The following is an 810541-nucleotide window of genomic DNA, read 5'->3' as shown; positions in this document are numbered from 1 at the left end:
AAGGAAACAATATTACTTATGCTGACCCTTCCCATTAGTCCAAAGGTTCCTGAATTTTTTCAGTTCATGATATCCTTAGTGTCTCAGTAATTTTTTCATGGTGTCCTTCGATCAAACAAAATCGAACAATTCCATATATTAAGTGATTAGGTCCAAACAACTTTATAAGTATTTGTGTCCTAATTTAATAAATATTAGCAGCCATTGGGAAAAAATGCATACATAAATTGAAAGAAAAAAGAGCATTTCTATTTCAGTGTAAAACAACCAAAGCTGCTCACTACTGAGGTGTGTATGCTCATGGAAATCACGCAGCTTCCCAGACCTTGGAATCAGATTGACATCACCACCCTGATTTCCTGTCCCACACAAGTACCCATTGATTTTTGTGTGGTACTTACTTTTTATCACAGCAATCACCGAAAACCCAGCTGTGCGAAGATATGATTCCATCAAAAGGAAGGTAGCATGACCAAGCTTTGAAACTGTGAACTACCTGGAGCTGGTTCACACATTGTTAATGACTGCTATCTAGCCATTGAAGATTTAAAATATTCAGCCTGGGCGCTCTGGCTCACGCCTGTAATCCCAGCATTTTGGGAGGCCTAGCAGGGTGGATCACCTAAGGTCAGGAGTTCAAGACCAGCCTAGCCAATGTGGTGAAACCCTGTCTCCACTAAAAATACAAAAATTAGCTGGGCGTGGTAACCGGCGCCTGTAGTCCCAGCTACTCAGGAGGCTGAGGCAGGAGAATCTCTTGAACCTGGGAGGCTGAGGTTGCAGTGAGCCGAGATTGCACCACTGCACTCTAGCCTGGGTGACAGTGCGAGAGTCTGTCTCCAAATAAATAAAATAAAATAAAATAAAATATTCGATGGCATGCCTGTGAGTTTGCTGTGGCATCTGGGTGCCTGGATGGACAGTTTGGGGACCACAGTACAAGTGCAATGTTTGGTAATTCCGGTTGTAAGGGTTACAAGCTAATTGAAGGCAAAGCAAACACACATATATTTGTCTCAACTAAACAAACAGAAAACACCACTTCCTTCTCTCAAGCAGTGATTCTTAACTTTGCTATGCTTCAGAAACATCTGAGAAACTTAATAAAATGAGCACTCCAGGCTCTGTCTCAGAAAAACTGATAGAGTAGGTTGTCAAAGTTATCCAAAGACCATTGAGTTGGGGGGAGGTCCCCAAGACCACTCTCAGGTTCCCTGATTTGCTAACAGGACTCACAGAACTCAGAAAAGCTCTGAGTTATACTCAGAAAGGATCCAGATTCAAACCAGCAAAGGTGCATAGACAGGCACGGCTTCCAATTGTCCTCGCCCAGTGGAGTCATGTGAACGGCACTTACTTCTCCCAGGAGCAGTGGGAGGCAACATACATGAAGCAACCAGGGAAGTGCAACGAAGTCTTGGTGTCCAGGGTTTTTTTTTTTTGAGACAGAGTCTCTCTCTGTCGCCCAGGCTGGAGTGCAGTGGTGCGATCTTGGCTCACGGCAACCTCCACCTCCTGGGTTTAAGCAATTCTCCTGCCTCAGCCTCCCGAGTAGCTGGGAATACAGATGCCTGCCACCGTGCCCAACGAATTTTTTTTTTGTATTTTTAGTAGAGACAGTGTTTCACCGTGTTAGCCAGGCTGGTTTCTATCTCCTGACCTCATGATCCGCCCACCTTGGCCTCCCAAAGTGCTGCGATTACAGCGTGAGCCATTGCGCCCGGCTTTTTTTTTTTTTAAATTGAGGATCATTCACATAGGTGTGGAACATCCATATGGCTGATCTTAGTGACTCAGTCTCTAGCCCCTCCAGAGGTTAAACTGATACCATATGGCCCATGTCTCCAACCATAAACCACACTGCCTGCATAAACTATCTGGCATGGCCCAGGCCTCAGCATGTAAAGACAGTCTGATTGGGCTGGATTTTCTGAGGGCCTAGAGGTCATCTCCTAGGATCCCATCAAGGGCCAGACCAGTCTATGGAATGTGCAGGGTTTGAACACTCCATGTTTTGTGTGTTCAAAGCCATGCACAACAATGCTTTGGGAAACACTGATAGACACCCAGGCTCTCGGGCTGCATTCAGTTAGGTCTTCAGAATGTAAAGGGGGCCAGGCACGGTGGCTCACGCCTGTAATCCTAACACTTTGGGAGGCCAAGGCAGGTGGATCACTTGAGGTCAGGAGTTTGAGACCAGCCTGGCCAACATAGCGAAACCTTATCTCTACTAAAAATACAAAAATTAGCCAGGTGTGGTGGCAGGCGCCTCTAATCCCAGCTACTTAGGAGGCTGAGACAGGAGAATTACTTGAACTCGGGAGGCAGAGGTTGCAGTGAACCAAGGTTGCGCCACTGCATTGCAGCCTGGGTGACAGAGCAAGACTCCATCTCAAAAAAAAAAAAAAGGAACATAAAGGGCCCTGGAGGCCAGCCTTCCTACAGTCTGAGTAGAGACAGTGCCTTTATTCTCCGTGACGACTGATAGGCCACCTGGCTGAGTGCCATTGTCGTGTCTCCAGTGGTCAGAGACCTTATTCGTGGCTCTGTTAGAGGCGGGCAAGTACGGATCCAGGAAGTAGATCTTTGAGAATGTTTCATTCCACAGGAAATATATAACTCCGCAAGTTTTTTTTGCTTTTTTTTTTTTATTTCCCTTAGCTATTAGAAAATAGATGCCAAACTCTCTGCCAGTGCCTGACTTGGCTTGGGTGCCTGGAGCTGTTTACACCCTCCGAGTTCCGTGGCCGTCTCTGCTCTGTTCCACCCATGGACGTCTGACTTTACAAGTTATTACCCCTCAGGCCACCTCAAGGACTTTCACCATCAGTTTAATGACCGCAGAGGTGGGTGAGATCTTTGGGAGCAGCCCTGGTCAGCCCTCCTGGCATAGATAGGAAGCAGGCTGAGGGGGAATGGGGATACCCAAGCTGACAGGATGGAATGAGGACTGTCTTTGGACTCCCAGTCCAGTGCTCTGTCCTCCTCAAAGCCCCTTTCTTGGTCAGGAGCCCCCAGCCTCAGGCCCTGGAACCTTTCCATCAAGCACACCCCAGATAAATCTTGTCGGGGAATAAGGGGCCATTGGAGTTTCAGGGCAAACACCAATGAACTGTAAAATGTCTCATACTCAATGTCCTCATATGCGTTAGGACAAATCCTCTTTGACAGATGTACTAGTCCATTCTTACACTGCTATAAAGAAATACCAGAAACTGGGTAATTTATAAAGGAAAAATGTTTAATTGACTCCCAGTACTACATGGCTGGGAAGGCCTCAGGAAATGCACAATCATGGCCAAAGGGGAAGCAAGCACATCTTACATGGTGGCAGGAGAGAGAGAAGAGCGTGTGAAGGAGGAACTGCCAAACACTTAAAAAACCATCAGATGTCGTGAGGACTCACTATCCCGAGAACAGCATGGGGGAAACCACCCCCATGATCCAATCACCTCCCTCCCTCCACACGTGAGGATTACAGGTCCCTCCCTTGAGACGTGGGGACTACAATTTGGGATGAGATTTGGGTGGGGACACAGAGCCAAAGCATATCAACAGAGTCCACTCTCAGGGAAGAAAATGGGAAAAAGCAGGAAAAGAAGGGCTCAACCGCCAATGAGAGATTCATTTCAGTGGCCACTGAATGCCCCTCACCAACTCCCATACTTGCTGGCCTAGGACTTCTCGTGTGACAGTCACTGAGCTCCAGGCTGTGCCCGACCCAGAGAGGAGCAAGCCCAGCCCTGCCCTCAAGTTCCTCCAGCAGCTGAGAGGGGAGAGGAATAAGCAACGCATCTTCAGGGCACGACTTGCTGCCAGGGTGGGTTTAACGGTGTTACTGCAGTTTTTCAGGGATATGGAGTGATACTAATTTGTATTCCCTACTCCACCCTACACATGTCAAATGAGGCCATTTTCCCCAAGTCTTGATAGGTAGGAGGAGTTTGGGCTCTTTTTCTATGAAAAATCAATATCTCCTTGGAGAATTATTAAAATTATAAATTGAGGCCAGGTGCGGTGGCTCACACCCACAATCCCAACATTTTGGGAGGCCGAGGCAGGAGGATTGCTTGAGCCCTAGAATTTGGGACCAGTCCTAGCAATAGAGTAAGATGCCATCTCTACAAAAATTAGCTGGTTGTGGTGGCATACGTCTGTAGTCCCAGCTATTTGGGAGACTGAGGCAGGAGAATTGCTTGAGCCCAGGAGGTCAAGGCTGCAGTGAGCCATGATCACGCCACTGTACTCCAGCCTGGTCAACAGAGCGAGACCTTGTCTCAAAAATAAATAAATAAATAAATAAATAAATAAATAAATAAGATTATAAATGGAGACGTTGGGACTGTTCTGTGGTCTTTATTCCTTAATAATAGGAAGAATAATAAGAATAACCCTTATGTTTATCAAGTCCTTTCCAGTTCACATATACATTATTTCCACTAAAACTGAAAATGGCCTGTGGGCCCACAGAGCAGGGACCGTCAGCCCCACTGTCCAGGTGAAGAGGTGGGGTCACAGGCCGAGTGAGTTGCTCAGGTCCCCGGGTGTGAGGTGCCGGCAGAGCCACATCCTGCACCCAGTTTTTGTTGGCAGTCCCGGTGAGCAGCGTGTGTCCCAGTTGCCTCCACACTCATGGAGCTCCCTTCTTGAAAGTAACTGGTTGATCAAGTTTAAATCATTTTCCTCGAGAACGTTCATCTGCTTAAACATTTTGGGCACCTGCTGTACACCAGGGATGGTGTGGACACTTCTGTGCCACCTCCTTCGACCTCCCAACACCACCACTGACCACTGGGAGTTGAGTTTGTGGGATGGGAAGGCTAAGGTGCCCTTTGGGGAAGATTTTCTTGGAAAAAAATCAAACATGGTCTGCTCAGCCTCAGGGGGTAGAAGGGGGGTTCCTGCTCCCAAGAGGCATTCGAGCAGAGGCTGGGTGGTCACCTGCCAGGATGTTGTAAGGGGAATTCAGACATCACCGGGGATTGGACTAGCTGGACCCTGAGGCTTCCTTCAGCTCTGAGAGTCTGTGCATTTACGTTTTGGAAGATGCTTCTCAAGAAAGATAGGAAATCGGGTGGGTGCGGTGGCTCACACCTGTAATCTCGGCAGTTTGGGAGGCCGAGGCAGGTGGATCACCTGAGGTCAGGAGTTCGAGGCCATACTGGCCAACATAGTGAAACCCCATCTCTACTAAAAATACAAAAATTAGCCAAGCGTAGTGGTAGGCACCTGTAATCTCAGCTACTCGGGAGGCTGAGGCAGGAGAATCGCTTGAACCTGGGAGGTGGAGGTTGCAGTGAGCCAATGTCACGCCACTGCACTCCAGCCCTGGGCAATGAGAGCAAAACTCCGTCTCAAAAAAAAAAAAAAAAAGAAAGAAAATAGGAACTCAAATCTTCATTTTCACCCGGAGGGAAGGTAGGAAACAAGCTTGAAAGGAAGATCCAGGAGAGAAAAAAATACTCAAAAAGGCACGATTTGTTTTGACACTTGCATGGGTTTTAAGTTTGAACCCAGGAGAGCTTTGAGGACAACATTAAATGAAACAATGGCAGTGGGGTAATAAGTATTAGTCTGCGAGCCTTCCTCTGTTACCAGCTGCCTTTGAAAACCCCGTCATTGCCAGCTGGCTTACATCATCTCCGCCCATGGAAAAAATGCCAGGCAAAGCTACATGATACAGGAAGGGGCAGAAGAGGGAAGGGAGAAGTGAAGGGGGTGCCAGGGTGGCTGCCAGGGTGAGAGACATGGATAGGAGAGAAATGAGGATTTTAATAGGCTCCCAAACCAGGTACAATGTCTCACACCTGTAATCCCAGCACTTTGGGAGTCTGAGGTGAGAGGATTGCTTGAGCCCAAGAGTTTGAGACCAGCCTGGGCAACAGTGTGAGACCCCCATCTCTACAAAAAATAAAAAATTAGCTGGGCATGAAGGCACATGCCTCTAGTCCCAGTTACTTGGGAGGCTAAGTAGTGGGAGGATTGTCTGAGCCTGGGAGTTTGAGGCTGCAGTGAGCCATGATTACACCACTGCACTCCAGCCTGGATGACAAAGTGAGACCCTGTCTTTTAAAAATAAAAATAAAGGCCAAGCGCAGTGGCTTACACCTATAATCCCAACACTTTGGGAGGCCGAGGTGGGTGGATCACTTGAGGTCAGGAGTTCGAAACCAGCCTGGCCAACATGGTGAAACCCTGTCTCTACTAAAAATACAAAAAATTAGCTGGGTGTGGTGGCACATGCCTGTAATCCCAGCTACTCAGGAGGCTGAGGCAAGAGAATTGCTTGAACCCAGGAGGCAGAGGTTGCAGTGAGCTGAGATTGCACCACTGCACTCCAGCCTGGGCAACAGAGTGACTCCTTCTAAAATAAAATAAAATAAAATAAAATAAAATAAAATAAAATAAAATAAAATAAAAATGCATTAAAAATAAAAAAATTAATAAATTATTAGAACTTGGTGTTGGGCTCTCCTTCAGAGTGCTGGGGAAACAGAAGAAAAACACACTGGACTGTGCTTCTCCAGCTGCACAATGGCTCGAGACTGGACCATGTGGGTGCTGGAGAATGTAAGAGTTACTTCATTGATCCTTGGGCTTCATGAGGAGAGAGGCCTGGGGAATTGCCACTGGGGAGGAGTTAATGCTCGCTGCTGTAGGAGGTGGGGTTAAGAGGCTTCTTCTTCCCGTGATTTACCTTAGGAATGGCACTGTCCTTGTGGCTGCAATTCCTGAGGCTCTTCCTTAATGACGACCCCCACTGTGTAGATCACAAAGACTTTCCCTTCCAAGTGGCCTCCCGCCAGCCTCACAGCAAGTCTAGAAATACACACACCAGGATCAACATGCCCATTAAGCAGATGGAAAAAGTACGACTCAGAGGCATCATGTGACAGCTACATCAGGAACACGGTGGCATCTGAGCTCACTTTATCTGACGATGAATCGGGCACCACTGCTTGCCCCATGGATGCCAGGCTCTGTCCATCTGAACTTGGATCAGATTGAACTCGGAGTTGGTTTGGCTTCACTGTTCCCAGAGCAGCTCTCAAGTAACTTTGGCACTCGGGCTGAGTTGTCACTCTGGTTTCTTTCCGTGACTTTCTTTGCTTGTTGTCGGCACTTTTAAAAGACCTATTGAATTGTTTGTGAAAATGAGCGACAGTACATTTGCCAAAGCATCATGTGGGTGGCGGCATTCTGCTATCTATTCTGCACACCAAAGCAATGATGCTGCTAATTACATCTGTCCCGTCTGGCTGTACCCGTCTGCCTCTCTGCCTGGCTCAGCACTGTGACTGTTTATGGTGTTCCCAGCTTAGACGTGAGAGGGAGGAGGGCCAGGGAGTCAAGGGCTGTATCCTCTCCACGGTGTTCACACAGAGCCAGGAAAGGCTGCTGTGGCTGAAGTTCTGATTTCTCGTTTTTTTCAGTTGTTGATGGGAGTTGGGGTAGAAAGGGAGGAAGATGTTGCTCCTTGGAAGCAAATGGCATGGGGAAGACACCCTGAATTACAACTGAGAAATGAAACCTCTACAGTTTAACTTGCAGCAAGTTCAAAGGATGTGTTAGGAAAAATTGCAGGTGCTGGTTCTGTGGTATTTGGGGTTTAGATGAAAAAAATAAGTAAACAAACTAACTTCATAGCTCATCTGAAAGAGGGCCTGGCTCAGAGATCATCACTTCCCACAAGAACCCCCTTCTATGGGTCCAAAGGAGGCAAGGATGATGGAAGGAGACAGAGGGAGGGAGAGGGGAAAATCACATCTATTTTTTGGAAGAACGTCAAAGGGAACTCAATAAAGACCCATCCCGTTCACCCAGCTTTCTCTATAGAAACAGAGCTGAGGACTGGATCTGCTATTACATCAGAGATGGGGCAGGAGGAAATAATTTTCTGATGTTCCAGTTTTGCTCAAGTTCAGGCTGTAGAAACCACAGTTTCTTAAGAGGTGGAACCGGTTCACTGGACTTTTTTTTTTTTTTTTCTGTGATGTAGGAAGAAAGGTTCCAAGATGCTACAAACCCTGCAACACTTACTTTAAGTATCCCAGAGGTCTGGAGTGGGAGGAGGCTGGCTGACCTCTTTACTTCTTCAGTTCAGATGCTTAGGGACAGAGGTCATGTGACACCTGTTCCTCTCCCCCCGCCACGCCCCTGCCACACACACAGAGAGACCTGCAGTGAGCAGGGGGCTCTGATGCCCGGTCCTGTGACCTTTCCTCTGCACCTTTGGGTCTATGTAGATTGCAATTTCCTGCTCACCCTCTCTGGGGCATCCCCTGCAGTGCTGACTTCTTTAACCGTTGGCTGGTGTGGCCAAGCGTGCAGCACACAGGCTGTCCTGCCCTGAGCTATGATTCTACATGAAGCTTTCCAGTGACCTCCCTTTCTGCCATTTATTCTGTGTCCTGCAGAATAGCTTTGATTCACAATGAGTGACACGGATCTATAGGAATCTGGAATCTGTGGCAAAGAACAACAGGACAGGGTACGGCATCAAAGGTTAAAAGGGCTGGAGGTGCCTTTTTGAGACGGTTTAAGGAATGGGCTAGATCTATGGCATTGTAGGGAGAAGTGCAAGCCCTCTGTCATCATCAAGGTATCATGACCATCTCCAAAGTGTGTAGGATGAAGCCACCTATAGGAAAGGTGGTGGGAAGAACTGGGAGCCAGAGACACAATATGCCCATGGGGTTTGAAGAGAACCAAGGGCTGTAAAAGACAGGCTTGCAAATGATCTCAGCTGGAGTGACCCAGCACCGTCAACCTGCCCAGCTCCCTCTCTGGGGAGGCACCCTGCCTTTTATGAAGCCAGATGTGTGTGTATTATACTCATAAGGAAAACTGCAGAACAGGGCTCGAAGGCTTCAACCACTCACCACAACAAATTTAGCAATAAGGACTAATATCTAGAGAGGGTAAAAAACTCTCAAACTCTCAAACAACAAGCCAAACAATCGAATTTGAAAATGGGCAAGAGACATGAAGAGACACCTCATTGAGGAGGATATGCAAATGGAACTGAGCCTGTGAAAAGATGTTCAACATCATTAGCCATTAGGGAAATGCAAATTGAAACCACAGTGATGCACATCTATCAGAATGGCTAAAATAAAAAACAGGGACAACATCCAATGCTGGTGAGGATTTGGAAAAACTGGATCACTCTTACACTGCTGGTGGGAACATGAAATGGTAGAGCCACTCTGGAAAATATGTTCACAGTTTCTTTAAAACCTGAACATACAACTACCATGCGACCCAATGGTTGCTTTCCATTTATTCCAAAGAAATGAAGATATATGGGCAGGCAACAGTGGCTCATGCCTGTAATCCCAGCACTTTGGGAGGCTGAGGCAGGTGGATCACTTGAGCTCAGGCAGGAGTTCGAGACCAGCCTGAGCAACATGATGAGACCCCATCTCCACAAAAGAAAAAAAAAAAGAAAAAAATATTAGCTGGGCATGGTGGCACACACCTGTGGTCCCAAGCTACTCAGGAGGCTAAGGTGGGAGGAGCACTTGAGCACAGAAGATCAAGACTGCAGTGAGATATTATTGCGCCACTGCACGCCAGCCTGGGCGACAGTGAAAGACCCTGTCTCGAAAGAAGAAATAAAAAGAAGAAAGAAAGAAGGAAAGAAAGAAAGAAAGAAGGAAAGAAAGAAAGAAAGAAAGAAAGAAAGAAAGAAAGAAAGAAAGAAAGAAAGAAAGAAAGAAAAAGAAAAAGAGAGAGAGAGAGGGAGGGAGGGAGGGGGAAGGAAGGAAGGAAGGAAGGAAGGAGGGAAGGAAGGAAAAATGAAGATATACGTTCACATTGTTGGGGTTCAGAAGCGGATGTTTCAAAATATGGCATGTTGGACATGCTGAACTGAAAAAGGAGTTTCAAGGTCTCTCTGACTGCCCCAGCCCAACTGTTCTCCAAAGCATTGGATTCTCTGAAGTTTCCTTATCTGCCTGAAGTCCAGACCTACCTAAGAAGAAAACAATGCCTTCTGATCCTTTCTCTGAGTTTTCATGAACTAAACCCATATTGCAAGGAAGGAATTCTCTTTTAACAAACCTGGGCAGACTTTTGTCACAAACCATTGTCCGCTCTGCAGGCCCAACAGACTTTGCCCCAGATGCTTTTATGTTCCTCAAGCCCATTGAATTCTCCATAGGAATCCTTTATTGGCCCTCAGCAAAGTTCCTCCTCTCTCCCTTCCTACAACCTGCTTTGCCAGCATCCGAGCCTCCATTCTTTCTGTAACCTCAGGACAATGTCTAAGCTTCTGCACTCTCCTGGGTGTTGGGTCTCTATTCTGATGGCTCCCATGTCCCATAAAACTATGATCAAGTAAATTTGTACGCCTTTTCTCCAATGAATCTGCCTTTTGTGAGTTGATTTTCCAGAGGACCTTCAGAGGACAAAGGGGAAGTTCCCTTGGCCCCAACAACACAAAACCCTGTACGCAAAAGCTCACAGCAGCTTTATTTGTTAGAGCCAAAAACTTGGAACAACTCTGATGTCCTTCACCACATTAATGGTTACACAAGTTGTGTCCATCCGTTCCATGAATACTACACAGCAATAAAAAGGAACGTGTTATTGTCATGTGCAAACACCTGGTAAATCTCCAGAGAAAGATGCTGAGTGAAAAAAAAGACAATCCTTACAGGGTACACATCACATGATTCCATTTCAAGAGTTTTCTTTTCTTTTCTTTTCTTTTTTTTTCTTTTTCTTTTTTTCTTTTTGAGACAGGGTCTCAACTCTGTTGCCCAGACAGGAGTGCAGTGACACAATCATGCTCACTGCAGCCTTGACCTCCTGGGCTCAAATGATCCTCCCACCTCAGCCTCCCAAGTAACTGGGACCACAGGCACACGCCACTATGCCTGGCTAATTTTTTGTACTTTTTGTAGAGATGGGATTCAAGGGCATTCTTGAAATGACAAAATTTTAGGAATACAGAACCGATTACTGGCACCAGGGGTTAAGGAGGCAGTGGGGGCAGGAGGAAAGTGAGCGTGGTCATGAAACAGCAACAGGAGGGACCCTCGTGGTGATGGACGTGCTCCGTGTGTTGAGTGTCCGTGTCAGCATCCTGGTTCTGTACACGTGGTGTTGGACCAGAGTTTGGTGAGATGTTGCCTGTGCAGGGAACTGGGTGAAGGGCACAGAGGATTGTTCTCTATTACTTCTTACCACTCATATGTTGGGGAAACAGTGGGCATCAAGTTCAGGGGCCCCAACTTTTCTAAGGAGAAACTGTATACTTTTTATTTCATCAGAGGCTTAAGGTCGTCAGGTGGGGAGGGCCCTAAAGCCTCAGTGAGGGTTGGGTAGAGTGGGGGTGGCTGCCTCTGGAAATGCCCAAGATACTCACCCAAGAACCTCCAAGCAGGCACACTGGTAGTACTGGTTTATTCTCCTTATGGGCAAGGTGAGGGCCAGCCTGATGGTGACGTTAGGTCGGCTAGGAACAAACTTTATTCTCAAGCCATGGAGGTCCCACTTCCAAGAGCCTCACCACTCCTTCTCCCTGCTCCGACCACTCCTGGCTAAAGGACAGAGGAGCTCCTTCCTCATGGGCTGAGGTTCTAAGGCCTTGCATCGGGCATGTACCTTGCTTCACCAAAATTTCCCTTGGACATACCCTAGGCAAACACTATGGTGCAGACTGGCACGGCTGGTTTCCCTCCACCTCCCGGGCTCAGGGGACAGATTCTTGGGTCTTAGGGCAAGGGCCTCGCCCAGTCGTTGGTCTCTGTGGAGGGCCCAGGCTGGGTGAAGAATACGTATGGGTAAACATCAGAATGACATGCAGTGGTGGGATGTTTTCACCAAGCGGGGCAGTTGAGAGCAGCCGACTGGACTCACATCTCCAGCTTATACTCACTTAGGGGAAATATGCTCCCCGTGTGGGATGGAACATGCAATTGTCTGGACCATTAAGACAGGCATTTCTCTTTCTATAAAGTAGGTAGAGTTGAATCTCCTAAGTAGCTGGGACCATAGGCATGCAACACCATGCCCAGCTAATTAAACAAATTTTATTTTTTAGAAATAGGGTCTCACTATGTTGCTCAGGCTGGTCTTAAACTCTTGGGCTAAAGTGATCCTCCTGTCACAGCTTCCCAAAGTGCTAGGATTACAGGTAGGAGGCCATGGGGAGGGGATGAAGGGCTTTGAGAGGCTTGGGGATGCCCAGGTTACCTCCAGCCCAGTCATGCCATCCCCCACCCCAAAATGCCTCCCGGGTGCTTCCCAGAAGGAAGCAAATCTGGCTGTAGGTGATATTTCTCCCCCACTGCCACTTGGTTCTCTCACTGATATGGGGTGTGTGCCCTCCAGGCCCTGTCCGAGCCCCTCCAAATATGATGTATTAGTCTGTACTCATGCTGCTGATGCCCTAGACTGGGCAATTTACAAAGATCTACGTGGCTGGGGAAGCCTCACAATCATGGCAGAAGGCGAGGAAGAGCAAAGTCACATCTTACATGGATGGCAGCAGGCAAAGAGGGGGCTTGTGCAGGGAGACTCCCCCTCATAATAACCCCAGATCTTACTATCAGGAGAACAGCACAGGAAGGATCTGCCCCCATGATTCAATTACTTCCTGCCGGGTTCCTCCCACAACATGTGGGAATTCAAGATGAGATTTGGGTGAGGATACAGCCAAACCATATCATATGGGGACATATGAGTATTTCCCTCAGGGTTTGGTGGGGTGTCAGGCAGCACAGCAGGGCTGCGGCTCCCAGGGTCCTGCTGCACTCCAGCCTTGTTACCACTGGGGAAGTCGAGGCTCAGAGACTCACCCGAGGGGGGGCCTGGTATGGGCAGGACCAAGACAGGGATCGGGCTTTTCTTTTTTCTTTTTTGAGACAGAGTCTTACTCTGTTGCCCAGGCTGGAGTGCAGTGGCATGATCTCGGTTCACTGCAACCTCCGCCTCCTGGGTTCAAGCGATTCTGCTGCCTCAACCTCCCAAGTAACTGGGACTACAGACATGTGCCACCATGCCCAGCTAATTTTTTGTATTTTTAGTAGAGACAAGTTTCACCATGTTAGCCAGGATGGTCTTGATCTCCCGACTTCATGATCCGCCCTCCTCGGCCTCCCAAAATGCTGAGATTACAGGTGTGAGCCACCATACCCGGCTGGGGATCGGGCTTTTCAATTGCGAAGGCAGCAGTAGACACTGGACCACCAGCAAAGGGAAAGAGAAAGTAGCAGAGGTGGTCCCACCTCCGCCTCTCAGGGGCCATCTGCACCAGCCTCTCTCACTCTCCTGCTTCCCTTGGTGAGCGAGGAGTTGTCTACTTCTGCAGAAAACCTCCTTCCTCTTGGGGCCAAAGGTCCTCTTGCCAAGCAGGTGCTCAGAGCTTTACATTTCTCCCATCAGCAAATCAGGCAGCTGCTGTTGTTAGATCAGTTTATTAGTTGAGGAAACAGACTCAGAGTTAAGTGACTTGCCCAAGGTCACACAATCTAGTAAGTGGCAGAGCCGGCATTCAATCCCAGGTCTCTCTGGGTCCAGAGCTGGAGCTTTCAGTGAACATGTTATGTGCCACCTGGAAACCATGGAGGAAGCCCGGAGAGTTGGACATATGTAAGAAGAATGAGCAAAACCCAGGGATTTAACTGTTTAAATTTAATTTTGGAATTTTTGTATTGCTGGGAAACAGTCCTTCCTGACTGACCTCATTGAACAGCTGTCAGTGATGAGGTGGGCTTAGAGCTTTTACCCTGTGCCCTTTCATATGGCTTGGCACATTTTCTCTATGCCTGTGTCTTCCTTTCCCTCCCAGACAGTAAGTTCCTTGAAGGCCCTGCAAAAGGTCCAGAACTTAGCACTCAGTAGTCCCTCAGTCAATATGTGGTGAATGAATGAGGAAATGGTTACCTGTTAGAATTCTAGAGAGGTATGTTAGAAAGGTCTGAGCAGTCCTCAAGACTACAAGCATATACACAGCCACCATTTCCCCTCTCACATCCATTGCAGACATCACTAATCGGTCAAGTCATTCTTTTCCACCAAGATGCCTGGGAGGTTGCAGCTGCCCCTCCCCTGATGCCCATGGCCAATGACTGATTGATGCAGAAGCATAACACCTGCTGTTTGACCTCTGAGCTGTAATTTATGCCCTAAAGGTCCTTTTGGGGTTAGGTTGAGGCTGGGCTTCTCATGAAGCCACATCTTTCCCCAGCTTCCTCCAGGGCCTGTCCTGCTTTCCTCCCTCCCTCAATAAATCACTTGCATCAGAATTTCCATCTCAGGTTCTGCTTCTAGAGAACCTGAGATAAATAGCAATATTAATATTATATATTGAGTAATCCCTTCTAGAAACAACTTCAAAGACACACCCAGAAATATTTTATCAGCTATTAATATTTAGGCATCCCTTATCCCAGTCAAGTTAATATTTAAAATTAACCATCACAATTACCACCTTTGTAACTCAGCCCACCAAGGCGTAGCCCAGCACCCACCAAACCATCACCAGTACTGCCAACCACAACCAATCATTTTGCGTTCTGTTTTATTTTGAAATCCCAGACCTCATATCATATCATTGGCAGATATTTCAATGTGCGTCTCCAAAAATGATGAACTTAAAAAAACATAACCACCATACTATTGTGACATCTAAAAAGCTGAGTTTCTTATTTATTTAATTTTAATATTTTTATTTTTTTATACACAGGTTTCCTTCAACCAAAAAACTGAGTTATTTAAATATAACACAACACTAAACTCCCCAGTAAAAAGAATCATAAACTAGCATTTATTGAGTATGAACAGCATTCCAAGTTCATATCGTATCTCATTTAAACCATCCACCTGTCCTCTGAAGTAGTAATATGGTTTGGCTGTGTCCCCACCAAAAGCTCACCTTGAATTGTAATAATTCTCACATGTCAAGGGAAGGGCCAGGTGGAGATAATTGAATCATGGGGTAGTTTCCCCCACACTGTTCTCGTTGTAGTAAGTCTCACAAGCTCTGATGGTTTTATAAATGGGAGTTCCCCACACAAGCTCTCTTGCCTGCCACCAGGTTAGACGTACCTTTACTTCTCCTTTGCCTTCCACATGATTGTGAGACCTCCCCAGCCATGTGGAACTGTGAGTCCATTAAACCTCTTTCCTTTATAAATTACCCAGTCTTGGGTATGTCTTTATTAGCAGCATGAGAACAAACTAATACAAGTAGTAACATATTGTTAGGCACTGTCCAAAATTTTAACACCTGCTACCCACATAGTGCCTATCCTTCTTCCCTGGTTTAGTCTATATTGCCTTACATATATTTTTGAAAACTTTTAATTTTGAAATATATTACAAATATACTACCTTATAGGTTCACAGCAAGTTGCAAAGATAGTACAGAAGGGACCCTTGCACTCTTCACCCAGTTTCCCCCAATGCTTGCATCTTACATTGCTAGGATCCAACAGCATGGCCAGGAAATGGACACTATTCCAACTGGTCCAATATGTGTGTAGTTTTATGCTATTTTAATACATGTGTGCATTTGTGTAACTGCCGCTGCAATCAAGGCACAGAACTATGCTATCACCACAAAGATCTCATTCTACTTCTTTATAATCATACCTCCCTCTACCCCACCTATCCCTAACCCCTCCAATTTGTTCCCTATCTCTATAACTTTGACATTCTGAGAATGACATATAAATAGAATCATATGGTATGTGACTTTTTTTTTCAAACAGTGTCTCACTCTGTCACCCAGGCTAGAATGCAGTACCGCAGTCATGGCTCACTGCAGCCTTGAACTCCCAGGCTCAGGTGATCATCCTGTCTCAGCCTTCTGAATAGCTGGGACTACAGGTGCATGCCATCACGTCTGGCTAACTTTTTTTTCTTTTAGAGGCAGGGTCTCCCTGTGTTGCTCAGGGTATGTGATCTTTTGAGGTTGACTTCTTTCACTTGGCAGAATTCTCTTGAGCTCCATCCACATTGTTGTGTATCAATAATTCATTCCTTTTTATTAACTAAGTAGTATTCCACGGTACGGATGGACCGCAAGCTAGTTAACTATTCACCTACTGAAGGACACTTGTTTCTCCCTGCTTTATTGCTTTTTCCTTGGCGTTTTTAACAAGCATACTATATATTTATTTACATGTCTTGTTTGTTTTCTCCCCTCCCCCTGTATAATATATGCTCCATGAGAGCAGGGACTTTTTCCTTGTACGTGCATCATTGTATCTCTGGGACCAGGAACAGTGTCTGGCATGTAGGAAAGAGCTTAATAAGCCATTTGTGGAGTGAATGTTGAATGAATTTTACAGATGAAAAGCTCTAGTTCCAGGGAATGTAAATAACTTTTCTAAGGTCATAGCACCTGTCGGTTGCAGAGCCTGGTCTTAACCTGCTCTCTTGGCTCAAAGCGCCCCGCCCTCAGCCCCTTGCCGGCCCCGATCTTTCTTCTCCTTGGCCAAGCGTGGGCAAAGCTGGCTCCTGCTTCTGTGTTTCTTTTGGCTTCAAGGAGGCTGGCAGGGTTTTCCAACGGAACTTTACTGACAACCCACAAAGCCCAAAGGGAAATAAACAAGGGAAATCTGAGGACTTATAAAGTGTTGAGCTTATAAAATAAATTTTCTTTTCTTTTTTTTTTTAAAAAAAGGGATGTTGTATTAGTTTCCTGTGGCTGCTGTAACAAATTACCACAAGCTCGGTGGCTTAAAACAACACCTCCTTATGACCTCACGGTTCTGGAGGCCAGAACTCTAAAATCCAGGTGTTGGCAGGGCTGGAGGGCAGGACTGGCAGGTGGGGAAAGGTGGTTTGTGAACTGTAACACTCTTTGACCTATATCATGCTGGCATACAGTACATTAATAAAACATTTAAAATGGCCAGGTGTGGTGACTCATGCCTGTAATCCCAGCACTTTGGGAGACTGAGGCAGCAGTGTGGACACTCAACTCAGTCACACTCCACAGTCAGAGGGTGCTGGGTCCACAACCTCGCGCTGCAGCTTCCTCCATGTGTGGCCTTGGGTGAGTCACTTTAGCAACCAGGTCAGCGTGCCCATCTCCATAGCGGGTGCCACTGCCCACCTTGCCAGGGAGTTGTAACATCACTCGAGACCACAGGAACATGGCCACTGTTTCTTGGCACTTACCACCTCCAGGCCCCCGGTGAAGCGCTCCTGCCAGGTCACCTCATTAAATCCCACGACAACCTTGTTGGAGGGCTGTTATTGTCCCCATTTTACAGCAGAGGCGCTGAGACTGAGACACCACAGCTGAGCCCACCCCTAGGTGTTCTGACTTAATGGTGTCCACCAGGGCCACCACCAGCCCTAGTTCTGCAAATTCTTCAGGTGACTGTGGTGAGCAGCAGGGTTGAGAACCTGGGCCCTGGCTTGAAACCATGAAGCACACCCTGTGCTCCCCCAGCCGGTCCATCCCTCCTCCCTTACTCTGTTCCCTCCTCCCTCGCTCTGTTCCCTCCCCCCTCGCTCTGGTCCCTCCCCCCTCGCTCTGGTCCCTCCCCCCTTGCTCTGTTCCCTCCCCCCTAGCTCTGTTCCCTCCTCCCTCGCTCTGGTCCCTCCTCCCTCGCTCTGGTCCCTCCTCTCTTACTCCCTTCCAGGCTCTGCCTTGGGTACCAGGGCTGAATTTTGCCATGTACAAGCCAGTGGTCTTGGGACCGTGTCTGTGTCTTGTTTACTCAGCCCACACATGGGCGTACTAGCTGGCCTGCCTCCCCTGCGAGGGTGTGTGGGGAAGGCAGGGAGTAGTCAGATCTGCCGTTCTCTGCCTGCCTCTGACTGAGGTAAGTTGGGGGCCCCCCTCGTCCCTGCTATCCCGGGAGTCTTTGTGGCTTCCCCATCTGTGTGCAGCCCCCTCACTCTCCTAAGATGTGCCTGCTGTCCCAGTGTGAGTGCCCAGCCTACCCTGCTCTGCTGGCCATGGCTGACTCCATGGTGGTTTGAGGGGCACCTTCCCAGATTGGGCCAGAGGATGTGAACTTGGGAGCTGGGGGTGGGGGGGGAGATGAGGGGCCATCGTGTGTGCTGGGAAGCAGGGAAAGCCATTCCCAGATGCAGGACGATGGAGAAACTCAAGAGGCCTATCCACCGCCGTGGACCCAAGAGAGATGAGAAAGAGGGCCGGTCAGTTCTCACCAGCCTGCGAGGCCACTCCCTGCCCTAGAGTTCCAAGTGAAAGTCCAATACGTTTCCTTTTCTCTGAAGCTCATTGCACTCACGATGAAGAGACTCGGTGAAGACAGAACCGCTCGAGGACTGACGGCAGGGCAGGGAGCAACCCGCCTGACAGAGATCTCAATGGCAGGAGAATGGTCGCCTACAACTTCCAAAGAATACTCCATAAAGCTGAGAGTAGGCCCATCCAAGCAGAGGCAAAGAAGCCACTCTCCTCCCAATCCAGGCACCATGTAGTAACAACTGGAACTCTAGCCACCCATCCCTGGGCTTTCCCCAAGGAGCCCAGGACGATGGCGTCCAGCAGGAAAGTTTCAGCCAAAGGCCCCGCTGCTAGTCGGTTTCTGGGCCGCCTAGGGAAGTTTCACCCAAAGCCCCCGTTGCTGGTCGGTTTCTGGGCCGCGTAGGGAAGTTTCAACCAAAGCCCCTGTTGCTGGTCGGTTTCTGGGCTGCCTTGGGAGTGTGGTTGGTTTCTGGGCCACCTTGAACTCCCTAGGGTAGAGTCTGAGAATCTAAATGTTGAATGTGCTTTGGGGCAGGATCTGGTTAAATGGCAGATCCTGATTCAGAAGGTCTCAGCAGGGCCTGAGGGTCCACCACCTGACAAGTCCCCCAGGAGAGGCTGCTGGTCTGAAGAGCACACCTGGAGAAGGTAAGGCTTAGCTGAGTCTGATGCTCAGTTAAAATTGGGAGCCCAGGCTGGGCGCGGTGGCTGAGGCCTGTAATCCCAGCACTTTGGGAGGCCGAGACAGGTGGATCACTTGAGGTCAGGAGTTTGAGACCAGCCTGACCAACATGGCAAAACCCCATCTCTATTGAAAACACAAAAATTAGCCGGGCATGGTGGGAGGCACCTGTAATCCCAGCTACTTGGGAGACTGAGGCAGGAGAATCACTTGAACCTAGGAGGTGGAGATTGCAGTGAGCCAAGATCGCTCCATTGCACTCCAGCCTTGGCGACAAGAGCGAAACTCCGTCTCAAAAACAAATAAATAAATAAAACAAAAAAACCTGAACCCAGGTCGGTCCAGCTGCCCCCTGGCTCCCTATTTTACAGAAGGAACATTCCACCCACTGTAAGGCCCAGAGAGCTGGGGATGCCGGCTGGGTTGATGGCTGTTCTCCCAGCGGAAGAAAGGAAGCTGGCAATGCAGAGAAGAAAGAGCAGGGACTCTGGAGACAACTGTGAGTTTCAGCCTCTCATTTGCTTAGTCAACTTGGATAAGACACAGAGCCCCTCAGAGCCTCAGTTTATGGAGCGTTGTTTGTGAAGATAGTGAGACTTGGGTAGATGGTGACTGTTTATAAGTGCTAGTTCTTGTTTATTAATTGCAAAAGGAAATGCTTGCAGCCCATACCTAGCTTGGTGCCCTGGCTGTGCCTTGGGAAGCTCTTACTGTGTTATGGGAGCTGTGAGTCACATGTGAGCAAAGAGGGGCAGCACCCGCTGGCAGGACCATGGCCACCGCCAGGCTTGCTGGGCAGGGTGGATGTCGGGGTGGGTGGTTTCCCCAACAAGCAGACCACAGGGCGTGACCCAGCAGCAAACCGCTCATGCCTCCTGATGACAGTGCACCTCTGCCTGCCGGGGAAGCTGGCCTGGCCCAGGAACACTGAGGACACCCAGGCTGTTAGTTCTCTTGCAAATTACTTAGTTACTCTGAGTGGCTAATGGACCTAACCCGTTTGTGACCTCTTTCTGGGTTAATTCTGATAACTCAGAAAAAGCAAGCATTTTTAAGAGAAGTTTTTTATGGTAGTTCTCCATTAAAGGAGACATTTGGCTTCTCTTAGAAAAAGCAAAAAACATCCCGAGTGGGTCCCCATGAGACTGGGTGGGACTTCTCAGTGCCCTGAAGGACCTCACAGGAAGGAGGAGGTTTGCTCCCAGGAAAACACACTGGCCTCAAGTGCACGCCTGCAGTGAGCTTGTGGGAGCCTCGGGATGCCCAGGCTGAGAGGAAGGGGTGAGGGCGTGGCCCACTTAACGCTTTCTCCTTCACAGAAACGGATTCTCGCTCAGGGACCAGTCTGTGTCTGGAGCTGGGTGGAGAGCCAGCCGCTGCCTTGGGGAGTCCACAAGTGGTGGCGGGAGCAGAGCTGGCAGCTAGGTCATGGGGTCACCTGGCTGGAACCTTCTCCTGACAGCATCCCCTCCCCTGAGCCAGGTCTGGACGGCATACAGGTGTGCAGGTGAGTCTCTGTGGGGAGTTGAGCACTAAGCTCCTCTCCTTTCTGCCGAGGGCTGGGGACAAAATCTCCTGCCAGGGTTCTCTGGTGCCCTGAGGGGACTTCAGACTTAATTCTAATACTTCTCTCTTACTCCCTGACTCACTGTAGTTATCCAGAAGGAGTAGTGAAACCCTGTTCCATCCCGAGTGTCTTTACCAGATCCTTAAGAGCAGAAATGGCGTCACTATGGTGACCAGCATTGACCCAACCCTTCTATATAGAGTTCAGAATGTGCGCTCTGTCCCACATCATTGCATTGGGCACTGCCACACAGAAGTGCTTGAAGGTCAGGGGCTGCCATATCAAGAGCTGTAGACCTTGGTTAAATAACCACCCTCCATACCTGATTCTGCTGGGCCAAGTGCCACCTGCATAAATACAAGATACCAGGCAAAGGTTTGGACATTCTCTGGGGAAGGTCTGCTTTGCACAGGTGCTCCTTTGCAGAAGTGTATCCTCCACTGGGTCTGTATATAGAGCGTAACTTGTTCATAGGACCATGGCCACCCATCCAACTGTCATCCACTTTTCCTTTCTTCTATCCATCTGTCCATTGAGCCATCCATTCATCCATCTATTCCTCTATCCATCCACACATCCATCCATCTACCTACCTACTCATCTTTTTATATATCCATCCATCCATCCACCCACCCATCCATCCATCCACCACCCACCCACCCTTCCTTCCATCCATTTAACCATCCATCCATCCATTCATCTATCCATCCATCCACCCCCCACCTTTCCTTCCTTCTATCCACTCATCCAATCCATCTACCCACCTACCCACCTTTTTACCCATCCACCCATCTACCACCTACCCATCCTTGCTTCCTTCCATCTAACCATCTATTCATTCATACTCATGGATCTTCCTTTCCTTTTCCTTCCTTCCCTCCCTCCCTTCCTTCCTCCTTCCGTTCCCTTCCCTTCCTTCTTTCCTTCGCCTCCTACATTCCTTCGTCTCCTACATTCCTTCCCTCCTTCATTCCTTGCTTCTACCCGTCCATTCAACCATCCATCCATCCTAGAACATCTGAATAGCATAACTCCAAGGAGTACTACAGTACAATGTAAATGGTACCCCCGATATTTTTCACCCTTCATTCATCCCTTCATTTATTATTATTATTTTTAGAAATGGCAATTATTTTATTTTATTTTTTTTGTGACGGAGTCTTGTTCTGTCGCCCAGGCTGGAGTGCAGCAGTGCCATCTCGGCTCACTGCAACCTCTGCCTCCCGGGTTCAAGAGATTCTCCTGCCTCAGCCTCCTGAGTAACTGGGATTACAGGCGCGACAGGTGTACACCGTCACACCCTGCTAATTTTTGTATTTTTAGTAGAGACGGGGTTTCACCATGTTGGTGAAGCTGGTCTCGAACTCCTGACCTCATGATCCGCCTGCCTCGGTCTCCCAAAGTGCTGGGATTACAGGTGTGAGCCACCATGCCCGGCTGAAATGGCAATCCTTATATCAAAGAGAAAATAAAAGGGAGGTAAAGTGGGAGGCAAAGATAGAACGAGCTGCATAAGTCTGGCAGAATGTTGGAACTGGAAGGAACCTCCCCGTCATCAAAGTCCAGTACTCCTCCATCTCCCGTGGCCAGGAAAAAGTCCTGAACACTCACGGGGAGTCAATGGTGTTGTCTCAAGGAGCCAAAGTTCTCATGGATGCCTATTTTATAAAGAGAAAGCTTATTTTGGGTTGGATTAAAAGGCTTTTCTTCTTTGATATTATTTTATTTTTTTATTTTTTCTTACATTGAAAAATCTTTGCTCTTAATTACATTAACAGAATTAGATGTTTTGCCCTATAATATACATTAGTTGAGGAATAATAACATCCACGTTATTACTGACAATATGTTTAGTGAAAATGGCTTAAGATTTTTTTGGCAACTCTTTTTGTCTTTAGGGCATGCCCCTCTTTGGGAACCTACAGTCACATTTCTGTGCCTTAAAGTCACTTGGGGATGGTCTCTGTGTGATTATGCCACCACCTGCATATGAACAGATTTGTTTCTTCCATTTGTCTTCTGGTTTATAGGGGCTGCTATAAAAAATTTTTAGTTTTGTTTTACAATTATCAAAAACATATATTACATATGACAATAGTGAATTTTACTTGAGCCCGGTGCTCCTGGAAAACAGTGAAGATTAAAGGAATTCCCCCTGCCAGGTGCAGTGGCTCAATCTGTAATCTCAGCACTTTGGGAGACCGAGGCAGGAGGATCCCTGGAGGCCAGGAGTTCAAGACCAGGCTGGGTAACATAATGAGATCCCAGTTCTGCAAAAAATTTAAAAAAGTTAGCCGGGTGTGGTTGCACATACCTGTAATCCCAGCTACTCTGGAGGCTGAAGTGGAAAGATTGCTTGAGCCCAGGAGTCAGAGGCTGCAGTGAGCTATGATTGCACCACTGCACTCCAGCCTGGGTGACAGAGTAAGACCCTGTCTCATAAAACAAAACAAAACAACAACAAAAAGCCAAAACGAGAGATTCTCCTCACATTTTTGTTTTCCAGGAAAACAACATGCTGCAAAAAACCACCTTTCCCCATATGACTTTGTATTAGTCTGTTCTCACATTGCTAATAAAGACATACCTGAGACTGGGTAATTTGTAAAGGAAAGAGGTTCAATAGACTCACAGTTCCACATAGCTGGGGAGGCCTCACAACCATGGTGGAAGGCAAGGAGGAGCAAAGGCACATCTTACATGGTGGCAGGCAAGAGAGAGTGTGTGCAGCAGAACTCCCCTTTATAAAACCAACAGATCTCATGAGACTTATTCACTATCACTAGAACAGCATGGGGAAGACCCGCCCCCATGATTCAATTACCTCCCACTGGGTCCCTCCCACAACATGTGGGAATTATGGGAATTACAATTCGAGATTTGGGTGGGGACACAGACAACCACATCAGACTTCCATAAGGCCGAGGGATGTCCCCCTTATTTATCTATGAAAGGCCAGACACAGACCCTCCAAATTCCCATTCTTTGCCTCATAAATGATTAGCTGAACGGCCTGTTCCCACTGATCCATGGAAACAAAATGCTTGCTAGCCAGACTTGGGTAAGTTTCACTCCTTCTTCCTGGACTCTGAACTTTGACCAACTCAGCCTGAGCCTGCAGGCAGCCCCTCCAGAGCAGAGGCTGCCTCAGGGTGACATTTTCTGATCTATTTATCTAATCACATCACCCTTTCATCCCACTTTCCACACCTGGCTCTTTCTAGCCTTGTTCTTTCTACAAAAGAGATCATCTTTTCGCCTAACCCTCAAGACCCTTGCAGATGGCATGGTCAAGCCTTCTGCGTTTTGCAGTGCTCTCCATCCCAGCCCCTGTTGCAGTAGCCCCTTTCCTCCCTTGCAAAAATCTTTCAAATAGTTCTCTCCCCACTGAGTCTGGATTTGTGTTTTATTTGACGTGTGCTTGCAAAGTCAAATCTACAAGACAAGGCACATTTCTGAGCAGACTGGCTTTTATATCTGTCTCTCACTCTCCTCCCCTGGTGGCTTCCCTCTCCCTGTAGGTAACTTTTTTCCTTTTTTTGGTTTATCTTTTCATTAAAAATATGACAGTAGGATTCTATGTCGTATCCTCTTTCCTTTTGTTTAAGAACAGTGGTAGCCAATTGTACCCACCTGCTTCCATTTGCAGGTAAGAGCCTCACTCTCTTCAGCCCTCTGTGACTCTGAAAAGCCATCGGCAGGAAGATCAGTGGCTGCTTTGCCCTAAGCGTCCTCAATGAGATGAAAGCGCTTTGTAAACCAGTGGGCCTCAAACTGGAGTGTGCACCCCAGTCACCTGGGGGTCCTGTTCATAGGTCCCACCCAGACTCCTAACTCAATAGGCTTGGCACGGGGAGCAGGAACCTGGATCTCTCAGAAGTTCACAGGGCTGCTGCTGCAGCCTGTAGTGGTGAGGGTGTCAGACTTTGAAAACTACTGGTATCAGTTCCCCTCAAGGGCAGGGCAAATGTTGGTGAGTATTAATAAAACTTCTGTACCATAGAATACAGGACCTGGTTTGACTATAGACCCAGCCTGCCATTCCGGTTTGGGGCTTTCTTTCTTTCTTTTTTTTTTTTTGGGACAGAGTCTCACTCTGTCACCCAGGCTGGAATGCAGTGGCACAATCTCAGCTCACTGCAATCTCCACCTCCAGGGTTCAAGGGATTCTCCTGCCTCAGCTTCCCAAGTAGCTGGGATTACAGGTGCATGTCACCACACCCAGCTAATTTTTATAGTTTTAGTAGAGTTGGGATTCCACTATGTTGGCCAGGCTTGTCCCAAACTCCTGACCTCAGGTGATCCACCCACCTAAGTCTCCCAAAGTGCTGGGATTAGGTGTGAGAAATGGTGCCCAGCCAGGTTTGGGGCTTTCTAAGGCCTCTCTGCTCAAAGTGTTGTCTGAGGACCAGTGGCTTCGCCCAGGAGCACTCAGAAGCACGGGCTGTGCCCTACCCCACACCCACTGAATCAGATTCTAGTTTATCAAGATTCCAAATGAGTCAGAACTCCTGAAGCATGAGAGGTGCTGACCCAAGCCTTCTGCGCCTTGTGGTTTACCTGCCAGTAGTTGATGCCCCTAGAGTGCAAACTCTAGATCTCACCCCATGGCCTGCTGAATGGGCTTTTCCTGCTCTCTCCCCCAAGATAGCCAAGCCAAGGCCCCATGACAACTGGCCCAGGCCTGGGCAATGTTTGGCTTGGCAAACTGCTGGGCAAAGTGGTACCAGGAGCCCTGCCATGCTGTGGCTCAAGGGTCTGTTCCCAGGGCCCCAGCTCTCCCTCCTCTTCACGGTCTCTGGATATGGCAGGTGGATCCTAACAGCTTTAAGGACTGCCTCCCACAGGGGTTGTGGCCTGGAGCTCTCTGGGGCCCAGGGATGCTGGCTTTGAGCCTTTCCTGAAAATGAGTTAGATGGAGGCTCTTTTGGTCCCCTCACCAAATCCACGGTTGTCTGGTGTGGACAGGACGGGCACAGGCCTGAAAGGTGTGGAGGAGGTAAGAGGTGGGTACTCCTCCTGCCCAGCCCAGCCCATCTGCCTGGGAAGGGGCCAAAGCTGCTGGGCAGGGCAGTGTAAATGGTGAGGGGGGCCGGAGCTGTGGGGCTGGAGTTTCTCCCACTGATACCCTACCTGTCCCAGGAGAGACGGCAGCTTCTGTCTGCCTGGAGGCTGGCTCGGACAGTGGAGTTTCTGGAGTGGTGAAAGCCCCAGAGACAGAGCTGGGCCCTGCGGGGAGGTCCTCCCCATCCCTGTTCTGAGATCAGAGCATTTCCTGCCCCACCCCTGCATCTTCTGCCCTTGAGGGCTACCCGCCTGGTCGGCAAATCCTCGGCCATGAGTACCCCCATTCTTCCATCCTGGGAGAGCCCCTTCCTCATCCCACCCTCATTGCCAGCCGGCCCCTCTTTCTCTCTGTCCAATTCCACAGGGTCCCCCAGTAAGCAGATTCTTCCCCAGGCTCCAGGCCTGGCTGGAGTGTGGCTCCAGGCAGGGCTGGGTGTGAATGGGTGTGAGGTCAAGGCCAGGCCCCTGCTCAAAGCCAAGGCCTCTGTGCTGGGTGGCCCATGAGTTCCCACTGAATCCTCCAGCAGCCACATCACTGAGGTGTGATCTCATTTACAGATGAAGACACCGAGGCTCAGAGTGGCCTGTTTAAGGTCATATATCATCAATAGGGTGTTGGCTGAGTCCCAGCCCTGCTCATTCTATTTATTTATTTATTTTTAAAATTTATTTTTACCTTTATTTTTAAAACAAACATCTCAGAGTAAGCCCTGCTCATTCTAACAGCTAAGGCAAGCAGGTCGAGGGAGACAGAAGAGGTCTTGGGTCCCAGATCGGGAATCCCAGTTCTGAGGTGCAAGGGCCGCTGTGCCTCACTGGCTACCCCACGTTCCAGCATGTGCCTGGCATGGCGAAGCCTGGACAGCCAGAAAGGCTCCCTCTGCAGAGCCCGCCTCTTCTGTATAAGACCGGGCAGGTGGGACCTGCAAATGCGCCGTTTGGTGTCATGGTGCTGGCACTGGCTCGAGCCCTTGTCACCCAGCTCCTCCTTGGTGCCAAGTGGCCAGAGCACTTCTAGAACCATCTGCTGGGTTTGAGATCAGAAGCCGGCGGCCTGGTAAGAATTCAGGTTTTCTTGGGCCCCGCCCACTGGAGCTGGGCCATCTGTGGGCAGTTCAGGGGGTGGTCAGTGTGGGGGCCGGGTTTGGGTGGGTTCCACTGTCAACCTTAGGAAAGGGTTAGCCCAAAGGCCACAGGCATCTTGGGGACAGCTGTCGTATGCAGAAGAAACAGAACAAGAGCTCAGCAGCAGGAGAGAGATGCCGATGCCATGCTACTTCCATTAAGGAATTTATTTCTCTTTTAAAAACAACAACAGTGGCTCCATCTAGATCCAGCGGCACTGTGACGCGATAGACGGAACACACAGAGTTACAGCAGCGGGAGAACAGAAGCCGCTGCCTTCAGGAGTGACCGCCACTGTGGAAGTTTCCATTCATTAATGTCCAAATCTCCCTGAAAAAAATTAGAAAGCTTTGGATGCTAGAAGGATTCTTATTATTTTAACAACACCAAAAGCCACTAAACTCTTCTAATTGAGAACACTCGCTTAGGGACTGTTACAAAAATGACTTCTTGATGGACTAGGGAAAGACATCTAAATTCCACTTTGGGGGGGAAGTGTCTTTCTCTGCCAGGGAGAGCTGGCTTTTCAAATGTTTTCAATCACTGTCTCCGGCACAAGCCTTTACGTTTAGGCCAGGTGAGACACCCCCGGCCTGTGCAGGGTCTGACTTGCACACGCTGAGCTTCAACAGCTGGGTGGTGGGTGGGGAGGGCAGGCGCAGAAGGGGTCTCTGGGAGAGGAGGCTTTGCAATCGTGGTCTATTGTGATCAGGAAGATGGCAGCTCTCTGTATTCATAATCCACACAGCGATGTCACTTCCAAATGCACAAAGACTTCATACTCACTATCTTTCCACAGCCGGGGCTAAAAAGTTGGAAGATCCTATCTCAGAGTGTTGGGTTATGAAAACAGGAGACCACCTCTTGGAAGTACAGGTATTCAGGAGGACGTGCATGCACACCAGGGGACCCCAGAGGACAGCTGAGTGTCACTCAGGTGTTTCCTCTTCTTCTCAGAGATTTCCAATTATCCAGGAAGCCACCGTCCCCTTTGGCAAGGCCTGGGATGCCAGGCTCAAGGAGGCTGCGGTGCCCCCTCCGTTTTGAGGGCAGCGGCTCGGTGGGAAAGTCGATGGGTAGCTGGAACTGATAACACGAGCCTTTGGGGAAAGGACAGGGTGTGGAGGAAGAGAAGGGATTTCTGCAGCGGGGCCAGGCTCCCGGGAGACGCATGGAGACTTGCGGGCCTCAGGGAGGGAAGGCCTCGGTATCCTCAGGGGCTCACCTGGGCTCTGATCCTACTTGTGCTGTCAATGCAAAGGCTGTGTGTGTTCCCAGGACTTCCCACCACCATTTGTCTCGGCAGCTGCTTGCTGGTATGTGTATGACCCAGGCCTCACAGCTGTGTCTGTGGGGCAGGCTAGGCCTCCCCGCCCCCGCCCCTCCGAGCAATGCCTTTCAGGAAGCCTCCCGTGGCTGCGCAGGCCACAGCAGCAGCGAGCAGCCCTAGAGCCCCGGGTTCCCGGCCAAGGAAGAGGCGAGAATGGGTTGCTGTGGCATGTGAGTGCATCGTCCGCAAGGCGGGGACCGGGTCTTCTTGCTATTTTGGGTGGTATTCTGGGTGCCCCCCAGGGGACTCAATAAACACTTGTAGGGCATCATGGTGACCATGGCAGAGACCGCCTCTGTCCACCAGGGACAGCAGCTCATCTCCTGAAATGCAGATGCAGAGACGCTTCTGAGAGATCCCATGTCTCACCTCAAAGTCACGAAGTCAGTGAACGTCTGGTGAAAAAAAATGTCATGCCTGGAGCAAGAAAGACTCTTCTGTGAAGCGCTCAAATGCATGAACGAGAGTAAATCCGTTCACCGTCCAAATATGCCTTATCCTGGACAGGTAGATGGGTGGACAGTGTTGTTTGCTTTTAATTTTAAAATATCTTTTAAAAAATGACCGTATAGGCCAGGGACAGTGGCTCACACCTATAACCTCAGCACTTTGGGAGGCTGAGGCAGGAGGATAGCTTGGGCTCAGGAATTCGAGGCCAGCCTGGGCAACATGGGGAGACCCCCCCCCCATCTCTACAAAAAATTTTAAAAATTAGCTGAGTATGGTGGTGCACGCCTATGGTCCCAGCTACCTCGGAGGCTGAGGCAGGAGGATAGCTTGGACTCAGGAGTTTGAGGCTGCAGTGAGCCAGAATCATGCCACTGCACTTCAGCCTGGGGAACACAATGAGATCTTGTCTCAAAAAAAAAAAAAAAAAAAAATGCAGCTATAGAAACCAAGGTTGGAGGAGGAGCGAGTCAGGGAAGGGACAGGACTGGGGACTCAGTAGGGAGAAGGGCTGATTCCCAGGCGCTGTTCTAAAGACTTCCTTTCTCTTACCACAAAGCAATGCATGAGCCAGAAGGAACAGGAGGCTTTAGTAGGCCAAGTGACTCTGCCCCCATCTCCTCTGGGCACTCAGGGAGGGCTGGTGGCAAACATGATGGAAGACTCAAGTTATCATAGAGTCCACGTGCAGGCCTTGTGGTAGTATCGCCAGAGCTCTCATGACCTAGAAACACGGCAGCCACACTTCTGTCATCTTTCTTGCTCCCTGGGGATTCTCTACTGCAAACGGACAGGGCATTGCCTTTCAGGAATAAAAAGAGGCTGCTTCCCAACACCAAGAATCCATCTGGTAAGGACTGAGCTGCTATGAACTGGGCAAAAGGAACCAACCTCCTGGATGGGTGGCTGGGGTGGTGGCTTGGGCTGGTGACCATCCTAGGATGATGGTCCTTCTTTTCATTGAAAAAGGAAGTTCAGCAAGAGCTTAAGGATCTTAAGATACCATTCAAAGAGTTTTCTACTTCCTTGGAAGACTTGAATGTGGCTGTATTTGTTTTGCATTCAGCCCAAGAAAGGTAATGGAAGGAGCCTCATAAAACAAGAGCTGGTCTTGAACAAAAAAATACTGCACATTAAAAAGATTTGAGGGAAGCCCAGCTATTTCTTCTCCCCCATTTCTTTGTAAAAGGGCCTCAAAATGATCAGTCCCAAAGGCCAGGACCCTTTTAGCGGTACGCCCCAGGACCCAGGGGTAGAGTCCGGGGGTTAGGCATGGAAACCGGGCCTCACAGCTGGTGTGCTCACGACTGTCCTCCCCACGGCTCATGCTCCAATGCTGCCTGCGTCATCCAGAGAAATGTGTTTGGGATGATCACCCCCAAAGCCCCGCTGAGAGCCCACAGCAGGGGTGGGCTCCCAGGCATTCCCATTCTGTGGTTTGGGGTGGAACCTGCGAGTCTGCACTTTTGACAGGAGGTGCAGCTGCAGCTAGGGCAGGGTCCACATGGTGAGAGACCCTGGCAGCTGCTGGGTGGCACAGTCAGACATCAGGGACTCAGCCGGGCAGGGGACAGTGAGGTCAAATGTTCACCCTGTCCTGGACGGGAGGTGGGAGCAGATTGGCCCCTGGTCACTTCTTCGAGGCAGGAGGAGGTGGCCAGCTGCTCCCTGGGGATGGACAGCCCTGCTACAAGGGTCTGGGGGCTGCCTTCAGAGGCCCCTGGGCTGGCAAAGCCACCAAGTCCTCTAGGAGCTCCTGCCTGAAACTTTGAAATGTCCGATAGATCTTGCCTCTGCCCCACCTTCCTGGGGAAGGAACAGTGACTTTGTCTTGAGCCCTTTGGTGGCTTGGTCTCTCCTTGGGCCTCTCATTTGCCCAGAGAGACTACCCCATCCATGCCACATGGGCCAGCACATTGATGGGGCTGTGAAGGTCTCAAAACCCTGTGAACGCTTCAGGAACATGCCGGGCCCCTGGGCCAGCCTCCCTCCCCGCTACAGACACGACGCTGCTCCGTCAGGATGAGCGCACTGCCTCACTTCCCGATGCTCCTGTGGGCCCCGAGGCTTTGGGACACTTGGGGTTTCATGACACATCTTTACGGTCCTATGCTTCTGTTAAAAATAGAGCAAAAATCCCCCAATGCAAACCTCTTGCAAATGACTGGCTTTAGCAGTCAGGACCTGCTTAGAAGGAAAGAGGCCCATCGCCCACCAGGCTGCAAACACCTAGATCCGCGTGCCAGCCGCCTTCCTGAAGGAAGAGCAGACAGAGGTGGGTGCGACAGTGGCTCGGCGTGCCCCTCGAGGAGAAGGGCTCAGCCTAGGCGACTCCGAGGGCCCCAGGAGAGGACATTCTGGCTGGGAGGGGGAAGTCCCACGTGTGTCTGGAACATTTAATTCAGATTGTTCCAAGCCGACAGAAGGGTGACACCAATGTGAGGAAATGGCTCCAGAGATAGATGTGGGTAAATACAACCAATCCTTCAAAGGTGAAGTATGGATCACTTTCTACATTTAATAAAGACATTTTCTCATTTGAGGCTCTGGAAGTCTTGAGTCACATTTTTTTTTTTTTGATAACCCCCTCCCCGCTAAAATGCCTTGGAACACATGGCTTAACAGTGGCTGCACAGAAAATATACACCCTCAAAGTCTCACTTTCATTTAAATACAAATATACAAAATGTAAACTGAGACAGTAGAGAAATTTACAAAACTTTTCTTTAAAAATCATAAAGACAAAATTCAGTTCTAGTTATGACGCTATTAAAATACGTGCAAGTTGTCGTATCCAATTGGATTTCTATTGCAATGTTCACCAAAGACAAATCCAATCCACCCCGGCCGGGGCCGCCTCGGAAAACAGACCTGAGTGGAAATTTCTTTGAGAAACCTCGAGGTTCTACGTCGACGGGATGGACGGCCTCCTTCCCCGGCTCCCGGGGTCTCCCCTGGCAGCCCCACCAGAGCAGGGGCTCCACTACTTCCACTTCTAAGGAGAAGGGTCTGGGCTGGTTCCACTGTGGACTTGGAGGCCAGAGCCGAAACTAGCTGCTTCCGGTGGAGTTCGAGCTGACATGGTTTGAGTTTATGTGGTGGTTAAAACTGGTCTTGGAGCTGGGCGAACTCTTGGAATTGTTCTGATGCTGGGGTTGGGGTTGGGGGAGACGGGGTGGAGAGAACAGAAGTCAGTCCTGGGAGCCCTGGGGATGGGTCGGGGCTGCCTCTGCCTGCTCCAACCCTTGCTTTTTATTGCCTTTTGCAGTCTCCCCTCAGAGCCAGGTACAAGGGCCACCCCTGGAGGCACAGGTACCTGGGAAGAGCTATGGAATTAACAGAACCTCCAATCAGGGTGGAGGCGGCCCCTCCTATAATATCCACCTTGGTTAAGCCTGCAGGCATGGGGTTACGCTGCCTGGGCTGGAATTCTCAGTCTTCCCCTCCCTCGCAGAGTGGCCTTGGGCATGCAATTCCATCTCCCAGTTTCCTCTCCTGTAACACGGGAGAAGAGCAGCTTCCGCACAGGGTGGCTGGGAGGATACAATGGGGCCTCATATGCAAAGGGCTCTAGCGAGGGCCGGCCTGGGAGAGATGGGCGGTCGTTCCCATTGCTCAGGCCTTCCCTCTGCATCCCGTGAGTGCTGGGCCCTTCATGTTGCAGAGGGGAGGAGGAGGGAGGCAAGAAGCGTTTGCTTCACAGGTGCTGGTGCCCATATGTGGGCCGCCACCCGTGGCTCTAGGCAATGGGCATTTCTATCCTGATGTTTCAGGCAGGCAAACTGAGGTGGGAGAGGTTCCGTAAGTTGCCACATAACCAAGAAGTCTCAGGGCTGGGTTTGAACCCGGGTCTGTGAGACTCCATGGTAATTTCTTTTTCTAGGACCCAGGGTGTTCTTAGCATGCCTGGCCATCAGGGGAGGGAGAGGTCATTCTTTCTGGAACTTCCGTTTTACTTGATGGAAGCATTGAAGCGTTGTATTTTTATATTATCACTGGCTGAGTGTGTCCATCCTGGAGCTGGCTCTTTGTGGAGAGGAGGAAGGAGCAGAACTAGGTGAGGGAGCCTCCCAGGCTCCAGGGCGGGCACACTGGGCCACAGCTTCCTCAGGGGCCAGGCCAAGACGGGGTGTATGGTGGCCACCTTCATGGTGTGGGGTGAGGTGGGGGCCCTTCCCCCGCATTTCCTCCATTGGCCCACACCAACCCTTACCCAGGGCCAGGCTCTAAGTGTCATTTCCCAAGGGCCCTGTCTCCTCTGGCTGCCAGCTAGAGGGCACAGCATTGGATGGGGGCCATCCCAGGAGCCGGAAGGTTCTGTGGGGTCAGCTTCTACCCCCAGTTCTCCCTGGGCTTATGATGTTCAGTCTTTATATGACTGAGGCTTCGTAAGGGCCAGAGAGGGCAGTGGCTCTCAATCAGGGGTGACTGTGCCCCTGAGGACATTCAGCAATGTCTGGCTCCTTTATGGGCTCTCACGACTGGGGGATGGCGTGTTGCTGCATCTGGTGGGTGGAGGCCAAACTTGCTGCCCCACATCTTGCGATGCACAGGACGGCACTGTGACAAGGAATTAACCGGCCCCAGGCGCCAACAGTGTCAAGGCGGAGAAACCCAGAGGGAGGGTGAATTTGGGCTGGCCCTGCCCTTCTCCCCGGGGATCCCATCAGCTGCCGTGGGTATCAGGGGCCTTGGACATAATCAGTTGCCCTTCCAAGCTGCTACTGCCCCAGACTTCCAAGCCTTCCAAGGGTCTCTACTGTGGGTCTTCTCGTTTCCCATGGAAGTGAGCCAGGGGTCTCGGAGCTGATGCCAGGACTGGCCAGGCATGGGTGTCTCACCTGCCGCTTGAAGAGTCTCTGGAGCAGCCCTTTCTTGGGCGGTTCCGGAGGGTGGTTTCTGTTCAGATCTGGCGGGAGGGTACCATTAGGTCCAAACACGTTCAGCTCCTTAAAGCATTCTGTTTCTATCATCTGGAGGGGCCGTGAAAACAAAACACAGGCCGTCAACTGGGGCAGTCAGGAAGCCCAGCAGCAAAGCCACTGGGGCTCCCTCCCCTGGCCTCACCTGCCCCTGAGCCACACGCCCTCCAGGTCTCAGGGGCTGGGCGAGGCTCCCCGTCAATGACTGGCCCGTGGTGGCTACAGCTCCCTACTTGGCCACTGACAGCTTTTGTGTGCTGCCTTCATGGAGAAAACAGAAACCATGCGCTCAGCCTCCTGCCGCCAAACTCATATTCCCGACGCCTCCTTCCACCCGTCAGTCCCTCCCTCCCACCCAGACCAAAGCAAGTGGTCTGCCCTGCTCACCTCGTTTTGCCATGGGATGGACACAGAGCCCGTGGAGAACTTGGAGTAGAAGTCGTCGTCTGTGTGGTCCAGATTGACGCCCTTCACAGTGGAGAACTGCTCGATGTCCAGCACGTCCTTACAGTACACAGCGCGGGGCTGCCAGGGGCAGAGGGCCGGTCACACATATGTCCCGCCTGCGGCTCCAGTGGCCCCGAGCCAGGCCTTGGGGTTTTGGGGAGCAGAAGGGAGTCTTCCCAGGACACACCCCCAGAACTGCTATGGGTAGTGGCTGGAGGGTGTGTGGCTCAGATGCAGGTGAGTCCAGGGGAGGGGTCGGCCCCAGTGGCTTGGCTGGGCTTCCTGTCCACCTCAGATGATGGCCTGTGGTTTTTTTGTGCGACCCCTCCAGATGACAGTGCAGCCCTCTCTCAGATCCATGACGGGGACCCTGGCTGGGGTGACACAGGAGCTCGGGGCACCTGGGTGCCCAGCCCAGGGCTCATTCCTGCCATCACTCCCTTACCCATACTGGACAGACGTGGGCTAGAGTCCCAGCTGTGGGGCTTAGGAACTTTGGGGAAGTCTCATATCCCCTGAGGCCTATGTCCTGTTTCCTTACCGGCAAAATGGGGACAACGAGGCACCTGGGCGATGGGGCTGCTGTCAGTGCTGGCCACCGAGCCTGGCGCCCGTAACTGGGAGCTGGTATTATTATGGTAGGCATATCTTTTGCCTTACTCGTCCCTCAGCTGTGCACTGGGGGCCTGCTCTATGCCAGGGCAGAGATGAACCTGGGTGGACCCTGCCCTCTAAGAGTTCAAGGTTGGTGTGGGGAGGCTTCCCAGAGCCTCTGGAGATGAGGCCTTTATAGAGACAGCCCCAGGTGGGGTGTGAAGGGATCCCCAGACCTGGTGACACATCTGTCACTGGAGGGTAGAGGCTACCTCCTGCTTATAGTCTCCTGACATTTGGCTAATACGAAGGTTGTGAATCAGTGCACCGGCTCAGCATGGGCTCCGCCATGCCAGGAAGGTTCTAGCAATGGTCTCAGGGCTCGGCACTTTCTGGGACTCTCCCCTCCAGTCTGCTCTGGTCTCCAGCTCAAGGCTCAAGGCCATGCTGTCCCCAGCAAAGCAAACCATGGGCCCAAGTGCACGTGGACGGAAGCAGGGGTGCGGGCAGGGGTGTCCAGTTGCAGAGCTGCGACCCTTCTCTAGTTCCCAAAGCCCGGGGTGCACGCCACCGTGGAACTCAGCGGACTTTTAGCTGGAAGCAAGACCACATCATTCACATGCTCAGCGCAGAATGAAAACGCAGGGTCCATGTTCCACATTTAGAATTTTAAGATGGCAACAGAGGGCACTGAGCCAGGTGTGGGGACCCAGGGTGCCCTAGGGGGTGCCAGGTCAAGCTCACGAAGCTGGCCCTGGGTGGCTTGCAGAGGAATGTTAAGAAATGAGCGTATTTTAAAAATCTGTAATGGAACAGAAAGTTACCTGGCACACCCAAACCCCTCTTTCATGGCTATTATTTCCTTGGAAAGGTTTCCTTTTAAAATACATTGATTTTTATTTTAAAAAAAGAGTCAATGGAAGTGAAAAAGATGATGTCACTCACAGTGCTCGTGGTTTAGGAATGTGGCAGCAGCCCCGACAGTGGTGTGGGGATGGGATGACTGTGGGGGGCTGGCATGGATGACTGTGGGGGGCTGGCAGGGACGACGGTGGGGGGCTGGCAGGGACGATGGTGGGGGGCTGGCAGGGATGACTGTGGGGGGCTGGCAGGGACGACTGGGGGGGCTGGCAGGGAAGACTGTGGGGGGCTGGCAGGGAAGACTGTGGGGGGCGGGATGACTGTGGGGGGCTGGCAGGGATGACTGGGGGTTGGCGTGCAGCCTGGGGAGGGCCAGTGGGGAAAAGGCAAAGTCCCCAGCTCACAGCGGCTTCGCACTCCAGGGCCTGCAACCTTTGCTGACCTGAGGCCTCGGATGCCAGGAACAGAGGCCCTGGGCCACAGGGTACACGGCTGAGGCAGGAGGGCACCGGTGGGCTGCTCTGTGCACCTTGTCAGGCTGTGCGCTTTGCGGGGCTCTGCTACCTCATCCTCCTAATGCCCTGATTCGAAGTGGCCAGGGTCACTCCCAGGGTGACCAACTGTCCCTGTCTCCCCAGGACACAGGACTTTCAGTGCTAAAAGCAGGACAGTCCCAGGCAAAGCAGGACAGTTGGTCGCTCTGACCCTCAGAGCCGCCTCCTTCCACATGCTGCTTCCAGGGCCTGGAGCGCTTTTCTCCAGCCATGCCTGGGTGCACGCACGGAGGCCCCGCTACTCTCCCATCTTCCCGGAGGCTGCCTGTTCTCTTCTCTTGTGACTCGTATTTCTACTTCTATTTAAGGGGTTTTGCTGACACCCCTGCTCCTCTTCAGACTGGAAACAACCAACTGTTTTGTGTGCCATGGGATCTCCCTTGGGGCCTGGCACGGGACCTGGAGTGTGCTGGAAGGTAGAGGAATAGCTCCAATGCGATGACTAATCTCAGCCCGTCACCATAGCAATAGGTAGCCCAGAGGCCACAAGGATGGCCACCCGGGTTCCAAACCTTTGCCACACCCCCAGTCTGGATGCCCACATCCTCTCCAATTTCGGACATCAGCCCAATGGCACAACCGTGATGTTCATGCACTCAACACTATGTGGTTTCCTGGAACACCAAGGAGTGGCCACTCCCAAAGCCCTTGGCACTAAAAACAAACAACAAACAACACACTCCTTGCATGTGGCACTTCCCATAATAGTGACTCTCAACCCTGGCTCTACGCTAGAATCAGCTGGGGAGGTTTCAAAACTCCTGAAGCCCGAGTCTTACCCCAGACTCCCTGGGGACTGCATCCAAGGCGAGTGTTGTTCATGCTCCCCAGGCGGTTCGCCAGGCAGCCAGGGTCGAGAGCAATGCTGTGATTACCATCCTCCCCCTGCCTGCTCAAGCTCATCTGCAGATTGAGTTTGCAGCATTCAGTGACTTTCACTTTTTATTTTTTGAGATGCAGTCTCGCTCCGTCGCCCAGGCTGGAGTGCAGTGGTACAATCTCAGCTCACTGCAACCTCTGCCTCCTGGGTTCAAGTGATTCTCCTGCCTCAGCCTCCCAGGTAGCTGGGATTATAGGTGTGTGCCCCCAAGCCTGGTTAATTTTGTATTTTAGTAGAGATGGGGTTTCACCACGTTGGTCAGGCTGGTCTCGAACTCCTAACCCGACTGCCTCAGCCTTCCCAAGTGCTGGGATTATAGGCATGAGCCACCGTGCCCGGCCTACTCTTTATATTCTCAGTGGCCCCCGTGTTTCTCCAAAAAGCATTCCCTGATTACCCATCACACTGATGCCATCCCTGGCCAGACGGGGTCTGTGGTGTGGTTGCCATGGACACTGATCCGCACCTAGCAGCTTCCCAAGCCACCTTCTGTCCCAGAGGACCAGGGAATCCCCATGTATAGGGGGTGCCAGAGTTCCAAGGACGGTCCCCACCTGCCTCCACTCAGGGCGGTACTGGTAAGTGATAACCACTGGTTCTGGGAGAGGGGGACGCAGAGGCCCTGATTTGTAGCATTTGCAAATTGCTGCTGTGCAGATGCTACCACCAGATCTACTGTAAGCTACCGACGCAAAGCCATTGGACACGGAATTGGGAAGAGAGGTGCACATGAGCTCTCTGGAGATGCAGTCATTCGCCTGCAGCACACTGCTGCTCCCACGGCCTCCATAGTCCCCGGCCCAGTCCCCCTGCCAGCAAGGGGTCATCCGCGGGAGCGTGGCAGGAGCCGAAGCACAGCAGGCCTTCCTGGCTTCTGACTCCCTGACTTTAAACAGAGCAGGCCCCGGAATCACAGCACGTATCCCGCACAGATCACCCAGCCTCTGCCTGGTCTGCATCTCTTGGGCCTCTGATCCAGCTGAGAGCTCATGATTTATAGACCATGTAGGGGACTTTCAAGGACAATTCTACCTCAGCTGGAATCTTGCCTCACACACCGACTGGGGGACCTGGGGACCTCCTGGGAAGATGCAACTCCCTGCAATGTGAGCTGCTGGGGGAGGGGCCTCTTATGTTTCTGCCTGGCCCAGAACCTGGCGTCAACAGTAGTGCTCGATGCATGCATGCTGGTCAAGATGAACTGAATGTAGTGGCCGTCAATGCTCTTGAAAGCATTCCCCATTCAGTTCTCATTTCACCCTCAAATCTCCCAGGCAGGTGGGAGGCATGAGTGTTACTGGTTTCACTGGACAGGGAGGAAACTGACGCTTAGAAGGAATCTGTCCAGGACCCCCAGACCTGGGAAAGTGCCCAAGTCTCTGGACAGCCAATGTGGGCTCCCTGGCCCACGCCTCTTCTGCACTGCCTGGCGTGAAGTTCATCTGCAGCTTAGGTGAGGAGTGGCCGGGAGGGGACCCTGGTCCCCACAAAGACACGATGTGCCCCACACTCTGCACCAGCTCACTGTGAGGCAGCACTCGGGGGCAGCCCTGGGTACCCTGTGAAGGGAGCTGCTGGGGGCTGGGGGAGGCTACTCACGTCTGGAACGAAGGGAGGGTCCAACATCCCGGCTTCTAAGCGCTTGAAGTTCATGTTCCTGAAGAAGGGGTGTCTCTTGACCTCTGCAGCCCCCTCCTCCTGGCAGCCCAGCCTCTGCTTCGCATCTTTCGTGAGCAGCTGAAACAGAGAGCCCCATGAAGCCACGTCCCCTGGGCCTCTCCTCCTGTCCGGACCTCCTGCCTCCACAGTGTCTGCACCATGCCTAGGAACCCAAGACACGCTGCCCCACCCTGCAAAGGTCTTGCTTCAGGGCTGCCTCTGAGTCTTGGCGTGCATCTGTGCTCACACACTCACAGCCTGGCTAGATGCCTGATGGGACAGGAGAGCAGGAATCTTGTTTCTCTCAGGATTACAGACCTCGTTCCTGGGTTATGGTGGGCACTCATTAATGGGTGTCGAGTCACTGTCACCTCTTCTGTGTAGGGTAAGCAACAAAAGGCAAGGACTGCATCAATAGCTCTGTCTCGTGCACATACTCAGCTAATTTGCAGAGTTGTACCTCCTGGGTGCAAGCCCCTTCCTGACAGAGAAGGCACCACCGAGGCACTTGGCCTCTAGGAGTGCTCAGACTCATGGGGGGCTAATCATGCTCAGAGGACGCATCAAGGTGATACAGATCGGGCACCCCGGGGGCAGGGGGCATGACTGGCTGCCAGCTGGAGGTCAGGGAGCTGCACGGGGAAGAGGTATTTAAGTTGAGTCTTGCAGGACAAATAGGCTTTCAAGGTGTGGGTAGGGGGAGGGGTATACAGGTAGAGGGAACTGCACCAGCAAAGCAGAGTGGCAGGACGTGCAGGGTGAGTCTGGGGAACACCCAAAACACGTTTGACTTAGAAAGCGGGAGGAGGGTGCAGAGATGGGTCAAGGGGAGGGGGCTGGTCAGGGAGAGATGATAGAGGATCCTGAAGGCCAGGTCAGGTGGCGGGATTTTCATCTGGAGGTAGAAGGAGCCAGGGATGGTTGAGGTAGGAGAGTGTCTTCATCAGAACCACGAGGCAGGAAGGTTACTAGGAGAGGAAGAGTCTTTGGGAGCAGACACCCAGGTGAGACGGGATGAGGCTATGAATGAGGCCAGAGGGCTAGACCTGCGCAGGGGGCCTTGACTAGCCATGGCCAGCCACACGACCACAGGGCCCCGGCCCCTGACCTGCACTCCCAGTGCCCCAGCCTCGTGATTCTCTCTTCTCCTCTGCCTTACTGAGCGCTGCAGCTGTACGCAGTTGGTGTCTACTAAGTGTCTGCTTTGAGGCTAAAATCCAGAGGAGCAGACTGCTTGGGGTAGGGGCCCAGCCTTGTCTTTTCCCAATGCCCTGTGCGCTTTGCTCATATTCATCCCATGTACACTTCCTGCTGGTCCTTGTGGGGCAGGCACTGCACCGGCTGGGGACGCCGGGGAGAGTGAGCAGCCAGACTGGCCTCTTGGGGCTCAGGGTCTGGAGGGGGCTGCCCCCCAAACAAAGGAATCGAAGGTGGCATCAGGGCCAGCACCAGGTTCCACCCTTGAAAGGACAAAGCAGAGCACTCAGTCGCTCAGTGTTGCCCCTTAACGCCCCCACGGACCACCAGGCTGGCGGCTCAGGGTCTGGCACTCATGCCTCTGCTTCTCTCTCTGGGGGCTTCACTGTTCAACAAAGGCTCAAGGCACTGGGTTGGGCTGGGCCCAGGTGCTGCACTGTTCTAAGCAGTCCCTCAGAGGCAAGTCTCCTTCTGCAGGGGCTGCAGCAGCTGGCCAGGAAGGTGGCACAAACGAGGATGAGAAAGGCGAGGGGTGGGCTGGGTGGGCCGGGCCGGGCTATGTGTCAGCTCCTGCCAGGTGGGACGGCAGCCAGGGCCTGGGGCTTCTGCTTTTCAAGAGAAGCCAGAAAATCCAGGTTATTACATGAAATCTCCTCATTTCTAAATCTTGGCAATGAACCTACCATTTACTTCTTTTGAAAAACCGTGTGCAGGTTGAACACCCGCCTATATGCTGCCATTTGAAACCCTGGCATCCAGTCAACAGTTTGCAGCCACATCGTCAGGTAAAGAGTTTGCAATCATGCTATCAGGTGGACACCAGGAGAAGTGAGAGGAAGAGAAGGTGTGAGCTGGGATGGGTGGGGCAGGCAGAGCGGGCTTCCTGGAGGAGGGGTACAGATGGGCTGGAAGGACAAGTGAGACCAAGACGGCTGAAAGGCAAGAGGGAGCTGGAGGGGGGCTAAGGCCCAGTGCTGGGACTGAGCAGGGGTTTGGGGAAGATGGAGGCTGAGGTCTGGGCCCATGGACTGGGCTCAGGAGACAAAGTGGTGAGATGTGTGAATTTCTGGGCTCCAGAGGAGGGGGAGTGGGTTCTGCGGCTGCTAAGGTAGAATGGGGGACAGACCTGGGGGCCAGAGACTGGCTTCCTCACTGATTGTGGAGGGACCCTCTTAGGCAGGCAGGGCTGGAGCCACCAGAGCCTAGAAATAGCCCTGTGAACCCAGGACCTGCGAGGTCTCCTGGCAAGTCAGGCTCTGCAGTGTCCTGAGCTGCCACCAGCTGGAGGGGACAAGGTAGGCCTAGATGCCGGAGATGCTGCAGTCAAGGGCGTGAAGGAGGCCTAAGACTAGACTCCCAAGACCAAAGATCATTTGTAAGGGAAGCCGCAGCAAGGCCAGAGGCTTCCAGAGGACAGTGGTTTTGTACCCACGGGACAGGTCCTCCGGGAGCAGCAGGCTTTCTCTCAGTGTCCACCAGGGGGCAGCAGAGGGACAGCAGCACCCTGGTCCAGGCTGCAGCAGGAGATCCCAGCTCCAAAGCCAGGGGCCAAGGTGGGTGTCTGGGGTCTGGGGGTGGGACTGGGGCCCTCTCCGCCTCGTCATCCTCTTAGTACGTCCCATATCCCTGCTGAGATCTCTCAAGACCTGCTTCTCTGATTGCCTGGCCCTGACCTGGGACATTTGGTGATGCTCTGCCCACGGCTGTCTGACCCCTTCTTCTTTCCCTTGTCTCGTTTTGTCGCACCTGACAGATATCTCCCAATGAGACAGCCAAGTATGGCTCACACCCACATTTCCATTTACCCGACCAGTGCTGCACTGCTCCTCCGGTCCCCCCACCCTAGCCCTGGCTGCGATGACCATGTGGCTTTCTCTGAGGCCCCAGCTGCATGGCGGGCCAACAGCTGTGGGGTTAGAGTGTGGGTCTGCTGTACACACAGGACTTCTTCCCACAGCTCTGTGATGTGAGGATGAGGTTGGTGACAGGAAGGGGCCAAGCAGAGGTGTCTGGCTGCAGGAGAGGGGCCTCTGGGGTGAGGAGCCGAGCCAGACCCTCCTGGGGCCGCTTGCGGCGCAGATCTCAGGTCTTCCTGAGCAGAAGCATTGCGACTTTTAATCAACTCCCAGGACTGCTGCTTCCTAAACTCCGGGAGTTGCCTGGGTTGTCAATGCACACGCTGAATCTGCCCCAAAAGTGCCTGCAGATGTAGAGGGGTGGGAAGTGTGGCTCCCCCCTCCCAGGCTCGGTTTGCCCATCTGTGGCTCCGGGTACATGGGATACGGGGTACATCTGTGGCTCCAGGGAGAGGAGAGGAAGTCTGTGGGCTGGCAATTGTGGAGCTGGGTGCTCCGGCCCCTCCTGTCCCTATGAGGCTGGCATTAGAGGGCAGCTGCTTGCAGTGGGGGTGCCAGCACAGCTGTGCTGGGGACCATAAGGAGGAGGGCCCCAAGGGGGCATGGGCTGGACTTGGGGGCTGAGAGCCAGGCAGCAGCAGGAAGTGGCCATCTCCCCACAAAGCCAGCCACTAGTCCTGGTTCCCAGGGAAGGGCCTGAGGGCCGGCATGGGGCGGCCCAGTGGCAGGGGTGCACGGGCGGACTCCACTCCCATATCCCCCACTTCCAATGGCTCCTGTCACTCCTTATCTGGCTTCCAGTCCCCCCATCTGGCCCCACCCACCCAGCTTTTGGGTGGGTCTGACCTCACTATCCCTAGACCCTGTCATGCAGGAGCCAGGCTGGCGTGACCAGCAGTCCATCTAGTGGTGGAAAACTTTGTTATAAGATGTTCAAAGACTGAAATCGTCGCCCCCACCCCCTGTAGCCCTTCGTCTTAAACCAACACCTTAGGATCCAGAGGTGGAGGGAGCAGGAGGCCCACGGGCAGGGGCCGGGGCTTGGCCCAAGGTTGCTTTGTGTCTGGGGCACCAGCTCAGACCATCTCTTCTCCGCCCTGTGTGGACCCCCCCACAGGCTGGATGTGAGGGTGTTCCACACTGTTCCCCTCACCCCTCTTCCCTTGGTTCCTGGGTGTCCCTGCCCCACCCAGGCTTTCTCCTGGAAGTCTCCGCTGACCACCCCAGTCCACAGCAAGGAGTGCCCTCAACTCTAGCTTGGTGGGCTGCAACCCCCACCCCCATGCTCAGACCCCTGTCCCTTCAGCCTGTTTGCTGTTCTGGGGACAGACTGGGGCCAGGCCCAGGGAGGGGAGCCACCAGCTTGAGGGTGGCATCTGGCCACCAGGAGCTCACCATCTTGCAGATGGACTTGGCCTCCTCGGAGAACTTGTGGGAGTACACCTCCTCCGTCTCCAGGACCCGGCGGTCCACCTCCTCCCGCTTCACCTTCTCCTTGCGGCCGCGGAACGGCGACTGGCCCTCGATCATCTCATAGATGAGGCAGCCAAGGCCCCAGTAGTCGGGGCTCAGGCCGTACCTCTGGTTGTTCAGGACCTCTGGAGCTGGGGGCAGAGGAGAGGAGAGAGGAGTGAGGAGGAGGGAGACAGCTGGTGGCGCTGCTCACAGAAGGCCTGGAGTTTCATGGCCGCCACCAACTCTTACCCCACCAACTGCTGTGAATACCACCCCCTCCAGGGAGCTTGCCCTGATGACTCTCCTCTGTGCCCCCGAAGGACTTTGACTGTAGCTTTAGAACTCTGACCACCGTGGATGGAGGTGTCCTGCACTCTTGATGTCCCCTCGCCTAGAACATGAGCTACTTTATTCACTACCGTAACAATATGACACCTGGCACAGAACAGGTGCTATCAGTATATTTGTTTCAATGAATAAAGGTGTATCTACCCAAATTAAAGATGATCTTAAATTTATCTGTAATTCAAACAATCTCTTGCTATGTCTTCTGTACCACTTTGATAAACCGAATTACAGATTTACCATAGAAATACAGAAAAGATAGTTCTGCAGCATCAGCACGTATGTCTGGAGGGAAATGCATCCACACATGTGCTGGTTTGCACACAAGAGCCGGGGCAGACAGATGCATGGAACACTCTGCAAAAGGAGACCCAGGCAAATGCACACACAGGTAGGCAGATCTATCATCCACCCATCCATCATCCATCATCCATCCAACCATCCATCCACCCGCCCACCCGCCTACCTATCAATCATCGATCAGCATTCATGTGGGCACACACACACTCACATACACACAGACACACACTCCACAGGTTGCCAAATGTCATGCAATCTGAAAAGGACCCTCTAGCACCAGAGACAAGGCACACCTCCTGTGCAGCTGCTGTCAGTACCAGCCTGACTAGAGGGCGGCAGCGTGCCTGCTCCCCGGGCACGCGCCTCTCAGGGGAAGGAGGGTAGGTGTGTGAAATGCACAGGAGGAAGCCCAGGGCGTGCCCCCAATTGGACGGGGGATTCTAGGGCACAGGACTTAACTCTGGGTCTCTTCCCTGCAACCCCCAGGACGCTGGTCTCAGAGCAGACTGAGGAAAGGTGGCAGGAGCCCAAGGCTGCTCTCTACTGGAATCATGCTTGGTGACACAGCAGCTGTGCGCGCCTCTCATTTGCGGGCTCTTGTGAATTACCTCCTTCCTCTCAAAGGCCTCTCCTCCCAGACCCCTGCTTCAATGTGGCCTCCCCTAGCAGCGCTGTATGCCAGGCCCCGACCCCTAAGAGTGGCTTGGCTTTGGACACAGGTGGGGCTGGGGGCCTGGGAGTGCAGAGAGCTCAGAGCAGTCATCACATCTGGGGCCCCTGTGCTCCCCCTCCCCCTGGCTAAGGCCGCCCCCCAGCAGCCCTGCAGAGACTGTGACTCTGTGTGTGATCAGCAGTGCATGAAGAGGCGAGAGGCTCTGCGGGCAGGCTCTGGGGGCTCGGCCGGCGGTGAGCAGGTGGTGGGTCTCAAGGTGCATTGACACAGGCAGCCCAGCACTCACCCATGTAGCCAACAGTGCCCACCCGGCCGCGGATCAGGTCTCCCTCGGGGATCTTCACAGCCAAGCCCAGGTCTGAGATCCTAATGTGGCCTGAGGGGGACAGCAGGGTCAGTGGGTCCCTGGGACAGCCGCATGGGCACCCGGCCTTGCTGTGTGCCCTTGGGCAAGGCATACGAGCTCTCGGCATTCTCATCTGTCCAAGGACAACAGGGACCCCAATCTGCCATCTCAGAGTGACCACAAGAGCCTTGGGAGAGTGCAGGTGTGGGAGGACACAGGAAAATGCCCACTCTTCAGGAGTGGAACATAAAGATGCAATAGGATGCCTGGACCCGGCTGGACGTTGACCGACCTGCCTAGTCAAAGGCTGAATGGGCTTCCTGGAACGCTGAGGTCAGAGAATCTTGGCTTGGTTCTGGGATTACTTCATGGGAAAAATGTGAGGTTCTTCTGGCATTATGCAACAATTTGCTTAAGGGGAAAAAATTATAAAACGATTTGGGAAGCAGCTCCCCGGCCTGCCTTGTTGGTCTCTGGAGATTGGTTGTTTTTCACTTTAGAGAAACGAGAAGGGAAAACATCTGGTCTGACCTGGCAGAGCCTGGAGATGAATCCCAGCTCACAGCCCAGGACTGAGCCCCCAGAGCGGGAGACGCTGAGCTGAGGCTCCACTTTGGTCTTTGTCCCTCCCACAGCCCACCTGGGCAGGGTCGCGGCCACAACTTACCCCACAGGAAGGAACACGTCCCCTTCCCTTCCCTGCCTATGGACACCAGGGCCCCACCCCCATCCCTCCAGCCTAGATGTCAGCAAGGGCCAGTGTCGAGACCCCGCCAGGCTGGAGCCGTGTGGACTCCCTGGCTCGGTGGGGGCTGACAGTCAGGATAGCAGAGGAGCAGCGTGGGCTTGGTTCTTAGACCAAGGGAGGCACCGGGCACATCCAGAGAGGGGCGGCAGGCCTGGGCCCTCCGACCGCCCCTCCACAGGGCAGTATCCCATGCAGACCTCTCTTCAGGTCATCAGCGACCCGGTTTCTCCCCTCCCTCTACTGGGGGCTGCCAGGTTCTGGGGCCTGGTGGGAGGAGACCCAGTTTCTGCCCTCAGCTCCCCACTGATGCTGCTGGGTGACTTTGGCAGGATGGCTCCCCTGAGGCTCAGTTTTGTCATCTGTTAAATGGGCACAGAGATGCTGCCTTGCCCTTCTCTGTGCAGGTGGGAAGATCTAGTCAGATCAAAGGTGTGGAAACCGGTGGCTCATGCCTGTAATCCCAGCACATAGGGAGGCCAAGGAGGGCAGATCACTTGAGGTCAGGAGTCTGAGACCAGCCTGGTCAACATGGCAAAACCCCATTTCTACCAAAGATACAAAAATTAGCCGGGCGTGGTGGCACGTGCCTGTAATCTCAGCTACTTGGGAGGCTGAGGCAGCAGAATCACTTGAACTTGGGAGGTAGAGGTTGCACTGAGTTGAGATTGCACCACTGCACTCCAGCCTGGGCAACAAGAGTAAAACTACATCTCAAAAAAAAAAAAAAATACAAAAACTAGCCAGGTGTGGTGGCGTGCACCTGTAATCCCAGCTACTTGGGAGGCTGAGGCAGGAGAATCACTTGAACCTGGGAGGCAGAGGTTGCAGTAGGCCGAGATCACGCCATTGCACTCTAGCCTGAGCAAGTGAGACTCTGTCTCAAAAAAAAAAAAAGAAGGTATAGGAACTATTTTCCAGGTGTGAGGCTAAACAGCTGTGAGGGGTACTGTGGTTGTTCTTATTATTCAGTGTCCACAGCCAAGAGAAAATAATGATGGTAATGCACAAACGTAATGCCTGAGACATTTACAGCTGGCTAGACTGACAAGCAATTCCCTCTCAAGCTGTCATGTAGAAGCCTCTCCACCACCCTCTTCCTTCTGGGTGGGCAGGGCAGGGCAGGACGCTTTGTTTCCATTTTACAAACAAGATGAGAGGTGGAGAACTTGATGGAAGTTAAGTATTTGCCCAGCATCTCTGAAATTCTGGACTCCTTGTTCAGTGCACTGTAGAGACCACGCCCGGCCAGAAGTTATTTTAACACTTAGAGCCTTATGGTCAAAGGGAATTTCAAAAACTCTGAATTTCAAAGTCTCTCTGAACACTGCCTGTTCACCAAGCGGAGCTCTGTTCACACTCACAGCTTTCCCCCTTCCCCAGGTACCCAGCACTGAGCAGTGGGAGTGGGGCCCGTGGTCAGCTTCCCCAGCCCTCTCTGAGAATCCCTGGGAGGCCCTTTGCTTTCTTGGGGTTGCAATGCTCACCTCAGCTACCGAGTAGGAAAAGACTTACCATAATCATCTAACAGGATGTTTTCAGGTTTCAGATCTCTGAAAGGAAAAACAACAAGCATCAGAGTGTGGGCATTCTGGGCAGGTAGGATACACTGGCATCTGGGTCGACCCCTCGGGCTAATCAGGCCTGAGTGGCCACAGTGTGTTTCCTTCCCACCTCCTGGCTCAGGCTGTCTGGTTTGAGTCAAAATGATCTTCAGCTAATTTTTCTCCTTCCAGTAATTTAAAGCAACACTGCCGTTTGCCACAGGCATTTCCCAATCCTGGAGGGTGACTGGGAAAGTTAGGAAAAGGCCAGTCATGGCCCCTGTTCACACATCAATGACTGCAGGTCTGAGGATACTCCAAGGCTGAGAAGACCCTGCAGGTCTCAGGAAGCCCTGAAGGCAGAACAGGGCCTGGAATGAAGGGAGCTGTGCAATTGGGAAGAGAGGATCAAAGGGGAGAAGGTGGGGACACAGGAAAAAGACCCCCTTTGGGATGGGGCCTGCAGGAGACTGGCATATCCCCCAACACCAGCTACGCTACAGCCTGGGAGAAAGAACAGCTACGGGGCATGGCATAGGTGTGGCTGCCTTATCCTGTCCCTAATGTCTCCTCTCTTGATGACAGGATCTTGCTCACAAGTAAGGGAGCCTCTGCATTCCCAGGATGAGGGGAGAGCCAGCAGAGGAGCTGCTTTTATAGGAAAAGGTCTTCTCTATGGGTAAAAGAACAGCCAAGAGGAGAGTGTGTGCAACTCAGTTAAGCCATGGGGCAAACAGTACACAGGATCTGGATGGAGGCTCCAGTTCTCAACCACCCAGCTTTGTTTATTTAACTGATGGCAGCTGTCCTCATGCGGAGTGGTTAATGTACCCAAATCCAGCCAGTGAGCCTCATCAAATGATAATTGGTGTTTGTGTATCCTTATTTATCATAAAATACTTTTGTTGCTGTTATTTAAATGGCATTCTTTTGATGTGTTAACAATTCCAAATAAGGGCAGCAGCCATCATCTCAACAAGCCGGCTGCCACCAGGCTAGCATGGCAGCTCACTAGTGGGCACTGGCCAGAACGGAGCCCAAAGAGAGGCCGTGGTGAGTGGTCACAGCCAGGGAGGAGGCACTGTGGTTCTCTTTCCCCCGGAAGAAGACGAGCTGGAACTTGGAGGGCTTTCTTTTTTCTTTTTAAATAAAAGGCAATCACGTAGAGAATTCTTTGTTCAACCCTTAGGGAAAATTTTGACTCTTTTCATTTGAATGAAAACAAAACAGAAACATAAATGGGGGGATGGTATGGGGGGAAGGGCATGTCATCAAGACCATTCTTTCTTGTTTTCAAAACCTTCTTGGTCCCAAGATGAGCTCCACTGCAAAGGTCTTCAAACTGGGCTGCGTGTCGGGGTCTGCCAGGACCGAGCAGGGGGTTCCCTCCTGTCCGCAGTTTGAAGGGTTTGGATTTCTTCACATCAGGATGCTCTGTCCTGGCATCTTTTGGGATCTCCCTCCCATCTGCCCTTTCTCAATAACTCTTCTCCCAAGTTACAGAAGAAAAGCAGCCTCCTCCCCTCCCGAGTATGACTGTAGCGACCCACTCCAGATGTCAAAACCCCTGCTTCCAAAGGACTGATTAGAAATGAGATCTACTACTAATTACAATGGCAACTCGACAGAAGAAGTTATTTTATTTTATTTTGAGACGGAGTCTCACTCTGTTGCCCAGGCTGGAGTGCAGTGGTGATCTTGACTCACTGCAACCTCCAGGTTAAAGCGATTCTTTAGCCTCAGCCTCCCAAGTATCTGGGACTACAGGCGCGTGCCACCGCATCCGGCTACTTTTTGTATTTTTAGTAGAGACAGGGTTTCACCACGTTGGCCAGGCTGATCTCAAACCACTGACCTCAGGTGATCCGCCTGCCCCAGCCTCCCAAAGTGCTGGGATTACAGGTGTGAACCACCACAACCGGCCAGAGAAGTTATTTTAACACTTAGAGACTTACGGTCAAGGAGAACTTCAAAAACTCTTGTATGTATCTATATATTTGTTTCAGAGATGTACGCTAATCAGTGAAAGACTTTCAGGCAAAAAAATATATTATTAACATTCTGGGGGGATGGAGAGAGTGAAGGAAATGATAGAAAATTCCTCATCACTAAAGAGCTTTCTGTGCATTTTTTGGATAAATGCAGGTGGAAATCAATTGGCTACAGCAACTAGAGATTCCACTGGATCCCCTGAGGAGTGTAATGTAACTGTTCAATTTCAATATATCAAAAATTGCCACTATTTCAATATGATGGAATATTTCAAATGTCTACTTAAAATGCAGCATCACAGAGATTTTTCAAAATTCTTTCAGAAGGACTGGGAGAAAAATCTGAAGGGCACTGCTCATTGTGAGTGGAATCTGGACCCCTGGCCCTACAATGTCCAGGTCCCTGTGGGATTGAGGTGGGTGGGGAGAGGGGGTGAAGACCAGAGCAAGCTGAGGACAGCATGGAGTGGGACCATGGGCCACTCCGATTCTGCTTGTGGGCAGTGACCCGACCCAAGTCTTCCCAGGACTGATCCCAGATAGCGGCCACCAGGCCCCCTCCCAGCTTCCCTGGCTGCTGGGATGGAGGCAACTGGAGGGAGCAGTGGTCACGGCCCGTCCTCCTTGACTTGAAGGAGCAGTCAGTTTCAGGAACATCATTTCACTTGCTTGGCTTCCCTAAACTTTGGAGGCTGGAGAACACTGGCCAGAGGGTGGCCCACCTCGCTTCCTCAGTGCCGGAGGCCCCAGCTTCCTGGAGTGGAAAGTCTGTCTGACTCTGCATCCTCCCCTGGTGCTGACCAGGGCTGATTCCCAGAGCGATGGCAACCACCTGCCCGAGGGTGTGGAGGGGCTGGCCCCACCCCCTCGGACTTAGACTTGGAAGTCCTTGGTGCCTTCCACTCACCGGTAGACGGTGTTCTCACGGTGGAGGTCTTCTAAGCCGCAGAGGATCTCTGCCGCATAAAACAAGGCCCGCTCCTCCTCGAAGCCAGGGTTGCCCATGTTGTAGATGTGGAACTTCAGGTCACCCCCATTCATGATGGTCAGGACCAAGCACAGTGCATCCTTGGTCTCGTAGGCATAGGCCAGGTTGACCTGGGAGCACAAGAACAGTGCCATGGGGAGGTTGTGACAATGGCCACTCACTTCCACTTCCCTCCTCAGGATCCTGGGAGCTGGGGTGTGAGGGAACAGAGGAGCCTCACCCTGCTCCCCTGCACCCAGATGGCCTCTGCGGTGACCCTGCCTGCGGCCTCCTTGGCTGATAAGGGGCTCACACCTGCTCCTCCCTTTCAGTGGATCAAGGTGAGAAGGCCAAGGCGGGTTAGGGCAGGCTAGCACCCCGACCTCCCAGTGAATCCAACAGAATGGCGTCTGTGCTTCCTCCACAGAAGCACATGTGTGCATCAGCTGGGGAAGACTGGAGGGTGCCTTCTTGGCCAGTCAGAAAAGCAGGGCTCACTTGCCCTTTTGGGTATGGGAGCCATTCTCACAGGGCCAAGTAAGGGTGAGCTGGAGGGGCAGTGGGGCTTTGGGAAGTGGAACATGGCCTGGTAAAGGCTTTCTCTTGCATGCAGGATGTGCCTAGTTGATATGGTTTGGCTCTGTGTCCCCACCCAAATCTCATCTTGAATTGTACTCCCATAATTCCCATGTGTTGTGGGAGGGACCAGTGGGAGACAATTGACTCATGGGGGCAGTTTCTCCCATACTGCTCTTGTGGTAGTGAATATGTCTCACAGACCTGATGGTTTTATAAGGGGAAGCCCATTTCACTTGGTTCTCATTCTTCTCTTGCTACCGCCATGTAAGAAGTGCCTTTCACCTTCTGCCATGATTGTGGGGCCTCCCCAGCCACGTGGAACTGTAAGTCCATTAAACCTCTTTCTTTTGTAAATTGCCCAGTCTCAGGTATGTCTTTATCAGCAGTGTGAAAACGGACTAATAGAGTAAATTGGTACCAGAAGAGTGAGGCACTGCTGAAAAAAATACCCAAAAAGGTAGACATGACTTTGGAACCGGTAACAGGTAGAGGTTGGAAGAGTTTGAAGGGCTCAGAAGATAGGAAAATGTGAGAAAGTTTGGAACTTCCTAGAGACTTGTTGAATGGCTTTGCCCAAAATGCTGAAAGTGATATGGATAATAAAGTCCAGGCTGAGGTGGTCTCAGATGGAAACGAGGAACTTGTTGGGAACTGGAGCAAAGGTGACTCTTGTTATCTTTTAGCAAAGAAACTGCTGGCATTTTGCCCCTGCCCTAGAGATTTTTGAAACTTTGAACTTGAGAGAGATGATTTAGGGTATCTCACAGAAGAAATTTCTAAGCAACAAAGCACTCAAGGGGTGACATAGGTGCTGTTAAAGGCATTCAGTTTTGTAAGGGAAGGAGAGCATAAAGGTTTGGAAAGTTTGCAGCCTGACAATGCAATAGAAAAGAAAATCCCATTTTCTGAGGAGAAATTCAGGCTGGCTGCCTAAATTTGCATAAGTAACAAGGAGCTGAATGTTAATCCCCAAGACCATGGGGAAAATGTCTACAGGGCATGTCAGAGGTCTTCACAGCAGCCCCTCCCATCACAGGCCCAGGGGCCTAGGAGGAAAAAGTGGTTTCACGGGCTGAGTCCAGGGTCCCCGTGCTGTGTGCAGCCAAGGGACTTGGTGCCCAGTGCCCTGAGTCCCAGCTGCTCCATCCGTGGCTGAAAGGGGCCAATGCAGTGCTCGAGCCATGGTGGAAGCCCCAAGCCTTGGCAGCTTCCATGTGGTGTTGAGCCTGCGAGTGCACAGAAGTCAAGAATTGAGGTTTGGGAACCTCCGCCTAGATTTCAGAAGATGTGTGAAAACACCTGAATGCTCAGGTAGAAGTTTGCTGCAGGGGCGGGGCCCTCATGGAGACCCTCTGCTAGGGCAGTGCAGAAGGGAAATGTGGGGTCAGAGACCCCACACAGAGTCCCTACTGGGGCATTGCCTATTGGAGCTGTCAGAAGAGGGCCACTGTCCTCCAGACCCCAGAATGGTAGATCCACTGACAGCTTGCACTGTTTGCCTGGAAAACCTGCAGACACTCAATGCCAGCCCATGAAAGCAGCCAGGAGGGAGACGGTACCCTGCAAAGCCACAGGGATGGAGCTGCCCAAGACCGTGGGAACCCACGTCTTGGCATCGGCATGATCTGGATGTGAGACATGAGGTCAAAGAGATCATTTTAGAGCTTTAAGATTTGACTGCCCTGCTGGATTTCTGACTTGCATGGGGCCTGTAGCCCCTTTGTTTTGGCCAATTTCACCCATTTGGAACAGCTGTATTTACCCAATGCCTGTACCCACATTGTATCTAGGAAGTAACTAACTTGCTTTTGATTTTACGGGCTCGTAGGCGGAAAGGACTTGCTTTGTCTCAGATGGGACTTTGGACTATGTATGGACTTTTGAGTTAATGCTGAAATGAGTTAAGATTTTGGGGGACTGTTGGGAAGGCATGATTGGTTTTGAAATGTGAGGTCATGAGATTTGGGAGGGGCCAGGGGCAGAATGATATGGTTGGGCTGTGTCCCCACCCAAATCTCATCTTGAATTGTACTCCCATAATTCCTATGTGTTGTGGGAGGGACCCGGTGGGAGATAATTGAATTGTGGGCAGTTTCTCCTATACTGTTCTCATAGTAGTGAATAAGTCTCATGAGATCTGATGGTTTTATAAGGGGAAACCCCTTTCACTTGGTTCTCATTCTTCTCTTGCCACCGCCATGTAAGAAGTGCCTTTCACATTCCACCATGATTGTGAGGCCTCCCCAGCCACATGGAACCATAAGTCCATCAAACCTCTTTCTTTTGTAAATTGCTCAGTCTCAGTTATATCTTAATCAGCAGTGTGAAAATGGACTAATACACTGGTCCACTTGGCAAAGGGCCACCAAGAGAGGGGGTCTAGTCCTCTGCTGGTGGAGTCCAGACACCCAAGGCTCTGTGAAGCAAGGCCATGGTGGGGCAGGAGGGGCAAATTACACCAGAAGGTAATCCTTCTCCACATAGGGAGGTGGCACACATGAAACCCGGCCATCGTGGGCCAGGCTGGGAACTGGCTGTGCCGTAAAACTGGTGCATCAACATCAGCTATTTTTGAGGAAAGGAGATAAAATGGCAGCCAAGGATGAGCAAGCTCATGGGGACTGTGCTTCTGCTGCAATGGCTGCAGCTGTCCCCTTTCTCCCACATCTGCCCAGGTGATCACCGAGAAAGGGATCCAGGAGGTGACATCGTGGGAACTCCCTGCCGGGGCCGTGGATGGGGCACAGTTAAAGAAGGTGCAGCCATCGTAACTGAAGGCCCTTAAAGACGTGCCACCCAGCTTTGTGAATCACATGATCCTCTTCCCTGAGCAGAACCCGCCAGCACTGTCCCTTCAGAGACAAGGCTCCATAGGCAGCATCCAGGGGTCCCTGCTGAAGCGGCTGGCAGTGGGGAGGAAGGTTTCGGACTCAAGAAGGCCCGCAGCTGAAATGATGGCTGAAGTTAGCCTCATCTGCCTCATCTCCACATACCATGGCACTGCCCACACCTGCACCCCCGACAAGGCTGGCAGCTGGGGGTGGCCTGGGATGAGATCCCAAGATGCAAACTTCCATCCTCTGGGAGTGCCACTGGTCTGTAGTGGTTTTGTTTGTTTGTTTTGTTTTGTTTTTAACAAAGTCTCACTCTGTCACCCAGGCTGGAGTGCAGTGGCATGATCTCAGCTCACTGCAATCTCTGCCTCCCAGGTTCAAGTGATTCTCATGCCTCAGCCTCCCAAGTAGCTGGAATTACAGGCGCCCACCACCATGCCCAGGTAATTTTTGTATTTTTAGTAGAAATGGGGTTTTGCCATGTTGGCCAGGTTGATCTTGAACTCCTGATCTCAAGTGATCTGTCTGCCTCGACCTCCCAAAGTGCTGAGATTACAGGCGTGAGCCACCGTGCCCGGCCCTGTAGTGGTTTAAAGATGGAAAACAATTTCCATCCATGGGGACTGACTATATGGATTATGCTTTATCTCTTCAGGAGAATGATGCCCAACTTTAAAAAGGGGTGTGACTAGAGGTCTGGATGGAGAAAAAGATCTACAATGTAAGGGAAAAACATTCCTCCATAAGAGGTACAGGAAGATCCCATTGGCTAAGAATAATAAAGCCTGTGCATGAATAAAACATGCCTGGAGTGATTACTCAAAGAGGGAAGCTTTTCGTTTTATTGTGTATCCTTCTGTGCTGTTTAAATTTTTACCTTGTGTATATATTATTTTTAATGTATGCATGTATTTAGTTTTAGAGATGAGGTCTTGCTGTGTCACCCAGGCTGGGGTGCAGTGGCACGATCATAGTTCACTGCAGCCTCGAAATCCTGGGTTCAAGCAATCCTCCTGCCTCAGCCTTCTGAGTAGCTGGGACTACAAGCATGTACCACTGCACCCAGCTTTATTTTTTATAACAGTGTGTAGCAGAAGATATTAGAGCTGACCAAATATCCATGCACTTCACATTTCCCAGCCTCCCCTGAAACTAACTTGTCTCTGTGTTGACTGGTTCTGGCTGGCAGACTGTGGGTGAAACTGAGGAACATCTGTCCAGTAGAGGCAGTGGAAAGTCTCTGTGTGGAACCCCTAGCACTCACTTTCAAGGCTCCAGATGGGGCAGCTGTTAGATGGAGGAGGGTGGCCCAATCTGATTGGACTTCAGGTGAGTGACAGATGAACCTCTGCTGTATTTAGCTACTTAGGGTTTGGGGCAAATGTGTTACTGCAGCAGGGCCCAGCCTAGACTGACTAACACAATGCACACAGACTTGATAGTGCCATTCCAGGATGCTGGCACTAAGGTCCCCACCACGATGGCACCAGCCTAGAGGGTCTGTGGAACCCACAGCTCCCAGCCTGGGCCCAGGTGAACTTTCTTTGTCCACTGAGGAGTTTACAAAGTGGTCCAGGAGAACAGAGGCGTCGGTCTCATGCACAGCAGGGAGCCAGGCACTGGCCGGCTCTGGGGATGGGACAAAGCCAGCCACAGTCGACCACAATGGGCCGTGTGATGGAGGAATGTCTTGCGGCCTTTCTGTAGCTCAGCGCTGCCACTGGCATTCCCCTTCCCAGGGGTGGGGACCGGCCGCATTAGAGGACCACGCCCTTCCGGAGGGAGGGAAGCCCCAGTCCACAGAAGGGCGAGCCGGTCACTGGGCCCAGATGCTCACTCACCACAAACTGACTGTTGACCTTCTCGAGGATCTGCTTCTCATTGAGGGCCATGGACTCCCCTTTCCTCTTTTTGATCCTCTTCTTCTCCAAGCGCTTGCAGGCATACATTTTACCCGTGGCCCGAACCTGGCAGGCACAGACCTGCAGTGCAAGAAAGAAACCAGGGTGGCAGGAGCACCGTGGAGGCCTGCCCCGAGCTCCTCCAGGGCGGGGACCACAGGCCTCCCAGGTAGAGAATGGATGGGGTCAGAGCCGGCCCTGCCTGGCTTCATGAGTGCTCCAGGCTCCCAGGACCCAGTGATGCCTGGCCTGGGGCCCACAGCTGTCCTGGGCCCTTGCCCTCCCTCCTCCTCTCCTTCAAGGATTCCCAGCCCTGGAAGGGGCAGAATGAGCCACTCACACCAAGGCTTAGATAACTGACTGGGGCCCCAAGTACCGTTCCATTCCCAGGGCAACAGGATTTTCTCCTACCGGCTGCCGGTAGAGAAGTTTGTTTTGGGAGGCAGTGATAGGAGATCCTCAAGAACACTGACTTCATAATCCAGATAAGCGGGAACCAAAGCATTTGGGCTTAAGTCTTAGCTCTGCCTCACATTGTCTGCGCGCCCTTGGCTGGGTCACCTAACCATTCTGGACCTCAGCTTTCCTCATCTCTAAAATGGGAATAACAAGGCTTGCCTCACATGCTGGGAAGATCGGGTAATGTACAACGAAATCTCGAATCTTGCATGACAGCGTCATCCAGGCACTGAGTGGCCAAGGTTGCCCAGCCTCCTCACGCCCTCACATCTCCTCCCCACACACGACCAGGGCTGCCCATTTGTCCTCTGCAGGCTGGATCCTGCCTGAGGCTGGCAGGAGAGCACGTCTGTCTCACCTGCCCAGCTCCACAACCTCTTTCCACCATAGACACACCTGATAGCCCCAAGGCCACTGACTCTCTCCCACCCTCACTGCCCCCGGGGCCCACATTGAGCCACTGGTGCCCCCGGGGGACCCGTGGGCCAACCCTTTAGGTTGATTTAGAAGGGACAGGAAAGGTGACTTGAATGTAAGAACTTTCAATTAAAAACGTGAATGTTCACTCACCTCCCCGAAGCCCCCTTTTCCTAGCACTCGATACTGCCTGAAAGTGTTTTTGGTCACCGGTTGCCTGGAAGAAAGAAGAATCCCACACTGGTCTCATGGTGCCAAGACTCAGAATCCACAGGAAACAGTGGCACATTGAGAGCAGCTGGGGTGGGGTATAATTCCAGGAGCCCCACAGCAGCCCCAGGGACCCCCCAGGAATCATCGCTGGAGACTGGACCTTCGAGGACTTAGTCTGAAGCTGAGTGTTCAAATCCCAAGCCCCCTGGCCCCCAGCCCCCAGCCCCCTGCAAGCTGGGGGATGCACAAGCCTCGCTTGCTCAGAAAGCTTGAAAAACCTGAGTGCAGAGGTGCTTGACCACACTCTCCATGTGGTTCTCCTCTCTCTGCAAATCATGCGGCGAAACTCAGAAGGAAGCTGTGCCTTCTGTGCAGGAAGGGGTGGGGGCCAGGAGCCACAGAGGACCAGCGTCCCACAAAGGACGCGAAGGAGGTCACAGCCCTCCCTACACCTGTGCATCTCAGTCTGCCCAGCAGGATGACAGTGCTTCCTGTCCTGGGCATGGCTTATTCCTTCCTGAGGGCACTCCTGCTGCTGGCCCAGAAGACCCGGCCTCAGGAGGGGGCAGAGGCTGCTGGTCTTCAAATCGTGTCCTGGGGATCTTTACCATTGGTTCCCAACCTTTCCACCACTGAGGACCCTTTATTGTATTTCCCACATAGATGAGGAACATGAGAAGATCCTGCCTGCCAAGATCGGATTGGAAGTAATGATCACCTCGCGTCTTCCAACTCCTCGTTTTAATGAGCCAAAGCCATTTATGACATTGAATCAGACAGAACTTCTGATCATGAGGCATGATGGCACTTTTTGGACTAAGCAAAGACATGGTCCTATCTAGTTGCCATAAAGGACATCACGGTGCAGAGGGCTTGTGGTTTGCATTGCTGGTCTGTTTGGCTACAAATAATCAGCTTAAAACGTGAAAATTGGCTCTTGGCTCTCCAAGACTAAACTCCTGCTCCTAAATTCCTCAAAAGTCCCGACCAGGGCAGGGGTTGGATCGAGCAGAACTGGGCCAAAGAACTGGGTCAGCTGAGGATGACCAGGGAGCCTTCAGTCACCCAGCAGCTCTTGAACGAATGAGTCTTCCCTGGAAATCACATCTGTGGCACCACAGCCGCACTCTGAGGAAGGCCCTGAAAAGCCAGGGTACTCTCTGGCACCCCATCTTGAATTTGCGTGCCATGGCTCACTTCTCCCTTCACCAGTGCTTCCTCAGGACACAGGGCCCAAACCCCACCGAAGCAGAGCTGCCCCTCTGCGGGTATCCCGCTCTTCTGCACAGGAGCGGCTGGACAGCCAAAGGGAAGAGCTGCCACACGCCTGCCTCGACCACGTGGCCCTGGGAAGCCTTCCCTACAGCCGCCCCCGGAAACCACATGAAGGCGGCCCGCCTAACAGTTTACGATGCATGGAGGAGAAACGGTTGGTTGACATCTCCGCAGAACTCCTCTGCTGGGGGAAATGAGTGGAATGCAAGCTCCCAGGAATTTCTTGGTTAACCTTGGGAGGAAAAAAACCCTTGACTATTTCAGCAGTACAGCACCAACCAGGCAGGATCTTGTGCAGGGTGCTATCTGATATGTAGGGCATTCCTAGGCCAGGGTCCTGCCCTACAGGCTCCAAAAACTTAATGCCTTCTTTGCAATCAGGCCACAGAGTAAAAAGGATAATTTCTCCATTTCATGTGTTTGGTGCAGATAAGAAAAAGGAAAGCCAGTGACCACCGACAAAGGCTGCTATGGGAACTGGAGTGCTGGGTGGACCAAGGCCCAAGGACTTGGGAGGGGGCCTCTGGGTTCAGGTTCCAGCCTTGCCAGGCCCTTGCTGAGTGGCCCAAGGCTGCTCCAACTCCTCTGAGGAAAATGATCATGAGAAGGCCTTACATCCAGTGGAGGGCTCTTTGTAAACTGGTGATGTGTCAGATGTCATTATTTGAACTCCTAGGAATAAAGGGCATGCCCCCCTCTGGGGGTCTCTATAGTAACAATACCTACTGCTCCAAGCACACATGGGGGCTTCTATAATCCTCACACAAGCTCAGGGAGCAGGGATCATTATTGTCCCCATTCTGCAGATGAGAACGCTGAGGCTTCAAGAGGTGAAATGAGTTGCCCGAGGCCCTAGCTGGTAGCGGTGGGCTGGAGTTGGGGTCTAGGCAGCCCATGCTCTGTATCCTGACCCCACACTGCCACTCTGGGAAGGTGGACACAGATTGGGGTTGTGTGTTGCACAGCCCAGGGCTCCAGAACCGGGCGTGGGCATGGCGAACACAGCTCCACTAGACTGCCCTGTAATTGGCAGAATCAGGACTGATCCTCCAGCAAGAGTTGGCTGTGCCTCCCAGTATCAGACCTGGTGAAGTGGGACTAATGGCAGTGATGCTGTTGATGGCGGTGATGCTGATGATGGCAGTGAGGCTGATGATGGCAGTGAGGCTGATGATGGCAGTGATGCTGACGGTGGCGATGATACTGATGATAGCAGTAATGCTGTTGATGGCAGTGGGATATTGATAACAGCAGTGATGCTGATGATGGCAGTGATGCTGATGATGGTGGTGATGCTGTTGATGGTGGTGATGCTGATGATGGTGGTGATGCCGCTGATGGTGGTAATACTGATGATGGCAGTGATGTTGACGATGGTGGTGATACTAATGATGGTGGTGATGCTGTTGATGGCACTGGGATATTGATAACAGCAGTGATGCTGATGATGGAGGTGATACTGATGATAGCAGTGATGCTGATGATGGCAGTGATGCTGATGATGGTGATGATGCTGATGATGGTGGTGATGCTGATGATGGCGGTGATACTGAGGATGGTGGTGATACTGATGATGGCGGTGATGCTGCTGATGGCTGTGATGCTGATGATGGCGGTGATGCTGATGATGGTGGTGATGCTGATGATGGCGGTGATGCTGATGATGGCAGTGATGCTGCTGATGGTGGTGACGCTGTTGATGGCAGTGATGCTGATGATGGTGGTGATGCTGATGATGGTGATGATGCTGATGATGGTGGTGATGTTGATGAAGGCAGTGATGCTGTTGATGGCAGTGATGCTGTTGATGGCGATGATGCTGAAGATGGTGGTTGATGCTGATGATGGTGATGATGCTGATGATGGTGGTGATGTTGATGAAGGCAGTGATGCTGTTGATGGCGGTGATACTGATGATGGCGGTGATGCTGATGATGGCGGTGGGATATTGATAACAGCAGTGATGCTGATGATGGCAGTGATACTGATGATAGCAGTGATGCTGATGATGGCGGTGATGCTGATGATGGTGATGATGGCAGTGATATTGATGATGGTGGTGATGCTGCTGATGGCTGTGATGCTGCTGATGGCTGTGATGCTGTTGATGGTGGTGATGTTGATGGCGGTGATGCTGTTTATGGCAGTGATGCTGTTGATGGTGGTGGGATATTGATAACAGCAGTGATGCTGATGATGGTGGTGATGCTGTTGATGGCAGTGATGCTGTTGATGGCAATGATACTGATGATGGTGGTGATGCTGATGATGGTGATGATGCTGATGATGGTGGTGATGTTGATGAAGGTGGTGATGCTGTTGATGGCGGTATACTGATGATGATGGTGATACTGATGATGGCGGTGATGCTGATGATGGCGGTGGGATATTGATGCAGTGATGCTGATGATGGTGGTGATGGTGATGATGGTGGTGATGGATGCAACAACTGCATTCAGCAGTTTACTTCCTGTGGCCAAATGGCTGAGCTTTGCGGAACACCTGCCTTGTTCCAGCAGGTGTTGTGCTTATCTTATCTCCTCCTCAGCCCAAGCCCACAATGCAGGCACAATCATCCACATTTTACAAATGAGGACACTGAGGTGTAGAGTCGTGAGTGACCCTTTCTGAGGACCCTCCTTGGGAAGAGGCAGAGGCGGGACTCGGACCCAGGCTGGGGGCTCTGGTGCCCTCAGTAGATGTCTAGGCCAATCCTTTGCCTCTCAAGCTTTCCTGGAGTCATGATGTGCCTGTGCAGGGTGGACAGCGGCCACTAAGGAGACTATCTCTGGTCACGCTGTCATCCCCACCAGTCAGGTGGAGAGAAACCACCCATCCATGGCCGCAGAGCCAAGGGTTTTCTGCTGGATTTCTGGAAGCAGGCAGGGAAGGGCTGTGAGTGGGGTTCAGAAGGGCTCCTGGCCTGCAGCTTCCTGAGTGTCTACGGGGGACACAGCCAGCTGTGGGGCTGGCAGGCAGCAGTGGATGGCTCCTTTCTCACTGGATGCCCCCAGATGGCTGTGCATGCCAGGCCTCTGGGGACAGGGACTCTGGGCTGTGGGAGGGGAGGCTCCCACCCTCATCTACCAGCTCGGCCCGGCATGGATTTTACACAGGCATCGCCCCGCTCTGCAAATCCTGGGCCAGTGAAGGTAGCAGAGCACTGCGCTGGGGGCTCAGGGCCGGGGCCTCGTCGGCAGCACTGCTGGCTTGCTGGGAAGCTAAGTCAGGTCCTATGTTCTGCTTCCTCATCTGTCACAGAGGGACACATCTGCCCAAGTCACAGCCACGCATGGGCGAGTACTTTGAAGAGAATTAGACAGCAAGCACACAAGAAAAGACACTTGGTCTCCCCCATTATTAGAGAGACAAGAAAATAAGCAACAAGGAAGCGCCCTGCTCACTCACGGGATAGGAAAAGACGAGAACAGCATTGATGAAGCTGAGGAGCAGGCACTCGGGCACTGTGGCACTGGAGGTCAGGGGCAGCTGTTTTGGACAGCAGCTTAACAGCACTCACGGTTTAAAATCAGGTGCCTTCTGACCCAGAAATTCCTCTGCTAGGAATTTCTCTGGATGTACTTGCAGAAGTACTTAAAGATTTATGTACAAAGCTATTTATTATTTAGGGAGGGCTCCACACAGAAAAATGGAGAACCAACTCAATATCCATCAACAGGGCACTGGATTAAATCAAGGATGTGCAACTATTCCAAGGAATATGGCAGCTCTTTATTTGCTGACAAAGACAGTGAAGTAAAAAAAGTAAGAACGAGATGCTGTTTACATTTGCGTGAATGTGTGTTTGTGTGTGTGTGTGTGTGTGTGTGTGTGTATGTGTGTGTGCTTGAATAAGCATACAGCATTTCTAGAATACACAACTTAATTAACAGGGGGAGTCGGGTTAATTTTGTTTTAACCATGAGCCCACGGGAGGTAACTGATTTTTATATGAATTCTCAGATGAAAAATGTGTACCCTCTGCCTCCCTGATCTGTATGGGGTGTGGTGGACTCACCTTTCCAACCACTTCCACTGGAGAAAGCGGTCAAAAAACATGCTGTCCAGATATTCGTGGAATGGTTCTCCCCTCAGGTACTCGTGGACAGACCTAGTGCAGATGGAACAAGAGGATGAACATTTTATAATCCCGATCTTCAAGCAGGGGGGCAAAGCTGTGTCCAGCTTTGGAAATGCAAGTAAACAGGGCCTCTCAACCCATGCAGATGCAGCACGTCTGGCCAGAGGTCCTGCCATTCTACTGAGGGTTGTATGAAATTGGTTGGTCCTGCCAACACTTGTTGGGTACCTGCCAAGTGTTGGGCACTGTTCTAGGCCCTGGGATATAGCTGGGAGCAAGGGGTTGGCATTGTATGTGGGACACAAACAGTGAATAGCAAACATGAAATAAATGATCCCAGAGGTATGTCATCATGAATGAGTTTGGGGGGACTGGAAGGGTAGAGGGGTCTCTCTAAAAAGTGACCTTAAGCTGAGAACAGACGAAGACTTAATGAGGGGCTGGGAATCAGGGGTGGTGGGTGGTTGGGGGAAGGGTGGGGCCACAGCCCCTCAGAACCGCAGCTCTGGATCTGGTCTTGGACTAGCAAAGCCACTGGGAGTTTTTTTATGCATGCATTGGAATTCACTGGTCACCTGCTGTGGGCCAGGTGCCAGGCCGAGCCCTGGGATGCTGTGGATCTCTATGGGTCTTAGGCCATCAGGGCAGGTTCTGAAACTGTCTGCAGGCAGCTTCTTTCCTTTAGAAAGTGGCCACACTGAGTAATCTAGCACAGGCACTTGGAGCCTGGGGAAGGGAGGGGACTATGGCAGGTGGGGCACGTCAGAGTCTGTGTCCTGCCAAACCTGAAAGCCATCGTTGGGAGCCAAGATGGCCATTCCCTCAGGGTCAGAGTCACCAACCAAGACCCCACCCACTGTTGGATCTGATTCCTGGGCAGCTCCAAGAGAGCAGCAACCAAGCTTGCTCTGCCCACCAGGGCCTCTCTCCAGCACCTAACCCACTGCTTGGTCCCAGGACGGCCCTCCCAGCTCCCCTCAAAGTGCATGCAGGTTGCTGTTTTTCTTGTAAAAACTCCATGAAAGCCAGGATTGGGTTCTTGTTCACCTTGGTATCCCCCAGCACCCAGCACAGTGCCAGGTACACAGTAGGTACTCAATTGATGTCTGTGGTGCTGAATAAGGGCACACAAAAAGCCCCTAAGATCATCCAACTATGTGGGGTAACCTGGCTTTGGAGAACTTTCATGAGCCTGTGTGTGTGTATGTGTGTGTGTGTGTGCTTGCGTGTGTCAGCAAGTGACTTGTGTGTGCTCCTCAGTGCTCATGCCTTCAGAGTGTGTGTGTGCAGGATGGGGTGGGGGTTTAGTTGGTGCTCTGCTGGCAGCATGGCCATCGACTTGTGTCACCTCCTGCACGGCAGACGTGCCACCTGCAGACAAGGTGATGGGGTTTGGCTGAGAAGCTCCCCCTGCATCAGTAGCACTGGCTCGGGTTGGTGGCAGTGGTGGGGGTTGAGGACCCTGGGAAAGACTTCCAAACCACCCAGACAGGGTCAAATGTTTGCACATTCCTCTGTCTCAACAGCCTGGAGAGCCACTTGCTTTCAATACCCTTTGCAGCAGATGTTTTCTTTGGACTTGGCACCTTGATATCTTTTTCTCTTCGTGGGAAGTATACAAACAGTTGGTATAACTTGGCTGAAGCTGTCAGGCATGGAAGACCTGCCTCAGTGCCCTGTATGGTCAGGTGGAGAGCTGCGGCATCCCATCTCTGGGCAGCCCGGGGAGGACAGGCCAGGTGACTACGGCACTTACTGTGCACAGGCAGAAAAGAGTTCTTTGCACGGCTTCTGTAGGAGCTTCTCCTCCGTCTGGGAGACCAGGTCTTGGCCAACTTGGGCTATGAAAACAGGGGACTGGAAGAAGGAAGGGAAGGGAGGTGGTCAGTGAGGAGCCAGCAGCAGTGCGGCCGGGTTTGCCCACAGGTGTTGGGCCAAGAACCAGCCACGCTCCAGGTGCTGGTACATCTGGCAGCCCGTCTGTGCCCCAGTGTGTGACCTGCTGCCCCCTCCAGGCTGCACCTGGCTCAGGGCTACCTGGACACTGGTGGTTTGGGGAGGTGGCTGAGCTGGAAGGTGGTGAATGAGCCTAGGTTCAGGATGAGACTTCTGACTGTGTCACTTACAGGCTGTGTGACCTCATGGAGGTCACTTGGCTTCTCTGAGCCTCATTCCTCATCTGCAAAACATTGATAATGACAGTCCCCATGGCCTGGGCATGTAGTCAGAGCTGACAAGGTGTGCAAATGCTCCCAACCATAAGGGGCTGTGCAGCGTGACCCAGCTCATCACTGAGCCCCCAGCAGGCTTGGTGACGCCCCTTGGCCATGCTGGGCTTCTTTCCTCCGAGGGCAAAAGAGAAGATGAACACCTGCCCAGCCTCGAGGTTCATGTGTGAAAGGGTTTGGATCAGGCCAAGGTGGACAGGAAGGCTCAGGAGGGAGGAGGGTGGTGAGGAGGGGAGGGGAGCTATAGCCCCGGAGCTGCAGGCTTGGGTTTGAATCCCAGATCTGTGACTCGCAGCTGTGGCCTTGGTCTTAACTGCTCAGCCTCACTCTTGTCAGGAAGACAATCAGGAATAGGAGTTTCTCTTGGAGCAAATCAATAAAAGCTTCAGGTAAGGCATTTGGCCCAGATCTGGCAGTAGTAGCAAGCACGTAATAAATGTCACCACCGTTGTTTCTTTATCTTTCTAGGTTAAGCTGCTGGCCTGAGTATTTTAAATTTGAAAGGACATTTCAGAGAGTTGCTGTGTCCTACCCAGGAGTGGCGGCCGCATCTGGAAGGCAGCTCCACCCAGGGCAGGCCTTACCCACCCCCTCCCCTCCTCCCACCATTCACCCTCTGCCAGCTGTTCCCAGGGGCTGACTCACCAGCTGGGCTTTGAGATGGGTTTTTAATAAATTAAAGAGATAATTGAGAAAATTGCTGGGAGTGGACTCAGAAAGATGGGGTGTGGACACAGCTCTCTCCCAAAAGGATGCTGAAATCTGAAAGCCTTGCCTCCTCTTCCCTATGGGGCTGATTTGCTAAGAGTCCACTGGATGGTTTCTGGGCGGGGGTGTCAATCCCTGGGGGTGGAGGGGACGCCCGAGGCAGCAGCTGGCCTGTCCTTGGTGAATGGAATCAGTGGCTTGTTTTCTGTTCCCCACGGTTCTGAATGTCCAAATCCCTTCCTTCCTTCTTTATTTCTTTTCTAGGTCCAGCCCTCTCTGCAGGCTCACCCCTGCCCTCAGGGTCTCCCAGCTGAGCCAGGCCTGAGAGGCTTCAGCTTCTTGGGGGGCAGCCTGCAGTGTGGATGCGAGCTGCTGTGACAGTAAACACCACTTACCCAAGTGCAGGCCAAGCCATTCCCACCAAACAGCAGTCTCAGAGCACATTTCCCAGTTACCAACAGCAGCCTGGGTAGTGGCTGCTGTCTCCCACCTGCCTTCCCACTCTGCCCCAGGAGACACAGAAGAGCAACCCACAGAGCACGGGTCACAACTTTTGCAGAAAAGATCCTCGATGTCATGGGAGGAGCCCCAGGCCAAGAGCCAGGAGCCTGAGCTCTGGCCCGGCCTCTGACCTTGGCCATTTTGTGCCTCCGTCTCACCCTCTGAAACAGGAAGGAGCTGCTCCAGAGATGCCTGAAGGGTCCTTTGAGATTTGGGAGTCGACAACTGGGGGCTTGTGCCTCTAAGACTTGGAGAACTTTCTTGGAAATTCTGGCAGCTGAGTCTCTTGGGAACCAGTACCTCCAGGCTACTTCAGAGCAACTGAATATTAGCACAAATCCCGAGGCCCTGGGCAAATCTGCTTCAGGAAGGAGAGAGCCGATGGCTTGGCACCCTTAGTCCAGGAGGGCCCAAGGCCTGGCACGGAGCTGGTGCTGGTTGTCTGTTCGTGAGCAAGACGATACAATGTGTTGTGCCAGGATATGACCTTGAGCCTGGTGCGAGTCAGCAAGGACCAGATAGAGATGCCAGCAGGGTGGGCCATGGGGAGAAACAGAATGGTCAGAAGGGGGACCTGAGTTGCCCACCTGTGTGCACTCTGCAGGGTTCTGCCTTTGTTTCCACCTAGGAAGGACCCACCCTTACCCACCACAGGCACAGCCTGGTGCTGGGCAGGGGTAGAATTAAAAGATGAAGATGAAGCCAGGCAGGACTCAGTGGCTCATGCCTGTAATGCCAGCACTTTGGGAGGCCAAGGCAGGAGGATTGCTTGAGGCCAAGAGTTTGAGACCAGCCTGGGAAACATAGTGACAGCCTATCTCTACTAAAAATAAAAAAAGAAATTAGCCAAACATGGTGGCTTGCCTGTAGTCTCGGCTACTTGGGAGGCTGAGGCGGGAGGATTCCTTGAACCCAAGAGGTCGAGGCTGCAGTGAGTCATGATCACACCACTGCACTACAGCCTAGGCAACACGGTGAGACCCTGTCTCAAAAGAAAAAAGAAAAAAAAAAAAGAAAGAAAAAGAAAAAAAAGAAAAAAGAGATGGAGCTAGTGTGGTTTTGACCTCAAAATACTTTTTCTCCAGTAAGACAGAAATGATATATTATAAGGTATAATATCCCAACAGAAAAGTTCTTATGCCTCTCGGTTGTACTGTACATGGTGATGTACAAAATGGGTTGGTTGAAATTCAATGGCTTTCAAACCTTCTTTCTTCTTGTTTTTTTTTTTTGTTTGTTTGTTTGTTTTAGTAGCAAACTTTTCTCCTCCAAATGAAATTTATCCACAGACCCAATATTTAAAACCTATAAAAATAACTTAATTGGTAACAATAGCTTACATATACTGAAGGCTAACTCTAGTTAGGTCCTGGGCTAAACACATTGCTTCATTAATTCACTGAATCATATCCTGAGGTGGCTATTATTATAGTGTCCATTTTGCAGATGAGGAAACCGAGGTCCAGAAAGGTTAAGCAATTTTCTCAGGGTCACTCAGCCAGTAAGTGCCTGAGAGGGGATTTGAACCTAGGTTGGGTGTCTAATGAGTGAGATCTGGCTGGAGGGAGTGGGCTGTCTGGGCCACCTGTGCCCCACTCTCACCTTATCCCCTCAGGACCCATAAGGTCTGACCCTAGCCCCCGGTACTCTGCAGAGCTCAGCATGAGGACCAGGGTGCTGTTTGGTCCCATAGCAGAGGCAAGTGATGCAGCTCGAGACAATGAGCCCCACGGCTCAGAGAAGGGAGGGGTCATTGTGAGCTGGGGTCATCTGGGAAAGGCTTTATAGAAGACGGAATAAGGGGCAAAGCAGAATTTGACCCTCCTACCTGCAGGCAGGGACAGCCAACTGAACTCCCTTCTCAGCAGATGGGAGAAGGGGATTGTCCAGGGTCTAGAGGTGACCCAACTGTGTACATGAAGTCACACCACTCTCATACTTTGGATTGGCTGGCAGGGGAGCTCTGCCCAAGGGCAAAGCCCTAACAAGGGAGTTAATGAGTGGGTAATAATGTCTGGCTTTATAACCACTGGCTCGACTTGAAGAGATTAAACAATTCCAACCCAACCCCCTTTCAAGTGCCTCCAGGGAGTGACACCTTTGCCAGTAAGATGGGAATAAGAAGCTGCTGGCCATTGCGTCTGAAACTAAAGCCCAAACCTGCCAGAAGGGTAAGAAGCGAGTAGTTGTAGTCGGACATTTATTATTTGCATCAATGGAACCAGAGGATGTCTGGTCCTTCCCTGGAAGTCACTTACAAAGAGAGACTCTTTAAGAAGGCCCTCCGCTGGCTGCGTGTCAGATCGGATACACCGTGTAAGAAACAAGGCACCCAGAAGCTCAGAGGGCTCTGGGGTTCTGAGTAACCTCAGCTCAGCACCGGGATCCATCCACTGGGTCTTTCAAGGCAGGAGAATTCCATGCAGTTTCAGATGCCTGGCTGGTGGGCGGTGGGCTGGAGAAGGGAGAGGGGGGAACCCTACAGGCCGGGTGGGTTCTGGAGAGAAATGTTACCCTCACTCCACTGAGGACTCAGGAGTGTCAGGAGAGCTATGGCTGGGCAGCACTCTAGCTCTTCCTGCAGGGATGTCCCTCTGGGATGGAGCTGATGGTCAGGGGTGCCACGCTTCCCCCATCAAAGATGCCCCTTGAATGTCTAACCATACAGAAATCCAAGCGTGAGGGCCTCAAGGCCTGTAGATACCTGCAGAGGTGAAGGCAGCCAGGTTGGAAGGGGTCTTGGTGGTGCTCGTTGGTAAAATTGCCCCAGGGGTCCGGGACCCCCTCAGGTCACCAGGTGGTCTCCTTAAACAGCTCTAGCTGCAGACCTCGACTTTAACACAACAGTGAATTTGGGCACCAAGGTTCCTTTGAAAGGATCAAGTTAACTGGAAGGAGCAGGGGAGTTTCTCTGCTTGAAGTCCCCGCCATGAATGCCTGCCCCTTGTGGCCTTGCACAGCTGAAGCTACACAGTGGTCAGCCTCAGCCTGGCCCTGCCAGAGTCCACTCTGATGACAGTCAGGGTGACACCCAGCTATCCCTGAGCAGGGCTCTGTAATCATCTCTCTGGGACAGCTGAAGACACCAAGATACGCCCTGGGGACACAGCTGTGTAGCCTGGGGTGCTGGCAGGAGACATCTCTCCCCTCTGGCTGGATGAGAAAGGCCTTGCCTGCCATGAGGAACTGCGGGCTGTGAGAACCCCTCTGGCAATCACTCCCCAGCGCTGAGCTCCCCACCCACTTCTTTGGTGAAGGACTCTCCCCTTCTGGTCCCCCCTGAAGCTGGGGAGGGACAGAGGTAACCTTGAAGCTGGGGGCACTCTGCCTGCTCTGTGAGCTGGTTCTTCTGTATAAAAGCCCCCTTCACCTGGAGGTAAAAGAACCTGCCCTGCCTCTCTCTTGGGATGGGAAATTGACCTTGAATCCTGCACTGGAGGAACCTGGGGCCGCACTGGGCCAGGGGAGCCAAGGCTGCCTGCTATTCCAGCGGGCAGATCGGACAGAGCTCGTGCTGGTTTGGAACTCCCCTCGGGACCCCCGATGACTCACTCCTTCTTACCACCTCTTCCCTATGGCCCAGACTCGCTCTCTGCTCTATGCCACTGGTTCTGGGGATCCGGGCAGTTCCTGATATCTGTGATGACCAGAATGTACCTCTTCAGGTAGCAAGAGATGAAACTTGCCTGGGATGTTTTTCTGGGCACCACAGGGCACGGAGAAAAGCTCTTCCCATCACTTGGAACATAAGTAGGGCAGACCCCCCACCGAAACGGATGAAGTACGCCTAGGGTGACTTCGCACCTTCACTCCTCTCTAAGCCTCTCCCCTCCTTTTTGTCCTCATCTCATGCATCCTCTGCTGCTGTGACCCTAAACCGTATCATGCCGCGTAGGTCGCCTCTCTCATCTTCTGTTCCATCAGAGCAGAAACCTCTGGGATATTCAGGCATGGTGTGGATGATGTATTGCTGACCACTAACGATTCAATGCACGGGAGGCCTTGGAATTTTCAATGATGAGACTGTTGGGGTGGCAGTGTGGTTGGAGAGAAGAACTAGGGGCCTGTCCTGAAGCTGCATTTGTACAGCAATGGGTTTAGAGTGAATGGGGTGACTTGCTGGCTAATCCCTTGCCCCCAGCACCCCTTGGTACAGCAAATGCTCATTGCCGCACCCCTCCCAGGTCAACTGCCGCTTCACAGGCGCCATCTGTGCTTAACCTGAAGCAGGAATGATCTGGAGTATTTCAGACACTGAGGCAGGCTGGGGAGGAGGGGTGCTGAGGAGGAAGGCAGGGGCCAGGCCTGGGCATGAAGCCACCCCAGTGGGCACCACACTCAGCACTGAATCCGGGAAGCACGTGTGGATCACCCACCACACCCGAGGCTGATGCTCAGACACCCACCCTCAGTGGCATTACAGAGGTAGGGACCCAAGCACAAGGGCAGGCGACAGCCCAACCCCAGTTCTGCCTCCACGCATTCAGCCAAGGCCCATGAAGCAGGCCGTCCACAAGGTGGTGCCATTGCTTCCCTATGCTCCTTCACCCCAACGGCCTGCCAGCCTTCTGGTCCCCAAAGACTTGGGAGGCCAGGTGGGCACACCTGGAATAATTACCAACTGACTATAATCTCAGACCAGAGGAGTACGGCCTCTGCAACAACAACTGAGGGGAAAAAGGGGATCAATTCAGCCAGGTGCGGTGGCTCACGCCTGTAATCCTAGCACTTCGGCAGGCCGAGGTGTGTGGATCACTTGAGGTCAGGAGTTCGAGTCCAGCCTGGCCAACATGGTGAAACCCCATCTCTACTAAAAATACAAAAGTTAGCTGGGCATGGTGGCATGCGCCTGTAGTCCCAGCTACTCAGGAGGCTGAGGCACGAGAATCGCTTGAACCCAGGAGGCGGAGGTTGCAGTGAGCCGAGATCACTGAGCCACTGCACTCCAACCTGGGCAACAGAGTGAGAAGCAGTCTCAAATTAAAAAAAAAAAAAAGAGAGAGAGAGAGCGATCAATTCGAGAGGGAGCCCTAGAGAGGTCATACAGGCCTGGACCTTGAAGGAGAGAGAAGCTGGACTGCAGGGCCAGCGCCTGGAGGACAGAGTCAGCACTGAACAGAAAGGGAGATGCTGTTCGGAGTCAGAGGGACTAGTGAAGATCATGGGAAATAAGCAGGAACGGCTGGCAGGAATGCTGCCGTAGCTTGAGGCTGACCCCCTCCTGGGGCAGCTATCAGTGGCTGAGTTATCAGCCCCGAGGATGGCGTCGCCAAGGCGGCTGCACCTGCTCTCCCGGCACTGCTCCCTGCCTCTGCACCATGAATGACTGACGTGAGGAAGGGACATCATTTCCTGCATCAGTGCGAAACTCCAGATGTTTGAGGCTCTGGTTCCCAAAGCATCTCCCTGTATTAACATCCCTTGTTTCAAGTGTCAGGGTGGAGATGGAATCAGTTGTACTTGGCTGGTGCCCTTGGAGGCACCCAGGGATGAAGCGGGACTGAAAGACCATGAAATCAACTCAGAGCTACACCCAGAGGCCTCCCCAGAGCCACCGATAATCCTTTGCCCCGCGTCACCCTGGGAACTGTCCAGAAACACAGGCCTGATACTCGTTCAGAGATTCAGGAGTGAGACGGCGGAGGAGGTGGAGATCAGAGGACCCTCCAGGAAAGACCCCTCAGGGCTCAGCCCTTCAACCCACTCATGGCACAGATGGGGAAACTGAGAGAAGGGGTCCCCTGCAAGTCACTTGCTGGCCCATGGCGGGGCCAGGATTGGCACCTCTGACTGGGAGGCATGGATCTGAGTGGTATAAGCCCTTAACCAGGTATCCTGAGCCAGCCCTCTAGGAAGGACATGGCTTTGGCCTCCTTGGCCCCAGTCAAAACCAGCTGGCCCCCATTTCACAGCTGGGAACACTCACATCTAGCAATCTCAGCCGTGGCGTCTCTGCCACCCACTGCCTCCTCTCCATCCCCAGCTGACTACCCTGGTTTGGAGAATTCTCTTCTCTTGTTTGGACTATTGAGGAGGCTCCTCACAGGTCTCTGCTACTCTTTGCTCTTTCATTTGACACAATGGTCCCCAAAGGAGTTTTTCTGCACCACACAGCATCAGCGGCCCCCAATGCCTATAGGACCAAGTCTAGTGGCTTCTTAGACCTGGCCCCCAACACCCTGCCCGACCTGCTTCCCCTTTTCTTCCCCTGCTCTCCAGTGCTCTGGCCCCACACTGGCTGTTTCCTGGGCGAGCTCCAGCTTTCTGGCTACTGGACCTTTGCTTGGTCCCTTCGTTCCTTCCCACCCCTTCATGGCATGTCCAAACCCCACCCAGTTCTTTAGGACCTGCTTCTGACATAACCACATCTAAGATGATCCTCCCAGCAGGCAGGACCGTTCTTCCAGCCTCACCTCCTGGAGAAGGCTGCTACGATCATTCTCATCATCACTGCCATCACTGCCATTTCTTTTTTCTTTTTCTTTTTTTTTTTTTTTTTTTTTTGAGACAGAGTCTCACTCTGTCACCCAGGCTGGAGTGCAGTGGCACAATCTTGGCTCACTGCAAGCTCCACCTCCCAGGTTCAAGTTATTCTCATGCCTCAGCCTTCTGAGTAGCTGGGATTACAGGCACGCCCCACAACACCTGACTAATTTTTGTATTTTTAGTAGAGACGGTGTTTCACCATGTTGGCCAGGCTGGTCTCAAACTCCTGGCCTCAAGTGATCCACCTGCCTCAGCCTCCCAAAGTGCTGGGATTACAGGTATGCGTCACCACACCCGGCCATCATTGCCTTTTCTTGAGCACCCACTTATGATATGCCAGGTCCTAGGAGCTTTATGTGGAGTAACCTTGTTTGATCTTCTTAAGATAGGTTTTATTATTCTTACTGTCCTCACTTCACAGGCGCAGAAATAGGCTCAGAAGTTAAGTAACTTGCTCAAGGGCACATAGTTGGCCTGGGAGCAAAGACAGGATTCAAACCTAGGGAATCTGGCCAGAGAACCTTATCCCTGAGCACCAGCATGTACTCCAAGGATGCCACATTCCTTCCTAGACAGTGTGCAGGAGGATGTGGTGTTGAGGAACAAGCCCTCCCTGGAGGCCCATGGGGGCTGGATAAGGAGGTGCGGTGGACTCTGTGTGTTTTGACCAATGGTGTTTGTATAGTGCTGTCATGTGTCTCTCTCTCTCACACACACACACACGCTAACGTCCAACATATGCTTCACTTCAGTAGAGGAAAACATCCCACTGAGGAGCTCCGCGCTCATTAGCCATGGTTCCGTCAGTGGACAAAAGGTCGGCCCGGGAGACTGTCCACTCTATCTCCAGACGCAAGCACTTAGGGCTTAATGATGTGTATATTTTCATATGTGGGCAGCTGACATTCCCCATGTAAACTATTTGCAATTTCCCAACGTGGACAGGCTCAGCTTTCAGGAAGGCTGAGCAGGAGAGAGAGACTCTCTGGAAGAAAGGGGCTCCCAGGGGTCCCCTTCCTTCCACACAAGGGGGCTGCCCTGTTCTGCTGTCATGGGGTGGAGGTCATTTCTTGGGAGGCCACCCTCATTTCTCCTCCGGGGCGGGAACAGAGGAGGGGCACTCCCACAACCATACCCTGGCCGCCCCTTGACCCTCCTCGAGGGGATCTGCGTCAGCTACGGGAAGCCTGGCCTGGGCGGGGGCAGGGGTGGGAGTCGGGTCTTTAGCAGGAGCCAGGGCTGGAGGCTGCTGTGGGCGCCTGAGGGACGGGCCGGCCTAACAGTCACGGCCCCTGAGAGAGGCAGGCGTTGTGCTGGGCCTTGATGTGGGTTTTCTCATAAATTTTTACTCCTGTTGCTCTCCAGAACAACACTGTGAGGTGGGGGCTTACTGTTCCGGGGTCACAGATGTGGAAACAGAGCCCTAGAGAGCTCTGTGAAAGGAGGAATGTGGTCTCATTCCTGCTTATCAGGATGGAATGCAGCACGGCACCAGGTGTGCTGTGAGGGTTCCGCAAATGCCCGCAGACGGAACGCTTAGCAAGTAGCAGACCTGAGACGCAAATCCAGGCCTGCCCAGTTCCAAACCCTGCAATCTCTCCACTCTGCTTTGCTGAATGAACTGATGATGTTCCTGGCACATAGTAGGTGCTCAATATGCTTGTTGGATAAGTGTGTGTGTGTGTGCACGCGCCTGTGTGCATGAGTGTGAACGTTCACAGCAGGAAAGAAGGAGATAGAGAATAGCAGGTCTGTCCACCAGAAGGTCCTTTATGGGGTCATCTGCTCTGCCTCCTGCCTTTGTAACATGCTGGGCCAATCACAGTGCTAAGGAATTTTCTTAATTAAAACCAGATGGAGGGGCCGTGGCCATCTCAGGAAGAAACTGTAGGATAGGGTTGCTGGGTGGGGGAGAAGTGCCCTGGTTCGGGGGTTCCCAGCCTAGGTACCGCCGTGTCGGTCTCATGGTTTCATTTGACCATAGGAGAGAACGCCCTCCTCCTCATCTCTGCAGTAAATTCCCTCTTTGTTTGAGCAACTGGGAGGAAAGTATCTGCCACTTGCTGCCAAGAATCCAGACGAATTCACCATCTGTAAAATCAGGGGCTTAGGCCAGGTGAGCAGGAGGCCTCCAAGTGCTCTTCACACGGCCAAGAGCTCCCCTCGTCTCGCCGAGCTCCGATTCCCTGAGCTCACTCAGCCCTGCTCACCCAGCTGCAGCGACGGGGTCTGGGGTGGGGAAAGCAGAGGGTGGTGGGGCGAATGGGGGCTGTTCCAACCCTAAACCCTGGCTTGCAATTAAACATGCTCATACGGTCACAACCAGAGAAAAAGGTTTGCTGAGCAGCAGGCGCAGAGAGCATTTCCTCACTTGAGGGTTGATTTAAGGCCTGGCTGACAGGAAGAAAAAGCACCATTCTTCCACCTTTTTAATCAAAACCTTCAGGGCCATGTGGAAAAGCCACTGCCACACACCCTCACGTCCGTCTGGAGTGGTTCCTTTCTCTGTCCATGGCCAGGCAGGAGACGTGATCCACAAGCCCCAGACAAGAACAGACCAAAGGAAAGAAGGCAGGGTTTGGTTTTCGGGGTCACTGGGGAGAAAAATAAATCAGTCCGGCCACACGCTCACGAGCTGTGCGGGCTCGTGGCCTGTCCCTCCCTCCACCCTGGGCCTGATGCCAACATCCAGCAGCCCTCGGCCCAAGCACGCCCAGCTCTTCACCGGGGTGTCCTCGTGGTCAGCCCAGGCGATGGACTGCACGGCCCGGGCACCGTGCCAGGCACAGCCCTGCCAGGCAGAGACACACCGGACCGGCAGCCTGTGGGTAGAGGTCCTTGTGATCGAGGCTGGAAGGCTCTCACTGTGCCTCTTTTGAGTTCAAAGGAAGGTGATGCTCACCGTTTCCCATGAAGGTGGGCACAGCCTCCAATCAGAAGCGGATCTGAGGCCGGGCGCAGTGGCTCACGCCTGGAATCCCAGCACTTTGGGAGGCCGAGGGAGGTGGATCACCTGAGGTCAGGAGTTCGAGACCAGCCTGGCCAACATGATGAAACCCCGTCTCTACTAAAAATACAAAAATTAGCCAGGCGTGGTGGTGTATGCCTATAGTCCCAGCTATGCAGGAGGCTGAGGCGAGAGGATTGCTTGACTCCAGGAGGTGGAGGTTGCTGTGAGCCGAGATCGCACCACTGGACCCCAGACTGGGCGACAGAGCAAGACTCTATCTCAAAAAAAAAAAAAAAAAAAAAAAAAAGAAGCAGATCTGCAATGAAGCTGAGGAGGCCGAAGCTTTAGGGTTTTGTTTGTTTGTTTGTTAATTGAGACGGAGTAGTCCTTTATTTGTAGTCCTGGGAGCTACAGAATGCTCTATCTTGGGAGACAGAGCATTTCTACAGAAGCACTTCCGGGAAATTGAGGTCACAGATGAAAAGGATATGAATCTCCAAGCCCTCAGTAATTTGTTGTGATTTCTTTTCTCCTTCTCAATATTCACTTTTGTACCTAACCTCCTATTCTTTTTCTTAAAAAGCATGCTCAGCAAGTTATTTAAGCTTCAGTCCCCCCTCAAAGAAACTCTGGATCTTCCCTTGTCTCCAACTCTCAAAGGGGCCTCTCCAGGGCCCTTCCAGAGGCCATGATGCCTTTAGGAAGATGGCATCCAGTCTGCCATTTTTATCTTTCCTTGGTGAACAGTCCAAAGACCTAGAGTCTAAGGGGTCTCTGGGCTCTCTGGAGTCTTGTGTGTCTGGCGGAGGAGAAAGTGGGAGTGACACCATGACACAGTGTTCAGAAGTAACCAGCATCCACGAAAGGCCTGTGACTCCATCATGGTGCAGACACACACCACCACTCTTGCAACCTCCTTAATTCTTTGGCTGAGGATCTCTTGTACCTCTTTGGTGGTGACCATGAGGGTAGCTGGGTTTTCCACCAGGCCAGGAAGAGACTTCAAGGCATGGGAGCTGTCTTTGTGAGCAGAGGTGGAGGTGGGGCCACTGCTCCAGTGACCAGTCGGAAAGCTTCTTCAGCTGGGGTCCATCAGCCATACGGGTTCCCTGAGTGCCCATTCTGTGCCCAGGCCATGAGGTCCACCCTAAGGACCCCAGAGACCAACTCTGTTGGCCAATGGCAGGAGTTCAAGGTCAGCAAGGACTGCAGGCTGTAGAGTGCAGGTCACAGCCCCTCAGCACCTAGGAGAGAGCGCTCACAGAGGTGGCCTCTTTAGACACAGGTGGCTCCACGGCTGTGGAGAGGTTTGATCATGGCCCAAAGGGTAAAGGGGGTTTAGCCAGGCAATAGGGAGGACCCTTCTATCCTCCAGCTCATGCCATTTGTGCGCTAGGAACTCTTCCAAGACTAGAGCTCTGGATGAATTCACTTTTCCTAATGGCAGAACTGACACTTTTCTAGACCCCTTTCAGATGGTAGGGTTGCACTGAGGATCACAGGCAGACAGCAGGCTCAGGGCTATGAGCAACCAAGTGAGGGCCGTGTGGCTGGGAAGTGCTGGGAGCAAGCCTTGCCTTGGGGCTGCAAAGCGTCGGGGGTGGTTCCAGCCCCTTCACAGTGCCCTGCTGACCTGGTCAGCCTGAGACCCAGCGTGTCATGTTCTCTGGGCCAACAAAGTAGAAAAACCCAGCCCTTCAGAAATAGCTGCAGCCCTTCAAGAAAAATAAAATGGACTGGGTTTGAAAGACCCTGACCCACATTTCCTTTGCTATTCCAGTGGCTTCACAGAAATAAGGAAGAAGTGCGCTTAGGGGTCGGGAAGCGAGGGAAGATATCTTTAAACGCTGGCAGAATTTAACTGGGGGCCCTGAGAGCTGGGCAACTTTAATGAGAAGGAAAGGAAAATACACAGTGACCCTGACCCAGACCCCGACCCTTTACGTCAAAAGCAAAAGACGATAATTAACAAAATGCAATGTGCCCGGACGTGGAGTGAGAGGCCAGCTGAGCTCTGTCAATTTGATAATCCCTGGTCGTGACCCGCAGGCCCAAAGTGTGCAACAGGAGATGACGCACTGTTTACACAGGCCGCGCACGCGGGGGCTCGCGGGACCCGGCGCAGCTGCAGGAGCAGCAGCAGGAGTGGGATTCTTCCTGGCCAGTGGTTTGCATGCAGCCAGCTCCGCTCAGGCCAATGCAACCACATGCAGGTCACTGACACATGGAGCCCAGGCCCTGAGGTGCTGGGGATGTTCACGGTGGGGAAACGGTGGGGAGTGTCCCTCATTCTTTGTGCGTGATAGGCGAGGGCAGGGCCCGCCAACTTTCCTTCTTCCAGAACACCCACCACCCTCCTCAATCCGAAATCATGTTGGATTTTTCTCCAGTGAAGACTTCATCCCTTCGGGCTGCAAAATAAAGGGGTTGGGGGGCAGGGGGCAGGAATCTCCTACGAGCCAGGAAATTCAAGAGAACCTGCCCCTCACCTCAGCCACGTGATGCCACTTCTCTGCCCAAGGTCCACGGATGGGGAGGGCCTGCCAAGCCACAGGGACCAGGATCACTGCCACCCAGGACAGAGTTGGGGGTGCCCTCAGGAAGCCTGTGGCTGAGTCTTCTGTCTGCCGCCACTCCAAAAGAGAGGCATTCTGGACAGGAAACACTATGCACACACATTAAGGACAGGGTCAGAGGCAGAGCCAGCTCTGCCAGCATCAAAGGAACCTCCAATTTTCTGACCTGGATGGTCATGAGAAAGGAAAAAGGACCTAGATGGGCCTGCCCTGGCCCACTGTGAGGAGCTCCAGCAAGGCACATCAGCCTCAAGGGCGTCAGGAGGCGCCAAGATGAAATCAGGCTGTGGGCAAAGACAATTTGTTTTCCAGGAAAGGTTGGTGAGGGGTGGGGTGTGTCTATTTGAAGGACAATTACACAGTCATGAAATATGCCGCGCAGGAGACTGTGACGTGAGAAGATGCTAAGGACACAGCGCAGAGTGGAAGCCGAGGCCCAGGTTGGGGGTCAGGAGCTGGGCTGGGCCCCGGAGGGCGCTGGCATGCACAGCCTCTGGACGTCAGCCCGACACCGCCTCCGGGGCTTGCTCATTCCCCGGCCTTGCTGCTTGCCCCCTGCTACACCTGGGAAGCTGATTCAGTGGGAACTTTTGTCTTTGGTTAACTTTCAAGAAGACAACGCAGAGGAAGAGAAAGATCACAGGCTCCAGCATCGGACAGGCCAGCTTACATTCCACTCTTTTCTTGCTCTTTTTCTTTCATTGTGGTAAAATAGACATAGCATAAACTTCACCATTTCAACCATTTTAAAGTGTACAATTCAGTGGCATTCATTACGTTCATCATGGCAACCATCACCTCTATCTTGTTCCAAAAATATTTATCATCCCAACAGACACTCTGTACCTGTTAAGCAGCAACTCCCTACTCCCTCCCTCCCACGTGCCCCCTGGTAGATGCTAACTTACTTTCTGCCTCTATGGATTTGTCTATTCTAGATACCTCATAGAAATGGAATCACACAATATGTGGCCTTTTATGTCTGGCTTCTTTCAGTTCACATAATGTTTTCAAGGTTCATCCACATTGGGGCATGTATTAGCGCTTCATTCCTTTATATGGTTGAACACTGCAGTGTAGTGATAGACCACTTTTGCTTATCCATTCATCCGTTGATGGATACTTTGGTTGTTGCCATTTTTTGGCCATTGTGATAATGCTGCTATAAATATTTGCACACTAGTATCTGTTTGCATCTGTGTTTTCTGCCTTTTTTTTTTTTTTTTTTTTTTGAGACAGGGTTTTGCTCTGTCACCCAGGATAGAGAGCAGTGGTGCAATCATAGCTCACACTGCAGCCTTGAACTCCAGAGCTCAGGTGATTCTCCCACCTCAGCTTCCTGTGTAGCAAGGACTACAGGCATGCGCCACCATACCCACCTAATTAATTTTTTTTTTTTTTTTTTTTTTTGAGATGGAGTTTCACTCTTGTTGCCTAGGCTGGAGTGCAATGATGCAATCTGGGCTCACCACAACCTCTGCCTCCTGGGTTCGAGCGATTCTCCTGCTTCACCCTCCCGAGTAGCTGGGAATACAGGCATCCACCACCACGCCCGGTTAATTTCGTATTTTTAATAGAGATGGGGTTTCTCCATGTTGGTCAGGCTGGTCTTGAACTCCCGACCTCAGCTGATTTGCCCGCCTTGGCCTCCCAAAGTGCTGGAATTACAGGCGTGAGCCACCACACCCAGCCCCCCAAGTTTTCTTTTCTTTGTAGAGATGGGGGTCTCGCTGTGTTGCCCAGGTAGGTCTCAAACTCCTGGCCTCAAGTAATCCTCCTGCCTTGGCCTCCCAAAGTGTTGAGATTACAGGCATGAGCCACCATGCCCAGCCTCCCTGTTTTCAATTCCCCTGTTTTACCATTATGAGCTAAAGAACTCTGACTGCCTGGGTAAAACAAGGACAATAGTGTCTACTACATAGGATAGTCATGAAGATAGAATGCACTAAAGCTATAAAGCATGTCGCATACAGTAGGTGCTAAATTAATGCTATTTTCTCTCACCTCTTCCACTAAAACCCAGAGAGTTAATGACTTAGTGCTTAACTAGTAGAACTTCCGGCAACAGCCAACTTCTCTGCTTTGCACAGACATTACGAATGTCTCAGCATTTAGACACTTACTGGCTTAAAGAAAAAGCACCTCAGAGGAATTGAAACCCAGCTGCCGGCCATCCCCAGTGGGAGAAGGAAAACCAAGTCAGTAAGCATCCCTTTTGAGGCCTCCTCTCCTTGTTTCTAGCACAGAGTTATAGAAAGCCCCACAAGGAAGATTCCAGTCTCCTCTTCCAAGCTGGGCCTCTCGGGGCCTCAGTTTCTTTATCTAGGAAATGAGGAGTTTAGCTCAGCTCCATGGTGCTTAAACTGGGATCCACAGAACCCTAAATGTTCTCCTCAAAGTCAGAGCCTGGGGAAGGGGAAGGGGAAGCGGAAGGGAGGAAAAAGAGAAGTCCAGCCCCCAGCTTTGTCAACCACAGATCTTTTTATCTGTTTGCACGCTGGGAATCTGCAGATAAAACTGCGTGCGGGGCCCAGAACTGGGCAGCCCCTGAGATTTCCCTGGGCGCCCATCCTGAGTGAGCCTCCACTTCTTGTTATTTTATATGGCTGTGATGAGGACTTAGCAAAACATGGAATATGAAGTTCTAGGCTACAGTAGTAGCTCAATAAATGCTAGCTGTCCCAAGACAGCTCATGAGCACACATGTGGCTTGATTTGTGAATTCCTCTCTCTGCTGCTCCCAGAAGTGGAAGTGGAAGAGGCCCAACCCCTGTCCCTCACTACTGTTGCTTGAGAAAACTCCTGGAAGTCCCTTTCTCAAGTTTTCTTTTCAATCCTCTTCCGCCCTCCAGCCTGTACGCAAGGCTGTGACAGGAAGCTGGAAATGCTGGTAGATGGCCCAGCAGGGGCAGCTGCCCAGCCAGACCCTCTGCTCAAGTGAAGGTGGAGTCTGAGCTCACTAGATTAATTGACAACAGGATGACCTGTTCCGGGGACTGGGAAATGAGGGCCGGGCAATCTCAGTAGAGATGAAGAGCCGGGTCCAGGGCCAGTGTCTGGGACCCCAAGCCCCAGGGAGAATGGGACAGGTACTTGGAAGGGAGCCATTTGCCCAAGCTTCCCATATTTCACACCCTTGGTTGCCCTGGAGATCATGAATTGGTTGGATGATCAGGCAGACTCTAAGCAGGACCAGGGCCATGGACCCCAGGAAGGGAGATCAGGAATGAGCCTGACTCCCAGTCCAGTGCTCTTTGCCCTAGGTCATGCTGTCTCTAACAAAAACAAGCCAGCATTTCCATTTCCATAACGCATCATAGCTAGGAAGCAGAGAGTTAGCCCAGCATCTTCTAAAGATGATGAGAGGTCTTAGGAAGTACAGGGACACAATTAGATAATATTGAATCACTCGGTGAAAAAGTGATTCTCTTTGGATCTCCTGCAAGCCTTCCATCATGAAGTAGAAAGTCGCAGGCAGTGCTACCGTCCTGTCATCAGGGCTCTCACATTCACTAATCTCCTTTAAAATGACAAGGACAAAGCCTTCAGGCTCAGAACCTCAGGCAGACAATAGAGTATCTAGCTTGGATTTAATCTTAATTTTTCCAGTTACCTTTATGTATGACAAATCAATACTGGTTCTCCAGGCATGTTCCTGGTACAAGGTTTCCTTTTAAAACGCATCTATTTTAAGTTAAAAGATAAGTTGATTTAAAGAAAATCGTTGTATAGGTAACTGTTAAGGGTAGTCTGCAAACATGGCCAAAACCACGCAAGTGCTAGAGAATGACTGATGGCCACAAGCACAGGTAGGCGCCATTTTTATCAGCCCCATACTCAGTTGGGGAAACTGAGGCTCCAAGGATGCAGAGCTGGAAAGTGGCAGGACTGGGGTTGCATGAGGTCCTGGGGACAAGGATGAAGCTGACTGCCTGTGCCAGAGGCCGAGGAGCCGTGGCCCAGCCTGCGTGGGTTTGTTCGGCTTCCTGACGCTGGTGCCTGGGTGGGGGTGGGGAGCCAGAGGAGGGAATTTGGAGTCGTTATTATTTCCTTTCATTCAAGCTCTTGACTTTATAAAATGTGGATGTTTTCCAGAGAGCCCAACAAGCACTACGAATAGATTTCGTTTGTGTGGAAACAGGCTGATGGGTAACTTCCCCCTTCACAAGAACCAACTTCCCTGTCTTACCCTATCATTGTTTATTGAAACAAAGAGGCAGCCCTGCATCTATGGAGGGCCCAGAGAACAATATCCTGCCTGCAGACCTTTGGCAAGAAATGCGCTCTAAGAGCTGCCTGCACAACGGCCTTCCCAGTACCCCACAGAAGGACGCCATACCAGTTCCCCAGAAGCCTGCCCCAACCCACCTGTCCACCCCCTTGTCCGGGAAGAACCCACGCAGGCCCTTTCAGCAGGACCAGGACTGGGTTTGAGCTTCCCCTAGAATCCACTGATAGTCCCTAACAAAGCCACATCAAAACTGGCACCCCCCTTGCCAGACCTTAGTAATTGCGGTGGGGCACTGCAACCATGGAGATCAGCACTGTTGCTCACCGGCCCAATTAAAATGAGCCGCAGCAAAATGTCCTACAAGTAACACTGCCAAAGCAGGTCACGCAGGCGCTTCCCCATTCTGGACCAGCCTCTTCTCTTCCCAAATCTCAGTTACCTGATCTGTAAAATGGGTACACTAATACCCATCTTGGGGAGCTGCCAGGAAGTTCCAGGAGCAAGTCTGTAAGAGGCCCGTGCAGTCCTAGGAATGGAAGGGCTCAAAGCCCCTGGGATGTTGTCATGTCAACCAGGGGATAAGGGGCTGAATGTCCATGAAGGACCAGGCCTGGCCCCCTGGCCCTGATCTTTCCAACAGGCAGTGGGGCTCTCGTTCTTCAAAGGAAGACCGGGTCATGGGGCTAAATGTACATTAGGATTTCTTTACTTTGTTTCCATACACACCCTTTCCCTTCAAAAACTGAGGCCTTCTTACAAGGACAGGTAAGACAAAATGAAAACAAGTTATTTAAAAACAAGTAACAAAAATGAAGGCTGAATGTCATCAAAACGAAAAACCTTTGTGATTCAAAGGACGCTATCAAGAAAGTGAAAAGACAACCCACAGAATGGGAGAAAATATGTGTAAGTCATATACTGATAAGGACCTTGTATCCTGAACATATGAAGAACTCTTATGACTTGACATTAAAGACAAACAACCCAATTCAAAAATGAACAAAGAATCTGAATAGACATTTCCCACAGAAGTTACACAAGTGGCCAAAAAGCACAAGAAAGGGTGTTCAACATTATTAATTATTAGGGAAGTATGAATCAGAATCACATCAAGACACCACTTCACACCCACTAAGATGGATAAAATAAAAAACACAGAAAATAGCAAGTGTTGATGAGGTTTTGGCAAAACTGGAACCCTGCTGGTGGGAATTTAAAATGGTACAGTGCTTTGAAGAACAGCCCAGCAGTTCCTCAAAAGTTTAAACATAGAGTTACCACATGACCCAGCAATTCTACTCCTATGTATATACCCCAATGAAACATGTCTACACAAAAACTTGTACCTGCATTTTCACAGCATTATTATTCCACAAGAGCAAAAATGTAGAAACAAAAAATAGAAGCAGGTTGGACACGGTGGCTCGTGCCTGTAATCCCAGCACTTTGGAAAACTAAGGAGGGTGGATCACTTGAGGCCAGGAGTTCGAGACCAGCCTGGCCAAAGTGGCGAAAACCCCATCTCTAATAACAATACAAAAATTAGCCAGGCATGGTGATGGGCATCTGTAATCCCAGCTACTTGGGAGGCGGTGGCAGGAGGATCACTTGAACCCGGGGGGTGGAGGTTACAGTGAGCCGAGATCCCGCCATTGTACTCCAGCCTGGGCAACAAGAGCGAAACTCCATCTCAACAACAACAACAACAACAAAAAGGTAGAAATAACACAAGTGTCCATCAAATGATGAGCAGATAACTAAATAAATGTGTTGTATCTTTACAATGGAATATCATTCAGCCATAAAAAGGAGTGAAGTGCTGATACATGTTACAATGTGGATGAATCTTAAAAACATTATGCTACAAAAGAAACCAGTCGGCTGGTGCGGTGGCTCACGTCTGTAATCCTAGCACTTTGGGAGGCTGAGGCGGGTGGATCACGAGGTCAGGAGATCGAGACCATCCTGGCTAACACGGTGAAACCCCGTCTCTACTAAAAATACAAAAATTAGCAGGGCGTGGTGGCAGGCACCTGTAGTCCCAGCTACTCGGGAGGCTGAGGCAGGAGAATGGCGTGAACCCGGGAGGCGGAGCTTGCAGTGAGCCGAGATCACACCACTGCACTCCAGCCTGGGGGACAGAGCGAGACTCCGTCTCAAAAAAAAAAGAAGCCAGTCACAGATGGCCACATATTATATGATATTCCATTTATATGAAATGTCTGAAATAGGCCTGGAGACAGAAAGTAGATTAGTGGCTGTCAGGGCCTGGGAGGAAAGGGGAACAGGGAGTGACTGCTAACAGGTACAACAGTTTCTTCTTGGGGTGATAAAATGCCCTGGAATCAGAAAGCAGTGATGGTTATAAGATTTTGAATCTTTTTAAAACCATAGAATTGTACTTTAAAAGAATTAGTTCTATGGTATGAGAATTATACCAATAGATCTCAAAAAAATTGGTATTTTTGTTTTGTTTTGTTTTTTGTTTTGAAATGGAGTCTTGCTCTGTCACCCAGGCTGGAGTGCAGTGGCACGACCTTGGCTCACTGCAACCTCCCCGTCCCTGGTTCAAGCGATTCTTGTACCTCAGCCTCTGGAGTAGCTGGGATTACAGGTGTGGGCCACCATGCCCAGCTGATTTTTTGTATTTTTAGTGGAGACAGGGTTTCGCCATGTTGGCCAGGCTGGTCTCGAACCCCTGACCTCAGGTGATCCGCCTGCCTCAGCCTCCCAAAGTGCTGGGATTACAGGTGTGAGACACTGCACCCGGCCATAAAATTGGTATTTCAAAAAGTCATCTGTAATGCTGGATGAAATATAATTCTGTTTTCACTTATTATTATTATTACAATGGGAACATTTCCTGGGCCACCTCAGCTCGGAGTGACCCTCCCCTCTCCTGAATACCTGTCACCTGTATCACTTCTGGGCTGTAGAACTGGAGGGTAGAAGGTGAGCTGCTCAGCTCTCTTCAGAGCCCAGCACACACTCAGATCCAACTGTGGCCCGCTGGCCAGCTTCTGTGAGCTGACAAACCCGAGACAATCCCTAAGACAAGCCACGCTCACGGCTGTCTAATCAGCACCAGAGATGAGCCTGCCACGTGATGTTTTTAACCTGGGGCTCGAGGGATGGGAATGTACGCAGGGAGCCTTACTGGTGTGCTCACCTAATATTCCAGATGCTCCTCTGCCTTTCCCAGCCTCCCCACTGGCCATGGACTGCGAGAGGAAGTGATGAGTGTTGCTTCTGGGTCAAGCACTTAAAAGCTTCTGTGCCTCCTTCATCCCTCTCTTCCTCTGTGGCACTGACCATGGGACAACACACTCCAGATGGTGGGGCCACAGGAGCAGCCAGGATCCCTGAGTCACCCAGGGAGGACCCAGAAGAGCTGATGACCTAACCAGATGATGCGTGAGAAAGAAATGAACCTTTGCTGGGAGGAGCCCCTGAGATTTGGGGGTTTGTTTGTTGTGGCAGCTAGTATAAATCATCCTGACTGGCTCACTGCCTCTGTCCAGCCCTCTGCAGCTGGAGGCCCTCCCGACCCTTCCTTGGCCTCTCGCACTCCACAGCTGGCAGTTCGACATCTGAACGATTTCCTCATTCAACAGCCTGACTTTGAAGGCACGGAGAAGGTGGGGAAAGGCAGATGACAAGCACTGCTGCTGGGCACTTAAGATGCCCCAGCTACCATGCTCAGTACTTGCTGCTTTTATTTATGATCCTCATCATGGCCCACACCCTTGACAGATGAGGAAACTGAGGCACTGAGAGGTTAAGCAACTTTCCCAAACCCATGCAGCCCAAAGAGGTGACATCTGGCTTTGAACCCAGGTCTACCTGACTCTAAAGCTCACGTCCTTCTCAGCACTCTGCTGCCCTTCTGTGAGCTCTCCAACAGCTTTCAACCCCTTCCAAGCCCACCCTTGGCTGTTGCCCTGTAACACCCCCAAAGCAAAGCTGGCCTTGTATGGGCGACTGATGCAGGATTCGAGGCAGGGTCTACGGAGTGGGGTTTGCCTCTTGAGATAAAAACTTCAGGCACGGGTTTGTAGGGCGTCCTCCGTGGTGAGGGAGAACGGAGCTCAAGGCATAGGCATTGCTTAGGCAGGGGCTTTCTATCCTGGCTTCCAGCAATTTTAAGATGGCAGACACCTCAGGATGTGAGCTCGCCAAGCGTGGCTCCCCAGAGACATGAGACAGGAGAGCTGACGGGCCCATGGAGGGCAGCTTCCAGAGCTCCCCTCAGTGTTTCATTCCAACCAACTCACATTGATCGAGAACCATGTGTCCAGCGTCATGCTGGGGCGGGGACACAGAGAGCAGATGCCACTGTCTCCATCCAAAATGAATTCCCCTGCCTCTGCCGAGAGCAGGTGGACCTTCCCACGGCCCTCATCCTGTGCTCTGTCTTTCCTGGGGACACCCCCATACACCCAGAGACTCAAGACAAAAGCCCAAGGGCATCCTCCTTCTGCCGTTTCGCAAGGCCCTTTGTTCCTCCCCATCCCCAAGGCTGCTGGCCCAGCTTGGGGACCTGGGGCTGTTCCCCAGATGGCCTCTTGCCTCCAGTCCTTCCTCATCCCCCTTATTCCTCCTCCATGTGGTCAGGGAGATCGTCCTAAAATACAAGTGGCACTCGAAGCACTGGCAACTCCACACTGCTGCCACCTCAACATGGCTTCCCAGGGCCTACAGCTCAGAGGGGCCCCCTCCCCATTCCCACCCCCACAGCACTGCCCATCCTGTGCGCTTTCCTACCTCTGTGCCAAGGTTTCTCAACCTCAGCCCTATTGACATTTTGCCCCCAGGTAACTCTGGGTAGGAAGCTGCCATGTGCACTCTAGAATGTTCAACGGCATCCATGGCCTCTACGCATCAGATGCTAGGAGCACTTCCCTCCCCCACAATTCTGCCAATTACAAGTATCTCCAGATAGCCCCAAATGCCCACTGCACTGCACCCATGAAGGCCGCTCCTCCTTCCCCTTCTTTTGTGTCCAGCTTCCTCCTCCACATCCTTTAAGATCTGATTCAGCAGCATCACCTCCTGGAAGCGTCCTCTAGCTCACCTGACCCCACACTTCCCTGAGCACAGCTCCACCACTGCTCCCATCGTGGGGCATTTGGTTAATCTGCTTATGTGTTGGCCCTACTCTGAAGGTGGGCTCCTCAGAATCCCCATCATGGGGCACAGAATCACAACAATGGAACAGTGTGCTCAGAGACCACCCAGGTGAGGCCAACGGACTCTGACAAGAGGCAGAAGAGGCTCTGTGCAGCTGGGGATGTTGGAGATGACTGCAGACAGTGGTGCCTGACACAAGTGTCCTCAATACATGCAGGGATACAGAAGCGAGAAAGACAGAGTAGGGGACAGCGCCTTCATAAAGGGCCTTCTGGGGCACAGCCTGAACAAAGGCCACAAGGTATGGACATCCAGGTGAGCCTAGGAAATGGTGTGGCCACAGTCCAGTGTGAAGCCACAGGAGAGGTCCCAGGAAAGGATGCTGGAGCAGAAGGAGGTGTGGGCGTGAGGCTCTTGGATGTGTTCTGTAGCCCAAAGTGTGCTCAGCAGAATGGAAAATTGAAAAAAAATTATGGTCAATAACTTTGAGAAATGCTTTGGTAACAGTTAAAGAGGTTTCTTTCTTGCAGGACTTCTCAGAGCCTTGAATATGCTCACATGCTGAGTGAATCTACCGGGGGAGACATGGTATTACAGTGCTGCCCACGTGTAATTGACCACTGAGGGTTCTTTTTCACAGAGCTTCTCCACTGGCCACTCTCCTATGGTCTACCTTTTGGGAAGCACTGCTCAGAGCTGAGACACACAAGCTACATACTGAGGAGGGGTCCCAAGGCAAGGACAATCTGGGCTTGGGGACAGTGGCTTTGCAGTTGGTCAAAGTCTTCTGAGCCAGTGCTGGGGCCTCAGTCACTCGCTCAGCTCCTCAGCCAGCACCTTGCTTCGCTGCATCTGGGGCACTGGGGCACGTGAGAGGTAAATGAGGCTCCAGAGCAAGCTGTTATGGGAAGAACTGGGAAAGCAGTGCAAAGTTTATTGTAGGGAAACAGCTGACCCAAGGCATGGATCAACCACCTCCCCTGGAGGCCTCCCTGGCCGTAACATATGGTGTGGCTTAAATTTTTTAAATTGAGGAGAACTTAAGGGAAAAAATGCTGGCAGGCTCTGAGGCACTTGTAAAACCGTCTGAGCTGATGGGGGTGTCTGGGCCCCATCCCTCCAGGAGATGGAGGCAAGGCTGAGCAGAGCTAGGGAGGTCTGGAGAGCTCAGGTCAGGGGCTGCCAGCAGGGGCTTCTGGACAAGGTTGGCCACGGGGCAACCCGGTGGCAGCCCTCAGTGGCTGCCCCAGTGCCTGCCTGTACCCTGTTCTTGGCTAAGCCACAAGAGCCTATCCAGACAGCAAGGTCAGGCAAAGGGAGCACTCCGCCCTCACTGCAGATCAGAGCCAGGCCACAGACAGTGGCAGGACAGTGAAGCCGGGTGAGGAGACTACACCCAGGGGAAACACTCAGGGCTCTAGAATCACCCAGACTTGGGTTCAAATTCTAGCTCCGCCACTCACTAGTTGTGTGACTTGGGATGTGACAGCTCCCCTGAGCCTCTCCTTCCTTATCGGTAAGATGGAACAAATATAATCTGCATCCCACAGTGACAGCAAGGACTATAGACAGTGGTGCCTGACACAAGGAGTCCTCAATACATTCTAGTTGCCATTGTTTGGGGGGGACACATGTGACTGGGTAGCCCTATGGGGGCACAGATGAAGCGCTGGACTGGGCCAAGCTGAGCCACCGTGGGAAGATGCCTCTGCAGAGGGTAGCTGAAGACCCCTTCAGCAGAGTGGCCTCTCACGCTATTCAGCTCTGTGGCCTCAGTGGCCTGTCTGTAAATAGGGCAATCTCGTGGATACGCGAATCATCAGAGACATCTCGGAGGCATGTGGCACACCATAGGAGCCCAGCCAGGGAGCTGTCATCATTATGCCCTCTAGGGTGCATGCACCCCTTTAAGCTCAGGGCATGTGTTTATGCCCAGAGTGTCCACACTATCTTGAGTGGTGGCCAGGAGATCAAAAATGTATCTAGCCAGAGCCCCACCAATATGACATCGGCTGCGACTGGGTGAACAGGGACCCTGCTGAGAACGTCTCCTCGTCTGTGTCCACCTGAGAACCTCACAGACAGCAACAGGCCCATATCTGGAGCATAGCAAGGCCCCCAAGGTGGGGGCAGCTGTGCCTACCCAGGGCCACACCTTGTCCAGAGCAAACTAGCCCTATTCTATGCCTAGAAGTGTTTTATAAACATAAATTCTGTCATTTCTGAAAAGTGCAAAAGGGCTGGGGGTGTTTGCAGTTCACAGAAAGAGAAGTGCATGGATTATGATGGATGCAGCAGAGAAACAGCAAGGGGAGGCAACAAGGTGATGGCGACTGTGTGCGCATTAGGAATGCCGTCTAGCAGGCTGTCCAGAGTGGGGCGTGACAAAGGGCAACACTTCTGGGCGTGAGGCTGGTCTCACCCTGCAAGGGCAATGGCCACTACCAACTGCTGATGCTGGAGAAGAACGAGGGCTACATTTGGTGCAAGAGGTGCAGGAGGTTGAGGGGACTGATGGCCAAGACCTTCCACAGGCTGTGGTGACCTCAGTCCACTGGCAGCCTGGGATGGGCACCAGGAGGTATACTCTTCCGGGGAGCTGGTTGGCCCACAGGGTCCTGAGCAGGGTGAAGCCACCACTGGCCCCGGGGGATGGGACACACGCAAAGCTATTCCCACACAGGTCCCATCTCAGGCTCTCAACACCTCCGGGAGGTGAGTCTGACAGGAAGGCCACTTTTAAGAAAGGGAAACAGAGGCCCAGGGAGGGAATGTGGCTTGACCAAGTGGGCAGAACCACTGACACTAGAACACTAAATGGGTTGAGAACACACTTCTGTGAAGGTGAGTCAAGAGGAAGCAGATCTTGGAGAACCGAGGCTGCTGGACCCTGAGGACAATGGTACCCCGATGCTTCAACTATCCAGTGGGTGGCCCCGAGGTGGGGTCGGGGTGGCCCCTGACCCTTCAGAATACTCCAGAATATGTTTCAGAATTCTCTTCATTCTTTGATGTCGTTGGGCACCCCCTTTCCCTCCCAGTCAACCCCCAACACTTCCCCTCCACGCTGACCTCTCAGAACTGCCCTGCTAAGCCCTTCCTTCTGGGCACTTCTCCTGAACTTGGCCAGGCCTCCATCTGCCCTACCACAAATGGTTGGGTGTGGGCACACAGCAGCATGGTGACCCTTGAAGGGGCTGGGCCCCAAGAAGCAGGCATCCCGCCCCTACTCCAGTCCTGGCCTAGACCATCCCCATCTTGGCCCTGCCAGGCTTGGGCACTCTCTGGGGGAGGATGGGAACTGTGATCTCAGGAGGTCAACAACAGCCACCAGCCCAGCACTTAACAGCTCCCCATGTGGCCTGGCACAGACTTAGGGGCTCCTATTTTTGCATAAGGCCTCCTGTGCCACCTGCTGTGGGGTTTGGAAGACTCCTTACCTTTGGGGTGAGGTACTTGGTCATAATTTCCTTCCCTTTCTCTCCCAGTTTTTCATCTGGAGTAACTTCATATTCTGCCTAAAACAGAAGGAGAAAAAAGAACAATAACAGGTTTGCTCATGAGCTTCTTATAGTTACAGAACCTCACAGCCCCTGGAGGAAATCCCCTAGAGGCCACCTGACCAACCCCCTTCTCCTGCAGGTCAGGAAACCGGGGGGGAAGACCTGGCCACGGAGCCCCGATGTTTAGTCCAAACTACTTTGCCCTCTCTCACAGATGCTGGGTCTCAGGATGGCGGTGCTCCATGCAGACTGCACATCAGAATCAGCAGGGAGCCCTGAGCAAACACTGATGCTAGGCCCCACCCTAGACCCATGAAACCAGGCTTTCCAGTGGGCCATGAGGGCTGGCACCTGGGCAGCCGGGGTTGAAGACCACTGACTTAGATGAATCAAAGGAAACTACCAGAAAAATAACAGCCCACCAGACTGGAAGGCTGCCGAGAAGCTGCCTTAGGTCACTCAGACCTTGTAAGCTGTGTGATCGTAGACAATTTGCTTAACCCTTCTATAAAACGCAGATGGTACCAGCACCTAGGTATACACTGATTATACAGACGGAAGTGATCAAGCTCTTGGCCTGGGGCCTGGCCCATCATAAATAATAATAAACAGTTGCTATAGTTACCGCCATTGTGATTATTACACCTTGCAAGGATAAACAATAATGTGGATGCCTGGTCTTTTCCAGCTTTTCAGTTTACAAAGTGAACATACACAGGTTTTTTAAGATGTTCTTATCTGAACCTCGAAAGAGCCAGGGCAGTGACGCAGGAGAACAGGGGCTGCCATCCCAACCCCTCGTCTGTAGGTGGAGATCCCGAGGGCCGGCGGTGGGAAGGGACTTGCATAGGGTCATGCAGCGGGAGGTGGCAGGGCTGGGACTCGAACCTCCAAGCGCAGGGCTTCTCCTCAACCACACCACAGAATTTAGGACTCTGATAACTAGCCAAGCCAGGGGGCCCAAGCTCTAAAGATGGGAGGTCTCCAAAAAACAGACTTTTTAATTTCCCTGAATCCCAGAGGGGCTCCTTCGCTCACATCTGACGCACTCGCCACATGGATAAAGGGCCTCGAGTCAATAAAAAGCCTGAGTAAGCGGCCCTTTCTCATTTAGACAAAAGAGCTAATTGCAAATTGTTTATAACCATTTCAAAATCCACCACCCAAGGATTTGTCAGCCTCTGTCCAAAAGTACAGCTATTTCAAAAGAGGAAGGAAATGACACCAGCATAGACGGACCCGAACTCCTCCCCAGGCGTCCCACCATGCAGTCAGATGCCCAGCCGGCCCTCAGGGAAACTTCACACCTCAGTGTCTAGGGTCCGATTCCTCCCAGGCCAGCCAAAGGGAGCACGCAGGCGGCACTCGCAGTGACCACAGAGGCAGCCAGGCTCGTTTCCAACCACAGTGAGCGAGTGTCCTTGTCTTGCCCTCTCTCTTCTAATGGAGAGCCAAGATCCAATGATTTTCTCCCATGAAGAAACATGAACACTACAATCATTTAGATCACAGGGAGATAGGGCAGTGGTTCTGTAAGGAATCCCACCCCTCATTTTATAGGGCTGGACACAGAGGCTCAGAGAAGTCAGGGACTTGCCCAAGGTCCAAGGTCACAGCTGCTGGACTGGCGCGCTGGCCTCTGGATTCCCACTGCGCCGCGTGGGCAGAGCCTCTCCCCAGAGGTCAACTCCTCTTCCACATCAAGATGAGCCTTGAGGGACTGGGCACTTCTTGATGATTTGACTCGAGAGATGAATTCCTGAGATGCTTTAAGGTGGCTCTTTCTTCTTGACTTTTTCCTGTTATTTTCTTCCTCTGTGCCCCCTGTCGCTCTCCTAAACCTGAGTGCACATGTGTGCACACACACGTGCCCACAGACACAGATACACACACCCACACACACACCCACACACCCAAACATACACGTGCCCACACACACACAGATACACACCCACACACAGACACACACACACCCAAACATACACGTGCCCCCACACACACAGATACACACCCACACACACCCACACACACGTGCCCACAGACACAGATACACACACCCACACACACACCCACACACACACCCACACACCCAAACATACACGTGCCCACACACAGACACACACCCACACACAGACACACACACACCCAAACATACACGTGCCCCCACACACAGATACACACCCACACACACCCACACACACGTGCCCACAGACACGCAGATACACACACCCACACACATCCACACACGTGCCCACTAAGCAGATACACACACCCATACACGTACCCACACACCCCCACACACATGCCCACACACAGACACAGATACACACACCGACACCCACACACACCCACACACCCACATGCCCACACACAGACACACAGATACACACACCCACGTGCCCACACAGACACACAGATACACACCCACACACACGCCCACACACACACAGATACATCCACACACAGACACCCACACACCCACACCCACACGTACCCACACACAGATACACACCCCCATACACAGACACCCACACACACACTCAAACCCACACACAGACACACATACCCACAGATACCCACACACACACACACACCCCCCACACAGACGCAGACACACACAGATACCCACACACACCCACAGACACACACACACAACCACACACCCACAGATACCCATCCACACAAACACACCCGCACCCCCCCAGACCCAGACACACACACACATACCCACACACACCTACACACAGACACCCACACACAAACACCACACACCCACAGATACCCATCCACACAAACACACCCGCACCCCTACACACACACATACAGACACCCACACACAGACACACACCCCATATGGAGTGCTGATTCCAGGCTCACCCTACATGGCAGGGTATTATTATTATATCTACATGGTAGGTATTATTAGTCCCGATTTGCAGATGAAGAAACTAAGGGTCTAAGAGGTTCCAATACAGCACAGCTAGCAAGCGACGGGGCAGCAGTGGCGTCTCCAAAGGGGCTGAGCACTCTAGAGCCAGCTGCCTGCTGTTTTCCAGAATGAGAAGCACCCAGGGTCCTGCTGCCCCTGGACAGCCCGCCGTTGGTCCGGCACCGTGGGAATGTAGCTAGACTGCTCTGCAGGACGCAGGCCCTGGGCAAATGGCCGGCCATCATTTGGGGTAACTCTATACCATCCAGAACACTAGATTTGCACTGTACGAAAATACATCTGTGAAGGTGGCTCTATTTAACCAAATGGAGGCCTGGGGCTCACTAATCAGCCTCAATAACCAGCTAAAAATACTCTTGCTGTGGGTACTAAAACCCACGTTAAAAAAATAACATCCCTTTCAGGTCACCTGCCTCCCGGCAGAGGCCCCGCCGGTGGATGGGCACGCAGGTCCACAGGGCGGCAGAGGGAGCACGCGGGGACAGGCCTCCCCTGCCGGGATCAAAAGGCCTTTCTCAAAGAGTCCGTGCCAGGCCACCACTTGAAGAGCATTTGTGTTGGGAGGTGGAAAACGGATGGAAGGCCTCCAGCTGGGCTTTTCGCACTGATTAAGACACCTAGTGACAGGCCATGTCTCCACAGTGGCCCCCTGAGGGGAGTCCTGAGAGGCCACCTACAGAGGAAAGGTACCATGGTGGCTCCCCTGGATGGGCCGAGCTCAAGGCAGATCACACTCCACACGGCTGGGGCCACCCTGGAAACCACTGCCCTGAGAACACCCTTGCCCAGCTGGTGGGAGAAAGCTTAAACCAGCTTAACCAGCAAACGTAAGCAGCAAGTAAGAGTGTGCCAACAACCCAGAATTTTACAATTAGATGTAGCTTGGGAAATAGCAGCCAATGATTTCAATGAAAAGAAAGGTAAACTGTATGCAAAGAGTGCCCTCGTGACCTCCATCTGCAAGAGAGTCCCTTCCAACCAGAGAGAGAGAGATGGGCCTTGTCCCCTCCCCGAAACACAGGCACCTCTGCTGTTCTGTTCATTTAAAGCTCTCTTAGCCAGGGGCGGTGGTTCACACCTGTAATCCCAGCACTTTGGGAGGCCGAGGCGGGCGGATCACCTGACGTCAGGAGTTCGAGACCAGCCTGCCCAACATAGTGAAACCCCGTCTCCACTAAAAATACAAAAAATTAGCCAAGCATGGTGGCAGGTGCCTGTAATCCCAGCTACTTGGGAGGCTGAGGCAGGAGAATCGATTGAACTCGGGAGGCAGAGGTTGCAGTAAGCTGAGATTGTGCCATTGCACTCCAGCCTGGAGCTCTCCCTGCCCAGAACTCAGGTCTAACAGCCACGGTGCCAGGGAGCACCCATGACAATCCATAATCCAGATACGTGCCAGGTGCCAACAGGGAAGACACCACTGAATGAGCCTTCTCCCTGCATTGTGATTTATGCCAAACACAGGGGTGGCCTTTGCGGGGAGATGCTGCTCTAACACAAAATGCAGACTATTACATTGAGCTTAAGGAACAAAGAATTATTTCTACATCTGTGCCTTCCAAAGAGTGGAAACATCTATGTGCATCTTAGTTTATAGCCCTAATACTTCATTCTCTTGGCCTGCCCTAATTGCATCATCAATCTCAGAATCTGCCAGGAAAAATATGTCCTGGCTATGAAGACACATTTCCTTCAGATGCTTTTAAGAACCTGCCACGTTTTCAAAGAAGCCGGCCCTAGGTTTAGAAAGGGCAGTCTGGGCTGAATTCCTCCTGGCCTTAGACTAACTTTAGATGTCACCTCCTTCTCCCAGGAGACCTTCTTCTGCCCTAACAGGAAGATGAAGTCAGAGATGCCATGAGGTCTTGCCACCTCCAGCTTCTGTAATTATTGATGTGGTCAGCTTTTCCAGAGTCCTTGAGGCAGGGACAAGTGACACGCCTGGTCAGCACAATGCTCACCATGCACCCCGCTGGAGAAACACCTGCATCCACCCCCACGGCCCCAGCTTCTCGTGTGTGCTGACCACGTGGGCCGCCCCTCCAGAGCCCCTCTAGCCCTCTCCCACCCTGCTGTGGGGGTGGAGTGGTGGGGTGGTTTTCTGCTGGCTCCGTCCCCGCCTGGGCACCGCAGGCTCCCGGACCCTCTTCTCCAGACCCGACTCCTGTGGGCAGTCTTCTCCCACGATCCCGCGTCAGTCCCTTCCCTTGGCCCTGCAGGTTGCGGGGTGGTGGAGGCTCAGGGGTGTTGCATCAGCAGCTACTGATTTCCCTCCCACGCTTTGTAAATAGGCCCTCATTAAACTCCTCCATTCACACATGGGGCCGGCCATCTGTTTTCTGCCAGGACCTGGCTGATGCCCTGCACGGTGCTTCAGATGGGTGGGCACTGGCCTTGCTTCCTTTCTGCTCCCCAGTGAGAATGGCGAGCAGTGCATGATGGGGGTGTCCCCCAGGGGCCCCAGGGTCAGACGTACCTGGTCAACCCCAGAGCTTGTGCCCGCCTGGGCAAAGTGTTCTCTAGTCTCTGGCTCCGGCTCCCATCTGAGCGGCCCTCTCAGGCCTCAGTCAAGAGGGATTCACTGGCCCAACTTAGGGCAATAGATGGGATGGAACCTGAGAAGGGAGGGAAGAATGGACTCCTGTCCACATTGGGTGGAGAATGAAAGTGGTAGGAGCAACTCCAGATTTCCTGAGGTACCACAGCCACCAGCTTGTGAATTGTGGCCTGGCCAGAGTCAAACACTGAAGAGAAGGCAGGAGGGAAGGGGGGCTGCATCTCTCCACGTGGTGGAGGGGACAGGCTCGCCTCTCTCAGAGGGAGGGGACAGGCTCGCCCATCTCAGGGGAAGTGATAAGCACCCCAGTGGCAGAGGGTGACATGGTTTAGCTGTGTCCCCACCCAAATCTCATCATGAATTGTATCTCTCACAATTTTCTTGTGTTGTGGGAAGGACCCGGTGGTGGGAGGTAATTGAATCATGAGGGTGGGTCTTTCTGGTACTGTTCTCGGGATAGTGAATAAGTCTCACGAGATCTGATATTTTGTTTGTTTTTTGAGATTTTGAGATGGAGTCTCACTCTGTTGCCCAGGCTGGAATGCAGTGGTGCAATCTCGGCTCACTGCAACCTCTGCCTCCTGGGTTCAAGTGATTCTCCTGTCTCAGCCTCCCAAGTAGCTGGGACTACAGGCGCACGCCACCATGCCCAGCTAATTTTTGTATTTTTAGTAGAGATGGGGTTTCACCATATTGGCCAGGCTGGTCCCGAACTCCTAACCTCAAATGATCTGCCCATCTTGGCCTCCCAAAGTGCTGGGATTACAGGATTACAGGCTGAGCCACTGCACCTGGCCCGATCTGATGGTTTTATAAAGGGCAGTTCTGCTGCACACGCTCTCTTCTCTTGTCTCCCGCCATGTGAGACGTGCCTTTCACCTTCCATCATGACTGTGAGGCATCCCTAGCCACATGGAACTGTGAGTCCGTTAAACCTCTTTCTTTTGTAAACTGCCCAGTCTTGGGTATGTCTTTAAAAGCGGCCTGAAAACGGACTAATACAGACGGGCTGTGCCATCCTGCTTCCTGTCTGCCCCATCACTTTTCTCCTAAGAGCTCCACCCATCCTCACCCCCACCAGCTGCTTTTCCTCCTTCCCTCTCAGAATTGTTTCTCTGTCTCTGCATCCAACCAAGGATCTAAAGGCTACCAGGAAAGGTCTTTAACTTTCCCCATTACTCTTTTTGTTCTAAGTGAAAACAATCCCAGCCTAACCTAGTTCAACAAAACTGTAAGCTCCTGGCTCCTGGAATCTGAGGATGAGCTGAACAAACAAATTGTGGGGAAATCAGAAAAGCAGCTGGGCCAAGAGCCCAGAGACCAGGGACACAAGCACTTCTGTAGCCCCCATGATCTGTGTGTTGGGTGTGTGTGTGTGTGTGTGTGTGTGTGTGTGTGTGTTGCTCATGATCTCTGGGTGCTGACTGGCTTGTTCCAGTGTAGGAAACATGGCAGTCCACAGTTCCCAGGGTTTTTATGTTAAGCTTTCTCTAGCAGGGAAGAACTTCCCCTTGAGGCCATCAATTCCAGGGAAAGGACTCGTTGGCCTGCCTTGGCTCACAGACCCCCTCCTGCTCCAGTCAACTGCAGCTTGGGGGTGACATCATTAAGAACATGGCAGCTTCTAGGACAGCCATGTTATTTGGGAATGCGGGTGGGGCACCCAGGAGACTGGATGATCCCACAGATGTGCACTATATAAACCCATTTTAGAAGTGGCACTTTTTCAAGACAGCCCTGCTCCCGGGGTCTGGCTTCCTAGATGTTCTGACTGTCTCTATGTGCACCTGAAAAACTATAAGCACCCTCCACTCTTCCCATTTTGGGGGATCACACCAGTGAGAGAAAGACAAAGACAAATACTGGATTCTCATAAACAAGAGAAGCAGAATACTTAGCCCCCAGTGAGGCAGAGTGGATCATTTCACAATAAAATTTCAAATGGTCAGGCACATCTAAAGCCAGGTGATAGCCCACTAATTTTATTTCATCACCTAGAGTCTAGGCTACTTAGCAGATAGGAATGCCTCTTAGCATTTCCTATATGAGATTTCATTTGTTGTAACCTCATATTTGTAGTCGCCTGCCTCCAAGGTGGCCTTCAATAATCCTTGCCTCATTACTCATGCTCTAGGAAAGTCTCTTTCCATATGAAACAGGGCTAACCAGTGCCACCAGTATGATATTAGGGAAATGGTGTAGATGCTCTAAGGCTAGGTCATAGAGGGCACTGCAGCTCCTACCATGTTCTCTTGGATTGCTTGCTCTGGAGAAAGCCAGCCATGTTGTGAGGACACTCAAGCAATCCCATGGAGAGGCTCCCTCCTGCCAACAGCCAGCACCAACCTGCCAGGCATGTGAATAACTGTGGATGCAGATCCTCCAGCTACGGTCAAGCCTTCAGATGACTGCAGCCCAGCCAACTTCTTAATATCTCACCTCATGAGAGACCTTGAGCCAACAGCACATCGCAAAGCCATGCCCAAATTCCTGACCCACAAAACCATCACCTAATAAAGGTTGACTGTTGTTTCAAGCCACTATATTTTGAGGTGAACTAATACTGTGTGGGCCTCAGTGGCTCATGCCTGTAATCCCAGCACTTTGGGAAGCCAAGACAGGCAGATCACTTGAGGTCAGGAGCTCAAGACCAGCCTGGCCAACCTGGTGAAACACTATCTCTACCAAAAATACAAAAATTAGCTGGGCATAGTGGCGCACACCTGTAATCCCAGCTACTAGGATGGCTGAGGCACGAGAATCACTTGAACCCAGGAGGTGGAGGTTACAGTGAGCTGAGGTCACACCACTGTACTGCAGCCTGGGCAAAAGAGTGAGACTCTGTCTCAAAAAAGAACAACAACAAAAAACCCAAAGCTAATACTGAACAAATATTTTAACTTGTAGCTGGTGTTGCTTAATTCACTGCAAAATTTTCCTTGGCCAGGTACAGTGCCTCATGCCTGTAATCCAGCATGATTCCACTTTGGGAAGCCAAGGTGGAAGCATCACTTGAGGCCAGAAGTTCAAGACCAGCCTAGGCAATACAGAGAGACCCCATCTCTAAAAAAAAAAAAATTTAATTAGCCAGGCATGGTGGCCTGCGCCTGTAGTCCCAGCTATTCAGGAGGCTGAGGTGGGAGGATTCGCTTTGGGCCTAAGAGTTTGAGGCTACGGTAAGCTATAATCATACCACCGCACTCCAGCCTGGGCAATAGAGTGAGATTCCACCTCCTAGAAAAAAAAAATCTTCTTTATTTTTTTAATCTTTCATTTAACCAGAAAGCAAGCTGCACAAGGGCAGGAACTTAGTTCTCCTGTTCATTGTGTTCTCCCAACTGCTAGAACAGAGCCTGGCACACAGGAGCCACCCCATAAATGTGCCCTGGGTGAATCTGGTTCCATATCTGCCAAACATCCCTCAATCCCAAAGAGAAGAGACCTGAACCCATTAAGTCTCACCCAAGTGTGGAGATAAGATGGTTTCAAATGAGCCAGCATGTGGTCAAGGCTCCCAGGGAACAGGTTAGAGAGAAGTCCATCAGTCTCCAAGATGCCACAGACTCTTTGCCCTGTGGGGGCTGACACTAGCCTAGACCCTCTTCAATCCCCTGACCAGCTGGGCAAACTCTTTGCCCTTTAGAGACCAGACCTAGTCATGGCTTAGGTCACTGACTCCATTTCTTGCTGAGAGGACAGGTGGCAGTGGCAGGAGAAAAGTCTTTCTCAGGTTCCTGGAAGACCCTTGATAACCAACACCAAAGGCCAAACTCCCCCTGCAGTCTAGTAAATGACGCGCAAACAGTTCTGCTGCCCAGAAAATCACCTGGGCCGTCATTAAAAAACAGCTGCAGCCTTCCACTTGACTTGAGAAATGTGGACATTAAGACTGCACAGAAGGCCGGGCACGGTGGCTCACGTCTGTAATCCCAGCACTTTGAGAGGCTGAGGCAGGCGGATCACTTGAGGTCAGGAATTCAGGACCAGACCAGCCAACATGGCGAAACCCCATCTCTATTAAAAATACAAAATTAGCTGGGTGTGGTGGTGCGCACCTGTAATCCCTGCTACTCAGAAGGCTGAGGCAGGAGGATCACTTGAACCCAAGAGGCGGAGGCTGTAGTGAGCTGAGATCGCACCACTGCACTCCAGCCTGGGCAACACAGTGAGACTCTGTCTCAAATTAAAAAAAAAAAAATACTGTGCAGGAGAGGAGCCTTTCCCAGGGACTACATCAGAGTCCAACGAGGACAGGTTATTTTTAAAAGCTCCACTTGGTAGAAATTCAACAGAGAGATGGGAATGGCGTGGATGGCGCTGGCCGAGTCAGGCAGCACCCGGGGCGCTACTGCAACACCAAGGACCCCGCCACCTCCTCCCTCCTCTGGGTTCCAGTCAGGATGGAAGAAAAAACGGATTTTAGACGAGAAGTTACGCCAGCCCTGGAAAACTCAATAAAGTCTCCGTGCGTAAAAGAGGTGTTCCAGAGGCTGGTCATTTGACGTCAAGATGGGCGATGAAAAAGTCTCGCTAATTCCCAGGGATGCAGATGAAAACGCAGAAGGGAGCGGGTCGGCCCCTCGTGAGTGGCAGCTTCATTAGGGTAGATGTGAAGAGCATTTGACGTGCTGACACAGGAGCCAGACTCACATTTCCTTTCCAAAAAACAGCTCTTGGTACAGGCCCAGAGAGAGGGAACGATGGCACGACCAGAATGAAAATGGGCATCCATTGGATTTTTTTCCCCCCTTTTCAAACTGACTGTAAGTGTCTAACAAAACACGTGGCTGGAAAATTCCACCGACTCCTAGGCTTAGCCTCACTCTGCTCTGCCTCATCAACTCTCTAGATGGCTCCCAAAGCTGCTGCTGCCTCCTCTTTTCCAAATGGGGAGCAGCCCTTGGTCCGGGGCATCTTTTGTCCTCACGCTTCTCCATCCACGTGGATTTGTTTCCTTGGTGAGCTCCTCCAGCCCAGGGCTCTCTAAACACCAGCTATATATGTGTTGACAACTCCAAGGCTGGGCATGGAGGCTCATGCCTGTAATCCCACCACTTTGGGAGGCCAAAGCAGGCAGATCACTTGAGCCCAGGAATTTGAGACCAGCCATGGCAACATGGCAAAACTCTGTCTCTACAAAGAATACAAAAATTAGCTGGGCGTGGTGGTGTGTACCTGTAGTCCCAGCTACTTGGGAGGCTGAGGCAGGAGGATCACCTGAGCTCGGGAGGCAGAGGTTGCAGTGACCTGAGATCACACCACTGCACTCTAGCCTGGGTGACCGAGTAAGACTCTCAAAAATAAAAATTAAAAAAAAAAAAAGTTGACAACTCCCAATTTTCCATTTCCAGCCCAGATCTTTCTCATGAAGCCTGGCTTGAACACCCATCTCCCCTGGAGCTTCGCCACTCAAGGATCTGGTGGACATCCCAAGGCGCGTGTGCCTAAAACGGAGCTCTTGATTTTCCCCACAAGGTGACCCTCCTGCAGCCTCATCCTTACTCCATCTTTCCATTTGTTCAGGTCAAAACTTTGAAGTCTTCCTTAACTCTTCTCTCATCCCCAATCCATCAGAGAATACACCTTCCACACAAGTCTCAAATCCAACCACTTCTCACCACCGCCAGGGGCTACTAAGATGGCTTGAGCCACCAGCTGCTCTCACCTGGACTGCTGCAACAGCCTCCTAGCAGATCTCCCTGCTCCCACCTCAGCCCCTCAAAGCCTGCTCCCAACATGGAAGCCAGAGGGATTCTTGAAAAACCTAAGTCACAGATGGGCATGGTGGTGCACACCCGTATTTGCAGCTACTTAGGAGGCCAAGGTAGGAAGATCACTTGAGTCCAGGAGGTTGAGACTGCAATGAGCTACGAACCCACCCCTGCACTCCAGCCTGGATGACAGAGTGAGACCCTGTCTCATAAATAAAATAAAATAAAATAAAATAAAACCCCAAGTCAGACCATGCCACTGCTCTGCTAAAAACCCTCCAGTGGCTCCCCCATTTCACCCAAAGTCAAAGTTCTCTGATGGCACAAAGTTTTACATGATCACCTCCTCTCCTACCCCCTCTGCCCCTCCTCCCTCCCCTCCAACTGCGGACACTCGTGCCTTCAGGCCTTTGTGCTGGCTGTTCCCTGCCTGTAACACCCTTTCACCACATATTCACTTGGCTAACTCCTCCAACGACTTCCTGGTCCTCAGTCAAATGTCGCCTTTTCAAAGACTCCAATGCTGACCATCCTACTTCATGATACAACCAGCCTCCCCATATCCAAACTCCCAACCTCCTTTAACCTGCTCCAGTTGTTTTTCCATCCCAGTTCTCACCTTCGAACATTCCATGTCATTGGCTTATGATGCTCATGGTCTCAGAGGCAGCATGATGCAGAGGAAGGAGCCTGGACTGGGAGCCAGGAGACCTGGGTTCTGGGCCTACCTCTGCCCCTCACATGCTCTTTGACTCTAGGCAAGCCACCAACCTCCACTGGGCCCAATCTGAGCATCACTCAACTGTTACGTGTGGCACTGTGGGCTGAGGATTCACAGACCATGGGCCACGTCTGTGCCACAAAGAGGCTCTGGCTAGTGGAGGAACAGGCACACAGACCCCTCAATGGCTAGGTTCACTGAGCCTCAGTGCTATTCCAGACATGGTTGTGAGCGGTAAGAACTCATGTAGTCTCTACCTAACACCTCGCCCATCATCAGATACAGCTATATCCCCACTTACAGATGAAGACACGAAGTACACGAGGGGTTAAACACCTGCCCATGGTCTCACCAACAGATGGTGGCAGAGCCATTTTGTCTTGGCATCCTATCTCTGGAGGCTGCACTCTGCATCATGCACCTCTGCCAGCACGGGGCAGCAGTGTGGCTCAGGTGCATGTGAGAAGCAAGCACCCACAGCAGAGGGGCACAGCAGGAGAGAGAGGAAGAGGGAGATCGGGAGGGCCTCTGAGAACAGGGGACAGAAGGACAAGTAGGCATTTGCCAGGCAAATGGGACTGTGGGGAGGATTTCAGGCAGGGAGGCCTGAGGGAGCTAGGGCCAAGAGGCTTGAACTGTCCTGGCAAGTCAGAAACGCCAGAAGTGGGTGGTCGGGCCAGAACACAGAGCTGAAGAAAGACTCCGGGAAGGCCAACGGTGAAAAGGTGGGCAGGAGCTGATGCTGGAAGATCTGGTAAGTCAGCCTCGGAACCTGGACTTTATCCTAGATGTCATTACTTCCCAACCCTGGATACACATTAAACCCCTGGGAGCTTTGAAAAATGCCAATAGGTGCTAGAATCGATGGCCTAGTGGTAATAACCCTTGTGCCAAACTGTGGCCTGCAACTGCTATGTCCCAGTAAAAGGAATCACAGCTCCTCTGAGAAACAATGGATCTAGTACAAGATGAGCCCAGAACCCTGCGTCATATCAGACAGCAAGGAGACTACTGATAACTGCTGGAGCCCAGCCAGGGACTCAGAAGCCAACCTGGAGAGGCCCCCACTAGCCACTGATGAGACGATGAGCATCAGTCAGGATAATGACTACAGTGCAACAATACACACGCAACATGTTTAAAACCACAAGTTAAAAATAGTTACTGCTACTGGAGGATGGTAGTGAACCAGTTTGGTATTTTAGAAACATTAATGCGAGAAAAGAATCAACCATTTCCTCTATGAACTTTACCACTGGGTCACCACATGGTCATCAAAAGGAAGTGCCTCTGTTGGCAAATGAAGAAGGAATGGCAGAATTAGAATGTTGCCATGTTGCAAGCCCTTGTTAATTAACAGATTCAGGTACAGACTAGCAATAGCTGCTACCATTTCAAAAAGAAAGACAACCAGATGGTGTATGTCCCCTGATGGAAGAACATGAAACCACTGAGGAAGTCGAATCCCACTCCACCCTGCAAAAACGGAAACCGAATTTGGTCAAGTTTCTAGATCCAACTAGCAACGTATAAGAAATATAAAGGAGCCAGGCCAGGCGCGGTGGCTCACGCCTGTGGTTCCAGCACTTTGGGAGGCCGAGGTGGGTGGATCACGAGGTCAGGAGATCGAGACCATCCTGGCTAACACGGTGAGACCCCATCTCTACTAAAAATACAAAAAATTAGCCGGGTGTAGTGGCGGGCGCCTGTAGGCCCAGCTACTCGGGAGGCTGAGGCAGGAGAATGGTGTGAACCTGGGAGGCGGAGCTTGCAGTCTGCTGAGATCGCACCACTGTACTCCAGCCTGGGCAACAGAGCGAGACTCCATCTCAAAAACAAAAAAAAAAGAAAGAAATATAGAGGAGCCTGTTAAATGACATTTAGGGATAAGAATACAAAATTCAGACTGTGGGAAGCTCTTCTGTAGGAACAACAAATGTATTACAAAGGGGGATGGATGGTTATGGGGGAGCCTAGAGTCAAGAAAACATCAACAGATCACAACGTGTGGACCTTAGCCAGACCAGTTCAAACAAATACACATAAAATGTATGAGAACACTGGAAATCTGAATACTAACATTTGATGATAGGAAAGAATTTTTTAAGCTGTGATAGTACTATTTTTTAAAGAGCTCTTATTCAGAGATACATAATGAAAAGTTCACAGATGAGATAATATGTGAAAATTGCTACAAAGTGTTACAGAGTAAAGGATGGAGGAATGGATGAAAGAAGATTGGCCATGAGTTCATAATTGTGGGTTCATAAAGGTGGGGTGAAGGGTGCCTGGGGGTTCATTACACTATTCTGTCGACTTTTACTTTTTATAGCTTGAAATTTTCCATAATAAAAAGTTATTAAAATACTAGGCCCCACCTCCAGAGATTCAAATTAATTGGTCTGGGCTTCAGCTCAGGCTCTGGTGTGTTTTTAAGGCTCCCCAGGTGTTTCTAACGCCCAGCTAAGATTGAAAACTACTGTAATCACTCACACAAGAGGCGCCAAGAGCCTGCCCGAAGCCCAAGGCAGAGCCTCCCCTAAGCCCAAGGCAGAGCCTCCCCTAAGCCCAAGGCAGAGCCTGCAGAGGGGAGGGAGCTGGCCTGGGCAGGGTCAAGGAGCCAAGCACATGAGCCTGATCAGGTTGGGGAAGGACGAGGAGGGGAAGGCATCAAAGAGTGCAAAGATTTCAGGCTCGGGTGACTATAGGGTGCTGGTCACTGGAACAGGTAATGTCTCAGGGCTGGTAGCTTTGGGGTCCTGGGAGAAAGTCCTGAGTGCATTTGGGACTTACTGACTTTAAGGGGGCCTTTGTGACTTCAGTGGAGATGTCCAGTGGGCAATTTGGTTTGTGGGTCTAGAGATGCACATCGAGATCTTGAAGCAGATACAGAGACTTGAAACCCTAAAGGGTTGTCCCCCAAACTGAGATAGAGGTCGGGATGGCTGCAGCCAATGGTGGCATGAGGGCCCTTCAGGAAACAGCAGCCTCTCGGCCCCTGCACCTGGCGGGGAGGGGAGGGGCCTGGATGACTTCACACCCTTCATGACCGCTCTCCACTCCTCTTCCTTCCCTCTTGTCCTCCTTCCTCGGATAGAAACCCAAGGGCAGTTGGCTGAACCGAGGTGCCCAGGCTCCCCGGGCAGGTGCAGAGGAACTCCTGACTATTCCCACAACCTGTCTTAAAAGCCCATGCAATCAATCAGCATTTGTTAAACAAAGAATAACAAGCACATGTGAAGGAAGACTCCATGGTGTCAGGCATGTCATCCATGCCAGAGCCCAGTGGAGCCATTGGTGTCAGACCGGCTTGACAGCCATGTGCTTCATTTGACATGTATTGAGTGCCCATAGATTCTGGGCACTGTGTGAGGCAGGTATGAACAGGAAGCCCAGGGTCCTGCCCTCAGGGAGCTTGCATTCTAATGGGGAAGCAGACAATAAACAATTGTACAAACAGACAAAAGCTTTGGAATTCTATAAAATGGGTTCTCAGCTGGAGGAAGGGGCCTTGAGATCCAAGAGCTAGGCCTAACTTCCCCAGGCACTGCCTCCCATAATAACCCAGGCTTCCAGAATCAAAGAGCTGATAGGGCTCCACTTTATAGCAATAGCAACTAAGGTCCAGAGGGGAGGGGGCCCACCCAAGGTCACCCAAGGTCACCCATGTGTTTAGATCCTCAGACAATTTTGCATTCCTAATCAAAGTCTGTAGTGGGAGTTTTGTAAGCAGTGAGTTTATTCCTCAGTCTTCTAACCCATGAGATCTATTTTTTCCTTTGAGCCAAAACAATCACTGATCACAGAGGACCACAGGACCATCCCTCAGGAGCAGGAACTTACCACGGAGTCCAGGAACTGAATGTAACACTCCAGCCCAGGCCTGGTTTCACAAAACTGCCGGAAAAGCAGCCTCCCGATTGGCTGCTTGTCACATAAACTGCAGTAATCTCTGTCTGGAGACAAGAAAAGAAGAATGTGATGAGACCCAGGAGAAGGCCAGGCAGGGCCTTCCTGTCATTCCCACACCTGGGCTCAGAGCCCTAGATGGATGGAGGAAGGTGACTGGCAAACTCTCAGAACGCCTTCTTCATTTCATGGTCTTCACAGACTCAGAGAGACGTCAGTGTAGAAGAAGGCACCAGTGATGACCCAGCCTCTACTCCCCACCCCACACCCCCAGTCCAATGCTCTGATTTCTGTATGGACATGCCAGCAGTTCTGGGGACTGTGATTCCATCTCCTTGGTGGCCATTAAGCACATCACATTCTCTGATTACAGTGACTGGATAAGGGTGGCAGGCCTGTAATGTAAGCCAGTCGAATCAGAGTGGACTGCAGACTCCCTGGGAACACTGGAGCAGAGGTGCTCTCTTCCTCTGGAGGTCATGGTGAGTGGGTGTGAAGCCAGGTGCTGCAGCAGTGTTCTTGACACTGCAAGAAAAGCCGCGATGAGGATGAGCCTGACACATCAAGGAGGTGAGAGCTGGGAAATTAGAAGAAGTAGAGTTGGTGCCCTGGTGATGTCATGAATCTCTGGATCAAACCATGCCTGTAGCTCAAACCATATCTGAAAAGCTGATTTATGAGACAACACATTCTCCTTGTTTAGGGCAGTTTGAACACTTTTAGAAATTACTTCTAATTCAAAGCATCCTAATGGATACAGTTTTTAAAAATCATTTTTGCCCAACTGGAGAAAAGCCCAGTCTTAGGATGCTTCAAATTATGAAAACCCTGACTTTTCCAGTTAGGCACTAAAGGCACAGAGACAGGAAGTCACCCGCGCTTACCCACTCAATAGCCAAGAGGGTTCTGAAGAGGAAATACTGCAAGACTCCCACCAAGAGGCCCAGAGACCATGGTGTTAGCCAACAATTTGCTGTGTTACTTCAAGCAATTCACTTGCCCTCTCTGGGCCTCTGTGTTCTCCTCTGAAAACAAGAAGGGCATGCTGGAGTTGGGATGGGGGCCCTTTCCCTTTTGGTTCTTCCTGCAGTGATGCTAAAGCCTCTCCAAGAAGTTCTCTCTGGCCAGGAAGATACTCGAAGGAACCACTGAAACATGCTGTCTCAGGCTCTCTGGAGCACGGAACACTAGGCCATCGATGTTGCAGCTGCACGGGACACAGTCGGATGAGTTCGTGGGAAACAGGGAAGAGGGCGATAGAGCCTGGGAAGGACAGCAACTTGCAGGGAAGGGATGACTATAGTCTACCTGGTGTAGAGGAGCTAAGACACCATCCCCCCTAGAAAGGATTTCTCTTGAGATACGCCAGGCAACAAGGGGATATGAACACAACCACTGCGCTGGCACACTTTGATTCTTAGTCTCAAAATGCTTATCCACAGGATGTAAAGCTATGGCTTGCCGGGAGGGAGGATCTCGTGGTAGCTGTGAGTGTCAGTGTGGGCTCTGGAGCTAAACTGCCTTGGTTTGAATCCCAGCCCATCGCTCACTGCCTGTGTAACCTGGGGCAACAGGCTTGACACTGCCCCTCAGTTGTCTAGTCTGTAAACTGCGGACGGTAAGCAGACCTAACTCCTAGGACCGTCCCGAAGAATGAATAAGACAATACATAGAAACCACTCAGACCAGATGCTGGCACATTAATAAACCCCATTTCTCATCGTTATGGATGTGATAATTTGGTCTGTTCCATCTCCCTTTCCTTTAGGGAACCTCCTTTCTCCCAGTCTGCACCAATTCAACCCAAGCCTCTGAATCTAAAAGGGGAGCTGACGCCTCCCATGCTACGGAGACAGGCACGTGACTCAGTCACAGCCAATCAAAAGGCCTCTGTCTCCTGGCCACAGTGCTACGGTCACGGATGGACACGTCACTTAGTCACAGCCAATCAGAGGCCTCTCTCTCTGGCCATAATGACAGGTTCAAGGGTGGCCATGCCTCAGTTCTAGCCAATCAGGTCAGGGCCTGTGATCCGTGGGGGCCCCGGAGTCCTCCCAGGGCTTTTGCCAGAACTTCCAGGAAAGACACTGTCTGTTCCCTGGGATGCCAGCAGGGTTCTTGGGGATGACTGGTCAGCCGAGGGCTGCTGAGACCGCCTTCCCCCCACGCAGCGAGAGCCCACGGAGGCGCAGCCCGCACACAAGCGGAGATGAGCGGAGAGAGGAGCCCTGAAGGCAGCCCGCCCTCCCGGGCATTTATTCACCACACGGGGACACGGCCTCAGCACTCCGCTGTCTGCCTCCTGGAACGGAAAGAGCCGCGGCCAGGCCCCCTTCTTTCATGGGTAACCTACCTGAGGGCAAGGTTTTTTTGGGAGGAATTCGCCCGGTCTAAGTAGCGTATGTTGAAGAAGGCACTCTAAAACGTTTCATTCTCTCCCGAGTGAGTATTTGGATCAGCATGGATGAGCAACCTGCCAAGTCCCCTCTTGGCCCACTCTCAAATGGTTTTGTGGCTCCAACTAGCCCTGGACTGCAGCCTAAACTCTGCCCTTCAGCCGTGGGCGCAGTCTCCACCGCTCCCAGCACAGATGGTTCACAAATAGCCACTCCAACAAGCATTTAGCCTCAGTGTGTGCCAGGTTCTGACGGGGAGGGGTACCTAGGGATGTGGTCCCAGCCCGCAGGGAGCTTGGACTCAGATTGGAGAGGTCAGCAGGAGTGTGTGTGGGTGAACAGACAAGATCTCAAATGACAGTAATAAAATGTCAAGCTAGATGAGTGTGATCATCAGCCACAGTAGGGAACCTGGTCTCAGCGGCCTGTGACAGGTCTGCAGCCTGCACCTGTTAGCACAATGCCCTGCAGATACAGCCTGCATTCCCGTTGCCTCCCACTCAACACAATCCCCCAAGGGGAGGAAAACAAATCTTTGCATCCTTTCCCAATCAGTTTTTCCCAGCACAAACACAGAACCAAAGTAAATTACCTTGTGTCAAATTCCATTTTTATTCAATTATGGGAGAGAGCACCATGCTGCTTATGTGATTTAAGCAAGGTACCCCTCTACCCCCACCTTTTCCAAAAGCAGTTTTGAGATTTCATGTGCCATATTGTGATCCCTTAAGGGTTCATTTGACAGATTTTTTTTTCTCTCCATATGGCATTTGCTGTCAGTATGGAAACAAGGCCGTTATAAACTCCCAGCACAGTAAACACCATGCGATTCCAACACAAGCTGTCAGCACCTCAGTTCCGAGCCTCTCCCAGCTGTAGAGAGGATCCCAGGCAAAAAAACTACTCGTTGGAAGCCTAGAGAGAAATAAAAGGACCAGTAATGATCTTTTTAGATTTCTTTCTTCACCTCAAATCAAGATCAATGGGTTCATTTTCTGAGCAAGCACACACACAAAAACAAAATCATCCCTAGTGCAACATTTACAGTTCCTATAGAAATGGATAAGGAGGCCACAGAAGGAAGAATACGAATTTGGGAATGATCAAGGTGACAGGAGGAGGCGCAAATCAAAGTTCTTGATGTATCAAGAGCAAACCCGAGGTATAGGTTGCTTCTGGAAAGTCAATGACATTGAAGTTGGAAGCATGAGAAGTTCTACGATACATGCTTGGAGTGGACCCTTTCGGATCTGTTTCAACAGAAGCTGGCAATGTTGTTGAAATCCAGCTTGGAAGGGGGCCTGCCCACAATCTTTCTCCAAAGTGTGGTCTGTTGGGGTTGGTGAGGAGAAACACCTAGGACAAGGGCAGAAGACTTTTCTCTCTGTCTCCAAATCTATCTTTAGGGGTGGGAGAACACTGGGATGCTGTACACACAGGCACACACACACTGTCCACACACACGCACGCACATACACACACGCACGCGCATGCGCACTTGCTCTTCTAGAACATGGAACTCCTGCTTTCCATGTGCCTCATTGATCTTTTCCTCCAAGCCAGAAAGAGGCTGCTTTATGTAAGACATTTGGGAGTAGTGGCCAGGCACGGTGGCTTACGCCTGTAATCCCATCACTTTGAGAGGCCGAGGCGGGTGGATCACCTGAGGTCAGGAGTTCAAGACCAGCCTGGCTAACATAGTGAAACCCTGTCTCTACTAAAAATACAAAATAATTAGCCAGGCGTGGTGGCAGGCACCTGTAATCCCAGCTACTTGGGAGGCTGAGGCAGAAGAATGGCTTGAACCTGGGAGGTGGAGGTTGCAGTGAGCCAAGATCGTGCCATTGTACTCCAGCCTGGGCAACAAGAGTGAAACTGTGTCTCAAAAAAAAAAAAAAAAAAAAGGCATTAGGGAGTAGGGTATGGGGAGCTCCTCGGCCCCTAAGTATCCACAAATCATCCAGCCATTCTAACTTTGCTATTTTGGGTCCTTCATTCACTCAACAAACTCTCTTCTGAGGTCTCCTGCTTTTTGATACTAGAAGTTTCCTTTGATGTTAAGGGTATCTTCTTGAACTCAACACGTGGGGATATGTGGGTGGGTCAGTGGGAAGGGACACATCTTATACCCACTGGCCGGTTACTGATCCAGCAACAGGCTTGGAATTAACAGCTGGCCAAGAATGGAGGACATCATCTCTGTGATGTGACATTTGGAAGAGGAAGGTGACTGGGAAAGGGGAAGGGTCTAGAAAGCCCATCATAAGCTGCAGGGCACTGAGCTGTGCCCTTGACTAAGGAGCAGAGCACCCTGGGAGGGGCTAGGCCTACTTATGCACACAGGAGGGTGCTGGGAGATACACTGGGAAGGCAAGCTGGACTCACACAGGAAAGGGCTGGACTCTCAGGCCAGGAGTCTGGAATGGATTCAGTGTCTCACTGGTAAATCAATAATTTAGAGCAAAAATGATTCACGTGCAGTCCACAGAAAAGGGGACAAAAATGGGGTGGCGGCAAGTCTGAGACATTTACAGAGGAAGTCATTGGTTTGGGAGCTATTGTGGCCTGTGGGCTCAGGCCCCAGCTTTTGGGCAGGGAGGCTACCAGCTCCTGCGGCTGGGATCCTGCTTTGGTGAGCAGCTGGACTGAACTGGCTTCAAGAAAACGACATGTGTTGTTTGTTTCTTCAAGGGATTGACACTCCCCACCTCCCCGGCATGCCCACAGCTGGCCTGGGAAGGCGGGATTGCCACACCTTCCTGCAACACACTGAATTCCAGCCTTGCGCTCAGACAGAACCATGTCTACCCAGCAGGCAGTCCCTTTAGCAAGGTACCAGACACTTGCTTAGTCCTTGTCCTTAGCAGTTTGCTCACTGGCCAGTGTGAGAGGGAGGCACATTCATGGATAACACTGGAAAGAGAAGCCACATAACAATGTCTATGTAACAAAACTGCATAAGTCAATTGGGAAGTGTCCTGGAAGGTGTCGTGGCAGAGGGGGCAAGACATCCTCTCATGATGCTGGGTCAGTTTCAGGGGTGGTGGCCATGGAGAGCACACTAGAATATGGGAATGAGCAGACAATGCAGGCAGGGGGAGAAGCTGAGTCCAGGTGAAGAAGAGGGAAAAAGGTCAAAGCCAGAGAGAATGGGGCTTGAGGCTGGGAGGAGGGGCAAGGAGAAGCTACAGTGGGGAGGTGAAACCTCCAGGTGAGATGCCAGGAGGACCTGCAGGGTGTGCTGAAGTGTGGGAGAAGGTGAATTAGGACAAGAATTCTGGGCTAGGTCTGAGACCACCATAGGATGTCACTGAGTGGATCTTCAAGACTGTCCTAAAGAAAACAGACAGAAAGTGGTAGGTCACTCAGGGATGGGAGGTGAGGCGTGAAGGGGCGAGAACCAGCAAGTAGTGTTAAGTGAGTGGCCAGCAAGTGTATTAGGCCATTCTTGCATTGCTATAAATACCTGAGCCTGGTTAATTTATTAGAAAACACGTTTAATTGGCTCATGGTTCTACAGGCTGTACAGGAAGCATAGCACTGGCATCTGCTTCAGGGGAGGCCTCAGGAAGCTTACAATCGTGGTAGAAGGTGAAGCAGGAGCAGGCATGTCACATGGCCAGAGGAGAGTTGAAGGGGAGGTGCCACACTGCAACAACCAGATCTCACAAGAACTCACTATCACCAACAATGCCCTCATGACCCAAACACCTCCCACCAGGCTCCACCTCAACATTAGGGATTACATCTCAACATGAGACTTAGGCAGGGACAAATATCCAAACTGTACCAGCAAGTACACTTCCTTGGTAATGAATGTAACTGGCTGAAAATCCACATGCTAAGACACATGCACATACAATAAGCAACACACGTCTTGGGGGCCTGGGCACAGCCAACTCACTTCCAACTCTGCCCTTCCCAGGACAGGGCTCACACTTGCCAAGTTGTCAGCCAACAGAGGGTACGTCAACCAACAGAGGGCACAGCAAGCCAAGGGGCCCCTGTCCTCACCACCTTCACCTGGTGAGGTTTGGGTGCTTGGGAGAGACCTCGCTTGCCTCTTAGCCTATTCTCATTGTAAGCCACTAAAGATACCACACCCCAGGCCTGTTGCCAAGGACACCACAGTGGATGAGCACTGGGCAGGGGTCGGTCTCAGCTCTGCCATCAATTCTCTGTGTAACCTTGGACAAGTCACTTCCCCTTTCTTGGTCTCAGTTTCCTCATCCATAAAATAAGGGGGTTCGAATAATAACCTCTAAGCCCCTTCTCAACCTGCAAACCTTCTTGGCATGCCAGCTTCACAAATGCAGATGATTACAGGGACTTAGACCAGATTCCAAGATCAACCTTGGAGGTCAGTTTCAACCAGGATTCCAAAAACTGTTTCCATCCAACCTCAATAGGGATTCCTGATCTCGCATCTCACCCCCTGGTTCTAAGGCAAGGGTAGGCAAACTTTTCTGTAAAGGGCTAGTGGGAGATATTTACTACTAGCCATATGGTAGTAGTTTGAGGGCCATATGGTCTCTTTCACAACGATTCAGCTCGCTGTTGTAGTGAAAGCCTCCGCAGACTACGCAGGCACACTCGTATTATTGCACTTCACTTTATTGTCTTTTGCAGATATTGCATTTTTTATATGAATTGAAGGTTTGTGGCAACCCCGTGTCGAGCAAGTCTATCCGCACCATTTTCATTTCCCCAACAGCATGTGCGAACTTCCTGTCTGTGTCACATTTCAGTAACTCTCAAAATATTCCACCTGGGAGCCTACTGAAAATGCAGATTCTCATTCCCCCCACCCCACTTCAGACCTACTATATTAGTCTGTTCTCATGCTGCTAATAAAGACATACCTGACTGGGTAATTTATAAAGGAAAGAGGTTCACTTGACTCACAGTTCCACGTGACTGGGGAGGCCTCACAATCATGACAGAAGAGCAAGGGACGTCTTACATGGTGGCAGGCAAGACAGAGCGTTTGCAAGGGAACTCCCCTTTATAAAACCATTAGATCTTGTGAGACTTATTCACTATCATGAGAACAGCATGGGAAAGACCCATCCCCATGATTCAATTACCTCCCAACAGGTCCCTCCCACACATGTGGGAATTATGGGAGCTACAATTCAACATGAGATTTAGGTGGGGACATAGCCAAACCATATCACCTACTGACTGAATCAGAATTCCACTGGTAGGGCCCAGAAATCTGTGTTTTAACATACTCTCCAGTTTAAAGCAGTGCTTTTCCAGCTATCTATGGAAAAGAACCAGTTTTTTAAATTTCCAATCCATCACGGACTGATACTTTTGTAAATCTCCATTGTTCCCAACTTTCCACGTGAGTCTGACAACAGCCAACTGCTTTATCACCTGTTCCACAAGATGAGTCCACTGATCACACACCTGGATGCTACAGCCACAACGAATTGCTATGAGTGTTTCTAAGCATCTCTGTACTTATCACAGACCAGTAAAATCAGTCCACGAACCACACTTTGAACTGCTCTAGAAACACAAGGTCTTGTATTCCTTTCTTTGGAGAGTCATCCCTTCCCCTATAATAATTCTTTGGGTGAGGCCAACACCAAGCTCGGAGATGAGCACAGGGCCCAGGCCTTACCAATCTGAGTCTTTACTTGAACATTTTTTGGCACTCTAAGGAAAGTTACTTTTTCTTTATTTGAAGCCTTTAACTCTTAGGACCATGTAAGCCTGGAGTTGCTGGTGGCTATCTTGTGGCCATATAGAAAGAACCTGTCAGAGAATGAAATCAAAACTGTAGAAAGTAGAATAATAAATAGTGTCCTGATGATGTTTGAGACCTGGATCCAGCCATACCTGAAGCTATGAGATTTACCCCTGGACTTTTCAGTCACATAAACCAACAGACTTCCTCTAACCCTTAAGTTAGTTTGAGTTGGGTTTCAGTCCCTTGCAATTTATTGGTGCTGAGTAATAAGCCTTCAGATATAATGAGTATCTGGAAGACTCAAAATGAAAACCTATATGCAAAGGCTTTGCAGTAAAGTGCTACACTGTCAGGACACCACAGCAAGATGGGGCAGTACTATTAAAGAACTTCTGTCCTCAGCCTCCACCACGAAGTTGGATCCTCATGAATATTCTAGAATGCCTATATCTATAGCTGATTAGTACATAGTTCAGAAACACCAAAGCACTACCACGCTGCCTGGATCCTAAAGGCAAGCAGGGTTGCCTTGCTTGGGTGAGGACTTCTTCAGAGCTAGCACAGGGTGGCGAACAAGCACAGGCTTGGGTCTGAATCCTACCTCCATCCCCTAGCTCAGAGGTTTTCAGCAGCGGGAAATTTTGGCAATGTCTGTAGACATTTTGTGTTATCACAACTGTGAGGTTACTACTGATTAGTGGGTGGAGGCCAGGGATGTGCTAAATACCCCACAATGCACAGGACAGCTCCCTGCCACACATAATTATTCTGCTCCAAATGGCAATAGTGTCTCCACAGTGGAGCAACTCTGGATGGCTGTGTGGTCTTGGGCAAGTCCCTTTACCTGAGGCCATCAGAGTTAGCTGGTTGCTGCCGGGGATTGGCAACAACGCATGTGAGCACCTGGCCCAGCCTCAGCACACAGTAGGTGCCACAGAAACAGCAGCCACTGGACAGATCCTATCTCCTCTATCAGACTCAGGAAATGATGGGTTTTACTTCTCCGATGACTGAGAAAGGAGATAGGAGGTAGCTGGTGAAAAAGGAACCTTGACTCTCCATTAGCACCAAAGCAGGCAGGAGTTCCCCACTGTCACCGAGCCCTTCGGCCCTGAGCTCCGGGAGGGCAGGGCAGGGCAGGGCCATGCCAGCCTGCTTGCTCTTCCTTCAAGGCTCCTTCTCGGAAGCAGGCCACATGTGTCCCACCAGCACATGCCCGAGGTTCAAATCTCATAACCCAGTCAATTCCTTCAAGACTCATACCCCCAGCGGACTGAGAAACAGGAATGATATTGATAGTTAAGATAAATAAATGCTGTCACTGTTTTCATTCTTTTCGAGTGACATGAAATGGGAACATACTTTCTTAATTAAGAGCCTGCAGTATGTGGACTCTTGGAGGGCAACCAGAGTTTCCCAATAGGAGGTGGCGAGGACACAGGCAGTGAGGGCGGCCCAGCTTCCCTCGGATGGCCACGGGGCCCGAGCACAGCCAGGCCCTCCCACCGGGCTAGGGGAGAGTGGGCGGCCATCCCTGGGGACGGGGAGCGGGGAGAAGCTGCAGCCCGGGTGCGGGGAGGGCTGTCCACCCCACTGAAACCTGCTTGGGACTGTGTGCATTGTTGCCCCAGGCACTCCTAGAGCTCGGGCCAAGGAAAACACACGTTCAATTTCAGAAGTAAGAGCAAGGACGGAACGCGGCTTCCTGAGGAAATGGAAATGCTAACACTGGGGCTCTTGGAAATGAAACCACATGTTGATTGTAAAGGTTGTGAGGCTGGAGTGGGGCGGGGGGGTGGAAGGAGGGGGGTGTCCAAAGGGATGCCTGGAACCATCTCTCCACCAACTGAAGGTTTATTTTATTTTATTTAACTTCATTTTCCCAAAATACCAGGTTACGGGGGGCTGTGGCAGAGAAGGGGGTCCCTGATAGATCCTAATGCAATTTAGGAAATGGACATGGGGAGAGAGGATCAGACAGAGGCTGCCAGCCCTCTACTCTGCCGTATTTCAGGTTTGAAACAATAAACAGAGAAGTGATTCGAAAACAGCTTTCTCTTAAAAATTCCTGCCAAAGCTGGAAAAAACAATCGGGCGTTTGCTCCGAGGAAAAAGCTCTCTGACGTTTGAAAGGCGAGATGGCATCACGGATAACAGCAGAGCTTCCCAGCCCGCCCCTTGGAAGGCGCAGGAGAGGAAAAAGGAAACATTTGGTATGTGGTTAGCAACAGCTGAGTGGCCTTCTATTACTTCAAGAAAGATGTTTTTGTGTGAATAAAAAATGACATATGGTGTGTCACACAAACACACCCAAACCAAGCCCTGCCATCTTCCTGTGCCATTCGTCCCTCTCGTTCTGGGCTCTAGTTTTACGGAATGTCTTGTGCTTGTCACATGTTTCTGTGGGATCGAAATTATTAAGCCCAAGTCTCACAAAGTTTGGTGGCACTTGGAGAAGCCACATGTGAAACCACTGAATCGCAGGGTGTCTGGGCCTGGGCTGCCAGGCAGGGGAAGTGTGGCGGGGACAGTGGGGAGGAAAGAAGGCTCTAGGCTGTGGGTCTGTGGAAGGAAGAAAAGGGTGGGTGGAAGGGTGCTTGTGCGGGCCCCTGCCTCTCTGATGAGGGTCCAGGTCTCTGGCTTGAACCCATCAGATGCAGTCAGGGAGGTATCCAGGAGTCTGGGGAAGGGCTGGGGGCTGAGATGGACAGGACATGGACTATACCATCACCATGAGCAGTAATGGAGCTGCCAGAGTCCGGCAGTGACCTCTATCACCAAGGACAAAAAAGGCAAACAATTTAGATATCTCCTTGCAGTGGGAATGGGCAAAGAACTGGCTGGGTAAACGGAGGGTCAGGGGTGGGGGTGGACTGAGGGAACGGCAGGACCACTTGGCAGGTAGATCCTGATGCTGGACAGGCAGTCGCTGGAAGGGGCCTGGCATATCGGAAAGAAGGTCCAAAGCACTGTGCTCTGAGCCCTCTCCTCTGCCCGGAAGCCCGGCAGGCTGACTGCAACCTCCACTTTTGTGCTAGCCTGGGGACACCAAAGAGGCGTCCGCAGAAAAGGCACCTGGCGCATCAGCAGTGCTGGTGCTTTAAGAGCCGGGGCAAAAAGGAAACACACCCATGCGTGACCTGTGGTTGTTTCTATTTTTCCATATTTTTGAGTTTTTACAAATGAGGGGAAAACAGCTCTCCTAAAAGCACAGCTGCAAAATCACTGAGATCAGGAAGAGCCTGGAAAGCAAAGAACTGTGACTGCCAGACAGCTCTCCTTTCCGTGCGGGGCCTGGGGAATGCGCAGCTGCTCAGAAGAACTTCGGGTTTGTTTTACCCTGCGTGGCCTGTGGCGGGACCTTCCAGTGAGCCGGGACGGGGCACCTGGGACAGCCTTGGTCAGTGATGACCACTGTTTGTGTCTTGAACACCCAGGGCCTTTCCTCACCTGTGCTCCGCCTAAAAGCACCTGGGACACCATCCACTTAGAAGGACATTCTTTCTACAACCTTTTTTCTCCTTGTAAAGAAATTTCATCCAGATACATGCAGTTTTAGAAAGTGAAACTCCTAGGCCACACCCAGACCGACTGCATCAAATCTCCAGGGCGTCAGTATTTTCTTAAAAAGCTCCCTAGGTGATTCCAACACTGCATTAACTGTAAGGTCCAGTTCACCATTTTATCCCCACCACCTGGATCAGTGCCCGGCCCAGGCAGGAGCACAGGTGTTTATCTAAAATGAATGAATGATTGAACAAACCAACAAACAGATCACTGTGACAGGGAGGCCACACGCTTCCAAACTGGGGAGTATATATCTCCAGCCCACGTTCTCCTGATGCTCTGCCAGAAGTGAAGGCCTCCCTGAACCAAGTAGATGATGAGGGCTGTGCCTAAGGTGGCTTCTGTCCAAGGCAACGAAAGGGTCAGCATGGCTCCCTGGGCTCAGGTCCCTGGGCGGAGGCAAGGCTGGGCCAGGCTGCCTGCTGCTCAGAGCTGCAGCACAGTAAGCCCAGAGCCCCCAGAAGTGAGGCGGTCTGAGCCCAGGGGCCCTGCCTGGCATGCCCCTTTCGAGAAAGCACATCGGTGCATGGGACTGGGGCTAGGAGATTGGGCTTTGTGTCCAGCTCCACGTCTGACCCTGCATGACCTCTGACCCATCATTCTTCTCTCTGGACCTTGGTTTCCCCTTTTACAAAATAGGGCTGATGAACAAGGGGGGCTTAAATGCCTCCCATTTCGGTAGCTTCACAGTGGGGCTGTGAGCCTGGTGGGAATGGAGACATCACAGGGCATGGGGCCTTTCTCCAGCGTCAGAGCCCCAAGGAGGGTTCACCACTGCTGGGGATCTTTAAACCCACCCAGCTGCCATCCCCCGCCCCCAGCACCACCCCGCACCTGCGACGTGGCAATACGGCTGGAGCAACACAAGCATGAGTTTAAAGGCAGCATTTCGCAGAGGCCTGGGGCTCTGAGGGGCGCCAAGGAGCCCTGGCTTTCATTTCAGGAAATCTGGGAGTCTTTACTTCCGCTCAGTGCCTCAGTCTCTCCCAAGTGCATTTCAGGTTGACTTCACATGGCAATGCCCAGCCCATCCTTCCTGCACGCTGCCCTGGCCTGCCAGGGAGGACTGGGGGCCCATCTTGCCTTCCAGGGCCCGGGGTCTGGCTTCCCCTGGAGCTATGAGCTAATCAAGCAAAAGCCACGGAGGGCCGGGCCAGGAAACGGCTGGGCAAGCCAGGGACCAAGGCAAATAGCAGCTTCCAGGCAGACCTGGCTCTTCCTGCCCTGGCCCTGCCGAGGCGCCTGGCTTCTTCCTGGGCCACTGGCCGGGGTCTAGCGAGGATCACGGCTGTGCTGGCCAAAAGCAGCTGGAGAAATGAATGCCTCGGAAGGTGGAGGCAACTGATGGTCTCCTGAAAGTCCTGATGTCTCAGGGTCCCAAGACCCCCAGCCACCCTTAATCCTCCCAACATGATCCCCATCAAGGGCTCAGCCAGCCCTGGCGTGTGCACTCACAGGGACAGGAAGCACTTCACCTGCAGAGCATCCAATACTCTTTATCAACACCATGCTGTGAGGCCATTCCCATTTTGAGACCAAGCCTGTCTTTCTGTTATACTGCCCTTTGGCTGTCATTCTTGGGATGTAGAGGACAAATGTTTGAAAGCAATTATTCTGTGCTCTTAGAGTCTTAGATACAGCTCCGATTCTCCCAGCCAACCATGTGACCACACCCCAACCCTGTCTGCCCAAGAACAGGGCGCAGTGGGTTTAACTCGCTGGGACCCAATCTGGGTCTTTGGTGATTAAATGTCAAATGACATCAACTCTTGCCAAGCCTCCTTCCATCTTTGCTCAGCTTGGCCCCAGACTCAAGAAGGGCTAGGCTTCGTGTCCTGAAGGAGGAAGAGATGGGTGTTTCACAGGCACACGAGCTCACCAATGCCCACACTCCAGATGAGAGATGGGGGAGAGGCACATTGCTTCAGCAGAATCTAACACAGGGAAGGCTAGAGCTTAGCAGAATTCTAGCTCGTGGTGTCGGGATTTTCGACACGGATCTTTAGAGTTTGGTAGAGCTGGTTTTCAGAAAGACATGAGCTTTGGTTCAGACACTGGCCTTTCCACTTTGCCACCTGATGTATTATAATAACAATAATGGAAACAATAGCAACTGACATGAATGAGGTGCTTCCTGCGTACCAGGCACAATGCTAGGCACACTACATGCATGTCTCATGCAATCCTCACAACAGCCTTCCAGAACAGGTGCTATCATCAGCCCACATTTTAGATGCCTAAAATCGAGACACTGAGAAGGAAATGGCACAAGGTCACAGGCTAGCAAGAGGCAGAGCTGGGATGTGAACTCAGCTCTTGCTGACAGCAGAACAATTATTCTGCATCTTTTAACTTTTAAGGGATCCATGGCAGCAGCAGACAAAGACTCGGGACCCTGAGAGGTGGATGACATCACATCAGTGGCACCATCTGGCAACCTCTAGGGGTCCACGGTGGGGAGGAGGCACCCCTGTCACCTAGATGTACCAATGACCTATTGGTCAATCAATTTCCTCAGGTCCAGGGGTGCTCCAGCCTCCAGGATAGAAAGACATGGGAAAGCTGTGGCAGCTTTGGGGCTGGCTATCAACTGGGCCTCAACATCTAGTGGCTGGGCCAGGAGAATGATCTGGAATGCCCTTTCTTCCGTTGCTCTTCCCAAAAAGAAAAGCTGAGCCGAGTAGCTGCCCCCCTCCTGCCCTGAGTTCCTTCAGTTCTGTGAGCTGCACCACATGTGTGATCATGTAACTGATGTGCTGTCTCACACCTTCGCTGGCTATCCTGAGAGCTGGCCTTGCCTCCCCAACTAAGCTGTAAATTCTCTCTCTCCTCCGCCACCCCCTTTGCCTCCCCTGTAGAGCCCAGGACAGTCTGGACACTTATGAGGTCACCAATAAATATGCAATTGATGAAAGCAGGAGCAGCCATGAGAAAGCTATTCACCAGGATCCTGTTTACACTCCTTTTGTCAAAACAAATCCGTTGCTCCTTAAGGGTGTGTCTTAAAGTCCCCGGGGTCCAGAAGTAAATGCTTGGCTTTAATAGGGTGTTGGAATTGCATTTCACAGCACATTCCTGTGCTGAGACCTACACCAGGGCAAGTCCTTAAGCCAACAGGACAGAAGCCCAAATGGGGTGGACCCGACTTGGAGCAGTCAGGGACCAGGTCGCTTAGTTCCCTGCACATGTTGGCACCCAGCATAGAACCTGGCACAGAGCCGGGGTGCAATAACGTTTGACCAGTGAATGAATGAATGAATTCATGACCCAACACATCAACTGCAGCTGATGGCTGCATCATAACATACTTGTTTCCAAATTTCTCCCTGTGCTGGCCCAGGCTGTGAACTGCTACACAGGAAGCGGAGTGCCTTGTCTGCACTGACATCCTCATCCTTTATGGCCCAATAACGCCAGAGCCTAAGAAAGGGTGTGTTGAGGGGAACATAGTCATAGAGCTTGTAGAAAACCGAAAGGAAAGCTAGTCTGATGGCCTCATCTTCCTGGTGGGGAAACTGAGGCCGGGTAGGGGAAGGCTTTTGTCTTGTTCATCACCCCAGGGCATGCTTAGCCTCCTGCCTAGCTGCTCTAAGCCCTACATCATTATGAACAGCGTGGGGAGGTCCTTTATTAAAATTCAAAGACCCTCACCGAAGGGTCCCACCCAAGCCTGGCATACAGACCCTTATTCAGGTCTTTCCAAACCCCCTCCCAGGACCTGGCATTTTAACCGCCATGAAGCATAGCTGCTTCTGTCAGCCTGAAGGCCTGTGATCGATGCCACACAGGTGTTTCATATAAATCTTCAAGGGCTGTCTCTGCAGAGAGCCAAGTAGACGTTTTTTAATCATCAAGAGGGGGAAAAAAGCAACATGCCTCATGCATTTTCATTTTTATCTAAGTAAAAGAGCACAATCAATTTGTCAGCATGCAATACCACTGCTTGCCAAATACCACTTATTTTAAACTAAAGCTTTCTCAGCTATACAAATACAGAATACAAGCATGGAGAACCTAAAACATGTGCGTTTCTCTCCTTCTTTCTTTCTTTTTAAAGAGTCCCACATATTTCATAACTGTCTAGACCTTGTAAGCTCTGTCTCAGCCTGGGGCGCTGCTGCTCCGTGTTAATGCTTTTCTCTTCCCTCCAACTGCCAGGCTTGAAACAGGTCTGTAACTGACGCTAAACCTGATAGGTAGCTCCTCAGTTACTCAGCACAAGAGAGATAACTGGGAAAAAGAAAAAAAAATAATTAGGATGATCAAAGAATATGATTGTGGTGAAACCCTTATTTCTAACTGGTCTAAAAATGTAACCCATAACAGCTGTTTTAAATTACTCCTTGCCAAGAACAACATTCAGATGATTGAAAAATTCCAAACTGGAACCTCTTATGCTTACTTATTTTTCCTTCTGCGCACCTGCATGGAGAAAAGCTTTGCTCAGAAAATACAGTCACAGAGACAGGCAAACTTTAAACTCCTCATATGCAGTATGCTGCCTTTGAAAGCCCTTCAAGGATGCCTTCATGGGGGCCCGGGGTTCTGAAAGGTCAGACCGTAACTGCATTTTGTACTAGATAAGTCAGGGCCAGCTAAAGTGGGCAGCTGGGGTACAGCAGGAGGGAGGCAGAGACCCTTCCTTGCAGACAGCCTTACTTGGGGGCAGCAGCTGACAAACACGGACCTACAAGCAGCTGCAACCAAATTCAGAAAGTATATGGCATGGCCCAAGCAACCACCACCAGGACAGAGATTCAGTTCCTCCCAAAGGTGGCTTCTTAAAAAATTTCCATTCTGGAAGCAAAGCTCACAGATGTCCTTCAATCTTGGGGTTAAGCCCTGGGAGCCAAAAGGATACCCTGAACCTCTGGTCCAGCCCAAAGCAGTTGCAGAGCTCCACCCCCAAGGGAACCCCTCCAGACCCAGCTGCCTTCTGGCTATTGGTGTCTCAGTTCCCAGCCCCCTTAGATTCACATCCAGGTTTGCTCAGCTCATTGGGCTGGGGTTGGATCTGCAAGGCTGGCTCCCTCTCCCTCCCTTTCTTTAAGATGGATTTACTGAACCCTGCTTTGCGCCCTACACTGTGCTAGGCCCAGAGAATCCGAGGATCAGCAGAAATACCCGCCACCCCTGCCCAAGGATCTTGGTCTAGCTCCGGACTCTTCTTCCTTGATGCTGACCTAGATGTCCTCCAGGAGGAGGTAGTGAAGAGGGAGAGGCGTGAACCCATGCATAGTCCTCCTGGACGCATATCCCAGCTCCACCTCTGGGACAGAAACACTAGCTGTCACCCAATAGCTGTTCATCATGTTTTCTATAGTAATAGATCTCCCATTTTTAGCTCCAAAAGAAAGACTTCCCTGCCACCTCTGCAGCTAGGGGTGGCTAGGTGACCAAATTTTGACCAATGGAATGTGAACAGAAACAACAGATCCAAGTTAGTTCTGAGTAACACCCTTAAAGAGAAAAGGTGTGCCCCTTCTTCCCCTCCCAGCTTCCCTCTTCCCAGAGGCTAGAATGTAAACACAGTGGGCACCATCTTGGCCCATGTCAACGAGGGCAACATTGTAAGGCCAGAAAAAGACTGGGAACTGGGTGACCATGCAGACAGAGTTTCCATAGCAGCCCTAGTAGACCCCAACCCCAGCACTGTTCCATGAGGGACAAACCGGCTTCCACCTTGTTTAGGCCAATGTTAGTCTAGGTCTTTGCTACAGCAGCTGAACCTATACTCTGCCTTCTACAACCACGTACTAGCTGCATGACCTTTTCTCAGATTTACTTCCCTGGTCCTAGAATAGAAATAATAATAGTATGACCTATCTAGAAGGTACAGATCAATCAAGGCACTTAGCACAGCTCCTGGTGCAAGGTTCGTCCTCAGAAACTACTGTTTGTTGTTTTTTTTTTTTTTTGAGACAGTTTCACTCTTGTCGCCGAGGCTGGAGTGCAGTGATGCAATCTTGGCTCACCGCAACCTCTGCTTCCTGGGTTCAAGCGATTCTCCTGCCTCAGCCTCCCGAGTAGCTGGGATTACAGGCGTCTGCCACCACTCCCAGATAATTTTTTGTATTTTTAGTAGAGACAGGGTTTCACCATGTTGGCCAGGCTGGTCTTGAACTCCTGACTTCAGGTGATCCACCCGCCTCAGCCTCCCAAAGTGCTGGGATTACAGGCATGAGCCACCATGCCCAGTCAAAAAATACTCTATCCACTAACATCCTTGCCAAAATCCCCTATACCCACCTTCTTCACTTGCCAACCAGGAAAGAGTGTGAGCATAGGCTGCCAATAAGGGGTTAAATGGAACTGAGTGTTCACCAGCTTAGTCTCATCTACTAAATCTGGATGAGTTTCAGATGCTCCTTTGCCGTGGCTTGGGAGATACAGATGTTGCTTCAAACACAATGTACCCACCTGATCTTCAGTCTGACCCATGGGGCTATAATAAGGCTCCAAGGGTCCCATGCTTCTTGGGCAGCCCCAGCACTCAGCAAAGAGAGGAGTTTCCCAGAGGAATTAAGGTCCCCAAATCTCAAAAGCACGTGTTCGTATCTCAAGGTGGTGACCTGAAATGCAGAATGTTCTTCTTCCCTGTGAGACACTATTTAGTCTTCCTTCCCTGCGATATCCTGGATAAACCACATTGAAAGGACATTTTATGAAGAGTTATAGTTTAGATGCAGGAAGGCTCTGAAGTCAACAGAATGGTCTCTGCTGTCTATTACATAAAACAAACACCCTGGTTCCAGGAACTCGAGGCAACACATTAGGAATCACATTTGTTTTCCCAAGATGGAAGAGTTGCGCAAGACTGCCCTTGTCCTAGCCACATCAGGCCATTCAGACTCAAGTGTCCTGGGGTTCCCCAAAGGCACAGGCAAAGGGTGATCCTAAACTGGCCATGCCAGCACCTGGGATGACACTGACTTACTTACAAGGGACAGGAAGTTTGGTGGTGAGCATGAGCTTAATGCTCCAGGCACACCTCCAGCCAATCTTTGACCCCAGGCTATGGCTTTATCTAAATGATTAAACACCAGATTGTTACAGGGTTACTACCGGCTTCCTAAGAACTGACTTTATTCTTTAAAATATTATTCCTTCTTGTAGTAGCATCACCTCCAATAATCACTGAGTATGGAGGTGGGACAGCTTGCAGCTGGTGAGCACACTTCCTAAGGTCAAGGCTGCCTTTCAATTCTTTTTTTTTTTTTTTTTTTTTTTTTTTTTTGAGATAGAGTCTCGCTCTGTCACCCAGGCTGGAGTGCAGTGGTGCGACCTCGGCTCACTGCAACCTCCACCTCCCAGGTTCAGGCAATTCTCCTGCCTCAGCCTCCCGAGCAGCTGTAATTACAGGTGCACGCCACTACGCCTGGCTAATTTTTGTATTTTTAGTAAAGACAGGGTTTCGCCATGTTGGCCAGGCTGGTCTCGAACTCCTGACCTCAAGTGATCTGCCCGCCTCAGCCTCCCAAAGTCCTGGGATTACAGGCATGAACCACCGCACCCAGCCTTTCAATTCTGAACCCCCTCTGCGCCTCCCCCACTGCCGGGCACCCAGCATAGGCCCCTAGCCAGGATTCCTCTCACGTCTCCTCAGTGGCGTGCAGCACAGCTGTCCTTTGAAATCCGCTTGGCTGATTGCTTAATTAACTTCTTCCCTCACCTTCAACATAGAATTGGAGCACAAGTCCTGGTCTGTCTTATCCATGGTTGTGTGCCCCAGTGCAGAGAACAAGGCCTACTACGCGGCAGGTTCTCGGAAGTGAATGGATGAATGAATGAATGGTGGTCAGGGCTTGCTGAGTAAGAGAATGGTTGAATCATGATGGCCTCGAGGCCTCCCCATCTAGGCAGTCAGAAAGCAGCGAAGACCACCAGACATCCAAGTGGGGTGGGGCTTCTGCTCATGTTCCCGCACCAGGCGCCCAGACACTCCCAAGTGTTTAGCACCTGCCATGAGCCGCACCTCTGATGCGCCATTCTCTGCCTTCATTCCACTGTAGAGTGGACAGCACTGCCCGGTCCTGCTGGACAGAAAACCAGGGCACAGCCAGTTTAAGGTCTGTGCATTGCCCAAGGTCACAGTGCATCAGCGGAGGAGCTGGGATCTGCGTCCAGGTCTTTTTGGCTCCAAAGCCCACAGTACTCCCAGGGAGCCAGAGCCCACCTAGCCAGGAGACCTTCCCAGAGGCACCTGCTGTCCCAAAGAGACTCATCCTTGGGAATCAGAGGGAGGGAAAGGCAGCGACTAACACTTCCCTCAAGAGGAAACCACCGTTTCCCACCAGAGAAGCAGCGGCCACAGGCTCAGAACGCTCAGGGCCTCGGGCAGGAAGGGAGCTGTGTTCCCAGGGTTCCCAGCATCCCCACAGGGCCTGGGAACAGAGCATGACCCAGAGCAAAGGGCCCCGGGCCGGGTGTGGAAGAGGAGGAGGGAGGAGGGAGGAAGAGGACGGACAGACCATCTTCTCCTAACTTAGCCTCAAACACTTGACCATGGAGCTGCGAGAGGGGCTCCTCCCACTCACACAGTCTCCTCCCACTCACAAGTCTCTTCCCACTCACACAGGCTCCTGCCTCTCACACAGGCTCCTCCCACTCATACAGACTTTTCCCACTCACACAGGCTCCTTCCACTCACACAGGCTCTTCCCACTCACACAGGCTCCTCCCACTCACAAGGCTCCTCCCTCTCGCACAGGCTCCTCCCACTCACACAGACTCCTCCCACTCACACAGGCTCCTCCCACTCACACAGACTCTTCCCACTCACAAGGGCTGTGGCCTGAGCTCTGAGAAGCCACCCACTAAGCGCCTCCAGAATCCCACCCAGCCCCGTGTGCCATTCCAAGGCACAACTAAAGAGAAGCCAAAGGCACACTACACACCCAAGAAATGGACACAAGCTCTGGCTCTGCTTTGGGGCAGGGCTGGGCACTGTGGTCTACAGAGAGGAAACATGAGAAACAGGAAGTTCTACCCAAAGAGCAGAGTCCTTCAGCCTCCTTCAGCCTCAGCCTCCCTCAACTTCCTTCACCCCCTCAGACTCTTCAGCCTCCCTCCCTGCCTCCCTCAGATTCCCTCGGCCTCCTCAGCCTCCCCCTATCTCCTCAACCTCCCTCCACCTCCCTCAGTCTCCCTCCACCTCCCTCTACCTCCCTCAGCTTCCCTCCACCTCCTCAGCCTCCTCAGCCTCCCTCCGCCTCCTCAGCCTCCCCAGCCTCCTCAAGCCCCCTCAGCCTCCTCAATCTCCTCAACCTCCCTTCAGCCTGCTAGCCAGGTACCCACTACGACCTCACTCAGGACCTGAATTTGCCCCGGACTCTGCATGGGACTTGCTGCATGAACCCACACCTCCCCCCCGGGAACATCACTGTCACTCCAGAAACACAGGGATGGCAGAAACTTGAATGTTCTAAGTGTGGCAATGCACATTCCCCCGAACACCTGCATCCAGGGTGTGAACCAAAGAGGGGACAGATACCGGATGAGGAAGGCAAGCGAATTTATACAAAGGCCACTGTGTGAGATGCAGTCCCAACTTAGTTCATCTTAACAAAAATTACCCTCCCACAGCAGCCAGGGCCACAGCATCTGGGGCAGCTGCCACATGCAGTGGTCCCCTCTGCAGGTCTTTGCTCTGAGGAAGGCTTCGTGGGTGCTCAGCTCGATTTCTGGCCTTTGTTGCCTGGCCCTGCCCACCTGGGATCCCATTCCCTTCCACACGAATGACCTGGAAACACAACCTGCTTTGCTGCATCAACCCACAGCTGCCTTGCTGGGCCACGCAGGACCCGGAGGCTCCCCTCTTGCCATAACCATGGAGAGAAAGTGGCTCCTGGAAAACAGCTACAGCTCATCTGAGTTACTGGTGTGGATTACATGTGGGGTTCCCTGAAATAGGCCCCCGTAAGGGCATGTACTGCCCCCAAGCCCTCTCGTGTGTACACACATCTCCTCCAGGAAGCCTTCCTGGATTGCCCCAGCCCCACCCCTGGCCTCTGGCACAGTCTCTCCAAATGGCTCCTCTGATGCACAGCACCAGCAACCCCCCTGGTGTGACCTAGGGGACTCCAAACAGTGGAGGGGGCTCAGGGTGTGTTATGAACTGAACTGTGTTGTCCCCAAATTCATATGTTGAAGCCCTAACCCCCAATGTGACTATATTTGGGGGTGGGGCTTTGGGGAGGTAATTAAGGTTAAATGAATTCTTCAGGGTGGGGCCCTAACTGATAGGGCTGGTGTCCTTAGGAGGAGAGGAAGAGACACCAGAGAGCTCAGAGGAAAGGCCGGGCAAGGACATAACAGGAAGACAGTGGATCTACAAACCAGCAAGGGCAGAAGCCAGCCCTGAGGCACCTGGATCTTGAACTGTGGCCCCCAGAACTGTGAGGAAAGAAATACCTGTTGTCTAAGCCGCCCACTCTGTGGTATTTTGTCATAGCAGCCTGAGCAGACTAATACAAAGTGGATGATCCAAAGAGCAAGGCTTGAGGCTCAGTGCTGCCATTTACAAGCTTGGTGACCTCTGAGGAATCCCTGGGCCTTAGTTTCCTGGTCTCTAAAATGGGGCTGCTGACTCTGCCCTGCCTGCCTCCCTGAGAGGCCTGTGGAAGAGGAGCAGATGAGGGCACAGACAGGACCATGATTTGGGAGATGGAAATGCACCATGCACGCCTCAATTCCTGGGGGCAAGGGGACCAGGACCAGGAGAAGGCGGCCAGGCTGCCGGGTGGAGGGCCTGGGTGGAGGCATGAGATGGATACAGGTCCAATCCTGGCACCACCACTCAGCATCTGGGCAATGCCAGTCAAATCACATGGTCAGAGCAGCTACTATTTGCAGAGCATTTGCTACACCCCGGGCATAATCACTCTGTGCCCTTGGCTGAGTAATGGGAGGGACTCCTGTTCCTCATGGGTGACTGTCAGACAACATCCGAGCTAGGACCAGCCATGCATGCTGCGTGGACACCCCAAAACACTGCCACCCTTGCCCTCACCTACCTGTGGCTCAGGGACTCTCACTCGTGCTCCAGGAACTCAGGCAAGCTGGCCCCTTTCTCCCTCCCCACTGCACAATGGGGAAACCAGCCGGGGCCTTAGAAACAAGGGGCCAAGCCATTTCGGGCCATCCGTGATTCCATCCAAGGCTCACATACTTTCCATACTGAGGCCTCTCCCCTTTGGGTGTGATTGATGCAGCCACCCCGAGAGGACCAGGATCTGCTCAGCAGACGCTGCCCACCCCTGGCTTGGGAGGCTGCCGCTGCACCTTGTCCAAAACTCAGTCCCTGTGGGGTCAAGGCATCCGAGTCAGGAAGCGTGCCCCACCACCCACCCCCACCCTGCCAATGGCATGGCTAATGTTGGAGAAGACCAGAGACATAAAGGGGGCACAAAGGGAGGGAGACTTAACTACGTGGCCAAGAATGCAGGCAGCAGAACAAGAAGTGGGGAGTGAACCTGGGGACAGCCCTCTTGCATGGAAAGAAGCTCATGCAAAGCTGTCAATGGTGGGGCCAGCAGGCCTGAGTGTGAGCCGCTATTGCTATTGTTGAATGGACTTCAGTCAGAATTTCCCTGGCACCTGGATGCAGGCCTCTGGAAGGCAACCAAGCCAACAACAATCCAGACTAATGCTTCCCCCACTCCACTCCCCAGGAGCAGGCAGCAGGAGGCAACCAGGAAGGCACGCACCAGGATGGAACGATATCCACCAGGGTTACCCGCGTCTCATTATCAGCCACAGCCTTTCCAAACATCTCCCTGACCCCCGCTCCCATGAGGGGCTTTACCACAGGTGCCTCAGCTTCCACTTCCCTGGGAACAGAACTGCAGACACAACACAGGCCCTTTGGAAGGCACCTTCTCTAGTGCTGAGGGAATTTGCCTAGAGCAAGGGAAGGCCACAGCCCACCCTACCCCCCATTTGTGACTTTATCTTTGGAGCATAAACAAGCTTCATCTGCACTTACAGTTATTCCTTACCCAGCCCTGCTCTGTCATTAAAATGAGAAAAAACACCATTTCCAGATCACTTTCATTACTTTGATAGGGCAAGGCATCTGGCATCACTTCACTTCGCTTGGGCTCCAGGGTCCAGTTGGCCCCCAGCCACCTTCACACCTCACTTTGTTAAGAATTTTTTCTTCCCTAGCATGGGCCTCACACACATGCTGTTCTTTGGTGGGCAAAGACATTCCCTGCCTTCTTTGACAATGCCATAGAGGTAGCATGAGATAGCTCAGCACTGGTCAGTTGCTAAAGAGAGGGCTGGCACAGCAAATTTTAGTAAAGCAAAGCCTTTATCGTTTTATCAGTTTTGAGAAGGGTTCCTATATGAGAATACAAAGCCTCCTGTAGATTGCATTGAAAACTTGTGAGAAAAGGGATCGGTAGTGGCTTGGGCTGAGCCTGCTAGAGACTGAAGCATACAGAAGGGCTGCAGTTCTGTTTTGTTGTTGTTGTTGTTCATCTTCTCTATTCTTGGCATCTCCTTGTGGATGGTTCTGGGGCACACATGGGGTTAAAGGGCAGAAGAGGAACTGGAAGAGCCCAAAGCCTGTGTAAAGTTGGATTTAGGTAATGCTGGATATAGAAATCCAGGCACAGTAAAGGGGCTGATCTTATTGGGCATCAAGAAGATAGACAAACAAGACTCTAGCTAGCCCAAACTCAGAAATCAGACAGGATGCCAGAAATCAAGAAAGCATGAGCCACGAACATGGTAAAAACATAAAATTCTGGGACTAGAGACTGATTCTATAAAGTCTTTGAATTATTTCTTATAAGTCCAAGGTGATTGTGATTCTACTCTATGCTCCAGATTCCCTGATGGACCACTAACATTCAACTTAACTAAGGAAGAAGGTCTAAGCAAATGAACTGTCATTATATATTTTGTAAATTGCCCTCCACACCCTGAGAATTTGTTTTGTCTAAGAATATCAAATAATGAAATACTCTGCCTGACAGAATGTGCTCTTATCTATGTCCTTTAGTCTGAATACAGCATTTACTCTTGCTAGTCCCTGGTTTCATAGAGCTGGGTTGTAATACCATTGTTGTTCATTAGGTGTCGCTGTCTAATGCAATGTATGCATGACCCAGTCTTGATCCTCCAGATCAGGGTTCTTAGGCCTGCAGAATGTATTATTATCTTACTTTATCAGCTCTCTAGATTTAAAAGTTTCTATCTTGAGTTATCTTAGAGTGAAAAAATAACTATATAGCATCGGTTGTTTCTCAGGGCTCAGGAAATGCTATTTAAGTTTCACTGTTTCTGTTGTCCTTTTCTTCCCTCTACTGCAGTGACTCTGAAACTTTATGGACTCAGGACACCTTGATACCTCTACAAATTATTATAGATCCCAAAGGAGTTTTGTTGTTGTTGTTGTTGTTGTTGTGATAGAGTCTTGCTCTGTCACCCAAGCTGTTGGAGTGCAGTGGCTCAATCTCAGCTCATTGCAACCTCTGCCTCCCAGATTCAAGCAATTCTCCTGCCTCAGCCTCCTGAGTAGCTGAGATTACAGGTGCATGCCACCACACTTGGCTAATTTTTGTATTTTTAATAGAGACAGGGGTTTCGCCATGTTGGTCAGGCTGGTCTCAAACTCCTGACCTCATGATCCACCCACCTTGGCCTCCCAAAGTGCTGGGATAACAGGCGTGAGCCACCACACCTAGCCAGGAGCTTTTATTTATGTGGGTTATACCTTTTAATATTTTCCACATTGGAAAACAGAACTACCACATGACCCAGCAAGCCCTCTTTGGATATATACCCAAAGGAAATAAAATAAGCACCTCGTAGAGATACCTGTACTCATATGTTCATTGCAGCATTATTTATACTAGCAGTATTATTTATACTAGCCAATATATAGAAACAATCTAAGTGTTCATCAACAGATGAAAAAATAATGAAATTGTGATATACTGTTGGCATTCCTTATCCATGGATTCTGCATCTGTGGATTCAACTAACTATGGATCAAAAATATTTGACAGGAAATGGATTGTTGTGTCTGCACTGAACATGTACAGACTTTGTATTTTTTTGTCATTATTCCCTAAACAATACAGTATAACAACTATTTATATAGCATTTACATTGAACTAGGTATTAGAAGTAATCTAGAGATGATTTAAAGTATACAGGAGAATTACATTGGTTATATGCAAATATACTATTTTATATCAGGGACTCGAGCATTCATGGATTTTGGCATTCTCGGGGAGTCCTAGAGCCAGTCCCCGATGGATACCAAAATCCATGCATTCTCAACTCCCATAGTTGGCCCTACAGAACCTGAGTATATGAAAAGTCAGCCTTTCCAATACTCAGGGTTTTGTATCCCTTGAATACTGTATTTTCAATCCATGTTTGGTTGAAAAAAATCCTCATAAAGGTGGACCTACACAGTTCAAACCTGTGCTCTTCAAGGATCAACTGTACAATGGAATATTATTCAGCCTTAAAAATGGAGGAGATGGGCTGGGTGCAGCTGCAATCCCAGCACTTTGGAAGGCCAAGGTGGGAGGATCACTTGAGCCTAGGAGTTTGAGACCAATCTGGGCAACATGGCAAAACCCCGTCTCTACAAAAAATACAAAAATTAGCCAGGCATGGCGGTGTACACCTGTAGCCCCAGATACTCAGGAGGCTGAGGTGGGAGGGTCAATTGAGCCTGGAAGGTCGAGGCTGCAGTGAGGCATGATTGCGCCACTGCACTCCAGCCTGAGTGACAGAGCAAGACCTTGTCTCAAAAAAAAAAAAAAAAAAAAAAAAGGAGATGTAGGGCACAAAGTTGCAGTTATGTAGGATAAGTCTAGAGATCTAATGTACACTATGAGAATATGAGAACTATAGTTAATAATATCGTACTGTACACTGGAAATCTGCTAAGAGAGTAGATTTTAGGTACTCTTAACCTTTCTGCCCCACTCCACGGACAAAGGTAACTATGAGAGGTGATGCATGTATTAATTTGCTTGACTGTAGCAATCATTTCACTAAGTACATATATAGCAAAACATCATGTTATCTACCTTATAGACATTTTTTTAAATAAAGAAACCCTTGAGATCACATGTATTTCAGAATTCAGAACTTATCAGATTTTAGAAATATAATCTATATATGTCATATATATCAAACATCCCCAAAATCAACATAGTAATATTTCTACAGAAAAATGAATGAAGTCACACTAATAAAGTATAAGTCACCTCAAAAAAAAAAAAAAAAAAAAGAAAGAAAAAATGGATTGCCCTTGGTGGGGTGGCTGCCATTTTGTTTCCCTCATATACTGGGTACTTCCAGGACAAAAGTGATGTGGGGAAAAAAGACATTTCCAAACAGCACCTGCAGCATCAATCTAAAAATAAAACCAGTAGCAGTGATGTCATTGCTAAAAATAATGCTTAGATGTACAATGACATTGTCAGGTAGCTGGTCTGGGACCTCTGGGGCCCCAGCACCTTTGGACACCTCTGCTGAGCTGACTGCTTTCTGAGTGCGTCAAATTCTCCCCACCTCACTCCACCCAGCCTTTGCTGCCAGAGGCCGCAGCTGAACCTACTGAATCCAAAGAAAAGGGCTGGCTGTTCATAGGGAAAGCCTGGATTTAGAGCTTTCACCAAAGAATATGGACTTTCTATTTCAAGAACAGAATGTCTAACAGTGTTGCCAAGGAGAGGCTCTCCAGGACCTGTTTCAATGGTAAGTATTGAGCCTACTGTAATTAGTATATTAATAGCAGTTTGATTTCTAACACCCTATGAAACATCTCTCTAAACTTCCTTCCAAGACTATTTACTTGGAGGTAATTACAGAACAAAGGCAGATGCCTGGCTGAGGACATCAGAAGCCATCTCTCCCCATCTCTGCCTCCAACCAGGTGGAGTAAGTCTCCTGAGCAAGCAAATGGAGAAACAGGGGCTGTATCCCACCCCTGGCTCCCATTTCAGCCCGAACATTCTTTCCATGGTCTAGCATCCCAATTCCCAAAAAGTGAAAAGGGCATTTCATACCCACATGAACCCAAATCCCAGCAGAGAGGGCTTCTTCACATGAACAAGATTTGATCTCTGAACCAGTCCCCGGAACAACATTGGCAACCCAGAAGGCTCCACTGATTTTAAAGAACTCTCCAAACTTTTGATATTTCTGGCAACTGGCCAGCATACCCTCCTGAGATAAGAAGTGAAAAGCAAACCCAGGTCCTCAGGGGAGAGAGAGGGAGGACGGAGCCCGGGTGGCCCACAGTGCCCAGGTCCTACTCTTGCCCGTAAGCTGCACAGAACTTGGGCCTGGTCACCACCATACGGGGCTCTGCTGAGCTTAAATGACACCAATCCAGGATTCGGGTGGAAAGTGGGCTCTTGCTCTAATTGCACCAGAGGATGGCAGGTGGTGGAATGAGACTGGTTTGTACCAAGAGTGACTCTTGTCTTTTCAGAAGGGTTGATGAGATGGTGGGCAGGGGCTGCCTTGGGCAGGTGACATAATCGCTGCAACTTTCCCCTCCAATTAAACACCAAATAAATGTGTTGAAGAAACCAAAACAGACCCAGGAGCTTATTGGGGCCACTCCAGAGGCAAGTCTGGTTAGAGGAGGCTTTTTCTTACCCACTCAACTGCAGTCTCCTTTACAGCTTCAACGAGAAGCAGTTCGATCTGCTGTAAGCACCTTGAGGGCAGGATGTTTGTCCTCCATTCACATATGCTGAGCACACAGTGGGCAGCCTCCCTAATAACCAGGGCCAGCCAATGAGATGCAAGAATAACTTGTTAGCTTTCCCTTCCAGAAAAGCTCCTTCAAGGGGCTCACACATTGGGAGATATGTACTTTTACCCTTTCCCTCTTATCTTTTTCTACTTCTTTGGAACAAGAATATTGTGGCTGGAGCTCTATCTGCCATCTTGGATCATGAGACACCTAGTGGAATCGAGAGATAAAAGCAGCCTAGGACCCTGATGACACAGAAGAGCCAACGCATGGCCTAACTCAAGATTTTATTTATATGAGGAAAAAGTGTTTAAGTCACTATAATTCAAACCATCCAGCCAATAATTATGGGTATCTGACCCATGGGACATTCTACCTTACCACCCAAACTTCCCTTGCTAAAGCCTACCACTCAGTTGAGGCCACCTCCCCTAGGAAGCTTTCCTGGATTACACTCTGCAGAGGGAAGGATCACTTTTTAATTTGATCAATTGCCATATAGCATAGTGGCTAAGAGTTCAGGATCAGGAGTTGACAGACCTGGATCCAAATTCAAGTTCCCTCACTTACTAGTCATGTGACCTTGGATGAATCATTTCACTTCTTTGAACTTTATGAGCTTTTATCAGCTGTCAGTTGGGACTACCATCTGACACTACCATTATCCAGGGTTCCCAAGGACTGGATGAGAACAGAGGTAAAGCCCCTGGCAACCAATCAACACAAAATACACCTGAACTTATTTTTTCCAGATACCAGTCATTCATGAGCTGCTGTCATGGTTTTTACCTACCACCTATAATAGTGTCTTAGTCCATCCTCACTCTGCTTGATAAAGACATACCCGAGACTGGGTAATTTATAAGGAAAAAGAGGTTTAATGGACTCACAGTTCCACATGGCCAGGGAAGCCTCACAATCATGGCAGAAGAGGAAAGGCACATCTTACATGGCGGCCGGCAAGAGAGAATGAGAGCCAAGTGAAAGGGGTTTTCCCTTATAAAACCATCAGATCTGGTGAGGCTTATTCACTACCACAAGAACAGTAATGGAGAAACCACCCCCATGATTCAACTATCTCCCATCAGGTCCCTCCCACAACATGTGGGAATTATGGGAGCTACGATTCAAGACGAGACTTGGGTGGGGACACAGAGCCAAACCATATCAAAGAGTTACCACCATTACAGTATTTACTCAATATCTTTCTTTAACTTAGGTTGTAATTAACTGCCCCTCCTGTCTTTTTCCAACTTAGTCTTTCTAAGTAATAACATAGTGGAATTACTGTTGCAGTGGCTGGATTTTTTTAATGACATACATTAAAATAAATGCATAACACATTCCATCCACTTCCTAACATGATTCTGACATATTTAGGAACAAAATGCAGATGTCTCTTCCATTCCCTACTGACTAGGCTCCCTGAGGGTGGGGCCTGGGTTGCACTTATCTCTGTGATTAGCCCAGTATCTGCAACACAGACGGAGCCCATTGAATATCTGCCTAATGGGTGGGCAAACATTCTCCCACAGCCCCATCAGAGACCTGGACAGCAGGCCCAGCCAAATTCCATTCCAGCACATTCTGAGGGCTGTCCAAATTCTTCTGCTGTGCTGCGTGCATGTTCTATCAAACATTACACACTGGAAGTAGACTGTCAACAGAGGAGTCTGCAATTGTTTCCACAAACGTGTCCATGAAACTCAAACAGCTTTTGCTGTAATGGGATTTGATCCACTCCATGGCAGCCTGGCAAGATCTGAACTGACCAGTGAAACGTGGCAGGGACTTCACAAAAAAGGGGTTCTTCTCTGCGCTGGACAAATAAAACCTTCTGAAAGAGGGTTGCACCACTTCGACAGCTGAAAAGATTCTTGTGAAATGTTTCCATCGGGAAACGCAAAGCAAGAGGTGGTGACATTCTGAAAACACCAGATTCCAAATAAAATGTGAGCTGTGACAAAGATGCTGCAGGATCCAGCCTCGGTGTCAGAGACACTTTTGAGCAATGGAAAAGTTTTGATGGAAAATTGTGCACTTGGTCTGCTAAGAAGTAAGCAAGCAAAATGTTTCTTGGCAATACATTAAATGTTTTATTTGGCAAGTTCATGCCAACTCAGACTTGAAGGTAACTTACTTCTCCCACCACCTCTCCCTCCCATGGCTAAATGCCGCACTGAAAAAATAAGACAGGTGTAGGCGGTAGCTGCTTGGGACCAGAGACTCCAGGACCCACATGTGAAAGGGGCTGGAGCTGGAGGGTCCCATCAGAGATGGCAGCCGGCACTGGCAACAGGCCCATCTGGCAGTCATGGGCTGGGCCTCCAGCCCCGTCCCAGCCTGCATCCTTACCCCATCCTGTGGCACATTCTGGCCATGAGCTGGTCACACCTGTGGTTAAGCTGTCGTGGCTCAGGCTTTGCCTATAAGTGGGTGACCGAGGCAATTTCTCAGAGCCTGGTCCGTAAAACAAGAATGAAAACTTGGGCTCAGGGAGTGTGAAAAGCGCTTTGCAAGCTGCACAGCAGCCCACACCTTCCACAGGGAGTGAAGACAGGCACACTCGCAGCAATAGCCATGGCAGGTGCCCACGTATGAGCAACCACCAAAGGCAGGTGGTGGTTCTGAGGATGATAGGAGGCCTTCCTCCTCTTCCTTCCTCAAGCGTAGGAAGTGGTGGCCACTGAATCAGTCCTGGATGGGAGATCCGGCTTTCACCATTCAGACTTAGCTGGGAAAAAAGCTGGCTGCAGGCTAATGACCCCAGAAAGGGCTGTCACCAGGCCTACAGAGAGGCAGACCCAATGCCCACCCCTCAAGACCATCTCGAGGCCTGGTGAGCCATGTTCCCCACCCGAAGGCCCCAGGCCCTGAGTGCACAGGCCCTCCCCTCCCACACAGGTCTTGGCTGGTGCCCATGGAGACCCCCTGGGGAGGCGTTATTTATTTGTCCCACAGTACAGGCGGGTAACTGCCTCCAAAGGCGTGAGGGCTTGCCCAAGGACATCTAATGAGTAAGTGGAGGGGCAAGGAACTGAACCCATGCCTGCTTCCAAGGTACTGCTTTCCTTCCAGAACCACTGGGCAGAGTCAGACACAGAGCTGGACACAGCATCACTACGGCCACCTCTCAAAGCCATGCCTCTGCCTTCAGCGGCTGTCCTCCCTCTCTGCTTTTTTGTGACAATGAAGCTGAGGAAACCCAGGCTTGACCGACTGCAAATCCTGCCTCTCAGCCCCTCCCTGCCTCCCTCCCATGCTGACCACGGCACCTTCCTTCCTCCTGCCTCTTCTCCAGCAGGTCACTGGCCACGAGTTCTTCCCTGAAACAACAAATCCACAGTGTTTAACCTCTCCCCACTGGGAGCTCATTCTTTGAAATTCTGTGTTATGATGGCCACGGTGGGTGGGAGGAGGGCGGAGGGTGACGGAAGATTGCCTAACTCTCATTTCTTGCCAACATCTTAAAAAGATGTCTCCTGCTGCTGGCCAGGACTTCAAGAGCGGCCCTCCTGTGGTGGTCGAGGATATGAGCAGAGCGGCCCTGTCGTCTGGCCACCCCCAGCACTCCTATTTATACCTCTTAATGGAGCGAACTCCTTTTTTGGACAAGGATGGAGAAGAGCAAAGCAACAGCGCTGGCCTCCTGGTGCTCAAACTTGGGACACCTGGTCCCCCCAAAGCACTCACTGGTGGCCCGCCTCAGCATGCTCTTGGCTGGTTCCTCCAGAATGGGGAGCTGCCAGCTGTGCCCGCCCAGCAAGCCCTGGCCTCTTCCAGGCTGGTTGTAGCACAGCCCATTCCCTGAGCCACATAGCATCGTCCTGCCTGAGTAGACCCACCTTCTAGAGCCCTGGAAGAAGGACATGCCCATTGCTGCCCAGCACACTGGACCACCAGAACCCATTCTGTTCTCATTCCTCAAGGTCTACAGGGCAGGTGCCCATATGTCCATTCTCCAGAGAGGAGGAACAAGGCTCAGACCTGCCTGCTTCCTAGGCCGAGCAGGGAGCTTCTTCTCCCCTTCGTTTCTAACGCACTGACTTATTCATTGCCTGCTTACTTCCCAAAACGATCCACAGCATCTTCCAATAAAGGCACATGTTCAATTGTTCCATAAAAGACAAAGAACAGGAAACAAACAGCAAAAGAGGGAGGGGAAAATCAAATGAGCTCCCCCGATGACATCAGATGAAAGAGAGCTTTGCTTTTGACATCAAACTGAGCTATGGGCTTCCCAGCAGTTTGAAGAAAGAGGGATGCATGTGGGTGGCCAGCAGTAGAAAGAAACTCAAAGCCAGGCCCCTGGACTCCTCATTAAGCCAACACACATAGCAAGCACCTACGGTGTGCAGCCACTGTGCTACACACTGGGGCACTGGCGACTGAGACACGGCCCTGTCCTTGAGGGAGACAGAAGGGCTAGAACAACAATGGCGGATGAGAGAAGCCCACTTATGGGAGGTCACTCTGCCCCTCCTTTGTGGAGAAGGAAAGGTTGGGGGGTGGTCACTGGAGGAGAAAGGGACAAGTGGTGGCAGCCTCGGCATTCACCCCACTGCAACCATGGCAGGTGAGGCTCCCTTCTCTGCCTACCAAGCTGTCCCTGCCCCCCAGGGAAGACTCAGGTCCCAGGAGAGCTCTTCCTTAATTCAGAGATGACTATCTGAAGCAAGGCAGACACGCCTACTGGTCCAGCAAGGGCCATGCTTCTCATGCACGATGTGCGGGGGCCGGGAACCAGGCCTGGCTTAAGGCCCAGGGCTGGTAAGTGGGGACTGTGGTAGAATTCAGGCCATCTGGTTCCAGCCTGGGACACTCTCCACAACACCCCATTGCCGTCCCGGCCTTGTCTCCAGGTCAGAGTCATTTCCCTTGATATCTGTTGAGGTGGAAGGGACCTAAGACAGCCAACACCTTGCCTTCAGGATACTTACAGTCTGGTGATGGGCGTGCACACACACACGTGCACGTGCATGCACACACAAACACGCACATACTTGCAAACATGCACGGACACATACAAACTTGCATGTATACACACGCACACACATGCACACTCGCAAACACACATGGGCACAAACTTGCATGTACACACACGCACACACATGCACACTCACAAATATACGGACACATACAAACTTGCATGTATACACACACATGCACACTTGCAAACATACACGGACACATACAAACTTGCATGTGCACACACACACACTGCACACACACACATACATGAAATACTGTGGTGTTTCATGAAGGCCTGGCTGAGGACAATCTGTGTCCCATCAATAAGAGAGAATCCCTGCAGACTCTTGTGGAAGGCCGAGAGGCAACAGAGTGCATGAGCCCAGGCCCTCTCAGATAAACCAGGTGCCGGCCACACCTCAGCCCTCAGGACTGAGCAGTCTAAGGAAATGGTTCCCAGAAATCGTAACCATATCTTGATGCCTGGGTGGAGAAAATGAACTCAAAACACAGCAAATCAGTCTAATCTCCGTAAGACTTACTTCCGTCAGTTCCTAGGAGAAAGATTCTATGCAATACCCTCCACACGGGCCCGAGAGGAGGCCTGTCCAGCTCTGCCCTCAGAGGGGACCACTGTTGGAGGAAACTAACAAGAAAGGCCAGCTCAATCTGCTCAGCTTTCTGATCAACTGGTTCCTCCCGTTGCCTCTGCCGGAGCCTGGGGGACCCGGTGAGCAGGGAGGACTCCAGTCCCTGTATGGTCTTCCTGGGAGGCCCAGGAGCCAGCCAGCCAGCCCTCTCTGATGGCATTCTGATGGCCAGCCAGGTGGCACGTGCAGCTGGCAGAAGGCACCCAGCTTGCAGCTCCAGCCCACATGTCCCAGAGAGACCTCAGGCCACTCCCAGAGCAGCCGGCACTGACGGGCTCCAGGAACAGGCCTGAGGCATCACTGCAGCATCCCCCAAGCAGGAAGCCAGCTTCGGCATGAGTGGATTTAATCTCTATAAACCTGGCCCCATGGGGCTTTTTCTTTCCTGACCCAGTAAATGATAAATCTGACCTAGGAGATCATGGTCAGTAAATAACTGAAGCAAATGCCGAAACCCTGTAGACTGTGGAGGTGTGAAGACAGGGCTGCCAGGCTAGGGGGTGAGCTATACCTGCTCCAGGGAGGAGCTACCCCTAGGGCTGCACGGGCATGCTCCGGGGGACCTCTCCTCGGCCCCGCTGCGGCGATGCTGCCTCATCATTCATTCCTCCTTCCCCTTCCTCACTGATTCCCTTGCTTGCTCACTGGTTTTGTACACACTTCTGGGCTCCCGCAGAGCCCAGGCATTGTAACAGGGGTTAGGCTTACAAAGGTGGAGGAGGCACACGCACCTTCTAGGAAAACAGACACCTGAAGCCTAGTCCTGCTCCCCATGGCAAGGGTTCCTTGGGAATGTTTGGTGGGGACACATGTGGAATGCTCTAGGGCCTTGGGGGAGGGGGTGGGTGGTTATTTGGGACAGGGATCCACTGACATTGGAGGTAAAGCTTGGCCAGGTGGAGAGGACAGAGGATGCAGCTGTACCAAAGACCTAGAAGCAAGAAGAAAATCTGTTTTTTTCTGTTTATGCAGTTCAGAGAGGTTTAAAAAAAAAAAAAAAGTCAAACAGCTCCTAAATAGAAGAGCAGAGATTTGACACCATAACTTGGAAAACACGCTATTACCCACCATGCTGCTGCTGGGTTTCCCCAAGGGCCTGAAGTCTGCTGGCAGGGTGGGGTGGAGGGGAAGTATATGGTGAAGGAACCATAGGCAGTGGACAGACCCTTGATATCTGCTAGGAGTGTCAAGTTTCACGACTTCAGAGAAGTCAAGAATCTTCTGAGTGTTAAGAACAGCAAGCAAGAAAGTCATAATAAATGGGAAGGAAGAAAAAAGATACCAGCTAGAAACAGAGGACCAAAGAAGAGGCTACTGCACCAGTCCATGCAGGAAGACAAGTACCAAGGATGGAGAAGAGGGGACAGATCCAACCCATGGGCGAATTCTGAAGTTTCTACCCGGTGAGGCTAGGAAGCCCCTGTGGGAAACAGGGATCCAGGTAACAGATGAGTGGGAAGTTAACACTGCAGCTGGATTGCGGGGCTGGGAACCACTCCTCTCATGCTAAAGCCAAATGAGCACAAAACCTGCTGACCTGCCAAACCCCAAGAAAGTGAGTCTGTGGCCGGGCGCGGTGGCTCACGCCTGTAATCCCAGCACTTTGGGAGGCCGAGGCGGGCGGATCATGAGGTCAGGAGATCGAGACCATCCTGGCTAACACGGTGAAATCCCGTCTCTACTAAAAATACAAAAAAGTAGCCAGGCGTGGTTGTGGGCGCCTGTAGTCTCAGCTACTCGGGAGGCTGAGGCAGGAGAATTGCTTGAACCCAGGAGGTGGAGGTTGCAGTGAGCCGAGATGGCGCCACTGCACTCCAGCCTGGGAGACAGAGCGAGATTCCATCTCAGAAAAAAAGAAAAAGAAAGGAAGGAGCGAGGGAGGGAGGGAGGGAGGAAAAGGAAGGAAGGAAGGAAGGAAGGAAGGAAGGAAGGAAGGAAGGAAGGAAGGAAGGAAGGAAGGGTGGGTCTTGTGGCTGGCTGGCCAAGGGAGGAGGGCAGGGGACTGCCAGGGGTGGGAAGCTCCCTCTGCACCCCACACGCACATTCTGACCCCCATCAGCTCAGGTTATGAGAACTTCTCACCAACATAAGCCGCACCTGGAATATGCCTGAGCTGATCTCTCGGGCTAGACGGCCCCACGCACAGCACAGGCAAAGAGACAGCCAGTGTGACATTCATGCCCATCTGCCACCTTCCAAAAGGCCCTGCAGGGGGAGGGGAAAGAGAGGACAGACAGCAGGGGAGCGAGAAACCATCCCCAAAAAGAGCAGGGAAGGGACAGGTGGGCAGCGGGAACAGCTGCCGGCTTGGAGAGCTCTGACAGGTGGTGCTGAAAGACATCCTGCGACCGGGCGTCACAAAGAAAAACCTACTCTGAACTATCGCAAGGACAGAAAACCAAACACCGCATGTTCTCACTCATAGGTGGGAATTGAACAATGAGATCACTTGGACACAGGATGGGGAACATCACACACCAGGACCTGTCGTGGGGTGGGGGAAGCGGGGAGGGATAGCATTAGGAGATATACCTAATGTAAATGACGAGTTAATGGGTGCAGCACACCAACATGGCACATGTATACGTATGTAACAAACCCACACGTTGTGCACATGTACCCTAGAACTTAAAGTATAATCAAAAATAAATATAAAATAAAAATACTGAAAAAAAATAAAATAAAATAACTGCTGCATAGGCCAAAAAAATAAAAAATAAAAAAGGATCTGTTACCCCCCGCCAAAAAAAAAAGAAAAAGAAAAAAGAAAAACCTGCTCTGGCCTGACACTGCAGGAGAGAGAAGCTCCAGCCGCTCCTGCCTCCTGTGGCATTACCTGAGCCTTAGCGCTACCGTCATCAGAAGTGGAGGCTGTTTATGGTACATCCCAAGTCCTGGGCTGGATACTTGAGAAACGCCGTACACAGTGGGTTAATAAGAATTTGGAGAAGGAGGAACTGCATCTCATATAGCCTGGAAGCCCGCCTGCTCTGTCCATGGCTTCCCTTTGCTCTCTGCTCTCTCCCTGAGGATGACTGCAGACAGCGGCTATCAGAGATGAACATTCAATGGATCCCTACTATCTGCGGGGCAAGGACCTCACCTTTCAGACAGGAGGCATGGCTGGTGTCCCGGGCCCAACCCAGCCTCCCCTGACCTTCTGCCTCATGACCTCTGCATAGAGCCCACCAAAGCAGAATACACCTCCTCTCCCAAACATGCCCATATTGTTCCACGTCCACGGGGAAGCCATGGCCAATATGGAGGAAATCCACAGCCAGCATGGCCTCGACTCAGGCCCAGGTGTGAATCCAGGCTCCACTTCCTTCAGAGATCTGTGCCTGTGAGCAACTTACCAACCTCTCTGAGTCTCTGCATCGTCATCCCTAAAATAGGGGTGGGGAAGGCAGCACCTGCCCCACAGGGCTTTGTAGTGATTGGACGAGTGTGTGTCTGCAAAGCACATAGCCTGGTGCCTGGCCCACAGTAAGCATCCAGGAAATGTTTGCTGGTTGGATAACGCTGAACCTGCTGACCCAAAAGTGTTCTCTCTCTCTCTCTCTCTCTCATCTGTTCACTTGGCACCTTCCCTGCCACACAGATGTCTCTGTCCCCCTTCCCCACCCCGCCCTTGGGCTCTTAGTACTGAAGATGGACCTTGGCAGCCACCCGCCTTGCACACTTGCACAGGGCTGTCACCCAGTGTCACGTGTTGGCTTTCTGCTGTCTTCCCAACTAGAGACAGCTTCCTAAGGATCTCAGCTGATCCCACATCCCTCCCCCAGCCCCACACTGGGACCCTCCACAGGATCTTGCCCAGGGTGAAAGCTGAATAGGGGCTCATGGCTGGGATTGGCTATCACCCCACATGTCTGCCATGGCTGAGGACCCTCCTGCCTGGAGGCAGAAGGATGAATGAGATGAGGGCGTTGGGGGGTGCCTTTCAGGACCTCTAAGTCTGCCGAGAGTCAGTAAATAAAGATCTGAGGGGCAGGAATGGGGCTCAGGGCAAAGGGGTTACATAAAGGCCATAAATGTAGCCCAGCCTGCGCTGCCAAGAGCCACTTCTGAAAGCCGCTCCCCACCACCTGGCAGCACCCTGGCTCCCTGGCCTGGAAGAAGGAAGAGGGGCTTAACAGATAAATGAATGAATGAACGAACAGATAAACTTAAGCTGGCGGGACCTGGCAACCACCAAGCAGGCAGAACCAAGAAGCAAAGCTCTGCACCGCACGGGACGGTTGATGACAACCACGATGATGAACGGCTGTGAGGATGAAGAGGAAGACGGGAAAGCAGATGCTGCATGAGCACTTGCTGCAGGCCAGACCCTACGCAGCCCTCCCCATGCAGATCTTCACTCAATCCTTGCAACACTCCAGTTCCCATTTTGCAGATAAGGAAACTGAGGTTCAGGGAAATCTAATCACTTGCTCAAAGTCACAACCAGTAAGGAATAGAGCCTGGATGAAAACCAGGTCCCTCTGACACTGGAGCTCATGTTCCTCACTGCTGTCTCCGTCCCAATCCAGCAGCACCGGTTTGGTTTAGCAGCTCAATGGCTTTGTCCCAACTGACCCGCCACATGCCTCAGGATGTTCCAGCTGTTCAGCACTCCAAGGCTGTGGACACCCAAGCCTGATGACGGAGTCTTCTGGCAAAGCCATTCTCAGTGGCTTGCTCTGCCCCAAGCTGGGCTCAGCCAAGGCCTTTAGCAGAGCCGTGCCTGTGCCCATCTCGCCTGACCAGTCGAACTCCGGCAGCCAGACAGGGCTGACATGACAGCTGTGCCGGTGGGATGTACTCCCCATAACTCTCCCACGCCTCCCATTGAGGTCGGATAGGGGCCTGCAAGGGGAGAGAAAAGTGGGGTCACTGCCCTTGGCGGGAGGTGCAACTAGGAATCTCTCTCTAAACCGTTTCTGATAAAAGCGGCTACTTCGGAACTGACATGCGACAGCTGTTCTCAGTCCACATTTCCAGGACTCTTAAAAGAACTCAGAGAGAAAAATAAGACCCATCAGCAATCAGTCTAACACTTGGGAAGATTGAGTGTTTTTCCATCTCCAGGGGAGAACAAAATATCTAAACAAGATTCTACAAGTGCCTGGTACAGGGTAGACACTCATGCTGGGTGCTGGCAAAACACAGTCAGGCAGACCCAGGCTCTACTCTCACAGAGCCCACAGCCAAACAGAAGACAAAGGTGAGTCATCAGACAACCACAGTGGGGCCAGTGGCAGCATGAGGGTGGGGAGCAAACCCTGACTAGGTGAGGTCACCAGGGAGGGCTTCCTGGAGGAGGTGACCTATGAAGCAGGGGACTAAGGTTGAGTTGATTACCAAGCAGGGTTAGGGAAGTGTATCCAGCAGAGGGAACAGCCCAGGCAAAGGCCTGGAGAAAAGAAGAAACATGAAGGAATGGCTAAGTCAGGAGATGAGCGGCAGGGGTGAAGCTGAAGCAGTCAGCAAGGGCGGAGAGGCCGGGCCTGGTCAGCTTCAGCAAGACCTCTGGACTCTGTCCTGACAGCAGTGGAAAGCTACTGAAGCAGGTGGTGGCGAGAGCAGACTGACATTTCAGAAAGAGCCTCCTGGCTGCTGCATGGAGCTTGGTTGGAAGTAGGTGCGCCTGGAGGGAGCAAGGAGCTGACACAGGAGTTCAGGCAGGGACAAGGATCAAGTGGAAATGGTGGAGATGGGGCGAGAGGGGCAGACTAGGAGATACTGTGGAGGCCGAGGCATCGGGACCTGGAGAGGGACTGGACACTGCACTGGGCCAGGTGCCACACGGCAGGGCAGAGGGGAGGGGCAGCTCTGGGCAGCTAGAGGAAGCTGGTGATGTTCACCAGGATCAGAGACAGAACAGCTTTACGAGAAAGGGTCACAGTTCCCCCAAGAAGACAGGAAAACTACTCTGGCCATTTGTCCAACCAAAGGCTCACACACCCACATCAAAACTGGCCAGCAATTTGCACAGCACTTTGCAAAGCACTCTCTGCCAGAAACACCTTTGGCCACTCCATCTGCTAAGGTGAGGAATACTGAGTCCCCATTTTAAAGACGAGCAAATCAAGGTTAAGTGGCTTTCCCAAGGCCACAGGACCAAGTGGTAACACAAGAAACTGGGTCTTCTGCCTCCCAGTCCAAGGGGGATTCTACAACCCACAGGTTTCCATTTTAAATGATATCTGATGTCTGGGCAAGGAAGATGATAGTCGAGGCTGGTACAATTCTCTCCCTAGAAGCAGAACAAACTACAAAAGGGCAACAGACCAAAGTGTTAACAGTGTTTATCCTTATCTCATTGGCAGTTTTTATTTTCCCCTTTTAAAATTGTTTTGGAAATTGCAACCATTGACATATATTATTTTTGTAATGAGAAAAGGAATTAAAAGTAAGTTTTGGGGCTGGGCATGGTGGCTGACACCTGTAATCCCAGCCACTTTGGGAGGCTGAGGTGGGCAGATTACTTGAGGCCAAGAGTTCAAGACCAGCCTGGCCAATATGGCAAAGCCCTGTCTCTATTAAAAATACAAAATTTAGCTGGGCGTGGTGGCGCACACCTGTAATCCCAGCTACTTGGGAGGCTGAGGCATGAGAATCATTTGAACCCAGGAGGCGGGGGTTGCAGTGAGTGAGACTGCATCACTGCACTCCAGAATGGGTGACGGAGTGAGACTCTGTCTCAAAAAACAAAACAAAACAAAACAAACAAACAAACAAAAAAACCACACTTTAAAGATGGTTCAGCATCAATCGTCAAACAGGAAAGAAAAAAAACAAAGCAGTACTCAAAATGCTTCAGGATTTTACATCTTCCTTTCTACTGCTGGCTGGAAACGGCCACAGCTAGCAGCCAACAGTAGCTCATGCCCCTAGCTCTTTGGAGGGTAATTTTGTGTTGTTCTTTGGTTGTTGGTTTTGTTTTTGTTTAATAGAGACAGAGTTTCACTCCCATCGCCCAGGTTGGAGTGCAATGGTGTGATCACAGCTCACTGCAACCTCTGCCTCCCTGGCTCATGCAATTTCTCCTGCCTCAACCTCCCAAGTAGCTGGAACTACAGGCTCACACTGCCAAGCCTGACTAATTTTTTGTATTTTTAGTAGAGACTAGGTTTCGCCATGTTGCCCAGGCTGATCTTGAACTCTGAGCTCAAGCGATCCACATGCCTCTGCCTCCCAAAGTGCTGGGATTATAGGAGTGAGCCACCGAGCCTAGCTAGTTTTTGTTTTTGAATTTGGAAGTTTATATTGGCCCCAAATATCCTACAACCCATGGCTTTTCTTCCCTGCAACCCCCCACTCCTGCCTTTCGGGTACTAGCTCTGGGGTGTTCAGAACAAGGGGGTTTAATACACCCAGGCAGACGTGGAGGGGAGACAGGAGTTGCAGCTTTGCTGGGCCCTGCTGCCAAGGTACTGCTGAATGGCCTGAGCTCTGGCAAATAAATTCCGTAAACAGAGTCTAGGCAGAGACCATTAAAAGTGTTTTCCTAGCATCTCTTTATGGGGCAGAACGCTGTCACGCTCAGGCTGCTGCAGGGTGGCTGGGCTCTTGTGTTGGCTTGAGGTCCCCCGCACAAACGAGCTTGTTTTTCCCATTTTCAGTGAGGGGCCTTAAAATAGACAGAAAAATCCTTCTCACACCTGCTGACTGCAGTGAACCGAGGCAGGCAAGCCAGGCAGAGGCCGCTCGCCAAACATCATCCACTTTGTCCATCCCCATCACATTTCAGGTTAATGGTGTCTGTGGATGCAAGTGCAAAGCTGGAAATGAAAAGAACATTCCAGAGGAAGCAAACAGCACTGTACAGGCTGCTGTGTTCTGGCCTTCAAAAAGACAGTGGACTTTCTTACTTTGAGCCATAGATCAAAATGTCACAATGAAGTACAAAGATGTTCATTTGAACATTAATTGTAATGGCAAAAACTAGGTGGAAAAAACCCAAATAGTAGAATATATACATGTGATAGTTATGAGAACTTTACAAATCACATTTATTCTGGGTTCACATTTATTCATTTGAAAATAAGCAAGGGCTTATTTTCAAGATCGCTTAAAGGAAGAATTCACCAACAGGAAGTAAGCCATAGGTTGGGAGAGACCGGGGGCCTGGGTGGATGCTGGGTTGAGGGTACTAGGTGAGCTCCCAATGGCCCAGTATGTCATTTCACCTGCAGGAGGGCAGCCCATGAGATGGGAAGTTTTGCACTTTGCTCACTGATGTATCCACCATGCCTGACACTCACTAAATATGCATCAAATGGAAAAATGTACATCACATTTATGAAGATTTTAATGACAAGGGAAAACATTTTTGATACTATGTTAAGAAAAGAGGTAAGAAACAAAACCACATGTATATGTATGGGGAAAAAAGCTAGAAGAAATTACATGAAGGCGTTAACTATGGCTCTGTCTGAGATGTAAAATTAGCGGTGACTTTCTTTCCTTATAATTTTCTGTGTTTTTTAGCAAAATAATTTACCAATTACTATGACTTAACCAATAACAAACAGGGAGATTGAAAAAGCTGCAACATGGCCTGGAAAACAATTGCTCCTCCCACAGACATTCCTGTGGTCCACTGGGGAAGTGAGCAGCCTGGGACTGCAGTGGTTAACTCCCCACCAGGCTCAGGAGAGAAGGAGTGTCCACCCTCAGACCCGGTGGGAATCAGGATCCCTGACCCCTCTACCTTTAACTCCACCAGACCACATGAGCACGTGAATATGTTATGGGTTCAACTGGATCCCCTAAAGAAGATACACTGAAGTCCTAATCCCCATTACCTCAGAACGTGACCTTATTTGGAAAGAGCGTTGCTACAGAGATAATCAAGTTAAAATGAGGTCATTAGGGTGGGCCCTAATCCAATATGAGTGGTGTCCTCATGAAAAAGGGGAAACTTGGCCAGGTGTGGTGGCTCACGCCTGTACTCCCAATACTATGGGAGGCCAAGGCAGGAGGATCTCCTGAGATCAGGAGTTCAAAACCAGCCTGGCAACCTGGTGAAACCCCGTCTCTACTAAAAATATAAAAAAAATTAGCCGGGCACAGTGGCGGGTGCCTGTAATCCCAGCTACTCGAGAGGCTGAGGCAGGAGAATTGCTTGAACCCGGGAGGTGGAGGTTGCAGTGAGCTGAGATCGTGCCATTGCACTCCAGCCTGGGCAACAAGAGCAAAACTCTGTCTCAAAAAAAAAGAGAAAAAAGTGGGGGGGAAACTTAGAGACAGACATTCACACAGGTAGAAGACCGAGTGAAGGTGAAGACAGGGATAGGGCTGATGAGTCTACAGCCACAGAACACCAAATAATGACAGCAAACCCACAGAAGCCACGGGAGAGGCCTGAAACAGCTTCTCCCTCCCAGCCTTCAGAACGAACCAAACCTGCTGACACCCTGATCTTGGACTTCCAGCCTCCAGAACTGTGAGACAATAAACTGCTGCTGCTTAAGCCACCTGGTCTCTGGTATTTCACTATGGCAACCTCAGGAAAAACTAACGCAGTAGGGGAGAGAGCCTGCCTTGGAGTCAAATCATGGGAAGACCCTGGCAAGACCTTGTTTCTCTGGGACTCAGTTCACTTATCTGGAAATGGGAGACCTGGCCTAGAACAGTGCGTTTCAAACTCAAATTTAGCCCTAGAATGAAATCTGACACGGAAGCCCAAATATAAAAGGTAAAATAAAGCCCAATTGGGTAAAAGCCTGGTCTAGATCACACACTCTCCCTGCAGAGCAGTCTTTGAAAACCACAACTCCAGGTGATCTGTAAAATCCCTGCCACCACTCCATTCTAAGACTGTCCAAACAAGAAACCCACGGACAGTATCGCTGGGCATCTTGCATGTGCCTGAGCTCGTGCCTTCTCTTTCAAGGAGCTTCCGGCCGTAGTGGGGAGGTGAGACTAACACCGCAAAGACAGCGGGGCCACCCTTCCCTCCTGAGAGCTCCAGCTGCGGACAGGTCACCTGATGTTCCAAACCCGACACATCTAAATTTATTTCGCCCTCCAAGGACAAGCAGATGCTGTGCCTTATCACAGCACGGCTAGGTGGCAGAACGACAGACATGACGCGCCCTTATCACCCCAAGGACAGCAATGACGTCTGCAGAGACTTGGTTTCCCTGACGATGAAATCAAGAGCTCACGTGCCAGCCAGGCAGGCCTGAAGGGGACTGGGTCACCAAGACGTGTGAGATTCTGATCATCCTCTCAGGGGCCCCAGACTCATCAGGGGGCACAAAGCTAACAAGGAAAGGGGGAAACAGTGTCACCATTCCCTCTGCCCCACTGTGGAATCAGGCAGGGTATTTGGTCTTTATTCATTTGATTTTTAATTAGACAAAGAACATGCCAATTCATTCTTTTTTTAAAAAAAAAACAATCTTACAGATAAAGCCAGTGTCCCCTCTGACCTTCACGCCTTCCCTGGGGGTAACCATTGTTAGGACTCGGGGCTGCAGGCTTCTAGATGACACACGTCCTTTCAAGGAAACACACTGGGCCAGAGCAGGGGCCTGGGCAGAGTGTGATGCTTCCAGCTTCCCTGGGCAAACTGTGGAGCCGTGGGGAGGAAGGAAGGCTGAGGACTGCAGGAATCAGGGCAGGCTTCCAAGAAGAGGAAGCTGGAGGCAGTGCTCTAGGAAGAGGAGGATTCCGATGACTCCAAGGCAACAGTCTCTGGGACACTGAACCCACTTCACCTCAGCACAAAAACAGCTGGCCTCATCCATCATGTGTAGCCGATTCAGCTTCTCTGGGAAACTCCAAAACCCTCTCAAAGGGTCCTCAACCTCTGCCCTCAAACCACTATCGCCGTGAGGATGACGATGACAATGACGATGCTGATGACAATGATGGCCTGTGTGCAACACTCTGCTGGCCTTCCCAGAGGCTCTACCAGGTTGGTGTTAGTGTCTCCAGTTTATACACAAATAAACTGCAAACTAGAGAAAGTAAGCTACTTGCTCAAAGTCACAGGGCTGGCAGCAGCAGCACCACCACTTCATCTTGATGACAGTGACAGAGATCCTTCCAGGAGCCCTCGCTGCTGGACAAGGGTGGCCTGTGACACAAGTCCGGTGACTGCAGCAATGCCTAGCACAGAGGAGGAGCTTAACAAGTATCTGTTAGCCAGTGTCTGGTTTAAAGAACATGCGCAGGCTGGGCGCAGTGGCTCACGCCTGTAATCCCAGCACTTGGGGAGGCCAAGGCAGGTGGATCACATGAGGTCAGGAGTTCGAGACCAGCCTGGCCAACATGGTGAAACCCTGTCTCTACTAAAAACACAAAATTAGCTAGGCGTGGTGGCAGGTACCTGTAGTCCCAGCTACTTGGGAGACTGAGGCAGAAGAATTGCTTGAATCTGGGAGGCAGAGGTTGCAATGAGCCAAGATTACACCACTGCACTCCAGCCTGGGGGACAGAGTGAGACTCCATCTCAAAAAAACAAAAAAGGGAACATGGCAGTTGGGCAGAGTGGCTCACACCTGCAGTCTCAGCTACTCAGAAGGTTGATATAGGAACATTACTTGAGCCCTGCCTAGGCAACATAGTGGGATTCTGTCTCAAAAAATAAATATCAGAGAAAGATAAAGAAGGAAAGGAGGAAAGAAAGAAAGAGGAGGTGGGGGGAGAGGGAGAGGGGGAGAGAGAGAGAGAGAGAGAGAGAGAGAGAGAGAGAGAGAGAGAGAGGCAAGGCAGGCAGGGCAAAGCAGGCAGGCAGGCAATGTTGGGTGAATAACCAAGTACTAGACTACTTCAAGGAAATCTTCACACTATGAAGATGATTTTTTTTCCCCCATGTTAAAAGATTCTACATTTTCCTCTAGGAATCCCCCACAGCCTGGGACTTCTGCTCCTGGAAACAGTTAAGGCTTTGGCAAGAGGCTCTCCCACAAGGCAATTCGATCTCCCCTGTCTGTCTGTGAGGGTTCGGGGCACTGCTGTGGCACGCCAGACGCAGCAGCTACTTTCTGTGAACAGCCTCCTCATAAATGTCAGTCCTGTTGGGGGGTGGGGAGGGGGCCTTGATTTATTATATAGCTTTTGGACAGTTCCTACAGAAATATTGCCAAACAGTGGAATAATCAACTCTTTCACTCAAGCCCCCTCAGACTTTTTTTAATGAAAGAATAAAGTACGCAATGAGCCTGAGCTAAATAAATAAAAATGCCACACTTTTGCCCAACAGACCTTTCTGCGTCACTGAGAAATATTTGCAGACCTCAACAATCTTTTATCTTCGTGATGACATTCCAGCCTTCCAAGTTTCGGACATCCTAAGAAATTCTTTGATTTGGGCTCTCTAATGATCTCCCATGAACAATTATCCCATTAACTAATAAAGTCACTATTTGATGTTTCACTGAGCAGACGTTAGAGAACCCCTTCTTCCTCTCATGGTCTGTCTGCCCTGTGCCAGTTCTGTTGAAAATCCGTTAGTTCATACGTGGGGCTCACACTGGAAGCAGAGAGATGGGTGGCAAGGAATCTCTCTCTCTCTTTTTCTTTTTTTTAGAGGGTCTCGCTCTGTCACCTAGGCTGGAGCGGTGCAGCAGCACATTCATAGCTCACTGTATCCTCGGACTCCTGGGTTTGAGCAATCCTCCTGCCTCCGCCCCTCAAAGCACTGGGGTTCCAGGCTTGCGCCGCTGCAGCTGGCCTAGGAATCTGTCTCAATGCTCAGGCCTGCACCGCTGCACCTGGCCTAGGAATCTGTCTCAGTGCTCATGGCTGCCACTCACAGTCCTGGCTTCCAGGTTGAAGAGAAGGCAACATCCATCCACCCACTCATGCTGCTACAGCAATGGAGACGCCCAGATGGAGAGCCTGTGGTCCAGGCCCTCAGGGAGCTCGCAGAGAGATCCTTTAAGCCAGGAGGGACGCCACTTCCTCCAGGGAAGTGGGGATAGATCTTTGCCTTGGTTCTGCAGCTCAGCAACCTGCTCCATACCCTGTGGAACTTTCTTGATTTGTCATCTCATCTTAATTTCAGTTGGTCTCCCATGCTCCTTGGTGGATGAGCTCCAGGAGATCAGCGATCCGCTCAGCTCCCCCGTGGACAGCATGTTTTCAGTGCTCACTAAACATGCATTGAATAAGCAGAGGAACTCGCTGCACACACTTACAAGATACAAGAGAGACAGAAACGTCCACCCCTTTGAGCACCTAAGTAGTCTCCCTGCCTTGAGTACTGGCTGGGGCCCTGCCCACACGTTTATGCAGCAATATGCTCATGGGGAGTTGCAAGGTGTCACTCCAGACCAGGGACCTGGCTCTCCTGGGCGGGTCACTCTCCCCTTGAAGCCTGTTTACTCCACCACCAATGGGTGGTGGACAAGATGCTCTCCAGTCCCCTGAGCTAAGGATTCTGTGAAAACCTGACATCACTGTGATCATGACTCCGACTACAGCTTCAGAGGAAACCAACCTGCCCCAGGAGCCACCAGCTTCCCCTCCCCACTTAGTGGCTGTGAGACTGTGGCTGAGTCATGTACCATGCTGAGCTGCCTCATCCAGATGGTGAGGATGGTGGGCAGGGGGAGGGGTGGGTTACAGCAGATGCTACCTACAGTGCCTCCTAAGGCCAGACTTTAATTACTTTAAGTGTAAACTACTGGCTAAGGTTAAATGGGTACAGCAAACACATGTCACCAATTTTTTTAGAAGAGCTCTAATTTCAAATATTTCACCTCATTCATTCCTTCATTCACCCAGTATTAATGAACCCCTATTATGTGCCAGACACTGTTCTCATAGTGAAACAGGCAAGACACAGTTGCAATTAACATAGAACATCTAGTACAGTGTGGGAGACAGAAAATACACAAGTAAACGAAAAGATGGCTTCAGACGGAGTTATGGGTAAGAACATTAAATAAACAGCACTATGGGAAAGGATGCAATTAGAAGGAGGGTATGGTTCCTTTTTAGAAGGCTTCTCTATGGAGATGATATTTGGACTGAGACCTTAAAGTCCCCTGGAAGAAAAAGTGTGAGGAAGAACATTCCGGGTAGAGAGAACAGGTGCAAAGGCTCTGGGCTGGAGACAAGCGTGTGTTATTCAAAGGACAAAAGGGAGACCAGCTTGTGAATGGAGGAGGAGGGAAGGATCCAAGATGAAGGTGAGGGCCAGCTCACATAGGGCAGCACAGGCAGGGCACTGCCAAAAGGACCATGGATAGGATTTAGAGAGTCCATGGACTGGGGTGGAGAAAAATGTCATCTTTCTTTTCACCAACCTCTAACTGAAAATTTGCACTTCCTTCAATTATGAATGTAGACAACAACCTACAATGATGTCAGCAGTGCCGGGGACTTGTCACCGGCAGAAATCAAAGATCCATTCCTATCAGTTGTTGCAGATATCTGAAAAGCTCACTCAGGTTCATGACAAGTTCAAAATTACAATAGCTGGCCGGGTGCAGTGGCTCACGCCTGTAATCCCAGCATTTCAGGAGGCTGAGGAGGGAGGATCACTTGAGCTCAGGAGTTTGAGACCAGCCTGGGCAACATGGCAAAATCCCGTCTCTACAAAAAATACAAAAATTAGCTGGGCATGGTAGTGCACGTTTGTAGTCCCAGCTACTCAGGAGGCTGAGGTGGGAGGATAGCTTGAGCCCAGGAAGCAGAGGTTGCACTGAACCAAGATCACGCCACTGCACTCTAGCCTGAGCGACAGAGTCAAACTCTGAGGCAAAAAAAAAAAAAAAAATCAAAATTACAATAGCTATTAGACCCACAGTTAGACCTTATAAAGTATTAACAAAGAAGCACATATATTTCTGTATCATAAATTTTAGAAGTATGTAGTAAGTATATTTAAAAAGGATCAGTTTCCTCTGTAACCCTATGTATTCTATTTTATCTATAAAAGCATTCTTCTGATAAGGGGTCTACAGGCTTCACCTTAGGGCAAAGTGCTTACAAGCCACAGTAAGGAGTCTGGGTTTTACTGAGTGGAATGGAGAGCTGTTGGGTTGGTTTCAGCAGGAGAATGATTTCACAGGGTCCAGTTTTCATTTTTCAAAAATCACCCTGGCTGCTAGGTAGAGATGGTCTATGACTGTCCAGGGCAGGGCTGAAGGCAGAAGGCCAGGGCTTTAACAGACCACCGTTCGGGGCCATCCAGACATGGCGGCATCCTGGGGTCCTCATGGGTTCTGCCCTCAGCTCTGATCAAGAGCCTTCTCATGGCACCACCTCACACCCTAAAGGGGCCCTGTCCCCTTGGCACAAAGCCTGTCCCAGGACATCCTCCCAAAGAACTTCAGAAAGTGAGCTCATGTGTCCACAAGAAAAATAAATGCGGTATTGGCCACTGTTTGGTTTGTGTATTGGTCTAGGAAAGAAATGAGAATTTTATTTTAAAAAGCCTTCCAGCAGGACCCCAGCAGAGACTGGGCAAACACCTCAGCGACGGACTGTAAACAGTGGGAAGGCCCAGACCCTGGCCCCGTGGCCACGAGCTGCAGCCCCACGGCTCACGTCAGCCTTCCTGCCCTTCCCGGGCCTCTCTCCCACGGCACTCACACACAGAGCCTTTTCAATACCCTCCGGCAGAACAGAAGAATCCATTTCCACACGCCAGCACGCACGTTCCTCACACCATCCCAGGGGAGTGGGCCCTGCCAAGAGGCCAGTTTATGGACCTAGAAGGACAGACAGGGCTGGGGCCCATGGTCGCGGCGGGGGGGTGGTCCATGGACAGAAAAAAGCTCAGAGCCAAATCCTGTGCTCCCAGGTCCCCCACAGTGGAAGTGAATGAGGTGGGGCCAGGCAGACTGGAAGCTGAGGGACACTCAGGTGCTCCCAGGGCAATGCCTGGAAGCTTATGGGGAGGAGGCCTAGAGTGAGGAAATCAACCTCCGCCTCCCAAGTTGAAGCGATTTTCCTGCCTCAGCCTCCTGAGTAGCTGGGATTACAGGCACCCACCACCATGCCTGGCTAATTTTTGTGTTTTTAGTAGAGGTAGGGTTTCCCCGTGTTGGCCAGGCTGGTCTCTAACTCCTGACTTCAGGTAATCTGCCTGCTTCAGCCTCCCAAAGTGCTGGGATTACAGGCATGAGCCATCACACCCATCCTAGATCTAAGAGTCTTAATTTGGGAGGAGGGGGCTGGGAGGGACACCAGGCCTTGGCAGGGCTAGTTAATCTCAAAGTATGAGAAGCTGTGTCTCAGGGGAGAGGTGGAAAGCCAGGGTGCACTGGCTCTTTGAATCTAGGAATAGGTTGGCACTGAACCTAGTCCTAGACTATGGACTGAATGTCCGCATCCTCCCTGCAACACACATGTTGAAACCTAACCCCCAGCGTGACGTTATTTGGAGGTAACGCCTTTGGGAGGTGATTTGGTCATGAGGGTGGAACCATCATGAATAGGATTAGTGCTCTTATAAAAAGAGACAAGAGCTCTCTCTCTCTCTCTCTCTCTCTCTCTCTCCCTCCCTCCCTCCCCCGCCCCACCATGCAAGGATACAAGAAGACAGCCAACTGTAAACCAGGAAAAACTGATGAGGACATCAGATCTGCTGGCATTTTCATCTTGGACTTCCCCACCTCCAGAACAATGAGAGATAAATGTCTGTTGTTTAAGCCACCTAGTCTGTGGGTATTTGTTAAAGCAGCCCATGCTAAGACATAGGTTACATGAAGGAGAAAAAGGCGGCGCAGTGGCTCACACCTGTAATCCCAACACTTTGAGAGACCAAGATGGGCTGATCACTTGAGGCCAGGAGTTTGAAACCAGCCTGGCCAACATGGCAAAACCCTGTCTCTACTAAAAATACAAAAATTAGCTGGGCGTGATGGCAGGTACCTGTAATCCCAGCTACTTGGGAGTCTGAGGCACAAGAATTGCTTGAACCCAGGAGGCAGAGGTTACAGTGAGCCAAGATCACGCCACTGCACTCCAGCCTGAGCAACAGAGCAAGACTCCATCTCAAAAAAAAAAAAAAAAAAAAAAAGTAGGTGTCTGCGTTGCTGGCGTGTGAACCATAGCAGAAACGGGACAGTTCTACAGTAACCAGCTATGCCAGCAAAAGCTTTTCTGCAGGGGGAAGGAGGTTTTTTTTGTTTTTGTTTTTGTTTTTTGAGACAGAGTTTCACTCTAGTTCCCCAAGCTGCAGTGCAATGGCGCAATCTTGGCTCACTGCAACCTCTGCCTCCCAGGTTCAAGTGATTCTCCTGCCTCAGCCTCCCGAGTAGCTGGGATTACAGGCATGCGCCACCACGCCCAGCTAATTTTGTATTTCTAGTAGAGATGGGGCTTCTCCATGTTGGTCAGGCTGGTCTTGAGGGAAGGAGCTTTTTAGTCTGCACCCACTGGCATTGTGGGTTGCAAGTTTGTCTAGTATCCACTCTGGGATATAAAAAAGAAACCCAGGAAGCTCACTGCTGTGTCGTCCCTCATGGCTCGAGGTCCCCAGCCAGTCTGCCTTCTTCTCTCCCGGCTTTCAAAATCTTATGTTTGTTTTATACATAATGTCCAGGGTTTTTGACTGTCCTTAGCGGGAAGGACAGGAAACACCGCATCTACTCCCTCTTGTCTGGAACCATAAATCCTATATTTCATATTTTCATCTTTTATATTTTTGAGAAACACATGAATAAAATATAGCAAAATGTTAAGATTTCTCTCATCTGGATGGCAGATACATGAATGCTCAGTATCTGGCTCTCAATGCTCTTCTTCTATTTATTAGAAACACTTCATAAGTTGAGTGGTCACTTACACCTCATTTATTCTTTCCTTCCCTCGTTCATCCAACTAACATCTATTGTGCCCCTCCTGTGAGGCAGGCACCAACTACGCAGTGGTGAATTTTAACAATCCAGTTCCTCCCCAAAGAGCCCTGAGGAAGGGTGCTCTGGCAGAAGAGGACAGGTGCTCTGAGAGACTCTGGTCTGGAGCTCATTTAAATTCAGGAGTCAAAAGAGGCTTCTCTGAGGAAGTGGCCTTCACATCTGGCTGTGCCCCATAGCACTCCTGGCATCACCACCTGCAGACAGTTTAGCCAGGGCCGGGAAGCACCGCCCTGCCAGGTGAGCGTGGCTGTGCGCAGGTGCCCGCTTCTCACATTGCTCCCCTTGGAGATGCTTTCCTCCTGTTGTAAGCTCTCACCTCCAACTCAACACCCCAGAAAGGTCTCTCCGAGCAGCCCTGTGGCCCTGTGGATGAGTGCAAGACGTTCCCTGGGGCCACAGTGAATGGGTTGTGAGGTAACATCCCTCTTTTGGGAGAAGCTGGGCTCAGCATCCAGGAATGGCTTTCTGGCAGCCAGCAGACCCAGGATGAAAATGACAGAGAAGGCTTGGCTCACCAGAAAGGGGGTACTTGCTGGGCACACATGGGTGAGTTGCAACCATGGCAACTAAGGTCTCCTCCCCAGTCCCACAACAGGCCCTATTCTCTCTGAGCCAAAATTAGCATGAAGAACAAAATGGTCCCCCATGAGGAAATGGCTAGTCACCAGAGGGGTTCTCCCTGGCTCCCCTCTCTGAAGGCCCCCTGCAAAGTCTCAGTGGTCAAATCCTCCCCAGTAAGCTACAGCCCCAGGAACACAGCCCCTCTTCTCTTCCACCCGACCTCGACTGCCTCCAGCAGAAAAGCTGATCATCAAGGGTGCACACGGCATCCACGGCACCGTGGTGTCTGTGGGAACTCCGGAAAGCACGCCAGTGTGCAGAGGGGCATGGGCCCCTGGTCTCCCGACGAGGGCACCAGCTAAGCCCTTTACACACATGGTCTCATCTCACCCACTCCACCACCCTATGACTGGGTTCACAGACAGTGTTACAGCTGGGGAAACAGGCTCAGCAGGATAAAGTAACTTGTCATGTGGCCAGCAGAGAGGGCAGGATCTGAACCCATGTCTGCCTGGACCCAGAGCCCCCAATCCCTCAGGCCAGCAGCATTCTCGGCCCGAGAACACCATGGGGATTCTGATGTGCCTGGGATTTTAGGGATGGAAGGTGGGTCTTAAGGACGTTTCCTGACCCTTCAGGATCCCACCTTGCTTCACCTGCTCATGTCTGCCGTCGTGGGGCGGGGCACAGATGGCCTCCTATCACCTATAAACATGGAGTGTGGACTGAGTGGCCCAGGGCCAGGACGGAGCAAGCCTGGGGGTGGCAGGTAAGTCCCCCCGGCCCTGGAAACTGGTGGGGACAGACCGTGAAGAGGCCATTTAGAAAAGCTGAATAAATGGCTACATGTGGCCTTGAATTCCAGGGCAGGCACGGGGCAGCTCACCCGAGGCCCTGGGCAGAAGTCCCCAGAAAAGCTGGGCCTATGGAGTTCTGGGCAGCACCACCCCGTGCCCAGCCTTCAGTGGACTTGAGTCTTCTTAAACGTGTTCAGCACGTCCATGACCTCTGACAATAATAAGCGGATGGGGAGCCCTCAGGCAGTGATGGGGAAGGACCCACCCCAGGGCACAGAGGGGAGAAGGGCCGGGACCCCAAACACTCTGGAGTGGGGCCTCACATCATGCCTGTCCCCTGGGCGCTCTCGCCCAGGCACCCAGGCCTCCTCACCACAGCCGTGTCCTGCGTGGGACCAGGCACAGACCCACTTGGTTGGCTGCTCTTGGAGGTGCCTGGTGTGTGTGTGCTGGATACAGGGGGCTAAGCTGTGCCACTGAGCCCAGTGGCTCCTCAGGAGCACTGACATCCCCAGCAAGTGGAAAGGGGAGCCCTACCTCCCCCACCTCACCCCACATCCCCCACCCCACCTGACTCTCAGCTCCCAAAGCCTGGGCTGCCCCCTGAGGGCAGGACCCACAGGCTCCAGGAAGAAAGGGGAGAAGTTATGAGCGGTGGCTCTGTGTTGGGCCTGGCCCACCTCCACCACCCTCCCATCAGCTGTGTGACTTTGGGCCGTTACAGAACCACTCTGTGCCTCAGTTTCCCCATCTGAAAGGTGAAGTGAAATATTAAATAATAGCACCTGCCTCAAAGGATAACTGGGAGGAGGTCACTCTGCCCGGCACATGCCATATATTCAATGAATACTGGTTGCCTGTTTATGTTGATTAGCAAAAAGGTCAGCCTGGAGCCCCTACCTGGAAGCACAATACTGTGTCCACTGATTGGCATTTGCCTCACTGCACAGACAGCTTGGCGGCTCACCCATTTGCCTTAATGCACAAACGGCTTGGCGGATCACCTGCTACTCACTCCCCGCACAGCCCCCAGGCAGGACAGCTTACCTATGGTCCTTCGGAGGTCTTCACACTGGCTAATGTGAGGGAACTTCAGGATTTCTTTCCACTTCTTGCTTTTCCCTTTGCGCTTTCCTCCGCCCCCTGCAGAGATGGGGAAAAAGATGCCTGGCTGAGGCTCCAGAGCCTGCGGCGTCCCCGCAGTGAGCCTGCCCACCAGCCTCCTGGGCTGAGAGACAGAGGGACGGGCTGTAGGCCAAGCCAGTGACACACCCCCAGCCCAAGACACACACAAACACACACACTCTTCCTCCCAGGTGGGCTGTGAGCCCCAGTATCCCGCACAGTCCTGCCTGACCCCGGCCCCCTAGCAGTGAGGCCTAGGGCTCCCCTGCACCCCACCCACACCAGGCATCCCCCACGGCTGTTCCCCTAGACTAGACCACAGCCTTCCCACAGCAGGGGCCAGGCCTGCCACGTCTGAACATCCCCTTTAGCTTGGGGCATCCCTGTGGGGCAGAGGCACAGGCAGGTGCCCATGGCCCCTCATGGCCCTCGTTTTGTCCTCTTGCTTTCTGTGGAGAGTCTCCTTCCCCAGCTGGAGGCTAGATGTTGGGGGACAAGAACTTCAGTTTCCACTTGTCAAGTACCGCCTTCTTCTTGCTCCTCACAAACCCCAGAGTCTCCGAGGCTGGAAGGAAGGAGGGACTCCTGAGGGGCCCGCCCTGCCTCACATCCTCCCCAGTGCACACGAGTACTGAGCACGTGGACATGATGAACATGCACACGCACAATGAATGTGCACTAGTAATGAACACATGTAATGAACAGTCACGTGTAACGTGCAGAACCACATGAGGCGCACACAGGTGTTCCCGTCATCCTTGCACTCCTGGTCCAAGGGATGATGGACAGGTGTCAGGGTGCACAGGCGCAAACAGCGATGGGGTGAAGCTCTGGGCCTCAGTGTCCCTGAGCCCACCAGCATCTGGGCCTTGGACCTGAAGGCACTGCTGTGCCATGTGGCCAGAGGGCTCCTGGGGACCAAGGTGCCGTCACCCACTCTCCACCCTTACAGTGGCGCTTAGCCACCATCTGTCCATGACTCACCACAGGTCATGGAGCCCTTTGTGCCCCTTGGTTATCAGGATTTTATGTAGCTCGTCTGCTTGCTCCGGGTGGGTATGCAGCCCCTCCACTCTGTCACCCTCCCAGGAACCAGCTGGGCAGGACAAGGCCCCTTCTGCACACCAGCAACCCAGGGGAGCCCAGTGGCACTCAGCTCCAGCCCTCTCCCAGCCAGCCCAACCTGTCCTCCACCTTGCTCTGGCCCTGTGGCCATCCCCTGCTGCCTAGGCAAGCCTGGACAAGCACCCGCCCTCTCTGAGTCCTCATCCATGAAGTGGAGACAGTAAGGCCTTCCTCCCAAAGCTGAAAGGAGGGAAAACAAGGTAGCATGTGTTTAAAAGTAGGCACAGAACTGGGGATTCTTAACTGTCATCCAAGCTATCCTGGAAAGCAAGGTCATAGCCCTGATTAGCCAGTGCACCTGCCTCTGAGAATGGGACCAGAACTCTGCTCCTGCTCCAGGAAGCAGGAGAGAGTGCTGATGGGGAGGAGTCTCTCTCCTCTCCTCTCATTGCATCTTCAACCCAACTCCCTCCTCTCCAACTAGCCCAGTGTCCTCCTCTCAAATCTCCACAGACGGCCAAGGCCTCACACTCCGAGGGACAGAAGGAATGCGTATTGGGCACCTGCCGTGGTGAGGCGGCACCTGCCGTGGTGAGGCTCCACCTGTACATTATCTTGTTTAATCCTCAGAATGACTCTTTGAGGAAGAAATCACCCATGCCACGCTCACTCTTTCTGCCAACGGGGGCCACACACACAAGTGCACACACATTTCATGTACATATAAACATACACGCGCATACTGCTCAGCCATGCACTGGCCCTGCCCGGGGCCAAGCCCCTCACCTGCAGGCTTCACCCTTACTCTACAAGGCAGGAACTTTTTTTTTTCTTTTTTTGAGACAGAGTCTCACTCTGTCACCCAGGATGGAGTGCAATGGCACGATCTCGGTTCACTGCAACCTCTGCCTCTCCCGGGTTCAAGCGATCCTCCTGCCTCAGCCTCCCGAGTAGCTGGGAATACAGATGTGCACCACCGCACCCGGCTAATTTTTCATATTTTCAGTAGAGACAGGGTTTCACCATGTTGGCCAGGCCGGTCTCAAACTCCTGACCTCAAGTGATCCGCCTGCCTTGGCCTCCCAAAGTGCTGGGATTACAGGCATGAGCCACTGCACCTGGCCGGCAGGAACTATGATATACCCAGTTGACAGATGAGGAAATCAAGGCATGGGGGAAAGGTAGCAAGTCACCTGTGGCCCCGTGGCTCATAATTGGCAGAGCCAAGACCCCAGCCTGAGCAGAATCCAGACCCTGGGCCCTGGCTCTTGCTATTCTCTCTGTAAACCACCATTTTGGGTGCCCTGAATACAAGAGAAATTCTCAGAGGATCAAAGAGAAAGCTGGTGTCAGACTTCAGGAGTGACGCGGCAGCCATGACGGGAGCAGGAGCAAGGATCTAGCTGGGGACCCAGCCTGTGAGCTCCCAGAAAAGCTGCAAGCCAGACCGGAGGCCCGCAGGGTCACCAGTGTGACCCTTAGGTGGCTTGTTTGTCTGCTTGCTTGTTCACTGAACCAGTTGCCAACATTGAAAAATTAGGAGATTCCCAGGAGCTCAGATGAGGACACAAAGGCACAAGAATGATATAATGGACTCAGGGGACTTGGGGGAAGGGGAGGAGGGAGGTGAGGGATAAAAGACTACACACTAGCTACAGTGTACCTCGCTCAGATGACGTGTGCACCAAAATCTCAGAAATCACCACTAAAGAACATTCCATGCAACCAAACACCACCTGTTCCCCCAAAACTATTGAAATAAATAAAAATGAGGAGATTTCACATCGAAATCCAGACCTTGGACGTCTCTCCCACAGCCAGGCACCCCACATGGCAAGAATCAGCCGGAGCTGGGCAGCAGCTGCCCGGGGGACAGCACATGTGGCCTCCAGACAAGCCAATCCTCATCTAGCCGCAGCCCTCATTCAGGCAGCCTAGAGGTTCTTCTGTGCACGCCCAGATAGGGCCACCCTCTCAAGAAATCAGCCTAAACCCTAGCTCAGCAGAGTCTGATGTCCCCATCCCAGCAGCTGCAAGGCCTGGGAGGGTCGTTAGAACTCGACGGGTCCATCCCCTGCTCCCCATTCCTCTCGCACACTACTGATTCTCAGACCTGGCAGGCATGAAGCACCATTTTTTGCATATGGCAAAATATGCATAACATAAAATGTACCAGTTTAACCATTATTTAGGTGAACGAGTCAGCTGCATTAAGGACGTTCCCATTGCTGTGGAACCATCACCACCTTCCATCTCCAGGACTCTTTCATCATCCCAAACTGAAACTCTGAACCCATTAAACATTAACTCCCATTCCCTCCTTCCTCCTAGCTCCCGGCAACCTCTCTCCTACACTCCATGTCTGTGATTGTGACTACTCTAGATACCTCGTATAAGGGAATCATACATGTTCTTTTGTGTCTGTTCTTTCACTTAGCGTAATGTCCTCGAGCTTCGCCCATGTTGGAGCATGTGTCAGAACTTCATTTGTTTTGAAGGCTGAATAATATTCTGTTGTATGGGTATACAACTTTTTGTTTATCATTCATTTGTGGATAGACACATGGGCTGTTTCTACCTTTTAGCTATTACGTATAACGCTGCTATGGATATTTGCAAACAAGTATCTGTTCAAGTCCCTGCTTTCCATTCTTTTGGGTATATACTCAGGAGGGAAATTGCTGGATTATATGGTATATATGTTTAAGTTTTGGGGGAACTGATGAAGCACTCTTGACAATACAGATTGCTAGGCTGTACCCCAATCCTCTGTGATTGGACCCCAGGAATGTGACTTCTTAAAAGGATCCCCAGGTGACTCTCAGGCAGCCAGTCTATGGAACCCAGGAGTCTATTTTATACATGCACACTTATAGATTTATTCATTAAGAAAGTTAACATAGGTTCACTGATTCGTTCAACCAATATGTGTTGAGCACATACTAAGCGGCAGGCCCTCTGCAGGTGCCGGACACAGTGTCGCTAGCAGGGAAGACAGACACATCCAACGCGTTACCTCAGTGGTTCCCAACCCCAGCGACGGCCTCCCAGGGAACATTTGGCAATGTCTGGAGACATTTTTAATTGTCACCACTGGGTGGAGAGGTGCTACTGGCAGCTAGTGGGTGCAGGCCAAGGATGTGGTTAAATATTGCGCTGTGCACAGGACAGACCCCTGGAACAAAGCATGGTTGGCTCTAAAATGTCAAGGGTTGGGACAAGATGTGGTGGCTCATGCCTGTAATCCCAGCACTTTGGGAGGCCAAGATGGGGGGATTGCTTGAGCCCAGGAGTTTAGACCAGCTTAGGCAACATAGCAAGACTCCGTCTCTATTAAAAATAAAAATAAAATAAGTAGCTGGGCGTGGTGGCGCACAGGAGGATTGCTTGGGCCCAGAAGTTCAAGGCTGCAGTGAGCTATGATCATGCCACTGCACTCTAGCCTGGGTGCAGAGCAAGACCCCATCTCAAAAGAAAAAGTAAGTCAAGGGTAGGGATGTGGAAAAAATGCTGCTTTACTTAATGACCATTTTACCAACATTTAGGAAAAGAACAGGGGTTGGGGGAGATCTGTTAGTGATGGGGCAGCTGTGGTGGGGTTGGAGGCGGTGGGAAAGGTAAGCCACTTGGAGGCAGCCCCAAGCCGAGGGTGCAGACTCTCCAGCTACGGCCTGGGCTCACTTTCCTCCTCAACCCTATTTCCTCAGCTTCCAGAATAGGGCAGGGGGACTGTGGTGGGCAGGATAACGCCCTCAGGGATGCCCTAATCCCTAGAACCTGTGAATACGTTAGGTTCCATGACAAATGAGCATTAAGTTTGTGGATGAGATTATGGATAATGATAGGGACATAATCCTGGATTATCCAGGTGGGCCCACTGTCACCAACAGGGTCCTAAAATGTGGAAGAGGGAGAAAGAGCAACCAGTGTCAGAGTGATGCAATGTGACGAAGACTCACCAGCCATTGGCTGGCTTGGAAGATGGGAAGGGGCCACGAGCCAAGGCATGCAGGCCAGGAAGGATTCTCCCCGGAGCCCCCAGAGGGAACACAGCCCTGCTGATGCCTTGACTTTAACTCACTGAGAGTGCGTCAGACTTCCGATCTCCAGAACGGTAAGATACTAAATGTGTGGTGTTTTAATCCACTTAGCTTGTGGCAATCTGTTACAGCAGCAACAGGAAGCTAATACGAGGATGTTCTCAGCAGGGGATCCCCCTAAATGACAGCAGACCCCAGAATGGCCTCTCACCCCATATCTGGCTTCCAGTTCCTCTAAAAGTGCCATGAAATAAACCCAACCTTCCTGACTCAGATGGGCTGGGAGAAGGTTTCACTTCTTAACAACAAACAAAACCTGCCTCAGAGAAGGCACCACGTCTAGACAAATGTTTGGCTCTCAAGCTGCTGCGGGGTTGTGAAGCTGCATATTTGATAACTGAAGTATTGGCACTGTTTATTATTTCATAGGACTTGATTGTTTCTCTGTATCCTGAGAGGGGGCAGGGCCCAGCCATGCCACTGTAAAAATTCCTCCTGTGACCTGGCCCTACGGCCCCCGCTGCCCTAGGCCCACCTCACTGCTGGGGAGGGGTGTTAGGCCTACAAGGGGCTGGGGCCATCACCTCCCACCTCCCCCGTGCTCAGGTCCCAGCAGCAGGAATGGCCAGTTCCCAGGCCTGACCACCCATAGGCTCAGCCCGTTCTCCTTGGTCCCATTCAGGGCCTCGGTGACTGTCTTCCTAAGCTTTATTTCCCTCCCTGCCTCTGCTCTCAGGGCCTTTACACTCACTGTTCATTCTGCCAGGAGCACCTTCTTCCTACCTTTCCGAATGTTTCTCACCCACACTTCCAGTCTTAGCCTGAATTCTACCTTCCTGGAGGTCTCCTCTGAGCTCGGTTGTGAAGCAGGCCCATTCTCCACGTGCCATGGAAGTGTGTAGGAAGCACTGGTCGGTCAGTCTGTCTGTCTCTGTGTTGAACTGCACATCAGCTTACAGATCCATTCTCTCAACGCATGCAGCACATTTTCATGGACTCATTCAACCTCTACGTGCCAAGTGACTGCTGGACTCCCAGACCCAGCCCACAGCTCTCATCACCACCTGAAATCTTCCCACTTATTTGTTTCCTTGCCCGTCATCAGTCTCCCCTGTGCTGATAGCGGACCCGTGGTGTCAGGGACCTGGGTTTCTTTGTTCTCTGTCACCTTCTTCTTGGTCCACTGTAGAAGCCCAAACAGTATCTGCTGAGTGAATGCAAGTGTCATGCTTTACATCCAGCCACCTGGCCACCTGGCAGCCCCTCCAATCCCTGTATACATCATTGTTCCCCCACTCCGACCCTACAGGCATGGCTTTCTCTGCCAGGAATGCTTGTTCTTCAAGCTCCAGCTCTAGTGTCCCTTCTCATGCTGCCCTGAAAAGGCAGAGCCCCCTGTCTGGATCACATCCTCTCCCAGCTCAGGTCAGACCTGCTCCCGGGAAGGAGGCGGGTGCAGCTAATTCTTGTTTAATTGCAAGCTTCCATTAAGTTACTTGGCTGACTGGGTAAAGGCATGAATGCTTGCAGGAATAAATGACAACCTCCCTCCCTGCCAGCCTTCTGGGCTGAGCACTGACCTGGGCACTGTACATTTGGCCCTCATTCAGGAGGTACTGACCCTATTCACAGATGAGAAAGCTGAGGCTCAGGGAGAGGAATTAATGGAGCCAGGGAATAAGCCACACACCCAGGCGGGAGCACAATCTTCTGCTGGCACTGGCTCACCGCTATTTCCTGTCCCGAGGAGCCTCCGGCTTTATTTGCTTTCCCAAAGGATCCTCTGCTGTTCAGGGTTTACCTTCCAGGTACCCGTAATGAGTCAGGGAAGAGGACATGGTCCCTGACCTCATCCAGCTCATTCCATGCATCAAAGAGCAAAGATGAGCAAGACAGCTGGGGTTGTAGCCAGGCAGGTAGGAGAGGTTGCATGGAGAAGGGTTGCCCCGCCAGGCAAGGGAAAATGGCAGTGACCGAGGCCCAGGGCCGATCAGGGGGGCTCCCGCTCTGGGGAAGGCACCAGAGGACCAAGGTGGCCTCGGATCGGAAGGAGTCCAAGACAAAACCTGGAGAAAGGCGGACAACAGCAAGATGGCGTGTCCCCTGATTCATGGCTCGGGCTGCCACTGGCCCTTTAGAAGGGACAGACTCTAGGGAGGGCATTGCTTGTCCAATCCCACTCTCACTCCTGCTTTCTCCAGCCCTGGGGGCCCCCTCGGCTGCCAGCTGCCAGCGATGTCCTCCAGCAGGTGCCCTCCTGCCAGACTGGGGAAGTATGTTAAGGGGAAGGCAGGGCAGGAGGAAGGAGAGTGGCCAACAAAGGAGGGTGGGGGCCCCGCAGGAGGAGGGCATGTCCTATCAGGGAAAGGAGTGCCTGATGGAAGGCAGAAGCCAAGTAATAATAAAAAGCCACTGATTCTTAAGCACGGGCCAAGCACTTGTCACAGTGAGCTACTGAGAGACTAAAGCGTTTCTTTTGCTCCTGTGGCTAACCCAGGGAAGAATAACGGTATCATTCCACCCAAAAAACTGCCATGGGAGAAGAGGCTGTCTTGGTGGGGGAAGAAACTGGCTTGCTGTTATTCTTGTTGCCTTTGCTGTTTCTGAGAGTGGTGTTTGTGTTTTCAAGGCAGGGGCTGAAATGAACCGGTGTGGAGAACAGAAGGGAGAAGCTGAGGATGGGGGAGGTGCAGTGCTTGTGGGGAGGGCAGTGGGACGACCTGAGCTCCAGGAAGGCATTGTCCCTGTGGCAGTGTCAGCCCAGTGGGATGCGGCTGGGGTGCAGCGATGATGGATTCTGAGCAGTGAGCGGCCTACAGCCCCCAGAGCCCTGTGATCACCTGGCACAGTGGAGTGGAACTGCCAGCCCAGCCCCCTCCTCCAAAGGACACTGACAAAGCCCGCAATACTGGTGATGTGGACGGTCTAAGGTCTAACTTACTGGGTTCCTTTAAGCCCAACAGGTTCACATACCATCCTTGGGAGGGATGGGATAGACCTGTGCAAAACAACTGACCCTGGACTGCTTATATGGCCTTTGCTGTACCCTCAGAGTCAGGGAATTTGCACCAGTAACATGTCATCTAGTTCAATCCTCACATCACCCCCGTGACGTAGGTCCTAGTATTGAACCCGTTTGACAGATTCAGAAATAGAGTCCCAGAAAGGAAAGAACCTTGCCTCAATCAGGGAGTGTGTATCATAACCTGAACCAGGGCTCTGCTGTTCTGACTCTTAGTCTAATGTTCTTTTCCTCCCTGGTGACAAATGTGCAATCGATCAGAGAAAGGTTCCACGGGGGAAACTGAGGAAGGTTCCATGCATTTGTTGGAAGGAGCTTCCTTCTTGCCCTTAAGTCAGTGGTTCTCGGTGGTCCTTGGACCAGCAGCATCAGCATCGCTGGGAGCCAGTTAGAAATGCAGCTTCCTGGGCCCCACCCTGGACCTACAGAATCAGACACTCTGGGGATGGGCCAGCATCAGTAACTTAATGAGCTCTGCAGGTGATTCTGATGCACTCTCACTTTGAGAACCACTGCTGTAAGTCAAGAGAAAGTGCCTGGAAATCAGTGAGAAAAGGAATGACGGGACCACTCTTTCTAGGAATTTCTTCCTCTCTGACTTGTTATTTCTGCCCTGTCTACGTCTTCTAAAAAGGACCTGAAGAGACACACACACGCTTGGAAAAGTTGACTGAAAAATATTCCTCCCAGCTCCAGAATCTGGTGATCCTGGGCTCTGACTCTGACAAGGTCGCTGCGTCCTGCCTGACTTGAGTCAGGCATTCTTCTCACAGCAGGATGCCTGGCAGGCTTAAAGCCATTAATAGGGCCACTCACAGGGGCAGGGCAAACCGTATGAGGCCCCTCCTATACCGGAAAGCCTAAGGGAGACTGCAGGGAGAGCACTGCTCAGCTGCGGCCTTGAGGGGTCCGGGCCAATGAGACAGCCTCAGGGGCCGCTTCCCCCCAACTCTCCCCCAGGCCCTGATCATCTCCCTGTGAAGTTGGGCAGAAGTCACCTCAAGCCTCACACCTATTTTGGGCACACACACACACACACACACACACACACACACACACCCATCTACTGAATGCCTCTTTGCCTTCTGGTGACCCTTGGACCTTTATTGTTTACAGATCCCAGAGAAAAGAGAGTCATCCCTGGGGATGGGAAGGCAGGATCCGCAGTGGACCTGCCGTGCTTTCTGGACCCTGAATAAGTGGGGGCCTGTTTTCCCATGGGCCACACTCCTCTGGGGCAGACTCCTGGCATCTCCACAGATCAGGACACTCTCACGTCTTTGCATAGGCCCCAACTTGTCACTGTATAATAAAGAATCTGACTGGCTTTTGTCCCTGGTTCCTGAGAGGTAGTCTCTAAGTCCTTGGAATTTTCTGAGTAATAGGAGTGTCTTTTTCATTCATGGTAGGCCCCTGAAGCCATATCTGAGTTTACGCTAACAAGATGACTCATGAGGGGGGCTGGGCATGTCAGAGAGACCAGCCATGGGATTAGAAGGTTGAGGCTTTGGGCCACGTGGTATCACCCTGACTTCCAGGGAGGGACGGGGGGCCAGACACTGGGTTCGACCATGTGCCCAGTGATTCCATCAATCATGCCAAAATCATGATGCTCCAGTAAAAACTCCAGACACTGAGGCCTGGGTGAGCTTCCTGGTAATCACACACCAATGTGCCAGGAGGTGGCACATCCATGGCAGCTTCACATCTGGGACTCTCAGGCCTTGCCCTGGGCACCTCTCCCTGTCAAGGGTTTGGGTATCTTTTTGCAACAATAGAACTGTAATTGTCAGTGTAGCGCTGCACTGGGTTCTGCGAGGGAGTCTAGCGAATTATCCAACCTGAGAGCTTCAGGGGAATCCCTGAATCTGTTGCCGTGGTCAGAAGTGCCAGTGGCCTGGGGACCCCCACCCTTGTGGCAGGTGCCTGGAGTGAGGGTGGTCTTGTGAAGACTGTGCTCTTCATTTGTGATGTCTGCACTAATCCTGGGTAGTTAGAACTGTGTTGCAGCTGTTGAGGCTGCTATGTCTTCAGGAACCTTCAGCACCCTTCAGCCCAGCTCACTACCCATCTCCCAGAATCCTGATTCCAAAGGCTCAAGGAGCAAATCTGATTGGCCAACTCATCTTTTCTCTCCAGGCCACATGTCACAGGTGACTCTAGAGTTTGAAACAATTCAGTGGGTCTGGTCCTTGTATGGAGAGGGCAGGGTGACATGGCATGGCCAGCCCAGCTCTCAGCTCAGAGCAGAAGCCCCTGGGTTGGGGCCAGGCACAACCAGACGTAGCAGGAATGGGGCCACAGAAACTATCACCCCCATTTCCAGAATAGTCTGGGGGCACTGCTGGTTAAAGGCACAAGGACATGGGGTAGCGAGGGGCACAGGTTACAGAGACCCCAGGACTTCCCAGCAGAAACTGGCTTGTGGTTCAGAAAAGTCAGCATTATGCTAATGCAGGGGACCACATTTGTTAGAAACCCAAACTATGTCATGAAGCGGGGTCTTTCGACTATGAATTTGGAGGGGGAGGAAGGAAAGCCCTGAAAACCGGAGAAGCTGCTCTCAACGCAACTGAATCAGTCTGGGAGGGTCTCAGGTGTCGCAGTGACTGCATGTGGAAGGATCACTCTACCGCGTTCCCAGCCACAAAAGGCCGATGACTCATCTGCAGAGTGGAAGGCAGTGTCACAATTCTGCCTGTGATGTCTGCAGGACTAAAGACTCCATCCAGTTCTTTTCTACCCAGGTGGGCTTTCAGGACTCAGCTCCCACTGTGCTGCCAGCAGGGCTGGATTTCCAGAAAATATCACCGTGGGGAGGCTGTGGGTGTTCTCAGAGTCAGATCTGGCCTGGGCAAAGTGGAGGCGGCCAGCTGTTCTGATGAGAATGGGTTACCCCTGTGTCTACTGCCTCCTGTTCCTCCCTCCCCTCCACTGATGCTTATTTTCCATCCACCAGGGCTCTGCCACCTTTGCCACCCCCAGAGAGGCACCTCCAGCTGAAACTGATGAGGTGGGCATGTGGCTTCTCACTGATTCTAAGTCTCTTTTCATCCAGGCCCGAACAAGGCGAGATCCCAATTACAGGCCTGATCAGGGGCTGCGTCACCGAGTGACTCAAGCCTTTTCAGAAGCAACATGACTCCAGCCAAGTGTATTGAGGTGACCTCAGCCTGTAGGGTACTTTCTCCAACCCGATGCACTTGGCAACCACTGTGAAAGGGAGACAGGCCCCTGGTATGGGGCGGGGGTAGGAGAAAGCACCACCCCTCTGGCCTCAGTTTCTTCACCTGAGATCCAGGAGGGTTACACCAGGACAGGGCGCAGAGCCGCTTCTGTCAAGAGTTTTCTTGAAGATCCCCATAAGTGAGACAGACGATGGGGAGCCCACTGAGTGGGCAAGGCAGGGAAGGGATGGAGTGGGGCAGATACAGGCCAAGGGTCTCGTTCTGTCTCTATGGCTCTCACCTTCTGAGAACAGCCAGCCCCTGCCTGGGTCCCTGACTCGGTGCACCTTCTCTACACAGCCTTTCTGCACAATCTCCAGAATCATGGGGAATCCAGCCTCAGTCCTCATCCTGCCCTCGGTTCCTCCATTACTACGCTGCCCCAGAGTGCTGGAGCTGCGAGGTCAAGGTCTAGTGGCGTCAGGAGGAGACTGCTCCCAGTAACTATCCCCAGATTGAGAGGTTTAGAAGAAAACATGAAGGGCTGCCAAAATACCTGTGACCCAGAATCTCTCGAGATGGGGCTTGTGCAGTGCCTCTGGATGGCATGGGTCCACTGTTCCCTGGGGCAGGAAGCATCAGGAGCTTTTAGGCGCCATGGTCCTGCTGCCTTTGAGTGTATCCCGCACTTTCCTAGCTGAGCATAGGACCCCAGGTGGCAGGCAAGAGAGGGAAGTGGGGTGGTCTGGGGGGCACAGAGCCTCTCCCTGTCCAAGGGTGCATTCCGCGGCTGGCACCACCAGCTTCACCACTTGGTGGGGACTGGCTCTTTTCACATGAGGAGAACCACTTCAGAGACCTAAGGAATGGGCCGAGTTGTGCAGGATCCAGCCCCAGGTTCCATTCAAAGGGCTGACACTCTGATGTGGGCACAGCCAGGCCAGGGAGCAGCTGCCAGAACTGTCAGGCCAGGAGGCGGCGAGAGGGGCTGGAACCCTTTCTGGGCCTGCTGGCCGCCTGCCGCTCAGTCAGGGGCTTGCTATGCTCAAGGATTCCACCCAAAGTGGGGGCAAAAGCCACGGGGTAGATGCGAACCGGGGCATCATACACCCCAGCCCTCCCAGTGGCTCTGTCCTCTACAGGAGCGGAACTGGGGAGCAAAGACACAGTTCTCCTGACCCCAGAAAGTTCCCTGTGCCACAGTTCTCAGCTATGAGTGTCTGAAATGTCTTGGCTGGATGGTGTGAGGCGCGTGGGGCGGCCCGGGGCATCTGGGGCCTGCGGTCTGTGGGCAGGTGCCAGCACCTCCAGGCCCCTCCTCACGGCCACAACACAGTTGGGGTTTCCAAAGCAGAAAAACCTCAGCCTCAACCAGAGGGATCCCACAACCTCAAATGAGGAAAACCAAAACCAACACCAGGCTGGGTAACTGGTCGCCATGGGGATGGGGACAGGGCCCCTCCCAGCACATGGGGCCTGAGAGAGAGGAGCACTCTGGTGTGACCCAGGGGAGGTGGAGAGGCTGGGGACAGTCCCTCCCAGGAAACCCTTCCAGGGAGGGTGGTGCTGACACCAGGCCACCTCCCCCACAAAGGCTACCTCCCCTCCCTGACAGCTGCACTGTTCACCAGGACACAACCGTCCACTGCCTCATGACATCTTCACTGCAATGTAAGCGGGTGTCACTGCACTGCTATCTAAGCCTTGCTACATACCACCTGTGTGGCCTTGGTTAAGTCCCTCCGTGTTTTCTCCTGCAAACTGAGACACTGCTACCCACCTGGCATTGCTCTGTTAAGGATTAGCACCATATGCAAAATACCTAGCACCTCATAGGTGCCACTAAATGTAGCCATTGCCACCACCACTCATTACCACCATCATCACCACCACCCTCCCCATCACCACCACCACTGCCATTGCCACCACCATCATCACCACCACCATTACCACCATCCCCATCACCACTATTACCACCACCATCACCACCACCATTACCACCACCATCATCACTACCGTCACCACCACCACTACCATTACCACCACCATCATCATCACCATCACCACCACCACTACCATTACCACCACCATCACCACTACCATCATTACCATCATCACCATCACCACTACCATCATTACCATCACCACCATCACCACCACCACCACCATCACCACCACCATCATCATTACCACCACCACCATCACCACTGCCATTACCACTACCATCACCGTCACGACCACCATTACCACCACCATCAGCATCACCATCACCACAGCCACCAGCACCACCATTACCACCATCACTACCACCATCACCACTACTATCAGGCTCTGTGGGTGAGAGAACTGAGGACACAGAGCTGGCAAGGGACAAACAGCAGGTCTCAAGACTAGGTCCTCTGACATCTGACTCTAAGTTCAGCTATGTCTCTACCCTACTATGCCCTACATACACACACATACTCCCAGAGCTTCCACATCAGCATGATGCCAGCGTCTGTCCCGACATTGCCAGGGGTGCCACAGGAAGCAGGAAGTCTCACAGGGGCACCATGATTCGGCCCCTACTGCCTCCCTGACTTCACCTCCTCCCACTCTCACCTCTACTCACTCCATTCCAGCCACACTCTTCTCCTCAAACACCCCAGGCATGTTCCTGCCTGAGGATTTTTTCTGCAAAGGGCCAGATAGGGTCTCTGGGTCACAGAGACAGTATGTAGACAAATGAGCATGGCTGTATTCCCATAAAACTTCATTTACAAAAACAGGCAGTGGCCGGATTGGGCTCTCGAGGTGCAGCTGGTCTCATTCTCGCTGCTCTGGCTGCTCCAGCTGCTCCCTCTGCCTGGAACCCTCCTCCTGCTCCTTGGGAGAAAACAGCCTTGGGTTAACAGGTTTGGCCTCCTTGCAGCTTTTGCACAGCTCTCACGTTCTCCATGAGGCTGACCCTGATCGCCATTAAAAAATAATCATTTATTGAAATGAAATTCACTGAATATTAACCATTTTAAAGTGAATAATTTAGGCTGGCTGCAGAGGCTCACGCCTGTAATCCCAGCACTTTGGGAGGCCGAGGCGGGCGGATCACCACACGAGGTCAGGAGATCGAGACCATCCTGGCTAACACGGTGAAACCCCATCTCTACTAAAAATACAAAAACAAAAATTAGCAGCGGGTGGATGTAGTCCCAGCTACTCAGGAGGCTGAGGCAGGAGAATGGCGTGAACCCGGGAGGTGGAGCTTGCAGTGGAGCTGAGATCGCGCCACTCTACTCCAGCCTGGGCGACAGAGTGAGACTCCGTCTCAAAAAAAAAAAAAAAAAAATGAACAATTCAGTAGCATTCAGTACACTCACAGTGTTGAGCTTCCACCACCTCCGTTTAATTCCAAAACATTTAAAACATTTCTGTCACTAGGAAGGAAAATCCTCTACTCACTCTTTTTTTTTTTTGGAGACAGTCTTGCTCTGTCACCCAGGCTGGAGTGCAGTGGTAGAGCAATCTCAGTTCACTGCAACCTCCACTCACTGGGTTCAAGCAATTCTCCCACCTCAGCCTCCTGAGTAGCTGGGACTACAGGTGTGCACCACCACGCCCAGCTAATTTTTGTATTTTTAGTAGAGATGGGGTTTTGCCATGTTGCCAGGCTGATCTCAAACTCCTGAGCTCAAGTGATCCACCTGCCTTGGCCTCCCAAATTGCTGGGATTACAGGTGTAAGTCACCAAGCTAGGCCTCTACTCGCCCTTTTTAATTCTACAACCTGCCCCCACCCACTGCCCCCATCTCAGGACCCCTCTGCCTTTCTTTTACTGTTAATTTCTAATTCCCAGGCACACATCACCCTGCAGCAAGCGTTCTGCGTGGCCTTCTGAGTTATTCTGCTCATTGCTTCCTGCCAGGCTCTGTCTCATCTCCCGTTGGAATGCAGACTTCATGTGAGTGGGTATCCCTGTTTGGTTCCCTCCTGTCTCTCAGACACCTAGAACAGTGCTTGGACATAGCAAAAGCTCCATCAATCTCTGATGAATGGATGGATGGATAAACAGATGGGCGAGGCAGGACCGGAAGGGAAGAGATCATTTCCAAATGGACTTAGAAACAACAACAAATAAGCCACACTGCACACCATAATCTCTGAGCCTCCATTTTCTGCTCTGAAAAAGGGAATACAACCACCTTCCCAGCAAGGCGGAAGGTACACACAGCCCCTCCCCTGGGTGTGCCTCTTCCCATCTCACTCTGTCTGTTGACCCAGCCCTGGATCAAGAGTCCCTTCTTCTAGGGCAGTGTGGAAAGAGAAGGGGTTCTCATCAGACGGGGAGGGCTGGGCTGCTGACTCTTCTGTCCACAAGCTGAATAACCACAGGCCACTTCCCCAACCTCTCTGAACCACAGTTTCCCAATTGGCTTAATAACCAAATGCCCTTTATAAGGGTCGATTCGAAAATGTGCTTGAAGCCCTCGCACTGTGTGAGGCACGAGGTGGGCACTCATCCCATGTTAAGCCCTCTTGCTCTGTATCCCAACTCCCCAACCCCGCCCTGCCTGGGGCTTCCCTCCTTTTCCCTCTATCCCTCTACATCTCTTAGGAGAAAGCAGACCCCTAGTCCTCTTGCAACACTATTGATCTTCTTAAAAATGTCTTTTCCCAAGAAGTAGCAGAACTGGAAAAAAAAAGTTCTTTCCAAGCAAAATAATTTTTTAATGTATTTTTGTGCTCACGATGTTTTTGCCCACACTGGTTTTCACAGTTGAGAAAAGTCTGGCCACAAAAATGGACTTTTCACTACAAGAGTAATCCCCTTCTCTCAGCAAGGCCCAAATTTGGTCACTTTTGCCTCATAATGTTTTCTCTGGGTTGAAGGGGAAGAGAAAGCCAGGGGAAGGGAGATAAGTGGACACCTGAGAAATGCTCCTGGCAGTCGTAGGTCAGCCACTGCTGCAACTGTGGCAATTCTGTTGGAGAAATAAACAGGACTACTTGCTCAGGAAAAATACAATTTTTCATAGGATACTCATAAAAATATTTGCATTTTCCTGTGAGTACTAATTACTTCCGCTCTCCCCAGAATTTTTGCATCCCCTATTTCAAAGAAGCTAAACAAATGCTGTAGAGATCCTGGCCAATCAAAACCTGCTCAGCACTCAGGTACATTAATTACCATGTGGACATGACCGTGTACACACATGGTCTGGGAAGCCTGCGCCACGGAGACACTAGGACGAACCAGGCTGTGGCCTCCATGCTCCACCTCCACAGTCTCTGGGCCTCATGACCCTACAGTAAAGTAGATTTGTTTTGCAGAGGAGGAAACAAGCCCAGAGAGGACAGGGGTCTGGGCACACAGCTGCTGAGAGGCTGAGCTGGGATTTGAGCCTAAGAATGCCTAGTTCTTAACTCCCAGTCCACAAGGATGATGCTGGCTCAAGGGACAGGCAAGAGCTGGGTCCTAAGAACGTTCCCCCAAAGTCTGAAGCCACAGAAGCAAAAACCAGCACAGCACAGAGGCACCTGTAGAGAGGATTCCAACACAGAGATGAGGGTTCACATCTGGTCTCTGTCCATAGCTCTGTGACCCTGGGCAAGCTGCTTACCCTCTCTGAGCTTCAGATTGTTCAAGCGTAAAATGGGGAAACACCACCCTCTTAAGAAGGCTGCTAGGGCCAAAGTGAGATTGTGGTTAGCACTCAGTAAATGTGAGCTGTCGCCATTACTCTGCCCTGACTCTTGATCTCACATAGGGTCACAGGACCTGGGGGTTGAAAGGACCCTTCCTTGTCCTTGATTCAACCTCCCTCAACACTCCCATTGGACCCTGCATTCCCAGCATGCTTCCCTCCCACCAAGGCCTTACTGAGCTCGGCTCTGCCTCCCCCAGAGTTCTTCCATCCACTGTGCAGACTCATATCGAGGACCTACTTGGTGCTTGGCACGTGGCCCCTGCCCTACAAGAGCTCACAGGCTCGTGGGCGGCACTGACCCATGCCAGGTGACAATACTAGAGGAAGAGGGGCTGAGGGGGCACAGGGGAGGCACAATCAACCCTGCCTGTGGAATCAGGGAAGGCTTCCTGAAGGAGGTGACCCTTGGGCTGAACCCTCTCTTCTTAGAGACCACACGGTCCCTCACGCACCAGCCCTGCAGGGATGTGGCAAGAACTCCGAAGGTGGCCCCAGTTTCCATCTAGGCTCAAGAGCCCGGGCCCTGGGCACCAGCCCTCCCAGCCTCAGCACCAGCCTCCTCACTGGAGGGAGCTCCCAGACAGGCCCTGGGAAGATCTGCCTCCCTCAGGGAAGAGTCCTTTCCCTTCAGCTCCGTCTGGGAAGTGGGGAGAAAAGGGCCGGCAGGCCATCCTGCCAGCATTCCCCCAAATCCATACAGGGCTCCCCTGCCTCAGAACTGGACCTGCCCAGGATCTCAGGCTAACACTAAGATCCTCCTCCTGGCCCCCTGGAACCAGGAAGCAGCTGGCCTGGGGGTCAGGAGCGAGGGCAGGCCTGAGCATGGCAGCCACAGTGCCTGTGCAGCCATTGTCTCTAATCCTCAGAACGAGGCGTAAGAAAGCTCCCCCACCGCGTGGCACAGGAGAAGCCATTGAAGCTACGAAGACGCGGGCTGACCGGCCCAACGTCACCGGGAAGAAAAACACACGCCTCCTAACTTTGTCATCCCGACTGTGTTCACCTTTCCCTTCAAGCACTTGGGGCCAAGGGAAGCTCCATGGAGTGGGCTGCTCCTGGGGAGGAGTCAGGGGACCCAGAGAGGATTCTGAGGGGGCACACGCCTGGCCCATACGTCACAGATGACCCTACAGATGACTGTACCGAAGCAGCAGCGAGAGCCCTTGCCACACGCAGAGTTCTTCCCAGTCACTTCTACCATGAGCACACAATTTCGGCAGGGCTGCAGCATGACACCCATTTTGTAGATCAGGAAGCTGAGGCCGGGGCAGGGTGAGGCGTGCCTGGGGTGCGCAATCAGTGATGGGGGCCTGACCCTGATCCAGATCTGAACAGGAGCTGCTGTGGGCACAGCTCTAGTGCCCAAAGATAAACCCGGGCACTTATGTTCCTGCAAGGACCTGGGGAGCAGCCTTAGACCCAGCTCTGACCCTGCAGGTTCGGCCTACAAAGGCGCACTGGGCATACAGTGCAGACCCGCCATGGGTGCCCACTCCCAGGGGACCAAGGACGATGCCTGGAGAGGTGGGTGCTCAGATGGAGCCTCATAGAGGCAGGGTATAGGCTGGGGCCCCAGGTTCCCCATGACCCTTTCCCTCTGTCCTCTCCCCACCTCATTCCTGTGACACAACAGAGCAAGCTGGGGCAAGGCAGTGGGGCTTTAAAAGGCTTCCTAGAAAATGCTTCTTGAATTGTGAAATGGCCAAGGAGGGCTCTGTTGGCAAGATGAGGTTGTTACCCCTCAGAATTCAAAATCCAGTGTGTATGCAGAAAGGAGGGCTCGCCACCAGGAGACCAGAGTAGAGCATGGCTGCATGAGTTTCCTCTTGCTTCAGTAACAAGTTATTAACGGCACAAATGGAGTGCTATAGACACAAATGTATTATCCTACAGTTCTAGAAGTCAGAAGTCTGGAATCAGATTCACCGGGCTAAATCCAGGTGTCGGCAGGGCAGTGTGCCTTCTGGAGACTCCAGGGGAGAATCTACAGGCCACCTCTATTCCTTGGCTCAATTCATGGCCCTTCCTCCACCTTCAAAACCAGCAGTCGCTGGTCAGGTCTTTCTCAAGCTGCATCACTCTGAACTCCTTTTCACAGGCACAGTCCACTCTCCCTCTAATCAGGCCCACCTGATATCCCTGGATAACCTCTCCATCTCAACAGCCTTAACTTAATCACATCTGAAAAGGCCCTTTTATCAGGTAGGTAACATATTCACAAGTTGCAGGGATTCGGATACGACATCTTTAGGGGACCATGATTCAGCCTTAATCATGCAGTGATTAAGACTGCATGCTCCAGGGCCAGACTGCCTGGGTTTAAACCCAGGTATGTAATTTACTAGCTGTGTGACTCCAGGAAATTTACTCAACCTCTCTGTGCTTCAACTGGCTCCTCTGTAACCACATAGATATAGGCATCAATGAGCTGATGCACGTAAAGCATTTAGCATAGTTAAGAAAGTTCAGTGAATAAGGGCTGCAATTATCCCCTACTCTCCACCTAACTCAGAATGAATGACATCAGAGCTGAGAGGAACCTTGCTGATCACCCACGCCTGCTCCTCACTGACGGCTGGAGACACAGAGGCCCAGGGAGAAAAAGTGAGCCATCAAGGTCACACAGCATTTTTTTAGGCAACCCCCAGTACCCTATAACCATACCTAGTACAGACGAGCCCAAAGAAGCATCCCCCATGTCTCCCCAGTGCCCTGCACCCAGTAGACGCTAGAGGACACTGCACCCAGTGAGTCACCTGGAGGGAGAAGAGGGGAAGTGCTCCCCAGCAGAATGTCTGCAGGAAACACCTGCAGGTGCAGCGGCCCCGGCCAGATCCTCACACCCCACCCACCAGGCTCAGGGGCTCAGGCAGACGTGACACCTCTTTCCCCAGGAGAAGTCAGCAGAACAAATCTTGACTAGGGACACCAAAATCCATATTCGGGGCCAAGAGAAGGTGCTCTGCCCCGCAAGTGTCAGCCAGGACCCCGGCTTCCTTCCCTCGCTGTGTGATCTCAGTGTGGGTTTGGACACATCCCCACTCTGGGCTTCCATTTCACATCAGAAAACAGGACCTGGAATGGCTCAGTGGCTCTCAATCTGCAATCATGATCCAGGAGCCCCTGACCAAGTTTCAGAAAATCCTAGAAGAAGCGCACATGCGCCCCAAGCTGAAGCACACAGGAAGCTTGCTCATCCAGGCACTGAAGTTTATCGGTGTGTGCAGTTCAGGCTGAACAGACTCACACAGAGGTGTCTGCAATCAACAAAACGGGGGAAACAGTGACTCACCTCACACAGATGGCCTGTTAGCGGGCAAATTTCTCCACAAAAGGCGACAAGAATCACCACGGGTCCTTGGCAGAGCCTCAACTAGACTCTGCTGTTTCCAACCAGAGAGGACTGACTCATCCAAAAGGCTCCCCCCTCCCCCAAATCCAGCCCAGGCGGGCACTGCCCCAGTGGTTCAACTCCCTCACCATCACACAGTCCTCCAGCTGACACCCAGGACTCCCAGGGAGGCCTTCCAAGGGCTCAACACGGAGCCTTTCCATGGTCTCAGGGGTGGCTGAGAGCAGAGATACCGGAAGTACAGTGGTCAGGCCGTCACCTGCTTCCTCACTGGGAGTTATTTTCTGCCTCAGGGCCTTTGCATATGTCATTTCCTCTGCTAGATACACATTTCCAGAATCACTTTTTTGCAATGAAACATTTCAAGCTTACAGAATGGGAACAAAATTTCTTTAAACCTGCATACCCACAGGTTTTGTCAAAATAATTCCTCCATCCACTCTCCTGTTGAGAGACACGTAGGTTAGGTCTTCCAGGTTTTTACCTCTCAAATGACGTTGCTCTGGGCACTTACACGTGTCTCCCGGGGAGTGGCACTTTATTGCTGCCCCTACTTCACCCGGCCAAGTCCTCAGGTCTTAGGGTCTTGTCCTTCCCTGATCATCCCCAATCAATCAATCCAAGTCATACCCACACAGCTCTCTCCCACCACTCCTCAGTCAGTGTCTGGCTTTGAAAAAGCAGCTATCAAAATTTGTCAGCAAATTTTCACTTATGCCTTTATGGGGCTTCCACCCAAGAGGACAGAGACCACGTCCATTTTGCTCATCAGTGCCTAGGACATGTGCCTGGCACACAGCAGACCTCTGACATGTCTGTGAACGAGTGAATGCTTGAATAAGTGAGTGAGCAGAGGTGTCACCCCAGAAGCAGGTCATGTTGAGCCCATCTTCCCCCAGGTCTCTGAGACACACCTGACATGTCCTCTGCCGGCCCCTTGTTCTGTCAGCGAAGAGAGGAAAGGCAAGGGAGGGGACCACGGGTTCCCACAGCCTTGGAGGACCACGGGACTCTGGAGCTCAGAGCCCAGGGAGGTGGAAGGTCAGAGGCTCTAGGTCAAGTCCTCGCTGCCAACCACAAGGTGAAGCTCAGGAGACCTCATCTGGGCTTTCCTGCAGCTCCCCACAGCCAGACACCCAAGATTTTTCAGAAACAGGTGTCAGCAAAAGAAAAACTGCAGGGAGAGATGGAAAGAAGAGAAGGGAGGGGGTGGGAGAGGAGAGAGGGAAGGGAGAGATGAAAGAAAAACAGGTAGGGAAGAAGGAAGGGAAGAAAAGGAGGAAGAAAAGAGCAAGGGAGGGAGGGACAGAAGGAGGGAGTTGCCCAAACACCTCTCATTAAGCGAACAACTGCCTTTCTGCAAATGCCCTGCTGGTCCGCATCTGCGTGCACAGGGCAAGCATCTCTGGGTGGGGACTGCATGGGGTCGGTTCTCATGCCCTACCCCTAGACAGAGACAGGCACAGAGCCAGCCCTTGGTGGATGGCTGGTGAGCAGGCAGCGTGGTGCACTGGCGACAGTGTTGGGTGCTGGTTATAGACTCCCTAAATCGGGACTCAGGGGCCTGTGGGTGAGCTCAGCTGCTCGCTAGGTGGATGACCTTAGGCCAAAAGCTCTTTGAGCCTCAGTTTCTGCATCCACAAAATGGGAAGAAGAATGTCAATGTTGCCGCCTAGGGTTGTGAGGAATGACGGGGAAATGCACAGAAGCCCATGTGCAGTGAGCACTCAACAGACAGCAGCAAATTAGCCAGGCGCGATGGCACACGCCTGTAATCCCAGCTACTCAGGAGGCTGAGGCAGGGAGAATTGCTTGAACCCTAGGAGGCGGAGGTTGCAGTGAGCTGAGATCATGCCACTGCACTCCAGCCTGGGCAACAGAGCAAGACCCTGTCAAAAAAAAAAAAAAAAAAAAAAAAAGCAGCTCACACAGTTAGCATACTGCTGTTGCCCTGCTTTCCCCTCAAGGTTCCAGGTGGAGGTTTCCTTCCTCCACAGGCCACATCATCCCACTGCTCTGGTCCTTCAGCCAGGGCTGCTCAAAGCTGCCTCTTGGTCATGTCTCTAGATTTGTGCTGAGTCATTAAACACAGTCAAGATAAAGCCCAGGTTCTGAGTTTTCCAACATCCCCAGCACCAGGTAACACCACACCCTCCGCCTTCTGGATCCAGAAAGGCAGGTGAGTCAGCCCTCCCCAGATGATCCTGAAGACGCAGGGCCAGCACCACCCTGGCGCTTTAGGGTAGGCAAGGACCCTGAGTCTGGCTGTAGGGACACCATGCAGTGGGAGATGAGTGATCAAAGGAGCCCTAGTTGAGCCCCAAACCCAAGGGACGGCTGGGGTCCTTCACTTTCCCTCCCCCACCTTCCATGCCACACTGGATCCATCCCCAAGTCTGGGCTCTGCAGTGAAATCCATACCTGTCCCCCTCCCTATGGCCCCAGGGCTGCCACTGGACCAGGCCAGCATCCTCACCTGGACCAGCCTCCTCCCCTCCCACCTCCGTTCTTGCCCCTTTCAAACTATCTCCACCCAGCAGCCAGAGTTATGCAAACCCAAAGCAACTCATGGAATTCTCTCATTTGAAATCCTCTAATGACTTCCCAACAGGTTTAGAATCAAGTCCAAATGCCTCCCGTGACTCCCCCACAACCACTATGCCCCAGGCCCACACTCCACTCCAGACACTCTGAGCTCCTCCCGGCCCATGGAGACCCTTGCGGCTCATGCTCATCGCACAGCCTTCGCCCTGCTGGCTGTGCCCCTGCCTGACCATCCCTTTTCTGACAACTAGGTCTCAACTAATATGACCTCCACACACCCACACTTGGAGGCTCCCCAGGCCCCATCTAAGGTAACACCTCCACCTCCACTGAATCTATCTCATTCTCTTATCTAATCCTGCTACACCTCATCCACTACAGAGTACTCATCACTATCAGACGTTATTAGTTTACACATGTATAGATCGTCTGTTTACAGATATAACATGATCTCGTCCAACTAGCGTTTTACTCTCAATTCACCATCCTGCCCCCGGGGCAGACTCTGCATATGCCCTGGTCACTGCTGATCCTAGAACAATACCGGACACATGGCTCACCCTCCACGAGTGCACCTCTCTGCGCTCCTGCCCACTGTGCAACCTCACGAGGGTCACAGACCCTCTCTGAGCCTTGAGGTCCCGCCTCTCTAAAATGCAAGATATTCGATCCATCAACCTCTAAGCTGTCTTCCTTCAGGGATGGAGAAGGGGAGCAGGTGCTGTCACCAGCATCACCAGCACTACCTTTGCCCCAGTGACAGCGTGCATATACAGCAGTAGGGCAGAGGGTGATGTTGGTCACGTGGGGACAGAAGCTGCTCCAGAAGCCCCTGACAGAGAGGCCCCAGGGAACCCCAGGCCTCTGTGTGGAAGGAGCCTGCCAGGCCCCCACCCTCTCCTGTGGTTCCCAGGCTCTGCAGCCTCTGATCAAACACCTGGACAGTCCTGCTTTCTGGCCCCAAGAAGTATTTACATTTTGATTAAGTCTGGTTTGAAACCACCAGGTAGGCTGGCTTGAGGCCTGACAAACCCCAGCCAGTTGAACTGTAATAACAAGGTGCCCTGGGGAGCAGGTAGAAATGTGGGGCTGAGGGAGGAATCGCCACTCTCCAGAGGCCCCAGCCCCATCCTCCACCCTATGCAGCCTGCGAAGAAAAAGTACAACCAGCTCTTGTGATTAGAGGTGGTCACTGCTCCAGTGAGCCCCAAGGTTCTGCTCTGGAAATAAACAGCAGGGCAAGGAGCTCAGGGCACCACACCCAGATACGAGGAGCCTGCCCCCTGCCCTTGGGCTCCTCTGCCAGGTAGCATCACCCAGGAAGCAGGATGTAACCCTGTTTCAAGCTGGGGACTTGCACAAAGTCACATTTTTATCCTGGATATATTCTGAGGACTCTGCTAACAAGCTACCACTGTGAGGCCTCCACAGGCTGGGAAGAAGCCCAGTTATTCATTTTACTAGCTTCAAGTCTCCTTGAAAGTGGGATTCTGGAAGCAGTAAATGACACCTTAAAGGAATGTGGATTTCTGTGTCCAGAATAGCCACTGCCCCATCACCCACTCCCTGCCACCCCACCTGCAAGGGAAAAAGTCCAGGAAGCCAACGAATGCTTTAGAAATGCAGCGTTCCTTCATTGCTTGGTATTTTCATAAGAAATCAAGTCTCCTCAGCAGAAAGTGCAACTCTGCTTGTACCACCTGGCACTACAAAAGCAGAAAGATTTCATTAAGTGAATGAGCTCCAAAAAGATGGCAGTGGCTGCCGGGAATCCTGGAACTCAAGACAGGGTCCAGGCTCAATGAACAGGAGTCCCACAATTAGTTAGTAATGTCTGCCATTGGCCTGGCAGAGGAAAATGCTACCCACGATAAGTGTTTGCTGTTCAGGGATCAGAAAAGCAGCTAAAAGAGCACTTCCAGGAATTCAGAAAACCCACGGTTTGACTGGTAAGGAGGCGTGGTCAAAGTGACTCAAAAGGAGAGCCAGGGGCTTCTGGAAGACTAAAGAGAAAGCTGCTGGCAACTTCTTGGGCAGAGGACAAGACGCTCCTAGAAAGATCAAGTCACTTCCTCAGCAGCCATCGGATGGGGCGTGCTCTAGAGCCACCTCTGTGCTGTGGGTAACACCAAGCCTGGGCTTCCTTTCTTATAAAACAGGAGGAACAGTCCACACCCTGTGTACTTCGTGGGGCTGCTGTGAACACCCACTATGTGTGGAGACAGGGGAATAGGACTCAGCAGCGAGAATGAACCAAACACAACTGCACACAGCCACAGGCCCAAATCTCAAAGACAATGGTGAGTGAAAGGAGCCAGCCTCAAAAGGGCCAAGGCTGCGTGGCTCCTTTCACCCAGAGTTCAGAGGCAGGCAAGACTAACCCATGGCGTTAGAACCACCACAAGGTAGATGGGGCCTGGAAGGGGCTCCCGGAGGGTCCTGGGGTGTAGATGACGTGCTTCTTGACTAGGGTTCCACAGGGTATGCACTTCATCACTTTATGAAAAACCATCCAGCAGTATGTCTATGGGTTCTGCACTTTTTTTTTTTTCTTTTGGGACTGAGTCTCCCTCTATTGCTCAGGTTGGAGTGCAGTGGCACGATCTCGGCTCACTGCAACCTCTGCCTCCTGGGTTCAAGCGATTCTCCTGACTCAGCCTTCCAAGTAGCCGGGATTACAGGCGCCCGCCATCATGCCTAGCTTTTTTTGTTTTTTGTTTTTTTTGCATTTTAGTTGATACGGGGTTTTACCATGTTGGCCAGGCTGGTCTCAAACTCCTGACCTCAAGTGATCCACCTTCGGCCTCCCAAAGTGCTGGGATTACAGGCATGAGCCATTGTGCCCAGCCAGGTTCTGCACTTCTTTATGTAAACAGTACGACTTGATAAAAAGCAAACCCCATGGTCTGGAAGTCCTTTGTAAACCTCAAGGTCAAGATATTCATAGAAGGACTCACCTCTTAAAATACAAGTGCTACTGATCTCTTGGAAATGAAAGGCAGGTGAGATCATCTCCCAAAGTCCTAGTTCCGCCTGTGATTAGGGGGAACCTAGGTGAACCTTATTCTCTGTCCCAGATCTATGCATTTATAAGCTGGGCGACTATCTGGGGGAAAGAGGGGGCAACCTCTGTCCTTTCCCAATGGCACATTGATGTCTTTCATTAGACTGAGTTATCCCCTATGCCATCCACCACACCCCCAATATACAGACTGCTTACCCACTTCTCACACCTGCTCTTTTGCCTCATGGGAGATGCACTCTGGTCTGTGAGCAATGGATAGCAGTGTTGACCTTAGATTGAGGGTCAAACGTTGTGGCTAGTCCTTTAGAAGGTAACACATCAGTCTGCAAATAAACCCAATTTTGCATCCTGCAAAAAAGACGACTTATATTCTCCTTCCTTGCTGGCTCACTTCCTGCACACCTCTCCATTTTAAAAACATATTTGCCAACTCATAAAAACCTGTGGCACAGCGGCACCCAGGGTCATGAGACATGCAGATTTTTCCACTCAGCAGCGCATTTTTCTTTAGGGAGAACAACATTTTAAGTTTAAAGAAAAATCCCCACCAAGCCTTTTGCAGGGAATGCTTGATGCCAGGGAAGCTGAGTACACCAGGAAGAAAAGGCTGCTTCCCCTTAAGAACATCTGCTTAGGGAACATCACACACCGGGGCCTGTCGTGGGGTGGGGAAGGGGGAGGGCTAGCATTAGGAGATATACCTAATGTAAATGACGAGTTAACGGATGCAGCACACCAACATGGCACATGTATACATATGTAACAAACCTGCAGGTTGTGCACATGTACCCTAGAACTTAAAGTGTATTAAACACACACACACACACACACACACACACATCTGCTTAAATGAAGAGTCTGTGACACACTGCAGGGGGAGCCAAGAGCCCAGCACGCTACTCCAGGCTCAGTCACTATATGGTCAAGGGCACCTTCAACCCATTCCTTCTCTGCACTTCCTTCTTGCAGAAAATGAGGCCTTGCACTACAGCTGCAGTTCTCAAACTCTTTCAACAGGACCCTGCAGGATTCCCTAGGGACAACTCCCCCATCCCAGAACCACTAAAGTGAGGCACAACAGGTTTCTAAGACATTTAAGCAAGTTTGGAAACTACTGAGTTAGATGAACTTAAGGCTCCACAAAGGAAACCCAGGATTTTACTGTCTCTCCTGGTATGAAAGATAACTTTTTTTTTTTTTTTGAGCTGGAGTCTTGCTCCATCACCCAGGCTGGAGTGCAGTGGCGTGATCTCGGCTCACTGCAACCTCTGCCTCCCAGGTTTAAGCGATTTTCCTGCCTCAGCCTGGAATTACAGGTGCCCGCCACCCCGCCCGGCTAATTTTTTGCATTTTTAGTAGAGACGGGGTTTTGCCATGTTGGCCAGGCTGGTCTCAAACTCCTGACCTCAGGTGATCCACCCGCCTTGGCCTCCCAAAGTGCTTGGATTACAGAGGTGAGCCACTGCGCCTGGCCGAAAGATAATTTCAAGCCTCCTAGGCCTCTGTCAGAAACCTACTCCAATATTCATTTATTCATTCTGCTGGTCAATGAATACCTGCTATTCTTGGCACTGAAGATGAAAGAGGAGACAGGGCCTGGTCCCCGTCTCCCAGGGTGGTGGGAAGTGGATGTGCCAGCCTTTACTTTAATAAAAGGTGTGACTCAAGGAGGGTTGAATGTGCACACCGCAGGGAGCATGGGGAAAGTCTGCAGGGAGAGTCAGGGAGGCCCTGTGGCAGGCAGTGTTTGAGCAAAGGCTGAAGTTGGCCAGGAGTGGGGGATGTGGCTGGGGGGTAAATGGAATTCCTGGCAGAGGGAACAGCATGTGCAAAGGCTCAGTGAAGAGAAAGCAAAGCTGAACATGCCAGAGCATGAAAAGAACGAAGGGTGTCCAGGAAGTGCGGGGCTGGAACCATGGCAGGAAGAGTAAGAATGGGGTCCTGGGGGTGCACTGAAGAAGCTGATCTGACCACTCTTGATAACAGGATTTGGAGATTAAGGGAGGGGGTGTTGAGACAGGCTCCCAGGCCATTTGTGGATGCAGGGTGAAAAGGCAGAGCACATTCAGAGAGAACAAAAACAACACTAGCAATAAAACCTATCGAAAATGCTAAGTTTGAGATGCCGAGAACACCCTGGCAGAGTCAATGGCATCAAGAGAGATATGTGCACTGGAAGTGAGGGATTCACGGCCATCGGTGGGACCAGAAACAAAGCATTCAAGAGCACGGCACTAGAGTTGGCTCCTCTGCCCACCAGGGCTGTGACTGGGTAAGAAGCCTCAGGTCTCCACTCTGTTTCCTGTTAACCTGAATAATTCCCACTAGGTGTCAGCTCCCCAGAGGTAGGAACACATCTGCCTTATTAGGCACTTGGAATTGTGCCTTGTATATAGTAGGAGCCCAAAAATCTTGGTGAATGAGTGAATAAATGACCAAATAGTACTGACCTCAGAGAGCTGCATCATGAGGATTAAACAAGATATGTACAGTGCTGAGCATAGCACATGCATGCAGTAAGTGCTCAATAAATGTTAACTCTGAGTAGAGGCACTTCCCCCAGAATGCTGAGGCCTGAGTCCAGGGCTGTCAATATTTCAGGAAGAAACATAGCTAGAAAGACAAAGTGAGGTCCCAGTGAGGGTAGGGTCCTGAGCCCCAGCAATAAATGAATTTCAAGCAAAGACAGTGAGTCAATTTCAAATGCTGCTCAGAGATCATAAGGTTAGAACAAGAAGTTTCCATTGAGTTCAACCCAGAAGTCTGCTTAGTCTGTTTTGTGTTGCTATAACAGAATACCTGAGACTGGGTAATTTATAAACAACAGAGGTTTATTTATTTCATGGTTCTGGAGGCTGGGAAGTCCAAGAGCATGACTTCAGCATCTGGCAAGGGCCTTCGCGCTACATCACTCTGTGGTGGAAGGCAGAAGGGCAAGAGGGGGCAAGAGCAAGAGAGCAAGAGGGGGCCAAACAGGAGTAGGTTGTTATAACAACCTATTCTTGTCATAACAAACCCGCTCCTGAGTTGACAACATTAATCCATTCATAATGGCAGAGCCCTCATGGCCTAATCACCTCTTAACCAGTTCTACTTCATAGTATCATCGCAATGGCAATCACATTTTAACTGAGTATTGGCAGGGACATTCAAACCATAGCAAAGTCCTTTGCCAGAGCAGCCTGGTGGAGGATGGGAGAGACATCTGACCTCTGTACAGTGGGGAGGCCAGACTCTTCACCCATCTGCAGGCTGTCAGGGCTCCCATACAACAGAGGTGGTGATGACAATTATGGTGATAGTGATAATGGGAACAACTGCACTAACATTCGCCAAACTTTCTAAATGCCAGATCCTGTTCTAGGCCAACACTACAGCTTCATCACATTTCATTTTCTCACCATGACTTTGAAATTACACCCAAGAAAGAATGAGATCTCTCTGGTAGCTTCTATTTCCAAACCAACCCCATGGCAGGGTCTGGGCCCATACAACTCCCGACTCCTTCCTCCAGTCTCCATGCAGTGTCCCGAAGGAGGGAGCCCTTAATGACACCAAATCCCTTTGGAAGCTCCTCACTGAGGCTGCTCTCCTGGCTGGCCAGCTCCCAGAAGGCTCCTATCTTGGTGTGAGGGGAGCTGCCAGCTTCAGCTGTGGCCACCAGATACCAGGACAGAATCCAAGTTCTCACAGGTCAGGTGGCTGCCCACAGGGTGACCAGTATGTCTTTCTGCACAAGAGCACTGGGGGTGGGGCCCTGCGCTTGGACTCAGTCAGTCCTAGGCTCTGTCCACAGAACGTGCTGCTTGTGGACGAGTCACCTCACTTCTGGCAGCTTTAATTGACTTGTCTAGAAAATAAAGATTATATATACAACCCCCCTCAAGGGTTGTTCTATGAGGGCCGCAAAACTGATTTTAGGAGGAAAAACTCCATAATATGCCAAAGCCATGAGAGACGCTCATCAGAGTCTGTCAGCCATGGGAACCATTTCCTACCAGCAACCAGAATTAATGATGCACCATGACGTCCTCCACAGCAGCCTTCACTTTGACCAGTTGTTCCAGGACCTCCTCCAAGAAACCTTTTCTGCCACCCCTGCCTGCCCTCCCCAGCCACAACTAAACATCTCTTCTTCCATCTGCAGCAGAACTTTGTGGCAGACATTGAACAGTGCCTGTTCACCAGCCAGTGGTTCCTCTCCCTTTACTCCTGTGGACAGAGTCCACCTCAACTACAGAGTCAGAAAAAGCCAAATATTCACTTGTCCAGCCTACCTTGCAGTTAGGGCATTTGCTATGTGATCTGGTTCTGGCTAGTAGAACTGATGGAGGGTGTCTGCTGGGGAGCTTTAGGAAAGGTTCTTTTCCAAAAGTACCTTCTTCAGCTGAGCATCTAAATGGGACTAGACGTGACGCCTGGAACTGTCGCAGCCATTTTGTGACATGAAGGGACAAGCCCGAGAACCAAGCCAATATGTCGAGGATGCTGGTGGAGAAAAATAAGAAGAGCCTGGGTCCTTGATGGCACTGCTGAGCTGCCAAGCTCGTCCTGGGGCCACCTAGCTCCAGACTTCTTCTAATGTGGGATGATAAACATTTGCTATTGTTTAAACCATTTGTAATCAAGCCTTATTTCTTGAAGCCCAAATCATCCTGATGGGTTTTCTTTTTTTATTATTATTTTTAAAATATTTTTCCCATAAGTTATTGGGGTACAGGTGGTATGAGTAAGTTCTTTAGTGGTGATTTGTGAGATTCTGGCGCACCCATCACCCAAGCAGTATACGCTGCACCTTACTATTTTATGCCCCACCACCCCCCACCCTTCCCCACAAGTCCCTGAAGTCCATCGTATCATTCTTATGCCTTCGTGTCCTCATATCTCAGCTCCCACATATCAGTGAGAACATACGATGTTTGGTTTTCCATTCCTGAGTTACTTCACTTAGAGTAATAGTCTCCAATCTCATCCAGGTCGCTGCAAATGCCATTAATTCATGCCTTTTTATGGCTGAGTAGTATTCCATCATATATATATATATCTCAGTTTCTTTATCTACTCATTGATTGACAGGCATTTGGGATGGTTCCATGATTTTGCTGCTATAAATATGCGTGTGCAACTATCTTTTCCATATAATGACTTATTTTCCTCTGGGTAGATACCCAGGAGTGGGATTGCTGGATCAAATGGTAGTTCTACTTTTACTTCTTTAATGGACCTCCACATGGTTTTCCATAGTGGCTGTACTAGTTTACATTCCCACCAGCAATGCCTGATGGGTTTTCCACTTATTTATTCAGCTAATATCTATTGAGCGCCAACTGTGTCCTGACCAGTGTTGAGTCTAGGGCCCCACAAACAGGATATGTTCTCTGCCCTTAAGATGCCTGTGATCTGATGGAGGGACTGGTTGACTTTTTTTTTTTTTTTTTTTTTTTTGAGACTGAGTCTCGCTCTGTCGCCCAGGCTGGAGTGCGGTGGTGCGATCTCGGCTCACTGCAACCTCCGCCTCCCAGGTTCAAGCGATTCTCCTGCCTCAGCCTCCTGAGTAGCTGGGACTACAGGTGCATGCCACCACGCCCGGCTAATTTTTTGTATTTTTAGTAGAGACAGAGTTTCACCATGTTAGCCAGGATGGTCTCGATCTCCTGACCTCATGATCCACCCACCTCAGCCTCCCAAAGTGCTGGGATTACAGGCCTGAGCCACTGCACCCAGCCAGCCACCATGCCCTGCCCAGACTTTTTCTATAAAGAGGCTTTGTCTTTGCAGACCACATGGTCTCTGTCAAGACTACCCTGTTCTGCCATTGGAGAGCAAAACAGCCATAGGCAATATGTAAAAAATAGGCATGGCTCTGTTCCAAAAGAACTAAAGAACTTTATTTGTAAAAATAGAACTGGCCTAAGGGTCACAGTTTGCTGGCCCCTGTCCTAGAACCTCAGAAGTTCTAGAAATTATATGTCTCCCCCTGCCTCCCTCCTCCTTAGCCCTGCGAACCTGAGCAATGACCCTGGCCACACAGAGTCTAGACCCAAATCTCCTGACCACTGGCTCACACCTGATTCCTACTTATCTTGTGCCTGGGGTGAGTCTTGGCCCTTTCCTGAGAACAAGAGCATTTGGAGAGAAAAGCCCAGAGGTCCAGCTTGACAGGTGGCTGGCGGCAGGTTGGGTCAGGACAGTGCCTGCCTGGGAAATCTGCTTTTGGGATTCAACATTTCCCTGCAACCCAGCCCCTCACCCCAACTCCTAGGTCCTGGCAGAGGGCTGGGGGGACACGTCTAACCAACCGAGATGTGGTCCTCACCCGCAAGAGCACCTGCTGGGTTGGATCAGGCCTTGTGGACCCATTAAAAGTGGTTATAGTCTCACCTTACCAAGAAATTGAGACTAGGACAGGTTCTGAAATATGCTCGAGTGGCAGAGCAGAGATTTGAACTTGGGTCTGTGAAATGTTCTCATCACCACACATGCCTCTCACCCAGATCCAGGTACGCTTTCCTCCCTGCAGGAGGGGTCAGAGGCAAATACACATGCGTCTCCTCACACCATGAAAGTAAGTGGAGAAGCTGAGCCTCCCTCATTTCACAGCTCCTGGGTCTCTGTTTTTCCCCAACTCCACAAAGCAGAGGTGGGGGTGGAGGTTGAAAATGCTCAGCTCCCAGACCCCCGGGATTAGCAGGTGATTGTCAAGCATCTGAAAAGACACAGAGTGCTCTTGTCATTATTAGATCGTAATAGATTCATACTCACCCCCTCCATCTGAAGGCGTCTATTTCAGGTTTAACGTAACAATAGAGTATTGTTCCTACTCCAGACTCGGGTACCACCCCGAGGCGATGGCAGCACCCACCCAGCCCCACCCTGGCACTGACTGCTGCCTCGGGGCAGAGGCAGCACCACCCAGGCATCCAGGCCATCATCCACTCCCTCCTAGATTCCCAGCAAATCTCCTGGGCAGTGACGAGGAGGCCCAAGGTCTATCCGGAAGGAGGAATGTACAAAGAAGCCAATTTGCCTGATACTTGGTACCTGGCAATCCGCAGTCAACATAAACTATCCTCCCAATGCCCACGGCCAAAGGTCACCAGAGTGACAGACCCATGGCTGTGCACTGGGAGGTCAAAAGACAGACGAGGAACAACAATCACTTAATACACAGAGTGCTTGCTGTATACCCCATCTCTGCTCCTCAATTGTATTCAAGCTTTGCATTCAAGGTTTTACAACTATCCCATGGTAGAGCTTAGCATCTGTTAGCTAATGAAACAGACTGGGCGTCGCCAGAGAAAAGCACCCACTGGTCTCAAACTCCTGACCTCAAGTGATCCACCCACCTCAGCCTCCCAAAGTGCTGGAATCACAGGTGTGAGCCACGGCATCCAGCCACCTCAAGTCTCTTGTCTGTTAAATGGGAGATAAAAATATGTCCTCCACCTGTTTCACAAGAATGGGGTAAGATTCAAAGAGAGTAAGCCACTTCCTGGCTGCATAACCTTAAACAACAGCTTATACATAACTTCTTCAGGTCTTCGCTCTTTTATTTATAAGATGGGAAAATTCTTGTTCATACGGCTCCAGAATATGACAGGAGATGAAGCCACCAAATGCTGAGTGCAGTGCCTGGCCCAGAGCTTGAAGTTTCCCAGTATTCAATGATTAGAGGGTGCTTTGTAAAACATAAAGTCAACACGCAGTTGGCCTCCCATATCCACGGGCTCTGCATTTGTGGATTTAATCAACCATGGATTGAAAACATTCAGAAAAAAAAAAAAACTGTATCTGTACTGAATATGTATGGACTTTTTCTGTTGCCATTATTCCCTAAACAATACAGTATAGCAACTATTTACATAGCATTTACATTATATCTAGAGATGAGTTAAAATATACCAGAGGCTGTGTATAGGTTATATGCAAATATGACACCATTTTCTGTCAGGGACTTGTGCATCTGCAGATTTTGGTATCCTCAGGAGGTCCTGGAACCAATCCCTCACAGACACCTAGGAAAAACTATGATTGGAGAGCCTTGTCCCTCACCGCATCCCATCTAGCACACAGCAACCTTAAGTTTGTGTGCAATTTCAAATGTACTTAGGCCCTGAGGGTGAGAATTAGGTTTGGGGAGGTTTAGGGTATTGGGTTTTTTTAAATTATCTGAAAGACCCCAAAATAGCCACCTGCCCAAGGCAGCAACCCAGAAGCAATGAGCAGATGAACATGGGGGCTATCCCTGTGAAGCCGAGGCACCATGTGTTTGTGAAGGAAGAGGAAGAAAGGAGGATGAGGAGGAGAAGGAGGAATAGGAGGAGAAGGAGGAAGAGGAGGAGAAAGAGGAAGAGGAGGAGAAGGAGGAGGAAGAGGAAGAGGAGGGGAAGGAGGAATAGGAGGAGAAGGAGGAAGAGGAGGAGGAGGAATAGGAGAAGGAGGAAGAGGAGGAGGAGGAAGAGGAGGAGGAGGAAGAGGAGGAGGAAGAGGAGGAGAAGGAGGAAGATGAGGAGAGGGAGGAAGAGGAGAAGGAGGAAGAGGAGAAGGAGGAGGAAGAGGAGGAGAAGGAGGAAGAGGAGGAGGAGAAGGAGGAAGAGGAGGAGAAGAAGGAGGAAGAGGAGGAGAAGGAGGAAGAGGAGGAGAAGAAGGAGGAAGAGGAGGAGAAGGAGGAAGAGGAGGAGAAGGAGGAAAAAGAGGAGGAAAAGAAGGAGGAAGAAGAAGAGGAGGAGGAGGAAGAAGATGAGCAGAAGGAGGAGGAGGATGAGGAGGAAAAGGAGAAGAAGGAAGAGAATGAGGATAAAGAGGAGAATGAGGATAAGGAGCAGGATGAGGAGGAAGAGAAGAAGGAGGAGGATGAGGATAAGGAGGAGGATGAGGAAGAGGATGAAGAGGAAGAAGAGAAGAAGGAGGAGGATGAGGATAAGGAGGAGGATCAGGAAGAGGATGAGGAGGAAGAAGAGAAGGAGGAGGATGAGGAGGAAGAGGAGGAGGAAGAAGAGAAGGAGGAAGAGGAGGAAGAAGAGGAGGAGGAAGAGGAGGAGGAGGAGGAAGAGGAGGAGGAGGAAGAGGAGGAGGAGGAAGAGGAGGAGGAGGAAGAGGAGGAGGAGGAAGAGGAGGAGGAGGAGGCAGCAGCAGCAGTTCCTTCCTGGCTCCAGGAAGCAGCTCTGCACCCACCAGCGCCCGAGGCAGCCGTGGTCACACCATCACACCCAGCTCCAGACTGAACAAAGGATCCTGCCAGTGGCCACAGGGAGCCTGCACCCAGACCTGTTTTTCCAAGGATGCCAGGCTGAACGCCCAACCCTGGGTGTAGCTAAATGGGTCTAGCTGGGTGTAGCTTCACTGCATCTCCTGCCGAATTGGTGATACCGCAAATCCAAAGGAGCCCTGCTTCACCTCCAATGGCAGCTTTCAGAAAGTAGAAGGGATCAGTCTACACGAAACATGAAGATCATGGAGAAAAATGTACAACCAGCCAGATCACCCCATACCCTGCGGCTGGCTCTGGGGCCTCTAGCACATCCCCCATCCCAAATTCACCTACCAATCTAATGTCCGCTCATCCCTCAAGGACTGACTTGCAGAAGTCTTGCCCCTCTGCAAAGCCACCACTACAGAACAATCTGTCTGACCCTCCTGTTCTCCCACAATCCTCCTCACTCCATCCTGGGCTCATTCACTGAATAATCATGCTCCTGTCTCTGACTTGGACAGGCAGTGGCTTTGCTGCCAGGAACACAAGGATGGAAAGCAGCCCCTCCTTAGAGGAGCCCAGCCCAGAAGATGAGACAAACAAGGAAGAGATGATTATGTCTCAACACAGGGCTGTTGCAGGACCGATGTGAGCAGAAGGCTACACACACACAGAAGGGGAAACCCAGCCCAAGGAATCTAGAAGGCTCCCCGGAGGTGGGATGTCTCAGAGGGACTCGGAAGGACAAGTAGGTAGCCACCAAGCAGAAGAGGACAGGACAACATTCTAAGCAGAAAGGTTTCCAAGGGCTGTGTGAGTCCTTGGGAATGGCTGGATTGCGGGGTACCTGGGAAGGGAAGACAGTGCCTGCCTTCTAGAGGCAGAAGTGAGAACCACTTTGTGAAAAGGAAATGGTCAGATGCAGCTTTAAAATCGTCACGATGTCAGCAAAACCAGGAGGACAGCATTTTAGGGGCTATTGCAAAAGTCCGAGAGAAGAAATGAGACTGAACCAGAATAACAGCCGTAGAGGTTAGAGGTGACGGCCACAGGGAGAAGGGGACAGAGTTGTTTTTTGTTTTTTTTTTTTTTTTTGAGACGGAATCTCGCTCTGTCACTCAGGCTGGAATGCAGCGGCATGATCTCAGCTCATTGTAACCTCCGCCTCTCAGGTTCAAGCGATTCTCCTGCCTCAGCCTCTCGAGTCACCGGGACTACAGGCACCCGCCAACATGCCTGGCTAATTTTTGTATTTTTAGTAGAGACAGGGTTTCACCATGTTACCCAGGGTAGTCTCGAACTCCTGAGCTCAGGCAATCCACCCGCCTTGGCCTCCCAAAGTGCTGGGATTACAGGCTTGAGCCATCACGCCCAGCCGGGAACAGATAGTCTTCCAGGAGCTGTTCAGCAACTGGGGTCCTTATTACTCAACCTCCGCTACTAAGCAGCTGCTCCTTGCAAGTAGCCACCAGCTTTCCTAGTTCTGTACTCAGCCGGTAAGTACAGCTGACCATAAAGTTTTAAATACTATACATTTAAAACAGTGTGAGTTTTAAATAGTGTGTGTCAGGCGTATCCTGACACATAGGTGTTTGACCTCCCTAACCCTGATAGGAGCTGAACAAAGAACATGGTTATACAAACTGAAAAACCAAAGAACCACACCTAGGCTAACCCAACAAGATCAGAGGTAGCTCAGCCGGTGCCTAAAATAAAACAGCCTTCAGCAAACCACTGCTGGGCCAGGAGAGACTCGGGAAGCGGGAGGCCCGTGCACAAAGACCAAGGAGGCAAGAAGCCATGTTTCTCCGGGTTCACCACTCACCACTCATCTCTATCCAGGTGGCTGTGTGACTATGGCCAAGTCACCAACCCTCTCTGGGCCTCAGATCCTACATCCACCAGCTGGAAGTGAGGATCTGTGACATGCACATAGGCAGCCACCATCTTCTGACCCCCACAGTGGGAAGAGAGCCACAGGCAGGTCAGGTGCGGCCTCCTAGCCTGCCCAGAACACCGGTTCCCAAAAGCAAAGACATTAAGCACTTCCTGCCAAGGGAGGGAAATGCTTGTTTACAGCCCTTAGCTGGTCCAGTCCTAAGTCTTCAAAAGGGGAAGGAAAGGTGCCCAGAAATCCTTGATCACAATAACCAAAAGAGCTGCAGCCTCAACATGCCAGAATCTCTGGAGGAGTTTGAGCAGGGGCCACAGAGAAGTGGCTCTGGGCCCCCTTAGCACCCAAAACAAAACAAAACAAAAATCTTTATTCTCCCCATCCCCCAAAGCCTTTCTTTTTTAAATAAAAAAAAATCTTGAAAAATCACAGTTTCTGAAAATAAAATCTGCTCCCTTTTACCATATTTTCTCATGAAGTTAAAAATACAAGTGTTGGAGGGAAAAAAAAGTTTTGCTTAAGGTCAGAGGGGGAAAAGGCATGTTTTTTGAAATCTTGAAAAATAAACAGACTCAGCCCTCTTGTGCAGGCTCTCTGGGAATGTGACCTGAGTGCTGTTGGGGGTTGGAAAGCCTGGCTTACAGAAAAGTTCAAGGGCATACCCAAGGTGGGAGGTTAGTAGCTCAGACACCATGTTCCGCATTCGCCTCTGGATGACCAGCCAGCCGCCACTGGGACATGGGCATCCAGGAATGGAGTGGCTGAGGCCGGGTGGGTGAGGAACAGCAGGGAGGAGGAAGAGCAGCCGGCCTGCTGCCCTGGGAATCAACCACCCCCACTCCCCACACACACCTAAGCCAGTCCATGCTGAGGGATGCTTGTCCAACCAGACGCAGGGTGTGGGGTCACGTTCCAGCCAGCCAAGAGCCCACCATGTTGCTGCAGCAGTGACACAGTGAGGTACAGCAGAGATGTGGTCCACTCCAGGGCAGGGTCACAGACACGGGATGGTCCCTCAGCTTGGCCTATCTGCATCTCAGCAGTAGCTAAAGAACCCACAATAAAGCTTTGGGGAAACAGGGAAGCAGGGCTCGGAGGCCACCCAGTCGATACCTACTTGTTAAGCACCTACTATTTGCTAGACCCTGAACCAGACACTAGAACTACAACAAGCAAGACAGACAAGGTCCTGGCTGCCATGGAGCTTATGTTCGGGTGCTTGGAGCCCCTCCACTTTCTCCTCCCCCTGCACCCCTATGCCCTGTCCACAGACCTTCTGCCACTCCTGCCGGGTACTGATGTGTGTCGACGGTAAGCCACGGCCTTCCCCACCTCCATCAGGACTCATAAACTCCAGGGAGGCTCTGCAGGCAGAAAGGGTGGGGAGGGGAACAGAGCCCACACCACTGTCTCTAACATGAGGTGCAGCCCCAGAGGATGTGCCCAGTTTGATTACTGCACACCCACGGCCTCCCCGCTCTGGGCTAACCCTAAGAGCAGAGGACACAGGCACAGGCCGTTCTACCTGTGAGGACCGTCCAGTCCAGAGAGGGGGAACTAAAAGCAAAGGGTTAGGATGAACCCAGGGCCAGCAGGGAGGACGGGGAATGAGCAGGGCTTTGGGATCAGACAAGTGTTTGGATCTAAGCCTGCTTCCTGGCTGTGTCTACCTGGGCAACTCACTTCACCTGAAAGCCTCAGCGTCCTCTATGGTATGGGGGAGATGACTGTGCCAGCCTTGCACACACATCCCATGACCACATAGCCCCGGCGCTGGATACGGTGCAGTCATAGCCGTCCTCCTCTCTGCTTTGTGAGGTGTGGACAGCAGTGTGGGAGTGGGTGGGGGGCTGGACTTTGCCAGAGGAAGGCCAAAACAATTTAAGAGGTGAGATATCAGTTGAGCTAAGCCCCAGAGATGGAAATATAATTTCTACAAGAAAAAAAAGAAGAGAAAAGAATTCTAAGCCCAGAGTGAAAACAGGCATTTTTTTCCTTGAGGGCCTAATGACATTTCCTTATCCTGAAATGAAAGATTTGTGATGAATTATTAATAATGGACGGACAGATGTAGCTTTTCACTCCCTTCTTCCTCTCTTCCCTTTTTTCTTCCTTCCCTCCCTCCTTACCTTCTCCCTTCTTTCCTCCCTTCCTTCTTCCCTTCCTTCCTCCCTCCCTCTCTCCCTCCCTTCCTCCTTCCCTTCCTCCTCTCTCCCTTCCTCCCTCCCTCTCTCCCTCCCTTCCTTTCTTCCCTCTTTCTTCTCTCCCTCCCTTCCTCCTTCCCTTCCTCCTCTCTCCCTTCCTCCCTCCCTCTCTCCCTCCCTTCCTTTCTTCCCTCTCTCCCTGTTCTCTCCCTCCTTTCCTCCTGTCTCTCCCTCCCTTCTTCTCTCCTTCCCTCCCTTGCTTCCTTCCCTCCCTGCCTTCTCCATTCTTCCTTCCTTCTCTCCCTTCCTCTCTCCCTCCCTCCCTTCCTTTCTTCCTTCTTTCCTCCCTCCCTTCCCTCCTATTCTTCAATATAAATTTATTGAGCATGTGCTCTGTGCGAACACTGTTCTAGACACAGGGGACACATTAGTGAACAAGACAGACAGGACATCTCCTGGACCTTACATTTCATCCTCACAACTGCCCAGAGTCATCACCAATGCCATCTTACGGACAAGAAAAAGAGTTTTACCAGAAGCTTGTTATACACACTGAGCCTTTGATCCCAAACAGATAAAAACAATCGGCCTTCATCCCCTGACCCCTCACCTCCCCACCTTTTCCACCAAAACCTCTGCCTCCAGGCAAGGGAATGGGTGACCAGCCCCAAAGTGACCGCTTCCAAGGGGTGCCTGCATGGCGGGCTGCAACAGGGGAGGCGGGCTGACCGGAGACAACAAACTTCCCAGCCCTTCATTATTCCTGCCAGCCACTCCAGAACAACCTTTTCCCTTCAAATTATAGCAAATTGAAAAGCAGAGTCAACAGAGGCCCCCAAACTCCTGAGAGAATTGAACTTGCCCTGGTAGCTTAAGGAAGGCTGAGGGGGGCCCTGGGGCCCTCCAGACCCCCACGTGTGACTGTCTCTATATTGTACAACCAACAATTAGATGGTACTGAAAAATCCAATCACAGACTGTGGCAAGAATGAGTCAAAAAAACCTAACATACAAAAACACTCTTTTTCCCAAACAAGGGGGCAGATTTTGAGCCAACTTGTGCAGTGAAGATTTTACTTCAAAGGACTTAAAGCACTTTGGGAACTCAATTAATGAAAGGGATTACTGTAACAGTGAGCTCAAATTGCCCTGATGAAATAGTTAAGAGTTGTAGTGGTGGCTGCAGGGTACAGGGTGTTCATTACACTATCCTCTCTATTTTTTGAGTACATTTGAAACGCTTCATAATGAAAAGTTTTTAAAATCCTGATAAAGTAACATGACACCTAAAGGCTACAGAATACATAAAAATGAAAGTAAAACATTCACAGTGGGGTTAATAAAAATGAAAGTAAAACATTCACAGTGGGGTTAATAGAAAGAATAACCCCCTGGATTTGTGGGGTACTTTGCTCTGTACTTCCACATGCAGCATCTAATATGAGCTTGCAAGGAAAGGAGGGGTTATGAGCCCCATTTTGCAGACAGGGAAGCTGAGCCTTGCCCAAGGACGTTCTGCCAGGAAGTCATGAGGTGAGGACTTGACCTTGATCACAGGGGTCCTTCATCCCTCCCTACTCTGGCCAGGTCCCAGCCCCAGCACTCAGCGGCTCCCTGCTCCCAATTCCTACCTCCACGGATATGGCTTTTATAAAACAGGTTTTACTGTTGTTGTTAAAAGTTTTTGCCTGCCACCGCTCCTTTTACCGTGTCACCGCCCCATTTCTGCATCACCCAGTGCGGGCTTTTAAGAACTGCGCCCATGGTCCCCACAAGCAGAGTAGAGCTGATGGTTCACACAGCAACCATCTTCCCTGCTGTGCCTTTGGCCCCAAGGCTTGTTTGGCCAATGGACAGTCCTCAGTATAAAATGTTTCCAGTGGCATAAATCAAGGTGCAATGGAACACTTCCCCGGGACAGACTTAACTGTTACAAACCCTGATTTGCTTTTTCAGAAACTGTCTGGGCCAGGGCTGGCCACAGATTCCTCCAATCTCTGCCCCCAACCCAGGAATCGAGCCTTGGGGAGCCTGGCCCAGGGAGGTTTCTTCTTACCACCCACCCTCCCACTGTACTCAGGACCAACCCAGGAAATGCTTTAAGTGACAGTTTCTTTAACCTCTTTCATTAGAGACCCATTTGAGAAAACAGGAGTCCCTTAGTGCTCCCCCTACCTCCACCAAAGTCTGTCCTTGTCGCCCCTAGTACTGGTTGCCCCCAGCCTGAGGTGCGCTTAGAGATGCCAGCCAACGTGAACCCATGATGTATAGGTCTGATGACTTCACTCTAGACATGAGCCCTGAGACCTCCTCTCTTTGCATCCTCAGAACCTCTGTTATGTCTGAAACCTCATAACCTTTCATGAGGAACACATCGTACCTGTTCTGGGCTCCGGGAGTGTTGCAACAGCCCTTGGCCAAAAGCAACAGAGCTCAGAGCCAGATCCCCACGCAGACTGGCAAGTCCTCCAGGCAGCCCAGGATGGGGAGCTCGGATGCCTGTGCTCTGCAGAGCCCTGCCCAGGACCTCCCCTCCATTTCCACGAGAGGCCCCAGTGAGACATCCCTTTGCCAGGACGGCAGCCTTGCATCCAGCACTCACACTTGGGAGAGACACGTGGTGTCACTGGCAGCCCAGTACACAGGCTCAGGCCTGACCCTCCACCTCTGTCTGTTAGGCCCTTTCATCACCTCCTCATGCTTCCCACACCTCCAAATGGCTAACAACTCCCAATATTCACCCACTGACGACTGAGAGGCCACAGCAGCCTGTTCTGCGCCAAAGCCCCTGGACACAGAAGCTGAGGAGCACTTGAGATGTGGCTGGTGGGAGTTCAGAGGTGCTCTGAGGTAAGATAAACTGGATTGTAACTGCTTAGCATAGAAAAAGGAATGTAAAATATCTTGTTAATAATTTTCATATTGATGGTGTACTAAAATGATCATTTGTACATATCGGATTAAATAGCCGGGCTCAGTGGCTCACATTTGTAATCCCAGCACTTTGGGAGGTCAAGGTGAGAGAACTGTTTGAGACCAGCCCAGGCAACATTTCTACAAAAAAGAAAAGGATTTTTATATTAATGATATACTAAAATGATAACCATTTGCAGATACTGGATTAAATAAAATATATTATTAAAATATTATTAAAATAATATCAGTTGTTCCTCTTTTACTTTTCTAAAGGTGGCTACTAGAATTTTTTCTACTTCATAAGAGGCTCACGTTTATTTCCACTGGACAGCGCTGGCCTAGACAGTGGCTCTGACATACACCATCTGGGCCCAAACCTCAGCTTCCTTGACTGGTTGTTTGATGTTGGGCAGGTTTCATTTCCTACCTGTACCCAGCTTCCTCCTCATCTGCCCACAGGGGATCCGAGTACCGAAGTACACTGCCCAGAGCTGGGGAGGAATCAATGAGATCAGACAGATGTGCAGTTACCACAGTTCCTGGCTCTCGATCCATGTTGGCTGCTCTTGCTCATTCAACAGATACTTTCTATCTCCCTATGACATGCCAGGCTCTGGGGACACAAAGATGAACCTTGAAACATTCTCTTGCCAGAGTTATCCCCAATTTAGGCTTTGAAGGGCCAGGCTCACGTCTCAGCTTTGCTACTACCTATGTGACCTTGAGCAAGCCACATTTTGGGGAGTGGGGCTCATGGTCCCATCTGCAGGGTGACCCTTGATGACTCTGGGATCTCAGGGAAGCCATCAGCATTAGAAAGCAGAAGAAGGCAATGTTCCCAGAGGGCAGGTGTCTGAGCTAGCTCCACCCCAAGGCCTAGCCTCCAAGGGTACTTGCATTTTTGCCAGAGACACCATCAGCACTGGCCAGGGAATACAGAGCCCGGGCACGGGCAGGCGTTCCTGAAGCCTGGAACTCAAGGCCTCAGGAACGTGTATGTCTCACTCCTTCCCTGCAGCCTCACTCCTATGTCCTCATTTCCCAGCCTAGAAGAAGGACTTGCAGGGCTTGGAGGGGTGCAGGTTAGGGGACGAGGTGGGAATGGGGTGTGGATTCATTTTCACAGAAGCCTCAAAGTCAAATACTTCATCTCATCTCCAAATGTGACCATGTTGAGCTGCAGGGCTGGAGGACACTCCCGTCCCATCACAGGTCCACCCAGACTGAGCACACTATGAATTAATATTTCCTATAAATCCTAGCATTACCTTGTGACTAGACTAATTATATTGCTATGTTGTTTTTGGTTTAAAAAAAAAACACCATCCTGACAAAGGTTACCAGTTTAAAATACCATAATATTAATATTTATAGCTTTCTTAGGGCATTTTAATTGTTTTAATGAACTGGAAGCCTCAAAACAAAACCAAAAAACTGAAAGCAGGCCAGGCCCCTTATCAGCTCTGAAAGGCCCTGAGATGTGCCCCAACTCTGCAGCAGGACCAGGCCCCAGTGACACAGTAACTCAGGGCCTAGAGGAGGGACTGGATGGGCCAGCAGCCTGGAGAACTCCACAGCATCAACTGGGCGACTGTCACTCCTCCGGCCTCACCTAGTCCTGCTTTCTCACAAGGCCTCACCTTTAAGACAAGACATTCATGTTGGGCAGGAGAAAGCGCTCAAGAGCTTCTAGAAGCCTCCCGGAAGCCTCTGGGGCCCCCGCCAACCCTGGACTCTCCTGACAACTCCTGGGATCTCACCTCCACTCCAGGTAGTTCTGTGCCCAGCTGCTGACCACCAGAGCAGGAAGCTGTCACAGACCACCGGGGCCAACCCTTCAGGCTCTGGGGAGAAACCTGGACCCACAGGGGGCCTTGATCCATCTGCTCGATAGTCCATCTGCCCATGAGCCCATCCAGGGCCGCAGCACACGCCTCTCCTGCCCCAGCCGGAACCCGACCCTGGTCTAGGAGCTGAGGACACAGCAGTGCAGACACATCAGGTTGGTGAGGGAGACAGACAAGGAAAACAGACTGTTACAAGACAGCCTGGTGAGACGGGCTGCCAAGGAAAGGGGGAAAACTAGCAGGGGGAACAGCAGCACTGGGGCCAGAGAAGTGTCTCCCATCCCAGCAAGAGACAGCTCTGCTGCAGTCTGGAGCTCCAGGAGGAACTGGCCTGGTGAAGACCTGGGAGAATGGTCCAGGCTCAGAGAAAGGTTTGTGCAAATCTAGACTGTGAAAGAGACAGCCCAGTGCTCACTCACGATACTAAAGTAATTTAGGGCCCCAAAATGTGAGTGGGGGGAGGAGCAAGTGAAGTCAGTGGTTTGGAGAGTGCAGCTTGGGTCCGAACTCAAGGAAGAGGTGCTGTGTGAAAAGGCAAATCACAGCAGGGCACACTGGCATGGGGAGATCACACAGAAAGCGACAGTGGCCAGCAGAGCAAGAGACGCAGACCAAGGAGGGGAGGGCAAGGGACAGATGCCCAGGAGGGAGGTCACCAATGGCAATGAGAAACAGGATAGGCTCAACAGATGTCTCCAGGATTTCTGCTTGGGTGACAGGCCACTCAGGCTGTTGTCTGTGCAATGAGATCACGTCTTAGAAATAAGAGATTTAGTCTTTACCGAATCCATCTACAAAGCTAAGTAGCAGCCTGGTTCTCCATCACTGGTTCACAGCAGGGACATTCAGCCAGCTTCTCAGCCACCTCGGGGGATCGGATGACTTGATGGCCTGGCTCGGGGATGGCAGTGCTCAAGGGCACGCTTCCAAATGGGCAGGGGCCCAAGAGAAGAGGCGGCCAACCACCACCCCGGGAACCCAGGGCAACCTGCCAGCTTCAAAGGCTCAGCCGTGCTAAGACCCGAGGTCGGCCAGATCCCTCCCTGTGAAGAAGATGCCACCACAGGAGAGGCTGATTACAGAACAGTGGCTCAAATACAGGCTGTGTGGTCACAAGCATCCGCATACAAGCACCAGGGGTGAGCCGTGCACAGACATGGCCAAAATGAACGAGCCATCACCACTTCTGGGTGCTCGACACCTAATGGGAGCTCAAGAGCAGGGGAGAGGAACAGGAGAGCTCGGGGCAGAGACTGCCAACCCAGGGTAGTTAGTAAAGTAGGGTTAGGGGGGTCCCTGGCCAGACCCACAAGAACTGCTTTGGGAGCAGCCGGGAGGAGCAATTTTTTCCCAAGGAGGCAGTGAAGGCAGCATGTGCAGAGTCCCTGAGAGGAAGGTGAAGAGGTGTCCATGTGAGCAGAATGACCCAGCCCAAGCATGGAGGCAGCACATGGTGGCAAATCCATCTAGATGGAGAAGATCCTTGTGCTGGGGACAGAGTGAGAAAAGTCCTGAAAGCAATGGGCCGGCCCTGAGGCTTTACCCTGCAGAAAACGGGAAATCAGATGGGCGTGGTGGTTCATGCCTGTAATCCCAGTACTTTGGGAGGCCAAGGCGTGTGGATCATGAGGTCAGCAGTCTGAGACCAGCCTGACTAAAATGATGAAACCCCGTCTCTACTAAAAATACAAAAATTAGCTGGGCGTGGTGGCGCACGCCTGTAATCCCAGCTACTCAGGAGGGTGAGGAAGGAGAATTGCTTGAACCCGGGAGGCAGAGGTTGCAGTGAGCTGGGATTGGGCCACGGCACTCTGGCCTGGGTGACAGAGTGAGACTCTGTCTCAAAAAAAAAAAAAAAAGAAAAGGAGGGAGGGAGGGAAGGAAGGAAGGAAGGAAACAGGAAGTCATTGCCTCCAAAGCATTCTGGGAGAAAAATAATTTGGCAGTGCCTCAAAAAATTAAACACGGAATTACCATAGCATCTAGCAATTCCAATTCTAGGTATAGTCCCAAGAGAAGTGAAAACAAGGACTGGAACAGGTACTTATACACCAATATATTTCCATGCTGAGACCCCTAAAATAACAATAAAAGAATAAAACAGGTATCAACTATCCTACAAAGGCTGAGAGATGGGAGGACGAATGACAGCTGACCAGAGCCATCAGAACCACCTATGGAGGATGGCAGAGGGATGGATGGGTGGGCGCTGGCCTTGCTGGCTGGAGAGCCGACATTCACGTTCCTGCAGGTATTAAAACCAACAAGAAAAACTCCATTTGTGAGCTTGAGGCAACAAGTGTGACAGTGCACAGGCTCAGAGAATTGATTCCGTGTGTGTTACGGCACTAACTTTTTGTCACCATGGCCTCAGGACACTCAGACAAAGCATGTTTGGGATAATCCATTACTAAGCATAATTTGTCCCTGGACCAATTTTTGTTAAGTTGCTTTCCCCCTTTCCTGCAGCTGTTCTGCACGGCCAGGGAGAAGCCTCCAGAGATAAGGGTACTAAGGCCTCCAACTCCCTGGGCACAGAGCAGGGGACTTCCTGATGCTTATAGGTATAGCCCCAATACCACAGTTCTCTTGTATTCAGGGCTCTTCCCATTCTGGCCCCAGTGCAATACTCTGGGCACTGGGTTTGTAGGGTTCCTGAGGCAGGAATTCAAGGATGAAAAGAGCCAGTGTAGCCAGGTTGTAGGCATCATGCGCCCTCCTCCTCCACCACCACCCCACCCTCCAGCATGTGCAAACCAGGCGATAACTTCTCCAGAGACACAACAGAGACTTCACACTTTCCCAAAGCTGCTCTACTTTTCACATGATCCCCTAGAGAATGGAGTAGGCTCCTCGAGGGAGAGCACTCACTAGAACACCAGGCAGTTACTGGCACGCACATCAGTGCTGCTGCGTGGCTCTTCTTGCCCTGCAGCGTGGCTCTTCTTGCCCTGCAGCGTTGGAGCTGGCCTCGGCCACAAAGTGCCAGAGGGCTGCAGGCCACCGCCACTCACTCCTTGAGAACCACGGCACGTTTTGAAGGACACACCATCAACAGGAATGAGGAGCCCTTGCTGCTGTCACTGGAGTCAAGTTGGTCTTAACCATCCACTCCCACCCCCCTAGTAGCACCGAGCCCTCCTCCTTCCATCTTCTTTCATCAGAAAACTGGATCTTCCCACTTTCTCTCCCCCAGGATGCTGAGCTGCACAAGGGGAAGAACTATCCAGCTCATCTTTCTATCATAAGCACTGCACTCAGGGCTCAGCACCTGTGATAAGCAGAATTGTATGCCCCCAAATTCCTGTGTTGAAGTTCTAACCCCCAGCACCTCAGAACATGACTGTATTTGGAGAAATTTGAGGATAAGGCCTTTAAAGAGGAGATCATGCAAAAATGAGGCCATTCATTAGGCTGGGCCCCAGCCCAGTGTGACTGATATCTTTATAAAAGAGGTCAGGGGCCAGGCGCAGTGGCTCACGCCTGTAATCCCAGCACTTTGGGAGGCCAAGGCGGGTGGATCACGAGGTCAGGAGATCGAGACCATCCTGGCTAACATGGTGAAACCCCGTCTCTACTAAAAAAAATACAAAAAATTAGCTTGGCATGGTGGCACACGCCTGTAATCCCAGCTACTCGGGAGACAGAGGTGGGAGAATTGCTTGAACCCAGGAGTGAGAGGTTGCAGTGAGCCAAGACTGCACCACTGCACTCCAGCCTGGGCAACAGAGCGAGACTCCGTCTTGAAGAAAAAAGAAGAGGTCAGGACACAGAAAGACACCGGGGTGCAGGTGCATACAGGAAGGACCATGTGGGCTCAGAGCAAGGGGGCGGCCATCTCCTAGCCAAGGAGGGAGGGCTCCAGGGACCCCAATCCTGCTGGCACCTAGGCCTTGAACTTCCAGCCTCCAGACTGGGAGAAAATAACGTCTCATTGTTAAAGCCCCCAGCAAATGAATACAGAACCTAGGAAGGGGCAATGAATGAGTGATAGGTGGAAGGGCTAAGAAGAAAAGAGGAGGGAGAGGAAAGAGACGTGCTCAGATCTGTCTCTTCTGGACATCCGATCCCAGGCTGTCTCTTCAGTGGGCCCAAGTCCAACTAGCAGTCAGCTCAGAAATGATCCCTGAGGCATCGAAGCTTTCACAAGGAGGCCACAAAAGTCGGCTGCCTCTTTAAGACCTCCCTGTGGGACACAGCGACATTGGATAAGGGACTCGCCACACAGCTTGCCAGCCCTACAGAGAGTCAACGCATCTGCCATGGCTTCCCGAAGGCAGTTATGGAGAGAAAGAACTTGAGTGTTCCCCTTCTGCTTGTCCAGCACCCCAAGCAGAGGGGCGGCCTGCAGTGAGGTGCCAAGGCCAAGCTAGCCCTGAGAGAACAGGTGGAGACGGGCACATAGGAGCCATCGCTCAGGGCCATTAGACCGTCTCGGGAAGGGAGAGGCCACAGGAGAATTGGGGAAGCTTATCTAAAAACAACGATTCCTTGTCCCAAAGAATAACCACTTTGGAAAACAGGTTGTCAATTTCTGGAAAAGTTAAACCTATACCTACCATATGATCCAGATGTTCCTAAGTATTTACTCAAGAGAAAAGGAAATCTCTGTCCATAGAGAGACTAGAAACAACCCACCTGCGCAAACAGTTGAGTGGGTAAACAAACTGTGGTCTATCGATACAGTGGGTCACTACTCAATAAGAAAAAGGAATGAACTACTGATACGCCAACAGTGTAGATGAATCTCAAAATCTTCATGCTGAGTAAGTAAAGGCACATGAGAAAGGGTACTTGCTATATGATTCCATCTATAGACAAATCCAGAAAATACAAGCAAATCCAGAAAATACAAGCGAATCCAGAGCGACAGAAAGCAAGAACAGTGGCTGCTTAGGGTTCAGGGGACAGGAAGGGATGACAGGGCAGGATTATAAAGGGGCATGAGTAAACTTTCAGCAGTGATGGATAACTTGTTTGTGGTATGTAGATTCACACGGGTATGGATATATCCTAACTTCTCAAATCATATTCTTTAAATATGTGTGGCTTACTGTCTGTCAATTACACTCAATAAAGTGGTTTTGAAAGAGTACGGATTCCTGGGTCCCAGCCTGGAGAGTCAAGGTCTGTTGTGGCAGGGGTGTCGCAGAGAGCAGAAGAGGGGGAGAGGGGTGTAGCCTCCACTGGCACCCTGGAGCAGGTACAGAATGCATGCAGAGATCATGCCTCAACATCAACAATTATTCCTCCTGGGAAACTACAGACATCGTTATTTTTATTTTGACATCAGGAAACCCCTTCGCGTCCTCCACAACTAGTTTGGAGAGCCACTGGGAAGCAAGAAGTTCACGCAGTCAGCCAGGTGTTGGGTGCCTCCACCCAGCATGGTGGTCTGTGGGCTCTCTTGGGGGTCTGGCCGAAATGATCAAGGTGTCGGCACCCGACACACAAGGTGCGGCAGCACCCAGCAAGAGAATCCCAATCAGCCAACCTTCTGGATCCATGACCCACTGATGCTGCACTTGAAGACATGGAGGTTAAAGATTTGTTCACCAAATTAGGCTAAAACGTGGTCACATGATTCAGAGGTTTGGCCAAGGCATCGGATTTTCCCAAATCACAAAGGCAATGCATGGATATAGGGATATATTAACTTCATGTGCCAATATAAATTGGTACAGAAGTGATGTGTAACGTAATAATAATTGATCATGGTACGACCCTTGTGAACTGCAGGAAGCTATTCCTCTTTCACACAAGAGCCCTAGAGGAGAAGTTAAGACTTGAGTTCAGGTCCCGCTGTGGCAGGACTCCCAAAAGTCCATCCCCGCTTTGACTTTGACAGTTGAATTCCAACTTCTTGGAGTTTTCTACCTTACCCTCCCAGCTGTGTTGCTAAAATGTCAAAGGCAGCTTCAAGAAAACCAAAAACACTCTCTGATTTCACTTTTAAAACGTCAGTGTGGCAATTCCTAAGGGATCTAGAACTAGAAATACCATTTGACCCAGCCATCCCATTACTGGGTATATACCCAAAAGACTATAAATCATGCTGCTATAAAGACACATGCACACGTATGTTTATTGCGGCACTATTCACAATAGCAAAGACTTGGAACCAACCCAAATGTCCAACAATGATAGACTGGATTAAGAAAATGTGGCACATATACACCATGGAACACTATGCAGCCATAAAAAATGATGAGTTCATGTCCTTTGTAGGGACATGGATGAAATTGGAAATCATCATTCTCAGTAAACTATAGCAAGGACAAAAAACCAAACACCACGTGTTCTCATTCATAGGTGGGAATTGAACAATGAGAACACATAGACACAGGAAGGGGACTGTTGTGGGGTGGGAGGAGGGGGGAGGGATAGCATTAGGAGATATATCTAATGCTAAATGACGAGTTAATGGGTGCAGCACACCAGCATGGCACATGTATACATATGTAACTAACCTGCACATTGTGCACATGTACCCTAAAACTTAAAGTGTAATAAAAAAAAGAAAAACTCACCATTTACAACAGAGTCTGAGCTGCATGCCTTTACAATCAAAACCCAGCGTATCCCAGCTCTGAGGTATGAAACTTTAATCTGGCAAACAGAGGAGGAAGGACACTGAGACCTCCTTCAAACCCAAATGAGGGGGATTCTCAAAACCTCCTGAGGAGCTAGCACAGCTATGGAAAATCGGGTCACTGTCTGTGTTTGCAGTATTGCTTAGCGAGACGGTCCCCAAACTCCTGCGGCCCTCCCTTTCCTCACTGATGTTGAATTCGGAACACTAAGCGCATAACACTCATTTTTACACATGCTCAGCCCTCCCCTTCCTCCAAACGCTGCATTTTTCTTCCAATGAGTAATTTCTGAATGCCTTCCAAACGCACCCATCTAATTTTTTGGAGTCTCATTGGGGTCATCAGTCAGAAACAGCAGCAGCCAAAAGCACAGTATGTCATGACTTTAAAACCATTACTCTGTGTGTGTGTGTGTGTGTGTGTGTGTGTGTGTGCGAGAGAGAGAGAGAGAGAGAGAGAGCGTGCACACGCACAAGCATGCCTTAGAGAATTCAGACTGGACCCCAGTTCCAAAAATCATCATTTATCATAGGAAATAAAGGGTTCACTGTATGTTTTTCTTCCTCTGTATCAATTCTCCTTCATAGTAAAGTGTAATAAAGGAAACACAGAAGTGAGAGGACTGGCTGTCTCAGGAAGTGATAACAGCACCTGAGGCTTTCACCTGGAGGCCCGGTATCCAAGCCTGACCGAGGTCAAAGAGCCAAGGTGGTTCCTCTCTCTGGAGACCTGATCCCATTTCTAGTAGGTCAAGTCCAGGTCACTGCTTGGAGAGGAGAAACCCAAGATACTGATCAACCATGTGCCCTGACACTTTACTCCAGGCGCTTATCCCGTCTGAAACCTCACAGTCAGGAACTTCACTCTGGTGGTAATAAAACCATCACACTCATGAGGGTAGTAATAGAGGAGCCACCACCTACGAAGCTGAGCCCATGTGCCAGGAACCATGCTCCTGGGCCTGCATGCTCTCAATCTTCCCCAAACCCAGAGAGGCTGGGTCTATCATGAGCTCATTTTACAGGTGAGGAAGCTGAGTGCTTAGGAAGCTAGCTTGTGGCTAAACCATAATTCAAATCCCAGGTTCTTACTGCTTTGCAAAATTGCTGTCTCCAAGAAGGTTTAAACTAAAAGGGTCTTTGTTTGCACAGCAACTCTCTCATAACAATAGGTACTTACAGGCCACAAGTGCCCCAGGCCACCCAGTGAGAGGTGGAACCAAGGCTGGAACCCCTGGGTGCTGACTTCCCGATCAGTGTTCCACCCAGAGGGCGCCAGCTCTCTTAAAGGATGTGAAAGCCCCTCAGCTAAGGGGACAGAGAAACCGAAAACTCTAACTTCATTCAACAGGCAAAAATGAATGGACTCCCTTTGCCTCCAGCTGTGGGCAACAGTCTAGAGGGAGAAATACCCAGCCTGCACCTGCACCTCAAGAGGCACAGCAGCATCACTGAATGGAACAAACACCAAAGAACAGCCAAGTAAAGTCAACTGTCCAGAGCCTCCCAGGTTTCTGACGACCCAGCCACCCTATACAAGGCCAAGGTAACATGCAGAGTTCACTGGTTGGTCACCTTCTGAAGGAAGCACAGGTAAGTGCCCTACAGAAGCTGGGAATGGAAGCTAACGCCTGGGATCCCTCTGTACGCCTCTCGCCAGTGCGCTTTTCCTACAATGCCCACATGCAGCCCCACCCCTGAACACTTATCAGTCGCTAGCTCTATTTCCCAGTCTTGTCAGGGTCAGACATCTCAAAAACAAGTATGGTTTATGTTTCTGTACCATGAGGGAAACCACAGTCTCCCATGTCACCGGGTCAGTGTTCTAATCTCGGTGCTGGCCAGCACCCATGTCCCCTCCTCAGCGGCATGGGTGGGTTGGGACCAGTCTCCAATCAGATGCTGATGGCTAACCAAGCTTTGCTTCAAACCAAGCACCTCAGGGCTCTCTCACTTATGACACAAACCCAGCTCTAATGAGCTGAAGTTTAAAAGAATACATAGGCCAGGCGCGGTAGTTGACGCCTATAATCCGAGCACTGAAGTCCAGAGTTTGAGATCAGCCTGGCCAACATGGTGAAACCCTGTCTCTACTAAAAATACAAAAATTAGCCAGGTGTGGTGGCATGTGCCTGTAGTCCCAGCTACTTGGGAGGCTGAGGCAGGAGAATCATTTGAACCCAGGAGATGGAGGTTGCAGTGAGCTGAGACTGCACCACTGCACTCCAGCCTTGGTGACAGAGCGAGACTCCATCAAAAAAAAGAACACATAGGATTGAGGGAAGGAGACTGTGCAAAAATCTCAACAAGAAATAATAGTGACGGCACTGAAAAACCCCAGATACATGGCTCAGCCACTTAAACACCATTAACCAAATCACGAAACTAGGGTTGCAAAGTAGGTGACCCATGGGGACAAAGCTTGGGGAGATGAGTTCCCCTGTGGGTCAAAGCCGCGGCCCATCCACACTTGTGGCCTGAGGGTGCCAAATGTCTCAGCACCTTGGGAGGGCTTGAGAAAGCCTGGGCTGGAGCGTCTGAAGCTAGCACCCTGCCCCAGACATCCATTACACCATGAATAGATCATGGATGAGTTTATGTAGAATATGTTTTAAACGTCACACGTAGCCTGCAGCTCCTGAGCTCACCCTCTGCTGACCTGCTATCCCAAGGCAGGGCAGCAGAATCCCACAAAGCAGCTCCATCTGGAAAAGACCCCATCAAAGCCCCCTTTTAATGCAACCTGTGATGACCACAACCCCCGACACCACCAGCCTCAGAACAGGTGCCAGTGGACACATCTCAAAATCACCTGCTTTATGCCTACAGTGGAGCTGCCGAGGCACCTTCTGGAAATCCACATTCTGTCTACTCATGACCCCATGTAATCTCCTGCTATCCAAATGGGCCTCTCAATGAGGCTTAAGCCATCGCCGGTCTGGTTTTGTTCATATTCCGAGGCATGGAATACGACTGGCTTGTATGTGGTATCAAAGGGGACTATTATCTTTGGTTCCGTAAAAGAATCCTAGAAGGACTGGGGAGGACTTGGAAGGCGTCAGAGAGGGACTGCCACCTCCCTGCCAAGGGGCTAGCCAGCTTCTGCTTGAAGCCTGCTCAGAGCCAGAATCAACCCTCAGCCTGCGGAGTCCCCTCCACAACGGGCTGGCCTCCCTGTCCCTCCAGGTCTATCAATGCGAGAACAAGTGACACAGACAACTGTGAATATCTGACAGGTCAGGCCTTAAGGACCATGACACCTCCTCTGCTCCCCACTCCAGATTCTGTGGTATTTCCAATGCTCAGCTCATGGGTCAGGGCAAAACCTCTACTATGCAGGGCTCTGTGCTAGGCCCCGCCCAAGCTCTTCACAAACACTAGCACACTTAATGCTCGCAACGACCCCATGAAATAGAGATCTCATCCACTCAGTTTCTTGTTTCTTTCTTTCTTTCTTTTTTTTTTTTTTTTTTGAGATAGAATCTTGCTCTGTCATCCAGGCTGGAGTGCAACTGCATGATCTCGGCTCACTGCAACCTCCGCCTCCCAGGTTTAGGTGATTCTCCTACCTCAGCCTCCTGAGTAGCTGGGATTATAGTCACCCGCCATCATGCCTGGCTAATTTTTGTATTTTTGTAGAGACAGGGTTTCACCATGTTGGCCAGTCTGGTCTTGAACTCCTGACCTCAGGTGATCCGCCCACCTCAGCCTCCTAAAGTGCTGGGATTACAGGCGTGAGCCACCACGCCCGGCCTCATGCACTCAGCTTTACACATGAGAAAAGCTCTGAGTAACAAGTAACACATCCAAGCTCACACAGCTGGTGAGAGCAGAGGCCAGGGTGCAAACCCAGGACCGTCCCATTTAGCATCTATGCCCTGAGCTACCATGCGATTCAGCCGGCACAGGGTCCCATACAAGGCAGAAGTTCAGAACATTTGGAACCATCTCTGCTGAACGGGGCATCACCACTACATCTAGGAGGGCCGCGTCAGCCTACAGGGCCAGAAATCCAGGTTCTATTCCTAGCTCAAGGGGGCCCGCAGGAAGGCTCTTCCCAGCAGAGTCATGAGACTGTGGCAAGCCCACAAAACAGGGCCCCACAGACAAGGAATAAGAGTAGGCATCATGCCAAATGATTTCCACAGATGAACTCCTTCAGCCTCCCGAGTACCTACGAGGTTAGTGCTGTCTTCACAGATGAGGAAACACACACATATTAGGCAAGCAACTTCCCCAACGTCACACAGCTAATCAAAGTGCTGGAGCTGGGACTGGCAACTCCAGAGTCACGCTCCAGAGTCCACCTGCTGCTAAACCTCGTCACCAACCTAGTGCTCACACACCTGTTTTTCCCTGACGAGTCAAAGGCCCCACGTTCCCCTCTTCCATTGCCAAAGGTGGCGACAAAACCCCGCACACACCAGCCCAGCACTGATGGGGTGAGTCATTTACGAGCTCCGGACCATCCAAGGTCTTCAGGTTCAAGGAGCTGGTGACTCAGTGCAGCCACCCCGTCCAGGGCTCCAAATTCCTCTTTGTCAAGTGTGCAGATCTGTATATGCTAAATGTCTGTTTACTAGAGCTAAACAAAGAAGTCAATGCAGGCAAACAAAATCTGTAGGAAACACATTGTTTCAGCCAGTCTCTGGGACAGCAAACAATAGAAGGCAAAAGGCTATGCAGAGAACTTGGTAAAGAGAAACTGCCTTGGAGTTCCCAAACCTGCAGACCCTTGATTGTGTTGGCAGCTCGAGGGGATGAGAGAGCCTCTAAAGAGGCCAGGCGTGTCTGAGAGGGCCTCTCTGAATGACCAGCGCCCAAAGGGCGTGGAGGATGTGGCTGTACACGTGTGGCCCGGGCAGGTTTCCGGTGAACACTCCCTCCCTAACGGCGCCGGCGCCACCCCAGGTCCTGGTGCTATCTGACAGTGTGAGCTTACTTACGAAAGCCCGGTCTGCTATTCAGTCACTTCTAGGCGGGTCCTGTTATTATTATTAACAAAGATAAGATTACGACTAATAATAACACTCATGACATTTAAATGCATTTCATCCTATCGCTTCAGCCTTGCTCTCTGAGGTAGGGTAGAGTTCAAATTCCACATTTGTGTTCCGCCAGGGGCCCAGCATGCCAACTCACTCAAACACAGATGAAATTTCCAGAGCTTTCTTAAGAATGAAGTGAGTTTTTTTCCTTTGCACTAACGTGCCAAGCACACTGCAGTTTGAGCTGCTGGAAGGAAAATGCCTATTGTTACACCTACAAAACCCTACTTAACTCTCAGCTTCACACCTCTCAGGAGAAACTGCTGAAAATCTCCTAGAGACTGCCCCCCAGCTAATTTGTGCATTCCCCCAGCATTTGAGGGTCTTCTGCAGAGAGGGCTGTGGGCCGCATGACAGACCTGCACCTGCACAGAGCAGCTTATGGGCCTGTCATGGAGGTGAACAATTGTCCCCTGGTTTCTTAGGGGATTGGTTCTGGTGCCCCCCTCAGATGGCAAAGTCCATGGATGCTCAAGTCCCTGATATAAAATGGTGTAGTATTTGTATAAAGCCCATGCATATCCTCCTATACACTTTACATCATCTCTAGATTACTTCTAATACCTAATACAATGTAAGTGCTATGTGTATACAGTTGCTATAACGTATTGTTTAGGGAATAATGACAAGGAAAATGTTTGTACATGTTCAGTACAGACCCAAGCATCCTTTTATTTCTGAGTATTTTCAATCTGCGGTCAGTTGTATCCACAGATGTGAAAGTTGCAGATACAGAAGGCTGACTGGACATCAATGAAGGTACAATTACACATTTTGGTGACAAGTGGCAAAGAGATGAACAGAGGACTGTGATGAAGAATGGCAGGGCTGGCAGTGGGCTGCAAAGGAGCCCTGCTAGTTAGGATGCAAATAACAGGCCCCCAAGAAGGTAATATTTATGCCCAACCCTGAATGCCAATGAGCAGTGAAGGAATGTGGAGAGGAGAGCACGGGACTCTGGGCAGAGGGAACAGCAATAGGAAGGTACATTCAAGGTACTCCAAGGAGGCTGGAGGAGCAGACAAAGTGTGGGGGACTGGCACAAGGCCCCCTCCCTCCCAAAGGCCAACACCCCAGGCTTTGGAGCTGGCTGGCCCCCTCCAAGGTGGCTCTGAGAAAGAGGCTTGGAGAGCCAACTCAGCAACTTTTTTTTTTTTTTTTTTTTTTTAAGATGGAGTCTCACTCCATCTTGCAGGCTGGAGTGCAGTGGTGCGATCTCAGCTCACTGCAACCTCCGCCTTCTGGGTTCAAGCAATTCTCCTGCCTCAGCCTCCCAAGTAGCTGGGATTACAGGAGCACACCACCATGCCCGGCTAATTTTTTTGTATTTTTAGTAGAGACAGGGTTTTACCATGTTGGCCAGGCTGGTCTCAAACTCCTGACCTCAGGTGATCCACCCGCTTTGGCCTCCCAAAGTGCTAAGATTACAGGCGTGAACCACTGTGCCTGGCCATTATATCAGTCTTGACCCTAAACCTAACCCTGACTCCCCAGGATGAGAGCACGCAAAGCTCTCTGAACAGGGCCTACCCACGGAAGCCTCATAATGTGAGCCCATTACAGGGCTAACCACACGGGTGCTGCTACCCCAGGAACCCTCGGCTGCATGTTCAGGGACTATAGGACGTCCTCAGGAAACCCCTTCCATGGGTTTGGGGGCTCCCAACATCCACCTGTACCATTCTTGCTTCTCACGGGAAGTAGGCCACAACTATTGTCTATTGTTTGTTCTCCAGCAAGTCACCCTAACTGTCAGAGAAGAGGCTCGTGCTTCAACAAGCAGGGGGAACGCGTCAGGTCATCAAACTTCCTGTGAAAAGTCCCTCTTTGTTTAGAAAAGATGCTGGTTTGTTTCTATGTTTCTGTTAGAGAACAAACAGAAAGCTGCCTGGAAGAGTCTAGAATGAGGTAAGAGAGTTCCAGTCAGCCAGTGGCAGAGGCCCCCAAATCTACCCTGAGCAGAGAGCAGATGTCATCTGCCTGTGACAGGAAGCCCATGGGAAACAGATACCATCTCCCTCTGGGCCCCAAGGCCCATGGGGACTCCGCTGCAGGGTGAGGGCACCCCCTTTGTTATCTACTCACAAGTCACCCCAGAAGTGAGGACAGCTGGCTCCTGGGCCGTGGTGGATGATGGATGAATCCCACCTTGAGATCAAGGCCTGGAGACAGGGCCAGGGTAGCGTTTCTTAGGCACTAAAGAGGCAGCACCAGTCCAACCCTATTCATTACTAGCTCAGCCTTTCCTCAGTGTCCTGAGATGACGAGAATGATAGTGATGACATTGGGGACAGTGACGACAACTGCCATAACAACTACTGCAACAGCAAACACTTGGTCAGCATTTATCACCTGCCAAATCTCAACAACCCTATTATCGTACCCATTTTACAGATGAAAACACAGAGGCTCAGGGAAATTAAGCTGTCGGAGGTCACATCCTAATTGAATCTCAAAGGAGGTAAGGTTCAAATCCAGCCAGCCCAGCATTCTGGCATTTAACCACTAAATCACACCTCGTCTTGGGCAACAAAAGTAGCAAAAGGAAGGACTGGCGCAAACTGTGGCAGGTCCTCAGACATCAGGACCATCTGCTGAAACCAACGGGGCTGCCCAGGGGCAGAAGGAAGCTAAGCTGGGGCTTCTCCGGCAGTGAATTCTCTTTACACCGGAAAACACTGCATGCAAAAAAACAGAAAAACACTGCTTGGGCTTTGTTTTTAAAATAATCGAATTATGTGTACTCAATTTAACACAAAGCTTGTTCTAAAGTTGACTTTGTTCATTCCATTTTCCCATCTGCTGCTTTAGAAGTTGGTGATGGATAAACAACCAATACAGAAAATTTCTGCATCTAGGCGTGTGCATGGAGCTGTGGGTGAGGCCAGTGTCCACAACAGAGACAGTGAGTGCCAGCCGTCTCTACCTTGTTCCTTGCCATTTAGTGACACACCCTGCAAGTCCCAAACCCCAGTGGGCTCCAGAGAGGATGCTCACTGGGAATCAGCACAAACAAGGGAGACTCCGTCCTCCTCTTCCTCTTGTCCTCAGGAATTGTCTGCTTTTGTCCTTCTCCTCAGGGGACCCCATTTCCTATGAGGCAGCATGTAGGGTTTTGGACCTGGCTGGGCTGTGGGGGGTGGGGAGTGTGGAGGAGCTGGGGTGGAGAGGACCCATCTTCTGACATGGGAGCGCCTCCCTGTTCCATGTCATTGTTTGTGTGGCTGAGCCAGCATGAAACTCCCAACCAAAACCACAGCTTTGAAAACACGTGCAGAGGTCACCTAAGCTGCCTCCCGCCTTTCCTGGAGGACAGTTTGGGTCCACGAGCGGTGCTGGACCTCCTTGCTATAGAACCTAAGGCTGGTTCGGTGCTTTTATTGCCTATCTACCTGCCATGTCCTCAATCCCTAAAACAGGGCCCGTCCGCTGAGCCTCCAGCCCCTTGCCATCCTGTGGAGAGGGCTGCCCAACCCAGGGTGGGAATCCCTTGCCTGGCCACGGTGAGGAGTCTGCTGCCCAAGGCCCTGTTATGACCCCACAAGTATGACCCCAGCTCCCAGACGGGCAATCTGACAGCAGCAGGGGTCATCTAAAGCAGCGCCAGACAACAAAACACAGCTAGGCACGGTGGCTCACACCTGTAATCCCACACTTTGGGAGGCCAAGGTGGGAAGATCGCTTAAAGCAGGGAGTTTGAGACCAGCCTGGGCAACACAGGCAGACCCTGTCACTGCAAAAAGAATTTTTTTTTTTTGAGACAGAGTTTCGCTCTTGTTGCCCAGGCTGGAGTGCAATGGTGTGATCTCGGCTCGCTGCAACCTCCGCCTCGCAGGTTCAAGCAATTCTCCTTCCTCAGCATCCTGAGTAGCTGAGATTACAGGCGCCCGCCACCATGCCTGGCTAATTTTTGTATTTTTAGTAGAGATGGGGTTTCTCCATGTTGGTCAGGCTGGTTAGAACTCCCGACCTCAGGTGATCCGCGCACCTCGGCCTCCCAAAGTGCTGGGATTACAGGCATGAGTCACCGCTCCCAGCCCTACAAAAATAATTTTTTAATTAACTGGGCATGGTGGCACACGCCTGCAGTGCTAGCTACTCAGGAGGCTGAGGCAGAAGAATCACTTGAGCCCAGGAGTTCAAGGCTGCAGTGGGCTGTGATCACAGCACTGCACTCCAGCCTGGGCAACAGAGCAAGACCCTGTCTCCATAAAAAAAAAAAAAAAACTCTTCCCCCCCACCCACCCAACCCCAGCAAATGGCCAAATCCAAGCCTAGTGGGAAATCAGCAGAAGCAATAAGAAAAAGCAGTGAAAGCCTCCTTGACTCCATGAAGAATCCACCTTCCCCGCTTCCTCCTCCAGCCACAGGATTAGACAGCGGGTTCCCTTGGCCAGCCCCACCGGCTTCACTACTTAAACTTCCTCACCCTTGAAAACACCCAAGTTATGAAGGGAAGGAAAAGCCCATTGGAAGGTAGCTGGGTGTTTGGGAAGGGCTCTTCTTGATAACAACCAGCATCATTTCTTTTTTTTTTTGAGACGGAGTCTAGCTCTGTTGCCCAGGCTGGAGTGCAGCGGCGCCATCTCGGCTCACTGCTCACTGCAACCTCCACCTCCTGGGTTCAAGCGTTCTCCCGTCTCAGCCTCCCGAGTAGCTGGGATTACAAGCATGAGCACCATCATGCCTGGCTAATGCTTGTGTTTTTATAGATACTGGGTTTCACCATGTTGGCCAGGCTGGTCTCGAACTCCTGACCTCAGGTGATCTGCCCACCTCGGCCTCCCAAAGTGCTGCGATTACAGGTGTGAGCCTTCGCGCCCATCCAGCCAGCATCGTTCCTAAAATAGGTAAAGAAATCAGACTGCACAGTCCAGGCCTGCAGCTTCCTCCAGTAAACTCCCCAAGACAATGGGCACAACCTCAGGACAGCCTTCTGGGGGAGGCCACAGATGCCCTCTGTCTCCTGGTAGCCTTAGGTTCAGCTGAAGGGATGGGGGTCCTCAGAGAACCTCTCTGTTAGTGGGGCCCAAAGAGGGAACCGAGGCAGCTCAGTCCATGACAGCAGGACCCAACGCAGATCCCAGGGCCCGGACTTCAGCCCCAGGCAGGGACCCACTCCTGAGCAGCCATAGAGGTCTCCTGGCATTGAGTGCGGCTGAGAGGGCGTGTGGCCAGTGGTTCTGGACAAGAACCTGCAGGGCCCAGGGTTTCCCTGGAGGCTCCAAAATGCCTGGAAATATGCATACGCCCTTCCAGAGGAGGACTACTTGCTTTTAGTACAGTGGAGCCCAGGCACTCACTCCAATGGAGGTTGAGAACTCCGACTGTACTGATCAGCTCAGGCTGCCATAGACTGGGTGGCTGAAACAGCAGGAATTCATTGCCCGTGAGTCTAAAAGTTAGGAAGTCCAATATCTAGGTGCTGGCCCATTTGGTTCCTCAGTGCAGGCCACCTTCTTACTGCGTCCTCATGTGGTAGAGAGAGCGAGCTCTGGTCTCTCTTCTTCTTCTTCTAAAGGCACTAATCCCATCATGGAGGCCCCATCCTCATGACCTCATCTTAACCGACTCACCTCCCAGAGGCCCCACCTCACACTGGGGGTTAGGGCTTCAACAAATGAATTGTGTGGGCACAAAAACATTAGGCCCATAGCACCAACTTTAGGTCAACATCCTTGATCTGCCACTCACCTGCGGGGGGGCCTCAGCAAAGGCTTTCTCTACCCTGAGCCTCAGTTTCCCCATCTGTAAAAGAGGCTGGTAATACCTGACTCAGAAAGGAATTAACAAGATAAAAACTAACGAACAGAAAGCAAGGAGGACAGAGTCCAGCACCTGAGCAGGCCCCCAAAATTAAAGGCTGGTGGGGAGCACTTTGAGATAACAAACATGAACTTGATTCATGTGGGAAGGCTGCTGGGTTCCTGGCAATACAGGTTAAGATGAGGCAAGGCTGCTGCCTGTCCAAAGAGGCCGCTGTGAGCCCCAACCAGCTCAGCACGGAGTAACACAAAAGAATGAAAGCTGTCTCTGAGTCGGCCTTCCCAACAGGACACTGAGCTCCCAGGGACAGGTCTGTGCCTTGCTCTATGGACCTTAGTTTTCTGAACAAATGATTCTCATTGGTCAGATGACAGTGAGGCACGTCATGCCAAGGCTACTCAGGGCACCCTGGCCAGGAGGAAAAGGGAGTGGGCAGGGCATGTAGTGGGTAAGTGTGGTTTTAGTCCACCCAGGGTCCCTCCCACTGCTGAAGAATAGTCCTACCCCACTTACAATGCCAGGCTGCTGATCAGGGCCCTGCTACCCACACAGGACTCAGATCTCACGAAGCACAGAACGTGAACCCCTGTCCATGACGATCAATTTCAGATGTGTACACAAAACCCAAGCCCCGATGAGAATCATGCCTTGATGATGTTTGACATACAGCTGCTGGGAGAGGTGGTCTTTCTTGCTGAGGGATAGCTAACTTTAAGGACACACAGCCACTGGCCATCTTTATCGTCATGGGGAGAAGGATGAGCGGTAGTAGGAGAGAGAGGCCAACACTCAGAAAGCAGCAGAGCCAAGAGCTGTAGGAAGCAGGAGGCAGGAAACAGAGAAGGACAAACACCAGATGGTAGGACTTGAGCCCCACCCAGGACTCAACTTCCCAAGCACATGTGCCAACAAATGCCCTGGAGGTTTTTGTTTATTTGTTTTGCTTAAGCTAGTTGGAGTTGAGCTTCTGTCACCTGTAATGGAAAGAGATCTGCCTAATGACAGTCACCTTGCTGGAACTGAGCAGAACCAGGCTGCAAAATTACACAGAAACAAGTTGCAAATGTCAATGGAGAGCATTCAAGGTGGCATGCAAGCACGTGGCTCATTTTGATAACAAATATAGACTCTCTTGAGGAGCATCACATTTGAGAAAAGTCATGCTGAGAACCTCTCTCCAATCTGCCTCCTGCCTGCCATCTGTCTTCTCTTGCAGAATGTGTGTCAGGGAAAAGGAAAAGACCCACAATTAGTTATCAACAAGGTTTTATTTTTTTATTTTGTTTTATTATTATTATTATTATTTTGAGACGGAGTCTTGCTCTGTCACCCAGGCTGGAGTGCAGTGGCACGATCTCAGCTCACTGCAAGCTCTCCCTCCTGGGTTCATGCCATTCTCCTCCCTCAGTCTCCTGAGTAGCTGGGACTATACAGGCGCCCGCCACCACGCCCGGCTAATTTTTTTGTATTTTTTAAGTAGAGATGGGGTTTCACCATGTTAGCCAGTACGGTCTCGATCTTCTGACATCGTGATCAGCCCATCTCAGCTTCCCAAAGTGCTGGGATTACAGGCATGAGCCACTGCGCCTGGCCTCAACTAGGTTTTAATACTTGGAGGAGAGGGGAAGAGAAGAGAGGAGAGAAAAAGCTGAGAACATGATTGAAAAGAGACTTAACTTCTTCCTTGTCCAAGGACACTGAGACATTTAACTCAGAAAAGCCAAAGAATCATCCATCCCTGTTTGCCAAGCTGATGGGCCTGTATAACTGTATTCTGGAAGATGCCAAGAGATGTTTTACACATGCACACACACACAAGTGAGATTCCATGCTTAAATATTAACCAAAGTCTGTTAATACAATGAAAAAAAAATTTTTTTTCCACTGCAGGACTTCTCAGAGCCTTTGATATAAGAATGTACATTGTGGACTGGGCATGGTGGCTCACACCTGTAATCCCAGCACTTTGGGAGGCTAAGGCAGGCAGATCACTTGAAGTCAGGAGTTCGAGACCAGCCTGGCCAACATGGTGAAACCCCATCTCTACTAAAAATACAAAAACTAGCTGGGTGTGGTGTGCGCGCCTGTAATCCCAGCTACTGGGGAGGCTGAGGCAGGAGAATGGCTTGAACTCAGAAGACGGAGGTTGCAGTGAGCTGAGATCGCGCCACTGCACTCCAGCCTGGATGGCAGAGCAAGACTCCGTCTCAAAAAAAAAATGTACATTGTGAATCTCCAAGAGATATAGTAAGAAATATTTCCCAACAACTTTGACCATAGAACCCTTTTCCTCAGCTGTATCTATTAATATCTCCTGCAATGGGGTGCCATGGAATAATTTTTAGATGCATGTGTAATCAAAATTCCTTATTTACAGATGGAGAAAGCAATGCTCAGAAAATTACAGTTACTTGCTAAAGATCACAAAGCCAGCAAGTCAGTGGCATAGCTTGAGTAGGAACCCTGGTTCCTTGACTCCCTGTCCAATGCTACTCGAAGCTCCATCCCATTATAATGATTCCAAAATAATCTTAATCAGGCATCTCTTGGTCATTTCCTGAAGCCAAGGCAAAATAATATTAAAACCAAAGTTAGGCCAGGCACGGTGGCTCACGCCCAAATCCCAGCACTTTGGGAGGCTGAGGTGGGCGGATCATGAAGTCAGGAGTTCGAGATCAGCCTGGCCAACATGGTGAAACCCCATCTCTACTAAAAATATTTTTAAAAAATTAGCTGGGTGTGGTGGCGCACACCTGTAGTCCCAGCTACTCGGGGGGCTGAGGCAGGAGAATTGCTTGAATCTGGGAGGCGGAGGTTGTGCTGAGCCGAGATCACGCCACTGCACTCCAGCCTGGGCAACAGAGGGAGACTCCATCTCAAAAAAAAAAAAAAAAAAAAAAAAAAACCCAAAGTTAAAAACATTCATATATAATCTTCAGGCTGCACAGAACCCTATTTGGCTCTGACTTCAGAAACTCACACTTAGGCTGCTGTCAGGGGCACCACTTGTGCTTCTGAATTCTAAGAGAGTACTTCAGACCTATTTCCTGGTGGGCTGATTGGCTGCCAAGTGTCTCCATGTGTGAGGAAGAAAATCAGTAACTCACACACGTACATCTGACAACACAAAATAGGTACAGTATAAATGTACAGAATGAAAGTGAGTTTCCAAAAATAAAAATGTAAATGTATTAAAGCTTCAGGAAAAGAATCGTATCAACATCTCATTAGGTCAATTTTGACTTCATTGCCTCAAATACTGATATTTCCCATTTTTAAAGCAGACGGTCCTCTCCCTCTCCCTCTCCCTCTCCCTCTCCCCATGGTCTCCCTCTCCCTCTCTTTCCACAGTCTCCCTCTCATGCCGAGCCGAAGCTGGACTATACTGCTGCCATCTCGGCTCACTGCAACCTCCCTGCCTGATTCTCCGGCCTCAGCCTGCGGAGTGCCTGCAATTGCAGGCGCGCGCCGCCACGCCTGACTGGTTTTTGTATTTTTTTGGTGGAGACGGGGTTTCGCTGTGTTGGCCGGGCTGGTCTCCAGCTCCTAACCGCGAGTGATCCGCCAGCCTCGGCCTCCCGAGGTGCCGGGATTGCAGACAGAGTCTGGTTCACTCAGTGCTCAATGGCGCCCAGGCTGGAGTGCAGTGGCGTGATCTCGGCTCGCTACAACCTCCACCTCCCAGCCGCCTGCCTTGGCCTCCCAAAGTGCCGAGATTGCAGCCTCTGCCCGGCCGCCACCCCGTCTGGGAAGTGAGGAGCGTCTCTGCCTGGCCGCCCATCGTCTGGGATGTGAGGAGCCCCTCTGCCTGGCTGCCCAGTCTGGAAAGTGAGGAGCGTCTCTGCCCGGCCGCCATCCCATCTAGGAAGTGAGGAGCGCCTCTTCCCGGCCGCCATCCCATCTAGGAAGTGAGGAGCGTCTCTGCCCCGCCGCCCTGTCTGGGATGTGAGGAGCGCCTCTGCCCGGCCGCCACCCCGTCTGGGAGGTGAGGAGTGTCTCTGCCCGGCCGCCCCGTCTGATAAGTGAGGAGACCCTCCGCCCGGCAGCCGCCCCGTTTGAGAAGTGAGGAGCCTCTCCGCCCGGCAGCCGCCCCGTCTGAAAAGTGAGGAACCCCTCCGCCCGGCAGCCACCCAGTCTGGGAAGTGAGGAGCGTCTCCGCCCGGCCAGCCGCCCCGTCCGGGAGGGAGGTGGGGGGGTCAGCCCCCTGCCCGGCCAGCCGCCCCGTCCGGGAGGTGAGGGGTGCCTCTGCCCGGCCGCCCCTACTGGGAAGTGAGGAGCCCCTCTGCCCGGCCACCACCCCGTCTGGGAGGTGTGCCCAACAGCTCATTGAGAACGGGCCATGATGACAATGGCGGTTTTGTGGAATAGAAAGCGGGGAAAGGTGGGGAAAAGATTGAGAAATCGGATGGTTGCCGTGTCTGTGTAGAAAGAAGTAGACATGGGAGACTTTTCATTTTGTTCTGTACTAAGAAAAATTCTTCTGCCTTGGGATCCTGTTGATCTGTGACCTTACCCCCAACCCTGTGCTCTCTGAAACATGTGCTGTGTCCACTCAGAGTTAAATGGATTAAGGGCGGTGCAAGATGTGCTTTGTTAAACAGATGCTTGAAGGCAGCATGCTGGTTAAGAGTCATCACCACTCCCTAATCTCAAGTACCCAGGGACACAAACGCTGCGGAAGGCCGCAGGGTCCTCTGCCTAGGAAAACCAGAGACCTTTGTTCACTTGTTTACCTGCTGACCTTCCCTCCACTATTGTCCTATGACCCTGCCAAATCCCCCTCTGTGAGAAACACCCAAGAATGATCAATAAAAAAAAAAAAAGACCATGTCATCTGTGAATTAAAAAAAAAAAAAAAAAAAGCAGACGGTTAAATATGTTAAAGATTCAGAATCACAAATCAGATATTAATTGGCTTTTTAAAAAACTGACCTTGGCCGGTGCGGCGGCTCACGCCTGTAATCCCAGCACTTTGGGAGGCCGAGGCGGGTGGATCACGAGGTCAGGAGATCGAGACCATCCTGGCTAACACGATGAAACCCCATCTCTACTAAAAATACAAAAAAATTTAGCCGGGCATGATGGTGGGCACCTGTAGTCCCAGCTACTTGGGAGGCTGAGGCAGGAGAATGGCATGAACCCAGGAGACAGAGCTTGCAGTGAACGGAGATCGCTCCACTGCACTCCAGTCTGGGCAACAGAGGGAGACTCCGTCTCAAAAAAAAAAACAACTGATCTCAAGAGAATGTTATACCACATTATTTAGTGGAGAGAAGAGGCCAAGAACATGACAACTTATGTTCATAGAAAAAGCTGTTCGTGAATGCTTATAGTGGCTTTATTCATAATCGCCAAAAACTGGGCCCATGTTCTAGAGCTATGCTGTCCACTATGGTAGCCGCTAGCCATATGCAGCTATGTGAATTTAAATCTTAATTTATTAAAATTAAATGAAATTAAAAACTCAGTTCCTTGGTAGCACAAGCCACACTTCAAGCACTCAATGGCCACACATGGCTAGTAGCTACCATAATATACAGAACATTTCCATCATCACAGAAGGTTCCATTGGACAGCGCTGCTCTGAACTCTCTGACCCACTTCCCTGGTCACAGCTGGTTGGCCCAGGGCAGGCCACTTGACCCAAGGGCAGCCAACAATGACTGGTGTGCCTACCAGATGACTTAAATTGAGGGCTCTGTCCAAGAGAAAAGCAGTGACTAACTCACCAACCAATTTTTCTCTCTTTGGGGTGTCAACATTCAGTTAGCTGGTAGTGGGAACATATGAAGAGAAACACAATGAGCAGAAAGTATGATGCAGAAAAGGAAGCCACCAGTAGACAGAGCCAAGATGAAAGAGGGAGTGTTAGGCCGGGCGCAGTGGCTCACGCCTGTAATCCCAGCACTTTGGGAGGCTGAGGCGGGAGGATCATGAGGTCAGGAGATCGAGACCATCCTGGCTAACACGGTGAAACCCCGTCTCTACTAAAAATACAAAAAATTAGCCAGGCGCGGTGGTGGGCGCCTATAGTCCCAGCTACTCGGGAGGCTGAGGCAGGAGAATGGCGTGAACCTGGGAGACGGAGCTTGCAGTGAGCCGAGATAGCACCACTGCAGTCCGGCCTGGGCGAAAGAGCGAGACTCTGTCTCAAAAAAAAAAAAAAAAAGAAAAAGAAAGAGGGAGTGTCATGGAAAGAGGATGGAAGGAACCGCTATCACCTGGGAAGAGTGCCCTGTCACTGTTGCACCTGGGCCAGACTTCCAAATACCCTTCACCTGAGACTGGCTGCCAAAGCCAGCAAAGCCAGCTCTCCTGAGAAGGGGGCAGGCTGGAGTGCCAGGGAATTGACAAGACTCCCGCAGGAGCCCTCAGTCAATAACTGACAGGGGATGGATTCTAGAAACTAGGCTTCCTGCCTGATGACATACCCTTTACCAGCTACCTTCCTTTTCCTCTCCCCTCTCCACTCCCCTGCTGGAGGTGGGGGGAGTTTCCTGGCATTGACCCCCGGATAAACTACTTACACTCAAATCATTGCACCAGAGTCCACTTCTGGGGAACCTAAACTAAAACAGGCAAGGGAGGCAGAGTCTTTGTTCCTTGCAATTAAAACGCCAAGCCCATATTGCCTCTGATCAATGTGAGAGCCTAGAACATAATGAAAGATAATGAATGCTCATGCATCACTGTTGAGAATGCAAGACGGTACAGCTCTTTGGAAAGCAGCTTGCAGGTTTCTTATAAAATTAAACATACACCTACCATGTGACCCAGCAATCCCACTCCTACATATTTACCCAAGTGAAAAGAAAACTTGTGTTCAGAGAAAAAACTGTTCGTGAATGCTTATAGTGGCTTTATTCATAATCACCAAAAATTGGAAACAACCCAAACATCCTTCAATTGGGGAATAAACAAACCCTGAACTCTTGCTCAGAAATAAAGGGAAACTGATACACATAACAACACAGACAAATCTCAAATACATTATGCTAAGTGAAAGAAATCAGACTCAAAAGGCTACACTCGGTGTGATTCCATGTATATGACATTCTTGTAAAGACAAAAAGCAGACCAGTGGTTGCCAGGGGCTGGGGCTAGGAGTAGGAGGTAACTACAAGGGAGTCTGGGGGAGTTTCAGGGGGTGATGAAAGTACTCCTGATTGTGGTGGTAGTTACATGACACCATGTGTACTAACTACGTGGTGTACACAGTTACAACACGCAGAACTATGCACTTTTAAGAGGCAGATGTTACTGTATATAAATTACATTTTCACTAAATAAATGGGAAAAAAATAAAAGAGAATGAAGGCAACACTCTGAGCAAGGACCCCAAAACATGATCTTAGACTAGCTGTGCCAGAATCCTGTCCTTGTCACAGCCAGGGCATAGCCATAACTGAGGAGCTGCACACAAGTCGGAGGCACCCCATCCACAGCGCCTTTTCACCAGTGGGCTCAGCCACTTTGCCCCAGCACTTTTTTGGGGGTTGTTTTCTTTTGTTTAGACAGAGTCTCGCTCTGTTGCCCAAGCTGGAGTTCAATGGCATGATCTCGGCTCATTGTAGCCTCCACTTCCCAGGCTCAAATGATTCTCCTGCCTCAGCCTCCTGAGTAGCTGGGACTACAGGCATCCGCCACCACACCTGGCTAATTTTTGTATTTTTAGTAGAGACAGGGTTTCACCATGTTGGCCAGGCTGGTCTCAAACTCCTGGCCTGAAGTAATCCACCCACCTCCGCCTTCCAAAGTGGAGGATTATAGGTGTGAGCCACCGTACCCGGCCCCTGCCCCAGCACTTTTGAAATAGACATACTCCCTCCCACCTGCGATGGTGCCACCCTCACTGAGGCGTGCCACCAGGGAGTTATATCAGACAGGGGGGCCTATGGGAGAGAATGTTCTCTTTTCCATTTCAGAATCACTGCTTCCGTGTTTCCAGAAGCCACTTGGAAAACATGTCAAAATACCCAGCCTACAGGTGGAGAACACTGACCAAAGTTTCCATTAGAGAAATTAAAAATAAGAACACTCCCCAAAGAACTCAAGGGACAGCAGGAGGCTGTAACTGAAGTTAAAACGAAGGTAGCATCAGTGGATGAGTGGATTAACAAATTGTGGTACATCCATCCAATGGAATATTATTCAGCCACAAAAAGTAATGAATCACTGATGCAGGCTGCAACATGGATGAACCTTGAAAACACTATGCTACGTGAAATTAACCAGATACAAAAAGCCACATATTGTATTATTTCATTTACGTGAAATGTCCACAATAGATAAATCCAGAGACAACCCAGATTGGCGGTTGCCAGGGACCGTGGTAGGGGCAAGTGGGAAGTGATCGCTATTAGATCCAGGGTTTCTTTTTGGGGTGATGGTGATGAAAGTGTTTTGGAATTAGATAGTGGTGATGGTTGCACAACATTGTGAATGTACAAAGACTATTAAATTTACACTTTAAAGTGGAGAATATTATGGTACGTGAATTATCTCTCAATAAAAAGAGGGGGGATGTTCCAAAGCAAAATATTCATTACCAGAGACACAGTCACGACCTCAGAGATAGAATAAAGAGGCGACGGGTGAGGGGTGGGGTGCAATAGGGGTGAAGGGTGGGGTGCGATAGAGGTGAGGGGTGGGGTGCTGTGGCCCAGGGCCTCCCCTTCCCACTCCATGTACCCAGAGAGCAGCAGGAAATACTGTGTACAGGAGGCAGCAGGGCCTGGTTGTTACTCAGCTGTGTGAGCTCCAACAAGTTTCCTACATTCTCTGAACCCCAAGGAGCCTTTCTGCAAAGAGAAGAGTAGGCCTAGAGGATGGAGGATGAGGGACCAGGGGACAAGAAGTGGCTGGCGACTACCGGAGCCAGGACTCCAGACTCCCACCTGCTGGTTTCACGCCCCCTCCCAAGCTCCCAGGCTGGTGCTGTGAGGTGTGTGGGGGGGTCCGCCCAGAGGGAAAGGCAAATCTGGCCGGGAATGCAGAGTCTCCACAGGAGTCGAGGCCACTGAAGGGCAGCCCTGCAGGCAGCGAGAGGGTGGCTCTGGGAGGCTTTCCTGGGACAGTGTGCAGTGGAGGCTGGGCCAAGACTGGGATCCTCTCCTGACAGAGGACTGTCAATACCAAGTCTCGGTGTCTTCTATTTGCAAAGGGTTTCAAACTGGTTTGCTTGAATAACTATTTTACACAATGGTTGCAATAACTTCACAGTCATATCCAAGTTACTTACTAGGAAATGGAAGTTCAGCAAAGTGAGAGACTATATAGCCCAAGCCAGCTCCTGTGTCATTCCTCCAAGAAGCCTTCCCTGGCTGCCTCAAGTGGTTGTTCCCTGGGCCCAGAGCCCTCCCTGCATCCCAGCTTCTACAACCCGGTCAGCTCTCGAGGGCAAAGCCAGGCCTTGCTCGTCTGTGTACCTACGACTGCTAGCACAATCCATGATAAATGATGGCTCGAAGCAAGAGGGCTAACTCACCACCTTGTCCCTCAAGGAGCCCGTGTCTGGGAGAATGGGCAGAAAACACACCAGGACAGGGGGCAGCAGGCATGGCGGGAACGGCCAGAGGCTCTGGAGTCTGGTGAGGCTGAAGTCCCACCTTTACCCTGACCTTGCGCAGCCACAGAGCTCTCTGAGTCTCAGTGCCTGCTCCATGACTCTGTGATAATGAGCCAGCGGTGTTAGTACAAAGTGAGCATCTGGGGAAGAGTCCACGCCAGTGAAAATCACACAAGAGCCTTTCCAAAACCACCACTCAGTCCAAACAGAAAGAGCCTCTAAGTGCAGAGGGACTCAGAAGGGAGAGGTCATTGGAGTTAGGTGAAGTCGATGTGACAAAGCTTCCTGGAAGGGGTGTCCTGTGTGTCAGCTTCCATCCTGCTGGTGACAAAGGCCCCTGCTATCTTGTGTTCCAAGTGGAAAGAGCCTGGGTCCCTGATACCCCTGAGAATAAGAGATCCACCTCTGGCCATAGCTGCTGTCCCTCCAGAAGCCTGTGCCACACCCCTCCCTGGATCCTATCTCTCCCAGCAGCTCTCTCTCCTCCCATCAGGGAAGTCAAGGCCACCTCCGGGCTTCCAAATGGCTCATCTCCTGGCCTCCTCCCACCTGACGACCTTACCTGCGCATACATACACAGAGCTTCCTGCTCTACTCTGTTTTTCCTTCTTTTTTTTTTTTTTTTTTTGAGACTGAGTCTTGCTCTGTCGCCCAGGCTGGAGTGCAATGGCGCAATCTCGGCTTCCTGGGTTAAAGCAATTCTCCTGCTTAAGCCTCCTGAGTAGCTGGGATTACAGGCACCTGCCAACATGCCCAGCTAACTTTTGCATTTTTAGTAGAGATGGGGTTTCACCACATTGGCCAGGCTGGTCTCGAACTCCTGACCTCAGGTGATCCATCCGTCTCAGCCTCCCAAAGTGCTGAGATTACAGGCGTGAGCCACCGTGCCCGGCCTGTTTTTCCATTTTTTTCTTACAAAATACATCATACATCCCAAGGTCCCTGTTTTGATATGTCTCTGCCTGTGAATCCCACCTCCTCCTGGAGAAATAGTCCAGAGTCATCCACACTCAGATTGCTGGGCTGGGCACCTGACCCAGGCCACAGAGCTGAAATGACATCCTCCGTGCCCCAGCCATCAACTCCCACCCCTTCTCCCTCCCCATACTGGCCAGAAATAAGATAGCCACACCCGCTACAAATCCCATGCACGGTTTCTTGTTCCAAGCTGCCTTTCCCATTAGGCTGTAAGCCCCCTGAGCACAAGGACCAGGTCTGCCTGTTCCCCAGTAAATCCCCAGAGTTGTTGAATGAATAAGAGCAGAGTACAAAAAAAAAAATCTAAAACTTATCACAATACACTGTCTAAAAACTAAAGTAGGGCAGAACAGAACAGACCAAACCCTTCTCTGAGGATCAAGAGACAGGATTTGAGTTCTAGCTGTGCAACCCTGGGAGGGTCATAGGTCCTCTCTGGCCCTCAGTTTCCTCCTCCTTTAAAACAAGCCACTGGGCCAAGATGACCTTTCAGGCCCCCTACAACTCAAGTACTGGATGATTCTGAAAGCATTTTTCAAAGGCGCTTAGAATTACAAGAGTCCCACTTTAGGGGACAGTCACCGGCCCAGCAGGCCTCATGTGTGGCTCATCTTTCCCCGCTGTGGTGTGGTTTGGTTTAAAGGCAAAGTCAGAGGAGACACATCAGCCCTGTTGACTAAAGCGTAATATTTTCCATCAGGTGTCACGGCTTTCTGTACTTTCTCCTTTTCCCCTGGGGAATCTCAAAAAGAGTCCATGTGAACATCTGAAAATAAGTGTGCCTCATGAAAAAGCATGCACGCACACACATGTGTACACACACACACACACACACACACACCCCTGGGGCAAAGAACCACCAGGAACCCAAACACTAAACAACCTCCAGCCCCCCACCCCAGGCAAAGCTCCAGAAGCCGTATCTGGGAGACACTGCATTTTTCTGGAATTGTGTCATCATTCACAACAAAGTTCACTCTCAGGCCTTGCATCCACCCCGGAGCTGGGCTGGGCTGCCCAGAGCCACAGTGAAAAAAGAGCTGGCCACTCACACCATTTTTATGGTGAGCCGTGACCTCCAAACGAGCTGGGTGTGCGCCGGGCTGAAGCCCTGGTTCCAGCCGTGGTGGGGCAGCATCCCGCAAGCATATCACAGCACCCTAAGCTCCAGGGCTTAGACCCAGGCAAGAGGCATGAAAAATAGAGCAGCTACACGGAGGAGCCTAAGCTTCTGATTTAAATATAAAAGGAACGGAGGGCAGGGGTGGTGGGGAGGCTGGCTTGTCCCTCTTCTCCACAGGCCTGGCAGGATCCAGGGGGCTGTGGAGATCACTGAGTTAGGAGAAGACATCAGTGACCTGATGTAATTCCTTTTCTAATGCAATGCTGAACTGGAGATAGTTCACAGATGCTCCAATCTTCCTTGCTTGTCCTTCAAATTTCGGACTCTATCAAGGGCCTCTGTAATCTCAACAGACCCTCAGATGTGAGCTCAAGGGGGCACTGGGTGGTGTAGACACCCTCTGTCAAACCTGTGCTGTCACCACTGAGCCACCAACTCTCCCTCATCAGCAGATTAGTACAGCAGGGTTGAAACCAGCCTTGAGCACTAAGGGGGCGTATCAGGAAAACCAGGGCACTGTCCCCTCTCCAGTGTGGCTAGGGGATCCTCTGTAGTCCACACTGGCCATGACCCTCACCCTTCAGGGTCCATCATTTTCCCTAAGACCACCTGGCCTTTGGAACACTTGGTTTATTGGCCCCAGGGGAGGAGGGTGACTGACCTGATACATCTGGGCAAGTTCCAAAGTTCAAAGTTTCAACCATGGCCTCATCTCTCAATTTGTTCAGGGAAGAAAAATGCTATTTATTGAGGTATCCTCTACGACCCATAAAAATGAGGCAAAAGCCACAGAGTGACCCCAAGCCCTTCACAGACACTTGCCCCCAAATCAGGAACTCAGGACTCAAAGCAAATTTAGGAAGGCCACATTTCCGTCTCTTAACAGCACCATCTTTTTCTACAAATCAGGAGAAAAATAGAAAGGTAGACTGTTCTAGTTGGAAGTCAGCTTTACGAGAAACATGAGGACCAGAAGGAAGACACTATTTGCACAAGATCGTGCTGCTACCCGGGGTAGAACTAAAACCATGCCCAGGTCTCGAGACACCCGGTCCAGTGCCCTTCCCCGCCTCTCCAGCGTAGCCCTCTGCACCCAGCTCAGGGTTCTGGCCCATCCACACGGCCCAGAGAGAGACACTTCTCCCCTACCCCCAGCCCTGGGAAAGGGCTGCACGCTGGCCCCTAGGATCCAGCTGAAAGCCTCTCCTGGCAACTTCACCCTGTCTCTGCCCTTCAGGTTCCAAAAGGAGAAACAAGACAGCTCTCTGCCCGTCGCAGGCCTGGGCTGCCCAGAGGTCACAGCACAGTGATCCATCAACTGTCAACTCCACCAGGACCTGTAGCTGGGGCTGGCAAGCTCACCCCACCCAGATGGTTTCCCTTTGCATGGCTGTCTCCAGGATGGTCCTGCTACTCACACAGCTGCCCCTATCGGCACGAGCACGCCACGCAGGCCAGCAGCAAGAGGGATGGTCAGGGAGAGTGAAGACATATGTCTGACTTAGACTTCAGTCACCTGAGCCAGAATTGTACTTGGCACATCTGTCCAGATGCAGCAATATCTCAAGGCAGGGAGGGTGGGATGAAAAGAAGAAAATCAAGTTCTAATCCTTAGTGGAAGGGCTGAGGATTGGATATGCACAGGGCGGAGAAGCAGCTTGCAAATTCTAGACCACCAAAATCGAGGCGAGTGGTTCTCAACCAGGAGCAATTTTACCCCCAAGAGGACATTTGACAAAGTCTGGAGACATTTTTGGTTGTCATAACTATGAAGCTAAAGGCCACAGATGCTGTTAAACATCATCCAACGCACAGGCCGGCCCCCATGACAAAGAATTATCCAGCCCCAGATGGCAACGGTGTCAAGGTTGACAAACCCTGCTTTAGGTGTGTAGATGCTAGAAGGTTTTTTGTTTTATTTTCTTTCCCCCAGACATCTTTCATCATCGCTTTAGAAGACAGCAAGAAAATAACGTGGGAGTATGACAATTACAACTCCAGATAAATGTTCGCAGCCTGTCAGAATGGAAGCCTGGGCTTCTTCCTCTGTTCCAGTGACTCAGTAACTGAAGCTGCGGAGAGGAAGGCCAAGGCTTCGGGAGACAGCTCCGAGTAAAGACAGGCTTAAGACAAAGTTCTGAGTATGTTCTTGAAAAGCTCAGGCATCACAGAAAGGCATTGGTGATGCCATAAACATCCAGCTTGTGCTGCCTTTGAAATCTGATTGAACAAGAAATACTCTTACAGAGCCTTTTGGTTATAGTCTGCTTTTTGTTTTAACATGGTTTTAATCAGGAAATCATGGCTCTTTGTTCCTTCAGGAAATTCTGTCAAATGGTTCACATTCCTTGTAAAGAACTACTGTCTATGCAAATTAAGATTCAGAGTTTTAAATTCAAACAGTTTGGGAGCAAGCAGCGTTTTGTTGTTGTTTCTTAATGTCAACGTGAGAAAAAAAAAAAGTGAGGGGAGGAAAGAATGCAAATGTTCGTCATTGAAAACACACACAAAACCAGAAACATTTTCCCCTCATGCACAAGGTCAGGAGTCTCTGGGTGAATGAAGCTGCTTCATGTTTTGCAGACGCGCTGATGGAACATGGGAAATACTGTTGCAAAGGCCCTCGATAGGAGAGCGTGGAGATGCCTAGAAATAGACATATCACCCAACAACGGGTTATCTATGAGAACTGCATTGTTCTCAGTGTGACTGGGCAGCACAGGCTATGGCATCGGGATATGAAAAATATAGTAACATACTCTATTACACATCCTCTTTACTCAGAGCAAGAGGAGATAAACACAGGTCATGACTAAGCCACTTTCTCCAACGTTCACTTCCAATTTTGTGTGTAGCTCTGATCCAGTCATCAAGGTGCTGACTTAAGGAAAAAGTGTGGATGGAATATGTGGTGTAGGGCCAGGCACAGTGGCTCATGCCTGTAATCCCAGCACTTTGGGAGGCCGAGGCAGTAGGATCATTTGAGTCCAGGAGTTCAAGACCTGGGCAACAAAGTGAGACCTTGACTGTACAAAAAAAAAAAAAAAATTTAAATGAGGCTGTAGGATGCCTGGAGCCTGGGAGATCAAGGTTGTAATAGGTTGTGATGACGCCACTGCACTCCAGCCTGGGTGACAGAGCGAGACCCTGCCTCAAATAAAAGAAAAAGAAAAAGTTAAAGAAAATGACTATCTCTGACGTTGCCTTATCCTTCCTGGAATTAGGGAGAATGGCAAAGAAAGTTGTATGAAGGCCCCCACAACTGAGTTCAAACCCTACATCCACAAGTAGCTTCAGGACCTGGAGCAGGTGATTTAATTTCTCTGAGCCCCTCAGTTTCTTCATCTGTAAAATGAAAATTTACAGGTCAAAGGCTTAACACAGAAGAGACTCTCACTCAACAAACAATGAGCATGTTCTGACTGAAGGCTTTCCAGGGAGATTCACCCCACAGGTCTGGGCACAGCACTCCTAGACTCTGAAGAGCCTCTGTGGAGGTCAGAGGCTCTTTGAGGATTCAGTGTTCTTTTCTAAGCCCTAGTCCCTATCCAGAGTTGCCAAGAATGCGGGAAAGCAGAGACTCCACTGTTGGGAGCATGACTTAGTGGGGCCATTCTGGAAGGCAATTTGTTAAGACCCTTCATCTTTAAGCCCACTGCCAGGTATCTGTGACATCCTTGCACACGTGCACAAAGAGTTATGCACTTACAATAACAATGACACAGTAATAGTAAACTTTTTTGAGCATTTAAAAAGTTCAAAGTCAGCTGGACGCAGTGGCTCACGCCTATAATCCCAGCATTTTGGGAGGCCGAGGTAGGCAGATCACCTGAGGTCAGGAGTTCAAGACCAGCCTGGCCAACATGATGAAACCCCATCTCTACTAAAAATATTTAAAAAATTAGATGGGCATGGTGGAGCGCACCTGTAGTCCCAGCTACTTAGGAGGCTGAGACAAGAGAATTGCTTGAACCTGGGAGATGGAGATTGCAGTGAGCCGAGATCGCGCCATTGCACTCCAGCCTGGGCAACAGAGTGAGACTCCATCTCAAATAAGTAAAATAAAATAAAATAAAATGTTTAAAGTGTTTACACACAATTCATACATATTTGATACATGATATACCTGGTGTGTCACATAATATTTATTTGATATATGTACTAAGTAACTTAGATAAGCCTACAAAGTAGGTATTCTACATATGATATTTATTTGATATATATATTAAGTCACTTCACCCTACAAGGTAGGTATTATTAGTATCTCCTTTTTGTTTTTCGTTTTTTGTTTTTTGAGACGAAGTTTCGCTCTTGTTGCCCAGGCTGGAGCACAATGGCACGATCTCGGCTCACTGCAACCTCCGCTTCCTGGGTTCAAGTTATTCTCCTGTCTCAGCCTCCTGAGTAGCTGGGATTACAGGCACCCGCCACCATGCCCGGCTAATTTTTTTGTATATTTAGTAAAGACGGGGTTTCACCATGTTGACCAGGCTGGTCTTGAACTTCTGACCTCAGGTGATCCACCCACCTCAGCCTCCCAAAATGCTGGGATTACAGGCATGAGCCACCGCGCCCAGCTAGTATCTCCATTTTAAAGAAAAGAAAGTTGAGACATGGAGAGATTAGTAACTTGCCCTAGGTCAGAGGTCGGCAAATGTTTTCTGTAAAAGGCCAGATGGTAAATATTCTAGGTGGGCCATATGGTCTCTGTCACAACTACTCAATTCTGTGGCATGAAAAAAGCCCTAGATAATAGATCCACAAATGAGCATGCTGTTCAACAAAACAAGTTAATGGACACTGAATTTTGAATTTCACACCGTTTTCATATATTAGGAAATACTTACCTTTTTTTTTTAACCATTTAAAAATGAAAAAATCAGTCTTGCCTCACAGGCCCTACAGAAACACAGCGGGGTGGATTTGCCATGGAGGCTATAGCTTGCCACCCCCTGCCCTAGGTCACTCATCTAGTCTAAGTCCTGTTTCAAAGCCAGGCAGTCTAAGCTCCACAAGGCACATTCATAATCTCATGCTATCATTGCTTCATTTAGTATCAAAAAGAAAGGGTGAGGAAATGGCTCAATAAATTAGGAACAGAATTCATATTATGGAACGCCCTGCAGGATTAAAAAAATGTCATCTGCACATGGGCCAGTGTGAAGGAACTCTGGATGTGTAAGTGAAAAAAGCAAGCTGTACATCAACACACACATCATGACCCTCTTTTTATGGATCAAAAATAACGACAACAGCCAGCGATAGTGGCTCACTTCTATAATCCTAGCACTTTGGGAGGCAGAGGCAGGAGGATTGCTTGAGCCCAGGAGTTTGAGACCAGCCTGGGCAACATGGCAAGACCCTTTCTCCACACAAAAATTTAAAAATTGGCTGGGTGTGGTGGTACATGCCTATAGTCCCAGCTCCTTCAGAGGCCAAGGTGGGAGGATTGCTAGAGTCCAGGAGGTTGAGGCTGCAGTGAGCTATGATCACACCAGTGCACTCCAGCCTGAGACCCTGTCTCAAAAGAAATTAAAATAAAAATAAAGCTAATTACGTATTTGTGTGCATATGGATATAAACACTTGTTCACTCACATATAAACAGTCAGCATTTAGAAAGATGTCTGGAAAGATTATCACCAAATGTCAGCAGCCAGGCAGGGTGGGGGGGACTTTCATGATTGTCTGTATATATATGTGCCCCTATAATTTGAAACTTTTACATCCCAAATGCATCCTTCTATTATGTGTATCATAAAAGAAAATGATTGAGGTACTAGTTACAAGTCACCACTTGCCAACACACTTTGAGCTCTCTGAGCAGTTTCCATGTGGCCCCCTCTAAACAAAAGCTGGTTACAATTAATTATGGCAGGACAAAGACATTTTTTCCAGAGGGCAAAACAAACAAACAAACAAAGGTGGCATAAACTATAGTAAATAAACATAGCTGTGTCTCTTTGACCATCACCAGTGATTTTGTTTTAATTGCTATTAAACATGTGCATGACCTAACCTTCTCCAGACACTATTAACCTCCAACCCCAGGATGTCGGTTGTAAACAAAGCCTTCAAGGGTTTCATCTGGTGTGTGATAGTCCAGGCATAGCTTTCCTGACTACATAAACTTTAATTTATAAAGTTATTTTGGTTTGCTCCACTGGCATGAACATAGCTGAAGGGGGAGTCATCGACTGTGGAAATGAGATTTCCCTCAGTGCCAATTTTAAATCCAGCCTCCAGGTCATCGTATTTTTCTGGATGCTTCTCACAGTCACATTTTTTGTTTGTTTGTTTTACATGAAAGAGCACATTCCCTTTCCCCAAGTCAGGTTTACCATTTTCCATTGCTCTTATTAAACGTATCTTATTCTAATGGAATGTTCTCAGAGTTTCCGCCCTCCGCTGGCCTGGGTAAGAGAGGTCTGGAGTTGGACGCCCTAGGACGGACAGTCACTCAGATGCCGAGCTCCAGGCCATTGCCAAGCACCACCTCATCACAACTGCAGAAAGCAACGGGGTACAAAATCCCATCCTCGGGCCAGGGCACGGATCTGACCCCGGCATCCCAGATTCCTTCTCAGATCTGGATAGAACCCAAGAGGCTCTCAGCGAGGCCCTCTGTGCCAGTTAAAACAGCAGCTGGCTGAGGCAGTGTCTGAAGGTGCGGAAATGCAAATCCACGAGGAGACCAGCCCTTCTCAGGTGACATTCCCATCAGAGCTGTGAGGGCCTTCTGTTGACCAAACAGTGAAGGTTTTCAACCCCAAGCAACACCTGCTTTGGAAGGTGCAGGAGGGAGCTTTAAACCTCAACTAGGTATGCCATGCTAATCCCAAATTCGTGACATAATTGTACGCTCTGCCACACAATTCTAGCCGATGTCTGAACTGGGCCATCTCATTGTGGCCTCCAGACACCACTTCTTGAATGTGGCCATGACCAACATCCTTGGCAGATTAACTGGTGATAGGACATTACTTAACCCTTAACCCAAGGCAATCTTAATTCCTCTTTTGTGATGGGATCAATTTTATGTTTTCCAAATGCTTCCCATTACATCAGGAACAAAAAATAAACTATTATAAAATTTACATGATTTGGTATACACATACAGTCAGCCCTCCCTATCCACAGGTTCCACATCCATGGATTCAACCACCCTCCAACTGAAAACTCTTGAGGGGGAAAAAAAAAGCCGTCTGTACTGAACACATATAGACTTTTTTCTTGTCATTATTCCCTGAACAACACAGTATAACAACTATTACACAGCATTTACATTGTATGAGGTATTATAAGTAATCCAGAGATTAGAGTTTGGATGATGATGTGCATAAGTTATATGTGAATACTATGTCACTTTATATCAGGGACTTGAGCATCCATGGATTTAGTATATAAGGGGGGACCTGGAACCAATGACCAAAGGATACTAAGGGATAACTGTATATTTTTATTGTGATTTTAAAAAACACAACATGAGATCTGTTCTCTTAACAAATTTATCTTTTTTTCTTTTTTTTTTTTTTTTTTTTTTTTTTGAGATGGAGTCTCGCTCTGTCACCCAGGCTGGAGGGCAGTAGCATGATCTCGGCTCACTGCAGGCTCTGCCTCCCGGGTTCACGCCATTCTCCTGCCTCAGCCTCCCGAGTAGCTGGGACTACAGGCACCCGCCACCATGCCCAGCTAACTTTTTTGTATTTTTTTAGTAGAGACGGGGTTTCATCATGTTAGCCAGGATGGTCTCAATCTCCTGACCTCGTGATCCGCCCGCCTCGGCCTCCCAAAGTGCTGGGATTACAGGCGTGAGCCACCGCGCCCGGCCTTAACAAATTTTTAAGTGCACAGTATGATTAACTATAAGCACAATGTTATACAGCAGACCTCTCAAACTTTCTCATCTTGTATATCAGAAACTTTATACCCACTGAGCAACAATTCTCCATTTCCCTCTCCCCTGGCAACCACCATTCTCTTATGAGTTTGACTACTATAAATTTCTCATATGAATGGAATTGTGCATTATTTGTTCTTCTGTGACTAGCTTATTTTACTTACGATAATGTCCTACAAGTTCATACATGTTGTGGCTATGGCAGGATTTCCTTTTTAATAAGGCTGGATAGTATTCCATTGCACGAACACGCCACAGTTTTTTCATTTCATTCATTTACCTATAGACTTTGAGGTTGTTTCCACCTCTCGGCTATTATGAATAATGCTGCAATGAACAAGGGAGTGCAAATATCTCTTTGAGATCCCGATTTGAATTCTTTTTTTTTTTAAGAAAGAGTCTTGCTCTGTCGCCAGGCTGCAGTGCAGTAGTGCGATCTTGGCTCACTGCAACCTCCGCCTACTGGGTTCAAGAGATTCTTCTGCCTCAGTCTCCAGAGTACCTGGGACTACAGGCACACGCAACCACGCCCAGCTAATTTTTTTGTATTTTTAGTAGAGACGGGATTTCACCATGTTGGCCAGGATGGTCTTGATCTTCTGACCTCGTGATCCACCCACCTCGGCCTCCCAAAGTGCTGGGATTACAGGTGCGAGCCACCGCGCCCAGCCTTGAATTCTTTTGGATAAAAACCCAGAAGTGAGATTGCTGGACCATGTGGTAATCCTACTTTTAATTTTTTGAGGAACCTCCATACTATTTTCCATAGTAGCTGACTATGCTATTTTATATCCCCACCAACAGTGCACAACTGTTCCCATTTCTCCACATCTTCATCAACAAGTTATTTTTTGTTTTTATTATAATATCTGTCCTAACAGGTATGAGGTGACAGCTCATTGTGGTTTTTTGGGTTTTTGTTTTGTTTTGTTGAGACAGGGTCTCAACTCTGTTGCTCAGGCTGGAGTGCAGTATTGCAATCACAGCTCACTGCAGCTTCGACCTCCTGGGTCCAAATGATCCTCCCACCTCAGCCTCCTGTGTAGCTAGGACTATAGGCCCAAGCCACCATGCCCGGCTAATTTTTTGTTTTTTCTGTAGAGATGGGGGTCTCACTTTGTTGCCCAGGCAACACATTGAGGTTTTGATTTGCATTTTTCTAATGACTAGTGATATTGAGCATCTTTTCATATACTTATAGTCATTTGTATACCTTCTTTGGAGAAATGTCTGTTCAATTCCTTTGCTCATTTTTTAATCAGGTTTTTTGTTGCTGTTGTTGTTGTTATTGAATAGTAGGAGTTCCTTATATATTTTGCATCTTAACTCCTTATCAGACACATGATTTAAAAATATACAATTTACTTTAGAGCAGTGTCTTATGGTCTATTAGAATATAAATTTTTCAGTCATGTTTATATCAAGGGGATGGCAAGATAAGGCCTGTGGGCCAAATCTGGCCCAACACCTGTTCTTGTAAATAAAGTTTTATTGGCACACTGTCATGCCCATTTCTTTAGGTATAGCCTGTGGCTGCTTTCAAACTACAATGGCAGAGCTGAGTGCCTGCAACAGAAGCCATATGGCTCATAAGCCTTAACTACTTATCATCTGCCCTTTATAGAGACAGTGTACTAAACCCTGGTAGCTACTATATGATCAAGCTGAAGAGCATGTCTACTTTGTCCCCAATCATAACGTGACAGAAAGGACACCTCTGGGTCAGATTATGCTCTTTTATAAACTATGATTTTTGTCATTGAAAACAACTATAAAATCTAGGCTCCTACCACTCAGGCAGAGAAGTGACTGATGAACCACTAGGTCCTATCAGGGGTGCCTCGTGCTCACACAGTTGTGGTTTTCACTGTGTGGCACTCCTTCATCCCCTTCTTCAGTAAGTCATTCCACATGACCCCCACCATCCTTCCCAAGAGAGTCCTTTCCGTGACTTTCCTGCTGGTTTTCAGAAAAGAAGCTCTATTTGCCTTGGGGTTGTTAAGCAAGCTGTTCTTTGACCCCCTGACCCAGCCAAGAATTAAGCAGAGGAAAGACAAGCAAGCTGAGAGATAGGGACAGAAAGAAAAAAAAAAAAAAAAAGAAAAACTGGGAACATTGTTTGAATCCTTGGATCCAGAAATCCAGGAATACTCCCAGACATATGAATCCATAAATTCTCTTTTTTGTATACACTAATTATATTTGAGTTGCTATCAGTTGCTGTCAAAGGGTTTCTAAGCACTATAGTTGGGATTTTGTAATGTTCTACTTCTTGCATTTATGAGTTTATATATTATTTTTCATGATTCTATATTATTTTAATAGGTACATAACCCATCAGATGGGACAAACTCGACCTGGCCACCTAACATGCCGACACAGAGCACACCTCCCTGGGTGCCACAATCCTGCTGTATCAGTCCATTTTCTGAGATGGAGTCTTGCTCTTTCACCCAGGTGGGAATGCAGTGGTGTGATCTCAGCTCACTGCAACTTCCACCTCCCAGGTTCAAGCAATTCTCCTGTCTCAGCCTCCTGAGTAGTTGGGATTACAGGCACACCTCCATGTCCAGCTAATTTTTGTATTTTTAGTAGAGACAGGGTTTCATCATGGTGGCCAGGCTGGTCTTGAACTCCTGACCTTAGGTGATCCGCCTACCTCACCCTCCCAAAGTGCTGGGATTATAGGCGTGAGCCACTGCGCCTGGCCTATTAGTCTGTTTTCACATTGCTATAAGAACTGCCCGAGACTGGGTAATTTATAAAGGAAGGGGGTTTAATTGACTCACAGTTCAGCATGGCTGGGGGCGGGGGGAGCTCAGGAAACTTACAATCATGGCGGAAGGCAAAGGGGAAGCAAGACACCTTCTTCACAAGGTGGCAGGAAGGAGAAGTGCCAAGCCAAGGGGAAAGAGCCCCTCATAAAACCATCAGATCTCATGAGAACTCACTCACTATCACAAGATAGTTCACAAGAACAGCAAGGTGGAAACCATCCCCATGATTCAATTTCCTCCAACTTGTCCCTCCCTTGATACGTGGAGATTATGGGGGTTACAATTCAAGATGAGATTTGGGTGGGGACACAAAGCCCTAACCATATCACCTGCTTTGGTGTATCTCGTGTGCAGCAGACACACTGGGCACCATGATGCCAGGGCAGCTCTTGGATGCAGGAGAGCACTGTCAGCCAGTCAGGTACCCAGCTCACTGACAAGCTCAGGTGTGGCCAGGCAGGCACCAGTGCTCGGCAAGACTGCCTTCCTGACGTCAATGCAGCACAGCTTGTGGGCTTTCAGCTATGAAAAACCTACATCATTCCTGCCCCCGCTCCGATTCCATCCCTCAGAGCTGAGACTAAGCTAGATCGGGCTCCCCACCTGGCAGTAAAACTTTTCCACTCAGCATTCAATCTCTGGTCACTCAGTCGTTATTCTTCTTTAATAGGGTGTAAGTTATTAATAAAGGGGACCAAAATATGCCACCCGAAAATATACCACTTTGGCATAAGAATTGTTTTCAGCTGAAGGCAATTAGCTCTCTGCCCTTCTTCTGCCTAAAAGCAGGGCATAAATTTCTACTTGTAAAGATGTCTCCCTCCTCCCCCACAGCAGGAAGAAAAGCAGACAACTCTTAGCACCTGAGACAACTCTTACCTACTAAACAACCCTTATTTACCATACATTTCCTCCCCTTACCTTCCCATGGCTTCCCTACCCTCCAGAAGCCCAAAACTCCTTTTCTTTTTTAGCCTAAGATGGTATATAAGCCCCAAATCCTAGCTGCCTCCTTGAGCCACATTTCCCTATGAACTCCAGTGCCTAAGAATCCAATTAAATCCATTTTTTCTCTTGTTAATCTTTTGTCAACTTCATTTGTAACCCCCAACCAATGAACCTAAGAGGGCGGAGGAAAACGGCTCTTCCTCCTCTCCACCTGTGTGATTTGCAGGCCATTCCCTCAAGCAGGCAATTCCACAATCAAGGCAAAGACCATGTTCCCAGCCACCCCGACTGTCTCAGGGCCTGGGCACAGTGAAAGGCTCACTGGGTGAATGAATGAACATCCCCTATGTGCCCACCACTATGCCAATTTTCACAATTATATACAACACTACCATCAACTCTTTCCACAGCTATGCCAGCTTCATTTTCGTGAAAGGTGTTCTGAAAGAAGTTTGCAGTTAACGGTGTGGGACAGAATTTGAAGAAAGACCCGCATCAGGAAAAGCTAGTTGAACATTTTGGCAAAGTCTTATTGAACCTGTCAGTTGCTGACAGGGCTGGGAAGAGAGTGCACTAAAGGCCATCTGGCATGCATCCCTGACACAAAGGTGTTCTAGGGTCACTTTCCCCTTTTGCCCGTAGGAAACCGCAGTCTATGAGCACAGGGACCACAGAGCCAACCCCTCACGTGGCCTTTGCTCTTCTCCATTTGATTCTCACAGAAGCCCCGGGGATAGATGACGGCACCCTGCCCACGTCACAGACGAGGAAGCTGAGGCCGGAGGAGGAGGGCTATCTGCTACAGGTCAGTCCACCAGGAAGCACGCAACAAGGGACTAGAACACGGATTTTTTTCCAGTCTCCGATCTCCACCCTTTGCAATAGTCCACGGTTAAGGAGAGAACAAGTGGCCCCCAGCAAAGGGTTGAGAGCCCCCGGCACAATCCTGCCTGCTCCGACCCCAGAGCCCTTTGGCCTGGGCATCTGCATTCCTGGATGTTCTAGATATGCAGCATTCAGTCATGGTCCTTTTGCCTTTCAAAACTGCTCCTGGCTGGGCACAGTGGCTTGAGCCTGTAATCCTAGCTACTTGGAAGCTAGGGAGGCTGAGGCAGGAAGATTGCTTGAGCTCAGGAGTTCAAGTCTAGACTGGGATACGTGGTGAGACCACGTCACTTAAAAAAAAAATTGCAATCTATCCATCTGACAAAGGGCTAATGTCCAGAATCTACAAAGAACTTAAATTTACAAGAAAAAAACAACCCCATCAAAAAGCGGGCAAAGGATATGAACAGATACTTCTCAAAAGAAGACATTTATGTGGCCAACAAACATATTAAAAAAAAGCTCATCATCACTGGTCATTAGAGAAATGCAAATCAAAAACACAATAGATGCCATCTCATGCCAGTTAGAATGGTGATCATTAAAAAGTTGGGAAGGCCGGGCGTGGTGGCTCATGCCTGTAATCCCAGCACTTTGGGAGGCTGAGGCGGGCAGATCATGATGTCAGGAGGTCGAGACCATCCTGGCTAACATGGTGAAACCCCGTCTCTACTAAAAATACAAAAAAATTAGCCGGGCATGGTAGCAGGCGCCTGTAGTCCCAGCTACTCAGGAGGCTGAGGCAGGAGAATGGCATGAACCCAGAGGAAAGAGCTTGCAGTGAGCGGAGATCCTGCCACTGCACTCCAGCCTGAGTGACAGAGTGAGACTCCGTCTCAAAAAAAAAAAAAAAAAAAAAAAAAAAAAGTCGGGAAACAGATGCTGGAGAGGATGTGGAGAAATAGGAATGCTTTTACACTGTTGGTGGGAATGTAAATTAGTTCTACCATTGTGGAAGACAATGTGGTGATTCCTCAAGGATCTAGAGCCAGAAATACCATTTGACCCAGCAGTCCCATTACTGGGTATATACCCAAAGGATTATAAATTATTCTACTATAAAGACACACGCACACGTATGTTTATTGCAGCACTGTTCACAATAGCAAAGACTTGGAACCAACCCAAATGCCCATCAATGACAGACTGGATAAAGAAAACATGGCACATATACACCATGGAATACTATGCAGCCATAAAAAAGGATGAGTTCACATCCTTTGCAGGGACATGAATGAAGCTGGAAACCATCATTCTCAGCAAACTAACACAGGAACATAAAACCAAACATTCATAAGTGAGAGCTGAACAATAACAACACATGGACAAAGGGAGGGGAACATCACACACCGGGGCTTATTAGGGGGTGGGGGGCTAGGGGAGGGATAGCATTAGGAGAAAAACCAAACGTAGGTGATGGGTTGATGGATGCAGCAAGCCACCATAGCACATGTATACCTATGTAACAAACCTGCACGTTCTGCACATGTATCCCAGAACTTAAAATATAATAATAAACCAGGCCTAGTGCAGTGGCTCATGCCTGTAATCCCAGGACTTTGGGAGGCTGAGGCAGACGGATCACCTGAGGTCAGGAGTTTGAGACCAGCCTGGCAACACGGCAAAACCCCATCTCTACTAAAAATACAAAAAATTTAGTCAAGTACGGTGGCAGGTGCCTGTAGTCCCAGCTACTTGGGAGGCTGAAGCAGGAAAATCGCTTGAAACCGGGAGGCGGAGGTTGCAGTGAGCTGAGATTGCACCACTGTACTCCAGCCTGGGTGACAGAGTGAGACTGTGTCTCAAAAAAAAAAAAAAAACCTTCTGCTCCTTAAGGACCTGCCCCATGTGACAGAAGGCAGTTCAAGCTCTTGTTATCCCGAAGCCCCAGCATGGGAAAGGCCCTTAACTGGGGAGCTCTTTTATTTATTTCATTTATTTTATTATACCCGACTTGACTTTTAAAATAAGCTTCTCAGTAACAAAACCTCCTTTCTCTCTTTCCAGCAAGGAGTCAGGCTCTGAAGGTTGCACATGTCATTTAGATTACAAAAAAGAAAACTATATATATAATTAAATGAAAAATCACGTTTCTCTAATGCCTTGGCTTCAACACCCCCTTTTCCAAAACAAAGTTTTCTGCTCAGCTTTTTCTGCTCTTTCATGGTAGAGTAACCATCAACTTTATTGCCCAAACAGGGACCCTTTCAAGAATGAAAGGGGATTCTATTAATCCTGACACTGGCCATATGACCACCCTTCTCCGGGGTCATCATTTCTCATCAGAGCCCAGAAGAATGTGGCTAACCAATTCCAGATGGCAAATTAGAGTGCATCAATCTCAGGCCTTGAAAGAGTCAACCCCCGTGCAGTTCACTTTTAAGTAAAAGTGATATTCTCTTTGCTCGACTCTCTGGCACTGAAGCTCAGGTCAACGGCGCGAACCCTACATGTCTAAGAGAAGGCGGGTGTTTTCCTGCATATTGTCCAAGAAGCCAAAGGATCCAGGGATGCTTTATTTCTAGCAATAATCCTAATGTACTGAGACTAAACGCAGTTCCAGAAATTTCTCAGGCGGTTGAGGGGTGGGGTGTGTAGTATCAGAACAAAGAAGGCTGGGGAGACCATTGGGTCCATCCCAGTGCCAGGCAGGGCCACACCCTCCATTCCAGATGAAATCAAGTACCTGCTATTTATTTTAAACCTCCAGAGGAAATCGCGCCACCTCCCTGGATGAGCCAGTCCAAAGTTTAATTGAGATCTTCAGCAGAAGGCCCCCCGCTTCCCGTCCACCCTCCACCCAGGAAACTGATAAAGTCTGACCCTCCCGGCTGTCACCAGCACAGCAGAGGGCAGAACTGTCTGTCACCCCATCTACTGTGAGGGGCACACTCTCCTCTTCAGACCAGAAAACCCTCTCTGGACCCAGGAAATAGTCAGGACATGAAACAGAAAAACACGCACACAGAAAGCAACCTCCTTCCTCCCTAGATCAGCACCCCCTCACCCTCAAGCCCTTTAGTTCGTAAGTTTAAAGACAGGAAATGCAAGAAGCAAGGCTTAGAGCCCTTTCCATGCCTTAACTCCAGCCCCTTCCTCCATCCCTCAACTCCAGCCCCTTCCTCCATCCCTCTCTCTCTTGACAGACAGACAACCCATTAACAGCTGGCCCATAATAGTCTTTCCTGTAAGAACATGTAAACAGCATCATTCAAGCTGAAACTTGGGCATTTCCCAGCGCACTTGCTTCCATTTCCTTTGTCCTTTCTATTTTCCAGTGTTCCCATGGGGAGTGGGGAAGGCTGAGATGGAAGGGTCTCTCTCTCTTCCCCACCCCACCCGACCTGCCCTCCTCAGTTCCCTCCCCCTCTCCGGCTCCCTGAAGTTGAAAGGCCTTCAAGCCCCTGAATACTTCTATCAAGTAGCTTTCTTTATCACTTTTCATTTCCTTGAAGAAAGCCCTTCCCTTTAGTATGCTGGAGACTCCAAATCAATGCCTGCCATCTCTTCCATTCCAACATAGTCCTATTTCTAAGAATCCATATAGGGTTTTTGCCTCTTCTCAGCATTAAATGACAAAATCAGTGCCTATTGAAATTATGTTTTAAGTCAGTCCTGTGCTGGCCATAGTGCTTATTTTTTCAAATGAGAATTTGTTCTTTTTAGATCACTTGCAGTTTGTAAGGCAAATACAGGCCAGGCAAGATGGCTTACGCCTGTAATCCCAGCACTCTGGGAGGCCAACGGGGGCAAATCACTTGAGTGCAGGAGTTCGAGACCAGCCTGGCCAACATGATGAAACCCCATTTCTACTAAAAATACAAAACTTAGCTGGGAATGGTGGCACATGCCTGTAATCCCAGCTACTCAAGTGGCTGAGACACGAGAATCACTTGAACCTGGGAGTCGGAGATTGCAGTAAGCCAAGATCGCGCGGCTGCATTCCAACCTGAGTGACAGAGTGAGACTCCGTCTCAAAAAAAAAAAAAAAAAAGGTAAGGCAAATACACTACAGAAGACAGGCCCTGAAACCAGAGGCTGGTCAGGTGATATAAATGAGTAAAGGGGACTTGATATGAGACAAGAGGAACTATTGTGGCCTGTGGTAAAAGGAAGAGACTGGAATCTTGCCACAAAAGAGACAATCAATATTTAACTGCACTTTGGGAGGCCAAAGTGGGTGGATCACCTGAGGTCAGGAGTTCGAGACCAGCCTGGATAACATGGCAAAACCCCAGCTCTACTAAAAATACAAAAATTAGTCAGGTGCAGTGGCGTGTGCCCAGCTACTTGTGAGGCTGAGGCAGGAGAATTGCTTGAACCTGGGAGGCAGAGGTTGCAGTAAGCCAAGATCATGCCACTGTACTCCAGCCTGAGCAACAGAGCAAGACTCCGTCTCAAAAAAAAGAAAAAAATTAACTGCAGACAAATGCTGCTACACAAAAATTCTTACCTAATGTCGCCAAAACTTTGAATTATCTAAAAGAAGTCTTAAATCAGAAAGGTTACGTGAAATTTCCCGATTTTTAAAATAGTGTGTAGGGGCCAGGCGCAGTGGCTCACGCCTGTAATCCCAGCACTTTGGGAGGCCAAGGCGGGCGGATCACGAGATCGGGAGATCGAGACCATCCTGGCTAACACAGTGAAACCCCATCTCTACTAAAAACACAAAAAATTAGCCAGGTGAGGTGCGGGCGCCTGTAGTCCCAGCTACTCGGGAGGCTGAGGCAGGAGAATGGCGTGAACCCGGGAGGCGGAGCTTGCAGTGAGCCGAGATCGCGCCACTGCACTCCAGCCTGGGAGAGACAGCGAGACTCCGTCTCAAAAAAAAGAAAAAAAAAATAGTGTGTAGGTCAGTTTGCAACCTCTGGGCTAGACAATAAGAACTCCTGACCTCAGGTGATCAGCCTGCCTCGGCCTCCCAAAGTGCTGAGATTACAGGACAATAAGGAGCCCACTGCAACCTGGGCCCTGGCACTATTTGGCACCGTTAATATCTGCACAAGAGAACACAGTCCAGCAGCAGCAGCCACGGTCTAAGGGATGGGGGACAGCCAGGCATGGGAATGGGTATATGGCCCAAGAGAGGCTCCACCCAGGGGTTCGGGCCCCTGAACCATCTGGAACTTGGCTGTAAACCTCCATTAGCCTTTGGTTACCTGCCAGCCCCTCAGGAATCTCCTGGGGCAGAATCCAGGTGCTCCTAAAGTCACCATTTACACAAAGTACTTATTGAGCACCTATTGTCTACAGACATACACAAAAAGAGCAATAAAAAGACACAGGCCCTGTTCCCATGAAACTGATGGGCTGTCAGTCCCCAAGTCCACCTTATTTCTCAAGTAAATCCTAAATATAACACATTTTCAAAAAGGAAAAAAAAACTGTCAGAAATTACTCAAACAGATGTCCCTGTACCTTCACGTTCAAATGATTCATGCTTTTTGTTATTGAGCCAATTCATGAGCTTCATGGAGTCTGAACAACCCGAGTGTGCCTTGTAAGGGGCCCTCAATGAAAAAACAACTGGTCCCAGACTCCCACTCTGCAGCACTTGGGACACAGCCAGCCAGCCCACAAACAGCAGTGCATTTGCTTTTCTCTTCACCGAGGAACTCATTTACATAGACTTGATGGTGTGATTTTGTTTCTAAACCTGGCTCTTTTGCTTTAACATTTTCCAATTACTTACATGCTAGTGAGTTCCAGGATATGGTTTTCCAGGGATAATAGGCAAATCAAGTTGCTATTATTCTCTGTCCACCTTGTTCCCCCTCCTGATTTGTTTCCCTAGTATAAATCTACACATGAAGAACATCACCACTGATGAAAGCCAGATTTAGAAATTACACTTATCCCAGCCTGGGCAACATGGTGAAACCGTCTCTACAAAAATAAAAAAAATAAAAAAAAATTAGCCAGTCCTGGTGGTGTGCACCTCTAGTCCCAGCTACTCAGAAGGCTGAGGTGGGAGGATCACCCAAGCCTGGGAAGGCAGAGGTTGCAGTGAGCTGAGATGGTGTCACTGCACTCCAGCCTGGGCAACAGAGTGAGACTCCATCTCAAAAAAATTAATTAATTAGGCCGGGCGTGGTAGCTCATGTCTGTAATCTCAGCACTTTGGGAGGCCGAGGCAGGCTGATCACCTGAGGTCAGGAGTTCGAGACCAGCCTGGCTAACATGGTGAAATGCTGTCTCTACTAAAAATACAAGGCGTGCACCTATAATCCCAGGTATTCGGGAGGCTGAGGCAGGACAATCACTTGAACCCAGGAGGCAGAGGTTGCAGTGAGCCGAGATCGTGCCACTGCACTCCAGCCTGGGTGACAGAGCAAGACTCTGTCTCAAAAAATAATAAGAAAAGAAAAGAAGAAAGAAAAGAAAAGAAAAAAGGGGAGGGAGAAAAGAAAAGAATAGAAAAGAAAAGGAGGGGAGGGGAAGGAGAAAAGAAAAGAAAAAATTACAGTTATCACCCATTCTTGGCTTCCAAATTAAATTTAAGACACATTATCATTTCAAATCCACCTGAAAAAAGTAACCCCCAAATGTACTTTTGCCTCCTACTGACGGTGGAACTTGGGCAAGATTCCTAAGTCTTCTGTGCCTCAGCTTCCTCGTTTATAAGATGGAATTAACCAGTTGTACTTGCCTCATAGGTTTGTGGCAGAATTGAAATAAGACATGTAGAGTAAGAATGAACTACTTTTAGTAATATTTTTTGTCAACACCAACGTGAGGAACGTGGTGGTTAAAAAAGCACAGACTCAACGGGCTGGGTTCAAACCCTGGCTCTTCCATCAACAACTGTGACCTTGGGAAAGTTTAGGAACCTCCCTGAGCTTCTGTTTTCTCATCTGTGGAATTAAGATAAAAATAATATTTACCTCCGAGGGAGGCTGTAAGGAGGTTCTGACATGCATAAGCAGTGTATTAGGTTTACAGCTATTTTGGTGATGATGAAACCAAGGCTAATGGGAGGTGGCACCCAGCCCTAGAGCAGCTGGCTATATCATACGTTCACAGATATGCCCAGGCCCCCACAAGGAAATAGATGGGGGATCAAACCAACATGTGTGTGGACAGAATCCACTTCCGGACTCACACAGCTATTGTTCCTAACACCTTGGGTTCACATTTCCATGGTGACTGGGATGTTTGTTTCCTAATCTTTCTTTGCTACAGTTGGAGTCTCACAAGGGCAGCCAGGTTAAGGATTGTATTCTTTGTGGCAAATATCAAATACACCTGGCCCTCTGCTCAAGCAAAGCCTGGGACAAAGGTGCACATCCAGCCTTCCTTGACTCAGGGGGCTGGCTCCTCCTGACCCAGGCCCCATGTCTCTGGCCTGCTGTCTTGGGTTCTTTAAGGCAGGTATCCCCTAAGGATGTGACTTTTAACCCTGAATGAGTCAGGATCCTTTGACTGTAAGTGGCAAGTCACACGTTCACCCAAACAGGAAACCAGGGGGGTACATCTGGCCCCCAGAATGGCTGGACACCAAAATGAAACAATGCAATGAGGACTCTCTCTCTCTCCCCCACCCCATCAGCCTTTGATTCAACATCGTGCTATGCCGCCTTTATTCTCAGATAGGCTGTGGCAACGGCCACCAAGAGCTCCAAGTTTCCCTCCACCAGCTTGGCAACCCCAGCAGCAGAAGAGCAGCCCTTTTGGAACCAAGAATCCCATCCCCATCCCTGAGGCCAAGCAGAGAATCAAGGCTCTGCACAGCCAGGGCTGAGTCATGTGCTCACTGATGGAACCAATGAGACATCATCTCCACCCAACCTTGTGGATTAAATACAGGGAGGAGTGGTCCCCCAAGAAAAATGGAGGTGCTGTTGCCAGAAGAAGAGGGGGTAGATGTGGGCCAGAAAAACAACAGACACCGTCTGCTCCCACATTTCTTCAAAGCTACTGCCAGGTGCTTGCCTCTGGCATGGAGGAGCCCTTCACCCTCCAAGACTTCACACTGGCCATTTGGCCACTGAGGGAGGCCCAGACCAAGCTGACACCTTTCCCCAGAGCCAGCCACATCTCCTGACTGCCCTGCAGCATCACCTGGGTGCAAATATTATAGTTTTTTATCTTTTAGCTGACACATAACTACGTATTTATGGGGTACATGGTGATGTTGCAATTCATATGATGTACAGTGATCAGATCAGGGTAATTAGCATATCTGTCATCTCAAATGTTTATCATTTATTTGTGCTAGTGTATTAGTCTCTTTTCACACTGCTGATAAAGACATACCCAGGACTGGGCAATTTACAAAAGAAAGAGGTTTCATTGGACTTTCAGTTTCACATGGCTGGGGAAGCCTCATAATCATGGTGGGAGACAAGTAGGAGCAAGTCACGTCTTACATGGATGGCAGCAGGCAAAGAGAGCTTGTGCAGGGAAACTCCCCTTTATAATAACCATCAGATCTTGTGAGACTTACTATCACGAGAACAGCATGGAAAAGACCTGCCCCCCATGATTCAATTACCTCCCACGGGCCCCTCCCACAACACGTGGGAATTCAAGATGAGATGTGGGTGGGAACACAGCCAAACCATATCAGTTAGGAACATTCAATATCCTCCTTCTAGCTATTTGAAACTACATATTAGTGTTAACTACAGTCATTCTACAGATATAGAACACTAGGAGTTTCTTCCTCCTATCTAGCTATAATTTTGTGTTGTTAAACAAACCTTTCTCTATCCCCTTCCCCCTACCCTTCCCAGCCTCTAGTATTATCTGTTCTACTTTTTACTTCTATGAATCAACTTTTTTTTAGCTTCCACGTATAAGTGAGAACACATAGCATTTAACTTTCTGTGCCTGGTTTATTTCACTTAGCATAATGCCCTCCAGTTCCATCCATGTTGCTGCGAATGGCAAGACTTCATTCTTCAGGGCCGAATAGATTCCCGTTGTGTATATATGCCACATTTTCTTTATCCATTCATCTGTTGTTGGATATCTAAGTTGATTCCACTATCTTGGCTATTGTGAATAGTGCTGCAATAAACATGGGGGTGCAGATGTCTCTTTGATGCACTTATTTCCTTTATTTTGGATAAATGCCCAGTAGTGAGATTGCTGGATCATATGGTAGTTCTAGTTGTAGTTTTTGGAGGAACCTCCATACTGTTCTCCATCGTGGCTGTACTAGTTTACATTCCCACCAACAGTGTATGAGTTCCCTTTTCTCTACATCGTCTCCGGTATTTGTTATTTTTTGTCCTTTTGATAATGGCCATTTTAACTGCGGTGAGATAATACCTCATTGTGGTTTTGATTTGCACTTCCTTAATGATTAGTGATGTTGAGTTTTTTTTCTTTTTTTTTTTTTTTTTGAGGCAGAGTCTTGCTCTGTCACTCAGGCTAGAGTGCGGTGGCACGATCTCGGCTCACTGCAACCTCCGCCTCCCAGGTTCAAGCGATTCTCCTGTCTCAGCCTCCCAAGTAGCTGGGATTACAGGCATCCACCACCACGCCCAGCTAATTTTTTTTATTTTTAGTAGAGACAAGGTTTCACCATGTTGGTCAGGCTGGTTTCGAACTCCTGACCTCAAGTGATCCACCTGCCTCAGCCTCCCAAAGTGCTAGGATTACAGGCATGACCCACTGCACCCGGCCTCAGCACTTTTTATTGGCCATCTTTGTATGTCTTCTTTTTTTATGTTTAGATGTTTTTTAATTTTTTAATTTTTCTATAAGTTATTGGGGTACAGCAGTATTTGGTTACATGAGTAAGTTCTTTAGTGGTGTGTATGTCTTCTTTTGAGAAATGTCTGTCCAGATCATCTGCCCATTTTTTAATAGGAATGTTTTTTTCCTGTTGAGATGTTTGAGTTCCTTGTATGTTCTGGGTATCAATCCCTTGTCAGGTGAACAGTTTGCAAATGTTTCCCCCAATTCTGTGTGTTGTCTTTTCACTCTGTTGATTGTTTCTTTTGCTGCACAAAAGTTACAGTGTTGTCCTTCCACTCACCGCCATGTCCTATCAGGTGCCAAGTGCTATAGATTTAGTCTCCCCAAAGCTGCTCCAACCCACCCCTCTCCCTCTTTTTTGCAGAACCCTGGAAGCCCCCACAATACTTCCAAGAACCACTGCCCATTTGGCCCTACAGCTTCTGCTGCCAGATCTGGTGTCTTCAAGTACAGGTAGTTTTTGAGCCTCCTCTGCTGAAAAACTCTCAGTGGCTCTTTTTTTTTTTTTTTTTTTTTTTGAGATAGGGTCTCACTCTGCCACCCAGGCTAGAGTACAGTGATGTAATTATAGCTCACTGCAGCATCCCTGGGCTCAAGTGATCCGCTTCAGTCCTCCCCAAGTGGCTGGGACTACAGGTGCACACCACCACACCTGGCTAATTTTTTTATTTTTTGTAGAGATGGGGTGATACGGTTTGGCTGTGTCCCCACCCAAATTTCATCTTGAATTCCCACATGTTGTGGGAGGGACCCAGTGGGAGGTAACTGAATCATGGGGACAGGTATTTGCTGTTCTTGAGACAGTGAGTAAGTCTCATGAGATCTGACAGTTATTATAAGGGGGAGTTTCCTTGCACAAGCTCTCTCTTTGCCTGCTGCCATCCTAAGGCGTGACTTTGCTCTTCCTTGCCTTCTGCCATGATTGTGAGGCCTCCCAGCCACGTAGAACTGTAAGTCCATTAAACCCTTTTTCATGCATAAATTACCCAGTCTCAGGTATGTCTTTATCAGTAGTGTGAAAATGGACTAATATATGGGTCTTACCATATTGCCTAGGCTAGTCTGGAACTCCTGGGCTCAAGTAATCCTCCCACTTTGGCCTCCCAAAGTGCTAGGATTACAGGCGTGAGCTACCGTACCTGGCCGGCTATTTTTTGCCTAAAACCTTAACTCCCAAATTCTAGCCTGACACTCAGAGACCTCCCCATATGACCCTATTCTTCTGCAGCCTTCCTGCTCCCTGCTCCCCCACAACTACTCCAGGCTCCAGAAAAATGGGGCCACCACAAGCTGTTCCCAAGTCACCACCATTTGGCTTTCCCCAGTGCCAACAACCTTTGTCCCTCACACCCCGTAACCTCATAAGATGGAATTCTCCCCACAGCACAGGCTGGAAGCTCAAAGCCAAGCTCCAACACCTACCTGAATGTGTCCTTAGCCTGTCAGATTTGTCATGTGCAAAAGACAATGAAACCTAATGCATTGGACCGTGGTGAAAAATACATCTATCTCTATAAAGCCTCCTTCACAGAGCCTGCACCAGTTAGGGGCCCTGTAAATGCTGTCTTCATACCACCAGCCACCTGTCCTCAAGGCACAGCTCAAGACCACTTCTCTGATGAAAGCTTTACTGATCCCTGCCCCCCATCAAGGCTGCCTCTGTACTTAGATTACTTTGTAATGGAGTTGATCATGTACCTGCCTTTCCCCCAACTAGGCTGGAAGGTCCTGAAGAGGAAGAGCAGAATCTCACATCTTTGCATTCCTGAAGTACCCCAGCCAGCATTACACACCCAGGAGGTCTTGAATCATGTCAGTTCAATTGACTCGGATTTTGCACATGCTAAAGCACCCCTCCCTGCTCATTAGTTGGTCACTAGTTCACTAGACAGAGATAACAGGAATCTAGCCTCTACTGGGCACATCCCTGGTTAAAGGATTACAGACAGAGTATCTCTTCATCAACTGCCCAGCTTGTCAACCAAGGATAGGAGTGCTCACCTTCCACCAACCGTCATTTTATTATAAAATAATGGTGGTTACTATTAAAACAAACACACAACGCTGCACACCCAGAAGAGCCCAGCCTAACAAAGCCAATGCCTTGGAGGGTTTTTTATAAACCCCAACCCAGCACAGGGCACTGGGAAAGGTCCCAGTCTTCTCATTCCCCATTCTTGCCCCTTACTCTCCAGCTCCAAAATGGCCACTTTACGCATCAAGCCTAACAAAATTTGATTTTCCGAAAAATCAAATTCGCATTTGAAAGACAAAGACATGTCATCATCTAGCGGAGTCAAAACAGTATGCTAGATGCGTTAAGGCATCTAGCCTTAATGATGTGTATTTACAGTCCATCAAAGCAGTCAGTCAACAAATGGGTCCAAGAAGAGTTTCAAGAATCCTTGAAGTAACACAGCTGGAATAATCCTAGAATCTCCCATGGAGGAATGCTAAGAAGGCCAACCCTTGCTGAGATTCAGAAGACCTGGCATGTTTACTTTTCTTTAAGGATTTTATTTCTGTACAGTCCTCTCAAGTGGCCTTACATTTACAAGGCATTGTCACCCCCTCCCCAAAAAAGACATCTTTTTTCTTCTAATTATTAAGTGTAACGCACATTCGTTGTACATAATCTGGGTTTTCCTAACCCCTGCTCACTATGTTATGATCGTCTCTCCATGCCAATAAGAATAGGTCTCCATAATTCTTTTTTCTTTTTTTCTCAGAGACATGGTCTCACTCGTCACCCCAGGCTGGAGCACAATGGCATGATCACAGCTCACTGCAGCCTTGAATTCTTGGGCTCAAATGATCCTCCCACCCAAGTAGCTAGGACTACAGGCATGCACCACCATGCCTGGCTGATTGCTGATGTTTTTTAATTTTTTTTTTTTTTTTAGAGATTGGGTCTCACTATGTTGCCCAGGCTGGTCTCGAACTAGATCTCCATAACGTTTTTGCGGGGGGGCGGGTTGGTTTTTTGTTTTGTTTTGTTTTTTTTGAGACAGGGTATCACTTTGTCACCCAGGCTGGAGCATACTGGCACCATCGTGGCTCACTGCAACCTCCAACTCCCAGGCTCAAGTGATCATCCCACCTCAGCCTCCACAGTAGCTGGGACTTCAGGCGCACACCACCATGCCCAGCTAATTTTAGTTTTTTGTTTTTGTTTTTTGTAGAGATGGGGTTTCACCATGCTGCCCAGTCTGGATCTCCATAATTCTTAATAGCTATGTATGAGTCTACTATTTGAATATGCCAGGATTTATTATATCGATCCTTTACAGATGGTCATTGGAACTGTTTCCAATTAACCTCTATTATAAACATCATCTACTGAACAACTTCCTGCACGTCATTGGTACGCTAATTTTTCCTTAAGATAAAATCTTAGACGTGGAACTTCAAGGTCAAGGGTTACCCAATTTTAAGGCTTTTGATGTCTATATTACCAAAATGTTCTTGAGACAAAGACTTACCAATTTACACTCTAGTCAGCAACAAGATCGTAATGTTTGAAAGAACCTATTCACCCACACTTTTTAAATAAGCCTTTATCAATGTTTTAAATTATTGCCAAACTAAGATTCTATATATCTTAGATTTCTAGTGAGATCGAGCATCTTTTCATGTGTAGTGGATCCCTACATACTACCTGTCTAACCAGGACTTGCTTTTTTCCTTAGAAACTACCTCCCCATTTACTATCTCCATCCTTCCTGGCTGTAACAAGGCTACCATGTTTGTTTGTTTGTTGCTGCTGTTGTTGTTGTTTGAGATCAAGTCTTGTTCTGTCACCCAGGCTGGAGTGCAGTGCCACGATCTCAGCTCACTGCAAATCTCTGCCTCCCGGGTTCAAGCGATTCTCTTGCCTCAACCTCCTCCCTAGTAGCTGAGTTTACAGGCATGCGCCACCATGCCCGGCTAATTTTTGTATTTTTAGTAGAGATGGAGTTTCGCCATATTGCCCAGGCTGGTCTCAAACTCCTGGGCTCAAGCAATCCACCCACCTCGGCTTCCCAAAGTGCTGGGATTATAGGCATGAGCCACCGTGCCCAGCCTATTATATACTAAAATTTTACATATACTAGGGTTTGCATCTGGACTCCCCATCTTATTTACATTTTTTATTTGGTCTCTGTGATCAATAGGGCATTATTCCTATGTGATGATAAAGATACAGAGAGGCAGGCCAGTAGTGGTGGCTCATACCTGTAATCTTAGCACTTTGAGAGGCCAAGGAGGGCGGATCACCTGAGACTGGGAGTTAGAGACCAGCCTAGCCAACACAGTGAAACGTCTTTACTAAAAATACAAAAATTAGTCAGATGTGCTGGCGGGCGCATATAATCCCAGCTACTTGGGAGGCGGAGGCAGGAAAACCACTTGAGCCCAGGAGGCCAAGGTGGCAGTGAGCCAAGATCACGCCACTGCACTCCAGCCTGGGCAACAAAGCAAGACACCATCTCAAAAGAAAAGATACAGGCCAGGTACAGTGGTTCATACCTGTAATCCCAGCACTTTGGGAGGCTGAGGCAGATGGGTCATTTGAGGTCAGGAGTTTGAGACCAACCTGACCAACATGGTGAAACCCCATCTCTACTAAAAATACAAAAAAAAGAAAAAGAAAAAAAAAAGCCGGGCATGGTAGCAGGCGCCTGTAATCCTAGCTACTCAGGTGGCAGAGACAAGGGAATCTCTTGAACCCAGGAGGCAGAGATTGCAGTGAGCCGAGATCGCACCACTGTACTCCAGCCTGGGCAAGCGTGAGACTGTGTCTCAAAAAAAAAAAAAAAAAGATACAGAGACACAAAGTTACCAGCCTTGGTCTCTGGCAGGTTAGCAACAAAGCTAGGACAGAACTCACATCACTAGTCTCCACCTTTTGCTACTTCCAACTGTAGAAAAATTAAGCAGAAGAGAATCAGCACGCTTGAACCTGGGAGGCAAAGGTTGCAGTGGGCCGAGATTGCTCCACTGCACTCCAGCCTGGGTGACAGAGTTAGGCTTCATCTCAAAAAAAAAAAAAAAATTAAAATTAAAAAAAAAAAAAAGAAAAAGAAGAAGATGCCAGGCACAGTGGCTCACACCTGTAATCCCAGCTCTTTGGGGAGCCGAGACGGGCAGATCACAAGGTCAGGAGTTCGAGCCCAGACTGGCCAATATGATGAAACCTCGTCTCTATTAAAAATACAAAAATTAGCCGGGTGCTGGCTCATGCCTGTAATCCCAGCACTTTGGGAGGCTGAAGCGGGTGGATCATGAGGTCGGGAGATCGAGACCATCCTGGCCAACATGGTGAAACACCATCTCTACTAAAAATACAAAAATTAGCAAGGCATGGTGGCGGGCACCTGTAGTCCCAGCTACACGGGAGGCTGAAGCAGGAGAATGGCGTGAACCCGGGAGGCGGAGCTTGCAGTGAGCCAAGATCATGCCACTGCACACCAGCCTGGGTGACAGAGCGAGACTCCATCTCAAAAAAAAAAAGAAAAAAAAATACAAAAATTAGCCGGGCACAGTGGTGCATGCCTGTAGTCCCAGCTACTCAGGAGGCTGAGACAGGAGAATTGCTTGAACCCAGGAGGAGGAGGTTGCAGTGAGCCAAGATCGCGCCATTGCACTCCAGCCTGGGTGACAGAGCGAGACTCTATCTCAAAAAAAAAAAAAAAAAAGAGAGAGAGAGAAGAAAATCAGCAGTCCTCTCCACATCACCCTAAACTATGAAATCTGAGCATCACCAGTCAGGATACAGCTAGTATCTAGACAAACCTTGCAGGAGAATGCAGAACTGGGTGAGGTTTTGCCAGGAGCCCAGAAGAGTGCTTGATAGGGCCCATTCCCCTCCCAACCTCTTCCCCCGTATGTGACAACAGTGTCCCCGACAACAAGCCTTAAAAGGTAGGTAATACCTATCACTCTCTCACTCCTTGTGGGATGTCTTGAAGTCCACATGGCAATATTTCCACCCCTCACATCTAGATGGAAAATTCTTACATTTTCTCAACAATATTTACTTACTGTTTTCTTTGGCCAGATGAAGTACTGTGTATTTTTAAACTTTCCAGGAAGACAGTTTATTAAGATAATACAGTGTAGGATAATCAAACTGTTTATTTTTGACTTTTGATTTAATCTTCCTTTCTGTAATCTACTAAAGAAAACATTAGAATCATGCATTTGCCTTTCTTGGATTGCGAGAATCAGTTCAATTAGCAGTGGCGGGTTTTTTTCCTGTTTATTTCTACTACAAATGTAACCCCTCTTGGCTCTCATTCTTCCCTTGGGGTAATTTTTGTTTTAATGTGTAATGCCTGCTCTTCAAATTAACATCAAATTTTATTCTGAAGTACCCACAGTTGAATTATCAGTGGAAAATGCACCTGCAAATTCTCAAGATTTGAAGGGTGAGAAGAGACTCCAGGATCACCTGGCCAAGCTGCACATTTATGCAGCTGAGGATGGTTTTGCTTGGAGAGGAGCCACACAGCACATGAGTGGCACACTCTCCTTTTCCCTTTGAACTTCTCATAGAACCTTGATCAAGCTTTCAATGGAATGGAAACATCTTGCCTCAATGCACAGCAGGAGAAGATACCATATTACCTCGAAAATTAAAAAGTGGGTGACTAGGCTGGGCGCAGTGGCTCACGCCTGTAATCCTAGCACTTTGTAAGGCCAAGGCAGTTGGATAACCTGAGGTCAGAAGTTCGAGACCAGCCTGACCAACATGGTGAAACCCCATCTCTACTAAAAAAAAATGCAAAAGTTAGCCGGGCATGGTGGCGGGCGCCTGTAATCCCAGCTACTCGGGGCGCTGAGGCAAGAGAACCGCTTGAACCTGGGAGGCAGAAGGTTGCAGTGAGCCGAGATCGTGCCATTGCACTCCAGCCTGGGCGACAGAGCAACACTCCGTCTCAATAAATAAATAAATAAATAAATAAATAAATAAATAATAAATTAATAAATAAATAGTGGGTGACTGGATCTCACTTCTGGCAAGTTATGAAGCCTTGAGCTTTGCCAGATGTTAGCAACAACATCATTCCCACCTGCTAATAAATCCTATCCTAAGGTTGGTTATGTCTGTTACTTGGCTGCAATGCACAATGAGAGCCCAGTCTGGGAATCTGGAGGGCAGGGTTCTGGCTATGTTTGTTTGTTTGTTTGTTTTTTAAGAGACAGGGTCTCACTCTGTTGCCCAGATTGGAGTGCAGTGGCTATTCACTGGAGTGCAGTGCATAGCACACTGCAGCCCAGAACTCCTGGCTCAAGTGATCTTCCTGGCTTGGGAGTAGCTGGGACTACAGGTGAGTGCCACCGTGCCGGACTTGGGGTTCTGCTTTTAGTTCTACAGTGGGTATCATAGTTGTCTTCTAATATTAGAAGGGCCCCCTCAGGCAAAGAGTGGTGCATTTATCCTGGATACCTCCAAAGAGCAGAACCAGGACCTAATGGGTTAACATGGCACCAGACATACCAGGTCTCCACAGGCCGACTTGGGTTTACTTTTAGCATCTCGTTAGTTCCAGTAAGATACAAAGAAAAAGCCCTGGTGTCAGCCCTCAGGAAGTCTACAATTTAGTGGGTGAGGCAAGAAGCCTATCTAATATATATAGATATATATAATATATATATATTATTATAGATATTTTTAATCCAGTGGTTTAAAATCGGATAGGCTGCTTAGAAGAAGGTATGAGCTCCCCGTCTCTAGAAATATTTGAGCAGAAGACAGAAACCAACTGCCAGGGAACCTGCAGAGTCCTATTTGGGGACCCGGTCAGAGTAGTCTGGATGTCCAAGATAATCTCAGAAGGCACTCAGAAAACCCACCAGCTCCAGGGTTCTATAGAGCAGCAGTTCCCACGCCTGGTTCATCCTCAGAACCTCCTGTTTTAAAAATACAGGCTATCCCCAAAAGCTGCTGCTTCAGTACAGGCAGGGCCTGTGTTCCAGGGTTCACTGCGTCCTCCAAAGAAGATTATGTTGAAGTCCTAACCCCCGGTACCTCAGAATGTGACTTTATTTGGAAATAGGATCTTTATGGAGGTAATCAAGTTAACATGAGGTCATTCAAGTGGGCCATGATCCAATAGCACTGGTGTCCTTATACAAAGGATAACTCTGGACACAGGGACAGATGCACAAGAGGAAGACGCACAGGGAGAAGACAGCCACCAACAAGCCAAGGAGAGAGGCCTGGAACGGGTCTTCCCCGGGTACCTTCAGAGGGAGCACGGCCCTGCACACACCTTGATTTCAAACGTCTGGCCTCCAGAACTGTGCGACAATAGATGTCTGTTGTTCTAAACCACCCAGTTGGTGGCACTTTATTACGTATCCCTAGGAAACACACAGCCTGGGGATGGGTGTTAGAGTTGCAGAGCTGCCCTGGAGGAAAATCCAGGCCAGGGGACCCATCCTGCTTTGGAGCCTCTTTCTGCTCCTGCACGGCCACCCATGCGGGCCCCTTTTGGCCCTCAGATCCCTTCTTTGCGGAAGGAAGGAGCTGGCTTCAGTGTGAGGAGCTCCCTCCCACACTCTGACAGGACACGGAGCCCGTAGCCTCAGCACGCAGTGAAGGGGCAGCCCTTCCCCATGTAGAGCTAGCTCACACATCTGCAAATGTTTCCCAGAAGAAAATGCCATTCTCCTCCAATTGTTAACAAAATTACTGAAGGCCGTGGGGCTCTGGACTATGCCCTCATGCCAAGCTTATCTCGGAGGGAGGCAGAGCAGGAGGAGGGGCCACTGATTTGTTTTGTGTGGTGCTGTTTTTAATGGGCGTTTTCTATTCTCAGGTGGGAACCGTAGGGCCCTTGTCTAGGTAAATTCCATGCAAACCTTTAGTGAAAGCAGTTACCAGAGGAAGAGCTACAGAATTCCACAGAGGAGGATACTGTGCCAGATCAAAGACAGGGCAAATGACCTCAGGAGGACTGACACCAGCACAGGCAGCACTTGGAGGGGATTAGGAAGGGGCGTCCCTTCCTCAAGACACTTTCTGCCCCCCGACCTGATACATTTACACATCTACCAGCTTTAGGATGGGAACAATGGCTCCCTAGAATTGTACAATGTACAATGAAACGCAAAAGCTCTCAAACACGAAAAACGAAGCAATGGATTGGCACCACAGGAAACAAGGGGAAGTGGCTCCTTGGTATGTGATCTTGGAAAACCACTTCACCTCTCTGAGCTTGTTTTCCTTCTTTCTCAAACTAGAATAATACTAACAGCAACAGCAAAAACAATTCCCAGGCCCACAGGGTTGTGCTGATGATCCACAGTGAGAGATCCAAGACACCTTACGAAGCTGTGGGCTTGTTTTCTGAGTGTACCCCCTGCCTGATTTACACATGCAAAATCCAAGGGCAACTGAAAAGTCATCTACAACTAAAGTCTTTGACTGAACTCAACCTTAATTTCCCTAATTCAAACTTTGAATACCATAGAAAAGATGACTCATTACTCAGAGGTGAGGGATGTTAAGTCCCAAAGGTCTCAGAAATGTCATGTCACATGTATCATGCTCCTTTCTCATAAGAAAATCTACATTGTACATCCCTAGGGTCACTGAAGCCTATTTCACAAATTATTATGATTCTTCCCAAAGAGGAAAGGGGATGTTATTAGGCAGATACTCCCACAGGAAAAAAACAGAAGTCTTTAAAATAAGTGCATAAAGATGAATATATCATGGGTAGGATATTCCTTTATATTATCTTTAAAAATTAGAGAATTTAAATGGCTCATTCTAGGGGCTTGGTTAAATATATTATAAAACTAGTCAAAGACAATGAAAAACACAGACCCCTTTAGAACTGGATAACCCCTAAGAGTCTGCTAGAACATACCCAGCATTCCATTGAAACAGCATTCAGCTTCCAAAGTCTTTCACAATTTTTCCTGACACCCATCCATTTCATGGGAAACTATAAACACAGATATGGAAAGGCTCTGCAGCATATTGTGGACTGAAAACAGCTGCGGAACAGTGTGTACACTGGGACCCATTTTGTGTAAAGTTCTATCTAGATGTTCGTATGTGCATATACAGAGATTTGGGAAAACGTTCACCTACATGCTGACGCTAATTATTTCTGAGTGGTGGGATTGGTAGCAGGGGTGCATGGGAAGACAGAGAGAGATGCTTTACATGGTCCTTTGGACTTTTTTTTTTTTCCGAGATATAGTTTTACTTTGTCCCTCAGGCTGGAGTGCAGTGGCACGATCTCGGCTCACTGCAACCTCCGCCTCCCGGGTTCACGCCATTCTCTCCCTTCAGCCTCCCGAGTAGCTGGGACTACAGGCGCATGCCATCACACCAGGCTAATTTTTTTGTATTTTTAGTAGAGACAGGGTTTTGCCATGTTGGCCAGGCTCTTCTCAAACTCCTGACCTCAGGTGATCTGCCAGCCTCAGCCTCCCAAAGTGCTGGGATTACAGGCATGAGCCACCACTTCTGGCCTGGACTTTCTTTAGTGAGTATTACCTTTGCAAATTTTTTTTTTTTTTGAGCCTCTGTCACCCAGGCTGGAGTGCAGTGGCGCGATCTCAGCTCACCACAACCTCCGCCTCCCGGGTTCAAGCGATTCTCCTGTCTCAGCCTCCCAAGTAGCCGAGATTACAGGCGCGTGCCACCATGCCTGGCTAATTCTTGGATTTTTAATAGAGACGGGGTTTTGCCATGTTGGCCAGGGTGGTCTCAAACTCCTGACCTCAGGTGATCCACCCACCTTGGCCTCCCAAAGTGCTGGGATTACAGGCATGAGCCACCATGCCTCGCCTCTGAAATGTTTTTAAGCTACCAAAAAGACTAGCAAAAATACCAAGGACCATGATATAGAACAGTCACCACTAGCCACTGAAGCATAAACTAAGAGGTGCACCTGAAGACTAGCCCTCACCTCCGTAACCCATGGAACCAACCAAGGAAATCGGGTTTCTCCTTCCTTAATTTATATTTTGCTATATATTATAGAGAATTAAGCTTTAATTTGTAAAAATCCCTCTAATTGGATACTGCTGAAGGGAAGACATCTGGGGCAAATATCTAGGCCTGGTGCATTCCATCCCAAGCAATGGTTAGTGGTTTGGAGAATAAGTGTGCGGCAAAATAACCAGTGGTTACTAATTATTATATATCACAGGGCTTGGCACCATCCATAAAGCCTCATCATGTTGGCCTCTTCCTCTTCAGAGAGGATTACAGAATTGACTGTTTAGAAATTTTTCCTCCAAGTTAACATACGTTTTCCTTGTCTTAATTGGATCCAGCCTCCCTGCCCATGAGCAGAAAGGCAATTTTTCTTTAACGATTACATCCTTCAAATGCCAGGTCATCAGCCATCCCTAGGTCTGGAAGGATCAAGCTGCTTGGCTTCCTCTTTTCTTTCCATTTGCTCAACCTCATTCTAGCAGTTATGTGAAAAGCATGTGAAGCTCACATCGAAAGTTACCTTCGATTTGGCCAAAAAAGGGATGAGTGTTATCGGCATGAAACATCTCCTCCTACTCACACAGAGCCTCAGAAATGGGGAGAACTGTTTGCCCCAAATGTTTGGTCTAATGCAAATATTTATTTCTTCCAAAACGACTAAAACAAACCACTTCCAAATTAGGGGGGAGGGGGAGTTTGCCAAACATTTTTCAGAGTTAAGACAAACATTTGGAAAACATTTTCCAATTTGCCCTATAACCTTAGTTAACCTTTCTTAACCATGTTGAATCGTATCCTAATGTACCATCTATTGTGACCCCAAGGCCATTTCTTGAGGATATCACTTTCTCGGCTCTCTTCTTCACCATCACATAACATAAATACAGGTTGAGTATCCCTTATCTGAAATGCTTGTGACCAGAAGTGCTTTGGATTTCTGATGTTTTTGGATTTTGGAATATTTGCATTATACTGGTCGAGCATCCCAAATCTGAAAATCTAAAATCCAAAATGTTGCAAAGAGTCAAGTGTGGTGGCACGCACCTGTAGTCCCAGCTACTTTGGAGGCTGAGGCAGGAGGATCACTTGAGCCCAGGAGGCCAAGGCTGCAGTGAGCTAAGCTATGATGGTGCCACTGCACTCCAGCCTAGGCAACAGATCCAATGATCATTTTGTATGCATCATGTTGGCTTTCAAAAAGTTTCAGATATTGGGCCGGGCATGGTGGCTCAAGCCTGTAATCCCAGCACTTTGGGAGGCCGAGGCAGGGAGGATCACGAGGTCAGGAGATCGAGACCATCCTGGCTAACACGGTGAAACCCGCTCTCTACTAAAAATACAAAAAAATCCCAGCACGTGCCTGTAGTCCCAGCTGCTTGGGAGACTGAGGCAGGAGAATCGCTTGAACCCGGGAAGCGGAGGTTGCGGTGAGCTGAGATCGTGCCACTGCACTCTGGCCTAGGGACAGAGCGAGACTCCGTCTCAAAAAAAAAAAAAAAAAGTTTCAGATTTTGGATTTCAGATTCTTCAGTTAGGGATACTCAAGCTGTGTAGCATCAGTCATTCATTCTGGAAATATTTTTGAACACCTACTATGTTCCAGGAACATATTCATTAGACACACACTCTCCCTAATCTGTGACAGCAGGGGTAGTGGCATCAACCCACAACAGCATTTGGCTTGAGAAAAGTTGGATGCTCAGGTATCCTTTGCTATTCAAGTCGATGGTCCAATCCTTTGTCCTTACTCCACCCCTATTCTTCCTAGAGCTAGGAGTTCCTTCTCCTGGGATGTTATCTACATATCCCAACAAGCCCCTCCTGAGTGCATTAACAGAAAACATTAAGACCAAGCAGGACCCATTTCTGCATCAGCCACTTAAAGCTGTTCTTCCTGGGACATTTGTCGACCTTCTCCAGCTTGTTTCCATTTCAGAAGCAGTGCTAAGACCCATGCCAGGATGGAATTCCATTTTCAAATGAGGTTTCACAAGACTTTTTATCAGACTTGCAGAGCAATTACATTGGCTGGGTTCTCTCCATCCAGCAGTTGGGTAATTCTATCTCCTACCCCCTCCCCTTCCCTTCCTGGAGTGGGTAAGTTTAGAGCTACACCTTCTCTGCAGGAGCAGATCAAAAGCATGGCTTCCTGTACCCTCATCATCAGGGAGCGACACCAGGCTGCCTTCCCACCAGGATCTCAAGTCTGACTGTGGACCCCCAAGGAAGTGCATGGCTCTTATACACTCCCTTGCCTCACAAAGCCCCCTGAAAAGCAGAGTTGCAACATTAACGCAACACACACACACACACACACACACACACAAACGGGTTGACATGGTTTCTAAATGCAAACACTCAAGGTTACCACTGAAAAATGGCAAGGGGTCATCCGGAGAGAGCTTTTCTGGGGGAAAAGGCCACTTCATACCCTCTCTTTGGTGAGGGGGTGGGGATGCCCTGCAATCTGCAAGAAAAACCCTCCTCGCCTCCCCCTCTCTAACCCCCTACTTGGGTAGTAAGTAAAGAGAGCTGCAGAAACCTGAGCCTGCACATAAGGTACCACTGTCAGGCAGAGGTAACTGAGGGCGAGAACCTCCTAAGGAGCAGTAAGCGGCCAGGGAAGCAGGGTGCAGGGCAGATGGGAGCTATGTGTGGTGAGCCAGCAGGAACTGGCATGCCCGCTGCCCACCTCTTGCCTCTGCCAAGGAAAGGAGGTGGTGCTGCTGCCAATGATGTGGCCCACACCTAAACTCCCATGACTGTCCCCACCACCACCACCCATGGGGCTTCACATCCAGTCCCTTGGGGGCAATTCGTTGGCCACTAGCCATGCTGAGGGGAAAAATAACGCAAGAGGCTGGCCTCGCTTGTCCGATGTGTTGGTAGGAGGGGCCCAGGCAGCGAGAGAGTACAGGTAATGGGCCTCCACAGGCGATCATACCACATACGTACACATGTGCTTATGTGTGTACAGGCACTTATGTATGGCATGTAGGCATCCTGCCTTGTCCTCAAACACAGATTCAGTTGTATTGATACACAGTTCTACTTTTAAAATGGAAACATCTACTTTGAGGATTCACCTATCAGTCATTTACAACCTAGTAGGAATTAATTTACCCAACTGCTCTCAAACTGGCCCTCAGCTGAAATCACGGTCTGAGACAGAAATTATATTCCCAATTTGCCCCTTTTCCCAGGGAATCTGACAAAGACACTCTTTCTCTTCCACAATTACAACCTCATGGGTATTTACACTTAAAAACCCTACCATCTCGAGAAGAGTTTGTTGTTTTGGCATATATTATGAGAGGAAGGAAGAAAGATTTATTTTGGAACATAAAAGCACTTTGGAGGATAGGGGAGATCCACTTGCAATTGCTCCCCAAAAGTCCACAGTTCAAGTGACCTTGAACAAGTGACTCCCTTTTTTTATTTTTATGTTTTTTTTTAAATTATTATTTTACCTTTTAGACGGAGTTTCGCTGTTACCCAGGCTGGAGTGCAGTGGCACTCCCAGGTTCAAACAATTCTCCTGCCTCAGTCTCCCAAGTAGCTGGGATTATTATAGGCACCCACCACCACATCCAGGTAATTTTGTATTTTTAGTAGAGATGGGTTTTCACCACGGTGGTCAGGCTGATCTTGAACTCCTGACCGCAAGTGATCCACACACCTTGGCCTCCCAAAGTGCTGGGATTACAGGCGTGAGCCACCACGCCTGGCCATTTTTATTTATTTTTTATTTTTTGTAGAGATAGGGGTCTTGCTATGCTGCCCACGCTGGTCTTGAACTCCTGGCCTCAAGCAATCCTCCTGCCTCAGCCTCCCAAAATGCTGGGATTACAGGCGTGAGCCACTGCACCCGGCCCTGACTCCCTTTCTTTCATCTCAGTTTCCCCATCCGTTAAACCAAGGGTAACCTCTATGCCGGAAACAGAGGACAGGGCAGCAGATCAGCTGAGAAGGCTCAGGGAAGCCGAGGCACCAGTGGCCCTGTGGCCTCTGCCACTTCAGGACAGAGGCATGTTCTTATCTGTTTATCTCAGCTTATCTGTTTACCCTTGCTTTCTGCACAGGCCCCAGAAGCTGTCCTTGGGGTTCATTTCATCATTACCTTTTTAAAAAAATTTTTGATATTCCACAGATTACAAGTTCTTAGAAACACAGTAGGCCCTATCAAAACTGGCCTAGTTTAGGAGGATGTCACCAGTTGACTCTGGTACGTCAGATAGACTCCCTTGCTTCGGACACCAGGGAACAAGCAATGAACTGTTTTATTGTTTCAAACACTTTCTTTCTAAGTGTGCTCTGAGTTATTGTTAAAATGTTTCAAATCTCACAAGAAACAGTTTTTAAGGAGAAAACCATTTTCAAGTGGATACAAGAACAGTGAGTTTCTTTGGCATCTTTAAGTATACCTTCTTCCTGATGTCTTCCCAGCTCAGAAAAAATGAAAACCCTTAAAATGGTTTTGCCTGTCTTCACCCCCATTTTAGATCACCTGCCTGTGGAGGTTTCTTTCTATTCTTTCTGTAGATCTGCCGCACTTATGCAACTTAATTGTTTTTTTAAATAAAATGACTGCTTTAAAATAGCCCCACATTAAGAATTTCAAGAAGGAACATGGGGCTCTGTATGTATCTATATCATGCACTTAATTTGAATCAGGAAAGTCAGTTGCTCAATTTAGGCAAATTTCCCAACAAGATATTGAAAAAGGGGGTGGGGGAGGATATGGTAGCTTAACCCCCTCCACCCCCGCCACCATCCATGATTGTCCCTGACCTGAATTTCCTCTTAGGTGAGTCAGTCCCAACTCCCAACCCCTGCCTTCACCCCTCCTCCATGGTGCAGCCCCCTCCCCTTCCTCAGTCTCTTCCTCACTCTCCGCACCCCCTTCCCTATTTTCTCCTTCTCCTACCCATTTCCCCCTCTCATCTCTCCTTCTCCCCCTCCTCCACACTGTCTCTCTCCCCAACTCCCTGCCTCCCTCTGCTTCTTTTAATTTTCCCTAATTTTTCATGTCAGAAGTCATGGGGTTATCACACTCACTAAATGCACAGAATCCTCTAGAGAAGCTCTGTCCCGATGAGCTTTCTGCAATGATGGGAATGTTCTATATGCATGGCCCAATACAATGGCCACTAGCCACACATGGCTACTGAGCACTAGACATGTGGTTTGCATGCTTCAGGAACATAATTCCTAACTTTAATTAATTTAAGTATAAATAACAACATACAGCTAGTGGCTACTACGTTGAACAGAGCCCCTGAAGAGGAACAGGTACCTTTAATCTTTTCGGTCATTCCCTGTGACAGGCTATGTCAAAGGACATACCCAGGCCAATCCCAACAGAAAGCCAGAAAAGAATGCAGCCTCCACCGTCTTCACTCCAGAACTGCAGCCCGTCTACCCGCCCAGGCCTCTGCCCTGAACACCTGCTCTGCCTGGAAGGCGCCATGGCACACCAGTTTTCCTCTTGGATCTTGTCATTCCTCAACCAAAGGGTCTTCTTGCCATTGTTTTTAATGGTTTCCATTTCTAGGAACAGACCTTCATAAAAACAGTGTTGGCCGGGCGTGGTGGCTCACACCTGTAGTCCCAACATTTTGGGAGGCCAAGGTGGATGGATTGCTTGAGCCCAGGAGTTTAGAGACCAACCTGGGCAACAGGGCGAAACCCCATCTCTACAAAAAATACAAAAATTAGCCAGGCATGTTGGCACGAGCCTATAGTCCCAGCTACTCAGGAGGCTGAGGTGGGAGGATCACTTGAGCCCAGGAGGTCGAAGTTGCAGTGAGCTGAGATGGCACCACTGCACTACAGACTGGGTGACAGCAAGACCCTGTCTCAAAAAACAAAACAAAACAAAAACCCCTCAGTGCCCCAGAAAATTAGCAGTTGTCTTCCAGATTCAGGTCTATCCCTCAAGTATAACCTTTTAATTATGCTTAAATCACATACTGGTCCCTCAGGCCATTGTCCAAATTCTAGGCACAGTAGAGTCAATGCAGTCTACACAGCTAAGGAGGTCACACCCCAGTCAGCCTCAGCTCTTCGGGGAAAAAAATCCAGTTCTGTTCACACCTAGTTGATCAGTTAAAAAACATCAAAAGAGACTGAGTGCAGTGGCTCATGCCTGTAATCCCAGCACTTTGAGAGGCCAAGGCAGGCAGATCACCTGAGGCCAGGAGTTTGAGACCAGCCTGGCCAACATGGCGAAACCCCGCCTCTACTAAAAATACAAAAATTAGCCAGGCTTGATGGTGGGCGCCTGTAATCCCAGCTACTCAGGAGGCTGAGGCAGGAGAATCGCTTGAACCTGGGAGGCAGAGGTTGCAGTGAGCCCAGACTGCGCCACTGCAGTCTAGCCTGCGCGACAGAGCAGACTCTGTCTCAAAACAAAACAAAAAACAAACAAAAAAACATGTAAAAAGAGAACGGCAGTGCCCAATTGCATCTTTTCAGTCATTTCACATTGTATTATCTGAGGCTGACACCCGAATGTCACCTCCGCACTGGGTCCTTCAACAACCAAATGCTGAACAAATAAATTTTACTCTTGTAAGATTTTCAGAAGCCTATTCAAGAATGGTTTCCTCAAAATGAGAAGCAGGGGTGGGGGAAGGGTCCAGTCAGGAAGTAAGGACTTTCTCTTTTAAAAGCAGCACAGTTTTCACAAAATGAAATGCTTCTTCCAGTTTTTGGATGGTAATAAAAGGAATGACATTATCTCTGCCCCCCCAAAATACATCTTTTCAATATTTAGAATATTTTTAAATAAAAATTTTCACTGAAATATAACAGGATATGTTTTAAAGTGGAAATCAACCCTATTATTTAAGGCCATAATACATTTTAATTTTTTATTTTTCTTTTTTGAAACAGAGTCTTACTCTGTCACCCAGTCCGGAGTACGGTGGTGCAATACTGGCTCACTGCAATCTCCACCTCCCAGGTTCAAGTGATTCTCCTGCCTCAGCTTTCCGAGTAGCTGGGATTACATGCGGGCACCACCACACCCCGCTGATTTTTGTATTTTTAGTAGAGACAGGATTTCACCATGTTGGCCAGGCTGATCTCAATCTCCTGACCTCAGGTGATCCGCCTGCCTCGGCCTCCCAAAGTGCTGGGATTACAGACATGAGCCACCATGCCCAGACCATTTTAGTCATTTAAAATCATGCCTTCATCCCCTTGTCTTCAATATTCTCTTCTATTCCATTCATTTATTTATTTATTTTTAGAGACAGGGTCTTGTGTGTTGCCCAGGCTGGAGGGCAGTGGCTATGCACAGATGCAGTCCCACTGCTGATCAGCATGGAGTTTTTACCTGTTCTGTTTCCCACCAAGCCAGTTCACCCCTCCTTGGGCAACTTGGTGGTCCCCACTCCCGAAAGGTCACCATATTGATGCCGAGCTTACTGCAGATACCCAATAGGCATAGTTCGCTCCAGACCAGTACTCCTGGGCTCAAATGATCTTCCTCAGCCTCCAGAGTAGCTGGGACCACAGGCTGTGCCACCGCACTCGGCTCCACCATTCTATTTTGATGTGAGAAATGGGTGCTGAGGGCTGTATGATTGAGGAAATTCCTAATTATCTTCTCAATGTGTCACCTGTTGGTAGTCACTTTCTGTTTTCTCAAGTTTCACCTCTGAGTTGCATGACCTATGACAATAATGCCTTTTGGTAACCAGAAGACTTTTTTATTTCAAAAATGTCTAGACATTATAATGCTTTATCTTGCACTCCAAACATATTGGCAACAAATATTAACTTTGAATATTGCCCACAGTCCTGGATAGTTTTATTTAAAACATCCCAGATATGGATTGAATAGCCCTTGGTAAAGGTGAATTTGGTTAAACATTGAGCCCGCTCCTGAAATTCACTTGGGCATTCTGGAAGTCTTCAGCCCAGATCCAAAGGGTATCATTTAGCAAGCCACTATAAGAGTTATAGCTTCTGAAGACATAATTTAAACAAGGATTAGTTTGGGCACTGGAAGAGTCAAGCACTTTGGAGTTTAGAATCTGACAAGCAGCAGCTAAGCTACTGAAAGATGAGAGCCTTGTGGGCATTTATCTGATGGTTTTTCAAACAGGCAGCCAGATTAACTACAATCATCGTTTGAAATCTTTAAGAAAGCAAAAGGCCTTCTGAAAACATTGCTTTTGGTTTCTCTACCTCCAAGTTGTCAGTACTGAAAAGGAAACTTTAAAAAAAAAAAAAGAAAGGCAGTTTGATTTAACGGCATTGTGTTTAACAGGCCAGGCTGCTTTTACACACACCGAGCTGCCTTAACCAGGATGAAAGCTGTCGCTTGGTAAGATTAACATTAAAATTGAAGGAGAAGCTTCAGGGTGGAGTACGTATGCCTCCACGTATGCCTTCACATAGCCATAAGAGGGCTTTGAGCTTCAGAGATGTTCCAACGTTCTAATAACCTAATTCACCATGTTTTGGTTTTATCACCATGAATTAGGGGTGCAAGGGAAAGAGGTCCAGGGCTTTCAGCCGTGCTGTGGAATGTTAAGTCTGTCCACGCCATAGCCTGCCCCACGCAGAGCTGGATGCTGGCTCACTCCTTCTTCCTGCCCTCCCTAACCTCTTCCAGGCCCCGAGGTGCTAATCTTGATGATCAGGAAGATCCAGCCAAGTCACAGAGTTACCTGAAAAAACGGTTCCTGTGTATTCTAATGTTTGGCAATTGTGACAAATGACAAAGTTGTTCCAGTCCTAACTTCTCAATTCCTGTGCTTGCTAGGGCCTCAGGAAAATGTGATCAATATTCCTTCAGGTATCTTTTTTGATCAGATATGGCTACTGCTGGCCTGTGAAGAAAGGAAAAGCGGGGCCTTGCAAAATTTTTTCTCACCACTGTTCACTCAGAAGAAAGGCAACAGATCTAGAAGATGAGAAAAACACAAAAACCTTTACTGCAACAATAAAACCAAAAAGAAACACACAAAAGGCACTCAGCAAACTCTCCTTCTCATTATTATTTCAACATTAGGTCGCCTGCCAATTTTCTGAGATTCTGAAATGTAAATAAATAGATAGAGTTAGTCTGGGCCTCTTTTTCATGAAATGCTTAATCACTTAGCTCATTCCCATAAATTGCCATGAATTCAGTCTCAACTTCTTTCTTTTTTTCCTTAAGCACTTTTTAGGAGAGCAATCTAAAGTTCCTAAGAGTGATCGAGTTGATGTTTTCTCATGAGACCCAGGACAAATAAACAGGCCCCAAAATACATTTCCGTGGTTCAAAATCTTGAACCCATACCTCTACCTTTTCTTATTTTAAAATAATTATCACAAGTGTTCATGAAGCTTGCTTGCTATATTTTCTAATTACTAACAATCCATCATTTTACTCTAATCCACTTACAGGCTTTCTATTTTATTGCTACATTAATGCTTTCCACTTTATATTATGTCTTATTACGGTAAGACTTTGAAGATACAGTGAATTTAGGAGCCATCTGTCTTTAATGCAAAACAAAAAGAAAAGATAGGTCCCAGTGTTACCCACCAACATGGACAACTACAAATTATTTTACAGCATTTTCAAAGTGTGCCTGTCTTTCTTCAAGGTCTGTTTCTCTATTGTTTGGGACAAATGTGACTTTTACTTGAAAGCCAAATTTTAAATTGCTTACGGTGTATTTTGTTAAGTGAACTAAATTAAATTTCACATTTGCCAATTATATTTCTCATCTGTAACCACTGACAAGAATCTTTAAGAAGTGTTTTTAAACCTTTTAAACAACTCAGATTTTTTTAATATACTGTTTTATATTAGATATTTCACTAAACTGACTGAAGATTTCATTTCTGAATATTTAGATAATATGGTTATTTGGAGAACTACTAAGTTTAGTAAAATAAATTCAAATATATGAGAACTGAGAAGAGAAACATAAATTGCTTTAATTTCTAAAAGTGTCCACACTAATTAGGATATATGGGCTCAAGTCTCTAATAAAGGCCCAGCCAAAAGAAACTGGAAGCACTTAAAATCATGGCTTTCCTCTAGGCATAAGAGAGAAAGAAGGGGAGAGATGCAAATTGTAAATGAGGTTTCCATTAAATGATTAATTTTTCTTGTTCACGTGTCAGTCTCTCCCTGCTTCCGCAGGCCCTCTCCATTTCCAAGGCATCATCAAGAGCTATTTTCTCACCATGAGATGACGACCAAACTCTCACAGCAAAATTGAAAAAGCCTTTAAAAGGAAAAAAAAAAGTGAAAGGCACATTCTTGAGCACTTTCAATCACTGTAATTCTGCCCCAATGGGAGTCGGTCACTCCACACAAGCTTCCAGCCTGCAGCTCTCTTCTCCAAGGCTCTGGGAAAAAAACCCAATTTGTTGGCCTAACGAACAACAATATCAGACAGTAAATTCACGTTGGTGAAAAAATACTGGGGAGAACAATTTGGAGGGGGCGGGTGGAATTGATATCACTTTGCCCACTCTAAGCAAAGCATTATAAAAGAAGCAACCAAATGCTCAGGGAAGAAAAAAAGCATCTATCAGGCAAACAAATATCTACAGCAGCAAATGTCGGGGGCAGATTCCCTGGGCAACAGGAGGAACCAGCGAAACTTGCAAGGCTCCAGTACCATCAGACCCAGTGATTTCCCAAGAAATAATTTCAGAATGGAGCGAGAGTGAAAACTTTCCCAGCCCCCGAATCCTGAGATACACAACCGTGTCCCACCACTAGGTGGCCAGCTGCAAAGGCTGAAAGAGGGGCGGGGGAGGTGGAGGGCTGTTTTCTCTGCTTCCTCCCTTTCAGGACCATTCCCCAACCCAGAGGAGAGCCTACCAGCACCCACCTAGATCCTGTCCACTAAAAATGTCAGGTTAGGAAAAAAAAAAAAAAAAAAAAAAAAAAACCACACACACACACACAGCTCAGGCCTTAGAACCTGAAGTCACCAAGTAACAAGCCTCTCCTAAAAATTTATTCCCACCAAAGCTAAGCAATGGGAGGGAGACTAACCTGAATATTTTAAACTCTGCTGGGGTTTTCAAAGCACTGCCTCCCTTCGGGGCTTCTGAAATAAACCTTCTTGCCCACTGGCTGCTTTAGAGTGACAAGTGACGACGAAAGTAAGACACGAATGCCGGGTTGAGTTGCTGAAACGCTGCCCACGGAAGGCTATGCATCACCTACCCCCACAGTGTGTAGGGAGCCACAAGGTGATGGAACGGGCTGAATAAACACGAATCGTTTTATTGCTGGCCAGAAATTCTTCCCTTCATTCATCAAAGTAGGTGAATGAAAATATTAAGCAGGTAAGACATTTTCATGGGCTGCTCACCGAGTATCCTTCTAAACTCAAGCCCTTACTCAGTCTGCCTTCTACCTTGTATCAAATAAAGCGTTCTCCCGTGAAAGGGAAAAACCTCTTCCCCTTTTATGAAAAAGGTCGCACACTAGAGCTCAAATCTTGACCAGAAAAAAAAAAGGAAAATATGCGACATAAATTCCAGGTATTCCTAAATACATATGTTTACATGGACACAACACAATCATTTCAGGAAGCACCCAAGTTTCTGCCTCCCCCCCCTTTTTTCTGTTTTTCATCAAAAGGAAGAGTCAAAATATGCGTTCTTAGGGTTTGACTCAGGATCTTACACACTCCATTTAGACAATATTTCCTGCCAGCTAAATGCAGGAAATCTAATGATTTGCATAGAAAACGTATCTAAAGCACCAGCACACTTACCTTTCTTTTCTTAACTGAGCCAAAATCTAACAATTTCAGTTATCACACTCCCAGAAAAGAAAAACCTGAAATACTGAATTATTTTCTAGGTGGTCTGTACAGCCATCCTTTGATAATTCTATGAAAAGGCTAATTCCTCAACATCTGACTTTGCCTTTAAAAGGCTTCCTTCCACACGACGGGATTTCCCTAAGAAACATCCCAGCGGATGGTTTCCAGCAATAGTCTATATCAACTCAGCCTGCGCAGGCAAAGACTTGGCTTCTGCTCATTCCACCCCCGCCCCTCGAACACACACACCAGTTCACACAGAACCATCCCGGGCCGACTTGAAACGCTATTTTATGTGCATGTTTGCTCGTCGCTCCCCGAATGAATGCTTTTCCAACTGACCTTTCAACAGCTGCCGAGATGGCACGCTCTGCAGGGCGAGCGCTGGAAACTAGGAGATATGTTAGCATCCAAATCCCTGCAACCTTCTCAGCCCAAGTCCAGATTCTCTGAGCCCCAAGGCAGGAACCCTGAAGGGTCTGCAGAGCCGCTCTCCGAAGTGTCCTGCTCGCGACCCACTCGCCGGCAGCGGGCATCCTGCACGGGCGCAGCCCCAGCCCGCACGCCACCCGACACCCGCACCCTGGCCCGCGGCGGACGCGCCGGGCACGTACCGGCCCTGCCTCTTACCTTCCCTGGCTTTCAGCAAGACCGTGTTGGCCACGATGTTTTCCAGCTCCATTGACAGTCGGCGGTCAGCAACGGAGCCGGCCGGCGGGGCTGTCAGCGCCTGGGGTGCTGCCGCTGCTGCTGCCGCTGCTCGGGCTGCCGCCGCTGCTGCCGGAGCCGGGGGAGCCAGCAGCCCGCCTTGCCTACCGCATTATTCCTGCTCTCAGCCCAAGAGTTTCCCCCTCTGCAAAGAGGAGCCGCCGCCGCCGCCGCCGCCGCCGCCGCTTCTTCCTCCCTCTGTGTCCCCCCTCCCCCCTCCCTCAACACGCTCCCCCCCACCCCCCACCCTCCGCGTGTCTCTGTCACTCCATTCTCCTCCCCTCCGGCTCCCTCGGATGCTTTAATGCCTCGGATGCTTCTGCCTCCCCTCAGTCCCTCCCGGGGGTGTGGTACTAGCAGGCTCGGGCGGCCGCACTGCGCAAGCGCCGGCCCAGGCGCGCCTCCTGCCTCGGTGCTCGCGGCGCGGGGCCTGCTGGGAGCTGGAGTCCTCCCGGCCGCGCGGCGCCGGGGCTGAGCTGGGCTGGCGCGCGGCTGTCGGAGCGAGGACCCGCCCCGGGACGGCACCGAAAGCGAAGGCGGGCACCGCCCGGCCGACAGGCGACTCAAAGGCGGCCCAGCCAAGCCGAAGTCCCCAGCACCCCCCCGCAGGCTCCCGCTTGCCCCCTTCCCGCCCCGTCGCCAGCCCGGAAAGCGGAGTGCACGGGCCCCGGTGACGGCGCGTGAAGCGCCGCGGCCCGGCAGGAGCCAGTGCGGGTCCCGAGCCGTGCTCGGAGTGGGAGGGCTGCCAGCTCGGCCGCGCGCCACAGCCCGCTTCCTCCGGTCCGCGCCAGGCCCGCGAGGGTCTGAGTCCCGGGTCAGTGACGCGCGCCCAGGGTCCCCGCACGCGGCGGCGGCCGGCCCGGCCTGGCCCCTGCCCAGCGTCTCCCACGCGGCGCCTCGGGCCGCGGACAAAGATGCACTTTGTTTCCTCGGAGGGCGCGAAGGGCTCTGCGGGTCGGCTGCGACCCGGCGCTGGCTGCCCGCGCTGCTCTCGGTGCGACCCGAGCGCCCCCCGCCGGCCGCGGTGCGCGGCGCGGGGTCTACGCGGACGGCGCCTGGGGCTCAGGGTCCAGCGTGGGAAGCTGCTTATTCTGTGAATAAACTGCCTTCCAGCACACCCGGCCAGCAAATCCACGAGCCTCCCTGCAGCCAAACCCAGCCAGATTAAGTAATAAAAACGCAGACGGAGTCGCCGGAGTCTCCGCCGTGGGGAGCGTTAATGAGTAACAGCCAGGCCAGCGCCAAGCCGGCGTGGGATTAACGTTTTTAAATTCCGGTCTTATTTATTTTGGGGCTCTTAGCTCCTTCCAGTGTTATGCTCAGAACATCAGACTCCAGGTCTGTGCTCAGCCCCGTTTCCTTGCTCCCTCCGCTCCGAAGGCCCCACTCCTGGAAATGGGCTGTCTTCGGTCACCCGGGATCTGCCACGAGTGTCCTACAGCTGGGGGCGGGGCAGGCAGGCCCCAAAGAACAATGAGGCCTTTGCCTCCTCTGCATCCTGCGGGCCGGATATCCGTTCAGAAGCCGACTCTGGGCCTTCTCTGTCCAGAAGGAGGAAACCCTCTGTCCCCAGGGCTGCCAGGAAGTCGCAGGGAGGTGCCGAGAGAAACAGAGAACAGTTATTATGCATTGGAGAATATAAAGAAATCAATAAACCTTCCAGGCCTTGGAAACTGGTCTGGTCACTGATTGTAACAACCCAAGATTACCTGCTTTCCTGGGGGAGTATACCCACCACCACCACTTCCTGGTGTCTAGACTTGGGTCAGTGAGTCTCCCAGGGCCTCATTTATCTTGTCTGCAAAATGGGGGCAACAACAGTTTACCTGTCAGAAGGCGGAGGGCTCAGCGGGTAACTTTTCAGGCACTTACCACTCCAGGAATTACTGTTCTAAGCAATCCAGGCTTGGTCTTTGCTACATATTCACGTGCCTAGAGCCCTAACCTTTAATGAAAGGATCTCTCTCAGACAGCGAGACCCCTAAAGCTGGCAGCTCCTAGAGCCCTCCACCAACCACGCTGGTCACTTGCTGGCAGCATAGGGCCTGATGAAGCCCGAAGTTTGTTTATTCGGCTAACATAAAAAAAAAAAGAAAGAAAATTTTTGAATGCCTTTAGATGGCTTATGCACCTTAACAATTTTCTTGGGCCGGGCGCGGTGGCTTACGCCTGTAATCCCAGCACTTTGGGAGGCCGAGGCGGGAGGATCACGAGGTCAGGAGATCGAGACCATCCTGGCTAACAGTGAAACCCTGTCTCTACTAAAAATACAAAAAAAAAATAGCCGGGCGTGGTGTTGGGCTCCTGTAGTCCCAGCTATTCAGGAGGCTGAGGCAGGAGAATGGCGTGAACCCGGGAGACGGAGGTTGCAATGAGCCGAGATCGCGCCACTGCACTCCAGCCTGGGCGACAGAGCGAGACTCCGAACCAAAAAAAAAAAAAAAAAAAAAAAACAATTTTCTCAAAGGTTGTTTTTGTTTGTTTTTTTGTTTTGTTTTGTTTTGAGACAGTTACTCTGTCACCCAGGCTGGAGTGCAGTGGCCCAATCTCGGCTCACTGCAACCTCGGCCTCCCAGGTTCAAATGATTCTTGTACTTCAGCCTCCCAAGTAGCTGGGATTACAGGTGTGTGCCACCATGACTGGCTAATTTTTGTATTTTGAGTAGAGACGGGGTTTCGCCATAATGGCCAGGCTGGTCTTGAACTCCTGGACTCAAGTGATCCAACCCGCCTCTGCCTCCCAAAGTGCTGGAATTACAGGCATAAGCCACCATGCCTGGCTCAAAGTTTCATGAGCATACAAATCACGGGGGATCTTGTTAAAATGCAGATTGCATTTGGATAGATCTGGGGTGGTTTCTGAGATGTTGCTCTTTCTAACAAACTCCAGGGCTCTGTCGATCCTCGTGGTCAGTAGACCACACTCAGAGTTGAAAAGCTTTCTAGTTTACCGTAACTCCCTATTGTCTTATACCCAGCCCAAGTCACTAGTGATTTTATTTATCTGGCCTGTATAGACATTTAAGTTTTCCATCCTGGGAACCCCTGCCTCTCCCTCTCATTTTACAGATGTGAAACAGACCCAAAGTAAGTGAGTTGGCATGGTCACTCAGCAAGTTAGTGTTAGACTATTTTTTTGTCCACTACAAGCTGTTGCATCCTGCCTACACAAATACATGGTTGTACATCAGGTTTTTGTGCCTCTATGAGGAAATTCAGACACTCCAATGCAAGAATGGAACAATAATGGCTAGCATTTACTCAACACCAACTGTGGGCCAGGCTCTTGTGGTCTTTTAAATGGATTATCTCCTTGAACACAATATCCAGATGAGGTAGGGAACACAGGCCTATTTTATAGATAAAGCACCAGGTTAAGAAAGGTTTTATAGGCCGGGCACGGTGGCTCACGCCTGTAATCCCAACACTTTGGGAGGCCAAGGCAGGCAGATCACCTGAGGTCAGGAGTTCGAGACCAGCCTAACATGGTAAAACCCCGTCTCTACTAAAAATACAAAAATTAGCTGGGTGTAGTGGCAGGTGCCTTGTAATCCCAGCTACTCGGGAGGCTGAGGTAGGAGAATGACTTGAACCCGGGAGCCAGAGGTTGCAGTGAGCCAAGATCATGCCATTGCACTCCAGCCTGGGCAACAGAGTGAGACTTTTTTTTTTTCCTCAAAAAAAAAGAAAGGTTTTATAATTTGTCCAGGGTCACATAAGTAATAAGTAGAAGACCCGGGATTTGAACCTGTCAGCCTGACTCAGAGTTGGTGCACTTAATTTCTGGCTTGCGCAAGCTAGCCAGCACAGCTTGGTAGTAACTGTTCTGTGTGGCTGCCGGGATGAACTTGTATTATAAGAAGGCAAAGCACCCAGTTGACTAAATCATTAAGATTTCAAGGGGTTTTCCATTTTCATCTATAATTCCACCATTATGGCTTTATTCCTTTCAATTAACTGCACTAACAACTCGTGGTCTTCTTGAAAAATGGGTTTGATTCAAGGAAGAGTAGGCTATTAAATATAAATAGCTAAGTAGGGAATCATTGACAGCCAGCTGAGAGCAAGAAGGGAAATCCAAATGGAGGAGTGGGGGTGAGGATGGAGGGATGGGAATATGTCAAAGACAGCCAGCTTCAGACTCCACTCAGGAGCAGCTGAGCCAAAAATGCAAAAGAAGTCAGATGCAGTGGCTCATGCCTACAATCCCAGCACTTTTAGAGGCTAAAGCAAGGGTGCAGGGGATGGGGGGGTGGAGATCGCTTGAGCCCAGGAGTTCGAGACCAACCTAGGCAACATAGCGAGACCCTGTCTCTACGAAATAAACCTAAAAATTAGCCAGGTATGGTGGCACTGAGCTATGATCGCCCCACTGCACTCCAGCTTGGGTAACAGAGTAAGACTGTCTCTAAAAAATAAAAAAGCAAAAGAAACAGGGAACCTTCAAATTCTTCTCTCAGCACCTGTATCTGCCATGAATAAAGCTGCTGGGTCAGAGTTCTTGTAAATAGAAGTCTACTATGCTGGAAAGCCACAAACCTATCGGCCTTCTAAAATATAGATTCCTTTTGCCTGAATAATCAAATTGGCTTTCTGAATAGTCCAGGAACTGGAGTTTCCATTCCTTTCCTTGACTCAAAGCTTTTTAATCCTCAGGAAGCAGCTGCAGATAGAGCTTCCATTCTCTCATTTATCCTCTTCTCCTTCAGAGTTTACCTTTCTGTGTCCAGCCCTGCAGGGAGTTCAAGGCAATTTCCCAGGGAGCTCGCCACTGGGAAGGAAAACACACCGGATGCAAACAACCTCCATACAATGGAATAAGGGCCATTGTGGAGACACACACAAAGGACTTTGCAAACGGGAAGAAGTGATTTCAGGCACCAAAAGAGGAGAAATGTGAGCTGAAAGCAAATCTGGAGGCTTGAGGTTTCCAGTTAACATTTCCTCCCCTCTGAATTCCCTTCATCAATGGACCTCAGTGGTTATCAATTGGACATTAAAAGTTTTACTATGGGCAGGGCACAGTGGTTCACGTCTGTAATCCCAGCACTTTGGGAGGCCAAGGTGGGCAGATTACCTGAGGTCAGGAGGTCGAGAACAGCCTGGCCAACATGGTGAGACCCGTCTCTTCTAAAAATACAAAAACTAACCAGGTATGGCAGCGTGCGCCTGTAGTCCCAGCTACTCAGAAGGCTGAGGCACGAGAATCACTTGAACCCGTGAGGCAGAAGTTGCAGTGAGCCGAGATGGTGCCGCTGTGCTCCAGCCTGGGCGACAGAGCGAGACTCTGTTTCAAAAAAAAAAAGAAAAAGTTTTAACATGTTGTAAACTGCCTATTGCTCTTCTAGTGACTTCATATTTTTCTTTTTTTTTTTTTTTTTTGAGATGGAGTCTCGCTCCGTTGCCCAGGCTACAGTGCAGTGGCATGATCTCGGCTCACTGCAAACTTTGCCTCCTGGGTTCAAGCGATTCTCCTGCCTCAGCCTCCCGAGTAGCTGGGATTACAGGTGCGCACCACCACACCTGGCTAATTTTTGTATTTTTAGTAGAGGTGGGGTTTCACTATGTTGACCAGGCTGGTCTTGAACTCCTGACCTCAAGTGATCCACCCACCTCGGCCTCCCAAAATGCTGGGATTACAGGTGTGAGCCACCATGCCCGGCCAATATTTTTCTTTAAAGTCAGCTCACTTTGAAAACTTTAATTCATCCTAACCAATAATATTTGTGAAATGTGAGGAGTAGTAGAAGTGTCATGCTTGAGAAAACCAATCTCCAAGCAACACGTGGTGTCTTTGCAGCCTTTGGTTTCCAGATGAACTGGCCAATCTTAATGAATCGATTGGTTTTGCCAGGTGATTATTACCTATACACATCTAACCACCTAGCTTGGTCACAAGATTTTGTGGGATCATTTGTCTTGCATCAATTCTCAACTGCAAGTTCAGAAAAGAAGATTCTTGCTGAAATGCACACACCTGCTGATTGTCTCAGCCACATGTGGTTGCCAAACTCCCATCACTACAGCAATTTAACACAGTCTTCTTTAATGAAAAGGAAAGTCCTCCTTCCCTGGTGCCATGTTCAGTCAGGAGGGTTCCCACAGTAGATGTGTTACAAAGTTTAATGAGACAGCTTTTCAGTCCGTGCACCTTTCTCCAGTACCCATCCCATTACTATACCCAGAACCTCATCCAATCCTCCAAGGCAGGTACTTTCGAAAGACATTGTTGCCTCCATTGTATACAGAGGCAACTGAGCCTCAGAGAATTAGGAGGTCTGCTGCCCAAGGCCAACTGATTAAGTGGATGGTGAGGCTATTTAGGTGTCTGCTTTCCCTACTCAAAGGCCTAAAATGTGTCTTTTTTCATCTTTTGATTCTCTTCTCTATTGAACCTAGTACATGCCTGACACAGGGAGCATTTGGCCATATTTATTGACTTATACCCCATATGGCATGACTCAGCCCCACCTGGGCCTCCTGGCTGCTAAGTTTTGCTATATTAGGTAACTATCAAAATTCCCACATCTCTGCCAGGTCAGATTTTAAAAGGGAAAAAATTAGGGGAGATTGGTCTCCTGTCAGAGGTCAACGTGTTACAGAAAGTCAAGGGCAGACTGTCAGTCCCTGGAACTTCCAGCTCTCTGATGGTACCTCTGACCTCGAACCTGGCATCTCCTATAATCAACCCAGTAGTTAAATTGGTCCCAGAATTTTAAAGGAAACTAGGCAAACCAACTTCGATTCCATTTTCAGACTGAGTAAAACATGAGATGTTTAACCCAAAAATGGCACACAGAAAGTTGGGCACTTTTTTGTTTGGTTCAGTGATGAAACAATCAATAGATTTAGATGGAGGAAAAATGTTCAAATAGGCAAGGAAATTACACAGTAAAAATATAAAAATTAATTCTGTACTTTCAGAGTAGGTGAAGGAAAAATAACCTCTTCTCCAGTAATTTTTACTTATTTTTATATATATTTTTTGAGATGGAGTTTTGCTCTTGTTGCCCAGACTAAAGTGCAATGGCGCCATCTTGGTTCACTGTCTCCCAGGTTCAAGTGATTCTCCTGCCTCAGCCTCCTGAGTAGCTGGGATTACAGGCGCCTGCCACCACGCCCAGCTAATTTTTTGTATTTTTAGTAGAGATGGGATTTCACCATGTTGGACAGGCTAGTATTGAACTCCCGACCTCAGGTGATCCGCACACCTCGGCCTCCCAAAGTGCTGGGATTACAGGCATGAGCCACTGTGCCCGGCCCCTTTTCCAGTAATTTACTTAAAAGCCAATGATTTCCTGTTAATATAGGTAAGGAAAGAATCCAGACCATCACTTGTGGTCTCTTTATGACCAGCATCTATCAGGTGATGACATGCCTAAAGCTAGTCAATTGTTTTGCATGGTAGCCTATATTGGACATATAGATACGATCTTATCAATGGTAGAACTCCTTCTTAAGAGGAGGAGGAGGCAGGCTGAATTAAATGCAACATTAGGAGCCCTTATAACCAGATGACTCATAGGTGAAGTGGGCTCACAGGGTTTCAACCCTCCTGCTGCGATAGCATAAACTTTCTTTTATTTATGTATTTTTTTTTTTTTTGAGATGGAGTCTCACTCTTGTCACCCAGGCTGGAGTACAGTGGCACGATCTCGGCTCACTGCAACCTTCGCCTCCCAGGTTCAAGCGATTCTCCTGCCTCAGCCTCCTGAGTAGCTGGGATTACAGGCGCCCTCCACCACACCTGGCTAATTTTTTGTATTTTTAGTAGAGATGGGGTTACATCATGTTAGCCAGGCTGGTCTCGAACTCCTGAACTTAGGTGATCCACCCACCTCGGCCTCCCAAAGTGCGGGGATTACAAACGTGAGCCACTGCGCCCAGCCACATAAACTTTCTCTTGCTCCAAAAACTCTGAGTCCAATTATTTTTGAAGCCTCGGAATAAAGCGTTTACTGACCTAAGATAGGCCATTATATGCATGTGTATATTTCATGGCCCCGATAAAAGGAGGATATATTTTCTCCTTCATTGAAATCTCAGCTAGCCAGTTATATGCTAAATGTAATGCATTGCACAGAATGATCTTTTTTTACAATTACATAAAATAGAATATAATATCTAATTTGCCCAGTTGGTTTGGAGCAGCTCAAGTCCTCCTGTAGTGGCATCTTAGAGCAAAGCTGTGAGTTGATGTGCTATAGAAATGAGCTTGTGCAGGAGCAGTTAGATACAGTTGGAGCACTCACTCCAAGCAGCTGTCCTAGTCTCCTCCATGGAGAGAGGATGCCACCTAGCATGAACTCTGGAGAGCTGCAGCCAAATGGCGAAAGCAAGCTGCAAGCTCCGCAACCTTCGTATGCTCCAGGATACCAATCAGACCCCTCCAGTCCAGGCTGAATGGGACCTCTGTTTGGGGGAGGTGGGAGGCAGGTCAGCCTGGGGAGACACTGGTTAATGTGTGTCCCAGTCCTTTAGGGCTGCTACAACAAAGCATCTTAGACTGGGTAACTTACAAACAATAGAAATGGATTGCTCGTAGTTCTGGAGGCTGGAAAATGCAAGATCAGGGCACCAGCAGATATGGTGTCTGGTGAGAGCTCCCTGCTTCATGGATGGTGCCTTGTTGCTACGTCCTAACGTCACAGAAGAAGCAAAAGAGCTCCCTCAGGCCTCTTTTATCGAGGCGCTAATCCTATTCAGGAGGACTCCATTCTCATGACCCAGTCACTCTCAAGGCTCCATCTCTTAATACCCTAGAAGGGCCAGGATGGGGAAAAAGAGGCAAGATCAAGGGTGCTCTACATGGTGTCCTCCCAAGTTAGCAGATCCTGCATCACAGGAGGGAGGAAGGAGTATTTCAAAGGAGAAAAACAGTCCCTAAGGAGGTCCGTATGGGGCTAAAAAGGTGATAGAATTTTTACCTCACATCCTGCTTTATGTTTGCCTTATCGGCATTGTAATTTTAATTTCTGTCTGTTATTTCTAAGGCTTCAGTTTAAAAGGACTGCCTGTCCTAGCTGGGATTGGAGAATTGAGAGAAAGGCATGTGATCCTCCCGGGACCCAGAGGTAAGTACAAGGAGAGCAGCAGCAGCCCAGAGAAGCCCCTGGAGCTAGGGCTGGAGGGGACCGGAGAAGCAGGTGTCTGCAGTGAGCTGGATACCTAAGGTGAAGAGCCTGCCCAGGATCCATATGAACAAAACGGAAAGTTTTCTTTGGGGTTCCCGAGAGGTCCCGAGAATGAATCTTGCTAGTCCGGGCAAGTAGGGGGCGCTGGTTGTTGGACTTTTGGATACCAACATTAGTAACTTTTTTGGTAGCTGCAATGAACTGAATATGTTCCCCCAAAATTCAGATTGAAATTCTAATCCCTAATGTGATGGTATTAGGAGGTGGGACCTTTGAGAGGGAATTAAGTCATGAATGTAGAGCCTTCATGAATGGGACTAGTGCTCTTATAAAAGGGACTTCAGAGAGCTCTTCCACCCTCTCCCCACCATGTGAAGATACAACAAGAAGTCAGCAGCGGGCAACCCAGAAGAGGGCCCTCATCAGAACCTCATCATGCTGGCTCCCTGATCTCAAACCTCCAGCCTCTAGAACTGCGTGAAAGAAATTTCTGTTGTTTGTAAGCCACCCAGTCTATGGAACTTGTTACAGTAGCCGGAACTAGGACAGTATCCCAGCATGTCGAAACAGAACCTGACAAAATAAGGTCGCATTGTTCAAACATGTGTGACTTCCTTCCTTTGACATTTATTGAGTGACTATTAAGTAGGAAGCATAGTTGGGCACCACAAAGATGAGTCAGACATGCAAGCCCTTTTTTAAACAGCTTGTAGGTGTTTAGGGCCAACAAGTTACACACACAAGAAGCCAGAATAGAAGACAGATCAACATGAGAAGTACAGACTGCTGTAAGAAGGGTATTTTAAACTGTTTGGATCCAGTGTTGGCAAAAATCTCCTAGAAATTGCTACCTTCACTCACTGTGGAGGGAGTATAAACTGGCACAGCCTTTCTTGAAGGTAGTTTGGCAATACATAACAAAAATCATAAAAACGCACCTAGGGCCCGGGCATGGTGGCTCACGCCTGTAATCCCAGCACTTTGGGAGGCCAAGGTGGGCAGATCACGAGGTCAGGAGTTCAAGACCAGCCTGACCGATATGGTGAAACCCTGTCTCTGCTAAAAATACAAAAATTAGCCAGGTGTGGTGGCACATGCCTGTAGTCCCAGCTGCTCAGGAGGCTGAGGCAGGAGAATCGCTTGAACCTGGGAGGCAGAGGTTGCAGTGAGCCAAGATAGCACCACTGCACTCCAGCCTGGGCAACAGAGCGAGACTCCGTCTCAAACAAACTAACAAACAACAACAACAACAAAAACACCTAGCCCTTAGTCATAGCAGTTCCAATTCTAGAAAAACACCCTAAAAAATTAGATAAGAACGTGTACAAAGATTTGGCTACAAGGATGTATACAGATTACATTATTGATTATAAAATGAAGAAAAAGTTGAAACAACACAAATTTCCAAGAATAACAGATTGGTTAAGTAAATTATGAAACAACACTTCAGTGGTATTCCTGCCAAAAATGTTTAACCCGAATCTAATCGGAGGAAATATCAGACCAACCAAATAGGAGATGTTCCACAAAAGAGCCAGACTCTGTTCCTCAAAAATGTCAAGGTCAAGAAACATAAAGAATGACTGAGGAACTGTTCCAGATTAAAAGAAACTAAAGAGGCCAGGCCCAGTGGCTCACACCTGTAGTCTCAGCACTTTGGGAGGCCAAGGCAGGCAGATCACTTGAACCCAAGAGATTGAGAACCAGCTGGGCAACGTGTTGAAACCCCATCTCTCCAAAAATACAAAAATTAGCTAGGCATGGTGGCACGTGCCTGTAGTCCCAGCTACGTAAGAGGCTGAGGTAGGAGGATTGCTTGAGCCCCAGAGGTGAAGGCTGCAGAGAGCTGTGATTGCACCACTGCACTCCAGCCTGGGTGAGAGAGCAGGACCTTGTCTCAAAAAAAAAAAAAAAAAACTAGAGAAAAGACCACTAAATATGCCATGTGTGATACTGCATTAGATCATGGTAGGGAGGTGAGTGGCTACTATGAAGGATATTGTTGGGACATTTGATTAAATTTGAATATGGACTGTGTATTAGATAACAGTATATCAATGTTAAAATTCCTGGTTTTGAGCATTGTAATAGTATTATCATATAAGAGAATATACTTGTTCTTAAAAAATACACTGTCAAATATTGTGGGGCTTTAAAAAGCAAATTAGGGCTGGGCGCAGTGGCTCACACCTGTAATCCCAGCACTTTGGGCGGCCGCAATCACCTCAGGTCAGGAGTTCATGATCAGCCTGGCCAACATGGCAAAACCTGTCTCTACTAAAAATACAAAAAAATTAGCCGGGCATGGTGGTGGGTGCCTGTAATCCGAGCTACTCGGGAGGCTGAGGCAGGAGAATTGCTTGAACCCAGGAGGCAGAGGTTGCAGTGAGCCAAGGTTGTGCCACTGCACTCCAGCCTTGGTGATAAAAGCGAAACTCTGTCTCAAAAAACAAAAAAAGTGAATTAGTTATTTAATCTGCAAACTAGGATAGGCATCAAAGATTTTGAAGAAACAAACCATGATTTAAAAATAGTTCGGCCAGGCACGGTGCCTCACACCTCTAATCCCAGCACTTTGGGAGGCCGAGGTGGGCAGATCACCTGAGGTCAGGAGTTCAAGACCAGCCTGACAAACATGGCAAAACCCCATCTCTATTAAAAATACAAAATTAGCCGGGTGTGGTAGTGCATGCCTGTAATCCCAGCTACTCGGGAGGCTGAGGCAGGAGAATCACTTGAACCTGGGAGGCAGAGTTTGCAGCGAGCTGAAATCGTGCCATTGTACCCCAGCCTGGGCAACAGAGCAAGACTCCATCTCAAAAAAAAATTTATATATATATATAGTTCAAGGCAACAGTAGTTTTGTGATAAAACACAGAGGATTAACCACCAAAAGAATGATGTTGATGATAATTGCCACAGGCATTCAGGGAAAGGATGTGTCAGCTGGGGGTGTCAGAAGTGGCTGCACAGTGAGAGTTTAGCTGGGCCTTCCACCAGATTCATCTGAATTTTCTAGGAGTCTGCCATGTGCCAAGCACTGTGCTAAGTGCTGGAGATATAGCAGTGAGCAAGATGGGCATGATCCTTGCCCTGTCAGGCTTCTGTTCTAGGGAGGAACCCAACCAATACCCAGTAAATAGATAAAGTAATTGCAATTTTAAGTTTCCAGTAAAAGGAAACAAGGGCCAAGACAGAGACATTCACAGTCATTGGGGAAGTCTTCTTGGGGAGGATGCCATCAAAGCCAGGAACTAAATAATCAAGAAGAGCTAGTCAGGTATGTGTGGAGGGTAACAGCACGTCAATCAAGAGGACCGCATGTGCCCAGGTGAGGGGTAGCTTTTGGGGAGGTGGAAGTAGACCAGTATGGCTAACACAGGGATGGGGTCCAGAGGAGCCCAAAAGGAGATGTCTGAAAGGAGGCAGGCATGCAGACCTGCAGGGGCACAAGCCACATAGAGCCTTGTACAAATTTGTGTTTTCCTCTAATGAGATGGAAAGCCACGGAAGAGCTTTAAGTACGAGATGAAACAGTGGTTGGTGTTTTAAGAAGCATCACTGTTGATGCTGGGCAGAGAATGGACTGAAAGGAGGCAAGAGTGAGAGCGAGAGGCCAGTTAAAAGCAGGCGGGGGGAAAGGGAAGCTGTCAGACAGGGGCAGTCCTCATGCTTGGACTTTTGCAATGTTCCCAGATAAAGTTCCACATACCGTTACAGAGAGAGACTGATGAGACTGAAAAAGACCATCCCACACCTGTTAGTCTGGTTCTCATGGTGAGTGCTCCTGGCCTGAATAAATATTTCCACCTAAGTCCTATAATCAGCCTGTGGGGAGCATTTCGTATTACAGTTTTTGTTGTGCTCTGTCTTAGTGTGGGTGTCCCTAAACCTGGAGATAAGGATTCAAATGCAAGTAGCTTATTTGGGAATGGAGATAAGGGAGGGGATCTAACACAGGGAAGGCAGCCAGCGAAGGGTGTGTTAAGTTACCTTCATGGTGACTAGGACTGGATCTGTGGGAAGACCCTGGGAGGTAAATGCCCCAGATAGTCCATTCAAGAGGTGAGGGAGCTGGGGTATTTCTACACGAATTCCCTCCACCCAGCCATTGCTGAGGGCTGCAGGCAGCGGTATAAATTCCCAAGCACCCCTGTCTTTCCTCAGGGGTGGGTAGACCAGGTTTCTGCAATTATGCAGAAAGACCCCCACACAAAGATGCAAATCCTGGCAGCTGGAAATCTCTGGAGCCCAAAGAAGTGGCAGGGTCTGAGGATACCAGAGAGATGTGAAAGCTATACTCTGTGTGGTTGTTGTTTCACTTTTAAAATAGACCTCTGCCATATGGTGGCTCACGCCTATAATCCCAGAACGATGGGAGGCTAAGGCAGGAGGATCGTTTGATGTCAGGAGTTCAAGACCAGCCTAGGCAACAGAGTGAAACCCCTGTCTCTACAAAAAAATATTTTTTTAATTAGCTGGGTGTGGTGGTGCACACCTGTAGTCCTAGCTACTCGGGAGGCTGAGGCCGGAGGATCCTTTGAGCCCAGGAGTTTGAGGCTGCAGTGAGCCATGATTGTGCCATTGCACTTCAGCCTGGGTGACAGAGTGAGGACCTATCTCAACAAATAATAATAATATAATATAATAGACCTCACATGATGGAAGTAATCTTGCCTCTTGATAGCCAGGAGACCTTCAGAAGCTGTGAACGAGTTGCATGAGAAAAACGATGGTGGCCTGGACTGAGGTGGAGGCAAATGTAGGTGGAGACAAGACAGCGTCTCCTTTGGGTGCTGCTGGCCAGCAGTGGGGAGGGAAAGGTGGGAACTGTAGGGGATGAAAGACATTTTTTTCTCATCCATCTCTAGATTCTCTAAATTCTGAGACCCTCTATAACCACAGACGGAGTAACAAGAGAAAAGCATACACATTTATTGAATATATTGTACGCAGCATGGAAGCATCCACAGGTGAAGACCCAAAGGAACAGGGAACCCCGTGTCTTTTCATGCTTAGTTTTGATGGAGTGGACAGTCATGCAGCAGTATGACTGGACAAAGGGGATGTGATCTAATGGCAATAAACTGAGGGAACTTAGCAAGGCCTGTTTGTTCATATTCCTCTCTGTATCCCTGTGTCTCCAGACATAAGGACATTCCTCTCCTCTGGGTACAGGCTGGGCACCCCTGGAATGAGGGCCTTCTTCAGAGGAAGGTCAGATGATTCTTTCATGGTCTGCTTCAGGGGAGAAGGGCAGGAGGAGGTCAGAAAGTGACCTTCCTGCTTTCGCTGTTTTCCAAATGCCATGGTGCTATATTTTGGGATATGGTGTTCTGAACCCCATCAGAATCAAGATGACTCCTACTTTCTGGCTTGAATGATTGTATGGACTGTGAGGCCATGTACTGACCTGAGGAGGTTTGGGGAAGTCAGTGGCGGGGAACAGATTTGAAGAAAGCAAGAGCTTGAGGTGCATAAGAGGCATCTGCGTGGAGATGTTGGCAGGCGGCACTCAGAGGACAGGCCTGGGCTGGAGACACAGCTCTAAAAGATGACAGGCTGCCAGAAGTTGGAGGAGAAAGAGGGATAAATGGGCAAAGTACAGAGGATATTTAGGGCAGTGAAGGTATTCCATATGATAATATTACGGTGGATACATGTCCTTATACATTTGTCAAAACCCATAGAATGTACAACACCAAGAGTGAACCTGAGTTTAAACTTGGACTTTGAGAGATAATGGCACATCATTGTAGAGTCACCAAGTGTAACAAATCTACCATTGCAGTTTGGGATGCTCATAGTGGGAGAAGCTGAGAATAGGGGCTATGGGAGATCTCTCTGTACTTTGCTCAATTTGCTGTGAACCTAACACTGTTCTAAAATATAAAGTTTGGCAGGGTGCAGTGGCTCTCACCTATAATCTCTGCACTTTGAGAGGCCAAGGCAGGTGGATCACCTGAGGTCAGGAGTTTGAGACCAGTCTGGCCAACATGATGAAACTCCGTCTCTACTAAAAATACAAAAATTAGCTGGGCATGGTGGCATGGACCTGTAGTCCCAGCTACTTGGGAGGCTGAGGCAGAAGAATTGCTTGAACCCACAAGGCTGAGGTTGCAGTGAGCCAAGATCGTGCCACTGCACTCCAGCCTGGCAAGAGAGTGAGACTCTGTCTCAAAAAATAAATAAATAAATAAAGTCTTTTTAAAAGGGTGGAGGCCGGGCACAGCGGCTCACGCCTGTAATCCCAGAACTTTGGGAAGTCGAGGCGGGCGGATCACCTGAAGTCAGGAGTTCAAGACCAATCTGGCTAACATGGTAAAACCCTGTTTCTACTAAAAATACAAAAAATTAGCCAGGCACGGTGGCAGACACCTGTAATCCCAGCTACTCGGGAGGCTGAGGCAGGAGAATCACTTGAACCCAGGAGGCAGAGGTTGCAGTGAGCCGAGATCGTGCCATTGCACTCCAGCTTGGGCAACAAGAGTGAAACTCCGTCTCAAAAAAAAAAAAAAAATGGTGGAGGGAATGGGCTGCAAGGAGGAGAACAGCTCAGAAGTAAGCAAGCCAAGGTGTGCCTGGGGGTGGGCAGAGAGGGGGATGACTCAGCCTAAGAAATTCACCCGAGGCCTAGTGGGTGGCACACACTTCCCAATCAGCCTGTGAGTGAGGGTTTATACAGAGACAGACTGAAAGGTGAACGAATCCATGGGGCTTTGAATCAAGGACAACTCAACTCCTTCCAATCCTGGGCTGCCTGCCTTTGACATTAACTTGGAACAGCACAAGACCATGCTGGAGCATGCTGGGGGTAAGTTTAGAAGGGAAGCCTTGGCCGGGTGTGGTGGTTCACACCTGTAATTCCAGCACTTTGGGAGGCTGAGGCAGGAGGATTGCTTGAGCCCATGAGTGTGAGGCCAGCATGGGCAATAGAGAGAGATCTTATCTCTAAAAAAAAAATTTTAAATTAGCCACGCATGGTGTTGTGCACCTGTAGTCTCAGCTGCTCAGGAGGTTGAGGCAGGGGGATCACTTAAGCCTGGGAGGTTGAGGCTGCAGTGAGCTATGATTGCACCACCGCACTCCAGCCTGTGTGACAGAATAAGACTCAAAAAATAAAAATTAAAAATTGAAAAAAAGAGGACTTGGCTGGGAGACAGGGCTTGGTTCCGAGACTTCATCTTTTCTGAACCCAGGAGAGAGCCAAATCTGGGGCTCCTCTTCAATGAGGGAAAAAAAGGAAGAAAAAAAAATGTATGTTTTTTGCTGTGGAAAGAGGAAGAACTCAGCAAAACCCAGAGTCCTGCTTGCCATCTCTAATTGCAGCCCCAGCTACCAGAAAGTTAACTTGTGGTTCCAGGGGCGTATTTTCCTAATCATCATAAAAATGAGCATATATCTTTTCATTTGCCTCCCCCTCAACTAGGTCCAATTTTTTTCCCTCCCAAACTGAAAAGGGAGAATTTCAGTCATTTTCTACTCTTTTACTCATGAGAATAAGGCCAGTTCATCTCTTTCCCTTTCTTTCCTTCTTTCTTTCTTTTTTTCTTTCTTTCTTTCTTTTTCTTTCTCTTTCTCTTTCCTTTCCTTCTTTTTCTTTCTTTCTTTCTTTCTTTCCTTCCTTCCTTCCTTCTTTCTCTCTCTCTCACTCTCTCTCTCCTTCCTTCCTTTCTTTTTCTTTCTTTTTTTTTGTTATCTTTTTTGTTGTGGTGGTTGTTGTCTCTTTCTTTCCGGGGAAAAATGTGTGTTATTGTTGCAATAGCTAGAGAAAGCTGAATAAATTTTTTTTCTTTTTTCTTTTTTTCTGAAATGGAGTCTCACCCTGTAGCCCAGGCTAGAATGGAGTGACGTGATCTCGACTCACTGCAACCTCCGCCTTCCGGGTTCAATTGATTCTCCTGCCTCAGCCTCTCCAGTAGCTGGGATTACAGACATGTATCACCACACTTGGCTAATTTTTGTATTTTTTGTGGAGACAGAGTTTCACCATGTTGGCCAGGCTGGTCTCGAACTCCTGACCTCAAGTGATCCACCCATCTCAGTCTGCTAAAGTGCTGGGATTACAGGTGTGAGCCACCGCGCCCAGCCAAAAGATAGTTTTTTTTTCAGAATGTGTGTAGAAATCCTGCCAGCACTGCTTATTGACTCACTTGACAAACTTGCTCTGGGTAGTTGCTGCAAGCCAGGGATTAGCTGAGCCTTGGGATTCCAGGGATGAGTAAGACATGAGCTCTATCCTCAAGAGGTGCACAGTATTGTTAAGACCCAGACAAGGCAATAGAAAATTCCAATGCCATGTGACAGGAGCTGGGAGCGCTGAGAATGAGAAGGGCATGGTGTTTTCTAGGAACCTGGTAGGGGTCTCTAACCAGGACAAGCTAGGAAAGTGGTCAGGGAATGCTTGGCAAAACAGCTGCTCCTTCCTCCTAAGGCTTATATTGGTGATCAAAAATCAATCATGGTTATCTTTTGTTGGAATGAACAAAAGGGGGACTCTACTAGTCCTACCAGGGGAAGTCAGTTGCCACAGCCTGAGACTAGCTGGACACTTTGCAGATCTTAACAGGCCATTGGGAGGCTCTTGCATGAAATTCCTTCTGGGCCTCTGGGTCAGAGATTCTAGGGTATTTCATTTCTTTGGCAGAGATCAGCAGACCAGAAGGCCTACATGTACACTGGAAAGCCCCCAACCCAGGAATCCCTGTACGACTTGAGGTAAACTATTTAACCACAGGCAACTGCCTCAGCTTCCTGTTTGGTCAAGAAGTGATAAGCAGTGAAACTTCATCTCCAATGGCCAAAAGCCCTGGGAATTGTGCTGCTGTGCGCGGCCTCTCTGCCTGGTGTGAAGCAAACAGTAATGCTTTGTTGAGCTTGCCTGAAATGCCCATGTGAAGAATGACTGTTGAATGCTTGAGATTTATGGAGATAAAAATTACAAAATGTCTTAGCTTGATTTACATTGACGGAAAAAGCAAAAAAGATACCTATAAGGCAGTGCATTTTTAAGATGAAAATTAAACCATACATTAAACAGAAAATATTTAAAATGTGAGGCACAAGTTAATACAGTGGAAGTTAACTCTTTCTCCATCTGACAAAGAGAACTTTTTTCAAAATCGGACCAAGCTGTTGGACACCCAGGCTGGAGTGTGATGGTGTGATCTCGGCTCACTGCAACCAGGGCCTCCCAGGTTCAAGTGATTCTCCTGTCTCAGACTCCCAAGTAGCTGCAATTACAGGTGCCCACCACCACACCCGGCTAATTTTTTTGTATTTTTAGTACAGAGAGGGTTTCACCATATTGGCCAGGCAGGTCTTGAACTCCTGACCTCAGGTGATCCGCCTGCCTCTGCCTCCCAAAGTGCTGGGATTACAGATGTGAGCAACCATGCCTGGCCAAGATGTCTTTCTAATCATAGCTAAAGTCCATCTCAGGTAGATGGGGATTTGATAGGTGTCTGACCATTGTGGTCACCCTTATTCCTCATAGTTAGCTTGCTTTATTTATTTATTTATTTTTTGAGACACCATGTCACTCTGTTACCCAGGCCCTTATTCCTTATAGTTACCTTTATTTATTTATTTATTTTTGAAACAGCGTATCACTCTGTCACCCAGGCTGGGGTGCCGTGGTGCAAACATAGCTCACTGCAATCTTAACCTCCTGGGCTAAAGCAATCCTCCCACCTCAGCCTCCCGAGTAGCTGGGACTACAGGCATGCACCATCATGCCCAACTAATTTTTGTATTTTTTTTTGTAGAGACAGGGTCTCGCCATGTTTCTAGGCTAGTCTTGAACTCCTGACTTCAAGTGATCCACCTGTCTCGACCTCCCAAAGTGCTGGGATTACAGGTGTGAGCCACCGAGCCCTGCCCATAGTTAGCTTTAAAAGAAAAAACTGGGCTGGGTGTGGTGGCTCATGCCTATAATCCCAGCATTTTGGGAGGTAGAGGCAGGTGGATCACGAGGTCAGGAGTTTGAGACTAGCCTGGCCAATATGGTGAAACCCCGTCTCTACTAAAAATACAAAAATTAGCCGGGTGTGGTGGCGCATGCCTGTAACTCCAGTTGCTCGAGAGGCTGAGGCAGGAGAATCCCTTCAACATGGGAGGTGGAGGTTGCAGTGAGCCAAGATGGCGCCACTGTACTCCAGCCTAGGTGACAGAGTGAGACTCCATCTCAAAAAAAAAAAAAAAAGATAAGATAAAAGAAAAAACTGGCAAGGTTTCCTGAGTCAAAGCACAGCCCAGACCCAGCAGGTGCCTCAAGGCAGAAGAGGTTAAGCTGCCCTGAACAGGTAGATTCCCAGTACCTTTCTTTCCTTGCCTGCATGTCCCTGTGGCTTCCAGAAGAGCCTAATTTGAGCCTGTTTGGGGATCAGCGTTTGCACAAATTCCTCACCCCTCACTCCTGAATGAAAGGAGGAAAAGGGCTGGGCATGGTGGCTCACGCCTGTAATCCCAGCACTTTGGGAGGCCGAGATCGGCAGATCAATTGAGGTCAGGAGTTGACCTGGCCAACATGGTAAAACCCCATCTCTACTAAAACAAACAAACAAAACAAAACAAAACAAAACAAAAAAACCTGGCATGGTGGCACGTGATTGTAATCCTAGCTACTCGAGACACTGAGGCACAAGAATTGCTTGAACTTGGGAGGCAGAGGTTGCAGTGAGCTGAGATCATGCCACTGCATTCCAGCCTGGACGACAGAACAAGACTCTGTTTAAAAAAAAAAAAAAGAAAGAAAGAAAGGAAAATGAACTTCATCACTTTGAGAAAAAATAAAATGTCTTCAGAGCCTGTGCCAGTTGTTTGAAAATGTAGTATGTCTGCTTGTGGGGAAAAGAATAACTTATTTATACCACTTTCTCTGTATCTAGCACCCCACTACATCTTTTGCAGGCATTATCTCACTGTGCATGGCTGAAGCGGTAGATGCCATCATTACCCTCATTTCACACCTGCAGAAACTGAGGTATAGAAACATTAACTGGTCTAGTCACGAGGGATTCTGTGATGCCTGAGACATATGACCTGCCCTCCAAGACCATAAGTGACAGACCAAGAATTTGATCCCATGTCCTGGTGGCCCCACAGCCTGTGCCATTACCATTAGAGCAGTGGTTTCCTCTGGGGGTTCTCTTGTCCCCAGGGGACATTTGGCAACATCTGGAAACATTTTTCGTTGTCACAAATAAGTGGGTGCCTTCCTTTCACAAGCTTGGCAGGAAGACAGGAACAGACAGACCCCAGAGAAGGAAAGGAAGGCTGAGAGTCGCCCGAACACAGTGGCTCATACCTGTAATCCCAGCACTTTGGGAGGCCAAGGCGGGCAGATCATTTGAAGTCAAGAGTTCAAGACCAGCCTGGCCATGTGCTGAAACACATTGAAAACCCTGTCTTTACTAAAAATACAAAAAAATTTGCCAGGCGTGGTGGCGGGCACTGTTATCCCAGCTACGCAGGAGGCTGAAGCAGGAGAATTGCTTGAACCTGGGAGACAGAAGTTGCAGTGAGCCGAGATGGTACCACTGCACTCCAGCCTGGGTGACAGAGTGAGACTCCGTCAGAAAAAAAAAAAGAAGGCTGAGAGTAGAGTGGGCCCCAAGGTGGTGAACATCAATTGCAGGGGCGGAACCTATTAGAAATGCTTAGGCAAAAGAGCACAGCGTACCGCATCAATGGACAGAATCCACAGTGAGGCCTGGTGCCTGGGAGTGGAGTACTTGAGATATTTCACTAAAGGACAGATGGTCAGTGCTCCTTCATGTCCTCACACAGCCCACATTTATAGTACCATCTCCTATTATGTCCCATCAAGCACATTATGCTCCAACAAATACTGTAGGAGGTCATACAATATTGCTTTAAGAGTTGGGGCACTTGGCCAGGCACGGTGGCTCACGCCTGTAATACCAGCACTTTGGGAGTCCAAGGTGAGTGGATCACGAGGTCAGGAGATGGAGACCATCCTGGCTAACACGGTGAAACCCCATCTCTACTAAAAATACAAAAAAATTAGCCAGGTGTGGTGGCGGGCGCCTGTAGTCCCAGCTACTCGGGAGGCTGAGGCAGGAGAATGGCGTGAACCCGGGAGGCGGAGCTTGCAGTGAGCTGAGATTGCGCCACCGCACTCCAGCCTGGGCGACAGGGCGAGACTCCATCTCAAAAAAAAAAAAAAAAAAAGAGTTGGGGCTCTGGCCTCACACCGGTAATCCCAACATTTTGGGAGGCCAAGGCAGGAGGACTGCTTGAGCCCAGGAGTTTGAGACCAACCTAGACAACATAGGAAGACCCTTCTCTACAAAAACTAACAAAATTAGCTGGGCTTGGTGATACACACTTGTGGTCCCAGCTCCTTGGGAGGCTGAGGTGGGAGGATTGTTTGAGCCCAGGAGGTTGAGGCTGCAGTGAGCCATGGTTGTGCCATTGCACTCCAGCCTGGATGACAGAGAGAGACCCTGTCTCAAAAACAAACAAACAAACAAAAAACAATAAAAATGAAAAGGAATGGGGGCTCTGCAGTCAGCTTTCAAGGTTTAAATCCTGGCTCCTTCCCTTTCCAGTTGTGGGACTTTGGACAAATTACTAAACCTTCCCAAGCATCAGTCTCCTCACCTTGGAAATGGGGATGATGAATTAAAAACAGTACCTGTGGCTGGGTGTGATGGCTCACACCTGTAATCCCTACACCTGGGGAGGCCGAGGCAGGCGGATCACTTGAGGTCAGGAGTTCGAGACCAACCTGGCCAACATGATGAAACCCCATCTCTACTAAAAATACAAAAATTAGCCAGGTGTGGTGGTGTGCACCTGTAATCCCAGCTACTTGGGAGGCTGAGGCAGGAGAATCACTTGAACCCAGGAGTGGAGTTTGCTGTGAGCTGAGATCATGCCATTGCACTTCAGCCTGAGTGACAGAGCAAGACTCTAAAACAAAACAAAACAAAACAAAACAAAAAACAAACCGAAAAAGCACCTGTGTCATAGGGTTGTGCAGACGGAATAGAGATACTGCATTCAACCCAGAGCGTAGCCCCATAGTGTGGTCACTGAAGATAACAGTAAACCAAAGGGACAAAGGTCACTAGTCACTTCCACCTGCCATCTTCCCCTTCACCTTCCCCAAGCAGCAGGATAGATGATTTCTCTGTGAAGCCCTTCTTGGCCCCTTTCTCTAAACCATGATAGCACTTCACTTGCACCTCTCTTTTATTTAATATAACGAACACTATGTGCCTGCTGACTGTGCTAATGCCTTTAAAATATGAACTCATTTATTCCTCACAAAAGCCCTTGGGGTAAGCACTAACATCATTTCAATTTTACAGATGGGAAAATGTGCTAAGTAACTTGCCCAAGGCCACGTGCCTGCAGCTAGCAGAGCTGGTGTGTCAATCTCAGCTGTCCACACTCAACCATTATGCCTCTTTCATGCCTCTTAAAATGCTGAATCTTGGACTGGGTTTTTTTTTTAATGATTTTATCAGTATTCCTTGGATACACACACAGTTCCTCGGCAGCAGGGTCTAAGTGATCCTCTCCAGTACATGTTTATTAATGATTAAAATCACATTGTTGGCTAGGGACGGTGGCTCATGCCTGTAATCCCAGCACTTTGGGAGGCCGAGGCGAGAGGATCACTTGAGGTCCGGAGTCCAAGACCAGCCTGGCCAACATGGCAAAACCTGGTCTCTACTAAAAATACAAAAATTAGCTAGTTGTGGTTGTGGGCACCTGTAATCCCAGCTACTCAGGAGGCTGAGGCAGAAGAATCTCTTGAACCCAGGAGGCAGAGGTTGCAGTGAGCCGAGATTGCACCACTGCACTCCAGCCTGGGCAACACAGCAAGATTCTAAAAAAAAAAAATCACATTGTTAATTGATCCAATACCAGAGGGCTCTCTATTTGGTACCTAATAGGACAGGAAACAGATTACTTCAGAGGCTAAAATGGGCAGGAATCATGCAGGAAATCTAACTGAAGGCAGCCGCAGGTGAATGGGGCTACATGGAAGACGGAAAGTAATGTTACCTTGAAGCAGCCAGGCACGGTGGCTCACACCTGTAATCCCAGCACTTTGGGAGGCCGAAGCGGGCCGATCACCTGCGGGCCAATCACCTGAGGTCAGGAGTTCGAGACCAGCCTGACCAACATGGCAAAACCCCATCTCCGCTAAAAACACAAAATTAGCTGGGCGTGGTGGTGCATGCCTGTAATCCCAGCTACTCAGGAGGCTGAGGTAGGAGAATCACTTGAACCTGGGAGGCAGAGGTTGCAGTGAGCCGAGATCGCACCATTGCACTTTAGCCTGGGCAACAAGAGCAAAACTCCGTCTCAAAAAAAAAAAAAAAAAAGAATTGCTTTCAGAGCCAATTATGAGGCCCTCAAGTAATGTTACCTTGAAGCCTAACCCTGCCTATGAGCTGGCACTAACTAATGCATCTGAGCTTTAAAACTGAAACCAGGATGAGTGAGGTGAAATTCTAAGGGAACTCCACTCTGCTCTGTCGCTTTGACTTGCACCATGCTTTACATTTTTATAGTGAAGTTTAGTTATGAGCCAAACTGCCTGTGTGCAGGAACTAAAAAACACACGCCTACAATAGGAGAGCAAGAGGCCCTCCAGCATGGGGAAGGGAGAGGTGGGCGGCAAAGGGCTGTGGGCATAAGGAGAAGAGAAGGCGACCCCTTGGCTTGGCTTTGCCCCCCTCCCCCCTCCCCTTTTGTTGACTTGAGCTACTGAAGCTTAAGTACTTTAAAACTGCAGGCTGTTGTGACAGTGGCTCATACCTGTAATCCCAGCACTTTGGGAGCTGGAGGATCACTTGAGGTCAGGAGTTCAAGGCCAGCCTGGGCAAGATAGCGAGACCTTGTTTCTACCAAAAAAACAACCCTGTAGTATGAGGGAGAAGAGGAGACGATGAGGGTGTGGATGACGTAATCTCACGAGTTGGCTGGGGAAAAGGTGCTGAGGCTGAACTCCATCAGACACACACGCTGGGTGGTCAGTGGTATGGAATTTCTGGGTTCTTGCCCTACCTCTCTGCTTCTAGCCAGTGATGTGATTTTGGGAAGGTCTCTCCATCTCCAAAAGGCTCAGTTTTCTGAGCCTTTTAGATCTATTAAATCACTGGAGTAGACTACAGTATATAATGTTTTTAGTCCCTATTTCTTCTACATTTTCTCTCTCTCTTTTTTTTTTCTTTTCCTTTTTCTTTTTCTTTCTTTTTTTTTTTTTTTTTTTTTGAGACAGGGTTTTGCTATGTTGCCCAGGCTGGTCTCAAACCCCTGGGCACAAAGTGATCCTCCTACCTTGGCTTTCCAAAGCGCTGCAATTACAGGCATGAGCCACCATGCCTGGCCTTTTTCTAATTTTTTTTTTAATTGAGGTGAAATTCACCAAATATAAAATTAATTATTTTAAAGTTTACAATTCGGGGTATTTAGTTAATTCATAATGTTATACCCACCTCTATCTAGTTCCAAAACATTTTCATCACCACAAAAGAAAATCCTGGACTTCCCTCTCCCTCTCCCTCTCCCTACTCTCCCTCTCCCCACGGTCTCCCTCTGATGCCGAGCCGAAGCTGGACGGTACTGCTGCCATCTCGGCTCACTGCAACCTCCCTGCCTGATTCTCCTGCCTCAGCCTGCCGAGTGCCTGCGATTGCAGGCGCGCCGCCACGCCTGACTGGTTTTCGTATTTTTTTGGTGGAGATGGGGTTTCGCTGTGTTGGCTGGGCTGGCCTCCAGCTCCTAACCGCGAGTGATCCGCCAGCCTCGGCCTCCGGAGGTGCCGGGATTGCAGACGGTGTCTGGTTCACTCAGTGCTCAATGGTGCCCAGGCTGGAGTGCAGTGGCGTGATCTCGGCTCGCTACAACCTCCACCTCCCAGCCGCCTGCCTTGGCCTCCCAAAGTGCCCAGAGTGCAGCCTCTGCCCGGCCGCCACCCCGTCTAGGAAGTGAGGAGCGTCTCTGCCTGGCCGCCCATCATCTGGGATGTGAGGAGCCCCTCTGCCTGGCTGCCCAGTCTGGAAAGTGAGGAGCGTCTCTGCCCGGCCGCCATCCCATCTAGGAAGTGAGGAGCGCCTCTTCCCGGCCGCCATCCCATCTAGGAAGTGAGGAGCGTCTCTGCCCGGCCGCCCATCGTCTGAGATGTGGGGAGTGCCTTTGCCCCACCGCCCCGTCTGGGATGTGAGGAGTGCCTCTGCCCGGTCGCGACCCCGTCTGGGAGGTGAGGAGCGTCTCTGCCCAGCCACCCCATCTGAGAAGGGAGGAGACCCTCCGCCTGGCAACCGCCCCGTCTGAGAAGTGAGGAGACCCTCTGCCCGGCAGCCGCCCCGTCTGAGAAGTGAGGAGCGTCTCCGCCCGGCAGCCGCCCTGTCCGGGAGGGAGGTGGGGGGTCAGCCCCCCACCCGGCCAGCCGCCCCGTCCGGGAGGTGAGGGGCGCCTCTGCCCAGCTGCCCCTACTGGGAAGTGAGGAGCCCCTCTGCCCGGCCAGCCGCTCCGTCCGGGAGGGAGGTGGGGGGTTCAGCCCCCCCGCCCGGCCAGCTGCCCCGTCCGGGAGGGAGGTGGGGGGTCAGCCCCCCGCCCGGCCAGCCGCCCCATCTGGGAGGTGAGGGGCGCCTCTGCCCGGCCGCCCCTACTGGGAAGTGAGGAGCCCCTCTGCCCGGCCAGCCGCCCCTTCCGGGAGGGAGGTGGGAGGGTCAGCCCCCCACCTGGCCAGTCGCCCAGTCCGGGAGGGAGGTGGGGGGGGGTCAGCCCCCCGCCCGGCCAGCCGCCCCGTCCGGGAGGGAGGTGGGGGGGGTCAGCCCCCCGCCCAGCCAGCCGCCTCGTCCGGGAGGTGAGGGGCGCCTCTGCCCGGCTGCCCCTACTGGGAAGTGAGGAGCCCCTCTGCCCGGCCACCACCCCGTCTGGGAGGTGTGCCCAACAGCTCATTGAGAACGGGCCACGATGACAATGGTGGTTTTGTGGAATAGAAAGCGGGGAAAGGTGGGGAAAAGATTGAGAAATCGGATGGTTGCCGTGTCTGTGTGGAAAGAAGTACACATGGGAGAATTTTCATTTTGTTCTGTACTAAGAAAGATTCTTCTGCCTTGGGATCCTGTTGATCTGTGACCTTACCCCCCAACCCTGTGCTCTCTGAAACATGTGCTGTGTCCACTCAGGGTTAAATGGATTAAGGGCGGTGCAAGATGTGCTTTGTTAAACAGATGCTTGAAGGCAGCATGCTCGTTAAGAGTCATCACCACTCCCTAATCTCAAGTACCCAGGGACACAAACACTGCAGAAGGCCTCAGGGTCCTCTGCCTAGGAAAACCAGAGACCTTTGTTTACTTGTTTATCTGCTGACCTTCCCTCCACTATTGTCCTATGACCCTGCCAAATCCCTCTCTGTGAGAAACACCCAAGAATGATCAATAAAAATAAAATTAAAAAAAAAAAAAAAAGAAAATCCTGTACCTACTAAATAGTTCCGGCTGGGCGCACTGGCTCACACCTGTAATCCCAGCGCTGTGGGAGGCCAAGGCAGGCAGATCACTTGAGGTCAAGAGTTCGAGATCAGCCTGGCCAACATGGCGAAACTCCGTCTCTACTAAAAAATACAAAAAAAAATTAGCTGGGCATGGTGGTCACACCTGTAGTCCCAGCTACTCGGGAGACTGAGGCAGGAGGATTGCTTGAATCTGGGAGGCAGAGGTTGCAGTGAGCTGAGGTTGCAGTGAGCTGAGATTGCATCACTGTACTCCATCCTGGGCAACAGAGGGAGACTCTGTCTCAAAAATAAATAAATAAAATAAAAAATAAATAGTCAGTCCCCATGCCAGCTTCTCCCAGTCCCTAACAATTGCTGATTTGCTTTCTGTCCCTTTGGAATTACCTATTTTAGATGTTTCATATAAAAGGAAACACACACTATTTGTTCTTTTGTGTCTGGCTTCTTTCACTTAGCTAGTGTTTTCAAAGTTCATCTGTGTTGTAGCATATATCAGTATTTCATTCCTTTTATGGATAAATAATATTCCATTGTGAACTACAGTATTTTTTTTTTTTTTTTTGAGACGGAGTTTCAATCTTGTTGCTGAGGCTGGAGTGCACTGGTTCAATTTCGGCTCACTGCAACCTCTGCCTCCCAGGTTAAAGTGATTCTCCTGCCTCAGCCTCCCAAGTGGCTGAGATTACAGGTATGCACCACCATGCCCAGCTAATTTTGCAATTTTTAGTAGAGAAAGGGTTTCACCATGTTGGTCAGGCTGGTCTTGAACTCCTTACCTCAGGTGATCCACTCACCTCAGCTTCCCAAAGTGCTGGGATTACAGATGTGAGCCACTGCGCCCGGCCTACAGTACGATTTTGAGCTCCAAAATGATTGTCTCCTTTTCAATCATCTGCTAAACACAGACATAATTAAAACCAATTAAACAAACACAAGGAAGGTGTGAGGTGAAATAGTCGAAACGTGTGTCCCCACACATCCAAGGCAGTCCTTTCCACATCTGGGGACTGGTACCCAGGGTGGCGCCTAGTGGTACCTGAGATGATTTTAGAAAATATACTGGGCTGGGTGTGGTGGCTCACGCCTGTAATCCCAGCACTTTGGGAGGCCAAGGTGGGAGGATCACCTGATGTCAGGAGTTCAAGACCAGCCTAGCCAATATGGTGAAACCCCATCTCTACTAAAAATACTAAAAAAATTAGCCGGGTTTAGTGGTGCACGCCTGTAATCCCAGCTACTCGAGAGGCTGAGCCAGAAGAATCGCTCGAACCAAGGAGGTAGAGGTTGCAGTGAGCCGAGATTGTGCCACTGCACTCTAGCCTGGACGACAGAGTGAGACTCTGTCTCAAAAAAGAAAAGGAAAAAAAAAAAAGAAAGCCAATTTAAAGAAAATAGTAAGTGATATTTGGTGATAAGAAGACTTGAGAAACGAAGTTGCTAATTGAATGACTAGTGATTGGAAAATACCAACTCAGACCGGGTGCAGTGGCTCATGCCTATCATCCCAGCACTTTGGGAGGCCGAGGTGGGCGGATCACTTGAGGTCAGGAGTTTGAGACCAGCCTGGCCAACATGGTGAAACCCCATCTCTACTTAAAATACAAAAACTTAACTGGGCATGGTGGCAGGCGGCTGTAATCCCAGCTGCTCAGGAATCCCAATTACTCATGAAGCTCAGGCAGGAGAATCGCTTGAACCCGGGAGGCAGAGGTTGCAGTGAGCCAAGATCATGCCACTGCACTCCAGCCTGGGCGACAGAGCAAGACCCAGTCTCAAAAAAAAAAAAAAAGAAAAGAAAAGAAAAGAGAAAAGAAAATACCAGCTCCAAGACTGCAATTTGTCACACTTACTGTAAGGCCACGGTGTGATTTTTATCTATGTTTGATGTGGTTGCTTCAAGTACTATGCTCACCACTGAACACTTGGCTTCATTAATAGACAAAAACCAAATTTTAAATTTGTCCCAGTTTTCCCAATTTTGGGAAGAGAGGCCAAATGTTAGACCACACACAATTCCAGCGGATTTCAGGCCAACAAAGCCTTGATGTGTCTAGCCCACTTAGCTTATTAACGGACTAAAACTGCATTTGTAATTAATTCCATTTCATACAGAAGCCGGAAGTCTCTACCTGAGGCTGAAATAAGAAAGGGATCCTGTCACAGAAATACTAGACACAGTAATCCACACAAGGTTAACAAAACAGTGGGAAATATGGAAACAAATACCTAATGCCCCGCCTGGATTCGTTCTTTTAAGGTTGGGGCGACAGTAGGAAAACCACGTGTCACTTGCCCAAGCATTCAGCCTTAAAGGGAATTTCTCCCTCAGGGTCTCCAGGAGGCGGGGAGGCGGTGGCTCCTCCGGCCCCGCCCCCCCACCAGCAGAGGGCCCGCTCACCACCCCGTAGGCCCCGCCCCTGCGTCTCTGCCCGCCCCGTGGCGCCCGAGTGCACTGAAGATGGCGGCTGCTGTAGGACGGTTGCTCCGAGCGTCGGTGAGTGGCTGTCGGCTGGGGACAGGCGTGGAGACACTGGTGGCTCCGGGAACGTGCTTCTCAGACAGGACCCCGCGCTTCTGGGCATGAGGGCCATTCGCCCTTCTTGGAGGGTTTCCGCGGGTAACGGACCCAGAGGCCTCCCTCCGGGAAGGTTCCATGCGCCTGCGCAGAACCGCCCTTCCCCACTCCATCCTCGCGGTCTCTTCCCCGAGTCCCTCCTCTTTCGGCGTCCCCGGTCCCCAGGCCCATCTCCACTTAAGGTCCTGGCCCTGATTCTGCCACCGACCCTGTGATCTTGGGCAAGCGCCTTCGCCTTTCTCAGACTGTGTACTTAAGATGGAAAGAATGATGCCTACATCAAGGCGTTGCTGTGAACAGCCCCTTAAATACTGGATAAAAACGCGCAAAGTGCTAAAAAACTCACAAAGGCTTTCCCTCCCAATCCCACTCCCGCGTGTTTCTGCTGCTGTTTCCTGCTTAACTGTGGGCAATGCGTCGTGCTCTTTTGGTACACGGCTTTCTCTGGTGGGGTTCAACACAGCCCCTTTCGTTCTCCTGAGTCATTTTGAACATTAAAGTTGAGCAAACCGGCAGAGTGCGGTGGCTCACGCCTGTAATCCTAGCACTTTGGGAGGCCGAGGCGGGCAGATCACTTGAGCCCAGGAGTTTGAGACCAGCCTGGACAATAATAGTGAGACCTTGTCTCTAAAAAAAAAAATAGCCGGGCATGGTGGTCAGTGCTCCTGGGGAGGCTAAGGTGGGAGGATCACTTGAGCCCAGGAGGTCGAGACTGCAGCGAGCCGAGATCGCGCCACTGCACTCTAGCCTGGGTAAAAGAGCGAGACTCTGTTTCAAAAAAAAAAAAAAAAAGTTGAGTAAACATGTCCCTTGAGCCTTTAACAGACTCCCAGAGGCTGAATTTGGCTCTTCTTGTTTACTTGTCGCTGGTGCTGGAGGGGCCTTGTTTTTCTAAGGAAAACCTTGAAATGGTAGAACATACTCAGCAGATAGTGCTGGGAAAAGCCTGCACAAGTCCCCTGGCTTCTGAACCCTGTGTTGCTTTAAGCGCATGGAGTTTCTGATTTTTTTTTTTTTTTTTTTTGAGACGGAGTTGTCGCCCAGGTTAGAGTGCAATGGCGCGATCTCGGCTCTGCAACCTCTGCCTCCCGGGTTCAAGCAATTCTCCTGCCTCAGCCTCCCAAGCAGCTGGAATTACAGGTGCCCGCCACCGCCGCCTGGCTAAGTTTTGTGTTTTTAGTAGAGATGGAGTTTCACCATCTTGGCCAGGCTGGTCTCGAACTCCTGACCTGGTGATCAACCCGTCTTGGCCTCCCAAAGTGCTGGGATTACAGGTGTGAGCAACCGCGCCCAGCCGGTCTTTGTGTTCTTATAGTTCCTCTCCACCTTCCAGTCTCCTAGGAGAAGGAAGCAGAAGGGAGTGTTAAGAACATGCAGATCCAATCCATGCTCTTAGAGTTTGGGGTTTGCTATTTGGTTCACAGGAACAGGGACAGCTGAAACCACCGTTGGCACGATGCCCTTTCAGCCTTCAGTCACCAGTCCAGGAAAACTTTCTAATAAAAAGTTTCTCTTTCCAGGTTGCCCGACATGTGAGTGCCATTCCTTGGGGCATTTCTGCCACTGCAGCCCTCAGGCCTGCTGCATGTGGAAGAACGAGCTTGACAAATTTATTGTGTTCTGGTTCCAGTCAAGCAAAATTATTCAGCACCAGTAAGTGTTATGTCATGTCTTGGCTGGAGCCAGGTAAAGGAAAAATGAACCATCGTCTCTGGACAGGGGCTCTGAACCCTGGCCAAACGTTAGAGTCACCTGGGAGCTTTCAGGAACACAGCACTGCCCCCGTCCCACCCCAGACAAGTTAGTCTGTGGGGTGAGACCAGGATGTGCCGGGTGATTCTAACGTGCAGCCAGGGTTGAGAATCACTGAGGCAAACTGCCCTTGTCACATTTCCATGTTGGTTGTCAGAGTTTCTAATCCACTGTGTTGAGGAGGGTGTTACTGGGAGCTCAGATGCCTTCTGAGTCTAGTGTGTCTGAAGAGCTGTGAGTGGTGGGCAGCCTGTGGGGGACCTGAGAGGGCAGCTGCTCTAAGATTCAAACCTGTGTAATGGCCCCAGCTGGCCACTTAGGAACCAGACCTGTCTAATGGTATCTGTAATCTGAGCGAAATTTAGCTGTTTCTTGAGATTTACACTCCCTTCTCTAGGATATGGGCTTTGCTAAGATCAGCCTCAGATAATGAGTGGTATTTGAAAATACCTTGTCTAGATTTGACTAGCCTTTGAAAAAGCCCGTATTTAATATGTAATGGTTTGTGGGGATATACTTTAGTAAAGCCTTTGTTTGTGGGCAAAATGTTCTAAGAGCTTTCGCAATTTTACTACCCTGGAGCTTCAAAATATTTCTAGTAGTGATGTGATACCACAGGCTTAAAACTTTACTCCACTGGTTTCGAATCCTCATCCCCAGCAGCGCCTCCTGTTTCTGTTCATGGCGGTGTCAGGCATTTTGACATTGGAACTACTCTGTCGCTCATTCCTGGGTAGAAGCAAGTCCTTTTCAGTTTTGACACATCTCTTGCATCCATTCCTTTCTGTTCTTTCTGCCCCATACCTCCCCTCAATACGTCTAAGATCACTGAAATCGAGGCTGGGCACAGTGGCTCACACCTGTAATCCCAGCACTTTGAGAGGCCAAGGCAGGCGAATTACTTGAGGTCAGGAGTTCAAGACCATCCTGGCCAACCTGGTGAAATCCCGTCTCTACTAAAAATACTTAAAAAAAATAAGCCGGGTGTGGTGGTGTGCTACTGGAATCCCAGCTACTTGGGAGGCTGAGGCAGGAGAATTGCTTGAACCTGGGAGGCGGAGGTTGCAGTGAGCCGAGACCATGCCACTACACTCCAGCCTAGGTGACAGAGCGAAACTCTGTCTCAAAAAAAAAAAAATCACTGAAACCACCTCCTAACATGTCTCCCCCTTCCTCCTGCTCCTCTTTCCCTCCTGCCGGACTAATCTTCCTAAAAACCCCCATCTCAGCCAGGCACTGTGGCTCACGCCTGTAATCCCAGCACTTTGGGAGGCCGAGGCTGGCAGATCACGAGGTCAGGAGATGGAGACCATCCTGGCTAACACGGTGAAACCCCATCTCTACTAAAAATACAAAAAATTAGCCGGGCGGGGTGGCGGGCGCCTGTGGTCCCAGCTACTCGGGAGGCTGAGGCCGGAGAATGGCGTGAACCCAGGAGGCAGAGCTTGCAGTGAGCTGAGATTGTGCCACTGCACTCCAGCCTGGGCGAACAGAGCGAGACTCCGCCCTTGACTCTGTTATCTTTCCTGCTAAGAAGACCCAGCAGCCTAGTATTTAAGGACTGTTGCAACATGGCCTTCAACCATTCCTGCCTGCTGCCTGCTCTTCACTCCGTACCCTTAGACACTCTCTGTTCTCATTAGACTGCCACACGCTGCTCCACACACATGTCCTGTCTTCCTTCCTGCTGTTTCCTACATGCCATCTGCCCCATCCCATCTAGACTTGACAAAATCTGAACCATATTTAAAATCCATCTCTAGTCTCATGTCTTCCTTAATTCTATCCCTACTTTGTCTTCCTCTTTTTAGTTTCTGTAGCAGTTGGAATTGAATTTGTGCACAATCTAAAACTATAGAAGGAGAAATTACAGTTGGCCCTCTGTATCTGGATTCTGCATCTGTGGTTGGTTGAATCGAAAATATTGGGAGGGAAAAATGGATGGTTGTGTCTATACTGAACACAAAGTCTTTTTTTCTTGTCATTCCCTAAACAATACAGCTTAACGACTATTTACGTAGCATTTACGTCGTATTAGGTATTATGAGTAATCTAGAGATGATTTAAGTATACTGGAGGGTGTGTGTGGATTATATGCAAATCACCACTTTATGTAAGAGACTTGAGCATCTGTAGATTTCGATATCCTAGAACCAATCCCCCCACAGGTGGCAAAGGATGACTGTGCCTAAGATGTACAGTTGAACCGAATGTTTTGATTTATACTAAGCACTTTATACTACTAATTAATTATGAGAAGTTTAAATAAAATCATAGGTGCTTGACATAGCAAATGATGAACTCCATATGAGTGTGGGTTTTTTTTCAGGTTCCTCATGCCATGCACCTGCTGTCACCCAGCATGCACCCTATTTTAAGGGTACAGCCGTTGTCAATGGAGAGTTCAAAGACCTAAGCCTTGATGACTTTAAGGGGAAATATTTGGTGCTTTTCTTCTATCCTTTGGATTTGTAAGTGTAATTTCTATGATGCTTTCGTGTCATTCTGAGAGCAAGCACATATCCTGTTCCCACACTGAATTGTCTATCCCTAGATACCCTTGTGAAAGGAAGGATTCTTTCTGACCCTTTATCACTGATGGCCTTGTTGATTACAGCTGGGATCTGTAGCTTGTTTACAAGTGATAAACTTCGGGGGTGGGGTAGGACAGCTTTCTTTATAGTACACCTCTGTGCTCTGGAGCACTGCTTCCCTAAGCCAGTCTATGAAAAAGTTTTCACTGGTCTGGGGAAAAATGAGAAAAGTAGGCATAATAAAATGATTTTTTTCAAAAAGCAACTTTATTGAACTGTAATTTTTTTTTCTTAAAATATGTGTTCCCTTTCCCCATTTTTTGATACAATTCCTAAAAATAAAAAGGTGAGGGGAGGTAGTAGTACTTTTGCCAGCACAACACTATAGTCCAGTGAGGATGGTAAACCATTTTGCCTTTTTTACCCTTAGCAAGTTGAACTAGTTGTTAGACCACTAATTGTTAAAATCCTTGTTTTTAAATGCTCTAATGAGAATTTCTATCCTTTTTTTCCAGCACCTTTGTGTGTCCTACAGAAATTGTTGCTTTTAGTGACAAAGCTAACGAATTTCACGACGTGAACTGTGAAGTTGTCGCAGTCTCAGTGGATTCCCACTTTAGCCATCTTGCCTGGATAAATACACCAAGAAAGGTATGGCATTGTACCCCTAGCTTTTGCTCTTATAAACTTGCTTGGAAGAATCTAAATTTCTAGCTATGCTGCTGGACTATCAAGATCAAATTACGCAAGGGTTGGGTTTTTTTTTTTTTTTTTTTTTGAGACGGAGCTTCACTCTTGTTGCCCAGGCTGGAGTGCAATGGCACAATCTCAGCTCACTGCAACCTCCGCCACCTGGGTTCAAGCGATTCTCCTACCTCAGCTTCCCGAGTAGCTGGGATTACAGGCATGTGTCACCACCCCTGGCTAATTTTGTATTTTTAGTAGAGACGGGGTGTCTCCATGTTGGTCACGCTGGTCTCGAACTCCTGACCTCAGGTGATCCGCCCACCTTGGCCTCCCAAAGTGCCGGAATTACAGGCATGAGCCACCACACCTGGCCTACTCAAGGTATTTTTTTTATTATTACTCTTCCATGTCTATGTTTGAGAAAATTAGCCTTTAAAAGAATGCTTTAAGAATTAGAAAAAGCAGCCGGGCGTGATGGCTCACGCCTGTAATCCCAGCACTTTGAGAGGCCGAGACAGGTGGATCACAAAGTCAGGAGATCGAGACCATCCTGGCTAACACGGTGAAACCCCATCTCTACTAAAAATAAAAAAAATTAGCCAAGTGTGGTGGTGGGCGCCTGTAGTCCCAGCTACTCGGGAGGCTGAGGCAGGAGAATCGCTTGAACCCAGGAGGCGGTGGTTGCCATGAGCCAAGATCGCACCACTGCACTCCAGCCTGGGCGACAGAGCGAGACTCCATCTCAAAATAAATAAATAAATAAATAAAATAATAAAGAATTAGAAAAAGCATCTGTAGTCCCAGCTACTCAGGAGACTGGGGTAGGATGATTGCATGAGCCCAGGAGTTTGAGGCTGCTGTGAGCTGTGATTGCATCACTGCATTCCAGCCTGGTGACAGCGAGACTCTGTGTCTTAAAAAAAAAATTGGAAAAGGTCTATAGTATTAGCCGGGTGTAAATCTTCCTTCTGCTCCTTTCTAGCTGTGACCTGGAACAAGTTACTTAGGTTTTTCTTGCCTCAGTTTCCTCATTTTGATAGTGTCTTCTCCAGGGTGGTTTCGAGGAGGCAGTAGGTTAATAGAGTAAGCAGTGCTTGGCCCGTTGTTGAATTACTGTTACCTATCGCCGTTACTGTTGGTCTCAAACATTGTGGTACGTGGTCAAGAATGTTGTGAGGCCACACATTCTAACAGTCATGTTTGCATTTTGATTAGAATGGTGGTTTGGGCCACATGAACATCGCACTCTTGTCAGACTTAACTAAGCAGATTTCCCGAGACTACGGTGTGCTGTTAGAAGGTTCTGGTCTTGCACTAAGGTAAGATCCTGTTTCTGATGAACTTAAGATTATTTTTCATGTTTAGTATCATTCTGCTTCTTAGGGGATTTATGTAGACCTTGGTAAAGCATTTTTAAAACCAGAAGATCCTGGCTGGGCATGGTGGCTCATGCCTGTAATCGTAGCACTTTGGGAGGCCAAGGCGGGAAGATCACTTGAGTTCAGAAGTTCAAGACCAGCCTGGGCAACATAGTGAGACCTCATCCCTATTATATTAAAAAGAATTAAAATTTATAATAATCAATCCTTAATTTTAGTCTTTAATAAACACTGATGAAATGCCTCCTGCAAGGGTTGGCGGTCTCTCAGAAATGCTGAGACATGCATGTCCCCTCCACCACCTTGGGTCTCTTTCTGAAGAAGGCTGGCTGCGTCTTGAGGCCACACTGCTCCATACTCCCTAACTATGTGGGAGCCACTTCCATGGGGACACACACCTGACATTGAAGCCATCAGACTCTGCAGAAGGGGGGACTAGCAGGGTAAGAGGTAGTCTCTTGGAATGGTGACCATCTTCAGCCCTGGAACCAAACAATCCTTGGTTTGAGTTTTTCTTTTTTTTAACTCAGCTACTTAATAGCTGTGTGACTTTGGGCAACTGATTTGATTTAACCTTGTTGAGCCCCAGTTTTCCCATAACTAAAATGAGGTGGTACGTCACAGGTGGGTGTGAGGATTAAATAGTGACACAGCTAGAGTTTTTAGCATAGTTACTGGCAGCAGTTGTTAGGATTTCTGCCCCAGAACATCATTTCTATCTGTATTCAGTCCCTTATTAAACCTTTATTCCTTTGAGTGTGAAAAGCTTTCAGTCCTCAGCAGCCCCACATTCAAACATAACCTTCCTGGGAGGGATGAGAACTTGGGTCTTAGAATTGGCATCTTGAAGTCTGCTGAGAATAGGAGTGAAGGAGGGATAGGGCAGAACTTGACCTCCAGGAAGGAAGAGAGGGGATCCCCCTTTGATGTGCTGTGCCTCACAGTTTTGCTGGGGGCTGGTCAGCTTAAAGCCAGCTCACCTGGCCGGGCGCGGTGGCTCAGGCCTGTAATGCCAGCACTTTGGGAGGCCGAGGCAGGTGGATCACGAGGTCAAGAGATCGAGACCATCCTGGTCAACATGGTGAAACCCCGTCTCTACTAAAAATACAAAAAATTAGCTGGGCGTGGTGGTGGGCGCCTGTAGTCCCAGCTACTCGGGAGGCTGAGGCAGGAGAATGGCGTGAACCTGGGAGGTGGAGCTTGCAGTGAGCTGAGATCGCACCACTGCACTCCAGCCTGGGCGACAGAGCAAGACTCTGTCTCAAAAGCAAACAAACAAACAAACAAACAAAGCCAGCTCACCTGCCTGTCTTGTAGGTGACCTCTGGCCTGCTCTTTCTTGGGTTACACCTTGGGTTTTAGCGCTGAGTGGCATCTTAGAGTTTGGGCCTTTTTTTCCTCTCTTTTTTTTTTTTTCTTTTCTTTTCGAGACGGTGTCTTGCTTTATCGCCCAGGCTGGAGTGCAGTGGCGTGATCTCGGCTCACTGCAACCTCCACCTCCCGGGTTCAAGCAGTTCTCCTGCCTCAGCCTCCCGAGTAGCTGGGATTACAGGCACACGCCACCACGCCCGGCCAATTTTTGTATTCTTAGTAGAGATGGGGTTTCATCGTGTTGGCCAGGCTGGTCTCAAAACTCTTGACTTCGTGATCTGCCTGCCTCGGCCTCTCAAAAGTGCTGGGATTACAGGCATGAGCCACCGCACCTGGCAGACCATTTTTTTTTTTTTAAACTTTAAAGAGATTATCAAACGAATGCCTAGGTCTTTCAGAATTGTCAATGGCCAGAGAAAGGGTACTGGCTATTTTTCTCCTACGGTCCCTTTCCCTATGAGAACTCACTAATTTTGCAGTTACCTCTGTACCCGTTTTAATATTGAGATTAACAAGAGAGAGAAGCTGAGTCTGGCTTATAAGATAAAGACTTTTGGGAGTCTATGGGCCCTGCTCTGTCCCAGCTCTGCCTCACCTTCTATTGGTGGACTTCAGCTGGCTGCACCCTCTGGGAACAGTTTCACCTCAAACCCCAGGCTCCCAGTGCCTGACCCAGGGAGGGAGAAGCATCTTTTATCCTGAGTTTTCTCTAACCTGCCTTTTCCATGAGTGATTGATACCTGAAATTTCCACATCCTTTTAAGACAGACTGTTAAAACCTGTAGGTTAAATAACCGGACACAGTGACACACACCTATAGTCACGCTACTTGGGAGTCTGAGGTGGGAGGATCAGTTGAGCCAGAAGTTCGAGGCTGCAGCCTGCTGTGATCACACCTGAGAAGAGCACTGCACTCCAGCGTGGGCAATACAGTGAGACCCTATATTTAAACCAAACAACCAAAAAAACTTCTAGGCTAAACATATCTGCATCTGTCACAGTAACACCAACACAGAAGATAAACACAGACCACTGTGGTAGCGTGGTTCATCTCATTACATGCTGCTACATGATTAAAAGTGATGGGCATGGTTTTCTGTTTTGCATAGACTTAGAGCCTGTACATTCTTTCTATGAAGATTTTTCCCGTGGGATTTCCCCCCATTTACCCAATAATTCATTCATAATAAACAGTTGTTGAACCTAGATAAAATACACCTCTGTCTCTTCCCATTTGCCTATAAGTTTCTTGCCAAGATGTGATACAGCAGCTCAAAGAATGCTTGCCAAGTCACTAATAGTCTTTGCTCTCTCTAGTTCAGTGACTTTCCGATACTGTGTAACATTCAGGGCACTATGTGAACTTGTAAGTGTGACCATACTGCATGTTTTATGGTGACCTGGTCCAGTACTGCCTTTGTTAAAGCATCTGTCATCAGTAAGAGATGATAAGTTTTTTGCACAACAGTGAAAACCCCACCTTTAAGCATATGATTACGCTTAATAAATATTTTATTAAAAGGAGAATTAAAGACCTAAAAGGGAAGAAGTTAGACTGTTCTAGTTCTGGTACTGTTGAGGCACTGATGAGGATAAATGATCATGCAGAGGTCTCTTCATAATTGACCCCAATGGAGTCATCAAGCATTTGAGCGTCAACGATCTCCCAGTGGGCCGAAGCGTGGAAGAAACCCTCCGCTTGGTGAAGGCGTTCCAGTATGTAGAAACACATGGAGAAGTCTGCCCAGCGAACTGGACACCGGATTCTCCTACGGTAGGTTTTTTTCCCCAAAAGCAGTGAGGTCCATGTTCTCTCAGCCTCGAGAGCTATTGACCTGAAATATCCACAAAAGGGAGCCCACTCTTGAAGCAAGCGTGCAGATGATATGCAAATGGGTGAAGCTGCTGTGGGGTAGAGGGGGTGGGGTGGGGAGCCAGGAACCAATTATCAGAGACAGGCAGGCCTTTTTTTTTTTTTTTGAGACGGAGTCTTGCTCTCGCCCAGGCTGGAGTGCAGTGGCGCTCTCTCAGCTCACTGCAAGCTCCGCCTCCTGGGTTCACGCCATTGTCCTGCCTCAGCCTCCTGAGTAGCTGGGACTACAGGGCGCCCACCACCACGGCTAATTTTTTGAATTTTAGTAGAGACGGGGTTTCACCGTGTTAGCCAGGATGGTCTGGATCTCCTGACCTCGTGATCCACCCGCCTTGGCCTCCCAAAGTGCTGGGATTACCGGCGTGAGCCACCGTGCCCGGCCTAGAGACAGGCAGGCCTTAATGAAACTTTCATCTTTATGTTTTAAAGGAAATCTTTAAAAGTTTAAAGAACTTTAGGTTAAAAATTGGGAGATTGCCACTCACTTTTGGGACTATTATTATGGTAAAGTCACAGTTACCTAATTAAGCTTTTGTATTTTCAGATCAAGCCAAGTCCAGCTGCTTCCAAAGAGTACTTTCAGAAGGTAAATCAGTAGATCACCCATGTGTATCTGCACCTTCTCAACTGAGAGAAGAACCACAGTTGAAACCTGCTTTTATCATTTTCAAGATGGTTATTTGTAGAAGGCAAGGAACCAATTATGCTTGTATTCATAAGTATTACTCTAAATGTTTTGTTTTTGTAATTCTGGCTAAGACCTTTTAAACATGGTTAGTTGCTAGTACAAGGAATCCTTTATTGGTAACATCTTGGTGGCTGGCTAGCTAGTTTCTACAGAACATAATTTGCCTCTATAGAAGGCTATTCTTAGATCATGTCTCAATGGAAACACTCTTCTTTCTTAGCCTTACTTGAATCTTGCCTATAATAAAGTAGAGCAACACACATTGAAAGCTTCTGATCAACGGTCCTGAAATTTTCATCTTGAATGTCTTTGTATTAAACTGAATTTTCTTTTAAGCTAACAAAGATCATAATTTTCAATGATTAGCCGTGTAACTCCTGCAATGAATGTTTATGTGATTGAAGCAAATGTGAATCGTATTATTTTAAAAAGTGGCAGAGTGACTTAACTGATCATGCATGATCCCTCATCCCTGAAATTGAGTTTATGTAGTCATTTTACTTATTTTATTCATTAGCTAACTTTGTCTATGTATATTTCTAGATATTGATTAGTGTAATCGATTATAAAGGATATTTATCAAATCCAGGGATTGCATTTTGAAATTATAATTATTTTCTTTGCTGAAGTATTCATTGTAAAACATACAAAATAAACATATTTTAAAACATTTGCATTTTACCACCAGTAACTGTTGGATCAGCTTATTTTGGGCTCTCCTTTCCTTCTCAGATTATCAACAAACATTTATTGAGCATTTACCTCAGGGGCCACAAAGAGAATAAGATGCTGGTTCCGCACTCAAGGAACTCGGTTTAGGGGCAAGACAGATAGGGAAACATTTTCTCGTTGTTTCAGTAAATCCTTGAGTGCCTACCCCGCACCAGGTGCTGTTTTCCAGGCACAAGAGCGAACAACGGACAAACCCCTGCTTTTAAGCTCTTACATTCTAGAGGGGAAACACCTCATACATGTAGTAAAAGTAGAGTGTTTGGAAGGAAAATAATGTGGAGTGAAACTGCTGAAGCGGAGTTGTAGGTGTTCTAGATGGGGTTGTCAAGGAAGGCCTTAAGGGAGAGCCTCTCTGGATCAATTTTCTCATTGTAAAATGAGGACAATAATTGTACTTATCTCAGGGTTTTGATGAGCATCGAGGGAGAGAAAACGCGTAGAAAGTGAGAGTATTACGGGGATAAGAGACTTCTAGGCAGAGGGCAGGGAAAACACAAAGGCCGTGAGGCAAGAGTGGGCTCAGAGCGGATGCAGATTTACTAGGAGGCCGGTGACTATGGCTGTGGTGGGGGTCCCAGAGTGCCTTTTGGCCAGGCCAAGGACTTTAGGTTCTGTTCTGGGGTGGGGAATGTCAGGAAGGATTTGAAAAGAAGAGTGACATCAACTTGTTCTAAGAGAATCACTCTGGCTCCTTTGTTAAGACGACATAGCAGTCCAAAGTGGGGAAGCAGGCCAGCGGGCTGGCTTTGTGACATCCTGGAGGGTAGAGACAACAGAATAGAACAGCACGCTACATACTGCACTGGTGCTTAGATGGATTTCTGCGGCATAAGGGTAGAAGTGGAGGGGGCACCTTACTCAACTCGGAGGGTCAGGGAAGGCTTCCTGGAAGAGGAGATAAACCCCTGGAGGTTAAGAAAAGTGAGCTAGGCAAACTGAGCAAATACAGAAGCAGAGTCATACAGGCCTGAAGGACGCCATGAGCCAATTTCCTGTTCCTGGAGGCGCAGGGCAAGGGAAGGAATTGGCCCGCTGGAGGTTAATGGCCAATACTGAGCACTTCTGAGGGCTCAGTGCTGTGTTAGGGATGTTTTATCTCCTTTGATCAGAAACAAAACCCTGAGATAGGTACAATTGTTATCCTCATTTTGCGGATGGGAAAATAGACTTCGAGATACTGACTTGGCGAGGGTCACACAACTAGATGATGTGCTGGGTCCCCCAGTCCTGGACTCCGGAGGCCCCCTGAACGACCTAGGCACACTTGTGGCTTCCGTGAATTTAAGTGCACACAGCCCCCGCCTGGCCCTGTGCTGGGGAAGGGCAGGTGGGAGGAGGAAGGGAAGGCAGGTTTTTCTTTACAAATGGTACCTATTTGGTAGTCAACAAAAGGAACTGGATTTGCCCCAACACTGGAAGAAAAAAAAAAACAACCTGTTGGGCTGAGGGATAGTGCACTGTGCCCAGGGCCCTATACTTGGTTTGATGCTCTGGTGTTACTCTCTTGAAATTCTCAGTAACATGAATAAGGGGCACCGCATTTGACATTTTCCCTGGGCTGAGACCATGATGCAGCCGGCCTGACTGCGCAACACCATGCACACTGGAATTCGTGGGCCATCGGAGGGATTTTCGAGGGTAATGACCAGGGGTAGGGCGCGGCAGAAGCGCAGGGTGAGGTTGCGGACGGCCTCACTCACAACCTTTCCGGGTCTTCGCATTAGGTACTGTGATGACGGGTTCCGATAGTGACCCCTTGGGGCCTGGAGACGGCCCGGCTCCCCAAAGGTGCGGAGCAGGGCAAGCAGGGTTGGGAGGACGTGGCCCGTGGGAGAGCTGCGCTCGCCGGAACAGTGGGCGCGCAAGGGCCCCGAGGCGCTGTGACACGGGACGTCGGGCGCGCGGGCCTGGGGCGGGAACTGCGGGTGCGCGCGGCCCGGGGCGGGGCTCGCCGCCCGGCTCCTCCTCCACGCGCGGCCTGGCGGCGGCGGCCACTCTAACCAGCGCAAAATGTCCCTGGAACAGGAGGAGGAAACGCAACCTGGGCGGCTCCTAGGACGCAGAGACGCCGTCCCCGCCTTCATTGAGCCCAACGTGCGCTTCTGGATCACCGAGCGCCAAGTACGGCCCGGGCCCGGCGCGACTAGGGGCAGGGAGGGGGCGGGCCGGGCCGCGTGGAGTCGGGCTGACCCGGGTGACCTTGGCCAGGCCACGTGGGCGCCCCCTGTCTCCGTTTCCTCCTCTCGGAGTTGTGCCGGGAACGCGCACCACCGGCCTTCACCCCTTAGGGCGCGGCAGGGGACGCAGGGGAAATCGAAGCTGCCAGATGCCCACGACCACAACGTCACCCTCCAGATTGCCCTCTCGGAGGGGCCCAGTCCGCGCAGGTGGCTGCTCCCTACTGCCTGAGCTGTGGCTGAGCAGCAGATTGGGGAGAAACAGGCTCTCGCACCTTGGTAAGCTCAGCCACTTTCGGTGAGACCCCCGAGGCTTTGGGAAGCCACCCTTGGGCAGGACATAAGCAGGACTTATCTCCCTGCAGCGTCTAGGGCAGCACCGTCCAATAGAAATATGATGTGAGCCTTACAGGTAATTAAACATTTTCTAGTAGCCACATTAAACAAGATAAAAACAGCTGAAATTTTTAACAATACAGTACATTTAGCCTAGCAGGTGCAAAATATTAACATTTCAACATGTAATCAGTAAAAAACATTGCTGAGATATTTTACTCGCTTTTTTGGTACAGAGTGTTCCAAATCCGGCGTCTGTTACCTTCACAGCACATCTGGGTTCAGCCGCATGTGGCGAATTGGAGAGCAGGGCTTTAGGGGGTTCTCTTTGAGGCCTCTCCTAAAGTGGGGTCCAGCCCTGTTTTTTTTTTAGGTGGGGAAATTGAGAAGGGGCGGTGAGCTCAGGTTGCTCCAGCAGAGCCAAGGCTTAAAGCCAGAACCACTACAAAGTTTAGAGTTTGCTGGAGCAAACCTCTTTTTCCCCAGTGTGACCCCAGCTGCACCATTGAGCCCTTAATGGGGCGTCCATCCTTTGTCACTGGAGTGAAGCCTTATAGCAAGCAGAGAGTGAGGCCACAGACTCTTGAGATATTCTAGGCCATTGCTTCGAGGTCGTATGTGAGATATGAACGTAAGACCATTTGAACCCCCAAAGTCTGGGATTTTAACCCTCAAGGGCAATTTGATACTGAGAGGTTAAGGGCACAGACTTCTGAATCATTTCCTGGCTGTGTTGCCTTGAGTACATTCAGGAGTCCCTCTAAGCCTCAGCTTCCTCACCTGGAGAACCTGGAGAGGTTGGGAGGATCCCAGGAGATGATGCCAGTAAAAGGCAGATCACAGACCCTGGCAGGTTCTCAGAAAAAAAAAAAAAAAGCCAACTGTTAGTATTTATATCTTTATTTTTCTGCTGCCATTAACCTCTCTGTTGCTTTTCTCCCTCCTAAGTCCTTTATTCGACGATTTCTTCAATGGACAGAATTATTAGATCCTACAAATGTGTTCATTTCAGTTGTAAGTATTGTTTTCAGAGCTAATGAATTTCACATTTTATTTTGAAACTTGAAGTCTGTGTGTCCCTTTTTTTTTTTTTTTTTTTTTTTTGAGACGGAGTTTCGTTCTTCTTGCCCAGGATGGAGTGCAGTGGCACCATCTCGGCTCACAAGAACCTCTACCTCCCAGGTTCAAGCGATTCTCCTGCCTCAGCCTTCCGAGTAGCTGGGATTGCAGGCATGCGCCACCATGCCCGGCTAATTTTGTATTTTTAGTAGAGACGGGGGTTTCTCCATGTTGGTCAGGCTGGTCTTGAACTCCCGACCTCAGGCCCTGCCCACGTGTCCCTTTTAAAAGCAGTTGAAATAACAGAATCTACATATATTATTGTGTTTATTCCTTCTAAATGAGCTTGTCAGATTGGAAGGGGTAAGGAAAAGCGTACATCTGACCGTGTGCCGTGGCTCATGCCTTTAATCCCAGCACTTTGGGAGGCCGAGGTGGGTGGATCACCTGAGGTCAGGAATTCGAGACCAGCCTGACCAACATGGTGAAACCGACGTCTCTACTAAAAATACAAACATTAGCTGGGTGTGGTGGCAGACACCTGTAATCCCAGCTATTCGGAAGGCTTGAGGTGGGCGAATCACTTTCTGAACCCAGGAGGTGGAGGTTGCAGTGAGCCGAGATCTTGCCACTGCACTCCAGCCTGCGTGACGAGCGAAACTCCATCCCCTTCCCCCAGCAAAAAAAGAAAAGAAAAGCGTACATCTGTTTAACAGGTAATATCAGGCCCAGGCCAGGTGCTGGGGATTCAGAGAGAATCAAACAAATCTTCCACGTGATGGAGGACAGACTGGCTAAACTGGTCACATCCTGGGTGACAAGAGTGAAACTCCATCTTTAAAAAAAAAAAAAGAAGAAAGAAAATGTAATAAAATTAGAAGCAAATATAACCAGATGTTTACAGTTGTTAATTCTGGGTGAGGGGATTATAGTGTGTAGCCATTCTTTGTAATTTTTGTATTTATTTTTTCTCAAATTAAGAAATGGAGGCTGGCTGTGGTGGCTCATGTCTATAATCCCAGCACTTTGAGAATCTGAGATGGGAGGATCTCTCGAGAATAAGAATTTGAGACCAGCCTGGGCAATGTAGCGAGACCCTATCTGTACAAATAAAAATAGAAAGTTAGCCAGGTGTAGTGGGTTGTGCCTGTAGTCGCAACTATTTGGGAGGCTGAGGCAAGAGGATCACTTAAGCCCAGAAGTTTAAGGCTGCAGTGAGCTATGATCACACCACTGCACTCCAGCCTGGGCAACAGAGTGAGACCCTGTCTCTTAAAAAACAATAAGAAAAGAAAGAAAGAAAAAGAGAGGAAATAAGACTGAACTGATAAGACATGGAAGTGGGTGAGGGAGAAGGACTTCTAGGTTTCTGACATGTATAGCCAGGGGATGGTGGTAACCATTCAGTGCGACAGTTGACATCAGAGAGTGGGGGAGGTGACAGCACCATTGGGGGCAGCTGCTGGAGCATCTAGGAAGAGGAAGGCATAAATCTGAATGGCACTCAGGGCTATCCTAATGGATAGAGAGCCTAGGGCACCATGTGGCTTGAAATCAGGCATGCAGTCGAAGTCCAGTGCATGCTGGTGAGTGAGCTGGTGATTCCTACCTCTGGGGATAAACCTGAACAATGTTGAGATCATTACTTGATTACTTGATATCTGATTTTAGGAAAGTATAGAAAACTCGAGGCAACTATTGTGCACAAATGAAGATGTTTCCAGCCCTGCCTCGGCGGACCAAAGGGTATGTTTCACGTGCTCAGGTCTGGCTGGTTGCCCTCAGATGGTTCTGCCTGCATGGTCTGAAGTCAGGTGGAATTTGGCCATTAATCTCTGTCTCCGTCTCTTTTCTTTCTTTTTTCCTTCCCTTGGGAGCCACTGTTCTATTGGCTATTAATGCTGTCATTGTTATATACTGCCCAGAGGACCAGCTTTGCAAAACTGGGTTAGTTTTTTAAATGTAGTTAGAATTCTGTCCCATAAACCAGACAGCAAGTTTCCTCCTACACAGTGGATATTTGTGGGGATTCCCTGCAGCTGATTCCTGGAGCCCAGTGGCAAACCCCAGAATTCAGACAGGGCTCTGACGTCAGAATTCATTCTCCACTGCAGGCAGCGTTCCTGCCGATAGGCTCAAACGGACTGTTCCTTATCTACCTTGCAGTATGTGGGGCTTTCTGGAGCTCACAAACACCAGCTCCTCAAGACAGCCTATGGAGAGCTCACATATTTAACTTTTTCTAAGAATGTGCTGGGGACCCTGGGCTGACAGCTTGGCTCTGTTGCAAGTAACTTGACTGATGGCATGGTGTGTCATCAGCACACAGCCTGCTCTGCTCTGAGCCAGAGGCAAGCCGGATTCGGGGACTCATCTGAGGGATAAGTTAGGTGTTGGTATTCTCCAAGGGTAGAGACAGGACTTTTTAATGTTCTGGTCCATTTCTCTGTGTGGCTCGTCTCTTTGCTTGTCATTAGTTCATTTGTTTATTCATATGATCCATTTATTTTGATTTGTTCTGTCAATGTGGTAAATAACAGCTCTGGCCTTCACTCTCTGAAAGGTAGAACAAATGTGGTCCCAGAAATGAGACAGGCAAAGAAATTCTTTGCTGTTGAGCCACCTTTAAAAGCTTTTTTTTTTTTTTTGTTTTTTTTTGTTGTTGTTGTTGTTTTTTTAAGGCTGGGTGTGATGGCTTAACCCTGTAATTCCAATGGTTTGGGAGGATGACTTGATGCCAAGACTGCAAGACCAGCCTGGGCCGTATAGCAAGACCCCATCTCTACTAAAAATTAAACAACTAGTTGGGAATGGTGGCGTGAGCCTGTAGTTTCAGCTATTCAGGAGGGTGAGGTGGGAGGATCGTTTGAACCCAGTAGTTCGAGGCTGTTCTGCAGTGAGTGATGATTGTGCCACTATACCCCAGCCCTGGGTGACAGAGCAAGACCTTGTCTCTTAAAAAAAATTTAAAATGAAACAAAGCTATTCTTTTTTCTCCTTTAAGATACAAGAAGCTTGGAAGCGGAGTCTTGTAAGTTTCAGCCCCTTCCTAATTTTTAGTGTCCTATAATAACAAAACCAGACATCCAGCTAACCTTGCATCTCTCCTTTTGAAGGCAACAGTGCATCCCGACAGCAGCAACCTGATCCCCAAGCTTTTTCGACCTGCAGGTGAGTTGGTTCTAATTTTCAGAAGTGGGTTGGGAAGATGTAGTTTCTAACACTTAGAAAACTCTGCCTGCCGGATCACCTGGGGTCAGGAGTTCGAGACCAGCCTGGCCAACATGGTGAAACCCCGTCTCTACTAAAAATGTAAAAAATTAGTTGGGCATTGTGGTGGCACGTGCCTGTAGTCCCAGTTACTCAGGAGGCTGAGGCAGGAGAATTGCTTGAACTTGAACCCGGGAGCCGGAGGTTGCAGTGAGCTGAGATCATGCCATTGCGCTCCAGCCTGGGCAACAAGAGTGAAACTCCGTGTCCAAAAAAAAAAAAAAAAAGAAAAGAAAACTCTGCCTGCCTTGCTTTAATTATTTCTCCCCCAGCAGGATTTCTTTCTTTTTTTTTTTTTTTGAAACAGTGTCTTGCTCTGTCACCTAGGCTGGAGTTCAGTGGCACAATCTCGGCTCACTACAACCTCCGCCTCCCAGGTTCAAGTGATTTCTCCTGCCTCAGCCTCCTGAGTAGCTGGGATTACAGGTGCCTGCCACCATGCCCAGCTAATTTTTTTCCTTTGTGTATTTTTAGTAGAGACAGGGTTTCACTATGTTGGCCAGGCTGGTCTCGAACTCCTGACCTTCTGATCCGCCCACTTGGCCTCCCAAAGTGCTGGAATTACAGGCGTGAGCCACTGTGCCTGGCCATGTTATAGTAATTTTATGTACATACTTTATTATTATTGTCATTTTTAGAGACAGGGTCTCGCTCTGTTACCCAGGCTGGAGTACAGTAGCACCATAATAGCTCAAAGCAGCCTCCAACTCCCAGGCTCAGCTGATCCTTCTACCTCAGCCTCCTGAGTAGCTGGGACTACAGGGTCATGCCGCCACACCTGGCTTTAAATTTTTTATGGAGGTGGGGGTCTCGCTACCTCTACAAAATAGAGGCTGGTCTCGAACTCCTGGCCTCAACCCATCCTCCAGCCTCAGCCTACCAAAGTGCTGAGACCTTGACCCCCCACTTTATTAGAAAAACAAAGAATGAGTGGAAAAAGTCCTTTGAGGTCTGTGCCTTCTGGAAGCTGGGGAAGAGGTGTTCAGGTGGGTAGTCCCCTTCTGGCCCCCTCTGCCTGGGCAACTGTGATCACTGACACCTCCTCTCTTCTCTTCCTGCCAGCGTTCCTGCCTTTCATGGCACCCACGGTGAGCAAGCAGACATTTGCCGTTAGGAGACTAGGGGCTTGGGAAGATGGCCACTCTCCTCCTAACCTCAGCTGTGTCCCTCCAGCTCCGGACCCCTGTCACATGACTGCCTGATAGATGGTTGTGGATCCCCACTGATAACCCATGGCTGCTGTTCATACGTCCTTGTCCCCACTCCCTCCCCCTCCCCACACCCTCCCAGTCAGGCATCCGGGCCTCTGGAAGGCCCACAGCTTGGCAAGGTCATCCCTTTTCTGAACACCAAGTATGCGCAGAGCACGGTAGAAGCGGCCAGTGAGTTAGGATGAGCTCCCTGCACAAACCCCTGGCCACCAAGTCCTCCTCTGACACAGCCCCTCACCTGGGACCTGGCATTGTCCCTGTGAGGCTTTTCTCACCTTGGCCCTTGGGAGGTGCTTTTTGGTTTTTTGGGTTTTTTTTGTTTTTCGAGACAGAGTCTGGCTCTGTTGCCCAGGCTGGAGTGCACTGGCGCAATCTCAGCTCGCTGCAACCTCTGCCTCCCTCGTTCAAGCAATTCTCCTGTCTCAGCCTCCTGAGTAGCTGGGATTACAGGCGCTCACCACCATACCCAGCTAATGTTTTTATTTTTAGTAGAGATGGGGTTTTGCCATGTTGGCTAGGCTGGTCTCGAATTCCTGACCTCAGGTGATCCACCCACCTTGGCCTCCGAAAGTGCTGGGATTACAGGCGTGAGCCACCATGCCTGGACCGTTTTTTGTTTTTTAAAATAGGGTCTTGCTCTGTTGCCCAGGCTGGAGTGCAGTGGCACAATCATAGCTCACTGTAACTTCAAACTCCTAGGCTCAGTGGATCCCCTTACTTCAGCCTCCTGAGTAGGTGGGAATACAAGTACTTGCCACCATGGCAGGCTAATTTTTTTATTTTTACCAGAGTCTGAGTCTTGCTACATTGCTCAGGCTGGTGTCGAACTCCTGGCCTCAAGGGATCCTCCCAGTTTGGCCTACCAGAGTGCTGGGATTATAGGCGTGAGCCATCACTCCCAGCCTAGGAGGTACTTGTCCACACCACAGGCTCCTGTCTGCTTTCCCTAGCAAATGTGTACTTCTTTTTTTTTTTTTTTTTTTTTTTTTGAGACGGAGTCTTGCTCTGTCTCCCAGGCTGGAGTGCAATGGCATGATCTTGGCTCATTGCAACCTCTGCCTTCCAGATTCAAGCGATTCTTCTGCCTCAGCCTCCCGAGTAGCTGGGATTACAGGTGTGCACCACCACACCCGGCTAATTTCTGTTTTTCGTAGAGACGGGGTTTCACCATGTTGGCCAGGCTGGTCAACTCCTGGCCTCAAGTGATCCTCCCACCTCAGCCTCCCAAAGTGCTGGGATTATAGGAGTGAGCCACTGCACCCAGCTAACAAATGTGTACATCTTAGCTACCCTGCTGGACTAAGGCCCTGGAGACACGGCCTGCTGTTCGACCCTGGATGTCCTTAGAGCTGCTAGTTTGGTGTTTGGCAGGTGCTCACTCAACCTTGTCTACGGACCGGCAGCCCCTGTACCCACCACCATCCTCTCCTGCCCCAGCTCCTTGGGGGCTCAATTCTCCCTCTCCCCTGGAAAGTTCTTTGCTACTGCAAGTTCTCCTTCCACAGCAACACTTGTAACTCTGTTCCACTGTCTTCTTAAAAGGTATTTTTGTCAATGACGCCACTGAAAGGGATCAAGTCCGTGATTTTACCTCAGGTAGCCATTCTTCCTGTTTCACGATTACTAAATTCTGTTATGCTTGAAACGAAAATGCGATCCATTTGCCCCTCTCGGCAGGTTTTCCTCTGTGCCTACATGGCAGCGTTCAACAGCATCAATGGAAACAGAAGTTACGTGAGTATTATGAGACCCAGAGAGTGTGGGGTTTTGTGTTATTCCTTTTGGAGTTTGTTGTATGTGTTTGTTTTTAAATTATCTTTGCTGGATAAAACTGTGATATTTGCTAATTAAGTACTTTTGTTTCTCCTTAGACTTGTAAGCCACTAGAAAGATCATTACTAATGGCGGGAGCCGTTGCTTCTTCAACTTTCTTAGGAGTAGGTATTTTTAGAATCTGTCAAATCTTCTTTATTCCTCAGAATCCAGGAAGTTTTATTTATTCCAATTACAAATTTATGTTCCAATTTAAACAATTTAGAAAATATGACTAGGAAATAAAAGTCACCTGTAATTGTATTATCCCAAAATAATCATGTTAATAGTTTAAGTTTCTAAGCATATACATGGTACTGTTGTCTTTTTATTTTTTTCTATTTTCTTTTTTTTTTTTTTTTGAGACACAGTCTTGCTCTGTTGCCCAGGTTGGAGTGCAGTAGCATGATCTCAGCTCACTGCAACCTCTGCCTCCTGGGTTCAAGTGATTCTCCTGCCTCAGCCTTCCGAGTAGCCGGGACTACAGGCACGTGCCACCACACCCAGCTAATTTTTTGTATTTTTTAGTAGAGAAGGGATTTCACCATGTTGGCCAGGTTGATCTCAAACTCCTGACCTCAGGTGAACTGCCCGCCTTGACCTCCCAAAGTGCTGGGATTACAGCCATGAGCCACCACGCCTGGCTGGTACTGTTATCTTTTTAAAAATTGTTATATGAATTGTGTGTTATAAATATGTTATATAATTTGTGTATTGCTTTGGATGTCAAGACACTGTAATGGTGAAAGATGGGGAGATGTTGGCATCAGACAAGCCTGGGCCCTCATCCTGGCTCAAACCTTTAATGGCTCTGTGACTCTCAACAGCTTCCATACCTCTCTCTAAGCCCCTGTTGACTCCTTAGATGAACAGGGAGAGGACCTCCACGTTGCAGGAATTTGAAAAATACCTGAAGAGCACTGGCAGTGGTCTGACTTGTAATAGGAACTAGGTCAGGGCGACCTCTCTGCTAGTGAGTAGGTTCCGCTGATTTTTCAGTCCCATGAAATAATGATTTTTCTCTCTTCTTTTCTAGGTAATCCCTCAGTTTGTCCAGATGAAGTATGGCCTGACTGGCCCTTGGATTAAAAGACTCTTACCTGTGATCTTCCTCGGTGAGCAGGAAGGGCTGGAGGCTGCAGTCTGGGTGGGGTGTCTTTGTGGTCTGTGAGCCTTCCTTCATCTCCAGAGGCACCTGGCTCCCTTGGCACATTGTGACTGATGACAGGTGGCCTTTGCAGCCCGGCAGGCCCCCAAGCCCAAATCAGGTCTTTGGTTTGAGAGGTGACACTTTCTGTAGATACCCACATTAATGGCTAAAGAATGAACACAAGACTGGAAACACAAATTACATTTTTTTTCTTGAGACGGAGTCTTGCTCTGTCACCCAGGCTGGAGTGCAGTGGCATGAGCTCGGCTCACTGCAACCCTCCGCCTGCTGGATTTAGGCAGTTCTCCTGCCTCAGTCTCCCAAGTAGCTGGGATTACAGGTGTGCGCCACCATGTCCAGCTAATTGTTTTTTTGTATTTTTAGTAGAGACAGGCTTTCACCATGTTGGCCAAGCTGGTCTTGAACTTCTGGCCTCAAGTGATTCGCCTGCCTCAGCTTTCCAAAATGCTGGGATTACAGGCATGAGCCACCGCGCCTGGCCCTACATTTTAAAGATTATCTGTGTAAACGTTCTACTTACATTATTTTACTTAATCCCGACAACAACTTATGGGTAGGAAATATTATTCCTATTTACAGAGGAGGAGACTGAGGCACAGGGAGGTTAAGTAACTTGCCTAGAGTTACACAGCAAGCAAATGGTTAGTATAGAGATTCCAACCCAGTGGGGTGACAGAGATATTAGCTGAATATTTTGACTCTGCCAGCCTGCAAGTTTACTATGTCACGCTCCAAATTTGGGTTTGGGAATCATAGCAGTTTGAAGAGTTGGCAGACTGATGTCAGTGGTGAAATTGAGGAAATGGTGTTATAGAAACCTTACAACTTTGGCCGGGCATGGCGGCTCACACCTGGAATCCCAGCACTTTGGGAGGCCATTGCGGGTGGATCACTTGAGATCAGGAGTTTGAGACCAGCCTGACCAACATGATGAAACCCCGTCTCTACTAAAAATACAAAAATTAGCCGGGCGTGGTGGGGCATGCCTGTAATGCCAGCTACTCTGGAGGCTGAGGCAGGAGAATTGCTTGAACCCGGGAGGCGGAGGTTGCAGTGAGCTGAGATCACACCATTGCACTCCAGCCTGGGCAACAAGAGTGAAACTCTGTCTGAAAAAAAAAACTTAAGCAAAGACGAGGGAGGAATATGTTTCCAAGATCCCAGGGTTTCTCCTAGAATCCGGTAAGGAAGCAGGGGTGCTGGAAGCTGGTCCCAGGCTGTGGTCAGGATCCAAGACTGAGTGGCCAGCAGTTCTTAGCCTACTTCCACAGCCCCAGGAGAGCACTTGGTTGGCCCAGCCTATGGCAGGTGTCCACCTGAGGGTCAAGAAAGGCCAGCTGTCAGAGAAAGAGGCTTGCAGGGGGCAGACACCCAAAGAGATGTTCCTTTGCTGGAACAAGACTCACCCCCGTCTTGGGTGTTCTTTACTTCTTTACATCTACAGTGCAAGCCAGTGGAATGAATGTCTACATGTCCCGAAGTCTTGAATCCATTAAGGGGATTGCGGTCATGGACAAGGAAGGCAATGTCCTGGGTCATTCCAGAATTGCTGGGACAAAGGTAAGAGACAGGATGAAGCTATAGCTGCTTGCCTTTTGGGCAACGACTAGACTTTTCTGTTTGAAAGCCGGTGACAAATTCATGTCTGCCTTCAACCTTTCTTTACCCGTCTTTCCTTAGCATGCTGAGAGAGAAATTTCTCATTTTGCCCCCTGATAAGATGGGGCATTAGTCTGGGTTCTCTGGAGAAACAGAACCAATGGGATATATGTACATAATCTTTCTTTCTGAGACAGGGTCTTGCTCTGTCGCACTGGCCTGGAGTGCAATGGTGCAGTCTTGGCTCACTGCAACCTCTGCCTCCCTAACACAAGCGGTCCTCCCACCTCAGCCTCTCAAGTAGCTGGGACCACAGGCACACACCACTGCACCTGGCTTATTTTTGTATTTTTAATAGAGACGGGGTTTCACCATGTTGGCCAGGCTGGTCTCGAACTCCTGGCCTCAAGTGATCCACCCACCTCGGTCTCCCAAAGTGCTAGGATTACAGGCATGAGCCACCATGCCTGGCCCCCAATTCCTTTTTGAAATCTCTCAAAAGAAAAGCATGCACCTCTGTCTCCATTGTCCCTCCCATTCACTCCTGAGTTCAAGTGATCCTCCCACCGTGGCCTCCCAAAGTGCTGGGATTACAGGTGTGCACCACCGCACCTGGGCAGTACATGTCTATTAGGAGATTTGTTCTAAGGAATTGGCTTACACAATTGTGGGAATCTGCAGGGCAGGCCTGGAGGCTGGAAACTTGGACAGGAGCTGCTGCTACAGCCTTGAGACAGAATTTCTTCTTTGGGAAACCTCAGTTTTTGCCTATAAGGCCTCTAACTGATTGGATGAGGCCCACCCACATTGTGGAGGGTAACCTTCTTTTCTTTTTTTTTTTTTTTGAGACGGAGTCTTGCCCTGTCACCCAGGCTGGAGTGCAATGGCGTGATCTCAGCTCACTGCAACCTCCGCTTCCTGGGTTCAAGCGATTCTCCTCCCTCAGCCTCCTGAGTAGCTGGGATTACAGGTGCGTACCACCACGCCCAGCCAATTTTTGTATTTTTAGTAGAGGTGGGGTTTCACCGTATTGGCCAGGCTGGTCTCAAACTCCTGACCTCAGGTGTTCCGCCCGCCTCGGCCTCCCAACGTACGGGGATTACAGGTGTGAGCCACCGCGCCTGGTGGTAACCTGCTTTTCTTAAAGTGAGCTGATTGCAGACGTGCCCTGTGTCTGCAGAGTACCCCTACAGCAACAGCTAGATGAGTGCTGGATTAAATAACTGGGTACTGTTGCCATGGTGACCCGTGAGGCTGACTGCCACAGACAGGCATCTGACAAGTGCTGGGTACCTCTGAGAGTGAGATCCTATTCTTCAAATCCAATATCTGCCCTCCCAGTGTGTGCTGATTGGGGGCCACTCCCCTCCCAGCCTGCTCTGCACTTACAGAGGTCAGTGGACACCCCTTTCTGGGGTTAAAAGAGCCCCTGCTTCTCCCATTCAGCAGATGTCCTTATAGTCTTCATTGCTAAGGACTACTTTTGTCAAGAATGGACTTAGAACATTGAATTCTCTGATCCAAAACTCCTTTTCAAGGCCTCAATTCTGAATAATTTTTACTATTAGTTTCTTCTTTTTCTTCTTCTTTCTTTTTCTTTTCTTTCTTTTTTTTTTTTTTGAGACAGGGTCTCCTTCTGTCGCTGGAGTGCAATGGTGTGATCACGGCTCTACAGCCTCAACCTCCCAGGCTCAGGTGATTCTCTCACCTCAGCCTTCCAAGTAGCTGGGATTCTAAATATGCACCACCATGCCTGGCTCATGCTTGTGCTTTTTATAGACATGGGGTTTCGCCATGTTGCCCAGTCGTGTCTCAAACTCCTGAGCTCAAGTGATCTGCCCACCTTGGCCTCCCAAAGTGCTGGGATTGCAGGGGTGAGCCACTGGGCCTGGCCAAAGTATTCTTTTGTTCAGTTCAACACAGTGACTACTGAGTGCATTCAGCCGTGAGAACCTGGTATAGTCTATGGTCTTTTCATTTTGGGTGTGGACTTTTAAAATAATATGTTTTTAGCAGGTGAGATCTTTTTTGGTCCCTGTGAAATGACTTTAGCTGAAGACTTTAGTTGTTTGCAAATGACATATCAAGCAGAGTGGAACAGCCCTGATATGAAGTGAAGGGACTAACCGGGCTTCTGGCAGTGTGGGATCCAGAGGACTCCCTTAGCCAGCCAGGGTATGTCCTTCTACTGACCAGCATGTTGGTGGCAGGGAAGCTCAGAAAAGATGGTTGTTCATTCCATCGGTAAATACGTCATTATTCAGCTCACCAAACATATTACTTTAAATCCTATCACTGACTGACAAAGCTGAATTATAAACTATCAGATACATGCTAATGGTATTTCCACTAGACCATCTAGTAGCATAGCTCCTTACCTAAATGAATTATGACAGAGATAAAATAATTATAAGTAACAGAGAAATTGCTGCCAGTAAGAAAATAGGTCACTAGTTTGAAATGAAGGTTCTGGGCCTAACAAACCACCCGTAAGTTGGATCACTTGCAGTCGGTCAGGAGTTCGAGACCAGCCTGGCCAACATGGTGAAACCCTGTGTCTACTAAAAAGGCAAAAATTAGCTGGGCATGGTGGCGGGTGCCTGTAATCCCAGCTACTCGGGAGGCTGAGGCAGGAGAATTGCCTGAACCTGAGAGGTGGAGGTTGCAGTGAGCCGAAGTCGTGCCATTGCACTCCAGCCTGGGCGACAGAACAAGACCCCATCTCAAAAATAACAAACAAACAAAAACCACCTGGGACTGCATTTGCGCTTTCCCCTGGGGAAAAAAAAAAACGCCCGAAAGAGACATTTTTTCAAACAGCTTTATTGAGGTATAATTTACATACTGTAAAATTTACCCATTTGTAAGAGGATAGTTTGATGAATTTTAGTCAGTTTAAAACAGTTGTGCAGCCAGGCATGGTGGCTCACTCATGCCTGTAATCCCAACACTTTGGGAGGTAGATCGCTTGAGTCCATGAGTGCGAGACCAGCCTGGGCAGCATAGCAAAACCCTATCTCTACAAAAAAATTTTTAAAAAATTAGCTAGGCATGGCGGGGTGCATCTGTAGTCCCAGCTGCTTAGGAGGCTGAGGTGAGAGGATCAACTGAGCCTAGGAGGTTGAGGCTGCAGCGAGCTATTATCACACCACTGTACTCCAGCCTAGGTGACAGAAAGAGACCCTTGTCTCAAAAAATAAAACATAGGCCAGGCGCGGTGGCTCACGCCTGTAATCCCAGCACTCTGAGGGGTCTGAGGCAGGTAGATCACCTGAGGTCAGGAGTTTGAGACCAGCCTGGCCAACATGGTGAAACCCTGTCTCTACTAAAAATACCAAAATTAGCCGGGCATGGTGGCTCATGCCTGTAGTCCCAGCTACTCAGGAGGTTGAGGCAGGAGAATCACTTGAACCCAGGAGGCAGAGGTTGCAGTGAGCTGAGATTGCGCCACTGCACTCCAGCCTGGGTGACAGAGAAAGACTCTGTCTCAAAAAATAATAATAATAAATAAATGAAACAGTTGTGTGACCATCACCACAGTCCAGTTGTAGAACATTTTCATCATCCTAAAAATGTCCCAAATGCCCACCCCCACCCCCACCCCCAGCCCTAGGGAGGCACTGATCTGCTTCTTTTTTTTTGTTTGTTTGTTTTGAGTCAGAGTCTCACTCTGTCGCCCAGGCTGGAGTGCAATGGTGCGATCTTGGCTCACTGCAACCTCTGCCTCCCAGGTTCAAGCGATTCTCCTGCCTCAGCCTCCCAAGTAGCTGGGACTATAGGTATGCGCCACTGCGCCCAACTAATTTTTTGTATTTTTAGTAGAGACGGGGTTTCACCATGTTAGCCAGGATGGTCTCGATCTCCTGACCTCATGACCCACCCGCCTCGGCCTCCCAAAGTGCTGGGATTACAGGCGTGAGCCCCCATGCCTGGCCACTGACTTGCTTTTCTGTCTTCTTAGTTTTTGCCTTTTCCAGAAATTATACATAAGTGAATCACACTGTAGTTTTTTGTGTCTTGCTTCTTTCACGTTTGAGATTCATCCGTCTTGTACCACATGTTGCTCATTTGTTACTTTTCATTGCTGAGTAGTATTCCGTTCCTGGATGTGCCGCATTTTGCTTATCTATTCTGCCGGCGGTGGACGTTTGGGTTGTGTCCAGGCTTGGGTTATTATGAATCAGGCTGCTCCGACATTCACTTGCACATCTTTATGCATATGTGTGTTTGTATTTCTCCACAACTCCATGTGAACTTAAGGTGTTAGTATTGCTCTGACCTATTCATAAAGCTGGAGAGGAGAGTGAGAGCACATTTTTTTAAGTTCGTTTATTTATTTATTCATTTATTTATAGAGACAGAGTCTCCCTCTGTTGCCAAAGCTGGAGGGCAATGGTACGAACATGGCTCACTGCAGCCTCAACTTCCTGGGCTCAAGCGACCCTCCTGCCTCAGCCTTCTGAGTAGTGTGCACCGCCATACATGGCTAATGTTAAAAAAAAAAAGTTTGTAGAGATGGGGTCTCGCTATGTTGCCCAGGCTGGTCTCAAACTCCTGGCATCAAGTGATCCTCCTGCCTTGGCCTCCCAGAGCGCTGGGAGGTGTGAGGCACTGCACCCAGCTTAGAGCAAATATCCAATGAGCAAGTTGTTCCCAGCACCTCCTGCCTGCCAGGCTTGGTGCTAGGCTCTGGAGACCCACACCCTGATCAGTGAGAGCCCCGTCTCCCCAGCAGCCCCAGCCTCCAGCGGAAAGGTAGCCTCAGGCCTGACTGGCTGTCTGGAGTCCATCTCACCAGAAGAAACTTCATTTTTGGCATGAGGGGCATGTTAGGGTCAAAGAAAAGCTTTACTGGTCTACTTTAAAAAAAAAAAGGTCTTTTTTTTCTCTGAAGAATAAAGTGTCTGCAACTGTGCATAAGCATTCTTCTATCACTTCCCTGTCCCTGGAAGGTTATTTTCTTCGGCTAAAATTTCAGAAACTGCGTAACCAGCAATATCTGATGGTAACAGGGCACGGTTGGTCCAATTTCAGGTGACGCGTGGCTGTTGTTTCCCCCGACTGGCCCCATAAGCCACTGCTTTGCACACAGCGCCTCCTAATGACGGCGTCTCACTTGGAGTGTCCTCCCCACACATGGGACTAAGGGAGAGAGGCGGGCCTCGCCCCACTGATGTGGACACACAGCACACTAACAGCCATTTTTCCCTTCCGGAAGTCAAGCAATTTTACTTTATATCCCTGAGACTTTTATTTTATTTTCTTTTATTTTAGAGACTGAGTCTCGCTCTGTTGCCTAGGCTGGAGTGCAATGGTGTGATCTTGGCTCACTGCAACCTCTGCCTCCCAGGTTCAAGTGATTCTCCTGCCTCAGTCTCCCGAGTAGCTGGGATTACAGGCGCCCACCACCACGCCCGGCTAATTTTTGTATTTTTAGTAGAGACAGGGTTTCACTATGTTGGCCAGGCTGGTCTTGAACTCCTGACCTCAGGTGATCTGCCCACCTTGGCCTCCCAAAGTGTTGGGATTATAAGCATGAGCCACCGTGCCCGGCCCTTAAGACCTTATTTTAAAAACAGCCCTCCTCGGCTTCCTCTCTTTTGTGGGGGGGAAAGGCATTCCCTGCAGAGGGAACCATGCAAGCGTGACTGTCACCCACAGCAGGGCAGAGGTGCAAGCAGAGAGCAGGGGCCGGGTGGTAGGAGGAGCCTGGGAAGGTAGGTCAAAGCCAATCATGGGAAGCTGGAAGTGGAAGGAACAGAGTTCAGGGAAGGACGGGCGCAGGTGTGCCTGCTCCTCTTGGGTACACGATGTGCTGTTTGTGGTGTGTGTGTCTTACCCAGGGGTGGGTTCTAAAGTTAACATGTTAGCTACTCAGGAGGCTGGGGTAGGAGGATTGCGTGAGGCCAGGAAGTCGGGACCAGCTTGGGCAACATAGTGAGATCACATCTCTACAAAAAATCGAAAAGTTAGCCGGGCCTGGTAGGGTGTACCTGTGATCCTGGCTACTCGGGAGGCTAAGGTAGGAGGATCACTTGAGCCTGGGAGGTCAACACTGCAGTGAGCCGTGATCACGCTACTGTACTCCAGCCTGGATGACAGAGTGAGACCCTGTCTCTAAAAATAAATAAATAAATGAAAGTAGTAAAAAAGTTAACGTGAGCTGTCTTATAGTCAAAATTTCCCTTACAAGTCCCTTAAAGTGCCCTTGAGGGTACATGGTTTTGTACATACTCACCCATACAGTAAATTGTATGTTTAAATGTTTAATGTATAGAGTAATGTACATTATAGAAAAGATTACAAAAATGTTATAACCTGTACATAACACAATTTTATAGTATAACACTTTTAATTCGCTGTGAAACGTGGGTACGGACAGGCAGCCTTGTGTGGGTCTCATGCTGTGCCCGTGCCCTCAGAGCTGGGCATTTGGAGGCTTCCCCAATGGCAGGTATGAGAGTCACTGCTGAGCCAGGTCAGGACAGGAGGCCAGTGGCAGAGACTTGGCTTGGATGGGAAATACGGAGCAAACCTCTGTGGCAAATCCAGCATTTCCACTGAGGAACCATTTGGTTCTCAGTGAAGATCTGTCTAGAAGCCACCTTTGCTTGTACTTAGTGGATAGTTTATTTGGGGTGGTTTGGCAGACGGTGCCAGCTATTTCTGGCACAAAGTGCAGCCGACCGCCACACACCTGTACATGGAAAGTTACGTGGAAGGCGTCCCCTCCGCCTCTCTCCACGGGCATTCTTTTTCTAAGTGAGAAGGGTGGGTTACTGTTGCCTGTCTCTCGCAGGAGTTGTGGGATCCCTGGAAATCGTCTTGCTCCTGTACTAAGTTTCTTTTTTGAGACAGAGTTTCACTCCGTCGCCCAATCTGGAGTGCAGTGGCGTGATCTTGGCTCACTGCAAAATCCGCCTCTCAGGTTCAAGTGATTCTCATTTCTCAGTCTCCTAAGTAGCTGGTACTACAGGTGCATAACACCACACCGGGCTAATTTTTGTATTTTTTGGTAGAGACAGGGTTTCACCATGTTGGCCAGGCTGGTCTCAAACTACTGACCTCAAGCGATCTACCCGCCTCGGCCTCCCAAAGTGCAGGGATTACAGGCGTGAGCCACCGTGCCCAACCTAAGCTGTTTTCTTTTCATTTTTGCTAGGCTGTTAGAGAAACGCTAGCATCCAGAATAGTGCTGTTTGGGACCTCAGCTCTGATTCCTGAAGTCTTCACCTACTTTTTTAAAAGGTAAGAGACACGGTCATATCCCCAGGTAGGGATTTGAAAGTCAAATCCTTATAAAACCTGTCAGATACTGACCCTGGTGGAGGGTGGGGAGAAGTTGGCTCAGTAACCTTCCCATAAACACACATCACAGCTAAGACAGGCGGATTGATTGTGGCAGGCGTGGAAATCCGGGTGTACGGATTCCACCGAATGGGGAATCCAGCCCAGGCTCTGCCTCCAGTTACCCCGTGTCCTTGGCGTGTCGAAGGACCTTCCACGGCCATTTCCTCACCTCTAGAATGAGGGGCTTGGATGATTTGCAGGTTCCCCTGGCTCTCATGTGCTGTGAATATTGCTCAAGCCCTCCTCTCTAAACCCCCATTCCAAGTATGTTTTAAATGAGCTTCAGCGACTCCGAATTCAGATCCATCCCTTTTAAGAAGCCAGAAATGGCCTACGAGGCGGAGGACCTGGGCATCCATCAGGGTTCCTGTGGCCACCAGTATGAGAAACCTAACCTGCAGGAGCTCAGACCCGAGGGGAGACGTTGGGGCTTTAGGGCCGGAACGGGCAAGGATTGCAGTCCATGGCAGCTTGAACAGAAGCTCCCCTGCTGGGCGCGCCTCCCTGTCATTCTCGTGGGTGTCGAGTCCTTCTCTCCTGCCAGATTGGCTTCTTCATATTGATGCGGGACCCACTTGCTAGTAACTCCCAGCTCATAGCCTCACAGCCTCCTGATCAGAGGTGGAACACAGCAAACCCCAGGGGAGGCAGGAATGTCTTCCCCTCAGGGCAGACTCCTGGGGAAGGATTCTGTGGGCCTGAGTTAGGTCGCATGCCTGGGGTGCACATCCCCCCCACCAGTGTGGCGAGGCTGGGAATCGCCTGCTAGGACCACACATGGAGCACATTTCCAAGAAGGAGGGATGGGATGGTGCGGTGGCTCACGCCTGTAATCCCAGCACTTTGGGAGGCCAAGGTGGGCAGATCACCTGAGGTCAGGAGTTCTAGACCATCCTGGCCAACATGGTGAACCCCGTCTCTACTGAAAATACAAAAATTAGCAAGGCGTGGTGGCGGGCGCCTATAATCCCAGCTACTCGGGAGGCTGAGGCAGGAGAATTGCTTGAACCCAGGAGGCGGAGATTGCAGTGAACCAAGATGGCACCATTACACTCCAGCCTGGGCGACAGAGGAAGATTCTCTCAAAAGAAAAAAACACAAAACAAACAAACAAAAACAACAAAAAAACAGGCCTTGATCTAGCTGTTCAGGTACAACAAAAAGAAAAAAGAACAGGCCCTGATCCAGGTGTTCAGGTACACACACACGTGCACACACACACACACACACACACACACACACACGCCCTGATTCAGCTGTTCAGAAAATAAGCCCTGATAGTTTAACATCACTTGTGAGCCATGCCTTGTCTCTTACAGGACCCAGTATTTCAGGAAAAACCCAGGGTCATTGTGGATTTTGAAACTGTCTTGTACTGTCCTGGCAATGGGACTGATGGTGCCATTTTCTTTTAGTATATTTCCACAGATTGGACAGGTAAGTGCCCCCATTCCTCTTTTCTCTCAAAGTTTTTTATTTTGCAGTTAGAAGAATAAAATAAGTTATTCTTCTTAAAACTCTGCAAAGTTTATAAAAATATAAAATAAGACCAGGTGCAGTGGCTCACACCTGTAATCCCAGCACTTTGGGAGGCCAAGGTGGGAAGATTGCTTGAGCCCAGGAGTTCAAGACCTGCCTAGGCAACATAGTGAGACCCCATCTCTACAAAAAATAATACACAAATTAGCTGGGTGTGATGATGCACACCTGTTGTCCCAGCTGCGCAGGAGACTGAGGTGGGAGGATCACCTGGGCCCAGGAGATTGAGGCTGCAGTGAGCCATGATTGCACCACTGCACTCCAGCCTGGCTGAGAGTGAGACCCTATTTCAAAAAAATAAAATAATAAAACAAAATACAATTGGCTTTTGAACAACCTGGGGGTTAGTAGTCAAAAATCCAAGTATAACCTTTGACTCCCTGAAAACTTAACCATTAATAGCTTACTGTTGACCGGAAGGCTTACCAATACCATAAAAAGTCAAGTAACACATATTTTATATTTTATATGTGTTGTATACTGTATTCCTACAATAAACTAGAGAAAATAGAACGTTATTAAGAAAATCAGGCCAGGCGCGGTGGCTCATGCCTGTAATCTCAGCACTTTGGGACGCTGAGGCGGGCAGATAACTTGAGATCAGGAATTCAAGAGCAGCTTGGCCAACGTGGCAAAACTCCAGCTCTACTAAAAATACAAAAATTAGCCACGGTAGCTGTAATCTCAGCTACTCGGGAGGCTGAGGCAGGAGAATCGCTTGAACCTGGGGAGGTAGAGGTTGCAATGAGCCAAGATCATGACATTGTACTCCAGCCTGGGTGACAGAGTGAGACTCTGTCTCAAAAAAAAAAAAAAAAAAAATCATAAGAAAAAATATATTTACTGTTTATTAAGTGAAGGTGAGTCATCAGTTTCAGTGAGGATCAAAGTCTTCATCCTCGTCATCTTCATATTGAGTAGGCTGCGGAGGAGGAAGAGGGATTGGTCTTGCTGTCTCAGGGGTGACTGAGGGGGAAACAGTATATAAGTGGACCTGCATTGTTCAAACCTGCATTATTCAAGGGTTAATTGTAATGATATTTATATTTAATTCTATCCCTCAAATCTCTTGGTGCAGTTTTGGGTTCTGTTTTTCTTAACAATATTTCATAAGCCTTTTTTTCTGGGGCATAAAAAGAAATCTTTTAAAATTACTTAGAGAAATTTTAAATACTCCAAAATGTTCTATAACTACGCCCTCTCCAGTGGAACTTTCTGCAGTGATGGAAATGTTCTATAATAGATTGGTGCTGTCCAATTATGGTAGCCATGAGCTACGTGTGCTACTGAGCACTTCAGGAGAGGCTGGTGTGACTAGGGAACTGAATTGTAAATTAAGTTAAATTTTAAATTAGGTACTCTTGTGTGCTTAGTGGCTATTGGACAGCCCAGTTCTATAGATAATTTATAATATAATTTATGATGAGTCAGGCTGCTTGGACTCAGATTCCAGCTTCTCCATGACCTTGGTCAACTTGCTTAGTTTTCTTATCTGTTAAAGAGAGCTGAAGATAATGGCATCTCTGCAAAGGGTTGTTGCTTAGTAGGTAGCAAGGACATTTTTTTTTTTTTAAGTCAGAAAGCCAATTTTTTTAATTTCCAAAGCTCTGCCATAAATTGCTAGCAGATGTCAAAGACATTACTGATGCTAGCAGATATTAGCAATTTTTTTTTTTTGAGACGGAGTCTCGTTCTGTCACCCAGGCTGGAGTGCAGTGGCGCAATCTCGGCTCACTGCAAGCTCCACCTCTCGGGTTCATGCCATTCTCCTGCCTCAGCCTCCTGAGTAGCTGGGACTACAGGCGCCCGCCACCACACCCAGCTAATTTTTTGTATTTTTTAGTAGAAATGGGGTTTCACCATGTTAGCCAGGATGGTCTCGATCTCCTGACCTCGTGATCCGCCCGCCTCGGCCTCCCAAAGTGCTGGTATTACAGGCGTGAGCCACCACGCCCGGCTGATACTAGCAGTTTCTTGGCTAAACATTTCAAATGTTCATTTCTGTCACTATAAATATATATGTCCTCAAAAGCATTTATATTTATGGAATGATCTTGTTCAGAACCCACGTTTTATAGGTTTAGGTTGTAGGATCATTCATTCAAGCAACTTTGCCAGCACAACGTAGAAGTTTCAGATTATTTTAGATAGTTATGCCTATTACTATGCTATGGGCGAGGGGTTGGGGAGCGAGGCAGCATCTCAGAATAAAATTTCAGGCCAGGCACGGTGGCTCATGTCTGTAATTCCAACACTTTGGGAGACCAACGTGGGAAGATTGCTTGAGGCCAGGAGTTCCAGACCAGCCTGGGGAATGTAGTGAGACCTCGTCTCTACATAAAATGTTCTAAAAATTAGGTCGGGTGCTGTGGCTCATGCCTGTAATCCCAGCACTCTGGGAAGCCCAAGTGGGAGGATCACTTGAGCCCCGGCGTTCAAGACCAGCCAGGACAACATAGCAAGACCTCGTCTCTGCTAAAAATAAAAATTTGGCTGGGCACAGTGGGTCATGCCTGTAATCCCAGCACTTTGGGAGGCCGAGGTGGGAGGATCACTTGAGCTCAGGGTTCGAGACCAGTCTGAACCTCATCTCTCTTCTGAAAAAAATTGTTTAAAAAGAAAAAATAATAATTAGCCAGGCATGGTGGTATGTGCCTGTAGTCCTAGCTACTCAGGCAGCTGAGGTAGGAAGATCACCTGAGCATGGGAGGTCAAGGCTACAATGGGGTCACAGAGTGAGACCCTGTCTCGAAAAAAAAAAAATTAGTAGGGTGAAGCGGCACACACCTGCAGTCCCAGCTACTCAGAAGGCTGTGGTGAGAGGATCACTTGAGCCCAGGAGGGAGAGGGAAGAGTTCATCCCCAGTGGAGGATGGGAAGGGCTGAATGGGCACGTGAGGCTGCAAGGAACAGGCAGGATGCTGGGGGCCAGGTGGCAGGGCCTGCACAGCCAGGCCAAGGAGCAGGGCAGCAGGTAAGTCATGCAAGGTTGGAAGGGGCAGAACTCCCAGAGGCCAGAGTGGAGGCAGGAAAGGGAGTCAGTCTCACGCGTGACCTCAGATGCCAAGACTTGCTTGCTGGACTTTGGAAATATCCTGTTGGGGCCGGGCGTGGTGGCTCATGCCTGTAATCCCAGCACTTTGGGAGGCCGAGGCGGGCGGATCACGAGGTCAGGAGATTGAGACCATCCTGGCTAACACAGTGAAACCCCGTCTCTACTAAAAATACAAAAAAATTAGCCAGGCATGGTGGCAGGCGCCTGTAATCCCAGCTACTCGAGAGGCTGAGGCAGGAGAATGGTGTGAACCCTGGAGGCAGAGCTTGCGGTGAGCCGAGATCGCGCCACTGCACTCCAGTCTGGGCGACAGAGCAAGACTCCATATCAAAAAAAAAAAAAAAAAAAAAAATTCAAAACATTAGCTGGACGTGGTGGCGGGTGCCTGTAGTCCCAGCTACTCGGGAGGTTGAGGCAGGAGAATGGCGTGAACCCCAGAGGCGGAGCTTGCAGTGAGCCGAGGTCGCGCCACTGCACTCCAGCCTGGGTGACAGAGTGAGACTCCATCTCATTTAAAAAAAAAAAAAAAAAAGACACAAAATATCCTGTTGGCTCAAGGAGGGCATGGAGGTGCTTAGATGAGATAAGGAGTTATTACTAATTTTGTTAGGTGTGACAATGACATAGTAGTTTTGTAACTACTGTCATTACTATATCAAGTACTATATCAATAATGATAAGGTCTTTATCATTTGGAACTTGTAGGTGACATGACATGAGAATTGCCTTAAAATACTCAAGGAAAAAAATCCTACTGCTGGGTGTGGGAGGTGCTTGATGAAATGAGATCTGCAAATTGTTAATAGTGATTCCTGAGTGAGCACATGTGAGTTCATTACATTCCTTCTACATTTGTTTTTTGTTTGTTTGTGTGTTTGAGACAGGGTTTCTCACTCTGTTGCCCAGGCTGGAGGGCAGTGGTATGATCATGGCTTACTGCAGCCTTGACTCCCAGGCTCAAGTGATCCTCTGACCTCAGCCCCCCAAGTAGCTGGGACTACAGGAACGTACTACCACACCTGGCTAATTTTTTATTTTTTGTAGAGATAGGGTCCCACTATATTGCCCAGGCTGATTGCAAACTCCCCACCTCAAGCAATCCTCCTGATCTCGGCTCACTGTAACCTCCACCTCCCAGGTTCAAGTGATTCTCGTGCCTCAGCCACTGGAGTAGCTGGGATTACAGGTGTGTGCCACCACACCCAGCTAATTTTTGTATTTTTTGTACCATGTTAGCCGGGCTAGTCTTGAACTCCTGGCCTCAAGTGATCTACCTGCCTCAGCCTCCCTAAGTGTTGGGATTACAGGCATGAGCCATTGTGCCCAGCCATCTTAAAACTTTTTAATGGAAACTTTCAATTATAAACAAATGTAGAGATAAGTAAATAACAATAATGGGCCAAGGATGGTGGTGCGCGCCTGTAATCCCAATCCCAGCTACTCGGGTGGCTGAGGCATGAGAATGACTTGAACTTGGAGGGTGGAGGTTGCAGTGACCTGAGATGGTGCCACTGCACTCCAGCCTGCGCAACAGAGCAAGACTCTGTCTCAAAAAAAAAAAAAAAAAAAAAGTTTAAGAAGTTTCTTTACTGCTTGGGTGATTAAAAAAAAAAATAGGTTACATTTTCTGCTATAGATTAGACATTATTGAAAAAGATGGACTGTGAAATGGTTGCTTTCAGAAAATGATTTTTTTAACTTGGCTTCTAAGGCAAGAAAAACTATTAATAGAAACATTATGAATTTAACTATTTTTCAGATACAGTACTGTAGTCTTGAAGAGAAAATTCAGTCTCCAACAGAAGAAACAGAAATCTTTTATCACAGAGGGGTGTAGGCGTGAGTTTTAGGTGAATTTATGTGGTTCCTGCTTGAAAACCTTCCCCTCTCCAGGTTCGGTTTAGAGAACTTTGCCACAGGTCTTCTGGGGACCCCAGAGGTGTCTGTGCTGACAAGGCGACTTCAGATTCCATACTGAGATCGTTCCCAGGCTGGCGTCTCTGGGGTTTTTAAGGCTGGCTGGAGAAGACAGTGGGAGGGTGCCCCGTCTGACACCCCTGGGGTTGCTGAGGGAACGGTTGGAGTGGGGATCGGCCTGCGAAAGGATACTGTGAAATCACTAATTAACTAATAAACCTGTCTCAAGTTGAGGATTTGAAGAAAGAACACAGAGTCCACCGTGCCCAGGACACAGGTGTTAAATGGATAGGCCGTCTCAAGCGGAACACGTACCCCTGGGGCGCTGTTTACGCCCTCCAACCCCAAAAGCAATCTTGTTTCCTTACTCAGTGTCCTCCATTCTAGACAGCTACTTAAAACCTTTGCCGCCCTCCGCCCAGTGCCTCCTTTCTCCTCTCTGGCAAAGGACCCTGCCTCCTCCGCCAGGAAACAGGTCAGCAGTGGAGCCCCCCACACCCGCACCCACACCCATCCTTCCTCCGTGTAATGCCAGCGTCCTCCAGGCTCTGGGCCTCTCTCTGCTTCCTCAGGGCTGTGCTCTGTAGCCTCTGTCTGCCAGGTCCTTCCCAGAAGTATGTAAACTACTTGTCGGCCAGGCGCGGTGGCTCACGCCTGTAATCCCAGCACTTTGGGAGGCTGAGGCCAGTGGATCGCCTGAGGTCAGTGGATCGCCTGAGGTCAGTGGATCACCTGAGGTCAGGAGTTCGAGACCAGCCTGGCCAACATGGTAAAACCCCGTGTCTACTAAAAATATAAAAATCAGCCAGGCGTGGTGTTGCGCACCTGTAGTCCAAGCCACTCAGGAGGCTGAGGCAGGAGAATCACTTGAACCCTGGTGGCGGAGGTTGCAGTGAGCTGACGTCATGCCATTGCACTCCAGCCTAGGCAATAGAACGACTGTGTCTCAAAAAGAAATAAACTGCTTGTCACCTGCCTCATTAGAGACAGGATCTTGCTGTCACCCAGGTTGGAGTGCACTGGCACAATCAGCTCACTGCAGCCTTGAACTCCTGGGCTCAATGAGGACCCACCTGCCTCAGCCTCCTGAGTGGCTGGGACTACAGGCGCCTGTCACCACGCCTGGCTGTAGCCAGACACTTTAAAAGAGTTGTCCGCCCTCACTGTCTCCACCCCACCTCCCGTTCTGCTAAGATTTCTCTCATCCGTGACCCACCTGAATGTGGCACTGCCACACTGCTGGGCACTCAGGCTGGTCACTGAGCTGCTTACTTGGCTGTACTTTGCCATTTGGATGTCCCAGACACCTCAAACTCAACCCATCCGAACCTGAGATCAGCTCTCCCTCCCAGTCTCAGGAATTGACACCACCACCTCCCCAGGTGCACCAGACAGGATCACTGGAGGCGCCCTCTCCCCACCTTACCAGCCTATGCAGTAGACAGGGCCCAGTACATGGAGTCTGGAACCCACATATGCCCACTGCTACCACCCAGCGCAGTCCAACAGCATCCCCTGCTGGCACTGCCTGGCCCATCTCCTGCCTACTCCCTCCGGTCCACGTTCCAGCCTGCTCTTCTAAACCACACCTGCTGAACAACTGTTTTTTTTTCTTTTGAGACGGAGTCTCACTCTGTCACCCAGGCTGGAGTGTAGAGTGCAGTGGCGCGATCTTGGCTCACTGCAACCTCCACCTCCTGGGTTCAAGTGATTCTTGTGCCTCAGCCTCCTGAGTAGCTGGGACTACAGGCATGTACCAGCCACCACGTCCAGCTAATTTTTGTTTTGCTTTTTTTAAGTAGAGATGGGGTTTCACCATGTTGGCCAGGCTGTCATCTCCTGTCCCCGCGATCCACCCACCTTGGCCTCTTTAAGTGCTGGGATTACAGGCCTGAGCACCGCACCGGGCCTGAAAAGCCTTAAATGGCTTCCCAGTGCGTCAAGATCAAGCCCACCTTCCTCACCACAGCAAGCCTTTCCCATACTCGTATCCTGCCACTCCCTCCCCTCCCTGTAGACCCTCCAGGTCCTCACATGGGCTGTGGTCTCTTCTCAGGGCCTTCACACAGCTGTTTCCTCTGGTCTGAGTAGATGTCTACTTAATGCTTCAGGCCTGACTTTGACATTGATCACTCCCTCTGGGAGGCCTTCCAGGATTGACAGCACTGAACTGGGTCCCCATCTATGTGCTCCAATACCACTCTGTTTCACACATCACGCCTAGCACTAGCCACACTACAGCAGCCTGTTTGCTGACCCTATTCCCCAAGCGGACTGTGCGCAGCACCGCGAGAGCGGGAGCTGCTGCCCATCAGGGTAGTTCAAAATACAACACAGGCATGGCACAGAGTAGGTACCTCAACATTTGAGTACTGGACTAATGCTTCCAACACACCCTACCCCACATTACCAAAGAATTTATCTGTGGTTTTGTTTCCCCAAGGCCAGTATGATGGTTCATTTCCAAATTTGGTGAGGAAAGTTTCATAACAGCCTAAAAGGACAAAATCAGTAAATGGCTCAGTTTGACCATAGGCTGACACTAACCAAAATTAAAGTTAGAGAACAAGATGGGCAACAGCTGCAGGTGGAGGTTTAACCGCTAACAGATGACAGAAATGTGAAGGCATCTTCCAAGGACAGGAGACTGAAGTTACAGAGGCAGCTCCAGGAAGGCGAGTGGAGGAGGGCTAGGGCGGGAGGAAAGGGTGTGTGGGGGACGGCTTGAACTTTTTTTTTTTTTTTTTTTTGAAACCAAGTCTCGCTCTTTTGTCCAGGCTGGAGTGCAATGGTGCAGTCTCGGCTCACTGCAACCTCCGCCTCCCTGGTTCGAGCAATTCTCCTGCCTCAGCCTCCCAAATAGCAAGTAGCTGGGATTACGGGCATGTGCCACCACACCCAGCTAATTTTTGTACTTTTAGTAGAGATGGGGTTTTACCACGTTGGCCAGGCTAGTCTCAAACTCCTGATCTCAGGTGATCCGCCCACCTCGGCCTCCCAAAGTGCTGGCATTACAGGCATGAGCCACCGCGCCCTTGGCCGTCTTGAACTTTCAGACAGGTCTTTTAATAATTCCCTAGCGCCCTCACAGTTGAAAAAAGGTATTTTTTCCCCATTTTCTTTGGAATGAGCAGTATTAGAGAAAGAGGGGACAATTCGTCACCCACCTAAAAGTAGTTGAATATCAAAATATATCAATTTTATTTCTGCATCATAAATTTATAATTTTAACAACTTTGATCATTAGCTAATATAGTAATACAAAAAAATGAGAAAAAAGATGTTAATATTCCTCATTTCCATAAAGTGCAGATTTAATTTTCAATTATTTGCCTTAGTAAACATTGTCTTATTTCAGGTACTCCCTGCCCTCACTCAAAAAAAAGGGAGGGTGTTTAATTTTTATTGAACAAATATGTAATACCAAGAAAAAGATGAAAGACCCAATAATGTTTTTTGCAAACATGTTTCCAGGTAAGATTTCCAAGGACATCAGTACTGAGTGAAAAATAATCCTTTACAGTCAATATGAATGAATACACTAACAAGTACATCATTTAGATCTCCATGCTTATTTGGCAATTCCAGTTATGAAAAAGGTACATAAATAGTACAAACAATTGGCTTGACATGTGGCCAAACTACTTTCATCGAAGTTGCTGGAAGCCTTTCTCTGGTTTTGGCCCCTGTAGGAAGTTAATCTCATATTCCCTTAGCAATAATATAAGGTCACTGTTTCAGTCCTACACACTTTTATATTCAATGGGCTTCTTAGTTTATCACATAAGGACTGGCACTTTTTTCAAAAGAATATTGCTAACAGGGTTAAATGAGTGCTAATGGCTGAACGTTTGCCAAATGCTTACTTCTGCGATAGTATAAATATGGATTATTAAAGTTGTCTACTCAAGTATAAAATATATGCAAAACTCTCATAGGCAAAATGTTCAAAGGCCGGGAAAAACCTTTTTTTTTTTTTTTTTTTTTTAACTTTTACGAGAAAGTGCAACTGCAGGGTCTCTTGAATGATCTTCTAGACAGTTCCGCAGAAAATTAGCAGTTTGGCTCAGAAAGTAGAGTTCCTCAGGAGGAATTAAAGTTCTTCCTAGAAGAATACAAAGCAACGTTTCAGGCAGCTTTCTGAAAATAAACCATTAGCTTATGCCTACACAGCGAGACAAACTGGAACGTGTAATAATGAAGGCTTTCACATTTGTTGTGATGTGCTTTTTTTCTCTTACCCCAGGACCTCTAGCTGTTCTGTAATGTTACATAAAGTAGTTATAGCACTTCGTCCAGCACTGACAGCAGGCAGGAAGCTAATCAGCGAGGAGAAAATCGGAAGTGTGTTCATGTGTTTCATTGTTTTTCAGGTCAAATCTCAATACTTGCAAATAAATCATTAAAAAGATATAACAGTTTCTCTGTTATTTTCAGGACTTCATGTAGTGAGTGGGTAATCAGAGTGAAAGAGGGCTTTCTATCAGTCATCAGTGATACGTTCTGTCACACAGTCAGATTTTCAGCATTTGTTCGGCTGCTGCTAGATGATAAAGGAAGTTTTCTGTTGCTGGTGGAAATCGTTTTTGCTTTAGCGCCTCCAAATTAAGGACTCTCTTTTCTCCATCAGCCGAAACTTCTGAAAACGGTGCTAGGTTGGTAAAGATTTCTCTTGTTTTTAGAGCAATATCCTTTAATAGAACAGGAAAATATATGCAACATGTTAGTATCCGAAATTTGAATATTTAGTCTCTAGAATTCTTCCTATTTTTTCCAGACTGTTTATAAACTATGAAAAATGAGCTTGGCGTGGTGGCTCATGCCTGTAATCCCAGCACTTTGGGAGACCGTGGCAGGAGAATGTCTTGAGTCAGGAGTTAGAGAATGCAGTGAGCCATGATTGCACCACTGCACTCCAGCCTGGGCAACCCTGTCTCAAAAACGAACAACAAAAAAGATAACTCCTTTTTTTGTTGTTGTTTTCGAGACAGGGTCTCGCTCTGTTACCCAGGTTGCAGTGCAGTGGTTCAATCATGGCTCACTGCAGCCTCGACCTCCCAGGCTCAAGTGATCTACCCACCTCAGCCTCCTGAGTAGCTGGGACTACAGGCATGCGCCACCACACCCAGCTAATTTTTAAATACTTTTTGTAGAGATGGGGTTTCACCATGTTGCCCAGGCTGGTCTCAAACTCCTGGGCTCAAGCAATCTGCCCACCTTGGCTTCCCAAACTGCTGGGATTATAGATCTGAGCCACTGCATCTGGCCTGATAATTCTTTTTAAAGAAAAAATTAGGAAAAATGAAACAAAATTAACTTAGAAAAATCATAGTGTGTGGTTTTGGTTTTTTTTTTTTTTTTTTTTTTTTTACAATTTTAGTCATTTTCTGAGTGTATAATTCAGTGGCATTAAGTACATTTGCAGCGTTGCACAACCATCACCACTATTTCCAGCACGTTTCACCATCACAAACAGAAACTCTACCCATTACACAATAACCCCATTTCCCCTCGCTTAGCCCCTGGGAACCTCTATTCTGCCGTCTAACTCTGTGAATTTGTCTGCTCTAGATAGCTCATATAAGTGGAATCATACAACATTTACCCTTTAGTGTCTGGCTTATTTCATTAGCATGGTTTCAAGGTTCATCCATGCTATAGCATGTATCAGAATTCTATTCCTTTTCTCCCCCCCAACAAAAGCCACATTCAAAACATTCCATTCCTTTTTAAGCTGAGTAATATTCTACTGTATATAAAGACTACATTTTGCTTGCCCATTCATCTGCTGAAGGACACTGGGTTGCTTCTGCCACGTTTTGGCTACTGTGAGTAACACTGCTATGGATATTTCCATACGAGTACAGTCATGCACCACATAATGACGTTTTGGTCAACCAGGGACCACATTTACAATGGTAGTCCCATAAGATGATAATGCTATATTTTTACAGTATCGTTTCTTTTCTTTTTCTTTTTTTTTTTTTTTTTTTTTTTTGAGACAGTTTTGCTCTTGTTGCCCAGGCTGGAGTGCAATGGCACAATCTCGGCTCGCTGCAACCCCCGCCTCCCGGGTTGAAGCGATTCTCCTGCCTCGGCTTCCCAAGTCGCTGGGATTAACAGGCGCCCACCACCACACCCGGCTAATTTTTGTATTTTTAGTAGAGATGGGTTTCACCATGTTGGCCAGGCTGGTCTTGAACTCCTGACCTCAGGTGATCCGCCCGCCTCGGCCTCCCAAAGTGCTGGGATTACATGCATGAGCCACCGGGCCTGGCCGAGTCCCTGCTTTCAATTATTTTGGGTATATACCCAGAAACAGCATTGCTAAATCATATGGTAACTTGATGTTTAACTTTTTGAGAAATGCTGCTATTGTTTTTTTGAAGGAATCTCTTCCCAAAAGTCCTCTTCTGCCTGGGATAAGTAACCCGGCACCTGCCACGCAGGCTTTATTCCTTTTGGGTGGCTGAGGACTCACTAAAGCACTCATTAAAATCATGTCTTCTGGCCAGGCATGGTGGCTCACGCCTGTAATCTCAGCACTTTGGGAGGCCGAGGCAGGTGGATCATTTGAGGTCAGAAGTTCAAGACCAGCCTGACCAACATGGTGAAACCCTGCCTCTACTAAAAATACAAAAAAATTAGCCAGGCATGGTGGTGCATGCCTATGGTCCCAGCTACTCGGGAGGCTGAGGCAGGAGAATCGCTTGAACCTGGGAGGCAGAGGTTGCAGTGAGCCAAGATCACGCCACTGCACTCCCGCCTAGGCAACAGAGCGAGACTCTGTCTCCAAAAAAAAAAAAAAAAATCATGTCTTCTGGCCAGGCGTGGTGGCTCATGCCTGTAATCCCCAGCACTCTGGGAGGCTGAGGTAGGCGGAGCACTTGAGGTCAGGAGTTCAAGATCAGCCTGGTCAGCGTGGTGAAACCCCATCTCTACTAAAAATGCAAGATTAGTCAGGTGTGGTGGCAGGCCCCTGTAATCCCAGTGCCTGCTACGTGGGAGGCTGAGGCAGGAGAATCGTTTGAACCCACGTGGTGGAGGTTGCAGTGAGCCAAGATTGCACCACTGCACTCCACCCTGGGCGACAGTGAAACTCAAAAAAGGGAAAAAAAAGTCACGTCTTCTTCCTTGTTTGCTGACATCATTAATTCATTCATGTATTTTTGAACCCTTACAGCATTCCCAGCACTTTCACTTGCCCTCCCCAAGGTCTCATACGTCATACTAAGTCATCTAGGTAGCACTTTTAGTCTGTGAACAACACAGTAATGCAAAACTCAGATTCACATATGTTGCTGATATTGTAAGAATATGTCTTTACTCTAATGTTGGGGGTAGGTGGGCAGTGAGGATTCCCATGGTAGGAAAGAAGCGGCCCCAGAGTCTCCAGTGTTCAGGTCCTCAGGGCAAGATCAGCCCACTCTTCCTGCTCACAGCTGGCCAGGCCACCAGCACTGCAGAGAAATGGCCCCTCTCATCTTTCCGCTGACATGTCACCTCCTTAGAGATCTGGCCTACCCATCCCCCAATATTCTCCACCTCAACCCCTTCTGTCACAGCACCTAACATGGGCTGTAATTATCTTGTCATTTATTATTTTCTGTGCATCTACTCCACTAAATTACAGACTCCATGAGGGCAGGGATTTGCTCACCACTGCATCCCCACTGCCAGTGCAATGCCTAACAAACAGAGCTCAAGAAACACTGAGTAAATGAATGGATAAATGAAGAAGGCATCAGGTTGGGCCGAATGAGTAAAGCCTGCATATCAGAGGTGCCCCCGTACCCCCAGGTAGGACAGGTGCAGATGGGAGACAGTCCTTCTGGGCCCTCCAGCCCCAGGTTATGAGTCAGGCATCTAGATAAGGCAACGCTGGAAGTGTATCCTTCAGGAGAGGAGCAAGGAGCTGGGAACAGGCCAAATGCAAGGAGCTGGGCGGGCTGCAGGCCACCACGTGGAAAGCACAAGAAATAAAACCCATTTGCCATCCCAGTTTGGCAAGGGCAGAGCAGGTGCCCACTGGGCCACATGGACGCTGGTCAGCATGCCAGGTAGACACCAGCAAGGAGCTGGCTCTGCGGCATGTGGCAACAGTCACTAAGTGGGACAGGAGTCTGACTGCATGATTTCTGTTGTCCTGGAGACAAGCAAAGCAAAATTTTGACAATCTAGTTCCCCATGCTCAGCAACAACCTCCCCTTTATAATTTGTTCCTCCAGGGAAATTCTCCTAGGAAGAAAGAATGCACTGGCTGGCCCAGAAAAGCCTTCCAGACCACTTGGTAGTTACATTTCTCATTGCCAGCGGTCGGTGTCAGCACCAGCCCCTGTGTATACCTGCCCTCGAGCCCAGTAACTAACTAGATCAGGCCAGCCTGCACCTGCTTGTCCATCATCACTGTGGCCGTCTGTAAACCCTCTCTAAGCACCTGCCCGCTGGCCTCTACCACAGCCCCCCACTCTGCTTATGTGCACAGCTCTGCCGCACACCACCCAGCGACACCGGGTCAGGACTTTCAGTAAGTCAGAAGGTGAGGGAGTTACCTGTATAACGTGGCTCTCTGATTTCTCTGGATCTTCTGCAGACTGAACAATTAGCTGACCCATTTCTTTGTGCAGTTTGCCCATTGCCATGGCCTCTGGTGAGATCAAGAAGGTGAATATTTAGAAATCGACATAAAAAATAATCATGCCATCTATCTGAAAACTTGGAAGACCACACTGAGGGAATTTTCAAAAAGCAGCTGATAACCTCCCACATGTCCATTTTATCACTAGACACAAATATGACAACATGCTGGGAGGAAAGGCATAATATAATCGTGATTTATACTTCTGGGCAAACATAAAAACACATCACACCAAACCAGATTTCCCCTTCACACCCACCTGACCAAAATTTTTATTTTTCTTCCCAGACAAAGCATAATGAACAATTCTGACTACAACTAAGTCATGACTATAAGCCAAGAGTCTGACGTTCTAGTCCAGCTCTTTACAGTTAAGAAATGTATCTTTTTGGCGGGAATATTGTGAAAGAGGAGCTTCCTGTCAGTTCTGCAGAAGCCAGCTGGGCGCTCAATTCGTTTAGATTCTTAGAAATGAGCAAAGGAAACCACCTAAGTTAGCCTGGTTACATACATTGCTACTGTCTGCACTGAGGAGGTTAACAGAAACTTGTTTGTCACTTCAAGAGACAGACTCCATTCAACTGGTGCGGATTAGGATGAGCCCATTTTTATAGACACAGAGCAACACAGGGCAGCAGGAAGATGGCCACCCTTTCTGGTCCTAATGCTTCAGCTGCTTAAGTGGCCCTAGCCACAGCCAGTTTTCTTTCACTTTCGCTTTGCAAAAGGCAGTTATTTCGTAAAGATCTGACCCCATAGTTTGAATTTTTCATCATGAGCATGCATTATGTTTGCAATTTTAAAACGAATTAAAGGAAAGCCAGTTATGGTTCTATTAATTTGAATTTTTCAATAAAACCTCACATAATCGAATCTAACAATTCCCAATGAGTCAGCATTCAGCTGCCCCCACTTTTAGGAGAAAGATAAGTGACAAAACAAAGCTGTTAATCAGTAATCCCATCTAAAACCACTACCTGAGTAGTGCTCAACACGCATTTAAGCCAATCTTTTCTACTTTATGTAGCTGTAATTTGGGACAATTTATTTATTTATTTATTTATTTGAGACAGAGTCTTGCTTTGTCACCCAGGCTGGAGTGCAGTGGCGCGATCTCGGCTCACTGCAAGCTCTGCCTCCCGGGTTCAACTGATTCTCCTGCCTCAGCCTCCCGAGTAGCTGGGACTAGAGGCGCCTGCCACCACGCCCGGCTAATTTTTTGTATTTTTGGTAGAGACGGGGTTTCACCGTGTTAGCCAGGCTGGTCCCGATCTCCTGACCTCGTGATCCACCCGCCTTGGCCTCCCAAAGTGCTGGGATTACAGGCGTGAGCCACCATGGCCGGCCTAATTTGGAACAATTTAGAATGTCTAAGAATGCCACTCTAACACTAGTACACCCTTTCCTGATCATTAGCTCTAAGAACAGCTTCATTCCCTTATGCTTACTAAGACATGCTTCAAAAAGATTTTCCATACTGGAGTCACATTTAACCCTGTGTAGTGATAAACGCCTACATATTTTTTGATACTCCTTTCTTCAAGAGGTGGAGACATTCCTCTCTCAAGTGTTGACTAAACTTAGTGATTTGCTTCTAACAAATAGCATATGGAGGAAGTAATGGTGACTATCAAGGCAAGATTATAAAACGCACTGTGACTTCCTTTTCTCTCTCGGGTCACTCACTCCTGGGGAGCCAGCTGTCATATTGTAAGAACACTCAAGCAACCCTATGGAGAGGCCCATGGCAGAAGGAACTGAGGCCTCCTGCCAACAGCCATGCACATTGAAAGCGGATGTTCCAGCCCCAGTGGAGCCTTCAGATGACTGTGGCTCTGGGATATCGTGACTGAAACTTCCTGAGCCAAACTACCTCTACATAAGTCATTCCTGATCCGCCAAAACTGTGAGATAAATATGTGTTGTTTTAGAACATGATGGCTCACGCCTGTAACCCCAGCACTTTGAGAGGCTGAGGCCAGTGGATCACTTGAGGCTAGGAATTCGAGACCAGCCTGGCCGACATGGTGAAACCCTGTCTCAAGTAAAAATACAAAAATTAGGCCAGGCGCAGTGGCTCACATATGTAAGTAATCCCAGCACTTTGAGAGGCCAAGACAGGCAGATCATGAAGTCAGGAGTTCAAGACCAGCTGACCAACATGGTGAAACCCCATCACTAACTAAAAATACAAAATTAGCTGGGTGCGGTGGCGGGTGCCTGTAATCCCAGCTACTCGGGAAGCTGAGGCAGGAGAATCACTTGAACCTGGGAGGCGGAGGTTGCAGTGAGCCAAGATCGTGCCATTGCACTCCAGCCTGGGCATAAGACTCCATCTCAAAAAAAAAAAAATTAGCTGAGCATGGTGGTGCATGCCTGTAAACCCAACTACTCGGGAGGCTGAGACATGACAATCACCTGAACCCGGGAGGCATAGGCTGCAGTGAGCCAAAATCAGGCCACTGCACTCCAGCCTGGGAAATAGAGCAAGACTCTGCCAAAAAAAAAAAGAAGAAGAAAAGAAAAAGGAATATGTGTTGTTTTAAACCACTGAGTTCTGTATGACTCAGAAACATTTCAAAATTAAGAAAATAAACCGCTAAGTTCTGAAGTGATTTGTTATGTGGCAGTAGATAATACACCTTGTTTAAACACAAAAGTAGTGAAACAAGATGAACAGACTATTTAACTTCTTAATATACACTCTGCTGCATAAGCACCCGGGATGTTCTGCTAATATGTCTATGTTTATAGGAATAAATGTTGTGTTCTAGACACGGAAATATCCATCTTCAGCAGAGTTGGTAAGCCAGCCCTCACATACTGGTTTTAGAGAATCAGCCTAAAAATGTACAACTGTTTGGCTTATATCTTGTATCAAGAACAGAACAGAGAACAAACCTTTTGCAAGGGGAGCAATGGTAATCTCACTCTCTGCCAGATTCACAAACACATCATAGAGGTCTGGTCTGTTGCTCACCTCCAAGTCTACAAATCCAGCGACGTAACCTGCATCACAAACATGAGCAACCTTACTGGAGTAGGAAGAAATATGGTGAACCCATCAAAAGAATTGGGTCTAAAAGCTCATCGACTGCTCTCTTTCACTGCTTTATTCATTCGGGAACATTAGCTGTACCCTGTGGCAGTTAGTAAGACTACATTACTATCAGTTGCCTGAAGATATTCACACAACGCCAGATATTCCAAAATTATCCATCAGTGTCAAGGACAAGACTGAAGTAGGGCATTTACTTTCCAATCATTGCTCTTGGGGTCAAGAATGACAGCTGTGGCAGAAGGTAGCAAGGACTCTCTTGACTGATGTTCCCCCTTCAGGTCTTTGCCTTCAGGAAATCAATGGCAAATGCCTGGGTTCTCAGAGTGGAAATGGCATCATCTTTAAGGGTTCAGGGCAACTCAGGAATTAGCAGATCTCTGGGATTGGTGTTAGAACAATGATTCCCAGATTTTTTTGATTTCACAGAGCAATACAATTACCAAAAAAAAAAATTATTTGAGGAGAGACTGATATGGTTTGGATCTGTGTTCCCACCCAAATCTCATGTCGAACTGTAATCCTCAATGTTGGAGGTGGGGCCGGGTCGGAGGTGACTGGATCATGGGGGTGATTTCTTATGAGCGGTTTAGCACCATCCTCTTAGTGTGGTTCTCGTGATTGAGTTCTCACAAAATCTGGTTGTTTAAAAGTGGACGGCACCTTCCCCCACCTTTCTCCTGCTCCAGCCATGTAAGACGTGCCTGCTTCCCCTTCACCCTCTGCCATGATTGTAAGTTTCCTGAGGCCTCCACAGAAGCAGAAGCCACTATTCTTGCTGTACAGCCTGCAGAACTGTGAGCCAATTCAACTTCTTTTCTTTATAAATTATAGTCTCAGTTTTTTTGTTTTTTTTTTTTGAGACAGTCTCGCTCTGTCACCCAGGCCAGAGTGCAGTAGCATGATCTCGGCTCACCGCAACCTCCACCTCCCAGGTTCAAGAGATTCTCCTGCCCCAGCCTCCTGAGTAGCTGGGACTACAGGTGTGCGCCACCACGCCTGGCTAATTTTTGTATTTTGAGTAGAGACGGGGTTTCACCATATTGGCTAGACTGGTGTCGAACTCCTGACCTCGTGATCCGCCTGCCTCAGCCTTCCAAAGCGCTGGGATTACAGGCGTGAGCCACTGTGCCTGGCCTTTTTGTTTGTTTTTGAGACAGAGTCTTGCTCTGTTGCCCAGGCTGGAGGGCAGTGGCACGATCTTGGCTTACTGCAACCTTCACCTCCTGGGTTCAAGCAATTTTCCTGTCTCAGCCTTCTGAGTAGCTGGGACTACAGGCATATGCCACCACACCTGGCTAAGTTTTGTATGTTTAGTAAAGACAGGGTTTCACCATATTGGTCAGGCTGGTCTTGAACTCATGACCTCAGGTGATCCACCCACCTTAGCCTCCCAAAGTGCTGGGATTACAGGCATGAGCCATCCCACCCGGCCTTCAGTTATTTCTTTATAGCAGTGCAAGAACACACTAATACAGGACCAATTTATCATTCCTAGAGTTTTACTTTACCAAGCAAGGACAGTTAAAAAATAACAGGTGGGGGCAGTGGCTCCTGCCTGTAATCCCAGCACTTTGGAAAGCCGAGGTGGGAGGATCACTTGAGGCCAGGAGTTTGAGACTGTCCTGGCCAACATGATGAAACCCTGTCTCTACTAAAAATACAAAAATTAGCTGGTGGCCAGGCGCAGTGGCTCATGCCTGTAATCCTAGCCCTTTGGGAGGCTGAGGCGGGTGGATTGCTTGAGCTCAGGAGTTCGAGGCCTGCCTGGGCAACATGGCGAAACCCCATCTCTACTAAAAATAAAATAAAAAAAAAAATTAGCTGGGCATGGTGGCACATGCCTGTAGTCCCTGTTACTCGGGAGGCTGAGGCACAAGAATTGCTTGAACCTGGGAGATGGAAGTTGCAGTGAGCCAAGATCACGCCACTGCACTCCAGCCTGGGCAACAGAGCGAGACTCTGTCTCAAAAAAATAAAATAAAATAAGATAAAACAAAATAATTTAAAAAACAACAAAAACAAAACCTACTACTGAGAGCCAGACCCAGGCCCACCCATGAATGAGAAAATGTGACAGATGACAAGTAATATTACTCATTACTGAAAAAAGAAAGAGATTATTCAATAAATGTCCTGGTCCAAGTGGTTATCCATAGGGTAAAAAAGTTCAGTCAGATCCCAAACTCACACACTACACAAAAAATTATTCCAGATAAATTAATAACTTCACTGGGAAATAAAAAACATTAAAAATGTTTAGGCCAGGCACAGTAGCTCACACCTATAATCTCAGCACTTTGGGAGGCCAAGGCGGGAGGACTGTTGAGCTCAAGAGTTCGAGACCAGCCAGGGCAACATGGTGAAACCTTATCTCTACCAAAAAAAAAAATACAAAAATTAGCCAGGCATGGTGGCACGTGCCTGTAGTCCCAGCTACTTGGGAGGCTGGGGTAGAAGGATGGCTTAAGCCCAGGAAGTGGAGGTTGCAATGAGCCGAGACTGAGCCACTGCACTCCAGCCTGGGCGACAGAGCAAGACCCTGTCTCAAAAAAAAAAAAAAGAAAAGAAAAAGAGAAAGAAAAATTTTCATAAGAAAATGGCCAGGCACAGTGGCTCATGCCTATAATCCCAGAGCCCAGGAATTCAAGACAAGCCCAGGCAATAAAGCAAGACTTTGTCTCTAAAAAAAAATACAGACGGCTGGGCGCAGTGGCTCACGCCTGTAATCCCAGAACTTTGGGAGGTCAAGGCAGGTGGATCATCTGAGGTCAGGAGTTCGAGACCAGCCTGACCAATATGGTGAAACCCTGTCTCTACTAAAAATACAAAAATTAGCCAGGCATGGTGGTGGGTGCCTGCAGTTCCAGCTACTCAGGAGGCTGAGATAAGAGAACTGCTTGAACCAGGGAAGTGGAGGTTGCAGTGAGCTGAGAGCATGCCACTGCACTCTGGCCTGGACAACAGAGGGAGACTCTGTCTCAAAAAAGACAGGCAATAACAAACGATGGCAAGAATGTAGAGAAAAAGAACTCTCGTACACTGTTGGTAGGAATGTAAATTAGTACAGTCACTATGGAGAACAGTATGGAAATTCCTCGAAAAACTAAAAATAGAACTACCATATGATCCAGCAATCCCACTGCTGGGTATTTACCCCCAAAAAAGGAAATCAGTGTATCAAAGAGATACCACCATTCCCATGTTCACTGCAGCACGGTTCACAACCACCAAGATTTGGAATCAAACTGAGTGTCCATCAACAGATGAATGGAAAAGAAAATGTGGTGCATATACACAGTGGAATATTATGCAGCTATAAAAAGGAATGAAATCCTGTCATTTGCAACAACATGGATGGAACTGGAGGCATCATGTTAAGTAAAAGAAGCCACGGACAGAAAGACAAATTTTGCATGTTCTCACTAATCTGGGGGAGCTAAAAATTAAAACAATGGAACTCAGGGAGATAGAGAGTAGAATGGTGGGTACCAGAGGTTAGGAAGGGTAGTGGGGAGAGGGGGAAAATTTGGGATGGTTAGTGGATACAAAAATATAGTTAGAATGAATAAGACCTAGTATTTGATAGCACAATAGGGTGACTACAGTGAATGATAGTTTATTGTATATTTAAAAATAACTAGAAGTTGGCTGGGCACAGTGGCTCACACCTGTAATCCCAACACTTTGGGAAGCTGAGGCGGGTGGATCACCTGAGGTCAGAAGTTTGAGACCAGCCTGGCCAACATGGTAAAACCCCATCTCTACTCTCTACCAAAAATACAAAAAAATTAGCTGGGCATGGTGGTGCACACCTGTAATCCCAGCTACTCAGGCAGCTGAGGCAGGAGAATCGCTTGAACCTGGGAGGTGGAGGCCGTAGTATGCTGAGATCGTGCCACTGCACTCCAGCCTGGGCAACAGAGTGAGACTCCAACTCAAAAAAAAAAAAAAAAAAAAAAAAGAAAACTAGAAGTGGAATCACAATGTTCTTAACACAAAGAAATCATAAATGCTTGAGGTGATGGATACTGCAATTACCCTGATGTAATCATTATACATTGTAGGCCTGTATCAAAACATCATATGTACCCCATAAATACATATACCTATTATATACCCATAACAATTAAAAAGTTAAGATGAAAAAAAAAAGTCACTGATAAACTTTTAAGACTAGAACTTTACAAGTTCGGCCAGGCACAATGGCTCATGCCTGCAATCCAGGCACTTTGGGAGCCTGAGGTGGGTGGATCACCTAAGGTAAGGAATTTGAGACCAGCCTGGCCAACGTGGAGAAACCCTGTCTCTACTAAAAATACAAAAATTAGCTGGGCATGGTGGCAGGTGCCTGTAATCGCAGCTACTAGGGAGGCTAAGGCAGGAGAATTGCTTGAACCTAGGAGGCAGAGGTTGCAGTGAGCTGAGATCACACTATTGCACTCCAGCCTGGACAACAAGAACAAAACTCCGTCCCAAGAAAAAAACAAAAACAAAAAAAAACTTTACAGGTTAAATAGTTAAATATAGGTTGCATTTTTTAAATTTTATTTTATAATTTAAAAATTTTAAAAGACAGGTCTCCTATGTTGCCCAGGCTGGTCTGGAACTCCTGGGCTCAGGCGATCACCCCACCTCGGCCTCCCAAAGTGCTGGGATTACAGGTGTGAGCCACTGTGCCCAGCCAAAAACAGGCTGCATTTTGATGATGGCTGAACAACAACGTGAATGTACTTAATGCCACTGAACTGTATGTTTACCAATGGTTAAAAAGGTAAATGTAGCTGTGCGTAGCAGCTGACACCTGTAATCCCAACAGTGTGGGAGGCCAAGATGGGCAGATCGCTTGAGTTCGGGAGTTCAAGACCAGCCTGAGTAACACAGGAAGACCTGGTCTCAAAAAAAAAGGTAAATCTTTTTTTCTGGAGACAGAGTCTCGCTCTGTCGCCCTGGCTGGAGTGCAGTGGCTCAGTCTCAGCTCACTGCGACCTCCACCTGCTGGGTTCAAGTGATTCTTGTGCCTCAGCCTCCCGAGTAGCTGGGACTACAGGCACCCACCACCACACCCGGCTAATTTTTTTTTTTTTTTTTTTTGGTATTTTAGTAGAGATACGGTTTCCCCATGTTGGCCAGGGTGGTCTCAAACTCCTGAGCTCAGGCAATCCACTTGCCTCAGCCTCCTAAAGTGCTAGGATTATAGGCATGAGGCACCGCGCCCGGCCAAAAAAAGGTAAATCCTATATGCATTTTACCACAATTTTTTTTTTTTTTTGAGACGGAGTTTTGCTCTTGCTGCCCAGGCTGGAGTGTAGTGGTGTGATCTTGGCTCACCGCAACCTCCGCCTCCCAGGTTCAAGTGTTTCTCCTGCCTCAGCCTCCCAAGTAGCTGGGATTACAGGCATGTGCCACCATACCCAGCTAATTTTTTGTATTTTTAGTAGAGACGGGGTTTCTCCATGTTGGTCAGGCTGGTCTTGAACTCCCGACCTCAGGTGATCTGCCCACCTTGGCCTCCCAAAGTGCTGGAATTACAGGTGTGAGCTACCGCTCCCGGCCACAATTTTTTTTTAAACTAAAAAAAAAAAAAAAATTTAAGGGCAAAAAATTGATTGCATGTGCCAAAGAAATAATAAAGGATCAGTATCCCACTTGGGAATGCACAAAATAAAAACAAAAAACCCTCTTTAAAGTGGAATAAAATTAGCCAGGCGTGGTGGCACATGCCTGTAATCCCAGCTACTTGGGAGGCTAAGGCAGGAGAATTGAAGGCGGACGTTGCGGTGAGCTAAGATCGTGCCATTGCACTCCATCCTGGGCAACAAGAGTGAAAATCCGTCTCAGGAAAAAAAAAAAAAAAAAAGTGAAACAGTTCCTCCCCTGGGATCCTCTTGTCTACCTGTGCACATCTGCAGGGCTTCCAGCTCATCGGCGTTGAGGTGCACGTAAGAGTGAAGGATGGTCCAGTCCTGTCGGTGCCACACCAGGGCAGGCAGAGTCCTGGGGAATCAAGGCAAGAACTCAAGTTGTTGCTGGTCCACACCTTAAAGACTCAGCCTGCCCCCTTCTCCTCTTCCTGAGAAGGAAATGAAGAGGGTAGAGTCTACAGCTAATCAGGGACAGAGGTGAGACCAAGCCCCAAATGTGCTAACCTCTGGGCTTCAAATTAAAGCAATGCAATGTTTTACTATTTATTTTTTTGAGATGGAGTTTCACTCGTCACCCAGGCTGGAGTGCAATGGCGCGATTTTGGCTCACTGCAACCTCCACCTCTGGGGTTCAAGTAATTCTCCTGCCTCAGTCTCCCAAGTAGCTGGGACTACAGGTGCCTGCCACCACGGCCCGGTTAATGTTTGTATTTTTAGTAGAGATGGGGGTTCACCATGTTGGCCAGGCTGATCTTGAACTCCTGACCTCAGGTGACCCACCTGCCTTGGCCTCCCAAAGTGCTGGGATTACAGGCGTGAGCCACTGCACCCAGCCTCTCTGCAATGTTTTAAACTCTGCTTTTGGGGATCAGATCAGCTACAGAAAGCTCAAGGTGAAGTTTCAAAAGATCCCTGTGGTAGCAAAGAGTGACGCTTCTAAGGTTTTCCTCTGAAAAATCCCACTCTGGAGACTGCCATGGAAAGGGAGTCTAAGGGTAAAATTCAAAGTCACCTCTGCAAGCAAGAAATTTTCTGGAAGTCTCCCATTTATATTTAAAATTTTAGTAAAACTCGCAAACCAAGTGTGTTTGTTTCCCTAAGACATAGATTTCTCTGAAAAAAACTTATGGTAGAATAATGACTGCAACAAGATGTATCAAATTTATCTGTGGCTTCATGAACCCCTGGTGCCCTGCTAAATATCTCAGAAGCTGTGACCGCTCCAGTTTAAGGAGCATACGTAGAGGGGGAAAAGGTGATGGGATAGAAAATATGGGCTTTTGGACCCAGAGAGGGCAGGGTGAAAGTTCTGTCTCTCTCACTTAAAATCTGATGCAATCATGATCATAACAATAATAACTTCTAAAGTGTGTCTTACAGGCTAGGTACATGTTAAGCATCTTACATAAATTATTTCCAGTCTTAACAAACTTGTAAGTAGATATTACGATCTTCATTTTACAGATAAAGGAACACAGGCTCAGAAACAATCAATACCTTTTGTTTTGTTTCTGTGACAGGGCCTCACTCCGTCGTCCAGGCTGGGGTGCAGTGACGTGATCATGGCTCACTGCAGCCTCCACCTCCTGGGCTCAAGCGATTCTCCCACCTCAGCCTCCTGTGTAGCTCAGGCTACGGGTGCATGCCACCATGCCTGGCTAATTTTTGTATTTTTTTATAGAGATGGGGTTTTGCTGTGTTGCCCAGTCTGGTCCTGAACTTCTGGTCTCAGGCAATCTGCTAACCTCAGCCTCCCAAAGTGCTGGGATTACAGGTGTGAGCCACCATGCCCGGCCAACATTATCTTTTATGTGTTCACAGAGCTAATAAGTTGCCCTCCCAAGATTTTAACTCAGGTCTTTCTGACTATGAAGCCTTTGTTCTTTTCATTACCTTATACCTATACTCTGCCAACCTTAATTTTCTCATTCATAAAACAGGGTAAAAATACTTCCTTGCAGGGTTCTTGTTATGAGTAAATTTAATAATTTAAGGTATCTTACAAAATGCCTGACATACAGTAAACCCAACACGAATGCTAAGTCCTCTTGCTTTTAAAGAAGGACCTGGCCGGGCACAGTGGCTCATGCCTGTAATCCCAGCACTTCAGGAGGCCGAGACGGGCAGATTACGAGGTCAAGAGATCGAGACCATCTTGGCCAACATGGTGAAACCCCATCTCTACTAAAAATACAAAAATTAGCTGGGCGTGGTGGTGCGCACCTGTAGTCTCAGCTACTCGGGAGGCTGAGGCAGGAGAATTACTTGAACACGGGAGGTGGATGTTGCAGTGAGCCAAGATCGCGCCACTGTACCACTCCAGCCTGGTGACAAAGCGAGAGATTCTGCCTCCAAAAAAAAAAAAAAAAAAAAAAGGACCTAATGGCTGGGTGTGGTGGTTCATGTCTGTAATCATCTCAACGGAGGCAGGAGAATCACTTGAGCCTAGGACATCGAGACCAGCCTGGCCAACATAGTGAGACCCCAGAAACCCCATCTCGACAAAAAATATAAAAAAAATAAAAATGAAAAAAATTTAAAAGGACCTAATAACAAGTTAGATTTAGTAAACAAAAAATCTTTAAAAATCTGTATGGCAGGTGGGGGAGCTGTTAGAGGGGACAGGGCCTGGCAGGCACCTCCTGGCCCTGAACTGACCCTCCTGGCAAAAAAATTATTAACAACAACAAAATCTACATTTATTTTGGCCGGGCACAGTGGCTCACACCCGTAATTCCAGCACTTTGGGAGGCCAAGGCATGAGGATCACTGGAGCCTATGAGTTTGAGACCACCCTGGGCAACACAGCAAGACCCCATCTCTACTAAAAATGAAAATAAAATTTAAAAAATCTATATGTACTATCAAAGTAAGAGTCTTTGTCCTGCTCTAAAACTTTTTAATTAAAACAAGAAAAAAAAAAGAGTCTTTGATAAAACTGAACAGAAGGAACAATTTACCTGAAACGGGTCAGCAAACTATGGCCCACAGCCTAGCTGCCTGTCCTTGAAAATAAAATTTCATTGACCACAGCCATGCTGAGTCATTTATGTACGTGTCCTCCATGGTTGCTTTTGTGCTACCTAGGCAGTTGAGTAGTTGGGGCAGTGACCATATGGCTCACAAACCTAAAATATTTACTGTCTGGCAAGGAAAAGTTTGCTAATCCCCTGCTCTAAAATAGTCATAAATAGTCCAAATCAGTAACCTTGAACTACTAGAGCTAAACAGAAACTTCAGACCAAAGGTGGTATTTCACCACATGCTATTTATAGCAAATGTGCAACACAGCAGAGCACACAGTAACATCTAGTGCTGCGAACTGTCTGCCAACAAAGTTAACACTTTTTTATAATTAGAGGTGATACCTGGTGAACTCCTGGACCGCTTCTATCTTGGGGTGATACACCACAATTCTTTTCTTTAGCATCAGTGCTGTGTGTAAGATAACAGTTTCCATTCCAAACTGAGATACAATGTCTTCAAAAAAGAGAAATTGTAATGTTACTGCATTACACATCATGCAAAGAAATAAAGATTTTTTTTTCTTTTTTTCTTTTTTCTTTTTTTTTTGAGACCGAGTCTCACTCTGTCACCCAGGCTGGAATGCAGTGGCAAGATAGTTGCTCACCGCAACCTCTGCCTCCTGGGCTCAAGCGATTCTCCTGCTTCAGCTTCCCGAGTAGCTGGGATTACAGGCACACACCACCACACCTGGCTAATATTTGTATTTTTAGTAGAGACGGGGTTTCACCATGTTGGCCAGGCTAATCTCGAACTCCTGACCTCAAGTGATCCACCCACCTCAGCCTCCCAAAGTGTTGGGATTACAGGTGTGAGTCACAGCACCTGACGTACAAAATTATTTTTAATACAGAGAATTTAGGCAAATGTTGTAAAGCATACAAACACTTTATTTGGTGGAAGAGTAGATCTATCCTATGTCAGCTTCCCAGGACGTGTGCTCTGCCCCGCAAGGGACTCTATGATGGGATGCATAGAGGAAGCTAGACTCACAAAAAACTGAAACAACTGATGTGAAGGGAACCAGCATCTTTCTGTATCATTAAAACTTCCTGATTTAAAAAAAAAAAAAAAAATGTCTGCCAGGTGCAGGGTGACTCATGTCTGTAATACCAACACTTTGGGAGGCCAAGGTGGGAGGATCACTTGAGCCCAGGAGTTTGAGACCAGCCTGGGCAACACAGGGAGACTGTCTCTAAAAAATGTTTAAAAATTAGCTGGGGCTGGGCACAGTGTCTCACACTGTAATCCCAGCGCTTTGGGAGGCCTAAGCAGGCAGGTCATCTGAGGTCAGGAGTTTGACACCAGCCTGGCCACCATGGTGCAACCCCATCTCTACCAAAAATACAAAATTAGGCTGGGCACAGTGGTTCACACCTGTAATTCCAGCACTTTGGGAGGCCGAGGCGGGTGGATAACCTGAGGTCAGGAGTTCGAGACCAGCCTGGCCAAAATGGTGAAACCCCATCTCTACTAAAAATACAAAAATTAGCGGCCGGGCGCGGAAGCTCATGCCTGGAATCCTAGCACTTTGGGAGGCCGAGGCAGACGGATCACCTGAGGTCAGGAGTTCGAGACCAGCCTGACCAACATGGAGAAACCCCATCTGTACTAAAAATACACAATTAGGCAGGCGTGGTGGCACATGCCTGTAATCCCAGCTACTTGGGAGGCTGAGGCACTTGAACCCAGGAGGCGGAGGATGCGGTGAGCCAAGATCGCGCCACCCAGCCTAGGCAACACTTGTTGGAGCAAAACTCCATCTCAAAGAAAAAAAAAAAAAAAATTAGCTGGGTGTGGTGGCAGGTGCCTGTAGTCCCAGCTACTTGGGAGGCTGAGGCACGAGAATCACTTGAACCTGGGAGGCAAAGGTTGCAGTGAGCTGAGATTGTGCCACTGCACTCCAGCCTGGGTGACACAGTGAGACTCTTGACTCAAAAAAAAAAAAAAAAAAAAAAATTAGCTGGGCATGGTGGTGTGCACCTGTAGTCCCAGCTACTCGGGAGGCTGAGGTGGAAGGATTGCTTGAGCCCAGGAAGTTAAGGCTACAGTGAGCCGTAATTGTACCACTGCACTTCAGCCTCAGTAACAAAGCAAGACCCTGTCTCAAAAGGAAAAAAAAAAGTCTATTAACTCCCCCATGTCCCCCAGTATAATTACTTAAGTCCTTAAGTTAGCCTGACAAACACCTACCACCTCAACAGGGATGCTGAGAAAATTCAAAGAACAGCGGGATCAAAAGGAAAGACAGATGGGCACCATGGGAGGACATGACAGAGGGCAGCCTCGCCTTCAGAGTTCCCCTCGCCTCCTGCTCAGGGACCCTGAAGTCTGTGGCTTAGGCCTGAGCTGTCTGCATTTTGGATTTTCCAGCTGGAACTTAAATTAGGAGTTTGTGGTCAAGGCCTTGGGCTCTTCAGATGACAGAGATAACTGCTAAGATCTAAGAAAAGAAATGTAATCCATGAAGACCTCGAGGCACAAAATTCAGCCCACCAGCGAGAAAATATTTCTAAAATAGCCAATAGAATAATATGGAAACAAACACCACAAAAACCTGTTTTCCTCTGAGAGAATTCTAACTCAATAAGGAAATACGGGGGTTAAAGGCACCCTCTTGTGTACAAATGATATGAAAAATATGTAAATGAAAATAACGTATGGAAGGATTAGAATTATCTAATAACTAGATAATTCTAATTAGATAATCTAATTATGTAATTATTCTATTAGGCACAATAGGATCTAATGAGACTGTTTTTGGCTTGGGGATTTTGTTGTTGGAAGGGTTTTGTTTTTACCTTCTTTTTTTTGTTTTTTGTTTTTTTTTTGAGACGGAGTCTCGTCTGTTGCCCAGGCCGGAGTGCAGTGGCACAATCTCGGCTCACTGCAACCTCCGCCTTCCAGGTTCAACTGATTCTCCTGCCTCAGCCTCCCGAGTAGCTGGGATCACAGGCGGGTGCCACCACGCCCGGCTAATTTTTTGTATTTTTAGTGGAGACGAGGTTTCACCATGTTAACCAGGATGGTCTCGATCTCCTGACCTCGTGATCCACCCGCCTTGGCCTCCCAAAGTGTTGGGATTACAGGCGTGAGCCACCGTCCCTGGCCTGTTTTTTCCCTTCTTACCTTTGATGGAGCCAGCCAGGTAGGCCTTTCGGGCATCAAAATCCTTACTAAGGAAAGAGCCGTTTTCTTCACTCTGGCATATCCCCTTTGTGAGAACTGCAATATAACTCTCCATCATTTTAACTGGGCTCCCATGTTTCAGGTACATTCTGTAAGAAAGGACAACAAAGCAACTGTGATTTCATTTGGCACAAATCATGTACAGATGTGCACCCAGGCTGGTATGGGTGCCTTCTCAAGAATCCGAGGCCACCTTGCTACTGCCCTTCTGAATGCTTCACTCTTCTGTTTTTTTTGAGACAGAGTCTCACTCTGTCGCCCGGGCTGGAGTGCAACGGTGCAATCTTGGCTCACTGAAACCTCCACCTCCTGGGTTCAAGTGTTTTTCCTGCCTCAGCCTCCCGAGTACCTGGGATTACAGGTGTGCACCACCACACCCTGCTAAGTTTTGTAATTTTAGTAGAGTCGGGGTCTCACCATGTTGGCCAGGCTGGTCTCAAACTCCTGACCTCAGGTAATCCGCCCACCTCAGCCTCCTAAAGTGCTGGGATTACAGCTGCACTTACTGCACTTACTGCTGAGTTACTGCGCTTGGCCTGAATGCTTGAATCTTTTCATGTAGAAAGTAGTATTACTTTCAAGTAGCATCATTTCTCTCTAAATTAAAAATATATTTCAAAGAAAAAGCAGCCGGGCGCAGTGGCTCATGCCTGTAATCCTAGCACTTTGGGAGGGCAAAGCAGGCGAATCACCTGAGGTCAGAAGTTGGAGACCAGCCTGGCCAACATGGCAAAACCTCACCTCTACTAAAAATACCAAAAAAAAAAAAAAATTAGCCAGGTGTGGCAGTACATGCCTGTAATCCCAGCTACTCAGGAGGCTGAGGCAGGATTGTCGCTTGAACCAGGGAGGCAGAGGTTACAATGAGCCGAGATTGCACCACTGCATTCCAGCCTGGTCAACAGAGCAAGATTCTGTCTCAAAAAAAAAAAAAAAAAAAAAGAAAGAAAGAAAGAAAAGAAAAAGCTTGAGAGACCTTCAACAATTCTTTGGACTCAGCCATCTCCTTACATCTGGGAGCCCCTTGTTGTACTAAGGCAGGAGAATGAAGTACGAACTTCCTGAGGTCCCAGGATTCTCAAGAATGTTGTGCACTTATCCTGTGTCTTACATTCACAACTGGGGTTCTCAGTCATACAACTCTGTTTTATCACTGAGATTTCCTTTGACGAGAAAGGAGTTTTACGCACTGTTCACAGAGAAACCAGTAATTAGTTGTAGAACCCATACTTATTATTAAATGAGTTCCCAGAGGTAGCTATATTTAGATAATTAAGAAATCAAAACTCCTTTAGGTTTCTGGTGATAAATGCACATTAGACATTCATCGTCAAGTTAAAGCTTCTAGAAAATGCTGACAGGAAACTGGCTGCATTTATAGCTCACATGTGGAATCCGTCTCTTCCCCTTGAAATCTCTTCCTGTGAGCAACTAAAATTAAATTTTGCTTGAGAAACATGACTGGGTCTATTTGGGCCTTTCAGGAGCTGGTGGGATAGAAAATCGGGAAGAAAATAAAACATATTTAAGACAGATCACTTGAGGGCCGGGCACAGTGACTCATGCCTGTAATCACGGCACTTTGGGAGGCCAAGGTGGGCGGATCACTTGAGGCCAGGAGTTAGAGACCAGCCCGGGCAACACGGTGAAACGCTGTCTCTACTAAAAATATAAAAATTAGCTGGGCCTGGTGGCTCACACCTGTAATCCCAGCTACTTGGGAGGCTGAGGCAGAAGAATTGCTTGAACCCAGGAAGAGGAGGTTGCAGTGAGTCAAGATCACACCACTGCACTCCAGCCTGGGCAACAGAGCGAGATTCCGTCTCAAAAAAAAAAAAAAAAAGATCACTTGAAAATTATATTTATCATAGACTAAATGAAAAAAGCAAGTGTTTTAACTGCTTGCCAACTTTTGTCAATCATCAGTGTTTTTTTAAAAATTACCAATTCCAGCACTTTGGGAGGCCGAGGCGGGCGGATCACGAGGTCAGGAGATCGAGACCATCCCGGCTAAAACGGTGAAACCCCGTCTCTACTAAAAATACAAAAAAAATTAGCCGGGCGTAGTGGCGGGCGCCTGTCGTCCCAGCTACTTGGGAGGCTGAGGCAGGAGAATGGCGTGAACCCGGGAGGCGGAGCTTGCAGTGAGCCGAGATCCCGCCACTGCACTCCAGCCTGGGCGACAGAGCGAGACTCCGTCTCAAAAAAAAAAAAAAAAAAAAAAATTACCAATTCAATTCACAACTTGACGGAAAAAAAGTAGAGAACAATGAATGTGGTGAGCTTTCACACATGTAAAATACATTCAAACCCAGGAACTCACACACAGGCTCACACAGGGAGAAAAACTTCTCTGATAGGATATAAAGAAGGAGGTCACGGGAGTTGTGTGGGGTGGGGATCAGGAGGTAGAACTGGAGTCTGGGAACAGGAGGAGGCGGCAGCTCAGTTTTCACTGCATATTCTCCTGTGTTTCTAAATGTGCTTTATTACTACCAACAACAAAAAACCAAAATGCCATTAGCTTTCTAAAATAGAGGCCAAGCACTGTGGCTCATGCTTATAATCTCTACACTCTAGGAGGCCGAGGCAAGAGGCTCACTTTAGGCCAGGAGTTCCAGACAAGCCTGGTGAACATGGTGAAACCCCGTCTCTACTAAAAATATAAAAATTAGCCAGGTGTGGTGGTGTGCACCTGTAATTCCCACTACTTGGGAGGCTGCAGCACAAGAATCACTTAAACCCATGAGTTGGAGGTGGTAGTGAGCCGAGGTGGCGCCACTGCATTCCAGCCTGGGTGACAGAGTGAAACTCTATCTCAAAAAAAAAAAAATTATAAAATAGAAACAATACACAGTAATAGAGAAGAGAAACATAAGGTTGGTAGGATAAGATGACTTCCTACATGACAACCCTGGGCCAGGAGAGATAAAACAGAGGGGGAAATCCCCCCAAAACCACTCCACAGGAAAAGCCCACAGTGCGACCCCAAGCACCTTGTTCAGATAGACATCCATAGGCTGCCACACATCGAGGCCTGTACAGCTGACTGCAAGTGTGCATGAAACCCCGGTTCTCTAGCAGGGCCACTAGCAGCAAGCGACTAGAGGCTGAAGAGGACCACAGCAGTGAACCTGCAGCCACATAGGGAATGAGGTTCCCTCCTGCGGGCTTCTGCTGCCACTGTGAGCAGCAAGCTGTGTGTGGAAGGCACGCCTGCCTGCTCCTCACCAGAAATGGAGGGAGGCAACTCCATGTTAAACTGTCATGAAGAAAAGAAGTCTTTGCCTATGAGTGTGTGCATGTACACACAGACCTGTGTGTGTGTGTGTGTGTGTGTGTGCAAATACTTGGATGTGCATACATGCAAGAGTGAGCATAGTGCTGCATGAAGGGGCAGGAAGCAGAGGAGGCGGCTGGCAGTAGCTCCGAGTCCTCACTTCTCTTGCACTGTGACGGGAGAAGAAATCCAGGATACTACAATGCCACGCACTGCACAAGCTGAGAAACCCTCTGGGCCTCCTTCTGGGCAGGAAGTGGGGTCTGAAGCAACCTTGCCTTTTGGACTCCAGAATATTTCCCAGTGAATTCAGTTGAGCAACATAACCCTGACTCAACCAAATGAAATGGGAGTCCAATGTTTGTTCAAAAATACCTCTGTAGTGTTTTTAGTTTATGGCTTCTGGATAGCGTCTTTTCTGGCAATAATAATCTCCCTTTGTGTAAGTGCCACATTAGCAGACAACTGTTTATCCACAGTGAGACATTCACCTGGTTCTTATGAGAGTAGGAAGCTTTTTTATTCTGGCTGGTTGCAAAAATGGTGAAATCTCATTTAGCCAAGATATAATCTAACTGAAACCCTTAGGTAATGAGAAGATAGTCTTATGATAGAGTTTTTCTCTTTTTTTTTTTTTGCTTCTTTTGGTGTGTGTATATACATTCACGCACAAAAATAGCCAAAAGCCTACCATTTATTAGGCTTATAAAACAAAAACAATTCCCTTCACCCTCAGTGCCCCCAAAAATCTCTGTATTAGGGAAAAGCCTGACGGTAACATGACACCTAGAATTATAATTCTATCTAGTAACAACATTTTTTTTTTTAAAGGGCTAGGTGCAGTGGCTCACGTTTGTAATCTCAGCGCTTTGAAAAGCCAAGGCAGAGGATCACTTGACCCCAGGAGTTCAAGACCAGCCTGGGCAACATAGTAAGACCACCTTTCTACAAAATATATATATATTTTTTAATTAGCCAGGAGCAGTGGCACACACCTGTAGTCCTAACTACTTGGGAGGCTGAGGTGAGAGGACTGCTTCAGCCCAGGAGTTCAAGGTTACAGTGAGCTATGATCATGCCACTGCACTCCAAGCTAGGCAAAAGAGCAAGACCGTGTCGCTAAAAAAAAGACAACAACCAGAAAAAAAAAAAAAAAATCACGACTAAAACCCTGCAAGGCAGGGTGCGGTGGCTCACGCCTATAATCCCAGCACTTTGGGAGGCCAAGGCGGGCGGATCACTTGAGGTCAGGAGTTCAAGACCAGCCTGGCCAACATGACAAAACCCCCTCTCTACTAAAAATACAAAAAATTAGCTGGGCGTGGTGGCACCCACCTGTAATCTCAGTTACTCGGGAGGCTGAGGCAAGAGAATCGCTTGAACCCAGGAGGCAGAGGTTGCAGTGAGCCAAGATCGCCCCACTGCACTCCAGCTTGGGCAACAAAGGGAGACTCTGTCTCAAAAAAAAAAACATAATAAATAAAACTCTGCAAAAGCCTTCATCATTAAGAAAGAGCTAATATCTTTAACACATAAAAAAAGAGTTTCATCACGCCTATAATCCCAGCACTTTGGGAGGCCAACATGAGCAGATCACTTGAGCTCAGGAGTTTGAAACCAGCCTGGGCAACATGGTGAAACCCTGTCTCTACAAAAAATATAAAAAATTGGCTAGGCATGGAAGTGCGCACCTGCAGTCCTTGCTACATGGGAGGCTGAGGTGGGAGGATCACCTGAGTCCTGGGAGGTCAAGACTGCAGTGAGCCATGATGAAGCCGCTGCACTCCAGTCTGAGCAACAGAGTGAGACCCTGTCTCAAAAAAAAAAAAAAAAAGAAAAAGAAAAAGAAAAAGAAAAGAAAATAGACTGGTATATTTTAGATAAATTTTTCAACAATGGAGATGAAACTAAAAGAGTCTAGCTGAATCGTGACTAACCAGTTAATCAGAATTCCCTAGCTTCTCAGCATTCCAGCTAAGAAATGTGTTATTGTGCTTCGGCATAATTCTTTCCCCAAAATGACTGTACACACAGACCTTGACACATACGAACCAGTTTACCATGTCATAAGGCCCTTAACTTATCCAACCTACTAAGGGAATTCTAGACTGGAAGTGAACAGAAGTAACAGATCAAAAGTAGGAAGTGATTCAAAACACCCAGGAGCTACAATAGCTATAAAACTGCTCCTTCTCTTCCCCTAGATCATTTACCCAAATAAGAGAAGTATCAACAGAGCAAAAGAGAAAGGCCGTCTTTACAGTCTGTGAAGGGCTACTAAAGATTATGCTGGGGAGACACAAGGCTGAACTTTGCTTTCTCAGTGTAGAAATCTGCTATGTAACTATACTAAGGTCTTCATTTTGTATATTAGCATTTAATACAATTTTTATACAGACCTACACAATATCCTAGTGAAGGCAGCATACTTCTCTGGGTTAAAATCTTTGGCGGTCAGGACAATAGAAAAATGAGTCACCTGTTCAAAAGAAACAACAAAAAAATACACTTTTTAAATACACTTTAGCAGAATTTTTATTACTATATTCTAACAAACCTTTTGTATAAGACACAACAGTATTAAAAGAAAAAGACCAAAATTTAACAAGTCCTCACTTGCTTCTTTATACTTCTGCATGTGCATATGTATTACATATACATATATATTGAATTTCCTACATAAGAATGCAATATTTAGAGAAAAAATTTTCAGAAATCAAAAATACTTCACTCAAATATAAAAAAAGTACATTTCTACTTAATGTCCCCTAATCTCATCAAAGTACAAGAAAGAAGTGCTAAATCAGACTCACCAATTTAGCAACTGCTTATCTTTTCTCCTCCACACTTTTTTACTATTTTATTTTACCTATTTTTTTTTTTGAGTTGGGGTCTCACTATGTTGCCTAGGCTGGACTTGAACTCCTGGGCTCAAGAGATCCTCCAGCCTCAGCCTCTTAAGTAGCTGGGATTACAGGCACTACCACCAAACCCTTATTTTACTTATTTTTATTGATACATAATAGATGTATATATTTTTCCAGTTTTTTTTTTTTTTTTTTTTGGGACATTTGCTCTGTCGCCCAGGCTGGAGTGCAGTGGTGTAATCTCAGCTCACTGTAACCTCTGCCTCCCGGGTTCAAGCAATTCTCATGCCTCAGCCTCCCAAGCTCCCAAGTAGCTGGGATTATAGGCACACCACCATGCCCAGCTAATTTTTTGTATTTTCAGTAGAGACAGTGTTTCACTCTGTTGGCCAGGCTGGTCTCGAACTCCTGGCCTCAAATGATCCACCCACCTCAGCTCCCAAAGTGCTGGGATTACAGGCATCAGCCACCGCACCCAGACTATTTATCTTTTCTTTATGCTGAAAACATTCAAATTATTCTAACTATTTTGAAATTAATAGATTATTCTTAATCATAGTCACACTACAGCTCTGTCGAATAGCAATTGTTCTTCGTTATAAAAGGATGAAAAACAACAAAATACATCTCAGTAACAACCATACAGCTCCTGAACTAACTCTCTGCAGGGTGCCATAAGCTAAAAAGTACTATTATAAGAAGTTTTGGCTGGGCATGATGGCTCACATCTGTAATCCCAGCACTTTGGGAGGCCGAGGCAGGTGGATCACAAGGTCAGGAGTTCAAGACCAGCCTGGCCAAGATGGTGAAACCCTGTCTCAACTAAAACTACAAAAATTAGCCAGGAATGGTGGCAGGTGCCTATAATCCCAGCTACTCGGGAGGCTGAGGCAGGGAATTGCTTGAACCCAGGAGGCAGAGGTTGCAGTGAGCCGAGATTTTGTCCCTGCACTCCAGGCTGGGCGACAGAGTGAGACTTTGTCTCAAAAAAAGAAAAAAACCTTCATTTACTTATATGCCTCTATATTATAAATTTCTGATAAACATATACCTAATATTTCCACTAATGAGACAAAATTCAGAATTTCATAAATACAAAACTTTGAAGAGATACATTTAAAATGAAGAGTAGGTGGTGGTGCATGCCTGTAGTCCCAGCTACTTGGGAGGCTGAGGCACAAGAATCGCTTGATCCTGGGAGGCAGAGGTTGCAGTGAGCCGAGATCACACCACTGCACTCCAACCTGGGTGACAGAGCAAGACTCCATCTCAAAAAAAAAACAAAAACAAAAAGAACTTATTGAGCAATAAACCAAAGATTTCATTACATATTGAAACCTATCTTTTTGGCCAGGTGCGGTGGCTCGCGCCTGTTAATCCCAGAACTTTAGGAGAAAAGACAGGAGGATCGCTTGAACTCAGGAGTTCAAGACCAGCCTGGGCAACAGAGTGAGACCTCATCTCTACAAAAAATTTAAAAACTAGCTGGGCATGGTAGTGCACACATGTGCTCCCAGCTACTCAGGGAGCTGAGGAGGGAGGATCACTTGGGCCCAGGAGATTAAGGCTGCAGTAAGACATGATTGCACCATTGCACTCCAGCCTGGGTGACAAAATGAGACTCTGACTCAAAAAATAAAAATTAAAAATTGAAGTTAAAAAAAAAAAAAGAAAATTAGCTGGACGTGGTGGCGAATGCCTGTAATCCCAGCTACTCAGGACGCTGAGGCAGGAGAATCGCTTGAATCTGGGAGATGGAGGTTGCAGTGAGCCGAGATCATGCTACTGCAATCCAGCCCGGGCAACAAGAGCAAAACTCCCGTAAAAAAAAAAAAAAAGTATCTTCTTGCAAATTTATATTTTGTAACTATGAATCTGTTTTGTCTTAAACCTTCTACAGTTTCTAAATTGTTACCTTCCTGCTATTTTAAATGTAATTTTTAAAATTTAAGCTGGTATTCTAGTCATGCTTCACATAGTCGCACTATTGGCTATAAATTAGCCCTAAAACGGGAAAAAATCTCTGTTTGGGTACATGCCAGAGGCTCAGATAAAGTATTGTTCCAATATTCTATTCTTTGAAAAAACCTGCTGGTTGCTTGGGATTAGGAAAGTCCACGATTACATCCTAGTCTTCCACATGTCACACTGATACTGTTCATATCAAACAACACACCAAGAAAAGTCTACTTAATACACAAGCTGCCTTAAATATCCTTTCTAAATTCTTTTTTTTTTTTTTTTGAGACGGAGTTTCGCTCTTGTTGCCTAGGCTAGAGTGCAATGGCGCAATCACAGCTCACCACAACCTCTGCCTCCCGGGTTCAAGAGATTCTCCTGCCGCAGCCTCCCGAGTAGCTGGGATTACAGGCATGCGCCACCACGCCCGGCTAATTTTTTGTATTTTTAGTAGAGATGCGGTTTCTCCATGTTGGTCAGGCTGGTCTTGAACTCACAACCTCAGGTGATGCGCCTGCCTCAGCCTCCCAAAATGCTGGGATTACTGGCGTGAGCCAACACGCTCGGCCTGCCTTTCTAAATTCTTAATTTATCCTGGCCGGGTGCATCACCTGAGGTCAGGAATTCACGACCAGCCTGGCAAACATGGTAAAACCTGTCTCTACTAAAAATACAAAAAATTAGCCAGGCGTGATGGTGGGTGCCTGCAATCCCAGCTACTCGGGAGGCTGAAGCAGGTGAATCGCTTGAACCCGGGAGGCGGAGGTTGCAGTGAGCCGAGATTGCGCCATTGCACTCCAGCCTGACCAACAGAAAAACTCCATCTCAAAAAAACAAAAACAAAAAAAAAGGGGAAAAGACCACATATTGCTGTACTGCTCACCACTGTATCAACTACAGGGTCTGTCATATAATAGACAACAATAAATATTTATAGAATGAATGAGAGTGAAGTGTGAAACAGAGTATTCCCAATGAAAATAATATTTAATATTTTCTTTTCTTTTTTTTTTTTTTTTTGAGACGGAGTCTCGCTCTGTCGCCAGGCTGGAGTGCAGTGGCACAATCTTGGCTCACCGCAACCTCCGCCTCCCAGGTTCAAGCGATTCTCCTGCCTCAGCCTCCTGAGTAGCTGGGACTACAGGCGTGCGCCACCACGCCCAGCTAATTTTTGTGTTTTTAGTAGAGATGGGGTTTCACCTTGCTGGCCAGGATGGTCTGAATCTCTTGACCTTGTGATCTGCCGACCTCAGCCTCCCAAAGTGCTGGGATTACAGGCATGAGCCACCGCGCCCAGCCTATTTTGGGGTTTTTTTTTTACCTTCACGCAATCATACCTTTTTCAAAATGGAAGAATCTGGAACTTCAATTGTTGTGATATAAAACCATGTTCTTCTGTACTGACCAAAGACAAAGGGATGGAGAAGTTTGTTTTCATCTGTAAGGCAGCATTTTCTCAGCAGCAGGTTCCTTAATGTGGCTGTCGTGGAAGGATAACACCACACCCACAGAACTTCTCCATTTGTGTCCTTTTCTACGGTGGAAAGATGGTCACTGTGAGAATGTCAAACAGCAGCAAGGAAGTGAATTGATTGGTTACTCAGAAACACTTAGTGGAATCAGTTTTAACATCCCATCTTACAAAGCAACTCACAATACCTGACACCCCAAATTCCCACCTATCTCTACTGCTCAAATTATCTAGCTGTCATGATCCTGAATTACAGGCCACCTGAGTAAAAAGTTTTTATAACAAACCATGAATGAAAATTCAGCCTTAGAGATATGGTAGAGTTTTGGCCGGGCACGATGGCTCATGCTTGTAATCCCATCACTTTGGGAGGCCAAGGCGAGTGGATTACCTGAGGTCGGGACTTCGAGACCAGCCTGACCAACCTGGAGAAACCCCATCTCTACTAATAATACAAAAATTATCCGGGTGTGGTGGGGCATGCCTGTAATCCCAGCTACTCAGGAGGCTAAGGCAAGAGAATTGCTTGAACCCGGGAGGCAGAGGTTGCAGTCAGCCAAGATCACGCCACTGCACTCTAGCCTGGGCAACAGAGCAAAACTTGGTCTCAAAAAAAAAAAAAAAGACAAAGAAAGATGTTAGAGTTTCTCCCTATCTCCTCCCACACAAATGCTTATCAACTAAAATTACATTAAGTTTTTAACTAGTTGGAATAATTCTTTTTTTTTTTTTTGAGGCGGAGTCTCACCGTCACCCAGGCTAGAGTGTACTGGTGCTATCTTGGCTCCCAGGTTCAAACGATTCTTCTGCCTTGGCCTCCCAAGTAGCTGGGATTACAGGTGCCCACCACCATGCCCAGCTAATTTTTGTAGTTTTAGTAGAGACAGGGTTTCGCCATGTTAGCCAGGCTGGTCTTGAACTCCTGACCTCAGGTGATCTGCCCGCCTCGGCCTCCCAAAGTGCTGGGCGGAATAATTCTTTAAATGGAGTTTTGCTCTTATTGCCCAGGCTGGAGTGCAATGCAGTGATCTCAGCTCACCACAACCTCCATCTCCCAGATTCAAGCTATTCTCCTGCTTCAGCCTCCCGAGTGGCTGGGGTTACAGGCATGCACCACCACTCCTGGCTAATTTTGTATTTTTAGTAAAGATGGGGTTTTGGTTTCTCCACATTGGTCAGGCTGGTCTCGAACTCCCCACCTCAGATGATCTGCCTGCCTCGGCCCCCCAAAGTGCTGGGATTATAGGCGTGAGCCACCGTGCCCAGCCGAATAATTTTTAATAAATACATAGAAAAGGTTTGTCGAAAACAAAACCAGAGATGAAGAAAATAGTGAAATATTTCAAACCATGTTGCATACCAACTGTGTGAATTTTGTATTTAAAATTGTTTAGGCCAAGCATAATGGCTCATGCCTATAATCCTAACACTTTGGGAACCCAGGAGGATCGCCTGAGGCCAGAAGTTCCAGACCAACCTGGGCCACATAGTGAGACCGCATCTCTACAAAAAAAAAATTTTAATTAGCTGGACATGGTGGTGTGTGCCTATGGTCCCAGCTACTCAGGAAGCTAAGGTGGGAGGATCAAGTTAGCCCAAGATTCAGAGGTTGTCGTGAGCTATGCACCACTGCATTCCAGCCTAGTCAACAGAGAGAGACCCTGTCTCTAAAGACTACAAATAAAAAATTGTTATTGAAAACAGAATTACCATTCCACCCAGTAATCCCATTACTGGGTATCTGCCGAAAGGAAAAGAAATCATTATACTAAAAAAGACACTCACATTCTGTTTTTTTTTCTCTCTCTGAGACAGGGTCTAACTCTGTCACTTGGGCTGCAGTGCGGTGGCGCAATCTCAGCTCACTGCAACCTCCACCTCTGATCTCAGCTCACTGCAACTTCCACCTCCCGGGTTCAAGTGATTCTCCTGCCTCAGCCTCCTAAGTAGCTGAGATTACAGGTGTGCACCACCACGCCCAGTTAATTTTTTGCCTTTTTAGTGAAGACAGGGTCTCGCTATATTGGCCAGGCTGATCAACTCCCAGCCTCAATTGATCCACCTGCCTCAGCCTCCCAAAGTGCTAGGATTACAGGCATGAGCCACCACGCCTGGCCTCTTTTTTCAATTTCTTTTTTTGAGACGGGGTTGGGGGGGGTCTCACTCTGTCACCCATGCTGGAGTACAGTGGCATGATCTCAGTTCACTGCAACCTCTGCCTCCTGGGACCAAGCAATCCTCCCACCTACAGGCACACCACACCCGGCTAATTTTTGTATTTTTTGTAGAGACACGAGGGTTTTACCACATTGCCCAGGCTGGCTGCAAACCCCTTTTAAATGCACGTTAGTGTGAATAATTAAAAAACTGCTGAGTTCAAAATATGATCATATGTCATCTTTTTATTTGCTATTAGTAGATAAAGACAGTTTAACTTAGCCTTAGTTCAAAAGTACCTTCTGGAGAAACTAAGTTACTTAGGTTTTGTTTTGAAGCAGTTTGAAAATCACATTAGAAATAAATACAGTAATCCACCTGGACAACATGTCGGTATCCCATCTCCACAAAAAATACAAAAATTAATCGGGTGGTGGTGCACGCCTGAGGTCCCAGCTACTCGGAGGCCGAGGCGGGAGGATGGTTTGGGCCTGGGAGGTGGAGGCTGCAGAGAGCGATGATTGCGCTACTGCACTCCAGCCTGGATAAGAGGGAGACCCCGTCTAAAAAAAAAAAAAAGAAGAAAGACAAAGAAATAAAAACAGTAAGCGATTCCCACATAAACGCACTGCTTTGAGGCACTGAAAAATAATCAGCATATTTCTTCAGTTTTGCTAAAGCCTAAGCAATGTTATTGCGCACTTGGGGAATAGAAAGAGTTTAGGGGTGTGCAAAAATCTCGGGAAAATAAAACTTTTTCGAAGGGAACCAACGGGTTCCATCCCCTAAATACTGCACGAGGCTGCCCAAAGATCCCCGTGTGATATTTTTTAATTATGGAAGATAATTACATTCCTCAGAGCTAACCGAGATTCCACCACACAGGATTGTGTAGAAACTCCTGCTTTATTTATGCACAAGCTCGATCACATGATGCAGGAGCTCTCCACTGGTGGGGGTTGGGGGCTCTGGGATACACTGCGAGGGTCCCACTCCCGGCTCTGTACGGCCTATGGTGTGTCCGTGCACAATGACGGCCTGGGCCTCCATTTGCTCCTCCGTGAAGTGGGCGTCAGACGTTTCCCACGGCCCCTCGGTCCTTGGTGAGAGCTAAAAGGAGACAATGTGTGTACAACGCGCAGCACCCGGCCCAGCAGTCTCCAGCTGCCCGGTCCCACGATGGGGGCCGCCCGGGCGGGCAGTCACCCGTGGCTCCGAGGCAGCCGCCCGCCCCCGGCTCGGGGGAACCGGACCCTGCCTCCTCCCCGCCGCGCCGCGCCGCGCCGCCAGCCGGCTGCTCCCGCCCGGCCCGGCCCCGCCCGCGCAGCGCCCCTCGCAGCTGCCCAGCCTGGGAGCGCTCGACGTCCCGGCTCCGCCGGGCAACCCGGGGCGTGCAGGGGGAGCTCCACCCCGGAATCTTGGAGGTCCCCGGGCTCCCTCGGGCCGGGCAGGCCCCACAGGCGGCCGCGGGCGGGCGGGCGAGGGCGGCGGGCCGGGTCCCCTGCACCAAGGAGGCCGGGCTCCGCAGTCCCCAGTCCAGGCCCAACAGGGAGGGGGCCGCGCCCTCCTCATGCGGTCGGCGCCGGGGGCCGCGGGAGCCCGGGCTGCCCCGGGCCGAGGTGGAGCAGAGGCAGAACCAGGGTGCGGGCTTCCAGGCAGGGCGCCTACGTCCTCACCGATCAGCCCGACTCCAAGCATCAGCTGAGTGTCCGCCACCTCGGCCGCAGCCATCTTCCGCCGCCGCGGCGCGCAGCTCTGGCTGCCGCCTGCAGGACCGGCCTCGCACCCGAACCCCGCCCCGCCCGCCGTAGGGCCCGCCCCCATCACAGGCCCCGCCTCCCTCCCCGGCCCATCATAAGCCCCGCCTCCCTCCCCGGACCATCACAGGCCCCGCCTCCCGCTGTAGGACCCGCCTCCCTCCCGCCCCGCCCCATCACAGGACCATCAACCCCCCCCGTCGGCCCCGCCCCACCCGCAGGCCCACCTATTCCAGCCCCAGTCCTCCCTGCCAGGACCTGCTCAGTGCAGCTCCACTCGTCTTCTGCCCGTGGCCCTTCGCCCTTGGAAACCTCCTTGAGTCTCCGCAGCCTGCCTCAATTTCTCTAATCCAGCTGTTCATCCTTCTTCTTCTCAATCCACTCCAATCTTTCTTCCCGTCGTAGGCTTTCCTTGTTCTACCTCTGCCCTCTGGTCAAGCTCAAAAGAACAGGTCACCTTGTTCCTAAAAAGAGGCGTCCTGAGGATGGAGGAAGGGTCTCCATCCATTCCTTCATCCAGCCACCCCCAAAACAAAACAAAACAAAAATTGAGGGCCTAATAAGGCACTGGGGATACCTTATAGGGCTGAACAAGACAGAGCAGTCCACTGGGGAAGACAGACAATTGGCGAGTAGAATAAATAATCCAGGCCAGGTGAGGTGGCTCACGCCTCTGATCCCAACACGATGGGAGGCCAAGGCAGGAGCATCACTTGAGGTCAGGAGTTCGAGATCAGCCTTGGCAACATAGTGAGACCCATCTCTACAAAAAAAATTTAAAAATTAGCCAGGCATAGTGGCATGCACCTGTAGTCCCAGCTACTCTCAGGCTGAGGCAGGAAAATCATTTGAGCCCAGGATTTTGAGGCTGCAGTGAGCTGTGATCCTGCCACTCACTCCAGCCTGGGTGACAGAGTGAGACCCTGTCTCAAAAATAAATAAATAGATAAATAGATGACAGATAGATAGATAATAGTAAAAAAGCTCAGAATGATATGTGCCCTGGAGGCAACGATATGTGCCCTGGAGGCAGTGTGTTAGAGAGTGGAGGTGTGCTGCTCTAAAATGGGTGTCAAGAAAGGCTTCTCTGAGAAAGGGATATTTGAACTGAGATCTGAATGATAGTAACGACTCAGACATTGGAAGATTTGGCTCCAAGATTCCTCCTCTGGATCTACTGTCTGCCCCAACCCCAAGTCACACAGAGCTAATTAGGGAGGGTCCTTGGTGTCTGCAGGAATACAATCCCACCCTCATCTTTTTTTCTTTTTTCTTTTTTTTTTTTTTTTTTTGAGATGGAGTCTTGTTCAGTTGCCCGGCCTGGAGTGCAATAGCGCGATCTCGGCTCACTGCAACCTCCGCCTCTCGGTTTTAAGGGATTCTCCTGCCTCAGCCTCCTGCGTAGCTGGGATTACAGGCGTGAGCCACTGCGCCTGTTTTTTTCTTTTTTCTTTCTTTTTTTTTTGGAGACAGTTTCTCGCTATGTTGCCCAGGCTGCAATTTATACATTGGAGTATATTTAGGTGTGTATATGGCATTCCTGTTTCTCTCACTAAACTGAACCCCTGGAAGGCAGCACCCTGAACTACGTGCCCTTCTATTCTCTGGGCTTCCTGTTGTAGTATAACTGTTAATGTGTCTAGTTTTCACAGAAAAGAAGCAGGTGTTTAGAGGCTGAGGAGTGGGACACAGATGTGGAATCAGTTTGGAAGCCAACTAGAAACTTGCACTAGGTGGGGCACGGTGGCTCACGCCTGTAATCCTAGCACTTTGGGAGGCTGAGGTGGGTGGATCACGAGGTCAGGAGATTGAGACCAACCCGGCTAAAACGGTGAAACCCTGTCTCTACTAAAAATACAAAAAATTAGCCGGGCGTGGTGGCAGGTGCCTGTAGTCCCAGCTACTTGTGAGGCTGAGGCAGGAGAATGGCGTGAACCCGGGAGGCGGAGCTTGCAGTGAGCCGAGATCACGCCACTGCACTCCAGCCTGGGCGACAGAGCGAGACTCCATCTCAAAAACAAACAAACAAAAAATCACAAAAATTAGCTAGGCATGGTGGCAGGTGCCTGTAATCCCAGCTACTCAGGAAGCTGAGGCAGACTGGCTTGAACCCAAGAGAGGACGGTTGCAGTGAGCCAAGATCGCGCCACTGCATTCCAGCCTGGGCGACAGAGTGAGACTCCATCTCAGAAAAAAAAAGAAAAGAAATGAGGATGAAGACGATGATGAACAGATAATTAAACAAAGGAGAGGGAGATGATAGTGGGTGCAGGGAGGGGAAAGATAATGAGGGGTGTGTCCAGGCTCCAGTGAGTGGGATGATACCTGGAATTGACACCTCCTTCCCTCCTGTTTCTCCACAAGTGCTGTCTTACCTGCCAGACAGGTACACCAGAGTGAAGGGAAAAGGAATAGAGGGTGGAGAGAGCAGAGGCGACGCATCCCCAATCTTTAAAAGTAAGACTGACCTCTGCGCTGTCACAGACAGATGGAGCTGGGGTGTGGAAACAGACAACCTGAGTTCCAACCCCCTTGCCCATCTTAGCTGCGAAACCTCACACATGTTTCCTATCTTTTCTGTGCATGTTTTCTCAGTGATCAAATGGAGCTAACCATACTTTCCTCCGTGACTCTCCCAATAAAGATTTGAATCAGGGAAAATCTTTATGCTAGTTTTATTGATAAGAATAGCCTAATTTTATAGGTAAGAATATAAAGGGTCCCCAAGACCACCCCCCAAATTCAATGATTTGTTGGAAGGATTCTCAGGATTCAGCATATAGCTATACTCATGGCTATGATATACATTTTTATTTTTTTGAGACAGGGTCTCACTCTGTCACCCAGGCTGGAGTGCAGTGGCACGATCACGGCTCACTGCAGCTTTGATCCAGGCTCAAGCTATCCTCCCACCTCATCCTCCTGAGTAGCTGGGACTACAGGCAGGCACCACCATGCCTAGCTATTTTTTTTTTTTTTTTTTTGAGATGTGATCTCACCATATTGTGTAGGCTGATCTCAAGCTTCTGACCTCAAGCGATCTGCCCACCTCAGGCTCCAAAGTGCTGGGGTTACACATGTGAACCACCATCCCCAGCTCAGGGCTATGATTTATTACAGCCAGAGAATACAAAGCAAAATCAGCAAAGGGAAAAGGCACATGGGGTGATGTCTGGAGGAAACCAGGGCCAAGTTCCCAAGAGTTATTTCCTGGTAGAGTCACACAGGACACACCTAATTCCTCCAGCAACAAGTTGTGGCAATACTTGTGATATTTATCAACCAGGGAAGCTTGTTAGAACTCAGTCACCAAGTAACTCAGTTTTTACTGGGGGCCAGTCACATAGGTACCCTCTGCCTAGCTCATACCAGATTTCCAGACTCTCATGAACCACATTGTATGTACAAATAGTTCAGGCATAGTCTGTCACTCTGATCAGTTTGATCAGTTCTAGAAATGCTGGGAACACTGCCGAAGTCCAAGTTTCCAGGCACAGCCAAGGGCCAAACTGGCCAGCAGACTTTCTATGGATATCACCCTCAGGCCTGTCGTGTGAATTCTTTTTTGCACAGCCTGCTCACTCCTTGCTCTGCAGAAAAAGAGTAAGTTACTGGCACTGAAGCAGATTTGGAAAGTGCCTAAACTGTCTGGCCACATGGACAAGTGCACAAGGGACCCCAGCATCTTCCAGGTGTTCCAATCCCAGGTTCCTATGAGTCAAATATGGTTCTTTTTCATCTTTGTTTCTGTAATTGGATTCCATCATAGATTGGGCATGTGTCAGCCAAGGGAGCCATTAGGGTGGCAGTTTTTTTTTGTTGTTGTTGTTTTGTTTGTTTGTTTGTTTTGATGGAGTCTTGCTCTGTCGCAATGCAGTGATGCAATCTCAGCTCACTGCAACTTCCGCCTCCTGGGTTCAAGCAATTCTCCTGTCTCAGCCTCCTGAGTAGCTGGGACTACAGGCGCAGGCCACCACACCCGGCTAATTTTTGTATTTTTAGTAGAGACAGGGTTTCACCATATTGGTCAGACTGGTCTCGAACTCCTGACCTCAGGTGATCCACCCACCTCAGCCTCCCAAAGTGCTGGGATTACAGGTGTGAGCTACTGTGCCCAGCCTTTTTTTTTTTCTGAGACGGAGTCTTGCTCTGTCACCCAGGCTGGAGTGCAGTGGTGTGATCTCCACTAACTGCAACCTCCGCCTCCCAGGCTCAAGCAATTCTCCTGCCTCAGCCTCCCAAGTAGCTGGGACTACAGGTGTGTGCCACCAAGCCTGGTTAATTTTTTTTTATTTTTAGTAGAGATGGGGTTTCACCATGTTGGCCAGGCTAGTCTGAAACTCTTGGCCTCAAGTGATCCATCCGCCTTGGCCTCCCAAAGTGCTGGGATTACAGGTGTGATCCACCACGCCTGGCCAAGCTCTTTTAATTTAAGGGATTCAGTCTCACTTGGGAACTGGAAGGCGATTCAGTCAACTGCTCTGACACTCCGTCCTGACTTCTAGCATATGTGAGGCTTCCAGAACATTCCCAAGATGAAGTCATCCTCCTTGTGTTCTCAATGGTTTCAGGATGCTGGGTAGCTCTCCGGCCCTAAGAAGCCCAGGTTTCGAGCTGTGTTGCATTATTCTTTTTTCTTTCTTTCTTTCTATTTATTTATTCATTTATCTATTGAGACAGGGTCTTGCTCTGTCACCCAAGCTGGGGTGCAGTCGTTCAATCACAGCTTGCTGCAGACTTGACCTTCCAGGCTCAAGCAATTCTCCCACCTCAGCCTCCCGAGTAGCTGGGACCATAGGTTTGTGCCACCATGCCCAGCAATTTTTTAAAACTTTTTGTAGAGATGGGGTCTCCTTATGTTGCCCAGTATGGCCTTGAACTCCTAGGCTCAGGCAATCCTCCTGCATCAGCCTCCAGAGTAGCTGGGACTATAGGCATGAGCCACGATGCCCGGCTAATTTTTATTTTTATTTTTATTTTATTTTTGTAGAGATGGGAGTCTCACTATGTTGCCCAGGCTGGTTTTGAACTCCTGGCCTTAAGACATCCTCCCACCTCAGCCTCCCAAAGTGCTGGGCTTACAGGTGTGAGCCATCACACCTGGCTACTATGTTGCATTAAAAGAAATAGTTCATGGACTGGGCACCGAGGCTCATTCCTGTAGTCCCAGCATTTTGGGAAGCTGAGGCAAAAGCATCGAGCCCAGGAGTTCAAGAGCAGCCTGGGCAACATAGCAAGACCCTGTCTCTAGAACAAAAATTTAAAAATTAGGTGGGCTTGGAGATACACACCTGAACCTATCTACTCAGGAGGCTGAGGTGGGAGGATCACTTGAGTCCAAGAGTCACTGGTTGCCATGAGCTACAATTGAGCCACTGCACTCCAGCCTGTGTGACAGAGCAAAACCCAGTCTCTAAAAAAACCAGTCTCTAAAAAAAAGAATAATACATAGTTCAGCAAGAAAAATGTAATTAAAATAATTCTGATCTTTCTTTGCGTTTTCCAAAAAACATTAAAGAGGACAGAATTTATTACCTACAGTGAAATGTCTTAAAATCCCTTTCCCCTCAGATTTTTAAAAATAAAACTTTTAGGCTAGGGGTGGTGGCTCATGCCTGTAATTCCAGCACTTTGGGAGGCCAAGGCAGGCAGGTCACCTGAGGTCAGGAGTTCGAGACCAGCCTGGCCAACATGGTAAAACCCCATCTCTACTAAAAATACAAAAATTAGCTAGGTGTGGTGGCAGGTGCCTATAATCCCAGCGACTTGGGAAGCTGAGACAGGAGAATCCCTTGAACCCAGGAGGCAGAAGTTGCAATGAGCCGAGATCACACCATTGCACTCCAGCCTCGGCAACAAGAGTGAAACTCTACCTCAAAAAAAATAATAATAATAATAGGCCTAGGCCAGGCACGGTGGCTCACACCTGTAATCCCAGCACTTTGGGAGGCTGAGGCGGGTGGATTGCCTGAGCTCAGGAGTTCAAGACCAGCCTGGGCAACACGGTGAAACCCCGTCTCTACTAAAATACAAAAAATTAGCCGGGCATGGCAGCGTACACCTATAATCCCAGCTACTTGAGAGGCTGAGTCAGTAGAATCGCTTGAACCTGGGAAGTGGAGGTTGCAGTAAGCCGAGATTGTGCCACTACACTCCAGCCTGGGTGACAGAGCGAGATTCTATCTCCAAAATATATATATATAAATAATAAATAAAAAAATAAAATAAACATTTCAAATAGCTTTAGATTTTCAGAAAAGTTGCAAAGATAGTATTGAGAGTTACCATATACTGCACCTGATTTTCTCTATCATTAACATCTTATTAATATATCTGTAGGGTACATTTGTCACAACCAGTCAACCAATATTGATACATTATTACTATTTATTATTATTATTTTTTGAGACGGAATCTTGCTCTGTCACCCAGGCTGGAGTGCAATGGTGCGATCTCAGCTCACTGCATCCTCTGCCTCCCAGGTTCAAGCAATTCTCTGCCTCAGCCTCCCAAGTAGCTGGGATTACAGGCACCCACCACCACACCCAGATCATTTTTGTATTTTTAGTAGAGACGGGGTTTCACCATCTTGGCCAGGCTGGTCTTGGACTCCTGACCTCGTGATCCACTGCCTCAGCCTCCCAAAGTGCTGGGATTACAGGCGTGAGCCACTGTGCCCGGCCCTGGCCTATTATTTTTATTGTTATTATTACTCTGAGGCAAGGTCTGGCCCTGTCGCCCAGACTAGAGTGCAGTCGCGCGATCTCGACTCACTGCAACCTCTGCCTCCCAGGCTCAAACGACTCTCTTACCTCAGCCTCCCCAGTAGCTGGGACCACAGGCACATGCCACCACACCCGGCTAACTTTTTGTATTTTTATTCTTATTTATTTATTTTTATTTATTTATTTATTTTGAGATGGAGTCTTTCTCTGTCACCCAGGCTTAAGAACAGTGGCTCGATCTTGGCTCACTGCAACCTCCACCTCCCGGGTTCCAGCGGTTCTCCTGCCTCAGCCTCCCAAGTAGCTGGGATTATAGGCATGTGCCACCATGCCCGGCTAATTTTTGTATTTTAGTAGAGACAGAGTTTCTCCATGTTGGCCAGGATGGTCTTGAACTCCTGACCTCAAGTGATCCACCCACCTTGGCCTCCCAAAGTGCTGGGATTACAAGCGTGAGCCATCAAGCTCAGCCTGACTTTGGCAGTTTTGAGGATTGGTCAGGTATTTTGTAGTCTATCCTTCCATAAGGATTTGTCTGATGTTTCTCTCATGACTGGACTGCATGAAACATTTTTTGTAAGGAAGATCACAGAGGTAAAGTGCCATTCTCATTAAGTCATATCAAGGGTTCATCAAGGTGTTGACCTGGATCACCTGCCTGAGGTTATGTTTGCCAGATTTCTCTGTTGTAAAGTTACTCTTTTTCTTCTTTTTTTCTATTTTCTTTCTTTCTTTTCTTTCTTTTTTTAAGACAGGGTCTGGCTCTGTCGCCCAGGCTGGAGTGCCATGGTGCCATCTCAGCTCACTGCAACCTCCACCTCCCGCGCTCAAGCAATTCTCCTGCCTCAGCCTCCTGAGTAGCTGGGACTACAGGTGTGCGCCATCATGCCTAGCTGATTTCTGTATTTTTAGTAGAGATAGAGTTTAGCCACGTTGCCCAGGCTGGTCTTGAACTCTTGAGCTAAAGTGATCTGCCTGCCTCAGCCTCCCACAGTGCTGGGATTATAGGCACGAGCCACCACACACAGCCAAAATATATCTCTTATCCGTCTTTCTCTCACCTCATCCGTTTCCTACATGAATCTCTCACCCTACTTCTCTGGGTGTCCTCCCAACTGACTATCACAGCTACCTGATAAAGTGTAGGTTGAATAAAGGAAGAGGGGGGAATGCCCACTAGTCAATATCAGAATTCTTGCAGTTGAGGGGCAGAAAGAGGCTGTGTTTCATGTATTGGTTGTTTTGTCCATCTTACATGCATATATGTGAGGATGATTTCTAAAAAGCAGTGCATCGGGGACTGTCCTAAAAGGATCTCATACTTTCTACACACTTTGGGAGGCCAAGGTAGGTGGACTGCTTGAGCTTAGAAGTTCAAGACTTGCCTGGGAAACATGGGGAAACCCCCTCTCAACAAAAAATAACAAAATTAGCAAGGCATGGTGGCGCATTTCTGTGGTCTCAGCTACGCAGGAGGCTGAAGTGGGAGGATTGCTTGAGCCCAGGAAGTCGAGGAGGCTGCAGTGAGCCAAGATCATGCCACTGTACTCCAGCCTGGGCAACAAGAACCCTGTCTCAGAAAAAAAAAAAAAAAAGAGTAAAGAAAAAAAAGCACTACATGTAGTGTCTCATTTAAACCCCACCACACCCTTATTGTGGCTGTTTTGCAGATGGGAAAACAGAGGCTTACAGAGAGATTTCATGCCCAATGTCACGGAGCTAGTAAATGGCAAAGCTGGGGTTAAAAGCCACATCTGACTCCAAATATGGCATGTTTATGGGATGAAGTGAAATGTATTTATAATCCTATGTCTGTAGAAAATAAAATGCAAGGTGGGTGTGGTGGTGTGTGCCTGTGGTCCTGGCTACCTGGGGGACTGAGGCTGGAAGATCACTCGAACCCAGGAGTTCCAGGTTGTGGTGAGCTATGATCAGGCCAAGGCCACTGCATTCCAGCCAAGAAAACCCAGTAAGACCCTGTCTAAAAAAAAAAAAAAAAAAAAAACGCAAAAGAAATGTACCTTCTAAGGCGGGGCACAGGTGGCTCACACCTGTAATCCCAGCACTTTGGGAGGCCCAGGCAGGCGGATCATGAGGTCAAGAGATCGAGACCATCCTGGCCAACATTGTGAAACCCCGTCTCTACTAAAAATACAAAAAAAATTAGCTGGGCGTGGTGGCACGCGCCTGTAGTCACAGCTACTCGGGAGGCTGAGGCAGGAGAATCGCTTGAACCTGGGAGGTGGAGGTTGCAGTGAGCCGAGATCGCGCCACTGCACTCCAGCCTGGGTGACAGTGCGAGACTCTGTCTCAAAAAAAAAAAAAAAAGAAGAAGAAGAAGAAATGTACCTTCTAGTCCTAAAAACACCAATGTGAGTACAATAACATGTTTATAGTCCCAGTTTCCCTGTAGGAGGTTTTTGCTTGAGCAGTCTGAATTGTACAGTTAAACCTTAAACAATCTCCTTATCCTCCATTGAGCTGTATTTCTGTTTTCATTTCACATAAGGCAAAGTAACTTTAAAAATTTTAAACTGTTAGTGTTTCATTCTTGCTTCTGCAAGACTTAATGCTGGCCGGGTGCAGTGGCTCACACCTGGAATCCCAGCACTTTGGGAGGCTGAGGCTGGTGGATCACTTGAGGCAGGAGTTTGAGACCAGCCTGGCCAACATGGTGAAACCCCACCTGTACTATACAAAAATAAAAAAATTAGCCAGGCATGGTGCCGTGCGCCTGTAATCCCAGCTACTCGGGTGGCTGAGGCTTGAGAGACGCTTGAACTTCAGAGGTGGAGGTTGCAGTGAGGCAAGATTGTGCTACTGCACTTCAGCCTGGGCGACAGAGCAAAACTGTCTCAAAAAAGAAAAAGAGTTAATGCCAAGAGAATTGTTAAGGTCTCTGGGTTTGTATCAGTTTTCTATTGCTGTGTAACTAATCAAACTTAGAAGCTTAAAGAACACCCTTTTAGCCGGGCACAGTGGCTCATGCCTGTAATCCCAGCACTTTGGGAGGCCAAGAGGGGTGGATCACCTGAAGTCAGCAGTTCAAGACCAGCCTCGTCAACATGGTGAAACCCCATCTCTACTAAAAATACAAACAAAATAGCCAGGCATGGTGGTGGGCGCCTGCAGTCTCAGCTACTCAGGAGGCTGAGGCAGGAGAATCACTTGAATCTGGGAGGCAGAGGTTGCAGTGAGCCGAGATTGCACCATTGCACTCCAGCCTGGGCAACAATAACAAGACTCCATCTCAAAAAACAAACAAACAAACAAACAAACAAACAAACAAAACCCTTTCATTGGCTCACTGTAGGTTAGTTGTCCAGGAACAGTGTGACTGGATGCTCTGTTTAGTGTCTTGCCAGGCTGTGAATCCAGGCACTGACCAGGCCGCATTCCTCTCTGGAGGCTCTGGGGATGCGTTTGCTTCCAGGCTCATTGAGATTGTTGACAGAATAATTCCCTTGCAGGGGTAGGACTGAGGTCCCTGTTCTCTGGCTGGCTGTTGGCTGGAGGGCTTACCTCAGCCCTTGGAGGTGCCTGCAGTTTCTTGCCTTGGGGTTCCTTCTGTGTGCCTGCTCATGCTTTGAATCCCTTCCTTTGCTTCTGACCTCTCCACATGGATGGATTTAAAGGCTTACGTGATTGAGTAAGCCCCACCCAAATACTCTCCCCCTCAATCTTTTAAAAAAAATCAGAACACTCATTGCATGGCTAATTGTTGAAATTCTTTTTTAAATTTAATTTAATTTAATTTTTGCGGACAGGGTTTCACTCTGTTAGCCAGGCTAGAGTGCAGTGGCACATTCCTGGCTTGGCTCACTGCAGCCTCAATCTCCCTGGTTCGGGTGATCCTCCCACCTCATCCTCCCAAGTAGCTGGAACTACACGCACACACTACAACACCTGGCTAATTTTTTTGTATTTTTTGTAGAGATGAAGTTTCATCAAGTTGCCTGGGCTGGTCTCAAACTCCTGGACTCAAGCACTTTGCCGACCTTGGCCTCCCAAAGTGCTGGGATTACAGGCGTGAGCCACGGCGCCTGGCAACCTGTATACAATTTTTAGGTGCATAATTGAACTGGTCCTAGTGTTTTTTTTTTTTTTTTGTCTTTTATCCCTGGAGCTCCAATTATACTTTCTCTTGTGCTTGGCCGAGTAGCCACATTTGCCACAGGTCAACTTTTGAGGTAGTAGGTCTAGAGCCACAGCAGAGGCTCAATGTGTGCATCTTATTGCGACACTTTCTGAATAATATCATATTATTCCCTTCATTATCTTCTGCTGCCAAGACCAAAGAACAACCTTCTCTTTTCTCCTCTTTCTTTTCTTTTTTTTTTCTTTTTTTTTTGAGACAGGGTCTTGCTCTGTTCCCAGAGCTGGAATGCGGTGGCAGGATCATAGGTCACTCTAACCTTGAACTCCTGGGCTCAAACGATCCTCCTGCCTCTGCCTCCCAAAGTGCTGGGATTAGAGGCATGAGCTGCCACACCCCATTTCTATCTTTTCTTTTCTTTTTTTTATTTTTTGAGACAGAGTCTCACTCTGTCACCTGGGCTGGAGTGCAGTGGTGTGATCTTGGCTCACTGCAACCTCTGCTTCCCAGGTTCAAGTGATTCTCCTGCCTCAGCAACCGACGGCCTCCCAAGTAGCTGGGATTACAGACATGAGTTACCACACCTCCTAATTTTTGTAATTTTGGTCGAGACGGGGTTTTGTCATGTTGGCCAGGCTGGTCTCAAACTTCTGACCTCAAGTGATCCGCCCGCCTTGGCCTCCCAAAGTGCTGAGATTAAAAGTGTGAGCCACTGCGCCCAGCCCAGCTTCTCCCTATCTTAAAGTCAACTGTGACAGATAACATAGCCTAATCACAGGAGTGACATCCCATCACATTTACAGCCCCAGGGACAGGACGTGTATACCAGGGGATGGGACTCCTGGGGACGTCTTAGAATTTTGCCTACCACATTCTCCATTCCTTTATTTATTCACACATCACACATTTATGGAGTACTTGCTCTGCACTGGCCATAGTTCTGGGAGCCGGAGATACAATGGTGAACAAGACACACTTTGTCCCTTAAATCTTACCATCTAGTGTAGTGAGGGAGACAGCAACCAAGGGAACAAAGACAAACAAAGACCAAGGAAACATGAGACCTTGTTATCATGCAGTTAGAACCATCAAGGGGATCTGAAATATACTGATGATCCCTTGGGAGAGAATTAAAACAGGTAGTCTTGGCTGGGCGTGGTGGCTCATGCCTATAATCCCAGTACTTTGGGAGGCCAAGGTGGGTGGATCCCAAGGTCAGGAGATCGAAATCATCCTGGCTAACATGCTGAAACCCCGTCTCTACTAAAAATACAAAAAATTAGCCAGGCGTGGTGGCATACGCTTGTAATCCCATTTACTTGGGAGGTTGAGGCAGAATTGCTTGAACCGGGGAGGCAGAGGTTGCAGTGAGCCAAGATCTCACCACTGCACTCCAGCCTGGGTGACAGAGCAAGACTCCGTCTCAAAACAAACAAACAAACAAACAAAAAAACAACCAATTAGCTGGGCATGGTGGTGGGCACCTGTAATCCCAGCTACTCAGGAGGCTGAGGCAGCAGAATCGCTTGAACCCAGGAGGTGGAGGTTGCAGTGAGCCGAGATGGTGCCACTGCACTCCAGCCTGGGCAACAGAGCAAGACTCCGTCTCAAAAAAAAAAAAAAAAAAAAGACAGTCTTTATTTTTTTTTTATTTGTTTTGTTTTTTGGAGGCAGGGTCTCATTCCATCACCCAGGCTGGAGTAGAGAGGTATGATCATGGCTCACTGCAGCCTCGATCTCCCAGGCTCAAGTGATCCTCCTACTTCAGCCTCCTGAGTAGCTGGGACCACAGGTGCACCACCACACCTAGCTATTTTTTTATTTTTTGTAGAGAGAAGGTCTCCCTATTTTCCCCAGGCTGGTCTTGAGCTCTTGGGCTCAAGTGAGCCTCCTGTCTCAGCCTCCCAAATTGTTGGGATTACAGGTTTATGCCACGGTGCTCGGCTAAAACAGACTTAGAGCAAATGACCATGAGAAGGCTCTCTGAGGAGGTGCCATTCAAGCTGCTCCGTGAGAAGCTGATACAATGAAAAGGTCCATGTGAAGATTATCTAATATACACACCCCCAACATAAAAGTCCACACCCTGTGGTTTTAGGTTTCCTTCTAATCGTATTTAACGTATTTAACAGTGATGCTTGTTTTCAAACCACACCCAAAACCACCATGCACAGTGTATTACTCACTCTGCTTTATTGGGCCTGGTTGGTCTGTGTGGCTTTGGACATTACCTCCTAAATCCCCAAGCAGGAGCTGCACTTCATGGCATGTCAATAATGGCATGTGTGAGTATATGCATTGATCCCACAAACATGCTCCTCTCCTTCCCTTCAGCCTTCTCCTGGAGTCTGGCAGAAACTTAAAGGCTGAAGACAGCCAAATGTAAGATGCATTTCTCCCAATAAGTAACAAATACTGCCAGGACATGTTTTTACTAAATATACACTTAACTGAAGCTGCATTCCAATTTTCCTGCTTTGAATTTGCAGAACCCAAAAGGTCCAATGAGAACCGTCTGGCTCAGGCACAGTGCACCTCACATCTGCACTTCATGGACCATCGTTGAAAATTTCCAACCCCGGTTGGACACTTTCATGATTAAGAATGCACGGCTGTAAGGTTTCAGACCTTGTTACCACACCGTCGGAACCACCAAGGTGCTCTGAAACATAAAATGAACAACCACTTTCTGGTGTTGACTGTGTGCCAGGCACAATCTACATGCAAAAATGAACTGTCCTAGTGACGACCTTCAAAGGACTCCCAGTGGCATACAGGAGACCAACATGGAGAGAGGCAATCATAATACAGGAAGCCTCCTTTAATCAGTTTATTTATTCAACAGAAATTTACCGAGTGCTTACTATGTGCCAGGCACTGTTATAGGTACTAGACATACAGCAGTAAATGAAACAGACACAAAATCCTTGCCCTCATCAAGCTCGTTTTATTCTAAAGGGGTGGATAATAAAGAAATAAATTCATAAAATATATGGGGATCAGATGGTGATAAACCTGATCAAGTAGAGAAGGAAAGGCTGGGAGCAGTGACTCACGCCTGTAATCCCAGCACTTTGAGAGGCAGAGATGGGTGGATCACCTGAGGTCAGGAGTTTGAGACCAGCCTGGCCAACATGGTGAAACCCTGACTCTACTAAAAATATAAAAATTAGCCGGGCGTGTTGGTGGGCATCTGTAACCCCAGCTACGTGGGAGGCTGAGGCACAAGAATCACTTGAACCCAGGAAGCAGAGGTTGTAGTGCCACTGCACTCTAGCCTGGGCAACAGAGTGAGACTGTCTCAAAAAAAAAAAAAAAAAAAAAAAACAGGAGAAGGAAAATCAAGAAGAGAAGAAGAGAAGGGTGCTAGGAAGTATGGGTGCAAGGGATGTTATTATGACTTTAATGAGGTGAGGGAAGGTTATCATGGCTGAAAAGGTGACACTGGGGGTAGTGGAGAAGAACTGTGTAGGGCTTTGCAGGCCATTTTAAGGACGTTAGCTTTCACTGAGTTGGTGAACCACAAGAGGGTCTTGATCAGGGGACTGATAATTTCACTTTTGTTTTAAAAGGATTCCTCTGCTCACTATTAGGAGAGTAAAGTGAAGGTTTCCAAAGGTGGAAACTCACAGACAAGTTAGCAGGTTATTCAATACTCCAGTTGAGAAATGGTGGTGACTTGGACCAGGTGGTAGCCATGGAGGTGGTAGATATAGGATTCGTTGATGGGTTGATTGGATGTGGGGAGGTAACAAAAAAAGAGGATTCAAGGATGTTTCCAACATTTTTTGATCTGAGCAACTGGAAGAACCAGGTTGCCATTATTAACATGGGAAAGATGACAGGAGAAGATTGGAGGTAGAGGAGACCAGGTGTTTGGCAGGTTGAATGTGTGTAGTACATTGAACATTTAATAGATTTGCCAAACAGGCATCTGAATGTGAGAGGTCGGGCTTTCAGGAGAGAGGTCTAGGGCGGGTGATACAATTTTGTAACTTATAAGCCTAGAGATGATTTCTTTGTTTTTTGTTTTTGTTTTTGTTTTTTTTTTTTGAGATGGAGTCTTGCTCTTTCGCCCAGGCCGGAGTGCAGTGGCGCTATCTCAGCTCACGGCAAGCTCCACCTCCCGGGCTCATGCCATTCTCCTGCCTCAGCCTCCCGAGTAGCTGGGACTACAGGCGCCCGCCACAGCGCCTGGCTAATTTTTTGTATTTTTAGTAGAGACGGGGTTTCACCGTGTTAGCCAGGATTGTCTCGATCTCCTGACCTCATGATCCACCTGCCTTGGCCTCCCAAAGTGCTGGGATTACAGGCGTGAGCCACCGCGCCCGGCCTGAGATGATTTCTTTCTTTTCTTTTTTTTTTTTGAGACAGGGTCTTGCTCTGTTGCCCAGGCTGGAGTGCAGTGGCTCGATCTCGACTCACTGCAACTTCTGCCTCCTAGGTTCAAGTGATTCTCCTGCCTCAGCCTCCTGAGTAGCTGGGATTACAGGTGCGTGCCACCATGCCCAGCTAATTTTTGTATTTTTAGTAGAGACGGGGTTTCCATGTTGGTCAGGCTGGTCTCGAACTCCTGACCTCGTGATCTGCTCGCCTCTGCCTCCCAAAGTGCTGGGATTACAGGTGTGAGCCACCGCGCCCAGCTGAGATGATTTCTTTATTGAGATGAAGTCTTGCTCTGTTGCCCAGGTTGGAGGGCAGTGGCGTAATCTTGGCTCACTGCAACCTCTGCCTCCTGGGTTCAAGCGATTCTCCTGCCTCAGCCTCCCAAGTGGCTGGGATTACAGGCATACACCACCACGCTCGGCTAATTTTTGTATTTTTAGTAGAGACAAGGTTTTGCCATGTTGGCCGGGCTGGTCTCAAACTCCTGACTTCAGGTGATCTTCCTACCTCGGCCTCCCAAAGTGCTAGGATTACAGGCATGAGCCACTGTGCCCAGCCCTAGAGATTCTTTCTTTTCTTTTTTTCTGAGACGGAGTCTTGCTCTGTCGCCAGGCTGGAGTGCAATGGCGCAACCTGGGCTTACTGCAAACTCCGCCTCCTGGGTTCAAGCGATTTTCCTTTCTCAGCCTCTGGAGCAGCTGGGATTACAGGCATGCGCCACCACGCCCAGCTAATTTTTGTATTTTTAGTAGAGACAGGGTTTCGCCATGTTGCCCAGGCTGGTCTCGAACTCCTGACCTCATGTGATCCGCCCACCTCAGCCTCCCAAAGTGCTGGGATTACAGGCATGAGCCACCGCGCCCGGACCTAGAGATGATTCCTAAAGCTATAAGCTAGAACCAACTAATGAGCATAGTTAGAGAAAGGATGAGGTCCAGGGGCTGAGCCCTGGGATATTTCAACCTCAGAGGTCACAGAGATGAGACAGCAGCAAAGAGTAGTTAGCAAAGCAAGGAGAACATCAGGAAAGGCTGAGTGGTGGCCAAGTGAAGGAAGTATTTCAAGGACATGAAGGGGTCACCCCTGCATGTGAGAGATGGAATCAAATGCATTGGTGTATAGGGGTTGGCTTGAGATAGGAGCCCCAGACTACAGAGTGGGAGGAGGGAGAGAAGGCAGAGCATCTGAGCACAGCTGCAGGTGTGAGTTGGGGGAGAGATGGCACGGTGCCAAAGTTCTCTTCTAGCTGCCCCACTGTTTTCAGTGCTATGGGAAAGCAGGACCTGGCTGAGAGTAAAGTAGAGCAAGGAGCATTAGAGGATTGGAGAGAGAGGAAAAAGTATGAAACAATCATCTGGGAGAATGGGATAGGGCCGAGAGAAGTTTAATAGGATGGCTGGGCAGCAACAACGTGCTTGTTGAGGCCTGTGGTCTTGAATTTAAGGTGAGACCTGTCAACGTGCTTATACATTCTTCTGTGGCCACATTAGGCTGCAGGCAAGGTGTAGGTGGAGGGTTGGATTTGACCAGGGTTGGGATTTGCTGAGTAGAATAAAAGGAGAAGTGAGGAAGAAAAGAACAAAACTGTAGAATCTGAGTGGGAAAAGGGGGAAATAGAGGCCATGGGAAATGAGGGGTAGTGAAAAGGAAGCAGAATTGATAAAGGGATTGTAGGTCCTGGTAAACAGAAGGGTCATTAGAGTTGGAGCACAATAGAGTTAACAATAGGAGGTGGTGGCTGAAAAGTGAATCTTGAAATTGAGATTTTGAGAACTAAGATTTTTTTTTTTTTTTTAGATTGAGTTTCGTTCTTGTCGCCCAGTCTGGGCAGTGGTGCGATCTTGGCTCACTGCAACCTCCACCTCCCGGGTTCAGGCGATTCTCCTGCCTCAGCCTCCTGAGTAGCCGGGACTACAGGTGCCTGCCACCATGCCTAGCTAATTTTTTTCTATTTTTAGTAGAGACGAGGTTTTGCCATGTTGGGCAGGCTGGTCTTGAATTCCTGACCTCATGTGATCTGCCTGCCTTGGCCTCCCAAAGTGCTGGGATTACAGGCGTGAGCCACCTCGCCCCGCCAGGAACTAAGATCTTTATTATTTTATTTTATTTTTGTTGAGATGGAGTCTTGCTCTGCCATCCAGGCTGGACTGCAGTGGTGTAACCTTGGCTCACTGCAACCTCTGCTTCCCAGGTTCAAGCAATTCTTCTGCTTCAGCCTCCGGGGTAGCTGGGAATTACAGGCATGTGCCACCATGCCCAGCAAATCTTTGTATTTTTAGTAGAGATGGGGTTTCACCATGTTGTTTGCATTTTTATTTTTGAGACAGTCTCGCTCTGTTGCCCAGGCTGGAGTGCAGTGGTGCGATCTTGGCTCACTGCAACCTCTGCCTCTCGGGTTCAAGCAATTCTCCTGCCTCAGCCTCTGGAGTAGCTGGGATTACAGGTGTGCACCCCACCATGCCTGGTTAATTTTTGTATTTTTAGTGGAGATGGGGTTTCACCATGTTGGCCAGGCTGGTCTCGAACTCCTGATTTCAAGTGATCCACCCGCCTTGGCCTCCCAAAGTGCTGGGATTACAGGTATGAGCCACTGTGCTCATACACAGTGGTATTTAGGTCTGCAAACTATGGCCTGTGGGCCAAATTTGGTCTACTGCCTGTTGTTTTTCAGCCTTGAGCTAAGAATAATCTTTGCATTTTAAAATATATGGCTGGGGGCGGTGGCTCACGCCTATAATCCCAGCACTTTGGGAGGCCAAGGCGGGTGGATTACCTGAGGTCAGAAGTTCAAGGCCAGCCTGACCAACATGGTGAAACCCCCATCTCTACTAAAAATACAAAAATTAGCTGGGCGTGGGGTGCATGCCTGTAGTCCTACCTACTCGGAAGGCTGAGGCAGGAGAATCAATTGAACCCAAGAGGCAGGGTTGGCAGTGAGCCAAGATCGTGCCACTGCACTCCAGCCTGGGCAACAGAGCAAGACTCTGTCTCAAAAAAAAAAAAAAAGATACACGCACACACACACACACACACACACACACACACACAGAGAGAGAGAGAGAGAGAGAGAGAGAGACTATTATCCCTTCAGCAAGCACAGTTGCTCAAAAAGTTGAAGACATTGCCTCTTGGCTCACAAAATCTAAAATATGTACCATCTGGCCTTTCACAGAAAAAGTTTGCTGACCTCTGGTCTAGACTCTAGGGTATGACCATGTGTGTGAGTGGCTGAGGTAAGGCAGAGGATCCAACTGTGAAGGTCAGGTCACAGGTGGTCACTGATGCCACCTCCAGGAGTCAGTGGCTCAAGGAAGGAATACAGCTGCCTGTGAGGGTTGCAGGGGTAGCAGAGTGCTCAAGAATGGGCGATGATGGAGTTAACGGTTGCATGAGCCAAGAGCACAAACAAAGGGGCAGTTCAGTCACCCCCTGGCTGTCAGGAAAAGCTTTGCAGAGGAAGCCTTTGAGCTGAGGCTTGAAGTACTGGCAGCAGATAGTGGGGTGAAGGTGGGTGGGATGGGGAGGAGGAAAGGGGTATTTAGGTATAGGAAAGCCAGTATCTTTTTTTTTTTTTTTTTTTTTTTGGAGACAGAGTCTTGCTCTGTCGCCAGGCTGGAGTGCAGTGGTGCAATGTCAACTCAGTGCAACCTCCGTCTCCCGGGTTCAAGTGATTCTCCTGCCTCAGCCTCCCAAGTGGCTGGTACTACAGGCGCCTGCCACCACCCCGGCTAATTTTTCTATTTTTTTAGTAGAGACAAGGTTACCATGTTGGCCAGGTTGGTCTCGAACTCCTGACCTCAGGTGATCCACCGCCTTGCCCTCTCAAAGTGTTAGGATTACAGGCGTGAGCCGCCACGCCCGGCTTACTGTGCCTGGTACATGAAATGCACTTGATAATGGTTTGTTGAAGGAATGTATTACTGTGAACCTTAGTTAACCTCTTTGAAATTCATTATGCTCATGGGGTACAAATACCTTCATTACGCAAACTTGTAAATAAAACTAGAAATGTGAAAACACTTTGTAAATTGTAAAACATGCTACGTGTTTTAAAGCTGTATGATACTATGTTGCAAATATGTATAATGTACTACCTCCCTTGTGCTCCTAACAATTGTCTTTCTGGGAATCATGTTTACTCCACTCAAGTCAGAAAAAAACCCTAAAACATCATATTAATGATCCAGTCATATGTAATACAAAAGTAAGTTGATTAGTTAGAAAAAACCCTGAGCCTGATTACTTCCTCTTACCATTTCCCAAAGTGGTTTCTATCATCTTCAGGTTGCCTGTTTTCTACTAAGTAAGCATTAATCGACAACAAATAATTACCCTTTTCTCCTGGCCCAGATTAAATCCTATCTTGTCGCTCGTTATGTATTCATTTATTTTCACCAGTAAATCATTAACTCCTGGAAAGCAGGCATCTTGATCTTTTTATCTTCCGCATCCAATGGCTGTTAGCTGGTACTGAATATTTGTTGGTAGATTTTTTTTAAAAATTTATTTTTATTTTTATTTTTTTGAGACAGCGTCTCACTCCGTGGCCCAGGCTGGAGTGCAGTGGCTCCATCTCGGCTCACTGCAACCTCCACCTCCTGGGTTCAAGCAATTCTCCTGCCTCAGCCTCCTGAGTAGCTGGGACTACAGGTGAGCACCACCACGCCCGGCTAGTTTTTTTTTTTTTGGTTTTTCATTTTTGCATTTTTAGTAGAGACAAAGTTTCACCAGGTTGACCAGGCTGGTCTCGAATTCCAGAACTCAGGCAATCCACCTGCCTTGGCCTCCCAAAGTGCTGGGATTACAGGCGGGAGCCACTGCGCCTGGCCACCTTCGTTGAATAGGTAAATTTATCCTGGAAATTGATGTTACACCTTTATTCATTCCCAAAATGCCACTAGACCGTACATAATTTTATTTAAATACACATATATGATCATTTGTTATATTACTAAATGCTTTATATACTTTAAATAATTTGAAAGGCAAAAGGATCAATATGTAGGGATATTGGATTTCATTTTATCTCCCAAGTTTCTTTCTTTCTTTTTTTTTTTATACAGAGTCTCGCTCTGTCGCCCAGGCTGCAGTGCAGTGGTGTGGTATCGGCTCACTGCAACCTCCACCTCTCGGGTTCAAGTGATTCTCCTGCCTCAGCCTCCCAAGTAGCTGGGACTACAGGGGCCTGCCACCACAATCGGCTAATTTTTGTATTTTCAGTAGAGACAGGGTTTCACCATATTGGCCAGGCTGGTCTCAAACTCCTGACCTTGTGATCCGCCTGCCTTGGCCTCCCAAAGTGCTGGGGTTACAGGCGTGAGCCACTGCGCCCCACCTATCTCCCAAGTTTCTAGTGTTTGTGTTGTTGTAGGCATACCAAATAATGAGTAATAACGAATGAGGCCATTTTACTATTTTTTTTTTTTTGAGATGGAGTCTCGCTCTGTTGCCCAGGCTGGAGTGCAGTGGCACAATCTTGGCTCATGCAACCTCCACCTCCAGGGTTCAAGTGATTCTCCTGCCTTGGCCTCCCAAGGAGCTGGGATTATGGGCACGTGCCACCATGCCCAGCTAATTTTTGTATTTTTAGTTTCACCATGTTGGCCAAGCTGGTCTCGAACTCCTGACTTTGTGATTCGCCCGCCTCGGCTTCCCAAAGTGTTGGATTACAGGCGTGAGCCATCATGCCGGCCCATTTTACTATTTTCTTTGAGAAATGATAACGTAAAGTTATGAATGTCAGCAAGCTTTTTTTCTGATTTTTTAGGTCAACTTTATTTTGTTTGCATCTCTAAATAGTTCTCTGTCTACATCTCGTAAAAGAAGTATGTGCTCATATGTTTCACTCTTTAATTTTGACTTAATTATTAGATACACAAACAAGTCTCTTGATCCTGCCCATAAAACAGTTCCTATAGCTTCTCAGTACTTGTTTTTATATCAACCCTGCCCAGCTCTTATTTTTTTGTTGAGTAAGCTCAGACACATAGAATGGTCTAAGCGTTCTGGAGGATGAGCTCTCTGAAATTAATTTTAAAATAAACTTCTTTAGAATTTGTGATTTTTTGGGTCCATGTCTATACTTCCCAAATCTTCTTTCTTTATAGTGATCAATTTAGATAAATAGAAAAACCTCTCCTGTAGTAGAACAGTTCATGTTGAAAAATAAAAAAACAAAACAAAACCATCTTTGTGGAGGCAGAAGTAATGAGGGGGAAATGCTTTTTGTGTGTATATCCTGTGGTTTTCTCATTCTTTTTTTTTTTTTTTCTTTTTTTGAGACGGAGTCTCCCTCTGTCGCCCAGGCTGGAGTGCAGTGGCCTGATCTTGGCTCACTGCAACTTTTGCCTCCCGGGTTCAAGCGATTCTCCTGTCTCAGCCTCCCGAGTAGCTGGGATTACAGGCGCCCACCACAGCGCCCGGCTAATTTTTTTTTTTTTTGAGACGGAGTCTCGCCCTGTCACCCAGGCTGGAGCGCAGTGGCACGATCTAGGCTCACTGCAACCTCTGCCTCCCGGGTTCAAGCGATTCTCCTGTCTCAGCCTCCCGAGTAGCTGGGATTACAGGCGTTCGCCACCACGTCCAGCTAATTTTTTGTAACTTTAGTAGAGACGGGGGGGGGGGTTTCACCACTTTGGTCAGGCTGGTCTCGAACTCCTGACCTCGTGATCCGCCCGCCTCGGCCTCCCAAAGCGCCTGGATTACAGGCGTGAGCCACCACGCCAGGCCTAAGTTTTGTATTTTTAGTAGAGACGGGGTTTCGCCATGTTGGCCAAGCTGGTCTCGAACTCCTGACCTCAGGTGATCCACCCGCCCCAGCCACCCAAAGTGCTGGGATTACAGGCGCGACCCACCATGCCCGGCCGATTTCCTCATTCATTAATTCACATATCTCGTCTATTAAATGTGTAATACATTGACAATAATCTATTTCACTGCTGCCTTCTAAATTTTCCTTCTGGGCTGGGCGCGGTGGCTCACGCCTGTAATCCCAGCACTTTGGGAGGCCGAGGAGGGCGGATCACGAGGTCAGGAGATCGAGACCACGGCGAAACCCCGTCTCTACTAAAAATACAAAACATTAGCTGGGCGCAGTGGCGGGCGCCTGTAGTCCCAGCTACTCGGGAGGCTGAGGCAGGAGAATGGCGTGAATCCAGAAGGCGGAGCTTGCAGTGAGCCGAGATCGTGCCACTGCACTCCAGCCTGGGCGACAAAGCGAGACTCCGTTTCAAAAAAAAAAAAAATTTTTTTCCTTCTGAGCTCACCTTTATTTCGTACCAAGGGCTTGAGAATTAGATTCGGTTCAAATGGTTTTCAAATTCTAGGTAAAGTACTTCGTCTGCGAACATTAAAATTGTTAAGCAACAATAAAAGGGCCTCTCAGATTGATTTTTTTCACTAACACTAATTTTTCTTAATTTGTTTGTGACGTGCGCTGTATGTAAAAAGTGACGACACTCCTTTCCGTGTGTTTTCAAACACCAAGCAAGTCTGCTGTGCTCCAGGGCGTTTCGCCCTTTGCCAGGTCGCTGTCCCCATTCGCCCCCTCTGAGAGCCTCCATTTCTCAAGGCAATCCCTGTGACACAAACTTTTTACTTTACCAAGATATAAAAGAACCTTGCTTGTTTATTTTAGGCGTCACTCTTCCCCATGATTGTCTCTCACGGTTGAGCGGCGCTGACCTGATGACACCTGCTCACTGCGTTTTCGTTAAACTCAGCATTTTCACGTAGCCAAGACAGGCGATTCCCAGGCTGGATGGGACCTTACTGTAACTGCACGACTCCGCACAAGTCGCTTTGAAAACCAATCTGCAGACGTTTGCTTGTTCTCCAGACAGAAACTCTGACCCCACACTCACCCTTCCCACCCTAATTCTCGCTCGAAGATTGAAGAGCCTGTGAACTGTCTCCCTAACGCTATCCAGGACAGGCCCAAGACGGGAACTGGACCTTGCGCGCCTAGGACTCCGGCGCCGCCACGTCTGTCGGCGTGCGTGACGCCAGCGCGCTTGCGCGCACGGAGACCCGCCCCCTACATCCGGGGCCTGGGCGGCAGCAGGGCCGCCGCGGGGAGGTCACGTGGCTCCTTCCTTTCCGTCTCTGGCCGGCTGGGCGCGGGCGACTGCTGGCGAGGCGCGTGGGACCTTACGCTGGTTCCCCTTCGTCTCCTCTCCCGGCCCGGGCCACTAGAGAGTTCGCTGACGCCGGGTGAGCTGAGCCTGCCGCCAAGATGCCGGCCTATTTTCAGAGGCCGGAAAATGCCCTCAAACGCGCCAACGGTGAGTAGCTGATCGGGGCGCGCCGGGCTGGGGCGGCCCGAGGCCTCCGAGGTCGAGAGCGCGGGCCTGCTTCCCACTGCTCCGCCGCCCGGCCCGCGCGGGGAGAGGAGACCGATGCGGCCTGCCCGCCGCTGTCCCAGCCGGTGGTTGGGCATGGGTTTCCTTCTCACTCTATCGACTGGGGTCTGGGAGGCGCGTAGCCCGGAACCGTCGCCCCAGGGGCCTTTCCTTCCCCCTGCCGCCTCCGGGTGCGTCGCGGGGACCGCAGCCCGGGAGACAGCCCCTACCCGGACTGGAGCTCCCTCCTTGCTGCCTGCGTCCTCTGGCTCTCCAGGTCCCTGGGGCTTTGGTCTGCTTAGGGCCCGCGTCCCCGGCCGCCATCTGGGAGTGCCGGGGAGTAAGAAACATGGCTCCCTCCCGGGGACAATGCACGCGAGAGCCTCGGCTCCACCTCCTGCCCGGGCCGGGAGCCCTACGGACCCACCCCCGGCCTTCCCGCAGCCACCCCCGCTCTCCAAGCCGCGCTCAGTGCTTTGCTGGGTCGGCGTCCACTTACCCTTTACCCAGCTGCTTTATATCCACTTAGGGGCCTCTGACCCATTTAACCTGATTCCTGTTGTTTTGTTTTGTTTTTGTTTTTTCATTTTTCCTGGCATTGATTAGAAGCAGTCCTAAAGCCTGTTTCGAATCACTGGAAGTTGGAATAGAGTTAATGTAAAGGGACTTCAGGTCGCCTCTTAAAGATAACGAAACAGGCCTAGAGAGAGGTTTCCCCAAGGTCACTCCGGGAGTTGTTGAGCCAAGAGACTTAAAACCAACGTCTCTTGACATCCAGATCAGTCCTTTTTTCTCTTTTTTTCTGCCACAGTGCTGCTGTCTGCGATTTCTATTTCTATATGTGTACTTCAGCCATTGGCGCTTGAGGGAAAAACTTGTGTGCCCCGATCTCTCCAAGGCATTTATTACATTGGCGTTCTGGGGATGCACATGTTCTTGGCTAGGCTCTGGGCTTAAGAAACTTTGTGTAGGGTTTTTTTTTTCCCCTCTAACCGGACAATTTTTCTAATCGTTAGGGCATGGATAGCTCTTATTTTCATCCTTCCTTCACCGAAATAGAAGTTTCGGGTTTTACCCATGTTGTAGATGAATATACCTTGTGAGTTACAGTTTTATGTTTGGAGAGCTTATTTTGTTAGCTTCTTTGAAAATTCATCTTATGAAAATGGCAGTTTGAGTCAGCACATAAACTGATAATTTGGCAGAACCAGAGATATGTTGGTCATATACTTTTTAAAGTAAAAGTAACACTTTTTGTCGGGGAGGGAACTGGTCTGTGGAATAGGATAATTCCACATTGTGTGGAATGGAGTAATTGTTTTAAAAACCTATTGAAACTACAACATAGATGTGAGCACTAATTCATTCTAATGATAACCAGTGATCTAATGGTTAGAACAGACAAGCAGTTTTAGGATGTTTATTAATACATCGGAAAGAAGAGATTGAAATGGAACTTTGTCACTATAAACCAAACTGTAGCAAAGTTTATGACTTTTCGTCGTTTCGAAAGTTAGAATTTGTAGTATACAAAATGATTTGCATGAAATTACTACTCTGCATGGCTGTTGTCGATGTTTTACAGTCATTTGCATGCTTTGCCCAACAGGTATTTTTTTTTCCCCGTGCTAGTAGGCCAAAGCATTATAATGGCCTACATATTATATATTTGGTGTGTTCGGGTCTTGTTTCCTTTATCGCTTCTCTTTTTGGAACCTTCATAAGAACTTCATATAGAAAAGATATGTAATGTGCATCAAACATTTTTTTCCTGTTTCTAAATTGACACAGGCTTGATTCATGAAGGGCAGGTTAAGGAAAGGATCTGAAATTAAAGTAGGCAAGATGAGGGACACTGGGGGGGAAACTTGAGTTTTGTTTGTGTAGCTTTTTAAAAAAGACTGTGGTCCCTTGCAGCCCTTTGAAGCTGTTGGATGGGGATGCATGCGTTCCCTTCAGAGTAGAAACTCATACCTTTGGATTGTGAGGGATCCCTTCTCAAAGTGAGCAGATCGTGGATGGTCCAGGGCACTGCTTCCAAAACATAAGTGAAGGATCAAAGGGCATTCCCCTAATTGGAAATAATCTCATTTTATCTAAATGTTTTACATGTAATATTTGTGATCCTAACAATATTTAGACCTAATTTATTGCATTGTCTTAATAAAATGTAAATAAATTTAAGTAGAATAGTCGTTCAGGTCACCCTAAGCATATATATGAGCAATTTTTGGGGGAAAAATTATAGTAGTCATTCAGGAAGGTGAGAACTTGGACCAGCAGTTACAGGCAAGAATTTCGTATCCTGTAATCATTTGGAGAAGGCCCCTTTTTCATATTATATCATTAGTGGTGCCACACTAACTGCTGCTGACCTTATTATAGTTTATGTTCTACAACCAGTGCCTTTGAAAAATAAAGCTATTAAGGCCACAAATTGAGTAACATAGCATATCCATTTGGTCTGTTGCACAAATAAACTAGCAAACATCAAGGGCTGATGTAAACTTCTTTATACATACTTTCAGTAATGAATTTGAAAGGTATGCTCCAAATGCTCACCCATCCAGTAAGGTTTATAATTCTAGATTTTAATTTTTATTTCTATAATATTAATCTGGAAGTCAATATTTAAGTATTGAAATAGAACCTTTAGTTTATCATAGTTCTTTCCAGTCTCAAAAGCTTCCCCCGGCCACTATTAAATAATTCAGAGGAGGCCGGGCGTGGTGGCTCATGCCTGTAATCCCAGCACTTTGGGAGGCCGAAGCGGGTGGATCACAAGGTCAGGAGATCAAGACCATCCTCACTAACACAGTGAAACCGTCTCTAGTAAAAATACAAAAATATTAGCCTGGTGTGGTGGCGGGCACCTGTAGTCCCAGCTACTCAGGAAGCTGAGGCAGGAGAATGGCATGAACCCAGGAGGTGGAGCTTGCAGTGAGCTGAGATTGCGCCACTGCACTCCAGCGTGGGTGACAGAGCGAGACTCCTTCTCCAAAAAAAAAAAAAAATTCGGAGGAACTAAATTCTTGTATATAAATTAGGACAAAGGCAGAAGACTCACTGTCATGGATTATGAAAAATCTGTTCCCATTCCAACTATTTATTTATTTATTTGAGACAGAATCTCTCTCTGTTGGCCAGGCTGGAGTGCAGTGGCACTATCTCGGCCCACTGCAACCTCCGCCTCCCAGGCTCAAGCGATTCTCCTGCCTCAGCCTCCCAAGTAGCTGGGATTACAGGTGTGTCCCACCATGCCCAGCTAATTTTTTAATTTTTTTCACCATATTTCCCAGGCTGATCTTGAACCCTTGGCCTCAAGTGATCTGCTCGCCTTAGCCTCCCAAAGTGCTGGGATTACAGGCGTGAGCCACCGCGCCTGGCTAAGGAATCAACTTCTAATTGGCTGTTCAGGAAGTGAAAAATGGTTTCAGTTCCATCTTTAAGCAAGCCCTTTTTAGATTAGGAGTTGGATACAATAGGTCATTTTAGTGCTGCTGCTGTGATTTTCTTAAAGTATAAATTCCATTAAACGCATTTACTCCCAAGTTTTTTGCTGATAAGAGACTGTTTTTGTTAGTTATGAAGAACGCCTAATGTACTGTTACATTTTCTTTTTTTTTTTTTTTTGAGACAGAGTCTCTCCCTCTATTGCCCAGGCTGGAGTGCAGTGACGCAATCTTGGCTCACTGCAACCTCCGCCTCCTGGGTTCAAGTGATTCTAAAGTCTCAGCCTCCCGAGTATTTGGGATTACAGGCATGCACCACCATGCCTGGCTAATTTTTGTGTTTTTAGTGGAGACAAGGTTTCACCATGTTGCCCAGGCTGATCTGGAACTCCTGACCGCAAGTGATGCCTTGGCCTCCCAGAGGGCTAGGATTATAGGTGTGAGCCAAGGCGCCTGGCTGTACTGTTACATTTTAGAAAATAACCTTACATGCACTATATAGGAGAAGACCAGGAGAAGACTGCAAGTTTTTTCCCTCCCACCCCCACCCCTGACAACAAGGAAAGGCTTATTTCAACAAAATATCTAGTTATATATTACATCTTTGTTTCATTTAGTAAGTTTTTTTTTTGATAGTAAGATGGAGTCAGCGAAAGATGGACTTTTTCATGCAGTGGTGAAGGGTTTTGTCATTATTTGCATGTGAAAAATGTGATTTCATATAAGGTATTGTACAAAGATTTATTTCAGTATGTTTTGTGATTTATCCTGTAGCAAACTTTTTTTTTTTTTTTTTGGAGACTTGTTGCCCAGGCTGGAGTACAGTGGCGCTATCTCGGCTCACCGCAACCTCCGCCTCCTGAATTCAAGTAATTGTCTTGCCTCAGCCTCCCAAGTAGCTAGGATTACGGGCGTGCATCACCATGGCCCAGCTAATTTTTTGTATTTTTAGTAGAGACGAGGTTTCACCGTGTTAGCCAGGATGGTCTCGATCTCCTGACCTCGTGATCCACCCGCCTCCCAAAGTGCTGTGATTATGGCGTGAGCTACTGCGCCCGGCCATTATCAGATAGCTCTTAAAAGAAAAAGTATTGGCTGGGTGCGGTGGCTCACGCCTGTATCCCCAGCACTTTGGGAGGCCGAGGTGGGCAGATCACGAGGTCAGGAGATTGAGACCATCCTGGCTAACACGGTGAAACCCCGCCTCTACTAAAAATACAAAAAAAAAAAAAAAAAAAATTAGCCAGGCGTGGTGGCGAGCTCCGTAGTCCCAGCGACTCAGGAGGCTGAGGCAGGAGAATGACGTGAACCCGGGAGGCGGAGCTTGCAGTGAGCTGAGATTGCACCACTGCACTCCAGCCTGAGTGACAGAGCAAGACTCTGTCCAAAAAAAAAAAAAAAAAAAAAGTCTTTTTCCAAGGAAAATAAACAATGATATTTTTAAAAAGGAGATATATATATATATATGTATATATATAGTGTTTTAAGCTCCCCCCCTTTTTTTTTTTAGTGTAGTGTTTTAGTTCCCCCAAATTATTTTTTAAATGTTCATTGGGAAGTTTGTGTGTGTGTGAAATTTGCAATTAATGAATGTTAAGATGAATTTAACCAGTTGACTTAGGTTAAATAACCTCTTTCTCCCCCAGTCTATTAAGTGTACAAAAGAAAATAAAAGATGAGGAAATTTAAGATAAATTTTAACCTTGGTCAGAAATAATGTAATGGCAAAGGTATTGCTTTTGACTGTATTTCAAAACAAACAATATGCATAAAACTTAAAATTGGAACTGGGTTTTGAAATGTTACCACATAGAATGCCTTCGGGCTCAGGGGATAATAAATTCAAAAGAATATAAGTTGTCTGGGCATGGTGACCCATGCCTGTAATCCCAGCACTTTGGGAGGCCAAGGCGGGTGGATCATGAGGTCAGGAGTTCGAGACCAGCCTGGCCAAGATGGTGATACCCTGTCTGTACTAAACATACAAAAATTAGCCGGGCCCTGTGGTGGGTGCCTGTAATCCCAGCTACTCAGGAGGCTGAGGCAGGAGAATCGGTTGCGGTGAGCTGAGATGACGCCAGTGTACTCCAGCCTGGGCGACACAGCGAGATTCCATGTCAAAAAAAAAAAAAAAGAAAAAAAATAAGTTATTTTGCTTTGTATTCCATTTTTTTCCCTTTTTTTTTTTTTTTTTTTTTTTGAGTTGGAGTTTCGTTCTTGTTGCCCGGGCCGGAGTGCAGTGGCGCCATCTCAGCTGACCGCAACCTCTGCCTCCCAGGTTCATGTAATTCCCCTGCCTCAGCCTCCGCAGGCATGCACCACTACGCCCTGCTAATTTTGTATTTTTAGTAGAGACTTGGTTTCTCCATTTTGGTTAGGCTGGTCTTGAACTCCCAACCTCAAGTGATCTGCCCTCCTCGTCCTCCCAAAGTGTTGGGATTACAGGCATAAGCCACCGCTCCCGGCCCCATTTTTCTATTTTTTTATTTAAAAAAAAAAAGAATTTTTTAGAGCAGTTTGAGATTTCCAGAGTGTTGCAAAGAGAGTGCATAGTTTCATTGACACCACACCCACTTTCTCCCATGTTGATTTTTATTGGTAACAACTAATGAACCAATACCGACACATTATTTATTTTATTTTTTTTTTTTGAGACACGGAATTTCGCTCTTGTCACCCAGGCTGGAGTGCAATGGTGCGATCTCGGCTCACTGCAACCTCCGCCTCCTGGGTTCAAGTGATTCTCCTGCCTCAGCCTCCTCAGTAGCTGGCACTACAGGCACATACCACCACGCCTGGCTAATTTTTGTATTTTTGGTAGGGATGGGTTTCACCGTATTGGCCAGGCTGGTCTCCAGCTCTAGACCTCAAGTGATTGGCCCACCTCGGCCTCTCAAATTGCTAGGATTACAGGCATGAGCCACTGCGCCCGGCCTGGAACTTTTAAATCACAGTGGAATACAGTGATTCAGTTTTACTTGTAGATCATATTTCAACACAGTACAGGTCTTTCTGTTGTTTTACTTTTGATAATTATGGCATAGCTTTAGAAGTCAAAAATAAATGTAACTTGGTAAAAAGTTGGTAATGAGTTGGGGAATTGAAATAGCTGTTTAAAAAGGTAAAGTTTAGACTCTTGTATAGTGTACATAACTAATTTTAATTCTTCTGAATTTTTCAGAATTTCTTGAGGTTGGCAAAAAGCAGCCTGCTCTGGATGTTCTTTATGATGTTATGAAAAGTAAAAAACATAGAACATGGCAAAAGATACACGAACCAATTATGTTGAAATACTTGGAACTTTGCGTGGATCTTCGCAAGAGCCACTTGGCAAAGGAGGGGTTATACCAGTATAAGAACATTTGTCAACAGGTACAAACGGAACTGGGTTGTATATTTTTAACAAGTGTTTTTAGTAATCTGCCGAAGAACTTACCTTTCGAAGTGAATATATTGTATTTCTCTTAAAAATTTGCCTTTAAAACATCTTATGGTTCAATGGAAAAATAAGTTCTGAAGAGTTTTTGTTTTTTTGGATTAGGTGAACATAAAATCTCTGGAGGATGTTGTTAGGGCATATTTGAAAATGGCAGAGGAAAAAACTGAAGCTGCTAAAGAAGAATCTCAGCAGATGGTCTTAGATATAGAGGATCTAGATAATATTCAAACTCCTGAGAGGTATGTGGGTTAGACCTCTAATAAATGCTTTGATAGTTAACTTGGTGTTTTCTTTTACATGGGTCTTCATTTCCTTTTGAAGTAGATGTTTATCAGAAAAAAATGCAAATCTTTGAAGTTTTAAATGCATAGTAACCAGTTAATTTATGTAGGTAATAAAAATTCATAGAAGTGGAAAATGACAGCCTTAAGATAGAGGGGCAAATACCAATTTAAATGAACATAATGCAGATTGGGAATTCAGGGAGTAGATAGTGACACCTTTGCAGTGTGTACATATTGTGGGAAGAATTTGCACTGTTTTCTGATGAACATTGTTTTGGTTTTTAATCACATGGCAAAGTAGGAAACTGTCTAAAATTGTTTTCAACATTTTTTTCTTTGTAGTGTTCTCCTAAGTGCTGTAAGTGGTGAAGACACTCAGGATCGTACTGACAGATTACTTTTAACTCCATGGGTTAAATTCCTGTGGGAGTCTTACAGGCAGTGTTTGGACCTTCTTAGAAACAATTCTAGAGTAGAGCGCCTGTACCATGATATTGCCCAGCAAGGTAAGATGAGAAGATCAAATCTGAGTGAAGTGCTTTGAAATTGACTGAGGAGTAAATTTTCTGAAAAGTACTTAAAATGAACTAGTTTTTATCCTTATTGAAATGTTGGCATTCACATGAGTATTAAATGACTGCGGCCGGATGTGGTGGCTCACACCTGTAATCCCAGCACTTTGGGAGGTCAAGGTGGGTGGATCACTTGAGGTCAGGAGTTCAAGAGCGGCCTGGCCAACATGGTGAAGCCCCTTCTCTACTAAAAATACAAAAAATTTAGCCGGGCGTGGTGGTGTATGCCTGTAATCCCAACTGTTTAGGAGGCTGAGGTGGCAGGATCGCTTGAACCCAGGAGGCGGAGGTTGCAGTGAGCCAGGATGGCACTGTTGCACTCCAGCCTTGGTAACAGCAAGACTCTGTCTCAAAACAAAACAAAACAAAACAAAACAAAACAAAACAAAACCAAAATGACTGAGTAAGGAATTTGTTTTACTCTTTAAAGGAGTTTTGTGTGAATTGTATTTTATTGATATCTGAAAGATCTTTTTTTTTCTTTTTACACAAACATCAGTAATAATGAAAGACATTTTAAAGTTATTTTGGAATTCTCTGTATAACTGAAAAAATAAACTTTTCCATTTTTTTTTTTTTTAGTGAACTTGAGTTCTCTACTTTTTTTTTTTTTTTTAATTTATTTTTAGTTTTTAAAAAAGAGCTGGGATCTTGCATTGTTGCTCAGGCTGGTCTCAGACTTCTGGACTCAAGTGATCCTCTTGCTTCAGCCTCCCAAAGTGCTGGGATTACAGCTCTGCCCAGCCTGAATTTTCACTTTCTTTCTTTTTTTCTTTCTTTTTTTTTTTTTTTTTTTTTTGAGACAGAGTCTTGCTCTGTGGCCCAGGCTGGAGTGCAGTGGCGCAATCTCGGCTCACTACAAGCTCCGCCTCCCAGGTTCACGCCATTCTTCTCCCTCAGTCTTCCCAACAGCTGGGACTACAGGCGCACGCTGCCATGCTCGGCTAATTTTTTGTATTTTTAGTAGAGATGGGGTTTCACCGTGTTAGCCAGGATGGTCTCAATCTCCTGACCTTGTGATCCACCCACCTCGGCCTCCCAAAGTGCTGGGATTACAGGCGTGAGCCATCGCGCCCAGCTGAATTTTCACTTTCATACAAGTAAATTTGGACTTTTTGATAGCTGTTGATACAAATATTAACTTGAAGTTAAACTGCATCTCTGTTTTAGGCCTGTTAAAATAGACATAACTATTTTTAAGGGGAAAGGAAATCTAAAAAATAATCTAATAGTGCATATGTGACGGTAAAAAAATTAACGTGTCCAGTTAAATGACAGAACAAGTAGTTCATCTGTAATCAGTTGAAATTAGGTTACTATAAGCCCTCAATTTGTATTATGTAGTTTTAATTAGTACAGAACCTTGTTTCTTACTATGTAAGTTAGATATCAAAGTTCATTATATTTCATACTAGATTTTTTTACTCCTAGGATTTAAAGTGGTGGGTCTTTGAAAGGTGACCCCTAGATCTAAATTCTAGTTTCCCATTTGTAAACTCTGCCAGCACCACATTTTAGTTGTAAGCAAGGACCAGTGATTATGTCTTTGGTTTTGTTAGGGCTCACTCAAAAAGGTAGTCTGGATGAAATAAGTTGATTCTCATTGCATCACAAAGACTAATGATGAGTTTGGTGAATCCTGTTAAAACAACTGATCTTAATGTGTGAAATAAAACCTATTCAAATATTTAAGTAGATAGTGGAAGGTACCTAATATATTTTACAATTATGCTTATAGCTTTCAAATTCTGCCTCCAATACACGCGTAAGGCTGAATTCCGTAAACTGTGTGACAATTTGAGAATGCACTTATCGCAGATTCAGCGCCACCATAACCAAAGTACGGCAATCAATCTTAATAATCCAGAGAGCCAGTCCATGCATTTGGAAACCAGACTTGTTCAGCTGGACAGTGCTATCAGCATGGAATTGTGGCAGGTATGTTGGAGCTATTAGCTTTTCTTCCTAGAAATAATAGTCTGTGTTACTTTTCTCCCCCCTTAATGAATAGCTTCATCTTGGTATGCATTGGTTAATTTCAATAAGGTAAGGAATTAAAGTTGCCTAATGGACTGGGAAAAGTTCTGAACAAGAAATCTCAGAATATTTTGTTTCTAGTTGCCTTCTATGAATTCTGGACCAAACCATATAATCTCTTTCAGACCCAGTTTCTTGACATATAAAACAATACATTGCCAGTGCTGCTCGAAGTGTGGTTTCATGACTGGTGTCATCTGTAAACTATCTGGTCTGTGATGAAATAAGTATAGAGTAGAAAAGCATATGCAAAGTTTCTTAGTAGCAATTTTATTGTACATTTTGTGTGTTTTTACTCTGATAAAAAGTGAGCTTTTTCTGTTTCATTTTTGTGGTAATTTTGTATTTTATATTCTTCGGTAAGAGGTCAGAAATTTAAAACAAACCGAATCCTTTACTACTGATTGTTTGGAGAAGTGCTGCTGTAGATTATTCTAGATTTCTTAGTGGTGCTTTAGCTGCCTGTCTTGCATTGGAGATCTTGATGGTGTTAGGAAGCTAGTCCTCTCCCTGGCCCTTTTTCTCTAAGAATCCTACAAAGACGTTCCATATAATTTTGTAGTCATGTGACCTTGAAGTCTTTTGTATATTTGACGGACAATATTTGATTGAAATTATAGAGGAAGAAACTAAAAATTGGGAGTCTTTGAGCCAAGTGAAAGTGTGATTTGATGTCTTGTTCTTGCCCATGTTTCCTTTTCTATAGGGACACCCATCTTAAAATACTACCTGTAGAAGATAAGTAAACATGCCCATTATAGAAAAAAATCCATAAGTTAAAAGAAGAGAAATATTCATCCATTATCTTATCACTCAGAAATAACCTGTTGTATATCCTTCTAGATTTTTTCTTTATATTGCCCGAAGTGATGGGATAATATGCAAATATTTTCTTGAGTCTGCTCTGTCTACTTCCCATTATTTCCTAAAGAACTTTAAAACGTTTAAGGAGTTAGTGTTTTTGTAATTATGGCAGTTTTCTAAAATAGATATACATGAGTAAAGAGAACCACACAAAGGTATTTTATTTGCTATTTTTATGTTTTCTGTGTTGTAGGTTTCATAGAAATTTGAATTAGATTTTTTTCGTGTTATAGAATGCAATGACTTTAATTTATACTCCTAATTTTAGGAAGCATTCAAAGCTGTGGAAGATATTCACGGGCTATTCTCCTTGTCTAAAAAACCACCTAAACCTCAGTTGATGGCAAATTACTATAACAAAGTCTCAACTGTGTTTTGGAAATCTGGAAATGCTCTTTTTCATGCATCTACACTCCATCGTCTTTACCATCTCTCTAGAGAAATGAGAAAGAATCTCACACAAGATGAGATGCAAAGGTAAAAATGTTATACTTGGATAATGTTGAAATTCTGTAACAAATATCGTCTATTATATGACATGGTATATTTTAGGCCATGGTTTCTCAGCCTCTGCACTACTGACATTTTGGGTTGGATAATTCTTAGTCATGGGGCTGTCTTGTGTACTGCAGGTGGTTTAGCAGTTTAGCAGCATCCTCAGCTTCTACCCATTAGATGCCAGTAGCAACCACCGCCAGTTGTGACTATTAAGACGTCTCAAGACATTGCCCTTCCTGAACAGTATTCTTGGACTTTAGTAGTTGGTCTTGAACTCCTCACCTCAGGTGATAAGTAACTCCGCTAAAAGCCCAATTGAGAAATTTGAATATTAGGAAAAACACATTTAACGGATGAGCTTTCTATCCACATAGAGGTGGAGTCTATTCTCAGAACAAATAGAAAATTAAGAAAAATACTTTTTTTTCCTTTTCTTTTTTTTTTTTTTTTTTTGCAAGACAGAGTCTTTTGTTGCCCAGGCTGGAGTGCAGTGGCACGATATTGGCTCACTGCATCCTCTGCCTGCTGGGTTCAAGCGATTCTCCTGGCTCAGTCTCTGGAGTAGCTGGGATTACAGGCACCCACCACCATGCCCGGCTAATTTTTGCATTTTTAGTAGAGACAGAGTTTTACCATATTGGCCAGGCTGGTCTCCACTCCTCACCTCATGATCCACCTGCCTCTGCCTCCCAAAGTGCTGGGATTACAGGAGTGAGCCACCGCGCCTGACTTGTATTTTATTTTATTTTATTTTTTCTTGAGACAGAGCCTTCGCTCTTATCGCCCAGGCTGGAGTGCAATGATGCGATCTCACTCCGCCTCCTGGGTTCAAACAATTCTCCTGCCTCAGCTTCCTGAGTAGCTGGGATTACAGGTGTGCACCACCATGCCTGGCTAATTTTTTGTATTTTTGGTAGAGATGGGGTTTCATGATGTTGGCCAGGCTGTCCTCGAACTCCTGTCCTCAGATGATCCTCCTGGTTCGGCCTCCCAAAGTGCTGGGATTACAGGTGTGAGCCACCACGCCTGGCAGGGTAAATACTTCTATCAAGTCATTTTTTCCTGATTGCAAAATATTAAGTGTAGAATATTTGGGTCATGTTTATTCTCATATAAATACATATGAATATAAAAGGAAGGGTCTATAACCCAACAACCTATAGACCAATTTTTTCCCTGTGCTCCACACGTTCAGAGAAACTTCTCTAGCAACAAACTATAGAAATGAGCCCCGAAGGCATAGTCTTCCATTTTATTATTTTTAACGTTACGTATAACCTGTTTTCTGTCACTTAAAAAAAAAATACATTTCTGGCCTGGCGCAGTGACTCATGTCTGTAATCCCAGCAGTTTCGGGAGGCCAAGGTGGGTGGATCACTTAGGGTTAGGAGTTCAAGACCAGCCTGGCCAACATGGCAAAACCCCGTCTCTACTAAAAATACAAAAATCAGCTGGGTGTGGTGGTGCACGCCTGTAATCCCAGCTACTCGGGAGGCTGAGGCCGGAGAATGGCTTGAACCTGGGAGGCGTAGCTTGTGGTGAGCTGAGATTGTGCCACTGCACTCCAGCCTGGACGATAGAGCAAGACTCCATCTCAAAAAAAAAAAATGCTATTGGACTTAGGCAACACACATACCACCTGTTTTCTTGTATTGGTCCACCAATTATTTTGTTATCCAGTAGAATTATGTAAAGCAAATTGTCTTTCTTATGTAAAACTATTTTAGAGCAATTCATGGGACCAATTAAATGAGTCCCACTAGTATATTTTCTTTCTTTCTCTTCTTTGTTCTCTATGTCTTTGCTTTCTGATACGGTCTTTCTTTCCTTTCTCATAGGGTCTTGCTTCCTTGCTCCAGATGGAGTGTAGTAGTGTGTTGTAGCTCACTGCATGCATCCTTGAACTCCTGGGCTCAGACTATTCTTCCACCTCAGCCTTCTGAGTAGCAGAGACTACAGGCGAGCGCGACCACGTCCAGCTAATGTTTAATTTTTTTTGTGGAGGCAGGGTCTCGTTATGTTGCCCAGGCTGGTCTCAAAGCTTCTGGTCTCAAGTGATCTACCTGCCTCAGGCTCCGAGTGTGTTGGGATTTATAGGCATGAGCCACTGTGCTTGGCCACTAGCATATTTTCTTAGAAACTCTTGAGGATGGTGTCCGTTATGGCATCCACTGTCACTTATGTAATTCACATCCTTTTTTTTTTTTTGAGACAGAATTTTGCTCTTGTTGCCCAAGCTGGAGTGCAATGGCGCAGTCTTGGCTCGCTGCAACCTCTGCCTCCCGGGTTCGAGCGCTTCTCCTGCCTCAGCCTCCCAAGTAGCTGGGATTACAGGCGTGCGCCACCACGCCTGGCTAATTTTTTTTGTATTTTTAGTAGAAACGGGGTTTCACCATGTTAGCCAGGCTGGTCTTGAACTCCTGACCTCAGGTGATCCACCTGCCTCGGCCTCCCAAAGTGTTGGGATTACAGGCATGAGCCACTGCGCCTGGTCCACATCTGTTTGTTTTAAGGAAAAACATGTTCTTCCAGACACATAAGCTTGCCTTCAGAGAGTACTACAATAATAGTGAGCATTAGGCTGTCTAGCTCTTAGTACATTATTTGGTTTAATCTTTGCAGTAGCCTTATGACTCAGAAAATTAAGTATCTTGCCTACGGTCACAGTCTTGGAAATGGCGAAGGGGAGATGCTAGCCCTTCAGCTCCAGGGCTCGCAGTCTTTGGGGTCCTGCCATGCTCTGAATGCAGCCTGACTTCTTGTCTTTCAGGGATGTGAAAATTTAGCTCCTGGTTCTTGTCTCCCCCTCTCCCTCACTACCATAATAGTGTTCACTTCTGATTCTTAAAATTTTTTTCTGCCTTATTGCCACTTACTTCCTTAGGTTTTTTTTTTTTTTTTTTTTTTTTTTTTTTTTTTGACAGTCTTAACTCTGCCCCCCAGGCTGGAGTCCAGTGGCATAATCTTGGCTCACTGCACCCTCCGCCTCCTGGGTTCAACTGATTCTCCTGCCTCAGCTTCCTGAGTAGCTGGGATTACAGGCGCCTGTCACCATGTCTGGCTAATTTTTGCATTTTTAGTAGAGATGGGGTTTCACCATGTTGTCCAGGCTGGTCTGGAACTCGTGACCTCAGGTGATCCGTCTGCTTCGGCCTCCCAAAGTGCTGGGATTACAGGCGTGAGCCACTGCGCCTAGCCATTTCCTTAGTTTTTAAACCTGCCTTAATTTTGTAAGGAAGTCTGGGGTATATGAATGTGTGTTTTCTGTCATTTAATCACAATCTTTTTCTTTCTTTTTTTTTCTTTTTTGAGACAGAGTCTGGCTCTGTCGCCCAGGCTGGAGTGCAGTGGCGCGATCTTGGCTCACTGCAAGCTCCGCCTCCCGGGTTCATGCGATTCTCCTGCCTCAGCCTCCTGAGTAGCTGGGACTACAGGCGCCCACCACTACGCCTGGCTAATTTTTTGTATTTTTAGTAGAGATGGGGTTTCACCGTGTTAGCCAGGATGGTCTCGATCTCTTGACGTCGTGATGTGCCCCCCTTGGCCTCCCAAAGTGCTGGGATTACAGGCGTGAGCCACCGCGCCTGGTCAATCACAATCTTTTTCTGAAGCTAGAAAACACTGACAGTACTGAGTGGATAGATGAAGTCCTGATTCTCCAAGTATTCGTTTAAACACAGCCCATTTCTCTTACTCCCATGCTTTGATGGAATAATATTTATGAGTATAGTGCACCATGGTGATGTACACGTTCTGTCACTAGCACGCCTTACCGTAAGATTAAAGAGAAGTGCTTTTCTGCTTACCAAGTATCATTTACAAACCTAACAGATTTAAAACTTTGTTCTCCATAGAATGTCTACTAGAGTCCTTTTAGCCACTCTTTCCATCCCTATTACTCCTGAGCGTACGGATATTGCTCGACTTCTGGATATGGATGGCATTATAGTTGAAAAACAGCGTCGCCTTGCAACACTACTAGGTCTTCAAGCCCCACCGACACGAATTGGCCTTATTAATGATATGGTTAGTATTAATTTGAGGATTTTTGTAGCTTTGGGCAGAAAACTTTGTGGTCAGGTTTAATAACTCATGATTAAATACTGGGAATTCTGATTCAGTGCCAAGGGTTCTGATGTATGGACAGGGAAGCACTGGTGTCAATCACTGTTCACTTGAGGCAGTTCCGCGCCAGTGGGTGAGCAGGGGTTAAATTGGTGGGAGTTTTGATCTAGCAGGACTTGGGTTGGCTCTGGGGAATACCGTGGGCCAGTTAGTAAGAGAAGAAGTAATGATGGGCAAGAAGAGTCATGGCTTATTTCATGGAGGCTCTAGGAAAACTAATTAAGCTGTGTGTGGTAAATATGAAGAGGCTAGGTGTATTAGTATGTTCTCGCACTGCTATATATACCCGAGGATGGGTGTGGTGGCTCACGTCTGTAATCCCAGCACTTTGGGAGGCTGAGGTAGGTGGATCACCTGAGGTCAGGAATTCAAGACCAGCCTGGCAAACATGGCGAAACCCGGTCTCTCCTAAAAATAACAAAAAATTAGCTGGGCATAGTGGCACACACCTGTAATCCCAGCTACGCAGGAGGCTGAGTCAGGAGAATCGCTGGAACCCGGGAGGCGGAGGTTGCAGTGAGCTGAGATCGTGCCGCTGCACTCCAGCCTGGGCGACAGAGTGAGACTCCTTTTCAAACAAACAAACAAAAAAGAAGTACCTGACACTGGGTAATTTATAAAGAAAAGAGGTTTAATTGGCTCATGGTTCCACAGGCTGTATAGGAAGTATAGTGGCTTCTGCATCTGGGGAGACCTCAGGAAAATTACCATCATGGTGGAAGGGGAACGGGAAGCAGGTATGGCTTATACGGCTGGAGCAGGAGGAAGACAGAGGGGGAAGGTACCACACACTTTTAAACAACACCAGATCTTGGGAGAACTCTTATCATGAGGATGGGCCTACGGGGATGGTGCTAAATCATTAGAAATTGCCCCCATGATTTAGTCACCTCCCACCAGGCCACACTCCAACACTGGAGATTACAGTTGAACATGAGATTTGGGTGGGTACACAGATCCAAACCACATCACTAGGGGAGAAGGTAAGGTAGACTTACCTTCAGTGTCTGATGTTCAATGTCTGAAGAACTAAAATATTTTCAACTTTTTTCTCTTTTAAACTTTCATTTGATGTTACTAAATAGTATGGACTTAATTAGGGTTATTCAGTGAAATTGTATGTGAAATACTTTTTAAAATGCAGATTTCTAGGTTTTACCCAGCAGATATAATACAAAAGTTTTAGAGTGTGGAGCCTAAGACGTGTTGTTGTTGTTTTTTGAGACAGGGTCTAGCTCTGTTGCTCAGGCTGGAGTGCAGTGGTGCGATTTCAGTTCACTGTAACCCCCACCTCCCAGGTTCAAGTGATTCTCCTACCTCAGCCTCCCAAGTAGCTGGAATTACAGGCACGCACCACTACAGTGGTTTTTTGTAGTTTTAGTGGAGACGGGATTTTGCCACGTTGGCTAGGCTGGTCGTGAACTCCTGGCCTCAAGTGAACGATCCCCCTCGGCTTCCCTAAGTGCTGGGATTACAGGTGTGCCACCGTGCCGGCCAGATTTGTGTATCTTTTTAGTGTTTCGCATTGATGGAATCTTCCATTCAGTGGAAATTTGTTGAGTGCCTGTTATGTGCCTAGCAAGTGAAACTGAAGGCAGAAGTTGTATTCTAGGGGAGCTGAGATTCTAGGGATTCTTATCATAATAGTCTGACTTGGTTATTAGAATCACCTCCAGTAGATTACTTTGGGGTAAGAGAAAGAGGGATAAGTACTTGGCTGTATGTTTACCAAAAACGGAATTTAAATCATTAACAGTCCCTAATTCATGAATAGAGCAATAAAGAAATCAAAAAGATAATGGCAGGCTCTCTCAGATATTTTTGAAATGTATTCTGAGGAAACACCTATATTCACTCTGATAAAAGCTAGATAAAAGGCCTAAATTTTCTGCAGTAGTCAATTTAAGAACAAATAACTTTTCTAGATAGTGGCATTTTTCCTTTGTGACATAGTAATGCAGATTCACTTTGTAGCTAACTTTTGCAAAGAGTTCCTGCAGAGCAGCTTTTTTTCTACTTTGTATTCCTCCATGTTTTTTTCTGCTGCCACTGCCCACAGAGTTCAACTTTCTGTTTATGGGGCCGATGTAGGACTCAATGTAATAAAGCAACAGCAGTGTCTTGAGAAAGAAGTTTCATTAGCAAATAAAACATTTGCTAATAAAAAATTTGCTTCTAATTTTTAAAGCTGAAGAAACGTGCCACACTGGAAGGATAATCCACGTCACCTTGTTAAAGGTGATCTTGGCTAGGCGCGGTGGCTCACGTCTAATCCTAGCACTTTGGGAGGCCAAGGCGGGTGGATCACTTCAGGTCAGGAGTTTGAAACGAGCTTGGCCATCGTGGTGAAACCCCGTCTCTACTAAAAATACAAAAAAAAAAAAATTAGCTGGGCATTGTGGTGCATGCGTGTAATCCCAGCTAATCGGGAGGCTGAGGCAGGAGAATCGCTTGAACCCGGGAGGCATAGGTTGCAGTGAGCTGATATCGTGCCACTGCACTCTAGCCTGGGTGACAGAGCAAGACTCCATCTCAAAAAAAAAAAAAAAAAAAAAAGGTGATCTCTTAGACTTAGATTTAATATACTGCAATATGTTGTCCCAGAAGCGAAAGACATTTACAATTGGCTGGAAGTAGAATTTGAGCCACTAAAACTCTGTGAGCAAGTCATTCGGTGATCACTGATGGGTAGCATTGGACCAACAACTAGGGCATCTAGATTAGAGTCCTCATTGTGCCCACAGAGTGTAGACTTCTAGAAGGATACCAGTTAGTGTCAAGTGAATGGATTAGCTGACTGCCAAGAGGCATTTGTCAACTTCTTGAGTTGACCATATATCCAAGGTCAATACCTGAGCGTTAGGCTTCCATAACCAAATTTATGAGACAGAGTGATTCCATTATCTCAGGAAAAGACTCAAACATTCCTAAGAGTGACTTTTAAATCGGAAAGTAAACCAATCATGTATTTTAGTGAGAAATATAATTTAGTAGATTATGGCAGCCTTTCACATTTCCCTATTCGGAAGGGGACTGCATGAAGAATCTAAAATAACTTGATAGGAATGAAATTAGAGCTGGGAATTTTTTTTTTTCTCTTAAAGGCAGATTCTAAGTTAGGGAATTTTATTTGTATGCATATACCACACCTTATTGCAGTAAAGATATATGGATGCTTATAAGGAGGAAGTGTTAGAATGTTGTAGGATTTCAGCCTTGTACCCATTTTACATTAGAGTTAACCTTAGACCTGAGTGCTCCCATGTGTGGGTGCCCTCCTTGCTTGGGGATGCGATCTGCCAATATTTGCCTCAGTTTTGTCACCCACTCTCTATGGGTACACACTTCTGTGCTTTGCTCTATCCCAGCAGTTATTTTGTCCTTGGGTTAACAGTTCCTAAAAAAAATGACATATTCCATGGTAAAATTGAAGTCCATATAAATGGGGTAATATGTGAAATTCTTTTCTCACCGCTATGTTTGTGAGATTTATTCATGTGTTCTATGTAGCTGTTCTTTTTTGAGCATTTTTGTTTATTTTATGAATACACCATATGTGAATTCTCCCCAGTTTGGGGCTATTAGAAATAGTGCTGCCATGATAATTTTTGTGTGATAATTTATATAAAAGTAAAACTGGTATTTTCCTTGTTATTGGTAATAAAATATTCTATTGGCCACAGTAGTTGTCTTTGTGAATATTTAATTGGTTGTAGTTGTGTTTTTTAGAGTTTCATTTCCTTTTTACATACTTGTGGGGCTTTTCACGGTAGGTTAATGTGCATAGTGTGGGGCAAAAGACCCAGCATAGTTGTACTTTGGATTCATTTTTGGTAAATTTAGAGGAGGTTGAGGCTTGATGATTTTTTAAATCATTTTCCAGATTTCCAATGCTATCATTTATACTAAGTTCAGAATTTTAGTTGGAAAATTTCCTTTGGCAGTTACATCTTTTGTTTTGCTTACTGTAGGTCAGATTTAATGTACTACAATATGTTGTCCCAGAAGTGAAAGACCTTTACAATTGGCTTGAAGTAGAATTTAACCCATTAAAACTCTGTGAGCGAGTCACAAAGGTAAGCCTTTGTATTTAAGTTCTGGTTGTTACCACAGAGTTGGCCTTCTTGCAGTTTTGGGTTGTATTCATATTTGTTAAGAGAGAAGTTTTGTCCTATGTGTTGGAATTCAGTGCACATTTCATTGTCTTTTTTCTTTATTTCAAGAGAAAAGATATATCTGATGTGCTCAGCAAACCTTTGGAGGTTAATTAGCAGCATGACTAATTTAGCCATTGCTGCCAGTCACCTTCAAACAAGTATCAGTAGCTTCATGATACATTTTGTATTTCTTTGCATTGGATGATGTTTTTGTATATTAAAAAAAAAAGAGTTTTAGATGTTTTAGTATCTCTTATGTAGAAAGTGTGATTCTCTTTCAATTTAATGGATTTTATAGGTTCTAAATTGGGTTAGGGAACAACCTGAAAAGGAACCGGAATTGCAGCAGTATGTGCCACAACTGCAAAACAACACCATCCTCCGCCTTCTGCAGCAGGTAAAAATAAAAAAATAAAAAAAGTTTTGTGATGTTATGTGCTCATCATGAAACTAAAAACTGGAAAAATCTAGAACTGCCTAGGAAGTGAGAACCTCCCCAAGTTCTGCCCCTGGCAAAAATTAGTCTATTTATTAATTTGAAAATCAGAATTATTATATTTACATATTTTGTAACGGACGCTTTTGTTTTTTGGCTGAACACTGTCTTTGGGCATTTTTCCTTGTTAGTAATGTAGGGCTACCTTATTCCATTTAAGGTACTGTGGTGTATTTATTCAGACTCTCTTGATGAAAACCTGTATTCCTAGATTTTTTTTTTCCCTGTTAGAAATCTTGTAGCATTGAGCATCTTTCATACATGTATCTTTGCATACTTCTATTACTTTCTGTGGCATAAGAAGTGGAATTAGTCATAGGGTTTATGGATTTAAAGCTTTAATAGCTATTCAGAAGCCTGGATTAATAGACCCCCCACCATGAGTGAATGAGACAGCCTTTTCATATATTTTAGTCCAGGGGCTTAAGTCAGTAAGTGCTCCCATTTTGTTTTCCATTTGTTGCATTTGGGAAGGAGGGCGTTTTATTATATTTTCATCTCAGTATTTGTGCACATTTCATTGACCTGCTTTCTTTTATGTGAGTAGTGTTATTTCTTATGTGCTATACAAATAATTGAAGGCTAATTAGCAGTATAACTATAAATAGTAATGCTGCCAGTCTCCTTCAGACAAAAATTCTATAAGAAGTGTTTAAATATATTCGGTAAGTAGCAGGTTTTTAGGCTTTTTTGTTTTACAACAACTAGGATTTGAAAAGATTATAGGTTTGAGGAATAGTATGATAATGGTTCTCAAAGCATGGAGTTTAGAGTCGATGGTCTGGGATTAGCATTCTGGCTTTAACAATGTACTGCTAACATAAATTCTCTGGCATAATTTCTACTTCCCATGACTGTCATGAGATTGCACATAAAAAGTGCTGAATAAACAGTGGCTAGTGTTATTAACCCTTTGTTTTCTATGCAGGTGTCACAGATTTATCAGAGCATTGAGTTTTCTCGTTTGACTTCTTTGGTTCCTTTTGTTGATGCTTTCCAACTGGAACGGGCCATAGTAGATGCAGCCAGGCATTGCGACTTGCAGGTAGGTATGTGCTGTAAGGAGACAGGAGAAGGCCCTTGAGGGCTAGAAAGACACATACCTTCTGTTTCTCAGCTTTTGGTACAGTGATACCATTTTAAAGTTTACTGAGTGAACTTTTCCAGCTTTTGTATATGACATTCTTCTGTTACTTTTTGACTTCATGCTTACTTGTGGATTTAACCATTGATAATTTAATTTTCAAAGGTTCGTATTGATCACACTTCTCGGACCCTGAGTTTTGGATCTGATTTGAATTATGCTACTCGAGAAGATGCTCCGATTGGTCCTCATTTGCAAAGCATGCCTTCAGAGCAGATAAGAAACCAGCTGACAGCCATGTCCTCAGTACTTGCAAAAGCACTTGAAGTCATTAAACCAGCTCATATACTGGTATGCATCTTCCCGGGGAAATAAATCCCAGAAGTTTTGAGGGACTCTTAACGCCATGCCATGTCTTTTACAAAAAGGTTTGAGACAATATCTGAGAGAAGGGATTTATGATATGTTTCCTATAGAATTGTACTTGGTAGTTTTGTTATTTGATCAAATACACAAATCATTGAGCTTTCTTCCATTGAACAAAATACTACTCTGTGTAGGTAATGTAATAGGGTGGATTATGTTACAGAAACAACAGAGTGGACATAGGATTCCTCAAATAGTGAAATACAGTGACTGGATTTTTCCCTCCTGCTTAAGTTATTTCTTTTTTTTCTTTTTTGAGATGGAGTCTCACTCTCACCCAGGCTGGAGTGCAGTGATGCCATCTCGGCTCATTGCAATCTCTACCTCCTGGGTTCAAGCAATTCTTGTGCCTCAGCCTCCTGTGTAGCTGGGACTACAGGCACGTACCACGTGCACAGCTAATGTTTTGTATTTTTAGTAGAGATGGGGTTTCACCATGTTGGCCATGCTGGTCTCAAAGTCCTGGCCTCAAGTGATCCACCCGCCTTGGCCTCCCAAAAGTGATGGGGTTACACGCATGAGCCACTGCCTGTAACAAGTTATTTCTTGTATGTGAGCTCTGTTAATGAACACCTAAGGTAGGTTTGGTGCAGAGAAAAGTTGTCTTATCTAGGAGAGCTTCTTTAGCTGCGTCATTGCTATTAAAAGACTGAATAGGAGCAACACCATAGCATTTAATACCGAAAACAAACAGCTTGGATAGTGTCATCTTCCATTATCAAATGCAGATACATAGAAAGGCAGTACATCAGGATTATTTTGTAATTTCTTTGATGCCTAATACCAGAGAATGTTAATTTTGGTCATGTAAAAAAATTCATTTGTTTTTGAAGCAAGAGAAAGAAGAACAGCATCAGTTGGCTGTCACTGCATACCTTAAAAATTCACGAAAAGAGCACCAGCGGATCCTGGCTCGCCGCCAGACAATTGAGGAGAGAAAAGAGCGCCTTGAGAGTCTGAATATTCAGCGTGAGAAAGAAGAATTGGAACAGAGGGAAGCTGAACTCCAGAAAGTGCGGAAGGCTGAGGAAGAGAGGCTGCGCCAGGAAGCAAAGGAGAGAGAGAAGGAGCGTATCTTACAGGAACATGAACAAATCAAAAAGAAAACTGTCCGAGAGCGTTTGGAGCAGATCAAGAAAACAGAACTGGGTGCCAAAGCATTCAAAGATATTGATATTGAAGTACGTAGCATCTTAGTTATTAAAAAATTAGTTTTATCCAGGTATTTTGTACTCTTAGAACCACAGTCCTTTACCATTTGTTGGCTTACTGGGTTATTTCATGCATTTTGGTACAGCTGGTCATGACTAAATCTGTGAGTAAGCATATGTTTATTGCTCTGTGAAGTTTTGTGTTTTTTTTGAGACGGAGTATTATCTTGTCGCCCAGGCTGGAGTGCAGTGACGTGATCTCAGCTCACTGCAACCTCCGCCTCCCGGGTTCAAGTGATTCTCCTGCCTCAGCCTCCCAACTAGCTGGGATTACAGGCGCCTGCCACCATACCTGGCTAATTTTTGTATTTTTAGTAGAGACAGGGTTTCACCATGTTGGCCAGGCTGGTCTTGAACTCCTGACCTCAAGTGATCTACTTGCCTCAGCCTCCCAAATTGCTGGGGTTATAGGTGTGAGCCACCACACATGACCTGTTTCATAGACACCTTATACACATAGCCTGAAGGTAATTTTGTACACTATTTTACATAATTTTGTGCATGAAACAAAGTTTTGAATGCATTTTGACTGACCTGTCACATGGGTCAGGTGTGGAATTTTACACTTGTGGCACCATGTTGGTGCTCAGAAAGTTTTAAAATTGGGAGCATTTCAGATTTTGGGTTTTTGGATTAGGTTTGCTTACCCTATTTAGTAGAGTCTGGGTAGATGTAGGTTGGAGTAGTGAGAAAAGGATGTATGGATATTTTTTTCCTTATGGTCAAATGGAAATAAGGCTATTGTATAATATTTTTACATTTCCTAAATTATCACCCATTGTAACAATAAAAGCAATGTAGGATTTTATTCTAGAAAGCAGTGAGTTATGTTAGGCATTGCTTGTTTCTCTTTATTAACAATTGTGCATTTGTATTACCTTTCAGGACCTTGAGGAATTGGATCCAGATTTTATCATGGCTAAACAGGTTGAACAACTGGAGAAAGAAAAGAAAGAACTTCAAGAACGCCTAAAGAATCAAGAAAAGAAGGTAAATGAAAGGGTTGGTAAACCTTTAACATACCAAGTTAAGAGAGATTTTTTAAAACTACGTGTGTTTTCGTGTCATTCAGATTGACTATTTTGAAAGAGCCAAACGTTTGGAAGAAATTCCTTTGATAAAGAGCGCTTACGAGGAACAGAGAATTAAAGACATGGATCTGTGGGAGCAACAAGAGGAAGAAAGAGTAAGTTTTTTATTTAATTGTAATATTTTTAGATTGTAATAAAATCCTCTGCCAGTAATGGAACCAAGGATTCAGAATTGCTTTATTTTGTATTCTTCTGCTAGAAATGGTGCTCTAATGGCTGCCTATGAACAGATTGGTAGAAAGAGGGAAAATTTCACAATAGAGATTACAAACGAAACTTGGAAAACAAAGGACAACTGAAAAGCCCATTTTATAAAAAACTGCTTTATATACACTTTAAATGGGTAAATTGTATGGCATGTTTATACATCTCATAGTTTTCATTTTACTTGCAGAATTGTGCAGCCATCTCCACAATCTAATTTTAAAACACGTCTCAAAAAGAAGTTCTAAACCCATTAGCAGTAGTCATCCCTATTCTTCCCCACCACCCCAGCCCTAGGCAACCGCTAAACTACTCCTTTCTCTAGATTTGCTGATTCTGGACATTTTATATAAATGGAATTGTGTACTGTGTTGTCTTTCGTGACTAAACAGGTCATTCCATAGTTTTGTTAACTTATAGTATATTTTATATTTACCTAATGATACAAAAGCATGGTTTACAAATGCTTACGGCACCAAATATGTAATAAAAGTGAGTAAGCAGATCTACTTTAAAAAAGTAACCATAAGCAGGAGGCAAACATCGGTGTAGGGTGTGATAGGAGAATGCAGCCTTTTCTTGGTTTAATCTGATTGTTGTCCCTTGGAGATTAATGGGCCTAGGATTGCCAGCCCTTCCCATTTTTTTTTCTGGAAAAGTTGGAATTTTTGTGATAATTCTCTTAACATGTAAATAATTAAAAACTAATTAGAAAAGTGCTGCAGACCAAATTGGGTTGATTTGGAGCCTTCAGTTTTTCATGTAGGGTAGAAAAGAAATAGCCATATATCATCTTGCATTGATTTCCAGGTGTTTTTAAGGATGAAAATGCCTTTAAAAATTAAACCATGGTGTTTGTTGTTACCATGTCATATTTATTATTTTATTTTATTATATATAGGCACACCTTGTTTTATTGTGCTTCACTTTATTGTGCTTTTGTGTTACCCAGGCAGGTCTCAAAGTCCTGGGCTCAAACGATTCTCCTGGCTGGGCCTCCCAAAGTGCTGGGATTATGGGTGTGAATCACACCTCCCCCAGCCCCCCATATTATTATTATTTTTATTCTTATTTCTTCTTTTACATATTAAAAGTTTGTGGTAACCTTGCATTGAGCAAGTCTGTTGACACCATTTTTCCAGCAGCATGTGCTCATTTCATGTCTCTGTCACATTTTGGTAATTCTCAAAGTATTTAATACTTTTTCATTATATTTGTTGTAGTGATCAGTGATCTTTGATGTTACTGTTGTAATTATTTTGGGGTGCCACGAACCACACTCATAGAAGGCGGTGAACTTAATCTGTAAATTAAGTCTCTTCTGACTGTTCTACCGACTGGCCATTCCCTTACTCTCTGTCTCTCCCTGTCCTTGACCCTTCCTATTATTCCCTGAGACACTAATATGTATATATTTATTTGAGACAGAGTTTCATTCTGTCGCCCAGGCTGGAGTGCAGTGGCGCAATCTCGGCACACTGCAACCTCTGCCCCCGCCGGGTTCAAGTGATTCTCTGGCCGCAGCCTCCCAAGTAGCTGGGATTACAGGCGCCTGCCACCATGCCCGGCTAGTTTTTGTGTTTTTAGTGGAGATGAGGTCACCGTGTTGGCTGGGCTGGTCTTGAACTCCTGACCTCAAGTGTTCTGTTCGCCTCAGCCTCCCAAAGTGCTGGGATTATAGGCGTGAGCCACTGTGCCCAGCTCCTGAGAGGTAATATTGAAATTAGGCTAATTAACAATTCCACAATGGCTTTTAAGTGTTCAACTGAATAGAAGAGTCACCTGTCTCACTTTAAATCAAATGCTAGAAATGATTAAGCTTAGTGAGGAAGGCATGTTGAAAGCTAGGCCTCTTGCACTAATCAAGTTGTGAATGCAAAGGAAAAGCTTTTTTTTTTTTTTTGAGATGGAGTTTCGCCGTTGTTGCCCAAGCTGGAGTGCAATGGCGCAATCTCAGCCCACTGCAGCCTCCGCCTCCCAGTTCAAGTGATTCTCGTGCCTCAGCCTCCCGAGTAGCTGAGATTACAGGCATGTGCCACCACACCCAGCTAATTTTGTACTTTTTTTTTTTTTTTTTAATTAGAGACGGGGTTTCTCTATGTTGGTCAGGCTGGTCTCAAACTCCTGGCCTCAGGTGATCTGCTCATCTCGGCCTCCCAAAGTGCTGGGATTACAGGCATGAGCCACCGTGCCTGGCCCGGAAGAGTTCTTGAAATTAAAAATGCTACTCCAGTGAACACATAAACAGTGAGAAAGTGAAACAGCCTTATTGCTGATATGGAAAAAGTTTCATTGGTCTGGATCAAACCAGCCACAACATTCCCTTTAGCCAAAGCCTGATCGAGAGCAAGGCTATAACTCTCAACAGTTAATAATACAAATAGCTGAGAGAGGTTAGAAAGCCGCAGAAGGCCAGGCCTGGTGGCTCACGTCTGTAATATAAGCACTTTGGGAGGCCGAGGAGGGCAGATCACTTGAGGTCAGGAGTTTGAGACCAGCCTGGCCAACATGGCAAGAACCCGTCTCTACTAAAATTACAAAAATTAGCTGGGCGTGGTGGCAGATGCCTGTAATCCCAGATACTCAGGAGGCTGAGGCAGGAGAATTGCATGAACCTGGGAGGCAGAGGTTGCAGTGAGCTGAGATTGCGCCACTGCACTCCACCCTGGGCAACCATGGGAGACTCTGTCTCAATCAATCAATCAATCAATAAAGGAAGCTGCAGAAGAAAAGTATGAAGCTAGCAGAGGTTGGTTCATAAGGTTTAAGGAAAACCGTCTTTATGACATAACAGTACGATGTGAAGCAGCAAGTGCTGATGGAGGAGCTACAGCAAGTTATTCAGAAGATTTGGCTGAGATAGTTGATGAAGGTGGCTACACTTAAACAACAGACTTTCTTACTTTTTTGAGAGACAGGGTCTCACTCTATCACCCAGGCTGGAGTGCAGTGGCGTGATCTCAGCTCCCTACAGTATCTACCCCCTGGGCTCAAGTGCCCACTTCAGCCTCCTGAGTAGCTGCGACCACAGGCATGCACCACCATGCCTAGCTTTTTTTTTTTTTTTTTTTTTGTATTTTTAGTGGAGACAGGCTCTCCCCAGGCTTCCCAGGCTGGTCTCAAACTCCTGAAGTCAAGCAGTCTGCCTGCTTCAGCCTCACAAAGTGTTGGGATTACAGGGGTGAGCCATGGTGCCCAGCCAATAGATTTTCAGTGTAGATGAAACGACCTTCTGTTGGAAGAAGATGGCCAGCTAGGTCTTTCATACCTAGAGGGAAGTCAGTGCCTAGCTTGAGAGCATCAAAGGGTATGCTCACTGTTTAGGGGTTAATGCAGCTGCTAACTGGAAGTTGAAGCCAATTCTCGTCATTCCAAAAATCCTAGGGTCCTTAAGAATTATGCTGCATCTACCCTTTCTGTGGTCTGTACATGAAAGAACAAAGCCTGAATGACAGCATATCTGTTAATAGCATGGTTTGCTGAATATTTTAAGCCCCCTGTTGAGACCTACTGCTCAAAAAAAAAAGTTTTCAGAATATTGCTGCTCATTGACAATGCATCTGATCGTATGACAGCTCTGACAGTGATGTATAAGAGAGATTAATGTTTGTTTTCATGCCTGTTAACACAGTATGCATTCTGCAGCCCGTAGATCTAGGAATAATTTTGTCTTTCAAGTCTTATTATTTAAGAAATATATTTCATAAACCTGTAGCTGCCATAGTGATTCCTTTGGTGGATCTGGGCAAAGTACGTTGAAAACCTGCTGGAAGGAATTCTTTATTCCAGATGCCATTTGTGATTCGTGGGAGGAGGTCAAAATATCAGCATTAGAAAGAGTTTGGAAGAAGTTGATTCCAAGCCTCATGGATGACTTGGAGGGGTACATGAGTAGAGTGGAGAAAATAATTGCAGATGTGGTGAAAACAGCAAGAGAAGTAGAGTTAGATGTATAGGCTGGGTGGGGTGGCTCACACCTCTAATCCCAGCTCTTTGGGAGGCTGAGGTGGGCAGATTGCATGAGTCCAGGAGTTTGAGACCAGCCTGGGCAACATGGTGAAACCCTGTCTCTACAAAAAAACAGGAAAATTAGCCAGGCATGGTGGAGTGTGCCTGCAGTTCCAGCTACTTGGGAGGCTGACTGAGGTGGGAGGATGCAGAGGTTGCAGTGAGCTGAGATGGTGCCATTGCACTCCAGTGCTTGGGTGACAGAGACAGACCCTGTCTTAAAACACACACACACACACACACACACACACACAAAACCAAAAAAGACTATAACCTGAAGATGTGACTGAATTGCTGCAATCTCATGATAAAGCTTGGATGGGTGAGGAGTTGCTTCTTATGGATGAGCAAAGTAAGTGGTTTCTTGAAATCTCCTGGTGAAAATGCTACGAACATTGTTGACCTGACAACAAAGGATTTAGAATATTCCATAAGTGTAGTTGATAAAGCAGCAGCAGGGTTTGAGAGGATTGGATCAAATTGAAATTCTACTCTTGAGTTAAAAACCGTCAACCAGTGCCACATGCTAGATGAATCTTTTGTAAGAGGTTGCAATCAGTGTGGCAAACTTCATTGTTACCTATTTTAAGAAATTATACCATAGTCACCCCATCCTTTAGTATCTGCCATGCTGATCATTCAGCAGTCGTCAACATTGAAGCAAGACTCCACTAGCAAAAAGATTATGACTCATTGAAGGCTCAGGTGATCATTAGCATTTTTTAGCAATAAAGTATTTTTTGTTTTGTTTTCTTTGAGAACAGGAGTCTCACCATGTTGTCCAGGCTGATCTTGCACTCCTGGGCTCAAGTGATTCTCTTGCCTCAGCGTACTACTGCATCTGACTTACAGTATTTTAAAATTAAGGTTTGTACATTGGTGTTTTAGACATGCTATTGTATACTTAATAGACTGCAAACTTCTATATGCATCGGATAACCAAAAAATCTGCGTTGCTTGCTTTATTGCAATATTCTTTATTGTGGTGGTCTAGAACCAAACCTGCAGTGCCTCCAAGGTGTGTCCGTGTATCATAATTTTTCCTTTATAAAGTTCCTGGTATCATGGGGCTAAATGAAAACTGTCTCTCCTAAATGCCTCAGGATTACTTTGTCTACCTCTTGCCCGTAATTGCCTTCTGGGGACCTATTGACATGGATGTAGTTAACGTTTTCATTTTTATGGCATGACAGAAGGGGCAGTGGAGCAGCTTCTAATTTTTCAAGAGTATTTCTCAGTAATTTGGGGTTAATGAGTAAAAAAAAAAGTGCATTGAAATTTCACAATATTTGTACTTGCAGATTACTACAATGCAGCTAGAACGTGAAAAGGCTCTTGAACATAAGAATCGAATGTCACGAATGCTTGAAGACAGAGATTTATTCGTAATGCGACTCAAAGCTGCACGGCAGTCTGTTTATGAGGTGAGCTTGCTGATTTTTGGGAAATGTTTATTCATGAGCTTTCTAGTATTGGCCTAAGGGTTCTCCCTTAACAAATTGGTATATTCTTTATTGAGTTACTATGTGTAACGGTCATTCAAATAATAGAAATTTTTGGATGATATTTCATAAGCAAAACAATCATCAAAATTGTTCTAAAGGTGAAAGTTGAATGCATAATTTAATACAAGTTTTGTTTACTGTTTTTGTTAGAAATGAAAAAACTAGATCAAAATGTCCTGGGCTTAGATTCTAATTTGACCATTGAATTATTTTGTATAAAGACAAACCCACTGGAGGTAGGTAATATCAACAATTTAAATGTTTTAAAATTTGGCCTGCTGACAAGTTAATGGTCATTTGGAAGTTAGAGTTTTTGTGCTGAGAGGTTGCTTTCGATGATTCTGATACACTTGAGAGTCTTTTGTAAACCTAATAGCTTTCTGCGAGTTTGTTGCTCTTGACAAAGTGTGCCCTTTTTGGGTTGGGGGTTACTTCGATTGCAGGAAAAACTTAAACAGTTTGAAGAGCGATTAGCAGAAGAAAGGCATAATCGATTGGAAGAACGGAAAAGGCAGCGTAAAGAAGAACGCAGGATAACATACTATAGAGAAAAAGAAGAGGAGGAGCAGAGAAGGGCAGAAGAACAAATGCTAAAAGGTACACAGGTCAAACAGGATTGGAGGGGTGCTAATGCAAGGTTGGTGTTAAGATCTAGTTTTTAGTGATCTTATGTAGAAAATACAGGAATCAAGGTAATTGGCCTTTTAGCACTGTAATTAACTGGATCTCAGAACCCAGTTTGCTGTATGTGAAGTTGTTACATCGTCTGCCAGCATTTCCCCACACATTTGATGTTCTTCTAGAAATTAATACTTTTTTTAATCACCGTATTCTGTGTATTAACATTTATTGAGGAATACATTCCAGATGATGGCTGTTAAATGATGCTATATCTGGAATCCCAGATTGCTCAGGGATGGGGGAGGGATTCTAGTATCTTATTACAAAACTATAGTTGAGGGGTGTAGTACTTATTTTCTTGACTATGTTCTGTCCTGTAGCTGATTACAAACTATTTTCAAATTCTTTTACTTGTACATTATGCTACCTGTTTAATACCAGAAAAGTGGAACTAGCACTAGGGGGAAGATATGGCTGGGAGGCACACTTAGTAACCTAATCAATGGTCTAGAGCGGGAAGAGAGAGAGCGCGCCGAACGAGCAAAACGCGAGGAAGAGCTACGAGAGTATCAGGAGCGGGTGAAGAAATTAGAAGAAGTGGAAAGGAAAAAACGCCAAAGGGAGTTGGAAATTGAAGAACGAGAACGGCGTAGAGAGGAAGAGAGAAGACTTGGCGATAGTTCCCTTTCTAGAAAGGTGAGTATAGGGTTTATTGATTTTATTTTGTTTTAATGTGACTTTTTTTTTTTGGTTGAGGCACAGTCTTGCTCTGTCGCCCAGGTTGCCCAGGCTGGAGTACAGTGGTGCAATCTCAGCCCCCGGGTTCAAGTGATTCTCGTGTCTCAGCCTCCTGAGTAGCTGAGATTACAGGTGCATACCACCATGCCTGGCTGATTTTTGTAATTGTGATGTATTTTTATCACCCAGTTCTCTTCCATGATACCTATGTAAATGTATTTAAATCAGTTATTTTCACATCTCTTTCTCTTTTTTTTTTTTTTTTGAGACAGAGTCTCGCTTCATTGCCCAGGCTGGAGTGCAGTGGTGTGATCTCTGTCTCGGCTTCCTGCAATCTCTGCCTCCCAGGTTCAAGCCATTCTCTTGCTTCAGTCTTCCAAGTAGTTGGAATTATAGGCGCCCAACACCATGCCTGGCTGATTTTTGTATTTTTAGTAGAAAATACAAAATTTACTACTAAAATTAGAAATATGGTTTCACCATGTTGGCCAGGTTGGTCTTGAACTCCTGACCTCAAACAATCTGCTTGCCTTGGCCTCCCAAAGTGCTGGGATTACAGGCGCGAGCCACCGCACCCAGCCCATTTTCACCGCTCTTTTTAATGTGGTAGTTTTCCCAAAGAACAGAAGGCACCTAAGGGGGGAAGAATTATACTTGTCTTAGCAAAGATGGAATTTTACAGGCTTAAGCATACTTTTGCGCATGCGTGTCATGAAAGTTTTGTCCATAGCACTGCTGAGTTTGCTACAGAAGAGAGACTGTTGCTGAGTTCCATGAAAGACATCATCGTTTGGCCGGGCGTGGTGGCTCATGCCTATAATTCCCAGCACTTTGGGAAGCCGAGGCGTGCGGATCGCGAAGTCAGTTCTAGACCAGTCTGGCCAACATGGTGATACCCTGTCTCTACTAAAAATAAAAAAATTAGCTGGGTGCGGTGGCAGCACCTGTAATCCCAGCTACTTGAGAGGCTGAGGGAGGAGAATTGCTTGAACCCAGGAGGTGGAGGTTGCAGTGAGCTGAGATCGCGCCACTGCACTCAAGCCTGGGTGACAGAGCAAGACTCTGTCTCAGGGGAAAAAAAAAAAAAGAATCGTGAATTTAGAGGATGATGAATTCTGTAGCTCCTTGGTACTTAAAGACATGTTTGGTGGTCAGCAGCTGTCAGCAGCACCTGTCAACTTGTTAGAAACGCAGACTTTGAGGTCCAGCCCCAAAACTTCTGAATCAAAATATGCAATTTAACAGGATTCCTAGGTGATTCAAACTCAGCTCTAAATGCTGATTTTTAATTGCACTCAGGTTCAAAACGGACCTGTGTTCCCATCTCTGTCTTGTGTCTGGAATTCCCTCTCCTGATTGGTGTTACTGGTATCTGCTTTGTCACAGCTTTGAACCAACTCTTCCTTCTTTCTTTTCCTACATTACTGCCTTAATTCAGATTTTTCTTGCTTGCAATACTTGTTGGTCTACTTACTCGTCTTCCTCATCATCATCTTCCTCCAGCTTCAGACCTTCCTCTATGTTGTGGCCTGCTTGATTTTTCATAATACAGCATGTTTGATCACTGTGCCTGCTGTTGGATTTCAGACCTTTCATTGGTTGGTACTCATTACTGAGAGCCAAAGGTTTTAAAACACGCGTTAGTAGTCTTCCGTGTTGCTGCCGTTTCATCAGTTTCATCTGACACTATTTTCTTCTTAGTCACCTGTGCTGTAGCCATTGGGGAGCAAGTTTTCTGCTTTATTCTGTGTCTGTGGCATCTGTCTGCACGCTCTTCCTTTTGCTTGGGAGGTGCCCTGTTTGCCCCTTAAAGTATTGCTTGCTTACTTTTCACTCAGAAAGCTCAAGGATATCTTGCATGCCTTTTCTCTGCTCCTCTATTTTTGCCACACCTGTATCAAATGCTTATCTGTATGCCTACACTTGATACTAGTTATTTATGTGTCTTCAGTTTGTGTTATTCTTACTGCTAATTTGTAGTTCTAATTCCTTGGTATTAAGTAAATGTGGTCTGTATGATTTACAAGTTTTTGGAATTTAAGAATACATTTTCCCTTGTGTTCTATGAATGTTTTTTTCTGTTGAGCACAAAGTTGTGTGTGTGCATGAAATCAGCGCTGTTTTGTTTAAATCTGCTACATCTTGTTAGTTTATGGGACTGTCTCCTTAGGAACATGAGGAAGCTTACCTTCTGAGATTATCCTTTTCTTTTAGTTAGCATTTGCAAATGTGTCTGTCCACCCTTTTGTACATTTTCAGCCTCTTGTTTCTGTTTTATGCCTCACCCCCTTGCCCACACACACCTTCCCTTTTTTTTGGGAGAGTTTAGTTTAATTTACTTGCATTTAACATGGTAACTAGTATATTTGGTTTTATTCCTAACACTTGCTTTGGAGCTTTTTATTTGCTTCTATGTCCCTGGCACCCCTTCCTTTTTCTTTAAGCCAAATTTGAAGAACTTTTCTAGGTTCTTTTTGTGTGTGTGTGTGTGTGGAGACAGTCTCGCTCTGTTGCCCAGGCTGGAGTGCAGTGGTGCAATCTCAGCTCACTGCAACCTCCGCCTCCCAGTTTCAAGCAATTCTCCTGCCTCAGCCTCCTGAGTAGCTGGGATTACTGGCGTGTGCCACCACGCCTGGCTAATGTTTGTATTTTTAGTAGAGATGGGATTTTTCACTATGTTGGCCTGGCTGGTCTTGAACTCCTGACCTCGTGGTCCACTCACCTCAGCCTCTCACAGTGCTGGGATTACAGGCGTGAGCCACTATGCCTGGCCTTTAGGTTCACTTTTATTTTCTCTATTCCATTAATTTTTTTGCCCTTTTTGCCCGGGCTGGAGTGCAATGGCGAGATCTCGGCCCACTGCAGCCTCCACCTTCCAGGTTCAAGTGATTCTCCTGCCTCAGCCTCCCAAGTAGGTGGGATTACAGGCATGTGCCACCATGCCCGGCTAATTTTGTATTTTTAGTAGAGATGAATTTAACCATGTTGGCCAGGCTGGTCTTGAACTCCTGACCTCAGGTGATCCACCCACCTCAACCTCCCAAAGTGCTGAGATTACAGGCATGAGCCACTGTGCCTGGCCACCATTAATTTTTTCCTAAGTTTTTAAAAAAACTTCCACAGTATAAATTACAACTTTCCTTTGCCTCTTCAGAACAAAACAAAATCATGACCATACCTTAACTTATATTTTATTGCAGTGGACTGGGTATTTTTGCTTCTAGATATTTACACATTATCTTTCCTCTTAGTACTCACTTAACAGTTACTTTAAGTTTTCCATCCATATTAGCGAACATTATTTAGTCTCAAGTATGTTTACACTGCATCATGTTTTCCCCTTTGTGAGTACTTTTTGTTTCTTGATCAGTAGTTTTCAGAATGTCTTTGTGTGTCTCATAAGTTTTTTCTCTCACCGTTGAACAATAAATGGTTCATTATTTGGCCAGTTCAAAATCATCTTTTCAGAAATAATAGAGACCTTTGCTTCTGTTTTTAGTACACAGTGTTACAGAGGGGAGGATTTTGGTCTTACTCTGTAGATACTGTTTCATTCCTCGGAAACAGAATTTTTCTCTATTCTTGCGGTAAAGGAAGTTAAAACTGTCCCTAAGACTGTGTTTAGATACCTGAGTGTATGGTATCTTTGTTTCTTTTTGGCCTTTTGCCCTTTTGGTCTAAGGATTCAGTCTCCTTAGAGCAGACAAAAATCTACTTAATTTAAGGAAACTTTTCTCCTTTTTCTCTGTTCTTGCTCTGTTAAAGTTCTCTTTATATCTTTAATGTTTCTTTTACTCTCTTCATCTCTTTGTTTGTTTGTACCAGGTTCTCTGAGATCGTGGTTCAGTTTGTTTGCTCATCAGCCAGGGCCATTCTGCTCTTGGATCTGCTGGGCCGGGCACATTGGTTCACGCCTATAATCTCAGCACTTTGGGAGACCGAGGCAGGCAAGCGGATCGCTTGAGCCTGGGAGCTTGAGACCAGTCTGGCAACATAGTGAGACCCTGTCTCCACAAAAAATACAAAAATGAGCTGGGCGTGGTGGTGCATGCCCAGCTACTTGGGAAACTGAGGTGGGAGGGAGTATGGCTTGAGCCCAGGAGGCAGAGTTACTTCTTTTTGTTTGTTTAATGGCTATAAGAGCCATCCTTCAAAAGTCTTTGGAGGTTGTAATAGTTGTACTATATCCTCTAAAACCTTGCATTCTTTGTTGAGTATAAATTGCAAAGCAGGCATGGGGGTGGGAGAAGCTTGGCCTTCTGGCTGTATTTGTTCCCTCAATTGTGTTGCCCATAAATTCCTTTGACTGTTATGTTTCTATTTTCTCTCAAGGTGTTTACTTGGGAAAGTCTCTTAGAACAACCCCCACCTTAAGAGACAGCCCAGAATCATTAGCTGTGATGACCCGGGACGAATTTATTTTCTGACCATTCTTGTCTTTCACTGCTTCTCATCTCTAGTTGTTATTTTAGAGTTTCATTGCCAAGACATTTTTTTCAAAAATTCAAATAAAGGGGCAGGCGTGGTGGCTCACACCTATAATCTCAGAACTTTGGGAAGCCTAGGCAGGTGGATCAGTTGAGGTCAGGAGTTCGAGACCAGCATGGCCAACATGTTGAAATCCCATCTCTACTAAAAATATAAAAATTAGTCGGGCATGGAGGCAGGCGCTTGTAGTCCTAGCTACCTGGGAGGCTAAGGCTCAAGAATAGCTTGAATGTGGGTGGCAGAGGCTGCAGTTAGCTGAGATCGTACCACTGCACTCCATCCTGGGTAACAGAGTGAGATTCCACCTCAAAAAAAAAAAAAAAAAAAAGAAAAGAAAATTCAAATAAAGGTTCTCTTATTCACGCATTGTTTGAGACTGTAGCTTATTCTTAGCTTTGTAGATTCTTTTATTTTTATTTTTTTGAGACAGAGGCTTGCGCTCTGGTGCAGGCTGGAGTGCAGTAGTGTGATGTTGGGTAACTGCAAGTTTTGCCTTCTGGGTTCAAGCGATTCTCCTGCCTCAGCCTCCCAAGTAGCTGGGACTACAGGCGCCTGCCACCACGCCTGGCTAATTTTTTGTATTTTTAGTAGAGACAGGGTTTCACCGTGTTAGCCAGGATGGTCTTGATCTCCTGACCTCGTGATCCACCTGCCTCGGCCTTCCAAACTGCTGGGATTACAGGCGTGAGCCACCGCGCCCGGCCCATCAGAGTACTTTGAATAGAGAAGTACTGTTAATTTAACCACCCCCATTAGACATTAAATAAAATGTCTCCACCTTTCTTTGCTTCGTAGGCACTGTGATGTCCATTTCAGGGCATGTGGCTTTTTTCACATTCTTCAAAGGGGATTTCTAGGTTGAAGGAAATCTGTAGAGGTGTATGTTCCCAGGTTGCTTTCCAGCACAGTGTTATATCGGTTTGTAAGGCCACCTACAATATATGAGACTACCAGTTTCCCTGTAGCGTCAGTCTGATCTCAGATTAAAAAATAAATGAAATTTTAAAACTTGCTTATTTAAGGGCTTCATATTGTTATAAGTACAAAAAATATTTGAATGGTAATACCAGTAGTTGTAATAGTAAATGGTTACCAATGTAATGCTTCTTTTTCACTTTGTCAATGGAGGACTCTCGTTGGGGAGATAGAGATTCAGAAGGCACCTGGAGAAAAGGACCTGAAGCAGATTCTGAGTGGAGAAGAGGCCCGCCAGAGAAGTAAGTAGAGTTGAGGAAAATAATGCCGCTCCAGTTCCTGTTAATATCTTATCAGTGGTTTTAAAATTTGGTTCATTTTGTAGAGGCAGGGAAAGGAGAGCCATGAAGAATTGTGTGCATGTCTGATTGCGTGTGGGTTTGTATTTTGTTTTTTTGGGTCTGCTGCCCAGGCTGGGGTGCAGTGGCGCTATCTCGGCTCCCTGCAACCTCTGCCTCCTGGGTTCAAGTGCCTCAGCCTCTCGAATAGCTGGGATTACAGGTGTGTGCCACCACACCTGGCTACTTTTTGTATTTTTAGTAGAGATGGGGTTTTGCCATGTTGCCCAAGCTGGCTTTGACCTCTTGACCTCAAGCGATCTGACTGTCTCAGCCTCTCAAATTGCTGGGATGACAGGCATGAGCCACTGCACTTGGCCTGTGTTGTTGTTTTTGTTGTTGTTGTTGTTGTTTTGAGATGGCGTCTCACTCTGGAGTGCAGTGGCGCGATCTCGGCTCACTACAGCCTCAACCTCCCTGGGCTTAGGTGATCCTCCTGCCTCAGCCTCCTGAGTAGCTGGGACCACAGGTGCGCTCCACCATGCCTGGTTAATTTTGTTTGTTTGTTTCTTTGTTTTTGAGACAGAATCTAGCTCTGTCACCCAGGCTGGAGTGCAGTGGCGCGTTCTCGGCTCACTGCAGCCTCCGCCTCCTGGGTTGAAGCAATTCTTGTGCCTCCCAAGTAGCTGGGAGGCACTTGTAATCCTCCCAAGTAGGATTACAGACATGCACCACCACGCCTGGCTAATTTTTGCATTTTTAGTAGACCCGAGGTTTCACTATGTTGGCCAGGCTGGTCTTGAACTCCTGACCTCAAGAAATCTGCCTGCCTCGGCCTCCCAAAGTGCTGGGATTACAGGTGTGGGCCACTACGCCTGGTGAATTTTTATATTCTTTATAGTGATGGGGTTTTGACATGTTGCCCAGGCTAGTCTCAAACTCCTGGGCTCAAGCAATCCTCCCGCCTTGGCCTTCCAAAGTGCTGGGATTACAGGTGTGAGCGACTGTGCCCAGCCGCATGTCTTACAATTAAGTAGAGATGGGTTTTGCCAGGCCAGGCTGGTCTTGAACTCCTGACCTCAGGTGATCTGCCTGCCTCTGCTTCCCAGAGTGCTGGGATTAAAGGTGCGAGCCACTGCTCCGGCCCATACTGAAGTTTTTAAAAAGCATGTGAAAAAAAAAATCCCCAAAGGATCATATGCTTTTTTATTTTATATATTTTTAATTGTTCTTGTTGCTGTGTAGGGAGTGGAGACGTGGAGAAGGGCGAGATGAGGACAGGTCTCATAGAAGAGATGAAGAGCGGCCCCGGCGTCTGGGGGATGATGAAGATAGAGAGCCCTCTCTTAGACCAGACGATGATCGGGTTCCCCGGCGTGGCATGGATGATGACAGAGGCCCTAGACGTGGTCCTGAGGAAGATAGGTTCTCTCGTCGTGGGGCAGACGATGACCGGCCTTCCTGGCGTAACACAGATGATGACAGGCCTCCCAGACGAATTGCCGATGAAGACAGGGGAAACTGGCGTCATGCGGATGATGACAGACCACCTAGACGAGGACTGGATGAGGACAGAGGAAGCTGGCGAACAGCTGATGAGGACAGAGGACCAAGACGTGGGATGGATGATGACCGGGGGCCGAGGCGAGGAGGCGCTGATGATGAGCGATCATCCTGGCGTAATGCTGATGATGACCGGGGTCCCAGGCGAGGGTTGGATGATGATCGGGGTCCCAGGCGAGGCATGGATGATGACCGGGGTCCCAGGCGAGGCATGGATGATGACCGGGGTCCCAGGCGAGGCATGGATGATGACCGGGGTCCCAGGCGAGGGTTGGATGATGATCGAGGACCTTGGAGGAACGCCGATGATGACAGAATTCCCAGGCGTGGTGCAGAGGATGACAGGGGCCCTTGGAGAAACATGGATGATGATCGCCTTTCAAGACGTGCTGATGATGATCGGTTTCCCAGACGGGGTGATGACTCAAGACCTGGTCCTTGGAGACCATTAGTCAAGCCAGGTAAAATTCTATTTCCTAGAATATGCTTAAGTGTTCACCTGTAAAAGTGAAATTCTGATGGATAAATATCAGGGCTGTATTGTTATTTTCCAGATAAACTGGTCTTTCATCTTTCCTTCAGTATCATTTGCAGTGACTTCGCTGTCAAAAGTTTGCCTTCAGAATACCACCATCCAAAACATAAATAACCCAACCCCTCTCTTCTTTAGTGATGTGCTCTTTGTTTTCCTTCTGCTTCGATGACTGCTTCTTTGAAGGCTCTTCCTGTACTCATGCTTTCAGTATTGGTGTATTTTTCAGGTTTTACTGGGAACCAGCCTCCTTTTAAAAATAAATAATTGAAACCAAAATGTACTTTATATATTTATTTTTGCCAACTGAGAGATTATGCAAGGAGGAACTCATTTTACTTTACTTTTTTTGAGACAGGGTCTTGCTCTGTTGCACAGGCTGGAATGCAGTGGTGCAGTCATGGCTCACTGCAACCTTGACCTCCCGGACCCTAGGGAGCCTCCCACTTCAGCCTTCTGAGTAGCTAGGACTACAGGCGCATGCCACCACACCCTGCTAATATTTTATTTTTTGGAGAGACGGGGTTTCGCTATGTTGCCCAGGCTGGTCTCAAACTCCTGGGCCCAAGTTATCCTTCTGCCTCTCCCTCCCAAAGTGAAGTGCTGGGATAACGGGTGTGAGGCGCTGCGCCCAGCCTCATTTTTTTTCTTAGTCCTGGGCCTGCTTATTGTTTCACACTTTATTATTCGTGAGCAGTTGTATACATGTTTGTGACATGCGTCTATTACCATTTTTTTTCTTTTTGAGGTGGAGTCTTGCTCTGTCTCCCAGGCTGGAGTGCAGTGGTATGATCTCAGCTCACTGCAACCTCTGCCTCCCAGGTTCAAGCAATTCTCCTGCCTCAGCTTCCCAAGTAGCTGGGACTACAGGCACATGCCACCATGCATGGCTAATTTTTTTTTTTTTTTTTTTTTTTGGAGACGGAGTCTCGCTCTGTCATCTGGCTGGAGTGCAGTGGCGCGATCTCCCCTCACTGCAAGTTCTGCCTCCCAGGTTCATGCCCTTCTCCTGCCTCAGCCTCCTGAGTAGCTGGGACAACAGGTGCCTACCACTATGCCTGGCTAATTTTTTGTATTTTTAGTAGAGATGGGGTTTCACCATGGTAGCCAGGATGGTCTCGATCTCCTGACCTCTTGATCCGCCTGCCTCAGCCTCCCAAAGTGCTGGGATTACAGGCATGAGCCACCACGCCCGGCCATTTTTTTGTATTTTTAATAGAGATGGGGTTTCACCATGTTGGCCAGGCTGCTCTCGAACTCCTGACCTCAAGTGATCCACCCACCTCGGCCTCCCAAAGTGCTAGGATTACAGGCGTGAGCCACTGCCCCGGCCAGTTTTCTCTAGGTAATTTCTGCGTACTGCACACAGGTGACAGCTGCTTACTGCATATAGCACATCTCCACTTGGTAGTCTTACTGAATGTCTAACACAGCCTATCCAAAACTGGACTCATTACCATCACATACACGTGCACTTGTTCACGCCCACCCATCCCTCTGATTCTCTTCAGGGGCATCACTGTCCATCTAACTGTCTGAGCTAGGATTCTGGGAGTTGTTTTGTCTCTGTTTCATCCTTTATGTTAAATCTTTAGTTCAGTTCTGCCTTTTTGATGTTCCTGAAATCCACCCTCCTCTCCATTCCCATTGCTTGTACTTGGTCCTGGGTCAGCATCATTTTCCTCACCCGCTAACTGGTTTTTGCTGCCTCTCTTACTCCCAGTTTTAATTTTGGGTGTCAGGGAAATAACCAGAGCAGTTGTTGTAAGTGCAGATCTAAGTGAGCTGCTTCCTTGCTTTCCCCAGTTGTTTCTGTTGCCTACTTCGTCTCTTCTAGTCTCACTTCATTCTGCTGTTCGGCTGTTACCTTGTGTAAGACATTTAATTTTTCTTTTCCTCATGTTAAATGGGGTAACAGTATAGCAGATTCTTACTAATTTGCTAATTATATTTTATACAGTTGCCATGAATACTGAACTCATGTTCCTAGGGTAAATACAAGGTTAGGTTCTTGTAAGCTTCTAGTCATGATATTTTTGTCAACCAATCAATACATAAAATGTCTTTTATGTGTTTGTGTTTAAAGACTCCCTATTTCTGATATGTTGTTGATTCATTACCATTGAATTCATGGTCAACAGCATTATAACTCATTCATGAACAAAGCTTATCTAATACATGTATTTTCTCCTTAAGGCATATCATAGCCACCTTGTGCTTGGGGCCACTAAACAGCATTTGTTTTTTCTCTTTTTGAGGTGGGGCCTCACTGTCTCCCAGGCTGGAGTGCAGTGGCGTGATCTCAGATCACCGCAACCTCTGCCTCCTGGGCTCAAGAGATCCTACCACATCAGCCTCCTGAGTAGTAGACTATAGGTGCACACCACCAAGCCCAGCTAATTTTTGTATTTTTTTGTAGAGATGTGGTTTTGCCATGTTGCCCAGGCTGGTCTTGAACTCCTGGGCTCCAGGGATCCACCCTCCTCAGCCTCCCAAATTCCTGAGATTACAGGCATGAGCCACCACGCCTGGCCACTAGACAGCATTTTAGCACTACACTTGGAGGCCATTTTAAACAGTGAGGTCACCAGCAAATTTACATCTCTATATGTACTGTATATAAAATGTTCCTAGATTCATATATTCCATGCATAAGTGTGAGCCACTGTGCAGGGTTAAAGGATTTATTCATGATTAATGACTAGATAATGGGTGGCAAATGGTGGAGGACAGGAATATAAAAGGAAAGATTGTTTTTTGGATATGAAGGGCTTGAAAACGTTGCAAGGTATAAATACCTCAAAATTGGGACTCAGAGAAAACTCTTGAAGTTTCTGCTTAAATGAGTGATCTGTGTAACATCAGAACAGATACTATGCTGAAATCTGCGTGCAATAGGAAAAATTCTAAAATTTTCAGTGATACTTTTGTTTTATGGAACACTTAACACAGATCATTTAAGGTTTTTGGTATTTTTTTTTCTTTTCCTGTTTGTTTTTTGAGACAGTCTCATTCTGTCATCCAGGCTGGAGTACAGTGGCACTATCTTGGCTCACTGCAGCCTCTGCCTCCCAGGTTCAAGCAGTTCTCATGCCTCAGCCTCCTAAGTCAAGTAGCTAGGACTACAGGCGCACCACCACACCTGGCTAATTGTAGTTTTAGTAGCAACAGGGTTATTACCATGTTGGCCAGGCTGGTCTCGAATTCCTGACCTTAAGTGATCCACCTGGCTCGGTCTCCAAAAGTGCTGGGATTACAGGTGTGAGCCACCATGCCCGGCCCATTTTAAGTTTCTCATATAAGTTTAAGATACTGTTAATGATGTCTGTGCAGTGATGTACACAGCTTTAGTATTTTTTTAATCAGTGTCTTAAATTAGCATTTAGAATGATGATGAATTAATGCCAACGTCTATTCATGATTGCCAATCTGTTTCTTCTTTTAAAAATATTTTAAAAATGTTTTGCTTTTTCAAAAAAACAGGTGGATGGAGAGAGAAAGAAAAAGCCAGAGAGGAGAGCTGGGGTCCACCTCGAGAATCAAGGCCATCAGAAGAACGTGAATGGGACAGAGAAAAAGAAAGGGACAGAGATAATCAAGATCGGGAGGAGAATGACAAGGACCCTGAGAGAGAAAGGGACAGAGAGAGAGATGTGGATCGAGAGGATCGCTTCAGAAGACCTAGGTGTGATGCTCTAATTAAATTATTTGTAGAGGCCGGGCGCAGTGGCTCATGCCTGTAATCCCAGCACTTTGGGAGGGCGGATCACCTGAGTTCAGGAGTTCGAGAGCAGCCTGGCCAACATAGTGAAACCCCATCTCTACTAAAAAATACAAAATTAGCCGGGCGTGGTGGCGCATGCCTGTAATCCCAGCTACTCAGGAGGCTGAGGCAGGAGAATTGCTTGAACCCGGGAGGCAGAGGTTGTGGTGAGCCGAGATAGCGCCATTGCACTCCAGCCTGGGCAACAAGAGCAAAACTCCGTCTCAAAAAAAAAAAAAAAAAAAAAAAAAATTCCCTCTTAAAGTAAGAAAATGGAGGCCCAAACTTCGTGGCTGTCCAAAGGCTGTGTGACCCGTTGGGCATTGGAACCAGTCCAGCCATCTTTGTCAGTCCGTTGCTTTTACCCCTGTGGTTTAGGGCAGTCAGTTTTCTTGCCCTTAAATTATCAAAAGCCCTTTGATTTTATTAGTAGTAGAAGTTCTAGCTTGTTCCCGCTGCCAAAGTGTCCTTGTACTGACAAATGTAGACCAGCAGTGTTCGATGCAATTTTCTTCAAGGAAGAAAATGTGTCTGCTGGCCAGTATGGTAGTCAGCAGTCACATTTGGCAGCCAAGCACTTAGAATATATGGTTGATGGTCCTAAGGAAATATCTCCGTTTTACTTTAAATGTAAGTAACCACATATGGGTAGTGGCTAACGAGTGGGACGGCACAGATCTGGGTGTTCTCATTTGTTCTCCACGCCCCAGGCATCAGGTAAGGTCAGGTTATGAGTTTAAACTGTCTGTTATATTTGTAAACTCTAAGCCCCAGCTTGGACTGGATGTACTTATAATTATCCATTTGGTCTAACAGTAAGAACCTGACCTGTCATTGTAAATGGCTACAGGGATGAAGGTGGCTGGAGAAGAGGACCAGCTGAGGAATCTTCAAGCTGGAGAGACTCAAGTCGCCGGGACGATAGGGATAGGGATGACCGTCGCCGTGAGAGGGATGACCGGCGTGATCTAAGAGAAAGACGAGATCTAAGAGACGACAGGGACCGAAGAGGACCTCCACTCAGATCAGAACGTGAAGAAGGTATAGAGGTTACATACAACTGAAGTATTGGAGAACTGTCGTTTCTGGGGGGGGGGGGATTTGGGTTATTTAATTATATCATAAATTTGTATGAAGGCCAACAATAAGAGAGTTGATATTCTATTTAGAATTCATGATTTTCATACAGTTACTCAATGGTCATGTTGTAAAGTGCACTTATCTCTAAATTCAAAGTACAGTAGTAGACTAAATTGGATAGCAGGCAATATATATAAAGTTTACTTAATAAAAATGAAAAAAATTGTTATTTAAAAGCAGCTTCCTGGCAGATTAAGCACAAAGTAGAAACATTTTCTCTGAAATTGTAACAGAAGTTTATTCTGTTTTAAAATATATGTATTTTTCATTTTTAAAATCCTCATTTTTCTCTTGGTTTTTAAAAATTAATTTTCCATATGTCTTGACATCCTGTTATGAGAGAATTTTTCTCTCATAGCCATAACTTTAAAAACTCCTGTATTTTGTATGGTTAATTTGCTGTTAAAATTCTTCAAGAGCCAAAAATCCTTTCAGTTATAAAATTTTCATTCAGCCAGATTTTTGCCACCTTGTCTTACGGGTTTATACTAACTGTAGTCCTTCCCAGGCTAGTGGTTTCTGCCTGTTTTCAGATTTTGAGTTTTATCTGTACATTTGTATGTTAAAGATTGTCAGAAATTGTATGAGCTTTCATTATGATTTCTGTATTTAACAATACAGAATTTAACAGAATTTCTGTATTTAACAATGATTTCTGTATTTAACAATCTTTAGTACAGGAATTTTGAGTAATTTGAGCCAATAGAATATAGTACTAACTTAATTTTTTTTTTTTAATTAAACTTTTTAGTAAGTTCTTGGAGACGTGCTGATGACAGGAAAGATGACCGGGTGGAAGAGCGGGACCCTCCTCGTCGAGTTCCTCCCCCAGCTCTTTCAAGAGACCGAGAAAGAGACCGAGACCGAGAAAGAGAAGGTGAAAAAGAGAAGGCCTCATGGAGAGCTGAGAAAGATAGGGAATCTCTCCGTCGTACTAAAAATGAGACTGATGAAGATGGATGGACCACAGTACGACGTTAAGTCTCAAGATAATGGATTTAAACTGGTGTCTTAAATAGGTTTGATCACATTCAAGGATTATTATACTTGTGCTTCAACCAATCTAAATTGGATTCTTTAATGTTGTTTCACCATAACACAAAAAGCATGAACTTGTATTAATCCTATATAATAGATTGATCATGCACCATATCCACAGGAGGTTGGAAAAACCATGCCATTTTCTGGAATTTAAGGGTGTTGCATTATTTCATCAATCATTTGTTGACAAAAAAGAAAAACTAAAAAATAAATTTAAAATGTGACCCTTCAGGTATTGAGTAACACCTTTATCTTGGTATAGAACTGATACTTTTTTTTTGATTTTGAAATATCTGATAATAATTTGGAATGAAGTAAGGTTCTGTTAAAATATATTTGAAGACCCTTTAAAGCAGTGAATCTGAAACAATTTTCACACCCTTAAGTGGTTGATACGTACCTATTTTAGGTATTTTGAGGTATTTACCATAAACTAAATTTAGAAATTTTTTAGATTCACTTGAAGTAAACATTACAAACATTGGATACGGTGGGGTTTTCTTTAGATTTTACTTGAGAGAAGGTGAGTACAAAGCAATTTGCAGTTGTTGTAATGACAAGATTACTGCGCAAGTGTGAATCCAAACAGTATAGCTTTTAAATTTTAAAGCATTTGGTAAATTATCGCTGAGTTTTTTTCTGTTGCCAATAGCAAACTGCTTTTCCATTAATGGAGAATTCATGCCTTTCAAGCATTTTAAATATGACAATATTTATAAATGTATGGTTTGGAGGAATCGTTTAAATTCTCTTTCCTAATTTTCTTTCTTTTGAAGATAGATTCTTTCAACAAGTAATTTGTAGTAATGACTGTGTTGACTTCAATTTTGGAGCGCAGTAGCTATGTTAAAGATGAACTATTTGGTCTCATTGAAGCCAACACAGAACTTGCTGCTGTGTTTTTTCTTCAGTGATAAATAAAATACTTACAGAATTTGTTTTAGTGTTGATTTGTGGTTATAGTATTTTGTTTATAATGGTAAGTTTGCATATTCAGTTGAGTTTTTTTTACTTGAATTTTTATCAGTGCCATTAAATGTCTGTGTTTAGTATCAATGAAAATGAACCTAAATATAACAAAGAAAGCATATGTGGCTAGGATGTCCCCCTAACATGTCTTCCTTTGTTAATGCAGGAATTCCTTAGTTTCCTTGTAACGCTGTCCTCTGAGTTTGTGTGTGCATGTGCGTGTTTGAAGTACCACCTTGGGTTTTCACCTGAAATTAGAAAAATCGTAGTTAATTTGAGAAAATGTTACAAATTCATCATGGCTGTAGGCACTTATTTCTGTTATTGAGTAGTGGTGAGAATTCCTATTGGTACAGCTGTAGGGCCAGAAGAGGGAGTATTGATGCTTTTTAACTTAACCAGATGCAGCTATTTTTGTTTGATGTTACCAATGATAGAAATCATTTTAAACACCTTAGTATCTGGTATTTCAAATACGTAGAAGTCTTTAAAGGTCTTTCGTGGGGAGAAGGACTTTTCTTTCATAACAAGAGAATTTCAGATCAGTGATTACAAGTGGGGCAGTAACTTGCTAAGAGTTTGCTTCCTGGAGAGTAGATCTGTATGTGTGACATCACAGGTAAGCCCCAAGAATTTATTTAATCAGATTTGTTCAGACGAGTTACTGCTGCCTACGTTAGAGTTAGATTTCAAGGCGAGTCAGCAAACCCATCCTTTCTGCTCAGTCTCCCGTACTGTTCTCCCAAGTTCTTTGTTCTGGGAGTCAGAACCCAAGTGCAAGAGGAGGGCAGAAGAGTCTGATGCTGTTACTTTGCGATCCTGCTCTTGGTTTCCACTGTCCAGGCCATACAACTCTGTCTACTCCCATTAGTATTTACCAACAGGTGTTAAAGGAAAGCTGAACAAGCAGCCTACTCACCGATCTGCTAGGTGGTCTTCCATGTTCATGGTGGCTTCTGCAGTTTCATTGAGAGTAACATTGCTGTTAATACAGATAGATCCAGTAGTAGAGACATCATCGGTCCAAAAGACTTTGCATCTCATTAGTTGTCCATAGTGACTACCAGGAGGTGGCTGGCATCTATAACGTGTGGGACGTTTTTATGTAAAGAACTGCCTGTGTTTTTTTTTTTTTTTAACCAAAGACACTGACCATAGATTGACTTATACTTTTATAAGTCTAATTGAAATACTTGGGGTACTATGAAAGGACTGTTCCTTGAGTGGCTACGATTAGAAAATCAGGACTAACAAACTTTTCTTTGTCTGGAAGCATATATATTTGTGATATAATTTTAATATGTATAATTTTGGTTTAATAAATCAAATCTATGACAAAAGTTGTTCTCATCAAAGCTAATAATTCTGCAACTTCCAAAAAGGACTTTGTAGGAAAATTAAAATACAAAGAAAAATAAAAGCCACTAGAAATTTTAAGTCTGTACAGAAAAGAACAGGTTAAGACAATCTGTACCTCTACAGTTGGAGAAGCCCTTTTGACTCTTCCCTGTATTGTTTTGCTACTAGGCAAGTATGCAGCATGTTCTTATGAAGATAATTTTGTCATACTTTGTATATTTCTTAAACTTTGAAAAATTGGGTTTCTCTAAATGTAATTTTGCAAAATGTTTAAAGTTCCACATTGAGTTCCAAGGATTTTTAAATGAATGTGTTTACATATACTTTTCATAAGAGAACCCTAGAAAATTAACTATAGTAATACTCTGCGTTTTAACTCCCAGTATTCATTGTCAGCTGGAAAACCTAGGCAAATTTGGCACAGGGGCTGAACATGGGGTACTTTTTTTCTTTTTTGGAGACAGAGTCGCTCTGTTGCTCAGGCTGGAGTGCAGTGGCGTGATCTGGGCTCACTGCAACCTCCGCCTCCTGGTTTCAAGCAATTCTCCTGCCTCAGCCTCCTGAGGAGCTGGGATTACAGGCGCCCACCACACCACCCGGCTAATTTTTGTATTTTTAGTAGAGACGGGGCTTCGCCATGTTGGCCAGGCTGGTCTCCTGACCTTGTGATCCACCCCCGCCTCGCCTCCCAAAGTGCTGGGATTACAGGCATGAGCCACCACACCCGGCCTGAAAATGGGGTACTTTAAAAATAGATGAATAGTGGCTGCCTGAGTAGTGGAGAGGGTCTTCTGGATTCCTTTTCCAATACTCTCCTGCCCTCAAGAAGCTCCAGCTCAATATGTTCTTAGTTCTGGTAAAATAGCAATGTCAGAATATCAAATTAACATTAGGCACATCTCATCACAGTGACTCCCATATATTGAGGCTATGCCAAAGCCCCATGCTCAAGACCTTTGGAAACCGTCTGTAATTTGACTCTGAAAATACAAAGTAGCTAAATTGATCTTGCCACCTGGCTAGCCCTTTTGGCCTAGAGAATGCGCTGATCTGTTCATAGTGGTCCTTTTGAAAAGGCAGAACACGAGCAGTGAGAGAGGTAAGAGGATTCATGTTGACCTTAGAAACTTCACCCAGAAGGTGAAGCTCATTTAAACTGGTAGATTTTCTATAGCAAAAGAAAGGAGAACAAGTAATTACATGGTTTCATTAAGCTACTTAATTTAGGCCCAGTCAGATCTGCAGTTCTCTCTGGTCTGGGGTTAAGACTAGCAGCGTTGGATTATTTGTCTTTCCTGGCTAAGAAACATTGTGCTTTCCTCCTGCCCCCCAAGTTCTTGAAATGCACCTTTTCTTTCACCAAAAAGACAGCTATCGGGTATTTACCCCATCCTCTAACACACCTTCAAATGAAGGTTCCTGATTGAGTCAATTTGCTGTGGATGAAGTTAGCTGTTTAATGCGAAAGCAGTCTAACTTCTAGTAGCCTAGCTAAATCCTACTGGGAGCCTTATACACGTAGACTAAACTCTTGCTGGTATCTTCAGATAGTAATGCATTTGTGTATTTCAGATGAGTTCATCTTAATTCACTTCCATTTTTTGCCTTCTATTGCCTTGCTTGGCAGGTAGCTGCATTCCATAGTGTGGCATTCAGTATGGTGGATTTAAAAGTGAGGGTGGGAGGGTAAAGTAGGGGTTAGGAACTTTTGCCCAAGGATCAGGTTTAGTCTTGCTTATGGGTAAACTGGTGGGGTTCCGGAAACCGACATGGGTCTTCCAGTAGGAGTGGGAACACATGAAGGACCCCCAACAATTCCTTTAATTAGTGCTTATTCTAGTTTGAGCACTGCCTGTATTAAAGTCAGACGCAGCCCACGGTGGAACCTTCTTGAATACGAGTTAATACACGAATAGCTCAGAGCTAGAGATCCATCTTCTATTTGTTTGACAGGCAACAGCTGGAATGGGCTTTCCTCCACTAGGAACCCTGAAATTGAGTAATCTAGGGTGAATTAATACTGCTGTCTTCCCTTCCTCCCTTTGATCTTAATATCATAAACGTTTTTAAAGAACTGGAAGAGGGTGAGTGTGTAGAGAAAATGCCAAGTAGGAAAGTTACAGGTGAGATTAATGAATTCATACTGTTACTGTATAAATACACAATTTTTTTAAACAGCACCATTTCCAAGTTATACACAATATGATTATGACTTGGCACAACTTTTAAAGGTGGAAAAGGCTAGTTGCTAGTTCAGTAATAAAATACCTGGTACATAGAACGATAAGGAGCTGTATTCTACCTGCTACACATTGTGCATTTTACACCTCCAGCTAGGACAGAAACAAGCCACAAGCGGGGAATACCCGCCCAAATTAATACTGGAAAGTTTACAAAACCTTCACTTCTCATAAGGGTGATGCTACCAGCGGCTTGCTTCACCTGGAATTAGAGTAACTGATTTTTAAAGACAACTGAGAATATTAACTCGCTTCAAACAATAAAATAGTCATTTTGCCGACATTTCATAAAATCGCCAGTTTTAAGCTCAGTTCAGAGGCTTTTAAAAAAATATTCTAGACCTAGTAAAGTGCCTCCATTCATAAAATGAAACATCCAAGATTGAGACAATTTCATACTGATGCGCATCTAAAATAGGTCGACGTATACAGTAAATAAACAGCGCCTCTAAGTTGCCATATTTCAGTTAGTGGAATACACACCCAGCCTTCGCCGTTCTGGATGTGCAAACTAGAAACTGAAGACAAATGGGGATTTCAGCGTCTAGTCCCAATCGTTCAGCACGGAAGTACTCCACACGGTCGGCTGCTTTTCAAAAACCACCAGGACGACGTCCCATGTCGAGCCGACCGCTGAGCCGCACGCCTCCCCACGGCGGGGGCGAGATGGTGCGCAGACCTAGCGGTGCGAGGGGCGGCGGCGACCCTGGGCGGCCGGGAGCCCGGGCCTTCAGCGCAGCTTCTTGCCAGGCGGGCCGTCCCTGGCGCTGCGGGGCGGCGGGCGGGCGGGCGGCGGCGGCACTTTGGAGAGCGGGCAGTACTTGATGGTGTGCGCGTTGTCGCCGCTGGCGCCGCACAGGGGACACGTGTAGCGGCGCAGCACGGGACACAGCACTCGCCCGTCGGGGCCCTTGAGGATATGGGTGGTGTAGAGCGCCATCGCCTCCTTGTTGTTCCGGCAGAACACGCACACCTGCAGCTCGGGCTTCAGCAGCCGGGCGGCCGCCGCCCCGGAGGCCGCGTGCAGCCGGGGCTCGGCCGCCCACGCCGGGGCCCGCTCCTCGCGCGGCGTCGCCTCGCTGGTGGTGGTGGCGGCGGCGGCGGCGGCGGGCGCGCAGCCCAGCAGCACGGCGGCGGCACGACCCGCGAACGGGCTCAGCTCGGCGAAGCGCTCCTCCAGCAGCCCGGCCTCGGCGGGGCCCGCGCACAGCTCCAGCGCGCGCAATTCCAGCGCGCTCCCCAGGTAGCGGCCCCGGGACCCCGGCTCGTCGCTGTCGTCGTCGTCGTCCTCGTCGTAGTCGGGCGGCCCCAGCGCCGGCCCCAGCGCCCCAGGCCCGGCCCCCGTGTGGGGGGAGCAGCAGGACGACGAGGAGGAGGAGGGCGGGGAGCCGCCGCCGCCGTTCCCACCGCGGGCGCAGCCGAAGCGCGGCTCGCCGTCCACCGCTTTGGTGATGAGCGTGGCGAGCCCCAGGTAGTCGTTCCAGGAGCTGAAGGGCTGCGGGTGCGCCGGGCCCGGGGCGCTCACGTAGCGGGCGCTGGGCACGAGCGCCATGGGCGGGGGGGCGCGGCCGCGGCGGGGCGAGCGGGGCGCCCAGGGGAAAGCCTCCATGGGCGGGCTGCGGGCCGCGCGCCGCCTCCCCGCCGCCGGCGCGGGCCGGACGGAAGGGACACGCCGAGCCTGCCCGCCGGCCTGCCGCGGGGTGGGGCCGCCGCGCCGCCTTTTATCGGGCCCACTCCTCCCCGCCCCCCGGCCTCGCCGCCGCGGCCCTGCCCCCTGCGTTCCCCCGCCCCGGCCACCTCGCCCGCGCCCCGGACGGAGGCGGAGCGGAGGCGGGCTGGCTGTGTGCGCGCTCCGCTCCAGCCCGCGCGGCTCCCGCGCCCCGCGCGCTGCGCCAGCCTCGCCAGCTGTCGGGCGGCCTTCATTCCGGGAGGGGGCGGGCGAGGCGCCGCCTCGAGCCGTGGCGCTCATTGGCTGCAGACCAGAGCCCCCCGGCGCCTCGGGCGCCGCTCCGGACGCTGATTGGTGGGAACACGGGGAGGGGGCGTGTTCTCCGCGCAGCTGGGAGGTGAGGAGAAAGTAGGGGAGAGAAGGGCCGGGAAGGGAGGGCCGCTGGGGCCCGCATTCGAGCGCCGGGCCTGGGCTTGGAGCAGGTGACCAGGCCTGGGTCTCCTCGGCCTGGTGGTGAGGCCCCCCGAGGACAGGGGTCAGGGTGGCCACAGGTTTACGCCCCCACCTCCCAGCCTTTAATGGCCCTAGGCCCTAATCCTGAGAATCCCCGCTATCCACCCCCTTCTCACCAACATCAGCATGAAAAGCTGGACGCGTTGGAAGGATGCAGCTCTCCCATCACAGCCGCCCAACCAGCCAGTGGCTTCCGTTTGCACCGCGCGTTGGAGCGCTTTCCCCTGGGCGAAATCCATACAAACCCTGAGGTTCGGGGAGGCTGTGGTTCCTGCCGCGGTAAGAGCGGAGGGACGCAGGACTTTCCGGCTGCACGCAGCAGCCTTCCTCCCAACAGGTGCTCAGGGACTTCAGCCAATGGGTGGCCGATAGCCGGTTACTTAGGTCGGGGTTGGGGCTGGGCCGGAAAATCTCATGGCTGGAGAGCCTAGGACAGTGACTGGGATGTGTGTGTGTGTGTGTACCCCCTCGCCCCAGAGGCCTGAGTCAAAATGTGGGTTGTATGTGCAGTTTGAAAAACAACGTGTATTCAATGTTATATTTTGTCTTCCTTCCTTCCTTCCTTCCTTCCTTCCTTCCTTCCTTCCTTCCTTCCTTCCTTCCTTCTTTCCTTCCTTCTTTCCTTCCTTCCTTCCTTCCTTCTTTCCCTCCTTCCTTTTCTTTCTTTTTTTTTCTTTTCTTTCCGCATCCCGGGTTCAAGCAATTCTCCTGCCTCAGCCTTCCAAGCAGCTGGGATTACAGATGCCCGCCACCATGCCGGGCTAATTTTTTGTATTTTAGTAGAGACGGGGTTTCACTATGTTGGCCAGGCTTGTCTTGAACTCCAGACCTCGCGATCCGCCTGCCTTGGCCTCCCAAAGTGTTGGTGTTACAGGCGTGAGCCACCGCGTCTGGCCTCTTTCTTTCTTTCTCACTCTTTCTTTTTTCTTCTTGATTTTTCTTTTTTCTTTTTTTTTTTTCTTGAGACAGGGTCTCACTATGTTGCCTAGGCTGGTCTTGAACACCTGGCCTCAAGCGATCTTCCTGCCTTGGCCTCCCAAAGTGCTGGGATTACAGACATGAGCCACCACACCTGGCCTCAACATTATAATTAAATACTTTGAAATGAATAAAACATGTTGTGTAAAAGCCATGGAGAATAAGAGCCAGAAGATGAGTTTTGATTAGGAAGATGGCAGGTGGTCTTACACTTCCCAACTTTTTTAAAAATTGAAAGTAGGAAAGGCTTTAGATACTGAGGGCTCTTCTAGGATGAAACCTAGAACTGGGATCAGGAAAATGCCTCCCCTGGCAGGTGGGCCCTGGCAGGGTGGGCTTCATGGGGCAGATGGGGCTTTCCTTCCTCACTCTGGACCATGCAGTGGCTGTGGAAACAATGAGCCCTCACTAGGCCTGAGGCCACACTCACAGGTCTTGGCTGTGCCCAGCAGGTTTAGAATGGCTCAGCAGGGGATGCCCAGAACCTAGTGCTGGCATTGGTTAATATTAGAATGAATGAATGAGGGAATCAGAATGTCAGCATGGGAAGGGATCTTTGGGATCATTCTGTTCGATCTTTTCTTGCCTTTTTCTTTTCTTTTTTAATAGATGGGGGTCTCGCTATGTTGCCCAGGCTGGTCTTGAACTCCTGGCCTCAAGTGATCCTCCTGTCTTGGCCTCACAAAGTGCTGGGATTGCAAATGTGAGCCACTGCACCCAGTTCTGTCCAATCCTTACAGATGAAGAAAATGAGACCTAGAGAAGAGTAGGATTTCTTTTTTTTTTTTTGAGACAGAGTCTCACTCTGTCGCCCAGACTGGAGTGCGATGGCACGATCTAGGCTCACTGCAATCTCTGCCTCCTGAGTTTAAGCGATTCTCCTGCCTCAGCCTCCTGAGTAGCTGGGTTTAGAGGCATGTGCCACCATGCCTACCTAATTTTTGTATTTTTAATAGTGATGGGGTTTCACCGTATTGGCTGGTCTCAAACTCCTGACCTCAGGTGATTTGCCTACCTTGGCCTCCCAAAATGCTGGGATTATAGGTGTGAGCCACCGCACCCAGCCAAGCAGGACTTCTTTAAGGCTACAGTGACTATGTGACAGAACTAAGACTCTGGTCCTGTTACTCCCGGCCGGGTGGCCTTCTCACTACACCCTGGACCAGCAAGGTATCTCAGACAATAAGTCTGTGCATGCATCCGCAGAACTCTAAGGCACAACACAGGGGAAGCTGGAAAGAAGTGAGGTGAGGTGAGGCGATATGGCCTTGGCTGGGGCCCCTGCCCTCAAAGAGCAATCCAGGGCTCTGGCTGGCAGGCGCGGGAAAGGACCTGAAGCAGTGAAGTGAGGCCTGTTCTGGCCGCCTCTCTGGGTTAGGGGTTAAAGATCCATGTTTCGGCCTCTTCCTTCTAGCCCCCGATGGTTGATGTAAGTCATGAAACCAGGCAGTAATATTCAGCACTTGCCAACCCAGATCCTTTTCCAAGTTTGTGTTGGCATGCAAGGTAGAAAGTCATTCCTTTATTTCCTCCCCTTCTCCACCAAAAATAAATAAAAGAACCTCCATGCCGCAGGGCTCCTGCAGACGCCTGGCAGGTTTGCTGACCCTGAACTCGGAGCTTTTACCACGAGAACGCCAGCCCCCCAGAGTGGTATGAAGATGATTATTCTATGAATGGAAAATTCCGCTCGGTTCACACAGCCCTGCAGCCTGCATCCTTTCAAGACATGCAGACTTTTCAAGCTCTGAAGATGGGGAGCCACAGTTCTGAGAATAACTTTGGCAGGAAAAGTTTAAAATTGCCAGCTGCTGTGTCTGATCCCCCTTGGTCAGGCCAGAGAGGCGATGGCACAGAAGCGGAAGCCTTCTTGCCTCCCAACATGGTTTTCGGCCCTTGTGGTTGTACGGGGAGAATAAAAACTTTTAAGGGATAAGAATAGGAACAAACACCTTGGCTGGGACCTGCAGCCTGGGTATGTGGGAAGTGGAGCTGGGATGGAGATGCCCCAGAAGGAGGTGGAGAAATGAGTGTGTCTTGGGGTCCGCCATGGGCTGTTTCCCCAGGCTGCTCCCCTTGACTGCTATACGAGGTGAGTAGACATTTGACCCAGAAGGGAAGTCGGGAAGTGGAGGCCAAGTGCATGAAGGCTTTTGTCGTGGAGCACACGCTGGGCCTCAGTACCCTGGGAGCCTTTGCTCTCAGTGACCATAGAAAGGCCAGTGTGGGCACCTGGCCCAGCTCTGGGTTAAATAAACAGTGACTTTTGTCACCCAGCAACAGGCCTCAGCCTGGCTGTGAGCTCTCTAGCTCTTTGAGGTGTTGGCACGATTTCAGAGATGTTCTTAGCACCTCTGATGAAGTCTCACTGCCTTTTGCTCACTTTCCAGGAGTCTGGAATGAAACAGATGGAAACAGCCAGTCTGTGAACGTTTCTTCAGGTATCCGGCAGAGGTGAGAAGACAGGTGGGCATGGGCTACACCTCAGAAGTTAGAGGGTGCTGCTTGGTTTCTTCTGGAGTGGGGCAGTGGGGCCTGCCTGGCACAGGCTGAGGGCTCTGGCAGGGCAGGGGTGGGTGGTGGGGAGGGTGCCTGGGTTCTGTGCTCCCACCTCTCCACATGGCCCCCAGCCCGGGCCATTTCCTTTGCTGGCAGCAGAACTGAACCCTGTGAGGCAGCTCACAGACCTCAGGCTCCTGAGGCTCTTCAGAAACATGAGGTCAGCCCTGGGGAATGAGGCAGCTTGGCCGGGGTCCAGGCGGCTATAGCGATGCTGTTTGTCAGGTTCTGGGTTCCCGCTGACCCCCTGCCAGGACTTTGCCAGGGACAGGAGGTGCTTTGGCTCCGTCAGCCATGGGCCTGGAGGTGGGTGAGGTGCATTTGGGCACGAGGAGCCCTCTCCTGGCTGACTTTGTCCACATCATGGCTCTGTCAAGCTCAGAGAGTCCTGGGATGGGGCTCCTGCCCTTTGGGGGGCTTGGGCTTAGGGTCTGCTGTTGTGGAGAAGCCATATGGTGAAGTGGGGAGAGCTTACTGGGCCTCGGGACAGGGTTTGCACCCTGGCGCTGGTGCAAAGTCACGTGTAGTGGACAAGGGGCTTAACCTCTCTGGGCCCCAGATGCTGCTTTTGGTCAGTGAAGGGCTCTTGTCGAGTAAAATGGCAGCCACTCCCCCTCCTTGCAGACTTAACTTTGTTCTGATTCCTTCCCTCAGCCTCGGGGCATAACTGTGACAGGTTTAAGCAGAAACATCCCATTTCCCCTAGTCACCACTGGGTAAGGGGAGGGCTGGTGACCCATTCTCACCCTGGAGATCTCAGCGGACATCTGCTGTCTGCTGGGAGGATACTGGGAAGGGGTTTGCTTCCTTATATAAAAAGGGGGAAGAAATAAAGAACCAGGGCCCTCACCTTCTTCAGCTCAGGCTATAGAGCTGAGGTGATAAGGCTTAAGGACACAAAGCTGGCGCAAGGTGATGGCTTACCAGAAAAGTTAAAACAAAAAACAAACCTTAGTGATATTTTTGTTGATGACTTGGTGACTTGTTACACGAGATAATTATAACATCTCTATTATTTCAGCCACTTCAAGTCAGGTATCCTTTTATTTATTTATTTATTTGAAACAGTGTCTCACTCTGTCACCCAGGCTGGAGTGCAGTGGCATGATCTCGGCTCACTGCAACCTCCACCTCCCAGGTTCAAGCGATTCTGGTGCCCCAGCCTCCCGAGTGGCTGGGATTACAGGCATGCACCACGATGCCCAGCTAATTTTTGTATTTTTAGTAGAGACAGGGTTTCACCATGTTAGCCAGGCTGGTCTTGAACTCCTGACCTCAGGTGATCCACCTGCCTTGGCCTCCCAAAGTGCTGGGATTACAGACGTGAGCCACCACACCACGTCCAGGTATCCTTTTATACGTGCAGTTGACTTCATTCTTAATCAAGCTTGTCCAACCTGTGGCCAGGTGGCCTCATGTGGCCCAGGACAGCTTTGAATGCGGCCCAATACAAATTTGTAAACTTTCTTAAAACATTATGAGATTATGCACAGACCTTTTTTAATTAAGCCCTTCAGCTGTCATTAGTGTGTTTTATGTGTGGTCCAAGACAGTTCTTCCATTGCGGTCCAGGGAAGCCAAAACATTGGACACCCTTGTTCTAAATGAAACATGTAATACTGTGAAAAAAAATACATTTGGTTATTCTGTCGAAAAGGTAGGCTACCATATTCTGGCCAGGTGGAGGTGACGACCATGTCAGAATTCTCTGTGTGTGGACAAGGCTGGAAGGGGATGCGGAGAATGGGAAACGGGTGCCGTGGTGTCATCTCACACCCCCTGCCTTGGGCTAAAGTCTCCCAGCTGGTAATAATACCACCACCATCAGCACCAGGTGCTTGACATGCACTATTCCATGTGCCCCCCACCCCCAACCCTGCCCCGCAAGGCAGGTGCGCTGGTGACCTGTTGGAGACGGGGGCAAAGCTCAGCATGGAGCCCAAGGCTGAGAAGCTCAGGAGCAGCAGGACTGAGATTTGCACCCATTTTTCTCTCACTCCCCGAACCTGGGTTTGTGCCTCCTTGGATGCACCCGGTCATTCTTGGGACTTCTGGGGTCCAGATGTGCGGGAGACTGGCCAGCAACACACAGCGGCAGGGGCAGGAGAGGACACATTCCAGTCCGTGTCAGCAATGTCCCCTGAACAAAACCAACCCCATTTAAAAGCAGTCTGGGTGTTTCTGTTTATCCAGTAGTGGGTACTTTGGTAAAGTGAGTAATCCTTTCTCCCTCCAGCACTTGCCCTCCTCCCTGCCATGTGGTTTTCTTTTAGAAATCTGGAGTGTCCCAATTTTGTTTAAAGCAGGAGCTGCCTGGAGGCTGACAGGCGGAAGGGCAGATGTCCCTGGGCTGATGATGCTGATAATAGCAATAACAGTAGCTCACAGGTGCTGAGCCCTTACCGTGCACTAAGCATTCACTCATATCATTTCTGAAATCCTCCCAGCAGGCCTACAATGATAAGCATTTCACAAAAGGGAAAATGAGGTTTTGGGAGGCTAAAAGCATGCCCAGCAGCTCACAGCTAGCTGGTAGGTGGCATTTCTTCAAGGCCCGCACTGTTAACCCTCACACCTCCTTGATCATCCCCTGGCCCGTGGATACTCATTCATTTGGAATTCACTACATCCGGCCTCCCCACCTCCTCCTGTGCTTCCCTAAATGGGGCCATCAGCCTTCTCTCACCCGTCGTCAATCCCTGCTGTCTGCAGGGGGAGGGAAGTAAAAAGCTGACAGGAAGGAGTTACATGTAAAATGGTAACCTGTAGATTGAGACTGTTCTCCAACAGGTCTGAGGGCTCTAGGCAGAGGGAGGGGAAGCGGGGATATGAGGGCTGTGGAAAGGATGGGACCAGACTGCCAAGCAAAGAATGCTATGTGTGGTTCTGCAGGTTGTGTACAGTTCTGCAGGTTGTGTACTGCACAACCGCTTCCCATCTAAGGGGGCACCTTTACTTCATAGACATAGTAACTCTGTGATCATTTTCTGGCCGACCTTGAGTAAAGTATCTTCTAACGAAATCAGTATATTATGACACTTCACTGACAGATGGAAAAAGATACCTTGTGGAAGAAGTGTCTTTTCCTAATTTGCTCAAAGCCCAAAGCTTTGGCTCTGGCCGAGGTGTGAAATGCTGAGCTTCTTGAAGGCGGGCCTCAAGTTTGACATTAGTACCCCTTTTCTTGTTTCCCCATTCTGAAGCTTCAGGTGGAGAGTCTCCTGAATTCAGCTGATCAGGTGCTGGGCACAGTTCTGCCCTGGTTGTTACTGGTGGATCAGCTGCCCCTTGGGACTAACATTTAACTTTATTTTTGAGACAGTCTTGCTCTGTCGCCCAGGCTGGAATGCAGTGGCACGAGCTTGGCTCACTGCAACCTCTGCCTCCTGGGTTCAAGCGATTCTTCTGTCTCAGCCTCCTGAGTAGCTGGGACTACAGGCATGCACCACCACGCCTGGCTAATTTTCATATTTTTAGTAGAGATGGGGTTTTGCCATGTTGCTCAGGTTGGTCTAGAACTCCTGGGCTCAAGCAGTCCGCCCGCCTCACCCTCCCAAAGTGCTGGGATTACAGGCGTGAGCCACCTCGCTGGGCCGGGACTAACATTTTAAAGATTGCTCAAGTCATTTTAGCCATCTTCTTCTGGTCTTATCTGATTTGCACTGATCCTCTCCCAGCCGTCCTGAGTTCTCCAGGGATTTTGTGTGCTCGGAGCTGCCTCTCCACAGTTGTGTCTGTCTTCAGGCTTCTACGGCTTAGTGACCAGAAGGCAGGTGGGCCCCAGGGAGCGGATGGAGGATCCAAGCTCTGTATAAATTGAGTAGCCTCGAGCAAAATCAGTTCCTGTCTCTGGATCTTAGTTTTAAATTTCAGTTTAAAATAATTGGGCTGGCCTAAGTGATTTCTTGGCCCTTTCCATCTCTAAAATTCATTTATTTACCATCAAGGTCTGGGGATAAGTGGCAAATAAGACTGACGTACTTCTGACCTCATGGAGCTTACACTCGAATTGGGCAGACAGACAAGTAAACAGGCGATGACACTTGGTGGGGGCAGGTTCGCTTCCTGTTGCGGTTGTAACAAATTACCACCCATATAGTGGCTGAAAACAACACACTGATTTTCTCAGCGCTCTAGATGTCAGAAGTCCACAGTGGGTCTCACTGGGCTGAATTCCCTCTGGAGGCTCTTGGCGGGGAACCTGTTTCCTTACCTTTCCCAGCGTCTGGAGGCTGCCTGCCATTCCTGTGGTTCGTGGCCTTTCCCTTCTCAAAACCCAGGGATAGCAGGTAGCTGAGTCCTTTCCACGTGGCACCTCTTTGTTCTTTCTTCTGTCTCCCTCCTCCACCTTCCAGGACCCTGGTGGTCCCACTGGGTTCACTGGGATAATGCAGAATGTGCAGAATGATCTCCCAATTCTAACATCTTTTTTTGTTTGTTTTTGAGACAGAGTCTCGCTCCATCACCCAGGCTGGAGTGCAGTGGTGCAATGTCGGCTCACTGCAACCTCTGCCTCCCATATTCAAGCGATTCTCTTGCCTCAGCCTTCCGAGTAGCTGGAATTACAGGTGCGTGCCACCATGCCCAGCTAATTTTTGTATTTTTAGTAGAGACAGGGTTTTGCCATGTTGGCCAGGCTGGTCTCAAACTCCTGGCCTCAAGTGATCCACCTGCCTCGGCCTCCCAAAGTGCTGGGATTACATGTGTGAGCCACTGCGCCAGGCCCCTATTCTAACATCATTTAATTAGCAACCTTAATTCCACCTGGAACCTCAGTTCTCCTTGGCCATGTCAGGTAACAGATCCACAGGTTGTAGGAATTAATATGCCTTTTGGGGTCATTATTCAGCTTACCACGGGGAAAGTGCAGAGGGCTGTGAACTCCCTGGCAACAGCACCCCACCCACACACGGGTGTGTCATGACTCCCAAGACCTTGGCATAGCCAGAGTGCAGCTGGGCTGGGGAGGTCAGGTTTCCTCTGTCAGTTGGGACCTGACACAGTACAGGGGAAGCTGTGAGGTGAGGGAGCACTACACAAAGTGTGTGTGTGTGTGTGTGTGTGTGTCCCTCAGGCAGATGGAAAGTGATTGCAGAGGAAGGGTCTGAGTTGCAAAGAGGATTAGTGAGCAAAGAAAGGCATACTTGTGTGGGAGACTCAACATACTTAAAATATTAGGTTGGTGCAAAAGTAATTGCGGTTTTAACTCTTTAATGGCAAAAACCACAATTACTTTTGCACCAAACTAATAATAATGATGTTATTTAATTTGTCATTAAAACAAAAAAAGAGCCAAGTGCAACAAAAATACCCAGCAATAATAGAACAAGCATCAGGAGTGAGAGACTGGAGTGAAGTGCTCCAAAACCCTTATATTGTTCAAGGAGAGGGGAAAGATACTAACTTTAATATTTTATAACCTATGGGAAATTTCAAGAATTACAGAAGTAAAGATCATAGCATAATGCATCTTTTTTTTTTTTTTTTTTTTTTGGAGACAGAGTCTTGCTTTGTCGCCCAGGCTGGAGTGCAGTGGCGCAATCTCGGCTCACTGCAAGCTCCGCCTCCCGGGTTCACGCCATTCTCCTGCCTCAGCCTGCCGAGTAGCTGGGACTACAGGCGCCTGCCACCGCGCCCGGCTAATTTTTTGTATTTTTAGTAGAGACGGGGTTTCACCGTGTTAGCCAGGATGGTCTCGATCTCCTGACCTTGTGATCTGCCCACCTTGGCCTCCCAAAGTACTGGGATTACAGGCGTGAGCCACCACACCCGGCCAGCATAATGAATCTTAACCCAGTTTACCCTTAATAACTGGCTACTCTTATTTTTAACTATCTCCACACCTGTTTTTTTTTTTCCCTATCTCCTATACTATGGATTATTTTGGAGAAAATCTTGACTATCAATATTAATTAAATTTAGATTTTGAGAGGTTAAGCATGTAAGTTAACATTTTTAGGGAACCAATTTGGAAAAAAAGAGAAAGGAAATAGAGGGTATAACTTTCTTTCTTTTCTTTTTTTTTTTAGACAGGGTCTTGCTCTGTCACCCAGGCTGGAGTGCAGTGGCATGATCACAACTCACTGCAATCTCAACCTTCCCAGCTCAGGTGATTCTCCCACCTCAGCTTCCCAAGTAGCTGGGACTAGAGGTGCACAACACCATGCCCGGCTAATTTTTGTGTGTTCTGTAGAGACAGGGTTTCACCATGTTACCCAGGCTGGTCTTCAACTCGGGGGCTCAAGTGATCCACCCTCCTTGGCATCCCAAAGTGCTGGGATTATAGCTTTCAAAATAATAGATGTAAAGAAATGGAATGAGGAAAGGATAATAATTACAAAAGAAAGCATGACAGAGGGAAAAATAATCACATAAATGGTAGAACAAATTGGAAGTACACAATAAGATGGTTGAAGTACGTCCAAACATATAATTACTGTAATAAATGTAAATGGACTAAATGTTTTTATTAAAACACAAAGATTTCAGACTGGATTTAAAAATCTGCTATATGTCCTCCATAAGAAACTCTAATGAAACATAAGGATACAGAAAGGTGAAAGGTGAAAGGATGCAAGAAGTCATGGGAGGAGACACCACCAAGGAACAGCTGATGTTGCTGTGCCAACAGCCAACAAAATGGACCTATGGCTATGTAATGTGAAAGGTTCAGTTTACCAGGAGGCTATAACAGTTCCAAGGTAATATATACTTAATAATTTAACTTCAAAGTATAAATAAAAAAACTGATAGAATTGCAAGGAGAAATAGGAGAAATAGACAAATCTACATTAGTGGGAGATGTGACAACTCTCTCGTAGGTAAAATAGACAATATTATTAAGGATATAGAATATATTTAGTAATATTGAATAATGATATGTATATAATTATATATACATATAAATATACAAACACTGCCTTGAATAACTGCAGAATTTACATTCTTTTCAAGCACTCAGAGCATTCATAAAAGTTGACTGGGGCCAGGTGTGGTGGTGCATGCCTGAAATACTAGCTATGTGGGAGGATCACCAGATCCCAGGAGTCTGAGACCAGCTTGTGCAACCTAGTGAGACCCCCATCTCTTAAAAAAGAAAGTTGATGGGATTCTGTGCCATCAACCAGGTATTAACAAATTTCACAGGATTGGTGTCACATAGGATTCTCTGGTCACAAGTCCATTTCATTAGAAATCAACAATGGAAGAAACTAGAAAAGGATACAATACAGAGAAGTGAAGGAATTAGTGAAATAGAAAAGAAAAGATATGATAAATGATTGACAAAGCCAAAAAGTTGATTTTTTTCTTCTTCTTCTTCTTTTTTTTTTTTTTTTGTAGAGGCAAGGTCTCACCATGTTGCCCAGGCTGGTCTCAAGTCATCCACCTGCCTCGGCCTCCCAAAGTGCGGAGATTACAGGCATGAACCACTGTGCCCAGCCTAAAAAAGTTGATTCTTATAAAAGACTAATAACATTAACAAATATTTAGCAAGATTTATTAAGAATAAAAGGCATGACAAACAATTCCATGACTATAGATACTTCCTCAATTTTAAGATGTGGCTGAGCGCAGTGGCTCATGCCTGTAATCCCAGCACTTTGGGAGGCCGAGGCAGGTGGATCACTTGAGGCCAGGAGTTCGAGACCAGCCTGGCCAACATGGCAAAGTGCCATCTCTACTAAAAATACAGAAATTAGCCGGGTGTGGTTGTGGGCGCCTGTAATCCCAGCTACTCGGGAGGCTGAGATAGGAGACTTATTTGAACCTGGGAGGCGGAGGTTGCAGTGAGCTGAGATTGCACCACTGCACTCCAGCTTGGGTGACAGAGTGAGACTCTGTCTCAGAAAAAAGAAAAAAAAAGTTAAAAATATATATGAAATGGGCAATCTGCTAGAAAAGTAAAACTCAGTAATTTAAAAACCTCAGTAATCCTGTAACCAGTTAATAAATTTAATCAGAGTTAAAAATTTCCTCACAAAGAAAACACTAGATCCAGATGACTTTGAAGATAAATTCTGCTACTAAAAAACCAAATAATTCCAATTCTACACCAAACTTTTATAGGAAAAAGATCATTTTCTAATTCATTTTATGAGGCTAGTATAAAGCACAAGAAGTATAAGAAAAGAAAATTACAAACCAAACTCACTCATGAACATATGTGTAAAAATCTGAAACACAATATTAAACCAAATTAGTAATGAAAAATATTTAATTAATCAGGTCTAAGATGAATTTACCTCTGGAATGGAATCTTGGTTTAACATTAGAAGTCAATTAATGTGAGGCCAAACTCAGTGGCTCATGCCTGCAATCCCAGCACTTTGGGAGGCTGAGGTGGGTGGATCACTTGAGCTCAGGAGTTCAAGACCATCCTGGGCAACATAATGAAACCCCGTCTCTACTAAAAATACAAAAATTAGCCAGATGTGGTGGTGCAGGTCTGTAGTCCCATAGTCTCCGCTGCTTGGTACAAGAATCACTTGAACCTGGGAGAGGGAGGTTACAGTGACCCGAGATCATGCCATTGCACTCAAGCCTGGGTGACAGAGCGAGACTCTGTCTTGAAAAAAAAAAAAAAAAAAAAGTCAATGTAATTCACCACATTCATATATTAAAGAAAAATATGATTACCTTGGTAGATACAGAAAACACATTTGATATAATTCAACATACAGTTATGATTAAGACTCTTGGAAAACTAGAAAAAGAAGGGAGTTTCTTTAATTGATACAGCGTATCTACAAACCTTGTAGCAAATATATTTAACACCTCTAATCATCGTGTTCCTGGAGGTCTCACAGGTCCTAGCTACTGTAGTATGGCAGAAGAAATAATTAACATTAAGCGAATCAGGAAGGAAGAAATGAAACTGCATAAGATCATATGTTTTTTGTGTAAAAAACATAAGCACTACAATCAAGTGTTAACATGAATAAGAGAGTGTAGTGAGTTTGCTGGATACAAAATCCATACATAAAAATGAATTGCATTTCAATATATCAAAACAAACAGAAAATGTGATTAAAATATTATTTATAACGGTGTTAAGAAAGCTCCCCAGAGTGTTTTATCCAATTCTGCCCACTCCTTCTCCTGCTCTCCTGTGGTAGGTTTAATTTTATCCTTTCCCTGGGTCCAGCTTTCTTTTTTTTCTCTTGAGATGGGGTCTCACTCTGTTACCCAGGCTGGAGTGCAGTGGTGCCATCTCGGCTGACTGCATCAGCTTCACAAGTAGCTGGGACTACAGGTTTGAGCCACCAATGCCAAGCTAAGTTTTGTATTTTTTGTAGAGACAGGGTTTTGCCATGTTTCCCAGGCTAGTTTGAACTGGGCTCAAAGTGGTCTTCCTGCCTCGGCCTCCCAAAGTGCTGGGATTAAAGGCGTGAGCCACCGTGCCTGGCCTCTGGGTCCAGCTTTCTACTTTCTGGGGATTCCCCCTCTCTACCACTCCCAAAGTTTGTGGTATGATAGTGTTAACTGTAGTTCTGGACTGGGTTTTTCTCTTCTTTTATCCTGCTCTGGAATGTAGATGTTTAATAATTCACCTTCTCTATCCTTCCTCAAAATGTGGGATAACACAATGACTGTGGCCCTCGTTGGAAATTAAACTTGTTTATGCAAAAAACAAAAAAACAAAACCAAAAAAAAAGCTCCCCATAAAGAAAGCACCTGACCCATCTGACTTTTCAGACAAGTTCTATTCAAGGAATATATATATATGTATATATTTTTTTTTGAGACGGAGTTTCACTCTTGTTGCCCAGGCTGGAGTGCAATGGTGCGATCTTGGCTCACGGCAACCTCCGCCTCCCGGGTTCAAGCGCTTCTCCTGCCTCAGCCTCCTGAGTAGCTGGGATTACAGGCATGAGCCACCACGCCTGGCTCATTTTTTTGTATTTTTAGTAGAGATGGGGTTTCTCCATGTTGGTCAGGCTGATCTCGAACTCCTGACCTCAGGTGATCTGCCTGCCTCAGCCTCCCAAAGTGTTGGGATTACAGGTGTGAGCCACTGCGCCCAGCATTATTTTTTTTCTTTTTGAGATTGAGTATTGCTCTGTAGCCCAGGCTAGAGTGCAGTGGCTTGATCTCAGCTCACTGCAACCTCCGTCTCCCAGGTTCAAGCGATTCTCCTGCCTCAGCCTCCCGAGTAGCTGGGATTACAGGTGCGTGCCACCACACCTGGCTGATTTTTGTATTAGGGGTTTCACCATGTTGGTCAGGCTGGTCTCCAACTCCTGACCTCAGGTGATCTACCCACCTCGGCATCCTGAAGTGCTGGGATTACAGGTGTGAGCTACTGCGCCCGGCCAGGTATAAATAATTCTAATCTAATAAACTATGTACAAGACCTTTATGGAGGCAATTATAAACCTCCATTGAAAGAGATTAAAGAAAACTAAACTGGGGATATGCCATGTTTGTGTGTTAGAAAACTCACTATTATAAGGTTGTCAGTTCTCCCAAATACACCTATTTAGATTGAATGTAATTCAAATCAAAATCCTCACTTTTTGTGTGTTTATGTGTGTGTGTGTCAAATGTGACAAGCCAATTCTAAAGTTTATATGGAAAAACAAAGACCAAGAAAGTGAACACACTCTTGAAGAAAAAGAACTAGATGGGCAGGGAAGGGATGGGGCTTGCCATGCCAAAGATAAAAATTATTCTAAAGCTTTAATAATTCAGATGCTATTGACCACCCATAGATTGGTTGCCTATGGACCAGCATTAAAAGTGCAGAAGCAGACCCACTCATATAAAGAAACTTGTTCTGTGGTGGGAACTTGATCTATGCTGGACTTTACAATAGACAGTGTTTGGTAATTGAGAATCCTTACGGAAAAAAAAATCAGACTTCTATATCACATTTTAGATAAGAATCAATTTCAGGTAGATTAAAGACTTAGCTGTGAAGGCAAAACTCTAGCTTTTAGAAGACAATATGGGACAATTCCTATGATTTCAAGGCAAGGAAGTATTTCTTAAACAAGGCAAACACACAAAATAACCCACTAACAATAAAGAGAAGAATTAATAAATGTTACTTAATTAAAATGAAGAACTTCTGTTTCTTAGAAGACACCACACAGTAAGTAAAAAGACAAGTCATGGCCAGGCGTGGTGGCCCACTCCTGTAATCCCAGCACTTTGGGAGGCCAAGGTGGGCGGATCACTTGAGGCCAGGAGTTAGTGACCAGCCTGGCCAACATGGTGAAACCCTGTCTCTACTACATATACAAAAATTAGCTGGGTGTGGTGGCACACACCTGTAGTCCCAGCTGCTTGGGAGGCTGAGGCACAAGAATCGCTTGAACCTGGGAGTTGGAGGTTGCAGTGAGCCGAGATCAGGCCACTGCACTCCAGCCTGGGTGACAGAGTGAGACTCCCTCTCAAAAAAAAAAAAAAAAGTGAGAGGAGCTGTTTGTAATACATGTCATTGACTAAGGTCCTAGTGCCCAGAAGATATAAAATAACTAAAAATTGATATGAGATATACACACAAATAGAAAAATTTGTGAAACGTGTGAAAAGGCACTTATAGCAGAAGAAATGTAAATGGATATTAAAAGGATAAACTAGATTATAATCGGGAATTCAAATTATAACTAAAATGAGATACCACTTTACACCATCAGATTGGCAAAATCAAATATTCTATCAATATCAGACATTGACAAGAATGTGGTATAACTGGAACTTATATATTGCTAGAGAGAATTAAATTGGTATAATCGATGTGGAAAACAACTTGGAAATATTTAGAAAAGTTGAAGGCAAAAATAATTTGTGGCCTAGCAGTCAGCCAGACAGATGCTCCTGAGGACCAGGAAACACGATTAAGAATGTTTACACACTACCTACCAAACTAAAGTGGTTGTAGTAAAAGAAACTGGAAAAACCAAGTGAGGACATGAAGAAACTGGAACTTTTTTTTTTTTGAGAAGGAGCTTTGCTCTTATTGCCTAGGCTGGCGTGCAATGGTGTGATCTCGGCTTACTGCAACCTCCGCCTTCCGGGTTCAAGCGATTCTCCTGCCTCAGCCTCTTGAGTAGCTGGGATTACAGGCATGTGCCACCATGCCCAGCTAATTTTGTATTTTTAGTAGAGATGGGGTTTCTCCATATTGGTCAGCCTGGTCTCAAACTCCCGACCTCAGATGATCCGCCCTCCTTGGCCTCCCAAAGTGCTGGGATTACAGGCATGAGTCATTATGCCCGACTTTTTTTTTCGAGACAAAAGTCTCCCTCTGTCTCCCAGGCTGGAGTGCAGTGGTGTGATCTCGGCTCACTGCAACCTCTGCCTCCCAGGCAGAGCAATTCTTCCTCAGCTTCCTGAGTAGCTGGGATTACAGGCACCTGCCATCCGGCCCAGCTAAATTTTGTATTTTTTGTAGAGATGGGGTTTTGCCATGTTGGACAGGCTGGTCTCAAACTCCTGACCTCATGATCTGCCTGCCTCGGCCTCCCAAAGTACTGGGATTATAGGAGTGAGCCACCACACCTGCTGGAAAGGCACATCTTATATGGTGGCAGGCAAAGCAAGAATAAGAGCCAAGCAAAAAGGGAAAGCCCTTACAAAACCATCAGATCTTACGAGATGTATTCACTACCACAAGAACAGTGGGGGAAACCGCCCCTATGATTCAATTATCTCCCACCGGGTCCCTCCCACAACACCTAGGAATTACGGGAACTACAATTCAAGATGAGATTTGGGTGGGGACACAGTCAAACCATATCAACTACTCAGAAATAAAAAGGAACAGACTATAGATACTGAAGGTTAAAAACATTATGCTCCGTGCAAGAAGCCAAACACAGAATACTACATATTATCTGATTACACTTGTAGAAAAGGCAGCACTGTAGAGACAGAAAGCATATCATCGGCTGCCTGGGCTATGGGTGGGTGGATAGGGAGGACTGCCTGCAAATAGGCATGAGGAAACTTCTGGGGGTGATGGAATGTTCTAAAACTAGGTGGTGGTGATGGCTACACAACTATATAATTTTTTGTTTGTTTGTTTCTGTTTTTAGGCAGGGTCTGGCTCTGTTGCCCAGGCTGGAGTGCAATGGTGTGATCTTAGCTCACTGCAACCTCTGCCTCCCTGGCTCAAGTCATCCTTCCACCTCAGACTCCCAAGTAACTGGGACTACAGGTGCACTACCATGCCTGACTAATTTTTGAATTTTTTGTAGAGATGGGGTTTCACCACATTGTCCAGGCTAGTCTTGAACTTCTGAGCTCAAGCAGTCCACCCGCCTCAGCCTCCCAAAGTGCTGGTATTACAGATGTGAGCCACTGTGCCCTGCCAAAGCTGTATATAGTCCAATTATAATGGGTACATTTTATAGTAATATAAATTATACCTCAATAAGGTTGTTAAAAGTGTTCACACTAACATTGTTCCTAATTGCCCCAAACTGGAAATAGCTCAAATATTCATCAGCAGAATGGATAAATACACTGTGGTATGTCTGTTCAACAGAACCCATGAGCAGTATTAATAAGCAAGTAATAAGCAGTCCTCCCACCTCAGCCTACTGAGTAGCTGGGACCACAGGTGCACACCACCAAGCCTGGCTAATTTTTTTGTGTTTTTGTGTAGAGATGGGGTTTTACCACATTGCCCAGGCTGGGCTCAAACAACCCACCAGCCTCCACCTCCCAAAGTGCTGGGACTACAGGCATGAGCCATCATGCCCAGCCAAATCCCTTAATAATAATAATAATAATAATAATAATTATTATTATTATTATTATTATTTTTTGAGACGGAGTCTTGCTCTGTTGCCCAAGGTGGAGTGCAGTGGTGCGATCTCGGCTCACTGCAAGCTCCACCTCCCGGGTTCACGCCATTCTCCTACCTCAGCCTCCCGAGTAGCTGGGACTACAGGCGCCCGCCATCACGCCTGGCTAATTTTTTGTATTTTTAGTAGAGATGGGGTTTCACCGTGTTAGCCAGGATGGTCTCGATCTCCTGACCTCATGGTCTGCCCGCCTCGGCCTCCCAAAGTGCTGGGATTACAGGTGTGAGCCACCACGCCCAGCCATCCCTTTATTATCACGGATATTGCTGATGACATTTCACAGCTGACTGGGCTCTGCAGTTGAGAATTACTGAGAATCGCTGCTCCAGGCTCGAATCCATCACCTTCGGTGATGTTTGTTTGGGCTTCTCCATCCAGGCAGACACTAGTCACCACTTAGGGTGGGTTTGAGGAGTTTCATCCTTCCTTTTGGTGTTGGTGGGAGATTATCAGGGAAGTGGAGCTCAGGGACCCCCAGCGAGGACCCTTGCATCTTTGTGAGGTCGAGCATGGTGTGGTGGGAGGAGGGAGTCCAGGAAAACCATCAGGATGTGCTGATGATAAGCACTGGGGAATTCTCAGTGTGAAAGGAGAAACACTGAACATGGCTTGGCTTGTGGAGAGGAGATGCTGTTTGGCGTCCTTCTGAGATCTGCTCACCCTTTATGCCTAACGGCCTTGCTGGACCACAGCATGGATGCTTACGAGTTACTGTGTGTCAAATTTAGGCTCACTTTTGCCTAAACTTGTGTATTTCCTGGGGTGGTAATTTGACCTTTTCATCTGTTGACAAGCTTAAAAAGTTGCAGGAACTTTGCCCTCATGGTGGGCATCTCATGATCATAATGAAGTTATAAATTAAAGTCAAAATTAAGAAGTTAAACTCCACACATACACACAACCTAATAGGAAATACATGTAAATATTTACCTCATCTCTGAATTAGGAGGGCCTTTCAAAGCATTTAGATGATGGCTGATATCCCAAAGGGAAAAGTATCTGACAATATGAAAAAAAAAAAAAAAAAAAGTGGGTGGGTGTGGTGGCTTACACCTGTAATCCCAGCACTTTGAGAGGCCGAAGCGAGGGGATTGCTTGAGTCATGAGTTTGAGACCAGCCTGGGCAACATAGTAAAACCTTGTGTCTACTAAAAATGCAAAAGACAAATAACCCAAAAACCACCACCAACAACAACAAAAAAAACCTAAATAAAAGGTATAAAACATTAACAACAAAATGCTAAAAAGCAACAACAAACAACTATTTATGGCAAACATTTTCCCCTAACAAATATGCATGGCAAATATTTTCCAAAATATATTTGTCATATATACAAGAACACAGGGTTACTAGCTTTAATGTTGATATTGCTATGTACATAAAACACAAACTGATTAGAAAATTATTAACACAAAAATAGAAAAGTGGGCAAAAAATGTGAACAAATGATCATAGATAAAATAAAAATGATTTGTAAATATACGAGAAAAAGGTTACCTACTGTAATAACCAAAGAAAGGCAAATTAATATACTCTTTTACCTATCAAATGATTTTTAAAAATCTATCAGATTTTGAAGAATTTGATGAAGTGGATACTTTCCTGTACTTACGTTTTTGGAGAGCTATTTAGCATTATCTATTAACAACCTCAAATATTCATTTCCTATTGGATCAATGATTCGACTTCTAGGAATCTAAGGCGATAACCCCGAATGCAGTCAGAAATTCAGTAAAAATAGTTATTGCAGGGTGGTTTTAGCACAGAATTGAAAACAACTTATGCCCACGTAAGAAGTTAAATGATGCTAAAACACATGATAAACTATCACATGGTCAATTAAAGTTAGACTTTCTATTAATTTTTTATTTTTTTTTATTTTTGAAACGGAGTCTCACTCTGTCGCCCAGCCTGGAGTGCAGTGGCACGATGTCAGCTCACTGCAACCTTCGCCTCCTGGGTTCGAGCAGTTCTCTCGCTCAGCCTCCTGAGTAGCTGGGATTACAGGCATCTGCCACCACGCTCGGCTAATTTTTGTACTTTTAGTAGAGACGGGGTTTCACCATCTTTGCCAAGCTGGTCTCGAACTCCTGACCTCGTGATCCACCTGCCTCGGCCTCCCAAAGTGCTGGGATTACAGGTGTGAGCCATCGCGCCTGGCCTCTATTAATTTTTCATGACACAGGTGAATGCTTATGATATACATCTGTAACTATGGTATAATTCCAAAATACTATTGTTATTATTTTAGAGACAGGGTCTTGCTCTTGTTGCCCAGGCTAGAGTACAGTGGCATGATCATAGCTCATTGCAGCCTTAAACTCCTAGGCTCAAGTGATCCTCCTGCTTTGGCCTCCCAAAGTGCTTTGGGAGGCCAAAGCAGGAGGATCACATCGAGCTACTGTGCCTGGCCTAATTCCAAAATATTAACAATGGTTCTCCCTGGACTGTGGGGTTATAGAAGATCCCTGATCTTCCTCCCCAACCCTTCTTCTAGTGTAGTGGTCAAGAGCTAGGCCTTGGGGTCAAACCCAACTCCATCTTCAAAGCCAGTGGAGGCTGGTTGAGTCTTTCTCACTCTTCATCTCTAACACAGACCCTCCTGCCTCCTTGCTTGCTTATAAGGACCCTTGTGATTACATTGGGCTTTCCTGGATAATCCAGGATCATCTCCCTATTTTAAGATCAGCTGGCTAGCAACCTTAATCCAGCTTTAATTCCCCTTTACCATGTAAGGTAACGTACTCACAGGTTTGGATGGCCGTTATTCTGCTTACCACACTAGCTGTGTGACCTGGGGGAAGTCATTTCCCCGAACGTGTTTCTTCATCTGTGACATGGTCTCTCAACCCCAGCACCATTGGCGTTTTGGGTTGGGTCATTCTTGGTTGTGGGCTGTGCTGTGCACTGTAGGATGTTTAGCAGCATCCTTGGCCTTTCTCCATTAGATCCCAGTAGTAACCGCCCTGCCCCCCACAGTGTGGCCACCAAACACATCTTCAGATTTTACCACATGTCCCTTGGAGGCAAAGTCACCCCTGTTTAAGAACGGATCTATGAAGTAGCTATTGTTCTCAACTCCTGCTGTAGTTGTACAGAAGATCAGACAAGATGGTGTATGGAAAAGGTCTAACATAGAGACAGTGCATAGCAAGGTGCCCCCAAATGACATCTCCCTGTATTTCACTTTTCTGAATGCACATACTGTTATAGTCATTAAAACTAAAGTTATGGTCGGGCGCGGTGGCTCACGCCTGTAATCCCAGCATGTTGGGAGGCTGAGGCAGGTGGGTCACTTGAAGTCAGGAGTTTAAGACCAGCCTGGACAACATGGTGAAACCTCATCTCTACTAAAAATACAAAAATTAGCCACACGTGGTGGCGCACGCCTGTAGTCCCAGCTACTCGGGAGGCTGAGGCAGGAAAATTGCTCGAACCCGGTGGGTGGAGGTTGAAGTGAGCCGAGATCACGCCAATGCACTCCAGCCTGGGTAACAGAGTGAAACTCCATTTCAAAAAAGGGAAAAAAGATAAAAACAACCCCAAAATTAAAGTTATTAAAAATCAACTCTTAGTAGTTGGGTGGTAGGCTTGAAGAGTGAATACCGCCAAAGGCAGCCAGGTGTGGTGGTACGTGCCTGTAGTCCTAGCTACTTGGAGGCTGAGGCAGGAGGATCACTTGAGCCTCAGAGTTTGAGGCCATCCTGGGCAACATAATGAGACCTTGTCTCTCTAAAAAAGAAAAAAGAAAAGAAAAGAAAAGAAAAAAATGTCCTCAAAGGCAAAGGGTGCCTTTTCATTGAGAACACTAAAAATAAATTTTAATTATTCAAATAGTGGATTAATTCCTATTATAAAAAATTCAGGCCGGGCATGGTGGCTCACGCCTGTAATCCCAGCATTTTGGGAGGCTGAGGCGGGTGGATCACGAGGTCAGGAGATTGAGACCATCCTGGCTAACATGGTGAAACCCCGTCTCTACTAAAAATACAAAAAATTAGCTGGGCGCAGTGGCAGGTGCCTGTAGTCCCAGCTACTCGGAGGCTGAGGAAGGAGAATGGTGTCAACCCGGGAGGCGGAGCTTGCAGTGAGCCGAGATCGCGCCACTGCACTCCAGACGGGGAGAGAGAGCGAGACTCTGTCTCAAAAAAAAAAAAAAATAATAATAATAATTCAAACATTATAGACAAGGATAATATTTTCCTTTATCTCCTTGACTCCCACTCTCTATCATTACCTCCCCGGAGGTGACCCTGGAGTGTTAGTGTCACGAAGGCAGAGACTTCACTTGTACTTTTTCATCACTTTATCTCCAGAGGCAAGAGTAGTGCCAGGCACACAGTAAAATGAATGGGTTTAGTGAGTATTCTTCAGTTCTTAAAAAAAAAGTTTGCTATATAAATCTCAGCGATTGTTATCATAATCCAGTTCCATATGGTCTGGATATAATAGCCATATTTACTATGCCATATGTTCAAGTTACTTAACCTCACAAAAGCTTAAATGGATAACAATACTACTGCATGGCGTGGTTGTGAGGAATTCCAGGCTTTTTGCCATGCATTTATACATGAACACACGCACATGCATACACACGCACACACACACACACTTTTTAATTTAGTATATCTGTGATTCCATACATTCTGCAGTTTGCTTTTATCATTTACTATGTCCTAGAGTCTTTCCAAGTCAGTATATATACTGCCACCTCATTCTTTTTTCTGCTATGAGGATGAATCATGGTTTACTTAAGAGATGATAACAAACTCTCTGGCCTCTCCTCCCGGGATCTGGCAGGAGCTCAGAAAACGAATCTCTTGCTAAATCTCTGTCTGGTTGAGTAAGGTGCTCTGCAGGCTGGAGGAGCCTGTTGATATTTTAGTTTTCATCAGCTGTGCAAATCTGTGAGTCTTTTTGGTTTGAGTGCGTCAGTCTTGTCTGGAAATCTACACTGGGACTATTTTTAGCCTGTTAGGCCAGGGGATCTGCCGCTCTGTGGTCCAGTTGGTCATCTGCAGGTGCAGTCTCCAGCAAACGATCACAAGCTCTTTAAGATGTGCCTGGGCTTGGGGGGACCTGTCTCGCGGGCTTTTGTGGAACCTTCAATTCCTGGATTGTAAAGCAGGGCTGCAGGTCTCCTGGGATGAGCTCCAGCCAAGAGGTAAGGGACTGGAGGGAGATTCTTGGGTCCTTTCCCAATTCTGCCCAGACTGTCTCTAAGGTGATGCATGGACACTGATGGGACATTTGCAGTCTGGACTCAGCCTCTGCCTCAGCTCCACGGAAGCTGCAAACATTCACACCTCTGTGCCTTTGCACAAGCCTCTTCCTCTGCCAGGAATACCCTTCCCTTCTTTTTTTTGAGACAGAGTCCCACTCTGTTGCCCAGGCTGGAGTGCAGTGGTGCGATCTCAGCTCACTGCAACCTCGCCTCCCAGGTTCAAGTGATTCTCATGCCTCAGGTTCCTGAGTAGCTGGGATTACAGGCACCCTTCCTCCTTTTTGGCCTTCGAGGCTCAGCTCAAGTGTCCCCTTTTCAGGAAAGCTTCCTCCTTTCCCATGCAGCAGAGCTGGTCACTTTGTCCTCCAAGACCCCAGGGACTTTGTACTTGCTACCTCCTGGCCACAAGGCAGGACAGACCGCTGCCACCTGTCTGTTCCCTTCACTGATGGGGGCTTCTGGAAAGAGGGACCCTCAGTGCTCTCCTGGTGCCTGGTACATCATGGGACTTTGCAAATATCTGTTGGGTGACAGAAGCTCAGTGACTGCAGAATAATGTGATGAGTGCCACTGGAGAAGGAGCTGAGATCATGTGATCGGGAAACAAGGGCTGTTTTCAAGGGGCCACGCCTAGCTGGCTCTGCTCAGGATGTGTCTCATCATCCTCAAAGTGGTCTTTACAGGCTGGAAAGAGAAACCCAGTGTCAGAGACATGAATTTAACTCAGCTGAAGTCTCTCTCAAATTTCTAGAAAAAGATTAGCGGAAGATGCTAATTATTACACTGGTGCAAAAGTAATTGCGGTTTTTGCCATTACTTTTCTTGGCAAAAACCGCAATTACTTGTGCACCAACCTAATATTTCAGTGATAGTAGTTATGCATGTATCTAAAAGACAAAGCACCTTGAAGCACTCTCTGTGTTGAAAGTCATGTTGGATGAACAGAATAATGGTCCCCTTTCTACGAATCTGACCCTCAGAAGCCCAGCCATCTAGGAAGAGGCTGAGAAGTTGGGCGTGAGTAAAAGGCTTTGGGTAACTCTCTCCGTGTTCTACTGAGTAGTTTTGCTATACAGGAGAGTCAGCTCCTTTCTAGGAACCCATTAAATCTTTACATACATTTGTAACATTTTCTTTGATGACTCATGGTCAGCTCAGGCCATTGAGTTGGTGGTGATAGAGGAGGTGGTGTTAGACATACACTCGGCTACTTCTACGGATAGTACTGTGGGATGGCAGAGTGTAGTAATTTGGTAATGTCAATTCTGAGTTATTGGGAACATGTTAAATTTCATTTACTCTGTTTAAAAAGGCAGGAAGTGCCTAATACATTTAGTTTAGAAAATGATTAGCACACCTGACTGGGCGCGGTGGCTCATGCCTATAATCCTAGCACTTTGGGAGGCCAAGGTGGGCGGATCACCTGAGACCAGGAGTTTGAGACCAGCCTGGCCAACATGGCGAAACCCCGTCTCTACTAAAAATACAAAAATTAGCCAGGCATGGTGGCATACGCCTGTAGTCCCAGCTACTTGGGAGGCTGAGACATGAGAATTGCTTGAGCCTGGGAGGCAGAGGTTGCAGTGAGCCAAGATTGTGCCACTGCAATCCAGCCTGGGTGACAGAGTAAGACTCTGTTAAAAAAAAAAAAAAAGAAAAAAAAAAGAAAAGAAAATGACGAGCACACTAGTTGGTGTTTTGGGTGTCTATGATGTGGTTACATTCACTTAGGTGGTATCTCTCCTTTCTCAGCACCACTAGGTAAATAATAAAAACAGTGGGTAGCCAGGCATCGGTGGTGCATGCCTGTAGTCCCAGCTTCTTGGGAGGCTTACATGGGAGGATCACTTGAGCCCAGGAGTTGGAGACCAGCATAACATAGCAAGATCCTGTTTCTTTTCCTTTTTTGGGGGTCAGGGGGACAGAGTCTTCCTCTGTTGCCCACACTGGAGTGCAATGGCACCATCTCAGCTCACTGCAACCTCTGCCTCCTGGGTTCATGCAATTCTCCTGCCTCAGCCTCCCAAGTAGCTGGGATTACAGATGTGCGCCACCACACCCAGCTAATTTTTGTATTTTTAATAGAGACGGGGTTTCACCATGTTGGCCAGGCTGGTCTCAAATTCCCGACCTCAAGTGATCCACCCGCCTCGGCTTCCCAAAGTGCTGGGATTACAGGTGTGAGCCACCACACCTGGCCTAGCAAGACCCTGTTTCAAAAACAGCAAACAAAAAACCCATAAGTAACCCACCTAGCAGTGTGCTAAGAGCTCTCCTCTGGCTCCTCATTTAAATTCCAGTTATCCAGGGAGGAAGGTATCATGAGTAATCCCATTTTATAGATGTGGAGGCTGAGGCTAAGACAGGGAATGCAACACACCCAGGGTCACACAGCCAGCAAGAACTTGATGGGAATTGGAACCCAGGCTAGCAGATTCCAAAGCTGGTGCCCTTCACCCATCAGCTCTCTTGACTGCTAAGGTTTTCCTCTCTTGTTTCTGCAGACTGCAGCCTGGTGGGTGTGTCTGCAGCCTGGGGTGTGTCTGCAGCCTGGTGGGTGTCTCCAGCTGTCCTTTAACTTCTCCATTTCCCTCAGTTCCCTGGGAAGGTTCAGGGTGGTGGGCTTGCCTTTCAGGATGCCTTTCATCGTCAGGGCCCCTGTGTCCACTGCTGTGACATTTGGTGAGGAACAGCTCCCTTCCTGGAGCCAAAGAGCATTCATTGTCTGGCCACAGGAAAAGCACGCCACATGTCCCCTGACGACCTGAAGATGAATCCTGACTGCCTGGACATGCCTGGGCGGGTGTACCCATGGCCTGTGGTTGAACCAGCCACACCTTGTCTCTTGGCCAGAGGTAATGTCCAGGCTCATCTCTCTGTGTAGTAACTGGACCCAGCTGGAGGGTGGGAGGTGATAGCTCCTGGGAAGTCCGGTCCGGGGTCCTGGCCAGGGAGTCACAGTGGCTGCTCTGCAGGCTGCCCTGAGGCTGAGGGCTGTGAGTCCTGGGATCTGCTGGGGAAGTCCAAGGCATATCGCACCAGCTGCCCCTAGCTGCTGCCTGCAGCTGGAGGCCACAGGCCCCCCATGTTGAAGAAGTGTCACCTTCAAAGGGAGGTCACCATGCAGCAGCATCATGGCTGGAAAGGACCAGAGTGAGTGAGAGCCAGCATCGCTGTTTCTGATCCACCAGTGACCTGCTACACAGAAATGGCAAGTTATTTCTCTCCTCTGGATCTCAGATTTCTCACCCTTAAATAAAAGGGCACGCAGTGGCATGGAACCACGCTGACACCTATCACTGTTAAACGAGGCCAGGACACAGTCTGATCTCCATCTCCACTTTTTGTTGTTGTTAAATGAAACGGTACGTATCTTTGCTTCTATATATTTTGTGTAAAAAATATGGGGATATATAAGAAAATGTATGTAAAAGTGTAGAAGGATATATATGAAATTGCTAACAGTGGTCTTCTCCAGGTGGTAGAATTATGGGTAGCTTTTTTGCATAGTTATAGGTCTACTTTTTTTTTTTTTTTTTTTGAGATGGAGTCTCACTCTGTCACTCAGGCTAGAGTGCAGTAGCGCGATCTCAGCTCACTGCAACCTCCACCTCCCAGGTTCAAGTGATTCTCCTGCCTCAGCCTCCAAAGTAGCTGGGATTACAGGCACGTGCCGCCACACCCAGCTAATTTTTGTATTTTTAGTAGAGATGCGGTTTCACCATGTTGACCAGGCCGGTCTCAAACTCCTGACCTCAGGTGATCCACCTGCCTTGGCCTCCCAAAGTGCTGGGATTACAGGCGTGAGCCACCGTGCCCGGCCTGTTTACTTATTTTTTTAAAATACAAAAAATTTGAAAGCAGGATGTTGGGTTCTAAATCCTGAGCTCTGTCTTATCCTTGCTGCTGCCTTCACCCTGAAAGCCCGGCAATGACTGCCTCCTTTGCCTCTAGAGACTGCAGCCAGCTCACCTCAGGCACTGGGTTCTCCTGCCAGAATGGTCTCAGTAGCTGCACCTGCCGGTTTGGCCTCCTTCTTCCTAATGATTGCAGCATTGCACACCTGAACATGCTTTCAGCTAGGATTTGGTGGTGCCAATCTCCATTTTTAAATAGACTAACTAGAAGTCAGTATGCTATCTGCTTCCTCATCTGTCATCATTGCACCCTGCCCCACCCCCAGAATCAAGTGGCAGACAGGCCAGGAGGGGTGAGAGGTGGAGCAGACGTGGCCCGGGAGTGGGGCTCTGTGGCTCGCTCTGCTTGCTTCTCCCTCTCCAGCCATTCTCTAGGATCACTCCTGTCCCATGCGTGTTTGCTCTGCCTCCTCACTGTCCCCTAGTAGATTGCGTTGAGCCATTGAGGCCAGCTCACGTGCCATCTCAAGCCTTCAGTGGTTGAAGCAGCCTTCGTGTATTCCTTCTCTGGGTCTGTCTGCACAACGCCTCCCTCATGCCCCAGGCTCCTGGTAGGGTTGTTGGTCACAGCTCTGCTCCTGCCACAGGTGGGCAGATGATACAGACTGATCAGTTTGAATATCCTGTCTCCCTGGTCACAAAGATTGGTTCAGGCATGGGCATGTGACAAGTCAGACCCTTTCCTGGGAGTGGTGTTATGAGAGAGACAGATGATCATTTTGCTGTCACTACTCATGTGGGATATGATGAGTCTGTGACTGCAGTGGTCATCTTTCCCCCACAGGAAGAGCATCTCCCTGCAGAAGTAAACCACGCACAGAGCCCTAATGACATCATTGCTTCAGCCCCTGGATCCAGCCAGGCCTGAAGCAGGATAACCCTGGACTTCCCAGTGAGGTGAGCCAGTAAGTGTCCTGTTTGTTTGAGCTGATTTGATTTGGGATTCTGTTCCTTGAATCTGAAGGAGACTTGAGTGGCACAACTTCCTTGACTCCCCACAGTCCTCTTCTGCTCGAGTTAGTAACTCATGCATCTACTTCCATGCGACACTGTTGCTCCTTACTGCCGCCTTCCTCAGCAGGACTCCCTGCCCCTCTTCGGGCCCACAGCTCTGATGCCATAGGTGGTAGTTAGTGAAGGGTGACTGAGTGAACCAGAGGAGATGTGTGTGGATATAGCCACCTCGAGACTCTTTCTGTAGCTGCTGACACTTCTGCTTAAGGACAGGCTGGGTCTTAACTTACCTGCAAGGAGGCTTTTTAAAAAAAAACAAACAGGCTGGGTGTGGTGGCTCACACCTGTAATCCCAGCCCTTTGGGAGGCCAAGACGGGCGGATCACCTGAGGTCAGGAGACCAGCCTGGACAACATGGTGAAAACCTGTCTCTACTAAAAATACAGAAATCAGCTGAGCATCATGGCGCACCCCTGTAATCCCAGCTACTTGTGAGGCTGAGGCAGGAGAATTGCTTGAATCCAGGAGGTGGAGATTGCGCCACTGCACTTCAGCCTGAGCGACAGGGCGAGACTCTGTCTCAAAAACAAACAAAAAAACAACCCTACCCCCCAAAGCAAACACACACACACACACACACACACACACACACACACACACACACACACACATCTAGCACTGCCGGCCAGCATTCCAACTTTAGAAACTTGGCTGGGCTTGAGCAGTGCCTTGAAGATCGGCTTCTGACACCTGCCGCGGCTTAGAGCACAGACAAAGCAGATTCTGGATGAATGAGAAAGCCCCAAGCCATAGCACTGACACCTGTTGGCATTCAGGGCATGTCTTGGCCTCCTGGAGGGCAGCCAGGAGCCGGCCAGGAGGTCCGAAGCAGGTCTGCTGGTAGAAATGGGGCAGTGTCATGGACAGGTTTGTTTGGAAAGGAATCTTGACCTTGCACAACTTCAGCTCCTGAGGAAAAGTTCAGATTTATTTAGTGTGATGCAATCCCAGGACACAGGCACTGTTTTCAGTGTAGCTGCAAGAATAAAAGTTATGATTTGATTTTTTTTTTTTTAAGACGGAGTCTCACTCTGTCGCCAGGCTGGAGTGCAGTGGCGTAATCTTGGCTCACTGCAACCTCTGCCTCCTGGATTCAAGCGATTTTCCTGCCCCAGCCTCCCAAGTAGCTGGGACTACAGGTGCTCGCCACCACGCCCAGCTAATATTTGTATTTTTAGTAGAGACAGGGTTTCACCATATTGGCCAAGCTGGTCTTGAACTCCTGATCTTGTGATCCACCTGCCTTGGCCTCCCAAAGTGCTGTGATTACAGGCGTGAGCCGCCACACCCGGCCATGATGGGTTTTTTTTAAGAAAATGGAATCAAATGATCAACATGTTTCGAGGTCTGCAACTTGTAGAAAGCTTGGTGGACAGTCGAGGAAATGTTTCCTTTAATAAATTAGAAAGTGTTTGCTTTTTTCCTCTAGCTAATCTTTCATAATAAATTTGATCATAGTAGGGCAGGATTAAAAAAAGTAATTCTTCCCTGAAACTTTACATCTGCTGGTCTTAAATTGTCAGAAAAGTACTTTAATAAATATGAAATTGATGACGGTAAAATGTTAATTCTACAGTTTGCTTATATTTTATTTGGATTTGTGGAAGTCACCCTCTCTTCCTTATATTGGCCTCCAAGTAAATAACCATGATTGTGAATTAGGTATTCAGTAAGCCCACATATGCTAGTTTTTAGCAGAAGTATGGCCAGTAGGGAAAGCAAATCCATATCTAAAGGTTCTATTCCAATTAGAAAATGTTTGCTCCTCCCATGATTGAAATGATACAATGTCATCAACTTGCCACTGGATCACTGGCTGGTTCCCCTGGGGAATGGTGACATATCTGTAGCCAGGTGGCCCTAAGGAATGGAAGAACATGTTCTACATGAGCCCATGTAGAGCCTCTATCCATGATGCCATGGCCACATTGCTTGGTGTTGGTTCAGAGTCAGTGTTTAGTAATCCCTCAAAAGTCTAGTTATTTCCTCTTCTCCAATGCATAGTAACCCGGCCGATGGTTGCAGGTCGCGTTGGGAAGGCTATATTGGAACGTAGCTGAGCTCTTTCTCAAGGGGACAGGGTAGATTGTATTATCCAAACATGGCTGCATTAAATGTAGCCCATCTCACATGTTCTAGTTATGTGTGATGTTGAGACTCCTCCATTGAGATATGGGGTCTACGTCTCTTTATTGAAATATGAGCTGTCAGTTCTAAAAAACAGAACTTAGAAGAAGTGATGCTGCTTAGAATCTGAAACTAGGCACTAAAAGGTGATTTAGATTTAGTTTGCATCTGGTTCTCTCTCTCTCTCTCTTTCCCTCTCTCCCTCTCCCCATTGTGCCTTGGGAATCCTGAGCCAACATATAAGAAGTCTGGCTATGCTGAAGCTGCCATCCTGGACAGACCACAAGTGAAGGCCACATAAAGACAGAGAGGGGTAGTGGAGGGGTCCCAGCTATTCTAGTCCCCAGCTCTTTGAGTCCTTTAAGCTTCAACCACCAGACATCTGGATGAGCCTTCAGATGATTCTGGCCCCCAGCCTGAGTTGTTCCAGCTGAGGCCAAGTAGCACAGAGATGACTTGTTCCCATGAAGCCCTGCCCCAAATGCGGATTTATAAGCAGAAAAAATGGTGTTGTTTTAAGCCACTAAATTCTGTTGTAGTTTGTTACACTGCATTATTTATAGAGGCTTTGGGCCTGTGGACTAGCTCAAGTCTGGGAATGGTCAATGTCGGTTCAGAGCCAGTGTTTAATAATTTCTAAAAAGTCTAGTTATTTCCTCTTCTCCAATGCACAGTAACCTGGCCAATGGCTGCAGGTCATGTTGGGAAAGGTATATTGGTAGTATAGCTGAGTTCCTTCTCAAGGGGCAGGGTAGATTGTATTATCCAAACATGGCTACATTAAATGGAATCCATTTCACATGCTCTAGTTGTGATGTGATATTGAGAATCCTTCATCAAGACTCTTTGACTTTGACTACTGTGCTAATTCAAGTCAAACTTCTGATCTAGAGCTTTTCTGTTTATATAAACCTAGTGAGTAGCAGGTTGCCCATTTCTTTCAGTTCTAGGGAGACCATGATCTTTCAGCCTATGACATAGATGTAGTCTTGTCCAACCATTAACACTTCGGTTCTGTTGCTCATTATGGAAACCATGCCAGCCTGGCCTCTGGTGGCTCCGTGCCATCCCTGGGCTTCTGCTTCCCTGGGATTTCATTTTTCCTATTGAATTCAGGGAACCCAGTTTGACACCATTATCATTTCTGGTCTACTGAAAATAAGCACGTGGAGATCTTCAGGGGTGTGGTGTAAACCCACCAAAGTATTTCTCAAAGCCTGGGTGAAGGGAGCGGCCTCTGGATGCTTCCGGGGGACATAGTTGGAGGGCAGGTGAGAAGTCTCCCACAGTAAACTCACTCCAGTATTCCAATACCCTGAGCCTTTGGATATAGTCCTCTAGGGTACAACAAGGAAGTTTTATCACCTCAACCTCATTTGCTATAGACACATTTGGGTCTGTGATTTAAGATCCAAGAACCAAGCCAATAAGAACTGGAAGCCTTCTGTCTATGACACCTTTCAGTATAGAGTCTGAGTTAAGGTCTGTGATAGAGAACTTCCTACGTTGAGATATTAATGTAAAATATAGGCCCTCTTGGGCCCTTTGCAGAAGCGAATAGAAGACTGTCAACAGTAATTCTTTCACAGTTCAGGGCCCATGGGACTGCTGAAGATGAGCTCAGAGTCTAGAATCATAAGGGACATGAAGAATCACCGGGAGGAAGAGATCAGACGTAGGACAAGGATTCTAAGAACCTGGGGCCATTTGAATTTACTAAAGAGAGAGAGAGAAAAAAAAAAAAAAAAGGAAAAGAAACAATAAGGAAAAAACAGGGTACCATAATAAAAGAAAAAACAGATTTGTAAAAGAACCAAATTTAATTTCTAGAAAATACAGTCATTGAAATGAAGCCATTCATCCTTCTGTAAGAGATAGCTTAAAACAAGGAAATGAAGACACTCAGTAGATAGGTTAAATAGCAGGTTAGACACCAGGAGAAAATCAGTGATGAGATTCTCCCAAATGCAATACATAATGATAAAAAGGAGACTATAAAAGAGAGGTTAAGAGATATAGAAGATAGGGTGAGAAAGTCCAACATGCATCTAATAGGTATTCTAGGAAGCACAGCATGGAGCAACTCAGGGAGAAGTAATATTTTATTTATTTTTTGAGACAGAGTCTTGCTCTGTTGCCTAGGCTGGAGTGCAGTGGTGTGATATCAGCTCACTGCAACCTCTGCCTCCCGGGTTCAAGCGATTCTCCTGCCTCAGCCTCCCAAGTAGTGGGATTAACAGGCATGCACCACCACACCTGGCTAAATTTTGTATTTTTAATAGAGACGGGGTTTCACCATGTTGGCCAGGCTGGTCTCGAACTCCTGACATCAAGTGATCTGCCCACCTCAGTCTCTCAAAGTGCTGGGATTATAGGCGTGAGCCACTGTGCCAGGCAGAGAAGTAATATTTAAAGAGATCATGGCTGAGAGTTTTCTAGAATTGATGAAAGATACGAATCTTCATATTAAAAGTGGAGAAAAGAGAGTGTTTTACCCCTGAAAGTAAAAACAAGTAAATCTACACTTATATACAAGGAGTAAAATTGCAGAAAACCGGAAACAACGATGAATCTTAAAAGCAACCAGACATAAATGAATTACCTACAAAATAACAGTGATTTGGCTCACAGCAGACTTAGTAACAATAGAGGCCAGAAGACAATGGAACGATATAATAAAGATGCCACTGCAAATAATTGTTAATCAAAAATTCTGTAGCCAGCTACCAGTGAGGGTGAAAAAAAGACATGTTCAGACAAAGTCCAAGAGACTCTAGCACTCACAGATCCTTGCTGAAAGCATCACTAAAGGATGCATTCCATTAAGATATAATTTAAGCCTAGAAGGAAAAAATAGGACGTAAGAAGTAACTGTGAGACAATAATTTGGTAATTAAATCTAAATAAGCACGGAGTGTATAAAAAACAGTGGTTAAATAGCAACCAGTTTTGGGGATTCAAAAGTGCTAGACCACAACAACTTGGAAAATGGTGGTGAGATTGGAGGAAAGATCCTAAGGTCTTAGTGTCATCGATGTGACACAATGTGTAATGACACTGTGTAACTTGGAATCTTGTTACATATTTATTAAAATATGATAGAAACTAGCTAAAATCATTTAAGTATTTGAAGTCAGTAGAAAAAGAATCTTCTAAAAAACCCCGAATTTAGGAGAAACAGCTATTGTTGAAAAAAAAAAAACAAACCAACAACAAACCCTGATTAACCAAATAGAAATCAGAAAAGGAGAAAAAAGAAGCAAAGAAAAAGCAAAGTAAAAACAAAACACAAAATAGAATGCTGGAAGGAAATCTGAATTCTTCAGTTATCACAATACACGTAAGTGGATAGTGCTTACCGTTTAAAAAACAGAAATTCTCAGACTGGATTAAAAACACTATCGGTGCACACCTGTGGTCCCAGTTACTTGGGAGGCTGAGGCGGGAGAATGCCTTGAGCTCAGGAAATCAAGGCTGCAGTGAGATGTGATCATGCTGCTCCACTCCAGCCTTGGCGACAGTGAGACCCTGTCTCAAAAAACAAACAAAACTAACAAACAGCCCCAAACACCAGCCCTACCAACACTAACAACACCACCCCCACCCCCGACTCGAATCCGGCTTTGTGCTATTAACAGTGGCACACCTGGAAGACAAGGGCACTGAAAGTTTGAAAGAAACAGAAAGCGTATACCCAACAACTTCTGACCGAAAGAAAGCTAGTGTTGGCCGGGCGCGGTGGCTCACACTTGTAATCCCAGCACTTTGGGAGGCCAAGGCAGGTGGATCACAAGGCGAGGAGTTCAAGACCAGCCTGGCCAAGATGGTGAAACCTTGTCTCTACTAAAAATACAAAAAAATTAGCCGGGCGTGGTGACAGGTGCCTGTGATTCTAGCTACTCGGGAGGCTGAGGCAGAGAATTGCTTGAACTCGGGAGGTGGAGGTTGCAGTGAGCTGAGATCCCACCACTGCACTCCAGCCTGGGCAACAGAGTGAGACTCTGCCTTAAAAAACAAAAAAAAGGAAAGCCAGTGTAGCAATATTATCATCAGACACATTGCATGAGAAAGAGGCCTTACATCATGTAAAAGGAACAATTCACCAGGAAGATACACCTGGACTTGGATCTCTCCCCGCATTTGTTTCAAATATTTATAGGAAATAGACAATTAGAAGAAGAAATGGAAAGATTTGCAGTCTTAGTGGGAGATTTTAACATAGTCTTCTGGAAAATGAGAGCTGTAGTAGGGAAACAACTTAGCACAGATACAGAAGTTTTAAAAACCATCTTTATCAATCTCAGTCAGATACATACATAGAGAACCCTAGCCCTGTATTTGTCATTTAAATATATATATTTTTTCAAGTTTATGTGGAAATTTAAAAAAATTGATTATTTACTAGCTCATAGCAGGTCTCAATAAATACCAAAGAACTACTATATACAGACCACAGTCTTAAACCACAATCCAATAAAACTGCAAATCAATCAATAGCAAAAAGCCAAAAAGAAGGATGATTTTGCTCAGTATTTCTCAACCACACTCACATCATGGGCAAGGGCATGGCCCTTCCTGGGCAGGTGAGAGGATCCAAGGTTGTAAAGTGTGTTGTAAGCATGACCCAGCTGGTGTCCTTGAGGCTGGTTGCAGTAGCAGCAGTACCTGGACTGCTGGACAAAGTGGAGATGTCACTTCTGGTCCCTTCTCTTTGGCTTTTGCCTTAACTCCCTGCATACTCCAGAGTCCCTTCTGGATGGAAACCCGTCTTCGGGCTAGGAGCAGCCTCTACCCTGAGTGCTATGGGGATGGCCTGTTTTGACCTTTGCTTGTCTGTGGCCTGGACCCCATCGGGCCTTTTGGGGTGGGTGCTGAGGGAGCATTTCACTCTGTGGTGGCTTTAGGGCAGCTTTGGGTTTGGTCCAATGCTGGACCCCCAGGCAGAGGAAGAGAGGCAGTGTGTCATGTGGAGAATGGTCTGAGATTCAAGCAACCTGAGTTCTGGTCTCAGCCCCTCCCTAAGATGCTCCATGGCCTCAAACAAGTCGCCACTGCCCCATGCCCCAGTGCATACCCTTTACCAAGCTACTCAGTACCTCAGAGGCAAGTTAGCACTCTGGGGGCCTTATCTGGGACTCTGGGTCACCAGGGACAGAAACCCATCTCAGACGGGCTCACACAAAAAGGGAATTGACTGGCTGATGAAACTGAGAAGCTCAAGAGTGGCACTGGCTTCAGTTTGGCAGGATCCAGAGCCTCAAACAAGCCCATTATTAGGACTTTGTTGCTCTCTCCATCTGCCAGCATTGTCGTCCTCGCTAGCTTCTGCTGAGGCTCATACTCTTCACTCTCAGCAGGGATGGCATCTGTAGATCCAGGCTTCCATCCAATCAGCTTTGGAGCCCCAGTGCAGATTCAGGCTTCCATCCAATCAACTTGGAGCCCCAGTGCAGATCCAGGCTTCCATCCAATCAGGTTTGAGGCCCCAGTGCAGATCCAGGCTTCCATCCAATCAGCTTTGAGGCCCCAGTGCAGATCCAGGCTTCTATCCAATCAGCTTTGAGGCCCCAGTGCAGATCCAGGCTTCCATCCAATTAGCTTTGGAACCCCAGAGCAGATCCAGGCTTCAATCCAATCAGCTTTGGAGCCCCAGTGGAAAGATAATGCCTCTTCTCTGACAGTTTCAGCAAACATCCCAGGGTTGAATTTCACTGGCCTGTCAGGTCATGTACCCATCCCTGAACCAATCACTGTGGCAGAGGACTGGAAACCTCTGACTGTCCAGGGCATGGTCATGAGCTCGTCCCAGAAGCGGAGGAAAGCAGTTTCCCAAGAAGTACAGAATATTAGAGAAGCAGCAGGCAGCAGCCTGGGGCAGGGCAGGTGGTTCCTGGGCATCTGACCTGAATGCAGAATAAATTTGGATCCTAAATTGCTTACACTTTGGAGGTGGCACATGAGTACAATGAACTATAATACCAGGCAAATAATTTCAAAGCCTGTAATAGCAGCTCACATAATATACTGTTGAAATGCAAAGGAAGCAATGATTAACTGCTACTGGGGGTCAGGGACGGCTCCTCAGAGGAGGTGACATGTCTTCTGGCTTGCATCTCTCTCTTTGCTTTCTGCCTGCACTCATGGGTGGCCAAGCCCTGTGGGTGACTCAGGGCTGAGCCTGGGAGCAGGACCTCAGCCTCCACTCCACCTGAGGAAAAGTGTCGAGAATCGGCTGCAGCAGCTGTGAATCTGATTATTGGGAACTGAATGGCTTCTAAGGACTCCTGGAGGAGCCTGGCTTTGCACATCTAAATATGGAAATTTAATAACCATACTTGATATAACTTTATCTGCACCACTCCAGAGAGAACATTAGTCTTGGTATTTGCAATTTTACAGACATTAGGGGGCTGGTACCAAAACGTTGGTTCATGAGTTTGAGGGTCTGAGGTGACAGAAGATGCTTCATTGTTTGGTTGGTTGTTGATAGAATCATAGAACGTGAGAGTTGGGAGCCTTAGGTGGGATTTAGGTCAGAGATCTTCACATGGGGTCTATAGGCTCCTAAATTATAGGTTAAATTGTGCTTACGTGTGTATGTGTGTGTGTGTGTGTGTGTGTTCATGTTCCCTAGAAAGAGTGTTCATTGCTTTCATCAGATTCACAAAGGGATTTGTGACCACCAGAACACTAAGAACCCAGAGCTGGGGCCAAGCCTCTCAATTGGGGGTGGAGATAAATGGACCCCGAGGAGAAGGTATGCCCAAAAGAGCCCCTCAGGTCATTGTCCAAAGTGGTGCTCAACCTCAGGTGTCCAGATTCTGGGCTGGGGATGTCTTCCTTTAAGCCAGGGGTTCCCTAGCCTGACTGAGCATCAGAACCCCCTGGGGGACTAGCCAGCCACCTGATTTCCTGGGCTAGCTCCAGACCTGCTGAATCAGGGAATGTGTGAGCCCCAGGATCCTGTATGGCTAACAAGCTCCCTGGGTGGTTCTAATGCCTGTCACCAGAACTGGTGCTGGGACAAAGATCTGGGTCCATCATTCAAGAACATGTTCCAAATGAGTGGAGGATAAAGGAGCCCTCTTCGATAGGGATGGGTAAGTAAGTATTGTGAAAGGAAAATAAATCTCAGGACCCTAAATCACTAAGCCAAGGGAAAAGTCAAGCTGAGAACAACGTTAGGCAAACCTGCCTCCCATTTATTCTTAAATAAGATAGCCATACAGATAGAAAAGCTACATACCTCCTACATAATTTGCCTGCAAGGAAATTCCTTGTGGCCTTCAAGATCTTTACCATAAACCAGTTCCGTTGAATTTCACCCTGGCAATGTAAACTGATAGCTTATCTTCACAGGTGTGGGACAGAAAGTCATCTCTCTGCTCACCTGAGACAAATGCGTATCTGATTGCTTCCTCTGCTGATGTAAAATGCAGATTCACTGAGCCAGACTAAACTGTATCCAGTGAAAGGCTGATCAAAGACTCGAAAGAAGACAACCTTTTGTCTCTTATCTACCTATGACCTGGAAGCCCTCCCGCTTCGAGTTGTCCTCCCTTTCTGGACCAAACCAATGTACATCTTACACATATTGATTGATGTCTCATGTCTCCCTACAATGTATAAAAGCCCGCTGTATCCTGACCACCTTGGGCATGTGGTCATCAGAACCTCCTGAGGCTGTGTTGTGGGTACGTCCTTAACCTTGGCAAAATAAGCTTTTCTATATTGATTGAGATCTGTCTCAGATATTTTGGATTCACAGTGTGTCCTTACAGGCATTTCCGAGATTACTTTCATGTTTGGTGAATTGCTAGAAGGACTCATAGGGCTCAACATACAGTCATACCTATGGCTAGGATTTATCACAGCAAACCGATACAAAGAGAAATAGTAAATGGAAAAAATGCGTTGGACAAAACCTGGAGGAAACGAGGTGCAAGCTTCTAAGCGTCCTCTCCCAGCGGAGTCCATAGGATATGCTTAATTTCTCCAGCATCAGACTGAGAGAACAGGTGTGAATGTTGTAAACTGGGGAAGCTTGTCTGTGCCTAGGAGTCCAGGGTTTTTATGAAGGGTCAATTTCATAGGCACTCTTTGCCTAGCATGTATCAAATTACCAGACCCTCAGAAGGAAAGCAGGTGTCTAGCATAAACCACATTGTACAAACATTTAAGCATTCCCTAATTGACAAACTGATTAGCCCGTCTTAACAGTTAGCGAATAGGGAAAATACTCCCCAAATCCAAGTTCCCAGATACCAGCCCAGGGACAGTCTTTCAAGCAGCCCTTTCTAAGGACAGAAGTCTCAGGCCTGCTGTGTGAACCTTTTCTGTACAGTGGGGATGCCAGCTCACTTGACCACAATGAGGCACTATGCCATCAGCACTCTGGTGGGACCACCAAAGGATGGCCAGGTGTATCGACACACCTGTGTCTGCTGCAGACAGGGGACCACAGCAACTATATGTTGTGCAGCTCCTGGAAATCTGGTGTTCCTGTGACATCCACCAAACTGGGTTCTCTGCTTCTCGATGTCACCAGCCTCCCACTTAAAGTTCAAGATGTATTTGTTTGACCAATCCAAGATGAGAACCTGGCATTTTTTTGCTTCTGCAGTGGGGGTTGGGCTCTGTCTCCCAGCAAGGCTCATAGATGAGTGTATTAGTTTTCTAGGGATCTCCTAGCAAGGTACCACAGACTGGGTGACTTAAGCAACAGAAATTACTTTTCCCACAATTCTGGAGGCTAGAATTCCAAAATCAAGGTGTGGGCAGGATTGGTTTCTTTTGAGGCCTCTCTTCTTAGCTTGTAGATTGCCATCTTCCCTCCCTGTGTGTCTGTCTTAATCCTTCATCTCCTTCTCCTTTTTTTTTTTCCATTTAAAAAATTGTAGTGGAATACACATAACAAATTTTAACATTTTAAACATTTTTAAGTGTACAGTTATATCAACGTATTAATTTGGCATAAAAGTAATTGCAGTTTTTCCCATTAAAGGTAATGGCAAAACAGCAATTACTTTTGCATCTACTATTACAGACCTTCATAATGATGTGCAAATATCATTACCATCTACCTCCAGAACTCTTCATGCTGTAAAACTGAAACTCTATACCCATTAAACACTAACTCCCTATTCTCCTTTCTCCTGAGCTCTCTGAGCCCTATGTTTTCTTCTAAGCATCTATAGTTTTAGGTCTTACATTTAGGTCTTTGATCCATTTTTTAGTTAATTTTTGTATATGGTGTTAGGTAAGGGTCCAGTTTCATTCTTTTGCTTGTGGATGTTCAGATTTCCCAGCACCATTTGTTGAATAAACTGTCTTTTGCCATGGAATGGTTTTGGCACCTTTGTCAAAAATCAGTAAATCCAGCTGGGCAGGGTGGCTCATGCCTGCAATCCCGCAACTTTGGGAGGCTGAGGTGGGTGGATCACCTGAGGTCAGGAGTTTGAGACCAGCCTGGCTAACATGGTAAAACCCTGTTTCTACTAAAAATACAAAAACCAGCCAGGCATGGTGGTGGGCTCCTGTAACCCCAGCTACTCAGGAAGCTGAGGCACGAGAACCGCTTGAACCCAGGAGATAGAGGTTGCAGTGAGCCGAGGTCCCGCCACTGCACTCCAACCTAGGCGACAAGAGTGAAGCTCTGTTTCAAAAAAAAAAAATTAATAAACCCCATGTGAGGGTTTATTATTTCTGGGCTCTCTATTCCATTGGTCTATATGTTATCTTTATGCCAGTTCCACACTGGTTTGATTACCATAGCTTTGTAGTAAGTTTGAAATCAGGAAGTATGAATTTTCCAGCTTTGCTGTTCTTTTTCAAGATTGTTTTGGCTGTTCATGGTCCTTTGAGATTCCATGTGAATTTTAGGATGGGGTTTTCTATTTCTTTGAAAAACATCATTAGGATTTTGTTAGGGATTGCATTGAATCTGTAGATTGCTTTGGGTAGTATTGACATCTTAGTAGTAGTAGTTTTCCAATCCATGAATGTGGGATGTGTTTCCATTTATTTATGTCTTCTTTATTTTATTTATTCACTTATTTTTATTATTTTTTTTTTGAGACAGGGTCTCACTCTGTTGCCCAGCCTGGAGTGCAGTGGTGCAATCATGACTCACTGCAGCCTCAACCTCCAGGGCTCAGGGAATCCTCCTACCTCAGCCTCCTGAGTAGCTGAGACTACAGGTGTGTGCCACCACGTCTGTCGCATTTTTGTATTTTTTCTTTTTTGTAAAGATGGGGTTTCACTATGTTTCCCAGACTGGTCTTGAACTTCTGGGCTCAGGTGATCCTTTCACCTCAGCCTCCCAAAGTGTTGGGATTATAGACATGAGCCACCGTGCCCAGCCTATGTCTTCTTTATTTCAGCAATGTTTTGTAGTTTTCATTCTACAAATCTTTCACCCCCTTGGTTAATTCCTAAGTATTCTATTCATTTTGTTACTGTTGTACATGGAATTGTTTTTGTAATTTCCATTTCAGATTGCGCATTGTTAGTGTTTAGAAATGCAACTAGTTTTTGTGTGTTGATTTTGTATCTTACTACTTTGCTGAATTCATTTATTAGTTCCAGCTTTTTTTTGGGTGAAATACTTAGGGTTTTCTACATATGAAAATCATATCATCTCTGAACGGAGATAATTTTGCTTCTTTTTTTTTTTCCAATTGGATGTTTTTATTTCTTTTTCTTGACGAATTTCTCTTGCTAGAATTTCCACTGCTATGTTGAAGTGGCAAAAGTGGGCATCCTTGCCTTCTTCCTGATCTTAGATAACAAGCTTTTAGTCTTTTACCATTGAGTATGACATTTGTTGTGGGTTTTTCATAAATGGGTTTTATTATATTGAGGTTTTTTTTTTTTTTTTTTTTTTTTAGACGGAGTCTCACTCTGTTGCCCAGGCTGGAGTGCAGTGTACTCTTGGCTCACTGCAGCTTGTGCCTCCCAGGCTCAAACAATTCTCTGACTTCAGCCTCCTAAGTAGCAGGGATTACAGGCATGTGTCACCATGCTTGGCTAATTTTGTATTTTTAGTAGATACGGGGTTTCACCATGTTGGCCAGGCTGGTCTCGAACCCCTGACCTCAGGTGATCCACCCACCTTGGCCTCCCAAAGTGCTGGGACTATAGGCATGAGCCACTGCCCCTGGCCAACTGAGGTATTTATTTATTTATTTTTTGCATTCCTACTTTGTTGAGGCTTTTTTTTTTTTTGTCATGAAAGGCTGTTGAATTTTGTCACATGCTATTTTTTCTGCATCAATTGAGATGATCATGTGGTTTTTTTCCCCTTCATCCTGTTAATGTTGTATGTCACATTGGTCAATTTTTGTATGTTGAACCATCCTTGTTTGAGGACTAAATCCTACTTGGTTATGGTGTATAAGGCTTTTAATAAGCTGCTGAATTTGGTTTGCTAGTATTTTTTGACAATGTTTGCATCCATGTTCATAAAGGACATTGGTCTGTAGTTTTGTTTTCTTGTAGTGTCTTTATCTAGCTTTGGTATCAGGGTAATGCTGGCCTCATACAATGAGTAAAGAAGTTTTCCTTCCTTTTCAATTTCTTGGAAAAGTTTGAGAAGGATTGTTGCCCTTCTGTAAATGTTTGATTGAATTTACCAGTGAAGCCATCAGGTCTACCAGGGCTTTTCTTTGTCAGGAGATTTTTTGATTACTGGTTCAATCTCCCTCTCCCTCTTTCTCCTCTCCCTCCTTCCCCCCTCCTTCCCTCCCTCCCTCCCTCCCTCCCTTCCTTCCTTACTTCTTTCCTTCCTTCCATAGTCTCACTGTGTAGCCTAGGCTGGAGTGCAGTGGTACAATTTCGGCTCATTGCAACCTCCTCTGCTTCCTGGGTTCAAAGCAATTCTCCCACTTCAGCCTCCCAAGTAGCTGGGACTACAGGCATGCAACACTACGCCTGGCTAATTTTTGTATTTTTTGGTAGAGACGGGGTTTTGCTATGTGGGCTGGGCTGGTCCTGAACTCCTGGCCTCATATAATCTCCCTGCCTGGGCCTCCCAAAGTGTTAGATTACAGGCATGAACTACTGTGCTCAGCCTAGATTTTCTATTTCTGAAAATAGAAATTTAGTATTGGTTTTTGTGTTTCTAGGAATTTGTCCATTTTCTCTAAATTATCTAATTTTGGGGTATACAATTGTTCATAGTACCTGCTTATAACCTTTTCATTTCTGTAAAATTTGTGGTAATGTTTTCACTTTCGTTTCTGATTTTAGTAATTTGAGTCTTCTTCTGTTTTTTTCTTAGTCCATCTATCTAAAGGCTTGTCAATTTTGTTGATCTTTCCAAAGAGCCAAATTTTGGTTTTATTGATTTTTGTTACTTAAGGATGGACTTCTGTCATTTTTATATTAGTTTTTGATATGCCTTATAGCTTTTTTAATCTCTCATTTCCTGTATGATAGCTTTATTTTGTGGTTAATTTTTTGTAGTGGAATGTTTAAATTCCTTTCTCATTTCTTTTTGTGCATTTTTTTTTTTTGAGACAGGGACTCACTCTGTTGCTCAGGCTGGAGGGCAGTGGCATAATGGCTCACTGCAGCCTTGACCTCCTGGGCTCAAGCAATCCTCCCACGTCAGCCTCCCAAGTGGCTGGGACCACAGGTGCGTGTTACCATGCCCAGCTAATTTTTGTACTTTTTTTTTTTAATAGAGACGGGGTTTAGGTATGTTGCCCAGGCTGATCTCAAACTCCTGGGCTCTAGCAATCCTCCTGCCTCAGCCTCCCAAAGTGCTGGGATTACAGGTGTGAGCCACCACACCTGGCCTTGTGCATACTCTATAGCTATTTTCTTAGTAGTTACGATGGGATTTGGTTACATTTAACATCCTAAAATTATAACACCCTAATTTGAATTTATACCTTATTAACTTCAATAACACACAAAAACTCTGTTCCTTTACAGTTCTAGCCCCACTCCTTTCAGTTGCTGATGTCACAGAACTACATCTTTACATATTGTGTGTCTAAAAATATAAGCCAATGGCTGTTTTAAATTCATCAGTTTCTTAAATTATGTAGATAATAAAATGTATGGCTACCAATCGAAGTTATAATAATACTAGCTTTTAGACTAATTTTTAAAAATGCAGTAGTCTCTGAAATCATGTAAAAAACAGATAAAGTTACATATAATTGTTACAACAATATATCTTTTATAATTGCACATATATTTACCTTTATTGAGACCTTTATTTCTTCACATGGCTTCAAGTTACTGTCTAATGTCTTTTCATTTCACCCTGCAGGATTCCCTTGAGCATTTCTTGCAGGGTAGGCCTAGTGATAACAACACCACTAGTGGATGCTGTCTTAATTTTTGTTTATCTGAGAATGTCTTAATTTCTCTTCACTTAACATTTTTTTCACTTTAAATTACACTTATTTCTTTTATTTTGAGTTAACACATAATTATACATATTTATGGAATAGAGAGTGATATTTTGATATATGTGTATGATGTGGAATGATCAAATAAGGGTAATTAGCACATCCATTACCTCAAACATTTATGATTTCTTTGTGTTGTGAACATTCAAAATCCTCTCTTGTATATAACAAATTATAGTTAACCATTTTCACCCTACAGTGCTGCAGAAGATCAGAACTCATTCCTTCTATCTAACTGTAATTTTGTATCCATTGACTAAAGTCTCCATATCCTTCCCTCCTCCTCCCCTTCCTAGCCTCTAATACCCACAATTACTCTATTCATCCTTTCTCCTTAACTTTTGAAGGACAATTTTGATGAATATAGAATTCTTGGTTGACAGTTCTTTTTCTTTTAGCACCTTGAATATATTGGCCCACTGCCTTCTGGCCTCCAAAGTTTCAGATGAGAAATATGCTGATAATCTTATTGAGAAGATCCCGTATGTGACCAGCCACTTATCTCTTCCGAAATTCTTTCTTCTTCTTCTTTTCTTTTTTTTTTTTTTTTGAGACAGGGTCTTATTTGGTTGCCCAGGCTGGAGTGCAGTGGCATGATCTCAGCTCACTGCAGCCTTGACCTCCTGAGCTCAAGCAATCCTCCCACCTCAGCCTTCCAAGTTGCTGGGACTACAGGTGCACACCACCACAGCCAGCTAATTTTTGTATTTTTTGTAGTGACGGGCTATTGCTGTTTTGCCCAGCCTGGTTTTGAACTCCTGAGTTCAAGCGATCTGCCTACCTTGGCCTCCCAAAATGCTGGGATTACAGGCATGTTCCACCATGCCCAGCTGAAAGTTTGATTGTAATGTGTCTCAGTGTGGGTCTCTTTGAGTTCATCTTACTTGGAGTTTATTGAGCTTCTTGGATGTTTATATTCATGTCTTCATAAAATTTGGGAAGTTTTCAGCCACTATTTCTTCAAATATTCTTTCTTCCTCTTTTTCCATCTCTTCTTCTGAGACTCCTACAATGTATATGTTGGTCCATTGTGTCCCAAAGGTCCCTTGGGCTCTGTTCACTTTTCTTTAATTTTTTTCTTTCTGTTCCTAGACTCCATAATTTCCTTTGTCCTGTCTTCATGTTCATTGATTCTTTTTTCTATCTGCCCAAATAAGTCTTTTGAGTATTTCTAGTAAATTTTACATTTTGGTTATGGTACTTTTTTTTTTTTTTTTAAGAGATGGATCTCACCCTGTTGCCCAGGCTGGAGTGCGGTGGTGCGATCTCAGCTCACTGCAAGCTCTGCCTCCTGGGTTCACGCCATTCTCCTGCTTCAGCCTCCCGAGTAGCTGGGATTATAGGCGCCCGCCACCATGCCCAGCTAATTTTTGTATTTTTGGTAGAGACAGGGTTTCACCATGTTAGCCAGGATGGTCTTGATCTCCTGACCTCGTGATCTGCCTGCCTCGGCCTCCCAAAGTGCTGGGATTACAGGTGTGAGCCACCGCGCCCAGCCCAGTTATAGTACTTTTCAGCTTTGAAATTTCTTTTTGGTTTCTTGTTTTCTGTTTCTTTATTGATTTTTCCATTTTGTTTATAGACCATTTCTTATAACTTTTCTACATCTCCTCTAGTTTTTGAGCATCTGTAAGACAGTCGTTTTGAAGTCTTTGTCTAGTAGATCTGCTACCAGGTGTTTTTCAGAGGCAGTTTCTGTTGAGTTACATTTTTCCTTTGAATGGGTCACAATTTCCTATTTCGTTGTATGCTTTGTGATTTTCATTTGTTGTTGAAAACTGGACATTTGAATCTAATAATATAGTAACTCTGGAAATCAGATTCTCTCCCTCCCCTAGGGTTTGCTGTTTTTTTATTTTGTCATTGTTGCTATGTATTTCTTTATTTATTTTCAGAATTACTGTAGGCTGTCTCTGTGCCAAGGATCAGCCTGAGGTGTAAACTTAAGATCTTCTCAGGTTTGTTTTTTTTTTTTTTTCTTGAGATGGAGTCTCGCTCTGTCGCCCAGGCTGGAGTGCAGTGGCGTGATCTCAGCTCACTGCAAGCTCTGCCTCCTGGGTTCATGCCATTCTCCTGCCTCAGCCTCTGGAGTAGCTGGGACTACAGGTGCCTGCCACCACACCTGGCTAATTTTTTGTATTTTTGGTAGAGATGGGGTTTCACCATGTTAGCCAGGATGGTCTCGATCTCCTGACCTAGTGATCTGCCTGCCTCGGCCTCCCAAAGTGCTGGGATTACAGGCGTGAGTCAGGTTTTTTTTTTTTTTTCTGAGCCTGTTTCTTTCCTTGGACATACATGGTCAATTTCTAATTTTCCCTGTATATCCAATTGCTTTTGAATGTCATAGGCTTTAATGTATGGTTTCCAAAAGGAAAACAGAAGAAAATTGAAGGGAAGGGGTGAAGGACACTGGCCCTTTAAGTCCCCCTGGAAGTCAATTCAGCCCGAAGGAGAGGGGCTTACAACAATGGGGGGAGGTGCAACAATGGCTGCCTGCCCCTTTGCACCTCTGTCATCAGAAGTGGCAATCAGCAATCAGAACACAGATCCTGAGATGTGGAGGCCAGGGTCAATGTTTGCTTGCCCTGGCTCCCAATAGCTATCTGCAGGTTGCTCCTGGAACAAATGTACAGCTGTCTGCCACAGAGCTGGGGTTGGGGGATGGTAGCTGCTGCTGTGCCAAAAGCTGAGGTTGACTGTAATTAACCACAATGTGCAGACCAAGCTTTCCCCTGGAAGTTGCAAGCTTCTGGTCACCTCCTATTTAAAATAGTCTCCTCCAATAGGCTCCTTTCGAGTCCCAAAATAGTTATGCAGGACAGATTCTGCCAGTGCAGTTATTGTCTAGGTGGAGGCAGCTTCCTTGTGCTCCCTATACTGACATCTTCCTGGAAGCCTCCTTCATTGTCTTTTTTTTTTTTTTTTTTTTTGAGACAGTCTCGCTCTGTTGCCCAGGCTAGAGTGCAGCAACCTCCACCTCCTGGGTTCAAGTGATTCTCGTGCCTCAGCCTCCTGAGTAACTGGAACTACAGGTGCATGCCACCATGGTTGGCTAATTTTTGTGTTTTTTTGTAGAGATGGGGTTTCACTTTGTTGCCCAGGCTGGTCTTGACTCCTGACCTCAAATGATCGACCCTCCTTGGCCTCCCAAAGTGCAGGGATTACAGGTGTGAGCCACCGTGCCTAGCCTCATCTTCTCTTCTTATAAGGGCAGCAGTTATATTGGATTGGGGCCTACTGCAATGACCTCATTTGACTTTAATTACCTCTTTACAGACCCTATCTCCAAATAAAGCCATATCCTGCAGTATTGTTGGGTAAGGCTTCAACATATGAATTTTGGGCAGATAGAGCACTCTGGCCAGGGCACCTGGAGACCCAGGGACTACAGAGTCATGCGACCTTCCTCGGCCTTCATTTCCTCATCTGCAAAATGGGAGAGGCAATCCCTGGTCTGCCTCCTTCACGGGATTGGGTACGGATGGGATAAAGGAAGCAGAGTGGCATTGCTAGGGCCTGACAGGTGTGAGAAAGTTCATGCTTCTTCTGGGGAATCTTTTGCAAGAAGGCCAAGATTTTGGGCTGTGACTGCCCCAGGCAGGCTAATCCCATGGGGCCCCTATACACTGACAACTCTTAGGTTCTTACACAACATGTATTTGGAGGAGAGTCTGATGTTGTGCACAGAATGAGTTGGTGGTGGTCCCACTCACACCCCCATCTCACCCACCCTAGGCACAAACTGCCCTCTGTGCTTACCGGAGTTTGTCCCTTCAAATGGCAAAAATGCACCTTTTGATTTTGAAGGGCAGAGGTTGCTACCTTCCAGCTGTGGTTTTCATGGTCTAGGGAGCAACCATTCCCATTGTTCACACTGAATGATGATGATTTGCTTAGAGTCAGCCTCCCGCAGTGGGAGTTGGGGAGACGGCCCTGTTCATGCTGCAGCTCCCCCGTCCAGGAGGGAGCCAGCACTCGGGGTTCGTTAGGTGAATGAATGAATTTCGATGAGACTGGCCCCATTTTGTCTGGGAGAGAGCTGGGAGCAGAAAGAAAGCAGTGAAAGCCCCTGGCCCCCGGGAGACCTGCCATGGGAGATGTGGGGCACGGGGCCTTTCCAGGATGTGTAGGCAGAAGCTGCTTCCGGTCTGCCTGTGTGGTTTGTTGGAGTTCGTAGTGTTTTCTGTTGTGCTGTGCTTTGTCCGTAGTTGTTGGTTGCCTCTGGTTGTCATTGTCAAACCTGAGAGCCCTTAGGAACTCACTTCTCCCGATTCCATTGTGTTTTCTGGTCCTTCCTGTGGCTCCGTTAAGCTCTAAAAGATCCAGGTCTCTTCTCAAGGGCTGGGGAGGAGGGTCCTCCAAGCTCAACAGTAGGGGTGGGTGGAAGGTTCAGTGAGTTGTCTGAGAATTTGGATCAGGACAAGGCCTTGGTCATCTGTTTTTCTTTTCTTTCTTCTTCTTTTTTTTTTTTTTCGAGATGTAGTCTCGCACTGTCGCCCGGGCTGGAGTTCAATGGCACGATCTCAGCTCACTGCAACCTCCACCTCCCAGGTTCGTGTGATTCTCCTGCCTCAGCCTCCTGAGTAGCTGGGATTACAGGCGCACATCACCATGTCTGGCTAATTTTTTGAATTTTTAGTAGAGATGGGGTTTCACTATGTTGTCCAGACTGGTCTCAAACTCCTGACCTCATGATCTACCTGCCTCAGCCTCCCAAAGTGCTGGGATTACAGGCGTGAGCCACCATGCCCGGCCACCTTGGTCATCTTCAAGGCACTCCTCTGGACACAGGGCACCTGGCCACCCCCAGGTACCCCTGGCCCAGATGGGAGAACAGACCTGCCCTTAGGTTTGTGAGATTAGGAACTGCCCTTAGGAGAAAATTCTCCTCCAGGAGCAGGAGGCAAAACACATTTTAATTGAAACAGATTTCACTCAGTTGCTACATCGCTCCTTGTTTGGCTTCTAATGCTTAAGGATGTCTGTGATTTAATGAGGCCATTCTCCCATGGGACACAGCTCCCTGGGCCTGTCGGGTAGTGAAGTGGAGTAATTGTGGATTTTTGTTCTTTGGTCTTTTTATTGATGTTTCAAGTGCATGTAAGGAAAACGACTCCAAAGTGCTGACTTCAGTCCCTGGGACTCCCTCGCTGCAGGATGAAGCTGGAGGAGGCTGCAGAGGAGGCAGCCTGACGTCAAGGTAACAGCCGCAGTGGCAATAGTGGCTGCTAGGATTTTTGATGTGCCAGGAATTATGCTAAGTGCTTCAGGAATGTGAATGTCATTGAATTCTCCTAGTAGTCCCATGAAGCAGAGACTATTATTATCATCCCTATTTTATCCATGAGGAAACTGAGGTACAGAGAAGTAGCTTGCCAGGGGGAGGAGCTGTCCCTTCAGCCAGGGTGAGGGGCTTCAGAAAAGACACAGACCCTTCAAGTCCACGTCACAGGCCCAGGTGGTCTGATGGTTATAACTGTACGACCCTGGGCCTTCGGAGGAGTCACTTCCTCCTCTGTCAAATGAGGACCCCGATTCCTCTCCGATCCAAGGCTGTGAGAGGATCACGTGAAATCCTGGTTATGACGGTCTCACCCTGCACAGGCACCGTATCGTGACAGCTGCTGTGGTTGAGGATGAGTGGCATCAGGGCAGCACCTGGGTGTGGCCCCCCTGCCTGTTCCTCCTGGTGGAACCCGTCTCCCATGGGGGCCCCACAACCTGTTCCTCCTGGTGGAACTCGTCTACCACGGGGGGCCCCCACCTGTTCCTCCTGGTGGAGCCCGTCTCCCACAGGGAGGCCTCCCGCCTGTTCCTCCTGGTGCAACCCGTTTCCCACAGGGCGGGGGGGGCCCACCTGTTCCTCCTGGTGGAGCTGTCTCCCATGGGGTGGCCCCCCACCTGTTCCTCCTGGTGGAGCTGTCTCCCACGGGGTGGCCCCCTGTTCCTCCCAAGTGCCTGGGGCTGTATCATCTGTGCCAGCCACCATCATCCTGCAGCTGGGGCCCAGTGTCCTCACAGAGCTCTAGAGTCTCTGGGCTGCTCAGGGAGTGTGGGGAGAGCCGGGAGTGGTCAGAGCAGAAGAGCTGGCTGGGTGGGAGTCAGGAGCCCTGCACAGAGGCGTAGAAGGGGAGCAGGAGCTGCCAGGTAGCCTAGGGATGTGGTTCTCAACTGGGGACAATTTTGCCTCCCAGAGGCAATGTCGGGGGACATCTTTGGTTGTTACAACTGGCATGGGGGGATGTGTTGTTACTGGCGTGGAGTGGGTGAGGCCAGGAATACTGCTAAACATCTCACACTGGACAGGACAGTGCCCCATGGCAAATAATTATCTGGCCTCAAATGTCATTAGCGACAAGGTGGGAGGCCCTGGCCAGGGTGAGCACTGATCACTTGAAGGGCCTTGGCGTGTGTGGAGGGGTGAACGTAGCAGGGACATATGGGACCCAATGACCAGGCCGTGTGGGGGTCTCTCAGAAGATGTCAGCTGGACAGAGAACATCCGGGGCTCGTCACCACCCATTCCTTCTCAGGCCGTAGTACCACATTGAACTTAGAAGCAAACCCAGGGAGAACTGAGAGGATGGGGACCCATCTGGAAGTTTCCACCATCCAGTGAAAAGGGGGCTTGCAACAGAAATTAAGTTAAACAAAAGTTCAGTTCAGTTGTGGATCTGAGAAACAGATCTGTCATTGCAGTTAGCCCTGGTGAACTATGTGCGTCACCCTGCGTAATCTCATGGACTGAGTTGGAGTATTTTCCTCTTTTCGTTTGGGGGTTAACTGAGGCTCAGAGAAGAGAAATAATGTGCCCAAGGTCTCAGCTGTTTAGCGGTGAAGCCGGGATTTGAACCCATCTTTGTCTGAGTGCAGGGGTAGTACTCCCTTGCAGGTGTTTCCAGGCACAGATGAACTTGCGAAGGGCCTTTGACGGAAGTGCCGGCCTCAACCTCTGAGCCTGAGCAAATCCAGGCCCATCCCTGGGCCAGGCAGCCAGGCCCATTCACAGCTCTTGGTCCCAGCTTGGACACTCTCCAGGGGGAAGTCACAGGGCAGCAGCAGTTTCCTAAACTCATCCTTTGCCTTCTTTCTGAGCCTGGCCCTTATCTCCTCCAAGGAGACACAAAAGCGCAGCCTCATCACCAGGTATTGGTGCCTTCCCTTGCCTGAGACTTGGGCGTTTCTGGGGATGAGGCTATGGCTGGGGGCAGTAGCCTCAGATCCACTCTCTGGCCTGGGCTTCTCCCACAAGGACCTGAGACATCCTCATACCCCTCCCTGGAGCCAAATGGGCACTGTGACATGGCCCTGCAAAGAGACAGCTGCCCCCGCTGCAGTGGGAGATAAGAGGCTCCTGAGGCCTGGCTGGCCACGTGTCCTTCAAGTTCCGTGGTGATGATGGCCCAAACCTCTACCTCCTCTCTTGACCTGGCCAGCTAGGGTCCCCCCTACCCTTTAGCCAGGGTCCTCATCAGCTGCACCGTGCCCTGTTGACACTTCTCTTCCACTGTCCATCCTCCACCCTCACCAGGTCCATCATTGGCCCACACTTAATTCTGTCAGCCACATGGTGATGCTTCCGAAGAGCCTCCTGGTAGCTCAAAGTGGGATCAAAGTGCCCCAGGGCGGGCAGCATTGCAGCGAGACACGGAACAACCTCCCGGGCAGTATGTGCAGGAGCTCGGCACTTGCTGGGGGCCTCAGCAAGTCATTTCGGTACCGACTGCAGCAGGTGGTCTTGGCCCAAGTCACCTGCTGCAGCTGGAAGGAGCCATCACTGCCCCTCCTGGCTCTGTCCTCTGAGGCTTTGCAGCCATCACCCAGCACGCCAGGGCATCTGCCTGACACCCAGTTCCAGAAAGTCTGGTTTTCTTCCCAAAGCCAGAGACTGTGTGCTTCATCTAGGAGGTGGCTAAAATGGCTTAGGGTAGGGGCGGGTGGGTCAAGAGGCTTGCAGGAGAATGAAAGTGAGGGCAGGGTTGCCACTGCTCGCAGCTTCCTGCACAGCCCCACCTTCCATGAACGACGGCCAGGTGGGTGACCTGCTCCAGGTCCCTGGGAGGGCTGGCCGGGGTGGGGCGAGGTGACTGGCCCCTGGTCTTGCAGCCAGAGCCTAAGGCGTCTGGGGACGCTGATCACTTGCAGCCCAGAGAGAGCACAGCTGTCCTCTGCTTGGGGGTTTGCGACACAGGGCAACGGGAGTGGCTGAATATGCAACAGCAAAGGAGACTGCAGCCGTGGAGTCAGGGTCAGGGCACCGCAGTCCTCATTCTAACCAACGCCACTGACAAGCAGTGTGACCTTGGGCAAGTCACTCTACCTCTCTGAGCCTCAGTTTCCTTTCCTGCAAAATGTCAATAATAAAAATACAGTTCCTACCTGGAAGGTTGTTTCTGTGCATAAATGTTGTCAGCTGTCAAAATCATAAAATTCATGGTGAGATCTCATCTCTGCAAAAATAAAGTAAAAAAATTAGCCAGGTGTGGTGGCATGTGCCTGTAGTCCCAGCAACTTGGGAAGCGGAGGTGGGAGGATGGCTTGAGCCCAGGAGGTCGAGGCTGCAGTGTGCTGTGATTGCACCACTGCACTCCAGCCTGGATGACAGAGCAAGACTCTATCTCGAAAAATTAAAAAATAATAAAATGAATAGTAATCCATTGCTATCTGCATTGGTTTGCTCTTATGACCTCTCTGACTTCCTCCCTGCTTGGCTCAGCAATTCCATTCCAGCAGTGTTTCCTGCATGAGGAGTACCTGCTGTGAGAGCCACAGTCACCCTCAAGCCTGGGTGAGCCTGGGTCAGGGCTGAGCTGAGCACAGCCTCCACCTTGGGCTGGGAATTGAGCTCTTCCAGACAGGAGAACAAGGCCTCTGAGCATGGAGAGCCACCAGCATCACCTCACCTGGGTTTAGGGACTTTGCAGACCCCTTTTTGGGGGGCGGTCCTTGGACTCCTCTGCAGGTTACAAACTTCCCACACACTCACCTGGCCAGACTTTTCCATTGGCTGGCCCTTTGGTGTTTGCTTCTTCTTTTAGGACACGGATGGTGCTGGGGGTTCATGAAGCACCATTGCAAGGCCAAAGGGAACCTCTCCTTTCTTCACGCCTTCCAGTCTGGCACTGCATGCAGACCGTGGTCAGTGGGGACTGACCCAGGGGCTCAGTCCAAAATGGTTTTATTTTTATTTTTAAATACAAATAAATGAGAAGCTCTGGCTGAAATGCTGTTTTTCTCTTCTTGTTCTTTCCCTTCTCTTTTCCCCATCCTTCCAGGCTGCTCCATCCCAGATCAAGTGAATCAGAATCTCTGGGGGATGGGACCAGGTCTGGTTGGTGTTTTTTGTTTGTTTGTTTTGTTTTGTTCTGTTTTTGTTTTTTAGGTATCCTGGGTAATTTTTGTTTTCTGGTTGTAAATATGAAGACTTTTTAAAAATTTTATTTTACTTTAAGTTCCGGGACACATGTGCAGGTTTGTTACATAGGTAAACATGTGCCATGGTGGTTTGCTGCACTTATCATCCCGTCACCTAGGTATTAAGCCCCGCATGCATCAGCCATTTGTCCTAATGCTTTCCCTCCCCTCACCTCACCCCCCAACAGGCCCAGGTGTGTGTTGTTCCCCTCCCTGTATCCATGTGTTCTCATTGTTCAGCTCCTACGTATGAGTGAGAACATGCAGTGTTTGGTTTTCTGTTCCTGTGTTAGTTTGTTGAGGATGATGGCTTCCAGCTTCATCCATGTCCCTGCAAAGGATGTGATCTCATTCCTTTTTATGGCTGTATAGTATTCCATGGTGTATATGTACCACATTTTCTTTATCCAGTCTATCATTGATGTATCCCTCGTAATTATTATGGGTAGCCCAGTGCTGAAAACCACTGCTTTGGGGAAACTGTTGTCATTAGGACCGGAAATCTCACAGAGGCCACAGTGAAGGGGAACAGTAGTTAGCAACAGTGATACCACTAGGACATGGCATGGCTCTCTTTCCTTTTTCCTACTCTCTTCTACATTGGCTCCTACCTCAAGCCCTAACCTCAGAGTCACAGAATAGCTGCAGCAGCTCTATCCCTCATATCTCCTCAGCTTTGAGGCCTGGAAAGAGGGGGAGGTTCTCTCCTAGGATGTCCATTGGATGACCCACTGCGTCTCATTGGTGCTTGCCTTTGCTGGCTCTGGTTGGCTTGCCACTGCTTGTTTCCATTTGACACATAAGCTTCCTCCAGCAGGTGGACTAGTATGAATTCAATATAATGGGGAGTGGTAATGGGGGATGGGTGAGGTGCTGTGAGAGTGCTGAGTGGGGTTACTAGCGGGAGGAAGGGTCAGTGACAGCTAAAGGGAAGCCCAGTGGAGGAGCTAGGATGTATAACAGCTGGGGGTGAGAACTGGAAAGACTCAGGAGCCACACAGATCCCGTGGCCATCCGCAGAGCCTGGGGAGGGAATACATGTACAAGTTAAAAATTACGTAGTGTCCCACAAGGGTTATAATGTAAAATCTGCAAGGCAATGTCCCCCACCCCCCAGTCCTGCTGCTCAGTGTTCAGCACTTTTCTGGAAATCTCTTCTGGTTTCTACTTACATATACCAATGTTGATGCTGCTCTTCCTGGAATTTTCTGTTGTAGGCATTGTCTGATGACTTCCTATTCTGAAAGATGGGGATTTCACATTCTTGTACCTCTCCACCCCAGTGGGTAGAATAATGGCTCCCCAAATACATCCATGCCCAAACCCCCAAGACCTGTGAATATGTTACCTTATGTGGCAAAGGAGACTTTGCAGATGTGATTAAAATTAAGGACCTTGAAAGGAGAGAACAGCCTGGATTATCCAGGTGGGCCCAATCTAATCACATGAGTCCTTGAAAGCAAAAGGCAGATGAGGGAGCCAGAGATGCCAGAAAGAAGAGGAAGGAAAGAGTCTAAGTGTGAGAGGGACTCCACCCACTGTTGATGACTCTGAGGATGGAAGAAGGGGCTGTGAGTCAAGGACTGCAGGTGGCTTCCAGGAGTTGGAAACGGCCCCCAGCCAAGAGCCCACAAGGGAATGTGACTGCAGTCAGTCCTACCCCTCCCTGCAAGGAACTGAATTCTGCCAATTCTGTGAATGAGCAAGCAAGTGGATCCATCTGCCCCAGGGCTTCCAGAAACGAACCCAGCCCTGCCGGCACCTCAATTTTAGCCCAGGGAGACCCTTGTCTGACTTCTGATCTGTAAGTGTAAGATCACAAATGTGTGTTGAGTCATCAAGTTTGTGCTAATTTGTGTGTGTTTTTTTTTTTGAGACGGAGTCTCACACTCTCACCCAGCTGGAGTGCAGTGGCGCCATCTCGGCTCACTGCAAGCTCCAACTCCTGGGTTCATGCCATTCTGCTTCAGCCTCCCAAGTAGCTGGGACTACAGGTGCCCGCCACCACACCTGGCTAATTTTTTAATTTTTTTTTATTTTTAGTAGAGACGGGGTTTCACCATGTTAGCCAGGATGGTCTTGATCTCCCGACCTCGTGATCTGCCCGCCTCGGCCTCCCAAAGTGCTGGGATTACAGGCAAAGCCACCATGCCCGGCTGAGTTTGTGCTAATTTGTTATAGCAGACAAATTGCCTGGGGTATACCTCCCACCGTGACATACATACTTTCCCTGTGCCCTCTCCTTTTATTTATAACTTTAAATCAAATTTCAATGTTTACATTAATAAGGTTAAATGAATACTGTTCCCAACTGACGCATGTAGTATATGTACTATGGTTACATTTCTTTTTTATACCTTTTTTTCCCCCTTGGGGTTGATAATTGCCTTTTTGTTTGCTTCATCTTCTGGGTACTTATGAATTCAGCCCTAAGTGTTTGGTCAGACTCTATCCATCAGGTGCTTAGTCGCAAAAAAAAAGAAAAAAAATGCACTCTAGCTAGAAGGAGAATTAATTACAGAATGTTCACTAGCTCCAGAATCCCAGGAGGAAAGAGAGGCAGCCTTGGAGACTGCACAATGAAGGACAGTCCTCAGACTGAACTACTGGCTGTCAGGGAGATGAATACTGCCACCCATGCTGTCCCTGAAGGTTAGCTGCCTCCCCCTCTAACTTTCCTTGAAAATGGCTTCCCATTGATGCTTGCTTCTTTACATTGTTTTATCCACAAATGAAATCTCACATGGATACAACTGATTGCTGGAGCTAAGGTCACATGTTCACACCTAGCTGCAAGGGAGGCTGGGAAACTTCAGTTTCATCTGGATTAGTTGTTCTGCAGGTCTGCTGCACAGAAGTCGTCTGGGATCTCCCTGCATCTCTCTGGATATTTTCTTTGCTTCTCTCCTGGGCTGGACCCTTTTCCTGGGTTCCATGTCTTCCTCTTCTTCATTTTGGTGTAACATCTCCTCCAATAACATTTTGAGATGGGGATAAGAGATAACATTTTGGATTTTTCAAGTCTGAAAATGTCCATACTATTCTCACAAGTAATTGATAATGCAATTTAGCTAGATACAAGGTTCTACATGGGAAATGCTTTTTCTTCAGAAATTTGAATTGTTCTATTGTCTTTTGGCTTCTAATGGGGAGAGACTCAATGCCATTATAATCTTGGTCCTTTGCATGTAGATATTTCCCCTCTTTCCTAGTGGGAAGCTTGTAGAATTTTGTCTCAGTCTGAAATGTAATCATCACATGCCTTCATGTAGGTGTGCTTTCATCCATTATGCTGGTACCTGGTAAGCCTTTTCAATCGGAAGCTCAAGGCCTTCGTCTTGAATTATTTCTTTGATGTTTTCTTCCTCTGTTTTTTCTGTTCTGTCATTCTGGGGTGCCTATTATTTTCATGCTGGACTTCTTGAAGTTGTCCCCTCATTTTCTGTATTTTTCTTTACCGTTTGCTCTGCTTATCTTTAACTTCTAAGTCTTCTATTGAGTTTATTTCTGCTATCTTAAGGTTATTTTTGGTTCACTAAATGTTTCTTTTTTTAAAAAACAGTGTCTTGTTCAGATTTCCTGGAGTTAATATTTTTGCTATTCTCTTTGAAAATCTAAAACTGAAAAATTAGTGGTTCCTCCTCCTCCAAAGATTTTCCCTCCCTGCAGTTTGTTTTCTTCAAGTTGTTTTTATATACTTGATTTTTTTTTTTTTTTGGTCTGTCTTTCGTGTACAAAGTTTTACTTCGCTATCCTGGCAACCCTTGCCTATCCAGTCATATTTAAAATTATGTACTAAGATGCTGACTGGGCACTCTGATTGCAGGAGTGGTCTTATCAAGTGCAGGCCTCACTGGATGACAGTGATGTTCAATTTTTGCTGCATGTTGGAATCACCTGGGGAGCTTTTATTTTTTAGGAGAGGGAGCTTTTCAAACCCGGATGTCTGGGCCCTCCCCAGATTAATTAAATCAGAATCTCTGGAGGGTGGGGCTCTGGGATTGGTATTTTTTAAAGCTCCCAGAGTGGTTCTAATTGCAGTCAGTTGAGAACGTTGCTCCAGGGTGATTGAGTTCAGCTGTTTTGAGAAACAACCATAACAGTAGAAACGTAAGTAGACTCTGGAAACTTGTAGTCGTACCTGTCAAGTATGGTATACTGATTCCCACCCTCTAAAATAGAAAATGTGGGAAATAATACAGAGTGGGTGTAAGATATTGTGTTTTCTCTGACAGGAGTTAATTCCAAGTTAAAAGAAAGCAGAGAACACTTTTTTTTTTTGTCTTCACCTCTATCATTCATCCTTAGAAGATAAAAAACAAATGTCAGCACCCGTAGCCCTTTTCTCTTGAGTTGGTCATATTCTCCCGTGAAGAATTTTCCAGTCTCCTCCTTCCTTGGCCAGCATTCTGAGATCTGAGTGGGGGAAGGAGACTGTGGGTCTTGATATCCAATATGTAAGCTTTAATTTAATTTCCCGTTTTCAGTGCAGTTCCTCCCTCCCCACAGGTCCCTGGTGTCCCCCATTGCAGAGACAGCTGTGTTACTTTCTCTAGAGAATCAGGGTCCAGTCTCCCGCTGGGGCAGGAGGTGCATTTGGCCAACCATGAGGAGTGGGAGAAGTAATTAGGGTCTGTCTGCTTGCACAGACTTTCAGCTTCTCTTCCTGCTTTCAACCTCACTTTCACCCCTGCCACCAGGGGCAGCCGGCACTGCCCATCTCTCCATCATGGTGGGATTTCTTGGTGTAAACCAAGCTGAGTCTCAGCTTCCCCACTCAGCTTTCTTGATTCATCAGTTACCAGATTCCAAAAAGTTGTTCCTGCTGTTCCTCATCCTTTTTATTCTCATGTGTTTATTCCTTTAAAGCATCCCTTTTATTGTTTTAACGGGACTCAGGGAGGAATCGCAGGTGGATGTGTATCGGCCGTTATCTTTCATCACATGTGTTCACCATTACCATATAAAGAATTTGTCCTATCACTTTGTGTGGACATGTGAGTCATTTTAATTTTGGGAAAAGGCTCTTTAACAATTGCAAAGTTAACTATTCAGATGTAATTTATTTTCTGTGAGGCACAGGTTTCACTGTGAACCTTCCAGGTCGTGGCTGATGTCTGAAGACTGTATTGAACATTGATGGGACACACTTTTTTTTTTAAAATTTTAAGTTCTGGGATACGTGTGCTGAACGTGCAAGTTTGTTACATGGTATATGTATGCCATGGTGGTTTGCTGCGCCCATCAACTCATCATCTAGGTTTTAAGCTGCATATGCATTAGGTATTTGGATGGGACACACTTTTTAAGAACCAACTTGGTTCTTCTTTAGCTCAGACGTGTAATGGAATGTATCAGAGACGCCGCTGAGTGGTGAGCTTGGGGATTTCTGTCACACTTCTTCCTCTGTGTTGGTTTCAAGTCACAATGGCTGCTGCTATGTGTTTTACAGACTTTTTTTTTTTGTCCCCCAGGAGAGCTAGAGTTATGTATTTGGTTTTGTTTGGACGTAAACATTTCTTCCTCTATTGACCAGTGCCAGGATTTATAAAGTTGAACTCTGAACCATGGACTCAGAAATGTATTTCACTGAAATAAAAGAAGACAGAGTCTCCGGGCAGTGGATTTCCAGGGAGGTGTCTTGAAATAGGGATCCATGTGGTTCTATTTTTGACCAAGTGGTTCAGGCAGGAGGAGGGGTAACCGGAGGGGCCGGGGGTCCTTGGGGAAGCTGTTGCCTATGTGGTTCCCTGGTCTGCCAGTCAAGGAGGGGGTAGGCACAGCTGTGGCCAGGTTGAAGACCAGGTTTCTTGAGTAAGACCCCAGACAGCAGGTGGGGAGTGAGATGCCCAGAAATCCGGATTCTTGGCAGGTGGCCAAGCACAGTGAACTTTTCATGAACCGTTTCAGTGTCTCATCTTCCCTAAGGTAGAGGCAACTCTGAGGAAGGGGAAGGAGGCCATGTCACAAGAAAGAATCCAGACTTTGCTAGTTAAGAGGGCCCTCGTCTTACTAACTGGGCACACTTTTCCTGTAAAGTACGATCTATAAAGTAGTACATGGCAAACATTTTTAGGTTTTGTGGGCCTTTAAGGTCTGTGTTGCATTTTCCTTTCTTTCCTTTCTCTTTCTCTCGTCTTCCTTTTCCTCTCTTTCCACAACATTTCCCCCCTCACCCTCTCTCCTTTCATCAGAGACAGGGTCTTGCTATGTTGCCCAGGCTGGTTTCAAACTCCTGGGCTCAAGCAATCCTGCCTCGGCCTCCCAAAGTGCTGGGATTACAGGTGTGAGCCACCGAGCGCGGCCTTTTCTTTTTGTTTTATACAACCCTTTAAAACCATTCTTGGCTTGCTGGCCATATAAAGAGGCTGCAGGCTGGACATGGCCCCAGGGCTGCAGTTAGCCAATCCCTGCACCACACCGCCCGGTTTATTTCCCTCCTAGAGCCTCTCACAGTCTGAAGTCTTACTCTGTTTATTTTCTGTTTCCTCTGCCATAATGTGAACTCCCTAAGGGCTGAGGACTGGGCTGCTTTATTCTCTGCTGTGTCCTTAGGCCTATGGCAGTTAGGAGCAGAGAGCGGCCACTCGAATGTTGGCTGAATGAGTGGATGTGTTATTAGTTCTAGATGAAAATCTCCGGTAGCTCATCTGTGAAACAGGAGACCTTGAAGAAGTCATGTTCTGAGATTTTTTTTTTTTTTTTTGACACAGTCCCGCTTTGTCACCAGGCTGGAGGGCAGTGGTGCCATCTCAGTTCACTGCAACCTCCACCTCCTGGGTTCAAGTGATTCCCTTGCCTCAGCCTCCCGAGTAGCTGGGATTACAGGCACCCGCCACCACGCCTGGCTAACTTTTGTATTTGTAGTAGAGACAGGGTTTCACCATGTTGGCCAGGGTGGTCTTAAACTCCTGACCTCAAGTGATCCGCCCGCCTCAGCCTCCCAAAGTCCTGGGATTACAGGCGTGAGCCACCACACCCGGCCTCGTGTGCTGAGATTCTAATTCCCAGAGCAATGTGGGGATTTGGTTCTTCTATAGTTGTGTGTGGATTTCTTAGACCTCCCGGAGGGCTCCTGTGAGCAGGGGAGAGGAAAAGCAAACAGCCCAGGAGCTGTGGGCTGCCCCTCACCCCTCGCCCCTTCTTTCCACCGCCTCAGGCCCATTCTGCCCATGTGCAAAGAGGGATTTTTCTGTAAAAATGGGTCTTACCCTATCAATCTTCTGTTGATAACTTGCTGCCCCAGCTGCTGTACAAACACACATGATAGTCCAATTATTTAAAATCAGGTACAAGCACAGGCACTGGCCAATCAAGGCAGGTGGTGGCTACAAGGCCTCTCCGCCGACTTCTCCAGCCTTGGCCCAGGCTCTCCCCTGCACCTGGGCTTTTGCCACGACAAATGTTTCCACCTTCTTTGAATATCCCACGTCTCTCTTCTTTGTTGATGCCCTTTCTTCCACCTGGAATGGACTTCCCCAAGCTTTTTTTTTTTTTCTCTTTTGCCTGGTAAACTCCTATGCATCCTTTGAAGCCCAGCTCAACTGTCAGCTCCTCTGTCCCCCAGGCACTTAGCTGCTCCCTTATCTGCACTCCCATAGCACTTCAACCCTTCTTGGCCATATACTTCCGTGAGATTATTGTCAGTGATTTGGGTTTGTCTCTCCTCTGGATTTGGTCCTCAATGTCTGGCTCCTAAATGTACTCAATAGATGTTTACAGAATGAAAGGGGTGTAGATCAAAAGAATGACAATCACATGGTAGATTCCAGGGAGCAAGCGTCTGGGCCCAAGTGGACACCTCCCTCCTGGGTTTTCTCCCTCCTGGGTTTTCTCCCTCCTGGGTTTTCTCCCTCCTGGGTTTTCTCCCTCCTGGGTTTTCACGTTTGGCTTCATTGCAGGTGCAAGTGGACATTTTTGTGAGACTCACGAGTTGAGAGAATTGGATGGCAGAACCGGGCAGCTGGTCCTTTAAGAACTGGCACCCATTCTGCCAGTGCCCCAGGCTCACTGCAGCCATCTGGAGGAGGTGGAGCTGCGAGGCTGAGGGCAGGAGGAGGGCTGAGTCCAAATCTGGAGACCCCACTCGGAGGCAGGGGACTCACTGGGGAGCCGCCTCACCGCTGTGGGCCTGGCCCCTCCTGTTCCCGCTGAAGTGCCCCCCTCCGAGGTTGCCTCTGAGGTCCCTTCCAGAGCAATAGCGTCGGGGACTCTGCAAAACATGTTTGGTTATCAAATCAGATCCTTTCTTGGCTGATTAAAACCCACCACCCATTCCTTAAATGCCGCCTCCCCTGGAAGTCCCCTCCAGCTCCGAGTCCAATTCCCTCTCTGGGACCTCCAAGCTCCGAGCCACATTGTGCACAGGGTATGGCCGTGACCCAGAATAACAGCAGCTGTGCCCAGAGTACGGCTGAGCATGGACACAGCACTGAGGGTGCACCTGGCAACGCGTGCAGCTCGGTGCTCACAACAGCCTCCTCACCCCAGCATACAGTGCGGCTCAGAGAGGGGAGGTGGCCAGCTGTCTGTGAGCTCCCTGGGCCACCCCTGAGGTCACCCACAAACAGTCCCTGCCCACACTGGCAGCTTCCTGTCTCTCTTCTGAGGGTGTCCTCTGGCTGAAGGAGTGTGCTGGCCTCAGCAGTGGCCTGGTCTGATGTACCAAGTGCCAGGGAGTTGACACCCTGGTGCATCCCCTAAATCCCCAACCACTGAGGGCAGGAGGTGGTAGATAAAAGCCACAGTCCCACCTCAGTGGGACAGCTCGGGGGCGCTCCAGGCTTTCTCCAAAGGGTTCCCTGTGGGGTGAGCCAGCCACGGTGGAGGACGCTCAAGGCTCCCTGCTAATGGTTGCCCCACTTTCCCAGCTGTGCTTCCTGGGATCATGTCCCAGAGAAGCCACCTGCACCCACATCCTTGTGCCAGGCTTGACTTTTGGGGAACTCAAACTGAGACCCTTGTCTGAGAATCCACAAGTGCAGGGGGTGATAGGATTTGAGCCAGGTCAGGCTGATCCTGACCCAGCCACCAAGAGGTGGTGGCTGGGTCAGGAGAAGCTTGTCAGGTCTAGGTCAGAAGCCCCTGGTCAGCAGGGCCACCCCAGCACCGGACTTCAGGGTGGCCTGGGTAGCCTTTCAGTAGGTGTTTGCTGACTGAGGGTGTTTGCTTTCCAGGAAGCCAGAGGAGGCCTGAGGATAACCCATGCCTCTGGCTTCAGGTCAGGCTGTTGGCAGAAGGGGGAGAGATGGGGGTGGGTGGTGGGGAGGGGGCTTGAGGGGGATGCTGTCCCTCAGCCTTACCTCTGGGCACTCAGGCCGGGTTCCTCTTTCCCAGGCCCACCCTTGGCTCCACCTAGCATTTAGCGACTGCCCTCAGGTTCCACGAACTTGGCCGGGAAAAGGGGGACTTCTGTGGAGGGTGTGACCAGCTCAACCTGCTTGGGAGGCACTGTGCAGATGGGAAGGGGATGTATATCCTGGTCCCTACCCCGAAGGGCAGAAACTGGCTTGACAAACTAGATAGGCATCCTTGGAACAATTGCAAACCACTCGAAGCCGAGGATGTTTCTGTTCTAAATTGAGGGACAGAGACTCTTAAGTGTTGATGGCAGCTCAAGAAGGAGGCTGGAGTAGTCCAGGGAGAATTTCTCGAAGAAGGAAAGATTAGGCTCTGGCAGGAAATGGGACACCCAAGTAGGGTCTCTGAGGAGAGACTGGGAACTGTTTGCAAAGGGGAGGTGGGGACACAAGACAACCCACCTAGGATGGGGCAGGACCTCATCGCTAGCACAGGGAGTGAAGCTCCTATCACCCTGGCCAGAAGGTGCAGGGACATCAGAGCTGGTATCGGAACTGGTATCGGAGCCTGGAGCTGCAGCAGAGTATCTCCTATTTTGAGCTGCTGGCCGGAAGGCGAGGAAGCAGCCCCTGCCAATCTGCAGCCCATCCGGGAGGGAGCAGATTCCCCAGACACCCTCTCCTCCTACACTCCGGCCTCTGGCTGGCACCTTCCACTGGACGAGCCCAACCAGGAACTGAGGCCTGGAGACATGTCAGCCCTGGGGCACAGAGCTGGGTAGGGACATGGGGGACTCCGCAGAGAATATCTAGGCAGTGGGGATCCTGGGGGTCTGGCCTGCATTTTCCCATGGCAATGTCTGGTACAGAGGGCAGCAGCCTGATATTACAACCATATGACCTCCTGTTTAATCAGAAAATGTGCCAGGCCCAGAACTCAGTGTGTGGCTTTATTTTCAACTGGCTGCCTTCCTTTCTCTAATTCTAAGGCAACCAAACAGCCCTGCATTTGGAATAATTGCTCTGTCCGTGCCGTTGCTCATGTTTCCCTGACCTTGAAAGAGCCATTTTCCAGGACCGTTGCTAATGGACCTTCACGCAATTGCAATAAAATATCCTGGTGCTTGGAGGAGAAAGGAGAAGCTGCCTCGAGTGACGCTTCGCTTGCCCCAATGTCTTCCTATGAAATCACTAACGTGACTCATTCCCAGCCTCCCTCCCCTGGCACCTTGGCTCTTTTTGTTTTGGCCCCATCCAATGCTGCATTTATAAGTCCTTTGACATTTGTGCAAAACCCACCTTCCCCCATTGAGTAACATAATGGCCCACATCTGACCCTTGTTTTAATGTCTTTTCCAACTGAACACAAAATGCCAAGAACCGAGGGTGAATTGGCCCCGTCAGTCTACGGAGTGGGAAGGATGCTGCCAGTGGATGCATCTGGAATGTTCAGTAAATTTTCGGAGACCTGAAAGATGCCTTTAGGAGGCTGGATGGCCGGGCTCTGAGATGTGTGCATTCCCTCCCTTTGCAGCACACAGCTCACCTCGGAGCTCTGCCTGTCCAGATGGCCTGATCCTCATGTCCCCACCTGGCCTGCTGACTCCCTCCTGGCTGAAGGGTGGAAATGAATCCTTGTACGGAATAAGCCTCTCCGGCCCGACCTGGGAATGAGTAACAGCTTAGCTGGTGACCTTTGCCCTGGGACGACAGCTCTGGACAGCTGCAGGAGGCTTCGTTGGGATGGGGGTGGCCCATTGTGGGGTGCCTGGCAGGAGTCTCTGAGCCATGTCTTTAGAAGGTACGAGTGCAGGACACAGTTCTTTTGTGGTCTGAGATCTGTGCTTAGGCAGAGAACTGTGTCCAGAGAGTCAGGCTGTAAAGTGGGGAGCCTCCCGTGAGGGCTGCAGCATTCCCGTGCAGATCCCTAATTTCCAATCTGGACTCTAGAAGACTTTGGTTCTCTTCCTGGCTCTGGCCTCTGCTGGGACCCTGGAGGTGTCTCCTTTCTCCTTCAAGTTTTTCATCAGCAATGCCAGGATTTGGTAATGACATGAGTCCCTCCTGGCTCAGATAGCCCAGCATCACTGTCACCCTGGGATCCCTTTGCTGACATCCCAGTCCCAGACCAGTAACTGCAGCTCAGAGTACCTGAGGCTCCCCAGCTGTTTCCACGGCTTCCCTGTGCCTCAACCCTTATGACCTTGTTATTCCCCAGAAATTCTGCAGCATGGCAGGCTGGGCTCCCCGCTCCCTGGGGGAGCCTTGTGCTGTGTCACTTCCTCAGACCCCTGCCTGAGCCTGTCCCCTTGTGGGGGACCAGAGTGTATACCTCACCTGAGCTAGCTTTCTGTTGCTGCTATACATATTACCACAAACTTAGTGGCTTAGAACCCCACACTGTATTATCTTACAGTTCTGGAGGGTCAGAAGTTTGACACAAGTCTCACTGGCCTAAAACCAAGGTGCTGGCAGGTCTGACTCCTTCTGAAGGCTCTAGGGGTATATTAGTCTATTCTCATGCTGCTTATAAAGACATACCCGAGACTGGGTAATTTATAAAGAAAAAGAGGTTTAATGGACTCGCAGTTCCATATGGCTGGGGAGGCCTCACAATTATGGTGGAAGGCAAAGGAAGAGCAAAGGGATGTCTTACATGGCAACAGGCAAGAGAACTTGTACAGGGGAACTCCCATTTATAAAACCATCAGATCTTGTGAGACTTATTCACTACCATGAGAACAGCATGGGAAAGGCCCACCCCCATGATTCAATTACCTCCCACTGGGTCCTTCCCACGACATGCGGGGATTATGGGAGCTACAATTCAAGATGAGATTTGGATGGGGACATAGCCAGTCCATATCAAGGGGAGAACCCACTTCCTTGCCTTTTCCAACTTCTAGAGGCTGCCTGCATTCCTTGGCTCATGGCCCTTTCCTCCATCTTCAAAGCCAGCTTTGGGGCTCTGTCACCCTTCTTGTATTGCATTTCTAACCCACTCTGCCACCTCCTCCACTTCTAAGGACTCATGGGTTAGGTTGGGCCCATCTGGATAATGCCACATAATCTCCTCATTTCAAAGCCTTAACTTTCTTCACATCTGCAAGTCCTGTGATCATGTAAGGACACCTTTTCATGGGTTCTAGGGATTAGGCTGGGGATAGTTTTGCCGGGAGCATTCTTCTGCCTACCACCCCACCCAATCTGAGGCTTGGGGTTTGCGCAGGGCACCATGATAGTTTTCCTCTGGGGTCTCAGCTCAGGTGCTAGAAGGGCACCTCCTCTCTGGAACCCTCTGTGATTGCACCAGGCAGAGGCAACTGCCCTTCCTCTGGCAACCACCACCCCCAGCACACTTGTCATGCTTGTGTGACAGTGCCTGTGGGTAGGTCTCCCCTGTTAATTGGGAACAAGTGGGTAGTGTCAGGCCTCTGAGCCCAAGCTAAGCCATCATATCCCCTGTGACCAGCATGTATACATCCAGATGGCCTGAAGCAACTGAAGATCTACAAAAGAAGTGAAAATAGCCTTAACTGATGACATTCCACCATTGTGATTTGTTTCTGCCCCACCCTAACTGATCAATGTACTTTGTAATCTCCCCCACCCTTAAGAGGGTTCTTTGTAATTCTCCCCACCCTTGAGAATGTACTTTGTGAGAGCCACCCTCTGCCCGAAAAACATTGCTCCTAACTCCACCGCCTATCCCAAAACCTATAAGAACTAATGATAATCCCACCACCCTTTGCTGACTCCTTTTTCGGACTCAGCCCCCCCGCACCCAGGTGAAATAAACAGCCTTGTTGCTCGCAAAAAGCCTGTTTGGTGGTCTCTTCACACAGACAGGTGAGACAGGTAGAGACCTTACCTTCTTCCCCCGGGGTGCCCAGTGTCTGCGGGGTGGCAGATGAGCAAGAGGCTGACCTGGGGAACAAGCTCAGAAGCTGTGGGGGAACCGAGAGCTTCTGGGGGTTCGGTGGGAGCAGAGAGGACCTGCCCTAAGCACACCGACATGGACCCTTTTCATGGGTGCATGGACTGTCTTGGCAACAGTGAAACAAAGATCACAGTCCCCATTTCACAGAAGAAAAATCAGCAGCGCGGAGAAGTTAAGGGGCTGCCCAGGCTCCCAGGGGGAGTTTCGGAGCAGAATTCGGACTTGGGCTCCTCACTTGCCTCTCCCCTACTCTCCCCCGATTCTTATGCAGTTATTTTTTTTATTCCACAAATGGCCTGTTAGAGGTTGAACTGTGCTCCTCTACCCCACCCCAAATTCACATGTTTTGTTCCTAATCCCCAGTACCTCAGAATGTGACTTTATTTGAAAACAGGATCATTGCAGATGTAATTAAGATGAGGCCATTCTGCATTAGGGTGAACCTCATAAAAAGGGGAAATCTGGACAGAGACACACACAGGGAGAAGGCCACACGAAGACGAAGGCAGAAATGGGGTGAATGCCACACATTGCCAGCCCCCCGCAGATGCTAGGAGGGAAGCTTGGAAGGAATTCTCCCCACAGCCTTCAGAAGGAGCCAATCCTATTGTTACAGGAAAGGGGTCCCGATCCAGATCCCAAGAGAGGGTTGTAGGATCTATCGCAAGAAGAATTCAGGGCAAGTAGTCTGTAATGTGAGAGTAAGTTTATTAGGAAAGTAAAGGATTAAAAGAATGGCTACTCCATAGACAGCAGCCTCAAGGGCTGCTGGTTGCCTATTTTTATGGTTATTTCTTGATGATATGCTAAACAAGGGGTAGATGATTCAGGCCTCCCATTTTTAGAGCATATACGGTAACTTTCTAACGTTGCCATGGCATTCGTAAACTGTCATGGCCCTGGTGGGAGTACAGCAAGAACGACCAGAGGTCATCCTCTGGTGGCCATCTAGGTTTTGGTGGGTTTTGGCCGGCTTCTTTAATGCAAACTGTTTTATCAGCAAGGTCTTTATGACCTGTATCTTGTGCTGACCTTCTATTTCATTCTGTGACTAAGAATGCCTAACCTCCTGGGAATGCAGCCCAGCAGGTCTCAGCCATATTTTACCCAGCTCCTATTCAAGATGGAGTTACTCTGGTTCAAACGCCTCTGACACTATGACACTCTGGTTTTGGATTTCTCATCTCCTGAATGGAGACAATAAATTTCTGTCACTTAAGCCACATGGTTTGTGGTCCCTTTCTTACTGCATCGTAGAAAACTGCAACGCTGCTCATAAGCCTAGTCCCAGGGGTCTCTAAAGCACACTGAGCTGGTCCCTCCTGTTCCTCCGGCCTCATCTCTGACTATCCCCTCCCTTCTGTGAGCTCCAGACACACCTGCCTTCTACATAATCAGTTTTTAAACAGCTTTACTGGGGTGTGATAGACTTCAATAAACTGCACATAAAGTGTGTAATTTGAGTTTTGGCACATGTACACAACCATGCAACTGTCACTGCTGTCAAGATAATGAACAGATCAGTCCCCCAAGAGGTTCCCCATGCCCCTGTGCTCACTACTGTCCCACCTCCCACCCCAGGCAACTGTTAGATTAATTTGCATTTTCTAGACTTTTATATAAATGGAAACTTCCAGTAAGTACTCTTTTTGTTTTTGTACAGTGGGCTTTTTCAGTTTCTTGGAACTACTCCCCTGCCCTCCATTCACAGGCTCCTGAGAACCCTACAGGACCTGAGAACCGGGTGTGGCTCCCTGTCTGTCACCTTCCATTCGCCAGTGATCCTGTTGGGCCCCTGGAGCAGATGCCCTTGAATGCCAGTGTGAGGCAAGCATTGGGGTGGTGAGTGTCCTTGCACTTTGTAGGAATGAATCTCAGTGATGGATTAGAGGAGGGGCAGGGGGTCAGGTGGGGGCCGTGAGGCAGATGGGAGGGGACTTGTCTTAGTGTCTGTCAAGGCCAAGCAGAGGCAAGGTGTAGGGCGGTGAATGAGGCAGGTGTTCAGTGAGCTCTTTCAGCGTGGAATGGGACAGGAACAGCCTGTGTTGCGGGGTCAGAGGTCAGAGCGAGGGGGTGCTTGGGGGTCCAGGCTTCAGGAACCTCACTGGACATTTCTCACCTTTCTCCTCAGCATCCCCTCTCCTCTGCTGACAGGTGAGGCACAATTCCAAATCCTGGTGTTACTAAGAGGGTTGGTGGCATTCATGAGTCAGCGAGTCATTTTATTTTTTTAAATGAGATTAAAAAGTTCTTTTGCAAAGTACAACATTTCTTCTGTACAATTTATTGTAACCAGGGGGCATTTTAAAGGATAGGTGCTCAGAAGCTGAAGCACCAGAGTGCTTTCTAAACCAGAATAAGGCACACTTCCTCCCCATGGCTGCTGCTGACCTGAAAGCTACCAGTCTGGAGAGCCGAGGGCACACCAAGATCAAGGGGCTGGAGCTGTCGCTTAACAATCTGAGGCCACGGGTGATAAGTTCCCCCATCAGGTGCACTTCTCACTCAGGGTGGGGGTAATCGGCTCCAGATCCCATTTTAAAGGGGTGCACCTGCTTAAGATAGTCAAATGTCCACCTGAAAAGTACCCTACCAAGTTTTCCATGAATCTACATGAGGAGGCCTCATGAGAAATGCTGCAGATGCAGGTGGCCCAGCTTGGGGATCTGCCAGGATGCTTTTTATGGGTGGAATCACCTGCATCCCTTCCAGATCCCCAAGGCTTGGAGAGAGGACGCCCCTTATCACAGCTCCTTCTGCCAACTCCCAATGAGAAATGATGTCCCCACGGCGGGGGAAGAGATGGGTTTCACGTCCACCTCCTGCCATCTTGCTCAGGACCACACCCAGCCCCATGAAGAGGCAGGCAGGGTACTTTTCCAAACCAGTCCGCTTCATGGTGGGGATAAAATAAAGATGCTCTAGGTTTCCCCTCATGCTGTGTGTGCGTGTGCACATGTGTGTGTGCACGTGCGCATGCGTGTTTCCATTTAGGGACTGGGTGAAACTCAAAGTGAACTTTCTTGGAATTTCAGTGGAATTTCTTGGCAGGGCCTTACCTTGGGAAGGAGGAGGCAACCCGGAGGCCTGGGGCCAGGGCGGGGAGGGCGGATGTTCCTGTGGTCTCACCGGCTGCTTCTCCCCTTTCCTGGAAGCCCCAAGCCTGCCTTTGTACTTAGCTGGACCTGCTCTGCAGGACTGAATGTAACTTTGTGTAACTCTTGCTGAATTGCTGGAGGGCTTGGGCTGACTCCTACCCAATGACGATGTGGACACCACTTAGTGCTTCCTTATGCCTAGGCCAAGTGCTTGATACACAGCAGATCCTTTCACCCACACAACAGCCCTGTGTGGAAGGTACTGTTCCTTTCTGCATTTTCCAGATATGGAAGCTGAGGCCCAGAAAGGTTGTTTAACAGCCCACGGTCACTCAGCTAGGAATAAATGGAGTCAGGATTTGAATCCAGACTTTCCAACTTACAGCGTGGCTGTGGGTCAGAGAGCTTCCTTGATGGCAGCTGGCTTCGGCTTCTTACTCTGTTCCTCCCCAAGTTCCCCAAAAGGCCCTTGCTGTCTCCTGGCTTCTAAGTTTCTGCACAGGTGCATCCTTGGGCTGAAACAACCACTCCTGTATCCTCTCATGGGTATTCACAAGGCACACTAGCATGTTAAAGTTACTTCACCTGGCTAACTCCCACTTGTTCTCAGAACCTGGCTTAGAGACTGCCTCCTCCAGGAAGCTCTCCCTGAGTACCACCACCTCCAAAGTCCAGGCGGGGTACCCCTACTGGTACTCCCATGGCATCGGGCCTCCTCCTAGCAGGTTGTTGCCCACTGCTGTTGCCGTGGGGGTGCTGCTTGTCTGTCTCCATCAGTGCAAGCTTCTCAAGGGTGGGGTCTGCTCCTGTGTTTGGGGAATGAGTGGTTAACTCTTGTCTTTTGCTGCAGTGTCTAGGATGATCCATCCTTTGTTTCTGGTTAGGGATGTGGCCGGGTTGCTGGGGGTCCATCCCTCCTCCCTTCCTTGTGCCTCAGTTTCCTATCTGGAATTTCAGGAGACTCACAGTTACCCCTTGTAGCATTGTCATGAGGCTTTAAAGAGTGGATACAGATAGAGCCTGTAGAACAGCCCCGGCCATGTGTGAGCTGCCTTTACTGTGCTGGGTGCTTTTGATGCCAAGGAGGGGTGGGGAGGCTCGGCCCAGGCTGACCTACTTCTCCTCAGGCACTGCTCTCGTGGTGAATGACTCAGCATTTTGAACTCTGACTTCTTTCTTTAGGAGCCAGATCATTCTATTGCCATACCAAAGATATTTGGCAAGGTTAAATGCCAACTATGTGTATGGGGGGTGGTGGGGGGTGGCTGGGGAGGGGAACGGGGACACACGCGGTCCCTGGAATTCAGTGCAACACAGGACTGGAAGTCACACTCTTGCTGCAGATCTGTAGAGCACCAGCTTGCAGCCCCATGAACCTAAAGTGGCCCTGAGGTTATCCCACAGGGAGGCAAATGCATCTTCCATATGGGGAGCTCCAAACTCCCTGAACATGGGCCTTTTCCTCTGTTACCACTGGACTCGCTCTTGCAGGATTTTCCCAGCTCCACTCTACAGAGGCAAATCCCACCAGAGGCTCTGAGAAGAGGCTTCTGTGGTTACATAAATTTAGGACAAAATAAAAAATCAAAACTAAAAAAACAAAAAAATAGAAGTAGGACAACCATTCCTGTATCCGCTCATGGGTATTCACAAGACACACTAGCATGTTAAAGGCCCTGAGAAGTCGTGCAAGAAACTGTTCAACTGTTCCCTGATTACTTGACCACTGTATTAGTCTGTTCTCGAATTGCTACAAATACATACCTGAGACTAGGTCATTTATAAGAAAAGAGTTTTTTGTTTTTTTTTTTTAGAAGGAGTCTCACCGTGTCTCTCAGGCTGGAGTGTAGTGGTGTGATCTCAGCTAACTGCAACCTCCGCCTCCTGGGTTTAAGCGATTCTTGCGCCTCAACCTCTCGAGTAGCTGGGATTACAGGTGTGCACCACCATGCCCGGCTAATTTTAGTATTTTTAGTAGAGACGATGTTTTGCCATGTTGGCCAGGCTGGTCTTGAACTCCTGACCTCAGGTGATCCACCCGCCTCAGCCTCCTAAAGTGCTGGGATATCAAGCGTGAGCCACCATGCCCCGCCAAGAAAAGAGGCTTAATTGGCTCATGATTCTGCAGGCATGTATAGGAAGTGTGGTGGCATCTACTTCTGGGAGGGCCTCAGGGAGCTTTTACTCATGGCGAAAGACAAAATGGGAGCAGGCGTCTTACGTGGCGGGAGCACGAGCAAGAGAGAGAGAGGGGAGGTCATGCACCCCTTTGAACAATCAGACCTTGTAAGCACTCACCATCATGAGACCTGCACTGACGGGATGGCGCTAAACCATTCATGAGAAATCCGCTCCTGTGATCCAGTCACCTCCCACCTGGCCCCACCTCCAACACTGGGGATTATAATTTGACATGAGATTTGGGCTTGGACACACATCCAAATCGTGTCGACCACAGAACCCCTTTTCACATATTTTTCCAGGTCAACCATCAACAACCGTCGACATCCTGCAGTTCCAGAACACACTTTGGGAAACCCCCCACAAAAGTGGCTGGCGCATGGTTTCCATTCAAATGGTTAAATCTACCTTTGGAAACCTGGAAAGAGATCAGTGAAAATCTGTCTTAGTGTCCTAGAGCTAATATCAACCAAGTACTCCAAACTGGGTGGCTTAAAACAGCAGAACTTGATTGTCTCACAGTTCCAAGGGCTACAAGTCCAAAATCAAGGTGTCTGCAGGGCCGTGCCCCCTCTGAACCCTGCAGGGGAGGATCCTTCCTGCTCTTCCAGCTTCTGGCGGCTGTGGGCAGTCCTGAGTGTTCCTTGGTGTGTGGCGGCATCACACAATCTCTGCCTCTGTCTTCACCGGGCTGTCTTGTCTCTGTGTGTCTGTCTTTGTGTGTCTTCTCTTCTTATAAAGACACCAGTCATATTGGATTAGGGGCCCACCCTACTCCAGTGTGACCTCGTCTTAACCTCATTTCATCTGCAACGTCCTTATTTTCAAATAAGATCATATTTCAAGGTAGTGGAGGTTAAGATGTATCTTTTTGGGAGACATAATTTGAACCATAACAAAAACCCATCCGTAGCAGGTGGCTCTGGGTTGGGAGTTACTGTAACCATCCCAGGGGCTTTCTCTACTTTCCAAGATCTGGCAGCGATGCCACTGTGTCCAGTGAGTGTCTACTGCATGCTGGCTGAGTCACAGACACCATCTCATGGAACCTTACTGCAGTCCTGAGCACTGGGGTCTATCATTCTCCCAGGTTAAATGGCCCAGCAAGCCAGGGGTGAGTTGGGGTTTAACCCCAGGGTCTGTGTGCCTGCACCATCCTGGTTTTTATGATCTGTGCTGTGCGGCTTCAGGTGGGTATGAGCAGTCGGGCTTCAGAGGAAGTCACCATGCTGCTGTCAGATGCCTTTTCCACTGACACCTGGAGGGGCCACCCTGGAACTGGAGTTTCCAGCTGGGGGTGGGGCCTGAGCTGCTGGAACAGGGAGTCCATATGAACAATGTGTGCCCATGTCCACAGGGCATGGTCCCAAGTGACTGTCACAGCAGATCCAGGGTGTTGATGGGAAGGCAGAGCACAGGCCTGGGAATTGGGGAGGGGAACCAGAGGGACTCCCCAGAGGCTAGAGAACCAAGCAGGAAACCAGGAGCCCAGGGTCCTTGATACGGTCCACAGATGTCGCAGCAGCTGTTGGTCCCTGGCCATCTCACCTGTGCACTCACCTTTCCATTGTACGCAGGTGAGTCCTTTTCTTGGAAGCACCTGCTGCTCTGTTGGGCATGTGCTCTGAGACATTAACAGATGAACAATGACTCCAGGAGCAGCCCTCAACCCAGGATGGATGAAATTTGGTGTATAACCCCCCACCCCCACCACATGCCCTTACCCCCAGGTTTCTTCCCTTCAGGAGGGTAACTGATGAGTGGTCTGTGCCATCTCCTGGAGGTCCCCAGCAGGCTTGGGCCCCTCTTGCCAGGCAATAACCTGCTCTGGAACACAGCCTTCCTGCCTCTTTGCCTCAGCTATGCTTCCTGGGAGTAGCTCCCAAATAAACTCCTGGCACTTACAGCCTTATCTTGGGGTCAGACCCCAGGAGGCTGGCTGGAGCCTGTTCTTCCCTCCTGCTTCAGGCAGAGTTGGTCCCAGGGCCTGGGGAAGAAAGGAGTGGGAGCTGGTGAAGGAGGAGAGACTCACAGTTTGCCACCAGGGGAGGCTTAACATTGGAGGTTGTGAGCAACAGAAACTCAGCTGGAGTTTTGGTTTAAACCAAAAAGGGAAATACCAGTTTATGCAACAGAAAAGTTCTGATGAGGGTGCCAGCTTGAGGCACAGCTGGATCCTAGGGGCTCAAGCAAAGTCATTGCATCTCTTTCCGTCACCCAGCTCTGCTTTCCTTGTGGCTGGCTTCACTCTCAGACAGAGGGGGTGTTCTTCACCTGGTGCCCCCTACCCCAGTCCCAGGTTTATTTTCCACCTGCTTAGCAACCCCAACAGAAAGACTATGCCTCTTTTCCAGTAATTTTAGCACAAGTTCCGGTCCTCACTCTCAAAGTCCTGAGTAAAGGACCCATCTCTGAACCAATCCCAAAAGCCAGGCTGCAGAGGTAGTGGGCTGACTGGCCAAGTGAGGTCCTGGACCTGCCCACCATGGGGGATGGGATCAGCTCCTAAGAACTGAACCCTGGAGTCTGAGAAGGGGGCATTGTCTCTTCCTGAAAGATGGGCTTTGTCGCCTGTGGAAGAGGGCATGGGAGGTGAAAGCAGCTGATGAGGATGGGCAGGTTGGACTGACAAGTGCCAAAGGAGCATAGGACAATCGAGATAGGAAGGCACAAGCCACAGGCAGAGGGAAGGGAAAGGTGCAGAGGGCTTTCTTGTGGAGCCCAGGCTGTCAGATGCCTGCCCTGATGCTCTGTTATGAGAAGGCAAGGCGTTTTTAAAAATTAAGGGGGAAAAAAGCATTTGCTTCGTTTTTGGGGTTTGTTTTACAACTTTTAATTTTGAAATAATTTTAGATTTCCCCAAGAGTTTCAAAGATTATGCAGAGAGTTCCTATCCACCCCCACCCAGTCTCATGTTACCATCTTACATAGCATGCTGCATTCATCAAAACTCAGAAATGATCATCGGTATATCATTACTATTAACTGACTACAGACTTGATGCAGATTTCTCTAGTTTTCACCACTAATGTCCATTTCTGTTCCAGGAGCTAATCTGCTAATCTAGGATCCCACATTGCTTTTAGTTGTCATGGCTCCTTAGCTTCTTTCCTTCCTTTCTTTTTTTTTTTTTTTTTTTTTGAGATGCTGGGAGTGCAGAGGTGTCATCTTCGCTCACTGCAGCCTCAACATCCTGGCCTCAAGCAATTCTTCCATCTCAGCCTCCCAACGTGTTGGGACTACAGGTGTGAGCTACAACATCTGGCCCTTGTTTCTTAGTTTCGTCTGATCTGTGATAGTTTCTCCATCTTTCCTTGCCTTTCATTACCTGGATACTTCTGAAGAGGAGCAGTCAGGTGTTGAATAGAATGTTTCTCAGTTTGAGTTGACCTAATGTTTTCTTTTTCTTTTTTTTTTTTTGAGATGGCGTTGTCGCCAGGCTGGAGTGCAGTGGTGTGATCTCGGCTCACTGCAACCTCTGCCTCCCGGGTTCAAGCGATTCTCCTGCCTCAGCCTCCTGAGTAGTTGGGACTACAGGTGCGTGCCACCACACCCAGCTGATTTTTGTATTTTTAGTAGAGATGGGGTTTCACCATGTTGTCCAGGATGGTCTCGATCTCTTGATCTCATGATCTGCCTGCCTCGGCCTCCCAAAGTGCTAGGATTACAGGCGTGAGCCACTGTGCCCGGCTGATGTTTTCTGATATGTAGACTGAGGATTGGATTTGGGGAAGAAGCTCACAGAGGGGAAATGTCTTCAGTGCATCGTATCACAGGGGTACAAGATATCAACATGCCTTATCACTAGTGATGTTAACCAGGGGCTCACCTGGTTCAGGGGCGCCTGCCAGGTTTCTCTGTGAAGTGTTTTTCTCTGTCCATACTCTATTTGGAATGCTGGGATGTGGATGAGTTTTGTCCTCCCTAGGAAGGGAGCAGCCAACATTCTCTCTCTCCTCCCCGGTTCTTGCTCTTCTCAGAAACAGGGCTCCACTTACATCTGCTGCCAGATGTTGGAGCAAACACTAGCCTTGTGTTCTCTGTCACTTTCCAGGAAGGCTGGCTGTGGCTTCTTGGCAATGAGGGACTCTGAATCGCAGCTCTATCCTTCTCCCATGATGGGGAGAATGGGCTGCACTGTCTGCCCTTTAACAGAACTGGTGTGTTTCAAGTGCAGCTGGTTGGGGCTTGAGCTGTGCACATCTGGCTACTAATTGGAAAACCTGACCCAAAGCCAGATGTGGTCTCACCCCAACTTCCTAGCAAAAGTTTGTGTTTTCTCAGTGATGAAGAGGGTTTGCTCAAGGAGCTGGGAATAATGGAGTTAACCTAGGAGGGTAGCTAGTGGCCTCTCACTTGCTGGGAGGAGATGGATGTCTCTAATAAACAAAGGGATGGTGTGGGCGGGGGCACTTCAGGTGACACCAGTGGAGGGCTCACAGTTAAGGGACAGGGATCAGGGCCCATGACACTAGCCCTGGCCCACCTTGGAAGCCATTTGTGACAGCCTGTTTGTCAGGTCATCTGCTGACCTGTGGCTGCTCTGGAAGTGACACAATTTGCAGATTTAGGTCTTGTTTGCAGTTATGCTCCAAGGATAAGCAATTGTCAGAGTGAGTAAGACTCTGTGCTTTTAGAAGAAGCACAGCCTATTACAATAACTGTGGTTGATGACCCTGAAAGATTGGAGGTTTGTGCAATTCAAACCTCTGATGGAATTCAGTCACTTTAGTTCATATCGGCATCGAAGGACAGGCTGAGAAGAGAACACTGGATTTGGGTTTGGGGTCAGCTCAGGTAAGTTCAGGCCTTGGCTGTACCCTTTATTAGTCTAGTGTGACCTTGAGCAGCCACGTGACCTCCTGAGCCTCACATCTCCTCTGAGAAATGGGGATAACAATAGTGCAGCCACATAGCCCTGCAGCTCAAGGGCCATTTGGCTTTGAGGTAGGAAATTAAAAAAAAATTATGCATGAAGGATATTTTCTGTTTTGTGGAAGGAAGAGAAACAAGGCTTCTTTTGAGGTGTGCCTGGGGCAGAGATGTACACTGGGGAGGGATTATGCTGTCTGTCTCCCCCAGCCCTTGGATGGAACAGCTGGTTTTGAGCCCTTCTAGAAGCAGGAAACAGAAGTAGCTGCTTTGGTGAAACACTGTGAGATTTAGGGCTTAGGCATCTGCTTGCAGGGGGACCATGTGTGACCCCGACTGAGAGGGCCCCTATGCCATTGGAGCCTGGATTCAGAGGGGCCAAGAGAGCAAGGGCTGGCTGGTGCCTGGCAGGTTCTGTGCACTGGGCACATTGAGAGATGACATCTTGAGCACTATGACGAGGGGCAGGTGAAGCCTGTCACCCGAGTGGCTTGTGGGCTGCAGTGAGGAGGCCAGGGTGGAGAAAGGTGACAGATTGTGCCTAAGCCCATGGGAGACACAAGAATGTCTGGGAGCACCCAGGACAGAGGTTCAAGGTGAGGCTGAGACCCTGAGGGTGGTGTCTGGACATTGAGACCATCCCCACCTGCAGGGCAGCCAAGGACACTTGGGCCAGTCTGTGACCTGCCCTGTTAGGCTGGGGGTCAAGTGACAGCATCTGTGACAAGGCATTCTGACCACTCAAAGGTACCATGACAAACTCCAGTGCACCCCACTCGGCCACCTCTTCGTGACTCCAAGCCTCAGTTTTCCCATGTGTAAAATGACCTCCTTCACCCAGGGTTGTTATGAGAATCAAATGGTAAATATTATTTCTTCGTAGAGATGAAATGACAAGTGCAAAGTAACACAGCTAAGAGCATTGGTGGCGGCTCCTGACTGACCTTGTCCTATTCAGGGTTGCATTCCTGCAGAGCCAGTGCTCAGTAAATGTGGTTGAAGGAATAAGCAAATGCTCTTTTCCATCATTCCATATTATCTCATTAGTGCTCAAAAGTACCAGTCGGCGAAGTCCTGATATGAACACACTCTCATGGAAATAGAAGACAGAACTTGAACTCTGAGCAATGAGTGGCTAATGGTCATTGGGGGCTGGCCCTGCCCGCTCTTGGGTATTGCTTCCTTCCATCTTTGCAATGATCCTGTGAAGTGGGACCTATTACTCTCATTCCCATAGTGTAGACAAGGGACCTGGGTCTTGGAGGGGCTAGGTAATTTGCCCATAGGGAGGCTAGAGGAAAGGCTAGGATTTGAACCAGGTCATTTACTTCAGAGCCCAAACTCTCCAACCCTTCATTTTGTGGTTGCTAAGAGCAGGCCCAGTTAACCTGCGGGTGGACCACGCTTAGCCCCCACCTCTGGTTAACCACCCAGGACCCCCACTGCACCACACTGCTAATGAGCAGTTTCCAGGAGGTAGCTGCCAGGCTACACCAGGCCCTAGGCTTCCTCCAGGAATTGCATTAGGGGATTAAGAAACAGAGATTGTTTCAGACTAGCTATTGGAGCCAACGATTATTATTTTTTGTACAATGGGTAAAATTTTCCTCTCCTTCTGTGCTCCCCTGCTAAAAGACTCAATTGAATAAGAGAAACAGCAGCATGTGTTATTTGAAAACTGTTTAGTGCAATTACTGCTGCAGATTTTACTGAATTTGAAAATGATAGATGGCAAATCTTAATTTCCCAAGCTCTCCATCCCGGCAAGCAGTTTGTTAAAGACTAGCAGTGCGGCTAATCGCTGGTGCATAATGCCCACGAATACACGTTTTTCCTTTTTATATAACACATTATGCTAATCACCCTGTATTCCATTTTTCAATAAAAGGTCAGCAGAGCAGTGTTTGTTCAGAATGTGCAATTTAAACTTCATGTCTGTCATTAGAGATAATCTAGGTTTGCTGTATCAAGTGGGGTTGTCATAGAAACCAGACCCGCAAGCTCTGTTTACGGCCTTTGGAGAATAAACACTTTGCATTTATTTCTCTGGAAAGGGGAAAAAAACCCCCCAAAATCATCGCACAATTAAGTAAGGTTTGAAAACAAAGCAGTCATAGCCCAGAAGAGAGAGCTGTATCATTCATCAAAAATCAATAACTGTCACACAGTTGGTATACGGGGCATTCAAGCAGGTGACTGACGGAAGTGATCAAATATTTCCCCTGGGAAAAACAAGTAAGGGAGAGAGGATGTGTTATTATGCCGAGTGAAGAATTAATTTAAGGATGCTAATGGGCTTTATCTAAGCTACTATACCCTCAAAAAGTGTTTTGTGTAAATTGCATTGAGCACCTGATCAGGCTTTTTATGCCATGTGTTTGGACATTCATGTGTGAGCCCCATATAGCCCAGATGATTCCCATATTATGGTTTCTCTCATCTTGCTTCTGTCATTGATGAGGACTTTCCCTGGAAGCAGCTCAGGGGTCCTGGACTTCAGCATTTAAGATCCTGCCTGAGTAGCATGACCAAATTTATCAAATACAAAATACAGGATGCCCGATTAAATTTGAATATTTTTTAGTGTAAGTATGTGCCAAATTTTACATGGGATACACTTATACTGAAGTTAGCCATCGATTATCTGGAATTCTGATGTGCCTGAGCCCTGTATTTACTCTGCCACACTGTGCCTGAAGGGTCTGAGGAGATGGGAGGTAATTCTCTAACCTCTCCTGCCAGCCTCTGGCTTGTGCTTCCTTTAATAGGGGACTGAAGTGTGTGCACAGGATGTGTGTGCATGACTAATCCTGTTAAGTCACAGCGTAACTGTGGCTCTAATTTGCTGAAAGCACCCACAAAATCAAATTCAAAAAAGTTGCTCACTTGGAAATGGCCAAACACCCACTTGGCATGGCCACTGCATGGGGGAAAGCTTTTGTTTCTGTTTTTTTTTTTTTTTTTTTTTTTTTCCCCCACTGGACCTCCTTCAAGGAAAGAACTCCCCATCCCCAGTTCCTTTGGGCTGTGGGCCAGAGGAAAGGCCTGAGGCTTATCTGTGTGATGTGATGTGCAATCCAGAGCCAAAAAGGTGGGGTTCTGTGAACCTTGACCCTGGCTGAGGGCAACCTTACTGTTGTAATCTCTACTGCAACACAACTCACAGAAATCTGGTAATTGGCAGAAGATGCATTCATTAGACAACTTTATTGGATTCAGGTTGATGGAGCTAGGTAAATACTGAGACACACATTCAATTCAACATGTGGGAATTTAGCATTCGGGGCCGTGGGTCAAGTGTCTTGGGGGACCCAAAGGATGGTCAGTCCTCAAGGATGGCTTTGCCAGTTGGGAGAGTTGTGCACAGATGTCGTCTTAAAACCAGCAGACAGAGCCAAGGGCTGAGCAGAGGCGGAGACAAAATGCCGTGGGAACAGAAAGAAAGAAGAGATGAATTTCATCTGGGGAGTCTGGGATGTCTTCTTCGAGGAAGGGGATTCTCAGCTGACCTTTGAGGTGTCTGTGAATTTGATCAGATTAGTTAACATTAGAAAAGCTGCCTGGAGGCTGATATGTTGGCCTGTCTGGAGTTGGACTTAGCAGAAGCTTCCCTTCAGTTAAAATCAGAAAATCAGAGGAGTGGGGAAGTTCAACCCCATCCTGAGCAAGAAAGCAGAATGATTAAGAATGGACTCTGGGCCTGGCACGGTAGCTCACGCCTATAATCCCAGCACTTTGGGAGGCTGAGGCGGGCAGATCACCTGAGGTCAGGAGTTCCAGACCAGCCTGGCCAACGTGGCAAAAACCCGTCTCTACTAAAAATACAAAAATTAGCTGGGCGTGGTGGCACATGCCTGTAATTCCAGTTACTTGGGAGGCTGAGACAGGAGAATCACTTGAACCTGGGAGGCAGAGGTTGCAGTGAGCCGAGATCGCGCCGCTGCACTCCGGCCTGGGTGACAGAGAGACTCTGCCTCAAAAAAAAAAAAAAAAAAAAAAAAAAAGAATGGGCTCTGGAGCCGAGGAGGCCTGGACTTGCATTCCAGCTGAGTGACTCTGGGGAGCCATGCCACCTATTTGTGCCTGTTTCCTCCCCTGTATAATGTGGATGTTGGTTGTATTTTGCCTCATAAGGTGGTTGTGAGAATTACAGAGATAATGTAATTAATTTCTTAGCGCAGTACTTGGCATGCCCTAAAGGCTTGAAAAGTTGTGTCCTTATTATTTCTCTGTTGCTTTAAATCCCTCAGATTCTGATCCTGCCTCCAAGCCTTTATCCAATGTGAGCTCGATGCCAGGAGTGCCTCTCCTTGCCAGCTGCCACCCCTGTCACTCCTGCCTTCTCTGCCTTGGCTTGTCTGCACCCCTGCAGCCTCTGCTCCACCCCTGAGCTGATCCTGGCAGGGGGCTGCGAATCCTTGGACTTGCCCTCAGGTCTTAGCTCTTGTCACTGCTCCGGATCCAGGTCCTAGATTTCTGCATGGACTACAGTGACCCCTTGCACAGCCTTGCCCTGTGCCCTGGGCCCTGTTCTTTGGCTGCTGGTTTGGCTCTGTGTTCTCTGCTAACCCCTTGTCTTCTCTGTCTTTGGGACTGGAGTCCTTCCTCAAGGAAGGATTAGAGCTGGATTTGCAGAGGGAGGGAGGGGGAAGTCCTTCCAGGTGGGAGGAGCAGTTGTACAAAGGTAAAGAGATACAAAAGCGGGTGGTAGGTTTGGGAAATGACAAGTAGTTAGAAAGAGGGAATCCAATATGCTTACGGAGGGAGATCCAGGGATAAGGCAGAGAGGCAGATAAGAGAGAAGGATGGAGTGCAGTGGTGTGATCTCGGCTCACTGCCTCCCAGGTTCAAGTGATTCTCCTGCCTCAGCCCCCGGAGCAGCTGGGATTATAGGCGCCCACCACCACGCCCAGCTGATTTTTGTATTTTTAGTAAAGATGGGGTTTCACCATGTTGGCGAGGCTGGTCTCGAACTCCTGACCTTAGGTGATCCACCCGCCTTGGCCTCCCAAAGTGCTGGGATTACAGGTGTGAGCCACTGTGCCCAGCCTCATACAGTTCTTGTGAGGTTGTCAATCATGGTGACCCACACTCCTGGGACCCAGCATGTTCAACCAAACCTTGTGATCCTCTTATTCAGGGTCTGGGCATGGGGTGCACGCAGAGCTAGTCGGTGCTCCCTGAGATTGCTATATAGATAAGGAGAGAAATTCTCTTTCCAATGACTTCACTAAATGTATCAGTTATTTACTGCCACAATAATGCTGTGTAATGAGCAACCGCAAAACCTCAGTTACGTACAACAATGAACATTTATTTAGCTCCCAAGTCTGTGTGGCTTGGTGGGGCTTGGCTGGGCTCACTCACATGGCTGAACATTGGCTGCATGTCTGCTGATCTGCGCTGGCTGTGGCTGGTTTGGCTGGAATAGCTCAGTGCAGCCCCACGTGCACCATCCTCACTGGGCTAGCCCAGCATGTCCTGATGGAGCAAGTGAAAATGCACAAGTGCTTTTTCTTTTCTTTCTTTCTTTCTTTCTTTTTTTTTTTTTTTTGAGACGGAGTCTCGCTCTTTCACCCAGGCTGGAGTGCAGTGGCGCGATCTCAGCTCACTGCAAGCTCCGCCTCCCAGGTTCACGCCATTCTCCTGCCTCAGCCTCCCAAGTAGCTGGGACCGCAGGCGCCGGCAACCACGCCTGGCTAATTTTTTGTATTTTTAGTAGAGACGAGGTTTCACCGTGTTAGCCAGGATGGTCTTGATCTCCTGACCTCGTGATCCGCCCGCCTTGGCTTCCCAGAGTGCTGGGATTACAGGCGTGAGCCACCGCGCCCGGCCCTCACAAGTGCTTTTTCAAGGCTCTCTTGCTAACATCCCATTGGCCAAAGCAAGTCACATGACCAAACTCAGACTCAAGGAATGAGGAAACAGACTCCATGTCCTCAGTAAGAGGAACTGCAAAGTCGCATAGACAAGGCATGACTTTAGGAGGGCTGAAAGAGTGGGAAGATGAAGGCAGTTTACTCTGTCACACTACACTGAGCTAGGAGGATGTGATTCAAGGGCAGCTGCTGACCATTTTGCCTCTCACAGGGAGAGAACATACCAGAGAATGAAACCAGGCAAAAAGACGATGAGCCAAGTAATGGGGAACAAGCCAGAGACCTGATCCAGCTTTACCTGCAGTCTCATTCCCCTTGGGCTTCTATGAATTAGCGGGTTCCCTTTTTGATTCAGCTTGGTGAATTGGGTTCTTGCCAGTTGCAATGGAAAGAAGCCTAACTATCATTGCTCTGATTGCCAGGCAAAGATGTTTGGATGCTAAAAATGCTTGAGGAGAGAACCAATATAATCTAACTCCCTGTTTGAGGAATATAATTGGGGGTAGGGTGAAAATTATGAAACCGTTGTAGTAATTCAAACACAAGAGTGACGAGACCCGAATTAGGAGGAGCAGGGCAGTGAAAGCAGAGAGAAGTTGACACAGGTAACGATTTGCAGAGAGAGAATTAATGGGATTTGCTGGCTGGGTGTGAAGTATAATGAGAAAGTGTGAAATAAAATAGAAGTGGGCTTTCTCACCTGGAAGATGGGGTGGAAGTTTTGGTGGTTTGCTGGTGAACTGGCTTTCCCCAAAAACGGAGCCCCTGATTGTAGTGTTTGCCAATTTTTTGTGGCACAAATATTGCCACCATGGCAGGTTTCAAGGGACCAACAGTTTAGCAACCAGCAGGGAAAATTCCTGAGTATTTTATAGTCGACTCTTGGGAGCCAGCACAACCCGCTCCAGCACACCAGTGGTCCAAAGTGGTGGCGATTTCACACAATAAAGAATGCAGCTGGATTTTGGATACCTTAAGTTGGAGTTGCCTGCAGGTCCTGCAAATGAAGATGTCCAGAGAATGTGGAAATATGGCTCTGGGACTCAGGAGAGGTTCAGTCTACGTAGAGTTGTTGGAGAGGCAGCAGCATCATTTTTGGAGAAAATAATGATGAGATAATGATGACATGGCATTGAGTGTCCTTTGACTCTAACCGGGGTGAGGATGACTGGCAGGCCTAATCTGCCTCACAGGTTGATTTTGCTGGCTCAAGTGGTATTACTAAAAATTAAAGTTCATTGCTCTATTACTTTCCTGGGGTTGTTGTAACAAATTACCATAAGCCAGATGGCTTGAAACAACAGAAATGTATTCTCTCATAGTTCTGGAGGCTAGACATCCAAGAATCTGAAAGGAAGGTGTGGATTCCTTCTGATTCCAGCAGGGCTGGTTCCTTCTGGAGGCTCCGAGAGATCACCCCATGCCTCTCTCCTGACTTGTGGTGGCTGCTGGCATCCTCGGGGTCCTTGGCTTGTGCATGCATTGATCTCATCTCGATCCTTACCTTAATTAGCTTATCAAAGACTCTATTTCCAAATAAGGTCACTTTCCTAGTTTCCAAGTGGACGTGAATTTTTGGAGGACACAGTTCAACCCACTACAGTTGCCGGTGGTTACAACTTGGTGGATTTCACAAAAAATAGAGATTCCTAACTTCTCTTGAACAACGCATCTGGCCCACGGGCCTGCAATCATGTCGGGTGGAAAGGCAGCTGCCCCCTTTCCCTGGGTACTTTGCTCAGTTCTTCACCTGCCCAGCCCCTGCCTTAGTTCAGGTGGAACCAAGTCCTGGGGCCTCTGAGAGGCTGGAATCCTCCTCCTGCTCTTTCATCTTCCCGATGTCTCCTTAGCAACAGACATTTATTTATTCTGTGCACAAGCCACTGTTTAACAGTATTTATTTCCAGAGTCAGAAATATTTGATTCCAATTAGGGACACCAGATTGAAACCCATGCAGCGTCAAAGATGCAGGTCAGGCAATAGTTGAGAGCCCTGTGACAGTGGAGAGGGAGGGAGAGCGCAGGCCCCTGGAGGGAAGCCGTGTGAGCCATGCAACCACTGCCCTGATCCCTGTGTGCTCTTGGATTAGTAACTCAGTCTTAGCTGACCTGAGTTTCCTTCCTGTGCAATGGGTATAATAACAGTTCCTTTCAGGACTGTGAGGGCTTGAAATACTACGTGTAAAGTGGCTAGCACAGTCCTGGCATGTGGTAGAGATTTAATAAGGGTATGGCGCACAAATGAGTGAGCTAGTGATTGGAACTTTGTATCACTTCCAGCTGAAACAGGAGATACAGTTCAAATGCAAATAACATTCCCCATGCCACAAGGATATAATCAGAAAAGAAGGTGATGCAATGTTTCCAGGTCTTCCCTGGCCCTGCTGTCGAATAAACTATGCGTTTTTCAGTCAGAAGGAAATTTACTCTGAAATGAAGTGGTAATTCCAAATGTAGTAATAATGACGGACATAAAAATTTCAGATCCCAACAGATATGAAATTTATCTGATTAGGGGACAAAATAAGGTGTTTTTCAAGCATCTAGGATCGCATTTCTAATTGGATGTGTTCTAAAAGAAGTTAATAGATGCTCTATGAAAAAAGGGTTCCTGGTTACATAAGTTGGGAAAATATTCAAGTATGAATGTTATCTTTGCTGTGGGACTTTTCATAGCCTTTATTATGTTAGTATACAGTGTGAATTTCCTAAATGGAGAGAGAACATGGAGTCTTTGTTTTTTTTTTTTTTTTTTTTTTTTTTTGAGACGGAGTTTCCGCTCTTGTTGCCCAGGCTGGAGTGCAATGGCACGATCTCGGCTCACTGCAACCTCCACCTCCCGGGTTCAAGCAATTCTCCTGCCTCAGCCTCTTGAGTAGCTGGTATTACAGGCATGCACTACCACACCTGGCTAATTTTGGATTTTTAGTAGAGATAGGGTTTCTCCATGTTGGTCAGGCTGATCTCAAACTCCAGACCTCAGGTGATCCGCCCACCTTGGTCTCCCAAAATGCTGGGATTACAAGGTGAGCCACCATGCCTGGCCACTGGAGTCTTTTACAAATATATTCGGCCATAAGAACCCTCCCATGCCTCTTTTAGGGGGAACTAACATTGCATGAACACAGCACTGAGTAACACAGCATGACTGTTCATGAATATGGTCCCCCACCAAAAGCCAGACATTCTTATAGGTTTCAGGGGGCTCTGATCCTGGATAACACTGTCAGACTGCACAGTCTTGTGATTTTGATTATTAAATGACAGGTTGATCAAGGCATTTGGTATGGAAGGCAAGACAGTAGGCATTGCGCCTGTCTGGGAGATGTCACCTAATTTAAGGCAACTGGTGAGATTCCTGTAGGCAGCCTGGGGACTGCCTGGAGAGGAGGGGTTGGGAAAGCCCCAGGGAGGTGGAGCTGCCCATTCAGGCTCTCATCTCCCTCTGCTTCCAGGTCCTCCAGGGCCAAATCTGATCTGCAGAGGAGCTTCCATCACACCTTCCCAGGTGCTTGAGCTCAGCTGGGCTCCTGGGGCCTGGGGCTGGGGGTTGCCTGTTCCTGGAGCCATCACCTTTAATCTCCTTACCTTTCTGCCACCAAAACCCACTGGCTAACTCTGCCCAGCAACCACCCTCCCACTCAGACCCAAGGATGCAGGCAAAACTCATCGTCTTTTTTTTTTTTTTAGATGGAGTCTCGCTCTGTCGCCCAGGCTGGAGTGCAGTGGCGCTATCTTGGCTCATTGCAACTTCCACCTCCTGGATTCAAGAGATTCTCCTGCCTCAGCTTTCCAAGTAGCTGGGACTACAGGCAGGTGCCACCATGCCCGGCTAATTTTTGTATTTTTAGTAGAGACAGGATTTCACCATGTTGGCCAGGCTAGCCTTGAACTCCTGACCTCAAGTGATCCACCTGCCTCAGCCTCCCAAAGTGTTGGGATTACAGGCATAAACCACCGTGCCTGGCCCCCATCAGCTTTAAACCCCTTTACCTATAAGGCTCATACATCTTGGCAATTCAGTCACATGACTCTCCCAGCTGCAAGGGAGGCAGGGTGGTAAATCTTCTAGCTGGGTGTTCTTGAGCTCACCTGAACGTCAGGCTCTCTTCTAAAGGAAGAAGGGGAGAATGGAGACAGGGTACTGAGAGGTCACCAGCAGTCTGCCACAGTGCCCCTTACTTTACTTTGGACCAGATACTTTTTCTTTGATTATTTTTTGAAAATTTGAAAGTCCATCATGCTCATGGATACCAATTTGCAAAATATTGACAATTTTCAAAAGAGCAATGGCCACTAATTTCACTTCCTAGAGATAAACATTATTAGCACTATAGACGAAAGTTTTCCACCTCCCCAATATTGAGGTTATGTCTTAAATTTGGTTTTATATCTTGCGTTTTCACTGTATATTTTTGCATGGCATTGAAAATCTTCATAAATATATATATAAAATTTATTATTTATTTATTTATTTATTTTTTGAGACAGAGTCTCGCTCTGTCTCCCAGGCTGGAGTGCAGTGGTGCGATCTCGGCTCACTGCAACCTCTGCCTCCCAGGTTCACACCATTCTCCTGCCTCAGCCTCCTGAGTAGTTGGGACTATAGGCTCCCGCCACCATGTCCAGCTAATTTTTTTGTATTTTTAGTAGAGATGGGGTTTCGCCATGTTAGCCAGGATGATCTCGATCTCCTGACCTCGTGATCCTCCCGCCTCGGCCTCTCAAAGTGCTGGGATTACAGGCGTGAGCTACCGTGCCCGACCCATAAATATTTTTAATGATGACATAAGATTCTGTCGTAGCTATAATTATATGTACCATAATTTACTTAGTCATTCATCTCTAGTGAATATTTAAATTGTTAACAGTTTTTCATTATTAACAATAAAGAAAATTTCCTGGGCTTTGACCTCATTTTGGATTATTTCCTCAGGTTTGGTTCCTAGCAGTGAAACTACTGGTTTACATGAGCTGAAATATTAACATTTCTTGCTATGCAATGCCGAATTCCTTTTCTAAAAGTAGATTCACCTCACTCTCTCCTGGATTAAGAAATAGAGATTTAAAAAACATCATGTGCTGGGCTTGGTGGCTGATGCCTGTAATCCCAGCACTTTGGGAAGCCAAGGCAGGCAGATCACCTGAGGTCAGGAGTTCGAGACCAGCCTGGCCAACATGGTGAAACTCTGTCTCTCTTAAAAATATAAAAATTAGCGGGGTGTGGTGGCACACACCTGTAATCCCAGCTACCCAGGAGGCGGAGGTAGGAGAATTGCTTAATCCTGGGAGGCGGAGATTGCAGTAAGCCGAGATTGCACCACTGCACTCCAGCCTGGGAGACAGAGTGAGACTCCATCTCAAAAAAACCAACCAACCAACCAATCAACCAACCAACCATCCAACCAAACAAAATAACGTCATGTCTGCTTTCACTTTGACAGTGGTAGAATGGTTGTTTATTGAAACAATCTCCTCGTGCCGCTTGGCTAACCAATGTTTGACCACTTGGCTGATGTCGTGTGCTGTTGAAAGGATGGGACCATGGGCATTGTAGCTCACAGACTGGGCACTGCACCACCCTCCGCCATCTTATTAATGTTTCGGAGAAGATCTTCAGCCAAAGCTCTGTGCCTCGTGTGTTGGGTGATGCTGACTGTCTTGTCAATAGTAACATCTCTAGCTTCTCAATATTTCCTGCTTCTCTCTGTCACTGGATGCTTCCTTGAGGGCTCTAAGGATCAGAAAAGAATCCTGCTTATCCAATTCTGAAGGGTTAACTTCATGGCTGTTCTTACTATCTTACTATCTTACTTTTCTATCATCAGTTACCTTGGTGATATCACCAACCCTTTATGGAGTAGAAGTAGGAGGTACAATCTTTGGAGCCAGGACGAACATGGGATCAATTCCCTATGAATGGCAGCAGCAGCTGGTGTCAAGTTAACCTGGATATGGGCTGACTCCTATGAACTGAAAGTTTGTGTCCCCCAGAATTTGTTGAATTTATGTTGAAACCATAATCTCCAATGTGATGGTATTTGGAAATGAGGTCTTTGGAAGGTCACTGGGTCATAAGGGTACAGTCCTTATGATGGGATCAGTGACTTTATAAGAAGAGATAGGACAGAACCCCCCCATCACCCCTGCCTCGTGAAGACATAACCAGGAACTGAATCTGCTGGTGCTTTGATCTTGGACTTCCCAGCCTCCAGAACTGTGAGGAATAAATGTTTGTTGTTTAAGCCACCCATTCTGTGGCAATTTGTTATAGTATCCTGATCTGACTAACACAGATCACCAAAGAAAGTTGAAGCTTTGCCTTCTATGAGGCTAAAGAGGAGAGCTCTCTGTGTTTTCTTTTTTTTAAAAAAAAGATATTTTATTTGAAAACAATTTAAGATAATACAGACAAATTTCAAATGTAGTATAGAGAGTTCTCATATACTTTACACCCAGTTTTCCCTGTTATAAACGTCTTACATTAGTATGGTATATTTGTCACAATTAATGATCAAATATTACTATATTATTGTTAACTAAAGCCCATACTTTATTCAGATCTCTTTAGTTTTTTCCTGATGCCTTTTTTCTGTTCCAAGATCCCATATAGGATCCTATGTTACATTAGTTGTCATATATCCTTAGCCTCCTCTTGGATATGATAATTTCTCAGATTTTTCCTTTTTTTGATGAGCTTTACAGTTTTGAGGAACACTGCTCAGATATTTTGTAGGCTGTCCCTCAACTGGGAATTGTCTATTTTTTTTTTATAATTAGACTGAGGTTATGCATTCTTGGGAGGATGACCACAGAGGTAAACTATTCTCACTATATCAAGGGTACATGCTATCAGCATGACTATCACTATTGATGTTGACCTTGATCACTTGGTTGAGGTTCTATTTGTCAGATTTCTCCACCGTAAAGTTACTTTTTCCTCCTCCTTTCTATACATACTCTTTGGATAGAAGTCACTATGTACAGCTCATGCTTAAGGAGTGGAGAATTATACTCCACTTCCTTGAGGGCAAGTATCTACATAAGTTGTTTGGAATTGTTCTGCACACAATATTTGCCTACTCTCCCCCATTTATTCATCCATTTGCTCATTTGTTTGTCAGTATGAACTCATATGTTTTTAGGCACAAATTCTACATAAATATTTTTATAATAAATATTTTAAAAAGTTTTATTGAAATATAATTTTCATACCATGGCCAGGTGCAGTGGCTCACGCCTGTAATCTCAGCACTTTGGGAGGGTGGGTGGATTGCCTGAGCTCAGGAGTTCTAGACCAACCTGGACAACATGGTAAAACCCCATCTCTACAAAAAATACAAAAATTAGCCAGGCATGGTGGTGCATACCTGTGGTCCCAGCTACTTGGAGGGCTGAGGTGGGAGGATCCTTTGAGCCAGGGAGGTCAAGGCTGCAGTGAGCTGAGATTTTGCCACTACACTCCAGCCTAAGTAACACAGCGAGACCCCATATCGAAATAATAATAATAATAATTTGCCTACTATACAGCTTACCCATTTAAAGTTTACAACTCACTAGTATTTAGTATATTCACGGAGTTGCACAAGCATCGCCACAATGAATTTTAGAACATTATCATCATCCTGAAGAGACTGCTCATGAGCAGTCACTCCCCATTTCCTCCTCATCTCACCAGCCTTAGGCAACCACTGATCTACTTTCTGTTTCAATAGAGTTGCCTACTTTGCACATTTCATATGATACAGACAGTATGTGGTCTTTTGTGATTGGCTTCTTTCATTAAGCATAATGTTTTCAAGGTTCTTCCAAATTGTAGCATGTATCAGTACTTCATTTCCTTTTATTGCCAAATAATGGTATACCATTAAATTGGTATACCACGTTTTATCTATTCATCAGTTGACAGATATTTGTATTGTTGCCCCTTTTTGGCTATTTTGAATAATACTGCTATGAATTACCATGTGCAAGGTTTTGTGTGGACATATGCTTTTAATTTCTCTTGAATATATACCTAGGAGTGGAATTGCCAAGTATATACTCGGCATAGTCATAGTCTTATGACTCTATGCTTAACTTTTTGAGAAACTGCCAGACTGTCTTCTAAAGTGATTGCACCATTTGCATTCTCACTAGCAGTGTATAAAGACTGTAATTTCTCCACATCCTCACCCACACTTGTTATTTTCTTTTTTTTTTTTTTTTTTTTTTTAGTATCCGTCATAATGGGTATGAGATGATATTTCATTATGGTTTTGATTTGCATTTTCTTTTATTTATTTATTTATTTATTTTTTTTTGAGGCGGAGCCTCGCTCTATCACCCGGGCTGGAGTGCAGTGGCACGATCTCGGCTTACTGCAAGCTCCGCTTCCCAGGTTCATGCCATTCTCCTGCCTCAGCCTCCCGAGTAGCTGCATTTTCTTGATCACTAAAGATGTTGATTATCTTTTCATGTGCTTATTGGCCACTTGGATATCTATGAAGAAATGTCTGTTCAAATCTTTTGCCTATTTCTTAGTTGGGTTACTTGTCTTTTTATTATTGAATTGTAAAAGTTCTTTATATATTTTGGATACAAATACCTTATCAGAGATATGATTCAAAAGTATCTGTTCCCATTCTGTGAGCTGTCTTCTCACTTTCTTGATGGTATGCTTTAAAACACAAAAGTTTAAAACTTTGATGAAGCACAGTTTACTTATTTTTTCTTTTGTAGCTTGTGCTTTTGATGTCAAACTCAAGAAATCATTGTGTAATCCAAGGTCCTGAAGATTTATGCCCATGTCTTCTCCTACGATCTTTATAATTTTAGCTTTTACACTGAGGTCTTTAATCCATTTTGAGTTCATTTTTGTATGTGGGTTGGGGTTGGGGTCCAACTTCATTCTTTTTTATGTGGATATCCAGTTATCCCAGCAGTATTTGCTGAAGAGATTATTCTTTCCCCATGGAATAGTCTAGATCAAAGATCAATTGACCATAAACGTGGGGGTTTATTTCTGAGCTTTTAATTCTATTTCATTGATCTGGATGTCTGTTCTTATGCCAGTACTACACTGTCTTGGTTACTGTAGCTTTGCCTTAATTTTTGAAATCAGGAGGTGTGAATCTTTCAAATGCATTATTTGTTATTTTTCAAAATTATTTTGGCTATTTAGAGTGCCTTAATTTTCCATATGAATTTTAGGATCAGCTTGTCAATTTCTGCAAAGAAGTCAGCTGAGATTTTGATAAAGATTGTGTTAAATCTGTAGATAACTTTGGGGAATATTGTCATCTGAACAATAATAAGTCTGATCCGCGAACATAGGATGTTTTTCCATACAAATTATATTTTAATTAAAATATGCTTTCATGCTAGATAAATAAAAGATAGTATGCAAAGCAGTATATAGTTCAGTGTCCAATGATTGTTTCCATTGACATGATATCCAAAACAGCTTTCTTTGACATGAATTGAGAATGTAGCATGTCATGTCACTATAATTATGAACATCTGTTTATTTTTTTTTTGAGACAGAGTCTTGCCCTGTCGCCCAGTCTGGAGTGCAGTGGCTCAATCTCGGCTCACTGCAAGCTCCGCCTCCCAGGTTCAAGCGACTCTCCTGCCTCAGCCTCCCGAGTAGCTGGGACTACAGGCGTGTGCCTCCACGCCTGGCTAATTTTGGTATTTTTAGTAGATATGGGGTTTCACCATGTTGGCCAGACTCGTCTCGAACTCCTGACCTTGTGATCTGCCTGCCTTGGCCTGCTGAGATTACCGGTGTGAGCCACCGCGCCCGGCCCATCTGTCTATTTATCCCTTGATACCATCTTAGGCTGGGAAATATCACAAAAAGAGTGTATGACAACATCTGTATACTCTTGGATTTTACTTGTATCATCGAAAATGACGTAACATGAAAGTTAGAAGTTATCTTTTGTGTCAAGATTCTTCATGGAAATATGGAGTCAAGGAAGCTAAGATAGTTGCTTATGTCCTCAAAATACATGGTCTGTCTCTTTTGTCTGAGTAAAAGTTCAACTGAAAAAATTTGGATCTTTACCAAAATTGGATTTTCCCTAATATAGGAGTATTGTCTTGAGCCATTCTACAAGATTGCTTGTTGCATCAGACAAAAAACCTTGGTAAAGCAATATGCTCTGGAAATTCTTAAGCTGTTTTGTGCCTTGGAGGAAAACTTAAAAACTAAAGCAAATGCCTCTGTCAAATGTTCTCATCCCGCCCAGAATCACTAAACTCTACTGCAATATTTTGAAGCAGGTCATGGAGAAACTACCATTTCCCTTCATTGGAATGAAAGTATTGACATCCCTTAGCTGAGCAAACTCCTGGTTTCCATTTGTTATTTGCACAAGGGCAGCATCAGATTTTATTTTTTGATCCCTTTTGGAAAGTGCAAAGACCTCCTATGGTTTTGTTTTTTTATATATATTTTTATTTTGAGACAACTGTATATTCACTTGCACTTGTAAGAACTGATACGGCCTGATCTCACATATCCTTTATCCAGTTTCCCCAGACAGTAACATCTTGTAAAACTATAGTGTACGATATCACTACCAGGATATTGACATTAATACAGTCAAGATACAGAACATTTCCATCCCCACAAGGATCCCTCATGTGCCCTTTTATAATCACATCTGCTTCCCTCTTGTCTCCACCCTTCCCTTGACCCCTAGCAGCCACTAATCTGTTCTCCATTTATATATATTTTTTATTTTAAGAATGTTATATAAATGGGACCATATAGTATATAACCTTTGGGATTGGCTTTTTTCAACTAAAATGGTTCTCTGGAGATTCATCCATGCTGTTGTGTATATCAATGGTTTATTCCTTTTTATTACTAATTAGTATTCCATGGTATGCATCACAGTTTATTTACCTGTATATCCATTGGAGGAAATCTGGGTTGTTTCCGACTTTTAGCTATTATAAATAAAGCTGCTATAAACCTTCATATATGGTGGTGTGAACATAAGTCTTTCTCTGGGATAAATGTCCAGGAGTGCAATTGCTAGGTCTTACGGTAATTGCATGTTTAGTTTTAAAAATAAACTATAACAGTGTTTTCCGGAGTGACTCTGCCATTTTATATTGACAGCAACAGTGTATGAATGATCCAGTTTCCCTGCATCCTTGTAAGAATTTGGTGTTGTCACTATTTTTTATCTTAGCCATTTGATATGTCCTAGTGATATCTCATCATGATTTTAATTTACCTTTCCATAATGACTAATGATGTTGAATATCTTTTCATGTGCTTATTTGCCATTGTGTATCCTCTTAGTGAAATGTCTGTTTATATCTTTTGCTCATTTTCTAATTGGATTTTTTTCACCCTTGGTTCTTTGTATCTTCTAGATACTAGTTCTTTGCTTGACAAATGGATTGGAAATATTTTTTCCCTACTCTTTAGCTTGTATTTTTTTTTTCTTTTAACAGGATATTTTTGCAGAGCAGAAGTTTTTAATTTTGATGAATTCCTATCAATTTTTCCTTTTAGTGTTAAACCTGAGAGCTATTTGCCTCCTCCTAAATACTGAAGATTTTCTCCTATTTTTTCCTAAAAGTTTTATAGTTTTTATATTTTATGCTTAAGTCCATAATCTATTTTGAGTTAATTTTTATATAAGATGTGAGACTTATCTTGAGGTTCTCCTTAACAACCCCCTCTTTTTTTTGCCTATGGATGTACAACTGTTTTAGCATGATTTGCTTAAAAGACTATCTTTCCTCCATTAAATTGCTTTTGTACTTTTGTAAAAAATCAGTTGGACATTCTTGTGTGAGTCTATTTCTGAGTTTTCTATTACATCACATTGATCTATGCATCTGTTTCTCCACCAACAAACAGTCTTGATTATAGTAGCTTTGTTCTTCCTTTTCAAAACTGTTTTTAGCTCTTCTAGTTCCTTTGCTTTTCCGTATAGATTTTATAATAACCTTGTCTATGTCTATAAAATTCTTGCTGGGGTTTAGAAAGGAAACTGTATATAAATCTGAGGAGAATTGACATCTTTATTTTGTTGAGTTTTCCAATCCATTTACATAGTATATCTCTCCATTTATTTAGACATCCTTAGATTTCTTTCATCAGTATTTTGTAGTTTTCAGTATGGAAGTTCTGTTTATGTTTTGTTAAATTTACACTGAAGTATTTTACTTTCTGAGCAATTTTAAATGGTACTGTATTTTAAATTTTCGGGTCTACATGTTTATTGTTAGTATATAGAAATACACTTGATTCCTGTATGTTTATCTCATGTCCAGTAACACTGCTGGACTCACTTATTAGTTCTAGGAATTTTCTGTAGATTCGTTTGGAATCTACACCTGCACATAGAGACAGTTCTAGATCCTTTTCCCTCTGTATGCCTTTTGTTTCCGTTTTGTTGCACTGGCTAGAACTTCTTTCACTATGTTGAATAAAAGTTGTGAGAGTGAATACCTTTGCTTTGTTCCCAGTCTTAGTGAGAAAGCATCCAGTCTCTCACCATTAAGTATAATGTTAGCTGTAGGTTTTTGTAGGTGTTTTTATCAAGCAGGAGAAGTTCCCACTATTCCTAGCTTTCTGAGAGTTTTTATCGTGAATGCGTTTTGAATTTTGCAAAATGCATTTTTCTGCATCAATTGATAAGATCATATGATTGTTCTTCTTTAGCCTGTTATGATGGTGAATCAGATTGATTGATTGATTGATTGATTTTAGAATATTGAATCAGACTCACATCCACGGAACAAATCACACTTGATCATGAAGTATAATTCTTTTTATATATTGCTGAGTTCTATTTGCCAATATTTTGTTAAAAATTTTTGTGTCTATATTCATAAGGGATATTGGTCTGTGGTTTTCTTTTTTGGTACTGTCTTCGTCTGTTCTTGTATCAAGGTAATAATAGTTTCATAAAATGAATTGGAAAGTGTTCTTTCTTCTTGTATTTTCTTGAAGAGATTGTACAGAATCAGCGTCAGTTCCTCTTTAATAATTTTGTAGAATTCTCCAGTGAAATCATCCAGTTCTAGAGATCTCTGTTTTTGTTGTTGTTGTTGTTGGGGTGGGGGTGGTGATTTAAAATTATACATTAATTTTCCCTGATAGTTAGAGGGCTGTTCACTCATCTGCTTCATATTGGATGGGTTGTGGTAGTTTGTGGTTTTTGAAGAAGTGGCCCATTTCATTTAAGTTGTTAAGTTTATGTGTGTAGAGTTGTTCTTAGCATTCCCTTTTTATCCTTTTGATGTATTTAGGGTCTGTAGTGATATCCCCTCTTTCATTCCTGACACTGATAATTTGTGCCTTCTCTCTTTTCTTCGTCAGTCTTGCTAGTGGCTTGTTAACTCTATTGATTTTTTTCAAAGAATTAGCTCTTTGTTTTATTGTTTTTTTCATTGTTTTCCTGTTCTCAATTTTATTGATTTTTTTCTCTTAGCTTTATTATTTCCTCCATTCTGCTTGCTTTGGGTTAATTTTGCTCTTTTTTTTACCTGGGTTCTTGAGGTGGGAGTTTAGATTAAAAATGATTTGAGACCTTTCCTCTTTTCTAACATATGCATTTAGTACTATAAATTTCCTTCTCAACACAGCTGTGTCCCACAAATTTCATTTCTATTTTTTATTTTTTTTGAGATGGGGTCTTACTGTGTCGCCCAGGCTGGTCTCAAAGTCCTGGGCTCAAGTGATCCTTCCACCTTGGCCTCCCAAAGTGCTGAGATTACAGGTGTGAGTCACCATGCCTGGCCACAAATTTTGATATGCTGTATCTTCATTTTCATTACATTCAATCTATTTGTTTATTTTTCTTGAGGCTTCCTCTTCAACCCGTGAGTTATTTAGAAGCATATTGTTTAGTTTTCAATTGTTTAGATATTTTGTTGTAATCTTTTTTTGCTACCGATTTCTAGTTTGGTTCTATTGTGGTTGGAGAACATACCCTGGATGATTTCAATTCTTTTAAATTTGTTGAGGTTTGTTTTATGGCTTAAAATATGGTCTACTTTGGTATATGTTCTGTGGGTATTTGAAAAGAATATATATTCTGCTATGTTATGTGGAGGCTTCTATAAATGTCAATTAGATCCTGTTGTTGAGTTAATCTATAACCTTGCTGATTTTCTATTTAGTTGTTTTATCAGTTGTTGAGAGGGGGGTGTTAAAGTCTGTGATTAAAATTGTGGATTTGCACAGCCCAAACTGCAAGTTGCTTATTATTTGAAATCCAGTGGATATCTTGACCTACGTGGCTTGGAAGATAAGTGGCTTTCCCAAAAACCGTGTTATTGGAAGTGGTTGCAACCTGGATTCGGCCCGATTCCATTACCCGACGGGGAAAGACTGGGAGTTCACCTATTAAGCTGTCATGGGTGGGTCCTTGGGGAACATGGAGATTCCAGTGTGCCTGTATGGAGTGGAGTGAATGTTGCTTGTGTCTTCCTGAAGATTCTGCACCCAGATTTAGGCACTGATACAGATAAGAAACAGTGGAAAGAGGTTCACAAGCAGGTGGTTGAGAATGCTTACGAGGTGATCAAACTCAAAGGCTACACATCCTGGGCCATTGGACTCTGTAGCAGATTTGGTAGAGAGTATAATGAAGAATCTTAGGCAGGTGCACCCAATTCCCACCATGATTAAGGGTCTCTATGGAATAAAGGATGATGTCTTCCTTAGTGTTCCTTGCATTTTGGGACAGAATGGAATCTCAGACCTTGTGAAGGTGACTCTGACTCCTGAGGAAGAGGCCCGTTTGAAGAAGCGTGCAGACACACTTTGGGGGATCCGAAAAGAGCTGCAATTTTAAAGTCTTCTGATGTCATAGCATTTCACTGTCTATGCTACAACAGGACTTTAGTTGGAGGTTGTGCCTGATATCCTTTTTATCTGATCTGTGATTAAAGCAGTAATATTTTAAGATGGACTGGGAAAAACATCAATTCCTGAAGTTAGAAATAGGAATGGTTTGTAAAATCCACAGCTATATCCTGATGCTGGATGGTACTAATTTGTGTAGTCCTAAACTGGTTTGTGTGAAATAGTTCTGCCACCTCTGAGGCACCACTGCCAATGCTGTACATGCTGCATTTGCCCCTTGAGCCAGGTGGATGTTTACCATGTGATATATAACTTCCTGGCTCCTTCACTGAACATGCCTAGTCCAACATTTTTTTCCAATCAGTCACATCCTGGGATCCAGTGTACAAATCCAATATCGCATGTCTTGTGCATAATTGTTCCAAAGGATCTTATTTTGTGAACTATATATATCAGTAGTGTACATTACCATATAATGTAAAAAGATCTACATATAAACAATGCAACCAACTATCCAAGTGTTATACCAACTAAACCCCCCAATAAACCTTGAACAGTGAAAAAAATTGTGGATTTGCCTATTTCTCCTTCCGGTTTATCAGGTTTTTAAAACTAACAAAAAGTTTTTTGAGATAGGGTTCTGCTGTGTTGCCCAGGCTGGCCTCAAACTCCTGGGCTCAAGTGATCTGCCTGCCTTGGCCTCCTAAAGTCCTGGGATTACAGGCATGAGCCATCATGCCCAGCCTAGTTTATCAGTTTTTGCTTCACATATTTTGCAGTCTGTTGTTTGGTGCATGCAAGTTAGGATTGCTATGTCTTCTTGTTCATCATATAATATTCCTTTCTGTCCCTGCTAATTTTGTTGGATCCGAAGTCTACTTTATCTCATAGTAATATAGTTACCCTTACTTTCTTTTGACTAATGTTTTCATGATATATTTTTTCCATCCTTTTCTTTTAACCTGCCTATATTGTTATATTTGAAGTGAGTTTTATGTAGACAGCACATTGTTGGATAATGTTTTTAATTTACCTTGCCAATCTCTGTCTTTTAATTGGTATATTTAGATCATTTATATTTAATGTACTTACTTATATGTTATGGCTAAGACTGTTATTTTATTTTTTAATTTTCTGGGGTTATTTTCTTGTTTGTTTCTCTGTTTTCTTGTTTCAGCCTTCCTGTGAGTTACTTGAACATTCTTTAGAATTCCAATATAGATATTTACTTATCTATAGTATTGAGTGTATGTCTTTGTTTAGCATTTTTAGTTGTTGCTGTAGGTATTACATTACATAAACATAACTTATCATAGTCTATTGGTATTGTTCCTTTACCAGTTTGAGGTAAGAAAACCTCACTTCCCTCTATGTTTGTTTTTTACCCTTTCTCATTTATCATACATTTGCCTTAAATTTTTCTTCCACATACATTTAGAAACACATCAGATATGGTTATAACTTTTGCTTTAATCTTCAAAAGGAATTTAGATAACTCAAGAGTAGAAGGGAAATCTATTGTATTTCTCAGGTTTTTGCTTATCATTTCCTTCCCTCCTTCCCAATGCTCTAAGGCTTCTACTTTTCTTGTTTACTTTTTCTTTTTTTTTTTTTCAAGAATGGTTAATGTTCTTTAACCATTCATTTAGTATAGGTCTGCTGGGGACAAATTATCTTAGTTTTCCTTTATCTGAGAATGTCTTGATTTCCCCTTTATTCTGGAAGAATATTTTTGCTGGGTATGAGATTCTGGGTTAACAATTTTCTCTTTCACCACTTGAAAAGTATTATGCCACTTCCTTCTGGTCTCTGTGGTTTCTGATGAGAAACCGACTCTCATTCTAATTGTTTCCTCCCTAAAGGTAAGATGCCATTTATCTCTGGCTGCTTTCAAGATTTTTTTCTTTGTCTGTAGTTTTAAGAAGTTTAATTATGATATGTCTTCATGTGGATTTCTTTGGGCTTATTCTGTTTGGAGTTCACTCAGCTTCTTAGATCTATAGGTTTATGCCTCTTGCTAAATTTGGAAAGCTTTCATCTATTATTTCTTTGAGTACTTTTTCAGCTCCTTATCTTTCTCTTCTCCTCAGGGACTCTGATGACATAAATGTTAGATCTTTTATTTATAGTACCACAAGTCCCTGAGGCTCTGTTCCTTCTTTTAAAAAATTATATTTTCATTGTTAAAGTTGGGTATTTTCTATTGTTCTATTATCCAGTTCACAGATTCTTTCCTCTATTTGCTCCATTCTCCTATTGATCCCAACCATTGAGCTTTTAATTTCAGTTATTGTATTTTTTTAGTTCTAAGGTTTTTGTTTGGTTCTCCTTTATATATTCTGGTTATTTGCTGAGACTTTGTTTCTCCTTTTTTTTTTCCCCCCCAGCTTTAATGAGGTATAATTAACAAATAAAAATTATATATTTTTATATAATGTGATGTTTTGATGTATGTATACATTGTGAAATGATTATCACCATCAGAGACTTGCTAGTTTTTTACTTGCTTCAAACAGATTTGTAGTTTCTTGCTTATGCATTTTTATCATGGCTACTTTAACAAATTTTAAACATAATTCTAATATCTCTGTCATCTTGGTGTTGGCATCTTTTGACTCTTTTTTTTTTTTTTTGATAGGGTCTTGCTCTGTCACCCAGGCTGGAGTGCAATGGTGCAATCATGGCTCACTGCAGCCTCGACCTCCTGGGCTTAAGTAATTCTCCTGCTGCAGCCTCCCAAGTAGCTGGGACTACAGACACGTGCTCCCATGCCCAGCTAATTTAAAACATTTTTTTTGTAGAAATGGAGCCTTACTTTGTGACCCAGGCTGGTCTTGAACTCCTAGACCCAAGCAGTCCTCCCACTTTAGCCTCCCAAAGTGCTGGGATTAGAGGCATGAGCCACTGTGCCCAGCCTGTCTTTTATTTTATTTAATTAATTTATTTTTGAGATGAAGTCTTGCTCTGTCTCCAGGCTGGAGTGCAGCGGTGCAATCTCGGCTCACTGCAACCTCTGCCTCCTGGGTTCAAGTGATTCTCCTGCCTCAGCCTCCCGAGTAGCTGGGACTACAGGTGCCCACCACCATGCCCAGCTAATTTTTGTATTTTTAGTAGAGGTGGGGTTTCACTATGTTGGCCAGGATGGTCTCGATCTCTTGACCTCGTGATCTGCCCACCTTGGTCTCCCAAAATGTTGGGATTACAGGCGTGAGCCACTGCGCCCAGCCCCAACTGTCTTTTAAATTTAGTTTGAGCTCTTTATGGTTCTTGGCATGTTGAGTAATTTTTGACTGAAAACTGGACATTTTTGCACTATTATGAGATTCTATACCTTATTTAAACTTTTTGTTTTAGCTGGATTTCTCTGATGCTGCTTCAATAGGGGAAATTGCAGCACTGCCTTCTTACTGACAGATGGGAGTGGAAATCCAGGTTTTCCACTTAGCATCTGTTGACATCTGAGGTGGAGGGTTCCTTATTACTGATGGATGGGAGATCTAGTACTCCATCTGGTCGTCACTGGTGGGCAGAGGTGAGGGCTCATTACCACCTGGTAGGGATGGATAAAAGTCTTGGCTCCCTAGTTGGCCTCCTGTGGTACCACTTGGGCTGGGGTAATGGGACACCTCACTGCAGCCTAATGAAAGTGGAAATTCAGGTTCCCCGGTTGGCCTTTGCTGACATTATAGGGGTGGGACCACCATTTTTACTATGGTATGGAGTAGTGTGGCTATTGGCTACAAGTTTTTTGTCTTGCTGGATGGGTTCTTTCATGGCCTTTGGCTAGAGAGAGTGGGCTTTTGTTGGGACTTTTTGTTTGTTTGCATTTGTTGGCACTTCTGTGTTGCTGGCTGCTTCCACTTCAAGGATGGAATGTATGAGGCAAAAAGAAAACCCAAGAAACTCACCACCGTGTAGTTTCTTGGATTCTGGGGTCCCTAGCTAGTCTTCCTTCCTCTCTTCACTTTTCAAATTCTTCTTATATGTGTTTTATACATAATGTTTAGGATTTTTAGTTGTATTTAGTGGAAGAAGTTGGGAAAATTATGTCTACTTCATCTTCCCCAGTGTGGAAGTCTCGTCTGGACTCATGGACATTTATTCATACTTTGGGTTCTAATCCAGTACTACATTTTTTTTTTTTTTTGCTAAAAAGTTTTCAGCTATGGTCATTAGAAATGTCTATTCTTTTCATGTTAGAATCCCCCTGAGTTGCTTCAAGGGCCAGGGAAGGAAGGGACCTCATGAAAGGGCCAGGCATCCACTTCAATGTGGAAGGAAAGGTTTGACTTCCTTTGTTGGGCTTTTGAGCCCTTCTTCCACCTGACAGCTTGAGTAAAAGTCTAACTTGAAGCCATTTCTGTGGCTCCCCCAATAACTGTTAGACATAAATTGGAGGTGGGCTAATTAACTGATTGCAGGGCAAAGGGCTCAAACCTCTGCCTCTCCTCCCTTGCACCTTGATCTTGCCTATTTGATTGTGACAATTCTTCTTCCCACCTTAGCTAGTGAGGAAATGGGATATAGCCAAGGCGATCACTTACCTGGGGTGACAGCAAGTAAACATGAAAAATGTGCTGGGGAACACAAAAGGACAGTGATCAGAAAGGCTTTTTCTTTCAACCTAAGTCATGATGTTTTGGGCGTCGGCTAGAGTTTTCCAAGTTATTTATAACTGTCCATCCCTGTTAGGAGATATATGTTTTATCTAAAAATAGGTAATCTTTCCTAATCAAATGATAAATGTGTGTGTCCCAAATGGAACCCTTATAGTTAGCCACCTCATTAACAGAAGTTCAGGTGAATAATGGAAATATTACCAGGATGACACTGGATCAGATGCCTCAAGATGCTCAGTGCTTGGACATTAGGGCTCTTTGAATTTTCTTAGTGGAAGACCATGTTAGCAGAGGTAGCCTTCACAAGCCGTGTCTTTTAGAATGATGTTCAACGTACTTCTTAATCCTGGCAGCTAATTATTGTGTGTGTAGGGGGTTTTAGGGTGTGTGTCTTCTTGGAGTTTATGTTGTGTAATGTCAGCATCTGGCTGTTTCTCTCCAATTCTTTTTGAGGAATCCCAATGGGGCATCTAGGCCCCAGCCTTAGTGGGTGTTCAATACTCATTTCCTCTTCCCACTTAAGGAAATTCCCAGCGTGTTAGAGCCAACAGGAACCTACTTACTGTTTCTCAATCCTGGCTGCTCATTAGTAACATCCGGAAAAAACAAAACAAAACAAAACAAAAAAACCTAAAGCCTGGGCCCCATTTTGAGAGGAAAAAAAAAAACCAAACTTTTTTTTTTTTTTTTAAACACCAATTCAGTAAAGGAGGTAGTGTTTTTATCTCCATTTAACAGATAGAGACCCTGAGGCCCAGGTTAAGTTTCTCCCAGACCCGATGGTTGCCTGAGGTTAGAGTCCTGAACCTTAATCAACCTGGAGATGGGCCTTTGTTGGTTTCCTTCTTTTACACCAGTGGTTCTCCAGCCTGACTGAATGTTCAAATCACCTGGGGAGAATTTTTACAAACATAGACACCTGGGCCCCAACCCTGTGCTTCCAGCTTAATTGGCCTGGAAGGGGGTTAGTGCACTGATGAGCTTTTTAATATCTCCAGGTGATTCAAATGTGCACCCAGGATCTAGAACCACTGTTTAAGAGCAAACAAATATGGACAACCACTCATTTTCTAGAAATGGGCCTCAATGCCCAGGATTGGAGGTAAGCTGGAGGTAATGCCCAGAATCCTTCCAGGCTGCCCAGTTTTTGATATAGCAGGGGCATCTGGCTGAATATGGCTCTCAATCTTTTAATTAATTAATTTCAGTTTATATTTTGTTTAAAATATTTTTCAATTGGTTGAGAAATTTAGAAACTGGGAGATTTCACAAAAAAGTCCAGATTTCAGAATTCCCTAAGTATATCATAGTATCTGGTAATACTTGGCTGGACTGAGCTGGGGACAGGGTTGTCCTTTCCAGTTAGCCACATCCTCACCGCCTTCCCGGCATTCCCGTCACTGGCCTCTGACGCCACAGGAGTTTGCAGCCAGCACATTTCCTTCATTACTGCCCCATGATGTCCTCTATCACAAGTACACAAAAATTGTGTACTGGTCTTAGTTGCTTTTCCAGATTGCAAACACCTTAACGCAGCGATTTTTAACCTGAGAGTAATTCTGTCCCCCCAGGATATTTGGCAATGTCTACAGATAAGTTCAGTTGTCACATCTTGGGGTGGGAGAGGGGTGAGGGACAGTGCTCCTGGCATCTAGTGGGTAGGGGCTAGAGATGCTGCTAAACATCCTGCCATGCACAGGACAGCCCCACAAATAGGAATGATCCTGCCTTGAAGGTCAATGGTGCTGAGGTTGAGAAACTGCCTTAAGTGTAGCCTCTGGCCTCTTGCTCATTTCTGTATCCCTTGGCCGGTTTGTGATACATAGTAAGTGGTCAGTTAAACGCCAGTTGGCTACCTGACTCAGGTTCAGGCATGTTGGCTTTTCCTCACGTCCCTGCTGAGTTCAGGTCTAACACACTGTTGCTTGGCTCTGAGTGCACCATATGGCCCCACAATAAATGAGAGAGTCAATAAAGAGCCTGCCATATTTTAAGTGATCTTATGAATGAAATCCAGAGCAGGGACACAATTATTTCATCTGAAGAAAGAGACTAATTAAACACATGATTGCAGCAAGTGCATTTGTTGAGAGAACCAGAGGCATTCTGCTGTGGGAAGACTCATTGCTCATTCCTAGAGTAGGATAATAGGGAGGGAGTCTTAATCATGCTTTTAATGATCAAAGGTGTTCTTAAGATCAATCCTTTCATTAACTGGGTGAAGAGCGATACTGACCTAGTGGGACATTTCAGGCGGCATAAATTAATTATGAACTGCTGCACACGATCTGCTGGGTATTGAGTTCATAGGCCTTTGCGGGAAAAGGCCAGAGGAAATTCTGTTAACACTCTGAGGAGCGGATGTTAAGGAAAGAAAGCTGGGGCTTGCTGAACTAGGCTCTGTGTCACCCTTTCAGTGACTGCTTGGAAATGAGACCATGGAGTGTGCTTGATTTAATCTGGCCACCGCCGTGTCTGGCCTTTCAGCTATGTCCAGGATGAGGTTGAAAAACTTATAGTGACCAATCATCCAGGTTTGCCTGGGACTGTCCCATTGTAGTACTGAAAATCCTGTGTCCTGGGATGTGAAAAATCCTGATTTTCAGTGATGGGTAGGGTATAGACAGTTGTGGCGGAAGTACAAAACCCGTACTAGAGCCCAAAATAGAGGGCTGAATGCAGCACTGATTTAGTGTTAAGTGGGTATCAAATAGGTCATTTGCCCTCTATAGCGGCAGTTGCTGTTTTTAACCCTGTTGACTTTGGGTGGGCTTTTGAATGTGCCCTTTGTTATCCTTGTTCTGTATCTTGTCTGAAATGAATATGAGCAAGGCATGGCTTCTGGGGTCAGATATCTCCCCCTGGATCTTAATAACCTACATTTAAATCAGGTGTCCCATATGAGCTTGCATTAGCCATGCGGCTTGGGAAAAGCCATCTAACCTCTGAGACTTGTTTTCCCATCTATACAGTAGAGATAATAAGAGCACCCCTAGAGATTTGTAATGAGGAGCAAATGGGAAAATGCTGTAAAATGCCTATGGAAGGGCTTGGTTCAGAGTAAGAAATTAATACATGTCGCTGCCATTCATAAATAATGTCACAGCTCTGATTATTACCATCATTGTTGGTGCAGGCAGCCCAGTGGGTGTGACCAGGCTGGATGGGACAGCACAGGGCTGTGCTCTGAGCAGCTTTCCTGCAAGCACTGTGAAAGCACAGAGATGACAGGGACTTCTCTTGTGCACGGCAGAGAGACATGGTATGGTTGTCTTGGACCCTGTTCTCTGGCCGGCCTGGACTCTAGTCATCTGGGGAGGGTCTTGGGAGTGGTGGTGGGAGGTGGAAAGGAGACCAGCTGGAGTTTCAAAAGCCTGTTTAGAAACGCAGGTGTTTCACCTGCCCCTCTCCCTAGAGGGCTCCTTTCCATGCAGGCTGGCATCAGATGGGAGAGGTGGACCCTGTGGACCCCTAAACATTTGGGATACTATCTTCTGGGCCACTGATCACATCAATGAGGCACTCAACAGGTCTGTGGGGCCTGAAGTCTTAGAGAACACAGGCTCCACACAGCCCAATTCTAGCCCTCTCTGTCCTTCACAGCCCCTTCCAAGTTCCTTCCCGGCAACTCACCCAACCCCCACCTTCTGGGTGGGGCCAGCCAGGTCCCTGTGACCAGTTCTTTACATTTTCATGAGCTTTTTTTCCGCCCATTAAAACATGAACATAGGAAGAGGTACCTAGGGCAGTTAAGTCTCAGTCAAACTTTTTTGTTTTTTAAACAAACACAAGCTTGGCCAGGTGCAGTGGCTCACATCTGTAATTTCAGCACTTTGGGAGGCCGAGGTAGTGGCTCACCTGAGGTCAGGAGTTTGAGACCAGCCTGGCCAATATGGTGAAAACCCGTCTCTACTAAAAATACAAAAACTAGCCGGGTGCGGTGGCACACGCCTGTAATCCCAGCTACTCGGGAGGCTGAGCCACGGGAATCGCTTCAACTCGAGTGGTGAATGTTGCAGTGAGTTGAGATGGCACCACTGCACTCCAGCCTGGACAACAAGAGTGAAACTCCACCTCAAAAACAAAACAAAACAAAAAAAACACAAATTCTGCTCAGCTGCCCTCTGCCAACATAAATGTCTTCTTACAGCACTGAACCAGGGCCTGGGAGGAGGGCAAAAGCTTCATCCTCCTGAGCTCAAGTGATCCTCCTGCCTCAGCCTCCTGAGCTGTCAAGTAATTGGAACTGACTCGCCCTTTTAAGGTTAAGGAAGTTCCCTATATTCCTAGGGAGTTTTCTTTTCTTTTAATTAAGAATGGATGTTAGATTTTTTCTTTTTTTCCCCTGAAATACGTGGCACAGAGAAGGATGTTAGATTTTGTCAAATACTTTTTCTGAGTCTATTGAGGTTTTTCAATTTTTACTTTATAATATGATGAATTATATTGATTGATTTTTGAATGTTAAGCCAATCTTGGATATTAAGCCAATTTCTAGGATAAATCCCGCTTGATCAGGATGCATATCCTCTTTACATATTGTTGGAATTGATTGGTTAAATCTTGTTTAGGATATTCGTGTCTATGTTCATGGGGGCTGTTGCTCTTTGGTATATTTTCTTGTCATATCTGTTAAGCTTTGGTATCAAGATAATGCTGGCCTCGGAAAATGAATCGGGAAGGGTTTTCTCCTCTGTAATTTTCTGAAAGAGTTTGTATAGAATAAGTGTTATCTCTTCCTTGAATTATTGGTGGAATTCACCAGTGAAACCATCTGAGCCAGGAATTGATTCTTTGACTTTTCATCTTTTCTTTTTTCTACTTACTTTAGGTTTAGTTTGCTCTTCTTCATCTAGTTTCTTCAGGTGAAAGGTGAGGTCATCAATTTGAGACTTTTTTCTTTTTCTCATATAGGCATTTAGTTCTGTAAATTTTTCCCTAAATACATACTGCTACTTTAGTGCCACCTAACACATTTTTACATGTTATATTTCATTCTATTTTTATTATTTATTTTTAGGAGACAAAGTCTCACTCTGTCACCCAGGCTGGAGTACAGTGGCGTGATCTTGGCTCACTGCAACCTCCGCCTCCTGAGTTCAAGCAATTCTCCTGCCTCAGCCTCCTGAGTAGCTGGGATTACAGGTTCACACCACCATGCCCAGCTAAGTTTTGTATTTTTAGTAGAGACGGGGTTTCGCCATGTTGGCCAGGCTTGTCTCGAACTCCTGACCTTAGATGATCCACCCACCTCGACCTCCCAAAGTGCTGGGATTACAGGCATGAGCCACTGTGCCTGGCCTATATTTCATTTTAAATACCTACAAAATACTTTCTATTTCCCTTATGATTTCTTCTTAGACCTATGAGTTATTCAGGGATGTATCATTTAGTCTCCAAACATTTGAGGACTTTGCAGAAATCTGGAGTTTTCTGTCCTCTCTCCTTTCTGGTACATTGTCCTGTGAACTCCAACTGCTGTGACCTCCCTGGCCTCTCAGCTGTGTCCCCTCAAACTCAGGAATTCTCCCAGGTGCTGCCTGATTCTCCCTCTTTGTGCTGCGGTCTGGAAACTGTCCCAAGGCAACAAGCCAGGGCAATTGTAAGGTTCATCTGGTCTGTTTTATGACTCTCTGGGATCACAATCTTTTATTGCCTAGTGTTCAGCCTCTTGACAACTGTAGTTTCAAATATTTTTGTCCAGCTTTTAGTAGTTTCAGGCAAGAGGGTTTTATGTGGTCAGATTCCACCTACTTTCTGCTTTAAACTCACTGTGATTGCAAAAATCAGAACATTTTGCCATCTTTCTCTCCTTATCCACTTTTCCACAATGTTTTTATTACCTCCACGTTCTCTCTGAATTCTGTGACTTCATGCATCCTTTTTACTCACTAATCTTGATTAGCATTTATCCTCCAATGCAATAGATTTCTCTTTGATCGATGCTATGCAATATGCACACAATGCATTTCTTCTTCACGCTCCCACCCGTTAGCCAAAGGACAAGGAGCACAGCTCTGCCATCTTCATGTACACATTTGCTCTGTCTTGCTACCCAGAGTGCTACTGTAGGTGTTTCTCCCCTTCAAGCTCTTCTATAACCTTCATTCCAGAGTATTCCTCCATCGCCTTCTTTCCCTGCACGATCCTAGACCAAATTTTCCTCATCACTGGCTCGTAATAGCCTTGTTCTTTCTAGGCCCACTATTCTACACATGATGCCATCGTAGGTATTTCTGTAAAGCACAGTTTTGATCACAGCACACCTCATACATCTTCTGTGACTTCTACTGTACTCAGAAATTATGCCCAAGGTTTTTGAGTTCCTTCCTTCATAAAGCCTTTGTCCATCTTCCAGTTGAATGTTTTTTCTCTTCTGGGCCCCTGTGGTGGGTTTGTTTTCTCCTCTAATCATTGTACCCATCATTTTCTTCCTTGAAATGAGCTGTGGACTGCTGACTCCTTCGTAGCCCATAATCTCCGTGAAAGTGCCCTGGAATCAGGGCACCTCAGAGAGCCTTGTATGTATTAGGTGCACACAAAATATACCATGTGCCATCTTGTCTCTGGTTGGCACATTCTCTCCAGCTGAAACAGGCCCTTTTCTCCATGTTTCAGGGCAGGTGGCCATGGACAGACTCGCCAGTGTTCTTCTAGCACCAGGTTCTTCAGCTCCAAATCAGTAAGTCTAGGGGTTGGGTGGGGGGACTTATTGGTCCTGCCTGGGCATCATGGCTTCCTTTGGACCAACCCTACCCAGTTTTTAAGAGAACTAAATACTATAATGGGTCACAAGTCCCAGGTGTGGAGGTAAATAACAGAAGAAGGAAGACTGAGAAGCTTGCATGTCATACAAACAATTGTGTTCTACACAGTGGGAACCACTCCTTCCTGTATCCAGGGAATGGCTGCTCATGTGGGTAACTCGGTTTTGAATTGGTGCCTCTCTGGACTTCACTCCCAATTGTAGGTCATTAAAGCCCACTTACCTCTCTTAAACTCAGGTGTCATTCTAAACATTTTATGCTTGCTTCTGAAAATCGTATTGAAATAAACATGATTGTATGATCCATCAAATTCTAACACAAATTGAAAGTAGCACATTTCTACTTCCTTGTATAAATAGTATTAAATCCCTAGGTATCCATTTCACACAATACCCCTGTATATGATCAAACATGTCTAATCTGAACTTCTTGTGCATGGAGCAGTCTGGATTAGAGAAATAGCTGAATCCTGATATTTATTTTACATCATTCATGTTTCCTTATTACTGATTAGAGTTCTCATCTTAGGCCATTCTCGCATTGCTATAAAGAAATACCAGAGGCTGGGTAATTGAACAAGAAAAGAGGTTTAATTGGCTATGGTTCTGCAGGCTGTATAGGAAGTACGGCCCTGGCACCTGCTTGGCTTCTGGGGAGGCCTCAGGGAGCTTCCAATCATGGCAGAAGGCAAAGGGGAAGCAGGTACATCCCATGGCCAGAGCAGGAATGAGAGAGAGTGTGTGGGAGCATCACACACTTTTAAACAACCAGATCTTGCATGAACTCACTCATCATCAAGGAGATGGCGCTAAGCCATTCGCGAGGGATTTGCTCCCGTGATCCAAACACCTTCTACCAGGCCCCACCTCCAACACTGGCGATTACATTTCAACATGAGATTTGGTGGGGATACAGATGCAAACCATATCGGTTCTTCTATAGACAAACATAATTTAATCTGGTTTAAGTAGAAATAATCTATTAAGAAATTTAGGGCCCAGCGCCTGGCTCAAGCCTGTAATCCCAGCACTTTGGGAGGTCGAGGCGGGCAGAATGCCTGAGGTTGGGAGTTCGAGACCAGCCTGGCCAGCATGGTGAAACCCCGTCTCTACTAAAAATACAAAAATTAGCCGGGCGTAGTGGCAGGTGCCTGTAATCCCAGCTGCTCGGGAAGCTGAGGCAGGAGAATCGCTTGAACCTGGGAGGCGGAGGTTGCAGTGAGCCGAGATTGCGCCATTGCATTCCAGCCTGGGCAACACAGCGAGACTCTGTCTCAAAAAAAAAAAAAAAAAAAAGAAAGAAAGAAATCTAACCAGTCTACAGAACGGTTGGGGTAGCTGAAGAGACTCTGCCAGGATCCATCCCAGTACCCTTCTCTCTCATGTAATTCGTTCCCACAAGTCAAAACCTTGTGAAAGCACCTCTCTGTGCAAAGAGTGTGGTAGACCAGGTGCAGTGGCTCATGCCTGTAATTCTAGCACTTTGGTGAGGCTGATGTGGGTGGATCACTGGAGCCCAGGAGTTCAAGACCAGCCTGGGCAACATAGTGAGACCCCATCTCTACAAAAAAAATTTAAACATTAGCCAGGCATAGTGTTGCATACCTGTAGTCCCAGCTACTTGGGAGGCTGAGGTGGGAAGATTGCTTGAACCTGGGAAGTGGAGGCCACAGTGAGTCATGATCACACCATTGAACTCCAGCCTGGGCAACAGAGCAAGACCCTGTCTCAAAAATAAAAAATTAAAAAAATTAGCCAGGTGTGGTGGCACACACCTGTAGTCCAAGCTACTCAGAAGGTTGAGGCAGGAGGACCACTTGAGCCCAGGAGTTTGAGGCTGCAGGGAGCTATGATCACGGCTCTGTATCCCAGCCTGGGTGACAGGGTGAGACCCATTCTGAGAGACAGAGAGAGAGAGAGAGAGAGAGAGAGTGTGTGCACACGCACATGCATGTGTGGGTGATATCATGAACAGCGGGTAATTCTGAGTAAGTCCCCTCCTCTATCTGGGCATCACTTTCTTCATCTGTCGGGTTATGGGGTTTGACTAAGATTTTTTTTTTTTTTTTTTTTTTTTGAGACCAGGTCCTCACTCTGTGAATGCAGTGGCACAATCACTGCTCACTGCAGCCTTGACCTCCTGGGCGCAAGTGATCCTCCCACCCCAGCCCCCTGAGTAGCTGGGACTGTAGGTATACACCCCCACCCCTGCCTAATTGTTTTTTTTTTTTTTTTGTATTTTTGTAGAAACAGAGTTTCACCATGTTGCCCAGCCTGCTCTCAAACTCCTGAGCTCAAGCAATCTGACCATCTCGGCCTCCCAAGTGTTGAGATTGCAGGGGCGTGCCACCGTGCCTGGGTGACTAAGGGTCTTAAAAGTTCCTTCCAGTTTGAATAGTTCATGACCCTCTGAATTTTCACACAATAGCAGATTCAGAGAAGGAAATCAATGAGTCAATAGAGGAAGCTTTTATTTTTGATTTACTGATGGCTGCCTGTTTCCCTAAAAGGATCTGAGGAGATGAGTGCTCTAGATGTTCCATATGCAGCCATATGTGTCTTTCCCTAAGGGAGATTGGTTGTTCTTTTCAACATATAAACTCATTAGTGCCTTAGAAAAGCCAGGGAAATCCCCTTCTGTCACTGCTGCTACCTATTGCAAAACAGTTCTGGTTTTGGGGCTCAGAATATCTTATGCCCTTAAGCTGGATAAAATATGTAAAGAAAATAAGATTTAGGGGCACAGTGCAACACGTGCCCTGAATGATCTCATGGTAGAAATCTAATTTTGCTTCTATTTATTTGGGGTTATAGATAGGATTATATTTCTCAGGCAGAGAAAGTCATTAATCAAGAAAGGGGCCTCTTAATCCTTTTCCCTATTTTAATGAGACACTTTAAAATGCCTTGCGTTGGTGAATGGCAAGTGTCAGCTGGGTGTGATTAGCAGGCTTTTGTGGCAGGTTTGCCGTGGTACTGTGTGCTCAGGTATTCACCGGCCTAATCCTGCCTGCCTATCACGGGGGCAGAAATGGACAAAGATGGCTTTATGGCCTCACTCAAGTTGCAGGCTGGTGAGTGGGCATTTGAGAGCTTTGGTGCCACAGTCTGGACAATGGCATATGGGATACGTTCTTAGAAATCAGCCCCCCAGTATTAGCGTAGCCCCTAAGCAGAATCTCCAAAGTAAATAATACATACCAGCAACAGAGTTTCACCGTCAGTGTATGGGTGGGTCCCTCCTTCATTGAAATCAGAACGTCTAACCTGGTAGAAAGGTGCCAGAGAACTGGGAGTCCCCCTGTTCCCTCTGTCCCCTCTCTTCCCTCCCTCCTTCTTTCCTTTCATGGCCAGCAGCTGTGCTCATCACTGGGGAGATAGTAATGTATAAGACACCAGTTCCTGCCTTCAAGGAGCCCAAAGGGTAGGAGTGACAGATACGTTGCATTGATCAGTTATGCGGCACAGTAAACAACCTAAAGAAGAGGTTCAAGAGTAAGTGCTGGCCGGCTAGGTTCGGTGGCTCATACCTGGAATTCCAGCACTTTGGGAGGCCGAGGCAGGTGGATCACTTGAGGTCAGGGGTTCAAGACCAGCCTGGCCAACATGGTGAAACCCTGTCTCTGCTAAAAATACAAAAATTAGCTGGGCTTGGTGGCGCATGCCTGTAATCCCAGCTACTCAGGAGGCTGAGGCATCAGAATCACTAGAACCTGGGAGGTAGAGGAGGCAGTGAGCTGAGATCACACCATTGCACTCCAGCTTGGGTGACAGAGCGAGACTCCATCTCAAAAAAAAAAAAAAAAAAAAAAAATTAAGTGCTGGCCGTGTGCAGTGTCTCCCACCTGTAATCCCAGCACTTTGGGAGGCCAAGGTGGGAGAATCACTTGAGGCCAGGAATTCAAGACAAACCTGGGCAACATAGCAAGACTCCATCTCTAAAATACATATATATAAAATATATATTTATAATATATAATATATATACATATATATATGTAAAATATATTAGCCTAGCATGGTGGCATGTGCCTATAGTCCTAGCTACTCTGGAGGCTGAGGAAGGAGGATTGCTGGAGCCCAGGAGTTCAAGGCTGCAATGAGCTACGCTGGTGCCACTGTACTGCAGCCTGGGCAACAGAGTGAGACCTTGTCTCCAAAACAAAAAAAAAGAAAAAAGGAAAAAAAAAGAATAAGTGCTTATTTTGTTCATGCCCCTGAGAATTGGCTGGAGGTTGGCTGATCTAGGCTGGGCACAGATGGGGTGGCTTGGCTGGGGCAGGTCTTCTCCATGTGCCTTTCGTTCTCCTAGACTGGCAGGCCAGCCAGAGCATGTCCTCCGCATGTGTAGAAGTTCACCAGCGTGGGCAGAGTCAAGCCAGGCTGCTTAAGGCCTGGGCCTGGACTGGGCATGCCGTGGCTTCTGCATTATTCTATTGGCCAAAGTAAGTTACACGACTCAGCTGAAAAATCAAAGGGCAGGTAAATATGCTCCTCCTTAATGGGAAAAATCCCAAAGTTACATGACAAAGTGTGTTGATGTAGGAAAAGGGTAAAGAATTGGGGCCAGTAATGCAACTGATCACCTATGTTAACCAATTAGAGCAATAAAGCATCGTATTAGCACTCTTTTAGTTGCAAGCATCAGAAACACTTCTCAAACAAGCCCAAGCTAAAAAAGAATTGCTGGGCTCACGTAGCTGGGAAGCCTCAGAGCTGTTTGACTATGCACAGCTGGATTCAGAACTCAGATGATGATTTCAGGGCTGTGATTCTCTTTTGTCCTCTTGGCCTGGCTTTTCAATGTGTTGGCTTCATCCTGCAGTTGATTTTTTTAATGCAGTTGGGTAAGATGGCTTCAGCAGGCTGGGCAAGGTGGTTCACACCTGTAATCCCAGCACTTTGGGAGGCTGAGGCAGGCAGATCACCTGAGGTCAGGAGTTCGAGACCAGTCTGGTCAACATAGTGAAACCCTGTCTCTACTAAAAATACAAAAATTATCTGGGTATGGTGGTGTGTGTCTGTAGACCCAGCTACTCAGGAGGCTGAGGCAGGAGAATTGCTTGAACGTGGGAGGCAGAGGTTGGAGTGAGCCAAGTTTGAGCCACTGCACTCCAGCCTGGGCGATAAAAGCGAAAACTCCATCTCAAAAAAAAAAAAAAAAAAAAAAAAAAGAAGGTGACTTCAGCAGTTCCAGGCTTCTCCAGTCTTTATTGCTGTCACTGGAGGAGGAGAGACCCTCTCTCACACTAGGAAGCATACACCAAAGTCTTAGAGAAGTCTTTGGCCCTGGTTAGGCCATGTGTGCATCTCTGAGATGGAGTATTGTGACTGGCTGGTCTGTGTCATGTGTCCAGCCCTGTGTTGAAGGGGCAGAAGGACCTGAAATAGGCAAACCAGGCACAAATAAAGTGGGGGAAGGTCGTTCTCTCAAAGGAGCAGCAGTGTGTTTTTACCAGATGGCAGAGGAAAGGGTGCTGGGCACACACAGGTACCAGGTGTCACTTCAGTAAAGGGTCCTGTGGGGGCAAAAAGGAAGGCGTAGAAAGATCCTACTATTTGTTCCTCTGTGGCAGACACATCCCATTGCTGGTCCCAGACAGCCTTTAGTGCTATTTAGTGACAACATAAGAGCCAATGATGTTTGGAGCAATATGCCACCACCAAGAAAGACAACTGGTCTGGTAGGCAAAGGGGTTCATGACCCAGCTCCGCCACCCAAATTAGGATGAATGGACTATGCTGGCCAGGACGAGGCAGACACCAAACTGGGTCACTAGATGATCTGTAAGCTGCCTTCCAGCTCTCATGCTTGTAGTTCTGTCTTTGACCTTGATCACAGGTTGAGCCGGAGCATCTCAAAGGTGACTTTTCCACCCCAACCATGACCTGGTGCTAAGACCCTTACGTGTGGTTGAGGTCAGGCAGAGAGCTGCCGGGGCTGCCAGTGGCATTTGTATTGATGCATTTTCTGATGCAGCGTTTTGGCTTTCAGAGAAGCCAGCGAAGTTTGCTGGGGGAGTGTGGGAGGTGAATGCTTTAACTCCACATCCTATCGAGCACACACATCTCTGTGTGCCTGCCCTGGGCAGGCAGTGGCATTACAAGCACATAAGCCGGACATGGCCCTGCTCTCAGAAAGAAGTCCTGGGATTTAGTCTTGGGCATGTCACTGAGCCTCTTCCAGCCTGTTTTCCCATCTGTAAAATGGGAATGATATATATCCTGCTAACATCACAGGGTTGGTTACGGGAGTCAGTTTACAGAAAAGCAAATGCATGAGAGTATTTTGTAAAAATGTCATACACCAGTAAGGGATTATATTCAGAGAGAATCCCTATCTAATTGGAGCAGTGATACCATCTGTTTTGTAGTGACAGCTGTGCACTCTAGGGATTCCCAGAAGGCACCCACCAAGTGACAGACTTTTATACAGGCAGCTGGGCTACAGAGGAGCAGCATAGCAGAGGCGGGCTGTAGGGCATGTTGGAGATAGCCTCGTGATCTCATCCCTGAGACAGAGTTGCTCACAACCCGGTTTGGATATTTGTCCCTGCTCAAGTCTCATGTTGAATTGTAATCCCTGATGCTGGAGGTGGGGCCTGGGGGGAAGTGTTTGGATTATGGGGGTGGATCTCTCATGGTTGGTGTTGTCTTCATGATAGTGAGTGAGCTCTCGAGAGATCTGGCTGTTTAAAAGTGTGTGGCACCTCCCCAACTCTTTCTCTTGCTCCTGCTTTCGCCACGTGAACTGCCTGCTCCTCCTTCACCTTCTGCCATCGTTGTCAGCTTCCCGAAGCCTCCCCAGAAGCCCAGCAGATGCTGAGGCCATGGTTCCTGTACAGCCAGCAGAACCGCGAGCCAGTTAAACCTCTTTCCTTTATAAATTACCCAGTCTCAGGTATTTCTTTATAGCAGTGCGAAAACTGCCTAATACACTCTGTGTAAAACTGTTGGTCTGAGGGTCAGACTAGGTCCCTAGTCTTAGACGCATCAGAAGGCATTCCTGACATCTCTTGGGCATCAGCTCTTTCAGCCCCCTCTGCTTGGACCAAGCAGTGATGAAGGGAAGAGGAGAGACCACAGCTTGATGGTGAGTCTCACCTAGAAGCTCCCTGCCCTGACCTAGGCTTAGCCCTGCCCCCAGCCTATCCCTTATATGACGTTTCCTTCTCTCATTCTGCTTTTTGTTAAGGCTCTGGAGGTCTGGCCTCTTTAAATAGCACATCAACCCCCCGGAGGAGGGAGGTACAGCCAGGGCTGCTCATGTCCTTGAACTCTGTGGCTGGCTAGGGGTGGGGGCAGGAGGAGGCCTCAGACTGCAGAGTGGGTGCCGCTCTGGAAACACTGGGCTGGGACAAGGGTGCCATCTCCTGCTGGGGCCAGTCTGGAACGGGTCACTGCATGTTGAGCCTCTGTTCCACCTGCTTCCATGAGGGATTGGCAAGTAGGGGTCAAGGTAAAAACACATTTGTGTATACAGGGGTGTATACAGGTATACAGGGGTACACAAATTAAAGATAAAAGAGACCAGGCACAGTGGCTTACTCCTATCATCCTAGTGTTTTGGGAGGCCGAGGCAGGAGGATAGCTTGAGGCCAGGAGTTCAAGCCCAGCCTGGCCAACATAGTGAGACTCTGTCTCTAAAAAATAAAATAAAATAAAATAAAAAATTAGCTGGGCGTGGTGGCATGTACCTGTAGTCCCAACAACTTGGGAGGCTGGGGTGGAAGGATCCCTTGAGTCTAGGAATACGAAGCTGTAGTGAGCCATGATTGCACCATTGCAATCCAGCCTGGGAGACAGAGGAAGAACCCCACTCAAAAAAAAAAAAAAAAAAAAAAAAAAAAGATGAAAGAGAAACTAGCTGGATAAGGAGAGATGGTGACAGAAGCCAGAAATTACATACTTCCTTGTGACTGAGGTCTAAATTTGGCCCTGAACTTTTTGGCAGACAAGACAAAAAGAGCAATATGACAGGTTTCTTAGTCTCTTTGTTTAATTGAAAGAAACAAGTGTTCAGTGAGGGCAAACTTTCCCCTTCTGGCACAAAGTTGTAGAAGGAATTTATCACCTAGGGCCTTATCTAAAGAATATTGGGTAACGTAAATTCATTCATTCCGCAAACAGAGGAAGTATACAAGATGTTGGTCTCATCAGCTGATGCCTTGTGAGTGGAAGCATTTGTGCTCTTTGCTGTTTCTGTCTTTTTCTTTTACATTTCTCCTCCCATTCCTACCTCTCCCTCCTCCTGCCCCCTCTTTGATCTTTGTTGTTATAATGTCTGTGTTTCCTGCTTGACTCTATGCCCTGTGTAGACAGGGGTCTGGTTTCTCTTGCTGTCTGTTGGTTTTCCACATATCAGGGAGGCTTCCAAAAATGTTGAGATAATTTAATAAGTAGTGGTTTAAGGGGAAAACAAGTTATTTTGTGGGTAATTGGAAGGACATCTAATCCAGAACTGGGGGCAGTTGAGGGGGGAGATACTTTCCTAGGGAAAGTGACACTCAGCCAAGATTTGAAGCACTCATAGAAATTAGGTAGAGGTCAGCTGGGTGCGGTGGCTCACGCCTGTAATCCCAGCACTTTAGGAGGCTGACATGGGCAGATCACTTGAGACCAGGAGTTCGAGACCAGCCTGGCCAACATGGTGAAAGCCCATCTCTACTAAAAATACAAAACATTAGCCGGGCATGGTGGTGGACACCTGTAATCCCAGCTACTCGGGAGGCTGAGGTGGGAGAATCATTTGAACCCAGGAAGTGGGGGTTGCAGTAAGCTGAGATCATGCCACTGCACTCCACCCTGGGTGACAGAGCAAGACCCCATTTCAAAAACAAAAAAAGAAATTAGGTGGAAGGTGAGGGGTGAAGACTGTTCAGGGACAGAGGATGTCACATCAGCCATGGCCTCTGTGCAGAGGGCCAGGGGTGAGTGGGGAGGGAGAAGGCTGGAGAGAGAAGTGGGAGCCTCTGAAGAGGAGTTACACTTTGGCCTGAAGACAATGGGAGTCCTTGAAGGGCTGGATTTGATCAACTGGGCTTTGGAAAGATGACTTTAGCTTGAACTGGAGGGGAGACCAAAACTATAAGCAGTGAGACCCAGGAACCTGGGTGAGGAATGATGGTGACATAGACTAGAGTGAGCCTCTGCTTGGAGAAAAGTGGGCAGATTGGGGGAAAAGAGAGAGAGAGAAAAAACAGAGTGTGTGTCTTCAGCCTCTAGAATTGATGGGATGTGGGGGTAAAGGAGGCATGAGTCTAGAGTCACTCCCAGGCTCCATGCTTGGGTGACTCAGGGTGGTTGATGGGCTTTCATTAGATGGGGAACCCACGAGGAGGGGCAGGCTTTATTGGGGGAAAATAAAGAGTTCGGCATAGAAAGGTTGTTCTTGAGATCCTAAAGAATACCCCAGAAGAAATGTCTGGCAGCACATGGTTCTGCTGCCAGGAGGCAGCCGGCAACTGAGATCAAGTTTTGGAGTCATCAGTCTATAGAATATAGGCAAAGTCAGGAGGCTGCCTGAAAGCCCCAGAGAGAGACGGAATGGAAAGAGGACTCAGACTGGACCCTGAGAACTTGAACATCTCATGGCCTGGCGGAGGAAAAATAATCATCAAAGGCAGATGGATACACAAACAAGTGTAGTGTTATGAAGGCCCACGGAAGCCAGCTGTCGAAACTGGCCATTGGGATTTCAAGAAGGCCAGCTAGGCCAAGTGCCACTAAAAGGTCAGCAAAGATAAGGACTGAAAAACATCTTTGGCATTTAGCAACAAGGAAGTCACCGATGACTCTTGCAGGAACAATTTCAGTGGGAGGTGGTGGCAATGGTAGTGGTGGTACTGAAGCCAGAGCTAGTGGATTTAAGCATGAGAGGGAAGGTGAGGAGAGAGAGGAGTGGGGACAGTTCATTAAAAGAAGTTTGGGTGTGAAAGGAAGAATAAAGAAAGAGAGGAGGTTGTAGAGAGAGGTGGGATGAGGAGGTAGAGTTATTATTATTATTTTTTTAAAGACAGGAGAACACAGTGGTTTATGGACAGTGTTTTCAGCTGCAGTTCTGTCCAAGATATAGAAATGGTCTTTGGGTAGTTTCATCCGTGAGTTCTTCAAAAATTCCAGGAAGATACTTCTGGATAAACAAATATGATCCAAGAATTTTGTGGGAATCTCACCCAAGAGGGGACGGAGCTCTGTAAACCCAGAGTGGGGAGAGGCAACGTGTCCCTCCGGGAGGATCTGGGGTATCTCTAGGCTTAGTGAGAGGAGCAGGATGGCTGGCAGCCACTCACCCAACGCAGAGCTCGTTGGCCTGCAGTTGTCAGTGCCCCTCACCCCACTGCCTGGCCTGGCTCCTTGGAGGTGGCGGATGCTGCAGTCCCTCTGTATAGCAGTTGCCTGGTATGACCCAGGAGTCACCCTCCATGGCATCCTATTGGTGTGTGTGTGCTGAGCGCAGCCAGCTACCAGAACTGGCCATTGGAATCCATGTGGGTCTATTGAGAGGGGACAAATGGCAGCCCTCATGTAGGTGGCTGGAAAATGCCTAATGATGAGTGGATTTGCAGCATGAGGGAGGGGAATCATTAATATTCATGTCCTTGAATTTAATCCCTGAGCTGCATCCAAACTTTTCCAACCTCCCAAAAATAGGACATTGAAAAAAGAGGGGAGACCCCCACCCCCATCCCCCCCCCCACACAAATCAGTCAATGAAGACTAAACCTTGGAGCTGGGGACAGCTCTTGTGTTTCAGGACCTCCATTTCTGGACCCAGGGACTTGGGAGGACCAGTGAGGGACCTGTTTCCTTCCTGAGTCTACCAGGTGCTGAGAAGCCCTGGGCTCTGGCCTGGGCCTGGCTTTCTGCAGAAGTTGCCTGCACTGGTCACTTGGGTGTGGGGATGGGAAAGCTCCAATTAGACAAGTCCTGAGGCCACATTTCCTATTGATTGGCCAGAGGCGGAGGAGAGGGGCTGGGGTCGAGGGAGAATTTCTATGGTCTGTTCCTCTACCCCCAGGATTATAGAATGGGGGTGTATGAATTTCCTATGGATGTTTTAATAAATTACCACAAATGTGGTGGCTTAAAGCAATACACACTTATTATCTTGTAGTTTTAAATTCAAGTCGTCAACAGCGCTGCTTCCTCCTTGGAGGCTCTTTGTGGGGGTTCCATTCCCTGCCTCTTCCAGCTTCTAGAGGCCACCTGCAGTTCTTGGCCCCTTCCTGCATCCTTCAAGCCCGCAGCACCGCATCCTCCAGCTCCTGTCTCTGCCTCTGCGATTACATCACCTCCTCTTCTCTCACTCTTCTCCTTGTACCTTGTGAGGAGCCCTGGGATTACACTGGGCTCACCAGGATGACCCAGGAGAATCTCCCCCGATGAAGACCCTGAACCACCTCTGTAAAGTCCGTTTTGCCGTGTAGGTGACATTTCCACAGCTTCTGGGGAGTAAGACCCTGACATCTTTGGGGACCACGGTTCTGCCTCCCGCAGTGGGTGTCTGGCTCAGGGTTGTTTCTGAGTGATGCATGGCACCCAGGAGTTATGTGATGGTTCATAGGGTATGAGGAGGAACCTGCTCTGAAGCCCACCTGCCTTCCCACCTGGGAGGCTGTATTTTTGTCTCTGCTATATATTGGAGTTATTCGGAAGGTTTCATTTGAAGAAAAACATAGAAAACCATGGATGTAGTGCAATCCTTACAGAATGAGGCCCAGAGAGGGAAGATGATGGCCCAGTAATGAGCAGTGAATAATGGCAGAGCCAGCGCTAAACTCTGGGCTCCTGTCTCCCAGGCAGGTGTCCTTTTTACTGGCCCTTCTCAGGGATAAAACGACAACCAAGAATGGTGTGTATGTCCTCATTTATTGTCACAGTAACCCTGAGCAAAAGCAGAGGGTCATTTTTATTTTGCCTTTTTTTGGGCCCCATTTATGGTGAGAAAGGCCCCTGTCTGGTGAGGACAGGTGAAGTTCCTAGTGTGTCACCAGGAAGGGACCAGTACTTTGGTGAGGCCTTCAGACAAGCTCCCATCCCCCCAGACTTGGCCTTCTCTCTCGTTCCCTTCTGTCCCTTCCTTGGCCTCTGGCTAATTGAAATGGCTATCAAGTCAGACACAGCCTTGTTCCTGCTCTGGGGATTCTAGGCTGCAGAATGTCATTAGATTAACTGTGAAGGTTTTCCATGCATGCTGGGAGGCAGGGGTGCACGGGACGTGGCAGGACTCGGGGGCCACTCTCCTGAGTGCCTGGAGATGCAGTAATTCAATCAGGGAGTGCAATGCCTCCCCCAGCCTGGGCCAGGCCCAGACACACAGTCCACCTGCCCGGGAGCCAGACGGATTCTCGAGATGGAGCAATTACATTTAAAGCGAGCTGTCTGAACTGATTTTTCCCCTTCATCCTCATCCAGTTCGGCAAACCCTCTTCCCAGCATCGTCTTGGTTAGCGGCCCAGACAGCCTGGACAGGACTCAAATGGCTGGCTCCAGATTGTGTGCTCTGCACCCTGAAACGCCAGCTCCCGTCCATCTGCCACTTGCCTGCGCAGTCCCTCTCCTGGCTTCCCCAAAGTCAAAGACACTGGGACACACCCTCTGATCTCAGGGGCTGGGCAGCCACGCCCAGCCACACAGCCGTGCAGGGCCAGACTCCTGGGTCAGAGTGTACTTCAGCCCCATGTGAACAGCACCTCCTGGAGTTGTGCAGGTGGTGCCCGGTTCAGGGCAACCCTGAGGGTCAAAAAGAAGGGATTGTTCACAGGACAGTTACTTGCATTCTGAATCCTTTGTGCCTGGTCTACAGTGGGGGCTGGGGGAGGGAGGAAGGGCTTCTCTCTCCAGGAGATGAGAAAGCCCCATTTCATCAGTCACTTCCATCTGACCCGATAAACGGACACCGGGATGGTGGCCCTGTCATCAAGTTCTGTCACATTTGTCTGGGTGGAGAGCCCAGGGGCAGGAAGAACAGGGCAAAGACAGGAGTCTAGAAGCGGCTCTGGACAACGTTCTGGTGTAGCTTCTTAGAATGAACAAATGTCAGTACTCAAGCTAGAGAAACAGGCTGAGTGGGGCAGGGAGGGCTCACAAGCACACAGCGAGGGGAGGTGAGGCAGGCTAGCCTCTTGCTGTTCCATGAGCTCCTGGGCACAGCTCTTGGGCTCAGGCACAGTACCTGGCTCATAGTGGATGCTTAATACCTGTTGGTTGAATGAACCAAGGGGAGCAACAGTGATGAATCTTAGAAGATAAAGTATATTTCTTCTCACCACTTCCCCGGGCCGCTTCTTCCTTCTTCTCCTCCTCCTCCTCTGGCCTCCTTCTTTGGCCAATAACAAGTCATGTCTTCATTTCTATAGCCCCAGTACCTAGAACAGGGTTTGGTATGCAGTGAATGAAGATGCTCAATGAAGATGTGTTAAACAGGTCAATATAATTGGGGACAAGGTGGCTGGTCTTGAAATAGAGTCTACCCTCCCCCATTATGAAAGGGAGCCATCTTTACCAGGACTTTGGCACAGCTGAGGGAAGTTCTGGGAGTGAGGAGTCTGTACCAGCGCTGGGTTGGGTGCCGGGAAACTCAGGTTCTAGCCCCTGTTGTGTGTTGTAGGTAAAGTTGCTTCTTTTCTCTGGGCTGCAGTTTCCCCTTAAGACTTTCTCAAGATGTTGGAGCTGAGTGGGACCCTGGGGACCATCTAGCCCAACCCAAGAGAAGGGAGTTGGGCTAGATGATCCCCAGGGTCCCATTCAGCTCCAACATCTTGAGAAAGTCTAGGGGGTTCTGATGAAGCCCAGGGGCCCCAGGATCATGGGCCCATGGCACTAGTTTCTCATCCCAATGGATCTGGGGAAGGTGGAGAGTATCCGTTTCTTTTTTTTTCCCCAAAGACTTCCAGGCAGAAGAGACTGGAGCAGCCTGGGTCTCAGGAACAGAAATCTAGAAGGAAAGCGGAAAATCAGGCCCTGGTCTTCGGAGTCCCTAGGGAATGAGTCCCCAGCTGCCCAGGGAAAGAGGGCCTCTGTAGAGGGGCGGAACTAAATCATCAACTGGAACTTGATGGCACTGCAGCAGATGACATCCCAGCTCCACCGAGACAAATTGCTGATCTTGAGACACCAAGTGGCATTGCAAATGCCATGTTGCTGGTTCTATGGTGGGGGTCACTTCTGGGGAGACAGGTTGGGGCCTAGGGACATTAATAAGCTGATTAATGTCCTCAATGGCCATTAGGAGGGCCTTGGTTATTTGGAATTTCAGAGTTAACCCCAACCTGGTCTGCGAGTGCTGAAGGAGGGCAGGGAGCCCCAGGGGTGACCTACAAGTTTGTCCCTGGAATTGCTGAGTAACCCAAATGACCTGGTGACATGTGACGGCTCTTACGTCTTCTCCAGTACTCTTAGGGTCTGCTTTTCTCCTTTAACTCATTCTTGGACCTTATTTCAACCTTTGTTAGGTTATAGTCACGTGAGCTCTCTGAACAGTGTTATTTCTTTTTTTTTTTTACTTTTAAGTTCAGGGGCACATGTGTAGGTTTGTTACGCAGGCAAACTTGTGTGCCATGGGGGTGTGTTGTACAGATTATTTCATCACCCAGATATTAAGCCTAGTACCCATTAGTTATTTATCCTGACCCTCTCCCTCCTCCTACCCTCCACCCTCCGATAGGCCCCAGTGTGTGTTGTTCCCCTCTATGTGTCCATGAGTTCTCACCATTTAACTCCCACTTATAAGTGAGAACATGTGGTATTTGGTTTTCTGTTCCCGCATTCGTTTGCTAAGGATAACGGCCTCCAGCTCCATCCATGCCCCTGGAAAGGACATGATCTCATTCTTTTTTATGGCTGCATAGTATTCCATTGTGTATATGTAGCATATTTAAAAAATCTAGTCTATCATTGATGGACATTTAGGATGAATCCATGTCTGTGCCATGGTGAATGGTGCTGCAATGAACATATGCATGCATGTATCTTTATAATAGAAAGATTTATATTCCTTTGGGTATATACCCAGTAATGGGATTGCTGGGTCAAATGATATTTCTATCTTTAGGTCTTAGTGTTATTTCAATAGCTATGAATGCCAAAGTTTAATTATTGGGGTATATACCTATATACAAATATATGTGTGCATGTATACACAAGAGAAAAACACACAAACTCTCAATGCACAGGTAAATATCTGTAGTCATATAAGCCAGTTTTTCAGGGAAGCTAGGGCTATCTCCAATGAGCCTGTTCCTCCCCTCCTTCTGTATTTTGTCTCCATGAACAACAAATTCACTGAGAAACCCAGAGTCCTCTGTGACTCCCTCACACATGCAATTAACCATCATACCCTGTTGATTCTGCTGCCCAAGTGGCTCTGGGTTCCCCCACCACCTCCTGCCTGGAGACACAGCCTCCTCCTCACAGTTTTCTGGTCCATGGGCCTCTGCTCGGCACTTCAGCTGCAGCTTTGACTGCTCCCTCTGGTCTCTGTGCCTTGGCCCTTCCATGGCCTCCCGGTTCCCTGAATATGCCAAGCCCCTCCTCTGCCTGCATTCCTCTGCTTGGGACACTTTTCTACACCACCCCTGCCTCCAGCACCTGAGTATTTCTATAATCAAATGATTATTTTTGCTGGTTCCTTGGATTCATCCCAGACGCCCCTTCCTCCTTGCAGCCTTCCATATTGCCTGTGATGTGATACTGTCTCCACTAAAATCAGTTCCAAACCTGCACAGGAGTCTATTGGCTGTACCTCCATAGTGCACCCTATACCTAGATCTAGATGTATTTTGAGATAAGATCTTTCTCTGTTGCCCAGGCTAGAGTGCAGTGGCGTGATCACAGTTTACCGCAGCCTCTACCTCTTGGGCTTAAGTGATCCTCTCACCTCAGCCTCCTGAGTAGCTGGGATCACAGCTGTACATCACCACGCCTGGCTAATTTTGTTTATTTTTTGTAGAGATGGGGTCTTCCTATATTGGTCCAGGCTGGTCTCGAACTCCTGGGCTCACGTCATTCTCCCTCCTCAGCCTCCCAAAGTGCTGGGAATACAGGTATGAGCCATCATGCCCGGCTACTCATATATATATTGTTTATAAATATATAAATGTCTTCTCTGTTCCACAGTTATAGATAATGCTATATAGAATTTTCTTGATCTTTGGGAGGCAGCATTGGGTAGTGACTGAGAAGGCTGGCTCCGGGTTTGGATGCTGCCTCTTTTACTATATACAAATTGTCTAAACTCTTCGTGTCTCAATTTCATCATCTGTAAATTGGGTGTAATGACAGGATTTACTTCAAGGGTGGTAAGAATTAAACGATAAAATACACATTTTTTTTTTTTTTTTTTTTTTTGAGACAGAGTCTTGCTCAGTCCAGGCTGGAGCCCAGTGATGCAATCTTCGATCTTGGCTCCCTGCAACCTTCACCTCCCGGGTCCAAGCGACTCTCGTGCCTCAGCCTCCCGAGTAGCTGGGATTACAGATGTGTACCACCACACCTGGCTAATTTAGAAAATACGCATTTAAAGTGCTTGAAATAGCAGCTAGCATAGAGTAGGTGCTCACTTATTATAACCTATTTTTCTTATTATTGAATTCATTCCTTACAGATATATTCCCTGGAGTAAGCTTATTGGATCAAAGGTTAGAAGATTTTTATGGCTCTTGAAATGTTTTGACAAATTGCTTTTGAACAGATCGTACTTTTTTCACTCCCATCAGCCAATGCGCGAGTCACAGCTGGTTGCTCTCTCCTGTCTTCCTGCACAGTGTGCGCTGGAATTCAAAACACAGGTTTTAGAAGATGGGAACCATGGTGAACTCCCCGCTGGGCTTCCGGACCCTCCACCTAGCCACGCCCATCCAGCTCTCTTCCATGACTGGTTCCTATGACCTCTCTTTCATTGAGTGTGCTCTATGCTGCTTGGCCCTGCATTTTTCTCTGGTCATTTTGTGGTACAATGATGTATCGAGATATTAATTTATTTTTGTTCTCACTGCAATTAGTGTCTTTCCCTCTTCATTTCAAGGTGGCAGCCAAGCCTAGTTCCTGCACACTGCCAGGCTTTGTGTTGCAAGGCATTGTGGGACCAGATGGCAGTGTGGGGCTAGGCAGGGCTGGGAAGGAAGACCATTGGGGCTACCTGTCTGAATTCAAGCTCCGGGTGTTGAAGCACTCAGGATCAGGGTGGCAGATGGCAATGCCAAATCAGGTAGAGCTGCCTCCAGGGTCTGGGAGGGCAGGGACTTTATCTGTTTCACTCCCTGTTGGATCCTGAGCACCCAGCACAGGGTGGGGCCTGCTTTGGAGGGAGCAGAGGAACTGGCAGATCTCAGGGTAGGGGTGAGAGCAGACACCCAGACCTAGGAGTTGCCCACACTCATGGGAAGAGGGGAGGAGGGAATTTGGGAGCCAGGAATGGTCCTGTCCCAACTCCTGGCTCTGGCAGGCTTGCAGGCTGCCCTTCCAGGCCATGCTGGCTGGTGGCCTGGAGTCACCCCTACTCATGGTCATCATTGTTCTTTGACTTGACCCTTGGTACAGGTGGCAGCAGCAATGACTGGAGAAAGTGAAGGTGCCTAGGCTGCCAGTCAGCAGCAATAACTGTGGTGGGATATGACTGTTGTCCTGCAAGCTTGGCTATGTAAGAAGTACCCAATACCTCTTTGAAACCATATTAACTCTGACCTGTTTAACCATATTAACTCAGGCCTGGCAGGCCTGATCCTGCCAGGCTGGTAGGGTCTTCCATCCTGATTGGGGCTCCTTCCCTTGGCCCAGGGCCCCGTGCAGGTCCTGGGACTCTTGGGCTGACCAAGGGCTCCTGCAGCTTTCACGGCTGCCCATGCTTGGCCCTGGGAGTCATGGTTCCCCAGCCAGCCCCTCTGCCAACTGCCGGGTGGTCTTCACAATCACTTCCCCTAGAGATCCTTCTACCCTCCCGGCTGCTGGGGGTCTCCATCCAGAGCCTGTAGACCTCTACCTTCCTGCCAGGCTTGGAGAAGCACCTCCCCAACCCAATTTCCTGCTGCTTCTGCTCTCTTCAGAGATGCTCAGCTCTCTCTTCTCACCTTCTGGATTATCTAGCGTCAGTCTCTCAGTGAACTGGCACTCTCAGAAGCCAGGAAAAGAGTTTTTCTGCAAGCAACCTCTATTTCAGGCCCTGAGTGTGCAAGCTTCCCTTGAACCAATGGGGTGCTCAGGCTCTGACTCCCTTCTTGGAAAGGGGGATGGAGAGTCTGTGAGAAAAATGCGGCAAGAACAAAATGCAGATTCATATCTCAATAAATGACCTGTCACCCCCGCGCCAGCCATTCTGGGCATGTGGTATGAGTTTCATAAATTCATGCCAGTTGTCTGACTCCCTCTCCACCACCAAAATCCCCTGACTTTATTTATTTATTTATTTATTTATTTATTTATTTATTTATTTGAGACAGTCTTGCTGTGTCGCCCAGGCTGGAGTGCAATGGTGAAATCTTGGCTCACTGCAACCTCCACCTATGGTGTTCAAGTGATTCTCCTTCCTCAGCCTCCTGAGTAGCTGGGATTACAACAGGTGCATGCCACCACACCTGGCTAATTTTTGTATTTTTAGTGGAGACGGGGTTTCACCATGTTGGTCAGGCTGGTCTCGAACTCCTGACCTCGTGATCCACCTGTCTCGGCCTCCCAAAATGTTCGGATTACAGGCATGAGCCACCGCGCCTGGCCTCCCTGACATTATTTATAAAAAGGGAAATGTTTATGTTTGTTCATTGTTTGTTTTGGTGAGAAGAACGTCTGAGCGAGTTTGAAGTGCTATTTACAGAAACTGAATTCAGCTGGTGCTGCTCAGAACTGCCTTGCAGTCTGCAGGTTGGTTAAAAGGTTTATCATTAATATTGCATTGTTATTTCAGGTTCAGAAATCTTTAACCCCTCTCCCCTCAAAACACCCCTCAAATCCACCACTAAATTGTGGGCAGCACGATATTGATTTAAAAGAACAGCATGAAATCATTCATCAGGCATCAGTCCCAGAAAATCGGAGTCGTTGATTCCTAAGTCATTTAATAGCTAATTACATGCTGCATAATGTAAAAATGCATCAAGGGTCCATTAAGAATAAATCCAATTGTTTGCAAGGCGCATTATAGAAATTCAGGTTGGCATTCTTCCACTTTCAGTGACTGTGTATTGAGGCTTTTGGCAAATGAAAGATCCGGAAATAGAACCACTGTTTTTATAACAACCCTGTTACACTTAATGCCCATTTTCTCCCTTTAAGTGCAGCAAAGTATGGAAATATTGCCATGCTCTTTGGGGGAAATTTTCCTACTGTGATTTTTATTTTTATTTTTTTTTCTGCTGTTAAAAGCCCCAAGAGAGTGCATTTACTACCTACTTATTTGCTACCGTCAAAAGATAGCAAAATTCATGAAAAAACTCAACTGTCAATCCCCAACAAATATGCAATTATTTCAGCCTGGTGTTTTAAGCAAAAATGGCTTTCATGGCAGAAACTTGCTTCTATTTTCTGAAAAGGGGTGGGGGAATGTTCTTGCTTCTAGCTGTTCTGGTTTCTCTGAGGATCTCACAGAAACACCTGTTCTAACACACAGAAGTGAATTTCCACTAGCAGGGCCCTGACATCTGGCTGAATTAAACGCTGGTTTGGTGCCCTTTTGTGTATGCCTTGGTGAGTGGGGAGCGGAAAGTCATTTTTCTTCCAGCCTCACAAAGCCAATCTTTCCAGGGCATTACACCAGGATGCTGGACAGCAAATGACGGAAGGGCTTGGAAGGGAGGAGAAAATAGATGATCTTGTCCGCATAATAATACAGGGAAGATGTATAAAGGAAAGTAAGTGGTAATGCTCTTGAAAGATAAACAATTGACTGCCTGTCACAAGTAATTGATGACTGAGATCCTGAAGAATGTGGCCATGATAAAAAATACATATAGAAGAGTACACATTCCACATTCTCCTGACATCTCGTTGCTTTCTTCTTTGCAGGAATCTTTGCAAGATCAAATTAGAAGTATTATTTGCTGAAAGGCAATATTCTCCACTCTAGGCTTGTGAGAGCCGAGCTCCTTGTCTCCCAGGGAGCTTTGGTTTGACTTTCATCTTGATATTGAATTTAAGCCTCATATTTTATGATAAATGTATGTAGCCCTCAGCCTGCCTGATAATAACAACTGCACCTACCATGGACGTTCTATTCAGAAGAAGGACTGGGAGTGGTCTCGTCTGATTACTGGAATCTGTTGCTAATTAACTAAAATCTCCCTCTTGTTTGAGCAGTCCTTCGTGGGATTCTTCCTAAAGCACATCTGCTTGCTTTGCTGTCTTGCCTAAGTAAAGAACACCATTGTGAACAGAATTGAATTCCTGGAGGCAGGCGGCTTCCCGTGGTTCTGCATGGCCTACAGGGCAATGCTAAGACCAGCAGGTGGAAGCCACAGGGATCTTAATATCAGTTCACTGGGGGAAGAACTTTCTACCATGGAGAGTTCTCTGAGAATGGAAATGCTAGACTGCCTTGGGAGGTGGGTAATGAGTCCCCTGTTTTTAGGGGAAACTGTCGGTGGAGCTGGGTGAACCCATGGAAGGGCGTCCTTACCAGTTCGCATCACCGAATCAGACAACGTTTAAATTTAATGACACTGGCCGGGTGCAGTGGCTCACGCCTATAATCCCAGCACTTTGGGAGGATCACTTGATGCCAGGAGTTCAAGACCAGTCTGGACAACATAGTGAGACCCCATCTCTACAAAAAAGACAACATTAAAAAACACTTAGCTGGCTGTGGTATGTGCCTTTAGTCGTTGCTACTTAGGAGGGTGAGGTGGGAGGATGGCTTGAGCCCAGGAGTTCAACGCTGCAGTAAGCCATGATCATGTCACTACACTCCAACTGGGGTGACAGAGGGAGACACCTGTCACACGCATCTGTGTTAAGAGACCACCAAACAGGATTTGTGTGAGCAACAAGGCTGTTTATTTCACCTGGGTACAGGTGGGCTGAGTCTGAAAAGAGAGTCAGTGAAGGGAGATAGGGGTGGGGCCGTTTTATAGGATTTGGGTGGGTAGTGGAAAATTACAGTCAAAGGGGGTTTTTCTCTTATGGGCAGGTGCAGGGGTCACAAGGTGCTCAATGGGGGAGGTTCTGAGCCAGGAGAAGGAATTTCACAAGGTTAATTGCTCAGTTAAGGTGGGGCAGGAACAAATCACAATGGTGGAATGTCATCAGTTAAGGCAGGAACAGGCCATTTTCACTTCTTCTGTGATTCTTCAGTTACTTCAGGCCATCTGGATATATATGTGCAGGTCACAGGGGATATGATGGCTTAGCTTGGGCTCAGAGGCCTGACATTCCTGTCTTCTTATATTAATAAGAAAAATAAAATGAAATAGTGGTAAAGTGTTGGGGCGGCGAAAATTTTTGGGGGTGGTATGGAGAGATAATGGGCGATGTTTCTCAGGGCTGCTTCAAGTGGGATTGGGGTGGTGTAGGAACCTAGAGTGGGAAAGATTATGCTGAAGGAAGATTTTGCAGTAAGGTTGTTAGAAGGGGCATTTGTCATATAGAGTGATTGGTGATGGCCTGGATGTAGTTTTGTATGAATTGAAAAACTAAATGGAAGACACAAGGTCCGAATAAGAGAAGGAGAAAAACAGGTATTAAAGAAATAAGAATTGGGAGGACCCAGGACATCTAATTAGGGAGTGCCCAAGGAGGTTCAGCATAATTACTTGCCTGGTTGACAAGTTTTTAGGCTCTATCCAAGATTTTGGGGTGCAGTTCAAGTTGCGCTGGTGTCTGGAATGAGACTGGGGCCCAGTAAAAAGGAGTGTCCGTACAGGAGCTTAAATGGGCTTTACCCTGTAGCATCTTGAGGACAGGCTCTAATTCTGAGAAGGGCAAGAAGTATAAGTACTGTCCAGTCCTTTTTAAGTTGGAGGCTGAGCTTGATGAGGTATTTCTTTAAAAGACCATGAGTCCGTTCTACCTTTCCTGAAGATTGAGGATGTTAAGGGGTACAAAGGTTCCACTGAATACCAAGAGCCTGAGAAACTGCTTGGCTGATTTGGCTAATAAAGGCTGGTCCGTTATCAGACTGTATAGAGGTGGGAAGGCCAAACCAGGGAATTATTTCTGACAGAAGGGAAGAAATGACTGCGGTGGCCTTCTCAGACCCTGTGGGAAAGGCCTCTACCCATCCAGTGAAAGTGTCTACCTAGACCAAGAGGTATTTTAGTTTCCTGACTCGGGGCATGTGAGTAAAGCCAATTTGCCAGTCCTGGGCAGGGCAACTCCCTGAGCTTGATGTGTAGGGAAGGGAAGGGGCCTGAACAATCCCTGAGGAGTAGTAGAATAGCAGATGGAACACTGAGAAGTGATTTCCTTAAGGATAGATTTCCATGATGGGAAAGGAAATGAGAGGTTCTAAGAGGCCGGCTAGCGGCTTGTAACCTACGTGGAAGAGGTTATGAAATGACAATAGAATAGAGTGGGCCTGTGAGGCTGGAAGGAGATATTTTTCTTGGTCCAAGAACCATTTGCCTTGTGTGGGAAGAGATTGATAGGTGGAAGTTTCAGTGGGAGAGTAGGTGGGAGTGACCAATGAGAAGGAGAAAAACTGGCTGTGAGGGACAGAAGTTGGAATGCTAGCTGCTTCTTTAGCTACCTTATCAGCATAAGCATTGCCCTGAGTGATGGGATCTGATGCCTTTTGGTGGCTCTTGCAGTGTATGACTTCAGCTTCCTTTGGAAGTAAAGCGGCCTTGAGAAGAGCTTTTATTAAAGAAGCATTAATGATGGAGGACCCTTTCATAGTGAGGAAACCTCTTTCAGCCCATATAACAGCATGGTGGTGCAGGATATGGAAGTCATATTTAGAATCAGTATAAATATTGACACGTAATTCCTTTGCAAGAGTGAGGGCTCGAGTTAAGGCAATGAATTCGGCTTGCTGAGAGGTAGTGGAGGTGGGTAGAGTGGTAGCCTCAATGATAGTTGTGGAAGATACTATAGCATAGCCTGCCTTTGCTGGTGTGTGGCGATTAGGCCTGGTGGAACTGCCATCAACAAACCAGGCGTGATCAGGGTGAGGAACAGGAAAGAAGGAAATACGGGGAAATGGAGTGAATGAGATACAGTCATGGGGGTCAGGTGTGGTATCAGGAATAATGTAGGAGGCTAGATTGAAGTCCAGGCCAGGAACAATGGTAACTGTGGGAGACTCCACAAAGAGTGAGTACAGCTGAAGGAGCCAGGGGGCAGAAAGTATATGTGTCAGGTGTGTGGAAGAAAATAGATTTTGGAAGTTATGAGAACTGTAGAGAGTGAGTTGAGCATAGTTTGTGATTTTGAGGGCCTCTAAAAGTATTAGGGCGGCGGCGGCTGCCACACAGAGACATGATGGCCAGCCTAAAGCAGTAAGGTCAAGTTATTTGGACAAAAGGCCTACAGGGCGTGGTCCGGCTCTTGTGTAAGAATTTTGACTGCACAGCCCTGCTCTTCAGCTGTGTGTAATGAAAAAGGGTTGGAACAGAAAGAGGAGTGGGGAAAGGATTTAGGATCTATGGGGTCAGCTAGGTTTCCTTTTGTGAGTTTATATAACGGTTTTGTTAGGATGGCAAAACCAGGTATCTGAAGGTGAAAGTATCCAACCATGCCCAGGAAGGAAAGGAGTTGTCGTTTTGTGGAAGGGGTTGAGGTTTGAGAGATCAGTCGGACATGATCGGCAGGGAGAGCACGTGTGTTTTCATGAAGAATTATGCTGAGATAGGTAATGGATGAGGAAGAAATTTGGGCTTTGCTGAGACCAGCTCAGTTGGGGAGACCCTAACCCAGTGGTGCTAGAGGAATTAAAGACACACACACAGAAATATAGAGGTGTGAAGTGGGAAATCAGGGGTCTCACAGCCTTCAGAGCTGAGAGCCCGGAACAGAGATTTACCCACGTATTTATTAACAGCAAACCAGTCATTAGCATTGTTTCTATAGATATTAAATTAACTAAAAGTATCCCTTATGGGAAACGAAGGGATGGGCTGAATTAAAGGAATAGGTTGGGCTAGTTAACTGCAGTAGGAGCATGTTCTTAAGGCACAGACCGCTCATGCTATTGTTTGTAGCTTAAGAATGGCTTTAAGTGGTTTTCTGCCCTGGGTGGGCCAGGTGTTCCTTGCCCTTAATCCTGTAAAACCACAACCTTCCAGCGTGGGTGTTATGGCCATCATGAACATGTCACAGTGCTGCAGAGATTTTGTTTATGGCCAGTTTTGGGGCCAGTTTATGGCCAGATTTTGGGGGGCTTGTTCCCAACAGAGCTTGACTGAAGTAATGGGGGCTGTCTGTGAAGCCTTGTGGCAGTATACCCCAGGTAAGTTGCTGAGGCTGATGGGTGTCAGGGTCAGTCCAAGTGAAAGCAAAGAGAGGCTGGAATGAAGGGTGCAAAGGAATAGTAAAGAAACCATGTTTGAGATCCAGAACAGAATAATGGGTTATGGAGGGGTTGTGGAGGGAGTTATTGGGATAGGAGAGTATATGGGTTTGGCACCACAGGTTGGATAGGCAAGACAATTTGGTCGATAAGGAGCAGATCCTGAACTAACCTGTAAAGGCTTGTCTGGTTTTTGGACAGGTAAAATGGGGGAACTGTAAGGAGAGTTTATAGGCTTTAAAAGGCCATGCTGTAACAGGCGAGTGATAACAGGCTTTAATCCTTTTAAAGCATGCTGTGGGATGGGATATTGGCATTGAGTGGGGTAAGGGTGATTAGGTTTTATTTTTATTTTTTTAATTTTTTTTTTATTTTTTAGTTGAAGGCTTTATTTTTTTATTTATTTTTTTTCTTTTTCTTTTTTTTTTTTAATTGATCATTCTTGGGTGTTTCTCGCAGAGGGGGATTTGGCAGGGTCATAGGACAATAGTGGAGGGAAGGTCAGCAGATAAACAAGTGAACAAAGGTCTCTGGTTTTCCTAGGCAGAGGACCCTGCGGCCTTCCGCAGTGTTTGTGTCCCTGGGTACTTGAGATTAGGGAGTGGTGATGACTCTTAACGAGCATGCTGCCTTCAAGCATCTGTTTAATGAAGCACATCTTGCACCGCCCTTAACCCATTTAACCCTGAGTGGACACAGCACATGTTTCAGAGAGCACAGGGTTGGGGGCAAGGTCATAGATCAACAGCATCCCAAGGAAGAAGAATCTTTCTTAGTACAGAACAAAATGGAGTCTCCTATGTCTACTTCTTTCTACACAGACACAGCAATGATCTGATTTCTCTATCTTTTCCCCACATTTCCCCCTTTTCTATTCCATCGTCATCATGGCCCGTTCTCAATGAGCTGTTGGGTACACCTCCCAGACGGGGTGGCGGCCGGGCAGAGGGGCTCCTCACTTCCCAGAAGGGGTGGCTGGGCAGAGGCGCCCCCTACCTCCCGGACGGGGCAGCGGCCGGGCGGAGGCGCCCCCCACCTCCCTCCCGGACGGGGCGGCTGACTGGGTGGGGGCTGCCCCCCACCTCCCTCCCGGACGGGGCGGCTGCCGGGCAGAGACGCTCCTCACTTCCCAGACGGGGCGGCTGCCGGGCGGAGGGGCTCCTCACTTCTCAGACAGGGCGGCTGCCAGGCGGAGGGGCTCCTCACTTCTCAGACGGGGTGGCCGGGCAGAGACGCTTCTCACCTCCCAGACGGGGTTGCGGCTGGGCAGAGGCACTCCTCACATCCCAGACGGGGCGGCGGGGCAGAGGCGCGCCCCACATCTCAGATGATGGGCGGCCAGGCAGAGACGCTCCTCACTTCCTAGACGGGATGGCAGCCGGGAAGAGGCGCTCCTCACTTCCCAGATTGGGCAGCCGGGCAGAGGGGCTCCTCACATCCCAGACGATGGGTGGCCAGGCAGAGACGCTCCTCACTTCCCAGACGGGGTGGCGGCTGGGCAGAGGCTGCAATCTCGGCACTTTGGGAGGCCAAGGCAGGCGGCTGGGAGGTGGAGGTTGTAGCTAGCCGAGATCACGCCACTGCACTCCAGCCTGGGCAACATTGAGCACTGAGTGAACGAGACTCCGTCTGCAATCCCGGCACCTCCGGAGGCCGAGGCTGGTGGATCACTCGTGGTTAGGAGCTGGAGACCAGCCCGGCCAACACAGCGAAACCCCGTCTCCACCAAAAAAATACGAAAAACAGGCGTGGCGGCGCGCGCCTGCAATCGCAGGCACTCGGCAGGCTGAGGCGGGAGAGTCAGGCAGGGAGTTTGCAGTGAGCCGAGATGGCAGCAGTACAGTCCAGCTTTGGCTCGGCATCAGAGGGAGACCGTGGGGAGACGGAGAGGGAGAGGGAGAGGGAGACGGAGAGGGAGAGGGAGGGGTGATTAGGTTTTAATGGGATGGTAAGGGGTGCATGAACAGTCACCAAGGAGGGAGTAGAGGTGTCCTATACTTGTGGATTAAGGTGGGGAGATACAAGGGGAGGATGTGAAGGAGGCTTTGGGTTGGGAAGAAGGGTGGCAATGAGATGTGGCTGTAGTCCAGGAATAATCAGGGAAGCAGATAATTTGGTTAAAATGTCTCACCCTAATAAGGGAACTGGGCAGGTGGGGATAACTAAAAAAGAGTGCATAAAAGAATGTTGTCCAAGTTGGCACCAGAGTGGGGGAGTTTTAAGGGGTTTTGAAGCTTGGCCGTCAATACCCACAACAGTTATGGGGGCAAGGGAAACAGGCCCTTGAAGGTAATGAGTGGGTAGCCCCTGTATCCGTTAAACAGAGGACGGACTTACCCTCTTCTGTAAGAGTTACCTGAAGCTCGGTGTCTGAGATGGTCCAAGGGGCTTCCGAGGCAATCGGGCAGTGTCAGTCTTCAGCTGCTAAGCCGAGGAGATCTGGGAAGGAGTCGGCCAAGGAACACTGGGTTTGGGCTCCAGGGGCTTTAGGAGCAGCAGTGATGTGAGTCAGGCAGTCCGACCTCCAGTGGGGGCCCACACAGACAGGGCATGGCTTAGGAGAAATCCCGGGCTGCAGGCATTCTGAGGTCCAGTGGCCAGGCTTTTGGCATTTGAAGCAAGGTCCACAAGGATGTTTTGAAGGAGCCCCTGGGAGCTGTGGCTTGGATGTTCTGAAGTTCTTGTATGCTGGAGACATGGTTGTGTGTTGTCTTACAGTGGAGGCAAGTAGCTGTAACTCAGAAATGCATTGCTGTCTGGCTACCTCCTCTCTATTATTGTACACCTTGAAGGCGAGGTTGATTAATTCCTGTTGTGGGGTTTGAGGGCCAGATTCCAATTTTTGAAGCTTTTTTCTAATGTCGGGAGCTGACTGGGTGATAAAATGCATATTGAGAATAAGATGGCCTTCTGGCCTTTCTGGGTCTAGGGTGGTAAATGTCTAAGGGTTGTTGCCAAATGGGCCATGAACTGGGTTAAGTTTTTATATTTGATGAAGAAGAGCCTAAATGCTAACTGATCTGGGAGAGGTCGGATAAAGAAAAAGGAGCATTAACCTTGGCTATAGCTTCAGTTCCAGCCACGTCTTTAAGAAGAAATTGTTGGGGCAGGTGGGGGAGGGCTAGTCGCAGAAAGAAACTGTAAGCTAGATGGTGTGTGAGGCGGGGGTGATAAAAGGATTATGTCTTTTTAAAAAACTTTTTTAAAATTGGTGACACCAGTGATGACCTGCCCATATCCCCTCCACCCTTAGCATGTTAGTGTAAGAAGACCTGACCTTCAACCATCAGCACCTGAAGGCATTTTTGTGGCATTCAGATCACTCTGCTTGCCTTACTGTCCATGCTGGAAATGGTGGGGAATGAATGTCCCCTACTCATCTGGCCATCAATCAGTAACCAGTGGGTACTCCAGCCCTCTCACCTCTCAGACCCACTTACTCTGTGTTTGTGTCTACACTCCCTTCTTGAGTTTTCCTGGGGGGATTAAGCTCCAGTTGCCTGTAGTAACTGGCTTGATTAAAGCACCGTTTATTGAATGATATAGTTTGGCTGTGTCCCCACCCAAATCTTGAATTGTAGCTCCCATAATCCCCAGGTGTCATGGAAGGGATCCCGTGGGAGGTGATTGAATCATGGAGGTGGGTCTTTCCTATGCTGTTCTTGTGATAGTGAATAAGTCTCAAGACATCTGATGGTTTTATAAAGGGGAGTTTCCGTGCATAAACCCCTCTTGCCTGCTGCCATGTAAGATGTGCCTTTTGCCTTCCGCCATGATGGTGAGGTCTCTTCAGCCACGTGGAACTGTGAGTCCATTAAACCTCTTTTTCTTTATAAATTACCCAGACTCGGGTATGTCTTTATCAGCAGTGTGAGAACAGATTAATATATTGAATTAGGGCTGGGGTGCCTCTCCTTCTCTGCCTCACATCTCCACACTTCTACATGTTTGTTCTTAACCTCCCAAATAAACTGCATCTCCTTATCTCATGATCTGCTCCTAGAGGAGCCCCCATTAAGACAGTGACCATCTTCTCCAAACAACAAAGGGGTCCATGGCCTGACAATGGGTCATATTTGAAATCCAGGCTGGGGATCAGGGTCCAGAGCTCCAAGGCACCATAATGGGAGGGGCCTTTTCTGCCCCAATGAGAACAGAGATAATTCTCTGATAATATCATCCCTGCTATTCCCACACCCTTTGCTGTCACAGCAGAGTCCCATTAGCCCCACTAACTACTTGCTGCTGGCTGCCCTCTGTCAACATGCCTGTGTTCTAAAGGCAGGGCTCCCCAAGACCTGGGCCACGGGGTGGTACTGGTCTGTGGCCTGTTAGGAACTGGGCTACACAGTGGGAGGTGAGTGGCAGATGAGTGAGTGAAATTTCATCTGTATTTACAGCCACTCCCCATTGCTTGCAATACTGCCTGAGCCCTGCCTCCTGTTGGATCAGCAGTGGCATTAGATTCTCACAGGAGCACAAACCCTATTGTGAACTGCACATGTGAGGGATCTAGGTTGTGGGCTCCTTATGAAAGTCTAATGCCTGATAATCTGTCACTGTCTTTCATCACTCCCAGATGGGATCATCTAGTTGCAGGGAAACAAGTTCAAGGCTCCCACTGATTCTACATTATGGTGAGGTGTATATGGTGAGTTGTACAATGTAATACTAATAGAAATAAAGTACACAATAAATGTAATGCAGTTGAGTCATTCCCAAACCATCACCTCCCCCTGTCCCCGACCCCCCCCACCCCCATCCTGGTCCATAGAAAAACTATCTCCCATGAAACCAGTCCCTGGTGCCAAAAAGGTTGGGAACTGCTGTTCTAAGGGATAATTCATTATTTTCTTTTCTTTTCCTTTCTTTCTTTTACTTCTTTTCTTTTCTTTCTTTCTGTCTTGCCCTCTTGCTCTCTTTCCCTCCCTCCCTCCCTCCCTCCCTTCCTTCCTTCCTTCCGTCTCTTTTTTCTCTTTCTTCTGTTTCTCCTCTTCCTCTTTCCCTTCCCCTTCCCCTTTCCCTTTCCCTTCCCTTCCTTCCTTCCTTTCTTTTCTCACTCTGTTGCCCAGGCTGGAATGCAGTGGTACAATCATAGCTCACTGCAGTCCCCATCTCCTGGGCACAAGTGATCCTCCCACCTCAGGCCTCTGAGTAGCTAGGACTACAGGCATGTGCCACCATGGCTGGCTAATATTTTTTTAAGTTATTTTCAGTAGAGATGAGGTCTTGCTATGTTTCCCAGGCTGGTCTTGAACTCCTGAACTCAAGCAATCTTCCCACCTCAGCCTCCCAAAGTGCTGGGATTGCAGATGTGAGCCACCATGCCTGGCCTCTAGCTTTGTTTCTTGTGACCCATGTCCACCTTGTACACCCATTGCTTCAGAACAGAAGGTCCCCTATTTGGTACCACAATTATTCCAGGTGTCTTTGGCCAAATTCCTACTCCTGGACATTGCTGAGGATGGCCTCTGCCCACCCAGGCTATCCCTTGTCTATTCCCAAGACAGCTGTGAGTTCTGTCCAGCCCTTGTTTTGCTAGCTGGGGATGGTATTGAGGAGACTGCAAGGCCAAAGAGGCACCATTCTGAATATTGAATTTTACTGTGGACTCGGAGGTAGAACCATTAGGAGATTGGGATGAATGGATCCTGGCCCCAACTGGATCTGAATGCATTTAGATGCCATCGTGCCTGCCTCATTAAGAGTCCAGGGCATGAGTCTTGGAACTCTGGTTAATTGAAGGTGGTTAGAATTCTCAAGTCCTAAGTTTGAGAGTATTTCCACATTTATAAATATGGGTAATGCCTCTTTCTGAGTGTTTCCATAGAATGAACAGCCCCAAGTCAGTTTCTTGTTCAAGGACTAGGGGAGAAATACTGGAATCAAATCCTGTAACTCAACCGTAAATGCCATGCTATTAAGCTGCAGATAGCTTTCAGGGCCTCACGACTAACCTGTTCTGTGGCACTTTTCTGGCTGTTTCTGCCTTCTCTCTAGGGTACCCGAAGTGAGGCTCCTCTAGCTGCAGTGCATCAGAATGGGAGGACCAAACTTTTGGTCTCATCTTAAGTCTTTAAAACCCATTTAAAGAGTGTATAACCCTTTAAATGATGTTAAATGTTCCACCTTATTCTAGGCTGGAAGAAACTTGATTTTGCCTAGTAACTAGTCTTTCCAATATTATTTGCCTTGTTTGTTCCAGTAAATCTCATCTATAGCATGGACTTAAGACATCAAACTCTGTTCTACTGAGGAAGGACCCTTTTATTTCCACTAGTTAAGACAAGGGTTTCCTTAGGCTTCAATCATCTGCTAGAAATGCCCAGTAGGATGATTATTTTAAACCTGTAAAAACAGCACAGTATTAAAATGAATATTAAAGGACATTTTTCTAAAATCTCCTTGACCTTGCCCCTTCCCAACTCTTTCAATTTTGGGGTGTTCCCTGTTGGTCGTTGTTTTGTCTGGCAGGCCCTCTGCCAGACTGGGTATTTGCTCTTCACATTGTAGAAGAAACATTTTTTTTTTTTTTTTCATTTTTCTACAGAGACTTCATGGTGAACCATTTAATGGCTGTAAAATCTCAGTGTGCTGATTTGCCAAACCAATCCCTTATTATTGGTAATCAGAAGGGTTTCCAATCTTGAGTGATTTTAGTGAACATCTTCACAAAGAAAGCTTTTTGGGGGCTGGATGCAGTGGCTCGTACCTGTAATCCCAGCACTTTGGGAGGCTAAAGTGGGAGGACTACTTGAGTCCAGTAGTTTGAGAATAGCCTGGGCAATATAGTAAGACCCCATCTCTACTAAGCATAATAATAATAATTATAAATTAGCCCGGTGTGGTGGCACACACCTGTAGTCCCAGCTACTAGGGAAGCTGAAGTGGGAGGATAGCTTGAGTCCGGGAGGTTGAGGCTGCAGTGAGCCATGGTCATACCACAGAACTCCAACCTGGGTAACACAGTGAGACCCTGTCTCAAAAAAAAAGAAAACTTTTTGCTTTCATTGAATTAATCCTTTAGCATGTCGTCCAGGAGTTAAAATATTGGGTCAAAAGATGGAGGTTTTTCTTAGCTTTTGGTAAATATCTCCACATTGCTTTCCAAGAGTGTGAGCCAGTGTCCTCTGACATACTGGTGGGCTCTAGGTGGCCTGTTAGATCCGTGTGTGCAGGACACAGTCTAGAGGGATTTCTAGCTGTCTCTTCTATTGAGAGCCTCAAAAGTCATTCCCATCGTCCTGAGGAAGAGTTAAATATGACATCTTCAGCCAAAGAAACTGACATAACATGCTACCTAACGAAGACTCCAAGAACCCTCTTATGATGATGATTATCATAACATACACTTAGGTGCCAGGCAATGTCTTGCTCTCTCACTTGGTTTATTTTGCTTAGTTCTTATAATAACTCTCCAAGGCTGATATTTACTATCCCTTCTTAAAGATGAGGAAAAAAAAGAGCTCAGAAACTTGTTTCAGGTGACATGACTACTAAGTGTCAGAGCCAAGGTTTGAACTTAGGTCTGCCTGACACCAAGGCCCACGTCTTCAACTGCTATGCCATGTGTTTAGGGAACATGTGGCATGTCTGGGATATTGCTGTAAAGTATAAACATACTTTAGCAGTGAATGTACTTATACAACAAAAATTGGGATGTTAGGGTGTCATCTTCATCAATGTGTGGATGAAGCAAGCCATGAAGATCACTGTCAACTTCAGTGCATCTTTGAGAACAAGGACTGTGGCTGTGGGTGTTGGGGTGAGATAGTCTAAGTGTCAGCCTAGTCTAGGTTCAGTCTAGACCTACAGGCTGAGGTGACAAAGAGACTCACAGGCACACTGTCATGGTATGTGGCTGATCAGGGGAGCCTGGGATCTGTTAATAATCCACAAATGCTGTGGTATTAAATGAGCATCTCACAGGGGAAGGTGATCTAGTCTGGGGAGTCAGGGAAAGATTCCTGGAGGAGATGATGTTTAAGCTACAATTCAAAGGATAAAGTTACCTAGAAGAGGATGGTAGGTGAAATGGGAAGACCATTCTAGCAGGGGAAATAGTATGCACAAAGTCCCTGTGGCCAGGGAGAGTTTGGAGCTTTTGAGAAACTGAGGGAAAACTTGTATGGCTGCAGCACAGGCAGCCTTGTGTTCTCCTGTCCTCATTGATACCAGCGTCCATGAGTGGGCTGATCAGGAGTCAGCTCTAGGCGTGTGCTGCCCCTCAGGGAGGGGCTCAGGAAGGTGGTGGGAGCGTAAGCTGAGGGCGGGTCATTAGAGAGTATGGTAGGTATGCTATGTTGGCGTCCTCAAACTTGCTCTACCTTCCTTCTAGTTAGGGAGGTTGGAAAGTTCACCACCACATTTCCCAGACTCCCTTATAGCTAGTGTTCCAGATGCAAATTAGGCAGGGTCCATTAGATGCAGGTGTGCAAGATTTGGACAGGGGAGTTCAGCAATCATTTCTCAAACCTCTGCTCATGGCCAGCATTGTGCCAGGAGCTGGAAATGGAAACCAATAAGATAGATTTCCTGCCTGGAAGTTACTCATGGCATGATTAGATCCCATGGCTCATGAGGTTCTGTCATTTCCAGTGCTACTCCAATTTCGGCGCATAATGCAGTTGGCATGGCCATGTAAACTCAACACTAATGCCAACTAGTGGTCTTATCTTATAGGCATACTATTCCTAAAATTTCCATCTACCCTGAAAAGTATCTTCCATATTCAGACTGTATCTCTATTTTATGAAAATGGACTGTATTGAGACACTGCTTCTAAGGAACTAAATTTAGTTTGAGAAACTGCTCTGAACTTTGGAGTCATTAAATGTAGTCTTTTAGTGCGTGCACATATGACAGAGAAAAATTACAGTCAGCAGCGTCTATATTGAAAATCCTGCATTAGATTGCCATCAGTTGCTAATAATACATCATAATTATTCTTATAGGGTTAAGCTTTTCTCTTTCCTCTTCCACCTGCCTTGCTGAGATAACCTCTAAGGATGTCCTGGAGGATGGTAGGGCTGGAATTCAAAAGCTTTCATGACAGCTGAGCTCTCCATGCAATTCATTATATTGGAAAGATGAGGAGAGGGGGTTGTCAGCAAAGATAATGGCCATGCAATTTCCAGTCCATTCTCCTTGCAGCCAGATCTTGGAGGCAGCCCATAGACCAATTTCATCAAGCAGACCCTGCTCATCTCTCGTCTGTCTATATTGGGAAAGAGGTTGTGTCTGGCTCAAGCAGGAGCAGGCTGGTGGCAGGGGGTGGTGTGGGGGAATGGGATAGGGGAGGTGTCTGGGGAAATAGGCCAGGGCTCTTTCCCAGAGTGCTTGGTCCTGAGGTTCTTGGGTGTGGTTCTGGTTGATATCAGTGTCAAGGGGCTTAATCCAGAGGGTTGGCTAGGAATGGGAGATTAACCCCCACCCCAGGATACAGTTCTGTACGTTCTGTGTATTCCCAGCTTTGAGCCTGGTGCCAGCAGAGCAGGCACTCAATAAATGTCTGACTGAATGTGCAGGAGACTGAGACAGCACAGGTGTGGGGTTACTTGCCGCAATGAAATCAACCATGTATGCTTCCCAAGGGAAATGAAAGTTGTGCTTTTCTCCAGTTCCTGCCTAGGGAACAAGCTTCTCTGTAGGAAAATTCTAGTATGGTAGCAGCATCAACATTGGATTATCTATTGAGAGAAAGATCTGTTTGGCAGGCATCCCCAGTACCACCTTTGCAGGGACTAAAGGCTTCATGAGACTGGGAATGCTACTCTTGCTGAATCCATCAATACAGGAGAGGACCTATACTGATAGGTCTATTGATAGACCTATAAGATGAAATTCCGCATCTTAAATTCCCAAAGGAAGCCAAGTTGGACTTTAAACACAAAAGAGGTGGCTCCTTCTAACTGGAAGGTGGCAAATGTCACACATTCTGTGTTTCCTGTGCAGGTTTTCATTCACACTTTCAAGGCTGTTTCATTTTCCTTCCCAGCCTTGCTACCCTTCTTCCTTTAGGCCTCCTTCCATTTGTCACCCAGCGTGCCCTTGGCAGATTCCCAAGGTTATGGTCACTACAGAAACAGTGGTCTTGCCTGATTACAGTAAGGAAAGGGAAACACTAAAAGATTACAGAAGGTAGCATGACAGAATTAGAAGAATTATTATATTACATATCTGTAATTCTAGCACTTTGGGAGGCTGAAGTGGGAGGATCGCTTGAGCTGAGGAGTTTGAGACCAACCTGGGCAACACAGTGAGACCCCGTCTCTACAAAAAATTTTTTCTAAAAAATCAGTGGGTTGTGATGGTGCATGCCTGTAGTCCCAGCTATGCAGGTGGCTGAAGTGGGAAGATATCTTGAGCCTGGGAGGCTGAGGCTGCAGCGAGCTATGATTGTGCCACTGTATACCTGCCTGGTGACAGAGTGAGACCCTGTCTCAAAAAACAACAACAAAAAGAATTATTAAATTACAAGTATTTGAAATCTCCTTGCAGCCCACATCCCTCAAAAGAAAGATAATTTAGGTGAGGCATAGTGGCTCACACCTGTAATCCCAGCAGTTTGGGAGGCCGAGGCGGGTGGATCACTTGAGGTCAGGAGTTCAAGACTAGCCTGGCCAACATGGCAAAACAGCATCTCTACTAAAAATACAAAATTTAGCCTGTTGTGGTGGCATGCACCTGTAGTCCCAGGTACTCAGGAGGCTGAGGCAGGAGAATCTCTTAAACCCAGGAGGTGGAGGTTGCAGTGAGCCGAGATTGCACCACTGTACTCCAGCCTGGGTGACAGAGCGAGACTCTGTCTCAAAACAAAACAAAACAAACAAACCATAATTTAGTTGCTTGGCCAATGACAGGGACTGTTAATTGTTCCTGTAAATCAAATCTCTGCTTCTACAGGAAAAATACCTCCAAATTTTAATTGGGCACAAAACCACTTGGAACAAAGACTTCCCCAGTCTGTCTTACAGCTAAGTATGGTTATGTGACTAGATTCTGGTCTTTGAGATCCAAGCAGAAGTGATGTGTTCAACTTCCTTTGTTCTTTTTTCTTTCTTTATTAAAAACTGAAGTATAATTTACATACAGATCTTAGCTATACAGTTCAAGGGAATTTGACAAATGCACACACTCCCATAAAGATAAACAACATTTTCATCATCCCAGAAAGTTCCCTACATTTCCATTTCCAATTATCATCCCACCATGCCCCAATCCAGACAACCCCCTAACCCCAGGCCAGCCACTGTCCTGATTTCTAGCATATAGATTAGTTTGCCTGTTCTTGAACTTCATAGAAATGGAATTTTATGGTACATACACTTTGGTATCTGGCTTCTTTCACTCAATGCAATGTCTGTGAGATCAATCCATGTTGTTGCTTGAATCTATTGTTCTTGTTATCACGGAGTAGTGTTTCATTGTATAGATGTATCATATTTTATTCATTTTCCTGTTGCTGGACGTTTGGATGTTTCTGGTTTAGGACTGTTAGAATAAGGCTGCTGTGAACATCCTTGTACAGGTCTTTTTTGTGGACATTTTTTTTTGTTTGTTTGTTTTTGAGATGGAGTTTCGCTCTTGTTGCCCAGGCTGGAGTGCAATGGTGTGATCTCGGCTCATGGCAACCTCTGCCTCCCGGGTTCAAGTGATTCTCCTGCCTCAGTCTCCTGAGTAGCTGGGATTACAGGCATGCACCACCATGCCTGGCTGAATTTTTTTTATTTTTTTATATTTTTAGTAGAGACGGGGTTTCTCCATGTTGGTCAGGCTGGTCTCGAACTCCCAACCTCTGGCGATCCACCCACCTCGGCCTCCCAAAGTGCTGGGATTACAGGCGTGAGCCACCGCACCCGGCCTGGACATGTGCATTATTTCCCTTAGGGATGGAATTGCTGGATCAGTGGGGAGGCGTATGTTTAACTTTATAAGAAATTGCCAAAGAGATTTCCAAAGTGTTTGTCCTATTTTACACCCTATCAGCAACATATGAGAGTTTCAATTGCTTCATGTGCTCACCAACATTTAAGCTCTTGTTAATTTGAGCCATTCTAGTGGGTATATGTTGGTATCTTGTCATTTTAACTTGCATCTTCCTGTACTGTTGAACATTTTCATATGCTTATTACCTATTCATATTCTTTCATTAGGTGTTTTTAAGTTTTTGCCTATTGAAAAATACGACTGCGTGTATTTTTTGAAAAGCTACATTATTGAGGCACAATTTACATATAATAAAATGTGTCCATTTCTCAATGTAGAGTTCAGAGAGTTTTCACAGATACTTATACTTGTGTAATCACCACTGCAAGCAAAATATAGAACATTTCTATCATCTCAAAAAGTTCTCTAAATGCCTCTTTGCAGCCAATCTTCATCTTTCCTTCCCATTCCTGCCCCAGTCAGCCACTGATCTGCTTTTGCCACTGTGATGGTTTTGCCTTTTGTAGAATTTCAAATGAATAGAATCATATGTACTCTTTTGTATCTGATGTTTTTATTCAGGATGCTGTTTTTGAGTTTTACCTATGTAATTGCATGTATCAGTAAATTTTTTTCTTTATAAAGCTAGATAATATTCCATTCTATGGAAGTGCTACAATTTGTTTATACCTTTGCTAGTTAATGATTGGCACATCAACTGGTATATTGGTTTCAGTTTTGGGCTATTATGAATGAAGCATCTATGAACATTTATGTATAATGTGGACATATTCTTTCATTTTGCTTGTGTAAAAATGTAGAACTTGAATTACTAGGCTATATGTTTAACTTTGCAAGAAACTGCTGTAAGATTTTCCAAAGAGGTTGTACCATCTTACATTCCCACTATTGATGTGTAAGAGTTCTAGTTGCTTCATATTCTCACCAACACTTAGCATTGTCAGTCATTTTAATTTTAGCTATTCTAATGGGTATGTAATGACATCTAAGTGTGGCTTTAATTTGCATTTTCCTGTGACTAATAATGTTGAACATATTTCATTGTGCTTATTTGCCATCCATATATCTTATTTGGATGGAAAATCTGTTTAAATCTTTGTTCCTTTTTTATTAGGGTGTCTTGTTTATTGATACATAATAGATGTGTATATTTTGGGGGTACATATGATACTTTGATACATTCATATAATGTGTAATAATCAAATCAGAGTAATTAGGATTCTCATCACCTTAAACATCTATCTTTTCTTTATTCTGCGAATATTGAAATTATTCTCTGCTACCTATTTTGAAATATACAACAGATTATTGTTTACTACAGTCACTCTACTGATTTATTGAGTGCTAGGTCTTATTTCCTCCATCTATCTGTATTTTTGTGTCCATTAATCAACCTCTCTTCATTTACTCCCACCCCCTCCACTTCTTGGCTTCTGATAACCAAGAAGCCAACTACTCTCTATCTTCATGAGATTCACTTTCTTAGCTCCCATATAGGAGTGAAAACATGTGATACTTGCCTTCCTGGCTTGGCTTATTTTACTTAACATAATGACCTCTAGTACCACCCATGTTGCTGCAAATGAGAAGACTGTGTTATTTTTTATGGCTGAATAAAATTCCATTGTGCATACATACCAAATTGTCTTTATTGATCCACTGATGGACATTTAGGTTGATTCCAAATTTTGGTTATTGTGAATAATGCTGCAGTTAACACAGGAGTGTAGATATCTCTTTGATATATTGTTTTTCTTTCTTTTGGATGTATACCCAGTAGTGAGATTGCTGGATCATATGGTAGCTCTATTTTTAGGTTTTGAGGAATACCTATAATGTTTTCCGTAGAGGTTTACTAACTTACACTCCCACCAGCAGTGTACAAGGGTTCCCCTTTCTCTACATCCTTGCCAGCATCTGCTAATCACTGTCTTTTTGATAGCAGCCATTTTAACTGGGGTGGAGCTCCTTGTGGTTTTGATCTGCATTTCTCTGATAATTTGTGGTGTTGATCAATGTTTCATACCCTGCTGGCCATTTGTAAGTCTTCTTTTGAAAATGTCTATTCAGATCTTTTGCCCATTTTAAAATTGAATTATTTGCGTTTTGCTGTTGTTTGAATTCCTTATATATGCTGATTATTAATCTCTTGTCAGATAAATAGTTTGCAAATATTTTCTCCCATTCTGTTGGTTGTCCCTTCACTTTGTTAATTGTTTCCTTTGCTGTGCAGAAGCTTTTTTAGGTTGATTTATCTTAATTTCTATTTTTGCATTTGTTGCCTGTGCTTTTGAGGTCTTATGCAAAACATCTTTGCCCAGAACAACATCCTGGAGCATTTCTCCAATGTTTTCTTCTAGTAGTTTCATACTTTCAGGTCTTAGATGTAAGTCTTTAATCCATTTTGATTTGATTTTTGTGTATGGTGAGAGATAAGGGCCTAGTTTCATTCTTGATACGGTTTTATCCTGTTTCCCCAGCACCATTTATTGAAGAGACTGTTTTTTCTCCAATGTATATTCTTAGTGCCTTTGTTGAAAATGAACTGACTATAGATTTGTAGATATATTACTGGGTTTTTATTCTGCTCCATTGGTCTATGTGTCTTTTTATGCCAGTACCATGCTGATTTGGTTACTATAGCATTGCAGTATATTTTGAAGTCTGGTAGCGTGACGTTTCCAGCTTTTCTTTTTGCTCAGGATTGCTTTGGCTATTTGGGGTCTTATGTGGTTCCATGTAAGTTTTAGGATTTTTTTTTTCTGTTTCTGTGGAGAATGTCATTGGCATTTTAATAGGGATTGCATTAAATCTGTAGATCACTTTGGGTAGTATTGACATTTTAACAATATTCTCTCCATTGTTAAGTGTGGAATATCTTTCCATATTCTTGAATTCTATTCAATTTCTTCATGATAATTTTATACTTTTCCTTGTATAGATCTTTCATTTCTTTGGTTAAGTTTATTTCTGCATATCTTATTTTTTGTAGCTATTATAAATGGATTTGATTTCTTGTTTTCTTTTTCAGATTGTTTGCTCTTGGCATATAGAAATGCTACTGATTTTTGTATGTTGATTTTGTATCCTCCAACTTTACTGAATTCATTGATCAGTTCTAACAGATTTTTGGTGGAGTCTTTAGGGTTTTCTAAATGTAAGATTATGTCATCTGCGAAAAAGAATAATATAACTTCTTCCTTTTAAATTTGGATGACCTTTATTTCTTTCTCTTGTTTGGTTGCCCTGGCTAGGATTTCCAGTCTTATGTTGAATAAAGTGGTGAAAGTGGACACATTTGTCTTGTTCCAGATCTTAGAGGAAAGGCTTTTAATTTTTTTCCCATTCAGGATGATACTAGCTGTGGGTTTGTCATATATAGTCTTTATTGTTTTGAGGTACCCAGTTTGTTGAGCATTTTTATCATAAAGGGATGTTAAATTTTATCAAATGCTCTTTCAGTATCTATTGAAATGATCATATGATTTTTATCTTTTGTTCTGTCTATGTGATATATCACGTTTATTGATTTGTGTATGTTGAACCATCCTTGCATCTCTGGGATGAATCCCACTTGATCATGGTGAATGATCTTTTTAATGTGTTGTTGAATTTGGTTTGCTATTTTGTTGAGGATTTTTGTGTCTATGTTCATGAGGGAGATTGGCTCATAGTTTTCTTTTTTTCTTGTGTCCTTGTCTGGTTTTGGTATCAGGGTAATGCTGGCTTTGTAGACTGAGTTTGGAGGTATTCCCTCCTCTTCAATTTTTTTTAAGTGTTTAGTAGAATTGACATTAGTTCTTTAAGTGTTTGTTAGTACTCAGCAGTGAAGCCATCAGATCATGAGCTTTTCTTTGATGGGAGACTTTTTATTATGGCTTTGATCTCATTACGATTATGGGTTGTTCAGGTTTTCTATTTCCTCAAGATTTAATCTTGGTAAGTAAGTTGTACGTGTCCAGGAATTTATACACTTCTAGGTTTTCTGATGTGTTAGAGTATAGTTGTTTCTAATAGTTTCTAATGATTCTTTCTCTTTCTGTGGTATTAGTTGTTATGTCTTCATTTTAATTTCTGAGGGTGTTTTCTTCTGATTGAGTTGCAAGAGTTACTTATGTATTCTGATAAAGGATGCAAGTCCTTTGTCAGAAATATATTTTGCATGCATTTTCTTCCAGTCAGTGGGTTGCTTAACAGTGTTTTTCAAAAGAGCGGAAGCTTTTAATTTTGATGAAATGCAAGTTATCAGTTTTGTCTTTTATGGTTTATGCTTTTTTTGTGCTCTTTAAGTCAACTTTCTCTAACTCAAATTTGTGAAGCAATATTCAAATGATTTCTCTTAGCAGCTTTATAGTTTTAGCTTTTACACTAAAGTCTGTGATCCGTTTCAAATTAATTTTTGTGTATGCTATGAGGTAGGGGTTGAGCTTCATTTTTTCCTGCATGGATGTCTGGTGGTTGTTTCAGCATAATTTGTTGAACCACCCCCCACCCCACAAACTGCCTTAATGTCTCATCAAAAATAAGTTGACAATATATATTTGGATCTACTTCTGGACTCTATTCTGTTCCATTCGTATTTTTGTCTCTATGCCAATTCCACACCAATTTAATTATCATAGCCTTATTGTAAGTTGTAGATACAAGTAGTATGAGTTTTTAAAAAAAATTTCCAAAATTATTTTGGCCAATTTAGATACTTTGCATTTATTTCCATACAAATTTTAGAGGGGGTTTTTCAATGTCTATAAAAATAGAATTTGCATTGAGATTGTTTTGAATCTGGGAAAACTTGATATCCTAACCATAGCAAGTCTTTATAACCCATGAACATGGTATATAATTTCATTTTTTAGGTCTTTAAATTTTTTTCTCAGCAATGTTTGTAATTTTCAGTGTGCAGATTTTGCAGGTTTTTTGTTAAATTTGCCCTTAAGTATTTTCTAAATGCTATTGTAGATATTTTTTAAATTCCATTTTGCAATTATTTGCTCCTAGTATGTAGAAATTCAGCGAATGTTTACATATGGCCTGTTTATCCTAAGATGTTGATAAATTCATTTGTTAGTTTTAGGAACTTTTTAGTGATTTCTTAGGTGGATTTCATGTAAACAACCATCACCTGCAAATAAAAATACTTTTACTTTGTTCCAAACGTTATATCCTTATATTATTTCTTTTCTTTTCTTCTTTCTCTCTCTCTTTCTTTCTTTCTTTCTTTCTTTCTTTCTTTCTTTCTTTCTTTCTTTCTTTCCTTTCTTTCTTTTCTTTCTTTCTCTCTCTCTTTCTTTTTCTGAGATGGAGTTTCATTCTTGTTGTCTGAGCTGAAGTACAATGGTGTGATCTCAGCTCACTGCAGCCTCCGCCTCCACCTCCTGGGTTCAAGTGATTCTCCTGCCTCAGCCTCCTGAGTAGCTGGGATTACAGGCGACTGCCACCACACCCCACTAATTTTTTATATTTTTATTAGAGACAGGGTTTCACCATGTTGACCAGGCTGGTCTCAAACTCCTGCCCTCAGGTGATCCGCCTACCTCAGCCTCTCAAAGTGCTGGGATTACAGGCGTGAGCCACTGTGCCTTGCCTATTTGTTTCTTTTTCTTGCGTTATTTCAATGTCTAGGAAACTCCAGCACAATATTGAATAGAAATGGTGAGAGCAGATACCCTTACCTTGTTAATCTCAGAAAGAAAGCATTCAATATGTCACCATTAAGTATGATGTTAGCTGTAAGATTTTTGTAACTATCCTTTAGAAGATTAAGGAAGTTTTCTTGTATGTATATTTTGCTTGGAGTTTTGTTTGTTTTTGGTTTTGTTGTTTTAAAAAATTTGTATTGAATTTTGTTATATGCTTTGTCTGTGACTGCTGTGATGATCATTTGGATTTTCTCCTTTATTCTGTAAATGTGGTGCATTGCATTGATTCATTATTTTTATATGTTAAATTGATGTTGTATTCCTGAAATAAACCCCACTTAGTCATAATGTATTATCCCTTTTATAGATTGATAACATTTTGTTAAGGATCTTTGTGTCTATATTCATGAGGGATATTAGTCTGTAATGGTCTTTGCTTATGACATCTTTGTTTTAGTAAAAAGATTATACAGACCCCATAAAAATGATTTAGTAAATGTTCCTTCTTCTATTTTATAGAATAATTTTTGTAAGATTAATGTTATTTCTTCCTTAAATATTTTTTCCTGGAAGAAAATTTACCAAGGAAGCCATCTGGGCCTGGAGTTTTCTTTATGGAAAGGTTTTCAATTACAACTTCATGTTTTTGGACAGATATATGGCTCTTCAGATTTTCTGTTTTTTCTGTCAGTTTTGATAAGTTGTATTTTACAAGGAATGTGTCCATTTAATCTAAAAAGTAAAAATCTGACATAAGGTTATTAATATTATTACTTTATTATCCTTTTAGTGTACATAGGATCTGTAGTAATGCTTTTTAAAATTCGTAATATTGGTAATTTTTTCCTTTTTTCTCGATTAGCTTTGCTAAGGTTGATCAGTTTTAATCTAGTCAAAGAATCAACTTGTGGTCTTACTGATATTCTCTCTTTTTCATGTGTTTTCTATTTCACTAATTTTTACTTTTAATGTTCTTCTATTTACTTATTTTGCATTTTTACTCTTATTTTTCTAGCTTATTAAATTGGAGGCTTAGATTATTGATTTGAAATCTTTCTTCTATACTATAACCAGTTAAGAATATAAATTTCTAATACTGCTTCAGCTACATACCATAGATTTTGGTAAGTTGTGTTTTCATTATTATCCATTAGAACTATTTTCAGTTTCTCTTGTGATTTCCTTATTGACCTATGGATTGCTTAGGAGAGTGTTGCTTAATTTCCAGATATTTAAGAATATTCTAAATTTTTAAATTATTGATTTGTAATTTACATTCGATTAGGGAATCATATAAATTACCTTGGTCATTTAACATTTTTTCAGACTTGTATCATGGCTTAGTATATTTTGTAAGTGACAATTAGGCCAAGTTGGTTAATAGTGTTATTCAGATTTTATATGTTTCTACTGATATTTTGTCTACTTATTCTATGAATTTCTGAGAATGTGATATGAAAATATCCTTTTATACTTTTGGATTTGTCTATTTCTCCTTTTTAGTTCTGTTAATTTCTGCCACATGCATTTTGAAGTTATTAGGTACATATGCATTGAAGATTGTTACATATTTTAAATGCATTGACTTTTTATCACTAATTCTACCTTTAACTCTGGTAATATTTTTATTATAAAGTCTACTTTGACTAATATTATAGCCACTTCAGCATCTTTATTAATTTTTGCATGGTACATTTTTTCTATCTTTTTACATTTATATTTGTATTTAAAGTTTGTGTCTAGTAGGCAACATATAGTTTGATCTTGCTTGTGTATCTAGTCTGACAGGCTCTACTTTTTAATAGGAGTGTTTAATCCATTTACATGTAATACAATTATTGATATGGTTATGTTTAAGTTTACCATTCTGTTATTTTTTTCCTTTAAGTTCTGTTTTTTGTTCCTTCTTTTCTGTCTTCTTTTGGATTAAGCAAGTGTACTTCATATTTTATGTCATATATTCTATTTGGCTTTTAGCTATATCTCTTAATACTTTTATAATGATTTTACTAGGGATTAACTGTGTATCCTTAATTTATCATAGTCTACCTTGAGTTCATGAATAATGTAAGAACCTTTACTCCCCTCCCATATTTTGTGCTATTGTGGTTATATTTAACTTTTAAATTTGTCATAAATCCCATAATATATTATTATTTTTCAGTTCTAGAATTTCTATTTGGTTCTTTTTTAACTTTTATTTTTTTCAATTTTTATCTTGAAATTACTGATCTATTCAGCCATTATATTCCTCTTTTCCCATAACTTATTTAACATATTTATAACAGTTGATTTAAATTTCTTGTCTGTCAACTCCAACAATTAGTCCATGGATCTGCTTTTATTGACTGTTGATTTTCCTGACTTTTGGTTACATGTTCTTGCTTTTTAGCACATTTCATAATTATTTATTGTGGAGACTGAAGTATAACATTTTTTGTTTGTTTCATTTGTTTTCCAGAGAGTGCAGACTTACTCCTCTTGTCTTGCAGGGAAGGGTCAATATTTGACTCAGGGGAGGTTGGATTGCAGTTTCAGGTATTTTTGATTCACTTTGCATTCAACTCCTCAGGGCCCCAAAATTCAATCACCATGAGGTTGAGTGGAACTAAATGTTTTATCTCTGCTTACCTGCCCTTACTTCATGACCTCTTTCTTGGCAAAATTTTTTGTAGGGGGAGAATTGCTGCTCTGAGCAATTTATTTTTGTATTTGGGGCTCTTCCAGATTCCACCCCATCCTGTCAGCCTACAATCTGTGATACCTCTATATTTCACCAATTTGGCTGGACTGAAGCTATGTTTTCCAGAATTTCCTTTCCTGTGCTTCTGGATTAGTTTAGACCACAAGAGACATTTTGCATAAAACTTGGAAGATGGAAATAAAGCTGCAGCTATATTATTTTATATTCTGAAGGTCAATGGGAGTACCAAGAATACTAACAGGTATGGGGCAGCAGCTGATCCCCAGATTCTCTATCTCCCGGGAGATCCCTTTCATCTTCTCTGAGATGTGGGTCAACTGCATGTGTACCTCTAAAGTAAAGCATGTTAGCTTTTTCAGTAGATGATCCACAGGATTAACTTTGGAAAGAGTGAGTGACAGATGTGTATTCCAGTTTGCCCTTATGGGTTTCAGCTGTCTTCATGGGTCCTAGTGCATCCTTGTGATTCCAGTTTGTCCTTGTCTTTATCCACATTCAGTTTTCCTTTCTGCTGCCAGTCTGACTGACCTCTAGTGATTTTAGGCTGAACACTAGTTGCAGAGGCAACCATTAATGTGAACTGTTCTACCAGCTCCCCATTTTGAGTAAGGTCAAACCCGTGAGAAATATCCCTGGTTCTGTACCAGGAAATGACCTTGATTGACACATAGTCAACTAAGGCTAGGCTGATTCCTCCTCATTGCTAGAAAATCTCTCCCTGTATAACATGCCCCATGGAGCCAAACCAGCTTCTCAACCTTTCTCAGGTAGGAAAGCTGCCATGGCCCTCTTTTCCCTATTAAGGTCTCATTACTTACTGGAATTCAGTTCATCAAGGCTTGCGTACTTCACTCTTTGCTAGACTCATAGAAAAGTATAGTTATTGTGTCCATGTTTTTCTTGTTGGTACTTTAAGATTTAAGGCCTTTTCATTCTTCTACATTTTAAACATCAGCAAAACTCTGTAAAGTGTCCTTAAAGGTAGCTATGTGCCCTCTCATCCCCTTCTCTCATTTCTGAGGATGGAAACATACATTATGACTGGTGCTACAGCAGCCCTCTTAGACCTGGTAACAGAGACCACGCCTAGATGTGGCAGAAGAGAGAATGGGAGGTATGAGGGAACTACTACACAAACCCTGAATTAATAACTTCCAGACTTCTGATATGTGAGACTAAGACCTTGAGTGGTTAAGCCACTGATAATTTTAGTTTTCTGATTCATGCAACCAAATCTGCTTCTCATGGATAGAGCCAATTGCAGGGATTTGTGGTGCTATTCAGGGTGAGTAGTGGAGAGGAGAATGATAGAAGCTGGAGGCAATCTGGAAGGCTCTGCATAGGACAGGCTAGCTGGGGAGGCAATAGAGGTAAAAATAATTGCTGTTAAGGCCAGGTTGGCCATGGCAGAAGGTAGGCTAGGAGGTATATTTAGGAGAGGGTTTAGGAGGAGAGAATGTAAATTATTTTTAGGTAGGCTTGGTATGTGCTATGTGATGTAACTTCCCTTTTGCTGCTTCATCAAGATAACTTTTATATGGACTTGCTTCTTTCCAAAGCATTAAGGAAATGGATCTGGGTTTCTTTGGATGCAGCCCTGAACTGAGACAGGCCTAGAAGAGGCCCAGTTTTATTTAAGTTCTGGAAAATAATTTGAAGAGGACTCTAGGCTTGGGAATCATTTGGTTACTGAGACTCAGTGTTCTCCATCTGAATGTGCCATAAGAGAGGAGTCATTTCCACAGCCTTAGAGTCAAGGAATATCCAATCCGGAAAGGTCTTGGGCAACCATCCATCCACATTCCCCTGTTTCAGATGAAAGCAGTATCTGCCTTGATTGAGGCTTGCTCACACTGCCCATTTTCTCCACTGGACCAGGTTATTACATGGTGAGACTTCTCTCTTGGGCTGCTTGATCCTCCTGGGGACTTGTCTCTTCTCAGCCTAGCTGGGAGCTGAAGATCAGCCAACTATATCTTGTCTATATCTGTGTTTTCCACTAGGAAATTCAGCCTTGTGAAGTTGATGGATATGACTCTTATCATTTCTGGGATTTTCATGGAATGACAAAACTGGAAGGGTAATATCTTGGCCAACCTGAAAGAGGAAACTGTGGCCCATAGATAGAAGTGCTCATCCAAAGACAAATAGCTGATAAGGACTGAGCTGGCCTTAACACCTACATCTCATAGCTCACGGTCCAGAGCACTTCCTGCTACTCCTGACTTGGAGTGGCATGGTACAATGGAAGTAACGTGGGCTTAGAAGCCAGATAAATGACTTTTTATCCTGGCATCCCACTAAATTATTGTTGACCTTCCTTCCATCCCTTTGGGGGCTCTTCTCTCTTCTGATGGCAGCAGAGAGCTGGAATACAATTGCAGCAGCAAATTCATACCCTGACCACACACAAATTCCACTATCTCCCAGCCCTGGGATCTTCTCTCATAACTGATGGTCCCAGGTAGAACAGGTGAGGCAACATGAATTCATGAAACGTGCTTTATCTACCTCAGTTGTTCTCAATTGAGGGGGGTGATTTTGTACACATACCCTCTCCCTTCTGTCTGCCTCAGAACATTTGGCAATGTGTGGAGATAACTTTGGTTGTCATAACTGCAGGTTGGGGCATGGAGTGATAGGGGATGGTGAGCACTCCTGGAATCTAGTGGTTGGAGGCCAGGAATGCTATTAAACCGCCTACAGTTCATAGGACAGCTCCCATGACAAATAATTATCCAGCTCAAACTGGCAATACTCTGATAACCTAACTATGACCAAAGCAGTGGGAGCTACATTAGGTCTGTGGCACCCTCAAACTACCAAGTGTGCAGTCTCAGTACCAGCCCTTTAATTTATAGCTTAAGACCATTTCTGTCTGATCTCATCCTTCACCCACATCTGAATCATTTCCCCAACTCCCCTCGTTCCTAAGGGTGGAACTACAAAGGCCAGAACTTTTAAAATTGCAACATGCATGTGAATTACCCAGGGATCTTGTTAACATGCAGATTCAGGAAGTCTGCGACAGAGTCTGAGATTCTGCATTTCTAATCATTTCCCAGGTGATGCTAATGCTGCTGGTCCACAGACCAAACTTTGAGTAGCAAGGAGTGAGGCCACATGTTGCTCTTCCTCTCAGTACTATTTACTTCTTGCATGTGGCTTTTCTCATTATATCATTAACATGCTGGGGACGGCCAGCATGTCTTGTATCTGGGACACCCTAGAGAGGAGGTAGGCTGCAGAGTTCAGTCTGAGCTGGAAATTCTGCCCCACTTGGCTGCATTCCGTCTTGGCTTAACTCCTCTTGAGGTTGAAGGAATGTAAACAAAAACTCAAGAGATTTGATGTAGTTGTGCCATCAGTTATTTTCTAGTTATTATGTCAGGTTTCCCCAATATCTCCTTTGAATATACTCACAGTATATTTCATGTCCACTAACTAAGCCTAATACATTTCTCTTCTAAAATAAAACTTATTTTACTTTTGATCACCGGTATCCAACTCCCCCACTACACACCAATATCTTTAAAATTTCTTATATCTCTATAAAAAGAAGTCTGCTGTGTCACCCTTGGCTCATGATCAGTATTTCCTTGTCAACCAACATCAGCAAGTTACTTAGCCTACCAAGCTTCACTTTCTCACAGGTAACATGGAGCTAATAGTTTCTACTTTGCAGTGTGGTAGAAATGACCTAAGATAATGCATCTAAACATGTCTAGCTCAGAGTAAGTTATAGGTGGTGGTGGGTTTTAAAATGTACCCGGGACCAGGCATGGTGGCTCACACCTGTAATTCCAGCACTTTGGGAGGATGAGGCCCGACACCAGGAGTTCAAGACCAGTAGCCTGGGCAAAATAGTGAGGCCCTAGCTCTAAAAAAAAAAAAAAAAAAAAAAAAAATGCTGTTTCCCTAAGCAGCCTGAGGTAATCTGTGAAAATGGTTCGCTATTCACTTGACCCGGAGAACCCCACGAAATGATGCAAATCAAGAGGTTCCAATCTTTGTGTTCACTTTAAGAACACCATGAAACTGCTCAGGCCATCAAGGGTATACATATATGAAAAGCCAAGAAGTATCTGAAAGATGTCACTTTACAGAAACAGTGTGTACCATTCCTACGTTACAATGGTGGAGTTAGCAGGTGTACGCAGGCCAAGCAGTGGGGCTGGACACAAGGTCGGTGGCCCAAAAAGAGTGCTGAATTTTTGCTGCACATGCTTAAAAACGCAGAGAGTAATGCTGAACTTAAGGGTTTAGATGTAGATTCTCTGGTCATTGAGCACATCCAAGTGAACAAAACACCTAAGATGCGCCGCCGGACCCACAGAGCTCATGGTCGGATTAACCCATACATGAGCTCTCCCTGCCACATTGAGATGATCCTTACGGAAAAGGAACAGATTGTTCCTAAATCAGAAGAGGAGGTTGCCCAGAAGAAAAAGATATCCCAGAAGAAACTGAAGAAACAAAAACTTATGGCACAGGAGTAAATTCAGCATTAAAATAAATGTAATTAAAAGGAAAAAAAAAATTAGCCAGATATGGTGGCACGTGCTTGTAGTCCCGGCTACTCAGAAGGCTGAGGCAGGAGGATCACTTGAGTCCAGGAGGTCGAGGCTGCAATGAGCTATGATCATGCCACTGTACTCTAGCCTGCGTGATAGAGTGAGACCCTGTCTCTAAAACAAACAAATAAAAAATAAGCAAAAACAAACAAAGGATCTAGGATTTTGTTTTAATTAGGTATGGTAAGATGACAGACATAGAGAAATATGCCTTGAAAGGAGTTTATTACAGTTCCCAAGAGAAGGGGGCATGCTGTGCCATGCAGGGTCACATGCAAAGGCACCAGAGTTGGTCATGAGGCAGAAAGAATGAAGAGAGGGCATGACCCATAGACCTTATTGGGGATTCCGTGGGGAGGGATGGGTGAGGCAGGATTGGCAAGTTTGAGCAAGCTTAGAATTAGAGAGTTTGAATAATGTCTGCGGGTTCTAGGCTATAGGAATGGTCTCCAGTAGTCTGTTACTTGGTCCTGGGGTGATTTAGGGCAAGGAAAATATGGGCTTGGTGTGTGAGAGTTAAATAAAGGAAGTGGTTGGGGATACAGGTTTTGGATTGGTTGGTTTGTATATGAAAGATATGTTGGCAGGCAAATTGTTTACTATCTCTAGAAATTAGCTAGCCCTGGAAGGGGAGTCTCTCCAGGATTAGCAAGGCCTCAGGATGTCAAAGCTTTATAAACTACAGAAGATAAAAAACATCATTAATGCATGGTGTCAAGCATGGCTTAGGGTCATTCACACTCCTTGCCTTGCAGCCTGCTTAACCCTTGCCTCCTTAAGTGAACAGACAACTTATGTAAGCACAATGACTTCCAACCAGATGGCTGCCCTGTGTCCCTCTCTGGAAGGCTTCTCCTGCTGCCTCCTCTTAACAGGAAGTCAATGACAGTGCTGCTTCCAACTTGCACAATTTCCAAATGACTGTGTAATCACAGACCCATGTAACCCTCAGCTCTGGTATTCACAGAGAGATAAGAAAAATTCTAGATTCTTGCCTCCCTAAAGCCAAGGGACTGCCTCTGTGTTTCTATTTCATGCTGGTAGAATGAGGCTAATTTTGACTTTCCAGCAGCTCTGATTCCAAGTGAATAACTAGACGCAGCAAGCAACAGGATTGGAACCTGCTGGAGCAGTTAGAAATAAATTGCATGTGCATGGATTCCAGAGGAAACTGCCCTTTGCGGGGGAGGAGAGAGGGGAGGTGGGTACTGGAACAGACTGATCTGCATCCTGCCTTAGCACTAGGGCTGCTGCTTCCCAGGATGACTCACAGCACCATAGAACAGCCTTCCCTGCGAAGTTAAAACAACAACAACAAAAACTTCAATAGATTTGATGCAATAAAGTTGGCAAACAGCCATTGGGGAAGATGGGGCAATGTGGGGCTGGTGAGGCAGATATTACTATTTCCTGGGAGCTCAGTGGGATTTTCAGGATGCTGGGCTCCCTAATGCCAAGCTGCTGGGAGGGAGAGGGTGCTGCGTCCAGTGGGATGCTTTTAGCTGCAATTAACAAATAAGCCAACTTGACCCAGCTGAAAGGTTAAGGAACTTTGTGGCCTTACCTGAGTGGACGCTCACAGGTAGGGTGGGCTTCAAGACTGTGTGACACTGAGCTTCATGAGGCCATCAAGGATACCTAGTTCTTTCTGCCTCTCTCTTCTGCCAGCCAGAGCATCCACTTCATTTTAGAACCACTTCGTTGTAGATTTGCTGCCAGCAGCCAGCGGGGCTATCTTCTTCCTCATTCATTCTAGAAAGATGGAGAAACTTCCTAATCTTGCTTTTTTTTTTTTTCAATATACGCATATTTAATTTTGGTGGGAATTAAGAACTGCAAAAACTGGCTTTGTGTGTGTGTGTGTGTGTGTGTGTGTGTGTGTGTGTGTGAGACAGGGTCTTGCTCTGTCACCCAGGCTGGAGTGCAGGGACACATTCTTGGCTCACTGCAACCTCCCTCCCCCAGACTCAAACAATCCTCCCACCTCAGCCCACTGAGTAGCTGGGGCTACAGGCATGCACGACCATGCTCAGCCAATTTCTATATTTTTTGTAGAGATGGGGTTTTGCTGTTGCCTAGGCGGGTCTCAAACTCCTGAATTCACACAATCTGCCCACATTGGCCTCCCAGAGTTGTAGGATTTCAGGTGTGAGCCATCTGGCCTGGTCTAATCTTGTCCTTTAATAGTAAGGAAAAATTCCCTAAAAGCCCTCAGCAGACTACTTATGTCTTTTTTTTGTTTGTTTGTTTGAGACAGAGTCTCGCACTGTTGCCCAGGCTGGAGTGCAGTGGCGCGATCTCGGCTCACTGCAAGCTCTGCCTCCCAGATTCATGCCATTCTCCTGCCACAGCCTCCTGAGTAGCTGGGACTACAGGCGCCCGCCACCATGCCTGGCTCATTTTTTTGTATTTTTAGTACAGATGGGGTTTCATCATGTTAGCCAGGATGGTCTCGATCTCCTGACCTTGTGATCCGCCCGCCTTGGTCTCCCAAAGTGCTGGGATTACAGGCGTGAGCCACTGCGCCTGGCCAGCAGACTTTTTGTGTCTTATTGGCAAGAACCAATTCCTGGGACAAGGTAGGTGGCACAAGGTAGGGACAAGCTCAGGCTGGGCTTTTGATCCAATCCCTGATGAAGAGGGATGGGATTCTATAATTCATATTGACTAAGTGAGGCCCATCTGGAGGCAGGGCCAGTCCCTGAAATAACTGTGGCCACACAGAGGGACAGGGCTGGGATGGATGTTGAGGCATCAACCACAGTGTCTACTGCAGCATCTTGTTGGAGCCAGGATATCTGGGCTTGACCACTTGCTAGTTGTGTGACTTTGGGCAGGTGGCTTCACCTCTCTGAGCCTTTGTTTTTGCATTTGTAGAAATGAGAGAAAAACCTGTTTGACTTAGCTTTCAGGTTGTGAGGGTCAAATAAAGGATTGGGTGTAAAGGCCCTTCTGAGGTGCACCTGTATGAGGTCGGAAACATCTGCCTCTTGCCCAGCTCCTTCAGGATAAATTAAGCAGACCAATCCCTGCCTCCTAAAAGCTGACAGTCCAAGATAGTGTGAAGCAGAGAGTAGATGGCTTCACAGGTGAGAATGGGTTAACGACAAAATAGCAAGCCTAGAGAAGTGGAATGAGTCACATAGCAGTGCTGTGTTCCTTGCGCCATGGCTTCGGACAGTAACTTTGGTTACTTGGTTACGGTGGTGTCTGCTGGGCTTTTCCACTTTCATGGTTGCTATTTTCACCTTTGTAGGAAATTGGTATTTTGTGGGGAGGTATTTTGAGACTATGACAATATCTTGTTCATCCTGAAATTTTCACCCACAAGTTTTAGCCTCTGCTAATGATTCTTGCCTGAGTCAATTATCGTTATGATGGTTTGCAAATTGTCATTGTCTAATTGTGCCATTCCCTCAACGTGTATTAATTGTCATTGTACTGAAGAAAGTACTTTATTTTCAAGTTCAATGGCTTCAGCAGGATATGCCTTAATATTGAGCATTCAATATCATTTTTATTTGTTACATGGTATGCCCTCTCAATGGTCAGATTTAGTGATTCCTTCATTTTGGGGGAATCCTCCCTGAATTATCCTTCTGAATATACTTTTTATTTTATTTTGTAATATTCTGTTAAAAAATTTAAAAATTTCCCTTTTCCTTTTGTCTTATCACATATGTGATTTTTCAACCACGTGAATGTGAACACACTGTTTAAAAATTTTCTTGAGTTTTTGTATTAGGGTCCTCTGGAGAAACAAAACTAAATATAAATACAGATACAAAAATAAATATAAATAAGTATATGGAGAAAGAGAGAGATTTTAAGGAATTCGCTCATGCAATGGTGGGAGTTGGCAAGTCCAAAATCTAGGCAGGCAGGAGACCCAGGAAGAGCTAATGTGGCAGCCTCAAATCTAAAGGCAGTCGGAAGGCAGAATTCCTTCTTCCTTGAAGGACATCAGTCTTTTTCTTTTAAGGTCTTCAACTGATTGGTTGAGGCCCACCCACATTGGATTACAGATGAGAGTATTCTGTTAACTAAAAGTCTACTGATTTAAAAGTTAACCACATCTAAAGAATACCTTCATAGCAACATCTAGATGGGTGTTAATCAAACTTTTTAGCCACCATAGTCTAGACAAGTAGACACGTAACATTAACCATGACAGTTCTTTATTTCAAAGGTACCAGCTATTCTGTGTTAGATCATTTCAAAAAAATAGCTGTTATGTTCTAATTGCTCTAATCTCTGCATATATTTCCTCTGCAGTAGTGTGATTATCTCAAAGCTTTCTTACATGCCAGCAATTTGATTTTCAGTGGTGTCTATTTAATTCCTTGCTTTTTCTCTCCTTCCTTTCTCCCTCCTTCTCTCCTTCCCTCTCTCTCCTTTCCCCCTTCCCCTTCGCCTTCCCAGGGATGTGCAGTCCCTGTCACTAATTCAGTGGGCAGCTTGGCCCAGATGTTGTTGGAGAATCTGTCTGCTCCCTCTGACCTCTCTATTCTTTCTATGTAATCAGGTTCAGACAAATGGTCCCCCGTGGCAGTGGTCAGTAGCAGGTTTTTTTTTTCAGCCACTGCCCAGGTTAAATCAAAGCTCAAACAGGTTCTCTGTCTCCTTTTGAACCTGCAGCCAAATCGGCTCAAGCTTCAGCAGCCCATTTTATGCTTTATTTACTTGGGTTTTGGTTCACGGAGATGTTTGTCTTGGTTTTAATGACGGTGTGTCTTTTAACATCTTGCCTTTTATATTTTCTTATTAGTTTGCGTTTGGGGTCAGGCTGTGAGGCTCAATATAGGTACTTGAATGACATCCTGTCTGAATTCCATAAAAAAAAAGGGAGGTGATGGTTGCTCAGAGGGAGACTTAGCCATCAAAAAATGATGTCCCAGGTTGGCAGTAGAAGAATGACAAAGATTGTTTTGGCCAGAGACTTAAGAATCCTGGTGCTCTGCAGATGGAGTAGCCATTCTTTTATTCCCATTCTTTTATTCCTATACTTTCTTAATAAACTTGCTATCACTTTACTCTTAAAAAAATAAAAAGAATCCTGGGTTCTGTTTCCTGTAATACCTGCTAATTTGCTGTGTGACTTTGGACAAATGACTTAACCTCTGTGGGCCTTAGTGCCCTCACTGGCAAAGTGGTGATATTGGACTACTTAACCTCCAAGGTCCTTGTCAGCTCTAGAGTTCCAGGAGTCTACAAGGGAATTGTTTAAAACAATGTTCTTTGTTACAGTTGGATGGGCTGTTGAGAGTATTTGTTCAGTTCAGGCAAATGGCAAATGTTTCGGCCACTCTAATGAAATGAGTACATTTTTCTCTAAATGTCATGGATGTTTATTATCAGATTAAACTAAAGCAGGCCTAATTTTAGCTCTTCCAATTCAAGTGCAGCAATGAAGATTAAATGTTAGGCATAATTAAAGATGCAGATGTAGTTATATTGAATTATAAACCTCATTAAGTGCAACGTCCCAGGAAGGCCCCGGAGACCAGCTGCAAAGGACTTCCAGTCACCATGCTGCAGTTATTAAAATATTGTAAAGTAAATCTCACTCTAAAAATATTATGACTTGGATGGAAGGATTTTTTTCTAACATGGCTGGAGTTGGTTTCATGGGTAATTTCTTTGCTCTGTTTGCAGACAGCTGGGAAGGGAAACTTATTCCTTGGCATCTGCACAAAGGCCTCCCTGGGGCTTGGTGCTCCCCATCCCCGCCACACACATACAGCATGGATTTGATTCTCCTGGGCCAGTGAGAAGAGCAACGCCAAGGTCAGTCAGATTCCATTACAGGAGTTGGTAGCAGGGGAATCGGCAGGGGGTGGTGGAGGAGGCAGGGTTTCTAAGGACTCAAAGTCCATGTTTTTATATAAAAGAGAGATAAGTTTCCTAGGTGACATTTCCACTTTTTTCCTGTCTGTAAATATATTACATAGTCATTTAAAAAATTCACACAATGCAGAATAGGATAAAGAAGTAAAAACACCTAACTTCTTCAAGCTAGTTACTGTTAGTATTTTGGTGCATGTCTCTCTCTCAAATTTGACAAAAATAGATCAAACCTTAAAAGCTATTTTGCAGTCTGTATTTTCCATTTAACATAAAGTATCTTTTCATGTCAATAAATATTGATAAGCATTACCTTTTTTAATGGCTGACATTCCATTGTATAGTCTTAATTTTTTTAAAAAAGCCAATCTATTATTGAGAATCTAGATTGTTCCAAAAAAGTTTTTAAAAAAATGATCGTAAACAACACTGTAAGAGAAATCTTTATTCACACGTTTGCATGTCTGTCTAATGAGCTCCATGGGATAAGTTCCTAGAAAGAGTTTAGGCAGTGTCAGTTATCTATTTGTACAATAATGTTAACAAACAACCCTCAACTCAGTAGCTTAAAACAGTAAGTATAGACATACTTCAGAGATATTGCAGGTTCAGTTCCAGACCACTATAATAAAATGAATATTGAAATAAAACTAGTCACACACACTTTTTTGTTTCCTGGTGTATATAAAAGTTATGCTTACATTATACTGTAGTCTATTAAGTGTTCGATAGCATTATGTCTACAAAAATTCACATATCTTAAGTAGTGTTATTATTATAATGTTGTAATTTAATGTGTTAATATAATAAATAGTAACTTTATTGCTAAAACATGCTAATGATCACCTTCAGTGAATTGTAATCTTTTCGCTGGTGGAGGGTCTTACTTCAATGTTGATGACTGCATGACTGATGGCTGATGGCTGCTGTGGGTAACATTGGCTGATGACCAGTGTTGATGGTCAGGGTGGTGGTTGCTGCAGGTTGGAGAGGCTGTGGAAATTTCTTAAGATGAGACAACCTTTGTAAGTTGGATTCTTAGGTATTTCATTCTCTTTGTAGTAATTGTGAATGGGAGTTCACTCATGATTTGGCTCTCTATTATTGGTGTATAGGAATGCTTATGATTTTTGCACATTGATTTTGTATCCTGAGACTTTGCTGAAGTTGCTTATCAGCTTAAGGAGATTTTGGGCTGAGACGATGAGGTTTTCTAAATATACAATCATGTCATCTGCAAACAGAGACAATTTGACTTCCTCTTTTCCTAATTGAATACCCTTTATTTCTTTCTCCTGCCTGATTGCCCTGGCCAGAACTTCCAACACTATGTTGAATAGGAGTGGTGAGAGAGGGCATCTTTGTCTTTTGCTGGTTTTCAAAGGGAATGCTTCCAGTTTTTGCCCGTTCAGTATGATATTGGCTGTGGGTTTGTCATAAATAGCTTTTATTATTTTGAGATACATTCCATCAATACCTAGTTTATTAAGAGTTTTTAGCATGAAGGGCTGTTGAATTTTGTGGAAGACCTTTTCTGCATCTATTGAGATAATCATGTGGTTTTTGTCATTGGTTCTGTTTATGTGATGGATTACATTTATTGATTTGCATATGTTGAACCAGCCTTGCATCCCAGGGATGAAGCCGACTTGATCGTGGTGATTAAGCTTTTTGATGTGCTGCTGGATTCAGTTTGCCAGTATTTTACTGAGGATTTTCACATTGATGTTCATCAGGGATATTGGCCTAAAATTCTCTTTTTTTGTTGTGTCTCTACTAGGCTTTGGTATCAAGATGATGCTAGCCTCATAAAATGAGTTAGGGAGGATTCCCTCTTTTTCTATTGATTGGAATAGTTTCAGAAGGAATGGTACCAGCTCCTCTTTGTACCTCTGATAGAATTTGGCTGTGAATCTGTCTGGTCCTGGACGTTTTTTGGTTTGTAGGCTATTAATTATTGCCTCAATTTCAGAACCAGTTATCGGTCTATTCGGAGATTCAACTTCTTCCTGGTTTAGTCTTGGGAGGGTGTATGTGTCCAGGAATTTATCAATTTCTGGACCTCTTCAAGGAGAACTACAAACCACTGCTCAACGAAATAAAAGAGGACACAAACAAATGGAATAATATTTCATGCTCATGGATGGGAAGAATCAGTATCATGAAAATGGCTATAATGCCCAAAGTAACTTATAGATTCAATGCTATCCCCATCAAGCTACCACTGACTTTCTTCACAGAATTGGAAAAAAACTACTTTAAAGTTCATATGGAACCAAAAAAGAGCCCACATAGCCAAGACAATCCTAAGCAAAAAGAACAAGGGTGGAGGCATCATGCTACCTGACTTCAAACTATACTACAAGGCTATAGTAACCAAAACAGCATGGTACTGGTACCAAAACAGATATATAGACCAATGGAATAGAACACAGGCCTCAGAATTAACACCACCATCTACAACCATCTGATCTTTGACAAACCTGACAAAAACAAGCAATGGGGAAAGGATTCCCTATTTAATAAATGGTGCTGGGAAAACTGGCTAGCCATATGTAGAAAGCTGAAACTGGATCCCTTCCTTACACCATATACAAAAATTAACTCAAGATGGATTCAAGACTTAAATGTCAGACCTAACACCATAAAAACCCTAGAAGAAAATCTAGGCAATACCATTCAGGACATAGGCATTGGCAAAGACTTCATGACTAAAACACCAAAAGCAATGGCAACAAAAGCCAAAATAGACAAATTGGATCTAATTAAACTAAAAAGCTTCTATGCAGAAAAAGAAACTATCATCAGAGTGAACAGGCAACCTACAGAATGGGAGAAAATTTTTGCAATCTACCTATCTGACAAAGGGCTAATATCCAGAATCTACAAAGAACTGAAACAAATTTACAAGAAAAAAAAACCCATCAAAAAGTGGGCAAATGATATGAACAGAGACTTCTCAAAAGAAGACATTTATGCAGCCAACAGACATCTGCAAAAATGCTCATCATCACTGGTCATCAGAGAAATGCAAATCAAAACCACAATGAGATACCATCTCACGCCAGTTAGAATAGTGATCATTAAAAAGTCAGGAAACAACAGATGCTGGAGAGGATGTGGAGAAATAGGAACAGTTTTACACTGTTGGGAGGAGTGTAAATTAGTTCAACCATTGTGGAAGACAGTGTGGAGATTCCTCAAGGATCCTGAACTAGAAATACCATTTGACCCAGCAATCCCATTACTGGGCATATACCCAAAGGATTATAAATCCTTCTACGATAAAGACACATGCACACGTATGTTTATTGTGGCACTATTCACAATAGCAAAGACTTGGAACCAACCCAAATGTCCATCAATGATAGACTGGATTAAGAAAATGTGGCACATATACACCATGGAATACTATGCAGCCATAAAAAAGGATGAGTTCATGTCCTTTGCAGGGACATAGATGAAGCTGGAAACCATCATTCTAAGCAAACTATCGCAAGGACAGAAAACCAAATGCCGCACGCTCTCACTCATAGGTGAGAGTTGAACAATGAGAACACCTGGATACAGGGCGGGAAACATCACACACTGGGGTCGGTCAACTTAATCATTTTAGCTTTCAGGGCTGGGGGAGGGATAGCATTAGCAGAAATACCTAATGTAAATGATGAGTTGATAGGTGCAGCAAACCAACATGGCACATGTATACCTATGTTACAAACCTGCACGTTGTGCACATGTACCCTAGAACTTAAAGTATAATTAAAAAAAAAAGACAACCATGAATTTGTCCATGCCAATTGATCCTTCCTTTCACAAAAGATTTTTCTGTAGCATGTGATGCTATTTGACAGCATTTTACTCACAATAGAACTTCTTTCAAAATCGGAGTCAATTCTCCCAAACTCTGTAGCTGGTTTATCAACTAAGTTTATGTAATCTTTTAAATCCTTTGTTGTCATTCCAGTGATGTTCCCAGCATCTTTACCAGGAGTAGATTTTGTCTCAAGAAACTCTTTATTTGCTCATCCATAAGATGCAAGTTCTCATCGGTTCAAGTTTTCTCATGAGATTGCAGCAGTTCAATCACATCTTCAGGCTCCACTTCTAATTCTAGTTCTTTTGCTCTTTCTACCACATCTGCAGTGACTTCTCCACTAATGTCTCAAACCCCTCAAAGTCATCTATGAGGGTTGAAATCAACATCTTCCAAACTTCTGTTAATGTTGATATTTTGACCTCCTCCCATGAATCATGAATATTCTTAACGGCATCTACAATGGTGAATCCTTTCCAGAAGGTTTTCGATGTACTTTGCCCAGATCCATCAGAGGAATCACTATCTATGGTAGTTATTTTGAAATGGATTATTGAATAATAAGACTCAAATATTCAAATTACTCCTCGATCCATGGGCTGCAGAATGGATGTTGTATTAACAGTCATGAAAACAACATTAATCTCTTTATACATTTCTGTCAGAGTGCTTGGGTGACCAGATACGTTGTACATGAGCAGTCATATTTTGAAGGGAATCTTTTTTTCTGGGCAGTAGGCCTCAACAGAGAGCTTAAAATATCCAATAAATCATGCTGTAAACAGATGTGCTGTCATCATGTTTTCTTGTTCTATTTATAGAACACAGGAAAAGTAGATTTAACATAATTTCTAAGGGCCCTAGGATTTTCAGAATGGCAAATGAGCATTGGTTTCAACTTAAAGTTACCAGCTGCATTATCTCTTAACAAGACAGTTAGCTTGTCATTTGAAGCTTTGAAGCCACCATTGATTTCTCTTCTCTAGCTATGAAAAACCTAGATGGCATCTTCTTCCAAAAGAAGGCTGTTTCATCTACATTGAAAATATGTTGTCGAGTGTAGCCACCTTCCTCAGGGATCTCAGCCAGATCTTCTGGGTAACTTACTGTAGCTTCTTCAACAGCACCTTTTGCTTTGCCTTGTACTTTTATATTACGGAGATGGCTTCTTTCCTTACACCTTGTGAACCAATCTCTGCTAGCTTCAAACTTTTCCTCTATAGCTTCCTTACTTCTCTCAGTTTTCACATAATTGAAGAGAGTTAGGGCCTTACTCTGGATTGGGCTTTGGCTTAAGGGAATGTTGTGGCTGGTTTGATCTTCTAACCAGACTGCTAAAACTTTTTTCATATCAGCAATAAGGCTGTTTCACTTTGATATCATTCATATTTACTGGGGGAGCACTTTTAATTTCCTTCAAGAACTTTTTCTTTGCATTCACAACTTGGCTAACTGGAGCAAGAGGTCTAGCTTTTGGCCTGTCTTGGCATTTGACATGCCTACCTCACTCAACTTAATCATTTTAGCTTTCGATTTAAGGTGAGAGATGTGTGACTCTTCCTTTCACTTGAATGCGTAAGGGCTATGTAGGGTTATAAACTGGCTTAACCTCAATATTGTGTTTAGGGAACAGGGAGGCCTGAGGAGAGTAAGAGAGATGAGGAACAGCCAATTGGTAGAGCAGTCAGAACACACACATCTTATTGAATAAGTTCACTGTCTTATATGGGTGCAATTTGTGGTGCCCCAAAACAATTACAATAGTAACATCAAAGATCACTGATCACAGGTAAAATAACAGATATAATCATAGGGAAAAAGTTTGAAATATTGTGAGAATTACCAAAATGTGACACAGAGACATGAAGTGAGCACATGCTGTCGGAAAAATAGCACCGATAGACTTGCTTGAGGCAGGGTTGCCACAAATCTTCAATTTGTAAAAAATGCATTATCTGTGAAGTACAGTAGAGCCAAGTGCAGTAAAATAAGGTATGTCTATTTATTGTCTCTGGAGCCTTTTGCTCATAAGTCTGCTGGTTGGCAATTTAGGCTTGGCTCAACTGAGCTGTTCTGGGCTTGGCTGGGCTCACGTACATGTCTGGTCAGCTACAGGTTGGGTGATCTCAGATATCTTTGGCTGGGACAACTGGGGTGGCTTGGCTTTGTTCCATGGCTCAGACATGATCTCAGGTCAAAAGCAGAAGAACAGTAGAGAAAGAAGAAACATGCAAGGGCTTTTTCCAATCTCTGCTTAGAGTCTACTAATATCCCATTGGCTAAAGCAAGTCATGTGATTGAACTCAAAATTAAGAGGAAAAGATAGAGCTGGGCACGGTAGCTCATGCCTGTAATGCCAGCACTTTGGGAGGCCAAGATGGGCGGATCACCTGAGGTCAAGAGTTTGAGACCAGCCTTCAACATGGTGAAACCCCGTGTCTACGAAAAATATAAAAATTAGCTGGGCGTGGTGGCGGGCGCCTGTAATCCCAGCTACTCGGGAGGCTGAGGCAGGAGAATTGCTCGAACCCAGGAGGCAGGCAGAGGTTGCAGTGAGCCAAGATCGTGCCATTGCACTCCAGCCTGGGCCACAAGATCGAAACTTCATCTCAAAAAAAAAAAAAAAAAAAAAAAAAGAGGAAAAGATAGGAGGGAGTAGAAAGTCACATTTCAAAAGTTCTGGATGTAGATTTGGGATCATTAATGCAATCACCTTCCCATGGACAGTCAACGCACATGCACATTTAACATTTTGATATATATTTACAAACTGTCCAGGAGATGGGACCAGTTTCCACTGCCACCAGTGATGCAATGCATGAGCATATCTTTTGTGGCATTTTCAGTTAATGGATCCTACTTCTGCTTCCCAACTGACACACTCTGCTCAAGGGCACCCATGTCTTTCCTTGCATTCCCATGAGCATATTATGCTGGTCTTCTAGGCTCCTGCTGATCTTCCTGTTTCGAATGTTCTCCCTCCTTCTAGTCTACCAAGATCCTACACACCATATATTCAAATCCTGCACATTTCTAAGCCATACCTCTGTTACCCCTACCACTCCCACGAATCCTGCCTTCTTCTGGGACTTTCTAAAGCAGGTAGGGTGACCAACTTCTCCCAGTTTGTCCAGAACTTTCTGGTTTTAAAATGTAAGGTCCTGGATCTTGGGTACTCCTTCAGTCCCAGGCAAACCCAGCCAGTTGGCCACCATAAGAGAAAGGATTGGCAAACTTTAAAGGGTCAGGTAGTAAGTATTTTAGCCTTCATGGGCCATATGGTCTCTGTTCCAACTACTGAATCCTGCCAATACAGTGTGAAAGTAGCCACAGAGAATACAAATGGGTGTGGCTGTGCTCCAATAAAACTTTATTTACAAAAACAGCCAATGGGCCAATTTTGGTCCACATCCTATAGTTTTCTGACTCATTCTCAAGACTTTAACATTTGTACTTCCTAATTTAACCCTATGCCATACTTTTTTTATGTTGTTTCATATGGATGAGTTTTGTCTCCGTGGTTGGAATATAAAGGAAGCTTAATATCTTGACATTATGCTATGTCACTTCACAGCTGTGTGAACTTGGGTAAGTTACTCAACCTCTCTGGCTTCAGTTTCTTTATCTGTTAAAAGGGGATAATTTACTGACTCCACAAGTATTTGTGAAGATTAAATGAGTCCTCTTTGCACAGCAGATGGCACAGAGTGAGTGCTGAATCTATGTTAGCTGCTATCATCATCATTGTTGTCATCCCATGTGTCTTCTTCAGCAGGTAGCTCACTTCTGGCTACAGAAGAGGCTCAGTAAATGGAATCATAAGGACAGATGATGTTAAAGTGGCCAGGGAGCTTAAAGAATGTTTAATCCAACATCCTAATTTTAGAGATGAGCATAAGGGAGTCACTCATATATTCAGGAGGGTTGGGTGCTATAGATCTCAACTGGCAGTGCCCTTTCTCAGATGTTGCCCACCCTTGTGTTTCCATAGTCCTTAGTCTGTTTGTGTTGCTATAAAGGAATACCTGAGGCTGAGCAATTTATAAGAAAAGAGGTTTATTTGGCTCACAGTTCTGTAGGCCGTACAAGAAGCATAGCACCACCATCTGCTTGGCTTCTGGTGAGGCCTCAGGCTGCTTCCACTCATGGTGGAAGGTGAGGGGCAGCTGCGTGTGCAGAGACCACATGGTGAGAGAGGAAGCTAGAGAGCGAGTGCCAGGTTCTGTTTAACAACCAGCCCTGGTCAGAACTAATAGAACAAGAACTCATTTGCCCTTATCTCAGGGATGGCCTGAATCTATTCAGAAAGGATCCACCCTGTGACACAAACACCTCCCATTAGGTCCCACCTCCAACATTGGGAATTAAATTTCAACAAGTGCATTGGAGAGGACAAACATTCAAACTATAGCACGTGGTTACCAGTTAGCCTCTGGGTACCCGAGAGGTCAGACCCCAGCCTCCTCATAACAGACAGTCTGTCCTCAAAGAAGGCAGCTTCTGCCTCGTCTTCCACCCCCTAGTCTCACCTGTCCACCTGCCTGGGCTGCACAGGTGAGACTCAGGAAGGGACCAGCCTGAGGTTGTAGGTAGAAAGTCTAAGACAGGTATGAAGGACAGCATCAGAACAAATGCACCAGTGCACAGGTGTGCTGGGTTTGCCTGGAGTTGGAGTCTGATATGTGGTGCATGAGCAGGTGCTTGGCTCAACAGGCCATACAGGGCCCTGGATTACACCCTGCCCTTCCCTGGGGAGGGAGGAGAAGCAGAGGAGACCTCCTGGGAGATGCTGGTCCAGTGACCTCTTGGGTCAGTATCCCACCATCGGTTCTTCTGCAGGTGCATCTCATCTGAATACCCCTTCTGTCTTTGTGCTGGCTCAGCTTTGATCTCAGAAAATGAAAGACAAGGCTGCTCTGTCCCCTGCTGCCAACTTTTGCAGCAAGAGTGAGACTTCATGATCCCACTGGCTCAAGTGCACTTCATTTCCTGGTAACTAACAAGTGGAGATCAAAGCTGACAAATTGCCCCCATCTCTCAGCACAGGAGATGAAGGTAAATATTTCCAGGAACAGGTTTTTTTGTTTTTTGTTTTTGTTTTTTTCTCATTAAAAGTGACATGTGAAATGTCTTCTCCTTACTTAGAAGAGTTCTAGGTCACTCTAGATAAGATATCTAGTCTGACTACCTTGATTATTTTACACCAATTTTTATCCTATTTATATTGGGCTAAGTTGAGGTGATTGAAGAGGCTAAATCATATCAAATAAATCAGAAGACAAAAAAAGCAAAGAAAGACACCACAGTGGTAACTGGTCAGTGTTGTGGAAACACACACCTCACTCACTGTCACATTGATCACATTCTGTTTGCTGGGCAGGCCTAAGGGCTTCCGAGGCCAGTGTCTAAATGGCTCCTGGGGTTCTACAAACAGGATCTCAGGCGGATGGCCTCATGCTCTCTTGGCCGTGCTCCTGATAATGCCTTTTGAGATCTGCTGTTTTCTTTGCAAGGGAAATAACCCATCCCTAAGGCTTTGAACCCAGGGAGCAGCCTCTCCAAGCTGGGCACACAGTCAGAGGCTTCAAATGCCTGCCGTGTGTCGCAGGCAGACCCTACTCAAGCTGGCCCAGTGAGGAGCAGGTGGTCACTGCAAAGACACCACTGGGACATGTGGGAATTCCACAACCAGAATTCTGGCACTGCTGTTCTCATGGTGCCTGCAGAGCCACGGGATAGAAAGAAAGACAGCAGTTCTCCACAATGTCTCTCTTTCCCTTGCTGCCCACTCTGTCCTCTCCTTGGACACCTTCCTTGGCTTTCAGGTCATTGCTGCTGTCTCCCTCCCGACCTCTGCCTGCTCACCATCTCCAGTGACTGCTCTGAATCCAGGTCTACCTCATGCCTTTCTGCCTAGCTCCCACGGCTGAACTTTTTCGTCCTTGTCCCCCAGTTCCAAATTCCAGAGGCAGAGGGAGAGAAAGGTCTGACCAACCTGGTCTGCCATCTTGAGCCAAGCTACTGAAGTCCTAGGTTTCTGGCTGGTCTGTGGGGGTTCCTCCACCTTTGATCTGGTTAGCTGTAATGGTGGGGCCTCCTCCCTCAGCAGCTGATGTGGGTAGCAAGATTCCTCTCAGGAGGGACTCAGTTGTGTTAGGTTGGGATTACCCTCATGAATGGTGCAGAGTGCTGGAGGGTTGCTTGGGTTAGACTCTTGGCTGGCTTTTTATTGGTTGGATTTTGTTTCTTGAGATGTAATTCACGTACTGATATGGTCTGGCTCTGTGTCCCCACCCAAATCTGATCTTGAATTGTAATCCAAATTGTAATCCCCATGTATGTGTTGGGGGAGGGAAATCATGGGAGGTGATTAGATCATGGGGGCAGTTCCCCCATGCTATTCTCGTGATAGTGAGTGAGTTCTCATGAGATCTGATGGTTTATAAGGGGCTTTTCCCCACTTTGCTCTGCACTTCTCTCTCCTGCCACCATGTGAAGAAGGTGTGTTTGCTTCCCCTTCCACCTTGATTGTAAGTTTCCTGAGGCCTCCCCAGCCTTGCAAAACTGTGAGTCAATGAAACCTTTCCTTTATAAATTACCCAGTCTCGGGTATATCTTTATTAGCAACGTGAGAATGGACTAATACACATACCATAGCTTTCACCCTTTTACAGTGCATAGTTCAGTAGTTTTTAGTATACTCACAAGGTTCAGTACCCACTATCTCTTTCTAATTCCAGGATATTTTCATCACCGCTAAAAAAAAACCTTCACATTCATTAACAGTCACCTCCCATTCCCTCTTCCCACAGTCTCCTGGCAACTTTGGCCTATTTTCTGTCTCTGTGGGTTAGAAAATTCTGGACATTTAATATCAATGGAATCACACAATGTGTGGCCTTTTATGTTTATCCTCTTTCATTTAGCATCATGTTTTCAAGGTTCATCCATATTGTGGCATGAATCAATACATCATTGAATTGCATAATAATCCATTTTATGGATATAACATATTTTATTCATCGTTTCATCAGCTGATAGACATTTGTGCTGCTTCCACTTTTTGGCTACCATGAATAATGCTGTATGAACATTTGTGTGTAAGTTTTTGTGTGAACATATGTTTTCAATTTTCTTGTATATATACCTAGGCATGGAATTGCTGTGCCATGGCAGTTTTATGTTAAACTTTTTGAGGAGCTTCCAGACTGTTTTCTAAAGTGGCCATGTCATTTTATAGTCCCACCAGCAATGTACAAGGGTTTCCATTTTTCCACATCCTTGCCAAAACATTATCTTTCTGATTATAGCCTTCCTAGAGGGTGTGAAGTGGTGTCTCATTGTGGTTTAGATTTCCCTAATTATGAATGATTTGAGGAGCTTTTCATGTGCTTATTGGCCATTTGGGATCATTTTTAGAGAAATTTCTACTTAACTCTTTTCTTGTTAAAAAAAATTTGATTGTTATTGCTTACTAGCGGTTTAACCTCGTACTAGGTGCTCAGTCTCTCTGGGACTGAATCTTCTCATCTTAACAGCAGGGACACTCACCTCACGAGGTTGCTGGGGTGCATAAGATGAGGTGGTACGCATTGATGCTCAACCCAGTGCCTGATTCACGGGAGAAACCTAAAACATTTGTTATTATTGTACCACTGTGAAGACCAGCTGATTTTCTTGAGAGCGTAATCTGTCCTCTGCCAATAAACATTTTTTTCAAGGGACTTAAGAGTATTTTGAGAAGCAGCCTGGGGTATGGATGGAAGGTAAGGACCCCAACCCCACCCACCAAGGAACAAGCTTCATTTGCAATAGATGGTGATGGTTGGTGCCCTTTTAGCTCAGTAGTGTTTCAGGTAAAGGCCAGAGCTGAGGACAATAGAATTTCGGAAGGGACAAAAGGAAACAAGCTGGCTAGTGCCCAGGGAGGATATTTTCAGAGAACAGGGAATTTTTAAAGGTGATTTTTATGAAGCTTCCCCTTATGGTGTGTGATAGAAAATGTCTTTCCGATCTTCCCACCAAGGTGTTAGTAAAATCTTTATCTCATGAAGCATTGTATAAGCGGATCTTTTTTGAGCAATCGCATAAAGTGCTTCTGGCTGGAGAGGGTGGAGAATGAGGTCAGCTACACCTGGAATCGCACTGGGATTAGTGTAAAATGCAGATCAATGAGGGCAGAGGCCAGGAACTCTTTCCTGGCTGCTCACAGGGCTGTTCAGTGTGGGACAGGCTGGCCTGGTCTCCTCCAGGATTCAGAGTGGTATCTTCAGGGACAGAGACCTCCTCCTCCTGCTGTTTGCGGTGCTCAGAATCTGACCCCCACCTTGGCTGATGAGCGTGGAGGTGGTACTTCTGCTGTGCCAGTGCACAGATGCACCTGAGGCTGGCTCTGCAGCTGGTGCAGCTCCTTGGAGAGTGCTCTGAAAACACCATGCCCCTGGGGCCACAGAGGGGGTTCTCAGCCCTTTCAGGCTTCAGGAGGGAAGAGGCTCTTTTTGGCTGGACACTGCGGGGAAGAGTTCTGTGGGCTACCAGAGATGTGCCCCATCTGTGTGGAAGGAATGTGGGTGCACCTGCAAAGCCACCTGCTGAAATCCTAACCCCCAAGGTCATGACGATGTTAGTAGGTGGGACCTTTGGGTGGTGATTAGGTCCTGGGAGTAGAGCCCTCATGAATGGGATTAATGCCCTTATAGAAGGGACCCTGCCTGTAATCCCAGCACTTTGGGAAGCCGAGGAGGGGTGGATCACCTGAGGTCAGGAGTTCGAGACCAGCCTAGCCAACATGGTGAAACCCCGTCTCTACTAAAAATACAAAAATTAGCTGGGCCTGGTGGTGGGCGCCTATAATCCCAGCTACTGGGGAGGCTGAGGCACGAGAATCACTTGAACCCGGGAAGCAGAGGTTGCAGTGAGCCAAGATCACACCATTGCACTCCAGCCTGGGTGACAGAGCGAGACTTTGTCTCAAAAAAAAAAAAAAAAAAAAGAGGGACCCTGAAGAGCTCTCCTGTCCCCTCTGCCATGTGAGGATACAGAGAGAAGTCTGCAGACTGCAGCCCAGAAGAGCGCCCTTGGCTGGGCGCGGTGGCTCATGCCTGTAATCCCAGCACTTTGGGAGGCCGAGGCGGGAGGATCACGAGGTCAGGAGATCGAGACCATCCTGGCTAACATGGTGAAATCCCGTCTCTACTAAAAATACAAAAAAATTAGCTGGGCGTGGCGGCGGGCACCTGTAGTCCCAGCTACTTGGGAGGCTGAGGCGGGAGAATGGCGTGAACCTGGGAGGCGGAGCTTGCAGTGAGCCGAGATTGCGCCACTGCACTCTAGCCTGGGCGACAGAGCGAGACTCCGTCTCCAAAAAAAAAAAAAAAAAAAAGAGGGCCCTTATCAGGACCAGCCAGGCTGGTGCCCTGATTTTGGACCTTCAGCCTCCAGAACAGTAAGAAATAAATTTCTGTTGCTTATTAGCCAACCAGTCTGTGGTAACTTGTTATAGCAGCCTGAACTAGGACACCATCCACAGTGCCTGAAATGAACACTATCCCCTTCCCAAAGAAGCACGGCCTTGCTGGGCCATGACCATTTCATGCCCTGAACACGAGGATTCCATTGCATCGCCAGGATCATTCACTTTGTGCATTAGTGGTGGTTGGTACAAGTACTGCCTGAAGAACTCCTACAGAAGAATCTCTCCCCTTCCCAACACCAGAGAAGACAATTTGTGTGACTACAAGAAACACAGATTAAGCACCCACCATGTAACACACACTGAGCCAGGCATTGTGGGAAGAATAGAGATGAATGAGACTTGCCATTTTCCAGAAGAAGCTTCCCCAGCTCTTTTTAGAAAGAAAGTGAGACAGAAGGAAAAGAAGTTAGCAAGGCCGGGCGCAGTGGCTCCCACCTGTAATCCTAGCACTTTGGGAGGCTGCGGCGGGCAGACCGCCTGAGGTCAGGAGTTTGAGACCAGCTTGGCCAACGTGGTGAAACTCCGTCTCTACTAAAAATACAAAAGCTAGCCGGATGTGGTGGTGCATGCCTGTAGTCCCAGCTACTCAGGAGGCTGAAGCATGAGAATCGCTGGAACCTGGGAGGCAGAGGTTGCAGTGAGCTGAGACAGCACCACTGCTCTACAGCCTGGGGGACAGAGTGAGACTCTGTCTCGATTAAAAAAAAAAAAAAAAAGAGTTAGGGAAGATGAGAGACTGGGAAGAAGAGAGTGGGGATTATTAGGTTGGCTCAAGGGAGACGGGGAGGAGGCCTGATCCAGAACGGGGCCATGTGAGCCTGGAGAGGGCTGGTTAGGCTGAGTCCCTAAGGGGCAGGAGCCGGGTCTTCTCTAGGGTTGGTATTTCCTGTACAAGGTCTGTGCATAGGTGCTGGCAGATCAGCCATCTCCTCCCCAAGTCTGCCAGGAGATGCCTCTCTCTTCTTGGATCCACAGGAAGACAGAGCACCTGAGTCATTTGGGAATCTCTGAGTCAGCGGCTCAGGACAGCAGGGAAAGTGTAAAGGCATTGGCTTCAGGGAAATGACCATCAGTTGGCCTTGGCATGGGCCTGTCATCCTAGGCCCACCCAGTGAGGTTCCAGCACCATCAAGACACAGAGAGCATTTGCCTTATAGGACAGAGGGATGGAGGCCTTACAGGACACAGGCATGGAGGCCTTACAGGACAGAGGGATGGAGGTTTACAGGACACAGGCATGGAGGCCTTATAGCACACAGGCACAATGGCCTTATAGAGCAGAGGCATGTTAGCCTTACAGGATAGAGGCACAGAGGCCTTACAGGGTAGAGGCACGGAGGCCTTACAGCATAGAAGCATGGAGGCCTTTCGGGATAGAGGTATGGAGACCTTACAGGATAGAGGCACAGAGGCCTTTCAGGATAGAGGCACAGAGGCCTTACAGAACACAGTCATGGAGTCCTCACAGGACAGAGGGATGGAGGCCTAATAGGTCACGGGCATGGTAGCCTTACAGGACACAGGCACGGTGGCCTTACATGTTCTGAGTTAGAACCAATGGGAAGTGGAAGAAAAGAAAGTCTCACTTCTTCTTTCTTTCACTGAGCCAGAAACAGCCTATCCTGGAGTGCTGAGGGTTTGTGTAGGGCCCTGGTTCTCCTAGGCCTGCCCACGGAGGTCTGGCCCAGAACATGTATTTTTACCAAGTGATTCTGATGCCCTGCGAAGCTGGAGCACTACTGGTTTGATAACTATTTGCTGAGAAAAAGGAAGAGGCTCTGTTCTGTGGACCCCTTGGCTTTACTCAGAGGTCAAGCATCCAAATGCACCAAGGTTCAAATGACCTTGAACAGAAGAAGCCACTGGGTTTTCTCTTCCCATAGGAAACTACCAAGTTGAATATCTGCCAAAATATTATTCCAAGTTTGTGCAAGAAATGTTTACCTTTTTGTAAGTAAGAAGCCACCTGAATTTCTGTAGATCTTAACAGGCTGTGTATATAGTATATGGCTTGTATATGTACTTGATTATACCAAGTAATAATCCCAATTAACCCGGTTCTACCCCAGCCTTACACATAGGATCTTTAGCCCTGTTATAAAACCACCCAAGCAATTTAGGGAGTTCCCATAAAGCAACTTCAACAAACTGAGGATCAAGTCCTCTCCCACCAGGTGGCGCCACGGGCTACCCAAGGTTCTGCTAGGCATCTGCCATCTTTTTGGCCAGGCCTCCCCTGGGTACTACCATCATCCCTCATTGAGGCCCAGGCCCTGGGTCTTCCAGGGGTCAATACATTCAGGGTCAGAGGAGTTGCAAGGCATCAGGCTGAGGGCTTTATGGAGTTCTTACAAAACAGACCATGTGCTCTTTCTTCCAAGAGCTAGTGGTTTGAGAGGCTGCCTGCCAGTCATTGTTTTAAGTACTTTACATGTCTAGTCATGTATGATCTCTTATTCTTGTTCTTGCTTCTCCATTTTTTTATAATGGAAAATTGAACATATGCAAAATCAGATAGGATAATATAATAAATTCCATGTTTCCATCATCAAGGTTTAACAATGATCAATTCATAGCTAATCTTATTTCCTCCCATATTATTTGTTTAAAAAATAACACATATCAGTGCATTTTTAATGCTTAATTTTTTGTTTTTTTTTAAATTCACAAATAATGTATATATTATGGGGTACAATGTGATGGTTTGAAATATGTTTATAATATGAAATGATTACATCAGGCTAATTAACAAATTCATTGGCTCACATACTTGTCTTTTTGTGGTGAAAACATTTAAAATCTACGCTTTTAGCAATTTTGAAATATACAGTGCATTATTATGTATTGTATGCATCACTCTGCAATAGATCACTAAAGCTTATTCTTCCTAACTGAAGTTTTGTACCCTTTGATCAGTATCTCCCCTTTCCCCATCCACCCCGTCTTCTAGCCTCTGATAACCACCATTCAACTTTCTACTTCTATGAGTTCAACTGTTTTAGATTTCACATATAAATGAGAGCATGCAGTATATTTGTCTTTCTGTACCTGGCTTATTTCACTTATCCTCCAGGTTCACCCATGTTATGGAAAATGACAGGATTTCCTTCATTATGGCTGAATAATATTCTATTGTGTGTATATAGCATGTTTTCCTTGTCTGTGATTAATCTGATGATGGATACCTAGGTTGCTTCTGTATCTTGGCTATTGTGAATAATGCTGCAATGAACATAGGAGTACAGGTACATCTTCAGCATACTGCTTTCAATTCCTTTGGATATATACCCAGAAGTGGGAGTACTCGATCATATGGTAGCTCTATTTTTAGTTTTCTGAGGAATCTCCATACTGTTTTCCATAATGGCTGTATTAATTTACATTCCCACCAACAGTGCAGCAGTGTTCCCTTTTCTCCACAACCTTCCTAAAACTTATCTTTCATCTTTTGAATGATAGCCATTCTAAGAGGTGTGAGGTGATATCATTGTGGTTTTAAATTTTATTTCCCTGATGACCAGTGATAATTAGCATTTTTTTTCATATCCCTGTTGGCCATTTGGATGTCTTCTTTTGAGAAGTGTCTATTTAGGTCCTTTGCCCAATTTCTTTCTTTCTTTTTTTTGAGACGGAGTGCAGTGGCACAATCTTGGCTCACTGCAAGCTCCACCTCCTGGGTTCACGCCATTCTCCTGCCTCAGCCTCCTGAGTAGCTGGGACTATAGGTGCCCGCCACCATGCCGGGCTAATTTTTTGTATTTTTAGTAGAGACAGGGTTTCACTGTGTTAGCCAGGTTGGTCTCGATCTCCTGACCTCGTGATCCGCCCGCCTCGGCCTCCCAAAGTGCTGGGATTACAGGCGTGAGCCACCGCGCCAGGCCCTTTGCCCAATTTCTGATTGGGTTCCTCCCATATTATTTTGAAGCAAATCCCTAACATCCTGTTTTATTTGTAAACATTTTAGCATGTATCTGAGATAAGGACGCATCACATAAGGACTCTATTTGTAAAAAAACAGACAAAAAAAAAAGTCCATAAAAGCATTATCACCTCTAAAAGTGATTAATAATGATTTCTCAGTATCATCGAGTATCAAGTCAATGTTCAGATTTCTAGTTACTTCATAGATATCATACTTTTTAAACAGTTTATTTGAATCAGGATCCATAAAAAGTCAGTATATTGTGATTGGTTCATTTGTTTCTTAAGTTTTTGTTTATTCTGTTGTTTCCTCCCTCCATTCCTTTTTTTTCCTCTTGCAATTTAATCATGGAAGAAACCAGGTTGTTTGCCCCATAGGGCTTCCTCCAATCTGGGTTTTGCTGTTGCACCTGCTTGCTGTCCTTTAACACATTCCTTGGTTTGTTGTATTTTCTATAAACTGGTAGTTGAATCTAGAAGCTCCAGCTGATTCAGGTTCATTTTTTAAAAAAAATCACTACTTCATAGGTGTTGGTGTGATCTTCTACCAGGAGGCACACAGTGTCTGATTCTCTCTCTCTCTCATGTTAGCAGCCATTGAGGATCAATGCTTCAATGGTTAATGAATGAATCTGAATTCACTAGGGATTACAAAATGGTGACATTCGAATTCCATCATTCTTTCTTATTTACTAGCTGGGATACTTCTAGAAAGAGAAACTTAACCCCCATCAACTCTTGAGTTCCCTGGTGGCACAATCCTTATTGGAAAGACAGGTTAAATATTTAATTCTTTCAATTTAATCAGTGTTTTTTTTTTTTTTTTCGTTGTTTGTTTTTTTTTAGACAGGGTCTCTCTCTGGTTGCCCAGGCTGGAGTGTAGCGGCACAATCTTGGCTCACTGCAGTCTCAACGTCCGGGGCTCAGGTGATTCTCCCATCTCAGCCTCCCAACTTGCTGGGACTACAGGCACACGCCACCACACCTAGCTAACTTTTTTGTTTTATTTTTGGTAGAGACAGGGTTTTGCCATGTTTCCCAGGCTGTTCTCAAACTCCTGGACTCAAGCAATCCAAAGTGCCTCGGCCTCCCAAAGTGCTGAGATTACAGGCATAAGCCACCTTGCCCTGCCTTTAATCAGTTTTAATCAACTAATAAATGGGTTCCCCAGCATCCTACAATGACAATCAGTTAGTTGTTTTAGTAGCATTATGGACTTCATGGGTTTCAATGTATTTGCTGTGTTTCCATCCACAGCAGTTTATTACCCTTATTGATGTTCAGACTTTCCCAACTCTGGCCAGTGGCAGTTTCTTCAAGTTAGCCTCTGAGTCCTGTTGTCTTGACTCTTAAGTTTTAGTTTATTCTGTTGTTTCCTGCCTCCATCCCCTGTTTTCCTCCTGCAACGTAATCGTGGAAGAAACCAGGTTGTTTTCCTCGTAGGGCTTCCTCCAGTCTGGGTTTTGCTGTTACATCTGCTTGGTGTCCTTTAACATGTTCCTTGGTTTGTTGTATTTTCTATAAACTAGTAGATGAATGTTGATACATTTGTGTCCTCATGAGTCTCATCTTGTATATTTCCTGAACCAGTTCTGGAACCAGTCATTTCCGAGTTCCTTTAGAAGGGAAATGGTATTTCAAATGCCCCATCTAGCTGTGAGGGATGCTTATTTCTCCTGGATTGGTGATTGTTTCTAGGCCTTTTCAGTGAGTAAATCTTGTAAATAGTTCTTTTCTTTTTAAAGATAAAATATATCATAAATACTTACAGGGCTGGGCGCGGTGGCTCACGCCTGTAATCCCAGCACTTTGGGAGGCCAAGGTGGGTGGTTCACCTGAGGTTGGGAGTTTGAGGCCAGCCTGACCAACATGGTGAAACCCCATCTCTACTAAAAATACAAAATTAGCCGGGCGTGGTGGCGCATGCCTGTAATCCCAGCTCCTCAGGAGGCTGAGGCAGGAGAATCACTTGAACCGGGAGGTGGAGGTTGCAGTGAGCCGAGATTGAGCCACTGCACTCCAGCCTGGGCAACTAGAGCGAAATAACGTCTCAAAAAAACAAACAAAACAAAACAAAAACAACTTACTGATGCCTCCTACTCAAATTTGACCACAGATCCTTTACTAGATTTCTTCTCTCTTACATATTTGTCCATTTTCTCCTATGCCAAGGATCTGAGAATGATAGAATTAGAAAATCATAAAATCATTCACTTTTTAAAATCCCATGATACTGCTTGAGCATCCCAGATCAGAAAATCCAAAATTCAAAATGCTCCACTATCTGAAACTCTTTGAGCACTGACATCTGACATGACTCTCAAAGGAAATGCCCATTGGAGCGTTTTGGATTTCAGGTTTTCTGATTTGGGATGCTCAACCAGTTAGTCTAATGCAAATATTCAAAAATCTGAAAAAATAAAAAATCTGAAACACTTCTGATCTCAGGCATTTCAGGTAAGGGATACCCAACCTGTACACACAGGTTAGTCAAATAACTTATACAAGGTCTCATGGGTATTAAGAGGTGGGCAGCAGGACTAGGCTTAGGCTGCCTGGCCTCAGAACCTGTTAATGAGTATGCACTAAGCTACCTTTCTCTTCCCAGCTTCTGCTGTCTGTAAAATTCCATCAGGAATCCACAGGGGCCAGCTGGGGAGCCAACCCATACAAACAACAAATACCACATCGAGCTCTCTCCCCTCCAAAAATCTGTTTCTGGGGCAATAACTTCCACCTAGCCTCCCTTTTTCCCCATGGAATGGATCTCAAGATGCAGCTTGGCCTTCTTGCAAACACAGATCTGGTGGAACCACCATTGGCTTTCCCTGACACGCCCATGCAGGTCTGTCCTCACAGATCTCAGTGGGACTCCAGCTGCTTTGACATTGCCTCCCCGCCATTTTCCCTTTTTTCTTATTCAAGGCTAAGGCATCCCCAGCAAGTCTTGACTTGACCCTTGCTTAGTTTGATTTGAGGGCTGAGGCATGAGATATTTCAGGATACTGAGGGTCATATCATGGTGGCATAATGAAAAGAACACAGGATTCAGATGAGCTGACTTGATTTTCAGCCTTAGCTCTGCCTAAGTAACTTCCCCAAGTCTCAATTTTCTCAACTGTAAAGTGAGATGCTCTTATGGAAAGGTGGGATGATAACAGCTCCTCATACAGGGAAAAGGCTGTGCCTTGAATCCCTTGACCAATTGTTTTCCTTGGGGCCTCTGCACCCCGGGACTGAAGTGGTGGCTGGGAAGGGTTTGGGCACCAAACATCACTTGTTGCCAGTGGCAAATCAGGACCACAGTATCTGAATGGGAAAGGCTGTTAGAAAATTTATTTTGCCTCTAACTGCCTCAGTAACCCGGCAGCCTGCTTGGTCCCCTGTGCAGTGGATGGGCTAAAATAATTGCTCAAGTACTTTGTTAAAAGAAAAAGGCTCTCCACGTTTCCATTAACTCCCTGCGTGGGGCAGTTCCAGCCCACTGCTCCAGGTAGCATTTACAGTTCAATTTCACAGTCATGATGGACTGAAATACCTGAAACTCACTTCCGCTCCTCTCCACAAGCCACATGCATTCACAAACAGCTGAGGTTCATCACCGGTCCTTTCTTGTTAATCATCTCCTCCTCCAGATCCTTTCCCCACCTCCTCCTCTTCAAAGAGAGCCATGACTTTGAATTTTAAATGTCCCAAGAAGTGCTTTTATCCACAATGGGGACTGATGAGTTAATTTCTTAGAAAATAAACTGAGCACACAGGAGCTGTTAAAATTCCCTTCCTCCAATGCCAACATCACAAAGAATAGCACAGTAGCCCATAAATCTACTACTTGCATATGTTTACTTAATCACATTGGAATTCTCTTTGAACTTGACCCCAGGGATAGAGATTACAGAATTGGCTGGTAGCTAAAATAATCCGCTGAAAGAGTTCAGTGTCATGAGAACTTCAGGATAAAATGCAGAAGGAGCTGCTTGTGAAAAGCACCAAACCAATGTGACTTCTAAACCATTCAATTCTGACAACAGGCTTACCCAGGCCTGGGTGCGCCTTCCCCACTTTAGGCTGTGGTTGCAAACTGGCTGTGAGGATAAGATTTTCTTTGGAAATAAATACTTGCCCCTACCTTGAATTTCCAAGCAGTCTGAAGTGTCTCATCTCTAGGAAAGGCCCTGAGGCTAGGCTCCTTAAGGCACAGTGGTAGAGTGGATAGTGCTGTCTTTAGAAATGAGTGCAGTCAGTCGGGCGCAGTGGCTTATGCCTATAATCCCAGCACTTTGGGAGGCTGAGATGGGTGGATCACGAGGTCAGGAGATCAAGACCATCCTGGCTAACATGGTGAAACCCTATCTCTACTAAAAATACAAAAAATTAGCCGGGCGTGGTGGTGGGCCCCTGTAGTCCCAGCTACTCAGGAGGCTGAAGCAGGAGAATGGCGTGAACCCAGGAGGCGGAGCTGGCAGTGAGCCGAGATCGCGCCACTGCACTCCAGCCTGGGCGACAAAGCGAGACTCCGTCTCAAAAAAAAAAAAAAAAAAAAAAAGAGAGAAATGAGTGCAGTCTGGGAATCAGAGAGCTAAGGGCTGGGCAGGCCTAAGGACAAGCCAAGAGGAGCAAGGGTGGAATGAAGTGATGGACACAAGACCACCACTACTGACAGGGCCCAGACCCGCCCCCCCACCCCAGGTCATTGCTATTAAGAGTTGCTTGCCTCATGTTACAGGATTTTTGGGGTGTTGTTTTTCTGGCTGGAAACCTCTGTGCCAGTGGTGCCTTTGCCCAAGTTTCACTCAGGCCCGCTGGGTTCGTTTCACCCAGTTGGCCTGGCAGGCTGCACTTGGCTTATGCTACTGGCCTGGGACTCACCTCTGCCAAGGGCAAGTCAGGTGTGGAATGGCAAGGGGTGTATGAGAGAGCATGGGGTCCGGCCACTGCGCACAGTCAGACATGCTGGCTGCTGCAGCAAGGCAGGCAGCTCCAGGTGCTGGCATGGGTGCCGGCTCACTGCTAGGTTATGGCAGGACCAGGCACACCACAACCTGCTTCCATGGCTGGCCCAAGGGAACACAGTGATGCCCTGAAGGTTGGAGATACCATGAACCACAGGGCCCCAAAGAGTGAGTCACAGCCCTGGTTCAGGAGCTCCCAAGTCTGGGCCCCTGAAGGGCCGTAGCTCTTCTTTCCTTCTCTTTGCCCATCCTGTAGCTCTTCTTTCCTTCTCACCCACAATGTGGTGAGCAAGGGGCATGTCTCAGCCCTGTTTGTGTTACAGCTCTTTTAGTTTTACCATTCAGCCGGCCCCAAGTTCTTGCCCTGTGACCAGGAAGAATGAGGTATGCAGACAAGTGGAGGGTGACTACGTTGAAGAGGAGCTTCACTGAGCCATAGAATAGCTCAGAGGAAACCTACAGGGGGCAGCTCCTTTCTGCAGCCAGAGTGTCCCGACCAGTGTTCAGCTCCTAGCAGAGAGGGTAGCTCCTCTCTGCTATGCAAGTTGTCCTGGCAAGTGTTCAGCTATCAGCAGAGAGGGTAGCTCCTCTCTGCTATGCAAGTTGTCCCAACCAGTGTTCAGCTCCTAGCAGAGAGGGTAGCTCCTCTCTGCTATGCAAGTTGTCCTGGCAGGTGTTCAGCTATCAGCAGAGAGGGTAGATCCTCTCTGCTATGCAAGTTGTCCTGACTAGTGTTCAGCTCCTAGAAGAGAGGGTAGCTCCTCTCTGCTATGCAAGTTGTCCCGACCAGTGTTCAGCTCCTAGCAGAGAGGGTAGCTCCTCTCTGCTATGCAGGTTGTCCTGGCAAGTGTTCAGCTATCAGCAGAGAGGGTAGTTCCTCTCTGCAGCTGGTCTTCCCATTATCTGTGCAGCTCTCAGCAGAGAGGAGGCCCTAGAGTGGGTAGCTCCTCCCTGCAGCTGGTCATCCCAATGTCTGCTCAGCTCTGGCTAAGCCTGGGGTTTTTATGGGCCTCAGAGGGGAGGAAGTGTATGCTGATTGGCCCATGGGCAGCCATAGGTGGGTCTGGAAAAGGCACCACAAGTTCCCACTCCAGTCTGTGGGACTGGCAGCCCAGCCCTCCCTGGCCTAAAGGTGGGGCCTCACCAGGACCATCCCCATCCACCCAGGAACCTGTCTGCCTCCTGCTGCTGTTCTTGGTGCCCAGGCTGTAGGTGCCAAGGGGTGCCTGCAGGCCAGTGCCGAGCTGCCCTCAGCCCCCACTCAGCTTCCCTCCTATGTTCGTGGCACCCAAAGTCCAGAGGGGGCTGAAGAGGCAGGGGGCTGGCATGTCAGCACTGCTCCGAGTGTGTGCACACCCAGCTGGGCCACAACAGCACCCAGTCTTGGCCCTGACTTTGCTCTGAGATTGGAGCAGGCACTGACAGCAGGGAGAAGCCAGGCAGCAGGAGCAGGCGCTTGCAAGCCGGTGAGGGTGGCAGCGGCAGGGGGTCGGGGGGTACTTGGGCCTTCCTGGGCCCCCAAGAGAGCAGGGATGCCTGGTTCCACAGCCATGGTTTGGGCGGCTGCAGCTGCACCCGGGGGCGCTGGGCTCCTGCCTGATCCATGGAGCACGAGGCCCAGGTCTGCAGCTGCAGTTTCGGTGGCTGCAGCTATGCCTGGGAGGCTGGGGCTCCTGCCTGCTCCGTGGAGTGGGAGGCCCAGGTTTACAGCCAAGATTTGGGTGGCTGCAACTGTGTCCCTGGGAGGGTGGGGCTCCCACCTGCTCCTGGGCCCCAAGAACCTGGGTCAGCAGCCGTGGCTTGGGCGGCTGCAGCAACACCCAGGGAGCTCCCACCCCAACTTGGAAGGGGCTGGGCTCTCACTTGTCCTCGGCTCCTGCTGGCTCCACGAAGCATGCAGCCTTGGCTGTGCCTCCTTGCGTGGCCAGCGTGATGGCAGTGGCTGCTCCAGATGGCCTGCCGCTGCCATCACTGATACATGAGTGGATTAATGCAGGCATTGACACATTGTGGCCTGTGGGCCAAATCTAGACCTGTTTTGGTATAGCCTGTGAGCTAAGAATTTTAAAATATATTTTTAAATGGTGGGAGAAAAAAATAAAAAAAGTATTTTGTGCCATGTAAAACATATGAACTTCTACCTCTGTGTCTATAGAGTTTTATTGGAACACAACCATTCATTTATATAATGTCCAAGATTGCTTTTGTGCTGCGACGGCAGAGTTAAGAGGCTGCAATTGAGGTCTGTGTGCATGGCAGAGGCTAAAAGATTTGCTGTCTGGCCCTTTACAGAAAGAGTTTGCCAACCTGTGAATTAGGGTCATTTAGAAGTGTGGGTTTGAGACAACTGGGGCTCTGGATAGAATTAAGGCTGAGCGAAATGAGCCACGAACTAGCAGGTCTCAGCTAGGGCCAATTTCCTAATCTGTGAAATGGATGGATTAATATCACTCATCTCATAAGGCGGCTGCCTCCTAAAATCTGCTGACAGAAGGTTCATAAACGGTATGGATTTCAAGGCACTCGCACAGCTGGGAAGAGCCACAGATACTGGCTGGAGAATGGTTTCAGACCTGAGTCCTTGTCAGACCCACTTGCTGAGCTTTGAAGAACAGGAAGCCCTGGGCCGCGATTCCTTGGACATATCACTCTCTCCAGGTCTGGGGTGGGGCTGGGCATCTGTCCTGTCCACAAGCTGCCCAGTGATTCACACATTCAGGCCGGTGGGAAGCTGTGATTTGGCCCATGTGCCTCAAGGCATGGATGAGGAGACACAGGGGTTGATTACTCCTCTAGGCTCTGTCCTCCATGGTTCCTCCACCAGCACCCTTTCTTCCCGAGACCTCATGGCCCCACGTTTCTTCTCCTGTCCCCTCAGTGAGCTCAGTTTGTCCTGTGGCATGGCAGTTTGAGAACACCATTCTTTGGCCCTTGAGGCTGGGAGCTTTCTATGGCCGGGTGTGGGGGCGCACTTCGGTCTCCCCACCAAGGCCCTGGGGTGAGCCCACACTTGGTTCCACAGACAGCCCAGAGTGGGCAGCTGAGCCGCAGGGGTCAGGACAGCTGATGGGGTCAGGGGCACAGCTTTGACTCTCACTTGGCTCCTTCTCAACTGGGGTCACTCAGGTGAACCACTTAACAGTCCCCCACCCAACACACACCAGCCAAAATTTCCTCATCCATAATATATGGCTCCTACACCTGACTGGTTCTCTTCATCCTATGTGGCTGTTGTGGGGCCCAGAGAGACGACAGTCACAAAAGCACTCTGTCACTGGAGAACGCTGTGCAGGTGGAGCCGGGGCCCTTCAATATTCAAGAAATGAGTTCAAACTGGCCCGGAACCAAGGCAATGTGCACTCAGCCCACCCTCTGGCCATGTAGCCTTACCCTTCCCAAGCTACCCACCAAGGCTGTTGACCTTCCTCTCAATAAAGAGACATGGACATGGGCCTCGGTTGACCAACACTGAAAGTCCTGTGCCCTGGGAAACCTTTGCAGTGAATTCTTATAATTTTATGTTGCCTCAGCATCCATCTTGGATACACATTTAACTTTCTCCTACCAGAAGCAGGGCTCAGTTACTCTTGAGACTCTTGAGACAGTTTCCAGCTCCACACCCAAATGACTCAAGCCGCGGCTCCAGGTGAGAACTTAGAGGCCTCTCTCCCGCCCACCAGATGGGCTCCCCCGCCCCCGCCTTCCTGCTGCTTCCTTTAAACGGGCCATTCAGACAGCTGCCCATGAACTTAAGGTGACTCACTTCCTATTCCCTTATATACTACTCTTTGCCTCTCTGTCTCTCTCTGTCTCTGTATCTCTCTGTCTCTTTCCCTCTGCTTGACTCTTTGTTCCTGCATTCCATGACCCACGGACAGTGGACTGCCCTCCTTACCCATGGTGCCTTCCCTGCCCCGGATCTGTAAGTAAAAATATTTGAACTGACTTCCTGTCATGGTCGTGTATCGAACTTGCGCCTTCCATCTGAAGAACTGGGGGCTACCCCACTGGGTTTTCCCTGGGACATGGGAGTGGTGAGAAACACAAGGTTGGGCTTCCAGGAGGGCCAGAGTGACGGTCAGGTAGACACAAACTGGACACAGGTCAGACAAGACACAAGATCGTCTACCAGCATAAACACATTTCCTATGCCAGGCACCCTCCATTTGAAGGTTGGATAACCAGACATTAGGCCATCCGACAAGTAGAAGGATCGTGTGAAAGGCGTCCTGTAAACAACATGTTCACCTCCTCTTCATTTCTCATTAGGGCAGGGTTGCCAGCTGTGCTGGTACTGGAACCCCAATTTAGCTGAAGGCTCTCAGAACACCCCTCAATCCTGGGCAGATGGGATGGTTGGTCACCCCAGCTGGGCCTGACCCAGGGACTGAGCCTCTGCTCGCTGGCACAGGGTGGATCAGCTGGTTGTGATGGACAGGCAGGAGGCATGGCAAATTAGGGAAGTGACCTGTAAAGACTCCTTTCCTCCTGGCCATGACCTCTGCCCCACCCCCAGAGCCCCTCTTCTCCCAGGTCCCCCCTGAGTCCACACGGAACCTAATCTAAGCCTGCATTTGGAAATGGTCCAGTTTTCTCTCTCCCCTGCCCTCCTAAGTCTGAGTCACCATCACTTCTCACCTGGAGGGACTTCCAAACTCGTCCACCCATTTCCACTCTGTCCTTGTCCAATCTACTCTCCACACTGTCTACACAATCAACAAACCAATTGCCTCAAAATGCCAGTGTAATTATGTAGTCTATGCTTAAGGATTTTAGTGGCTAACCCGGTCCTCTTAGGATACAGACCTACCTCCTCACCTGGTGGGAGGGCCTGGCCCCATCCCTTCCTCCTCCCCAGGCTTCGTGCTATCCACCCCTACCCCTTGCTCACCCTGCTGATCTCCTTCCAGCTTTGGGGGCTGTTATGCACTGAACGTTTGTCCCCCTCAGATTCATACATTGAGACTCAATCCCCAATGTGATGGTATTTGGAGAAGGAGCCTTTGGGTGGTAATCAGGTGATGAGGGTAGATAGATCCCTTATGGGTGGGATTAGTATTAGTGGCTTTATAAGAAAAAACCAGAGAGCTAGCTCACCCTCTTTTCACCGTGGGAGAATGAAAAGTTGGAATTCTATAACCAAGAAGAGGGCGCTCACCAAAACCCAACTATGCTGGCATCCTGATCTCCAACTTCCAGCTTCCAGAACTGTGAGAAATAAATTTGTTGTTTATAAGCTTCCGAGTCTATGGTAATTTGTTATAGCAGCCTGAGTTGACTAAGAAAGGGACCTTCACACACATAACTCTGGTGCTTGGTCAGCTCTTCCTGCAAGGTTCGCCTGGTCAATTCCGTTCCTCTTTCAAGCCTCAGCATCAATATCATTTCCTCAAGGAAGCTTTGCTCAGCCTCCCTGATTGTACTGGTTTTACTGGTACTTATTCACAGCACGTAACACAAATGTAATTCTTACTTGTGTTTGTATGTGTGTGTCATTACTTGTCTTCCCTACAAGGCTAACTCCATGAAGGCAGGGATCACACTTCTTCCTGTATATCCCCTAAAGCAGGGATCAACAAACCTTTTTTGTAAAGGATCAGATAGGAAATATTTTAGGCTTTATAGGCCACATGGTCTCTGTTGAAACAACTCAACTCTGCTGTTGTAGCACCATAGCTATGGAGAACATGTAAATTGGCCAGGCACAGTGGCTCACGCCTGTAATCCCAGCACTTTGGGAGGCTGAGGCAGGCACATTACTTGAGGTCAGGAGTTCAAGACCAGCCTGGTCAACATGGTAAAACCCCATCTCTACTAAAAATACAAAAATTAGCCAGGCGTTGTGGCGGGTGCCTGTAATCCCAGCTACTCGGGAGGCTGAGGCATGAGAATCGCTTGAACCTAGGAGGCAGAGGTTGCAGTGAGCTGAGATCATGCCACTGTACTTCAGCCTGGGCAACAGAGTGAGACGCCATCTCAAAAAAAAAAAAAAAAAAAAAAGAACATGTAAAGCAATGTAACCAATACGGTTTGGATCTGTGTCCCTGCTCAAATCTCATGTCAAATTGTAATTTCCAGTGTTGGAGGTGGAGCCTGGTGGGAGATGATTGGATCATGGGGTTGGATTTCCCCTTTGGTACCATTCTCATGATAGTGAGTTATCATGAGATCTGGTTGTTTAAAAGTGTGTAGCACCTCCCCCTTCTCTCTTTCTTCCTCCTGCTCCAGCCATGTAGGTTGTGCCTGCTTCCCCTTCATCTTCTGCCATGATTGTAAGTTTCCTGAGGCCTCCCAGCCATACTTCCTGTATTGCCTGCACAACCGTGAGCACATTAAACCTCTTTTGTTTATAAATTACCCAGTCGCAGGTATTTCTTTATAGCAATGCAAGAATGGACTAACACAGTGATTGCGTTCCAATAAAACTTTACAAAAACAGGTGGCGAGTTGGATTTGGCCCATAAGCTGTAGTTTGTCAACTCCTACCTTGGAGCAGTTTTTCAGCATCACCTGGAAACTTAAGTTCTTGGGCCCTGCCCTATATCTGCTGAATCAAACAAATATTTTCCTGTTCATAGCCTTTACTTTCTTCTGGGATTCCAATTATATGTGTATTATTGCTATAGGTTGCTTGAAGTTGTTCCAGAGATCACTGATGCTCTTAAAGTTTTTAAAATCCCTTTTTAAAAAACCTATTTCATTTTGGATAATTTCTATTGCTGTGTTTTCAAATTCATTAATCTTCTGCAATGTCTAATCTACTAATCACATCCAGTGTTGCTTTTGTTCTGAGATGTTGTAGTTTTAATCTCTAGAAGTTTAATTTTGGTCATTTAAAAAATATATTCCATATGTAACTTTTTGAACATATGGAATACAATTATAATTGTTTTAATGTCCTTGTGTGCTATTTCTGACATCTGTGTCATTTCTGGGTTTTGATTGCTTGATTTTTCTCATTAGGGTTCTATTTTTCCTCTTCTTTGCATGCCTTGTAATTTTTGATTGGATGTCAGATGGTGTGAACTTTACCTTGTTGGGTGTTGGATATCTTCAAATTCTTGACCTTTACAGTTTGACCCCTTTGGGTTTTGCTTTTACGATTTGGTAGGCAGGGCTCAGGCTGGCATTAATTATTCCCCACTACTGAGGCCAGACTTTTCTGAATAGTCAATGCCCATGAATTATGAAGTTTTCCAGTCGGGCTGGTGGGAATAGGCACTATTTCTGGCTCTGCTTTGAGAAATTCTCTCTGTGGCCTTGGGTAGTTTCTTCCCAGGCATATACTGCAGCCCTGACTACTCCATCTTGGTCAAACACATGTCCGTAAGCAAACGTTTTGATCTTTAATATTCTGATTGGACAGAAGAAGTAATTCAGATCTTACAAATTTTAGCACATTCGATTCCTCAAAAACTCCAATGAAGTAGTTATTTTCATTAAAATAGCTGAGAAAAATAAGGCTCAGACAAGTGACGTGACTGCTTGTTAGACTCCCAAGCTCACCTATTTCACCACTTGATGTTGTTCTCTTTACACGTCTGCCAGCCCCTGCTGGAATGTCTCCTCTTCAGACCAAAGCACCCCTGGGAATGTAGTAGGTTAAGTTAGATCCTCCTCACTACTCAGAGTGAGGTCTGGGGGCCAGGATCATTGGCATCGTAGGAGCTTGTTAGAGATGCAGAGGCCCAGCCGTGCTGAATTAGAGGCTGCATGGTAGCAGATCCCTGGTGAGCATTACTGTTTGAGACACATTAAATTTGGAAAACAATTCCTGGGCCTTGATCACTTGAGCCCAGTCCTGGCTCCCTGCCAGAAAAGACACACTCAGAAGCCAGGACCACATGCAGGGTCACTTTAGGTGCCCATATCTCCTCCAATGGTAGCTCATGTGCCAGGCATAGCCCACTCTGGACAAGGCTTCTGGAGGAGCACACTGGACCCAGCCTCTGCCCTCTGGGAGTTTGCCTAGCCCATCAATTTCCAGAAAGCTGTGACTCATCTTGCTTCATCCATATCCCAGGTGCTGTCCTGGCTGGAGGCCAGAGGACTGAGCGTGGGAGAACTAACCAGGAAGGCCTTTGGGGAAGAGGTGGGGAGGGAGAGGAGATGGATGGCAGTGGGCAGGTGCCATCTCTGCAGGGCTGGCCAGGCTGGCTGAGTCTGGCCACTGCAGCACTGCCAGCTGCTCTTCTCAGCCCTTCAGCTCAACCACAGCTAGAGGCAGTACAGGTCACCTCCACACTTACCTTCTTATGCTTCCTCTCTGCCTTTCTGGGAGAACATTTCTGGAAATCCTCTGGATTCCTTGTCAGTAGGGCGGGACTGCCAAGCTGATGGTGCTAGCAGACCAAAACCACAAGAGAAGGAGAAAGCGGAGCTGCTAAAGGGGCTGTTTATTTCTTACTTCCTCTGAGGTCCTTACCTCACAATTCAAACAAATTGCCCCCTGGAAGAGGGTTATCCTAAGGTCCAGAGAACTGACAGAGGCTTAGCAGAGTTCTAGGTCAGCATCCTCTTCCCAAGCAATCACGCTGTTTCTATAAAGACAGAACTCCAGGTGCAAATAGAATTGTTCTCCTTATCAGGAGACTCTCAATCCCTGTCTAGGCAGGGGGTTCTTAGGCCCCTCTAACCAGTACCCACACCTACACAATACTTACAAAACATATTGTAGAACACATACTAGGGCAAAATGGAACAGGCACAGATGTGAAGGCATGGAAACCTGGCTTTGGATCTGGAACTGCATGGGGTATTAGCTGTATGACTTTCAGGAAGCTTAGGAGCTTTAAGCCTCAAATTCTTCACCTGTACAGTGGGGTGATAATAAGACCCACCTAAAAGAGTTTCAATAAAGTGAGTTAGTGTACGGACCAGGCATACAGCAAGTGCCCCCATAAATGGCAGCGTTCATTATTGCAGAATTACAGAAAGATGTAAGGACACACTGATAACAGACAAAGGCATCTTTGCCACTGTCCTGCTGCTGTTATCATTAGTTTAATGGCTCTTAACAGAGTCACCTGGAGGGCTTGTGATACAGTTTGGCTCTGTGTCCCCACCACAGTCTCATCTGGAATTGTAATGCCCACGTGTCAAGGGAGGGACCTAGTTGGAGGTGTTGGGATCATGGGGGCGGGTTTCCCCAATGCTGTTCTCCTGATAATGAGTGAGTTCTCATGAGATCTGAGGGTTTTATAAGCGGCTCTTCCCTCTTTGCGTGCTCATGTTCTCTCTCTCCTGCCACCATGTAAGACATGACTGCTTCTCCCTCCACCATGATTGTAAGTTTCCTGAGGCCTCCTCAGCCATGTGGAACTGTGAGTCAATTAAGCCTCCTTTGTTTATAAATTACCCAGTCTTTTGGATAAAGAACATGTGGTACATATATACCATGGAATACTATGCAGCTATAAAAAGGAATGAGGTTATTCCTTTACAGGGACATGGATGAAGCTGGAAGTCATTATCCCTAGCAAACTAACGCAGGAACAGCAAACCAAATACCACATGTTCTTACTTATAAGTGGGAGCTGAACAATGAGAACACATGGACACCGGGAGGGGAACGACACTTACTGGGGCCTGTCAGGGGAGGGTGAGCCGGGGTCAGGGGAGAGCATTAGGGAAAAGAGCTGATGCATACTAGGCTTAATACCTAGGTGATGGGTTGATAGGTGCAGCAAACCATCATGGCATATGTTTACCTATTTAACAAACCTGCACATCCTGCACATGTACCCTGGAACTTAATAAACTTTAAAAAAAGTAAAAGAAAATACATTAAAATAATTAAAATAAAAATAAAGTATTTTAAAACACTATCTTTAATGTTTATAGTCTAAAATATATTTTTCTAAATAAATTACCTACATTCAAAAAGTAAATGAATTACCCAATCTCGTGTAGTATCTTTATAACAACGTGAGAATGGACTAATACAGCTTGTTGAAACACATCTTCCTGGGTCTACCCCTACCCCAAGTTTCTGATTCAGTGGGTCTAAGGTGGGCCTGATAATTTGCATTTCTGACAATTTCCCAGGTGAAGCTGGCCTGGTGACTTCACTTTGAGAACCACTGGCTTAGTCTACCTTTGTTGTTTCTCCCCAGGAAGAGAACACAATCTGGTTGCATATTTGAATCACCTGCGGGTTCTTCAAACTCTAAGGCTGCCCAGGTTTCACCCCAGGCCAATTAGGTCAGGATCTTTGCAGAATGTGGCTCAGGGAGTGTTTCAAAACTCGCTGGGTGATTCTGATGTTCATCTAGTGTGGAGAACCAATTTGAATGCTTGAGTCAAAATCCCTCCTTGGGTAGATGCACGACCCTGGCTCTGATGTTTGGGGCTTTAGGACACTGTGTCTTTGTACATGGCTTCCTCTGGCTTTTTATTACAAACAAAACAAAAACATTCAGCCAAAGGCCCAATTCAATGACTACGACCTCCATAAGCGTAGCCATATTGCCTCTCCTCCCAGCAGAATTAATTATTCTTCTGTGCATACACCCTGTATTGAGACCCCTCTATCAGTTCTTATTTCTTTCTATTTTTTCTTAAGATTTAGTTGTTTATGTATCTGTGTACCCCTTCCCACCAGGCTGTGAACTACTTGAGGGTGGGGATTGGGTCTTAATTCAACTTTATGATTTCCCCAAAGAGCCTAGTTTGGTGCTGACTCAAGATAGCCTCATCAGTTTTTGTTCAAAAGCAATAAAATTCAGCTAGGTCCAGTGGCTCATGCCTGTAATCCCAGCACTTTGGGAGGCTGAGGTGGGCAGATCCCTTGAGGTCAGGAGTTTGAGACCAGCCTGGCCAACATGGCGAAACTCCGTCTTTACTGAAAATACAAAAATTAACTGGGCATCCTGGCAGGCACCTGTAATCCCAGCTACTCAGGAGGCTGAGGCAGGAGAATCGCTTGAACCCAGGAGGTGGAGGTTGCACTGAGCCAAGATCATGCCACTGCACTCCAGCCTGGGTGACAGAGGGAGACTGTCTCAAAAAAAATAAATAAATAAAATAAAAATAAATAAATAAATAAATAAAATTCAACTGAATGGTGATCCTTTCCAATCTCTAGTCATGTATTTATACCAAAAAAAAAAATAAAATAAATAAGGACAAATAGCTAAATAACCCAGGCTACAAAACTACCTAACTGAAATGTGAATACGTGTCTAATTTATCTGGAGTTTTGCTCAAATCCCTGCTTTTGTTGTCTAGCTGCACCTCACTGTTAAGCAGGGAGTGTGAATGTATCTTACAGTAACTGAAGCCACTTAGAAATAACTCCACCGTGATATTTAGCAAATTATTTTTAATCTGATGGGTAAACTCACATTAGTGCAGCTGTTCATGTCAAAGAGAAGGGAATAGAGCGAGGGGTGTTTCGCATGCCTGCTGGGCTCACTTCATAAAAGAAGGCTTGTTATCTTGCATTCTGTCTCCGGTCATGCTATTTCTGCTGGGGCAAGCTGTCACTGACTTGTCGCTGATGGCAATAATAAAACTTGAAGAATGGAGAAATATCCTAATTCAGTTAGAAGGCCCTGATTACATAAGTGAGGCAGTTTCCCGGATGAGGGAGGATCCTGGCCCCAGTTTCACTTTCCCAAGCCATGTGCCAGGCAGGCTTCCTGCAGCTACCGTCCCTGCCACCCCCCACCCCGCCCTGCTTCATTGCAGTTCTGTTTTCTTCTGTAGAACTCACTTCCAAGGCAGACCGCATCAGCTGCCTCATTCACTGGCTGGTTTAGTTCACCTGCCCGTGGGACTTAGGTCTTCCAGCAGAGCCACCTTCAACATTGCTGTTCAGCTAGAAAGAGGCTTCCTCCAGGCATTTGCACATCTGCTTCCTCACGATTCAGGCCTCAGCTCCTCTCCTCCTCAGAGAAACCCTCCCTGACCACCTGTCTAAAGCAGCCCCCACCCCCGCCAGCAGTCCCATTCACTGTCAGTGTTGTGCCAAACCCCTATTAATCTCAATAGGGAAGGCGCTGGAACCCAGTGGCAGAGAAGAGACCCAGAGGTAGCAAATGAGACATGGGGTTTTATTCGGGGCTTACATATAGGGGAGGGTCCAGTGGCAGCAGGCTGGATAGGAGAACCACCTCACATACAGAAATGGTCCTGTGGCAGTGGACTGGACAAGATATCCCCTTTCCTATGGTCCAGAGGCGGTGGGCTGGGCAGGAAAACTGCAATCACCTGCAAAGATCATGCCGTTTTGGTAGCATTTTCATTTAACACCTTCCCTCTAACAACCTTAATCTGGTAACCTTCATTTAACCCAAAACTCAGGGCCTCCATCCCCTGTTCCATGCGACATGCAGCGGGTGGGTTGGGGGGTAGGAGTGGAGCTCAGATGTTTCAAATGTTTATCATAGAGTTTCTCATAGATAAGTAATGACTCTCCAGGTTGGCCATTCCTGGATTCCCTAACTGGGAGCACACATTCAGGTGCATCTGCCATGTGTGGTCATTCTAAGGATATGTTTCAATTATTGCTGTCAGGTGCATTTACCCTATAGCTAGCCACTTGAGCAAGCCATTTTGGATGTTTGCTCAGTCAAGCCTTCAGATGACTGCAGCTCCTGCTCGTATCTAACCACAAGGACACGAGCAACTCCAAGTGAGAACCTCCCAGCTGAGCCTAGTCAACTCTCAGAACCATGAGAGATGTTGTTATTAATAGTGGTTGTTGCAAGCTGCAGAGTGTGCTGATCATCACAGCAAACCAGTGAGGAAGTCATTCTTATCCCCTTTAGAGAGGAGGAAACAGAGGCATAGAGAGGCTATTTAATCCCCACAACTATGGTGTGAGGCATTGATAGCCCCATATTACAGAGGGTAAATTGAGGTTCTCAGGCATTAGAAATCTGCCTGAGATTCCCAGCTGGGGGTTCCACCCTCACTGAAGCTTCTGTCCTCTGCCATGTGGGGCTCTCTTCCAGCTATGTTTCTGCATTTCACACCCAACAGGCCCTTCCAGGGAGCTCCTCCCTCCCCAAGCGAGCACCAGGGACTAAGTTCAATGGTGCCATCTTGGCTCACTGCAACCTCTGCCTCCCAGGTTCAAGTAATTCTCGTACCTCAGCCTCCCAAGTAGCTGGGATTACAGGCGTGCACCACAATGCCTGGCTAATTAAGGGGCTAACTTTTTATAAGCTAAGAACAGCACTGGGCAAAAATAAATTCCAGGTGGAGCAAGGAGCTAAACAAACAAAAAAACTAGAATAGGATAATATTTGCAGAAAATATAGGAGAGTATTTTTGTAATCTTGGGGAGTGTAAGCCTTCTCAAACAAGTCACAAAACCCAGATGCTCTAAAGGAAAAGATGGACATACTTGACATGTGACAGGCATTTATTTCTAGTGGACAATGCTGTTCTAGAATATGACTGAGTGAATACTTTTTGTGGGCCATATAGAGGTGTGGTTTGGCTCATCCTGGGTCTAATTCTCTCCAACCCTTAGTTAAGGGGGCTGTAATGACTCAAGCTTTCCATTTTCCCATCCTGGAATGAGGGGTGGATTAGGAGGAGCTGGAGGGGCCAAAGATGGTCTCTCTCTCTCTCTGTTGGGCTGGAGACTGGGCACATCCCTGCCCTTCTTGTCCTCAGTTTTCCCCTTTTACATGACATGAATGAAGAAGGTCATCTCCAAGGCCTCTGCTTGGAGAGAGGGAGACTGGCTGTTTTCCTGGTCCTCCAAGACCATGGTGATAGAGGGTGCTCCTGATAGCAGCTGCTCTTGGCTGAACTCTTAGAGAGGCAGGCAGACAGGCTTATGGGACTTAGAAAGAGGTCACCTCAATGGGCAGTGGCCTTAGAGGGAGGGTTGGCAAGCAGAGCTGGATGAGGATGGGATACAGGAAGCCAAGGGCTCTGCAGCCCAGCTCCCAGCCAAATCCCATGGCTATGTGGGTCCTGTCTACCTGAGCACATAGGTGGGCTCAGGGGGGCTAGAATGTTCTGATACAACAGGAAGGAGAGCAGGGCCAGTGTGTCTAGAGTGTGTTGGGGGGTCACCATGGCCAGATTTCTGCTCTCCACTTTCACAGGGGGGTTCCCCTTTCTGGGTGGTTTCTGCTTGCAGTCTGGCAAGCTTTGAGAGGACCAAGCCTTTGGGGCTACTCACTGCTGATAGTGAGGATGGCCATGTTCCTTGTTGCATGACTTAGAAATAGTATTCAACTCAGAACAAAGAAAGAGCCTCCCCACATCCCCAAATTAAAACCATGGCACAAGCACCTGAAATCAGGTGTTTTGGTTTTCCTCTCATGTAGAAGTCCAGGGAAAGGTGGGCCAGAACTAGTACGGGTTCCCACAGTGATCAGAAATAGATTCCTTCTGCCTTTCTGCTCCACCTTTGTTGGTGAGTGGCTTTCATCCTCAAAGTAGTTGCCTCTGATCCAAGATGATTATTGAGCTCCAGCCATCACATCTACATTCCACGTAGAAAAAAGAAACAGAGAAGAACAAAAATCAGCTTTCTGTTTTCCTCAGAAATCCTACCCAGCAACCTCTGCTCACATTTCATTGACCAGAATGTAGTCACTCAGGTTCAGGGGAGGCTGTGAAATACAGTTTTCTTGCTGAGTGAATTAAATAAGGATTCTGCTTCTAAGAATGAGAGAATGGATATTGGTAGGCAAACAGCAGTTCTGCAAGTAGCAGTTTCTTAGCATGGCAATCAAAGCCTTAAATGAACTTTCACCCCAGCAAGTCCATTCTGTTCCTCCCTTCCTGTATTACAGGCCTGGTTCACAGAGACAAGAGGATGGGAAAGAGAAGGTCATTCAGCCCTGACTTTGATCACCAACCTCTGACCATGCCTGAGCATTTTGCCTTCAGTCTCAGACTTTCTGCTTCTTCCAAGGTGGCCTCTGGAAACCCACATGAAGGGCAGAGTGGCCGATGGGTCTTATTCTATTCCCCAGCAAGTAGGGATAGTTTTCATTCAGCCTCCCTGGAGTCACCCACCAGGAAGCCACTGCTGGCTTAGGGCCACAGGTTGGAGCCTGCCATATACACATCACTGCATCCCCCAGCTGACTTGCTGTGTCTCACTCACTCACCCACATGTCCTCTCAACTCTAAGGAAAGAAAACCTCTTCTAGAGTTACTGCCTTTTAACCTGGAACTGGTGAAGCAGATAAATGGTCCCTCTGGTCTGGAGGGTGCAGTGATGGTGGCCTTTGGGCCATGGACACCTTCATTATTCATCCTTTCAGCTGGGCAACCTCTCAGATCAAATATGGGGTCTAGTTTTTAAAGCTGCTTTCATGACAGTGGTTTTCCATTTAATCCCCCAGAGCTAACAATATGTAATCAGTTTTCCTTAACAAATGACTTCCTAACTTCATTAGTTCATAATTAATTTGCTAGCATGTAACCAGATAATTAACACTCCTGATTAGAGACAAGCAAAAGAGGAACCTCTTTTTTCATGGTCGAAGCAAACATTGATTAAAATCCGAGCTGTTCCTTGATTTTCCCTACAATTTAAGTCAGTGAAAGTGGTGATTGGTGATTTGTGGTGGTGGTTTAAAAAATTAAATTGGAAGTGAGACCAGTGAGTCTTGCTGTGGAGCACTTAATTACCAACTTAGGTTTTGGATAATTTTGCTTTCTTTTTCTCAGCTACAAAGGTATGAAGCAAGAGAATCAAGTGGTAGCTGAATGTGTTTAATGGAAACCTTAAATACCTGGACTTCCAACTTGTTAGGAATGGGGCTGAGCTGGGGAGAAGAAGCTGAATGGAAAGGATCCTAGTCATGGACGTCATGTTTTGAGTGGTCCAGCCCACCATAGAATACAAAGCCCCTTCACTCCCTTATCTTATATGGTCTCCACACAACTCTGGGATGGGGATGGTGGGGAGGGACCAACCCAATTAGCCCTTCAGATGAGAACACAGCCCCAGGAAGTGAGGTGAGGAAAGTGGTGCAGGAGCTGGGAACTGCGCCCCCTGCAGGCGAGCCTGTTTCTTTCTCTTCTTCCTGGAGGTTGACACCAATGTCCAGTGATTCAAGGTTTTTTGCATCTCTGTGTCACCTGCACACGTTAACAGAGCAGGACTGGGACTAGATAAGCAAGGCATCTGGCACAAAATTGAAGGAAGCCCTCACTCTCAGACTTATATTTTGTGCCCTGGGAAGCTTGCTGTTCTTCTGAGCCCAGGCCCTGTATCAGAGCTGACCAACATCTGTTTCGCACCTACTCCCTGCCCTGTGCTAAGCATTTTCCTGCGTTGTCTCATTTAATCCTCACAGCAGCCCTCATGATGTGGGTGCGATTGGTATCTCCATTTTTACTGATGAGGAAAACAGAGCTTGCAGAGGAGTGACTTGCCAAAGCCATGGGCTAGAAAATGGTGGCTTGATTGACATGCTGGCTGGCTGGCTCCAGGGCTGGCTCGCCTCTGCTCTTCCAGCTGAGCCCCAGGTATCCCAGGCAAAGAAATGCTTGCAATTGGATGTCATCTATCCATGGCTGCTAGCTTAGGCTGGCCCTGGCTAGGGTTCCTCTGAGAGGGGTTGGGGAAGGGAGAGAAAGCCCAGTGCCACATGTGGCCTTGGGAATGTGGCCAAATTGTATGTGAGTGGTGGCAGGGAGGGTGGGGCCCCAGGAGGGGAGCCAAGGAAACTGGCTCAGTTCCCCAAGCAGGGCGGGACCCTGCTATGAAGATAGGGCTGCTTCACACAGCTTCTTACAGCCTCCAACATGGTATGGATGTGCTCAGTGGGGCTGGGGCTTGGGGGTTGGGACTTGGGTGTGGTCAGCTCTAGGCTTTCAAGGTCAGTGGGAAGGCCACTTTCTGGGAGTCCTTCCAGAGCATCCCCTCAACACCAGCCCAAGGAGCATTTGCTGTCTGGGGGAAGGAAAGCTAGGGGCAAGAGGTAAGCACTGCAGGGTAGGCAGAGACCCCCTCAGAGCAGCGCTCTGAGGAGAGCCGGGCCAGATCCTGCAGGCAGGGGTGAGAGCCAGAATGGCAGCTGATCCGAGAGGCTGTGATCTCTAATTTATACCCAGCTCCTTCCAGAAAGGACTGGCGACTGCCTGCCAGGGGATCTGTAACTGTGGGCATTGCTTTGATGAAGCTAAGGGGGGATTTCAGGTGGTCCCTTGGGTGAAGTGTTACTGAATTAAGACCATCTATGAAGCAGTTTCCCACAGTGTATCTGCTTTCATCCTCAAAACACTGCTCTAGAGTCAGAATGATTATTTCCATGTGACAGATGGGGAGACTGAGGTGCAGAGGGTGAAGTGACTTGTCCAAGGTCCGACACCTGAGGGAAGGCAGGGCTGAAATCCGGGTCTGTTTAGTTTGAGCAGCATCCAAGACCATTCCCTGGGAAGCAGATGGTGATACCATTTTAAATCTCTTACCCAAATCTCTTTGGTGCCTACAGCCATTTTAGGCAGGACCCAGCTCTGCAAATTACCCAGATGGTTCTATCCACCCACTGAACACTGGCCCATATTTCCCTGGAACCATTTCCATCCAAAGCATGGGTCTTGGCTAGTCCCAGGTGGATTGTCTTTTGTTACGTAGAGTAAGGAGGGAAGCGGGTAAGATCTTACACTCTGTATACTTTGTACACACAGACCCAGCCATGAGGATGCCTCCTACCCATCTCTCCAATCAAAGGGTTCAATTGTAGATGATGAAGGCCTACCATGGAGTCAGATTGTCTCGTTCAAATGCTGGTTCTGCCATTGGGTGATGTCTTGGTCAACTTGGGCTGCCATAACAAATAGCACAGACTGGGGGGCTTAAACAACAGACATTTATTTTCTCACAGTTCTGGAGGCTGGAAGTCAAGGTCAAGTATGGGTAGGGTTGGTTTCTCCTGAGGCCTCTCCTTGGCTTACAGACCGTGCCTTCTTGCTGTGTCCTCACATGGCTTTTCTTCTTTATGAGTGCGCCCCCCTTGTCTCTTTCTCTTCTTATATAAGGACACCAGTCATATTGCACTGAGGTCCCACCCTTATAACTTCATTTAACCTTAATTACTTCCTAAAGGTCCTGTCTCCAAATATAGTCACATTGGAGGTCAGGGCTTCAACATAGGAATGGGGGGTGGGGATACGGGGAACACAATTCAGTCTATAATAAGTAGTGTGGCAAATTCATTTGATAACAATAACTTAAGCATACCCACCCAAAGGAAAAGTCATATGAAAAAGACACCTGCACACATGTTTATAGCAGCACAATTCGCAATTGCAAAGATATGGAGCCAATCCAAGTGCCCATCAACCAACGAGTGGATAAAGAAAATGTGGTATATATAATATACACCATGGAATATTACTCACCCATAAAAAGGAACAAAACAATGTCTTCTGCATCTACTAGGATGGAGCTGGAGGCCATTATTCTAAGTGAAGTAACTCAGGAATAGAAAAACAAATATGTATGTTGTCACTTATAAGTGGGAGCTAAGGTATGAAGATGCAAAGGCATAAGAAATAATGAACTTTAGGGACTGTGGGAGGGTAGGGTGGAAGCAGGGGTGAGGGACAAAACACTACACATTGTTTGAACAGTGTACACTGTACAGGCCTGGCATGGTGGATCACCTGAGATCATGAGTTCGGGCCTGTAATCGCAGCATTTTGGGAGGCCGAGATGGGTGGATCAATTGAGGTCAGGAGTTTGAGACCAGCCTGGCCAACATGGTGAAACCCCATCTCTACTAAAAATACAAAAAAATTAGCCAGGTGTAGTGGCGCATGCCTGTAATCCCAGCTACTCGGGAGACTGAGGTAGGAGAATCTCTTGAACCCAGGAGGCAGAGGTTACAGTGAGCCAAGATCATGCCGTTGCACTCCAGCCTGGGCAATAAGATCAAAACTCCATCTCAAAAAAAATTAAAAAATAAAAATGAATAGTGCACACTGTACAAACACATTGGGTACAGCGTACACTGCTTGGGTGATGAGTGCACAAAAATCCCAGAAATCACTAAAGAACTTATCCATGTAACCAAACACCACCTGTTCCCCAAAAACTATTGAAATAAATATAAAAATTAAAAATCTTAAGCAGACCCTGAGAATGACCCTGTATGACAGATGCACTTGAGTGCAGTTTGGAGCTCCCAGCGAAGAATCTGGGAGTGGCCTACATGGAGATCCATTCCTTATCTATGAGGAACATCTGAGCACCCAGCCTGTTCTGTGGAGCGTGGGCCATACAGGGGATTGAGGCCCTTTGAGTTGGGCTAGATGTAGGTTGGCAGGTGGAGATCATTAGGGGGAGGGTGCTAAGTGAAAATGCTGTATAAAGTGCATGCATTTTGTAAGTGGTTGTGGTTCTCCTGTCCAGCCCACTGCCCCTGGACTCTCTCCCCTGTATATAGCCCCTGATAAAATCCCATGTCTCATTTGTTGGCTCTGGATCTCTTCTTCAGCCTGTTGAAACTGGTGCCATCCCCATGGGAGCTGATAGGGGTTTGGCGTGACAAAAGTGACCTTAGCCAAGAGCTTCCCTAAGCCTCAGCTGCCTCATCTGTTACATGGGGATAATAAACATAACTACTCCATAGTTTCTGAGGGAATTAAATGAGGTAATATGTGTAGACCAAAGCATGGCAAGGGCTTTGAGCGAGGGCTCAGCATGCTGGGTATCATGATCACCATCATCATCATCACCACCACCATCACCACTGCATTATTTTCATCAGTCTAAATCAAATGACCAGGATCCAGAAGGCTGCTGGTTTCAGACCTTTAGATCCTGCTTGCCATTGCTGTGCGAGGTTACAGTCACAGAAGATCAGAGCTGCAAGGATCTTGACCTTGACACCAAATGCTGATTCTACAAGTGAGGAAACTGAGGCCCAGAGCGAGTGGCTCAGCTACGGTCAGAATGCTGGTATCCTGCTTCTGGGCCTGGTGTTCCCATGGCTTCTCGAACCATTTCACTGACCAGTAGGGGTCAGGAGAAGCTCCCCTCCGTGTTGGGGTCATGTAAGAAGTATTTGGACAATTCAATTTGTTTTTTTCCCCTCAATGTTTTATGGACTGTTTCCCTTCTGTCTTAGTGGAGTGCTTGTCACTTAGTGAATGAATACACGTCGTCAGTTACCAAGTCCCTACGCAGTGGTCCCTTGCCCAGCCCCTCTCCATAAACACAGCATTCCAGCTCCTGCTGTGATGACATCAAGCCTTCCAAGGGCAGCCTAACATTTCCTTGCCTTATCCCATGCATGCATCTGTGTCCTCCCTGGGAATTTGGATGAAGTATTAAAAATTCACCAGGCTTCAGTTAGAAGGGCATGATGACTCACTTGTTTTGACAGTATAATATCTCCAGTTAAAAATAATGCAGAAGCTCAAAAACAGAAAAACCAACAAGGCCTGGCAGCTCAGTTGGTTTCCAACCCAACATCCACTTCTTCCATCTTCCTTCCAACAGAACCTCAAATGTGGTCAGATACAGGGCACAACATGCTCGGTGGGGGTGAATCTCTGGCCCAACCCTCATCCCTTGGCCTACAAGAGCATTAGGGCTGGGCATGTGACCAGCTCTAGCCAATAAGACTTGAGGGAAGTCTCTTGGGGTCTTGATTTAGATGAGAACCCCTCCCCCAACTTCAGATTTTGGGATGCAGTTGTTTGGGGAAGTGATGCCTGCAGCAACTGTGTTGGAATCAGGAGGGCAAGGTTAACACAATAGATTCTCAGAGAATGTGTCGTGCAGCCCCGATGCTGCGGAGCTGTGAACCTCCCCTCAAACCTCCACCTCCAGACTTCTTGTTATATGAGATGAAAACCTCTACTGTTCAAACCACGTTTGTTTGGGTGTTATTTGCAGCCAAAGCCATCCCAACTGAAGCCATCCTAACAAAGAGAAGGAACAGGGAGCAAAAGCTACCACCCATAGTACAGGAACTATGGCAATTGAGAGCTGGTACACAGACAAGGGGGACTAAGGGCTGGTTTGATGGTCTTGTACTCACCTGGGTCTTGTACATAGCCTGGGAAACCAGTGCTATGATAAGGATGTTCCTTGGATTGTCCTTGTGCAAACCCTTTAACAACTCTTACAGGATTTTTTTGGAAGAATAATATTTTTAAATTGAGGTTTAACTTAAAAGTGAATTTGAGAACCCAAATCTTAAGTGTACAGTGAGATGAATCTTTACATATGTATATACACCCATGTGGCTACTCCCTTATCAAGATCTAAAATACTCCTAGCATTTTAGAAATTTCCCTTGTGCTTGTATTTCATTTTATTTTTTTGAGATGGAGTCTTGCTCTGTCACCAGGCTAGAGTGCAGTGGCGTGATCTTGGCTCACTGCAACCTCCGCCTCCCAGGTTCAACAGATTCTCCTGCCTCAGCCTCCTGAGTAGCTGGGACTACAGGCACGCACCACCATGCCCAATTAATTTTTGTATTTTTAGTAGAGACAGGGTTTCACCACGTTGGCCAGGATAGTCTTGATCTCTTGACCTCATGATCTGCCCGCCTCTGCCTCCCAAAGGGCTGTGCTGGGATTACAGACGTGAGCCAGCGCGCCCAGCCTCCCTTGTGCTCTTTATCAGCCAGTACCCAACAGAGGCTGAACAGTAGTCCAACCTCCATCACCATTGATGAGTTTTGCCTCTTTGAATCGGTAAGATTCATTCATACTGTTGCATGCGTCAATGATTCATTTTTAGTGTTGAGTAGTATTCCATTGTGGGAATATTCCACAAATTTATTTATCCAACTGTTGACGGAATTTTGTTTGTTTGTTTTTGTTTTAGACAGAATCTCACTCTGTCACCCAGGCTGGAGTGCAGTGGCGTGATCTTTGATTACTACAACCTCTACCTCCCTGGTTCAAGTGATTCTCCTGCCTCAGCCTCCCCAGTAGCTGGGACTACAGGCACGTGTCACCACGCTTGGCTAATTTTTGTATTTTTAGTAGAGATGGGTTTTCACCATGTTGCCCAGGCTGGTCTCCAACTCCTGGCATCAAGTGATCCACCCACCTCGGCCTCTCAAAGTGCTGGGATTATAGGTGTGAGCCACCGCACCTGGCCCAACTCTTGATGGACTTTTGGGTTATTTCCAGTTTGATCTGTACAAACAAGGCTACTATGAACCTTTTTTTTTTTATTTTTTTAGAGACAGAGTCTTGCTGTGTTGCTCAGAATGGAGTGCAGTGGTGTGACTGTAGCTCACTGCAGGCTTGAACTCCTGGGCTCAAGTGATCTTCCCACCTCAGCCTCCCAAGTAGCCAGAACTACGTGTGTGTGCCACCATGCCTGCCTTATGAACATTCTTGTACAAGTCATTTGGTAGAGTGCTTTCTGAAATGCTTATTTTAACTTGAGGCTTTACAAAGACAGCACCAGAATTGGTTAAAAATGAGTGAATCTGTATTTTGGAATCAAGTATGTGCAGTCTAGTTTACAAAGCGTTAACTCAGTTACACCACAATCGTTTTGATTGCCAACAGGTATATCTCCAGAATAGCCTGGAATAAGCCACCAATTCCTCCCACTAGGTTGGTGATGAGGCCCTTGGCCAAGTGCACAAAGGGAAGGCGTCTGTTCCCAATCAGGGATGGAGGAGATTGTAAGGATGCTTGGATTCGGTTCTGTCTTGAGGTCTCACCTGTGACAGGTGGTCAGATGGTTCTCCCACACTTTCCCGCTTCCTATCCACCCCTCCCCCACCTTTGTGCCACAGATCAATGGGCACTGTTCTGGTAAACAAGGTGCAAACGCTCAGATCCCAGCTTTCTTCCGCGCTCCCTCCTCCCCAGCTCTGGATCATTGCCTCTCTCTGCCTTCCCCATGGCTGTTTCTGCACCCTCATCTCCGCATCTCATCCTTTTCCTGGACTTCCATTTCAAATGCACATCCCATCAGCAACCACTGAGGACTAAACGCATGCCAGGCTGTATATGCATCCTACACTGTATGCATCCCCGTACAGAGGATGATGGGTGGCACCCGGGCTGCAGACAGCAGTTACCACACTTAGCAGATGGGGAAGGAGGAACTGCATGAGGCTGAGCAGCTGGCTCCGAGGTCCCACGGCCCAAGTTCTAGCCCAGGATGCCTGGCCTCGTGCTCAGGCCCCTTTCTGCTAGTTTTTCCTGTAAGATGCGGGTGGGTGGGTAATATAAGGTAGTGACGAGGGTCTCAGCATGAGGCTAAGTGGATTCAGATGTGGCTGGGCTAGGGCACTGGGGCCCACCCAGAAGTGTATTTGCCTGATGGACTCAGGAATTTGCTGGGAGAAAAGCCCCCTTAAAGTAGAGGCAGTTAGGAAGACAAGCTCAACCCAGCACTGGCCATGGTACAGCGGGAGGGCTAGTGGGGCGGCTAGCGGGGCTACAGCACAGCTTGGGATCTCCAGGTGTAGCACCCTCTGGACTCATCTCTGCAATCTGTGGGGCGGGGGCTGGGGAGGGGCAAGTAATACCATGAGATGCCAGCTTGGCCACAGTGCAACGTAGAGCCCGCAGGACCAAATGGGAGTCCTGAGTTGGGGAAGAGTCCTCAGCATAGCGTGGGGGTGGTACTGGGATTCTGGGGAAGATGGAGCCTCCCCGACTACTCTTGCCAGGCCAGTGGCTGGGGAGAGACTGACACACACACAGGCAGGTCCAGTGCCCCAGGTGAGATGTCATGAGAGAGGTGGGTATGCACAGGAGCTGCGCCAACTCCTCTAGCCCCCAGCTCTTTTATGGCACCCTTATTGAGATTTGAGGGCTCATCCTTGGAGGAGAGCTGCAGGCAGCCTCTTCTGCTGGCTGCTGCTGCTGCTTTTCTCTTTTTTTTTGAGATGGAATTTCGCTCTTGTTGCCCAAGCTGGAGTGCAATGGCACAATCTCGGCTCACCGCAACCTCCACCTCCCACGTTCAAGCGATTCCTCTGCCTCAGCCTTCCCGAGTAGCTGGGATTATAGGCATGTGCCACCATGCCTGGCTAATTTTGTATTTTTAGTAGAGATGGGGTTTCTCCATGTTGGTCAGGCTGGTCTCGAACTCCTGACCTCCCGACCTCAGGTGATCCACTTGCCTCGGCCTCCCAAAGTGCTGGGATTACAGACGTGAGCCACCATACCCCGACTTTTTTTTTTTTTTTGAGATGGAGTCTCCCTCTGTCACCTAGGCTGGAGTGTAGTGGCGTGACCTAGGCTCACTGCAAACTCCGCCTCCCAGGTTCAAGCAATTCTCCTGCCTCAGCCTCCCAAGTAGCTGGGATTACAGGTGTGCACTACCACGTCTGGCTAATTTTTGTATTTTTTGTAGAGATGGGATTTTGCCACGTTGGCCAGGCTGCTCTCGAACTCCTGACCTCAGGTGATCTGCCTGCCTCGGCCTCCCAAAGTGCTGGGATTACAGGCAAGAGCCACTGTGACCGGCCTCTGCTGGCTTCTTTACCCAGGGGATTGAAGCCCATGGTTGGCAAACTGTGGCCCAAGGGCCAAATCTGGCCCACCACCTGTGAACTAAGAATGGTTTCTCTTTCTAAATGGTTAAATTTTAAATATTTTAACAAGTACCTACGCAGTATCCTCAATTTTGAGCTCTTGGCCTGCAAGGCCTGAAATAATTACTATCTGAGCCTTTACAAAGTTTGTCGGTCCTCGGGGTGGTCTGTTGGTAGAGTCCAGCCTTGGGGCAGCAGCTGCCAGTGGGGAGAGTTGGCCCTGCCCCCACATCTTGGCTGTCCTCTGGTGACAATCCCCGGGGATGGTGGGATGTGGGTTCCCTGGCCTCCGTGCAGTGTGCCTCCATACCCTTTAGCTTTTCCCTGAGGTCCCCCATGCATAGAGGGGGCCTCTGAGGCCTAAGAGGGGTTGCCAAGCCCTGAGAACAGGCCCACTGCTCCAGCCTCCCCAGCAAAGTGTGCCCAAGGCCGCCAGCGCTTCTGTGGGCCACTGCTGCGGGGGGGCAGGTGTGTTCTTGCCAACCGAGCAGCATCTTGCTGATAAAACCTAATGAGCTGCGTTTAACAACAACATGGTCCTGCCATGTGGCTTCCTCCTGGGGCTGCCCATCTGTCGGCCCTGGGAGGCCACTCTCTGTACAGCTGGAACCCTCCCCAGTCATCGAATCAGGAGAGAGTCGACGTCCCTCGAGTCAGGCCCAGCACACAGGCCAGCAATCTCCGCTACCATCCTGCGCCAGCTCCTGGCCACCCTCCAGGCTCCCAATGACACCGCCAGATGGTGGCTAACGGAGGGTGAAAAACCTCCCGGGAAGGCCTGGGCACGGAGCAGTGAGGAGAGGCCAGCCAAACAGAAGGCACTTGACCATGGCTATGGGGAGGGCTCCAGGTGTGGCCTGCCTTTGCTTGGGCCAACCAGCTTTTATTCTTGACACCTTGCCAGCTGCCTTTCCTTTCCATGCCTGTCACTATCCCCAGGGACCTGTCAGCTGGATGCTTCTATTTGCTGAGGACTGGCAAAGGTGAGATGTGGGTAGGCACGCCCAGTACACAGTCCTGCGCCAGGGTGTTCTGGGGAGGTGGCTGCTCCATGGTCATCCTGCTGCAGATGTCCCAGCAGAGGTGGACTTTAGGCTGGATCAACCTTTTCCCATTCTCTGGAGTGAACGACCGGGGATGATGTCACAGGTCCACGAACTCTTCGGCCCATCCTGTACCCTCTGAGCCACAGGCTTGGCTGCTCAGGTCAAACAGTTTGACTAACTTCTCGGAGCTGTGACTGACCTCTTCCTAGCCCCTGATAGTCTTAAGTGTAGTGCTAGAGAGGCCAGGCTCACATACAAGTCCAGTCCCCGTCTCGGCTAGCCGTCTCCTCTTCCTCCTTCCCCAGCCCCACCCCAGCCCCACCTGAGCGGAGAAGCAGGTAGGCGAGACCAGGTGAGAGAGCTGGACTGGGCCGGGGCACATCCAGCTCCCCATACTGGGTAAAATATCACTATAAGAGATCCAAGCTGACTCCAGGGAGGACGGGCCAACTTCGTATCAACTCAAGGGAGTCAACGTGCACATCCCAGGCTGCAGTCAATGGTATGCTGTTGTGAGAACGTGCCATTGTGGACATGCAAAGGGGCTCTGGGCTCTTTGGCATTTGGAGCTGGAGAAAGCTGAGATACTCTGCACGATAAAGTGGGGGGATTTTTGGAAGTTGCAGGGGGATCTACAAGGAAAGAGTAGGCTGAGTAGCCTGGTAGGAGCTGGCACCCAAACTGGTGCGATGGCTGAGGTTCTCCATGAGGGCAGGCACATCCAAGATTTAATTTCAAACCCGTTTTGTAGATCCTTCTGCCCTCTGTGTTCCCAAATCGCCGTTGCAGTTTCCTGCTCAGGCCTGGAGTGGATGGCGGGGTCTGTGTCCTGTGGTTGGCCAGGGACCGCACGAGTACGAGGAAGCAAGCCTAGAACGTGGAGCTGGAAGCGGAAATTCAGGGGAATGTAGTGCTTTGGGGAGGCCCGGGGCTGGGCCGTGGAAGGGGGTTTGAGGCAAAGATGTCTAGATCTGAACAGGCAGGGAGACCCCAGGTGACACCTGGGTTATAGGTACTCTAGATAAGTAATCTGAGCCACCTGAGCCCATGGTGGGTGGTTCTGGCCTGTTTTCCTGCCAGGTTTCTGGTCAAGCCCACTGTCCACACCTCACTGGCCTTTACAGCGAAGAGATGAGTCCACAGACCAGCTGAGGCAGGGGCTTTAAATGGGCACAAGCCATCCCTTCTGAACATTGGCAAGGAGCTGGGGCATTTGAATATTTCTTTTTGTCTTATTTCATCTCAACTGGTTGGGCGTAAATGATAGGAATTAAAAACCTAAAGAATTGTTATAGAATTGTTTTGGGTTAGGGACGTAAATTCGACTCACGTGGGCTCAGGTGCAAATAGTTCTGGAGGAGGCTTCCCCTGAGGGGGCCTGGAAGTGCTGCCAGCCTAGCCCTGCTCAGGTGGAAGGGCCTGTTGGCTGGAAGGCAAGAGGCGGGTCCTAGGGTTCTTGGTTGCAGGCACTAGTGAAGGTAATGCTTGGCCAGGGCCTAAAGAGCTTAAGGAGGTAGAGCCTAAAACACAGATGTGCCCTTTCAAGTTCAACGAGAGAGGGAGCCAGCCCCCGTTGGGGAGTCCTGGATCCCACCTAAGCCTCTGGGGAGGCGGGCGTGGCACAGAGCCGTGCCAAATGTGGTGTGGGGCAGATTGCATTTTCCAAAGACAGCTGCACCAACATGTACTCCACCCTATGCTCTTCTTACAGTGTGACAGCAATGCTCCTTTATGAGAGGAGGGGGTCTATGCTCTCTCCCCTTGAAACCGAGCAGACATTTGTAACTGGCTTGACCAATCATGTGACAAAGTGACTTCCGAGGCGCGTGTGAGAGAGAGAGAGGGAGAGGGAGAGAGAGAGGGAGGGAGGGAGAAAGAAAGAGCGAAAGAGAAAGAAAGAGACCCAAGGAGCCCAAGCTGTTAGCTGCTATACGGTCCCAGCCCAGACATCAGACACAAGAGGGGGCGAGACCTCAGATGATTCCAGCTCCCTGCATTCAAGTTGCCCCAGCTGTTGCTGAGTGAAGCAGAGATGAGTTGACCCACTAAGTCCTGCCACTCACATGCAAAAGAAAAGACTACAGCTTCACTTGCAAAAGAAATGTGTTGCTGTTTTAAGCCACAAAGTGTTGGAGTGTTTGTTATGCAGCCATAACTCATTGATACAGGGGTGGGAGGAGGACATTACTACCTATTAGCCATTTTCCAGATATTTTTCAGGCATGAACCCATTCCATTCTTTTTTTTTCTTTTGAGACGGAGTCTCACACTGTCACAGGGGCTGGCGTGCAAAGGCACAATCTCAGCTCACTGCAACCTCCACCTCCCAGGTTCAAGCGATTCTCCTGCCTCAGCTTCCCGAGTAGCTAGGATTACAGGCACCCGCCACCACACCTGGCTAATTTTTTGTATTTTTAGTAGAGACGGGGTTTCACCATGTTGGCCAGGCTGGTCTTGAACTCCTGACCTCGTGATCCACCCTCCTCAGCCTCCCAAAGTGCTGGGATTACAGGCATGAGCCACCACGCCCGGCCATGAACTCATTCAATTCTTACACCAGAAGGGTAGGCACCTCCACCAGCCCTGCTTTGAGATTGGGATGCAAGGAATCATAGGGACTAAGTAACTTGGTCACAGACGCACAACTGTGAGTGGCAGGCTCGGAACTAAAATCCAGGGCTGGCCCAGAACCTAAGCTTTCTCCCATGGTGGTGCCTCCTTGTTCTGGAATTCTTGCCCAGCTCTGTCCTGAGCTGACCGACCAGCCTGGGTCAAGCTATGCCCCTCATCGTGGAACAAGAGATCCCCAGTCCTGACCCTTTACCTGTGGCTTTGCCTGAATGCTTTTTGCTTGGCCACATGAGGCTGGCCCCTGTAGGCCCTTTGATGCCAGTAAAGCTGGGATTCATATCCATGCATGAGGGGCAGCTCCCCCAGCAACAGTGGCAAGGGGAGAAAACTCTGCTCTGGAACATAGAGCTTTTCTGGAGGATGGGGAGCTAAGAAATATCGTCTTTTTATTGTTAGCATTTCCCACGTATCAGGCGCTGCTCTGAATATTAACCCATTTAATCATCACAATAGATCTAGGGTATAACCTCTATTGTGCAGTTGGGGAAACTGAGACACAGAGCAGTTAAAGAACTTGCCCAGAGTTTCATGGCCTGCAAAGGATGCAACTGGGATTTGAACCTAGTCAGTCTGGTAGAGAAGAATCCCATATGGAGGGTCTTAAACAGTCCGCTCCATGAAGCCTGATGCTGCTGTTTGTCCTACAAGGGTGATTTGATCCACACCTGCAGGAGGTAAGGAGGGGAAGGAAGCAGGGTGGGGAAGAGGGAGAAGTTGAGCTTTGATGCAGTTTCGAGGGAAGCTTCAGCCTACCCTGCAGGGGAGTTCTGAGGTGGGATGGCCCTTGAGGGCTTGCTATGGTCTGAGTGTTTGTGCACCTGCTACATTCCTGTGTTGAAATTCTCACCCCCAAGATGATGATATTAGGATGTCAGGCCTTTGGGAGGTGATTAGGTCATAAGGGTGAAACCCTCATGAATGGGATTAGTGACCTTGCACAAGAGGCCCAAGAGAGACCCCTCACCCCTTCTGCCATGTGAGGACATAGTGAGAAGCCACGTTCATGAGGAACAGGCTAAGACACAGATTCTGCTGGTGGCTTTATCTTGGACTTCCCAACCTCCAGAACTCTTGGCAACAGATTTCTGTTGTTTATAAACTACCCAGTTTATGGTATTCTATAACAGCAGCCCAAACAGACTAAAACAGGGCTGTACAAATTTGGGGTGAAAGGATGGGGACTTCATGCCCCCTGCACAAGCTCTCTAAGAAGGAGGTGAGACCTTGGGCAAGGGGGCTCACTCAGCTGAGGCCATACCCAGAGGGGGTGATAGCTAAAGGCTGTCCTGCATTCTGAGGGTCGCCTTTTCTTTCTTTTCTTTTCGTTTCTTTTCTTTCTTTCTTTTAGACTTAGTCTTGCTCTGTCTCCAGGCTGGAGTGCAGTGGCACCATCTCGGCTCACTGCAAGCTCCACCTCCTGGGTTCAAGTGATTCTCCTGCCTCAGCCTCCTGAGTAGCTGGGATTACAGGGACACAGCTAACTTCTGTATTTTTAGTAGAGACGGGGTTTCACCATGTTGGCCAGGCTGGTCTTGAACTCCTGACCTCAGGTGATCTGCTCGCCTCAGCCTTCTAAAGTGCTGGGATTACAGGCATGAGCCACCGCACCCAGCCATCACCTTTTATATCTGAAGGGGGTCTGGGTGGAGCATCCCAGCCTCCAGCACAGGTGTGCGGTGAGATCTGAGAAGCTGACATTGGAGAAATGTCCTGGAGGGGAGACAATAAGGTCAGCACAACTAAGGTAGACTGGGGAGGAAAGGAGGAGGAGATCTGGGGGTAGCAGGGACCAGGTTCCTCAGGGCCTCAGAACCTGTGGCTGCTCCCCAAGTGGAGTGGGAAGTCACTAGTGAGCAAGGGACGCAGTTTGACTTCACGCTCACTCTAGCTGCTCCGTGGGGAGGGCAGTGAAGGCGGAGATAGGGACAGCCTATGATGGCAGTACAGGTGGGGAAAGCGGGGGCACGTGGAATATTTTTTGAAGGTTAAACTCCAGAGGCTTTACTGAGAGGTTGGATATGGGCACAAGAGAAAGAGAGGGGTGCTGGTCCAGGATGGGCCTGAATAATTGGAAGAATGGACTTGGCAATTATGGGATGGGGAGAACAGTAGGAGAAGCGAATTTAGGGGTGGGGGTGGCATCTTCAGAAAATTCCACCTTCTTAACTTCCCAGGACCCCATCTTTCCCTGTTAGGGTGATTTGGAGCCATACTTAGCCGAGCTGGCACAGCCTGGGCCCCTCCACCCTGTTTTTTGGGGGAACTGTATGTATGTAAGTTTGTATTTATTTATTTATTTTGAGATGGAGTCTTGCACTGTCGCCCAGGCTCACTGCAACCTCCGCCTCCTGGGTGCACGTGATTCTCCTGCCTCAGCCTCCCGAGTAGGTGGGATTACAGGCGCACACCACCACACTCGGCTAATGTTTTGTGTTTTTAGTAGAGACGGGGTTTCACTATGTTGGCCAGACTGGTCTCGAACTCCTGACCTTGTGATCTGCCCACTTCGGCCTCCCAAGGTGCTGGGATTACAGGCATGAGCCACCGTGCCCGTCCTACTTATTTATTTTTATTTCTTTATTTTTTCGAGATGGAGTTTCACTCTGTTGCCCAGACTGGAGTGCAGTGGTGCAACTCTCAGCTCTGCAACCTCCGCCTCCCGGCTACAAGAGATTCTCGTGCCTCAGCCTCCTGAGTAGCTGAGATTACAGACACACGCCACCATACCTGGCTAATTTTTGTATTTTTAGTACAGACGGGGTTTCGCCATGTTGGCCAGGCTGGTCTCAAGTTCCTGGCCTCATGTGATCTGCCTGCGTCCCAAAGTGCTGGGATTACAGGTGTGAGCCACCACGCCTGGCGCTGTATTTATTTTTACCTTCTCAGTAACTGCTTGTGGAACGGGTATGGGGTGAAGGAATGCGAGAAAATCTTGGGGTAGAAAGTAACACTTGGCTCAGTGAGGGTGAGGGGACAGTGTTTTCTAGGCTTGCTGACTTCTGCTGGTGGGAGTGGGATAGGGAGAGAGCCTTTGTGGCAGGTGAATTCCCAGAGAGGTTGGTCCCGACCGGAGTCTATTTGGGTGTGAAGAACTTGCCCAGGGTTTTCTCGCCTCTGCACATCCATTGTCAGTTGATCTGAGACTCCTGGAGAAAGGAAAGCCGAGAGCACTGGCTGCCACCGAGGGAAATGTGGGGAGCTCCAGGCTTCTCCCAGGCTGCAGGGATGCACTCGGTGAGCAGCGCTCCCACACAATGAGGGGAAGAGCTTTGAAATGTCCCTGGAGAGCAGGTTCCCAACTGAGCAAGCTCAGAGTCTCCGCAGTGTTCGTTGCCATGGCAAACAGCCATTCACAGAGAGCCAAACAGATCATTCCAGAACTCCCGCCCCACCAGTTACCCTGTGACCCAGCACCGTGAAGAAGCCGAGCCTCCATCCCCAATCTGAGCATGCTATCTGGCCTCGCCTTTGATTGGCAGGGCCCACGCTGCTGCTTCTCCCTCACCCCACTGCTCTGCAGGAAAAAAGTGCAACGTTCTGCTGCTTACAGCCCCTCGGCCTTGGAAAGCGCGGTTCCTCTCCACGTGGATCACCAAATGCCAGTCCAGAGCCATTTGCCTAGGGGTGTCCCTGCGGGCCTTGCAGGTCACCACATGAAACACGCAGGAGCAACTCACAGGCCAGCGATGGAAGTTGAGTTACTATTTTGTGGGGCCAACCAGAATGTCAATTTTTTTGGATGCTGGGTAGATAGAATGAGGTATAGTAAACCAAGGGTCTAACACAGTGCCTGGCCCCAGGTAGGTGCAAAATGCATGCTTGTTTCTGTTTCTTATCTTTATGTGCACCCACCCCAGTTCTTTGCTCTCTCTTTCCTGAAAATGGGCTCTAGAAGCTTGAAAGAAAGCCTAGAAGGCTTCCTGGAGGTGGTGTCCCTATACCCAAAGTAGGTTGTGTTATCTATTTTCCAATAAAATAATGGCTCCTATCATCTAGAGTGTCTCCTGTCTCCTATATGACAGGCACAGTCTGTATGCTGTCTCATGTAATTCTTTTTTTTTTTGTTTTTGTGAGACAGAGTCTCCCTCTGTCACCTAGGCTGGAGTGCAGTGGTGCAATCTTGGCTCACCGCAACCTCCGCCTCCCGGATTCAAGCAATCCTCCTGCCTCAGCCTCCTGAGTAGCTGGGATTACAGGTGTGCACCACCATGCCCGGCTAATTTTTTTGTGTGTTTTTAGTAGAGACTGGGTGTCTCATGTAATTCTTATTGCAACCCTTTAGGTTTCATTATTTCTATTTTTCAGATAAGGACATTCAGATGAGACTCAGATAAATTATTTACCCAAGATCACCCAAAGTTATTTGAACCGGGTGGTCTGACTGTGGGGCTTGGATATTGAACCAACATGCAATACATGTTTGCATGATGCTGGTGTCTGTATTTGCACTGGGCCTCCTCCCAGCGCCCCTTCACACCCCCTCCCTTTCCTGCTCTGGCTTCTTGGAGCAATCATGTCTGGCTCCCCTGAGGGACACTTGGCCTCTTCCTGCCTCTGCTCCCTTTTAGCTCTTCTCTGCTTTCAGTAAGGCAATGACTGCTTCATCCAGCCACTGAACCACACTGTCCAGTCCACTGAATAAATATGAAAAGAGGAAAGAAGAAAGGAGACAAGTTTGGGTGTGAGACCTACTTGGACCACAGTAATCCCAGCTGACAGGCTCATGGGAAGGGTGAAGGCCCCGGGACCAGGAGAATGGGGCAGGTGTGGCCCTGGCAAGGCCAACCAAATGACCTGCTGTCCAGGCTCCAACAGATGTGGCAAGCTCCGGGCAGTCTACCCCAAGCTCCAGCCTCGAGGGAAGAGACTGGGAAACTCCAGCAGGATGCTGGGGCCCCCACTAAGCAGACAGTGGGGTCAGAGCAGGGCTCAAGGTCTGTGGGGCAATGGAGTGCTGGGCAGGGAAAGTGAGGCAGGAATCTTGTCCTTTTTTCTGAGCCAACCTAGGGGTCAACTTGCAGGCATGTGACCCTAAGGGTGACTTGGAAATATAGGCTTAGGCCTGTGGACAGTAGGAAGTCATCTTAGCCCCAAGGGCTGGCATTACTGAGGTTGTCAAGATACTTGCTGCCCATTAGGATGGTCTCAGACCTAGGTAGGGCTGGGTCTGCAGGTGGTCATGGGTATTCTAGCTTGGGGAGCAGGGAAGGAAATTCAGGTGAGAAGAAGTGAAGATGGTACCACTCAGCACCCCATCTCTCCCACCCCAGGTTCCTGGCTGCAGAGAGGTCCCCCAAGTCCTGCTCTCCAAGGACATCTCAGAGTTGGTGTTTCCTAGGGTTTAGGAGAGAAGGACCCGATAGCCTAATTGCAGCACGTTATACTAAAGTGTCAATGACTACTTGTTTTTTTAAAAAAAGGGTCTGAGGACCTCAGAGCAGCCCCTCCTTGGTGTGATGTCAGGGGTGGTGGTGATGACTCAGCCAGGGGGTGCCATACATACCAGGAGCCTAATTGGAAGCTTCTTGCCCCAACTTCACACCCAAAACCAGAGGTCAGGACTGCAGTTTCCACCAGGGGGTTTTCAATGGTATTATTCACAGACTGCTTCTGAATACCTAGAACGTGCCAGCACTTTGTGCGTGCCCCCTCAGCGAATGTAACAGCTTGTGGGCGTCATGTCCCGTATTTACAGGTGAAAAATCTTAGACTCAGAGAAATGAACTAGTTTGCCCAGTCACTAGCAAGTAGGCAGTGAAGCCTGGCTCCAGCCCTGACATCTGATGAGACCCCCGGGGCTGTGCTCTGCACCCGGTTGGTGTCCCCGTGGGGCTGGCAATGGTCACGTGTCAGAAAGCATCCAGCTGCAGGATGGTGTCAGGAATGATCTCATGTCTGACCAGTTCTGGCCCCAAATGAAGCTGGTGCTCCTGCTCTGAAATCCACCCCCCATCCCTAGCAGTCCCCTTCTCTGCTTCCTCTCAGCCCTCCTGGCTCCTTGGCTCTCCTGCCTCCCCCGTCTTAACCCCACCTTCTCATTCTTCCCTCTCTCTCACCTGACCACAGTGGGAAGCGACTGCCCATCTTGGCTTTGGCACCCAGCCTGGGCATGATCTCTGGCGTTTGCTCTGAACCCCATGTTGGGAGTACCAGGGAGAGGGGCCTCCTCATCTTGGACCCATGGTACCAACCAGCTATACCCAACGTGCCCAGCCTCCCTCACCGGGCCACTCTGGGTAGGAGAGATAGAGGAGGAAGTGACAGAGTAAGTGTGACCCTGCAGGAGCCAGCAAGGCTCCTCTTCCTCCTGCCTGATCCCTCCTTCTGAGGAAGAGGCAAAGGCCCCACCCACAGCACAAAACAAGCCAGAGGTCACCGCCCTACTCTCCAGCGGGCACTTAGAGTCCTGATGGCCTCCACGGGTGCCTGTCCCTGTCGGCTCGGGCCTGCTGTGAATTCACACGCTGTGACCCATTTCTTCTGGATGGAGGGGCTGGCCCCTGCAAAGCCACTGGCGAGAGAGGAAGGCCAGTCATTTGTGCTGGCCGGGGCTCTCTGCTGCCTGGCTCCGTGTGCGGTGTTCATTATTCCTGATCCCATGGCTCTGCCTGCAGCTGTGGCCGCCTCGCTCCATCCCGCCAGCTTCATTCCACCTAATGACCATTGGCCACCTGCACAGGAAGATAGATGATTGCTGTCACCCAGGCAGGTGTGTGACACGAAGGCACAAACTGAGAAAGACAAGGGCAAACGCAGCAGTTGCAGACAGGCCGGGAGCTAGTTCTACCTCTGGGGGAGGACAGATGCCCCGGTTCAGGTCATCTCAGGGAATGCAGTTGCCCCTCGGCCTCGTCGTCTTTCCTCTCTGCCTCATTCCTGGAAGGCAGCCAGCTCTCCCACATCAGGACCACCTGGCTGGCGGTGGAGCAGCGCCATGCGCAGCTCCTCTGATCCCTCAGCCTCTTCCCGCTGTGGATGCAAGGCGAGGCCGCCCAGTCTTACAATAACCCCAACTGCTGGCTGCCTGGCCTTGGCCTTCTGCTTTTGGCCTGTTGCTGTCATTACTGTTTCTGCCCTATCTGTTACCAGCATCGGAGGAGGAGGAGCAGCAGAGGGGCAGGGTGGAGGGGCAGGGACATCCCCTCCCATAGGACCCTCTGGTGGGAGAGCTCCCCTCCCACCAGGTTGTGAAACAGAGTGGCCCAGGACTGAGGGGGGTTACTGGGAGGTGGGCTAGAGGTGGTGCCTTGGTGTCCTGCCTCCCCTGCTCCCTCGAAGCCTCTCCAGGAAAGTGGTTCTGTGGTCACCAGGCAACTTGGGGTGAACCTGGGGGTGGCTCCTGGAGGACAAGGTCTGTTCTTCATTTGTTTCCCCACTCAGAGTCCCCCTGTGAATTCCATGTTCCTAGAACTGGTGCACTTGGCATCTTGGCAGTGCCTGGAGAATGAGAATGTCGGTTTCACTCTTACTGTCCTGTCCCTTGGGTGGGGTGGGAAACACAGCCTGTCCAGTAGAACTGAAGGGCCGACCCGGAGAAGTAGATGCATTGTCAAGTCCAAGGGTGAGGTGGGAGGTGACGGGGCCAAGGACCTCTCAGAACATGAGACCAAGTCAGAAGGTCAGGAGCTGAGAAAATCCAGGAACAGAACTGGTGCAAATAAGGACTCAGTGGCCTGCAACGAGGCTCAGTGAGACGGTGATCTGGCTGTGTGGGCCAGAGAGTGGGAGCCTTGCTAAGGGCCAGGAAAGGCCAGACAGGCAGCCTGGAGCAGAGGTGACAAGTCTAATTTTCTCATGGAGTGACACGGCTGGACTTTAGAGAACACACATTGTCTAGCAGAGGCTGGTGGGGTCCACCATGTGCCCACTTGGTTCCAAGCCCAGCACGGGATGCAGAGGAGAAGTCGGTGAATGCACGCTCCTGAAGCAGGAAACCTGCTGTCTTTGTCTGTGTGGGCTGCTGCCACAGAATACCATACACTGGGAACTGTATCAACAACACAAGTTCATTTCTTACAGTTTTGGAGGCTGGAAAGTCTAAGATCAAGGCACCGGCAGATTCCATGTCTGGTGAGGGCCACTTCCGGCTCGTGGATGGCATGTCACTGTGTCCTCACATGAGGGGCAAGGGGTCTCTCTTGGGCCTCTTATATAAGGAAGCACATCTTACTCATGAGGATTCCACCCTCATGACCCACATCACCTCCCACAGGTCCCACCTCCTAATACTATCACCTTGTGGGTAAGGAGTTCAGCCTAGGAATTTGGGGCTAAGGCACAAATATTCAGGCCGTTGCATCTGCCCATCTTTTTCACTTATTTCCCTAGCAACAAATAATAGTAGCTAACACTTCTTTAGTGCTTAACATGTGCCAGGCATTGTTCTAAGAAACATTTTCAACAGTTTTATTGAGATCTAATTCATACTCTACGACTCACTGATTTAAAATGTACAGTTTGGCTGGGTGCAGTGGCTCACGCCTATAATCCCAGCACTTGGGAGGCTGTGGCAGGTGAATTGCTTGAGCCTAGGAGTTTGAGACCAGCCTGGGCAACCCCGTCTCTACAAAAAATATATATATGTAAAAGTGAGCAGAGTGTAGAGGTGCACACCTGTAGTCCCAGCTACTGGGGAGGCTGAGGCAGGAGGATCACTTGAGCCCAGGAGTTCAAGGCTGCAGTGAGCTGTGACTGTGCGACTGCACTCTAGCCTGGGTAACAGAGCAAGACTCTAAAAAAAATAAAGTGTACAATTCAATGGCTTTAAGTATATTTACAGAGTTATGCCACCATTACTACAATAAATCTTAGAACATTTCGTTACCCCTAAACAAAACCCTGTATCCATTAGCAGTCCCACTTCCCCTCCTCCAGCCCCATGCAATCACTAATCTACTTTCTGTCCGTAGATTTCGCTGTTCTGGACATTTCCTGTAAATGGAATCGTACAATATGTGGACCTTTATGGCTGGCTTCTGTCACTTAGCATAATGTTTTCAAAGTTCATCCTTGTGGTGGCGTGTGTCATTACTGCATTCCTTTTTATTGACAAACAATACTCAATTCTATAGATAGCCCTCTTTTTATCCATTCATCAGTGGATGGATGTTTGGGGTGTTTCTACTTTTTGGTTGTTATGAACATTTGTGTACAAGTTTTTGTGTGGACATATGTTTGCATTTCTTGTTCTCAGAAACTTTAAGAAGTAGGTAACATCATCAGGCCTAAGGCTTAGAGAAGGTCATTAGCTTGGCCAAGTTCACATAACTTGTTGTTTTGTTTTTGTTTTTGTTTTTGTTTTTGTTTTTGAGTCTTGCTGTGTCGCCCAGGCTGGAGTGCAGTGGTGTGATCTCAGCTCACTGCAACCTCCGCTTCCCAGGTTCAAGTGATTCTCCTGCCTCAGCCTCCCGAGTAGCTGGGACTACAGGTGTGCACCACCATGCCTGGCTAATTTTTGTATTTTTAATAGGGACAGGGTTTCACCATGTTGGCCAGGCTGGTCTCGAACTCCTGAACTCAGGTGATCCACCTGCCTCGGCCTCCCAAAGTGCTGGGATTACAGGGGTGAGCCACCACGTCCAGCGGTGCAAGCAGAGAGAGAAGCCCAGGCAGTCTTGCTCCAGAGTGGGGCCCGCAGCCACTGTGCTCCATCACCTGAAAGATGGCCTGGCGCACTCAGCAGGCACTTATGGAATGAGAGGCCAAGTAAGACAGGGGCCCTGCTCTCCAGAGACTGGTACTGCGGTTGCCTCCTAGTAGACAGCTTCTCTCTAATTAATCTTCATAATACTCTCAGGGCTGAAAACACAGGAGAAGGTCAGCTGGAAGCAGCTATTCAGAAGTGAGATGTGCCTGATGTCAGCTGCAGATAGGGACACTTTCAGCCAGGGGTGAGGCTGCAGGTTCCTGAGGGAGGGAAGAGCCAGCACTGGGGCCTGAAAGATTTGAAAAGTTATAGAAAACTTCCTTTTCAGAGAGGCAAATGGGAAATCTACTTTTTTTTTTTTTTTTTGAGACAGAGTCTGGCTCTGTTGCCCAGGCTGGAGTGCAGTGGCGCAATCTCAGCTCATTGCAACCTCCGCCTCCTCGTCAGCCTCTAGAGTAGCTGGGATTACAGGTGCCTGCTGCCACACTTGGCTAATTTTTGTGTTTTTTAGTAGAGACAGGATTTCACCATGTTGGCCAGGCTGGTCTTGAACTCCTGACCTCAGGTGATCTGCCTGCCTTGGCCTCCCAAAGTGCTGGGATTACAGGCGTGAGCCACCGTGCCTGGCCGGAAATCTACTTTTAAAAGATGAGTGACATTGAAGCTCATTTGTGAGCCTGGTGGCCTCTCTCCCTTAGGCCATAGACTGCCTTTTCCACGTTACCTGTCACAGGAGGACCAGGATGGCTGATCCTGGGCTGTGATTCTGGGGGCAGCTGAGCCAAGTCATCTAGAACCGTAACTAGAGTGGCAAGTGCCGAGGTTCAAGGCGCGGGAGGTGGAAACCCTCATCCTGCCTCCAGGCAAGTTAGGAGCTGATGCTTAAGGTTAAAACCCCGGCCGACCCCAGCAGACCTGGGCAGATCCTGACAGACCCCAGCGGACCCATTCCCCAGAGCCCAGCCTGCTGTCCCCGCTGTCTGCAAGGTTGGTCTCAAAGACTTTGCTCACAGTGCTCTTCCCTGCCCTTCATACCAGCATCTACTCCGTAGGCACTTCCATGTTTTCACGAGGCGACACTGACTTTTACAAACCAGACAGTCATCAACATGAGCCTCAGACACAGCTCTGACCCTCTTACTCCCAAATCAAAACCTTTCAGTGTTCACAGAATTAAGTGCAAACCTCTTGCGGGGCACTCAGCCCTCTCTGGCCCAGCTCCTGTCTTCCTTCAGGTTCTTGCTTTCGGCAGAGCTAACCTTTCGTCTCCCCTGCCCACCTCTCCCTCCCCAGCCCAGCATTCTGGGTTCCAGCCTCTCCTCCTTCCCTGCACAAGTTCTCTTTTGCTTCCCAATCTTTGCTCAAGCTGTTCTCTTGGCGTGGGACTGCTCCATATCAACTCCCACCTCCTCCAGGAAGCCTTCCTGGTCCCTCTGGCCATAGGGAATCTCTCCCTTCCTCCACTTTGTCCCCATCTCTTATAGCACTTCTCCCTCATCTGCAGTTTCCAGCGTCATTTGTTTATCTTGTTCCTGGGGGCAAGGGTTAAATTGCCTTTGTGTCTGCTCATTCCATAGGCCTGGCAGAGTGCTGACACATAGTAGGTGTTCAATAGATGGGTTGCCAGATTGAGCTGAAAACTTCCAGTGAAAAGAGTCTGTAGCTTATGTGTCCTGAGTCACACAGACACAGACAGCCAAGTGTCCTAATGCCCTTTGTGCCTAATTCTGGCATAAAGACACTTTCTCCTGCAGAGAAACTTCCCAGTCCCACAACTCCCCCAGCAAGTGAGCAGTGAGTTTAGAGTAAGGAAGGCTCCCGAGTAACCTTCTCCATGGTGACATCGGCCACTGGCAGGCAGGGCTTAAGGGAGGACTGAATTGGTTTCTACCAATATAGAGGCTGGTGTCTTGTCTTTTCTTCCTTTCTTCCTATTACTCTTTAAATAAAAGCAATAACTGCGCATGATATAAAAACTTGACCAGTACAGAAAGATCTAGAAAAATGATTAAAATCTCCCTGCTTTTCTCTGACCCCAATCCTCATCCCCAAAGTTTCCTATGTATCCCACCAGAAAAAAGTATGCATGTATCTACATATAAATATATATCATTTTAAACAGTTACATAGGGGAGCAAGGTATACGTACACTATTCCATATCTGGCCTTTCCCCCATTTATTTAATGATATATCTTCAGGGTCTTTTACTCTGAGTCTAGAACTTTGCCTCCTTATGTCTAATCACTGCAGACTATTCTGTTGTATGGATGGGCTGAAATTGATTTGGCCTGCTTTGACAAACTGAGAGTCATTTGGGTGGCCTCCAACTTTTGGAGTGACCGTCACGTGTGCACAGCTCGATGTTTTTTTGTCCATGTATCCATTAGGGGGCACCTAGTGGTAGAACCGCAGAATTAAAGGAAACCTGCATTAGAAATGTCAGCTGAGGCCCGGCGCGGTGGCTCACACCTGTAATCCCAGCACTTTGGGAGGCCAAGGCGGGAGGATCACTTGAGGTCAGGAGTTTGAGACCAGCCTGGCCAAGATGATAAAACTCCGACTCTACTAAAAATGCAAAAATTAGCTAGGCATGATGGCGGGCACCTGTAGTTCCAGCTACTCAGGAGGCTGAAGCAGGAGAATCGCTTCAACCTGGGAGTCAGAGGTTGCAGTGAGTCAAGACTGTGCCACTGCACTGCAGCCTGGGAGACAGAGCAAGACTCCGTCTCAAAAAAAAAAAAAAAAAAAAAAAAAAGTCAGCAGAATTGCTAGAAAGACTGTACCTGCTACTTTCCCACCAGCTGGGTAGAAGGGCACGGCTGGTTTCCCAGCAGGCACCAGTACCTGAGACACCTTTGCCCTTTGTTCAGGGTGTGCCCTTTGTGCTCTGGGGAGCTGTCCTCCTCGGCTCCCTCTCCTTTCCTCTGTCCTGCCTCAGGTTCTGTCTCTGGTCAGGTCTTCGGGCTGCCAAGCTCCCAAGTGAAAGTTGAAGCATCAGGCAAGCCTATTGTTTGGCACCCAAGATGCTTATCAGTAAATCAGTTCAAAAGTAGCCTGAGTTCAAGTGTTCTTTAAAGGTGAACCAATCAAGTTGATCTGGTGGAATTTATTCAAATTTTTGTACCCTCTTAATCTCTATGTAGAAAAGATGAAGAAGGCCCAGCATGGTGGCTCAGGCCTGTAATTCTAGCACTTTGAGAGGCCGAGGTGGGAGGATTGCTTGAGCCCAGGAGTTCGAGACTAGTCTGAGCAATATAGTGAGATCCCCATCTCTACACAAAATAATAAAATTTTAAAAAAGCAAAGAGGAATAGATGTTCATTTGAATCAACGTATACAATTTTGGTGGAAGGGCTATGTGTATCTGAGAGCGGCAAGACCAGACCAAGTGATGTAAGGCAAGCAGGTCCAGAGTCAGAGGCTCCTGCAGGCCCCACAAGGATTAGGGGCCCCTAGGACACAGGCTGTGCCTGCGTGAGCGGCCCCTGTCAGCCACCCCACCACGCCCTTTTCCCTTCCCCCACCATGCTCCAGACATGTCTGGACTTTCTTCCAGGCCTTGCTAAGGGCTCATGACCCATGCTCTGCCTCTTCCTGGACCCCTCTTTTCTGCCTTCCACACGGCCAGCTCCTTCTTACCTTCAGGTCTCAGAGAGGCCTTTCCTCCCTCTGTCCTCCTCCCCACTCTTCCAAAGGACACTCGGCCAAGTCCTTCACAGCATCATTCTGTCCTTATTCACATCTGTTTGTTTGTTTTGTTTGCTGTCTACCTTCCCCGCCATAGGGTGTCAGCGCCACGCCCTGCCTATCAGCGCAGTGCCCAGTGCACAGGGCCTCATGCGAGGAGTCACTTGGTAGATGTGGAATAAAGGCATGCATCTGGCTGGGGGGGGGGTGGCTCACGCCTGTAATCACAGCACTTTGGGAGGCTGAAGTGGGCAGATCACAAGGTCAAGAGATCGAGACCAGCCTGGCCAACATGGTGAAACCCTGTCTGTACTAAAAATACAAAAATTAGCTGGGCGTGGTGGTGCACGCCTGTAGTCCCAGCTACTCAGGAAGCTGAGACAGGAGAATCTCTTGCACCCAGGAGGCAGAGGTTGCAGTGAGCCGAGATCGTGCCACCACACTCCAGCCTGGCAACAGAGTGAGACTCCGTCTCAAAAAAAAAAAAAGGCATGCATCTATGAATGAAAAACCAAATTAGGAAAAGTGAAGGAGGAAAGAAAAAATTAAAGGAGATCTTCAGTGAAAGTAAATAAGTCCCCCGCTTCACCAGGCAGCAACAAAGAGGAGCGTCCACTTCTGGTGGAGATCAGGCTACATCAGCCACTGCCATTTCCTGACCTAGGAGCTCCTAGTCCCTCTGAGGAGGTGGATCCTCTGAGAGGGCAGTTGCTATGGAGGTGGAGCCGAGAGGTGATTCCTGGCTGCTCCCAGACTATGCCAAAGAGGCAGAGAGATGTGGTAAGTGTACAAGAATGACACAGGAGTTTATGGGAGTTCAAAGACTCTCTGACCAGTCCGAGAATAAAGCATTAGGGAAAAAGGCACTGGGGAGAAGTTGCCAGGAATTCTCAGCATCAAGCAGGAGGTTACCCACTTAATGTTTGGTATGGCGTTAGAGGCTGTCCTCAATGGGATAATCAGATAAGCATTTTTTTTTCCCGAGACAAAGTCTTGTTCTGTTGTCCAGGATAGAGTGCAATGGCATGATCTCGGTTCACTGCAATCTCTGCCTCCCGGGTTCAAGCTATTCTCCTGCCTCAGCCTCCTAGGTAGCTGGGATTACAGATGCCCGCCACCACGCCCGGCTAATTTTTGTATTTTAGTAGAGATGGTGCTTCACCATGTTGGGCAGGCTGGTCTCAAACTCCTGACCTCGTGATCTGCCCGCCTCAGCCTCTCAAAGTGCTAGGATTACAGGCGTGAGCCACCACACCTGGCCCAGATAAGCATTTTAAACACTGACACCCCTAATTGCTCTGTTACAGGACATAACAGATGTGGACTGTCATACACTAACTACTGAGAAAAATAATTTGAGCTGCCCCCAGGTGGTGCTGCCTGCCAGCCAACCATTCACTGTGGGCAGTTGCTCTCTTTGTTCAACAGAACATGCGTAACTATTTGAACATTTTACTGTGCTTTGTCCATGTTGTTTTACAAAAACAAGTGGAAAGTAGAAAAAAAGAGTAATCTCAAAAATAAGCAATATAAGTTTTCTATGCTTAATACACTTGCTTCCAAAATGGAGATCAGTGGCCAATCTTTGAGTTCAATTGAATGCTTACTGGACTTAAGTGGGTCCACTGTAGACTTAATGGCAAAGGAAAAGAACAACATATAAGAAAATGCTATAAATATGTAACTGGAATTTAAAACTATTTTGGACCTCTCAGAATCAGGGCCACTACGAGCTAAATGGTGTCTTGTGCAAATTGGGAAAAGGAATTCCTTTCTTTTCTGGATAAGTACAACTCTACATCAGGATACACATCTAGATTTCAGTCTAACCCTTGGTCAGATGCCCTTGTGTAGTGTACAGCCTTACCAACTCTACAGTGCTGCCTGGGATGGAACAACCACTTATAATGTGTAAGTCTCTAATTGCACTCTATACAGTTAATTTGATACATATTTTCATATTTACAAAAGCAGAGGACTGCCTGTGTACAGTTTTTCTGTTCACTTACTTGTAAATTAGAAGGCTTGTCTCATATTTGAGACATACCTATGCAATTTGAGAATGCAGGATCATTAACTATGAAAAACTGCCTGAAGGGCAAGACCAGGGTTCACATTCCCCTCCTTCAGCAATCCTACTGCCTTTTTAGAGCAGAAGCTGCTCTTTACCTTGTTTCCTAGTTATTTGGATGGCTTCTTCCTTCTTCTACTAGATTGTCAACTCTCTGAGGGCAAGAGCTGTTTGTCTCATTTGTCTCTTTACTTCTAGCAAACAGTACAGAAACTTGTGGGGGTTCGTTGATTTCACTTTGATAGACAATGACAAGAATTTCTGCAATAATTGTTGTTATAATGCAGAAGGGTTGATATATTTTCTCCAGGTGCTTGTACCTCTGAGCTTCTATAGCCTTCTGAGCATATGCAGCACCTGGCTAACTGATTTGCTTTTATTTTAGAGGTTGATGGGAAAACCACTCAGACACCAGGAGGTGTTATGGCTCATGGACGTTTGTTAAGTATCAGATGTTACTCAGGACTGAGTCATGCCTTTTCAAAAGGACTGCATTTGGAGACTGGCGGGTTCTAGCACTTTCAATGAATAGTGCATTTTTTTTTTTAGTGGGTTCCTTCCTATCCATGCCTGGGAGCATGGGCTGAGCTTTTGGAGTAAGCCAAATGGGATAAAGGGTCAGATGTCGGAAAAAGGAAGCACCCACAGTGGCCGTACATGTGATGGGCTTTTGGGCAGCACCACGGACCATGGAATGGAATGGCTTAGGTCCTCTTCATGAAGAAATAACTCTGGGATACACTTAGGAAAACTGCAGGACCCTTTCAGTTGGCCACACAATGGAGCTGCATCAGCTGGGTGCTGCCTCAAAGAGGAGTGAGTTGTGCTCATTTCCCGAATGTTGCAAATCTGGAAATTATCTTACGTTGGAAAAGCGATGACTGTTCCTGCACTCTCCCCCAATTTCCTGAAAACTTTGATTTTTTTAGGATATTCTGAGAAGAGTAAAAACCCACGGCTGTGGCCAGGTGTGGTGGCTCACATCCGTAATCCTAGCACTCTGGGCGAGAGAGACATCAGGTGGATCACCTTAGGTCAGAAGTTCAAGGCCAGCCTGGCCAACACGGTGAAATCTTGTCTCTACTAAAAATAAAAAAATTAGTCGGGCTTGGTGGCGCATGCCTGTAGTCCCAGCTACTCGGGAGGCTGAGGCAGGAGAATCGCTTGAATCCGGGAGGTGGAGATTGTAGTGAGCCGAGATCACGCCATTGCACTTCAGCCTGGGCGACAAGAACAAAACTCTGTCTAAAACAAACCAACCAACCCACAGCTGCTCCTTCTAAGCTATGTTTTATGCCACAGGCCCTTGGGTAATGTGTTTCCGCTTCTCCCCAGATAGAATACCACTCATTTTAGCTTAATGTCTTTGTTCTTGAAATTGTCCGTCTCACCCAATCTTCCTCCCATCTCAGAGGCAGGAATAAAGCTTACCTTGTTCAGCAAGCAGAGTACTGGCTCTTGGGTGGAGGAAATGTATTCACAATTTACAGATAAACCTCACAAAGTTGTTTCTGATCAGCAATTGCTTTGAGAGTGAATCTCTCCTCAAACTCCACCAGCAGATTGTGTTCTGTGTTGCCTTTCTCAGCAGCTTTCTGGATCCTTTTGGGCTAGGAGCAGCTCTTCTCGGGCTTCATGCTTATTTTCTGTAAAATGAGCAGGAAGTCAATGTCTCCTAAAGTCTTGCCATTTCAAAGTGTGCTCCTGGGACAAGGGGAATCTGCAGCACTCTGAAACTTGCAAGAAACGCAAAAAAAAAAAAAAAAAAAAAAAAAAAAAATTCAGGCATTGCACCAGGACTTCAGAATCTGTGTCCCCAGGTGATTGGCTTGTACATGGAAGGTCGAGAAGAGCTACTCTGAAGTCCCTTATTGCTATAAAGCTTTATGATTCTTTGGGAAGGTATCCTGTAGCAACAGCCAAAACACATTGAGTCCTTAACTCTGTGCCAGGGATTCTTACATGAGCTCATCTCATCCTCAGCACAAGCCCAAGGCAGGGGTAATCATGATTCATATTTTACAGGCGAGAAAGCTGACACTTGGCTCAGAGAAACTGGCTTCCTTGGCAAAGGTCACCCAGCTAATTGGGTACAGAGCTCGATCCACCCTCAGGTCAGCCTGACTTCAACCTCCCCTCTATGTGGTGTTGCCTCAGGGGTCCAAGGCAAGGTTTTGAGGAGGAATTGACCTGTGAACTTTGTATTGTCAGATGATGAGTTTGCCAGGTTGTAAGTGGGAGAGAGTCATTCCAGAGGAGAAAAGAACCAGCGAGTGGCCCAGAGGAAGGAGAAAGCTGGGCAAGTCCAGAAGGTGGTCTGAGATTTAGTTTTAACAAAATGAATGTTAATTTGGTATGAGCTTGTTTCTGTTGAGCACAGGGTGGGAGGAGGGAGAGATAGTCAGGTTACCGAAATTACCAGCAAGTTTAGATGAAATCTAATGACATTTTAATGTGTTTTCTGAAGATACTGTCTATTGAACTGAAATATATCACACCAGTGAAGTATGCTCATTGTTCTGGAGAAAGATCATTCTTGCGGATTGACTTTGATTTTTGTAATTTTGCTGCCAATATGTAAAAAAGGTCAACTTCACCCTTGCTACTTAAAGCAACTCCAAGTCAATAGAGCCTAGAAGTCTCTCTTTGGAAGGATGGATGTTACCAAGGAATTGTATAGTTGAAATTCTTCTTGCACTTGCCAGGTTCTGAAGTTGTCCTCAGGGGATCCCCATTTCACTGGGGAAAGGATCAAAGAGTCATATAGAGAGGCCAGAAGTAATTTCCTAACATAGTAGAGCCCTGGTAAAACCCTCAAAGTCAAATCTCAGAGCCATCTATTGGAGTGAACATTCTTTTTTTTTTTTTTTAATTATTATTATACTTTAAGTTCTGGGATACATGTGCAGAACATGTAGGTTTGTTAGATAGGCATACACGTGCCATGGTGGTTTGCTGCACCCATCAACCCGTCATCTACATTAAGTATTCCTCCTAAAGCTATCCCTCTCCTAGCTCCCCACTCCCCAACAGGCCCCAGTGTGTGATGTTCCCCTCCCTGTGTCCATGTGTTCTCAGTGTTCAACTCCCACTTATGAGTGAGAACATGCAGTGTTTGGTTTTCTGTTCATGTGTTAATTTGCTGGGAGTGATGGTTTTCAGCTTCATCCATGTCCCTGCAAAGGACACGACCTCATCCTTTTTATGGCTGAATAGTATTCCATGGTGTATATGTGCCACATTTTCCTTATCCAGTCTATCATTGATGGGCATTTGGGTTGGTTCCAAGTCTTTGCTATTGTGAACAGTGCTGCAGTAAACATACATGTACATATGTCTTTATAGTAGAATGACTTATAATCCTTTGGGTACATACCCAGTAATGGGATTGCTGGGTCAAATGGCATTTCTGGTTCTAGATCCTTGAGGAATTGCCACACTGCCTTTCACAATGGTTGAACTAATTTATACTCCCACCAACAGTGTAACAGCATTCCTATTTCTCCATATCCTCTCCAGCATCTGATGTTTCCTGACTTTTTAATGATTGCCATTCTAATGGGCGTGAGATGGTATCTCATTGTGGTTTTGATTTGCATTTCTCTAACGACCAGTGATGATGAGCTTTTTTTCATATGTTAGCTGGCCGCATAAATGTCTTCTTTTGAGAAGTGTGTTATATCCTTTGCCCACTTTTTGATGGGGTTGTTTGTTTTTTTTCTTGTAAATTTGTTTAAGTTCTTCATAGATTCTGGATATTAACCCTTTGTCAGATGGGTAGATTGCAAAAATTTTCTCCCATTCTGTAGTTTGCCTGTTCACTCTGATGATACTTTCTTTTGCTGTGCAGAAGCTGTTTAGTTTAATTGGATCCCATTTGTAAATTTTGGCTTTTGTTGCCATTGCTTTTGGTGTGTTAGTCATGAAGATTTTGTCAATGCCTATGTCCTGAATGTAATTGCCTAAGTTTTCTTCTAGGGTTTTTATGGTGTTAGGTCTAACATTTAAGTCTTTAATCCATCTTGAATTTATTTTTGTATAAGGTGTAAGGAAGGGGTCCAGTTTCAGTTTTCTGCATATGGCTAGCCAGTTTTCCCAACACTATTTATTAAATAGGGAATCCTTTCCCCATTGCTTGTTTTTGTCAGGTTTGTCAAAGATCAGATGGTTGTAGATGTGTGGTGTTATTTCTGAGGCCTCTCTTCTGTTCCATTGGTCTATATATCTGTTTTGGTACCAGTACCATGCTGTTTTGGTTACTGTAGCTTTGTAGTATAGTTTGAAGTCAGGTAGCGTGATGCCTCCACCTTTGTTCTTTTTCCTTAGGATTGTCTTGGCTATATGGGCTCTTTTTTGGTTCTATATGAAATTTAAAGTACTTTTTTTCTAATTCTGTGAAGAAAGTCAGTGGTAGCTTGATGGGGATAGCATTGAATCTATAAATTACTTTGGGCAGTATGGCCATTTTCATGACATTGATTCTTCCTATCCATGAGCATGGAATGTTTTTCCATTTGTTTGTTTCCTCTCTTATTTCCTTGAGCAGTGGTTTGTAGTTCTCCTTGAAGAGGTCCTTCACATCCCCTGTAAATTGTATTCCTAGATATTTCATTCTCTTTGTAGCAATTGTGAATGGGAGTTCTGGAGTGAACATTCTTTTTTTTTTTTTTTAATTTTTTTTTTATTTTTATTGATCATTCTTGGGTGTTTCTCACAGAGGGGGATTTGGCAGGGTCATAGGACAATAGTGGAGGGAAGGTCAGCAGATAAACAAGTGAACAAAGGTCTCTGGTTTTCCTAGGCAGAGGACCCTGTGTGTTTGTGTCCCTGGGTACTTGAGATTAGGGAGTGGTGATGACTCTTAACGAGCATGCTGCCTTCAAGCATCTGTTTAACAAAGCACATCTTGCACCACCCTTAATCCATTTAACCCTGAGTGGACACAGCACATGTTTCAGAGAGCACCGGGTTGGGGGTAAGGTCATAGATCAACAGCATCCCAAGGCAGAAGAATTTTTCTTAGTACAGAACAAAATGGAGTCTCCTATGTCTACTTCTTTCTACACAAACACAGCAACAATCTGATTTCTCTATCTTTTCCCCACATTTCCCCCTTTCCTATTCGACAAAACCGCCATCGTCATCATGGCCCATTCTCAATGAGCTGTTGGGTACACCTCCCAGATGGGGTGGCAGCTGGGCAGAGGGGCTCCTCACTTCCCAGAAGGGGTGGCCAGGCAGAGGCGCCCCCCACCTCCCGGACGGGGGGGCTGGCCGGGCAGGGGCTGCCTGGAGTGAACATTCTTTAAGCCCATCTTTAAAGAGTTTGTTAGAGGTCCTCACTCAGGGATGAATCACTTGGATAGAAACATGAGAAAGAAAAGAAAACCTATACATCACTCTCTATAACTTGGATTTTCCTCTTCTGAGGGGGTATCTGAATCATCTAGGAAGAATTGAACTATAAGGAACACAACCTGCAAAGAAAGGTGGCCTAAACCATGAGGACAGGTACCAAGTAGCCCTGAGTTAGGGCAGCTCCAAGGCTTGCCAATTGGGTGGATTTTCAATGACATTTTGAACTTGGGCTCTTCCCAGTCTGTCTTCTTCAGCCTGTTGGTTTGTCCTCTTGCTGGCCCCCTCATGGTCCCAAGATGGCGGCAACAGTTCCAAAAGTCTACTGGAATGATAAAAGGAAGAATCATCTCATGGATCTCTTTCAAAGAGGAGGGAAGCCTTTCCAGAAAGCCCCTCAGCTGACTCCTCACATCTCATTGGCTGTAACTGTGTTATATGCTCTCTCTTCAACCAATTGCCAGCAAGCTACACTTGGCTTGGATTGGTTAAGATTTTTTCCCTATAGTTGAAGAGGGCACCTTCCCTGGTGCTTGTCCAGGCTAGGCAGAGGGTAAAATCCTGAAGAAAATCAAGGTTCTACCAGCAGCAAAGAATGGATTTGGGTAGACAACCAATAAGAGCTGCCATTAACAATCACTTATTAAGGCCTGGCATGGTGGCTCACACCTGTAATCCTAACACTTTGGGAGGCTGAGGTGGGTGGACTGCCTGAGCTCAGGAGTTCAAGACCAACCTGGGCAACATGGTGAAACCCTGTCTCTACTAAAAATGCAAAAAATTAGCTGGGCGTGGTGGCACGCCTGTAGTCCCAGCCACTCGGGAGACTGAGGCACGAGAATCTCTTGAACCTGGGAAGCAGAGGTTGCAGTGAGCCAAGATTGCACCACTGCACTCCAGCCTGGGCAACAGAGTGAGACTGTCTCAAAAACAAAACAAACAAACAAAAAAACCAATCACGTTAAAAATAACAAAACATTTCTTCAACTTCTGAAGTCAAGGAGTGTAATATTCAACTATTATATAGAAATGCTGCGTAACAGCCACAACAATTTCAGCGGCATAAAACAATAATAGCCATTGATTGAGCTCATCTGTCTGTGGGTCAGCTGGAGGTAGTCTAAAGTAGACTAGGCCTGGCTGGACATGGCTCAGCTCCACCTGACTCTTATCCTTCTCCTGCAACCACAGACTGGTTTGGGCATGTTCTTCTCGCCAAGACGGTTGAGGTACAAAAGCCCAGGCCCGGAGTGTAGGTCTGTTCCAAGCCTCTTCTTGCATCATGTCTGCCAACATCCCATTGGCCAAAGCAGGTCTCGTGGCCAACCATGGCATCGGTGGGGCAGAAAGCCATGTGATGCCCACTTCATGGAAAGTCCCAGAGTCAAATGACCGAGGGTGTAAATACAGGGAAGGGTGACAAACTGGAGTCAATGATGCAATCTACCACACAAGAGGAAAGAAAGAAAATATTACATTGAAAATAAAATTGGGCTGGGTGTGGTGGCTCATGCCTGTAATCCCAGCACTTTGGGAGACCGAGGCAGGTGGATCACCTGAGGTCAGGAGTTCAAGACCAGCCTGGCCAACATGGTGAAACCCTGTCTCTTCTAAAAGTCCAAAAACTTAGCTGGGCGTGGTGGTGGGCACCTATAATCCCAGCTATTGGGAGGCTGAGGCAGGAGAATCGCTTGAACCTGGGAGGTGGAGGTTGCAGTGAGCCGAGATCATGCCATTGCACTCCAGCCTGGGCAACAAGAGGGAAACTCCATCTCAAAAAATAAATAAATAAATAAAAATAAAAATAAAAAATAAAATTAAGGGTAACTTTAAAAATCCTTTTTTTTTTTTTTAAAAAAAACTGTACTTTAACGATTTAAAATCTTTCTTTAGAGTATAAAAGAATTAGAGGCTGTTCAGGTGTGTCTAAACGTTAAAAAATTGTGTGTGGGTATGTGTGTATAGATAGCAAAGGGTCTCAAAAGCAGATTTTTCTAGCTCTGAATGCCACCACTACCTATTGTTCTATTAGCACTATATATTAGGGTATCAGTTTTACAGAGCTAACTACTCCCATTGCTCCCTCTCCCCCTCTTCAAAAGCAATCTGTACAGTCTATATTGAGGAAATAAATGAAAACCACTGAAATGAGAAAAAACAAGGCTGTTTATTTAGAACAGAAACTCAAAGGCAGGCAGGGGAATGGGGAAGCTTTATGGTGAAGAAAAAGGAAGACTTCGCATGTACTTTGATTGGAGGTTGTTGGCCTAGGGAAGCTGGAGGCAGACTAATTAGAAACAGGGCATTTTATGTGATTGGTCCTGAGTTGGTTGGAAGCAGGGGCAAAAAATAGGGAAGCTGGCAGTTGTTGCCCAAAGCCTGACTTTTCTGGCTGATTGCTGCAGAGGCTGTGGTTTGGCTTCTGGGCAAGTGACTGCTAAGTTTGTGGATCAGAGGTCTACAGTCATCTAAGGTCTGGCCACTGTCCATTTGTATATTCAGTCTCTCAAGACACATCAGAGAAAGCTCCAGCTCCTCAGCATAGAATAAAGAGCCCTACACACTTGACTCCAAGCAAGGTGGGGTTTCTGATCCCCTCTCCTGACATCAGAGCCACCCCTACCCACAGACACATCCAGATCCCACCTCACCAAACCAACCATGGCAGGTCTTCCATGTCCCCCGTACAGAGTGTGTCTTTCTCATGCCATACCTTTGCCTGAACTTGCCTTTGGCCTGAATACCTCTCCATTGCTTTACACCTGTCCATCAAGAATGGGCCAAGAACCTGCACCCTGCACCTTTTCTCAATCTCTTTTCCTCCACCTTACCTGGTTCTACCCCAAACAGAATTAATTGCTTTTTTCTCTGTGGTCCCTGAACTATTTATATGTACATTTATTGGAGTGGGGGAACTGCACTGTGCTAAAGGCATTTGCTGCTGCTTTTTCCCTTCCCCTATGCTGTGAACACCCTGAAGAACATTATGCTTTATTTGTTTCTAGTATAGGACTCTGCAGATAGTAGTCTTACAACAAAGGCTTTTTTGAAGGAAGAACAGAGGAAGGAAAGAAGGAAGCAAAGAAGAGGGAAGGAAAGGAAGGTCATAGGTAGGGTTGACAGATAAAATACGGGATACCCAGTTAAACTTGAATTTCAGATGAATAACGAATAATTTTTAGTATAAATATGTTCCAAATATTGCATTTGTAATTTTTTTTTTTTTTTGAGATGGAGTCTCGCTCTGTTGCCCAGGCTGGAGTGCAGTGGCATGATCTCAGCTCACTGCAAGCTCCGCCTCCCGGGTTTTCACCATTCTCCTACCTCAGCCTCCGGAGTAGCTGGGACTGTAGGCGCCCACCACCACGCCCGGCTAATTTTTTTTTTTTTTTTGTATTTTCAGTAGAGACGGGGTTTCACCATGTTAGCCAGGATGATCTCGATCTCATGACCTCGTGATCTGCCCGCCTTGGCCTCCCAAAGTGCTGGGATTACAGGCGTGTGCCACCGCGCCCGGCTGCATTTGTAAATTTTTAAATATTCCATGGGACATACTCATACTAAAATACCAGTTGTCCCCTATACAAAACAAATTCAACTGGGCCTCCTGCATTCTTATTTGCTAAATACAGCAACTCTGGTCAAAGGGCAAACACCTAATTAAACATTATTATTACTATTATTTGGGGGGTTTTCTTTTTTTAAATGTCAGTCATTTTTGGGAAACAGGTGGTTTTCTCTTACATGGATAAATACTTTAGTGGTAATTTCTGAGATTTTGGTTCACCCGTCCCACAAGCAATGTACACTGTACCCAGTGTGTAGTCTTTTGTCCCTCACCCCCCTCCCACCCTTCTTCCTGAGTCCCCAAAGTCCATTATGTCATTCTTTTTTTTTTTTTTTTTTTTTTGAGACGGAGTCTTGCTCTGCTGCCCAGGCTGGAGTGCAGTGGCGCGATCTCGGCTCACAGCAAGTTCCGCCTCCTGGGTTCACGCGCCCGCCACCGCGCCTGGCTAATTTTTTTGTATTTTTAGTAGAGACGGGGTTCACCGTGTTAGCCAGGACGGTCTTGATCTCCTGACCTCGTGATCCGCCCGCCTTGGCCTCCCAAAGTGCTGGGATTACAGGTGCGAGCCACCGCGCCCGGCCCCCCATTATGTCATTCTTAGGCCTTTGCGCCCTCATAGCTAAGCTCTCACTTGTAAGTGAGAACATAAGATGTTTGGTTTTCCATTCCTGAGTTACTTCACTTAGAATAATGGTCTCCAACTCCATCCAGGTTGCTATGAATGCTATTCACATGAGTAGTATTCCATGGTGTACATATAACACATTTTCTTTATCCACTCATTGGTCACTGGGCATTTAGGCTGGTTCCATATTTTTGCAATTGCGAATTGTGCTGCTATAAACGTGTGTGCAAATGTCTTTTTCATATAATGACTTATTTTCCTCTGGGTAGATACCCAGTAGTGGGATTATTGGATCAAATGGTAGATCTACTTTCAGTTCTTTAAGGAATCTCCATTCTGTTTTCCATATTGGTTGTACAAGTTTACCTTCCCACCAGCAGTGTAAAAGTGTTCTTTTGTCACCAAATCCATGCCAACATCTATTATTTTTTGATTTTTTATTTATGACCATTCTTGCAGAGTAAGGTGGTTTCTCATTGTGTTTTTAAATTTGCATTTCCCTGATACTTAGTGATGTTTAACATTTTTTCATGTTTGTTCGCCGTTTGTATATCTTCTTTTGAAGAACTGTCTATCCATGTCCTTTGCCCACTTTTTGATGACGTTGTTTTTTCTTGCTGATTTGTTTCAGTTCCTTGTAGATTCTGGATATTAGTCCTTCGTCAGATGCATAGTTTGCGGATATTTCCTCCCATTCTGTGGGTTTTCTGTTTGCTCTTCTGGTTATTTGGTTTGCTCTGCAGAAGCTTTTTAGCTTAATTAGGCCCCATCTATTTATTTCGTTTTGTTGCATTTGCTTTCGGGTTCTTGGTCATGAACTCTTTGCCTAAGCCAACGTCTGGAAGAGTTTTACCAAAGTTATCTTCTAGAATGTTTATGATTTCATGTTTTAGATTTAGGTCTTTGATTCATCTTGAGTTGATTTTTGTATAAGGTGAGAGATGAGGATCCAGTTTCATTCTCCTACATGGGACTTGCCAATTATCCCAGCACCATTTGTTGAATAGGGTGTCCTTTCCCCACTTTATGTTTTTGTTTGCTTGGTTGAAGATCAGTTGGCTGTAAGTATTTGGCTTTATTTCTGGGTTCTCTATTCTGTTCCATTGGTCTACATGCCTATTTTTATGCCAGTACCATGCTGTTTTGGTGACTATGGCCTTATAGGATAGCTTGAAGTCAGGTAATGTGATGCCTCCAGATTTGTTCTTTTTGCTGTGTCTTGCTTTGGCTATGTGGGCTCTTTTCTGGTTCCATATGAATTTTAGGATTGTTTTTTCTAGTTGTTTGAAGAATTATGGTGGTATTTTGATGGGAGTTGCACTGAATTTGTAGATTGCTTTTGGCACTATGGTCATTTTCACAATATTGATTCTACCCATCCATGAGCATGGGATGTGTTTCCATTTGTTTGTGTTGTCTATGATTTCTTTCAGCAGTGTTTTGTAGCTTTCCTTGTAGAAGTCTTTCACCTCCTTGGTTGAGTATATTTCTAAGTATTTTATTTTATTTTATTTTTTGCAGCTGTTGTGAAATGGATTGAGTCTTTGATTTATTTCTCAGCTTGGTCGCTGTTGGTGTATAGCAATGCTACTGATTTGTGTACATTGATTTTGCTTCCTGAATTGATTTTGAAACTTTACTGAATTCATTTATCAGATCTAGGAGTTTTTTGGATGAGTCTTTAGGGTTTTATAGGTATATGATCATATCATCGGCAAACAGCGATGGTTTGACTTCCTCTTTACCGATTTGGATGCCCTTTATTTCTTTCTCTTGTCTGATTGCTCTGGCTAGGACTTCCAGTCTATGTTGAATAGAGGTGGTGAAAGTGGGCATTCTTGTCTTGTTCCGGTTTTCAGGGGCAATGCTTTCAACTTTTCCCCATTCAGTATAATGTTGGCTGAGGGTTTGTCATAGATGGCTTTTATTACCTTGAGGCATATCCCTTCTATGCCAATTTTGCTGAGAGTTTTAATCATGAAGGGAAGCTAGATTTTGCCAAATGCCTTTTCTGCATCTATTGAGATAATCACATAATTTTTGTTTTTAATTCTGTTTATGTGAAGTATCACATTTATTGACTTGCATATGTTAAACTATCCCTGCATCCCTGCTATGAAACCCACTTGATTATGGGTGTGTTATCTTTTTGATATGCTGTTGGATTCAGTTAGCTAGTATTTTGTTGAAGATTTTTGCATCTATGTTCATCAGGGATGCTGGTCTATAGTTTTCTTTTTTTGTTATGTCTTTTTCCGGTTTTAGAATTAGGATGATACTTGCTCCATAGAATGATTTAGGGAGGATTCCCTCTTTGTCTTTTGGAAGAGTTTCAATAAGATTGGTACCAATTCTTCTTTGAATGCCTGTGAATCCGTCTGGTCCTGGGCTTTATTTTGTTGGCAATTTTTTTTTTTTTTTTACTGTCTTAATCTTGTTATTGGTCTGTTTAGAGTTTCTATTTCTTACTGATTTAATCTGGGAGGGTTGTATATTTCCAGGAATTTATCCATCTCTAGATTTTCTAGTTTGTGTGCATAAAGGTGTCCACAGTAGCCTTTTGTATTCCAGTGGTATCAGTTGTAGTATCTCCCATTTCATTTTTAATTGAGCTTATTTGGATCTTCTCTTGTCTTTTCTTGGTGAATCTCGCTAATGATCTATCAATTTTGTTTATCTTTTCAAAGAACCAGCTTTTTGTTTCATTTATCTTTTGTATAGGTTTTGTTAGTTTGATTGTTTCCATTTTATTTAGTTCTGCTCTGATCTTGATTATTTTTTTTTCTTCTGCTGGGTTTGGGTTTGGTTTGTTCTTGTTTCTCTAGTTCCTTGAAGTGTGACCTCAAGGCTGGGGCACATTAGCCCTACCACCACACCCAGCTATTTTTCTGTCTTCTTGTCTGATGTTTTCTCACCCCAAGCCAGCACCACTGCCCTGCCAACTGCCAGGGTATCCTCAGATTCTAGGAGCACTGCCTATTATTATTATTTTTAATTATTCTTATTTTTTGAGACTGGGTCTCACTCTGTTGCCCAGACTGGAGTGCAGTGGTGTGATCTTGGCTCACTGTAATCTCTGCCTCCTCAAGCAATCCTCCTGCCTCAGCCTACCAAGTAGTTGGGACTGCAGGTGCACACCACAATCCCTAGCTAATTTTTGTATATTTTGTAGACATGGAGTTTTGCCATGTTGTCCAGGCTGGTCTTGAACTATTAGACTCAAGCAATCCTCCCACCTTGGCCTCTCAAAGTGCTTGGATTACAGGCATGAGCCACCACACCCGGCCCCTGATTAGACTTGAAAATAGTCTGATTCCTAGGCCCAGAGAAAGTCTCTTGGGTCCACTTTTCCCTTCCCTGTTTGCAAGAACTCTGCCATGGGGCTGGCCAGGTTTACTGCTGTTGGGCTGACATGATAAACCCACCAAAAGGGTGGCTCCTTTTTTGGAGATCAGAAACTAGGCTGGTGGTTGCCCAGAGAGTGCTTTGAAGCATCATAGAGGAGAGGAAATGCATGGAATGATTGTGGGAAGACAGGGAGAAGGAACCATAGGACCCCTTTTCTAAGTCTCAGGCATTTCCTCCTCATGGAAGATGTGAGTTGACTGTAAAATACAAGGAGGAAGGCTTCCATGATAAAGCATGGTGTTCAGAGGAGCCCTGCAGAGTCAGGAAGGAGGGAAAGACAGAGGCTGGTCCACACGGTGCCCCAACTCTCATTCTGGACCCCAATTCATCCATTGACATTGCAGGGAGAACGTGTGCAGTGGGCTGAATGATGACCCTAAAAACCTGCGAACGTGACCTTATTTGGAAACGGGGTCTTTGCAGATGTAATTAAAGATTTTGAGATGAAGTGGTCATCCTGATTATCCAAGTGAGCCTGAAATCCAATGACACATGTCCTGATAAAGGACACACAGAGGAAAAGACAGAAACATGGATGAAAAGGCAAAGTGAAGACAGAGCAAAGCCGTCCAAGCCAAGGAATGCTGATGGCACTAGAAGCTGGAAGAGGCAAGAAAGGAGCCTCTCCTAGGGCCTTCAGAGGGAGCGTGGCCCTGCTGACACTGCCGACACCTGGATTTCGACTTCTGGCCTCCAGAACTGTAAGAGAACAAATTTCTATTGTTTTAAGTGGCTGAATTTGTAGTAATTTGTTATGACAGTTGTAGAAAACTAATGGGACATAGGACTAGAGTCCTAAAGCCCAGTCCATGGTCAGGGAAGTGGAGAGGGAGCTGAGGATATCCTCCCCAGGGGCCACAGACTCATGTGAATATAAAGCCTTTTTTGGTTTCTTTTGAGTAAATCACTCGCAATCCCATAGATTTCTGATTTTTTTTTTTTTTTTGAGACAGATTCTTGATCTGTTGCAGGCTGGAGTGTAGTGGCCTGATCTCAGCTCTCTGCACCCTCTGCCCCCTGGGTTCAAGCAATTCGGGTTCAAGTGATTCTCATGCCTCAGCCTCCTGAGTAGCTGGGACTACAGGCATACACTACCATGCCCGGCTAATTTTGTATTTTTAGTAGAGACGGGGTTTCACCATGTTGGCCAGGCTGGTCTTGAACTCCTGGCCACAAGTGACCCGCCTGCCTCAACCTCCCAAAGTGTTGGGATTACAGGCATGAGCCACCGCGCCCAGCCAGATTTCCAATTTTATATAAGACCAAGCCCTACTTACCAGATACTTTTATATAAACTATTCAGTTGCTACTAACATTGGGCATAAGGCATTGTTTTACACTTTAATATCATGTACAAAACCACTTTTTTTTTGATAAAGCAAATCAGTGGTTTCCAAGTGGGGCGCTCAGCACAAGGTGCTGGGTTGTGTGAAAAAATATTGGAACTTTGGGGCTAAAAAAATAACAAAGCAATTATACTTTCCTAATCTTTTAATGTTCAGAAGATGATACTTTCAAGGATCATTTCTATCATTTGTTACTAGAAAAGTTTCTCTGAATGTGTAGAACACCAAAAAGTATTAAACAAAAATTTTAAAAACCCACAAAGCACAAAACGGACTCAGCTTGACAGTCATAGCTTTCCTCAGAGGCTCCTTTGCCACCCATGGCACAGGTGCAGCCTTGAATGCTCTGTGATGTGGGGGCCGGTGCTGGTAACCTCACCACCTGCACATCAACACTCAGGGGAATCTGAGATAGTTTGGTCTATTCGCAAGTGGGTAGATGGATTTATAAACTACACAACCTAGGCCATTTTTTGTTTTTGTTTTTAAAGAGACAGGATCTGGCCCTGTCCCCCACACTGGAGTGCAGTGGTGCGATCTTAGCTCACTGCAGCCTCGAACTCCTGGGCTCAAGCAATCCTCCTGTCTCAGCCTCCTGAGTCGCTGTGACTATAGGTGCATGCCACCACACCCAGGTTTTTTTTTTTTGTTTTTTGTTTTTTTCCTGTAGAGATGAGGTCTTTTTGTGTTGCCTAGGCTGGTCTCAAATTCCTGGCCTCAAAAGATCCACCTGCTTCAGCCTCCCAAATTGCTAGGATTTATAGATGTGAGGCACTGGACCCAGCCCATGATCTAGTTTTACCAAAATTGATCTTTACAAAATGAAAATGTTTTAATAGATTATTATAGATTGAAGATTAAAGATAATACTAATAGTATAAGTCCCAGAAAACCATAAGAAATTGGCAGAGCTTATGTGGCTAGTATCAGCTCTATATCAGCACATTATGAGGTAAAATGAAATCTGCCAAGAAGTCAGCCTCTTTGCCCCCCAAACTAAAATGATCAAGAGGGTCCCTTGAAAGATGGATTTATGTCCACTGTCATTCATGAGCTCACCCTTAGTGTGTATTGTGCCTTGCAATATTATTTATTAATAAAAAAATGCCATCAAAATTAACACTAAAATATTACATCTTTAACTCATCTTTAAAAAATTTTTAATGTAATGTATATATAATGTATACATAAATATGCATGTATTGGAGCTGCAAATGTCTTAAAAAATAGAGATTTCTATGGACTGAACTGTGTTCCAACAAATACATATGTTGAAGCCCTAATCCCCAGTGTGACTGTATTTGGACATGGGGCTTTTAGGAGGTAATTAAGGTTAAATAAGGTCATAAGGGTGGGGTCCTAATCAATTGAATTGGTGACCTTGTAAGAGAGGGATGAGAGAGATATTGTGCTCTCTCTCCCTGTGCATACATCCAGGAAGGACCATGTAAGAACATAGCAAGAAGGCAGCCATCTGCAGACCAGGAAGAGAGACCCCACCACAACCCAACCATACCAGCACCCTGATCTTGGGTTTCCATAACTATGAAAAAATAAACTTCTGTTGTTTAAGCTATTCTGTCTGTGTTATTTTGTGATGGCAGCCTGAACAGACTAATACAGGGATATATGATCAAAAACATTCGGAGACCACTGAGAAATGGGTCAGTGTAGTTGGTTGTGGCAGTAACAGCTCCCACTTGTTCCTGGTTCCCTCGTTCCATGCCCTTGGGTGGTCCCCTCCCACGGACTCTGGCCTTGTGACTTGCTTTGGACAATGTAAAAATAGCTAATGTGTCACAAGCAGAGGAAAGTGCTTGTGAGTTGGTGTTTGCCTTCTTTCTTACCGTGGGACCTTCTGGCACCTACTGAACAAGACCATTGTACCCTCCTTGTGTGTCCAGAATTGGCGGGTTCTTGGTCTCACTGACTTCAAGAATGAAGCCGCGGACCCTCACGGTGAGTGTTACAGCTCTTAAGGTGGCGCGTGTGGAGTCTCTCCCTTCTGATATTCAGATGTGTTCGGAGTTTCTTCCTTCTGGTGGGTTTGTGGTCTCGCTGGCTCAGGAGTGAAGCTGCAGACCTTCACGGTGAGTATTATAGCTCTTAAGGCAACGCGTCTGTAGTTCGTTCCTTCCGGGGGGCTCGTGGTCTCGCTGGGCTCAGGAGTGAAACTGCAAATCTTCGCGGTGAGTGTTACAGCTCAGAAAAGCAGCGTGGACCCAAAGAGTGAGCAGTAGCAAGATTTATTGCAAACAACAAAAGAACAAACCTTCCACAGTGCACAAGGGGACCCAAGCCCGTTGCCAATGCTAGCTCGGGCAGCCTGCTTTTATTCTCTTATCTGGCCCCACCCACATCCTGCTGATTGGTAGAGCCGAGTGGCCTGTTTTGTCAGGGCGCTGATTGGTGCGTTTACAATCCCTGAGGTAGATACAAAGGTTCTCCACGTCCCCATCAGATTAGTTAGATACAGAGTTTCGACACACAGGTTCTCCAGGGCCCCACCAGAGCAGCTAGATACTGAGTGTCGATTGGTGCATTCACAGACCTTGAGCTAAACACAGGGTGCTGATTGGTGTATTTACAATCCCTGACCTAGACATAAAGGTTCTCCAAGGCCCCACCAGAGCAGCTAGATACGGAGTGTCGATTGGTGCCCTCACAAACCTTGAGCTAAACACAGGGTGATGATTGGTGTATTTACAATCCCTGAACTAGATATAAAGACTCTCCACGTCCCCACCAGACTCAGGAGTCCAGCTGGCTTCACCTAGTGCATCCCGCACCGGGGCTGCAGGTGGAGCTGCCTGCCAGTCCTGTGCCCTGCGCTCGCATTCCTCAGCCCTTGGGTGGTCGATGGGACTGGACGTCGTGGAGTAGGGGGTGGTGCTCGTCGGGGAGGCTCAGGCCGCACAGGAGCCCATGGAGTGGGTGGGAGGCTCAGGCATGGCGGGCTGCATGTCCCGAGCCCTGCCCCGCGGGAAGGCAGCTAAGGCCCAGCGAGAAATCGAGCGCAGCGCCGGTGGGCCGGCACTGCTGGGGGACTCAGTAGACCCTCCGCAGCCACTGGCCCGGGTGCTAAGTCCCCCATTGCCCGGGGCCAGCAGGGCTGGCTGGCTGCTCCGAGTGCGGGGCCCACCAAGCCCACGCCCACCTGGAACTCCAGCTGGCCCGCAAGCGCTGCACGCAGCCCCGGTTCCCGCTCGTGCCTCTCCCTCCACACCTCCCTGCAAGCTGAGGGAGTGGGCTCCAGCCTTGGCCAGCCCAGAAAGGGGCTTCCACAGTGCAGAGGGGGCGCTGAAGGGCTCCTCAAATGCCACCAAAGTGGGAGCCCAGGCAGGGGAGGTGCCGAGAGCAAGCGAGGGCTCTGAGGACTGCCAGCATGCTGTCACCTCTCACTTGTAGGTTAAGAAACCATGGGGAAGGTGGCTGCAAACATCCCAACTGAGGCCCAGGACCCATGTATCATCCTGGACCACCCACCTCTGGCTAACCTGGTCCAGAACACAAGAATTGCTCGGATCACCCATAGAGTCATGAGAAAGCAGAAACATCTGTTGCTTGAAGCCACTGAGTTTCTGGGTGGTTATGGAGAAAAAGCCAAGTCATACAGTGGGGCAGGTACATCACAAACTCTTGCCCGGTTTAAATGCCTTGTAGCCTAACAAATGGATGTTCATCAGATGTGTGACATTTCCAGAGCCTAGAATAGGGCCTAGCACATATTAGATGCTCAAAAACATTTATTGAGTAAATGAAGAAGATAAATCATAGCAAACACACACTGAACAGTTCCTAAATATGTTTACATGGATTCTTGCACTTAATCCTTTGCCCAAAACATGAGGTAGGTACTATGATTTTCATGCCCATTTTAAGATGGGGCAACCAAAGCTTAGGGAAGTTAAGTCCCTTGCCCGAGATTAGACCACTGGAAACAGCTGGATAGGGACTGGGTCTCTCCCATCCTGCCTGTCTGCCTGCATAGTAGCCACTTAGGTGCTGTGCAATACCACCAATTCTAGACTGCCTGTCCCTCTATATGGAATGAAATTCTGAGAATAAAAGCCAGAAACAGAATTTTCAGAGTCCCTCTGTTGCTTAAGTTGTCCTTAGTTCATCGGGCCCCTCCAGGCATACAGTGGTGGCTGGGGTCTGATCATTTAGCTCTGAGAACCAGGTTTCTCATCATGGTGGCAGCTGTGTGCCTAGTGGGCCCTGCTTGATTGGGAAGAGGTCACCAATGGAGGTCATTAGGAGTAAAAGACGCAGACCAGGAGCTGGCTGCTTCCAGAGCCAGTACCTAGGAGGAGAGCCAGGCTGTGCTCCAGCTTGGGCTCTATGAGAACTAATTGATGCCAGTTGCATTCCCTGGGACCCAGGTGGTGCCCATTATGCAAAGGAACAAAGCCAGCTCAGTAGAGAGTCTGTGCTAGGCAGGGCTTCTGCAGCCAATAGCTTTCCCTGGTGGCATTCTGTGTACGGCCTTCTGTCTGTCCATCCTGACCTGCATCCATCTTCAGATGGACAGAAGCAGCACAGATTGGATTGGCTGCGTAGGGTCTACGCACAGGGTGCATGCTGGGCCACTTGGGCTTTGTTTACGGCAGGCCCCAGTCTGAAGGGAGCAGGTCTGGCAGCTTCTAGAAGAGGACTGTCATGTAACTGGCTAGTGTGCTCAGAGCTTTACATAAGGTTATTCTTTCAGTCCTTGAAGGGAATGAGCTCCCAGTTCCAAGTGTTCCCATGCTGTTATTCTCCATTACAGTATACTATTTGTTGTGATGATTTCGTGTATTTATTTGCTTTCTTTCTCATCTCTTCCCCATTGGGCTTCAAGCTCCATGAAGGTCAAAGTCTTACCTGTCTTTTTCTCCATATCTTCAGCATAATATCATGCAAATAGCAGATGTATAATAAAAATTTGTTTGGTGTTTTTTGAGATGGAGTCTCATTTTGTCACCCAGGCTTGAGTGCAGTGGTACAATCTCGGCTCACTGCAAACTCCACCTCCCAGTTTCAAGTGATTCTCCCGCCTCAGCTCCCAGAGTAGCTGGGATTACAGGCGCGTGCCACCAAGCCCCGCTAATTTTTGTATTTTTAGTAGAGATAGGGTTTCACCATGTTGGCCAGGCTGGACTCGAACTCCTGACCTCAAGTGATCTGCCTGCCTCGGTCTCCCAAAGTGCTGGGATTATAGGCTTGAGCCACCATGCCTGGACTTGTTTGATAAATTCTTGAAGAAAGATATTTTAATTTTTATTTAATAAAGCAAAACTAAAGTTTAGGAATGTTGGGTAACTTACTCATGGTTACACAGCAGTAAATCTTAGAAACTAAATTCTAACTTGGGTTCAACTGACTTTGAAACCTGTGAGGTTTTTCTAAAGCATGAGGTAGGTACCACCTGTGGTAGGAGAGATAATTTAAGTCATGCACAAGCACATTTAAAAAATATTAAATTATAATGCAAAAGTCATTTCCTTTCCATTTATCTTTCAGTTCTGATTATTTCAAGAAAATAATTTTTCCAAAAAGGAGCAGGCCTCAAGTTCAAGAGCAAGGCTAGCAGATGAGGTTTGGCTGTGAGAGGCAGAAAGCTTGAAAAGAGTGGTATTACAAGATAAAGTATGGTTCTTTCTCGTGTAAATGAACCAGAGGCAGGCAGCCTAGGGTTGGAAAAGCAGTTCTATGATTGTCAGAAACTCCTTCTACTACACTGCTCTGGCACCCATATTAGAGTCTCTACTTTATAGCCCAAGATAGTTGCTGCAGCTCCTGCCATCATGTCTACCTTGTAGCCATAAGGAAGAAGGCGAAATTCCTGCCTTCTTCTTTCAGAACCACTTCCTGGAAGTCATATGCAACAATTCAGTTTATAGTCCTTTAGCCACTAGGAGAATTGAAAAAAGAAGGAATGGAGGGAGGAGGAAGGAATGGAGGGAGGAGGAAACAATAATTATGTTTCTATCGCTGTATTAGGAGCCTGGCTTTCACAAGGCCCATGGGCTCGTTGTACTTGGCGGAGTCTCTAAGCTGGAAGCTTTGATCAGAAGATAAAGAAGTGCTTGGTTGTTGGACTGCCTGTACACTGGGACTTGCCCTGTGGTTCTGGGTCCACAAGACTGATGAAGAGAGGAAGTCACTGTACTGGGCCTTGTGGGAGAGGGGCAATTTCCTTTTCTCCCCAGGGTGTATATGTGGGAGGAGGGGCTGTTCCCCTCATTATGCCTCTAAGCCCAATGAAGGGGGAAGATTGCAAAAGAATCCCTATAGGGCTCAGGTGTACCCTGCGGAAGCAGAGCCTGGTACTCCATCCCGGTCAGATAATGCCCAGGCCCTGGACGTGCTGATCTCTGGATGCACCGATCTCTGGATGGGCCTCATTGAGCAGGGGAGAAGAGGGCAGAGAGCAGGCTGGGACAGGCACCTGTCCACCCATGTGTGGCCCTGAACATCCATATGTGTGAGTTTCCCAGGCGTCCAAGGTACGTGGTGGAAGGTGGCTGCCTCCAGGCAAAAGGACCCCCCAGCAGCAAGAGGTTGTGGGTGTAACTGCCAGTGAAGACAGCTCAGGTGTGTGGTGGAGTGGAGCCAGGTTGCTCATGTTAGGGAATCAGGCAATGGAAGGCCTGCCTTGGATCTAGGTGAACTCATGTCTGCATCCCGCAAGGCACCAGCCTCTGGAAGCTGCCCCCAGTAAGGGTTAGACCTGCAAGCAGCACCCACCAACCCTGAGAAGACTGCAATGTGACAGCTACACTAGGAGACTGCTGTCCTTTATCCTGAATTTCCAGCTCCCAGCTCCTACTGCTAAGAAGCTGGAGAAGAGAAGGGGAGGGTTGTCCCAGAGACAGACCAAACTTCCCTCCACCCCTAGGTCAGAGAGGAGGAAGACGGGAAGGCAGATTGCTTGACCTTGTGCAAAACCCTGTAGCTGCAAGCCCAACTGTGGTGGGGAGGGGGTCATCTTGGAGTCAGATAAGAGATTAGAGTTCTAAACCAGACGGGGCTGAGCGTCAATAAGGAAAGGGATCCGAAAGCTCTGAAATCTGCCCAAGATCTTGTGAAGTGATGGGAAAGCAAGGGTTAACAGAGACTGGTTCATTCTTTTATTTGCCAAATGTACTTGCCACATACTATGTGTTAGACACTGCCAGGGGCACAAGTCTCTGCCCTCATCGAACAGTGGGAGAGACAGATGATGAAAAATAAACACACACTCCAGGATCAGGGAGTGAAAAGTGCAATGAGGGACTAGGAAGGGCTTGGAGGGAGACAGCCACCTTCCCAGGAAGCGATACTGAACAAGGACTTGAGTGAGGGGGAATTCCTGTGACTGCTTGCGGAAAGACCCAACTGAGGTGGATGTCGGCATTTTCTCCCTATTTCCCACTGGAGGTGGCCCACCCAGCCTGGTAGAGTCTCCCTGAGTGTGTCAAAGCTGGCTGGTAATAAGAATCTCAGATTCCCAAACCCAACCCTGGGATTCTGACCCAGTTGCAGGTGTCAAAGCTGGCTGATAATTAGAATCTCAGATTCCCAAACCCAACTCTGGGATTCTGACCCAGTTGCATAGGGGGAAGAGGCAGGAATCTTTCCCCAAACTCCTCATCTGAGTCTGATCATCTGGAAGTCTAAGAACCACTGACTGACTCAATCATCACATCTGCTACTCACTAAGCCCCTGCTAGACTGAGGAGAGAGTTGGAACCATTGGTACTGGGAGCTCTTACTGTGTATCAGGTACTCTATTAAGCACTTTACCTGCATTATCTTTAAAAAAAAAAAAATCCTTGTGAGAACAGTGAGTACCATTATTCTACCCATTTTATTTTTATTTTTTAAAAACACAATTAGTACATTGATTATTCTATGCATTTTATAGATGAGGAAACCAAGGCTCAGAGATATTAAATAACTTGTTTGAGATCACAAGGTGACATATGGTAGAACCAGGTTCTGACCTGGGCATCAAACTGTGGCCCTGCCCTGTGCCCTGAGATGAGAGACATGCACTAAGGAAGGAACCAGCCATACAAGGCAATAAATTCCAGGTGACAAATAGGAGTGGAGCATGCACAACTTAAGATTTCAGAGGACAGAAAGAAGCCAGTGAGGTCTGGATGTTCAGATGTAAGGGCTGGGCCATCTCCGGTGGGGAGTAGAGTGCAGGAAAGGAGAAGCAGGCAGAAGATAATGGTCTAGATCCGGAGTGTGGAACAGTTGCAGGAGAGAAGCAGAGACCAGAGACCACGTGGGCCCTGGATGGGGAGGTGGAGATAGTGAAACCGACCCAATGTCCCATAGATCATTTAAAAAAAATAAATATATATATATACACACATAGAAATGGACCCTTCTGGTCTTAAAGCTTGAAACTTACATTTGTTTTATCTGAGTTCCTTCCTCAGGAAATGACCTTCAGGCCTCTCAAAAAAAGTATCAGGCCAGGCGCGGTGGCTCACGCCTATAATCCCGGCACTTTGGGAGGCCGAGGCAGGTGGATCACTTGAGGTCAGGAATTCAAGACCAGCCTGGCCAACATGGTGAAACCCCGTCTCTACTAAAAATACAAAAAAATTAGCCAGGTGTGGTGGCGGGCGCCTGTAATCCAAACTACTCAGGAGACTGAGGCAGAAGAATAGCTTAAACCCAGAAGGCGGAGGTTGCAGTGAGCCGAGATTGTGCCACTGCACTCCAGCCTGGGCAACAGAGTGAGACTCTGTCTCAAAAAAAAAAAGTATCAAAGAACTGAAACTCACCAGATCACCCCATCCAGACAAAAAGACTCCAGGCCCTTCGTTCATCATGATTGCTTCCTTCCCCACCTAGTTCCTGTTTTCTTACACATTGTTACATTTATTCCTTGCTGTATAAACCACTAGTTTTGGTTGGTCTGGGAGATGGATTTGAGCCTGAGCTCCTCCTATCTCCTTGGCTGCAGCACCCGATTAAAGCCTTCTTCTGTCATCTCAATGATTGGCTTTCTGTGTGGCAAGCAGCAGGACCTAGACCGAGCCCCTGATGTTTCTGTAACAGTAGTACTTGCTTTGGCTCTCTATGGTAAGAGATAAGGATCCTTGTCCTAGGGTGGAGAGATAAATGGAGTCCGGGGACCAGAATTTTCCTGGAAGCTAATACGAAACACCTAACAAACCAGAGGTTTCATATTCAACATAGCTAAAGATAGGAACTCAATGCAAAAACCAAAATGGTGAAAGTTCGCTCCTCTATCTTTGTGGCATCCCCATTGACTGGCACTCAGGGACATGCATCTTCTCTGCCCTTCACTTCCCTTTGCTATGCCTCTGATCGTTTGCAGGAGGCTTGGAGGTATTTTGTTTTTCTACCTCCAGCATTCATGAGATCTCGGTAGTCTTATAATAAACCCTGCCTTCTGCTTCAGTTAGTTTGAATAGTTTCTGATCCTTGCAACCAACATATCCCTGCCTAGAATAGAAATAATGGGGGAAAAAAATAGAAATGACAAATATCGTTTCTGATACAGGCAAGTTGAGATGCAGGAATGGACCACATATGTGGAACTCCACCAGGAAGCTGGGAATTGAGTGATGGCACTTGAGTGATGCATTAGTTAAGATAACATGAGGTGCAGTGGCTGAGAAAGCCTGAAAACCTCAGTGGCTTAACACATGTTTATTTCTTGTTTGTACCATAAATGTGGCTATTTGTGTTCAGGCAGCCTTCATCCAGGAAGTACATCCTTCCTTCTTGTGGCTCCTCCCTCCTGTATAACCCTGGAGTCCTCTGCAGTCAACTATGCCTAGGCCAGGCCTGTGGGAAGCATTGTGCCCCAATGTGACAAAGATCCCCTCCGCTCACTTGCAATCGGCAGTAACAGGTTTTCAGTCACGTGATCCCACCAAAATCCAAGGAAGCTGATGCTGTGGAAAATAGTATGGCTATTCCTCAAAAAGTTCAACAGAATTACCATCTTGACCCAACAATTCTATTTCTAGGTTTCCATTCTCAAAGAATTGAAGACAGGTGTTCAAACAAGTACTTGTACACAAATGTGTGTAACATTATTCACAACAGCTCAAAGATGAAAAGAGCTCAAGTATCAGTCAGTGGATGACTGGATAGACAAATTGTGGTCTAGTCATGCAATGGAATATTATTTAGCCATAAAAAGGAATGAAGTGCTGATATATGCTACAACGTGGATAAACCTGGAAAGTATGTTAAATGAAAGAAATCAGGCACAAAAGGCCACATATTGAATGATTCCTTTTATAAGAAATATCCAGAATAGGTCAATCCATACAGACAAAGCAGTTTGGTGGTTGTTAGGGGCTGCGGGGAGGGAGGAGTAGGAAGTGATTACTTAATAGGTACAGGCTTTTCAAATCTTGGAGTGACGAAAGTGTTTTGGAAGTTGATATACGGAGTGGCTGCACAACGCTGTGATTATACTAACTGCCACTGGATGGCCCACTTTCAAGTGGCTAATTTCATGTTATGTGAATTTCATCTCAATTTTTTTTATTTTTTTATTTTTTGAGACGGAGTCTCACTGTGTTGCCAGGCTGGAGAGCAGTGGCGTGATCTCGGCTCACTGCAACCTCTGCCTCCCAGGTTCAAGTGATTCTCCTGCCTCAGCCTCCTGAGTAGCTGGGACTACAAGCGTGTGCCACCACGCCCAGCTAATTTTTGCATTTTTAGAGATGGGGTTTCACCATGTTGGCCAGGATGGTCTTGATCTCTTGACCTCATGATTCCCCTGCCTCGGCCTCCCAAAGTGCTGGGATTACAGACGTGAGCCATCCACACCCAGCCTTTTTTTTGTTTGTTTCTTTTTGAGATGGAGTTTCGCTCTTGTCGTCCAGGCTGGAGTGCAATGGCACGATCTTGGCTCACTGCAACCTCCACCTCCCAGGTTCAGGCGATTCTCCTGCCTCAGCCTCCCAAGTGGCTGGGATTACAGGTGCCCGCCACCACGCCTGGCTAATTTTCTGTGTTTTTTTTTTCTTTTGAGGCAGAGTTTCACTCTTGTTGCCCAGGCTGGAGTGCAATGGTGGAATCTTGGCTTGCCACAACCTCCGCCTCCCAGGTTCAGGCGATTCTCCTGCCTCAGCCTCCTGAGTAGCTGGGAATACAGGCATGTGCCACCATGCTTGGCTAATTTTGCATTTTTAGTAGAGATGGGGTTTCTCCATGTTGGTCAGGCTGGTCTCGCACTCCCGACCTCAGGTGATTTGCCCTCCTCAACCTCCCAAAGTGCTAGGATTACAGGCGTGAGCCACCACGCCTGGCAATTTTTTGTATTTTTAGTAGAGACGGGGTTCTGCCATGTTGGCCGGGATGGTCTCGAACTCCTGACCTCAGGTGATCCACCTGCCTTGGCATCCCAAAGTGCTGGGATTACAGCCATGAGACACTGCACCCGGCCAATCTGAATTTTTAAAAAGGTAGCAAGGGGGCTGGACAATGTTATCCCTGGCTGGACAGCTGGTGCTTCCTAATGATAACCCCATAATCCAGAAGGGGGTCATGTATCTTTGGTGACCAGCTAAATACCTGTGTGCACATATCTGCCTCGCACTGTCCCCAGAATACAAACCTTCTCCCCAAAGGAAATATCTCAAAGACCTCTTAGGTCATATCCAGCTCAAAGCTGAGGATATGCAGTCCTCTGTTGAGTTTGGATGCGACTTCTCTTGCTTTGGTGACACGTAAACTAAAAGCACAAGTTATCCAAATGACTCCCCACCGCCCCCACCTCCACACCCAGCATACAGAGGCAGAGTAGAAACAGCATGATGGCCCGGCGCGGTGGCTCATGCCTGTAATCCCTAAACTTTGGGAGGCCGAGGCAGGCAGGTCACCTGAGGTCAGGAGTTTGAGACCAGCCTGGCCAACATGATGAAACCCTGTCTCTACTAAAAATTCCAAAAATTAGTTGGGCGTGGTGGTGGGCACCTGTAATCCCAGCTACTGGGATTACAGAAGGCTGAGGCAGAAGAATTGCTTGAACCTGGGAGGCAGAAGTTGCAGTGAGCCGAGACCATGCCACTGCACTCCAGCCTGGGCAACATGAGCAAAACTCCGTCTCCAAAAAAAAAAAAAAAAGAAGAAGAGAGAAAGGAAGGAAGGAAGGAACAACATGACTACTGGCTGGGTGCAGTGGCTCACGCCTGTAATCCCAACACTTTGGGAGGCTGAGGCAGATGCGTCACTTGAAGTTAGGAGTTCAAGACCAGCCTGGCCAACATGAAGAGACCCTGTCTCTACTAAAAATACAAAAATTAGCTGGGTGTGGTGGTGCACGCCTGTAGTCCCAGCTACTCGGGAGGCTGAGGCACGAGAATCACTTGAACGGGAGATGGAGTTTGCAGTGAGCCAAGATCGTGCCACTGCACTCCAACTCCAGCCTGGGGGACAGAGTGAGACTCCATCTCAAAAAAAAAAGGAAGAGCATGACTACAATAATACACACTTGAATTCAGAAAGGGAAGAATGGCAGACTGACAGCAGCCCCTGGCTATAGCAATTGTGAGATCCTGCAAGGGCAGACACTGGGGAGGTGAGACCACTGATGGAGTCCCTCCATTAAACCCCATTCTGACTCCTAGGAGGAGCACCCTGATCCATTGTTCTTGGTGGCCCTGACCCCCCCTTTGGGAGATTCCTCCTTGATCATTATTTCTTGGGCCACATCTAAAGTGAGTGCTGGGGAGTTTGCCCCACTTAGAAAGAGCCAACTTCAAGCCTGTGCAATCCATGGGGCCCAAGGATTGTTTAATGCTTGAACAGTCAAAACCTTTCCTAGTTTCGGCTTGTCTTTTCTTTGGCAATGAAATGCCCTCAAAAATGTACTGGGCTTCTTACCACACACAAAAAGTACATACTGTATTATTTTAGTTATGTTCGAGAATAAGCAAAATTAATCAATGGTGACATTTTGTGCAATGCCAAGCACTTTCCCAGAAAGAATCCCTTTGATTGGAATCATAGATAAGAAGAGAGAGGCTGGGCATGGTGGCTTACGCCTGTAATCTCAGCACTTTGGGAGGCCAAGGTGGGTGGATCACCTGAGGTCAGGAGTTCGAGACCAGCCTCACCAAAATGGTGAAATCCCATCTCTACTAAAAAATACAAAAAATTAGCCTGGCATGGTGGTGGGTGCCTGTAATCCCAGCTACTCGGGAGGCTGAGGCAGGAGAATTGGTTGAACCTGGGAGGTGGATGTTGCAGTGAACCGAGGTTGCGCGATTGCACTCCAGCCTGGGCAACAAGAGTAAAACTCTGTCTCAAAAAAAAAAAAAAAAAAGAGAGAGAGAGACAGAGGGACTAAGTGACTTGCCTAAAGTCACATAGCCAGTTTGAGCAGAGGCAAAACTGGAACCCACATCTCCATGTTTACAGCCCAGGGAGTTCTTTCACTCTTGGCTGTAGCAGGGAGTGTATAGACATGGGAGTTACCAAATGCAGCTTTTTCTTTTGGTGCTTTTAATTAGCACATATGAAATACACTGCCAATCTAATTTAATTATAATTAGGTAACCAGAAGGCTGATTATGTTGTAAATTTAGATTAAAGAGCTGTTGTTTTCAATTAGGCTTGATTGTAAAGTGCTTTGACACTTTTCCCAGCCTCAAGGAAAGCTCATAATTTCCCACTTATTCACTTTGATTTTGCCCAGGTCTGGGGTGGTAATAACTGGACTCAAGTTCACAGGGCATCCCTAGTGTGGTACAGATTTAGACCTGGTACATATCTTGGTGGCAGGGGTCCCCAGATGCTGCTGGGCTGTTTGGTCAGGTGTTTTCAGCTGCCTGTAATGGAGGATCCAACTGAAAATGGCTCAGTCCTCAAGAGGACTTAACATCTAACATAATAAGAAGCATGGAGATAAGAGAGTTCCAGGGTTGGTTAATCTGCATTCATAATGTCCTTAAGGACCTGGACTCATTCCATCTTCCTGCTCTGCCAACTTTGGCATGTTGGCTTCTATCCTCACGCTAGTCGCTGACTGGTTGTATGATGGTTCCTGCAGCCCCAAGCTTTCCCGTCCCCCCAAGAAGAGAACATTCCTTCTTGTATCCCTTCAGCTTCTGGTAGACTTCTCATGACTCTTTGGCCATGATTGCAGCACAGACCTGTTCTTAAGTCAATCACTCTGCCTAAGGAATCACCGTGATTGGCTTGAGCAAATCAAGATTCATCTTGTAGAATCTTTCCTGGAGATCATGGTTGCCTGATGCCTGCCAGCAAATCCACAGAGGCCATAGGGACAGGGAGTAGCTGTTGCTAGGCTGCCAACTGTCCACACCTGGAACTAGTGTGGCCACATCCTCAGCAGGTCTGGGTGAGCCAAGCCCAAGTCTGCAATATAATCAGAGAAATCCAGCTGCAAATAATTGCTTCTTGACTCTCCATCAGATATCTGCCATCTCTATGTTTCATAGGGCTATTGGCAAAGAAGCCAAACTCTGTAAAATATTTGAAGAGATTTATTCTGAGCGAGGTGTAAGGACCATGACTCATAACACAGTCTTAGAGGTCCTGAGAACCTGTGTCCAAAGCGGTTGGGTTATAGCTTTGTTTTATACCTTTTAGGGAGACATAAGACATCATCAATCAATACATGTAAGGTACACATTGGTTCTGCCCAGAAAGGTGGGACAACTCAAAGTTGGGGGCTTACAGGTGGATTCAAAGATTTTCTGATTGGCTTGAGAGAGGTATGCTATTATCTAAAGACTTGGAATCAATAGAAAGTAGTGTCTGGGTTAAGATAAATGGTTGTGGACATCAAGGTTCTTATTATGTAGATGAAGTCTCATAGGTGGCAGCCCTTAGAGGGAATAGATGGCAAGTGTTTCCTATTCAGACCCTCAAAAGGTGCTGGCCTCTCAGCCAGTCTTTTCGGGATCAGAAGAAGACCTGAAAAAGGAAGGGGATTCTCTATAGACAGTAAATTTTTCCCACAAAAGAGATATTTGCCAGGCCATATCAGATTATGTCAAATAAATATATATTGGGGTAAAATACTTTGAATTTTTTCAGGGCCTGCTGTCATGTGATGCTGTACTAGAGTCAGGTGGGGATTCAGTATCTTATTGCTACAGTCTGTTCTGACTGTCTTCAGATCTCTGTTTTAATGTTAATGCTGGTCAGTTGTGCCCGATATGCCAAAGGGAGGAGAGTATAATGAGGCATGTTCAACGCCCTCCTCCCATCATGGCCTGAACTAGTTTTTCAGGTTTCTTTGAAATCCCCTTGGCTGAGAGGACGGGTCCATTCAATTTGGTTGTGGGGCTTAGAATTTTATTTTCGGTTTACAGGGATAAGCTTTAGCATTGCTTTTAGGTAGTGTTGGCAGTATAAGGCATAGTTAGGTGGGGAAAAAGGATGGTAAAAAGAGGAGAAAGAGAAGACCTTTTAAAGATGAAGAAGGAGGTTAGCTGATGGGAAGAAGAGAAAAGTACAAATGGCTAGGGAGTGGCCAAGCCCTCCCACACCCACCTCCATTGTCTCTGGGGAATATTGAGAGAGGTGCCTCTTGGAAAGAGGGTATCAGGAAGAAGGAGACAGGCCCTCAGCACCTGAGGGAACTCTCCCAGCAGTTCTCAGAGGTAAGTGTTATCTGTCTGACCTAAATGCTCTTGTCCTATTACCCAGGCTGGCTCTGGAACTGACCATCCTCCTGCTGGCCAGCCATCTTCGTTTCTCCAGGGCATGTGCATCCCTCTGGGCCATCTGTGGACACCTCCAGAATGGAGTGCGGGGGACACCTACTTACATTCCAGCTCCTCCTACCTCTCACTGTGGGATTTCCTTATGCTCTCTTAGCCTCAGCTTCCTCAGCTGTAAAAACTCTACCTCACAGGGTTCTAGTGAGGATTAAATAAGATAATCCATAGAAAATGCTTAGCGCAGTGTCTTGCATGCAGTTGTTAGAAATAAATTTTTGGTGCCACCAAAGAAATAGCACTGAAACATAAATTTAATTTTCTTAGCAAGGCAATTTTTACTTCTACAGAAGGGTGCGACTTGCGGATGGAGCAATGGTGAGAGCATGCCTGAACGAGGTAGGGGAAGGGGTTCTTATTCCTGACGCAGGTAGCCCCTACTGCTGTGTCGTTCCCCTCTTGGCTAGGGTTGGACCACACAGTCTAAGCTAATTCCGATTGGCTATTTTAAAGACAGTAGGGGTACAAGTCTGAGTGATGGGGTGAGTAGCTTCAGCGGGAAAGACGGTTAGGGAACAGGTAACTAAAGGTGACTTAGGTCAGAGCAGGTGACCAAGGGTGACTCAGGTGAAAGCAGGTGACCAGGCTGGGCACAGTGGCTCACGCCTGTAATCCCAACACTTTGGGAGGCCGAGGCAGGTGGATCACGAGGTCAGGAGATGGAGGCGATCCTGGCTAACATGGTGAAACCCCGTCTCTACTAAAAATACAAAAAATTAGCTGGGCGTGGTAGCGGGCGCCTGTAGTCCTAGCTACCTGGGAGGCTGAGGCAGGAGAATGGTGTGAACCCGGGAGGCGGAGTTTGCAGTGAGCGGAGATGGGGCCACTGCACTCCAGCCTGGGCGACAGAGTGAGACTCTGTCTCAAAAAAAAAAAAAAAAGCGGGTGACCAGGATGAGTCAGGACGGAGCAGGTGACCAGGGGAACAGATGTGAACTACTGATTAAAACTGGTGGAAAAGGTTGTTTACTGAAACTATGAGGAAGTTAAACTTTAAAATGAAGGACAAAGAACAGGGGAGCTGAACATACTGATACATTAGTTCCTTGGAGAGGATCTCAGAACTCATTGTACTTAACAATTTACAGGCTAAACCCTTTGAAGAGGAATTTATTATATCCTACACAGTTAACATGCAGTGAATGTTTGCCATTAATATCACTGTTAGTAGTAGCCTTAATATTACTGATATAGTCATGCACCACATAAAGGATGTTTTGGTCCGCGACGGACCATATGCGTGATGGGAGTCCCAAAAGATTATAATGGAGCTGAAAAATTCCTGTCATCTAGTGATGTCTTAATGATCCTGACCCTGTGTAGGCCCAGCTAATGTGTGTTTGTGTCTTAGTTTTTAACAAAAAAGTTTAAAAAGTAAAAAATTAATTTTAAAATAGAAAAAAGTTTTCTTATAGGATATAAGGAAAGAAAATATTTTTGTATAGCTGGACAACGTGTGTTTTAAGCTAAGTGTTATTACAAAAGAGTCAAAAAGTTAAAAAATTAAAAAGCTTAGAAAGTAGAAAAGTTAAAGTAAGCTAAGGTTAACTTATTGGAGAAAGAAATGTTTAAAAATAAATTTAGTGTTAAGTGTACTGTGTTTGTAAAGTCTACAGTAGTGCACAGCAGTGTCCTAGGCCTTCACAGTCACTCACCACTCACTCACTGACTCACCCAGAGCAACTTCCAGCCCTGTAAGCTCCATTCGTGGTAAGTGCCCTATGCAAGTATACCATTTTTATCTTTTATACCATATTTTTTGGCTGTACCTTTTCAATGTTTAGGTATGTTTAGATCCACAACATGTTCCAGTTGCCTACAGTACTCAGTACAGTCACGTGCTGTACAGGTTTGTTGCCTGGGAGCAACAGGCTATGCCATATAACCTAGGTGTGTAGTAGGCTGTGCTGTTGAGGTTTGTATACTCTATGATGTTCCCACAACAACAAAATTGCCTAACAACCCCTTTCTCAGAATGCATTACCATCATTAAGTAACACATGACTGTGTTATTAGGCATGGTGCTCTTTTCCACATGGAAAAGCTGTATAATGCTGTGGCCATCCTCACCCTCAGGCTCCTCAGCACTGGTTTTAAGGGGAGTTCTAGTCTAGAGGAAAGGCAGCCCAGGCCGGATGAAAAAGCCCCTGGTATGGGCCAGGCACCCAGTCGCTTTACAACAGCTATCAGATGCCTTCCCTGACTTAGAATTATACAACCACGTCAATGACCTTCCCATTTTCAAACCTTGAGGATGATGCTTAAACTCTCACCTCGGAGATACTGAATCTCTGATGACTGCACAGGAAGGCCTCTGTTTCCTTACAAAACATGCCTCTCAAAATGTTGGGACAACTGAACGGTTCTCATAAAGCTAAAAATATTATAAAATCCTCAATTACAATTGTCCTTTCCAACAGTCCTTGATAGTACTTTGTTGCCTTTTGAACTTAATTTTGTTCTTTACGTTGCAATTAAACACGTGAATGACTGGCTGAAGTCCCATGAATGATGGATAGAGATTAGAATGCCTGCTTGCCTCCTCCTAATGGTTTCTATCTGTGTCTAAATTGGATTAACTTTATAGCTTTTTTTCTTAATCACTGGTATCAGATCATCCAGTTTTCCATTTTCTACTCATTTTTATGAAGTAATGAGGCAAAACATGCAATTTTTATAAACATATAATATTGACCAGATACGTAAAGGATTGCTGCCAAAACTGACCTGTGGACTAGCAGCAGGCACCCCCGTGCCAAAGCTGATGTTTGGGTTTAGAGTATGAAAGGCAATTTGAGGTATGATGTATGAAAGAGCTGACTGTGTGTGAAACAAGTGAAGTGGAGACTCATTTGTATCTGCTGCCTCTTAAATATGACAAGATAGATACCAACTCCTCCTGGATGATTACTGTGGCCTTCAAAAGGCACCCTGGCCTCTACCCAGGGTTAATCCATTGAGAGTGTTGGTGCCAAGATCGAATAACCAGGTGTCTTGTTGCTCACAGCTGCCAACATCAGATCTGCCTATGGCACCTGGCAGTGATGGCTGACAGTGGAGATCCAGTCCTACATTTCAGTGCCAGGAAGGGCCTCCCTTGCAGGCCACAGCTAAACTGTGTTAGGCCCAGGTACCCTCTTCCTCTAAGACTCCATTGGGATTGGACACCCTGGACCACTCGATGTTGTTTCATCACCCAAAGTACAAGCAATGACTTTTAATACACCTCTGAGTTTTTTTTTTTTTTTTTTTTTTTCCTGAGATGAACTTTCCCTCTTGTTGCCCAGCCTGGAGTGCAATGGCGCAATCTCGGCTCATTGCAACCTCTGCCTCCCGGGTTCAAGCGATTCTCCTGCCTCAGCTTCCCGAGTAGCTGGGATTACAGGCGTGCGCCACCACACCCAGCTAATTTTTGTATGTTTGGTAGAGACAGGGTTTCACCATGTTGGTCAGGCTGGTCTTGAACTCCTGACCTCAGGTGATCCACCTGCCTCGGCCTCGCAAAGTGCTGGAATTACAGGCATGAGCCACTGCGCCCGGCAGCACATTCTTTGATGTATTTTTTGCTTGAAATATTCCCTGCAGGTTCTTGCCTTAACCTGAGCTATTCTCTGAGCACTGCGTCCCTTGTGACCTCTGAAGGGCACACTGTTTTCTCATGTCCCATATTCCTCTGATAGGGAGGTGGTGTTGGTGTCTTCCTTGTTCCCACACTGCTTCCATTTCAATCCTTCCCTTCCCTTTCCGCTGAGGCTCCCACCATTGAAGTTTTCCACCTCACCTGCTCATAGAAGCAATCTCCTGGTCATTATCAACCCCGCCCTCTCTCTCTCTCTTTTTTTTTTTTTCAGATAGAGTCTCACTCCGTCTCCTGGGCTAGAGTGCAGTGGTGCGATCTCAGCCCACTGCAACCTCTGCCTCCAGGATTCAAACAATTCTCCTGCCTCAGCCTCACGAGTAGCTGGGATTACAGGCGCGTGCCATCACACCCAGCTAGTTTTTGTATTTTTTGGTAGGCATGGGGTTTCGCCATGTTGGCCAGGCTGGTCTTGAACTCCTGATCTCAAGTAATCTGCTCACCTTGGCCTCCCAAAGTGCGGGATTACAGGCATGAGCCACCGCGCCCGGCCAACCTCCTCTTTTTTGTTCCTGGATGGCCTTAATCTCCATGCCAGCTCCTGTCATCATTCATTGTCTTGAGGGAAACATTAACATCCCCACGGATGGCCCTTCCAGTCCTCTGGCCTCTTACCTCCCTGGCCTCCTCACCAGGCCTAATTCTAACATTTGCAGCAAGAGTGCAAAATGACTCATTTGTATGTCTAAATATTTAAATGTTATACATACAGCTAACTGCTAAGTAACACACTTCCTATCCTCCTTCCTTGACAAACATACCTTCAGATGATAACAAAATAAAAAATGTATGTAAAGCTATGGTAAAATAACAAGGATGACTGAATGGAACTATTATTGTGTATGTCTGGGTGTTCTTTTGATGGACTGGCAACATGTGGATGAGTAATAAAAAAATACATAATTCATAAATTATATGTATTTTATGAAAGTTAATTTTCTTGCCTTCTTTTAAGTAAATTACCAATTATGTTGTTATAATCAAGACTTTTACATAATTTGTGTTCTATTGAGAGTAATGACAAATTAGGCAACCTTTCTGGGGACATTATGGTTCTTAGGGTGTTTTTCATTAATTTGAAAATGCAGAAACTATGTTCTGCTGAGGTCAGAGCAACTGGAATTATCAATTAAGTTCTTAAAGCCATACTTAGATGGGAAATGAACTATAAATTTAATATATCATGCTCAAACATTTTAATGGGGTTAGGCTGTATATAATCAATCACTGTCACAGAAAATAGTAAAAATATTTTAATTTCATTATATAAATTTCTTTTTTTTTTTTTTTTTTTTGAGACGAAGTCTCGCTCTGTTGCCCAGGCTGGAGTGCAGTGGCGCAATCTCGGCTCACTGCAAGCTCCGCCTCCCAGGTTCACGCCATTCTCCTGCCTCAGCCTCCTGAGTAGCTGGGACTACAGGTGCCTGCCACCACGCCTGGCTAATTTTTTGTATTTTTAGTAGAGATGGGGTTTCACCATGTTAGCCAGGATGGTCTCGATCTCCTGACCTTGTGATCCGCCTGCCTTGGCCTCCCAAAGTGCTGGGATTACAGACGTGAGCCACCGCGCCAGGCCTCGTTATACGAATTTCTACCAGTAATATGAGTTTCACTATCTCTAAGCAACATCAAGATCAATACAGTACTTTTAAGTATTTTCCTTTCAAATTCTTTAATGCTGGGATGTAATAAGAAAATTGACAACAGAAGCATGTTATTCAATTTATTAAAATCTTTTTCCAGATTGTATCCTGATCTAAAATGGCCAAAAATAATCTCCAAAGAAATTAAAGGAAATTTTTGGAAAATCATACATTAATTTTCTTCATGGTCATACAAACATGTTTGTTTCCTTTTAAATTTTCTTTAAAAATTAAAAAAATTAATCATTCAAAAAGTAAAATAGACAAACTTAACTCTAGTTTTCTCTAGTAAGTGACAGTTCACACCAAGTAACTGTGGATAGTGCAAATACGAAAGTAATTTCATTTTCCACTAAAGACCACCATTCACTCATATTTGAACATCATTTATTGTTTCACTGAACTCTTCCAGTACGTCTCATCTATCTTGTCTAAATTAAATTGCTTTAACGCAGCGAGTAGCTCCAGGACCCTGCATGAGAACACAAAAATGGTCACTTGGTGCAACTGGGAAATGATACTTTGCTGTGCAAGAATCTATTGCATCAATGCCAACTGGAAAGGATTTGAGAAGTTAGTTTTCTCTCTCAGTTAAGTGCTTCTGTTGTTCAGATCCTCTCTGCACTCTGAAGCAGTTTCTCTCATTTGTATGACACCACCCAGAAACCTTCATGGCCTCCAGATGTGGTTGCTTTCTGATCTGAGGACCAAGAGTGCAGAGAAGCACTTAATGGGAGTTGCGTGTTGTGAGGCACGAGAGTGAATGTGTAGGGTGTGGTTACGCTGCGCCAGCTCTGAGCACAGAATACCAATGCCTGTATACCCTTGGTAAATTTACTGTGTGTAGCATACAAAGGGCATATACAGAGCCCTTTAAAATGTGGGGCCCATGGCAATGGCCCCTTTTGAGGTGAGGTCTCCTCCTGCCCAGGGACTTTCGCTTCCACTGCATCTTGGCCAACCACTCCCAAGGTCCCACTATACCTGTCTATGTTTCTGTTTGCAAACAACAGAAACCAATGCCAGTTAACTAAAGTAGGAGAGGAATTTATTGGAAGGACGTTGAGTAGCTCACAGAATCAACAAGAAGTTTGAGGAAACTGGCCTAGAACACAGACAGAAAGCAAGGAAATCTGGGCAGTTGAGAATACAGCTGAGGTCACACCAGAGGGGCAGCTTGGTTAACCCATTGCCTCTAGTCCTGCCCTTACTGTGAAACCTGAACTCTGCAGATGTCATTAATCATTTCCAGTGATTCCCATGGTTTTGTGTTACTCTCTTCAGACTCAAATACCTTGGCAGAAAGATCTGGTTGGCTGAGCACAGCATGTGTGCCCTTGCTCTTGATGGTGGCGTATGGGGAGAGGGAATGTCTGGCACCCTTTGGCTTCCTGCACCAAAGCAAACAAATGTGAATGTGTACAAATAGGAAGCAAATCAGGCACTTGACAGCCAAACAAAAACAAAGGTCAATGTCTGCTATTCCCACTGTAGGTCTTGTCACCAGCAGCAACTGCAATACCTTTGAAATCATGAATTCAGCCTACTGTTGGGTTATGACCCATCCTGCTAGTTTCTTGCTTAAGGACAGATGTCCCTTCCAATAGCTCTTCAACCCCATGGACACCTCTCATCCATGAAAAACTCTACCTTCTCTCTACCCATCTGCTCCATCTGTCTTTACTTTCTTATTCAGCTTGGAGTCTATGGCTGATTCATCATTTCCATTGCTCACTGAACTTTCCTCCCCTTACATGCATCTGATAAATTCCTAGCTTTGAATAGAATGTGATGCTCTATCCCGGTGTATACCAGAGTAAGGCATCTTTGAAACCTTTCTTTCCCTGGTCCTCAATGTCGAATCCACCATCAAGAACTGTCCAGTCTAATGTCAAAATCTGTAGCCTACCAGTTCTCTCTATATCCACTGCCATCCTTCTAGTCCAAGCCACCATCATCTCTTGCCTGAAGTATTGCCACAATTCCCCAGTTAGTCTCTGTTTTCACTCTTTCCTTTCCTATAGGCCACTCCCCTCAAGGCAGTTAGATGTCCTTATCAAATGTAAGTCACATCCTATGCCACTTCTCTACCTCTTTTCCATTCAAACAGAAACACTAAATTCTCAACAGGCCTTACGAGGACTTGCATAACCCAGCCGTGTCCTGCCTTTCTGCGTATGCCATTCCCATCCACTTCCCTTCACGCTACTGCAGTCTTGTTGCCTTTCTTTCAGTTTAGAGATGATGTCAAACGTCTTCCTTGTGTTCTCCCTTCTGCCTGGAATGTTTTCTTCCTAACTTGTCTGGCTCTCTTCTACCCATCCTTTCATCTTAGCAGAAATATTCTTTTTCACAGAGGTTCTCCTCGATCCCCCAAAGTAAAAGAATTCTCTCAGTAATGCCCAGTCATGGCATTCTTTCCTAGCGTTTGTCATGCTTTGGCTCATGTGGTTGTTTAGTGCTTGATACCCTCATGGAATGGAAACTCCATGAGGAGCAGAGTGCTTTTTGTCTGTTTACTTTTTTTTTTTTTTTTTTTGAGACAGGTCTCACTCTGTCACCCAGGCTGCAGTGCAGTGGTGTGATCTTGGCTCACTGCAGCCTCCCCCTCTGAACTCAAGTGATCCTCCCACCTCAGTCTCCTGAGTAGCTGGGACTACAGGAACACTCCACCATGCCCAGCTAATTTTTGTATTTTTCACAGAGACAGGGTTTCACCATGTTGCCCAAACTGGTCTTGAACTCCTGGGCTCAAGTGATCCTCCTGCCTCAGGCTCTCAAAGTGTTGGGTTTACAGGCGTGAGCCATGCACCCAGCTATCTGTTTACTCTTATAGCCCCCGCACAGTACCTGAACACAGAAATATTGGTGAATGACTGAGTGAAAGGGACAGGCCTGCAATGAAGTGTCGACATAACTCCCCGTCTCTTGCCTGCTTGTTTTCCCCCAACCTCCTTCAGCCTCAAGTCATTTCCTTCAGCTCCTAAATTCATCAGGCTTATGAGAGAATCTGCATCATTTCCTCTGTTTCCCTGCTAGGATGGAATTTAGAATTCAGATGCTAAGATGTAAAAGGAAGGAATAAAATTGAACATGGAAAGAAATACTGAATACAGAATACTCCCCCGAGTGGCTACCCATCTTCACTGTAATCAGTAATCTCAGTGTGCAACTGTTGAGGCTTGAGTTTACACGGCAATAATCCTCTTACCTTCTAATCAAGATCACTCCAATAGCTTTGCAGTTAGACTTCCAACTGCATTATGCATTCACAAATTATTTCTTTGTCAATGCTGTATTGGTACAATTCTAATCTCCTAGGGATTAAACACAAGTATTCATTCTTCTTTATCCTAATATAGTTTATCTCCATCAAAGTTGAATTTTTATGTTTTCCATGCTAATTCCTTTGTGTAATTAATAGTCCATTTAAAATGAATAGCAATTAAGAGAAAACACCTATATGTCTGTATGTTGTCTACTACAGTCTTTTCTGATTCAATGAGTTCTTGACTACTTAGAAGAGGCATGTATAATTTTTGGATTTTTCTCATATATTTTTTCTCCTCTTCTTTCCTCTTATTCACTTCTGAGCAATTTCATCCTTTACTAACAATGCCACAAATGCCAGGTTGGTATGATAGATGAAAAGATGTAAAAATTGCAATAATACTTTCTCTCAGGGACTAATGTATCGCATAGTACATGCTATGCTGTCAGAGTTGACCAAAGAAGAAAAGTCTTTTCAGCCAGGTACCATGGGCCACACCTGTAATACCAGCACTTTGAGAGGACAAGGTGAGCCCAGGAGTTTGAGACCAGCCTGGGCAACGTGGTGAAACTTCATCTCTACAAAAGTTACAAAACTTAGCTGGGCATGGTGGTGCACACCTGTAGTCCCAGCTACTTGAGAGGCTGAGGTGGAAGGATCGCTTGAGCCTGGGGGGTCAAAACTGCAGTGAGCCATGATCATGCCACTGCACTCCAGCCTGGGCAACGGAGCAAGACCTTATCTCAAAAAGAAAAACGTCTTTTGATATAAAATAGGATTTCAAGTAGATTTAAGCTAGTCATACACTTATTCATTAAAAAGTATTGAACAATTACAAATAAATATTGTTTGGGAAAGTGACAATGTATTTAAAGCCGTACAAAGACTAATTCTTAGTGACCAAGTCTCTGTAGCCCACCCCCCCCCAATGTTTTAACTATTTTAGACAATTGGCCACATGGCATTTCATAATTAAACAAACATGGGTTATGTCTTTTATTTTTATTTTTTTTTAAGATGGAGTGTCACTCTGTCTCCCAGGCTGGAGTGCAGCGGCATGATCTCGGCTTACTGCAACCTCCGTCTCCCAGGTTCAAGTGATTCTTCTGCCTCAGCCTCCCAAGTAGCTGGTGAGAGGTGACAGCGTGCTGGCAGCCCTCACAGTCCTCGCTCGCTCTCCGCACATCCTCTGCCTGGGCTCCCACTTTGGCGGCACTTGAGGAGCACTTCAGCCCGCGGCTGCACTGTGGGAGCCCCTTCCTGGGCTGGCCGAGGCCGGAGCCGGCACCCTCAGCTTGAGGGGAGGTGTGGAGGGAGAGGCGCGGGCGGGAACCGGGGCTTCCCGTGATGCTTGTGGGCCAGCGCGAGTTCCGGGTAGGCTTGGGCTCGGCGGTCCCCGCGCTCGGAGCGGCCAGCGGGCCCCGCCGGCCCCGGGCAGTGAGGGGCTTAGCACCTGGGCTGGCGGCGGCGGAGGGTGTAGTGGGTCCCCCAGCAGTGCCGGCCCACCAGCGCTGCGCTCAATTTCTCGCCGGGCCATAGCTGCCTTCCCGCGGGGCAGGGCTCAGGACCTACAGCCCGTCATGCCTTAGCCTGCCCCCGCCTCCGTGGGCTCCTGTGCAGCCCCAGCCTCCCAGACGAGCACCGCTCTCTGCTCCACGGCGCCTAGTCCCATTGACCACCCAAGGGCTGAGGAGTGTGGGCGCAGGGCGCGGGACTGGCAGGCAGCTCCACCTGCAGCCCTCTTGCTGGATCCACTGGGTGAAGCCAGCTGGGCTCCTGAGTCTGGTGGGGACTTGGAGAACCTTTATGTCTAGCTAAGGGATTGTAAATACACCAATCAGCACCCTGTGTCTAGCTCAGGGTTTGTGAATGCACCAATCCACACTCTGTATCTAGCTAGTCTGGTGGGGACTTGGAGAACCTTTATGTCTAGCAAAGGGATTGTATATACACCAATCAGCACCCTGTGTCTAGCTCAGGGTTTGTAAATGCACCAATCAACACTCTGTATCTAGCTAGTCTGGTGGGGCCTTGGAGAAACTTTATGTCTAGCTACGGGATTGTAAATACACCAATCAGCACCCTGTGTCTAGCTCAAGGTTTGTAAACACACCAATCAGCACCCTGTGTCTAGCTCAGGGTTTGTGAATGCACCAATTGACACTCTGTATCTAGCTACTCTGGTGGGGACTTGGAGAGCCTTTGTGTCCACACTCTGTATCTAGCTAATCTATTGGGGACTTGGAGAACCTTTGTGTCTAGCTCAGGGATTGTAAACGCACCAATCAGTGCCCTGTCAAAACAGACCACTCGGCTCTCTGTAAAATGGACCAATCAGCAGGATGGGGGTGGGGCCAGATAAGAGAATAAAAGCAGGCTGCCGGAGCCTGCAGTGGCAACCCGCCCCCGTCCCTTTCAACACTGTGGAAGCTTTGTTTTTTCACTCTTTGCAATATATCTTGCTGCTGCTCACTCTTTGGGTCTACACTGCTTTTATGAGCTATAACACTCACTGTGAAGGTCTGCAGCTTCACTCCTGAGCCAGCGAGACCATGATCCCAGCAGAAGGAAGAAACTCCGAACACATCCGAACATCAGAAGGAACAAACTCCACACGTGCCACCTTAAGAGCTGCAACACTCACTGCGAGGGTCTGCAGCTTCATTCTTGAAGTCAGTGAGACCAAGAACCCACCAATTCTGGACACACTGGGATTACAGGTGCATGCCGCCACGTCCAGCTAATTTTTGTATTTTTAGTAGAGACAGGGTTTCAACACGTTGGCCAGGCTGGTTTTGAACTCCTGACCTCAGGTGATCCACCCGCCTTGGCCTCCCAAAGTGTTGGGATTACAGATATCAGACACTGCCTGGCCGGTTATGTCTTTCTTGATTCTAATCAGTATGTACATAATTTTGCATAGATATATTGATTAGGGAGGCATTTATGAAGGGCAGGTAGTGGAGAGGCTGGGGTAAGGTTAGGTAATAGGAGTTCTAGGGGATTCCATACTTTGGCCTATAATGGAATTGTAGCCTACCCAGCACTTTAAACATTCCCGATTGACTCCAATATTTGTTCTTCTAGCCACTCCTTCCCCTCTCAGCCAATGTACTTAGGGAGAAGCTGATCCCATGCTAAGTTCCAGGAATGGGCTTTATTTTCCAGGAATGAATCCATACCCTTTCCAGTAAAGGGCTCTGGAATCCAGGTCTAATGAGTCCATACCCTTTCCAGTAAAGGGCTCTGGAATCCAGGTCTAAGTGCCATGTGATTGGTTTAGGAATGGACCAATGAGACACTGTGAGGAAGTTTCCTGAGGGCTTCTGGGAATTTTCTCATAATAGAAAGCTACCAGAATTCACAGGCCCTTTTCATCTTGACTTCTTGTCCATAGACCTGAGGCCAGGGGCTGTGGCAGGCATTTTGTAGGCAGCCTAAGGGTGAAACATGCACAAGAGAGAACAAGACAACACCACAGAGAAGCAGAGCTCAGTAATGGCTGAGCCCTGCCTCACCTCCACCATTCCTAGACCTTCTCAGTCTCTTAGCCAATGAACAGCCTTGATTTTAAAGCAATTTTTATTTGAGTTTTTGCTTCTGGAAGCCAAAACAAACATTTTAGCCTATGGAATCCCAATTTATACTTAACGTTTTTATTTGTTAATCTTTAAGTTTCAGAATTCTTTTCTGATTATAAAAATAATACATACTTATTGTAGAGAACCAAGAAAACATTGAAAGATATAAAGAAGAACATTAAGACCATCCATAATCTCACTATCCCTAGATAACTGCTATTGAGTTTTGAGTTAGTTTCCTCTTTATGTATCCAAACTTACACAGAAATTTTACACATATATTTATCCTGCTTTAATGAAATTCACAGCCTAGTGGGAAATAGAAACAGACAAACAAAAACCGAACAAATAGATGAATATCTGCGACTATGGAACGTCATAGTAACTACTAACCTTGTGTTCACTGTTTTTGGGTAAATGTTGCTAATAATGTTATACCCCATCTCCACAACCCAGAACAAATCAAAGATTTATGTTAATAACTATTAAAATATAATATGCTCTAAAGTATAACAATGTCTCATAATGCCACAAAATCAACCAGTTACCAATATGTTCATTTGGTTTCCCTTCAGTAGGATTTCTTATGGGAAATTGTCCCCTGTCAGTGACTGGTTTCGCTCAACTGTCATTAGGTCTTGTCACAGTAGTTTAATTACAGCAAAAATGGCTGTTATATTGATCATTTTGACAACACACACACAAAAGGTTCAGTATTCATCAGTGTGCTGGGTAAAAACCCTTGGAGCAGGGCCCTCAAGAGGATGGAAGTTACATTGCTATGATTAGTACCAAGCCCATCAGTTCTAAATGTTTTCTAATTTCTATTATGATTTTATGACCCATGAGTTAATTGGAATAGTGGAAATATGGGGCTTGCCAGTTACCTTTTGGTTATTGATTTTTAACTTACCTATATAGTGACCAGAAAATGTGGTTACTATGATATAAATCCTTAGATATGTGGAGACTTGCTTTATGACACAGTATGTTCAATTTTTGTAAATGTTTAGCATATTCTTGATAGGAGTGTGTATTCTATGGTCATTAAGGCAATATTCTACACATATATATTAGATTAAGCTTGGTAATTGTGTTACTCAACTCTTCCAGTACCTTAAAGATTTTTTTGGTCCCCTCGGTCTATGTATTAGTTTCCTGTAATCAGTTGCTTAACAAATTATCACAATAGGTGGCTTAAAAAAACCGACATGAATTCTCAGTTCTGGCATCTAGAAGTCTGAAATCTACATGTTGGCAGGGTCACAATCCCTCCAGAGGCTCAAGAGGAAAATTTGTCTCTTCCAGCTTTGGGTGCTGTCAGCATTCCTTGACTTGGGAATGCCATCACTCCAATCTCTGCTTCTGTGGTTACATTACCTTCTCTTCTCTTCTACCTCTCTTTTATAAAGACACCTATCATTGGATTGATGGCCCACCTGGATAATCCAGGATGATCTTCTCATCTCAAGAACTTTAATTACATCTGCAAACGCCGTTTTTCCAAATAAGGTCATACTCGCAAGTTCTAGGAATTAGGATATGGACATATCTTGTGGGAGGCTGTATTCAACTCACTGCAATTAGAGAGGGAGTGAAAAATCACCTACTCTGATGGTAGATTTCTTTGTCTTCTTATACTTCTGTTCATTTTCGCTTCATATATTTTGTGGCCATATAGTCGCTATGATATAAATCCTTAGATATGTAAAGACTTGCTTTATGACACAGTATGTTAGAGACACTTTTTTGACTCTATCTTCCCTGTATATTGGACTTTTTTTTTAAATGTAAAGACCCTTCTTTATCCCATCGCACTCACCCAGCCATCTACCTAGAGTCTGTTGATGATAAACCATTAGTTGTTTGAAACAGAATTTGCCTTCCTTCTGCCTCTCTTTTTGCCACACATGTAATTCTAAGGTTTTATGTTTTCCCCTTCAGCATACCACTTAATTCTCTTTTTTTTTTTGGAGACAGTCTCACTCTGTCACCCAGGCTGGAGTGCAGTTGCGCGATCTCGGCTCACTGCAGCCTTGACCTCCAGGGCTCAAGTGATCCACCTAAGCCTCCAGAGTAGCTGGGACCACAGGCACACGCCACCATGCCAGGCTAATTTTGTTTTTAGAGGCGTGGTCTTGTTATGCTGGTCTGGCTGGTCTCGAATTCCTGGGCACAAGCGGGCCTCCCATCTCTGTCTCCTCAAGTGGTTGAATTACAGGCGTGAGCCACTGCGCCCAGCTCGCATTTTTTTTTTTTTTTTGAGATGGAGTCTCGCTCTGTTGCCCAGGCTGGAGTGCAGTGGCGCGATTTCGGCTCACTGCAACCTCTGCCTCCCGGGTTCAAGCAATTCTGCCTCAGCCTCCCGAGCAGCTAGCTGGGACAACAGGCACGTGCCACCACGCCCGGCTAACTTTTTTGTATTTTTAGTAGAAACGGGGTTTCCCGTGTTAGCCAGAATAGTGTCGATTTCCTGACCTCGTGATCCGCCCGCCTCAGCCTCCCAAAGTGCTGGGATTACAGGAGTAAGCCACCGCGCCCGGCCTGAGCCGGCATTTTTAAAAGTTGGGTTGCTGGCCTTAGTGCATACAAACGTAAAGGAATTTTAAAAACACATGAGTAACTCAAACGCATTTCTTTTTTGCGCCATCCTGCTATGTGTGATTCGGTTTTTATTCTCGATTTTGTGCGTGTGTGTCGCGACGGCTGGGGACCGACCCAAGAGCAGTCGGACCACGGGCCGCCCAGGGCGGTCTCATCCGTTTATAACCTGCGACCCCGGGGCCTCTTGTGGTCCCGTACCTCCGTCCCAAGCAAAAGCCGGGGCTCTCAGGCACTCAGAGGTGCGAAGGCCCCGTAGACTTGGAGGACGCGAGGAAAACACCTCCAATCACTCTGGCCAGTCCACAGCTACTGCCAAGACTGCTCCGCGCGCGTCCTCAGGAACCGGCGAGGGCCTCGTCGTCATGGTAACCAGATTGCGAACGCGCGTGCGCAAGACACACCTTTGTCACGTGAGGCCGGGCAGGGGGCGGGGCCGGCGAATGCCCGTCCCGACCCGTCGCGCCTCCCCTGTTAGCTCCCTGCCAGCCGAGGCGGGGCGAACCTCTGCCCTGTTGCGTGGGAGTGACTCACAGCTCCCGCCCCTTTTGGCTCCGCTTTCTCGCGGCCAGTCCCTCGCACCACGTGCCCTCCTGGCCGCGCCCCCAGCTGCCCTTTCCAACTGCCTGTTGGAAGCCGCTGTAAAACGTCGTGAGGAGCGCCGCTGCTTTACGGCTGCCTCTCCCAGACTAGAGCCCCGGAGCGCCCACCGCCGTCAGCCGCGTCTTCAAGCTAGTCGGCCCCGCGGAGAGCGAGAGACCCTGCGCACCGCAGCCCTCTCCGCTGCGCCCATTCCTGCCGCCGGCGATGTAACTCGGGGAGGCAGCGGTGCCCGCTGGCCCGGGGTTGAGACAGGCGGCAGGTGCCTGTGAGGCGGGCGGGTGCCGGGGGCCAGCAGGATGGAGGAAAGCATGGAAGAGGAGGAGGGGGGCAGCTACGAGGCGATGATGGACGACCAGAACCACAACAACTGGGAGGCTGCGGTGGACGGCTTCCGGCAGCCCCTGCCACCTCCGCCGCCCCCCTCGTCGATCCCGGCCCCTGCCCGAGAGCCTCCGGGGGGGCAGCTGCTGGCGGTGCCCGCGGTCTCCGTGGACAGGAAAGGCCCCAAGGAGGGGCTCCCGATGGGGCCGCAGCCACCGCCGGAGGCTAATGGGGTGATCATGATGTTGAAGAGCTGCGACGCGGCCGCCGCCGTGGCCAAGGCGGCCCCCGCCCCCACCGCCAGCTCCACCATCAACATCAACACCTCCACCTCCAAGTTCTGTGAGTCCAGCCTTTCCCTGCAGCCTTGGCTTTTCTCCACCTCACTCGGACGCCGAATCCACCCCCTCTTGGAGAAAGCTCCGCTTCCTTTGTTTCAGGCCTCGGTCTTTCCTCTTCTCCCCGTCCGCCTTCGCCTCCCTGCCTCCTTCCCCCTCACCGTCCCCTCCCCCTCATTTGGTGTCTGCGGCCAGCGCCTGAGCGGCCCTGGCTTCTTGTATTACCTGGCCTAGAGAGGCAGCCTGGTACACACGGAGCCCCAAGTTCGGTCAGTGCGATCCCTATCACAACTGGCAGTCTCTCAACATTGGGAAGCTCTTTTCGCACCCGTCTTCTCTTGAAGTTTCACCCTCAAAGTGAGGGGAAAATAAGGCTGCCTGAGTCTCGTTAGGGAAAGGCCTTCAGTCTTCTGCAGCCAGAGAGAGAAAAGAAATCTGGCAACTTGTGTTCTTGTGTTTTTGGCCAGGCTGTGTTAAACAAGTAAGGAATTTGAAAGTTGACCTATATCTACACCTTGTTCCTTCTCTACTGTGTTACACTTTTGCATCCTGCTAGGGAAATAATGAGTTGCTTTCCGATGCAGTGGCAGCTCCGACATCGTCTTGAAGCTAATAATGCATAAAATCACTTTTCAGAGCTTACACTCATAAGAATAAGCCTTTCAGGATGGGTTATGTCTTGTGTCCAAACCCAAGATTGGGTTGCATGTTGAACTTTATGTTAGTAGTCTGTCTTAACGCTCAATTGCACGCATTAAGATTTAAGACCAAAATCTGTTTTGTAATCCGAAACTGCCTCTGACCAGGATATATGTATGCTTCCATAGCTAGGAAAAGAATGTGCTTTTACTTTGGTTTGTGTGTATGTGTGCGTGGCGGTGGTGGTGGTGATAGGATGTTGAAAATGATTGTGACCATCACAGCCAGGTTTTTCTCTCCTATTATTAACTGCAAGTTTTGAGTGGCATCTGGTAAAGCAACTGGAGAGTTCATTTCTAGCTACTAATTTTATGAAGCTGTACTTGTCCAGTTAGCTGTGCAGAGAAAATATTTGCCTTGATGCAGATAGTCGGAATCTTACACACTGTGTGTGGGAACAGCGCGTAATTTTATTTGCCCCAAGATACTGCCTTAGTCAAAGACATTGATATGTACGTTTGGTAAGATTATATACGCTTTTTCTCCTTATTCATGATAATCATGTTTATATTGTATAGTTTGTGTGTTGAAGGCTGTGTTGTGGAACCAGACCTCCTGTAGAGTGGCAGAATGACTTCACCTGAGTCACGAAGGAAGATTGCCTTAGTAAAGTTCCTTTGAAGAGTTCAAAAAAGAGCATAAAGTTAGGAACAGAAATCAGTAAAATTGAGAACAAAAGGATTTGTCACACCAAAAGATTATTTTTGTGAAAAGATGAGTAAGCTAGGCAGACAGACCTCTGATAAAAACGACAAGAAAAAAAGATGCAAATAAATGAAAAATGGAAAATAACTACAAATATCAGATTAAAAAAAGAACGTTATGAACTTAGGCTGATGAATTTGAAAGCCTAAATGAAAAATATAGTTCTTAGAAAACTAGTAAATGTGAAAATTGGTATCAGAAGAAATATCTTGAACTAATAAACTGAAATGGTAAAGATCTCCCTTTTTAGAAGCTCTGCATCCAGATACGCTGATGAGTTCCACCATACTTTAACACTTAATTCTTTTTGCAAGTTGCACTGGAAAATAGAAAAAATACCAAGTTCATTTTATGAGGCTTGTGAAATCTTGATTCTAAAACAGATAAGGACATGTAAGAAGAGAAAATTATAGGTCTGTTTTACTTAGCATAGAAATGAAAATACTGCAGAATAAATACTCGCTCATCAAATCCAACAGTGTGTTACAGAGTCCTGATCCATAGAGTTAGTCCTAGAGATGAAAGCATGGTTTAACATCTACTTATCTAATTTAGCTCTTTAATAGACTAAAGGAAAAAAATTACGATTATCTCAATTGGTGCCCTGAAATCATTCAACTAGATCCAGCAGCTATTTATGATAAAAACTCTTGGTAACCTAGGAGTACAAGATAACTAGATAAAGGTCATTACCAAAAACCTTCAGTAAATAATAATACTTAATGGAGAAATTTTAGATACATATACTTTAAGATCCGTAACAAGATAAGGATGCTCCTGTCATTACTACTGTTTAGCATTGTAGGAAGGTCCTGGCTAACATTATAAGGAGCAAAAAAATAAGGTATAAAGATTGTAAGGGAAGCAATAAAAGTTATTATTTGCAGATAATATGATCACCTACCTAGATGAACCATTAAAATCCAGAGAAAACTTAGAACTAGTAAGAGTTTAGCAGGATTGCTGGATTTAAGATAAACTTACAAAAATTTGATAGCATTTACTAAACTAGTGATAACTAGTAAAGATAATCAAAAGTAAATACTATATGTAATAATAGCAACAAAACTCTAAAGTCTCTAGGAATCAACCCGTGAATACGCAAGACCTTTAAAAAGGAAACTTTAAAACTTGAAAAAGAAACTAGAGGATAATCTAAATAAATGGTACAATTTTCCTTGCTCTTGGATCAAATTACTTACAAGAATACTAATTTTCTCCAATTTATAAATTCAGTTTAAATGACGTCAAAATTACATTTGGTTTGACAAACTCAATAGCCTAAGTCTAAAATTTATATGGTGTGTGGGATAAAGTTTGTGAATAACAGAATCAATCTTAAAGATTTGTTTGGGGATGGGAGGCTTGCCTTATTAGAAGTTAAGATGTCAAGGCTGTAGTTAAAGTGGTGTAAGTGCGAGAACAGAAAAATAGACCAAGGAAACAAATTGGAGGGCAGAGACTTACCTGGATACATGTATAAAAGTTGGGAACTTTTTAAGTGGCATCATAAACCACTGGAGAAAGGAGTCATATGTTGTTAGGGAGAGTGACTCACTATATAGAGAAAAAATAAATTTAATATCATAAATGGATAGACTCCAAATGAATTAAAGACCTAAATGTGAAAAGAAAAACCAAAGTTAACATTATTGAAAATGTTAAGCTCTTTCCCTAGGGACAGGGAAGTACTTTTTAAAGCTTCAAAAGTTTATAAAGGTGAAAAATTAATTATTTTGATTATATGAAAATTATTCATTTGGCAAAAGATGAAAAAATTAGAGAAGATATTTACAGTGCCTAAAATTAACAAGGGATGATGATCTGACTAGACAAGGGACTACTTACTATACATCAACAAGAGGGCAGCAACTTCTGTAGAAAAATAGGCAAAGGATATTAATAAGTAGCTTATAGAAAGAATAGGAAACCCTAAAAAGCATAAGAAGAGATGAATTTATTAATATTCAGAGACATGCATATTAAAATAGTAATGGAAAAGAGTATAATTGGATTGTTTGTAAAACAAAGGATAAATGCTTGAGGTGATGGTACCGCATTTTCCCTGATGGGATTATTACACACTGTATGCCTGTATCAAAATATCCCATATACCTCATAAAAATATATGCCTACTATATACCCACAAAAATTAAAGAATAAAATAGTAACGGAATGTCTTTTTCCACCTTTAGGTTGACAAAAATTAGAAAGCTGAATGAATAGTGCCAAGTGCAATGGGGATATGGTAATACAGGAAAACGTATACTTGCTTGTGGGAATAGCAGTGTAGTGAACTTGTGAGATGTTGAGATGTCCGAAGTCTCTGTGGACCAGATAGTGGAAGATAGCTGCCGCGTTAATGTATCCCTCAGCTATGGCAGTGAAGGTATACTTTAGACTGTAAGGTGAAAACAGCTTCTGTTGGTTTCTAGTTTTGGGACAGAGATAAAAAGCATTTATTATCTTGATGGATACATGGTAGGTGCCAGGGATGGTGTTGATTTGTCACAGTGAAGAGACCATGTCTGGAACAGCAACTAAAATTGGAGTCACTTTGGATTTGATCGATGATAATCCACAGTCATGCTCCAAGACTCATCTCTTTTGCTCTGGCCAAACAGACCCATGAAATAAGAATGTCATAATTATCACCATTCCTTTTTTTTTTTTGAGACAGTCTCGCTCTGTCGCCAGGCTGGAGTGCCGTGGTGCAGTCTTAGCTCACTGCAATCTCCGCCTCCCGGATTCAAGCAATTCTCCTGCCTCAGCCTCCTGAGTAGCTGGGATTACAGGTGTGCACCACCATGCCCGGCTAATTTTTGTATTTTTAGTAGAGATGTGTTTCACCATGTTGGTCAGGCTGGTCTCAAACTCCTGACCTCAGGTCATCCACCCGCCTTGGCCTCCCAAAGTGCTGGGATTACAGGCGTGAGCCACCACGCCCGGCCCTCCTTTCTTATTTTTAAAGTCTTTGACATTGATAGTGTTTTCTATAGTTCCCACAGAGATGTGTTGTTTGTTGCTTCGAGTTTATTACTTTGGTAGGAAAGGGTACATCTAGCCCTTCCTATGTTGATATTCCTGACTTCACAGGTTAGGGAACCATGAACTAGTTTCAGAACTGGGGGAGTTACAGTGTTACTACGGGTCCACCAGCCCTACTGTGAGATGGATTGAGGCCAAAACACCATTTATGTGACGTCCATAAGCCCCTGATCTGCCTGGTTTACCATAGTGACGTTCCTGTCTCTTAGGGTTCGTATTGGCTTAGAGCCAGTGTTTATTAATCTTTGAAAAGTCTCAGTGATTTCCATTTCCCAAATGTACTATCTCCCTAATAAATACCTGCATGTTCTATTGGAAAAGGCTAGGAGGAAGACTTTAATTATGTGGGGTTCTTCCTCAGTGGAACTCATCCTCTTCTTTATTCCAGCATTTCTGTGTCTGTGAATAGGCTCATTGTGGGTTTTAGGTGAGGTTACATGGCTTTCCATTATGCCACTTAGGTGAGACCTCTGTTTAATATATCTAGAGTTTTTCTTTTCTGTCCATTATAACAGATCAAGTAATACCCCAGTATATTGCCTTTGTTTTCCTAAGGATATCATGGTTAGCCACCATGAGGGAGATCCAAGCCACCAGAAATCCAAGCCACCAGAAATCCAAGCCATTCTGCTGATCACTCTGGCCCTGCTGCCTCTTTAAATAATCATGCCCATTTTATATCTGGAAGTTATTTCCACTTCGTCACTCTGGAAGTAGAACTATTCCACTGAAATCAGGGAACCTCTTTTAATGGCAGTATTGCCCATCGTTAACCCAGAATTACAAGGGACAACCACCACAGCATTTTTTTCAGTAATTATATTTAATTATTTATATATTTCTCAGTTGGTGAAGGACCTTCTCAGAGCACAGTTCAGGGAGTAAGAGTGGGTTAGAACATGACAAATTTATATTCCTTTCTTCATATGTCTGGACTCATTTCTCCACGTACTAAGTAATTTCTGTTCTGACTGCTTCCTCCCTCCTCCTGACTCTTCTTCCTTTTCCTTTCCTCTTTTTCCTGTGTCCATTTTCTTCCTCCACACCTCTTCTCCTCCATTCAATATAGTGTACCCATTTTAGGTGTGCAGTTTGATGCATTTTAACCCATGTCGCCGTCTGGTGTGGAATTTGATTTTACCCTACTAATACTTAAAAGGTAGCCTATTACTGTTACAGGTTGACTATCCCTCATCCAAAATGCTTGGGGCCAGAAGTGTTTTGGATTTCAGATTTTTTTCGGATTTTGGAATATTTGTGTTATACCAAATGATTGAGCATCCCAAATCCAAAAATTCAAAATCCAAAATTTTCCAGTGAACATTTCCTTTAAGCATCATATTGGTGCTCAAAAAGTTTCAGATTTTGGATTTTTGGATTTAGGATTCTCAACTTGTATTACTGGGTGCTGACATAAGATGGGGGACTCCTGAGTGAGAGATGAAGGAATTTATTTTTCTTGTCATAGCACACAGCATGAGAATTGCTATATTTGCATAGTTTCCCCTTCCCCCAAGTCCCAAGAGGGTGACATACTATGACCAAGATGGATGCTCTCTCAGTGGTTCTGTGTTGCAGCTGAAGAACATCAAACTTGGGGAATCCACTACTTTTATAGAAAGCAGTGAGCAAGCCTGCTCTTTGTCTAGCGGGAGATGTTATCTCGTCTTTCAAGGTTACCAGGTACAGAATGGCCCAGGTTCAAGAGTGATTGCATTCCTGGCATACTCAATAAGACATGTCGGAGTGCGTGAGGCCCACGGAGGACTGTCTGTCCAGCAGTAACCACCACAACAACCAAGAGAACATTTCTGTCACCCTGAAATACTTCCCTATGTTTCTCTGTCTCTCTCTTTTTTTTTGGAGATGGGATCTCACTCTGTCGCCCAGGCTGGAGTGCAGTGGCACGATTTCGGCTCACTGCAACCTCTGGCTCCCGGGTTCAAGTGATTCTCCCACATCAGCCTCCCGAGCAGCTGGGATTACAGGCACACACCACCACACCTAGCTAATTTTTGTGTTTTTAGTAGGGATGGGGTTTCACCATGTTGGCCAGGCTGATCTTGAATTCCTGGCCCCAAGTGATCTACCTGCCTTGGACTCCCAGAGTGCTGGGATTACAGTTGTAAACTACCATGCTCTGCCTTCCCTGTGTCTCTTTGCAGTCAGTTAACGCTGCCTGCTTCCTCCAGCCCCAAGCATTCCTACTGATCTGCCTTCTGTCACTGTAGGATTTCATATAAATGAAATCATACAATGTGTATTGTTTTGTGCTTGGCTTGTTTCTTATTCTGTTCTTGAGATTCTTCCACGTTCTCGCATATGTCAGTTACTTATTCATTTTTCTGACTGAGGAGTAGTAGTTTTTTTTTTTTTTGGATATCCCAAAGTAGTCTTTTTTTTTTTTTTTTGATTTACCAAAAAATCATTAATTTGTTGGTCATTAGGTTGATCATTTAGGTGGTCTCTGGTTTTGGCTGTCATGAACACAACTGCTGTAAACAACCATGTACAAGGTTTGGTGTGGGTAAAGGTTTCATACAAGTGGAATTCCTTGCTTATATATTACTGATACGTTTAACTTTATGAGAAACTGCCAAACAATTCTTTAGGGTGGTTGCACCATTTTACACTCCCATCAGCTGTATATGACAGCTCCAGTTGCTCCACTTACTTAATTGGCACTTGTACTGGTTAGGCTCTGCATTCTTGGTATTGTCAGTCTTTTAAAGTTTAGCCTTTCTAGAGCATCGGTCCCCACCAGGGACCAGTTGCGTGGAAGAGACAATTTTTCTGTGGACTGGGGGATGGTTTTGGGATGAAATTGTTCCACCTCGGATCATCAGGTCTTAGAGTCTGGTAAGGAGTGCGCAACCTAGATCCCTTGCGTTATAGGGTTGGCGCTCCTTTGAGAATCTAATTCCTGCGCTGATCTGACAGGAGGTGGGGCTCAGGTGGTAATGCTCGCCGGCCCACAGCTCACCTCCTGATGTGTGGCCTGGTTCCTTACAGGCCACCGACCGGTTCCTGTGGCCTGGGGTTGGGGACCCCTGTTCTAGAGAATCGTAGTATCTCTTTGTGTATTTATTTTGCATTTCTCTTTTACATGTGCCGTTGGCTTTTTCATGTGATCATTTGCTTGCCTTATAATTTTGTTTGTGATAATCTGCTCACATCTTTTGCTCATTTCTTTTGTTGTTTGTCTTAATGTGTTTAAAGAATTCGCTATAAATTTTGGATACAAGTTTTGTCAGACAACTATTATTACTGTTTTCTCCCTCTGGTTTGTCTTTTTTTTCTTAACGGTGTCTTCTGAAGAGTACATGTTTTTCAGTTTTGATAATGTCTAAACTGTCAATTTTTTCTTCTAGCTGTTGTTTTTTGTATCCTAAGAAATATTTGCCTACCCCAAAGTCAAGATTTTATCTGTAATTTTTCTTAGCAGTTTTATGGTTTTAGCTTTTACGTTTAGGTCTGTGATCTGAATTATGAGTTGATGTCTGTATAGTGTGAGATAAGGATTGAGGCTCCGTTTATTCTATATGGATATCCAATTGTGTTGGCACTATTTGTTGAAAAGACTATCCTTTTCTTACTGGGTTACTTTGGAAACTTTGTCAGAAATAACTGACCATGTATGTGTGGGCGTCAGTTCTATTTCATTAATCTTATTTAGTCCATCAGATTTAGGATTGTTGCATATCTTCTTGATGAATTGACTGTTTATCATGATGGAATGTCTGACTTTATCCTTGTTAATATTCCTTACCCTAAAGACTCCTTTTTTTTTTTTTTTGAGACAGTGTCTCGCTCTGTTGCCCAGGCTGGAGTGCAGTGGTGCGATCTCAGCTCACTGCAAGCTCTGCCTCCTGGGTTCACGCCATTCTCCTGCCTCAGCCTCCTGAGTAGCTGGGACTACAGGCGCCAGCCACCACGCCCAGCTAATTTTTTTTTTTTTTGTATTTTTTTTTTTAGTAGAGATGGGGTTTCACCGTATTAGCCAGGATGGTCTCGATCTCCTGACCTTGCGATCCACCCACCTCGGCTTCCCAAAGTGCTGGGATTACAGGCATGAGCCACCATTCCCAGCCAAGACTACTTTTACTTGTAGGCATTCCAGGTTTTTTTTTAAGGGTTATTGTTTGCATAATGTATCTTTTACCATCATTTTACTTTTAATTTATTTTTTGTGTAAAGTACATTTCTTGTAGACAACATATGGTTGGATCTTTTTTAAAATCCAGTCTGACAACCTCTGCTACCATTGTGTTTAATGTAGTTACCAATATGGTAGGGTTTAAATCATATTGTCTTGCACTTTTGTTTACTCTTTGTCCATCTGTTATTTAAAAAATGTTCCTTTTTTCCTGTCTCCATTTTTTTTTTTGAGACGGAGTCTCACTCTGTCGCCCAGGCTGGAGTGCAGTGGCACGATCTCGGCTCACTGCAACCTCTACCTCCCAGGTTCAAGCGATTCCCTTTCTCAGCCTCCCGAGTAGCTGGGATTACAGTCATGTGCCACCACACCCAGCTAATTTTTGTATTTTTAGTAGAGGTGAGGTTTCGCCGTGTTGGCCAGGCTGGTCTTGAACTCCTGACCTCAGGTGATCCACCTACCTACCTCGGCCTCCCAAAGTGCTAGGATTACAGTCATGAGCCACTGGGCCCAACCCTTTTCCTGTCTTCTTTTTTGTTATTTTTATGATTCAGTTTTGTCTCCAGTTTGGCTTATTAGCATGGTTGTTTTGCTCTTTGGGGGTTACTCTAGGATTTATGATTATGAAAGTTTAACTTACAACAGTCTACCTTCAAATAGTATTAGACTACTTTACTTATAATGTAAAAATCTAATAGCAGTATACTTCCATTTATCCACTATTGTCCTTTATGCTATTGTTGTACATTTTAACTTTAATATATGTCATAATTCCCCAAATACACTGTCATTAATTTTGCTCAAAACTGTCACGTATCTTTTTTTAAAAGTTGGAATGAGCCGGGCGCGGTGGCTCATGCCTGTAATCCCAGCACTTTGGGAGGCTGAGGTGGGTGAATCACAAGGTCAGGAGTTTGAGACCAGCCTGGCCAACGTGGTGAAACCCCGTCCATACTAAAAATACAAAAATTAGCCAGGTGTAGTGGTGTGCGCCTATAATCCCAGCTACTCAGGAGGCTGAGGCAGGAGAATTGCTTGAACCCAGGAGGTGGTGGTTGCAGTGAGCTGAGACCGCATCATTGCACTCCAAGCTGGGCGACATGACGAGAATCTGTTCCTGCCCCGGCCCCCCAAAAAAACTTGGAATGAAATTTATGTAACACACAATTAACTATTTTAAAGTGAATAATTCAGTGACATTGAGTACATGCCCAGTGTTGTGCAACTACCTCTATCTAGTTCCAAAACATTTTCATCAACCCAAAATAACATTCCATACCCATTAAGCAATTAGTTCCGTTTCCTCACTTCTCCCTGCCCCTGGCATCCACCAATTTGCTTTCTGTCTCTCTGGGTTTACCTATTCCAGATCTTTGTTTTTTTTGTTTGTTTTTGTTTTTGTTTTGAGACGGAGTTTTGCTCTTGTTGCCCAGGCTGGAGTGCAATGGCGCGATCTCAGCTCACCACAACCTCCACCTCCCGGGCTCAAGCGATGCTCCTGCCCCAGCCTCCTGAGTGGCTGGGACTACAAGCATGCGCCACCATGCCCGGCTAACTTCGTATTTTTAGTAGAGACGGGGTTTCTGCCATGTTGGCCAGGGTGGTCTCAAACTCCTGACCTCAGGTGATCCACCCTCCTCGGCCTCCCAAAGTGCTAGGATTACAGGCGTGAGCCACCGCATCCGGCCTCCAGATCTTTCATATGAATGGAATCATACTGAGATTTCTTTGAAATAATAATAAACTGGAATGTAAGTGTTTTGTATTTACCCAGATAGTTATCATTTCTGTCCCTCTTCTTTCCTTTGTGTAGATGGAAGTTTCCACCTCTTATTTTTCTTCCCTCTTTAGAACTTCCTTTAATATTTCTTATAATGTAGTTCTGTTGGCCTTCAATTTGTTCAGCTTTTGTCTGCAGAGATCTTTATTTTATCTTCATTTTCTAAGGATATTTGCTGGATATAGAATTCTAGATATACAGCCTTTTTTTTTCTTCTATAAATACTTTAAAGAGTCTTTCCATTGTCTTCTGACCTGCATTGTTTCTTTTTTCCTTTTTTTGGGGACGGAGTTTCCGTCTTGTTGCCCAGGCTGGAGTGCAGTGGCGCGATCTCAGCTCACTGCAACCTCCACCTCCCGGGTTCAAGTGATTCTCCTGCCTCAGCCTCCTGAATAGCTAGGACTACAGGCAAACGCCACCATGGCCGGCTAATTTTTGTATTTTTAGTAGCGACAGGGTTTCACCATGTTGGCCAGGCTGGTCTCGAACTCCTGACCTTAGGTGAGCCACTGCACCCGGCCTTATTGTTTCTTTAATAAATGTGTGTATAGTCTTATCTTTGTTTCTCTATATATAATATGCCCCTTTTTTTCCTGGGTACTTTTAAAATTTTTACTTAAGTTTTCCGCAATTTTTTATGTTCTTTTTTAGTGTTTATTTTTTGGATTTGTGGGGTTTTAGAATTTGTCAAATTTGGAAAATTATTCATTATTTTTTGTCAGAACCCCCCTGCCACTAGTTACACATATGTTATAACACTTGTTATTGTACCATGAGTCACTGAGGTTCTGTTCATTTTTTTAAAGATTTTTTTTTTCTTTTTTACTCTCTGTGCTTTAGTTTGGGTAAGTTTTAATGCTATGTCTTCATGCTCACTAATGTTTTCTTTTTTAGTATCTAATCTGCTGTTAATCCTGCTCTTAAATCAGTGAGAGTTCCAACTGTTTTTAATGCAGGCTGACAGTCCAGGTTTCAGTTAACCAAGCAAACTGTTAGAACTGTATCCAGTTTCTTGAAGTAGTATAGTGAATAAAGAATCTTTAGTAAGTGCATTCCTTTTAATGACTTGTTGCGTCTAAAGTTCTTTCTTCATTGTTCAGCACCCTCACAATCCATTCCCACATGTATTCCCAAGTTTCTGCCAGTATAATGTATTAAAGTCTTATAGTTCTTTTGGAATGTAAGCTGTCTCCTATTTATTTAGGTTTGGTACTTGTTCCCTTGGGAAATCTGATTCTAGTTAGAGATCTAGAGACTCTAACTAGAGTTCTGCTTAGAGAGAATCTTTTTTGTGAGGTTTCAGGTAATATCATGGCAGGGTCTTTAATCAAGTAAAGTTAGTCTCATGTTGGGAGGGGGGTGTGTAAGCAGGGTTTCGTGAGGTCAGGGTTTTCAGATTGATCATACTCCACCAAACTGGCCCCATTTCTGCTGGGATTACAGGAGTGAGCCTCTGTTCCCGGCCGAACTTCAGGATCTTATTGGGGATCTTGTCTTGCTATTTTTTGACCTGCATCATATAAAATGTTGTTGATGAAACTGTAAGAGAAAGGCATTTTAATGTTTACTTAAGGCCCAGTCCCAAATCTCTAAAGAAAATGAATACTGTTTATTTACTGTAAACTCTGTAAACCGTAGACCATATGTATTCACATTGTAAACTGTTAAGCACTATATAAAGGTTGATTGTTAATATCCTTTTATGGTATGTCTTGACAGGGCAAGCTGGCTTTCCATTTTTTCTTCCTGCTTTTGTGGACATTCGGTTATTAACCTCTAAAGATAAAGTTGGATAGATGTGTAATATGTAGTTGCAGGTATGCTGATTCATCATCTGAATGGCATTTTATTAAGTGTTTATTGTGTGCCAAAGTAATATTTTAGCCTCTGGTAATGAAGAGACACAGTTGAATGTGGGAGGTGATAGAAAGGTAATTATGATACATTATGATTAAATGCTATAATAAAGCTATGTATTTGGTAGCATTCAGGAAAGAGAGTCTTTATAAAAATGAATAGAAGTTGGCCAGGAGGATAGGGGGTGGGGATGGGGAAGCTGGACTGGAAGAGACTTCCTTGCAGAGGGGCAGCCTGTGCCAAAGACCCAGAATTGAAATTATTTTTGGAATACAGAGTAGGAGGAGAGACTGGCTCATGTTAAACATGGATAGATAGAAAGGGCTAGATAGTGAAGGACCATGTTAGTGGAAGGATTTTCTTCTGTAGTAATGGGAGGTTTTAAGGGAGACATTTGTCTTAGTGTGTTAATTTAGAGCGGATAGAGAGTGGAGGTCTAGGGGCTAGTTAGGGTGTTACAATTTCTGTAATCTAGACAAGAGATGGAGATTGAACAAATACAATTTTAAAAGATAAGAGGTTTCAATTTGGAGATATTTAGGGACTAGAATCTACAAAATTTTGGGGGTGAGGAAAGGAAGATGAAGATTAAAGATTGCTGGTTTGGATGACGGGTAGCTGTCAGTGCCTTTGACCCAGACGTGGAAGGTATAAAGGTGTGAAGTGAGGGGGTGTGTGTGTGTGTGTGTCTGTCTGTCTCTTTTAAGGTGTCTATGGAACAGTCAGGTAGAGAGGTCCAGAAGCAGTTGGTAAATTCTGCATTTTCTCATTTCCTGTGCCTTAGAATATTGGAGATATTCTGAAGCAAAATTTTACCCTGAAACAAAAATTTAATTTCAATAGATTTGCTTTTCCATTTCCGAGGATTTGAGATTCGCCAAACTCTTCGTACTTAAAAAACAAAAACAGTACTTTGCTCTTATTAAAGTAATACAGGTTTATAATTTTAAAACTCAAATTATGCAAAAAGACACATAAAATCAGTGGTTCCTTTCCCTACCCCTTCCCATTCCTGGACCCGTTACTCAAAGTCAGTCATTTAATTACGATTCATTTAGCTGTTTCTTCTGGTATTAGCCACACATTTCAATGTGGTGATATTGTTACTGCTTAATTTATCATTTTTATATTACCTGTTGACTTCCAGGATTTAATTCTCTTATACCTCTAACATACCTTACCTTTCTAATTTTTTTACTATCACAGTTTTGTTTGTTTTTTTTTTTTTTGAGATGGAATCTCACACTGTCGCCCAGGCTGGAGTGCGGTGGCGCGATCTTGGCTCACTGCAAGCTCCGTCTCCCGGGTTCACGCTATTCTCCTGCCTCAGCCTCCTGAGTAGCTAGGACTACAGGCGCCTGCCACCACGCCCGGCTAATTTTTTGTATTTTTAGTAGAGACGGGGTTTCACCGTGTTAGCCAGGATGGTCTCGATCTCCTGACCTCATGATCTGCCCGCCTCAGCCTCCTAAAGTGCTGGGATTACAGGCGTGAGCTGCCGTGCCTGGCCACTATCACAGTTTTAAAAAAATTTTTATTTATTTTGAGACAGAGACTCACTCTGTCTCCCAGGCTGGAGTGCAGTGGCGTGATCTCGGCTCACTGTAGTCTCTGCCTCCTGGGTTCAAGAAATTCTTGTACCTCAGCTTCCTGAGTAGCTGGGATTACAGTCATGTGCCACCATGCCTGGCTAATTTTTGTATTTTTAGTAGAGATGGGGTTTTGCCATGTTGACCAGGCTGGTCTTGAACTCCTGGCCTCAAGCCATCTGCCTGAGTTGGCCTCCCAAAGTGCTGGGATTACAGGTGTGAGCCACTGCAAACGGCCACAATTTGTGGTTTTAATCAGTAAGCCATATTTACATTATAGCTATGTAAATATTCACGGAAGGGCCTAAAGTGTACTGAGATTACATTTTATTTTACATAGAATGTTGTTGTTAGTTGCCTTGTTTGTATTGGCAGAATTTTTGTTGAACTTACTCTTTTTGTTTGTTTGTTTGTTTTCTGAGACAGAGTCCCGCTCTGTCGCCCAGGCTGGAGTGCAGTGGTGTGATCTCAGATCACTACAACCTCCGCCTCCCAAGTTCAAGCGATCCTCCCACCTCAGTCTCCTGAGTAGCTGGGATTATAGGCGCATGCCACCACACCCAGCTAATTTTTTTGTACTTTTAGTAGAGACGGGGTTTCACCATGTTGGCCAGGCTGGTCTCTAACTCCTGACCTCAGGTGATCCATCTGCCTGGGCTTCCCAAAGCGCTGGGATTATAGGCATGAGCCACCGCACCCAGCCAAACATACTCTTAAAACTTTTCAACAGCTTTGTTAGATTCGCCATGTACCTGTCACTGGTGTTTTTGAAATGCTCAAACAAATCAGCTTTTGTTTTTGTCTGTGAAGCTGTTAGTCCTCTTGTTTCTGTTTATTGCTTAGGGCCAGTGCATAGTTGCCACTCAGGGACTTCCCAGATACTTGGAATGATTGCTTGTCTTCCTTTTTATTGATGAATTTCTGAGTATGTATATAGAGCATATCTTCTAGTCATTTCCTGAGAGTGTGTGGATAAAGTTTCAGGTCTTGGCATATCTAAAAATGCTGCTTTCACACTTGATTGATAGTTTGGGTATAGAATTCTTAACGGAAAATAACTTTTCCTTGGCATTTTAAAAGTATTGCTTCATTAACTTTAAGCACGCATATTAAAATGGAGAAGTCAGGTGCCATTCGTTTTTTCCCCTTGAGAAAATTTCTTAGTTCTTTTTTTTATATTAATGTGTTAATATTTCTCTCCCTTTACATTTTCTCTGTTCTGTTTTCTCTGGAATTATTGGTAGTCAAATGTTGAATTTCTGTTTTGATCTTCTAAGTCTGTTAACTGCATTTTGCTACATCCCCTTTCTCATCAAGCTCTGGGAGATTTCCTTGATGTTGTATTTTTAACACTGACCTTTTTTTTTTTTTGAGACGGAGGAGTCTCTGTCACCCAGGCTGGAGTGCAGTGGCATGATCTCGGCTCACTGCAAGCTCCACCTCCCGGGTTCACACCATTCTCTTGCCTCAGCCTCCCGAGTAGCTGGGAATACAGGTGCCCGCCACCATGCCCAGCTATTTTTTTTGTATTTTTAGTACAGACCAGGTTTCACCGTGTTAGCCAGGAGACTCTATCTCCTGACCTCGTGATCCGCCTGCCTTGGCCTCCAAAAGTGCTGGGATTACAGGCGTGAACCACAGCGCCCAGGCTTTTTTTTTTTTTTTTTTTTTTTAAGAGCACTTGGATTACTTCTTTTTTATGACACTGTTTTTAATTTTTATCTTACCTTTCTGAAGATAGTAATTATAGTTTTTAAACAAGTTCTATTCTCTGGATTATCTTTGTTTTTAGCTTTTCAAATTTGTTTTGATCTCTCTTGTCTGAGACTTTCTACAAATCTTTGGTGATTCTTAGTTGTCTATCCATATTTAAAAGTGAAAAAAGATAATTGCTAGCTCTGTGTTTATAATGGGCCTTGTCATATTTAAGTATTGGGCTTCATGTTAGGTTGATTGAATGCAGAGCTGCTATTTTGTTGAGGAACTGCCAGATATTAGTATGTGAATGTCTTTTCTCTGGGACTGTTTAGTTTCTCTAGAGAAGGATCTTCCATTCTGAGAGAATGGCAGAATGGATAGGTGGGGGTGGGGGTAGGGGTGGGGAATAAAGCATATTTTTCCTGGCGCGTAGCATTCTGGAATGAAAGGAGTGGGTCTAGATGTTTGAGCATTTCTTACGCTGACTTCTGCTTAATCTGCCAGTTCTGTGCTTCTCACTCCCTCACAGTCCTGCCCTGAATGTTTCTAGGTCTCAGAGTTCTAAGCCTTTGTCTCTCAGTTTCTCCACAGAATAATCCTTCTCGGTTCTTTTTACCGTTGAGTCTGCAGACTTTTCTATTGCATCTTCCACCCATTTCCAAAAATGCCTGTTCATAGTATTATGTCCTCAAGTCCTGATCTTCTCAGGGGCCTACAGGGCAAGGTTTGTTTACCCACCATTGGTATCCACCTCAGCACCTGCTTCAAGCTACTGCTTCAAGGTTCAGACTCTACTGGGCTTAATGCCAAGGAGAGATTGACTTATTTAAATCTTGGAAGACACCATGAAATTTTAAAACTGTCATAGACCTGCAGTTAGCATAGTTTACACCTATGTAATCTCAGTTGAGCAGATACTTTTCTGTTTTGAATTTTGAGTACTTTGAATTTTATGAGATTTTGGATTAGGTGGAGTTGGAGCTAAAATGGATGTCTTGATAGCTCTTGAACTTTTCGTGTATGCATGTATGTCATAACATGTCCATTTTAGGAACTGTGTCACAGGCTCCTATGTGATGTTGTAATGGTAGAACAGTGTTGTATAGTAACTATTCTAAAGGAACATAGATCTCAATCTGCTGGTAGGCCACTACAGCTAGGTTTTTTTTTTTTTTTTTAAGATAGTAGTGATGAAGGAGGTTTCTACTATTTTATTACATTTCCTCTAATTGAAAAATGTGTAGATTTCTAAGCAGTAAAACAGTAACTGTGTGTTTGCTCTACAAGTTTTACAGTGTTTTGGGGGACGAGGCACTTCATTTGAAGCAAGGCAAAGGAGGTTTTATACGGCTGGTATGTTATAAGGCTTATCTGGACCAAAATGTTGTCTTGTTATGGGGTAGGGAGCATAGAACCCTTAAAGAGTGTGTTAATGAGAACTTAGATAAAATAAAAATAAGACATCAGTGTCATCTGGTTGTTGTCATCTGAATGTAATGAATATACTGAGGAATGACTAACTCATGATCACAGTAGACATTTTAAATTGTCCATAGTGTTTAAATTGAATTATGCAAACCATAAACCCTAAAATTTAGAAACTTCCCAAACAAATACCTAAAGCACACAACTTTTAAGAGGCTTTAACCTACTTTAGAAATAATTGCTGCCCTCTTGTACTGGCAAATCAAAATATACCTGAGTAGATGATACAGGTTTTTTTTTTTTTTTTTCCCTCCTAATAAGGAACAGATATGTTAAAGTACTGTCATGCTTTGCTTAACAACAGGGATACATTCTGAGAATTCTGAGAATTGTTTTGTTAGGCGATTTTGTACACTGTGGGAACATCATAGGGTATACTTACACAAACCTAGGTGGTATAAGCCCACTACACACTTAAGCTATATAAGATATAGCCTATTGCTTTTAGGCTACAAACCTGTATGATATGTACAACATGCTACTGTACTGAATACTGTATGCAACTGTAACATAATGGTATTTGTGTATTTAAACATAGAAAAGGTACAGTAAAAGCATGGTATAAAAGATAAAAAAAATGGTATGCGTGTATAGGGCACCTATCATGATTGGAACTTCCAAGACTGGAAGTTGTGTGGGTGAGTGGCATGAGTGAAAGTGAAGGCCTTTCTGTATATTGCTCTAGACTTTAAAAACATTGTACACTTAGGTTTTACTAAATTTATTTAAAAATTGCTTCTGGCCAGATGCTGTGGCTCACGTGTGTAATCCCAGCACTTCGGGAGGCCAAGACAGGCAGATCACTTGAGCCCAGGAGTTTTAAGACCAGCCTGGGGAACATGGCAAAACCTCATCTGTAGTCCCAGCTACTCTGGAGGTTGAGTTGGGAGGATCACTTGAGCCCCAGAGGGAGAGGTTGCAGTGAGCTGAGATTGCACCACTGTACTCCAGCCTGGGTGACAGAGTGAGAGACCCTGTCTCAAAAAAAAAAAATTATAAATAATAAATCAACCTTAGCTTCCTGTAACTTTTTTACTTTATAAACTTTTTAAGTTTTAAAAAACTTTTCGGCTTCTCTGTAATAACTCTTAGCTTAAAACATAAACACAGTACAACTATACAAAAATATTTTCTTATCCTGATAAAATTTTTTCTGTTTAAAAAAATTTCTGTATGGCTTTTACTTCTTATACTTTCTATGACCATTCCTCTTCTTTATCTACAAGGGCTTCCCTTCCATTCCTCAGGTTATGTTCTTGGCCTTCAGCTGCTCTGAGTCCAACACTTGGAAGAGTTCAGTCGTCCCCCTGTGCTGGAGGGAGCAGAACATTTTGCTGGAACATTCAGGCAGATTTATTAGATTGTTATTCACAGATGAGCATACTCTAGTGACAAAAAGTCATCATTTTTCTTTTAGATAGCATACATTAACTAGCTCGAGTTAAACAGGTAACAAAGGGCTCTTTTCTCCTTGTCTGTTCTGATTATCTAGTTGCAATTAATTAAAAAGTCATTCATAATTTAGCCTTTTAAATTTGGCTTAATTATTTATTTTATAATTGCCATTACTACATTCTTAAAGAGTCTATTCTAAATGAAGGTGGCTTTTTTGGTGGGAAGAAGGGATATGGAAGAGAAGAATTTTAGTGAATCTTTGGTAGGAAGACAGTTCCTAGCTACCTTTTTAACATTTTGTTTGATATATTCACACCTTTATTTGACTCTCCAAGGTGTTGAGAACAGACAAGCCATATATTAGCAATTGAGGAAAGAGGAACACCTAAGTGAACCCTGGCTGTCCAGGGCTGCTGAAGCATTAGAGTGGTTTTCAAACTTTAACAGGCGTAAGAATTATCTGGAGGGCTTGTTAAACAGCTTCCTGGGTTCCACCCACCCCTAGAATTTCTGATTCAGCAGGTCTGTGTTGGGGCCTGACAGTTTGCATTTGCAACAAGTTTCCAGGTGATGCTGCTGCTGCTGCTCTGGATCTCACACTTTTGAGGCACTGATAGAAAGTAATGATCAGTCTCTGCAGTAGACCAAGTATGAATTCATAATGCTTACTATAATTCCTGAATTTATTCTTCCCTTATAAACAAAAAAACCCTTAAAAGGATTATATAGTAGGGCTAACCTGGTTTGCTTTAGCCTATGTGAAATCAAATGTAATTTAAGCTTTAATTGCAAAACAGCTAATAAGTAGTATATCTTTCACTGTTTTTCTGTTCAGCATTTATTTTGACTCACGAAGTTAATTCGCTTTACAGATGTTACTGGGTACCTACCATGTGTCATATACTGTTTAGAGTTGGGGCTCTAGCAGTGAATTCCTTCTCCATGGGGCTTAACGTCTAGTTTGAGGGAGATTGACAATAAACAAATAATATGTCAAGTTATTTGGATTAAAAAAGTGTGAGAGTTGAACATATTTATTCTTGCCTGGTATGAATTATAGACCTCTAATGGTTTCCTGTTTATCAGCAACCTGATAATATTTCCTGAATGAAGATTCCAGCTATTCCATGTGTTTCAGACTTTGTTTCATTTTATCTTAGTAAAGGTCAGTTAAACTACTTTCTCAGTGGGATTTAGACTGTGTGAGCTTATTATCTTAAAAATATGTGTTTCTAGGTTTAAGCCTTGCGGCATGATGTTTTTACATTTTTTTAGTAAGTGTTTTAAAATTTCTTGAACCTCTGTGCCTCTAGAGGGCAACACACATTCTGCTGTTCAATAAAGCCCTCACCACTTTTCTTATTCTTGCACCAGGCCTGCTTTACTTATGTATGTTATTAGCGTGGCTCCTGTAGGTATTTGTGCCTGTAGTGCCTTCTTTAAATAGCATAAAAAGTAGTTCATTATTTTCAAGCTGAAAATCTAACCTAGATGAAGTTTAGTAATTTAATGGTAACTTACTTTTGTTTAGGTTTCATACTTTAATTTTGGCTCTTACTTGCTGATATTGCTCATTACATACAGAAAAGGAATTTAGTTAATTATCTAAAAAGTAAAATTCAAGGAATTCTTTACCTCATTGGAAGTCTGTATATACTCTTTAGCCACGTATAATATACATTGAAAAGACTGGCACAGTACACTGGCACAGCCGCAATATACTGGTGGTGAAATTATGAGTGATTTTTATTTCCTCCTTTTGCTTATGTATTTTCTAATGCAGGCTTCATACTGAACTGTAGAAATCAAGAAATAAAAAGTTGAAAAGTATTGTCTAAATAGGCAGCCTTGCAGATCTCCTAAGATCCTGTCATGCTGCTCTGATCTTAGCATTCTCATTTTAAAGTAGTAAATCAGCTATCTTCTACACATAGCATGAATTTTGGCTACTCTTTTGTGTTTTGTTTTGTTTTTGAGACAGTCTTGCTTTGTTGTCCAGACTGGAGTACAGGGTTATGAACATGGCTCACTGCAACCTTGACCTTTGGGCTTGAAAGATCCTCCTGCCTCAGCCTCCCGAGTAGCTGAGACCACAGGTGTGCATCACCACGCTCGGCTAATTTTTTTTTTTAAGTTTTTGTAGAGGTAAGGTCTTACCATGTTTCCCAGTGTAGTCTTGAACTTCTGGGCTCAGGCGGTGCTCTCGCCTCGGTCTCCCAAAGTGCTGGGATTACAGGCATGAGCCAGTGCGCCTGGCCTACTTTTTCTTTTGGTGAGTGTAAGCTTTTCTATGGGCAAAGTTGAAAGTGATTACATATCTCTTAACAAGAGGATCTAGTTTTTAAGTTCAAGATTACACACACACTCTGAGGCTATATGTGTCAGATGTTAAACTGAACAAATAGCTAGGAGTTTTTGTTTTTTAAACCAAGGATTGCGTTGAGATAAGCAAGTAAATAACAAATATCTTGAAGTTTCCTGGATTGTCATTTTAAGTGTTGACTGCAGATGGTTATGAAGAACCTTCCTGGGAAGAAAGTTATGTTAGCTAGCATATAAGGTTACTGAATTGGCTTTCTATTTACTATTCAGGTAACATAGATGTATATTGTATATAATAAATAATACGTGTGGAAATAGAAACTGCTTTTTTTTTTGTGTGTGGAAATAGGGTTTAAGATTCTCTACTGTGACACATGCCTTTTTCAATTTGGTTTTTAAGTCTCTTTTCAAAGATATTTAAAAGCATCAGCAGTCACTGTTTCTGTAGTGAGTCCCCATTCTGTACTTAGAACTGCAGGACTTTACATTTTGGTTTCTTTTTCCTCTTCTTCATATCTTTGACTTGGTGATTTGCTAAAGTGCGAAGCCTGTGCTTGAGAAGTAGGAGTGCTCCCAGCTGGAGCCATAGCATGTGGTTTATTGAACTAAGCATTTTAGGAGCCCAGAAGATAGGTATGTTAATTACTGGTGTTACTACTTGCAGTTTTCTTTTTGAGCGTGTTATCTAACCTTCAACTCTCAACTTTCGGTGTAGAGAGGTATTTCATGTGGTTTAGGTGGTACACTGATAAGGGATTCTGTAACTCAGAATCACACAGTGAGAATGTAATTTCTTTTTCAGTTTTCTTTGAATCCTAAGGATTACATAAATACAAAGGTCATATTCTAGAGCCTAGTGTGTAACACTTTTCAGTATCAAGAGCAAGACGGTGACCCTGGGAAGCAGCTCTAGGGGGATTGGGGAAGTGAGGCAGGGAAGGTAAGGAAGCCAGTAAGGTAAAGTCACCACTGTAGGCAGCTGGAGCTTAGTACCAGTGGGGAGCTCTGGGAGTCAGTATAGCACAGGGGCCTTAGAGTCGCCTCACCCAAAAGGAGAGGGAGCTACTGGTGGTAATGACACTGAATCCTCAGTAGTCATTGGTTGAAGGCTGCTTTGGGGTTAATTCTCCCACAATTTCTTACCTGCTCCTCCCGCAAGCAGAGCAAGCTCTGGCAGCTGGACAGAACATTGAGAGAAGTAGTCGTAGGGTGTGGATGGGGTAAATGGGTGGGGCACCAACAGTATCTGCTATGCCCGCTGGACAGCTAAGCTTTTCGTGCAGTCTTCCTCATTTTAGTAAACGACAACCCCATCCTTCGGTGCTGAAGCCAAAAACTTTGGAGCCACTCGACCTTTCTTTCACATCTCACATCTAATCTATCAGCAAATCTTGTTGACTCTGTTTTTAAAATATCTTCAAAATCTGATCTCTCCTTATTGTCCTCAGTGCCACCATCTGGCCCAACCCCATATCAGCTCACAGCCTCCAAACTTAGTTTACCCTCAGCACAGCTGCTGGAATGATCCATATAAAACCTAAGCCAGATCATGTCACTCCTCTGCTCAAAACCCTCCAGAGAGGCTTCCACCTTAGAGTAAAAGTCAAAGTCTTTACAATGGCCCATAAGGACCTACATGTCTGGCCTCTTCCTACTGTTATGTTTGCGCACGTGCATGTACGGTTCTTTTTGTCTTTAGCTTTACATTAGTCAAAACACTCCTTTATTCCCCATTCCATTCAGTGTGGGTTATGTGATTCATTTGTAATTCGGTTCATTTTTTGTGTTTTGCATTTCATCTTTACCACTACAGCCTTGTTGATTTTTTAAATTTACATAGTAATTTGATGTACAGTTCTTTTGGTCTTGACAAATGCGTGAAGTGGTGTATCCCCCACCATAGTTTCATGCAAAACAGTTAATTGCCATAAAAATTCCTCCATGCTACTGCTTTATAGATAATCCTTCTCCCCACCTTCCAGCCCCTGTCGACCACTGATCTGTTTTCCTCCCTATAGTTTTGCCTTTATTAGTATCATGTAAATGGGACTCTTAGAATATGTAGCCCTTTGGGTCTGGCTTCTTTCACTTAGCAAAATGGATTTAAGATTATGCCATGTTGTTTTGTGAACATTCCTCAGTAGTTCATTCCTCAGATGTCCTGTAAAATAAAATTAAATAACAGAAGTGGATTGATTTAAAGAAAGTATTGAACAAAAATGATATAGATGGTACATAGAAAAAAATCTTGAACCTGGATGACTAAGGTGTGGAAATCGATAATGTGATAAAAAGATACTGGGAAGGCTTTGCTTTACCTGGTATCTCTGACAGTAATGAGCCTTGAGTTCTTGAGGAAGTCACTTAACCACTCTGCTTCCTAGTCTGGTAAAATAAACAGTGAAATACCTGGTCTCGTTGTTGTTACTCCTGAGGTAACTGTGATTCATGACACAGAATATAGGCAGGTTCTTCTGGTAGCTCTTTTTTTAATATTAACATTTCAGTGCCGTGAAGCAACTGTTACCTGGATTTCAAAGCTGTTAGGATCCACTGTACAAATGCTTTGTGGAAACCTGTAGTGTGGGAGTAAGAGCCTGTCTGTAGGAATGAAGTAAGCCTCAGCGCAGGGTCCCAGTTCACTGACTTCTTTTCTGTTGGGCTTATCCAGTTTAAGATAGTAGCAGCCTGAGTTGGAGCTGTAGTAATGATGAAGAGGTGCTGGTGTTGTTGTAAATCTCGGCAAGTTTTACAGCAACCTCTTTGTGATTGCAGCATTTGGACCTTAATCCTCATAGTCCTGTCCTTAGGCACATTTCCTCGAGGATGTCTACAAAGATTGATTGTTGGTGTTCACGATTTCTCCAAATTTTCCTGTGGTTCATTGATAGGCCATTTTGTCACATAATTGGCAGTGTGTATTTGAGGGTCAGAGCATGTTTGAGACTGCTCCACTAATGACAGAAGCTTACAGGAAACCCAGAAGGAAGCCAGTGATGATTGCTTGTTTGGTTGTTATTTTTAAAGATGGACAGGTTCATACTAACTTCTCTTAAATCCATGATTAATGGCTGCTTAACATCCTTGACCAGGTTGCCTTTTTTGTTTTTAATTGAAATAGGATAGTTAGGTGATAGAGTGTCAGTGTAAAATCAGAAGAGTAAGTGAGAGGAATTTGAGAGTGCAAAATGGCTGTGATTTGTGTTTGCTCCACATGTGGCACGTAGTAATATTTATTTTACTTTTTACTTTTAGTAATGAATGTTATAACTATTGAAGATTATAAGAGCACATACTGGCCAAAATTGGATGGTGCCATAGATCAACTTTTAACTCAGAGTCCTGGTGACTATATCCCCATATCCTATGAACAGATATACAGGTAAGTTAAGATTTAATTTGCTTGGGTTTGAAAGGGTATACTAAGGTTCAAGGCACTTGAATTATGCCTCACACAAACATGTAATGTAGAATGCATAAGATGAGGCTCTGTAAGTGTTTTATGTATTCCACACTTACGGATTGGAGGGTTTGGTTTATACTTTTTGATTCAAAAGTGGTTTTCAGATCATGACAGAGGAAGCCTGCCACCTCCACCATACATAATGCAGACACTGTGGAAGTCAGCAATAAAAGCAAGAATGACTGAAGTATCTGGTGTAAAAATCATATTTTTAGTCTCAGAGGGAGACCTTAATCTGTTGGTGTTTATTGACACACAATTCTAACTCTCTTTGGTTATTTTGTTTCTCAGCTCCTGTTAATGGAAGCAGCAAATTAGGAAGTGGGGTGGGATATGAGATCAGCACAGTGAAAGGAGGAAGTGACAAGTATGTTGTTCCACACAGCTGATGTACAAAGAGGTTGTATTGCAAACACTTCCGTGAGTTAGAAACCTCTCTCTACTGATTATCAACCACTCTCTCTTCCTTATTTTGACATTCATTTAAAAAGAGAGAGAGAACCTGGTTTATAAATAGTTATCATATTCAGACCTTAGATTCTCACCTACTATTAGATTCTCTAGTACTGATTAAATGTGTAATACACTACTTAGAAGGGCATATTTATAGCAGATGGTACTATCTTTTCCATCCGAACACCGATGGGGGAGGATAAAGTTTTTATTTAAAAGTTGTGATTGGTTACTTTTTGAAGGTATGAATTATTGGATCAGTGGTTATATATCAAAAGTGTGCTTTAACCTTGGACTGAGTTAAGTGCTTTATGATTAACTTGGTTTGTGGGGGTTTTTGTTTGTTTTACAGTTGTGTGTATAAATGTGTATGCCAGCAGCACTCGGAACAGATGTATAGTGATCTGATTAAAAAGATAACTAATCACTTAGAGAGAGTCTCAAAGGAGCTGCAGGTAAAGAACTGATTGTATTGATTTTTGCTTCCTTGGGTTTTCCTGACTGGTTGCAGTTAGCTTTTCTAATACACATTTGGAAGCTTGTTAATTTGATTATGATATAAATTTATAAATGTTTTCTAGGTGAATGTTGATCAAATCATGTAATTTTTGGAATAGATTGTTAATTTGAAAATTTGGTATAAATTGTGGAAATTTTTGGATTAAATATATTTCAGACCTTAACTGATTCTATTGATTATCATGTCAACATTTCTTTTATTTAAAACTTTATTTTTTTCTGTCAATGTCAATATTTGGTGACTTTTATGATACAAAAATATGTGCATATTTTAACTTGTTTTGGAACTCGTATTATCATCTTTGAAGAGTGGTTTGCCTACTGATTTATAATACCTTTCAATATAAACAACTGAAGTAAACACTTTATTGATAAACCTCCTGTAAATAGGCATCATCTCAGCTCTAAAATCTGGGGCAGGTTGCAGAAAAACTCCTGTTTAAGGGAGCACTTAGCTTGATCCTCCCCCTGCCCACTTCAGTAAACCTTCAGTGCTTGAAGATCAGGTATTATTAAGTTGGTGCAAAAGGAATTGTGGTTTTTGCCTTTGAAAATAATGACAGAAACCTCTGTTACTTTTGCACCAACCAAATAATCTTTATACCAGGGCTTGATCCCACTTTGCTTTTGGTATAGAAGTAGAAGAATGTCTAGAAAAATCACTCAGCAATCCCAGCACTTTGAGAGGCCGAGACAGGTAGATCACGAAGTCAGGAGATCGAGACCATCCTGGCCAACATGGTGAAACCCCGTCTCTACTAAAATTGCACACTCCTGTAGTCCCAGCTACTCAGGAGACTGAGGCAGGGAAATCGCTTGAACCCGGGAGGCGGAGGTTGCAGTTGGCCGAGATTGCGTCGCTGCACTCCAGCCTGGCGACAGAGCAAGACTCCGTCTCAAAAAAAAAAAAAAAGAAAAGTCACTCAGCAATAGATTACCAGGGTCTATACCACAATTAGGAAGCACCCCAGCAGTTTTGAAATAACCACAGTTTATAGCACATGCTGGGGTGTGCTTTGGGCTTGGATATTGTTCTTCACAACTTGTGGTCTGAGATAGCTTAGTTTTTTTGTGTTTTTTTTCCCCAAACAGTTGTTGCACTAAGTAGCATTTTGTTTTCTGTTTCAAATGATAGAGCTGTGTTTTGTCATAGTCAGATATATACTTTTCTTGTTGTTAGTATAAATTTCTTTCTTCATCTTTTTGCCGCTAACTATAAAATCTTTATTCATTTAACACATATGTTTAGTGCTTAGGCATTGTGTATAAATTGTTGATGAAACCCTAGATCTATGCTTTATAGCTTTTGAGTGATTTGCTTTCTAATTCTTCACTCCACCATCTACCTGAATTTCTACCTGAATCCAGTTTATGGACTTCGGGTCTCGCTGTGGACTCTGTCACACACTTCTGTTCATTTGCCAGTACCCTAGTCAGGTTCATCATCATTTCTCGACTGTTTTACTGAAATGCTTATCTCAACTGCCTTACTTCATTGATACACCTTAATTTAACCAGTTTTTGATTGATGAATATTTAGGTTACTTCCAGTCTTTGGCCATTACTAACAGTGCTGAAGTGAATAGTCAGTCTTGTAAGTAATGTCGTTTACTAAGTCTAAATTGTGGTTCACAGAAGTTGTATCAAGTTGCATTCCCATCAGTTCTGTATATATCACAGTGTCTGTTTTCCCTCACCCTACTAATACAGCCTATTATGAAACCAAATAATTTTTAGTTTTATATTAATATAGTAATGATTCTTATTAATGATTAAAACATAAATCAGAGTGATATTTCTTCTGATGTTAGTGTTTTTTTTTTTTTTAATTTTTTTGAGATGGGGGTCTCGCTCTGTCTCCCAGGCTGGAGTGCAGTGGTACAATCATGGCTTACTGCAGCTTTGACCTCCCTGGGCTCAGGCGATCCTCCCACCCCAGCCTCCCCAGTTGCTGGCACTACAGGTGCATGCCACCATGCCTGGCAAATTTTTTATGTTTTTTGCTTTAGAGATGGGGTTTTGCCGTGTTGCTCATGCTGGTCTCAAACTCCTGGACTCAAGCGATCTGCCAGCCTCGGCCTCCCAAAGTACTAGGATTACAGGTGTGAACCACTGTGCCCAGCGTGATGTTAGTATTTTTTAAAAGGGTGATATATGATATAAAACCAGGGAATTTAGTTTGTTTTTAGAATCAATACATGTCCCACTTAGAGTTCAGCAATATGGTCTTATGAAAAGTCTAGCTTCAAAATGATTCCTTTTATAAGATTATAACGATTGTAACCATTATTAAATAGCAGCGGGGAGTGGTTTAAAACATGGGGATCCAGGGCTCTGTTTCCAGCTCTGTCACTCAGCATTTGTGTGTTTGCCTCTTTATTAAACGTGCTAATATATATCATCTTATAAATTTTCTTGACATTAAAATGAAGTAGATTTACTAGACTATCTCGTTGCTTCACACTAAGGTGTAAGGTATTTTCTCGACATCAAAAGGAAGTAGATTTACTAAAATATCTGTAGTTCTTTACACTAAGGTGTAAGGTATTTTTTCTTCTGCTTCCTGCCTGGCAAATGCTTCTTCATTCTTTTCTTAGGCTTAAGCTCATTTGTGTCCATCTGTGTAAAGCCTTCCTGGAACTCCTGCACTCCTCTCAAAACCGAACAGACTATTGGCATTTCTTCTGTGGATCCATAGCATCTCAGCAATAAGAAGTCTATTAGGGCAGTGATTGTGTTATTGTTTCTGCTTCCCTGTCTGACTACTTCACAGGCCCTTCCTTGAGGGGGAGGGACTCTATCGTGTTTGTCTTTTTATCCTTAGTGTCTGCCACAATTACAACTCAGCAGATGTGTTCTGGCTGAATGCTGAGTAACTAAATGTGACCTGTACTAATGGAAAGAGTAGCATAATTAGCTTCAGATGACCACTACTCCTGTGCTCTCTAGATTTGTAAGCATTTTATTTATTTGTTCAGTGTGATGTGTGTGGCCTGATGTAATCTTTATTTTATAGAGACCTTAAGGCAGTTTTCATGGGGACAGATCAAGAGACGGTGCCAGGCTTTATGAGCCAGAAACATTTTATTTGGATGGAGCATTTTGTTTGCAGCTCTGGTTTTCATAATGAAATATTGTTGTTATGAGCCAAAATAAGAGCGTGGGAGGAGTTGCATTTGGCAGATAATCAGAAATTTAGTGCTGGAGTTGATAAATCAATGATTTGGACCTACAGGGCGTCAGCCTCAGTCAAGGGCATCTTAAAATAGCTGTGGGTTTGTATAGTTTATATGTCAGAGGGACTTATTTATTTTTATCCCAAGGCATATCCTGTTGGGGAGATTGAAGAGTATATAAAATAATGTTCCCATATTCTCCAGTTATTTTTGGTGTTGACGTAAAAACTAGAGAACATGGTTTTTAGAGATTTTAGAATAATTTGTTGAATGTAAATATTTTTTACATGACAGCATAATCTAACTTGCTGCCTCTTTTTTGTTTTTAAACACATTTCTTTCATTTTGGAAAAAATTACTTTACTTCAGGCACTTTAAAGTTTTTTTTGTTGTGTTGTTAAACTAATAAAACAAATAGCTAAGTCCCCTTAGTGTTCTCCTTACTATTATATTTCACTGCATGTGTATCTATACATTTTAACTTACTGCTGGATTGTTCAAAATTGTGAACAGTATCTTTTGCCTTAATTTTTTTAAACCAGGCTCTTTTCTCGTCCTTATTAACTCCGCTCTTCTTATTTATTTATGAGACAGTGTCTCAGTCTGTTACCTAGACTAGAGTGCAGTGGTGTGATGCTGGCTCACTGCAGCCTTGACCTCCTGGGCTCAAATGATCCTCCGGCCTCAGCACCCCAAGTAGCTGGGACTACAGGTGTGCACCACCATGCCTAGCTAATTTTTGTATTTCTTGTAGAGGTGGGGTTTTACCATGTTGCCCAGGCTGGTGTTGAACTTCTGGACTCAAGTGATCTTCCTGCCTTGGCCTCCCAAAGTGCTGGTATTACAGACATGGGACACCACTCCCGGCTGTTCTTTCTTTAAAAGTAATAACGAAGTTCTATTTATTTTTATTTTTCTGTATCTCCAGAGCCTCAAAATGTACATTTCCAATTCTGGTATTTTCCTATACCAGTGAATGGAAATAGATGACTATAGAGAGTAAATTGGTTTACCAATTCAGTAAATAATATTCTGAATAGTTTTGGAAAATTCTATGGAAACATTTAGAAATTACCATATTTTTTGTGAGAGACCAGGACCCTAACATTAGGACCTACACTTGCCTGTTGGATTTGAATTTCATCTTATAGATACCTCATACTGAGGTCTAAATCTAAATTTCTCTTCATTCAAATTAGTTTCTTTCTGAGGCTTGGTATTTCATATTCCTCTTAGCTTTTTCTCTCCTATTTCTGGGTGCTAGTTAAGGTGGATGGAATACTATAATATATCTTGCTCTGTCCTCTTTGATTCCCATTGTTGTCTTCCTCTTCCACGTCATCATTGGCTCATGCCTGCACTAGTGGAATATTCTTTTAATTGGTTTGTCTTCCTGCAGTCTCTTCTTTTGGCTGAACAACCTAAAAACCCTAATTTGATAGACATACTTTCTTGTTCAAAAATCTAAAATACTATTTATTGCTTTCCTTAATTAATCACAGCTGATTTTTTGGTCCGTGTAAAAAAAACTTGAGTGGTTTTATTGGTTGCAGGGGTTCCTAGTGGGAACCCTAACGTATCCTATTTAACTATGACTCTACTGGGTCTGGTAGTGGACATATAATTGATAAGACTAGATAGTGTGGACCACCCCCCCTGCTGAGAGCAATTACAAAAATCAGACCACAGGACTAACAAAGTGAATTATAGGGCCAGGATCTAAGAGAAGAAGGAAACTCAGATAGAGGAACCTAACATTTGAGCCATTTATCTACTGGGGTCACCTATTTATTCTGGAAAAGGAGGCTAATGAGCTGAGAAATTTAATAGAGCTTTGACAACACTTGTGGGGGTTGGGTAATAAATTGGAGTATAAGGCTCATTAAATCTGAAGTACCACATCCCAGGACTAGCAAGAATAAAAAAATAAAGACTAGCCTTCTCATTTGCTAAAGCCTGATTCCTGATTGGATTAAGATGGTCTTGATTCGGCCAGGTGTGGTGGCTCATGCCTGTAATCCCAGCACTTTGGGAGGACAAGGAGGGCAGATCACAAGGTCAGGAGTTAAAGACCAGCCTGGCCAAGATGGTGAAACCCTGTCTCTACTACAAATACAAAAAAATTACCTGGGTGTGGTGGTGGGCGCCTATAATCTCAGCTGCTCAGGAGGCTGAGACAGAGAATTGCTTGAACCCGGGAGGCGGAAGTTGCAGTGGTGCCACTGTACTCCAGCCTGAGCGACAGAGCGAGATTCCGTCTCCCAAAAAGAAAAAAAAATGGTGGTCTTGATTTGCTAGAGCCTCGATTAAGCTTACTAGTAACAAAAGTAAATTCTGGAGAGATACCATTATCCTAGGCATCAGATTGTTTCCATAGTTTTTCATAAGCAGTATCTGGCACTTAATCAGAAATAACTAGTCATAGTAGGAAATGAGGCATCAAACCAGGCAAAATTGTGAAGTACATTTTTAGGCAAGAATTGGGAGAATTCATCACCAGTAGTTTCTTACACAAATAAAAGTGTTTTTCAGATAGAAAGAAAATGTTTCCAGATGAAAACTTGAAGATATGTAGGAATGAAGAAGGGAAAATATGCAAGTGTGGATCAATAATAATGATAATGTCTTCTAGGATATAAGAATATATATATATAATCAAAACTCGTGACAATAATGTGTAAGTTTGAAGGGAGGAGTGAAGGTTTGAAATGTTCTGAAGCCTTGCATTGTCCAGGAAATGGTAAAGCACTACTTTATTTTCAACTATAATGTGACAAGGATACAGTCTGTAGTAAAAAAACATAGTTAACAAGACATAGAGGGGAAAAAATGGAATAATTTTAAAATAAAGAAATCAAGAAAGGATTTTTTAAAAGTACAGAGAACAGATGAGATAAATAGAAAATAGGATAACTTCAGCATGTCTATTATTATGTGAAATGTTAAAGACTAAGCACTACATTAAAAAAAGGAAGACAATTTCAGATTGGTACTGTTCCTTGTGGATCAGGGCTACCCCATGGGCACTGTGTCTAGAGTAGCAGCTCAGAGGCAGTTCTGCACTCATACCTACTTTTAATTATATGCAAATTAAGGGCAGTATGCAGAAATTTCTAGAACGAGGGAGAGGGTGGTAACTTCTGGGTTGTTGGGTTGTTGCCATGGAAAGGGGCAGTAACTTCTGGGTGTTGCCATGGCAATGGTCAACTGACATGGCACACTGGTGGGCATGTCTTATGGGGAGGTGCTTCTGCCCTGACCTGTTTTTAGCTAGTCCTCCGTTTGGTCCTGATGTCCAAGCCCCACCTTTGGAGTAGATTTCTTCCTCCTATTACTAAGTTGAGAACTTTCACCTTTTCATTTAAAGGAATCATTTACAGCTTCTCTTTGGCATATCTGAATTGCCAACATCATCTCTCTTGCTCTTTGGAGCCATTATTAAGTAAAGTAAGGGTTGTTTGAACATTTGCTATGATAATCGTGACAGTTGAACTGATAACCGAGATGGCTAAGTGTCTGACAGATGGATAGTGTCAACAGTGTGCATATGCTGGACAAAGTGCTGGACAAAGTGCTGACAGATATCTCAGGCAGGATGGAGCTGGATGGTGTTATGGTTTCGTCACGTTACTCAGAAAGGCATGCAGTTTAAAATTTAAGAATTGTGGCTGGGTGCGGTGGCTCACACCTGTAATCCCAGCACTTTGGGAGGCTGAGGCGGGCAAGATCACCTGAGGTCGGGAGATCGAGACCAGCCTGACCAACATGGAGAAACCCCATCTCTACTAAAAAAAAAATACAAAATTAGCCGGGCATGGTGGCACATGCCTGTAGTCCCAGCTACTTAGGAGGCTGAGGCAGGAGAATCACTTGAACCTGGGAGGCGGAGGTTGCAGTGAGCCGAGATCGCACCATTGCACTCTAGCCTGGGTGACAAGAGCGAAACTCCGTCTCAAGAAAAAAAAAAAAAAAAAGTTTGTTTCTGGAGTTTTCTGTTTAATATTTTCAGACTGTGGTAACTTAAATCTCAGAAAGGGAAACTGGATAAGGTGGGGGACTACTATCATGGATAGATGGATATAAAATCTTTTAAAACTGTCTTAAATGACACTTCCTCATTTCATTTTTTCTATGTGTATTTCTGAATCCAGAATCCATTGAAACAATTGTGAGGCATTTTCTCCCCAAGTAATGTTGATACATTTATTGTATATGCTAATGTGTTATCTAAAAGAGAGTATATTTTCACCAAATAAAAATATTCTGACATTTTGATGTAGTAGTTTTATAGTCAGTGACCCATTAACAGTTCTTTTGTCAGTGCTTTGGAACTCACACTGTACGTTAGCCCCAGTAAACAGTGTTGACACAGAGATTTGGTTCCTAGGTCAGGACAGTAACATTCAAGTGGGAAGATTAGCGCCGATATTACTAACCTGCATTCAGGGTCCTGTTGAGGAGAGACCACAGAGACAAAGGTGCTGGGAAATGTTGCAATTTTTATCTCAAATAAGGCTGAATTTACAGTAGTTTTAAGTATTTCACTTTTAATTAAAAGGAAGTTAACTGATTACATTTAAACCATTTTAATAAAATTAGAGTGATGTTGATGTCTAACTGTATCTTGGTTTTAAGCAAAATAAGTAAGTTGACTGTCAAATTAATAATGGAAATTAATAGAAACTAAACCATAATCAGCCAACAGTACTTAACTTTGATTCACTATTTATAAACTCCAATTTGCATATAAAATCTTTACTGCCAGATTGCCAATAAACTGAGCTAGTCCCTTGGTAGTTAAAATCAGAGCAAGGATTGCGTTGCTATTTATTTTTTGTCCAGTGGGTGGCAGCATAACTCAACTGGTTATCTTGTGTACGGTCATTTGAAATTTTTTATGTGTTTTAAAGGTTTTAATTTCTAAATCTCTTGTACTACAAAGTGTATTCTAAGAAAACTTTCCTCCAAATACTCTGTTTATTTCTTGCTAAAGTGAATAAGATTTTAGATAATAAGAAAATTGCTTGATATCCTTTCTTCATAGGTTTCAAATAAAATAAATATTGCAACTGGTAAATAGCCCTTTACATGTGTGTTCTACTGAAAATGTTTCTAAGTTATGTGGAGATCTATTTTTTTCCTCTCTACTAGAACTTAAAGCAGTTGTCATGGCAAACCCAGGAATTTGCCAGGGAGACACCCTAACCCTCGATCATTCAATAGGCTCTCATTCAGACCATGATTCTAATAAGTTTACTATCTTCCTTTGAAAGAAAGGATTTTGTTTGTATTTTCATGTGCCTTCATAGGACTTAACATAATACCAGGCCCAAAAATAGAGATCCAGTAAAAAGTACTTGGTATAAGTTGATTACAAAAACATATGCTGGCTTTACCACTGACATTACCAGAGGCATGTGTTTGTTCCAGGTAAAACATCATCCAGAACTTGGAAAATGAGCAGGAGAGTAAAATCACATAAATAATAGCTGTTTGCATTTGTACAGAGTACATTTGCATGGTGTACAGAGTACAATTATGAATTGTATTCTTTTTAAGATATACTTTCTTTGAGACCAAACTGTGTAATTTAAGTTAGAAAAGAAAAGGAAAAAGGTTTCCTTTCCAAAATAATAGCAAATAGGTGTAAGTAGTGTAAGTAAGTTACTGTTTGCTAAGTGTTACATAGAGATAAAGTATGTGGGGAAGTGAGAAGTCAGCCTAGGGTATCTGGCTTCTTTGGATATTTCTCCATTTAGTAATCCTTGAACCTTTTATAGCACCTAGCCAGTTACTTTAAAAGCTAGTATTAGATTACAGATTATTTCATGTAGATAAGCTAAATGAACCCAGGAACACAGAAGCCAGGTTTAATTCAGTTTATTAAGTCCAAATAGTATTTGGAAAATTAAGGAAGTCTTATTTTAGAAATAAATCAAGAAAAAAATTTCATATAATAATAGCTTAAGAAGTAAAAGATCTAAGTGAAAAGAGAAATATCTTCTATCTAAGACTCAATTGACTTTATTGTAGTTTTCAATTGAAAACCATGCTTACAGTTTATATGAGAAGTGTCTAATATGTATATTATAGCTCTTAAATAGCTCCTGAAGATCAGTTACCTTCTATATCACTATTTTTTGGATATTATTCTAATATGGAAATAATATCTGCATAGCAAGAATGAGAATGGAATGTCAGATATGTTTGTCTATTTGGAAAGAAATTCCTTTTTTTTTTTTTGAGACGGAATTTAGCTCTTGTTGCCCAGGCTGGAGTGCAATGGTGCCATCTCGGCTCACCGCAACCTCCGCCTCCAGGATTCAAGCGATTCTCCTGCCTTGGCCCCCTGAGTAGCTGGGATTACAGGCATGTGCCACCACACCCGGCTAATTTTATATTTTTAGTAGAGACGGGATTTCTCCACGTTGGTCAGGCTGGTCTTGAACTCCTGACCTCAGGTAATCTGCCCGCCTTGGCTTCCCAAAGTGCTGGGATTACAGGTGTGAGCCACCGCATCCGGCCAAGAAATTCCATTTTTATGAAGCGTCTTTGTCAGCTTCCAGTGTGTAATGGGTGTTGCTTCTAGGGCCATGACACATCTGTCCATGGCAGTATGGTATTGCTCTGGAACATCATGGAATAAGCTAGACTGAAAGCTTATTACCCATTAGTAGTTTTTGCTATAGTCAGTCATCTAAAGGCAGATTTTTAGAAAAAGAAATGACCAATTTGATTGAGAAAATAGTATTAAGGATCCTTGAGATGGCATCCAGGTGCATTTGTATGGGATACAAAAATGCCAACGTTGTACTTATTATAGGAATAAATGTTAAAGGACTTGGAATAAACTATTTGAGAATTTTTAACATTTCCATTTGACTCTTTTAAAAATAGTTTCCATTTTTCTGCTGAAATTCTCCCATCTTTTTGTGCATGTTATCTGCCTTTTCTACTAGGTCATTGCATATATTAATCATAGTTATTTAAAGTGTCTGTGATAGCTACTTCATGTGGGACATCTCTGTGCATGTTGAATGTTTAATTGTTGACATAATTCTTGACAGTGGGCTGTGTTTTTGTTTTTTTGGTCTTAGTTTTTTATTGAATGTTGGACATTGTATATAAAAAGAACAGTTTAGCTTAAAAAGAACAGTTTCTGCTTAGAAATGGGCATGCCTTGGCCGGGCGCGGTGGCTCACGCCTGTAATCCCAGCACTTTGGGAGGCCGAGGCAGGTGGATCACGAAGTCAGGAGGTCGAGACCATCCTGGCTAACACGGTGAAAACCCGTCTCTACTAAAAATACAAAAAATTAGCCGGGCGTGGTGGCGGGCGCCTATAGGCCCAGGTACTTGGGGCTGAGGCAGGAGAAAGTCGTGAACCCGGGAGGTGGAGCTTGCAGTGAGCCGAGATTGCGCCACTGCACTCCAGCCTGGGCAACAGAGCGAGACTCCCTCTCAAAGAAATAAGAATAATAAATAAAATAAAAGTAAATATCTTCACGGGCCGTGAGGTGTTTGTCTAGCTCCTGTGCTTAACTCTGCTGGTGCAGGTGAAAGCAGCCACACAGATTACATAAACAATGGGCATTGCTGTGTTTCAAAACAACTGTACTTAATCAAAACAGGGTGTAGACAAGATTTGGCCCACAGCCTCTAGTTTGTTGATCTCTGGTTTGGTGTGCAGGTGAGTTCCCTCCCCGACTCTCCCCTTCCCTGTCCTGCCCCCCACACACCCTGTGGCAACCAAATTTTACCTTGTATCTTTGGGGAACCTTGGGAGTAAGCAAGTTTCCTGTGCTTCCATCAGCAGCAGTATATTTTTGCTTCATAACAGTGTGGAAACCTGGGCATGAGTGGATTTTCTACCATCCTGAAAATGGTTGCTGACCTTTGCTTGTCAGGAGGGCTGGAGGATCACCTGCCTGTCTTCCAGTGGTAGACAGTTTTTGCCTAAGGTCAAAGAAGGGTCACCAGGTTGCAGGGTTTCTTACCCCTTCCTTTCAGCAAATGGCTTTTGCTTTGAATCTGGGTAGGTTCTAGGGCACAGGCAGTTTTTGTTCATGTCTTCCATTGGCAGTTAATCACCACCTTTTTTTGTCATGGAGGACCCCATGATGTGTTCATCGGCTTCTTTAGGTATTCCTGCTTCATCCTCAGGTCTTACTAAGCCCGGCACATCTTGCTATGGAGGATGGCCTCTCAGATTTCTTTCACTGCCCCCAGTCCTTCTCTTGATGACCCAGTGGAAACCCATGGAAAAGAGTTGGAGAGGAGGTGCTGGTGCTGACTGCCCTTGTGTTGAAGCCTCCCAGGGATTCTACACTGTTAGTTCACACTTGGCCTTTAATGATTCATTACAATTTCTGTTGTTTGCTTATCTGCTTTTATGACTACCATCACCAACAGAGAAATAGTCCATGTGTCCTTTATTTTTTTTTAGAGGAGCTTGTCACTCTGAAATTCTTCTCACCTAGTTGAACATTGCAGATGTAAGTTAAAGAAACCTTAGGTGTCTGATGAGCTCGAAAAATTATGATTATTTTGGTTAACCAGCTTTTTCTTACCATAAGAGTGGGAGTGATGTTCTTTCACAGCTTTCTGCATTCTAAGCTGAGGGGGAACTTGAGTTATATTTTGATAACTTTATACTCCCTGAATTTGATACTAGTCAAGAAGCCATTAACTTTTAAGAGGAAAAATTCACCTATGTTAATGTTAAAATGTTAGTGCATCATATTTTTACTGATTTCAGTGCAGTTTGCAGCTAAATTGTCCTGCAGTAAATGCCTGTGTTACATGGGTGATTACTGCTCAGTTTTCTCTTGAATCCTGCAGACTTCCTTCCTGTAGAGCTCCTCTCATTTCTTGGAAGAGGCTTAAGGTGTAGGGTTCCTAAATGCTTAACAGGTGGGCCAGCTGTTTACAGACTTCCCTGAAGTTCTCACTAAAAATACACACCTCTGGAAAGTTTCTGAATCAAGACTTTGGAGTGTGGCAAAGGAATCTGCGTCATTACCAGTCCCTTCAGGTGATTCGGAGAGAAGCATTCTTTGAGGTCCACTGGCGTATGGAAATGTACCATTGTTCCTGAACCTAGTCTCTCTTAAGCAGGGAGTGCAGTGTAGCTTATGTTTAAGAATAAGATAGTGCGCTGGGCTCGTTGGCTCACGTCTGTAATCCCAGCACTTTGGGAGGCCGAGGCGGGTGGATCATGAAGTCAGGAGATCGAGACCACCCTGGCTAACACGGTGAAACCGTGTCTCTAGTAAAAATACAAAAAATTAGGCAGGCGTGGTGGCGGGTGCCTGTAGTCCCAGTTACTCAGGAGGCTGAGGCAGGAGAATGGCGTGAACCTGGGAAGTGGAGCTTGCAGTGAGCCGAGATCGCGCCACTGCACTCCAGCCTGGGTGACAGAGTGAGACTCTGTCTCAAAAAAAAAAAAAAAGAGGTTGTGTTGTTGCTGATGCCACTCAACACATTTGCACAGCTGGAATGCTAGTCTGAATTAGAAGTATCCGTGCAGACCTGGATAACATAAACAGCAAAGCATAGCCTAAGTATCCAGTGACAAGGGACTGATGAAATAGGCAATGATGTGTCCAAACAGTTGTTAAAATTAGGTTATAGAAAGAAATTTGACCTGGGAGAGATGGTGACGATCTATAGTTGGGCGATAAAATCAGGTTACAAAATAAGCCATATTTGTTTAGAAACAGACACATGCACACAGGAAAAAAAAAAAAAATACCAAAATGGTAATAATTTTCTACGAATGTTGGTAGTGGTTATTTTTTTCTTTTTCTTTTTCTTTTTTTTTTTGAGACGGAGTCTTGCTCTGTCGCCCAGGCTGGAGTGCAGTGGCGCAATCTTGGCTTACTGCAAGCTCCACCTCCCAGGTTCATGCCATTCTCCTGCCTCAGCCTCCGGAGTAGCTGGGACTACAGGCGCGTGCCACCACGCCCGGCTAATTTTTAGTATTTTTAGTAGAGACGGGGTTTCACCGTGTTAGGATGGTCTCGACCTCCTGACCTCGTGATCCGCCTGCCTTGGCCTCCCAAAGTGCTGGGATTACAGGTGTGAGCCACCGCGCCCAGCCGGTAGTGGTTATTTTTCCATAGTTGCATTTTAAATTTTTAAAAATTTCAATGAACGTACATTACTTTTACAAAGATACATGTTTTGTCATGTTTAGTAGGTCCTTCTCTTCCATCCCTTCTTGTCTACTTCATTCTAGCATGCAAAAGTCACTTACTTATTTGAAGACAACCAGAATGCTTTTGTGAAGATAAAAGCACATATTCTTAATTTTTTTCATGTTTCATTTCGGTTGGCTGGGGACGAGGATGGGGGTAGGTAGAGGAGGAGGGATATAAATATGAAATTGTAGAACTCGTTTGTATTTTACATCTGCATTGTCCAGTTAGTTATGTGTAACTATTACAATTAAAATGAAGTAAATATTTGGTTCCTTAGTTTAATTAATCATATTCCAAGGCTCAATAGCCAAACGTGGCCAGTGGTTACCATAGTGGACAGTGCAGATTTAGAACATTCCCATCACCACAGAAAGTTCCTTTGGGCAGTACTGACCCACATGATAGTATATTTAAGTCTCTTGACTAGTAAAATTATTTAAACAAATAATCCTCTTCTAAAATTATTAATATACATCAAATTCGGGTGACTGACCAATCAACCTTCCTTGTTTAGCTTTGAAAGTTAAAGATGACAAGCTTTCTTTCCCCTTCCCTTCTGTGAAGGTGTGGTATGTATATCAAATCTGTCTTTTCCTTTCTTGCTGTAAGGCATTTCTCACACTAGGACCATGTATGTGTATATATATATTTTTAGTGGTATTTCGCAGATTTCACTATTTAAACTGGACAACTGAAATTATTTTTAATATAATTATGCATAAGACTATTATCTAGTTCTACCTTTTTTAATTTAAAGGTTGTTTTGAAATTATTGTCTATAACATCTATATGAAGTTACTCAGTGCAACAATCTGGTAACAAAGGATTAGCACGAAGCTATCAATATGACCTCTGATTAAATAAATAGTACATTCAAGCATCTTACAGAAATAGATATTCCTAAAGTGTGTGTGTTTTGAGGACTTCGGAGGGTCCCCAAAAGCCTTTCAGGGGGGTCTGTAAGTAATGATGGATAGACGCTGGTGCCTTAGCATGAATTTTCATTTCCACATGCTTGCGGGGTGAGGAAGCCATTTTCATTAAGAATGTCCCAGATGAAACAGAGAAAATTATTAATTTTATTAAATTGTGACTTTATACTTTAAAAAATATTTTATGTAAAGAAATGGGACACCGCATACCAGAGTACAGTGGTGGTTTTGAGAAAAGGTGCTTATGTGATTGTATGAATTTTGAACTAACCCTGCTTTTCTGCATAGAACGGTATTTTCACTTGAAAAAAAGACTGACAAACTACGGTTAGACTTTGGTATTTGACAGACATTTTCTCAGAAATTAGTGAACTAAGATTGTCACTTCCAGGAAAATGACTGACAGTATTTGTTGCCAATAATGAAACTTGTGCTTTGAAGTGAAAATTAAAATTTTGGAAAATTTATATCTACCACTGTGACCTTGATAGCTTCCCAATACTTAAAAAGATTTCTGATGAGATAGGTGTTAATACTGTCTCATCAGAGATGTATTTTTTTGATACCGTCTAATGAAATCAACATTGGGAAGATCTACATAACTCAGAGAATCAGTATTTTCCAAATGACCAATGTGTGATGTAATAAAATGTATACAGAAAAGATCCATTTAAAGTAGAAGATAGACCCGTGGTTTTTAATGGAATAGAGTACAAAACATTCATTGATCGTTTCAGAAAATAACACATCACAACTGATTTCATTGCAGAAGCAGATATGAGAATCCAGCTGTCTTCTATTAAGCTAGGCTCTAAAGAGACTTGCAAAAATGTAAAAACAGTGACACTCCTCTTACTAAATTTTGTTTTGGTAAATAGTTATTTTTTATAAAAATAAGATGGTGATGAGTTTGTTATTGTCATTTTAGAATGAATTAATAAGTATTTTTAGAACTTAGTTTTAATTTTTATTATGGTAAATACTTACAGATACAACCTGCATATAAACAAAAAGCTTTTTGGAATCTTGAGTTGTTGTTAGAAATGTAAAGGTTTCCAGAGACCAAAAGTTAGCGAGAACCACTGGAATAAAACTGACTACAAGATATACATTGTTAGGGAAAGTTGCAGGTATGTGTGATTATACCTTAGCATTTGTGTATAAAGAACTATAAATGGGACATTTATTTTCTAGTATAGGCATAAAGTTCTTCTGGAAGGATATAAAAAGTATTGGTTGGTTCAGGGAGGAAGGAATGAAAGGAAAACTTACTCTAAACCCATTTGAACTCATTTGAATTTTAAACCAGATGAATACATTACTCATTATTTAAAAAATATTCTCACACAGTTATATTACAAAATTCAGGGAATCCAGATCTGTTAAGAAAAATTGGAGCAAGTTTGGAGTAATGGTGATGGCAGTGGCGGCCCATCTGGAGTGGCCACTGCCATCACGCTGCTGTAGCAGGGAGGCGTCAACAGGTGGGGCTGCATGCTCCATGGAGCCGGCAAGAGCCTCTTCTGAGTTGGGGTGGGAGCACACTGGGTGCTGCTGCAGCCACCCAATCCACAGCTGTGGACTCAGGCATCCCTGCATTCTTGGGGGCCCAGGAAGGACCCCCTGCCCTCGAAGGCTCAGAAGTGTCTGTTACTACTGCCTGGCTTCTCCAAGTTGTCGGCACTGACTCTGATCTTGGAGCAAAGTTGGGGGCGAGCCCAGGTGCTGTCGCAGCCTGGCCAGCTGTGCACACGCTGAGGGCAGTGCTAACACACTAGCCCTCTGCTGCCTCGGCCCCCTCCGGACTTTGGGCACTGACAAGCACAGAAAGGAAGCCAAGGGGTGCTGAGGGCAGCTTGGCGCTGGCCTGCAGGCGCCCCTTGGCACCTACAGCCTGGGCGCCATGAATGGCAGCAGGAGGCAGACAGGTTCCTGGGTGGAAGAGGGCAGGTCCCCAGTGAGGCCTCCACCTTCAAGCTAAGGAGGGCCTGAAGGCTGGGAGCCAGGCTGCCAGTCCTACAGACTGGAGTGGGAACTTGTGGTGCCTTTTCCAGCTTGCCTGTGGCTGGCCATGGACCAGTGGGCACGTACTTCCTCCCCTCTGGGCCCATAAAAGCCCTGGGCTTACCCAGAGTTGAACAGTTGTTGAGATGACCAGCTGCAGAGAGGAGCCACTCACTTTAGGGCCTGTTTTCTGCTGAGAGCTGTGCACACAGTGGGACGACCAGCTGCAGAGAGGAGCTACCCTTTCTGCTAGGAGCTGAACACTTGTCCGGACACCCTGGCTGTGGAAAGGAGCTACTCCCTGCAGCTTTCCTCTGAGCTGTTCTGTTGCTCAGTGAAGCTCCTCTTTGTCTTGCTCCTCCACTTGTCTGCGTACCTTTTCTTCTGGTCACAGGACAAGAACTCAGGACCCACTGAATGGCAAGGCTAAAAGAGTTGTAACACAAACAGGGCTGAGACATGCCACTTGCTTGCCACATTGCGGGTGAAGAGAAGGAAAGAAGAGCTGTGGCCCTTCGGGAAGCCCCAGCCTGGGAGCTCCCTGAGCCAGGGCTGTGACTCCCTCTTTGGGGCCCTTTGGGGCCCTTTGGTTCTTGGAGTTTCAAGCTTCCAGGCACCACCACGTACTGACTTGCCCTTGGCAGCTGTGGGACCCAGGCCAGTAGCATGAGCCGAGCGCAGCCTGCCAGGTCGAGTGGGCAAAATGAGCCCAGTAGGCCTGAGCAAAACTCAGGTAAAGGCGCCACCTGCCAGAGGGGTTTCTGGCCAGAAAAACAACACCCCAAAGATCTTGTAACAATGGTTATTATTTTTCTGGCAGTTTTTTTCTTGTTTTCTTTGGGGAAAAAGCAAAGCTTGCTTGTTCAGGGGTAAAAACTTGAATGTCCAAGCCAAATACTGTCATGTTGAAATAAGGTAAATCAAATAGTTAACAGTTTCCCCAATGGGGCCTAGAGTGTATTGAACTTAAATTTTAAGGAGAAACAATTTGATTAGGTTTTTTTTCTTAAATGACATTTCTAGGTTCCTAGGAAGGAGTTTAGGTTTATTTTAGAAGACTGCTAAAATTTATAGTCCTGTCATTTAAAAGGTTTTGAATAAGGGCTACATGAAATATACTTTTTTACTTTGTAGAAAAAGCTGTGTTCTGACATTTGATTCAGTACAGAAAGTACTTTTTAATACGCATAGTCTTTGAGACTGGGAGTTCTTGAACAAGGAATTCAATTTTATTTATTCTGTCTGCTGTAAATGTACTTTTTGATCAATGTTTATACTTTTAACTTCTGGATAAAGTGATCTTTTGTAAAAACAACATTATTTTAATGCAACAGCTTTTAAGATTTTTTTTCACGTAATACTTCTAAAATTTATTTCTTTGAATGCCGAAATACCATTTTTAGAGTTCTTCAAAGCAGTTTAGGGGAAGATGTTACGTATGATTCCGTTCATTAGTTATAGTTAAAAGTTTGCCTATAACATGGAACCATTTTCACCAAGTTCTTTAGTTAACAAAGAATGCTTTTAAAAATGTTATTAGGCCAGGTGCGGTGGCTCACGGCTGTAATCCCAGCACTTCGGGAGGCCGAAGTGGGTGGATCACTTGAGGTCAGGAGTTCAAGACCAGCCTGGCCAACATGGTGAAACCCTGTCTCTCCTAAAAATACAAAAATTAGCTGGGTGTGGTTGCCCACACCTGTAATCCCAGCTACTCAGGAGGCTGAGACAGAGCAATCCCTTGAACCTGGGAGACGGAGGTTGCAGTGAGCCGAGATGATGCCATTGCACTGCAGCTTGGGTGACAGAGCAAGACTCCATCTCAAAAACAAAAATGTTGTTGGATTTCTTTTGAAGCATTAGACAAATGGGTAGTTAATTCAGAAAGGAGTTTACTTACTAGTTGCATATACATGTGTAATACTTGACATTTTCAAAACACACACTATTTTCTTTGATTTCCTTCACATCTTAGAAGTACCACAGCTAGTATTTTTCCTATTTTGGATATATGGAAATTGAAATTTAGAGGGCAAAATGAATTCCCTAATGTCATACAGCCTTGTTAAGTAGGAATTTAGATTTAAATAATGCTAAATTAGATTTAGAGTCAAAGTTTAGATTTGAACAAGACCCTTTCCTTGCAAAACAATGCATTCTTTATCTACTATGTTCTAGGCACTGTGGTCAGCACCGGAGATATACAGATAAGACACAAATATTGCCCTCCAGGGGTTTGAAGGTAGTGGCAGACTACCCAGTGAGGGAAGTGAGTGCAGTGGGGCCCCACTGAAGGGCCATGTAGTTCAGATATTTTTGAAGGAATGACTAGGAGAAGTTAGCCAGCTTAGTGGGTGCAGAGAGAGATGGTTAGGTAGAAAGAACAGTCAGGGAGGCCTTATGTCTTTTGGGGAGTGCTAGTATTCCCATTGTCAGTCCTGTTCTTTGCTGTGCAACCAGAGGTGTAGACAGTTGTGCCCTACGTTGAGAAGTTTGTGAAAAGGTTTCAGAGTGCCAAAAGAGAATTTAAGTAGGTGTAGAAGGCCTTGGATTGATCATGCTTTGAGTTGTAGGTCTTGGGTTTATTCACTGTAGAACTGTAGACAGGTGACTATTTCTGAGCCCCAATCACCTCATCTGTAAATGGAAATAACATTCAATTTATAGGCAGTTAGAAGGACTAAGAAAAAGAAATGCGCTGGGTGTGGTGGCTCACACCTGTAATCCCAGCCCTTTGGGAGGCTGAGGCAGGAGGGTTGCTTGAGCCCAGGAATTTAAGACCAGTCTGGGCAATATAGCAAGACCCCATTTCTACCAAAAAAAAAAAAAAATCCCAAACAAATTAGGCAGGCCTAGTGCTGCATACCTGTAGTCCCAGCTAGTTGGGAGGTGGCTGAGTTGGGAGAATTGATCAATTGAGCCTGGGAGGTGGAGGCTGCAGTGAGCTGTAATCATGGTACTGCACTCCAGCCTGGAAGACAGAGCAAGACCTTTCTCAAAATGTACAAAAAAAAATAATAATTTAAAAAAAAGAAATGTAAATAAAAGCACCTAGCGTGCACCAGACCTGTAAGTACGATGAATTAGAAAAAATAAAGACAATTCTTTACATATATATAAGCTTCTAAGTAGAACTGAAATATGAGTTGAATCTTATTTGAAAATAGTATCAAAATATTTGGACATTTATGAAACAGCTTAGCTGAAGTGGTCTTATAATTTCATGTTTTAAAATTTAATATTTAGGAATCCTTCCATGTGGCATTTCTTAATATCCTTATTTGAAAGCAAGACTTTATGTGTAAGATATGATTGATAAGCTGTGGGGCTGCCACAAGTTAGTTCTTGTGTAGAATCAGTTTTGTTTGCATTGTGTTTTGTACCATGCTCGTCCCCCAACACTCTGACCCAGGAATGAATTCTTAGTTGGAAGACCTGGATCTATCATTTGGCTAACGGTCTAGTCTTAGACAAATTACTGGCCATTTAGGTGTTTCTTTAGTGTTAAAATGGGACCTAATTAATTTAGCTTTAGAGAATAGAATGAAATCATGCATGGATGCACTTCTGTAAAACACAGTGTCTTCGACTGGGCTGCCACAACAAAATACAGTTGACCCTTGAACAACACGGGTTTGACCTGTGTAGGTCCACTTATCCACGGATTTTCTCCCACCCCTGACACAGCAAGGCCAACCCTTTTCCCACTGTTGGAGATAAGGATGAAAATCTTTATGATGATATACTTCCACTTAATGAATAGATATATTTTTTCTTCTTGATGATTTTGTTAATATTCTCCAGCTTACTTTATTGTAAGAATACAGTATAAATGATACATATACAAAATATGTGTTAACTGATGGTTTATGTTATCAGTGAGACTTCTGGTCAACAGTAGGCAATATTGGTAGTTAAATTTGGGGGGACGTGAAAAGTTATACACAGATTTTTTACTGTGTTTTGGGTGTTGGCTCCCCTAACTCTCCGGTTTTTCAAGGGTCAACTGTACTATAGACTGGGTGGCTTAAACAAAGAAATTTGTTTCTCATGGTGCCGGAGGCTAGGAAGTCCAAGACAAAGGTGCTTCCTATTCGGTTCCTGGTGAGGGCCCTCTTTCTGGCTTGTAAATGGCTGCCTTCTCACTGCAGTCCTCACATGGCCTTTTTTCTGAGCCCTATGGGAGGAGCGAGAACCTGAGCGTTCTGGTGTTTCTTCATCTAGGGACACTAATCCTATAGATCACAGCTCTACCATTGTGACTTCGTGTAGCCTTAATTACTTCCTTATTCCTAGTATGGCAGTACTAGGGGTTTAGGGCTTCAACATAGGAATTTTCGAGGAACACAGTCTATATTCTATTCAGTCTATAACATATAAAAAAGTTGGTAGTGTTCTCTCTTGATGGTTTTATGATTTGGTATTTTGTAAAAGTGAGTTAATAGAGGAATGCATTGTGTTTTACTGCTCTACAGAGCTGAAGGTGTATATGGGTCATTTGTGTCCATGCTTTCTAACTAATATTTATAATTAGCTACAGAAGGGTTTACAACCAAGTTAGCATAGAAATCAGAATATTTCTGTGCTTAAGGTAATTATAAATTTCATTAGCCATTCTAATAGTACATTAAGCCTATACCACTTAGTTGAATATCCTCCCAACTCATTCCAGGTTCAAATATAGTTTGGTTCTATATAGAATATCCATGTAATTCAGTAATAGTTTTTAAAAATCATTTATCGTTGAGTGCATCTTTTTTTTTTTTTTTTTTTTGAGACAGTGTTTCGCTCTGTCACCCAGGCTGGAGTGCAGTGGTATGATCTCGGCTCACTGCAACCTCTGCCTCCAGGTTCAAGTGATTCTCCTGTCTGAGCCTCCCAAGTGGCTAGGATTACAGGCACCTGCCACCCCCACCTGGCTAATTTTTGTATTTTTAGTAGAGACAGGGTTTCACCATGTTGACCAGGCTGGTCTTGAACTCCTGACCTCAAGTGATCCACACACCTTGGCCTCCCAAAATGCTGGGATTACAGGTGTGAGCCACCACGCCCAGCCTTAGTGCACCTTTTTATGCAGTAAAAGAAGAAGCCTTTTAATTAACGTGTTGAGGTTACACAGCTTTTGCAGATGGCTAAACTTCAGTTTTACATAGCAGATTTTGGAACAAAGGTGGAAGTCTTACCTTCAGAGTGTACGTGTCTTCCTTTTTTTTTTTTTTTGTTAATTGTGAATCTCAGTATGAATTTTGAATTCCTTCTGTTTGTGTTTCAAATTATGGTGGAAGGTCTTTCCCTGGTTTCCCAGATTGATCACACTTCTGTTCTTTCTCACAGGCCAGCCCTCCAGATCTCTATATTGAAAGATTTAATATAGCTCTTGGACAATATATGGGAGCATTGCAGAGCATTGTGCCTCTTTTCATATATATGGTAAGTAAGAGCTCCTTCCTCCTTCCCAAATACCTAGGTGTATTGTTGAGAGCACAAATAGATGCAGAGAGTTAAGCATATTCTGTTTTTCTTTTACTACATTTGTGTTAGAAATGGAAATTAAGTTATTTCAGTAATGTGCGATAGTTGTTGACATAGAAGAACTTTAATTATTTCCCCTTTTTCTGCTTTGAAATTCCATAACAATTGCTGAATAGACAAGTAGGCATTAAGATTAGCAGTCACCCACATGAGTACTTATTTTATTTCTGCTATGTGGAAGGCACTGTGTTTGGTTCCAGAAATATAAAGATATGTAAGATTTCTTGTCCTCAGAAAGTAAAATGCCAAGTAAATCATTCCATAAAAATAGAACAGTAAAACATTGCTGCCATTCTGATGATCTGTTTTATTTGGAGAGTTATGCTATGAGTATAATCTGTAGACTGTGACTTTGTTGATCAGCTTCCTCCCTGTTTTAAATATCGAGAGTCATAGAATCTTAATGTTAGTGCTCCTGTTGAATGGAGGAGCCCTTAGAAACCATGATCCCCGTTCTTCTTTATTAGACTAGTGAATGAGATGTTCAGGTTGATCCTACCTTCTGTAGCATGTAGCTTGCTGTATGTGGATAGCAATCTTAAAAATGTTATTTTCCATAAAATGCACTTAACAAAAACAAAACAAAACTACCCCTGTCTTTAATTTAGAAGGCACTTTCCAAAAGACCATGTAGTGCTTCCTGATTTTCATTTACACTTATTTCTTGGTTACTGACAACAATTTTAATAGTACGAGTTTTCTAGTCAATGTAATGCCAAAGAAACTGGTTTTTGCCTTTTACCAAGAAAGAAATGTATAAAAAGCCTTTTCTTTTGGTTTAAGTGCCAAAACTCCTTTATGAATCATGAAACTAAGGAAAAATATTGTTGATGACATTAGGAATAAGTGCATCTAGGATAGCAGAATTAACTTACTGGGAAGAGTGTAAGCCTGGGAGGTAGTAGTTACATTGTATCATTTTGGTGAAATCCTATCATGGGCTATTGATCAGGAGTGTGTTAACTAAATGTCCTGTACTGATAGAGCAAACATTTTATTTCCGTGCGAGCCGACTCCTTATTCTTGCTGTTTAAAGTTTTCAGTAGAGACCAGGTATGGAAGCAGAGCTGAAAGACAGGGCCTATTTGTGGATAAAGGAATTAAGGCTGGGTAAATAGGTTTCTTGACTTGCATGTCTGCCATTTTAATGGCATTTACCAGATAAGCATGTTGGTTAGGTGCGTGAGTAATAAAAACAAAAGTCTAATTTATCATAATTTTGAATCAAAAGGTAAATAGCTAGTTTATTAAAACAAAAATAGTTAAGACAGGAAGGTGATTCACGCTTTTCTGTATTGCCATTGTTGCTTTCTTACACCTTATGGTAGGATCCTGGGGTTTAAGAGGTCTGTGTCAATTAAGAATAAACGAACTTCAAACTTACTCTTTCAGCTAGCAGGATTCAAATAAGGGATCTTAGATTGTAAAGCTTAACTACAGCTTTTCTTATAGATTAAGAGCTTGAATTTGCTTTGTAGTTACTTTTGAGAATTTGTTATGTAAATTGTTTTTATTGTCCAGAAGATAGAAATTCTTTGAACTTTGGTACTGTTTTGTTGGAAAAGTATATTAAAGAAAATAGTTTGAAATGTTAACCTACTAGTGCCATAATAAGCAAAGTTTCTTTTGATATCACAGAAACAAATTTTTTTAAATATTTGTCAAAATTAGTGTCTTTGTTAGAAGTCTGTCTATATGAATATCAAGAAATTGTCATTAAACTAGAAAATAAATTGTAACTAAGGTCTTGCTGAAAGTTACAGAGGTCAAATAAAGACATTTATTTTTGCTTACAATTTTGGAATTTAACATTACTGTACCTGAGACAAAGTTGAAAAGAGGTAGACTAACTTGAGTTTCTAAGTACTTCTGAAGTTTTCATACTATTTCTTTTTAATGGTTTCTAGTTACTTACAAAGAGTAGAAAGGGTACATTAAAATGCTGTGCATTCAGGTCTTAAATGTCAATAGGACAATATACCAGGAGAGAAAAGCACTATAAATGCAGAAAAATTTATTTTGGGAGTTAAACAGTTATATTATTTTTTATTATTGAATATAAACTACAGAGTCTCAAAGAGATGGCTAATTTATTTCAAAGACTTTAAGGTATACTGCCAAATCAACTTTTGCTCTAAATTTTGATTTAAAAATTTCAGTTGTGAAAATAGCTTGAAGTTTTTATTAATTTAAAAAGGGGAAAATACTTAGAAATGAAATGTGGAAGACAGCTAACTTAATCTCTTCTGATAAAATTTATGTAAAAAAAAATAACCAGTAAAACTTATAAAAGATAAATAAGAATGAACTTCAGACTTACTCTGAATTTCAACTATCAGAATTCACGTATGAGGCCCTACTGATGTAGGATTTTTTCTTCTTGGTCACTTTGCAAGCTGGGGACCCCTGGCTGGCAGTGCCCCACCCGGGCCTTGCTCGGCCATGCTGATGTGCCCCAGCTCGCCTGTGTTACAGCTTGTACCCGCATTTGGCAGTTCCCAAGCTCTTATACTGCGCCCAAGAAGAATGAGGATGTGCTGAACATTGGAGGGTGAGGAGGGTGGAGAAGAATTTTATTGAGCAATGAAACAGCTTTCAGTGGAGAGGGGTTGTGGGGGTGCTCCCCCCACCCCCACCTTGTGTCTGAGTCTGAGGCCTTTTATGGACTCAGAATGGGGAGTGCATGCTGATTGGTTTGTGAATATACAAAAAAGGTTAAAGCAAGGACACTACTCAAAGGTGGGCATAACAGTGTAGGAAACCAATTAAGAAAGGGTAGATATATGTAAAATAGGTGAAGGGTGGGGGTCAATCAGAGGGAAGTGTGCCAAACGGGAAGACAAGTTCTCAGTCCTGCCCAAGGATTTGCCTGTAGCTTGGCTTTCAGGCTTTAAACTGTCTTGGGCCTGGAGGTGGGCTTTCACTGGAGAACCACCCCTGTCTGCCTAGGCATTTGACTGCCTTCTGTCTCTATCACCTGATATTAAAATGAATGAGAAGGCTATGGTAATTAATAATGATTGTCATTGGTGGCAGGGATAGACAGATCAAGGGAACAGAGCCCAGAAATAAGCTGAAGTAAATGTAGAAGTTTAGTAGAAAGGTGACATTTCAGATCAGTAAGGAAGGAGTAGATTTTTCCATACCTAATGTTAGGAATTTTTTTTTTTTTTTTCAGTAGCGATGGGATCTTGGTATGTTATCCAGGCTGGTCTGTAACATCCATCCACCTTGGCCTCCCAAAATGCTGGAATTAAAGGCATGAGCCTAAGCACGACCACCTAGCCACTACCTTATTCTTTTTTTTTAAGACGGAGTCTCGCTCTGTCACCCAGGCTGGAAGAAAATATCAGACTATGACAATACAAAATTTGGAAACCTTTGTACAGTAAAATATCATAAGCTAAAAGTAAGTGGGGAAAAAATGCAAAATTGGAAAATATAAGACAAAAGTTTGCTTTCCTTGATAATCAGCTTTCATGAATTGGAAAAAGATAACCCTAAATTTCTGTTGAAAAATGGACAAAGCATATGAACAGACAGTTCATAGAAAAAAAAGATTATAAACATGAAAATATACCCAATATCACAATTTAAGAAATAAAATAACTTTTTTTCCGCTAACTTACTTTAGTTAGTGAAATTGGAAAGGTTTGATCAATATTCAGTTCTGGTGAATCTATAAAGAAACAAGCTTCTCACACTTTTGGTGGAAATGTAAATTGGTAAAGCCTCTTTGGAAGACTATTTCGCATTATTGTTAAGAGTTTAATATGCAAAAATCTGACTCAAGAATTGTATCTCTAGGAATTTATTATACAAATAAACTCATAAATACATACAAATATGTATATAAGAATTATGCAGGTTTTTAAAATAGCAGAACATTGAGGAACATTTGTATTATCAGTAGGGACTATTATTTAAATAATTTATGAAAGACACAGAAAAATATGCAATTAAAAGTAACACAACTCTGTTTTTTTAGAGAAAAATCTTCCAAGATGCAACATTAAATGAAAAAGCAGGGTACAATGCAGTGTTTAATATTTTCACACTAGTATTTTTTTTTTTTAGGGGGAAAAAAGCATATCCATGTATATGCAAGGAACATCCTAGAAAGAATATACAGAAGTTTTCCCAGTGTAGAATGGGACCTTTTGGGAATGGGTCAGAAGGTCTGCATTGAGAGACTTCTCTTTATTGCATACTCTTTTGCATGCTTTCTGTTTTTTAACCATGTGCATCTTATTTTTATATATTTTTTTAAAGAGAGAAACGTGTGTTAAGAATTCAGTGGCTGGGCATAGTGGCTCACATCTGTGATCCCAGCTGCTCAGGTGGCTGAAGTGGGAGGCCAGGTGTTTGAGACCAGCCTGGGCAATTGAAACACTATCTCCAAAAAAAATTTTTTAAATTAAATTAAGAGAGAATCAGTGAGCAACTTAACATTCCTCTATGTATTTTCTACTCTTCTGCATTAACACTTAAATATGAAAAACTTTTTTTGCCAGGCATGGTGGCTCACGCCTGTAATCCCAGCACTTTGGGAGGCAGAGGCTGGCGGATCACCTGAGGTCAGGAGTTTGAGACCAGCCTGACCAATGTGATGAAACCCCATCTCTACTAAAAATACAAAAATTAGCCGGGTGTGGTGGTATACGCCTGTAATCCAAGCTACTCGGGAGGCTGAGACAGGAGAATCATTTGAACCGGGGAAGCAGAGGTTGCAGTGAGTGGAGAGCGTGCCATTGCACTCCAGCCTGGGCAACAAGAACAAAACTCTGTCTCAAAAAAAAAAAAAAGAAAAAAGAAAAACTTTGACTTGCCAGTAATTCTAGTCAGGATTTCAGCTGCAAGAAACAGAAAACATGATTCAAAGTGATTTAAGTAAATAATGAAGAGTATTATCTCTTATAATAAAACTCCAGAAATAAGGCTGTGTCCAGGGTTGGTTGAATCTGTGGTTCAATAGTATTACTAAGGACTTGATTTTTGGTCTCTCTGCTCTCCGTAACATCGGTTTTATCCTGTTCCCTGTCACGGGCGTCTTTGTGAAGAGACCACCAACAGGCTTTTGTGTGAGCAATAAAGCTTTTTAATCACCTGGGTGCAGGTGGGCTGAATCCGAAAAGAATCAGCGAAGGGAGATGAGCTGGGGCAGTTTTATAGGATTTGTGTAGGTAGTGGAAAATTACAGTCAAAGGGGTTGTTCTGTGGTGGGCAGGGGTCACAAGGTGCTCGGCCCAGGAGCTCCGCAGGGAGCTTCTGAGACTCATTGTCCAGGAGAAGGCATTTCACAAGATAATGTCCTCAGTTAAGGCAGAAACCGGCCATTTTCACTTCTTTTGTGATTTTTCAGTTGCGTTAGGCCATCTGGATGTATACATGCAGGCTTGGGCTCAGAGGCCTGACATTCCCCTCATGGTTATAAGATGACTGCAGGAGATTTTTCCCTCACACCACAATTTCTCTAAGTCTGCTTGGGCTGCCTTGAGTGTCTACTTCTGAACCAAAGGTGGTCCCCAGGGAATGCCAGAAGCTGAATGACTTAATCAGTGAAATTGAGTGTGTGCTGGGGAGTCAACGAGTGCATGTCCACAGCCTGCTTTCAACCCAGATCATTGATAAATGGGGTACTTTTCATTAGTGTTTCTCATGTTGTCTTTTGGTGATGTATTTTTAAAGGGTATTCCACACAGTGTGATTCTACAATGTTTGTACATCCCTGTCTAGTTAATGTTGGTATCTCCCAGTGTTCTTTTGAAGATGTATAGTTCAAAACATTTTTTTATGCTTTCCACCCCGTGCCAGAAAGACAAGTAACTAATAGTTGCATGGCTTTTGTTGTTGGATGTTGAGTTTTTCTGCTTTAATTGATGCCTTTATGCATTGTTTTCTAAAATATTTAGTGCTCCAGTTCATTAGACTAATCATTTCCCCAATTAATACACAAAAAAAGATTTTATTTTATTTTTCAGAATAAGTTTTACATCGAAACCAAGCTTAACAGAGACTTAAAAGATGACCTTATAAAGCTGTTTACGGAACATGTTGCAGAAAAGCACATTTACAGCCTAATGCGTAAGTAATTCAGCTTATACGGGTGAGATAACACTAGCAATGATCTTTCCTTTTTCTTTTTTTTTTGGTCTGAGAGCATTGTCACGTAAACCCCAATGTTAACATCTTCTGAACCAGATAGCAGGAAGTGTTGAAGCCCACCTGAGACACTGCAGAATTAAAAATGGGACTTGAAGGTCACCCGGTGAGCTGTGAGCACCTTGACCAGGTCATTGGACAGTGCCCTTGTGTCTGCCCTGAGAACTTGTTGCCCCCTCCCCGCCGCCCCTTTTTCCTGACAGTAGGGAAAGTATTATTAGGAAGTTCACTTCTAACTTTACTACTAGTAACTCTAGAAGGAATACAGTGTTATTTTTTTGAAATGGTAGTACAGAATCCTCTGATTTTTACTCTAGTGCAGAAACTCTTCTCTAGTCTGGTTCTGTCATTTATTCTCTATTTTAGGCAAACGTCTTTGCCTCTTGTGGCCCTGAGTTTTCTCTCCTGTGAATTAGGATTTGTAAAATATTTCATGTGCCTGTGTAGATTATTAAGAACATTAAGCTCAGTTCGTTTCTCCTCTTCCCATTCTTTTTTTTTTTTTTTTTTTGAGACGGAGTCTCGCTCTGTCGCCTAGACTGGAGTGCAGTGGTGTGATCTCGGCTCACTGCAAGCTCTGCCTCTCGGGTTCACGCCATTCTCCTGCCTCAGCCTCCCGAGTAGCTGGGATTACAGGTGCCCGCAACCATGCCTGGTTAATTTTTTCTATTTTTAGTAGAGATGGGGTTTCACCATGTTGGCCAGGATGGTCTCAATCTTTTGACCTCGTGATCCACCCATCTCGGCCTCCCAAAGTGCTGGGATTACAGGCGTGAGCCACTGCACCTGGCCTCTCCTCTTCCCATTCTTGAGTCCTCTTCCCCCTCGCAGTAGGTAGCATCTCATTCTACCTTTCCTGAAAGAATATACTTCTCCAGGTGGAGTTAGGAAGTCCCTGTAACCTAATGTCTCAGTGTCCTCAGCGTCCTTTTAAAGCTCCTATCTTATGTGACACATCAAGTCATTTTTTCGAATGTGGCACATATTTGGGTTGGCAGTATGTATTTTTGCTTTCCTTTGAGCCGTAATTAGCGTTCACCACAATGAACTTTTACCAGAATCTACAAAAGAATTGTTCTAAGCTTGACCATAAACTTTTTTTTTTTCATTTTTGATGCTGAATTAAGTGAAGGAATTATCAAGCATGGGGCAAGTTTAGAAAGGCAGGGTTTTTTTTTCAAAGAATAGTGTAGTTGAAGATAATATACATTTCATTATTATGTTCCCATTTTTTTTTGTAAGGCTGGGAGATGTTTATCAACATCTTTAAACATTGTCTTGGCCGGGCGCAGTGGCTCACGCCTGTAATCCCAGCGCTTTGGGAGGCTGAGGCCGGCGGATCACGAGGTCAGGAGATTGAGATCATCCTGGCTAACACGGTGAAACCCCGTCTCTACTGAAAATACAAAAAAAAATTAGCCGGGCATGGTGGCGGGCGCCTGTAGTCCCAGCTACTTGGGAGGCTGAGGCAGGGGGAATGGCGTGAACCCGGGATGCGGAGCTTGCAGTGAGCCGAGATCGCGTCACTGCACTCCAGCCTGGGCGACAGAGCAAGACTCCTGTCTCAAAAAAAAAAAATTGTCTCATGAGGTATTCCAGGTATTATAACCACTTAAGTATTTCCTGATACTGACATTGTCTTTTTGCTTTCATGACAAGATAGAGCATTTTGAAATCTTGGTAAAATTCTGTAGAGAAATGCTACCATTTGGTAGAAAAAGCCGGTCTAGTTTGTAAATATATTTTTATATTTGCCAGTAATTTGGAAACTAATTTTATTGGACGTATGCAAAGAGAATATTCAAGAGAGAATATAGTAGTCCAGAGCTGGTGAGAGAAAACATAATCATAATCATGTTGTCCGGTTTTCAATAAAAATTACACTTAAAGGTGGATATACCTTTTTATTTCCAAGTAAACAGAAAAGGTCCTTAAGCTTTGGTAAATTGGAAAAAACTGAGTTTATCAGATACTTATTGAGCAGTTGTTAGGCATTGTACTTAGAGAAGTGATAACTGGCCTCATTGGTTTGGGCTTCAGAACAACAAGGGACAATGTTTAACTGTATTATGTGGGTGATCATCAAAAGGTTTTTAAACACACATGCACTGCTTGTATGTGGTAGGACCTATATTTTACAAGTATTTAATTCTCCTAACCCTATAAGATAGGTATAGTCATTACCTCCATTTTATAGATGGAGAAACGGAGACAAAGAGAGGTTAAAGTTTAAACCAGAATAGCACAGCTATTAATGTCGTTTCTACTTACACATTTTTATATTACTTACCCCTTTACTGCAGCAAAAAAATAACTACATTCAATTTCTGTAACTTTCTACAATCTGATCAGTAATTTCCTTCCCGTGGCTTCAGATAGATCTGGAAAACTAGTGTTCCATTTATTATCGGTGTATAACAAATCATCCAAAAATACAGTGGCTTAAAACAACAGTCTTTTATTTTGCTCTGCAGTTTGGGAGGGCTTGGGGTGGGGTAGCTTATCTCTGTTCTGCTCAGCATTGTCTGATGTGGCTCAGCTGGGGGCTGGCACTTTCAGTGTGACTCATTCACGTGGCTGGTAGGTTGGTGCTAGCTTTTGGTTCCTCTGTGTTTCCTTCATGAGTGAGTATCTCAAGATACAGGAAATGGAAATTGCTGGTATCTTAGGTCCTCGGCTCAGAAACTGGCACAGTGCCACTTTTGCTGTATTCTGCTGGGCGAGGGTCACAGAGCCCAAATTCCAGGAGAGGAATGTATCCCACCTCTTGATAAAAGGCATGTCGGCTGGGCGCGATGGCTCACACCTGTAATCCCAGCACTTTGGGAGGCCGAGGCAGGCGGATCACTTGAGGTCAGGAGATCGAGACCAGCCTGGTCAACATGGTGAAACCCTGTCTCTACTAAAAATACAAAAATTAGCCGGGTGTGGTGGCACGTGCCTGTAATCCCAGCTACTTGGGAGGCTGAGGCAGGAGAATCACTTGAACCCAGGAGTCAGAGGTTGCAGTGAGCCAAGATCGCCACTGCACTCCAGCCTGGCTACAGAGTGAGACTCCGTCTCAAAAAAAAAAAAAAAAGCAAAAGAGGTTTGTCAGAAGAATTTGGGAGCCACGTCTTAAAAACAACACAAAAATGTAAAATGAATACTGTCTGTTAATAAAGAATCAGTTCTTGATTGCCCCATATTATTCATTATTAGTATGTTTCATGAATGAAGACAATGACTTCTTACTGGGAATAAAACTAGTTTTCTATCGGCTCCATGGTATAATCATTTTTATGCATATTTGCTTATAAAATAAAGTGGCTTCTATTTTTGGCTGAAAGTAAACTACTAGGCTCTATTGTTAAAGTATTTACGTCGTATGTTGGTGATTCTGAGCAAATGTAACAAATGTGTAGCATGGGGTTAATTAATGATAGAAAATTTCCTGGGAAAATATAGTGTGTTGACTTTTGCAGCAGCAGATTTATAGTTCAGTTTGCACAGTGTTCTAAATAGTTACGTTTTAGTTAATTTTCTTAGGCAGTTCTGCCTTTTAGATCAAACCATTGTAGTTTGAAATTTTTTGAAGCCAAGAGTATTTTCAGTTTTATGAATTGCTTTTCACATTAATAAAGGAGAGAGTCTCCTGAGCAAGTGTGTAGCACTGAGGAATACTTGAAAGAGCAGAGGAGCTTGGTTCTGGTCCCAATTCAGGTATCAAAAGGTGTGTGACTTTCAGCAAGACACTTAACCTGTCTAGATTTTAGGATTAGAAGTTATCTATTCTAGTGTTTAAACTATACGGCTTATTGATATCTGTGGGATGATTGTTGCGTATAAGCAAGCATTTCAGTGTTGGTATGGTGAAGTAGAGTACAGAATTTAGAGTGAAACACAAGTTCTCAAACTTCTTCTGCCTCTAGCTAGCTCTGTGACTTCAGATGAATTATTCAGTGATGAGTTTTTATTTTGGCCTCAGTTTCCTCACTTGTTAAAAATAAAAAGGTAGATGATAAAGCTTGTGAGAATTAAATATATGTAAAGTACGTAGCACTTACTAAATGCTCAGTACTCTTTTCTCTCTCAAGTTACCACCCCCAAACTCCCATTTCTTTTTCCTTAAAAGGGGAGATTAACTAGAAAATCTTTTAAGTTTTAAACACTGTTTTCCTAAAATCATTTTAAATTTATTTCAAATTAATTTCTGTACATTTTATGTATATATCTTTGTATTATATTTATCATTTCTTTATCAAATTTGACATAGGGGATTTCAGTTATGGTAGGAGTTGTTTGCAAATGTATATACTTGACCACATAATGAATATGTGGTTGAATACGAAGAGTTAGTGGGAGCAAGGCTAATTGGAGGCCAAAATGGTGAAAAGGTTAGGAAGATGGATTAATAGAGAGAACTTTGAAAACCTAACACTTAGAATTTAAATTTTTAAACACTGCATTTTAAAGCAACATGATTTTCTGAAATGCTTAGCATTTGTCTATGCCAAGCTTGTTCAACCCATGGCCTGCGGGCCGCATGCGGCCTAGTATGGCTTTGAATGCTGCCCAACACAAATTCGTAAACTTTTTTTTTTATTAGATAGTGTCTCGCTGTGTTACCCAAGCTGGAGTGCAGTAGCGGGATCTTGGCTCACTGCAGCCTCCGCCTCCCAGGTTCAAGCAATTCTCTGCCTCAGCCTCCTGAGTAGCTGGGATTACAGGCGCCTGCCGCCACGCCTAGCCAATTTTTTTGTATTTTTAGTAGAGACGGGGGTTTCACCAAGTTGGCCAGGTTGGTCTTGAACTCCTGACCTTGTGTTCCACCTGCCTCAGCCTCCCAAAGTGTTGGGATTACAGGCGTGAGCCACTGTGCCAGCCTGTAAATTTTCTTAAAACGAGTTTTTTTGCAATTTTTTTTTAAGCTCATCAGCTGTCGTTAGTGTATTTTATGTGTGGCCCAAGACAGTTCTTCTTCTAGTGTGGGCCAGGGGAGCCAAAAGACTGGACACCCCTGGTGGTCTGTGCCATTCAAAATTGTAACTATCTACTGATGATAAAATTGGAAGGATAGACTTGAACAGTGAGTGCATCTCTGATGGCCATCATATATATTCAAACATAACTCAAATTGTACGTTTGAGACTGTAAAATCCTTATTGGCCTAGTAAGATGGCATTTCTCTTTTTAGAAAGGCATGAACAGAACAAAATCAGTTTATATGTGATGTTACAAGCCTGGCTGAGGGTAAAATCCTACTAAGTTTTTTGTTGTTATTAGCAAATGCAGCTCTTTGAGATAAATTAAAAATGAATCATTTTAGGTCAGTAGTATCTGTTGTGTTCACTTATCAATGGAATTCACTTGTATTTGTTAGTGATCTTATCTAGAGGAATTATTCTTACTCGTTAAAAACTTCTTAAAAATGTTTGTGTGGCAGTAGATAACCTAAAAGAAAACTGTCTCTGTTGTCATGTTCAGAGTCAGGGTCACCAAAGACATGAAAATGAGAAAGATGAGCCATTATCATCCCTTGCCCTTAGCTCTTGTAAGAAAATAGTAGATGTAGCTATAGCATTTGTGGAAATGAATTTCTGTCTCTGATCACAGTTACCAAATAATTACTAATGGTGTTTTGGGGGAAGGAGAAATGATTGAGGGAGATTATCATATGATACTTTATTCTCCAAATGTAATGGAAGCACTTTCAACTCACTTATAATGTATCATTCATGATACATTATACTAGTGCTTTTAGAAAGCTTTACTTACTTTTCAGAACCTTCATGAATTGATTCATTTCCATTAGTGGCCAGCAGACCTTCACGTATTTTAGCTACTGCAGTGGATTAAAAAAATAAAATCCTTAGTATATAAACATTTGATTGGTTTATTGGACTGTTCCTTTCTTACAATTGTTTATGTTTCAGGAGTCTTTGGGAGAAACAGTAATAGAGAAATCTTGACAGTCAATATGTGTTACATTCTTTTTAACCTGTTTTCTTATTTCAGCTTTACTTTTAGAAGCCCAGTCAACACCATTTCAGGTCACACCTTCAACTATGGCAAATATTGTGAAAGGCCTGTATACCCTCAGACCAGGTAAACATTTCTCATTTCTGTTGGGATTGGAACTGTTTGTTACAGCCTTTTCCAAGAGGGCAGTGGTTCTGTATGTGTTTTGTGAGGCTTAATGGTACTTGGATTTGCTGGAGCAAAAAAATTGAGTAGATACTCATCATTGTGAAATGTAAACTCAGAGCTCAGTTGGAATGTTCTCTGCTAGTGGAAACCAACTAGTGTGGTTTTTGCAGAACCTGTGAGGGAAATACAAGAAATAAATTGTAGGATACACTTTGGATAAAATTGAATCTCATGTTTGGTCTTAGTTTCTTCTTTACTTCCTGCCTCACGCTGCACATACTTACAGACATCCACATTCACAACCCCGTCTTCTTAGGCCTGTTAAGTAACTTGCGAAGAATCTAGAAGTGTTGGTAAAGTTACAGTCATTTTGTAAGGATGTTCTGGGGAGAGAGACAATCACAAGAACCAAAGCAAATACCAAAGATCACTATAGTCAAAAGCATGGTTTTTAAATTCTTAATGTGTCTCTCTATCTTAGAATAAAACATTATAAATTTAAAGGAATCCCAAGGAGCTTTTGTATATATCTTTCTATAAGCCGGAACCTCAAACTTGTCATAGAGTTGTCTAGCAACTTATAAATGTCCATGGGAGAGAGATTACAAAAGTTATCAGGATAGAACGTTGTTCTACAATCTATAAATACAAGGAATGCTTTTTAGATAGTAATTACCTTTTTGTGAAATTCTTTTGTTGTTTGAGGATTAAATGAAATAAAACATGATATAAAGAGCTTAACGCACAGTACCTGATAACATAATAAGCATGCAAACATTCACTGCTGTTATTACTATCCATTTGAGTTTAATGGTTATTTTAATTAATTGATGGCTTGTTTGCTTAATTAAACGACCTGTCAGAATTTAGCAAGCTAAAATGGAAACCAAGTGAAAACTGGTACTGGTAGACTGATTTTAGAAATACCTTCTTAGGCTGGGTGTGGTGGCTCACACCTGTGATCCCCAGCACTTTGGGAGGCCGAGGCGGGCAGATCACGAGGTCAGGAGATCCAGACCATCCTGGCTAACACGGTGAAACCTCGTCTCTACTAAAAATAGAAAAAATTAGCCTGGTATGGTGGCGGGCGCCTGTAGTCCCAGCTACTTCCTGAGCTGATTGTACCACTGCACTCCAGCCTGGGCGATAGAGTGAGACTCCATCAAAACAAAACAAAACCCTTAGGCTACTTTAAATGATTAATGACATCTAGAGTATTCAAATTTATTGTTAAATTTGGATCTAGGGTTTGAGCTTTACTTTCTGTGACTTTTAACAGAAATTACTTGTATAAAGTAGTAAAGATTTTATTGCATATGTCCAATAAACTGATACTTTTCTGTATTTAGTTTCTCAGAATTTTACAGCAGTGTGATGAAGATGGCTCCTGAAATAGTGTGTGTACCAGGTTATGAATGATTTTTTTTCCTTTGAAAGCATCTAAGTGCAGTATGACAAATTCTGCCTCCCAAGTAGGCAGCTTATAAGCACTGGCTTTTATCATACGTAACAAAATTGCAAAATAAAGTTTATCACTAAAGGTAGAAAAGTATTGTGGGTACATGTTTATCTAAATGCTATTTTATCCAGGTTCAAGCTCTTGTAATAGGATTTATACTACTTGTAAGGAGAATTCTATATTTGAGAATTGTCCTTTTGAAAAGGTGAATTTTATCACATACTAACCTTTTGCTGCCCTGCACATTTTCTGAGATACTTGAAAACATATTTTGACATTTACATGTTTTGCCAGTACCCATTATGTTCCTGCTTTATTAAAGCCATTTTATTCACCTGACAGATTAAGATTAGAATATTTTAAAAGTTGAATTTTGAAAGCAAAAGTTTGTTCTACTGCAGTAGTTCGCAAGTGCTGGTCTTTGTATGACTGCATCTGAGTCACTTAAGAAGGCTTTTTAAACTCTAGATTCCTGGGCTGTAATCCTTGGAGATTCTCATGACTTACCATTTTTGGCATCCATTCTTTAGAAATAGTTCCAGCAATCCTATTCTGCCCGTTTTCATTTAATACACACACTTTGTTTCTTCATCTTTATTTTGTGGCAGATGGGTTTGACTTTGCCAGCTGTGACTGATTAGTGGTTCTCTGTAGCACTGTATTGAGACTCTTAGTGAAGCCATATTTGAGCTGGACTGGAAGGAGGGAAGCATTTTGCCACGAGTTTCTCCCAAGGCGTGACTGAATGGATTGGTCCTTGTATCATTTGCAGTGCTTATTTGCCAGCTTTAATTAGCTATTCTCCTGTTAGACGTTTTATTAACTTCTACTTTTTTACTTACCACAGAGCAAATGTTCCACAGCATCAAGCGTGGCTTTTTCTGATTTATAATCATTTACTCAGATTATCGTTTTTAAAGTGATTCAAGAGCATTAATATTTTTATAGTTTTTGACATGTGTAGCCAAAATGTTTTCCAAGAGGAAAAATGTAAAAGGGCTAGATTAAAACAATTCAAAATGAGTAATAGTGTTAATTGAGGACCACCACCAAGGAAGGGAAATACTGGTTTCCCCATGCCCTTGATACAGGTGGGTGTTAATTCTCTTTAATGTTCACTGAATAAAAAGGAGAGAGTATATTTATTTTAGCTTGAATTTTTTTAAATATTAACAGGGCTATTCTGTTTCTATTATTATAGGTTCTTTCACTCATTTATCTGGTCTTACTGATCTGTACATATTCGTTATAATAAAGATACTAATTCATCTTTGTCATATCTGGTGCAAGTGTTTTCTTGTGACTTCTTTGCCTTATTTTCTATAGTCTCCTGAGCTTTTAAAAAATGATTTGATAACCACTTTTTTTTTTACTGTTGTTTATATATATTTGCTGTAATTGAACATGGCTCAAAAAATATTTTCAAAGTACTAACCAGTTACCTCCAGCCCACTTATTAAACGTTCAGTCCCTCCTACCTTTTGTGCTGCCTCTTTTTTTAAATATGTCTACTTATTATTTGTACTGTTCTATTCTTGGGCTATATATTGTTTTAATTAATGGCTAATAAGGCTGATATTTACACCAAGTCCCCTCCCACTCAGAATTGTTTGGTAATCACATTCATGTTTTCCTCCATACTTATAATTTTCTGTAAGATTTGTTCAAAAATTCCCTAGGGGTTTTCACTAAATTCTGTTAAATCAGTAAAGTAAAAATGGCTTTCTTCATACTATAAAATTCTTTTTCTTTTTTTTTTTTTTTTTTTTTTTTGAGACGGAGTCTCGCTCTGTCGCCCAGGCTGGAGTGCAGTGGTGCGATCTCGGCTCACTGCAAGCTCCGCCTCCCAGGTTCACGCCATTCTCCTGCCTCAGCCTCCTGAGTAGCTGGGACTACAGGTGCCCGCCACCGTGTCTGGCTAATTTTTTGTATTTTTAGTAGAGATGGGGTTTCACCATGTTAGCCAGGATGGTCTCGATCTCCTGACCTCGTGATCCACCTGCCTCGGCCTCCCAAAGTGCTAGGATTACAGGTGTGAGCCGCCGCACCCGGCCTGTAAAATTCTTTTTAGAAGGGAAATTTAACTTTGTATGTTCTTTACCAGAATGGGATTGCACTAATTTTTTCCCCTGCTTAAATTTGGCTTACTATATATTTTAAAAGAAAACTTTCCCTTTTCCATTTAATTTGGTGTGTTTATATGATTTCCTTAATGAATTGTTTCCTTTCCTCACAGAGTGGGTTCAGATGGCTCCAACTCTATTTTCTAAATTTATTCCAAACATTCTCCCTCCGGCGGTGGAATCTGAACTTTCTGAATATGCTGCTCAAGATCAGAAATTTCAAAGAGAACTTATACAGAATGGTTTTACAAGGCAAGTTGTTTTTTTTTCCTTTAGTGGTCAAATATGTCCATTTCCCTAGGCCAGTCTGGCTTGACATGGGAGAAATGGTAAGGTTCTGAGAATGGGAGGTAACTGGCCAAGAGTCTTGCTGCTGCAAGAAGACATTAGCTCCTTGTCTGTAGAAATGTTGAAGCTAGGTTTTGATTTTGTGGAAGCTGCTCTTCATTACGTACGTTTTGTTTTTGAGATGGAGTCTTGCTCCGTTTTCTAGGCTGGAATGCAGTGGCACAATCTCGGCTTACCACAACCTCCACCTCCTGGGTTCAAGCAGTTCTCCTGCCTTAGCCTCCCAAGTAGCTGGGATTACAGGCGTGTGCCACCACCACACCTGGCTAATTGTTTTGTATTTTTAGTAGAGATGGGGTTTCACCATGTTGGCCAGGCTGGTTTCAAACTCCTGACCTCAAGTGATCCGCCTGCCTAGGCCTCCCAAAGTGCTGGGATCATAGGCATGAGCCACCATGCCCGGCCCATACATTTTGAAGAAGGGATTTCCCACTGGGTGAGCAGTTAGGTGGGCAAGCTCCAGGAGCTCTTTCAACTTTGATTTTCTTGTATTAGTCCTGTGCATATAGAACTTTTATGATCTGTTATAATGTACTTTTATGACTAACCTAGCATAGAGGCTTTAAATTCTGTATTTCATACTTCCCCTTTTGCCCTAAATTCTAGTGGTTTCTTCTTAAGTAGGGCATCTCTTTATTTACCTTTCTTGGTTTTGATAATTTTTCTAAAGTTTTTGCGCTTAATTAACGTGGTCATATCCCAAAAAATCTTGCAGAGTGCATTTTTCAACTAAAATACATTTTAATACAATTTTTGTGATTCCCCATGAGAAAATAGCCTGTATCAGCAAATCATTTAAGGTCACAGTAATAGCTTCCATTTTTATAATCCTTACTCTTTTTTTTTTTTTTTTTTTTTTTTGAGACGGAGTCTCGCTCTGTCGCCCAGGCCGGACTGCGGACTGCAGTGGCGCAATCTCGGCTCACTGCAAGCTCCGCTTCCCGGGTTCACGCCATTCTCCTGCCTCAGCCTCCCGAGTAGCTGGGACTACAGGCGCCCGCCACCGCGCCCGGCTAATTTTTTGTATTTTTAGTAGAGACGGGGTTTCACCTTGTTAGCCAGGATGGTCTCGATCTCCTGACCTCAAGTGATACACTTGGCCTCCCAAAGTGCTGGGATTACAGGTGTAAGCCACTGCACCCGGCCCAGTATTCTTAAATAAATGCAAAATAATCTGAGTATGATGTTATAGGTTTTTTTCTAGGCTTACCATAATTCTGAAGTCTTTATACTTTCATACATTCATGTTTTATTTGAACATTTGCTCTTAATTTAGGATGAGTTTATACCTTTAAAAAGACAGCCTTCTGAAAACTTTTTTGTGAAGCAGTATAGGAATATAGCTCTTGTGAATTTTGAGCATATTGAGTTTGCCTTCCAGAGCAATGCATGGAATTGCTTAAACGTGCCCATTTTTCTAATCCTAATTTTGGTACTGGAATAAGAGAACAGGGTGCAGGACTGCTTGGTTTATAGTAGCTCTTATGTCAGATTTGCTTGGGATGAGATGAGTAACTGCCTCTGTAAATAACCTCAGGTTGCATTGTGTCTGCACATGAAGGACAAACATGGCACTATTCAGCCACTGGCCAGTTTGGTTATATTCAGGGAAATGTCTTGAATTTTTGGTATAAATAGGAATTTTTGTCTCTAAGTGGAATTATTTTATAAAACTTCTGGCTGGATTTAAATACTAGGCAGTATTCCAAGGGATGATAAAATGTTTTTACAAACTTAATTAGACCATTTTTGTAATTAAACTTTATTATACATGTGCTATGAGGATTAAACTTTGCCTCATAAAAGTATTCTGACAGGTGCTTTGCACAGAGTAAGTCCGCCAAAGTGGACGTTCTCATATGTAATTCTGAGCTTACTCATACTGGCCAGGAAGGACGTGCACATGCCACCTTTGGCAGCTGTGATGGGGAGCCTGCCTCTGCTCTTGTGCATGGACCTTCCACATTCTGTCCTGTCCAACTTAATGCCTTAATTAGGAATAATATTTTAGAAGAAGTGGTGTCTACTGATGCCCCCAGAAAAGGAGAATATAGTACAGCCTGTCTTAAGAATTCTGTTTCTGCCTCTTCTTATCTGAGCAGTCATTTTATGGTTTATGCCTAACCAACCACGTGATTCCTGTTCATTGTTATGGGCACTTTTTCATGTAAGATGAACTTAAGTGATGTAGTGATCCTGAGTAGGCAACAAACAGCTTTAATGTGGATGGCACAGAGTAAGTCTTTGAATTGTTTTAAAATAAAGTGACTGTTGTCAAATACATCCTTTTTTGCAGTTAGTGGATTCTCATTTGAGCTGGAATTTTTGTGAATTGTAATTGTTAGGTGCATGGAAATATAGGGTAGGCTGGAATTAACACATAAGCTAAAAGCAACAGCTTCTTTTTATCTCTTACCTACATAATTGAATTGATTGGCGAGGGGTGGAAGTTTGGTATCTGTTGTCAACGGTAACACTACAGAAGATAACTACTAGATCTAAGTAACCAAGGTAAGAACATAGGTCTTTTAGCTGAGCAGGTGACGCCGAAATTTGGGCTTTTTTATTTTGTAGTAAGGGTTTTGAGAGAGCGTTCCGGACTTAATCTCTTCAGCAGCCTCTTGCATAAATCACATTGATACTCCTTTTCCTGCCTCCAGTTGTTTTCACGTCTGTATTTTTCTCCTGTTATATTTACATGTTCAGTTTTTATTTAACCTTTGAGGAATGGAAATGAAGGTTGTGTCTATAAGTCGAGGTTCCAGATATAAAATTCTGTCTTCCTTTTTGATCATTAACTTGTTTGTTTCAGAATATTTGGTGAATGCAACTGTGATGATACTAGTGTGAATAACAACGGAAGACACTCACTTGGCTTTGGCTAGGTGTAGTGTTGACTACAGAGGTGTTTAAAAAGTGGCCTGAGGGCCGGCCTGTTAGAGCTCTTTTGGCTGTGGAAGCTAATTTGTGCTGAATGTGGTGCCTACAGAAAAACCCTTCAGAGGTCATACAGTGTGTACTCTTTCTGCCGGTCAGTTGAGGCTCCTTACCTAGCTTAGCAAGAGGTTTCTGCCCTGGTCCTCAACATAACCAGAGAAAGTAAATGGGAAACTTTATCTGGAAAATTATTCAAAAGCAGGAAATAAATCACCTTGGTTAGCATTTTAATAATTTATCCATGAGACTATTTACAAGTTACTACTTTGTCAATTCAACAAATATTTATTGTCTATACTCTTCTAGGCAGTGGGGTGAACAACACAGGCCAAGTTCCTGTTTTCATGGAACTTATGTTCTGATGTTGGGAGGCAAATAACAAACAACAAACATGTAAAAAAAAAATAATATTGAGTAGTAAGTCCTATGAGTGGACAGTAAGTAGTAAAGTGCTGACATGCAAGGGACAGCCAGTGAGCCAGGATGGCTGACTTATAGTGAACAGAGGCAGAGAGTGGAGGAAAGTGAGGTGGGAGAGTAGGCTGGAGAATGGGTTGGAATTAATTTTTAACTGTAGTGGGAAACCACTGAAGGGCTTTCATGAGAGGCATGAACTAATCTGTCTTCTACATGAGATCACTCTGGCTCTCATCTGGGTTGATAAATAAGGCTCATGTACTTGTGTAGGGAAGAGAAGACTGTGGCTTGGCTTGGGATCATAGCAGTGGAGTTGATGAGGAGTGATTGGTTTTGGGACAGAATGCCCCAGAATGAGGAAAAGAGAGGATGACCAAGGATTTTGGGTTGAGTGATCAAGCTGGAAGATTGAAGAAGGAATGGGGATGGATTGGAGTCAGCATTGTATTCTGGTCATGGTAAACTTGCCAGTGTATATAAATCATCCAAATGGACATGGTGATGAGGAGTTGGACCTGTAGATCTGAAGCGTAGAGAGGAAGGCAGAGTTGGAGATGTAGATATGGGAGCCTCTGGCCTGTGGAGAGAGTGTATGATCACCATCCTGGACTACACGTGGAGAAGAAAAGATGACCAGCGACAGAGGGCTGGGTAGAGCCAGCAAAGGAGACCTCAAAAGGATGGCAGACAGGGTGAGGTAAGGTCAGGAATGTGTGCTGTGGCATTACTGAAACCTAAAGAGAAAAAAATCGTGTTTCAGGAAGAAATCAACTTATAAATGCTGAGGAAGAAAGGCTAGTAGTGATTATTATTTCTCATTACCTAAGCATTTGAGTCATTTCTGTTATTGTCTGAGAAGCTGGAGACACAAAAATAGGATTTGTAGGTAGCTTAGGGCCTAGTCAGAACCTCTATTTTCTTAACTCTAAAGTGGAATTAGAACTTTCATAGGTGTTTGAGGATGAACTGGTTAATACAGGTAAAGGCTCATGTTCTTCCATCTGCAGAAAGCATAGTGAGGTACATCAGGATTCTAAGATGTTTAATATGTATTTTTAAATAGGTTTGGTTAGAACTGAAATGTCTGCTATACTTTTATTATCAAATATGTTGATCCTTTCCTCCTGTTTTGATGTGAAGTCAGTTTTGTTGACTGCCTCTTCTTATCCCCAGGGGTGACCAGTCCCGGAAGAGAGCTGGGGATGAGTTGGCTTATAGTAAGTAATGATGTTCCTTCCCATCTTGATGGTTCTGTGATGTAAAGCAGCCATATTAATGCACTGTGATAACAGTGCATTGAATTTGATGATACCCATGTTGTTCTCATAAGGCACTGCTTGTAATCAAGGTCAGGATGCTTTGCATGCTGTGGCAGCTCCAGCTGGTAGCGATGGTTCTCAGGGCATTGGAAAGAGGCCACCAGGTTCTTTAGTTTCTACTGGGATGACATCGTAGCCCAGTCCCAGTTCCTTAGGTTCTCAGTCCCCTTTTACTTCCCTCCACCCCACATGGTTTTGAGGATTTTTTTTAAGCCTTTTTTGGGGAGTTGGGAGAGGAGTGAGAAATGTGTGTTGAATAAACAGATTCCTGCTGTTATCAAATGCTGTCTGCTCTTCATACTTTTTCCTATTCTGATGTTTTTTCAGATAGCTCGTCAGCATGTGCAAGTTCCAGGGGGTACAGATAGTGAATGTATTGAATATGCTTTCCTTCCTGAAAAGAGGACACACTGGAGCTGCAGAGACTGTATTCAGAGCACAGTGGGGGCTGCACACACTCAGGAGCTCTGTCACAAAGCTGTTCATGGAAGAGGATGTTGGACTTCTTACTTGGTTTGTAATTTTAAAACAAAAACTAAAAAAAAAAAAAACGTTGCTGCTAGACTTGGGGGTGATTTTGAAATGGGACAATCTTTTAATGAGTTTATCTACAGATTCTGTGAGGAAAAAGCATCTCAGAAAGTGACCATTTCTAAGTGAAATCTGACAGCCAAAATCAGCAGCTTCCTCCAAAAATATAAGAGCAGAAGAATTTTTTTTTTAAGCACTTGTTTTGTTCATTTGTGGACTTGGCATTTTGGTGTATTGGTTTCACATGTCAGGATCTCTTTTGCTTTAAAACCAAGCAGATCATTACAGTACAGTATTTTTCACCCACAACCAAAACAACCCCTTTTAAAAGAGTTGGTCTTTGTTTAGCATTAGAAAGTCTTGTTAAAGGAAAATGCTAACTCTGCTTTTGCTAGAACTTTCCCCCATCAGTTCACAACTTTCTTCTACTCTGTGCCTTGAGCTTTGTGCACTTTGCAACTGTGTGACCATGTTGTCAAACTCCTCCTGGAGAAGTGTATGGTATCTAAACTCACCCACCAAGATGGCAGGTGTGGCCCTGTAGCAGGATGCTAATTAAGTGGGAAAATAGAAACCTTTTGCACATGGGTCGGATTTTCCCCTGGTTCACCAGAGCATATTCATATTAATGTTGGGGACCAACTCTCCTAGAGCATTTCCATTCCCTGTGCCACTTAACACGATGTCTGTCACCAGCTGCTATAGTATTGGCAGTACTCTAGTTTAGGGATGGGCGGTACTTTAGCACGGAAGCTTCCCTTAGTATTATTGAGAGCTACTTCCTGCGATGCTCTAGGAAGCAGATACAGTTATTAAGTCCAAATACACAGTGGTGTGGGGTTCCTGATCACTTCATTTTAAATGAATGAGATAATTACTTAAAAAAAGTCTGTCATTTGAACATTATATTTGAGTGTGATAGGGAAGAAGTAGCACTGCTGTCCTAAGGCTCCCTTCCAGCTGTGGCAAAGCTATATTTCTGTTTCTCCACATCCACAGTGCTTTTTAGTCCATCATAAAAGTTTCTGAAGCTTATTCTAGCTGTTGTTGAAAGCCCAAGAAAAATAGATGTGGCAAGAGAAAAATACTTTTCTTCTCAATTTTGCTTGAATCTTAATTGAGCATAGGCTTCTCTACTAGGCAACATCAGACTAATAGTATTTACCTCTTCAGAGAACTTGAGGGGAAAAGAAACATCCCAGGGATGCTGTCGCATGTCTGCTCTGCAGGTTCTTCATACAGCTGCCTCTGCCAATTCAGTTTATTTTTTGGGGGGAGTGGTGTGGGTGGGAGAGTTAGAAGTGGGATATTGGGAGCAAGTAAGTCACCCAATAATTGAAGTCCTTGATTTGTAAAACTGTTATACAGAGAAGTAAAGATAAAGGTTGTCAGATTTATTTTTTAAAGTACTTAACCAGAGTTCGTGGATTTTGTGGACTTTAATTGGACTCAATTCACTCTGTGAGCATCCTGGATTGCATCGATGAACACTGAATTACTGTAAGAACATAGACAGGCTCTCACTATGACCTGGACAGTTTAAGTTGCTACACTGGTAACATTCTAGTATCAAGGAGAATTCCATTCATCATGACATTCACATTTTACTTTTCTCAATGGAATGCTTGCTTCAGGCTTACCAATCACACCTAGAACTGAAGTCTGAGTGAGTGGTATTAATAATTTTTCTGAAAGGAATAAAATTGGAATGTTTCTAAATGTGGAGAAATTCTTCAGTATCCTAATAATATACCCAAATGCTTTTTCTGGGAGAGAGCATTCTTTTACAAAAGAACTTTCCCTATAAAAGCATCACAGTATAATGTGAATTGGCATTAAAATCTTTGGATGCTTTTGCATTATTAAGTTCATGGAGAAATATATTCTTTTTACTATGTATGTATTAATAAAAAGTGGGCAAAGTAAAGTTTGCAAAATTTAGTTTCTCTAAATTTTTGCACAGTGACTGCAGCTGGCTATGGGTCAGCTCTTAATACAACAAAACCTTGACTGGAAGTCACTATAGAAAGGTTGTACATAGTCTCCCAGTCTACATGTCCTGGCTGTTAATCATCTTGGCCCCTTGAGGCACATCACAGTTTGAAGGACCTGTTTAAGTTGAAATAGACTTTGCTTATTTATTGGGATTCTAAAAAATTCTGAGTGAGTTTGCAGTATGAGAGGAAATAAGATTTCCTCCTCCTTCCTCTCATTTTATATTGACTGTTTGCCAGAAACTGTTTTCTTCTGTTTTCTTATATTTTGTTTTTGAGATGGAGTCTCACTCTCTCACCCAGGCTGGAGTGCAGTGGTGCAATCTCAGCTCACTGCAACCTCTGCCTCCTGGGTTCAAGTGATTCTCCTGCCTCGGCCTCCTGAGTAGCTGGAATTACAGGCACGTGCCACTACGCCCGGCTACTTTTTGTATTTTGTTTTTAGTAGAGACGGGGTTTCACCATGTTGGTCAGGCTGGTCTTGAACTCCTGACCTCAAGTGATCCACCCACCTCGGCCTCCCAAAGTGCTGGGATTATAGGTGTGAGCCACTGCACCTGGCCTTTTTTTTTTTTTTTTTTGTATTCTTGCCAGTACAGTATATGGTTTTTCTACCCCAATTACATACTGGGTTTTGTACCACATCACTAAAGGCCCAAATCATTGAAGATACAAAACCGTACATGCAGGCTGGTTGTCTGGTTAGTCAATGGCTGATTTGCTTCAACTGTCTAGTATGTATGTGCAGCCTGAAACTGGCTCCTTAAAAGGAAAGCCGGGTCAGTCATCTTGAAAAAATGACATGTAAAAGTAAATCGATAATTGTTTTGAGAGACGGTACATGTTTTAAAGGTTGGCCTTAAGCTTCAGTAACATTGTCATTTTGTGACCTTTTGTTGTCACACCTGTACCCTAACCTGACAGGAATTAACTACTGTTTTTTTGTGGGGCAGAAAGCAAAACCTGGTGTTGTGACTTTTATCCTAATGGTTCTTAGGCAAGGTTAGTGAGAAGAAACACAAACCCAGATGCATGCATTGTGCATTATTTTGTAGACAAGCTACTTTTTCTTCTGTCCCTTTAACAAATTTGCAGCAATTACCCTCCCTTTGGGGTCTAGAGTGAAAGCTAATTTGTGGGTAGATGAGATTGCAGAAGAATGGATGTCCATGGCTGTGAACACTGCACACTGCACATCCATCTCCAGTGCTCACACTGTGCAGCTACCACTCCCTGGCTGCGTGCCATGCTGTCGGGTTGCAGATTTGCACACATAAATTCCTCAGGAAGAGTTTGCATGAGCATCACCTCGCAATATTCTGTACTGACCAAACAAGGGATTTGAACGTTTTTCAGCACAAAAGGATAACTTCCGAGTGGTGGTCTGTACGCATACTAGCAAAGGTAATGGTGATCTAGCAAACAAAATTGGTTTCTGCAGTTAGAAGTGAGCAGGAGCACTTGTATTATAGTATTTAAATAATCCTGGTTAATCTCTTTTTAAGCCGAGTAACCCCTCCAGATTTTGCCTTTTTATTATTGAGGCTGGCTTTATTTTCTTCTACTTTTTTTCCCGTTTTATAGCAGTTAATTATTTTTGTGATTATTATGCAAGAAGCATTGCCCTTGAGTTAAACTGTTATTGTTTCATAAGCAGCTATTAAAATAACTGAGCATTGTTTTATGAACATACACTAATCTGAGATACTGAAAAGCTTTGCAACTAAAAAGCAAAACAACCTACATTAGTCATCTAGCCATTGTTTGGATGTTTTGAGTTGATTTTTTATGGTGCCTCTTTTAGCTTGGAATATTACGTTTACTTTAATCCAAGTCTAGGCCTTTTAAAGGGTCCTTAAAATTAAAGTTCAGAATGTGAATCCCTTTGACATCTATTACAGGTTTATAGGACCTTTTTGGTTGTGATTACTGTTTTCAATACGATTGTATAAATGAAGTTAACTTTGTCAGAAGTTAAAATGGAGGTCATAGGAGTTCCTGGAGAAATGGCTCTCCTGTTTCTTTCATTACCCCACTGAAGTTCACCCCAGTTTCTGGCCACAAGAATATGAGAAAGGAACCCTGTTGTTTTCCAAGGGAAATCATTCCTCTCTGTCCCCACTGTTGATTAACTAAAGTCCTGGACACCTTCCTTCCTCCACTGGCCAAGACCCACCTTGACCCACCTTGAACCTCTTTTCAGAGCCGAGTGGCATGAATATGTGTACTGTTTCTGCTTCTGTTGATGGAGTGGCTGTGGGAGAATTAAAGGAAATGCTAATTTGAGCTTCATTCATAGGGGAACCTACTATATATTGCATCCCTGCTGGTTGGAAATTATCTTCATCTCTGGACTGCATTGTTTAGAAAAATGTTAATGGCTTACAATTCTGAGAACTTTATTGTGTGGCTCTGGGGTTAAGAATTCTGTGGTTTGAAAAAAAATAAATATTTTGTATTGATTCTCACGTCATTTCAATGTTGTGACTATGTACTAAATGCACTAAGACTGGGTATTCTCTTAGAAGAGTGCGTTTTGTTAAACAGATGGCAGTTCACTCTCATTAGTTCTATTTGTCAATATTACAGCCACACACTTCAGGATAACTTACTCAAATGTGAAGTCATGGGAAGCTATGGCTAGTAACAGGAATGCTTATGAAAAATTTGGAGGGCAAGCACGAGCAAGAGGCTTTTGCCACTCACTAGCACAGCCAGAGCAAGGATGAAGCAATGAAGTCTTGTTCCTAGTGGTGCTTGTATGTCAGAAGCCATAGTGAGCTCAGCACAGGGCGTTCTGCACATCATCTCTTTAATCCAAGAAAAACAAAATGGCGGATGAAACTCCTATTGACCTGGGATACAAAGCCACTGACTTTGGCTCTTGATCTTTTGGTGGGTTCTGAATCACTCCTTCTGTATTAGGGCATATACTTTCACTCTAAAACATTGTGGTAAATGAAATAAATCTTGTACAGATGTCGTTGGCCTTGTTATGTTATGTTATAAATCCTGTACAGATGTCCTTGGCCTTAATACCTGGTTCACTGGAACTTTGTTATAATATAGAATATTTGATTTTGCTTATAGCATATTAATATTGCCTCCTACATGACAGCCACACTGAGCACACATCTGTTACCACAGTTACTTAGCCTGCAGGGTGAGTGTTGATCTTGACTTCTGCAACCAGTGCTAAAAAACAGTGTGTAACAATATACATATGGTCATATCTATTCTATATTCATATATAGTATGGATACGGATATCAGTATATTTGTAGTTTTTGTTTTTTAAACACTGTACAGTTTCTTCTGTGGACCTTTAATCAACTTTTGGACTTAGGTTGTTTTTTTCTTTGCATTTATTGGTACTATGCTTTTTTATAACCCTTTGTGTTTTCTTGCTATGAAATTAGTGTCATCCCCTAGGTTATTTGTAACCTTACTTTAAGGTTTTAGTTTCTCTTGCTATCTCTGTAGAGGTGTCCTTTCCTACAGTATTGTCAGAATGCCAGTTCTCATCCCTTCCATTTTTTTGACCTCAGCTCTGTTGTGATGTTATCTACTTTTTGGTTATCACATGTGGCAGAATTCAGTGACTCTGACAATTTCCATTTTCACTCCCCTGCCCCACAGTTAAGTAGGGTGTCATTTAAACTCTTTCCCTTTTAGCAGGTTTGTTTTTTACTAAGTACAAACCTTTTCTACTAGAACCAGCTCTGTGTGTGTGTGTGTATATGTGTGAATTTTATTTCTTCGATTGGCCTGTTTCTCAATTATCTAAAATTCTAAAATACCTTGAATATCAAAAAGCATGATAGTAGAATGAATATCACACATATTAATAGAACCTGAGAGCAACTAGCTTAACTAGCTGTAGTCTTGAGTAGGTTTTTTTTTTAATCTGTTTTCCTTTATTAAGCCCTCTCCCTCCCTAAATTGTTAAGCCAGAAGGGCATAACAATTCAAAACTTTCTAGTAATGTACCTACATGTCTAATAGTATACCTCAAAATATGTAAAGAAAAAGTGGCTCACACCTGTAATCCCAACACTGAGAGGCTGAGGTGGGAAGATTGCTTGAAGCCAGGATTTGAGACCAGCCTGGGTAACACAGAACCCCATCTCTACAAAAAAATTTTTTAAATTAGGGCCGAGCATGGTGGCTCACGCCTGTAATCCCAGCCCTTTGGGAGGCTGAGGTGGGCGTATCATTTGAGGTCAGGAGTTCAAGACCAGCCTGGCCAACATGGTGAAATTCCATCTCTACTGAAAATACAAAAATTAGCTGGGCGTGGGGGTACACGACTGTAATCCCAGCTACTCGGGAGGCTGAGGCAGGAAAATCGCCTGAACCCAGGAGGCAGAGGTTTCAGTGAACCAAGATTGCACTATTGTACTCCAGCCTGGGCGACAAGAGTGAAACTATCTCAAGCAAAAAACAAAAAAAGTTGGGCCTGGCACAGTGGCTCTTGCCTGTAATGTCAATACTTTGGGAGGCTGAGGCAGGTGGATCACTTGAGGCCAGGAGCTCGAGACCAGCCTGGCTAACATGGTGAAACCCTGTCTCTACAAAAAATAAAAAATAAAAATAAATTAAAAAAAAATTAGGCATGGTGGCATACACCTGTAATCCCAGCTGCTTGGGTGGCTCAGGCACAAGAACTTGAACCCAGGAAGTGGAGGTTACAGTGGGCTAAGGTCACACCACTGGACTCTGGCCTGAGCAACAGAGCGAGACTCTGTCTCAAAAAAACACAAAAAAAGTTGGGCGTGGTGGTACCTGCTTTTAGTCCTAGTTATTTGGAGGCTAAGGTGTGAGGCAGGAGGATTGCTTGAGCCCAGGAGTTTGAGGCTGCATTGAGCTATGATGATACCACTGCATTTCAGCTAGGATAACAGAGTGAGACCCTGTCGAGAAAAATATTTAAAAAGTTAAAAGAAAACTACAAAAAGGAAAAATGAACACACTACAAAGAGAAATAGGTCAGTCTACCAACATAATGGGCATTTTCAACATACCCCTCTCAGTAATTAATAGATCTTGCAGAGACTAAATTATGAAGATTATTAAGGACATAGAAGATTTAAATAGTACAGCTAATCAATTTGATCTGACAGATACATAACACACACATACATAAAACACATTGTACCCTTCAGTAGGAAAATAAGTTTTTGCAAACCAAGTCTAACAGTGTATTCAAAATGTAACAAATGATGACCAAAATGGATTGGTCTCAGGAATACAAGATTGGCTTTTTAATGTAATTAAGAAATGCTGTTTATAATAGGACAAGAAAAAGTACCTAAGAATAAATTTTAAAATGAGAAAATGATAAAAAAAAAACTTAATGGACCTAAATAAGTGTAGAGAATATAAGGGATAACACTCAATATTATCTAAATCTCAACTTTTTCTCCAAATTGCAATTCCAAAAAAATTCCCAATGATTTTCACTGTGGAACCTGACAATTTGATTCGTCGATATAAATGGAAGAGCAAAGGGCCAAGGATATCCAAGACCTTTCTGAATGGATTGTGAGGGGAACTAGCACTACAAGATTCTAACACTTACTGCCAAAGGTAGTGATTAAAACAATGACTTTGGAGTAGGGAAGAATTTCATCAACAAGATAGAAAATGCAGACTATCAGTAGATAAGTAATTTGGCTACCATTGATTGTAAGTACTTATTACCAAACATGCTGTAGAGTGAAAAGAGAAGCCAAATCTGGAATAAGATACAAATATTCATAATATAACTGCTAAAGAGCACCTGAATGCAAATCAGCAATGAAAACAACTCAGGAGAGACGGACCCCAAACACTAGCAGGCATTTCACAGAAGAAACAGAAATGGCCCATAAATGTGAAAAGATGTTCAGCCTCATTAGTCGTCAGGTAATGCACATTAAAAGCATAGATACCATTTCCTTGCTGACAACTTGGCAGAAATTATGAGAAGTCTGAAAATAACAATCTGAGAGTTTATGACAACAAACCTTCACCTGTTGTTGGCGTGTAAATCTGCACTTCTACTTTGGAGAACAGTATTATCTAATGAAATTGAGCATAGGCACCTCTTAATAGCCCACTATTTATACTTAGAAAAACTCATGTGCATGTGTACCAAGAAACGTATACAGGGATGTTTATAACAGCATTATGTGTAATAATTAAAAGGAATGAAGGAGGGAGCCAAATGCCCATCTAGCATACAGTGAATAAATGAAGTGTATGCTGTGGAATTCTCTAGAGTGGTCAAGGCATCATACCACTGCGGGCTTCAACATGGATGCATCTCAGAAATCATTGAGTGAAGTCAGAATAGAGCCAGCATGGGTACCTTTATGTAAAGTTCAAAATCAGAAAAAACTAAGTATATTGTTTAGGGACTCAGACACAAGTAGTAAAGCTATAAAGGAAAGACAGTTATTAACATTCAGGAACATAGTTTCCTCAGGAGAGGGTGGTGGAGGGGAATGAGAACAGAGGGGAGAACGGGGACTTGGAAGCACTTCATAATATGAACGTTTGGACCATTCTAAACATGCCAGTTCTCTGAGTTAATGTATATTCAGTGTAAAGCCAATTCAGATAACCAACAGTATTTATATAATCTAAAAAACTCATGGAAGTATAAACAGATGAAAATAGGAAAATCCCCATTGAAAGTGAAGAAAATGGAAGGAACTTGCTGTACCAAAAAAAATCACTTTCTAAGTGCAATTAAATTAAAAGACTTATGCCAGGGTAAACAGATAAGTCAATGGAAGGTAATTTAGAAAATAGAAAACTCAAATTTAGAATTTAGAGTACACTAAAGGCGGCTTTTTGAAATCATGCTGTCCATGGTCAATTATTTTATGAAAGGTGCTGGTATAATTAGAGAACATTAAACTGATTCCTATCATACCATTCACCAAGAGAAATTCCAGATTGTGAACTAAAAAAGAAAAAAATGTTGTAAAAACTAGAAAGTAGTATTTTTTCTTGGGATTGGAGAAGTTTTTTCTAAGAATACAAGCAATGAAACCGAAAACCCTATTAAACTCACTCACCTGCCTTTAATGCCGTAGTGTGCACACCCCAGTGTGTGTGTGTGTGTGTGTGTGTGTGTGTGTGTACATAGACATATATATTTTAAAATGTTTAAATTTGAACATATGTTACCAATACATATAAAGCAAAAGTAGAAAATCAAAAAGATGAAGTAAAAATGTTTTAAAATATTGTTTGTGGTATTTGTGGTTAATAAACCTTTGCTCTTTCTAAAAAAATGTTCTTTTAGAGAGAGTCATGATTAAAAATGCTTGTCATTTTTGAAACTCCTAGTTTTAACACTTTATAAAAACAACTTAATGTTCTTAAGGTAAGTTTATTTTCATGCTTGGTTTTAATGACTATTGTAGCTGAATAAGTCACTTCATTAATTAAGATCTGTGGATCCAAATATGGCTGTGCTTACTGAAAATATTTTTGAGTTCCATCCACCAATTTTGCAAAAGTGTGTTGTTGAAATTTTTATAATAAATTTTCATCTTTTCCAATGTCAGTAACTTGTTTTTGCTGAATAATTAGGAGTGTTGCATTTTTATTTTTGCTAACAGATGGGTTCAAAACCTGCTGTAACTTATTTTTGAATTTCATTTCCCAAGTTTAAGTGTACACTTTGAAGAGTTTTTATAGGTGACAATTTTTGGCAACACATTTTCATGAATTCTTGCTCGGTCATCGTTAGTATTAAATGTTATCTTTACCTTGAAGGGTCAGTTTAAATCTGTCCATTTAAAAAAATACTTTCTAGATTGCATATTGATTACAGACACTTGTCACCACAGGAAAGATTGGCACATTCAAGTCTTTTTATCAATTAAAAAAATACCATATTTAAGAATTTTGCTATGAGATAACCGGCAAATTTGAGGGTTTAATTTCCTCATCTCATTATAAACTGTTGTCAAGATGCTTTTGTGTAAGA

The 810541-nt window shown here is 46.7% G+C and overlaps 7 protein-coding genes, 4 long non-coding RNA genes, 3 other non-coding genes and 3 pseudogenes across 38 annotated transcripts, besides 84 other annotated features; 11 read left to right on the top strand and 6 right to left on the bottom strand.

Moving 5' to 3' along the window:
• Nucleotides 6454-7033: an enhancer, noted in NCBI's record as "OCT4-NANOG hESC enhancer chr10:121239005-121239584 (GRCh37/hg19 assembly coordinates)". NCBI's record gives its function as "activates a minimal SCP1, AML or CMV promoter by ChIP-STARR-seq in naive H9 embryonic stem cells {active_cell/tissue: H9 hESC(naive)}" and the evidence as "EXISTENCE:reporter gene assay evidence [ECO:0000049][PMID:30033119]".
• Nucleotides 8383-8452: an enhancer, noted in NCBI's record as "active region_4120". NCBI's record gives its function as "activates an Ori minimal core promoter by ATAC-STARR-seq in GM12878 lymphoblastoid cells {active_cell/tissue: GM12878}" and the evidence as "EXISTENCE:reporter gene assay evidence [ECO:0000049][PMID:35858748]".
• Nucleotides 20242-20742: an enhancer, noted in NCBI's record as "H3K4me1 hESC enhancer chr10:121225296-121225796 (GRCh37/hg19 assembly coordinates)". NCBI's record gives its function as "activates a minimal SCP1, AML or CMV promoter by ChIP-STARR-seq in primed H9 embryonic stem cells {active_cell/tissue: H9 hESC(primed)}" and the evidence as "EXISTENCE:reporter gene assay evidence [ECO:0000049][PMID:30033119]".
• Nucleotides 24065-24314: an enhancer, noted in NCBI's record as "active region_4119". NCBI's record gives its function as "activates an Ori minimal core promoter by ATAC-STARR-seq in GM12878 lymphoblastoid cells {active_cell/tissue: GM12878}" and the evidence as "EXISTENCE:reporter gene assay evidence [ECO:0000049][PMID:35858748]".
• On the bottom strand, nucleotides 26781-278955 carry GRK5 (G protein-coupled receptor kinase 5). Its single transcript, NM_005308.3, has 16 exons — nucleotides 278557-278955; nucleotides 159915-160010; nucleotides 105599-105711; nucleotides 89754-89831; nucleotides 63260-63360; nucleotides 61441-61533; nucleotides 56088-56151; nucleotides 54999-55139; nucleotides 49685-49875; nucleotides 46758-46795; nucleotides 44438-44527; nucleotides 42774-42982; nucleotides 38266-38403; nucleotides 33718-33855; nucleotides 33250-33381; nucleotides 26781-31557 (listed from the first exon to the last, which is right to left on the bottom strand). The coding sequence occupies exons 1-16, from the start codon at nucleotides 278606-278608 to the stop codon at nucleotides 31459-31461; spliced, it is 1773 nt and encodes a 590-aa protein (NP_005299.1). The 5' UTR covers nucleotides 278609-278955; the 3' UTR covers nucleotides 26781-31458.
• Nucleotides 31494-32015: an enhancer, noted in NCBI's record as "H3K4me1 hESC enhancer chr10:121214023-121214544 (GRCh37/hg19 assembly coordinates)". NCBI's record gives its function as "activates a minimal SCP1, AML or CMV promoter by ChIP-STARR-seq in primed H9 embryonic stem cells {active_cell/tissue: H9 hESC(primed)}" and the evidence as "EXISTENCE:reporter gene assay evidence [ECO:0000049][PMID:30033119]".
• Nucleotides 33978-34154: a silencer, noted in NCBI's record as "fragment chr10:121211884-121212060 (GRCh37/hg19 assembly coordinates)". NCBI's record gives its function as "represses an EF-1alpha promoter that drives an FKBP-Casp9 reporter gene in an ReSE screen in K562 erythroleukemia cells {active_cell/tissue: K562}" and the evidence as "EXISTENCE:reporter gene assay evidence [ECO:0000049][PMID:32094911]".
• Nucleotides 35470-35969: an enhancer, noted in NCBI's record as "H3K4me1 hESC enhancer chr10:121210069-121210568 (GRCh37/hg19 assembly coordinates)". NCBI's record gives its function as "activates a minimal SCP1, AML or CMV promoter by ChIP-STARR-seq in naive H9 embryonic stem cells {active_cell/tissue: H9 hESC(naive)}" and the evidence as "EXISTENCE:reporter gene assay evidence [ECO:0000049][PMID:30033119]".
• Nucleotides 41657-42447: an enhancer, noted in NCBI's record as "H3K4me1 hESC enhancer chr10:121203591-121204381 (GRCh37/hg19 assembly coordinates)". NCBI's record gives its function as "activates a minimal SCP1, AML or CMV promoter by ChIP-STARR-seq in naive and primed H9 embryonic stem cells {active_cell/tissue: H9 hESC(naive and primed)}" and the evidence as "EXISTENCE:reporter gene assay evidence [ECO:0000049][PMID:30033119]".
• Nucleotides 56994-57163: an enhancer, noted in NCBI's record as "experimental_10067 CRE fragment used in MPRA reporter constructs". NCBI's record gives its function as "activates a minimal promoter by MPRAs in K562 erythroleukemia cells, with activity observed for the non-introgressed 10:121188960 or rs883133 variant allele {active_cell/tissue: K562}" and the evidence as "EXISTENCE:reporter gene assay evidence [ECO:0000049][PMID:34662402]".
• Nucleotide 57078: a transcriptional cis regulatory region, noted in NCBI's record as "Neanderthal adaptively introgressed variant 10:121188960 (GRCh37/hg19 assembly coordinates) or rs883133 in the experimental_10067 CRE". NCBI's record gives its function as "modulates activity of the experimental_10067 enhancer by MPRAs in K562 erythroleukemia cells {active_cell/tissue: K562}" and the evidence as "EXISTENCE:reporter gene assay evidence [ECO:0000049][PMID:34662402]".
• Nucleotides 80918-81418: an enhancer, noted in NCBI's record as "H3K4me1 hESC enhancer chr10:121164620-121165120 (GRCh37/hg19 assembly coordinates)". NCBI's record gives its function as "activates a minimal SCP1, AML or CMV promoter by ChIP-STARR-seq in primed H9 embryonic stem cells {active_cell/tissue: H9 hESC(primed)}" and the evidence as "EXISTENCE:reporter gene assay evidence [ECO:0000049][PMID:30033119]".
• Nucleotides 83931-85130: an enhancer, noted in NCBI's record as "P300/CBP strongly-dependent group 1 enhancer chr10:121160908-121162107 (GRCh37/hg19 assembly coordinates)". NCBI's record gives its function as "activates an origin of replication core promoter dependent on BRD2, BRD4, P300/CBP, MED14 and CDK7 cofactors, with strong dependence on P300/CBP, by STARR-seq in HCT116 cells {active_cell/tissue: HCT116}" and the evidence as "EXISTENCE:reporter gene assay evidence [ECO:0000049][PMID:35650434]".
• Nucleotides 84462-84705: a silencer, noted in NCBI's record as "fragment chr10:121161333-121161576 (GRCh37/hg19 assembly coordinates)". NCBI's record gives its function as "represses an EF-1alpha promoter that drives an FKBP-Casp9 reporter gene in an ReSE screen in K562 erythroleukemia cells {active_cell/tissue: K562}" and the evidence as "EXISTENCE:reporter gene assay evidence [ECO:0000049][PMID:32094911]".
• Nucleotides 94551-95051: an enhancer, noted in NCBI's record as "H3K4me1 hESC enhancer chr10:121150987-121151487 (GRCh37/hg19 assembly coordinates)". NCBI's record gives its function as "activates a minimal SCP1, AML or CMV promoter by ChIP-STARR-seq in naive H9 embryonic stem cells {active_cell/tissue: H9 hESC(naive)}" and the evidence as "EXISTENCE:reporter gene assay evidence [ECO:0000049][PMID:30033119]".
• On the bottom strand, nucleotides 108483-108554 carry MIR4681 (microRNA 4681). Its single transcript, NR_039829.1, has one exon. It is a non-coding gene; the product is annotated as a microRNA 4681 (primary transcript).
• Nucleotides 117080-117399: an enhancer, noted in NCBI's record as "active region_4118". NCBI's record gives its function as "activates an Ori minimal core promoter by ATAC-STARR-seq in GM12878 lymphoblastoid cells {active_cell/tissue: GM12878}" and the evidence as "EXISTENCE:reporter gene assay evidence [ECO:0000049][PMID:35858748]".
• Nucleotides 136618-137119: an enhancer, noted in NCBI's record as "H3K4me1 hESC enhancer chr10:121108919-121109420 (GRCh37/hg19 assembly coordinates)". NCBI's record gives its function as "activates a minimal SCP1, AML or CMV promoter by ChIP-STARR-seq in naive H9 embryonic stem cells {active_cell/tissue: H9 hESC(naive)}" and the evidence as "EXISTENCE:reporter gene assay evidence [ECO:0000049][PMID:30033119]".
• Nucleotides 144640-145232: an enhancer, noted in NCBI's record as "H3K4me1 hESC enhancer chr10:121100806-121101398 (GRCh37/hg19 assembly coordinates)". NCBI's record gives its function as "activates a minimal SCP1, AML or CMV promoter by ChIP-STARR-seq in primed H9 embryonic stem cells {active_cell/tissue: H9 hESC(primed)}" and the evidence as "EXISTENCE:reporter gene assay evidence [ECO:0000049][PMID:30033119]".
• Nucleotides 145233-145826: an enhancer, noted in NCBI's record as "H3K4me1 hESC enhancer chr10:121100212-121100805 (GRCh37/hg19 assembly coordinates)". NCBI's record gives its function as "activates a minimal SCP1, AML or CMV promoter by ChIP-STARR-seq in primed H9 embryonic stem cells {active_cell/tissue: H9 hESC(primed)}" and the evidence as "EXISTENCE:reporter gene assay evidence [ECO:0000049][PMID:30033119]".
• GRK5-AS1 (GRK5 antisense RNA 1) lies at nucleotides 147206-151896 on the top strand. The gene is made up of 2 exons (XR_946357.4): nucleotides 147206-150605; nucleotides 151534-151896. It is a non-coding gene; the product is annotated as a GRK5 antisense RNA 1 (long non-coding RNA).
• Nucleotides 167922-168555: an enhancer, noted in NCBI's record as "H3K27ac-H3K4me1 hESC enhancer chr10:121077483-121078116 (GRCh37/hg19 assembly coordinates)". NCBI's record gives its function as "activates a minimal SCP1, AML or CMV promoter by ChIP-STARR-seq in primed H9 embryonic stem cells {active_cell/tissue: H9 hESC(primed)}" and the evidence as "EXISTENCE:reporter gene assay evidence [ECO:0000049][PMID:30033119]".
• Nucleotides 168556-169189: an enhancer, noted in NCBI's record as "NANOG-H3K27ac-H3K4me1 hESC enhancer chr10:121076849-121077482 (GRCh37/hg19 assembly coordinates)". NCBI's record gives its function as "activates a minimal SCP1, AML or CMV promoter by ChIP-STARR-seq in primed H9 embryonic stem cells {active_cell/tissue: H9 hESC(primed)}" and the evidence as "EXISTENCE:reporter gene assay evidence [ECO:0000049][PMID:30033119]".
• Nucleotides 169190-169823: an enhancer, noted in NCBI's record as "H3K27ac-H3K4me1 hESC enhancer chr10:121076215-121076848 (GRCh37/hg19 assembly coordinates)". NCBI's record gives its function as "activates a minimal SCP1, AML or CMV promoter by ChIP-STARR-seq in primed H9 embryonic stem cells {active_cell/tissue: H9 hESC(primed)}" and the evidence as "EXISTENCE:reporter gene assay evidence [ECO:0000049][PMID:30033119]".
• Nucleotides 170456-170595: an enhancer, noted in NCBI's record as "active region_4117". NCBI's record gives its function as "activates an Ori minimal core promoter by ATAC-STARR-seq in GM12878 lymphoblastoid cells {active_cell/tissue: GM12878}" and the evidence as "EXISTENCE:reporter gene assay evidence [ECO:0000049][PMID:35858748]".
• Nucleotides 170456-171783: a biological region, named in NCBI's record as "BRD4-independent group 4 enhancer GRCh37_chr10:121074255-121075454".
• Nucleotides 170458-171091: an enhancer, noted in NCBI's record as "H3K27ac-H3K4me1 hESC enhancer chr10:121074947-121075580 (GRCh37/hg19 assembly coordinates)". NCBI's record gives its function as "activates a minimal SCP1, AML or CMV promoter by ChIP-STARR-seq in primed H9 embryonic stem cells {active_cell/tissue: H9 hESC(primed)}" and the evidence as "EXISTENCE:reporter gene assay evidence [ECO:0000049][PMID:30033119]".
• Nucleotides 170584-171783: an enhancer, noted in NCBI's record as "BRD4-independent group 4 enhancer chr10:121074255-121075454 (GRCh37/hg19 assembly coordinates)". NCBI's record gives its function as "activates an origin of replication core promoter dependent on BRD2, P300/CBP, MED14 and CDK7 cofactors, and independent of BRD4, by STARR-seq in HCT116 cells {active_cell/tissue: HCT116}" and the evidence as "EXISTENCE:reporter gene assay evidence [ECO:0000049][PMID:35650434]".
• Nucleotides 170639-170808: an enhancer, noted in NCBI's record as "experimental_10046 CRE fragment used in MPRA reporter constructs". NCBI's record gives its function as "activates a minimal promoter by MPRAs in K562 erythroleukemia cells, with activity observed for both the introgressed and non-introgressed 10:121075315 variant alleles {active_cell/tissue: K562}" and the evidence as "EXISTENCE:reporter gene assay evidence [ECO:0000049][PMID:34662402]".
• Nucleotides 171115-171409: an enhancer, noted in NCBI's record as "tiled region #9266; HepG2 Activating non-DNase unmatched - State 6:EnhF, and K562 Activating DNase unmatched - State 8:EnhW". NCBI's record gives its function as "activates a minimal TATA promoter and a strong SV40 promoter by Sharpr-MPRA in HepG2 and K562 cells {active_cell/tissue: HepG2 | K562}" and the evidence as "EXISTENCE:reporter gene assay evidence [ECO:0000049][PMID:27701403]".
• Nucleotides 171296-171345: an enhancer, noted in NCBI's record as "active region_4116". NCBI's record gives its function as "activates an Ori minimal core promoter by ATAC-STARR-seq in GM12878 lymphoblastoid cells {active_cell/tissue: GM12878}" and the evidence as "EXISTENCE:reporter gene assay evidence [ECO:0000049][PMID:35858748]".
• Nucleotides 171476-171525: an enhancer, noted in NCBI's record as "active region_4115". NCBI's record gives its function as "activates an Ori minimal core promoter by ATAC-STARR-seq in GM12878 lymphoblastoid cells {active_cell/tissue: GM12878}" and the evidence as "EXISTENCE:reporter gene assay evidence [ECO:0000049][PMID:35858748]".
• Nucleotides 172311-172490: an enhancer, noted in NCBI's record as "active region_4114". NCBI's record gives its function as "activates an Ori minimal core promoter by ATAC-STARR-seq in GM12878 lymphoblastoid cells {active_cell/tissue: GM12878}" and the evidence as "EXISTENCE:reporter gene assay evidence [ECO:0000049][PMID:35858748]".
• Nucleotides 172501-172810: an enhancer, noted in NCBI's record as "active region_4113". NCBI's record gives its function as "activates an Ori minimal core promoter by ATAC-STARR-seq in GM12878 lymphoblastoid cells {active_cell/tissue: GM12878}" and the evidence as "EXISTENCE:reporter gene assay evidence [ECO:0000049][PMID:35858748]".
• Nucleotides 179870-179969: an enhancer, noted in NCBI's record as "active region_4112". NCBI's record gives its function as "activates an Ori minimal core promoter by ATAC-STARR-seq in GM12878 lymphoblastoid cells {active_cell/tissue: GM12878}" and the evidence as "EXISTENCE:reporter gene assay evidence [ECO:0000049][PMID:35858748]".
• Nucleotides 180380-180459: an enhancer, noted in NCBI's record as "active region_4111". NCBI's record gives its function as "activates an Ori minimal core promoter by ATAC-STARR-seq in GM12878 lymphoblastoid cells {active_cell/tissue: GM12878}" and the evidence as "EXISTENCE:reporter gene assay evidence [ECO:0000049][PMID:35858748]".
• Nucleotides 197308-197807: an enhancer, noted in NCBI's record as "H3K4me1 hESC enhancer chr10:121048231-121048730 (GRCh37/hg19 assembly coordinates)". NCBI's record gives its function as "activates a minimal SCP1, AML or CMV promoter by ChIP-STARR-seq in primed H9 embryonic stem cells {active_cell/tissue: H9 hESC(primed)}" and the evidence as "EXISTENCE:reporter gene assay evidence [ECO:0000049][PMID:30033119]".
• Nucleotides 204932-205432: an enhancer, noted in NCBI's record as "H3K4me1 hESC enhancer chr10:121040606-121041106 (GRCh37/hg19 assembly coordinates)". NCBI's record gives its function as "activates a minimal SCP1, AML or CMV promoter by ChIP-STARR-seq in primed H9 embryonic stem cells {active_cell/tissue: H9 hESC(primed)}" and the evidence as "EXISTENCE:reporter gene assay evidence [ECO:0000049][PMID:30033119]".
• Nucleotides 217197-217446: an enhancer, noted in NCBI's record as "active region_4110". NCBI's record gives its function as "activates an Ori minimal core promoter by ATAC-STARR-seq in GM12878 lymphoblastoid cells {active_cell/tissue: GM12878}" and the evidence as "EXISTENCE:reporter gene assay evidence [ECO:0000049][PMID:35858748]".
• Nucleotides 217577-217806: an enhancer, noted in NCBI's record as "active region_4109". NCBI's record gives its function as "activates an Ori minimal core promoter by ATAC-STARR-seq in GM12878 lymphoblastoid cells {active_cell/tissue: GM12878}" and the evidence as "EXISTENCE:reporter gene assay evidence [ECO:0000049][PMID:35858748]".
• Nucleotides 244027-244593: an enhancer, noted in NCBI's record as "H3K4me1 hESC enhancer chr10:121001445-121002011 (GRCh37/hg19 assembly coordinates)". NCBI's record gives its function as "activates a minimal SCP1, AML or CMV promoter by ChIP-STARR-seq in primed H9 embryonic stem cells {active_cell/tissue: H9 hESC(primed)}" and the evidence as "EXISTENCE:reporter gene assay evidence [ECO:0000049][PMID:30033119]".
• Nucleotides 245262-245763: an enhancer, noted in NCBI's record as "H3K27ac hESC enhancer chr10:121000275-121000776 (GRCh37/hg19 assembly coordinates)". NCBI's record gives its function as "activates a minimal SCP1, AML or CMV promoter by ChIP-STARR-seq in primed H9 embryonic stem cells {active_cell/tissue: H9 hESC(primed)}" and the evidence as "EXISTENCE:reporter gene assay evidence [ECO:0000049][PMID:30033119]".
• Nucleotides 250893-250952: an enhancer, noted in NCBI's record as "active region_4108". NCBI's record gives its function as "activates an Ori minimal core promoter by ATAC-STARR-seq in GM12878 lymphoblastoid cells {active_cell/tissue: GM12878}" and the evidence as "EXISTENCE:reporter gene assay evidence [ECO:0000049][PMID:35858748]".
• Nucleotides 253915-254209: an enhancer, noted in NCBI's record as "tiled region #13114; K562 Activating DNase matched - State 9:DNaseU". NCBI's record gives its function as "activates a minimal TATA promoter and a strong SV40 promoter by Sharpr-MPRA in K562 cells {active_cell/tissue: K562}" and the evidence as "EXISTENCE:reporter gene assay evidence [ECO:0000049][PMID:27701403]".
• Nucleotides 263642-264153: an enhancer, noted in NCBI's record as "H3K4me1 hESC enhancer chr10:120981885-120982396 (GRCh37/hg19 assembly coordinates)". NCBI's record gives its function as "activates a minimal SCP1, AML or CMV promoter by ChIP-STARR-seq in naive H9 embryonic stem cells {active_cell/tissue: H9 hESC(naive)}" and the evidence as "EXISTENCE:reporter gene assay evidence [ECO:0000049][PMID:30033119]".
• RN7SL749P (RNA, 7SL, cytoplasmic 749, pseudogene) lies at nucleotides 273380-273669 on the bottom strand (annotated as a pseudogene).
• On the bottom strand, nucleotides 273822-278836 carry GRK5-IT1 (GRK5 intronic transcript 1). Of its 2 annotated transcripts, none has more exons than NR_186529.1 (2): nucleotides 278557-278836; nucleotides 273822-275045 (listed from the first exon to the last, which is right to left on the bottom strand). It is a non-coding gene; the product is annotated as a GRK5 intronic transcript 1 (long non-coding RNA). The 2 variants fall into 2 exon arrangements; NR_186528.1 differs by lacking the exon at nucleotides 278557-278836 and adding an exon at nucleotides 277876-278105.
• Nucleotides 278529-278578: a silencer, noted in NCBI's record as "silent region_2873". NCBI's record gives its function as "represses an Ori minimal core promoter by ATAC-STARR-seq in GM12878 lymphoblastoid cells {active_cell/tissue: GM12878}" and the evidence as "EXISTENCE:reporter gene assay evidence [ECO:0000049][PMID:35858748]".
• Nucleotides 278629-278698: a silencer, noted in NCBI's record as "silent region_2872". NCBI's record gives its function as "represses an Ori minimal core promoter by ATAC-STARR-seq in GM12878 lymphoblastoid cells {active_cell/tissue: GM12878}" and the evidence as "EXISTENCE:reporter gene assay evidence [ECO:0000049][PMID:35858748]".
• Nucleotides 278909-279738: a silencer, noted in NCBI's record as "silent region_2871". NCBI's record gives its function as "represses an Ori minimal core promoter by ATAC-STARR-seq in GM12878 lymphoblastoid cells {active_cell/tissue: GM12878}" and the evidence as "EXISTENCE:reporter gene assay evidence [ECO:0000049][PMID:35858748]".
• Nucleotides 280079-280188: an enhancer, noted in NCBI's record as "active region_4107". NCBI's record gives its function as "activates an Ori minimal core promoter by ATAC-STARR-seq in GM12878 lymphoblastoid cells {active_cell/tissue: GM12878}" and the evidence as "EXISTENCE:reporter gene assay evidence [ECO:0000049][PMID:35858748]".
• Nucleotides 280209-280258: an enhancer, noted in NCBI's record as "active region_4106". NCBI's record gives its function as "activates an Ori minimal core promoter by ATAC-STARR-seq in GM12878 lymphoblastoid cells {active_cell/tissue: GM12878}" and the evidence as "EXISTENCE:reporter gene assay evidence [ECO:0000049][PMID:35858748]".
• Nucleotides 280369-280448: an enhancer, noted in NCBI's record as "active region_4105". NCBI's record gives its function as "activates an Ori minimal core promoter by ATAC-STARR-seq in GM12878 lymphoblastoid cells {active_cell/tissue: GM12878}" and the evidence as "EXISTENCE:reporter gene assay evidence [ECO:0000049][PMID:35858748]".
• Nucleotides 296375-296669: an enhancer, noted in NCBI's record as "tiled region #12134; K562 Activating DNase matched - State 5:Enh". NCBI's record gives its function as "activates a minimal TATA promoter and a strong SV40 promoter by Sharpr-MPRA in K562 cells {active_cell/tissue: K562}" and the evidence as "EXISTENCE:reporter gene assay evidence [ECO:0000049][PMID:27701403]".
• Nucleotides 296855-297024: an enhancer, noted in NCBI's record as "experimental_10037 CRE fragment used in MPRA reporter constructs". NCBI's record gives its function as "activates a minimal promoter by MPRAs in K562 erythroleukemia cells, with activity observed for both the introgressed and non-introgressed 10:120949099 variant alleles {active_cell/tissue: K562}" and the evidence as "EXISTENCE:reporter gene assay evidence [ECO:0000049][PMID:34662402]".
• Nucleotides 302908-303653: an enhancer, noted in NCBI's record as "H3K27ac hESC enhancer chr10:120942385-120943130 (GRCh37/hg19 assembly coordinates)". NCBI's record gives its function as "activates a minimal SCP1, AML or CMV promoter by ChIP-STARR-seq in naive H9 embryonic stem cells {active_cell/tissue: H9 hESC(naive)}" and the evidence as "EXISTENCE:reporter gene assay evidence [ECO:0000049][PMID:30033119]".
• Nucleotides 307572-307681: a silencer, noted in NCBI's record as "silent region_2870". NCBI's record gives its function as "represses an Ori minimal core promoter by ATAC-STARR-seq in GM12878 lymphoblastoid cells {active_cell/tissue: GM12878}" and the evidence as "EXISTENCE:reporter gene assay evidence [ECO:0000049][PMID:35858748]".
• Nucleotides 307712-308191: an enhancer, noted in NCBI's record as "active region_4104". NCBI's record gives its function as "activates an Ori minimal core promoter by ATAC-STARR-seq in GM12878 lymphoblastoid cells {active_cell/tissue: GM12878}" and the evidence as "EXISTENCE:reporter gene assay evidence [ECO:0000049][PMID:35858748]".
• Nucleotides 307714-318806, top strand: PRDX3 (peroxiredoxin 3). Of its 6 annotated transcripts, NM_006793.5 has the most exons (7): nucleotides 307714-307771; nucleotides 309373-309505; nucleotides 311934-312075; nucleotides 312654-312789; nucleotides 314041-314144; nucleotides 317184-317349; nucleotides 317993-318806. In NM_006793.5, exons 1-7 carry the CDS (start codon nucleotides 307736-307738, stop codon nucleotides 318044-318046), a joined length of 771 nt encoding a protein of 256 aa, NP_006784.1. In that variant the 5' UTR covers nucleotides 307714-307735; the 3' UTR covers nucleotides 318047-318806. The 6 variants fall into 6 exon arrangements, 2 of the variants coding, with proteins under 2 accessions (NP_006784.1, NP_001289201.1); NR_126102.2 differs by lacking the exon at nucleotides 309373-309505; NR_126105.2 differs by lacking the exon at nucleotides 311934-312075 and having other exon boundaries at nucleotides 309373-309384; nucleotides 312674-312789.
• Nucleotides 308191-308835: an enhancer, noted in NCBI's record as "H3K27ac-H3K4me1 hESC enhancer chr10:120937203-120937847 (GRCh37/hg19 assembly coordinates)". NCBI's record gives its function as "activates a minimal SCP1, AML or CMV promoter by ChIP-STARR-seq in naive H9 embryonic stem cells {active_cell/tissue: H9 hESC(naive)}" and the evidence as "EXISTENCE:reporter gene assay evidence [ECO:0000049][PMID:30033119]".
• Nucleotides 320664-321133: a silencer, noted in NCBI's record as "silent region_2869". NCBI's record gives its function as "represses an Ori minimal core promoter by ATAC-STARR-seq in GM12878 lymphoblastoid cells {active_cell/tissue: GM12878}" and the evidence as "EXISTENCE:reporter gene assay evidence [ECO:0000049][PMID:35858748]".
• SFXN4 (sideroflexin 4) lies at nucleotides 320812-345759 on the top strand. 7 transcript variants are annotated; one of them, NM_213649.2, is made up of 14 exons: nucleotides 320812-320989; nucleotides 322330-322395; nucleotides 324112-324186; nucleotides 325445-325471; nucleotides 325557-325611; nucleotides 326773-326798; nucleotides 328464-328517; nucleotides 328599-328655; nucleotides 328793-328858; nucleotides 329770-329848; nucleotides 331349-331464; nucleotides 338666-338751; nucleotides 340173-340290; nucleotides 345207-345759. In NM_213649.2, exons 1-14 carry the CDS (start codon nucleotides 320879-320881, stop codon nucleotides 345282-345284), a joined length of 1014 nt encoding a protein of 337 aa, NP_998814.1. In that variant the 5' UTR covers nucleotides 320812-320878; the 3' UTR covers nucleotides 345285-345759.
• Nucleotides 321175-321361: a silencer, noted in NCBI's record as "fragment chr10:120924677-120924863 (GRCh37/hg19 assembly coordinates)". NCBI's record gives its function as "represses an EF-1alpha promoter that drives an FKBP-Casp9 reporter gene in an ReSE screen in K562 erythroleukemia cells {active_cell/tissue: K562}" and the evidence as "EXISTENCE:reporter gene assay evidence [ECO:0000049][PMID:32094911]".
• Nucleotides 343578-344079: an enhancer, noted in NCBI's record as "H3K4me1 hESC enhancer chr10:120901959-120902460 (GRCh37/hg19 assembly coordinates)". NCBI's record gives its function as "activates a minimal SCP1, AML or CMV promoter by ChIP-STARR-seq in primed H9 embryonic stem cells {active_cell/tissue: H9 hESC(primed)}" and the evidence as "EXISTENCE:reporter gene assay evidence [ECO:0000049][PMID:30033119]".
• Nucleotides 348542-382413, bottom strand: DENND10 (DENN domain containing 10). 11 transcript variants are annotated; one of them, NM_001303111.2, is made up of 10 exons: nucleotides 382329-382413; nucleotides 381031-381215; nucleotides 378362-378578; nucleotides 374598-374677; nucleotides 368859-369007; nucleotides 366074-366185; nucleotides 362957-363057; nucleotides 356904-357011; nucleotides 353917-354011; nucleotides 348542-350055 (listed from the first exon to the last, which is right to left on the bottom strand). In NM_001303111.2, the coding sequence occupies exons 2-10, from the start codon at nucleotides 381039-381041 to the stop codon at nucleotides 349879-349881; spliced, it is 1050 nt and encodes a 349-aa protein (NP_001290040.1). In that variant the 5' UTR covers nucleotides 381042-381215; nucleotides 382329-382413; the 3' UTR covers nucleotides 348542-349878. The 11 variants fall into 11 exon arrangements, 10 of the variants coding, with proteins under 10 accessions (NP_001290040.1, XP_047281205.1, XP_006717912.1 ...); XM_047425249.1 differs by lacking the exon at nucleotides 382329-382413 and adding an exon at nucleotides 381520-381761; XM_006717849.5 differs by lacking the exon at nucleotides 381031-381215.
• Nucleotides 365675-365969: an enhancer, noted in NCBI's record as "tiled region #2644; HepG2 Activating DNase matched - State 5:Enh". NCBI's record gives its function as "activates a minimal TATA promoter and a strong SV40 promoter by Sharpr-MPRA in HepG2 cells {active_cell/tissue: HepG2}" and the evidence as "EXISTENCE:reporter gene assay evidence [ECO:0000049][PMID:27701403]".
• Nucleotides 380204-380703: an enhancer, noted in NCBI's record as "H3K4me1 hESC enhancer chr10:120865335-120865834 (GRCh37/hg19 assembly coordinates)". NCBI's record gives its function as "activates a minimal SCP1, AML or CMV promoter by ChIP-STARR-seq in naive H9 embryonic stem cells {active_cell/tissue: H9 hESC(naive)}" and the evidence as "EXISTENCE:reporter gene assay evidence [ECO:0000049][PMID:30033119]".
• Nucleotides 381845-382624: a silencer, noted in NCBI's record as "silent region_2868". NCBI's record gives its function as "represses an Ori minimal core promoter by ATAC-STARR-seq in GM12878 lymphoblastoid cells {active_cell/tissue: GM12878}" and the evidence as "EXISTENCE:reporter gene assay evidence [ECO:0000049][PMID:35858748]".
• Nucleotides 393215-393715: an enhancer, noted in NCBI's record as "H3K4me1 hESC enhancer chr10:120852323-120852823 (GRCh37/hg19 assembly coordinates)". NCBI's record gives its function as "activates a minimal SCP1, AML or CMV promoter by ChIP-STARR-seq in naive H9 embryonic stem cells {active_cell/tissue: H9 hESC(naive)}" and the evidence as "EXISTENCE:reporter gene assay evidence [ECO:0000049][PMID:30033119]".
• Nucleotides 405217-405979: an enhancer, noted in NCBI's record as "NANOG-H3K27ac-H3K4me1 hESC enhancer chr10:120840059-120840821 (GRCh37/hg19 assembly coordinates)". NCBI's record gives its function as "activates a minimal SCP1, AML or CMV promoter by ChIP-STARR-seq in primed H9 embryonic stem cells {active_cell/tissue: H9 hESC(primed)}" and the evidence as "EXISTENCE:reporter gene assay evidence [ECO:0000049][PMID:30033119]".
• Nucleotides 405495-405789: an enhancer, noted in NCBI's record as "tiled region #2008; HepG2 Activating DNase matched - State 1:Tss, and K562 Activating DNase unmatched - State 1:Tss". NCBI's record gives its function as "activates a minimal TATA promoter and a strong SV40 promoter by Sharpr-MPRA in HepG2 and K562 cells {active_cell/tissue: HepG2 | K562}" and the evidence as "EXISTENCE:reporter gene assay evidence [ECO:0000049][PMID:27701403]".
• On the top strand, nucleotides 405709-452856 carry EIF3A (eukaryotic translation initiation factor 3 subunit A). The gene is made up of 22 exons (NM_003750.4): nucleotides 405709-405898; nucleotides 412589-412779; nucleotides 412949-413085; nucleotides 413473-413636; nucleotides 415441-415640; nucleotides 416872-417080; nucleotides 420956-421127; nucleotides 425198-425302; nucleotides 425682-425780; nucleotides 426808-426924; nucleotides 427129-427314; nucleotides 428223-428570; nucleotides 429486-429590; nucleotides 429673-429786; nucleotides 435205-435327; nucleotides 435852-436005; nucleotides 436541-436725; nucleotides 442384-442472; nucleotides 443754-444532; nucleotides 448087-448288; nucleotides 449217-449407; nucleotides 450258-452856. The coding sequence occupies exons 1-22, from the start codon at nucleotides 405850-405852 to the stop codon at nucleotides 450485-450487; spliced, it is 4149 nt and encodes a 1382-aa protein (NP_003741.1). The 5' UTR covers nucleotides 405709-405849; the 3' UTR covers nucleotides 450488-452856.
• Nucleotides 405985-406244: a silencer, noted in NCBI's record as "silent region_2867". NCBI's record gives its function as "represses an Ori minimal core promoter by ATAC-STARR-seq in GM12878 lymphoblastoid cells {active_cell/tissue: GM12878}" and the evidence as "EXISTENCE:reporter gene assay evidence [ECO:0000049][PMID:35858748]".
• Nucleotides 419420-419921: an enhancer, noted in NCBI's record as "H3K4me1 hESC enhancer chr10:120826117-120826618 (GRCh37/hg19 assembly coordinates)". NCBI's record gives its function as "activates a minimal SCP1, AML or CMV promoter by ChIP-STARR-seq in primed H9 embryonic stem cells {active_cell/tissue: H9 hESC(primed)}" and the evidence as "EXISTENCE:reporter gene assay evidence [ECO:0000049][PMID:30033119]".
• LOC124900296 (small nucleolar RNA SNORA19) lies at nucleotides 425415-425543 on the top strand. Its single transcript, XR_007062404.1, has one exon. It is a non-coding gene; the product is annotated as a small nucleolar RNA SNORA19 (small nucleolar RNA).
• On the top strand, nucleotides 426388-426515 carry SNORA19 (small nucleolar RNA, H/ACA box 19). Its single transcript, NR_002917.1, has one exon. It is a non-coding gene; the product is annotated as a small nucleolar RNA, H/ACA box 19 (small nucleolar RNA).
• NANOS1 (nanos C2HC-type zinc finger 1) lies at nucleotides 452796-456812 on the bottom strand. Its single transcript, NM_199461.4, has one exon. The coding sequence runs from the start codon at nucleotides 456722-456724 to the stop codon at nucleotides 455846-455848; it is 879 nt and encodes a 292-aa protein (NP_955631.1). The 5' UTR covers nucleotides 456725-456812; the 3' UTR covers nucleotides 452796-455845.
• Nucleotides 455741-456040: a silencer, noted in NCBI's record as "silent region_2866". NCBI's record gives its function as "represses an Ori minimal core promoter by ATAC-STARR-seq in GM12878 lymphoblastoid cells {active_cell/tissue: GM12878}" and the evidence as "EXISTENCE:reporter gene assay evidence [ECO:0000049][PMID:35858748]".
• Nucleotides 456411-456620: a silencer, noted in NCBI's record as "silent region_2865". NCBI's record gives its function as "represses an Ori minimal core promoter by ATAC-STARR-seq in GM12878 lymphoblastoid cells {active_cell/tissue: GM12878}" and the evidence as "EXISTENCE:reporter gene assay evidence [ECO:0000049][PMID:35858748]".
• Nucleotides 456741-457210: a silencer, noted in NCBI's record as "silent region_2864". NCBI's record gives its function as "represses an Ori minimal core promoter by ATAC-STARR-seq in GM12878 lymphoblastoid cells {active_cell/tissue: GM12878}" and the evidence as "EXISTENCE:reporter gene assay evidence [ECO:0000049][PMID:35858748]".
• Nucleotides 456741-457535: a biological region, named in NCBI's record as "H3K4me1 hESC enhancer GRCh37_chr10:120788503-120789003".
• On the top strand, nucleotides 456955-701982 carry LINC03036 (long intergenic non-protein coding RNA 3036). 3 transcript variants are annotated; one of them, NR_186541.1, is made up of 5 exons: nucleotides 456955-457181; nucleotides 460666-460741; nucleotides 565106-565169; nucleotides 620208-620339; nucleotides 699484-701982. It is a non-coding gene; the product is annotated as a long intergenic non-protein coding RNA 3036 (long non-coding RNA). The 3 variants fall into 3 exon arrangements; NR_186542.1 differs by lacking the exons at nucleotides 565106-565169; nucleotides 620208-620339; nucleotides 699484-701982 and adding exons at nucleotides 483117-483241; nucleotides 484578-484690; nucleotides 520606-522884 and having other exon boundaries at nucleotides 460666-460729; NR_186540.1 differs by lacking the exon at nucleotides 565106-565169 and having other exon boundaries at nucleotides 460666-460729.
• Nucleotides 457035-457535: an enhancer, noted in NCBI's record as "H3K4me1 hESC enhancer chr10:120788503-120789003 (GRCh37/hg19 assembly coordinates)". NCBI's record gives its function as "activates a minimal SCP1, AML or CMV promoter by ChIP-STARR-seq in naive H9 embryonic stem cells {active_cell/tissue: H9 hESC(naive)}" and the evidence as "EXISTENCE:reporter gene assay evidence [ECO:0000049][PMID:30033119]".
• Nucleotides 461175-461748: an enhancer, noted in NCBI's record as "H3K27ac-H3K4me1 hESC enhancer chr10:120784290-120784863 (GRCh37/hg19 assembly coordinates)". NCBI's record gives its function as "activates a minimal SCP1, AML or CMV promoter by ChIP-STARR-seq in primed H9 embryonic stem cells {active_cell/tissue: H9 hESC(primed)}" and the evidence as "EXISTENCE:reporter gene assay evidence [ECO:0000049][PMID:30033119]".
• Nucleotides 462934-463576: an enhancer, noted in NCBI's record as "OCT4-NANOG-H3K27ac-H3K4me1 hESC enhancer chr10:120782462-120783104 (GRCh37/hg19 assembly coordinates)". NCBI's record gives its function as "activates a minimal SCP1, AML or CMV promoter by ChIP-STARR-seq in primed H9 embryonic stem cells {active_cell/tissue: H9 hESC(primed)}" and the evidence as "EXISTENCE:reporter gene assay evidence [ECO:0000049][PMID:30033119]".
• Nucleotides 463577-464219: an enhancer, noted in NCBI's record as "OCT4-NANOG-H3K27ac-H3K4me1 hESC enhancer chr10:120781819-120782461 (GRCh37/hg19 assembly coordinates)". NCBI's record gives its function as "activates a minimal SCP1, AML or CMV promoter by ChIP-STARR-seq in primed H9 embryonic stem cells {active_cell/tissue: H9 hESC(primed)}" and the evidence as "EXISTENCE:reporter gene assay evidence [ECO:0000049][PMID:30033119]".
• Nucleotides 526121-526850: an enhancer, noted in NCBI's record as "H3K27ac-H3K4me1 hESC enhancer chr10:120719188-120719917 (GRCh37/hg19 assembly coordinates)". NCBI's record gives its function as "activates a minimal SCP1, AML or CMV promoter by ChIP-STARR-seq in naive H9 embryonic stem cells {active_cell/tissue: H9 hESC(naive)}" and the evidence as "EXISTENCE:reporter gene assay evidence [ECO:0000049][PMID:30033119]".
• Nucleotides 526851-527581: an enhancer, noted in NCBI's record as "H3K27ac-H3K4me1 hESC enhancer chr10:120718457-120719187 (GRCh37/hg19 assembly coordinates)". NCBI's record gives its function as "activates a minimal SCP1, AML or CMV promoter by ChIP-STARR-seq in naive H9 embryonic stem cells {active_cell/tissue: H9 hESC(naive)}" and the evidence as "EXISTENCE:reporter gene assay evidence [ECO:0000049][PMID:30033119]".
• On the top strand, nucleotides 553278-554428 carry LDHAP5 (lactate dehydrogenase A pseudogene 5; annotated as a pseudogene).
• Nucleotides 590616-591224: an enhancer, noted in NCBI's record as "H3K27ac hESC enhancer chr10:120654814-120655422 (GRCh37/hg19 assembly coordinates)". NCBI's record gives its function as "activates a minimal SCP1, AML or CMV promoter by ChIP-STARR-seq in naive H9 embryonic stem cells {active_cell/tissue: H9 hESC(naive)}" and the evidence as "EXISTENCE:reporter gene assay evidence [ECO:0000049][PMID:30033119]".
• RPL17P36 (ribosomal protein L17 pseudogene 36) lies at nucleotides 613903-614515 on the top strand (annotated as a pseudogene).
• Nucleotides 620295-620589: an enhancer, noted in NCBI's record as "tiled region #10884; HepG2 Activating DNase matched - State 8:EnhW". NCBI's record gives its function as "activates a minimal TATA promoter and a strong SV40 promoter by Sharpr-MPRA in HepG2 cells {active_cell/tissue: HepG2}" and the evidence as "EXISTENCE:reporter gene assay evidence [ECO:0000049][PMID:27701403]".
• Nucleotides 642076-642575: an enhancer, noted in NCBI's record as "H3K4me1 hESC enhancer chr10:120603463-120603962 (GRCh37/hg19 assembly coordinates)". NCBI's record gives its function as "activates a minimal SCP1, AML or CMV promoter by ChIP-STARR-seq in naive H9 embryonic stem cells {active_cell/tissue: H9 hESC(naive)}" and the evidence as "EXISTENCE:reporter gene assay evidence [ECO:0000049][PMID:30033119]".
• Nucleotides 642576-643077: an enhancer, noted in NCBI's record as "H3K4me1 hESC enhancer chr10:120602961-120603462 (GRCh37/hg19 assembly coordinates)". NCBI's record gives its function as "activates a minimal SCP1, AML or CMV promoter by ChIP-STARR-seq in naive H9 embryonic stem cells {active_cell/tissue: H9 hESC(naive)}" and the evidence as "EXISTENCE:reporter gene assay evidence [ECO:0000049][PMID:30033119]".
• Nucleotides 676357-677125: an enhancer, noted in NCBI's record as "H3K4me1 hESC enhancer chr10:120568913-120569681 (GRCh37/hg19 assembly coordinates)". NCBI's record gives its function as "activates a minimal SCP1, AML or CMV promoter by ChIP-STARR-seq in primed H9 embryonic stem cells {active_cell/tissue: H9 hESC(primed)}" and the evidence as "EXISTENCE:reporter gene assay evidence [ECO:0000049][PMID:30033119]".
• Nucleotides 677126-677894: an enhancer, noted in NCBI's record as "H3K4me1 hESC enhancer chr10:120568144-120568912 (GRCh37/hg19 assembly coordinates)". NCBI's record gives its function as "activates a minimal SCP1, AML or CMV promoter by ChIP-STARR-seq in primed H9 embryonic stem cells {active_cell/tissue: H9 hESC(primed)}" and the evidence as "EXISTENCE:reporter gene assay evidence [ECO:0000049][PMID:30033119]".
• Nucleotides 690702-691257: an enhancer, noted in NCBI's record as "NANOG-H3K4me1 hESC enhancer chr10:120554781-120555336 (GRCh37/hg19 assembly coordinates)". NCBI's record gives its function as "activates a minimal SCP1, AML or CMV promoter by ChIP-STARR-seq in primed H9 embryonic stem cells {active_cell/tissue: H9 hESC(primed)}" and the evidence as "EXISTENCE:reporter gene assay evidence [ECO:0000049][PMID:30033119]".
• A 25094-nt stretch (nucleotides 701983-727076) lies between the features above and the next one.
• LOC107987151 (uncharacterized) lies at nucleotides 727077-728773 on the top strand. The gene is made up of 2 exons (XR_001747604.3): nucleotides 727077-727893; nucleotides 727940-728773. It is a non-coding gene; the product is annotated as an uncharacterized LOC107987151 (long non-coding RNA).
• Nucleotides 731195-731489: an enhancer, noted in NCBI's record as "tiled region #11808; HepG2 Activating DNase unmatched - State 1:Tss, and K562 Activating DNase matched - State 1:Tss". NCBI's record gives its function as "activates a minimal TATA promoter and a strong SV40 promoter by Sharpr-MPRA in HepG2 and K562 cells {active_cell/tissue: HepG2 | K562}" and the evidence as "EXISTENCE:reporter gene assay evidence [ECO:0000049][PMID:27701403]".
• Nucleotides 731488-731627: an enhancer, noted in NCBI's record as "active region_4103". NCBI's record gives its function as "activates an Ori minimal core promoter by ATAC-STARR-seq in GM12878 lymphoblastoid cells {active_cell/tissue: GM12878}" and the evidence as "EXISTENCE:reporter gene assay evidence [ECO:0000049][PMID:35858748]".
• Nucleotides 731556-810115, top strand: CACUL1 (CDK2 associated cullin domain 1). Its single transcript, NM_153810.5, has 9 exons — nucleotides 731556-732130; nucleotides 756116-756242; nucleotides 757129-757231; nucleotides 778939-779034; nucleotides 785118-785220; nucleotides 791296-791385; nucleotides 795123-795261; nucleotides 799885-799928; nucleotides 800358-810115. The coding sequence occupies exons 1-9, from the start codon at nucleotides 731764-731766 to the stop codon at nucleotides 800396-800398; spliced, it is 1110 nt and encodes a 369-aa protein (NP_722517.3). The 5' UTR covers nucleotides 731556-731763; the 3' UTR covers nucleotides 800399-810115.
• Nucleotides 810116-810541: the final 426 nt, after the last annotated feature.

Source organism: Homo sapiens, chromosome 10 (assembly GCF_000001405.40).
Source record: "Homo sapiens chromosome 10, GRCh38.p14 Primary Assembly".
Lineage (NCBI taxonomy): Eukaryota > Metazoa > Chordata > Mammalia > Primates > Hominidae > Homo > Homo sapiens.
This window is presented reverse-complemented; position numbering and strand designations above follow the sequence as displayed.

What these genes read in the sequence shown, in the direction of transcription:
- GRK5 (NM_005308.3), bottom strand. Translation starts at nt 278,608, where the DNA reads ATGGAGCTGGAAAACATCGTGGCCAACACGGTCTTGCTGAAAGCCAGG. An exon ending in CTCTTTTCTGCCTGTGCACA is followed by an intron (nt 61,534 to 63,259) that starts GTAAGTGCCGTA and finishes CATCTGCACTAG; the next exon opens with GTCTGTCCACGAGTACCTGA. An exon ending in AGAGACTCTTCAAGCGGCAG is followed by an intron (nt 31,558 to 33,249) that starts GTGAGACACCCA and finishes CCCCAACCCCAG; the next exon opens with CATCAGAACAATTCCAAGAG.
- PRDX3 (NM_006793.5), top strand. Translation starts at nt 307,736, where the DNA reads ATGGCGGCTGCTGTAGGACGGTTGCTCCGAGCGTCG. An exon ending in GGATAAATACACCAAGAAAG is followed by an intron (nt 312,790 to 314,040) that starts GTATGGCATTGT and finishes CATTTTGATTAG; the next exon opens with AATGGTGGTTTGGGCCACAT. An exon ending in GGTTCTGGTCTTGCACTAAG is followed by an intron (nt 314,145 to 317,183) that starts GTAAGATCCTGT and finishes ATGATCATGCAG; the next exon opens with AGGTCTCTTCATAATTGACC.
- SFXN4 (NM_213649.2), top strand. Translation starts at nt 320,879, where the DNA reads ATGTCCCTGGAACAGGAGGAGGAAACGCAACCTGGGCGGCTCCTAGGA. An exon ending in CTTACCTGTGATCTTCCTCG is followed by an intron (nt 329,849 to 331,348) that starts GTGAGCAGGAAG and finishes TTACATCTACAG; the next exon opens with TGCAAGCCAGTGGAATGAAT. An exon ending in CCAGAATTGCTGGGACAAAG is followed by an intron (nt 331,465 to 338,665) that starts GTAAGAGACAGG and finishes CATTTTTGCTAG; the next exon opens with GCTGTTAGAGAAACGCTAGC.
- DENND10 (NM_207009.4), bottom strand. Translation starts at nt 382,383, where the DNA reads ATGGCTGCGGCCGAGGTGGCGGACACTCAGCTGATGCTTGGAGTCGGG. An exon ending in ATTCTTCCATTTTGAAAAAG is followed by an intron (nt 374,678 to 378,361) that starts GTATGATTGCGT and finishes TCTTTTGAACAG; the next exon opens with GTGACTCATTTTTCTATTGT. An exon ending in TTCACTAGGATATTGTGTAG is followed by an intron (nt 369,008 to 374,597) that starts GTCTGTATAAAA and finishes CCTTTCTTACAG; the next exon opens with AATGTACCTGAAACATGGGA.
- EIF3A (NM_003750.4), top strand. Translation starts at nt 405,850, where the DNA reads ATGCCGGCCTATTTTCAGAGGCCGGAAAATGCCCTCAAACGCGCCAAC. An exon ending in ACACAAGATGAGATGCAAAG is followed by an intron (nt 417,081 to 420,955) that starts GTAAAAATGTTA and finishes TGTTCTCCATAG; the next exon opens with AATGTCTACTAGAGTCCTTT. An exon ending in TTAAACCAGCTCATATACTG is followed by an intron (nt 427,315 to 428,222) that starts GTATGCATCTTC and finishes TTGTTTTTGAAG; the next exon opens with CAAGAGAAAGAAGAACAGCA.
- NANOS1 (NM_199461.4), bottom strand. Translation starts at nt 456,724, where the DNA reads ATGGAGGCTTTCCCCTGGGCGCCCCGCTCGCCCCGCCGCGGCCGCGCC.
- CACUL1 (NM_153810.5), top strand. Translation starts at nt 731,764, where the DNA reads ATGGAGGAAAGCATGGAAGAGGAGGAGGGGGGCAGCTACGAGGCGATG. An exon ending in GAGTCTCAAAGGAGCTGCAG is followed by an intron (nt 757,232 to 778,938) that starts GTAAAGAACTGA and finishes TCTTTCTCACAG; the next exon opens with GCCAGCCCTCCAGATCTCTA. An exon ending in GCACATTTACAGCCTAATGC is followed by an intron (nt 785,221 to 791,295) that starts GTAAGTAATTCA and finishes TTCTTATTTCAG; the next exon opens with CTTTACTTTTAGAAGCCCAG.